Here is a 1,139,350-nt window from a genome sequence, read left to right on the forward strand (position 1 = left end):
CTGCCAAAAGGTCAAAAGCAAAATCTCTATATCTCAGAGAAAAAACAGCCCCAGAGCCTGGCTAACCCAGAGAGGTTATGGTTAACTGGCCCTTTGAACTCCTAGTGAGATTTCCTGACCCCTTCCCCCACCACCACCGATCAGCTTCAGTTTCCCTTACCCAGTGTGTGTGCATTATTAACCCCAACTTACTTTATCAACATTAAAGGAATAATTATCCTCAAAGTGTATAATGTGGTTCGTTTTTCCTGTCTGTATCTCTCAGTGAGCAATTTATATCTCTCTCCCAGTCCTACTGTGCTGCTCACCTCCTCCCTCCCTCCCTCCTTAGTTCAGTGATGTAACAGTTTACAAATGGTTATATTTCTCTCAAAGGGCTTCTGCCACAGCAAACATGCCAGTCATATTTCTCCCTCAGCCAGAGAGAATGGATCTGCCTTTAAAATCACTTTACACAAAGAATTTTTTTACCATCCTTCTTTTTCTGGAAACCCTCTTCCTTGGGGGGGGGGGGGGGGGGAATCATTTTAGTAACAGAAAATTATTTTTACAGACTTTAAAGAATATTCCAGTTTTTGTTCATTTTTACTGATGGCTGCCAACTCTGAAGGAACATAATGACTCTAAACCAGGGCTTTTTTTTGTGCCGGTACGCAACGGTACTGCATACCGGCACCTTTCTTCCCGGCGAGTCCTAACCCTTTCTCTCACTCCCCTACTGTCCAGCGATTCTCCATCCTCTGTCCCCTGCCCTCCCCTTACATCGATGTCCAGCGATTCTCCTCCCTCCCTTGCCCTCCCCTTGTATCGATTCTTTCGCCAGCCAGTCCTTCTTCTCCACTGCCTGCCTGCTATGAAGCAATGAAGAACAGGCAGTGATTGAGAGAGGCTGGCAGTGTCGGAGCTTCCCTTTGCAAGTCCCGCCTATGCGGAAACAGGAAGTTGAAAGAAAGTAGGCGGGACTCTTAGAGGGAAGCTCCGACGTGGCCAGCCTCTCTCAATCGCTGCCTGCAATCTTTCTTTATTGCTTCATAGCAGGCAGGCAGTGGAGAAGAAAGGCGGGCTGGGGAAAGAATCGATACAAGGGGAGGACAGGGGAGGGAGGAGAATCGCAGGACATGGATGGGATGGGAGGGGAGGACGGGGAGAGAGGAGAATCGCAGGACATGGATGGGATGGGAGGGGAGGACGGGGAGAGAGGATAATCACTGGACATGGATGGGAGGGGAGGGCAGGGGATAGAGAATCGCTGGACATGGATGGCAGGAGAGGGCAGGGAAGAGAGGAGAATCGCTGGACATGGCTGGGAGGGGAGAATCACTGGACATCGATGTGAGGGGAGGGCAGGGGATAATCGCTGGACATGGATGGGAGGAGAATCGCTGGACATGGATGGGAGGGGAGGACGGGGAGAGAGGATAATCGCAGGACATGGATGGGATGGGAGGGCAGGGAAGAAAGAATTGCTGGACATGGGAGGGGAGGGCAGGGGAGAGAGGAGAATCGCTGGACATGGATGTGAGGGCAGGGAAGAAAGGAGAATCGCTGGACATGGATGGGAGGGGAGAGAGGAGAATCACTGGACATCGATGTGAGGGGAGGGCAGGGGATAATCGCTGGACATGGATGGGAGGGGAATCGCTGGACATGGATGTGAGGGGAGGGCAGAGAAGAGAGAATCGTGGACATGGATGGAAGGGGAGGGCAGGGGAGAGGAGAATCGTTGGACATGGATGAGAGGGGAGGGAAGGGGAGAGAGGAGAATCACTGGACAGGGGAGAGAGGAGACATGCTGGACATGGATGGAGGGGAAGGAAGACAGGAAGGAGATGCACACGGGTGGAAGGGGAGGGCATGGAAGAGAGGAGAAATGCTGGAAATGGATGGAGAGGAGAGCAGGAGATAGAGGAGAATTGCTGGACATGGATGGGATGGGAGGAGAGGACGGGGAGAGAGGATAATCGCAGGACATGGATGGGATGGGAGGGGAGGACGGGGAGAGGATAATCACTGGACATGGATGGGAGGGGAGGGCAGGGAAGAAAGAATTGCTGGACATGGGAGGGGAGGGCAGGGGAGAGAGGAGAATCGCTGGACATGGATGTGAGGGCAGGGAAGAAAGGAGAATCGCTGGACATGGATGGGAGGGGAGAGAGGAGAATCACTGGACATCGATGTGAGGGGAGGGCAGGGGATAATCGCTGGACATGGATGGGAGGGGAATCGCTGGACATGGATGTGAGGGGAGGGCAGAGAAGAGAGAATCGTTGGACATGGATGGAAGGGGAGGGCAGGGGAGAGGAGAATCGTTGGACATGGATGAGAGGGGAGGGAAGGGGAGAGAGGAGAATCACTGGACAGGGGAGAGAGGAGACATGCTGGACATGGATGGAGGGGAAGGAAGACAGGAAGGAGATGCACACGGGTGGAAGGGGAGGGCATGGAAGAGAGGAGAAATGCTGGAAATGGATGGAGAGGAGAGCAGGAGATAGAGGAGAATTGCTGGACATGGATGGATGGAGGGGTTTGGGGAGAGAGAGGAGAAATGCTGGACTTGGATGGAGGAGAGGGGAGAGAGAATTATTGCTTTATATGACTACAAGGGAGGGAAGAGAGGAGAAATGTTGGACATGGATGGAGGGGAGGAGAGAGGAGAAGTGCTTCTGGACATGGATGGCGGGAAGGAAAGAAAAAAAGAAGAAGATGCACATGGATGGAGATGAGGGAAAGGAAAGAGAGGAGAAAAACTGCACATGGATGGAGAAAATAGGCAAATGCTGGATCTAAATTATACCTCCTCCAGTCAATTCCACGGAGGAGGACACAGCTTTTACTTATGGATGTAGGGCAAGAAATGAAGAAGAAAGGAGGAAAGTAAAGAAATAAATGGAAAGGAAGCCCTGGAAACGGAGTTAAGAGAACAGATAGAGAGCAGCAGAATCAGAGACTGGGACCAGTATGGATAGAAAAACAAAGTCACCAGACAACAAAGGTAGAAAAAAATCATTTTATTTTCATTTTAGTGTTTGGAATATGTCCAAGTTGAGAATTTACATTGGCTGTCTTATTTTGCACTGGGTATACTGGAGCTGTAACAGCTTACAGAAATGATTTGTAATGAAAAAAAAATGACGTTATGTTTTTTCTCCTATACTAGTATATTATTTTCAATGATGTCTGTTTATATGTGCCATGGCTGGTATAAAGGGTGTGGCTAATGTGGGTGTGGCTATCATAGGGGTGGAGCCATATGTGGTGACCCCGCCCATAATGAGTACCAGCACCTTTTTTCCTACAAAAAAAGCACTGTCTAGAACAATAGTCACAAAGATCTGAATGAAGAAAATAAGAAGCAACATAAGCACTGGCAAGTTACATGCAATAACTGATAATTAAGGCGAAAAGAGCACATGAAGAGAAACTTGCCTTTGATGCAAAAACTCATAGTAATAACTTTTTCAGGTATATCAGAAGCAGAAAGCCTGTGAGGAAATCCATAGATCATCAAGAAGTAAAAGGGGCACTCAGGGAGGGGAGGACAGGGCCATAGCCATAGCAGAGAGACAGAATGAATTATTTGCTTCAGTCGTTACTGAAGAACATGTAAGAGATCTACCTGTACAAGAGATGGTATTCAAGGGTGATGATGCAGAGAAACTGAAAGAAATCCTGGAAGATGTACAGAGCCAAATCAACAAATTAAAAAGTAGTAAATCACTTGGACTGGAGGGTATATCCCCAGGGTACTGAAAGAACTCAAATATGAAATTTGAGATCTGTTAATGATCTGTAATTAAAATCATCAATAGTACCAGAAGATTGCAGGTTGGCCAATGTACGGGAAATTATAGACCAGTAAGCCTGAAGTCAGTGCCAGGCAAAACAGTGAAAACTATTATAAAGAATAAAATCACTGAACACAAAATAAACATGGTTTAATGGGATAGAGTCAACATGGATTCAGCCAAGGGAAGTCTTGGCTCACCAATTTACTTCATTTATTTGAATGTGTGAATAAACATGTGAATAAAGGTGAGCTGGCTGATACAGTGTATCTGGATTTTATTGACAAAGTCCTTCATGAGAGACTTCTGAGAAAATTTAAAACCCGTAGGATAGGAGGCACTGTTCTGTTGTGGATTAGGACTTGGTTGATGGATAGAAAACAGATGATAGGGTTAAATGGCCAATTCTCTCAGTGCAGGAGGGTGAACAGTGGTGTGTCCCAAGGAACAGTACTGCGACTGGTGCTATTTAACATATTTATTAATGATCTGAAAATGGGAATGATGAGTGAGGTGATTAAATTTGTAGATGACCAAAAACTATTCAAAGTTGTTAAAATGCATATGGATTGTGAAAAATTGCAGGAAGACCTTAGGACTGTGGCTACTAAACCTGGCCCTGGAGGCACTCCAGCCAGTCTTCAGTATATCCACAAAGAATATAGCAGAGGTAGTGCATGCAAATCTCTCTCATGAATATTCATTGTGGATATCCTGAAAACCTGACTGGCTGGAGTGCCTCCAAGGCCAAGATTGGAAACCACTGCCTTAGGAAGTTAGAAGACTATCAGGCTCATTTTCGAAAGAGAAGGACGCCCATCTTTCAACACAAATCGGAAGATGGGCGTCCTTCTCACAGGGTCGCCCAAATCGGTATAATCGAAAGCTAATTTTGGGCGTCCCCAACTGCTTTCCATCACAGGAATGACCAAAGTTCATGGGAGCGTGTCAGAGGCATAGCAAAGGCAGGACTTGGGCGTGCCTAACACATGGACATCCTCGACCCATAATGGAAAAAAAAAGGTGTCCCTGACGAGCACTTGGATGACTTTACCTGGTCCTGTTTTTTTACGATCAAGGCACAAAAAGGTGCCCGAACTGACCAGATGACCACCAGAAAAAATCGGGGATTACTTCCCCAGTGGTCACTAATCCCCTCCCACCCTCAAAAAAAATCTTTTGTGCCAGCCTCTATGCCAGCCTCAAATGTCATACTCAGGTTCATCACAGCAGTATGCAGGTCCCTGGAGCGGTTTCAGTGGGTGCAGTGCACTTCAGGCAGGCGGACCCAGGCCCATCCCCCCACCTGTTACACTTGTGGTGGTAAATGTGAGCCCTCCAAAACCCACCACAAACCCACTGTAGCCACATCTAGGTGCCCCCCTTCACCGTAAGGGCTATGGTAGTGGTGTACAGTTGTGGGTAGTGTGTTTGGGGGGGGGATTTTGGGGACACAAGGTAAGGGAGCTATGTATCTGGGAGCAATTTCTGAAGTCCACTGCAGTACCCCCTAGGGTGCCCAGTTGGTGTGCTGGCATGTCAGGGGGACCAGTGCACTACAAATGCTGGCTCCTCCCATGACCAAAGGGCTTGGATTTGGTCATTTCTGAGATGGGCGTCCTTGGTTTCCATTATTGCCGAAAATCAGAAATGATCAAGTCTAGGGACAACCATCTCTAAGGATGACCTAAATTTCAGGATTTGAGCGTCCCCGACTATTATCGAAATGAAAGATGGACGTCCATCTTGTTTTGATAATACGGGTTTCCCCGTCCCTCCATCGGGACGTTTTGAGAGGACGTCCTCAGCAAAACTTGGGCAGCCCTTTTGATTATGCCCCTCTATGCATCCAAAGGGCAGATGAGATTTAATGTGGACAAGTGCAAAGTGATGCATATTAGGAAGAATAATTCAAATCATAGTTATGTGATGCTAGGTTCCACCCTAGGACTCAGCACCCAAGATAAAGATCTAGATGTCATCGTGGACAATACACAGAAATCTTCTGTCCAGTGTGTAGCAATGGTCAATGAATAGTTAAGCTCTGGAACTTGTTGCGAGAGGATGTGGTATCAAGTGGTTAGTGTATCTGGGTTAAAAAAAAAGGTTTGGAAGTTCCTGGAGAAAAAGTCCATAGTCTGCTATTGAGAGAGAAATGGGGAAAGCCACTGCTTGTCCCTGGGATCAGTAACTTGAATTTTGCTACTCTTTGGGATTCTGTCAGTTACTTGTAACCTGAATTGGCCACTGTTGGAAACAGGATACTGGGATAGATGGACCATTGGTCTGACCCAGTATGGCTATTCTTATATTCTTATGGTCCACAATTATCACCTGCAATATATTTCTTAAACTTGTTTCTAAGTATTCAAGAGGACTAGCGTGCCAAGCATTTCTTTTTACTCAGATATCACTATGGAACAATTACAATACACATTAGGAGCTTTTGCACAGTTCAAAATATTTAGACAATGCACTGTCTGTATACACGCAAAGCCTTCCCTTCAAATTCCACAGCTGCTACTCAAGTGGATAAAGGGTAAATAAGATCCTTTTGGTATCTAAAGACTAGTATTTTCCAATTCTCTGTTTACAAAGACTCATAATATGTTTACTTAATTACCAAAGCTAATTTGGAAAACAAGAACTAGAGTTTAAGATCTAGTCTTTATGCACTACTGTTGCTGAGGCTAGTAACCATCTTTCAGTGTTAAATGTATATGGCGATTTGGGGATCAGTTTGTCAAGAGGTGATGCAGCACAATCCTAGCTAATTAACAAAGAGTCATATACATATTATCTAGTGCCATCTTTATTATCTCTAGACAGTTTACATTTTAGAATCTAATTTTAATTGATTTTCTTTTTTTTTTTTAATTGCTGAGTTATTGCTGCCTGTTAACTTTTTTTTTTTTACAATTTGCCCCTCAAACAGTAGCCACTGGCATTTGTACATACAAATACATGTTGTTGATGTCTTTGTGCACATTTAAAAAAAATCTTTGGAAAGAGATTTACTGAGAAATGATGCTTTCTTGTTAGTGGCCATAACTGAGAAAGGGGTCCTTTTACTGAGGCATGCTAACAATAAGACACCCATTCAGTGGCGTAGCCAGAAGACAATTTTTGGGTGGGCCAACAGGTTGGATGGGTGGGCACTACAATTTTTCTGAAAGAGAAAAAAACAGCAACCTGATGCACCCATGCTTTGTCCCTACAATGCTCCCCATAACTTCAATGAGGGTAGCAGTGCAGGCTTCAGTGGCTGCAGGCCAATTGAGAGCTAAGGGAAGTACAATAGACTGCACGTCAGCCCCATTGAGCCATGGTCCTCCAACACACATATGGTATTGAAGCCAAACACGTTCTGCATCCAGAGAACCTCCTGGCCCTCCACCAACAATGGATACAGAGCACAGCAAGGACATTTCCCCATAAAACGCATCATACAAAGACATTTTGGTTTCTCGTGTAATCTCAATAACATATTATAAATTAATTAAAAAAAAAATCTGTAAAACAAAAGTCACTCAGAACCCACAGCAAATCTACAATGCCAACACTAACTTCCCAAAACAAGGATCCTACCTATGAAAAGGAAGTGCAATAAATATTATAGTGGGGCCCTAAAATACAAATACATTTATCAGGAGAGCTGAACAAGCCAAATTACTACAGAATGCTACATAGAAATTTTATGCTAACAGAATACCTCACTCACACACAGAGAACACAAATGTCAAATACAGAATAAGTGACCACAAACTCTAGAAATATAAATTAAACAGAAACCCCAAGAACCCAGACCTTGCATGTAGTACAACACCAGAGAAACATGAAAGAAAGGCATGTCCTCCTATGCAAAATATAAAGACAGCACATGCCAGGGATGGTGTTGGGGTTGCAACTAGGGCAATTGAGCCTGGTTCCCTGGCCAGAGAAAGGCCGCCTGCTGGAAGCTGAAGACACAGCCTGGTAATGGACTTTGGGGTCCTTTCCTAGATTTCTGTCCTGGACCCCAGCCATGTTTAAAATCAACTCTGGCAAGGTGTACATTCCAAATCCAACATATTATATTCACAACATTAAAAATAAAATAATTTTTTGTACCTTTTTGTTGTCTGGTCATTTTATTTTTCAAATCATATTGGTCCCAGTCTCTGGTTTCTGCTTTCCTCTGTCTTCTCTTAACGCATTTGCCAGGGTCTCCTGTCTATTTTACATTTCTTCTTTATCCATGTCTATCATCCATCTCCCATCTCTGTTTTCCTATATTTCCTTCTCCAGTATCTCCCCTGTGTTCATATCCCCTCATCCATCATCATTCCTCAGTGCACCTATGCACCCCATGCCCAGCATATCCCTTCTGTGTTTCCTATTCCCCCCTTGTCTGGTATCTCTCCCCCCTTTCTGTGTCCATATAACCCCCCTCTCCAGTGTCCATCATTATATCTCTATTCCGTATCTCCTCCCCTTGTCAGGCATTGCCCCTCTGTGCCCATATGCCATTGCCATCCCCATACAGCATATCACATTTGTGTGCCTGTCCCCATGCTTCCAACTAATGCCTATCATCTCCCTTCTGTATCTGTACACCTCCCTATATCCTTTTTCTCCCTCCTCCACACCCTAACCCTCTCCTCTCTGATCCCACCCCAACCAGCTTATCTTCCTCTCTTTCCTTCCCCTTATGCATCTGGCTCTTTCTCCCACTGTGGGTTCAGCATTTGATTCCCTTCCTTTATCCCCTTGTCCAGTATCTCTCTTCCTTCCCTCTAACCCCTCCCATAGGTCCAGCACCTTTCTCTCTTTGCTCGAGCTCTCCTTGCAGGTCCACATCTCTCTCCTTTCCCTTCAGCCATCCCCTGCATATCTAGCACCTCTGCTCCAGCCCAGCACCTCTCTCCCTTTCATCCAGCCCCCCTACATGTCCAGCACCTCTCCCCTTCATTTCAACCCTTTGCATATCCAGCTCCTCCCCTTCCCTCCAACCCCCCTGCAAATCCAGTACCTCTCTCCCTTCCCCTTCTCTCCAACCCTCTGCCCCTCACAAGTCTAGCACCTTTCTCTTCCCTTCAGACCCCTCCCCTCCAAGGGCCAGCACCTCTGTATCTTCCTTACCCCCCCCCCCAAAAGTCCAGAGCCTCTCCCTTCCCTTCAGCCCCCTCCCCTTGCAGGGCCAGTAGACCACTGTCTTCCTCACCCTCTCCCACCACCGTTATTCAACGCAATCGGCGCTGCCTCCTCCACCTCACAGTTTCCATCTCCCACCCCTACGGCAGCGCTTGCAATTTGCTACCGGCGCTGCCCGACATCAACTTACAGATGCGGTGCCGAAGACCTGCTCCAAGACCTTCCCTCTGCCACCTGTGTTCTGCCCTGCATAAACAGGAAGTTGAATAAGCGTGGCAGAGGGAAGGCCGTGGAGCAGGACATTGTGCTGCATCTGTCAGCTGTCAGGCAGCGCCGGTAGCAAATTGCAAGCACTGCAGCAGGGGTGGGAGACGGAGACTGTGAGGTGCAGGAGGAGGCAGCGCCGATAGCATTAAATGCAAGTGCTATGGCAGGGGTGGGAGAGGGTGAGGTGACAGAGGTGAGGGACTCTTCAATCTGGATGGGCCTGAGTCAAAACTGGGCAGGCCTGGACCCATCCAGGCCCACCCATAGCTACACCCCTGCACCCACTGGAATATAATGGGCATCCTATCTTTTAGCATACACTAAATCTGTTAGTGTGCCTTAGTAAAAGGACCCCAGAATTTGTAAGTATTTGGTAAGGGGTGCAATTATTAACATGAGCTACTCTTAAAATGTTTTATTTTACCAATAATCCATGCACAGGTCCCATTTTATGCAATGAGACCTAGCTATTAATAACTGGGGTTAACAGTAAAATAATCCATCTTAACAGTAACCCACATTGATAATTCCCCCTTCCCCTAAGTTAGCTCATTCTAAGCAATAAGGTTTGTGGTTGGGAGAGGACCAGGATAATAGTCACACTTCTGTTTAATGAGAACAGAGATCCATTTTTAGGCTGGAGTGTAGCCTAACGGGATAATGAAATGGATAAAATAAAAAAACAAGGAGTGGGAACTGGATCAGGCTCTTCAGAAACAGACTCAGGACCCCGAAGTGAAATTATAGGTTTTATTTAAGCTGACTCGACATGGTACCATGTTTCGGAACATACGTGCCTGCTTCAGGAGTCTTGATACGTATACTTGACAATCACTTTTGTCCTTGGCAATGGGTCTTCTAAAATAAACATGAGCTGGTAAAAGAAACAAATGATGAATAGCATGTAAACCGCCGCTATGGTTTTCTGATTTTATCCACGCCGTGGGATCTGTGGGGCTCTTTTACAAAGCTGCAGTAGGCTCTACGGGCATGCAGCATATGCCCATATGAGACTACCAGCAGGCCAGCGCGCCCCCTATGGTAATTTCAGATTTGGCACTCACCCATAAGGGCTGGATGAATTATTCATTTCCTCCAGTGTGTGCCAGTTCCGGTGGTAATCAGCAGCTGGCACATAGCACGCGAGCCATTACTGCTAGGTCAATGGGTGGTAAGGGCTCATGCCAGTTTTAGATGCGCACTGGTTTCAGTTTTGCCGCATGACCTCTCCCAGTCACATTAAAAAGAAACCCCCCCCTTTTTTTGTAGACACGGTAAAAACTGGTCCATCACATGCCTAATACATGTGCTTACACGGCCACAGGCCACTTTTACCATGGCTTAATAAAAGGGCCCCTCTTTGCAGTGCCGTAGCAAGGGTGCCTGACACCCGGGGCGGGTCGCCGCTGCAACCCCCCCCAGGTGCAGGGCACGGCGCCCCCCCCCCCCCGAAACGCACCCTACCTTGCAGCGGTGGGCAGGCGGGAGGGCCGATCCGGCCCCAGTGCACGTCACTGGGAGCTGCATCGGCTCTGCTGCTTCCCTGCTTTCTCTGCCCCGTTACAGGAAGTAACCTTTTCCAGGGCAGAAAGAGCAGAGAACCAGCGAGCCCCCCCTCCCCCCAGCGCGTGCATCCTGGGCGGACCACCCCACCCTTCCTACGCCACTGCCTCTTTGTTCTTTCCACTTTTTGTGTTTTTTTTAAATAATGAAATGGGGATTCAACAGTAGCTCAAGATGAGTTATATTTTAGTACAGTAGGTATTTTCCTGTCCCTACAGGACTTACAATCTAAGGGACCAATGCTGTATCCCTTGCATTAAAGCCATGTACTAAAGCATAGCACACAGTTTCCCAACACATCCATAAAGGTTGTGTGCCCCAATGCTGTAACTACATAGTATGCAAATAAGTAAGATGTTGCATGCTGCACAGTGCAGTTGAGTACTGTTTTAGCAGCTGACAAGCACCCGCTGAACACAGAGCCAGTATCGTATTTTTTATTTTTCACATCAGTTGGTTTCCAAACAAGAAGCATTTACCCCTGAAGCAGGCGAATGTTGCGTCGAAACATAGCTTTGTCAGGTTCTCCCTTGGTTTTCAACCCATGAACACAATAAAGAATCATCTGGTTCCTATTTTTATTGATTGACTCCACTTCCGGCATTTGGAATAAGAAGTGCAAAATATGCGTGCAAATATGGGAGGGCAAGGCAACCGAATAACAGTAACCCTTGTGGTCAAACAGATAAACCAGTCACAACAAGGGTGTCAAAGGGGCAGCAGACGATGATATCACAGTTATCACCTTTATTAATCATCTAAGACTCGACAAGAGTCATGTTTTGGCCCAAAGGGGGCTTCAGGAGTCTAAAAACACATATATAAAAAATATAAAATTAACTGTACAACACTCCAAACTTTCATATAGACACAGCATAAATAGAAAAAAAAACATATAAATGAGATGCTTTTGGATTATGATCTTATATGATAAAAAATTAAAACAGTACGGTTGGAGTCTATGGACAAATGCAAATGAATTAACAAATGACAAAAAAGGTATGACTTTAAAAATAGATTCAAGAATGTAAGTAATTGAAAGAACCATATAAATTATTATTATTTGTTACATTTCTATCCCACATATTTGCAGGCTCAATGGTCATGATGTAAGGTAATACAAATAAATAAATAAACTTGATAACAACATAAGAAAATACTTAAAAGTATATTTCTGCAAGTACAAGCATGCAACAGATATAATTCAAAAAAACTTTAAGACCACACCAGAAGCACATACACATGGGTCTGCACAAAAGCAGCTATATTTTGCGTACATAAAAACTTGTATCCCCTAGCTTTTTTTTTTAACCCATACATTTTAAGACAGTAAGAAAAGAAGTCAGGGGTCCTTCATTTTTGCAGAAAGAAGGACAGACATGCAAGTCCCCATAATGCCAGAATCTAGCTCCATCATTAAGGACCCCTTTTTACGATCTTGAAAATGATAATGGACCAGAAACTTTGTAATAAGGTGGATGTTTTTGTGGATGATTAATGTCGAGATTGTTTTTCCCAGAGTTCCAGGTATGACTCCTAAAGTTTTCCTCAGAAATATTTCCTTAATTATTACTTCGAAAGGAGTGAAGCCTGTGAAAACTGGGATTGCTTTAATCAGTGGGATTTATAGAAATGCTAAATAGTAGTAGTAGTAGTAATTAGAGACTTGAGTATATGTATCGTTAAATAATTTCTGGTTTTTAAAAGAGAGAGAATGTAATCAGATGTATTATTTCTAACTAAAACCTGGACAATAAGTATGTTCTCAATGAAATGAATTGACTAAACGCCGTTTTTGGTCTTGAGGAAGCCAACCAGATGATCAATGTGGAATAATGTATTAGATGAGTAATATCTGGGGATAATCAGGTTAATACCATGTTTTCTTTTTTTTCTGTTTACTGTTTAATTGATCTCCTTGTCTTATTTCATTCTCCCTATTTTTCTTCACTTTGTGGTCTAAGAAAGAGAAAGATTGTACATAATCCATATATCTAGTTGGGAATGTTTTCTTCTTATATTGTATTATTGTGCAATCATCTCTGTATTACTGTTTGCAAGTGACCCTTGTAAAATGAAAAATTATAAATAAATGATTTAAAAAAAAAAAAAAAAAGGACCCCTTTTACTAAGGCGCACTACCAGATTTAGAGTATACTAATGATTAGCACGCACTAAACGCTAAGACGCCCATAGGAATATAATGGACACCTTAGCGTTTAGCGCGTGCCTTAGTAAAAGGGGCCCTAAGCTTGGTCACATATTCTGACAAGTAGAAATGAGTGAGAATATAGGTACAGGGATTGAACCGACAGTATGCAAAGCAGGAGAAAAAGCTTTTTAAAGAAGTAGATCAGCAAACACAGAAAAACAAAATGAAAATGCACAAATAAAGTGGTAAAATGAAAGAGCTACTCCAGGAACCCTATCCACCTTATAATCGAAAGAGAAAAACGCCTATATTCCGACCTAAATCGGGATATGGACGTCTGTCTCTCGCGGGTGCCCAAATCAGTATAATCGAAAGCCGATTTTGGGCATCTTCAATTGCACTCCGTCGCAGGAACGAATAAAGTTGATGGGGGCATGTCGGAGGCGTGGTGAAGGCGGGACTGGGGCATGGTTATCGGCTGAGGAGAGATGGGCGTCTTTAGCTGATAAAATCGAAAAAAAGGCGTTTTTACTGCAATTTTGGGTCACTTTTTTTGGACCCTTTTTTTTCACGAACAAGTCCCAAAAAAGTGCCCCAACTCACCAGATGACCACTGGAGGGAATCGGGGATCACCTGCCCTGACTCCCCCAGTGGTCACTAACCCGCTCCCACCAAAAGAAACCCACATTACAATCTTTTTTTCACAACCTGTATGCTAGCCTCAAATTCCGAACCCACCTCCATGACAGCAGAATGTGTTCTATCCTCTGACAGCCTTTCCCTGGTTCTGATGTGGCTCTCGGGTGAGTATGACACCTTTTCTGTTAAGGGCACTGCAGAGTCACATCAGCAATGCATTGTGGTGGGTGTAGGGTATTGGGCTCCGTGATTCCACTAGCTTGTGTTAAATGCTCACGATGTTGGTAGTTGGTAGGCTCTACTCCCATGGTGCTTTTCCCTCTGCTTACTGGGTCAGAGTGTGCCCTGTTGTGTTTCCGGTAGTCAATGAGGTAGTGGCCATTTTTGTAAGCCAGTTTTAGATCCCGGTCATGTGTTACCACGTTCCAGCACTTAGTTCTTACCTTGAATATTGCTGAAAGAGGGCATGGTACACCATTCTGCCACCTGGGACCTACTGCTAATCTCAGTCAGGGCCGTGCCTAGGGTATCTGGTGCCCCCCCCCCCCCGTCTAGCATCTCCTTTCTCTCTTCTCCCACCCTGCCCCCTTTTCATCCCAGTGCCTTAAAAGGTGAAGAACAAGTTGAAGAACTGCAGGGAGAGGGAGCACAAGATGCAAAGGAAATTGCAGAGCTGGCTATAGCCAGGGAGAGAGCCTGGGGGTGGGGCAGGGGGGCAATGCATTACTCTCTCCAGAAAAAAAAAAATTAAATGCTCACAGGTTCCAATCTAATTCATGTTTAATGTGGGATAAAATGCCATAAATAAGTAAATAAATATAAACTTTTAACGTTGAGCACCTGATTCTCAAAGTGGACATATTCCAAACACTATAATGTAAAGAAAATGATTTTTTTTCTACCTTTGTCTGGTGACTTTGTTTTTCTGTTCAAGCTGGTGCAGTACCTGATTCTGCTGCTATCTGTCCTCTTAACTCGGTTTCTGTTTCTCTTGTTCACTTTGTTAATAAGACGTATTTAATAATTTGAATTTGCAATCAAAATAAAACTTTTAAAAAGAGGGTGCATTTGCTGGAATCTCATTCTCATGTAATAAATAAACAATATAAAATAAAACAAAAGTAAAACCTCTGAGGGAATTACATTTTAATCCCTCAATCAGAAACCCACATGCATTGCATTGCATCAAAATGTTACTGCTCATAAGTACAATTTCCTTCTGTTCCTGGAGCAGAAAAGTGGACCCCCCCCCCCCCCCCCACACACACACACACTTTCTCCAGTATTTATTATTCCAGCATTACCTTTCTATCACTATTAAAGCCAAACCTTAGGGCCACATATTCCTATCCCATAGGGCTTCTGCTCAGTGCTCACTTGGCAAGGACACTAATTCCTTATTTAAAGTATATGAGTGAAGGTTTAAGAAAGTGTTGTGTTCCAGTTAGGACTTGGAATGAAACATGAAGGGAAATCATAATAATTGTAGAAAGGCTACGGACAACTTTCTTACCATCTCTGAATGCAAGTTGGCATGTGTGCACCCCCCCTTCCTGCGGGTCTCGGCTGTGCAGCAGCTCAGGCTCGGGCTGGTCCTGACCCGACGTGTTTCTTCAGCTGATCAATGCGTCTCCGGCGCCTGCTGCTGCAAGGTATAAGCGGGATGGTGGGGGACAGGGCTCTCAGTTATGGCGCCGATGCAGGAAAGAAAGGGAAAGCCCCTGGTGAAGGGACAGATGGCGGAATTGGAGGGCTGCGGGATAAGCGGGGGAAAATGTTTTGCTGCCTGCTCAGATCGCTTTCGCTTGTCAGCCTCCGCTCCGTCTCTCTCGCTGTCTAGTCGGCTCCGGTGTCTGTCTGGGGGAGGCTGAGGGCAGCTCAAGAAATTTTTGTACAGTTTTTTTTTTTCCCCGAGTTGTCACGGTGTAGGTTTGCAAAGAGTCACATCTGTGTGTGACACTGAGCCAAACAAACTAACTCTGCCCTGGAGACACGGAAGAGGCGAGCACAGACCTTGCAGGCTCCGAGACACACACGCACGACTCCAGCAAGAACGAGGCGCACCATTATGTGCGTGCGAGGCTCCTCCAAGGCACGTGGAAGAGCTGGGGGCGGTGCCAAAGAGCCGAGCGCTGCGCGCGGGAAGGCAGCAGCGCATGCGCATAGGCGCTGACACGCCAACGCTTTACGTTAGTATTGGTAAAGCCGTTTATTTTTTTAATTTTTAATACAAGCGTTGTCAACACTCGGCCGGCGTGGCGCCCTTGAAGGCAGGCGCCCCCCCTGCCGTGCTTACCCCGCTTACCGGGTTTGCACGGCCCTGATCTCAGTACTAGCGAGACTCGTTGCCAGTGGGGCACAACCTGTGATCTGCAATTAACTGTGAGTAAAGGTGCTTATTCAAATAAAGGACGTTTTCAGCGAGATTAGTCTTCAGGTGTCAACTGCTGTGCCAAGGTTATACACCAGCAACAAGTCCTGTCCCTGGAGCACTTTTAGTGGGTACTGCAGTGCAATTCAGGCATGCAGACCCAGGCCCATCCCCCCCCCCCACACCTGTAACACTTGTGGTGGTAAATGGGAGGCCTCTGAAACTCACTGTACCCACATGTAGTTGCCCCCTTCACCCCTAAGAGCTATGGCAGTGTTGTACATTTGTCCCTCCCATGACCAAATGGCTTGGATTAGGACGTTTCTGAGCTGGGCGTTTTTATTTTCCATTATCGCAAAAAAAAAAAAAAAACCGCCCAGCTCAGAAAGGACCAAATCCATGGGCATTTGGTCCGTCCAAACCGTATTTTCGAAACAAGAGATGGGCGTTCACGTTCGATTATGCCCCTCCACGTGGATCAAGCCCGGACACAAGAATGGTTAAGAAGAGGAGGACGAGAGGCTGATAGCTGCAGCTCAGGATAGCAGATTACAGGTGAGATGGTTCATGTCGAGCATAGAAAAAACTGGGAGAACCAACATTTGTGGATTCTGTAAGAAAAAGATGGAAATGATTATTCATCTCATTGCTGAGTGTGAAGTGCTGAAGACAAAATTTTTTTTATACAGAAGGCACAACAAGGTGGCATCTCTCATTCATCGGATACTCTGTAAACATTATAACATTAGTGTCCAGGAAAAGCACTGGTTTCATGACCATAAGAGAATTGTAGTGGAGAAGTAGCCTAGTGGTTAGTGCAGTGCAGGGGTGTAGCCAGACCTCGTGGTGGAAGGGGGACATATTTTGGTCTGCCGCCCTGTCGCCGCACCCTACCCACTGCCGCCGCAAATACCTTGGCTGGCAGGGGTCCCCAACCCCTACCAGCTGAAGCCTTCGTCCAGCGCCAGTCTCCGGTGCCGTCGCGTTGCCTGCCCTGCTTTCTCTTCCCCTCACGTCCTGCACGCTCCTTTTAGTGCTCAAGAAACCTGTGTAGTCACCTCAGAACCTTGCTATCAGATACGGCAGCCATAGGCATTGAGATAAAAACACAGGACAGCCATTCTAAAAACTTTATAAAAATAAAACCCTTTTGGAATCATGGTTAAAAAAAAATCTGTGTAAAATATGAGGTACGGGAAATGATCGAGAGAAAGAGAAGGCAAGGTTCTATTGTGGATTAGGAATTTGTTACTGAACAGAAAACTGAAGGGGCCCTGTTTACTAAGGTGCATTAGCGTTTTTAGCACGTGCACAAAATTAGCGTACGCTGTGTAGGTGCCCATAGGAATATTGTGGGCGTCTACACAGCGCACACTAAAAGCACTAACGCGCCTCTAGGGTAGCTTAGTAAACAGGGCCCAAGGTAAGGTTAAATGGTCATTTCTCTCAATGGAGGGTGAATAGTGGAGTGCTGCAGGGATCTGGATTGGGACTGGTGCTATTTAACATATTTATAAACGATAAGGAAATCAGAATGAAGAGTGAGGCGATCTGGAGGTGCATGGACAGGGCTCCAAGTTAACTGCGTTACAGAAAACTGTAAATTAAGTGCATCCTTGTTGCATTTAGATGTCAGCACCCATTCGAGCTCTATGGCTGGTATAACTATGGGTGCCTATATGTTAGGCATGCTGATTCTGGGTTATGCTAGTTATTCTATAATGGTACATGGGCACCTGTAGTGATATATACTTCCATACCTGGAACTGCATTTCTAGGCTCTTTTTGAATAAAAGAGTTCTGACTAAGCAGGGAAAAGACCCATGGAGGCTCCTCCTGAAGATAAAAGAGAAGCAGCTTCTTGGAGCTGGTTCAGGGCAGAGTGGCCTCTGGAAGCGGCTCAGGGCAGAATAAAATGGCCCGGAGAGGGACTATCGGTGCCTAAGGCTGAGACGACCAGCAACCCTTGTGAGTTGGCTCTGGGCAGTCAGACCTAGGGAGCAGCTCAGGGAAAGAGCAACGGCTTCTGGGAGCAGACATGCGAGACCAAAGAGACTCTTTCGCTAAGAACGTTTGGATTCGTAGACATTTTTCTCTAACGAATGCTACTCTGCTATCAAGATGTAGTTTATTAGTAACTCTGAATGCCTCAGTGCTCATAGATGTACCTGAACTACAAGCCTGTGTCGTGCGGAATAACAACCAGTACTGTGTAGCATCCCAGTTACACCAAGTTCCTAAGAATGGCATGCATCCACTAATCCAGCATCATCACTGAGCCAACCTTCTACCGAGAACAAACAGATGGAGCAGAGAATCTTTTTCTTCATGACCTTGTGCAGTCAGCCCTGGCTGATCCAGGAGCCGGCTTTGAAATATCAGCTCCGAGACCAAGAGGGAGAGGTGGGACCTGCCACACTGAGGGAGCTAAGGACTCTTTCATGTGCATCGCACAACTTGGGTGAGTTCAATGGTTTTCTTCCTATGGTCTAAGGGTTGATGTAAAGTACTGCTAAGTTCCAAATATGATTTAGTACCTTTGGGCATGTGGTTGTTTAGGTAACTTTTTTGTCTGTTAGGGAATACTACGGTAGTGTCAGGCATAATTATTATGTGTATTACTGTTGCTAACTCGCTGAGAAGTTTTGCTGCTCAATTTTTCAATTGCTTTGCCTACCAACATACATGTATTTTTATACTAACAATAAATTCTAATATATTTACAGAATGAAGTTCCTCTGTATCCTTTATTACCAGTGCTACAAAGTCTTAAGACAAATCATCCTCTAAATAAAATAGCCATAACCATAATTAGGTGGAGTTTGCAATTAGTGCCTCCATGCCATCACAAAAAGCACAGCTCACTACAGACAACACAATAAGAGGCTCATCACAGCCCTTGGTCACTGCATCAGAATCATGTAAGGTTATGAGATTTTTGATTTGCAAATCTGGAACGCCATGGGTTGGGTCAGGCAGGGCAAAGGTGGAGATGGCTGAAGTGGAAGGGCAGAGGAGAGAGAAAGAAATGGAGATAGCTAGACTGAAAGGAGGCACGAGCGATAGGTGTAAATAGAAGGGGGAGGAGGGAAGTGTGGAGATACTAGACTGGAAGGAAAGAGGAGAGAGAGGTGGAGATGCTGGACTGGCTGGAAAGAGGGGTAGAGATGCTGGGCCACACTGGAGGAAGGACAGAAGGGAGAGAGTTAAAGTATGTCGGGAGGGAGAAAGTGTGAAGGAATTAGTTCCCATAGCAAAATGAGGGAATAAAATGCAGGGGAAAGAAGGTGAAAAGTGGAAGATGAAAACTGAAAGCGAGAACTCTGGCATCAGCATTTAAAAAGGAGATAGAGAGCAGCTTTTAAACTGGAAGCTAAGGGAAGGCCAGCAGTTGTTCAAAAGCGCATTGTTCAAACGAGGTATCTTTCAAAGACATTATCAAAACAGGGAAGGTAGTGTATCCTGACAGCGAGGTTGCAATAGAGACCATAGTATACCAGGTGTTTTTAAAATAAAAAGCAAACAAAAGATTGCAAATTATCACTGTCAACTGCTGAGCAAAACAAACTCTGCGCATGCCAGAAGCCTAAGAAATAAGATGGGAGGGTTAGAATATATTGCACTAAATGAAAAATTAGATATAATAGGCATCTCTGAGACCTGGTGGAAGGAGGATACCAGGGTACAAAACACAGAGATAGGGCGGATCGAATTGGTGGAGGGGTACCATTGTATGTTAAGGAGGGCCTTGAATCACACACATCTTGGAATCCCCATAGATTGAAATTCTATGTGTAAAGGGGAAAAGGATAGTGATAGGAGTGTACTGCCGTCCACCTAGCCAGGATGAACAGACAGATGTAAAAATATTATCAGAAAGTAGGAAGGCTAACAAACTGGGGAACACAACAATAATGGGTGATTTCAATTACCTTGATATTGACTGGGTAAATGTAACATCAGGGCATGTTATGGAGGTAAAATTCCTTGATGAAATCAAGGCCTGCTTTAATGAGCAGTCGGTACAGGAGCCAAGAGGAGGAAAAAATTCTAGACCTAGTCCATAGTGAAGCGCATGATCTGGAGCAGGAGGTAATGGTGCCGCTTGATAACAGTGATCAAAATATGATCAGATTTGATATCAGCTCTGGACCAAGTACACACAGGAAATCCAATACGTTAGCAGTCAACTTTCAAAAAAGGAGACCATGACAAAATGAGAATGATGAAAAAAAAACTCAAAACGTATAGGAGCAGCTGCGAAGGTCAAAAATTTACATCAGGATGTGGATGCTGTTCAGAAATACCATCTTGCAAGCCCAGGCCAGTTATATTCCATGTATTAAAAAAGGAGGAAGGCAGGCCAAGCGACAGGCTGCATGGTTAAAAAGTGAGGTGAAGAAAGGTATTAGAGCTAAAAGAAAATCCTTCAGAAAATGGGAGGATCTGACTGAAAAATAATAAGGAACAGCATAAGGAATGCCAAGGCAAATGCAAAGCGCTGATAAGGAAGGCAAAGAGGGACTTTGAAAAAAAAAAAAAAGATTGCGCTTGAGGCAAAAAGACACAAAAGTAAAAACTTTTTTAGGTATATTAAAAGCAAGAAGCCGGCAAAAGAATCAGTTGGACTGCTAAATGCTTTTTAACATATTTATAAATGATCTAGCAATGGGAATAACTAGTGAGGTAATTTGCTAACGACACAAAGTTATTCAAGGTTGCTAAACTGAAAAAGGATTGTGAAAAATTACAAGAGGACCTTACGAGACTGGGCATCCAAATGGCAGGTGACACTTAACGTGAGTAAGTGCAAAGTGATGCATGTGGAAAACAGGAACCTGAACTATAGTTACGTGATGCAATGTTCCACACTAGAAGTCACTAACCAGGAAAGGGATCTAGGTGTCACTGTTGATGATACTTTGAAACCCTCTGTTCAGTGTGCAGCGGCAGCGGGCAAGAAAGCAAATAGAATGTTAAGTATTATTAGGAAAGGAAAACAAAAATGAGGACGATATAATGCCTTTGTATCACTCCATGGTGCGACCACACCTCAAATACTGTGTGCAATTATGGTCACTGCATTTTAAAAAAAGAAATAGTGGAATTAGAAAAGGTACAGAGAAGGGCGAAGAAAATGATAAAGGGGATGGGAAAACATTATGAGGAAAAGCTAAAGCGGCTAGTGCTCTTCAGCGTGGAGAAAAGACGGCTAAGGGGACATATGGTAGAGGTCTATAAAATAAGGAATGGAATGGGTAGACGTGAATTGCTTGTTTACTCTTTCCAAAAATATTAGGACTAGGGGACACGCAATGAAGCTACAAAGTAATAAATTTAAAAGGAATTGGAGAAAATATTTCTTCACTCAATTTGTAATTAAACTCTGGAATTCTTTGCCAGAGAATGTGATAAAAGCAGTGTATTGCTTCGGTATTGCAGCCTGCTCACTTGATCACTACAGACTACTCAAAGACTAAAATACTACAGATTCTTTTAAATTCGCATTGGGTAAATGAAATTTGCACTTTAATTGGAGAGTGCATAAGTCATTAGTGTTACTGCATCACAATGATCAAGAAATACACACACTAATAGAGTACATTACTAAAGGAAGGCTATAGAAAAGTAAAATAAGATATATCACTGGTCAGGAATTACATCATTTAGGCCCTTATCTCATCAGCTGGGGGCCCATTGCAGCAAAAAGCCCAAAGTCTCCATATAACTAGGAACAAGTCTTTTCTGCACAATGCGTCCATCCACAGAATGAGCCCCAAGGCTCTGCTGCAAAAAGCCCCCTTTTTATTAAGCTAAAACTCATCCAGGAATGTACGTGAGGTTTCAGTCATATGCTCTCAGTTCAGGTAAACAAACCACTGGCCAGGTGGCTTATCTCCAGCACCTCAAGCATACACCACCTCCCTCCTGCACAAGCTGGCTTCAGAGACACTCCAACCTGTTCTTGAGATGTGCTTTATCTTATACATTGTTCTTGAGTGTGCCTTATCTCATACCAGCCAGAGGATTTTAAAACTATATTATCGATTAAAGCAAGACTGAAAAGCAATGTTTAATATTTTCCATCACAAGCAGTTAGCTAAGCAGGGTTTAAAAAGAGGTTTGGACATCTTCCTAAAAGAAACGTCCGTAAGCCATTATGAAGATGGACTTGAAGAAAATCCAGTTTATTTCTAGGATAAGCTGCATAAAATGTATTGTACTGTTCTGGGATCTTGCCAGGTACTTGTAACCTGGATTGGCCACTGTTGGAAACAAAATGCTGGGCTTTATTGACCTTCAGTCTGTCCTTGTTTGGCAACACTTATGTATTAAGGAGAGAGAGAGAGAGAGAAGGCATGGGTAGAAGAACAGCAAGGATAGAAAAAGGGGAATTAATCAAAGGAAAAAACGTAGAAACATACATGGAGGTGGAAAAGCATTCAACTATCCACTGGTGAAGGAAAAAGACAAATCAGAGAAAGCTGAAAATGGAAAAAAAATAGAAATGAAGATGAAGATACCAGGGTGACAGATGAAAGATGAGAACGGAGAGCAAGAAGGATAAAGGCGTTTTTGAAATTATTATTATTAGCATTTGAAATAATTCTAATTAGGAAGACACAGAGAGACACTGGACAATAAAACCATGCCAGAGACACGTGTTAAGATAGTTTTGTCTGATAGATACCACGTAAGTGTAAATGTCATGAGACCTAGTTCAAAGATTCAGAACCTGGACATACATCTCACTTAGGGCCCTGTTTACTAAGCTGTGCTAGAGGCACATTGGTGTTTTTAGCGCGCTCTAACCATATAGAAACCCATAATATTCCTGTGTGTGTCTACACGGTTAGCACACTAATTTTTAGCATACGCTAAAAACGCTAGCACACCCTAATAAACAGGGCTCTTAATGTGACACACATTGACCAGCTAGATTTTGTCATTGCATAATTAATTCTCATTTATAAGGGACATATGAAACACCATAAACCATTGGAAGTAGACCCTAAACATTTTGTGTTAAACAGAGAAAGTACTTTTCTTAGATATAAAATGATAAAGTATTTATTTTTAGTAGATTATAAAACTTTTATAATGTAAAATTGCCATGGGAAGGCTCTGCTCCACCCCACCTCAAATTTGCAAATCAAAAATCTGGTGGTCCTTACATGATTCTTCTGCAAGGACCAAAGCACTGGAAGCTAAAGACAAAAAAACAAAACCAAAAACCCCTAACCTAGGCTGCCTTATTTACGTGAGCCCATATTTCCCTCCACAGCCTAGGTTCTCGGGTGTCAGGTTCTTTCTTGTGTCAGGAAGGGACGACTGTCCTTGTTCTGGAAAAAAAAGTGCTAGGGTTAGTATAAGGTCAGAACTGTTTTTATCTTCTGGCAGAGTACTGAAGATTCTGGCACAACTGCACAGGGAACCTTAATTGTCTCTACATAATCTATTTTGCACAAATGTCACAATAATAATAAAAAAAGGCAGCCAGCATCATAACCACTCTTTTTGTGTATGCAGTGCGACACGTGGAGATACCTAGACTCTAAACACTCTGGAGACTGAACCGCAGCGCCACCAACCGAGAAACCGAAACGCAAAAGAACACGGTCCAGCGACGAAGTTTCCAGACCCTAAGCGCCCCCAGCTCAGTAGAAGGCCAGGGCCTGGGATCAAAGCCTGTTTTTTTTTTTTTTACTAGTATAGTGACGCCCTATAAAACATGCGGGGCGGGGATTCCTTGCCTTAATAGGCACGTTAGGGGGCGTGGCCTGGCGGTCTTAGCCGATACCCTTCACGCAGTCTGCTAGAGGTTAGAGAGCTGATTGGCAAGGCTGGGGGGGTCGGGGACGGTGTTGTGTGTGGTAGGGCTTTGCTTGTTAACTTCTAAGGAGTCGCGGCCGGATTCTAATTGTATTACTTAATAAAGTTATTACAGCATGGAGCCCGTGCGGAAGGTGGAGAAGCAGAACCCCATGCAGACCGCCAACTTTTGTTCCAAGTTATTTTTCTGGTGAGTATCTTGCATCTTCGTCTCCTGGCTGAAGAAGGAGGACGTGTCCAGCCGAGTCACCTCCACCTGCTGCTAGCCTGAGCACATGCCTGCATGTGACGGTCATTTCAGTTCGTTAACACGTGTGATGTTTTTTAAAGGGATCCGTGTATTAGCAGATTTAGCCTTGGCTCTAATATTGCGTTGTTACATTTTCTGTTTCTAGTCGTACTGTTGTGAATGTCTAGCCTGGCAGAGTTCTGCTGTTAGGAGGTGAGGGAGAATTGTCTAGCGGATGTTTTGGTAGCTGTCATCGCATACCCGGTTGCGTTCACAAGTTATGCTGGTAGTTTGGGAGTGTGGTTTCCGCTTTTCTTTCTTGCGTTTTTCATAAAGGCATCTAACTCGCTTCGCTTTGCAAGCATGTTTATACAGATGTGCGAAAAACAGCATTTGTTTCAGGTTAGTACGCTGTGATCTAGTGGGTTTACTGGATAGGAAGGAAGAATACAAAGAAAGGGGTCAGTACAATCTGTTAATATTTCATACGTGCTAAGAAAGTTGCTTTAATCTTTAAACTGATACCTTATGATGAGTCTGTGCCAAAGATAAATTATTCATCAGTTTCCGAATAACACAGTCATTTCCTGAGGGTTACTGTTTGTGTTTGAGGCAATGAATAGAATAGATGGAGTGTCTGAACCAAGAGGCATTAACTTCCCAAAATGATGGAGGGGTCTGCTAAGCTCGACACCCCTGGTGGACACGGTGATGGAGTTTGCGCAAAATGTTGTGTGCTTTGCTCAGGGCCGTGCCTAGGGTCTCTGGCGCCCCCCTGCAGACTATCAGTTGGCGCCCCCCCCCCCCCGTGAAAATGATCACGCCCCCCCCCATGAAAATGATCGCTCACCACTTGCCACACTGAAAGGAATTGTCAGCAATATTCTTAGAAACTAATTGCTATACATTGCAAAATAAGATAGCAGATGTAAATTCTCAAAGTGGACATATTCCAAACGCTAAAATGAAAATAAAATAATTTTTTTCTACCTTTGTTGTCTGGTGACTTTCTTTTTTCAATCATGCTGGTCCAGTATCTGATTCTGCTGCTATATGTCCTCTTAACTCCATTTCCAGGGCTTCCTTTCCATTTATTTCTTTACTTTTCTCCTTTCTTCTTCATTTCTTGCTCTATATCCATTTCCAGCAATTTCTCCTCTCTCCCTGGGTCCTGCCCTCCCAGCCATGTCCATTCTTGTCCCTCTCTGCCCTTCCCTCCTCCATCCATACCCAGCAATCCTCCTCTCTCCCCTCCCCTCCATTTCCAGCAATTTGTCCTCTCCCTGGGCCCCCATGTCCATCCTTGTCCCTCTCTGCCCTTCCCTCCTCCATCCATAGCCAGCAATCCTCTCTCCCCTCCCCTTCCCTTCCAGCAATTTGTCCTCTCCCTGGGCCCTGCCCTCCCATCCATGCCTCTCTGCCCTTCCCTCCGCACCCTGGGGCCTTTAAATCTTTTACTTCCGGTCGCAGCAGCGTCAGTGAAAGCGGAGCGCTGCCGACGTCTCCCTTCCCTTTGCGCTCTTGGTTCCCTCAGTGTCCGCCTTCTTCTGACGTCAGTCCCTTCTGCCCATCCGAGTCCCCCTCACCCCATCTGGCTCCCACCCAGTCCCTTCTGCTATCCAAGTGCCCCCCACCCTCACCCCATCTGTCTCCCACCCAGTCCCTTCTGCCCATCCGAGTCCCCCTCACCCCATCTGTCTCCCACCCAGTCCCTTCTGCCCATCCGAGTCCCCCTCACCCCATCTGTCTCCCACCCAGTCCCTTCTGCTATCCAAGTGCCCCCCACCCTCACCCCATCTGTCTCCCACCCAGTCCCTTCTGCCCATCCGAGTCCCCCTCACCCCATCTGGCTCCCACCCAGTCCCTTCTGCTATCCGAGTCCTCCCCCACCTTCACGGTCACCCCATCTGGCCCCCACCCTCACCCTGCCTCGTCTTCTCCCTCCCTGCCACCCGTCTTTAAAAAGAAATTGCCGATGCGATAGCGAGCGCAGCACTCGTGTGGAAGTAAAAGAAGCGAATCCGATCATCTCATTGGGCCTTCCTTCACTGTCCCGCCCTAGAGGAAATAGGAAGTTGCGTCAGAGGAGGGCGGGACAGTGAGGGAAGGCCCAATGAGATGATCGGATCCGCTTCCTTTACTTCCACACGAGGTGCTGCGCTCGCTATCGCGTCGGCAAATAAATTTAAAGGGCTGGTGCGGGGGCGGGGGGGGGTGCCAGGATGAAGAGCAGCGGGAGCGGCGGCACCCCCCTTTCTGGTGACACCCGGGGCGACCAAAAGATTTAAAGGCCTCGGCGGGGCGAGGGTAAGCACCGCGGCGGCGCCCTCCAGAGGTGGGCGCCCCCCTGCGGCGCTTACCTCGCTTACCGCATCGGCACGGCCCTGGCTTTGCTTAAGCACTTTACAGAATAGGCGTCTGTTCCAGACAGAGCTGGTAAAAGCGGAGCTGTGCAGTGTGTTGTGTAACATCACCTAAGGTGCCTCAAAGCCAGGATAGCGATTAACGCGTAGATTAGAATCTGAAAGCTTTGAAAATGATCCGAGCCCTGGCATATAAAATAAATGAACCAACATGAAAATTAAATTCATTGTTTTCAGTTTTGTCTTATTTCTAAATCGCCTTTCTGTAATGTAGCAGCATAATAAAATAATATAAAACCAATTGGAGTATACAGCTTATAAAACATACCTGAATAGGGATGTGCGTCTGTATATATGTTTGCCCCTCTTACATAGCTTTTTTTAAAAATTGTGAATATGGAGAACTATTAATGAATATACGTTTGTTGTATGTTTTTTTTTAATGCACAATGCCACTTATGCAAACCATGATGGAGCCCCACACTTTGCGTTTTCTGGTTTGTTCTGATCATCTAAAGCAGTGATGGCGAACCTTTCAGAGACTGAGTGCCCAAATAGCAACCCAAAATCTAATTATTTATCGCAAAGAGCCATTCCCCTCCCCCTCGTCCCCCCTCCACCCCACCCCCCCCCCCCCCGAGTTCCAGGGGGAGGAACCAGAATGCTGCTCATTCAGTGACTCTCTCCTATCAGCATTTTCCTACTACTGTGGTAGCCAATCTTTGTGCCCCACAAACGGAACGTTGTTTTATTTAATCCTGCAGTGCTGTCATAGTGATACTGGTGGAAGGCAGGCTCTCTGTCTTCCAGGATAAGCAGGCCCACATCACCTTGGATCAGTGGGTCCTGGAGGTGGTCAAGAAGGGGTACTCTTTGGAGTTAGCCCGTCCAGTTCTTGATGCCTTCATGTCCTCCCCATGCGACTCGGCCCTTAAGTGGCAGGCTGTTGCTCTTATCTTCAGCACTTGTGTGCCCTCAGAATGATGGAGTCTGTTTCACTGGCAGAGTGTGGTCTGGGTTGGTACTCCATCTATTTATTGGCCCCAAAGAAAGAAGGCTCCTTCTGGGACTTCAATAGGGTAAACCTTTGCCTAAGGGTTAAACACTTTTGGATGGAGACCCTGGACCTCATGGCCGCTTATCTTTGTATCCCCATTGTGGATCATCGCAGGAAAGTTTTGTGCTTCTGTGTGCAGTGGCAGCATTTTCTCTTCTGGGCTTGCCTTTTGTCTTGTTACGGCACCATGCACATGAGGTCCAGGGTCTCCATCCAAAAGTGTTTAACCCTTAGGCAAAGGTTTACCCTATTGATGTCCCAGATGTGCCAGAAGTAGCCTTCTTTCTTTGGGGCCAAGAAATAGGTGAGAAGGTGCAGGCTCACCCTTACCTGGATGACTGGCTGGTTCGAGCAGATTTGGCAGCAGAAGCCATCCAGGCCACTGCTCTCAGGTTATTTCCTTTCTGGAGTCTCTGGGCTGTCTTGTGAGTCAGCCCAAGAGCCATTTGGTTCCCTCTCAGGTGCTGGATTACCTGGGGGGCTGTAGGTCAGGGATTTGCTTTCAGCTCCATGAGGGTCAAGGTGGCAGCACTATCCAATTCCAGAGGAAGGTGCAGGGGACCTCTCTGATTTTGCATAGAGAGGTAGCACACTTCCTCAGGGGGATGGCAAATGTGCGGCCTGCACTTCATCCTTCCTTTCCTCCATGAGACCTCAGTTTAGTGCTCTGGGGTCTGTTTGAGGCCCCATTCAAGCCTCTGCGCTTGGCGTTCATCGAGGACCTCACTCTTAAAACCGTGATTTTGGTGGCTGATGCCTGTGCTCGGAGGGTCTCGGAGCTCCAGACTTTGTCATGTCGGGTACCTTATCTTTCCTTTTCAGAGGATTCATTGTCTTTGCAGATGGTTCTTGGCTTTCAAGACATGCATTGTGAGGTGGATTAAGGGAGCTATTGTGCTGCTGATATCTGCAGGAATCGACCAGTGCTTCAGGGGTTCAAGGCCCACTCTACCAAGGCTCAGGCCACTTCATGGGTGGAGGCCCGAGTGGTGTCCCCTGAGGAGAGTTGTCGGACGGTGATGTGGTCTTTGCTGCATTCCTTTGTGGAGTCATTCAGAGGGCTTTGTCTTCCTTCATCTTTAGTACATCTCGTTTGTTCAGAACAGTGATGCTAAGATAGAAGAAATTCTCTCGCTTGATTTTTCTTTTCTTTAGTCAGCGACACTGTTCTGAAATCTCACCCTTGGAAGACCTTTGCCTGGGGTTCTGGGTGTGCTCTGTTCATTCAGTTTCTCGAACATATTTTGATTTGGCAGTCAGACATGGTATTCCCCTGGTGTATATAGGGTAGCGAGTGCCACTCTGGTGTGTTTGCTCATTTGTTGATCATTGTGGCTGCACTGGCCAAATGGGCATGATTGCGTTTAAAAAGGGGCCTTCTGCTGCTTGGGCAGGTACGTACTGAAATCTTCCAGGGGGCAGCACAGCTATACTGGTGATGTCACTGGTAGAATTAAATCTTTTCTCTACCTCCACCTGCTTGTAGGAAGAGAGCATCCATTTGTTCAGAATACTGTTGCTGACAAAAGAATATTTAGGTGAGACATAATTTCTCCTTTGATAAGGCAAAGGGTACTGCGAGCATGTTTTAACCGTTGTATTGATTAAATATAACTTTACTAACCTGGGTTTTTTTTTGTTACTAGCTTTATTCTGCCGTCATCTACTATGTTACTATGTATTATGTATGTTAACTGTAGTTGTTTTGTTGGACAGTTAAGAAATGAAAGTATATACAGTATGCATTCTGCAGGTCTTCACTGTCTCTTATCTCTATGTACACCCTTGTAACCTCTATTCACCTGCAAGTCTCTTACCTATATGCCTCTTTTCCATCATCAACTTCTGATGCCATGCTTTCCATATGGTGCCCCGTATATGCCTGGATTAGGCTTTCAAAGCTGGTGCTTTGTATGCCATCTCTGATCTTATTCAGACCCAGTCTAAAATCCCACATCTGTCCAATAAGTGCTTTGGCTGTCTTAGGTACGCTGTAAGCACCATGGAGCAGGGCCTGGCTCTTATTCGCATTTGTACTAGGGCTGTACTGAATATTTTTGTATTTGATTTGATTTGGCCCTGAATATCCTATTCGTATATGACCGAATAGCAATTTTTAAATTTGAATATGAATAATTCAGGGCTGTACTGTGCTAAATCCTACTGTAATAAACTTGATTTCTGATTTCACATTGCTTCATTAATCATTTATGTTAAAGCTCGGTGCCCATTATTCATCTTCACATTTGGCCAAATAATATTTTTCTTTCATTATTCATATTTGGCTGAACAGTAAAATATGCTATTCGGTACAGCTCTAAATTTGTATAGCACTGGAGGGGTGTACAGTGGGTTTCCAGTGCCTGAGAACTATTGTTTTATATATGTCTCCCTTCAACACACAACACTTTGCAACCTGAGCTTTTTTTTTTTTTGTGTGTGCGTTTTTGACATTCCAACTTCTCTTAAGCCCCCACAGACTGGTGCCCTAGGGCCAGGCCCCTCCACAACCCCATCCCGTTCAGTAGGCCATTGTAGCTATGTGCATGTTTAAGTAGGTGCTGTACAAGTAGTAATAATATTTGTTTACGATATATGTATACTGCCTTTCAAAAACAAGTCAAAGCAGTTTACAACTACTTTAAACTTTTTTAACTTTATAGTTAATTTACTAAAAATAAAAGCTGCACTTAATTTATCAAACACATTTCTTATTATCAGCAAATCACTAATTAATGATAAATACTTTGATTACTCTCCTTAATGTTTAAAGTCTCAGAATTCTCAATATGTGACTTCAGCTTATACTGCAGAAAAACAATTCTCAAAGTTACCGTCGCAAAGAGCATTGTCGTGACACAAAAATTTGTCCTGAGCAACTGAATAACAGTTCTACTGCTGCACTGCTGGGAAGTGCTACATTGAACTTGATAAAAGCTTTTGCCATTTTTGGAAATGCAAGCAAGCTGTTTGTGGAAATGTTTGAACAGCTTTTCTTAGTGAGATCCATTCTATTTATTACAGACTCTGGTAATATAGCACTCGTAGTTTCTCTTGACCTATCAGCTGTATTTGACTTAGTAGATTACGCTTCTCTTGATACAACTCTCTGAGATTGGCCTGGGTGGCAGAGTCTTTGAATGGTTCTCTTCATATCTGGCTAACTGATATTTTACTGTTTTTACTTCTACTCAAACTTCTAGTTTGTGGAGTCCCCCAAGGTGGTTCTGTCCTTTCCTCACAGCTGTTTAATATTTTTCTCGGCCCTTTGGCAGTATTGGCTTAGGATTTTAACATCCGGGCGTTTTATTATGCTAAATATTATATATTTTTCCCACTTCACCTGATTTAAAGCCATTGCAAGCCTGTTAGCTCTCTGGATGGCGCAGTTCTCATAATCTTGTTTCTGAATCCTGAGAAAACCATAACTTACTACTACTACTAATTTCTATAGTGCTACTAGATGTACGCAGCTCTGGCCACATTATATGCAGGTACTTTTTCTGTCCCTAGAGGGCTCACAATCTAAGTTTTTGTAACTGGGGCAAAGGTACAAAGTGACTGGCCAAGGTCACAAGGAGCTGCAGTGGGAATTGAACCCAGGTTGCCAGGATCAAAGCCCGCTGCACTAACCATTAGGCTACTCCTCCACTCATTGGGTGTCTTGCTATCATCCTAAGACTGCTTTGGTTCCAATATTGTTTGATATCCCAATCCCACTCACAAATTTTTTTTCTGCTACCTGGGAATCATTTTTTACTTTCTCACCTTTTGGGACCAAATTTCTCATCTATTAAAAAACTTAGCTCTCTTACCTTGTGCAAAATACAGTCAATTTTTAATCTTCTTTCTACACTATCTCTTCTTACTCTCGTTCATGCTGTTCTTATTTCAAGAATGGATTTTTGTAATATAGTCTATGCCAGTCTGGCTATAAGTCAATTATATCACCTCCAACACTTCTGAATATTGCTGCTGTCTTCCTTAGCAGAGTTCAAAAATTTAATCATTACTCCCCTTTTACATGCCTTACATTGATTACCTGTCCATTATCGTGTCAAGTTTTAATCTTTGTCTTTAAGGCTTATCATTTGAACACCCCAGCATACCTTTCAAACATGGTCATTCCATACACTCTAGCTCATGCCCCGAGATCTGTTGAGTGTCACTGACTGGTTCCACCAGCACCTAGAAAAGCAATTTATGAATCCACAAGAAACTCTGTGTTTTCTTTTTGGCTATGGAATGCTCTCCCACCCTGTATTCATTCAGAATAATCTTTTTTGACATGTAGGTCCCATCTTAAAAACCTATTACTATGAACTAGCTTATAATCAGTCAGCTTACTGATTGCTGATTGGTGTCCAGGTCGCTTGGGAATTGAGCAGCTGCCCTTTTTATGCCTTTTCTTATGTGGAGAGCTGGACCTGGAACCTCAGTGGAGTACTTGATTGGGATTGGGATGGCAAGAGGTGTTCCATTTCTCCCTCTGAGGCCATTATCTTCACTCTTGAGGAGCATATTCTCCTGGTGCAGCCATCAGTAAGCATTGTTTGGCCCCTCCCTAGTGGTGGTACATGATGACGCCCATGTGATGTTGCTCCAGCAAAGCAAGTAGTTGAGGCTGAAGCAGCAATGGAAGCAACTTCTGTTTCAGCATTTGGATGCTCAAAGAAGAGTGACTAAAATGATAAAGGAGATGGAACTCCTTTCGTATGAGGAAAGGCTAAAGAGGTTAGGGCTCTTCAGCTTGGAAAAGAGACGGTTGAGGGGAGATGTAATCCATAACCTGAATTGTAACATATTGTATTTCCACCAATCATAATGTATTGTAAGCCACACTGAGCCCGCAAAAAGGTGGGAAAATGTGGGATACAAATGCAATAAATAATAATAATAATAAGGTATGATTGAGGTCTACAAAATCCTGAGTGGTGTAGAACGAGTAGAAGTAAATCCTATTTTTTTTTTTTTTTTTTTTTACGTGTTCCAAAAGTACAAAGACTAGGGGACACTCGAGGAAGTTACGTGGAAATACTTTTAAAACAAATAGGAGGAAATATTTTTTCACTCAATAGTTGAGCTGTGGAACTCTTTGCCGGAGGAGGTGGTAACAGCAGTTAGCGTATCTGGGTTTAAAAAAGGTTTGGACAAGCTCCTGGAGGAAAAGTCCATAATCTGCTGTTGAAGCAGACATGGTAGGCAACTGCTTGCCTTGGGATTTGTGGTGTGGAGTGTTACCATGATTTGGGTTTCAGCCAGATATTTGTGACCTGGCTTGGCCACTGTTTGGAAAACAGGATACCGGGTTAGATGGACCATTGGTCTGACCCAGTATAGCTAATCTTATGTTCTTACGATGTATGTAGACTGGATCTGAAGCAGGAGGAGACATCTGCCTTACCCTCTGATGGGCCAGAGGAGGTTTAAAGAAAGCTGTTCTACAGACCTTTAAGTCCACAGGGCTAGGAGAAACACCCTCACAACATCCTTGGGTTTTCACATTTGAAACCATATGATATACGCTTTTTTTTGGGGGGGGGGGGGGGCAGAGCAATGCAGAAACTGCTAAATTGGAAAATTTGGTGCAGTAGGTTTTGTCTTTGAAAGCTGCAGTTACTGTTCTGGAGAACAAAGTAGATAATCGATGAAAGAAGGTGCCAAAAACTGGAATTGGATGAGAGATATTGAGGCATATTTTCAAAGCACTTTGGGAGGCTAAGTGCTTTGAAAATGAGCCTCATAGTGAACTTGCACAGGAAGGTGGAAAATCTGAACAATATGGTCAGGAAGTGTAATTTATGCCTGATCAGTTTTCCTAAAGTCTGTTCTGAGGCAGCTTAAGATTTATTTTAAAAATATCTTCTGGAAATTAGAAAAAGGTACCTGAACTATTTTTCTCCAAGATTTGTCTTAAGGCACAAGATGGGCCTCAAGTACAGTAGTCTGAGCTATCCCTACACAGTCCTGATTTAATTGATTTTTGAACAGGTCTGAGGCAGACATTAAAACACCAGCTTACTCTTTTTGTTCAGTTTCCATTAGATTCAGAGAGCAAAATAGTTTAAATAACTGTCTACGTAATGTGTTTATACATTTAAGTTCCCTGTCTCGTATATTATTGAAACAAAAATAAAGCAGTTTCTTCTTTTATGTTCTAGTATGCTGCAAATGAGAGATTCATTTTTGCTCTAATATCCATGCAATTGAGTTGTAACATTCCAAGGTCTGAGATGTTTTGCAATGTTGCCTAGATTGCGGTGATACCCTCTGCTTATGGAATTTAGATTCTTGCAATATTCATAATGGTGTAGGGTTTGTTCTATGGTACTGAACTGCCATTTTTACTATTTTTTCCCCTTTTAGTTGATTTTTGAGCTCCAAATTGATAAACGTCTCCGCCAATATTGTGGGTTACTCCTATGTCTCTGCAATAATTCTCTTTAGCTAGATGGTTCATTGACAGAGGTAACCCAAACAAATAGCCTTGCTTAACCTATGATAGCAGATTGAATTGTTGAAAACCTAAAGCATGGGTATAGTTTTAGGTAGGGGAGAGAATAAGGGCTAGTGGTGTGAAGCAAGAAAGGGAGTTGCTGGATGGGGGGGGGGGGGGGGGGGGAGCAGAGAAGAGATTTTGAATACACTTTCCCCGAAAGCCCTTTCAGCTAAGCCCCTCCATCCTGTGACTAGAAGCCTTCCCATTGGCTGAATCCTATTACAGCCTGTGCACTACAAGAGGGGAGAATGGAGAACTGTAGTGGGCTTAAACTCTGAAAAATATCCACATACTTAGCCATCCTTCTGGCTTTGAGACAGGTAATTTATAAATAGAATCCTTAAAAAAAAATCCAGGCAGTTGACAGTCCTAACCTCCTGGATCCTGAGCACATCTGACAGAGCCCCCCCCCCCCTCCAAAGTGCCTAGTTTGCCTATGCCTTAATATCTGACTCTGGGTGTGATTAAATAGGATAATCTTTATATTTTAATAAAGCTCCAGCATAGAGTTATAAGAACCAAAGGCAGGACTGTAGCGATTTTATTTACTTCTTATAACATTTATCCAAAAAAGTGTATGCTAGCACTGCTACTTTAAGTTTCTGTGTTGGACAAAACTCATTATCTGCTCTTTTCCCCTTTGACAGTGTCCAATGTAAAACCACTAGTTCTACTTCCAGCTTATATTGAGAGTTTCCTGTTACACAAAGTCATGATTATTATCTGGCAAGCACAGTTCCATCACACTGGGGCATCTTAGGCACAGGAAAAATACTGCCGAGCTAAAGAAACTGTGCCAAGATCAGAGAAACTTACAAATAGCCAGGAGCGGCATTCTTCCTGAGTGTTCTGGAAACAAAGATAGAGCCAGAAAGATACTTAATACAGAAAACTAACATACTTATTAGAAAAATGTAAGTTATACAGAAACGTATTGCAGTAATAGAAGGGCTAGGAAGGAACAGGGGATACAGCACCACTACAGAAGGAACACCCTTACCCCATAAAAATATCTGTCTGCACATGTTAACATACCTGCATAAATTAAGTCATGTTTTCCTTTCATCAGGGTAGGAAGCAGAAGTAGTTTTATTATATTTAGTATAGAATCATCATCTCCCTTCTTCCATATGCACAATCCTTTAAACTTAAAGGGCCAGCCTTTTTCAATAGTGAAATATAGAGCCATGATACTTACATTTCAACTTTAATATACCACTAAGCCACTAACAGATTTAAGCTGTTCACAAAGAAAATTTGGGAAGGGGTAGGAGACCTAGGTTACAACAGTATAATGAAATAAAATCATAACAGACAGTATCGATATTGTAGTAAAAAGAAAGTGGTGACAAAGACACTATGAGGGATAGTATAAAAGTTTAGATATTAGCCAAGAAATATTGTTGGAAGCTGTAAAGCAGGTTAGCACCAACTGACAACCAAAAAATTAATCAGGGAAAGCCTAGCCAAAATAGTAGGTTTTCAGAGCTGACCTAAATTTCTTATGAAAGTTTCTAGATCAGGGGTTCTCAACCCAGTCTTCAGGACACACCCAGCGATATCTACCATGATTATGCATGAAATAAATTGCATATAGTCATGGGTGCCAACTCTGTAGCTGCTTGTTCGATATTGGGGGTGCTCAATCTCCTTTATCTTGACCAGGAAGCATTAATCATTCATCTAGCACCCCCCAATCATTTTGAAAAGTTGGCTCCTATGCATGCCCTCCCTGCACTGTATGCAAATCTTATGTATATTCCATTACAGATATTCTGAAAACCTGACTGGCTGGGTGTGTCCCGAGCACCGGGTTGAAAACCACTGAAAGCTATTCCAAACGATGGGGACTAGTATGCTAAAGCAGGAACCCTTAGTGATATCTACACATCTGAGAGATGGAATAACCAGAAGACTGTGTTGTGAGGAACCAAGGGAGTGAGTGGGTAAAAATGGTATAAGTAGAGTGAACAAGAAGGAAGGCTGTTCAGAACAGAGAACTTGATGGGAAATGACAAGTATATGGATAGAATTTGAAAAGAAATTGGAAGCCAATATTCTTTGACCAAGAAGAGAGGGACATGGTCATATTTCCTAGTTTCAAAGAGCAGTTTGAAGTTTTCTGAATTAGCTGAAGCCTTCTGACATGGGAGAGTTTTAAACCCTAAAGCAGCGAGTTAACAATAATCCGAGCATGAGAGCACCAAGGAATAGAGGAGAAGATGCAAGGTTCCACAGTCCGAAAGTGAATGAATGTTACACAACTATTTCAGGATGGAGGATTTCTTCACGGGATTAGGTATGTGTGAAGTCAGATACCTATCTAAAGTGATACCTAGAACTTTAACAGAATCAGTTAATGATGTTCACATTCCATTCCACAGCAGCAGCAGATAAAGATCAGGAGCGAGAGAAGAGCCTCATGTACCAGGAAATGCGGTCCGAGACCAAAAAAAGTGGCAGAAAGATACAGAAATATTTCCCTTTGTTTTGAGTGTGACAGGTTGATTAAAAAAAAACAAAACACACACACACTTGGATAAGTTGCCTATACATGTTATATCTTTGGGACAATGCAAGCTGGCGAGTGTTAGCAGTAAAGTTGAGAGGCTACGAACATACTCCACCTGCCCTGATTTGAAGTGAGGCTCATTCCTGTCCTGCTATGCACAAAACTAAGCTATTTGGAGAAATTGCCCCAAGGGAATATAAATGAGAGAGATGGAGAGATTTAAAACCATTGCTTGATAGCCAGTTTGCAACTTTCTCTAGATTTAAGGAAATACTAGAGAAGAAATTAGTGGTGATGGCATCAAAAGGATTTAATAACAGGATGTCATCAGCATAAATGAAAAAAGTAAAACCCCAATGACTGGATTAACAGTGCCAGCTGAGCTGGGAAGATATTGAAACAAAAGGGTTTCTAGATCAGGGGTTCTCAACCCAGTCTTCAGGACACACCCAGCGATATCTACCATGATTATGCATGAAATAAATTGCATATAGTCATGGGTGCCAACTCTGTAGCTAGTCCTGAGGTACCCCACGTCTGGGCCCAATCCATTTCTGCCCAGTATGACCTGTGTACATTAGAAATTATGTTCCAGATAAGTACTGTGGTTTCATGGTTCCATTCCAAAAATAGAAAAGTCTGGATTTCTCTAGAGAAGTGTTGTTTGGTCATGAGCCCACACTAGTACAGAGACAAAAGGCTACAAAGCCCAACATGCTCAGAGAGACCAGAGAGCACCACCAGAAAGAAAAGCTAGAACACGCAAATGGGCCGCAAGGCCGAACTGGAACTCACACGTAACAGATTCCAAACATATGACCGCAAGGCTGAACTGGAACCCAAACAAACAAGGGGAAAAGGAACAGAGCAAAGTCCCTGAAGGGAGTACTAACTAGGCTACGCGCACTGCGCAAAACACAGTCGCCAACGAAAAGTCACAAGACCAAACACACAGGTACTAACAGTAACAACAGCAAGAAAAGGTAAAAAGGAAACCACACAGAGGCAGCTCAGGGCTGTGCCACACTGCTTAAACAGAAGAGCAGCCCAAACAGGATTCAAACAACAGATTCAGCAAGTATAGGGTTAAAGGGAAAGCACAGAGGCAGCTCAGGGCTGTGCCACCCAGCTCAAATGGAAGAGCAGCCCAAACAGGATTCAAACAACAGATACAGCAAGTAAAGGGTTAAAGGGAAAGCACAGAGAGAGAGAACTCATACTGTGCCACACACACAGACAATGGAGAATCACAAGATAAGCTCACAGCTGAGGGAATTAATGCTAGAGCTGTCCTTTGCAAGCAGAGTTAGGGTTAAATAGGATCTGGCATCTGACATCATCTGCCTCAGATGTCTGCCCAATCCCTGACATAGCCAATCAGGACCAATACCCTATTGCTACCATGCTTATCCCAGTAGGATCATAACAAGAAGAAAGGAATGATTCACCAGATCAAATGCAACAGAGTTTAGCAGAACATTTTTATCCTTTTTCTAGATTAATCCCAACAATCCACAAGTGCCTGAATGAAAGCCAGTTTGTCTAAAGTGCAAGGCATTGATTTTATCCAAGCTCTTCAATCACTACAGAGAGACACAGTAGATTGGAAATTGGCCTGAAGTTAAACGTAACTGTGAGATCTGCTTTCTGGTTCTTCAACTTAGGGTGAATAAGGAAAAATTAGTTAATTACCTGATAATTTTCTTTCCTTTAGTTCCAAAAGATCAGTCCAGACAAATGGGTTTTGATCATCTGCCAGCAGGTGGAGATAAAGAACTCTGAGTTGTGCCTCATAAGCTCCTGCACTTAGCAACCAGGCCAGTATTTGATAACAAAGCAATGAGAGAAGGGGATATAATTTGGACACAGCGCGAACCACCCGAGGGTTAGAATCAGGGGTCTCCCACTGAGCAGCAATAAGCTCCTACATAGCCTCATGAATATGGAGAGATACAGGAGGTCTCTTAGTACCTGATATAATAGATGGAGCAGGACCAGAGGACTGAGAAGCAGGGGAAGAAGTGTTTAAAACCTCCATAGATTTTATGATCAACAGAGGCAACTCTGCTGTCAAAAATAGCCTAGCTACAGTAGGATTATCACCCCCGTCTGCCTCTGAAATGTATGAGTCGGGGGCATCAGCAGAACTAGGACAGACAGAATACACAGATAAAACCTCCTCTGAGTCCTGAGGAGGAACATTTAAGTTTTTATTTCTTAGGAAGCTGCTGCTCAAAAGCAACATGAAGGGAGGAAGCAGCTTGAGCTGACTTTAATAAAAAGGCCCGATGTAATAAAAGAACAAATTCAGTTGAAAATGGCAGGGCAGAGTCTTCTACCCTGCAAAACCAACATCCCTGGACATGGTAGCAGGCAAGGAACCCGCTGACAAAATGGCAGGAGACTGGGTACTGATGGCCAAAGTAGGCAAAAGCGGCATGTCCAGAGAGGTAAAGCAAAGTGTGCAGAAACCGGTAGCCGAGCTTACCCCCGCAGCAAAGCTCACAGAAAACAGCCTGTCTCGTGACCTCCAAGGCGCTGAAGCCCCACAATCTTCCCACAGCACAAGCGCTCTCAAAAAGCAGTGGCTGGTTTTTTTTTTTTTTTTTTTAAGATAGAGGCTGGAGAAAAAGAGAAGGGAAGACTGAGATGGATAGAAAGTGGCAACAGGGAAGCAAGGAGGGACCTAGACTACTAGGTTTACTCTGAGGCACAGGATATTCTCAACCCCAAACTCAACTGAACCTGCAAGCAGAACAGGAGGGCACACAGAAGTCACAGTGCATAGGAACTGCTATCCCGCCTGCTGAAAATAGAGAACTCTAATGAGTTGTGCCTTATAAGCTCCTGTGCAAGCCAGTATTCTTTATATTCTCTATCTCCACCTGCTGGAGGATGGTTGCAACCTATTTGTCTGGACTGATCCTTGGGACATAATGAAATGGCTTGCTTTCCTATTAGAGGAAAGATGCCATCTGAAGGTAGAGGTGACTGTGGTATGGCTGGCAGGGGAGTAAGGAACAGACCAGAAATTCCAGGATAAGGATTGTTTGGAAACGCACCTTGTAAAAAAAAGGTTCCCCCCTCCCTCCTGACAGTGCATGTGGTCATGTGACTACTAGCAAGTTTTTAGAAGCAGTAATAGAAAGTAAGGCTTATTTGATTAGCAACAGCCTGCAGCCTGTGAGGGAGGGACAACTAGTACTTTTTTACTTAAGGATTCTTTGCCTCTTCCAAGATTATTTTTACTTTTTTGTTTTTAGCTTTTGCCAGTTCTGTTGGAAGTCTTTTTTTATTTTTTTTTTTAACACCGATCTGGGTATGCAGTTTTATAGCATGGTGCATTTGAAATACACTTTGAAGCAGGGGCGTATCTGGACTCGGGCGGTAGGGGGGGCCAGAGCCAGAGGGAGGGGGCACATTTTAGCCCCCCCCCCCGGCGCCACCGATTCCCCCCCCCGCCATTTCCGGCCCCCCCCCTCGCCACCAATGACACCCTCCCCCGCTGCTGTCACTTACCTTTGCTGGCGGGGGACCCCAACCCCCCGCCAGCCGAGGTCCTCTCTTCCATGCAGGCTGCGCCGCTGCAAGTTGCAACGCTTCCTGTTCTTCTGAGTCTGACGTCCTGCACGTACAGCGCGCAGGACATCAGACTGAATTCCAAATTCTGAGTCTGACGTTCTGCACGTTGTACGTGCAGGACGTCAGACTCAGAAGAACAGGAAGCGTTGAAACTTGCATCCTGCACGGAAGAGAGGACTTCGGCTGGCGGGGGCTTGGGGTCCCCCGCCAGCAAAGATCGGCGACGGGTTGGTGGCGGGCGGGCGGGAGGGGGAGGTGGAGAGGGTCTATGGTAGGGGGGTCCAGGGCGAAATCTGCGGGGGCCCAGGCCCCTATGGCCCCACGCAGATACGCCCCTGCTTTGAAGCACATACTCTGATCTGCTTTGAATCAAGGTAGTGTGGGTGTACATATACTACAATGCACACACTTTTAATGCAAGTGCTTTCAAGTGTTGTAAGCAGCTTTTGGAGACACTTTTTAATGTAGGATATGTTTGATCTGTACACATCTGTTCATGCACTTTTAAATGTTATTTATTAGACACTTTGGATATTCATTATGTATTTATAGGTTATTTTTTAATAATTGAGATGTTTTTATTGATATATATTTTTATTGCTGTATGTTAGTTACTGTGCAAGCTACTTGTATTATCAATCACTATTTGTTATTGTTATGTGGTATTTACACTAACTGTATTCTACAATACTTAAGCCCCTGTGGCAGCCCTTGTCGGTCAAAACTTGTCCAAGTCGGGCACAGTTTTTAACCCCTCTACTTATGTTGCTAATAAAAGTTTTTGACTTTACTTCTGGACTTTTTGGTCTTTTTCCCAGTCTGCTCCTGACCCCTTGTGTCTTTCTTGGTTTATGTGAGATAATATTCCCTCTTTGGCACAGAGATTAAAGATTTATATATCCCTGCAAGTGGAACTTTGTCTAGTATTTATGGGGACATACGCAATAAACAAGGAGGGAAATCAGAACGTCAGACTCGCAGAAACAGAACGAAGCCTTGCGCCGGAAGAAGAGGACCTCGGCTGATGGTCCCCCGCCAGCAAAGGTAGCTGACGGTGGCGGCGGTGGGACGGGGGGTCCAGGGCCAAATCTACGGGGGCCCAGGCCCCCGTGGCCCCACATAGCTACGCCACTGGTAAGAACTGTGCCTATTGTAACATGGAGTCTGTACCCAGTAACCTCAGAGGCAAGGGGAGGGCCAGATCTCAGCACTGCTGAGAAGCAAATCTGTAAACTCAAACAGGGGAAAACAAAAGGAAAATGACTTTTACAGCAGCCTAAGTGAGAAGCCTGTAAGAGACTTGGGAAGGTTCTTGCTCTGAGGAAAGAGCCTAAAAGAGAGAGAGAGAGAGCTCTGTGAGAGAACTAGGAAAACCTGGGGGAAAAGATCTTCAGGGAAGCGAGTACCCCCGGGGGGGGGGGGGGGGGGGCCAGGGAAGAGAGAGAGAGATTTAAAAAAAAAAAAAAAAAAAAACCTTGATGGAACCACAGTGGAACCAAGAAAGGTCCGCTCTCGGAAAAGCTGCTAGCACATGGCATGCAAGACACAGACTGAGCCTGGTGCTCAACTGCTCAACCTGTGGGACCAAAGAAAGAGGGCTGGCCTTAGCTCAGAGCTAACAACCAATAGCAACAAGCTTACAAGGAGCCAGTCATCACAGGACACTGCAACCAAAGTTGCTGTGGAATTGGGCTATTTCCCACTCCTTCCTGTGGGATTTTTTGAAAGCTTGTGGGTTGCTTCTTTTTTGGCTATTTTGTCATGGGTTGGACGATTTTTCATGGCCGTGGGTCTGCTGCTCTTTACTGCTCGCCTTCAGAGGACCAATAGGAGGCGCGATCAGGCCTTCTTTAAAATGCTGCCTGCGTGCGCCTCTCTCTCTCTCTGACGTGGCCTGCAGTGATTAATCAATCTCTCTCTCTCTCTGACGTGGCCTGCAGCGGCCTTTGATCAGAGGTGACTGTGAAACCAGAGGCGGGAGACAGACATCTGCCATGGATTGTGTTGGCTCTGGTGGCAGGTCCCCTCCTGATCTGCTCCCTTGAGTCAGAGAGCAGATCATCAGGAGAGAGGGAGCTACGGCCGCAGTGCATTTTGTCTAGCAAAAAAGGTGCCGGTACTCAAATGCTAGGCCGCTCTTCAGGAGTGGGGTAATCACTGAGGGACCCACCCCATAATAGCCAGGTCCCCTGTAACCAGTCACAGAATCAGTGACAAGGCAGAATTGATGTGTAGAGCCTGAGCTCTTTCATTAAAACTTGGGGTCCATGGGTCAATTTTAGCAGACAATGGAAAAGGTGCCGGTACTCAGTACCCCTAAGTACCCCCTCAAAAAAAGCCCTGCACGGCCGCCACCAGAGAGGAGGAGGCAGAAAGTGCATTGAGTGAGTCAGGTTGGGAGGAGGGGGAGGGAGCCCAGCTATGAGCTGCTTTTATGATACTGCCCTGAACTGAGGAAGGGGGTTTTGGCTTCCAAAACCTATTAAAAAAATGTATTGTTAGTAGACTATCACCTTATTTTCCATCTTTTGTTTTATTTTTATTTATTAACATGACTACCAAACTACTCTATCCTAAATTTAAAAGTAAAATTCTTTTCTTCCTTTATCTTTCCTCTGTCTTCTCTTAACTCTTTTGTTGGGGTTTTCTATCCATTTGTCATTTTCTCTCTTCTTCTGTCTTCAGTTCTTCCATTACATTTATCTCCAACATTGATCTTTTTTCTTTCAGCTTTCTCCCATTTATTTTTCTGCCTCTGTCCAGATTTTATCAATTTTTTTTTACTATCCAGTCTTCTAGTTATAGCTTTAAATCCACCATCTGCTTCTCTCTCTCTCTCTCCTTTGTCCACCCAGGTATCATCTCTCTCCTCCCCTCTCCCAGCACCCCAGCTGCTTCTTCAGTTTCCAGGAAACAGCAGCAGCAAAAAAGTGGTAGGGCTGCAGCCATCATGCATGCCGCTGCTGGCTTTTTCAGTTCTACCCCCCTCCAAAACAAGAAGTTCAGGTCAGAGGGAGCTGTCCTGGCAGAGCCAGAGGCTGCAGTCCCTCAGCAGTATTCTGTTTTGAGCTGGTCTGGAAAAGCAGCAGCGACCGCAGGGGTGGCAGCTGGAGGGAGGTTGTGCTTGGGCCTGGGGAGGCTTACTTCACTAACATGCCAATGATCAGAAGCAAACGCGGGCACTAGACACTATTAGCGCCTGTGTTTGCTCCTGCCCCATGATCAGAACTTGCCTGCTGTGACCGTAAGTAGCATGCAAATGCATGCTAAACATTGCATTAACTATTCCCAATGCTCAGTGGGCAGCCCGCCAAACCCTACACCAGCTCAGAGCTTGCGTTAGGGTTTGCAGAGCATTGGGGAGGAATCTGTATGCTAGTAGTCGTCCTCATTCCACCCCGGATAGAAAGACCGGACCCCCCCCTCCCGGACAGAAGAGAGAGCTGGAGGTTTGGTGGTCTAGTACCCCCTGAACCTCCCCCCCCCCCGTACCTTGAAATAACAGAGGAGGGAGTAGCATTCCCTCCTCCTTTCAGCGGTGCCTTGCCCATTGCATCCTGGGAAGATTGTGCCTTGGGCGCTTGCTGTTAGCTTCGATCATAGGGGCGTTATTTCCCTGCGCTTTTCCGGCACTCATTTTACAGCGCTATTTGGAACTGTGGGAAAATTGATCATCGGGGCCTAAGCCTCTTACACTGGGGGGACGTAGGAGAGCCAGGACTGGGGGGAGGGGGCAACTGGGAGAGCAGAAGCAAGCAAGCTACTGATGGAGATGCTGTTGGCTTGCTGCTGTGGCACTCTGCTGCTTGTCTGGGCTGGGCCAGTGAGGATACACTCTCTCCAGTCATACTCAGAGTAGAGAGAAAAGATGGAAGGCTGCCAGAGCCAGTCCTGGAGAGCAGGACCATTGCCTTTCCCACTTGCTGTGCTAGGCTCATATGTACATGCCAGTGCTGCAGTCCACATCCATCTGTCGGTAGTGGAGAGCAGAGAGAAGAGCCTGCCCTCAGTGATTTGCTTGCCTTGCTGTGTCAGCCCATGCAGTGAGTTAAGTTCAGGTGGATGAAAAGGACACACATGTCATCATCTTATCTGTGCAGTTGAAGGCAGCAGTGAGCTGGATGCAGGAAAGGGGTGGAGGGTGTGAGATGTTGCGCTGGCTGTAGGGAAAGATGCAGGAAAAGGAGACAAGGTGAAATGCTGGACAAGGCGGGGGAGAAAGAGATCTGAGCAGAGATGGAGGGAGGGGGAGGAAGATATGATGCAGCTACGTTGGGGGTCTGCATATAAGTGACCTTTGACTACTGCAACCTACTCCTCACTGGCCTCCCACTTAGCCACCTATCCCCCCTTCAGTCCATCCAGAACTCTGCCGCACGTCTTATCTTCCGCCTTGACCGATATACTCATATCACCCCTCTCCGCAAGTCACTTCACTTGCTTCCGATCAGATACCGCATACAGTTCAAGCTTCTCCTACTAACCTACAAATGCACTCGATCTGCAGCCCCTCCTTACCTCTCTACCCTCATCTCCCCTTACGTCCCTACCCGTAACCTCCGCTCTCAAGACAAATCCCTCCTTTCAGTACCCTTCTCCACCACCGCCAACTCTAGGCTCCGCCCTTTCTGCCTTGCCTCACCCCATGCTTAGAACAAACTCCCTGAGCCCATACGCCAGGCCCCCTCCCTGCCCATCTTCAAATCATTGCTCAAAGCCCACCTCTTCAATGTCGCTTTCGGCACCTAATCACAACACCTCTACTCAGGAAATCTAGACTACCCCAACTTGACATTTCGTCCTATAGATTGTAAGCTCTTCTGAGCAGGGACCGTCCTTAGTTATTAATTTGTACAGCGCTGTGTAACCCTAGTAGCGCTCTAGAAATGTTAAGTAGTAGTAGTAAGTGACCTTTGAATTAGAACATTGGGTTGAGCCAGGGTGCTAAAAATCCTATGCAATCCAATGTGGTGTGTTGTGAAAACCTGTCATTTCTTGCTGTAGAGCTAGTCTTATGATGAACCACAAGATTTTGCAGCTTATTGCACAATTCTGGTCTCATGGCAGCAGGGGGTGATGATCATTTCAGTTTGTCTCCTGCTATTGGTTGGGGGGTGGGGGTGGCAGGTAATTAAGGCCACTGAGGATGGCTAGAACACAGCCTGTGGCAAGGAACTGTGGGAAAGACCAGAAGAAAGTAAGAAAGGGGCCTGGGGCTAACAGTAAAAGAAGAGAAGGAAGTGAGAATGGAGTCAGATCAGAGGAGGGAGGGGATGACAAGGGAGAAAGAATGGAGAGAGGAAGAGTTGAAAAGGAGGGGGGGGGTAGCAGAGGTAGGGAAGAAAGGAGGAAAAGGACGTCAGCATAGAAGGGTGGATGAGGCAAGAAGGGGGGCAGGTTGGAGGTCAGGAGGGGATGAGATGGGGATTAACATGGAGGGAAAGAGGGAGCAGGTGAGGAGGGGTGAGGAAAAGTTCACTTGGGAAAAGGGAAGGGAGGGATAAGACTGGAGGGAGAAGTAGAGAGTATGAAGGATAAGGGACATGGGAAAGGGTTGAGAGGCAAAGTAAAATACAGCAGAGTGGAAGAGAGGCAAATGGGCTCAGGTTTGTAATAGGGGTGAGAGAGCATGAAAATGAACTGGAGAAGTGAAAGACGAAAGCTGGATGCCAGGTGGGGTTGAGTGACATGACATACAAGGAGCTGGGGTTAGAGAAGAGGATGAGACTTAGAGGAAGGCCATTGAGTGTTAGGGTGGGGGTGAGTCCAGAGAGCAATTTGGGCAATAAGAAGTACTTGAAAGACAGGGTTGGGAAAATGGGAACATAGAGATAGAGAAAGGGCATTGTGAAGGCTGGAGAGAATGGTGGGAGTGGAAGATAGAGAACTGGTTGATGAGAGTTAAAAACAGAGAGACAGGACTGAAGGGAGGAACATTACTACTACTACGACCACTTATCATTTCTATAGCGCTACAAGACGTACGCAGCGCTGTACACTTGAAAGAAGTATGTAAAGAGAATAAGAATGCTTCAGGTGAGGGTTGAACTCACAACCTTGGCATGTCTCTCCCTTATAAGAACCACACGCTGACCGATTGCGCCACTGAAGGTATACAATCTAGCAATGAATAGAGAGCCAGAGAAGGGAGAAATGAAGAAAAAAAAAAGAAAATGGAAAATCTGTGTTGGGCAGATATAGAAAAGACAGGAGGAGAGAGAATAAATGGAAAAGAAAGGAGATAACGATTTTAGAAGATCAACAAGAGGAAGGTGCCAATATTAGACTTAGTGCATCATGTGGCGTCTATGATGAACCATATTGACAATTTATTTTAAGCACACACATATAAAAGCAAAGAGCAGGATGGTGGGGGTTGGGGGTGTAATTCTAACTGCCCCAGGTTCAGAAAAAGCTGGTCCTGGCTCTCTTTTGTACTATGGCTTCCTGCTCCTGTTCTACTGTTCAAATCTCTGCAAGGGTTCGTTTGCACATGCATAAAAATGGACAAACAGATGGGCCCGCCCCAGAGCTGCTTATTGCTCTAATAAAACATATCTAAAACAAAAGTTTAGAAAAAATAATTTTGTATGATCTTGTTTCTCATGTTTGCGTTGACTCATTGTATAACATTTTTGGGTAAAATGCCATATTAAGGGCTCAGCATAAAATAGACTGTAGAAATTAAAAAGGAAAAGTAGGTACCGTAGCATTCAAGAACTTGGAGTGCATGTACTAACATGCAAAGAGTTTTGCAAATGGGGCTTCACACGCTAAACCTCAGTAGCGTTTTAAAATGCAGGGGTGGAGAGGGCCAAGCATAGAGGGAGAAGCAGAGTTGTTATGACTGCTCTAGTTATTAAACTTAATTCAGCAGAAATTAGAGTAACTAATGATGTATTTTTAGTTTCATTTTGAGCGAATGCTCCCTTGTCTTTAGAGCTTTGCTTTGTATTTTTGGTACTCGGGACTCTTTATCACCCTCACTTGTTTTTAAAAGAGCACTGAAAGTTAGTCTCAAGTGTTATTGTTATCCCAGTAAAAGGCAACCACTTGCAAATTACAGAGTTTGCCTTGAAAAACCAGTCATAGTAACATAGTAGATGACGGCAGAAAAAGACCTGCACGGTCCATCCAGTCTGCCCAACAAGACAACTCATGTGTGCTACTTTTTGTGTATACCCTACGTTGATTTGTACCTATGCTCTTCAGGGCACAGACCGTATAAGTCTGCCCAGCACTATCCCCGCCTCCCACCACCGGCTCTGGCACAGACCGTATAAGTCTGCCCCGCCTCCCACTACCGGCTCTGCTATCCAATCTCGGTTAAGCTCAGATTTTTGCTCAGTTAACTGATATTTTCTCTTAATTAAACATCCATCTATTTACCTACATTTGAGATATCCCTTGTGCTTTTTAGTCGATTTAGAATTACAGGGACCTGCAGTCATAGGAGCCAACTTTTCAAAATGATTGGGGGTTTTAAACCCAATAGAAATTTCTCTTCCCTAGGCACAGTCAAGGCATTTGCTCAATACTGGGGGTGCTCACCCACAGATCTGGCTCCTATGCCTGCAGTTAACCCTTATGAAGATGTAGAATTATGCTATCTGTCCTGTTTTCTATTTTCTACCATAGCCTTAAAAAAACCTCTTTGCTTGGAATTAAAAGTTGACCCCTTCCACTTTGTCTCACCTGTAGCCCAATTAGTTGATTTCTTCCCTAACCCTTTGGTTTTTATATGTCCTGTGATATTTATAGGTATACTTTCATGTGCACTTCTAGTAGATACAGATGAGGCTGGCATGCATTGTTATTAGTTTTAAGTTTGTATGTTCTGTTTTTGTGTGTGTGTGTGTGTAATTAGATTTTATAGCTTTTTTTTAATGCACTCCTCCTAGGTTAGCTATTAGTTGTATTGTCAGAAGATGAATAAATTAAATGAAATGTATCCCATGCTTACCAAATTTTGCTTTCTGTTGTGTGTCCTATCTGCCTTTAGAGTAAGCTTCAAGAAGTAGGGACTCTCCATTATAGGGGAAATTTTAAGAGTGCTCATATTTAGTTTATAAATTGAAGGGTGTTGATATTCAGACTCCCAAGGTCAGCGGTGAATCCGGAAATTCAATGCCGGGCTGTATCTGACAACCGGCATTGAATTTCTGTTGGTTTTTTTGGCTGCTATGAACATAGCCATAACAAGACTCTGTAAGCCACATTGAGCCTGCAAATAGGTGGTAAAATGTGGGATACAAATGCAATAAATAAATAGCTAGTTAAACCGATATTCGTCAGCTGACTGGCTACATTATAGCAGCCAAAGATAGGACTGCTATTCACATGGCTCGATTTGGCTGCCAAACTAAGGGCCCTGTTTACTAAGCCACGCTATAGGTGCACAAACGTTTTAGTGCACGCTAAAAATTAGCATATTCTAATGCTAGAGACACCCGTAGGGATATAATGTGCCTCTATCATTAGCGTGCGCTAATTTTTAGCACGTGTTAAAAAGTAAGTGTGCCTACAGCGCTGCTTAATAAACGGGGCCCTTAGTTGGCTATCTCATACTGAATATTAGCACTTAGCTGGCTTAAGGCTATTTAACTGGCCAGGAGTGTGAACACTGTCTTTCTCCTGTGCCTGTGTTCACACAGGCGATGCGGGAAAGGACAGCAGGGCTGCATAATGGCATCTTCAATCTACATTAAGCTAAGTGTTCTCTTGAGTGCCATGCCCACTCTAAAAGATATTTGTTCTAAAAAATATTTACAATAAACATAGTGACATTTTTTTGGACATTTATTTTTTTGTGATTTTTTTCTGACCAGTGATTAGATGTAAAGAACATAGACTTCTCAAAGCCCACAGTTTCAGTTTGATGAGAACATTTCTGTGTGTAAGACTTTATTCACTTTTGGTTGTATAATAATTGGAACACAGCAACTTAATTTTTTTTAAATCTTGTTTTTATTGTTTTTTTTTCTTCAGAAAGTTATTACAATAAGTTTTTGCATTACATATAACCGCATATTATAGTAACAACAGTAATAGAGAGATAATAAAGAACAGAATTAAGAATTAACTGAATTAAGAAGCAAATGATGGCTATCACTGTGTATTAAAATGATGATTTGTTTAAGTATCATAAATAAGTAAATAACACTCTGGGATCTATTTAGTCCCAGTTTCACAGAATGTATCCAAAGGAAGCCACATCCTCTTTGAGGAAGAAAAATTATGAAAATGTAAGGAGTTTGCTATTTTATATTTTCTAATAGCGCATAAATATGACCATTCTGCAAAACTAATATCTTTCCAATGAAGGATGATCATATGTGAAGCTATGGCTAACATGATGTTAAACAATTTGAAAAAGCTATCTTGAAGAGTTAAGTCAGGACATGAGAAATGAAGAATAATGATCTGTATGTTATTCGCCTAGGATTTTCTACTCGTCAATATTATCCTTCAACTATCGCCATTAAAATAAACTAAAACACTCAAGATTATTTAGGTAAAGCAGATTAAAACTGTCACAATTGTCCAAACATTTCAATTTGTCAGAACTAATACAGCAGAAATATCTACTTATTAATATAACTCCATATGCTTGTTCAATGACATACATATACCACCCCCAACTCCAATCCATTACACTTCTTTTATATGAAATGTCCTTTGTTTTTTCCAAACCATCACTTAGAAACTTCCAACACAGATAGTATGTACAAGTCCTTGTTAAATGGAAATAAACTGAAGTATAACGTCACTGATCCAAAGCCAAAGATAGGGTAGCAGCAAATATTCCCTGCCAATACAGGGTAATATGCTGAAATGTCTGGATACAATCGTTCATATCCTCACAAAATCAACATCATCCGTGCCTCCTTATGTTCCCGTATCCAACACAGCCTGTTTTTCGCTTCCAAGCGTCATCAGGGGTCGGATTCAGTTAGCAGTTCAAATGTATTCATAGACATGAGGTGGTCAGGAACTCACAACACCTCAATCAATGCCCAAAAACAACTATAGTAATGTTATACCCAGTGTTATAAGTTGTGTTAGGATTTTCTACTGGGATAATGGAAATTATCCTGTCCAAAATAGTTGAATATTAGTACATTGAAATAGAAGGTGTTGTAAGTCTCCAGGGGATCGATTACATGACCAACGTATAGCTGTGATATTTGTAGTAGAGGGGAGTTTTGATAATTTATAAAGGGTCCAATATGCTTTTTGAAATAGATGCAGACATTGTAGGTCTCAAGTTTTTCAACCAAAAGGTTTTCCAATTGATTTGGTCTGGTTGGTGGCCTAGAACTAGTTCCCAGCCGCTTTGTAAGGTAAGACATAAATTTGGGGTAATCTGTTACATAAGTACATAAGTATTGCTGTACTGGGACAGACTGAAGGTCCATCCAGCCCAGTATCCTGTTTCTAAGAGTGGCCAATCCAGGTCACAAATACCTGGCAAGATCCCAAAAAAGTACAATACATTTTATGCTGCTTATCCCAGAAATAAGCAGTGGATTTTCTCCAAGTCCCTGCTAATCAAACCGCCTTTAGCACATTCTCTTTCAATGAATTTCAGAGTTTAATTTACATGTTGAGTGAAGAAAACTTTTCTCTGATTCATTTTAAATTTACTACTTTGTAGCTTCATTCCATGCCCCGTACTCCTAGTATTTTTGGAAAGAGTAAACAAATGATTCACGTCTACCCGTTCCACGCCACTTACATAAGTACATAGGTATTGCCATACTGGGAAAGACCAAAGGTCCATCGAGCCCAGCATCCTGTTTCTCCAACAATGGCCAATCCAGGTCACAAATACCCGGCAAGATCCCAAAAATGTACAAAACATTTTATACTGCTTATCCCAGAAATAGTGGATTTTCCCCAAGTCCATTTAATAACGGTCTACGGACTTTTCCTTTAGGAAGCTGTCCAAACCTTTTTTAAACTCCGCTAAGCTAACCACCTTTACCACATTCTCCGGCAACGAATTCCAGAGTTTAATTACACGTTGAGTGAAGAATTTTCTCAGATTCGTTTTAAATTTACTACATTGTAGCTTCATCGCATGCCCCCTAGTCCTCGTATTTTTGGAAAGCTTGAACAGACGCTTCACATCTACCCATTCAACTCCACTCATTATTTTATAGACCTCTATCATATCGCCCCTCAGCCGCCTTTTCTCCAAGCTGAAGAGCCCTAGCCACTGTAGCCTTTCCTCATAGGGAAGTCGTCCCATCCCCTTTACCATTATCGTCGCCCTTCTCTGTACCTTTTCTAATTCCACTATATCTTTTTTGAGATGCGGCGACCATAATTGAACACTGTATTCGAGGTGCGGTCGCACCATGGAATGATACAGAGGCATTATAACATCCTCATTTTTGTTTTCCATTCCTTTCCTAATAATACCTAACATTCTATTTGCTTTATTAGCCACAGTAGCACACTGAGCAGAAGGTTTCAACGTATCATCAACGACGACACCTAGATTCTTTTCTTGGTCCGTGACTCCTAACGTGGAACCTTGCATGACGTAGCTATAATTCGGGTTCCTGTTTCCCACATGCATCACTTTGCACTTGCTCACATTAAACGCCATCTGCCATTTAGACGCCCAGTCTCCCAGTCTTGTAAGGTCCTCTTGTAATTTTTCACAATCCTCTCGCGATTTGACGACTTTGAATAACTTTGTGTCATCAGCAAATTTAATTACCTCGCTAGTTACTCCCATCTCTAGGTCATTTATAAATATGTTAAAAAGCAGCGGTCCCAGCACAGAGCCCTGGGGCAGTGGCGTAGCCAGAAGGCAGTTTTTGGGAAGGCAGTTTTTGGGTGGGCCAGTGGGCAGGTTGGGTGGGCATGCATTTCCTCTTCCCTTCCCCCCTCCCCCAACCATGAACTTAAAAAATGAAATACTTTAGCTGGTTAAGATCTCTATCCCATAGACCCCTGTTTAGAAAAGCACAGCAGTCAAAGGCACTGCTCCAAGCTAGTGACACTGGCTTTCGGCACCATAGGCATGCTCAGTTCTCATGCATGACATATTCCAATCATTAAATAGAAAATAAAAATTTTTTCTACCTTTGTTGTCTGGTCATGTTATTTTTCTAATCATGTTGTCCCAGTCTCTGGTTTCTGCATTCCTCTGTCTTCTCTTAACTTTTTTTTCCAATATCCTCTGTCCATTTGACCTTTCTTCTCTCTCCATGTCCGCCATCCATCTCCCTTCTGTGTCCATGTCTTTATCCTCCCTCTGTGTCCTTGCTGTTATCCTCCCCCATGTCCAGCACCTCACCTTTGTGACCCTGCTCTTATCCTTCCCTGTGGCCATAATCTCCCCCTATTCTTTACCTCATGTCCAACATGTCCTGCATCCTGTCCTTCCTTGTGTTCAGATTCTTCTCCCATTCTTTGACTCATGTCCATCAACCCCTCTCTGTGTATCCGAAATCTTCCACCATTCTTCCTTCATAACTAGCATGCCCTCTCTATGTCCTGTCCCGCCCTGTGTTCACCCCCCCATTCCTTCTCTTGTGAGCAGCATTCCTTCCCTATATCCCCGACCCCCAATTCAGCATCTCCTCTATTTTCTGTCCTCCTCTGTGTCCTTTTTCCTCACCCCCAATCCAGCATGTCCTCTTCGGTGTCCTTCCTTATGCCCAATTTTCCCCTTCTTGTTCTCTGGCACTCGCAAGTCTTCCTGTCCCCTACAGCAGCTCTCTTCCCTTCAACCGCCAACAGTCCTTACCCATTACCACTACTAAACCCAGCAACGATGCAGTCCTTGGAAGGCGGCACGGGACCTCCCAGCCACGTCACGCCGATGACTCTGCGGTGTCTCACCCCTAAGACACAGATTTCCTGTTTCTGTGAGGACGGGAGCCTGCCCTCTCAGAAACAGTGTCGGGCACTGCAGAGCCATCAGCGTAATGTGACGTGGCTGGGAGGTCCCGCGCTGCCTTCTCCAGTTCCACGGACTACATCATTCATTGGATTGCCGTGGCGGGTCCTCGAGCAGCAACATTCTGTCCTTTTGTAGCGATCCGATTCCTCTCTCCCACCCCTGCCGAAGCGCCTGCCTTGCACTTTGTAGACGCGGCGTCCTGCTCCAGAGCCCTCCCGCTGCCTCACTGATGTAACTTCCTGTTTACACAGGGATAGCAGAGAGAAGGCCCTGGAGCAGGACGCCGCCTCTGAGTTGCTGCCAGGCAGCGCCGATAATAAAGTGCAAGTGCCGTGGCAGGGGTGGGAGAAGGTGAGAAAGAAATGGATGTGTGTTTCTGGGTAGGCCTGAGGCATAATTGGGTTGGCCCCTGCCCTGGGGAACCCCACTAACTACCTTTCTCCATTGAGAATACTGACCATTTATCCCTACTCTCTTATTTTATAGACCTCTATCATATCTCCCCTCAGCCGTCTTTTCTCCAAGCTGAGGAGTCATAGCCGCTTTATCATTTTCGTCGCCCTTCTTTGTACCTTTTCTAATTCCACTACATCTTCTTTGAGATGCGGTGACTAGAATTGAATACAATATTTGAGGTACAGTTGCACCATGGAGTGATACAAGGGTATTAGAGCAATACAAGGGCAATAGAGTGATAAATTTTGGAAGCAGTATTCATTGTGGATGATAAATTTTGAAGCCAAACTGAAAATTTAGATGAAGCAGGATTGTAATTCACAATATCTATTTTATTGTTGATGAGGTTGGTGATGAAGGACCAGTTCGAGTGTTCATTTGGAGGTAGATTGTATAAGCCTTGTGGTTATGGTACTTAATTTCTATAAATTTTTGAGACCCAAAACTTATTAAAGTTACTTATTCCTGTTAAATACTAGTATAAAGGATTCTGCATTCATGGAATGGAATAAGTCTGATAAATTAGGAATTAAAATTAGCAAGATAAGTTCCGAGTGTGAACATTACATCTTCTGACAACCCTGTAAGATTTCTACTTTTGGTAAAGTTTGTTTAAGTATTCTCTAAACTGATATTTAAAAGCCGCCTTGACAAAATTTCCTTTGGATTTAGTGGCTAACGGCTGAGAATACCTCCCCCTCCCAACTGTCATTGAGGAGAGGTGAGGGTAGACATGTCATCCGAGCTCTATTGTAGTTCCTTTTAGGGTCTGATTTAAGGCTTTTTTTTCCCCATTCTTTGTATAAAGGAAAAGAAATCTTAATAAATCAAGCCCTTAGTGTACTGCTGCAGGCCACTGGCAAAAATGCATACCAGTAGCCCCCAGCCCCCTCCCCACCTAGTTTCTCTACCATCTCCAATTCTGTCATCAACCAGCCTGTTTTTGCCTGTATCTCCTCCTCCCACCAGTCTCCTTCTGCCTTAAACTGGCCACCTCACCACCCAACTAGCCAGTGAGCCAGAACCTCATCACCCAGGAAGCCAGTCAGCCTCTGCTCCAGCAAGTCAGTCCCCCCCACCCCCCAATCTAGCCCTCAGAGAAAGCTACTTGGTTTGCTGTTTGGCTGCTCCCAGAGGAACTCTGATCTCTCTGTACCACTCAGTTGTGTTTAAGTTTGAGCTGCACAGTGCAGGAACTCTCATGTGTTTCTCAGTTTTTCAAGTCTCACGAAACCAGCATGAGAGTTCCTGCACTGCGCAGTGCAAACTCAGAACAAAGCTCAGTGGTTAAAAGAAGAGGAAGTTCTGTTAGGGCAGCAGCTGCAGCAAAAACCCAACTGAAGGAATTGCGGGGGGGGGGGGGGGGGGGGGGGGGGGGAGGGGAGAGGAGTGCAAATCCCTTGTGCCAGATGTCTATTTCTAGTTGCCATGGTGATCTGGCCCAGATTTGTCAAGCCCAGTGTCTTTCTGTTTAATCCATTTAGTAATATGAACAGGTCCACTCTGTAGAACTTTTTGTTCATTCTTTTAAGATGACATTATAGAAGAAGTTAGCAGGAATGCTTTTATTAAACAAGAAGTTGAATAGTTAAGTATGAGTGGAATATTAGCAAATAAACTAAAGTGGAGCACAAAATACATACATAAATTATTAAAACAAAATATCAAAAAACAAACATTAAAGTACAAAATCAAATAAAACTCTCCATCACATGTCAAACTCCACTGTATATCCCCTTAGTGACTCCCATCATTATCTGCCACAAGCTGAAATCGTACTCCATAACTGCCTGCTGCTTCAAGATTTATATTAAACTAGTAAAAAAGGCCTGTTTCTGGAACGAATGAAACGGGCGCTAGCAAGGTTTTCCTGGGAGTGTGTATGTTTGAGAGAGAGAGCCAGAGTGAATGTGCGGGTGTGTGACAGAGTGAGACTGTCTGTGTGACACTGTGTGTTTGAGAGAATGAGAGTGTGTGACTGGGCCCCCTCCCCTGTTCCTAATGCCCCTCACCCCGTTCCCTCCCCTCCTTTTCCTCCTCCTTCCCACACTTTGGGTTCCTTAAGGCTTTCAAAAGTCTATGTACCCCAGTGGACCTAACGCCCAGTATCCGGATACCCCACCGCTTTCCTCCTCACCCCTCCCCCAAGATGTAATACTTTAACGTCCTTCATTTATTTTAAAAAGTGTCCTATCTACCCTGTGTACAAATGCCCGGCATTCAGATTGTGTTCCTCTCGTAAATTTTCATTTCTTTCATTCATTCAGAACTTGCCCCCCCCCCCCCCCGAACACTTTCGTTTCCTTCAATCTTTTAAAACTCTCCTATCTACCCTGTGTCCTAATGGCCAGCATTCAGATTGTTTTCCTTTCCCAAATGTTCATGTCTTTCAGTCCTTCAGAACTCCCCCCCTCCCCCCATTTAACACTTTCGGTTCCTTCAGTCTTTTAAAACTCTCCTATCAACCCTGTGTCCTAATGGCCAGCACTCAGATTGTTTTGCTTTGCCAAATTGTCTGTCACTGATGTCACTGAGGTCAGTGCGTGCCTGCCTAGCAGACCACTTCCGGCAGGCACGGTCCCAAGCACATCCTGTTGGAGGTGAGAATTATTATATAGGATGATAAACTCTCACTACTATTAATCATTTCTGTAGCATTACAGGTCATATACAGCGCTGGTATTACATGCAGGTACTTTATCTGTCCCTAGAGGCCTCACAATTTAAGTTTTTGTACCTGGGGCAATAGAGGGTTAAGTGATTTGCCCAAGGTCACAAAGAGCTGCGGTGGGAATTGAGCCTAGGTTGCCAGGATCAAAGCTCACCGCACTAACCATTAGGCCACTGCTCTAGCAAATAAATGATGCCTTAAAAGCTTCTTGAATTGCACTGTATCTGCAGCTGTTCTAACATACATCAGCGAATTCCACATTAGTGGCCCTGCTATGGAAAAAGTGCTCTTCCAAGTTGTTTTGAGGCAGCCATGGGCAGAGAAAAATCATATTTGTTAATTCTAACTTTTCAGTCCTGTAAAGTGATGGAGGAATGTCATATGGTTTTAATTATTCAGATGTCTAGCTTTTGCTAGGCTACAGGTTAGAAAGGTCAGAGAGAAATGGAACTTTCACTGTCCCTTTTTGGGGTTATTGTTAGTTCAAAGGTATTAGTTTACCACATATGGATACCATTATGAGCCAGGCATGCTGTAGTTTTAAAAGGATTAGTTTAATGCTGGTTAGAAGAAGATAGAGTAAATAATTCTAAATAATTCTAGATATAAATGAGTTAGATTTGTCTTATAAGGAATTCTGATTTCTGTTTATTTTAGAATATGTTTTATTCTGTGTAATTAATAATTCTATGTAGAATATCTTTTCAATTCAGTGTTACATCAGTGTCTGACTTTCAAGTAAGATTGCAGTTGAAAAGGTCATTATCTGGTTTGAATTATCCACAGTCCTAGCGAGTTCTGTGAAGGAAGCTAATAGGTGAAAGAGGTCAGAAAAAGTCAACTTACTTCCTTGATGGATTATAGCAAAATGTAGGACTGTATGCCATTAAGTAAGACTGGCCCCTTAGCCCCTAAATGAACCCAGTTTAAGCTATGACTGGGATTATGTGAATAATAATAAAATGCCAAGAGATAGGAGCCACAATGTCTAGTGTGAGAGGCCCCAGGTCATAGGTCAGTTCATGAAATATCAAACCTATGTAACTGATATTTTTGAACATATGTATAGAGATGATTGGTTCAGACAGGGTAATCAATCTATTCTTTACCATCTGGAAAGTAAGGGGGGCTAGGGGGTTTAAAACTGTATATAACTGGGAGCAGAAGCAGTTTACGTCAGAAGGAGCTCAGAAGAAGAAGAGAGCTGAAGAGGACAGACAGAAGCCACAAGATCCAGAGAGCTGAGAAAGAGAAGAAGAGACTTAGTGCTGATGTTCTACTTTGTTTGCTGGCAAATAAAGAAGATTTCTCTCTCATTCTGGTGTGTGCTGTTTGACTCCTGAAGTACCACAGATTCTGCTAAACATAGTGGTAATTCCTGCAACAGTTTCAAAAGATTTTACAATGCTGGAACAAACAAATAGATCAATTTGATCTTTTCAGCTACTCCTCTGTACCCTTCCAGTGCATAATATGCTTTTTAATCTATATCTAAGCCTCAGGACTCTTAAGGCATGCAAAATCATTTTGGCACCAGAAACATCTGCAGTTGGGCAGAAGAAGCACATGGAGATTGCTTGTGGTGTGATGCTAAGTTGGATTTATGCTTCTCCACACTTGAGTCTCCACTCAGCCTTTATTTAAATATGCCTTTTAACGTGCGTTGGAAATAAACTTAAAGGATCTGTTACATGCTTTAAATGGGCATGTATCTTACAAGCGGTGTACCTCAAGGGGCCCTTTTACTAAGCTGCGTAGGCGCCTACGTGCGCCCAGTATGCATCAATTTGGAGTTACCGCCCGGCTACTGCGTGGCCCATGAGGTAATTTCATTTTTACGCGGGTCCGCTATGCGTGCCAGAAAATATATTTTATTAAACTTGGGCGGTAACTCCGTGTATAGGCGATTACCTCACAGTTAATGTGAGAGATCTTACCAGTCGATGGCAGGTGGGTAAGGTCTCAGACCCGAAAATGGATGCGCGCCAATTTTTATTCTGCTGCATGTCCATTTTCGGCAAAATTTTTAAAAAGGCTTTTTTACAGGTGCACTGAAAAATGGATCTGCACACATTCACAACATGCGCGTACACTGCCGCAGCCCATTTTTTTAGCTGTAAAAGGACCCCTAAATGTCTGTAAATTCATATGCTTTTCTTTTCTCCTTATTGCTATTTTTAGTTTTGCTCAGCGCATCAAGATGGCACAAGGCCTTCAGATGCTATACCCCACTTCTTTCTTTCATACCCTTTGCTACCATTCTTTCACATGCAGTCACATTTAGGCAGTGCATAATTGGCTTGTTAGAAAGGGAGAAGAAGAAGGAAAAGTAGAGGAAACCAAATAAGGATACTGTTACCATTTTTATTGGACCCAAGGAAAAAAAAATCAATGATTCTTCTATCAATGATAAAATAAACTTTGGAGCCTTTTTCCAAAGTGAACAAAGCAGTTAGCACATGAATGTAGTAACTCGCCTCGGTGGAATGAGAGGTAACCCATGAATTAGAACATTCTGTGGGTGGAGAATGGGTATGGACTGTACATTGCAGTTAAAGCGTATGCATGGATTATAGAAAGTGCTGTCACACCACCAAACCACTCCCCTGAACACCCCTACACCTGGCCAACAAGTATGTGTCTACCTGTTATAGATGTGTTGAACACCCCTCAAATCACAATGTGAAAGAAAAGAAAACGGGGAAAAGACCTCATAACTTGCTGCTGCAAGTCTAGAGCAATCCAACCATCTCTGTCATATATATGCAGTTCTTAATCATTGGTCAAAACCCCCCCAACCAACCAAAGAGGTTGTCTGTTCTTTTCTTAATTTTATCATAAAAAGTTTTTTTTGTAAATTTTATCAATTGCAAAATGAGACAGTGCAAAATTGCAACATCAATAACTGTAGCGTTACTAAGGAGCAGATTCTATAAACTGGTGCTGAAATCAGTGCTAAATATATTCTATAACCGATTATAGAATATGCTTAGTTGATATTTCGGCACCGATATCTGTGTGCATCCATTTACGCCAACGAGAACCTGTTGTAAATCTCAGCACGTAGATTTAGGCGCACTGGGCCATATTCTATAACTAGGTGCCTAAATTTTCCCATTTCCCCACCCATAACCACATCCATGTTGCCTACATGCGTTGGAGTTCAGCGCGCATCGTTACAGAATACGCTTAGCAAGTTGTGTGCCTAAATTCTAATCAGTGCCAATTAGTGCTCATTTTAGTGCTGTTATCGGTGCTCATTAGTTTAAGCCAATTAAGGGGTCCTCTTACTAAGGTGCAGTGAAAAATGGCTTGAGATAGTTTAGGCATGGGTTTTGAGCATGCGCTGATCCATCTTTCAGTGTGGCTGTAAAAAAAAAAAAAAAAAAAAAAAGCCTTTTAAAAATTTTTGCTGAAAATGGACTTGCGGCAAAATCAGAATTGTCGCGCGTCCATTTTGGGTATGCGACCTTACCGCCAGCCATTGACATAGTGGTAAAGTCTCACGCGGTAACCGTGCAGTAATGGCCTACGCACGTCAAATGCCACTTGGCGCGTGTCCGATGATAACAATTATTTTCAGCCGCGTGTATCAGATGTGCACCAAAAATGAAATTACCACAAGAGCCACGTGGTATGTGGGCGGTAACTCCATTTTGGCACGCGTTGGGTGCATGTAGATGCTTATGTGGCTTAGTAAAAGGGCCCCTAAGTTATGAGCTGTGTTATAGAATTGATGCCGATTTTGGCTAACTACAATCTCCTGTGGTGACAGCAATGCAGCCTCTTTTTAAAAAGTATCTTCTACTAGAAAGAATACTACTAAACATTGCCCTCTTGTGGTGCGGTCTAGTGTAAAACAAATTAGCTGCTTTATGTGGGATTCACACTGCTTACTGAAAAGGAGAAATAATAAATACCAGCTTTGTGTTCATATTTGGAACTAGGCAACTGTGGTTCAAAGATATTCCAGAGTTGGTTAAGATGTGTGCGAGAAATAACTGAACTAATTTGGAGGGCAGTTATGGAACATCAAGGGGTCCTTTCACTAAGGTGTGCTGAAAAATGGCCTGCGATGGTGTAGACACGTGTATTGGACGTGCGCAGGTCTATTTTTCAGCACACCTGCAAGAAAGGCCTTTTTGTTTTGACCAAAAATGGATGTGTGTCAAAATAAAAATTGACATGCGTCCATTTTGGGCCTGAGACCTTACCACCACCCATTGACTTAGCAGTAAAGTTTCAAACATTAACCGGGCGCATACACTGCTGATTACCACCTGGTTAGCGCCGTGTGCCGGAAAAGTTCACGTAGTTGACGTATGTAAAAAATGAAATTACTGCCCGGGCCACCCGGTAGCCAGGCGGTAGTTCAAAATTGACATACGTAGGACAAGTGTACGTGCCTTTGTGGCTTAGTAAAAGGGCCCCGTAGTTTGCTTCCAGTCTGTTCAGATATGTTTTCTGCCCCAAAGCTCTCTGCTGTATATCCTGTATTCTGAGAATAAATATTTGGTAAACCCCAAATTATTTGCCAGATTTGTCCTGTAAGACCTAAATAAAAACTAGGGGATGAATCCAGTGCTATGCTGTGTAGTGAAAGAATGAGAATGCAGTTGTTAATTTTTTGGATGGAAATTCTTTGACCTAAGAGTGAAGATTTAAATTAATTATTTCTGGTCATATTAATGCATCTCTCTCTCTCTCATTTTTTTTCCTTTGTTTGCAGTTGGTTAAATTCTTTATTTCTTATTGGATACAAACGGAAGCTAGAAGAAGATGATATGTATAATGTTCTTCCTGAAGATGGTTCAGAGAGGCTTGGAGAGGAATTGCAGTGGTATGTAAAACAGATATATTTATTTATTTATTTATTGCATTTGTACCCCACATTTTCCCACCTATTTGCAGGCTCAATGTGGCTTACATAGTACCGTCAAGGCGTTTGCCCAGTCGGTTGATAACAGATACAAGGTTGTATAGTGATCGTATGAGTTATAAGTTGAGGGTCGCAAGGGATGAAGATTGTGTGTTGTCCAGTACAATTATAGTCATGCTGTGTTGCTGGGTGAAGAGGTTTATGTGGGGTCGTTGGGGTAGGCCGTTTTGAAGAGGTTGGGTTTTAGTGATTTCCTGAAGTTCAGGTGGTTGTACATTGTTTTCACAGCCTTTGGGAGGCCATTCCATAGTTTTGCGCTTATGTAGGAGAAGCCGGATGCGTAAGTTGTTTTGTATTTCAGTCCTTTGCAATTTGGGTAGTGTAGGTTTAGGTAGGATCTTGACGATTTGACTTTGTTTCTTATTGGCAGATCTATAAGGTCTGTTATGTATCCTGGGACTACTCTGTATATGATTTTGTGGACAAACAGTGCAGATTTTGAAGGCGATCCGTTCTCTGATTGGGAGCCAGTGCAACTTTTCTGAGGATAAAGAGTAGTTACTCACCTGTAACAGGTGTTCTCCGAAGACAGCAGGCAATATATTCTCACTGATGGGTGACGTCACGTCAGCCCGGAGGACTTTCCAGCAAAGTCCATGACAAAACTAAAAATGTCCCCCGTCGCGCGGGTGGATGCAGTGCGCATGCGCGCGTCCACTTTCCCGCCCGCCGCGCGGGCACATTCCTCAGTTAATTACAAGAATTAGAGGAATACAACTCCAAAGGGGAGGTGGGAGGGTTGTGAGAATATATTGCCTGCTGTCTTCGGAGAACACCTGTTACAGGTGAGTAACTACTCTTTCTCCAAAGACAAGCAGGCCAATATTCTCACTGATGGGGTATCCCTAGCCCCCAGGCTCACTCAACACAACAAAGAATGGTCAATTGGGTCCCGCAACGGCGAGGACAAAAACAAAATTGACCTGAAACCAAATTCAACTAACTGAGAGTGCAGCCTGGAACAGAATAAAATGGGCCTAGGGGGGTGGAGTTGGATTCTAAACCCCAAACAGACTCTGCAGCACCGACTGTCGCGTCGGCTATGCTGCTGAAGGCAGTAATGTGATGTGAATGTGTGGATCGAAGCCCACGTCGCAGCTTTGCAAATCTCTTCTATGGTGGCTGACTTTAGATGAGCCAGTGACGCCGCCATGGCTCTAACATTATGAGCCGTGACATGACCGTCCAAAGTCAGCCCGGCTTGGGCGTAAGAGAAGGAAATGCAATCTGCTAGCCAATTAGAGATGGTGCGTTTTCCGACAGCAACTCCCCTCTTGTTGGGATTAAAAGAAACAAACAGATGGGCGGACTTTCTGAAGGGGCGCGTCCGCTCCACGTAACAGGCCAGTGCTCTTTTACAGTCCAAAGTGTGCAACTTGCTTTCGCCCGGGCTCATGTGAGGAGGGGGAAAAAATGTTGGCAAGACAATTGACTGGTTCAGATGGAACTCCGACACCACCTTCGGTAGAAACTTTGGGTGCGTGCGGAGGACTACTCTGTCATGATGAAAGACAAGGAATGGTGCATGAACTACCAGGGCTTGAAGCTCACTGACCCTACGAGCTGAAGTAACAGCCACCAAGAAAATGACCTTCAAGGTCAAGTACTTCAGATGACAGGAATCCAGTGGCTCAAAAGGAGTTGTCATCAGCTGGGTGAGAACGACATTGAGATCCCATGGCACTGGAGGAGGTTTGATAGGGGGCTTTGACAAAAACAAACCTCTCATGAAACGCATGACTAAAGGCTGTCCAGAAATCGGCAAGCCATCAACATGTGAATGATAAGCACTGATTGCGCTAAGATGAACCTTGACCGAGTTAGTCTTAAGACCAGACTCGGATAAATGCAGAAGGTACTCAAGCAAGGTCTGTGCAGAGAAAGGATCTAGACCGTTGCTGTCACACCAGACGGCAAACCTCCTCCATTTAAAAGAGTAACACTTATGTGTGGAATCTTTCCTGGAAGCAAACAGAACTCTGGAGACACCCTCAGAGAGACCAAAGGAGGCAACCTCTATGCTCGCAACATCCAGGCCGTGAGAGCTAGAGACCGGAGGTTGGGATGTAGAAGCGCCCCCTCGTTCTGAGTAATGAGGGTCGGAAAACAGTCCAATCTCCATGGCTCTTCTGACGAAAGTTCCAGAAGAAGGGGAAACCATATCTGGCGGGGCCAAAAAGGCGCTATCAGAATCATGGTTCCGTGGTCCTGCTTGAGTTTCAGGAGAGTCTTCCCCACTAAAGGGATGGGAGGATAAGCATACAGGAGTCCTGTCCCCCAAAAAAGGAGGAAGGCATCCAACGCTAGTCTGCCGTGGGCCTGGAGTCTGGAACAGAATTGAGGAACCTTGTGAGTGTCCTGGGAAGCAAAAAGATCTATCGATGGAGTTCCCCAAACTCGAAAGATCTTTTTGACAATAGTCATGTTCAAGGACCACTCGTGAGGCCGCATAACTCTGCTCAGCCTGTCGGCCAGACCGTTGTTTACACCGGCTAGATAAGTGGCTTGGAGAAACATTCCGTTTTGATAGGCCCATAGCCACATCTGCACGGCCTCCTGGCACAGAGGACGAGATCCGGTCCCGCCTTGCTTGTTGGTATAATACATTGCCACTTGATTGTCTGTCTGAATGAGAACAATTTTGTTGGCTAGCCGATCTCTGAAGGCCCTCAGAGCGTTCCAGATCGCTCGCAATTCCAGGAGATTGATCTGGAGATGCTTCTCCTGAAGAGACCAAGCTCCTTGAGTGTGAAGCCCATCTACATGCGCTCCCCATCCGAGGAGGGATGCATCCGTCGTCAGCACTTTTTGAGGCTGAGGAATTTGAAATGGGCGCCCCAAGACCAGATTGGATCGAATGGTCCACCAAGTGAGGGAATTGCGAAAATTGGTGGACAGCCGGACAACATCCTCTAGATTCCCTGTGGCTTGAAACCACTGAGAAGCTAGGGTCCATTGAGCCGATCTCATGTGTAGACGTGCCATGGGTGTCACATGAACTGTGGAGGCCATGTGGCCAAGCAATCTCAACATCTGCCGAGCTGTGATCTGCTGAGATGCTTATACTTTGGAAACCAGAGACAGAAGTCTGTCTGCTCTGGGCCCTGGGAGATAAGCACAAGCTGTCTGTGTGCACAACAGAGCTCCTATAAATTCCAATTGTTGAACTGGGACGAGATGGGACTTGGGGTAATTGATGACAAAGCCCAGCATCTCTAGCACCTGAATAGTCATCCGCATGGACTGCAAAGTTTCTTGCGGGGAGGTGTTCTTCACCAGCCAATCGTCCAGATAAGGGAACACATGCACTCCCAGTCTGCGTAGCGACGCTGCCACAACTGCCAGGCACTTTGTAAAAACCCTGGGTGCAGACGCCAAGCCAAAAGGCAAAACACAGTACTGAAAGTGCTGTGATCCCAGCCGAAATCGAAGATACTTCCTGTGGGCTGGAAGAATCGATATGTGAGTGTAAGCATCCTTCAAGTCCAGAGAGCATAGCCAATCGTTTTTCTGAATCATGGGAAGAAGAGTGCCCAGGGAAAGCATCCTGAACTTTTCTTTGACCAGATATTTGTTCAGGGCCCTTAGGTCTAGGATGGGACGCATCCCCCCTGTTTTCTTTTCCACAAGGAAGTACTTGGAATAGAATCCCAGCCCTTCTTGCCCTGGTGGTACGGGCTCGACCGCATTGGCGCTGAGAAGGGCGGAGAGTTCCTCTGCAAGTACCTGCCTGTGGCAGGAGCTGAAAGACTGAGCTCTTGGTGGGCAATTTGGAGGTTTGGAAATCAAATTGAGGGTGTACCCGCACCGGACTATTTGAAGAACCCACCGATCGGAGGTTAAGAGAGGCCACCTTTGGTGAAAAAATTTTAACCTCCCTCCGACCGGCAGATCGTCCGGTACAAGCACTTTGACTTCGGCTATGCTCTGCTGGAGCCAGTCAAAAACCCGTCCCTGGTTTTTGCTGGGGAGCTGCAGGGGGCTGCTTCGGTGCCCGCTGCTGACGAGAGCGAGCGGGCTGGGGTCGAGCCTGAACCGGCTGACGGGAATAAGGAGTGTACCTACGATTTCTAGAAGCGTAGGGAGCACTTCTTTTCCCCTTAAAAAACTTCCTAGCAGTGGAAGTGGTTGCAGAAGGCGCCCGGCGGGAGAGAGAGTCCATAGCGTTATCACGCTGGTAGAGATGATCAATCATCTCTTCAACCTTCTCTCCAAAAAGGTGATCCCCCCGGCATGGGATATCTGCTATCTTCCGCTGAGTTCTTTCCTCCAGGTTAGAGGCACGCAGCCATGAGAGCCTGCGCATCGCTATACCTTGAGCGGAAAAGCGAGATGTCACATCGCAAGTGTCAAAAATGCCCCTGGACAGGAACTTGCGACACGCCTTCTGCTGCCTGATCACTTGGCGAAAGGGTTCAGCTTTCTCCTCAGGGAGTGTATCTACTAAACTCTCAAGTTGCCTCACAGAGTTCCGTAAATGCACACTCGTGAAGAGTTGGTAAGACTGGATTTTGGAAGCGAGCAGACCAGCCTGATACGCCTTCCTCCCAAAAGAGTCCAGAGTTGCAAATTCTCGCCCCGGGGGCGCCGAGGAGAAATTCCTGGAACTCTTGGCTCTTCTGAGGGCAGAATCCACCACCGCTGAATCATGAGGCAATTGGGTCTGCATGAGACTGGGTTCCCCGTGGATCCGATATTGGGACTCAACTTTTTTAGGGACGGTTGGACTAGAAAAAGGCTTCTCCCAGTTCCTCAGCATAAGTTCCTTAAGAGTCTCATGAAAAGGAACTGTGGCAGAAGATGAAGGTGGAGATGGATAGTCCAGAACCTCAAGCATTTTGGCTCTGGGCTCGTCCACAATTTCCACGGGGAAGGGGATGGCCTCAGACATCTCCCGAACAAAAGATGGAAAAGACAAGCTCTCGGGAGGAGACAGCTGCCTTTGTGGCGAGGGAGTGGAGTCAGATGGAATGCCTTGAGAATCCTCGCCAGAGAACTCCCCATGCATTCCTTCATCATCCTCGGATGAGGTATCATCAGATGGGGCTAAAAGCTCAGACAGAGCCGCCCGAATCTGAGCCCGTCTCGACGAAGAGGCTTGATGGCCTCTATGATGGTGCCGAGAAGTTGATGGTCCCTGAGGCTCCGGGGAAGCTTCCTGCTCCGATGCCTCGGGAGAGTCAACTCGGGAAGTCAAAGACACCGGCACCGGAGGCGGCACCGGTGAGACAGACCTCACCACAGGCTGAAGGCCTGATGCAGGAACATCCGGCATCGGCAATGTCGACACCTTCGACGCCGTCAGCACCGGTGCCTCTGAAAGCATCGACACCGGCCCCGTCGACGCCGTCGACACCGACAACCTCGATGCCGAGTGCCACTGCTGCATCATGTTCATGAAAAATGGGAACATGGCCTGCATACTCTCATCCAGAGCTGGTGTCGGAAAAGGCTGCGGGGTCGGTTGAGGTGTCGGAGGCAAAGTCTGCTGAGGTTGGGGAGTGGGGACTCGGCTGCCAGCGACCCCACGCGTCGGAACCTCAGTAATAGAGGGAGAGCGATCCTCTCGGCACCGACGCTTCTCGGGTATCGAGTGTATCGATGACCCGGAGCTCCCGGTGCCGTGTCTCGAAGGAGATCGACGACGATGCTTCTTGGCCTTCGCCCGACGCATGTCATCGAGACTCCTCGGCACCGGAGAGGAGGACGTGGAATCCACACGTCTCCTCGGGGCCGGGTCCGACGCAGGACGGTCCCGGGGGGCCTGCACAGCAGGAGGCGCCGAGGCGGGTGGAGACCCACTCGATGCATCACTGCTCCCAGCGTGCATGGGTCTAATGGCAGCCTGTCCCCTGTCTCCCGGTGCCGACGCCTCCTTCGACGTCGACCTCGACGACGCCGGCCTCGAAGACATCATCCTCGACGGCACCGACTTCACCGGCACCGACTTGCCCGGCGCCGGTTTGGAGGGCGCCGACTTAGACGACGTCGACGGCGCCGACGCCGAAGCACCGGGCCCAAAAATCTTTTCTCTCTGGGCGTCTCGAGACAGCAGTGTCCGCTTCTTCATGGCGAGACACAATTTACAACTCTCCGAGCGGTGATCCGGCCCAAGGCACTGAATACACCACGAGTGTGTATCAGTGCCAGAGATGGCCCGATGACAGCGGGCACAAGGCTTGAAGCCGCTGGGCGTCTTCGTTGACATCTCGGGAAAAATTGTCCCTGCCAAATCAAAAGACGCGATTGTGTCTATAAAAAGATGACACAAAAAAATCAAAGAAAAAAACGGGAAAAATAACCCGACCGAGCGATTTAAATAAAATCGCAGGCTAAAAGAAAGGAAACTTAATAAACGAAAAAACTCTAAAATTAACTATAAAGGATACTTCCTTTTGATGAATCTTCACCTCCGGGCACAGGAGGAACACGAAGACGAAGGTCGAGCTCCGTGTCACCTCAGACGCGGAGAAGAAAAAACTGAGGAATGTGCCCGCGTGGCGGGCGGGAAAGTGGACGCGCGCATGCGCACTGCATCCGCCCGCGCGACGGGGGACATTTTTAGTTTTGTCATGGACTTTGCTGGAAAGTCCTCCGGGCCGACGTGACGTCACCCATCAGTGAGAATATTGGCCTGCTTGTCTTTGGAGAATGACCTTTTGTGTGTGCCATTCATAGTAAGTAACTTGTAGTACATTATAAGCTGTTCTCCAACGTACTAAAAGCCTGTATTTTGTGCATACGCCTGTGAGTACATATACTTTTTGATTTTATGTTATGAGATTAGTATATCATGTGCAATTGTCTCCTCCTGTGAAATGATCAAGTTCTTAAATCTTTGAGGAACCTATGCACACTGGTTCAATTGGTAATTCTACCACAGGTAGGGTAGAGTTTAAGGTGCACTGTTCAAAGACTAGGAATTGTACCTGCACTTCATGCATACCTCTGATTCTCCTGTGTAACTATGAGGAGCATGTTTGCCAATCATAGGAGAGGGCCAGAAGCCACAGGCCCTATTTTAGATGATGAAGCGAGGTCCTTTAATTTTAGGATGAAGATATTCAAGTGTAGGTATGCTCTTTGTTGGCAGATAGGTATGACTGATTGTAGAATGGTATCTAATTCCATCTTAATACCATCTAGAGATGTGTACTTGGCATTCTTTTTGTAGTTCTGAGTAGGTGGAGATTGTATATTAGATCTTCTGTATGGTTGAGAGAGTGGGTGATTGTATGTGGGTGTGCTGGTTGGTGTAGAGGTATTCTTTGAGTCAGATGGAAACAGGCTTCCAGATCACCACAGGATTGTATCATCTGCGTTGATTTGGTGAGGTAGAGGGAGAATCCTATTGAAGGAGAGCTGTCTTTTGCTGATTTTATGCTTGGGCAAATAATGTTAGCACAGTTTGTGGTATCTGTTTGGTCCACTGTGACACGTAGGAGGCTAGATAGTTTTGCATTTTTCTTTTTTATATCAACATGTTTATTGAATTTTTTTTTTTAGGGTTCTTCTTGACGTTAATAACCCGCTCAACAGAAAATATCTAGTACTGATTTAGATATACTCAATAATGTATTATAGAAATATTCAATCAGACATTTAATTATACAAGAAAATAGTCACTATAAAATGGGCTGTCATCATCCAATAAGTAAGAGAGTATAGACAAACATTAAAAAAGAAAATATAAACTTTGGCTGAATCGCCATATTCTGAAAAGAAAGTATAATATTATCTAATCATATATAAATTCTACATAGGCTTAGTTAGTTATTCTATATTCTTCAATATTTTCGATATTTCAAAAAGGGGTTCCATATTTTCTTAGTCACTTTGTGTTGCTCTGCTATACTTTGTGAGTAGGTAGGTACTGATTGTTTCTTCCAAAAATTTGCAGTAATGCAATGGGCAGCCAGTAGTAAAGTTTTTCAACTAAATTTATTTATTTAGATTTTGCTCATACCTTTTTCAGTAGTAGCTCAAGGTGAGTTACATTCAGGTACTCTGGATATTTCTCTGTCCCAGGAGGGCTCACAATCTAAGTTTGTACCTGAGGCAATGGAGGGTTAAGTGACTTGCCCAAGATGACAAGGAGCAGCAGCGGGATTTGAACTGGCCACCTCTGGATTGCAAGACCGGTGCTCTAATCACTAGGCCTCCGTTTCATAGGCGGAGACAATTGCACATGATATACTAATCTCATAACATAAAATCAAAAAGTATATGTACTGACAGGCTTATGCACAAAACACAGGCTTTTAGATGATTCTCTAGAACAGGGCTTGACAAATCTTAGACCCCAAGTCACTAGCAAGCTTATTTTCGAAAGTGATCGCCGGCCATAAATCGGGAGATGGCCGGTGATCTCGCAAAAGCGGCCAAATCAGTATAATCGAAAGTGGCTTTTTTGACAGCATCGCCACTTTCCCGTCGCCTCGCCGACGAAAATTCAAGGGGGCATGTCGGCGGTGTAGCGAAGGCGGGACATGGGCGGGCATGGGCGTGGCTACCAGATGGCCGGCTTTTGCGGATAATGGAAAAAAAAGCGGTGTTCAGCAGTATTTCGCCGGGTTTACGTGGTCCTTTAATTTTCAAGACCAAGCCTCAAAAAGGTGCCCCAACTGACCAGATGACCACCGGAAGGAATCGGGGATGACCTCCCCGTACTCCCCCAGTGGTCACCAACCCCCTCCCACACTAAAACAATAAAACTAAAAACCTTTTTTGCCAGCCTGTATGCCAGCCTCAAATGCCGTACCCACCTCCATGACAGCAGAATGTGTTCTATCCTCTGACAGCCTATCCCTGGTTGTGATGTGGCTCTCGGGTGAGTGTGACACCTTTTATGTTAGGTGCACTGCAGAGTCACATCAGCAATGCATTGTGGTGGATGTCGGGTAGGCTCTACTCCCATGGTGCTTTTCCCCCTGCTAACTGGGTCAGAGTGTGTCCAGTTTTGTTTCCGGTAGTCCATGAGGTAGTGGCCATTTGTGTCAGCCACTTTTAGATCCCTTTCATGTGTTACCCACGTTAGAGAACTTAGTTATTACCTTGAATGTTGCTGAAAGAGGGCATTGTACACCATTCTGCCAGCTCTGACCTACTGCTAATCTCAGTACCAGGGATACTCTTTGCCAGTGGGGCACAACCTCTGATCTGCAGTTAACTGTGAGTAAATGTGCTTTTTCAAATAAAGGACTTTTTCAAAGAGATTAGTCTTCAGGTGTCAGCTGGTGTGCCAAGGTTATACAGCAGCAACAAGTCCTAGAGGCCTGCGTGTATGCAGGTCCCTGGAGCACTTTTAGTGGGTACCGCAGTGCACTTCAGGCAGGCGGACCCAGGCCCATCCCCCCCCCCCCACCTGTAGCACTTGTGCTGGTAAATGGGAGCCCTCCAAAACACACTTGTACCCACATGTAGTTGCCCCCTTCACCCCTAAGAGCTATGGTAGTGTTGTATATTTGTGGGTAGTGGGTTTTGTGGGGGGGGGGGGGGGTTGGGGGGCTCAGCACTCAAAGTAAGGGAGCTGTGCATGTGGGAGCTTTTTCTGAAGTCCACCGTACTGACCCCTAGGGTGCCCAGTTGGTGTCCTGACATGACGGGGGGGCCAGTGCAATACGAATGCTGGCTCCTCCCATGACCAAATGCCTTGCATTTCGCTGGGTTTGAGATGGCCGGCAGTTTTTTCCATTTTCGCTGAAAAACAAAACCGGCGATCTCAACCCCAGCGAACTCTGGCATTTGGCCGGGCTAAACCGTATTATGGAAAAAAAGATGGCCGGCCATCTTTTTCGAAAATACGGTTCCGGCCAGCTGTTGCGCCGCCACCAAAATAGATCGCCGGCGACATTCGATTATGGCCTTCTATGGTGCCTAGAAATTGCACCCTGGTACCCAGGATTACATACCCCCCAAATGTTTTTTTTTCTTTTTTCTTATGCAGAGCTGCCTCACAAACTGTTTTATCCCATATCTGTACTGGGATTTGGCTCCCTATAAAATTGAGCCGTGAGTGCAGGAAGTTCAGAAAGTCTTACAGTTTCAAGGGACCTGAAACTGTAACACTTCCTTAACTTCCTGCACCAGGCAGCTGAGTTTATGGAAAATTGAATTGCCACGCAGAGGCGGGACAGGCAATTTGTGAGGCACCTCGATGAATAGTGAGGTGAGGGCTACTGGATGCCTGACTCCAAAGCATGGTTGCCTGGGGAGTGACTGTTAGGAGAGTGAGAGAAAAACTTTGGGGGGGGGTGGGGGTAGTATGAGCAAGAGAGAGACTGGGTGGAGGCTGGAGGAGGTATGAGAGACTGGGTGAAGGCTGGAGGGGGGTATGAGAAAGATGCAGTGAAGGCTGGGAAGGAGGAGGGGTATGGGAAAGACCCAGTGAAGGCTGGGGGGTTTGGGATATATGAGAGACTGATGGGGACCCAGGCCATGGTTATATGTGAAGCATAGAGGTAATTTCCTCTGCTTCATGTGTCAAGGTGGTCAAACTTGTGACAGCATGCTTTGGGAAGGGAGATTGCTGGCTTCTTCCAGTAATTTGTAGAAGCAGCTTAAGGGATTGATTTACTAAAGTTTCTTTGCCCAGGAATACAGAATAGGAAAACAGCCATAGTAAATTTAGTTTCCGAGGTCTTTCAGTAAGCTAGGGTAAAAAAGTATCCTTGGTGTACACTTAGGTAGGTCTTTTCTGCATGCTAAAGCCATTTGTACTGCAGCCGAAAAATGGCCAATTTTTCCATTTTCCCAATTAATGGCCCTGCGCTAATGTTACCATTAGTGCACGGCCATTAGTAAATATTAGCTTGTCAGCCCTTACCACCACCCATTTTGTAGGTGGTAAGGTTTAACGTGCTAATCCCACACTAATCCATGCATGGCAATGTGGCTACACTATTACGTTCTCTCTCTGGCCCCCAGACATGCCCCCATCTGAGAAAAATACAGTTATTCTTTTAGCACGTGGTTTGCGTGCACACATGGGAGTTTACTGCAGGATGCCTTGGCACTGTCCTGCTGTAAGCCCGTTTAAGCTGCAGTAAGTGTGCAGTAGTGCTTACCGCAGCCCCTAAAAGGGCTACTGCTGATCTTGGAGGGGATTTTCCCTTCCTCCCTCTCCCCCCCCCCCCCCAAATTCACTGCAGACAATGTTAAGATGGGTGGGGAAGAAGAAGGGAAAGAAGGCTCAGCTGCTGGCTCCTAGATTTAATGAAAATTTGTTAAGGCCTGTTGTAGAAATTAGAAATAAATCACTGTCCAACAAAGTTCTATCTAAAGAGGGATTGAGAATTTTAAGTTACAACAAATTATGGAACCCTTTTACTAAGCTGTGCTAAAAAGTACCCAGCGCTATCGGTAGCATCAGACTTTCCTGCATGCTGAGGCCACTTCTGTGTGGCTGTAAAATGATCACATTTTCCACTTACTCTATTAATGGCCACTTGTTAATTTCCTCATTAGTGTCTGGCCATTTTCTAGATGATAAAGGGCTCCCATGCTTAACAACTCGCTAATTAGTGTGTGGCGATGTAGCTGCGCTTTCCTATTAGTGCTGGGCGTCGGTTTTTTAGGCGCCATTTATAGGATTCAGTCCATAGTGGATTGGATTAAAGGATTATCATTCTATACCCTGCTTCAGTTAGTACAACTGGTGGCCCCAATGGATTTACCCCTGGATTCTAGATATGGCGACTAAAGTTGCCTGCGTAAATCAGCATGCTGAGCCGATTGCAAATTGATTAACGTGTCAACCAGAACCAAGAATTAGCTGCTAACAACCAATTATTGGTATTTAGGGAGCAATCTATGAGTTACGTGCCTTTTTATAGCATATGCCTGATCCGCTCCTAATTTAGGCTTCAGCATTTACACCTGGGTTCATCATGCATAAATGCAGGCACCTTAAGATAGACGCAGATTAGGTGCTTAGGCGCTATTGTATAAAGTGCAAATACCCTTTATAGAATAGCGCTTGATGCATTATTTTTTCCACGCTGATTTTTTGGTGCTACTCACTGAATATAATTCTTAGTGTATGCCTTGCATGCTAAATCTGTTCACTTACAGCAAGGACTTTTTAAAATATTTGACTTTTAGATCTGTGTGACAAGGATAGTCTTGGCTTTGCAGGATGACGAAAGTGAACTCCAGTATCACCTTTTTACTTCCCATTCTACTCCACTTAGGATTTTGCAGACCGCTATCATACCCCCCCTCTGCAGTCTCTTTTTGAAGCTGAAGAGGCCTAACCTCATATGAGAGGCGTTTCATCCCCTTATTCATTTTGGTCATCCTTCTTTAAGTCTTTTCTAATTCTGCTATATCTTTTTTGAGATATGGCAACCAGAATTTCACACAATACTCAAGGTAAGGTTTGCACCACGGAGAGATACAGAATCATTATAGTATTATTTGTCTTATTTTCTATCCCATTCCTAATAATTCCTAGCATTCTGTTTGCTTTTTTGGCTGCCGCCACTCACTGAGCAGATGATTTCAATGTATTGTCCACAATACCTTGGGTGGTGACTCCTAATGTGGAATCTAGCATTAAGTAACTGTGATTTTGATTATTCTTCCTTATGTGCATCACTTTACATTTGTTCACATTAAATTCTGTCTGACATTTGGATGCCCAGTCTTCCAGTCATCTACAGAGTTATTTTCGAAAGAGAAGGGCGCCCATCTTTCGACACAAATCGGGAAATGGGCGTTCTTCTCCCAGGGTCACCCAAATCAGCATAATCAAAAGCTGATTTTGGGCGTCCTCAACTGCTTTCCATCACAGGGCCGACCAAAGTTCATGAGGGTGTGTCGGAAGCATAGCGAAGGCGGGACTGGGGCGTGCTTAACACATGGGTGTCCTCGGCCGATAATGGAAAAAAGAAGGGCGTCCTGATGAATACTTGGACGACTTTACTTGGTCCTTTTTTTTTTTTTTTTTTTTTTTTTTTTTACAACCAAGCCACAAAAATGTGCCCTAAATGACCAGATGACTTCCCCTTACGCCCCCAGTGGTCACTAACCCCCTCCCATCCTAAAAAAAATTTTTAAATATTTTTTTCCAGCTTCTATGTCAGCCTCAAATATCATACCCAGCTCATGACAGCAGTATGCAGGTCCCTGGAGCAGTTTTAATGGGTACTGCAGTGCACTTCAGGCAGGCAGACCCAGGCCCATCCCCCCCCCCACCTGTTACACTTGTGGTGGTAAATGTGAGCCCTTCAAAACCACCCACAAACCCACTGTACCCATATCTAGGTGCTCCCCTTCATCCCTAAGGGCTATGGTAGTGGTGTACAGTTGTTGAGGAGTGGGTTTTGGGGGGGCTCAGCACACAAGGAGGGAGCTATGCACCTGTGAGCTTTTTCTGAAGTCCACTGCAGTGCCCCCTAGGGTGCCCGGTTGGTGTCCTGGCATGTCAGGGGGACCAGTGCACTACGAATGCTGGCTCCTCCCATTACCAAAGGGCTTTGATTTGGTCGTTTCTGAGATGGGTGTCCTCGGTTTCCATTTCCCTGACTGTATTATCGAAACGAAAGATGGCCGCCCATCTTGTTTCGATAATACGGGTTTCCCCGCCCCTTTGGAGGGACGTCCTGCGAGGACGTCCTCAGGAAAACTTGGGTGCTCCGATCGATTATGCCCCTCCTAGTCATCTTAGGTCCTCCTGCAATTTCTCACAGTCCGCATGTGATTTAACAACTCTGAATAGTTTTGTGTCACCTGCAAATTTAATCACCTCACTTGTTTACATTCTCATTCTTTCCAAAAATACAAGGACTAGGGGGCACCCAATAAAGCTACTAAGTAGTACATTTAAAACAAATCTGAGGAAATATTTCTTCAGTTCAAATGTAATTAAGTTCTGGAAGTCATTGCCAGAAAATGTGGTAAAAGTAGTTAGTTTAGTAGGATATGAAAAAGATTTTGGACAAGTTCTGGAAATAAAAGTCCGTAAACTGGTGGAGATGAGGATAGGTACCGCTTATCATTTGTGACCAACAGCAGCAATCAAAAGTGGTTACACAGAGATTTGGAAGATCTCAATCCTATATAATAAAACTCGCCCTCAACGTTCTGAGGACACTGACGTCACTGTCAGGTCCTCTGGGCACTTCCTTCCGGTTTGAAGCTTTCGTGGTGGTGAAGCCACCGAAAACACTGTGCTGGGGCCCCGCCCTCCCGTCAAACGTGATGACGTCGAGGGTGGAGCAATGTCAGCACATTGAAAGTGGTGCCGAGGTCCGCAACAATGGCGGACGAATGCCGACGGAGTGAGTAGCGATGGGGGGGAGGTCCGGAAGGAAACCGTGCTAGCGCCCGTTTCATTGCCGCAAGAAACGGGCATGTTTTACTAGTAATAGATAAAGAAGGAATAGCTTAATTGTTTGGGATTCCAGAGGGCAAAGAAGGATCGGGTCCGGTGAAGTCCCTGGATGCACTAATTACTTCGCTACTAGACTAGCCATTGGGAGACCTGATTGGGCTTCTCAAAGTCAGTGCAGTATCTCCAGGCCCTCTGTGCAGGTCACACATCTTATTGGAGGGGAGGCGTAGCTTGATTCCTACTGCAGCTCATTGTGGCTCTGGAAACTCAGTTAACCATCCATTACCCCAGGTATAAAACAAGTATGTATATATAATATGTAAACCACTTTGATTATAACCATAGAAAAGTGGTATATCAAATCCCATTCTCAGCGCAATGGAGGAATGCTTCCACTACTATTTCCAGTGCTGTTAATTCCAGCACCTTTCACAAGCCCTAAATTTAGTTAGTTCCATGTGTGTGTGTTGTGTTTTATTTTTAAAAAAATTTTAAATGAAGTTTTTTTAAAACCCTAATTAAGATAAATGGAGCATGCTTGTTTTTTTAAATGTATATTTTTATATGCATTTTATTGATTTTTTTTTTTTTTAATTTACCTAATCACTTCATTTTCATTTCATGCTGCCTTCCAGGTACTGGGATAAGGAAATCCAGAGAGCCCAAAAAGAAGCACGCAAGCCACATCTAAGCAAAGCTATTATACGTTGCCACTGGAAATCATATTCAGTTTTAGGATTCTTTACATTTATTGAGGTAACTTGAAAACCAAGCATTAGTCTTTTATATACTTTGAATACCGTAGCTTGAATACCTGCTTTAGAGAATGTAACATTTGTATCCTCCTACTACCTTTGATCCAAGTGGACTAAAATATAATTGTAAAAGCAGAAGTATCCACCAAAGATGTACTTTAGTAGAGCATGACATGGGGACAAATTTGTCCCCACCCCCACCCCATCCCTGCAGTCTCTGTCCACATCTACACAAGCCTCAAACACTCCTTGCAACCCCAACAATATCGGACTTCTGTTACCCCAAGGAATCCTAATCCACCCTGTTAAAATGTCCAGGGGTACAAAATACAACCCGCTCTTTATGCCCTAGCAGGGGAGAAATATGCTCTATGAAGCACTGTTAACGATTTTTTTAATCTGTGGATGAATAATAAGTTGTCAAGAATCTCAGGATTCAGTCTAGCTCTCTTGTTTTCCACAGTCCTTCCCGCAATACAAAATGTCCTTTCAGAAGGTCGTGCTGATAGCAGGAATGCACAGGATCTCCATTGCCAGTTTTGTCCAGCACCTTTTCTTGTTTTCCAAAAAAATCAAAACATTATCTACATCACTCAGTTATAAACAAACATAACTATCCTATTCATTAACAATAGCCTTCAAAGAAGGCATTGTTTCATAAAATTCGCTCAGAAAACCTAACATTCATTTTAATTCTTTTGGAAGGGGGTGGGGGGCTCTGCCACAGATGTGACACTTTTTGGGAAATGCGGATTGTGGAGGATCCCGAGTTGTTTTTGATCATGGACTTGAGCCTTCCGTTTTGATCTGGTTTTGGTATAGCTTTCTCAAAGATTTGGTTGCCTGTGTTTTTACGTCATCTGGGAAGATAATTGGATTGTCTTTAAGACTTGGGTGTGGAAGAGAATCAACAGTGTGTAGTGGATGAATAAGAAAATAAGTATCAATTAAGTGTTGGAAATACTCCTTGATAACAGCAACAATGGATGAATCTGGTACAGTACTTGAGCAGCTGGGCACGTGATGGAAGGATGTTGCGGATGGTAGGAGTCTGATCAGCAGATAAGACTCTTGTTGCTACATCAAAGGCAGACAAGACACAAATGTTGTTTAATAGTGCTTCATTTAAATCCAAAAGCAGTTTCTGCAGGTTTTTTTTTTAAAGCATTGAATTCAGTTGCCAGTTGTCTAAGATGTGTTAAGTTTTTACATCTAGTTGGAACAGCTTGTTTAAGACTAGTCTCAAGCTCTTAAAGAATGACACAGGGACAAAGTTTGTCCCCATCCCAGTGTCATTCTCTAATACATAGGTCTCTTCTATTAGTTGTAATGTAGTGTTTCCCAATCTTTTTGTGGTTGTGACCCTATAAATTGTAGCCAAATAAAATTATGTGACCACCTGGAGGTGTAGAATAATTATGCACCTGTGGAGAGCCCACTTAGGTTGTGACTCCAAAGACAAGTTTTGTGACCGTTTGGGGTCCTGACCCATAGTTTAGGAAGTTCTGATGTAATGTTTATGTGGTTTGAAGGCTCATGGACAACTTCGATGGATAAGTGTGTTAATAAAAAGTATGATTTGGAGGAACAGAGTAGGAATTTAAATTAAAAAGGTATCTTGGATGAAGAGGCTCAACACACAAGGTAAGGGAGCTGTGTACCTGGGAGCATTTTATGAAGTCCACTGCAGTGCCCCCTAGGGTTCCCAATTGCTGTCCTGGCATGTCAGAGGGACCAGTTTACTACAAATGCTGGCTCCTCCCACGTCCAAATGGCTTGAATTTGGCTGTTTTAGACTTGGACGTTTTTGGTTTCAAAAATGGGCGAAAATCAAGGATATGCATGGTATTTTCGAACACAAAGATGGACATCCATCTTTTTCCAAAAATGACCATTTCCCCGCCTCATAATTTGGATGTTTTACAAAGACATCCAATTTCCAACTTAGACGTTTCTTTTGAAAATGCCCCTCCACATTACCATACTTTTTCTACACTCAACTAAACAGGTCTTTACATTCAACCTCAAAAGAAAACTGTGTCAGTCAGGAAGTCCATGCAGTTTTGTGTCTCTATTGATCTCAACAGAACTGGATTATGAGTTGCCAAAAAGAACTGTAGCAAATTAGCTGACATCCTGCATCTAATTCTGTTATAAATGAATGGGTACTTCTCTGAAAACTTAAATAAAGTCTAAACAAATTTGAGCCATTGAACCTACAATGGTTCTCCTAAGGTCTGGATTGCTACACCTAGGGGTTCATTTTCGAAACAGAAAAACATCCAAAAAATGGCACAAAGTGGCATATGGGTGGTTTTTTTTCACATCCAAATTGCTATTTTCAAAACTCAAGGGGGAGTGTTGGAGGCATGTTTTGGGTGGGATTAGAGCGCACTTACAATCTCAATGTTTTTCTTTGATGATGGAACATTGTAAAAATGTCAAGGGCAAAAAATAGAATGTTTATAGTGAGACCTGTTTCAATAATGGCTATGTGCCGAAAAGGTGCCCAAACTGACCTGATGACCACTGGTTGGATAAAGGCCATTCCTCTTAGAGGAGCAAGCAGGTCCTAGTGGTTGGTTCAGTGGACTGTAGAGAAGAGGAACCCAGGCCCATATCCCGTTCTACCTGGTACACTTGTGGTGGAAAGTGTGAGCGCCCCAAACCCTCAAAATACCTACCGAACCCACATGTAGATGCCACCTGCAGGCATAAGGACTGTTGTTGTGGTGTACAGTTGGGTATAGTACATTTTTTTGCTTTTCCTGGAGGGCTCACCATACAATATAAGGGGGTTATGATGTGATGTGTACCTGAGACCTTTTATTTGAAGTTCACTGCAGTGCCCCTAGGCTGGTGGGATGTCTGTGTGGCCAGTCTAGTAAGACTGCTGGCCCTTGGACATCCCAATGGTTTGTGTGTTTTTCCTTTGGACATTTTTGTTGGAAAATGGCCCTTAAAGAAAGATGCACTGAGCTAAAAAAATGCCTAAAATAGGACGATTTTTGAACGAAAAAGATGTTTTTCTGGTTTGAAAATGATCATGTTTGGCACTGGATTTTTGGATTTCCTACTTCTCAATGGAAAAATAGTTGTTACTTCCCTCTAATAGGTGTTTTCTGTAGACAACAGGATTGATTAGGCCACAATCCTTCCCATCTCCCTGAGAGCTGCCTAACCCTCCTCTCCCACCTTTTACAAAACTATGCAGCAATGCTGATGCAGCCCATTCACTCTGAATGGGCTGTGTCAGCATTACCGCACGTCTTTGTAAAGAGAGGTGTAAATGTTTTGAGCTTTGGAACTGAGGCACTGAGTGAGACCACGGCATGTGGGAAGGGGCCATTCCTTCTGAGACATTTACACACAGTTCTGAACTCTATGAGAGCTGTTCCGTCCCGGTGACTTGTGCTTGAACAATCCTGCTGTTTACGTAAAACCCCTGTTATAGTTAAGCAACATTGCTTTTTGAAAAAGAATGGCATACTGTAATGTGGAAACAGTTTTAACACCCAGTAAATACAACTATGTAATTTTTTTTAAAACAATTCTTCCTGTTTTTCTTTTTAGGAAGTCTTGAAAGTCGTGCAGCCAATATTTTTAGGGAAAATTATTAATTATTTTGAGGCTTATGACCCCAGTGACTCTGTAGCAATGACTTATGCCTATATCAACGCTACTGCCTTGTCTTTTTGTACGCTTACATTGGCCATATTACATCATTTATATTTCTATTTTGTCACACGGACTGGAATGAAGCTGCGAGTTGCCATGTGCCATATGATATATAAAAAGGTAAGAAAGTATATTATAAAATCTGCATATGAACTAGGTTTTATTGTGCCAATTATCTCATGTTTCCATTGATTATCTTTCTAGCTATTATATAGTAATGATGGATTAGTTTGCATTTTGTTGCTTTTTTAGCAAAATCGGCATTACACAGCTTTGTACATACTTAATTTCCAGTGGTTCACTGTTATACGGCATATTAATAAAATAAAGTGTAAGTGGGGGTGGGTGAGTGTTCGTTAACTGCCCCACTAGGCAACTGCCTAGTGTTCAGCCAGAATGTGGATAATCCCTGTACATAAATCTTATTTGGGACCAGGGCTGGGAGCAAAATACTCCAGGAGGTCCAGTAAGTAGCTCCACGCCTTCTGTACACTGTCCACTCTCTCAATAAATCAAGCAACTCCAAGATTATTCTGAACCAGCTGCTTACTTAATGGAAGTCTTTGAGCAAACAAATATAATGTGTCAGTGGTTATTTAGAACAGTGTATCCCAACTTCTCCAAGCCAAGTACCCCCCAATCTAAACAAATTTTAACCAAGTACCCCTGAGCTCCGAGAAGCAGAGATTTTGAAATTGACATTTTAAACAGTTAACTAGGCAACATACATAAAAATACAGGTCACTGCAACTAGCATACAGACCAAGACACAGCTGGAATGATCTGTTATATTTCACTCTCATATAAACTGTTTGGCCCTTTGACAGGTGGTGTGTTATTCTTAAAAACTGAGTAACAATGAACAATAATACTTAAATGGGGCCTATTTATAAGAACTAGAGAAAAGAGTTCTCCACAAAAATTGCCAGCAGTGATCAATCTTGTTTCATTTCTCTGGGAAGATGAAACATGAAATCTGTTTGGTCACTATGGGCAAGCTTTGTGAAGAGCTTTTTTTTTTTTTTAAATAGGCCCCATTGAATCAAAGTAGCTCACTATGCACAGGAATGCAACCACAGTCAATTAAAATGAAAGTGTGAACCGTCTTAAAATGTGGTAAAATATAGGCACACACATTTGCTTTTATAGTTTTAATAGGAGATCTGGGCTTTTTGGATGAAATAAGCATTCTGAATCTCTATTTCAGTGTACTGATTTCCACAATCAGGTCACTTTCCGAACAGAAGTGGTTTGTCATTTTACATTTGAGGACTATTAGATGATTTCACATAAGTACAATAGAAATCAAACAAAATAAAACATGGAAAAGAAAATAAGATGATACCTTTTTTATTGGACATAACTTAATACATTTCTTGATTAGCTTTCGAAGGTTGCCCTTCTTCCTCAGATCGGAAATAAGCAAATGTGAGGAAGAAGGGCGACCTTCAAAAGCTAATCAAGAAATGTATTAAGTTATGTCCAATAAAAAAGGTATCATCTTATTTTCTTTTCCATGTTTTATTTTGTTTGATTTCTATTGTTAACCTTAAGAGTGGACTAACACGGCTACCACACTCCTCTACATAAGTACAATAAAGCAAAAGGAGTACGTTCTGTAAGAGTCATTTTTGTTAGCTGTGGGTATTCCCTTTTCTGCCTCTGCCAGTAACACAATATTTCGCAGGCCCTCATTTTGCAGTGTTTTAGTATGGCAGAGGGAAGGTCCCAGATTGGCCAGAGGCAGCAATTGAATAAAAGCAGATTGAAAATAGTGTTCCAAGATGATGCCTGCAGCCAGTCTGCCCCCCCTCTCCCATCCCACCTGCTCTCAGCCTCCTGTCTGATGTAATGACAAACTAAACAATATTAAAGTTTTGATATCATCTCTGCAAGGCCAACACACAGTCCCTTCACTGCAAAACACTGTGCCCAAACTTGTGCAAAAAAGAGTTGGAACTTTACCATACCATAATAGCACTAATTCCCAGGACTCAAAGAGCAAAACCTTATGTGTGAAAAAATAACACTATAAATATTACACCAGGCTATAAAACACCCGCTAGTGAGAAAACAGATCAAATGGGACTGTTACAAGATTTCTACACAGAAACTACATGGTAGCAGAAGACTGCACCCTGGTAATACACGCAAGATATAGACAGACCGTCAACATATATGAAACAAGAGACCACAGATCAGTAATAGAGATATGAAGGATTTTAGTTTAGATTTCAGCAAAGACTTTGCTGCGGTTTCTTACAGAAGACTGATGAATAAGCTGAGAGAGCTGAACTTAGGACCCAAAGTGGTAAACTGGAATGGAAACTGGTTAACCAACAGGCGACAGAGGGTGGTGGTAAATGGAATCTGCTCGGAGGAAAGGAAAGCGATTATTGGAATGCCTCAGGGGTCAGTGCTGGGGCCGATTCTGATTAATATATTTGTGAGAGACATTGCTGAAGGGTTAGAAGGAAAAGTTTTTCTTTGTGTAGATGACATGAAGATAGCCAATAGAGTGGATACCCTGGAGGTAGTAGAAACCATTAGAAGAGATCTCTAAACGTTGGAAGAATGGTCAAGGGTCTGGCAGTTAAAATTTAATGCGAAGAAGTGCAGAGTGATGCACTTGGGGTGCAGAAATCCAAATGAGATGTACCAGATTGGAGGGGAGAGATTGGTAAACTTGGCTCAGGAGAGGGACCCTGGGGTGATGGTGTCAAAACAATGTGAAGAGGAACCACAAAAAGTGGAGGAACACTCAATCCCTACGTAAGAGCAGTCAAGCAAGGAAGGGAGTAGGGTGGGCTGGCTCTTTCAAAAAACCAAGGGAGACGCTTTTTCTACCTATTTGGATGCTTTAAGGTCATCAGACACAATCACCCCAAGTCCCACTGTTCCTTCGTACACTGAAGCACTTCACCCCTTATACTGTACCTTTCCCTCAGACTCTTGCGACCCAAATGCATGACCCTGCATTTTTTGAGACTCAATGGTAAAGGGGAGGAATATGTAGAAGCTAATAAAGATAAGCAGAATTGCTTAACAAATATTTCTGTTCTGTGTTCACAGCTCAAGGGCTGGGAGCAGGACTGCAGAAGGCAAACACAAATAGGAATGGACGGGTGGTAATCTCGGAATGATTTTGAGGACTGTGTTCATGAAGAGCTGGCTAAACTAAAGGTGGACAAAATGATGAGGCCGGATGACATACATCTGAGGGTACTGGAGAAATAGCACCTCCTCTGGCTGACCTTTTCAATGCTTCTCTAGAGCTGGGGGTGGTCCTGGGGCACTGGAGAAGAGCAGATGTGGTCCCCAGGGAGAGGAGAAATTGCTGGAAATGGAGGGGAGGGGAGAGAGGAAAATTGCTGGCTATGGATGGAGGATGGAAGGGCAGAGAGTGACATGGATGGGAGGGCAGGGCCCAGGGAGAGGAGAAATTGCTGGAAATGGAGGGGAGGAGAGAGAGGAGAATTGCTGGCTATGGATGGAAGAGGGAAGGGCAGAGAGGGACAAGGATGGACATGGATGGACATGGATGGGAGGGCAGGACCCAGGGAGAGAGGAGAAATTGCTGGAAATGGATATAGAGCAAGAAATGAAGAAGAAAGGAGGAAAGTAAAGAAATAAATGGAAAGGAAGCCCTGGAAACGGAGTTAAGAGGACAGATAGCAGCAGAATCAGATACTGGGCCAGCATGATCGGAAAAAGAAAGTCACCAGACAACAAAGGTAGAAAAAAATCATTTTGTTTTCATTTTAGCGTTGGAATATGTCCACTTTGAGAATTTACATCTGCTATCTTATTTTGCAGTGTATAGCAATTTGTTTCTAAGAATATTGCTGACAATTCCTGTCAGTGTGGCAAGTGGTGAGCGATCATTTTCACGGTTAAAAATCATAAAAAATTGTAATCTATTTGTTGAGCAATCCCTCAAAGATGCACTCCATCTTTCAGCTCCTATTTCCTTTGCATCACACAGGAGGGGGGGGGGGGGGGGCGCGCCAACTGATAGTCTGCTAATAAATAAAATGCCCTCGGTATGGGCCCTAAATTGACTGGGTTAGAAATTGGTTGACTGGAAGATAACAGAGGATAGTGGTGAATGGAGCTCATTCTGAAGAAAAGGATATTTTCAGTGGTGCGCTGCAAGGTTTGGTTCTTGGGCCAGTTTCTTTTAACATTTTTGTAAGCGATATTGCTAAAGGACTGCCTGCTAAGGTTTGCCTCTTTGCAGATGATACCAGAATCTGCAGTAGGTAGACATTCCTGATGGTGTGGGTAACCTGAGGAAGGACTTAGCTAGAGGAATGGACTGGAATTTTGCAGCTAAGATGTAATGCTAAAAAAATGCAGCGTCATGCATTTGGGCTGTAAACACTCGAGGGAATAGTAAAGTTTAGGGTGTGAAGAATTTTTGTGCACGAAAGAGCAGCGACACAGGTGTGATTGTGCGTGATGATCTTAAGGTGGCCAAAGTGTTTAGGGAGAGGAATGGCCAGTAGGAGAAAGAAGATGATGCCTCTGTATAAGACTCTGGTAGAAACCTCATTTAGAATATTGTGTAGAATTCTGGAGACCGCACCTTCAAAAAGATATAAATAGGATGTGGTCAGTCCAGAGGGCAGCTACTAAAATGGTCCGTGGGCTTCATCATAAAGCGTATGGGGATAGTCTTAAAGATCTCAATATGTATATTTTGGAAGAAAGGTGGGAGAGGGGAGATAGAGACATTTAAATACCTACGTGGCATAAATGCACAGGAAGCAAATTTCTTTTAATTGAAAAGAAGCTCTGGAACAAAGGGGCATAGGATGAAGGTGAAAGAGGATAGACTCAGAAGTAACTTGAGGGACTACTTCTTCACAGAAAGAATGGTGAATTCATGGAACTTCTCCCAGTGGAAGTGGTGGAGATGAAAACTGTATCTGAATTCAATAGAGCTTGGGAAAATGAGCTTGTGGAGCTACTGTTAGTGATATACAATTTATCCTTAAACTCGAGCGTGGTACCGGAAGATTGGAGGGTGGCTAATGTAACACCAATTTTCAAAAAAGGTTCTAGGGGAGATCCGGGAAATTATAGAGTCTGACGTCGGTGCTGGGGAAAAAATGGTAGAGGCTATTATTAAAAACAAAATTACAGAGCACATCCAAGGACATGGATTACTGAGACCAAGTCAGCACGGCTTTTGTGTGGGGAAATCTTACCTGACCAATTTACTTCAATTCTTTGAAGGAGTAAACAAACATATGGACAAAGGGGAGCCAGTTGATATTGTGTATCTGGATTTTCAAAAGGCGTTTGACAAGGTACCTCATGAAAGGCTACAGAGGAAATTGGAGGGTCATGGGATAGGAGGAAATGTCCTATTGTGGATTAAAAACTGGTTGAAGGATAGGAAACAGAGAGTGGGGTTAAATGGGCAGTATTCACAATGGAGAAGGGTAGTTAGTGGGGTTCCTCAGGGGTCTGTGCTAGGACCACTGCTTTTTAATATATTTATAAATGATTTAGAGATGGGAGTAACTAGCGAGGTAATTAAATTTGCTGATGATACAAAGTCGTTAACTCGCGACAGGATTGTGAAAAATTACAAGAGGACCTTACGAGACTGGGAGACTGGGCGGCTAAATAGCAGATGACGTTTAAAGTGAGCAAGTGCAAGGTGATGCATGTGGGAAAAAAGAACCCGAATTATAGCTATGTCATGCAAGGTTCCACGTTAGGAGTTATGGACCAAGAAAGGGATCTGGGTGTCGTTGTCGATAATACACTGAAACCTTCTGCTCAGTGTGCTGCTGCGGCTAGGAAAGCAAATAGAATGTTGGGTATTATTAGGAAAGGTATGGAAAACAGGTGTGAGGATGTTATAATACCGTTGTATTGCTCCATGGTGCGACCGCACCTTGAGTATTGTGTTCAATTCTGGTCTATGCATCTCAAGAAAGATATAGTAGAATTGGAAAAGGTGCAGCGAAGGGCGACTAAAATGTTAGCGGGGATGGGACGACTTCCCTGTGAAGAAAGACTAAGGAGGCTAGGGCTTTTCAGCTTGGAGAAGAGAAGGCTGAGGGGAGACATGATAGAGGTATATAAAATAATGAGTGGAATGGAACAGGTGGATGTGAAGCGTCTGTTCACGCTTTCCAAAAATACTAGGACTAGGGGGCATGCGATGAAACTACAGTGTAGTAAATTTAAAACAAATCGGAGAAAATATTTCTTCACCCAATGCGTAATTAAACTCTGGAATTTGTTGCCGGAGAACGTGGTGAAGGCGGTTAGCTTAGCAGAGTTTAAAAAGGGGTTAGACGGTTTCCTAAAGGACAAGTCCATAAACCACTACTAAATGGACTTGGGAAAAATCCACAATTCCAGGAATAACATGTATAGAATGTTTGTACGTTTGGGAAGCTTGCCAGGTGCACTTGGCCTGGATTGGCCGCTATTGTGGACAGGATGCTGGGCTCGATGGACCCTTGGTCTTTCCCAGTGTGGCATTACTTATGTACTTATGGGAGAAGTACCTAGGATCTCTAAGTCAGTGATAGAGTAAATGGCATGGATGGGCAGACTAGAAAAGGCCATATGGTCTTTATTTTCCTCCTTTTTGATTAAAAAAAACATCTATACATCTATATGATATGGCAGCCCTAAATGTATTCACCAAATGCCTAATAGTGGTAGTGTCTCGCTTTTGGAAGGGAAGAAAAGTGCCTGTATTCTTCCTATGTTCATCAGCTGCATTGGACACTGAATTCCACGTAACTCAGCCTTTGATGCCCAGACTAATGATAATCAGATGGATTATATGCTGTTGAAAAACATAACAAACTTGTCCAAGGCCTTCCATTCCAAGAACTACAGCGAGTGCTATTAACCACTGGTGCATCCACTACATGTACTGTTCCTTCACACGCAAGGACCTTCATCAAACAAATACATCTTAAACCAACCAATCTCTTAGAGATTCAAAAACTATTCCGTGCCCTCAAAGCCTTGGCAATTGTGTTCAGTTGCTGAAGTGTCACCACCTTGGAGCTGTAGTCATTTGAAAACCCCAAGCTGGTTGAGAGCCAGACTGAGCTATCTGTACTTTTCTAGCTGAGAAAGCGATGATGCATGACTTTATGAGGCTTGCCTAAATAGTCTGAATTTGTGTTCACATGATTCTCCCAAACAGGTTGCAATTTTTAATGCTGATGTTTTCTCTCCACATTCCAGGCACTGCGACTCAGTAATGCTGCCATGGGAAAAACTACAATAGGTCAAATAGTAAATCTTTTATCAAATGACGTCAACAGGTTTGATCAGGTAAGAATGGATCTTCATTCTTTACGAACAAGGAGGAAGCAAGTTTATGGAACTGAAAAATGCATTTTGGAAAGCTATGAAACATTGGGTTAAATCAATATTCTGCATGTAATAAAGGAAAAAGTGACTGACTGAATCTGTGGTTCTCATGTCACCCATGAAATACAAATCTCAGCACTTGCTGATAACATAAGGGAGAAGGGAAGTTTAAATACTTTTTATGCCCTTGTGTCAATTTAATTTGTAAGGACACATTTCTACGGGTAAATAATGGGGAAAAATGGGCAAAATCAATTGAATTAGTACAGTCATACTGGGACAGATCAAAGGTCTAACAGTGGCCAGTCCAAGTTGCAAATAGATTTTATGCTGCTTATCCCAGGAATAAGCAGTAGATTTTCCACAGTCCACCTTAATAATGGTTTATGGACTTTTCTTTTTTTTTTTCCATTGTTTTTCCTTTTATTGAAAATAATACAAGATTGTCAGTGAACAAATACAACCATAACCAACCCTACTAAATAAGGCATAGGAACAAATGCAAGTGACAATTTAGCCCCAATACCCCAATCCCTCCCTCTCCCCTTCCCCTCCCAAAGTGGAACTCTCTGGCCTAAGTAGTAGCTGAACAGGAGACGTCCGGACGCGAGGTCCAATGAACATATAAGTCCCAAATTTTATGATATTACTACTACTACTACTTCTACTTAACATTTCTAGAGTGCTACTAGGGTTACGCAGCGCTGTACAATTTAACAAAGAGAGACAGTCCCTGCTCAAAGAGCTTACAATCTAATAGACAAGTGAACGGTCGGTCCGATAGGGGCAGTCAAATTGGGGCAGTCTGGATTCACTGATCGGTAAGGGTTAGGTGCCGAACGCAGCACCTAACCCTTACCTTATGTCCTGTGCACATAGCTGTGAGTCTAGACATCAAGTGAATATTGTCCAGCGTACGTCGAATTATCCGAAGGCCAGGGAGCGTGGGGCTCTTCCATGCCGCTGCTAAGACCATCTTACTGGCCATAAACACCTGTGTGGCAAAGTGATGTATAGGCCTTTTAACTCCACGAGCTTGAAGTGCAGGAGACAAAAGTTACATTAAAGATAAATTTCAAAACATCAGCCCAAAATGTTTGAGCACGCGGGCATGACCACCAAATATGAAACATATCTCCCTCCAACCCACACCGGCGCCAGCAGAGTGCTGAACTGGAGTGGAACATCTTAGCCAAACGCTGGGGAGTATAGTACCAACAGTAAAGTATTTTGCGCCCATTTTCAACCAATGCACTTGAGATAGAAACCTGAAGTAAAGATTTAAATACCTGTTCCCATTGTAGAAACTCATATGTTTCACCCATAGCCTTCTCCCACTTAGAACTCAACGGGTTTACGGAATGAGAGGAGAGCCCTATATAGTCTACATATGCCTCCTCTTCCCTTCCCCCCCCCCCCACACACATTAGCCCTTGTTCAAGGAGGGTCTCAGACAGGCTTAGGTCACCTTTTGCCCTACGTGTGATGAGGTCTCGAAGCTGGTGGTATTGAAAGGCCTATGAGGGGGAAAGCCCATGTTCTTCACACAACTCCTTGAATGACAAAATTTCACCCTCATCCCACACCTGACCCAACTCGCAAAGACCAAGGCCTTTCCACGAACAGTAACAAGAGTCCTGGGTGCCGGGGACAAAGTGGGGAGCAAAAAGGATAAACGTGCAGAAAGTATGTACAGTCTGGGAAAAAGTTTCCTCGTATCTTACGCCAAGTGGTCAAAGGCCATTGAAGCAGAGGCGGACATCCTTTAACAATCTCCCTAAGAACCTGACTAGGTAGCCATGATACTGCTCTCAATGGGTGAGGATCCAACCACCCCTGTTCAAGCCATTTCCAAATCTTCCCAGTAGCCTGGAGCCAATCTGCTAGTATTCTAAGATGAGCTGCTTGGTAGTATAAGAGAAAAGATGGGACTCCCATCCCCCCCCCCCCCCCCCCCCCCCCCCCGCTGTTAATTGATACATCACTTCTTTACGCACCCTTGGCAGCCTTTTCTTCCAAATGAAGGAGAAAACTTTACATTGTACCAGTGGCGTTCCTAGGGGGGCGGACACCCGGGGCAGCGCCCCGCCCCCTGGGTGCAGCACCCCCCCCCCCCCCGATGCAGCGCGGACCCCCCCGGTTGCAGCACCCCCCCGATGCAGCGCGGAACCCCCCCCGGGTGCACGCTGCTGGGGGGGGGGTGCCGCAGCGCGCGCCTGCTCAGAGTTCCCTGACTTTGCGCGTTTGCTGGAGCTCCCTCTGACCCGGAACAGGAAGTAACCTGTTCCAGGGCAGGGGGAGCTGCAGCGAATGCGCGAAGTCAGCAAACTCAGAGCAGGCGCGCGCCGCGGCATCCCCCAGCGGCGTGCACCCGGGGCGGACTACCCCCACCGCCCCCCCCTTGGTACGCCACTGCATTGTACACCCCGTGAAAATTTGTTTGGTAAGAAGATAGGCAACACCATAAATAGATGTAGTTGTTTAGGGAGTATGATCATTTTAACTGCGCTGATCTGCCCTACCCAGGAGAGTGTCAACCCCTTTCAACGGTCCAGTTCCAGGAATGGTTCCCGCACCTTAGGAGGGAAGTTAACCCCATATAAATCATCAACCCGATGAGGTATATTAATTCCTAAGTAACGGATATATCGAGTTGCCCATCGAAACGGGAAACGAGATTGTAGTGTAGCTATTTGCTGATTAGACATGTTCACATCTAAGGCCTCTGACTTATCAAGGTTAATCTTAAAGCCTGAAACTGCATCATAGTCCTGCAACACATCCGAGATTACTGGAAAGGAAACCATCGGCTCCACCAGAGTAAGGAGTACATCATCAGCAAAGAGGAGAATCCTAGTCTCAATATCTCCATACAGAGGACCCCTAATATCCAGATGTGATTGAACAGTGATGGCTAGGGGCTCCTTAACAAGTGCAAAAAGCAAAGGTGATAGTGCACACCCCTTACGTGTGCCTCGATACAAAGAGAAAGAGCCTCAGTATTAACCATTAACCCGAACAAAGGCACTCGGTGTCGCATATATTAACTGGAGCCATTGAGAAAACTGACCCGAGATACCGACCCTTTCTAGGACAGCAAAAAGAAATGACCAACACACCCTATCGAACGCTTTTTCCATGTCCAACGATAAAAGAAATAGGGGAGTGTTCCTAGCATGAGCATTATATATCATGTGAAGGGCTCTAAGAATGTTATCAAATGTTTTCCGCCCATGGACAAACCCAGCTTGGTCTTCATGAATCAAGGAGGGAAGATTCAGCTGCAAACGGGAGGCCAAGATCTTGGTGAAGATCTTATAATCAACTCCCAGAAGAGAAATAGGTCTATAAGAACTGCATAGCTGAGGATCCTTGCCTGGTTTGGGTATAACCGTTATAGTAGCCAAGTTCCAGGTTTCCGGCAGCAAGTGACCCTCCTCGAAAGAATTAAACACCTTCAACAACAATGGGGCTAACAACTTCCCAAAGGTCTTATAGAATTTATTAGTGAAACCGTCGGGCCCTGGAGCTTTATTAGAGGCCAACCCCCTGATTTCTTGATGTATTTCCTCCAGCTCAATAGGCTGAGATAACACCTCTCCAGCACTCTCCGACAGCCTCAGAAAATCAATTTTATCAAGATATCCAGCAATAGAGTCTACAGAGGGATCAATATCTGGAGAATAGAGTGTTGCATAGTATTCCTGGAACATCGATCGCAGGTACTCAGGGTCTGAATGTATCTCACCCCTCCCATCTCTAAGATTAACAGTTTGGGTTCGATTAGCATGTTTTTTTAAGTTTATAGGCTAGGAGTCTGCTAGCTTTATTGCCAAACTCAAAGTGAGATTGACGAACCTGTTGGAGCTGCTCTGAGAGATCAGCCAATTCAAGTTCACAGAGTTCTGTGCGAATTTTATGTATTTGATCCAAGAGATGGGATGGTGGTTGAGAACTATGTTGTTGAAGCCGGCTTTCTATTCATAACAATCGCTTCCTTAGGGTGTCCTCAACTAGAGAACGTACTTTCCACACATGAGCTCTCAGCGCAATAAAATGACCTCGTATTACTGCTTTAAAACCCTCCCAAAGTGTCCCCAGTGTGACCTCCCCGTTATCATTGAACTGTATTTATTCCTTAGTCTGCCGCTCAAGTTGGGAGAGGTTTGCCATGTGTGAGAGCTTTAAGTGGGTCTCCTGCACTAGGGCCATGTTCACCCGAAGGCGGAGCAACTCCCGAAAGAGGAGCTGCCTTTTCCTCGACATATTCAACCCCCTGACATTCAGAAGCATCAATGTAATATCAGACATCTAGAGTATTACATCTCCCCTGCCCACACACATCCAGAGAAAACCACACATCCATCGCCCCCCCAATCCCGATCATGCCACCTCATCTCACCCTCATCCCAAAACCTCCCCCCTCCCATCCCCATATCCCCTCCTCCCTCCCTTTATCCCCCTCGTGAAACCAAGACTCCCCATCCGAGTACGGAAGGTTGTCAACAAAGGAAGTATGAGTTAAACACCCGCCCACCTTATAGCCCGTAGAAACAGCAAACAAAAAGGAGTTCTAATTTATGCAAAAGCAACCATAAGTGTTATACATGATGCAACTGTGAAACCCTGGGTGAAAACAGGGAGGAGCAGCATCAAAAGCTCCCTGCAGTGCACCCTAAAACCCTTGAGCAATCCACGTCTTAAGGCGTGCTTACAGCTAGCCTCCAGGCAGTATGTTATAGCCAATGTAGCAGAATGAAAAGATCACTAGAGCTTCAAACAGGTCAGGTGACCTGGGTGGCAGATTGTTGGCGTTACAGTGGTCTAGGGTTCTTGCCCACTCATTGCCACTTAGGAGGCAGTGCCAAAGAAGGAACAATCTTTCCAGGGCTTGAGGATGTGGGTACCACTGATGGGCCCTCTTCTGGAAGAATCTCCCGGGCCTCTAATAACGATTTAACTTGATGCATCCGCCCATTTTTATAAAAAACTAGTGCAAAAAGATGCCGCCATCTGTAACGGATGTCCATTTCTCGAAGCCTCCTAGTGACTTGTTTTAAATTCGCTTGATGTTTAAGTGTGGCTGCTGCCAGGTCCTGGTATATTTCTATACTATAGGAGTCCCATTGAAAGTTCTGGGCCTGACATGCCGCCTTCAAAATTTGTTTTTTAAGCTTATAATCCTGAAAGCATGCGATGATATCTTTAGATAAGTTATTTCGTGACAGGCCAAGCGCTCTATGAGATCTCTCCAATAGGATGGTTTTGGGTTCAAGTGTGACCACGTTCGTGGCCAGCAAGGTGCTTACCAGCTTCTGAACCACCGACTTGCAGTCTTGGTTTCAGGGAGACCCCTGAATCGCAGATTGCGTCGGCGGCTACGATTTTCTAAATCCTCCAGCTTATCCAGTAGTTGTTGTTGACCTGTGTGAAGATCAGCTAGCTGCTGATCTAGTGTTCCAAGTGCCTCTGAGTGCGCGTCAATATGATTCTCCGCATCTTCCAACCTGGTTCCCAATTCACGTATCTCGCCCCAGAGGTCCGCCCCAAACTTCACCAAGTCCGGCCGAAGCGCTTTTAAGTCTGACCTGATTTCCTGCAGCCATTCCTTGAGATCAGGAAGAATCGCCACCTCGGACTCCTCCGGTTCTTTTCCTGAAAGCGGTAAGCCTGTTTGGGAGGAACTCTCAGAGTTTGCTTGTTTGCGCGGAGTCGCGGCCTCCAGAGTGCACCCTTGTTGCGTTGTCACCCTGCTGGTGAAAGCATAGCGGGAGAAATCCACCGCCTCCTGCCGCAGACTCATCATTCATCAAATTTATCGTCCTAGTTATTGGCCCTTTCCTCCTCACAAGTAAAATTGATGCAAAATGCCAGGGTATAGCTCGAACTTTCTGTGAGCTGGTGGGAACTCAGCTCTTAGGCGGCTATGCTGCTCGATGACGTCACTTCCTCCTCGTTTGTGGACTTTTCTTCCAAGAATTTGTCCAAACTTTTACCACATTCTTAGGCAATGAATTCCAGAGCTTAATTAGATGTTGAGTGAAGAAATATTTTCTCCTAAATGTGCTACTCAGTAGGTTCATTGTATGCCTCCCAGACTAGTAATTTTGGAAAGAATGAACAAGCAAGTCAGATCGACGCATTCCACTCATGATTTTATTGTCCTCTGTCAGATCTCCCCTGAGCAGTCTGTTCTCCAAACTGAAAAGCCCTAAACACTTTAGTCTTTCATCATAGGGAAGTCGTTCCATCCCCATAATCATTTTGGCTGCCATTCTCAATAGCTTTTCTAATTCAGTTATCTTATTTTGAGATGCAGTGAGCAGAATTGCACACTTAAGCCACTTCAGCTTTGAGGTGGTCATGACAGAATGCCCCTTCAGATATAACTGGAAACTAAAAAGAAGCACAAAGATACCTTATGTGTTTAGGAGGAAATCTCAGCAGTTGTTTTGAGTTTTGCCTAACCCATCTCCTTATTGTGGCCTTGGGCATCTGAAATATCTTCAGAGCCCTTCTCTTTGTCCTTACTCCGCAGCAATATTTATAATGGATTTTGAGAAACATGAAGACACATTTTTTGCTGGATTATGTAATTGGAAGGGGAGATGTCATTGTCTGTATCAAATTTAATGACTAGGAAGCATTGCTACTTTTAACTCTATTCTTCGTTGTGTACTACTACTACTACTACTACTACTACTATTTAGCATTTCTATAGCGCTACAAGGCATACGCAGCGCTGCACAAACATAGAAGAAAGACAGTCCCTGCTCAAAGAGCTTACAATCTAAAAGACAAAAAATAAATAAAGTAAGCAAATCAAATCAATTAATGTGAACGGGAAGGAAGAGAGGAGTGGAGGCGAGTGGTTACGAGTCAAAAGCAATGTTAAAGAGGTGGGCTTTCAGTCTAGATTTAAAGGTGGCCAAGGATGGGGCAAGACGTACTGGTATTGTTTTGTAAAAATTTCTAGATACTGAAAGTACATGCTTAAACTCACATTGTTATCCCAACTGTTGTGCAGGCAACAATTTTTCTGCACTTTCTCTGGGCGGCACCACTTCAAGCAATAGCAGTAACTGTTCTACTCTGGATTGAAATTGGACCTTCGTGCCTCGCTGGAATGGCAGTTCTCTTTATTTTGATGCCTATGCAAACTTGCTTTGGGAAGTTGTTCACTTCACTAAGGTAAGGTGACAGATTTCATGGACAACCAAACCAAACATTTTGATCTAACTTCATAAAGAAACAGAATGCTTTTTCATTTGGAGCTCGAGGGAATCCTCTCTGATGAAACTCTCTTGTATGTAAAGGAAGGCCTGAATCCATAGTTTTGAGGTCAGGTTTAAAAGTTGTGCATCCAGAGGCACTCGGGGGAGGGCACTCTGTCCTCCCCCAATTTATTTGGGAAGTTTAGTTTCCCTAGAAAACACTGATAGCTGGGGATGATGGAATGAAACTTTACCCCCTTCTACCCAAAAATCATCAGCACACAGCCAGCTCCGAACTCCAGTGCTCGTCTTCCACCTCTAAGCCTGCTCATGGCATCAGTCTTATTTGGCTACTGGCTTTTAAGAATAGCAGTGGCATCCATAATGCAGGGTCTCTGTGCTGACCCACAGTTTCAGGCCCTGATTCTGCCTAGTCCCTCCCCACTACAGGGATTTTCTGTTATTTATTGTGAACACTTATATCCCACAAAATCCCACTGAGGCAGGCTCCATGTGGCTTACAACATTCAAGGAAAAGAATAACATAGTAATTCTAGAACAACAGAGAATAAGGCAGTAGAGGGGAAGGGAGGGAAACAATAGGCTAAAGGGATGAGGGATTGCAGGAGGTCAAGCAGCAGAGGCGTATGATCGATCACATAGGTAGGTCTTTAGGGACTTCTTGAACAGGCTGTGATCGGATAGCTCTCTTAACGATAATGGTAATGCGTTCCAATAACGGGGACTCATAAAGATAAAAGAGGAGGCAAAGAGTAGCTTGTATCTTCAGTTTCTGCAGCTTGGAAAGTGAAGATTGAGATAGGTGCGGGACGACTTCTCGGAATTTTGGGGAGGAAGGTCAATCAGGCTATACATATAAGCTGGAGCGTCCCCGTAAACTATCTTGTGCGTAAGAGCACAGAGTTTAAATTCAATACATTCTTTAATCGGGAGCCAGTGGAGCTTTTCACGAAGGGGTTTTGCTGCTTCAAACCGAGATTTGCCAAATAGAAGCCTCGCCGCCGTGTTCTGCGCAGTCTGGAGTTTCTTAAGGGTATGTTCTTTGCAGCTGCTGTAAATTCCATTGCAGTAATCGAAATGGCTCAGTTACCTATTCAGGGTTTATACTTTCTGGTTCAGAATTCATATTATTCTCTAGCACAAGCTACACAACCAAGAAGCTCCAATCAGCGTTAAAAAGCCTGCTTGCTGAAAAGTGTGCTGTATCATTGTTGGTCCTGTTTTCCAGCTCAGAAGCAGCCTGGAATATCTTTTGCCCTCTGTTTACCATCGTAGATGAAGAACTGGGGCCTCATGCTGGAGGTGTGCCATGCGCCGGAGGGAGTGCACCAACAAAGGTGTGCAACTAAGGACATCCTTAGAGCACTCCTTGGGGTGGCTTCTATGTTATATTTTTTTGTTTTTGCTTTTTAGTTGATCTAATTGCCAAGTCATTGTGTGTCAGTTTACAGTTGTGATGGGCCAGGATCAATATGGGAGGCGTTCATTTGCTGTACCCCCACATCTAAATTATGCTGCTGCATCCAACATGTGAATCTGTCAAAATACAGAGATAATATTCCTGAGAGTTCTTGATAATCTGTCAGAATTTGGGAAAAAAAATTGTATGTCATCAGTATACATCCTAAATGAAAGTTTTAAATTCTGAAAAACCTTGCCCAATGAAGCCATGAATATGTTAAACAACAAGGCTGACAAGGCAGAGCCTTGCGGAACACCACGAATGGCTTCTAGGCCATTGAAAACTGATGTACCACAGGGATCAGCCCTGTTAGTTATTTTATTTATCTTGTAGCTATGACCATTTTGTCAGTTTGTGTATACGCAGACGATATTCAGTTCATCTTTTCCTGTGGACACTCTGTTCTTACGTCGATTGGATGAAGGATAATAAGCTTATTTTGAAATATTTAAAGACTGAGTTTCTTTTGTTGAGTCGTGAAGTTGATTTCGATGTTCCATCACAGGTTGTGCTGTCCAGAGATGTGGTTGTGTTTTGTCAGATGTGAGGTTTGGGAATTATTTTTGTTGGTATTTAAATCCCACAGATGTGCAGTAGTTTGAAATTCCTATTTTAAGCTTTGACTGAGTAAATTGAAGTCTCTTTTTCGACGACATCAGGACAGTAGTGCAGGCTATGGTGTTGACTGGGCTAGATTATTTTAGTGCAGTTATCTGTTGATTGTATTCATTCGTTAGTAGATTGTCCAGAACTCGGTGGCCTGTCTCTTGTTGCATGTCCCTCGGTTTGAACACATAACTCCTTATCTTATAAAGTTGCATTGGCTTCCACTTGTTTTCAGAGTTAAATATCAATTTTTGTTGTTAGTTCATCAAGCACTGCATCATTCTTTTTTATATTATTTGAAATTGCTTGTACAGGTTTATCACCCATCATGTGCTTTGTAATCTGAGAACGCCTGTCTGCTTACTGTTCCTGTTTTGCGATTTTTCTCCTGTGAAGAAACTTGGTGTAGAACTTTTTCAATTGTTGCACCAAGAGAGAGGGAATCAGTTGCCAATAACTATAAGGCTTTTGAAAGATACTTTGGCATTTAAGAAAGCTGTAAAATGCCAATTGTTTAAGGCAGCATATGGGACTACACTTATATAGGACTTAACTTTGAGTTATTTGCCCTAATTGGACCGTGTTGTTGGAGTTTATTGTGTTGTGTTTTTGTATTTAGTTTGTGTGTTCATTTTTTAATTATGTTCCCTTTAAAGACTGAGTTGATGTGAGCAAAAAAACCTTGTAAGAAGGATGGAAAAAATTTCATGAGCAATGCTCTGTACACTAACTTGTTCGCCTCTAGTTTAACTATGTGTTTTTGTCATATTCAGGAGGATGTCGATGCCCTAGCCCATGAATCTGTCCGCAAGATTGCTTTCCCACGAAGGTTAGGGGTTCTTGAAACACCAAGTACACCAGTAGATAAGGAATTCCCAGGCTGGAGGAGAGATCACAGATGTCCAGGAATCTTTGCATGGGTATGGTTAGTGATGAGAGTAGCCCTGAGGAGGAATGAGCCTCCCTGGATCCGCAACCAGTATGTAATGGCACCCAGCGGGTTCTAGGGGGTGGAATACATAATGATACCCGAAAATATGGAGGAACCTACTCCTATGGAAGCGAAGGGGCCTGAGATACAATGGGAGGATCAAATGTCAGAAGAAGAGTTTATGGACTTTTTCCCACCCAATTTGGGACACGAAAGTGACGAACATGGAGAGAGGTTCCATAAAGACATTTATACAATGGAGATCAGATATCAAGGCCGCTGGAATCCCAACATGATGGGGGACTACTGCTGGGTTTTGCAACGGGAAAATATGACAAAAGCAGATGCCTGAAACACTTTTAACAGTACTGGGCCTTGCTGAAGTAAGACAAACTGGAATACGAGACTTTTTTGAAATTTTGTTATTCCATTCCATTTTCATATACTGTTTGAGGGGTTGGGAAAGAGACCCAGTCCGGTAGTGCCAAAACCGGGACAGGGGAGAAGTTTTCCCTTTAGACGTAATGAATCTCACTCTCCAATTTCTTCTACAGGAAAAGTTTGCCCTCTAGTGGCCAAGGCGCCAGTAAGACTACTAGATAAAGGAAGGAACTATCATTCCCAGAAACCATCAGTACACATACAGGACTCCCAGGAAATGGAGGGAGGGGTGAATGATTGGGAAATGAGTTTAGATCAGGGGAATGAGCAGCAGCTGGGGGAACCCAGGGTGGAGGAAGCCATGGAATGGAATAAAGAGGAGGTAGGGGAAGGAGAGGAGGAAGAGCGCATGGAAGTCTCAGGTTTAGCCCGGACTCTGGTTGAAAAGGTAAACGGTTTTAGGGGGGAAGTGACGTCACCGAGCCAAGATGGCTGCTTGAGCAAAGAGCTCTGGCTGTCCCGCGAAAAAAGGTGGAAAATACAAGCAGTTAGCGCGACGCCACACCAAAATCAGCGATCGCGGACAATAGCGGAACATCAGGTGATCGAAAAACGCATGGCAGCTCGAACAATAAAGCACTCGCTGGCGGGTTTTGCGTACACGGGATCCAGCGCGTCGATACAGCAGGCCGCGGTACCAATAAAGAAAAGCAGCATGGCGGAAGGCCCAGCGGAGGAGCGGCCGGCTCAACAAGAACAAATACCGCAGGAATCCCAGATCCTCTTTACACAAGAGGAATCGCTAACGGGCGAAAATGAACCAATCCTAGAGATTCGAGACTGGCTAAAAGAAATAACAGGAGAACTGAAAGCCTTACGATCTGATTTAATCACGCTGGGTGCGGATCTCAGAGGTGATATTGCTGCATTAGGAACGCGAGTAGCAGAAACGGAAGAGCGCTTAGATGACCAAAGCGAACTGCTGCAATCGGTAACAGAGCAACAAGCGGAGGAAAGGAAAAACATCCAACAAATATGGGACAAAATGGAGGACATAGAAAACCGCAGTAGACGTCATAACATTAGACTCCGAGGTATTCCTGAGATTCCCCTTTATGCGGATTGTGAACATACAGTGCAACAAATAGCAAGCGCCATCCTAAAGGAAATACAAATAGATAAAGATCCCTCGGAGATACAAATCGAGAGGGCACATAGAGCACTTGGAGCACCCAGAAATAATCAGCCGAAAGATATGATAGCCTGCTTTGTGGACTATAAGCTGAAAGAGAAAATAATGCAGGCAGCACGAGAAAAGCCGAATTTCAAATGGGATACACACCAGATTCAACTCTATCAAGATCTGGCGGCTTCTACGCTGCGACGACGGGCAGAATTACGCCCGATCACTCAATACCTACGCACGCAGAAAATTCAATATAGATGGAGTCACCCCTTCGCCCTGCGCTTTTATAAAGAAGGAAAATTACATCAAATCAGAGAGGTGGCAGAAGCGGCATTGATATTTCCAGACAAAGAGTTGCACGCCATGATGGCGCCAAGACGGGAAATGGGGACAACGCGTAGAGAGAGACCCAGATGGCAGAGAGTGACAAAAGGAAAAGGACGGCTACAGCGTCAGCAATCGGATACTGCACTGAGAAGTGGAGATAGGGTGACTACTTGAACTTAAATTGATAACATAGAATCTAGCGGCCAAAAGGCATTGCAAAGAAAGATGCATGATGGCGCACACAGAATAGCTACTACTAAGGACTGCGAGGTAGTAAGTAAACTGTAATGCCACTGTTAAGTTAAAACAGGAATATAAAGGTTAATGTGTTAATGTTACAGTAGAGAAGAGTTTAAAATGTTTAAACACAAACTGGGCTAACAGTACACAAAATAGCTAACTGGTAAGCAGAGGGACACGGGACGGTCACACGTTACCCCAGCACACCTGATCCAAATATGACAGGTGATAACGGTCATGGGAGTGGGATACATGGGGATAGAGGGGGGAAATATTCACTGATACTGCTGCACCAAGATAGATATGGTCTTTTGAGGCAGAGGGGTTGCGAGAGTAACAGAGTAGGAGAGGATAAAGCAGACACTAACAAAGAAGGACACGATGGGCACTATTGACTTACTCACTATCAATGTGAAGGGCCTAAACTCCCCGGCAAAACGCCAACTCCTTTTTAAGGAGGCAATGCGTCTCAGGGCAGATATAATTTTTGCGCAAGAAACGCATTTGCTGCCAAAACATGAAAAGCTATGCAGACATGGGCGATATAAGGATATATATTTTGCATCTAGTCACAAAGAGAACAAAAAAAAAAGGGGTACTGATAGCACTGACACATAGATACATATGGCAGGTGCGGAGAGTGGTGAGAGATAGAGATGGTCGATATTTATTACTGATAATAAGCTTGGGGACAGAGATCTTTACCTTGCTGAACATCTATGCCCCAAATGAACAACAGGGCTCCTTCTATGAGAAACTATCAGAACTTATAGCAAAATATATAGAGGGAGAATTACTGATTGGAGGGGACTTCAACCTAACACCACACCCATCAATGGATAATTCCACACAGGGGATACGATATGCACGAACAGATCGAGCTAAACTCCATACGTTTTTGTCCAAATGGCAGATGATAGATATATGGAGGCATTATAACCCTACATCTCGTAGTTACACATATTATTCTGCAGTACATGCATCATACTCCAGAATAGATTTATGGCTAGGAGGGCGAGCTGTACTGCAACAGGTGCAAACAATTCAAATACAAAATAGAACATGGTCGGATCACGCCCCGCTAACATTACAACTAAAAAGTGCAACTAATAGACTGCCTCCCCCAACATGGCGCATGGATGATAGTATGCTAGCAGACCAAAATGTTACAAAACAACTAGAAGAAGATATAAAACACTACATTAGTGAAAATGATACGGGGGAAGTAGGAGATGAGATAGTATGGGAGGGATTAAAAGCAGTCCTAAGAGGTCAAATTATATCACTGCAGGCCCATAGGAGCCAACAGAAACAAGCAAAAACACAACAATTGCATATAGAACTAGAAACACTGCAGATGTCGATGGCCAGTGGAACTCCGCCCACTAACGCAGCGGAGAGATGCCACCAGGTACAATTGGAACTTAGGGAACTCCAACTAGCAGAAGTGGCGGAAATCTTGCAAAAAACTCAACAAAGCCACTTTGAATTTGATAATAAAGCATCCCGATTATTAGCATATAAACTGAAGCAGCATAAAAGCAAAAATCATATTCATACAATAGAAGAAAGCACAGGGCAAAGATTAACCACAACTAAGGGAATTAGCCGGGCCTTTATGGACTTTTATAAACATTTATATAGAGATGAGATTCAAGCAGACCCTCAAACAACACAGACTTACCTGGAAAAAGTAGAGCTCCCCCAAATCACCCCAGACCAAAGCGCCATACTATCGGCGTCGATAAAACTAAAAGAGATAGAGTGGGCCATCAATAACCTACCAAACGGAAAAGCGCCAGGGCCAGACGGGTTTACGAATAAATTTTACAAGCGCTTTAGAAATCTATTAGCCCCCTTACTGGCACGAGTTGTAAATGGGATTGAGCATCAGGAAAAATTGCCCTACTCGTGGAGACTGGCACATATAATTATACTGCTAAAGCCGGGGAAAGACCCGAAACACTGCGGTTCATACCGCCCAATATCGTTATTAAACACAGATTATAAAATCTTTACGAAGATTCTGGCTAAACGCCTACAGATGTTTATGCAGCAATTAGTACGAGATGACCAAACGGGGTTTATAGAGGGTAGACAGACATTTGATAACATAAGAAGAGCCATACATCTTATACAGGAGATCAATAGTACGCAACAACCGGCGGTACTCCTGTCACTGGACGCCGAAAAAGCGTTCGATAGAGTCCACTGGCCATATATGTTTGAAGTACTAAAGAAAATGGGGATAACAGGCAGCTTTATAGCATGGATAAGACAATTATATAAACACCCACTAGCGGCTCTGATTATTAATGGGGAATGCTCTGAAACCTTTACACTGGAGAGAGGAACACGGCAGGGATGCGCCCTGTCAGCTCTGCTTTTTGCCCTAACATTGGAACCCCTAGCCCAGGAGATCCGATTACATCCCAAGATACAAGGCGTCCACATCGGACAAAAGACACATAAAATCATGCTATTCGCAGATGATATCTTGCTTACTGTGACAAATCCTCAGGGTTCTATGGAGGGCATAATACAAACTCTACAGCAATTTGGGAAAATAGCAGGATTTAAAATAAATATGACTAAATCAGAATTAATGGGCCTGAACCTGTCCGGAGAAGCTACCAAGGCCATAAAACAGCAATACCCACTGCGATGGGCAACTCGCTCATTGCGATATCTGGGGGTTAATCTTACACCCAAATTAACGGATTTATATGAAGCGAACTTTCCCCCTAAAATGCGGGAGCTATTCAAAGAGCTAGACCGATGGGAGGGATTGGAGCTATCATGGATAGGTAGAATACAAGCGATAAAAATGATGATCTTGCCCAAGATATTATATCTCTTCATGGCACTACCACTACCGATCCCCAATAAATTTTTCCGACAACTAAAGCGTAAAACATTTGCATATATATGGAAGCATAAGCCACCGCGAGTTCGAGCGGAAATGCTCTATCAATCAAAAAAAAGGGGGTATGGCACAGCTGAGGATATTGGTAGCTTGGGTTAACGCTGAAACAAAACCATGGCTTCAGATAGAAAAACAGTGGGTGGGTATGCACCAACCAGCCATGCTGCTATGGCAACCTAGAAAGCGTATCAGAGCAATGGCGGCACTTTTGCCAATAGCAATACAATCACCACTCCTGACCTGGAATACGATACGTCAGCAGCACTGCCCAAATAGAACATACTTCCGTAAGATGCACATTAGGGGAGCACCAGGGTTTGCATGGGAAGAGGGAGTTATAGTGTATAAACAATGGGAACAGAGAGGGCTAAAACAGCTAGGACAAATATGGGAAGAGGGGGTAGTACGGCCCTATGAGGAGCTGCAGGAGGAATATGATCTTCAACCACAACATTTAATTTACTACTCCAGAATTAGAAATTACATTCTTCGAAAAGCGAGGGCAGAGTTGCAGGGGGAGGAAACAGAGTTGGAACGGGCAATGGGTGGGAGTAGCACCAAGGGATGTATAACACGAATATATGCAGCATTATTAGCACATAGAACCCCCATACTGAAATACACACAGAGGTGGGAACAAGACATAGATACTAGACATGATATACACAGCTGGGAGAAGGCATGGGGTTTCTTGTTAAGTAGCTCTGTGAGTAGTGCCATTATAGAGAATGGATATAAAATACTATATCGCTGGTACTACACCCCGGACAGACTAGCCAAAATGATACCAGAAACGTCGAATCAATGCTGGAGGGGATGTACAATGAAGGGAGACATGCTACACATCTGGTGGACATGCCCAAAAATACAAAGATACTGGAGAGAACTGTTGGACATGCTTAAACAAATACTGGGCAAAGAGTATCCACTGACAGTGGACCACTGCATACTAAACTTTCGACCTACAGGATTTTCGAAACCGCTACATCGGTTGGCCTCCATGTTTTTGGCGGCGAGCAAGATAGCGGTGGCATCCGCATGGAAGCAACAGTCGACTCCCCCAGTATTGAAGGTTATATATAAAATGGACTACTTCTACCAAATGTCTAAATTGACAGCAATAAAGAATGGACAAGTAGCCCAATTCTTAAAAATATGGGATAAGTACAAAGAATGGAGGCATCGAGACGGGATCGACCTTGATGCGCCCCAGCTGATGACACCGCGGCTCTGAACACCTCTAAGAGTACAAGGACCGAAACACATCATAAACTTATCCATGGGTGCAGCAGTGTTGGGACTATTGCAAAATGAAAATAGAAGAGACATATGGGCAGGGAGTTGGGGAAGTGAGGGTGGGGGGAGGGGATATGGGATTGTTGATATGTAAAATACAGCAATATACTTTGAAATGTATGTTTAAATATATAAATATCTCATTCAATATAGGAACCGGTAGTTGATATTCTTCAAACAAAAAATCTTTACATTTATTCTGTTATACAAACAGATACAAAAAATCTCTAAATTCACTTGAATGTAATTTAAAGTATCTCTCAGGCAACCTCAGCGACGCCCATTGCCAAAAAAGTTGTAAATTATGGCAATGTAACTGGCGTCCACTTCTTCATTGGTTCAGCCAATTTCTCATATATTTATAACGATTTTGTCAATTTAAATTACTTATCTTATATAGTTAGACCAGAGGGTTCAGTGCCCGACATGCATGTTTCGCCCTCCATCGAGCTGTGTCAAGGGCTATCCTCTAAAAAACAAAAACCCCATATATTAATAAATTGTCCTGGCACAAAGAAAACCTTACTTCACAAGTTATCAATAGTCCAGGTTATTTCGCAATACACTTCTCATAAAATCTTACCTACAGTCTCACCCAGCGTCAGCTCTACTTAATTATAGCGGGTTTCCCCTTTCTCAAGATGGCGCCGGCGTTCTCATCGCTTATTTAAATATAGAAATATAAAAGTAACCTCTGACATCATAGATCCTCCCCCGGGCTCTATTGGACCTCTAAAGTAAAGGATATACTGATCTATCCAATCAGTGACATCCATTCTAACTCAGCATTTAAGCCAGCTGGCGATACCGTATTTAAAGAAAAAATATAAAATTGTTCACGGTAATTTAGCAGTTTTTTAACTGAGCCCCCCTCCTCCCCTGTACCCACACACTCCAGGATCCTCCACCGTATATCATCTACTGTGTGTTTTTTATCTATCCAATGGGCTACTAAAGGAGCCTGCATATTCTGAGTAGTAATTCTGGATTTATGTTCCGTTAAGCGAACTTTAATTGGTCTACTACTGCGTCCTATATAAATCAGTCCACAGGGACATATAATACTGTATATAACATTATTCGAGTCACATGTAACTCTATCCCTTAACCCAATAGTACTATCTTTACCAGGAGCCCACCAAGTAGGGCCCATTATTCCTGATTTACACCATTGGCAATGACCACATTCTATCTGCTTGCCTCTTATATCAGTCTTACTAGAGTAGAGAAATTTTTTCCTAGCTAACATCCCGCCGGGACGCCCAATAGTCTCCACGAGATCATCAGTTCTAGAACCCTTGTCTCAATTTGTGGACTTGTTCTTAAAACATCATGTACAAGATATGCCCTCTTATATAAAAGACTCGTCCCACTTCTTGAGAGAGTTGGAAAAAATTGAGAATGTGACAGAAGATTCATGGCTGGTTACGCTTGACATAGTGTCTTTATACACACGGATTCCCCAGTCAGGGGCTTTAGAAATAATAAAACAGATTGTGGAGGCTAGACCTGGATCCCAGCGGATCGCATCTGATTTCATAACACAATTGGCAGAATTAGTTATTTTGAAGAACTATTTTTGGTTTGATAAAACATTCTATTTACAAACCCAAGGTGTAGCGATGGGGGCTACCCTAGCTCCGTCAGTGGCAACACTTTATATAGCTAGGCTAGAAGCTATGTTGATTTATCCATCTGAACGCTTCAAATCAGTACAGATGTGGAAACGCTATCTGGACGATATCTTTTTCCTTTGGACGGATTCTGAACAATCTCTCCATGAATTTATTGCTTGGCTTAATACACTGGATTCAAATATTGCATTTACTATGACGGCTAATAAAACATCGATTGAATTTCTGGATTTATTGATCTACAAGCATGAGACAGGACTGTCTACTACCCTTTACCGAAAGCCTTCAAGCCGTAATACACTTCTACAGTTTGACAGTTGTCATCCGTACCAGTTAAAGTATAACCTTCCGGTTAGTCAATTCCTAAGAGTAAGAAGGGTATGCTCTACTCTTCAAGAGTTTAAGGACCAATCGATAGATCTTAAACAAAGATTTCAGGCACGGGGATATCCTAAATCATCGATCAATAAAGCATATTTACGTGCTCGCTTTGCTCAACGACCGCTCCTGTTAAAAGAAAATATGCCTGATGTTGAAACTCAGGAAGAAAGATTAACCTGTGTTCTTCCATTTACGCTAATAAGCCAGAAGCTGATACATAGTATTAAAACTCATTGGCATATTTTACAACTCTTTCCATGTTTTTCAGAATTTCCCCGCATTGCATACACTAGGGGGAAAACAATAGGAGAGATGTTAGCTAGGAAAAAATTTCTCTACTCTAGTAAGACTGATATAAGAGGCAAGCAGATAGAATGTGGTCATTGCCAATGGTGTAAATCAGGAATAATGGGCCCTACTTGGTGGGCTCCTGGTAAAGATAGTACTATTGGGTTAAGGGATAGAGTTACATGTGACTCGAATAATGTTATATACAGTATTATATGTCCCTGTGGACTGATTTATATAGGACGCAGTAGTAGACCAATTAAAGTTCGCTTAACGGAACATAAATCCAGAATTACTACTCAGAATATGCAGGCTCCTTTAGTAGCCCATTGGATAGATAAAAACACACAGTAGATGATATACGGTGGAGGATCCTGGAGTGTGTGGGTACAGGGGAGGAGGGGGGCTCAGTTAAAAACTGCTAAATTACCGTGAACAATTTTATATTTTTTCTTTAAATACGGTATCGCCAGCTGGCTTAAATGCTGAGTTAGAATGGATGTCACTGATTGGATAGATCAGTATATCCTTTACTTTAGAGGTCCAATAGAGCCCGGGGGAGGATCTATGATGTCAGAGGTTACTTTTATATTTCTATATTTAAATAAGCGATGAGAACGCCGGCGCCATCTTGAGAAAGGGGAAACCGCTATAATTAAGTAGAGCTGACGCTGGGTGAGACTGTAGGTAAGATTTTATGAGAAGTGTATTGCGAAATAACCTGGACTATTGATAACTTGTGAAGTAAGGTTTTCTTTGTGCCAGGACAATTTATTAATATATGGGGTTTTTGTTTTTTAGAGGATAGCCCTTGACACAGCTCGATGGAGGGCGAAACATGCATGTCGGGCACTGAACCCTCTGGTCTAACTATATAAGATAAGTAATTTAAATTGACAAAATCGTTATAAATATATGAGAAATTGGCTGAACCAATGAAGAAGTGGACGCCAGTTACATTGCCATAATTTACAACTTTTTTGGCAATGGGCGTCGCTGAGGTTGCCTGAGAGATACTTTAAATTACATTCAAGTGAATTTAGAGATTTTTTGTATCTGTTTGTATAACAGAATAAATGTAAAGATTTTTTGTTTGAAGAATATCAACTACCGGTTCCTATATTGAATGAGATACTTGTGTGGATATATAAGGGACCGGTTTAGATTTTGTATAAATTAGCCACGGTGGAGTTTCTTGACTAAATATATAAATAAACATTTAAAAAAAAAGAAAAGGTAAACGGTTTTGTGGCCTCAGTTTTACCCAGACTGTTGAAGGATGGAGAGGAGAAAATGGTAAGCTGGGGAAGGAACTTGTGGGGGAAGCTAACCAATTAACTATCTGAAGACAGAAGATAGTGCTTGTGAAGGTTATGCTATCATTGAGAACAAGGAGGGATTCACTGCTTTGTTGCCTTTTTGGATTTAAGACTGAACTGTGTTAAAGAGGCGAATGCTGGAAACTGGGACTGTAACTCTCTTTGTTGATTATGGAACTAAACCAAGACTAAGGCTGTATTAAGGAGAAGGTAACACAGTCCACTAAATAAACCTTTGCTTTAAAAGATGGTGAGCGTGCTGAGATTTTGTCTGACCCTGCTGCTGGGCCGGTAGAAGGTCAGAACCACAGCGGAGTGGTGAGAGCCGGGATGCCCTCCCTCACCGGAAGGAGAGGTGGTTCAGATTCAGTATCCCTTGATGAGACAGCCAAGTTAAGCAGGGTTTGCCCTGGCTCCCGGGTGGAAGGAGGACTTGGTTACAACTGTTTACTATGAAAACTTTGATGTAGATCAGGTAATTGTTGGAGTAAAACTCGTTCTGTAAAAAATTATTCAGTGCTTTCCAAGTGCTTAATTCATTTGGGCAAACTTATGCATAACAAAATTTCCTGATGTGTTACAACAATTGTGACCGAGTTTGGAATAAACACACTGAATTTAGTATAGGACAAATGTTTTTTGCCCACTATCACACAATTTTTTTTTTTTTTTTTGTTGTGCTGTGTATAGTTTGCTCAAATAGAATGGCATGTTGTTGAACAAATTCAGGATCATCCTCTAGGGGGCAATAAAGTACAGCGATTGGTAGAACTTGAGCAATGGTGGATATTTCAATTGAGAGCAACCTGAGTGGGGATTGAATGATATGGTAGAGTGGAATTCTATCATATCAGTGTACGTTTAGGCTGTATATATTTTTTCTATGAGGCTCATGAATGCATCAACGTGATAGGTTCTTGGTGTGGTCACGTGATATATGACATCATCGCATTAAGGGCACAGTAACCCAGTTTATTTGTAGGTCGTTGGTATATATATATATATATATATATATATATATATATATATATTTTAACAGAGTTTATTGGAAGATTTGTCTCATTCTCTTTCTATGCAGAAATTATTTTATTAGGGATTTTTCAAGTTTTGGAAAGAACATTCATGTTTGTGGAATGCTCAGTAATAAAAATATTGTTAGAACTATTATGTATGTGTTTTCCTCAAGTTCATTCATACTTAATATACCGCTGATCAGAGGGACCCCTATCAGTGGTTTATGATAAATAAAACGAAGGGGGAAGATAATCTAAAAATTAGAAGTACAATTTGAATTAAGAAAAAAATATACACTAAATTATGCAGAATAGGTTCCAGCTCTCACGCTCAACACAGCATAGTGTGTTCCACCTATCTGGTAGCCGGTCAGTGACATTCTATTATTCAAATGCTACTCTCGGACAAATTTGCACAGAATTCTCCTCCTCCGCAGAGACGACAGAATTCATTCTAGTTTGCTTTTGCAGAGTGTAGCACAGAATATACTCTTTCTGGCTGCCTCCCTCCTTCTCTCCCTGAACAGGTACTACTATAGAGGTGCTTCCGCTTCTATGCTGCTTTGGCCTCCAGCAGTTCCTTTAAGCTGTACCACTGTACAGAGGCTTCTGTGGCTCAAAGGGACAGTCAGGCCCAAGATGGTAGAGGAGGAGGAGGAGGAGGAGGAGGAGGAGGAGGAGGAAAAAGCCAATGTGTGACTGTGCAGCTCATTTCTCTTGCTGCGCAGTAGTGGTTCCTGTACATGTAGGCAGAGAGGGAAGGAGGGAGAGCCTGGAAAAGTGGATGGTGTGTGTGTGTTGACCATGGGAAGGGTGTGTAGTGCTGTTGGAAAGTGGATGGGGTGGTGTGTGCCATGGGGGAGGGGCTGAAGAAAAGTGGATATTTGTGTGCGTGTGTGTCATGGGTGGGTGAAGGGGGCACCGGAGAATAGTGCATAGTGTATGTGTATGTCATAGGTTGGAGGGCTAGAGGTGGTTGGGAGGATGTATGCTCCTGGGGGGGAGATGCTAGCCCTTATAATGGGGGAATTCACCAGAAAATTATAAATAGTGTGCAGAATTTTGAAATTTTTTGCACAGATTTCCCCCAGGAGTAAACTGCATTCTGGAATAAGGTGTCTTTTAAACTGCTTTTAAGTGGGTAAAATGAAGTGTTTTGTTTAAGATGGAGAAGGAGGTTGTTAAAGAAAGTTGGGCCTACTGTGCTGAAAATGGCATGATAGATTGTGTCTAGCCTAATTTGTATTACTACAAGCTTTTAGTGAGAAGAAGATCAGGGAGAGTTGGATGCTATCTGTATAGATTGTCCTGACCTGAAAAAGTTCTGGTCTTCAAAAGCTGGTCAAAAAATATATTGTTAGTCCACCAAAAAAGGTATCATCTAGTTTTCTTTTTGTTTAATTTAATTTTATTACCTTTAAAGTGAACTAACTTGGAAACCACACTGTTTTACCAATCTGAATGATGTGTGATTCTTTTTTTGGGGACCTATTAACTAAAGTTTGGCAAAGTTTTGCCCTTCTTGTACATTAGATACAAAAATTAACGTTCAGAAAGTGCAAAGCCTGTGCACTCTTGGGTGTGTTCCTAGCATGTTCCCATACAGTTACCATATAGAAAAAGTTCTTGACCATATGATAAATGAAGATCTTTCTTACCTGATCAAACTTGACATTATATGGTAAAAGATTTGCAATTTGACCTATGGTAGTTTTTCCAATGGGAGCATTACTGAGACGAAGCACGTGGGAAAATCATAGGAACACCGTTTCCTCTATGCTGAATGGGAGTTTTCGAACTGCACTGCTGCCAGTGGAGGTTGGTGCTTCAATATTGTGTTTTCAATCAAAGGGACAGGCAGGCTCCCTGGAGTCCTGCAGAGCTTCACTGTCCCTCACTATTGAAAATGTGATAGTGAAACAGCACCCCCTACAGGCAGGACTGTAGGTGGTGGACTCCTACTCGGCTTAGAGGGGGCAGTGGTGAACACCAATTCAAACTATATAGGCAGTCACCACACAGCCAGGAACGGATAAACAGCCCAGTCTTTCCCAACCAGCTTGGGATTTTTCAATGACCACAGCCCTAAACTTCAGACCGCGCAGAACATGGCAGCTAGGCTTATCTTCGGAAAGACAAGATTTGAAGGCGCTAAACCCCTTTGCAAAATACTGCACTGGCTACCAATCAAGGAACGAATAGCCTTCAAAATTTGCACTCTAGTCCACAAAATAATCCATGGCCTGGCTCCAACCTACATGAATGAACTTGCATAGTAACATAGTAGATGACGGCAGAAAAAGACCTGCATGGTCCATCTAGTCTGCCCACGATAAACTCATATGTGTATACCTTACCTTGATTTGTACCTGTCTTTTTCAGGGCACAGACCATATAAGTCTGTCCAGCAGTATTTCCCGCCTCCCAACCACCAGTCCCGCCTCCCATCACCGGCTCTGGCACAGACCCCGTATAAGTCTGCCCTCCCCTATCCTAGCCTCTCAACCACCAACCCCTCTTCCCCCCGCCACCCAATTTCAGCTAAGCTTCTGTGGATCCATTCCTTCTGCACAGGATTCCTTTATGCCTATCCCACGCATGTTTGAATTCCGTTACCGTTTTCATCTCCACCACCTCCCGCGGGAGGGCATTCCAAGCGTTCACCACCCTCTCTGTGAAGAAATACTTCCTGACATCTTTCCTGAGTCTGCCCCCCTTCAATCTCATTTCATGTCCTCTCGTTCTACCGCCTTCCCATCTCCGGAAAAGATTCGTTTGTGGATTAATACCCTTCAAATATTTGAACGTCTGTATCATATCACCCCTGTTCCTCCTTTCCTCCAGAGTATACATGTTCAGGTCAGCAAGTCTCTCTTCATACGTCTTGGAACGCAACTCCCATACCATCCTCGTAGCTTTTCTTTGTACCGCTTCCATTTTTTTAACATCCTTCGCAAGGTACGGCCTCCAAAACTGAACACAATACTCCAGGTGGGGCCTCACCAACGTCTTATACAGGGGCATTAAAACCTCCTTTCTTCTGCTGGTCACACCTCTCTCTATACAGCCTAGCAACCTTCTCGCTACGGCCACCGCCTTGTCACACTGTTTCATCGCCTTCAGGTCCTCAGATACTATCACCCCAAGATCTCTCTCCCCGTCCGTGTCTATCAGGCTCTTCCCACCTAACACATACGCCTCCCTTGGATTTCTACTCCCTAAGTGCATCACTTTGCATTTCTTCGCATTGAATTTTAATTGCCAAACGTTAGACCATATTTCCAGCTTCTTCAGATCTTTTTTCATGTTTTCCACTCCCTCCGGGGTGTCCACTCTGTTGCAAATCTTGGTGTCATCCTCAAAAAGGCAAAAAGAGAACTTATCGACTTACCAACTAGAAAAACTATTGAATCAACGAGAACGTTTCTAAACCTGCACTACCCAAAATGCAAAGGACAGAAATACAAATCAACATATGCATCCAGCTTTTCCTACATTTGCACCCAGCTCTGGAAAGTGTTTCCAAGAAACATTAGAACTGTGTACACCATTCTAAAATTCCAAAAAAACCTCAAGACTCGCCTCTTCCGGAAAGCCTACCCCACAGACCCGAACTAATCCATGAATAATATATCACATTTGTCAAACTAAGAAATGAACAATACTCCTATCCACATAATCTCATTCCTTCAAACTGCACGAATCAAATCACTCCAGTTATAATTAATTGTACTTCTACTCTGTATTCTACTCTGTATTTGCCCACCAGAAACTGTATCTCTTCTCCGGAAACTTATCAGAATTACTAGGACTACTTTTACTCTATATGCTACTCTGTGAGTTTGTATTCTCTTCTCCAGAACCTTATCAGCCACTTTGAACCTACTTTTACTCAGTATTCCACTCTGTATGTATCCCTGGAGTTGGTACTCTCCTATGCGGAACCTGTAAGCCACATTGAGCCTACTGCTATGCGGGAAAATGTGGGATACAAATGTAATAATAATAATAAATAAAATAAAAAGGTGCTTCCACACTAACAGCAACAGTGACAGTGTGCAGTGAAATACTGTATATTAACTGCAATGCACAGTCCACATCAATGAAACTCTCATTTCCTGCATCTTAACCCATTAGTACATAAGTGCATAAGTAATGCCACACTGGGAAAAGACCATGGGTCCATCGAGCCCAGCATCCTGTCCAGGACAGCGGCCAATCCAGGCCAAGGGCACATGGCAAGCTTCCCAAACGTACAAACATTCTATACATGTTATTCCTGGAATTGTGGATTTTTCCCAAGTCCATTTAGTAGTAGTTTATGGACTTGTCCTTTAGGAAACCGCCTAACCCCTTTTTAAACTCTGCCAAGCTAACCGCCTTCACCACGTTCTCCGGAAACGAATTCCAGAGTTTAATTATGCGTTGGGTGAAGAAAACTTTTATCCAATTTGTTTTAAATTTACTACACTGTAGTTTCATCGCATGCCCCCTAGTCCTAGTATTTTTGGAAAGTGTGAACAGACACTTCACATCCACCTGTTCCACTCCACTCAGTATTTTATATGCCTCTATCATGTCTCCCCTCAGCCGTCTCTTCTCCAAACTGAAAATCCCTAGCCTCCTTAGTCTTTCTTCATAGGGAAGTCGTCCCATCCCCGCTATCATTTTAGTCGCCCTTTGCTGCACCTTTTCCAATTCTACTATATCTTTCTTGAGATGCGGCGACCAGAATTGAACACAATACTCAAGGTGCGGTCGCACCATGCAGCGATACAATGGCATTATATCATCCTCACACCTGTTTTCCATACCTTTCCTAATAATACCCAACATTCTATTAGCTTTCCTAGCTGCAGCAGCACACTGAGCAGAAGGTTTCAGTGTATTATCGACGACACCCAGATCCCTTTCTTGGTCCGTAACTCCTAACGTGGAACCTTGCATGACATTCTTTTTTCCCACATGCATCACCTTGCACTTGCTCACATTAAACGTCATCTTCCATTTAGCCGCCCAGTCTCGTAAAGTCCTTCTGTAACTTTTCACAATCCTGTCGCGAGTTAACAACTTTGAATAACTTCGTGTCATCAGCAAATTTAATTACCTTGCTAGTTACTCCCAATGTTCCCATATGCTACTAGATAGCTTATTATTCAGATCTTTTTCCCATACTACTACTACTATTTATCATTTCTATAGCGCTACAAGGCCAGAAGCAGTGGAGCTGAGGAATTTTCATTGCTGTATAAGTTTATACCATTTAGATGCTGCACCAGGAATGTTGGCAAGCAGTCAGCATAGCTGCCAGTAACTAGGTGTATCCGAAGTAAGTTTGCTTACATTTAAGCAAGAGGAAATACAATGTTTGAGCAATAACCTTTGTGTATACAGTTTAACCTGAATCCCAATGACTATTTTCAAAGTCTTAAAAGGAAGCCGGTCAGCATTATTCAAGAGTTGGTTCAAAGACCAAATCCCGGCAGCTTGCCATGCAGACCAATTAATACACGCATTATTAATTTTAAAGAGAGAATTATTCCATATGGGGATGTTAGTAGTATTTAAGAGTGGATGCTGGGCATACTTATCAATTTCTGCAAAATTTGATTGAGTAGTTGAAATTATAGAGTTGGATTTAGATTTTTCTCTATATATCCAAGGTAAGAATCTTAATAGAGTGTGAGATAATCTATGTGCTTTACTTTGCATCCGTATCTAGATAAATCAATATCAGTTATCCAGGATGCATGTTGGTGTAGTAAGAGAGCCACATGATAATCATAAAACCTGGGGAAATTTACTCTGCTTCTGTTTTTAGTGGCTTTCAATCTTTTTAAGGCAATGCGAGGAGGTTTGTTTGCCCATAAGAATTTAGACAAAATAGTCTGAATGGCTTTATATGTACTATGCTGTAGAAGGAAAGGCAGCATGTAGTTCACCTTTGGAACTATCATCATTTTTATTGTGTCCAAGCACCCCCAACAGATTAAAGATCCGACATTTCTGTGTCAGATCTTTAGTGATCTTCAAAATATAAGCAGTGTTCAGTTATATGGGAGGAGATTGTTTATATGGTGCCTAAAAATTTGGTGCTGAAATCAGTGCTGACTAAGCGTATATCATCAGAAGAGGCAAACCTTTTGAATTGTAAATTTAAAACTTGAAGTGCCACCTATTACCTCAGGCTTTAATCCTCTGAAATGGGTCTTCACACTTAAAAAGACAACAACCCTCTTCCTCGAGGAAATGAACTATTAATAGTTAAAATAGAATTATACAAGGAATCAATTGGATCTATGGGAGGGATTGCCTTTAACACTGAGTGGCCGAATTGGTTTGTATGCCATGATGCTGTTTCCGAGATGGCTATATGTCTTAAGACAACTGCCGATCTTATTGCAGATCAAGGATTTAAAGAAACTTAGGAGAATGGTGACCAGATTCTGCTGGGGTGGAAAGAAGGCCAAAGTCAAAATGGAATATATGTATGGGAGTAGGAAAGAGGGAGACCTTGGGATGCCCGATATCAAACAATATAATTGGGCATGTTTGGCTAGACACTTAGCGGATTGGATATTAGACACAGAGGAACATACGGTGTGGAGTACGGAGTGTGTAATGTTTGAGCCTTATCACCCCTACTATATGCTGCATGTTCAGGGGAAGTGGTTACCTAAGGGATGGAGACAGCATATTTTATTACATCCAATGCGACGGGTATGGCAGTATATACTAAAGGGATTAAATAAGAATCCACACTGTACGGATCTGCTTTCTCTGGTGGGGAACAGCGCCTTTGATCCTGGGAATATACAACCGAGGTTCAGAAACTGGGCACGGGAAGGGATAGTATTGGTGGCGGATGTTATGCAGGATTCGGGGAAGATTATATCTAGAGAGGCCTTAGAGGATATAGTGGGAGCAGAGAATGTGACCTGGTATGATTATTATCAATTACATAACTATATTAAGCAGTTAAATTCTGCTGGATGCGAGAGAGGGATGTATGACCTACTGGTGAATATATTTCTACCTCAGGGTAGAGAACAGACCTCGGTGTCGACACTTTATAAACAGCTGCAAATGATTTCCCCGCATCGTGGATATGAGGAGGTTGCTCGGAGGTGGTCTGCGGATATGAGAGTGGAGGTTAGAAGTGGAGATATAGCCCAGTCCTTGAAGGAGATAGTACATAAAGTGACTAGTGCACGACATAGGGAGATTCAATTCAGAATCATTATGAGAGCATACTTCTTCCCTGTACAGGCCTACTATGCTGGTAGAATTCAAACACCACATTGCAGCACGTGTAACTTCCAGAGAGCATCACTTTATCATATGCTGTGGGAATGTCCAGACATTAAGAAATTCTGGGATAATATTATGGAATTCTGTGAGACATTAATTCATAAGACAATTAGATTGGCACCTAAAAATCTAATCTTGGGCCCAGGGGGGAGCGGGTTAAATCTGAGGCATACAGAGGGCATATTCATGTATAAGGCAATAATTATAGGGAAGCAATGTATTATGCAATTTTGGACTCAGGATATTGGGCCCTCTTTCTGGCAGTGGAGGAATTCGCTTCATACCTTGGTGCTTCTGGAGGCGCGTGAGGTGCACCGAAGCCCTAGGAGTAAACAACGATTCTGGGAGATTTGGGAGCCGTACGTGCAGGCCCTATCAGGCAGAGCCCGCAGCTTACTAGTGAACTCACTCACATTGTAGCTTGTGATAGAAAGAAAGACATGTTAGAATAGGCTGACGTGGGAGGGAGGAGGGTGGGTAAGGAGATGGGAGGGAGGGGGAGGAGGGAGGGAAAGGGGGGGGGGATGTGTGTTGTTTTTTATGCTTCAACATATGAAAACTGATTTAAGTTAAAGAAATGTGGTTTTTATAGTAGATTAAGAATATGCTATAGTGATATGACATTAATCTGTTGAGTTTACGTGTGTTTTTTGGGGGAAGGGGGTTGCATAAAAAAAGGGGGGGGGGAAAGAATTGTATTGTATTATATGTTATTTGATATATTGCTATGAATAGAGGATTCTGAGAGTGATGATCTTTCTGTATCATGGCATGTGATGTTTACCAATAAAAATAATTCAAATAAAATAGAATTAAAAGATGTATGCAGAGAAAAGATGTTACACTCTGTCTTTATTGATAATGAATTCTTTATTAAATACCATATGTTACCAATTTTAAATTGTAATTAAATATGAAAATGTACTTTGGAATAAACAATTTAATAATAAACAATGTTTAGCATATCACAATGGAAATTAACTTTTCTTGTAATTTGTGTAAATTCAGCTGAATTTTTACATAAACTGTATTCAAATTCTTTCATAAAACTGTTTCATTTAAAGACAGTTCTCTTAACACAACTTTAAATCTAATTAGTAAAGAAGATTGCCTTATACAAGGATTTCATCCAAAAATCACTGAGAGCTTAACTTCTCAGTATAAATAAACACTGACTTTAAGGAGTTCTTTTTTTCTTCTCCTTTTGTATTTCAAATAAATAAAGAATTAAACTTTAATTCTGTAGCTTATACCAGGGGCGTAGCCAGCCTTCCGTGGGAGAGGGGTCCGAGCCCGGGGGGAGGGGGCACATTTTAGCCCTCCCCCCGGCGCCGCCCCCCCCACCGCCGACATTGCCGCCCCCCCTCCCGCCGCGAACCCGCCGCCGCTGCATCCTACCTTTACTTTTGCTGGCGGGGGATCCCACTCCCCGCCAGCCGACGTCTTCTTCTTAGTCGCTTCCCGCTCTTCAATTTGTTTGCTGACGTCCTGCACGTTGTACGTGCAGTACGTCAGACTCAGAGAACAGAACTGTTCTCTGAGTCTGACGTCCTGCACGTATAATTACGTGCAGGACGTCAGCAAACAAATTGAAGTGCAGGAAGGACTGAGAAGACGTCGGCTGGCGGGGAGTGGGATCCCCCGCCAGCAAAAGTAAAGGTAGGCGGCGGCGGGGGCGGGTTCGCCGGGAGGGGGGTCCTGGGGTGAATCTGCGGGGGCCCCGGCCCCCTCAGGCCCCACGTAGCTACGCCACTGGCTTATACAGATAAGCATCTGAAATAATTTTTTTCTCAGGCAAGTATTTACTTTGTTTGGACTCTGAGTCTTTTTCTCCAATAAGTCACCCTATTAAAAGTGTATTTTGTTCAGTCTTATATTGTGCTGTTTATGTGTGTACTGCTGAATCAAATTTATCAGTCTTAAGTACATAAGTACCGCCATACTGGGAAAAGACCAAGGGTCCATCAAGCCCAGCATCCTGTCTCCGACAGCGGCCAATTCAGGCTTCAAAAATTTTTAATAATGTTAAATGGACTTTTCCCTCAGGAATCTGTCCAAACCCCCTTTAAGTTCCGTAAGGCCAGCTGCTGTCACTACATTCTCCGGCAACGAGTTCCAGAGTCTAACTACACGCTGAGTAAAGAAAACTTTCTCCTATTTGTTTTAAATCTACCATATTCTAGCTTCATCTTGTGTCCCCTGGTTTTGTTGTTGTTTGAAAGTGTAAACAAACGCTTCACATCTGTCCGCTTTAATCTGCTCATTATCTTGTAGACTTCTATCATATCACCCCTCAGCCGCCTTTTCTCCAAGCTGAAGAGCCCTAACCTTCTCAGCCTTTCCTCCTAGGGAAGTCGTTCCATTCCTTTTATCATTTTCGTTGCCCTTCTCTGCACCTTCTCTAATTCCTTTATATCTTTTTTGAGATGTAGCGACCAGAACTAGACACAATACTCGAGGTGTGGTCGCACAATGGAGCGATACAACGGCATTATAACATTCTCGTGTTTGTTTTCCATCCCTTTCCTAATAATACTCAACATTCTGTGTGCTTTCTTAGCCGCCGCAGCACACTGAGCAGAAGTTTTTAACGTCTTATCAACGTTGACTCCCAGATCCCTTTCTTGGTCCGTGACTCCTAACGCGGAACCTTACATGACATAGCTGTAATTCGGGTTCCTCTTACCCACATGCATCACTTTGCACTTGTCAACATTGAACTTCATCTGCTACTTGGACGCCCAATCCCCCAGTCTCGTGAGGTCCTCCTGTAATCTTTCACACTCCTCCTGCGACTTGACGACCCTGAATAACTTTGTGTCATCTGCGAATTTAATTACCTCACTAGTTACTCCCATCTCTAGGTCATTTATAAATATGTTAAAAAGCAGCGGTCCCAGCACAAACCCCTGCGGGACCCCACTAACTACTCTTCTCCACTGAGAATACTGACCATTCAACCCTACTCTTTGCTTCCTATCTTTCAACCAGTTCTTAATCCATAGTAATACCCTACCTCCGATCCCATGACTCTCCAGTTTCCTCAGGAGTCCTTCTTGAGGCACTTTGTCAAACTCCTTTTGAAAATCCAGATACACAATATCCACCGGCTCCCCATTGTCCACATGTTCACCCCCTTATTTTCTCTTTAGCGCTGGGGCTAGCCCTTTTTCTTCATTCTTTTCATATGATGATCTTCTGTACCTGAAACTATCTTTACCGAAAATAAAGGGACGAAAACTATCGTCTTATCTTGGAGTGGCTTAGTGGTTAGGGTGGTGGACTTTGGTCCTGGGGAACTGAGGAACTGAGTTCAGTTCCTGGCACAGGCAGCTCCTTGTGACTCTGGGCAAGTCACTTAACCCTCCATTGCCCGCCGCATTGAGCCTGCCATGAGTGGGAAAGCGCGGGGGACAAATGTAATAAAAAAAAATTTATTTATAAATTAACTCTGTGTTCCTGTTAGGGTCTGGATTTCTGCACTGAGTAAAATCTAAACTGAAGAATAAAATATTTGTGTCAATCCCTCAACTGTATTTACTGTTCTGCTGTTTACTTATAGTCCCTAATTTAATCTATCCATCTTCTGTTGCACTGGATTCTTCAGAGAAATTCTTTTTCTCATTCAGCTTCCGCTGTCACCACATTCAATCTTCACTAATATTTAACCAGTAAGTAAATTAGAAATTTCACTTTCTTTACTTTAAATCAAATTCCTTCTAAATACCTGGTTCTTTTAAACAAACATTACATTTTCTTCAAAGAATCTATAAAGAAATCAGAAATCAATATCATCTTTAAATGAAATACATCCCTCTTTACTGAATTAGAATCCTGAAATACTTCTCAATATTTTATGAGAGGACTTCACTAATAAAATGTCAGTTCAGTTTTTTCCTCAACTGACAACCTTCATAGACTGCCTAACTCCTCAGAAATTACAGAATTATACTCGCTTTTTAAATTTAGAGAAGATTAATCTATATTAAATTCTCAAAACGTATTCAAAAATTTACTCCCAGCTTCTGAGAGAACAACCTTTTAAATTCAGGAAAGAAACAAATTTTCCCTACTAAACTCGTTCCTTAAACACCAAATTTAGGGGTCCTTTTATGAAGCTGCGTGTTTTTGACGCATGCCGAGGCCCCCTTTTACTGCAGCGGGTAAAAGGCAGGTCTTGTTTTTTTTTTTTTTTTCAAGTAAAAGCCATTCGGCAAGTGAAGCACTTACCACTCGACCATTTCTGGGGGAAGCATTTACCGCCACCTATTGAAGTGGCGGTAAGGTCTCCCGCGCTAACCTGGCGGTACACACCGATGCTACAAAAATTGAAATATTTTTGCAGCGCTGGAAATGGTGTGCGCTGGGGGAGGGAACTACCGCCAGGCTGTTGTGGTAGCCTGGCAGTACTTCCCTTTTAACGAGTGGTAAGCCTGCGTTCGGCTTATAGTCGCTTCGTAAAAGGGCCCCTTAGCTTGGTTCTTCTCTCTTTATAAATTTCAAATCTACTTTTGTTCAGATTTCTTCACATCAGTCACTCAGATAACCAACACATAACTTCTTTCTTCTTTCCTGTTCAACTGTCTTCTCCCCAGAGATTCTAAAATTCTCTTTAGAAAACAGGTTCCCTGGCTGCACAACTGCACAGAGTGTATGTATATGCAGTGTGTGTTTTCTAGCAAAAAAGGTGCCGATACTCAAATGCCAGGTCACCCTTCAGGGATGGGGTTATCACTGAGGGACCCACCCCACATTAGCCAGGACCCCTGCAACCAGTCACAGAATCTATGACATGGCAGAATTGGTGTGTAGAGCCTGAGCTCTTTCAGTAAAACTTGGGGACCATTAGTCAATTTTAGCAGACAATGAAAAAGGTGCCGGTACTCAGTACCCTCAAGTACCCCCTCAAAAAAAGCCCTGTGTGTGTGTGTGTGTATATATATATATATATATACCATAACCTGTTGCATATATTTTATGTTCCATATATGTTATCATGTATGTATGCACCTGAATGCAATACCATTTGTAATTTTGTTACCCGGAAATGGCAACCGCCATTACGTCAAATGTAAGCCACATTGAGCCTGGAAATTGGTGGGAAAATGTGGGATAGAAATGCTACAAATAAATAAATAAATCAATCAGAGCTCTCCTCTTAAAGGCACAAACCCTTCTGAACATTCCGTTTCTCTATTTAATTTAGAAATAGCCTTCAACCCCCTCATTTTTTGATAATTAAGCATATAAATCCAGTCAGAGCCATGCCCTAATCTGTATTATGTAAAAATCTGCATCTTTTCATACCCCAGGAACTCACAAATAGAACTCTCTCAAGTCACATTTTGTTGCATTCAAACAGAGCTCAAGTAACATCATAGCACATATCTATAAGCTCTCTGTACCGGAATTCTTTATTTGGAAAATTTTCAGACCTTTTTAAAACTATTTATTTTAGTTGGTAGGTGTCCTTGCAGGTCTCCCTAGACTGCACAGTGCATGCACACGGATTCGCGTTGTTTCAGGGCCATTTGTGGGCTTTTCTGGCCCCCCTCACTTTCCCAGCAGCCTTTGGGACTGTTTCAACTTAAAGTGCCATTCACATGTGATTGTTCAATCATGTCATGTCATGATTGCGGCAACATTTCAAAAACCCTAGAAAGTGTCAGAACAAGTGTTTCCCACTATATTTAAATAAAAACATTGCTGGTGTATTGTTTCCTGGGCTCCGGAATACCTCCAGAGCCATGAGGACTCTTAAAACAACTGCACATTCGCGCATGATATCAATGATGTCACTATGTAGTGCAGGCACTGCACATACTTGTGCAGCAATTTTTGAGGGCATACTAAGTCCCAGAACCACCAGGAGCTTTCCTAACGGCCCCAACTGGCTTCCTCTGGGGCGGTGCAGAAACTCATGGATCGCGACAGGAATGCAATCTCCCTGACGGACCCGCCGCCAACATGGGTCAACTCTCAAGAGGCTCCAGAACCCCCTCTGGCACTTCCCTTGCCAGGGAAAATAATTTATTCTTCAGGTTACATATAAAAAAGGATCAGCAGGAGCTGTGTTTCACTGCTGCTGTCTCACATGTTGCTCAACAGTGCCCCGTCCAACCCTTTTTTATACCCACCTACATTTACTGCTTTTACCACATCTTCCAACAGTAGATTCCAGAGCTTTATTATGGTTTGAGGTCAGTCCTGGAGAGATGACTATTCAGAAGTTAGAGCCCCTGTTTTAAGCTCTTGTAACTATTTAAACTTTACTTGATGCAATTAAAATGAATTATGTTTTTTGGTTTGTAGAATGTTTGATAATTTCCTGGTCAGTAGCACAAGCCTAGTAGCAAAATAGAAACATCCCTTCTTCAAGTGGTCTCCTGTAGATGAGGAATGATTTATTGACCTGGCAGATGCTCCTTTAGCAGTGGCCATGATGGGCAGATCTGTCATGCAAAGCCTCCTCATCTAATGATACTCCACAACAACCAGCACACTGAGAAGTAGGGGAAGGGAGTGATGTATGAAAACATGCCTGCCTTCTTCAGGCCTCTGAATTTTGGTACATGCCAGCATAGGGAGGATTGTTGCCACTTTTGGTATTCAAATTCTTTGAGTATTTGCATGAGAAAGAGCTACTCTTTGTACCTGAAAGAACCACAGGGTGGTGGACAAGACGCCAATTGTCCATTCCCTTCATGGTAACCAAAATTGAAGCTAACTGCCTACTTTTAAGGTTAGAAAAAAAAATTGTTGCTTACGATTGTGCTAACGGTTGTGTAAGACTTTTTACAGGCACTTTTCTTAGTTTGCAGGTTCTTATTTTAGCTGGTAGAACCATTTAAGGCAGTGTTGGAAATGGTTTATTTCTCCAGCTTATTCCTGAGCAAATGTTTGTCTTCTAAAGTGACCCCTTAAATCATGGCTAAAACATTAGCTTTTAAGGCACTTATTTTACACCCAGCCATTTTACTGACTGCTTTTCCTACATAGAATTTTTTAGAGGCCTACTTCCTGGCAGGTATACTGAGAAATTGGCTCTTCCTTGAGTAATTCCACTTATCTTACCTGGTTTAGTTCTTCTCAATCACGGTCTCACTATTGTAATTTCTCTTTCCTGTCTCTCTTGTGTAGACTATAAGCTTCAAGAAGCAGAGAATGTCTGTTATGGGTTTCTGTACAGCAGTGTTTATACCTGGGAGTGCTTTACAAATAATAGCAATAGCACATTCTTGGCGTATTCTCTGAATGAGAGTAGCGGTAGAGGGTGTATATCAGAGCAGCGGTAGAGGGTGTATATCTTGTTTCTACCGTGTGTTAGTGTGGCAAGGGGCAGCACCTACGTCCAGATATGGAAGCACATCTTGGAGTGTGGTTATACCTCAAAAGAGTGGGAAAGGATCTTGAAGAACCTGTTAAAAGTTTCGATTGCTAGCAACATGATTGAGAATGGATATATAATGCTTTAGCATGGTAATCTAACCCCAGACCGCTTACATCCTATATGTGCCTTTGTTTCAGTTGTGTGCTGGCGAGCATATGGAGAAAGGGGCAACTTCATCCATATTTGGTGGACTTGCCCTAAGTTCTGTCTTTTTTGGGACATGGCCTTTGGACTGATCATGGATATTATTAGGCTCCCCTTACTGAAATCAGTGGGTTAAGAGTTGCTAAAAATAAAGCCACTGGAGCTTCCGGGAGAACCTCTCAAACTGGTTATTAACATCCATCCTAGCTGGCAGGATAATCCTCGTGGCAGCATGGAAACAAACAACAATGCCTACTCGCAAGCAGCTTTAAGCTAAAGTGGACTTTGTCTATCCTATGTCCAAACTGACTGCTTTGCTTTGGAACAGCTTGAGGAGCTAATTTGGGACACTTATGTTAAATGGAAGTAGAGAGTCGGTGAGCATTGTTGAGTACATATAGATGTGCCATGACCCCAGACAGATATTCTTGCATCCTTCTTTGGGGAAGGGGAGGGGGATGAGTAATATCACATTATGAGCTTTTCTTAAGCATTACACCAAAGAGTGAGAGTATGACTATTTGACTATATGGATGTCAAGCTTTATTGTTTGTGTTATAAACTACTATCTAAATAAAAGTAAAACTAAAACCCAACAACAAATAGCAGCAATAAAAAGTCTGCTTTAATATGAATGAATACTCTTTTGAAAGGTGTATTATAGTACCCAATACTAATGTAAGTCCCAATTTCTTCTTTGATTGAAATAAAAAAAAATAATAATGCTATAGGAGCAAGACTGCAGCCCTCACAGACTCCAGGATTAGAACCATGAATGAAGTGATAGCCGGAATACGAATAATAAAGATGTATGCCTGGGAGACGTCATTTTCAGAACTTGTTTCTACTTTAAGAAGGTAATTGTGATGCTTAGTTTTTTTTTTTTTGTCTCAGCTTTCTAATTTTGCTAGTTGACCTAAAATTGCACTAAAATAATTTTAAAACACTTGTCCCTTTTTAAAAATATAAACTAAACACAGCCTTTAGTTTAGACACACATGTACTTAGGGAGAGCTCCTGCCACAGGTAGAACATATGGGAACACTTTCATTCTCTTTCAGGAACCATGGAAACAGTGTATGCAGCACAGCTGTTTAAAATAGTCAACAAATAAGAGGTGTGAAATCATTAAAATGCTTCTAATGAGCTGTTATTTGATCCAAAATGTTTTAGGCTAAGCTTAATAAGGACTTTGGGTTGTACCCTTTTTGGGCCTAAGTGAAGGTTGTGGTTTTCCACCACCTCAGCCTCCTTTTTTGTACCTTACCACTTGTTGACTGAGGCCAGATTGCACTAAAGTCGTCGTTAGAGCCGTTCCCTACCGAACTCCATAGCAAATCGGTAGGGAACAGCAGTGCATCAAGGAAAGGGAATTCAAATGAGCTACTCGTTGTAGCTCACTTGCATTCTCTATCCCAACGTTAAACAGTCGGCCATTCGGCCGGTAGAGCATGCGCAGAGCAGCAAAGCGTTACACTGTCTGCTCTGTGCAAGTGCTCGCCAGGAGCGTCCTTTATGGACGTTGTCTGTAGGAGGCCTGAGGCTCAGGCAACTTTCTGAAGTATATGTCCCATACGAACACCGCAGCCTCTACTGACGCAAATGAATTTTTAAGAGCCAAAAACTATTTGGTTTGGGTGAACGGAGATGTGAAGTTACCGCTGACAAGCGGGTCTGAGATGAGGGCGGTTCAAGTACCGAGACCCGCGGCAGCACAACCTTCCCCAAGCTCACTCCCCCTTAATTACTATCCCCACCGGGGCAAGCGTCGTTACTCTCCCACTTCCCCGGACACCGAGGCGATGGCGCCGAAGGGGTGGCCTCTATACATCGACCCATCCTCCAGCAGCAACGAGGCCATTGCCCATTGGTCTGCCGGCCTGCCCATTGGTCTGCCGGACTGCCCTGTATGGTATGCATGTGAAAGATGTGTAGACCAGTGGAGGAGCCATCCGGGCCGGCGAACTGATGGAAGAAGGCAGGCTAAAGCCAACCTGAGCAACTGCAAGAAAGAAGCTGCGTACCTACAGTATGATTGGTTCTGAGAACAGCATATCATTTAGTTATGCCAGCCCCCTCCCCATGCCCCCCTCCCCTCAGGTTTGGAAAAGTACAATTCGTTCAGGTCTTCGTCTCATCTGTCTCCTTAACAAAGCTTTTCACTGCGTTTATGGACGTTCTTCATATATTATTAAAAAAAAAATCACCGGCTCCGATGCTGAAGGCTCTTTTTTTGGACCCCGGAATAATAAAAACTTCTTTTTTGGCCATCTTTCACTCAGCTGAGAGACCCGGAAATCTCTGAGCCAATCACAACGCGTTTCCAGCCACATCAGAGCCTAGTAGGCCGATGATCAGAAGCAAATGCGGGCGCTAGAGGCTATTAGCGCCATACTAGTGCCTGCATTTGCTTCTGTCCCATGATCAGTGCCTCCCGAGTACGTGAAACAATGCGCTTGTGGGCTTTGACTGCAAGTAGCATGCAAATGCATGCTAAACAGGTAATTATTCCTCCTCAATGTTTTGTGAGTAGCATGCCAAACATTGGTGCTGCTTCCGCAGAAAACCCTATGCCAACTCAGAGCTGGCATTAGGGTTTGTGGAGCATTGGGCAGGAATGAGGAGCCCTGTCCAGTATGCATTTGCATGCTTGCAGGTCCACCAAACCCCCTCCCCTCCCTAGACACGGGGGGGGGGGGGGCATGGGGCTGGAGGTCCAGCAGTCTTCCAGCCTCCTGACCCCTCCCCAGTGCGAGGGCATGGGGGGGCTGGAGGTCCGATGGATTTCCAGCCCCCTAGCCCCTGCGCCAGCAAAAAGAAGTCCCTGGTGGCCAGTGGCCAATCCTACCCCCACCCACCACCCGCCCTGGTGGTCTAGTGGCCCCCAACTCCTCCCACATACATTAAATGGCGGAGGAGGGAGTAGCTCTCCCTTCTCAGAGTGCCGCCTCCAAAATGGCGGAGACCTGTTTTGCCCTGCCCTGTGCATCCTGGGATGCACTGAGCTAGGCTTCTGTACCATATATGGGGGTAGAGTTGGCCACAGGGCCACCAGGGATTTCTTTTTGCTGTCGGGGGGGGGGGGGGAGGGCTGGAAATCCACAGGTCCTCCAGCCCCTTGTGTCAGGGGCCTCAGTGATTGGGAGGTCTCGGGGTTCCTCAGAACTCCATCTCCTTCGTTTGACAGGTTTGGGCTTTTGACAGCTCATGCATGATCCTCCTGCATTTCACCCCTATGATCAAAACTAATAGCAAGCCTAAATTTACATGCTATTAGCTCTGATCATAGCGGCGTTATAGCCCCGGGCTGTTCCAGCGCTATTTTTTGAGCGCTGTTTGGAACAATGCGAGGCTTCTGATCATTGGCATATGAAACAAAGCAGGGAAGCTGACAGAAAAAAAAACTCCTGCATGTAGCTAATCACAGCTGAGGCACGTGAACTCCTGCTTGGCCCTGCACTTACCCTGCAGCACTTGACAGCTACCGCAGACAACCGAAGGCAGTTAGAAAAAAACGCCTGTGTGTAGCTGGTCGTGGCCAAGACATGCCGACTTTTACGTGGCCCCATACTTACCCTGAAGCCAGCAGCTTTAACAGCACCTGACAGCAGACCTCAAAACTGTGACAAATCAGTGAGCCTGATGTCAAAGATAGAGCCACCACATGCCAACACCACTGGCTGACAGAATTGGATAGCCATGAAGTAAAGGCCACAAGACCAGCTCATTTCAAAATGAAAGGTAAGGAGCCACAATTAAAGTGAATTATTAGAAAATACTATGCAAACTACCCCACAGCAAATCACTTCAGATACTCTGTTAACACACCTACTGTACCCACTCACCCACCTGATCAGCTCACCAATAAACAGCAATCAAGGAGCAACCTGCCAAATTCCTGACAGCCATCTCAGGCTTTCTAACACCCAATCACTAAACTGCAGCTCCCAACCAGTCCTAAAAGCACCCCAATAGCCTCCCATTCTGGTGTTCGTATTACTATCTGCTAAGACCTATGTCCCCTAAGCTTTTTCAATCTCCACTCCTGTTTCCCCCCCCCCCCCCCATTTACATATTCCAAATTTTTGCAAGGATACAGCCAATTTTATCTGCCCTTCAGTTTTAAAACTGAGGGCAGATTGTAGTTCGATACCTCCAAGAATATATACACAAAGTCTAATCAGAATTAAAAATGGTTGGATGGACTGACTCAGTGATTATCAGGAACCTTTTCTTTGTGTACTGGCACTAGCAAGTGCAGTTACTGATGTAAATAACATCTTAAGGGGTCCTTTTACTAAGACATGCTGACGATTAGCATGCACGAAATGCTAAAAAAAAACCCATAGGTACAAAATGGGCTTCTTAGCATTTAGCGTGCACTAATTGTTAGCGCGCTAAATCTGTTAGCACACCTTAGTAAAAGGACCCCCTAAATGATTTGTGAAGTTGTTTGTTTTTGCTTTCTCGTTGGTATATTCACCAAATATAAGAGCGACAAGTTTCAGGTTTGGTCAGCATGAATTTGTTCAGTATTGATATATTTGCGGCAACTGTGTGCACATCCATGTACTGTACTTAAAGGACATGCTTTTAAAAGTAGGCAAATAAGTTGGATTTATATGTCACATATCAAATGGGATCCCAACTTTTCAATTTAATACTTCAGATACATTTGTGCAACCATCTTTGAGGGCAAAAACTTTGGCAACAATATTTGCACTTAATCATCCAGAAGAAAGAAGAGATGGGGCATCATGGAGTTCTTGTCGCCCAGTGTTATCTGGTGGGCTGAAGCATAGATGGAGAAATTGAATCATTTGGGGTTGCATAGCCATCATGAGAGCATTATCCCCCTAATTCTATAAAAGTTGCCAAAAATTGCTTGTGCAGATTTGCATGTGCAATTTAATTGAATAACAAGCTAATTAGCTCCAGTAATTGGCTTTTTAACAAGCAGTTATTGGCACTAATTAGGTTTAATTGGAACTTATGTGCGTAAATTTAGGCGCAGGATCTGTTCCTAAATTTTACACATGAGTTAAAAAAAAAATAATGGATGGGGCAAGGAATTGGGAGGGTCATGGGCAGAACGGGGGCGTTCCTGACATTTACATGCGTTGTTACAGAATAAGAGGCGCATACATTTGCACCAAGTTTTTATTTGGTGCAAATGGCCATGCCTAAAGTTGGGCGTGTTTCCCCGGCATAAGCACGGCTTATAGCGCCGATTTATTTCAGTACCATATATAGAACTTAGTCCTGTATGCACTATTAGGGATGTAGATTTATTAGTGTGCATTTGGTTCATTACTACTCTTTAAAAGAAATGTAGCATATGCTAAATCTATGTAGCACACTTTAACAAGTTTTTATTAAAACCAGGGGCGTAGCCAGTTCTCGAGGTGGGAGGGGGCCAGAGTCTGAGGTGGGGGGGGCGGACATTTTGGTCTGCCGCCATGCTGCCGCCCCCCCCACTGCCCTGCCGCTCCCCACAGCCCTGCCGCCGCAAATACTTTGGCTAACGGGAGTCTCCCAACCCCCGCTAACTGAAGCTTTGTCCAGCACCGGTCTCCGGCGCAGCCGCATTGCCTGTACTACTCTTTTCCCCTCACGTCTTGCATGCTTAGTTTCACTAAAAGGAGCGTGCTGGACGTGAAGGGAAGATAGAGCAGGGCAGGCAACACGGCAGCGCTGGACGAAGGCTTCAGTCGGCGGGGGTTTGGAACCCCCACCAGCAAAACCAGAGACCCAGAGAAAATTTTGGGGGCCCAGGCCCCCGTGGACCCACATAGCTATGCCACTGATTAAAACAAATGTGTGAAATGAACTGAAAAGCAGGTTTAAAATTGGATAAAAAAGCCTAAATGAACTGAGGTTTACCAAAAATATTTGCCATTTGCAAATTCCTATAAACTGGAGGGTCTGGGTCTTCCAGAGAATATTTCAAACACAAGACCTTACCTTGAAAGTCTTAATCATGATAAAGAGCTATAGAAAGATACTACAAATCAGTATAGACCATCCTCTTATATATAAGTAACTCGATCATATGTAAACTTTGTGTGTTGTAGGAAGGAGATCTCCATGATTATGAGAAGCTCTTACCTGCGGGCAATGAACATGGCATCTTTCTTTGTTGCAAGCAAAATTATTGTGTTTGTGACCTTCATGATGTATGTTCTACTTGGCAATGTTATCACTGCAAGTCGGGTCTTTGTTGCAGTCTCCTTGTATGGTGCCGTGAGAATTAGTGTCACTCTCTTCTTCCCAGCAGCTGTTGAGACGGCATCTGAGGCTATGATCAGTATACGTAGAATCAAGGTAGGTGAGAAAAATACTGAAAAATTGTAAAATCTGTTATTTGTATAATGCAGTGCCTTTTCCTTGTAATGTTTTGCTTTTACAGTGCCTATAAAACTCCAATGAAGACTTTGGATGATTAGGGCACAGTTTTGAAAATGCAGTCTTATGTTCCTGGAATTTTTTGCATATATGTTACAGGATACTGGCACGGTTTTTAGTGAAGTTTTTGGATGAAGTTATTTACGGATATGTATGTGTGTGTGTGTTTTTGTTCTAGTTCTAATATATTTTATTGCTTTTGAATTTCAAATACATTAACAGATATTTAAAAAAAACAAACCCAGAACAAATACAGCATTGCCATTGTAAACAGTCCATCTAGTTACACCAAAGTTGGAGCGTTTTGAACATAATTATCAAGACCAACCCAATGAAATGACAGGGATACAACTTCAAAATATTTATCTTGTGGGGTCTGCTTATATCTCCTATATAGGCATTTAGGGCTAGACAGGGATGGATTGAGAGCGGTCAGGGCCCCCCACCCAGCAGCTGCCCGACATCCCTTACCGCTGTGCTGCTGCCTCCCTACCGCCGCAGCCGACGCCCCGCTGCCCTGGTCCTACCTGAAGGGCCCTAGTGGTCTCTGCTGGGGGGTGGAGGAGCATGTTCTTTTTTGCCTGCTGTGCTGCCGCTATTCCCCTGCCTGCTGGCGCTGCTGTGCTTTCAAAATGGCAGCCGAAATTTTCCGCGGTAGTCTTGTGGGTCTTGACAGTCTCGCTTGACTTCTGCAGGAATCTCGGCCACCATTTTTAAAGTACGGTGTTGTTGGGCAGGAGAAATAGCAGCAGCACAATGGGCAGGAATGAACATGTTCCCCACCCCCCCTCCACAGAGGCCACTAGTGGGCTCATTTTCGAAAGAGAAGGACACCCATCTTTCGACATAAATTGGAAGATAGACGTCCTTCTCCCAGGGTCGTCCAAATAGGTATAATCGAAAGCCAATTTTGGACGTCCCCAACTGCTTTCCGTCGCAGGGACGGCCAAAGTTCAAGGGAGCGTGTCAGAAGTGTAGCGAAGGCGGGACTGGGCGTATCTAACACTCGGACGTCCTTGACCCATAATCGAAAAAAAGAAGGATGTCCCTGACGAACACTTGGACGTTTTCACCTGGTCGTGTTTTTCTTACGACCAAGGCTCAAAAAGGTGCCCGAAATGGCCAGATGACCACAGGAGGGAATCGGGGATGACCTCCCGTTACTCCCCCAGTGGTCACTAACCCCCTCCCACCCTCAAAAATATCTTTAAAATTATAGATTGCCAGCCTCTATGCCAGCCTCAGAGGTAATACTCAGGTCCATGACAGCAGTATGCAGGTCCCTTGAGCAGTTTTAGTGGGTGCAGTGTACTTCAGGCAGGCGGACCCAGGCCCATACCCTCACCCTACCTGTTACATTTGAAAATGCCCCTCTAGATCATCAGTGGTGCATCTTTAAAGGTAGGACCGGGGAGGGCTGTAGTGTGTAGCGAGCATCCAGGCAGAGCCTCTGGGCCCCCGGGCACTGCCCGGTTGCCCGAATGGTCAGTCCACCCCTGGGGCTAGATTCAGTAAATGGTGCTCAAATATCAGTGCAAAAAAAAATCTGTGCTCAGTCCTGTTCTATAATGGGCACTTAAAGATGACCACCCATTATAGACTAACATTGAGAACCAATTTGGTGGCCAAATTTGGCACCAGGACTTAACGCCTCTTCAAACCTGTTGTAATTACTGATGCCCAATTTGGGCGCACATCCCTGGTATTATGTAGCACTGCGCGCAAATTTTAGGAATGCCCCTGACCTACTCATGCATCTCCTATGGCCATATCCCCCTTTGGATTGCACACTATAGGATTTGGGCGCACATTATAGAATAGCGCATAGGTGCCCAGTTCCAAATTGGTGCCAATTAGTGCCCAATTATTGGCACTATTTGGCTCTTTAGCCAATTTATTTGGGTGCACATCTTGGATCGGTGCCCTACTTTGGGCGCCATATATAGAATCTGGTGGATTGTGTTCCACCAAAGATTAAAAGTCAAAATTGTATGATCTTTTCCAGTTATTAATTACATTTAATGCTACTGTAAGGAGAAAATCAATTTGTGCTCATCTGAAGCAGAAATGTGATCTTCCAGCACCAAGGATTTTCATATTAAAAGGAAAACCCACAACTCAAGTACACAACCAACAAAAAGGGAAAAAAGGATACAGCAAAACCAGATACCAAGAAGATAGACAAATAATAAAAATTAACACATCTTCATCCCCTAACGAAGCCTACCAAACAATAAATTACTAAATATCACACCGGTTACTTCCAACAGCACAGACATCCCACCAGCAGACAATCTCGCGAAACATTTCAAAGAGAAAATTGTAAAGTTATGACTCACGATACCAGTCAATTCCATGGACCACGCAACACTCCTTGATTGCCTAGACCCAATCCCAGGGGAATATCCAGCTGATCGGACATGGAATCACTTCGACACACTCTCGGTGGATAGCATCTCCCAACCGCTTGAAAGGTACACTAAGTCTCACTGCAAACTAGACATATGCCCTAATAACTTCATAAATTCCGCTCCTTCCCAATTCAAAACAGACCTCACAAGCCATCTGAACTATATGTTACAAAATGGACTCTTCCCAAAAAACAAAGGAAATATCTTACTTACTCCCTTACCCAAAGACACAAAGAAAAGCATGAGTGACGTAACCAACTATCGCCTAGTAGCATCTATCCCGCTGATAACCAAACTAATGGAAGGTATAGTGACCAAGCAACTCAGCAACTACTTAAATAAATTTTCTATACTGCACGAATCGCAATCAGGATTTCGGTCCAACCACAGTACTGAAACAGTACTACTCTCCTGAATAAATTCAAACAAACAATCGCAACTGGTAACAACATACTTCTCTTACAATTTGTCATGTCAAGTGCTTTCAGCATGGTTAACCATGGAATATTACTACACATCCTTGAATACTTCGGAATTGGAGGTAACGTCCTCAACTGGTTCAAAGGCTTCCTGACCACAAGATCATACCAAGTAACAGTTAGCTCAACTACATCAACCCCATGGATGTGGAGTCCTTCAAGGATCTCCCCTCTCGCTAACCCTCTTCAATCTAATGATGACACCATTAGCCAAGTTACTATCCAATCAGAACCTTAATCCATACATATATGCAGATGACGTCATAATTTACATCCCGTTCAAATATGATATAAAAGAAATCACTAACGACATCACATTCCTAATCATGAACTCCTGGGCAGATGCATTTCAGCTGAAACTTAATACAGAAAAAACACAATGCCTCATACTTACTTCACAATATAATACAAACAAATTCACCACTATAACCACACCAAACTTTTCCCTTCCCATTGCAGAAACTTTGAAAATTCTTGGAGTTACTATTGATCGCAATCTCACACTGGAAAATCAAGTGAAGAATACAACCAAGAAGATGTTCCAGTCAATGTGGAATCGTAAAAGAGTAAAACCTTTCTTCCCAAGGGCCATTTTCCGTAACCTGGTGCAGTCACTGGTGCTGAGCCACCTAGACTACTGCAATGCACTTTATGTTGGCTGTAAAGAGTATATACTCAAAAAAACTTCAAACAGCCCAGAACACAGCAGCCAGACTCATATTTGGAAAAACAAAATACGAAAGTGCGAAACCCCTAAGAGAAAAACGACACTGGCTCCCAATGAAAGAACGAATCGCGTTCAAGGTCTGCACTCTAGTTCATAAAATCATTCACGGAGAGGTCCTGAACTACATGATAGACCTTGTTGACTTACCACCCAGGAATGCTAAAAGATCGGCCCGCACATTCCTTAATCTACACTTTCCTAGCTGCAAAGGACTAAAATACAGACTAACACACGCGTCCAGCTTTTCATACATGTGCACGCAACTGTGGAATGTATTACCACTTAGCTTAAAAACAAATTAAGAAGCATTCAATTTCCGTAAATCTCTGAAGACCGATCTATTCAATTTCCGTAAATCTCTGAAGACCTATCTATTCAACAAGGCATACCACAAAGAGTAGTTAACTTAATGACAACACAATACCACTTCAATTACACTCCTAAAACTCTCTCGCTATATCCTATGCCTAACTCTATGCTGTTTTACAAGTACTCCATGCAACTCTAATGTATTACTTACTCAAGAATGGAGAATGCCATAATGGAATTTATAAGCTAAATCTATATTGTCATCCATGTAATACCAATTGTTTGTCTACTATTGTAAGCCACATTGAGCCTGCAAATAGGTGGGAAAATGTGAGATACAAATACAATAAATAAATATGAAAAGTTGAAATGAAATCTGTGGTTTTATCGTAAAAATATTTGTAATGCAAATTCAAATCTGATCACCAGAAATCTGTAAATTAGTATAAAAGTGTAACAGATGGGTTAAAGAGTTTAGGTCTGACAAGACCAACAAGTAGCAGTACTTGCAAAAAGACATTTCACTGCCTTGACAGTGGTCCACAATGCCCTGTGGATCATAAAATAAAGTGATTGATTGAATTATGGGTCCTGATTGAGAAACTCTGATTCCTTTAGATCAAAAGGATTCACAATTTTTAGGTGATGAACAGCCTGATGTTTTGGCCTCCCAGGTTTTCCTTAGGCCGGAATATCTGTTCCAAATAGCTGTACTTCAAAATTTGTAACAGCTGAATGTACAATTATATTCAACAGTTACTCCCATCAGGACCCAAAGCTTTGTATAAGTGACATCAACACTGCTTTAATTTCCTCTTTTGTAATGTCTACTACTACTACTACTACTATTTAGCATTTCTATAGCGCTACAAGGCGTACGCAGCGCTGCACAAACATAGAAGAAGGACAGTCCCTGCTCAAAGAGCTTACAATCTAATAGACAAAAAAAAAAAAAAAAATAAAGTAAGCAGATCAAATCAATTAATGTGAACGGGAAGGAAGAGAGGAGGGTAGGTGGAGGCGAGTGGTTACAAGTGGTTATGAGTCAAAAGCAATGTTAAAGAGGTGGGCTTTCAGTCTAGATTTAAAGGTGGCCAAGGATGGGGCAAGACGTAGGGGCTCAGGAAGTTTATTCCAGGCGTAGGGTGCAGCGAGACAGAAGGCGCGAAGTCTGGAGTTGGCAGTAGTGGAGAAGGGAACAGATAAGAAGGATTTATCCATGGAGCGGAGTACACGGGAAGGGGTGTGGAGAGATACTGGGGAGCAGCAGAGTGAGTACATTTATAGGTTAGTAGAAGAAGTTTGAACAGGATGCGAAAACGGATAGGGAGCCAGTGAAGGGTCTTGAGGAGAGGGGTAGTATGAGTAAAGCGACCCTGGCGGATGATGAGATGGGCAGCAGAGTTTTGAACCGACTGGAGAGGGGAGAGGTGACTAAGTGGGAGGCCAGCAAGAAGCAGATTGCAGTAGTCTAAACGAGAGGTGACAAGGGTGTGGATGAGGGTTTTGGTAGAGTGCTCGGAAAGAAAGAGGCGGATTTTACGGATGTTGTAAAGAAAGAAACGACAGGTCTTGGCAATCTGCTGGATATGAGCAGAGAAGGAGAGAGAAGAGTCAAAGATGACCCCAAGGTTTCGAGCTGAGGAGACAGGGAGAATGAGAGAGCCATCAACAGAAATAGAAAACGGGGGGAGCGGGGAGGTGGGTTTGGGGGGGAAAATGAGAAGCTCGGTTTTGGTCATATTTAATTTCAGGTGGCGTTGAGACATCCAGATAGCAATGTCAGACAAGCACGCTGAAACTTTGGTTTGGATGCAAGGTGAGATATCAGGGGTAGAAAGGTAGATTTGGGAGTCATCAGCATAGAGATGGTAGGAAAAGCCATGGGATGAGATCAATGAACCAAGGGAAGAAGTGTAGATAGAAAAGAGGAGGCACTTATCACTCAATTTTGGATTGTCTAGAGATGTCAAAAACTCTTCTATTTTGGAGCTGGGATGGGGTTACTTCTGAATTTAATTATAAAACAAATACAATTGAGCAAGAATATCTTTCATATCCATTACCTTCTTGCCCTCAAAAGAAGTAAATTATTGACTCATTGTTGTCAAAGAATGTAGTAAAAGCAGTTAGTTTAACAGGGTTTAGAAAAGGTTTGGATACCTTCCTAAAAGAAAAGTCAATAAGCCATTATTTTAATGGACTTGGGGGAAATCCACTGCTTATTTCTAGGATAAGCAGCATAAAATGTGTTGTACTGTTTTGGGATCTTGCCAGGTACTTGTAACCTGGATTGGCCACTGTTGGAAACAGGATGCTGGGCTTGATGGACCTTTGGTGTGTCCCAGTATGGCAATACTTATGTAATTATGTGCTTCAACACTCTTCATTCCCTCTGTCTAGTCCTGTTGGCTTGCTGACATATTATGAAGTATGGAGTGCTTTATCTTAATTTTTCAGACTATAAACCCCTGGATTCTATATATGGCGCCTAGGTTTACACGCCCAAATTTGAGCATGTTCCTGAAATGCACGTGCAAATTGATTGACTAACAAGCTCAGAACCATCAATAATTGGGTGCTAACAATCAATTATTGAAGTTTAATTGGCACCCATTAGAATTTGCATGCAATCTGGCTGCGTTTTTATTCTATAAGGCAGTGTGCATAACTATATCGTGTAACTCAAATGGGGGTATGGCCATGGGAGGAGCATTCAAAAAAATTGTGACCATACTTAAATTATAAAATACCGGGTCAATGCGCCCAACTTGGACGTCAGCATTTGCACCAGGTTTCACAAATATTAGTATGGCTCTTAAAGTTTGTCTGCGGGAATCAGTACTAAGCACAATTATAAAAAGAGTGTGCACCCTTTATAGAATCACTCGTAGTGCCGATCTATTCTGGTGCCCATTTTTGAGCACAATTTTTATAGATGCACAATTTGGGCAGGATTCTATCTATTAGGTGTGTAGTAAAGGGGCTCATTTTCAAAGCACTTAGGGCCCCTTTTAAAAAGGCACGTTAAAATTTAGCATGCACTAAACACCAAGACGGCCATTATATTCCTATGGACATTTTTACTGCGTGCTAAAAACGCTAGCGTGCTTAGACCCCACAAAGTACCATAGGTTACTTTCCAGCTTATTTTCAAAAGAGATCACTGGCCATCTTCCTGAAGCCGTCCAAATCAGTATAATGGAAAGCTGATTTTGGCTGGCGCCAACTGCTTTCCGTCACGAAGCCGGCCAAACTTCAAGGGGGCGTTTCAGTAGGGTAGTGAAGGCGGGCTGGAGCGGGATGGGGGCGTGGTTATGAGATGGCCGGCTTCGGCCGATAATGGAAAAAAGATGGCCGGCTTTGACGAGCATTTCTCCGGCTTCACTTGGTCCATTTATTTTTAGGACCAAGCGTCAAAAAAGTGGCCCAATTGACCAGATAACCACCGGAGGGAATCGGGGATCACCTCCCCTTACTCCTCCAGTGGTCACCAGCCCCCTCCCACCCCCAAAAAAATTAAAATTATTTTTTGCCAGCCTCAAATGTCATACCCAGCTCCCTGACAGCAGTATGCAGGTCCCTGGAGCAGTATGTAGTGGGTGCAGTGCACTTCAGGCAGGCGGACCCAGGCCCATCCCCCCCTGCCTGTTACACTTGTGGTGGTAAATGTTGAGACCTCCAAAACCCACTGTACCCACATGTAGGTGCCCCCCTTTAGCCCTTAGGGCTATGGTAGTGGTGGGGATTGGGTTTTTTTTTTGGGGGGGGGGGGGGTTTGGGGGGCTCAGGACCCAAGGGAAGGGAGGTATGCACCTGGGAACAATTTTTGAAGTCCACTGCAGTGCCCCCTAGGGTGCCCAGTTGGTGTCCTGGCATGTCAAGGGGGCCAGTGCACTACAAATGCTGGCTCCTCCCACGACCAAATGCCTTGCATTTGGCTGGGTTTGAGATCGCCGGCATTAGTTTCCATTATCGCTGGAAACCGATGCCGGCCATTTCTAAAGGCAGCCCAAATGCTGACATTTGGCTGGCTCCAACCATATTATCGAAACAAAAGATAGCCGGTTATCTTTTTCGATAATACATAGTAACATAGTAGATGACGGCAGAAAAAGACCTGCGCGGTCCATCCAGTCTGCCCAACAAGATAAACTCACATGTGCTACTTTTTGTGTATACCTTACCTTGATTTGTACCTGTCCTTTTCCGGGCACAGACCGTTTAAGTCTGTCCAGCACTATCCCCGCCTCCCAACCACCAGCCCCGCCTCCCACCTCCGGTTCTGGCACAGACCGTATAAGTCTGCCCAGCACTATCCCCGCCTCCCGCCACCGGCTTTGCCACCCAATCTCGTCTAAGCTCCTTAGGATCCATTCCTTCTGAGCAGGATTCCTTTATGTTTATCCCACGCATGTTTGAATTCCGTTACCGTTTTCGTTTCCAACACCTTCCGTGGGAGGGCATTCCAAGCATCCACTACTCTCTCCGTGAAAAAATACTTCTTGACATTTTTCTTGAGTCTGCCCCCCTTCAATCTCATTTCATGTCCTCTCGTTCTACTGCCTTCGCATCTCCGGAAAAGGTTCGGCCACTGCTTTATGACGCCGGCTATATAGATGGCCAGCCATCTATTTGGCCAGCGCCGTTCGATTATGCCCCTCCACGGTACTTTGTATGTCTAAATGCTTTGAAAATGAGACCCTTAGAGGCTCATTTTCAAAGCACTTAGCCTCCCAAAGTTCCATAGAAACCTATGGAACTTAGCCTCCCAAAGTGCTTTGAAAATATGCCTCTAAGTGTGGTTCCTTTTATAAAATCTTATTTCCTTTTTAAAACTTGTTTGAGGCTTCACTACATAAAGACTGGCCTCTTGCCTGTGCTCAGTAGCCTTGCAGGCAAAAACATGTGATCTGTTATTCCCATGGATACTCTGGAATGCTACGTTCTGCTTAAGATTTGGCTCACTAGAGGGTTCCTTCATTAACACAGAGAGCATCCTTTTTATTTTGTCTTTTAATAGTTTGGGTTGAGCCTGTGAATACCTTTCTTTTCTGATTAGAACTTCTTAATACTGGATGAGATTTCAAAGCCAAGTCTACAGCTGAAGGATGAGAAGGACGATGACCACCTGGTTCACGTGCAGGACATAACATGTTATTGGGACAAGGTAAGTGAGATGGAAACAGTAAAACAAGATGACATGCTCTTTACTCGTGCATTGTATTCAGGATTTATAAACCACCATAAGAAAACGTTGACTGGATTGGCACAGCAGTGCTTGGGATATGGGTAAGCAACATTGGTTATTGAAAGCAACAAATGGGCCAAGTTTTCAGGATATCTATTTATTTATTTATTAGGATTTATTAGCTGCTTTTATGAAGAGATTCTTTCAAGGCAGTGTACAGCAGTTACAGTGTAACATAAAACTTACAATTTTGTTAACAGCATAACAATAGTAAAATAACCACGAATAAACATAAATACAATAAATGAAGTAATCTTGAAAACTAATAGAACTACCGTGAAACAGTATCAAAAATATGCACATTTAATAGCACTGGAATTCAAATACCAGAGATATAATGCAATGCTACACCTAACAAGCATGCATTAGAACATTCAAGTAATATAGATATGATGCTAAAGATTTTCTACAATATGATTTATCATATAGCTGACGGACCAAGAGCAGATATATGTTGGGAACAAGATGCGTGGTGCAGAGTTACAGAGTCAGTTGGGATAATTTGATGGTTTGCTAAACTCAAGGCAAGTTCTTTGTGTAGTTAAGCAAGAGATAAGGAACTGATGTAAGTTACAGTGTGTGTAGCAAGCTAGTCCAGGTGCAGAATGAGTGTATAGTCAGGCACCCTTGGGAGAAGAGCCAGGTTTTCACCTGTTTCCTGAAGTAGAGGTAGTCTCAAGTTTATACGTAGCCCCTCTGGGAGTAAATTCCAGAGCGTGGTGACTACTTCTGAGAAGGCTCACTAGCGGGTATCACATCGCTCAATTTCTTTTGACAAGGGTACAGCTGTTCAGTACATGGTTACACGATATATTTGCGTAAATTTTGCTAAAAACCTAATTACCATGGACCCGATATCCAGCTGGCAGCAATCATCATTTTGCTGACCGTCGCTGGCATTAAACCCGGAAATTCAGTGCTGGACCATTTCCAGGTTTCCAGAGCCAGCTAACACATAGCCAGTTAAGTGTGATATTCAGCTACCTGTGCACAGTTTGGCATCTTCCTGGCCCTGCCTATGGTTCCGTAAAGCTCTCTCAGTTCTCTCCATCCCTCCCCCCTGTACCTTAAAATCTCTGGCAGCGATACTCATACGCTGCTTGCGGCCTGTACTAGGGCTTTCCCTCTGACTCTTTTTATAACAATGAAAAAAGGAAACAAAAACTAGAAAAATAGCACATATTATGGAATAAAGAGATTAACCAACCAATTATCGTAAAACAGCATCATTTCCCTCACCCACTCTCCTCTCTCCACCCCTTCTCCCCTTTCTTCCCAAAGTAGGACATTGGCGGGTAGACAGTAGTCTACAAATCAAACCATACAGCAAAAAGGGAAGACTTACTGTCCAATTAGTTAGACATGGCTGCTTCCCTCCAGGCTTCATTGCTACTCCAAATTTTATCCAAATCTTATATTCTCTCATTTTTCATTGCTGTTCTTGTATTCTCTCATTTTTCATTGCTGTAAGTTTATCCATATGATAGATATAGTGAAGCTTGGCCAGAAAGATGTCCTATTCTTGTCCGTTGCTCTGCTTCCATTGAGTTGTTATTGTTAATCTAGCCGCTATAGCTGCTATGTGGAGAAAGAGTAGCTACCGTTTAGTAAAGCTCAAAGGTAGTTCCATTCATCAGTTTTAAGTGATACCTTTTAAGCACTGGGCAACCCATCCAGAGACACTCATCCAAAATTGCTGTACTTTGGAGCAAGACCACCACATGTGCTGTCCCCTCAATGGCACATCCTTCCAACAATAGCCAGTACCATTTTCTCCTAGAGAGCTAGCTAAGGAGCCCTTAAGTAGAGTTTTATATATCAGTTTCCAATCAAATTGTTTCCCTACCATCTCCAGATCTTCCAGCCAGGGACCCAAAAATATTAGAGACAGTCCATTATTTATAGGTAGAGACCAATATATTCTAGAGACAGTCCCTTAAGGTGCCCCATAGCTATGACACGTTCAATGGAATACATTTCTTTAACCAAATCATGTAAAGCCTCCTTTTTAAGATAACTTACTACTTGTAAATAAGCATATTGATCATGATCTTTAAGATCAAATTGTGTCATTAGTGTCTCAAAGGGCAAAATTCCATCTAATTCTACAAGCTGTCCCAAAGTACATAATCCTTTACGATCCCAGTGCTGAAAATGTGCATTAGTATGTCCAGGAGTAAACTCACTATTCTTCGAGAGATCTGAGGTGGCCTCCCCCTCTGAATATATTGAAAAATTTATGATGAGTTCTAAAAGTGGATGATATAGCAATAGATAGAGCCATACAAAATATAAAAGTATAGGCAACACCACCATTTTGATAGCATTAGTATGACCTAGCCAAAAAGGGCTTTGCCAGTTTCCTTTTCACTGGGAAAATAAGAGTATTAAATATCATGGAATTCATTTCACCTTTCAAAGATCACAATTATATAATAACTACTATAATAGATTCTTTTATTTCATGATCAGGAAATAGAAAGATCGCTTTTAATTCTCACTGTTGGGGCAGATTGGTGGGGCAAGATTTCCCTTGACTAAATCCATGATGGCTTTGCCTCTTTTATCCACGCCTACATATATGTTCAGTAATTTTGTTCTTTATAATATTCTCTACCATTTTGCCTGGCACCAGTGTCAGGCTCACCAGTCTATAATGTCCCAGGTCACCTCTGGAACCCTTTTTAAAAATGGGTATTATGTTTGCCACCCTCCAATCTTCTGTGTAATTACTTGGATCTCCCCTGGAACCCTTTTTAAAATTCGGAGTCACATTGGATACCCTCTAGTACTCAGTTACTACAGATAACTTTAATGACAGGTTACAGATCACTAGCAGCAGATCAGCAATATACACATACATACATACACACACCTATATATATGTGTATGTGCTTGTGTTTTGTGTATTTACAAATTTTTTTTTGCTTTATATATATATGTGTGTTTGTGTTGCTCCACTGAAGTCATTTTGGGAGCAGTTAGAGAAAGTTCCTTGAAGTGGCCTGGTGATTAGAGCAATAGACCGAGAACCAGGGAAGCATAAGTTCAATTTTCACTTCTGCCACTGACTGACACTCTTGTGATTTTGAGCAAGCCACTGTATCTGCCATTGACTCTGGTATCCACCTTAGATTGTAAGTTTTTAGGGCAGGCAGATATTGTACTGAAATACTCAACACTATTGTACACTGCTTCTTATGTCCATTAGGGCAATAAAAATAAGAAGCAATACTATTTATGGTCCTTCGCAGTTATGATGCCTGAGAAGACCTAGGTCTGTCATATGGTTTGTGAGAAATTTGTGGCAAAAAGAAAGGCATTGGAGAAATTCTCCTGAGTATTTACTCAAACAGAATACTATGCAGTGGCGTAGGAAGGGTGGGTGGGAGGGGCGGTCTGCCCCGGGTGCACGCGCTCGGGGGGTGCCGGCCCCGCTGGTTCCCTGCTCTCTCTGCCCCAGGACCAGGTTACTTCCTGTTCTGGGGCAGAGAGAGCAGGGAACCAGCGGGGCCGACGTAGCTCCGAGTGACGTGCACTCGGGGCGGATCGGCCCTCCCGCAGGTAAGAATGTGGTCTGGGAGGGGGGGGGGGGGTTGCGCAGCGGCGACCCGCCCCGGGTGCCATTAGCCCTTGCTACGGCACTGATACTATGAAGCACTTAAAAATAAGTAGAAGTAAATAATGTGAAGAATCTTATAATTCTCAAATTGATGCTTCTTTTAAGTTAAGCTCTGAGTTATTTAAGGTAGCTCAAAATTTATTATTGGCAGGACAGCCCCTTAAACCAACTGAGATAAATGGTCAAATGTTTGCCCACTCTCTAGTTCAAAAGATTGAGGGAATTAATTTATCTTTTAATGCTATCCATCAGGATCATGCCACTGATGCAGATGTTCTTTTACTTTTATGAGATACCTTATCCTCAGAAATGAAATAATTGTAACTGTGTGGAACACCTAAAATAGTTTTGATCAGTGTTCCACTTATATTTTCAAAGCTTTGAATGTTGACCTTGGTAAAGTGTTTCAACCATTGTTAAGCAGTTGCTCAGTGAAGGCAAAATACCCTCTAAGCTGAAGAGAGCTAAGAGTATTTTTTTTTCAGCGCCAATTTTTTAGGCATTATATATAGAATTTGGTCCAATATTCTAAATAAGGTCTCACCAGAGTCTAATACAGAGGCATTTTCATCTCGTTTTTCCTACCAGCTATTCCTCTCCCTATGCACCTCAGCATCCTTTTAGCTTTCGCTGTCACCTTTTCTACATGTTTGGCCACCTTATGATCATCACATATGATCACACCCAAGTCATAAGTACATAAGTAATGCCATACTGGGAAAAGACCAAGGGTCCATCGAGCCCAGCATCTTGTCCACGACAGCGGCCAATCCAGGCCAAGGGCACCTGGCAAGCTTCCCAAACGTACAAACATTCTATACATGTTATTCCTGGGATTTTGGATTTTTCCAAGTCCGTTTAGTAGCGGTTTATGGACTTGTCCTTTAGGAAACCGTCCAACCCCTTTTTAAACTCTGCTAAGCTAACCGCCTTCACCACATTTTCCGGCAATGAATTCCAGAGTTTAATTACATGTTGGGTGAAGAAACATTTTCTCCGATTTGTTTTAAATTTATTACACTGTAGTTTAATCGCATGCCCCCTAGTCCTAGTATTTTTGGAAAGCGTGAACAGACGCTTCACATCCACCTGTTCCACTCCACTCATTATTTTATATACCTCTATCATGTCTCCCCTCAGCCGTCTCTTCTCCAAGCTGAATAGCCCTAGCCTCCTTAGTCTTTCTTCATAGGGAAGTCGTCCCATCCCCGCTATCATTTTAGTCGCCCTTTGCTGCACCTTTTCCAATTCTACTATGTCTTTCTTGAGATGCGGCAACCAGAATTGAACACAATACTCAAGGTGCGGTCGCACCATGGAGTGATACAACGGCATTATAACATCCTCACACCTGTTTTCCATACCTTTCCTAATAATACCCAACATTCTATTTGCTTTCCTAGCCGCAGCAGCACACTGAGCAGAAGGTTTCAGTGTGTTATCGACGACGACACCCAGATCCCTTTCTTGGTCCGTAACTCCTAACGTGGATCCTTGCATGACGTATCTATAATTCGGGTTCTTTTTTCCCACATGCATCACCTTGCACTTGCTCACATTAAACGTCATCTGCCATTTAGCCGCCCAGTCTCCCAGTCTTGTAAGGTCCTCTTGTAATTTTTCACAATCCTGTCCCGAGTTAACGACTTTGAATAACTTTGTGTCATCAGCAAATTTAATTACCTCGCTAGTTACTCCCATCTCTAAATCATTTATAAATATATTAAAAAGCAGCGGTCCTAGCACAGACCCCTGAGGAACCCCACTAACTACCCTTCTCCATTGTGAATACTGCCCATTTAACCCCACTCTCTGTTTCTTATCCTTCAACCAGTTTTTAATCCACAATAGGACATTTCCTCCTATCCCATGACCCTCCAGTTTCCTCTGTAGCCTTTCATGAGGTACCTTGTCAAATGCCTTTTGAAAATCCAGATACACAATATCAACCGGCTCCCCTTTGTCCACATGTTTGTTTACTCCTTCAAAGAATTGAAGTAAATTGGTCAGGCAAGATTTCCCCACAAAAAAGCCGTGCTGACTCGGTCTCAGTAATCCATGTCCTCGGATGTGCTCTGTAATTTTGTTTTTAATAATAGCCTCTACCATTTTCCCCGGCACCAACGTCAGACTCACCGGTCTATAATTTCCCGGATCTCCCCGGGAGCCTTTTTTAAAAATGGGTGTTACATTGGCCACCCTCCAATCTTCTGGTACCACGCTCGATTTTAAGGATAAGTTGCATATCACTAGCAGTAGCTCCGCAAGCTCATTTTTCAGTTCTATCAGTACTCTAGGATGAATACCATCCGGTCCAAGAGATTTGCTACTCTTCAGTTTGCCGAACTGCCACATTACGTCCTCCAGGTTTACCGTGAAGTCAGTAAGTTTCTCCGACTCGTCTGCTTGAAATACCATTTCCGACACCGGTATCCCACCCAAATCTTCCTTGGTGAAGACCAAAGCAAAGAATTCATTCAGTCTCTCTGCTACGTCTTTGTCTTCCTTGATCGCCCCTTTTACCCCTCGGTCATCCAGCGGCCCAACCGATTCTTTTGCCGGCTTCCTGCTTTTAATATACCGAAAAAATGTTTTCCAATTTTTTTTGCCTCTAATGCTATCTTTTTTTTGTAACCCTCTTGGCCTTCTTTATCTGCGCCTTGCATTTGCTTTGACACTCCTTATGCTGCTTCTTGTTATTTTCAGACGGTTCCTTCTTCCATTTTCTGAAGGCGTTTCTTTTAGCCCTAATAGCTTCCTTCACCTCACTTTTCAACCAGGCCGGCTGTCTTTTGGAGTTCCGTCTTTCTTTTCTAATTCGCGGAATGTATATGACCTGGGCCTCCAGGATGGTATTTTTGAACAGCGTCCACGCTTGTTGTACAGTTTTTACTCTCTCAGTTGCCCCCCTAAGTTTTTTTTTTACCGTTCTTCTCATTTTATCATAGTCTCCTTTTTTAAAGTTAAACGCTAAGGTATTTGACTTTCTGTGTACAGTTACTTCAAGGTCGATATCAAAACTGATCATATTATGGTCACTGTTATCAAGCGGTCCCAGTACCATAACGTACCTCACCAGATCATGCGCTCCACTAAGGACCAAGTCTAGAATTTTTCCTTCTCTCGTCGGCTCCTGCACCAGTTGCTCCATAAAGCTGTCCTTGATTTCATCAAGGAATTGTATCTCTGTAGCGTGTCCCGATGTTACATTTACCCAGTCTATATTTGGATAATTGAAGTCACCCATTATTATCACATTGCCCATTTTGTTTGCGTCTCTGATTTCTTTTATCATTTCTGTGTCTACCTGCTCATCCTGGCGCGGCGGACGGTAGTACACTCCTATCACCGTTTTTTTCCCTTTTATACATGGAATTTCAACCCACAATAATTCAAAGGTGTGATTTGTGTCCTGCTGAATTTGTAATCTATCTGAGTCAAGGCTCTCGTTAATATACAATGCTACCCCTCCACCAGTCCGGTCCACCCTATCACTACGATATACTTTGTACCCCGGTATGACAGTGTCCCACTGGTTATCCTCCTTCCACCAGGTCTCAGTAATGCCTATTATATCCAATTTTTCGTTTAGTGCAATATATTCCAACTCTCCCATCTTATTTCTTAGACTCCTAGCATTTGCATATAGACATTTCAGAGTATGTTTGTTGTTCTTATTTGCATGATGCTTAGTACCTGACACTATTGATTTGACATCTTTTGTCTGATCTTTAGTTGTATTTAAGGGCACCTGGTCTACCACAGTCTGTTGTGTGACCTCACTATCCAGAAACCCTATCTTCCCTGTTTGTGAGGTATCTTTGCAAGATACCTTTTCCCGAACCATGCGCTTTTGAGCGACTGTCGGCCTTCCCCCCATTTCTAGTTTAAAAGCTGCTCTATCTCCTTTTTAAATGCCGATGCCAGCAGCCTGGTCCCACCATGGTTAAGGTGGAGCCCATCCTTTCGGAATAGGCTCCCCCTTCCCCAGAATGTTGCCCAGTTCCTAACAAATCTAAAACCCTCCTCCCTGCACCATCGTCTCATCCACGCATTGATACTCTGGAGCTCTGCCTGTCTCTTGGGCCCTGCACGTGGAACAGGTAGCATTTCAGAAAATGCTACCCTAGAGGATCTGGATTTGAGCTTTCTACCTAAGAGCCTAAATTTGGCTTCCAGAACCTCTCTCCCACATTTTCCTATGTCATTGGTACCCACATGTACCAAGACAGCGGACTCCTCCCCAGCACTATCTAAAATCCTATCTAGGTGACGCGTGAGGTCCGCCACCTTCACACCAGGCAGGTAAGTAACCAGGCGATCCTCACGTCCCGCTCCTCGTTCATACACAAAAGTTCTTCACCTCCTCAACTATACCGTTCCCTTGGGGTTTTGCAGCCCAAATGCATGACCTTACATTTTTTGCATTAAATCTAAGCTGCCAAATTCCAAACCATTTCTCTAGCTTCGCTAAGTCCTGCCTCATGTTATCCATACCATCAGGGATGTCTAACCTATTGCAGATTTTGTTATAATCCGCAAAAAGGCAAACCTTACCAGACAGTCCTTCAGCAATATCGCTGATAAAGTAATTGGTTTTGGTAGCTAGTCTCTGATAAAGAAGAGACACATTACCACCTATGATTTTTTTTTCTGCGGTAATTGTAAACCGTACTGGGCAGGAGTATGGCACTGGATTTGTTCTATCCTAAATAGAGATGTACCTTTTAATTACGGAACCCTACTAGTCACATCTTTGGCTGGACATGCTTTGAAGATTACGTAACAGGCAAAACTATTAAATAGCCTTAAAATAATCAGGAACTCTGTATTGAATGTCCATGTTGTGGTGGAGCTGATCTGTTATATCAGAGCTGTTATGTTCTGGCAGCGGGCAGGGAGTGTCGGAAATCTTCATTGGTGAAATGTGGGCACTTGAAATGGAGCATGTTTCTCAAATTCGAGGTGATGATTTCATATACTTCTGATTTGAAAGTTATCCCAGGAAAACTATGCCCTTAGGGCACCTGTTACTAAGTGGCGGTAAGCCTGATGCGGGTTACTGCTCGCTAAACAGGAAGTACCTCTGGGCTACTGCAGCAGCCTGGCAGTACTTCCTACCCCTAGTGTGCCGTCATATCTGGTGCTACAGAAATATATTTATTTTTGTAGCGCCGGATTGTACTCAGTGATAATTGGGCAGTGCCTTGCGGTACACAGCGCGGGAGCCCTTACTGCCACCTCAGTGGGTGGTGGTAAGGGCTTCCCCTGAAATGGCTGCATGGCAAGTGCTTTACATTCTGCACAGCCATTTCCTGCAGGAAAGAGAGACTTCCCTTTTACTCGCTGAGGAAAAAGGTGGCTTCGGCACATGCGAAAAACAAGCACAGATCCCCTTTTGCTTCCGCTAGGTAAAAGGGGCCCTTAATTTGGATCTATTTGAGGAGCACAGTTTTTCTGAGTTAAAATGCACACACGTGTTTGAGTTTTCAGAAGAATGCACATAAGTGGCAACTCCTCCACAATTCTACTGTCTGGTATGCTGCCCCAAACGTCAGGGTGAACTTAACATGCATAGAAGCTGTACACAGTACACACGTGATTTTATTTGCAGATCAGGTTTTTTTAACAGGTCATTTCTGCAGGTAAGGCACTGCTTTACTCTTGGAAATACTTTTTGAAAATTACCCTCTTAGTCCTGCAAAGCATTGTACATTTTCCACATAATTTCTTCAGAACCTGAAAATTCTTTCACAGAATATATAACCTATTTCAGAAAATCTTTTTTCATGGTGTGCTGCAGAAAATCATGGGTCTTGCAATAAAGTTCCTTCCCCATTCAGAGGAAGGGGATCTGTGAAGTCCTGGAACTTTGCATGTTTCAGTGGCGTTCCTAGGGGGGCTGACACCCGGGGCGGATCGCCGATGCGCCCCGCTCCCCCGGTGCAGCACCCCCCCCCCCCCGGATGCAGCGTGACACCCCCCCCCCCCGCGAAAGAACCCCCCCCTCCCGGGTGCACGCCGCTGGGGGGGGGGGGAGGGTGCCGCGCGCGCCTGTCCTCCGTTCGTACCATGCTTCTTCTCTGCCCCGGAACAGGTTACTTCCTGTTCCGGGGCAGAGAAGAAGCATGGAACAAACGGAGGACAGGCGCGCACGGCACCCCCCCCCCCCAGCGCCGTGCACCCGGGGCGGACCGCCCCCACCACCCCCCCCTCTAGGAACGCCACTGGCATGTTTAGACATGATGTACAGACCTCAGAATTTAATTTATGAGCAGAGCAGTTCCTAAATGCAGAGGACTCAAATACAAATCGATATATGCGTCCAGCTTTCCCTACATCTGCATGCAGCTGTGGAACACGCTACCAAATGCTATAAAGATTACACACGACCTATTAACTTTCCGGAAACTTCTGAAGACCAATCTGTTCAAAAAGACTTATAATATGAATACTTCACAAAAGTCTTAAAATCTAATATGTATCAGATCAACCCAACATTGACTTCTTCAATCTGGATACTTTAATTTACTTTAATAATATTGAATGTTTTAACATCTCCTATTCAATTCTTATGTACCTGTTATGAATCATTTACTTATTTCTCATAATTCATTCATTGTTTATTATCATATTTAATCCATGTGATATCTTCATGTACCTTTGATTGTAATACCTTTTTTGTATTTATCATTCCGTTAATGGTGACTACCATTGCGGCATAATAAATGTGGGATACAAATGCAGCAAATAAATAAATAAATTATTTTTTTTACTTTAATTTACAGACAATGGAGACTCCAACTCTTCAGAACATTTCATGCATTGTTAGACCAGGAGAACTGTTGGCTGTAATCGGCCCAGTGGGTGCTGGGAAAGTGAGTTTTGATTGACTGTTCTTCTGAATTTTAAATGCAGTAATGCTTTTCTTTATGAATATGTGGAAAATGAATGATTTGAATTACTGTATCAGCCATTTGATTTAAAATAATAATAATTAAAAAAAAATGCACACAAGAGCATCACAAAAAAATAAAACAGACTTCCTCATTCCTAAAAAAATAAACCATCCCTCAAAAGAAATCCTAAGAAAGGCTGTACTTCTACATTGAGGGGGCAGTGGGCACCACCATGTAGGTGCCAGCATTAACCCCCGAATTCTATAAAAGTTGCTAAAAATTGTACGAGCAAATTTGGACTTACAATTAAATAAGCTAATTGGTGCCGATAATTGACTTGCTAACAAGCAGTTATTGGCACTGATTAGATTTAGTTGACTTATACAAAGGGAAATGGGAGGATCATGGGCGGAACGGGGGTGTTCCCAAATTTACACCCGTTGTTATGGAATAGGAGGGTTCTGTGTCTAATTTAGGTGCAACGATTTGCATTTCGTTTCAGTTGGTGCAAATGGCCACGCCAAAAGTTAGATGCGATTCCTGGGTATAAGTGATATTCTATAAACCGTGCCTAACTTTGTGTGGCTTATAAAATAATGCTTTTTTCAGTGCCAAATTTTTGGGTGCCATGTATAGATTTCACCTCTAAGTGGCTAGTGTGCTTAATTTCCATTATAGAATACCTAGTGTAAGGCCACATCAGCAGGTCTGCAGTTAGGCGCTAACAGTTATGCCAGGTGTATGTTTAGTGTAAATGTTAGCATCTAAACGTGACATGTAAGCACGTGTATGATAGTATTCTATTAAGTTAAACTTATGAGCTTAAATGTCAGCCTAACGTATACCCCATCCATGCCCTTCCCCTAACAATTACACACTAACACCCAAATTTTATATATGGCGCTCAAAATTGTGTGTGCAAATTTGGGCATGTGCCCAGTTTGTGTGCAATTTAATTGAACAATGAGCCACAGTGCCAATAATTAGGCACTAACAATTATTAACGCTAATTGGCACCAATTTGAATTTACACGCACATCTTCTTAGTTGGTATTCTATAAAGATGAGCGTGTAAATTTTTAAGCACGTAAATTAAAGGGGTGTGGGCATGGGTGGGTCAGGGTGTTCCCAGAATTTGCGTACAGTGCTATAGAATATGGCAGATCCACACTCAATCTATGTGCGATGATTTACACCAGGTTTCAGTTGGTGTAAATGTTTGAGGCCCAAAATTGGGCGCAGATTCCAGTACTAAGCACTATTCTATAAATGGCATCCAACTCATGGCAGCAAGAGGAACCACACAAAGTGTGCAGGTGCACTTGATCCCCACGAAACAAATATAGTGTAAAGAGAAAAGAGTGGGGGAAAATAGGCTCTTTCCAATCAATGGGGGAGACGTGTAATATAATAAAATGAAATATTTATTATAACAAGTTAAATATTTCATTTTATTAAATTACATGTCTCCCCCATTGATTGGAAAGATCCTATTTTCCCCCACTCTTCTTTTTTCTATCCAACTCGTGGCACCGTTTATAGAATAACGCTTAGCATTTTTTTTTTCGGTGCCCAAATTTGGGTGCCATTTTCTGAATTTAGCCCTGTTCCATTTTAGTAATTATAGAATAGTGCTTAGACCCACTCTGCTGTTGACAGCTAAATATGCAGCTACCTGTGTGAATGCCAGTTTTCTATAAATTTAAATGCCATGTTATAGAATGAAGGGGGTAAGAGGGAGGCATCTCCATTTAGGCACCCTGAGGCCACATGGTACGTAGGGATATTTCCTGGCTTACCTTTGTGGGTCTGAGGCCTAACTTATGCCATATAATTTAGAGCATAAGTTAGGCCTCAGACCCACAAAGGTGACCCACGAAACACCCCTACAGGTAGAAACCTATTCTATAACAAGACCTAGGCATCTAGATTTCATTAAAGTATATTAGCATTATCTGTTATCGGTGTGCCTAACAGCTTAAGTGCCCTCGCTTACAGCAACCATAGAGATAAAGCTGGTGCAAGTGTAGACAGGGATGCATGAAACTTACAATGCTTTGTAAAGTGTGTGTAAATGGGACCCCTGCCTGTGTTTTGCTATTGCTCAGCCCATGTGTACGCCCCTTGCAAATACATGCTGTGCAAGATAGTCTCGTATTTACAGAACAGTGCTTAGGTAGCTTGCTAGGATATACACATGTGTGCACACAAGTACATATATGCTAGTATTATAAACGTGCGCACTGGGTTGTAAATGTTGGTGCCTGGTTCATAGAATTACCCTTCACCTGTTCTTCAGCAGTAGTTGGTCATGTACAATTAATTTTTAAAAAATTGTCTTGTAGTCTTCTCTTTTGAGTGCTGTGCTTGGTGAGCTGCCCAAAGACTCGGGCTTTGTGGATATCCGAGGAAGAGTTGGCTACGTTTCACAGCAGCCCTGGGTGTTTTCAGGCACTGTGAGAAGCAATATATTATTTGGAAAGGAGTACGTGAGAGAAAGATATGAAAAAGTGCTAAGAGCTTGTGCGCTTAAGAAAGTAAGTGTTCTCTCTTTCTATACTGCAAAACCGTGTGAGGCTTGGTTCATGGCAGAATTTATTTATTTAGATTTAGATTTTGCTCACAACTTTTTCAGTAATAGCTCAAGGTGAGTTACATTCAGGTACAGTGGATATTTCTCCTGTCCTGGGAGGGCTCACAATCTAAGTTTGTACCTGAGGGAATGGAGGGTTAAGTGACTTGCCCAAGATCACAAGAAGCAGCAGTGGGATTTGAACTGGCCACTTCTGGATTGCAAGACCGGTGCTCTAACCACTAGGCCACTCCTCCACTTCAGATGTGCTGAAGATGACAGTGTTACTCAGTGACTCCAGAGGATTTGGAATTGCTTAGTAACTATGTACAGCAGTGATTCCCAAGCCTGACCTGGAGGAACCCCAGCCAGTCAGGTTTTCAGGATATCCACAATAAGTATTCATGAGACTGATTTGCATACCAAGGAGGCAGGGTATTTAAATCAATTTCATAAATATTTATTGTGGATATCCTGAAAACATGACTGGCTGGGGTTCCTCCAAGTCAGGTTTGGGAATTGCTGACATACAGCAATGCACTCTAACTTGATTTGTGCATAATTGTCTCAGTGCTAAACAGCGCATTGAGGCCCCAATGCTCAGAAGTAAATGCAGCTGCTACAAGCCATTAGCGCTGCCTGCGTTTACCAGCGTGCAATGCTCAAAAGGCCTTACCGTGGCAAACGGTGAGCTCACCGGACAATAATGCCAGTTGCATGCAAATGTAGGCAAACGAGGACATTTTACATTCCCCATGATGCTCAGACAGCGCAGCCAACAAGCGCGCCCATACAGCTTGGAGCTGGCATTAGGGTTTTTGAAGAGAGGACTGTCCCCCTCTGACGTTAAAAATGTTCTCTATAACAAACCTCTGCCTTTTAAAACCAGTTATATAAGTATATAAGTGTTGCCATACTGGGACAGACCGAAGGTCCATCAAGCCCAGCATCCTGTTTCCAACAGTGGTCAATCCAGGTTGCAAGTATCTAGCAAGATCCCAAAACACTACAATACATTTTATGCTGCTTATCCTAGGAATACTGTCAAACAAAGTGTCTGATCTCTACTTATACTATTAACAATATCAAATTGATCGGAAGTAGAGCTTCTGTTTAGAGTAATGCCCGCTGCTGCGATATGCGCTCGAATAGCCACTACTAATGGAGGAGGAGTCTCATAAACTTACACAGCTGATTTCACTTCACCAAACAGTGAGTCTTAGCTTTCGTGTATATTTATAATCATCGACTCGCCTTCCTCCTCCCTGCTATCTAGTGACTTCTATTGTAATCACACTCTGGAGCGGTATTAACAACATTGATGGGGAGGTCATAGCACCGGACCGTTTCACCTCATTTCGGCACAAGTGAGGTGAAACGGTCCGGTGCTATGACCTCCCCTTGACAAAGCGTTCTTGCGAAACAGGCCCCTGTTGGGGAAAGAGGGCACGCCGGCTGACACAGATAAGTAAAGTGCAGCCATCAATGTTGTTAAGACTGCTCCAGAGTGTGATTACAATAGAAGTCACTAGATAGCAGGGAGGAGGAAGGCGAGTCAATAATTATAAATATACACGAAAGCTAAGGCTCACCGTTTGGTGAAGTGAAATCAGCTGTGTAAGTTTGAAACTCCTCCTCCATTAGTAGTGGCTATTTGAGCACATATATAGTGGTTAGGGTGGTGGACTTTGGTCCTGGGGAACTGAGGAACTGAGTTTGATTCCCACTTCAGGCACAGGCAGCTCCTTGTGACTCTGGGCAAGTCACTTAACCCTCCATTGCCCCATGTAAGCCGCATTGAGCCTGCCATGAGTGGGAAAGCGCGGGGTACAAATATAACAAACAAAAAAAAAATCACAGCAGCGGGCATTATCCTAGGAATAAGCAGTGGATTATCCCCAAGTCCATCTTAATAATAGCTTATGGACTTTTCTTTTAAGAAGCTATCCAAACCTTTTTAAACCCCGCTAAGCTAACCACTTTTACCACATTCTCTGGCAACAAATTCCAGAGTTTAATTACACTTTGAGTGAAGAAATATTTTCTCTGATTTGTTTTAAATTTATTACTTTGTAGCTTCATTGTGTGCCTCCTAGTCCTAGTATTTTTGGAATTCATGTCTACCCGTTCCACTCCACTCATTATTTTATAGACCTCTATCATATCTTCCCTCATCCGTCTTTTCTCCAAGCTGAAGAGCCCTAGCTAGCTGCTTTAGTCTTTCCTCATAGGGAAGTTGTTCCATCCCCTTTATCATTTTTGTTGCCCTTCTCTGTATCTCTTCTAATTCCACTATATCTTTTTTTGAGATGCGGTGACCAGAATTGCCACAGTATTCGAGTTGTGGTCGCACCATGGAGCGATATAAAGACATTATAATGGCCTCATTTTTGTTATCCATCTCTTTCCTAATACTATCTAACATTCTATTTGCTTTCTTAGCCGCCGCTGCACACTGAGCAGAGCGTTTCAACGTATCATCAATGATGACACCTAGATTCCTATCCTGGTCGGTGACTCCTACCTTGGAACTTTGCATTACGTAACTATAATTTGGATTCCTGTTTCCCACATGCATCACTTTGCACTTGCTCACATTAAACATCATCTGTCATTTGGATGCCCAGTCTCGCATGGTCCTCTTGTAATTTTTCACAATCCTCCTGCGATTTAACAACTTTGAATAACTTTGCGTCATCAGAAAATTTAATTACCTCACTAGTTACTCCCATCTCTAGATCATTGACAAATATGTTAAAAAGCAGCAGTCCCATCACAAACCCCGGGGAACCTCACAATCTTTCCTTCTCCATTGAATACTGACTATTTAACCCTACTCTCTATTTTCTATCCTTTAACCAGTTTTTAAACCACAGTAGGACACTACCTCCTATCCCATGACTTTCCAATTTCCTCTGGAGTCTTTCATGAGGTACTTTGTCAAACGCCTTTTGAAAATCCAGATACACAATATCAACCGTCTCACCTTTATCCACATGTTTGTTCACCCCTTCAAAGAAATGTAATAGATTGGTGAGGCAAGATTTCTCTTTACTAAATCCATGTTTGCTTTGTCTCATTAATCCATGCTTTTGAATATGCTTTGTAATTTTGTTCTTTATAATAGTCTCAACCATTTTGCCTGCTCGGTTTGAACCATGCTGCGTGGTTGCTTTCAGGTTCCTTCCACTTCCCTATACAGTACAGCACCACTCAGTGTTGTAAAGGAAGCTGCTACAGATTTAAACGAACTCAAGAAGACGGGTGCGATTTTCTTGCAGAGGAGTATGCTTGCATGCCTCTGGCTATTTTTAGAGTATTTTCCTTACCTGTGTTACTGTAGATATCATTTAAAAGTTTATCCATGGCAGGTCTTCCTCCTCTTCCTCTCGTCTCCCCTCTGACTTTCTGGGTTGTAATACATCCTTGCTGCTCCTTCACTTCCTGCCCCACCCGATCTGTACATCTTTCTCCTTTGTGCGCATGCCTAGGCAAGATCCTCCTGCTGAATTCTCTAATGCTTAACATAAAAAATCTGCCTATATTTGCATCTCATTAGCGTTGAGCATTAGAGAGTTATTCTATAGCACTGTTCCGGTGCTATTTCTCCAGCGCTGTTCAGTACAGTGCCAGAGTTTTGAGAATAGGGGCCTGAAATGAGTCGTTATTGTGTCACTAGCTTTGTCCGTTGGACATCAGTTCTGCACATTTTACCTGTTGCCCCGGGTAAATAATCACAGTAAAAATCTGAAATGCACTAGAGTTGCATGATATTAGTAAAAGGCTTTGTTTTTAAAATACTACATTTTAAACTGAAACACAAGAATTGCTTTCTTCTGTTTTATAGGACATGCAGCAGCTAGAAGATGGTGATCTGACCATGATCGGTGACCGTGGCGTTACACTAAGTGGTGGGCAGAGGGCACGAGTGAACCTTGCTAGGTGTGTTAATAGTAACATAGAAAGATAGTAGATGACGGCAGAAAAAGACCTGCATGGTCCATCCAGTCTGCCAACAAGATAAACTCATATGTGCTACTTTTTGTGTATACCCTACCTTGATTTGTACCTGTCCTCATCAGGGCACAGACCATATAAGTCTGCCCAGCACTATCCCCGCCTCCCAACCACCAGCCCCGCCTCCCACCACCGGCTCTGCCACCCAATCTCAGCTAAGCTCCTGAGGATCCATTCCTTCTGAACAGGATTCCTTTATGTTTAATGTATTCTTTATGTTTAATGTATTCTTGTCAAAGTGTTTGGGGTGAAGAGTGATGGACTGAGCTATATGTTGATGACAAGCCTTTCTGTTTAGAAAAGGGTGATTTGCTTTGAGATGAGTACTGCCCAGGATCAGTAATCCTCCTAAATGAATGGCCTGAAGTGTCTGATTGATTAAAATGTAGATTTCTTTCAATCTATTTTGATAATGCACTAACCTGCCCATGTGATTTATTTTCAATCCCAGGGCAGTAGAGTTTGTGCTGAGAGTCGTGGAGCCTTCTCATTAATAGCTTATGGATGCGAAACTTGTTCTGTATTGAACTGAGGTCTGTCTGTTCACATGGCTTATTTGTCCTTCAGAGCTGTCTACCAAGATGCTGATATCTATCTCCTGGATGACCCGCTCAGTGCAGTTGATACTGAAGTTGGAAGACATTTATTTCAAAAGTATGTTATTTGCTTTCTTACGTTTTAATTTTACTTTATATACACTGAAAATTCAAGGCTATTATTAGAAATGAATTATCTTGCATTTTGCCATTTGTGAATTTCTGTACAAGCAGTCACTCTTGATCAGTAAAGAATGGAACTAATAAGTAGCCTTAGACATATTAATCATATCGTGTTTTAATCATGTTTATTTTAGCATCTAAAAATTGTTTTGTAGCGTGGTCTCAAACTTACCGCTGGATGCTGAACAAGTCTCGTGGTAAGCATGTGCTAGTGGTTATTGCATCTTAGTAAATGGAATAAGACTTCTATTTTAAAAGCATCTCCAGATGTAACTAACAAGAATCTACATATGTCGATTACATATATATCTAAATGATGAGTTCAGAAAGCCACTAATTACATGGGAGATCACTAAGATACAGAGATTTTAAGGGAGTGTGGCTTGGGCAGACCAAAAACCTACCTGTGTAATCTTATATAGGGCATACACATCTATGTTTAAAAAAACAATTCCCTGTCATATGTTATGTGAGTGTCCTCCGATCTTTCAATTCTGGAAGGCTGTTTGGAATGTTATACAAAAGAATTTGCCTATAACTGATGACCTGACTTATTCAATTGTAATTTTTAAGTCCGTTCATGCAACTTTTGATTTGACCTCCCCGCAATCAAAACTATTGGACATTCTCCTCACTATTGCTCAACGGCATATTTTGCAAAACTGGAAAAACGCACAGTTGCTGAATATTCATTTCTGGTGGAATACAGTCCTGCAGCATCAGAAGTTTGAGCTCACCATGGCTGCGAAAAGTCGGATGTATTTGGTCTATTTTGGACAACTACCTCCAAATTATTCAGGCCACACCTTAAACCAGTACAAAGGACTTATTTGTTAAACACCTGGTTGCTTTCCCCTCCTTTTTTCTCTTCTTTCCTTTCTCTTTTTTCCTTTCCCACCTGTTGTGTTTCTTGCTTCCTATGTTTTTCCATCATTGTTTTCCTGTTATTTGTATTCTTGGAAATTAATAAAATATTTGGAAATTAAAAAAAAAATTCCCTGTCAGGTTTTGTACTAGCTCTTGAGGCACATGCAGAATTTAAAAGAAGGCTTATTTCGCCCAGGGCTTTATTTGAGGGATTAAGGGAGTAGTTTTCCTCCTTAATTCTATGTTTCTGTATTAAAAAAATAAATAATGGCCTCAGTATTTAATTGGCAGAACTTATACGTTTATTTGTGTTTGGCGGGGCCATTTGTAAATTGGAGGGGGGTAGAGGCTATCTGATCTGGATATAAGTAGAGAGGTGTGGTAGCCGTGTTAGTCCAGATTTCTATTGATGTGGGTATGTTAATTATGATCTCTATGGCCTAGTAAAGATCTAAAAAATTTGAATACTGACTTCTCATTAAATAGATGACCAGAATTCTTATTTGCTATGGCTTGGTAGTTTTTAGCCTAATTGCCAGGAGGGCTTTGGCGATTCTACACATTGTCCAGGTTTGGTTTGTTTGTATGCATCTGTTTGCACAGCGATGCAAGAAGGGAAGTGTCAGTCAGGTTCCCATGCATTCTGGCAGAAAAGACAAAAGACCCGGTGTGGAGTGGTGGGATGAGGTAAAAGGGGAAGGAAAAGAAATTGAAAGGGGATGAGAGAAAGGAGGAAAGGGGTGACTTACACCCTCCAGTAATGTCAAATCACCTGTCCTCATGTGTAGATGTACCTTTTCCTTTTCTTTTTTCTACATGAATTTTTAATTTGCAAATTATACACCGCCCTGTTCTGCGTGTCAGTATGGGCGATATAGAAAGTCTGAGTAAAGTTTAACTATAAACTTAATTCCCTGCAGCACATATTTTGCTTATGCTGTGCACACACCCCCATCCACCCTGTCGCTCCTTCAACTCCGCTGCCACTCATAAACCCGCATTTACTCACAGAGCACTTCCGTCACTTGCAGCTCATTTTTCACCCACTGATTCACTGAGTGCACACTCTGTCTCTCATAACCCTCCCATTCAGTCACAGGCAGTAACTTATTCAGCCTTTCTAAGGCATTCAAAAAGGTGGTAAATAAATCAAAATAAATAATTATCCCTCTCCATCCACTCAGTCACTTATCACCCCTCATTCACAGTCAGGCTCCCAAAACCGATCACTCCCACATCCAATGAGCCCCTCGATTAAATTAACTCATTTGCCCTGTTCCACCCTACTGCTGACTCATAATCCTTCCTTTCACTTATTCATTTATTCAGTCAGTCCACCCTACTCTTAGTCCCTGAATCCAGTGACCCAATCACACCCTCATACACAGTCCAAAAGCAAAATACACATGTATGTTTGTTTATTAAAATTTAATATATTGCTTAACATCTGTAGAACAATACGGTTTACAATGAATGTAAATACAATAAAAATATAAGGAACTCCATTAACATTGATAGAAAAGCCTAAGACATTCAACCCAAGCATCAATCACACCAATATACATCAGCCCCGATGCCCACAGTCGGTGGTAAACCCGGATATTCAATGCCGGTCTGTCGCCAGTGATCGGCATTGAATATCCAGTTTAACTTTGGCCGGTCCGATTTTAACCGGCCACACTGATAATTGTAAGCCTCTTTGAGCCTGCAATCAGTGGGAAAATGTGGGATATAAATGTAATAATAAATAAATAAATATTCAACGCTGGCTGCTTAAAGTGAGACTGGCCAAAGTTATTCCACCTATTGTGGCCGCCAAACTTGGCTGCTCTTATTTTAAAAATTGGCGGATAGCTGGTTATATCGCCCGATATAACCGGCTATCTTTAATCCACTAAGCAGCGATATTCAGTGCTGGATAGCTGCTTAAGTGTTGTTTTAGCGGCCATTTTTGTTTGACTATCGGGCGGATCATCTTCCATTAAAATTGTATTATGCAGAACAGCTAATGTGATGTTCTAAACTTGGAAGTTGAAGGTACACGGTTCTCAGACTATTCCATTTAAGACTTAGATTTGAAGTATAAGATGAACACAAAATGGATTAGTGCAGTAGTTCCCAGACCTGGTCCTAGAGGCACCCCAGCCAGTCAGATTTTCAGGATATCCACAAAGAATATTCATTGACTTACCACCCAGAAACAGATCTAATACCTCACGATTATATCTGACTGTAATGGCATTAAATAGAAATCAATTTACACCTCTAACGTTACTTACATAGGCACTCAACTATGGAATGCTTTGCCCAAATCAGTAAAATCTACCCAGAACTATCTAAACTTCCAGAAATTATTGAAAACAGTATTGTTTAAGAAGGCTTATTCCCCAGGTTTAACTTAACTCGAATTAACTCTTACTATAAATTAAGATCCAAGGACAATAATTATTTGTTACTATCTCTTGCCTTTTTGCTGATTAATTGTTATGTTATATTTTATTCTCAAATTGTATAATTATTCTTATTGCACTGTAACCTTATTACAGATCTTATGTAAGCCACTTTGAGCCTGCAATTATGTGGGAAAATGTGGGATATAAATATAGTAATAAATGAATAAATAAGAGAGATTTGCATGCATTAATATTCATTGTGGATATTCTGAAAACCTGACTAGCTTGGGGTGCCTCCAGGACAGATTGGATAACAGAGCTGGTAGTGGGAGGTGGGGCTGGTGTTTGGGAGGCGGGGATAGTGCTGGGCAGACTTATACGGTCTGTGCCAGAGCCGATGGTGGGAGGCGGGGATAGTGCTGGGCAGACTTGTACGGTCTGTGCCCTGAAAAAGACAGGTACAAATCAAGGTAAGGTAAACACAAAAAAATGGCACATTTCTTGGGCAGACTGGATGGACCGTGCAGGTCTTTTTCTGCCGTCATCTGCTATGTTACTATGTTACTATTTGGGAACTACTTGGATTAGTGTTAGATTCTAAACAAAACATGTTGCTAAGAGCAGGGGCGTATCTGCGTGGGGGACGTCAGACTCCGAACTAGATTGAACAGTCAACTACAGCACGGCCACGGAGCCCGAAGAAGAACTTTAAAGACGTTGGGTCGGCTGGCCCCCGCCATAAGATCTGTTGGGGTCCCCCGCCAGCTGAAGAAATATTCTCCGAGGACAAGCAGGCTGCTTGTTCTCACTGATGGGTGACGTCCACGGCAGCCCCTCCAATCGGAATCTTCACTAGCAAAAGCCTTTGCTAGCCCTCGCGCGCCGATGCGCACCGCGCATGCGCGGCCGTCTTCCCGCCCAAAACCGGCTCATGCCGGCCAGTCTTCTTTTGTCCGCGCTCGGTACGGTCGTGTTTCGCCGTTCGTGCCCCGGAAAGTCGACCTCGCGCGTCGTTTTCGACTCGTTTCTTTTGAGAAAGTATAGAAAGTGTTCCGGAAAGACCTCTCTTGGTTTTTCCCTTCCTGTATTTCGAGCTTTTCGCCCTGGTAAGTTTTCTTTCGTCGTCGGGGTAGGCCTTACTTAGGCCCCGGTCGAAATTCCCTTCTCTCTATTTTTCTGGTGCCAAATTTCGCCATTTCGACTTTTGATCTCGCCAGCGTGATTTTTCCGCCCATGACATCGAAGCCTTCCAGCGGCTTCAAGAATTGCACCCAGTGCGCCCGGGTAATCTCGCTCACTGACAGGCACGCGTCGTGTCTTCAGTGTCTGGGGGCCGAGCACCGCCCTCAGGCCTGTAGTCTGTGTTCCCTTTTACAAAAGCGGACTCAGGTAGCGAGGTTAGCCCAGTGGAACTTTTTGTTCTTGGGCTCTTCGTCGGCATCGGCACCGGGGGTATCGAGTGCATCGACGTCTTCAGCGTCCAGACCTTCATCCTCGGCCGCCAGTGCATCGAGTGTATCGAGGCATCGACCCTCTGCATCGGCGCTGAGACATCGGACGACTGTATCGACGTCGGTGGTACCGGGACCTCGTCTGCTGATGTCGTCGGATGGTGGTGCTTCGTCTGGAGTGCAGGTGAGGGCTGTCCATTCCCCTGCTGGTGGCGGTGAGCCTTCGGGTGGGTCTCCCCCTACCCTGAGGGCTCCTGCGGTACAGCCCCCCCGAGATCGACCCTCTTCGGTCTCGGCCCCGAGGAAGCGACGGCTGGATTCTACGTCCTCCTCGTCGGTGCCGGGAAGCGCCGGTGACGTGCTTCGCTCCAAAAAATCCAAGAAGCATCGACACCGGTCCCCTTCCCGGGTCGACACCGAGAGCTCTGGGTCGCCGAGGGAGTCGGCACCCAGCAGGCATCGGCACCGAGAGGACCGCTCACCCTCTGTCCAAGAGGTGTCGATGCGCTCCACTCTGGACAGCCCGGAACAGCCTCCACGCCCGGAACAGGTTCTGACGTCGACGCCTGCATCGACTTCCATGCCTTTTTCTGCAGCCGCTCTGAACGAGAGCCTCCGGGCCGTTCTTCCAGAGATTCTGGGAGAGCTGTTGCGCCCTACCCCTCCGGTACCGGCGGTGCTTGCGCCACCGGTACCGTCGAGCGTGGCGCCGGCTGGTCCATCGCCCGGGGTGAGGTCTCCGGCATCGGTGCCGCGTGCGGTACCGACTGCGGTCGCCTCCCAGGAAGGCTCCCCGACTACGTCGGCGGAGGGAGCTTCGCCGATGCGGGCGAGGGAGAGTACCTCTCGATGCCCCCATCGTGGACGTGGCTCCACGGAGTCGAGCCGGGCGCGGTTGCAGACACAGGTTCGTGAACTTGTGTCTGACACCGATGGTGAGGCCTCGTGGGAAGAAGAGGAAGACATCAGATATTTCTCTGACGAGGAGTCTGAGGGTCTTCCTTCTGATCCCACTCCCTCTCCTGAAAGGCAGCTTTCTTCTCCCGAGAGTCTGTCTTTCGCTTCCTTTGTCCGGGTGATGTCTACGGCCATCCCCTTCCCGGTGGTTGTGGAGGACGAGCCCAGGGCTGAAATGTTTGAGCTCCTGGACTATCCTTCTCCACCTAAGGAAGCGTCCACAGTACCCATGCATCATGTCCTAAAAAAGACATTGCTGGCGAACTGGACCAAGCCTCTAACTAATCCCCACATTCCCAAGAAGATCGAGTCCCAGTACCGGATCCATGGGGACCCAGGGCTGATGCGCACCCAGTTGCCTCATGATTCTGGAGTTGTGGATTTGGCCCTAAAGAAGAGAGCATGCTTCGGCGCCCCCGGGCAAAGACTCTAGAACCTTAGACTCCTTTGGGAGGAAGGCCTACCATTCTTCTATGCTCGTGGCCAAAATTCAGTCCTACCAGCTCTACATGAGCATACACATGCGGCACAATGTGCGGCAGTTGGCGGGCTTGGTGGATGCGCTCCCCCCTGAGCAAGCCAAGCCTTTTCAGGAGGTGGTCAGGCAGCTGAAGGCGTGCAGAAAATTCCTGGCCAGAGGGGTGTATGACACCTTTGATGTTGCGTCCAGGGCCGCTGCTCAAGGTGTGGTGATGCGCAGGCTCTCATGGCTGCGTGCCTCTGACCTGGAGAATAGACTCCAGCAGCGGATTGCGGACTCGCCTTGCCATGCGGATAACATTTTTGGAGAGAAGGTCGAACAGGTGGTAGAGCAGCTCCACCAGCGGGATACCGCATTCGACAAGTTCTCCCGCCGGCAGCCTTCAGCATCTACCTCTACAGGTAGAAGATTTTTCGGGGGAAGGAAGACTGTTCCCTACTCTTCTGGCAAGCGTAGGTACAATCCTCCTTCTCGACAGCCTGCGGCCCAGGCTAAGCCCCAGCGCGCTCGCTCTCGTCAGCAGCGTGCGACTCAGCAAGGCCCATCGGCTCCCCAGCAAAAGCAAGGGACGAGCTTTTGACTGGCTCCAGCAGAGCATAGCCGACATCCAAGTGTCAGTGCCGGGCGACCTACCAGTCGGAGGGAGGTTGAAAGCTTTTCACCAAAGGTGGCCTCTCATAACCTCCGATCAGTGGGTTCTTCAAATAGTCCGGCAAGGATACACCCTCAATTTGGCCTCAAAACCTCCAAATTGTCCACCGGGAGCTCAGTCTTACAGCTTCCAGCACAAGCAGGTACTTGCAGAGGAACTCTCCGCCCTTCTCAGCGCCAATGCGGTCGAGCCCGTGCCATCCGGGCAGGAAGGGCTGGGATTCTATTCCAGGTACTTCCTTGTGGAAAAGAAAACAGGGGGGATGCGTCCCATCCTAGACCTAAGTGCCCTGAACAAATATCTCATAAAAGAAAAGTTCAGGATGCTTTCCCTGGGCACCCTCCTTCCCATGATTCAGGAAAACGATTGGCTATGCTCTCTGGACTTGAAGGACGCCTACACGCACATCCCGATACTGCCAGCTCACAGACAGTATCTGCGATTTCAGCTGGGCACACGTCACTTCCAGTACTGTGTGCTACCCTTTGGGCTCGCCTCTGCGCCCAGGGTGTTCACAAAGTGCTTGGCTGTAGTAGCAGCGGCACTTCGCAGACTGGGGGTACACGTGTTCCCATATCTCGACGATTGGCTGGTGAAGAACACATTCTCATTCAACACACTGAAACCTTCTGCTCAGTGTGCTGCTGCGGCTAAGAAAGCGAATAGAATGTTGGGTATTATTAGGAAAGGTATGGAAAACAGGTGTGAGGATGTTATAATGCCGTTGTATCGCTCCATGGTGCGACCGCACCTTGAGTATTGTGTTCAATTCTGGTCGCCGCATCTCAAGAAAGATATAGTAGAATTGGAAAAGGTGCAGCGAAGGGCGACTAAAATGATAGCGGGGATGGGACGACTTCCCTATGAAGAAAGACTAAGGAGGCTAGGGCTATACAGCTTGGAGAAGAGACGGCTGAGGGGAGACATGATAGAGGTATATAAAATAATGAGTGGAGTGGAACAGGTGGATGTGAAGCGTCTGTTCACGCTTTCCAAAAATACTAGGACTAGGGGGCATGCGATGAAACTACAGTATAGTAAATTTAAAACAAATCGGAGAAACATTTTCTTCACCCAACGTGTAATTAAACTCTGGAATTCATTGCCGGAAAATGTGGTGAAGGCTGTTAGCTTAGCAGAGTTTAAAAAGGGGTTAGACGGTTTCCTAAAGGACAAGTCCATAAACCGCTACTAAACGGACTTGGAAAAATCCAAAATTCCAGGAATAACATGTATAGAATGTTTGTACGTATAGAATGTTTGGGAAGCTTGCCAGGTGCCCTTGGCCTGGATTGGCCGCTGTCGTGGACAGGATGCTGGGCTCGATGGACCCTTGGTCTTTTCCCAGTATGGCATTACTTATGTACTTATGTAAATTGGTGTGGCTCAAACATAAAACCCTATGGCTAACAATTCTTTACTGATACGTAGGGAGTACTTGGACTAAACAAAAAATAAAAATACTCCTAACTTCCCTTGGATAGGGCACTGAATAGGAATGTTATTAAAGAACAGATTAACACAGAAAAACAAATAAAGTGATCACATAAGCTTCCCTTTCTTTAGAAAATAGGCTAAAAATAATGCTACTGTCATAGTATCAGATTGCAAGGATGTTGCATGATTTGGATTCAGTTGACTGATATTTATGGAAATCCTTTCCCCTGAAGTTCTTATGGTGTAAAGGACCAATTAAAACTCCTACTAATGGTTCATGTCTAACTCATGAGCTAGGGATAAATTAGATAGCTAGACTCGAGGAATCTCTAGTGTGAGAGGTATTTTAAATAACTGAATCAACCATGTGACTGATTTGTCATTCTTCAGTAGGCATTTTTTTTTATAGAAGGTGTTTCTTGTAGTAGAGGAGCCCTTACTTCAAATGGGGGTCTCTTTTTCACAAAATCCGTAGATTTAATGGAGCTGGGGTATTCAGTCGATCTTAAGTCTCCAACTGTAAAAATGGTAGAGGCTGGTAGCACCTTATGGACTAATTAATTTACTGAAGTATGAGCTTTCGAGGGTAAAAGTCAACTGTGAGTGTATGAAGTGTGGTTCAGGAGGTGTGTAAATATACATTTAGACTTCATGAATCTGATGCAATAGACTCTTGTCTTCAAAAGTGGAGTGGAGTGGAGGAGTGGCCTAGTGGTTAGGGTGGTGGGCTTTGGTCCTGGGGAACTGAGGAACTGAGTTTGATTCCCACTTCAGGCACAGGCAGCTCCTTGTGACTCTGGGCAAGTCACTTAACCCTCCATTGCCCCAGGTACAAATAAGTACCTGTATACAATATGTAAGCCGCATTGAGCCTGCCATGAGTGGGAAAGCGCGGGGTACAAATGAAACAAAAATAAAAATAAAATAAAAAAGCCAATGTCTCAATCTGACGCAATAGACTCTCGTCCTCAAAAGCTCATGCTCAGTCTGGTTCATCTATAGAATGCCACTAGCTTCTTTATTTTTGCCGCTGCAGATAAACATGCCTATCCTAAATTTTGGCATAAGCATGGAGATGTTTTCCAGTTTGATTCAGGAGACATACCTTGAAACAGCAATCATTGCGAAACATGAGTTCATGTCGGACTGAATGTCTCCATAGTAGAAACAAGGAAGAAATACTAATATAGTGATACTACAATTTTAAAGCTAAGCAGAAATTAAATTAAATTAAAGTCTGAATAAATTTGTAATAAAAAGTTGAGATCTAATGAGATCAAATGAGGAATATCTGCCCACCATAAAAATACCTGGCTCACATTAGCCTGAATGGTGGTACAGAGACATCTGATAGATCCTATATAATAATACCTATGTGAATGTTATAAAGAAGCTGCTAAATAATATTTGAGTTGGGTACTATATTGTGAATTATACAGATGACCCCCTCCTTGGAAAAATCAAAGTGATACTGTTTAAATTGGACGTATCCTAAATTTTGAGCATCTGATTGGCTGAATTTTGTCTAAAGCTATGTACTTGGATTTAGGACTGCAATGTGTAGGTCTGGAGTTCACAGTTTAGCCAATTTAACTCTGAATGTCATGCTAACTAGATAAAATCCAGAAGCCCATCCCAGGTACACTTCAGAACAAGCCTTTTTCATTTCCACTTAAATTTATGTGTTTTGTAAATTTAACTGCACAAATTTAACTGGTTAAAGTGGCCCAGTTTTGGCTGGATAAATCTTTTGAATATTGACCTTAGTGTGATTGGATGATCCCTATACAAGAGTAATCGTGGTTGGAGTTTGGAAACACATTGCTCTGGTGGCATTGGGAGAAATGGTTATGCTTTTCTCTCTTACACTTTTATTTCAGAAATGTATCTAGCCTTTTAATCTGATAGTTTGAAACGCAGTACCTTAACACAGTTTATCTTATTTTCAGGTGTATTTGTCAAGTTCTTCACAAAAAAATCTGTATTCTAGTGACCCATCAGTTGCAGTACTTACATGTCGCAAAGCAAATTCTGGTACTTAAAGAGGTAAATTTTGAGAACTATCTTTTGATGCCCATTATCATGCTGTGTTAGTTGTGTTGGGAATAATGATCTGTAAGGCCTAGGTCTTTTATATACAAATTCTAGCTAGGTAAATGAAAAATAACCCAAGTAATCAGATTTCTTTGTTGATAAATTTGAGTCAGAATTCAGAATGAATGAACACACACACACACTTTTTGAAAAGTTGGGAATAGATTATGACAAGTGGAGGAGCATTTTTGAACGGGGACGCCTATCTCTGAGGACGTCCCCATGAAGGGGCGGGGCATTCTGTATTATCAAAACAAGATGGGCGTCCATCTTTCGTTTTTGATAATACGCTCGGGGACGCCCAAATCTCAACATTTAAGTCGACCTAAGAGATGGTCAACATAAATGTTGAGATGGTCGACCTTAGAGATGGAAGACCTCGGTTTTCGCCGATAATGGAAACCAAGGACGCCAATCTCAAAAAAACGACCAAATGCAAGCCCTTTGGTTGTGGGAGGAGCCAGCATTTGGAGTGCACTGGTCCCCTTCACATGCTAGGACACCAACCAGGCACCCTAGGGGGCAATGCAGTGGACTTCAGAAATTGCTCCCAGGTGCATAGCTCCCTTACCTTTGGTGCTGAGCCCCCCAATCCCCCCCAAAACGCACTCCCCACAACTGTACACCACTACCACAGCCCTAAGGGGTGAAGGGGGGCACCTACATATGGGTACAGTGGGTTTCGGGTGGGTTTTGGAGGGCTCACATTTACCACCACAAGTCTGCATGCCTGAAGTGCACTGCACCCACTAAAAACTGCTCCAGGGACCTGCATACTGCTATGATGGAGCTGGGTATGACATTTGAGGCTAGCATAGAGGCTGGAAAAAAGTTTTTAAAATTTTTTTTGGGTGGAAGGGGGTTGGTGACCACTGGGGGAGTAAGGGGAGGTCATCCCCCATTCCCTCCGGTGGTTATCTGGTCAGTTCGGGCACCTTTTCGAGGCTTGGTCATGAAAAAAATTGGACCAAGTAAAGTCGGCCAAATGCTCGTCAGGGACGCCCTTCTTTATTCCATTATCAGCCGAGGACACCCATCTCTTAACCACGCCCCCGTCCCTCCTTCGGTACACTGCCGACATGCCCCCGTGAACTTTGGTCGTCCCCGTGACGGAAAGCAGTTGAGGACGCCGAAAATCGGCTTTCGATTATGCCGATTTGGGCGACCCTGAGAGAAGGACGCCCATCTCCCGATTTTTGTCAGAAGATGGGTGTCCTTCTCTTTCGATTATGTCGCTGATAGTTTATTCTGCTCTGATATCTATATTATATACTGTCTTTTTCTTAAAGTAGTTTAGACAGGAAATAGTTTTATAATTATGTTGTCTTGAGCTAATTTGGCAAATAAGGCAGACAGGTGCATCTTCCACAATTGCTGCTCTTGTGTTTTATCAGTGAGGTCAGCAAGTACTAGACAGCTACATAATCTGAGGAATTCTGTATAGGTCGCTTAAAGTTAGGTGCCTGGGATGATATGCATTAAGTTCAAATTCTATAAAGGCAATTTTCATGGAACCGCTTTTACAGAATACTAGCTGATTGCACATTTCGGACTAGATTCTATTTATCATGCCTAAAAAATCATTGCCGAAATCAAATATGCCTAAGCGTATTCTGTAAAGTACACCTAAATTTAGATGTACTTTATAGAATAAGCCTAAGTTTCTGCACAGTTTATAGAACACACCGAGCACCCATCCACGTGACTAAATTTAGTCACGGGTATTTACGACAAGTAAAACTTGTAACGCCTAAATTACACACGGGCCGGGTGTATTTTATAACAACATGCATAGATTTTAGAAATGCCCATGACCCACCCATTCTACACCCCCTTTTCAACTGTGCAACTTAGAATTTACGCACATCATGTTACAGAATATGCTTAGAATGTTCTGTGTGTCAACTCTAATTAACGCCAGTTAGTGTGAATTGCTTGTTACTTGGCAATTATCGGCGCTGATTGGCTTGTTAATTTGCATGTGCAAATCCAGAATACGCCTGGATTTGTGCATTCAACTTAGGTCACACTATATAGAATCCAGGGTTTTATTCCTAATTTTGAGCGTAAGCATTTACCCCTGCCAAAGGCTGGTGTAAATGTCTGTGCCCAGCTAATGGCAGTTAGGTGCTAAAATGCAGGTATTCTATAATACCACTTGGAAATTCTAGGAACATCCCTGATCCACCCATGCCCCTTTAGAATTAAGCACTGTGAAAATTAGGCACACATTTCACGTTTGTGATTTCCCATCTAGATTACTGGCCTCCCCGCATATCAGGTTCGCTGACTTCAAACTTTCCAGAATTCTGATGCCCTTTTCTTGTGTAAGGCCCATAGAGCAGAACCAGCCTTTTCAACTAAGTGTCACATGTTTGATCATCTCCCAGTTGGTGAAAATTCATATGTGTGTACTCTAAGCAAAGAGCTCTGAGCACTCAGAGAATGGGTCTGATTTCTGGAGACTAGTTAGCAAACTTGAAGGAGCTGATACAGACACACACGTTAGAGGAGGCCCACAGAGACATAGTAGAGAAGTCCCACCTTCAGTATGGCAACCTCTGTGCTGCCATGGAGGAGAAAGGTCACTTGAAGGGAGAACATCACCATAGAGAGGCAGGAAGAGATCCTGTAGCCAGAACCTCACCTTGGGTGGATGTAATATCTTCTCACACCAAGGATATGTCTCCAGGGACTTCTTCCCAGGATGAAAGGATTACAATGGCCCTTAAGTTGGAGATTCAATCATTTGGCATGTAGGTAGCTGGGTGGGTGGCTGGTGAATGTGAAGATTGCTTGGTCACTTGCCTTCCTGGTGCAAAGGTGGAGGACCTCATGCATCACCTAGATGAGATTTTAGACAGTGCTGGGGAAGGAGCCTGCTGTCTTGGTACACATGGGTAGCACAGACAGCAAAAGTGATCCAGGGAATAAAGAACATGAGAGTTCACCAAAACTCATCAGGGGTCACCAGATTCTTCCAAACAAACCTTGAAAGGTTCAGTAGAAAGACACATCATCAGCGGAGTATGGTAGTATCTCTTCTTGTAACATCAGTCCCTTGATTATGTGTCTGTCTACTGAACCTTTCAGGGTTTGTTTGCCAGGATGTGGTGACCCCAGACGAAGGTATATTAGAAACAAAAGAATCAGTTGGATCTCTAGATGACTGAGGTGTAAAAGGGTCACTCAGGGAAGACCATAGCGGAGAGACTAAATGAATTCTTTGATTTTCACCGAGGAAGATATGGGGGAGATACTCCCAATGACATGGTTGGGGAAGGTGAGCGCTTGGACTATGATAAGGTTGGCGTTACCTGTGTGGCATAAGTGCAGCATAGGTCCTCGTTGACAGTTGCTGACAGAACCACCTGTCAGAGTCTGGGACTTGGAGAAGGCAGGGCCAGACTTGGACTGGCTGAATCGTAGGACTAGGCAGCACCTAGCAGACTGGCTGGAAATTGACTGGAACAGTCTGGAGGTTGGCCCTTAAAGATCCCTTGGAGGTGACCTGTCAAGTCAGGACAGGACAGGGAGTGGCTCTTAAGAGAGCCTTTTGGGGCTTGCCCAATGGAGTTGAGGTCAGGGAGTAGGCTGGAACCAGGTTAAAGCCACAAACTGGAACAAGGCAGAGGACACAGACTGGAACAAGGCTCTAACAGGAACAGGACCTTGGGAACAGTACAGGGTAGGAAACCAGAAACAGAGGAAGGCAGGAAGCGGGAACAAGCAGGGCTTGGAAGTAGGAACAAACAAAGCAACAAACAATGGAGTAAGCACAACTCTAGAAGCCTGTTGCTGAAGTACTGGATCCCTTAGCCAGGAAGTGAGATCATATATCAGCAACCCATCTAGGGCTATAAAAGGGAAGTGCAGCAACCAAGAAGTAAAGACCTACAAGACTCTAGGTATGGAATTCTGCAGGTCTTGAGGTTTCCTGAACTAGGTGAGGGGTGTGACAGCTAAAAATGGTGTTCAGTGCTGATGAGTCAAAGAAACTGAAACAAATCTCTGTAAAGTCAATGCTGGTGGCTGGATATGGCCCCGGCATTGAATTTCCAGCTTTGCTGCTGACATTGCGAGTTAGCCGGTCTAACTCCCGCTGTCTCAATATTGGGTCCTATAAGACTTTATACATGGTCCAATGGGAAGCTTTCACACCCCAGGAGGCCTTTTTGAATGGTATGTCTTCTCTAATTACAGGAGTGATTTTGATCTATTTAATTCTCCAGTACAAGAGGGTGAAATTCGCTTTGAAATCAAAACCGCAACCTCCTGTAAAAGCCCAGTGTGAAGAAACTGTGTGTTTTAAGCCTGTAAAATGCATTGGATGTTTTCTTTCATTATGCTTTGAAGTGCATTTCTCTTATTTGGCCAGCAGGTGGTGTTTCTTTGCTGTAAAGGTGTTACAGAGAACTGAGTTTTTTTTTCTTTAGTTTGACACAAGCAAGAAGCATTATATATTTGAAATCTTGTTGCCTGGGCTCCGATTGGCCCAAGAGCTCATCTCATTTGGACTTTACTGGGTTTTTTCAGTTCAGTTTCAGACCGGGAGAAAGAGAGAGAGAGAAAGAGAGCTGTTTGCTGAAGCTCTGTAAAAAACAGTTATATTTGATAACTGATGAACAGCTGTATATGTCCTGATCTCCTAGGTACTTTCTAGGAAGTATGCAGATGTTTAGTTAGTTTTCTAATTGTTCCATTTTTCAGTTACTTGTTACTGTTTGCTATTTGCACATTTTTTGCCCACTGTTCCAAGTTCTGAGAATAAATACATTTGTTTGTTTGTTCTGCCTGTCTGGACTGATAAGAATCCTGGTGGTTTGTGTGTTGGGTCTGTGAGTGCTTTCTGGGAACTGGGATCACTGGGAAGTGTGGCTCCAGTAACCTAGAAATCACTGGGGATAATTTTAAAAGTGGGAGACTTACCCAGAGGTGGTTGTGACCCAGTCGGTGGGAGGAGGTCACTAGTGTAGAATATGAGCGGGCAGGTACAGACGAATTTGAGCTGTGCTGGGGATAAGACCCTAAGTGGTCGCGGGGTAACCCCAGGCAGGTGGCTAGGCATTTCATGACACCCAGGTCCTGATGGATTGCCTGTAGAATACTATAATATTTTGGCCCAGCATGTGACCCCAACTTTGTTAGCAGTATAAGATGGGCAAATTACAGAGGGGCATTCTTCCAGAGACCATGAGGGCTGCTACATGTGACGTCCACTTAAAGACCTATTGAATATGGATGTAAAAATTTATGCCAAGATCCTATCCAATCACTTGTTAGATATAGTTCCCCGATTATTGGGACAGCACCAGGCAGGATTTGTTAAAGTGAGGAATTCAGTAGCGAATGTCTGCTGCTAGCTTAGTGTCATGGAAACAGTGTGCGCTCACAGGGAGGACTCTATGTTGATAGGTTTTGATATAGAAAAGGCCTTTGATACGATTTCATGGTCCTATCTTTGGGCAGTCGTACCCTGATATGGATTTGCAGGACAGATTTTAGATATAGTTCATTTGCTTTATCAACATCCCTGGGCCCAGGTACTGGTTAATGGACTGTTATCTCCAAGATTGGAAGTCCAGAGGGGCACATGTCAGGGTTTCCCCTTGTCCCCTACCTTGTTTATTCTATGGATAGAGCCCTTAGCTTTAAAGTTATTGGTGGATAGGGTATATCTTGTATTAAAGTGGGCAGTAGAGAGTTTAAATGGCCCTTTTAGTGGATGATATATTGATGGTGTTTAGTCCGCCACAATCGTTGCTACGGACATTACATATTATGGAGACATTTGGAGACATCTTGGGCTTATAGCTGAATCATGACAAATCTGAGGTGCTGCGTGGAGCATGGCATGGGTCCTTTCCACTTCGGTGGGCAGGGCCTATGCTTTGGTTCCTTGGGTTGCAAATAAAGGGGGACTTGATGCATTTATATCACTTTAATATCTCTCTCCTATTGCAGACTACTAAGTCTTTACTGGCCCGATGAACACACTTACCTTTGTCTTTGGGGGCCATGTACAACGTTTGAATATGATGTTTATGCCTAAATGACTTAAACCCTTGCAGCATTTACTACTGATTCTTAAACCAAAAGATTTAGTTGTTTGGAATGACGTGGTTCACAAATTTATTTGGGTGGGAAAACGATCCTGTACCTCTTTGCGGTAATTGTAGTTTGTGTGTCGAGATGAGGGGGTTAGGTTTTCCTGATTTACTGGCCTATAATATTGCCTGCTATCTTAGATATACAAGGGATTGGGTGTATCAATCAACAGAGTGTTGTGATACAGCCTTTGAACAGGAGATAGGGAAACCCCTTCATCTGGCATATATCTTACATGATAGTGCAGAGGACCTTCAGAAGTCAGTGAAAGATCACATCTTAATTCGCCCATTTCACTGGGCGTGGTGTTTCTTTATAAACCAGTTTGGACTCTACGCGCAGTGTTCCAGGTATTTATCCCTGATTGACAGTGCGGACTTTCCCCCAGGGTTGTGCTCCCATCCTTATCACAAATGGTAAGAGCAGGGGCTGGTCTTAGTTAAGGATGTGGTTGAGGATGATGAGGCTGAATAATTGCCATGATATACCTTCCGGCAGAGGTATAATGTGACTTCGCGGGACTGGTATCCCTAGCTTCAGCTTCATCGTTATGTATGCTCTCTATTGGGCTCCTTTGCTATAGACTTTCATGAATCTGTTTTTTGATGAAAAATGTCCTTTAAAAGCAGTTCATAAAGGGTTAATGGGCTGTTATTATGCAACACTGAAGCAGCCATTAGGGCGTTGCTTTTGTAACCTATAGTAGATCTGTGGACCTGAGATTTTTGTAATTCTTCTGTGGAAGACTCTCAGAGGAATGTCTGTGAGAGTCCATACCTGGTAAAGAGTGCACATTTGCAGGAGTTGCATTATAAATTTTTGATGCATCTGTATATTCATCCATCTCGAGCACATAGATGCTCCTGTAGATGGGGCCTGTCTTAAATGTGGGTAGAAAGATGCTTCTTATAAACATCGTCAATTTGGGGGGGGGGGAGAGTGTGGACTTATCTGAGTTCTCTTTATCAGGAGAATTGGACAGCGATTCCACAGGTGTGCCTTTTGGATGATTTGCAGGGCACTGTTGAAGGCATCTGAATGCCCAATATTTTTCTTCGCAAGGCATTTTTAATAGCTAAGCGCTATATCTTATTACAGTGGAATCATGATGCCCCTCCATCCTTGACTTTATGGAGAAACCAAATGCATACTTTAACCATGGAGCGAGTTTAACTGGACACTCATGGTCTGAAAGCCAAGAAACTTTCTTTAAAATGTGGACTCCTTATCTGAATACTCTTAACTCCAAGAGTACGATCGTCTAGTATGAACACTTTATACCTTTGACTCCGTTCATGATTACTAGAATATGTAACCTCAATATTTGCATTTGTATCCCACATTTTCCCCTTTCCCACCTATGTGTCTTTCTGTGGGGAGCGTTGGGGTGGACATAGGTTGAATTGGAGGGAAGTTGGAGGGGATGGGTATTTCGGGCATAGGTAGTGGATTAAGGCTTGAGGATGGATACTGTCTAGCAGCTCAACTCTGAGCAGTGGTGGCTTGGCAGGCTCCAGTGCCCAAAGCTTTGGTGGTGGTGGAAGAAGCATGTGGGCCTTTACCCAGGGGGAGTGACCTGTCAGGGGTACTTGCCATGGGTGGACCTAAGCTTAGGGGAAATCCAGCTTATAGCAAATCCTTTTGTAAGGACCACTATTAAGTTGCTGCAGGGAGCAAAGCACAAATTGTTGAAGGTGTTGAAGGTGGGTGCAGGGATCTATTTCCAGCCTATAGGGTACATACCTGCTTTTCAACCAGGATGAGAGGGATTGTTGAAGGAGGAGGTGTCAAAGATGGGAGCAGCTGAAGTTATGTTGTTTTGGGCAGTTGTTGTAGGGGGGGGGGGGGTAAGGTACTACAATTTTGTGATCTACAGCAGAAATATGGTCTACAGAGGGGAGACTTGTTTCCATATCTTCAGGTTTAAAATTACATTCTACAGGCAGGAGGGCTCCTCAGCGCTTAGCACAGACAAAAATTGAAGTTGTGCTAAGCTCAAAGAGCATGCATTTCTACCCTGTACCATCTTTTGCATGAAGATAGGGAGGGAAAAACACATATAATTGCCTGGGAGAAGGATATGGATGGGTCACTTACCAGTAAGGCACGGGAAGATCTACTAGAACATATACGTCATATAGCCTTTGCATAACAGATTTTCAAAAATGCCCTTAAGGTGTTGGTACGTTGGCATAAAACACCAGAGGTATTGGGTTGTGCACTGGGAACAGGGAAGATTTATTGTTGGAGGGATTGTGGTAGGGTTGTCCTCTTCTTCAAGAGTACTTGGGAAATTTTATTACGTATGTACAGCAACTGTTGGAATGTAAAGTACCTATCTTAATGGAAATAGCACATTTGAATGTGCGGGTGGGTGATATTGGGTCATCATGATAAATTACTGATGTTGACGCTCACTGCAGCTCGCATGGTTATTGCAAAACAGTGAAGACAGAAGCATCCACCTAGCTTTTGTACTATGAGCACAGCTGGGCTGGTTATGCAAGAAATATTGTTTCATAGCGCTCCAGAATTGGACTTTGCGACAATACCAACATATGTGGAGTCGTTATCTAGAAATGGCGAGCACTGCTGATTACACCTAATGAGGCGACATACATGGTGGGCACAGCTGTTATGTATCTCTGTATTTCCTAAATTTATGTATGGCTAATTGCTCACCTGTTGATGTTCAGATTTTTTTATATGGGGCTGGGTTTAGTGAATGTTATATGCTTGGGGGAGAGGTTGGGTTACATGAGAAGGAAAGGTGAGTTTTATAAGTTGGATGGGGTGTAATGACTGTGCCAGTGGGGGGGGGGGGGAAGAGCAGGAGGGAATGGAAGGGTGGGGAGGGGTTCTCTGAACAGCATCTGTGTGTTTGTATGTTTTTCACTGAGGAGGCGTTGAAGTGCCAACTACGCCTAAATTGTTTTGAGTGTTGTGATGTTCATTAAAACTATTTTAAACTATTTTATAAGAGATGTTTCTTGTGGTAGAAAACTATCTTTCAGGTTGTGATCCAAATCAATATCCTAAACCAAGAGATAAAGAGCAATTAATGTTTAATTGGGAAATGAGTGAAAGTGTTAAGTGACATTTTTCCCTTCTTAGTCTCAGCTGTAACTCTACAGGCAGATAGAGCTAATTGACTCACATATCCGTTTAAATTTCTAAGCTTATTTAATCCATTGTAGGGCCAGGTGGTGGGCAAAGGAACGTATTCAGAGCTCTTGCAGTCTGGAGTGGATTTTGCTTCTCTTTTGAAGCAGAATGGAGAAGAAGACCAGTTACCAGCTCCTGATACTCCATTAGGAATACAACCAAGGAATCGAACGTTTTCCCAGTCTTCAGTGTGGTCGATGGATTCATCTGTGCATTCTCAAACAGATGGTACTGTTGACCACGTGCTGGTATGTACCAAATAGAATGGAATTAATTAAATGAGAAACTAATTCATGAAAAGCCCTTTAAGAGTCCCTAATTTTTTGAAAGATATATATCCTTGTAGTAGTGTGAGCTAGGGTTGGCCTGGATGGCTTTGAAAAACCACAACCACACAGAGGTTCAAATGTGAAATAAAAATCATTTTATTTATGTGCAGGGAAATAGGTGACCTCTTCCCTTTATGTTTATTTCCTCCTGACTTGTAAACATCAATCTGGGTTTTTATAAAGTTCTCTTCCATGGCCTGTTCTGGAGTCCAAGAATTACAGTTCTGCCTTTCCAAAAAGGCAGCCCAACTGACTAGGTTTTGTCCTCAGTTCAAAAGTTAGTTTCAGCAGGATTCCAAGGGCCCACTTACACTTCTTCAGGGAAGGCATAGGGAGGGCTTCTCTGACTGATCTGTGCTGAGGGTTTTTATTCTGCTTTGACCACACCCTCTCCTTGCTCTGCTCCTGCTGAGTCATCGCTTCCTTGCTCTGTGGCCCGCCTTTTAAGGTGGCTCTAGGGGCTCATTTTCAAAGCACTTAGCCTTCCAAAGTTCCATAGGTTTCTATGGAACTGTGGAAGGCTAAGTGCTTTGAAAATATGCCTATCTGTGACTTTGAGGGAGTGCTGTTAAGTGGGAGCGTTAATTTCCTATAGACTCCCTCACAGTCCTCAAAATTTGTTTATCCAGCTAACTGACTAGTTCCATTCTCCTCAAGTTGCATCAGTGCTTGAAAGAAGACCACCATAAAAAGTCATGGGGCTCAAATTATCAAATACCTGGTGTTGAACTTTTGTCTAATGTCCTTAACCTGTTTGCTCAAATTTTTATTTTCACCCTAGATTTCTAAAACTAGTTTTGGAACACTGAGCAAAAACAGGTTAATGATAAGGTAATGTGTAGGTGAAACTGTTGTCTTAATTCTAGCTTTGTTATAACTCAGGATTTTGTATTTGGATTTAATTACTCACCTTTACAAGCAGATGCTCAAGGTGAACTGTGATTCAGGTACAGAAGATAGAATGTAAACCCTCTAGAGCAGGTACCTAAGTTGGTATATGAGGGATCTCATCCAAGGGCATTAGGAGTCTCAGTGGGAGATGCAGGACTTGGGTCTCAGCCTATTGCTGTAATCACCAGGCACCCCTGTTTGAATTTACATTATGGACTAGATTGTACGTATCATGCCTAAAAATTTGGTGCCGAAATGAAATTTGGTTAAGCGTATTCTATAAAGTATGTCTTAATTTAGGCGTACTTTATAGAATAAGCCCAAATTCCCACACGGTTTATAGAATGCGCCAGTCCACATGACTAAATTTAATTGCGGCCAATTACGCCAAGTAAAACCTGGCATAAATCCCAATGCCTAAATTAGGCACGGAGTGGGTGTATTCTACAACAATGCGTGTTGATTTAAGATATGCCCATGACACACTCAATCCATGGCCATGGCCAAGCCCCCTTTTCAACTGTACGACTTACAATTTACTCCACCACGTTACACTTAGCTACTGGTGTTCGTAAATTCTAATTAATGCCAATTAGTGCTGATGATTGTTTACCTCCAATTATCAGCGCTTACTAGCTTGTTAACCAGTTAGCTTCTGTACTTTGTTATGGAGTACGCTTCAATTTCCACGCAGAAATCTCTGCACAATATATATAATCTCGGGGTATATGTCACATATATAGCTATATTTTTTAATGTATTTTGATCTTGCTGCCAAAGGCATCAAATCAGGAATGGATTTTATTTGACATATATATCTTTTCTATTTTTCTGTATCCCCAGTGCCCTTTCATATTTTATTTTTTATTTTTTGTTACATTTGTACCCCGTGCTTTTTTCCCACTCATGGCAGGCTCAATGCGGCAGGCAATGGAGGGTTAAGTGACTTGCCCAGAGTCACAAGGAGCTGCCTGTGCTGGGAATCGAACTCAGTTCCTCAGTTCCCCAGGACCAAAGTCCACCACCCTAACCACTAGGCCACTCCTCCACTATTGTGACTTAAAGCCTTTTACAACGGTGATTTCATGGTCTAAGTGGCCCTTTTATTAAGCTGTGTAGGCGCCTACGCACACTCTATGTGCGCCAAATTGGAGTTACCGCCCGGTTACCATATAGCCCTTGCGATAATTTCAATTTTGGCGCGCATCCGCTACACATGTCTGAAAAATATTTTTTTTATTTTCTGGCATACAGCAGCTACGTGTGTAGACCATTACTGCCCGGTCACCGCATGAGACCTTACCGCTAGGTCAATGGCTTGCGGTAAGGTCTCAGACCCAAAATGAACCCGCACATCCGTTTTCGGCAAAAAAATAAAAAGGCATTTTTTTTGATGCCCAAAACACACGTCTGTACTACCGCAGGCCATTTTTCAGTGCACCTTAGTAAAAGGACCCCTTAGTTTTTTCCACAAACTTCTTTGTATGCACGTTTCTATAACGGAGCTTCACAAACCAATCCTGGTTATGTGTGAGAGGTTTACATGCACTGCCTTCCATGTATGCAAATTGAATGCATATTCATTATGGATATCCTGAAAATCAGACAGAATTGGTTAAGAATTATAGTTCACGTAAGTATGAGCACATTGAAATAGCATCTTTACTCTGGTGCATTTTTACAGGTAAATGGAAGAAATAACAACAAGAAATATTATTAATTGCTTTTATCAGTGGCTTTGTATTGAAAGGAGACAATGGAGTCAAGTTTAGAACTGGCCACATAGGTGAGTGCAGCTAGTATATGTATAAAAAGACAATTTTAGAAAGGTGACACACTCTTACACTTTCCCTTCTGGGTCATGCACATATACTTCAAAGCATTGGCTCCCAAGCCTGTCCTGGGGGATCCCCAGCCAGTCAGGTTTCCGGGACGTTCGCAATGAATATTCATGATTTCCATGCACTGCCCCCATTGCATGCAGATCTAACTCATGAATATTCATTGTGGATGTACTGAAAATCTGACTGGCTGGGGTTCCCCCAGGATAGGCTTGGGAACCACTGCTTTAAAAAGGCAAACCCCAGGAACTCTACAGCTTCATACATGCTCTCTGTGCATAATTTATGGCTGCAAATTTTGCTTAGCTCATTCTGTACATGAAAAACCAGGTATTACACCTGGAAGGTCTATCAAAAAAAAAAAAAAACAACAACCCTACTTTCTCCATTTTGGCCATTGTCCTCAGTCTCCAAAACTGCAATGCAGAAAATATTGGTAGGTTCATTTTCAAAGATATTTTTTGTAATAAAAGACCAATTTTTGCATGAGATTTTTAGTTAGAATTGGGATGCCCTAGTTGGGACATGCCCAATCAAACATATAAACGGCGAGTGACCGTACTCACTCGCAAATGCGTAGTAGACTTCCCTCTCTGACCCGCACCCGCATAAATATGTGATGACAGGGGGGCGGGATAGAGAGGGAAACTGCGCGAAGGGGAGGGAACCGACGAGGTCGCCACCGCTCCCCCTCCCCCCCCGAGGTCGCCGCCACTGGTACACCCCCCCCCCCCCGGAGTCGCCGCCACCCCTCCACCCGGCCCGTCTCTTCGCTATTCAACTTACATCTCCAGAGCAGGCAGATCAGCTGAGCTGCCATTGGCCTTCCTTCTCTGCCTGTGTCCTGCCCTCGCCGGCGTTACGTCACACGAGGGCGGGACACAGGCAGAGAAGGAAGGCCGACGGGAGCTCAGCTGATCTGCCTGCTCTGGAGATGTAAGTTGAATAGCGAAGAGACGGGCTGGCGACGACTCGGGGGGGGAGGGGCACCGGCGACCTCGGGGGGAGGGGACAGCGGCGACCCAATAGCCCGTTTTAACGGGCTCAACGGCTAGTTTCTCAGTATTTTAGAAAAGAGTCACTGAATGTGGAGCCTTTTGTAAAATATAGATAAGGACACTGGAAATGTACATGCAAATGCCAGTACGTACAGCGAAACTAGCCATTTTCTTTAGAAATATGTTCCAAAAGGACCAGCATTACTTGGTATTTTAAAAGAGTATAGAAGTCCTGGCACTTCAGACACAGGTGCTGGATTTCACAAACAATTAATTAATATTAAAGTGCAAAACTTTTAATTTGAAAGGAGTTTCAAACACCACAGAGATAAATACGGTTGTTCCATCAGTGCCTGCCAATGTAGCAGATGTTAATGCCAAATTTTTTTTTCAGTATGTGTGTATTGCCATTGCAAAAAACCCATAAATATATTCCACTTTTATGGCCCACCCAGAACAAACCCACAACATGCCTCCTTGGCAAAAGTGTGAAAGTATGTGCTGCAGATCTACAAATAGTGGCTTTCTTAGGGCCCATTTTATTCCTGTGGACCCTGCTGCAGATAACATGAGATAATATTTAGTATAAGACCCCCTAAAATAGCTATTTACCTTAGTTTGTCATGTCATAAGTACATAAGTAATGCCATACTGGGAAAAGACCAAGGGTCCATCGAGCCCGGCATCTTGTCCACGACCGCGGCCAATCCAGGCCAAGGGCACCTGGCAAGCTTCCCAAACGTACAAACATTCTATACATGTTAATCCTGGGATTTTGGATTTTTCCAAGTCCGTTTAGTAGCGGTTTATGGACTTGTCCTTTAGGAAACCGTCTAACCCCTTTTTAAACTCTGCTAAGCTAACAGCCTTCACCACATTTTCCGGCAATGAATTCCAGAGTTTAATTACACGTTGGGTGAAGAAAAATTTTCTCCGATTTGTTTTAAATTTACTATACTGTAGTTTCATCGCATGCCCCCTAGTCCTAGTATTTTTGGAAAGCGTGAACAGACGCTTCACATCCACCTGTTCCACTCCACTCATTATTTTATATACCTCTATCATGTCTCCCCTCAGCCGTCTCTTCTCCAAGCTGTATAGCCCTAGCCTCCTTAGTCTTTCTTCATAGGGAAGTCGTCCCATCCCCGCTATCATTTTAGTCGCCCTTCGCTGCACCTTTTCCAATTCTACTATATCTTTCTTGAGATGCGGCGACCAGAATTGAACACAATACTCAAGGTGCGGTCGCACCATGGAGCGATACAACGGCATTATAACATCCTCACACCTGTTTTCCATACCTTTCCTAATAATACCCAACATTCTATTCGCTTTCCTAGTCGCAGCAGCACACTGAGCAGAAGGTTTCAGTGTGTTATCGACGACGACACCCATATCCCTTTCTTGGTCCGTAACTCCTAACGTGGAACCTTGCATGACGTAGCTATAATTCGGGTTCTTTTTTCCCACATGCATCACCTTGCACTTGCTCACATTAAACGTCATCTGCCATTTAGCCACCCAGTCTCCATTTTAAAAGGGTCAAATACAAAAATAACCCTTTTAAAATGGAGTCCTATATTTTTCATTTTATTAAGCAGTAATTCAGATCAACGGCTTTAAATCATGGCTGTTTTGATCTATATAGCAGTAACCATTATATATTTGTAATTGATTTTTACACTTTTGTGTTATGTTGGTTTTGTAAACAGTGGTCAATATATGTGATAGTCAAATACGGGATTTTAGTTAGATGCCTTTTAGATTAACTACATATTTTTAGGCTAGAGTAATCTAGAAAGCTTTCATAAATATTTTCAAGAACCAGGTAGTGTTTTAGTTGTTTGAAAGGGTTAGAGACCAAGAAAATCTGATGGTTTTGGTTTTGACTGAGACCGAATCCACGGCCAAAATTCTCTGCTTTGTTTTGGCCAGAACTGAAGCTGAAGCCAAAAATGTCATGCTCGCCCTACCCCCTCCTCCTGGAAGAAGATACCCCTCCTGCCTGTCCGCAGAAAACAGGTTCCTCTAGGCCACTGCTGCCCGACCACCCGTAAGCCCTCCCCAGGCCTATGCTAACAAGCCTTGGTGGTCTAATGGCTTCTTTTGGGGCAGGAATGAAGCCCACTCGTTCATGCCACGGTACAGCTGCTCAATGGAAATGGCTGCCAAGATTGCCATGGGATGTCTTGTCTGCAGTTTTGAGAATGGCACCAGCTAAAGCAGGAGCGACTGAAGATTAGAAACATAGAATCTTGATGGCAGATAAGGGCCAAATGGCCCATCCAGTCTGCCCTTCCTCAGTAACCACTAACTCCTCCTTTTCCTAAGGGATCCCATGTGCTTGTTCAATGCTTTCTTACATTCTGACACAGTCCTCATCTCCATGACCTCCATCGAGAGGCCATTCCATGCAACCAACACCCTTTCTGTGAAAGAGAATTTTCTTAGATTCCTTCAAGCCTATTTCCTCTTAACTTCATCCTATGCCCTCTCATTCCAGAGTTTTCCTTTATTTGAAAAAGGCTCACCTCCTGTACATTAACGCCTCTGAGGTATTTAAATGTCTCTATTGTATCCCCTCTCTCAAGCCTCTCTTCCAGCGTGTACATGCTGAGGTTCATAAGCCTGTCCCTATATGTTTTATGACTGAGACCATTTACCAATTTTGTAGCAACCCTCTGGGCCGACTCCATCCTGTTTATATCTTTCTGTAGGTGCGGTCTCCAGAATTGCACTCAGTACTCCATATGGGGCCTCACCAGAGACTTGTAGAAGGGCACTATTACCTCTTTTTTCCTGCTGGTCATCCCTCTCCTTATGCAACCAAGCATTCTTCTGGCTTTGACCCATCACGGTCATCAGACACAATCACCCCCAAGTCCTGCTGTTCTTTTGTACACAGAAGCACTTCACCCCCTATATTGTACCGTTCCCTTGCATTTTTGTAACCCAAGTGCATGACCCTGCATTTATTAGCATTAAATTTTAGTTGCCAATTATCTGACTGTTCTTCAAGCTTTGCTAAATCTTTCCTCATGTCATCCACACCCTCCGGTGTGTTCACCCTATTACAGAGTTTGGTATCATCCGCAAAGTGACAATTTACCAGATAGTCCTTCTGCAATATCACTCACAAAGATGTTAAAAAAGGTCAGCCTGAGGATCGATCACTGCAGTACACCACTGATAACATCTCTTTCCTCAGAGCAAACTCCATTTATCACTACCCTCTGTCTTTTTCCATTTAACCAATTTTTAACCCAGTCAGTCACTTTAGGTCCCACACTGAGGGCACTCAGTTTATTTATCAATCGTCTTTGTGGGACCATGTCAAAGGCATTGCTAAAATCCAAGTACACCACATCTAGCGCCCCTCCCATGTCCAACTGTTTGGTCACCCAGTCAAAGAAATCAATCATATTTGTCTGACTTGACCTGCCACAAGTGAAGCCATGCTGCCAGATTGCTCCCGCTTATGCCAGTGCCAATCTCAAAATGGCTGCTGGGACCTCTCATGGCAAACCCGGCAGCCATTTCCATTGAGCAATCAGCACCGGGGTAGGAACGAGTAGGCTTTGTTCCTGCCCCGGAAAAGTCTACTAGACCACCAGGGCTTGTTAAGGTAGGTCTCTTCCGGGGTGGGGGTGGTAGTGGCAGCGGCAGCTTAGAGGGACTTGTTTTCTGCAGAAGGGGGGGGGGGCTTCTTTTTCCATCAGGCAGCCCAAGGTGGGGGGGGGGGGGGGCTAGAATGCAGAGACTGATCATGGGTTGGGGTGGGAGTGTTTTGGTTTCAGCCGAAAATGCACAGGGCATTTTCGGGAGAAACTTGAACCTGAATTTCAGGCCGGTTTTGGTGTTGGAACCGAAATTGGGTCAACCTCTAAAAAGTTGCCCTTGAACAGTTGTACCTATCTACTATTTTGCTTATGGAGACTTTCTGAATTCTGTAAGCTCTCAGATTTGAGATAGCAATGCCAATGAAGTCTCTGGAGGCTGACATTAGAAGAGGGGTATTCTTGTTTAGAATTACTCTGGAAGTGAGTTTGGCTTGAGATTATTATACATATTCACTAGGATGGCATGCTCAGATGGCCAGACCAGTTCTGATGAGTTTTCGTGAACTGTCAGTTATTTATCTTTTGCCCACACCTTTTTATTAGTAGCTCAAAGTGAGCTACCTTCTGTTAATGTGGGTATTTCCCTTACTTTAGAAGTTTACTGGTCAATATTTAACCAGTGGTGTTGAGTGTTTTTTTTTAATGCTTACTGCTGCAGGGCTAATTTAAACCCCATATATTCAGTACCAGGGCACATCTGGGCACCAGCATTGAACATCTGGATCAACAGTGATACCTAGTACCATTTCTGTATAACTAACTGGGCAAAGTTAAAATAACTACTTGAGAGGTCCAACTTGCCCAGATAGCTATGTGGGCACTAGTACCAAATATTGCCCCTTCTCTGCCTGGACCAGAACCATGATGGTCAGAGAAGATACTCAGTGGCACATCCTTTTGAATATCAGTTCCTTACTATCTGAAGTTTTTGTGCTGGAGGTAGTGGACATTGAAGTGCTTTGCCTGAGATTACCAGGATAATTGGTGAGATTTGAACCCTAACTTCCTCAGTTCTCAGCTTGTTGCTCTTACCATTAGGCCACTCTGCTTGGAATGCTAAAGAAGAGATATACTTTAGAAGTTTGAGTATGACCAGTAGTGTGCTGGTAAATTTTTAACAATGGGCTCTCTCTCTGGGCATAGCCAGCCCTGCCTTTTTTGTATGGTGGGGCATGGGAGGACTGGGGGGGGGGGGACGACGACGACAATGCATGCCTCTCTCCCCCCTCCCCTTCAATGTGGGTGTGCTAGGCATACCTTTGCTGGTGGGGATGCCAAGCCATGTCAGCCAAATAAATGGACTGCCGCCATTTCCTGCTGCTTGTTTCTAACTCTGAGCAGCATGCTGGGACTTCACATGCTTGTGGCAGTCCATCTGTTTGGCTAGTGGGGCTCAGCATCCCCACCAGCAAAGTAAAAAGGAGTTCAGGAGGGGGCCCGAGCCCAAAATTTGGAAGCCGGTTGTTAAAGTAGCCATGGGGTGCCTACTTTAACTACTGGCTCCCAAAATTCTTTAAAACTTAACAAACAGCTCTTGCGAGTCAGCTTCAGCATAGTACTGAGTACGACTGAGTTGCCGTTAAGATTGTTGCAAAGCTTTCACTTCAAGTTGCTTTTTCTTGTATCTTTCAACTTAAGCTTCTGTACGCCCTGTTAAAAATGTGCACCTGTCGGCAAGCATGACTACTGATTAGAAAACTCCTTTCTTGTCTCCTGTAACCAGCAGTTAAATTTTCTCCTTAGGCAGAACCTGTGTTGACTGTTCTTCCTGAAGAGAGTCGAGCTGAGGGAACCGTAGGCTTTAAGGTCTACAAGAAATATTTTTCTGCTGGAGCTAATTACATTGTTATTTTTATATTTTTATTACTGGGCATGTTGGCGCAGGTAAGTGGTAGAATTGATGTTAAGACATCATTAAGGTCAAATAAGGTACTTCTCTAAATGCATGCCATTGTTGATTTCACTTGAACTGTGTAATTTGTAGGCCAACATCCACAAAATATCCTGTCACGTACTTACATGCTGTTATAAAGGTTTATCAAACATAACAACTTCATTGTGAGGGTGACACCCGACTTAATCATATTATCCTTCACCTTGGACTTTAGTGATCTCATTCTCTTAAATATTAGAATGATCTAATTTTAAAGACTGAGAACCACATCTCAGTTATGAGGTGTGATTAGGAATGATAGAAATTGTATTGGTTTACTTGTACCATTTTGTTTAAATACGTGAGAAAAAGGGCTTCTAATATAAGCACTCCCTTCTCTCAGAATTTTTTGGGGAAAAGGTCCTATTATACAGTAGGGATATTGGGTAAAAGTATTTGGTTTGGTCAACATGGGCTTTTTTTTTCCTGATTTTTGAACTTTTTGGATCATTCATTTTAATAATTTTTAAAATGTGTATTAGAACATAGCATAATAAGGGAAGTTATCAATGTGAGCGACCATTAAGATGGGTTATTTTACCACAAGCCTGGCTAATTTTAGCATTGAGACCCTGTGCTAAAGTAAGATGACTTGTGGTTAAACAGCCCATCTTAATGTTAGCCCATGTTGATAACTTTCTCCCAGGTCTCATTGCAAAAATGAGACCTGTACGAAAATAGCATGAGTTAGTGGTAAAATAACTACTACTTATCATTTCTATAGCGCTACTAGATGTACACAGTGCTGTAACACATCTTAACAGTAGCCCATGTTGATAACTAAACCACTAATTGGCTTTACGTGTTAAACTAGTAAGTTAATGTGTGTCTTAAATCAATTTAGCTAGCACTAAATTTTGTAAAATAATCTTAACAAACCAAGGGGCCCTTTTACTAAGCTGCGTTGGAGCCTACATGTGCCCAACATACGCCAATTCAGAGTTACCACCCGGCTACCACATGGCATGTGCGACAATTTCATTTTTGACGCGCATCCACTACGCGCACCAGAAAATTGGGCGGTAACTCTAACCTGACGCGCATGGGCGATTACTGCACAGTTAACATGAGAGACTTTATTGCTAAGTCAATGGCTGGTGGTAAAGTCTCAGACCCAAAATGGATGCGTGCCAATTTTTATTTTGCCGCACGTCCATTTTCGGCAAAAATTTAAAAACGGCCTTTATTACAGGTGCGCTGAAAAATGGATCTGCGCGTGTCCATAACATGCGCCTGCACTACTGCAGCCCATTTTTCAGCTTGCTTTTGTAAAAGGACCCCAAATGCACATCCCTTATGTAGAAAAACCTCCTAGTATCCTCCTCTACATTTCTTCTGTCATTTGCTGCTTTTATGTTGTCCTTCACATTGCTTTCCTCACTCATCTGTTGTTTTTCTTCCCTATTGTGTTCCCTGTCAGCTTCTCCCCTCTGCTATATTAATTTTCTCCTCTTTAAAACCTTTTTGTGGTCACGCCTCACTTTGTGATAACTGTCTACCATCTTTTCTCCCCTAGTTTGTGTTCATGTTTCTCCTGTATCCATTGCCCTTATTCTTTTATGCTTTCCATCACCTTTCAGAGAAGAAAAACGACCATTTCTGGTCCTTAGACTTCAAAGCATCCAAAGATATTAGGTTGGTAGGCAGCCCTAGCCTAATGGTCATGCCTGAAAACTGAGGTTTGTTTAATCTGGCAGATCAGTGTAGTGAGGGAGAAAATTCACTCGGCATTTTCTGATACTCATGACAGAGGCAGAAATTGGTTTAAAGGCAACTTTTTGGTTAGGTGCTGTCACCAAAGGAAACAGGAAGAAACATATCCCTACTGGAGAGCTTTATATCTACACTTTTATGGTGACCTCTTGATATTATATCGGCCATGCAATATTATAAAATCCTTTTTATGCATGCAGAATAACATGGAAAAAGCTTTATAAAATCATCCTCATGGGGCATAATTGTGTAATAGGGTACTTAGGTTGTCAGCAGAACATAAGCATTGCCATATTGAGACAGACTGAGGTCCATATCCTGTTTACTACAGTGGCCAATCCAGGTCACAAGTACCTGGTGAGATTCTAGAAAAGTAAAATAGATTTTATCCAGCTTATCCTAGAAATAAGCAGTGGATTTTCCCCAAATCCATTTTAATAATGGCTTATTGACTTTTCTTTTAGGAAATTATCCAAACCCTGCCAAGCTAACTGCTTTTAGTACATTCTCTGACAAGGAATTCCAGAGTTTCATTACACGTTGATTGAAGAAATATTTTTTCTAGTATTTAAAATTTACTACTTAGTATCTTCAATACATGTCGTCTAGTCTTGTTTGTTTGTCCTAGTTAGACTGTAAGCTCTGCCGAGCAGGGACTGTCTCTTCATGTCCAGTGTACAGCTCTGCGTACATCTAGTAGCGCTATAGAAATAAGTAGTAGTAGTCTTCATATTTTTGGAAAGAGTAAACAAGCGATTCACATCTACCCGTTCTACTCCACTCAGTATTTCATAAACCTCTATCATGTCTTCCATCAGCCATCTCTTCTTCAAGCTGAGGAACCCAAGCATCTTCAGCCTTTCCTCATAGGGAAGTTGTCCCATCCTCTTCTATGTACCTTTTCTAATTCCACTATATCTTTTTTGAGATGCGTGACCAGAATTGCACACAGTATTCAAGGTGTGCTCATACCATGGAGCATTACAAAGGCATTATAACATTCTCATTTTTGTTTTTCATTCCTGAGAGAAAGACTTGTTTTATAAAGACACATATGTGCTTTGAAGCACATAGACTTGCAAAGTTAGATGGAGGGGCATTCTTGATATGACGTCTAAGTCCAACTTTGGACCTTTTGCTAAAACTATCCAAAATTCAAGTGGGGAATATAGCCATTTTCAAAATAGAAAAATGTCTTATCTTTTTTTTTTTTTTTTGAAAATGGGTATTTGCTAGATGTTTTTGTGCTCATTGTGTTTATCTTTTTGGTTCATTTTTGTGTGTGTGTGGGGGGGGGGGGGGGGGGGGGGGGAAGTCCAAGTGAAAAACACAGAAAATCAAGCCATTGGGATGTAGGAGGAGCCAACATTCTTAGCAGATTGGCCACACAGACATCCCAGCAGAGAGGTGAGGCACGTGAGACTTTACCATTAGGTCAGTGGCTGGTGGTAAGGTCTGAGACTCAAAATGGATGCGCGCCAATTTTGATTTTGTCGCACTTCCATTTTCGACAAAATTTTTTTAAAAAGGCATTTTTTGCTGGCGCGCTGAAAAATTGGATTTGCGTGCGCCCAAAACATGCACCTACACTACCATAGGCCATTTTTCAGTGCACCTTGGTAAAAGGACGCCTGTAAGACTGGGCATCCAAATGGCAGATGAAATTCAATGTGGACAAATGCAAAGTGATGCACCTTGGGGGAACAATCCGAATCATAGTTACCTGATGCTAGGGGTCCACCTTGGGGGTCAGTACCCAAGAAAAAGATCTAGGTGGTGGTTTAGACAATACGCTGAAATCTTCCGCCCAGTGTATGGCGGCGGTGAAAAGAGCAAATGGGATGCTAAGAATTATTAGGAAAGGGATCTATATAATAATTTGTCAGTCTGCGTCCCTGGGTGACTGGCTGGGTTCGTAACCGTATGCAAATGAACTACCACCACCACACACTGCTTCAAGGAAACAGAAGCACACTCCAACCTGCTGTTCATCACATGTCATCTACTGCAACACACCTTAACTACTATCCACCACGATCTGCCCAATTTAAAATAGTGTCTCTGTCGGTTCTGAAGTGCAGAACTGACTCCACGTGTTTTCGTCCCCTGCCCTGGGAGGATATTCCTGCATTGTAAACCCTTATGAGTTATTGCTTATCATAGGGTATTCCTGCTAACGCTTCCTTTAAAAACATAATGGCCATTAGATGATAGCCTTGCTAGGGCCTGTTTCATTTTTTCACGAAACGGGCTTTTTTGCTTGTGGTAAATAAGACAGAGAAAACTATAATGCCTCTGTATCGCTCCATGGTGTGACCTCACCGCGAGTATTTTTTATTTATGTTATTTATTTGTTGCATTTGTATCCCACATTTTCCCACCTATTTGCAGGCTCAATGTAACTTACATAGTACTGTGGTGGCGATCGCCAGTTCCGGTATTGCATTCAGTTCTGGTTGCTGTGAATTAGAAAAGGTTCAAAGAGTGACCAAAATGATAAAGGGGATGGAACTTCTCTCATATGAGTAACGGCTAAAGCAATTAGGGCTCTTCAGCATGGAAACAGACGGTTGAGGGGAGATAATGATTGAGGTCTACAAAATCCTGAGTGGTGTAGAATGAGTAGAAGTGAATCGATTTTTTTTACTGTTTCAAAAAATACTAAGACTAGGGGACATTCAATGAAATTACATGGAAATACTTTTAAAACAAATAGGAGGAAGTATTTCCTCTGTTTCATTTCTATACTCAACGAATAGTTACGCTCTGGAACTCATTGCCAGAGGATGTGATAACAGCAGTTAGTATATCTGGGTTTAAAAAAAGATTTGGACACGTTCTTGGAGGAAACGTCCATAGTCTGCTATTGAGATAGACATAGGGGAAGCCACTGCTTGCCCTGGGATTGGTAGCATGGAATGCTGCTACTATTTGGGTTTCTGACAGGTACTTGTGAATCACAAGTTGTGATCTTAATTGGCCACTGTTTGAAACAGGATACTGGGCTAGATCGACCATTGGTCTGACCCAGTATGGCTATTCTTATGTACCTGGTTACACTAGTATTCTATAACCTAGGGGAAATTGATTCTGTTCTAGAGTATTCTCCTACCACATGGCCTCATGGTGCCTAAATGGTAATGCCCAATTGTAGAATTACCCCCTAGATATCCATAGGTCAGCTGGTGTTTCTATATATGTATACATTGCTGTTTGGGTCTTACATTTTATGTTGCCGTTCTGGAATATGTCATCTTAATATTCTGTGAAAACATTTTTAAAAATTAAGTAATTATGATGCTATTGTTTTCAGTTTACTATTATAAAATCTCGTTTATTCAAGGTTTCATACGTGCTGCAAGACTGGTGGATTTCACACTGGTGAGTTGGATATGTATGGGTTTTCATGTCACTTTCAATGAAGGGTTGTGCATAATTGCCAGGAAAACTAATGCTATACAGGAGGAATAATAAAACCGGCACCCCGACATAATAGCCCTGACAAAACAGCCTGGTAACAAAATAGCCCTTGACAAAACGACCCCTCCCACAAAGGAACCCCTGACAAAATAGCCCCTAGCCCATAGTGTCATGCCCACTAGTGTGTACAAATTCACGCATTAGCCACTTGGTATAGGGGGCGGGATCCAGGTAGAGAATGGGTGGGAACTGCATATTCCATATCATCATGCTGATCAATCCATAGACTGGTGGATTGTGTCCATCTACCAGCAGGTGGAGATAGAGAGCAATCCTTTTGCCTCCCTATATGTGGTCATGTGCTGCCGGAAACTCCTCAGTATGTTTTCTATCTCAGCAGGTGGTGGTCACACACAGCAGCAGCTCTGGCTAGGCCTCCAAGCCTAATTTTTAGGTTTTGTTGAGTGCCTGGGGTTGAGGGCTCTTCTTGAGCAAGTGCAAACCTGGTGGTGCCAGGTCCCTCCTTTTCTCCCCCCTCCCGCTGGCTCCGTTTAAAAGAAAAAAAAAATTTTGGACGTCCTTAAGGGCGTTTATTTCGACGTTTATTTAAACGTTTATTGCAGCTACTCACTGGGACACCAGGTCGTTACAGCTCAGAGCGGATAGCAGGTAATTTTACCTTTTTGTAGCGGGCAGGGGGTTCCCCGATTGATCTCCACGTGGCTGATGGCGTCGGAGGGCGAGGGCGCAAAGAATCGCTCCCCGGACCGCGTGTGCGCGTCTAGCGGGGATGCGGGGGTTTTAAAGTCTGATTCGCCCTTGTTGGGTGTCAGTTTGGAGGCCGGTCAGTGTCCCGGTTCTTCCTCCGGTGCGGCGGTTTTTCCCGCCATAAACGCCCATCCCCCGCTGCTTGCCTCCGCCATCTTGGCCGGCCACGCTGCTCGGACGGCTTCTTCTTGGGCCGCCCTTGAGGTGGGAGACGTTAATGCCATGGCCGCCCTTCATTTGGGCGACGGCAGAAAAGCGGCTAAAGTTAAGCGCCGTTCTTCCCGCGTGGCTCCTTCGCGGAGTGTCGCGCCGGAAGCCATCTTGGATGCGCAGCATGTTTCTCCCCCGCTCTTGCGAGCGCCGGTTGAGGGTGCGTCTAGGGCTATGGCCCAGGCTGCTGAAGTGCACAGTCTGGGGGGTTCCTCCCCCGAGTTTATTTTGCTGCTGCGTCAGGCCTTCCTTATGCAAAACGCTGCCCCTGCTCCCTTGTCCGATAAAGGGATTGAGGTCCCCGGAAGTAAACGCCCTCGGGTGGATTTCCAGGCCTTAGAGGACGCTGTCTCCTCTGATGTAGATGAGGGCAGCGTATCTGAGTTCTCCCAACGGTCCTTTGGGGATTCCTTGGAGGAGACGGATTCCCGCTCCGATGGAGCGGATGACCCCTCTGCAGCGTGGATCTTTCGCTCAGAGGACTTGCCCAACCTGTTAATGCAGGCCATGAGCATTTTGAAGATTTCCTCTCCGGAGGACGTCTCTCCCTCAGCCCCTGTTGGCTCCGCCATTATGCTGGGGACGAAGCGCCCGCCTAGAACCTTCCACGTGCATGATGCCATGCGCACCTTGATTTCGGCTCAATGGGATGTCCCGGAAGCGAGCCTCAAAGTGGCTAGGGCTATGTCCCGCCTCTATCCTTTGCCTGAAAGTGAACGGGAGACCTTTCTTTGGCCTACCGTGGATTCTTTAATCACTGCGGTGACTAAGAAAACGGCGTTGCCGGTGGAAGGTGGCATGGCTCTAAAGGACGCCCAGGACAGAAGATTGGAGGCGGCCTTAAGGTCGTCCTTCGAGGCGGCTGCTTTAAGTTTGCAGGCCTCAGTTTGTGGCTCCTATGTGGCCAGGGCGTGCCTGACGATTGTGCAGCAGGCTTCCCCCTCGGATCCTTCCTTGAGGGCTGACTGGCCGGCCCTGGAATCGGGCCTGGCTTATTTGGCAGACTTACTGTATGATGTCTTGAGAGCCTCGGCTAAAGGTATGGCTCAGACAGTCTCTGCGCGGCGGTGGCTTTGGCTGAAGCATTGGTCTGCTGCCCACGCATCTAAGTCCCGCCTGGCTAAGTTGCCTTTTAAAGGCAAGCTGCTCTTTGGGGTCGAGCTGGACAAAATTGTGACCGATCTCGGCACGTCTAAGGGCAAGAGGTTACCAGAGGTCAGGGCTCGGGCCAGTGGTGCTCGCCCTGGTAACTCCAGAGGACGGTTTCAGGAAGCCCGTCGGTACCGCCCGGGCAAGTCGGGCTCCTCTGCCCCCTCTTCCTTCAAAAGGAACTTCTCCCCCAAGCAGCATTCCTTTCGCAGAGACCGCCGTCCCGGAGGTGCGCCCTCCGGTCCTCCCCCAGGGTCTCGTACCCAATGATGGGGCCCTGGTCCATGGCCCAGTGCAGATTGGAGGATGCCTGTCCTCGTTTCTGGGCGAGTGGACCAGGGTAACTTCAGACACTTGGGTTCTGGAAGTCATCAGAGACGGCTACAAGCTAGAGTTCTGCCGACCCTTAAGAGACGGGTTTGTACTCTCTCCCTGCAAGTCTCCGGTCAAAGCTGTGGCAGTGCAGCAGACCTTGGACAACCTGATACGCCTGGGTGCGGTCGTTCCGGTGCCAGAAAATCAGATTGGCAAGGGACGTTACTCCATTTATTTTGTGGTACCAAAGAAAGGAGGTTCTGTCCGGCCTATCCTCGACCTCAAAGGGGTCAATCGGGCCTTGAAAGTGCGGCACTTTCGCATGGAGACTCTCCGCTCTGTTATAGCGGCAGTGAAGGCAGGGGAGTTCTTGGCTTCCTTGGACATCAAGGAAGCGTACCTGCATATTCCCATCTGGCCTCCTCATCAACGCTTTCTGCGTTTTGCAGTCCTGGGCCAACACTTCCAATTCAGAGCCCTCCCTTTCGGGTTGGCTACTGCTCCGCGGACCTTCTCCAAAGTAATGGTGGTCATCGCGGCCTTCCTGCGAAAGGAAGGAGTACAAGTCCATCCTTATCTGGACGACTGGTTGATCCGAGCCCCCTCTTATGCAGAGTGCGGCAAAGCTGTGGACCGGGTGATTGCTCTTTTGAGCTCCCTGGGGTGGATCATCAACTGGGAGAAGAGCCAGCTGCGCCCGACTCAGTCCCTGGAGTATCTGGGAGTTCGATTCGACACCCAAGTGGGCAGAGTGTTCCTGCCAGACAATCGGATTGTCAAACTTCAGGCTCAGGTGGACCAGTTCCTAGTAGCCTCTCCTCTTCGGGCTTGGGACTATGTGCAGCTGTTGGGCTCTATGACGGCCACGATGGAAGTAGTGCCCTGGGCCAGGGCTCATATGAGACCACTACAACACTCTCTGCTGCAGCGCTGGACTCCGGTGTCGGAGGATTATGCTGTGCGCCTTCCCTTGGACCCAGCAGTGCGCAAGGCGCTGAGCTGGTGGCTGCAGACAGACAAGTTGTCTGCAGGAATGCCTCTGGTGACCCCGGAGTGGATTGATGACGGACGCCTCTTTGTCGGGCTGGGGAGCCCACTGCTTGGGAAGGACAGCGCAGGGGCTCTGGTCTCCTGCAGAGGCAAAGTGGTCTATCAACCTCCTGGAACTCAGAGCCATTCGGTTGGCGCTTTTGGAGTTCATCCCGGTACTGGCGTTGAAGCCAGTACGGGTCCTGTCGGACAATGCCACGGCTGTGGCCTATGTCAACCGCCAGGGAGGTACCAAGAGCGCCCCTCTAGCCAAGGAGGCCATGAATCTATGCCAGTGGGCGGAAACGAACCTGGAACAGCTGTCAGCGGCCCACATTGTCGGAGTCATGAATGTCAAGGCGGACTTTCTCAGTCGCCATACCTTGGATCCCGGAGAGTGGCAGCTATCTGCTCAGGCGTTCTTGGACATCACGAAGCGCTGGGGCCAGCCGAGCCTAGATCTGATGGCGTCATCGGCCAATTGCCAAGTGCCGCGCTTTTTCAGCAGAGGACGGGACCCTCGATCCCTGGGAGTAGATGCTCTTCTCCAACAGTGGCCGACACAGGAGCTTCTCTATGTGTTCCCGCCCTGGCCCATGTTGGGCAGGGTGCTAGACCGGGTGGCAAAGCATCCGGGTCGGATAATCCTGGTGGGTCCGGACTGGCCCAGACGTCCCTGGTATGCGGACTTGATCAGGCTCTCAGTGGACGATCCTCTGCGGCTGCCAGTGGAGCAGGGCCTGTTGCATCAGGGTCCCGTGGTGATGGAGGATCCCTCCCCCTTTGGTCTTACGGCCTGGCTATTGAGCGGCAGCTTCTGAGAAAGAAGGGCTTCTCAGACAAGGTCATCGCCACTATGCTGAGAGCGAGGAAGCGCTCTACTTCTACTGCTTACGCCAGGGTTTGGCGTACCTTTGCAGCGTGGTGTGAAGCAGGCTCACTTTCTCCCTTCACTGCTCCAATTTCTTCAGTGTTGGCGTTCCTGCAAGAAGGTCTGGAGAAAGGCCTGTCGCTCAGTTCCCTTAAAGTCCAGGTAGCGGCTCTGGCTTGCTTCAGGGGCCGCCTGAAGGGTGCTTCCCTGGCTTCGCAGCCAGATGTGGTGCGCTTTCTCAAGGGAGTTAATCACCTGCGCCCTCCTCTGCACTCAGTGGTGCCTGCGTGGAATCTCAACCTGGTGCTAAGAGCCTTGCAGAAGCCGCCTTTTGAACCTTTGTCGAGGGCATCTCTGAAAGACCTGACGTTGAAAGCAGTCTTTTTGGTGGCTATCACTTCAGCCAGAAGAGTTTCCGAGCTCCAGGCACTCTCATTTCGAGAGCCCTTTCTGCAGTTCACTGAGGCAGGAGTGTCTATTCGCACAGTGCCTTCCTTCCTGCCCAAGATTGTTTCTCGCTTCCATGTGAATCAGCAGCTCTGTCTCCCTTCCTTTCGTAGGGAGGACTACCCAGAGGAATACTCTGCTCTCAAGTATCTGGATGTGAGACGAGTCATCATCAGATATTTGGAAGTGACTAATGATTTCCGGAAATCGGATCATCTGTTTGTCCTGTTTGCAGGTCCTCGTAAGGGTCTGCAGGCTGCTAAGCCTACAGTGGCAAGATGGGTCAAGGAAGCCATTGCAGCGGCTTATGTGGCCGCGGGGAAGGTGCCGCCTATCCAGCTGAAGGCTCACTCCACTAGAGCTCAGGCGGCCTCGATGGCAGAGGCCGGGTCCGTCTCCTTGGAAGAGATTTGCAAGGCGACAACTTGGGCTTCGGCCCATACCTTCTCCAGGCATTACCGCTTGACTGTGGCTGCTCGGGCGGAGGCCCGGTTTGGAGCTTCAGTGTTGCGGTCAGGGATTTCTATGTCCCGCCCTGGGTGAGTACTGCTTCGGTACATCCCACCAGTCTATGGATTGATCAGCATGATGATATGGAAGGTAAAATTATGTATCATACCTGATAATTTTCTTTCCATTAATCATAGCTGATTAATCCATAGCCCCTCCCAGATATCTGTATTGTTTATATTCTGGTTGCATTTCAGGTTCAAGTTTAGTCTTCAGTTCCTGTTCAGGAGGACTTCGTGTTCAAGTTTTTCAATGGATTCTTCAAGAGTTGAGACGAATTTGTGTTACAGTGAGCTGCTGCATTCCTCTCCCCTCCGTTTTACGGGGCTGGATTGAGACTTAAATTCTGCCGGCGCTCCCTCCCGCTTCGTGCGGCAGTTGGGCAGCTTTGTACCCCTCCCGCTTCGGCGGTGTTAGGGTCAGTCAGCTCCTCCCGCGGTTGCAGGATAAGCCAGATCCCCCCCGCATCGGCGGGTGTGGTGTCCCTCCCCCGCTCCGCGGGGATGAGCTGGACGGATTCCCCTCCCCCACTTGTGTGGGGATGAGCTGGGTTAATTCCCCTCTCCCGTTTCGGCGGTGGTGAGCTGGGCAGAGTGTCCCTTTGTGGGTGTAATTCTCTAAGTGCTGAGTCCTGCGGATGGAGCTTGGATATCGACATACTGAGGAGTTTCCGGCAGCACATGACCACATATAGGGAGGCAAAAGGATTGCTCTCTATCTCCACCTGCTGGTAGATGGACACAACCCACCAGTCTATGGATTGATCAGCTATGATTAATGGAAAGAAAATTATCAGGTATGATACATAATTTTACCATCCACCTAACACTTGGTAAGCATTATGCACTTCCACTTTTGTTTTTAGCGTGGATTTACTTAGTGCCTCTGCAGTAACTGAAACCAAGTTTAAGTGCACAAATGACATTTTCAGTTCAATAATTGCAGAGGATAGGCTGGGCACACCTCCAGCAGCCACTGCACAGCCTTTATACTTAGCACATTTTCATTTTTGCTGTCAAAGCTTGCTAAGTGCAAAAACGTAGCACATTTTAGTAAATGACTCCCTTAGTGTATTATACATGCATATGTCTACAAATGAATGAATAGATAATCAATATGCACGTTAAAATGTTTTAATACACATACCAAAAGATTTATCGAAATAAATATGTGAAACAAACAGAAAAATATGCAAAATTTAAGAAAAAAAATATTTAAATCTGAGAATTAACTGAAAATTTCTTGGCCATGCACATCCCTATTAGATATGTCCTTGCTGTAAGGGCTCCTTTTACTAAGAAACAGTAAGCTCAATGCGGGTTACCACTTGCTATACATGACGTACCGCTGGTCTACCGCAGCAGTCCGGCGGTACTTCCTACCGCTAGCATGCCGTCATTTCCGGCGCTACAAAAATTTATTTAGTTTTGTAGCGCCGGAGTGTACCCAGCTATAATCGGGCAGTTCCACACGCTGCACGGTTACCACCGGGTTAATGCAGGAGCCCTTACTGCCACTTCAATGGTGCACGGCCATTTCCTGCAGAAAGACGAGACTTCCCTTTTACCAGCTGCAGTGAAAGAGGGTCTTTGCACCCGTGTAAAAGATGCACCGACACCAGCACCTGCCCCCTTTTGCCACAGCTTGGTAAAAGGGGCCCTTAGGGGGTATCTAATCTGTCCTACTCTTTTTCCATTCCTATTTCTTTCTAGCAAATGACTTTCCCAAGTTCTGCCAGGAATCTGGATATTGTCTCAGAACAGTCTTTTACTCTCCTTGTTACACACGTCCTAAATGGTGAAAACTTGATAGCTGCATGTGCTCCAATATCTACCATATCTTTTTTTTTTGTTTGTTTTTAAACTATCATGCCCAATATCAGTTACCAAGATCCAAGTTCATTCTGTACATGGTTACTGTGAGGCATATTTTCAAAGCACTTAGCCTTCCAAAGTTCCATAGAAACCTATGGAACTTTGGAAGGCTAAGTGTTTTGAAAATATGCCTCCGTGTCTCTAAATCTATGCCCTCTTCAACTCTACGGAATACAGTCATACCATTTTTGTGTTAGAGAGACTTATCTCTTTCCACTCTTCTTTAATTAACCACCTTGGTACCTTTCGATGTGGGATTTTGGTTATACCTTTGTGGTGAGTTGGTTAGAATAGCCAATAATAATAATAAAAAAAATCCCCCAGGCCTGGGCTTTGCTTCCTTTTGTGCATGTGATCATGCCCAAATATTTTTTTTTCTAATATTCCCTTCTATTTATTTATTTATTTAAAAAAACATTCATATTCTACCAATCATGAACAGGCTTGGGCAGATCCCAATAAATATTAAACATTGATATAAATACATTTGCTAAAATCCCAAACAGGTTAGTAAAATCAACAAAACATACAATAAACCAGCTTTCCTTTTTGATTACAAACCACCTCTAGTGAAAATTCTTTTTTTTTTTTTTTTTTTGGTATATTGCACCTTTTCTCCATCTCTGGAATTGTGTCCCCCCCCCCCCCCCCCCCCCCCACTTTTCCTTCCATACTTTGGAAGAATGTTTGTTTATACGTTAGCTAAGAAGTCTGACATGAGGGGATGAAGTAGTTCTCACTACATTTTTTATTCCTCTTCTCTCACTTTGGAACTGTGTAACTACTGGCTCATTTGCAATAAAAGTTGTTTAATTATATGGTTAACACCTTCCATATTAATTCTATCTTAAAGGGCCTGATTAGTCTTGGTATCCCCATGATACCCACTTCTCCTCTTCCTCCACACTCTATCTCAGTTGATAACACCCTCATCCTCCCCGTCCCATCTGCCCGCAACCTCGGAGTCATCTTCGACTCCTCCCTCTCCTTCTCTGCACATATCCAACAGACTGCCAAAACCTGTCGCTTCTTCCTCTTCAACATCAGCAAAATTCGCCCTTTCCTTTCTGTGCACACCACACAAACTCTCGTCCACGCTCTCATTACCTCTCGCCTTGACTACTGCAACTTACTCCTCACCGGCCTCCCACTTAGCCACCTATCCCCCCTTCAATCCGTTCAGAATGCTGCCGCACATCTTATATTCCGCCAGAACCGATATACTCATATCACCCCTCTCCTCAAGTCACTTCACTGGCTTCCGATCAGTTACCGCATACAATTCAAGCTTCTCCTCCTTACCTACAAATGCACCCGGTCTGCGGCTCCTCACTACCTCTCTACCCTCATCTCCCCCTATGTTCCCGCCCGTAACCTCCGCTCACAGGACAAATCCCTCCTTTCAGTACCCTTCTCCACCACTGCCAACTCCAGGCTCCGCTCATTCTGCCTTGCCTCACCCTATGCCTGGAACAATCTTTCTCAACCCCTACGCCAAGCCCCCTCCCTACCCATCTTCAAATCTCTGCTTAAAACTCACCTCTTCAATGCTGCTTTCGGCACCTAACCTTTCGAGAAATATAGTATGCCCTATCAGATCGACTCTACACTTGTCTTTTAGATTGTACACTTGTCTCTAGATTTACACCTGTCTTTTAGATTGTAAGCTCCTTGAGCAGGGACTGTCCTTCCATGTTAAAATTGTACAGCGCTGCGTAACCCTAGTAGCGCTTTAGAAATGTTAAGTAATAGTAGTAGTAGTAGAAACCATTCAGTTAAGATGGCCAGAAATAATTTCCAATTGTAGTACTTGAAAAGCATGTGATCAGGCATTTGATTAATTGATGCTGGTGTACAGAGGGAGCAAACAAAAAGGAGCAACACTGGGCCTTCAAGACTGAGACAACAGGAGTATTTTATTGATAAATGATTCATCACAAGCCGTGTTTCGGCGTTAAAGAACGCCTGCCTCAGGGGTCAGAGATTGGATGTAAATAATGTAAACAATGTATGAATCCAATGCCTCCGAACGGGAACGGAGAAAATCTTTAAAGCCAAGCGTGCCTTGTGGAAATAGCAGCCGCAATAAAGGAAAACACTCCTGCATATTGTTTACATTATTTACATCCAGTCTCTGACCCCTGAGGCAAGCGTTCTTTAACACCGAAACACGGCTCATGTCGGGTCATTTATCAATAAAATACTCCTGTTGTCTCAGTCTTGAAGGCCCAGTGTTGCTCCTTTTTGTTTGTATACTTTGTAGGTATGCTGGTTACCCTCTCTGTTTGGTGTACAGAGGGAGAAAATATTCTTATTCTCTAAAATAGTGGTTCTCTACCAGTGTGTCGGGACACACTGCTGTGTCCCCAAGAGGTGGGAAGTGTGTCACAAAAAATTTGATGTAGACAGCAAACCTGTGTTTCCTTTACAATCATCAGTGCCTGTAAGCTGAGAAGACCAGCAATCTTGGGAGTTAGATCCTTGAAATCCCCATAATTAGTCCCTATTTCTGCTTCCTCACAAACTCCAATAATAATTTCTGCCACCAGCGCCAACTGAAAATGTTGCAGGTCTGCTATTCATAAGTTCTGTTAGCTATATAGTTTCTAAGTAGCATATTTACAGGTTTTTGTATTGCTTCACAATATCTTGCAGTGGAAGGATTTTGTGTTTCTGTTACTAAGGTGACACCAGAATTTGAATATATATTTGTTTTGTTACATGACAGGTGAGAAATCTGGGACTGATGTGTTGCATATAGTTTTTTCATGACAAATTCATACTAAAATTACAGTTAAACAATGAAATATTTAGGTGTGCTTTGTTCAGCTGTGAATTTTAGTGTTTGGTGTGTTACATACATGAACGTTGTCTGTCAGGTGTATCACAGCAGAAGAAAGATAGAGAACCACTGCTCTAAACTTTGGCAAGTTCACTGAAGCAAAATGTTCTAGAAATGTTCACAAATCACTCACCCTTTCTATTCAAGTAAAATGTTTTGTTCAGGAATCGATATTTCTCAGCACCCACACATGCTTGTTTTTCTTTTACCCCCTCCCCCCCCCCAAAAAAGCAACAAAATTTAAATTACCAACTTTTTCCACATCAACTGTCTTAGCTAAACTTTCTCTTTGAACCTGCTGCTTGTTGAGCCATCAGCCAGTCAAATGACTTTTAAGCTGTGTCGTGGTTACCTGATAATTGTCATGTACACTTTTCCTGTAGGCATGCCCTCCTCTGAATGTACATGCTCAGCACAAACTTTCAACCAGCCAGAACATTTCCAGATTTTAAACAATCACGGTTATTTATTTTTATCACTCCACAGTCTCACTTGTGCACCTCCTCCAAATGTCTTCTCTTTAATTTTGATCATTGTACAAGCTCACCCTGAGTTAAGAGTGCTTCCTGCACCAGAGACATATATATAGCACTGTCTCTGTCTCTAAAATAACTTCACAGCCAGTGGCTATCTATTTTACTTCTATGAAGCTGGCAAGAATGCCATGGCACTGTTGAGAATGACTCACAGATAAGATGACCCTGCTTTTACTGATGGGATTTTGAAGTTGAAATTTCTCAACGTATACACAAGTATGTACATACCATATATACTTGACTAGAAGTCAATCTCCTGTATAAGTTGAGGGCAGATTTGGGACTAAAAATGGCCAAAATTGGTGCGACTTGTATATATGGTAACCATTTGGTTAACTGACACAGCCAAATCTGACCCCCCTTCCCAACCAACAGGTCTTTCTCCTTGACACAAACACACACACTTCTCCCTGCCTTACTCACACTCCTCTGCAGCCAGCATATCCTTCTCCCTTCCTCACTCACATCTCCTACCCAGATCCAGGATGCCCTCTCTGCTGCAGTGCCGCTGTTGTATAGAAGACATTTGAGTACTGAACGCGCGTGGCCGTCCATTGAGTGAGCGAGGAGGAGGGGATTGTGATGCTGCTGACAGAGGTGCATACGGGTGGGGTGGGGTGGAGAGAGAGAGGTGATTACTGCTATTTTTTAGTGTCTATTCTTATCCAAGAATATGTTACCCTTAGATAAGATGACCCAGGGTGTCTTGTGGGATTTTTTTGTCTAAATTTCTGAACTTATAGTCGAGTATATATGATAATCAACATTAACAATAATATAGAAACAACTTTAACAAGAATCATAAACTGACAGGAAAATTTGTAGCATGCTGATACACTTTACTATGTTGACTATGGATCACATCATGATGCATGCATTTCAAAGGGACATAATAATCATTAATGTTTTGTAATAACTGGGTTTTTTTGTGTGTGTATGAAATTTATTTTCAGGGCAAACGATCAGAAGAAACTTAATATTACTACAAATGGGAATGGCACAGACATGGAAACTCAGAATCTGGATCTTAACTTATACTTAGGAGTTTATGCAGGTAACAAGATAACCTTAATCACTTGCTCTTACAGAGTGTCCTGAAAGTGTGTATTTCAGCTTTCTCCGAGGACAAGCAGGCTGCTTGTTCTTACTGATGGGTGACGTCCACGGCAGCCCCTCTAATTGGAATCTTCACTAGCAAAAGCCTTTGCTAGCCCTCGCGCGCCGATGCGCACCGTGCATGCGCGGCCGTCTTCCCGCCCGAACCGGCTCGTGCCGGCCAGTCTTCTTTTGTCCGCGCTCGTTACGGTCGTGTTTCGCCGTTCGCGCCCCAAAAAGTTGACCTCGCGCGTCGTTTTTCGACTTGTTCTCTAAAAAAAAAAAAAAGGGTGTCGGGAGGAGGCCTCTTGGTATTCTCCCTTCCCGTACTTCGAGTTTTTTGCCCCGGTAAGTTTTCTTTCGTCGTCGGGGTAGGCCCTATTTAGGCCTCGGTCAAAGTTTTTCTTCTCACTATTTTTGTGGTGCCATTTTCGCCATTTCGAGTTTTGATCTCGCCGGCGCGATTTTTCCGCCCATGACATCGAAGTCTTCCAGCGGCTTCAAGAAGTGCACCCAGTGCGCCCGGGTAATCTCGCTCACTGACAGGCACGCGTCGTGTCTTCAGTGTCTGGGGGCTGGGCACCGCCCTCAGGCCTGTAGTCTGTGTTCCCTTTTACAAAAGCGGACTCAGGTAGCGAGGTTAGCCCAGTGGAACATTTTGTTCTCGGGCTCTTTGTCGGCATCGGCACCGGGAGTATCGACTGCATCGACGTCGTCGGCGCCTGGACCTTCATCCTCGCCCCCGATTGCATCAAGTGCATCGAGGCATCGGCCCTCTGCATCGGGGCGTCATCGGAAGGCTGCGTCAGTGTCGGTGTCATCGAGACCTCCACGTCTGCTGATGTCGTCGGACGGTGGTGCTTCGTCTGGAGTGCAGGTGAGGGCTGTCCATTCCCCTGCTGGTGGCGGTGAGCCTTCGGGTGGGTCTCCCCCTACCCTGAGGGCTCCTGCGGTACAGCCCCCCCCCCGAGACCGACCCTCTTCGGCCTTGGCCCCGAGGAAGAGACGGCTGGATTCTACGTCCTCCTCGTCGGTGCCGGGAAGCTCCGGTGACGTACTTCGCTCCAAAAAATCGAAGAAGCATCGTCATCGGTCCCCTTCCCGTGTCGGCACCGAGAGCTCTGGGTCGCCGAGGGAGTCAGCACCCAGTAAGCATCGGCACCGAGAGGACCGCTCGCCCTCTGTTCAAGAGGTGTCAATGCGCTCCCCTTTGGACAGCCCTGAACAGCCTCCACGCCTGGAACAGGTTCTGACATCGACTCCTGCATCGGCTTCCATGTCTTTTTCTACAGCTGCTCTGCACGAGAGCCTCCGGGCCGTTCTCCCAGAGATCCTGGGGGAGCTGTTGCGCCCTTCCCCTCCGGTACCGGGGGTGCTTGCGCCACCGGTACCGTCGAGCGAGGCGCCGGCTGGCCCATTGTCCGGGGTGAGGTCTCCGACATCGGTGCCGCTTGCGGTACCGACTGCGGTAGTCTCCCAGGAAGGCTCCCCGACTACATCGGCGGAGGGAGCTTCGCCGGTGCGGGCGAGGGAGTCTACCTCTCGATGCTCCCACCGTGGCCGTGGTTCCACGGAGTCGAGCCGGGCACGGTTGCAGACACAGGTCCGTGAACTTGTGTCTGACACCGATGGTGAGGCCTCGTGGGAAGACGAAGGAGACATCAGATATTTCTCTGACGAGGAGTCTGAGGGTCTTCCTTCCGATCCCACTCCCTCTCCTGAAAGGCAGCTTTCTCCTCCCGAGAGCCTGTCTTTCGCTTCCTTTGTCCGGGAGATGTCTACGGCCATCCCGGTGGTTGTGGAGGACGAGCCCAGGGCTGAAATGTTTGAGCTCCTGGACTATCCTTCTCCACCTAAGGAAGCGTCCACAGTACCCATGCATCATGTCCTCAAAAAGACATTGCTGGCGAACTGGACCAAGCCTTTAACTAATCCCCACATTCCCAAGAAGATCGAGTCCCAGTACCGGATCCATGGGGACCCAGGGCTGATGCGCACCCAGTTGCCTCATGACTCTGGAGTTGTGGATTTGGCCCTAAAGAAGGCCAAGAGTTCTAGAGAACATGCTTCGGCGCCCCCGGGCAAGGACTCTAGGACCTTGGACTCCTTTGGGAGGAAGGCCTACCATTCTTCTATGCTCGTGGCCAAGATTCAGTCCTACCAGCTCTACACGAGCATACATATGCGGAACAATGTGCGGCAGTTGGCGGGCTTGGTGGACAAGCTCCCCCCTGAGCAAGCCAGGCCTTTTCAGGAGGTGGTCAGGCAGCTGAAGGCGTGCAGAAAATTCCTGGCCAGAGGGGTGTATGACACCTTTGATGTTGCGTCCAGGGCCGCTGCTCAAGGTGTGGTGATGCGCAGACTCTCATGGCTGCATGCCTCCGACCTGGAGAATAGAATCCAGCAGCGGATTGCGGACTCGCCTTGCCGTGCGGATAATATTTTTGGAGAGAAGGTCGAACAGGTGGTAGAGCAGCTCCACCAGCGGGACACCGCATTCGACAAGTTCTCCCGCCGGCAGCCTTCAGCCTCTACCTCTACAGGTAGAAGATTTTTCGGGGGAAGGAAGACTGTTCCCTACTCTTCTGGCAAGCGTAGGTACAATCCTCCTTCTCGACAGCCTGCGGCCCAGGCTAAGCCCCAGCGCGCTCGCTCTCGTCAGCAGTGTGCGACTCAGCAGGGCCCCGCGGCTCCCCAGCAAAAGCAAGGGACGGGCTTTTGACTGCTCCAGCAGAGCATAGCCGACATCCAAGTGTCAGTGCCGGGCGACCTACCAGTCGGAGGGAGGTTGAAAGCTTTTCACCAAAGGTGGCCTCTCATAACCTCCGATCAGTGGGTTCTCCAAATAGTCCGGCAAGGATACACTCTCAATTTGGCCTCAAAACCTCCAAATTGTCCTCCGGGAGCTCAGTCTTACAGCTTCCAGCACAAGCAGGTACTTGCAGAGGAACTCTCCGCTCTTCTCAGCGCCAATGCGGTCGAGCCCGTGCCATCCGGGCAAGAAGGGCTGGGATTCTATTCCAGGTACTTCCTTGTGGAAAAGAAAACAGGGGGGATGCGTCCCATCCTAGACCTAAGGGCCCTGAACAAATATCTGGTCAAAGAAAAGTTCAGGATGCTTTCCCTGGGCACCCTTCTCCCCATGATTCAGGAAAACGATTGGCTATGCTCTCTGGACTTGAAGGGACGCCTACACGCACATCCCGATACTGCCAGCTCACAGACAGTATCTGCGATTTCAGCTGGGCACACGTCACTTCCAGTACTGTGTGCTACCCTTTGGGCTCACCTCTGTGCCCAGAGTGTTCACCAAGTGCTTGGCTGTAGTAGCAGCGGCACTTCGCAGACTGGGGGTACACGTGTTCCCATATCTCAACGATTGGCTGGTGAAGAACACATCCGAGGCAGGAGCCCTGCAGTCCATGCAGATGACTATTCGCCTCCTGGAGCTACTGGGGTTTGTGATAAATTACCCAAAGTCCCATCTTCTCCCAGTGCAGAAACTCGAATTCATAGGAGCTCTGCTGGATTCTCGGACGGCTCTCGCCTATCTCCCAGAGGCGAGAGCCAACAACTTGTTGTCCCTCGTCTCGCGGGTTGAGCGTCCCAGCAGATCACAGCTCGGCAGATGTTGAGGTTGCTGGGCCACATGGCCTCCACAGTTCATGTGACTCCCATGGCCCGCCTTCACATGAGATCTGCTCAATGGACCCTAGCTTCCCAGTGGTTTCAGGCTGCTGGGAGTCTAGAAGACGTGATCCACCTGTCCACGAATTTTCTCAAATCCCTGTATTGGTGGACGATTTGGTCCAATTTGACTCTGGGACGTCCCTTCCAAATTCCTCAGCCACAAAACGTGCTGACCACGGATGCGTCTCTCCTGGGATGGGGAGCTCATGTCGATGGGCTTCACACCCAAGGAAGCTGGTCCCTCCAGGAAAGCGATCTGCAGATCAATCTTCTGGAGTTACGAGCGATCTGGAACGCTCTGAAGGCTTTCAGAGATCGGCTGTCCCACCAAATTATCCAAATTCAGTCAGATAACCAGGTTGCCATGTACTAAGTCAACAAGCAGGGGGGCACCGGATCTCGCCCCCTGTGTCAGGAAGCCGTCAGCATGTGGCTCTGGGCTCGCCGTCACGGCATGGTGCTCCAAGCCACATATCTGGCAGGCGTAAACAACAGTCTGGCCGACAGGTTGAGCAGGATTATGCAACCTCACGAGTGGTCGCTCAGTTCCCGGGTAGAGCGGCAGATCTTCCAGGTGTGGGGCACCCCCTTGGTAGATCTCTTCGCATCTCGAGCCAACCACAAAGTCCCTCAGTTCTGTTCCAGGCTTCAGGCCCACGGCAGACTGGCATCGGATGCCTTCCTCCTGGACTGGGGGGAGGGTCTGCTGTATGCTTATCCTCCCATACCTCTGGTGGGGAAGACTTTGTTGAAACTCAAGCAAGACTGAGGCACCATGATTCTGATTGCTCCTTTTTGGCCGCGTCAGATCTGGTTCCCTCTTCTTCTGGAGTTGTCCTCCGAAGAACCGTGGAGATTGGAGTGTTTTCCGACCCTCATCACGCAGGACGAAGGGGCGCTTCTGCATCCCAACCTCCGGTCCCTGGCTCTCACGGCCTGGATGTTGAGAGCGTAGACTTTGCCTCTTTGGGTCTGTCAGAGGGTGTCTCCCGCATCTTGCTTGCTTCCAGGAAAGATTCTACTAAGAGGAGTTACTTCTTTCTATGGAGGAGGTTTGCCGTCTGGTGTGACAGCAAAGCCCTAGATCCTCGCTCTTGTCTTACACAGACCCCGCTTGAATACCTTCTGCACTTGTCTGAGTCCGGTCTCAAGACCAACTCTGTAAGGGTTCACCTTAGTGCGATCAGTGCATACCATTACCGTGTGGAAGGTGAGCCGATCTCAGGACAGCCTTTAGTTGTTCGCTTCATGAGAGGTTTGCTTTTGTCAAAGCCCCCTGTCAAGCCTCCTACAGTGTCATGGGATCTCAATGTCGTTCTCACCCAGCTGATGAAACCTCCTTTTGAGCCACTGGATTCCTGCCATCTGAAGTACTTGACCTGGAAGGTCATTTTCTTGGTGGCAGTTACTTCAGCTCGTAGAGTCAGTGAGCTTCAGGCCCTGGTAGCCCAGGCTCCTTACACCAAATTTCATCACAACAGAGTAGTCCTCCGCACTCACCCTAAGTTCTTGCCGAAGGTTGTGTCGGAGTTCCATCTGAACCAGTCAATTGACTTGCCAACATTCTTTCCCCGTCCTCATTCCTGCCCTGCTGAACGTCAGTTGCACACATTGGACTGCAAGAGAGCATTGGCCTTCTATCTGGAGCGGACACAGCCCAACAGACAGTCCGCCCAATTGTTTGTTTCTTTTGATCCCAACAGGAGGGGAGTGGCTGTGGGAAAACGCACCATATCCAATTGGCTAGCAGATTGCATTTCCTTCACTTACGCCCAGGCTGGGCTGGCTCTTGAGGGTCATGTCACGGCTCATAATGTTAGAGCCATGGCAGCGTCGGTAGCCCACTTGAAGTCAGCCACTATTGAAGAGATTTGCAAAGCTGCGACGTGGTCATCTGTCCACACATTCACATCTCATTACTGCCTGCAGCAGGATACCCGACGCGACAGTCGGTTCGGGCAGTCAGTGCTTCAGAATCTGTTCGGGGTTTAGAATCCAACTCCACCCCCCTAGGCCCATGTTTGTTCTGTTCCAGGCTGCACTCTCAGTTAGTTGGTAAATTTTTTAGGTCAATCTCAGTTATGTCCTCGCCGTTGCGAGGCCCAATTGACCATGGTTGTTGTTTTGAGTGAGCCTGGGGGCTAGGGATACCCCATCAGTGAGAACAAGCAGCCTGCTTGTCCTCGGAGAAAGCGAATGCTACATACCTGTAGAAGGTATTCTCCGAGGACAGCAGGCTGATTGTTCTCACAAACCCGCCCGCCTCCCCTTTGGAGTTGTGTCTTCCCTTCTCTTGTCTTGCTACATATGAGACTGGCCGGCACGAGCCGGTTCGGGCGGGAAGACGGCCGCGCATGCGCGGTGCGCATCGGCGCGCGAGGGCTAGCAAAGACTTTTGCTAGTGAAGATTCCGATTGGAGGGGCTGCCGTGGACGTCACCCATCAGTGAGAACAATCAGCCTGCTGTCCTCGGAGAATACCTTCTACAGGTATGTAGCATTCGCTTTGTGCGTGTCATTAAATAGAATTCTATCAGTTGATTCAGTAATATCTCAAGTAGGTTAGCAGAGCAAATTTCTTCCTGACTAAATTTGATGGGTAATTTAAAACGCCTCTCCACAAAATAGATTGGATGCAGACTGTTTAGAATAAAAATGTCTGTGGTCATAATAACTGTTTGAAAACTTAGGAAGATTGGGGGGTAATTATTAGGATGTTGTAAAAATTGGGCTTTTACCACATCTTAATTTGCTGAGGGAGTAAGAAACCAGTGGTACAAGAACAACTCTGCTTGCAATCTACCACACAACCAACATTTATTTTTCCACCCTGGGAGCATCAGGCAGCAAAGCCACAGCTTGATTGCTTCTGGGCTGCTGCTTCAAGGGGCTGTGTGAAAGTATTTTGCCCCTGTTCTGATGGCCCACCCAACTGTCCCCAACCTCCCACCCCTGTAGATTCCTTTATGCCGACCTACCAGGGACAATGGGAAGGGATTATTTCTGTCTGGTTCCTTTAAGAAGTAACCTGGGAGCATCAGACTGCAGGTTTGCAGCCCAACTCTACCAGGAAGGAAAAATGCTTCCACCGTTTTTTCTGGTAGTATCTTTCTAGGAAAACCTTCATCAAACAGTGAATCGTAATGTAAACACTCCCACTTTAAAAAAAAAAAAAAAAGGAGGAAAAGACCTCATACAACTGCGGCAAACTTCACAGAGATAAAGGCTGCTGAAACAGCCAAACAACATGTCTAGTTGAAAATGTTGATCATAGATTAAAAACCTCCATTTTCTTTTTTTCTAATCCTGAATGTGTAATCAAAAATGAACAGATGTGATCAAAATAAGACAAAATGGATGTTTAATCTTCAACACTTCGGTTTCTTAAAAGTCATGATAAGTGAGCAAATTGAAATCACAAAAAGTGCACTTAATCTTAGAGTGATTATATCTCAAAAGATGGTCGCTCAGTCTTAGCAAGATAACTTGAAACAGTGTGGTATCTGCGTGGATGTTTGGCTGTTTCAGCAGTCTTTATCTCTGTGAAGTTTGCCGCAGTTGTATGAGGTCTTTTCCTCCTTTTTTTTTTTTTAAAGTGGGAGTGTTTACATTACGATTCCCTGTTTGATGACGGTTTTCCTAGAAAGATACCACCAGAAAAAAAGGTGGAAGCATTTTTCCTTCCTGGTATTGTTCAGATTGATATTCAAAACTGTACAGTTTTGCAGCTCTGTATTTTGCTAATTAGAGATCTCAGAGACCGACTTGAACAAAATTTAGAAAAATATTGACAGGGCTCAAATCCTCTATCTCCCCCCCCCCCCCCCCCCCTCGATGATTGCATGTGTTCTTTAATAGCATAAAAGATCTTATCTGTGTAGCTTGCAGGTTGGCACCTAAAAGATGAAAAGTTAAGTATTGGGACTTCTCACCTGCTTTACAGAATGAAGTCCCCATGAATGCTTTGCCCCTCATTACCTTCACACCACCCATGGCTAAAAATCTATGTGCTGAAATCCAAATGCTTAAAACACTGGCGCTGTACAGAACAGCACCGGAAAAATAGCTCCAGGACAGTGTGGCAGTACAACTCCCTAACGCTCAATGCTAATGGTATGCAAATGTAGGTGTGCTGTTAGCGTTGAGCATTACGGAGTTCGGGGGGAGGATTGTGCCTGGGGCATATGCAGAAGAGCTCTCTTGCGCGAGTTGCCGGTTTCCGGAACCTTGAATTGGGCAGTGATACCTACTTAAATAAGGAGTCTGCTGGTATTTGTCTTGTCTATCAGTCTGTACTGAACACATGTTGCTGCTGGCACTGTATTGTTTTTTTCATCATAATGCTTATTATCACTCTTTTTGCTATTTTTCTAAAACCTACTATAACAAAGCCAAGTCTTGGTGGCTGCATAGCCCACTTGGTTCTTTCCGCTTCTCGGCCTTTTCGGACACCCTAATGCCAGTTCAGAGCTGATAACTATTTATTTATTTATTTAGATTTTGCTCACACCTTTTTCAGTAGTAGCTCAAGGTGAGTTACATTCAGGTACACTAGATATTTCTCTGTCCCAGGAGAGCTGACAATCTAAGTTTGTACCTGAGGCAATGGAGGGTTAAGTGACTTGCCCAAGATCACAAGGAGCAGCAGTGGGATTTGAACTTGCCACCTCTCGATTGCAAGACTGGTGCTTTAACCACTAGGCCAATCCCCCTCACAAGCAGTGTTATTCTGGTTTAGGGTTTCTAGTGGTAAGGGCGCCCTCGTGATATGCACTGTTCTCTGAGCATTGGAGGGAATAAGAAGTGTCCTTATTTGCATCCTTTTGACAAATTAGCATCCTATTTTCGCTGTTCCTTTGCAAGCTGGTTCTTTCCCACGATAAAGGGCGTTGTGCATTCTGTGCAGGTAAATGCGGGTGCCAGTCTGGCGCTAATGGCCTCTAGCGCCCGTGATTACTTCTGAGCATGGGGATGAGTACCTAAGGGGGAAGGTGCTTTCTGGCCTGGGGAGCTTACTGTTCTGTCCCCAGTTGTGTGTGTATGTTTTTGTTTTGATAATACTGACAGTACTGTATTGAATTGTAAGCTGGACCAAGCACCAACTTCCTGCTAGGACACGTGGGGAAGATTTCAAAAGTGCGCCAAAAATTAGGTGCAAAAAATATGGGCCTAACTTAAGGCGCAAACACTTCCATGGCCAAGACTGGTGTAAATGGTCACGCCCAAAGTTGAGACTTCCTCACATAAGTCATAGTATTCCATAACTTACATGCAACTGCAAGACACACCTCTGACCAGCCCATGTGCAAGCTTCCTTTATAGTTGCACACTAAGGCCCAGATGCACTAAAAAAAAACGAGCCAGTAACGTGGGTTTTAAACTGGTTCAAGCCAGTTCAACGAGCAAGTAGTAAACCGTGCCATGCACAAAAGGCTTCTCTGATCCATTTTCCAATCACGGTAGCAACTAACGAAAACGGAATGCAAACAAGCTAACTACTATAGTAATGTGGACGCGTCGCGATGCACTACCGATTCCGACGAATGCACAAAAGGAATCCGAACCCTTTACTGTGATATATTGAACGTGTGCTCAGAGGTTGCTGGTAAAAGTCCAGAGCTGTCATAAGCATGTCATAACACATCCATGTAGTGCACGCATAACCCTCCGACGTGCTACTTATATGTTGGAACGCGCGTGTGCACATTTGTCGGAGAAGTCATGGCTGCACGTGGGAGAGAGCCCAACTTCTCCGACATGGACTTGCTGTGGCTGGCGCAGCTGTTCACCATCAATGAGAAGCGCCTATTCCCCCGTCCGGGGAAAAGGCACAATATAATGCGAATGGACCAAGGCTGGGAGATGTTGCAACTCCTGTTCAATAGGCGTTCATCGTACCCCAGAACCGTAAGTATTGTCAGCATATATGGACGTTCGTATGTGCGTGTACAATAAAGGTGTTTTCTAGAAGGTGGGGTGGAGCTAATGACCATTGGAATTGGGTGTGTGTACTCGCCCTCGGCATATATGAATGTTCGATATGTGTGTATACAAAAAAGGTGTTTTCTAGAAGGGGGGTAGAGCTAATGAGCATGACAGTACATCATTGCTTTTTTTATATATATTTCTTTTCATCATTTAGGAGCTAAGTTTACAGAATAGTACCTAAGTGCAGTTATACACATAACTACAAATTAGTGCCAATTAGCACCACCAATTAATACAAGTTAAGGGCTATTATTGAAGTTGTGCCTAATTTAACAATTAAATTAGGCGTGCAGCTGGCACTAGTCTATAAACTGCAGGCACAAATTTGTGTGCTAGGAAAATCTGGGCATGCAATTGTATAGGATGAGGGAGATTATCTCTATTCTAATATTTATTGGTTAAGATGGTAATTTTACAATTGCTATTCACACTTTAAACATCCAAATTCTAGCACTTATACATTCTTGTAGGTAAAACATATAAGGTAGTGTTTCACAAGAGGGCAGGACAAAAGGTTTAAGCCACTAAAATGTATAGTGCTGTTGGAGGCATGTCAGAAGCGGTACTGGGGAGTGTCAAGGGTGGTGCTATGCCAGCGACTTCTGTCCCTGATTCCAGAGAGCATGCTGACGTACATCCAATGCCAGATAAACATTGGGACAGACCACCTTTAAATCAGGAATAAGTGCCGCAGCAGCTTGTCTCTCTGACTGTGTGCATTGGTGCTGTCTACAAGAAACCTGAAGGTCTGTGAGCCTAATTACCATTTCTGTCCATCCAGGTCTGTCATCTGAAACTCCTCAATCTCCACACCTGCTGTTTCTCCCACCTAAAAATATGATGCAAAACAGGGGCGTAGCCAGACCTCAAAGTAGGGGGGGGGGGCACAATTTGACCCGCCGCAACACCACATACCTTGGCTGGTGGGGGTTCCCAACCCCCGCCAGCTGAAGCATTTCTCAAGCACTGCTCTCCTTAAATTGCCTGCTCTTCTTCCCCTCACATTGTGCACCATTGAGTCATTTGATTTGGCTACAGAAGTTTTTCCTTCCATGTTTACAGAAGTTCCAACTGGCTTTGAGCGCTGTTCTTGAGGGGTATGGGGGGATACGCATACAGAAGACCTGTCCCCCAGTGCAGGAGGAATGTATCCGATGCTAGTGTGTTGTGGTCCTGAAGCCTGGAACAGTACTGAGGGACTTTGTGATTGAGTTGAGTAGCAAAGAGATCCACCGAGGGGGTGCCCCATGTATAGAGACCACTCGTTTGGTTGCATGCCCCTGCTCAGTCTGTTGTCCAAGGCTGTTGGCTTTGCCTACTAGAAAAGTGGCAGGAAAGAGCATAACATGCTGGACAGGCCAGTGCCACATTCAAACAGCCTCTTAAGAAAAGAAGTCGTGATCTGGTGCCCCCCTGCTTGTTGGTGTAATGCATTGCAACCTTATTGTCTGTTTGAATGAGTACAACTTGGCTGTTGATCTTTGATTTCTGAAAGCCTTTAGAGTGTTGCAAATAGCATGAAGCTCCAGAAGATTGATCTGGAGATCTGTTTCCTGAACCAAGCACCTTGAATGTGAAGCCCATCAAATGAGCTCCCTACCCCAGGAGTGATGCATCCGTCGTCAGCACTTTCTGCAGCTGAGGAATTTGGAATGGAGGTCCCAGAGTCAAATTGGATCAAATAGTCCAACACAATAGGGAGCTAGCAAGCTTCGGGGACACTTGGATGACATCTTCCAGATTTCTTGTGGCTTGGAACTACTGAGAAGCTAGGGTCTGTTGGACAGTCTTTCACACCACAAAGCTCTTTTTAGCTTGTTATAAGCTCTAGACTGGGCAACACGGGTCATGTTACCCACTTGTGAGAATATAAGGCCTGCTGTCCTCTGAGAATACCTGCTACAGGTAAGTATCTACACTATTTGGTACATCCAAGTTCTGAAATTATTTTCCATTCTAAATGTTTAGGGCTGCAAAACATCTATGCCTGCCATCTTACAAAACATGACCAAGAGATCACTATAGAAGATTTGGGTGGTACAACATTCTTTATATTTCAATTGCGTTTTGTGATTTGATGCCTTTTATATTTTATTTGCTAATGGTGTTTCTCCGAGGACAAGCAGGCTGCTTGTTCTCACGACTGGGTTGACGTCCACGGCAGCCCCCACCAACCGGAACAAAAACTTTGCAGGCGGTCCCGCATGCAGGGCACGCCCACCGCGCATGCGCGGCTGTCTTCCCGCCCATGCGCGACTGTTCCTGCTCAGTTTTTTTCGATTCCGCGCTGAGGAGAGACGTGTTACCGTCTCTCTCCTGGTCAGCCCCGGAAACCGGATCGCGGGCTAGCCGCGAATTTTCTTTTTCGTGCGCATTCGCGCTTCTTTTCTTTTCTTAAAAAAAAAAGTTTTTTGTCCCCTCGTCGTCTTAGCGTGGGGGCGCTTCGTTGTGGCCTTGTGGCCGCTCGGTTGTTTCTTTTTCGGGTGTGCTTTTCACCGCCACCATCGACGACTTTGACTTCGCCGACGCGATTTTTCCGTCAGTCCTCGAAGGTCCCGAGTGGATTCAAGAAGTGTGGTCGGTGCGGCCGGCACATCTCGCAAAACGATAATCACGCTTAGTGTCTCCAGTGCCTTGGCCCGGAGCATAATACCAAGACGTGCACCTTGTGTCTCAGATTGCGAAAGCGGACACAGGTGGTGAGGCAAGTTCGTCGGGACCAACTTTTTGGAACTTGTGCCGGCCTGTCGACGGCATCGGTGTCGACGGCCGGGTCTTCAGTACCGGTACCGATGTCGACGAAATTGACACCGACGATGGCATCGACCCCAGGAGCACAGGTACCGTTGGCCCGCCGGACCTCCGGCGACGGCAGGGGTGAGTGGCCGCGCGGGCAGTCGGCCCTGGCCACTCCCTCTACCCAGGGCCATCGGGACCGAACCCTGTCAGACCCGATCCCTCGAGGCCGGGGGGTTCTACCTCCTCTTTATCTCTGCCACCGAGCGTCGATGATGGGCACCGAAAGAAACCAAAGAAGCATTGGCATCGGTCGCCCACGGCTCATGGGACTGCTAGTTCCTGCGCCTCCAGAGATGAATCGACACCGAGGAAACGGCAGTGCCGAGAGGAGCGTTCCCCCTCGGTCGAAGAGGTGTCGCTGAGTCAGTCCATGGGTGCTTCGGTACCGTCTCCTGGACCCAAGCAGCTTCCGGCACCGGCACCCACACCGGCCCCCCTGCCTTTCCCGACAGCGGGCCTGGACGAGTGCCTCCGAGCCATCCTTCCAGGGATTCTGGAAGGGCTGATGCGCCAGGCCTTGCCGGCCCCGGGGGTGCTTGTGCACCCGGCGCCGTTGATGGAGGTGCCAGCGTGCTCCAGCCTGATGCCGAGGCCTCCGACACCGACGCCGCTTGCGGTACCGGTGTCGACCGCCACGCAGGTGGAATCCCCGTCGACGTCGATGGAGGGAGCTTCATCCCCGCCGGCACGGGAGTCCACTGCTCGACGCCACCATTGAGGACGTGGTTCCTCGCAGTCGAGACGGGCCCGGTTCAGGTCTGAGTTGAAAGAGCTCATGTCCAACACCGAGGAAGAGGCCTCGTGGGGGGAGGAGGAGGACTCCAGATATTTCTCCTCAGAGGAGTCTGAGGGCCTTCCCTCCGACCCCACTCCTTCACTGGAGAGAAAGCTCTCGCCCCCTGAGAGCCTCTCCTTTGCCTCCTTTGTCAGGGATATGTCTATATGCATTCCCTTCCCCGTGGTCTCTGTGGATGAGCCGAGGGCTGAGATGCTCGAGGTCCTCGTCTATCCATCACCACCTAGAGAGTCTTCCACAGTACCATTGCACAATGTCCTCAAAGAGACACTGCTTCGGAACTGGCAGAAGCCATTATCTAACCCCACCATTCCCAAGAAAGCGGAGTCCCAATACAGAATCCACTCTGACCCAGAGTTAATGCGGCCCCAATTGCCTCATGACTCGGCGGTCATGGACTCTGCTCTCAAGAGGGCACGGAGTTCAAGGGATACCGCCTCGGCGCCCCCGGGGCGGGAGTCTCGCACTCTGGACTTGTTTGGGAGGAAGGCCTACCAATCTTCCATGCTCGTGACCCGCATCCAGTCGTACCAGCTCTACACGAGCATTCACATGCGGAACAATGTGAAGCAACTGGCGGACCTGGTCGATAAGCTCCCTCCGGAGCAGTCCAGGCCTTTTCAGGAGGTGGTCAGGCAGCTGAAGGCGTTTAGAAAGTTCCTGTCCAGGGGTATATATGACACCTGTGATGTGGCATCTCGAGCTGCGGCCCAAGGTATAGTGATGCGCAGACTCTCCTGGCTGCGTGCCTCTGACCTGGACAACCGCACCCAGCAACGCCTGGCGGATGTCCCTTGCCGGGGGGATAACATTTTCGGCGAGAAGGTCGAGCAGTTGGTGGACCAACTACACCAGCGGGAAACCGCCCTCGACAAGCTCTCCCACCGGGCGCCTTCAGCATCCACCTCTACAGGTGGACATTTTTCCCGGGCCAGGCAGGCTGCGCCCTACGCCTACAACAAGCGTAGGTACACCCAGCCGGCCCGAAGGCCTCCTCAGGCACAGGGATAGTCCCAGCGCGCTCGTTCCCGTCAACAGCGTGCGCCTAAGCAACCCCCTGCGCCTCCACAGCAAAAGCCGGGGACGGGCTTTTGACTGGATCCATGGGAACATAGCCGCCATCAAAGTGTCTGTACCGGACGGCCTGCCGGTCGGGGGGAGTTTGAAAGCTTTTCACCAAAGGTGGCCTCTCATAACCTCCGACCAGTGGGTTCTCCAAATAGTGCGGTGCGGATACTCCCTGAATTTGGCCTCCACTCCACCAAATTGCCCACCGGGAGCTCAATCCTTCAGCTCCCATCACAAGCAGGTACTTGCAGAGGAACTCTCCGCCCTTCTCAGCGCCAATGCGGTCGAGCCCGTACCACCCGGGCAGGAAGGGCAGGGATTCTATTCCAGGTACTTCCTTGTGGAAAAGAAAACGGGGGGGATGCGCCCCATCCTAGACCTGAGAGGCCTGAACAAATACCTGGTCAAAGAGAAGTTCAGGATGCTTTCCTTGGGCACCCTTCTCCCCATGATTCAGAAAGACGATTGGCTATGCTCCCTGGATTTAAAGGACGCTTATACCCACATCCCGATACTGCCAGCTCACAGACAGTATCTCAGATTCCGCCTGGGGACACGGCACTTTCAGTATTGTGTGCTGCCGTTTGGGCTCGCCTCTGCCCCACGGGTGTTCACGAAGTGCCTCGTGTGGTCGCGGCGTATCTACGCAAGCGGTGAGTGCACATGTTCCCATATCTCGACGATTGGCTGGTCAAGAGCACCTCGGAGGCAGGGGCTCTCCGGTCCATGCAGTGCACTATTCACCTCCTGGAGCTGCTGGGGTTTGTGATAAATTACCCAAAGTCCCATCTCCAGCCAGTCCAATCTCTGGAATTCATAGGAGCTCTGCTGAATTCACAGACGGCTCAGGCCTTTCTTCCCGAAGCGAGGGCCCACAACCTCCTGTCCCTCGCTTCCCAGACCAGAGTGTCTCAGCAGGTCACAGCTCGGCAGATGTTGAGACTCCTAGGTCATATGGCCTCTACAGTTCATGTGACTCCCATGGCTCGTCTTCACATGAGATCTGCTCAATGGACCCTAGCTTCCCAGTGGTGCCAAGCCACCGGGAATCTAGAAGATGTCATCCGCCTGTCCCTCAGTTGTCACAATTCGCTGCACTGGTGGACCATTCGGACCAATTTGACCCTGGGACGTCCATTCCAAATTCCGCAGCCCACGAAAGTGCTGACGACGGATGCATCTCGCCTGGGGTGGGGAGCTCATGTCGATGGGCTTCACACCCAGGGACTCTGGTCCCTCCAGGAACAGGATCTTCAGATCAACCTCCTGGAGCTCCGAGCGGTCTGGAACGCACTGAAGGCCTTCAGAGATCGGCTGTCCTATCAAATTATCCAAATTCGGACAGACAATCAGGTTGCAATGTATTACATCAACAAGCAGGGGGGCACCGGATCTCGCCCCCTGTGACAGGAAGCCGTCGGGATGCGGCGTTGGGCCTGCCAGTTCGGCATGCTTCTTCAAGCCACATACCTGGCAGGTGTAAACAGTCTGGCCGACAGACTGAGCAGAGTCATGCAACCGCACGAGTGGTCGCTCCATTCCAGAGTGGTACGCAAGATCTTCCGAGAGTGGGGCACTCCCTCGGTGGACCTTTTCGCCTCTCAGACCAACCACAAGCTGCCTCTGTTCTGTTCCAGACTACAGGCACACGGCAGACTAGCGTCGGATGCCTTTCTCCTCCATTGGGGGACCAGCCTCCTGTATGCTTATCCTCCCATACCTTTGGTGGGGAAGACCTTACTGAAGCTCAAGCAAGACCACGGCACCATGATTCTGATAGCGCCTTTTTGGCCCCGTCAGATCTGGTTCCCTCTACTTCTGTAGTTGTCCTCCGAAGAACCATGGAGATTGGAGTGTTTTCCGACTCTCATTTCGCAGAACGATGGAAACGCTTCTGCACCCCAACCTTCAGTCTCTGACTCTCACGGCCTGGATGTTGAGGGCGTAGACTTTGCTTCGTTGGGTCTGTCTGAGGGTGTCTCCCGCGTCTTGCTTGCCTCTAGAAAGGATTCCACTAAAAAGAGTTACTTTTTCAAGTGGAGGAGGTTTGTCGTTTGGTGTGAGAGCAAGGCCCTAGAACCTCGCTCTTGTCCTGCACACAACCTGCTTGAATACCTTCTGCACTTATCAGAGTCTGGCCTCAAGACCAACTCAGTAAGGAATCACCTTAGTGCGATTAGTGCTTACCATCTTCGTGTAGAGGGTAAAGCCATCTCTGGAGAGCCTTTAGTTGTTCGATTCATGAGAGGCTTGCTTTTGTCAAGGACCCTGTCAAGCCTCCTGCAGTGTCATGGGATCTCAACATCGTCCTCACCCAGCTGATGAAACCTCCTTTGAGCCACTGAATTCCTGCCATCTGAAGTACTTGACCTGGAAGGTCATTTTCTTGGTGGCAGTTACTTCAGCTCGTAGAGTCAGTGAGCTGCAAGCCCTGGTAGCTCATGCTCCTTATACCAAATTTCATCATAACAGAGTAGTACTCCGCACTCACCCTAAGTTCCTGCCAAAGGTGGTGTCGGAGTTCCATCTTAACCAATCAATTGTCTTGCCAACATTCTTTCCCAGACCACATACCCGCCCTGCTGAGCGTCAGTTGCACACATTGGACTGCAAGCGAGCGTTGGCCTTCTATTTGGAGCGGACACAGCCCCACAGACAGTCCGCCCAATTGTTTGTTTCTTTCGACCCCAATAGGAAAGGGGTCGCTGTCGGGAAACGCACCATCTCCAATTGGCTAGCAGATTGCATTTCCTTCACTTATGCCCAGGCTGGGCTGGCTCTTGAGGGTCATGTCACGGCTCATAGTGTTAGAGCCATGGCAGCGTCGGTGGCCCACTTGAAGTCAGCCACTATTGATGAGATTTGCAAAGCTGCGACATGGTCATCGGTCCACACATTCACATCTCATTACTGCCTACAGCAGGATACCCGACGCGACAGTCGGTTCGGGCAGTCGGTGCTGCAGAATCTGTTTGGGGTTTGAATCCAACTCCACCCTCCAGGACCCGAATTTATTCTGGTCAGGCTGCACTCTCAGTTAGTTGTCCTTCTTAGGTCAATTTCTGTTATGCCCTCGCTGTTGCGAGGTTCAATTGACCTGGGTTCTTGTTTTGAGTGAGCCTGAGAGCTAGGGATACCTCAGTCGTGAGAACAAGCAGCCTGCTTGTCCTCAGAGAAAGCGAATGATACATACCTGTAGCAGGTGTTGTCCGAGGACAGCAGGCTGATTGTTCTCACCTACCCTCCCTCCTCCGCTTTGGAGTTGTGTTTTACTCATTCCTTGCTTGTCATTCAACTGAGCGTGAGCGGTCGCGCACGGGCGGGAAGATGGCCGCGCATGCGCGGTGGGCGTGCCCTGCATGCAGGACCGCCCGCGAAGTTTTTGTTCCGGTTGGTGGGGGCTGCCGTGGACGTCAACCCAGTCGTGAGAACAATTAGCCTGCTGTCCTCGGAGAACACCTGCTACAGGTATGTATCATTCGCTATACATCTTGGTCCATCTCTGTGTAGTGCTGAGTAAATAAAGGTTAAAAAAAAACCCAACAACAAAAAACACTGCTAAATGTTTTGCACTGTTCTAAGGAGGATTTGAACTAGAAACCCAAGATGTCAAACACAGTGCTCTAACTACTAAGCTACTCCTTCACCTAACCTGGAGGTGTAATATTTATTTAAAGATTTCTAATTCATACCATCTGTAATTCTGGGTAGAGTACAAAAAAAATACATAATCAACCTATTGCACCCTGGTGCAGGGCAAAATATTTTGCAGTGCAGAATGGAGTGAAAAGTAGCTTAATGGTAAGAGCACTGGGCTTGACATCCAGGGATACCCAGTTCAGAAATTGAGACAAGGGATTCGCCTCAATGTTAGTACTGCTAGATTTTTCAGCAGCTTTTGACACTGTGGATCATGATATCATGCTAGCATGACTGACAAATAACAGGTATCAATGGAACAGTACTTGCCTGGTTCAGATCCTATCTATCAGACAGGCAACAATCCATAATGTTTGAGAGCAACTCATCACCACCATGGACACTGACCTGTGGGGTACCACAAGGATTGATACTGTCACCTATTCTGTTCTATATCTACCTCAAGCCACTAGCCAAGCTGGTTGTCAATGGACACTCAGTTGTACATCTACATGGATGATGTGCAGCTACTCATACCCATCGAATCTGACTTGCCTACAGCCTTGAACAAACTGATTACCTGTCTAACATCAATTCAAGAATGGGCAAAACACAACACACTTTGCCTGAACCCAAGTAAAACTGAGCTTCTCTGGGACCCTAACACAAATGGATACATACCTGACATCAAAATCCCTTTTGGGAAGTACGAACCTTAGAATACAGTTAGATTCAACACTTACTCTGATTCCTCAAATCTAAGCAAACTTCAAGAGCTGCTTCTACTATTTGCGACAACTACGCTGCCTCTGACCTTACATCGAGAAGGTAAATCTTATCCCAGTTGTTCATGCCATGATAACATCGAGACTGGAGTACTGCAATGCACTATACAATGGTCTGACTACAAAGGGCCTGCACCAGCTTCAGTTGATTCAGAATGCAGCAGCAAGACTCAGAGAAGGTTGCAAGCAACGTGACCACATCACACCATTTTTGCAAAAACTTCATTAGCCCCAAGTACCTGAAGAATAGGATGATCCTCCACAAACCGCCAAGGACACTAACCAGCTTATTTTCGAAAGAGAAAGACGCCCATATTTCGACCCAAATCGGGAGATGGACGTCTTTTTCCCGTGGGCGAACAAATCGGTATAATCGAAAGCCGATTGTGGTCGTCTTCAACTGCACTCCGTCGCAGGAACGAACAAAGTGGATGGGGGCGTGTCGGAGGCGTGGTAAAGGCGGGACTGGGGCGTGGTTATCGGCCGAGGAGACATGGGCGTCTTTAGCTGATAATCGAAACAAGAAGGGCGTTTTTGACGAGAATTTGGTCCGCTTTATTTGGACCCTTTTTTTTCAGGACCAAGTCCCAAAAAAGTGCCCCAAGTGACCAGATGACCACCAGAGGGAATCGGGGATCACCTCCTCTGACTCCCCCAGTGGTCACTAACCCCCTCCCAACAAAAAAAACCCCACTTTACAAACTTTTTTTTGCCAGCCTCTAAGCCAGCCTCAAATGCCGTACCCACCTCCATGACAGCAGAATGTGTTCTATCCTGTGACAGCCTTTCCCTGGTTGCGATGTGGCTCTCGGGTGAGTGTGACACCTTTTCTGTCAGGTGCCCTGCAGAGTCACATTAGCAATGCATTGTGGTGGGTGTAGGGTACTGGGCTCTACTCCCATGGTGCTTTCCCCCCCCTGCTAACTGGGTCAGAGTGTGCCCTGTTTTGTTTCCTGTTGTAGTCCATGCGGTAGGGGTCATTTTTGTAAGCCAGTTTTAGTTCCCTTTCCTGTGTTACCCACGTTAGAGAACATAGTTCTTACCTTGAATGGTGCTGAAAGAGGGCATTGTACACCATTGTGCCAGCTCTGACCTACTGCTAATCTTAGTACCAGGGGACTCTGATCTGCAGTTAACTGTGAGTAAACGTGGTTATTTCACTTTATATACTGCCTAGCTTAGCCAGATCAAGGCGATTTACAATATGTAAAAATACATAAATGTACTAAAAATATAGAAAGGAACTCCATAGGCCAGATAGAAAAGACCTTTCCACTATCATTCAGAGAACCAGTCGCACTGTCTAAAATCTATTAATCTCTTTAATTGCAGAAGAATCAAAACATCCTTTGTCCAGCATCAGTTTCATTGTTAAAAGCCTGACATTCTGGATTGTGAAACCACAGAGTATTTCTATAAGGGGGTGCCTAGATTTAAGCACTAAAACAGCACCTATTTGAAGCCTATTCTATAAAAAAAATAAAGTAGGCGCCTGCATTTATGTATAGAATACAGGTAAAAGCTGTGTACAGTCCTTGCAGAAGTGCTGTCTCACACTTAGCTAGGCCGTCAGCTAAACCATAGTATAGAGCATCACTGTGAAGACTCAGAACTCTGGAATCAAAACTTCTTTAATGCAAAGCAAACAAAGAAAATATGACTTAGTTTGTAGTGATATACAAGAGTCTCTGCCCTTCAGAACTGGGAGTCTGTCCTCTACCAGCTCACCTTGTAACCAGGGAAGCCAGAAAATCTCAGCACTGGCTGATAAGTAATGCTGTCAGTACTTTAAATGGTGAAAATTTGATGATGTTACAGGGCTTTTTGAAAGGCTTAAATCAGCAAGCACAGTGTTAGATTCAGTCCATAAAAAGCATGCTGCAGATTTCTGAACAGAGAATGTGCAGGCTACATCTAAACCAGCCAATAGGAAAAGTCCCACAAGCATAGGCGCCCGGTATAAGAGGCTTGGGGAGGCTAAGCCTCCCCAGCCGCAAGCATCTCTCTCTCTCTCTCATCTCCCCATCTATCCAGTCTATCGTTGGTGTTAGAGCAGCAGAAAAAGCATTGCAGGCTGGGCTTCGCCTCCGTGCTTTGGTTGTTTTGCCTTCTCTCTCTCTGTCAGCTCTGGCCCGCCCTCATTTCCTGTTTCCACAAAGGCAGGCCAGAGCTGAGAGAGAGAGAGAAGGCAAAACAACTGAAGCACGGAGGCGGAGCCCAGCCTGCAATGCTTTTTCTGCTGCACTAACACCAACGAGGTATGATAGATGACTTTTAAAATTTGCAGGAAGCCTGTAACTTGAAGGGAGGGGACCCTGGAACTGTCTGTGAGGGAGGGAGGGGGACCTTGGAACTGTCTGTGAGGGAGGGGGATCCTGGAACTGTCTGTGAGTGAGTGAGGGAGGGGGGCCCTGGAACTGTCTGTGAGGGAGGGGGACCCTGGAACTGTCTTGTGAGGGAGGGGGGAACCTGGATCTGTCTGTGAGGGAGGGGGGCCTGAAACTGTCTTTGAGAGAGTGGGGACACTGGAACTGTCTGTGAGGGAGGGGGTCCTGGAACTGTCTGTGAGGGGGAGGAGGGAGGGAGGGAGGACGGACCCTGGAACTGATGGTGAGGGAGGCGGGACCCTGGAACTGTCTGTGAGGGAGGGGGGATCCTGGAACTGTGCATCTGTGATATTTTGCATGCAAGTTTCAATTTTTCTAGTATTGCTGCATGCTGAGTCTGACTTCTTGAGGTAGCTTTCCAGTTCAGTATTTTGCCTTCATATCTGTTGTGTCATGTGTTTTTCATGTGTGATCAAGATGCAGTATTCTGCTAGCTAGTAGTATTTGCAGCCCTTTTTGTTTTTGTTTTGTTTCACTAGGTTGTGTTACTGGTGTTTTAGAGCCAGGTGTAATTATAGGGCTGCCTTCCCACGCATAAGGTTGTAGCTCGTCCTGTCCTTGGAATTAGTGCTGTTATGGTTTGGTAAGGTTATGAGTGTGTTTTTGCACAAGTTTGTGTATAGTGTTTTACAGTGGAGAGATTGTGTGTTGGCCTTACTGAGGTGGCACCAAAACATCAGAAAGGGTGTAGAGCCTAAATCATGACACACTACCTCTTGAAGGATCTACATATGGTCGTTAATAAAAGGAGCTCATTGTGAACACTAGCCACCATTAAAAATGGTGTTTTTTGGCTCTACTTGAGAATTGTGATATTATGATCCCTTGTTTCATATTGTTGACAGTCTGCATTTTCCGTATGGTGGTATATTGATGTATTAGGTCTGCCCAGTGTAATATTTATGGTACAGTAAGGTTATGAGTGTGTTTTTGCACAAGTTGTGCATAGTGTTTTGCAGTTGAGCAATTGTGGTTAGTATATGCTTTGAGCAACCACCTTTATTCTTTGACATATGATACATATCTAATATCTAAATTTAATAAAGGTATTAATTGTGATTATTTTATTTTTACTTATTTTTTTCTGTGTGTTGTCAGACAATTATGGATGTAAGCCCCCTTTAGCCTCCCCAAACAGTTGGGCCACCGACCCGCCTATGCCCACAAGGCATAGGGAACTGGGACATGTGCTCAGGAAAAGTCTATTACAGAGCATTGCAGGAAGACTAATATTTGTAGCCCCAAAGGCACTTCTTGCCTTTGTTAAAGGCACAAGCAATGTAGCCTGTACAGGCAATGCAATCTGATATAACAATATCCAATATATACATATAAAAATGAACCTGCCTCCATGAATATGGGGTCAGAACAAGCTGCCTTACACACGCCTACTTTGTATGCATGGATATTTATGTAAATGCTCACACCTAGATTGCAAAAGAAAATGTATAGATAATAAATCTTAAAATCTATGCATAGGAGGAAGTGACGTCACCGACCTAGATGACGTCTGAGAGACGAGCTCCGGCCGCCCCGCGGCCAAAAACAGCAAAAATCGCAACTTAAAACGCGGTCCAAGAGCAAGAAATAAACCTCACTGGGCTCAGGAAACAGCGCGGCGCCTGCCTATGCATTTAAACTATACGGCAACGGATCTCTCTCGATTTGCCTTCGTGGGCGCTGAGTCGAAGCCCAAATCCAAGATGGCGGACGCGCGCAAAACAAAAAGCACAACAGATGCGGGGAGTGCTCAAACACAAGATATCCAGTTGGAACAGCACATCCCCGCGGAATTAACAGAGGGGGAGCAACTCAGTCTGCACCAGTGGCTACAAAATATTAGCTCTGATCTTAAAGCCCTACGAACAGAAGTGGCAACGCTGGGAGCAAACTTGCAGGGTGAGATCCGCGAACTGGGAGCGCGCCTGGAAGATACAGAGGCGCAGGTAGAGGCACACGGGGAGGCCCTGGGAGCATTGGATCAACATTTCACAGGGCTGCAGAGCGAACAACAACAACTACTGGATAAAGTAGAGGACCTGGAAAATCGGGGCCGCCGCAGCAACCTCAGATTTCGGGGCCTCCCTGAAACCCCTAACTATCAGAACTGTGAGCAGATAATACAGCAAATTGTGCAAGACTTGTTCAAAGCGAATGGTGAAATGATAGAACTTGAAACAATACAGATTGAAAGAGCGCACCGGGCACTAGGTGCTATGCGTAATAATAGGCCAAAGGACATTATTGCTTGCTTCACTAGGTATAAGCAAAAAGAACAAGTGCTGAAACTGGCACGCCAAACGCAAGATTTTAAATGGGATTCATACGCCATTGAAATATACCAGGATTTGGCGGCAGCGACGCTGAAAAGGAGAGGGGAACTGAAGCCATTCACAAGACATCTTCGAGATTTAAAGATTCAATACAGATGGAGACATCCCTTCGCTCTTGTGTTCTATAAAGATGGAAAGCAACATCAAATTAAATCATTGGAGGAAGCCCAAGAACTTTTCCCGGAGACAGCGACACCAGGGGAGAAATCAGGGACAAGTACTGGAACGAGGCCTGCTTCTTGCCTTCCCCCACCGAAGTGGCAGAGGGTGGGGAAGGGGCCCAGAAGATTACAGCACCAACAATCAGCAACACGAGTTACCTGAAGAAACTTGGACATTATAATTGGTAAAGGTTTGAACATTAAGTAAAAGTTGATTAAGAGGTTGGTTATAATAAGCCTTCGTTGGGGCTCTGGACACAAAGAGGTAGTTTGGGAAATGTTGGTGCTGCGGGGTGTCCGGGACGGGATAGGTGGTACCTTCCTCCTAGATTAGGCATTCACTGGGATAGCAAGTGATGCCTAAAATTCAAAGGGGTGATGTGGGGGGGGGGGGGGGGGGGGAGGGTGGAGGGAGGTTCGAGAAGGGAGGGAGGGGGAAGGAGAACAAGAGTGGCGTGGTGGGGGATACAGGTGGGAAATAGAATAATATTTTATATGGTTGAAGGACTAATGGCATGTTTTCTAAATGTTGAGATGAATGGGGAACATTAAGTGTATGTTGTTAAATGTCAGGGGACTGAATATACCTAGAAAATGACAACTGATGTTTCGGGAATTGCAAAGACAAGGGGTGGACATAGGGCTGATACAGGAGACCCACTTAAAACCTAGGTATGAACGCCTATGCAACATAAGGCCTATCCCTTAATTTACTTTGCTTCTAGTTTAGATAATACGAAAGTAAAGGCATTCTTATAGCTTTTAGCAAGGGGAAACCCTGGGATATAAAAAAATTTATAAAAGACAAAGGCGGGCGATACCTGTTGATCGTCTTCACACTGATGGGAAGAACATACACATTAGTGAATGTATATAGTCCAAATTACACGGCAAGGAGATTCATTAAAGAAGTAGACCAACTACTAACCAGACACATAGAAGGATCACTATTATTGGGAGGAGATTTTAACCACACATTGAATCCACACGTAGATAATACAATACGTAGAATAAATTATGCAAAAAGCGATAGAAGACAACTTCATGAGTTTATTACTCGTTGGCAACTTCAAGATTACTGGCGTAGGGATAATCCCACCCAGAGGGCCTATACATATTTCTCTATGGTCCATCAATCGGCATCTAGAATAGATATGTGGCTGGGAGACACTTCACTAGTGGGAGCAATTGGAGAACACTCTATCTTGCCAAGGACCTGGTCGGACCATTCCCCGGTGCTTTTGCGGCTCCGGGGCTTAGGTCCACCAGGTGGACGGAGGCAGTGGCACCTGGATAATGCACTGCTGGCAGATCCAGAGAACATAGCTCAGATAGAACAACACATCAAAGAATATATACAGTTCAATGAGAATGAGGAAGTTTCCCCAACAATGGTGTGGGAAGGATTCAAAACGGTGCTTCGAGGCCACCTGATAGCCTTGCGCTCTAGGCGATGGAAAGAGAGATGTGCGAAAGATAATGCTCTGCGCCAGCAGCTAATGCAAGTAGAGAAACAGCTGCAGGAGGGGACAGCTCAAAACCCGCTACGTTTAAGGGGACAGGCGTATGAGCTGCGCACACAATTACATGAGCTTGAGCTGGCTGATATAGCAGAAAAATTACAACGTGTGTGTCAAATGCACTTTGAATTTGGCAACAAAGCCAGCCGGTTATTGGCTCATAAACTAGCACAACACACCAATAGGAACATGATAGGGGGAATTAGAGAAGGTGGAGGAGGGGTGCATTCGGAGCCCGAATTCTTAGAAATGGCATTCAGAAGATACTATCAACATTTATATAGTGCTGAAGGGGAAGGTGGAGAAGAGGAGATAAGGGCGTATCTAACAGATATAGACCTCCCGAGGCTTCCAGAACAAGCCATGCAGACTTTGGGAGAGCCTATCACATTAGAAGAAGTGGAACAGACAATTCGAGCGTTATCCCCGAATAAAGCTCCAGGGCCAGATGGGTTCACCCCTCAATTTTACAAACTATATGTGAAAATGCTAGCCCCAATGCTATTACGAGTATTTAACTCGTTAGATGAGACCACAAGCTTGCCACACACCTGGAATATGGCTACAATAACGGTCTTACATAAACCAGGTAAAGATCCCCAACTATGCAGCTCATATAGACCGATCTCACTATTAGGGGTGGACTATAAAATATTTACAAAGATTATGGCTACACGGCTTCAGAAATACCTTCCACAGCTTATACATGAAGATCAGTCAGGCTTTGTCCACACACGGCAGACGTTTGACAACATTCGGAGAATATTGCAGGTAGTACAGGGGGCCCATATACTTAAATCACCACTCTGTATATTATCTTTAGACGCAGAAAAGGCCTTCGATAGAGTCGGTTGGCCTTTTTTGTTCGCAGTATTGGAAAAGGTGGGAATTAAAGGGAGGTTTGTGGAGTGGCTCCATCTCATCTACCAAAGCCCATCGGCGGCAGTGCGCATTAATGGGACATTAACAAGTCCATTTCTCTTACACAGAGGTACCAGACAGGGTTGCGCACTGTCGCCCTTACTGTTTGCGCTGGTGATGGAACCACTGGCCGCCAAGATTCGAGCGAATCAAGAGATAAGGGCCTTAGAGGAGGGGGCATTGAAACTAAGATACTCCTTTTCGCAGATGACATTCTCCTCACCCTAAAAGATCCTCAAAGGGCCCTCCCGGTGATAGGAGAAGAGATACAAAATTATGGGGCACTATCGGGTTTCAAAATTAATTTTGACAAATCCGAGGCACTTGATGTGAATATACCTAATTCAACACTAGCTTTACTGAAAAGACAATTCCCTTATAAATGGGCATCTAAATACATTAGATACTTGGGGATAAATATCACACGCCGAATAGAGGACCTATTCGAGCATTAATTTCCCGGGTAAGGTACGTGACTTATTCCGGAAATGGAAAGATGGGAAGGCCTGACATTATCATGGGTAGGCAGGATTAATGCTGTTAAGATGATAATGCTTCCGAAATTGCTATATTTGTTCATGGCACTACCCATAGATATACCTGATGCCTTCTTCGAGGCCTACAAGGCAAAGTCTTCTCCTTTATTTGGAGGAAAAGACCGCCCAGGGTATAAACGAGACACAATGTACCAACCCCGAGACAGAGGAGGTATGGGGTCCCTTCTTTTTATGATTACTACTGTGCGGCACTCATTAGGCTCTTAGCAACTTGGTCCCAGAACACAGAGAAGATATGGGTGGGCATTGAACAACACTGGCTGGAACCATACTCACTTAGAGCGATCCCATGGCTGCCCAAACAGACACTTAAGGAACTAAGCCAGAGAAGCCCCTACCTTCTACGATGGCCTCTAGCAATATGGATTAAGATAAGGGGAAAATTCTTCCCAGAGCGCACTTATTTTCAACATACTACCTTAGATTTGCCCCTCAATTCGGATCTGAAGAATTAGCAAGGTATATAAAGACTGGGAAGAAATGGGGTTGTATGAACTGGGACAAATGTGTAAAGAAGATAGGATTCATACGTACCAGGAATTGTGTCAGGAATATGGGCTCTCCCCGCTCAGGCCTTCCACTATGTTAGGGTGCAAATTTCATTAAACGAAAAGCGGGAGAGGAACTCGAGCTAACTGAAACACAATTGGAAAGGGGGGATGCGGGAGGAGGAGGACGAGGGTGTATTACTAGAATATACAAAGCCATATTGGCACGAGAGTCCCCCAGTAGAATACTACACACAAAATGGGATCTAGCCATGGGAACAGCTCATAACCCTTTACAATGGGCAAAGGTTTTTAAATCTTTACTGCGGGTGTCAGTATCCAGTACCATGGTAGAGAATGGACATAAGATTTTATATAGCTGGTACTACATCCCTAGCCGTTTGGCTAAATGTTTCGACTAAGCTCAGCAGAATGCTGGAGGGACTGTGGAGAGGAGGGTAATATGTATCATGTCTGGTGGTCCTGTATACACGCGCAAAGGTATTGGGCAAGCATTGTAGATTTTATTGCTTAGTGACAGCTTTACATTATGAAGTGAAAATGGAATATTGCCTATTACACTTTAAACCACCCAATATACCACGGCATATACATCAATTTGCCACCCAGGTGTTTGTAGCGGGCAAATTAGTACTTGCAGCGGCCTGGAAAAACCGAGACTGCCGGGACACCTCAATGGTATTGGAAAAATTGGAGTATATTCAACTGATGTCCAAACTTACAGCCTTAAAAAAGGGCGTTTGACTCAACATCAAAAGATCTGGGAACCTTATACAATTTGGATGGCTACCACTGTAAAACCCTGATGCCACATAATCTGCAGAAGAGTGAAATAGGGGAGTTGGGAGGGAGGGGGGCATAGGAATTATGGCAGAAGATACATTATTGATATTGGTTAGAATTTGGCAATGTTGACGAGTTGACAGTTAATGTACTTTGAAGAATTGTAGTGTTTGAACTCTGGCTTGTATAACTTTGAAAATGTAAAATAAAAAATTAAAAAAAAAAATCTATGCATAGAAATATATGCTGTGCCTAAACTCTGCCCATGTGAATGGCCAACTGCAAAGTCCGTGCCTTTTCATCTTGGTGCATATTTATAGAAAATGGTGTGCTAGAGCAAGCTCGTACGGCTCGTGAGAACTGTTTTAAGTTTTTAAGAATTTTGGGACCCAGTTGTTAAGTAGGCTATGGCTACTTTAACAACCGACTCCCAAAATTTGGCCATGTGTGAGAAATTCCAGCATGCTGCTCAGACCTGGAAACAAGCAGTGGGAAGCAGCAGCAGTCCATGTATTGGCTGGTGGGGCTCGGCATCTCAGCCGGCAAAGGTATGTTGTCTAGCGCACCTACATGGAGGGGACTGGGGAGAGGAATGTGTTGCTCCACCCCAGTCCACCCCTGGGCCACTCCCCCCTCAAATTGCAGGGCTGGGAACGCCCAGAAAAAGAGCCCATTATTAAAAATTTACCAGCTAACCACTGCTTACAGAATACTGTGTAGCTCAGTGGTTCCCCAACCTGTTCAGGGGGAACCCCAGCCAGTCAGGTTTTCTGGATATCCACACTGTATAACTACACTGTATGATGTTTGGGTGCAGACCGGCTAGAATATACGTAACTACTACAAAAAATTCTGCTGCCGCAAAATGACACTGATCAACCTGCATCTAGTGCAGGGTGTTGTACAGCAGGAAAAAAGGCCTGAAAGAGCTTCCAGATCCTGAATTAATCTGTTGAAGCTAATACGGGTCAACAGACCCTGCCTTCATCATTGGCCAAAAAAAACCTTATGATGAAGGTTGACCTGTATTAGCTTCAACAGATTAATTCAGGATCTGGAAGCTCTTTGAGGCCTTTTTTCCTGCTGTACAACACCCTGCACTAGATGCAGGTTGATCAGTGTCATTTTGCGGCAGCAGATTTTTTGTAGTAGTTACGTATATCCCACCCTATATATACACGAGAGACATGTGTATGCATATCAATCTCCTATTACAACTGTGGAATCTAATGCTTTCACATTAGTAGTGGGCTTGACCTTTTTTTTTAATCATTAATCAAAATAATTGTCATTGAAAATACGCAGGACACCAGTCCTACAAGTAGAATTATTTGCAGTATTGTGGTAGCTGAAGAATGTAGTGCTGGAAACTAGGGTTGATGCTGAAAACTAAGAGTTTCGACCTTTTTGAAAAATTTGTCATTCACTTCTGATGACCTTCCATAGGCTGCATTAACTTCTCCAACTGAACAGAATTTCAGAATCTCTGTTTTAGAAGTCAGGTAAATATTTATTATGCTTGTTAAAATGCAATTCTTTCTTTTGTTTTCCTTTTGAACGTATAGCCCTTATAATTTGAAACAAAACACACTGGATAGATGGAGAGTTGTTGAAAGAATCCTCTCTTTAATTCTAGGCTTAACCCTAGCCACTATTGTGTTTGGTGTGGTAAGAAGTATCATGGCGTTCCAGGTGCTCGTTGGGGCTGCTCAGTCTCTGCACAACCAAATGTTTCGGTCCCTTTTGAAGGCTCCAGTGTTGTTCTTTGACCGAAACCCTATAGGTAAGTTAGAGGGACATTATTAAATGAGCATCTGTACCACATCAGTCGGAAGAATTTAGAGGTGCAGTGAAGGATAGATACACTGAGTTACATTGAAGAATTCAACAAAATTTGCCTTTTGCTTTTAATTTCCTTTATCCCTTGCAGAACATATTCATATGTGTACATCCAGTGGATGATAGTATTTAGCTGAGTATAATGGATGTGCCCTTTGATTAAGTTAAAGGAAAACCATGACTGACGATTGCCAACCAGGGGTGTAGCCAGTGGTCTCCTGCGTAAGTCCCTGCATGTGCTGTCTGAGCAGGCTTAAGTTGGCTGGTGTGCATCAGCCGCCGACACCTGCATTCTCACGCATGATCAGTTGAGTGACTCTGAACTGAGCATATGCGGGAATACCGGCGTTGGCGGCAGAAACACGCTGCCAACTTGAGTTCTGCTCTGGCTGCATGTATAGGGATTTGCACGTGAGATCTCATTGGCTGGTGGGACTTGGCATACCCTCCAGCAAAGGTATGGTTTAGCATGTGGGGTTGCATTTGGAGGGGGAGGGGGAGAAAAGAATATGTGGCTCCCTTAGTCCACTTCTGCCCCCCCCCCCCCCCCCCAATATGGACTTCTGGCTATGACACTGGAGCCAACAGTTTATTAATCATGGTACAATGTTTAGGATGGTGATCTGATTCTGATTCAGAGTAACAGCAGTAAACCATGCCAGTTTTAGATTAAAAAAAAATGTATGTGTGGATTTTAGTAGAAAATTAGGAACCTGCCTTAAAAAAAAAAAGCTGAAGGTGGATGACTTTTCTTATGGGGTCCTGTTTACTAAGCCGCGCTAGAGGCGCGTTAACGTTTTTAGTGCACGCTAACCGTGTAGATGCCCATGATATTCCTATGGGTGGCTACACAGTATGCACTAATTTTTAGCACACGCTAAAAACGCTAGTGTACCTTAAACAGGGCCCTTGGTTTGTAATTGATTTTGATTTTGGAATCTGAAAAAATCAGGTTGTAGTTTTCTGTCCATAAGATTAGGAGTACTTATCTTTCCCCCAGACCAGATGGGTACAGCTTAGGAACTGGTACCTTTTGATCAGGTTAGACATAACCCGAAAGTCAGCCCATGGTCTAATCAGCATGTAATCTGAGAGTGTAAAAGCTAAGTGAAAATGGAGTATTTCAGTTTTCTTGGATCTCTTTTAGCAAAAAGCACACCTGCAGCGAAAAAGTGTCTATATAAGATAAGGGGAAAATGTCTCATCAAACTGCGGCAAAAACACAGTAGTCAATTGCACACAGTAAAAAGTCATCATTGACAACCCCCCCCCCCCCCCCCCCCATTTTTTATTGTTTTTTTTCTTGGTTCAATTCACTATTCAAACAAAACAACAAAAAGAACTTTCTACATCGAGGGCCCTTATGCATTAACGTCCTTAAGAATCAAATAGACAAAATAGTAAGGACTTATCTTTGTATAGTGGAATCCAGCTTATGTGGTGATTCACGTGCGGTCCCAACGGTCCCGTTTTGTGTTGCTTCCTCAGGGAACCACACTGCAAAGCTTCAAAATTTGAAATTGCTGGAAATAAAACAAAATGTATGTCTTGATGCACAAGCAACAAAGGATTTTAGATTATATCAAGTAGACACTGAGGCATATTTTCAAAGCACTTTGGGAGGCTAAGTTCCATAGGTTTCTATGGAACTTTGGGAGGTTAAGTGCTTTGAAAATATGCCTCACTGTGTACTGGCTCTAACATCTAAACGCTGGAGAGCACACTTTCTTTTACCCGCTCACACCAATGGGACAGGGAAATATGGACTTTAAAACTTCATTTGTCCAATCCAGAAGCGATACATCATTATCAATTAAAGGCACGCTAGCATATCAACGGCTACCAGAGTATGCCGCCGCAGATGTCTGTCAAAAAGACTACAGGCGTCTGACGCAAAACAGATGTCAAAAATCAATTAAATGAAAGCAGCCCAGTGCATAGTGGAGTTGAGACCCTGAGGTTCCAGCGTTTTTAATTGGTGGATCCATCGCTGTTCCACCTGTAACAGTCTTCTACTTCGGTCACCCCCACGTATGTGATCCTTTACACAATCAATAACCCAACATTTTAATGAATCAAAGCAATGTTGAAATTCTTTACAATGAGATACCAGAGGTGCTCCCAATTTTAATGAAGAAATGCAAGACTTGTGCTCACTCAACCGTGAGCTTAGACATCTGTCTGTTTTACCCACCTATAACTTGCTTCACGGGCATTGAAGAACAGATACCACATGATCAGATTTACATGTAGTTTGGTGCCTGAGTTTGTAGGTCTTTCCATCCGTATGATTAGAGAAATGATCACATTCAATCATACGGGTGAAGGGGGCACCTATATGTGGGTACAGTGGGTTTCTGGTGAGTTTTGGAGGGCTCACAGTTTCCTCCACAATTGTAAAAGGTAGGTAGAGGTAGGAGGCTGGGTCCACCTGTCTGCAGTGCACTGCACCCACTACTAGACTACTCCAGGGACTTGCATGGTATTCTGATGGACCTGAGTATAACATCTGAGGATGGCACAGAGGCTTCCAAGTAATGTTTTTCATCACATTTTTGGGGGGTGGGGGTGGGAGGGGATCAGTGACCACTGGGGGAATAAGGGGAGGTCATTCCTGATTCCCTCCAGTGGTCATCTAGGACACCTTTTTGTGCCTTATTCGTAATAAAAACAGGTCTAGCTCAAAATGTCTTAGTCCTGGGCATTTTTGTTTTGTTCCATTATGGCTGAAAAACCTCTAAGTCTTAGGAACGCCCAAGTTCCGCCCTGAACACACCCCTGAAATGCCCCCTTGAGATTTGGATGTACTTCTGACGGACTTCATAAAAAATGTCTAAAAAGAGGTTTTTCGAAAATACTGATTTGGATGTTTTTGTGAGAAAAACATCCAAATGCAGACTTATGTCACTTTTTAGACGTTTTTTTTTTCTTTTGAAAATGAGCCTGTTTATAAAATAGCATACCTGAAAGTTTCCGTAGAAAGTTTAATCTGCTGTGAGGAAGGTGTAAGGCTGTGTATGTAAGTGGCAATAGAAATTGGTACATATTTGCATGTATTGCGTGGAATGTATACATGCCCGGGGTACCCTACACATGAATTAGATAAAATAGATGTGCATGAGGCATATTTTCAAAGCACTTAGACTTAACAAAGTTAAATAGTAACTTGAAAATGAGCCCCACGGTGTTCTTCTAAGCTGCTACTCATAGATGCGTATATGCTGAAGCAATATATACATATGTAAAATGCTGTGCTACTGTACATATTAAATCATGCATAAAATCGCCCCATTTGGACTTGCATGCGGTCTTATTTTTGGAAATAATCAAGTAGTCTGGAAATGAGGACAGCAAAAATGACTCAAAATTCTACAGTATTTTAAAAAATGTTTTACGTTAATTATTAACTTATTCTAGTATGTGCACATGCAGCTTCTGTGGGTGTAATTTTATAACAGGGCACATATTTTCTAAAAATAAAATAGGCACTTATATGCCTTTATAAAATAGGCAGGGAGAATTTCATTTCAATATGATTTTTCTGTTTTGTTTTTATATGTACATGTTGAATTTTTATAGCTATTATTATATATATTTACTGTTCTTTACTTAGATACATGGCCATAGGCAAGTTACTACTACTACTACTACTTATCATTTCTATAGTGCTACAAGGCATACGCAGCGCTGTACACCATATCAAGGGGGTCTTTTATTACAGCTTAGCTTGAGTTATCTGCAGAAAATAAAATGCAGCTAAATTAAACATCATCTATAGTCTAGAAATTACCAAAATAAAACTGAGTGGGACGTTATTAATGTGAGCAGCTGTCAGACAGTTTATTTTGCTACAACTCAAAATAAGGCTTTACCCCTTGCAACATTTACAAGGTACCTAAACCAGTCGCATCACCCAGGACACCTGTTGATCAATATGCAGTCCCAAATCCAAGGTAACCCCCAGACAATGAAATTTCCTCATACAGCTTAACCTGGCTCTCCAAACTACATCCCTAGGAATACCTATAAACAATGCATGTATGTGCAACCTTTTCAGCTTGAGGCCTCGTTCACGTTGTAATATCTGTAATTGCGGTAGCAAACCTTCAGGGGTGGTAGGCTCCCTTCAGCAGGCCACAAACAAAGTCCTTCCAGACAACACAGCTTTTAGTTCCAAACAGTTTATTTCCCCTCCTCCACAAAATCTCAGTTCAAGGGGTTAAAGTCCCATTCAGTTTCCAAACTAAAGCAACAAGAAAAAAACTTCCCTTTAAATCCAAGTTCTCCCCCAGTTCAACAGCCTGGGTTTCAGTTTTAAAAGTCTTTCCGCTTGGGTGGTTGCAGAATGGCAGTACACCGCCCACAACACAGCTAATTGACTCCTGTGACCACCCACTGCCTTCAGTCCCTGCAACTCTGCCCCAAAGTACAATTACAGTCCATGTCCACTGGCTCCTCCAAACCTGGTGTGTTGGTCTCTCCAGCCTCTCCTTCCTCCAAGCACTCCATTAACTCTCCTTCTCTGCTAGGCTGTTGGTTGGAGACCTCCTCCCCCTCCCAGGTGGAAGGAATCTTGTACTGATTTCTAACCCAAGGGTATTGAGCTTTGTCATCCCTGCTCTCCCTTCTGGCCTTCGCCTGCCATAGCAGCTGCTCTTTCCAGTCCTTTTCCCCCCTCCCTTCCACGTGGGGGCCATACCGGGTTTTGGGACCTACCACCCCGCTCCCTTCTCTCAGGGCCTTGTGGGGAATGTAGTCTGGCCCCATACCTCCTCCTGAGCTGCTTAAACCCTCCAACCTCCTTACAACGTATACAGTTGGTTGGGAGGTGGGGATAGTGCTGGGCAGACTTATACGGTCTGTGCCAGAGCCGGTGGTGGGAGGCGGGGATAGTGCTGGGCAGACTTATATGGTCTGTGCCCTGAAAAAGACAGGTACAAATCAAGGTAAGGTATACACAAAAAAATGGCACATGTGAGTTTATCTTGTTAGGCAGACTGGATGGACCGTGCAGGTCTTTTTCTGTTGTCATCTACTATGTTACTATGTGCAGTTTTGTAAAAATTATGTGTGTGTGAAACTTTCTATGCATGCAGAAAATGCTTTATAAAATCACCTCCTGTATCTATAATCATCCTTAGCTCACCTGTGTCCCCTGGTGGTGTTGGGGGGGGGGGGTGTTTCTCAGATTATTAATAGAATATTGTGAAGCAAGATTTCATGTTTGAGCAAGCAGCTGCAATATTTACGGAGAAAAATGCTTTGAACATTTTCTAGAACTGGTTTTGTTCCAAGAGTAGATAGCAGCCTGAACAGTTTTAAATGGTTTTTATTTTTGTCATCCCTTTCTTCGCCTTCCCCTACCTTCTACTCTTTCTCCTTGTTATCACTAAATAGAAATTATGCTACAGATGCATGATTTATTGCCTGTCCCATGATAGAAACCAGAAACTGCTTTTAAAAGTTTATTAAAACTTGATATACTGCTTATATTAAACATATCAAAGCAGTTCAAAATAATTTTTCAAACATCTGAGAATAAACAAACAAACAATAAAATAGGTAGGTAAACATAAAAGAAGATATGGTTAAAAAAAAGATACAATATGATGTCTGATAGCTCCCAGCATGTGGCAAGTGGAGATTCCAAAACACCACTCCTATTCAGCTCCCTCCCCAAAGACAAGCCAAAAAAGCCAGGTTTTAAGACCACTCTTTTGAAATGTGTGTAGGAAGATTCAGGTCTTAAATATGAAGTCATGCAGTTCCAGAGAGTTTGGGGCACAAACAAAACAGAGCAAAGGGTATTTTCAAATCTGGATGTAGAAGGAGAAGAAATAAAACAGCAAGTGAGTTTGAGATAGCTTTAGGAACAGGGTGTAAGGAGATTGACATGGAATATTGGGATCAATGAGATAAATGGCCCAGTAGATAATAATCAAAACCTTGAAATATGCACAAAATACAACTGTAAGCAATGTTGCTTGAAAAATAAAGCAATAACATAATCATATTTTTAGAGTTTGAAAATAATCTGATTAACACCAGTATTCTGAGTTACATGAATGTTTGTTTTTCTTTTCCTAAGACCAACCAAGACAGAATTACTGTAATCAATCCACCAACTCTAGGCTCCGCCCTTTCTGGTTCGCCTCACCCCATGCTTGGAACAAACTCCCTGAGCACATACGCCAGGCCCCCCTCCCTACCCATCTTCAAATCATTGCTCAAAGCCCACCTCTTCAATGTCGCTTTCGGCACCTAATCACAACACCTCTACTCAGGAAATCGAGACTACCCCAACTTGACATTTCGTCCTTTAGATTGTACGCTCCTCTGAGCAGGGACCGTCCTTAGTTATTAATTTGTACAGTGCTGCGTAACCCTAGTAGCGCTCTAGAAATGTTAAGTAGTAGTAGTAGTAGATCTATGTATGAGTGTCTTAATATCAGTATTTTACAAAAAAGAATGAACTGACCAAACCATATGAAGGGCAGAGATGTACATATTGAAGGACGATTAGTGATCAATAAGAACACCTAATACCTTTGCCAAATCTTTGATGGGAATATCTAGAAAGGAATGACTAGAAAATATGAAAGATAAGAGTGCCTAGAAAATACAGTAGCTTCAGATTTGGAAGGATTCACTCAATGTCCAGCAAGCCAGGAAGCTGCTACATCTAGGCAGTGATTTAGAAGTGTAAGAAAAGAAGTGTCAGAAACATCCTAAGTGAAAATAGTTGGACTTCATCAGCATAAATAGACATTTCTCCCCAGAGATGGAATCAATATGGTCAAAGGTGCCAAGAGAAGATTGAAAAGTGTGGGTGTGATGATGAGGGGTGAACACAGTGATTACCTAGGGTGTCCAGTACTCTTGAGCAGTCTCTGCTGTTCAGACAGCCCATTAGCACAGTCTTCATGGGCAAAACTGGGCGAAACTGCACACTGTGATAGTCTGAAACAGTAAGCATGCTGGCTACTGCACTTAAGAGAGTAAAATCTAAGATCATGCTGTTTTCACTTGGCTGAGCAGAAATCTCCTGCTGTCAGCAAGTCTGGCACATGAGGGCAGCAGAATCCACTTAACCTGGCAGAGTTCTGTAAAAGAATGCTTTCACTTGGGCTGTTTTTAAGAAGGAAACCAGAAGAAGGAGACTTTTAATAAGCCACAAGGTACATTTGGATGGTACTACATACAATGTTCTGTTCACTTAGGGGTCAGTATTCAGACCACGGCAGTAAATGGCATGCAAGCCGTTGACATCCGCAGGCTGAGGGTAACCTTGGATAGTCAATATCTGGGCATGTCCAGCCTTCAGCATTGAATATCTGGGTTAATGCAGCAACCCAGAAGCTAACCCCATACTGACCAGTATTCATACTGGTATGCAATTAGCTTAGTGGATAAAGTTAGGACAGCCTTTTAGCTGTCCTAACTTTATCTGTTCACTTAACTGGACTGAATTTCACCACTTAAGTGCTAACATCTCACCGCCCCTAACCTAGCTGGTTAGTGCTTTGGGCATCAGAGGGGATATTCAGCCGTGCTGTCCAGTTAACTGCCGTGAATATCCAAGAATGACCAGATCAGCAGGAGCTTTTCCTGTCCATTTAAATGCTTTTGACTATCGAACCCCTAAAATTTAAATGTTAGAGACTTACTGAGAGTTGTACCCTTGTTGTTGGCACTTGTGAACTGAAGCTATCTGCCCCTCATAGAAGAAAGGATCCCAAATTATGCTTTTTTTTTTACTCACCTTTGAGCAACTTCACTGTTAAAAAAAAAAAAAGATCAAAAGACTGTGGAACAGAGGAATTTGGTTCTGTGTTATATCCTCTGAACTTCTTATAGTTGTTCAGGCACACTATGCTAGGACCTCTGCTTTTTAACATATTTATAAATGATCTAGAGATGGGAATAACTAGTGAGGTAATTACATTTGTTGACAACAAAAAAGTTATTACAAGTTGTTAAATCGCAAGGGGATTGTGAAAAAAATGCAAGAGGACCTTACAAGACTGGGTGACGGGGCATCCAAATGGCATATGACGTTTAATGTGAGCAAGTGCACAGTGATGCATATGGGAAAGAGCAACCCGAACTATAGCTACGTGATTCATGGTTCCGCATTAGGAGTCACAGACCAGGAAAGAGATCTAGATGTCATCGTTGATGATACATTGAAACCCTCTGCTCAGTGTGCGATGGTGGCTAAGAAAGCAAATAGAATATTATGTATTATTAGGAAAGGAATGGAAAACAAAAATGAGAATGTTATAATGCCTTTGTATCGCTCTATAGTACGACCGCTCCTTGAATACTGTGTGCGATTTTGGTCACTTCATCTCATAAAAGATATAGTGGAATTAGAAAAGTTAGAGAGAAGGGCTTCGAAAATGAGAAATGGGAAGGGACGATTTCCCTATGAGGAAAGGCTAAAGCAGCTAGGGCTCTTTAGCTTGAAGAAGAGATGGCTGAGGGGAGATACGATGGAGGTCTATAAAATACTGAGTGGAGTGAAACTGGTAGAAGTGAATCACTTGTTTACTCTTTCTAAAAATACTAGGACTAGGGGGCACTCGAAGCTACAAAGTAGTAAATTTAAAACGAATTGGAGAAAATATTTCTTTACTCAATGAGTAAATAAGCTTTGGAATTTGTGTTGTGGTAAAAGCAGTTAGTTTAGCAGGGTTTGGATAATTTATTAAAAGACTAGTAGAAAAAGTCCGTTTCAGGCAGAAAGGAAACAGGTGCTAGCAAGGTTCCCCCCTCCCCCAGTTCCAGACCCCTCCATCATTCCCCCCCCCCCAGGTCCAGGCCGAGGCCCGTCCCTCCCGGTCTGAGTTCTAGATCATACCTCCCTTGCTCTGAGTTCCTGACCTGTGCCTTCCTCCCTCCGATTTCCTGCCCCCCTGTCGCGACCGTCTTGAGCCCCCCTTCCCGCTGGCAAACCTCCCCAGCCGCAGTCGCGTACCTGTGCTGGCGGGGGACCTCAACCCCCGCCAGCTGAAGTCTCCTTTTGTCGGCCGGACGGCTTGAATGAGGACCCGCGTTGGAATCAGTTTGTGCTCGTGCGTTTGACGTCTGACGCACGCACACAAACAGATTCCACGGCGTAATGCGTCATGACGTCAGCGAGGCTTCGGAGACCCAAAGTTACGGACACAGGCAGCCAGGTTTTCGAACGTTGGAGGTGAGAATTATTATATAGGAAAGTCCATATGCCATTATTAACATGGGCTTGGGAAAATCCACAGCATATTCTAGGATAAGCAGAATAAAATCTGTTTTACTGTTGTGGGATCTTGCCAGGTACTTGTGACCTGGATTGACCACTGTTGGAAACAGGATGCTGGGTTTGATGGACCTTTGGTCTATCCCAGTATGGCAAAGCTTGTTCTTATAGTCCTGAAAATTGAAAATTTATCAGATGACACTATAACAGAGGTGATAATCTCCCTTAAACTCAGAAGATATCAAACCAACAACTTGGCTGTTTTGCTTGTTTCACTTTTAAGTTTCCTACTGAACTTTCACCCTTTGACTCTTCTGTAAATCTTTGGGGTCCCCTGGATATTTGAAGAAATTCCTGTAGCTGGAAGTTGTTCTAGTACTTAGCTATAAGATGCATAGCTGACCATTATAAGGTTCTGCCAATTTGCGGGGGTGTCACAGGAACAGCTCACTATGATTCCATTGACTTAGCACCCACCATGGGTCACCATGACAGGCTGTGGGGTATTCAAAGGACCTGGTTACCACAGTATATTATACTCTATAGCAGAAACAGTATGGAAAGTATATTATAAATAAATGGAATGGCCAAGTTACAATGTAGGTATTCCATATTGCCAAATGTGTCTACGTAGCATTGTTTGACAAGCCTGTAAACTTCACAGAAAGCTTTGGTGCAGAACAGCATAAAAGAAGTCTTTAACTATGCCAACATCAATTTAATATTTGACAGGTGCTTTGAGTAGGAATTGTAGTTCATTCAGTCCAACAGTATTTGCAACAAGGGCTTTATGAAAAGATTATTACACAGATAATAGTCTTATTAAATTATAGCCCGAGCAGTCAAACAGCATGGTTGGTGGAACTTTAAGGGATGCTTGTTCAAGCAAGTGCTGCTGCTGAGCAGGTACATGCAAGAAAGAGCAGCTCATAAACCTCTGATTTATGATCGCTGGTGGTTTGCGTCATCCTTTTTAGGCAGCTCCTAACATAACTCTCCTAGTTCAGATGTTTCCTTACCCTCTTCACTTTGTTGAAAATATTCAGCCACTGTTGATAAGGGTGTGCTTTTTTTTTTTGGTGCTAAATCACTTTTCCAGAAAAATAAGTTAAATCAGGAGCTTGGTAAAACAGCAGAATACTGTCACATTGGGTTACGATCTGTTAGATGCAGAAGGGATTTTGATAAGATTTTGATAAGGTGCAGTTAGCTTTTTGGGGTTTGCATCTTTAGTCTATCTCAACTGCTGTATCTTGTTTTTTTTTTAAATTTATTTTTAACATGTTTGCTCTACAACACGATTTAATTTGCATTCAGACCTGAAGGTTTTGTTCTGCAGGAATTTTTATTACAGTACTCAACCCAAGCATTCTTTTGTGTTTTTTCTTTTACTTGTCCACAGTAGCAAATGCAAGTGACTGCAAAGACATTCAGACAATAGCTTCCATCAGGTCATAATGAGTCTGAACAACCACACAATGGCACCCTAAATATTATTTCTGAGCGTTTGAATAGAGAAACTTGTAATTGAACTAGGCGTGGTAATTAAAACCCATCAGGGTTTGCATCTTACACAAACATTCGTAATGTTTTTGTACAACAATAGTTGCATGTTACTTAAACATATCTGGGTGTGATATTAAATGATATTTTAGAGGGAGTTGGTCATTTACAGTTAATATTATCATTATAGCCTTTGTTCTAGGTTTGAATAGTCATACAGTTGCATATATTTGATTACTGTTGTGTTTCTGTCACTACCCTTTAGAAACTTGATAACTGTAGGAGCAGTTTAAAAGCAGTAAATATTACAGCAGGTTTTTTTTTTTGTTTACATATAGCACACTATCTGTTAGCATAGCCTAATTTATCTTTCTCTTTATTTTGATTTGTAGTAATAATTGGCTACAACCAAGACCAAAACTGATAACGAGAAGTTTGTAAGTTTTGCAGCAGCCCCTTGTGTGGGACTCAACAAAACCGGAAGCTCGTTAGCAAGAGATTGCAAATGTTTACTGTTAAAAAAAATCCACAGTGCTGCTAGTTTAAAAAAAATATACATATATCCTGCCTTCCCATTCAAGCATATTTTAAAAGTGGCTTGGACTCATACAGGGGCGGATCTGCGTGGGGCCAAGGGGGCCTGGGCCCTCGCAGATTTCGCCCTGGACCCCCCTCCTGCCATCAACCCTCCCCCACCGAGGCCCGCTTCCTCCTGCCGCTGCCTTTAAAAATATTTCTTCAGCTGGCGGGGGACCCCAACCCCCGCCAGCCGAGCCGAGGTCTTTTAAGTTCTTCTTCATCCACTGTGCTGTTCAAAGCTGCTGAATCCAGTTTCGGAGTCTGACGTCGCTGCACGTGCAGGACGTCAGACTCACAGACTCTGTTTCTGTGAGTCTGACGTCCTGCATGAAAAACGTGCAGCGACGTCAGACTCCGAAACTGGATTCAGCAGCTTTGAACAGCACGGAGGACGAAGAAGAACTTGAAAGACCTCGGCTCGGCTGGCGGGGGTTGGGGTCCCCCGCCAGCTGAAGGAATATTTTTAAAGGCAGCGGCAGGAGGAAGCGGACCTCGGCTGGCGGGGGTTGGGGTCCCCCGCCAGCAAAGGTAGGTGACGGCGGCGGGGGGGGGGGGGGGTCGGCAGTGGTGGCCGGGTGGGGTTGGCAATGGCGGTGGTGGCGGCGGCAGGGGAGGGCTATAATGTGCCCCCTCACTCTGGCTCTGGCCCCCCCCTACCGCCGAAGTTCAGATATGCCTCTGGACTCATATACTTAAGAGGCTTGACCTCCACTGTGCATTTTGGTTTAGCTTTATGTCCAAAAATTTACTTTGGGGTTCTCTGGTGGCTGAAGCTCCATTATGTAACTAGAGAGGTGAAAACCAAGAATAAAAATTTACATTGCTGTGGCACAACCCCCCCCCCCCCCCCCCCAAAAAAAAAAAAAAAAAAAAAAACTAAAACAAAAATTTAAAAATGTACATCCCAGTGGCCTAGTTGGGGAAGCTAGAACATAATTCATCCATAACATGTTGATTAAAACTTGTCTGATCAGGGTCAGGCAAGTTTTAATCACTTGTTTATATGTTATGGATGAGTTCACTTAATCACTCTGCACACTTTTCTAGAAAATGAAGCTTTCTGATCTGTAATTTTCTTCTCTAGAAGATTTTTTCTCATGTACGATACTTGACGATGCTACTGGGCAGTCATGTCTTTATGGGGGTAATTTCATAAAGGATTTTCTATGTGTAAAGGCTGTTTTATATGCAGAAAAGGCTTGTAAAAAAATTACCCCATATTATACATGCATGTATACGTTGACAAGACAGTGCATACATAAAAACAGCCATATTGGGTCAGACCAATGGTCCATCTAGCCCAGTATCCTGCTTCCAGCAGTGGCCAATCCAGGTCACAAGTACCTGGATGAAACACAGTTAGTAGCAACATTCTGTGCTACCAATCCCCAGGGCAAGCAGTGGCTTCCCCTATGTCCATCTCAATAGCAGGCTATGAACTTTTCCTCCAGGAACTTGTCCAAACCTATTTTTAAACCCAGAAACACTAACCGCTGTTACTACATCCTCTGGCAATGAGTTCCAGAGCTTAACTATTCTTTCAGTAAAAAAATATTTCCGCCTACTGTTTTAAAAGTATTTCCATGCAGTTTCATTAAGGGCCCTGTTTACTAAGCTGCGTTATAGGCACGTTAGCGTTTTTAACACGGTTAGTGCGCATGCTAATTGAAGGCGCGTTAAAAACACTAACGCGTCTTAGTAAACAGGGCCCTAAATGTCCCCTTGTCTTTGTACTTTTTGAATGACAGAAAAAAACAATTCACCTCCACACATTCCACTCCACTCAGGATTTTATAGACCTCAAATCATATCCCCCTCAGCCGTCTCTTTTCCAAGCTGAAGAGCCCTAACCTCTTTAGCCTTTCCTCATATGGGAGCAGTTCCACCTCCTCTATCATTTGGGTTACTCTTCTTTGAACCTTTTCTAATTCTACTATAACTTTTTGAGATACGGCGACCAGAATTGAACACAATACTCGAGGTGAGATCGCACCATGGAGGCATTATAATATTTTTGGTCTTATTTTGGCCTTATTGCGTACATATGTGTGCCACATGTAGGCATTGCTAAGGGCATACCCACAAAATTGGGCCCCAATCCAAGACGTGCGCCGAACTAAAGTATCTAACAAGCCAATTAGTACCAATAATTGGGTGCTGATTGCTAGTAATTAGCACCAATTTGGAGTTGGGCACACATCTTCCTATGCACTATTCCCACTATTCTATAACAGTGCACGCCCAAATTCCATAGCACACAGCCCAGAAGGGGGTGTGGCCATGGGAGGTGCCTGAGCAGGTTGGGAGTATTCTTAAAATTTGCATACAGTGGCTTAAAATACCAGGGATGTGCACCGGGAATTACATCTGGTTTCAGTAGGTGTAAGTTCTGGTGGTCAAATTTGGACACCGAAATTGGCACTCCTGCTATTCTATAATGGGTGCTTATCTTCGAGTGCCCATTATAGAAAAGCATTGAGCACCATTTACTGAATCTGGCCCAAAGTGTTGATATAGTAGGGTTGGAGTTGCGATTTATCCCCATTATTTATAAAATACATGTGTGCACCTTTGAAGCACTTGTGAACATGTGCATTTTTATTTACATACTGCTACGTGGGCTGGTTCTGGCAGCCAATTTCATACAAATACATAGGTGCCTATGTTGAGTTTTTTTTTCAAAATTAAACACTTTTCTGGACTTCTCACATAGGTGTCTTAGGGGCCCTTTTACTAAGCCGCGGTAGGCTCTACGCACGTGCAGTGTGCACCCAAATGAGACTACTGCCAGGCTACTGTCCCTCCCCCCCCGGTGGTAATTTCGGATTTGGCGCGCCCATAACGCCGGGATGAATTATTTATTTCCTCCCATGCGCTCCGTTTCTGGTGACAGTCGGCAGTTCGATCATGCCTACTGGTCACCGCCTGTGCAGTGCGTGAGCCCTTACTGCTTTATCAATGAGTGCTGTTAAGGGCTCAGGCTGGTTTTAGACGTGCGTTGGTTTCAGTTTTACTGTATGCCCTTTTCCTGTCACATTAAAAAAAACCCAAAAAACCTTTTTTGCAGACGCGGTAAAAACTGGCCTGGCGCACGCTTAATACACATGCCTACACTGCTGCAGGCCACTTTTTACCGCGGCTTAGTAAAAGGGCCTCTTAAGCTCAGACCCATAATGTGGGTGTTCTTTAAGTAAGGCTAGGACAATAGGTCAGTGGAACTCATTGTCCAAGATCTACAATAGGAGCTTTTTTGAACTGGTTGTATACAGATTTTCTGCCTTCTAACAGAACGATAATCCAGTATGCTATCTGCATTTGCTTTTCTGTGTTTTCTTTAAATAGGGAAGGGAATATTTAAACTAAGCTTAAGATCATTAAACACCACTCTGTAGAGCCTCAGATATAGGACTTTATTAATAAATCTCCAATGTGACTAACCTTTCCCCAAGGATGTGATGTTGTGAAGCCTCCCCCCCCCCCCCCCCCCCATGCCTAACCCCAACAGCATTTCACTCTAGAGGCTTTCTGTGCTGAGGCAGTGGCCTCATGTAAGGAGATCAATTCATGCTGTTAGGTAGACTTTAGTCCTGCTTACTGCCTATTCTATAAATGAGATTAAACAATCCCTTTTGAAGCCTCCTGATTTACAGTGGCGCCCTCACACAGTCTATGAGGGAATCAGCTCGAGAGGTGACCAGGAGAATATTTTTTACTTTGTTGACGCCACTTATACCCTAACTAGACCCAGTTTTTTTTGTCATTTGCTTCCTAAATGCTTGAATGTTTCTGGTATTCCCCCCCCCCCCCTTTTTTTTATTTTTTTGAATCTTACCTGGCCTAAGACTTCTTGTAGCATGTGCATCCAGATGCAGATTCTTTTCAGGCCCAGAGTTTATAATAGAAACCACGACACAAATGTTAATGTGTTGACACTGACATCTTTAATGATTTTACTTGTATTAGGCAGTGAGTCATAATTAAGGTTAAATGCTCCTTGCGAAACGATTGCTTTATTTTCATCTTGGCACGGAAACTTGTGTGGAAATCAGCACGGCGATAAGGTTCTCATGTCATGCACAGAAACTATGGGTTTTGTATGTTGGTAGCAATGCCTTGTATTGAACTGGAGGATGTAGCGTTTTGGACGCATGCAGTGCACATACAGGGGGAAACTTTAGAAAGTGCTTTCCATATCTAAGTCATGTTTGACAAGTGGAAAATGTCTGCTGTATAAAACTTTGGGTCTGAAAATGCTGATACAAAAATGCATGCCAACAATAGAGCGTGTACTTTATGCTATCTGCGCATAGGCATTTCTAGGGGCACAGCTGGGATATACACACGTGCATATAGATTACAAAAAAAAAAAAACAACAACCCATATTTGCATCTGCATTGGATCATGTGTAAATTTACATGAACATTTGCACTAATGGGGATGGGATCCTAAAACGACTTTGCAAAGGTATATAAGTGCCACACTTTCTATTTAAGGATTGGCTCCTGAGACGGTTAGAGGAAGTTATGCATGACTTATTAATAATGAATTTACATAAGTACATAAGTATTGCCATACTGAGACAGGAAAAATAATCTCTGATTAATTTTAAGTTTAATACTTTGTAGCTTCATTGCATGCCCCCTAGTCCTAGTATTTTTGGAAAGAGTAAACAAGTGATTCACGTCTACCCGTTCCATTCCACTCATGATATTATAGACCTCTATTATATCTCCCCTCAGCCGTCTTTTCTCCAAGCTGAAGAGCCCTAACCGCTTCAGCCTTTCCTCAAAGGGAAGTCGTCCCATACCCTTTATCATTTCCGTCGCCCTTCTCTGTACCTTTTCTAATTCCACTATATCTTTTTTGAGATGCGGCGACCAGAATTGAACACAGTATTCGAGGTGCAGTCACACCATGGAGCAATAGAAAGACATTATAACGTCCTAATATTTATTTTCCATTCCTTTCCTAATAATACCTAACATTCTGTTCACTTTCTTAGCCGCTGCCGCACACTGAGCAGAGAGTTTCAACGTATCATCAATGACGCCTAGATCCCTTTCCTGGTCAATGTCTCCTTAAGTGGAGCCTTGCATTACGTAGCTGTAATTCAGGTTCCTCTTTCCCAACATCAGTTTGCACTTGCCAACATTAAATGTCATCTACCATTTAGATGCCCAGTCTCGTAAGGTCCTTTTGTAATTTTTCACAATCCTCTTGCGATTTAACAACTTTGAATAACTTTGTGTCATCAGAAAATGTAATTACCTCACCAGTTACTCCCATCTCTAGATCATTTACAAATATGTTAAAAAGCAGCAGTCCCATCACAAACCCCAGGGAACCCCACAATCTATCCTTTTTCATTGAATACTGACTATTTAACCCTACTCTCTATTTTCTATCCTTTAACCAGTTTTTAAACCACAGTAGAACACTACCTCCTATCCCATGACTTTCCAATTTCCTCTGGAGTCTTTCATGAGGTACTTTGTCAAACGCCTTTTGAAAATCCAGATACACAATATCGACCGGCTCACCTTTATCCACATGTTTGTTCACCCTTTCAAAGAAATGTAATAGATTGGTGAGGCAAGATTTCCCTTCACTGAATCAATGTTGGCTTTGTCTCATTAGTCCATGCTTTTAAATATGCTATTTAATTTTGTTCTTTATAATAGTCTCTACCATTTTGCCTGGCAGGCTCACCAGTCTATAAGTTCCCGGATCTCCTCTGGAACCTTTTTTAAAACATCTGTGTTACATTGGCCACCCTCCAATCTTCCGGCACCACGCTCGATTTTAAAATTACATAGTAGTAATAATAGTTCTGCAAGTTCATTTTTCAATTCTATCAGTACTCTGGGATGAATATCATCCGGTCCAGGAGATTTGCTACTCTTCAATTTGTCAAATTGCCCCATTACATCCTCCAGGTTTATAGAGATTTCATTCACTTTATCTGACTCGTCATTTCTGGCACCGGTATCTCTTACAAATCTTCTTCGTTGAAGACTGAAGCAAAGAATTCATTTAATCTCTCTGCTTTGGCTTTGTCTTCCCTTGGTCATCTAGCAGTCCAACTGATTCTTTTGCTGGCTTCTTGCATTTAATATACCTAAAATAATTTTTACTATGTGTTTTTGCCCCTAACACGCTCTTTTTTTTTTTTTTTTTCCCCAAAGTGTTATATATGTGTGTGTATATGGAGGTAGATATGCAGCCGGTAGTTGTGAGTGTTTTTAGCGGCAATGGGCATTATTTCTGAATATTCAACTTAAGTAGCCCTGCATAAAGATAATACTCGCTATTATGTGGCCCAGTTTGACTGCTTAACTTATGCGATTAAATGCTGGATATTGTTACTACAACAGAAGTGCTGACTCTGTCCCTGGACCTCCTACAAAATGGTCGGTTTTCAGTGTAGCAGTCTATGGTGATACTCAGCAGCATTAACTGGTTAAGCACTGCTGAATATCAGCAGATAATCCCACACAAGCGATGTAACCAGCCGGGAGCCATTCTGGTCAGTTAAATTGCTTTGAATATTGACCCCATAGTGTATATTCCATGTTTTAAAATAAAACATTACTGATAAAGAGCCAGGAGTTAAATGAACTCTAGCAATAAGAGGAAAATTCTATAAATGGTGCTCAAAAATCAGCGCTGATTAAAAAAAAAATCAGCACTCAAAGCTATAATGAGCTGTCAAACATGAGCACCCATTATGGTGTATGGTTATGGTTTATTTCGACTTGCTATACCGCCCTTCCTGTAGGCATCGCAGGGCAGTGTACAATTAACAAATAAAATTCAGTATAATTAGAAGCAGAAAGGAACACCAAATATAATAGGAAAGTACATTCATACATGTATGCAAAGAAGAAACCCCCCCCCCCCCCCCCAAACAGCCATGTCCATAGGAGAGTTGATTTCACCTAATGAGGGGTCAGTGGACCCGGGCTGCCCCGCTGTTGGACCCTGCAGCAGATCCAAAGGCAGTTTAGAACAAGTATTTTTTGAGGGCTGAGCCATATTTAGGACAATTCTAAACATTCCTGCGATGGCAAAGCGTTCCAAAGAGATGGTGCAACACAAAAAAATGCAGAGTGTCTTGTTGATTCCATAAGGGCATTTCTTGGAGATGGACTGCACAGCCGACGATCATTCAAAGACTGAAGCAATCTTGGTGGGGCATAGGGTGTGATGAGGGCCGCCAGGTAGGAGGGAGTGCTAGAGTGAAAAACCTTATAGGAAAGTACTGAGTGCTGATTTTGGTGCCCAAATGTAGGTGCCAGAACTATGCCTGCTGAAACCATGTGTAATTCCCAGTACCCAATTTGAGTTCACATCCCTGGTATTCTATAACATTGCATTCAAATTTTAGGAATGTCTCTGACCCGTGCATGCATCTCCCATGGCCACACCCCCTTTTGGGTTCCACACTATGGGGGTCCCTTTACTAAGGTGCGCTGAAAAATGGCTTGCGGTAATGTAGGCGTGGGTTTTGGGTGCGTGCCAATCCATTTTTCAATGTGCCTGTAAAAAGCCCTTTTTTTAAATTTTTGCCAAAAATGGGCGTTCAGCAAAATCAAAATTTCCACATGTCCATTTTGGCTCTGAGACCTTACCGCCAGCCATTGACTTAGCGGTAAAGTCTCATGCGGTAACCGGGCCATAATGACCTATGTGTGCCAAATGCCACTACGTGTGACAGAAAATAAAAAATATTTTTTGGGCGTGCATAGTGGATACACGCCAAAAATGAAATTAGGGCCACATGGTAGCTGTGCGGTAACTCTATTTTGGCATACATTGGGCGCATGTAGACACTTAACGCGGCTTAGTAAAAGGGCCTCTATGGCATTTGGGCACCAATTAGTGTGTAGTAAAATGTGTGGGCAAATTCAAATCTGTGCCAATTAGCACCCAGTATTTGGCACTGTTTGATTGTTAGCCGATTTAGTTGGACGCAAATCTTGGATCGGCGCCCAATTTTGGCCGCCATATATAAAATCCAGGGGAGAATGGGGAAAGTACTTTTTGAGGCGATCCCTACACTTTCACCTATAATACTTAGCAATTCATTAGCATTTCCAAATACTTTTTCTGCTTGGCATGTATTTCCACCTTGTGTGGCTGTATTATCTTTTTTTAAAATTCACCTTTGTGGTTTTTCATTTTAAATAGCATGGTCATGCAGAAAATAACCTTACTTGTTTTTAAAATTTTTTTTTTGTTTACTTTTGGTGGGCTCAGACAACAAGAAATCCAACTGTAGTTAAACTCCATGTGATTTTGGGTTAATATTCAACTTATGACTAATTTTCCATAATGGAGTTCATTTTCGAAGACACTCGACATGTAAGGAGAGGCATTTGCATGTCTAGATCACATACGCATTAATGGTTTGGGTGTGCTCCAAACATAAGTATGTTCATAAATGGGAAGACTCATTTGAATATCGAATAAAAAATCCACAGCATTTGAATGTGCTTTGAGCCACACTTGGGTACTTAAGAACATAAGAGTTGCCCTACTAAGTCCCATTAAAAATTCCATCAAGCCCAGTATCTTGTTTCCAACAGTAGCCCAAGTACCTGACTCCTACTATGGAATTAGTTACGGTATAGCTATAATTAAAGTCATTCTTCCAGTGTGCATCACTTTTCACTTGTCCAAATTAAGGGCCCTGATTACTAAGGCATGCTAGCGTTTTTAGCGCGCACTAATGCTAGAGATACCCATATATTCCTGTGCTAAAACAGCACGCCTACAGCGTAGCTTAGTAAACAGGGTGCTAAATTTCATCAACCATTTGATGTCTAGTTTTCCAGTCTCACAAGGCCCTCCTGCAATTTCTCACAATCTGCTTGCAATTTAACAACTTTGAATAATTTTTGTCATTTGCAAATGTGAATACTTCACTTGTTCCCATTTCTAGATCATTTATAAATATATATTTTTTTAAAAAGCACTGGCTGTAGTACTGATCTGTCATGGCCCAATCCCCTTGGGGGAGCAGCTATTATAAATGATCTTGGACCTTGTAAGACTGGAAGACTAGATTTCATATTGGGGGGAGGGGGGAATGGTAGGTGAACTTTAATGTGAATAAGTGCAAAATGATGCATGTGGGGATGCAGGTCATATATCTCCACCTATATCAAGTTCCCCTTTCCATTGATGGTATTTTAAAACTGTCAGGACTTGAAGCATAGATTCCCAAGGAGGAGGGAGTGGAGACTGGACATCAGGCAGAGACAGGAGAGGTACCAGGTGGAGAACAAATCCAAGATGACAGATAGAGGCCAGCCAGGCAGCATAGGTTTGTTAGCAATAGACTAGCCATAGTCTAAACACCGGAAATCAACATCCTTCAGCATCAATAACCTGTGTACCAAGACGTATCTGGTCAATGTGCTATTTGAATCCTAGTCCCTAAGGTCCCTGCTTACTAAGCCGCACAAACTTTATAGCACGCGCTAACGCTAGCGACACCCATAGGAATATAATAGGTGTGTCTATCGTTAGTGTGCGCTAATTTAATTTTATAAACAATTTAGTGCCCAAAATGCTTTTTAAAAACATAAACTGGCTTTTATAAAATTCTCATGCTTAAAAGCTGCCGCCGGCGGTAGTTCTGGCTCGCGAGCGTGTGCCATTTACGGCATGCAGGGAAATATTTTTAAAATGTAATAGTGTGGTGCTAACCTGACGGTAATCGGGCATCACCGTGCGCTGCCCAGTTACTGCGGGAGCCCTTACCGCCACCTCAATGGGTGGTGGTAACTGTTACCGTTCCCCACATGGCCATGTATTCGTACTGCAGGGCCATTTTGTAGGGGCTTTTTACTTGCTGCGGTAAAAAGGGCCCTGGTGCACGGGAAAAACAGCTCCTGCCGCTACTGCAGGATCCTTTTTTTTCTCACAGCTTATTAAAAGGACCCCTATGTGCCTTAATAAAATCTGTACCTTCCCCACCTCCAAACCTAGGCACCTTATACAATGATCTTGTATAAGAGTTCTAAGACTGTGTGTGGTTGTGAGTTGTAGGAGTGGTGGGCTTGGGACTGTGCAGCATAGAGATGTGTGGGGGTTTGTGTGGTATGTGTGCTATAGAGTGAGAATGCATACGTGCAACTTCAGAATTGTTGGTTAGGTGGCTTTGGAAAGTGCTTTTTGGTATCATCTATCATTGGCTGTTTTAATTATTCCCTTCCCCCTCCTTCTTCTTCTGTTGCTCTTTGGCAAAATGTTAGGTGCAAGAAGGGGGATTTTGCCAAAATATTGTGTGCAAGAAGGGGGAGTGCTGATCAGAATTCTGTTTCTAACAGTTGTACATTGAAAGCAATGGGAAATTGTTTTGAGGAGTTTGTATCTCTGAAAATCTGGCCTGATGTGAATGTCTGAGAACTAGAAACGGTTTCTCCTTGCATGCCAACTTTAAATTGCCATCTTTTTTTATTTTTTTGTTTGTTTTGGAGTGTTATTTTGCCATTAGCCAGATGTGCATCAATCCCTTTTATGCAATTATTTCCAACCTTCTGTATGTCAGAAACAATTATATAAAAGGAATTGATGCACAACTGGCTGTGGGCACAGTATGTTGGAAAGCACATCAATCCATGGAAATACTCTTGACCAGAATATCAAAGAAATGATGCTTGATTGTGTAGTATAGCAGAGTGTAGCTGGGACCACAGACGGCAAATCAGTTAAGGATATGCATAGAAAAAGAGTTTATCACACAGTACAGTAGACCGTGAATATCACCAGTAGACAGGTAACAATTTAAGCTTATGTGCTTCTAGATAGAATTATCAATTTAGTAAGGCGTTCATAACTGTTAATTCCTACCATTATCCTTGGATATCAAATAGCTCCATGTATGAAGAGTCTGAACCAACCTTGGTTTTCTGCTCATTCTAACAAGCCTTCTAATTTGCTTGACAAGTACACACATAAATTGAACCGGTTTCTTTTTATTTCAACACTTTTTTTCTAAAATGTTCTCCAGAAATAGAACAATGTGCAGCAAATGGACAATACAATGAGCTGTGAAATAAAAAACTAAGATTTTACGAGTACGCTCTACGATAAACAGAACCAAATAGTGGAAAAATCAAAGTTATCCAACAATGGCCATGTCAATATTTTACCCATTTCCCTCTGTTACAGAACCAGTACAAAGGTGAAAAGAATAAAATCCCACATCTGCCCCTCCTTCACCCAGCCCTTTCCCAAGAACCAAACATTGAATCAAGTGTCGAGAGCTCTGATTAAAAATACAAAAAATATCTACCTTAAATTACTCTATATGGATGGTTTGGTTCTCAGTAAAATCACTGTATACATCCATTCCCTATATATTACATATTAGTAGTTCAATTAATTAGGAACTTTTTTCCTAATTAGTGTTTTGCTCAGGTGTGCTAGTGTTTTTAGCTCACGTTACAAATCAGCTGGCACTAAATGCTGAGATGCCCATTATATTCCTATGGGCGTCTTAGCGTTTAGCAGAGCCACACTGCAAGCACTCTCTGACCCACTACAAACTCTCCTGCCACTCCCTCTAGCCACACCCTCTAGCCACTTACTCTCCAAGCAGTCTTCACAAACAGGCTGCAGCAGTACACAGGACAAAGAGACAAACAAAGACTACAAACAGGTAAGGGAATAAAATATGAACTTGGGGACAGTGAATGGAGAGGGATAGAGGGAGGGGATGGGGGAGATAGAGGAAGGAGTAGTGGTGTCTTGGTTTGAGGGCTAGAAGGGGTAGGGAAAGCTGAAAAGGTAAAACACAAATGAGGCAGGTGAGGGTGAAAATGTTCCGACTATGGCACACAGACAAAGGTGAATACAGATAGTACTGACAAAAGTAACAGACAAAGGTAACAGGTACTCAACAAACTCTGTTTTCTCTCCCAACAACGCTCTCGCCACTCTCCAACTGCACAAAATCGCTAATGGGTCTAAAGACGTCTTCCCCCATACCCTGGTCGCTTTTATTTCAGGTCTAACTAAGGACGCCCGTGTTCCCACCCATGCAAAACCATTTCGCTAGCCGTTATACGCTGGGGGCGCCCATCTCGTAAAGCCACCTGTGGGGACGACCATAGATGGGCGTCCTCGAACTGTGGACGCCCTTACGGCCCTGTTTCGATTATTGGATTTGGGTGACCTTCTTTCATGGGGACGCCCATGTGCCTTTTGTGTTGCTTTTTGGACGCCCTTCTCTTTCGAAAATGAGCCTGATAGCTTCTACTATTCCAGAACCTGTGGTATGGTTGTGTCCATCAACAATTGCTAGACTTCTACAGTCTACACCCTGATCATGACTGAATAGATATGGATGAGCTGGAGTATAAATTTTAAGGGGCTTCGACATTAGCTTCAGAACTTTAGTACAAGAACAATGCTGGGCAGATTTCTACAGTCTGTGCCCTGAGAATGGCAAGGACAAATCAAACTTGGGTATACATATAAAATATCACATACCATGTAAAATGGTATTTTCTAAGGGGTGTTTCCCTGGCAAGTTGAGACATCTGATTAATGAGGATGATGACCTGAGAAAGAGCTCAGCTCAGGGTTAATTTGGGTCATTGGTTTTAAAGGAAAAGGGAAACAGTTTGTTTTTGTTTGCTGCCTAAGGAAGGTGGGAGGGTAAAGGCCCCAAAGGAGCAGAGGTTTGCAAGGCCAGCCATTACGAGAAAGAAAACATGAACTGGAAAATCCATTTCATATGATGTTGAATATAATGCCCACAAGGAAAAGGAACTGCCTATTTGGAAGGAAATGATAACAACCCTGGGAGCAAAAGGGTGCTAGGGAAGAGACTGCATGGACAAAGTGATGAAGGTACTGACTAGGATACTGTAGGGTTAACTCAGCTGCTCATGCTAACACTGTATTCTGTTGTGGAGAAAGTGTAATAAAACTGGTGTTGCTCCCTGCTAAGGAGTTGCTTCTTTGATCTTGTGTTGGGGGTGCAAGGAGATCATCAGCACCCTGGCCGGCCTACCCCTGACATAAATTGTGGCCCCTATGGGGAGCTTAAAGTGCTGCATGGGGAGTAGCGTTGCTGGAGAGAGATTCTTCTGTTCAGGTTGAAAACATCGCTGACAGAAGAGGCAGTGAGAGAGGAGCCAGCGTCCAGGAGACTGCAGACCAGATCTGAGGGAAGGTGGAACCTGAGCTGTATCAGCTGGGAAGCTCTAACCTCCAGTACAGTGCAGAATTGCCTGAGCTGCAGGTAAGATTACCTATGTGCTGGTGGGGAGGGGAAAGTACTAGAGATATCCTGTGTGAGCAGGGAACAGGACAGTAGCTAAGCGGTCTGATGAGCCTCACTTGGGTTGATTTTTTGTTTTTGTGTGCTGCAGTGGATGTTCCGTGGGTGCTGGAAGTGCTGGAGACGTCAGAGTCCATCAACAGAAGCAGCCATGGGGGTTCCAGGAGTAGATTGTACAGCGCTGCGTAACCCTGGTAGCGCTTTAGAAATGTTAAGTAGTAGTAGCAGCAGACAGTGTTATTCTGATGGCCCAGGATCATTGTGCCTGCATGAGTGGGAAAATGTGGGATACAAATGAACCATAAATAAATAAATAAAGCTGTGACCCGGTGCTCCTGGGCTGTAATATAAAGGGGCCAGTGCTGTACATCCCCCATCTCTCCAATGGCCCCCTATCATCTATAGGGCCTACTAGGCCTAGTCAAGTTGTGTCAGGCAGGAGCAATCCACAGTCACTCCTGCCCTGCCAGCACCATCTTCAAAATGGTGCCTCTATTAGTAGTCTTGTGCTATTACCACTAGGGTTTATGTTTATCTAGAAACACAGCCCCTAGGGAAAGGGGAATAAGACTTGATATACCGCCTTTCTGTGGTTACAATCAAAGTGGTTTACATATTATATACAGGTACTTATTTTGTACCTGGGCAATGGAGGGTTAGGTGGCTTGCCCAGATTCTCAAGGAACTGCAGTGGGAATTGAACCCAGTTCCCCATGATCAAAGTCCACTGCACTAACCACTCGGCTATTCCTCTATTCCCTAGTGGTACTAGTGTGAGACTACTGCTCAGGGCACTATTTTGGAGATAAGAAACAGAAGGGCAGGAGTGATTGAGGATCGCTTCTGCTGAAGATCACTGAAATACCAGGTAAAGGGCTGGTAGGCCCTGTAGATGGTGTGGGGCCATTTGGGGAGGGTGGGGAGGGGTTTTATTGGGGTATGAGGATGTGTTTGGGAGGAGAGAGGAAGAATTGCACCAGCCTCTTTATGCTATGGCCCAGGCGTATTGGGCCATGGCATTAAGGCCTGATGCTCTCAGCATGGTAACTCAAGACTACCTCCACTTTAGGAAACAGATGAAAGCTCCCTCTTTAGGGTCTTACGATTAGTCTAATTGGTAACCTGTGGCATCTATAAGCCTAGTGCTTAGTATGGTGACATTCTCTATGAATACACTTTTTCTTTACATTTTGACATTAGTAAATTTTTAAACTTTTGAAATTGTTTTATTGCTTGGAGATACACTTTTTTTTTGCCTTATCTAAGCTTGTATTTTTTTCCATTTATCTACTGTCATTAAAACTCATTGCCTTGTGACTTCTGCCAGTAGACTATTGATTGAGTATTGCCAACTGCAAAAAAGATGGCTTATTCAACTTCCAGTATTTTATATTCTGGGGTGTTATTGAGTAACTATATATACACACACTTTTCTTCTCTTTCAAAGTTTGGAAATTTATTGTGCCTGGATTGAAGTATGGACCATGAAGGGAAATCACTTCAGCCATAATAGATTTCTGTTGTGAAAGCTTAGATAAAGGTCTTAGCCTAAAATCCTTTCAAGTTCACACATTTGCCACTAGGGGCAATGAATAATTTCCCTGTAGACAGGCAGCCTCTGATTCTGTGCCTCTTCTTAGTAGTTAATCTAATTTAAACCTCCCAGGGGGTTCATAGCCCTTCAGTGAGATTTATATTTAGTATTAAATTCTCTGGTGTTAAGACCTTTCAAACCTTTCAATTCCTGCTACTGTATATCTATTTTCTACCCATACAAGCAGTCTTTTGGATTGCTTAGTTTCTGATTAGAAGAATACACTAGATGAGCCTCAAGAAATTATTGGTTAAAAAAATCTTCTGTGTAGGGTTTTTTTTTTCACCGTAGATGAAACTTTATATTGGCTTTTTTGTGTATTTATATATTTTTACTGAATTCACAAGAGTTAATATACAATTTTAAACATACCTTTTAACTCATTTAATAGGATACTACCATGGTACCATGGATGTAACATAGTAACATAGTAGATGACGGCAGAAAAAGACCTGCACGGTCCATCCAGTCTGCCCAACAAGATAAACTCATATGTGCTACTTTTTGTGTATACCTTACCTTGATTTGTACCTGTCCTTTTCAGGGCACAGACCGTATAAGTCTGCCCAGCACCATCCCCACCTCCCAACCACCAGTCCCGCCTCCCACCACCGGCTCTGGCACAGACCGTATAAGTCTGCCCAGCACCATCCCCACCTCCCAACCACCAGTCCCGCCTCCCACCACCGGCTCTGGCACAGACCGTATAAGTCTGCCCAGCACCATCCCCACCTCCCAACCACCAGTCCCGCCTCCCAACCACCGGCTCTGGCACAGACCGTATAAGTCTGCCCAGCACCATCCCCACCTCCCAACCACCAGTCCCGCCTCCCACCACCGGCTCTGGCACAGACCGTATAAGTCTGCCCAGTACCATCCCCATCTCCCAACCACCAGTCCCGCCTCCCACCATAACAGTGGTTAGTGTATCTGGGTTTAAAAAAGGTTTGGACAAATTCCTGGAGGAAAAGTGCATAGTCTGCTATTGAGACAGACATGAGGAAACAACTGCTTGACCTGGGATTGGTAGCATGGAACGTTGCCACAATTTGGGTTTCTGACAGGTACTTGTGACCTGGCTTAGCCACTGTTGGAAACAGGATACTGGGCTAGGTGGACCATTGGTCTGACCCAGTATGGCTACTCTTATATTCTTAGGCTGGCCAGCTGAATTGCTGTGCTGCTCCTACTGACAGTGTTCCAGGCAAGTGAAATCGAATGCGGGAGGGACAGAAAGAAAAACTGCTGCTCATCATCAAGGGGAGGGACAGAAAGGATAATCTGCTGCTCGTGGGGGGGGGGGGGGCAGAAAGGGAGAGAAGCTGCTACTGATTGGGGGATACAGAAAGAGAGATGAGCTGCTTCTGACTGTGGGAGTTCAGAAAGGGAGGAGATCTGCTGCTGAGCAGGGGGGGTTCAGAAAGGGAGAAGAGCTTCTGCTGGTGAGGGGGTACAGAAAGAGAGCTGCTGCTGGTTCTTGGGGAGGGGTACAGGTGAGAGGAAGAAGTAATGCTGGATCTGGAGAGATTAGAGGAAGAGAGGCACTGCTGCTCCTGGTTGGAGGGGGAGCGGGGAGGTGGGAGGGAAGTGATACTGGATCTGGAGGGGGAAGAGAGGGAGAGGTGCTGCTGGATGGGGGGCAGAGATAGGAAAGGGAGAAGTGCTGCTGGAGTGGAAGATGGAAAAGTGCTGCTGGACCTGAGTGGTGGAGATGAGAGGGAGAGATGCTGTTGGACCTGAGTGGGGGAGATGAGAGGGAGAGGTACTGCTGGACTGGGGGCAGGTGAGGTGAGAGAAAGAGGTACTGCTGGATTGGGGGCAGGCGAGGGAGTAGAGAGAGGTACTAGTGGACTGGGGGCAGAGGTAGGAGAAGAAGTGCTGCTAGACTTGGAGTGGAAGAGGGAAAGGTGCTGCTGGACCTGGGTGGGGGAGATGAGAGGGAGAGGTACTGCTGGACTGGGGGCAAGTGAGGTGAGAGAAAGAGGTACTGCTGGATTGGGGGCAGGCGAGGGAGTAGAGAGAGAGGTACTAGTGGACAGGGGGCAGAGGTAGGAGAAGAAGTGCTGCTAGACTTGGAGTGGAAGAGGGAAAGGTGCTGCTGGACCTGGGTGGGGGAGATGAGAGGGAGAGGTACTGCTGGACTTGGGGCAGGGGGGGGGGGGTGAGAGAGAGAGGTACCGCTGGACTGAGGGCAGGGGAGAGAGAGAAGTGCTACTGGACTTACAGGACTAGATTCTATACATGGTGCCTGAAAAATCCACACAGAATATAGACTTATTCTATAAACTCCACTTAGATTTATGCGCGGTATATAAAGTACACCTAAGTGGTTTATAGAATATGCATAGCGGCCATGACTGCACCTAACTGTAGGTGCGCCCACTAGCCAAGTAAAACTTGGTGTAAATACTGGCGCCTAAATAACACGTGGAGCTCTGTAACCATTCTATACACCCATTTCCCCTCCCACAGTAATGCCCCTTTTTGGATGCACACATTGGAATTTAGGCGCAGTGCACTACAGAATATATTTAGCGATTTATATGCGTAAAACTAATTATTGCCAATTAGTGCTGATAATTGCTTGTTAAGGGTTATTATCAATGCTGATTGGCTTGTTAAGCTAATTAAGTTATGTACTTTGTTATGGAATACACTTGGATTTCCATGCAGAAATCTAGGAGAGCTATATACAATCCCGGGGATAGTGGGACAGGGAATGATGCTGCTGGACCTGGATTGGGGGGGAGGGGTAGAGGAGAGGGAGAGGTGCTGCTGGACTGGGGGCAGTGAAGGGAGGAAGAGGTGCTGCTGGACTCAGAGTAGGAGAGGGAAAAGTGCTGCTGGACTGTGGGAGAGAGAGAGAAAGAGCGAGAATGAATTGGAGGAAGTGGGGAGATAAACTGAACTAAGAGAGGGAGAGATGCAGACTGCAGGGGAGAGCAAGTAAGAGAGAGGGAGAGATACTAGTCACAGGCTGGGAGGTGTGAGTGGAAAAGAATAGAGAATTGAGGGAAAGAGGCACAAAGAAGAGATGCTGAGTATGCAGGGAGCGTAGGGACAGAGACCCAGAGGGAATGGGGATATAGAGGGGCAATACTGATCACAGGGGGGAGGGATAGGGACTCAGAGATCAGCAATATAGGGGACGCAAAGGGACTAGGACACAAAGGGTAGATGCTGGACAGGAAATAGAGCCGCTGAGGAGAGGAAAGGTATGTCAAATGGATAGGAGACCCTGGAATGGCATGAAAGACAGAGAAAAGCAGAAGAGACGGACCAGATCGAATGGAAAAATTAAAATGCTCAGACTACAAATGTAGGAAAAAAAGTATTTTATTCTGAATGTATCAATTGGACCATGTCTTCTTTGAGAAATACCTTTCAAAATTTATAGTTCTGGGCTTGTGATACTAAAAATTAAAGAAGGCTTTTTTTTTTTTTTTTGGAAGACCTCAGCTTGGCGGAGTCATGGGGCACTCTTTGGTTTTAGCCTCCACTCTCCAATTGTCACTGGTCTTCAACCATATTTTTTTGTCTTTTAGTTTTATATATGGCTATTTAAATGTATTTGTAGTTAGTCTCTTTTGGGATTCAAAACCTTTATTGCGTTCAGCACTTCTATAGAAATATTTGTGGTCAACTTGTACCAAATTAATGCCTCAGTAGCAGTTAACTTAGGTAAATCGTTTTTCAAGGGGATACGTTGTCTGACACGACATCATGTTTCGCCGTTTGGCTGTTTCAAGGTTATGTCCCCGTCTTGGTATTATACCATTCTTTATCGATGTAAGATTTTCTTTAGTTTTCAGTATCACAAGCTCAGAACTATACATTTTGAAAGGTATTATCTGATGGACATGTGCTAAGTACATGAAGTTGAAGTGAGTTCTTTGAGAAATGTGCATCTCCGATATCTTGCATTTCCATTTCTGTTTCTCTAGTATTGCTGTATTATGCAGAGTCTGATTCCTTGAGGTTTCCAGTTCAGTTTTTTTGCCTTCATATATCTATTACTGATCTGTGGTCCCTTGTTTCATATATGTTGAGGGTCTGTGTGTCTTACATGTGTGTGGTCTTGTGCTAGCGTGTAGTTTCTGTGTAGAGATCTTGTAGTAGTCCCATTTGTTCTGTTTTCTCACCAGGTGGTGTTCTAGGACCTGGTGTAATATTTACAGTCGCAACAACAGAGGAAAACCTCCACGGATAGAGTATACCACATATAAAACAGTAGAGGAAAAAAGAAGAGGAGTCTCTTGCAGATGCTGTCAAAGGAATTTTAATTTGAAAATCTTCAGGAACATTAAAAGAGACCCGAAACAATTCGTGTTTTGGCCCTACTGGTCTGCATCAGGGGTCTAAAAAAAATACAGAAATTACATGAACATACGTACAAATATATATATAAAAGCAATATAAAAACAATATTAAAAAGAACAAAGGAAGGGAAAGCAGTTCATACCTAGGAATTGATGATGTATATATATTCCTAGAAGAATTGTCAAAAAAGGTCTCCTATTAATAGAAAAACATGCATAAAATACTAGGAATTAAATAGTAAAAAAAATAATGATGAATAATATGTAAGCATTACTGCACAAAAATTATTTATTGTATTTAAGAGATACATAAAGAACACGTAAAATATATAAAAGACATGGTTGTTTAAAATAAACTAAAAAATAATAAATGAAGCAATTGTGTTCACAAAAATATATACCTATGTATAGAGGTTACATAATAAAAATAAAGCATATAAACACTTTGAGTAAATAGGTAAAAAATACATGAACTAATTACATGAACTATTAGCAACTATTGTTGCTAATAGTTTTATTTACTCTTATTTATTCAGTATCTTTTTAGTCTCTCTCTCTCTCTCTCTCTCTCTCTCTATATATATATATATATATATAATATTTCTTTTTCACTGACAGTAAAACTCTGGCAGCCAACTAGCCCCTACTTTTTCCATTTTGTAACAGCATTTTTGATGTTGCCACTAGTCTTATTTACTTATTTATCCAGTGTCTATTTAGTCTGTACCTTTATATATATTTTTATACCAGTGACTATTCTCTATCTTTATTACCCATGCTCATTTCTTAAAGGTAAATGTTAGATATGACATTGTATAACCTTCTGTCCATGAGCTGTCTATCAGCACCTTCTGTTTAGTGTTTTGATTTTGTCCTGTTTAATTCAATATGTTCATGTATTTTTTACCTATTTACTCAGTGTTTATGTGCTTTATTTTTATTATTATGTAACCTCTATACATAGGTATATATTTTTTTAAACACAGTTGCCTCCTTTATTTTTTATTGTTTATTTTTAAACAACCATGTCTTTCATATATTTTACTAGCCGTTAAGCCCGTAACAATGGGCTAGTTTTTTGTTTTCCTATGGCTTCCCTGCTCTCTCCCCTGCCCTCCCCTCATGTCCAGCAACCCTCCTCTCCCCCCTCCCATCCGCTCCATCCACCCGTGTCCATCAACTGTTCTCTCCCCTTCCCTCCATCTTCGGGCTTCCATCCACCGCGATTGTGACCTGTGCCCTGCCGTCCCAGCCGCCGCCATTTCACCATCCTCCCCCCCCCCCCGGCGTCGCCCCCCCTCTTTCTGCCATCGTCGTGTCATCAGTTCTCCATCGCTGCATCTGTTTCCCTCAGTTCCGCCCCTCCTTCCCTCCCTGCTCCCGCCTCCTCCAATTTCCATGCCCATGTCCAAGCCCTCCTCCCTATTGGGCTGTACTGCTGGTGGAGGCGGGGCTTGGACTTCTACACTCTCAGTGTTCTGACTCTACTGCGCATTTGCAGGTGAGTCGGTCACTTGCCGTTTATATGTTTGATGTGATCTTTATGTATCTCAAATACAATTAATAATTTTTGTTCAGTATTGCTTACATATTTTTCATGATTTTTTTATTGTTTAATTCCTAGTATTTTATGCATGTTTTTGTACTTATTAATAAGAGACCTTTTTTTGATGATTCTTCTGGGAATATATACAACAATATCAATTCCTAGGTATAAACTCTTTTTCTTTCCTTTGGTCTTTTTAATATTATTTTTATATTACTTTAATATATATGTTGTATATATATATATATATATATATATATATATATTTTATATATATTCTTTTTTTAAATGTATTTTCATGTCATTTCTATATCTTTTTTTAGACCCGTGATGCAGGCCAGTAGGGCCAAAAGATGAATCATGTCTGGTCTCTTTTTCTTTTTTTCTTCTACTGTTTTATATGTAATATTTACAGTGCTATTTTTGTACGCATAAGGTTTTGCTTTTTGAGTCCTGGGAGTTAGTGCTATTATGATGTGGTAAAATTTCAACTTTTTATTTTTGCACAAGTTTGTACATAGTGCTTTGCTTCTCCATAACCGCAATGACTTTGCTTGAGATGCCAACGCCATGTTGTGCCGCACCCATCTGTACTGCAAGGCTCAGCAGTCTATTGCTTGAGACTGACCCCATGTCACGGACTGTTACACCCTCTTTGGGGTGCAGGAATCCCAGCTCAACTGCCAGTATAGTTGGTGGAGTCTGAACCTCGGGATACGCGAGTTCAGCTTCAAGCGGGAGGAGCGGTTCACCTCCCACAGAAGATTCCAGTCCCGCTGACATTGCTTAAACTGTGAAGCAGTCCATAGGGCCCACCACAGGTACAGCAGGCACCGTGGGGTAGGAGGGTTGCTTACCTCTTCTCTTTGGCATAAAGATAAAAGAAGTATTTGACTTTAAAGGCAAAAGAATAAAGGTTGGAAAAGGAACTGCTGCACAATGCGCCTTTCATGCCACCATCTTGACCCTCGAGTTGATATTCCATGTGAAAACATTTTCACGTGCTTGTATAACAGCATAATTGATTGCACATGATGAAGGCATGGTCAAAACAGCATAGTTAGTGGAGGAGTGGCCTAGTGGTTAAGGTGGTGGACGTTGGTCCTGGGGAACTGAGGAACTGAGTTCAATTCCAACTTCAGGCACAGGCAGCTCCTTGTGACTCTGGGCAAGTCACTTAACCCTCCATTGCCCCATGTAAGCCGCATTGAGCCTGCCATGAGTGGGAAAGTGCGGGGTACAAATGTAACAAAAAATAAAAACAAAATAGTTGTGCTGGGTCAGTTTTCAATTGCTCTTATTTTTAATACATTGTGTGACTCCTATGACCACTTATTGTTCTATCTTGGGCACCTCTGCAGAGTGCATTTCTTCTTTTTAGTGTTTTTGGATTTGATTAAAGATTATTGATCCACCCTGCAAATCTTGTCGGTGATGACATGTTCACTGATTATTAAGAGATCCATGCTCCTTCCTCAAAGAAGATTCCTATTAGGGATACCTGGCCCGGGGGTGCTGGGCAAGTGTAGACAAACCAGAAAATCTGTATCTCCCTAGGCGAAATACTCATATCTCTGCAGAACATCAGTACCATGCAGTCAGTTCCAAAAATGTCTGTGAGAGAATCCCTGAAGTTATTATATCTCTGATATCCTGTCTTTGTTGTCTAAAACTGTTTATTGGAGGGGGGGGGGGGGGGGGGTAATAACATTCAATGCCCATATGTGTGTGTGTGTATATACACACACATGCACATCTATCTATCTGTCTGTCTGTCTATCTTAGTGATCCATCTATGGGAGAATTCCTAACAAACCCATCTCCAGGGAAAGGGCTCTGGGCCATAGATACCAGGAAGGAAGGAAGACCTGGGATGCCCTCAGAAAGAACGGAGCAGGGTAACTCCTTCTGATGTAGAGCTGAACTTACCTTGGGTGGCCACTGGGGGAGGGGGACTCGGGGGTGAAGCCCAGTTCCCTTAAAAAAAGAAACAATATGTCATGCCTCTTGTAAAAGGAAGGGAAGACAGTGGCATAGGCAGACCTGACATTTTGGGTGGGCCCAGAGCTAATATGGATGGGCACTGTGTGTAGTGTTTCTTGTGATACTACAAAATAATGCCTTAGAAAGCACTTGATGATGGATTTCTAAGCAGTCTGCCCAACAGCTGCCCTGCATCAACATAAACCACATACTTAATGGAAAAATGTATATTTTTAAATATAATTACGTTATCCCATATCTTCAAATTGACCAGAATAAGTCTACTACAGTGGTAAACCTCTCAACACACATAGCAGGATCCTGCAATATAATTACATAGGAAAATGTATTCAAATTCTGGTAGCACCTCAATAATAGCAATACAAAATCCTTTCACTGCCAGGCACTTTGTGAAGTAACACTAAAGCCTGGAAAGAGCTTTAGTGTTAGAACCTATGCTACAAACTTTAACACCAATTCTGAACATGAATACCAACAGCAGTACTTTTATAAAGGCAGCAGTGAATATACATAGCAGCAATATGCATTCCATTGGAAAATTCAGATGTTAGACTCATAGACCCCACACAAACCATATGCCAGCAGAATCTCTCACCTCGGTCACATGCAGAACACATACCAACGCTCATCAGTTAGAGAATATAGGACCAAAAATTAAAAATTGGCCTGTAGCCCAGCATCAGTCCTTCCCTGCTTTTTCCCCCCATCCATCCTCGTAGCCTGGCATTGCCCTATCCTTCTCTTCCCAACCATCTATCCCTGCAGCTACGCATCAGCACTACCCTAACCCCACCACCCCTCACTGTAGCCTAGCGTCAGCCCTGTTCTACCCTCTACTGGTCCCCCCTTAGTCTTGCATCTCTCCTGCCCTTCCCAATCTCCCCCTCCCTCCATCCTGAAGCATACCAGAATTAAATATAAAACATTTTATTTTTTTAATGTTGTGGGCACTGCAGAGACCACCCCCACGCAAAAGCCAACATAAAACATTTAATCTTTTAAAAAATTATTATTTTAAGCTGGGCACTGAGCTCATCTGGAGCCAGAAACTCACCGACATACCTCCCTCCCAGCAGTGAAGATCCCATTCCCACCCAGAAGCCCACAATTACACATATTTGTTTTACATGCTGAGAGGTCTTGGGCTGAAGGCTAATCAGTGATGAGGCAGGGCCCAATTCCAGATTAGCTGAGTCAAGCAAGAGTCCGGCCCTGTATAAAAGCCTCTCCAGTCCCAACCATGTCCTTTCCCAGACCTACTGCCTCTTCCATCCTGTCTTACCCTGTTTTTCTCTTTCTCACCTTTCATCTACCTGCCATGCAGCACGGTATCCCTCCCATTGCACCTCACCAGGTCCGTGCTAATAAACAGCCAAGTCAGAGGTGCGGGACCGTTGCTCTCTGCCTGCCACTACTGTTTCCTGTGCCGGTCCTGCCTCTTCTGAGGTAAACTTCCGGGCCAGCACAGGAAGCAGTAGCGGCAGGCGCCTCTGCCTTTGTTGTTTATTAGCGCGGACCCGGTGAGGTGCAACCGGAGGGATCATGCTTTATGGAGGGTGGATGGAAGGGGAGGGAGGGAGGGAGGGAGAGAGAAACAGGCACCAGGTTGGGTCCTGGGGGAGCTCTCATGAGTGGCAGTTGTTTGCTGGACTGGAGGTACAGCTGAATGAAAGGCTGTACAGCTGCGTCTGCTGCCAGGCCGGCATCGATTGGAGGGTCACAAAAGATGAGTGGACCTTAGCCCATCCGTAGCTACGCCCCTGAGGGAAGGGGAGGCGTTCCTTTCAACCCAGCTGAAGACAGACCAGTTTAAACTAGAAGAGGGTGGTGGCTCCTCTGTCATGAAACTTGAGGATTACACAGAGGAGGGCACTCCTAACTCTACTGGGGGAGATGAAGGAGGTGAGATGACCTGGGAAGCCTCCTAGAGGCCAATTCCTGATACTGAGAAGGCAAGCTGTGGGAGGCCGTAGCGAGATAAGTGGTGTGGAGTGGAAGACGAGCTTCCAGCTCTTCTATAGTGGAAGGGCAGACTGCTGAGAGCAGAGTGTTTGAACCTTGGAACCTTTGAACTGGATACCCCTTGAAGGAGGGAGGGGGGAGCTCAACACAGGGCCCAGAGACTCTGATTTTGAGTTGTTGGACTGTGAATATTTGCTTTCTTGTGTTTGCTGATTGTACTTGAATACTTTGCTGGCTGAAATAATGGGGGAAAACCTGGACCAGATCAATTTTTATGGCCTTGACCATGGATTTGGGGAAAATACAAGGCTGGGAGCACAGAGCAACTGCCCAGAGAGCTGAAAGAGCCTAGGACCCAGGGTTGTTATAATATCTGTTTATGTAATCTGCCTAGAGCTGTAGATAGAGTAGAATAGAAATGATTTAAATAAATATATGATATGGCAAATATTAGTTCACAGAAATCCAACCAAATCTCAAGCACAAGGTACCATGTACATTCCCTTAGAACTAAAAGTGTTCTCCTACACATAGACCTTCAAATTCTATACATGGCACCCAAAGTTAGGTGCACAATTGGGCGTGCATTTATAGAATAGGGTCAGTTACATGTGTAAACGAATTAGTTTAATTGATAATTGTCAGTAATTGGCCTTAAGCTCTAATTGACATAAATTAGTAGTTATGCGCATGACTGATCTATGCCCTAGTTGAGTGGTTCTGAAACGTGATCTTAGAGGCACCCCAGCCAGTCATGTTTTCAGGATATCCACAATGAATATTCATGAGAGAGATTTGCATGCAGTTTGACTTGTTCGACTCAGTTGTCCCAGTCTCTGGAGTTATTGGTCCACTTCCCACTTTTTCTTTGGTTGCATTCACTCTCGTGGGAGTTCGTTGTTCATCCACCTAGGTGGATCACACATCCCTGTTCATTATGGATACCCTGAAAACCTGAAGGCTGGGTGCATCTAGGACCAGGTTTGGGAACCACTGCCCTTTTATGTAAACAGCGCACCCTATGTTTATAGTGTGGCACTCCAAAGGGGGCGTGGCCAGGGGAGGGGCATGGATGGGTCAAGGGCATACACAGCATTTAGGCACGGTTTTATAGAATACTTGCATTTATGCTTCTAAATGCTAGTAGTTAGGCACATGTTATTGATACCAGCTAAAGTTAGGCATGAAAATGTTTTGTAAAGCTGATATTGTATAATGGCAGTTCCATGTGAAACTGCCATTATAGAATTCGCACTTAGCATCGTGTATCCCGGCACCTAACTTTAGGCGCTGTCTATTGACTGTATCCCACATTGTCTAAAGTAATGCAATAAAGGTAACATATTAGCCTACCTGTGCACATTTGTTAACTTTGTTATGTGGTGCTTTTTCTCCCTGGGCTGAGCTACGTCTCCAGACACATCTCTTTACTGCAGCTAAAATTATGTATATTATAGTTCTGTTGGACATATATTCGGACTGATTTGTATTTGGCTGCCTGGTAGTAAATGCATGAATACTTTGTGTATAGTACGGGGCCTTTTAAATCTGTATATTTTTTTGCTGTGTTTGGAAAGGGGTGGGGATGGGGTCCATAGGGACTTCTTCCCCCTCCCCCACATTTCAAATAGTTTTACATTCCAGCTTTCTTCCCAGTCTCACTTATGTTTTGTCCATGGAATTTGATTTCTGCTGTTGACACTGTCAACCATGTGGTGGGGGGGGGGGGGGGGGGGGCAGGCAGGCAGAGGAATGGGACCATTTGGCTGTACTGTTGCTTTGTTCTTCAGTTAGTTGTTTATAAATCCACACTAATTTTTCTCATGATTTTGTTTTAGCTCCTGTTTGGTAGCTCGACTAACTCTTTTTGGGTTTGGCTCTCAGCTTTATATTGAAAATGCTAACTAATTTTCCTCTTCCGTTTTCATCTCTTACATAAGTATACAGAGGTTAAATCCACATTCTCTCATGCCTTTTCAGCTACATATGTGCTTTTAGGTTAATCTCTTAAATGCTGATCGGCAGTATTTTTGTCCCTATTGTTAACACTATTGCATCTTTTTCTGTTTGTGGATTGGCCAACTCATATTCTGCGTCAAGCCAGCTCTTTGTATTCCTTTCCTAATCACTTCTGTTACTAAATCTTGCATGCTGCCTTTTAGCAATATTACAAAATACTGACCTATTTCTTCTGTGTTCTCTGCAGCTGGGTGTTAGTGCAAGCCACGGTTTGTTCAAGAACTGACTAATGCAAATCCCAGTTAACAGGATGTCCAACTTCAGATCTGCTTGCTTTTTTATTCATGTTGTTCTACAACTTTTCTTTTCCTTATTTGTCAGTTTTTTTTAAATGTTACCTACTTATCTTGCAATTGCATTGACTCTCCACCCTTCGGATCAGGATTAGATTTAAGATTTAAATTTTTATCTTTCGTTGTACTATTGCCTCAGCCTTCATATATTTACATTTGTTGGTTTCTCTTTACCAGCATTTTGTCCATTAAATTTTGCCAGTGTAGCTGTCCTTTGTTCCCATGCTTGGTTATTTCGCCCCTGTCTTTATTACAACTTTTCCTGAACAAATAGGGAAAGCATGTAGAGTCTAGGCTTTGGGAATGTGTGTGTGTGTGAACTGGTAAGTAGATATAGAGGGGCATAATCGAACAGAAATGCCTATCTCCATGGGCGTTTATCTCCGAGAAGGGGGTCCGTGAAGGGGCGGGCCGAACCGTATTTTCGAAAAAATGGACGTTTTTGAGCTGGGCGTTTGTTTTTTTTTAGCAATAATGGAAACTAAAAACGCCCAGCTCAAAAACATCCTAATCCGAGCCATTTGGTCGTGGGAGGGGCCAGGATTCGTAGTACACTGGCCCCTCTGATATGCCAGGACACCAACTGGGCACCCTAGGTCAGTGCGGTGGACTTCAGAAAAAGCTCCCACATGCATAGCTCCCTTACCACGGTTGCTGAGCTCCCAACCCCCTCCCCCCAAACCCCCTACCCACAAATGTAACAACACTACCATAGCTCTTAGGGGTGAAGGGGACACCTACATGTGGGTACAGTGGGTTTTGGAGGCCTCCCATTTACCAGCACAAGTGTTACAGGTAGGGGGGGGGGATGGGCCTGGGTCCACCTGGCTGAAGTGCACTGCGGTACCCACTGAAAGTGCTCCAGGGACCTGCATACACGCAGGCCTCTAGGACTTATTACTGCTGTATAACATTGGCACACCAGTTTACACCTGAAGATTAATCTCTCCGAAAACGTCCTTTATTGGAATAAGCACACTTACTCACAGTTAACTGCAGATCAGAGGTTGTGCCCCACTGGCAACAAGTCTCCTTGGTAGTGAGATAAGCAGTAGGTCAGAGCTGGCAGAATGCTGTACAGTGCCCTCTTTCAGCAACATTCAAGGTAAGAACTAAGTTCTCTAACGTGGCTAACACATGGAAGGGATCTAAAACTGGCTTACAAAAATGGCCACTACCTCATGGACTACCGGAAACAAAACAGGGCACACTCTGACCCAGTAGGCAGGGGGAAAAGCACCATGGGAGAAGAGCCTACCAACTACCAACATCGTGAGACTGTAACACAAGCTAATGAAATCACGGAGCCCAATACCCTACACCCACCACAATGCAATGCTGATGTGACCCTGTAGTGCACCCAAGAGCCACATCTGGCCCAGGGAAAGGCTGTGACAGGATCAAACATATTCTGCTGTCATGGAGGTGGGTACGGCATTTGAGGCTGGCATAGAGGATGGAAAAAAAGTTTTTAAAGTGGGGTTATTTTGGTGGGAGGGGGTTAGTGACCACTGGAGGAGTCTGGGGAGGTCATCCTCGATTCCCTCCAGTGGTCATCTGGGCAGTTGGGGCACTTTTTTGGGACTTGTTCGTGAAAAAAAAAGGGTCCAAAAAAAGTGACCCAAAATCGCGGTAAAAACGCCTTTTTTTCCGATTATATGCCCATCTCTTCTCGGCTGATAACCACGCCTCAGTCGCGCCTCTGACATGCCCCCGTCAACTTTATTCATTTCCGCGACGGAGTGCAGTTGGAAACGCCCAAAATCGGCTTTCGATTATACCGATTTGGGTGCCTTTGCGAGAAAAATGCCCATCTCCCGATTTGGGTCGAAATATAGGCATTTTTCTCTTTCGATTATAAGCTGGATAGTTTGTGTTTGGGATATAAAGGTTTATGAGAAGATATAATGCTATGTATGTGGAGGGTATATCTGGGGGATGGATATTTGTGGGACATGTATTTTGGTAGGTAGGGGGTTGTGCAGGTGAGCAGATTGTGGAAGGTGTTGTGTGTGTTGGGTGATACTACTATATTTATAGGTAGCAGTAGCTGTGATGGTAAGTTAGTGTGATAGGTATGAGTGTGTATGTTTCAGTGTATAGGAGGTATAAGTAGGAATGTGTAGGTGATATAGAAACATGATGGCAGATAAAGGCCATATGACCCATCCAGTCTGCCCATCCTCTGTAACCCCTAATTCTTCCTGTTCCTAGGCGATCCCACATGCTTATCCCATGCCTTTTAAAATTCTGGAACAGTCCTTGACTCCACCACCTCCACCGGGAGGCTATTCCACACCTCCACCACCCTTTCTGTGAAATAATACTTCCTCAGGTTACTCCTAAGCCTATTCCCTCTTAACTTTGTCGTATGCCCCCTCATTCTAGGGACAGAGAGTATACATAGAGGTTATGGGGTATGTGTGCCTTATAGGTATGGTGTGTTTGTGTGTGGTTGCAGAGTGAGTTCTTGGGGAAGGTATGGGGAGGAGGGTATATGTGTTTCAGGTGAGCATGTTTGGAAGCTTGTGAATTGAGAAGTCAATTGTTTTCTGTAATGTAGTTGTGTGGATGTGCTTGGGGCAGGTGGGTGTGGGAGTGGTGGTGAACATGGGTGGAGGCTGATGATATGGTTTTGTAAATTTGGAAGCATAAGGGAGGTGACTTTAATGCCTTTTGATACCATCAATCACCAGCTGCTTCAGATTGTTGTCTTTTGCCTACTTCCTCACCTTCCTCTAGAGGCTGACTGAATTTTTGTTTTGCTTATGGCGTCAAAACCAGCCCAGAATCCTTTTTCTGGCCAGTTTTGGTTTTGGCCGAAAGGTTATTTTAATTTAATTTTCGGTCATGTTTTTGGTTTCAGCCGAAAATGACCATGTGTTTTCAGTGGAAGCTGAAAATATGTGCTTTATTTATTTATTTAGATCTTGCTCACACCTTTTTCAGTAGTAGCTCAAGGTGAGTTTCATTCAGGTACACTGGATATTTCTCTGTCCCAGGAGGGCTCACAATCTAAGTTTGTACCTGAGGCAATGAAGGGTTAAGTGACTTGCCCAAAATCAAAAGGAGCAGCAGCAGCTTTGTCCTGTTTTGTCTCCATCTCTTCCACCGAGCAAGAGTTGCCCCTCCTGTGAATTCCCCCCACCTATAGGCCCCCCTGGGCCTTTTTACAATCCCAGGTGGTCTCGGGGTGTCAGTGGGGCAGGAGCGATCGATCCCCAGTTACTCCTGCCCATTCTGGCTCTGCTCTCAAAATTTGTATGGTAAATAGAGTGCTACAAATAAAAGCTTTTGATACAGACTTAAATTCCTGCTAAACATTTTGTAAATTTGGGATGATAAGCTCCTTAGGAATTAGCCTCTCTGTGGAGTTATGACATCAGCTGTCACTTCGAGTGTGGCACAAAGTCAACCACTGTTAAAGTACCATGACTTTTAATTTCAGTTTTCATTAGCTGCGATCCATTTGTATGGAGGCTATTTTGCTTGAAGGTAAAATAGGGTCTTCCATAATTTAATTATAAAATTCTGACATGGATACTGTGGGTTTAGCAGAGGGATTCAAACTACAAGCTCTTGACAGTCCCCAGCAACCCTCACTGATTCACATTCACACAGCCAAACTTGAGTGTTCAGTTTTGGCTTTGGCCAAAACCTGGTGATGTGCTAGCTCTGCTCATTGTTGGAGGAGAGTCAGGGGGTTGTGTGGAGGCAGCATTCATTTGGCTTTAATACCATATGGGGGAAGCATATGTGTGTTGGGGGACTGTGGCTCAATAGGGACTAAAGAGTGTAATATGTAACTTCCTGTACTTTCTTCAATATGGCCTTCAGGCACAGAAACCTGTAGTGCTGCTTTAGCTGCAGTTTATTTATTTATTTATTTATTTTTTTTGGGGGGGGGGGGGGGGAGGGAGGGGCAGGCAGAGCATGGATGAGGCAAGTGGTGGGTTTTTGTCTTTTAAAATATTAGAAACCCAAGGCAGGAAGTAGCATTTCCCTTATAGTCTTCTGTCTCTCCAACTTTCTCCCCCACTCCCCTCACACAGTCTGCAACATATCCACAGGTCATTAAAGGAAGGAAAAAATGAGTCATACGTACATAAGTATTGCCATACTGGGAAAGACCAAAGGTCCATCAAGCCCAGCATCCTGTTTCCAACATTGGCCAACCCAGGTCACAAATACCTGGCAAGATCCCAAAAAAGTACAAAACATTTTATACTGCTTATCCCAGAAAATCTTAGTTTCTTACCTGTAACGGTAGTTTTCCGTGGACAAAGGATCTTCTAGCCACACCCCTTAAATATACGCCACGATGACGTGTGTGACCCGGCCATCCAATAGCAACGCTTTAAAAAGAAAGCAAAAAAATTAGCAGATTCCCGCCCATAAGTACTGTATAAATACACTTGACAGCCCAGACCAGTCAGTTTAATAATATAGCTACGACAACTAGGGAGGGTAAGGAGCAATGGTGTGGCTAGAAGATTCTTTGTCCACGGAAAACTACCGTTACAGGTAAGAAACTAAGATTTTTCCATGGACAGGATCTTCTAGCCACACCCCTTGAAGACTCCCAAGCCAACACAGGTAACAAAAACATGTAATCATTAACATGAAATATACAGTAAACCCAATGTCGGAGATCTGTTACCTGTGATAGGAGGAGGAGGACAGTTGTCGGTTACATTGCCTCCCGCAGGATTGACAGTCCAAACAATGAATCTGCCCGTGAAGCTGCATCCAAATAGTAATGCTTTGAAAAAGTATGCAGAGAGGACCAGGTAGCTGCCTTACAGATATCAATAAGAGGTGCTCTATGTAGAAATGCAGTAGAGGCTGCCATTGAACGTAATTTATGAGCAGTAACATGAGGATGTGATGCATGCTGGTGATAACAAAAATTTATACACTGAGTCACATATGATGATAAAGTTCGTTTTGATATTGGTTGTTGAGCATTTCCATTGTACGACAAAAAAAGCTGTGAAGGTCTATGGCTACCTGACGTACGGTGCAAATAAATCGATAATGCTCTGGTACAATCCAATGTGTGCAACCTACTGTGTTGAACAGATTGATGTGGAGGAGGAAAAAACACTGGTAAAATAATTGATTGATTTATATGAAAAGAAGAAACTACCTTTGGCAGAAACTTCGGATGAGGACGTAGTATCGCTTTATCATGTAATAATTGAGTATAAGGACTGTAATATATGAGTGCATGTAATTCCCCAATTTTTCGAGCTGAAGTAATAGCTATAAGAAACAAGGTTTTCCAAGTAAGATATTGAAGGGTTGTCTCTTGAAGAGGTTCAAATGGAGGTTCCATAAGTTTGTCTAAAACCAAATTCAAATCCCAAACTACTGGAGGTAATTGAACCGGAGGTTTAAGGTTAAATAACCCCTTCAAAAATCTTTTAGTGATGGGATGTGCCATGACAGTGCAACCATCAATTGAATCATGAAAAACAGAAATCGCCGCAACATGTACCTTTACTGAAGATGCAGCTAGTTGTGAATTAGATAAAGAAAGGAAATATTCCAATAAGGAAGAAATTGAACACGACACTGGGTCAAGTTGATGCGCTGTACACCAATGACAAAATCTTCTCCATTTTGAGGCATAAACCATTCGAGTCTAGTGCTTCCTGGAAGCCAACAAGACTGCAAGAACTGGTTGAGAAAAAACTTGAGAAACTAATGATTGACTTGAAGATACCACGCAGTGAGCTGGAGGTGGCTGAGATTTGGGTGTAGAAGCTGACCGTTGTTCTGTGAAAGAAGGTCTGGAATTACAGGCAGAAACTGTGGTGGTCGGACAGCTAACTGGTTTAGCACAGGAAACCACACTTGCCTCGGCCAATACGGCGCTATTAGAATGAGTGATGATTTGTCCTGGAGAACTTTCTGCAACACTCTTGGAATGAGAGGGATTGGAGGGAATGCATAAAACAGAGAATTTGTCCAACGGATAGCAAATGCGTCCTCTGCTACTCTGTTCTTTGCAGGCCACCTTGAACAATATCTCTGACATTTGTTGTTCTGTGGGGAGGCAAAAAGATCTACTAGAGGCCAGCCCCACATCTGGAACAGTTCGTGAATAATTATGGTCTTCAGGGACCACTCTTGAGGTTGAAGACTCCTGCTTAATACATCTGCAATCTGATTCTCCCGACCTGGTAGATAAATTGCTTGAATCACCGAATTGAGGGAGAGAACTAGGTTTCAGAGTGTGACAGCTTCTTGACACAGATGAAGAGAACCCATACCTCCTTGCTTGTTGATATAAAACATTGCGACTTGATTGTCTATACGAACTTGAATCACTTGGGATCGAAGAAGATGGTGAAAAGTTTGAATAGCCAATCTGACCGCCCTCAATTCCAGAAGATTGATGGAATAACACTTCTCTTGATTGGTCCAGCGGCCTTGTGTCGAGAAGTGGTTGATATGCGCCCCCCCATCCCACTTTGGATGCATCCGTGGTAAGAATTTTTGTTGGAAGAGGTGACTGGAAAGGCGCTCCTACCAAGAGATTGTGTTGATGTGTCCACCAAGAGAGCTGAAGTTTGATATGGGTGGATAGAAGAATCCTTGAAGTAAGCGGATCTTGATACTGAATCCACCTGTTCTTTAAATACCACTGTAAAGGTCTCATGTGCAGACGTGCTAGTGGAAGTACCGCAACTGTCGATGCCATATGACCTAACAGAATTAGGAGAACCCGAGCCGTTATGACCTTCAGTGATTGAAGATAGTGAACTAATTGGATAAGCAAATGAGCTCGAGGGAGTGGTAACTTCGCTAGAGACTCGTATGACACCAGATCCGCTCCGATGAAAGTCAATCTCTGTGTTGGGATCAAATGTGATTTTTTGTAATTGATCACTAAACCTAACTTTTCGAGAAGCACAATGGTAGTCTGTAAATCTTGAAGATTCTGCTGAGAAGACTGGGCTACGATCAGCCAATCGTCGAGATATGGGAAAAGGACGATTCCCTGTCGATGTAATTGAGCAACTGGTGCTATGACACACTTCGAGAACACCCTGGGAGCTGATGTTAGACCAAAGGGCAGAACTTTGTACTGGTAATGTTGCCCTTGACAGACAAACCGAAGAAATCGTCTTGAAGAGGGATGAACAGGAATATGTAGGTAAGCATCCTGCAGGTCTATGGCTGAAAACCATGCTCCCTGATTCAATAGAGGGAGAATGACTTGTAACGATGTCATTCGAAACCTTTGTTTTGGGAGAAACTTGTTGAGATGCCGCAGATCTAGTATCGCTCTTTGACCTCCATCTTTCTTGGGAATGAGAAAAAATCGGGAATAAAAGCCCTTGTTTATGTCGTGAGCAGGTACAATCTTTATAGCATTGAGATGAAGAAGTCTGCACACTTCCTGACGTAATTGAAACACCTGAGAACTGGGGACATGGAGATGTGTAGATGATCAAAAAGGTGGGGTTTGTGAAAATACCAGAGAATAACCATGTTGAACAATCTCCAGAATCCACTTGTCTGTTGTTATTGATCTCCAAGCAGGGAAAAAATGTTGAATCCTGCCCCCCACCGGACATTGGGCCTGGGAAGGGTCAAAAAGATGGCATAAGCTTTTGCTGCTGATGTGGTTGAATAGGCTTCTGAGAATGCCTTTCTCTAACCGGTCTAGCATGAAAATTGTATCGGTGATACTGAGATTTAAAATGAGAAGCTGACCGTTGAGGAGGAAAAGACTTCCTTTGAAAAAGTCTATTCTTAGTATTAAAATAAGGCAAGCGTTTATAGTTTGATTTTGAAGGCTGTTGTTTATCTTGCTCCAACGTATCTAACGTTGTACAGTCCTCTTTAAGGTCCTCAATTAACTGTTTTACTTTGTCTCCAAACAAAGAATCCCCAACACAAGGAGCATCAGCTACCTTGTCATGAACATCTTCTCCCAATGCCGACGCTCTTAACCATGACAAGCGTCTGGATGCAATAGAAGTAGCCGCAGTTCTGACCGAAGTGTCAAACTGATCATGAATAGTTCGGATCATTTGTTTAGAACTGTCTTCTAAATTCACCAGAATTTGCTGAAAAAGTGGCATGTTCTGTTGCTGAATCAATGATTGCAATTTGGATAAATCTTCCATGATGGTATAAAGGTATTCAATCTGATGGAACATGTGAATTGCAATACGTGCTGACAACATGGAAGACTGAAAGGTTTTCCGTGCTAGAATGTCCATAAATTTCAAATCTTTCGGTGGTGGATGGTTGGTTATATCTTTCTGCAACTTACTTCGTCTCATGGCTGATTTGACTACCAATGATGCATGAGGAAGTTGCATCTTCCCATGACCCAAAAAATCCTGGACCTTATATTTATTGTCTAACGACCTTTGTGTAGGTCTAATTGAATAAGGTGTGGCCCAAACTAATTTTTGATGATCTTGAAGCACCTGCGGTATAGGCAAGGCTATTGATTGCTTGACTAAATTCAAATATTTAGTGACAGATCTTTTCCCTTCAGAAATGTCCCCTTGAGATGTAAGGGGTATATGCAAAGTAGTCACTAATTTGTGTAAAAATTTTGTATAAGACTCATCCTGGACAGGAAGAGTCTCCTCCTGAGAAGTAGAAGGAAGAGCTGGAAGCGCAGGTAAATCTTGTCCTGTTGTAGTCATGTGTGTATGATGTGAAGAAGCCACTGAAGGTGCTGGTGAATTTACTGGTGATTTTACTGACAACACTTCCTGCACCGAAGGTGAAGGAGAAAAGGCACATAACTGCTGCCTCTGAGGTGAATGAGGCAGAGATATTGATTCAGAGGTGACTAATTGAGTTGATTGAACTGCAGGCTGATGCATTTTTTGCTGATTTTCTAACAACTTCGTTAGCAAATCCACTATTTTCAATTGTGTAGTGGAAGAAGTGGAAGAACGCCCTCTAGAGGAGGCATGAGAAATTGACCGAGTTGATCCCCTACATCTAGCAGAGTGGGAGGGTGATCGAGCCTGCCTTCTGCATCGCTTCTTCTGAGGAGCAGCAGATGAAGAAGAAGATGAAGAACTGGATCGAACAGTGCTTCTGCCTCGATGAGAATACTCATATTTTGAAGAACGTCGATGGTGCCGTGCACTGCCCTGCCTGGTACCGACATCGGATCCATTGCTCGAAGTCGAGCTCGATGACCTCTTACGATGTCGAGGGTTGTCATGACGACGTCGAGCATCAGCTGATCTCGAAGATCTATGATGCCGACGTCGATCTCGAGAACTGACCTCGATGTCAGTGACTTCTCTCAGCGACGCTTGCTGTCCATTTTGTAAAGAAAGAACCTGATGCCCGGGCACTGAGGCAAGGGGGAGAGCAGGAATGGACGCCACCTGATCCCCGGGCACTATGGCAAGGGGGAGAGCAGGGAGAATAGCAACATCCTGAAGCGCTGAAGCTGCTGATGCTGTGACAGCCATATGCGGTGAAGCTTTGTCAGAGGAGCTGACAGATCGAGTTTCAGACTGAGACGCTGTCAAATACTGCTGTAATTTAAATGCCCTAATGTCCAAGGATTTCTGAGACATATTCTTACAGGCAAAACAGGACTTGGTATCGTGATGTTCACCTAAACACCTCAAACATCTAAAATGTGTATCTGTGAGAGACAATTTACGGGGGCATGTAGCGCAAGCCTTAAACCCGGTTTTTTTCTGAGACATAACGTAAATAATTTACAATTGACTGACTGACTGACTGACTGAATAGTAAAAACCGGGTCGCTGTCAATCGCGGAAAAAATAAAACTGACTGGTCTGGGCTGTCAAGTGTATTTATACAGTACTTATGGGCGGGAATCCGCTAATTTTTTTGCTTTCTTTTTAAAGCGTTGCTATTGGATGGCCGGGTCACGCACGTCATCGTGGCGTATATTCAAGGGGTGTGGCTAGAAGATCCTGTCCATGGAAAATAGTGGATTTTCCCGAGTCCATTTAATAATGGTCTATGGACTTTACCTTTAGGAAGCCGTCCAAACCTTTTTTAAGCTCTGCTAAGCCAACCACCTTTACCACATTCTCTGGCAATGAATTCCAGAGTTTAATTACACGCCCTCCTTTTTTAATACGCGGAATATATTTGGCCTGGGCTTCCAGGATGGTGTTTTTGAACAGCATCCACGCCTGATGTAAATTTTTTGACCCTTGCAGCCGCTCCTCTAAGTTTTTTTTTCTCACCATTCTCCTCATTTTATCATATTCTCCTTTTTTTAAAGTTAAACGCTAACGTATTTGATTTCCTATGTATACTTACTTCAAAGCTAATGTTCCCTTCTCCATTGCTAACTCCACGATGAGGTTACTTATGTCTTTACCACTTCGCTATAATAAATTCTTCTAGAATCTTCTTCTTTGTCCTTGACAAGGTTATTAAGTTCTGTTGAGAAGGGTCTGTAGATCTGTATCTATACAGCACTAAGGGGGTCTTTTACTAAGCCACAGTAGTGTTTGTAGCTTGCGGTAGAAATCAGCTGGTGGTAAATGCTGAGAGGCCCATTATATTCCTATGGGAGTCTCAGTTTGTACCTCCAGCTGATTTCTACCGTGAGCTAAAAATGCTACCATGGCTTAGTAATAGACCCCCTATATGCACTTGATAACACTTTAGGGATTAATAGCATTAGTGTTGCTCCCTGCCAAAATGCTGGAAGGGTAAAGGGCTGTGATCAACTTTCTGCAGCCTCTGTTTCCTACAGAAAGCACTGGATAATATTTTGATAGCTCAGTTTTATGAAAATACTGTGTGATATTTCTGGGTTTCAATTTTATTAGAGATATTTGTATTTTTCTTTGTGCATGCCAAATTTGGTGAATTTTCAGCCCTTTTTGAAGAGTTGTTGTGCCTACACATAGGGGGATATTGATTCCTTTTAAGTAGTTCTTTTCTTATGTTGGAAAGCATAAAAACTGTTTACGTGTAGACAATCACATTTTAAAGCAAAGATTTGGGGGCTAAATTTGTTTGACTTGCAAATCCAGTTTACTTACTACACATCTCCATTTATTTTCATCAACTTTGTCATATCTATGCAAAATTGGCTCATGAAACTCAGTGTGTGTTTGCTTTTTAAATCTTATGATGTTATATGGAGGAACACAGTGCGTTCAGAGTCCAAAAAAAGTTAGAGCCCCTTTTACTGAGCGGCGGTAAGCCCAACGCGGGCTTACAGCTCGCTAAACAGGAAGTACCGCCGGGCTACTGCAGCAGCCCGGTGGTACTTCCCACCCCTAGCGCACCATCATATCTGGCACTATGAGAATATATTTATTTTTGTAGCACTGGTAGCACTGGTAAAAGGGGCCCTTAGTGATATGCGTAAATTGGACAATTTAATTGAATAATGAGCCAGTTAGCACCAATAATTGGGCACTAATGATCAAATATTTTACACGCTGAGCGCTATTCTATAAAGGGTACACATCCTTTATAGAATAACACTTAGAACATAAACTGTGCCTAACTTTAGGTGCTGGCATTTATGCTTGCTAAAAGCATGTGTAAACACCGACACCTAAATTAGGCGCGATTTGGCTGAATTCTGTATTTACACATTTTGAAATGCCCCCGAAACACCCCATTATTCAGGGTTTTTAGATTACTTTTTAGGCCAGACCTCCTTGTTCATTGCAGATTTGGGTATTCTGAATGATTATTTGATGATAAAACCAATTTTATTACAAAAGTCCAGATCACCATTACTATAGAATCTTGAAATCTCACCTGACTTCCATAAGTGTTGGGGATCTAGAAGAAAGCAAATGGACAGATATGAGAGAGGGTCTCTTGATGTTGGTAATGTCCTTTTGCCAGATGACGACACTTGGATTACACTCTGAATTATTTTCATTTTGGAAAACGGGTAGCTGGAACTGATGACAAATAGGAAAGCTTCAGTGCCTGTTTTTGCTCAGTGTTCCAAAACTGTGTTTCGAAATCTAGGGTGAAAATAAAAATTTGAGCAAAACTGGGTTAAGAAATGTTAAGTTTGTCTTCACAGTATTCATCCTTTGGTTCTTTCAAGCTGCTCACTGCTGGAGATTGTCTTAGACATTGTCTCTCACAGTCCTTCACAACCTGTTTGCATCTCACACCCATTCCCAGCCCCCTTTTTCTCTCTTTCTCATCACCCCCATCCCAGGGAAGCCAAGGTTCAGATCTTGCTTCTCCCATTGCTGCTGCTTGTGATTTTGTGAATCACTTCATCCTCCATTGCCTCAGGTACAAAAACAGATTGTAAGATCTCTGGGGTCAGGGAAATTCTATTGTTCCTGAATGTAACTCGCCTTGAGCTACCACTAAAAAAGCATAAACTGTATCTAAATAAAAAGAATTCTGAATTTCTTTCTTCCTCTGTCTTTCAACCACTCCTTATCCTTCTATTCAAGTCATGCTGGCTGTCCCTTTTCTCAAATTTAATAAGAGAGGTGCAGGATATGACCTAGAGCTTTAAGAAATGAAAGACCTGGTTGCTTACTTAGGAGCTCTTTTACTTACGTTCTCCGGCGTTTTTAGCGCACGCTAAAATAGGTGTGTGCTAAATGCTAAAGACACCCATAGGAATACATGGATGTCTTTAGCGTTTAGCGCTCTTCTATTTTTAGCATGCGCTAAAAACGCCAAAGCGCCTAAGTAAAAGATTCCCTCAATGATTTAAGACCTCTGCTTGTTAGCATATTGTTTCATTTTGTTGTACAGTGTTGTACTTTACATTTGTGTTTTATCTAGTTCACTGCTTTGGTTGTTTCTTTGAGATCCAGGAAGGCGGTTTATAAAATCTAAACTAAAAGAAATCTGTACTCATCCCCTCTCCAGTCCTCATCTGTTTTCTTCTAACTCTCATCTACTCGCCAGCTCAAGCTTATTCCTTGTCCTGTTCTGTGGCTCCAGTCGTTTTCTTTTCGGTATCCTGATTTCTCTCCTTGTTTTTTGCCCATATCCCTAGGTCATCTTTCCCTCTCCCTTTTCTGGTAGTTCCTCATACTTCATTTTGCGTTCCTTGGTAGTATCTCTGCAGGAGGAATAGCCGATAAAAGCATATGGGCTTCCTGTGCTTTATGGAGCCTATTAGCTGTAGAGTAAAATTCCAAGTTGCTGTTCTTTCAGAGGTTGCACTCTATTTTGATCTAGATTAATAAAATACTAGAGAAAAAAAAGAGTGATGAATTGTTAATTTTTGAAGTCCAGAGACCACTGGATTCACAAGACCACCTTTTTGGAATTTTGCTGATTTCTGTAGGTAAAATCAATGCATGTCTGGTGGCACCTTCTAGACTAATAAGTCTAAGGTTAGGGAGCTATTTGCAACTGCTTGTGACAGGTCACTAGATCCTTTAGTATAAATTAATGAAAATAACTTTTGGAGAGGAGCTAAGTAATTTTTTCATGGTAACTGAATGTTAGGTGATCTGTATTCAAATGCCAGTTACACAAGAGAAATAAATGCCTGTCCCTTACTCAAACACAGAGGTGAAGCCAACTTATTTATAAGGTAGGAGACTCGAGAACAATAAAAGAACACTTCTTTTAGCTTCTGTTTTCTTTTTTAAATTTAAGACTCAAATGTATGCTAGAATTAAACTAGCGAAACAACTATGTGTTGAGAGTAAGCCAGTTTGAAAGAAAGATGAAGCCCGTAAACTGTTTATTATGAGGAATTAATGGCAGCTCCTGTTTATTTATTTAGATTTTGCTCACACCTTTTTCAGTAGTAGCTCAAGGTGAGTTACATTCAGGTACTCTGGATATTTTATGCAGGGGAACCCACCGAACAATAGCATTCCCCTCTGTTCGTGGTCCCAGCATATTTTCAGTTTTCTCCTTGGCCTCCCTCAGTCAGAATTTCATGTTACACAGTTGGATTTTAGTCTTTTGGACAACATTTCAAACAAGTGTGGCGCTGTGTTGAGGATTTTCATATATAGATGAAATAATTTTAACAAAGGGGCTCCAACATGCTGACAAACACCTGTGAAAGCAAAAATGGATACCAGCACCTGAGCACATTTTGGTTCACGCAATTAAGGCAGTTTACAGAGTTAGCCTGAAATGAGCGACACACATTGACGTTTGATGTCTTTTTATTACAGAACAAAGGAGATTCAATTCTTTTGCTTTAACTGCAGCCTCGCTATTGTGTGGTAAGGGAGGTCTAATGAATCATTGTTTAACTTAGATACTGCACAGTATTTGCACATTAAATAGCTTCAGATGTGTACATACTACTTCTTTGACAACTCCTTTATTTAACTTTGATTAATTGGCAATGAATGGTTATTTAATTACTTGAGGAGAAATCTAACAACAGTATGTGCTCTGATTAAGTTGTTTAATTTAATAAGATACCCAAAGATGTTGAAGTATGTAGGTTCTCATTTAGCATACGCTGCTGTCAAAAGAAAATTTGGCAATCATTCTGAAGTACACAGAGGTTTGTAAACAACCAAAACAATTGAGGTTAATAGTCCACTTTGTGCAAAACCAGATAATCTTTGAGTGTCCAATAACTAATTCCATAAACTGGTTCAAAAATCTTTCTCCAAGCAATATGTCACGCTGTGTACAGATGTATACTGATTCTGACAACTACCTGTTTTAAGCACTTCATGTGTGGCTAATTCAGACTGTATTAATGAAGATATCTGAGGATCATTTTCCATTTAAATTCTTAAATTTGTTGATTTAGTGTGGAGAGATATTAATAACTAATTCTTTAGTAATGTTATTTTATCTCAGGTTTCTGTGGATGGCTTCTGAGAAATCGGTTTCCCCCTCCTTCCCTCCTACCCCACCGGTTTACCCAGATATATAGCAGTGATACAGTGCCTTCTGCAATGACAGCACTCATAGAATTGTGGTTACTGGTAAGGGCATAGCATTCTTAATACATTTTTCATTTTTTTCTGCTTCAGAAACCCTTTGGGATGGTGCATTTCTGTTTGACATATGGCTGAAAACTAGAGGCTGTTGGCCAAAAATGCAAGCACTTTCTGCCTGCCTCTGTCCTCACCCCCACTCCCACCACTGCAAGAGCAAGTCCTCCTAGGCTGGCCGCCTCCCCCACCCTCCCCACCCTTGCCAGTTTCAATCCCAAAATAGCTGCCGGGACCTCCCACAGCAGTCTCACGAGGCTGCCGGGGGAAATCCTGGCAGCCATTTTGGCTGATGACCCAATGGGGGCAAGTGTGAATGGGAGCTGGTGAGAGGGCAGAGTCTTTGTGATGATGGTGGCGGGGGTGGGGGGGGGGCGTGTTGCCAATTGGCTCAGGAGGACCTACTGTTTTCCAGGGGAGTGGGTGGCAATCTAGGAGAACCCACTCTGAGGGGGTTTCATTTTTTTTCCTGAAACTAAATGGCAAATTTCGGCTGCTGATTCTGTTTCGGTCGCCCACCATTTTTTTTTATAAGTAAGGTTCATCTAGCTTTAATTTTTATCCTATTACATGGATGGGACATCAGTTTTACTTCTGTTATGAAAATCAGAACTAGAGGGTGATCGAAACTGGATTCTTCAGTTTCGGCTGAAACCAAATTTGTGGCTGAAATTTACTACACAGTTTCAGCTGAAACTGAAGCCAAAATTAAAACCAGTATGCGACACACCCCGCCTGCTCTCCAGACAGAACGTAGGCCCCTTCACGTCACCCCTCCCAACCAAAAGCGCCACCCTCCTGTCAGCTGTAGACCTTCCCCAGTCCTACCTTAGAAGTGATGGTGGTTAGTGGCCTAGTCAGGGCAGGAATGATTTTCAGTCTTTCCTGCCCATGTCAGCTCCGCATTCAAAATTAGAACATAAGTGTTGCCATGTTGTAACAGACTGAAGGTCCATCGTCCAGCATCCTGTTTCCAACAGTGGCCAATCCAGGTCACAAGTACCTGGCAAGATCCCAAAAAAGTACATTTTATGCTGCTTATCCTAGAAATAAGCAGTGGATTTTCCCAAGTCCATCTTAATAATGACTTATGAACTTTTCATTTAGGAAGTTATACACACCTTTTTTAAATCTCACTAAGCTAACTGCTTTTACCACATTCTCTGGCAACGAATTTCAGAGTTTAATTACACGTTGAGTAAAGAAATATTTTCTCTGATTTGCTTTAAATTTACTACTTTGTAGCTTCATTGCATGCCCTTTAATCCTAGTATTTTTGGAAAGAATAAACAAGCAGTTCAGGTCTACCCATTCCAATCCACTCATTATTTTATCCACCTCTATCATATCTCCCTTCAGCCGTCTTTTCTCCAAGCTGAAGAACCGTAGCCACCTAGCCTTTCCTCATAGGGAAGTCGTCCCATCCCCTGTATCATTTTTGTCGCCCTTCTCTGCACCTTTTCTATTTCCACTATATCTTTTTTGAGATACGGTGACCAGAATTGAACACAATATTTGAGGTGCGGTTGCACCATGGAGCGATACAATGACATTATAATGTCCTCATTTTTGTTTTCTATTCCTTTCCTAATAATACCTAACATTCTATTTGCTTTCTTAGCTGCCGCAGCATACTGAACAAAAGGTGTCAACGTATTATCAACGATGACACCTAGATCCCTTTCTTGGTCCGTGACTCCTAATGTGAAACCTTGCATTATATAGCTATAATTCGGGTTCTTCTTTCCCACATGCATCACTTTGCACTTGCTCACATTAAACATCCTCTGCCATTAAGACACCCAGAGGCATATTTTCAAAGCACTTTGGGAGGCTAAGTTCCATAGGTTTCTATGGAACTTTGGGAGGCTAAGTGCTTTGAAAATGAGCTTGCCAGTCTCCCAGTCTTGTAAAGTCCTCTTGTAATTTTTCAGAATCCTGTTGTGATTTAACAGCCTTGAATAACTTTGTGTCATCAGCAAATTTAATTACCTCACTAGTTACTCCCATCTCTAGGTCATTTATAAATATGTTAAAAAGCAGCGGTCCTAGCACAGACCCCTGGGGAACCCCACTAACTACCCTTCTTCATTGAGAATACTGACCATTTAACCCTACTCTCTGTTTTCTATCTTTAGTTTCTAATCCACAATAGGACACTACCTCCTATCCCATGACTCTCCAGTTTCCTGTGGAGTCTTTCATGAGGTACTTTAACAAATGCCTTTTGAAAATCTATATACTCAATATCAACCAGCTCACCTTTATCCACATGTGTATCTGGATTTTCAAAAGGCGTTTGACAAAGTACCTCATGCCTGTATTTGTGCATTACTGTTTGAGGTAGTTGATGTAATGTATGTAGATTTTCAGAAAGCTTCTGACAAAGTCCCTCATGAGAGACTCCTGAGAAAATTAAAAAGTCAGGCAATAGGAGGCAATGTTATGCTTTGAAACTGTATAAAAAATAGAAAACAGAGGGTAGGGCTAAATAGCCAGCCCTTTTAATAGAGGAAGGTGAATAGTGGAGTGCACCCGGGGATCTGTACTGGGACTGGCACCTAGTGGTTAGAGCACCAGTCTTGACATCCAGAGGTGTTTGGTTCAAATCTCCCCGCTGCACTTAACCCTCCATTGCCTCAGGTACAAAATTAGATTGTGAGCCCTCCTGGGACAGGGAAATACCCAGTGTACCTGAATGTAACTCACCTTGAAAAAGGTGTGAGCAAAATCTAAATAAATAATTCTGAAAATGGGAACGATGGTTGAGGTGATCAAATTTGCAGATGACACAAAACTATTCAGAATTGTTAATTTGCATGTGGACTGTGAGAAATTGTAGGGGGACCTTAGGAAGCTGGAAGACTGGCCATCCTAATGGGCAGATGAAAATTAATATAGACAAGTACAAACTGTTGTGCCTTGGGAAGAATAACTAAAATTATAGCTTCACGATGCTAGCTTCCACATTGCATAGCTACCAAAGAAAGGGATTTAGGTGTCATTGTAAATTGTTTCTTTCGAATCTTGCCTTGGAAGCAAAGTACTTGGAAGGAGGAAGTAATGAGCTAGAGTTGTTTTTGTAAAATATTTTCTTCAGGTCCACTTTATGCTGTTTAATTTTTCACAATTTTTGTGATACTTTAGTAAAAATTTTCCAGTAGGCAAATCTTTATTGAACTTCAGATTTTTGCTAATGAGAAACATTAACCCCCCCCCCCCCCCCGGTTTACTAAGCTGTGTTAGCGGCAGCCGGTGCGCTAATGCTACATTGCTGCACAACTTAGTAAACAAGTGGGTACTTTTTTTTGCCTAGTATCTCTACCTGCTCAGGATGTGCGTAAAGATTGTTTTTGCTAAGTTTGGAATCCAAACTATAATAGGGCTGTACCAAATATTTATATTCGATTCGATTTGGCCCCAAACAGTGCCCCGAATGCATTATTCGTATTCAGTCGAATGGTGATTTAAATTTTAATATGAATAATCTGGGGCTCTACTGTGCTAAATCCTACTGAAATAAACATTTGATCTGTGATTTCATGTTGCTTCTTTTATTGTTATTTGTTAAAGCTTAGTGCCCATTATTCGTATTTGGCAGAATAATAATTTTCATTATTATTCGTATTTGGTCAAATAGTAAAATATACTATTTGGTACAGCTCTAGCCTTTGTAATATTAACATGTTCCATTGTTGGAACGTTGCAGCAATCCTATTAGCACTAGGTATATGTAACTGGCACTTTTGCTTTCATTATATTGATGCTTCTGGAGATTCGTATGACATAATTTTCCGAGTCCATGCTATTTTTTATCAGGTTTCACTTATGGTTTAGATTAGTGGTAGGGTTACTGATGATGTTACTCTTAGGGTTAACTTTAGGATTAGTTTTCAAGCTTGTTTTCTATGCCTAACCATTTCAACAACAGACCAGTTCAATATATTATTAGTAATTACAATATTGTAATTGCTAGTTTTGAAAACACTGTTTCAATATTTACATCACAGAATATGTTGTGACATTGCTACACACTTCAGTTATTAACAGGCGGTGGAAATGGTAATGGAAGACAGCAGTTATAAATCTGAAGTTGACGTTCGTGTCTTCCTTCTTCTGATGACAACGACAGTGAATTTGAACACATAGATGAAAATGGTATGGCACCTGTGGAATTTGCAGATGCTTGTGGTGAATTAGAAATATTTGCTTTTAGAAGAGAAAGTAAGACAGTTATGTCTGAGGATCAGGCACTAGATCAAAGAAAGACATGTAGAAGGGAAGTGACTAAATTAGACAATCAAGAAGCTTCAGCTTGAGCTGGAGAAAGTGACTCAGATGTCAGCAGCCTTTGAAGAAAGCAACTGGTGGCCACCCAGGAATTCAGTTACAGGATGATGAAGAGAGCCAGAAAAATAAAGAAAAATGGTGAGAATCTAAGAGACAGAAGAAACCATCATACTGTACTTAGGCCCAGATGCATCAACCAAACGTTAAACAATTTAAAAGGTTAAAGTCCTTAACGAATTTGAAAAAACGAAGAATGCACCAAAAAAACAAGTCGCACATGTTCGGTACAGTATTGAACAGTACAATGTATCAAAGATTCGTAATCCCCGTCGGTAATCGGCCCCTAAAGCATGCGCAGAGCAGCCAAGCGTTATGCTGGCTGCTCTGTGCATGCCACAAATGTCAAAAAAAAAAAAAAAAAACCACAACACAAACACGTGGCTCCCCACTTCCCCCTGTACTAATCAAAACAAAAATCGAAATAGATCGGGAGGGAGCAAAGGCGCTCGTCAGGAGCGTCCTGTATGGACGGCCTTGCCCCCGCCCCCCTCTCTTCCTTTCTCTGTACTGTCCCACAGCTCCACCTCCCACCATCCTCCGCCCCCGCCACCCCCCCCTGAGGTTGTCGCCGCTGCTCCCCCCATCCACTGGGCCCCCCCCCTCCGCATTGCCGGCCCGCGCAGCGCCTCTCACCTCTGCCTGAAGGCGCTGCATGGGAAAGAAGAAGATCATCTGATCGCCGCCACTCTTCATGACGTCTCTCCTTCCCTGACCTGGGCCCGCCCCCGTCTGACGTAAGGAGCAGAGTCGACCTCGGGCGGGGGGGGGGGGGGGCAAGGGTATCCATACAGGATGCTCCTTAAGAGCGCCTTTGCCCCCTCCCGATCCTTTTTTACTTTTTGGGGGTTTTTTCAATTTTATGTAGGGGGAAGCGGGGAGCCACATGTTTGTGTGGGTTTTTTTCTATTTTCAAACAAGCCAGCTTGGATTTTTATGCTGCAGGGAGAAGCGGGGAGCAGTGTGTGTATGACAGCTCAGGCCTTAATGACAGATCTGACTTCACGTTAAATATATCATGGTAAATGATTCGTTGCAATCGTCGGTATGGTTAGTGCATTGCGAATTGTTCACATTTCAATTGGAAGTGACTCGTTTGCATTCCGTTTTCGTTAGCTGCTAGCGTCGTCGGAAAATGGCCTTTAATGCATGCTACGGTTGAAATTTTCTTCGTTAAAGGGTCGTTAAAGTTTTGTGCATCTGGGCCTTACTCACCAAAATCTCATGCTGCTCAGTCCAAAGCAACATTTTCATCTGAGAAGAGTAGGAAAAACTAAAAGGCCACTGGTCAGCAAACCAAACAGCGCTGGAGGGTTACAAATAAATACTCAAAAACTTTACCAGCCGAAAGTCTTCTGCTATTGCCAATAAGCATATGGAAGTTGTTGCAATGACTCCAGTGCAGTTGTTTTAAAATATTTTTACTCTTGAGATGTTAGAACATTTGAAAGGTGAACAAAAAAGTGAGGTAAAATCAAGGAGGATGTAAAGAAGTCTTTATTGTAATAGCATAAAAATGATCTGGCCTGGGGGTCAGGTGTACCTACATAAAAATGAATATAATACTACTATGACTAGGGGGCATGCGATGAAGCTACAATGTAGTAAATTTAAAACGAATCTGAGAAAAGGTTTCTTCACGCAATGTGTAATTAAACTCTGGAATTCGTTGCCAGAGAATGTGGTAAAGGTGGTTAGCTTAGCAGAGTTTAAAAAAGGTTTGGCCGGCTTCCTAAAGGAAAAGTCAATAGACCGTTATTAAATGGACTTGGGGAAAATCCACTATTTCTGGGATAAGCAGTATAAAATGTTTTGTACAGTTTTGGGATCTTGCCGGGTGTTTGTGACCTGGATTGGCCACTGTTGGAAGCCGGATGCTGGGCTCGATGGACCTTTGGTCTTTCCTAGTATGGCAATACTTACGTACTTATAAAAACATAAATAATAGGTAAAGGCAACATACATAAATAAAATATTGTTGAATAATGACTCTGATAAGTTAAAAAAACTTCAAAATAAAACAGAGAACATGTACTCAAATGAAGCATTCATAATGGTTGATAAAAGAATTCTATAAAAAACAATGGTATCAGTACAATACGAATAAATAAATGCAATAAAAAGCATGTACATCAATAGTGGGGATTATATAACAGTTAGATAAACGTATAAGGCAGGACAATAAATACTGGTGTGTGGATGAAGGAATATGTATAGATATAAAACATATGACAAGGGTTACCCTGCGGCCACTTAGAGGTTCTGTCCCCTGCACAACTCAGGTCCGCCTGCACTTGCTGCTTGTGCTGTACACTACCACCCTCCTCCCACCGACCGGGTCACAATTGCCTCTGGGCAGATCTCCTGCTCTCCAATTATCTCCAGTGATTTCTAGATTACTGGAGCCACACTCCCACTGGTCCCACAGTTCCCAGAAAGCACTCATAGACCCTACACACAAACCAGGATTCTTTATCACTCCAGACAGAGGGGCAATAAACTAAATATTGTTTATTGTCTTTTAAAAAATGGCCAAAATACAACAAAAGCACCAGGAGCCTTCGGAAATGGGACACGATTCTTTATTAAAAAGCTGTCAATATTCCAAAATAGACCTGACACGGGCCGTGTTTCGGCGCTCAGCGCCTGCGTCAGGGTTCCATACGATTCAAAGAAAGTTGTACTCGATATGTCAGGAAGGTCAAGTCCCTTCGTATCTTATTCAGAGAGCAAACGAAGGGACTTGACCTTCCTGACATATTGAGTACAACTTTCTTTCAATCTATGGACCCCTGATGCAGGCGCTGAGCGCCGAAACACGGCCAGTGTCAGGTCTATTTTGGAATATTGACAGTTTTTTTTAATAAAGAATCGTGTCCCATTTCCGAAGGCTCCTGGTGCTTTTGTGGTATTTTGAACTTTTTTGTACTTTGAACCCTCTCTGCACTGCTTTTAAAAAATGGAACAGTGGAACAAAATAATGCAATTAGCAAACAATATCAGGTAACTGAAATATGGACCAATTATAACACTAACTAAACATGTGCATACTTCCTAGAAAAGTACCTGGAAAGATCAGGATATATAACCATTTGTTTACTGAGCCTCAGCAAAGACATTCTGCTCTCTTTTCTTCCTGGCTAGGACTGAAGCAACAGCCAGCAACAACTGCTGGGTAATTTCAAACTCCAGGCCAATCAGAGCCCAGAACAGTCAAGTTTCAAATAAAAACTGGTTATATCAGTACAGGCACTTCCTGTTATCTGTGTGCAAACTCAGGGCTCCTTTTACTAAGTGGCGTTAAGCCCAACGCGGGCTTACCACTTACTATTTAAGAAGTACCACCGGGCTAACGCAGCAGCCTGGCAGTACTTCCCCCCCCCCCCCCCTACTGCGCTGTCATTTCCAGTGCTACGCAAATTTGTAGCCCCGGATACTAGCGCGGGAGCCCTTATCGCCACCTCAATGGGTGGCTGTAAAGGCTCCCCCTCCCCCCTGAAATGTCCGTGCGGCAAGTGGTTTACTTGCTGCCCAGCCATTTCCTGAAGGAAAGCGAGACTGGCCCTTTGTCAGACTTGTGAGTTCTTGTACCAAGTAGAGCACTGCTGAGCCCGGTACTCGGACCAGGTTCTGCGTGGTGGCTGGACAACCCCAGGTTTCACCTGCACTGACAGCCGTTCCCCAGAGATTGAGCACCTAGGTGTGGGCGGCCTGCAAGACTTATGGGACGGAGCTGGAAGCGGGGTGATGAATGTATCGGCCAGGAAGGCAGCAGGTCAAGAGAGTAATCCAGGTACAAGCGGCAGTCAGTAGGCAGGTGGCAGGCAAAAGAGTAATCCAGGTACAGGCGAAAGTCAGTAGGCAGGCAGCAGGCATGAGAGTAATCCAGATACTGGTGAAAGTCAGTAGGCAGGCGGCAAGCAGAAGGGTAATCCAGGTACAGGCAAAGTCAGCAATGAGGGACCAGTAGATAAGAAGCAGACTACAGAGTTAGAAACATCTACCAAAGTAGAAGCCGAAGCATGGAGTCCAGGGAGAGCTCAGCTGATAAAGTGCTGGCATCTGACATCAGCAGGGAGAAGGGGCACAGCCATAGGACAAGAGCAGGGGAAGGAGGAACCGGAAGACCAATAGGAGAGAAGCAAGGGAAGCCAGGCAGAGGAAGAGCATACCCAGGTGGGTGGAAGCAAAGCAATCAAGGAGCCTGGAAGCCAGGCAAAGAGAGAGAGAGAGAGCAAACAGGTGCATGGAAGCAAAGCAATTAAGGAACCTGCAACCATTGATCTCTGAACAAACCCAGAGAGGACTACACACACATGGCTCAGGCAGTGCCAGTCAAGTGTGCATGTCGACGGAAACCCACGCAGCCCAAGGACGCCGCTTGCGTTGAGGTAGGGGACATGACACCCTTTTACCAGCTGCAGTAAAAGGGTGCCTCTGCGTGTGTATAAAACACGCGCCGGCGCCAACACAGGCCCCCCTTTGCTGCAGCTTGGTAAAAGGGGGCCTAAGAGAAAGGGAAGTCAGTCCTCTGTAACAGCTTTAAGTATAAAGATGCACCATCTGCTGGCCAAACAGGAGAAATACACTTCAGACATATTTAAGACAGGAACATGTCCAATACATTTTACAGGCTTAAAACACACTGTTTCTTCACAGGGAATAATTAGTGAGGTAATTAAATTTGCTGATGATACAAAATTATTCAAAGCTGTTAAATCGCAAGATGATTGTGAAAAATTGCAAGAGGACCTTATGAGATTAGCAGACTGGGCAGCCAAATGGCAGATGACATTTATTGTGAGCAAGTACAAAGTGATGCATGTGGGAAAGAGGAACCCAAACTATAGCTATGTGATGCAAGGTTCCACATTAGGAGTTACTGCCCAGGAAAAGGATCTAGGTGTCATCATTGATGATACGTTGAAACTCTCTGCTGAATGTGCAGCGACAGCTAAAAATCAAATAGAATGTTAGGAATTATTAGGAAAGGAATTTAAAACAAAAATGAGAATGTTAATGCCTTTGTATTGCTCCATGATTGAACTGCTCCTCAAATACTGTGTGCAATTCTGGTCACCACATCTCAAAAAAGATATAGTGGAATTAGAAAATGTACAGAGAAGAATGAGAAAAATGAAAAAGTGGATGGAACGACTTCCCTATGAGGAAAGGCTAAAGCAGCTAGGGCTCTTCAGCTTGGAGAAGCGATGGCTTAGGGGAAATATGATAGAGGTCTATAAAATAATGAGTGGAGTTGAATGGGTAGGCGTGATTCCCAGTTTTGGTCAGTTTTGAGTCCTTGCATTGTAGGATCTCTGGCGATTGAGTCTGAGTTATGGGTTGGACTATTTTCCTCTGTTGGAGTAGTTTTAGATAGTTCAGACCTAATTTGGAGGATCTTATTGGCGAAATGATCAGCTAGGTCTTGGGCAGTGGGACATGTTTTCTGTGAATATTCGTCATCATTAGTGGAAGCTAGTTTTTTTAACTGAGGAGAAAAGGTTTTTATTGTCGAGATCATCTTGACCTATTAAGCTGCTATAGTACTGTTGTTTTGAGTCAGTTACCTTCTTTTTGTAGTGTTGGAAGGCTGACTTCCATTTGGATTTATCAGTAGAATCTTTGTTCTTTCTCCATTGATTTTCAAGGCGGTGACATTTCCTTTGTAGGATGGATGTCTTGACCTTTTTAGTGGTAAATGGAGCAGTTTTGTCTAGTATGGCTTTCACCTTGGTGTCCCAGCGGGATTTGATTGAATCATGTGTAGGAGATGAGGTAGTGAGGGAATCTGTTAGCTCAGATCAGAGGTGACCTTGTTGATTTTACCTCTGATGGAGATAAGTTTGGAGGACTTGTGCCTGGTTAAGCTGGACATATAGATATCAATGGTGAAATCCATTTGGAAGTGGTCAGACCATGGTACTGGCTTCCATGTGAATGAACTGATCAAGCTATTAGTATAGGAAGTCATGAAGTCTAACGTATGGCCTTTTTCATGAGTTGCACCCTCGGAGAATGTAGTTATTTCGCAGTCCTTCAGGAATGCTTTGAAGTTTTTGGACATTGGTGTCTGCATCATTGTCCAAGTGTAAGTTTAAATCTCCCAGGAAGATAAACCTAGAAAATCCAAGCTGGCATGTTTGAAAATAGAAAAAAAACCCACACAAACACGTGGCTCCCCGCTTCCCCCTACATAAAATTGAAAAAAAACCCCCAAAAAGTAAAAAAGGATCGGGGGGGGGGGGGCAAAGGCACTCATAAGGAGCATCCTGTATGGACGCCCTTGCCCCCCCCCCCCCGAGGTCGACGCTGCTCCTTACGTCAGACGGGGGCGGGCCCAGGTCAGGGAAGGAGAGAAAATTGGGTCAGGGCAGAATCTCTGCAAGTCGAGATTCTGCCTTGGACCAAGCTCCAGGAGGACAGTAAATGAGGAGTAGGGTGATTTGATTTGCCTCTTTTGAATCATTGCAGAATTTGCACAGCATATATTCCAGTTCAGGGAAAACCCCAGAACTAACTAAAGACACTGGAAAAAACTCTTAAATATAAGATCAAGTCCACCGCCTTTTTTACCCCGTCTTGGAGAGTGAAGAATACCATAACCGGGTGGATAGATGTGAGGCAATATCGGACTGTCAGCTTCTATGAGCCATGTTTCTGAGATAAACAGAAAGCCCAGACCTGAAGATTCTAGCAGATTCCTGAGTAAGAGAGCCTTGTTCCCCACAGACCTGGCGTTGATATAAATAGCAGGGACAGGAGTGAGTTGAAACTTGTGTTCCAAAGGGGAGACTTGTTTGGGTAATTTCAAAAGGTAACAAGTGTTTTAGGCCACCGAATGTTAGCCATTTGGTTCTGGTCTGAAACAATAGTAGTGTTCTGATGGTATATATTAGCATTGTCTAGCAGGTATCTGACATTATAGTTAGGGTGTTTCTTAGTGCAGTGTTTTCTAGATGGATTATAGATTATGGGGATAGGATTAGGCACTAAGGTCCTCTTTTACCAAGCTGCGGCAAAAGGGGGCCTGCGCTGGCATTAGCACATGTTTTTGACGTGCGCTGAGGCCCCCTTTTACTACAGCAGGTAAAAGGTAGGTCTTTTTTCAGGAAATGGCCATAGGGCAAGTACTTGTTGCATCGCCATTTCGGGGGTGGGGGGAGCCCTTACCACCACGCTTACCGCCTCCGATTACTGCCACCAATTACCGCTGGGTTCACACCGGCACTACAAAAATAAAAATATTTTTGTAGCGCCAGATGTGACATGCACTGGGAGCGGGAACTACCGCCAGGCTGCTGTGGTAGCCCAGTGGTACTTCCTTTTGAGCGAGCAGTAAGCCCACATTATTTTCTGTTATTTTATTTTATTTTATGTGTTAACCATTAAAGTGGACCAGCTACCACAGTATTTCACCCTAAATTAAAAATGCATTTTTCTAACCTTGTTGTCTGGTCATTTAAATTTTCTAATCCAGAATCTCATTTCTGTCTCTCTTTTCCCTCCCCCCAGCTGTCGAGGATCACCTCTGTCTCTCTCCCCCTGTCATATAGCATCTCCTCTGTCTCTCTCTTTTCCCCTGGCTATGCAGGATCACCCCCTGTCTGTCTTTGCCATCCATCCTCTCCTGTCTTTCTTCCCCTCCTTCCCCATAATCTAGCATTTTCTCTCTCAACCCCTGGCATGCAGTAGTACCTCTCTCTCTCTCTCTCTCTCTCTCTCTCTGCCTCCCTCCTTCCCACCTTTCCTGCCAAGTAACATCCTCTCTGGGTCTCTCTGCCTTGTCCCCCTGCCATCCAACCTCGACCCTGTGTTTCACCCCCTCCCACCATCTAACGTTGTTCTTCGTTGCTCAACCTCTGCCACCCCCATTACTCTGACTGTCTCATGTTACTGAACTTGCCCTCCCACGGCTCACTTATTCGTCATCTTCACCTCCAGGCCCACTGTTTCTCCAGTGTGGCGCAAAACAACACATAGAACCCAGGTACAGGGCAATTGCTCTTTGAGCACCACTGCCGTTTCATCAGTTACATCCCTTCGAAACAGGAAGTTACTTAGAGTGGTGTGACTGGCAAAATCAGCAGTGGTGTGCACAGGGCAGTGACTGCCCACTTGGCTTTATGTGCTGCTTGTACTGCCACTGCCACAGACTCTTAGAAATGGGCCCGGTGGAGGAGCTAACGAGTGAGTGAGTGAGCAAGCTGGTGGGTGGGCAAATTCAGTAATAAGAGACAGACAGGGTGATGGCGGTTTGAGTATCAGAGGGAAGTGTTAGATAGTGGGAGTTGAAAGAGACGGGGCAGTGTTGGACAGTAGGTCATCACTATGTAAATCGAATGATGCAGCTTGTGGTGAACAAAAAACTGTTGGTATTTTTCTGGCCCAGAAGGTCCACAAAGGTGTCAAGCAGCAGTATAAAGGCCATTTACCCTTATGGCAGCTTGACCACTAGTAGAAGTATCATGAAATTACTGCTAGGGGTCACCGGTGCCATTTTGAACCTGGTGCCAGCAAAGGACAGGAACAGCTGTGGATTACTTGTGTCCCAGCCCCCCTAGACACCAGGATTATGCCAGGCAGGCCTGGGGTATTTACAGGAGGAGGGGTGGGGTTTTGAATGGGGGGAGTCATTGAGAGTAGGGGTGTCTTGGATTGAGGGAGCATCAGAAGGGTTGTTATGTATTATGAGGTTGATCGCAAGCAGCATTATTCATTTACCTCAGGAGTAGCTAACCTGTAGTACTGAGCTGAAGGATACCCCTGTGAGAAATGAAGATGGAACCTTAATTAACTACCCCCCTAAATGTTTCAAATGATTCCCTCCACGCCCTGCTGAAAATTGGACTGTAGTATATGTACAGTGGTGGAAATAAGTATTTGATCCCTTGCTGATTTTGTAAGTTTGCTCACTGACAAAGACATGAGCAGCCCATAATTGAAGGGTAGGTTATTGGTAACAGTGAGAGATAGCACATCACAAATTAAATCCGGAAAATCACATTGTGGAAAGTATATGAATTTATTTGCATTCTGCAGAGGGAAATAAGTATTTAATCCCTCTGGCAAACAAGACCTAATACTTGGTGGCAAAACCCTTGTTGGCAAGCACAGCGGTCAGACGTCTTCTGTAGTTGATGATGAGGTTTGCACACGTCAGGAGGAATTTTGGTCCACTCCTCTTTGCAGATCATCTCTAAATCATTAAGAGTTCTGGGCTGTCGCTTGGCAACTCGCAGCTTCAGCTCCCTCCATAAGTTTTCAATGGGATTAAGGTCTGGTGACTGGCTAGGCCACTCCATGACCCTAATGTGCTTCTTCCTGAGCCACTCCTTTGTTGCCTTGGCTGTATGTTTTGGGTCATTGTCGTGCTGGAAGACCCAGCCACGACCCATTTTTAAGGCCCTGGCGGAGGGAAGGAGGTTGTCACTCAGAATTGTACGGTACATGGCCCCATCCATTCTCCCATTGATGCGGTGAAGTAGTCCTGTGCCCTTAGCAGAGAAACACCCCCAAAACATAACATTTCCACCTCCATGCTTGACAGTGGGGACGGTGTTCTTTGGGTCATAGGCAGCATTTCTCTTCCTCCAAACACGGCGAGTTGAGTTCATGCCAAAGAGCTCAATTTTTGTCTCATCTGACCACAGCACCTTCTCCCAATCACTCTCGGCATCATCCAGGTGTTCACTGGCAAACTTCAGACGGGCCGTCACATGTGCCTTCCGGAGCAGGGGGACCTTGCGGGCACTGCAGGATTGCAATCCGTTATGTCGTAATGTGTTACCAATGGTTTTCGTGGTGACAGTGGTCCCAGCTGCCTTGAGATCATTGACAAGTTCCCCCCTTGTAGTTGTAGGCTGATTTCTAACCTTCCTCATGATCAAGGATACCCCACGAGGTGAGATTTTGCGTGGAGCCCCAGATCTTTGTCGATTGACAGTCATTTTGTACTTCTTCCATTTTCTTACTATGGCACCAACAGTTGTCTCCTTCTCGCCCAGCGTCTTACTGATGGTTTTGTAGCCCATTCCAGCCTTGTGCAGGTGTATGATCTTGTCCCTGACATCCTTAGACAGCTCCTTGCTCTTGGCCATTTTGTAGAGGTTAGAGTCTGACTGATTCACTGAGTCTGTGGACAGGTGTCTTTCATACAGGTGACCATTGCCGACAGCTGTCTGTCATGCAGGTAACGAGTTGATTTGGAGCATCTACCTGGTCTGTAGGGGCCAGATCTCTTACTGGTTGGTGGGGGATCAAATACTTATTTCCCTCTGCAGAATGCAAATAAATTCATATACTTTCCACAATGTGATTTTCCGGATTTAATTTGTGATGTGCTATCTCTCACTGTTACCAATAACCTACCCTTCAATTATGGGCTGCTCATGTCTTTGTCAGTGGGCAAACTTACAAAATCAGCAAGGGATCAAATACTTATTTCCACCACTGTAAGACTGAAATTTATGAATCTACAGTTCATCGCAAATTATTTTTTATCGAGTGAGTTGGAGTGGAGCCCATTGTTTTCAAGTCCCATCAGGTTTAGAAGTTGCATATTTTGCTTATTCTACTTTTCTCCACCCTGTTTGATTAATTACCTGTTTTGGTATCTTGCAGTATAATGTACATTTGAGTGTTCAACAGATACCTCATAAACAACGTCATATTTTTGTTTCTACTAAGCCAGCTTCTGTTTTTGGTAGTGCTGTCTAAAGCATGTTTTGGTAGGCACTGTTGCACATTAATTTAGAAGGCTGATAATCTATCCTGAAGCTGTTAGCTGTAATTATTGCTTTGGGTACATATCAAAGAGTAATTTTGATATGAAATAGTAGAACAACAAAATGTTAATTTCATTTCTGACATTGAACACAGCAAAAGCTATGCAAAAATTCAGTAAATTTTTGCTGAACGTTTGTAAAAGCACAAACACTTCTGGAAAAAAAAAAAAAAGAGCATGGAAAAACTCACATACAAAGAACCTTTAAGGCAAACTATTAAAATGTCTAACATCATACAGACTGATTTAAAAGCAGTTCAGAGGCCCTCTAAGTGGGGGAGTTTCTGGTGTTTTTCATGTCTGATTTATTACTATGGGCCCTTTTACTAAGGCGCGTACGTGTGTCCTACGCATGTCAATTTTGAACTACCGCCTGGCTACCGCATGGCCTGGGCAGTAATTTCATTTTTTACGTGCGTCCACTAAGCTCTCCGGAAATGTTCTGTCATGTGGCACTAACCAGGCAGTAATCGACATTGTACGCATGTAGGTCATTACCGCCCGGTTACCGCGTGAGACTTTATCTCTAGGTCAATGGCTGGCAGTAAGGTCTCAGACCCAAAATGGACGTGTGCCAATTTTTATTTTGCCGCATGTCCATTTTCGGCCAAAAGAAAAGGCCTTTTTTGCAGGCGCGCTGCAAAATGGACCTGCGTTCGTCCAATACACATGTCTACACCAGCACAGGCCATTTTTTGGCACACCTTAGTAAAAGGACCCTTATATGTATACAACTGTAAACTGCCTAGAACTTGGGATAGAGCGGTCTAGAAATTTTTTACATAAAACATGGACTACCATTAAGATGGGTTATTTTACTATTAACCCGGGTTATTAGTAATTAGATCTCATTTCATAAAAAGGGACTTGTGCTAAAATAGCACGGGTTGGTAGAAAAATAACCTGTCTTAACATTGCCGACACTGATAACTTCCCCCCCTAAATGGATTTTGTAAAAACTGATTTCCTTACAAACTGAGATTGTGTGACCAATAAACAATTGGGTTGATTGATGATGATTTAACTGGGCAGAAGACACTCCTGCCTGGTTAAATCGCTTCTGTGGGGATGTCTTCTGATATTTAGCAATGCACACACAGAAGAAACAAATCTCCGCAAGAGTAAGGAGTTTAAAACAAAACAGTGAAGATGACTCAAAAGCAATGGATGATGCATCAGGAGTTTCTTGTGTTCAATAAGATCATCCATTTAGAATATTTGTCATCAATACATTAAAGCAACAAGTTGGTGCGCTCTGTGCGCCAAAGTTGAGTAAGAGCTATTGCAAACAGTGACTTTGAGAGTGAACCCACAATTTGAGAGCAAATTGCGGGTTCACTCTTGAAGTCATTGTTATTGAACACAAGAGACTCCTGATGCAGGCCTAGTCGGATGAAACACAGCTGTGTCGAGTCTTTATCATCCTTAATAAACAAGTTTTTTCTTCTGGACCGTCGTCCATTGCTTTTGAGTCATCTTTGCTGTTTTATTTTACATTCTGATATTTAGGAGCAGTTATGCAGTGGTTCCCAGCCCTGTTCTGGAAGCTCCCCAGCCAGTCAGGCTATCAGGATATCCACCATGAATATTCATGAGAGAATTTTGCATGTACTGCCTCCACTGCATGCAAATCTTTCTCTTAATATTCATTATGGATATGTGACCACACGGCCATATAAAACTCCTTTGTTGCATGAAAAGCAGGTCTTACACATGAAAAATGCTTCATGGGGATAATATTCAGCCTGTGATGGTAAACAACTTGTACATTTCTTCAGGCGACAGGCTAAACTAACCCTGGTTGTTCGATGCGTGGGGTATGCGTGGGGTACATATGGCTTCTGGTATTGAATATGTCAGACCTTATTGACCTACCAACCAGGAACTCTACCAGCTCATCACGTACATTCCTGAATCTCCACTATCCAAACTGTAAAGGACTGAAATATAAATTAACATATGGATCCAGCTTCTCCTACATATGCACGCAAATTTGGAATGAATTACCAAAATCCATAAAAATAACACATGACATAGTGAACTTCCGTAAATTATTGAAAACTTAAGAAAGCATACAATAACAATTCATCCTAAATGCAAAATTAACAAAAGTATCTATACAACATGTATTCTCTATATCTTAACTGTTTTTTTGCTAAATTAACTTGATTTGTAGTTTAACGTTCCTAATTGTTCAAGTTAATTTTGTCATGAATGAAGTTTAACCTATTACCTTCAGCTCTTATCATAAGACGAACTTTCCTCCTGTAACCTAACCCACTCTGTCCCTCTTCCTCAACTATGTATTTCTCCTATCTGGAACTGGTAATCACCACTTACGGAACTAGGTAAGCCACATTGAGTCTGCAAATAGGTGGGGAAATGTGGGATACAAATGTTATAAATAAATAAATATGTTCACTGACCCAGAGATTGATTGGGCACCAAACAATATTCAGACTGGTGCCTAGTTAACTTGGTGCATAAAGTTAGGACAGGTTTTTTTTTTCTGTCCTAACTTTCTATGCTTGCTTAGCGAATTAGCGGACTGAGTATCAGTGCTAACCAGCTAAGTGCTGGCTCTGTCCACGCTGTGCCCCGGGCTGCCCCTAACCTAGCCAGTTAGGGAATAGCCAGTTAATGGAGATGTTCAGCGGCACTATGCTATTAAGTGTCACTGAAAATCGGTGGCTGGCCAGCTCAGCAGGAACTGGGCAAGAGCTTCTCCTGCCAAGTGAATAACCCCTGTAAAAATATCCATTAAATGTATTTCCAGTAGGTATACTGAGAATAATTCTATAAAGTAAATGTTAGCTATTATGCATGTAAGTCATTTGAATAATAACATATATGTGCATATATGCCAAAATTCCATTTGCCCTTATGGCAGCTTGACCACTAGTAAGAAGTATCATGAAATTACTGCTAGGGGTCACCGGTGCCATTTTGAACCTGGTGCCAGCAAAGGACAGGAACAGTCGCGGATCGCTTCTATCCCAGCCCCACTAGACACCAGGATTTAGCATGTGTTTCATAGATAGGTTTGCATAGAGGCTGAGTCTGGGCAAGACCCACACTTAAGTGCATAACTTATAGAATACTATAGGTTATACACATATCTCTAACTTAGGCGCACACACTTTGGCCAGCTCTGTGGCTGTCATAAATGCTCGCACTTTATTTAATTTAATTTAGGCATTTATAATCTGAGTAACCATCAAGTTCAAGACAGAGAACAATCACACATATGTAGGTGCTTTCTCTGTCTCTAGATGGCTCACAATCTTGGTTTTTGTACCCGAGGCAATGAAGGCTTAAGGGGCCCTTTTACTAAGCCGCATAGGCACCTCCGCACGTCCAACGTGCGCCAATTCAGAACTACTGCCCGGCTACCGTGTGGCCCAGGCAGTAATTTCATTTTTTAAGCGTGTCCACTGCGCATGCCAGAAAATATATTTTCTTTTCCAGCATTTGGCACTAAACGGGCGGTAATCGGCATTGTAAGCACGCAGACGATTACCGCTCAGTTAACGCATGAGACCTTACCACTGAGTCAGTGGGTGACAGTAAGATCTCAGGCTCAAAGTGGACGCGCATCAATTTTTGTTTTGTGACACGTCCATTTTTGCCCCCCCCAAACAGGCCTCTTTTACAGGCGTGCATCTACAACAGCGCAGGCCATTTTTTGGCACACCTTAGTAAAAGGACCCCTAAGTGACTTGCCCAAGCTCACAAGGAGCTACAGTGGGAATCGAACCTAGCACGCTGGGATCAAAGCCCGCTACACTAATCATTAGGCATGTATTTTCACAGGATTTCACTAGTATTTAAAGGAAAGTTGGCACCTACTTCCTAAATAGATGAGGGTTCTACCAGCTGCCCTCTGGGCACCTATTTTTAGGCACCCAGTTATGGAATAACCCATTGCTGGGCAATTCTGTAAGGGACTGTTTAGTTTTAGGAGGCAAGAACACAAATGAATGCCTGCATTCTTGTCATTTACCACAGTTAATATGCACCTAGATGCAATAGTGCATTCTTTGTGTGTGGGCATTCACATAAGCAGAACATTGGTGGAGTGCATTATATGTGTTAAGATTCAATTTACATAGACATCACATGAATAATACTGGTGCCAGTAGGGCTCCCACCCCTGTTGGTCAGCATTTTACAGGACCAGGACACTGTACCAGTGACTTCACAGTGAGAATCCTGAAAGGTAACTTCCCTGTAATTTATCCAGTTGCAAACTATGCCAAAATATTTCACAGGACCCCACAGTCATCCACAAAGGAAAGATATTCAACATAAAGGAATCTTTCACTTGCTCATCTTCCAATGTAGTATATCATTCAGTGTAAAAAATGTAACGAAGGATGCTATATTGGAGAAACAGGCCAGATGCTTAAGACAAGATTCAATTTACATAGACATCACATGAACAATACTGGTGCCAGTAGGGCTCCCACCCCTGTTGGTCAGCATTTTACAGGACCAGGACACTGTACCAGTGACTTCACAGTGAGAATCCTGAAAGGTAACTTTAAAACCATACAAGAACGTAAGACCTTTGAAGTCAGAATGATTGAATATTTTAACACCCAACAGAAAGGACTTAACAAGGATCTGGGGTTCCTAGCCCATTATAAACCATAAAGCTGTATTTCTCTGTTGATCACCCCACCCCTCACCTATCCACACCCATCCTGTTAGAATATCAATGATATGCTTTGATGCCCCCATGCATACCTCCTACCTACCCACCCCCATCCTCCCACCCTGTCAGACTGTCATAGTAATGCTTGAATGTTTTCACTTATACACACTGTCAGCTAGCACATTTGCTTATTTCCGATCAGACGAAGAAGGGCAACCTTCGAAAGCTAATCAAGAAATGTATTAAGTTATGTCCAATAAAAAAGGTATCATCTTATTTTCTTTTCCATGTTTTGTTTTGTTTGATTTCTATTGATAACCTTAAGAGTGGACTAACACGGCTACCACACTCCACATCTTAGGAGAAACCACACTAAAGTGAGAGCCTGTGCTAGCAGCCAAGGAGTGGTGACGAAAAGAGGGAATCACCAGCAGAGCCTGATTAGCTGACCGAAGAGATCTAGCAGGGATGTAGGGAATCAGAAGAGTAGCTAGAAAAGAGGGCAGACTGGAAGATTGGATCTGATGTGTTCCAGATGATACAAAACTATTCAAGGTTGTTAAAACACATGCGAACTATGAAATATTGCAGGAAAACCTTAGGAAATTGGAAGACTGGGCATCCAAATAGCAGATGAAATTTAATGTGGACAAATGTAAGGTGATGCACATTGGAAAGAATAATCCGAATCATAGTTACCTGATGCTTGGGTCCACCTTGGGGGTCAGCAACCAAGAAAAAGATCTAGATGCCATTGTAGATAATATGCAGAAATCTTCTGCTCAGTGTGCAGCGGCGGCTAAAGCAGCAAACAGGATGTTAGGACTTACTAGGAAAGGGATGGTGAATAAGACTGAAAATATTATAATGCCTTTGTATCGCTCCATGGTGCAGCCTCACTTTGAGTACTGCGTTCAGTTCTGGTCGCCATATCTCAAAAAATATATAGCGGAATTAGAAAAGGTTCAAAGAAGAGCGACCTCTCGTATGAAGAATGGCTAAAGAGGTTAGGGCTCTTCAGCTTGGAAAAGAGACATGAGGGGACATATGATTGAGGTCTACAAAATCCTGAGTGTTGTAGAATGAGTAGAAGTAAATTGATTTTTTACTTGTTCCAAAAGTACAAAGACTAGGGGACACTCACGGAAGTTACATGGAAGTACTTTTAAAACAAAGAGGAGGATATATGTTGTCACTCAGCATGATCTGGAAGATGTAGTAACAGTGGTTAGCATATCTGGGTTTAAAAAAAGGTTTGGACAAATTCCCGGAGGAAAAGTTCATATTCTGTTATTGATTGAGACAGACATGGGGATGCATCTGCTTGCCCCGGGATTGGTAGTATGGAATGTTGCTGCTAATTGGGTTTCTGCCAGGTATCTGTGACCTGTCTTGGCCACTGTTTGGAAAACAGGATGCTGGGCTAGATGGAGCATTGGTCTGACCCAATACGGCTACTCTTATGTTCTTATGTTCAGCTTAAAAGAAATCCTATATGCAATAGGAAGCATGTGCTCAGCAATAGGAAGGGGTGTAACATGATTATACTTCTTTCGATTGTAGAGAAGTTTAACAGTAGTGTTTTGCACCAGTTGTAAGCAGTTCAACTGGTACGTGGGAAGACCTGCAGGGACAGAATTACAGTAGTCAAGTTTAGACAAGGTGGTGTTTCCTTGATACTCTATGATTATGCACTAAAGTGTTAATGCAGTGCTTCCTAAACATTTGTTTTCCAGTGTGATCCACTGTCCCATCTAAGCTGTGTGTTTGTCCTCCAACTGCATTGCTACCAGTAGGGGATGGTGCTTCAATATTGTGTTTTCCATTGCTAGAGACAGGCAGGGTTACCTGGAGTCTGACAGAGCTTGCCTGTCCCTCACTATTGAAAATGTGATAATGAATTAGCACCCCCCCCCCCTTCATGGAAGGGCTGTAGGTGGAGGACTCCCATATAGCTTAGAGGGAACAGTGATATGATTCCATTATGGAGGATGACCCAGATGATGAAAGCAAATTCTTAAACATAATAAGTAGCACATGCATTGTTTGTTTAAAATGTAGTATTTATTTATTTAGGACCCTTGAAATTAATAATAACTTATCAGCATGGTAGAAGCATAATTTAGGATTTGCCAGCATCTCAGTCTTAGTAATGTTTTTTGTTTTTAATATAAATTTTTATTTTTTATTTATTTTAAGGAGAATAATCCTTTCTCCATTCAGCCACATTAATCTGTAGAGGTATTTCAGCCTCTGAGCAGAAGCCTTTTTTTCTTCACTGTTCTTCAAGGGGTGAAAGTGGTGCTACTTGGGAAAGAAAGCCAGGCCTTGCCATGGTATTGTGCATGAGGAGACATCTGTTCCTTATTCATGTAGCAAGGTGTTAAGCAGAATAATATAGACACTCGGGGGCCATTTTACTAAGCTGCATGGGTGCTTGCGCATGCCCAACATGCGTCAATTTGGAGTTACTGCCCGGCTACTATGTGGCCCGGGCGGTAATTCCATTTTTTACGTGCGTCCGCTATGTGCGCCGGAAAATCATTTTTATTTTCCTGCACGCCGTGGAAACCGGGCAGTAATTGTCATTCTACGCACATAGATGATTACCCACATGGTTATTGCGCGAGACCTTACCGCTAAGTCAATGAGTGGCGGTAAGGTCTCAGACCGAAAATGGACATGCACCAATTTTTATTTTGCCGCATGTCCATTTTTGGCAAAAATTTAAAAAAAAGTCTTTTTTTTTTGTTTTTTACAGGCGAACTGAAAAATGGATCTGCGCACGCCCAAAACGCGCCTACACTAGTGCAGCCCATTTTTCAGCACACCTTAGTAAAAGGACCCCTCAGGCTGCCCAGCTACTAAGGGGGAAGACTTTTGGGAATGTGCTTCAGCAGCTTCATATAAGAGCTGGAACTATCCAAGTAAATTGCCCTGTAGAAGGCCTCATGTTGAAACAGATAAGTCCCTTTTAGACCTGGAGGAGATCGTAAATTATCTTTGTGATTCTTTTCATCTGAGTGAGTTTGGTGGTTGGTTCCAGTTAAGTAGAAGGGAAAGATTCTGGTTAATTTTCCTCCTCTTCTGCCCAGAGTATACATTGACCCTCTCAGCCACTAGAGTGCAGCTCCGGACTTTTCTTCTTTGGTACTCTTTTTTTTTTTTTTCAAAGTTGCATTTAGATATGTCATTTAGATGATGTAAGCAAAGAAATAGATCTAAAGTGGATTGTATGCTGGATGGTTAGAAAACCTAGTTGCGGTGGGTTAACATATACTTTGAAAAGAAACTTTAAAAGGATTTATTATTTTTCTGTTGAGTACTTTGATCACCTGACCCTTACCTTACTGTACGAGACACTGTTTTTCCTCTAGCTAGCAGACAGTGTAGCTGCAGATACTTTTGTTGGTATGGGGAAAGCTGTATGGCTCTCAAGTATGCTTCTTGGTTTATATTGTTTGTAATTGACTTTTGCATTCTAATAAATTGCACACTTTGAAAGTGAGTTTAACTTTCAAAAAGGAGACTATGATAAAATGAGAAGAATGGTGAAAAAAAAACTTAGAGGAGCAGCTGCGAGGGTCAACTATTTCTACATATAAAACCTTATTTTCCTCAGAAACGCCTTTTAAAATTACCTTCTTGTGTTTTCCTAGAGCTCATAAACACTTTGCTTTTTGAATATTTTTATAATTTTTCTTTCTTGTTGAAAGTAATTTTTTTTAGATCAGTGAAACAAACTCCTATTTTAATACATTTTGAATTGTATTTTAGGCAACAGAATGTGAAAAATGTAAATGAGTGTAAAGATGCTTGCATAGCACTGTATATTAAGCATAAGTTTTCATTTAAAATTGTTGTTACACAAGAAAGTATTGGCACATTGTGGAATTGTTAAAATGCATCACATTAGGGGCCCTTTTACTAAGCTACGCTAAACAGTAGCCTGCGGTATCAGTAGCGCAGGGCTTTCCCGCACGTTGAGGCCACTTTTAGCACAGCTGTAAAATGGCTGCTTTTCCCATATCATCAATTAATGGCCATGCGCTAATTTCCCAATTAGTGCATGGCCATTAGCGTGATAGCGCTTACCGACATCTGTTTACTAGGCAGCAAGGGCTCCCATGTTATCCACGCGCTAATTGGTTAGCACACAGTGATGCAGCTGCGCTAACCATTTATCATTGAGCATGCCTACTCTCCATCCCCCAAACAAGCCCCCAGTGCTAAAAAAAATTTCTATTTTTTAGCACGCTAAACACAGCCACTCCTCTCGCCTCTCATGTCATTGCCCCTGGAGGACGACTCCAGAGGAGCACAGCAACGTGAGCGGCAAGAGGAGCGGCTGCAGAGCCAACAGCCAATGCCTGATGGCTGCCTGCGGTGCTGCGTTTGCTTTTTAAAAACAGCTGTTTTGGTTTTTGTAGCGGCCGCTGCTGCTCAACAGGAGAAGCAGCAGTGACCAAAAATGGGAGCTGGCACCGCGTGTTTCATGGGAGACTTGGCAGGTCTGTGTTGGGTGGGCGGGCCTGGATGGAAAGAAGGGGATAGAGAGACATGGGACGGAAGAATCGGGAGAGGGGGGTAGACGGATGGAACGATGGGGAGAGAGACACGATGGAAGGATGGGGAGAGAAAGGGGGAGATGGATGAATGGATGCAGAGAGAAAGGGGAGAGACTGGAAGGATGTGGAGAGAGAAGGGACACTGAACAGAAAATGGTAGAGAGATAGAGAGACACTAGATAGAAGGAGGGGGAGAGAGACATTAGATGGAAGGATCAGGAGAGAGGGTAGATGGGTGGAAGGATGGGGAGAGAAAGAGGGAAGACGCTGGATGGAAGGGTATGGAAAAAAAGGAGACACTGGATGGAAGGATGCAGAAAGGAGGGGAGACATTGGGAGGGGGTCCTGAGACCAGAGAGGGGGAAGGGGGTCCTGAGAGGGGGGGTGGAAGGGGTCCTGAGACCAGAGTGGAGGGGATCCAGAGACCTGAGAGGGGGGAGGGGGTCCTGAGACCAGAGGGGGAGGGGGTCCTGAGACCAGAGAGGGGGAGGGAGAGGTATCTCTGTCACACACACACACTCTCTTTCTCTCACAGTCAGTGTCTTTCTCTCTCTCTCACACACTCTGTCTCACACTATCACATTCACTATGCGTCACACAGTCACTCTCAAACACTCTCGGTCTCACAGAGAGTCTGTGTATCACACACATACTCTCACACTCTCTCTCACAGACACACTCGCACCCACACTCTCTCTCTGTCACACACACACTCACACATTCACTCTCTCTCTCTCTCTCTCTCTCACACAGTCACTCTCACACACACTCTTTCTCAAACTTACACACTCCGAGGAAAACCTTGCTAGCGCCTTTTAAAAATAGTTTTTATATAAAATAAAGTAAATAGCAGATTGCTTTGGGAGCCAGGGCTGGCCCAAGGGTATCAGACAACCTAATAAACCTTCAGCTGTGCTCCCCGCCCCCTACCATTCTCCCCTTCCACTCTAGTTCCCCCTCCCCCCCTCTCAGGTCTCTGGATCCCCTTCACTCTGGTCTCTGGACCCCCTCCACTCTGGTCTCAGGACCCCCTCCCCCCCTCTGGTCTCAGGACCCCCTCCCCCCCCTCTCAGGACCCCCTCCCCCTCTAGTTCCATTTACAGGCCCTGTAAGCATAAGCCTGTGCTTAAGTATGGTAGTGTCCCTCCCCTCCTGTCTTTGTCTGCCTCATGGTGGGTATAGGAGCGGATTGAACCAAGGCAGCACTTCAGTGTGGGCCTGCGCAGTGCTGTCTTGTCTGCGTAGGCCTGGTAGGGAGAAGACTCACTCATACCTGAGATGTGCTGCCACCCCCCCCCCCCCCTTCTCATTTCTGCTGCCCTAAGTGGACACCTAATCTGCCTGGTGGGAGCCGCACAGATGACGGACTCTGTATTGGTCTGATACTGGAAATAAATTGTTCTGATGGTTCTTCCAAAACAGCTGATATAGTGGTGGTCAGCTGAAAGATCACCCATTTCGGGGCAGACGATGGAGCCAAGTAATGCTATTTGCCACTCAGCTCTGTGGGATTATTTTCTGGAGGGATCGCGGGTCAGGGAGAAGTGGTACAGGAGTGGTGCTTTGGCTGCAGGAGTCCTTATGGCAGCACAGGAATTGGAATAGGGCTGTGCTACAGTTATTGCTATGCCCCAATCCAGTACCAAGTTACAACCATTGGGTTAACAAAAATAAAACACTGATACGCAGCGTTGAATGTGCAGTGTTTCTTTCTTTTCTTATTAATATACAGTGCCATGCAAGCATCTTGGGTTTAAAAGCAGCTGAAGAGTGCTGACAAATGGCAGGCCCGAAGTAAACAGTGCCAGTGCAGTGACTGCTCATTAAGTATATTTAATGCCACTACTTACACAAACAGCTGCACTGTGCTTAATGTGGTGAAGCGCTGCCTCACTATTGGCTGTGTGTGGCCCTGTTCTGCTGTGGTGTGGTGTGCTGATTAGCATGAGAAATATGGCCGCTTCCTGACCCCCCCTCCCCCCAGCTGAAGTTAAAATCAGAGTGGGTCTCTAGATATCCACCTCTGATGACTGGACTCTGAGCCAGTTCCTTGCTCAGATCTTGGGACAACTTAGAGTCTGGGGGGGGGGGGGGGGGAGGGGGAGGAGAGTGTTGGAGGAAGGAGAAGAAAGACCTATGTCCCTTTTTTCCAGTCCAGTTAATTTTCTTGATCGAAATGGCTCTGTTAACCATTTATATGGATAGGAACAACCTCTCCCCTCCCCCCCAAAGTAAATAAGTATGTATTCCTTATGCATTAAAATATGTTGTCATGTTCACTATTTTCTGTGCCTGTCATTCCTGTTTAATTGATGCTTGCCAGATACACTGAGAGGCGGAGATCTGCAAACAATCAGAGCAGCAAACAACTCAAAGCAGACCAGCAGGTGCAGAAGTGTGCAATTTATAATAACCAAACATCTGACGTGGCCACGTTTTGCTTAAAAGGCTGTGTCAGGGGTAGAACTGTCAATTTAGATATATACATTAGTTAAAATCAAATAAGTTTGCCAATAACAAATTAAAAATTACATGGATAAAAATAAACTGAATTTTAAAATATTAGACTATGAAATAAAAACTACATGAACAAATATTCAGTCATAAAAATGAATAAAAAGCAAGATATCAATGGATGTATAGGTGCAAAAGAAGTATGCTGAATGAAAATATGAGTAGAGCAAAACTCTCTTTTTATAAGACATCATGCAGTGTGACATTCATCAAATTCCAAACATGAATAGAGCAAAACTGGACTAACATAGTAACATAGTAAATGACGGCAGATAAAGACCTGTACGGTCCATCCAGTCTGCCCAACAAGATAAACTCATTTTACATGGTATGTGATACTTTATATGTATACCTGAGTTTGATTTGTCCTTTCCTTTCTCTGTAGAAGTCTGTCCAGTACTGTTCTTGTACTAAGTTATGAAGCTAACATCGAAGCCCCTTAAAATTTACACTCCAGCCCATCCCTGTCTATTCAGTCCCGATCAGGGCGTAGACCGTAGAAGTCTCCACTTTTGTGAAGAAGGGACCACATTCGCTCATCTCCAATCTCGCGGAACCTCTCCCGTCTCTAAAGATCTATCAAATAAATCTTTAAGAGGTCCCACCAGGACCTCTCTGAACTCCTTCAGTATCCTGGGATGTATCCCATCCGGCCCCATAACTTTGTCCACCTTCAAATTCTCCAACTGTTTATAAACTCTTTCTTCCATAAACGGTGCAGTATCCACTCCATTCCCAGACGTTCCTTCGGCAGCCAACCGCGATCCTCCAGGATTTTCCTCTGTGAATACCGAAGAGAAATAATTGTTTAGCACGTTCGCTTTATCTTCATCACTCTCCACATAGCCATTCTCATTATCTTTCAGTCTCGCGATTCCATTCCTATCTCTTCTCCTTTCTCCAATATATCTGAAAAAGGTCTTGTCACCTCTCTTTACATTTTTAGCCATTTTTTCTTTTGCTCGCACTTCCACTAGCCATATTTCCCTCTTCGCTTATTTGAGTTTAATCCGATAATCTTTTCCCTGATCCTCTCGTTACGTTCTTTTGTATTTCTTGAACAAAGCCTCTTTGGCTCTTATTTTTTCAGCTACTTGTTTGGAGAACCATATAGGCTTCCTGCTTCTCTTGTGTATGTTTACTTTCCTCACAAAAAGATCAGTCGCCATATTTATAGCAGCCTTTAACTTGGACCACTGTTTTTCCACTTTTCCTATACCTTCCCATGCCAACAGCTCCTGCTCCAGGTATTTCCCCATTTTATCAAAATCAGTACGTCTAAAATCCAGTACTTTGAGTTTTGTGCGTCCACACTCCACCTTCACCCTTATATCAAACCATACAGTGTGATGATCACTATTACATAGGTGGGCACCCACCCGGATATCGGAAACACTACCTCCATTAGTAAGCACTAGATCCAGCATCGACCTTTACTTCGCGGGTTCCGTCAACATTTGTCTGAGCAAGGCACTTTGACAGGCATCCACAATCTCCCTACTTCTTTCTGATTCCACAGATGGGACGTTCCAATCCACGTCAGACAAATTGAAATCCTCCAACAGTGGCACCTCCCCTTTCATACCAATCTTTTGAATATCTTCTATTAGATTCTTGTCTAACTTCTCTGTTTGCACAGGAGGTCTGTAGATAACCCCCATGTGGATACAGGTTCCATCTTCTCTTTCCAGAACTATCCATAAAGCTTCTTCTTTTCCCCAGGTTCCCTGCATTTCAGCCACTCTGATATTCTCTCTCACATACAGAGCCACTCCTCTCTATCCTTCCTAAAAAGATTATAGCATGGTATGGTCACATCCCATTCATGGGAATCGTTGAACCACGTCTCTGTAATAGCAACAATGTCCAAGCTTTCTTCAAACATCAGGGCTTGCAAGTCTTGAACCTTTTTACGTAGACTTCGAGCATTTGTGCACATAGTTTTCCCTGTGCTTAGTGAGTTTGGGTGGTTTTTTATATTTGCATGACCTTTCCCTCTGCCATCATGTTTATTCTGGGGGTGACTTTCCGAAATCCCCTGTTTCCTTTTGTCACCCCCACCCTCTAGTTTAAATGTCTAGAAACATTCTGTCTGAATTTTTCCCAAGGATCCTTTTTCCCGTCACAGAAAGATGTAGCCCATCATTACAGTACAGCCTGTTATTTTTCCACATATTACCCCATTCTCCTATGTATCTAAAACCTTCTTTACACCAAGACTTAAGCCACTTATTGAATTCCTCTATTTTGCATAGTCTTTCCTCTCCCCTCCCCAACGTAGGAATTATTTCAGAAAAAGCCACAGTCCGAACCAAAGATTTCAGTCCCTCCCCAAGCTTCTGGAACGCTCTCTGCTGTAAACTTGCTATTGTTGGCCAGGTCATTTGTCCCCAGGTGAATTACAACATCAGCATTTGAAGCCTTGCTCTCTTCTCGGATCATTTTCAGTATTTGGACTGTACATCTTGTAGCTGAAGATCCTGGAAGACATTTCACTAGGTTGGAACCCCTGAACTGTGTTTCTAAGTTTATGTCTCTGATAATGGAGTCTCCGAGCAGTAATGATTTTCTGCTTTTCACAATTTTGTCATTAGTTGGGGGATGTTTCTGGGGTTGTGCTACTATCATTGCCTCTGATTCTATCACTGTACTTATTTTTTCACCATCATAATGATGCAACGCTGCAAAAGAGTTGGACAGGGGCAAAGCTTGGAAGGGCGAGTGTTTCATGCATGTTGTTTGGAATTTGATGTCTTATGGAAAGAGTTTTGCTGTACTCGTTTTCATTCACCACACTCCTGTTGCACCTATACATCCATTGATAGCCTGATTTTTATTCATTTTTATGTCTGAACGTTTGCTCATGTAGTTTTTAATTGTTTAGTCTATTATTTGAAAATTCAGTTTATTTTTATGGATGCAACTTTTTTTGTTATTGACAAAATTATTTGTTTTTAACTGTTGTGTATGTCTAAATAGACGGCTCTACCCCTGATGCAGCCTTTTAAGGCGAAACCTGGTCACGTTGGGTGCTTGGTTATAATAAATTGCTTGTCTGCTTTGTGGTGTTTGCTGCTCTAGCTGGTGCCTGCTACACACTAGTTAGGCACCACTGTTTGAAACTCCCTTTGTGATTCCTCCTCTTTCTGTTTTTCTCCCATCCTGCAGTTATGTTTCCCAGCACACCTCAGTGGAGAAATACCTTGAGCCACAAAAGTTTATCAAAAGGTGTTTTGGTTGAGTTTTTAACGTTTTCATCTGTCTGCTTTTTTGCTAACAAATGTGGAGCAGGAGTGGCACGCTGCAGCAGCTTATTTTTCAAATATTGTCATATTGTGTGCAAATTCCCCCACACCCTGTGTGTTTCCTTTGCATTGGGATTCTTTTTCGTTCCGTCCTTTTATTTTGATATCAGACTTTTGATTTCAAACCTTGTTCATGCAAAGAAAAAAGTCTATCACGTGGTACATGTAATTATGCACGCTGTGCATGTGTAAATGGTGCACTAAGCATTATTCTGTAAGAGAATGCTAGAGAATGACACGGGGACAAAGTTTGTCTCCATCAGCACCCTATCCCCACAACAGTACAAAATCTCATTAGTACCAAAAAAAATGAGCGATAAAGCTGTGGTTTCATCATGTGCAAAAGGGGATAGAATTCGAGCTTGCAGGGACAGGGTGGGGACGGGGACAAACTTTGTCCCCATGTCATTCTCTACGGAGTGCTTAAGTGCTATAGTGTATAAATGTAAGGGGCGGGGGGAGGTTATGCATGGGTGGGACACGGGCGTATCTCCCACTTGCAGATGTACCTTATAGAACACTCTTAAGTTGCCTACACTGCATGGTGCATTTAGGTATGCCAACTTACAGCCATAAACCTGGGCACTGATGCTGATTTGCACCAATATTCTATAATGGAATCTTGGCACCAAGATGACATTATAGAATTGGCGCTAAGGTCACAGTATCGAGGCGCATAACTTGAAGCACCAAGTTAGAGAATTTTCCACTAAACCTTAGATTCTATATATGGCACGTGATCCTGAGATGTGACTTGGCTAATGAGCTGCTAACAACCAATTAACATTAATTGGCAACAATTAGGATTTGTGCATGCATTTGCTTGAGTGCTATTCTATTGTCACGGCCCTGCCATGACTCCTGTCCCAACCCCCTGTCGCACCTACCACTCCAGCGGTGCTCTGGTGGGTGGCGACCCACCTTCCCCTTGCAGTTGTACACCGACCTCCTAGGGCTTGCGTGCATGCCATACCCGAAGTTTATAGGACTTGCGATGGGAATTCCTGAGGGAGCACTGCGACTGATGTCACAGACCTGGGCGCTTTTAAGGAAGGCCCAGGCCCTTTTGCGATGCCTTCACAATGAGGTCTTCTGCCTTGCTCTGTCTTCCAGGTCTCCTTGTGTATGTTCCTGCCTTGCCAAGCTCCAGCCATGCCTTGCCTTGATTTCAGGTTCCTGCCTTGCCTTGATTCCAAGCTCCTGCCTTGACTCTGAGTTTCTGCTTTGCCATGTTCCAACCGTGTCATGCCTTGACTCTGAGTTCTTGCCTTGTTTCCAAGTTCCAGCCTTGTCCTGCCTAGTTTCCTAGTCCCAGCCTTGTTTGTCTTGTCTCTTGCTCTTGACCTGTCCGGTCCTGTTTGGTTCTGTCCAAATCCATTCTTGCTCTGCTTTGCCTGGACCCAGTTCTAGCCTTGTTTTCCTTGTCTTGCCTTGCATTGTCTTGTCTGGGTTCAGTTCTAACCCTGTTTGCCTTGCTTTACCTTGCCTCAAGTCTATCTTGTCCAGTCTAGCCCTATTTGCCTTGCCTAGTACTTCGCCTAGTGCTGTGCCTAGCCCGGGTGACTCACCTGCCTTAGCCAGTGCCAACTACGGTGCAAGGACTCACTTCCCTCTGAGTCTGTGATATCTATAACGCATGACGCCCAAATCCCATCGCGTGGAACTCAGAAGGAAGTATGATCATGGGAAGGGCATGGTCCTGTCAGGGGCATTCTAAAAGATTGTGCACATTGTTACAAAATACTGGATCTCTGCGCCAACTTGGGCACCAGCATTTACACCAGGTTTCAGCAGGCATAAGTCTGACACCCAAAGTTAAGGCGTGGGAATCAGCACTAAGCGGGATTCTATAAAGGGCGAATCACTCTTAGTGCCAGTCGTCTCTGGTGCCTATTTCTTAGTGCCATTTATAGAATCTGGACCTAAATGTTTTAGTATATTGGGGTTTTGGTTTTTTTTTGGCAAGAGGATCTAATTGACCATTTTTTCTTTCCTTGTTTGTAGGAAGAATCCTTAATCGATTTTCCAAAGATATTGGTCAACTGGACAATTTGCTTCCATATACATTTTTGGACTTCTTGCAGGTAGGACGCTCGCTGCTGTTGAAAGCTTGCTACGCTGCTAGAATTTTATTTTTCTTTTAATCATCTGTCAAGAAATGTGAGGCTATGATCAAAGAATTACTGTAGATCTTTTAAATCAACTGCTGTGACACCCTTGCAGTGGCTTCATGAAAGAGCCTGTTCTCTGAAAGAAGGGTGCGGTTTATAATTTCCAGCGTAAGTGAAATGTTAACGTACTGTATAATTGCTATGTAGGAGTGGTCACACACAACTTTGATACCGTGTCCCGTTTTGAGATTGTAGTAGCTACATGCTTTTGCTGAATTGCTGCTGGTTTGCCTTTGAGCTAACTGGCAATCAAGCTGCTGTGTTATGAAATGTGTTCACGGTCTAAAAACAATCATCTTGCACGAAACGATAGCAGAAGGGAACCCAAATCAGGTGTGTGTGTGCATGTTACCACAAAGAAGCATATATTTACCCCACCTCCCAGGTAAAATGAGGTGGGGCAGCTTGCAAACAAAGAAAAGATTAGTAATCATAGGGCGAGAATAATAGCCTTAATGGGAATAAAAGAAAATAGTTACTGCAGATAAAAATCTCTGCAGACACAAAAGGGTTATGTGCCAGTAAGTCAGCAAAAGATCAAAGATATGACATGAAAACGATCCATATTGTAGTTTGAAGCAGCAGCTTTTATGAGCTGGCAAACATGTAAAATGTTTATTATTCAGCCTTTATCCCAAGAGTAATTTGCTAAAGTAAATTATTCTTGGTATTTTTCAGCTTGTGCTGTAATTACAGGTTTCATTGGAAACATGAGATGTAGTGAACTGCAGGTTTGAAAGGGTTTTATTTCATCTTGCTGCAGGTGACAAAGGCAATATCAAGTGTCTGTAAAAGATACTTGGCAACTGCACTATTATGAGAGTCTTAAAATCCATTTAGTATTAAAACACAAATGTGATTAGTTTTATCAGCTTAAGTCACTACTGAGCAAGATTCAAGAGACCCAAGATCAGAGGTGAGGAGGGGGCACATACACGGAGCTCACCAAAATCTCTGCTTTATGAATGAGATATGTAGTATTTGTTATAAAAACAATTTTTTAAAAGCCAAAAACAATACTAAAATATGGATTGCCATTATAATTATGTAACTTGAGGATCAGGGGTTTGTTTGGTTTGTTTGCTGCCTCGCAGAATGCAGTAGAAAATTCACAAGCAAATTGCACGCAGTCTGAGAATGTTAAAGGAGCAAGGTTACTAACCCCCCACCCTTTCTCATACTTTTTAAAATTCCACCCTTTCTCATACTTTTTAAAATTTATGAAAGCTTCTCCTTGCACCTTGTTAAATCTATGTCTGGGTCCTGCCAGACTTTTATCAGAAGCCGATGCAGATCTCACAGGGAGATGTAAATAAGGAATATAGCACAAACAACTGAGTAAGCCCATGGAGAGAGAGTCAAAAGTAGGAGGTAAGGTCAAAAGTTAAAAAAAAAAAAAAACAAAGATACATAAAAACAAAGCTAAGGAGGTTAGGGCTCTTCAGCTTGGAGAAGAGACAACTGATACAATAGAGGTCTGTAAACTGAGGGATTGGAACAGGGAAACTACTAATCATTTTATAGCGCTACTAGACGTATGCAGCACTGTACACTAAACACGTAAGAGACAGTCCCTGCTCGACAGAGCTTACAATCTAATCAAGACAGACAAACAGGACAAATAAGGGATAAGGGAATTTCTTAAGGTGGGAATGATAGACATAGACATTGAACAACTGAATAGGAGTTAGGAGTTAAAAGCAGCCTCAAAAGGTGGACTTTTAACCTAGATTTGAAGACGGCCAGAACTGGAGCTTGACATACTGTCTCAGGAAGTCTATTCTAGGCATATGGTACAGCAAGATAAAAGGAACGGAGTCTGGAGTTGGCAGTGGAGGAGAAGTGTACAGACGAGCGATTTACCCGATGAACGGAATTCCCGGGGAGGAGTATAGGGAGAGATAAGAGTGGAGAAGTACTAAGGGACTGCAGAGTGAATGCACTTGTAATTCGATAAAAGGATTTTGAATTGTATGCAGAAATCGATAGGGTGACTTGAGAAGAGTGCTAATATGAGCATAGCAACACTGGTGGAATATAAGTTGTGCAGCAGAATTTTGAACAGATTGAAGGGGAGAGAGGTGGCTTACTAGGAGACCTGTGAGAAGCACGTTGCAAGTGTGAGATGATAAGAGTGTGGATAAGGATTTTGGAAGTGTGCTCAGAAAGGAAGAGACAAATTCTGGTGATGATATAGAGAAAGAAATGACAGCAGAGAACATAAGAACATAAGTGTTGCCATACTGGGACAGACTGAAGGTCTATCAAGCCCAACATCCTATTTCCAACAGTGGCCAATCCAGGTTACAAGTACCTGACTAGGTTCCAAAACAGTATAATACATTTTATGCTGCTTATCCTAGAAGTAAACAATGGATTTTCACCAAGTACATCTTATTAATGGCTTATGGACTTTTCTTTTAGGAAGCTGTCCAAACTTTTTTTTAAACCCCGCTAAGCTAACTGCTTTAACTACATTCTCTCACAAAGAATTCCAGAGTTTAATCACACTTCAAATGAAGAAATATTTCCTCCGATTTGTTTTAAATTGACTACTTTGTAGTTTCATTGCATGCCCCCTAGTCCTAGTACAGAGAGGAGACAAAGATGACCCCAAGGTTGCAAGCTGATGAGACAGGGAGGATGAGTGTGTTATCTATAGAGATAGAGAATGGGGGAAGAGGAAAGAGGGGCTAAGGGGAAAGATAAGAAGCTCAGCCTTGGCCATGTTTAGTTTTCAGGTGTCGGTGAGACATCCAGGTACCAATGTCAGACAGGCAAGCTGAGACTTGGGCCTGGATTCCTGCTGAAATTTCTGGTGTGGGGAGGTAGATCTGGGATTTGTCAGCATAAAGGTGATACTGAAAACAATGGAGGAGATCAGAGCACCAAGGGATGAAGTATAGATGGAGAACAGAAGAGGTCCCAAGACAGAGCCTTGAAGTACACCAGTTGATAGTGGGATAGAAGTGGAGGAGGATCCACAAGAGCATACATAAAAGTGCGATGGGAGATATAAGAAGAAAACCAAGAAGAACAGAGCCCTGAACTCTAAGTGAGGACAGGATATCAAGGAATAGGTGATGATCAGCAGTGTTAAAAGCAGTAGATAGATCGAGAAGGATGAGGATTGAATAGAGATCTTTGGATCTGGCCAGGAACAGGTCATTGTAGACTTCAGCAAGGACTGTTTCAGTTGAATGAAGAGAGTGAAAGTCAGATTTAAGTGGATCAAGAATAGCTTGAGATTTAAAAAAAAGTGGTGAACAGCACATTCAAATAGCTTGGATAAGAAAAGGAGGAGGGAGATAGGGCAATAGTTGGAAGGGCAGATAGAGTCGAGTCCAATGAAGGCTTTTTGAGGAATGGTGTAACAGTTGCTGTGGAAATTGAAAGGCTGAGTATGTGACAGATAGAAGGGATGGCAATAGGAGAGAGAGTGCTAAGTAGATGGGTCAGAGGAACAGGTAGTCAATTTGGAGGAGGAGGAAAGAAATGAGCAGTTTTCTCTTTCGTGATTTCAGAAAAGGAAGAAAAGGTGGCAGAGGTTGAAGGAGAGTTGACAGAATGGACTGGGGGAAGGAGGGGTGGAGGTGACTTGGTTGAGAACTCAAGGTTAATCTTGTGAATCTTATCATGGAAGTACTCAGCCATAGTCTGTGGGGGTGGGGGTGGGGGGTGGTGGTGAAGGCACTTTGAGGAGATAGTTCAGTGTGGCAAAGAGACTTTGAGGGTTTGAGCAAGAGAGTTTGTCAAATGGATGTAGTAGTCTTGTTTGGCAAGTGAAAGAGCAGACTGGAAGGAAGTCACCAAGAATTTGAATTGTATAAAGTCAGCATGGGCAAGGGGTTTCAGCCAGAGGCATTTAGTAGATCAGACAAAGCAACGTAGATGGCAAATTCTAGAGGTCAGTCAAGGCTGGGGATTGGTATGTCTTACAGAATAGGGAATGGGAGGAGCGAGAGTTTCCAGAGCAGAGGAGAGAATAGTGTTATAGGAAGAGACAGCCTCATTGACAGACTTGGATAGCATAGTGGTTGAGAAGAGGGGTGAAACACTGGTGGAGAGAGGTCAAGAGTCAATAACCTGAAGATTCCTACATGTATTGGTGGAGATTGGATGGACTTGGGGGTAGTGTGTTTAAGTGTGAAAGTTATCAGATGGGGGTCAGAGAGGGGAAGAACTGAGGTGCAAAAACTGGAGTGTGAACAATTGGAGAAGAAACCAAGATCAAGACAGTGGCCATTCTGGTGAGTAGGGGTAGTGGAGCACAGCTGAAGATTGAAAGAAGATGTTAAAGTGAGAAACTGAGAGGCATAAGAGTCAGAGGGATCATTAGCATGAATGTTAAAAACCATGAGAATGAGGGAAGGAGATGAAAGTTTGAGAAAGAAGGAATGCCAGGAGTCAGTCAGTGAGAAAGGAAGAAAGAGACTTATCAGGGGGTCGATAAATGGCTGCTGCTGACAGAGGAATGAATAGACGGATGGCGTGGACTTCAAAGGAAGAAAAGCAGTGAGACTGAGGTGGAAGAAGTGGTTGAAATCTACAAGAGAGTGAGAGTAGTAGCCTGACACTACCTCCGTGTCCAACCAGGTGAGGTGTATGGGAGAAAAGGTAACCTGCATGGCACAGGGCAGCAGCTGAAGCAGAGTCTTCAGGGCAAAGCCAAGTCTCAGTTAGTGCAAGCAGATGGAAAGTATGAGGGATAAAGAAGTCATGGATATAGGAAAGATTGTTGGAGACAGTGGGCATTTCACTGGGTACATGAGAGAGGCAGAGAAGAAGGGGAAAGGAGAGGAACAGAAATAAGATTGAAGATATTGTTGTGTGACCTGCACAAGTAGGGTAAGAGCTGATTTGGAGGACCAGGATTGGGATTGATATCCCCAGCAGAGAGCAGGAGTAGGAGAGACATGACGACAGTGATGAAGATGAGATGCACTCAGACAGAATGGGGATGGTTGAATGAAAGGAAGAAAATGTTGATGCTTGAGAGCTGAGAAGGAGAGGGAAAACAAAAGAGATGATGTGATGAAAGCAGAAGGTGGGCAATGAGGTCCTGAGGTATGCAGTGGTTTCAGATGGAGAGAGAGATTGGGAAGGGACAATATTAAGAAGAGAAATTGTACTGGAACCATTGGGAACAGGTAAACGCAAATTGGTTGTTTACTCTTTGAAAAAAGAACAGAGTAGGTGACTTAATGTAGCTATGGTCTCTGCTTACATTCATCCTGAATTATGTCCATCTGGCTCCACCCCTCCTGTGCCACTTCTCCCTTGGGCGGAACTATGGGTTTTAAAATGGCTGTGGCCCTTTGAGGGAGTACTACACACACACACACACACCTCTCTCTCTCTCTCTCTCTCTTTTTGCTTCTGCAGATTCCATGAGCTTTTGCTGCACAGAGAAGGGACTACTGTGCTGGTATTAGAGAAGTTTCAGTAACACACTTTTGGTATAACTTAGTTTAGTCATCTTGATTGCTGATCACCTGCCAGTCTAGCGTCCCCTTCTCAGACCTCCCCCCTCCCTCTCTATCCATTACCATTGGTGTGAATGCTGCTCTCTTTTCTATCATTTTGTAGTTCCTTTCGAATAATTTTGTGTTATTGGTTTTATTCTGTAAACCGCTTGGATCTGCCAGTTAGGTAAGGTGGTATAGCACGACTAAATAAACAATAAACATACATCTCTTCAGGGCCAAGTGTTTCCAACTATTATTAAAGCTGTAAGAGAGCTCCTCGTTCTTTGGTGATGGCTTGAGAATCATGGGAGTTGACAATTTCTATCTGCCAGGGTGATCTGTTACTTGGGAGTATTTAGGAAATATCTGATAGTGCTTGGGAACCCTAACTTGTGAGGAGCTAACACCATTGAGGTGGCGGTAACTGGGCAGTTCACAGCGATGCCTGATTACCACTGGGTTAGTGCCAAGCTACAGAAAAAAATAATTTCCATAATGCCAAAATTGGTGACTGCTCCAGCCGGAACTACTGCCGGCAGCTGTGTTGGACCGGCGGTAGTTCCCGATTAGCGAGCAGTAAGCCCATGTTGGGCTTACCGTCACTTTGTAAAAGACCCCCACCCCCCAAGTTAGACCTTATTAGCTACTTGTAGAGAGATATTACCACCTCGTTTCTGCTGGCTATACCTGTATCTTCAGCTTAGCATCCTACTGGTTTTGGGCGTCACCTATTTCCATTTGTTTTGATACCTTGAGATTCTCAGATACTGTCAACCCAAGGTGTATCTCTTGGTCTGTGCACATCAGCCTCTCGCCTCCTACAACATTCGGGTCCGTTGGATTTCTGCATCTCATATGCATCTGTTTGCAGTTCTTCATGTTAAAGCTTATATGCCAAGCATTAGATCAGGTTACTAATTGATGTGGATCATTCTCCTTCCGTTATGACTCAAATTAAGTCTTAGCCTAACCACTAAAATACAGTCTGTTAAAACGGAAGAAAAACTGATTCTACAGTCAGGCCAGGTCAGGAATCGTAATTAGGTATTTTAACATTAGAAGGTCAGTTCTGTAGCCAGTGCCCATCACCCATGGATTGGGAAAACGCATACTGATGCCTCGTTTTCTAGTGCTCTTCTCATCTCTTCTTTAGAGCCATGAGCCAGTTGCAGAGGGTTTGGCATTTAATATAGCAGTGTTATTTATCAAGATACAGGTACAGAGCAATCCAGATCCAGATATGTAAGGTTATAAATGAAATATCCCCCAAATTCTATAAATGGTGTTTAAAAGTGGGCATTCAAATGCGGGCATGCACACAATTTAGTTTAATAATGAGCCAATTAGCGCCAGTAATTGGATGCTAATAATCAATTTTTGGCACTAAGTGGCATTAATTGAAATGTACGTGCACATTTTTAGTCGCGGAGATCCATGTGTAAAATTCACATGCATCTCCAAAAATGGGGCGTGGCCATGGGAGGATTATGTGCGGAAAAGGGACATTCCTATAGTTTATTCATGCTTCTATAGAATAAGGGGAATCCGTGCCTGATTTAGAAACAAAGATTTACAGCAGGGTTTACTTCGTTAAATTCTCATTTCTAAAGATGGGTGCCGATCCCGGCACTAAGTGTATTCTATAAATGGCTCCTAACTTTCAGTGTCGTTTTTAGAATAGCACTTAGGGGTCCTTTTACTAAGGTGCACTGAAAAGCGGCCTGCACTTCTGTAGACGCATGTATTGGATGCGTGCCTTTTTTTTTGGCCGAAAATGGACGTGCGGCGTAATGAAAATTGGCACAGTCCATTTTGGGCTTGAGAACTTACTGTCACCCATTGACTTAGCGGTAAGGTCTCACGCGTTAACCGGGTGGTAATCTCAGCACGTGTACAATGCTGATTACCGCCCGGTTAGCGCCCTGCACTGGAAATTTTCCAGCGCATGTAAAAAATGAAATTACCGCCGAGACCACATGGTAGCTGGACGGTAGTTCCGAATTGGCGCGCGTTGGGCGCACATAGGCACCTACACGGATTAGCAAAAGGGCCCCTTAGTGCATTATTTTTCCAGTGCCGTTTATAGAATTTGGTCCTGTATCCAGGTTGCGATCTAATTTCTTGACTTGGTATGAGCTCTTTTATATCATGCACCCGATGTCTGCCATGCTGTGCAGAAACACATGAGGGACCCTTTGCTCCTTGGAACTGACAACCTAATCAACTCCGTTGTCTAAGAGTATTATTCATGAACTTTTGAGACCGTGTAAGTTCTTTTTTTTTTTTTCTGCCTTTCCATCAGGAGGGTATAATACAAGGAGCTGATGCAACATATGAGATAATGTCAAAAGTAGCCGGATGATGAAGTGCACATAACTACATTGATTAGAAGGTTGATTTGAGTATAAACCTTCTGGCATCTAAAACTCAAGTCACATTAGTCTACATAAATGTGCAGTTACACAATAATTTGACTGCAAGTTCAGTTTGACGCTGTTGAATTGCTTAGTTGACGGTGAAAGAATTTTATTTATCAGTGCTTTCATCTGGACTGGAATGTGCTATTTGTCAGCAGCACTAACCGGTTAGTTCACACAGCTTGTATTTTAATAGGAAAGGCTAATCACATTTTTATCTGCATCACAGTACAGATTAGTATTGAAAAACAGCAATATCAATTATGATAAAGATCTTTTGACACTTCTTTTATTTGCAGGTGTCTTTTATAAGGCTTCGTATAATCTCTTCAGGACAAAAAATATTTTCTCCTTTTTTTAAACAGCATTAAGTACATAGAAAAGCTCTGATCCCTGCCATTGTTGTTGATTCTTTGAGGGACGTTTCCCAACATTCATTGTTTAAATGGTTGTCAGGAGAAATCAAGTGAAACTTAATAAACTGTGCCGTAACTGGTTCATCTCCTTTTCTGTGCAGAAGCTTTTCTTAAGAGGATTTGCATTTAAGAAGTGCTCTTGTTTTATACTGAGGTATAGTTGGGTCATTTGGAATTGTTGCAGGCATATACTTGGGTGCATAAAGGACCAGATGTGCTGAAGATATTTTTCCCATTTCCCATTTATCTTCTCGACCCACTCCAGCTGTTTCTTATGCAGATATTTGAGTAGCCTCATTCTTTGCAGCTTTACTCAGTTGAATTTCCGTTTTCTGCACATTATTCCTCTTTTAACCACCTAGCAATTCTTCTCAGTCATAGCCTTACTGTCTTCAAACCTCTTATATGTCCCTGTTCTGTCTTGTCTGTTCATCTGTCCTGAGTGGACTGTCAGTTGTAAGGAGTAAGGGCCTTCCATTATGAGGATGATTTTATAATGCATTTTCCATGTGTACAGCATATTTTTGCATGCAGAAAAGGGTTCCTATTACGTTACCCAATGTGAGCATGTAAGTATATGTGCCAACAAGATGGCACATAGTTGTATATTCACTGTGCGGGCAGAACAGAGTCCGAGTTCTGATGGACATAACAAGTGTTGTTTAAAATATGTGAGTACATACATAGAGTACATGCTTATTTACACCTTTGGAGCAGGTGTGACTTTGTACCCTATTTTGTAATGGCATATAGGTGCTTATGTTGCTGTCATAAGATGTACCCTTTTTGGACTTTTGACATAGGCGCCCTCTTATAAAATTATCCCCATGTTGAGTGCTACATACATAGTATGTGCTGTATAAATCATGATCTATGTATGCTGTATCTCCCTCTCTTTGTGTGTTAAAAACTCATTTTGCAATGTAGAGGAGGAATAACCTCTGTTTAATCTAACACCATAAAGGAATGGTGGGGGGAAAAGACCTCAGATGACTGCGGTACCCTTGCAGATGCCAAATAATGTAATGTCACAGCATCCAAACCACAGTTCACAGCTTCTATCATCGGTCCTAAAAAAAACCCAACCAAACCAATGGACAATTTTTGTGAGAAAAACTTTTTCGCTAATGGTGCAAACAGATTTCATCAAAGAAAATATATGGTGACATTAATATAACCCAATCAAAAGGGAACTGAAAGTTGAGCTTAGCTTGTGTGGCAGTCTCAGGCAGTAGAATCCTGGTCCCAACGGGGACCCGTTTCACCGAGCGGCTTCCTCAGGGGGGTTGAATACTGCAGTCTAGTCTTTTATATTACTGCCCGTTCAACTACTGAAAAACAAAATGAATTTGTTACAGTAGAAGGGGTAAAGGCAATTGAAAAAGGAAAAAAAAGCAGGTAAAGAAACAGAGGATAACCAAAAATGACAAGAACAGGAACTTCTTCAACTAAATACCTCAACTGTGGCGGCAATTAATCCATGTCATGGAAAAAGACAAAAAATGTCGGCCATTTATTGTGAATGCCAACGCCTGCGCAAAAAGAACCAACAGCATGGAATCAAGTTGTGTCCGTGACCAATCACGATGTCATCAAAAAAGGACATGATGGTAATAGAGCGCCAACAAAACTAGAAGTAGTTGTTGAAAACCCCCTGTGATGGAAAAAGACATCATCAGAAACACTTAGTGTTAAGAAACTGTGTTAGAAAAACACAGCCCAGTCGATCTTCATATTCAAACCGGCTGGTTCCACTGACCTCAGCCGGTATATCCAGCGTTGTTCCAACTGAAGCAATTTTCTGTCAGTGTTTCCACCGTGTATAAATCATGATAATGCATTGGGTTTATAGAAGGGTACTGCTAGTAGAAGGGAAGTAACAAAGTACATTGACAGTTCAAAGGAGAGTCAGAAAAGTGGTGCATGGCTTACTCTGTAATCTATGGCTAAGCAGAAGATTTAGGTTTGCTCTTTAAAAGAAAACAAAGAAGCTATTGCTGAATGTTAATGTAGGCCAACAAAGTGAAACCACACCCCAAGAAGGCCAACAGCTCTGCTCTTACTTAGCTAGTTAAATTTTGTCTGGGGAGCAAATTGGACAAAGGTTGACTACTGAACAGGAATCAGATTTCAGCTGTCTATGGTTTGTGTGGCTAACTCCTTAAGGGATCCTTTTACTAAGGTGCACTGAAAAATGGCTTGCGGTAGTGTAGGCACGGGTGTTGGGTGTGCGCCGATCCATTTTTTAGTGCGTCTGTAAAAAAGGCCTTTAAAAATTTTTTTTGCCAAAAATGAACGTGCAGCAAAATCAAAATTACCGTGTGCCCATTTTAGGTCTGCGACCTTACTGCCAGCCATTAACCTAGCGGTAAAGTCTCATGTGGTAACTGGGCGGTAATGACCTATGCGTGTCAAATTCCACTTGGCATGTGTCTGATACACGTGTCCGAAAGTAAAAATTATTTTTCAGCTGCGTGTATCAGACACACGGCAAAAATTAAATTACTGCAAGAGCCACACGGTAGCCAGGTGGTAACTCTCTTTTGGCGCACGTTGGGTGCGCGTAGAAACTTACGTGGCTTAGTGAAAGGGCTCGAGTCAGCTAGGCAAACCCTTCAAATATGGACCTTGAAGAGGAGAATTTTCAAAAATTGTCCAGGTTACAAAGCAGTTACCCAGATAAATTCCCTGAACTGAAAATTGTCTTTCCCACAATGGTATATATTCTTCCCCAGGGACAAAGTAAAGGGTGAAATTAAACTAAGGAAGGTTAAGTATATACCAGCTAAGTAAAATATCCACCTGTGCTTTACTGTGCATACTTTGCACCCGGAGGCCCTTCATTTTCAAAAGGAAAATCCACTGGGGAGTTCCTTATGAAAATTCAGGTACAAAGTACAAGTGGAGTCAGAAGAAGGGCATGAAAATGATCTTGGAATAATAATGGTTAAGGAAATCCTGCTACAGTATGTGCAGCCAAAGTTAGTCTATGTGTGTGAGTGCGACTAGCTAGTTAGTTGCTTCTGCTGTTAGGGGCTTGGGTGAGACAGTAGTTTTCTGTTTACATCTTCTATGTTTCTGAGTTAAAGTATTGGCAAATGTATAGTACATTTTTCTACTCATTTACTGAATTCAGTGTAAAATTTTTGTTCCTAACCATAATGCAGTCTATAAGGGTAGCTCCCAATCAGGGGCGTATCTAGACTTCGCCAGTAGGGGGGTCCAGAGCCGAGTTAAGGGGGCACATTTTAGTGACCCTCCCCCCCCGGCGCTGCCGCCGCCCCTGCCGCCATTGCCGCCACCAGAACCACCTCCAACAACTGTCGCCCACCTGCCCGACGACCCTCTCGACCCCCTCCGCCCGCTGTCGCTTACCTGTGCTGGCGGGGGACCCCAACCCCCGCCAGCCGAAGCCGTCGTCCTTCGTTCGTTTGTTTTCTTCTTTCTGAGTCTGACTCTGACGTCCTGCACATGTCCTGCACGTTGTGTACGAGCAGGATGTCAGAGACGAGTCAGACTCAGAAGAAAACAAATGAACGATGGGCTTCGCCTCGCAGGGGTTGGGGTTCCCCGCCAGCAAAGGTAGGTGGCGGCGGGAGGGGGGGTTGCGAGGGCTGTCGGTAGGGGGCCCAGGGCCAAATCTACGGGGGCCCTGGCCCCCATGGCCCCATTACAGATACGCCCCTGCTTCCAATATTTGACATCATCAATTAGCCCTTACGCATCAACCTAAGTTCCTCTTCTGTACTTTCATTGTAGCTTTAGCCCGACTTGACATAACCAGGTATAAGTACTTTTTTGTACTTGGCTCGAATGTTATGGAACCCTCTCTGGCTGTTGAGTGGCAACCTTGTGTTACCACGTTCAAGGCTGTATTGAAATTGCACCTTTCTCACTTTGCCTTTAGCGTATGATGCTTGTTTGTGATGCTGTGGACCAGGGCCGGTCTTAGCAAGTGCGGGGCCCTATGCAGACCAATCTGATGGGGCCCCATCCTAGCCTCGCCCCCACCCTAGCTCCAGGGCCAGCCACCCCTCCCTCTGAGTTCCAGGGCGGCCACCCCTCCCTCTGAGCTCCTGGGCCATCCCCAGGGCTCCCCAGCTCCAGGGCTGGGCTCCCCAGCTCCAAGGCCGGCTGGTCGGTCTCTCTCTCTCTCTCCTACCCACCAGCTCCGAGGCCCCCCTCCCTCCCCGCTCCAAGGCCTGTCTCTTTCTCTCTCCCTCCCACCCACCAGCTCCAAGGCCCCCCTCCCTCCCTCCCACCCACCCACCTACCAGATCCAAGGCCCCCCACCCGGCTCCAAGGCCCCCCTCCCTCTGAATTTTAAGTTACCTCATCGCCGACGTCGGAGCGGCCAGCAGGTAGTAGCAGCAGCCTTGAAAAGCGTGCGAGCTGCTGGGCGGCGCTTGGAGCCTTCCTTTCCCTTGCTCAGCTCTGGTCCCGCCCTCAAAACGAAGGGAAGGCCATTTCCAGTGACCGGTATTGAATATTTGGTTTATTTTTGGCCAGTTTAAACTTAACTGGCTAACTTGATATTTGGAGATAACCGGTTAAGTTTAAACCAGCCAAAGATATTCCAGCTATTTAAGCGGCTCAACGTGGCTGCTTATAATAGCCAGCTACATCATGCGATATAGTCGGTTATCTCCTTGCTACTAACTAGGAATATTCAGCGGAGGTGCTGAGGGAAGCACCTCACCCTTAAGAATAGTCCCTCAGACAGCCTGAGCCACCTTAAGAACACTAGTCCCACCCCAGTAGGAAGTGAGCAGGGAAGGATGGAGAACCAGAAAGTATAAAGGACGGGGCCAGACTGATGTTAAGGAGGCCCATGGAAAGAAGAATCAAAGACCTAGCACACACTTCTCTTTCTCTTCCTTAAAGTGAAATATTGAAGAGAGAATATTCCTCAACAACGCTGGAGCTTACGAGATGGAATTCTAGCCCTTAAGACAGTGTATGCCAAACGTTTATTCAGTATGACCCAATTTTAACACTAAAAATCAACATGACCCCAGATGATGATGAAAAGAAAATAGCAGATCTCCATTTCCCCTCCTTTCTCTCAGCCACTCCCTCCTTCCCCCACACATCCAAATCTTGAAGACAGAAGCAGCAGCAGCGATGGTGGCATCAGCAGGAGAAGTCATAACAGAACCTAGTGTGCCAATGTGATCTCAGGCTCTAGTACTTTGCATAGGTTACAAGCCTAACAGGAAGCTTACACAGGAGGAGGGGCAAGGTCTGTGAGCATTCACTGACTCACAGACCCATGTTAACTACCACTAATGGCCATAGGTCAAAGTGATGGTCAAGAGTGAGCCTTGTTTGTTTGACCCCATGTACTGATGGTGTGATTCCATTTGAGGTCTCAACCCATAGTATAATACTAGACTCCGACACATCCTTCCTCCCCCACCTTGCACGCCTTATAAAGAACAACATTTTTGTCATCTATAGGGGCCCTTTTACACAGCAGCGGTAAGCACTAACGTGTCATAAAGGTGGAGGAGTAGCTCTGTATGTGAGGAATGATATCACGGCGACTGAAATGACAGGGACCTGGGGAAAGGAAGAAGCGATATGGATCACCTTAAAAAGAGAGGATAGAACCTCTGTCCACGTGGGTGTTGTCTACAGACCCCCGACACAATTAGAGGACCTAGATAAAGATCTGATCGCAGATATTCAAAAATTGGGAAAGAAGAGAGAGGTTCTGTTGATGGGAGATTTCAATCTGCCAGATGTAGATTGGAAGGTTCCGTCTGCGGAATCGGAAAGAAGTAGACAGATAGTGGATGCTTTTCAAAGTGCTCTGCTCAGACAAATGGTGACAGAACCCACGAGGGAGGGAGCGACGCTGGATCTGGTGCTCACAAATGGGGATAGTTTATCAAATGTCCGAGTGGGTGCCCACCTGGGCGGCAGTGACCATCAAACGGTTTGGTTCGATATGACAGCTGAAGTGGAGGGCGGCCACTCAAAACTCAAAGTCTTAGATTTCAAGCGTGCTGAGTTTAGTAAAATGGGGGAATACCTGAGGAAGGAGCTGATGGGCTGGGAGAACGAACAAGAAGTGGAAGGACAGTGGTCCAAGCTTAAAGAAGCTATATATAGAGCCACAAGGATTTATGTAAGGAGAGTAAATAAAAGCAAGAGAAAAAGGAAACTGATATGGTTTTCCAAGCAAGTGGCCGAGAAAATAAAGGCTAAAGAGTTGGCGTTCCTGAAATACACAAAAACTCAAGAAGCCGAACACGGAGAGGAATACCGGAGGAAACTGAAAGAAGCCAAGAGAGAAATACGTCTGGCGACAGCGCAAGCGGAAGAACAAATGGCTAGAAATGTAAGGAGGGGTGACATAAATTTCTTCAGGTATATTAGTGAAAGGAGGAAGACAAATAAGGGAATTGTGAGACTGAAAGACGCTGTGAACCGCTATGTAGATAATGATGAAGAAAAAGCAAATTTGCTAAATAGATACTTTTGTTCTGTTTTCACAGAAGAAAATCTTGGAGAAGGACCGAGATGGACTGGCAAAAGTACAAATGAAAATGGAGTAGATATAGAGTGTGTATAAACAACTTGAAAAGCTAACGGTGGACAAAGCCGTGGGACTGGACGGGATCCACCCCAGGATATTAAAGGAGCTCTGAGAGGTTCTGGCGGGTCCTCTTAAAGATTTGTTTAATAAATCATTGGAAACGGGAGAGGTTCCGTGGGATTGGAGAACAGCGGATGTGGTCACAAAAGTGGTGATAGAGAAGAAGCTGGAAACTACAGGCCGGTAAGCCTCACTTCAATTATTGGAAAAGTAATGGAAGTGATGCTGAAGGAAAGGCTAGTGAATTTCCTGGAAGCCAATAAGTTGCAAGATCCGAGACAACATGGTTTTACCAAAGGGAAATCGTGCCAAACGAATCTCATAGAATTCTTTGACTGGGTGACTGGAGAATTAAATCAGGGATGTGCTATCGATGTAATCTACCTAGATTTCAGCAAAGTTTTTGACACGGTTCCCCACAGGAGGCTCTTCAACAAACTGGACGGGCTGAAGATAGGACCCGAAGTGGTGAACTGGATTAGGAACTGGTTGACGGACAGACGCCAGAGGGTGGTGGTAAATGGAATTCGCTCGGAGGAGGAAAAGGTGAGTAGTGGAGTGCCTCAGGAATCGGTGCTGGGGCCGATTCTGTTCAATATATTTGTGAGTGACATTGCTGAAGGGTTAGAAGGTAAAGTTTGTCTTTTTGCGGATGATACTAAGATTTGTAACAGAGTGGACACCCGGGAGGGAGTGGAAAACATGAAAAAGTATCTGCGGAAGCTAGAAGAATGGTCTAAGGTTTGGCAATTAAAATTCAATGTGAAGAAATGCAAAGTGATGCACTTAGGGAGTAGAAATCCACGGGAGACGTATGTGTTAGGCGGTGAGAGTCTGATATGTACGGACGGGGAGAGGGATCTTGGGGTGATAGTATCTGAGGACCTGAAGGCGACAAAACAGTGTGACAAGGCGGTGGCAGTAAGTAGAAGGTTGGTAGGCTGTATAGAGAGGGGAGTGACCAGCAGAAGAAAAGAGGTTTTAATGCCCCTGTATAAGTCGTTGGTGAGGCCCCACCTAGAGTATTGTGTTCAGTTCTGGAGGCCGTATCTTGATAAGGATGTAAAAAGAATCGAAGTGGTGCAAAGAAAAGCTATGAGAATGGTATGGGATTTGCGTTACAAGACGTATGAGAAGAGACTTGCGGACCTGAACATGTACACCCTGGAGGAAAGGAGAAACGGGTGATATGATACAGACGCTCAAATATCTGAAAGGTATTAATCTGCAAACGAACCTTTTCCGGAGATGGGAAGGCGGTAGAACTAGAGGGCATGATATGAGATTGAAGGGGGGCGTAGTCAAGAAAAATGTCAGGAAGTATTTTTTCACGGAGAGAGTGGTGGATGCTTGGAATGCTCTCCCACGGGAGGTGGTGGAGAGGAAAACGGTAATAGAATTCAAACATGCGTGGGATAAACATAAAGGAATCCTGTTCCGAGGGAATGGATCCTCAGAAGCTTAGCTGAGATTGGGTGGCAGGGCTGGTGGTTGGGAGGCGGGGATAGTGCTGGGCAGACTTATACGGTCTGTGCCAGAGCCGGTGGTTAGGAGGCAGGGATAGTGCTGGGCAGACTTATACGGTCTGTGCCCTGAAAATGACAGATACAAATCAAGGTAAGGTATACACAAAAAGTAGCACATATGAGTTTATCTTGTTGGGCAGATTGGATGGACCATGCAGGTCTTTTTCTGCCGTCATCTACTATGTTACTATGTTACTAAAAAGGCACTACCACAGGACATGCCATGCTCAGGCACATGCCAATCCTGCACTAAAAATATAAAATATTTTTTAGCATGGGGGTGTGTTTGGAGGTGGAGAGTAGGTGTGTCCTGGGCTAATCGAGTAGTATGGGTAAAATCACCATACGCTGCCTGGTTAGCTTGGGGTTAGCGTGGGAGCTCTTACTGCCTAGTAAATAGGTGCTGGGAAGGGCTTTTGTGTTAATGGCCTTTTCACTAATTGGGAAATTAGTACGTGGGCATTAAGGGAAAAATAGAAATTGCGGCCATTTAACTGCTGCGCTAAAAGTGGCCTCAGCATGTAGGAAAGCCACGTGCTAAAAATAGCAGAGGCCACTAAAAGGGCCCTATAATTTGATCTTTTATTGTAAGTTTTTCTTCTGTTGGGATTGTTGAGCTGCAGCTAGAACACCCCTGGCATTTAAATTGCCACCTCTCAGGCTTGGCAAAATATGATGCAATTTATACTTAGTTACTGGATCAGGATTAATGAGTTCATCCCCTAAGTTTTTCCCACGTTTGTAAGCAAACAATGGAAATGTCACATAACGTTCTGCCAGTGATTTTTTTTTCTGTTTGCAGTGTATGCCAATGCCTTTTAATAAACCTTTACCTGTAAGTTGATGCTGTAGTACATTTTTCAAGTAAAAAAATTCTCTTTTCTTTATTAATTTCTTTTGTCAGTTTTTGCAATTCCCATATTCTGTTTAAGCTTATTAACCAGCCCACCTGAATTTGTGTCTATTCTGTCTTTTTAAATCTTGTCACTATTATATTATTATATCCAGTGTAGTTTCAAATCATTATATCAGAGCTGTATAACAAGTCTTAACATTTGAGAATAACAGACCTTTTTGTAGGATTTAAAATAGGAGAAAGGGCTAAACAGATTGCATTGAAAAAAAGCATAGCCTTGAATTTTGCTCACTCATAATGAATATAAAAGTATCAGCAACTGCAACTTAATATAGATTAAAATCTCTCTGACATCTGATTGACAGCTCAGGCAGTACTGACAAGGAGCAAAAATGAAGTTATAGGCTTTTTGGGAGAATAATCATGATTCTGTGGAAGACAACAGTCCTATATAACACCTAAATTAAGAAGTACATTTAATCCCATTACAAAAGTTGTGTAATTGAAACGTTTATTAAAATGGATCTAGAAATACATACTATAAGTCAGTGGTTCAGTGGTTCCCAAACCTGCCCTGGGGAAAACCCCAGCCAGTCAGGTTTTCAGGACATTTGCAATGAATATTCATGAGTTAGATTTGCATGCACTGCCTCCTTTCCTATTTTGATAATAGAGTTCTTGTTTCTTTTGTATCTCCCCATTTCATTTTAGTTCTTTTCTTTTATAATTGATTTCACTATGAACAACTTAGAAACTTAACTGTATACCATAACAATAGCCCTTACGGCTGCAGGGGTCACCTGTATGTTGGTACAGTAGGTTTTTGGTGAGTGTAGCTCACACTTTCTAACACAAGTGTAATGGGTAGAGTGGGCTATGGACCTGGATCCCTTTCTTCGGCGTGAACTGTGTTGACCACTAGGCTAGTCTAGGGACCTGCTTGCTGCTCTAATAGGACTGGCAATAACATTTGATGCTGTCATAGAGACTGGTATGTGAAAGAAACAGTACATCTTGGGGGTGGGTGGGAGATGTTCAGTTACCACTGGCAATGAAGGGAGTCATGCCTTTCATTCCTGCAGTGGTCATCTCATCATTTTGGGCACCTTTTTGTGCATTCATTTTAAAAACAGGTCTAGACCAAAACATCTTAGTTTTAGCCCCGGTTGTTTCTGTTTTGTTCCATTATGGTGGAAAAATATCCAGGTGAACTGCATGTCAAGAACATTGGCCAAAATGGCTTTGTAACACTTTTTGTATGTTTTCTTTTCTGTTTCGAAAATGAGCCCCATAGTGTTCTTTGGACTTATTTTCTACACAGATGACACAGTTTACAGTAGATATCTGTGAATTTCTCCATTGGTTAGTAATGGCCTCATTATCTTCTGGTTTTGATTTTTAAAAAGCTACAGTCCAAGTTCTGGTCACCCATTTCTCCTAGCAGCTTGTAGATACAAACAAATCACACAATTTGAAATCTCTGTATACAAATGCTAGAAGCCTGAAACAATAAGATAAGAGAGAGTATATAGCACCAAATTAAGAGATATAAAAATTAGTAGTAACATCTGTTTTTGTTGTGGGTAATTGAAATCAACCATTATTATACTTTTGCCAAATTTGCTAGTTTCCCTAATTTCTGTTAACATTTCATCATTTGTGTTTGTTGTGGTCTGGCAGACAGTAGCATAGCCCTATCAGTATTTTCTTTCCCTTCACACATATAATTTCTATCCGTAGGGAGTCCACATTGCTATCTGTTTCCTGCTGAAGTTTTATTTTGTTACTCAATTCCATTCTGAGGGACTTTATAGAACACTGCCCCTTACCCTTAAGAATAGTCCCTCAGATAGCCTGAGCCACCTTAAAAACACTAGTCCCACCCTAGGAGGAAGTGAGCAGGGAAGGATGGAGTCGGAACCAGGAAGTATAAAGGACAGGGCCAGACTGAGGTTAAGGAGGCCCAGAGAAAGAAGAATCAAAGACCCAGCATACGTTGCTACAACTATTTAATGATTGTGACCTGGCTGAGGTGTGCCACTTTTGTGTCCTGTTCGAGACTTGCAAGCCTTACTCTGAGGTCTGGCTGGATCCAGACTCTAGAACTCTGGGAAGAACCAAGAAGGACTTACAAGCTGTGTTTGGGGTGTGGCAACCCCACCAGCCATAGATTGTGTTCTGAGCCTGCCTGCTTGAGACTGTACTTCTTGAATTACAGAGGCATTTTTCCTTGTGTTCCTGCCCTGTGACATAACAGGCCTCAGGACTCAATTAAATAAACACCTATTTTTATTTATATCCCTTTGTCCGGCTGTGTTATTTCATAGGCCCACCCTCACTCGGGGTATCACATGTGGTGTCAGAAGTGAGATCTGGAGCTTATCCTGTCTGAGGAATCCAGATCCGTGACCTCCGGGGCTCTGAGCCTATTAACAACACTACGTTGGGACATTGTGCAATAGTGGTTAGCCCTACCCTAGTTGGTGGTGGGGGGGGGGGGGGGTAAGTATAGCTAGTGCCGGACAGGCAGGTTTTATTTTTGTTTACTGGTGTACTGTGGTTCCGGCCCCTAGCTATACAGCAGAAACAGGAAAATACTACCCAAGGCCTTGGTGGAGGACCAGCAACAACAGTTTATGCAGGTGCATCTTGAACAGCGGCACCAGCTACAGCAGCAACAACAGGTGCAGAAGCTGGTAGAGCTACAACAGGGCTCTCAGGCCCATGCAGGAATGGCTACCCAGGCATCCAGCCTTCAAGCAACCCCTCCGGTTTCAGTATTAAAGAAAATGGTGCTGGAGGCTAACCCAGACTATTTCTTGACCAATTTCGAGAGAATCTTGCTGGTTGACCAGAAGTGTCATGGACTGTTTATTTGGGGCATTTACTAGCCAGACAGTGTTCCAAGATGTCAGTTCCGTTCGGACGGTCACCTATGCAGCGGTAAAAACTGCCATTTTGGAGAGGACAGACTGCAACCCTGAGGCCTACCGGCAGTGGTTTCAGAAGGCATCCCAACAAGTTAAAGAAAACCCCCAGAGTGTCTTCTACTAACTCAAGGAGGTTGCCTGGAGATGGCTGCAACCGGAAGGCAAGAAGGGCCCAGAGATTGCAAGAGTTATCCTCCAAGAGCAGTTTCTTGAAGGATTACCCCTGCCTGTGAAGCAGTGGATGAAGAGGCATCCTAAATTGACCCTTGAGAGTGCTTTAGAAGCAGCTGAAGCCTTCTACCAAGCACAACTAGAATCAGAACTCTATAAAGAAAAGACGAGGGCAGGACATTCTGTGAGAAAAAGAGAAAAAGCAGGCTTAGACAACCAGAGGGCTCAGAAACCACCTTTCAGCCCGGGGGCGGAGCGATGGAAGCCCTCATCTCCATGGACATATACCGTGCACCTCTACCCTGGTCAAGTGATCCATACTCTCCCACTTGTTTCAGGTGTGGGGGAAGAAGTCATATAGCTCTAGACTGCCCAGATATAGCTGGAGAGTCCATGGATGTGAATATGATAACGACTCATGACTGCAATTTTATGTAACTTTCCCATCCAGGAAGTAGAAATTGCATACTACAAGTTGAGGTAGACTGACACCCGTATCTAACATTAGTGTACTCCGGCAGCGTAAAGACCCTTGTCTGGAGGGAGATACTTAATCGCCTGCAATTGAATTACGAACGAACTGTGACCCCGGCATGTGTACATGGTGACCAGAGACAGTATCCTACAACTTGTGTCCTTTAAAACTCCTGTAGGGCAAGCTCATCTAGAAGTAGCAGTCTTGCCTTGACTACATTACCCAGTAGTTTTGGGCTGGAATTTCCCCAAGTTCGGTGCCATCTGGACACAGCTGATCAGAGGCCAAAAGAAGGAGGAGGAGGAGACTTTCCATGAGATCTTCCTGTTGGAGGACTCTGATTGTATATTGAAAATCTAAAGTTGCCCAAACCCTGCCACCAGCAGTGGTTAGAGAAACTATGTTGCTCTCTGAATCTAGAAGCTGCAGTAGATGGAGATTCGGAGTCAGGGGAAGATTGTGGGCCAAACAACCCCGACCTTTTGAACAGTCTATCTGAGTGGAGTGGAGTGGTGAGGGAGCTGCAGGAAATTTTAAAAGGGCACAGTCAGTGTATGAGTCCCTTAGAGCAGCCCGAACTAGGGTTGTTTCAGTAGATGGGAATCCCATGGGCAACCAGGACCCCTCTAAGGTAGCACTCTCATTTGTTGTAATAAAGTATGACTTGCTGTATAGGGTGGCCAAGGAAACGCTGGAGGGGGAAGAGGTAGAGCAACTGTTAGTCCCTCAACACTACCTTAGGCAGGCCATGCAATTAGGTCTTAGTATGTTAGCTGGGGGAGGAGAAGACTCAGGAGCAGATTTTGGCCTGGTTTTTCTGGTCAGGTGTATTCAAGCAAGTTGAGCTCCTTTGTCAGTTCTGTGAGGGTTCCACTAGCCCCTCTCGTACCTATGCCACTTGTTCAAAAGAATAACGATGGACTTCGTGAGACCCCTGGAATGCACCACCCAAGTTAACAAGTATATTCTGGTCATTTTGGATTATGCCACTCGATATGAAAATCATACATTACAAGAGGACTCAGAAAGAGGAAGACAGGCAAAAATACCTAAAAAAGCTAAGAGAAGCAGGAAAAGCTGCCAGGAAAGTGAAGAGGCAAATGGAAGAAAAGATAGCCAACCCTGTAAAATTGGGGAACAAGACATTTTTAAGATATATAAGTGACAGGGAGGAAGTTCTAAAATAGCATTGTGAGGCTCAAAGCTGAGGGGAGCAATATGTAGAAGCCAATAAGGATAAAATTGAACTGCTTAACTATTACTTCTGTGTTCACGGATAAAAGGGTGGGGGTAGGACCGCAGAAAACAAATGCTAATGGAGATAGATGTATGTTAGATCAGCTAAACTAAAAATTGACAGAGCGATGGGGACTGATGGAATACATCTGAGGGTACTCATTGAAGTCAAAGATGTTCTGGCGGCTCTGCTGTCTGACCTAGTCAACACTTCCTTAGAGTCTGGAGTGGTCCTGCGCAAGAGCGGAAGTAAGGAGGAGGTTGGGAATAACAGACCTGTCAGTCTGACCTCAGTGGTGACTAAACTAATGGAAATGCTTCTAATGCAGAGGAATATGAGTTTTCTCAAATCAAATGGCCTGCAGGACCCGAGGCAGCATGGCTTTACTAGAGGCAGGTCGTGTCAGACAAATCTGATTGATTTTCTTGACTGGAAAACCAAACAATTAGACGTGGGAGTGGCACTAGATGTGGTGTGCTTGGATTTTAGCAGAGCCTTTGACATGGTTCCGCACAGGCGATTGATAAATAAACTGAGTGCCCTCGGTATGGGACCTAAAGTGACTGACTAGGTTAAAAATTGGTTAAATGGGAGTGGACAGAGGGTAGTGGTAAATGGAGCTTGCTCTAAGGAAAGGGATGTTATCAGTTTTGTACCGCAGGGATTGGTCCTCGGGCTGACTCTCTTTAGCATCTGTGTGAGCGATATTGCGGAAGGGCTGTCTGGTAAGGTTTGTCTCTTTGCGGATGATACCAAACTTGTAATAGGGTGGACACCCTGGAGGGTGTGGATGGCATGAAGAAGGATCTAGCGAAGCTTGAAGAATGATCCAATAATTGGCAACTAAGATTTAATGCTAAGAAATGCAGGGTCATGCACCTGGGTTACAAGAATCCAAGGGCACAGTACAATATAGGGGGTGATGTGCTCAGTGGTGTACCTAGCGTATTTGACACCCGGGGCCGATCATTTTTTTAACACCCCCTCCTCTATATGGAAAAATTAGTTTGATAATAATCCACAAGTCACATAACAAGGGTGTACCTAGGAAAAGGCAACATCTTAAAAATTGTAGTGAGCACTAGAACATCCATACACCCAGTCTAAAACTAAACAAGCAAGACTTGTAATGATCCTGCCAAGAGAAAACCATGTCTTTTTCACAAGCATAGAATACAGATACATCCTCACCCAGTATAGAATAAGTAACCACAAACTAAAAATAGAAATATGTAGAAAAAAATTAAAGTGACACTCCCCCCCCCCCCCCCCCCAAAAAAAAAAAAGTCAGATTCTGCATATAATGCAACACCACAGAAACAGTGATTCATGTCCCCTAGTACTGTGGAAAATATAAAGACAGCAGATGTAATTTAAAAAAAAACAAACAACTGTTAAATACCAATCAGTACTTTACAAATTAACAACCAGAAATAAACCAAAAAATAGAAAATAAGATAATACCATTTTATTGGACTAATACATTTTTCAATTCGCTTTCAGAGGCCAAAACCTCCTTCCTCAGGTCCGTATAGTATACTGCTGTTAAGGTATCCAGTCCTGATCCGAGGATGGGAGTTTTGGTCTCTGAGAGTTAGTCAAAAATGTATTAAAATTAGTCCAATAAAAAGACCACCTTATTTTCATTTTCTGTTACCATAGCTACAATACTACTTTATCCTAAAGCAAAAAAAAAGATATATATATATATTTTTTTTTTCTACCTTTGTTGTCTTTGGTTTCTGCCTTCCTCATCTTGCCTTCACTCTCTCCCTTCCATCCAGCGTCTGCCCTCCTCTCTTCTCTTTCTCTCTCTCTCTCTCCCTTCCATCCAGCGTCTGCCCTCTCTCTCTCCCTTCCATCTAGCATCTGCCCTCTCTCTCTCTCTCTCTCTCTCTCTCTCCCTTCCATCCAGCGCCTGCCCTCTCTCTCTCTGTCTCTCTCTCCCTTCCATCCAGCATCTGCCCTCTCTCTCTCTGCCTTCCATCCAGTGTCTGCCTGCTTTCTGTGCCCCTTCCATCCACTGTCTGCTGTGTCTCTCTTCCATCCTGCGTCTGCCCTCTATCCCCTTTCCATATGGTTTCTGCCCGCTTTCTCTGCCCCTTCCATCCACTGCCTTCCCCTTCTTTCCTTTCCATCCACCCTGTGCCCCCTATCCTTTTTACATTATGCATTCCATCATCTCCCCCTTCTCCATGTTTATCTCTCTTCTGTTCCCCATCCCCATCTATATCCATCTTCTACTTTCCAGTATCTCCTGTCTATTTGACTTTTCCCTCTCTTCATGTCCACCATCACTCCCTCTGGCTCCCTTTCTCTCATGTCCCTCCTGTCCATACCCTCCCCTCTGTGTCCCTGCCCCTATTCCCCCCATGTTCAGCATTTGTCTTCTGTGCCCCCATCCCTCCCCCCACCTCTATTCCATACTGCTGGCCCTAGGGTGGGAGTGCATGAGAGAGAAAGAAGGGGGAGCATCTCCCTTGCTCCATACTACTGCACCTCATTCTCCTCCTCCCCAGATCCAGCTTTTTTCCCAGTCTCCCCTCCTTGATGCGTTCCACCTCTCTTTCCCTACCCCTCCCCTCCCCTCCCCCCTGTTGATTCCAGCTCCCGCTCCCCTCTTCATTCTTACTCTCGCTTCCTCCTTCCCCTTTGGTCCGACATAACTTTCCCTCCTTTCACATTGCTCTCTCTCTCCACTCCCCTTTCTCCTTCCCCTGTGGTCTGGCATCAAATCACTCTCCCCCTTCTCTCCATTCCCTCTTTCCCTTCCCCTGTGGTCTGGCATCACTTTCCTGCCTGTCTCCACCCCTTTTCCCTTTCCCCTGTTGTCCGGCATCACTCTCTCTCCTCCTCTCCACCTCCCTTCCCCTTCAGTCTGGCTTCGCATCATCCTCTCTCCACCCCTCTTTCCCTTTCTCTGTGGTCTGGCATCGCTTTCCGTTCTCTCTCCACCCCCCCTTCCCCTTTGGTAAGGCATCACATTGTCCTCTCTCCATCCCTCTTTCCCTGTTGTCTGGCATTGCTTTCCTTCCTTTCTCCACCCCTGCCATGCTCTGCAGGCTTCCAAGCTTCCATGCCCGCCAGCAGCATCAGCGATGTAAGTGCTGCCTTCGGCCCAAAGAAGCACTTACATAGCTGACACTGCTGGAGGCCTGGAAATTTGAAGGCCTGCAGTTGGTGAGGGGAGGAGAAGAAAGGAGGGAGAATGATACTGCACCAGTCGGACAGACAGAGACACCCATTGCAGTACTGCACCAGTCAGAGTGGGGGATATCCATGCTAGCTCCACACCAATCAAGGGAGGGGTGAGGGGAACATCCTTGGCAGCACCACACCAGTCAGGGGGAGGGGAGATACTCCTTTATGAGCTGCACCTGGGGTGGGCCGTCCCCACTGCCCCATCCTGTACGCCACTGGAAGTGCTTCTGTGTACAAAACAAGAGCTGGACTTGGGGGTGATTGTGTCTGATGAATTTAAGATGGCCAAACAGGTAGAAAAGGCGATGATCAAGGCCAGAAGGATACTTGGGTACATAAGGAGAGGGATGACCAGCAGGAAAAAAGAGGTGATAGTGACCTTGTATAAGTCTCTGGTGAGGCCCTATTTAGAGTACTACGTGCAGTTCTGGAGACCACTGCTACAGAAAGATATAAACAGGATGGAGTTGGTTCAGAGGGCAGCTACTAAACTGGTAAGTGGTCTCTGTCATAAAACATATAGAGACAGGCTCATGAACCTCAACATTTATATGCTGGAAGAGAGGCGGAAGAGAGGGGATATGACAGATATGTTTAAATACCTCAGAGGCATTAATGTACAGGAGGTGAGCCTTTTTTCAAATGAATGAAAACTCTGGAATGAGAGGTCATATCATGGGCATAGACTGGGGGAGGGCGAGGGGGGGCAGTGCCCCCCCCAAACGACGAAGACGAGTTCTTTCCCGCAGCGGTGAACGGGCGGGTGGGAAAGCAGCAAGCAAGCAGCCACGCTGAACTCCGTCCTTCGCTTCCTGAATCCTGCCCTCTCAGCGTCCCACCCGCCCCAAAGGAAATGACATCAGAGGAAGGTGGGACGCAGAGAGGAATCGAAGGACGGAGTTCAGCGTGGCTGCTTGCTTGCTGCTTTCCCGCTCGCCTGTTCGCCGCTGCAGGCAGCTTTGGGAGTGGAGTGGAGCCAGGCCTATCTAGTCCACTGTAACAGTCTGTAAGTAAGGAAGCCATTTCCACTCTCCCGTGCAGCCATCGCCGTTCACAAACACAGCAAGCAAACCTGTGTGAGCTGCTGCTGCTGCATCCACGTTGTCGTTCTTGGGAGATGCTTTGAAGGGGAAGGGAGACGCTAGATAGAATGGGGAGGGGAAGAGAAGGGGATGGAAAGAAACAGGATGGGCAGGGGAGAGATAAGAATTGTTGGACAACAGGGATTGATGGAGGGGACAGGGGAGAGAGGAAATTTGCTGGAGAAGGCAGGGGAGAATGGAAAGTTGCTGGACATGGAGCGGAGGGCAGGGGAAGGAGGCGAATTGCTGGACATGGATGGATGGAGGGGAAAGGAGAGAGAGGAAATTTGCTGGAGATGGATGGATGGAGGAGAGGGCAGGGGAGAATGGAGAGTTGCTGGACGGATGGATGGAGGGAGGGAGGGAGGGGAGAGAAGTCAGGGAGGAGATGCACTTGGATGGAGGGGAGGGAAGAGAGGAGAAATGCTGGACATGGATGGAGTGGAGGGTGGGGAAGAGATGAGAAATGTTGGACAAGGATGGAGGGAAGGAAAGACAAATATCAAATGGAAAGAAGACACTGCATAAAACAGAAGACACTGGGACCAAAGCGAATAGAAAAACTAAATGATCAGATAACAAAGGTAGAAAAAAGTATTTTATTCAGAATTTATTAATTGGAATATGTCAGCTTTTTGAAATGTGCATCTGTGATATTTTGCATGTAAGTTTTAATTTTTCTGGTATTGCTGCAGGCTGAGTCTGACTTCTTGAGTTAACTTTCCAGTATTATGCCTTCATATTTTTTGATTTCTAGTTCCTTGTGTCATGTGTTTTTCATGTGTGATATAGGTGCAATAGTCTGCTAGCATGTAGTATTTGCAACCCTTTTTGTTTTGCTTTTTTTTCACGAGGTAGTGTATTGGTGTTTTAGAGCCTGCCTGGTGTAATTACAGTTCTGCCTTTTCACGCAAAAGGTTGCAGCTCGTCCTGTCCTTGGAATTAATGCTGTTATAGTTTAGTAAGGATATGAGTGTGTTTTTGCACAAGTTTGTGTATTGCATTTTGCAGTGGAGAGGTTGTGTGTTGGCCTTACTGGGGTGGCACCAAAACATCAGAAAGGGTTTGGAGCCTAAATCATGACACACACTACCTCTTGAAGGATCTACATATAGAGCCTATGCATTTCTAAGGTCAACACTGGCATGGTATGGGAAAGGGGGTGGGGAAATACTACTGGAGAGGAAGAGGGAGTGCTGGGTAAGGAGGAAGGAAGGAAGGAAGGGTGAAAGAGCTGGCTTGATATCTCATACATATTCATTATGGTTATTCCCAAAAAAAGGCCAGCTCTTTTTCCCTTCCTTCCTTCCTCCATATTAACATATTCATTTGAAAAAAAAATATATATATATATGCAAATGAATATGCTAATATGCTCCGCCCCATCCTTTGCCCCCCCCCCCCCCAAATGAAACAGTCGAACTACGCCCATGTGTCATATGATGATGTTAAGGAGAAATAGGCTTAGGAGGAATCTAAGAAAATATTCTTTCATGGATGGTGGATGTGTAGAATGGCCTCCCAGTGGAGATCATAGAGACAAAGACTGTGTCAGAATTTAAGAAAGTGTGGGACAGGCATATGGAATCCCTTAAGAAAAGGAGGAGTTAGTGGTTACTGAGGAAGGGCAGACTGGATGGGCCAGTTGGCCCTTATCCGCTGTCATGTTTCTATGTTTCTACCACAGTGGCTAATTTCTGTGTGAAGTCTTCTCCTGGATGGGGATCCCAGCAGAAACATTGACATATAAAGGTACTACCTTTATATCGAAGAGTTATGAAGCGAGTGTGTTCCTTGCTTAAAGTGTATACCTTGCGGACATCAGTTTCTTATGCACAGACAGGTGGTTTGGTGGAACACTTTAATAAGAAGACTGTGAAAGGGATGCTGAGAAAATTTGTGACCGAAGGTAGGAAAACTGGGTTTTTATGCTCTCGTATATACTGTTTGCAATAGTTCGACATGTTTCTCTCCATTTGAACTGTTATATGAGAGAAGACATAGGGGAATCATGGATGTGGTTAGAGAGGCTTGGGAAGAGGAACCCAGTCCGGGAAGAAACTTGGACGAATATGTTCTTACCATGCAGGAAAATCTATAGAAAATCAGTGAAGCTGCCAAGCTCTGCCTGGAAAAGGCTCAAGCAGTTCAAGCTCTAGCTTACAACCAGAAGGCAGTACAACAAACCTGCCAAACAGGAGATAGCATACTAGTCCTTTTAACCTTCTCTGAGAGTAAACTATTAAGCAAGTGACAAAGTCCTTAAGAAGTTGTGGAGAAGGCAGAACCTGTCAATTATAAAGTGGCCCAACCAGACATGAGGGACAACACAATGATCTTCCACATTAATTTATTGAAGAAGTGGGTCCCCATGACTGCAGCGCTGATCCAAAAAAGATGACTTTGGGCCAGAAGTCCTGATAGTACCTGGACCCTTGCAGGTTTCATTTGGTGACCAGCTCACTGTCTTGCAGAAGGCTGACCTAGAGCAGTTGGTACACCAGAATGAAGATGTGCTCTCTGGAGTGCCAGGCTAGACCCACCCTGCAACTCATGATATTGTCACTGAGCCAGGAGTGGTAGTACAGCAGTTTCACCATCGAATACCAGAATCCCAGCAGCAAGCTGTGGTGAATGAGGTCGCTGAAATGCTAGAACTGGGAGATATTGAGAGGTCAGCCAGTAACTGGTCATCTCCCATTGTGCTGGTACCAAAGCCAGATGGGAGTATCCAGTTTTGCATTGATTTCCATAAGGTGAATGCTGTTTCTAAACTAGAGGACTATCCAGTGCCAAGGGTAGACGAACTCAGTGAGTGGCTAGGAGGGGCCCGATTCATCTCGAGCTTAGACCTGACCAAGGGATATTGGCAGGTACCTCTCACTCCAGCTGCCAAGGAGAAGATAGCTTTTTCAACACCCCTGGGTTTGTTCCAGTTCTGGTGCTACCATTTGGCCAGATACGTCTGGCGAAAGCGGAAGAACAAATGGCTAGAAATGTAAGGAGGAGTGACAAAAATTTCTTCAGTGAAAGGAGGAAGACTAAAAAAGGAATTGTGAGACTGAAAGATGCTGCAAACCGCTATGTAGATAATGATGAAGAAAAAGCAAATTTGCTAAATAGATACTTTTGTTCTGTTTTCACAGAAGAAAAATCCTGGAGAAGGACCACAATTGACTGGCAAAAGTACATATGAGAATGAAGTGGATATAGCACCGTTCACGGAAGAGAGTGTGTATGAACAACTTGAAAATCTAAAGGTGGACAAAGCCATGGGACCGGACGGGATCCACCCCAGGATATTGATGGAGCTCAGAGAGGTTCTGGCGGGTCCTCTTAAAGATTTATTTAATAAATCCTTGGAGACGGGAGAGGTTCCGTGGGTTTGGAGAAGAGCGGATGTGGTCCCTCTTCATAAAAGTGGTGATAGGGAAGAAGCTGGAAACTACAGGCCCGTAAGTCTTACTTCAGTTATTGGAAAAGTAATGGAAGCGATGCTGAAGGAAGGGATAGTGAATTTCCTGGAAGCCAATAAGTTGCAAGATCTGAGACAACATGGTTTTACCAAAGGTAAATCATGCCAAACAAATCTCATTAAATTCTTTGTCTGGATGACTGGAGAATTGAATCATGGACGTGCTATAGACGTAATCTAATTAGATTTCTGCAACGCTTTTGACACAGTTCCCCACAGGAGGCTCATGAATAAACTTGACAGGCTGAAGATAGGACCCGACGTGGTGAACTGGTTGACGGACAGACGCCAGAGGGTGGTGGTTAATGGAATTCGCTCGGATGAGGGAAAGGTGAGTAGTGGAGTGCCTCAGGGATCGGTGCTGGGGCCGATTCTGTTCAATATATTTGTGAGTGACATTGCCGAAGGGTTAGAAGGTAAAGTTTGCCTTTTTGCGGATGATACTAAGATTTGTAACAGAGTAGACACCCAGGAGGGAGTGGAAAACATGAAAAAGGATCTGCGGAAGCTAGAAGAATGGTCTAAGGTTTGACAATTAAAATTCAATGCAAAGAAATGCAAATACGGGAGACGTATGTGTTAGGCGGTGAGAGTCTGATATGTACAGACGGGGAGCGGGATCTTGGGGTGATAGTATCTGAGGATCTGAAGTCGATGAAACAGTGTGACAAGGCGGTGGCCATAGCTAGAAGGTTGCTAGTCTGTATAGAGAGAGGTGTGACCAGCAGAAGAAAGGAGGTTTTAATGCCCCTGTATAAGTCGTTGGTGAGGCCCCACCTAGAGTATTGTGTTCAGTTTTGGAGGCCGTATCTTGCTAAGGATGTAAAAAGAATTGAAGCGGTGCAAAGAAGCTACAAGAATAGTATGGGATTTGCGTTACAAGACATGAGGAGAGACTTGCTGACCTGAACATATATACCCTGGAGGAAAGGAGAAACAGGGGTGATATGATATAGACGTTCAAATATTTGAAAGGTATTAATCCGCAAATGAACCTTTTCCGTAGATGGGAAGGCGGTAGAACTAGAGGACATGAAATGAGGTTGAAGGGGGGCAGACTCAAGAAAAATGTCAGGAAGTATTTTTTCACGGAGAGAGTGGTGAATACTTGGAATGCCCTCCTGAGGGGAGGTGGTAATGAAAACGGTAACGGAATTCAAAAGTGCATGGGATAAACATAAAGGAATCCTGTTCAGAAGGAATGGATCCTTAGAAGCTTAGCGGAGACTGGGTGGCAGAGCCGGTGGTGGGAGGCGGGGCTAATGCTGGGCAGACCTCTACGGTCTGTGCCCTGAAAACAACAGATACAAATCAAGGTCAGGTATACACATAAAGTAGGATTTATGAGTTTATCTTGTTGGGCAGACTGGATGGACCATGCAGGTCTTTCTCTGCTGTCATCTACTATGTTACTATGTTCATGTAGCTCCAGCAACCTTCCAGCACCTTGTGGATTGCTTGCTTCAACTTCATGGTAACTACGCGGCTGCCTACTTAGAAGACATTGTCATGTACAGTAAAGATTGGAGGACCCATCTCAAACAGGTAGAATCAGTCCTGGATAGTCTACGGACTACCAGGTTAACAGCAAATCCCAAAAAGTGCTTCTTGGGAGGACAAGAAGTCCAGAACCTGGGTTTCTCAGTCAGAAAAGGACAAGTGAAACCCCAGATCTGGAAGGTAGAGGCAGTCACTCGCTTGCCAGTACCCCAGGTGAAGAAGCAAATACGAGCAGCAGAACCACTAACCTGCCTCCTGCAATAGAAGGCTCCAGAAAAGATACACTGGATTGAAAAGGTGGATGGTGCTTTTCAAGCCCTGAAGAGATATTTGTTCAGAGCTGGTGCTCATCAGCCCGGACATCAGCAGGCTCTTCATCATGCAAACCAATGCCTCAGAGGTTGGACTTGGCCATTTTTGCCCAAGAGATAGACAGAGAAGACCAGCTGGTGGTATACATTAGCCTTGAAGCTGTTATCAAGATAGAAAAATTATTCACTAATTGAGAAGGAAGCTTTAGCTATCAAGTGGGCCCTGGAACTCTTCCAGTACTATTTGCCGGTGGGGGGGGAGGGGCAACATTTCCTGTTAGTTACTTACCATCAACCCATTCAGTAGATGGCTCAACATAAAGATTTAATTGCACATGTAATGCGCTGGTTCCTTAGCCTTCAGCCATTTAGCCTATCAGGTGAAACATCGGGCGGGCCAAGAGCATGCTAATTCAGACTTTTTCTCCTGGGAGGTGGACCTGATATGGCAGGTTCTCAACCTGGCATGGTTGAGCTGAGGGGGAGGGTATGTGAGGAGGTTTATTGAACATTGCCTGTCATCCTTAAGAATATTCCCTTAGATAGCCTGAGCCACTTTTAAGAACACTAGTCCCACCCTGTGAGGATGTGAGCTGGGAAGGGTGGTTGGAACCGGGAAGTATAACGGACAGGGCCAGACTGAGCTTGAGGAGGCTCAGGGAAGGAAGAATCGAAGCCCCAGCAAAAGCCACTACAACTGACATGTTTATAAAGTTTTCCTCATATTCTATTATGGCCATTGCATTAGTAACCCTTGGTGCGGGTTTTCTGTCTTTTCTCTGCCCTGTTCTATCCAGCACTCTTTTTCAGGATTGTTTGCTCACTTTTCCTACACCCATGGGTCTCCTGGGTTCTTACCTAACTATGCCACCTGTCTCATCTTTAATCCCTGTCTGGAGGGGTCACCGTCCTTTATCTAGAGCTGGTTCTCGTCCTACTCAGGCTAGGTGGCTTACTTTTTGGTAAGTAATCCTGCTCAGGATTTTTCCTTTGCCCTTCTCAACTGCCGCTTGATGAAGCGAAAGTCAGCTCTTATCCATGACCTACTTCTTTCTAATTACCTTGATTTTCTTTGTCTTACAGAGACTTGATTTCTTTCTGGGGAAGAAGCCCACCTATTTTCTAGCTTTCCTACAGATTTCTCTGTACACTACTCTTCTCATATGGGTAGGCATGGAGGTGGCCTGGGACGATTATTTTTCATTTATTACTTCAGGTTAAGGAAATATCTTCTCATGGTTTTACCATTTTCTGAACTTTTATTAGAGGTGACAGCAATTCCACAAGTACATATTCTGCTTTACTACTGTTCCCCTTATCTAAAAAATTAAGATTGGGATAGGGTCTACCAGTCTTTAGCTGATGCTTCAGTGAAGTTCCCAAATCTTCTCATACTTGGAGACTTTAATACTCATATGGATAATCCATCTCATCTGTGCACTTGATGCTTTACTTCCTTAGTAGAAGATTTGGGTATTAGACAATGTGTTACGGCTACTACATGCTCTGCTTTACGTACATTGGATTTAGTTCTGATGGATCTGAATTCTTCAATTAGAATTTCTTCATTGAGGACTCTCCCAGTTTCTTGGTCTGATCACTTTTGTGTTTTGTTTCAGGTTTTCCATTTGCCTCTTCTACAGGATTTTGGTCAAGACATCTAAGTCATATTGACCCTCTTTCTTTTCCTTCAATTCAGGATTCATTTCTGGAAAATGTTTTGGAACTTCAAATCGAGGAGCAGGTTTCTATGTGAAACTCATCATTACGAGCAGTTCTTGATCTGGTTGTACCTTTGGCTTTTGTCCAGAAATGTACAAAAAAACAGCAACCATGGTTCTATCCAGGCCTGCATTTATGTAGGTGTCAAGTATGATGAGCTGAGCACCTTTGACATCAGCATAGAACAACAAAAAAAAAAAACTTACCTCTTCAAACAAGCCTACCCAAATGACCAGACTTAACCTATGAACCGACTCTACACCACTCCTACCTCTACTACCCCTATATCCCCTGCCCATTTCACCTGTCTCAACCTATTTCCTAACAACCACATCATACCTCTTCTATTGCTACAGCTGTGTTCTTTCTGTGATACTATGTAATTCCATACTATGTATGCCGCACTGAGCCTGCTACCAAGCGGGAAAGAGTGGGGTATAAATGCAATAAATAAATAAACATTTGCCAAGAAAATCAACACTGCTGAAACTCACATAGCTAAGTAGAACTTAATTTCTAGACAGATTAGGGAGGTGGGTAACTCCACTCAACAGATTTTTAGGATTTTCAGTGCTCTCATTTCATCTCCATCTGGTAGCTCTCCTATTGTCTATTTGATAGCTGAGGTTCTAGCATCATACCTTACCACTAAGTTAGAGCGACTTCGGGCGCCATTTCTTGCAGTATCTCAAACTGTTTGTTCCTCTATTATGTGAACCACCTTCCATGGCTAATACTGCACAATAAACAACATTCAACATTCCATCCTTAGCACTGATAGTTAAACTTCTATCTCAACTCAATACAACCTACTGTTCCTTGGATCCATTTCCTCAAACTGGCTGAAACAGTCTTCATTAGGAATATCTCAATTTCTTTATTCTTTAATATCTTGTAGTCTGATTTCAGGAATGGTTCCACCAACAATTAAATGTGCTCTTATTAAATCTGTTTTGAAAAAGTCTACTCTAGATCCACCTCAACCAAACAACTACTGCCCTGTCACTAATCTTCCATTTCGGTCCAAGATTCTTGAAACTGTGGGTTTTTTTATCAACTTCAGTGGCATAGCCACGGGGGCCTGGGGCCCTCCAAATTTGCTCTGCGCCCCTGGTTTGCCTGTCAGGGGTCCCCAACCCCCGCCAGCTGAAGACTTTATCCAGCACTGGTCTCTGACGCCACCACATTGCCTGCCTTGCTCTTCCCCTCGCGTCTGGCACGTTCCTTTTAGTGAAAATGAGATTTCACTAAAAGGAGCATGCCGTACGTGAGGGGAAGAAACAGCAGGGCAGGCAATGCGGTGGCACCAGAGACCAGCGCCGAATGAAGTATTTAGCTGGTGTAGGGGTTGGACCCCCACCAGCCAAGATGTACAACAGCGGCAAGGCAGCAGAGGGTGGCAGCAAGGGGCCGGCGGTAGAACAATGGACCAAAATGTGCCCCTCCACCTTTGGCTCTGGCCCCCTCCCACCTCGAGGTCTGGCTACACCCCTGCTTCAACTTATATTGAATCAATAAATTCTTTACATCCTTGTCAATCAGGTTTCAGATCAGGCTACAGTACTGAAACTGTTCTTGCTTCACTTCTGAGTAAACTTCATTGTAATCTTGAGCAAGGTAAAATTGCATTGGTTCTATCATCAGCTTTTGATCTGATCGATTACTCACTTCTTCTCCATTCCTCTTTGAGAATTGCAGGAACTGTTCATAAATGGTTCACCTCTTTGCTAGAACACTGTTCTTTTGCAGTTGTCCAACACACATCTTCGGTTTCTCATGAACTTTTCTTGTGGGGTTCCACAAGGGTCAGTTCTTTCTCCTTCTCTATTTAATCTCTTTGTTAGTCCCTTAGCACTGCTTATCCAGACTTTCGGCATCAGTATTTATTCATATGCTGATGATTTTCTCTTGGTTTCTTAAATACTGATTCGATGTCCCTTAGTTTAGGTCCACTTCAAGATTGTTTGTGGGAGGTTGCTATCTGGCTAAAAGAACATCGTCTGGTTCTCAACCCTGAGAACACAGTGGCTTGTTGGATCATGGGTTCTTCTCCTATTCCTTTCTTAGTACCGATGCTCTTTGATAGACATAGTATCCCTGTCACTTCCTTCAGATATCTGGGAATAACTCTTGTCTCTGCCCTTTCATTCACATTACAAATACATGATTCTTGCAATTACACATAAGGTCTTGCACATCGTCACTCCCTCTTACCTGGCCTCTTTGATTGTACCTTACACTCCTTCCCGTTCATTAATGGATAATAGACTTGTTTTACCTCACCCTTCTAAGGCACAATGGGAGTCTACTTGATCATCTGCATTTTTCTTTCTTGCACCTGCCCTCTGGAACTCGCTTTCTCAATATCTAAGGTTAGATGATTTCTATGTATATTTCCGAGCCTCCTAGAAAATCCATTTTTTTCAAACTAGCTTTTGAACTATGATGTCCTTAATGGTTGTATTTCAACAATGGGGGTGGGGGGTGGGGAGGAAGATGCAAGCATATGAATGTTTGTTTTATTTAATTGTTTTTAGACTTGTGTGTCGCTTGACTGGTCTTAAGTGGTTGTGCTTTCCTATCTATTTTATGGCCTTCCTATTAATTAATTAGGTTTATTTTTATGTTTATGTATTTTAAACCATTTCGTTTTGCACACAATAGAAGTGGTATAGCAAATTTAAACAATAATGATTGTGACCTCGCTGAGGTATGCCACTTTTGTTTCCTGTTTGAGACTTGCAAGCCTTGCTCTGAGGTCTGGTTCCTAGAACTCGGGGAATAACCATGGAGGACTTCCAGGCTGTGTTTGGGGCATGGCAGCCCCACCACCCACAGACTGTGTTCTGGACCTGTTAGCCAAAGGCCTGCTTAAGACTATGCTTTTTGAATGACAGAGGTGTGTTTCCTTGTGTTCCTAGTCCTGTAACGTAACAGGCCTCAGCACTTAATTAAATCAGCACTTGTTTCCATTTATATCCCTCTGTCTGGTGTGTTATTTCACAGGCCCACCCTCAACCGTTGCTCGGGGTATCACATCCCTCTATAACATATGGCGCTGCCCCCCCCTCCCTCAAATTTGATCCATCCTATCATTGTGATATAATTTGTACCTTGGTAACAGTGTCCCATTAGTTGTCCTCCTTCCACCAGGTCTCTGGGATGCCTATTATATCTACTTCTCCTTTTAGTGAAGACAGTATGAAGAGACAATGTGACAAGGCGACAGCCATGGCCAGAAGGATGCTAGGCTGCATAGAGAGAGGTATAACCATCAGAAGAAAGAGGTGTTGATGCCCCTCTACAAGTCATTGTTGAGACCCCATTTGGAGTATTGTGTTCAGTTTTGGAGTCTGTATCTTGCTAAAGATGTAAAAAGACTGGAAGTGGTGCAAAGAAAAGCTACAGAAATGGTATGGGATTTGCGTTGCAAACCATATGAGGAGAGACTTGCCGACCTGAAAATGTATACGTTGGAGGAAAGGAGAAACAGGGGTGACGTGATACAGATGTTCAAATATTTGAATGGTATTAATCCGTAAAAAAAACTTTTCTGGAGAGGAGAAGGTGGTAGAACTAGAGGACATGAATTGAGTTTAAAGGGGGCAGACTCAGGAGTAATGTCATGAAGTATTTTTTCACAGTGAGGTTAGTGGATACATGGAATGCCCTCCCGCGGGAGGTGGTGGAGATTAAAACGGTAATGGAATTCAAACATGTGTGGGATAAACAAGTTCAAGTTCAAGCAGGAAATAGCAAAAGGCAAAAACATCCTCCTCCTCCAGTTCAACATGTCTAGTGCGTTCGACATGGTAAACAACAATATACTATTAAGATTATTAGATAAGTTCGGGATTGGTGGTAACATACTTAGCTGGATCAAAGGCTTCCTAACCACAAGATCATATCAAGTAAAATCAAACTCAAACATATCATCATCATGGAAGGCAGACTGCGGAGTACCACAAGGATCACCTCTATCACCAATCCTCTTCAACCTACAATCTCTTCAACCTAATGATGACCCCTCTAGCCAAGACCCTATCCAACCAAGGCCTGAACCCTTTCATGTATGCAGACGACGTCACAATATACATTCCTTACAAATCTAATCTGACAGAAATCTCCAGTGAAATCAAAAGCAGCTTGAACAGCATGGACTCCTGGGCAAATGCTTTTCAACTAAAACTGAACAAAGAAAAAACACACTGTCTCGTTGTCTCATCCCAACACAATTATCAACACCCCAGATCACACCCTCCCTATCTCAGACAGCCTGAAGATCCTCGGCGTCATAATAGACCGCAACCTAACACTAGAGAAACAAGTGACATCCACAACCAAGAAAATGTTTTACTCAATGTGGAAACTTAATGAGTGAAACAATTCTTCCCAAGGGAAATATTTCGCAACCTGATACAAGCACTGGTACTAAGTCACATATAGACTACTGCAATGGAATCTGTGCGGGATGTAAAGAACAAACATTAAAGAAACTTCAGACCGCTCAGAAGACGGCAGCCAGACTTATCTTTGGAAAAACCCGATTTGATAGCGCAGAACCCCTCCACAAAAAACTGCATTGGCTCCCAATCAAAGAACGTATTTGTCACGATTGTGGCTGTGACCCCTCCCAGACTTACCTTATTTCTGGGGGTCAGCTTCTGTGCAGGCTTCTGTTTCTGTCTGTCCTTTCTGAGCTAGCTCGGTCTCTCTGTGCTGGCTACTTCCAGCAGCATGACTCTAATTGCTTCACTATACTGCAGCTGTGTGGGTTAAGCCTCTCTGTGTTTCAGTATGCTGGCTGCCTGTGTCTGGTAGTTGTGACATCATCAGGCAGGGCCTTGATAAGGAAGTGGTGTTCTTCCCTTCAGGGCCTTTGCATCATTTTGCTTTAGGTCCAGGTTAGTGTTGGTGCAGTGTGCACTTATGTGTTTAGCTTCCCTGCTTTTTCCTTGTGGCTCCCCTGCTTTCCCTTTTGGTGCTGTTAGAAGCACCTCTGTTTTGCTGTTAGAGGTACTTCTGGGTGTGGTGCTGTTAGAAGCACTTCTGTTAGTGGAGTGCTTAGGAGCACTCTTGGTAGTTTGGTGCTTAGGAGCACTCCTGGTAGTTTGGTGCTTAGGAGATCCTGTGTTATTTTAGTGCCATGGAGCACTGCTATAGCTTGGTGCTTAGGAGGACCTTTGTTAGTCTATGTGTGTAGCTTCCCTGCTTTCTCCTTGTGGCTCCCCTGCTTTCCCTTTTTGGTGCTGTTAGAAGCACTTCTGGTTGTGTAGTGCTTAGGAGAACTTCTGGTTGTGCAGTGCTTAGGAGCACTTCTGGTTGTGTAGTGTTTAGGAGCACTTCTGTTAGGTTGGTGCTTAGGAATTCTTTTGTTAGTTTAGTACTTAGGAGCACTTCTGTTGGTTTACTGTTAGGAGCACCCCTGTTAGTTCAGAACCTAGGAGCACTTCTGTTTCCAGCTTGTTCTAGTATCCTGGTCCCGGGGTTATCCTGTATCCAGTAAGTCCTGCCGGCCGCTCGAACCCAGGGGCTCAACTCCTGGGGGGATAGTGGCTAAGTGCAGGTGAAGCAGTGCGGACCAGTCCGGGGTACTCCAGTCCAGTGTGTTCCAGTCCAGTGCGGACCAGTCCGGTGTACTCCAGTCCAGTGGGTTCCGGTCCAGTGTGTTCCAGTCCGGTGTGTTCCAGTCCAGTGCGGACCAGTCCGGTGTATTCCAGTCCGTGTATTCCGGCTTGCTGGGCGGCGCCTGCAGTCCTTGCCTGTGCTGGTGTGCTAGTCCAGTGTTGGTTGGTGGGTTTTGCCTGCTGCTATCGCTCCTCGTCAGCAGCCCAAGGGCTCACGTATGCTCCAGAGCCCATCCCCATGGGCTCTGAACCTGAGAACCTGACAGTAGTACTTTCAAAACCTGCACAATGGTTCACAAAATTATCTACGGTGAAGCCCCGGGATGCATGACAGACCTGATTGACCTACCAACTAGAAATACTTCAAAATCATCACAAACGTACCTAAACCTGCACTACCCAAGCTGCAAAGGACTCAAATACAAAACAACTTATGTATCCAGTTTTTCCTACATAAGCACACAACTGTGGAACGCACTCCCAAAAGTCGTGAAAACCACGTACGACCACCTACACTTCCGGAGAACACTAAAAACTTATTTGTTCAAAAAGGCATACCCTACCAACCCAACATAAATGCCTGACCGCTGCAATACAACAAAAGCAAAATACAAAAGCAGCATAAGGAGTGTCAATGTCAATGCAAATGCAAGGCGCAGATAAAGAAGGCCAAGAGGGATTACGAAAAAAAGATAGCATTAGAGGCAAAAAAACATAGTAAAAATTTTTTTTTCGGTATATTAAAAGCAGGAAGCCGGCAAAAGAATCGGTTGGGCCGCTGGATGACCGGGGGGTAAAAGGGGCGAAAAAGGAAGACAAAGACGTAGCGGAGAGACTGAATGAATTCTTTGCTTCGGTCTTCACCGAGGAAGATTTGGGTGGGATACCGGTGTCGGAAATGGTATTTCAAGCGGACGAGTTGGAGAAACGTACTGACTTCACGGTAAACCTGGAGGACGTAATGGGGCAGTTCAGCAAACTAAAGAGTAGCAAATCTCATGGACCAGATGGTATTCATCCTAGAGTACTGATAGAACTGAAAAATGAGCTTGCGGAGCTACTGCTAGTGATATGCAGCTTATCCTTAAAATCGAGCGTGGTACCGGAAGATTGGAGGGTGGCCAATGTAACACCGATTTTTAAAAAAGGCTCCAGGGGAGATCCGGGAAATTATAGACCGGTGAGTCTGACGTCAGTGCCGGGGAAAATGGTAGAGGCTATTACTAAAAACAAAATTACAGAGCACATCCAAGGACATGGATTACTGAGACCGAGTCAGCACAGCTTTTGTGTGAGGAAATCTTGCCTGACCAATTTACTTCAATTCTTTGACGGAGTAAACAAACGTGGACAAAGGGGAACCTGTTGATATTGTGTATCTGGATTTCCAAAAGGCGTTTGACAAGGTACCTCATGAAAAGCTACAGAGGAAATTGGAGGGTCATGGGATAGGAGGAAATGTCCTATTGTGGATTAAAAACTGGTTGAAGGATAGGAAACAGAGAGTGGGGTTAAATGGACAGTATTCACAATGGAGAAGGGTAGTTAGTGGGGTTCCTCAGGGGTCTGTGCTAGGACCGCTGCTTTTTAATATATTTATAAATGATTTAGAGATGGGAGTAACTAGCGAGGTAATTAAATTTGCTGATTATACAAAGTTGTTAACTCGCGACAGGATTGTGAAAAATTACAAGAGGACCTTACGAGACTGGGAGGCTAAATGGCAGATGACGTTTAATGTGAGCAAGTGCAAGGTGATGCATGTGGGAAAAAAGAACCCGAATTATAGCTACGTCGTGCAAGGTTCCATGTTAGGAGTTACGGACCAAGAAAGGGATCTGGGTGTTGTCGTCGATAATACACTGAAACCTGCTCAGTGTGCTGCTGCGGCTCGGAAAGCAAATAGAATGTTGGGTATTATTAGGAAAGGTATGGAAAACAGGTGTGAGGATGTTATAATGCTGTTGTATCGCTCCATGGTGCGACCGCACCTTGAGTATTGTGTTCAATTCTGGCCGCCGCATCTGAAGAAAGATATAGTAGAATTGGAAAAGGTGCAGAGAAGGGCGACTAAAATGATAGCGGGGATGGGACGACTTCCCTATGAAGAAAGATTAAGGAGGCTAGGGCTATTCAGCTTGGAGAAGAGATGGCTGAGGGGAGACATGATAGAGGTATATAAAATAATGAGTGGAGTGGAACAGGTGGATGTGAAGCGTCTGTTCACGCTTTCCAAAAATACTAGGACTAGGGGGCATGCGATGAAACTACAGTGTAGTAAATTTAAAACAAATCGGAGAAAATTTTTCTTCACCCAACGTATAATTAAACTCTGGAATTTGTTGCCGGAGAAAGTGGTGAAGGTGGTTAGCTTAGCAGAGTTTAAAAAGGGGTTGGACGGTTTCCTAAAGGACAAGTCCATAAACCGCTACTAAATGGACTTGGGAAAAATCCACAATTCCAGGAATAACATGTATAGAATGTTTGTACGTTTGGGAAGCTTGCCAGGTGCCCTTGGCCTGGATTGGCCACTGTCGTGGACAGGATGCTGGGCTCGATGGACCCTTGGTCTTTTCCCAGTATGGCATTACTTATGTACTTATGGTATGGACACAACACAACTCTTCAATGTATGACGCCCCTATGTGGCTATACCACATGAACTTTACCTTATCTCACGTGGCAATACCACATGAACTTTATCTTATCTCTACATCACTCTGTATTTGTCTACACCAGAGTCTGCAATCGCATCTCCGGCACTATGTAAGCTACATTGAGCCTGCAAATAGGTGGGAAAATGTGGGATACAAATGTAACCAATAAATAAAATAAAAACAAAGGAATCCTGTTAAGAAGGAATGGATCTATGGAATCTTAGCAGAGATTGGGCGGCGATGCCGGTAATTGGGAAGCAAAACCAGTGCTGGGTAGACTTGTACGGTCTACTCCCTGATTGTGAATGAATAGATATGAATGGGCTTGAATGTGAATTTTAAGGGGCTTCGACATTAGCTTCAGAACTTTTAGTACAAGAACAGTGCTGGGCAGACTTCTACGGTCTGTGCCCTGAGAAAGGCAAGGACAAATCAAACTTGGGTATACATATAAAGTATCACATACCATGTAAAATGAGTTTATCTTGCTGGGCAGACTGGATGGACTGTGCAGGTCTTTATCTGCCGTCATTTACTATGTTACTATGTTAGTGCTATATAGTCCAACTCTCCCATCTTTCTTTCTTTCTTTTTCTTTTTAGGTTTTGATATTTTAAAACTTAGTTCTGATGTCTTATTGTAATATGCTTAGAATGTGTAGATGAACAAGATATAACTATATTTAAATAACCTGTTATCATGGCAGGTAACATGGTACAGTTAATGCCAAATATATTTAACTTCAGCACATGATCTGCCATTCAGTGAACACATTGCAAAGAATTGTTATCAGTGTTAACTGAAGGGCAAAATGTTGGGAATGCCCCCCACAGTTTGACTCCCAGGCAGTATTGGAGGAAGAAACTGTGGCATCCTGTGTGGCCAGCAGGGAACTATGGGGCTCAAAGTTCTGAGTGCAGGAAGAATTGGCCACTTCCCACCGGGCCTCAGCAAAGGTGGAGAGTAAAGTATCCTGCTGGGCCTGTGTTGTACTGCCTATCCTTGTCAACCCATAGGTGGAGAAATGCTGATCTAGATAAATTGTACTTAAACTTACATAAACAGTGTTTATTCATTTTAAACTGGGCTTAGTTAGAATAGAGCTAAAATTCAAAATGTTCTAACTTTTACACCAATTCTACTGTTATCTAATGGATTTGTGTTAATTCATTTTATAAACATTTTCCCTGATTGTGTTAATTTGAATTCTTATTTCCGAAGGCTTTATAAACTGCATTTTTTGTGGTGTTAAGAAAAAAAAAGTCAAGATGTATTATGTTGTTTTCAGCTATTGGAGCGCTTTTCATTTATCTTGCAGCTGCCCTAAGTGGGAGTGGGGATGAGGGAAACAAGTGATTTATAGAAAAGTTTGCGATTCTGTTTCTTTCTCTCTCTCTCTCAAAAACAACAGCTTGACTGAGCCTAAATAACTGACTTTTCATATCCTTTCATCACATACAATGACCTGATCCTGGGACTACTTGAACCACCAATGTAGGCTGTGTCTCAGACCACCACTGAATGTACCATTCCCTCCTCACGGCACACAAAACACATTGACTGCAGCTTTATGAAGTAAATACTCTGAAGAAAAGGAAAATGTGAAGGAGGTGACTATAGCCATTTCTCAAGCAGAATAGCTGCCGCATCTGGATGTGGAGCACAAAAAGGGCCTAAGACGAGGACAATAGCTCTGGTCACCCGCTTTCATAGGTAGAAAAGACTGGAACTGCGTTTCCTTGTTTCAGTATCACTGACCCTTAGATTTAATTGTTTGGGGATGTCAAGGAAAGTGTGTTGAAGGAATTCCAATGTCGCTTAGCTTAACAATGACTTTGTCATTTTGTGTTTTCTTTGCTTTGTTACATGGGTTCTTCTAGGATGAAAGAAACAACTGCTTGGTATTTTTGAGGGTGGGAGGGAGAAAGAGTTTTTTTGTTTTTCCAAATTTTGGTCTTGTGTTTTGACCTAATAGTTTGTAACTTGTTTTTATGTTTATTTGTTGTAAACTGTCCTCACTATTAGTAGTTAGGATTCAAGAATAGATTTTTGACTTTCTTTTTGCCGTTGGGGTGTGGGGAGGAATGGATTGGTGATGGAAAACATTAGTCTGTATGATTTGCCAACATTCTTGGTTATATAATTAGTCTTCTGATAAAAAGGAGGAACTACTAGTTTTAATGGTGTGACCACAATATTTTAAAAGAAAAAGTTAAAACCTGATCTTAAAAAAAGTTTTTCCCATAGTCACAAGATGAGTAAAATATTTTGTAAGTCAGTCCTTTGATTCCTGTATGTTCCTGGTTTCAGGCTTATGATTCGGGCTTTTGGTTATTGGACTTATTTGCCTTTTTCACGGATTCTTTTGTGGTAACTGACATAAGCAAAGGGTCACAATGAACAGCAGCATGGTGACAGTTAATCACTGGTGAGTGCTCTGCTGGTAGTCATTGCTTTAATTTGTCCTTCTCGGCATGAGTGCTACAGTGGTACAATTTAAAACTTAGTAAGGGGTTAACAAGGACATAAAAAAAAAAAAGTAACGGTGGTAGTGTTCTGAAAAGAGTGAGTTCAAAATAGTGAAACTGTGTGTTACAACTGTTGTGAATTTTGCTAAATTACAATTATTAGTAGTACTCATTTACCCAGCATTTCTAGATGCACACAGCACTGTACAAATATGGAACTTAACTACTAAGATTGCAAGACAAACCATACCCAGCAGTAAACTATTACTTGTCTATGATCACTTACAATTATCCATATGGATGATATTTTTAAGTAATTCAGTCTTGTACCCATGGTGTACCACCGACTTGGAAAGCGTAAATGCTGTTCACCACCAGATGGCATTCCAGGCTGTAGCTTCCATCATTCTGTGAACTAGCCTGATGTCTCTCCTGCTTCTTTCTGCTACTGCTGCCATTTAGTTCACTGATCATCAGTAGTTTTTTGCATGATTCCAAATAGCTGATGATCATTGAACCATGTGGCCCTCCCTACTAAGAAGAGTAAGATAGCAGGTACCAGGCTGGTATATGACAAAAAGAGCAGCTGCATGTCTGTACAAGATGACAAGTAGCTGCTCACATTTCACTCAGTTGGGTCTAGGGTAACCCAAACCCTTTCCACAACCTCTGCCTCACCACATACTCCTCTCTCTGGACTAATAGTAGATGTGATTAATTACTACTACTACTACTAATCATTTCTATAGCACTACTAGACATATGCAATGCTGTACACATTATATACAGGTACTTTCTCTGTCCCTAGGGGGCGAACAATCTACGTTTTGTACCTGGGGCAATTGAGAGTTAAGTCACTTGCCCAAGGTCACAAGGAGCTGCAGTGGGAATTGCACCCAGGTTGCCAGGATCAAAGCCTGCTGCACTAATCATTAGGCTCATCTCCTGTGTCATGAGTCAATCCTATAATACATGCCATGAGATCATCCTCGTGGCAGCAGGAGATTATATGAAAAGGGTACTCAGTAAGGAGGAGGATTGGGCATTGATTTAATAGGAAATTTACTGATTTAAGTTTGGCGGAGAAGAGAGAGTGTGTCAATTGTTAAGTATGCTTTAATTTTCTTAAAAGCTAAAATTTTAAAGTTAGGAGTGGTCCCAGAAGACTGGAGAAGTGCGGACGTGGTCCCTCTCCACAAAAGTGGAAGTAAGGAGTAGGTTAAGAACTGCACCTCTATTAGTCTGACCCCTGCGGGGAGTACATGCATGGAAATGCTTCTCAAACAGAGGGTAGTGAAGTTTCTGGAATCCAATGGATTGCAAGACCCAAGATGGCTTTACTAAAGGTAAATGTTATCAGAAAGGCTGGTTCTTGGTGTATCAGAAGGATTGGTTCTTGTCCAGCTGGTTTTAACAGTTTTGTAAACAGTATTGTGGAAGAGCTGTTTGTTAAGGTTTGCCTTTTTGCAGATGATACCAAAATCTCAGGTGTAGAGAGGATATCCCTGATGGTGTGGGTAACATGAGGAGGGATCTAGCAAAGCTTGAAGAATAGTCTAGAATTTGACAGTTAAGATTTAATAATAAGAAAATGCAGTGTTGTGCATTTGGGTTGCAAAAACCCGGGGTATGGTGGGTAAAGAACTTCTGTGCATGAAAGAAGAGTGAGACCTGGGTGTAATTGTATCTGATGATCTTAAGGTGGCCAAACAGGTAGAAAAGCTGATAGGAAAAGACAGAAGGATGCCTGGGTGCATAGGGAGAGGAATGGTCAACAGGAAAAAGGAGGTGATAATGCTTCTTTTTAAGTCTCTGGTGAGGAGAGATCATGTGATGCAGTGAGAGGCAAGGATGCGATCTTGTTCCGCTCCATGGGGCCCCCCCCACTTAATCGGCCAATATCAGCAGCAAAATAGCACTTTTATGAGCTCCATGGGTACTTACGACTAGTTAACATCTTAATTCTACTTTCTTTTATTACTTGTGCACAGTTTGGGTTGGCATAAAAAGCTGGTAATCATGATATTTTTTTTTACACATTCTCACAAAGTTCCTGTCTCTCAGGATATTTTGCAACATCTGCATTGCCAGACTTGTTGAGAAGTTCTTGTTAAAAGGGCTCTCCCAGTTGTCAGGCTGTGCTTGCAGTTTCTGGAACTGGAGAGTAATAACCTCCTGTGGGTTTAGCTCTGACAATCCCCAGTGGGCCTTATTCATTGATATTCACATAACCAATCTTTAGTTTTTGGTTTCAGTTTTGGCCAAAACCAGGTGTTAAGTTTTGGTTTCAGTTTTGGCAGAAAGTGTTCAGACGGTTTCGGTAGCAGTTTTGGCTTTGGCCAAAACTAAAAAAAAAATTAGTTTTGGTTGGCCAGCATACGAAACAATTCTCTTAACAATAAAACATTCTGTTGGTCATCTCAATCCCAAAGTAACTTAAAATCACTTACGACCATAAAATCTGGTAGCCCACAGAAATCTCCACTATTAATTATAACAATTCATCTAAAGAGGCCTGTTACAGTCCTTGCAAAAGTGCTGTCACAGTCATTAAGCTAGACTATCAGTTAAACCATAGTAACATAGTAACATAGTAGATGACGGCAGAAAAAGACCTGCATGGTCCATCCAGTCTGCCCAAGACAAACTTATATGTGTATACCTTACCTTGAATTTGTACCTGTCCTTTTCAGGGCACAGACCGTATAAACCAGAGCGTAGAACATCACTGTGAAGACTCAGAACTATTGAACCAAAATCTTCTTTAATGCAAAATCAAACAAAGGAAATGACTTACAGTTCTAAAGTGTTGAACAAAAGTTTCTGCTTAGGAGCTTGGAGAGTCTGTTCTCAACTAGGTCACTCTCAGGCTCATTTTCGAAAGAGAAGGACGCCCATCTTTGGACAAATCGGAAGATGGGCGTCCTTCTCACAGGGTTGCCCAAATCGGTATACTCGAAAGCCGATTTTGGGCGTCCCCAACAGCTTTCCGTCGCAGGGACAACCAAAGTTCATGGGGGCGTGTCGGAGGCGTAGCGAAGGCGGGACTTGGGCGTGCCTAACACATGGACGTCCTTGACTCATAATGCAAAGAAAAAAGGCGTTCCTGACGAGCACTTGGATGACTTTACCTGGTCCTGTTTTTCTTACGACCAAGGCACAAAAAGGTGCCCAAACTGACCAGATGACCACCAGAGAGAATTGGGGATGACCTCCCCTTACTCCCCCAGTGGTAACTAACCCCCTCCTACCCTCAAAAATATCTTTAAAAATATTTTGTGCTAGCCTCTATGCCAGCCTCAAATGTCATACTCAGGTCCATCACAGCAGTATTCAGGTCCCTGGAGCAGTTTTAATGGGTGCAGTGCACTTCAGACAGGCGACCCAGGCCCACCCCCCCCCTACCTGTTACAGTTGTGATGGTAAATGTGAGTCCTTCAAAACCCACCAGAAATCCACTGTACCCACATGTAGGTGCCCCCTTCACCCGTAAGGGCTATGGTAGTGGTGTACAGTTGTGGGTAGTGGGGTTGGGGGGCTCAGCACTCAAGGTAAGGGAGCTATGTACCTGGGAGCAATTTCTAAAGTCCACTGCAGTGCCCCCTAGGGTGCCCGGTTGGTGTCCTGGCATATCAGGGGGACCAGTGCACTATGAATGCTGGCTCCTCCCTTGACCAAAGGGCTTGCATTTGGTCGTTTCTGAGATGGGCGTCCTTGGTTTCCATTATCGCCCAAAATCAGAAATGACCAAGTCTAGGGACAACCATCTCTAAGGATGACTTAAATTTCAGGATTTGGGCGTCCCCGACCGTATTATCGAAACGAAATATGTACGTCCATCTTGTTTCAATAATACGGGTTTCCCCGCCCCTCCATCGGGACATTTTGCTAGGACGCCCTCAGCAGAACTTGGGCGTCCCTTTCGTTATGCCCTCTCTGTATGCAAGGAGGAGCCAGGAGATCTCGGCACCCAGCTGAGAGTAGATGTAAATATTTTTAAACTGGTGAACATTTGATAATGTTACAAAGGTTTTGAAAGGTTCATGCAAGAAGGTGCAATGTTAAACTACAGTTTATAGAGAAGCATGCTGCAGACAGAGTTCCCCCTGCTCGAAAGAGAGAAGGGGGGGGAGATAACTACTGAGCAAGGAGGTTTAATGACAGAAGAGGCTATGAGCCTATCTGGCCCATCATCTGGGCTGAAGGCAGTGGGCGGAGCTTGCCGCCATATCAGTCGGAACAAAACAATATCAGACTTGTGAGGTTTATATTGTTTTATTAAACCTTTGCATCCTTTCTGTTAGGAGGGGATCGGGCAGGGATGTTAAGGGAGTTTTCGAGGGGTCTGGGGGGGGGGTTATATTCAAAATGTACAGTGATATTTCGGTTTTCGTTGATAATCCGTTCGAAAACAATCAATGAAAACCGAAACAGACGAAAACCAAGGCAATTATTTCCATATGAATCAATGTAAATCCAATTAATTCATTCTAGACACTCCAAAATACATACCAAAAACACATTTTATAGAGAATAAATATAGTCCCATGATGGAGCTAAAGGGAAAAGGGTTAACTTATTAGCAAGGGAAACACTTAACAGGGAAAATGAGATTTGAGCACATGTGATTTTATCTTGCGTGCGTTGCGTTAGATGCACGGGGTGATGCTCACACAACGAGAAACAACGCCACAATGAGCAGGAGAATGCATGGGTTGCCCATTGTTTTCACAAAATTATCAACGAAAACCGAGGCAACCAACGATATCCAAGACAAATTTTTCACTGAAAATATCAACGAAAACCGAAACTGACGATAACCGAAGTCAATGAAAACCGAGGTTTCACTGTATTTGTCAGTGCTCCAGAGCTTGGTTTGCTATTTGCAGTGCTGTATTGTGGATCTCAGTGCTGCACTATATGCCTTTATTTTTCTTTATGATGACAATAAAGATATTTTTATATAAAAACAATAGCAAACATTTATGACTGCCTATTTGTGGGGTTTTTTTTAAAATTTGGCAGCTTTTTTATTTGACAGCATTTTTCTGTATTTGAAAGCGTCCCATATGTAGATATATATCATGAAATAAAATTGAAAATCACTAAAACAGCATTAAAAATTATTGTAGCTGGTAGAAACAGCAGTAATAAACTCTGTATGTTGTTCTAATTTTTCTGCACTATTTTGTACAATACAGTAATGGCCACATCTCAGTGAGGATATTCTATTTCATTTCATTTTATTTGCTTTCTATACCACTTTTGCTGACTTGCAGACCAAGGCAGTGTACAATCTAAAAAAAATTGCAACTGAAATACAATGATTGAAAGGAACTATAATAACGGATATGAAAGGTAAGAAGCAATCATACAAGGAACAAATGATATAAAATAATAGTGCAATAAAAAAAAGACAAAAATCCCTGTGAATCAAAACAGTAGACTCTCAGTCTTTTGTGAAAGCAAGATGGAAGAGTTAGGTCTTGAGGTCAATTTTAAACTGTTTTATAGAGGATTCAGCGAAGTAGAAAGCTTGGTGTCTGGTAGTCTCTAAAATTGCTTGTTTGGGATTTGGAAGGACAAGGCGATGATCATTTAGAGAACGGAGTGAACGTGAAGGAGCATAGGGAATGGTAAAAAAGGATAAATAATCAGGAATGCCACGTGGAAGGCTTTGAAAGTAAAGAAGGAGTGTTTTATAAACAGTTCTTTGTTTAATGGGAAGCCATTGATGTCGGAGTAGTGGAGAAACATGATCTGTGCTACGTGTATGGCAGAGAAGTCGGCAGTATTCTGAAGAGTTCTTGATGGGTTCATCTTAGCTCTTGTAGTCTGCCTTGGGAAGCCTAGTGTTAATAAGATGGAATATACTGAAATTAAATAGAAGTAAAATTAAACTCTCCTTTTATTGGGGCACATGGAATCGCATCTTCACTTCATCTCTTTTGTAGAGGTTTACATTTTAGATACACAAATGGATTTTTCTGTGTTGAGCATGTTTCAGAGACAAGTGGTTTTATAAGTCAAAATAATAAAAATATATATATGATTTTTTGCAGATCTCTCATTTGTTGAAACATAACTAAATGGGCTATAATGGAGTCCATTAGTTTTCTGATATTTTGTTCTTGTGCTAACTTATACTGTGCCAAAACTTAAAAACTCTTATTTCTTCTTTCTGGATGATAATAACATCATGGGAACAAGTCAATGGATATGTCCGATACATTTAACAATGTTGAGATTAGCATTTATACCCAACCTGGCATTTAAAAGTCTATCTTTTAATGATGCTGCATGTTCAGAAATCATAGCCATAGAGTTATTCAAACATTATCACATGCATACACCAGATCAGGTGTCCATACATACATTGCATAAGTAAACAACAACTTCAACAGAGTACACCCAAAATTTCTTTATTTCCTCTTTTCCATCTTTTCAAATTCCAGACAGCAGATGCACAGATCAATAAGACCCAAAGCAATCCAAAACAGATAGTCAGAAACAACATAGTTCATACCTAATTGTTTAGCCAGCTTTCGGATTTGCCTTTGGGTTTAAAAAGCAATACCATGTGCATGTAAGTTGTGGATAAACAAATTAAAGACATCAAAGTTTTAAGCAAATGCACCAAATATGGAGTACTTGGTAGTACTTGGAGTGGAGGAGTGGGCCTAGTGGTTAGGGTGGTGGACTTTGGTCCTGGGGAACTGAGGAACTGAGTTCAATTCCCAGCACAGGCAGCTCCTTGTGACTCTGGGCAGGTCAATTAACCCTCCATTGCCTGCCGCATTGAGCCTGCCATGAGTGGGAAAGCGCGGGGTACAAATATAACAAAACAAAAAAATGAAACTTTGATGGAATATTCACATAGCAGGCAGCCAACAGCTTTATTTTCCACTGAAAATAATTAACTTTGTATAAACTTGTAGCCAATAATGTGCTGCTTGCATTTATATCCAAACAAACTTTAAGTAGAAATAAATATATAGAACAGACCCGGCACATTAGACTGACTCTTGACTTCTGCATGAAGGTAGCGTTCCTTCATTATTCAATACCTTTCTTCTAAATAGTAGTAATAAAAAATATCAAGTGCATTTTTATAATATACTGCTGCATTCTACAAAACAAAAGGAGCATTCTCTTTTGATCTAGACACAGGGAAAAAACGATTTTAAATGCTCCCAGGTTTTAACCTAATTAACGTTTAAAAATAAAAACTGTTGATGTTGAACACCTGATTCTCAGAATATTTCTGTTTAGGTGGCCTTCTGCTAGGTGAAAAAATCTCAGCACCAATACAACATGTGCTAGGGTGTCCCTATAACTAGCCCCTCGAAATGACACACTGATTACGATTTAGAACTAATTACTACTCTAACCGATGAAAGGTTATTCCACTCTGATTCTTCCTTTCTATACATCCATATTGTTTTTGAGATTTCATCAATTTTCAAGATTTAGGGGGTCTATATTGATCGATTTTTTTAGAACCATAGGTAAATCATGTAGTCAAAAAATGTTTCTTTTTAAGAATAAAACTCCATACTATTAGAACATTTTTTGACACTAATCACTATGAACGGTTAGTTCACTCCCTGTTGCTATCAAGCTTGGACTATTGTAATTTGATTTATTTAGGATGTTCGAAGGGTATGTTGGAGACTGCAAATGGTGCAGAATACGGCTGTCAGATTAATTTTTGGTGTAAGTTCGATCATGTCCTCCCTTTTTATTTTAAACGTCACTGGCTACCAATTTCTGCCACAATATTATTTAAACTGGCTTGTATTCTTTATAAAGATCTGCAAGGGCAGATTCCAAATTACATGTTCTAGCACTTTTGTTTTGCTCCTTTAAATAGAGTTTGAAGGTGTATTAGTGACGATTTTTTCACATTTCCTAATGTTAAAGGAAGAAAAAAGTTAGGTATTGTTGATGAGTTATTGGCAGTTCAGGGAATGCGTCTTTGGAAAGATGTTGCAGGGCAGTTTTCTTTAACTAAATCTTATGTATCATTTAGAAAACTTTTGAAAACCTGTCTCTTTAGAAAATTTTGTGTTTAGATTGTTCTTTAAACTGTTTCCCAGAAGTTTGTTCTGGCTTCTTTGACTGGAATCCGCTTAGAACTGTTGAGGTATTAGCGGGCTATAAATCCCAATGTAATGTAATGTAATGTATGCTGCACAAGCCATCATGCTTCTAACTATAATTGAGATAAAATAACAATGAACAACGTCAATGTGAATACAGCAGTTGATTGTTTTGTTCTGATCAATATGGCAGTGGGGTCGGCTTTACTTTTTTGGCCTAGAGAGCCAATTTAGCCAATAAGAAGATTCCCACAAGACACAGGGAACAGGGACATATGCTCAGGAAGAGCCTACCACAGAGAACTAGAGAATGACAAAGACTTGTAGTCCTATCCTATTTAAAGACACAGAGACTGAACCTGGCTATAAGCAATGTTCAATATATACATATAAACAACAAGCAAACTGCCTCCATGCAAATGGGGGCAGAACAAGGCCTTTAAACCATCCAAAGCCCTATAAAAACCCTCTTACTAAAGTTATTAACAAACATTCTTGTTCTGGAACCAGTGGCAGCCCTACCATTAGGCCACCTGAGGCGGGGGCCTCAGGCAGCACTCTTCCGGGAGAAGCATATCACCCCCCCCCCCCCCCCCCACAGCGGCCGCGGTCTGACATTTCCCTTCATTCCTTCTTCAGTCCCCTTCCCCAAGCCTACCTTTGTTCATTAAAAGGTGGCAGCGGCACAATTCCTATTGACTGCCCTGCCGCCGGCACTGGCTTCTTCTCTACAGCGGCCTGCCTCTGACAAAACTTCAGGCTTCCTCAGAAGTGGAGAACAGTAGAGAGAAGAGGCCTGAGCAGGCAGCAGGGCAGCCTATGGGAATTGCTGCTGCCACTGTCTTTTGGAAAACAAAGGTAGGCTCGGGAAGGGGGGGGGGGGGGGGAATGCCAGACCAAGGCCTGGGGGGGGGGGGGGGGGGAGAGTTCCATCACAGCCCTCACCTCAGGTGGCAGATTGGCTTGGCCCGCCCCTGCCTGGAACTGCCCATAGTTGCACCTTTCTTGTTCCCAAAGAATTCCTTTCAGCCCCACAAGTACTAAAACTACCCCCACATTTCCAAGTGCAACTGATTCTGAATCACCTGATTCTTGTGCAACCAGGATTCTGTTGCCATTAATTAATCTAACCTGCCTTCCACTAACATCCCTAATCAGGGATATCATATTCTAAAGTGGCCTGTCATTTAGTAACCCACACTGCCATTTTTCAAGCACTGGAGGTTAAGTCTCAATGAAGAACTAATTGGAAATGGGAGTCATTTAAGCAATTTGCTAAGTTTCCAAGAAGTGTGGTTACCCATAGTAAACAAATGAACAAAGAGGTAAATCCAAGGTGGTTGAATGGAGAATTCATATGTGCAAAAGGGATGAGGAACAGGAAGCCATAGAAAGCATGCAGTGAGGAGCACTGAGACTAATTTGACAAACTGGAAGTGTCGAAATATTGCTAAAGATAACAAAAGCACTCAAATATTTTCAAAATATATTAACGAGGAGGATGAGGAATGTTTTAGATCCCTTGTCATTCTGTAGTAAAGACAAATTATAGAAACTAGAAATCAGACTTTCTTATCCACTTTTGTTGGAAAGACTGTTTGTGGCAGATGCTCTAACTAGGCTTAAATGTGACTGATCACTGAAATTATGTTCCTTTATGTGTGAGACGTTGAGGAGTGTACATAAAGCAGTGTATACTCTGGATTAATGTCTGGTGCCTTTGAGAATTGTCCGTGTCATTTCTAGAGCATGAGGCATATATATACAGTATGTGGCTGTTCTAGAAGAGAGTTCAGTAAGTGAGAAAAGAAGTCTTCCCATGTTTGTTTGCAGTTTAGTGTGCTGCATTTATATATCATTTTGTTTGGGAGATTGTAGCCATATGACTTAACTCTTAGGTCTATGAACTACAGGAAAACCCCTTGGAGAATTATGGAAGCTACTTTAACTGAAAGTTACACAATCCATTTAATTTCAAGGTCAGAGTAAGGCAGTGGCGTACCAAGGGGGGGGGGGTGGTCCGCCCCGGGTGTCAGCGGGTGGGGGTGCTCCGCGAGAGCCGACAGCTTTTTTTTTAAAAAATCCGTGCAGCGATCGCCGATGCAGGCAGCGCCTCGCGTCTGCCCTGCATGAACTGAAAAGAGAAAATCGCTTCGCTGGCGTCGTGCCTTCCCTCGCTTGTTGTCCTGCCCTCGAGGAAATAGGAAGTTACCTCAAAAGAGGGCGGGACAACAAGCGAGGGAAGGCCCGACGCCAGCGAAGCGATTTTCTCTTTTCAGTTCATGCAGGGCAGATGCGAAGCGCTGCCTGCGTCAGTGATCGCTGCACGGATTAAAAAAAAAAAGCAGGGTGGTGGCTTTAGGGTGAAGAGGGCTCAGGGCTGTCGACGGAGGGGGGCTCAGATGGGAGAGGGGGGTTCAGAGGGGAGAAGGGGATTGGTGAGGGTGCTTAGAGGGGAGAAGGGGATTTGGGAGGGTGAGGGTGCTCAGAGGAGAGAAGGGGATTGGGGAGGGTGAGGGTGGTCATAGGGGAGAAGGGGATTGGTGAGGGTGCTAGAGGGAAGAAGGGGGATTGGGGAGGGTGGGGGTGGTCATAGGGGAGAAGGGGATTGGGGAGGGTGGGGGAGCTCAGAGGGGAGGGGATTGGGGAGGGTGCTCAGAGGGGAGAAGGGGATTGGGAAGGGTGAGGGTGCTCAGAGGGAAGAAGGGGATTGGGGAGGGTGGGGGTGGTCATAGGAGAGAAGGGGATTGGGGAGGGTGAGGGTGCTCAGAGGGAAGAAGGGGATTGGGGAGGGTGGGGGTGGTCATAGGGGAGAAGGGGATTGGTGAGGGTGCTAGAGGGAAGAAGGGGGATTGGGGAGGGTGGGGGTGGTCATAGGGGAGAAGGGGATTGGGGAGGGTGGGGGAGCTCAGAGGGGAGGGGATTGGGGAGGGTGCTCAGAGGGGAGAAGGGGATTGGGGAGGGTGAGGGTGCTCAGAGGGAAGAAGGGGATTGAGGAGGGTGGGGTAGTCATAGGGGAGAAGGGGATTGGGGAGGGTGGGGGTGGTCATAGGGGAGAAGGGGATTGGGGAGGGTGGGGGAGCTCAGAGGGGAGAAGGGGATTGGGGAGGGGAGTGCTCAGATGGGAGAAGGGGTCTGGGGTCTGACAAGGGGGCAGGAGGGTAAATGGGTCCATGGCTGGGGCTGGTGGGAGAATGGGTCTTGGGCTGAAAAGAGGGGATGCAAGGCATGTGGTGGATGAAGGGGGCTGGAACTGGGGGCTGAAAAGGAAGGTATTTGGGATAAGGGGGCTAGTACTGGAACTGGGGGCTGAAACGGGGCAGGGGCTGAAACTGGGGTCTTTAAAGGGGACAGGGAGAACTGGCTGGGGCTGAAGCTCGGGACTGATGGGAGAAAAGGGCTGGGGACTGGTGGGATAGTGGGGCTGAAAAGGGGGGCAGGTAGGAGATGTGGGCTGGGGCTGGAACTAGGGGCAGGTGGAATAAGGGGGCTGAAAAGAGGGGGCAGAGAGGGGACAGACCCTGGATGGAAGTGGGGAGTGTGAGGGAGGGCAGACCTTGGATGGATGGGAGAGGGAGGGCAGACGGATTGAAGGGGCAGAGAGAAAGGGCAGATGGTGGGTGGAAGGGGGAGAGAGAAAGAGGGCAGACTGGGGTAAATGGTGGATGGAAGGGGCAGAGATAGAAGGCAGATGTGGATGGAAGGGGGAGAGAGAGGGCAGATGTTGATGGAAGGAGGAGAGAGAGATGGCAGACTGGGGCAGATGGTGGATGGAAGGGGCAGAAATAGAGGGCAGATGTGGATGGAAGGGAGAGAGAGGGCAGACAATGGATGGAAGGAGCAGAGAGAGAGAGGGCAGACACTGGATGGAAGGGACATTAGAGAGGGCAGACACTGGATGGCAGAGAGAGAGCGAAGACAGATGCTGGATGCAAGGAAGACAGTGAAAAGAAGATGAGGAAAGCAGAAACCAGAGACAACAAACTGTAAATATATATTTTAATTATTTTGCTTTAGGATATAGTATTGTAGCTGTGTTAATAAATGTTTATAAATAGAACATGTAAATAAGGTTCTCCGAGGACAAGCAGGCTGCTTGTTCTCACTGATGGGTGACGTCCATGGCAGCCCCCTCCAATCGGAAACTTCACTAGCAAAGGCCTTTGCTAGTCCTCGCGCGCCGATGCACACCGCGCATGCACGGCCGTCTTCCCGCCCGAACCGGCTCGTGTTCGTCAATCTTCTTTTGTCCGTGCTCGGGACGGTCGTGTTTTGCCGCCGTTTCATGCCCCTCAAGTTGACCTCGTGCACCTTCGCGATTTTTGCTAAAAAAAAAAAGAGACCGATCCAGTCTTTACCCTTTTCCCGTGTTTCCAGCTTTTCCCCCGCGTAAGTTCCCTTTCGCTTTCGGGACCGGCCTATTTGGCCTCGGTACGGGTTTTTTTCTCCCTTCTTTTTGGTGCCTTTCGTCATCATCGCGAATTTTGATTTCGCCGGCATGATTTTTCCGCCCATGTCATCGAAGTCTTCCAGCGGCTTCAAGAAGTGCACCCAGTGCGTCCGGGTAATCTCGCTCACTGATAGGCACGCTTCGTGTCTTCAGTGTCTGGGGGCTGGGCACCGCCCGCAGGCCTGCAGTCTTTGTGCTCTTTTGAAAAGAGGACTCAGGTAGCGAGATTGGCCCAGTGGAATGCGTTGTTCTCCGGGCTCTTCGACGACAACAGCACGGGCATCGAGTGCATTGACGTCGACATCATGGAAGTCTTCGGCATCGGCATCGACTGCATCGAGGCCTCTACCTCCTGCATCGTCGGTACCGAGACATCGAAAGGCTGCGTCAACGTCGGTGGTACCGGGTCCTCCGCTATTGCTGATGTCGTCGGACGGTGGTGCTTCGTCTGGAATGCAGGTGAGGGCTGTCCATTCCCCTGCTGGTGGCGGTGAGCCTTCGGGTGGGTCTCCCCCTGCCCTGAGGGCTCCTGCGGTACAGCCCCCCCCGAGATCGACCACCTTCGGCCTTGGCCCCGAGGAAGCGACTGTTGGATTCTACGTCCTCCTGGTCGGTACCGGGAAGCTCCGGTGACATGCTTCGCTTGAAGAAGTCAAAGAAGCATAGTCACCGGTCTCCTTCCTGTCTCGGTACCGAGAGCTCTGGGTCGCCGAGACAGTCGGCACCCAGTAGGCATCGGCATCGGGAGGACGGCTCACCCTCTGTTCAGGAGGTGTCGATGTGCTCCCCCTTGGACAGCCCGGAACCGCCTCCACGCCCGGAACAGACTCTGACATCGGCGCCTGCATTGGCTTCTCAGTCTTTCTCCACAGCCGCTCTGCACGAGAGTCTCCGGGCCGTTCTTCCAGAGATTCTGGGAGAGCTGTTGCGCCCTTCCCCTCCGGTACTGGGGGTGCTTGCGCCACCGGTACCGTCGAGTGAGGCGACGGCTGGCCCCATGCCCGAGGTGAGGTCTCCGGTATCACCGGCTGTGGCCGCCTCCCAGGCAGACTCCCCGACAACGTCGGCGGAGGGAGCTTCGCCGATGCTGGCGAGGGAGTCCACCTCTCGACGCTCCTACCGTGGCCGTGTTTCCACGGAGTCGAGTCGGGCACGGCTTCATACGCAGGTTCGTGAACTTGTGTCTGATACCATGGTGAGGCCTCGTGGGAGGAGGAGGAGGACATCAGATATTTCTCTGACGAGGAGTCTGATGGCCTTCATTCTGATCCCACTCCCTCCCCTGAAAGGCAGCTTTCTCCTCCCGAGAGTCTGTCTTTTGCGGCCTTTGTCCGGGAGATGTCTACGGCCATCCCCTTCCTGGTGGTTGTGGAGGGACGAGCCCAGGGCTGAAATGTTTGAGCTCCTGGACTATCCTTCTCCACCTAAGGAAGCGTCCACAGTACCCATGCATCATGTCCTAAAAAAGACATTGCTGGCGAACTGGACCAAGCCACTAACTAATCCCCACATTCCCAAAAAGATCGAATCCCAGTATCGGATCCATGGGGACCCAGAGCTGATGCGCACTCAGTTGCCTCACGACTCTGGTGTGGTGGATCTGGCTCTAAAGAAGGCTAAGAGTTCTAGAGAGCATGCTTCGGCGCCCCCGGGCAAAGACTCCAGAACCTTAGACTCCTTTGGGAGGAAGGCCTATCATTCCTCTATGCTCGTGGCCAAGATTCAGTCCTACCAGCTCTACATGAGCATCCATATGCGGAACAATGTGCGACAGTTGGCGGGCTTGGTGGACAAGCTCCCTCCTGAGCAAGCCAAGCCGTTTCAGGAGGTGGTCAGGCAGCTGAAGGTGTGCAGAAAATTCTGGCCAGAGGGGTATATGATACCTTTGATGTTGCGTCCAGGGCCACTGCTCAAGGTGTGGTGATGCGCAGACTCTCATGGCTGCGTGCCTCCGACCTGGAGAATAGGATCCAGCAGCGGATTGCGGACTCCTCTTGCCGAGCGGACAACATTTTTGGAGAAAAAGTCGAACAGGTGGTAGAACAGCTCCACCAGCGGGATAACGCTTTCGACAAATGCTCCCGCCGGCAGCCTTCAGCATCTACCTCCTCAGGTAGACGTTTTTATGGGGGAAGGAGGGCTGTTCCCTACTCTTCTGGTAAGCGTAGGTACAATCCTCCCTCTCGCCAGCCTGCGGCCCAGGCTAAGCCCCAGCGCGCTCGCTCTCGTCAGCAGCGTGCGCCTCAGCAAGGCCCTACGGCTCCCCAGCAAAAGCAGGGGACGAGCTTTTGACTGGCTCCAGCAGAGCATAGCCGACATCAACGTATCCGTGCCGGGCGATCTACCGGTCGGGGAGAGGTTGAAAGTTTTTCACCAAAGGTTGCCTCTTATAACCTCCGACCGTTGGGTTCTTCAAATAGTCCTGCAAGGATACACCCTCAATTTGGCCTCGAAGCCTCCAAATTGCCCACCGGGAGCTCAGTCTTACAGCTTCCAGCACAAGCAGGTACTTGCAGAGGAACTCTCCGCCCTTCTCAGCGCCAATGCGGTCGAGCCCGTGCCATCCGGGCAAGAAGGGCTGGGATTCTATTCCAGGTACTTCCTTGTGGAAAAGAAAACAGGGGGGATGCGTCCCATCCTAGACCTAAGGGCCCTGAACAAATATCTGGTCAAGGAAAAGTTCAGGATGCTTTCCCTGGGCACCCTTCTTCCCATGATTCAGGAAAACGATTGGCTATGCTCTCTGGACTGAAGGACGCCTACACACACATCCCGATATTGCCAGCTCACAGGCAGTATCTGCGATTTCAGCTGGGCACACGTCACTTTCAGTACTGTGTGCTACCCTTTGGGCTCGCCTCTGCGCCCAGGGTGTTCACAAAGTGCCTGACTGTAGTAGCAGCAGCGCTTCGCAGGATGGGAGTGCACGTGTTCCCTTACCTCGACGATTGGCTGGTGAAGAACACATCCGAGGCAGGAGCTCTACAGTCCATGCAGATGACTATTCGACTCCTGGAGCTACTGGGGTTTGTGATAAATTATCCAAAGTCCCATCTTCTCCCAGTACAGAGACTCAAATTCATAGGAGCTCTGCTGGATTCTCGGACGGCTCGTGCCTATCTTCCGGAGACAAGGGCCAACAATCTGTTGTCCCTCGTCTCCCGGGTACGAGCGTCCCAGCAGATCACAGCTCGGCAGATGTTGAGATTGCTTGGCCACATGGCCTCCACAGTTAATGGACTCCCATGGCTCGTCTTCACATGCGATCGGCTCAATGGACCCTAGCTTCCCAATGGTTTCAGGCTGCTGGGGATCTAGAGGACGTGATCCACCTGTCCACGAGTTTTCTCAAATCCCTGTATTGGTGGAACGATTTGGTCCAATTTGACTCTGGGACGTCCTTTCCAAATTCCTCAGCCACAAAAAGTGCTGACTACGGATGCGTCTCTCCTGGGTGGGGAGCTCATGTCGATGGGCTTCACACCCAGGGAAGCTGGTCCCTCCAGGAATGCGATCTGCAGATCAATCTCCTGGAGTTACGAGCGGTCTGGAACGCTCTGAAGGCTTTCAGAGATCGGCTGTCCCACCAAATTATCCATATTTAGACAGACAACCAGGTTGCCATGTATTACATCAACAAGCAGGGGGGCACCGGATCTCGCCCCCTATGTCAGGAAGCCGTCAGCATGTGGCTCTGGGCTCGCCGTCACGGCATGTTGCTCCAAGCCACATATCTGGCAGGCGTAAACAACAGTCTGGCCGACAGATTGAGCAGGATTATGCACCCTCACGAGTGGTCGCTCAACTCCAGAGTAGTGCGCCGGATCTTCCAGGTGTGGGGCACCCTCTTGGTAGATCTCTTTGCATCTCGAGCCAACCACAAGGTCCCTCAGTTCTGTTCCAGACTTCAGGCCCACGGCAGACTGGCATCGGATGTCTTCCTCCTGGATTGGGGGAACGGCCTGCTGTATGCTTATCCTCCCATACCTCTGGTGGGGAAGACTTTGTTGAAACTCAAGCAAGACCGAGGCACCATGATTCTGATTGCTCCTTTTTGGCCGCGTCATATCTGGTTCTCTCTCCTTCTGGAGTTGTCCTCCGAAGAACCGTGGAGATTGGAGTGTTTTCCAACCCTCATCACACAGGACGAAGGGGCGCTTCTGCATCCCAACCTCCAGTCTCTGGCTCTCATGGCATGGATGTTGAGAGCGTAGACTTTGCCTCTTTTGGGTCTGTCGGAGGGTGTCTCCCGTGTCTTGCTTGCTTCCAGGAAAGATTCCACTAAGAGGAGTTACTTCTTTTTATGGAGGAGGTTTGCCATCTGGTGTGACAGCAAGGCCTTAGATCCTCGTTCTTGTCCTACACAGACCCTGCTTGAATACCTTCTGCACTTGTCTGAGTCTGGTCTCAAGACCAACTCTGTAAGGGTTCACCTTAGCGCAATCAGTGCATACCATTACCGTGTGGAAGGTAAGCCGATCTTAGGACAGCCTTTAGTTGTTCGCTTCATGAGAGGTTTGCTTTTGTCAAAGCCCCCCGTCAAACCTCCTACAGTGTTATGGGATCTCAATGTCGTTGTCACCCAGCTGATGAAACCTCCTTTTGAGCCACTGAATTCCTGCCATCTGAAGTACTTGACCTGGAAGGTCATTTTCTTGGTGGCAGTTACTTCAGCTCGTAGAGTCAGTGAGCTTCAAGCCCTGGTAGCCCAGGCCCCTTACACCAAATTTCATCATAATAGCGTAGTCCTCCGCACTCACCCTAAGTTCTTGCCAAAGTTGGTGTCGGAGTTCCATCTGAACCAGTCAATTGTCTTGCCAACATTGTTTCCCCATCCTCATTCCTGCCCTGCTGAACGTCAGCTGCACACATTGGACTGCAAAAGAGCATTGGCCTTCTATCTGGAGCGGACACAGCCCAACAGACAGTCCGCCCAAATGTTTGTTTCTTTTGATCCCAACAGGAGGGGAGTGGCTGTGGGGAAACGCACCATTTCTAATTGGCTAGCAGATTGCATTTCCTTCACTTACGCCCAGGCTGGGCTGGCTCTTGAGGGTCATGTCACGGCTCACAATGTTAGAGCCATGGCAGCGTCAGTGGCCCACTTGAAGTCAGCCACTATTGAAGAGATTTGCAAAGCTACGACATGGTCATCTGTCCACACATTCACATCTCATTACTGCCTGCAGCAGGATACCCGACGCGACAGTCGGTTCGGGCAGTCGGTGCTTCAGAATCTGTTCGGGGTTTAGAATCCAACTCCACCCCCCTAGGCCCATGTTTATTCTGTTCCAGGCTACACTCTCAGTTAGTTGGATAAGCTGTTAGGTCAATCTCAGTTATGTCCTCGCTGTTGCGAGGCCCAATTGACCATGTTTGTTGTTTTGAGTGAGCCTGGGGGCTAGGGATACCCCATCAGTGAGAACAAGCAGCCTGCTTGTCCTTGGAGAAAGCGAATGCTACATACCTGTAGAAGGTATTCTCCGAGGACAGCAGGCTGATTGTTCTCACAAACCCGCCCGCCTCCCCTTTGGAGTTGTGTCTTCCCTTGTCTTTGTCTTGCTACATATGGGACTGACGAACACGAGCCGGTTTGGGCGGGAAGACGGTCGAGCATGCACGGTGCGCATCAGCGCGCGAGGACTAGCAAAGGCCTTTGCTAGTGAAGTTTCCGATTGGAGGGGGCTGCCGTGGACGTCACCCATCAGTGAGAACAATCAGCCTGCTTTCCTCGGAGAATACCTTCTACAGGTATGTAGCATTCGCTTAATCTTTTTATTGGATTAATTTTAATACATTTTGACTTAACTTTCAGAGAACAAAACCCCCTTCCTCAGGTCAGGATAGGATAATGTAACAGCACTATACTGTATTGACCTGAGGAAGGAGATTTTGGCCTCTGAAAGCTAAATGTATTAGTCCATAAAATGATATTATTTGTTTTATTTCTATTTGTGGTGATTGGTATTTGTTAGTTTTTTCAAATTTACATCTGCTGTCTTTATATTTTGCACAGTACTAGGGGACAGTTTCTGTTTCTGTGGTGTTGCATTGTACGCAGAGTCTGGCATCTTGGGGGTTCAGTTTAATTTTTGTCTAAATAGAGAGTTTAAATATTACTACTTATTCTATAGTGGATTAGAGTGTATCTATGTTTGTGAAAAAGACATGGCTTTCAGTTGGCATTGACTGTGCAGGATCGACGATCTGTATTATTCTGTCTGGTTTCGTTTTACAATAGGTGAATTGATGTTCTAGTGCTCACTGTAGTGTTTAAGATGCTTTCCTTTTCCTTGTGTGACTCGTAGAAATTACTGCTTATGGTATGGTAGAATCGCTCTATAGGTCCTGAATGTTTTGTATTCTCGGTATGCCTAGTACTGGATTTGGGGGGGTGTGCTAAAAAATGACCGGCCCCGGGTGTCAACTACCCTAGGTACGCCACTGGAGAAAGGGAATCTTGAATGTTTATTTAGGGAAAATTAGATTCTCCAGAAGAAATAGTTTATAATGAGTTCCTTAGAGTGGAGACTCACTGTTGAGTTGTTCTGCAATAAATAAATTGGGGTCTCTTAAATAATTACTTTTTTTTAGGGGGGGGGGCAGGTAATACCACATGAATGGTGCTATGGAAAGTGATGCAGTTCCATGTGCTACACCGTGAATCTTTTGGCAAGAGACTCTGTTGCCTTTATTTTTTTTGTTTTCCATTCAATAAATTGGATTGTTGGAACTACCCCTACACCTATTCATTTATTTATTTATTGCATTTGTATCCCACATTTTCCCACCTATTTGCAGGCTCAGTGTGGCTTACAGAGTCTTGTTATGGCATTGACATTACAGGATATTAGATACCTTTAGTGATGTATCAAGAAAAGAGTTAGATGGGTAAGTATAGAAGGTAGATTGTCTTAACTGGTTGGGTTGGCGAAGTAGTTAAGTGGGTTTTTCTGTGTCCCCTCCAAGACCCACGGCCCCCTTTCCTCCCCTCCAATTTCCATGGCTTCCTCCCTCCCTCTGTCACTGTCCTTCACTCTGTCCTCCCTCCGAGTTCCAGTCCTCCCTGCGAGTTCCAGTCCCCCCTCCCTCCCCCCATCCCCCAATGTGCACGTCGCCTCCCCCTCCAAAATTGCCAACCCCCCATCTCGTACTGGGGTCCCGGCAGCAGCATTGAAGAGCGAGCAGGCTCAGCGAGTCTGCTGCCTTCCCTTCTGTTTGCTGTGAGCTGTAACTGGGGTCCCGCCCTCATTTCCTGTTTCCGCAAGGGCAGGACCAGAGTCAGAGCTCAGAGCGAAGAGAAGGGAAGGCAGCAGACTCGCTGAGCCTGCTCGCTCTTCAATGCTTCCAGGCCAGTGACGTCAGTGTTATCTACTGCATGAAGCAGACCACCTCCGGCGGAAGCCACGGTCCCAGGCAGCTTCAGAACATTGGAGGTGAGAATTATTATATAGGATTGCATCACAAATACAGCATAGTTATCATTGTTTTTACAGATAAGTATGTGAGCAATTTAGGACTTCTGGCCATTTAAATCACCTGTCTGGGTCTAAGCGGACTTTTTCAGCTGCACTTAACCAGATAGTGCTGTTGAAACTGCCCAGTTAGCTCTTAAGCCAAAACCGGCTATTTTGGGGGTGTTCTGGGGTAGAGTCAGCACTTAACCAGTTAAGTGCCAATATTTAGAACTTTACTGATTAAGGGGCCCTTTTACTAAGCCGTGACTTCCTATGCACGTGAATTTTGAACTACCACCCGGCTACTGCGTAGCCCGGGTGGTAATTTAATTTATTACGTGTATCGGCTAAGTGCACCAGACATTTTCCGGTGCATGGCGCTAACTTGGCAGTAATTGGCGTTATATGTGTGTGGACTATTACTGCCCAGTTAACGCATGAGACCTTATAGCTAGGTCAGTGGGTGGCAGTAAGGTCTCAGGCCCAAAATGGTCATGCACCAATTTTTATTTTGCCGCACATCCGTTTTCGGCCCCCCAAAAAGGCCTTTTTTTGTAGGCACGGTGAAAAATGGACCTGCGCACATCCAATACATGCGTCTACACCAGTGCAGGCCATTGTTTGGCACATCTTAGTAAAAGGACCCCTAAGATAACTACATGAATAAGATTACGTAAAATGCAGTCTTGTCTTTATGAGGTTCTTCATAGCCAGTTAAGTGCCAATTATTTCTCATTTAACCAGCTATATTTTAGCTCGGAATTGAATTTCTGGGTTTAACTCCATCAGTGGTCAGCAAAACACTGACCATCACTGGCTGAATATTGGGGTCCTTGCTGTTTGTCTCAGCCTCACCACCTAAGCAACATTGTAAACTATGGTGAATATTCTAATTAGATGGAGAAGATTTTTTTTTTCAGTATAATTGGTAAATGAAGAAATGATTGCCATTTTCTCGATTTCTCTTTCAGATTTTGCTGCAAATCTTCGGTGTGGTATTTGTGGCAGTAGCAATAATCCCTTGGATACTCGTTCCTTTAACTCCGCTTGCAATCACTTTCATATTTCTGAGGCGATATTTCTTACAAACATCACGAGACATTAAACGACTAGAATCTACCAGTAAGTCTTTGTGTGCTTTTTAAAATTGTGCTTGGTCTCTGAATTGTAGACTTGAACTGATCTGCTTGGGAATTTGTAGCTGATGATAAATTTGTCTTATGTACTTCCACCATTTTGGACATAGTAATTCACTTGAATTTAACTTAGATCAATACATAAATAAATAAATACAGAAATAGGACACTGGGCTAGATGGACCATTGGTCTGACCTAGTATGGCTATTCTTATGTCCTTCATTGCTCCTTCCCAAGGAAGAGAGAGCTGGCCTATACCTGTTAGGCACTTGGTACCAAAGTGCAAAGTATGAAAGATTTGCTAGATAGTCCGTTCCCTTGATGCCAAAATTAGAGTCCACCAGAGGTTGTAGACAAGAAAGTAGGTGTTCAAACAAAGTGTTAGCCAAACCACAATGAAAAGTGGTAGGAGAGAAAGAAACCCCAAGTAGATGGGCTAGGCAAAGAACTCCAAGAAGGTGAGATATAAGTAAGTCACCAGGTTAAGAAAGCTTGCTCTCTCTTTTTTTATTTTTAACATGTATCATTTAACATGTATCAGAGAAGATGTAATCAAACCCTGTTCAGAAGCAAACTGCTGTAAGAGAAGAAAGGATAAGAAAACGTCCAGAAATATAAAAGGAAATGAAATGGGTGGATCTACTACTACTACTACTACTTAGCATTTCTATAGCGCTGCCAGGGTTACGCAGTGCTCTACAAGTTTAACATGGGGAAGGACCGTCCCTGCTCAAAAGAGCTTACAATCTAAAGGTTACAAACTATGTAGTCAATGTAGGTATCATGAGTGGGGAAGGTGGTTATGCGCCAAAAGCAAGGGAGAAGAGATGGGCTTTGAGTAAGGACTTGAAGATGGGCAGGGAGGGCGCATGACGTATGGGCTCGGGAATGCTGTTCCAGGCATATGGTGATGTGAGGCAGAAGGGGCGGAGTCTGGAGTTAGCGGTGGTGGAGAAGGGTACAGATAGGAGTGCTTTGTCCTGAGAGCGGAGGTTACGGGTGGGAACATAAGGGGAGAGGAGGGTAGAGAGGTAATGGGGGGCTGCAGATTGAGTGCATTTGAAGGTCAATAGGAGAAGCTTGAACTGAATACGGTAGCGGATCGGGAGCCAGTGAAGCGACTTGAGGAGAGGGGTGATATGAGAGTATCGGTTCACGCGGTAGATAAGACGTGCGGCGGAATTTTGGACAGATTGAAGGGGGGATAGGTGGCTAAGCGGGAGGCCAGCGAGGAGAAGGTTGCAATAGTCAAGACGAGAGGTAACGAGCGAGTGGACGAGGGTTCGGGTGGTCTGTTCAGAGAGGAATGGGCGAATTTTGCTAATATTATAGAGGAAGAAGCGACAGGTCTTAGCTCTCTGCTGGATATGGGCAGAGAAGGAGAGGGAGGAGTCGAAGATGACTCCAAGATTGCGGGCTGAAGCGACGGGGAGGTTGAGGGCGTTGTCAACAGAGACGGAGAGTGGGGGAAGAGGAGAAGAGGGTTTGGGTGGAAAGACAAGGAGGTCAGTCTTTGCCATGTTCAGTTTCAGATGCCGGTTGGACATCCAGGCAGCGATATCTGAAAGGCAGGCTGAAACTTTGGCCTGGGTTTCGACCGTGATGTCGGGAGTGGAGAGATAAAGCTGGGTGTCATCAGCATAGAGATGGTACTGGAAACCATGTGATGAGATCAGCGAGCCCAGGGAAGAGGTGTAGATCGAGAAAAGAAGCGGTCCAAGGACAGAACCTTGAGGAACTCCAACAGAGAGCGGGATGGGGGTGGAAGAAGAGCCATTAGAATATACTCTGAAGGTGCGATGGGAAAGATACGAAGAGAACCAGGAGAGGACGGAGCCCTGGAACCCGAATGAGGACAGTGTGTCAAGAAGTAAATTATGATTAATGGTGTCAAAGGCGGCAGATAGGTCGAGGAGGATGAGGATGGAATAGTGACCTTTGGATTTGGCAAGGAACAAGTCATTACAGACTTTAGAGCGTGCTGTTTCTGTCGAGTGAAGTGGGCGAAAGCTGGATTGGAGCGGATCGAGGACGGCCTGAGAGGAGATGAAATCAAGGCAGCGGCTGTGGACAAGCGCGTTCAAGTAATTTGGAGAGGAAGGGTAGAAGAGAGATGGGACGGTAGTTTGAGGGACAGGTGGGGTCTAGTGATGGTTTTTTGAGAAGTGGTGTGACGACAGCGTGCTTGAAGGTGTCAGGGACAGTAGCAGTGGAGAGAGAGAGGTTGAGGATGTGACGGATCTCTGGACTGATCTGTTGGGACTAAAGGAAAGAAAATTATCAGGTAAAAAACATAATTTGTCCTTCCTTTGTAATCCACAGATCAGTTCAGAAACTTGTGAGATGTATAAATGCAGTTCACAGTGAGGATGGGAAAGGATCCATAAGAAGTTAGAGAGTAGCCATAAACAATAAAGATGTAGAACCACCAAAGGACCTAGGAGAAGTAGTTATTCAGCGCCTCCTGAGATCCCAAGTGGAAGAGGAGGAATGCTGAAAAACAGGAAGGGAAGTGGCCAAGACCAGAAAGTAAAAACCTTGAAAAAAAAAAAAAGAGGATGCCCAGTGGTGTACTGACCAGAATGCTTTAGGAAAAACAAAACTAAGGAATAACTGAAAGAATCAAATCTTCAAAGAAACTGGGCATTCACTAGAATGAAACTGTAAGATCTGAGGGAAATGAAATACTTCCGCTGGTGATAAGTACAAGTGGAAAAAAACTATATAGCATACACAGGGAATAGGAAATGACAATTTCAAGCAATGCTCCTTATATTCTTCTCTCAATGATACAATAGTCTCTGTAGACCACAAACGAGGACAGGCAGAAGCATCTAGGTATGCAAAGAAAAAAGGACATATGTTACCTAACCCAGAAACAAGTATGGGAGCATAAAGATATGCATAAATGCCTGGCATAGAACAGTAAACACTGAAGAAAATCGCACAGATATAGAAAATTGAGATTAAACAAGCAGATATTCCAGGCTGAAGCCATTGCCATAAGCAAGGCAAGATAATACGTAGGTATAAAGTCTGACATCACAAACAAATTTCAGCAAGAGAGACAAAAAAGATGTACATCCAGAGACCAGAATTAATATTGCAGGGCTTCAATGCCTAGGTGGATACTAGCAGAAATAAAAGTTCCAACAGTGCCAAAAGAGAAATCTTATCTCACTGATCAGGAAAGACAGGTGGAAGAAATTGATAGCTTCAGTTGTCAAATGGGCATCAGCATCTGTTGAAAGCCTGCATTTCCTTCTGCACAACTAGACCATAGAAACAGCCCATAACCTAGGCAAGTGCAAAAAAAACTCGAGGTTGAGAAAAGGAAGGGTGAGGGGGATGGGACCCAGCACCACCGGGTGTCACCCAAGCTCTTTGATATATCCAGCATAGTCCAACACAACAGAGCAAATGGAGCATAGACCTCCAAAGAGGTAACCCTCAAGCTCTAAAGGACTAAAGGAAAGAAAATTATCAGGTAAGAAACATAATTTTTCCTTCTTTAACAAACTTTTGATGAAGAATTAAGAGTGTAGTATGATTCAAGGTAGTGTAAGTATTATAAAATGAAATTTGCTACATTTAGTAGGTGAGAAGATAGGCAAAGGTTAACTTTATATTACAATAACTAGTAAAAAAGGCCCGTTTCTGACACAAATGAAATGGGCGCTAGCAAGGTTTTCCTCGGAGTGTGTATGTTTGAGAGTGTGTGTGTGAGAGTGACTGTGAGAGAGAGAGTGAATGTGCGAGTGTGTGTGTGTGACAGAGAGAGAGAGTGAGACTGGGTGCAAGTGTGTCTGTGAGAGAGAGAGAGTGTGTGTATGTGAGCATGAGAGTGTGTGCCAGGGCCCCCCCTCCCTCCCAGTTCCAGGGTCGTCCCCTCCCTCCCTGCCTCCGAGTTCCAGGGTCGTCCCCTCCCTGCCTCCCTCCTAGTTTCAGGGTCCCCTCCCTCCCCTCCATTATGCTGTCTCCCCTGCATTCATCCATATGCAGGCAACGTCCTCTGTGCCCTGCCCCTCCATCCATCCATGTGCAGCATCTCTCCCCTGCCCCCTCCACCTTCCTCTGAGTTCCAGGCCCCCATCCCTCCCTCCCAGTTCCAGGGTCCCATGGAACTGGGAGGGAGGGGGACCGAGAACATTGTAGGAGTGACGTCAGCAGGTGGTTACAATCCCAGTGACACACATTGGAACGTTGGAGGAGAACGTTAGAGGAGAACGTTGGAGGAGTGATGTCAGCAGGTGGTTACAATCCCAGTGAGACACATTGGAATGTTGGAGGAGCAAATTATTATATTAGATGTTTTTTTTTTTTTTTTTTGGGGGGGGGGAGTTATATACTTTATGATATGTTATTTTTCTGTTACTGTATTTTCATGTGTTATATTCTATTAGGTTGAATTTTATATATGTTTGGAATTTACCTAGGTATACATAGGTCCTTAAATCTCATGTAGGGCTTGCAGTAGACTCTTTTGGTTGTTCTCCTCTGGACTTCCTCTATACCATTTGTATTTATTTATTTCAACAAACTTGATATACCGTTAAGGGCCTTCTCATAGGCATTAAAGCGGTTTACAGTAGAAGTCTTTTTAAGGAAAGGAAAGCATCGGCACGAGTAGATGGATAAAGCGGAGTATAAAACTAAGAGATAATGTGGAAGAGGAAGAAGGGTCTATGAAGGAGGGAATATGGCATGGCAGGTCGTTCCATAGTCTGGGTCCAAGGTAGCTAAAGGCAGAGTGATGGGTACTGTTGAGGTGGAGGAGTGAGAGTGGTGGAAGAGTGAGGAGATTATCAGCGAAGTAGAGGCAATGAAGTGGGGCATTAGGGAATGAGATGATTGTTAAGATAAGGGGGGGCAGTAGGGAACCTGGATTTATAAACCAACGAGAGTATTTTCAATTTAATTCATGCTGAAATGGGAAGCCAGTGTTCTTTGATTAATGTTCTTTGAGAGATCACAGAGTATCCAGTTTGAAATGAGCTGACTTCTTTGCAGTTTCCAGTGAACAGATAATTATACTATATTGCCAATGTAATAATGACGATCAGTCTTGTCATTTATTCCTTAAAGGCTGCAAACAGGTCAGGTTTTCAGGATAGCCCTAATGAATGTGCATGAGAAAGATTTACATGTCTACTACGTACATTGTATGCAGATTTCTCTCATGCATATTGATTATCAACCCTTAAGTAACTACATATATTTCCTAATGGTTTTCTACATCCCTCTTTTCCTCTATCACTCTTCCAATCCACATCCACTCTCTCTCTCTCCTTTCATTCATACACCATGTATTCATACACCATATATTTTTCTATTACATTTGACCCTTCGGGACCCAAAATGCATGGGAGCAAAACGTTTTGAACATTTTTTTTAAAACCGAAGATTCTGCTCTGTGTCCAAAGTTCTTGTATCATCCACCATAATACTCAGAGTCCTCAATTCACAATACACTTTGTTCTCTTCCTTAGTGTTTCTTCTTTTCTATATACCGCTTCCAAGCTTGTAACAAAAAATCTTCAATTTATACTAATGTTCACTGACAATATTCTCTTTCATTCCCATGACACTTCAGTCCTTTAACGTCTCTCTGTCCAGTTTATATGCTTCACCTCACCAACTTTCAATCACCAACATGACGTCAGTTAGTCGGCTTAATGAACAGCACCCAACAGAGTCAAACCCAATGTTACATTGAAATTAATACAGAAACAGTATTAGAACAATTAAAAGAAAGAGCAGTGCTCAGTATTCCCAGGATCACAGCACAAGACTTTGCAATCTGCGCCACAGATGCCAATGAATTTATGTAAATGTTGTAATTTCCAATTTAATGTCACACAGTCTGATATTGCAAGTGAGCTAGTTAAAAAAATATCAACCTTTGTAATTAGCATCATATGACTGGATTCCAAAAGTACAAAATTTATATTTGTAAAATACAAAATTACATATTAGTAAAATACAAATACTTTTATCAAATGATGTAGTACTAATTTCTTACCAAGGGACTCAATAAGAATACTTTGTTTTAATAAAAGCCTTTAACCAGCAGCTTATGGGAGCCCCTATAACTTCTCTAAACTTCCTCTAAAACTTACTCTGAGTAAATATAGATTCAGGTCTGACTCAGGGCTGCCGGGAGATGGGGCAGAGCCCAGGGCAAACAATTTTAAAGGGCCTCCTTCCTTCACCCCAGTTTGACTGTCACTTACATGTCTGTTCCCTTGATCTGTCTTCTCTCTCTTAGTTCTGTGTGCCGGGACCCGGGTTATCACATAAACATGTACTCTGCTCTGTCACCACAGGGCCTTCCTTCCTGCCACATCCCCTTCTGCCTATGCAGAAACTGGAAGTACTTCACAAAGGAGGAGGCAGGATGAGGCTAGACCTGTGGCAGCAGAGTTAATGCGATAACTTAGTTCCTGGGCCTGGCACATAGGAGCAGAAGACCAATCCCTAAACTTATCAAAAGATAACTCTAATCGGAGGGAAACTGGGAGGGCACTCCACAAGTCGGGCCATTTACACTAAAGATGATTGAATCATATACAGTCTGCTTAAACAATGATACCATTAGTTGATTCTGGGAAGAGGATCTAAGTGTACGAGATGGAATGTAAGATATTAATAACCAAGAAAGGTATAGGGGATGACCGCTGTGATATTTCTTGGAAAAGGTAAATAATTTGATTGCTGTATTTTGCATAAGTTGCAGTCATCTAAGATCTTGCACCCTATGACTGTGTAGTAAAGCATTACAGTAATCTAGAGAGGTAATAATTACGGCATGAATCAGAGTTTGAACAGCAGCTCGGTTAAGCAATGGACGAACTGTGCGAAGTAAACGCAGCTTAGAGACAGTGTTCGACTACTTCTGCTTGTGTGTGCCTTCTTGGCACGGAAGCCTTGCTAGTGCTGGGACCCCTTGGAGGCCGGGCCCAGGGGAATCTTGTCCTCCCTGCCCCCCCCCCCCCCCCCCCCCCACCTTGGCGGGCCTGGTCTGACTTTTACCACTATTCTAGGGTCACTTGCTTCACCAGCAAGCCAGCCAGCTTCCTGCTTATATCACAGTTCCAGGCGGAGAAAAAAAAAGGAGTGGGAGTGACCACAGTCATATGATCCAGGATGATACAAATGAATCCTTTATTTCAAACAGTAGATAAGAGGCTTAATGGACGAACGTTCATATAGACCCAACACGTGCCATGTTTCGGCATAAAAAGCCTTCCTCGGGGGTCCTCAAAACATAAACAGACAAAGGAACGATAATGTAACAAAATATAAAATATATGCATGTAAAATGGTGTGGAGTATACAGTAAAAATAATCATAAAGTGCTCCAAAAAATAATACTGTGGATGTGTCTAATGCTCATAAGTAAATAAACATGCGACAGTAAGATGTGGCAAAAGAAAAGGAAAATAAATGTGTCAAGGAAGTGAAGGGAAGAAGTAGGGAAAGATGGGAAATGACAGAGGCTGAATAATCATGCAAAAGAAAAAGAGAACGAAGTTGTAATGGACCTAAGAACCTACCTGTTCCTAAAAGATCAGAAACTTTAGAATGCTGATTCTTTCGAAGCAACGTCTCCCAGACCTATATATCATGAGAAGTAACTTAATCAATCACATGTAATAGATAAAAAGTGCCAACCACTGCCTATACTAAATAAAAGCCCCCAAGTAAAGACAGAGAAACCTAATTCAAAAATGGAGGAGACAATAGCATATATGTGGGGCATAATGCTGGTGATGCAACAGCTAGCCATATCGAACATTATTGGCAAAAGGACTGAAAAGTGAAAACCACAAAAATATATGGAAATGTAGTCTAGATATACTGAAAGACACTTTATAACATGTTATCCAGTGAAAACAAATGGAAACAAACCAGAGAATGCCATGTTACCATAAGCACAAAATGACCCATGTGTGTGTGTGAAAAAACATGTGTGCGTAGTAACGTACACAAAGGTTAAAAGGGGTGGAATATATAGGGCGATGCAATCGTAGGACTTAAAAGATACTCACACTAATAGCCTCCGAAGTGAAGAAAGTGTACTGTGGAGACTCCATGGAAAGAAAACCGCCAAAACTGCCTGGTTTATTTTTGATGGGAGTAAAGAAAATGTTTTTTTTATATGCACATTAAAATGAACATGTTAATTTGTAGGTATACTGCAATTTTGTGTAGTGTACAAACTTGCATTTTACATAGGTAACTTACAGACGTTGGGACTCTTGTGTTTGCTTTGCAGCTCGAAGCCCAGTGTTCTCTCACTTGTCATCTTCCCTTCAGGGGCTTTGGACTATTCGGGCCTTTAAAGCAGAAAAGAGATTCCAAGACTTATTTGATGCTCATCAAGATCTTCACTCAGGTGTGTAATAAACTAGAAATGGTTCCATTTATACAAGTGGATGTACCAAATCTGTTCCAGGATTTTCTTTTTCCTAACTATGACAGCCCTTCAAAATGCGTTTTATGTTAATATACGGTGCAGAGTGACAATAACAGGCCTTTTTAAACAAAGATGTTATGATGCCCATTATTTCTTACAGAACCAAATAACATTTAAATTCATTCATACTTTAGTCTGAGGAAAAAAGTACTCTTATAAGATATTTCTACAAACAGATTTTTAAACGAGAGCCAACCAAGTATTTGAGTAGCGATGCCCCTTACTTAGGTTAACCGTTAACAGATGTAAGTTTTTGGGTGTGCTGAGGTTTAGATATTGCTCATACGTATTAAAATGAAACACATTATATAGGTTAAAATAATACAGATTTTGAATTCAGTGCAATCATTCTTACATATTTGGTAAATTAATAAAGAAAGATATTAAGGGATTTATATTCAAGCAATATAAACCACTCAGAAGTGCAAGTTTGGGCCAAACTGATCATTTTCACCAGCACTTAACCAGTTACTGCTACTGAAAGTAACAGCACCTAAAGCAAAACTGGCTGTTTTAGGGGTGTTCAGGGGGCAGAGGTGGCATTTTGCTGGTTAAGTGCCGGTATTCAGCACTTAACAGGCGAAGATCACCTTATAAATAGGACCACATTAGAATCAGTCCTATCTTTGTGTGGTTCCCCATAGCCGGTTAACTGCTGAACATCGCACTTAACTGGCTACAGTTTAGCCAGCCCCAGAAACCTAGGAATTCAATGCTGGAGCCTGGATACAGGGCCGCCGAGAGACTGGGCCGGGCCCGGGGCAAGGCCTGTCCCTGAGGCCCTGCCCTTGCTGCCCCCCCCCCCCCCCCCCCCCGAGGTCGCCGCCGCCGCCGCTCCCCTCCTCCACCCCCCCCCACCCCCGAGGTCGCCACCGCTCCGCACCCCAAGATCGCCACAGCCACTGCTCCCCCCTCCACCTCCCCCGTGGTCGCTGCCGCCGCTCCCTCCTCTCCCCTTCCCCCCCCGAAGTTGCCGCCGCTCCCCCCTCCGTCCGCCACTGGGCCGGGCCCCCTGCATTGAAATCGCAGTCTCACCTCCGTGAAAGCAGTGCTGCAGGCAGCAGAACGCCTCCCTTCGGCCCTCCTTCCCTCTTTGTGTTCCGCCCTCACGGAAGTTACGTCAGACGAGGGCGGGACACAGGGAGGGAAGGAGGGCCGAAGGGAGGCGTTCTGCTGCCTGCAGTGCTGCTTTCACGGAGGTGAGACTGCGATTTCAATGCAGGGGGCAGATGGTTGACGACGGAGGGCAGGTGGGACTGCGGCGCCAGGCCCCCCCTTGGAGGCCCAGGCCCGGGGAATTTTGTCCCCCCTGCCCCCCTCTCGGCGGCTATGCCTGGATATGACCTGGCATTGAATTTCCAGGCATAATGCTGAGCGTCACTGGCTGAATATCAACCTCTAAATCACTATCCTTATAATTACTGGGGTGTAGCCCATCTGGGTTTCCTGGAGTACTGATATCTTGCAAATAAAACTGGTCAAAACTGCTGCCATAATGGACTGTGGATTCATTGATAATGGACCTTGGATTCATTGATAGCTATATATAGAAGCAAAAGAAAATTTAACTCTTCAAGAATATGAAGGGCTTAGTCTTTTTTCTACATTTCTAGTAGAGCTGGGTGAACCTGCTATTTTCTGACTTCATTCTTTGCTTAGCAGGAAAAAAAAAGCACCAAGGGTCCCAAGAATTGTGTTCATTCTTTGTATGTTATGTTTTATTTTCTTAAGGACATACATTTTTATAAAAATTCTGTAGGAAGATGATAAACCTCTGTGGCTATAGAGCTGCTTCCTAAATAGTTGATAGCTGGCAGATAAATTATTTATAAAAATTTACTTGACTGCCTTTGAATCAAATAACCCTTTATGACGATTTACTAAACATAAAAAGTATACAAAGAGAAAATGCAGTCAAAAATAACACAAGGACAAGTTACAATAGGAAAGTTGAAAACCAAAGCAAAATTGCTGTATAAAGTTATTTGGGACAATTTTCTAAAAGGCTAATAAGTTTACCAGCAGCTGATAAACATATAAGTCTACTAATCATGAATTTTCAGTCACCGTACGGATAACAGTGAGCTAAAATTCCATTTAATTGCTCTGCCGTTGCTTGTATAGTGGAGGGATTGAGTTAAGACAGAGCAAGAGCAGTAGCCTAGAGAATGATGCGGGGGCAAAGTTTGTCCCTGCCCCTGCAAACTCTGTCGGATCCCATCCACACGAGCCTCGAACAGTTATGATTTTATGTTTATATCATTTTGTTAAAATATAAAAAGAAACAATATTCTGTACAACTGTCGTTTTATAAATCATAGAGAATACAGAACAAAGATCAGCAAAATCCCTGTCTCTCCTCACAAATATCCCCTTGACTACCAGGGAAACTGAACAAGCCAAATTACTACAGAATGGTACACAGAAAATTAATGCTAACAAAGTACCTCGGTCACACACACAAATGCCAAATACATAATAGCTGACCAAAAATGATAAACATATATGAAACCAAAACCCCAAGAAGCCACACTAAAGAAATAGAAAGAGTTGCATTTCTTCCTATACCGTGCAACAGTGTTGGGGATGGTGTTAGGGGAGTGCAACTAAGACAACTGCCCCCTGACCAGAGAGAGCCCTAAGCCTCTTGGAAGCTAAAGAAGGCACGGCATGGTAGTGGGCTTTGGGGTCCCCTCCCAAAATGTTTGCCCTTGGCCCTAGCCACACCTAACACCAGCTCTGGCAGGGTACACATTTCAAGTCTGACATATTCCATCTCTGTATACCTATCTTTCCTCATGTTTAGCATCTCTCTACTCTGTGTTCCATATACTTCCCTGTCCAGCATCTTCTCTGTGTCCCATATTCTAATCACAAAATAGAAAATGCATTTTTTTCTACCTTTTGTTGTCTGGTCATTTTATTTTTCAACTCATGTTGGTTCCAGGCTATGGTCTCTGTTTCCTTCTGTCTTCTCTTAACTCACTTACCAGGGTCTCCTGCCCATTTGATATTTCTTCTTTCTCCATGTTCACCATCCATCTTCCATCTCTGTATACCTATCTTTCCCCATGTTACTACTACTACTACTACTTAACATTTCTAAAGCGCTACTAGGGTTACGCAACGCTGTACAATTTAACATAAAAGGACAGGCCCTGCTCAAAGAGCTTACAATCTAAAGGAAAAGTGAGTAGTCAATTCGATTGGGGCAGTCTGGATATCCTGAAGGTAAGAGTTAGGTGCCGAAAGCAGCATTGAAGAGGTGGGCTTTAAGCAAAGACTTGAAGATGGGCAGGGAGGGGGCTTGACCTAAGGGCTCAGGAAGGTTGTTCCAGGCATAGGGTGAGGCGAGGCAGAATGGGTGGAGCCTGGAGTTGGCAGTGGTGGAGAAGGGTATGAGAGGAGGGATTTGTCCTGTGAATGGAGGTTTCGGGTGGGAACATAAGGGGAGATGAGGGTAGAGAGGTAGTGAGGGGCAGCAGATTGAGTACATTTGTAGGTAAGAAGGAGAAGCACCTCTCTTTTCTGTGTCCCATATACTGCCCTGTCCAGCATCTTCTGTGTCCCCCATATACTTCCCTGTCCAGCATCTTCTTTGTGTCCATCTCCCTGCATTCATCATCACCACTCTATGTCCCTATCCCCGCTACCTGTGTCCAGCATCACTGTTTTTTTCCCTATGCCCCCCACGTCCAACCTCTTCTTTCTATGTTCCTATTTTCCCCCTTGTCTAGTGACTTCCCTCTGTGTCCATATACCCCCTCCTATGTCTGGCATTGCCCCTCTTTGTCCATAAACCATCCGCATTCAGCATCTCCCCTTTGTGTTCCTGTACCTCTGCTTCCTTCTATGCCCATCATCTCCTCTCTGTTTCTGTATATCTTCCTGCTTTTTCCTTCTCGTCCTCCCCCCACACCAGTGTGTCTCTCTCCCTTCTTCCCTCTGCTGTGTGTTCAGTTTTTCACTCAGTCTTCCTTCATCCCCTTGGTTTAGCATCTCTTTCCCTTCCCCTCCCTTATCTCCCTTCCCCCCTGCAGCCCCCTCCACCAGGCCCATCGCTTCTCTCTCTGCGTCCAGCGCCTTTCTTCCTTCCCTCCAGCAGCCACCCAAGGGTCCATCCCCTCTCTCCCAGCCACCCAAGGGTCCATCCCCTCTCTCCCAGCCCCCCACTGATCCAGTGCCTCTCCTCCAGCCCCCCATGGGTCCAGCACCTCTCTCTCTGCCCCCAGACCCCCATGGGACCAGCACCTCCCTCTTACCTCCAGCAAGCCCTCCCTCCCCCCAACAATCCAGCACCTCTCTCCCTTCCCTCCAGCCCCCTTCCATGTCTCCAGTGCCTTCCTTCCTTCCCTTCCCTTCAGCCCCTGCGGGTCCAGCAGCCCCTCCTGCATTTCCAGCACTCCTTCCTCTCCGTGTGTCCATCAGCCCCCCTCCCGCATTTCCACGGGTCTGACACTTTTGCCTTCCCCCCTCCCTCCCGCCGTGCTAGCTCTCTTATGCAGCTAGATGACAGCGATCTTCATAGGCCTGCTCCAGGGCCTTCTCTCTGCTGAGTCCCGCCTTCTGATGCAACTTCCTGTTTTCCATTACGTCTCCTGGGATATTTTGGTAGAGTCCTGTTGGTAGCAGATCCCATTTCTCCATCTTGGTGGTTGTGTTGGCATTTCATAAAGGCAACATAGAAGATTATATCCTTTTTTTTTTTTTAAATCTTGTTTATTCACATCAGTGCACAAGGAAACTCGGAACATACGTGTAAATTACAGTATTGATAACATTCCTTACAACCAAAACTGTTCCCCTTGTTTTCATTTTTATTCCCCCTCTTCCCCCCTTTAATATCTCCCCTCCCTCTATCCCACCCTCTCCTCCCTCCCTTCCCTTATTTCAAGAGTTTAATATTCTACTTTTTGTCATGGCAGTCAAAGTCTCCCAAAATGGGGCCCATATCTTACAATAGTCATCTCCCTTTTGGGAAGCTAAGTCTGTAATTCTTCTCCGCTCTAGGGAACACATGTGGATCATAAGTGCTCTCCACTGTGCTATCGTTGGACTTTCAGCAGACAGCCAAACTTGCAAGATCACCTTTTTCCCCATTAAGACTGACCTCTGTAAAAAGGTTTCCATGCCAGCCGGTTTATGACTTAGTATTGTAAATCTGTGAAATAATTGTCTCGGGGAGTGGTACCACTTTACTTTCCACATGTCTGACACCTGTTCTGCCAGGGTTTTCCAGAATTTATGTACCTTTTGGCACGACCAAAACATATGGCCTAGGTGGGCATTCGCTAACCCACATTTTGCACAGTCATCATTGTCTCTTAGTGTCGCTCTATAGGCCCTGCGTGGTGATACATAAAGGCGCAGGATAAACCTAAATTGTGTTTCTTGCCAGCACGCGTTCTCAGTCAGCTTATAGGTCCGTTGCACACAATTTCCCAGCTGTTCCGCTGTAACAGTTACTCCCAAATCTGCCGACCATTGTCCCGCTTCTTTAACATAGTCATATTTCTTTACCTGTTCCCGAAGAAGGCAGTGAAAGCATTTAAGTGGTATCCTTGTTTGATCATCCAGTCCCAACAGTGTATTGTATATCTCCCAACTTCCCGCGCTAAGCGATGCACTGGGAAGCGACTGGATATAGTGTCTTAGTTGCATAAATGCAAATGCATCTTTCTTGTCCAGCTTGAATTCCGTGCACAAATCTTCGAATGGCTTTATCGTACCTTGCTCCGTCACCACATGGAACAGATACCTAACTCCATGGTCTTCCCAGCTCTTGAATACCTTAGACGTGTCCCCCACAGGGAATGCTGGATTGCCCCTGATTGGCAATAATGGTGAGGACGCCGTATTCAGCTCATAATGCTTTGTCAGCCATCTCCACGTCTTTTGCAAGGGTCTGAAGATTGGAGCCGCCGCCCCCACAGTCCTTTTGGTGTCTGAGGGCGTATGTAACCAGCTGGCAAAGTGCTGGTGTTGAAACCATTGTATCTCTGTTTGTGTGTTTGTAAAGTATTCTTTGCTCCGAAACCAGTCAGAGAGGTGTCACATTGAGCTTGCTGTTGAGAAGAGCCTCAAATCCAATAGGCCCAATCCTCCCTTATCTCGCGGAAGCATGACTCGCTTGATGGACATTCGCGCTCGTTTGCCTTGCCACAGGAATTTGTTAAGTTGTTTATGTAACCATCTCTCATCTTTCCCACTCAGGTACATTGGCAACATTTGAAAAGCATAAATCCATGTAGGAAACAAGATCATGTTGTAGAGAGCCACTCGTCCCATTAAGGAGATGGGCAGTGCTTGCCAGTTATGAAGTGTTTTCCCCACTCTGTCCTTCATTTTGTCCATATTTAACGTATACAGTGTTTTAAGGTCAGCTGGGATTTGGACCCCCAAGTATGTCACCGCCCCTTGCGCCCATTGCAGTGGAAACGTTCCCTCCCATTCTGTTACTAATTCTGGGCCTACAGGAAGGGCTACAGATTTCTGGGTATTCAAGGTGAACCCTGAGTGGAACCCAAACTCCTCTATTGTCATTAACAGCCTCGGTAACGATGATTGTGGTTTTGTCAAGGTTAAAAATAGATCGTCCGCAAAGGCTAGTACGTACCTTCACCACCTGCCCCGAGAACTGAACCCCTTCTATGTCCGGGTCCACTGCAACCGTGCGCAACAGTGGCTCTAAGTAAATCAAAAACAATAGTGGGGATAACGGGCATCCCTGCCTTGTGCCCGCCTGTATCTCAATTTTTGGAGACTTGACCCCATTTACTAAAATCTTCGCCGAGGGGCCTTCATATAAAGTTTTAACTGCTTTTAAGAACCAGCCATCCCCCCCCCACATATGTTAGCACCCGAAAGAGATATTCCCAATTAACTTTATCAAAGGCTTTCTCTGCGTCGAGACTAGCCATCAGCATCCTAGTCTTTGTGTCTTGACTCTGGGCAATTGACATAAGGACCTTCCTCACATTGATTCCTGAGTGTCTACCCCTAACAAAGCCCACTTGGTGTTCCCCTATCAACTCCTTCAGCCGAGGTGCTAACCGTTCCGCCAGTACTCGGGCCAATATTTTTAGATCTACATTAATAAGTGATATTGGGCGGTATGACTCAACTCGATCTTCCGGTTTACCCGGTTTGGGGATTAGTGTTATCATTGCTTCATTTTCTCCAGGAGTAAAGGAGCCCCTCTGCACCACCGCTTCATAGTACTCAACCAATGGCCCACAAAATTGTATCGGCAACATCTTATAATATTCAGCTGAAAATCCGTCTGGACCCGGGGTTGAACCCAGAGGAAGGATTTTGAGCACCTTTTGAATCTCTTGGGCCTGTATTGGTGCGGAGAGCAAATCTCGCCCCGTCTGTGTTAATTTAGGCATTCCAGAGTCCACTATGTAGTCAATGGTTAATTGCTCCTCTGGGCTATCACCCCTAGAATACATCTCTGTGAAATGTTTATGGAAGGCTTCTGTGATTCCCTCTATATTATGCACCCGTGGGCCTCTCCTAGGGAGAATAGAGGTTACCAGTTTCTTGGGCCTCTGCGTTTGCGCCACTTTGGCCAGCAATCTACCCGCCTTATTCCCAAACCTATGAAAATATAACCGGCTCCCTGTCATCTGTTTTTGGGTCCTTTCATGTATGAGTGAGTTGAGTGCCACCGTTGTGGCCGTTAAAGCATCTCGGTTCTCCGTTGTTGGGTACTGTATGTATTTATGTTTTACCCTCTTCAGCTCCTGCTCCAGATTGATTATGCCCGCTGCTATCCGTTTCCCCCTAGCGCTCATGTAGGCTATTATCCCCCCTCTGACTACTGCTTTGGAGGCCTCCCATAGAATAATTGGGGATGTGCATGTTCCTGCATTTGTGGCAATATACTGGTCCCATTGCTCTCTAATGTACTTTGCGAATCTGTCATCTTTATACAGGAAGGAGGGGAAGCTCCATGCATAGCCCCTCTCCCCAGGGATGTCATGCACCACATCTATCCAAATTAATGAATGGTCTGACACTTCCGCCGGGCCTATCTCTGCTCGTTCAATTCTAAAAAATAATGACTGATCCACTAGAATATAATCCAGTCTGGACCACGTCCCATGGGCTTTTGATTGGTGTGTGTAATCTATGGTGGTTGGGTGCAATAACCTCCATGGGTCCACCAATCCCAACTCTGTTCCCAGCTCCTGCAAACTAGCCCTCTCCTCGAATTCTCTCCTTCCCGACCTGTCTAGTTGTGGGTCCAGGACTTTATTAAAATCGCCTGCCCATATCCATGGCGCGTCTGTGTATTGGAGGCCCAGCGAAATTAACGTTTGGTAAAACGTGGTTGCATGGGAGTTGGGGGCATATACCATGCACAAGTAAACCCGCATTCCCTGTATGTTTAAACTCAACAGTACCACTCTTCCTTCCCCATCTTTATATATCAGTCTAGAGCCACACATCAGGCCTTTTTTAATTAGAATCGCCACCCCACTTCTTTTTACCCCCGAAGACGAGTAATAACATTCTCCCACCCATTTTTGTTTTAGCTTTTCGTGTTCTATGTCTGTTAATTTAGTCTCCTGTATACAGGCTATCGAGGCCTTATGATGCTTAAGCTGATTTAAAATCTTGGTCCTCTTGATGGGGGATGTTATGCCCGAAACATTACACGAGATTACTCTTAGGGTAGACTTATGTGCCTAGCTTTTCTTCTATATCCTCCATTGATTCCCTTTGAAAAGCTGCCCCAGGGGCCCAGCCCATCCCCTGTGGTTCCACTCTACCCCTTCTCTGCCTCTTAATTCGCAATATGGGTTGACTTTTAACTGTTTTGACTACAACTCTCAATGTTCTTCGTCCTTGTTCCCTCCCCCCTCCCCTTCCCCCTTTGTATTCTTCCCTGCCTCTCACTTCCCCACGATTACTGTAATCTTCTTTCCCCCCCCCCCATATCTCTCCCCTCCCTTCCCCAGTCTCGCTCTGGGCTCCCCTCTCTCTCTGAGGGATTAGCCTATCCGGGTCTTCACCTGGTGCTTGAGAGCCGTCTCCCCCCCATCAGTTGACGTCTCCCTCGTGTAACTTTATGCTTAAACCATCCAACTTATAACCAAAAATTCCATTCCCGGCTGACCCCTATTACACACCTGCAATGAATACTGCCTTCACACTGGTTCCAGAGATTTCATCCAGTCTTCTGCCTCTGTTGCCTCTGTAAATGCATGCCAGCGGTTCAAATGCTGGATCTTTAGAATGGCTGGAAATTGTACCATAAATCGATATTTCTTTTCTACTAGGTGGGAGCATATGGTTGAAAATGCCCTCCTCTTGGATGCTAATTCAGCCGAGTAGTCCTGGAACATCCTGATTTGTTGCCCCTCGTATTTCACAGACTCTCGTTTGTTTTTAAAAGAACTTAAGAGCTGTGCCTTTTGAGCATATCGATGAAATTTTGCTATTATAACTCTGGGTTTCGTGGCATCCGATCTCACCGGGCCCACCCGATGTACTCTGTCCATTATTATCTCCCCTTGTATGGCCACCTCAGGGAAGTGCGCAATTAGCCAGGTTTCCAGGGTCTTTGCCAGCGACGTCTCCGCTAACGACTCAGGGAAGCCAACAAACCGGAGATTGTCCCTCCTCGCTCTGTTTTCCAGCTCCTCCAGTTTGTCGTGTTGCGTTTTAATTGTGGCCTCCATACCGTCCATTTTATCCTTGTACTCCTGCAGCGTGTCTTCCACATCCGAAACTCTGCACTCGATCTCTCCCGTGCGCCTTTGTAAATCTGTTGTGGACTGCGCAATTCCTGCTATTTGCTCAGAAAGCTGCTGAAGTCGGGGGTCTAATGCTTTAACTACAGCTTCCGTCAGCTCCGCCGTTAAATTTGCCTGGGCCGACCGGGGTGGTGAGTTAGGCGCCATTTTGTCTTCTCCCGATTTTGCCTTGTCCGCGCCTCTGCGAGGTGGTTTAGCAGCCATCAGCATTTGCGAATTGGTCAGAAATTTGTCCATATATTCTCGGACCCTTCTGAGCCTTTTCTCTCTCGATCTGGGTATTGAAAGTCAAATTTCAAGGTGTTTGGGGGAGTTCGGGCCTCGCAGCGATCCCAGGTGCATCTGCTGTTATTCACAGCATCACGTGACCCCCAGATTATATCCTTTTAACAACATAAGTCTGTTGTAGCCCACAGATCCTTGCATACAAATTTTCACTTGCTCCAAATGTATAAATGTTTGCATGTACTCTATTCGTTCACATGTGTATTTTGTAGAATATACACATATATTAAAACTCTGTCACAGCTCAGCCCAGACTGTATCCCCTGCACACTCATGAACAGGTCATGTAAAAGAGTCACAGTCTTGTGATACACCTGCTTTTTACACATGTATACCCAGTGTACTCAGTCAAATGCCTATTCTTCATCAAAGCTGATTAATAGGGAAGGAAGGTGGTCCTACCTGCAGTGGGCCAGGATTTTACAAAGATTTTTTTTGTGACCGATCTCCCTTTTACAAAACCTACTTGAGAATTGTGAGACAAAGGCTACATTATTCTAGCCAGACGATTCGCCAGAATCTTGGCCAGTGTCTTAACTTCCACGTTTAGAAGTGAAATCGAATGATAAGATTTGGGAAGGGACAGAAAACTTCCACACGTGCCGTATTCAAGGCCTGTGGTATGGCCTCCACCATTAAGTTGAACGCATTAGCTAACGGGGGCCACTATTTCCTCTCCCAACATCTTGTAAAATTCCATTCTCATGCCATCCTCCCCTGGCGTTTTCTGTACGGGACTATGCCTAATTACCTAAAAGACTTCAGCTGGCTGAATAGGGGAGTTGAAGAGATCCACAGCTGCTTGGTCCAGTTCAGGTAAGGGGAGACCCTCCAAATACAGAACCCGGGAGCCCTACATTTTTATTTATTTGTCGCATTTGTACCCCATATTTTCCCACCTATTTGCAGGCTCAATGTGGCTTACATAGTACCGTCAAAGGCGTGTGCCCAGTTGGTGGTTAACAAATACAAAGTTGTATAGTGGTCATATGAGGTATAAGTGGAGGGCCGGAATGGATAAAGATTGCGTGTTGTCCTGTTTGGTCATCATGTGGTACAGCATAAAGCTTCCTATAATATTCCTGGAAAACATTGCAAATTTCCTCATCTGAAGTGACTCATCTACCCCATCAATGGCGAGTACCAGGACTCGCTTCGGTCCCTCTCTATTGGCAATAAGCTTAGCCAGTAATTTGCCCCCATTGTTGCTGTATTTGTAGAGTTGGTATTTATAAAAGGCCATTGATTTAGTTGATGGAGCAACCCATTCAACTCTATCTGCCTTGCAAAGGCATTGTTCTAATCGTAATATTTCCCTATCTTGGGCTTTTCAGTGTAGCTGATGATCTTCCCCTCATAAAATGACTTTGGCCACTTCCGAATAGACAAGGAGATCAGCAACATGGGCACAATTATGTGTTTTGTAATCCCACCATCATTGCAACAATTTCGCCTGAAACTTTACATCATAAAACAATGCCAGAGGGAACACCCAAAGATGCCTCCTGATCCTAGTCCCCTGAGGTTGCCAATCCGCCCAAACCCATGCATGATCTGAAACTGCTGCATAGGGTCATATGGCTGCTTTGGAGAGTCCAGAGAACAATACAATGGAGAACAAGAGATAATTTATTATGAGATTATGTCAAGTGTACCCGAGATAGATGCATATAGTCTTTATTTGTGGGTTGCTGTTCTCTCCATATGTCTGCTAGGTTGAGCTGCTGACAGAAATTAGGCAATCCCCTACTTAAGTTGACTGTCTCCCCTCTAGAATTGTGGGATCTATTGAGATCAGGATCCCACACAGCGTTAAAGTCACCACCCAAATTAAAAGGTTGCTCACCGTACGCTAATAGGCAATCAGTCGCTTTTTAAAAGAAGGCCCTATCGAATTGGTTAGGGGCATACATACTAGACCAGCTCTTGTCTCAGTATGGATACTTGACTGATTAAAAATCGCCCCTCAAGTTCAGCATCCAGAACTTCTGACATTACCACTACACCTTTACGGACAAGGAGAGCCACACCCCTTTTTTCCTCTTAACTGGTGCTCTATGCATCCCCTACCCACCATTGTCAGCTTAGCACTTTCCTACACATTTAGATGTGTTTCCTGCAAGAAAACAATGTTGGCTTTATGCCGTTGAAGCAGATGCAAGATTTTTGATCACTTAATCGGGGAGTCTCTGCCCCCCATGCTCCATGTCACCACCTTCATGGCATAACAGGTGTAAATAGAGATACCCTCCCAACAGACTCATACTCCAGCAACAAGGGTGGGCTGTCCTAGCCTACAGCGCCCCCCCATAGGTCCCCATACCACAGCTCCCAGAAAATCATCTTCCCTTGACAAAATACAGTGTGCAATGAGCATCCTTAAAATCCCAAATTCCTACTTAAGCAAGCAGCACCCTTCTCCAACTTTTAATTTGATAGCATGGTGGTCTATTTCTTGAGCCTGAGCAATAACAGTCTCAGTTATCACCTTCAAATCACCAACATATTTACCAAACAATTTTATGAGAGAGGTATTGATTTCATGAATGGCATCCCGGAGAACCTCAAGGGTTATCATAGCAGGTCTAACAAATTCTTTCAACCCAAAGTTGGAAGCAGAGTATCCTTCAGTATAGGGCTGTCCACTCACAAGTAGCTGTAACAAATGCTCCTGCACACACCTTCTCCATGGGTAGCTGCTTCCTGAGGGGAACTCACTGCCAGTGGTGGCCTCTCTAGTTGCAGCGGCAAGAGAGCACTCTCAACCAGCCCTACTGTGTGTTGCTTCATAACTGCAGTACTGCTTCAGAGTGCAAGGGATGCTGTGCAATCAACACAGCTCTATGATACCCCATTCAAACAGCCTCAGATGATAGCAGGACCAATGAAGATGGACTAGGAACTGCTGAAGCCTGAAACCCTTCCAGTGGGGGGTCCCAAAACAGGCGCTGAGGGAACCACCCAAATCTTTCTCTTCTGCTTACCCATATTGAACAGCAAGTACTGCACCAACCAGAAAGTGCCAAAACAGCCAAGCGCATCGACAGGTATATCCTATCTTGACACCATCTTGGATTCAACTAGCCTATTATGTTAATCCTAAACAGTTGAATCTTGCAACTCTTAATGACTGTCTAGAGAGTTGTACGGGGGACAGAAATTTCACCCATCCCCGCCTGTCCCCACTGGAATCTAACCCATCCCCGCCCAATCCTGCAAGTAATCTCCTCCATCTCCGCCTGTCCCCGCAAGTAATCTTCTCCATCCCCTGTGCTTAAAATAACCCTGCTTGTGGTAAAATAACTCAACTTAACTGTAGCCCATCTTGATAATTTCCCCTCTCAATGCTTATGAGGATTTCAATGTTATCAACCGTATCCATTAATTTTTTTAGTGCTATTATAATTGCCATGGCACAAGGAAAGGATAGGTAGACTGGCCTGGCACTACACTTCCACGGGATCTCCGCATGACCTGTGTCCATTCCAGCGGGATCCCCATGGGAGTCCCACGGGAACCACAGGATTCCCACTAACCATTGGGCTGCTCTTCCATTCCCCATTAGGCCATCCCTCCTCCCTCAGAAGCACATATAGCATCTACTAGAGATTCTGCTTTTTATATATTAGATTCTTTATTATGGAACCCTTTACCCAATTATCATCGTACTGAATCATCACTGCCATGAGAAAGTTATTCTTTGACTTATCTAGTTGGCCAAGCATATAGAAAGGAATAGGACATGTTGGTGGAGTGTGAAGAATGTGTAGCACCATCTGATTGTGAGTTTCTTTCTTCACTTACTATATTGTTTTAATTTTTTTATATCATTTTGATTATTTTATATTGTAAACTGCTGATACCTGTTGAATGGCGGTATATGAAGTTTGGCAAAAAAACATTTAAACAAAATCTTTGTCCTTTATGTATGTCTTTTATGTCTGTTGTTTGAATGAGTATCCTTTAAGTTCTAATACAATATAAGCCCTATTTTGCATAAGGGTCAGCATCGGAAAGGGGATACCCAGGTTGGGACATTCATATTTCCCCTGTATTTTATAAAAGGCTCTGCTGAAAGTGGTTCCTTTTGCAAAACGTGTATATAAATGCTGGTAGAAACCTACATGTGTAGAAATGCATCATCACTTGTCTTTTTTCTCATGTAAGTATTGGTAACTACATGTGTAGGCAGCAATGCTTACATGAACATTTACTAGTGGGCGATATAGATGAATTCAGTTTGCTAAATACCGAGATGAATCATGATGCACACAATAATGAACCAGCATCAACAACTTGTACTTAATTCTATCATGTATGTATTCCCACTGTAAAATGGGAACTACTCACACAATTTTTGCTCCCACCCAAATCATGCTTCCTTGAAATCTGTACGACATGGATCATCTGCGCGTATAAGTAGCGTTTTTTTTGAAATCGCAACTGCATGGGTATGCCAATTTACATGTGTGAGTGCCACTATTTAAACATGTCGAGGTCAATATTCAGAGTGATTTAACTAAGCCAAATGCTAATATTGAGTAGCGCTTAACCAGAGAATGCCATTGAACCTTAGCTCTGACCATCGTGGCAGCCTCAGGTTAGTGCTGGGGCGGACTCAGAAGTTATCTGTTAATATTCCCACCCACCTTCTTAATGCCATCTCTCCTACTCTTATTCCTTTTATCTGTCACATTCTCAACCTCTCACTTTCCACTGCGACTGTCCCTGCTGCCTTTAAACATGCTGTGGTCACACCTCTCCTTAAGAAGCCTTCACTCGACCCTACTTGTCCCTCTAATTACCGACCCATCTCCCTCCTTCCTTTTCTCTCCAAATTACTTGAGCGTGCTGTTCACCACCGCTGCCTTGATTTTCTCTCCTCACATGCTATTCTTGACCCACTACAATCTAGTTTTCGCCCTCTCCACTCAACCGAAACTGCGCTTACTAAAGTCTCCAATGACCTATTACTGGCTAAATCCAGAGGTCAATATTCCATCCTCATTCTTCTTGATCTTTCCGCTGCTTTTGACACTGTCGATCACAGCATACTCCTCGATACCCTGTCCTCACTTGGATTCCAGGGCTCTGTCCTTTCCTGGTTCTCTACCTACCTCTCCCTCCGCACCTTTAGTGTTCACTCTGGTGGATCCTCTTCTACTTCTATCCCTCTGCCTGTCGGCGTACCTCAGGGTTCTGTTCTTGGTCCCCTCCTCTTTTCTATCTACACTTCTTCCCTTGGCTCATCAATCTCATCCCATGGCTTTTCCTACCATCTCTATGCTGATGACTCCCAAATCTACCTTTCTACCCCTGATATCTCACCTTGCATCCAAACCAAAGTTTCAGCGTGCTTGTCTGACATTGCTGTCTGGATGTCTCAACGCCACCTGAAATTAAATATGACCAAAACCGAGCTTCTCATTTTCCCCCCCAAACCCACCTCCTCGCTCCCCCCGTTTTCTATTTCTGTTGATGGCTCTCTCATTCTCCCTGTCTCCTCAGCTCGAAACCTTGGGGTCATCTTTGACTCTTCTCTCTCCTTCTCTGCTCATATCCAGCAGATTGCCAAGACCTGTCGTTTCTTTCTTTACAACATCCGTAAAATGCGCCCCTTTCTTTCCGAGCACTCTACCAAAACCCTCATCCACTCCCTTGTCACCTCTCGTTTAGACTACTGCAATCTGCTTCTTGCTGGCCTCCCACTTAGTCACCTCTCCCCTCTCCAGTCGGTTCAAAACTCTGCTGCCCGTCTCATCTTCCGCCAGGGTCGCTTTACTCATACTACCCCTCTCCTCAAGACCCTTCACTGGCTCCCTATCCGTTTTCGCATCCTGTTCAAACTTCTTCTACTGACCTATAAATGTATTCACTCTGCTGCTCCCCAGTATCTCTCCACACTCGTCCTTCCCTACACCCCTTCCCGTGCACTCCGCTCCATGGATAAATCCTTCTTATCTGTTCCCTTCTCCACTACTGCCAACTCCAGACTTCGCGCCTTCTGTCTCGCTGCACCCTACGCCTGGAATAAACTTCCTGAGCCCCTACGTCTTGCCCCATCCTTGGCCACCTTTAAATCTAGACTGAAAGCCCATCTCTTTAACATTGCTTTTGACTCGTAACCACTTGTAACCACTCGCCTCCACCTACCCTCCTCTCTTCCTTCCCGTTCACATTAATTGATTTGATTTGCTTACTTTATTTATTTTTTGTCTATTAGATTGTAAGCTCTTTGAGCAGGGACTGTCTTTCTTCTATGTTTGTGCAGCGCTGCTATTGCGTTGTAGCGCTATAGAAATGCTAAATAGTAGTAGTAGTAGTAATATTTAGTGCCAGGCCCAGATATGTTTATTTTTGTTAGGGTTGTGATATACTGCCTTATCTTACAGAAGATCAAAGGTGGTGTACAATACTGAACATTATTAAAATGGAAAGGCACTCTATTTAAAATAGCAAAAAGTAAGAAAGCATTCACACATAATAAATTGAGAGAGAGAGGAGGAGAGGGAAACAGGGAAAAAGGGAAGAGGGTGGGAAGGGAAACATTCAGGCTTATTTTCGAAAGAGAAGGGCGCCCATCTTTCAACACAAATCGAGAGATAGATGTCCTTCTCCCAGGGTCGGCCAAATCGGCATAATCGAAAGCCGTTTTTGGGCATCCTCAACTGCTTTTCATTGCGGGGATGGCCAAAGTTCACAGGGGCGTATCGGAAGCATAGCGAAGGCGGGACTGGACGTGCTTAACACATGGGCGTCCTCAACCGATAATGGAAAAAAGAAGGGCCTTCCTGACGAACACTTGGATGACTTTACTTGGCCCGTTTTTTTACGACCAAACCACAAAAATGTGCCCTAAATGAACAGATGACCACCGGAGGGAATCGGGGATGACCTCCCCTTAATCCCCTAGTGGTCATTAACTCCCTCCCACCCCAAAAAAATATTTTAAAAATATTTTTTCCAGCCTCTATGCCAGCCTCAAATATCATACCCAGCTCCATGACAGCAGTATGCAAGTCCCTGGAGCAGTTTTTGTGGGTACTGCAGTGCACTTCAGGCAGGCGGACCCAGGCCAATCCCCCACTACCTGTTACACTTGTGGTGGTAAATGTGAGCCCTCCAAAACCCACCACAAACCCACTGTACCCACATCTAGGTGCCCCCCTTCATCCCTAGTGGGGTACAGTTTTGGGGAGTGGGTGTTGGGGGGCTATGCACCTGGGAGAAATTTCTGAAGTCCACTGCATTGCCCCCTAGGTTGCCCGGTTGGTGTCCTGGCATGTCAGGGGGACCAGTGCAGCACGAATGCTGGCTCCTCCCATGACCAAATGGCTTGGATTTGGTCGTTTGTGAGATGGGCGTCCTCGGTTTCCATTATCGCCAAAAATTGGGGACGACCATCTCTAAGGTCGACCTAAATGTTGAGATTTGGGCGTCCCCGACCATATTATCAAAACGAAAGATGGATGCCCATCTTGTTTCGATAATACAGGTTTTCTGCCCCTTCACAGGGACGTCCTGCGAGGACGTCCTCACGAGAACCTGGGCGCCCCGTTCGATTATGCCTCTCACTGTGTCTCAAAATTTACTCATAAGACCAACTGACATCTAGCCAGGGACAAAACCAAAAGCAACCTGGAAAAAAAAGGTATTTAGCTTGATCTTAAATTTTGGGAGAGATTGATCAGATCTCTTATCTGCTGCAGGTAAAGATCTGGTGCCAGGAAAAAGAAAACTGATGGGTAGACTCAACAAGGCAAGGAGAACCAGTGTTGCTGCCCTAAGTATCCTTGGTTAGCTATCTGGGTACTGGCATTGAATGTCAGTTGGGTCAGATCATGTCTAGTGGCCTGCAAGGTTTGCATATTCACTGCGAGTAGCTGGATCATCCCTCGGCACCTAATATCCAGGTCTAATTCAGCCGATGGCAGTCATCGTTTAATAATGTGCTGACCACCATGGGTTGAATATTGCCCTCTAGATGCTTCTAAAATGACTTCCTATTTATATGTGTGTGTGTGTATGAATGAATAAAGTAGAGAAATAGATGAATGTATTTTAACTCCTGTGATGTTTCTTTTTCCTTCTGTTTTACTTTAAAACAAAATCCCTCCTCAGAGTCTTGGTTCCTGTTTCTGACCACCACACGATGGTTTGCTGTTCGTCTGGATGCTATCTGTGCCATTTTTGTTGTGGCCGTTGCCTTCGGAGCTGTACTTCTTGCAAACAGTGAGTATGAAAATAAGTGCTGAAGTTAAGAGTTATGCAAAATCAGCTGAAACCGTATACTGCCTTTGGTGATATATTATAAATAACTGATATTCTGTGCATTTATTTTTATTTTTAATTAATTTTTTTGAAAGACATTATAAATCACCTTCCCCACCCAATCAAGAATGATCCAAAGCAGTGTACATCCTTGGATTAAAGGAAAAAACAGTAGTGAAAATTTAAAACGACGAGTGGGATATATGCAGGGGATGCCTAGAGGCAAGAAGAAAGAAATGAAGCACTGGGGTAACTTGCAAGGAGTGGCATTTATAACCCTAAAGAGCAATAATACTACTACTTTAAAAAGAGTCAAGGAGGGGCATGGGCAGAGCTTAATTTGTAGGTAAAAAGGAAGTGGAACTGTGGAGCCATGAGAGGCTTTGGTGGGCCAGGAACAACAGGAGAAAAAAGGACTGGATTATATAAGGGTTGGATTAGGGAGTTCTCTGCTCTGCTCCAAACTCACCACCAACCTTCCTCTTCTCTACAGGCTGCTTGGAAGGGAGGGAGGGGATATTGCAGAATGTCCTTGCTGCACTAGAGTCTGAAAATAAGTGGTGGAACTGTATTCCAGGGTGTTCCCCCACAAATTAAACCTTGGACATGGGGGGAAAGAACTGAGTATTGGGGGCCTTATGGAGATTTATTTGTGCATCTGCCTAAAGTGGACAAATTGATGATGGATAGATTGGGTGAGCCGTTTTGGTCTTTATCTGACCTCATAGACTGTTATATTTTTAACTCCTTCTTTCTCCTGCTCTTTCTTTTCTCTCTCCTGGCTTTGCCTCCCACCACCCTCCGCTCCTGATTCTCTCAGGATATCAAGGGGAGAAAGCAGTCTGTAATTAAGAGACTCCTAGTTTAAAGTGAGAAAATAGCAGAACATCAGGAATCCAACTGGTACCATCAAATCTCAGGTGAAAAGGCAACTACCCATGCCCTCCCTTCTGTGCAAGGTCATGCTTTGGTTCAGCTTGAGCTCTTCTCTCACCAGGAATCGGTACCAGAACTGATAGGGTGCTTAGAGCCCCCAGAGGTTGTATACAGAGCCTTTGGCCCCTTCCTTGCTGTGTTTGCTGCTGGTGCCTTCTGCTCATCTGATCAGTGGTGGTTGCAATTCACATAGCTCGCAGAGTTGCAGGTCTTGCCTGCCTTTCTGTTTGCTTCCTTGCCACTGCTAAAGAGGTCTTTTAGATGTAATGTAAATAAACTGAGTCCATGTGGCTCGCAAACCTCCATGCAGCTGGGAGTACAGTGTTGGCTAGGTTAAAGAGAGCTACCAGCTCCTGATTTTGTCTCAGCTGTTTTTTGAAGAAGAATCATGCTTAAATAAGAAAGTGAAGTACGTATTTAGGCAAAAGCAGAAGCAATTATAAAAAGGGGAAAAATCCAAGTGAAAAATGTACAAAGTCAAGCCATTGGAATGTAAGAGACGCCAACAATCTTAGTAGACTGGCCACACAGACATCCCAGCAGAACAGTGGGGCACCCTAGGGGGCACTGCAGTGGACTTCATTTAAAAGCTCCCAGGTACACGTCTTACCCTTACCCCTTTATATTGTTTGATAAGCCCTCCAAAATCCACCAAAGTCTTACTGTACTATACACCACTACAATAGCCCTTATGGTTGCAGGTGTCACCTATATGTGGGTGAAGTAGGTTTTTGGTTGGTTTTTTTTTTTTGGGGGGGGCTTACATTTTCCACTACAAGTGTAACAGAATGGATTATGGGCCTGGGTCCATAAAAAGAAGATGACTGCACTGCACCGACCACTAGGCTACTCCAGGGACTTGCTTCATGCTCTGATAGGACTGGCCACAACATCTGAAGCTGTCATAGAAGTTGGTATGTACTGTTTCTTTTTCCCATCTTTTGGGGGTGGGAGGGGGTCAGTAACCACTGGGAGAGTAAGGGAGTGAGTCCTTCCTTTATTCCTCCAGTGGTTATCTGGTCATTTAGGGCACTCTTTTCTGGCTTAGTCGTTGTTAAAACATGTCTAGCTCAAGATGTCTTAGTTTTAGTCCTGGACGTTTTTGTTTTGTTCCATTATGGCAGAAAAACATCCAAGTGTTAGGAATGCTCAAATCCTGCCCTTAACATACCTCCAACGTGCTCCCTTGTGATTTGAATGCACTGCGGACGAATAGCATAGAAAAATGTTTAGAAAATGGGTTTCGAAAATAGCAATTTGAATGTTTGGCAAGCAAAACGTCCAAATGCTGCTTTATGCCACTTTTCAAAACATTGTTGTCTTTCGGAAATGAGCCCCATAGCTAGCTACTTAATGTTATTGAGGTATAATCATGTATATACCCTGTGTTGATTTTAGGTTTTTTGTAATTTCTAAGTTGAGAGGCTTCAAAGTGAAAATTAGTTAAGCATTTAGGAGCTACAATATTGTATTAGTATGTGCAGTACCTGCACAAAATAAAAATGTAAACCACTTTGATTGTACCACAGAAAGCACTATATCAAATCCATGACTCTTTACCGTTTTTGACCCCTTTGATAAGAGTGCATGTACTTAAACGTGTACCATGGGTAGGCTTTTCCAGGGAAAACGAATAGGCAAAATTGGGGCAGGGTGAGACCTATATACATAGAAAACACCACAGTTACACTTCTTTATAGCTGTTGTAAACATATACATAAAGACATGTAGATTCTTCTTTGACATTCCTCTTGGTCAACCTTTTCTAAAATTAGCCCCTTGGAGAACTGTCAAAGAAACATACTAGTCTTCTGGCATATAGAAGGAAAATGTTTCCTTCATTCTGGCATTTTACGTAAATCTGGAAAAATCCAAGCTCTTTAGAAAATATACATTTTAATATTGGAGAAACAAGTACGTAATTGTATTAAGATTCTGTTTATATAAGTAGTGTTGCCCAACTAGTGTATTCTTCTGCAGATCTTTCAAAGAGAGCAGTTAAAGTAAACCCTGTAGGGAATAGCACAGATCTTTTAAGCAATGCCGACACAGCCCATTCATTGTGAATGGGCTGTATCGGCCTCAGTGCATGGCAGTCGCTAGTGTGGCTTAGTAAAAAGGGGAGGGGGTTAATCTTTAGTCTAAGTTTAGTTTCAGTTTCTTTCATAGTTCAATGGACTAACTTTGTCTAGAGTTGGTGAAATTTAGTTTAGTTTTTTTTTTTTTAATTAAGCATAATATTTATCAAAGATTTCCAAAGATACTACTTTCATACAATTATATTATACAACGAGAATACTTTTCACATTGGGGGGAGAAGGCACTAGAGAGCTGTGGTGTATGGACGCAGAGTAACTCCTGCTTGCCCAGGGGAAAAAAATGTTGAGCGCTTATCTTTTCTTTGTTTTTAGTCTCAGTGTCCGCTTACCTGTGTGAAGATGTCAGGCACAAAACCTTTAAAAAACCGAACAGTCCTTCCAGTTCTCTTTTAGCATTTACAGATGGAAGTGAGATCTAGTCTGGATCAAGATTTTTGTAGATGTATGGCTGATCCTGGCCTTACGCAAAAAAAAAACTAAGATGCCTAATTATATATTAAAACTAATTGCAAGTCTAAATTTTTAATGTCATTTATAAATATTATATAGTGCTGAGAGTGAAGAAGTGCCTTACACCAAAAGGTATAGGTGCCATTCAATGCACTGTCTTAATACAGTCATCATACTGGATGCCCAAACCTCCCTCCGTAATCAAGAGGTTAAATTGATCAATTTGTATAGGAGTAATATATAAAATCTCTTACTGGAAATCAGTGTCTCTCCACTGATACTCTTTCAACTCAACCCCACCCCCCAAAAAAAAAAAAACTCCAAATCAATGCTAATAGAGTCTTATATATTATGATGATCAAGTCTCCTATAAATACATTAATCATGCATAAATGTCCAAAAAGACTTATGTGGGAGCATTTGATCCGATGCAGATCTCTCCATTACCCACATTCTTCACATATCCTTTGATGCAAGGTTCATGCAAAGTGCTTATCCTTGAATTTCAAATACCATCATCCTCATCTGTTCCCGACGCAGAACTACGTTTCGCCACCAACGACATCATCAGGAGAACAGAATTGTAAACCAAACAGTATGTTACTAACACACTCCTATCTATACCATCTAACACTTAAAATTTTTTTTTAATCTTATTCCAAAATTAAACATGTTCGCTTACTCTCAGCTAACAAGGGAGCTACCCACCCCTCCTCTCTGGAATGCCAACACATGCACTCTGAACCCCTTGCACTTTAAAACCTCCTGTCAAGAAAATATGAAAACTGATAGGCTCCCATCCCTGTCAAGTCACTGAAGGATCCACTCAATCTCTCTGTTCAGCCTCCCCAGGGAGACCGTGGCTCAATTTAAAATAAATTCTTGTTCTTTTTTAATTAAGATAGTGGAAACATTCCTTCCCAATTGCAATTTAACCTGAGTTAAAACTACAGATCTCAGGTCACTTTCCAAATGGTTGCAAAGCTCCCAATGGTCAACTAAAGGTGCTTCTTTTTTATGTGTTCTAAGATTACTCAAATTCTCAGCTGTCCGTTTAATCTTGTGCTTTGTCTAACCAATATACCACTTCTGACATGGACATTGAAACACATACACTACCTGAGAAAAATCACAATCTGTATGAAATCTCAATCTAAATTCCTGTCCTGTACTAGGAATAATGACTGTGTGATCATGGCATACCTACAATATACACTTCTGTGGCAACAAGTATAGTCCCCCACGTCTGTGCCATATCAATCAGAATTCCTAATTACTGCCATCTCCCCCACATTACGGGCTCTAGTGTACGTGAGTTGAGGGTTACTAACAAAGCATGAAAGTCTCCAGTTTCACCACTCACATCTCAATTTGTTGAGGCAAGACAAAACAGTGCGACAAGGCGGTGGCTGTAGCTAGAAAAGTACCAGCAGAAGAAAGGAGATGGTGATGCCCCTGTACAAGTCGTTGGTGAGGCTCCACCTCGAGTATTGTGTTGTTTGGAGGCCGTATCTTGCTAAAGATGAAAGAAGACTTGAAGCAGTCCAGAGGAAGGTGACAAGGATGATATGGGCTTGCGCCAAAAGACATATGAGAAGAGACTGGAAGACCTAAATATGTATACCTTAGAGGAGAGGAGGGACAGGGAAGATATTATACAGATGTGTAAATACTTGAAAGGTATTAATATAGAAACAAATATTTTCCAGAAAAGGGAAAGTGGTAAAACTAGAGGACATGAATTGAGGTTGCGGGGTGGTAGACTTAGGAGTAATATCAGAAAATTATTTTTCATGGAAAGGGTGGTGGATGCCTCGAATGACCTCCCAAAGGAGATGGTGGAAAATAAAAACTGTGGCGGCGGTATTCAAAAAGGAGTGGGATGAACACAGGGGATCTCCTAATTAGAAAATGAATGATATAAAAAAAAAAAACTTAAAGGGTTGCTTATGTGTTTGCATGTCAAGTGGTGCTTAGATGGAAACTCTGGCTGCATCAACTAAGGCTGGTGCTGGGCTGGCTTATTACTAACAAATTGGGGATGCAACCGTAAAATGGACCAATGATTACAAATTACTTGTTTTATTACATCCCCCCTGACGAGAATAGGGTAATATAAACTTCAGTGTGTCTTCCTCCCTAAAACGGTTGCTAATCTTTATAAAACAACCAGCATCTATTGGAGGAGTGGAGTGGAGGAGTAGCCTAATGGTTAGTGCAGTGGGTTTTGATCCTGATGACCTGGGTTCAATTCCAACCACAGCTCCTTGTGACCTTGGGCAAGTCACTTAACCTTCCATTGCCCGAGATATAAAAACTTAGATTGTGAGCCCTCTAGAGACAGAGAAAATACCTGTATATAATATCTACAGTGCTGCGTACATGTAGTAGCACTATAGAAATTATTAGTAATAGTAGATCTATTGGCATTTGTTGCTCATTTGTAGGCACCCGAATCAGCCTATTTGGGTAACCCCTCTGTCTAAATCTATCTATCATTTGATAAGCTTGATCCTTAAGACTCCTGAGTACTACACAATAACTTAATCCTCTGAAATTGCCCCACTGGAATACCATACTTCAACCTTTTACAATGATAACTACTATAATGAAGGTTGGTGTTCCTATCTGTGGGTTTTTAAAAACTGATGTTTGAAAATGACCTTCCCAATATCGTACATGAATATCCAAAAAAAATCCCCAATATCTTGTCACTCAGTGTGCGAAGTAAATGTAATATTAGGATCACAAACATTAAGATGATGTAAAAATCTTTGCAAACCACTTATATCACCTGACCGTATCAAAAAAAACATCATCAATGAAGTGTTTCCGTAGACAAATATGTTCAACAAATACAGACTGATACACAAAGAGGGGCATAATCGAACGGGGTGCCAAGTTTTCCTGAGGACTTCCTCGCAGGACATCCCGGCGAAGGGGCGGGGAAACCTGTATTATCGAAACAAGATGGACATCCATCTTTTGTTTTGATAATACAGTCGGGGACGCCCAAATCTCAACATTTAGGTCGACCTTAGAGATGGTCGTCCCCGGTTTTCGGCGATAATGGAAACCGAGGATGCCCATCTCAGAAATGACTAAATGCAAGCCCTTTGGTCATGGGAGGAGCTAGCATTCGTTGTGCACTGGTCCCCCCCTGACATGCCAGGACACCAACTGGGCACCCTAGGGGGCACTGCACTGGACTTCAGAAATTGCTCCCAGGTGCATAGCTCCCTTACCTTGTGTGCTGAGCCCCTCAAAACCCACTACCCACAGCTGTACAACACTACCATAGCCCTAAGGGGTGAAGGGGGCACCTACTTGTGGGTACAGTGGGTTTTTGGTGGGTTTTGAAGGGCTCACATTTACCACCACAAGTGTAACAGGTAGAGGGGATGGACCTAGGTCCGCCTGCCTGAAGTGCACTGCACCTACTAAAACTGCTCCAGGGACCTGCATACTGCTGTCATGGAGCTGGGTATGACATTTGAGGCTGGCAAAAAATATTTTTTAAAGTTTTTTTTTTTTTTTTAGGGTGGGAGGGGGTTAGTGACCACTGGGGGAATAAGGGGAGGTCATCCCCGATTCCCTCCGGTGATCATCTGGCCAGTTCGGGCACCTTTTTGAGGCTTGGTCGTAAGAAAAAATGGACCAGGTAAAGTCGGCCAAGTGCTCGTCAGGGACGCCCTTCTTTTTTCCATTAATGGCCGAGGACGCCCGTGTGTTAAGCACGCCCCAGTCCCGCCTTCGCTATGCTTCTGACACGCCCCCGGAAACTTTGGTCGTCCCGGGGACGGAAAGCAGTTGAGGACGCCCAAAATCGGCTTTCGATTATGCCGATTTGGGCGACCCTGGGAGAAGGACGCCCATCTCCCGATTTGTGTCGAAAGATGGGTGCCCTTCTCTTTCGAAAATAAGCCTGAAAATATTTTTCAAAATCTGCCATATACAAACATGCAACTGTGGGAATAGTTTTTTGTAATAACTAACCTATCTATCTGATTCAGAAAGCTATTTTATCCATAGAAGTCTACAATTCCTGAACATGCCTATCTATAATATGTAAAGCTGTCTGTTGAGAGACATTGGTGTAAAGTGCATTAACATATAATGTCACCAAAATAATCGACTCTTGTCTATCAAAATTAAATGATTCCAAGATTTGCAACAAGTGTGAAGAGTCATATATAAAAGACTCAAAGCATGATATAGAGGGTTGGAGATGGTGATCCAAATACTGAGAGAAGGGTTCAAATAAATATTTTTTCCTGGAAAACAAATGAATAGGCGATCGCATATAAGCAGCCTTGTTCATGATTTTCTATTTTCATCTAATAACTCACTGCCTAGTTTTAGCAAACTTCTATTTACTCTGCATTCATAGTCTGATCACTGTTTAGTATCCTTTTCCCTAAAGTGACCATCTGTAAGTACAGCTATATCTCCATTAAAAGACTATCCTAGAAAATCAATTGGTAAATATTGATGACCTGCTGAAAAATGCAGGATCTTTCCTGAAGAATTTGCAGCTCTTGACAAAGACACACAAGCCGTTGTTTTGGAATAGCATTCTTCAATTTGACCAGCTCTCTAATTTTGCAGAGCACACATTTACTCTGCACCATGGGCAGTCTGGATTCAGATTGAGATACAGCATGGAAACTGTTATGAATGCATTACATAGTGAACTTGATGAGCAGTTAGACAAAGATCATGCAGCTCTGGCTGTGTCTCTGGATCTATCTGCAGCATTCAACCTTATTGGCCACTCTCCTCTTCTCCATGGGGATTTCTGGTACTGTTCTGCAATGGTTCAGTTCCTTTTTTCATGGGAAGTTTTTTGCAGTATCTTCAACTTTGTTAATTTTTCATTCACATCCCCTTCACTGTGTGTGCCGCAGGCTGGCACCACTATTTAACATTTTTCTTCTTAGCCCATTGGCTCTCATGCTCCAAGAATCAGCTTTTACATCTAAGCAGATGATATCCTCTTACTCACTTACACAGGTCTACTCTCCCCAGATAAGTCAATAGCTTCTTGGATTACTGGCCAGTTGCTCTGACCTTCTTTTGCACCCTTTCTTTCAGGTACCCCTATTACAGTGGTTACCATATCTGGGTTTAAAAAAGGGTTGGACAAGTTCCTGGAGGAATAGTCCATAGTCTGTCATTGAGATGGATATGGGGAAGCTACTGCTTGCCCTGGGATTGGTAGCATGGAATGTTGTGTTTTTATCTATCCCTCTCTAGACCCCCGCAGGACCCTTCCCCACGGAGGTGTACAGAGGGTTTGCTCTTCTAAGATCTTGTTAATCACCCCCTCCCTGAATTCCAGTGACACCCCATTCCATGGTGTTATGTCACGGGGTTCTAAGGAGCGCCTCCGGTCATGGAGGCGCAGGGGGGGTGACAGAAGGCGCAGTTCAAATCTAATTCCCATGACCACAGCTTTCTGTCTATCTGGATCTAAGTGAATCTTTGGCCATTTATGTTCCCACATGAAATCTATGTGAGTGAGAAATCTTACTTGTGTGTGTAGTATTCTGTGAAACAGGTGGAGGAGAGAGAATAGATTGAAACAAAGACAGAAACAGTTTAGTGAAAGAAATAGTCTTTTATTCTCACCCAAATCAGGACTTCAGTTTGGTACATTCATCGGACAGATTCTGGATTCAACCGGCCAGAGCTTCGCTCTTTGGAGACTTGTTGGGGAAAACGTTCCAACGATAGCTCTGATGCCCACTTCTTATATAGTATTTTCAGTACATACAAGTCAATTGGAGAGGGACTTTTTTCTCTAATCTTGCTTCATCTCTGAATCACACTTAACCGCAGATCAGGTGCCCATCTGCCCCTCCTCTCAAAGATTTCTTCATAGTGCCAATTTCAACACTTTTAAAACCTCTTTCCTAATACTGAGAGAGATCTGTGTCTTTATATCTTGTGATACTGGAAGCCATTTTATAAAGACAAACTCCATTTTAAGAACCAAGCTTTTTACCATTTTTGTCATTATTTTCTACATCGTAAGTGTTACACTCAATTTGAAAGTTGTACCAGGTTTCATTAAGACTCACCAAGCAGTCCTGCTCTTGCAGGCTCTCTGCTATAAGGCCATCAGCTGGTTATCAGGCCTAGTTAGTGCTTTTCAGCTGTTTTAAGCTGTGTAGCTTGGCCCACCACCATTCCAGTGGATAGGTCTCAAGCTAGAACACATATTAACAGTTGCTACTAATCTGGTTTCTGCCAGGTACTTGTGACCTAGATTTGCCACTGTTGGAAACAGGATACTGGGCTAGATGGGACGATTGGTCTGACCCAGTATGGCTATTATGTTCTTATTAAGTACATTGGTGTGAACATCAATTGCAAACTTTTCATTTGTAGCACAGGTTTCTTCAAGTCAAGGCCTATTTCTTTACATAAGATCAGGTCACTTTGTAGTCTGTTAGATGACAAATCCCTCCATACTTTACTACATGTTTTAATAACTTCATGCCTGAACTAATATAACTTTGTCTTCTCGGGTATCTGCCATTTACAACTCAAGTGTCTACAACTGATCTGATCAAAAATGCAACATTCAGGCTTCTGTGCCATGCTAGTACTCTATCAGAACCATTGGCTGCTGGTTAAGTTTTTTTTATGTCCAATTCAAAATTTTAATACTAGTTCATAAAGTACTTTACTCAGGTATCCCACCCTACCTCTCTTCAGCGGTAATATTTCACGCCCCTACTTGGTTATTAACGCTGCTTACACATTTTTCATTTAACTACACCAGCTGTGTAATGTGCCATTTTCTTTGTTGCCCTAACACTCTTGGAATCTCCTTTCTCTTGTATTGTGATAGAACATTCTGACATGAAATTTTATGCAGCACTTAAAATTCACCCTTTTTCTTCTGCCTTTGCCATGTCTGAGATCCAGAGCCCCAGCAGCTACTCAGGTTATTAGTGATTGGGCTGTCTGATATGCTCTATGACACTCTGTCCCTACAATTTTGGACTTATCTTTTCTTTTCCCCTTGTCTTATATTTTAGATGGAGTTCATTTTCCATATGCCTCTTCAATCTTTTTTTATGACTACAATCCACCCCAGGAAAGATGTGGTATAGCAAATAACAATAAACTGTAATTAAAATTTTAGATACTATTCCTTCTTGTGTAACATATACAGTTAAACCAATCAATGATCACCCATGGTATCATGCTTGGATATGCCTGCTTAAAAGGCAAACTTGTCATGCTGAAAGGAATTATACAAACTATATAAGGCAAAGATTAATCAAGCTGAAAATGATTCCTGTTCAAACTTGATTTGCTTTCAGAGGACCCATTCTACTTAGCTTTTCAATTTTTTATTTCAGTTGCCTAATCCAGAGCCTTCCAAAAGAGTGTCATGACATCTAAATCCGACTTTGGACATTTTACTACTACTACTTATCATTTCTATAGCGCTACTAGACGTACGCAGCGCTGTACACTTGAACATGAAGAGACAGTCCCTGCTCAACAGAGCTTACAATCTAATTTGCAGAAAATGTCCAAACCTGCAGTAGCAAACATAGATAGCCATGTTTAAACCTGAAAAATATCAATCCTTTTTTTTCAAAAATGGCCATTTGTTAGACGTTGTTGTGCTCAGTGCATCTATCGTTTGGACCATTAAAAAAAAAGTCTCAGTGAAAAATGCACAAAATGAAGCCATTGGGATGTAGGAGGAGCCAGCATTCTTAGTACACTGGCCACCCAGACATCCCAGCAGAGCAGTGGGGCTCCCTCGTAGGCACTGCAGTGGACTTCACATAAAAGCTCCCAGATACACATCTCACCGTTACCCCCTTATACTGTATGGTGAATCCTTCTCTCCAAAATCTATCAAAAACCTACTGTACCCAACTGTATACCACTATAATAGCCCTTATAGTTGAAGGGGTTACCTATAGGTGGGTACAGTAGGTTTTTGGTGAGGATGGGAAGGCTCACACTTTCTACCACAAGTGTAACAGAGTGAGATATGGGCTTGGGTCCCTATTTCTGCAGTCCACTGCACCGACAACTAGACTACTCCAGGGAACTGCTTACTGCTCTATTAGAACTGGCCATAACATCTGAAGCTGACATAGAGGCTGGTATGTATTGTTTCTTTCACATCTTTGGGGGGTGGGAGGGGGTCAGTGACCACTGGGGGAATGAAGGGGTTCCATGCCTGAATCCCTTCAATGGTCATCTTGTCATTTAGGGCACCTTTTTGTGCCTTATTCTAGACAAAAACATTTAAGTTGAAGCCCTGGATGTTTTTGTTTTTTATCCATTATGGCTGCAAAATGTCCAAACGTTAGGAACGCACAAATCCTGCCCTTGACATGACCCCTTGTGATTTGGATGCACTGTAGATGAATTGCATAGATAAACGTCTACAAAATAGGTTTTGAAAAAAAAGTGGTTTGGGACCTTTTGAAAAAAAATATGCCCAAATGCCGCTTTATAACACTTTTTTGGATGTTTTTCTATTTTGGGTTCTGTAAGAGATTGCTGTGGTCAGTATACATTCTTGTTCTACAATCCTATTCATAATGTGTTCTTAAATTCTGAGGGGTAAGTATGTGACTGTACACTTTGGAAAGGCTTCCTTCCATGCCCTGTTTAACGTGTATTTTTTTCTGATTTAGGTTGAAGAAAGCACATAACTGAATGTCTGTGTTTTTTGGTTGCTATGTGTAATTTTTCCTTCATCCCACAGATCTGGAAGCAGGGCAGGTGGCCTTGGCCTTATCCTATGCCATCACTCTCATGGGGTCATTCCAGTGGGGAGTTAGGCAAAGTGCTGAAGTTGAAAATCTGGTAAAGATTTATATGCAAATATTTTATCATTTCAAGCCCTTTTACTATTTAATAACCAGAAAGCAAATGTGGATGCAAACTAGATTGTGATGTTTGTCTGCAATTCAACTAAACTAAAAAAACCAAAAAGCTTGTTTGTTTACAGTTATTGAGGATTAAGACATGGTATTCCACAGCATTTTAACACCGGGATGACTGCATTGTTAGTCATTGGCTATCTTTATATTTTCCCTAAGGTGTGTTTCAAGTTTTTCTCAAGACTGTTCCACTTCAGTGTTTTTTTATTTTATTTTATTCTTTATTTATCAATTTTAACATTCATAATTTATACTTATGAGTGATAATACACAACTCTGAAAAATAAAAACCAAATAGAGTCTGCAAATTAACATTGCGCAATAATATTCCAAACTAACACCCACAAATTAGGTAATCAATCCAAGACATTAAGAAATACGATACAGTGCTAAACATTAAGCACACAAAAGAAAATTTTTATATCAAAAAGAACAGCTTGATTCCCGAGCGGCTAACTCAGCTCTGCCATACAGTGTTGCATATGTGACTAAACTTGTACATTAACCTCTTCTCTGCTTAATAAAAAATCCTCGAACTGTATTGGGTCAAAAAATTGGTATTGCTTAGACTGAAATTTTATCCTACATACACATGGAAATCTTAAAAGAAAATCTGCGCCTATAGCATTAACTCTAGGACGTAAAGATAAAAATATCTTACGTCTCTGTTGAGTATCTCTAGCTAAGTCAGGAAAAACTCTAATTTTTGAACCCCAAAACTGGGAGTCCAAATGCCTCAAAGAAAGCTTAAGGACTGCGTCCCTATCCATCTCCATCGCAAAAGTTACTAATAATGTGTTTCGTTGAGTGATAACCTCAAGAGAAGATTCTAGGAATGCCGTAAGGTTCATTGTATCTTGTTGTAAATTTTCTGGTGGTTTCCCACCAGTTTGAATATAATAAGCACGTGTTATGGCCGGCAACGAATTCTCCGACATTCCCAGAGTTTCCATAAAATATTTTCTGACCATTTGAATTGGTACCACCAAAGGGGACCGAGGAAAATTTATGAAACACAAAGTCAGTCTTGTAGATTGATTTTCCAAGTACTCCAGGCGTCGTGAGGTATAGTTCTTGTCTTTAACTAAAGATTCTCCCAAAAGTTCAAGTTTTTCAGTTTTTTCTGACAGCCTTTTAACCTCAGAGACTTGGAGTGTATTAGTTTGTATCTGATTTAATGCTGTCTCTGAGAGAGCTTTTATGGTCTCCATATTTTTCAGAATTAAGTTTTGTAAAGCTGATTGAGTAGATGAAGTTAAGTCCCACAGTGACTCTAAAGTCACTACAGCAGGTTTTTCTATCTTTCCCACCAAAAAATCTGGAAGAGGGGCCTTAGAAGCTTGCTCCAAAGTACTCACTGTTTTTTTCAAAACCTGAGCAGCTGTTACACTTGGACAAGCTTGGGCTCCAGTTGTCAGCTCGTGCAGGCTCCCTCCCTGTTCACCTGGTTCTCGTACAGAGGCCATGGCTCCAGGGCTTGCATCCAAAGCTTCACTTCTGGGTTGCGGGGGTGCTGCATGCTCGACGGGGCTCAGGGAAGCCCCGTCTACGCTGTTGTCTAGCGCCAAAGCGCCAGCCCCGGCAGAAGGAGTCAACGCCAACGCGGGCCCGGACCAAACACGGAACTGTTCCAGCGTTGTCTGGCGCGATTGGGGCATTCTGCCCGATACATGGGGAGCCTCTCAGACTCTGCCTCTCCTCTTACCAATCTGCAATCGGGTAAGGTTCGCAACCAGGTTGGCTCGTGAGCAGGTCAGAATGCGTCCATTTAGGCTGTTCAAACAGTCGCCATCTTGGATCCTGATTCCACTTCAGTGTTTTTGTGACGCATTGACATACCATTTGATTACTTTGGTTTTCAAATTCAAAATAAAACTCCTGAGGCAGGCACATTTTGCTGAAGCACTGTGCTGTGTCGAGTCTTGGTTTTTCATGAATAAATCCTGTGTATGACATTTTTCGACTCCCTTGCATTTTTGGAAGCGTCTACTACTCCCTTGTTTAATCCCCTATGACATAAAACCCAAAAGGGGAACACTGTATGCATAGGTGTTTCTGGAAGAGACATTTGGGTGAAAATGGCGCAGATATATGTATGTGCTTTATGTACGGTCTGTGCCAGAGCCGGTGGTTGGGAGGCAGGGCTGGTGGTTGGGAGGTGAGGATAGTGCTGGGCAGACTTATACGGTCTGTGCCAGAGCCGGTGGTTGGGAGGCAGGGCTGGTGGTTGGGAGGCGGGGACAGTGCTGGGCAGACTTATCCCTGAAGAGCACAGGTACAAATCAAAGTAGGGTATACACAAAAAGCAGCAAATATGAGTTATCTTGTTGGGCAGACTGGATGGACGGTGCAGGTCTTTTTTTTTTGCCGTCATCTACTATATGTAAAATACTCATCTACACAACACACAAGTGTAAAATTTAGTTGAACATTTTTGTGTGGAGTTTGGACACCCCTACATTCACATTTTATAAAATAGGCATATTTTTTGAAAATTCTTTAGGCACTCTGTTAAAACCCCCCCACAAAATTATCCCCAAAGTGTACCACACATACTGTGGAAAAATAGAAATAATTTAACAAGAAATATCAAGCTCTTAAAGAGTTATACAACTAATTATGAGTATTATACCTGACACATTACATCATTTCGCATGAACCTTGACAATATTTGTGTTTTTTTAAAATTTGATTTAGTTTAATATAATTTAATCCGATTAACCATTGTTTTAGCTCAAGGCATGATACAGCAAAATCATTAAAAGGTTACAGTAAAAACTATAATGGCACAGGATTTTCCTTGCTTTGCAAAATAAAAGAATATATCCACTTTTACAATCACATAAAACATAACCCCAATTGCCTAACTAGACAAAGATGCTGTCTAGTTGATAAACCAGCATACAATCATAATACTTTATTATAGACTGTGATACTTCTTAAACAGCTTTGTCTTTAGATCTGGACAACATTTCTCATACATCTCCTGTGAATGTAGGTGTACAAGTAAGGAATTCCATAACCAAGAGCCAATACCATCAATACTTCTTTTTTTTTGCCAGGATATTAGGTTAAACTTCAAACTGAAGGAATGGTGACTTTCCACTGATCCTCAGAACGTAACCTTCATCTGGGGACATAGCAAGACAGCCAAGAGACCATAAAAGATTAGTTTTGTGTGAGAACTTACTCCAGGTGCCTCACAAAAAATGTATGAAAATACAAGCAACTCAAGAGTTAAATGTAGTTTAAGCAGTAAGAAAATGTAGCTGTATTTTAGATGCTGGATGGTAGTTTGTTCCACATTGTTGGTGCAGGAAGGGGGATAGTATAGAAGAGGTGGTCTGCTTTATGCAAACTGTGGAGAAAAGACTGTATAATTAGTTCTGTGTATTCATACTGCATAATAAATTGATCTAAAGAAAACCGATTCCTAAGCAGCACAAAACGTTTCTTACCTGATGTGGATATGTAATAGAAGAAAATACTGTCTGACTTCAGAAATGATAATGACTGTTTTGCCATAGTGTTGCTCTTTGCTAAGTAATTGAGGGGTCCTTTTACTAAGGTGTGTTGAAAAATGGCTTGCGGTAGTGTAGGCGTGGGTTTTGCGAGTGCGCCGATCCATTTTTTTTGCGCGTCTGTAAAAAAGGGCCCCTTTTTTTGCCGAAAATGGACGTGCGGCAAAATCAAAATTGCCACACGTCCATTTTGGGTCTCAGACCTTACCGCCAGCCATTGACCTAGCAGTAAAGAATCCGGGCGATAATGACCTACGTGTGTTAAATGCCACTTGGAGCGTGTCCATTACACGCACCCGAAAAAAAGATATTTTTCAGACATGCGTATTGGATGCGCATCAAAAATGAAATTACCGCAAGAGCCGTGTGGTAGTCGGGCAGTAACTCCACTTTGGCGTGCGTTGGGCATGCGTAGATGCTTAGTCGTCTTAGTAAAAGGGCCCCTAAATGAAAGACTTTTCAAAAGTTTTACTGATTCCTGGTTATCTCATATTTGGTTTGGTTGAAAAAGTGACCAAGAGCATTTAGCATGCATCTCTGCTCGGTTGAGCTTTTTGGATTTTATCTTGGCCAAAGAGAGAGAACATGCAAAATTAGTAATTGAAAGGAAGAATATATTTTCTGTCTTAAAAAAGAAGAATTAATAAATGAGGACTGTATTACAAAACAAAAATATTTTAATGAAAATCACTTTAAAAAGAGAAATTCTGTTAAAGGTTATCATAAAAATATAGAAAGAAATGTCTACTTTCAACAAGTAAGTACTTAGAGATAAATACCAAATAAGTATTCATATATCGGACCAGAGAAGCAACAAATCTGCCATAAGAGGATAATTTTGTAAAACTTTTCCCACATAAAACACTTCTTATAAAACTAGGTCATACATAAAAGTATGTGCAGTAGAAGCAGGTGTGTATTTATATTGTTTATAGAGGGAAAGAAGGATGACATTTGATACACCACCTTTCTGCGGTTACAATCAAAGTAGTTTATATATTATATACTGGGGCAATGGAGGGTTAAGTGACTTACTCAGAGTCACATGAAGCTACAGTGTGGAATCAAGCTCAGTTCCCCTGGTTATCAGGCCATGGCCTAACCATTAAGCTACTCCTCCTTGCCGAGTACGCATGCTCATCATGTCAGATTATGCTAATACTCTGTAACGGAACAGAGGCACCAACGTTCTGTTATAAAAAAGACTCCTTCCGTAAGGCCTTGAGGTGACTAAATGGAGCTGCCCAGTCATAGAATTGCCTCCTATATGTGTGGCCCTTTTACACGTAGAACCCAAATCTCTAACTAAACTTAGTTTTCTTTCTTGTTCTCTCACTTTATTCCCTTTCTACAGCCAACATTTCTTTTATGCTTGGTTAGCCACTACCATGGTGCAATACTTTGATTAGTCTACCTTTCCCTTTGCATACATTGCTTGGAAAGACTGTGGCTGTGATAAAATATCTGTCCTTAAGATCTTTTAAGATGCTTCCATTGAATATAAGTACTATATGGGCAAGTCACTTAACCCTCCATTGCCCCAGGTACAAATAAGAACCTGTATACAATATGTAAGCTACATTGAGCCTGCCATGAGTGGGAAAGCGCGGGGTACAAATGTAACAAAAATAAAAAAAAATATGTAAGATTTTGTTCATTATTTATGTAAACATTTTTCAGATGATTTCAGCAGAAAGAGTTTTGGAGTATACACAACTTGAAAAAGAAGCTGACTGGGAGTCGCCAAAACGTCCACCAGTAGACTGGCCACATCAAGGGATGATAATGTTTGAAAATGTCAGTTTCACATACAGCTTGGATGGGCCTATGGTCTTAAAGCACTTGACTGCTCTCATCAGATCAAAAGAAAAGGTAGATTTGTACAGCTTTGAATGTTTCGGAAGTAACTTAATACCAGAAAGATTCTGGTATTCTGTTTCTTTCTTTATTCAAGGTAACCTTTGGGGTATGCCAATTTTGTGGGGTCGTTATTCAAAGCAATTTTAACTGGCCAGAAATGGCTCCTGTCCTGTTAAGTTGTTTGTTAAGGTAACTGCATAAATGGAACTGCATAAAAGTCAGTCCTATCTTTATGCGGTTCACCATAGCCAGTAAAGTGCTGAATATCGCACTTAGGGGATCTTTTACTAAGGTGCGCTAGCATTTTTAGCTCATGCTACAAATTAGCTGGTGCTAAATAGAGGCGGCCACATCAGTGTCTGCAAGTGGCCCTAAGATGGGCTTGGTGTCAACAGACTCACAACACCCTAGAATTCTCACTCTCAAGGAAACCACAGCATTATCAGGGTACAAATTATATCGTAATGATAGTGGATCAGATTGGAGGGGGGTTGCGCCATATGTTAAATAAAGTAAATAAAATAAAGTTAATATGATTGCCATGATATTCTTATGCACCTTATCTGTATCTATATTCTGAAATTCTTATTCTATTAATGTGAATGTCGTAACATTTTGTAAGACACATTGAGCCTGCAAATGGGTGGGAAAATGTGGGATACAAGTGCAGCAAATAAATAAATAAACATTCTACACAAAACAGACACCAGCATGGAATCCTTATGGATAGAAATTCCATGTGTGAAGGGAAATAGTATACTCTTAGGGCTATACTACCATTTGCCAGGACAGAACAAACAAGACAGATGAAGAAATGTTAATAAAAATTAGGAAATCTGGAAAATTGGGAAACAGTATAATAATGTATGTTTTCAGTTTCCTCACGATTGACTGGATAAATGTCATATTAGGGAGTGCTAGGGAGGTAAAATTCCTATCTCTCTCTATAAAACGCACCTCCAACGTTCTGAAGCCTCCACAAGTCCCAACGTTCTAAATGCATGGTGGTGAAACCCGGAATTCGCCCATGAGTGCTGGCTCTGCCCCCCGGAGTCAAACGTCATGACATCGAGGGCGGACCAATGACACTCAACCAATCGCATCGCGAACCCGTTACTAAGCGACAGAACGTGACATAAGACACATCGCGGAACAATGAAAACCAGCAGCACACAGTTGCTACACGACGTCAACAGCAACGCTAAAAGGAGCATATAGATCTCTGCTCTCCACACAAACAACGGACAAGGAGGGCATAGGAGGGAAGGAAAAAAACCCAGCACATACACACACACTCTCATTCTTAACTGGCTATAATGAGCAACTGACCTGCCACTATCACAGGGACTGCTAGCACCTCTCTCTCTCTCACACACACATACACATGGGACACAGAGGAGATGGAAGACAAGGAACGAATCGTTGGGTATTGAGGGGGCGGCAGGGGAGATAAGGCAAGAACTGCCTCAAATGTTTGTGCTGTGCTATGTACAATTATAATGCTGTTTCTTCATTTTGACCCTACCCTTTCACACTCTCTTTCACACAGACGCACACACACACACACTTATGCACACTCTCTCACACAGACACAAAACACGCCTCAAATGGTTCAGCTGTCCTATGTAAAATTTCACTGCTGTCTCTTCATTTTCACCCTACCTGTGCACACTCTCTTTCACACAGAGACACACACACACACACTTTCTCTGTGTCACACACACAGACACACATACATATACACACTCTCACTCTCTCTATAGCCTTGCTAGCGCCCGTTTCATTTCTTTACGAAACGGGCCTTTTTTTACTAGTATGTAATAAGTGACTGCTTCTTAGAGCAACTGGTCTAGGAATCGACAAGAGGGGGAGCTATTTTAGATCGCTTTTTTTCTCCTCTTCTTTTCTTAGTCCCCTTCCCTTCTCTTTTCTTTAATCTCTTCTGCTTGTTTTTAGCTTATGTTAACCACTTACATTCCTACGTGCAAGCCATTAACAGTATATAAAAAATAATAAATAAATGGTCTGTATTGAAATCTAGTGCTTAGTATGAGAGGTAATGGTGTTGGGTCCGCTGGGAAACAACAGTCATAACACGATCAAATCTGGAGTGAAGTCACTAAGGAAATCTATTGTAGCAGCATTTAATTTTCAAAAGGTCAACTATGACAAAATGAGAAAATTGGTTAAAAAGAAGCTAAAGATAAAAGCCGCAAAGGTTAGAACTTTAAATGAGGCATGGACGTTATTTAAAAATATCATCTTGGAAACTCAGATCAGATGTATTTCGTATATTAATAAAGGTGAAAAGAAAAGCAAAATGACAGCCACCATGGTTAAACGGTGAAGTGAAAGAAGCTATTAGAGTTAAAAGAACGTCTTTCAAAAAATGGAAAAAGGATTCAAATGAAGAAAATAAGAAGCAACATGAGTACTGGCACTTTAGATGATAAGGAAGGCTAAAAGAAAAACTTGCCAACTCATAGTAATACATTTTTCAGGTACATCAGAGATAGAAAGCCTGTGAGGGAATCCGCGGAACCGTTAGATTATCAAGTAAAAAAGGGGCACTCAGGGAGGCCAATGCCATTGTGAAGAGACTGAATGAATTCTTTGCTTCAGTCTTTATGGAAGAAAATGTAAGAGAGCTACCTGTACCAGAGATGGTTTTTGAGGGTGATGATGCAGTGGAACTGAAAGAAATCTCGGTGAACCTGGAAGACGTACTGAGTCAAGTTGACAAATTAGAGTGGTAAATACTTGGACCGGATGGTATACACCCCAGGTTACTGGTAGAACTCAAACATGAAATTGCTGATCTGCTGTTAGTGATCTGTAACCTGTCATTAAAATTGTCCGTAACAGCTGAAAATTGGAGGGTGGCCAGTGTAACACCGATTTTTAAAAAGGGTTCCAGGTGTGATCCGGGAAATTACAGACCAGTAAGCCTTATGTCAGTGCTGGGCAAAATAGTGGAAACTTATAAAGAATAAAATTAATGAGCACATAGATGGCACCCTTTGTACCTCTCATGGTAAGGCAAACATGGATTAATGGGACAGAGTCGGCATGGATTCAGCCTAGGGAAGTCATGCCTCAACAAATTTCTTCATTTCTTTGAAGGCATGAATAAACCTGTGGATTAAGGTGAGCCAGTTTATGTAGTGTATCTAGATTTTCTGAAAGCTTATGACAGTCCCTCATGAGAGACTTCTGAGAAAATTTAAGAAGTCATGGTATAGGAGGCAATGTTTTGTTGTGGATTAGGAGCTGGTTAATGTATAGAAAACAAAGGGTAGGGTTAAATGGCCATTTTCTCAGTGGAGGAGGGTGACTAGTTGAGTGCTGCAGGGATATTTACTGGGACCGGTGTTAACATATATATAAACAATCTGGAAATCAGAATAAGTGAGGTGATTAAATGGGCAGATGACACAAAACTATTCAAAGTTGTTAAAACACATGTGGACTATGAAAAATTGTAAGAAGACCTTAGGAAATTGGAGGAATGGGCATCCAGATGGTAGGTGAAATTTAATGTGAACAAATGCAAAGTGATGCATATTGGGGAAGAGTAATCCAAACCATAGGGCCATGTTTAGCACTTTTAGCGCACGCAAATGCTAGAGACACACATATATTCCTATGGGTGTCTCTAGCCTTAGTGCTCACTAATTTTTAGTGTGCACTAAAAATGCTAGCACACCTTAGTAAACAGGATCCATAGTTACTTGATGCTAGGGCTCACCTTAGGAGTCAGCATCCAAGAAAAGGGTCATAGCAGATATTATAATGCCTCTGTATTGTTCCATGTGCTACCTCACTTTGAGTATTGTGTGCAATTCTGGTCACCGTTTCTCTAAAGATGTAGCAGAATTAGAAAAGGTTCACAGAAGGGAGACCAAATTGATAAAGGGGATGGAACTCCTCTCAAATGAGGAAGGCTAAAGAGGTTAGGGCTCTTCAACTTGGAAAAGAGAAGGCTAAGGGGGGATATTATAGAGGTCTACAGAATCCCGAATGGTGTAGAATGGGTAAAAGTAAATTGATTTTTTACTCTTTCAGAAAGTACAAAGACTAGGGGACAGTCAATGAAGTTACAAGGTAATACTTTTCAGTCAAATAGGAGGACTTTTTTTTTTTACTCAACGAATAGTTAAGCTCTGGAACTCATTGCCAGAGGATGTGGTAACAGCGGTTAGCATATTGGGGTTTAAAAAAGGTCTGGACAAGTTTATGGAGGAAAAGTCCATAGTCTGCTATTGAGATAGACATGGGGAAAGCTATTGCTTGTCCTGGGATCAATAGCATGGAATCTTGATACTATTTAGGTTTCTACTAGGTATTTGTGACTTGTGTTGGCCACTGTTGGAAACAGGATACTGGGCTAGGTGGACCATTTGTCTGACCCAGTATGGCTATACTTATGTTCTTATGATTCAAAATGTGGGCAGGCCATGGGAGAGGCATGGGCAGGTCACGGGCGTTCTTAAAATTTGCATGTACTTTTATAGAATAAGGCAGATCTGTGACTAATCTAGGCGTAAGGATTTACATCAGAGTTTAGTTGGTGTAAATCTTCATGACTAAAATTTTGCATAGCACTATAAATGGCACCCAAGTCAGAGCACTCTTTATGGAATGGTGCTTACCTTGGGATTGTATATATCGCGCCTCGATTTCCGTGTGGAAATCGAAGCGTATTCTATAACAACGTGCATAATTTAATTAGTTAACAAGCAATTATCAGCACTAATTGACATTAATTAGAATTTACCCACAGTACTTGCTAAGCGTATTCTGTAACGTGGTGCGCGTAAATTCTAAGCCACATAGTTGAAAAGTGGGTGTGGTTATGGTCGTGGTTCTATAATCTATTGTGCGTTGTTATGGAATATGTCCGATTCGTGCCTAATTTAGGGATCGGGATTACACCAGGTTTTAGTTGACGTAATTGACCGCACTAAATTTAATCGTGCAGAGTAGCACTCAGCATATTCTATAACATACACCTGAATTAAATGTACTTTATAGAATATGCTTTGATTTCTGTGTAGACGTTGAGGCACGATATACAGAATCTAGCCTTTAGTGTGCATTTTTTGTGGTGCCCAAATATGGATGCCATTTACATAATTTATTCCTATATATAGGAATTTAGAGATAATTCCTAAAAATGTAGAAAAAAAGAGCTATTGCTCACTCAGAAATGTATTATTATATCAAGAAACCAAAGTAAAAATGTGCATTTCTTGAATTTAAGAAATACCTTTACAGAGGAGCTAGAATAATGATTCCAAAAGATAATTTAACAAGTATCTCAAAAAGAATAATAACCTATTCATTCTGAATACTCTGACTACAAGCATGGCTAGTATAGGTTATAAAGCAGTCATGATGATACAATCATGCTGTTGAAAACAAGAGACAGAAGCTTAAATTCATTCACCTCATATACATTATAAATAAAGGAAATCAATGCTTTCTAGTGGAGCAGCTCAAAAAACAATTCTTCAACTTTGCACTGAAAAATGACTGAAGCAAAGAGGGTCAGATTCCAAAAACAGCTGCTTGAATGAGATGGAAATGATGGCATCTACTCATCAAAGCCGAAACCAGAACTGAAATATATTAAAAGATTTATAAACATATTTATGCTTTAAATGAATCATCTTTCTAATGACTACTAAAAATGTCTACATTTTTATAGTACAGCACCACAATGAGCCTTGGATATGTAAATAGAATAGTTTCTGTAAATGGAAATTAAATTATAAAGGTCCATTGAAAAAGTCATATGGCCTGTGGAGTCCAGTGGGTAAAAATAGAATGAGAAAAGGTACATTTAGGTGCTCATTTTCAAAACAAACATCCTAAAAATAGCATAAGGTGCAATTTTTGACACCCTACACTTCGTCCAAATCTCAAGGGGGAGTTTTTTGGGTAGGACATGGGTAGCACCAAAAGATAGACATTCCTCTGCAGTAATGGAACATAATGGAAACGTCTATTGTCAAAATTAAGACTTTTATGGCTACACTTGTTTCAATCACAACTAAATGACCACTGGAGGGATTAAGGCATAAACCCCCATTATTCCTCCAGTGGCTGCTAACACCCTCCCACCCCCACCCCAATGTTGTGAAAGAAACAGTATATACCAGCCTTTTTAACTGCTTCGGATGTTATAGCCATTCCTACTAGAGTAGCAAGCAGCTCCCTGGAGTAGCCTAGTAGTTGGTGCAGTGGACTATAGAGAAGGGGACCCAGGCCCACATCCCACTCTAACTGGTACACTTGTGGTGGAACATGTGAGCCCTCCAAAACTCATCAAAACCCTACTGTACCTACATATAGGTGACACCTGCGGGCATAAGGGCTATTGCAGTGGTGCTCAATTGGGTACACCACCATGAAATACTGGTACTTATTGTATCATTCTCAAATGTTTTTATCTTGAAATAATGTTTAGCCTTATAAAGTACTGTTTGTACACAACTACTGTATGTCTCAATCAGCCTTAATCAGCGATGGCTATATACAAACATCCATATACAAGAAACCCACAGACAAATGCAGCTACCTCCACAACTCCAGCTTCCACCCTTCGCATACAAAAAGATCCATTATTTACAGCCAAGCCACAAGATACCACCGTATCTGCTCTGACCCAGGGGACAGAGACAGACACCTTGAAATCGTGACTGCATCCTTCGAACAGAAAGGCTACAACCCCAAAATAAGCTCCAAGAATATTGCCTCCTCCCTCAAAAAACCCAGGGAAAATCTGCTGCAGTACAAAGAAAAAAAAGCCACAGACAGAATCCCCCTTACAGTGACATACAACCCAGAGCTGGAAAAATTAAGAAAAATCATAAAAGATCTACAGCCTCTACTCCAGGAGGATGAATTACTGAAAAAGATATCCCCATCCCCACCAGTGCTGGCCTTCCGACAGCCACCCAACTTAAAACACAACCTAGGGCCAGATGCACTAAACTTAACGACCCATTAACGAGCAAGTAGTAAACCCTGGCATGCACTATAGACGGTAGCAGCTAACGAAAACGGAATGCAGATGAGCAAATTGTGTAGAAACTCTTTTGTAATGAGATGCACTAACATTTTCCGATTGCCTTAACACTGGAAAATCTAACGAGAGGTCTGTACCTGTCGTTGGGGCTGCGCAGGATAAAACTTGGCCCAAAGTAACAAAAAAAAAATCGGGGAACAAAAAAACGCTCCGCTTCAAAAAAAACGTCATCCCCCCCCCCCCCCCCGTCTTTAACCCTGCTGCTGAAACCTGAAGAAAAAGAAGAGGTTTCCATGCTCATCACCCCCCCCCTCGCAATAATAAAAACGTCTTTTTTGGCAGTGCTTCACTCAGCTGAGAGAACTAGAAGTCTTTGAGCCAATCACAGCGTGTTTAGCTTGGCTAAACGCGTTGTGATTGGCTCAGAGACTTCCTGGTCTCTCAGCTGAGTGAAGCACTGCCAAAAAAGGCGTTTTTATTATTGCAGGGAGGAATGACGGCCAAAATGGACGTTTTTTTTTTGGATGGGCATCCTCAACTGCACTGTCCTCTGGATCGAGCTGCATCGGAGGGGGTGAGCAGCGCGGCATCTTTGGCCGGCACAGGGAGGTGTATTTGTCATGTGCAGAGCAGCCAGCATAACACTTGGCTGCTCTGCGCATGCTCGACTGGCCGATTGGCTGACTGTTTAACGATGGAATAGAGAATGCAAGTGAGCTACAACAAGCAGCTCATTTGCATTCCCTTTCCTTAATGCATGCCCGTTCCTTACCGATTCGCTAAGGGAATCGGTAAGAGAAGGGCTTTAATGATTGTTTAGTGCATCTGGCCCCTAATTAGAACTAAGCTCCCAACACAGATTCAAAAAGAAGAGAATGTCACACATCCTTCCAGCTGCAAACTATGCCAAAACATTTCACAGGAACCCCATGGTCATTCACAAAGGAAAAATATTCAACATTAAGGAATCTTTCACGTGCTCATCTTCCAATGTGGTATATACAGTGCTTTTTTTGTGCCGGTACGCAACGGTACGGCGTACCGGCACCTTTTTTTTTTGCTCCCCCCGCCCCGTGAGTCCATGTCCCGCACGCAGTGCCAGCCCCCATTTCCGGCCGCTGCTGCTTCTCCTGTTGAGCAGCAGCGGCCGCTACACAAAGAAAAAGATTTTTAAAAAACTTCAAACCTGGCTGAAACGCGGCACCCCGGCACTGTAGACAGCCATTAGGCATTGGCTGTTGCCCCGCAGCCGCTCCTCCTCTTGCCTCTACGTCACTGCGCTCCTCCGGGGTCTTCCTCTAGGGGCAGTGACGTAGAGGCAAGAGGAGGAGCGGTTGCGGGGCAACAGCCAATGCCTAATGGCTGTCTACAGTGCCGGGGTGCCGCGTTTCAGCCAGGTTTCAAATTTTTTTAAATCTTCTTTTTCTTTGTGTAGCGGCCGCTGCTGCTCAACAACAGGAGAAGCAGCAGCGGCCGGAAATAGGGGCTGGTGCCGCGTGCATCGCGTCTTCGCGCCGTTCGCGCCAAACTTGGCAGGGAGAGGGAATCCAACAGAGGGAAGGATTGGGGAGAGAGAGAAAGAGGGAAACCAACAGAGGGAAGGATTGGGGAGAGAGAGAAAGAGGGAAAACAACAGAGGGAGGATTGGGGAGAGAGAGAAAGAGGGAAACCAACAGAGGGAGGATTGGGAAGAGAGAGAAAGAGAGGGAAACCAACAGAGGGAAGGATTGGGGAGAGAGAGAAAGAGGGAATCCAACAGAGGGAAGGATTGGGTAGAGAGAGAGAGAGGGAAACCAACAGAGGGAAGGATTGGGGAGAGAGAGAAAGAGGGAATCCAACAGAGGGAAGGATTGGGTAGAGAGAGAGAGAGGGAAACCAACAGAGGGAGGATTGGGAAGAGAGAGAAAGAGGGAAAACAACAGAGGGAAGGATTGGGGAGAGAGAAAAAGAGGGAAACCAACAGAGGGAAGGATTGGGGAGAGAGAGAAAGAGGGAAAACAACAGAGGGAGGATTGGGAAGAGAGAGAAAGAGAGGGAAACCAACAGAGGGAAGGATTGGGGAGAGAGAGAAAGAGGGAATCCAACAGAGGGAAGGATTGGGTAGAGAGAGAGAGAGGGAAACCAACAGAGGGAAGGATTGGGGAGAGAGAGAAAGAGGGAATCCAACAGAGGGAAGGATTGGGTAGAGAGAGAGAGAGGGAAACCAACAGAGGGAGGATTGGGAAGAGAGAGAAAGAGGGAAAACAACAGAGGGAAGGATTGGGGAGAGAGAGAAAGAGGGAAACCAACAGAGGGAAGGATTGGGGAGAGAGAGAAAGAGGGAAAACAACAGAGGGAGGATTGGGGAGAGAGAGAACAAGGGAAACCAACAGAGGGAAGGATTGGGGAGAGAGAGAGAGGGAAAACAACAGAGGGAAGGATTGGGGAGAGAGAGAAAGAGGGAAAACAACAGAGGGAGGATTGGGGAGAGAGAGAAAGAGGGAAACCAACAGAGGGAAGGATTGAGGAGATAGAGAGAAAGAGGGAAACCAACAGAGGGAGGATTGGGGAGAGAGAGAGGGAAACCAACAGAGGGAAGGATTGGGGAGAGAGAGGGAAAAACATGGAAGGATTGGGGAGAGAGGGGAAAAACATGGAAGGATGGGGAGAGAGGGGAAAAACATGGAAGGATGGGGAGAGAGAGGGAAAACAGATGGAAGGATTGGGGAGAGAGGGAAAAACAGATGGGAGGATGGAGAGAGAGGGGGGGAAAAACAGATGGGAGGATGGGGAGAGAGAGGGGGAAAAACAGATGGAAGGATGGGGAGAGAGGGAGGGAAAACGGAAGGATGGGGAGAGAAAGAGGGAAGACGCTGGATGGAAGAATGCAGAAAGAAATAGGGGAGACACTGGAAGGATGGGGAGAGAAAGCAGAGCTGCTGGATGGAAAAGGGGAATAGAGAAAGACTGGAGAATAAGAGGAAGGGGCATGGGGAGAACAAGGGTGAGGAAAAGATGAAAAGCCACAGGTAGATGAAGGAAATTAAAGAATGGATAGTAAGAATGAATTAAATCTGGACAGAGAGAGAGCCTGAAAAATATTGAAGAAAGCAAAGAAAAAGGAGACAAAAATGACAAATGGCACAGAAGAGTTAAGCGCAAAGAAAAGAAAGCAGAATCACAAACTGGGACCAATATGGAAAGAAAAACAGTCACCAGACAACAAAGGTAGAAAAAAAATCATTTTATTTTCATTTTAGTGTTTGTAATATGTCCAATTTGAGAATTTACATTGGCTGTCTTATTTTGCACTGGGTATACTGGAGCTGTAAGAGCTTACAGAGATTATTTATAATGAAAAAAAATCACGTTATTTTTTTCTCCTATAGTACTATAATATTTTCAATGATGTCTGTTTATATGCGCCATGGCTGGTATAGGGGGTGTGGTTAATGTGGGTGTGGCTATCATAGGGGTGGAGCCATATGTGGTGACCCCGCCCATAATGAGTACCGGCACCTTTTTTTCTACAAAAAAAGCACTGGGTATATATGCAACACAGGCTACTAGATTGGAGAAACAGGTCAGATGCTAAAGAAGAGATTTAATTTACACAGACACCATATGAAAAATGCTAGTACCAATCAGGATGTCACCTCCGTGGGGCAGCACTTTGCAAAACCAGAACACTGTACCAGTGATTTCATGGTAAGAATCTTGAAAGGGAACTTTAAAACAATACAGGAACGTAAGACCTTTGAAGTTAGAATGATTAAATATTTTGACACCCACCAGACAGGACTTAACAAAAATCTGGGTTTTCCAGCCCATTATAAACCATAAAATTGTACTGCTTTGTTACCCTCCTATCTCCATGCATATCTCCCTGTCCCTCATCCACCCGACTCTTCCTGTCTCTCACCTACCCACCCCCATCCTGTTAGACTGTCACTGAAATGCTTTGACGTTTCACTTATATATACTGTCATCTACCAACATTTGCTTATTTCTGATCTGACAAAGAAGGGCAACCTTCAAAAGCTAATCAAGAAATGTATTAAGTTATGTCCAATAAAAAAGGTATCATCTTATTTTCTTTTCCATGTTTTAGTTTGTTTTATTTCTATTGATTACCTTTAAAAGTGGAGTAACACGGCTACCACACCTCTGTACTTAAAATTATTATAAAATAAGATTCCTAAAGAATTCATTTTATATGTAAGTATGAGGAGGAGATTCGTTCCCTCCTCCCAAAAAAACAAAAAGTATTAATAAAAAGTATCAAACAAATTTTAAACACAAAAAGTCATAACTGTTATTTGTCATGTATGATGATAATGATTTGTCTGCTCTCACTGGTGAATTCAAGCTTCATCTAGAAACTGAGGAATTATTCAGGTATTGTTGTAAAATGAAGTTTGAACCCACAAAACAGGAGGGGAGGGGGCGTTGTTTGTGAATTATTGTCAAATCTGAGATTTCATGTTTTTTGTAGAAAATTTGTCCAGCCGTACATAAGTACATAAGTATTGCCATACTGGGAAAGACCAAATGTCCATCGAGCCCAGCATCCTGTTTCCAACAGTGGCTAATCCAGGTCACAAATACCCTGCAAGATCCCAAAAATGTACAAAACATTTTATACTGCTTATCCCAGAAACAGTGGATTTTCCCCAAGTCCATTTAATAACGGTCAATGGACTTTTTTCTTTAGGAAGCCGTCCAAACCTTTTTTAAACTCCACTAAACTAACCGCCTTTATCACATTCCTGGCAACGAATTCCAGAGTTTAATTACACGCTGAGTGAAGAAAGTTTCTCCGATTCGTTTTAAATTTAATACATTTTAGCTTCATCGCATGCCCCCTAGTCCTAGTATTTTTGGAAAGCGTGAACAGATGCTTCACATCTACCTGTTCAACTCATTATTTTATAGACCTGTATCATATCTCCCCTCACCCGCCTTTTCTCCAAGCTGAAGAGCCCTATCTGCTTTAGCCTTTCGTCATAGGGAAGTCGTTCCATCCCCTTTATCATTTTCGTCGCCCTTCTCTGCACCTTTTCTATTTCCACTATACCTTTTTTGAGATGGCTAACACTCCTACAACAATAGGGATAAAGTGATATGGCTTGTTCCAGAGTCTTGCTATTTCTTTTGTCAGATCTTAACGCCTTGTTAATTTTTTTCAATTTTTTGTTTTAAACATTTTGGTGTCTCCTGGTGTCACAATGTCAACGAAAATCACAATATTTTCGATTACCATGATATCGGGTGTGTTATCTTCCAGATGCAATTCATTTGAAATTGAAATAAAATTCCATAAAGTCTTGACTTTTTAATTTTCTATGACTTTTTCTATGTGGTGATTATAGCAGTATTTCTAAAGTCATACCTATTGCACAAACTCCAGTGGATCATTGTGTTTGTAGTCAGTTTGGGCAATTTTACTATATCCACTAAGCAAGTGGTCAGTGGTTTCATCTTTTTTTTTATTCCATGGTTTACATTTGCTGTTAATCGAAATACGTTGAAAACTCACTTCTATGCAGTTTGTAAAGCTTGTTTCGGAGCTGTAAAAAGTAATCCTTCCATCCTCCTCTTGAAGGTACCCAGCCACAGCCATTGCCAATTCCTGGTGCTGTCCAAATTATTTTCAATTTCTCTACAGTATTGTTCATGTAAAGCCTTGTTTTCCCAGTTAGCCAAATGGGTTTCCAGTTCAGTTCTGTACTAATTTTTTCTTCTCTGTCACCTTGATGATAATCAAAACAGAAAACACAACAGAAGGAGAAAATCCAAAACCTCACAAACATGTAGACAATAATCAATATGAGGTAAAAATGAGGATTTCCAAAGCTAGAGAACCTTTAATGTTCGCACAAATTCAACACATATAAGACCTGACATGCCCGTGTTTCAGCATGTGAGCCTGCCTCAGGGGCCAACAAACCTGTGAGCATATGATGTTGAGAATACAGGTAACATATGTTGAAAAAGTGTGGTTGCTTGCTAAATAATCGCTGTGCACGTTTAAAACGGGACATTTGTGTTCTGCTTGCTAAGACAGCTCCAGAAAAGACCGGTGACGTACTGCCTGCAAGTGTAATCATTCAGTCCTCATTTTTCCTCCTCAATAGTCCGGTTCCAACTTAACAGCCAGTGCTGTATATTGACTGGACCGGTTAAGTTGAAACCATCCAAATTTAAGCTGAATATTCAATGCAGATCACCGGAAATGGCCTGGCATTGAATATCTGAGCTCAGCACTGACCAAAGAAGCAACCCGGCTACCTCCTATGGTCTGTATATCGGCCCCATAAAAATCTGTTTATGTACTGAGTATTCTTTTTTAAAGTAAATGTAATTGAAGGACATAACTAGTGCGATTACATCTATTGGATTAAAAGAGAAACTTTTTTAAAAATTATGTGGGGGGGGTGGGGTTTCTGCTCCAACTCCTCTGGCAGTGAGTACTAGTCTCATTCACTTTCTCTGTTCTCCCTCATAACTTAGGGTCCTGTTTACTAAGCCGCGCTGTAGGCGCGCAAACCTTTCAGTGCGCGCTAACGCTAGAGACACCCATAGGAATATAATGGGTGTCTCTATCATTAGCGCGCCTACAGCATGGCTTAGTAAACAGGGCCCTATGTCTGTGTGGTATCATCCCCTATTAGTTTGTAACACAAACAAGAGATGCATGTCCTGCATCCTAGATTTTTCAGTACAGTTACTTTTTTAAAAATTCTTATGTATTCTTATATATTTTTATGTTTTCGATTTATGTATGCAATATTTGAACGCCACTTAGAATATGAACAGGTTATAAATGAATTAATCTAATCTACTAACCCAACGGAATGTTAACTAAAGGTTTTCTGGGGGCAACGTAACTCTCCAGAACAACATAATAGGACCAGATTTGATGTGGGGAAAAATCAGGGAACAGACACATTAAGTTCAATAATGTACCAGCTCGGACCTAAAATGTTCCTTTGCTCTTTTATGGGAGAGAGACAGTCCCAATAACTACAGTATTAATACATTGAAGCATCCTGTTTAAATTGCACATCTCTTGTTCTCAGACACTAGGAATGGGCAGCAGTAAATTTTTTGTTTCATGTTGTTTCCTGTGTTATTTTGAGGAATGTTTGTTTTGCTCATTTTTCTCTGGGTATTTACATAAGTACATAAGTAATGCCACACTGGGAAAAGACCAAGGGTCCATCGAGCCCAGCATCCTGTCCACAACAGCAGCCAATCCAGGCCAAGGACACCTGGCAAGCTTCCCAAACAAACAAGCATTCTATACATATTATTCCTGGAATTGTGGATTTTTCCCAAGTCCATTTAGTAGTGGTTTATGGACTTGTCCTTTAGGAAACCGTCTAACCCCCTTTTAAACTCTGCCAAGCTAACCGCCTTCACCACGTTCTCCGGCAACGAATTCCAGAGTTTAATTATGTGTTGGGTGAAGAAACATTTTCTCCGATTTGTTTTAAATTTACTACACTGTAGTTTCATCGCATGCCCCCTAGTCCTAGTATTTTTGGAAAGCGTGAACAGATGCTTCACATCCACCTGTTCCACTCTACTCATTTTATACTAGTAAAACATGCCCGTTTCTGGAGCAAATGAAACGGGTGCTAGCAAGGTTTTCCTCCCGAACCCCCCCCCCCCCCCCCCCCCTCCATACCCACCGCTTTGGTGTTGTGAAGTCACTGACCGCCATTTTTCCGGACCTCGTCAATGCACGCCACCTTCATCTCCCGAGTCCTTCCTTGTTGGTTGTAAAGCCACTGACGCCATTGCTCCGCCCTCGACGTCATCACGTTTGACGTGAGGGCAGGGCCCAGACACAGCGATTTCGGTGGCTTCACCACCACGAACCCTTCGAACCGGAAGGAAGTGCCCGCAGGAACTGACAGTGAGGTCAGTGTCCTCAGAACGTTGAGGGTGAGTTTTATTATATAGGATACCTCGTTATTGGCATTATATAGTCAAGAGTGTGCACTATCACCTAAGTGGAACAGTGTTATTGGCAGTTCAGAAGTGACTGAATATTTTTAGCATTTTCAAATTATTCCTTCACTGATATTGTTTGTTAGATTATTGCTTAGGGATGGCACTCAATACTATTTTTTTTAAAAATAAGACAATAGGATGTGATTCTTGAAAAAAATAGCTTACTGACCGCTGCTTCTATTTCTAATTAGAAATAAGTGTTTGTCAATATAAAGTATAGATACAAATGAGTTCATCAAGGTATGAAAATTGGCAGGCTCTTTACTTTTTTGACAGTCTGGAAAAGGAATGTGGGAAATATTGCTGTTTTAGAAATATCACTTAAAGGATAGTATTAAAAGGATTTGCCCAGGTAATTTCTCGAACTATGTGGACAACTCTTCTATTCTGAATTTCCCGCATTGCAGACAGGTTAACTTTTTTTTCGGTCAGTTACATTTAAAATAAACAGACAGTTGATTTTTAACATTAAGGGGCCCTTTTACTAAGCTGTGTAAGCATCTATGTGCGCCCAACGCACGTCAAAATGGAGTTACTTCATGGCTACTGCATGACTCTTGCGGTAATTTCATTTTTTGTGCGCATCCAATACGTGCATCTGGAAAATAATATTCATTTTCTGCCATGCATATCAGATGTACACCAAGTGGTATTTGGTGCACGTAGGTCATTTTACTGCCCGGTTACCGCGTGAGACTTTACCGCTAGGTCAGTGGCTGGCGGTAAGGTCTCAGACCCTAAATGGATGCGTGGCAATTTTCATTTTGCCGCATGTCCATTTTCGGCAAAAATTTAAAAAAGGCATTTTTTGTAGGTGCCCTGAAAAATGATTCAGCGCGTGCCCAAAACCCACATCTACACTACCGCAGGTCATTTTGCAGCGACCTTTGTAAAAGGACCCCTAAACTACTTAACTGAATCCAAACTTATTCATTAAATAAAGTTAAATACTGTTTTCCTGACTAATAAATACGCTATGCTGGATTCTATAGGTCGGAATTGTAGGAAGAACAGGTGCTGGTAAAAGCTCTTTGATATCTGCCCTTTTCCGACTGGCTGAGCCTAAAGGGAGAATTTGGATAGATAACATTCTGACTTCTGAACTCGGACTTCATGACTTGCGAAAGAAGATGTCAATCATACCTCAAGTGAGTAATAAGTCTTTTCCTAGTTATATGTCTATAACAGCTACTGTACATAGTTCCCAATCAAAGCTTACCTGCATTAAACAGGTAAGGAAACAAATAAGAATATCATTATAGGGCTCATTTTCAAAACAAAAAAAATGTTCAAAAAGTGCCATAAACCAGTATTTGGACGCAGTTCATTGGCAGTGCGTGCAAATCACAATAGGGCGTGTCAGGGGTGGGATGTGGGCGTTACTAAGACTTGGATGTTTTTCTGTCATAATGGAACAAAACAAAAACGTTCAGGGTTACAGTTGAAACGTTTTGGTCTAGACCTGTTTTTATAATAAGTCACAAAAAAGTTCCCTAAATGACCAGGTGACCACTGGAGGTATTCAGAGTACAGAAAAAAAAGCACCAGGAGCCTTCAGAAACAGGACACAGTTCTATTTATTTAAAAATGAGATATTCCAATATAGACCCGACATCTATTTATTTACCTAAGAACTGAAGCAGCTCTTTTTAATAAGATCAGAACAAACAGAGCTATCTTTAGATAGTTTAAATTGGACAAATAGTAGGAGACTTCTACAGAGGAGAATATAACCAGAATTACGCTGCTAGTCTAATTTGTTTTCCTACAGGACAAAGACGCATTATTGCACTTGTTTTTCAGACTGAGTATAATTTTATTGAGGTAAAAAATTCTTGGTTAGAGACAATATCCAGCTTATTTTTGAAAGAGATCGCCGGCCATCTTCTGACACAAATCGGGAGATGGCCGGTCATCTCTTGAAACCGGCCAAATCAGTATAATCGAAAGCCGATTTTGGCAGGCTCCAATTGCTTTCCGTCGCGGAGCCGGCCATACTTCAAGGGGGCGTTTTAGTAGGCGGGACAGGGGCGGGATGGGGCGTGCTTTGAGATGGCCGGCTTCGCCCGATAATAGAAAAAAGAAGGGCGTCCCTGGTGAGAATTTGGTCCACTTTATTTGGTCCCTTTTCTTTCAGGTCCAAGTCCCAAAAAAGTGCCCAAACTGACCAGATGACCACCGGAGGGAATCAGGGATCACCTCCCCTAACTCCCCCAGGGGTCACTAACCCCCTCCCACCCTCAAAAAAACCAACTTTAACAACTGTTTTTTGCCAGCCTCTATGCCAGCCTCAAATGTCATACCCAGCTCCCTGACAGCAGTATGCAGGTCGCTGGAGCAGTTTTTAGTGGGTGCAGTGCACTTCAGGCAGGTGGACCCAGGCCCATCCCCCCCTACCTGTTACACTTGTGGTGATAAATGGAAACCCTCCAACCCCCCCCCCCCAAAACCCACTGTACCCACATGTAGGTGCCCCCCTTCACCCATAAGGGCTATGGTAATGGTGTAGAGTTGTGGGGAGTGGGTTTTGGGGGGGATTTGGGGGGGGGGGTCAGCACCCAAGGTAAGGGAGCTATGCACCTGGGAGCTATTTTAATGTTTGTTTGTTTTTTAATTTTTAGAAGTGCCCCCTAGGGTGCCCGGTTGGTGTCCTGGCATGTGAGGGGGACCAGTGCACTACAAATGCTGGCTCCTCTCACGACCAAATGCCTTGGATTTGGCCGGGTTTGAGATGGCCGACCTCGGTTTCCATTATCGGCAAAAACCGAGGCCGGCCAACACAAACCCGGCCATCTCTGACATTTGGCTGTCCCCAACCGTATTATTGAAACAAAAGATGGCCGGCCATGTCGTTCGAAAATACGGTTGGCCCCGCCCCTTCACAGCGCCGTCCTCGGAGATGGGCGCCCTTAGAGATGGCCGGCCCCAATCGAAAATGCCCCTCTATGTGTTGGATTTAGGAGCAACTTTTCAGTTGTAATATCCAAGCAAGTGTCTTTTTCCTTAAATAATGTTAGATACAGTTTTTCTTTTAACCGTCCCAGTTATAGTATTTCTTAGAAGGAAAAGGAACTGCTGCTAATTAAAATCCAGATTAGAGTAACTTGGTTTTCAGGACTTTTTTTAAAATTAATACTACACTTCCTTATGCTTTTGTTGTGTAAATTAATATTTGATTTATATCTGTCTTGTAGATTTCACTACTTGGTCTCCTCTTAATGTGAGCTAACTTAGTATATTGATGTTTAATAATCATTGTTATTTATTTATTTACTTATTTGTTTGAAGACCTTGTTGTGGATTCTATATGCTTTTCTTTCAATGTTTCTAAATGCTTTAAACTTTATTATGAAAATTCAAATTAAAAAAGGGCAAAATGGTAAATATATTCAACCAAGAGTTTCCTCTCTCAGCATATCATTCGCAGACATTTGAATACTAAGGAGGCAGTGTGTGCAAATCGCTCTTGAATATTCATTGTACTTTTATTTACATAACTATAGATGTAATAGTCTTAACATATAATTTAATTGTACTACAAATAATTATCAAATACAGAGCCATCTCTATATTAAACAAGAAAACACATAGAGGGGCATTTTCAAAAGAAACGCCCAAGTTGCGATTTGTAGTGCACTGGTCCCCCCGACATGCTAGGACACTATACTGCTATGGATTTACAGCCTGTCTCACTGACACAGACTACTCAGTAATTACTGTGGATTCTTTTGGATTCGTATTAGGTAAATGAGACCTTTATTAGAGGTTCTAAAATCTACAATGATTAAGATATATACAACGATTAAATCACCTAACTAAAAGAAGCTATAAGACAGATATATACATATTATACATACAACATCACTGGTCAGGAATTTTAGGCTCTTATCTCATCTGGGAGGCCCGTTGCAGCGAAAGCCCGAAGTCTCTTTATGACCAGGAACTGTCTTTTCTGCGCGATGCATCCACACACAGATGAGCCTCAGATCTGTGCTGCAACAAGCCCCCCTTTTTATTAAGCTAAAGCTTATTTTCAGAGCCAAGGAAAATTACAGAATGCTTGAGAATAGGTAAACAAGCCATACTGTGGGAATGTGGTCACATGTTTCCAAGTCCAGGTGGCCAGTCCGAACTCAAAAACAAGCGCCATCCCCCTCTTCACATTACAAATTAATTAGAGCTGTGTCTTATCTTCTACATTCCAACTTGTTTTCACACAATCAAAGTTAAACAATCATTTTTAAAAAGAATTACTTCTAATCACAAATACAGGCCCCGAGTGCACTTGTTGGTCAAGGCAGATAGAGTTGAAAAGCAATCTCTAAAATCCTTTTTATTACAGACACCAACTGGCCACCCTAGGGGGCACTGCAGTGGACTTCATAAAATGCTTCCAGGAACATAGCTCCCTTACCTTGTGTGCTGAGCCCCCCAAAACCCACTACCCACAACTGTACACCACTATCATAACCCTTACGGGTGAAGGGGGCACCTATATATGGGTACAGTGGGTTTGTGGTGGGTTTTGGAGAACTCACTGTGTCCTCCACAAATGTAACAGGTAGGGGGGTATGAGCCTGGGTCCGCCTGTCTGAAGTGCACTGCAGTGCCCACTACAACTGCTCCTGGGACCTTTATGCACTGTCATGGACCTGAGTATGACATCTGAGGCTGGCATAAAGGCTGGCATGAAATATTTTTGAAGATGTTTTTTTGAGGGTGGGAGGGGGGTTAGTGACCACTGGGGGAATAATGGGAGGTCATCCCCGATTCTCTGTGGTGGTCATCTGGTCATTTCGGGCACATTTTTGTGCCTTATTCGTAAAAAAAAAAAACACATCCAGGTGAAAACGTCCAAGTGTTCGCCAGGGACGTCCTTGCTTTTTTTGATTATGGGTCAAAGACGTCCAAGTGTTAGGCACGCCCAAGTCCCGCCTTCACCACACCTCCGACACACACCCTTGAAATTTGGATGTCCTTTAAACGGACTGCAGTTGGAGATGTCCAAAATCTGGTTTCGATTACACTGATTTGGACGTCTCTGGGAGAAGGACGTCCATCTTAAAATTTATGTCGAAAGATGAACGTCCTTCTCTTTCAAAAATGAGCCCGATAGTTTTCCTAATGAGATTATACCTCTTATAGCTTAGGATACTTTCCAGTGTCACTTGTGGATTCCAAACTATTAGTGGTTCAAGCTTACACAGTCTATAATAATGTTGAAACTTCCTTGTAAACCACCATCAATCTTCAACTGTGATAATGTCCACTATATTTCTTGCCAACTTTCGGCTTCCACATTGTCATTGTCCAAACACTAAACTCGTTCCAATTTAGCTTAATGCCATCAGCCTGTTATCGACAACCCAACATGGTTCATGTTTTGCTATTGCTTTTACTGTTTAACTAGAGTTCACCACACTAAAATCATAAAATCCTTTACACAAACCTATTCATGACAACTCTCTGCCTGGATACAAAGAGCTGAATGCTCCAAAAGTAATGCCCCACAGCTCGGAACCGGCAAGAAGACACTGACGCCTGCGCATAGGAACGCCAGTCATTCTCAACGGACAAAGAAACCACATTCTCTTTAGATTGCTGCTCATTCAGCCTCCTTATTCAAACCTTCTGGCATGACAGTCCTCCAATTAAAGATAAATCGCTGTTCTTTTCGTATTACCATTTGAGAAATATTGCCTCCTCGAGACGTATGTATCTGATTAAGAACCACAAATCACAATTCTGACATCTGATGTTGTGCTGTAATTCAATGTGCTACTAGAGGAGCTTCTATTTGTTGAACTCTTCAAATTACTTAGATGTTGTTCTATCCTATACTTTATCTTTCTTCTAGTTTGGCCAATATAGCACAGATTGCAAGGACATTTTATCCCATAAATAACTTGTGAATTGCAATCAGTATATTGTAATAATGTGAATCTTTTACCATTTCTATGGGAAATTTCCACTGACTGGGTTTCCACATATATTGATAGTAAGTGCAGGTATTTATTATTTGGGGGAAATTTTATCTGCTTGTAGACAATGGACGTCACCTAGGGTACAACAGATGGGACATTATAAATATAATGCCTGCACTTGCACTTATGGGCTCCTTTTACCAAGCTGTGGCAATGGACTTGCCGCACCTTTGTAAAAGGAGCCCTTAAAATGTAAAGCACTGTGTTAAATCAGAGATTTATTAGGTTTTGGGGGGGATCACTTTGTATCCTCTTGGTACTGTTTGTGTCATAATGTGTGCTGAGAAATGCAGGTTACAGCCCAGATATTTAGCACATTTGAAAGCTGTATTTATACAGCCTTTGCTGTGCTCAGTTTGAGTCCTTTACCTTCCAGTTCTACAGCAGCTGTCACTTCCTGAGCAAGGAATCAGGCAAACAGCTGAACATAAATTTATAATCAGTTTTATTCCTTGGAGGTTTTGCTACTCATGAAACCAATCAGGAGTGATCTCAGAGAATGAGACCTCTTCTTCCCTGATGCTACAGTGCAAAAGTGTGTGATAGCTAGACATTTTAGAAAGGCTTTCTACATGTCAAACTGACTTATGTACCCAGAAAAGGCTGTGTCTAATGTAATGTGCTGGATGCACATATGGCATTTTTAAAGTGTGCATTCCTAAGGTTGTGGCTGCAGTGGCTTTGGGTTTCTGCATATATTTTGCAAAACTGAAAGAATATGTGTAAATTTGGACATATGCATACCTGTATATTTACGCATGCTCTAGAGCAAGCATAAATATACACATTTGCCTGCCACCACTAGATATAAATGTAAGTGGCAATTTTAAAAGGCATTCAGGGCAATTTGTAAGCTGGCACTTAGAAGTACCTGCCACTTACGAGCATCAAAGGTGCTATTGATTGGCAGGCACCTATGTGCTCTAGGCGAGATTCTATAAGGCAGGTTTGTCCAACCTATGGCCCATGGGCCAGAACCCGGCCCACCAAGTGCTTTTATCTGGTACTCGGCAGCTTAGCAATTCTTGTAGTGCTTACAGCGGGATTCTGATTCCCCACCGCGACTCAGATCTCTGTAAGCATGAGTCACGTAGTGCCGGACGTTTGGGTTGATCTCACGGTTTCAAGTCTCGCAAGAATTGAAACCGCGAGACCAACCCAAACGTCTGGCACCGCATGGCTAAAGGATGCAGAGAACCAAGTTGTGGTTGGAGAAGCAGGGATCCCACTGTTTCTTCTGGAGCTGAAACCAAGTGAAGGAAAAGAAACTGGGTGAAGGATGGGGAGGTTACATGAGAGAGAGACTGGGTGAAGGCTGGGGGGGAGGGATACACGAACAAGAGTGAGACTGGGAAAAGTTGGGGAGGGGACTATGTACTGTCATATTTTGCCACTATTTGACAAAACATGCAGCAAAATACGACGGTACATGATTTGGCCCTCTGAATGTTAAAAACATATAAAATGTTGCCCCCGACAGGAAAAGGTTAGACAATCCTGCTATAAGGTGCCATAGTTATAAGAATAAAGGAGTAAAAGACCTCAGACGTCCTGCTCAATACTAGAACAAAATGCTTATGGTTGGGGCTGAACATTCAAATCATTGGTCAGAAAAACCTCCTTCATACCAAAATGCAATGGTGAATTATTAAATTCTATCCAAAACTGTGACAAAACACATCTTTTTAAAGATGATGCAAAACCTTTTCACAACAGTTTTGGCATAATCATAGCTTCAACACATAGTGCAATGAAAACCATTCAGCGTTTGTCACTTTCAGAAGCACTGTTGTCATTCACCTAGTTATAGCATCTTGAACATGGTTTTCGTTGTACTAAGCTAGTATTGATTGGGATGCCTGAGGTCTTTTTCTCCTTAATTCTTAAAATTACAGTGTTTAAGGTGGTAAAACATGTATGATGACAAGCTCAAATTTTGATTTTTGATGTTTCACATGTTTGAAGAGAGATTTGCATGCACTGCCTTCACTGCATGCTAATCTATCTCATGAATATTCATTATGGATATACTGAAAACCTGACTGGCCGGGGTGCCTCCAGGACCAGGTTTGGGAACCACTGGAATACGCATATCACTTGTTGAATTTAGGCTTACCAGCTTACGCCTGCCATTGACATGGCAGAGAAGTGGGTCTGGTTTTAGGTTGTATATTGTTATGTGTTACTTGGTTTTAGGTTGTATATTGCTATGTGTTGCTTACTGTAAATTGCCCCAGATTGGAATACTAGAAGTGATCTAGGAATTGTATAAATAGGAATTGTGTTTCTGATTACCTAAAACTTTGTAAACTGTTGAAAGCATTTTTATTTAGTGAATTTATTGCCACTGTTGACCACTGTTAGCTAGTTTGTTATTTTCAAATGAGTCATTCTGCTACTATGTTGTTATACCTCTTATTGTCATTTACATTTCTTTAATCCTTATTGTGCTTTACTTTAAAGTTTGATGTAAGCCACATTGAACCCAAACTTGTTTGGGATAACGTGGGGTATAAGGAGTCCTTTTGCTAATCCGTGTAAACTCCTACGTAAGCCCAATGCACGTCAATGCCGAGTTGCTGCCCGGCTACCACGTGGCCCGGGAGGTAAATTCATTTTTTTTATGTGCGTCCAATACGTGTACTGGAAAATAATTTTTTATTTTCTGGCACGTGGCGCTAACCAGGCAGTAAAAGGCATTCTACGTACGTTGACCATTACTGCCCAGTTAATGCGTGAGACCTTACCGCTAAGTCAATGGGTGGCAGTAAGGTCTCAGACCCAAAATGGACACGCGCCAATTTTCATTTTGCTGCACGTCCATTTTCGGCCAAAATTTTAAAAAGGCATTTTTACAGGTGCGCTGAAAAATGGATCTGCACGCATGCAAAACACGCGCTTACACTTGCGCAGGCTCTTAGTCAAATGACCCCTAAATGTTATAGAATGGACCTGATGATGTGAGTATTGTTGACTGGATTTACAATGCAGCTACTTGGAACTGAAAACTCTGTTAAGGAATCCTTCCTTGAAGGAAGGGGGTGGAGTTTTTTTTTTTAAATAGCTGTATATACTGTATTGAAGTATGCAGGGAAAGATATCAAGTATGATTTAATTTAATATGAGTTTTTATAGCCACACTTACAGCCAAAAGACTGTACAGAGCAGGTTACAACAGTTAAAAATAAACAATTACAGTTTATAGCACTCAATATGCATATAAACCTCATCCCCCACCCAATCAAAATCCAAAAGGCCTATAATATTCTGCAAAGAGCCAAGTTTTCAATCATCATCGAAAAGTCATATGATCAGACAAACTGTTCAATTCCACTGAAAACGTATTCCAAAGAACTGGTACAGCACCTGAAAAACACTGCAGTTGAGTCCTTAACATCCTAAAATCCTTAGATGATGGAAGTTGCAAATCATGAACATATCTAGAGTGCACTTCTCTAGTACAGAACGATTTGAAATTGATTTTCAAATATTCAGAACCTATCCCATGCTGGACTTACAGAAAACAAATACATATTGACGAGTATAGTATTTGTTAAAACCCTTGACCTCCAGTGCATGGATCAGCTGCTTCACAAAAGGTGTGCAATAAATCATTATTTATATCCACTTGACAAGAAGCCAGTGGTCATAGACCCTGTGGATCTGCTAGAAGCTGAGGAAGTTCTTTAAGTACTATGGTCCATTGCAGTTCATTCACCGAGTTTTCCATCCATTTGATATGGAGTACCTATTAGCTAGTGATACAATCACTGCTTGTGACATACTTCCTTTCAAACTCAATCTAGTAGTATTTTGCTTACCTAGGGGTCCTTTTACTAAGGTGCGCTGAAAAAAACTTATGGAAAGTATGGTCACTAATCAATTAACATGTTACTTGAACAAATTCAATATTCTTCATGAATCACAATCAGGTTTCCGCACTCAACATAGCACTGAAACAGTTCTGATTACTCTGTTGTCCAACTTTAAAAACACAATCTCTGTGGGCAAAAGTATACTTTTACTGCAATTTGATTTGTCCAGTGCGTTTGACATGGTTGACCATACCATCCTTCTGAGCATATTAGATAAATTTGGTATTGGTGGTAATGTGCTAAATTGGTTCAAAGGTTTCCTATAATCTAGGTCTTATCAAGTCAAAGAGAACTCCACAATTTCACAACCTTGGAGACCTGTCTGTGGAGTACTGCAAGGATCTCCTTTATCTCCGATGCTCTTCAACATTATGATGATTCCTCTTGCTACTGCATTATCCAAGCATGGCCTTAATCCTTTTATTTATGCGGATGATGTAACCACCTCCAGCCCTTTTAAGTCCACCCTGTCTGAAATTACTGGCACAATACAAGCCAGCTTTTCCATTATGGAATCCTGGGCTAATGCGTTTAAATTTAAACTCAATAAGGAGAAAACTCAATGTATTGTTTTTTCTTCACAACATAACAAGTCTATTCCCAAAGCTCTGGTTACTCCTGATAATACCCTCACAATCTCGAACAGCTTGAAAATTCTTGGGGTCACGCTGGACAGCCATCTGTTGCTTGATAGTCACGTTAAGCAGATTACGAAGAAATGTTCTTTTCTTTGTGGAAGCTCAAACGCATCAAACAGCTCCTGCCAAAAGATATACTTCGAACCCTGATTCATTCTTTGGTCTTAAGCCACATCGATTACGTCAGTGGAATTTTCGCTGGTTGTTCCCATTATATTCTGAAGAAGCTCTAGACGGTTCAAAACACCGCAGCCAGACTGTTCTTTGGTAAATCTCGTTATGACAGTGCGCAGCCTCTTCGTGTGAGACTTCACTGGCTTCCCATTAAGGACCGTATTGATTTCAAGATCTGTGCCTTTACTCACAAGATCATTTACGGCGAAGCACCAAGTTACATGTGTGAATTGATTGATTTACCTTCTAGGAATTCCTTGTTGTCATCTTGAACTTATCTTAATCTGCACAATGTAACGCACATTTTTAAAAAAGGTTCCAGGGGAGATCCGGGAAATTATAGATTGGTGAGTCTGACGTCGGTGCCGGGGAAAATGGTAGAGGCTATTATTAAAAACAAAATTACAGAACACATCCAAGGACATGGATTACTGAGACCGAGACAGCACGGCTTTTGTGTGGGGAAATCTTGCCTGACCAATTTACTTCAGTTCTTTGAAGGAGTAAACAAACATGTGGACAAAGGGGAGCGGGTTGATATTGTGTATCTGGATTTTCAAAAGGCGTTTGACCCAGGTACCTCATGAAAGGCTACAGAGGAAATTGGAGGGTCATGGGCTAGGAGGAAAAGTCCTATTATGGATTAAAAACTGGTTGAAGGATAGGAAACAGAGAGTGGGGTTAAATGGGCATTATTCACAATGGAGAAGGGTAGTTAGTGGGGTTCCTCAGGGGTCTGTGCTAGCACCGCTGCTTTTTTATATATTTATAAATGATTTAGAGATGGGAGTAACTAGCGAGGTAATTAAATTTGCTGATGACACAAAGTTATTCAAAGTCGTTAACTCGCAACAGGATTGTGAAAAATTACAGAAGGACCTTACGAGTCTGGGCGGCTAGATGGCAGATGACGTTTAATGTGAGCAAGTGCAAGGTGATGCATGTGGGAAAAAAACCCGAATTATAGCTACGTCATGCAAGGTTCCATGTTAGGAGTTACAGACCAAGAAAGGGATCTGGGTGTCGTCGTCGATAATGCACTGAAACCTTCTGCTCAGTGTGCTGCTGCAGCTAGGAAAGCGAATAGAATGTTGGGTATTATTAGGAAAGGTATGGAGAACAGGTGTGAGGATGTTATAATGCCGTTGTATCGCTCCATGGTGCGACCGCACCTTGAGTATTGTGTTCAATTCTGGTCGCCACATCTCAAGAAAGATACAGTAGAATTGGAAAAGGTGCAGCGAAGGGCGACTAAAATGATAGCGGGGATGGGACGACTTCCCTATGAAGAAAGACTAAGGAGGCTAGGCTTTTCAGTTTGGAGAAGAGACGGCTGAGGGGAGACGTGATAGAGGCATTTAAAATAATGAGTGGAGTGGAACAGGTGGATGTGAAGCGTCTATTCATGCTTTCCAAAAATACTAGGACTAGGGGGCATGCGATGAAACTACAGTGTAGTAAATTTAAAACAAATCGGAGAAATGTTTTCTTCACCCAACGCGTAATTAAACTCTGGAATTCATTGCCGGAGAACGTGGTGAAGGCAGTTAGCTTGGCAGAGTTTAAAAAGGGGTTGGACAGTTTCCTAAAGGACAAATCCATAAACCACTACTAAATGGGCGTGTGAAAAATCCACAATTCCAGGAATAACATGTATAGAATGTTTGTACGTTTGGGAAGCTCGCCAGGAGCCCTTGGCCTGGATTGGCTGCTGTCATGGACAGGATGCTGGGCTCGATGGACCCTTGGTCTTTCCCAGTGTGGCATTACTTTTGTACTTATGTACTTATATCCTTCATGCAGAAATCTAAAATACAGGACAATCTAGGCTTCTTCCTTTTCGTTCATCAGCCCACGAACCTGGAATGCTTTGCCGAGACTCCTGAAAGAGACATCGGATCATCAAACTTTTAAAAAATTGCTAAATACTTATTTGTTTAATAAGGCCTACCCCGAAGTCAACAATGCTGTTTAACCCCCTTTTTTCCCCGTTTTGTTAGTTTACCCGCTCTTTACCCTCTGTCAGCTTCTCTTTTGTTGCTCCTGTATTCCCATCCATATTCTCTCCTTTTAGCTACTCTGTACTTAATTTGTAAGATTTTTTACTGGAACAAATTTGACCTGTTGTATTATGTAATTTTCTAGTAACTTTGTTAGCCACATTGAGCCCGCATAAGATGGGAAAATGTGGGATACAAGTGGACCAAATAAGTAAATAATAAATAAATAAATAAAATGGCTTGCAGTAGTATAGGCACTGGTTTTGGGCGTGTGCCAATCCATTTTTCAGTGCACCTGTATAAAAGGCCTTTTTAACATTTTTACCGAAAATGGACATGCAGCAAAATGAAAATTGCCACGCGTCTATTTTGGGTCTGAGACCTTACCGCCAGCCATTGACCTAGCGGTAAAGTCTCATGCGGTAACCAGGCGGTAATGACTTACGCGTGCCAGAAAATAAAAAATTATTTTTCGGCCGTGCGTATCGGCCGTGTGCCAAAAATGAAATTACCACAAGAGATACATGGTAGCCATGCAGTAACTCCTTTTTGGCATACGTTGGGTGCGCGTAGACGCTTATGCAGCTTAGTAAAAGGCCCCTAAGTGTATTTGATATCATCTTCTTCATATGGTTAGACATTTCATATGAACAGTGAGCTACTGAAATTGGAAGACCTCTTCCAAGTATTAAATGGGATGAGCAAAGTCACTCCACCTGCAAGATGGTGAGTGAGTTGCTCCTTAACCAGATGGTTGCCCTTTTGTATTTCTCCATAAGCCATGGAAGTACAAAGATTCTTAGTATACCTACAGAGGTTTAAACACTTTATACCAGTGTGCAAATGATCTAAATAACTGTACTTCTCACATGGGTAGAGGAGATGGAGAGTACTTGCTGCAAGTCTACCAGAGTGTCATTCATTCACTTATGTTCCATTCACTCTTGCCTTGGCTGTTATCTGATTGAATGAAAGCCTTTGCCTCTCTGATGGAATTCTAATAAAATTTTCAAACCATAGATGATGCCAAACATAGATAACTGCTTCTCATGTAAAAAGTACAGTTCAGTTGTATATCCACCTTTGAGGTATGGCTACTTGTGTTAAAAACAGAGACACACAGCTCACCTGGAGCATGCATGAATGCCAGAGCAATGAAGCATAGGAAAATAGATTCTACTCCCCGATCATAGCTGCACAATCTCTATAGCAAGTCAAACTGGACTGCTACTTTTACACCCACACTTTCAATATAATAGGGGAAAGGAAGGGATATGTTGGATGAGAGTCTCTCAAGTTGCACAACAGTGCCACCTAGTGAGCAGTGAGTGTTCATGTCTATTTGGGGTCCTTTTACTAAGCCACGTAAGCGTCTACGTGCACCCAGCGCGCTCCAAAATGGAGTTACTGCATGGCTTTAGCGGTAATTTCATTTTTGGCGCGCGACCGATACGTGCTTCTGAAAATTTTTTTTTTTTTTAGTTTTGGGCACGCGTAACAGATGCACGCCAAGTGGCATTTGATGCGCGTATGTCATTACCGCCTGGTTACCACGTGAGTCTTTACCGCTATGTCAATGGCCGGCGGTAAGGTCTCAGACCCAAAATGGATGCGCGGCAATTTTCATTTTGCTGCACGTCCATTTTTGGCAAAAATTTTAAAAAGGCCTTTTTTTACAGGCACGCTAAAAAATGGATCAGCGCGCCCTAAACCTATGCCTACACTACCGCAAGCTATTTTTCAGCGTGCCTTTCTAAAAGAACCCCTTTAATGGCTGGGCTAGGTGAGAGAGTTATAAAATATGGCAAAATGCCAGGACATTGAGAATAAAGGATCATGGTGCAGTGACCTCGGTAGAGACTGATTCCAGTGAACCCAGAAGTCCCCTCAAAAAGGAAAGAGAATTGTTTTTATTATCAGTTGGATTAGGTAATAAGTACATTATTTAAAATGTTACATTGGAAAATAGCATTTTAGTTTGTGATCAGGCTTAAGATAAAATGTGCAGTAATTTATGTTGTTGTGAAGTAATAATGATGGCAGACAATACAAACAAAAGATATTAAAGAAGACTGAATACTGATCCTGAAAGCAAATGTAATTGTAGTGATTGTGACCTTGTCCTCTATTGTCTTTTCTGGATGTCCTAGATTATTCCTCTTCTTTAAAAATTCCTATTGTTGAGAAGAAGTAGGAGATATTTGATAAACAAGTCCTAAAGTATATAGGCAATTAAAATATACTACTACATTCTCAATGTTACATTTGCAGGAACCCGTTTTGTTCGCAGGAACAATGAGAAAGAACCTTGACCCATTCAGTGAACATATTGATGAAGAACTATGGAAAGCCTTAGAAGAGGTAATGTACAAAATAAGACTTATTTTTCTGTAAAACTTTTGAAGGATGATCATTTGTGTGTACTTGGTAGATGATGCATACAACTAATTTTTTCTTTCCTTATGGCATAAGTGAAAAGTCTCTGAATGTACAAACCTGTATTGTCCAATAGATTTTTTTATTGACTTAAATGTTTCTATAATTGTCTTGATTTGTGTGGAATGCAAATGCCAGCAGCATATAAAATGTCAACTGAAGCTAAAATAAACAGGGCATTTTCAATGGCCTGGTTTGCATGCAATTAAAGTATATTGCTCTACTTCTGAAAGAGAAACAACTGACACTATTTCTGTCCTTCATCTCTCCTCCCTATGATGACCACCATTTCTCTCCTCCACCCTGCCCCCCAGTACCGTGGTAACCAGTATTGCTCTCCTCCACTCTCCACACCTCCCCTCCTCCCCTCAATGACCGGCTCTCTCTTCTTATCTTTCTTCACAGTTATGGCACAGGGCTGGTGTGGAGCCTTGCGTAAACTAATACAAAACAAACTGAACAACAGCCAAATTCAATCCCAGATTCCTTTTCTCTCCCTCCGTGTATATCCCCTCCCCAATTTTCCAGCCTTCCTCCACCCGCATGTTTCCATTCACTACCCCTCCCCTCCTCACCTGTACCTTATTGTAGTGCTCTGATGGTCCAGTGGCCTCTTTGGGGCAGGAAAGAGCCCCCTCTTTCCTGCCCAGCACAGCTGTAGACCTCTCTTGCTCCCAGCACCGATTCAGAATGGCTGCTGAGAGTTCAAGCATTGACGTTGCAACACTTCTGCAGAAGTCTCGCAAGGTTGCCACTTGAACTCTTGGCAGGCATTTTTATTTGGCACTGGGGTCAAGAGAGATCTACAGCTGTGCCGGGCAGGAAAGAGGGGGCTCTTTCCTGCCCCAAAAAGGTCACTAGATCACCAGGGCACCACACTAAGATAAAGGAGAGGAAGGGGGAGGATAGGACGCCCACCCGCCAGCCTGCGTGTTCATCCGCAAATCCAGACAAACAGGCAGGCTGGCAAACCCACTCGGATGCCCAGCCCTGTCCTCAAAAAGAAGACGTGTACGGGTAAAACTGTACATTTGGTAACCCTAGGCATGCTCAAGACCTTGAGTATCTATGCATTCTCAAGCCCAGCACCAGAACAGTGAGAAATGCCGGTTACTTCAAATTCCAGGGGGTGGGCTAATATTGGAGGATTCTATTATTAAAAACAGTAGGGTACAATAAATGGGTCAACTAAGTTAAACAGGGTATTTTTAATGGCCTGGTTTGCACGCAATAAAAGTATATTGCTCCAGTTCTGAAACAGAAACAACCGGAATTGTTTTCTTTAAAAATTAGTAGTTGAAAGATATGTACAGGAAAAGCATCTGCATACACAGTACCTGCTATTTGCGTAGGTGGCTGAACAGAGGTAAAGCGATACATATACGTATGGATGTTCTGAGCAAGATTCAATAAATGGCGTCCAAAGTTAGGTTCTGGAATGATCTGCAGAACGGCCTTTATAGAACACTAGCATAGCATGCTTTTTACATCTAACTTTGGGCACGAGCATTTACACCTGCCAAAGGCTGGTGTAAATGCTGGCACCCAACTAATGCTAAACACAAGCCGGGGAAAAAAGAATCAAAACAGAATCTTAAATCTAAATGCTTAAATCTTGATGTATTACACAGTGTGTGAATAAGATAAAAAGGAAGACCCTCAGAAATATGTAACTCACCCATGCATTGGTCCAGAACTTTTGGAACTGCTATAGAGGGCAGACAAGTTTTTCATTCACAGGGTCTCCCAATATGTCATATCACCATGTGACTCTACCAAAGGTGTAACACAAGCTCATACATCATAAACTATGACATAACACTTTATTAATGGTAAAACTCTACCTAGAAATATCTTACTGGTACTATCTTACTGCTGATATCTTTTCTTACTATGAATACACTATAAAACGTTCAACTTTCATAATAATAAGTAAATAACACTCTTCCTGATAATCATCAAGAATCAAGCACTTATGTCAATGCTGCCGAGTGTGACTCTCCTACCTGGTAGCGTTATAGCACAATGATCTTCTTTTACTTGATGAACCAGCATGCAGCTTCCCCTAGTAAATGCATGAAAGAGATTTGCATATGCAAATCCAATTTCATGCATATTCATTGTGGATATCCTGAAAACCTGTGTGGCAAAGTGGCATTCCAGGACTAACTTAGGAAACACTGGTCTTACACTTTCACTATTTCACCCTCCCCCCACCAAAACATGTATGTCGCCTTGGGTGAATTTCTTCATAAAGATGGTTAATAAATCCCAATAAATAAAGTGGCTTAATGTAGGGATGCTGTGTCACTGGACATATCATTTGAGGATGATGATTTTCAGTTAGGCTATTTTAAATGGGGAAAAAGCTTTTGAAAATTACTCTCTGTAGCTTTGCTAGGAACATCTTTTTAGATTTTGTAAAAATGTGTTACCATGTAAGTGTGTGCTAATGCAGGTGATGTGAATTATTAAAAAAGGAAAACGAAAAAGGAGGGAAAAAAACTCTTGCAAACCTGAGCAACAAGACAAAAAAGTGAGGCAGACTCAAAGAGGGTATCAAAATGTCAGAGTTTTAATTGTAAAAAGTCATAAAATGACCTGACATGGCCGTGTTTCGGCACAAGGGCCTACCTCAGGGTTCAAACATATCTGCCAGAATGTCTTGAAAAGGCTTGCCTTAGAGAAGGTTTTGAAATCCTGGCTGTTAAAACTGCTGTAACTTCCCAAATAAAGAGCTGCTCTGCGATTCAACTACATCTAGCCGGGAAGCCGGTGACGTAATATAGGCTCTCCTGGTTAAATGGGACCTGCAGCAAATAATGCACATTAATGTGGGTAACACCTTTTAGGGAATCTAGCCCTTAGTTTACAATGACAAGGAATAAAATAATCACAACTCCCGTTTTTTGTTCTGATTTTAATTAGTTCCTCAGATGATGTTGTTTAGAGTTTATGAAAGCTCTTAATATTCCCTACATATGTAAGCAGGGTTTTGCTGATTCTTAACAGATTCCAGTGAGATTTTCCAGATACATATAAGGTATGACTTCAAATACAGTGGAAAAGCGGATTCAAGGAGTGAATTTTTTTTTCTTCTAAAAGGAATAAGTGAAATTAAAATATTTGATTTGATTTATTACAATTTGATTAATCGCCTTTCCTCAGAAAGATAACAAGGTACAATTCAATAAAATAATAAGGAAGTCGAAAAAGGGCGCCAAATTTAAAAATAAAGGGAAGAAATTAAGAAAAGGAGAAAGAAGAGGCATATTTAGGGAGGGGAGACCTTTGAGCGATTGGATCCCAGCCAAACAGAGAAGGCCTTTTCAAATAGAAAGTAGAGAGCTTTTATTGCCAAAAGATATAAAAATAGGGGAGCAGATATTCAAAAGGATTTAACCAGGCAATGCTGGATGGCCCCAGAGCACATATTTAGTGGCACTTAGTGGTCCTTTTACTAAGGTGTTCTAAATAATAAGACACCCATTATATTCCTTTGGGCGTCCTATCATCTAGCACATGCTAAATCTGTTAACACGCCTTAGCAAAAGGACCCCTTAATTGGCGACTGCTGTCTGATATATGCTCTTCCCACTAGTTAGTACTGCGGCGTAGTCAGGGTGGGTCAGGCCTTACACAGATCATGATGATTTTTAATCCGCTAACCAGGTAAGTGCCCGAATACAGTTTAAAACGGGTAAAAGCGTTGCCTTGACTTTATAGTCATTTATCTGGGCACCATAAGAGCATAAGAATAGCAATACTGGGTCAGACCAATGGTCCATCTAGTCCAGTATCCTGCTTCCAACAGTGGGCAATCCAGGTCACAAGTACCGGGCAGAAATGCAATTAGTAGCAACATTCCGTGCTACCAATCCCAGTGCAAGCAGTGGCTTTCACCATGTACATCTCAATAACAGACTGTGGCCTTTTTCTCCAGGAACTTGTCCAAACCTTTTTAAACCCAGATGCGCTAACCGCTGTTACCACATTCTTTGGCAATGAGTTCCAGTGCTTAACTACTTGTTGAGTGAAAAAATATTTCCTCCTATTTGTTTTAAAAGTATTTCCATGTAATTTCATTGAGTGTCCCCTGGTCTTTTTACTTTTTGAAACAGTTTCACTTTTACCTGTTTTACATCACTCAGGATTTTACAGACCTCAATCAGATCCCCCCTCAGCCATCTCTTTTCCAAACTGAAGAGCCCTAACCTCTTTAGCCTTTCCTCAAATGGGAGGAGCTCCATCCCCTTTATCGTTTTGGTCGCTCTTCTTTGAACCTTTTCTAGTTCTGCTATATCTTTTTTGAGATACGGCGACCAGAATTGAATGCAATACGCAAGGTGAGATTGCACCATGAAGTAATACAGAGGCATTATAATATTCTTGGTCATATCTTCCATCCCTTTCCTAATAATTCCTAGTATCCTGTTTGCTTTTTTTGGCTGCTGCCACACACTGGGCATTATATTTCAGAGTATTGTCTACAATGACACCTAGACATTTTTCTTGAGTGCTGACTCCTAAGGTGGACCCTAACTATGATTCCGATAATTCTTTCCAATGTTCATCACTGTGCATTTATACATATTAAATTTCATCTACCTTTTGGATGCCCAATCTTCCAGTTTCCTAAGGTCTTCCTGCAATTTTTCACAGTCCACATGTGTTTTGACAGCTTTGAATAATTTTGTGTCATATGCAAATTTAATCATGTCATTTGTCATTCTGATTGCCAGATCATTTATAAATATGTTAAACAGCACCAGTACTAGTTCAGATCCCTGCGACACTCCACTATTCATTCTCCTCCATTGAGAAAAATGGCCATTAACCCTACCCTCTGTTTTCTGTCCAATAACCAATTCCTAATGCACAGAAGGACATTGTCTCCTGTCCCTTGACTTTTTAATTTTCTCAGGAGTCTCTGATGAGGAACTTTGTCAAAAGCTTTCTGAAAATCTAGATATACTACATCAACTGGCTCACCATTATCCTCATGTTTATTTACGCCTTCAAAGAAATGAAGCAAACTGGTGAGGCAAGACTTCCCTTGGCTGAACCCAAGAGGAATCTGTCCCATTAAACCATGTTTGTCTACGTGTTCCATAATTTTATTCTTTATAATAGTTTCCACTATTTTCCCCGGCATTGACATCAGTCTTACCGGTGTTTAATTTCCCGGATCACCCCTGGAATCCTTTTTAAAAATCAGCATTGGCAACCCTCCATTCTTCAGGTACTATGAGCAATTTTAACAACAGGTTACAGGTCACTAACAACCGATCAACAATTTCATGTTTGAGTTCTTTCAGTACCCTGGGGTGTAGGTGATTTATCACTCTTCTGTCTGCTATGACCATGTCCTCCCTGTTTGGTCCTTTATGATCTAATGGGCTTTCTGCTTCTCATATACTTAAAAGTTTTTGTCTCGTTGGCAAATTGTTCTTCATATTGTATTTTAGCCTTCTTTATCAATGCTTTGCATCTAGACAGTGCTTATGTTGCTTCTTATTTTCTTCATTCAGATCCTTTTTCCATTTTTTGAAGGATGCTCTTTTGGCTCTTATAACCTCTTTCACTTCACCTTTTAACCATACTGGCTGTCATTTGCTGTTTTTTCCACCTTTGTTAATACATGGAATACATCTGGTCTAGGCTTCCATGATGGTATTTTTAAACAATGTCCAAAGTCCTAACCTTTGTGACTGACCTTTTAGCTTCTTTTTAACCATTTTCCTCATTTTATCATAGTTGCCGTTTCGAAAATTAAATGCTGTTACAGTAGATTTCCTTAGTGACTTCACTCCAGATATCTGCTCAAGTTTGATCATGTTATGATCACTGTTTCCAAGCAGATCCAACACCGTTACCTCTCGTACCGTGCCCTGCATTCCACTAAGAACTACATCTAAACTAGCTCCCCCTTATATTGGTTCTTGTGCCAGTTGTTTTAAGAAGCAGTCATTTATCACATCTAAGAATTTTACCTCCCTAGCACTCCTGTGATCTAACATTTATCCAGTCAATATTATTTATTTATTTATTTGTTACATTTGTACCCCACATTTTCCCACCTATTTGCAGACTCAATGTGGCTTACATAGTACCGTGAGGCGTTAGCCACCTCCGGTGATGAAACAAATACAGAGTGATGTTATTGCCAATGAGATAAATGTGTTACAGACATATTAGGGAATCGTAGAGAAGAGGGTAATTGATATCACCCATAATTATAATGTTGCCCAGTTTGCCAGCTTTTCTGATTTCTGTAAACATTTCTTCATCTGTATGTTCGTTCTGTCCCGGTGGATGGTAATACAGCCCTACCAGTATGCTCATTCCCTTCACACATAGAATTTATATCCACAATGATTCTTGCTGCATCTGTTTCATGTAGAATATTTTTTTGTTTGAATCATCCCATTTTAACATATAGCAGGACTGCCACCCCTCCAATTTGATCCACTCTATCATTGCGATATAATTTTTACCCTGCTAACACAGAGGGGCATAATCGAACAGGGTGCCCAAGTTTTCCTGAGGGCGTCCTCACAGGGCGTCCCCGCGAAGGGATGGGGTAACCCGTATTATCGAAACAAGATGGATGGCCATCTTTCGTTTTGATAATATGGTCGGGACACCCAAATCTCAACATTTAGGTCGACCTTAGAGATGGTTGACATAAATGTTGAGATGGTCGACCTTAGAGATGGTCATCCCTGGTTTTCGGCGATAATGGAAACCGAGGACGCCCATATCAAAAACGACCAAATCCAACTCATTTGGTCATAGGAGGAGCCAGCATTTGTAGTGCACTGGTCCCCCTGACATGCCAGGACACCAACCGGGCACCCTAGGGGGCACTGCATCGGACTAACTGATGCACTAACTAAACAGAAAAAGCCCTTCCCTTACTGATCCCTTAGCGATTCGGAAAGGAACAGGCATGCATGAAGGAAATCACAAGCAAATGAGCTGCTCGCTGTTAGCTCATTTGCACACGATTTCCTTCCTAAGGAGGGGAAGCCAGTGCAGAGCAGCCAAGCATTATACATGGCTGCTCTGTGCATGCCAAAGATGGCATCATACATGCAGACAAGCTGCGTGTATAATGGACGTCTACAAGCTTAAATAAATTGCCATCTACAACCTTAGAAAAATACAAGTCCAGGTGAAAACGTCCAAGTGCTAGTCAGGGACGTCTTTTTTTTTTTTTTTAGTATGGGTAAAGGACACCCTTCGCTATTCCTGCGTCCCTGCGACGGCAGTTGAGGACGCCCAAACTGTGGCTGTTTCTGTGAGAAGGATGTCCATGCCTGAATGTTTCTGTGAGAAGGACGTCCATGCCTTTGCTATGCCTCTGACACCCCCTTTATTTATTTGGATTACAAGTAGCAGCAGTGGGATTTGAACTGGCCACCTCTGGATTGCAAGACCAGTGCTCTAACCAATAGGCCACTCCTCCACTCCACTCCCTTGAAATTTGGCTGTCCCTGTGTGGGGGGCAGTTCAGGATGTCCAAAATGTTTGAAAGAAGGATGTCCACGTCTTCACTGTGACTCCACTGACACACACATACCTCCCCCCCCCCGGGACCTCTGCTGCGATGGGCCTGAGTATGACATTTCAGGCTGGCAAAAAAAGTTTTTAAGGTTGTTTTTTTCTGGGTGGGAAGTGGTTAGTGACCACTGGGAGAGTCATGGGAGGTCATCCCCGATTCCCTCCAGTGGCCATCTGGTCAGTTCAGGCACCTTTTTGAGGCTTAGTCGTAAGAAAAAATGGACCAAGTAAAGTCGGCCAAGTGCTTGTCAGGGACGCCCTTCTTTTTTCCATTATTGCTTGAGGACACCCATCTGTTAGGCACGCCTCAGTCCCACCTTCGCTACGCCTCCGATACGCCCCTGGGAACTTTGGTCGTCCCCACGACGGAAAGCATTTGGGGACGCCCAAAATCGGCTTTCGATTATGCCGATTTAGGCGACCCTGAGAGAAGAACGTCCATCTCCTGATTTGTGTCGAAAGATGGGCGCCCTTCTCTTTCGAAAATAAGCCTGACAGTGTCCCATTGATTGTCCTCCTTCCATCAGGTCTCTGAAAGGCCTATTATATCTACCTCTTCATTTTTTAAGGCTTCAAGCATTTGTATATGGGCCCATAGGCGGTCGGTGGCCCAACTGTTTGGGGAGGCTAAAGGGGGCGGGGTTAGGGGTGGAGCTTAAATCCATAATTGTCTGATAACACACAGAAAAAAAATAAAAATAAAAATAAAAGTCACAATTAATACCTTTTATTAAATTTAGATATTAGATATGTATCATATGTCAAAGAATAAAGTGGTTGCTCAAAGCATATTCTAAGCACAATCGCTCAACTGCAAAACACTATGCACAACTTTGTGCAAAAACACACTCAGAACCTTACTGTACCGTAAATATTACACTGGGCAGAACCTAATACACCAATATACCACCCATAAGGAAAATGCAGACCATCAACAATATGAAACAAGGGATCATATCATCACAATTCTCATGTAGAGCCACAAAACACCCTAATTCATGTTTAATGTGGGATAAAATGCCATAAATAAGTAAATGAATATAAACTTTTAATGTTGAGCACCTGATTCTCAAAGTGGACATATTCCAAACACTATAATGAAAATAAAATGATCTTTTCTACCTTTGTTGTCTGTTGACTTTTTCTGATCATGCTGACCCAGTATCCGATTCTGCTGCTATCTGTCCTCAGTGCAGGTCAGGAAGTCATCCTTGTTAAATATCTCCCTGGCAACCCAGGACACCTCCAGCCAACCCCCCCTCCCCTGCTTTCCCAGCAGTAAAGTAAACAAATTAAACCATAAACCAATTTCTACAACTGGTTACACAAGGCTAGAGGGCTTTCACTGCAGCTCCTGCTGTGAGGATGGAGGTAAATCAACAATTTAAACCCCTCAGAGCACAGCAGGGGAGGCTTAGCCTGTCCAAGCCTCTTATACCGGGCGCCTATGTATGGACCCTTCAAATTGTTGTTTTCCTTGCATCTACAGGCTGCTTTGAAGTTAGTGGGGATAGTTTGCATCCTTTACTCTGTTCTCCCATTGAACACTCCTGGCTTTCTTTCACCATGATTGAAACCTGTCGATCAGGATTCCCTAAAGATCCTAAAATTTTTAATTGATGCGCAGCTGTAGTAATTTTATAATAGGTTGCTTTTGTGTGAAAACCAAGTAGGCTCCTATTTCAAGCCTATTTTATAAAGACAGAATCATGTAGGTGCCAATGAGAGGCATTTTTGATATAACATCTAAGTAGGACTTTGGATGTTTTGCACTAAACACTAAATAGTAAATATGGCCATTTTCAAAACAACAAAACATCTTTTTTTTTCAAAATGACTATATTCAAGATGTTTTCATGCTCTGTGTTTTTGATCCATTTCTGGAAAAAACCCCAATCCAAGTGAATAATGTAGAAAATCAAGCCATTGTGATGTAGGAGGAGTCAGCTTTTTTTAGTAGACTGGCCACACAGGCATCCCAGGAGAGCAATGGGGCACCCCAGCGGGCACTGCTATGGACTTCATATAGAAGCTCCCAGGTACACATCTTACCGTTTCTCTCCTATACTATATGCTGAGCCCTCCAAACCCCACCAAAAACCTACTGTACCCAACTGTATACCACTACAATTTCCCTTATGGGGAAGGGGTCACCTATATGTGGGTACAGCAGGTTTTGAGGAAGTCTGAGAAGGCTCACACTTTGGAACACAAAGTGTAAGGTAGATTGGGATATGGGTCTGGGTTCTCCTCTCTTTAGTGCACTCCACTGACCACTACACTACTCCAGGGACCTCCTTGCTGCTCTAATAGACCTGGCTATAACATCTGAAGCTGTCATATAGGCTGGTAAGTAATATTTATCATCACATCTTTTGGGGATGGGAGGGGGTCACTACGGGAGTGAGGAGTTTTTGGGACAGATTAAATACTACATTCTCCACTGGTCTTGGGTTCGTGTCTGTGGACAGGGCTGCACATTCCCACGTCCTATTCGGCCTTTCGGACGTCTGCGTGGTCCTCTGCCTCTTCCTATAAAATCCTGCTGTTGTCTTCTCTCTTCCCCCGACTCCGACGAGGTAGATGATGTTGACTCAAACCATACCTCCTTTCTTTCTTCAGTACGCGGATTCTTATCTTCTTCATCTGGTGAATACATCCAACGATAAACTTTATTCAGTTTATAATCTGTTTCGTCCCTTATAAATTTTTTTGTTTTCTGTTTATGTAACTGATCTCGAAATTTGGCAATATTCTCCAAAAGTTCTTGGTGTTGCTTGTCAAATGTCTCCATCCCTACTGCTAACTGTAGGTTAGCTATTTCTTCAGATATTTTTTCTTTTTGTCCTTGTAATTCTTTTTTACTTTTTTCAATTATAAGCAACATTAGATCTAAAGAACACCTATTTAGAATACGATTCTATTTATTAACAAATTCTTCATCATGTTTGAAAATCTGTGGTCCAATATTCATTCTCAACCCTCTTGGGATCCATTCATTACTACAATAATCTATAAGGGTAGCACCATTAATTTCTAACTTGGTTATATAACTCAGTGAGTTTGCCAAACTGTTGGGACTGGGAAGGTCCTGTCAATGGTGTTCCAAAAATGTCTCTATCTTTAAGCAAATTTGTGGCTTCTTCAGCAGAAAACCCGTAAGCTGTTCTCCATGATCCTTCTGCCATCATTATCAATATCCAATTAATCACTCTATTGGTCCTTGCTAGTAGAAATCCCAATTATATAATGCAAGTTTATTCTCTCTTCTTCTGTCACTTGTGCTCCTTCAGTGGCTTGCCTATATATGGTTAGATTTGAGGAGCTCTGGGTACAAGAGAACCCCTGGAAACAACAAATATTTACATGGCATAGGTACATAGATGATGTCTTTATGCTATGGAAGGGGAATGAAGATCAGTTGCAAGACTTTTTCAAGTGGCTAAACACAAGAGTTGTTAATATAAAATTTACTAAACAACACTGTAGTAGTGAGATAAATTTTTTGGACATTCAGATAAAGCAGGAAGGGGGATCGTTTATTACAGAAGTGTATATTAAATCTACAGATCGGAACATCCTCCTACATTATCTAAGTAATCATCCGTTGTCTATAAAAAAAAGTTTGCCGTTTTCTCAACTCCTCAGATATCGCAGAATATGTAGCGAGAAAAGGAAATTTAAGGGTCAAGCTAAAGCCTTATTACAGAAGTTTAATACAAGGCAATATCCGGCAGAAGTATTGAAAAAAGCATACATTAGAGCAAAAATATTGACAGGGAGATTCTTCTGCAACCCAGCATAAAACAACCAGAAGGGCAGCAACAAACTTGTGTATTGCGATACATACACAGAATAAAAAGAGTAGTACAAGTATTAAAACGTCACTGGAGGATAATACAGGTACGTCCTGCATTCCATTATCATAGATTGCGAATTACTTTTTCTAAAGACCAAAATTTGAGAGAATTGATGCAACCTAGGATAGGGGAGATGAACAGATTGACAGAAATTGAGGGACATAAGAATTGTGGAAATTGCATCTATTGTGGAAATATGATAATTGCTAGAGTTCATAAATCCTGGAGATAAGAAAATATACAAGTTGAGATATAATACGGATTGCAATTGCAATCATGTGGTGTATATATTGAAATGCACATGTTCAAAGTTATACATAGGAAAGACAACACTGGCACTAAAACAGCGCTTGAGTGACCACAAATTCAATATTATACACCAACGTATGGAAGCCCCATAAGTGAGGCATTGTATGGAGAAACAGCATACATTTGCGGGCTTTAGATGCATAGCGATAGGTCAAATGAGGGAATCGATAAGAGGAGGGAACAGTGATCGGGCACTGATACAGGCAGAACAACGCTGGATTTTTAGACTAAAAACTATAATGCCGAATGGTCTGAATGTGCGTATAGAGTGGAAAGCATTCCTTTAAGAAAGGTGGGATGCCCAAATGATTAAAGTGAATGGGTGGAGGCCCCTTTAAGAATAAAGCCAATAGAGATTGGACAGGTGAGCGGGTGGAAGGCATAAATACCCCGATGCCATTTTAAGGAGTCCCGCGGAGGAAACAGCAGGACCCTCACAAGGTAGGCTTCTTGAAGCACATTTCTCTAGAAGATAGCTCTACCGTGGTGCACTCTCTAAAATTGTATATCTACACTTTGATTGTAGGGCAAGGGTAGTAGTCGAGGATACGACTCCTGAGGAAGCATTTGAGAAATGGAGGCTCTTTGTTGAGCGTTCCCAACTGATCACACTACAGCCCAGATAAGTGTATAGATATTAAAAATATAAGAACGTATATAAAGTTATCCAAGTTAAGAAAAACGGACACTTCTGCACTTGATCCCTATTACAGTGGATAATTATCTGCATAGGATAGGTAGCAGTCTGCAATCCGAGTGATATTGGCTAGGGCGTAATACAGAGAATCTGAAGTCTTTTCCTCCGACAGAAGAAGAGAGAATAAACTTGCATTATATAATTTGAAGGGATAGGTAAACGTCTGCAAAATAGGTTTTGAAAATACCTATTTGGACGTTTTGAGAATAAATATGTCCAAGTGCTGCTTTAACACTTCTTGGATGTTTTTCTCTTTTGAAAATGAGCCACTAGCCTGCTTATAATCGAATGAGAAAAACGCCCAAGTTCCGACCTAAATCGGGAGATGGACGTTTATCTCACAAAAACGAATAAAGCGGTATAATCGAAAGCCGATTTTTGGACGTTTTCAACTGCAGTCCGTCGCGGATGCGGACAAAGTTGATGGGGGCGTGTCAGAGGTGTGGCGAAGGCGGAACTGGGGCGTGGTTATCTGCCGAACAGAGATGGGCGCATTTCACCGATAATGGGAAAAAAGTATGCGTTTTTAGCTAGAATTTAGGACACTTTTCCTGGACCCTGTTTTTTCACGAATAAGGCCCCAAAAAGTGCCCTAAATGACCAGATGACCACTGGAGGGAATCGGGGATGACCTCCCCTGACTCCCCCAGTGGTCACTAACCCCCTCCCACCACAAAAAATGAAGTTTCTCAACTTTTTATTTTCACCCTCAAATGTCATACCCAGCTCCCTGACAGCAGTATGCAGGTCACTGGAGGAGTTGTTAGGGGGTGCAGTGGACTTCAGGCAGGTGGACCCAGGCCCATCCCCCCTACCTGTTACAATTGTGCTGCTTAATGCTTATTAGTCGTCCAACCCCCCCAAACCCACTGTACCCACATGTAGGTGCCCCCCTTCACCTCTTAGGGCTATAGTAATGGTGTAGACTTGTGGGCAGTGGGTTTTGAGGGGGATTTGGGGGGCTCAACACACAAGGGAAGGGTGCTATGCACCTGGGAGCTCTTTTACCTTTTTTTTTGTTTTTGTAAAAGTGCCCCCTAGGGTGCCCGGTTGGTGTCCTGGCATGTGAGGGGGACCAGTGCACTACGAATCCTGGCCCCTCCCACGAACAAATGCCTTGGATTTATTCGTTTTTGAGCTGGGCGCTTTCATTTTCCATTATCGCTGAAAAACAAAAACGCCCAGCTCACACATTGTTGAATAAAACATGGGCGTCTATTTTTTCCCAAAATACGGTTCGGTCCGCCCCTTCACGGACCCGTTCTTGGAGATAAACGCCCATGGAGATAGGCGTTTTCGTTCAATTATGCCCCTCTATGTGTCTTAAACCGCAGAAATCATAACCAAAAATAAGCTGTGTACATTGTATATCTGTATGGAAGGAGGTGTAAGTGTGCATAAAATACACATTTATTTTATAAACAAAAAGTAGATCACCCTACCTGTGCTTGCTCCAAACTCCACCCCTGAACATGCCTACAGCTGAGTTGTGTACATAAGTACATAAGTACATAAGTAGTGCCATACTGGGAAAGACCAAAGGTCCATCTAGCCCAGCATCCTGTCACCGACAGTGGCCAATCCAGGTCAAGGGCACCTGGCACGCTCCCCAAACGTAAAAACATTCCAGACAAGTTATACCTAAAAATGCGGAATTTTTCCAAGTCCATTTAATAGCGGTCTATGGACTTGTCCTTTAGGAATCTATCTAACCCCTTTTTAAACTCCGTCAAGCTAACCGCCCGTACCACGTTCTCCGGTAATGAATTCCAGAGTCTAATTACACGTTGGGTGAAGAAAAATTTTCTCCGATTCGTTTTAAATTTACCACACTGTAGCTTCAACTCATGCCCTCTAGTCCTAGTATTTTTGGATAGCGTGAACAGTCGCTTCACATCCACCCGATCCATTCCACTCATTATTTTATACACTTCTATCATATCTCCCCTCAGCCGTCTCTTCTCCAAGCTGAAAAGCCCTAGCCTTCTCAGCCTCTCTTCATAGGAAAGTCGTCCCATCCCCACTATCATTTTCGTCGCCCTTCGCTGTACCTTTTCCAATTCTACTATATCTTTTTTGAGATACGGAGACCAGTACTGAACACAATACTCCAGGTGCGGTCGCACCATGGAGCGATACAACGGCATTATAACATCTGCACACCTGGACTCCATACCCTTCCTAATAACACCCAACATTCTATTCGCTTTCCTAGCCGCAGCAGCACACTGAGCAGAAGGTTTCAGCGTATCATCGACGACGACACCCAGATCCCTTTCTTGATCCGTAACTCCTAACGCGGAACCTTGCAAGACGTAGCTATAATTCGGGTTCCTCTTACCCACATGCATCACTTTGCACTTGTCAACATTGAACTTCATCTGCCACTTGCACGCCCATTCTCCCAGTCTCGCAAGGTCCTCCTGTAATCGTTCACATTCCTCCTGCGACTTGACGACCCTGAATAATTTTGTGTCATCGGCGAATTTAATTACCTCACTAGTTATTCCCATCTCTAGGTCATTTATAAATACATTAAAAAGCAACGGACCCAGCACAGACCCCTGCGGGACCCCACTAACTACCCTCCTCCACTGAGAATACTGGCCACGCAATCCTACTCTCTGCTTCCTATCTTTCAACCAGTTCTTAATCCATAATAATACCCTACCTCCGATTCCATGACTCTGCAATTTCTTCAGGAGTCTTTCGTGCGGCACTTTGTCAAACGCCTTCTGAAAATCCAGATATACAATATCAACCGGCTCCCCATTGTCCACATGTTTGCTTACCCCCTCAAAAAAATGCATTAGATTGGTGAGGCAAGACTTCCCTTCACTAAATCCGTGCTGACTTTGTCTCATCAGTCCATGTTTTTGTATATGCTCTGCAATTTTATTCTTAATAATAGCCTCCACCATCTTGCCCGGCACCGACGTCAGACTCACCGGTCTATAATTTCCCGGATCTCCTCTGGAACCTTTCTTAAAAATCGGAGTAACATTGGCTACCCTCCAGTCTTCCGGTATTACACTCGATTTTAGGGACAGATTGCATATTTCTAACAGTAGCTCCGCAAGTTCATTTTTTAGTTCTATTAATACTCTGGGATGAATACCATCAGGTCCCGGTGATTTACTACTCTTCAGCTTGCTGAACTGACCCATTACATCCTCCAAGGTTACAGAGAATTTGTTTAGTTTCTCCGACTCCCCCGCTTCAAATATTCTTTCCGGCACCGGTGTCCCCCCCAAATCCTCCTCGGTGAAGACCGAAGCAAAGAATTCATTTAATTTCTCCGCTACGGCTATGTATGCTTTTATGTGCATAACCCATAGGATAATTTTGTAAGGCCTTTTACGTATAAATGTAAAACATGGTTTATGCACAAAAAAGCTATACATTTACAACCATGGTAAGAGGGGCCAGGTTTGGGGTGGAATTAGTGAAGGCCAAAGAAATTGTTCAGATAACAATAATTTTCAGCCACTATCCAGATAAACTGCCTGTTTAATTTAGGCCTGCTAATTCAGTGGGCACCAAGTGGAGCTGAAGACAAATTAATATAAATGTACAAATATAAATAAGCAGGGCTTAATTGCTGGGCGAATGGCCTGGAATGCATTTCTGTCACTTCCTTTCACATTCTAGAGAAACAAGGGTGTTCTTCCAGGAAACCTACAAGGAAGAGGAGGGATGGGGGTGAACCTGTAGCACATTAGAGAACAGTCACTCTGCTCGCAATCCAGCCCTTCTCCTGTGGCTCCTGTTCTATTTCTGTCTGCCTTCTTACACTTCCTCTTCTCCTCTAGCTCCACACTTCCACTTCCTTTCTGTCTTCAAATGAAGCCTTGTAAACAGGAGATGATTCAAGCATGGACTAGGGATAGCAGGCCTAAATTAAATGTCAGACGGCAGCAGCAGCATCCCAATCTATGTATATTCAGTTCTACTTGAATATACATAATAATTCAAACACTGGCATCTGAGTTAATGCGGTGGCTACTGCTGCTGAACAGTGGCTTATTGTACTTTTTAAAGAACAGTTTTCATAAATACCCATCCTTTGTTGTTGCGTCTACAGGTACAGTTGAAAGAGACAATAGGAGATCTACCTGACAAAATGGAAACACAATTGGCTGAATCAGGATCCAATTTCAGTGTTGGTCAAAGGCAATTGGTGTGCCTTGCCCGTGCCATCCTCAGAAAAAATCGAATATTGATTATTGATGAAGCAACAGCAAATGTAGACCCGAGGTACAAATAGCCGGATTTTAAAGGGAGCATTGTGAGGAAGTGCATTATTGTAAAAGATTATTGCTTGGTGTTATATTGTATTATTCGCAGCACGCTTAGCTTGTAGGGGGAAATTATATAACCGGGCAGAGCCATTTAGGCGCCCAGAGGCTGTATGGTAGGAGCGTAATCTAGAACAGAATCAAGTATCTAGGATCCATTATAGAATTCTAGTGTAACCCAGTATCGGTATGCCTAACATCTAGGTACTCACTCTTAAACCAGTCATAGAACAGGTGGCAGTGACTTGCATAACTTGTAGTATTGTATAATATATGCATATGAATGGTAGCCCTGTCTGTGTCTCGCCCATGTTCCATTCATCTGTACACCCCCCTTGCAAATGATTCTGTACATGGCTCCTAAAATTAATTCATGTTAGGCATTCATGCCTCAGTGTATTCTAAATACCATGCATAGATTTATATGCAGTATTTAGAATACGCTTAGGTGTAGTTCATGTGACTAAATCGATGAGCGTCCATTTACACCAACGAAAAGCTGTAGATTTATATGCACTGGCCCATATTTTATAACATGCATAGATGTTGGAACACCCATTTCCACACCCCTAACCATGGCCTTTTTTTGCCTGCGCAGGTTGGAATTTAGACGCAGTACATTACAGAATACGCTTAGCAATTTACATGCGTAAATTCTAATTTTTGCCAATTAGTGCTCGTTATTGCTTGTTAAGAGCTGTTAACGCTTAACAGCTTGTTAAAACAGTTAATCTACACATGCCTAATTTTCATTGCTGTAAATGGGCACACCTAAATGTAGTTGCGATTCCCAGCGCTAAACACTATTCTTTACAGATTACTGTAATGGAACCTATGCGGGATGCAAGGATCAAATCATAAAGAAACTCCAGACCGCCCAAAACACACCAGCCAGGCTTGTATTTGGAAAAACACGTTTTGACAGCGCCAAACCACTCCAATAAAACTGCATTGGCTACCAATCAAAGAGCGTATCACTTTCAAAATCTGCACAGCTGTCCATAAAATTATCTACAGCGAGGCACCAAGATACATGACAGACCTTATCGACCTGCCAACCAGAAACACCACAAAATCTGCACGATCATACCTAAACCTCCACTACCCAAGCAGCAAAGGACTCAAATACAAATCCACCTATGCATCAGCTTTTCCTACCTAAGCGCACAACTATGGAACGCATTACCAAAAGCAGTAAAAACTATGCCCGACCACCTAAATTTTCGGAAAGCACTAAAGACAGACCTGTTCAAAAGAGCATTCCCCACCGACCCAACATAAAAATACTTGGACACTTGCGACACAATGTAACCAAAGACCATAACGGACATTACCGGACTCTTCTTCCCCCTTTCCCTCCCTGTGTTCACCCCAATTGTACCTACCATACATGTATCTCATTCTACCACAATATCACTTTGTATTCATTCATACTATGTATTTGTTCAGACCGGAATCGGCTAGCACCGTTAACGGTTATATGTAAGCCACATTGAGCCTGCAAAAAGGTGGGAAAATGTAGGACACAAATGTAACAAATAATAATAATAAACCATGCCTAACTTTAAGCACGGTTTATAGAATAGCGCTAAATGCTATTTTTTTCTGAGCCAATTTTTAGGCGCCATTTATAGAATCTAGTCCATAACACGCACATAAATATTTATTTGTATCCCACATTTTCCCACCTATTTGTAGGCTCAATGTGGCTTACATAGTACCGGAGAGGCGTTACAGACTTCGGTGTAAACAAATACAAAGTGATGTTGTGGTAAGATAAAGTTCATGTGGCACAGCCACACTAGGGAATCGTACAACGGAAGAGTTGTGTTATGTCCATTACGTTCTTTAGTTTTGTTGTGTCTAATTTATAGAATTGTCCTTATAGAGTTAGTAGCTGCTTTATAAGATTAATAAAATCCCTGTGTATTTAACAACGACTCGGTAAATTTATGGGAGATGCTATATAAAGTGTTTGTGTTTGCTTTAAGCTCTTGGTTGGTAGACTGTCTATTCCTTCAGCAATCAGGTGTGATTGATCTGATGAAAACTACAGAGCTTGGTGTCTGTTTTGTTACAAATCACTGTGTAAAAAGGATAAAAAGGAGACCATTAGACAGACTGCATGTAATTGGTCTGCATCTTCCATCTGTTCAGTCCACTGTTCAAAATCTTTTTTTTTTTTTCACTCAGTGATTGCATGGTAAGAACAAAATAGGGCCGGAAGCAATTGGCTTCTTTTACAGAGAGCTACTGAATGTGTGAAAAATTGATTTAAATTGGTAAACAGAATAACATAACATAAGTGTCATTTCTACATTGTCTTGTATTGCCTTATTCCTACCACCACCTAACAGAAACCAATGGAATCTCTTGATACATTTAAAGTATGACTAGAAATGCACCTGTGGAGTGGATCCAGATAATACATTTGTATTCTAAAAGGAACGAATCAGGTTAGAACAGAAAGCAGAGATCTTTAATTGCAAAATATCTAAAAATATAGGGCTTGATATTCAGAGCCGCAGGCTGAGTTAACCTTAGATATTCAGAGCCAGGGTATGTCTGGCATTCAGCATTGAATATCTGGGTTAGTGCGGCAACCCAGAAGCTAACTGCATATCAGCTGATATTTCAGACTGGTGCACAGTTATCTTGACAGCTTTTCAACTGCCCTAAATTTATACGCACACTTAAACTGGTTAGCAAACTGAATATTGCCGCTAACCAGTGAAGTGCTGGTTCCACCCACTCTAGCCATTTAAGGCCTTATTCTATAAAGGTTATGCTCCTAAATTTACACTCCTAAAGTTATGAACATTTTTTATGAGCATTATTTATGCTTCTAAATGTATACTAAATCTATGAGCTTAATAGGCCCTAAACATAAATTTAAGAGCATAGATTATGCTTGTAATTTAGGAGCATAAATTTAGAAGCATAACCTTTATAGAATAAGGCCCTTAGTGCTTTGACGGTCAGAGGGGATATTCAGTGGCACTATCAGTTAAGTGCCTCTGAATAGCCTGGAATGGCTTTTCTCTTTCAAAAGACACAATAGTTCATATAAATTCAACAGAACTCTGCATCATTTAAGCAGATGTTGAAATGTTACCTGCTGGACCATCTTGTAGATCAGTGATGCTTTCAGGTGTTTTTTTTTTTTTTAATATTATATATGTTGCGTTGTTACCTGCCTTGGGTATGTCAGGATATAAATAAATAAACATAAATCTACCACCCAGTATTACCCCATTCACCTGGTCTGAAGCTTGCATGGTAATTGATCAACTGAAAATTTCACAGAAGTGAGGAGATGTTAGAAGATGGTTAAGACAGCAAGAGCAGCACCAGCTATATGAGCTTGGCACAATGGAGCCACATGGATTAAATATTGCGATTGAATGAAATTCATTTTACTGAGAGAGACGTCCGTTTAAAGGAATGAGTGTTCCTGATTGGCTGGAGTTGTCGGTGGCATTTTAAGTCCTCAGCATCATCTTGTGCTGGATAAAGCTGGTGAGAGTTCCTCTTCCTAAAGCAGCATTCGCAAAACAATCAGTCCTTGTCGAAGGTTGAGACCTGGTGAATGGGGTTATACTGGGTGGTGGATTAATATGAACTATTGTGTCTTTTGAAAGAGGAAAAAAGCATGTTGGATTATTGTTGGATTTGGAGCTGAGAGATTGGATGCCTGGCTTGTGAAGAAGATGCCAGAAATCTTCCAGAGAGCACCCAGATAAGTTTTGTTTTATCTCTCGTTCATAACCTTTATAGAATAAGGCCCTTAGTGCTTTGACGGTCAGAGGGGATATTCAGTGGCACTATCAGTTATTTTTTATTTATTTATTTATTTATTTATTTATTTATTTATTTATTTGAAATATTTTGTTTTGAACTCTGCCTTTCCATCTGAACTGTGCCTTTTGTTTCCACCCTGACATATATTTTATAATGAAACTATGCTATAAGATTTTTCGCCACAGATTGGCTGAGTGAATTTTTTTAAACCTGATTGGCTTTTATTTATTTATATGGTTCACCAATCCAATGATAAGAACTGGATCTCCAAGTGAGAGGAGTGGAATGTGTATACCTTGTGAGTTCTGAGATTTGGTGCAGGAATAAATTGTTTTGGGGTGCATCCTAAGGTCATCCCTGGGTGGGATAATTACTTTCGGATGTTTTGTATTTGATTTCAATTATCCCAATATTGACTTGATAAATGTTACCATCAAGGTGGTAAAATTCCTATACATAAGTGACCGCTTCTTGGAGCAACTGGTCTAGGAAACGACAGGAGGAGAAGTTAGTTTAGATCCAGTTCTTAGTGGAATGCAGGCCATTGTATGAGAGGTAAGAGTGTTGGATTACTGGTAAACAGGGATCATAAGATTATCAAACTTGAACTAATATCTGGAGTGAAGTCACAAAGGAAATCTACTGTAACAAAATTTAATTTTCGAAAGGGTGACTATGATAAAATGATGAAAATGGTTAAAAAGAAGCTAAAAGGATCAGCCGCAAAGGTTAGAACTTTAAAGGAGGCATGAATGTTGTTTAAAAATACCACCCTGGAAACGTAGACCAGATGTTTTCCACATATTTACAAAGGTGGAAAGAAGAGCAAATGACAACCAGCATGGTTAAAAGATGATATGAAAGAGGCTATTAGAGCCAAAAGAACATCCTTCAAAGAAAAGAGAAAGGACTTGAATTAAGAAAATAAGCAACACAAGATAAGCATTGGCAAGTCAGATGCAAAGCACTGATAAAGAAAGCTAAAAGAGAATATGAAGAGAATCTTGCCACAAAGGCAAAAACTAATCGTAACAACTTTTTCAGGTACATCAGAAGCAGAAAACCTGTGAGGAAATCTGTGGAACTGTTAGATCATGAAGGAGCAAAAGGGGCACTCAGGAAGACAAGGCCATAGCGGATAGGCTGAATGAATTCTTTGCTTCAGTCTCTATGGAAGAAGATGTAAGAGATCTACCTGTACCAGAAGTAGTTTTCAAGAGTGATGATGTTGGAGGAACTCAAAGAAATCTAAGTGAACCTGGAAAGGACACTGAGCTAAATGACAAATTCAAGAGTAGTAAATCACCTGGACCATATGGCACGCACCCTATGTTACTGAAAGAACTCAAAAACATGAAATTGCTGATCTGCTGTTAGTGATCTGTAACCTGTTCTTAAAATCATCCTTAGTACTTGAAGGTTGGAGAGGGGCCAAAGTAATGCTGATTTTTAAAAAGGGTTCTGCAGTGATCTGGCAAATTACCGACAGGTAAGCCCGACTTCACATTAGGCTTACACAAATGCTTTGTCTTATGAAAAGGAGATCTCCTAGTCCTAATAATTTTGATAGAGCGGAGAAGAATGGCCCCACAATCAAGCAAGAGATGTCATCTGGTCAATTTTCTTCACACGAGCAAGAATATTGATTACAGGTGTTTTAGAAAATAAGAATTCCAATATAAATGATCAATGAGATTATACTCCAGCATGGGTTGGGAATTAGAATTGTCATATGATTGAACTCTTTCTCAGTGGTAAAATAAAACGAGTTTATAAACTGAAAAGAGTTATGTTTCATAAATTATAAAATTGTGCGTTATTTTTTTCTGGTTTATAAGTAAAATATACATTCAGGAGTTGTTGAGTGACTTGGCAGGGGGGCAGCTTTGTGCCATGGAGGTGCAGATTTCAACCTGAGCAACTTAACAATTATCTGCAGTGCTTCCCAAGTCAAGAATAAAGGATGCAAAAAGGATTTACATTCTCAAAGTTTGTCTCATTCTGCAGCTGCCCATACCATGGTAACTGGTTTAAAACAAAGCCAAGACTGGAGTGTCACCTGAGAACAGAGTCTGCAGCAGGTGCTGTAATCAGGGGAGGGACTGTATTTATTGGCTTGAATTTCTGTAGTTTGTCATGCAGTCTGTTTCACTCACTAGTGAAAGTTGGGGGGGGGGGGGGGGGGTCAGTCTCTACTAGGGTTTTTTCTTTTTTTGCTACATTGGCATTGTAGTTTATTAGATTCTATAATCTACTTTGGGTCCCAGATTTTCAGAGAGAGTGGTATAGAATATGAAATCAAAATAATGCTTTTTGCTCAAGATGACAATAAAAAACATTAACAACAACAATTCCACCAGTATATGTTTCTGTGAAAGATGTACTGTATATATTGTTTTGTTTTTTAATATGCAGTGCTCAGAACGTGCTTGTGTGCCTTATACCATATGTTATGGAGTCGGCCCGCATCAATCCACCATCATAGCACTGGTCCTGCCCACCTCCTAACGTGTAAGACCACTACGTAGATGTATGTGATAATTGGAAAACATCTTAATTATACTTTGAAAAAGTCACTTATCTGTGGGTGGTCTGTTGATGACTAGTGCTGTTGCTGCTGGACCTTCACCCTTGTGCAGTCGTGAAGTCAAAATTAAAGTCTCCTCGTTATTCCCGACGTGGGGCCACGTTTCTCCATCTTGGCGTTCTCAAGGGAATGTATTTCTAAACTATCTATAAAGCTGAAAACATATGATAGTTAACATGCTATCTTTTTAAATTTTCAAACCTATTTGTCGCTAGTGATACATACGTAAAGTTACAAACTCTTACAAACTATTCCATTGAATTGTTTCATTAAATATGTTTCATGGCTTACCGGGAGTGATCTCAAAACCGGCTCGTCCCTGCTTTCTGTTCCCTGACGTTTGCTAATGGCGCTCCTCTTATACTTGAACCCTACTGACATCATTAATTGGACTGGCTTATGTGAAAGGGGCGTGCTTATGTTGTTAACCATTCTGTTTCTTTGTTAAGGCCCTGTGGTTGTACTGTATCCCACAGATATATGAGTCTTTGTTCCTGTCGCACTAGTGTAGCAGATATATCAGCTCCCCACCGTAACCGGATATGAGCGAGGACTACATATTTTAGGTCTGATTCCCGATGACCTTCTACCTGCCAATGTGCTACTAACAGATTCTTTATTTTATTCAGCCTGATGTTACTTAGATGTTCTCAGATTCATTGTTTGATCTTACGCTTTGTTTGTCCTATGTACCATTTTGAACATGGACAGCAAATAGCATATATTACTTGAGCGGTGTTACAATCCGTTTTAGATCTTAAATCAAACCGTTTACCAGTGGCTGGATTGATGACGTGATCAGTCTCCATAGCATAGGAGCAATAAATACAGTTCTGACAACTGCTGTGACCTCCTTGTCCATATCCTGACTGAGGGTGGGTATATCTGAAAATTGACAAAAATTCTCCCATATTTTTAGCCTTATTGTAAGCTATTTGTGGTCTGTCTTTACATTGAGGGTGTAGTTGTAGAATAGGCCAATGTTTACGTATAATTCCCATGATCTTGGTGTCTACAGATGAAAACGGTAAAATGCACTGAAGACGTCTTTGTTCATTCTCAACTTTAGGGCCCGATTGTAATAGCCATTCTCTGTGCGCATACTGTGCTCTCTTGCAGGCATTTTTTATAACTTTGTGAGGGTATCCACGTTGTTTAAACTAGTTTGACATATTGAGCATGTTGTCTGAATGAACTTTCTTCACTGCATAGCCTCTTGATGCGTAAAAATTGACCTATAGGAATACCATTCTTGAGTGGTGTGGGATGACAGCTGGAGTAATGCAAAATAGTATTCCTATCTGTTGGTTTTACGAACAGCGATGTAGAAATTCTGTCCATTTTTAATGATATGTGCACATCTAGAAAATCCACTTCCTGTTTGCCTATATTGAATGTAAATTTAATATTAGGATCACTATTGTTGAGTTCTTCAAGGAAATCCTTCAGTTGTGTCATGCTGCCATTCCAAATTAAGAGAACATTGCCAGCTACCACCTAAAAAACGTTTTAAACAAACGAAAGTTCAACTGCCTAGGAAGCCTACATAGATGGCATTCCAATATCGGCTTCTCCACCATGTCTAGTTACTTCCATAGACTCAGACAGCGGCCCTGGCATTGCCAAAGTGGCTATGGGGCAGGGTTTGTAGGAGGGCATCAGCCTGAAGGAGGTCAGCTCGGAGCTAGAAGTTGAAGCAGCAACGGGGAAACCATTGAAGCTCCCGCAGTGATCACTCTGGATTCAATCTGGGAGGTGTTGCAGGAGCTTCAAGGTTCTGTGTCCCGGTCTACGACTGAGGTAATCTCTTTGGCTTCTAAAGTTGATTATTTTGATTCTATTTATATTTTTGCTCTCCCAACTTTTTCATTTGTGATTAATAGAAAATGAAATGGGAAAAAAGGAGAGGCTGCAGAAAGGGCAGAAAAATAGTTTAGAGTTTTAAACTTGGGGAAACGGGGAAAAAGTCTGTTGTAGAAAACTGGATTACAGGTGTTTCATATCAGCTAAAAGATATTGGAAAGAAGAACTTAATTAGTGACATAGGCATGTTTCCTCTCTTTCTTTTTTCGTATATAAATCAAATGATGTGTTTAAGCAAAAGGGAGGACTCAAGATGGTGGCAGGACTGGTGCTGTAAGTAAGAAGCTCTGTTCTGCTCCTCCATTTTTCCTAAGCCAAAATGCCTCATACGAAGAGAAAGGGAGTTCTCAAGCCTGCTCCCCCTGCGGCTCTGGCGATCCCCTCTGGTTAGCAGAGAATTGACAGCTACATAGCAGGATCTTCTATTATTATTGGGGAGAGAGGATCGAATGCCAAATTGGGTGATGGAACGCTCGTTTCCTATGGGCTGGAAATATCTCTATCTCCCTCAACGCCACATACTCTGCCATGTCCAGCTACTGCTATGGAGTCTGACGGCGGCCCTGGCATTGCCAAAGTGGCTAGAGCTTACAGGAGGGCATCAGCCTGAAGGAGTTCAGCTCAGTGATAGAAGTTGGGGCAGCAATAGGGAAACTGTTGTAGGATCCCACAGCGATCACTCTGGATTCAATCTGGGAGGTGTTGCAGGAGCTTCAAGGTTCTGTGTTCCAGTGTACGACTGAGGTAATCTCTTTGGTTTCTAAAGTTGATTTAATAGCTAAAACTGTTGAAGAGGTTAAACTAGACATTTCTACTGTGAAGACTTTGGTTAATGATAATGTAAGAGACCTTCAGGAGTTTAAAAGTATTGTGGCACGAGACAAGCTTGCTCTTTATAGAAGGTTGGAACAAACTGAGAATTTTAATTGAAGGCTTAACCTGTGTGTGTTGAAATTTACAACCCCCCCCCCCCCCCCCCCCCCTAGAATATTACCTATGGATCTTTTCAAGAAGTATTCAGGGCTGGTGTTAGACATCCAGGGGCCTAGGGCAGAAACTAGGGAGGGGGCCCAAAAGCTGACCTTCAACCTAGGCCTCCTTCAGCTTGAGGCCCCCTGTGATATGGGGTCCAGGGCAATTGCCCTGTTTGCCAACCCCTAATACTAGCCCTGGAAGTACCTTGTGGAAATATTGAGTTTTTCTTATTCCTCCTAAAAACAAGATCTACTATTTGCCTATTTAAAAAAATAAATCAGGGGGAGCTGGAAGGAAATGTTGTTCAGGAGGCTTCATTAGATCTCAAAAATATCTCAGCAATTTTGGAAGATTCCATCATAGAAAAACTACTTTAAGGGCAACCCATGCTTGTATAACATGTTTTTGAGCAAGATTTAAACACAACTTTGAGGCTCTATTTTAGACACTATCAAGAATTGTTCTGCGGACAAAAGTTGTGGATTTATCCTGATCTTAGAAAAATAATATGTGTTGCCATACTGAGACAGACCGAAGGTCCAACAAGCCTAGTATCCTGTTTCCAACAGTGGCCAATCCAGGTCACAAGTACCTGGCAAGATCCCAAAAGAGTACAATACTTTTTATGTTGCTTATCCCAGAAATAAGCAGTGGATTTTTCCAAGTCCATTTTAATAATGGCTTATGGACTTTTCTTGAGGAAGCTATGCAAATCTTTTTTAAACCCTGCTAAGCTAATTGCTTTTACCACATTCTCTGACAACAAATTCCAGAGTTTAATTACACAATGAGTGAAGAAATATTTTCTCGAATTTGTTTTAAATTTACTTCTTTGTTGCTTCATTGCGTGCCCCTTAGTCCTAGTATTTTTGGAAACATTAAACAAGCGATTCATATCTACCCGTTTCACTCCACTCAGTATTTTATATACCTCTATCATATCTTTCCTCAGCCTTCTTTTCTCCAGGCTGAAGAGCCCTAGCCATTTCAGCCTTTCCTCATCCCCTTTATCATTTTCATCGCCCTTCTCTGTACCTTTTCTAATTCCACTATATCTTTTTTGAGATGTGGTGAATTGCACACAGTACCATGGATTGATACAATGGCATTATAACATCCTTGTTTTTAATTTCCATTCCTTTCCTAATAATACCTAACATTCTATTTCCTTTCTTTGACGCCGCAGCACACTGAGCAGAGAGTTTCAAAGTATCGTCAACGATGACTCCTAGATCCTTTTCCTGGTCGGTGACTTCTAACACAGACACGGAACCTTGCATCATGTAGCTATAGTTCGGGTTCCTCTTTCCCACATGCATCACTTTGCACTTGCTCACATTAAACATCATCTGCCATTTGGATGCCCAGTCTCGTAAGGTCATCTTGCAAGTTTTCACAATCCTCATGCGATTTAAAAACTTTGAATAACTTTGAGGGGCATAATCGAACAGGGCGCCCAAGTTTTCCTGAGGGCGTCCTCGCAGGACGTCCCCGCGAAGGGGTGGGGAAACCCGTATTATCGAAACAAGATGGGTGGCCATCTTTTGTTTCGATAATATGGTCAGGGACACCCAAATCTCAACATTTAGGACGACCTTAGAGATGGTCATCCCCGGTTTTCAGCGATAATGGAAACCGAGGACGCCCATCTCAAAAACGACCAAATCCAACTCATTGGGTCGTGGAGGAGCCAGCATTCATAGTGCACTGGTCCCCCTGACATGCCAGGACACCAACCGGGCACCCTAGGGGGCACTGCAGTAGACTAACTGATGCACTAATTGAACAGAAAAAGCTCTTCCCTTACCGATCCCTTAGCTATTCGGAAAGGAACGGGCATGCATGAAGGAAATCGCATGCAAATGAGCTACTCACTGTTAGCTCCTTTGCACATGATTTCCTTCCTAAGGAGGAGAAGCCAGTGCAGAGCAACTAAGAGTTATGCGTGGCTGCTCTGCGCATGCCAAAGACGGCTTCATACATGCATACAAGATGCGTGTATAATAGCCATCTACAACCTGAAATAAATTGCCATCTACAACCTTAAACAAATAACAAGTCCAGGTGAAAACGTCCAAGTACTCGTCAGGGACGCCTTTTTTTTTTTTTAGAGTATGGGTGAAGGATGTCCTTTGCTATGCCTCCGTCCCTGCAACGGCAGTTGAGGACATCCAAAATGTGGATATTTCTGTGAGAATGATGTCCATGCCTTTGCTATGCCTCTGACATTTGGATTTTGGATCAGAAGTAGCAGCAGTGAAATGTGAACTGGCCACCTCTGGATTGCAAGACCAGTGCTCTAACCACTAGGCCACTCCTCCACTCCCTTGAAATTTGGCTGTCCCTGTGTAGGGGGCAGTTCAGGATGTCCAAAATGTTTGAAAGAAGGACGTCCATGCCTTTGCTATGCCTCCACTGACACACACACACCTCCCCCCCCCCCCCCCCCCTAGGGACCTGCATACTGCTGTGATGGACCTGAGTATGATATTTGAGACTGGCAAAAAAAGTTTTTAAAGTTGTTTTTTCAGGGTGGGAGGGGTTAGTCACCACTGGGGGAGTCAGGGGAGGTCATCCCCAATTCCCTCCGGTGGTCATCTGGTCAGTTCAGGCATCTTTTTGAGGCTTAGTCGTAACAAAAAATGGAGCAAGTAAAGTTGGCCAAGTGCTTGTCAGGGACGCCCTTCTTTTTTCCATTATCGCTCGAGGATGCCCATCTGTTAGGCACGACCCAGTCCCGCCTTTGCTACTCCTCCGACACGTCCCTGGGAACTTTGGTCATCCCCAAGACCAAAGCAGTTGGGGACGCCCAAAATCGGCTTTCGATTATGCCTATTTGGGCGACCCTGAGAGAAGGACGCCCATCTCCCAATTTGTGTCGAAAGATGGGGCACCCTTCTCTTTCAAAAATAAGCCTGTTTGTGTCATCAGCAAATTTAATTACGTCACTAGTTATTAACATATCTAAATCATTTATAAATATGTTAAAAAGCAGCGGATAGGATAGGAGAAAAGTTTTCTTGGCAATGCTACTTTTCTTCTATCATATCCTTGTCAATGTGTTATAAGATTAGCTGGGACTAAATATGTCTTCTTTGCAACTGAGCAGCTGTGTTCATTCCTGGATAAGAAGAAGATCATCTAGGTTGAAGTAATGGCTGGTAATCTGGATGGAAGTCTTGGTTCCTGTTAATGCCTTTGCCTCTTATTTTAATTTCTTCTTATTTTCCTTAATTTTCTCCTTTTTCTCTTCCTTTTTGCTTCAGTTGTGGTCTAAGGAAGATTGTAATGTTTCCTATGTAAAGGGTTTATTTGCTTTTGCTATTATGCTACTTTTTGTGTTTCTGGATCAAGAGTTAATCTTGTATTGTATTTAAAACAAAAATAATAAATCAATCAGGGAGGAAGTGACGTCAGCAGCGCGAATGGCTGCTTGAAAAGGGAGCTCCTCAGCAACTTGACGAGGCAACAGCAAACGAGCGGCACTAACGATCCGTTCCCCAGCGAAATTATAAAAAAACGAGGGGGGAATACGAGGTGAAAGCCCAGATGGCGTCGGGGACGGCCAAATCGGCTGACTTGCAAGCCTACGGCTTCAAACGCAGGGAGCCGAAATCGGGCCTCCTGCAAGATGGCGAGAGCACGCGCCTGACTGGAACGCAACAAGGGAGCCCAGAAGTAGCAGAAATAATGGGAGGCGACGTGGAGAACATACCTCAGCAGGAAGTTTGGGCAAAACTCTGCACGTGGTTCCAGGAGATACGAACGGACTTAAAAGATTTAAAAGAGGTGCGTCAAGATATAGCAGCCCTTGGGGCGGAACTTAGAGGAGAGATGGTGGAGCTGGGCAACCGAGTAGCGGAGGTGGAGTCGGGCCTAGAGGAAAACGTGGAGGCAGTCCAGGCGCTGGAACAGCGGGTGCGAGGTCAGAGTGAAGACACTCAATTTCTGCTGGACAAGGTAGAGGACCTCGAAAATAGAAGTAGGCGTTCCAATATCCGGATTCGCGGCGTCCCAGAGCTCCCGGAGTATATGAACTGTGAGCAGGTAGTTCAGCGTATAGCGGCTCAGCTGTTATCGAAGGTGGAGGATCCACGTGCCCCAACTGATATCATAATTGAGAGGGCACATAGAGCGCTGGGAGGACGGAATAAGAATGCACCTAAGGATATAGTGGCCTGCTTCAAGGACTATAAAACTAAAGAAGAAATAATGAAGAAGGCGAGAGAAGCAGAGCCTGTGGAATGGGACAGCTATCCCATAGAGCTGTATCACGATCTGTCGTCCACCACGCTCAAAAGACGGAGCGAACTGAGACCGCTGACTGCTCAACTTAGAGATGAAGGGATCCGATATAAATGGCAGCATCCTTTTGCCCTGTTGTTCTATAAGGACGGTAAGCAATGCAGAGTGGTGTCGTTGGAAGAGGCCCAAGCATATATGGCGCAAGAAGAACCAGTTGCAGAAAGCGAGCGTTCCCAGGTGGCTGAGCGCCCAAGGAAAGGCAGGCCGAAATGGCAGCGAGTTACACAAGGCAAGGGAAGACTGCGCAGGCAAATTTCGGAGAAGAAACTGACACAGTCTGCAGACAAGGGATGAAACTGGATTGAGCTGCCGTGAGAAGCGGATGCAATCGAGTGCTGAGTATACTTTGCATGTAGGACAAGAAGCTGTATGTCGTTAGGTTAAGACTGATAGCTAGTTGCTGAAGGATGGACGTGACTTCCTCTTTATGGACATGCCATGTATGGGGAACAGGGTATGTCATGATTGGATGAGGGGGAAGGTAGGGTGGGGGTTGGAGGGAGGGTTGGGGGGGGAAAGGGCACTGAGGGGGAAGTTGATTAGCGTGATAAAAATGGATAGCTATGACTGTATGCACATGTGTAACACTTAATGTGAGAGGTCTTAACACCCCCCAGAAACGTAGGCAGGTTTTTAGGGAAGCCATACGTTTAAAAGCGGATGTGCTGTTTATTCAAGAAACTCACCTAAAGCGCAATCATGCACATTTGATGCGTCATAGACGATACCCCATAGTGCATGGAGCATCCAGCTTAGATAATAAGAAAACAAAGGGGGTGCTTATAGCCTTTTCAGGTTCTCTTCCATGGGAGGTCCATAAAGTACTAAAGGATAAAGCGGGCAGATACGTGATAGTGGTGGTATCCCTGTACAACACGTATTACACTATGGTATGTGCATATGCACCCAACGAGGGACAGGGTTTATTCCTGGAGGAGCTAGAGGGGCTTTTACAAAGATCTGCCAAGGGCCATCTGCTTGTGGGAGGAGATTTAAATCTAACATTGGACCCCTTGGTGGATAACTCGGGGGGAACAGTAACATATGCAAAAAGGGAGCGAGAAGCGATGAAGGGATGGATGGCACGGTGGGGGCTGTTAGACCTCTGGAGAGAGACTCACGGGTCAGAAAGGAATTACACTTACTTCTCCCCCAAGTACAACACATACTCTAGGATAGATTATTGGCTGGGGGATGGTCTGATACGGGAAAAAATGTTGGAGGTGGTTATTGAGCCTAGAACCTGGTCTGACCATTCCCCGGTGGTGCTGACTATGAAGATAAGTGAAGGGGGTAAACAGCGGAGGCAATGGCGTCTGAATGAGGCGATTCTCTTAGACCCGCAGAATATTTCTGTAATTGAAAAACACATTGTGGAGTATCTCCAGTTTAATGATACGGGAGAGGTGCATCCGGTGAGCCTATGGGAGGGATTTAAAGCAGTTTTACGGGGACAATTAATAGCTCTTAAGGCACATTTGGACAGGACGAGGACAGAGCGGGAATCATCCCTTAGGGCGGAGTTGGCTGAAATGGAGAGATCGCATAAAGCAGACCCGAATGATAGTGTGAAGGCAGGAGAACTACATAATCTTAGAGCCCAACTTAATGACATACAAATGGCAGAGATCGCGATGCAACTACAACAAACACAACAAGAACATTTTGAATTTGGGAATAGAGCCAGTAGGTTGCTCGCGTTAAAGCTTAAAAAGCAGGCCCAACGGAATGCCATCTCGAGCATAAAGAATGAGTCGGGGGAACAATATACCCAAACAGAGAAAATAAAGGAAGTGTTCTGGGAATTTTATACACGACTATATCAGTCGGAACGGGTGGTAGTGTCAGAGGAAGTAGCCCATTATCTGCAGGGGATGGACTTTCCAGGGGCGTCTAGGGGGGAGCTGGAGGAGCTATCGAACCCTGTGACCTTAGAGGATATTGAGAAGGCAATCGCTGACCTCCCAAATAATAAAGCCCCGGGTCCAGACGGATTCCCCACTCGGTTCTATAAACTATTCTCCAAGTGGATAGCGCCCCTATTGATGAGGGTAATTGCCTCCTTTGATGAAGCCCAGGAACTTCCGAGCTCCTGGAGAATGGCAGAGATAGTCGTGATATTAAAGCCGGGGAAAGATCCATTGCAGTGTGGGTCGTATCGACCGATATCACTATTAAATACAGATTATAAGATTTTCACCAAAATCTTGGCCAAGAGGCTGCAGGGGTTGATGCCCTTGGTTCACGAGGATCAGGCGGGCTTTATCGCCGGACGTCAGACTTTCGACAACACTCGATGCCTATTACACATTATTCAACAAGTTAGGGACGAGGAAGTACCGGTACTTCTGCTCTCGGTCGACGCAGAGAAGGCGTTTGACCGAGTGGAATGGCCCTTTCTGTTCGCAGTATTAAGGAAGATAGGGATAGGAGGCAAGTTTCTACAGTGGCTCCGACTATTGTATACTAAGCCAATGGCAGCGATCAAGATTAATGGCTCACTTTCTAAACCTTTGGACCTGGGTAGGGGCACAAGGCAGGGATGTGCGATCTCTCCATTACTATTTGCACTCTCAATCGAACCATTGGCCAAGAGAATTCGTGAGCAAAGGGACATAAAAGGGGTGGTAAGGGGTAAACGAGAGCATAAAATTATGCTCTTTGCAGATGATATCTTGTTGACCTTAGCGCATCCTCGACAGTCTCTAAAGCGAGTAATAGAAGTTATGACACAGTATGGGCAATTGTCTGGATTCAAAATAAATATCAATAAATCAGAAATACTTAACCTTACAACACCAGTACAGGAGGCCCAGATATTACAGAGGATGTACCCCTTTAAGTGGGCTGAGAAATCTATTCAGTACCTAGGCATTCAGGTAACTGATAGGATAGAGACTATGTTCCAGGGGAATTACCCTAGAAAGCTGAAGGAGCTGTTTGAAGAATTAGACAGATGGGAAGGCATGACATTGTCATGGATGGGGAGAGTGCATGCCATAAAAATGATGCTATTGCCCAAGTTATTATATCTATTTTTGGCTCTCCCAATACCGATCCCGCGCTCCTTTTTTCAACAGCTGAATAGGAAAATGTTTGCATACATATGGCGTAAGAGGCCTCCGAGGGTGCGCAGGTCGATGATGTTTCAAACACCGTCTAGGGGAGGTATGGGAGTCCCAAATTTCCTCCTCTATTATCAAGCAGCACAGTTGCGGGTCTTGGCCAATTGGTACCCGGAAAATAACAAAAAGTGGTTACACTGGGAGAGAGCATGGCTAGCCACGCGATATCTGGGAAATATACTCTGGTCCCCGGAGAGTGAGATAAGAGCGGTAATACGCAGAGTCCCGGTAGGCCTAAATCATTTACTGACAACCTGGCTCCAGATGAGAAGGAGGGTGTTCCCGGATAGAAAGTATTTCTTACAAATGGCTATCTGTAGAGCCCCAGGGTTCCCATTGGGAGAGTCTGAGAAAGCCTATCAGGACTGGGCACGCAAAGGGCTTTATAGGCTGGGGCAGGTGTGGGAACAGGGGTCGATAAAAGAGTTTGCTGAGCTGCAGGAAGAGTATGGCCTAGAGGAGCGCGACCTGGTGTTCTACCACTGTCTAAGGAACTTTCTACGCAGGCGTGCAGGGGAGGAATTGGATCTGGTGGAAACAGGATTAGAGAGAGCAATTAGAGAGGGAGGGGGGAAAGGAAGTGTAACTAGAATATACAGGGCCCTGCTCTTGCTTGTGACCCCGCAGGATTACTATGTTCATAGGTGGGAGCAGGAGCTGCATAGGACCTTCCCCTCAGGTGACTGGATGCATATTTTTAGATCTTTGTTGAAACCCTCAATCGCACAACCACTAATTGAAAATGGGTACAAAATTTTCTACTGGTGGTACTACACGCCGGTAAGGCTTAAACGGATATACCCGAGTATGTCAGCGGAATGTTGGCGAGAGTGTGGGTCACAAGGGTCATTTATGCATATATGGTGGGATTGTCCAAAGGTGAGAGAGTATTGGGCACGGGTGCTGCACATGGTTTATACGATCCTGAAGGTGCAATATCCAGGGCGAGTTGAATACTGCCTGTTACACCTTAGACCCCCGGGAGTGAAGGCCCACTTGCACAAATTGGCAGTGCAATACTTTGTAGCAGCAAAAATTGTAATAGCTCGGGCCTGGAAACAGAAAAACATACCATCATTACAGCTGATAACTCGAAGGTGGATTTCATATATCAGATGTCAAAATTAACAGCTATGAGAAGGGGGCAGGTGGCATTGTTTACAAAAATCTGGCAACCATATGAGCTTATGAGGGAAGAGCTACTATCTTCCCCGTAGTGCCGGAGGGAGGGAGGGAGGGGGGAGGGTGGGTAGGGGATACATCTTTGAGCGACTAAAACAATGTTCAGTTAAGCTTTGGAAAGTTGTATGATGCGATATGGTTATGATTTGTTTTATATTTAAAATTTTCAATAAAAATATCGTTAAAAAAAAAAATAATAATAAATCAATCAGGGCCCCTTTTACTAAGCTGCGGCAAAAGGGGGGGACCAGCACTGGTGTGGCTGCGTATGGGCCCCTTTTACTACAGCTGATAAAAGGGAAGTCTCGCCTTCCTGCAGGAAATGGCCGTGCGGCAAGTAAAACACTTGCCACGCAGCCATTTCAGGGAGGAGCTCTTACTGCCACCCACTGAGGTGGTGGTATGGGCTCTCGCGTCAACCCAGTGGTAATCAGGCAGCATGTGGCGCTGCCTGGTTACCGCCGGGTACATTCTGGTGCTACAAAAATAAATACATTTTAGGGGGTGGGAAGTACTACTAGGCTGCTGTGGTAGCCTGGCGGTACTCCCTGTATAGCGAGTGGTAAGCCTGCGTTTGGGCTTACTGCCACTTAGTAAAAGGAGTCTTTTATGATGTGGAGGGTTCCAGTGACTCTAAATATGGTCTCTGAGAAAATTGATTATAAGAATAAAAACATTACAGAGCGTGGATATCACTTGCTAGAGTGGGTGCAACCGAACTGTGAGTGTTAATAATTTAACTTGTCTTTGTTAAACCAGAGCCAGCAGACCCCAGACGAGGTTTTGCTGTGTGCGCTTCTTTGGACATTGTGTTTTGTGGATTGATTTATGTAGGAAGAGACGTCTTGGAAGCTCAGCAGAACTCTGAATGTGTATTCTCTCTTTTATTAAACAGTACATAGCCTAGGGTTTTGCTGAGCACAGTCTGCTTAAATCTTAGCCCCCTCCCCCCCCCCCCCCCCCCCCGATTTGTTTATACCTCAACAGTAGACTAGATAGATCCCTTTTCTTCCTTTTTCCATGGGCCAATGCTTCTCTTCTCCCATTTTATATTATGTGCTTTCTATGTTTAAACAAAGTGCAAATCGTTTTACTTCCTCTTTGCAGACGTTTTGAGCATTTCTTGTGTGATACTTTACAAAAGAGAAAGCAGAAATCTAGAGGCTTATTTATTATACATAGCACCAGGACTAAATTGTCCTCCACAATTATATACTGCAGAACTTGCTAATTGAGGGGTCCTTATACTAAGGTGCGATGAAAATGGCTTGCGATAGTGTAGGCGCAGGTTTTGGGCGCACGCTGATCCATTTTTTAGCGCGCCTGTAAAAAAGGCCTTTTGGGGGGGGGGAATGGATGTGCGACAAAATCAAAATTGCTGCGCGTCCATTTTGGGTCTGAGACCTTACCGCAAGCCATTGACCTGGCGGTAATGACCTACACACGTCAAATGCAACTTGGCGCGCATCCGTTATGCATGTCCGAAAATAAAAAATATTTTTCATGCATGCGTATCGGATGCATGCCAAAAATGAAATTACCGCAAGAGCCATGCTGCAGTTGGGCGGTAACTCCATTTTGGTGCGCGTTGGGTGCGCATAGACACTTACACGGCTTAGTAAAAAGGCCTTGAAGTATTTACATGCTAAGCAGTGGATTTGTTATCTTAAAATAAACAAAAGCTGGATCCAATGTTGACATTAAAAATGGGGATACTAAAAAGAGCACAGCCTTTTGCCTCCACTATACCTATGGCCTGTTCTAGTCTAGCAAACAGAGAGGAAATCGACAAAATTGTCCCAATGCAAGCAGTTTTGTGAGGCAACTCTCAAACTTACAAAATGTTAAGAGTTGAGTAACTTTCTACAAGCAATGCAAACCAACTTGTCCCTTTATATTAGCACTGCTATATTTTGAAACACAAGAAACTCTAGGCAGATAGGCATTTTATAAATATAATTTAATTATATAGTTTTGCCTTCCCTTTGCAATTCATTTTCATGGTATTAAGAATTTCACATACCTTTATTTCTACCAGAGGCTATGAAGCCAGAGCCATACTGTGCTCCATTCCTCTAATCAGGTCCACCAGCTGATAACATCCCTGCACAATTCCTCCAAACTTCCTCTGGCCATCTCTCCCCGGTGGAGGTGAGCAGCTAATTCAAGCATTTCTAACTCACCACCATAGTCACACTGCTCCCAATTGCTGCCACCACCACTGCTGCAGGTTCTGACTTCCCTAAAGACTCAGCAGTGTTCCTGCTCGTCCTGCTTCTGGCTGACATAGCCAACCCATGCTCTGTGAATAGCAAATGCTGCCACTACAGCTACTGTTTAGCTGTTTCCTGCTTTCCATAGGAAAACAACTGTTTAGGTGACTAGTCTTCCTCAGATGGGTGAGCTTTTACTACTTATGACCTGGGGATTGTGCTATTCCTACCAGGTTGGCCTGGCTACACCCTGACCATCAGTATAAATAAATAACAGGTTATTAATCTTTTCATTATTGTTTTGAACTGTGCTTACAGGAAGGCAGAGCCAGGCCAGAGCAGTATGACTGATTGGATTCCTCAGCCCCTTCCTCCCCAAAACAGCTGTGAAGCATCCAAGCAACAAGCTTCCTTAAACTTGGCATATCCCCTTACTGATCTCATGCGTAGTGAAAGCAGGCAAAAATGTCAATCACTGAATTTTGAACATATTTGCAGTGCCTGCAGAGAGAGGGAATTTGGGCAGTGGTGGAATGGGGCTCCTGACACTTAGGTTACCAGACAGAAGGAAGGGGACAGATGCTGGGGAACATGGAAAAGAAAAGACAGGGAGCAAGTGCCAGGGAAGACAGCAGAAGAACTTGGGGCCAGATGTAGGGGCAGGGGAGAGCGATGGGCAGATGCTGAGAAACAGAGAGGCATGTGAGGATAAGATCAGATACTGGGGAAGGTGGGGTAGAGGATAGATGCTGGAGAAGAAAGAAATAGAGTGATGGTGGCAGCAATAGGTAGAAAGAATGCATTGGTATGGATGAAGGATGATGACATGGTGGAAATAAATAGTAAAGAATAAAGGGGTCCCATTTTACTAAGCAGTGGTAGGGATAACACGCAGGTAGCGCATGCCAAATCGACATTACCGGTGGAGTAGCGCAGTGCCTGGTGGTAATTTTGAAGTTGGTGCATGCTGCCTGATTACGACATGAGTAGAGTGTGAGCCCTTACCGCTAGGTCAATGGGTGGTGGTAAGTGCTCAGGCAGTAAATAGCTGCACCCTACTTTTAATTTTACTTCCTGACCATTTATTGCCTTATTAAAAAAAAACCCTTTCCCAGCCATGGTAAAAAAATGACCCAGTGCATGCCAATTTCATGCGTCCAAACTACCGCAGGCCACTTTTTATCACTGCTTAGTAAAAGGGCCCTGAAGTGATATGGATAAAGGACGATGTGGAGAAAAGAGGTAAAGAAGATGGGAGACAAAGAAAAAGACTGAAGTGGGAGGAAATAGAATGAATATGTAGGTGAAGCTGAAAAATGTGAAAAAAGGCAGTGAATATGGAGAAGAAGGGAAGCGATAGAGATGACTAGAACCAGAGCAGCCAACTTATCCAGTTCAAGGAGGGAGACTTACTTTGGAAACTATTTAACATAACAGGCAATGCATTTCCAAAACAAAGAGCATATGAAATGTTGGGAACTCCCATAATCCACATTAACAATCAACAGAGCATCATATCCCAGATCTATGAGTATTTTGTTCACTAAACCTCCAGTACTATTCCATAAGGTTTTGTAAACATCAATTTTCCCCTTAAAAGTATAGGACATTTTTTTCAATTGAACCAATTTCCACCACATGCAAAAACCAATAAGTGAGAGATGGGGCTTCCTTCCAAGAAGTAGCAATGGTGTCCAGCAGCATGCATAAGATGGCCTCAAGTTCCCTTTCGCCCCCAGGAACTCTTTATCTTGCCAATAACCCAGTAGGCAAAAAAGGGGGAAGAGTAAAGGATGTGCCTAGGATCGTGTGTATTTCCCCATACAGCTCTTACTGAAAAAGGAGCATGACAGGACAAGGCCACCAGATTTGGAAAAAATTTCCTAATGATCAGAACAGGTCTGAGGGAGCACCCACATGCCAGGCATAGAAAAGAGGGAGATCGATAAGTGTGATGCCATAATTTGAGCATAAGCTCCACCTAATAGCATCACACGGACATCGAATCAGCCTCAAGCCATAGAACTTCCTACTCAAAGGTGCCCATAGTTTCTTGTAAATCATTGTTCCATTGTGCAACAACATGCTGTTGCACAATGGACATGATGTCGTCGAGCAAAATATAATACACTCGAGAGATCCATTTACGTTCCGAGCTGATAACTCTAACTCCTTTTGCACAGATGTAACAGCACATCCTGGATCTCCAAGTATAGATCCCCTAACTATGCAAATAACTTAGATTCTTGCATTAGGAACCCAAAATTCATAAGATTCTCCCCTGCATTAGTTGCCAGTTATACCATAGCCCCTTTTTTCCCATTCCTCCATCTCTGGAGAGAACATAGAGTAAGATTAACCTGGATTCCTATCCAATGGGGCAGTGGGAGATCAGATCTCATCTTGAAGGTCTAGCCTGCGGCACACCTGACCGCACACCCCAAACGTGTGAGCCACCATGTTGCAGGTCTGCAGAATCTTGCATACTCCCTGAGAATCCCATGCTGAAAAAAAAAAACCAAAGAAGAGAGAAGCCACTTGTGACTCCTTAAGTTGTAACCAGTTTATGGAATCAAGCCCCTAATACCACCACATAACATTCATCAACCACACTACCCAGTAGTAAATCTTGAAATGAGACAACCCCATACCTCCTTCATATTTGCTCCTCTATAATGTGCTAAATCCTACCCTGGGGCTTTTACAATTCAAAAATAAAGCTGGAAAGCCTCCTGTTTAAGCACTTCATGGCTCAGTTTTACTAAATCAATTTGTCCATCTCAAGAAATGGGCAGATCAATCCTTTTCTTGAGTCTACATAAATGCAGTCTAACAAGAGGTTATAGATAGTCCTATACAGGTCTTAAAGTCTAGAAGGAACATGGATTCCTAAATATTTAAAGGAGGTAACCCTCTAAATTGGGCATAACGCAGCATGCAATGTATGTCAAGCCCCCAAATTGTATAATTCAGATTTAGCATAAATAAGTTTATACCCCAATATCTGCCCGTACTCTTGGTTTGAGAAAAGAGTGGATAATTTTCTCTTGACAAAGTGCCAGGCATGAGGTGAAGGGTAGAAACTCACCCCAAGAATCACTTGGTAAACCTATCTTTAAATTTCTGTAAAAACAGGTAAGGCCAGCAGACTTGATCAAAGACCCTGTTTGCATCCAGCACCACCACTGCCCTGGTTACCTGACCATGTTCAGCCGGCAAGAAGGAGACGTTTTGATCAGTTCTGGTTTTGAACTTAAGTTCCATTGAAATCAGTGAAGCGGGTCCCATTATGCATTATAAAAGGGTTCAGAAATCCAGGACTAACCTAAAATATTCCTCTTAGAACTGTAACTTAGATGCTCTGTAGAACCCATGATTGTGTTCTTAGTGGTGGCAGCAGTAAGTGGCGTTGCTATGATAGAAACAGAGGTGTACAAGCAGCACAAAACAAGGAACTAGAGATCGACCAAAACCAAATCTGTGGTTGAAATTGATCATTTGATTTTGTCTGAAACTGAAGCCAAAACTGGCCCAGGCTTTGAATGAGAATAGCCCCCACTCCCCTCCTCCGCCCTACCTGAATAGAAGGAGCTTCTCCTCTCCACCTGTAGCCTTCCCCCCCTGTTTTGTTGGTGGTCTAGTGGCTAGTTGGGGCAGGAGTAATCCCCAGTTGCTCCTGCCCATGCTGGCTCTGCTGACAAAATGGCTGCATGTACCTCCCGCTAACACTCTGTAAATAAGCATCTTTTTCTTTCTGTTTTCTTTTAATAAGATATTTTTATGGTTAATACAAATATGAATCACAGGCATTTGGTGAAAGAATGTGTTTTGTTTTCCCCAAATACACATGTGTAAATATGCGTGACAGAAGAAGACACATTGTTATGTTGGCCATTCATAAATGAGTTGGGGGGGGGGGGGGAGAGTCGCAATGAGTAGCAGAGGCAGGCAGGCATCATACTTTTCATCTCCATTGGGAGAAAAAGTTTCTCTATAAATTCTTCCCAGTTTCTCTTATCTTCTGAACCATTCAGAGGATAAGGCAGGACAAAGCAAGGATGTTACTCATAGCCCATCCATGAGCCTCAGATCCATTGCCTTATCACAACATTTGCCCTCTTAGCCTGGATATTGATAAGCAATTAGTCTCACAATTATATCTACTGCTAAGAATTCAAAATATCCTCATGAAATCTTGAAGACATTCCACTAAGAAATCTTACTCCTCAAAGTAGATAAGGTTCTCTGCGCTCCATGTCAACAGTTCTGTTGATTTGGTCTCACTGACTAAGGCTTATAAACAGCTTCAATCAGACCTCATTTTAGTGCCATTTCAGGTGATCATGCTCCTTTTGTAAGGTTGTAGGTTTCTTTGCATCTGCTAATATCCAGATTTATGAAAGGATTAGTGAATATAAAACCTACCATTTCAAAACCTCCAATGAGTTGGGGTTTGACAAAGGCTTATCTCAATTCATTGAACCAAAACCTGTATTTCACCAGCTTTTCTGGATGACGTAATTATGACAAAGAAAAAATACTTTCCATCTGAGGAATTTTAAGATGTGGAACCTATCGGTTTGAATATTGCCAGTTAGCAGCTTAAAGATATCCAGTTGTATCGGGTGATAAACCGGCTATACGCTGATTTTCAAAACCATACTGGCCAAGTTTGGCGGCCATATTGGGCTGCCACAATAGGTGGAATAAGTTTGACCGGTCTGACTTTAAATGGCCAATCCTGAATATCAGCATAGCCGGTTAAAATGGGATTGGCCAAAGTTAAACCGGATATTCAATACCGGTCACCGGTTTAGTGCCGACCGTGGGAGAAAGCCCGGCTATTTTCCACCGTCTGAATATCGGGGCCAATGCGAATATCAGTTGGATCATCTGAACCCTCTGTCAAAGGGGGATCTTGTCCCACAGGGAGTAAAACATCAGGTTGGGCAGCTCCGCCTTCAAGAAACCCTATGACAGACTCTTCAGTATTCACGGTAGTTCTCTGTCGCTGTGCCCACCCTCACTTCCAGGTCAAGGGCTCAGTGAGATTCCAATACTGCCAGAAAGTGTCCTTCCTCACCCAGCTCTGGACCTCTGGCTCCTTCTTTGCTTGCCAGTGCAATAAACTTTTCCAAGGTTTGCTGGATCAGGTTTGAAGGTAATGCTTCTGCAGGTGGAAAGGGGTGTACTTTCCCTTTTCATTTCACTATGTTCTTTCCACAGTCTTGTAACCTAGCAAAACACCACAGAGCTTCTCACCACACATCTGCTCAGTCAGCCATCATGCCCTCCTCTGTTCCTTCTATTATTGCTACTTTTTATTAGCAACAGGAAATGTCTGCAAATAAGGGTTTAAATCTTACCTCAAGCAGAAAAAGAGATTGGGAAATCACATTTACAACATAACTACTAGTGTCTCTGAAGGATGTAGTTTCACTAAAGAAAAACAGCAGTCTGTGCAGACCAATACCTATGGGTTACAACGGCAGACACCTATAAAGAATATTGACTGACAGTCTGACAAATTTTTACTGATAACCCAACTTTTTTTTACTTACACATCTTTACATAAGGCAAAAAAGTGTAAAATAAAAAAAAAAATCTCTCAAGGTCAAAGTCTAAATCAAACAATATGAAATTCATTATCTGCCATACTGTGTCTTAGTCATGACAATAATAAGATTCTCATGCTATGATTTTTCACTTAGGAGTCCTTTTACAAAGCTGGGGTAGAAAATGACCTTAGCGCTCCCTTACACGGGTCTTTCCCGTGCACTAAGGCCATTTTCATCACTGCCGAAAAATGGGCAATTATCCATTTTTCAAATTAATGACCACATGCTAACGTTGCCATTACCGCCCCTTACTGCCACCTATTTTGTAGGTGGTAAGGGCTCACGTGCTACTAATTCCACGCTAATCAGCGCACAGCAGTGTAGATGCGCTAATTGATTAGTGCCAAAACACCCACTCTCTGCCCCAGACACACCCCTCCCAGAAACTTTTTTAATGTGTTTTAGCACATGGTTTGCACGCACACATTCGGAACTTACTATGGGACACCACAGCGCAGCCCACAGTAAAACCTGTTAAGCTGCAGTAAACACGCTAGTGTTTACCGCAACTCAGTAAAAGGAGCCCTCGGTAAGCTCTAATATTGGTATGAATGGTTTGTTTCTAATATTTGTTTTCCTCAGCTTTACAATTATGAAATCTCATTCAGCTTCCGCTGCTTGTCTATAGTAGAGCTTTGCAGTGCTGGCACTACTTATAGGCAAACTAGGCAGCTGGCTAGAGCACTAGACTTTGCAGGGTGGCAGAGAGTGCTCCAGAACAGCCCTTGCAGTGGCGGCCTCTGATCTTCTGTCCCTGCCATTACCATCACGGTGCAACTGCCACATCTCCCCAGGATTGGCTCTAATGATAATGGTAATAAACCAGGAAAGAAGCATGGCATGGCACCTCTGAATAACTGTGCACTGAGTTCTCAAAATCCAGCTGGTCTTGTCCCCTCCAGTGCAGAATTTGTTTGCTTGGGGGTGAAATCAACTAGACTGAGAGAACAATGCAAAGGGGCTCAGAGTCTCCATGCACACTTCTTTCCTGTCTTCTTGCCATTGAAACTTCAGACCGCCCAAAATACAGCAGCCAGGCTTATATTTGGAAAAACACGTTTTGACAGCGCCAAACCACTCAGAGAAAAATTGCACTGGCTACCAATCAAAGAACGCAGCACTTTCAAGATCTGCACAACTGTTCACAAACCTCATCGACCTGCCAACCAGAAACACCACAAAATCCGCACGATCATATGTAAACCTCCACTACCCAAGCAGCAAGGGACTCAAATACAAATCCACCTATGCAACCAGCTTTTCCTACCTAAGCGCACAACTATGGAACGCATTGCCAGAAGCAGTAAAAATTACGCTCGACCACCTAAATTTTTGGAAAGCACTAAAGACAGACCTGTTCAAAAGAGCATACCCCACTGACCCAACATAAAAATACTGGTCACTTGCGACACAAAATAACCAAAGACTGCAACGGACATTACCTGACTCTTCTTCCCCCTTTCCCTCTCTAAGTTCCCCCCAACTGTTTCCTACCATACATATACCTCATTATACCACAATATCACTTTGCATTCATTTATACTATGTATTTGTTCAAACCGTAATCAGCTAACACCGTTAACGGTTATATGTAAGCCACATCGAGCCTGCAAAAGGTGGGAAAATGTGGGATACAAATGTAACAAATAATAATAATTGTTGCTTCTGCATATTCCAGAGGGTTACATGACTTGCCCCAGGGTCACAGCGTAGTAGATGATGACGGCAGATAAAGACCTTTACAGTCCATGCAGTCTGCCCTATAAGATAAACTCATTACATATGGTATGTGATACTTCATTTGTGTACCTGGTCTTGATTTAGCCTTGCCATTTTCAGGGCATAGACTGTAGAAGTCTGCCCAGCACTGTCCTTGTTCTAAAATTTCTTAAGTTAACGTCGAAGCCCCTGAACAGCTCCACTCCATCCCATCCAAATCTATTCAGCCACAATCAGGGCACAGACCTTAGATGACTGCCCAGCACTGGCCTTGTTCTCCAACTTCTGAAACTGAAGCTATCTAACCAAGATCAGAGCACAGACCATAGAAGTCGGCCTAATACTGGCTTTGCTTTCCAATTACCGATTTTCCTTCCTGATCTCCGCTAAAGTTCTTTGGATCCATTCCTTCCAAACAGGATTCCTTTGTTTATTCTACGCTTTTTTGAATTCCGTTACCGTTTTCTTCTCCACAACCTCCTGCAAGAGGGCATGCTAGGTATCTACCACCCTCTCTGTGAAAAAATACTTCATGAAATTATTTCTGAGTCTGCCCCCTTTCAACCTCAATTCATGTCCTCTCACTCTAGTGCCTTCCTATCTTTGGAAAAGGTTTGTTTGCGGATTAATACCTTTCAAATATTTGAACGTCTGTATCATATTACCTCCGGGATATACATGTTCAGGTCAGTAAGTCTCTCATATGTCCTGCAATGCAAATTCCATACCATTTTCGTTGTTTTTCTCTGAACCGCTTCAAGTCTTTTTACATCCTTAGTAAGGTGGGAACAACAAGGAGCTGCGGTGGGAATTAAACTTAGTTCTCAGCCTGCTTCCCTAACCATTAGGCTACTCCTCCACCCCTCTACAAATTTCATGTTCTACTATCTGAAAACAAAACAATGTAATTCAAAATGTATTAAAGTAGAAATACGTTTTACTGATCTGCACAACATACAGTACACTTGCTATCGTTGGTCTTTCATATTGAAATATTTTAAAAGTAATCAAGAATAACAGACTAAAAAGTCTCGATTCTATAAGTAATTGTGTGAACTACCTCAACTTGTGTATGAAAGAGGCAGTATACCAGATCAATAAGCGATAAGTCTTCACACCCCTTAAAGGAAGTCCCTTTTTTAGCAGTAATAGCATGAGTTGTTCAGAATGTATCTACCAGTTTCATAGGGTTGAGGTGATACAGCTTTTGCTCATACTTCTTAGCAGAATATCTTAAGCTTTCAAGTTGACTGTGGATTGCAATCTTCAAGTTTCACCATAGGCTTTTCATTGGATTTAGTTCGGGGCTTTGACCGGGCCACTCAAGGATAATCATTTTATTCTAGCTGAACTGCTCAAGTTTTGTATTTGTTTGGTGCGTAGAATATTTGTCCTGCTGAAAAGTGAATCTTCTCCCCCAATCCCAAGTCTGTGAGAGATTGGAGCAGCAGAAAGGAGGATCTCAAATGAGGAGTCTTAGGATGAGGGGCATACTCAGAAGTATTCTAAGAAAGTATTTCTTCACAAAAAAGATAGTGGTATATGGAACAGCCTCGCAGTTTTGATGATGGAGTGGAAGACACTATCGGGCTCATTTTCGAAAGAGAAGGACGCCCATCTTTTGACACAAATCGGAAGATGGACGTCCTCACAGGGTCATCCAAATCGGTATAATCGAAAGTCGATTTTGGACGTCCCCAACTGCTTTCCGTCGCAGGGACGGCCAAAGTTCAAGGGGGTGTATCGGAGGCGTAGCAAAGGCGGGACTTAGGCATGCCTAACACATGGACATCCTCGACCCATAATGGAAAAAAGGGCGTCCCAGATGAACACTTGGACAACTTTACCTGGTCGTGTTTTTCTTACCACCAAGGCACAATAAGGTGCCCAAAATGACCAGATGACCACCAGAGAGAATCGGGGATGACCTCCCCTTACTCCCCCAGTGGTTACTAATCCCCTCCCACCCTCAAAAAATATCTTTAAAAATATTTTGTGCCAGCCTCTGTGCGAGCCTCAGATGTTATACTCAGGTCCATGACAGCAGTATGCAGGTCCCTGGAGCAGTTTTAGTGGGTGCAGTGCACTTCAGACGGGTGGACCCAGGCCCATCCCCCCCTTCCTGTTACGTTTGTGGAGGAAACAGCGAGCCCTCCAAAACCCACCAGAAACCCACTGTACCCACATCTAGGTGCCCCCCTTCACCCGTAAGGGCTATGGAAGTGGTGTACAGTAGTGAGTTTTGGGGGGGTTTGGGGGGCTCAGCACACAAGGTAAGGGAGCTATGTACCTGGGGAGCAATTTCTGAAGTCCACTGCAGTGCCCCCTAGGGTGCCCGGTTGCTGTCCTGGCATGTCAGGGGGACCAGTGCACTACAAATGCTGGCTCCTCCCATGACCAAAGGGCTTGCATTTGGTCGTTTCTGAGATGGACGTCCTTGGTTTCCATTATTGCCGAAAATCAGAAACAACCAAGTCTAGGGACGACCTAAATTTCAAGATTTGGACGTCCCTGACCGTATTATCGAAACAAAAGATGGACGTCCATCTTGTTTCAATAATACAGGTTTCCCCTCCCCTCCATCGGGACGTTTTGCGAGGACGTCCTCAACAAAACTTGGACATCCCTTTCGATTATGCTCCTCTATGTGAATCCAAGAAAGCATGAGACAACCACACTTACTCTGTGGGAGAAGAAACTTTTGTTAGTTTATTTCTCATATCTTAGTCTCATGTATTTACAGTAGATCTGTCCTTGTGTTACCAGGTTATGAGGGGAATTATGCATATAATCATAATAGTGCTTTAGAAATGAAATCAAGACCTAATTTCTGGGGGAACAGTCTAGAAAGTAACTCTGGCACATCTTTTCAGACTCCAGAGCATCTGGAGTGTTCTGTTCCAGCCCCTCACTTCAGGCAGTCTATAGGGACTGCTCCCTAATCCAGCCCCTCTTCTACTGTTGCCCCTGTCTCTCATGTACCCCCTCTCTGTATCCATAGTTCTATTTTTTGTCTGTAAATTAAGCCCCGAGTGAAACCAAAATTCTTGTAGGCCAGAAAAGCATCTAAATAAACTTATAGGGCCTGATATTCAAAGTGATTGAGGGACCCTTTTACAAAGGTGCAGTAGGCTCTATGTGCATGCAGCTTGCACCAAAACCAGACTACCACCAGGCTAGTATGCCCCTGTGGTGGCAATTTCAGATTTGGCAAGCACCTATACCGCTGGGCCAAATTATTTTTTTTATTTCCTACCACGTGCAGTTTTCCAGCATTAATTGTCAGTTGGCACGTGCCAACTGGTCTCCACCCATGTAGCAGGTGAGCTCTTACCGCTAGATCGATGGGTGGCGTTAAGGGCTCAGGCCATAAATAGGCACATGCTGGTTTCAGTTTTACCACAGGCCCTTTTCCCGGCCCATTGAAAAAAAAAGCCCTTTTTCCCAGATGCGGTAAAAACTGGCCCGGCGCATCCCAAAAACACACGCCAACACTACCGCAAGCCTCTTTTTGCCGTGGCTTAGTAAAAGAACCCCTTAATGAGGCAGGACAACTTCCTGCCCAGTTAAGTCACTTTTTCCTGCCTATCCACTGATATTCAAGGATACTTACATAAGAACATAAGAATAGCCATACTGGGTCAGACTAATGGTCCATCTAGCCCAGAATCCTGCTTCCAGCAGTGGCCAGTTCAGGTCACAAGTACCTGACGGTACCACTGAATATCAGCGCTAATTGCCGCTGCCCTGTCTAATTAGTGCCACAGGAGTCAGTGGACCGAATTTGGGTGGAGCCAGCATTTAACCAGTTAGTGGTGATATTTAGACTCCTAATCAGTTAAGTAAGCAGCTAAAGTTAGGACAGCAAAAAGGCTGACCTAATATTAATCACCAAGCTAATAAGGAAATGGACTGAATATTGACTGATGCCTAATTAACTTCTGGGTAGTAGCCTGATGGATTCCTGTTGCCCCTCCCTCTTCTCGGATCCATCTGCCCTCCCTCACCCCCGAAGACAAGATGCCTCCCCTCCCCCCCCCCCCCGGCCCACCTTTGCTAGCCCTGGTGGTCTAGGTGGTCTTAATAAAAGTTATATAGATGTATAGAATAAAGGATCGGAATATTTTAGCTAAATATGCAAAGGAAAATATTTGAAACCTTGATTTTTCAATAAAAATGTGCTTTGTGAACTGTATATTAAGCTACATCCAATTATATTCAATCATATTCTGATCTCTCATTTCATCTTATATATATAAAAAAAATGTTAGTGTAGCATTTTCTACTCCTTTTGGCACAAAAGTAAGAGCCTTCCTTATGGTTATTCAGGTGCCCCTTTTTGTGTATGTGTGTATATATTGTTTGTGTGAAGGTGTCGGAGGTTAACCTAATGCCACGTTAGTCAGGAGGTATTTTCAATAGACACTAACAATGTAGGTAGCAGAGCATTCTTTTGCTGTAATGAAGGGACATCCATCAAAGCTACAACTAAAGAGCCCAGTTCAAAGAGAGTGAAGTCATTTCTGAAGATATCTAATGTTCTAAAACCTTGGGGAAAATGTTTCTCTTGTTCTGCATCACAGTGTGATTCTTTGTTTTGCTGCCCACATTGAATTACTGCCTATTGAAAAATAAGTGAAAATGATAATGAATTCATAGGTTATATTAGGCCAGCCTCTTCAGTGCCTTAGTACAAACACAATGTGAGGTTTTCAGAAGGAAATGTTTTCATAGATAAATTCAAAGACATTTTTGGTAGATTTCCAGTTTCATTATATGACATATTCTGCAGGGATTTTGTTTTTTTTTTCAAAAATATAAAAAGTGAACATGTGTGCTTCAATAAGTGTTATAACTTGGAAAATACTGTAAGTCCTTGGTTAATAAGACAGATGAACTGGTTAATGCAGTTCTGTTTTTTTTTTTCTTTTTACTAGAACTGATGAATTGATTCAGAAGACAATACGTGAAAAATTTGCCCAGTGCACTGTACTGACAATTGCACACAGATTGAATACCATTATTGACAGTGACAAGATCATGGTAAGAAATAACATCCTCTGCAGTGAAATTTCATGTTGCTTTTTAATCAGGAAAATGATTGCCAGTAGTTAGCTATGTACCTTCCATAATACTTTTCGTTTGATTTGCATGTAGTTTGGAAATGTGCTTTTTTCACTATCATGTTTGATGTGATTATTTCTTCTATGCATCTCCTAAGATGTTTGATTTAGTTTAGAAACAGGAAAAAACCACAGGCAGATAAAGACCCTATGACCTATCCAGTTTGCCCATCCATGCCATCTGCTCTCCCTATCAGTCCCTTAGAGATCATATGTACTTGTCCCAAGTTCTGTTGAATTCAGGTATTGTTTTCATCTCCACCACTAATACCGGGAAGCCGTTCCACAAACTCACCACCCTTTCTGTGAAAAAAGTATTTCCTCAGGTTACTTCTGAGTCTATCCCCTTTCACCTTCATCCTATGCCCCCCTCATTCCAGAGCTTCCTTTCAGTTGAAAGAGACTCGTCTCCTGTGCATTTATATCACATAGATATCATATCTCCCACTTTTCTTCCAAAGTATACATATTGAGATCTTTAAGTCTGTCCCCATACTCTTTATGACAAAGACCACTGACCATTTTAGTGTGCCCTTAACAGCATTCATGATTTTCTTTACTGCTGTAGCCATATATTTACTGGTATCAGGCAAGTTCCCACCCACCAATTTCCCCCAAGATAATTCCCACCTAGGACAATTCCCACTTAATGGGACAATTCCCACCAAGGACTTTTCCCCCTGGTCATTTCCCACCCTCCCTAGCCTTTTTTTTTTCTGACCATAGCTTCTTTCTTGTATTGGTTCCCATGAGTCCTGGTAATTTGTTATAAATCATAATCAGTGTGTCATTTTGAAGGGCTCAATTAGGTTGAAACCTAGTTTAGGGGTGTGTGCCACATGAACTGCAGTTTGTATTTCTCTATTTATTTATGTATTTATGACATTTAGATCCCAGATTTAAAATGAATTGTGTTGGGGGGGAGATGGAGCATTGCCCCCCCCCCCCCCCCCCCCCACATGAACTGCAATTTGTATTTCTCTATTTATTTACTTATTTATGACATTTATATTTAAAGGTGCGTAAAACAGACACCAATATGTGCTTCACGTCCAGGTTTGCCAGGCGCATGCGCACAGAAGCTGAGCGTACTGCAAAACTCTTCTGCGCATGTGCCAAGCACATCCCCCCTCCTTGCTTTTACTTTTACAGCACGCATATGTAAAAGGATGATCCCTTTTATGTGATGCTGTGAGAATAGTGTGACTTGCTTGCTTTTAGGTGATAATGGGCATACTTTCTTACCTTAGCTCCTAATTGTATTCCTACATGCATCGGCTGGCTCAGAAGATTGCTACAGTATTATTAATTAGTATTCAAAAGCAGTTATTGAATGCATTTTGGCCCTTTGGGTCCACTTGTACTATGGAACTCTATCTGCAGGTTTTCTGCCAATGACTCATAAGAGGATATGCTTAGGGCCTTTAAATTATTTTTCAGTTGTATAATAATTGGATTTCTTTTCATTCATTTCTCTTGTAAGTCACTGATGCCTATGAAGTTGGATCATGTGTTTTGAGAATATTTAGATGAGGCAGTGGGAAGTGTTTTGCTCAGCTCTGGGTGTTGGTGATGTCAGGAGTGTGACTGCATCCTGGGAAATCAGTAGTCGTGGTCATACGTGTTTTAAGGAAGCCAGACGTGTATTGTATGGCTCAGAGTAGGAGTTGACCTAAAAAAGAAATTTCCTAAGGTATCCACCTCATGTTTTGTTCATACGGGATTGCAGTTATTTTCATTCTGATGTCATCAACCTGTGTAATTGAACGAAGGAAATGCAATGAGCAAAATGTGATGTCAGCTCAGTTTCATGGAATGAAAGATATTGTTTCCCTGTTTTGCTAGGCCATACCAAAGAATTGACAGTACACGTGCAATCTGTTTTTGTTACAGTCAAAAACAATAGTCATTTATAATAGGTCAATAATAATCATTCATGAAAATAATGGAACATATATTAGTGCCTTAGTTCACTATGACCCTTATTTTAGAAGCATCCCCACTTTTAAATGTCTGGAGAGGCTAGAGGTTTAAATGCCATTTCTGATCAGGTGCTGTGATTAATTAAATAATCCTTTTCAAGAATTCATTAGTTGAACAATCCGAATGAAGTGCTGTGTAGGATGGTAGCTCAAGACATAAGCCTTCTAGTTTGATGGTTGCACTGGTTCCAGCCAACTAGGTCACTTCCTCTTTGTGCCATAATATTTGTGTAGGCAAGGAAAAAAGCTGTAATGGCATTTTTATGGAATTTCACTTAGAGATCCTCTTACCAAGTTGCAGTAAGTTCTAAAGCGTGTTTACTACAGCTTACAATGGAGTACCATGAGGCGCGCTGAGAAGTCCCACGGTAAGGTGCACATGTGGCCGAGGGGGCATGACTGCGGGCAGAGAGCGGGCGTTTCCGCGCTAATTAGTTAGCGCAGACACATTGTCGTGCACTGATTAGCGTGTGAGCCCTGACTGCCTACAAAATACGTGGCGGTAAAAGCTCATACTCTAACTTTTGTTAATGGCAGCGCTCTAATGGCAACCTTAGCGCATGGCCTTTAATTCAGAAAATGGAAAACCCCGTGTAAGTGTGCGCTAAGGCCACGTTTTCCTGAAGCTTTGTGAAAGGGTCTCTTAGTATGGTGGGAGACAGGTTACTCTGTACAATAGGGAAGGTCTTGTGAACAAAGGAGGTAATTTCCATCCACAATTGTGGGCAGAAGAGCCGATTGAACACCAAGTTAGAAGAGTGCTCCCTTCCACCCAAAACATGGCCACATTGAGCGATGCCTCTCTTTTGGTGTCAGAAACCTCATATTCTCACAGCAGAACATTGTTCACAAGCGAGATCTGCATCACGTGCTCACGGTATATCACGGTGCACCAGTGCAGAAATGTTTTGGCCAAAATCAAGTTTCTTATTGTGATTTTTCACATATTGTATTTTCTGTGTGACATGCACATGCAAATCAATTGTACATGATTTATGGATGCATAAGTGATTCCTGCACTCACAACTCTTTTAAGATCCCTGTTACTAAGGTGTGGTAAGCTCTAACATATTTACCACAGCTTAAAATGTGTGTGTGGTACCCATGCACAACAAAATATTTTTTATTTTTAAGCAAGGGGGCGTTTCTGTGCTAATCAGTTAGTAATTGGCATTGCTGGGTGCTCACTAATTAGCACCTGAGCCCTGACTAGTACAAAATAGGTGGCAGTAAGGGGTCATAAGTACACAATTGTGGAATGCATTACCAAAAGCTGTGAAAACAACGTACGACCATCTTAACTTCCGGAAATCACTAAAGACCCACCTGTTCGAAAAGGCATACCCTACCGACCCAATTTAAGTACCTAAACCCAAGCTCGTAATGAACACTATATATCTCTTCTTCTCTAGTATTCCCAATGTCTCTGTAACTATGAACCTTATTAGACTACAACATCTCTTTGTCTTTGTTTCTCTACCGGAGTTGGCGAACGCCTTCACGGTATTATGTAAGCCACATTGAGCCTGCAAATAGGTGGGAAAATGTGGGATACAAATGTAACAAATAATAAAATAATAATGAATACATCTCAGTGGCAAAGTAGTGTGGGGAGAGGGCCTGTTTCACATAGGGAATTCACATATACATTATGAAACCTGGATGCTGGAATTCATACCTTCTCCAAGGAATATCTATGTGCCCTGCTGTACAGGCAGCTGTAAATCCCAATGTTTTGAGTCCCTGGGATGCCAGCACCTCCCTCCCATCAAGCCCCCACCCCAATGTCAGCTTTCCCAAACTGCATGGCAGGACCCAACTCTCCCCCCTCCATGCATCACACCTAATCTTCCCCCAACAGCACCTGAACACCTGGTGGCATAGAGATCCCCTACCCCATCAGCACCTGAACTTCTGGCAGCATAGACACCCACACAGAGGACTTTGATGCCTGGGATGGAGGGGTTCTTCAGCATACTGCTATGTAGGCCATCCCCACAATGGGAGGGGGCTGCAGGAGAATGCCTATGCTGCTGGTGGTTTGGATGCTCTTGGGGGAGGGGAAGGTTAAACTGCCAGGGGGTGGAGTCAGGGTTACTGCTGGGAGAGCTAGGGGTGCTTTAGTGTTGCTATACTGGGACAGACAAAAGGTCCATCCAGCCCAGTATCCTGCTTTCAGCAGTGGCCAATCCAGGTCACAAGTACCTGGCAAGATCCCAAAGCAGTACAGTACATTTTATGCTGCTTATTCTAGAAATAAGCAGTGGATTTTCTCCAAGTCCATTTTAATAATGGTCTATGGACTTTTCCTTTAGGAAGCCATCCAAACCTTTTGTAAACCCTGCTAAGCTAACCGCTTTTACTACATTCTCTGGCAACGAATTCCAGAGTTTAATTACACGTTGAGTGAAGAAATATTTTCTCTGATTCATTTCATGCGGTGTGGGTATGACACTTCCAATTCAAGCTTATCATGCTAACCTTCTAAACAGTCATCGTCTAAACCTATTGATCTACCTTGTAACCATTTTACTATACGTGAACATCCTATATAATAATTCTCACCTCCAACAGGATGTGCTTGGGACCGTGCCTGCCGGAAGTGGTCTGCTAGGCAGGCATGCTCTGACATCAGTGACAGACAATTTGGCAAAGCAAAACAATCTGAGTGCTGGCCATTAGGACACAGGGTTGATAGGAGAGTTTTAAAAGACTGAAGGAACCGAAAGTGTTAAATGGGGGGAGGGGGGGAGTTCTGAACCACTGAAAGACATGAACATTTGGGAACAATCTGAATGCTGCCCATTAGCACACAGGGTACATAGGAGAGTTTTAAAAAACTGAAGGAACCAAAAGTGTTCGGGGGGGGGGGGGGGGAAGTTCTGAATGAATGAAAGAAATGAAAATTTACGAGAGGAACACAATCTGAATGCCGGGCATTTGTACACAGGGTAGATAGGACACTTTTTTTTAAAAAATGAAGTACGTGAAAGTATTACATCTTTGGGGAGGGGTGAGGAGGAAAGCGGTGGGGTATCCGGATACTGGGCGTTAGGGCCACGGGGGTACATAGATTTTTGAAAGCCTTAAGGAACCCAAAGTGTGGGAAGGAGGAGGAAAAGGTGGGGAGGGAACGGGGTGAGGGGCATTAGGAACAGGGGAGGGGGCCCTGTCACACACTCTCATTCTCACACACACACACTGTCACACAGACAGTCTCACTCTGTCACACACCCGCACATTCGCTCTGGCTCTCTTTCTCAAACATACACACTCCCAGGAAAACCTTGCTAGCGCCCGTTTCATTCGTTCCAGAAACGGGCCTTTTTTACTAGTTATGTATAACTATGCAAAATTAACATGAATGACCAAAGTAGGACATTTGTTGTAGAAGGACACTACATTTTCTTCCCTCTTTCTTTAGTGGGAATAATAAAACAACTTGGTTTGATTTATTGTTTAGCTATCCATACAAGCACAAAGTGCAGCATATATTATTAAAATACAATCGTCGTAATTACAAATGAACAGACAACTAGTCTGTAGCATTAAGTAGAATATTAAAACTATTGTTCTTACTTTTCTCCTGTAGAGGAAAAGCCAATCTTAGGGTTGGCAATAGTTTTCAAGTGAACTGATTAACCAGTAGTATTGTTATAAGAAGTCACATATTAACAGATGTATAAGGCACATAATAATTAAATTCTGCTTTACTGCTAAATACCTCTCCACAGGGACTGGAAAGAAATGCTTTTGTTTACAGTTACTAAAACAAAAAGATTTACGGGGACACAACTGTAACATTTGTATGGCAGCTGTCCAAAGGGACAACTGAGTTTTGATTTCATGAAGTCTCAGTAGCTAGCTAGGCTTAGAATAAAAATGTCTATAAAGATGTTCTTTGTTTTACCATTATTGAATGTGGCATGATCATAGTGTCTGCTTGCACCAATTCGGAACAACTGCCCGGCTACCACGAGCCGCGGGTGGTAATTTCATTTTTTATGCCGGAAAATATATTTAATTTATAGCGTGCAGCGCTAACCGGGCGGTAATCGGCATTGTGCGCATGCTGACAATTACTGCCCAGTTAACGCGTGAGACCTTACTGCTAAGTGAATGGGTGGCGGTAAGGCCTCAAGCCCAAAATGGGCGCACGCCAATTTTCATGTTACCGCACGTCCATTTTCAGCCAAATAAAGGCCTTTTTTGCAGGCACACTGAAAAATGGACCTGCGCGCATCCAATACAGGTGTCTACAACAGCGCAGGCCAGTTTTCGGCGCACCTTAGTAAAAGGACCCCTTAGTTTGTTCCCCTTAGTCAATTGCAACACCAGTGCAAATGAAGACTGTTCATCTCTCCTAGACGCTTTAACTTTTTGATTTTAATGTGTGCCTTTTTGTAACATAGCTGATGGTCCTTCATTTTTACTCTCGGGAACCTTTCTTTCACTTCCAGTGATGGAGAAATCCACTCTAGATTCTTGAATCAGTCTCTCATAAAAACGCAGTGATTGTAGTGAAAGCGTTTTTATGAGAGACTGATCCCAGAATCTATCTTGCATATGTTTTAACAGTTTCAGCAGCCAAGCTCTTTTCGGAATTTTATACCAGCTGGTGACCCACTGCCCCTGACGCAGCCATTTTATACTGGTGAAACATGGCCGTGTCGGGCATTGTATGTTAAATTTCTGGGAGCTTTTAATATATTAATAAAAACTATGTTTTTTAAATAAGATCTGCCTTGTTGTTTTATTTTTCAGTTATAAGAAGAAATTCAAGGAAACCAAGACAGGAAAGATACAAAAGGTGGCCTAGGTTACTAGTTATGTAATAAGTGAAAGATATTACCATGAGGCACAAAAGAGAGGGGAGAGTGAATATAGATAGTACAAAAACGTGACACATGAAGGATACTGCCACTGAAGTAACTCTCGGTAGTTCTTGGTATGATTGTTTGTTTTTGTTTTGTTTTTAATTCAAGAAGGCTAGAATCACCCTGCTGTTCTCAGATCAATACAAGCCCCACTTTTCCTCCGGGGTCCTTCCCTTCTGCTCCTACATGGTGCTCACCTTCTTTCCATGGTCACTTAGTCAGAGCTGCCTCAACACATCCTCCGCTCATTTTTGTTTTCTGTTATTCCACTGTCTCTCCACTCACAGAAAGCAGCTCTCTTGGCACTGCAACCTGATAAACAGTTTGGAGTTCACAGACAGTGGCCTCTGTAGCTATAGTCTTACACAGTAACATAGTAAATGACGGCAGAAAAAGACCTGCACAGTCCATCCAGTCTGCCCAACAATATAAACTCATATGTGCTACTTTTTGTGTATACCTTACCTTGATTTGTAGCTGCCATTTTCAGGGCACAGACCGTAGAAGTCTGCCCAGCACTAGCCCCGCCTCCCAACCACCAGCCCAGCCTCCCACCACCGGCTCTGCCACCCAATCTCGGCTAAGTTTCTGAGGATTAATTCCTTCTGAACAGGATTCCTTTATGTTTATCCCACACATGTTTGAATTCCGTTACCGGTTTCATCTCCACCACCTCCCGCGGGAGGGCATTCCAAGGCAGTTGCTGTTGAGGCTTGGAAGGAGGAGGAAGTGTTGCCAGAGGCTCTGCAGGCTTCCAGGGGGAAGGGAGTGAGGCCTAGCCCCTTCCCCAGAAATGAGGAAGGTCCCTGGGGAGCGGTCCTCAGGCAAGGCCCAGGATATGGGGCCTCCTGGGGCCCAGGACCAGAAGGCCTGGAATAGGGTTACCATTTTGTGTCCTCTGAAAAAGAGGACACATGTCACGCCCCCTCCCCCGCCACGCCTCATACCCCGCCCCCGCCACGCCTCATACCCCGCCCCGCCACGCCCCCTTCGGGTCCTCGTTCCGCCCCTCTATTCCCCGCCCCCCGTCACATGGTTCCCCCCCTCACTTACTATCTAGCCCTGGTGGTCTAGTAGGGTCTTCTCTTCGGGGCAGGAAAGAGCCCCCTCTTTCCTGCCCGGAGCGCTGCCTGTCCTTGCCTGCTGCATCCTCCTCGGTCTGGCTGGAGATTCAAAATGGCCACCGAGAGTTGAAGTGGCCTCGCGAGAGTTCAACTCTCGGCGGCCATTTTGAATCTCCAGCCAGACCGAGGAGGATGATAGACAGGGGAGGCAGCGCTCCAGGCAGGAAAGAGGGGGCTCTTTCCTGCCTCGAAGACGTCACTAGACCACCAGGGAACATGGTAAGGAAGGGGAGGGGACGGGAGTAGGGTTACCACGGCGCCGATCGCCCGCCCACACACACGCGCCTGCCCGCACCCGCGCCCACGTTTGTCCAGAAATCCGGACAAACGTGGGTGCAGGCAAAATCCGCCGGACGCCCCGGACATGCCCTCAAAAAGAGGACATGTCCGGGGAAATCCGGACGAATGGTAACCCTAGCCTGGAAGAACGGTTCCCTCTCTGTTAAAGCCGCAGAGAGGAGGGAGAGGAGCCCGGTAGACCGGAGAGAACAGCAGCCCGAGGGCGGAAGCCAGTCCGGTACCCCCCTCACTGGCCTACAACATCCAGAAGGTGAGAGGGGGGGAGAGCTGGTGAAGGCCCAAGAAGGGAGTTTGCCGGGCAGAGAGAAGGTGGAGGAGATGGATACCTGTCAGGAGAGTCAGCCTGAATTTGAGGAGACAGGTAGTGAGGACAGCGAGTCCTCGGAAAAGGAAGATTTTTGGGAGAGAATCCAGGACCCAGAGGACCCGGCTAGTGGTTTGATCAAAGTGGTTAGGAGAATCAAGGCCGTGGAGAAAGAGGTGGTGGATCTGGGTAAACGTATCAAGATGGCTAAAACCATGATTAAAGTAGCTCCAACAACACACAAGAACCTATATGAAAAGGAAGAAACACGTCTAAAAAAAATGCTTGGGAAGAAAGAACAGCTGCTTGGGGTTTTAAAAAAAGGCCCTGGGAACCCTTTGCGCGAGATTTATGTGAACAAGGAAAGAATGGCTTCTGGTTCTCTCGCTGGAGGCCAGGGAAGTAAACGATCAGACCCCACAGCAGAACAGAGAGGGAAGAAGACAGAGGATTCAGTTCCTGGGTCCCTGCATTCTTCGGTGCCAGAACTGACCGGGAGCGGTACACAAGCCACATTAAAGTATATGCAGTACCTGGCAAGCCAGCCCGGTCCTCTTCCAGAGACAGCAGAGCTCAGGGACGTCAGGGCTGGTCTGGATCAGACTTCTCAGACACAGAGACCTGTGGAGGAAAATACAGAAGCGAGAGAGTTTCAGAGACAATCATTCCAGATACTAGACACAGGGTCAGGCGCTACAGGGGAGAGCCTGTTGTCTAATGCAGTTCTGGTGGAGCCGATGCAGAAGAAAGAGGGCGGTGTACCCAGAATGGAGCAGTGGGCTGCAAGCAAGGACAAGCAGTTGCAGCCACAGGTGGTCCTTTTTCCACTGGAGGCATCGGTTTCGGGAGGTCGGCAACCTACGAGCGCAGTGCCATTACTAGCGCAGCAGGTCCGCCCACGAGGATCGAAGGGGCAGGACGTCATACCTGATCGAGAGACGGCTGATTCGCAGTGTGCAGAGGGCAGTTTGCAGCTGCAAGGGACATCACAGACAACCGGTGGAACATCGGAGGCGAGCCAGAAGGCTGTAGCGCTAAGGGGGACAGAGGCTAATTTTCAGCAAGGAGCGGAGAGACTATACGTGGAGCTTCCGGGTTTGAGGAAGCTCTGCCCACTCACAGCAGATGAGAGGGCAGGTTTGCCCAATCGGGGCGCAGGAGGAGGGAGTTTGCACGGGTTCGACAATGGGACCGGAGCAGAGCCATCAGAGAGAAAGGAGTCCAGGCACCCAGAAGGCTGTGAGAAAGAAGGGGCAGACAGGGAGATTCTTGCAGCGCCAGCCCTGCAGCAAGTAATGGCCGCAAGGACTGCCGGTAATGCGGTACCAGACTTGGTTCAGCCGGAGGGAGGGCAGGCTGAAGGGGGTTTGTTGTGGGATTCTGGGGCTGCTGAAGGTTTGCAGTGGGAAGGTTCTTTTGGTGTAGATTTGCCTGATGCAGGGGACTCAGTTGTCTGGGCAGCAGGGGATGGAGGTATGTCGGTGGGCCAGCAGCATCAGGGAAGAGGGGGTATGGTTCCTGAGAGGCAGGGAGGCCCCAGAGTAAAAGGAAGGGGGGGGGGAGGCAGGGGGGAGGGGCAGCGGGAGGGGGGAGATGACATCATTACGGGTACGGGGGGCAGGAGGTGGGGGGAGTAGGGAAGACAGTAAGGCTGAGGGGCAGCAAGGGAGGGGGCGGAGTTGGAGGGTAGGGCTGGCACCAGCTCAGGGGTAGGAGGGCGATGGGGGCAAGGGTCTGTGTCCTTTGCTGCAGTGGTCCAGGGAGAGGGGAGGAGGGAGGGGGGAGGACCTGCGGGGTATGAAGGGACAGGCAGGGGTTTTGGGGGAATGGGGAAAGGGGGTGGGCAGTTACCAAAAAGACGCAATGTGGTTCAGCTTAAATGGATAGGGGACGGAGCAATGCCGTCCCGGGAAAAGGTCTTGAAACAGGTGATGGGGATGGGGTTCATACCTGAGGACTTTTACGCTTGTATACACCCCGTCAACATCCCCGAATATGATGCAAGCTTTATGACCCAGAGGGGGATGGAAATCTTTTGGGAACGGTATGAGGGAGTAAGGGGGAAGGGGGAGTGGCGGGACTTCAGGGTGATTCCGATCAGCAAGCCGGACCTGGTGCAGGTTACCCTACTTGTGCGGAATGAGTCTATCTCAGGGGCAGATCTGGCTTACTGGCTCCAGCGGTATGCGGAGCTGAAGTCACCACTTACTAAGCTACCAGATCTGAGTAGGGTTTGGGCAGGAGGTTGGGGAGCCCAGGTAAAATTAAAACAGGACGGCTATGTCGTTCAGCACATCCCCTCGGCAGCTTTCATCGGCCGTGACAGGATACTGTGTTTTTACAAAGGACAGCCACGACAGTGCTTTAGGTGTGGTTCATTTCGACATTTTAGCATGTCCTGCCCTGTGGTAAAGTGTGGGAGATGTGGGGACACCCAGCACTCCACGGAGGATTGTACCTCGATTCGGTGCAATCTCTGTGGAGGGCTGGGGCATGCATTCCGGAATTGTCCTCGGGCATCCCATAATGAGTGGGACATGTGGAGGAAGGGGTATGGCGGGGTGGTAGGGGAAGAGGAGGGGGCAGGGCAGGAAGTGCTGGGCAGGGAGGAGCTGGTAGGAGAAGGGGAGGGGAGGCAGGAAGGAGGGTCAGGGGAGGAGCAGGAGGGGGATTGGGTGCGAGTTCCACAGAGGAGGAGGAAGTCTAGAAAGGGGGGGACACGGGCGGTAGGCGGGGAGGTGCCGCAGCAGGGGGCGGGGGGGGAATAGATATCAGGTGTTAGGAGAGGAGGATGGGGGGGCTGAGGGTGAGGAGGGCGAACAGATGGAGGGGACGAGGGTGGAGTTGATGGAGGAGGGAGCAGAGGCAGGGGGGACAGCAGAAGGCAAAAGGAAATATGAAGAGGTTCAGGTGGGAAGTACAGGGAGTCGGAAGAAGGGAGGGGAGGTTCAGGGCAGTAGGGAAGAGGCAGGGGGAGGGGAGGGTGGAAGGGATGGGAGAGGGAAGGGGAGTAAGAGGAAGGCCGAGGGGGTTGTGCAGGGGGCGTGGGCCCAAGTGTATGAGTGGGGGGACAGAGTGGAATTGGAGGAGGTTTTGGAGGACAGGGAGGACCTAGAGGTGGAGTTAGAGGGTGAGGTTGGGGGAAGGGGGAAAGGGAGGGTGAGGGGTAAGGGAGTGGGATTGCATAGCACAAAGAAGAAGAAAGGAAGGAAGAAAGGGGGAGGGGAGGGGGAGGTACAGGTGGGACTGGTGGGGGGAGAAGGGGATCGGGTGGGGGAGGACGATGGCCGCACGGAAGAGGACCTGTCTCAGTGTGCGAAGGGGGAACATCAGGAGGTTCGGGTACAGAGTATAGGAGGTGTTGAGCAGCTCGGTTACTCTCCATGAGAATGGCAGGACTTGTATTAACATTTGCTACCCTTAATGTGGCCGGTATCTCTTCCCCAAAGGCGCAATGCTTGGCGTATGACAGGTTTGCGTGGGTCCGGGCGGATTGTTTCCTGATACAGGAAACCCGGCTGACGTCTCTGGAAAAGATCAGGCGGGCGAGACGGGCCTGGAGGTGGGGACCCTCGGTGTGGGGGTTGGCGGGGGACAGGTATGGGGGAGTGGGAATTTTATTTAAGACGCACCGGGTGTATATCCAGAGGGTGGTGGAGTTGGGGGTGGGGAGATGTCTAGTGGTAGATGTGATTTGGGAGGGAAGGGCGTTGAGGGTGGTCAACGTGTACGGGCCCCAGAGTAAGAGGGAAAGGGTACTCCTTTTTGGGAAAATTCGGCCCTACCTGTACACCTCACGCCAGGTAGTCTGGGGTGGGGATTTCAACACTATATTGAGGAAAATGGATAGTGGGGGACGGTCAATGCAGGTGAGCTATGATGGGGTGAGACTGGCGAGGATTATGCGGGAGGCGGGGTTGGTTGACGCACATGTGGAGTTTTGTGAGGGGCAGGAGGGGTTCACATTCTTTAGAGGACAGTGCAAGAGCAGAATAGATCGCTTCTTGGTGAGGAAAGGGGTTGGTCTGGGGGGCCCAAAGATTGTGGATGTGGACTTTTCGGACCACCATATGGTTCTCCTTCAGGTGGGGGGAGCGGGAGCACAGAGGCCAGGGAGAGGGTTGTGGAGGCTGAACTTAAAGTGGTTAAGTAACAGGCAGGTGCGGGAGGAATTTCTTGGGTTTTTGGACGACCAGGTTACAGTACAAGGAGCATTTTCATCGATTGGTGGGTGGTGGGACACGGTGAAAAGACGCACACGGGGGTATTTTTTGAGGCAGGCAAGAAGGGAGGGTAGGGAAAGGACGAAGCTGGGTCTGGCGGTGAAACAGAAGAGGGATAGATTAATTTCTCAGGGGGGGAGTGAGGTGGAAATAAGGGAACTCCAAGAGCTCCTGGAAAAGATGCAGTACAATCGTTACACCTCATTGGTGTTTGAACGAGATTTTGGGAAGATGGTTAGCCCGGATCCCTTCGCCTGTTGTAGGGAGAGGAGGGACCATAGGGTGGTTGAGGGAGTGCGCGACACACGAGGGATCCTTCAGGATTCCAAGGAGGGGATTTTAGGTGTAGTAGAGGATTACTTTGAAGCATTCCTCTCGGCCCAGCAGATAGATAAAGAGCAGATGGAGAGCTATGTGGAAGGGACCCCAGGGATAGGGGATTGGGGACCCCAGCTCCAGGGCCTTTTGCAACCATGGACTGTGCAGGAGGTGGAAGAAGCCATTGAGGCACTCCACAAGAAGACCTCGCCGGGGCCGGACGGGCTGCCGACCGAGTTTTATCAGGCCTTTAAGGCGCAACTGGGGCCGATCTTGTTGAAGGTATGGGAGGCAGCTCGTTCGGAGGGTTCCCTCCCCAGGTCCCTGACAGAAGCAGCTCTGATTTTGTTGAGCAAAGGGAAGGACTCGTCGCTGCTGGCCAATTCGCGGCCGATAGCGCTGCTCAACACCGATCGGAAGATTTTCGCAAGAATGCTTTTTCAAAGGATGAGGCAGGTGTCTGCGGGATTGTTAGCGGCCTCCCAAGCATGCGGGGTTAAGGGCAGAGGGGTCCTGGAAGCAGCAGCATGGGTACGGGAGGGAGTTGAACACAGTAGGGAGGGTGTGAATGGTCGGTTGGTGGTGATGCTTGACCAGGATAAAGCATTTGACAGAGTGCAATGGGATGTCCTGTGGAGAATTCTAGAACACTATGGGTTCCCGAAGGGTTGGGTAGAGCAGCTGCAGCTGCTGTATAGGCAGGCTGGGTGTTTCCCCTTGGTAAATGGGTGGAGGGGGAAGGGGTTTACGGTGGGGGCAGGGGTGTCCGCTGAGCCCGCTGTTGTATGCATATGCCATCGACCCTTTTATAAGACGGGTGGAGAAGGGAGGGGCGCAGGGACTGCAAGGTGTGGAGGTAGGGGAAGGTAGTCAGCTGAGGGTCGTGGCATATGCAGACGACGTCACAGTGTGGGTGGCGGACCAAAGGGAGGGAGGAAGACTGCAGGAGCTGATCCAGGATTACTTGCAGGTCACAGCATCGAGGGTCAATTTTCAAAAATCGAATAGCCTGTGGGTTGGGGAAGATCATGGGCACCAATTTGAGTTGGGTGGTCAGTTTCCAGCGCCAGGGGAGCGGCTCAGGGTTCTGGGGATTTATTTTGACCAGGGGGATTATAGGTTATACAACTGGGATAAGTGTCTCCAAGAAGCCAGGGTACGGGTAGACAGATGGAAGGGGTGGAGAATGTCAATGGGGGAGCGGGTCCAGTTGATAAAGACTCATCTAATTCCCTTGTTTTTATTTGTTAGCTACATCTGCTTGTTGCCGGAAAGCCGCTATACAGCCCTATATAGCGTGTTTTTCCAGTTGCTCTGGGGAAACAGGATGAACCCAGTGAAGCGTAATGTTACATATCTGCCCAGGAAGGAGGGGGGGGGGGGGTGGGAATGGTAAACCCGGTCCTGTTCTTCAGTGCGCTGTTCCTGCAGTTTAATTTGGGCAGGGCGGTTGGGCAGGAACCCCCGGGGTGGGCACGGAGTGTTCTGCAATGGTGGAGCAGGTACTGGGACCTATGGCAGCAAGGGGGAAGGGTAGTAGCTCTGCGGAAGGGGGCCCCGGGGAGGGTAGGCTATTGCAAGACCCTGGTGAAGCTGGTGAGGGTGTGGGGGGTGTCAGTGGCAGAGGTGAAAGAAGGACAGCGGGGGGTTTGGATGGAGAGGGTTCGATCACAGATGTTTTCAGCGCCAGACCCAGTGTTAAAGCAGGGGTTGCGGTTGATTACATCTGACCGGATCCCTGTGAAATACACAGACATTGCGTGGCTGTCCTTTCATGGTAAACTGTATGTGAGAGCCAACTTGAAAGATCGGAAAGTGCAGGACAGGGGATGTCCAAGGGGGGAATGTGCTGGGGTCGAGGAAACAATGGAGCATTTCCTGCAGAAATGCCCATTTTCGGTCCAAGTTTCTGACCGGGTTTCCTCTCTGTTGCAGATCCCCAGTTTTCGTCGGTACACCTATGCGGACTGGGTGTACGGTCCATCTGTAAAAGTAGGGCGCTTGGATCCGGAGACACGCTTTCTGATATCAGTGATACTCCGATACTGCCTCTGGATAGCGCGGTGTGGGGTCTCCCTGCACCAGGACGTCCGGTCGGCGGAAAACGTCAGCTGGGATGTAGTGAGGGCGGTGCAGGAAGCGGCAAAGTGGGAAAGGGTGGAGAAGGGGGTGGAGAAATCCGCAAGGTGGTGGAAGCATGTCAGGCTAAAACCACCATGAGGGGCTTTCAGTTGGCTGTTTGCAGGGGTTTTGGGGGCTCTGGGGTATTTGGTAGATAAATTTAATGTATTATCATGTGGAGGGAGGGGGGTTTGTATATAGGTAGGTTGCTTGTGTATAGGTAGGATGTTGATGGGGGATGTGAGGGGAGGGTTGGTTGTTTTTTCATGTGTGTAATTTGTTTTTAGTTTTTTTTCAATAAAAAGAGTTCTCCAAGTATCCACCACTCTCTCCATGAAAAAATACTTCCTGACATTTTTCTTGAGTCTGCCCCCCTTCAATCTCATTTCATGTCCTCTAGTTCTACCGCCTTCCCATCTACGGAAAAGGTTCGTTTGAGGATTAATACCTTTCAAATATTTGAACATCTGTATCATATCACCCCTGTTTCTCCTTTCCTCCAGGGTATACATGTTCAGGTCAGCAAGTCTCTCCTCGTACGTCTTGTAACGCAAATCCCATACCATTCTCGTAGCTTTTCTTTGCACCGCTTCATTCTTTTTACATCCTTAGCAAGATATGGCCTCCAAAACTGAACACAATACTCCAGGTGGGGCCTCACCAACGACTTATACAGGGGCATTAAAACCTCTTTTCTTCTGCTGGTCACACCTCTTCTCTATACAGCCTAACAACCTTCTAGCTACGGCCACCGCCTTGTCACACTGTTTCGTCGCCTTCAGATCCTCAGAAACTATCACCTCAAGATCCCTCTCCCCGTCCGTACATATCAGACTCTCACCGCCTAACACATACGTCTCCTGTGGATTTCTACTCCCTAAGTGCATCACTTTGCATTTCTTCGCATTGAATTTTAATTGTCTTGCTCACTCCAGGTCCCCCACCACCAGCCAGATCATTTGATCATGGTGGGAGCAATACCTCTTCTCTGGCTTGAATTTGCAGCAGCTATGCTGTTTCCACCTTCTGGTTCCACCACAGCCCATGCATGCAGAGAGAGGGCTTGATCAAGGGAAGAACAATTGTGCTATTCTGGGGAGTGGGAGAAGGTTACGTTGTTAGTGGAAGAAAAGGAGAGACCTAATGGTTTGATTAACTGGTTGTGTGAGAGAAACAAAAAGTAAAGATAAACACCATTCGCTCTGAGAGGGAGTACTGTACCTACACTCCTGCCTGTGGGGGAGGGATGCTGTTTCACTATTTTATTTTCAATAATAAGGGACAGGCAAGCTCTGCAGGATTTCGTTGTTGTTGTTTTTTTAATAATATCTTTATTGAGTCAGACTACATGCATAACATACAAAATGTAGGGGAATTATACCCCCTGTTACAATGAAACAAGAATCATAATGGTGGACAATACTCAGTTCCATAATATCAATGCATAAAGTTATGTACCTAAAATAGAAACATAATGATCTATGGAATAGGGAGCTCTGCAGGATTTCAGGGAACCTGCCTGTTTCTGGCAATTGAAAAGACAAAATTGAAGCACCACCCCCCAGTGGCAGTAATGCAGTTGGAGGACTCCAGCTCAGCTTGGAGGGAAAAAATGAAGTTCATTCTGAGGAAAGAGGGTATTACTGGTGATATGCAACAGAGATTGGTGCTTGTTTGGTTGTTCTACATTTTTGTAAGTAGTATCGCGGAAGGGCAATCAGGAAAGATTTTCTTCTTTGCAGATGACATCAAATTGTGCAACAGAGCAGACACCATGGAAAGTGTGGATAGTATGAGGAGGGATCTAGTGAAGCAAAGTTTGTCAGCTTAAAAAAAAAAAGTATTGTCATGCATTTGGGCTTCTCCTATTTGATTAAATAAAGAAAAAAACACTGAGGCGTATTTTCAAAGCACTTAGATCCACGCCAAAATCAAGCAAATTCTATAATAATATGTGTAACTTAACCAGCTAATGAGCGCTGATAACATCACTTAACAAGCAGTAATGGGCACTAATTGATACTATTTAGAATTTATGCGCACAACCTCGCTAGGGGTTCCTTTTATTAAGGTGAGTTGAAAAATGACCTGCACTGTTGTAGACGTGTGCATTGGACAGCACGCCTGCAAAAAAAGGCCTTTTTTTGGCCAAAAATGGATGTAATGGCAAAATAAAAATTGGCGCATCCATTTTGGGCGTAAGACCTTACCACCACCCATTGACTTTAGTGGTAAGGTCTCACGCATTAACCAGGTGGTAATCGTCAGTAAGCGTACACTGCCGATTACTGCCGGTTAGCGGCACACGGTAGAAAATAAAAAAATATTTTCTGCGGCGCATATCAAACGTGCATAAAAAATGTAATTATCACCCGGGGCTCGCGGTAGCCAGGCAGTAATTCCAAATTGATGCACGTTGGATGCACGTAGGCGCCTACGCGGCTTAGTAAAAGAGCCCCTAAGTGTATTCTGTAATGAAATGTGCTAAACTTCTAACACCCGCAGGCAAAAAGGGGCATGGTTATGGGTGGGGGAATGGACGTTTCATGGCATTCCAAAATATGGCCCATTGCATGTAAATCTATGCATTGGGACTTGGTGTAAATGGATGCAATTAGTTTCAGGTGCTGAGATATCAACTAAGCGTATTCTAGGTAGGTATCATTAGGAAAGGAATGGAAAACAAAAATGAGGATGGCTCCCACTTAAGGAACGAATTGCGTTCAAGATCTGCACGATTGTACACAAAATCATTCACGCAGACGCCCCAATATACATGCTAAACCTCGTGAACCTACCTCCCAGAAATGCCACAAGATCAACCCGCACATTTCTCAACCTGCACTTCCCCAGCTGTAAAGGACTAAAATACAAGCTGATGCATGCCACTACCTTCTCTTACATGAGCACGCAGTTATGGAACGCACTACCTACAGACCTGAAAACAATCAACGAAATAACTATCTTCCGCAAATCTCTGAAGACATACTTCTTCAACAAAGCCTACAATGAGAACCGATAACCTCAATAATCCACCTCACCAATCCAGTCAGTTATGAAAGCCCACCTTCTATAAAGCCCACCTTCTATAACTACCCTAACCACACCCTCCTTCTTCTCTCTTCCCTACTTAATCTCTGCACAATACTAACTGTATCCGATATCCTGGAACGACAATGTTAACAAAACTATGTAAGCCACATTGAGCCTGCAAATAGGTGGGAAAATGTGGGATACAAATGCAATAAATAAATAAATAATGCCTTTGTACCATTCCATGGTGCAACCGCACCTCGAATATTGTGTTCAATTCTGGTCGCCGCATCTCAAAAAAGATATAGTGGAATTAGAAAAGGTGCAGAGAAGGGCGACGAAAATGATAAAGGGGATGGGACGACTTCCCTATGAGGAAAGGCTAAAGCGGCTAGGGCTCTTCAGCTTGGAGAAAAGGTGGCTGAGGGGAGATATGATAGAGGTCTGTAAAATAATGAGTGGAGTTGAACGGGTAGATGTGAAGCATCTGTTTACGCTTTCCAAAAATACTAGGACTAGGGGGCATGCGATGAAGCTACAATGTAGTAAGTTTAAAACGAATCAGAGAAAATATTTCTTCACTCAACGTGTAATTAAACTCTGGAATTCGTTGCCACGGAACGTGGTAAAAGCGGTTAGCTTAGCGGAGTTTAAAAAAGGTTTGGACGGCTTCCTAAAGGAAAAGTCCATAGACCATTATTAAATGGACTTGGGGAAAATCCATTATTTCTGGGATAAGCAGTATAAAATGTTTTGTACTTTTTTGGGATCTTGCCAGGTATTTGTGACCTGGATTGGCCATGGTTCGAAACAGGATGCTGGGCTTGATGGACCTTTGGTCTTTCCCAGTATGGCAATACTTATGTACTTATATATACTGTGCCTAAATCTAGGTGCCGCTTATAGAATACGCTTAGTCGACACTGATTTTTTAGGCACCATATATAGAATCTCCTCCTATATGCTAAAAGATATGTATTTATTTCCATTTCAATGGAATACTGAGGCTATAGCTTACTGGTACTAAGTTATAGTGCTCATTAAAAGAAATAGTAAATAGAAATGTGGGGAAATTTGTTACTACAACAAAAGATTTACCGCTTAAGCAGTCTCTCCTTTTATCTGTCTCGTTGGGACAGGTTAGAAGTGACTAAAACAATCATTGTTCCTAATTTATATATTTTCAATGTGTTTCCTTCCATGCTTTATAGAAACACCTAGAATTGCATTACATAAATTGAAACTGAATAAAAAAAATAAGGAGGGGTAAATATTCCATATCTTCAGTTACATCACTCTGCGCTTTTTTTTTTGCTAAGACAACGTAGCTACTAGTCTTACAATGGGGAATTAAAGAATCGGCCTGTTTAGTTACTACTGGAAAAGGCTATATTGGTGCTGTATCCCATTGCACTAGTTCCAAGTATGCGACTTCCCTCAGATGTAAAAGATGAGTTGGTGGTGTTGGCAGAGATGCATTTAGGAAATTAGAAGCTGCATTTCACTTGCAGGACAGCTGTTCTAACAAGATGCTCTTCTGGAATAATGCCCAATTTAAAATTGAAGATTCTTTGATCAGTTAGAAAAATTGACAAAGATACGGCATCTAGTCTATAAGGCAACTTTTACATCAGGAGTAAAGTTAAGCTTTTTCTGGAGTTGCATTTTTTATGCACAGTCGCTACGCATGTCAGAAAATATATATTTTTTCTGTTGCGTGGTGGAAACCGCTGGTAATTGACATTGTACCCACGCTGACCATTACCGCCCGGTTAACGTGCGAGACCTTACTCTTAAGTGAATGGGTGGCGGTAAAGTCTCAGACCCAAAATGGACGCGTGCCAATTTTTATTTTGCCACACGTTCATTTTTGGCAAAATTTTTAAAAAAGGTCTTTTTTACAGGCACATTGGAAAATGAATGCGTGCATCCAAAACACACACCTACACTAGTGCAGCCCATTTTTCAGCCACCTTAGTAAAAGAACCCCTAAGGGAGGTGGGGGGCAGTTAAATAACTTGATGCATCCAGTTAGGTATGTCAGTTCTACAATAGAATCTTTGCACCACAATGCACCTGAATTGTGCATCTAAATTTAGGCAGGACAATGGCAGGCACAAATGAGCACACCTATGTACATATATAAAGTGCATAACTTAATAATAGTCTGTAAGTTTTTCCCAGGGAACTCCGTTCACTGGGTAAATCTCTCTTATCTGCACCCTTCTCCTCCACCATTAACTCCAGACTCCATTCCTTTTATCTTGCTGCACCATATGCCTGGAATAGACTTCCTGAGCCGGTACGTCAAGCTCCCATCTCTGTCCGTCTTCAAATCTAAGCTAAAAGCCCACCTTTTTGATGCTGCTTTTAACTCCTAACCCTTATTCACTTGTTCAGAACCCTTATTTTATCATCCCCACTTTAATATTCCCTTATCTCTTGTTTGTCCTGTTTGTCTGTCCTAATTAGATTGTAAGCTCTGTCGAGCAGGGACTGTCTGTTCATGTTCAAGTGTACAGCGCTGCATACGTCTATGATATGAAATAAGTAGTAGTAGTAGAGATCATATGTTGAAGACATGCCCAGATCCCCTTACAGTTATGCACTATAGTACTTCCACACTTATAGAATGGTGCATACATGCTGAGGCAAAAAAAAAAAAAATACCCCCCCCCCCTACAGTTTTTTGCAGGTTTATCAGCAACTGCTTTGAATTTCAACAAGGAATTTTACGTACATATTTAGTCATCATACTTACGTGTTATATTAAACAACATTTAGGTGGTCTTTTACTAAGGTGAGCTGGTGTTTTTAGCGTGCGCTAAACGCTAGAGACGCCAATGTATTTCTATGGACGTCTTTAGCGTTTAGCACACACTTAAAATGCCAGCGTTCCTTAGTAAAAGACCCCCCCCCCCCCCAATTATCTTAAGCTGGGTTGATGATACTAATATTTTAGCATTACTACCTAGCGATTTTTGCATGTTAAAATATTCGAGCTAAAACACAGTAAAATAATGTCATTCCAGCGATACAATTAACAATGTGTCAGAGTTTCGCAGTCACTGTGAATGTTCAGTGTCCACCCCCGACTTTAACAAAGGCTTTCAGTTGCTTTGGGAAGTTCTTAACAAGCCTTCCAATCCATCCCTATGGCAGGCTGTCCCTGATCATCTGCAGTGCTTCCTTGAGTTTGGTGATTGTTTGCAGCTTTGCCCATGATTGCCGTTCTGATCCGAAATGCTTTTAAAGAAATTATCTGTAAATTATCATATTATCAGATACAAATTATTGTTTGCAAAAGTCTGTCACTGTGATATCATTAACAGTAAGCTGATACCCTGTTTTTTTTATTTTTCAAATAATGGTAGTTTTACATTTTCAAATGTGCGAAAATCGCTGGGTGGGCTCTCTATAAAGTCTGTAACTTCTCTGTGTTTAAAGAAAATCTCATTCCACTCAGCACATAAATGTAGATAGTAGCAATCAATAAAGCAGTAAAATATCACATGGAGGGCCCCTTTTACTAAGCCGTGTAGGTACCTACGCGTGCCCAACGTGCGCCAAAATGGAGTTACCGCCTGACTACTGCGTGGCACTTGAGGTAATTTCATTTTTTGGTGCATGCCCGATATGTGCGTCCGAAAAATATTTTTTATTTTCTGGCACGCGCAGCGGACGCGCGTCAAGTGCATCTGACACACGTAGGTCATTACCACCCAAATTCTTTACGGCTAGGTCTATGGCTGGCGGTAAGGTCTGATACTCAAAATGGACACGCGGCAATTTTGATTTTGCCACATGTTCTGTTTTTTTTGGGAAAAAATTGGGCTTTTTTACAGGTGTGCTGAAAAATGATTCTGCGCATGCCCAAAACCCATGCCTACACTACTGCAAGCCATTTTTCAGCACGCCTTTGTAAAAGGACCCTGTGGTATACATACATGTGTAAGTAGTGCTTTTCTCTACACTTACATGCCCAGTTTCAGAATTGCCTTTTTAGATTGTAACCCCTCCAGGGACAGGGAAATACATGTAGTACCTGAAGGTAACTTCTCTTGGACTGCTAAGAAAGACATGAGCTATGTCCTAGTTCCTTTGAATGTTTTAATAAAGATTGGGAATTGGAAAATGTCTGTCACTTGTTGAGACACTCATCAACTGATGTCTAAGGTGGTGGAGAACTTTTTCGATCAGATAAATGCTTTACACTCCCATAAAACAGGATTTTGCTCTCGGCGCTGTAGTGAACATTACATTACATTGGACTTATATCCCGCTAACATATCAATCAATTAATAAATACAATAAAAAGGGAAATCATCAACTAGAAACCAAATTCTACACATTAAAATACTTCTGAAATAAAAAAAAGTCTTACTGACTTCCTAAAATGTAAATAATTTCCTATCAATCGAAGTTCTAATGGTAAGGAGTTCCAAAATGATACTGCTTTATAAGTGATAGAGGTAGACAGGTTCCAGCGTGCTTTCTGCGAGCTTACCTGAGCTAGGTCAATGGCTGGCGGTAAGTTCGCAGACCCAAAATGGACACGCGGCAATTTTGATTTTGTCACACATCCATTTTCGGCAAAAATTTTAAAAAGGCCTTGTTTTTACAGGCACACTGAAAAATGGATCAGCGCGTGCCCAAAACCCGAACCTATACTACCGCAAGCCATTTTTCATGTCACCTTAGTAAAAGGACCCCAAAGTTACTACACACACCACCTAATATACACATGCACACCCAACTGACATCACTTATAAATGCCCACACTACCAAGTTTCCTAAATAATACATTAGATCTTGTATTTTGTTCCAAAATCATTATTAAGTTTTCAATAATGTCTGCAGTAAACCATCCCAAACCTCAAAATACATCCATCACCCACTACCCCCACAAACTTGCATCCCAGTTCCCCTCGTACCACCTTCATCACCTTTCCCGTCTATGCCCCTTCCCTGGCATGCCTCCCTTTGAGTTGCATGCTATGAGATTTAGGCGCTCAGTATTATAGAAGAACATACAAGCAGATTCACGCACAAATCCATATTCATGCCGATTAATTTCAATAATTGATAAGGCCAATTAATTGATAGTTAATGTCTCATTAACCAATTTATTTGCACATTCATCTAGGATCAGTGCCAAAATTTCAGCATCATATATAGAATCGGGGGGGGGGGGGGGTAAGTGCATTATGGTATTTTGGGGGAGGAAGGGGGGGCATGTCAAGGGCAAAGAATGGGCATGGAAGCACTATTCAGCTAGTATGCTGACATTACTGTCATGCTATCTGGTTAGCAGATATTGTAGATGTAAATAGCATACTGTTTGTATTGTTTGAATATTTTTACTGCTGTAATTGTCTATTGCTCATGTTTGATTTATTCTTACTGTATACTGCCTTGAGTGAATTCCTTCAAAAAGGCGGTAAATAAATCTAAATAAATAAATAAATAAATAGCACAGGAGCCCTTGGCATCTCCTAAATAGGAGGCAGTAAGTGCTGACATGTTAATCTTTTTAAATGGCTGCATGATAATGCTATCATTAGTGTACGGCCAAATAGCAAATAGAGAAATACTTATTTTACAGCTGCACTAGAAATGGACATAGTGTGCGAGAAAGATCCACATTAGGACATGATATCCCCCCTTATTAGTACAGCTTAGTAAAAGGGCCCTATCATTTGTAAAGTGAAGGGAAGATGATTCTACTCAACAACTCCTATGGTCAAAAAAGGCAGTTCCATCAAAATATATTTTTCTTATAGATGGAATTGAAAGTAAACAAGTTCTGTCTGTACACAAGAGAACAAGATGGTTTATAGAGCTTCAGTACCAAATTTAAATACATTGCAGCATCCCTTTGTATTAATATCAGGTTCCTAAATTTGCCTCTCATTGATTTGTACAAAATGTGCCAAGCTCTTTGCATTGTGGATCTTTTGCTTCACCCCCCTGCTCATGTGCTGTAGGAACCAGTGGGATTTTAGATCATCTGACTGTGACCCAATACCTTTGACTTTGTATCAGGCATATAATTTGAATAGAAAAACAAATGCAGAGTGGAAGAAAATCCAATCCAAGAAACCAATCAAAACTCACAGAATGAAAACTCCAAATAGACTTTATTAGGACCCTACACGGTCTGTGTTTCGGCTATAAAGCCTTCATCAGGGGGTCAAAGTCAGAGACAAAAATAGTAGTCACTAGCGATCACTGCGAACAAATACCACTCACTGACACCGCTATACCAGCGAAGGCAAGTCCATATATGAACATTCTTTTCCTGTTCATCCTGAAGTGGCCCACCAGTGAAAAAAGTAACTATCAGAAGATAGAGCTCATTAAGGCTTTTTTTCAGGAGCTAATATTTGACAATAAGAAGACGATTTGTGCTAATGTCAGATTCATAAAGAATTTTCCAAATTCCCAATGCATTTTACTGTGTTAAGGATACAATATGTGGGAAAAAATGAGATATGATGTGTACATTATAGACTAAGGGGCCCTTTTAGTAAGCCGAGTTGGCACCTGCACGCGCCCAACACACATCAATTTTGTTACCATGTGGCCCAGGCAGTAATTTCATTTTTTAAGTGCGTCCACTACGCACGCCAGAAAGCAATTTTTTCCGGCACGCGTTGTTAACCGGGCGGTAAAAGGCATTCTACGTGTGAGACCTTACCGCTAATTCAATGTGTGGCGGTAAAGTCTCAGACCCAAAATGGACGCACGCCAATTTTCATTTTGCCACACTTCCATTTTCGGCCAAAATTTTAAAAAGGCATTTTTTGCAGGTGCGCTGAAAAATAGATCTGCGCACATCCAAAACATGTGCTTATACCAGCGCAGCCCTTTTTTGGCGCACCTTAGTAAAAGGGTAGGCAGCAGTACAGAAAGGTGAGTTGATTTCTAAAGATGCTTTCCTTAGCTCTAAATTTTTAACATATGTGGTCTTTTTACATATCTTTTGTCAAGATCAGTTAGTATATATATGAATTACAACAGATTCTGTTCTTAGCTGTGTGCTCTGTTCACGTCATTCTCTTTGATGTAGGCTAGCTTTATCTATATAAATTCAACCATTAAATTATCATTATTAATTGTTGTTTTGCTTACTAGTAGATCTGATTACAGAAAGAACACCTTTTCTTTAGAAACATTGTTGGTCAACAAGTACCCTGACATAATTGTTAAACATCTGTTTCGCACATGTGGGTGTTTGGCTGCATCATCAGATTGTCAACCTTACAGCAAACATGTATTTTGATTACTAGAATGCCCATGTTTCAGTTCTTGGAAGGTACACAATCAATTTTAAATTTTATACAAACCCACATCAAAACCTCATTTTAAGGGGAGAACAGCCAGACCTCAGCCTATTTTAAATGCAGTGTGAGGCTTTATGATGTGTTGCTGCAAAATGCTTTCTTCTGATTGGTTTGTTTCTGCTGGTTAACAGGTTTTGGATGCAGGAAGGATAAAAGAATATGATGAGCCGTACATTTTACTGCAGAATAAAGAGAGCCTGTTTTACAACATGGTGCAACAAGTGGGCAAGGCCGAAGCAACCTCCCTAACAGAAACAGCAAAGCAGGTAGGCTTTTACATAAAGACGTATAATTAAGGTTGCTTCAGCCGTTCACTTCTAACAGCACTGCATTTTATGTCAGATGTTTACTTGGAGAAAAATATACAGTAGCAGCACTTAATCAAGTTTTGAATCCCAACTTGGCAAGGCCCAGGTTGTTTTGACTGGTCCTTTAAAGTAGGTTAAAATAGTTGATTAGTTTCAAAAGGCCAGTATTTTTGCAGTGGATATATACCATATTGGAGGCCCTTCAATTTTTTAGGAAGCCTGAAATTAGCAACACAAGACAAAGAAACCCCACAGACTGATGAAGTGTTCAACAATTTTTAATTACTGAAATAAATGAGTGAAGCAATACCTTGTTGTTATATTCTAACCATTTTTTTTTAAATTTAATCTAAGTAACTGTAAATTCCCAGAACTATAATAAATTTACTATAACCACATGAATGAACCTACCAAAAAATTGATTTAGTGGTACCTCTGGGTAGAAATACTGGTATTTCTGGTATATAGCAGTGGTTCCCAAACCTGGTCCTGGAGGTACACCAGCCTCTTTATCATTTTTTTGGCACCCTTCTCTGTACCTTTTCTAATTCCGCTATATCTTTTTTGAGATGCGGTGACCAGAATTGCACGTAGTATTCAAGGTGCAGTCACACCATGAAGCGATATAGAGGTATTATAACATTCTCATTTTTGTTTTCCTTTCCTAATAATTCCAAACGTTCTATTTGCTTTCTTAGCCACCATTGCACACTGAGTTTCAACATGTCATCAACTATAACACCTAGATCCTTTTCCTGGACAGTGATTCCTAATGTGGAACTTTGCATCATGTACCTATAGCTTGTGTTTCTCTTTCCCACATTCATCACTTTACACTTGCTCACATTAAATGTCATCTGCCGTTTGGATGCCCAGTCTTGTAAGGTCCTCTTGCAATTTTTCACATTCCTCTTGTGATTTAACAACTTTGAATAACTTTGTGTCATCTGCAGATTTAATTACCTCACTAGTTATTACCATTTTTAGATCATTTATAAATATGTTTAAAAGGAGTGGTCCCAGCACAGACTCCTAGGGTACCCTACTATGTACTCTTTTCCATTGAGAATACTGACCACTTAACGCTACTCTCTGTTTTCAAACTTTTATGTTAAATCATTTTTATTGACAGTTCTTACAGTAAACAAAAACATACTCGAACACAGATCCATAGCATGCTCTACCCAGTCAGTATTAGGGTAATTGAAATCACCAGTTAATATCAAAAGAGAACAATTTTACAAAACAAGCTCCCTCCTCCCAAATCTCCCCCCCCCCCCCCCCCCCCCCCCCCCTGCCAAGGCTCTGTGTGGCAAAACAAACAGGGCTCTTGCAAAAACAAGAACATATCAACTATTCAGACTTGGGAACGTTTTTGTACTACTCTTACACCACTGGAACACAGTACATAAGTACTGCCATACTGGGACAGACCAAAGGTCTATCAAGCCCAGCATCCTGTTTCCAGCAGTGGCCAATCCAGGTCACAAGTACCTGGCAAGATTGCAAAACAGTACAATACATTTTAGAAATAAGCATTGGAATTTCCCCAAGTCCATTTTAATAAAAGTCTATAGACCATGCTTTAGATTGGAAATTTGTGAAGAGAGCTGCTCAAAGCTCAGGCCCAGAGTCTGTGTCATCACCAACGTAAACTCTGCCAGGTCAGATTCAGGGGCCCTTTTACTAAGCTGCATAGGCGCCTACGCGCCCCAAATTGGAGTTATCACCCAGTTACCGCATGGCCCTTGCAGTAATTTCAATTTTGGCGCATGTCCACTATGCGCATCTGAAAAATATTTTTTATTTTCTGATGCTCGTCAAGTGAAATTTGGCACGCGTAGACCATTACCGCCCGGTTACCGCATGAGACCTTGCCACTAGGTCAATGGCTTGCAGTAAGGTCTCAGACCCAAAATGGACACGCGGCAATTTTAATTTTGCTGCACGACCATTTTCAGCAAAAATTTTAAAAAGGCATTTTTTTGTAGGTGTGGTAAAATATAATTCTGCACACGCCCAAAACACGCGTCTACACTGCCACAGGCCATTTTTCAGTGCACCTTAGTAAAAGGATCCCTCAGTAAACGTTACTGCACCACCAGAGGGCTTCGCCATTTTCTCCTCCACTTGCTTGATTCACTCTTTGTCCTTTTTGCAAGGCTTCATGGACATTTCCCCACTAAATTTGGAAATATATTTGTCCATACAGATTTAATGCAGCAAGTACTACCAGAAAAGATCACAGTAAGCCAAAATAATAGTCTTTATCTCATGTTTCTGGGGTTGGGGCCTCAGAGTAGGGCAGACACGCGGCCTCTTAGTATCATAGCATCTTTCAACCAGTTTTTAATCCACAATAGGACATTACCACCTATTCCATGACTTTCTAATTTCCCCAGGAGTCTTTCATGAGTTACTCTGTCAAATGCCATTTGAAAATCCAGATACACCATATCGATTAGCTCACCTTTATCTACATGTTTGTTCACCCCTTCAAAGAAATATAGTAGATTGGCGAGGCAAGTTTTCCCTTGACAAATCCATGTTGGCTTTGTCTCATTAATCCATGCTTATCTATATGCTGTGTAATTTTATTCATTATAACACTCCCTACCATTTTGCCCGGCACCGACATCAGGCTCACCGGTTTATAATTTCTCGGATCTCCTCTAGAACCCTTTTTAAAAATTGGCATTGCATTGTCCATCCTCCCATCTTCTGATACCATGCTTGATTTTAAAGATAAATTACATATTGCTAACAATAGCTCTGCAAGTTCATTTTTCAATTCTATCAGTACTCTAGGATTTATACCATCTGGTCCAGGCGATTTGCTATTCTTCAGTGTGTCAGATTGCTCCATTACGTCTTCCAGATTTACAGAGATTTGTTTGTTTCTCAGACTCATCAGCACTGAATTCCATTTCTGGCACTGATACCTCTCCCACATCTTCCTTTTTGAAAACCGAAACAAATAATTAATTTAATCTCTCTGCTATGGCCTTGTCTTCCCTGTGTGCCCCTTTTACCTCTCGATCGTCTAACAGTCCAACTGATTCTTTTACTGAGTTCTTGCTTCTAATATACCTAAATAAGTTTTTACTATGTGTTTTTGCCTCCAACACAATCTTCTTTTCAAAGTCTGTCTTTGACTTCCCATTTCCTATGCTGTTTCCTATTATTTTCAGTCAGATACTTCTTTTATTTTCTGAAGAATTATTTTTTAGCTCAAATAGCTTCTTCAACCTCATTTTTTAACCATACCGGCTGTTGTTTGGCCTTCCATCCTCCAATATATGGAATATATCTAGTCTGGGCTTCCAGAATGGTATTTTTGAGTAGCGTCCATACCTGATGTAAATTTTTTACCTTTGTAGCTGCTGCTCTTGTTTTTTTTACTATTCTATTCATTTTATCATAGTCTCCTTTTTGAAAGTTAAATGCTAACGTATTGGATTGCCCATGTGTACTTACTCCAGAGATTATATCAAATCTGTTCATGTTATGATCACTGTTATCCAGTGGCCTCGGCACCATTACCTCCTGTACCAGATCATGTGCTCTACTAAGGACTAGGTCTAGAATTTCTCCCCCTCTTGTTGGCTCCTGAACCAGCTGCTCCATAAAGCAGTCCTTGAAATCATGAAGGAATTTTAACTCCATAGCATGCTCTACCCAGTCAGTATCAGGGTAATTGAAATCACCAGTTAATATTGTGTTCCCCAGTTTGTTAGCCTCCCTAATTTCTGATAACATTTCTGCATCTGTCTGTTTATCCTGGCCAGATGGATGATAGTAAACTCCTATCACTATCCTTTTCCCCTTTACACATGGAATTTCAATCCATAGCAGATCCAAGATGTGTTTTGTGTCCTGCAGAATTTTTAGTCTGTTCGATTCAAGGCCCTCCACCAATTTGATCCACCCTATCACTGCAATATAATTTGTACCCTGGTATGACAGTGTCCTATTGGTTATCTCCTTTCTACCAGGTCTCAGAGATACCTATGATATCTATATTTTCATTTAGTACAATATATTCTAACTCTCCCATCTTATTTCTAAGGCTTCTGACATTTGCATAGACATTTCAAACAGTGTTCCTATTTACAACTTGCTCAACAGTTGACAGTGATAATTTGCAGTCTTGAAAATCTGTCTGCTCTTTATTTAGACACCTGGTCTACTATAGTCTCTATTGCAACCTCGCTATCAGGATGCCCTATCTTCCCTGTTTTAGTGATTTCATTTAAAGATACCTTGTTTCAAACCATGTGCTTTTGATTGACTGTCAACCTTCCTCCAGTTTCTAGTTTAAAAGCTGCTCTATCTCCTTTTTAAATGTTGATGCCAGCAGCCTGGTTCCACCCTGGTTAAGGGTGGAGCCCATCTTTACAGAATAGGATCCCATTTTCTCAGAATGTTGCCCAGTTCCATGCAAATCTTAAACCCTCCCCCCATTATACCATCTCCTCATCCATACTTTGAGACTCTGGAGCTCTGCCAGTCTCTTGAGTCCTATGTGTGGAACGGGGAGCACTTTTGAAAATGCTAACCTGGAGGTTCTGGATTTGATCTTTCTACCTAAGAGACTGAATTTGACTTCCAGAACCTCCCTCCCACATTTTCCTATGTCATTTGTACCCATGTGTACCAAGACAGCAGACTCCTCCTCATCACTGTCTAAAGTCTTATCTAGGTGCCGTGTGAGGTCCGCCACCCTCGCACCATGCAGGCAAGTGACCAGGCTATCCTCACGCCCACCAGCCACCCGGCTATCTACATGTCTGATGATTGAATCAACAAATACAACAGCTGTCCTAACCCTTCCCTCCTGGACAGCACCTCCTGAAGACACATCCTCAGTGCGAGAGGAAATTACATCCCCTGGTGGGCAGGTGCTGGCTACAGGATTACTTCCTACTTCACCAGGGTGATGCTCTCCTAGGACACCTCTACTACTACTACTTAGCATTTCTATAGCACTACTAGACGTATGCAGCGCTGTACACTTGAACATGAAGAGACAGTCCCTGCTAGACAGAGCTTACAATCTAATTAGGCCAGACAAACAGGACAAATAAGAGATAAGGGAATTACTATGGTGGGGATGATAAAGTAAGGGTACTGAACAAGTGAGTAAGGGTTAGAAGTTAAAAACAGCTTCAAAAAGGTGGGTTTTTAGCCTAGATTTGAAGACGGCCAGAGATGGAGCTTGACGTACCGGCTCAGGAAGTCTATTCCAGGCATATGGTGCAGCAAGATAAAAGGAACGGAGTCTGGAGATAGCGGTGGAGGAGAAGGGTGCAGATAAGAGAGATTTACCTAGTGAACGCACAGGTGCTGCCAGACTAGAAGTGGGACTTCTCTATAATGTCCCTGTAAGCCTCCTATATATATGTCTCTGTCTCCCCCAGCTCCTCAAAGTCTGTTGCTCTAGCCTCAAGAGAACGGACTCATTCTCTGAGAGCTAGGAGCTCTTTGCATCAGTCACACACATATAAACTCTTGCCAACTGGGAGATAATCATGCATGTGACACAGTGCAAAAGACTGGATAGCATCCCTCTTGCTTCTGGACTGCTGTCTGCATCTTAGTATTATTGTGTTGTTTAAACTTCTTAAGGTACTAGGGATATTAGAGTAATATAAAGAACTGTAAGATTTTATGGTATATTGTGTAATTTATTTAGACTTTGCTTCTCAAAAAGTAATTAAATGTAATTAAATCTAATGTGTTATCTTAATTAGAATAATTGATTACTAGTTAAGACTATAAGGGGCCCTTTTAATAAGCCGCATGTCTATGTGCACCAAAATGGAGTTACCACGTGGCTTTTGCGGTAATTTCATTTTTGGTGCGTGTTCGATACTGACGTCTGAAAAATTATTGTTATTTTCTGACGCGCGTATTGGGCACGCACCAAGTAGCATTTGACATGCATAGGTCAAATTACTACGTGAGTCTTTACCACTACTACGTGAGTCTTTACCACTAGATCAATGGCTAGTGGTAAGGACTCAGACCCAAAATGGATGCACGGCAATTTTCACTTTGCCACATGTCCATTTTTGGCAAAAATTTTAAAAAGACCTTTTTTACAGGTGCAATGATTCTGCGCACGTCCACACTACCACAGGCCATTTTTCAGCGCACCTTAGTAAAAGGACCCCTAAATGAAGAGATGTGCTAGGGGTGGGCAGGAGTTTGGGGGCGGGGGCAGGAATAAAGACTGAAATAGACTCTAGAAGGCACAGCAGAGCCTATCTGTTAATGCTGTATTTCAGGTTTTAGAAACTATGGGAAAAAGTGTAGGGAGACTAGTTCATAAAGTTATCTTTTTAAAATTCTAACTTTTTTTTTTATCAATAAACCTACCTTACCTCTTTTAAACCCCAACCTTTAAATCACCATAGATTACCAGATTCTCAATACAGTCACCATTCAGAACAGAAACCCTCTCCCACCTCATCAACTGTAAAGGGGAAACCACAGTCTGGGTGCATTGCTAGCTGATATCACTGCTACATACCAAGGCTTGGGCACACAGGTTCAATTTCTTTTTCAGAGTATTAATAAAGCTGCCTCCATAGTCATTCCAGTCAAAATTAGTGGTACGTGACAAAAGTTATGTCAAGTTCTGTTCAAAAATTGAATGTTTAAATGATTAGCTTTATAATTATGATTTGATTTTGAATGATTTCTCTAAATTTCTCTTTTGTGGGTATCGAAAAAAACAAGCCATCGTTGGTTCAGCCTAAGGTTCAGGGAAAGTCCCTGCCATTGCAAGATGAAATAGTAACTATTGGGATTTCACTGTTAATAATTCTATGCAGGTTTCTTCTCAGATAAATTCAGTTGTACATTGTTGTTTTTATCTGCTAAATATGATTCATCAGTTAAGGCCTTTTCTTACACTAGCAAATTTAGGGGCCCTTTTACTAAAGCTTAGCATACACTAACAGAATTAGCGAACACTAAATGCTAAGAAGCCATAGGTATAAAATGAGCTTCTTAGCAGTTACTGCATGCTGAGCTTTAGTAAAAGGACCCCTTAGTTAAAGTTGTCCTTGCTTTAGTTCCAGGTGACTGGATTACTGCAATCCACTTTATCAATGGTTTACCAAGAATAGTTTGAATAGGTTTCTGTTAATCCAGAATACAGCAGCTCAATTACAAAAAAAAAAAAGAAATTTGCTCATGTAACACCCACTCTTATTGAGTTATATTGGCTTCTAATTGCAGCTCAATTTTTTTTGTTTCTGATTATAAGGCTTTCTATATGGGCGTTCCTATCTTTCGGACAGATTACAGAGATATGTCCCTCAACGTACACTACGTTCTTCTCTGAAATGCTTGATTCATTTACCTTCTTTGAGTATTGTTAAATGATCAAGTACGATAAATAGATTTTAAAAATTGATAATGTGACCCTCCTGCTGAAAAATGCATACCGGTTACCTCTTTCACACAGAATTACTGTTAAGAAATTGTTCCTTGTCCATAAAATCCATCACCTCAGTCTACCTCTATTTCTCTCTCGATTGCTGATTCCATATCAGCCCACCAGAACTCTCAGATATTCCCCCAAAATTATACCAAGCTTTCCTCATATTTGTTTACAGAACATCAGGAATACAGTTTTAGCATTGTCAGATCAATTTTGTGGAATGTTCTTCCACTTCCTAGAAAAGTTCAAAGCAAGTTTCAAAACTTACTTGTTTAGTGATACATTTGACCAGTTCCCTTATTATTAATCCTTCCAAAGGACAGTCAAGATAAATGGATTGTTCTTCGAGTCTGTAGCATATAACTGACTTCCCTATATCAGATTTTAAAGAGAAATTGTAGTGTCTGTCTTTTCCTCTATGCTGTGTATCTCATTAGATTGTAAACCACTTAGAAGTTATTATAGCATCAGGTGGTAGAGTAAGTGGTCAATAAACCTGTAAATAGAGTATTTTGTTATGCTGAACCATCCTCATGTAATGTTCCCAGGTATTTGTCTTTTCAGGAAGCTTTGAAGATTTGGTTATTTTTAACAGAGTTATGTGCTGGATTTGTGTTGAGTACTAATACTTCTGTATGTTTCTGTGATTTTGTTTTTTTATTATTTTATATTGATATTGTTTATTATGAACTACTTTAAAACTGGTCTGTGTTGTCAGTAAATGAAATCAAGTTGAAGAGTCACAGCTTGTGATAGGTCACAGTTGTTCCAGTTAGTACTTTTTGGTGTGTTGAGGGATTTTTTTTGTATATGTATAGAGCTACAGACACCACTGTTCAACATCCTGCATCTTCTTTTTGCATTGCAGCTTTATTTCATTATCTGTCCCAACCACTCAAAAAAAGCTTGTCAAAGAAGCTTGAAAATGTGTCTCCACAAATATTTATTCATAAATGAAACATATATAATCAAACATCACAGTCTGACTGTGCCCCCATATTATAAATTGTAAAAGTGTATTAAAGTACATTCAGGGAAGTGTGATTTTTGAGATCTAATTCCTGTCATGTGTCAGTGTGTTGAAAAGAGTACATGTTTTTCCACTTTATAAAAACACACACAGATAAAACTTTTTGCATTTATCTTTTTTTATTATTATTTTTATTATAAAGACTATATTTGATGTTCTTTTTTATTCACCCGAACATATTTGCAGATAAGGGTGCGTAAGTCTTAACATTTTTTCATTTTGTTATGCACAATCTGTCAAGGAACGGAGATACGATACAGCGCCTAACAACTAGCAATTGTGGAAAAGTGAAACTTGACAGCAATTCATTTCTTTTTATATTCTGATTATATATTTATCAGGAAATCTGTATCTTGTCTGGTGCAGCTAGAAATTGGTAGAATTCAGGAATTCAAAGGCACAGAACTCTTCTATATGGTATCATCCTATATTTGTGAGAAGTTGCGTGGTTGAGTCATTGTTCAAGCTTTTACTTCTTTCATTATTTTGGTGCGCTATCCACAGATCGCATTTCTATGAGCCCTATAAAGGCTTTGCAGCACAAATTAAACACCGGGACATTTCATACATATGCTTTGGAGTTTCAATGCTTGTCAATCACAGTTTGTGAAATATGGGGATTACAACCTTACAGTAACATCCAAATCCATTGTGCTCGTTTTATGTGAGAAAATGAGAAACCCTTACACTGACACTAGGTTTCTCAGTTTCTTTGTCACCCTGTTTTTAATTTATCTTCGTATTTCGAGCCAGCAAAATGATTTCACTTATCACTTCAATTGTAGTGACAACTTAGATCAACTTGCACTATCAGGACTAGAGCAGATCCTCTAGCTAGTAGGCTCAGATAGGCCCTGGGGTGAGGATAACAGGAGCAGGCTTCAGTGTCTCAAAAGAAGAAAGCTTTGTTTCTGTAAAGTCAGTTCACCTGGCAAGATCGAGGGTTATCTGTTTTCTGAGGCAAACTTCCATTCACATTGTCTGTGTGTCTTTCTTTTAAATATTAGTTGTATATAGAAATGTGCTTTAAGGGGTGGTATTATGAAGAGCCACCTAGATTTAGGTGGCAGGAATGTGTGCAAATGGCAGTATTGTAGCCATTTAGGCATACAAGTGGCCTTTTAGAGAATACTAGCTAATATCTAGATGAGCATTTACACTGTCCATAGGGCTGGTGTAAGTGATCGTGCCTTAAATGTAGACACATTTTCTGCCACTTCCACTAGTATTCTATGAAGAAATGTAGGTGCTTACTTGTTGTTATACAGAATAGGCTTGAAATAGGCAGGTGTGTAGCCAGAAGTTGATTTGGGGGGGGGGGGGGGGGGCAAGCATTTAATCTTAGTCCACCCTTTCCTCGCTGCTGTCATTGTTGCACCCCCCCCCCCCCCCATCATACCTTTGCTGGTAGAGATGCTCAACCCTCACCCTCTGAATATTCACCACTGGAGCCCTGTACATGCTGCCTGAGAAGCTTCTGATCCGTGCACTTCCGCGCATGCTCAGTTCAAATCTATCAGTGGCTACAGCACCCTGCCGACTTCCTGCTGCTCAGGAAGCACGGGCAGGGCTCCAGTGGCTAAACTGTTTGACTGGTGGGGCTTGAGCACTCTTGCCATTTATATATTGGTTGCCACAATTATGGAAGGGACCTGAGCCCAAAGTGTGGGGGTGGGGGCAGCCCCCCCACTGTCTTTGCCACTAGAAATAGGCACCTGCTTACCCACGTATTCCTAGGAACCCTGTTGTAGGATTACCCTTTAGCCATGCATTTTATATATAATATAATGAGCTATGTGAGATTCTTATATTGACATGTTTCAATTGACTAACATGAAATATGCCTAATTAAATGGCAATTTTTTTTCTTTTTCCCTTTCTAGCTCTATTTTCGTAGGAATTACCCAGAAGCTGTTCCCAACAGTCAACTTGTCACAGACACTACCACACCATATATTATTTTCGAGACTGCACTATGATATCAAATGAACATAAATATATTTGGGGGGAAAAAAAGAAGACTTTAAATCTCAGGATAACGAGGTCTACCAGCATTTTTGATGGTTTGTTGCAGTATATGACTGGGTTGTATTTTCTTAATATAGAAGAAACATTGTATACTATAATGTTTCTTCTGTACAAATTTGAGTTCTGGAGAAAACTCCAATTGTATTTTTTATCTGCCAAATTTTGTTTTTTAATATTTGACAGTTTAATTTTTACTTTGAAAGAACCTTAATGAGAGAAAAATGAAACGCTAACCGATTAGCATAGAACGCATTCAGAACCGCCCTCAGTGCTAAAAAATAAATGTTATTTTATAGTTCGTGGGTAGCACACATATCTAAAAATTACCACGGGACGCCTCAGCATGCCCTATGGTAAGCCATTTTTTGCTGCAGTAAAGAGCTCCCTATTTTGTTTAATGATTTTTACTAGAAATTTCAGTTTCAGTGGCTGCTAATTATTACTATAATGTTGTCTGGATCATGTATGTTCTTAAAGAACATAGACAAATGATATTTCTAAAATTTTCATTGCCATGTTTTTTTTTAAATATTTTTTTAAGATATGGAAAGGGCAGTAGTGTTCACTGGGAAAGGAAAAATTCCAAATTTCTGAGCAGTAAATTTGATTTTTTTTTTTAAATTGTGTGTGTATATAGTGAACAAAGCCTTTCACATGCAGCAAAAAGTTTGCATTGATGACTCAGGTCTATAAAACGTTTTATTAAGAGGCCAAACACTTATATGTAACATCAAACAGGTGTGAAAGAAGCACAGAGTCGCTGAAGGTTAACATTTTGGTATTGTGGTAACTGTTGAAATGCACTTACAACCCCCCCCCCCCCCCCCCGTTTACAAAGCCACACAGTAATGCCGGCACAGGCCATTCAAAGTGAATGGGCTGTGTCGGCACTAGCATAGCTTTGTAAAGGACGGGGGGGGGGTTAGTTTTGAATCATGTTCTTTGCCAGTTATTTGATCATATTTTCCATATCAGATAAATGTGAACATTTTAATATTTTTTTCTCAAATCCAAATGATGAGGTGTAAAATGAAAGAACATATTTGAAAAAATGAATATGTGCAATGTGACTGAACTCTAAAGGTTTTATTTACAATGTGAAGGATCTGGGACTTTGCTGAGCTGACCATAGTGTGACAACAGTCCCTAGATTGGAAGAGGGAGGCAGGGGAGAGAGAGAAAGAGAGAGAGAGAAGCCTGATCATTGTATTACAGTGATATCCAGTGGTTGGAGTTAGGGCTCACAGTTGCACATTTTCAGAGGGAGGTGTGGTGTGTGGCCTCCAGCTGAGAATTTTCACTGCAATGACTGGGCTGAGAGAACTGAGATGAAATGTGAAATAGGGAAAAGATCCCAGGTAATTTACAAATGAAGGCTTGTGTCATCAGATCTTAGCTCTGGTTCTGATTCAGTTCCAATCAGTATGGGAAATTGCCAAAGCAAAAACGTTTTACATAAACAGTAGCTGGAGATAGCTTTTTCCTTCTGGTGTCACATAAAAATGAGGAATGTTTTTTGTATAATCTATGGACCACATACATTAGGACTTTTGTCACAAGTAGATAATGGATGTTTGGTAGGCCCCTTGTGCCTTAATATTGAAACAAAATCTGCAGTGTATAGCCAGTTCATAAACTGTGCTGCTTTACTTTATCTAAGGGACCTAATGAGGAAGGGGGCATGAAATGGGTGGGTAATACGCTGTACAGTTAATGGAGAGGTAATTTTGACAATTATTGTAGCTAACTGTATCACATTAGCTACCATTCAGTTAATTCTTGGTAAAGAAACTGTCTCTGCGTTAACTAAATGGCAAAATGTTGGAGTGCCCTATGAGTTAAAACAGAAGCTTTGCAGTTACTGCACATTCAGTTTTGTCTGTTAACCCACAGCAGCTTCAAAACTTAACATTAGCACTTGCACTTCCGCTGCGTTCTCACTACCTATTCAAAAGGGAAAGGGGGTGAGATACAGAGGAAGGGATGGGTGTGCCTAAAGAGCAATGAGAACATTCACTCACACCTCCCCCCCCCCCTAATGTTCCCTAGTAGAATTCCCACCACTCCTTTCCAACCCCCCAGACTGAAAAGCTCCATGTAACTCACCAGGCAGACTCCCACTAGCACTCCCAGCCAACTCTGGCCACCGGAAAGGAACAGCGGACAAAGGGCCAGGACTACCAGCACTGCCCACAGAATCCAGAGCAACTGACTAAGAAGCTGCCCTAGGCAACTGAGAGGAAAGAGCATGCACTCCCTCACTCCAAGACCCTGTCCTTGAATCCCTCTGTCACATTCCAGATTTTTTTTCCACACCCCTTGTTTATGTTTATTTAGATCTTGATAACCTCCATATTCCAAAATTGGGTGAAAGCGGTTTACAATAGATAAAGCAAGATAAAATAAGAAAAAGAATGCCATTTGAGGAAAGGACAGAACATTTACCACAATGCAGCTATACCTTAAAAAGGAGCACAGACATAAAAACAAAAAGTAAATTTACAAGACTGATATGCTAGGTGGAGAGAGCAGATCAACTAGACTCTATAACAGGCTAGTACCGAAAGCCAGTTCAAAAAAGTAAGCTTAAGTAGGGATTTAAATTTTACAAAAGAGAGTTCACTGCGTAAATAGGGAGTTAGACTACTCCAGAGAGAAGGTGCCAGAAAAAAATAATCAGAGTGCCATGTAGACTCATAATGTGCATATTTTTGGCGATGGGAGAGAACCATTCTGTGAGAATCAAGGGAACAAAGTAATCGAGATGAGAGATAAGGAATTGTAAATACTGACAGATAAGACAGACATCCAAGATGAAGGGCTTTATGTGCCAGACAGAGAACTTTAAATGAACATCCTATATAATAAAAAGCACCTCCAACGTTCTGAAGCTGACTCCGCGGCACTTAAACCTTGAGGCATTCATGCTCTCCATCTCATGAATTGACGTCAGTACTTCCTGGTACGTCACCAGAGACACTGACCAACCACATGAAAGCAGCACGAGGCACACCAACAGACTGATGCACACTGCCACAGACCTCCCTTTCCTGTCCGACTTCAGACACCCGCCCTCTCCTCTCCGACTTCGTACCTCCCCCTCCTCCCCGACCGACTCCCTCCCAAATCGCCATGCCGCTACAAAAAAAAAAACAAAAAAACTGGCACTTACCAGCTGTTCCCCCCTGCAGCGCAGCACTGACAGCCGGTACCAAGGGAAATGCTCTGGCTCTGAAAACAGCAGCAGTCAGTCAGACAGGAACTAACTTCCTAACTCTCAGCAAATTCTTTGTTTAAAATAAATTTTATGGTTCACAGATTTTTTTTTCAAAGTGAGGAGAGAATGAGAGAGCCAAGCAGAGAGCACAGAATCCTGTCAGATGAGAGTACAGGGTGAGGCAGGGACCTTGCAGTAAGGTATGCCCCCAAAGGTGACTGAGGGGGGAGGGCGACCCTGGAACTGGGAGGGAGGGAGGGGAGGACCCTGTAACTGGGAGGGAAGCGGGGGCCCTGGCTCACACACTCATTCTCAAAGACACACTCTCTCTTTCACAGACACACTCGCACCCAGTATCACTCTCTCTCTGTCACACTCACACATTCACTCTCACACAGTCACTCTCACACACACTCTCTCAAACATACACACTCCGAGGAAAACCTTGCTAGCGCCCGTTTCATTTGTGTCAGAAACGGGCTTTTTTCCTAGTCTATAATAAACCGGAAAAACAATGTAATTAGATAAGAAGAGGGGTGACATGAGTCATAATGCTTGGCATTACACAGGAAATGGGCAGCTGAATTTCGTAAGGTTTGCACACGTCGAAGAAAGGCAAAAATTCCACAAAACACAGTGTTACTGTAATAATGCATGTAATGACAAAAGTATGGATTAACATATGTAGACTTGCAGAGAAGCTTTAGTAACTGAAGCCCTAGAGTAGTGACTAAGTTGGCCTCCTCCATTTCTATTTTGGTGGGAGATGCCAACTTCCAAACTTGAGATTTTATTGAGTTAAATTCCTTTACTTTTGACATTCTCCTTCAGAGTGAAGGGATGTCCGTGACGTAGCTCTAACACTCCTGAGTTGTAAAATACCTCTCATTATTCACAGTTAGTATGAGTAAAATTTCGATATAATCAACAGCTTTGGTTCTTTAGTTGCAAATTGTGCCTACTTGGAAATACAGAGTACACATTTAAACACTACATTTATCTCAGCATCTTTCTTTATTTTTAATAAAGAAATTATTAGGTTATGATTGGGACTTTTGGGCCTGATCTGAAAAAGGGTTTTGCTCACTGTGTGTGGGGGAAAACGCTTACAAGACAATTCTAGAAAGTGCACCGGTACTGTATAAACTTGTTGCGTATGTCACTTACTGGCTGTTTTACAAAACTTTGGTAAAAAGTGGCCTTAGCACTTCATTATGTGGGTCATTCCTGCATGCTAAGGCTATTTTTTCCACTAGGGTAAAATGGACAATTTTTGTATTTTTACCCATTAATTTTCGCATTAGTGCGTGAGTCTCTACTGCCACCCATTATGTAAGCAGTAAGGGACTTAAGTGCAAACCACACAATAACCAATTACGCCCATTTACCACCCCTAGACCCGCCCCCAGTGCTAAAAATGACAGAAAACAAAAGAGGGATCAAGAGTACACAAACCAAAAAACAGAAACTAAAAAAAGCACACAAGGGCCTTCAAGACTGGGACAATGAATAGAAATGTATTCAAAAATGACCCAACAGAGGCCGTGTTTCTGTGAGAGTCCGCCTGCATCAGGGGTCAGAAACATCCCAAATTTCTTGTCATATCTTGCAGAATGAGAGATAATGCTTGACAATACTGCCAGTTTCCTAATAAGCCTCTACACAATCGCAGAGAAAAATAATGTTATCTTGATACTGGATGAACTGGAAAATACCGTCGGTAGAAAGATGAAATTTGGGATGTTTTTGACCCCTGATGCAGATGGACTCTCGCCGAAACACAGCTCGTGTCGGATCATTTTTTGAATAAATTTCTATTCATTGTCCCAGTCTTGAAGGCCCAGTGCTAAAAAATACATTTTTTTAGTGCATGGGCAGCGTAGCGTGCACATGCAAAAATTACCACAGGACGCCTGAGCATGCACCATGGTAAGCCCTTTTTTGCAGCTTAGTAAAAGGACCCCTTAGCAGAGTGGTTCCAAACCTGGTCCTGGAGGCACCCCAGCCAGTCAGGTTTTCAATATATCCACAATGAAAATTCATGTGAGAGATTTGCACACATTGCCTCCCCTGCATGCAAATCTATGGGGCTCTTTTACTAAGTCGCGTAGGCACATACACGCATCCTATGCACGTCAATTTTGAACTGTGGCCCGGGCAATAATTTTATTTTTTACATGCATCCACTAAGTGCTCTGGAAATTTTCTGGTGCGTGGCGGTAATCGTCATTGTACACACATAGACCATTATCGCCTGGTTAATGCATGAGACTTTACTGCTAGGTCAGTGGGTGGTGGTAAGATCTCAGACCCAAAATGGACTCACACCAATTTTTATTTTGCCGCATGTCCATTTTCAGCCAAAAAAAGTTTGTTTTTTTTACAGGTGCACTGAAAAATGGACCTGCGCGTGTTCAATACGTGTGTCTACACCAGCGCAGGCCAGTTTTTGGTGCACCTTAGTAAAATGACCCCTATGTCTTGAAAACCTGACTGGCTGGAGTGCCTCCAGCACCAGGTATGGGAACCACTGTCTTAGCGCATAACGACAGGTGGGCTGCACTCATGGGCGGAGCAAGGGTGTGTCATGGGTATTCTACTTAGCAACAAACATAGCTTATTGAATACTGTCATCAATGTAATATTAAGTAGTCACACCTAAATTTTAGGTGCACTAAATCAAATTACTGCTAGTATTCTATAATGGGTTAGGCATGTCGTAATACCATTATAGAATGGGCACTATCCAGCTTATTTTCGAAAGAGATGGACGCCCATCTTCCGACACAAATCGGGAGATGGACGTCCGTCTCAAAAACAGGTATAATCGAAAGCTGAATTTGGACGGCCCCAACTGCTTTCCGTCACGGGGACGGGTGAAATTCTCGGGGGCGTGGCCGAACGGTAGCGTAGGCGGAACAGGGGTGTTCCGGGGCGTGGTTAACAGATGGACCTCCGCGCCTGATAATGGAAAGAAGCAAGACGTCCCCGACGAGCATTTAGTCCACACAAAGTTGGTCCTGTTTTTTCCACGATCAATCTTCCAAAAAGTGCCCAAACTGACCAGATGACCACCGGAGGGAATCGGGGATGATCTCCCCTGCCTCCCCTAGTGGTCACTAACCCCCTCCCACACTAAAAAACAAACTGTTTAAATATTTTTTCCAGCCTCTATGTCAGCCTCAAATACCATACCTAGCTCCATGACAGCAGTATGCAGGTCCCCCGAGCAATTTTAGTTTAGTTGGTGCTGCGCGGGACCCATGCAGAAAGCAAAAATCGGAAGAAAAAAAAAACATGCAAGTGCAGTCAGGGACATCCAAAAAAAAAAAAACATGCAAGTGCAGTCAGGGATGTCCAAATTAAAACAATAGTAATAGGGGGATTCAAACCAGCCACCTTCTGATTACAAGACTTGTGCTCTAACCACTGCATCACTTATTCAGCTGCTTAGACATTCCTTCCCTTTCCATTAAGTCCCTCCAAGTTTCTGTCAGCCAATCACAGCTCATTTACCTGACATTGGTGTCAGCTAAACAAGCTGTGATTGGCTGACAGAAACTTGGAGGGACTTAATGGAAAGGGAAGGCTGTCTAGGCAGCTGAATAAGTGGTGCAGTGGTTAGAGCACAGGTCTTGTAATCAGAAGGTGGCTGGTTCAAATCCCACTATTACTATTGTTTTAATTTGGACGTCACTGACTACACTTGCATGTTTTTTTTTTTGGACGTCCCTGACTGCACTTGCATGTTTTTTTTTCTTCCGATTTTTGCTCTCTGCATGGGTCCTGCGCAGCACCAACTAAACTAAAATTGCTGTGGTTCGAATCCCCCTGTTACTATTGTTTTAATTTGGACATCCCTGTCTGCACTTGCATGTTTTTTTTTGGACGTCCCTGACTGCACTTGCATATTTTTTTTTCTTCCGATTTTTGCTCTCTGCATGGGTCCCGCGCAGCACCAACTAAACTAAAATTGCTCCGGGGACCTGCATACTGCTGTCATGGAGCTAGGTATGATATTTGAGGCTGGCATAGAGGCATCTCAGGGGGACCAGTCCACTACGAATGCTGGCCCCTCCCACGACCAAATGGCTTGGATTAGGTCCGTTTTTGAGATGGCCGGCAGCGGTTTCGATTATCGCTGAAAACCGCGGACGGCCATCTCTAGGTCCAGCGATCTCACCATTTGTGTCGTCTATCTCTAGAGTCGACACAAATGATGGGATTTCAGCGGGCCGAACCATATAATCGAAACTGAAGATGGACGGCCATCTCATTTCGATTTTATGGTTCGCTCCGCCTTTTCGCGGAGCCGTCTCCGGAGATGGACGTTTTTACACATGGGTGTTCGCGTTCGATTATGCCCCTCCATGTGTGCCCCTTTCTGGCACCTTAATTTAAGAGGCTATCAACAAAAAATGAATGCAAATACTTTATAGAATTGCCCCTATAGTACATAGGGCTGAACAATTTGAGTAACCAGAGTTGGGCTGTCAGATTGGCCAGTGGAAATATTTTCAGGGAGCAGGGTCCCGAAGCATTAAATAGTGTAAAATGTTTGTAAGGCTGTGTCTGAATAGAAATGTATGAAGTGATTAAATTATTTAAGATGTCTTTTCCTTAAAGGAGTGTAGATGTGATCATGTGAAAGCTGCCGTTTACCCTTCCCCAACTTGCTTCAAGATTGTGATAAGATTCCCAGTAGTGCAAATAAAATATATATTTTGTCCTTTAAATGTGCTTTAATTTTTTTATATAAAAGCATCAAAACTTGCAAAAAGATTTGTGGAAACCAGCTGAGATTTTATTTTGCTACACTGATTACGATCTTGAGGATTTTCAACAGTTCATACATATAAACAGAATTATATATTTGCAAATGGACACGATTCAGTTTTACAATGTACTGTACAGTCAAACAAAAGTTGATGAAATTATATTACAGCACTGATATTTTGTTAAATTTGTCTTTCCATTTGAATTGAGACAGTATACATACAACTGTAAATTTTTAGTTGTTGAATAAATACTTGCTTAAAATCTTGTTAATATATAAATATTGTTTGGTGTATCTTTTTCTGGGTCACTGTTTTCAGATAGTTAACTTGAAAACATTGTATAGTCTGTGCTGTTTAGCATTTAAATTCAGCATACAGAGTTTTCACTAGCTGATAAATTTCAGAGTCAGTTTTAATACAGCTCCTTAACATTCAGCATACGCATTTTAACTGTACTTCCACAGACATATTATTTTCCATTACTTTTTAAATACATTTCTAGTGATAGAATAACAGAGGAGTCTTTTTCTAAGTTGTGTTAAGTGCTAATACATGCCTAACACAGCAAAAATGGACCAAAGCACATTAGTTTTTGCATTTGAGTGAACTAACCATGTGCTAAATAATATTTTTGTATTGTATAGGGAACATGTCAGGGCTGGAAAGCGGGCGTTCCTGCGCTAACCACTTACTGTATCTTCATTACCACACGTTAACGGCCTAATTCTAGCAGACCTGCTTTTCACCTAGCAAGTATGGCTAAGAAGAATTTGTATCTATTCTTATCTTTTTTTTTTAACTTTTCCTAAGTAAGGAGCCCTTTTACAAAGCTGCAGGAGGGCTAACGTGTAGGTAACGTGCGCCAAATCGGCTCTACTGATGGGGTAGCACGTGCGCCCGGCAGTAATTCTGAATTTGGCATGCGCCAAATCCCATGGTAGGAAATATTTTCTACCACAGGGGCGCTCCCGGTGCTAATCGGCAGCACGGCCACATTGGCGTGCCCTGCATGGTTACTGCACGAGTAGAACGTGAACCCTTACTGCTAGGTCAACGGCTGGCGGTAAGGGCTGAAGCCTTAAATAGGCACACGCTAGTTTTAAATTTTTGCACATGCCTATTTCCCAGACCACTAAAAAATGGCCTTTTTTTTCCAGCTGCAGTAAAAAGTGGCCTAGTGCGGAGGAGTAGCCTAGTGGTTAGTGCAGTGGACTTTGATCCTGGGGAACTGAATTCAATTCCCACTGCAGCTCCTTGTGACTCTGGGCAAGTCACGTAACCCTCCATTGCCCCTGGTACAAAATAAGTACCTGAATATATGTAAACCACTTTGAATGTAGTTGCAAAAACCACAGAAAGGTGGTATATCAAGTCCCATTTCCCTTTCCCAAAAGAATGTGCCCACACTACCACAGGCCACTTTTTACCACGGCTTTGTAAAAGGACCCCTAAATTTGGACGTTCAATTTTCTCTTGTTTTTTATTGATTGTAAACCGCCTTGACCCAGTTTTGGAATTTGGCTGGCCATCAACAATCTAATAAACATAAAACAGATGTTGCTAAAAATTGTGTGTGGAAATTTGGCCATGCACTCAATTTCTGCACGCAATTTAATTGAATAACAAGTCAATTAGCACCAGTAATGGACGCTAATAATCAATTTTCAGTGCTAATTGGTATTAATTAACATTTATGTTCACATTTTTAGGCACCAGGATTCTGCACGTAAATTTTATGTGCAGGGCATGGGCAGATCAGGGGCGTTCCTGTAAATTCATGCGCAGTTGTATTGAATAAGGGAGATCCACACGAGAATTTGCACCAGGTTTTATTTGCTATAAATGCTCGCTTCCTAAATTGGGCGCAGATACCAACACCAAATGCTGTTCTATAAACTGCGCTCAACTCTGAGCACTGTTTATAAAATAGTGCTTAGTGCAAAATTATATCGGCACCATGGATAGAATTTTGGCCTAAGTGGTTAGCGAACAAATAACGCGGGACCCCTTACTGTCTACAAAATAGGCACTCCTGTGGTCATTTTAAAAAATGGCCGCACACTACTGGCAACATTAGCACATTGTCATTAATGAAATAGTTACAAAATTGTAGGTCTTATGGCCACAGTAAAAATTATCTTAGTGCATGGGAAAGACCCATGTAAGGGCTTGCTAAGGCCAATTTTTACCACAGCTTTGTAAAAGGTCCCCTTAGCCATCAAAGGTGCCTACACACAAAGCTATATTAGCTGTTTACCATGAGAATTACCACACGCTAATAGCGTGGGTCTATGCTAACAGGTAATACAGTGTTGGGCCCTTTTACTAAGGCATGTAGGCGCCTAGAACTACTACTAATACTACTACTTATCATTTCTAAAACGCTACTAGACATATGCAGCGCTGTACGTTTGAACATTAAGAGACAGTCCATGCTCGACAGAGCTTACAATCTAATTACCGCCCAGCTACCGCGTGCCACGTGCGGTAATACTAATTTTTACACTTTTCCGATACATGCAGCAGAAAATATTTTTTATTTTCTACCGCGTGGCACTAACCGGGCGGTAATCGGCAGTTTACCCACGCTGACGATTAGTGCCCGGTTAACACATGAGACCTTACCACTAAGTCAGTGGGTGGTGGTAAGGTCTCAGGTCCAAAATGGATGCGCACCAATTTTTATTTTCCTGCACATCCATTTTCGGCCAAAAAAAGACCTTTTTTTGCAGGCGCGCTGAAAAATGGACCTGTGTGTGTGTCCAGTACATACACACCTACACCAGTGCAGGCCATTTTTCGGCGTGCCATAGTAAAAGGGCCCCTGTGTTTCTTAATTGTTATCATGCATTAATTTTTGCATTAATTGTCTAATACTAATTAGACAATTAATTAATTGTCTAATACTACACTTTCTTCCACTAAAAGAACGAATTGCATTCAAAGTTTGCACCCTGGTCCACAAAATTGTTCAAGGTGAAGCCCCAATCTACATGTCAGAGCTCATAGACCTATTAACTAGGAACACAAAAAGATCAGCATGCACATTCTTGAATCTCCACTACCCCAGCTGCGAAGGACTTAAATACAAATCCACATATGTATCCAGCTTCTCCTACATAAGTGCGCAACTATGGAACGCACTACCAAAGGCCATAAAAACAATGCACGACCTAACAATCTTCCAAAAACAACTGAAAACCAACCTGTTCAAGAAGGCATATAATGACCCATCCTAAATACTAGACAAATATACTTACATGACCTTGACTAAACCAAACCAAACTCTTTAGTCTGATAATCTCGCTGCTACTAATGAAAGCTACTTAATACGCACTACCACTTTATTTCTCATGCCGGAATGAACTTTCTATAGTTGACTGTCTAACTTACTTTATATTTCACTCTATCATTCAGGAACTTCAATGTAATACCACTTTGTACTCTACCAGTTATGTGTCTTAAAGCAATACCACTTGTAATTCTCTATCTGGAAATGGCGATCGCCATTACGGCATAATGTAAGCCATATTGAGCCTGCAAATTGGTGGGGAAATGTGGGATACAAATGCAACAAATAAATAAATAAAAAGTAAAATATGAAAAACACCATTGTGGAGTGTAGAATGAATGGGATTTGTGCCTTATAGTTAATGCAGAGGTCATTCCCATGCATGCACTGTTATTCAACAGATTGCACAGAACACTTCATATCACTTCAAGAGATGGAGCTAATAGCTTTACATGTTGTGTTGTGCAGTTAACATACAGTAGCAACATTTTCAGTGTGTTAAACATGCAGCAAACGTCTCAAAAATGCTGGAAAGGCCCCTCAAAATGAATGCAAATGTTTTGTAGTTTTTGCACATTTAGGGGTCCTTTTACCAAGCTGCATTAAAAGGGGGCCTGTGCTAGCATCAGTGCGTGTTGAGGTGGTGGTAAGGGATTCCCACGCTAACTCAGTGGTAAATAATTACCGCCAGGTAAGCACCAGCGCTACAAAAATAGAAAATATTTTTGTAGTGCCGGAAATGGCGCTCGCTGGGGGTGGGAACTACCGGTTGGCTCCTGCAGTAGCTCGGCAGTAGTTCTGGATTTGTGCTGGCATTTTTGCTGCTCGCCAACTCTTTAGTAAAAGAGACCCTAAGTTCTGTATCCTCTGAGGTGCCCACCTGAGCTTTAGGAAACTTGCTTTAAGAAATCCAGTGGTATTTTGAGATTCACAAGAATTACAGAGGCAGCGTAATGTTCCAGAGTAAAGTGCTCATCAGAGATATTGACTCCTGAAGCAGGCATTGGATTGCTGAAACACAGCCCATTTTGAGTCTTATTCATGTTACCTCCGAATAAAAATTTTTAATTTTTTGCAACGCAGGCATTTTCTTTGCGTTATCGGAAGCCTCTCGGTTCTTCCATACTTCTTTTTTTTTTTTTTTTTTTTTTATAATCTTTATTAATAAATTCAATTTTTCACAACAAAGTGTAAATATGCAATCGGCATTATTTTACAATGAAATTCAAAATACAATTAAATAATTGACAGAAAATATTCATCCGCCTATTTGTCCACAAAACAAAGAAATTAGATTCCAGGATTTCAAAAGTACCAAAAGGAAATTAAAAAAAAAAAAAAAAAAAAAAAATCTTAGCGGTTGCCACCTCGGGTTATCGACCCTAGCCTGCTTGTTAGGGTGGGCATACTACATTCACTTCGGCTCTAGCATCTAGAAATTCTTTAAACTGTTTTGGGTCTACAAACTGAAACTGTTTACCCTCCAGCAATACATTACAAATACAAGGAAAACGTAACACAAAATTTACTCCCAGTGCCAACGCTCTAGGGCGCTGCTCCAAAAAAGCCTTGCGCCTTATTTGTGTAGGCCGTGAGAGATCTGGAAAAACTCGCACCTTTGAGCCCAAAAACAATTTTTCTAAATGTCTCAAGGAAAGTCTTAAAACAGCATTGCGGTCAGGTTCCAATGCAAAAGTGACCAGCATAGTTGACCTCTGTGTAATTATATCCAATGAACTTTCCAGGAAGGAAGTAAGATTCATTCCATCCCCTACTACTGGGGGGTTTCCAACAGTCCCCTTTGAATTCCAGATATAATAGGCTCGAGTAATGGGAGGTAGTGAGTCCTTGTCCATTCCAAGTAAGTCAGTCATATATTTTTTAACCATCTCAATAGGAGAAATTAAAGGAGATTTGGGGAAATTTAGAAACCTAAGGTTAGATTTCCTAACCTGGTTCTCCAGGTATTCCATACGTTTATGCATGTAAGTATTATCTTTAACCAATACGGTTTCCAAGTTCCCCATTTCTTGAAGTTCATTATTCACTTTATCTATTTTCAAGGATTGTTGTGCTGACACTTGCGCTTGGAGCAACGCAGCTTCAGACAAAAGTTTAATATCACCAGTATTTTCTTTCAATGTATGCTGCATAGAGGCCTGAATGTTGTACACCATGTCCCATAGTGACTCAAGTGTCACTACTGCTGGTCTAACCACGCCACTCAAAGCTGGGAGAGATTGAGGTTGGGCCTCAGCTCGAGATAATTTTGATACCATATCTTGAGGAAATACCTGTAAAGCTGATTTGAGTAACTGTTCTCGTTCATGAGGTCCTCTCTCTGTAGCTGCAGACTTGCCCTCCAACAGGTTCGGTTGAGCCACTTCGGTTTCCGTCGCTGTACTGACTGCAAACAGCTCTCTTCCCGGCTGGGGCGGAGCAATACGATCTACAGGGCTCAAGGAAGCCCCGTTAGGACTCTCGATCAGCTGCTGCACGTCGAGAGTTGCAGTAGGGGTCGATATTCCCCGAGGCCCCGATGGTTGCCTCGAAAATGGCAGGGTCGACTGTTTCAACGCTGGGATGGTCTCGGGAACCGAGGGAAGTTCCCTGACCTTTCCCCTCCGCTTCCCCATCCGAAAAAACGAGGCGGCAGAAGCACCAACGGAACAGAAAACCCAAGCCTCCTCAGGAGCAAACACAGGTGCGTCCGTCTAAATCGCCATCTTGGAACCCATCTCCTTCCATACTTCTTTTGTGTGATTTGGACTTCCGTAGGGAATCCACTTTCTCCTCCTCTTTTGCTATTATGCATTAAACTCTGACAATTAAAAGTGATAACTGTAAAATGTTACCACACTCTAATAAATAGGGATGCTAAATGTAATTGACGCCAAAGCATGCACTCCACCTCACCTTCCTGAAATGTAATATGTAAAATTAGTACATTCAGAGTGCAAAAACTATTTTTTTTCACTTTTAAATCCTCTGTTTTCCTAGCTATGGTATTACTACAAAATAAGCTGTGAACTCAAGAAATCGGGTATACACCAAGAGTTAGATTTGCTTATCAATATGATATGCTAAAATATGAAATAATGAAAGTCATGGGCCTAATCGTATAACTGGGAGCACTCTTCCCTCTAGGCTGAGCGGGAGTCCTCCACCTACAGACCTGCCAATAGAGGGTGCTGTTTCACTATCACATTTTCAGTAGTGAGGGACAGGCAAGCTCTGCAGGATTCCAAGGAATCGGCCTGTCCCTAGTGACTGAAAACACAATATTGAAGCATCACCACCCGCTGGCAGCAATGCAGTTAGAGAACTCCTGCTCAACTTAGAGCAGGAGCTCTCAACCCAATCCTTGGGACACACTTAGCCAGTCAGGTTTTCAGGATACTCACAATGAATATGTATGAAATTGATTTGCATGACCTACCTCAATTGAATGCAAATTTATCTCATGCATATTCATTGTGGGTATCCTTAAAACCTGATTGGCTAGGTGTGTCCGGAGGACTGGGTTGAGAACCCCTGGCTTACAGGGAACAGTGACTGGAAGCCAAAAGTAAGAATGTAGTATGTGTACTGTATAACAGCAATCATGCGCATATTGTTTATTAAAGAACACTAGCCTAAATTGGCATAAATGCGCTTACATTTAGGCACGCCTACTTAAGCCAAGTCTACAGTTGGGATGTTAGTGCCTAGATGCTGCTCTTGGTGCATAACTTACGTAAGTTACATGTGTAACTGTTCACCCTGCCTATTCCCTGCTCATGGTCCTCCTCACTAAACACACTCTTTGCATTTACATGATAAAGCATTTGTTGGTATCTTATAAGATATTGCTGAGTGCACTGCTTGCCCATAAACATGTACGTACTTTATTTATTTGTAGCATTTGTATCCCACATTTCCCCACCTATTTGCAGGCTCAATGTGGCGTACATTATTCCGTAATGGCGATCACCAATTCCGGAATGAGAAATACATAGTTATAATGCAGGTGACAAAGTGGATTAGGCAATCAAGTAAAGAGAATCCATTTTCGTAAACTTATGCATAAACACACGTATGCTGGCATTGTATAAAAATGTGAATACAGTTGGCACCCTGTTATTGAATTAGTGGGATAGCTATGATAACTGGCAACAGAGACCTTTTCACCAAAATATTGAATTAAAATGTACAAACTAAGCTTTTATCTCTTTTTATTATCTGTTAAGAAATATGTATTGTAGAACTGTTACAGGGTAGCAAATAAAGATATGGTATATACCCAATTAAGAACTTATAGGATTCAGCTGCCAAACTACACCAAAAAAAAGACATGTATTTATTATTTTGTAGAAAAGTTAAAATCTAGTGATTTTCTCAAGCTCGTTCCCTGAGATAATTAGAAATAGTATGACAAGAGTCTGGAATATGATTTAGGAACTAAAGGATTGGCTCTGGAGAATATAAAGGGGGTTACAGAGGGAAATGGATCCAGTGATTGATATAGGGATTGGGTGGGTAGGATTGTTGTTTTATTCAGATTGTTTTTGTTGTTTGAATGTAATTTTGTAACTTACTTTAGTCTGTATTTTGTACAGACATGTAATTAAAGGGGGGAAAAATAATAAATAATGAAATTTGTTCCCTTTCTCAAAGTAATCAAAACGTATTGACCAGTGGCATGGAACTTGCTTATCTAAAACATATTTATATTAGGTGTTTCTGAGGTCAGTTTTCACCCAGCATGGTGACCAGCTTAAGTTAACTTAAACCAGATATTCAGTGCCACTATATACATATACGGATAGTGTGGTGACCATACTCGAACTGTTTAGTTTAGACCTGAATATTTCCCACCTGGATAATTTGAAAGCCAGCCCTCACTATTTTCCAACCATGCCTCCAAATAATTATAGGAATAGTATCAAGTCATTCAGGTAGAGGTTTGGCCTGATAAAGGCTGAAAATCCATGCATAAGTCAGTTATTTATTCATCGGCTGCCAGGAAACATATAATTACCTTTGACTGAATATTAGCCCATATATGTTTGTTTATATTCATTTTGGTGTGTCTCCTCCTCCTCCTCCTCCTCCTCTAATTTGTGTTGACTCTTGGAGGAATAAGGCTCACCACCCCATTTTTGTGAATCAGTTCATGTGCAAAGGTTAAATGTACTCCCTGAAATGGTATGTAATACAGTAGCCCCATGACATAAATACATAGGATGTTCTAAAAGTAAGTGTGTAATTTGATAGGGCTTGGTTGACAATGGCTTGCACATACACCTTCTTTTGTTTTGAAAATTACCCCAGATCTGTTCACATACATTTACATATGTCATTTAGAGTGCACAATATTTTTGAACTAAAAAAAAGGTCTCATATATTTTGGATTTTCAAAAGTATGTGCACAAGTGTTAACCCATCCTCAGCCCTGCTTCCAGAAAAGTCTCCTCAAACAGGTTGTGCACATATAAGCTGTATACATGTAATTTTGGTAAAGCAGTGTTTTGTTGCCAAATACATTTGAAAATGACCCTCTCTATTTTTTACCTTGGTCAATAATGTCTGATTTCAAAAATGGACCAAATGATAAGTGCACAGAGCACAAAACCATCTTGCATGTGGCCATTAAATAATAAAATAGATGTTTTGCTGTTTCGAAAATGGCTACATTTCCTATTCGGATTTGGGACGTTTAGTGCAAAACGTCCTGTCCGACTTAGACGTCATATCAAAAAATGCGCCTCCATGTAAAAAAAAGAGGAATAAATGGTCTGAAAATAATCCCCAGATGGCATTTAAAACTGATTTATGGCCCTGTTTACTAAGCAGCGTTATAGGCGCGTTAACATTTTTAACGCGCGTTAACCATGTACGTGCCTACAATATCCCTATAGGTGCCTACATGGTTAGCGCATGTGCTAAGTATAGGCATGCTAAAAACACTAATGCACCTTAATAAACAGTGCCCTTAGTTTGTGTTAGAGCTGCCAATCTGTTCAGGACAAACGATAAAAATTTATAGGCGCCAATATAAAATTAAGAATGCACGTTTGCTAATTGATATGTATTTTTAAACTCCTGAGGCAGGTGCCTAAATGCCGAAACATGGTTGCTGTATCAGGTCAAGTAGTGCATTTTAATAAAATATCATATACAAGGATCAACACATCTCTCTTGTGTCTTTTGGAAGAGCCTACCCACCCTATTCTTTGGTCTGTGTGTACTAAAGTTGTAGGGCTAGAGTGTTCCTCCTCACCTTGTGACTGACCTTCCAGGACAAACCCAGGACATGGGGATGTTCGGTAAAGCTGTGTCTGCAAATACCTGCTCCTTGTGTAGCATATACTTCCATTCAGTGCAGTCTTTTTGCTTCTCTGTGCCCTAAAGGTGACAAAATATGCATATTTTTTGTTCAATTGTGTTACCCAGCAACTCAAAGTGAGATCAGTGTTTGGGTTGCTAGACCATGTTTATGTACTGTATCAGTGGTTTCCAAACCTATTCCCAGATAGTCAGGTTTTCAGGATATCCACAATGAATATTCATGAGAGAGATTTGCATGCGGTGGATGCAAATCTCATGAATTTTCATTGTGGATATTCTGAAAACCTGTCTGGCTGGGGATCCTCCTGTACTATGCGCAAATATTTCATTAAAACAGTCCTAAAGTGAATGAATAATGTGATTCCCCCCAACTGGTATATAAATTTTGTTACAAGGCAATTTTATTGAGGGGGGCGACAGGTAAGGCCACCCCCCCCCCCCCCCCACAGCTTATGCCAAACCCCCTAGTCACAACCCAAAGCTCCGACAAATTGCACCCCCAACCCACCCTTGCCACCATTAGACCCTTCCTGCAGCACCAGCATTAAGAAATGCATCATACCCCCACCCCCACCAAAGAAGCAGCCAATCACTTCTTGAACTTACCAGGGATTTTGGTGGTATAGTGTCAGGGCAGGAACAATCACTCTTCATTCTCAGCCCCAACGTTGTAGCCTCTTGGCAAGAATACCAGGAGCTGGAGTCAGCAAACACTAACACAATGGTAGGTGTAATCCAGACTTGAATAAGAGGAGTTGGAATCTGGGAAGCAGGTGGATTTGAAAAACAGCATAAATTACATATTTAGGATCTTTGGAGCAGGTGAGGCATCCCAAATCGGAGAGTCATTGCAGTTACCAACTCTTACAGACTGCACAGAAGTGGTTCTCATCCAACAGCGGAGAAGTCTAGCATAATGTTTTTCTTTTTAAGGACCAGGTATGTGAAGACCATTTGAGCATTTTCTATAAGAACCTCCTGGGAGTGTTCATGAACTACTAGACCAAGTGAAAACGGTATTATATATAAATCTCTTACTGGAAAAAATCAATGTATCACACTTCAATTTCCACAATCCCAGTTCTTGTTCTTCCAACACAATTTCTTCACATTTTCTTTACCACCCACTTTTTTTTAATATATAAATGATTCTTCAGAACTCTTACATTCTCGCCTCAGTAGTGCAAAATTGCCTAAACATAATTTTATGGCAATTCTAAACTGCACTAATTTCGTCATTGGCTTCTTATTACTTATATATCATTTTATAGCACTTATAACACGGTCATGTGTAGCAGATATGCGCCAAAAAATAAAAATTATTTTTTGGATGCACATATTGGATGTGCACCAAAAATGAAATTACCGCAAGAGCCACATGGTAGCCGGGCGGTAACTCCATTTTACGCGGCTTAGTAAAAGGGCCCCTTTTACTAAGCCGTGGTAATGACCTACATGCCGGGGAAAATGGTAGAGGCTATTATTAAAAACAAAATTACAAAGCACATCCGAGGACATGGATTACTGAGACCAAGTCAGCACGGCTATAGTATAGGGAAATCTTGCCTGACCAATTTACTTCAATTCTTTGAAGGAGTAAACAAACGTGGACAAAGGGGAGCCGGTTGATATTGTGTATCTGGATTTTCAAAAGGTGTTTGACAAGGTACCTTATGAAAGGCTACAGAGAAAATTGGAGGGTCATGGGATAGGAGGAAATGTCCTATTGTAGATTTAAAACTGGTTGAAGGATAGGAAACAGAGAGTGGGGTTAAATGGGCAGTATTAACAATGGAGAAGGGTAGTTAGTGGGGTTCCTCAGAGGTCAGTGCTAGGACCGCTGCTCTTTAATATATTTATAAATGATTTAGAGATGGGAGTAACTAGCGAGGTAATTAAATTTGCTGATGACACAAAGTTATTCAAAGTCGTTAACTCGCAAGAGGATTGTGAAAAATTACAGAAGGACCTTACAAGGCTGGGAGACTGGGCGGCTAAATGGCAGAAGACGTTTAATGTGAGCAAGTGTAAGGTGATGCATGTGGGAAAAAAGAACCCAAATTATAGCTACGTCATGCAAGGTTCCACGTTAGGAGTTACAGACCAAGAAAGGGATCTGGGTGTCGTCATTGATAATACACTGAAACCTTCTGCTCAGTGTGCTACTGCGACTAGGAAAGCGAATAGAATGTTGGGTATTATTAGGAAAGGTATAGAAAACAGGTGTGAGGATGTTATAATGCCCTTGTATGGTTCCATGGTGCGACCGTACCTTGAGTATTGTGTCCAATTCTGGTCGCCGCATCTCAAGAAAGATATAGTGGAATTGGAATAGGTGCAGTGAAGGGCAACGAAAATGATAGTGGGGATGGGACGACTTCACTATGAAGAAAGACTAAGGAGGCTAGGGCTTTTCAGCTTGGAGAAGAGACGGCTGAGGGGAGACATGATAGAGGTATATAAAATAATGAGTGGAGTGGAACAGGTGGATGTGAAGCGTCTGTTCAAGCTTTCCAAAAATAGTAGGACTAGGGGGCATGCGATGAAACTACAGTGTAGTACATTTAAAACAAATAGGAGAAAAATTTTATTCACCCAACGCGTAATTAAACTCTGGAATTCGTTGCCGGAGACCGTGGTGAAGGCGGTTAGCTTGGCAGAGTTTAAAAAGGGTTTGGACGATTTCCTAAAGGACAAGTCCATAGCCCGCTACTAAATGGACTTGGGAAAAATCCACAATTTCGGGAATAACATGTATAGAATGTTTGTACGTTTGGGAAGCTTGCCAGGTGCCCTTGACCTGGATTAGCCGCTGTCGGGGACAGGATGCTGGGCTTGATGGGCCTTTGGTATTTTCCCAGTATGGCATTACTTATGTACTTATGCACCAGGAAATAAAAATTATTTTTGGCCACGCGTATTGAACGCCAAAATTGAAATTTCCACAAGAGCTGCGCAGTAGCCATGCGGTAACTCCATTTTTGCGTGTGTTGGACATGCATAGACGCTTACACGGCTTAGCAAAAGGGCTCCTGTTTAAGTAGGCTGTAAATTAGCTCCTGGTTTTCAGAAGACCACGGGCAAATAAGTTGTCTAGAGTATTTATGGCAGCATTCAGATACCCAGTTTGTTAAACTGGCACATAGATATTTCTGTTGATTGATAATTAGACAGTTTGGTATGCTTCTAAGATGACTTACTTCGTAGTTCAACAAATGCTTTCAATCCTATAGCTAAGGGATGAGACAGCATTTTTCTGACCATTTTAAAAGCAAAATTTCTGAAATTAGGTATTAAATAGAAGTAAAACAAAACAGCAAAAAGAAAACAAGATGATACCTTCTTTACTGGATTTACTTAATATATTTTTGATTTGCTTTCAAAGGCAATACCTTCTTTTTCAGATCAGAAATGAGCAAATGAAATATACAGACTATATATATATATCTATATAATCTATCTATATCTATCTATCTATCTATCTAGATAGATAGATAGATATAGATACATATGTTTGTGTGTGTGTGTGTGTGTGTGTGTGTGTGTGTGTGTGTGTAAGTGTGTGTGTGTAAGTGTGTGTGTGTGTAAGTGTGTGTAACATAAAAGCATTCCAATGACAGTCTCACAGGGGAAGAGAAACAAGGATGGATGGGTGATTAGAGGGTGACAAAGCAGTATAATTTTATGGTTTATAATTTGACAGAAAACCCAGATCCTTGTTAAGTCCTGTCTAGTCTGTGTCAAAATATTTAATCATTTTAACTTCAAAGGTTTTACGTTTCTGGATGGTTTTGAAATGTCCTTTTACTATTCTCAACATAAAGTGATTAATACAGTGCTCTGGTCTAGAAAATGCTTTCCTACAGAGGTGTCACCCTGGTTAGCATTATGGTGTTTGATGTTGTGTCAGTCTCATCTTAAGCATTTGGTATGAAATTCAATGGGCTTGAGAATTATAAAGGATGAATTTGTAGGTGAGGGGAGTACCTCTGTTCCTGTTGCTTTTAAACTCTTTTTCAGAAGTTGAACATGGATAGGATGTTGTACATTGAAAGTCTGAGATCCTGTTCTTGTGCACTGGATGTTTGCCCTATGTAGTTCCTCGAGGGGTCCTTTTACTAAGGTGGGCTGAAAAATGGCCTGCGGTAGTGTAGACACGTGTTTTGGGCGCACGCAAAATTATTTTTAGCACACCTACAAAAAATGCCTTTTTAAAAAATTTTGATGCAAAATGGACGTGCTGCACATTCATTTTGGGTCTCTCGCGGTAACTGGATGGGAATGGTCTATGCGTGTCAAATTCCACTTGACACGTGTAGCCGCCGCACGTCAGCAAATAAGAAATATTTTTCAGATGCGCATAGTGAATGGGCACCAAAATTGAAATTACCTCAAGGACCATGTGATAACTGGGCAGTAACTCCAATTTGGTGCACTTTTGGCGCACATAGGTGCCTACGTGGCTTAGTAAAAGGGCCCCTAAACAGTTTCCCTCAGATTCTGTATAGGTCACCCAAATTCGGGCACAGATCCCAGAACTGGGCATAAACTAACTAGCCAATTAGACGCTAACTATCAATTACTGGTTAACTATCAATTAACATGCACTTTAGTGGCAGTAATTAGGATTTATGTGTGGATCTGCCCTATGCCTTATTCTATAATATGCACACCTAAATTTCACAGCGCATAACTCGGGTGGATCGGGGCATTCCGAGAATTTAAGTGCAATGTTATAGAATAATGCCATTTATGTGCCCAACTAGGTGCCTTTAACTTGTCAGATTGTATATTTCCAAGAGTGGGATCCAGATTCTGTAAACATTTCAAACGTTCTACACTCTACAACTGCATGTACATCACACAGACCTTAGCAGTGACTCCTTTCACATGGGCAAGCAACCCATGAATCACCTGCCTCTTCATTGGCCCCAATACATGATATACTCAATTATCTTCATTTTTATGTACTTATATCTTTAGTAATCTTTGTACGTGCTTCAATTTAGTCAAATAAGAAACTTTATCTTAGTTTGTCTCTCTGGTGTAGATCCATCGCCAGATCCAGCACCTACACGGACCATGTTTCGCTAGGCATTAATCCTGAGCTTCATCAGGGTGCAGACCTCATATGCAAGCTGCCAGCCTTTTCTTACAACATATTAGTTAGGTACCTGCATTTACACCAGCTTTTGACAGGCGTAAGCGCTCACACCCAAAGTTTGGCAAGAGATGCGCACCAAGCTGGTGTTCTGTAAAGGGTGCTCTGCAGAGAAAATCCTTTACAGAATACTATCTTAGCACAGATCATAACAACACCTAACTTTGAATGCCATTTACTGAATCTGGTCCTTTATTAATTTGGCCATATTGAAGGCTTCTCTACCAGACCCACTGAAGTTGATTGTACAACCTACTACTACTACTACTACTTAACATTTCTAGAGCGCTATAGGGTTACGCAGCGCTGTACAAATTAACAATAAGGACGGTCCCTGCTCGGAAGAGCTTACAATCTAAAGGACGAAATGTCAAGTTGGGGTAGATAAGTTTTCTGAGAAGAGGTGTAGTGATTAGGTGCCGAAGGCGACATTGAAGAGGTGGGCTTTGAGCATTGATTTGAAGATGGGTAGGGAGGGGGCACGGCATATGGGCTCAGGGAGTTTGTTCCAGGCATGGGGTGAGGCGAGACAGAAGGGACGGAGCCTGGAGTTGGAGGTGGTGGAGAAGGGTACTGAAAGGAGGGATTTGTCTTGAGAGCGGAGGCGGGTAGGGACGTAAGGGGAGATGAGGGTAGAGAGGTACAGAGGGGCCGCAGATCGAGTGCATTTGTAGGTGAGTAAGAGAAGCTTGAACTGTATGCGGTATCTGATTGGGAGCCAGTGAAGTGACTTGAGGAGAGGGGTGATATGAGTATATCGGTTAAGGCTGAAGATAAGACGTGCGGCAGAGTTCTGGATGGACTGAAGGGGGAGTAGATGGCTACGTGGGAGGCCGGTCAGGAGTAGGTTGCAGTAGTCAAGGCGAGAGGTAATGAGAGAGTGGATGAGAGTTCGGGTGGTGTGCTCGGAGAGGAAGGGGCGAATTTTGCTGATGTTATAGAGGAAGAAGCGACAGGTCTTGGCTATCAACCATGTCTAAAGAGAAAAGGAAAGGGGATGGGATTTGCAATACCACCTTTCAGTTGTTACAATCAAAACAATTTGCATATTTTATATACAGGTAATTATTTTGTACCTGGAGCAATGGAGGGTTAAGTGACTTGCCCAGAGTCGCAAGGAGCTGCAGTAGGAATCAAACCCAGTTCCCTGGTTCTTAGGCCACTGCACTGACCATTAGGCTACTCCTAAAAAGAGGTGACATTTGACCACTCTGACCAAAATAACTATTGATTGGTCTCCAATTTATTATTTTGACCAAAATGATTGAATAAGTAATACTTGAGTAGCTATCATCTTTTATAAGTGTTTCTTTACTTGGTCGGGTTTAATGAGGAGACCTAGTGCAGGGATCATTTTGGTATCTGTTGTTAATGTGATTCCCCCCCCCCCCCCCCACCGAAAAGTGCCTCTACTGTAAGCAGAAGGTGGGAGGACTTTCTGAGGGTCACTATTAGGGGCATAATCAAAAGAGAAGGTTGTACACAAATCAGGAGATGGGCGTCCTTTTCTCAGGTTTGCCCAAATTGGCATAATCAAAAGCCGATTTTGGGCATCCTCAACTGCAGTCCGTCACGGGGACGACCAAAGTTCATGGGGGCGTGTCAGAGGCATAGCGAAGGCGGGACTGGGGCGTGCTTAAGAGATGGGCATCCTCGGCCGATAATGGAAAAAAGAAGGGCGTCCCTGACGAGCATTTGGTCGACTTTACTTGGTCCATTTTTTTTTACCACCAAGCCTCAAAAAAGTGCCCGAAATGACCAGATGACCACCGGAGGGAATCGGGGATGACCTCCCTTGACTCCCCCAGTGGTCACTAACCCCCTCCCATCCAAAAAGAAATTAAAAAAACAATTTTTTGCAGCCTCAAATGTCATACTCAGGTCAATCGCAGCAGTATGCAGGTCTCTGGAGCAGTTTTAGTGGGTGCAGTGCACCTCAGGCAGGTGGACCCAGGCCCATCACCTCTACCTGTTACACGTGTGGTGGTAAATGTTGAGCCCTCCAAAACCCACCACAAACCCACTGTACCCACATGTAGGTGCCCCCCTTCACCCATAAGGGCTATGGTAATGGTGTACAGTTGTTGGGGAATGGGTTTTGGGGGGACTCAGCACCCAAGGTAAGGGAGCTATGCACTTGGGACCAATTTGTGAAGTCCACTGCAGTGCCCCCTAGGGTGTCTGGTTGGTGTCCTGGCATGTGAGGGGGACCAGTGCACTACAAATGCTGCATCCTCCCATGACCAAATGAGTTGGATTTGGTCATTTTTGAGAAGGGCATCCTTGGTTTCCATTATGGGTGAAAACCGGGGATGACCATCTCTAAGTTCGCCCATCTCGACATTTAGGTCGACCATCTCTAAAGTGGACCTAAATGTTGAGATTTGGGCATCCCCGACCGTATTATCGAAACAAAAGATGGACGCCCATCTTGTTTCGATAATACGGGTTTCCCCGCCCCTTTGCAGCGCCGTCCTTACAGATGGGCACCCTTAGAGATGGTCATCCCCATTTGATTATTCCCCTCCATGGCAATGGAGGCTGGTAAAGTTGGCCCAGTAGAAGGAAATGGGGGGGGGGGGGGGGGGGGGGAGCAGCCCAGCCTCATGAGGTGGGGTAGAGAAGTGATAAAAGGAATTGTGAAAAGTGGATTGTGAAAAGTGGATCGAAGTCTTTGGTTGCCCGCTCCCACCGAAACCCTGAGCACTCAGGGGGAAGTCCTGGAGTGAAGTGGATTAAACTTGTAGTGACTGGTGGATGAAATCCTTGCCCAAGGGTAGAGGGTGCCTGCAATTGGTTTCCTCTGTGTTGGGAGCCTTAAGGGAAGGATTGCCTGGTGGGAAAAGACACCAAAGGGAGGAGAGGAAAGAGAATGGAGGAGCCTCATTCCTAGCAGGACACTACCAAAGCTCAGAAACAACCCAGATCTAGGATAGGCCAAAGATGAACAAAACATTATTTGATTTATGGCCTCTATATGCACCTGGACTGTACCTAATAGACTGCTTTTTTTTTAATGAACTTGTTCTGAGTTGGTTGTTCAGTAAAGAAATGCTGATGTTACTCACAGAGACTGCTAGCCATTTTTTCTGAGAGCCAACTCATGAGTATTCCGGGAGGGAAAAGCCCTTTGGCCTACCGGGATTTAGCGTGGCCTTGTCCTGTGCCCAGCTCCAGTGAAGTACAATCTGTTTTGTGGACCCTGGTCCTGGGTATCTGACCCAGGGAGCTTATCTGGCAGCCCTGACTGAGGGGTGAAGCAGGGTTACATTAATGAGTTACTTGCTACAACTGATAAAAGGTAAGGGGTTTTATTAGTCCCCTGGACATTAGAGCATATTTTACTAACAAAGTTATAAAATATAAGAGCAAATGGGAAGTTTTGTCTTGACTTACCTCATGTTTGTCTAATAGAACTCAGCAAATAGTCTTCAAATTGCTCTAATTACAAATCAGTGGTCTATGCCATACCACAAGGGTCTATTCGAGCTCCTCATCTATTTAGTATCTGTTTGAAACTACTGGGGATATTAATAGAGAAGCTTGGTCTGCATTTTTATATGTAAAAAAGATTAACATCCATTTATTCCTCTGGTTTGAGACCAGGCAGCTATGGTTGGCTGACAAGACTCATTAGTCATGTACACATTTGTATATAATCTCTAATTATAAGACAAAAGTGTGTGTTGAAAAAGATGCATACAGCTGCTTTAAGGAGGGTTTATGTAGCTGGTGGAGTTGTATAGAGCAGGGAATCTCAATCCAGTCCCTTGGACACACCTAACTAGTTAGATTTTCAAGATACCCACAATGAATATGGATTGCCTCCATTGTATACAAATCTCTCTGATGCATATTCATTGCAGGTATTCTGTAAACCTGACTGGCTAGGTGTGTCCCAAGGACAGGGTCGAAAACCCCTGGTATAGAGGAAAAGGGACTATGGGTGAGAGGGAAGAGGGTAAATTGGTAATGGTTTATGTTTGAGTTTTCATCAATGTGCATATCCACCATAACCATGAATAATGCTATGATTGTAAGGCAGTCTGAAGAATTAAATATAACTAAGCAAAAAAAAAAAAAATATGCACAGTGATGTTGCCTTAGAATACAGTGACTTGCAAAATTTGATTCTCAAGAATCCCTCAGTAGGTCTTGGTTTTCAGATTTACTGTGCCAAATACAAATAAATCTCTCCTGATTTTTCATTGTGAAAACCAGACATGCCTTTCTGTGGTACAACTAAAGTGGTTTACATATTAGCTATAGGTACTTTCTCTGTCCCTAGTGGGCTTATAATCTAAGTTTTTCTACCTGAGGCAATGAATGAGTTAAGTAATTTGCCCAGGTCACAAGGAATTGTAGTGAGCATCAAACCCAGTTCTCCAGGTTCTCCACCCACTGCACTAACCATTAGACTAAAACCTCACTCCATGCCTATTTGCTCAACATCGTATTCCCCTCCTCTTAAGGCACATACTTTTACTGGCACTGGTAATACCTAGAACTGACTACTTTAATTCCCCTTTAATGGATTACCTATTACATTTCTTTAAAAGATTCAACATAAACAATCCAAGGCTGTCAAGCTTCTGCGCGGTGTACCCTGCTTCGATCATGTTATCCCCCTTCTTATTTCAGAGCACTGACTCACAGAATCTGCTAGAATAAAATATTAAATACTAACCCTTGTGTCCAAGGCACATCTCCTAGCTGCCCCACACTACCAATCCGCTCTTCTCTTTTCATCCACTCCAACACAATCCTTACTTACACTCCTCACTGGCTGCTCTTCTTGCCTTTCCTCCTTCACCATGAATATGATTATTCATCACTTGTTCCATGGCCTTTAGTTATCTTGGTTCATATTTATGGAACTCACTCCCACAAGACATTCACATGGAGCTTTCATTTAAAAAATGTTCAAACACACCTTAAAACTTGGCTTTTCCAATCAACCTGCACCTTGGGTCCAGCAGTCCCTTCCCTTTTCCTACTGCTTCATGATCCCTTCAGCCTCCATAGATTTGCTCCTGCTCCCACCTTTCAACTTGCTCCTTATTTTTCCTTCATCTCTCAACATTTTTTTTCTCTGTCTATATATAAATCCTCATTTCTTTGTAAAAAAAATAAAAGATAAACATAAAAATAAAACAAAGCAAAACAATCTTTTCTACCTTTGATTGATTTCATATTGTAAACTACTTTGTGGCACTCTGTGTGATTTAGCAGTATATCAAGCATTATTTATTTATTTATTCATTAATTAATGTGAAAAAGTCTTTAATATAAAACAATTAAATCCTGCCAATGGCCATGGTTTTGCCACGACAGCTGTATCAGGAGTATACCTCTATTACATTATGGTTTGTTTTTATGTTTTGTATAGGACTACCCCTGATGTAAGTTCTTGACAAATCATGGCCATATCAACTTTTAATTTGTTTTATCGAAATACTTTTATTCTGTTTTGTTTCCCTGTGTCCATTGTTTTCATGGTATAAACTGAATATACATTTTTAAAAATTTAATTAAAATAAAATTATACACCTGGAATGTTCCAAGCACTGCCTTTACTTGACTGGATAAAAGTTTTGTCTGGCTAACTTGTTGGGTATAAATAATTATGCAGTCAGTGATGGCAAAGGGGGATTTTCAAAATCAAAGATCTGTTTGGGTAACTCTTAAATTTTCCTAGGATAACTCTTTTGAACATCGGCCTGTTTACTTTTATTGCAATCATGGGCTTAATGCTGAGTGTGCATCATGAAATTTTCCTGTTGCTGAAAGCTGATTCTGCATGCCATCTATAATCAAAGGTGTGCAAAAAGCTTATGGTTTGCTTTTCAAGTCCCTCCTCCCTCCCCACAAAAAGACCTTTTAATTAAAGTTTTGTTACTCAACTAAGTGACTATACTTTGAGCCACTCCTTAGCTAATGACTCCTTAGGATGGAATTCCAAGCATTCAGACTCACTCAGAAGTTTTGAAGGTTACTATGATAATTGAATAATAACTTTATTTATATTATACATTAGCCTTTTCAGATTGTTTTCATAGGGTAAGGTCAGATCAATTGGTCATAACATACAATTTAAGGAAACACATACATGGCACGTCAAAATTTTATACAAAGTGCTTTCTATTATACTATTGTGGAAACAGAACTAACAGATCTATATCTTGCAAGTTAGTGTTATCTCACCCTAGGGAAGTCATGACACATTCTCCTTAAAGTGTTACCTTTTGTCTGAGGGACTGAGGTTAGTATTATGATTGTCAATAAAGCAAAGCACAATGCTATCGTTATGAGTTCAAACACTGAAATGAGTGAGGTCAAATACTAGGCAATCAGAGATGGGTTCGTCACTTTTTAAAAGTACTTAAGAAAAAAGTAAAAGTACTGGCTTCAAATATAGTGAAGTAAAAATAGAAAGTCTTATCCAAAACAAAAAGTACTCAAGTAAAAGTAATAAAGTACAGCTCTTAAAACTACTTTTTTTTACTACAAAGTAAAAAGTATTCTTAACAAGTTGGACCACAGAATCTAGTGTGTTTATAAGCAAACTTCCAGGGGATCACACAAGGGCCTAATAAGTTAGTGCTTCCTACACCAGTCCTGGAAGTTTATATCAGAGGAGGCAGGCTTGGTGCAGCAAGCACTAGTGGCACTTCAGAGAGCCAGGTTCTGCACGACTCCCATGGTGGTTTATTAGCGTGAGCCCAACAGACGTACAACAGGAGGGAGGGGGCAAGAATGTGCTGGAGGGCTATGGTGGACAGGAGGGGAGAGGGAGCGGGCCCTTTATGCAGTGAAGGCGCGGTTCAGGCTGGGGAGGCAGCTGAGCCCGACAACAACAACAGCTGTTCCAGGCAGGTGTAGAGGGCGGGGACTAGGGTTTCCAAGTGATGTCAGACCCTGGCTTGTATCTGATTAGGTCCAAGCTTCTGGTCCCAGCTCAGCTGTTTTTGGGACTGTAATTTTGGGCCAAATCAGCTGCGGGACTGTAATTTCGGGCCCAATCAGCTAAAGGCCCCATCTGACACTGCTTGAAAAACCTGTAGAGGGGGAGAAGCAGAGGGATTGAAAATACTTCTTTTTAAGAACTACTTTACAAATTTGTACTTTGTTACTAAATACAAAAGTACAGTTTAAATGTAACTTGTTACAAGTAAAATGTATTGCAAAAAAAAAAACAAAGTACTGCAAAGTGCTGTAATAAAGTACAAGTACTTTGTTTCTACCCATCTCTGTAGGTAATAAATGGGATCATGCCCTTAAGAAACTGGTTGTGTTTTTTTGACTTTAGAGAAGAATAGAGTCCTGAAATAGGGAAAGGGAGAGGGAAATGGGATTTGATATACTGCCTTTTTGAGGTTTTGCAACTACAGTGGGGGAAATAAGTATTTGATCCCTTGCTGATTTTGTAAGTTTGCCCACTGACAAAGACATGAGCAGCCCATAATTGAAGGGTAGGTTATTGGTAACAGTGAGAGATAGCACATCACAAATTAAATCCGGAAAATCACATTTTGGAAAGTATATGAATTTATTTGCATTCTGCAGAGGGAAATAAGTATTTGATCCCTCTGGCAAACAAGACCTAATACTTGGTGGCAAAACCCTTGTTGGCAAGCACAGCGGTCAGACGTCTTCTGTAGTTGATGATGAGGTTTGCACACATGTCAGGAGGAATTTTGGTCCACTCCTCTTTGCAGATCATCTCTAAATCATTAAGAGTTCTGGGCTGTCGCTTGGCAACTCGCAGCTTCAGCTCCCTCCATAAGTTTTCAATGGGATTAAGGTCTGGTGACTGGCTAGGCCACTCCATGACCCTAATGTGCTTCTTCCTGAGCCACTCCTTTGTTGCCTTGGCTGTATGTTTTGGGTCATTGTCGTGCTGGAAGACCCAGCCACGACCCATTTTTAAGGCCCTGGCGGAGGGAAGGAGGTTGTCACTCAGAATTGTACGGTACATGGCCCCATCCATTCTCCCATTGATGCGGTGAAGTAGTCCTGTGCCCTTAGCAGAGAAACACCCCCAAAACATAACATTTCCACCTCCATGCTTGACAGTGGGGACGGTGTTCTTTGGGTCATAGGCAGCATTTCTCTTCCTCCAAACACGGCGAGTTGAGTTCATGCCAAAGAGCTCAATTTTTGTCTCATCTGACCACAGCACCTTCTCCCAATCACTCTCGGCATCATCCAGGTGTTCACTGGCAAACTTCAGACGGGCCGTCACATGTGCCTTCCGGAGCAGGGGGACCTTGCGGGCACTGCAGGATTGCAATCCGTTATGTCGTAATGTGTTACCAATGGTGTTCGTGGTGACAGTGGTCCCAGCTGCCTTGAGATCATTGACAAGTTCCCCCCTTGTAGTTGTAGGCTGATTTCTAACCTTCCTCATGATCAAGGATACCCCACGAGGTGAGATTTTGCGTGGAGCCCCAGATCTTTGTCGATTGACAGTCATTTTGTACTTCTTCCATTTTCTTACTATGGCACCAACAGTTGTCTCCTTCTCGCCCAGCGTCTTACTGATGGTTTTGTAGCCCATTCCAGCCTTGTGCAGGTGTATGATCTTGTCCCTGACATCCTTAGACAGCTCCTTGCTCTTGGCCATTTTGTAGAGGTTAGAGTCTGACTGATTCACTGAGTCTGTGGACAGGTGTCTTTCATACAGGTGACCATTGCCGACAGCTGTCTGTCATGCAGGTAACGAGTTGATTTGGAGCATCTACCTGGTCTGTAGGGGCCAGATCTCTTACTGGTTGGTGGGGGATCAAATACTTATTTCCCTCTGCAGAATGCAAATAAATTCATATACTTTCCACAATGTGATTTTCCGGATTTAATTTGTGATGTGCTATCTCTCACTGTTACCAATAACCTACCCTTCAATTATGGGCTGCTCATGTCTTTGTCAGTGGGCAAACTTACAAAATCAGCAAGGGATCAAATACTTATTTCCCCCACTGTACATTCAAGGTGGTTTACATACATTCAGGTACTTATTTTGTACCAGGGGCAATGGAGGGTTAAGTGACTTGCCCAGAGTCACAACGAGCTGCAGTGGGAATTGAACTCGGTTCCCCAGGATCAAAGTCCACTGCACTAACCACTAGGCTACTCCTCCACTCTGAAAAGTGTGTCTTCCTGAGCTCTGGAAGACTAGCCCAGTGCTGGGGTGAGAAGAATGAAAAGCAATTTACATAATCATTCCTGTCAGTGGCAATGCATAGCTAGAACTGAATAGATCTTGGGTGGAAACATTAGGATGGGCCCCAATGACAACATCTCTTGAGCTTCAGTAACAAAACCCTGCAAAAGACAAATACATTCCAGAACAATGTGGATATTACATGCTAGCAGACACTGGTCACACATGCAAAACACAGACAACCCTCAATAACTGTGAAACAAGAAACTACAGATCAGTAATACACATATGAAGGCAAAAATCTAAACTGGAACCTCAAGAAGTCAGACACTGCATGTACAGCAATACTAGAAAAATGGAAACAAATACAAGATATATTCTAATTAATATATAAATATACCAGAAACTTCATTAAATCAGAAAATCAAAACAAAAAAAATAAAATAAAAATCAAAATACAAAATCCATAAAATGTAATTATTTAAATGGTGTGTGCTCAGTTTTTTTTGGTGTATATACAAAGACTCAGGAATTGAGATGTATTAGCACCTTCACAGACATCATAGCACACCCTGCCTCCTCCTAGTAAAATACTGCTCAAAAGTCTTTCTTCCAATATAAACTCAAATATATGAATAGAGCTGTTACTTAACTTGAGTAGTAAATCTAATCCACTTGCTAGACATATGTTGATCACTCACTGTAAAATCCTGGTCAATGTACTACTTTTGTAGTGCAAAATTTTGTTTCCATTCAAACATCAAACAAACATCTAATTAATGACATCACTATGGAATATGGACATCTGAGCTAGGTGCTCCGTAGTGAGATAGAGCAAATACCATCCAAACTACTGCATAAGTGATTTGCCCCAGTGATTGTTGTGAACCAGGAGTTTGGATGACTGTGAAAAAGAAGGTGGAAGATGGTAAAAACTGTGACCCCGAGTAGCGATGGTGTGGTCTTGGGAGAGGAAGAAATGGGCAGAATGCCACTTGTAGGGCTGAGTGCTAGAGACATGAGGACTGAGCTTGTCAGTGGAGCCAGATATGGTTACTAAATCGGACCTCCTCCGTTGGGTAGGAGAGATACAAGAGGTGGTTGCTTCTGTAAAGTTAAATATTAAGGAAGCAGTTCAGGAGACCAAATCCGACCTTACTGAGTTTGGCAGTCCAGATAGATAGCGAGGCTGGATGGCTGTGAGGACTCGGTGATAGGAACTCAAATCAGTGTGGAGGAGCTTTAGCAACAATATGCAGAGCTGTCAAATAAGATTGAGGACCTGGAGAACCAAACACTCCACAATTATGTGCATATTCGGGTGGTGCCAAAGATTCTGGAGTTCTCGGATGCGGTTGCAGTGGCTAGATCTGTCTATCATTGCGCTGTGGAGGGAGGAGACACTGGGCCCCATTATACTACTGATCCTCCTATTGAAAGAGCACATTGCTGACTAGGACCCCATTTAACTGACTGCCCGAGAGACATTGGTAGGATACCCTTGCCTGTGTAATTAATCTTAGCTGCCAGGCTACCTGAGAAAATTCTACAACAAAGAAAAACATCCTGCGGATGAGAAATCAGTTGGTATACATCACATACTGGGTTTTTTTTCTTCTCTCTCCTATCGTACTTTTACTGTATGCTCTGGTGGATCCTCCTCCACTTCTATCCCACTGACCATATGCCTGGAATAGACTGTACGTCAGGTTCCATCTCTGGCCATCTTCAAATCTAGGCTAAAAGCCCACCTTTTTGATGCGGCTTTTAACTCATAACCCTTCTCACTTGTTCAGTATCCATGTTTTACCATTCCCACCTTAGTAATTCCCTTATCCCTTATTTGTCCTGTTTGTCTGTCCTAATTAGATTGTAAACTCAAGCAGGGACTGTCTCTTCATGTTCAAGTGTACAGTGCTGCATTTTTCTAGTAGCGCTATAGAAATGATAAGTAGTAGTAGTAGTATCTTCAGGAAGCGATTGAACACTTGGGTTTTTGAGAATGCTTTTAAATAGGTTATGTTATTAGTATGCAGTATGCTCTGTATATTTATTATTTTGTAATTTTGTTTCTGATTGTAACCTGCTCTGGACCTATAATCTTAGGGATTTTGCAGGATAGAAGACTCAATTATCATAGCATAGTGTATACTGGAGGTCAGTATAAAGGGCACATAAGCGTGTACAGGCCAATGCTATTCTATAAAATGGTGTTTAATGCAATCGTGTGCAGTATAAAGGTGGGCATGCACATGGGTGGAGTGCATAGAAATGTCCCTAAATTATGGAATACTATAATTTTTTGTATGCTTTTAATTTTAAAGCAAGCTACATGGATGCACCTAAATTATATGTTTGCAATTGCAAGACCTGAGGGCCAATGGCAACCCTAAATGACTAAGTGTGGCCCCTTGATTCTTCTCCATACACACTCTCCCCCAACCTTGTACTGAGATGTGCTACTGGCACTTCATCCATAACAGTTGCTCTGTTTTCTACCTGCATTATGTAGCTGTCTATAAGTTTGAACCTTGTACTTCCCAAACTCCCACCCTGTTACAAGATTGAAAGAACAGTGAATGAATAAGTTTGAAACTTGTACTTCCCAAACTCCCACCCTGTTACAAGATTGAAAGAGCAGTGAATGAATCAGGGAACCAGGCAGTTCAAACTGACTGTTCCAGGAGCCAAGAGGCCTCTGCAAAAAATATAGGGGAATTAAAAAAAACTGGAGTGAAGGGAGCCTCAAGGAGTTCAGGATAGAGACAGGATGGTGAAGGCTGATTGGTTGCAATGGGAATTAAGACTGTTTGGAGTTCAGGTGGCTTGTGTACTGGAGAGGAGCTGTGATGGCTAAGGAACATGGATAGAGAAATTAGGTGTGGGAGGGGGGTATGGACTTATGAAAACAGAAAGTTTGAGGGAGTAGACTTGCTTAAATTGCATGCCAGTCTAAATAAGTATAAGCAGACAGGCTGACCACATCTTCAGAAGGGAAAGTCACCAGGCCAGCTGTGTCATTGGGGAGGGAATCCCCTTGTGCCCAGTATGCTGTTCAGTCTTCCCGATGATGATCTTGACTCTCACACTGAAGATTTTTGCCAAAGTGGCCCCCACTGGAAAAATAGTGAAGGCACCTACACTCCTTTACAGAATAAGCTCCAAATTGGTGCCTAAAAATAGGTGCCCATTTTCAGAACTACTCTCAAGTCCACATCAATATTGCTTTCTGATAATATCAATTATCTAAGTGCCTGTATATGTACTAGCTATATAAATATTCAAAGTGGGCATGCTGGGCTTACTATCACATTTACATTTATACACAGTGTTGTACAAAGTAAACACAAAAAATACTGTCAATCCTTAGTTGTCTTGCTAGTTTGACTAACACAAGTGGTTATACAGGTTCAGTTGAAATGGAGAATGACAGTAGGTAATGACGGATTGATCCATCTTTGTAGGCCCATCCCACATATAATGCTGAAGAACGTCAATGTACTGGTTTGGGCATTACCATCACATTGAGGAATTTGCTGTTCTTATAGGTAAAAACAATAGCTGGCAAAAACAAAGCTGCGTAGGAGATTAAAACAAGGACCTGGATTAGTTTCATTTATAACAAAAAAATAAGCATTTTTGCTCAAGACAGGAATATCAGGAGCATCCCTTCACACATTCTCGTCATCAGTAGATGACTCCATGATCATAAATTTATCATCACACTCTTTCTCTACATTGGAATGTCAACTGCTGTCTAAGGGGTTTTCTTTTGTCCCTGCTCCTCGGCTCGACTTGTTTCAAATAAGGGTTGAGCTAGAGAAGTTCCTTTGGATTTTGCAATTAAAAGTTTGTTTCTTTGATAGAGATAATACGGTCAACGATCTTTTTATAGTAAAAAGGAAATTCCAGTGGTCCCCCACCAGGACCTTTGGATCCTATTTTGGCTTCTTTTCACCTCCTTGTTCTTAAGGAATTTTAGTAGATTGAAAAAATATCTTAGAAGAAGCAAATGCATAATCTTATGGCAGAGAAGAAGAGAATGCTTGATTCATTGAAAGCGAATACCACAATTGTAATAAGAAAAGCTAATAAAGGGGGTGCAATTGTGATACAGGATCGCGATTAATACGTCACTGAAATCCTTAGACAACTTCAAGTCCATTTAGACTATCAGGAATTGGCATGTGATCCTACCCCAGAATTACAGTGTATAATTTTGCAAATTACAGTGAGGCATATGCTAAAGAAATGTTGACCCAGAAGGAGTTTCATTTCCTTAATACTCTGCATCCAAAGATCCCAGTTCTTTATACTTTACCAAAAATTCATAAAACATTGCAAAATCCTCCAAGGAGACTTATAATATTGAGCAGAGGATCCCTACTGGAGCCTTTGTCGATGTGCTTTGATTGTTTTTTACAACCTTTAGTGATGGAAAGCAAATCCTATTTGAAAGATTCGACCCATTTTTTTGCAAATTCTATCTGCTCAAGGGTCTAAGGCTAGTAGTTAAATCAAGGCCACTCTAGATGTTACTTCTCTTTATACAGTCATTCCGCAAGATGAAGCTCTAGAAGTTTTACAATTGTTTTTGGACACCAGAGCCCCTGAGAGGGTTTCTACCTCTTTCATTGCATCACTAGCTAGTTTAGCCATGGAAAGAAATTTTTTTTCAATTTGGAACCTCTTTATACCAACAAGTTTCAGGAGTTGCGATGGGAGCAATGATGGCTCCCTCAGTAGCCAATTTATTTATGAGAGCCTTTGAGCAGAAGTATGTCTATACAGTGGATCTCTATAAGAATGTGCTTCTTTGGGCTCGTTGCATGGACAATGTCTTTTTACTATGAGAAAGTAGTATCGAGCTCTTACAATTTGTGTCCTATTTGAATGGATGTCATCCACAGATTAAGTTTGTTTTACATGTGGATCACTCAGAAATGTCTTTTTTTTTTTTTTGATGTATTGGTTAAAAATACTGGGACTGGATTCAATACTACAATTTTTCATAAAAGTACTGATAGGAATATTTTTTGAGATTATATGAGCAGTCATCCTATTGCCCTGAAAAACAGTCTGCCATTCTCACAATTTATTAAATACTATCAAGTATGTTCCACTGATGGGGATTTCAGAATCAATCAAGAGATCTATCAATGAAGTTGCGAGCATGAGGTTACCCTAAAGATGACATCCATACTGTCATCCATACTGCATCCGAGATCGTCTACTTTTGCCCAAGGCAGCTGGTTCCATTGAAGATGATGATATTTTAACCTTTGTAATGTGGTTTAATCCTCTTGCCTTTCGTGTAGCTGCAGTGATTAGGAAGCATTGGGAGCTAGTTCAAACATTGCCGATCTTTAAAGATTCATGCCTTTGGTTTTCTTTTAGTAGAGGCAAGAATTTAAAAGAATATTTAAGTCCAGCAGTTTTGCCAACCCCCGTTTTGAACTCTTCCACTAATACAGAAGTAGTGGGCCACTTTAAATGTGGTGATTGTGCTTTTGAGGCAGCCATGGGCAAAGAAAGTGTTAACTCTGAGAAATTATATACATAAGAAATGATATTAAAAGCTTGAAGTTTGAATTCTAACTTTTTACCTTGCAACTAAAGTGAAGAAATGCCAGATGGTTCATATTATTTCAATGTCTAGCTTGCCGAGCAAAAGGTTAAAAAGGTCAGAGACAGGAATTTCTTTCACCCTTGTGAGTGATGGATTGCTAAATGCTGGCACAGCTGTAAATTATTATGAATGAATAAAGGAATGAGCCAGACATATGACATACTGTAGTTTAAAGCTGAAATAATTTCAGAAGTTCTTGATATGTAGATTTTGTTATAAGGAGATAGCTTAGATATAGATATAGAGACCATTATAAGTATGTAGAATATGTCTTATAAGGATGCTTACTTTAGAATATGCTGTATTCTGTGTAAATTAATAAGTTTTGTGTCTGTGTAGAATGTCTGTTAAATTCTGTATTACTCTTTGTCTGCAGTGAAGAGGCCAACATGTGTTTTGAGTTTTCTGTGGTCTTAGCTAGTTCTGTGAAGGAAGCTGATAGGTGAAAAAGGTCAGGACTAGTCAGCTCTCTTCTCCTTGATTAATTATAGGTAAAATGTAGAAATGGTCTTGAAAGTAACAACCTGATATGTATGCCATTAAGTAAGATTGACCCTTGACCCCTTTAATGAATGCCAGAGTTTAGTTAGCAGTTAGTACTAGGAATATGAGAATAATAAATGTAAGAATATCCATTATCCTCTAAGGGAACCCAGGTTAAGCTATAGATGAGAAATCAATCATAATAACATGCAGGAGTTCTGGAGACCAAATGTCTGGTGTAAGGGGCCCCAGGTCACAGGTCAGTTTAGGATGTCTGGAACCTATGTAACTGATATTTGTATGGAGCTGATTGGTTGAGGCAAGGTAATCAATCTATTCCTTAACCAATTGGAGAGTAAGGGGGCTAGGCTAGGCTAGATAGAACTGTATTTAAGTGGGAGAAGAAGCAGGTTACGTCAGGAGGAGCTCAGAAGAAAGAGAAGGACAGAAGGAACAGACAGAAGACAGCAGAAGAAGAGAAGCAGCTGAGACAAAAGCCACAAAGACACAGAGAGCTGAGAAAGAGAAGAAGAGACTTAATGCTGATGTTCTACTTTGTTTGCTGGCAAATAAAGAAGATTTCTCTCTCATTCTGGTGTGCTGTCTGACTCCTGAAGTATCATAAATTCATGCATCAATTCCTGCAACACTTTCTGTATGATTATGGACAAGACTGCTACCTTTACTAACCCAGTGGACCAGAGGACATACCCATCGAGAGCAAGAACTTCCTGTAAATCTGATCATGCAATCTATTGCCTTAAATGCCCCTGTGATAAAATATATGTCAGTCAGACCTCCAGAAAACTTTCAATACACTTGATAAAACATAAAAGCGCTTTGCATAATACTAAGATAGGCTTGCCTTTGGTAGCACACTGTGAAAAATATCATAATTCATTTAATGACTTGAAATGTGTGGTTTTGCAAGACCTGCCATATATCTAGAGAGGATCGTCAGCATATCTTGTTACAGCAAGAGCAAAAGTGGATTTCCAGATTGTGCTCCCCTGAGCCAATTGGACTGAACACACAAATAGAATGGTGCCATTTTTTCTAGCTTTGTTTTGATAGGAGGGCAAAGTAACAGCATCTGACATCACATTTTGGATTGAATGGGGGCCATTATGAAGATATACAGATGATAAGTTAGGCACTTAGAGCCAGACGTGCTGACAGTGCAAGTACGAGACTGTGTGTGCGACATAATCAGAGGTGCTGTGTTATTTTTGTTTTTCTTTATTCCTAGAGAAGTCCGCCAACCAGGACACTGAAGCAGCAAAGCGAAATACTGGCCATCGTCAGAAGTTGTTTTTGCCGTTGATGAAGAGAAAATCTTTTTGATCTGGTTAGCTCTTCAAATCTGTACGATTTTGAGCTCTTTGAGGCTTTTTCCGTCCTTTTATGAACATTTGTGTATCAGTAACATTTTCATGCTGTGAACTTTCAGTATTGACTCTATTCTAGCGAATATATATTTCCACACCCAAACTTTTGTTGTTTTAGTCGTTATTAAAACAGGTCTAGATCAAAATGTCCAACTTTTTGCCCTGGACATTTTTGTATTGTTCCATTATGGAAGAAAAATGTCCAAGTGTTGGGAACGCCAAAATCCCACCCTTAACTCGCCCCCAATTTGCCCCCGTGTGATTAAGATGCACTGCAAATAAACGGCATAGAAAAATGTCTAAAAAATGGGTTTAAAAATGACAATTTGGATATTTTTTGCAAGAAGTAGGCCATCTGCTGGTTTATGCCACTTTTTGGATGTTTTTCAAAAATGAGCCCCATGTTAAGCTAGATTGCACCTTTTCACTGTCAGGTGTCTCAAAAATCATATACTATGGTAGGCTGTAGGCCCATTTTGCCTTCAATAGCACATTTAGGAGTATAAGACAATGCTTGTTTCAGTTTAATATAATCAGCTGTCTTGTCACATTTGTCATAGATGCAATTCTTGTGGAAGCACTCACCCTACTTTTAGATGTCCAGCTAGGACAGGATTGGGTAGAGGGAAGCCATTTCAGACTCCACATCTTCCAGGCACAGTCAGTTTTGGTCGATGTGTATTCACCAATTAGTGTATAGGCCTTAGAGGACAGATGTCCATGGTAGCTGGATGGTTTAATATGGTTGGAAGGATTTAAGTGTTTTTTTTAAATTCCATTTGTTGGTCCGAATTTACATCACAAAACACGAACTCACCCTTGGTTTGGCTTTGTTGGGATATTGTAGTTAAAAAGTTTCAAGGATAGAATAGTGGGGGTTTTGATGAACCTCCATTGCTGAATTTAGATATTTCCCCTTTAGGTATGATCTCCAAAAAAGAACTCGGTAAGTTTAGACTAATTCAAAACTTATCTTACACATTGGGGTGGAGGATTCATTCATTGATCCAGTTCTTTGTTTTGTGCAATATGCTTCATTTGATTTGGCAGGGGATCTTTTATGCTATGCGAGGCTGAATTCATTAATGGCAAAGGCAGATGTGGAATCTGCATTTCGTTTGCTGCCAGTTCATCCAGATTGTTTTCATCTTCTTGGTTTTGAATTTTAAGAAAAGTATTATCTAGACAAATGTATGCCTATGGGTTGTTCAGTGGCATGTACTTGCTTTGAAAGGTTTGCAACATTTTTTTCATTAGGTGCTGGGAAATGTGACAGTTTCTGATTTTATTGTGTATTACTAAATTTTTTTTATTGGTCCTGTGGATTCAGATGAATGCTTCACATTAGTGATTACTTTTCAAGAGCTAGCTACAATGTTTGGGGTACTGTTGGCATTGGCTAAGTCTGAAGGTCTTTAAGTATATAAATACATAAGCATAGCCATACTGGGACAGACCAAAGGTCCATCAAGTCTAACGTATTGTTTCCAACAGTGGCCAATCCAGGTCACAAGTATCAGGCAGTATCCCAAAACTGTAATAGATTTCATGCTGCTTATCCCAGTAATAAGTAGTGAATGTTTCCAAGTCCACCTTAATTGTGGTTTATGAACTTTGTTTTCTAGGAACTTCTCCAAACCTTTTTTAAACTCTGCTCTGCTAACAGATTTTATCACGGCCTCTGGCAATGAATTCTAGAGCTTATATGCTGAGGGAATAATTTGTTTTCTCCAATTTGTTTTAAATGCACTACTTAGTAGCTTAACAGCGAGCCCTCTAGTCCTTTTACTTTTGAAAAAAGTAAACAAGCGATTCATGTCTACCTGTTCCACTCCCCTCATTATTTTATAGATCTCCATCATGTCTCCCCTCATCCTTCTCTTCTCAAAGCTGAAGAGCTCTAACCTCTTTAGCCTTTCCCCATAGGGGAGTCATTCCATCCCTTTTATCATTTTAGTTGTCCTTCTCTGTACCTTTTCTAATTCAGCTTTAACTTTTTTTGAGATGCGATGACCAGAATTGTACACAGTATTCAAGGTGTGGTTGTACCATGGAGCGATATAGAGGCCTTATGATATTCTCTGTTTTATTATCCATTCTTTTTCAAAAAATTCCTAACACTCAATTTGCTTTTTTGGCTGACTTGTATGAAGTTCACCTTTTTGGGTATCAAATTGGATTCCACATGAATGGAATCTCATTTGTCGCAGGAAAAGATTATTAAGTTAGCTCATGAAAGCAATGTGTTTTGTGGGAGCAGAAGTGTAGCCAGGTTCAGCCAGGTTGACGGCACAGGGGGAGTGAGAGCGGACTTCTGCCGGCACACATTTTCAGTGCTACACAATGAAAAAAATAGGCGCCGGCGCCAGCAGAACTGCGTTTGGGGGAGCGGCCGCTCCCCTGGCGCCCCACCTAGCTATGCTACTGTGTGGGAGATCAAAGGTGAGATTGAAAGAAGTGCAGTCATTAATGAGATTCTTTAATTTTGCATGTCAGATGATACTGATAGGAAGAGTCTTTACAAAGCATCTTGCATTATTTCTTTTTTTTTTCTTATTAATTTGCTCTACTGCTAGGCTTAAATACTTAAGATCACAGCCGTTTACAGTCTAATAAAAAAAATAAAATCAGTCCAGAAAAGAATTCCTTTAGAAAAACAACAGAATCTCACACACAAAAAATTACTTACAAAAGGTGATGTGCACAAGCATAATTATACTTGGGTAATGGGACAAATTAAGAATAATTTGCAAAATGGGAAAACATTTGTAAAGAAATTGAATGGTGTTAGCTCAACAGGATTCTGAATTTTTTACAGATGCAGAGCTTCAGTGATTGCCCAAAATGAGATTGTGTCAAAAGCTTTGATTTAATAAAAAATTAATATATACTGGGTGATTAAGACATTGAAGAAATTTTGGCTGATCCTATCCACTCTGTTTTACAAGATTTTCCTATCATTAACTTCCAGCGAGGGAGCAACATTGATGAGATGATTGCACTGCAGATTAGTCCAGGATTGGAAGCAGTGACCAGTGACTATAGAAGTTGTGAGAAAAGTTCATGGATTCTAGTACAATTGAAGGTGTATGATGGTGGGCACCAAATATGTTTACAGTCAAAGCAAAATATAAAATAATTTGCTCATCATCCTTTGTTATTTACTCTATTGTTTGTCCATATTTTAAGGTTTATTTTGGACATAGAAAAAGAAACAAAATCATGTAAAGTTTAATGAACATTGTAAATGTATTAATACTGGCATATACACAGCCCCCTTCGTGGCACAATAAATTGCTGAGAAGCATACTATTGATGTCATAAATTGGAGGATCTAGATAGGCTTCCCTTATCTGTTTTGGGAGGAGATCAAAATTATTAGGTTGCCTATTAAGATGAATATTGAATATGTATACTTTCTATCTTGCAACCCCATGAACTGAATGAAGAAATGGAATGGCTTCCACTACTTCGATTGACCTGTTCAACGTGTTATGACACCGATTCTGGTTTATTTGATTGGTTAATTTAAAGAAAGTTTGTATATATATCTGGATGCCACCTTGAGACTTATGACTATGGGGCTCATTTTTGAAAGAAAAGAACATCTAAAAAGTGTCATAAGGCACCATTTGGACGGGTTTCTTCTCAAAACGTCCAAACTGGTATTTTTGAAACCTGTTTTGCAGACGTCTATCTATGCATTTCATCTGCAGTGCATCCAAATCACAAGGGGGGTGTGGCAGGGGCATTTCAAAGGCAGGATTAGGGCGGACTTAGGGTGTGCCCAACACTTGGATGTTTTACAGCCACAATGGAACAAAACCAAAATGTCTAGGGCAAAAGCTTCGTTTTGGTCTAGACCTGTTTTTCTAAGTAATAAGACACAAAAAGATGTCCTAAATGACCAAATGAGCGGTGGAGGGATTCAGGGATGACCCCCCCCCCTTACTCCCCTAGTAGTCACTGACCCCCCCTCCCACCCCCATAAAATATGAATAAGAATAGTATTCACCAGCCTCTATGAGAGTCTTAGATGTTATAGCCAGGTCCATTAGAGCAGCATGGTGGTCCCTGTAGTAGTGTCGTGGTGGGTGCAGTGCACTGTAGACAGGTGGACCTAGGCCCCTACCTCCCCCTACCTGTCCAGGGGTGTGCTGGTAAATTGTTAACAGGGGGCTCTCTCTCGCCAGCAAAGTAAAAGAGAATTCAGGAGGGGCCCAAGCCCACATTTTGGGATCCATTTAAAGTAGCCAAACCGGCTCCCAAAATTCTTAAAAACTTAACAAACAGCTCTCGAGAGCCTGTGAGAGCCTGCTCCAGCACACCACTGCCTGTTACACTTGTGGTGGAAACCTGAGCCCTCCAAAACTCACCAGAAACCCACTGTACCCACATATAGGTGCCCCCTTCACCCATAAGGGCTATGTAGTGGTGTATAGTAGGAAATAGTGTATGTTGGGTGGGTTTTGGAGGGCTCAGCAGACAAGGTAAGAGAGCAACTGTAACATGTGTACCTGGGAGCATTTATATGACATCCACAACGTGCCCCCTAAGGTGCCCAATTTCTCTCCTGGAATGTCTGGAGGACCAGTGTGTTAACAATGCTGGCCCCTCCTACATCCCAATAGCTTGATTTTTCTACATTTTTCAATTGCACATTTTTTTCGAAAATGGCCTGAAAAATTAAAGCACAGAGCCCAAAACCTTGTTACAAACAGTATTAAAAAAAGACAGACATTTTGTGGTTTTGAAAATTGTTATGTTTTCTATTCGGATTTGGGACATTTAGCACAAAATGTCCAAAGTCCGGATTAGGTGTCCTATCGAAAATGCTCCTCCACGTGACATAGAGGATCATTGAGCTGTGTGTTGATGAATGGTAATTCAATATATAAGAGAGAGAGAATAATTTGAAATATTCTAGAGATGCCACCCTGATGCAGATTGCTTCTGGGATTGCTCATAATGCAATTGCATCAAAAGCTTTGATGTAATGAAAAATTATTATATACTTTTTGAGAGAACATACTAGACTGATGATTATAACTCTGAAGTTGTTTTTTTTTTCATTTCTTGAATTGAACTTCTCATATGATTGTACTTAAAATCTTTCTAAAGATTTAACAACTTGATTTATTTTGTTATTTATGCCCTTGTATAAAATGGGCTTCTTTCTCATGTGGACAATTTACATTTATATGTGGATAGACGGGAAGGTGCATTAATGATTCTTCTTGACTTTACAGTGGCCTTCAACATAGTCAATCATAGTATTTTGTTACAGAGACTATGTTCGTTTGGGATCAAGGGCAACATTAATTTGTAGTTTGAGTACAGAGGACACAGCAGGTTTGTTATAGAGGTCATATTTCGGATCCATGAGAAATAAGTCATGGCTTGTTGCAAGGCTCTATTTTATCTGGCCGCTGCGTTAGGAAGACTGGATGGACTGTGCAGATCTTTCTTTACTGTTACTTAGCGGAGATTGGATGGCAGAGGCGGGGCTGGTGGTTGGGAGGCGGGGTTAGTGCTGGGCAGACTTATACGGTCTGTGCCCTGAAAATGACAGATACAAATCAAGGGGCTGGCGGTTAGGAGGCGGGGCTATTGCTGGGCAGACTTATACGGTCTGTGCCCTGAAAAAGATAGAAACAAATCAAGGGGCTGGTGGTTGGGAGGCGGGGCTAGTGCTGGGCAGACTTATACGGTCTGTGCCCTGAAAAAGACATACAAATCAAGGTAAGGTATACACAAAAAGTGGCACATGTGGGTTGTCTTGTTGGGCAGACTGGATGGACCGTGCAGGTCTTTTTCTGCCGTCATCTACTATGTTACTATGTTATAGCACTCATTTTCTAAGCATATGGACATCTCAAAGGCTGAAATTGACATCCATGTGCTTGAAACATCCAAATCCCAATTTTGCAAAGGTAGAATAGGGATGTCCAACACTGCAGGATGTCCAAATAGCAAGGGGGCGTGTTCTCGGTGGGACTAAAGAGGGCCTGAAATCTGGATGTCCAACAGTGATTACCAAAAGGGAAGAAATGTCCATGTCTAAAAAGGACATCCTTATTAAGACCTGTTTCAGGAACGTCCAGGTTACACAAAGGTGCTCTGATTGAGCAGCTATCTACTGGAGGGATTAAAGCATGACACCTCCTTAATCCCCTAGTGGTTGCTGTCCCCCTCCCTCTCCCTTCAGTGTGAAATCGGACGGGGATACCAGGCTGTATGACAGTTTCAGATATTATGGGCATTCTTAAGAGAGCAGGAAGCAGGTCTGAGGAGTAACCTAGTGGTTAGTACAGTGGACTTTAAACCAAGGAACCCAGGTTTCAACTCTTTTTTTTTAAATTTTTTTGAGCCCTCCAGAAATAGAAAAATACCTACTGTACCCAAATATATAAGACACCTGGACTATTGATATGGTGTCTATTCTGACTTGGCTGTCCTTTTGAAAATGCCCCTCCATATTACTGTCACCACTCTTATTTCCATTTGCAGCCTTTGGGTCAGGTGATAAATACAGAGGGATTTTGTTTAGACTGATGCAAAAGTTTATACAGCTTCAGAGGTTGAAAAGTAAGACCAATTCTGGATAGACTTCTACGTTCTGGGTCCCATAAATGGAACGGGTTTTGATGGCAACTCCAGTAGTTGGGAAGTAGGTCTAGTGCTGGGCAGGCTTCTACGGTCTGTACCCCAAAACTAGAAGGGAGAAAAGGAAATAAAGTATACCAGTATTTAATCATGAAGCAGTGGAACCTGTGCAGATTCAACCCTGACCACCTTGATGAGCAGACTGGATGAACCGTGCAGATCTTTATCTGCTGACATTTACTATGTTATACTATGTTACATGGTAAAGACAGGGAGAATCAATTGGATGGGGTACAAATGGACCTTAAATGTACCAGGTAATGGATCAGAAGTGAACATTTTGGGAATAGCTGTGAACTCTGCACTTACTATGAAAGCACATATCAATTTTTTGGTGAAGTTTTCATTTTCTCAGCTGAGATTGGTTATGTAGTAAGTTATCATGGCAAGACTGGGTTATGTTAATTCATTATCAGTGGGAGCATATAAGAAACAGACAAAACAGTTCCAATATGATCAAAGCACAGCAGATCGTATTTTGTTGGGTCTTAAATTAGGATATCTGTTTTTTCCCCAACCCTTCAAGATTTTAATGATGCATTTACTAATGCCCAAATTTGGGAGCAGATCAAAGATGCACTTGCAAATTAATTAATTAGCTAATAAGTCATTTTAATAAGTCATGTTAACAATCAATTGGATGAAGTACAAATTGACCTTAAATGTATCAGGCAATGAAGGTACTAGGTAGTAAATTTAAAACAAATCAGAGAAAATATTTCTTCATGCAACGTTAATTAAACTCTGGAATTCGTTGCCAGAGAATGTGGTAAAAACAGTTAGATGAGCAGGGTTTAAAAACGGATTATTTCCTAAAAGAAAAGACCATAAGCCATTATTAAGATGGACTTGGAAAACTCCTCTGCTTATTTCTAGGATAAGTATCATAAAATTTCTTTTGAGATCTTGCCACTGTTAGAAACAGAATACTGGGTTTGATGGACCTTCGGTCTCTCCGGGTATGGCAAAGTTTATGTTGCAGTTAATCAGCATCAATTAGATTTTGAGTGCCCATCTTCCTATGCGCTATTCTATAACCTCATGTACCTAAATCATCTAGCGTGCAACTCAAAAAAGGGCATAGCCAGGGGTGTGGAAGGGGCATTCTAAAAACTGAGCTCGGAATTTTAAAATTACACCATTCCTGTGCCCAAATTTCAAGAGTTGGACGCCGACATTTACACTAGGCTTCAGCTGTAAGCACTAGTCCATCCAGAGCACTTAACACAAGATTATCTGTACTTCAGGAGGCAGGTGAAAGCTTGGCTCATTTACCAGGCTTTTAATGTAGAGGTGTAGCCAGAAGGCCAATTTTGGGTGGGCAGGCATGGAATTCGCCTCCCCCAGCCCCCCTCCAGATTGCTCCTCTCTCCACCCCTCCCTGCTCACAAATCCTAAGTATTGAGCTGACAGGGATCCCCAAACCCTGCCAGCTGAAGATTTCCTCCTCCTCCTCCTGGAGCAGCCAGCACTCTTCCAAACTGCAGCCAGCAGCATTTGCCTCAAACTGATGCTGCTGTCGGCAGGCCATGCATGCTCAGTGCTTTTACAAGTGCAGAAGGGCCGGTCTCAGTGTCAGCTCAAGGCAAGTGCTGCTGGCTGACATTTGGAAGAGCGCTGGCTGCCCAAGGAGAGCAAATCTTCAGCTGGCAAGGTTTGGAGATCTCCACCAGCCACAGCAAGGGTGTCACAATTTTGGATGGGCCTGAGTCTAAAATGGGTGGGCCTCGGCCCACCTGTGGCTACGCCACTGCTTTAATAGAAGAAGTAAATGACACTGGCTGCATATACTGTAGCAGGACATGTTTATTCACTCCTACCTTAGTTAGGATAATGTTCAAGCACCTTTCTGACCTCATATGCAACTTTCTTTAAACTAGTCCCTTATTTTCTTACTCCTGTTACTCTATTTTATCTATCTATACATTCCATCTTTGCTTACACCTATGCTGTATATTAAAATGTTTTGTTGTGTATTGTGTAGACATTGTAATGTAGCATATTATGCCATACTTTGTATTGTTGTTTGAATATTTTTACTGCTGTAATTATCTATTGCTTATGTTTGACTTATTCTAGCTGTACACTGCCTTGAGTGAATTCCTTCAAAAAGGTGGTAAATAAATCCTAATCAATCAATCAATCAATCAAATCAATAAATAGAGTAGTACGTTGCACTGATTTTTTATGGTACCCATGTCTGGATGTTATTTACTGAATTCAGGCCAATATGTATTGCATTTTGCCATATAATTGTGTGTTATTTATACTGAATGAGCAAAATATAAATGGAAGTAAATAATAAATTCCATCTCTGTGCACCCTTATTCCCCACTGTTACAATCCCCATCACCATTTTAATAGTCCCCCTCCCAGCTATGTCCTCCATTTTTTCACCCCTATGTTTTTCTGTCATCCCTTATCCTTCTGCCTGTTACCTCTTTTTCCTCTTTGCCACTCCCTTACTCACTTTGTTACCCTGTTTTCTAACAGCAACATCCCTTTCCATCCCTGTAACCTTTTGATGTGAGAGCAGCTAACAGCACTGTCACTGCAATCACTCCTCAATCCAATCATTTTACTTAAAATACGAACTATATCATAGAATGCTGTTTAATCAATATAGAGTTAAAACAATGTGTAATAGAAGTATTAAAGAAAACTAACACTAAAACCTGCCTCATAGTATCTGAAACATAATACAAAATATTCATATTTTATCACCACATATAGTTGTTTATAAAATGGTTTACCACCCAGTGCAAAATAACTATCCATTATTTTTCTCAACCTGTCATCTACATGGAGAGTTTCAAGTAACCAGTTTTTCAATTTTTCACTTAAACAAGTGATATTGCATTAATCTAACAGTAGCAAAAGATGTGGGGGAGATACCAGTGTCAGAAATGGTATTCAGTGGTGCTAAGTCAGAGGAACTGAAACAGATTTACGTAAACCGGGAGGATATATTGGGGCAATTTGACAAACTGAAGAGTAGCAAATCACCTGAACCAGACGGTATACATCCCAGAATACTGATAGAACTGAAAAATGAACTAACAGAGCTATTGCCAGTAATATGTAATTTTTCTTTAAACTAAAGCATGGTACTGGAAGATTGAAGGGTGTCAATATATATCTAGATTTTTTAAAGAGTTCCAGATGTGACCTGAGAACTTATAGACCAATGAATCTGACGCCAGTGCTTGGCAAACGGTAGAGACTATTACGAAGAACAAACTTACTGTGCATATACATAGGTATGGCTTAATGAGACAAAGCCAACATGGATTTAGTCAAGGGAATCTTGCATCACAAAATAGAATGTTAGGAATTATTAGGAAAGGAATGGAGAACAAAACTGAGAATATTGTGTGCAGTTCTGGCCACTGCATCTCAAAAAAGATATAGCAGAATAAGAAAGATATAGAGAAGGGCGATGAAAATGATAAAGGGGATGGGATTACTTTCCTATGAAGAAAGGCTAAAGAGGCTACGGCCCTTCAACTTGGAGATGAGACAGCTGAGAAGAGATATGATACTGGTCTATAATGTACTGAGTGGAGTGGAATGGGTAGACGTGAATCATTTGCTTACTCTTTCCAAAAATTATAAGGACTCGGGGGCACGCAATGAAAGTACTAAGCAGTAAAATGAAAACAAACCAGAAAAAATATTTCTTCACACAACGTTAATTAAACTGTGGAATTCATTGCCAGAGAATGTGGTAAAAACAGTTAGATGAGCAGGTTTTAAAAAAAGATTATTTCCTAAAAGAAAAGTCCATAAGCCATTATTAAGATAGATTTGGAAAAATCCATTGCTTATTTCTAGGATAAGTATCATAAAATCTGTTACTCTTTTGGGATCTTGCCACTGTTAGAAACAGGATACTGTGTTTGATGGACCTTCGGCCTGTCCCAGTATGGCATAGCTTATGTTCTTATGTTCTATAATGTAGGGCTATGATTGAAAAAGCTCTTGCTCTTGTCTTCTTCAAACAAACCACCAATCCCAGGAATACATAACTCCATTCTTGAAGACCTCAAGGTACTATCTTGGGCATACTATAGTAGCTTTTCCAACAAAACTGGGGCTATACCATTCAATGCTTTCAATGCTAAAATATGAATCTTGAACAGGATGCAGAATATGATCAGTAACAAGTGTAACTTCCTTTATAACTGAGTCACTGTCCCCACCCCCTCCCATGTAAACCTTTCTACCAATCTTTTAGGAATGTTCTGAGTAAGCTGTAATCTTTTTAGCAGCTTTTTATGAATGTCACAGTATATCCTATTACAATCCTGAAGCTTTACTGTAACCAGAGCTTATTCTTCTGTAAACAAATCCTGTTCATTAAGATATGGCCTTATTGTGTCATTAGTAAAATGTGACATTGAGCAACTAATCTTTAAATAAATGACAGCAGATGAAGCCTATCAAGTCTGCCTATCCATATCAACTACTGAGGTCTACAATCACTTCCTCTCCTTCCTCTGTTCTTGTCTCGTTCTTTCTTGAATTCAGAAATTGGCCTTATCTATATCTATCAGCTCCATGTGGAAGCTTTCAAAATCTTTTATAAGGCTGTATGAAAATATATTTTTAAAAATGGGACAGGACAGACACTTACAGAATACCATACTCAATGGTGTGAGGTGAAAATGAATAGTATTCCTGGTAAACCACCTGGTGTCTGACCTGTAAAAATCAACAAACCCAACACTGATCCCTCTAGATATGCTATTCTCAACTAACGAACCAACGGATGACCATAGTGAAGATAGCAGACAAAGCCAAAACATTTCACAACAGTCCCTCCTCCTTTTTCTTGATCACTGTACAGGTCATCTAATAAAGACACTGTCGCTATTTCAGTACTTGGCATTCACGCAAACCTGACTGAAATTCATCAAGAACGTCATGATCTAATAATATCAGCTGACTGAGATCTCAGTGATTTTGCTCATGAATGATAAATGTATTAATTTTTAGTAGTTAACATTCATCTCACAGCCTATCCAGTTATTTATCTATTCATGCTTGATATTTTGTCCATCGCACAGTTTGTACTGCTGTGTGGTTTACAATAATAATAGGTGTATATAGGAAAAGAACTACAAAATTAATGACAGAAAAGCAGGGAAATACAGGGGAAAAGAAGAGAACTAGAAAACAAACATACAAACAGAGGAAAACATTGCTTGGTCCAACAAAGAAGCTGTATACAACCTGAGAAGATGAGACTATGAGGTACAATTGAATGCCTGTTGGAATAAGCATGTTTTAATTGCGTTTTTTTTAAATGGGGAAGGTGGGCTCTGAGTAAGTGTAGGATAGCAATGCATTCCAAAGAAACGGGCCCATAAAGGAGAAAACATTATCTCAAAATATATCAAGATGGTGACAGGATGGTGGGGGAAGAGCTAGAAGACTAGCCTGGGTGGAATGGAGGGGACAGGAAGACATGTATGTATATTGGCTGTTTAACTAGGTGCCCCTGGTCAGAGACCGTTCTACACAAGACAGAGAACATTGAATTTTGATTTGGCCTTATTACTGATCTTCTACAATACATTAGAAAGACACCTTTTACACAAGAAATCATTTGCAATGTTCACAAATTGTTCCAAGAGGCTTCCATCCACATTTTAAACAAACTAGAAGGACACATATTGAATACAGACTTGAAGATCTTAATTTACATAAGATAATCTTCAAGGAGGTATAGTTACAGAACAAAAACTCTCCTTGTGCTTCATGCTTTCTTTTGCTGGGTGAATAGTTGGATCAATTCTGCAGAAGTGACTGGCTTGGGGAGATTTCTGCCCCACTAGGGACTGTAGTGAGCATGGCATGTACTTTAGGAGTGACTGTAGTTTGAGAGGTTCTTCCCTCACTAGCTGCTGACAGAAGAGAGTTGGACAAGTGCTTTAAAAGTGACAAGTTAAAGCATCTCCTTCCTCCATCACTGGGAGCTGTAGAGACAGAGTCGGGCAAGTATGACAGAAGTGACAGTGAGTGGGAGGCTCCTTGTTCACTTGATGAGTGCTGTATATAGTGGAGTGAATGCTGTTGAGTGACAAGAAGAAGAAGAAGAAGAAGAAGAAGAAGAAGAAGAAGAAGAAGAAGCAGCAGGGACTGTTGCATAAGTTAAGAACTTCTCAAGAATCCTGAAAGATACAATCTCATTCTTTGGGGGTGGTAGTGGTGGTAGGGAAGCAGTATAAACTTGGGTGAGTGTTGTCATAGTGAGGGTTGCTCAAGGATCTCCAGTCTCTCATTTGGGGCTGGCGCTGTGGCTCTGTGGCTTTGGAGATGCAGATACGTTAGCCTCTGAAAGAAAACAGAAGGAGAAAGCACTAGAACTACCATGTTATCTGGGCCCAGCCAGCTAATTGCTGATTACTCCACACCAAAGTGCTGAATAATATCTGACAGCACAGGACCATTTACAAACAAACATAGCTGCTGATGAAGAAAGGCTGACTCTCTAAGCACCCATTATATTATAATTAGAGATGTCCCGAGCTGTTTTGGAAGACAGCTAATAACAGTGTTAAGACACGTTTTCTGGCAGCTCAATAACAGGTCAATGTCAGCAGTCTGCAGTGGAAAGTACAAGCAGGGAGCTCCCTAACCAGGAGCTCTGCCCCACCCCTGGCAGGAGAATAACAACATGGAAAGCACATGAACATAAAAAAAGTTTTACTTTAGTGAATCAGTCACTTCAGTAGAATTATTACCAGTAACCCTAGGCAGCTCACTTTGGGGTCCTATTACTAAGGTACACTAGTGGGTTTAGGGCTAGATTCTATATATGGCAGCTGAAAAATCCAAGCAGAAAAGAAATACGCCTACATTTTATAGAATCAGCTTAAAGTTGTGCACAGTGTATAGAATATGCCAAGTGGCTCTCTATGCAACCAAATTTAGTCATATCCATTTAGGCCATATTTTACTTGGTGTAAATCCTGACACCTAAATTAGGCACAGAGCGGGTGTATTCTGTAATACGCAGAGATTGAAGAAAACACCCATGTCCTTACCATCCTCTTTTCAACTATCAGGCTTATTTTCTAAAGGGATCGCCGGCGATCTTCCGACACAAATCGGGAGATCGCCGGCGATCTCTTGATCCCGGCCAAATCGGTATTATCAAAAGCTGATTTTGGCCGGCCCCAATTGCTTTTTCGTTGCGGCGCTGGGCAACCTTTAAGGGGGCATATTGGTAGGGTAACGAAGGTGGGAAGGGGGCTGGGCGGGGCGTGGTTACGAGATGGCCGGCTTCTCCTTATAATGGGAAATAAAAGGCTGGCTCGAACGAGCATTTCGCCGGCCGGACTTGGTCCATTTATTTTTAGGACCAAGTCCCAAAAAAGTGCCCCAATTAACCAGATGACCACCGGAGGGAAGCGGGGATCACCTCCCCTTACTCCCCCAGTGGTCACCAACCCCTTCCCACACACACACAAAAAAAAATTGAAACATTTTTTGCGAGCCTGTATGCCAGCCTCAAATGTTATACCCAGCTCCCTGAAAGCAGTATGCAGGTCCCTGGAGCAGTTTTTAGTGGGTGCAGTGCACTTCAGGCAGGTGGACCCAAGCCCATCCCCCCCACCTGCTACACTTGTGGTGGTAAATGGGAGCCCTCCAAAACCCCCCAAAACCCAATGTACCCACATGTAGGTGCCCCCTTCAACCCTTAGGGCCACTGGAGCCGACTCTGTGGGTGCTGTGGGTGCTTGAGCACCCCCAATATTGAGAAAATTCCTTGTATGTGCCCAGGGAGGGGTTATTTCCATTGGGCTTAGCACCCTCAATTATTTTGAAAAGTTGGCTCCTATGCTTAGGGCTATGGTAATGCTGTAGAGTTGTGGCCAGTGGGTTTGGGGGCGGATTTGGGGGGCTCAGCACCCAAGGGAAGGGTGCTATGCACCTGGAAGCTAATTGTGTAATTTTTTAAAATTTTTTAGAAGTGCCCCCTAGGGTGCCCGGTTGGTGTCCTGGCATGTGAGGGGGGCCAGTGCACTACAAATGCTGGCTCCTCCCATGCCCAAATGCCTTGCATTTTGCTGGGTTTGAGATGGCCGGGTCCGGTTTCAATATGGCTGAAAACCGAAGCCGGCCATCTCATATAAACCCGGCGATCCGCCGGCAATCCTGTTGTAAACCCGACAAGCGATTTGGCTGGCGCCAAGCGTATTTAGAAAATACACTTGGCTCTGCCCGCTTACGGCGCCGGCCCCAAAGATGGCCGGCCATCGATTTGCCCAGCGCCATTCGATTATGCCCCTCCATGTGACTTAGAGGTCCTTTTACTAACCTACGTGGACTCCTATGTGCGCACAAGGGTGACAATTTGGAGTTACCGCCCAGCTACTGTGTGGCCCAGGCAGTAATTTCATTTTTGATGCGCATCCACTACACACGTCCGAAAAATAATTTTATTTTCTGATGCACATCAGCCACACACATAGGTCATTACCGCTAGTAGTAAGGTCTCAGAACCAAAATGGAGGCATGGCAATTTTTATTTTGCCACACGTCCATTTTTGTCAAAAATTTTAAAAGGCCTTTTTTTACAGGCGCGCTGAAAAATGGATCTGCGCGTGCCCCAAACCTGTGCCTACACTACCTCAGGCCAGTGCATGGGCCACTTAGAATTTAGGCATACCACATTACAGAATACACTTACGGCCCTATTTACTAAGGTGCGCTAGCATTTTTAGTGAGCGCTAACGCTAGAGACACCCATATATTCGTATGGGTGTCTCTAGCGTTAGCAATACAACAATGATCCAGAAACGAGTCTGTTCACACTACAGACTCAGCAGGGAAGGAAATAAGGAAAAACGGGGGGGAAAGACCTCAGAAAAGGTGACACACAGCAAGACTGCTGGAATTAGTTCAAAAAAGAAACGTCACCATCACTTCTTTAATCATTGGTCTCAAATACCCCCAATCCTCCCTGTGCATAGAATTTGTTTATGTTTTTGTTTGTTTGTCTCTAGCGTTAGCACACACTAATTTTTAGCATGTGCTAAAAATGCTAGTGCTCCTATAGCATGGCTTAGTAAACAAGGCCCTAAGTGAGCTGTGCGCGTAAATCTCAATTAATGCCAATTAATGCTGATAAGTGCTTGTTGACATCCAATTAACAGTGCTGATTAGCTTGTTAACTAATTAAATTATGCACATTGTTACGGAATACGCTTTGATTTCCATGCAGAAATCTCGGCACATATAGAATCCGGGGATTAGTGCACGCTAACGATTAGGGTGGACTAAATAATGAGACACTCATTATTTTTACTTATTTAGATTTTGCTCACATCTTTTTCAGTAGTAGCTCAAGGTGAGTTACATTTAGGTACTCTGGATATTTCTCTGTCCTAGGAGGACTCACAATCTAAGTTTGTACCTGAGGCAATGGAGGATTAAGTAACATAGTAACATAGTAGATGACGGCAGAAAAAGACCTGCATGGTCCATCCAGTCTGCCCAACAAGATAAACTCATATGTGTATACCTTACCTTGATTTGTACCTGCCTTTTTCAGGGCACAGACCGTACAAGTCTGCCCAGCAGTATTTCCCGCCTCCCAACCACCAGTCCCGCCTCCCATCACCGGCTCTAGAACGGACCGTATAAGTCTGCCCTCCACTATCCTCGCCTCCCAACCACCAACCTCTCTTCCCCCACCTGCTCCGCCACCCAATTTCGGCTAAGCTTCTGAGGATCCATTCCTACTGCACAGGATTCCTTTATGCATATCCCACGCATGTTTGAATTCTGTTACTGTTTTCATCTCCACCACCTCCCGCGGGAGGGCATTCCAAGCATCCACCACCCTCTCCGTGAAAAAATACTTCCTGACATCTTTTTTGAGTCTGCCCCCCTTCAATCTCATTTCATGTCCTCTCGTTCTACCGCCTTCCCATCTCCGGAAAAGATTTTTTTGCGGATTAATACCTTTCAAGTATTTGAACGTCTGTATCATATCACCCCTGTTCCTCCTTTCCTCCAGGGTATACATGTTCAGGTCAGCAAGTCTTTGTTCATACGTCTTGGAACGCAAATCCTATACCATTCTCGTAGCTTTTCTTTGCACCGCTTCCATTTTTTAAACATCCTTCGCAAGGTACGGCCTCCAAAACTGAACACAATACTCCAGGTGGGGCCTCACCAACGACTTGTATAGGGGCATCAACACTTCCTTTCTTCTGCTGATCACACCTCTCTCTATACAGCCTAGCAACCTTCTCGCTACGGCCACCGCCTTGTCACACTGTTTCGTCGCCTTCAGATCCTCGGATACTATAACCCCAAGATCCCTCTCCCCCTCAGTACCTATCAGACTCTCACCGCCTAACACATAAGTCTCTCGTGGGTTTCTACTCCCTAAATGCATCACTTTGCATTTCTTCGCATTGAATTTTAATTGCCAAACCTTAGACCATTCTTCTAGCTTCCTCAGATCCCTTTTCATGCTTTCCACTCCCTCCCGGGTGTCCACTCTGTTGCAAATCTTAGTATCATCCGCAAACAGGCAAACTTTACCTTCTAACCCTTCGGCAATGTCACTCACAAATATATTGAACAGAATCGGCCCCAGCACCGATCCCTGAGGCACTCCACTACTCACCTGTCCCTCCTCCGAGCGAACTCCATTTACCACCACCCTCTGTCGTCTGTCCGTCAACCAGTTCCTAATCCAGTTCACCACTTCGGGACCTATCTTCAGCCCATCTAGTTTATTTAAGAGCCTCCTGTGAGGAACCGTGTCAAAAGCTTTGCTAAAATCTAAGTAGATTACGTCTATAGCACGTCGATGATTCAATTCTCCAGTTACCCAATCAAAGAATTCAATGAGATTCGTTTGGCACGATTTCCCTCTGGTAAAACCATGTTGTCTCGGATCTTGCAGCTTGTTGGCTTCTAGGAAATTCACTATCCTTTCCTTCAGCATGGCTTCCATTACTTTTCCAATAACCGAAGTGAGGCTTACCGGCCTGTAGTTTCCAGCTTCTTCCCTAGCACCACTTTTGTGAAGAGGTACCACCTCCGCCGTTCTCCAGTCCCTCGGAACCTCTCCTGTCTCCAAGGATTTATTAAACAAATCTTTAAGAGGACCCGTCAGGACTTCTCTGAGCTCCCTCAATATTCTGGGGTGGACTTGCCCAAGATCACAAGGAGCAGCAGTGGGATTTGAACCGGCCACCGGTACTCTAACCACTAGGCCACTCCTCCACTTGTTATGTGACAAGTCTTACCAATGGGCATCTTATCATTTAGAGCCCACTAAATCTGTTAATACATTTAGTAAAAGCACTCCTTTATGTTTCACTTTCCCTATACAATCATTTAAGACAAAAGAAATAAAAAAAAGACATATGTAACTCATACTACAAACTGTGAACAATTTTCTGACCTGGCCTGCCTCTCAACTTCTTTCTGTTGTTACATTAGTTTAAAGATTGATGCTGGGATAGTAAAGTAAGTGGAAACTCCCCACCCCCCTCCCTCCCCTCCCCTGGTGCTCTGTATTGGGGGTTGGGTGCAAGCCCTTGAGAAGGCATTGGGACAAGCCTTTCTGACATAGCAGCATAGATTGGGGAAGCCTATAAAATATGACTCTTTAAATTGTTGCACAAATGAAGGCAGCCTCTGTATGTATTTTCAGCAGAGAATGTGTTAATGTTACACACTTGGTTTTGTACCGTTAAACAATCAAAATTAAACAGATGCTCAATCACCGTGACCTGCAAATTCACTCAAATTTATTCTCTTTGAAGATGATATGAGGTGTGTGTGTATGTATATATATATATATATATATATATATATATATATACACACACACACACATATACTATATATATATATATATATATATATATATATATAAGAAAAGTGCATTTCCCTTTATTGCTTAAGAAGAGAAGCTAGAAGATTAATTTTGAAATAATAATAATAATTGTAATCATCGTAATAAAAATTTTCTCAAATGAAAATGTCAGGCTGTAAAAATAATTCCTCTTAAATCATAACAGCATATAAATCTTTGAAATTAACCATGTAATTACAATGTCTATCAACTTTTACCTTGAGCTCTGAGCTCCTCTTTTTAATCTGCCATTCTCTTTTTTTAATGAATAGCTTATTTGAAATTAAAAAGTACTGTTCATTACACATGCCCTGCCATAATAGGGGTTTTATCGTATTTGCTCCATTTAGAAATACTCACCACTTTGTAATTATTCACCCGCCGCTCCCTGCTTATACTGAGCAGAAAATAAAAAATGAAATAGAAGTCAAAGGTGCTTTAGAGCTGAATGATTTACACAATTCATTAAGGATGGTGATTTTTCAGTTAGCATCAGATTAAATGGTTACTTACTCTCAAATAGCCCTGGGGGAGTTGAATTGCTGGGTAGCAAACAGATTAAAGTTTGCATTGAAAGAAAAATTGAATTCAGAGGTAATCAATAGCATAATAGGGGCAGTGAGTAGTGGCTGCTGCCTGAAATGAAATTACCATATTTTTAATCTTAATTTTCCACTCTGTTTATCTGACAGTGTGGATGTGCAACCCAAACAGATAATGAGAGAGTGGGATATTGACACGGCTGTCCTCTAGAGTGCTTGTTTTCGGTGATTAAATGCCGTGATCTGTGATTACTTTGTGCTGGGGTGTCAGGGCTGCTGGCCAGGGCTCAGGGAGGGACACTTAGCTCAGCAGCTGGAGCTCGGCGGGTCTCGCAAGTCCTAAAGGCTGATATTCATTTCCTCCTGTTCTGTCGTGAAATGTAAAGAGCACCGATTTATGCACGTTTCTCTGCTTTTGCAAATTAGAATGATTCATCCCTGTGCCCTAACGCTGCTGTTCTGTTCTCAGAACGCCTTTCGTTCATACGGTGTGTACAGAAGCCTCTCTAAAGCGCTGGTTTAAATGATGAGCAGGTTTTACACCGAGAATGAAATTTGGGTTATTTTAAAAAATACCTATATGCTTAATTAAATGAGACAGCAGTGTGTTTATTCTGGAAAATCTGGGTATCCTTTAAGGTATATCTGGCCCTTTTTCAATTTCATGATGAGACTGGGAGGTAGAAGAGAAAAAGCAAGAAATATACAGTATTTTTTTTTTTTTTTTAGTTTGGTTCCCTGCTACTGATTTATTAGCAGACCACTGGAAGAAGAGTGCTGAGAGGGTGGTGTATGGCATTGACTGGGAGACCTCTTTACAGTGCCATAAAGGCATATTTTCAATGCACTTAGAGGCTCTTTCACTAAAGGGTTGCTGTGTGGCAAAGCAGAACTACTGCTGGCTTAACATGGCCCAGGGCAAGGCCATCCCCGGTGTCCCACCCACGGCGCCCCCATCCGTCCACCACCGGGCCGGGTCCCCCTGAATTCAAATCATAGCGCCTCACCTCGACCTCGCTCCGTGTGAAAGAAGCGCAGCAGCAGCAGTCTACAGATCGCCTCCCTTTGAGCCTTCCCTCCCTGTGTCCCGCCCTCGTCTGATGTAACTTGCACAAGGGCAGGGAAGGCCCGAAGGGAGGCGATCTGCAGACTGCCGCTGCTGCGCTTCTTTTGCACGGAGCGAGGTCGAGGTGAGGCGTTATGATTTGAATTCAGGGAGGCCCGGCCCGGTAATGGAAGGAGAGGGGCAGGTGGAGGGGACTACAGCGCCGGGCCCCCCTTGGAGGGCTGGGCCCGGGGAATTTTGTCCTCCCTGCCCCCCCCCCCCCCCCACTCAGCGGCCCTGACATGGCCACTGGTGGTAGTTCCACCCCCAGTGTGTGGCATTTCCAGTGCAACTAGAAATTTTTGTTAATTTTTACCTCAGGGAGTTATCGCCTGTTTAGGTCTTACTGCTGGGTTACCTCACTGGATGGTGGTAAGAGCTCCCCAGAAAACGTACCACACGGCCATTTCTCTTTTTTGGGCCTTTTAACCGTTGCGAGAAAAGGGACCTTGTTGAGTGTCAAAACTGGGCGCTGATGCTACCACAGGGCCCCTTTTACTAAAGGGTTGCTTCACAGCAAATCAGAAATACCACCTGCCTAATGTGGCCACTTGCAATAGTTCTGCGCCCAGCATGTAGCATTTCCAGTGCGACTGGAAATGTTTGTAAATTTTTCTGCAGGGGGTTACCACCAGGTTAGCTTGGGAGCCCTTACTGTCACCTTAGTGGGCAGAGGTAAGGGCTTCCCCCAAAATGGCCACATGGCAAGTGTGAACTTACCGCATGGCCATTTCTTTGTCTCAGCCTTTTACCCACTGCAGTAAAAGGGGCCTCAGCACGTGGCGAAACCGGGCACCGACGCTAAAGCAGGGCCCCTTTTACTGCAGCTTGGTAAAAGAGGTCCTTAGACTTACAAAATTCCAAAGGAGGCCTTTTACTAAGTGGCAGTAAGCCCAACATGCTAAACCGGAAGTACTGCTGGGCTACTGCAGCAGCCCGGTTGTAGTTCCCACCCCCAGCGTGCACTATTTCTGGAGCTACAAAAATATTTTAATTTTTGTAGCGCTGGTGTTTACCCGGCGGTGATCAGGCAGTGCCATGTGCTGCCCGGTTATTGCTGGGTTAGCATGGGAGCCCTTACCACCACCTCAATGGGCAGCAGTAAGTGCTCTCCCTGAATTGGCCACGTGGCCACGTGGCCACTTGCTGCTTGGCCATTTCTTTTTTTTTAAAAACAGCGTTAAAAGGGGGCCTCAGAATGCATCAAAAACATGCAGGCCCCTTTTCCCACAGCTTAGTAAAAGGACTCCATAATAACCTATGGAATTCTGTAAGTCTAAGTGCTTTGAAAATGAGCCTCATAGTGTCATTTCTGACTACCTCTGCTTTGCATCCTCTAGAGGGAAAGTCAGTGAAAACCTGACCCAGGGCTTCTGACTTTTGATGTCAGAGGAGAAAATATGCAATTTTTTTCCTAAAAGCTCATGTCTTGGTTGTCACCCAGTGTCTGAGCTTGCTGTTGTGGCATATGGGAGAGAGATATAGATTTCAGCTGATTCTGGGTATCTCCAGGAGTTCTGTGTTTTGTGGGATTGTTGGGCGAGGTTAGTGGTTTACCTATTTACTATTTATAAATAATAAAATAATAAATTATTTTGCTTTTAGTTTGTGTGGGTGTTCTTTTAATAAACACCCACCCACACTAAAAGCAAAATAATTTATAATTTTATAATTTATATATTTTATATAAAATATATAATATTTTCTTTTGTTTTACTGGATTTGATTTGTATTGTTAAAAATGTCTCGGCATCATAAACTGCTGATCGATTTTTAAATAAGTAAATAAATTGGCTGCTCCAATGCAAAACCTAATTAATTCTTTCTCATTGAAAATAAGCCACAGGAAGAAAAAAAAAAAAACGCTGACTTTGTAATGTTTGTCACATTCTTTGTGACAAACACAGTTTGAAAATATAATCCATGCCTGCCATTTTCCACTCCTATCCAAAAACCATCTCACGGAGCACCTCTTCCAAAGGTAGCTCAAAGCAGTACATTGTGAAACAGAACACAGTTTTAGGCAGATGGGGGGGGGGGGGAGGGGGGACAGCAGGGCAATTTTTAGACAAGTAATTTATGCACGTTCTGTGCTATTTACCCATATAAATGGCTTTGGAAACCAGCAATACAATTTTTGATAAGTGCTTGATTACCACCCTAAAATGTAACATATGAGTATTTAAGGTCCCCGAATCTATGCAAGCTGCTTTTATCTAGCCTATTCCTCAATTATTTCCAAGAATAAACTTCTTTAAACTTTGAAATTAGTCAGTTTGAGATAGAACAGTGAGTTTATTATTATTATTATTATTTGTTGCATTTGTATCCCACATTTTCCCACCTATTTGCAGGCTCAATGTGGCTTACATAGTACTGTGATGGCGAGCGCCAATTCCGGTATGAGAAATACAGAGTGGTAGTTGTTTTAAAGTACATGAGTTACAGAATGAATTAAGTGGTTAAAAGGAGAAATTAAGTGTCCTAGTTTGGTAGAAGACAGTATAGCAGTAGCAGATGAGAGTCACCTTGGCTCCCTGCAACTCTCCTTATTTTTTTTCCTGTACTAGCTTTCAGTCAGTGAAGATTTTATCAGAGCAAAGACCATTCATCCATAATGCTGATATAATTATCCCAAAAGAACGCTCTTTAGAAGAAATGGAGGGCGGGGTAGTGGAATACTTTCTTAGTTGGAAGGGCCAAACAATCTCCAGACCCACCATTAAGCTCTCTAACTGTTGATGCTGTGTAGGCCAAAATATTGGTCAGGTTGCCATCCCACTGATCCATCCCATTTCTCTTTCCTTTGGAGGAAATGCATTCAAAATGACAAGGAATGATAAGTCAGAAGATCAAGTCTCTCTCCCATATCTATGAGTAGCTACAGCAGTGCTTATCAATCTTTATGTGGCTGTGACCCCATGATCAAATAAAATTGTGTGATCTGCCTCAGAAGTGCAGAATAATGATGCATCTATGGAGATCCCATCCTGGTTGTGATCCCAAATGCTTGATTTTGTGACCCCGTTTGGGGTCATGACCCACAGTTCTAGAAGCTGTGAGCTACAAGGATCCTGTTTGGATGATATATAAATTACTCAGCATAGTTGGATCTCGTATGATGATAATTACCTCAACAAACATATTTTCTCTAGAAGAAAGATGAATAGTCTCTTGATCAATCAGGATCATCTATACCCAATCTGAGGACCTTGGTAAATACCTGGAGCACTGCAGGGATATTTGCATTCATGGGGATAAGTCAGGGTCAGTGTTAGACATGCTGGGGCCCAGGGCAGAAATTATAGAGGGGGCCTTGATCCCCTTTTCTCCATGCCCCCTTCCCTATCTCCCCACCTACCATTCCACACTTAAAAAACTTTAAATGACTTATTCACATATACAGCACAGTCAGACCTTGAGCAAATACAGAATAAAGGATCACCAATTAGAAATAGAAATATGAAGACCAAAACTGAACTGGGCAAGTACTGCAACACTGGAGAAATAAAAACAAAAAAAGTGCTTCATTTTGAACTGAACACAATCAATTGTGCAACCATGGGGGGAGAGGGTCCTGTCCCCCCCCTTTGGGCTTAGCCCCACCCCCCAAATTAGCCATCTCCCTTGCTGACTGGTGGGGATCCCCAAACTCCACCATCTGAAGACCACCACCTCCTCCTTCTCCTCTGTTCCAATGAACAGAACTCTCCAAGCTCTGCAGCCAGCAGCAGTATTCCTGAACTGCTGCTACTGCCCCCCCCTCCTGTACATGCTTGGCTTTCATGTATACATAGAAACTGAGCATACATTTGTGGGGGGCAGCAGTGACAGCAGGAGTTCATAAGTACATAAGTACATAAGTACATAAGTAGTGCCATACTGGGAAAGACCAAAGGTCCATCTAGCCCAGCATCCTGTCACCGACAGTGGCCAATCCAGGTCAAGGGCACCTGGCACGCTCCCCAAACGTAAAAACATTCCAGACAAGTTATACCTAAAAATGAGGAATTTTTCCAGTCCATTTAATAGCGGTCTATGGACTTGTCCTTTAGGAATCTATCTAACCCCTTTTTAAACTCCGTCAAGCTAACCGCCCGTACCACGTTCTCCGGCAATGAATTCCAGAGTCTAATTACACGTTGGGTGAAGAAAAATTTTCTCCGATTCGTTTTAAATTTACCACACTGTAGCTTCAACTCATGCCCTCTAGTCCTAGTATTTTTGGATAGCGTGAACAGTCGCTTCACATCCACCCGATCCATTCCACTCATTATTTTATACACTTCTATCATATCTCCCCTCAGCCGTCTCTTCTCCAAGCTGAAAAGCCCTAGCCTTCTCAGCCTCTCTTCATAGGAAAGTCGTCCCATCCCCACTATCATTTTCGTCACCCTTCGCTGTACCTTTTCCAATTCTACTATATCTTTTTTGAGATACGGAGACCAGTACTGAACACAATACTCCAGGTGCGGTCGCACCATGGAGCGATACAACGGCATTATAACATCCGCACACCTGGACTCCATACCCTTCTTAATAACACCCAACATTCTATTCGCTTTCCTAGCCGCAGCAGCACACTGAGCAGAAGGTTTCAGCGTATCATCGACGACGACACCCAGATCCCTTTCTTGATCCGTAACTCCTAACTGCTAGCTGCTGAGCTTGGAGAGCTCTGGTCTATGGAACAGAGGAGGAGAAGGAGGTGGTCTTCATCTGTGGGCTTGGGGATCCCTGACAGCTAAGGTATTTATATTTTGCATTCAGGCAGGGAGCAGGAGGCACCACGAGGAGGGCAGAGGGTGAGGAGAAAATTTGGTGCCCACCCTCTTTGGACACAAGTTCAATCCCACCTATAAAATCAGCAGTCTGACTATGACACTGAACACAATATAAAAACAACTGCAATGCACATATCCCAAAGCTAACATATTCAACTGGAATGAGGGTGGGGTGGGGTTAGAGAGGGAAAGGAGATGCTGGGCTACAAGAGAGGAGAGATGGAAGGGAGATGCTGGAAATGGTGAAACCACATGAGACAGGCTAGGAGGTGGCAAGAAGATAGGGAAGGGATAGTGAGTGTAGAGGTGGAAATGTGGACATAGAAAGTAGATGGAAGGGAATAGCAGGCTGGGAAAGGAGTAAGATGAGAAAAGGGTTTCCGTTATTGCCGAAAATCGGGGACGACCATCTCTAAGGATGACCATCTCTAAGGTCGACCTAAATTTTGCGATTTGGGCATCCCCGACCGTATTGTTGAAACGAAAGATGGACGCCCATCTTGTTTCGATAATACGGGTTTCCCCGTCCCTTCGCCGCGACATCCTGTGAGGACATCCTCAGGAAAACTTGGGCGCCCCTTTTGATTATGCCCCTTCACGTAACCTCTTCCTTACTTCTGTTTTTGTGGAGAAGGACCACATCTGCTCTTTTTCAGTCCTCTGGGACTACTCCTGACTCTAGAGAACCATTGAAAAGGTCAGCCAGGAATACAATGAAGATATCTTTCCTGATCCAGGGGAAGAAAGGCATGTTTCTCATCAGTTGTGGTTGTTTAATGAGGTGGTTACAGATGCCTTGCTAACGGCAGTATTGTCTATTTCATCCTTGGAGCAATCAAAGATAATCCTCTTCAGTCAGTGGACCTGTCACCTTGTTTGAGATACTGCCAGTAAAAAGAGGCAACATCTCCAATTCACTCATGGGTTCCAAATATTGTGACCATTGAAGTGCAGTTGTGTTTTCTTTCCTCATCCAGGTTTTTTCGTATTTATATTCAGTGCAACAGGAAGAATAACAATACCAATGTAGCTTTTGTTAATCACTATATCCCCTAATAAGGGTTCAATGCGGCTTACAGCATCAGAACAATAACATCATATTAATACCAAACAGAATACTTTAAAAAAGAAAATAAAATACAAAAACTACATTAATAAAATATTATTAGACATTTCCAAAGTATGGCTTCTAACTCCAGAGGTAAATATTTATGAGAACCCAGATGAGGGTTGTGGGGTGTTGCTATCAATAACACAGCTGGACAAGATTGTAAACATGAAATAAGTGCTTTATTAACTTAAATCTGAGGCCTGTTTCTTTACAGGCCTAGAACAAAGGTAAAGCATTTGTGAAACCCCGGGTGAGGGTTATGGGGTGGCCCTGTCAATAACATAGCCGGACAACATTGTAAACATGAAACAAGTGCTTTATTAACTTAAATCTGAGGCCTGTTCCTTCACAGGCCTAGAACAAAAGTAAAGTTTCTTATCTTCAGAGGGGGAAAAAGATTTTGCATAGGCCTTTAGCCAACAGGGCCCAAAACACAGTTAGTAGTTTTTCTCTATTTCCAGGTCTGGTTCCAGCCAGACCTCAGAACCAGGCTCACAATTCTTCAAATAAAAGATTAGCTTACTTGAGCCAAATCACAGCAGCTAGAAGTGTTCAGTAAAGGCGTATGCTGGGACTTCAGTTCTTCCTTTCCTAGGCCTTTTTAACCTCAGCCTAGCCCTGTCTTTTAAACTCCCAGGTATTGACAGGGCACCTCCCAGCTCACTTCCAGCGTGAGTCAGTGCTGTTAAGGTGGCCCAGGTTAGTTAGAGAGGGTCCTTTTAAAAGGGTGAGGGGCAGTGTTCTATAAACTTCGTCACAGGACTCTAACATTCTACACAAAATAATCTGTCCCCTTTTTACAGAATATATTTTTTGTGAAGTAAACAGCTGCTATAATTTATTTGCAAGACCCCGCCCCCCACACATACTTGTGCTTTGAACAGTATAGAGACTCCAAGAGTTTTCTAGGAATTTCTGATGTAGTGGTTCACGGAGAAATCAATCTTTTTTCTCTCCTGCAGTATCTTATAAGAGACACACAGTCAATAGTTTTGGTGTGCAAGGGAGTAGCTATTCCTAATTTCCATATCTAAGGTCATGGCAATGGAAAGGGATAAGGGTTTCCCATGTTGTCAGGTTAATTTCCTGCAGTAATTAACTATAGTCAGGCATAATATGTCAATACTGGTTTATTATGTGTAGGCTGGTCAAAGTAGAATCTGGCTTAAAATACTAGAGGCATGAAAGAATATAAGTTGAATCCTGTAAGTCCTACTAGGCATAGATATATATATTTATATAGTGAAAGACCCGTCCCTCCTCCAGGGGTTCTCAGGATCTTGCCTCTGCCTTGGAGACTCCGGCTAAGGAATAGGATTCATGCCCAGCCTCATAGCCCACTGTAATCCACAGGGCCAGACTTAAGGAAATCAAAACTCCAAAGAAAATCAGCAAGTTTTTATTTCCTTGGTGTTCACAGTCCAGCAGTTCAAAATAAAACAGGAATCCAAAACACAACCCCACTGTTTTCCCTTCTCAGGGCATAAGCACAGCAGGGTAAAAAGCAACACAAACCCCACTGCTTCCAGAACTCAGTTTGTTCCACCTTAAGCAGTCCTACAGCCTAGTGCTCCCCTCCCCACTCTGGGGGGAGAGCGTCTGCGGACTGCAGTAAAAAAAACCACACATAAAAAAAGCACTGCTACATGTCTTCTCCTGGTGCATTGGCAAACAGTTTAAAATAACAGCTTCCTTTCGATGTGAGCAGTTCACACAGTGGGAAGCAATAATCCCTCCCCAAAACAACACACTTTTTACTCTGAATGGTTCAGCAACACACAGTTCAAAAACAGCCTGAACACTCTCTGGGGAGATGCAAGGGTCCCACCCTTTCTGGGTCACACTTTCATTATCACTGACTCTACTACCACATGACCCTTTTTCTTTCCCCTTTCAGCCCAGCTGCCATACCAAGAGGTCACCTGCTTTCTCAGCTTTTTCCCCAACGATTGAGCCCATGCTGCTATGTCCATTGGTTCCTCCAGGCTCTCCTCTCTCCCTCTCTCCTCAGCCTCTTGCCACTCCATGGGTTCCTTGTCCCACACACTTTCCAGCTGTTCCTCCTTCTCCTGATTGCCCCCTGGGGACAACTCCCTGGCCTTGTCAAGGTTCTCCCTGGAGGCTGTTGGGAGGATAGTTTCTGTACCAGGGTTTTCCCCGGGGCTGCTGGGTATTGTAGTTTTTCTCCATCCTCCATTTTCCCGAGGGGAGAAACCCTTTTCTTTTCTCTCTCTGGGGAAGTAGTAAAGGCAAGGCTCCGTTCTGTCTCCCTTTTCTCTTGACCCTCCTCACTTCTTCCCCTTCCACTTCCATTTTATCCACCCCCTCGTCCTCCTCTTCACAATATATATATACACACACAATGTCATACATTCACATAAGACGTCACAGACATAAGTTCCCTGTTTTGTCACAAGTAGTCGTACTGGGTCAGAACAATGGCCCATCTAGTACAGTATCCTATTTCCAACACTGGCCAAACAAGGTCCAGAAAAAGCATTGCTAGAGAGGGTAAACCCTCCGCAGACAGGGAAATACCTAGTATACCTGAATATACTTGTACAAGTCTCTAGTGAGGCTCATTTAGAGCACTGTGTGCAATTCTACAGGAAGTTATAAACAGGATGGAGTTGGTCCAGAGGGTGGCTACAAAATTGGTCAGCGGTCTTGGTCAGAAAACATATAGGGACAGGCTCATGATCCTCAACATGTATAAGCTGGAAGAGAGGTGGGAGAAAGGGGATATGATAGATACATTTACCTAAGGGTCGTAAATGTACAGGAGGTGAGCCTTTTTCAAATGAAGGAAATCTCTGGAATGAGATGAAATTAAGAGCAAATAGGCTTAGGATGAATCTGAACAAATACTCTTTCATGGAAAGGGTGGTGGATGCGTGGAATGGCCTCCCAGTGGAGGTTGTAGAGAAGAAGACTGTGTCTGAGTTTAAGAAGGCATGGGACAAACACGTGGGAGCTCTTAGGAAAAGAAGGAGTTAGTGGTTACTGAGGATGGGCAGACTGGATGGGCCATATGGCCCTTATCTGCCATCATGTTTCTATGTTTCAATGTTTTCTAATCCAGAACAGAACATTGCCTCCTGTCACATAGCTTTCTCATTTTCTCAGGAGTCTCTCATGAGAGACTTTGTGCCAAATGTTTTAAATGGAACCTTAAAAATCAATGCCGAAAAACCCTGCACTTATTTTGATTTTATAAACTATGTCTAAAGTTAGACATATGCTGACATGTCGTTCTTGTGACTAAAATTTAGGTGCACCCATTTAGGCCACCTAAAACCAGGCCTAAATACCTGCGCATAACTTAGGCACAGATCGGGTGTATTCCATAATAGTGCACATCGTTTTTTGAAATGCCCACAATCAGACCATTCCACACCCATGGCCATGCCCCCTTTTCAGCTGCACGCATTAGAATTTACGGGCACCATGTTGTAGTATGTGCCTAGAAAATTGTGCATGTAAATTCTAATTAAATCCAATTATTATTAGCATTTGTATAGCACTACCAGACGCACGCAGCGCTGAACACCTGACACAAAGAGACAGTCCCTGCTCAAAAGAGCTTACAATCTAAATAATACAGACAGACAAGACAGTTACGGGTGAGGGAAGTACTGGGTGAGAAGGAAGGAAGGAGCAAGGGAGGGCAAATGAGTAGAGGCTAGGAGCCAAAAGCAGCAGTGAAAAGGTGGGTTTTCAGCATGGATTTGAAAACAGGTAGAGATGGAGCTAGACATATAGGTCCAGGAAGAGGATTCCAGGCATAAGGTGCCGCAAGAGAAAAGGAACGAAGCCTGGAGTTAGCAGTGGAGGAGAAGGGGGACGACAAGAGACATTAGTGCTGCTAATGGTTAAATGCCAATTATCGGCGCTGATTGGTTTGTTAATTAAGTTGTGTGTACCATTTGGCCATGTGGCCAAATTAGCATGCACAATTTAAGGCACCATATATAGAATTTGGGGGTCTGCCAAAAGCTTTCTGAAAATCTGGAAACTGGCTCACCTTTATTCACATGTTTGTTCACGTCTTCAAAGAAATGAAACCAATTGGTGAGGCATGATTCCCCTTGACTGAATCCATGCTGATTCCGACCCATTAAACCATGTTTGTCTATGTGTCCAGTAATGTTATTCTTTCCACTATTTTGAACATAATGTTTGTATTGTATGTATGGAAGTCTTTGGCATGATATGAATATTAGCAGTAAATTTGAGATACTGAGCCTAAGCACGCCACAAGCAGGAAATGTGCATCAGAAAGACTGGGACCAGAAGAGCTTGCAGGGTGCTTTGGTGCAAGGCTCTTCAGTCCCTTCCTCTTCATTTACTGTGGACACTTGTGGTACAATTAAGGAAATAAAAAGGCTTGAGGGAAGGTGTGAACCAGGGGCAGTAGGAAGGGCTAGAAGGAAGCAAGAGGGAAAGATGCTGGATGGGAGGAGGGCAGAGATGAGACAGATGGGAGATGTTTGACCATATGGAGGATGGGGAACCTGCAGTTTTCTGCGTTGTAGCCCAAAACTGCTGCAGGGCACTTTAGAAAAAGAACGTGGCTACCCATCTATGCAGCTTAGAGGGAACAGTGGTGTTACTGGGTGCTCAGCACCCCCAATATTGAGCAAGCTCCTTCATTTTATCCAAAGAGCGGTAATTAATATTATCATTGGCATCCCCAGTCATTTTGAAATGTTGGTACCTATGAGACTGACTATCTGATAGGTCCATCAAATTCCAGAAGGGCTGATTTTCTCCAGTTAAGTCCTCATGTAACATATCTTCTTATGCTTCTGAACAAATGCGCAAAAACTCTGCAAGTTCTGAGTAGATGCTATCCCTTCACAAATCTCTCTTTCTCCCTTTAGCACAACCATCCAGTTGAGAGTTGACAATTTTCCCCAACTTCCCCATTACTTTGTGGGAACTGGATACATGTTCTAATTTTAGCCAACTTGTATTTCTGCATTTTGCTTTTACCATGCAAAAGTGCACCTTTTGACTTAAATATAGTGTAATTTTGCACACAGGGCAGCATATTCAGTAAGATGGCCTATTTGAGCAAAAGGGCATGCTCTTGTGAAACAGTGCAACTATTTACAACAGAGGGAAAAAACCTGAACATTTTCTCCCCTATTTTGGGTTTGAAATGTCTTTGACATTTCCTATGTCATTTCAAACGATTGCACATCCCTATGTATTAGAGTAGACTCCCAGAAATAACCAGTCAACCAAGAAAGTAAAAATTGAAAGGCAGAATGAATAAACTCAGAGACAAGAAACAGAAGTCTCTATAAGCTGAAGCTGACTGTCTTGTTTACTCATGCACCAAGAAGATGGAATACTTAAAAGCCTAGTGAAATTGCAGCTACATCCAAAAACAGCCCTACTGAGGAAATTTGTTCTGAAAAACAATTATGGGGGATAGTTACTAACATGTGTTAAGGGAATAATGCACAATTTTACCTCTTAACACATGATACATAACAAAATTGTGCATTATGCTACCATAGCACATGTTAATGTAAGTCAACACAGGCTACATAATAATGAAATGGAAAGCATACAAGTACATTCAAAGTACCTCATTATTATGCAAATTGAATAACGCAGCTTGCCAGCTCAAAGCTGGGATTATTTTTCCTGCTTGGGAGTATTGGGCCACTAACATATGACCCAATGTTCCCAGGCGGCATCTTAAAGGGCTTGACCTGCATAGTGCTTGCCCCCCGAAGGTTGCCCCTTCCAAGTCCAAGAGATCCCCCTCTCTGGAGGATCCACATTCCCTGTAGCTCCCCTCTGAGCCTATCTCTATCAATCTTTGGTGGTGATCTGGGGCAGAAGCGACCCTCAGTTCCTTCACCAGGTAGTGCTGGGTTTGAAATTATGCCAGGAATGCCTAGTGGTAGTCTTGTGGTACTACTACTATGGGTCATGCTGCCATATAAGGGCCTTCTGCACCTTAGGTATTAAGGTTGATGCATCAGCAATATTTCATAAACAATAGTCAAGATCTTAAACTTAAATAGAACATGTGATAGGTAGCCAGTGATGTTCCCTTAACGGAGGTGCAATGTGGTCTAATCGGTGTGAATGAGAAGCCTGATAGCAGTATTCTGAATCAGCTGCAAGTGTTTGAGTGAATAATCAGTGACCCAGTGAGCTAGACATTACCATAGTCCTAGCAGAAAGTAATTAGAGCAAAAACCAGGGACAGCAGAACCTTTTGTTCCAGATACAGATGTAAAGCTAGAGAGATGTGTGAATGGAATGATAAATAAGGATCAACCATGACACCAAAGTTCTGGATTGTATCTGTCAGTAGAATAGATAGGCCATAGAGGGGCAAGAAATAAAAGGAAACTTTTCTGTTATCCACATTGCTTTGCATTTTTAGGGGTTCACCTTAGCTTATGCCTGGTCAGCCAGTTTTCAACATGTTCCAAGCAGATGTTCAGATTGGCAAAAGTCAGATAAAAGTGTCCATGTAAAATATCAGTTGGTCCTGAAGTAATACTTAGCAGTGCCCAAAAAAGTACTGAATAAAATTGGTATTAAGATAGATCCCCGCAGTATGCAAAACTTCACACTGCCTCTGATTCTTACTTACTGACTCTCACTCAAACCCTCTCACCCTCCTTTCTCCGCATTCTTTCACATCCCAAATCCACTTGGATCCCACCACCTCTCCAATCCTATCACACTCATCCCACAACCCTTCCAATCCCCTCTCAAGCCCAGCCACCACTTTATAATTGTTAGCATCAATCTGATTGCTGATTGGAGAAGAACAGTAGCAGCTTGATGTCTCTGGCTGCTTCCTCATCTGCTGCTTCTCTGGAATGGAGTGTTTGAATTACATGTTTGCAAGAGTGACACACTAGCCTGAAAGAAGCTCAAAAGGCTGCAGTTCTCCAATCACCAAGCCTAAATCAGGGTAGCCAATGGGAGATGTTGGGCCCTAAGCAGCAACTCATTGTGGGGGCCTCATTTATATAAGTATTTGTGTAAACCTCCCTTAGTCTGGGACCTTCCCCTCTGCCACTGCTCAAGTGAATAGGCTTTCAAGAATGCAATTGTGAATATCCGTTCTAGCTGTTAGGTCTAGGGAAAATAATTTTCACAAAAGAAATACATCTTTTCCTACTTGGTTGTTGTAATAATGGGGCCTGTAATTCACCTAGGGGGTCTTTTACAAAGCGGCGGAAAGACCAACGCGGATTTACCACTCAAAAATCTGGAACTACTGTTGGCCCAATGTAGCAGCCAGCGGTAGTTCCATCTGAAGCACATGCCATTTCTGGTGCTCTGGAGATTTTTTTTGTAGTGTGGTGCTAACCTGATGTTAATCACTGCCCGGTTACTGCGGGAGCCCTTACCTCCACCTCAATGGGTGGTGGTAAGTGCTTCCCGCTTCATGGCCATGCAGTAAGGGTTATCTTACCACATGGCCATTTTTTGGTGTGGGGAGGCATTTTACCCACTGCACTAAAAAGGGACCCGGTATGTGGGAAAAACAGCTACCGTAGGGCACTTTTCCCCACAGCTTAGTAAAAGGACCCCTTAGTTAACTCTTTCAGAGATCTAAAAATAAACAGAGAGAATTAAAGACAATTAGAACTGAAAATTTCCTATGTATGTCAAATACTAGTCAGAGTTACCCTGGATCCTTTCATACCCCTCACTGGCTGCTAACCAACACCCTCCCTGCTGCATAGCTCTGCACATGTGCCAAACTGCTCCCTGTTTCTCCCGAAGCCCCAGCACTACCTGCCTGCATGGAGAAGGGGCAGGGAGAGAAACCTGGTGGGTTTTTTTTTTAAACCCTGGTTAACATAACAACTTTGTCTAGTCTAAGATTCTGCCATGTTCTAATATATTATTAAGCTTATCTGATTGAATATATTCCATGTCTTGACGTAAGTTGCAATGAACTCGTTAAGGGAATATTGGTGACTAATAAGAAATAAAGTAAAGTATTATCTCACTTAGGTGTCCTTTTATGAAGCTTCAGTAAAAGGGGGTCTGCGCTGGTGTCGGCACGTGTTTTCGACATTCGCCGAGGCCCCCTTTTACTGCAGCGGGTAAAGGGCAGGTTTCCCTTTTCTTAAAGAAATGGCCATGGCCATTTGGGGGAGAGCACTTAACACCACCCATTGAGGAGGCGGTAGGGGCTCCTGCGCTAACCCAGCGGTAACCAGGCAGCACGCGGTACTGCCCAGTTACCACCGAGTAAACACTGGCACCACAAAATTGAAATATTTTTGCGCACCAGAAATGGTGCACACTGGGGGAGGGAACTACCACCGGGCTGCAGCGGAAACCCGGCAGTACTTCCCTTTTAGCGAGTGGTAAGCCTGCATTGGGCTTATCGCCGTATTGTAAAAGGGTCCCTTGGATCACTTTATTTAGGTTTGGCCTCTAAGTTGCTGAAAAAGCTTCAACATATTCAGAATACAACAGTGCAGCTAATTTTCCAAGTTAAAAAAATATGATAGCCCACTTTATTAGCAACTGTTGCGTTAACTTTGGATAAAGTTTTGATTATGAGAATGTTCTTTAAAAACAAAGATAAAAAATTTCTAGGTCTTAAATTATCAATATTCCCGGATGTAACAAAAGAGACTCAAAAAAGATATAAGCAGTTTTTGCTGCTTAAGCCAGGAGTACTTCAGATTGGGGCTACTTTTCATCTTCGATATCCTTGTAAATGTATAGTCAGATTCCGATCAGTTAAATATGTTTTTTTTTAGCCATTTCAGCTTACAGAATTCCTTGTAACCAAACGCTCTTAGGGGTTGAGAGAATGTTATTATTGACATTTATTATAGCTCCATTAAATAATGTCACTTTGATGTTAGACAGGTTTCTAAATCTTTCAGGAAAATGTGTTGTCTTCTCCACGATTGGTAATCTTGGTTTCAAAAATGAGGACTTGAGTATATTTACATACTAATAATTTTTACTTTGTTAGTCTTGTTCTTCATATAATTATGTTTGTATTTCATACTTTTCTGTACAAGCTTAGGCTTGATAAAGATTGTATATCAATTATATTTGAAATAAAAAAAAATATGATAGCCTTTCACAATCACTCATTAAACTTCACTGGCTCCCCAGAATTTTCAAAGCATTATGTATTGTTTTTCAAATTTTTTTTGTGGATGTACATCTAAATATATGTGGTTAATTTATTAGAAAGACCACTTTCCAGGTGTTCTTCTCGCTTACATGAACGATTTCTACTGTCATATCCTTCTAATAAAGGCATGCCCTACAAGCGACTGACTATTTAGCTCTTTAATCTCATGTCAAGTGGTTTACGTTAGGAACAATTACCTATGACTATTTAAAAAAAGAACATATCTTATCATAAGAAATTAAAAACTTTTTCCTTTTTAACAAATTTTTAATTGCAAAATTTTAGGATTTACAGTTTTCTTGTAATTCATGCTTATCTTAGTTTTAAAATTGTAATTCTCAATGATAATAGTAGTAAAGTTTTGACTGTAAACTGCCCTGTACCTTTTAGTTGGGATTGAGTGGTTAATATGCTTTGTATTGTATTGTATAGTATTTATAATCATTTATACTAGGGTTGTCCACCCTCGGTCTTCCAGGGCCACAGTCCAGTCAGGTTTTCAGGATTTCCCCAATTTATGCAAATATATCTCATGCATTTTACCTGCCAACCAGAAACACCATTAAATCAACACGATCATACCTAAACCTCCACTACCCAAGCATCAAAGGACTCAAATACAAATCCACGTATGCATCTAGCTTTTCCTACTTAAGCGCATAACTATGGAACGCACTACCAAAAGTAGTAAAAACTACTATCGAGCACCCAAATTTCTGGAAAGTATTAAAGACAGACCTGTTCAGAAGAGTATACCCCACCAACCCAACATAAAAAACCTGGATACCTGCGACACAACATATCCTAACTCTTCCTCTCCCTCTCTAAGTTCCCCCAATTGCATTTATCATACATGTAACCCATTCTACCACACTTTCACCTTGTATTGTTCATACCTGTGTTTGTTCAAACCGGAATCGGCTAACCCCGTTTACGGACTATGTAAGCCACATTGAGCCTACAAAAAGGTGGGAAAATGTGGGATACAAATGTAACAAATAAATAAATACATCTGTAGTTTTCCTGGATCACTCTTGGAACCCTTTTTAAAAAACTGCTGTTATATTGGCCACTTTCCATTCTTCCAGTGGATGATTTTAATCATATGTTACAGGTTACCAATAGTAGAGCTAAAATTTCATTTTGGAGTTCTTTCAATATTCTGGGGTGTACTACTCCTCAGCTTGTTGATTTGGCTAACTACATCTTTCAAGTTTACTGAGATTTCAGTTCCTCTACATTGTCCCCTTGAAATACCATTGCTGGCATGAGTAGCTTCTTATATTCTCCTCAGTAAAGACTAAAGCAAAGAATTCATGCAAATTATGCTTCTTCAAATCAGTTTCTAGATTCCATCTGCTTTCAAGAGATACCTTGGTCATGCATTTACAGGGACAAAGAAAGTCAGGGAGGAAGACCCAAAAGGTACACTACTGTCTGAACAACTGAACAATGAGAATACTATAACAGGTCTCTTAGAGTATCACTCAGTCCTTATATTTCTTAGAGAGATATTTGGACTTCACCCAGTTATAGAATTGCCTCCAATGAATATTCATGTAATATAATTTTATGTCTTTGTTCTAAGATTAATTTATCAAGTTTGGTTGTTCTGAAAACAAGAAGTGATTGGGGATGTCCAGAATTGAAGTTGAGAAAAACTGACAACCTGAAGAAAGGATGGATGTGGTTTACTCAGTTTCCAGCTCATAAAAAGTCTCACGGTAGTACTGCTAAAGGTCAGCCTTTCATATATGGACAGCTGATCTCTGGCAGTAGTACTATGAAACTACTGCTACAGTCATAGCTGCCATTTTAAAGCAGCAGCCATTAGGGGCAGGCACAAAGGAACTAAAACTAAGTCAGGGGATCCTACTTAAACATGGGTGGTATCGGAATTGGAGGGTCTCCAGTATTGGTGGCAGGGTCATGGGGGGTTCCAGTATTGGTGGTGGGGTCCTAAGGGATCAGAATGGGAGAGGGGTGACTGATTTCTGTATGTGGATCCCAGCTGAATATCAGCTGGGACCCACATAAATCCAAGCAGGAAACTCTTAGCTGGATAGTCCCAAATATTAAGTGATGGTGCCCAGACATAACCTGGAATTGAATACCGGGGTCCAATTCTGCCCACAATGGTCAGCATTAAAAAAAAAAAACACTAATCATAGGCTACTACTACTACTTAACATTTCTAAAGCGCTACTAGGGTCAAGCAGCGCTGTACAATTTTAACAAAGAAGGACAGTCCCTGCTCAAAGGCTGAAAATTGGAAAGGTTTTATTTAAGTTGGTTTTATGCTAGCTTGCAGATAGGCCCTTTGTAAACTCTATTATCCAGTGGTAATTTTATTTTATTTATAAATAAATAAATACATACATACATACATATATACCATGTTGGGAGCCAGCATGGCCTCTACCTTCCATTCCAGCTGGAATAGGAAAAAGAAAAGAAAGCAATTTTTCACAATTCAAAAATACTTTCAGGTCATATATATGGAATGCTCTGGTAGAAAATCAGCACCGATATCAGTTCAGTTCAGTCTCTGGTTCCTTCATTTAAACTTTTTAATAGAGTTCAGTTGGAGGATATGATGCCCTGAGAGCCAATGAGGGGCATAATCGAAAGGGGCGCCTGAGTTTTCCTGAGGATGTCCTCGCAGGACGTCCCAGCGAAGGGGTGGGGAAACCCGTATTATCGAGACAAGATGGGTGTCCATCTTTTGTTTCGATAATACGGTTGGGGACGCCCAAATCGTGAAATTTAGGTCGACCTTAGAGATGGTTGTCCTTAGAGGTGGTCGTCCCCGATTTTCGGCGATAATGGAAACTGAGGACGCCTGTCTCAGAAACGACCAAATCCAAGCCATTTGGTCATGGGAGGAGCCAGCATTCGGAGTACACTAGTCCCCTGACATGCCAAGACACCAACTGGGCACCCTAGGGGTCACTACAGTGGACTTCAGAAATTTCTCTGAGGTGCATAGCTCCCTTATCTTGTCTGCTGAGCCCCCTAAACCCCCCAACCCCACTCCCCACAACTGTACACCACTTCCATAGCCCTAAGGGGTGAAGGGGGCACCTACATGTGGGTACAGTGGGTTTCTGGTGGGTTTTGAAGGGCTCACATTTACCACCACAAGTGTAACAGGTAGGGGGGATGGGCCTGGGTCCACCTGCCTGAAGTGCACTGCACCCACTAAAACTGCTCTAGGGACCTGCATACTGCTGTCATGGAGCTGGGTATGATATTTGAGGCTGGCATAGAGGCTGGAAGATATATTTTTAAAATGTGTTTTTGAGGGTGGGAGGGGGTTAGTGACCACTGGGGGAATAAGGAGAGGTCATCCCCAATTCCCTCTGGTGGTCATCTGGTCATTTAGGGCACATTTTTGTGGCTTGGTCATAAGAAAAAAAGGACCAGGTAAAGTCATCCAAGTGTTTGTCAGGGACGCCCTTCTTTTTTCCATTATCGGTTGAGGATGCGCATGTTTTAGGCATGTCCCAGTCCCACCTTCACTATGCCTCCGACACGCCCCCGTGAACTTTGGTCATCCCCATGACGGAAAGCAGTTCAGGAAGCCCAAAATCGGCTTTCGATTATGCCGATTTGGGCGACCCTGTGAGAAGGACACCCATCTTGCGATTTGTGTTGAAAGATAGGCATCCTTCTCTTTCGAAAATAAGCCTGAATGGGTCCAACTTCCCTTATTTTAGGGTTTTAAATCAGTCCAAACTCTTGGTTAGCCCAAGTATGCAAATATGCATGCAGATCACTATCCCAGTCAATATTATTTCTTCCACAGATTCTTCTCATGATTCTAATCCACTCCCCGCCTTTCAGGACTGGGTTAGTCTGTTCCTGCCACCTCCCACGTAGTCTCTACCCCGGACTACAACCACCCCAGCAGGATCCCAGGAGTCTACCCTGAGTAGGATAGAAAGGACTAAACCCAAATAGTCTTCCAGTAGTTTGCTAAGGACAACTTCTCTTGTCTAGGAGACCTGTTTTCTGGGGATGGAGCACCATAGGTGCCTAAAAAATGTATACTGACATCAGTGTACAATCAGTACATAGATTTAGGTGCCATGTATAGAATATGCTTAGTTGATATCTCAGCACCTAATACTACACGCATCCATTTACAGCAACAAAAACATGGCATAAATCTCAGCACGTAGATTTAAGCACACTAGGCTACATTCTATAACTACAGACGTAAATTTCAGAACACCCATGAAATGCCTATTTCTCCACTCATAAACACGTCCTTCTTGCCTGCGTGTGTTAGAAGTTCGGTGCACTTCATTACAGAATATGCTTAGTGAGTTGTGTGCAAACTGTGCATAAATTCTAATCAGTGCCAATTAGTGCTCATTATTGCTTGTTAAGAACTCTTATCAACGCTGGTTAACTTGTTAAGCCAATTAAGTTACACGCCTTGTTTAGAAATTGGCACGGATCTCTAGGCACAGTACATAGAATCCAGGGGTATATGCGTAAAATATGACTCCACCCGTACTCCACCAAAAACATACCTCTGCCTAGAGATGAGTTGATTAAAAGTACATTTTGGAATAATTTCTATAAGTGACATTTCACTTGTATATTCTGTCTCATATGTGTGGAAATGATTTTATATAAAATTACCCCCTTAGACTATATGGGGGTCTGGAAAAAACAGGAAGCCAATATTTTTCCAAATAACCCCCCCCCCCCCACACACACACACAAAATGTACTATTATTATATAATTATTAGTATTATTGACAGGTGTTAATGCAAGATGCTGTAATAATTACATGATCCCTGTTTTCCAAATTATAAGTGACCATTAAGATTAGTTTTAGCAAAATGGCATTTAGCAAAGAAGATACAGTTGCAATTAAATTTTTTGCAACAAAATAAAGCATACGGTTCAAAGTGTTTGCTAAGGGAGTTTCCTAATAAAGGTTGGACTAATGCAATTTCAAAGGTCATATTAAGGGCCCTGTTTACTAAGCAGCGCTATAGGTATGCTAGCATTTTTGTCGCGTACCTTAGTAAACAGGGTCTTAAATGTTTAAATAATTGCAAAGTATTTTGAAACAATATAAGGGGTGCAGTTTTTTCCAGACACCCTATGTAGTGGAGTCGACACCGTAGGCATGATTCAACCATAACTGTCAACATAGAATGTAAGGCATCTATGAAGTGTTCATAAAGCTTACATCTCATATATGGCCTGAATTTCGTATATGGCCTGAATAAATTTACAAGATAGAAGGACAAGTCTTTATATTTCTCTCTCTAGTATATTTTTATGGCGTTTCATATTTAGCAAAACCTAAATATTTCCTGCACTTCAGCCCCTTTACATCAAAAAATAATTTAGGTGACGTGAGCACCATACCAGTAATACTGCAGAATATATTTGACTCGGATAGCCAGATTTATTGATCTTCTTTCAAAGAGAGCTGATTTTAATTCCCAAAGTACATTTTACAGACAAGAGTACATGATTACTTTGCATCCCAAGAAATGAGTAACTATTTGTGACTGCATCTTCAGTTTGTGCCTTGAAATTTCAGATAAAAACCCCATTTTTCTTTAACATACATTGATGGCGAGTCTCTCTTGGCTTGGTGTTGCTGCATTAAGCAGTTACGCTTGTAGCTGAGATGGGCCTGTTTCCTTGTCATTCATTAGAAAGGCACTACACCACTACAATATTATATTTGATAAGTATTATTACTGTTTCGAATAGCAGTACATTCATTAGACAACTGTAAAGCTGTGCTTAAATAGTATCTTTTTAAACTTTCTTTTTTGCTTTGCAGAAGGCTTGGTTTTATTGGTCTTTTCTGTCTTATTAGATGTGTTCTCTAAGCCTTGATATATCCATACAATGAGGCGAATGCTGATTTCTTTCACCTCAGAAAATTAATGCTAGACACCCATTGAAATGGAAAGTGGTTAGGAAAATGTTTGAACTTTTTCTTGTCTTGTCTACCTCCAATTTCCAACTGAAATGTTAGGCTTATAGGGACACAAAGCCTCCCTCCCACCTCCCTATACCTGCAGCCGCCACTCTAAGGCTTATTGAGCTTCAGAACACAACAAAGAAAAAGGGAAAACAATTGGAATCAAGCTTTTTCCTCTCATGGCCTAAACCCTGACATGCTCCATCACCTTTTCAAAATGAGCAAGTCACCCTCCCCTAAGCAGGAGAAAGGGAATCAAATCCCATGCAAAACAATGGAAGAAGGATAATCTCATCTTTAAATAAGGAGGGAAAAAGTTTCTCAGTGATGTCATCTTCACTAAAAATACACCCCCAACAGGAGGCGGACAGCAAAACCTCAAGTGCTATTAATCTGCATATCTCATAAGACGGAGCACAGCCTTGGAAGGCACTGCTAGATCCTACACGATAGAAATTAGAGGTCTGTGAAGCCAGTATTCAGTTCTGAATCTTTATTGCCATACTATTTACTGGCATCTTTCTTAAAACATAAAGCAAAGTGACATAATTATAGCTTGTGTAGAATCCTGATTTCTGTAGCATGTGACTAACCGGTTGTGCTGTTGGGATATTAGTTGAACATTTACTCAGTGAGACCACTTTGATTATTCATTGAAAGTCAGTATATCAAGTAGCACTAAACATTAAAGTGTGCTTCTAATAAATTTCAGGTGAATATAAGCAAGTTGACTAAAGCAAAATTAAATGGAATAGAACTGTATATGTAGGATGTTTAACTCAAGGACCTGTGTACTAAACATTTTCCCCCAAAATATGTAGGTGCAATTTTATAGCAGGGTGTCTAAATGAAATGTCCAAAAAGATGTTTAAATCTATTTTATAAAGGCAACATATGTGTCCCATATATGGCAAGACAGATTGACATAGACCTGAATGGGCCAGTAGTTGGAGTGTGAGGCCAGTGCTGGACAGATTTCTACAGTCTGTGTTCCAAAAATGGCAAAGAAAGATCCGGATCAAGTATAGATGTTTTATACCCCATTCATTGTTGGTTAATTATGAATTGATAATGAATGTGCCTGTTGGGCACACTAGATGGACCATTCAGGTTTTTAACTGCTGTCATCTACTATGTTACTATGTTATGTGCCTGTGGGACTAATTTTCGAAAGAAAAAAACATCCAAAAAGTGACAAAAAACACCATTTGGATGGATTTCTTCTCAAAATGTCCAAATCGGTATTTTAAAAACCTGTTTCTCAATGTCTATGCATTCATTTCGTCTGTAGTGCATCCAAATTACAAGGGGGGTGTTGGGGGGGCATTTCAAAAGCGAGATTAGGGTGTGCCTAATACTTGGACATTTTACAGCTATAATGGAACAAAACCAAAACATCTAGGGCAAAAACTTCAACTTTTTGGTCTAGACCTGTTTTTATAATGAATAAGGTACTCTAAATGACTAGATGGCCACTAGGGATTCAGGGATGATGCCCCCTTACTCTCCCAGTGGTCACTGACCCCTCCCACCACCAAAAAAAATGTGAATAAATATAGTACTCACCCGCCTCTATGAAAGCCTCAGATGTTATAGTCAGGTCCATTAGAACAGCATGCAGGTCCCTGGAGTAGTGTAGTGGTAAGTGCAGTGCACTGTATTAAGTGGACCCAGGCCCATACTTCCCCCTCCCTGTTACACTTGTGGTGGAAACTGTGAACCCTCCAAAACTCACTAAAACCCCACTGTACTCACATATAGGTGCCCTTTTCACACATGTACAGAGGTAGCCCCATATGAAGTAAAGAATAAGTAGCCACAAACTAAAATGAAACTAAACCCCTAAGAAGCCATAATCCGCATACAGTGCAAAACCATGTGTCATTTTTTTCTCTTCTTCTGCTGCCTTATCCTTTTCCACTATAACCAACTCCAACACTGATCTGTTCCAGCTCTGTGGGTGCTTGAGCACTCCCAATATTGAGCAACCTTTGACTATGTCCAGGGAGAGGTAATTTCTATTGGGTTTAGCACCCTGATCATTTTGAAAAGTTGACTCCTATGTCACCATCTATCCAGTCTTGCTCAATTTCTCTCACGCTCTCCAGCCCATAGCCTGTACCAGAAATAGTTTTCAAGGGTGATGATGAGGAACTGAAAGAAATCTAGGTGAACCTGGAAGATGTACTGAGTCAAATTGACAAATTAAAGAGTAGTAAATCATACATCCAAGGGTACTCAAAGAAATCAAACATGAAATTGGTGATCTGCTATTACTAATATGTAACCTGTTGTTAAAATCGTCCATAGTACTTGAAGATTGGAGGGTGGCCAATGTGATGCCTGAGCCCTCCAAAACCCATTACCCCCCACTGTACAACACTACAATAGCCCATCTGGGTGAAAGGGGCACCTATATCTTGGTACAGTAGAGTTTTGGTGACTTTGGGAGGGGTCACAGCTTCCACCACAAGTGTGATATATAGAGGGAGATAGGGACCTCAGTCCCCCACTCCATACTGCACTGCACCAACCACTACACTACTCCAGGGACCTGCATGTTGCTCTAATAGATCTGACATTAACATCAGAGTCTGTCATAGAGGCTGGAAAGTCATATTTTTATTCACATTTTTGGGGATGGGAGGGGTATTAGGAGGTTACCCCCTGATTCCCTCCAGTGGTTATCTGGTCATTTAGGGCACCTTTTTGTGCCTTATTTATTATAAAAGCAGGTCTAGCTCAAAACGTCTTAGGTTTAGTCCTGGACGGTTTTGTTTTGTTCCATTATGGCTGAAAAACATCCACGTCTTAGGAACACCCAAATCCCACCCATAACATGATCCAACACGCCCCCTTGAGATTTGGATGCACTGCAGAACAGCATTGAAAAACGTCTGAAAGGTTTCGAAAATACTGTTTTAGATGTTATTGTGAGAAAAACATGCAAATGCTGCCTTTTAAGACATTTTTCTCTTTCGAAAATGAGCCCCATAGTTTTAAAGACAAGTAACAGGATTTTCTAGGTAATACGATGAGTTATAAAGAGCCAGTGTGCATCTTTGAGATAAGAATGTGAATTTTCTAACCTAAGCTATCAATGTAATTGCTGTGTTTTGGATGATCTGGAGATGATAGATCTCCTTAACTCTTAAGACCTTGATATAATGAATTACAATAATCTAGTTACGTTATGACTAGGGAATGAACCAGAATATTGGACGCTGGAGGCAAAATCAGAAATTGTATAGAATGAATTAAATGGAGTGTATAGAAACAATTACAAACTACCCAAGAGATTTCTCTTCAAAGTAGAAATACATGCATACTTTTGCTTTGAAAATTTGCTTGTAACTATAGAGGGAAACAAATGCATCTATAATTTACATGTGAATTCAATTTTAAGTTACCCTCTTAAAAGACAAGGATCCCAGTATTGCAACTTTGCAATGTGAAAGGCATATAGGGAAACACATTCAGAAATGAACTGTAAGTTCGGTGTTGTCTGAAGGAGAAACAGTTTCCACCCTCAACTAAAGTAGCCTGCTTTTGAAGATGCACATGCCCATGGGAACAAAAACACAGTTAGGAGGGTAGGTAGTAATGTGCATTAACTCCCTGATTCTATAAAGGTCATCAAAAATTGCACGCACAAATTTAGGCTTGTTTCTGATTTGTGCGTGCAATTTAATTGAATAACGAGCTAATTAGTGCAAATCATTGGCTTTTTAACAAGTTATTATTGGCACTAATTAGATTTAATTGGGTGTTACGAGTGTAAAGTTAGGCACATGATCTGCGCCTAAAATTTATGTGTGGCCTAAAAAAGGGGGCGTGAAAAGGGGATGGTCATGGGCATTTTGGGGAGGAATGGTGACATGGTTTTGAGTTACGCATGTAATTGCAGAATATGGGAGCTCCGTATGTAAATTTAGGTGCGGGCATTTGCACCACATTTTCGTTGATGCAAATGGTCGCACCTAAATTTATGCATGACCTTAACTCGGCCAAACCTTAGACACAGCTTAAAGAATACTGTTAAGTGGGGCTTTTTTCAGTACCGATTTTTTAGGTGCTATTTATTGAATGTAGTCCTAAGGGAATAACACCTAAATGTTGCCCCTTAATGTGTGTTAAATGGTAAAATCTTGCACTGTTTTACTGTAATACAGTGGTTCCCAACCCTGTCCTGGGGGATCCCCAGCCTGCCAGGTTTTCAGGATATCCACAATGAATAATCATGAGAGAAATTTGCATGCACTGCCTTCACTGAATGCAAACCTCTCTCATGAATACTCAATGTGGATATCCTGAAAAATGACTGGATAGGGAGCCCCCAGGACACTATCTTTACACATGCTAGTTTATGGTACTGTCGATTATATAATAATGAGTGCAAAGCATGCAAATGTATGTAAAACACCTAATTAATATATTTTTATTTATTTATTTGTTGCATTTGTGTCCCACATTTTCCCACCTATTTGCAGGCTCAATGTGGCTTACATATAGTACCGTAGTGGCGTTTGCCAATTCGGATGATAGCAGTTTGATGACTATAGTTTGAATGCTTTAATTAGACTTTAAAGAATACATTTCAACTGCATTGTTTCAATCACATTTAAATATTTCTTTGAATGTTTCAAAGAAAATCTCTGTATTATTTGATCATTTCTACTCAGTTTTCTGAGCTTGTGATACCATTTGCAATGAAGCTAGAAAGTAGTAAATGTAAAACGAATTGGAGAAAATATTTCTTTACTCAACGTGTAATTAAACTCTGGAATTCATTGCCAAGGAATGTAGTAAAAGTGGTTAGTTTAGCGGGGTATAAAAAAGATTTAGATGGCTTCCTAAAGGAAAAGTCCATAGCCCATTATTATAATGGATTAAAACGGATTTGGGGAAAATCCACTGCTTATTTCTATAATAAGCAGCATAAAATGTATTGTACTGTTTTGGGATCTTGCCAGGTACTTGTGACCTGGATTGGCCACTGTTGTAAAAAGGATGCTGGGCTTGATGGACCTTTGATCTATCCCACTATGGCAATACTTATGTACTTACGCACTTAAGTACTTATGTAGGCCATTTGCAACCCAAGGGGTGAGTGTCTGACTCCAACTGTGGGTGACAATTCTATAACTGGGCACTACAAGTTAGGTGCTCAAATGATATGGCTTGTGAGCCTATTCTATAAGAGAACCTATGTGTGTAAGGGGCCCTTTTACAAAGCAGCGGTAAGTGTAACGCGGGCATACCACATGCTAATCTGGAGCTACCGCCGTCCCAACGCATGCACCAGTGGTATTTCCAGCCCCAGCGCATGCCATTTCCCACAGTGGGAAAATAGGGCTGTAATTTTTAGTGCAGCACTAACCTGGTGGTAATCAGGCAGCACCGTGTTCTACCTGGATACTGCCGGGTTAGTGTGGGGAGCCCTTACCATCACCTCAATGGGTGGCGGTAAGTGCTCCCCCTCGAATGGCCACAAGGTAAGAGTAATCTATTTTCAGCCTTTGTTACCTGCTGTGGTGGAAAGGGCCACAATGGTGTGGCAAATACAGCCCCCACTGCTAGCGCAGGGCCTTTTTAACCACAGCTTGTTAATGGACCCCTCAGTGTTCTTATAGAATACTAGCGTAAGTCAGCATCTACATACTTACATTCAGGTGCGGCCATTTACACCATTTCAATAGCAGGCATAAATGCATGTGCCTAAATACTTTAGAACATAACAAAGTTCCCCTTTCTCCCCCCCCCCCCCCCCTTTCCCCCTTCTCCTTTTTTCTTCTTTTTTTATCTTTTTAGTTTCTTTATTTATAAAAATTGGGTGTTATTTTCCTTTACATGCAAACATTTTTGGATAATAAGTAGTATCTTTGTCTTTTGTAGTTGGATTCCTTTGTTGTATCTATCAGATATTATTGGTTGTTTACAATCGATCATCATCAATTTCAGTTTTGTGACACAACGTAAGTAGGCTTTCTCACTATATGTTCAATGTGGGTGTTGTATATATGTTTTCCTAAAGAAGCACTCAGCTCATAGGGTAAGCTCAACAATCATTATCGGTCCAAATTAATTATTAATCACTTTATAATTAAATCTTCACAGAGTCATCTCCAGACTATAAGAATATACATATAACTTATTCATAGCTTAGCTTATCTTATCTAGCTTCAAAGTTGGATAAGATAAGTTATGAATAAGTCATATGTATATTCTTATACTTTAGAGATGATTCTGTGAAGATTTGATTATAAAGTGATTAATAATGAATTCGTATCGATGACGATTGTTGAGCTTACCCTATTGAGGTCTTCTTTAGGGATATTTGCTCCCTTTTTCTCTTGACATATTAGGAAGATGCTTATCATGAGTTTCTTAGTGACTTTCCCAGCCAATATATGATGTTATTGCACACTTAAGGCCAAATTCTATAAATGGTGCCTTAAAAACTGGCACGAAAAAACCACACGCTTAGCGCGATTCAATAAACTATGCCTAAAATTAGGCTTAGTTTATAGAATATGCGCATGTGCAGTTCTTGTAACTAAAATTTAGGCGCACCTATTTAAGCTACCTAAAACCAGGCCTAAATACAGACGCCTAACTTAGGCACAGGTCAGATATATTCCATAATAGTGCGCATAGTTTTTTGAAACACCCACAACCCGCCCATTCCACGCCCATAGCTACACCCACTTTTAGCTGTTTGTATCAGAATTTACATACACCACGTTATAGAATACACCTAGGAAGTTGTGCTTATAGATTCTAATTAAAGCCAATTAGTGTTGCTAATTGGTTAAGTACCAATTATCTGTGCTGATTGGCTTGTTAATCAATTAAGTTGTATGCAGCCAAATTATTGCACATAACTTAAGGCGTCATTTATAGAATTTGGGGGTTAATCTAAGGTACTTTTCCAACAGCACTGAAGTCACAGTTTTCCACTTGTCTACCTTTCCTAGTATATACTTTCTTTCCAGGCATTTTAGTTTACTAGGAGGATTCTTTATCATGGCTTCTAATCAGGACTCTTCACAGCCCACATAGAGGGAAATTCTATAAAGGGGTGTTAATATTTAGGCACCAAGAAGGCACCTATCTGGAGCCTATTCTATAACGAAAAGTAGGAGCCTACTTTCCTTTATAGAACACTAGCATAATAGGTCATATATGCACATATAATTTAGGCATGACCACGTACACCAGCCATAGAGCTGGTATAAATGCTTATGCTGAGGTTGCATGTACATTATAGTATTCCATAAATTATGCATGCAATATCCAATATATTATTAGCAGGGGCCCCTGTGATGTTCTATCCCTCAAATAAGATATCACGTGTTATTTTTGGCCAGCTGTACATTTCCACAGTGATCAAGTGCTTCTTTTACAAACTTACGCTGATCTACACAGTATGTAACCTTTTTACTCCACCAGCTCTTTGTATCTTGGTCCATTCATTTGTTATTTCAAGACTAGACTACTGTAATTCTCTTTTTTAGGGCATTCATGACAAAAGACATACATAGATTACAAATTGTTCAGAATATGGTTGTTAAACTGATAATGGGCTCCCAGAGATTTGACCATGTAACTCCTCTTCTTCGTGTTGATTGCAGGTTTACCACCAGATCTCTTACAAAATTCTTATTTTGGTACATAAGATCCACAAAATAGGATAGCCGTTATACCTCTCACACCTCCTAATACCTTACACACTTCTGTTATGTCTGGCTTTCTTGTATCCAGCTTTTTATTGGTCAGGATGAGGATGTCCCAGGTTATCATAATCATTTTATTCTCTCTAATTCTCTTAGGGTCATGATCCCAATGCTTTTCTGGTATGGTGATGTGATAGTGCTTACAAAGTTTCCAATAAATGAGACATGCCACATTGTTGTGCCTTTTCATATAAAGCTTTTCTGCTTTCAGTACTTTACAGCCAGCTACAAGAAAAGTAACTGTTTCGAGCTTTTTTTATATATATATACAGAACCTATAGATTCTGTACTAGATTTTTCTATGGTTGATGTTAACCATCTCATCCATAATCCACTGTCCTGGGCTGCAACTATCAATCTCTCATCCTTAGGGTTCAGTTCTCCTCCCTTAACCATTCATGTGTCTGAGCTTGATCGACTTAACGTTCCTAGAGTAACATTCTATATTTCCCAGTGAATTTGTGCATTTGTCACTTGTTTTTTTTTTCCTTGTTTTTTGATCTTCTTCTTTAAAGAGTTTTTCTCCCTGCTTCGCATATTTTTTGGCCCCATTCCTGTACTTAAACATGGATTTTCACTAATTTGTTCTGCTTGTCACAGTAACTGTCCAAGTTTAGTGATGGTACTGAATTCTGGATGCTTGTTTTAATGCATCAATGCTTTTTATGCATTTGGATCCATTGATGCTGTTAAATAAGACCAGAGGAGTACAATGACAGTTCTAGGATGGTTATTTTAGAAGCTCCATTCTTGTTTTGGTCGTCTGAAAATGGCATTTAGATGACCAAGTCCCAATTATACAAAGCCAGGATATAGATGTCTACCACTGCAGTACATTCATATGGCAAGAGGACACGGTCTGGGTGATTTGGGTGGAACTAGGGAAGGCCTAAAATATAGACGTCCAACTCCGATCACAGACAGGGAAGGGATGTCCAAGTCTAAAAAGATGGGCGTTGTTATTAGACCCGGTACTTGTCATGACTAAGTTATAGAAACATGCTCTGATTGAGCAGCTGTCCACTGGAGGGATTAAGGCACCACACCTCCTTAATCCTCCCCATGGTTGCTGTCCCTCTCCCTCTCCCCTGAATGTGAAATGGATACCAGACTGTATGACAGCTTCAGGTATAAATTCCACTTCAGCTCTTTTTTTTTTTTTTTAATTGTGAGCCCTCCAGAAACAGAAAAATATCTGCTGTACCTGAATATATAAGACACCTGCATGCCTGAAGCCTATTGAAGTGGTGTATATTCAGGTACAGTAGGTATTTTTCTGTTCCTGGAAAGCTCATAATTAAAAAACAAAATTGCAAACAGCTAAAGTGGAATTCTCAACCCACTGCTCTAAGCATTAGGATACTGTGTGGCTGTTTTATGTGTTCCTATGATGCCCCATAGATGACAATGTCCCTTGTTTTTCCCGTTCATAATTTGGACATTTCAGGTTATAAAATGGATGTTCATGCTGATTGTTTCTTTTTTTTTTTAATTTTTTAATTTATCATTTTACTTAATTACATTCACATTTATCACATAAATGTAAGGAATTACAGAAATTAATATAAAGGAAAAAGAAAACATTTTCTCTCATCAATATTATAATAATTGTCCACAATTGGGGGATGCAAGATCAGGAAAACAATCTCAAAGAAAATAAGAAAAACACAAAATGGTTAATCTTACAATTCATATTTTGAGGGAGGAAGGTTAATCGGTAATTGCAGCCGGTACAGTGGTAACTAAAGGAAGTTGCTGCAGAGGATTCTTCATCTGTTCTTTTAATTCCACAAACTCTTGTAATTTCTTGGGTTCAACAAATAAGTAATAAGGAAATAAAACACTTACAAGGGAATCGCTCTAGGAAGGTCCCACCTAGGGCAATGATTCTTGGCTTAAAAGCCAAGAATTCACACCTCCCAATCTGAGATTCCCTTGATAAGTCAGGAAATATATTTATCTTTGAACCCAAAAAACTATCAACCATGTGTCAGAAATACAATTTCAAAATATTGTTCCTATCTAAATCAAAGACGAAAGTCACTAATAATATAACTCTCTATATAGGATATTTTAGAAAACTTTGAGGCATATTTTCAAAGCACTTAGCCTTCCAAAGTTCCATAGAAACCTATGGAACTTTGGAAGGCTAAGTGCTTTGAAAATATGCCTCTTTATCATTCAAGTTATTTTTCCTTAATTGGTTCTCCAGAAATTCCAATTTTTTTTACAAGAAACATGACTGTCCTTCATTACCAGATTAACTGATTTTCGTAGAGAAACCATTTCTGTAATCAAAGTCTCTATTTTTATATCTTGGACTTCCACTTTGTTAGATAAATATTGATATAATCACATATTTATTCCTGAAAAATTTTTGACATCTGAAGAAGAGAGTTATTCACTCTCTGCAGCACTTCCCATAGCGTGTCCATTATGACATTTTTGGCTTCACCAAGTCCAATTTCTCCACAGAAACCGCTCCAGATATCTTTGGGGGGAAGAGCTCACTCTCCAATCCCCCAGTTGGTTTATTATCCGGAGTCAATGCTGCGCCAGGACCTCATCAGATCGCGTGAGAATCCTAACCCACTTTGGGCATTTCCACTGTCGACCTCCATAGCGAAGCGTTACTGTTTCCGGGTCTTGGAGAGGTCATGCCAACAGGGGGACTCAAAGTCACTCCCTCTCCACTGAGATTTGGCGATAAAGCCTTGCTGTTCTCCGAAGCAGGAACCGATATCCCCGACCTTATGACCCCGAATCTCTCCAAAGTAGACTGAGAAGTGGTGAGAACCTCAGCCGTGTTCGAGGAGGATAACACCACAGCTTTGCCTTTTCTCTTCCCCATTCTCTGGGGAGCACGCCTACTTCTTCAGGTTTTCTGGTGTAAAACAGGAACTCAATTAACGTACGTCCTCCCTCGACGCCATCTTGGATCATCCAGTTTGGGACACTCTTTGTCTAGTTTCTCCTCAGAGGCCTGTCTGATATGGGTAACCCTTCAGCATAGCCCTCTAAGTCATTGAAACACAGAAGCCCCTCCACCACTTCAAGGGGTTGTGTCCCTTTGGGAGGGGATGCTGATTGTTTCCACTACATGTATATCCATCTCATATGAATTTTAGAACAGGCTGTATCCTGTTATAAAATACATGTGAGATGAATGTCCAATTGTGACATTTTGACTTGGACATCCATATTCTGAGTTGGACATTCTTTCTAAAATGCCACTTCACATGTATAATTGTAATGATGATGTGGTAAAGGGTATATATAATTTGGGGGAATTACATTAACCTGTACTGCTTAATATTTAAGGACATGTGCTCAGAACACATTCTCAGGTATAAATAAAGTTTAGTTACAATACAGGTAATGCAGTAATTTAGAAGGCAGTTTAGGGATTTTACACAAGGGAAATGTGCCACAAGATAAATATTGTTAGCAAGGCAGAATTATTAACTATGCTGGATTAAAAATAACTCACTCTGATTGAGGGTCAGATGTATTCTTTCTATTGCTGGCTGGAGTGGTGAAGGAGGTCTTTTCTCTATAATAGCTGGATGATGGATTCTTTTTTGGGTAAAGAAGTCTTCTAGGTGCAGAGTTGATGCTGGAACCTGGCTTGGCCCATAGAGATTCAGTGAAGGTCCAAAAAGGTGCAGATCATACAGCAGGCAGGGTCCAGGGAAGGGCACAGGTCCAGAGAGATGCAGGTCCAGAGAGGTAAAGGAAAAGATGGCCAACTGAGAGTGTTCCAGTTTTTATTATAATTTCTTGTTGGGCCATAGGCTGAAGTCAGGTGGGGTGTATTGATCCAATAAAAACTCAGGGATAGATGAAACTGGTTCTTTCTGATTTTTGAAATGGAGCATGGTAGCTGGTCACATGTTTCCGGGCTAACCAATTACAGTGGTATACACCCCCAGACTGTACTTGACAGGATTAGGTGAGTCATTGTCTGGGAGTTTCAGGTAGATTGTCTGTCTTTTGTTATATTAGGTGGGTCATTGTCTGAGAGTTTCAGGTAGATGGGCTTTCTTTTGTTAAATCTAGCCTTTTTGATTGCTGCAATATACAGACTCTGTTCTTTGGAGAACGGTGGTGATTACTTTCCAGAATCCACCCAGTCAGTTCTGTTGTTACACTGGTTGACCATTAATAGCCCTATTGTTCCAGGCTATCAGTGGTCTTCAGGGGGATGTGGCCAGTTTCTGATATTGAACAAGTTGCATGAGCAAAACATTTTTTTTATATATCTCTCTATATAAAAGGCAACACCAACGTTCTATGAAGCCTCCAGCCGGAAGTGTGAAGGGGGCGAGATATCCGGTTTCCCTATGAGTGTCTGCCCCGCCCTCTCTGTAACACAGTCAGTGAAGGAAAACAGCAGAGCACGAAATCAAATCGCTGGCTCTGTAACGGTAAAGGACTCAGAGGGGGGAGGGGAGAGAGGCCAGAGGGCAGGGACACACACACTCCCACATGCACACAGAAGAAAACATTGCTAGCCCCCGTTTCATTTGCATCAGAAACGGGGCTTTTTTACTAGTGTGTATATGTTTTCCAGTAAAATCAGTAACTCTGAAAATTAATCATATCATGCTACATAATCATTTTCTATAAGGCCCATTCCTCCTTTAGCTCTAAGAATTTACAATCTCAGCACACACTGATTCTTATAGACTACCTTATGAGCATGGAAGAGTTTTCTTGTTTGTACAGTCAATTTTTGTAGGTATTTAATGGTCCAATCCAGAATTCCAAAGCTACATGAGAGTACAGGAATTGCAAGCTGGTTGATAACTTGTGTCTTCCTCTTTGATATTACAGCACTTTTTAGTATCATTTTTAAATCCTGTAATACTCTTTGCTAGTCTTTTCTCTAAGCACTTTACGCTGGATTGTTGCGCTTTCCTCTTCTACTAGATATTTATATACCTTTCCTATTTAAGGTATCTTGATGGCACAATTATCAGATGTTTTTAGTTTTAGATAATTTTTCTTCTAGGAAGGTTGCCTTAACTTATTTATCCAGGCCAAAAGACATCCTGATGGAACTTATTATGCAAATACTTTTAAAACAAATAAGAGGAACTATTTTCACTCAAAGAATAGTTAAGCTGTGAAACTCGTTGACGCAGGATGTGGTAACAGCAGTTAGCATATCTAGGTTTAAAAAAGGTTTCCTGTTGGAAAAGTCCATACTCTGCTATTGAGATAGACATGGGGGATGCCACTGCTTGCCCTGGGATTGATAACATAGGATGTTGTTACTATTTGGCTTTCTGCCAGGTACTTGTGACCTAGCTTGGCCACTGTTGGAAAGAGGATACTGAGCTAGATGGACCAGTGGTCTGACCCAGTATGGCTATTCTTATGTTCTTATGTTGCATGTGAATATGCTGGAATTATGAAGTGTCCACTCTGTATTATGTTTGATTTATGTGCTATCACTAGAAGTATATGTGTTCAGTTGCTTTGGTAGAACAAGAAATGCAAAATAAGGCAGTTCCTGTTTCTCATGAGAATACAAAAAGTGCCTGTTTTTGGCATTTTAAGCCCTCTCACAGTGCTAGTAGCAGAATCGATAAAAGAATCAGGGTCGTACTGAGCTCTGTGCAAGTGGGGTGGTTACACTGGGCACAATGAAGTTGGGGCAGGGATGCCAGAGGTGTGCCACATGGAGCATAATTCCAGTTTGATATAGTCTTGTGACGAAGCAGAGGGCAGTAGGATAAAACACACAAGCTCCCATCACAGCACACTCTGATTAGGGGCCTTTTTTACAGAGCCATGCTAGTGATTCCCATGTGGCAAATGATAAGAAGCCTATAGAAATTGAATAGGCTTCCTCTCATTTACCATGCAGGAATTGCTAGTGTGGCTTTGTTAAAGAGGCCCTAGATCTTTCTGCTGTGATGGCAGATGCCAGTTGACATCCTTGGGAGTGTTTTATTGCAGTTTTCAGTTATAACTGGAAATCAAAAGCCTTAAATATTTTGAAGTTACAAACAAACGTTGATAACTGAAATGATTTATCTATGATTAAATATATGGTGATAAGCAATGAAATCTCTGTTTTAGGCATTTGGATCCATATGTCATAGAATAATGACAATTTAACACAATAATATTACTGCATTACATAGAAACAATGAATAATAATAAAACAAATCTTGATGATAGGACTTGTTAATGTAATGATGCATGTGAGGTGTTAATGAAACATTATAAAGAGATATGCAAGACTCAAACAGCACATGATTAAATCGAGTAAGAAGGAAAATTAAACTTGGACAATACTTATGATGAAAAGATGAATCAAGAAGTCATACATTTGATTTGCAATTGGAGAAAATTAAAAATTTTCTCTTAGGAAAACAAGTGTTACTATGCAGAGCATCCCTGGCTTGAGAAATATGTCCATTATGGATGGAAACATATTGAGACTGATACTGAAAACCATGCGCCTTTGGTATAAGAGGAAGAGTGGTTAGGGGCATTTTAAGTACATAAGTATTGCCATACTGGGCCAGACTGAAGGTCCATCAAGCCCAGCATCCTGTTTCCAGCAGTGGCCAATCCAGGTCACAAGTACCTGGCAAGATCCCAAAACAGCACAATACATTTTATGCTGCTTATTGCAGAAATAAGCAGTGGATTTTCCCATTTTAATAATGACTTGAAGACTTTTCTTTTAGGAAGCTATCCAAACCTTTTCAATGAAGGATTTCAATTAATACAGATATTTAAGTCAGAATGCATGAATAAGAGGTCTAACACCTAACATCAGCAGCAATAGCAGCAGACCACCACACTATCACTGCAGACACCTAAATTCAGCAGAGATGTGTATTTATTTATTTATTTGTTGCATTTGTATCCCACCTTATCCCACCTCTTTGCAGGCTCAAAGTGGCTTACAATACATCATGAGTAGTGGAAAAGTGTTAGTATCATAAACATTTTGTATTGCATGATGATAATGGTTAGTATTATGATAAAAACAAAGTAGTAGTATACAGGCAGATTTTAAGAAACAGTTCTAAGATTAAGTGGCGAGTTGTGTAGTGTATGTTCACTTGGGTTGGTCTTTTTGGTATGCTTTTTCAAAGAGATGGGTCTTCAGTAGTATGCATCAGTAGGAGCCCCTGTCCATATTCCACCCATTTTCACCCATGCATGTGCCCCACTTGCATTTATGCACTATCCTACTCATTATGTAATGTGCTGTTAAAAGCTCGATGCCATTTATATGTATATGTTATAGAATAATCAAATAGCAAAAAAAAGCACAAGGAGAGTTCAAGAGTGGGGGTGTCTCAGCCTTGTTTTATTGGCCAGACAAGATACGATCCATGTTTCGGTGAAAAACGCCTGCATCAGAGGTCTAGTAATAGTATCTGAATCCAAGAAAATAAATCATCTAGTGTTGAAAAACACCCTTGTCTTTAAAAAGACAACTCTGCTGGAGACTTGAATGGATGGCGGCAAACAGAGCTGCGCAAAAACACAACTAGTACCTTAGGGGATTGTTTTCTAAAGCTTAGTTCGAGTTATCTGCAGCAGGACCCATAGGAATAAAATGGGCCCTGCTGCAGATAACTTGAGCTAAGCTTTAGTAAACAACCCCCTTAGAGTCTTTCCCATCTTCAATAAAACCAGCATGTGTCGGCAGCCAAACGCATACCCTCACATATACCCCCAGATTCTATAAAAGTCACCAAAATTTCCGTGAGCAAATTTGGGCATGCACCCAATTTGTGTGTGCAATTTAATTGAATAATGAGCTAATTAGCACAAATATTGGCTTTTTAACAAGACTTAATTGGCATTTACATGGGTAAATTTAGGCATGGGTTTTGCACCTAAACTTTATGCGTGACCTGAAAAGGGGGCACAGAAATGGGAGGGTGTAACAGGGGTGTTCCTAAAATTAACACACATTGAGGGGCATAATTGAATGGGGGCACCCATCTATAAGGGCGCCCATCTCTAGGGACAGACCCATAAAGAAGCGTACACAACCGTATTATTGAAACAAGATGGGCGGCCATCTTTCATTTCGATAATACGGTCAGGGACAGCCAAATCTCAATATTTGGGCCACCCTTAGAGATGACCACCCTTAGAGATGGCCGACATTGGTTTTCGCCTATAATGAAAACTAAGGGCGGCCATCTCAAAACCGGCCAGATCCAAGCCATTTGGTCATGGGAGGAGCCAGCATTTGTAGTGCACTGGTCCCCCTCACATGCCAGGACACCAACTGGGCACCCTAGGGGGCACTGCAGTGGACTTCAGAAATTGCTCCCAGGTGCATAGCTCCCTTACCTTTGTTGCTGAGCCCCCTAAACCCCACTACCCACAACTGTACACCACTACCATAGCCCTTACGGGTGAAGGAGGGCACCTAGATGTGGGTACAGTGGTTTTCAGAGGGCTCCCATTTACCACCACAAGTGTAACAGGTAGGGGGGGGGGGTGGGCCTGGGTCCGCCTGCCTGAAGTGTACTGCAGTACCCACTAAAAACTGCTCCAGGGACCTGCATAGTGCTGTGATGGAGCTGGGTATGACATTTGAGGCTGGCTGGCAAAAAAATGTTTTTTAATTTTTTGGGGGGTGGGAGGGGGTTGGTGACCACTGGGGGAGTAAGGGAGGTGATCCCCGATTCCCTCCTGTGGTCATCTGGTCAGTTTGGGCACCTTTTCAAGGCTTGGTCGTGAACAAAAGGGGACAAGTAAAGTCGATCAAATGCTCGTCAGGGCCGACCTTCTTTTTTCCATTATCGGCCGAAGATGGCCATCTCTTAACCACGCCCACGTCCCGCCTTCGGTACACTACCGACATGCCCCCTTGAACTTTGGCCATCCCTGCGACGGAAAGCAGTTGAGGCCGGCCAAAATCGGCTTTCGATTATGCCGATTTGGCCGGCTCTGAGAGAAGGCCGCCCATCTCCCGATTTGTGTCAGAAGATGGGCATCCTTCTCTTTCGAAGATAAGCTGGATTGTTATAGGATAATGAGGATTCACACCTAATTAATATAGGCAATGACTGACAGGCCTCCTACATAGCCTCAGGGCTAAGTATTTACTGAGGTTTCATACCATAGGCTGCAAATTTTGATTTGGCAGCCTATGCAAGGCTAGTTTTTGTGACATGGGTCTATTAGTCTGTCTAGGAACTTCTGATCAGTATTGTTACATTTATGCTTGAGGAGTACATTTTCTTTCTTGAGACCAGCATGGCCTATGGTGTGCATTGATTTGGGTACAACCCCACTAACCCTTAATATCCCGAAAAATGCTAGTGAAAATAAACATCTGCATAGGTGTGTTTCAAATTAATTGAAACACATTCTTTTTTTTTTACATTTTACTTGATTGTTTTTTTCCCTTTTTAATTTGTAAAATAATCTGAACATGCAATGTCGAGTTTATTAAAGTGCTGTTTAATATAAGTAATAATGTCTGGATATAATGCATCGTATTGAATCATGATTACAAATGTCAAGATGAATTATGAAAACATGAAACAAATTCTTTCTAACTCCTCAAGAATGTTGCACAAGTAATCATGAGACTTTAGTGACCCCCCAGAGAGCTGGAAGAACAAAAAGGGTCCACATGCCCTCCACAGGGAAAGACAAAAAACGCACAGTGAGAGTAGAAGTGGGACTGTACCAAATAACCAAGGGAAACCATGAGGAAAAGCTTCCAAAAGTTTATTTGCCAGTGGTAAATCTGACCCAAAGAAAAGACCTGACATGGGCCGTGTTTCAACTGAAGAGCCTTCCTCAGGAGGTCGAATCCTTTCAAATCAGTAACTTCACAGAATCGTGTAAACATGTAGAACAAATGTGCTCCTGAAGTGGTGATAACACTTTAGGATTGAGCACTTCTACTAGCTTAACAAGTCATCAGAATTTATAAAGGATTTGACCCCCTGAGGAAGGTTCTTCAGCCAAAACACGGCCTGTGTCGGGTCTTTTCTTTGGGTCAGATTTACCACTGGAAAATAAACTTTTGGATGTCCATCTCTTTCGAAAATGAGTCAGTATGTGTCTGCATAACTGGTTATGTTCCTGACACTCTCATAGTGACCTGTTAACTTTGCTGGTTTGGCTACTGGGGAACTAAAAGCCACTGAAGAATTAAGGGGGTAACCTTCCCCTAGTCCCTCCAGAGCAGCTGCCCACTAAATCATAAATGTGAGAGCAGGCGTAACATCCGATGTTTTAGGATATAGGCATTTATTCCCCTTCTCGATTGTGATTAAATGTCTATGAACTTGCGCGCCCTTGCCACACCAAAACACGCCCGGGTCACGTTCCCTTGTCATTTTCATGCACTTGGGTCTAATATGTGCATATCCCAGGCTTTGTAAAATGAAAACTTAGACATTTATGCAAGATAACCATATAAGTATAAATTTATGAACATATTCAATCAAAATAGGACTTGTAAAATGAGGGCCTTTATGTCTTGTAAAGAAGCCTCCCTTGAGTTTTAAGTTATTGTCCTTGGTAAAGTGTATGTGAGAAATCAGACTTGACTGCCAAACAAGGTGTAAAACTGAAAATGTGAGAAGCAGAGAGAAAGTACCAAATTGGAGCATGGAAAAAGGAGATTTAAAAAAAAATCCCTTTGAGGAAAGAATTTTTGTGGCAAAGAGGATCCCATAATGGAAGTAAAACATCCTTGTAAAGCTCAGTTGCAGGAACCAACTTTCCCCAGTACTTGGGAAACCATCAAATTAAGAGACTTGAGGAAAATGTAAAGGGATTAGAGAAACAGATGAAGGACTTGAATGGAATAGTATTATACTGAGACAGAATTTAACCGATATTGTACTGTCTTCAGAACAGATTATTTGGAGCACTCCATAACAGTCTCCAAGTGTTTTTGGTAAAGGGTGGAAATATGCACCTTGGGCCCCCGAAGGGATTCCTTCTCCTCCTCCCTCCCCCAAGTGAAGAGCTTGTCACTGTATGCAAGACTGAATGGACTGAGTTAAAGTGGAAAAAGATCAGGATAAATTATATATTTATATGCATTTCTGAGTATGTCTATGGCTGTGGCTCTCAACCCAGTCCTCGGGGACACCTAGCCATTCAGGTTCATGATATCCACAATGAATATGCATGAGAGACATTTGCATGCACTGACTTCTTTGTAAGCAAATCTATCTCATGCATATTCATTATGGATATTCTGAAAACCCAACTGGCTTGGTGTGCTCTGCAGACTAGGTTGAAAACCACTGCCCCTTGGAATACCTATACAATCCTGGATCTCTCTACAGAGACCATAATTAATCCCAAGTCTGAACACAGGGACCATGTGAATGCCATCTAAGGTACAACAAACAGAACTGTGTCTCACACTGCAGGCAATTTAGTGAGAAGAAACAGCTGATGCTGGGAGAACCCAATAACAGATGCCTGATACAAAAATGCAAAGCTGCCTTGATGAGTCTGAGAAAACCTGAAGGGCTGGAGAGACCAGAGAAGTCAAATTATAATTCCCCTTCACTGAGGAAATATTTGATTTATAAGTTCTTTTCAACAGACCTCTGCTTAGAATGGATCCTAAACTTGGCATTCATTTGCTGAGTAACAGGTTTAACCTGGCTGGGATAGTGAGGATTGATTTGCAGTGCTCAGTTACAGCTTTGTGAAGGCTAGATATTTTTGCCTGTTCTTTTACATTTTGTTTCAGTTTGTTAACCATTTATGCTCTGCACAATAATCGTAAACCCGCGAGCTATTTGAATATCTATCTTGAAGACTGGTATTTCTAAGAACCCACTACTTGACTGTCGAGTCTGAATTGGAAACTGAATAAGATGCGTTAGTGTTCTTTTTTCAAAGTGACATGGACACTGTTTGAATGGAGCTGACCTAAAACTATTAAGTTGCTTCATATAGCTTGACACCCAAAGCTTTCAGATGCTAATGGCATTTGGTTGCTATCAACCTGAGGTGGATTTGGACGGGAGACCTCAATATTCATAGAAGCTTATTTGTATGCATTATGCTACTCTAAACAGTGGAGAGAACCACAAAAAAGTACAATGGCAGCTAAGGATGCACACAGGAAAAGAAATTGGTTTGTTTTCAGTTTGTGTGTGGACTTCGTTGTCAATTTACTTCAAAATTTTTGTTAATAATAAAGTTTAAATTCATGTTAAAACTTTGATTTTATAGGGGGTAATTTTATAAATTCATTTTCAAGCACGTGGGTATAGAGATGCGCAAATGGGACGTTTCAACCTCCGTAAAAGCGTGTGCTTTGACATGATGGCATGTACTTTGTTGGTAGACGTGTACACGGGTGGGGTTTGCATAGATCGTGGGCGGAGCATGCATAGATTATACAATAAAGGGGCCCTTTTACAAAGGCATGTAAGGGCCTATGCGTGTGCAGCGTGCATCAAATCGGTATTACTGCCCGGCAAGCACGTGCGCTGGGTAGTAATTCCGAGTTTGGCGCATGCCAAAACACCTGTTGTAGCAAATAATGTTCTATTTTCTATAATGGGGGCATTCCCAGCGGTAATCGGCAGTTGGTGCATGCTGGTAGGTTACCACACGGGTACCGCGTGAGCCCTTACTGCTAAGCCAAAAGGTGGCATTAAGGGTTCAGGCCATAAATAGATGCATGCTGGTTTTCATTTTGCCACACGTCCCTTTCCTGGCCCGAACCCCCCCTTTTTCCAGATGCGGTAGAGAAATGATCCAATGAGCATCCAATATATGTGCCCACACTATCGCAGGCCAACCTTTGGTGCGCCCTTGTAAAAGGGCCCCATAATGAAGTACACGTAAACTTAATATTATAGGCGTGAATATTTACACTCTGCTCCTGGGCACTATAAACGTCCGTTCCTACTATGTATGCATGATTTCTGCCACTTGTGCTAGTATTTTATAAAGACACTAGTGGAACCATGCCCGTTCCTGAACAATGAAACAGGCCCTAGGAAGGCTGTCATGTAAGCTTTTTTTTTCTCTCTCCCCTGCCTCTCCCCTCCATGTCCAGCGATTCTTCCCTCCCCTCCCCTGTATGTCCAGCGATTCTTCCTCTTCCCTGCCCTGCCATCCGTGTCCCGAGATTCTACTACTACTACTACTACTTACCATTTCTATAGCGCTACAAGGCATACATATTCTCTCCTCTACTGTCCTCCCATCCCATCCATGTCCATCAATTCTCCTCTGCCCTGCCCTCCCCTTCCTCCCTCCCTCCCCTCGATGTCCCGCGATTCTCTCCTCTACTGTCCTCCCATCCCATCCATGTCCATCAATTCTCCTCTGCCCTGCCCTCCCATCCCCTTTCTCCCTCCCCTCGATGTCCCACGATTCTCTCCTATACTGTCCTCCCATCCCATCCATTCTCCTCTGTCCTGCCCTCCCCTTCCTTTCCCTTCCTCCCTCCCTCCCCTCGCGATTCTCTCCTCCCCTCGATTTGTACCTGAACGTTCTCTGCCTGGCTGGCGCTGGCTTCCCTTCCCTCTCACTGTTCCGTCCTCTGACGTTATTACGTTTTGACGTGAGGGCGGGGCAATGAGTGGTTATGGATGTTATGAACCCAGGCATCCAGATGTAGAATGTTGGAGGTGCAAATTATTATATAGGATATAAGTGCCCTACTTGCCTTTGTAAATTTTACGTAGAATCAATGCGTGAAATGGGTTTTCACTAGCACCCCGTTATTACAAAGCACCTACTATATATTTACTCACCATTTTTGCATGTAAAATTGAAGAACACTAGTACTTTTGTGGGTAAGTGCACAGTTACGTGATTAAGTGCTAGCAGGATGCTTAAACGCTATTCAGTAAGGGTGAGTAAGTGGCACAGTGATTAAATACAAGAGGACGTACACAGGGGTAGAACATGGATGGGGCTCCTACTTACACACATAACTTACAAATATTGTAAATTACATGCATATTATAATTCCTCTGTATCGCTCCATGGTGTGACCTCACCTTGAGTATTGTATTCAGTTCTGGTATTCATATCTGAAAGAAGATATAGCAGAATTAGAAAAGTTTCAAAGAAGAGCAACCAAAATGATAAAGGGGATGGAACTTCTCTCATATGAGAAAAGGTTAGGGTTCTTCAGCTTGGAAAAGAGACAGATGAGGGAGGGATATAATTGAGGTGTACAAAATCCTGAGTGATGTAGAAGGAGTAAAAGTGAATCGATTTTTCACTCTTTCAAAACGTACAAAGACCAGGGGACATTCAATGAAATTACATGGAAATACTTTTAAAACAAATAGGAGGATATATTAAGAATAATTAAGCTCTGGAACTTGTTGCTGGAGGATATGGTAACAGAGGTTAATGTATCTGGGTTTTAAAAAGGTTTGGGCAAGTTCCTGGAGGAAAAGTCCATAAAATGCTATTGAGATAGACAAGGGGAAGCCACGGCTTGCCCTGGGATTGGTAGAATGGAAAAAGCTTTCTGAAGCCTTCCACCATGGAAAATGAAGTAGAATTAAAATAAAGATGTGGTAGCACTTTAAAAGCAATTCTATAAAGGTTGCCCATACTAGACGCCAGAATTCCTGAATTCCAAGTGATATTTTATTTTATATGTTATCTTTTGCCTTATTTTTGATTTTATATTTATTGGAATCCATATTTGTTTTATAAGCTCTAATGAATTATGATTATATATGTATTTATGGGAATCATGTTTATTTGTATAATTTGATAATTACCAAATATGTATTGTTATGAAATATACATATTTAGATGTATATATACATATAGTTATTTCTTCTGATTTAATGGATTTTAATATTTTATTTCATATATGTTTTTTATTTATTGTGGTGTTTGTATTTTATCAGACCCCTGATGCAGGCGAATAGTCGCCGAAACATAGCCCGTTTAGGGTCTTCTTAATAAAGAACTTTTCATTGTCCTGCTCCTGAAGGTCCATTTGTGCTTTTCTGTGTTTCTGAATTCTATAACAGCACCTTGGTGCCCAGATTTTGTTTTAGAATACAGCATGTCAGCATTTGTATACCTACGTTTTGGCGCTATCACACATGTCAAAGGCAGGTATAAATGTGAGCGCCTTGGATGAATCTCTTCATAAAGGTAATTAATAAATCCCAATAAATAAATAAATAGACGTTGCATTATAACATACAACTTATACCAGCTGATATTCAGCCCATGGGAGGCAGGCTGGATGAGTGCCGCAATCGGTGCTGAGCCTGGATATTCAATGCCTGGCTGTTTCTGGTGACTGGCATTGAATATCCGGTATTTTTGTGGCTGGCTTAAACTTAACTTGCCAAGTTAATATTCAGTGCTGGCCAAGATAGGACTGCTATTTATGAGGTGTGATTTGGCTGCTAAGCTTAGCCAGTGAAGTACTGAATATTCGCAGCTAGCCAGTTATATCACGAGATATAGATTGTTAGCCACTATCCCCAGAATTCTATTTATCACACCTCGATTTCTGCATGGAAATCAAAGCGTATTCCATAACAATACGCATAAATAGTTAACAAGCTAATCAGTGCCAATAATTGGATGTTAACAAGCAATTATCAGCATTGATTGGCATTAATTAGAATATATGTGCAGTACTTGCTAAGCGTATTCTGTAACATGGCGCAGGTACAAACTTAGATTGTGAGCCCTCCTGGGACAGAGAAATATCCAGTGTACCTGAATGTAACTCACCTTGAGCTACTACTGAAAAGGTGTGAGCAAAATCTGAATAAATAAATAAATTCTAAGTTGCATAGTTGAAAATTGGGCATGGTTATGGGTTTGGAATGGGTGGGTCCTGGGTTTTTCTAAAGTCCATGTGTGTTATTATAGAATACACTCGCGCCACACCAAATTTAGGCATCAGGATTACACCAGGTTTTAATTGGCGTAATTGACCGCAACTAAATTTAGTCACACAGAGCAGCACTCAACGTATTCTATAATGCACGCCTAAATTAAAGTATAATAGAATGCACTTTGATTTCCACATGGAAATCAAGGTGTGATACATAGAATCTAGCCCTATGTGCTAAGCACTAATATTCAGCAGAGATAACCGGCTAGCTTGCGCTGAATATCAGTGCTTAGCCGGCTGAGTAGAACTGGACAAAAGTTGTTCTTGGCCAGTTAAATAACGCTGAATATTGGGGGGGGGGAGTCAGTATTCTGTAAAAGTTATGTGTGGGATTCACCTTTTTATTTAGCTTTTGCTCACACCTTTTTCAGTAGTAGCTCGTAAAAGTTATATGTGGGATTCACCTATTTATTTAGATTTTGCTCACACCTTTTTCAGTAGTAGCTCAAGGTGAGTCACATTCAGGTACTCTGGATATTTCTCTGTCCCAGGAGGCCTCACAATCTAAGTTTGTACCTGAGGCAAAGGAGGGCCAAGTGACTTGCCCAAGATCACAAGGAGCAGCAGTGGGATTTGAACTGGCAACCTCTGGATTGCAAGACCAGTGTTCTAACCAGTAGGCCACTCCTCCACCATTGCATTTTTTTCAAAGAACACTTCTTTGGTTGTGTCACTCACACTACAAAATAATGGACCCCCCCCCCACCACCACCAAAAAAAAGCCAACAGAAGGGATTCACAATAACTCTCTATAATTTTTGAATACTAAACTGAAATGAATACATTATTAACAAAACTGAAGCATCAAACCTATGCCCTGCCCATGTCCCCCCGTCATGAAATCCCCCTTGTAGTTATGCGCTTTGCACCCTGAGTGCTCACATTCTAGAGTTCTGCTGAGTGTGCATGAGTGTAAATTCTAAGTATTCTATAATCTTAGTGCACTAATGGTGTTTATACTTAGGCACTAAGGGGTCCTTTTAATAAGGTGCGCTGCAAAAATGGCCTGCGCTAATGTAGGCGTGTGTTTTGGATGTGCACAGATCCATTTTTTTCAGCGCGCCTGTAAAAAAAGGCCTTTTTTTGACCGAAAATGGATGTGTGGCAAAAATGAAAATTGGTGCACATCCATTTTGGGCCTGAGACCTTACTGTCACCCATTAATCAGGTGATAATTGTTGTACAATGATAATTACAATGCAGATTACCAACCGGTTAGTGCCGTGCACTGGAAAATAAAATATATTTTCCAGCGCACGTAGTGGATACGCGTACAAAATGAAACTATCACCTGGGCCACGCTGTTGCTGGGCTGTAGTTTCGAACTGGCTTGCATTGGGAGCACATAGGCCCTTAAGATTAAAGAATGAGGGGGAAGTTTCAAAGGACTTTACATAGGGCCTCTTTTACTAAGGCGCGCTAACATTAGAAATGTCCATAGGAATATATGTACATCTCTAATGTCTTCCTTTGATTCACCTGTGAGGAGATAAAAACGCAGACCACTAGACCCTGAGGCAGGTCACCGAAACGCTGGCCATCGTAGGTCGTGGTCAGAACTCTAAGGTGCAGGAAGGACCCGAATGAGAAGAAGCAACAGACAAGCTAAGTAATCTACTGCACAGAAAATTTAACAAACGAGTAAAGCTAAGAAAATTTTTAAAAAACAAAATAAAAAGTAAAGAGGTTTTTGGCCGATGATGAAGCAGTCCAGCCCCCAAAGCTAAGACTAGAGCTGGGGGCTTCTCGAGGCCTTTTTTTCCTCTGTAATATATATAGTGATCAAGCGATAAATGCTATAGTTTAACACACCAATGTTCTACACATAGAATCTCCTGTCTTTTTAGGTATTCAGTGTATTTAAAAAGGAGATCACCTTTTGTTGTGTTTATAGTTTGGCATCTCTAATGTTCAGCATGCCCTAAATATTAGTGCGCTAAAAACACTAGTGCCTTAGTAAAAGACCCCCCTTAGCAACATAATAGATGCATCCTTTAGTGCCTCTCCTTTAGGAAGCAGCTTATGGTGTACTTATTCCAGGAGGCATTTTCATGAGCATTGAGTAAAGGCTGGGACTAGCTCTGAATTGTTTTTTATTTCTTTTTTGTGACTTGATGTGGAGCTTCATTTTGTACTGTGAATTTTTTCCATTGTATTTTTAGTACATAAGTACATAAGTAATGCCACACTGGGAAAAGACCAAGGGTCCATCGAGCCCAGCATCCTGTCCACGACAGCGGCCAATCCAGGCCAAGGGCACCTGGCAAGCTTCCCAAACATACAAATACAAATACATGTTATGTATTTGGTTATTTTAATTATATATGTTACTTTTATAATCCACTAAGAACTGTGGACTAAGCGGAATATAAATAATTTAAAATAAATAAATAAAGACCTGCATGGTCCATCCAGTCTGCCCAATGAGATAAACTCATAGCATGTGTTGCAATATAGCATATATATTCTCAATCTTAATCTGTCTTTGCCATTGTCAGATGGAAATGATAGAAGCAGATCAGTAATAGATATATATATATATGGACTTTTATTTATGCAAATAGCAATCTCCTTGCATCGCCGACACTGGCTGTGTTTCGCCCTAAACAGGCTGCCTCGGGGGCTATCCTGTGGATTTTACTGGCAAACAAGTATGTAGGATGTCAGCAGACTGTTGACTGCGTTCACGTTGAAGAAAAAACGCAATTGATAAGTGTGCCCATGTTGAAAAAACCAGCACAACTACTATTGCAGAAGTGAAGACCTTGTAACTGGTAGAGTGGCGTATACAAACTCCTCTCACTATCGCTGGAGCTTGCGGATTGTTTGCCACTGTCAGGGCACAGACTGTAGAAGCCTGCCCAGCACTGGCTTTATTTTCCACTTCCTGGAGTTACCGTCTAAGTACTGCTACGTTTTATTTTGCTTCCATTCTCTTGCCATATAGGAATCCTGTGTGTTTATCCCATGCATTGTTGAATTCTGTTACCATTTTTGTCTCCACTATCTCCCCACGGGAGAGCATTCCAGGCATTCACCATTCATTCCATATATAAAACCTTGTTTTTCTGTGCAGGTATGTGCTTTCTGGAAATTGCCTCCCCTAGGTTTGTCTGCATTGAGTGAAGGCATTTCTGGGGATGCAATTGGGGTGGGGATTACATTTAGGTGTGCACCCTTACCTTGGAAAAGTATATGCACAAATACCCCTGGATTCTATATACAGCACCTAAAATATTCACGCAGAATTAAGTGTATGCTATAAGATTTAGGTACGGTGTATTGAATATGCTTAATTGATACTGTAGCGCCTAAATCTATGTTCACCCATTTACGCCAATAAAAACCTGGTGTGAATCCGTTTGCATAGATTTAGGCGCACTGACCCGTATTCTGTAATTAAGCACGGAACGTTTGCAACGCCAATGAAATGTCCATAAATACACCCATAAACAAGCCCCTTTTAAACTACATGCATTTATTTTGAACTGCGCGCTTTGCAATTTAGGTGCCGTTCTTTATAGAATATGCTTAGCGATTTCCATGTATAAATTGTGATAAAATTGCCAACTAATGCTCATTATTGCTTGTTTAGTGCTGTTAAAAATGCTGATTACCTTGTTACACCAATTAAGTTACGCACGTACCTTCGCATGGAATCTAGGCGCCAAATACAGAATCTGCCCATAGCGGCTGCAAATTTGCATATTTTGGCCTATGCAATTTTCCAAGGAAAAATGTTCCCTCTGAAAATTATGTGTTTAATGTTCGCAGATAAAACCTACCTACAGATTTTACATTTATCCACATAATTTAAGTTGCCTCCCTAGTATCTTCTAAATTAAACAATCACTTTAAAATTATTAAGGCAGAATAAGATAATTTTTCTCCTTTTTTTCCCTAACAAGAGCATACCATCAAATTTTTGTATCTTCTTAACAATGAAAAGTGGAGAATTATAGTTAGTTGTGCTTCACTCTAGGTTTAAGTAGCTAACAAGAAAGGATTCATTATGATTTAATTTCTTTTTATTTTACTGACTGTAAAGACCCAGGAGGTAAATAGCAGTCTACAATGCTGCAGTTATATGGTTACTGTCAGCCTGTTCAGATGATGCTTCCTGTTCATTAGGTTTCCTTTCATCAGGCAACAATGCAGCGGCTTTGCAGCAATTCTTAGTCAACGCCCATCTCTTCAATAGAATGTGAATAGTATTAAATAGTGTTTATGCTAGCTATTGTTAACCTTTTGTGTGGTTTGTCTAATTCAGAGAGAAAAGTCTGCCTTTGTGGTCTAAGGCTAGGCTCCTCATGACACCCCATGTGCTTTCTGATGGGATCCATTCCCGCTGAGTGATAACATTACAGGCCTTGGCTCTTTTAGAACACAATCCCGTATTCATAGCACAGGCCGAAACACTCCCAGGCAGTCTGAGGCCTCTTTGCTTTGCATTAAACAACAACAACAACAACAACACACATTTAGGCAGATGAACCACAATAACTACGGGCCATAAAGTAAATTAATAAATTGTTTCGATAGTGAACTAAAGAAAAAGGAGGGAAAAGAAAAGAAAAAGCGTGACACAGCAGTGGTCAGGATGCCCGATATATCAACCCTGGTTTGCTGCAAACACTGGACATTTTCCAAATAGGTTGGCATTATCATTTCTGCTCATTGTTCAGGATGACACATAATACCAGTCACAGTGCCTCTTCTGTTCTTTCCCTAAGTGCTCACAAAAGAGGTAGGATATTGTATTGATCATTACATTATCCTTGAGTTCAGGAGCCTTTGCAGTGCAGGTATGTTGCTGTGTCTTGAAAGGGCTTTTGATGTTAGAAGATCATTACAGGCTCAGTGTGTAATGATCCCTTAGCCAGCCTGGCTTTCACTGCTATGGGTTATTTTCATCCCTGTATACCACAGAGTCTTTCTTCCCAGCCTCTGTATCTGAAATCTTTTTTTTGTATCTCACTGTTGATGTCAACTTATATCCAAGATGAGTACTACTTTAGGGCTAGTGGATTGCCTTTTTTCTAAGAATCTTAGATGCCAGGGGTGTATGGTTTATAAACATTAATGGGACCGATTTTTTCTAAACAAGTATGCGTTTGTTGGTGGGTGGTGGTCACATTACTCAACTATCTTTAGATTTTAAAATTATAGGGATAATATCAATCCATTTAACTCACTACATGATCATATATCCATTGTAAAAGGGTCCAGGTTAGAGAAGGGGTATAGGTGGGACTGAAAATGATCCATTTAGCAGCGATATTCAGTTACTAAACAGAATGTTAACCATTTATTTTAATCCAATAGTGCAAAAACAGGTCTTTAAACAGGGAGGCAGCAAAATATCATAAGTTATTCAAGCCAAACTCCTACAGTTCTGCAGCTATTATTAAATATATGATATGCTGACATTGTAAGTAGTATTCTATGCCATACTTTGTATTGTTATTTGAATATTTTACTGCTGTAATTGTCTATTGCTCATGTTTGAGTTATCCTTACTGTACACTACCTTGAGTGAATTCCTTCCAAAAGGCAGTAAATAAATCCTAATAAATAAATAAAATAAATAAAAAGAAATCTCTTTAATATTGTTGGATCTGTCAGATACGCATAGTTCAACCCTTAGGCAGTATTTTAGCCAATCACATGTAGGTGAATACGTAATCTTCCTTAATCTTTGGACTGCAAATTTTTCTCATATCCCATCAAAAATGTATAAGGTACTTATCTTTTATTTACTTCTTCATCATTTTTTTAAATTTTGCTGTATATATATATATATATATATATATATATATAATATACGCATGTGTCTGCATTTTTTGGAGCTGGGGCATGACGGCAGGATGTGCTGTGAGTTCCTCTCTACCCGATACCCATGAATGAGTTTGAAACAACAATTGAGTCCGACCCCTGATGACGTTAATGAAGCGAAACACAGACCGTGTAGGGTGCATGAAGGTGTGAGATACAAGGGTCTGATTTGTGAAGATTTGTTGAATGAGTCCAGACATTTCAGTTTAATGCCTGTGTGTTGGGGAGAAGCTTATTGAATTTTAGCTGCTAATTTTGCGATTGAAGAAAGCATACTCCAGCAGCAGTATTATTGGCCTGACGGATATGGACTATCAGTGATGTAAGGAGTTAAAAAAGCTTTCGGGAAATGAATGTAAGGGAGCCTCTATCAAAGAACTTTTAAGCTGGAGTATGAGGATAATAGTGGGATAGTGAATGAGGAGTTACTGGTATAATTACAATGCAGTAGGCAGGCATTTTTATTGTATTAGATAGGTTATGTTGGAATGTTTTGGATATGTGGTATAACTGATTTACCTTGGGAATGTGATTTTTTTAAAGGTTTGATACATTTTGTGATATATAATAAAGTATAATTCAGTGATAGTTGTTGTATATTTGTAAGTGTGATACAATTTGCAACTATAGTATTTTGTACCCAGTGCTGTGATTTGTGTAAAACATAAGTAGGAGATGCTTCAAAACCGACATGAATTTACGTTTCGCCATGTTGCTATTTCAAGGTCTGTCTCCATACATATATATATACAACAAAATGAAAAAAATGATGAAATAGTAAATAAAGGATAAGCACCTTATACATGTTGATGGGATATGAGGAAACTTTAGTGTAAGGATCAATGACGATTACAGATTCACCCTATATGTGATTGGCTCTAAAATACTGCCTAAGGGTTGAACTATGGGTTTCTGACAGATCCAAAAAAAAAAAAAAAAAAAAACCAGAAGAAAACAATCTCGCAAAAAAAACAACAATGGACAAAACAGCGAAGAAGACTAAAAAAATAAATAAAAATTAAAAATGAAGACGACACTTTGATGATAAAACTTAAAAATATTTATTTAACCATAAAAAATAATGCAGAATTAGGGAGAAAAAGACTCAACACAGCTGTGTTTCGGACGGTCAGGCCTGCGTCAGGAGTCTTCTCACCATATAGAACGTCTTTCTCTATTTCTACATCAGATGTTTTTTATTGATATGTAGAACACCTGTGAATGAATTGTATTTAATACGTCTGTATAAACAACTCTCGGGTGTCTCTTCAGGGAACTTGCAATGCTAAAATTTGCTCGAAGCAATATAGACTAGAACTGCTCACTGTCCACATTTTAGGGATCCAATTAGACTATGAGCTTTCTTTCCATTCTCAATCTCTACAGGGTTCTTAGTGGTTTTTATATACTTGTTTAATTCGTGCAATTTAATCTTTGATTTTGCTTCCAGCACTCAATATCTTGATCCATTCCTTGGTCATAACTGTAAATAATGGACCTATCTAGGCCCTTCCAAAAACAGGTCACGAGGCCTGAAGCTGTCAGCCAAACCTAAAAATCATACCCTCTATGTGACCCAGAGGCTCTGAGCTCTTATGATAGGCTTGCTAGCAGGCTTGCAGAAAGAGGACATGAAGCAATTTTCCATGGGAGGTGTTTACTGAAGAATGTGGTTAGGGGCTTTTTGCAGTTTACATGCCTGGAAACATAGATTGGTTGCTGGCAAAATGGAACCTGATGTAGCAAGTGGAACATGATAATTGGTATGATGTTGCCTTAGACCTTTCTAATCTTGATCAGTGGTCAAAACTAATGTTTAGCAACTGTGGTCAAAACTAATGCTAACGAACTGTTTGAGCTGTATAATGATTGAAGAATATAAAAGTGATAGCTAGCAAGACCAAATTGGAGAAGTACTCAGATGATAGCAGCTGTGTGCCACTTTGTTGTAATCCTCCCATGAGAAAAGAGTTGTAAGCTTATTTCTTTCTTGGTAAGTGAATAAAAATACTATTTTCTCATCCTTGCATGTCCTTCACTTCTTCTCTCCCTAACTGTATAGTGTGTGGAACATTCTATTGGGTTAGGGAGGGCAGAAGAATTAACATAACACAACTAGATTATTGTAATTCCTTATACCAAAGACTTAGAGTCAAAGAATTACGATGCCTCTAGATCATCTAAAATACTTTAATCAGGTTGATAGCAAAGGTCAGGAAATTCAATCACATCACCGCTTATCTCAAAGACGCACACTGGCTACTCATTGTATTACCTATAAAATCCTGTTACTTGTTTTCAAAACTCTGTCTTCTAATGGACTGTTCTACCTTTCCAGCTCCTACTTCCTTACTGTCCATACAGGACATTAAGATCCGCTCTGTAGAATCAACTTGTTATTCCTAGTTATCGTATATTAGCTCATGAACACCTCAGAGATTCTATATTTTCTCTACAATGACCCCAACTATGGAATGCTCTTCTTCATTCATTAAGATTAGTATCTACTCTATCGAATTTTAAAACTGATCTTAAAACTTACCTATTTGCTGATGCCTAGCAACAATACTACATATCTTTGAACACAGGTCAGAGCTGGCTTGATAGTTGCAGAGCTATCCTAACGTTTTACCCCACCTACTATACTATCACGATTGTAGTTCTACCCCTACTGTCCTTATTGTGTCATGTCCCTTAGGTTATGTTTCACTTTCTCTTTGTCTCTTCCTTTCTTACTATATTAGACTGTAAACCACCCTGAAGGCTTCGACAGGGCAGGGTAGCAAATATTAAATAAACTTGGAAACTTGGGTATTTCTGTGTTAGGGTGGGTTTGACAGTTCCCATGTGATATGGGACAGTAAGTTGGGGCACGGGATATGGGTTAGGGTTAGGGATTGGGAAGGAGGATGGGGTGGGATAAGGGGGGTGAAAGTCTTTGGTGATTATTTCTTGTTTGCAGCCATTCATGTCAGACGTTTGATGCTTTCTTTTTCATGATATATTTGTTTGTACTCTTAATTGAATGTACTATTGTCAAAAAAACAGATTTAAACATAAGTGAATTTCCATTATGGTGTTCATTTTCAAAGCAGATGGACACCTCAGATCCTGATTTTGCAACGTCAGAATTTGGATATTTCACACTGCAATTCATCCAAATAGCAAGGGGACTACTACTACTACTATTTAGCATTTCTATAGCGCTACAAGGCATACGCAGCGCTGCACAAACATAGAAGGAAAGACAGTCCCTGCTCAAAGAGCTTACAATCTAATAGACAAAAAAAAAAAAATAAAGTAAGCAAATCAAATCGTGTTGTGGGTGTGTTTTGGGTGGGACTATGGAGGGCCCAAAAGTAGAACATCCGACAGTGATTTTCAAATGGAAACATCCATGTCTAAAAGAAGTATATTTTTTATCTAGATCGGTTGTCAGTCATGATCAAGTTCAAAATGTTCTCTGATTGAGCAGCTGACACGGAAGGGATTAAGGCATGACTCTTCCTTAATCCTGCAATGGTTTGCTGTCCCCTCCCTCTCCCCTGAAAGTGAAACCAGAAAAGAAAATCAAAGCAGTAAGCAGATCAGAAGAGTAACCTAGTGGTTAGTGCAGTGGATTATATCTAAGGGACACAGGTTCAAATCCCATTGTAACTCTATTAATTTTTTTTCTGGGGCTCCCTCCAGGATCAGAAAAATACTTACTGTACTTAAAGGACACGTGCAAGCCTGAAAGCTATGAAATGGTGTACATTCAGGTACAGTAGGTATCTTCTGTTCCTGGGGGGATCACATGTACGGAAAAAAAAATTTACAGTGGGATTTGAACCTGTTTCCCTTGGTTTATAGTGATTGCACTAACCACTAGGCTACTCCTCTGTTCTACAAGAATGTCTGTAGACCATTCCATAAGAATGCTGCCAGACAGACGTCCATGTCCCCTGTTTATAATTTTAAAATTTCAGTTTGTAAATGTTTTTTTTTCCCCAGGATGGACGTCTCCAACGTAAGGATATCCTTCTCGTGTATTTTTGATGTTTTTTCCTGTTCAAAAATGACTGTGGACGTTTGGACGTTTTGTACTGGTCATTCTTTTTGGCACTTAGATGTCATTTCGAAAACTGCCCCTCTATATGTAATAAACAAAGCGGGGCCCAACCTTTGACTGTGTTATAAGTGATCCCACATTATATCGAGCTGTGTTATATGGGGTCTACAGTATTATAATGTGTGGTGTACAGACAAGGACCCACATTATTGCTTGACATTAGTGAAGAGGCTCCATTAGAAATATTAGGAGCTGTGACAAATTGCGCTCATTAATACAGATATTCTTCTGTCGCACCATATAAACAAACTCCTGTTGAAAAGTTTTAAAGCCAATTAACTGGGAGGCAGTCAAAGTGTCTGTAGGCCAGGGAAGGAAAGTAAGACATGATGATTGGCCTTTCAAATATAAACATGTTATCCTTCATTAAAAATTTGACCAACGGAGAAAGCAAGTATACAGTCTACAGGTGGAAGGTTTTCAAAGAGAAAGATGTGCTTACCAGACCTGCAGTGGCATTCCTAGGGTGGCTGGCACCCGGGGCGGATCGCCTATGCGCCCCCCACCCCCCCGGCGAAACGACCACCTCCCCCGGTGAAATGACACCCCGGGTGCATTTTTACCTGCTTGGGGGTGCTGCGCGCCTGTCGGCTTCGCTCGTTCCATGCTCCCTCTGCCCCGGAACAGGAAGTAACCTGTTCCTGGGCAGAGGGAGCACAGAACGAGCGGCGCCGACAGGCACGTGGCACCCCCCCAGCAGCGTGAACCCGGGGTGGACCACACCCACGCCCCCCCTAGGAACGCCACTGCAGAGCTGCTCTAGGTTTCTGCTGCACCAGGTTTTGGTACCTACCTTCTTCCATACATTTTTTACCCATGTCTGAACTTTGCAAATTTATAGGTTAATACACATAAAATAATTTTGCATACACTAAATTTTTAAGGCAAGTGAATGTGAGCCCCAACAAATGCACCTCACTTGTATTTACTGTCAAAATGATGGCCATAATGGTACTGCTGGACATGTTCACAAATACTCACAAACTGAGGAAACTAGGATTAAATATTCAAATATATCAATCACTAACCTGCTAGTCTTCACTCAGTATATGGGATCATTAAACACACTGCAAATCTCTAAAAAAAATACAGAAGGTAAGAACATAAGAATAGCCATACTGGGTCAGACTAATGGTCCATCTAGCCCAGTATCCTGCTTCCAACAGTGGCCGATCCAGGTCACAAGTACCCATATAGTTGCAACATTCTATGCTACCAATTCCAGGGCGAGCAGCGGCTTTCTCCTTGTCTATCTCAATAGCAGACTATGAACCTTTCCTCCAGGAACTTGTCCAAACCTTTTTTAAACCCAGATATGCTAACTGTTATTACCGCATCCTCCGGCAACAATTTCCAGAGCTTAACTATTCTTTGATTGAAAAAATATTTCCTCCTATTTGTTTTAAAAGGTAAAGTCTCAGTGCTAAACACCCCGAACAGGAACAACGTCCCAAACCAGGACTACAGCAATTATAATCATAAGTCAACCAATATATATATTCAAGGGTCAAGATATTGGTGGAGAAAAAAACCTATAGGCATTAAAACCATCCAATGTATATGGTCACAGTATTTAGTGAAAATACAATCCATAAAAGCAATAACAGTACCAAAGGGTAATATCAAGCCTGAAATCTTAAACAGTATTCAATACTCAAATAATATCCAATAAAGTACATGACTTATCCTCGGATGTCTTCAATGTACTATGTAGACCCCACTCGGTACTCAAATTTAAAAAAATGACAAAGGGCCCCTCATTTTGCTGAAGCTGTGGTCAGGGGTTATGTTGAAATTTCAGACCAAGATGGTGTCCACAGGAAATCAACATATACCAGACCAATTCAAATGCACCAATCAGAAATCACTGGAGTTTCTCTACCCTGATAATGACAACGTCCTTTGAGCTATTTCAGAAAAAGCATTCTGTTCAATTTGTGAATTCAGACCTAATGTTTCCAGCATCTGAAGCTTAAAAATCCAAAGCTGCTCTCTCTGTCTATGTCTCTTCTTAACATCACCAGATGAACTACTGCAGCTACTCTGTCAATGACACAACAGCAAAGACCATTAAAATTATGGTTAAACGCTAACCAATGTTGCACCATTGGTACCTCTGTTTTACCTCTCAGAATGCAGTATCTATGTTCAATGAAGCATGTTCTCAATTGTCTCAATGTTTGTCCCAACATACAATTTAGAGCATGAGGATGTGAACAATATATACTATATAAGTAGATACACAAGAAGGTGAAAATGCAAATTTTTATATATTTATTTATTTAGATCATTTATACCCCGCCTATTACCACATAAAGCAACCCCTAAGTGGCTTACAATGAACTAATGAAGCAGTAGTTACAATGACAGTAGAGAGGGACCGGAGGAAGAAGGGAAGGGAGGGAATATTAATACAATATTTAATCAAATAAGTAGGCAAGGAATAGAAAACAAAAGAAGAGAAAGTAGGAGTCCAAAATCAGATCTTGACTCGCTGAGACACTCAAGGCAGGAAATCAGATCTTGCGAACAGGACAGGAATGCGGGCAGTAGCCAACGGCTGGAATCGGCGATCCAGGAGGGAAACAGGGCCTCTTCAATGTGCAGCACTCTCCGAGCACGAAGCAGCCGCAGAAGAGAAGACCAGCAGCAACGTCGCCGAGGACGACTACCCCAGTCCAGCAGCAGAGCCGAGAAGGCCACAAGATGCAGCATACACAAAAGATCTTCCCATCGCGGAGTGGAGCCAGACACAAGCAGCGCTGCAGACCATCGTGGAGTGGAGCAGTTCGACGGAGAGGTCAAAGGAGAGCTAGGTCAGACAGACATCGGGAAGGAGCCAACCAATAATCGCCACCATTGTCCCACAACGTGGGGAGCCGGTCCTTGTACCCCTGCCCCCAGCACCGGAACATATCGATTGCAAACGACTGCGCGCAGCCAGGACTGCCGACACAACAGGCAAGGAGGAAAGTCGCTCTCTTTGAAGCCCCGGTCCGAAACAGGTGCCAAGGAGTAAAGCAGACCACTGCGGCACCAACGAAACGGTTCACGCAAAATCGGGCCAGTATTCAGCCAGACAATGGGACAGCTCCGAGATGTCACCTGGAGCCAACGGTTTTTCAGCCCGTTACTCAGTGGCCATTTTAGAATACAGTCTTTAACTGTGGATCTTTAACCCCTGTTAGCTAGACCATAACAGGGCAAACAGAGCACCGGCTGCATTGAGCATGACCAGTACCTCCGTGCTAATACTCAGTCTATACATCCAATTTACATAAAAAGATTCTTAGGGGTCCTTTTACTAAGGTGCGCTGAAAAATGGCCTGCGGTAGTGTAGACGTGTGTTTTGGGCGTGTGCAGAATTATTTTTTTGTACACCTACAAAAATTGCCTTTTTAAAATTTTTGCCGTAACTCCAATTTTTTATTTTTGCGGTAACTCCAATTTGGCCTGTGTTGGGCGTGCTTAGGCGCCTACGCGACTTAGTAAAAGGGCCCCTTAAATTCTAATTATGACAGCATGTCATTCTGATCTTAGCAATCTGTTCTGATGTTTTAGTATACTTTAAAATACAGGTCATCGCATCCTCTTCTTGCTTAAATTTCTCTTGTAGTAGAAGATCGCTATCATTGAACCCAGCATGTTTTTGAGTCTTTTTAACAATCATGGCAACATAACCTACAATTCATCAATTGATGGGACAACCCAGCAGACACTGCAACAAATTGTCCCGTAGAGTCATAGAACTGGAATCTGAGAAATTGAGAAAATGCAAAGCTATTCTTTAAATATATTTGATACATCCTTGAAAATCAAGAAAGCATTTGGGCCCCTTTACTAAGCCGCGTAGGCGCCCACGTGTGCCAAAATAGACTTACTGCCCAACAACCGTGTGGCTCTTGTAGTAATTTCATTTTTGGCGCACATCCTATACGTGCATCTGAAAAACTTTTATTTTTGGACGCACACCAAATGGCATCTGACGTATGTAGGTCCTTACCACCCAAATTCTTTACAGCTAGGTTTATGGCTGGCGGTAAGGGCAGAGACCCAAATGGAGATGCGGCAGCTTTGATTTTGCCGCACATCTGTCTTTTTTTGGGGAAAAAAAGAGGCCTCTTTTACAGGCTCGCTGAAAAATGATTCTGCACATGCCCAAATCCTGCACCTACACTACCGCAAGCCACTTTTCAGTGCGCCTTTGTAAAGGACCCCTTTCTATCCATATGTTCTCTGTACACGGTAGTGTCAAAACCTCCTGTTACTCGCCGTTCCAGAACCTCCAAAAAGGAAATTTCACAACTCGGGCATTCGGCACACACTCAGATACCTTCTCAATACCCCATCATATCACTCTGCAAGCCGCATCTTTGTTAAAGTTGGATTTATTTTGGCCGCAGCCAGGAACATCAAACATTGCAATTTCCACAGCAATACATAACATATTACAATAATCCTATGCTAATATTTCTACCTTGGTACACAGCTTCAAAACGTAGTTACTACTACTACTTAACATTTCTAAAGCGCTGCTAGGGTTACGCAGCGCTGTATAATTTAACATAGAAAGACAATCCCTGCTCAAAGAGCTTACAATCTAAAGGACAAGTGAACAAGTGAACAGTCAGTCTGATAGGGGCCGTCAAATTGGGGCAGTCTGGATTTCCTGAAAGGTAAGAGTTAGGTGCCGAAAGCAGCACTGAAGAGGTGGGCTTTCAGCAAAGACTTGAATATGGGTAGGGAGGGGCTTGGTGTAAGGGCTCAGGAAGGTGTTCCAAGCATAGAGTGAGGCGAGGCAGAATGAGCGGAGCCTGGAGTTGGCGGGTGGTGGAGAAGGGCACTGAGAGGAGGGATTTGTCTTGTGAGCGGAGGTTTCGGGCGGGAACGTAAGGGGAGATGAGGGTAGAGAGGTAGCGAGGGGCAGCAGACTGAGTGCATTTGTAGGTAAGAAGGAGGAGCTTGAACTGAATGCGGTATCTGATTGGAAGCCAGTGAAGTGACCTAAGGAGAGGGGTGATATGAGTATAACGGTTCTGGCGGAATATAAGATGTGCGGCAGAGTTCTGAACAGATTGAAGGGGGGCTAGATGGCTAAGTGGGAGGCCAGTGAGGAGTAAGTTGCAGTAGTTAAGGCGAGAGGTAATGACGAGCGTGGACGAGAGTTCGGGTGGTGTGTTCAGAGAGGAGAGGGCGAATTTTGCTGATGTTGAAGAGGAAGAAGCGACAGGTCTTGGCTATCTGCTGGATATGCGCAGAGAAGGAGAGGGAGGAGTTGAAGATGACTCCGAGGTTGCGGGCAGATGAGACGGGGAGGATGAGGGTGTTATTGACTGAGATAGAAAGTGGAGGAAGAGGAGAAGTGGGTTTTGGTGGAAAGACGATGAGCTCGGTCTTGGACATGTTCAGTTTCAGGTGGCGGTTGGCCATCCAGGCAGCAATGTCGGATAAGCAGGCCGATACCTTTGCCTGGGTCTCCGTGGTGATATCAGGTGTGGAGAGATACAGCTGGGTGTCATCAGCATAGAGATGGAAGCCATGAGATGAGATCAGGGAGCCCAGGGAAGAGGTGTAGATTGAGAAGAGAAGGGGTCCAAGGACAGATCCCTGGGGAACACCAACAGAGCGGGATGGGGGTGGAGGAAGATCCATGAGAGTGAACTCTGAAGGTGCGGTGGGAGAGATAGGAGGAGAACCAGGAGAGGACAGAGCCCTGGAACCCAAATGAGGACAGTGTGGCAAGAAGTAAATCATGATTGACAGTGTCAAAAGCGGCGGATAGAGGAGGATGAGGATGGAGTAGTGGCCTATGGATTTGGCAAGGAACAGGTCATTACAGACTTTAGAGAGTGCTGTTTCTGTCGAGTGTAGAGGGCGAAAACCGGATTGAAGTGGATCGAGGATGGCATGAGAGGAGAGAAAATCAAGGCAGCGGCTGTGGATGGCACGCTCAAGTATTTTGGAGAGGAAGGGTAGGAGGGAGATGGGGCGGTAGTTGGAGGGACAGGTAGGGTCAAGTGATGGTTTTTTTGAGGAGAGGTGTGACTACGGCGTGCTTGAAGGTGTCAGGGACAGTTGCAGTGGAGAGAGAGAGGTTGAGGATATGACAGATGGAGGGGTGACAGTATGAGAGATGGTGTTAAGTAAGTTGGTGGGGATGGGATCAGAGGAACAGGTGGTGCATATCGAGGAGGAAAGAAGGCGAGCAGTTTCCTCTTCGGTTATGTCAGGAAAGGAGGAGAAGGAGGCCTGGGTTGGTTGGATTTGAGAGGGTTGAAGGGTGAAGAGGAGGAGGAGATGGCTTGGTAGTGAACTCAAGGTTGATCTTTTGCACCTTGTCGCGGAAGTAATCGGCCAGTGATTGAGGAGAGAGCCAGGGGTGGGTGGGAGCGGAGGGCACTTTGAGGAGGGGTGGCGAAGAGACGACGGGGGTTGGAGCTGAGAGAATTGGTCAATTGGGTGTAATAGTCTTGTTTTGCAAGGAATAGGGAGGAGTGGAAGGAGGATAGCATGAATTTGTAGTGAAGGAAATCTGAGTGGGTGCGAGATTTCCTCCAGAGGCATTCAGCAGATCAGGCGCAGGAGCGAAGGTAACGGATGCAAGGGGTCAGCCAAGGCTGGGGATTAGTACGCTTTGTGGGACGGGAGGTGGATGGTGCGAGGGTGTCCAGAGCAGAGGAGAGAGTGGCATTGTAAGCGGAGACAGCCTTGTCTACAGACTCGGAGGACACGATGGAGGGGAGGAGATTAGAAATACTAGAGGATAAGGTGGGAGGGTCAATAGCCTGGAGATTTCTGGAAGTAGTGGTTAAAGTTGGACGGGGCTGAGAGGGGGGGGGGGTGGTGACGAAGTGTGAAGGTGATCAGGTGATGATCGGAGAGAGGAAGAGCTGAAGCATGGAAATTGGAGGGAGAGCCGGTAGAGGAGAGGATGAGGTCAAGACAATGGCCGTCTCGGTGAGTAGGGATGGTGGAGCATAGCTGGAGGTTGAAAGAGGATGTTAGAGTGAGGAACTGGGAAGCGTGAGGGTCGGATTGGTCATCAACGTGTATGTTAAAGTCTCCGAGAATGAGGGACGGAGATGAGGGTTCAAGAAAAACGGAAAGCCAGGCATCGAAGTCGGTGAGGAATGAAGGGAGGGATTTATTAGGGGGGCGGTAAATGACTGCCACTCTGAATGGCAATGGGTAGAATAGCCGGATGGAGTGTGCTTCAAAGGATGAGAAGCAGTGAGACTGCGGTAGGAGGAGGGGTTGGAAACTACAGGAGGGCGAGAGTAGTAGCCCGACACCTCAACCGCGGCCAACTGGGCGGGGAGTGTGGGAGAAGAGATAACCTCTATGGCAAAGGGCAGCGACTGAGGCAGAGTCGTCTGGGGAGAGCCAGGTTTTAGTTAGGGCGAGCAGTTGAAGGGAATGAGAGATGAAGAGATCGTGGGTGAAGGGCAGTTTGTTGCAGACCGAGTGGGCATTCCACAGGGCACATGAGAAGGGGAGGGAAGAGGGGGGAAGGAGGGGAATAGAGACGAGATTGGAGACATCACGGAATCGTTTGCATGGATAGGAGGAGGACGTGTGGGGGGGGGGGGGGCCTGGATTGAGATTGATGTCTCCAGCAGAGAGGAGGAGGAGGAGCAAGAGAGTGTGGAGGAGGGCGGGGGAGGTAGGGCGACGAAGGCGACGAAGACGGGATGAGCTTAGTAGGAATGGGGAATGGGCTAATGGCAGGGAGGAAGTGTTGAATGTAGAGAGCTAGGAGGGAGGGGGAGGATAGGAGAGATGGGGTGGTGAGGGACGGGGGTGGGTAGGGTAATGCAGTAGTGAGCAGAATGGGAGAGGAAATGGATGGGCAGTGAGTTCCTACGGTAGACAGCGGTGGGGGGAGGGGGAAAAGATTAGGAAGGGACAGGGCGATGAAGAGAATGTGTATAGGGGCCATGGTCAGGGAGGCAGGCAGATGATGGGTGAGCTGGTAGACAGGTGGGTTAATGGGCTGGTAAGCCGGGAGGCGGGGAGGCAGTCAGGTAGTTGTGCAGGCTTGAAGGCAGGCGACAGGCGGGGAGGCAGTTAGGTGGTTGAGCAGGCTAGATGACAGGGAGGTAGTTAGTGGGTTGATAAGCAGGCAAGTTGATGGACAGGCAGGCAGGCAGGTTGGTTGCTGGTAGGTAGGTTGGTTGCTGATAGGCAGGCAAGTTGATGGACTGACAAGTTGATGGACTCACAAGCAGAACAAACTGGAACAAACAGACTGGAACAAGCTGGAGCAGAAGGACAGGAACAAGCTGGAATGGGCGGACTGGAGCAAGCTGGAACAAGCTGGAACAAGCCGGAAGAAGCTGGAACAGACGGACTGGAGGAAGCTGGAACAAGCCGGAAGAAGCTGGAACAGACAGACTGGAGGAAGCTTGTACAGACGGATTGGAACAAGCAGGTGCAGATGGACTGGAACATGTAGAAACAGACGGACTTGACTTGCTGGGACGGATGGACTGGAACAAGCTGGAACAGACGGAGTGGAGAAGCTGGAACAGACGGACTGGAACAGCTGGAACAGACTGACTGGAACAAGCTGGAACAGGCTGGAATAGATGGACTGGCACAAGCTGGAGCAGATGGACTGGAACACGCTGGAACAGATGGACTGGAGCAAGTTGGAGCAGACAGCGGCGCAGCAGGACTGGAAACGCTGGGACAGACGGACTGGAACAAGCCGGGGCAGAAGACTGCAAAGCAGCAGGACCGGAATAAGCTGGAACAGATGGACTGGAGCCAGTTGGAGCAGAAGACAGCGGCGCAGCAGGACTGGAACACACTGGGACAGACGGACTGGAACAAGCTGGTACAGAAGATAGCGGAGCGGCAGGACCGGAATAAGCTGGAGCAGACGGATTGGGAGAAGCAGGAGCAGAGGCAGAAGAGAGCAGAGCAACGGACTGGAACAAGTCGGATTGGAACAGCCTGGGGCTGAAGGACCAGAGCAAGCTAGGACAAGGCAGATGGACAGGGCGGCAGGGAGGCAAGGGCAGAGCCCGCAAGGGTGCAGGACATGAAAAGTGGGCCTGGGGAGAGGATCAACACGAGGGCCTAGGGGTCAGCTGCCCCAGGTCATCTGGCTCCCCAAGCTCCCCACGCCAGAAGGATCAGCACCAGGGCCAGGGGTCAGCTGCCCCAGGTCTCCTGGCTCTCCATGCCAGAAGGAACGGTGCTGCGATCGAGGAGACAGCCAGCAGCACTCCAGGCGCCGACGTCCATGCAGATGGACCCGCTGCCTTGCCACCCTACCTCAATCTCCCACGCTGCGCCTGTTACCTGGCAGCGGAACAAAGGGAGAATGGCTGCCACGTGGAAGTGCGGTCCCAGGTCGCACAGCCTCTCGTCGCTCGTACCGCTACTGCTGCTCACGATCTCTCATCCACACCACCCGCTTCTCGCCTCTCCGCCCGGTACAACCCCCGTCGATCGAACTGGCTGATTCCACTGTTTTCAGCCAGCTGATCCGGCCAGTGAAACGAAGTAGGAGGTGCAGGAAGCGCCGATTCAGGTCAGTGTTGCCTATTCTGTGCCACAAGTTGTGCCGTGCCAAGCCCCTGTGGCTCCACTGTGCTGTCTCTCATAGCACATGCTGTCACTTGGTGCCTCCCGTTGAAGGAGGCACTTACCATCTTTTACAAGCCGACGTTCTGGGCCTCCCGGCCGTTGAAACCAGGAGACAAACTGTGTCCACGTTGCTTCCTGTTTATAAGGCTGCTAACATGCAAGCCTAACTTTGCATAAACTTGTAACTTCCCAAACAACTGTTTCTCACACGTAGTTACCACAACACTTGTAACTGTTAGCTGCTAAGCTGCTGTGTACCCTTGGCTGTCCCTGTGTAAAATTGTAGCCTGACGCCACAGCCCATGGTAACGACACCTCGTTTTGCCGTGGGCCCCCATTAATCCTGGCTGCGACCGTGCCCTAATGTTATGGCTTCTATGAAGTCTTGAAGGTCCGAATTAAATATGTCTAGCCCTATATCTGACAAATGAACCCCATCTGCTCGGTACAGGCCCGCACAGGATTCAGTTAACAAATCGAGCGTGATAGTATGGTCCTTTAAGATTAACATGAACCTTGTCATCCACCTATTAATTTTCTTTCGTGTGTTATCCACAGCCTTAAAAGATCTCTCCCCTCTCCAGACTCACCTCGGGATGATAAATAAACATGCCATCTTTAAAAGGTTGTGTTGCATATTTTTAACCAATACTACGCTATTGACCGAAGTGGGCAAACTTGGATTGAGCCACTAACTCACTGACGCGCAGGGCACCGTGAAAAGCTAATGAGAACGCGCATTTGAATAGGCGGACTTCGAATTCACTGACACAAACCTCCCCTAGTGCAGCAAATAGGCTGACCAGTTCCCTATGCATAATAGGTTGTCTCCTATCTGCATGAGGCATCAACGCCCTGCGCCATCCTTTCATCATTCTTTTGACCACGAATGACCTAACGGGATTCTCAACACACATCGCTCTGGCGAAAAAACTAATGCTAGCTAAAGTGACTGCTACTTGGGTTCTGCTACGTCCCTCTTTCCGAGCCGCTAAAATGAAGTGAACCAGGGCAGGAGTTGTGAATATATCAGTACTGCCCTGTTCATCCATGTGATGAATGTAAGAATGGAGTGCAGCTGTGTATCTTCTCCGTGTGGCGTCTGACAGTGATTGCAGCATCAGATCCCAAATGTCGGTGGGCCAAATCTCCAGACGCTGTCCGGCACTGTGGTTTGCTCCTCCTCTGCCTTGGGAACCCAGGATCTGAAGTCTGTGAACTTGAAACGAGAGAGAGCATCCGTTATAATATTTTCCCTGCCTGGAATGTGCTTAGCCTTAATCGCTATATTGTGTAGGAGACACTGCAAGACTATCTCTCTGAGCAAGTTAATCGCAGGGAGTGTATGGGCGGATAACCGGTTAAGGGATTCTACTACTGCCATGTTGTCTGAGTGGAATACAATTGCTTTGTTTGCTAAGCCGGGACCCCAGATATGGAAAGCCGCCATTATAGGGAACAGTTCTAAGAATGTGATATCCCGTGTGATCCCCGCTGTACACCACGCTTGTGGACATCTAGCTGCATACCAGGCTCCTTGAAAATAAATACCAAAGCCTTCTCCCCCTGCCATATCTGTAAATAGCTGTAGCGCGTCTGCGGGAGTGGGTGAACCATGCCAGAATGATATCCCATTGAATTGTGTCAAAAACTTGCGCCATACCCCTAAATCTAGCTTTATGGCCTTTGTAATTCTGATATGATAATGCGCTTTCGTCACCCCAGCGGTTGCTAATGCTAGCTTCCTGGCAAATATGCGCCCCCATGGGAATCACCCTAGTTGCAAAGCATAACAGTACTACTACTACTACTACTACTATTTAGCATTTCTATAGCGCTACAGCCCTAACAACTCTTGAACTTGCTTAAGTGTTGCTTTTTTAGACTGCATCATCGAGTTGACCGTTATGGTAAGCTTCTCAATTTTGTCCCTTGGTAGTCTAGAACATTGGTTTGTGACATCAAGTTCAATACCCAAAAATGTAATGATCTGGTCTGGTCCCACCGTTTTACCGATCGCTAATGGTATGCCGAATGTTTCTGCGACTTGGATAAAGACCTGTAGCATGGCCATACACTCCTGTGAGTCCCGGCCTATGAACAGGAAATCATCCAAATAATGCACTATGGCTCCTGAAGGGGCTATTTGTTTGACCACCCAATGTACAAAGGAGCTAAACTGCTTGAAATATGCGCAAGAGATTGCGCAGCTCATGGGGACGCATTTGTCAAAATAGAACTCATCCTCGAACCTAAAACCCAGCAAGTGAAATGACTCTGGGTGCACTGGCAGCAGGTGAAACGCTGACTCGACATCTGCTTTTGCCAAATGTGCCAAGCTGCCATAACGTCTAATTACTTGAATGGCGTGGTTGACAGAAGCATATTGTACTGAACAGCTACTAGGGTCGATGTAGTCATTTACGGACTTTCCTATAGGGTATGACAAGTTATGAATGAGCCTAAACTTCCCTGGCTCTTTCTTTGGTATGATGCCGATTGGGGACACTATCATTACTGAAAATGGAGGGTCTGAGAACGGCCCCGCTATTCTGCCTAGCAGCTGTTCCTTGGTTATCTTGTCCCTAGCTACTTGGTGATGTGTGTGAATGGAAGTTGCATTCCTGGGGCAGTGGAGTGACTGGGGCAGCGGACCTTTGTATGTAAACGCGTAACCTGATTGGAAACCTGCAGCTATGGCCTCAGCACCCGTTCTATCTGGGTGCCGAGCTAACCATAGTCGCATGGCCTCAAGCTTGATGGGGGAGGGAGCTATTTCCTTCAGGACCTTGCCCTGCGTGAGTTGTTTGCTGCCTCCTGTCTTTGGGAAGCCTGCATTGCATGGCAGCATGTCCGCCCCCACACGCTGAGCATGCGTGTCTGAACTTACATGGATGCCAAGTGCAATGTCTGTTGTTATATTGCCTGCACAGCCTCTTTCCCGCCTGTGAAACGTAATGCTTCTGCCCTGACAGTGCTGCCTGAAAGGGCTGCCAATGCCGCTGGACCATGCCATCTGGCTGATTAAACCCTTTGTCCTGCAGAAAAGGTCTTTGTGCAGACATCTCGTCTAACCATAAGTCTATGACCCTATGCTTCCATGATATTGAGGGGTTATCTCAGGGGCGTATCTGCGTGGGGCCTCCGGGGCCAAGGCCCCCACATTCCTCTCTCAGGCCCCCTCTACTCTGCTTGATTTAGGCACCACTTCAAAAAAATTCAATTTGCTGCTGCTGCTGCTTTAAATGACATCTTGCGTGTTCCAGGCAGCTTCAGCAACGCTAGGCAGCTACCCTTGTGGCCCCCACACACCGGCTCCTGCCCTCATGTGACTCAGAACATCACAGCTGAGCAAGAGCGTTTGCCTCGAGTGATCCGCGGCACGAAGAGCCATGCCCCCCACAGCAGCACGATTAGACGGAGACGCACGTACGCCTCCTGCCTCACTGCTGCCCTACTGGCTACTCACCCGCCTCGCGTCGCTCCTCTCCCTGTAGTTTGCGCCTCCACACTTTGTGCCAAAATCAGATGTGAGACGAGTGAAGTGAGGACGAGGAGGCGTGGAGCATGAGGCACGAGCACTGAAGAGTGAGAGGCCCCGATGACGCATGCTGTCACTGTCAGAAGGCTGACTACGGGAATCGCCGGTGCTGCTGGAGGGAGAATGGCGCTTCGGTCAGTAAAAGTGACCAGACCATGCAGATGGGGAGAACGATCAGAAGAGAGGGAGAAAGATGCAAAACTCAGGAGGGGATGGAGAAGGGAGAAAGCGCTGTCCAACAACACCAGAGTGAAAGTGAACCTATCTAGTCCACTGTAAGCAAGGTAAGGAAGCCAATTTGAAATGTTTCCACCCCCTCCTCCTCCACTCAAAACAAAGCAAGCAAACTTATGAGGTGCTGCATCCACCTTGTCATTCTTTAATGTTGCTCCATCTTAAAAGGTGGAGGAGAAAAGAAATAACAATTGACTATCACTAAAACAGCTTCAAAAATTATTGTAGCTGGTAGAAACTGCAATTATAAACTTTATAGTTTGTGCTCATTTTTCTCACTGTTCTTATATATAGATGTCCAGATTTCAGTGAGGCTATCCAGTTTCCTGATGGGTTCATCTTAACTGTAGTTGTAATCTGCCTTCTTGTGCCTGGTGTTATAAAGATGATGGAATATACTGACATTAAATGGCGGCAGTGGCGGGGGGAGGGGGGGTGTCGGCGATGATGGCGGCAGTGGTGGGAGGGGGGGTGTTGGCGATTATGGCGGTGGCGGCAGGCTAAAATGTGCCCCCTCACCTCGGCTCTGGCCCCCCCTACCACTGAAGGTCAGATAAGCCCCTGGGCTATTTCCCACGCTTCTCCTGAATTTAATGTCGTAGTTAAGCCACGCCCATCCCCTGTATCTCTTATGTGCTCTAATAATAGAGTCCACATACCGTACCATGTACGGGCCCATTTCTTGCTCCTTCTCCATTACCACTGTCATAAATATGTGAAACGCCAATATCCAGTTCGTGAGGGACCTGAATATCTTGGGCTTTCTATCATGCTCGAATGAAGAAGTTAATCTGTCGGTGACAGTCGTCCTCATCCAGCTCCCGTACAAGGAGGGAAAATTTATCAATGAACTCTTACTTCCAAATTTTCTCCTTCATCGCCATAGAGACGCATGTCGACAGGGTGAAAACGCCGCATAGTGCGTCGCTCCTGGGGTGAAATACTCCCTCATGTTCCCTATGAGTGGTCCCCGGGCATGGTTCCCTCATCATGCAGTCCTGTGCACTAAAGGCTGCCTCTACCGTAGACTGTCCTGTAGCAATGGGGTCTACTCATCTGGCCTCATACTCCTGCACCGCACTTCTAATGACCTGTACTAATAAAATGTCATGGCCCTGTGCCGGCGGGAGTGAGGTGTCATCAGTAGACTTACCACATGAAGGTACTTGCGGTATGGCTGTTACCGCGGGGGTCTGCGTCTGCGCTGCCACACCCACTTCCCCAGCATCAAGGTCTGCTGCTATAGCCACCAGGCTACTCCTCTACTCCACACAAGAGGTGGTCAGCTGTGCATCATAGGCGTGGCCCTTTCGAAAAAATGGCTGACCCAAGTGGCGTGCGGGTTAAAACGGCCACTGCTATGTAGCTTCGCGTTCTGCGTGACCGCCATAGTAGCAGGAGGGCGCACCCCTCTGACGCACCTCGCGCGCTGATGTAACACCTTTCACAGCCGACCAAATCTGGTTAACTGCACGTCGATGTTAGCTATCCATAAGTGCCCTACCCGGGATGGGCGTCCTCCCTTAAGGTCCAGCTGCCGAACACTCCACAGTTGGGCCTCCCTGCTTGCGCTGTAATGCAAGGACGACCAAAAACTCCCCGTGTGATGGGCGTCCCCCTCTAAGTTGCCCAAATCGGCTGAAACGAATGCTGTTAAGCACTCCTAACTGTCCTGTACCGAGAGGACGCCCAAATACCCAACCACCCTCTAATGCGAGCACTACTAAGTACCTCGAGGGATGGGCATCCTCCTTCCAGGGCGACCAACTCGTTAAAAAAAACGGACACCGGAGATGGACGCCCACCACTGTACTCCTAACTGCCCTGAACTGCGAAGACGACCAAGTACCTGGGAGATAGGCGTCCCCTTTCAAAGGCACCCAACCCATTTAAAAGTGGAGCCGGATTTGGACGCCCACCACTGCCCTCCTTCGCGTGGGCATTGTTCGCTCCACAATAGCGGCAGGAGAAAAGCTAAATGGTGGCCTTGGCTCCCGCACACTGCCTCCCCCTGTCCTGTTCTAGGGGTTTTTTTTTTTTTGATCAGACGTACCGAGACGTTTTTAACTCAAGGGAATCTCTTGCTTTGCCGCAGACTGCTTTCCAACGTGTACCCTGCACGAGCTCTGCCGAGGTCGACCAAGGCTACACGGGACGGACACAAAAACATGTGCGCCTGCAAAAAGTAAGGCGTTGCTGGCCAGCGCTGCTCTTCTCCTGCCTCCTATTCCAGAACCTCCAAAAAGGAAATTTCATTCACTTGACACGTGCAGTCAAACCCTATGGTAGGATGACATGAATTTTAAAACTCCACAAATAGATAAAGCCCCACACAGGTGCTTATCTTTGCTGGTGCAGGCGTGCCTAAAGCTGGCCCTGGTGCATATTCTCTCTCTTTGAAAATTAGATGCAAAGTCCATATAGATAGTAGATAAAAAGTTTGAAAATTGCCCCCAGACTGTCTTGAAGAGGGATGTTAGAGATCTGCAGAAAAAAGTCAGGGTGTGATCTGTATTCTTACCATTCATAATCTTAAAAACATAGCAGGCCTATTTCATTTAAATGCTGTTTTGCCTCTGAGAAGTAACATTACAGGAAATATTGAGGGTTTGCCGAACTATAGTTACTGTAAAAGGAGATATTCACAGAATATTTTAGCGCAACAAAATAGATGATCTTCAGAGACTGAAATGAATATGGGATCCTTTTACAAAGGCGCGCTGAAAAATGGCTTGCGGTACTGTAGGCGCGGGTTTTGGGCGTGCACAGGATCGTTTTTCAGTGCACCTGTAAAAAAGGCCTCTTTTTTCCCCCGAAAATGGACGTAGAGCAAAATCAAAATTGCCGCGTGTCCATTTGGGCCTCTGATCTTATCGCCAGCTATAGATCTAGCGGTAAAGAATTTGGGCGATAATGACCTACATGTGTCAGATGCCACTTGTCGCGCGTCCGCTACATGCGCCAAAAAATAAAAAATATTTTTCAGACGTGCGTAGCAGACGCACGCCAAAAATGAAATTACTGCAAGAGCCATGCGGTAGTCAGGCAGTAAATCCATTTTGGCGCGCGTTGGGCATGCGTAGGCGCCTACACCTTATGCCTGGAATAGGCTTCCTGAGCCATTACGTCTAGCTCCATCCCTGGCTGCCTTCAAATCTGGGCTAAAGGCCTACCTGTTTGATGTTGCTTTCAACTCCTGACTTGTAACTTTTATCTTATCCTTATGTGTCCTTCTGTCTGTCTGTCTGTCCTTCCCTTATCCTTTTTGGTCCTGTCTGTTTGTCCTGATTTAGATTGTAAGCTATTTTGAGCAGGGACTGTCTTCTTCATGTTCAATTGTAAAGCGCTGCGTACGACTGGTAGCGCTATAGAAGTAGTAGTAGTAGTAAAAGAGGCCCTATATTTGGAATCCACAGGAGGAGAGATCACAAGTACTGATGCTTTCTACTCACCCACAACCAAATTTGTATGAGGCTCTATTTTAACACATTCATTGTAATTTGTGGATGATGTATTCCGCCTTGGGCTGCTTTTGGGAAAGGTGGATTAGAAGCACAAAAAAAATAAATAAATGGGTAATTTTATTTGCTTCCCAGAGTTTCTCAGACTGATTATATTTACTCTTGTTCCAAGTTGACTTAGGCCTGTGCCAGGGCACTGCTCCAGGCATGTATTTCCCATTACTTTAGATGAGACAGTGGCACTTCAAAATGACTATATGCATGAGGAAAAGTAAGAAATATACAAACCCTCCTCTTTTGTTCTATCACATAACACCTGAAACAACAGATATCATCTTCAATATCCTTAACTTGTTTCTCAGCACTGGCAGAAACTGCTGCAGGACAATGAGTGCTGTAAGCCATTTTTAAAGAGACGGTACTGATACTCCTGCAGGTGTTCATGCCTCTAGCCGTTAAAATAAATCATTTTCATACTTCCTAATGACTTGAATCTCACCTTAAACATGTGAACATGCATGTTATTGAAGACCCGGAGACCGATCCAAGATGGCGACGGTTTGACTTGCGTTAGCAGACGCGTCCCGATTAGCGCCCCAGCCGACTCTGGAAAGAGCACCTTACCTGCCGGTCTAGATGGGTAAGAGACGAGGGAAAGTCAAGGAGATTCCCTCTGTCCCAGGCAATAAACCCCTGCTCCAACAGCTGACGCTCAAGCACTTCGGAATTGCGTCTGGTTCAGCGATGACCTCTACCCCCGCTGCTGGAGTCCGCCCTTCGAAGCTGACCGACAGTGTCGACGGGGCTTCCTTGAGCCCTGTCCTATGTACAGCGCCCCCCCCCCCCCCAACCAGGAAGAGAGAGCTTCGCGACAAGTCCTGTTGCTTCAACTTCGATAGGTGAAAGGAGCATTCAGGGAGGGAACTTGCAAGAAGCCGGAACAAACGCTGCAAACTTGAGTATTCCAGAGGAAAGTTCTACTCCTGTTGTGAATTCTACAATTGTGAGTACCCTGGAACAAGTTGTTAAAGCACCTCCTCTGGTTTTTGAGGGGAAGTTTGAAAGACCTGCTGTAGTGACTTTAGAGTCACTTTGGGATCTAAATTCCACAACTCTCTCTGCTTTACAAACTATGACATCAAAGAATTCTGAAATTATCAAGGTTATGGCTGGGACTGCATTAAAACAGCTGCAAATTAATGATGTCCAAGCAGCAGAGGTAAAAAGCCTGTCGGCAGTGGCGTTCCTAGGGGGGGGGCGGTGGGTGCGGTCCGCCCCAGGTGCACGCCGCCGGGGGGGGGGGGGGGGGGTGCCGCGCGCCTGTCCTCCATTGTTCCATGCTTCTTCTCTGCCCCGGAACAGGTTCCTGTTCCGGGGCAGAGAAGAAGCATGGAACAACGGAGGACAGGTGCGCGCAGCACCCCCCCGGCGGCGTGCACCTGGTGGGGGGTTCCTTCACGGGGGTGTCCTTTCGCTGGGGGGGGTCCGCGCTGCATCGGGGGGAGGGCGCTGCACCCGGGGGATGGGGTGCATCGGCGATCCACCCCGGGTGCCAGCCCCCCTAGGAACGCCACTGCCTGTCGGGGAAACTTGCAAAAATGGAACTTGTGGAACAATCCTTGATTAAAGAGAGAAATTTTGATTCTAAACGCTTGGAATATTTGGAGAATCAATCAAAGAGACATAGAGGCATATTTTCAAAGTACTTAGCCTTCCAAAGTTCCATAGGTTTCTATGGAACTTTGGAAGGTTAAGTGCTTTGAAAATATGCCTATTAACCTACAAATTATTAACTTTCCTAAATCTCCACTTGTTTCCCCTGTACAAATGGTTAAGAAGTATTTAATAGAAATCCTGGGAATGCCTGATAACTCATTACCACCAATTACAAGAGCATACTATTTACAAATTACTGGTAAAAATCCAGAAATTTTAAATCCTCAAGGTGTAATGAATTTGACTGCGTTCCTGGAATCATCTCTTGAGGTTGTCACACAAAGAACTACTTTGTTAGTGACATTTGCCTTAGAGTTAGATAGAGATGCTGTACTCAGACTGTCCTTGAGACATTTGAATTCTTTATTTTTGGGTTCAAAAGTACGTAATTTATTTCTTTTACAGCGTCCTAGGGTAGTAGCCTTGGGTGCAAATTTTCAGTTGAAGTTTCCTTGTGTCTATAGGATACTGTATCAAACGAAACAATATCAATTTTTTGAACCCAAACAGTTGGAGGACTTTTTACAAAGCAAAGAGAGTGTAAATGTGAAAATTTAGTCTCGAATGTAACACTGTATAGTAGCTTGGAGTAAGTCAACAGAACATGACGCAGTCTTTGGTTTAAATATGTTTGAGAATAGGCTTTGTTATATTAGCTTATATGTTTAATTTCTAAATCTTGGATCAATTTCCTAAATTTGTGGTCGATAACAGGTTGATAAAAATTTCTCTTTGATTTATTAACTTTTATGATGAAAATTGTGCATGTATTGTGTATTATATTCAAGATTGATTGAATATTGTAATGATTAAAATCTTAAAATTAAAAATTAAAAAACAACAACATGTGAATATGCATGTTATTGCTAGTTTCCTAAAGTAAACCTAATTTTTCTCACAGTCGTATCTTTTTTTCTTTCTTTCTTTCTCAGACTCATTCTATGACATTTTACACATCCTCATTTGTACTGCAGTGAATAACACATAGCACACTATTAGTACCACAGAGGAGGCTGCAGATCAGAAGTGAAAAAAAACCCTGGGAAACCTGCAATTTGCAGTTGGAGTTATATGCCTTCAAAACTTTAAAGATTAAAAAAAGAAAAAGAAAAGAATGTATAGCCCTTTTTCATTGTAAACGCAAGGCAAATTACAACTTCAAATAATAAAAACACTGAATTAAGAATTGCAAAAACAATTATAAAATAACAAGAGCTCTAAAAATGAAGACACATACTAAATTCTTAAAACACAATAATGTAATATTAAAACAGCCAATATAAAATAGAACTATGACAGCGGGTAAAAAGCATACGGAATATCCAGTTTGCCTATCCATAGCAAATACTAAATTCTACAATACCTTTGTGGCAGTGTGGCTAGCAGCTGGCTGTAGGACCTCACACAAATGAGGCACACTCACACAAAAGTTGCAGGTTAAAGTCAAAAACACTTCCCCCCCCCCCCCCCCCCAACGGCCCAATATTCAAAAGTATGTAAGCAGCTGGGATTGGCACCTGGCCAGTTAAACATCCCATAACCAGCTATCCGTCAATATTCAGCGTGGTTTGCCAGCTATCTCCCACTAAATATCAGCGGTTAGCGGCTAGCAGATAACCGGTTATATCGGCCGACATAACCGGTTATCCGCTGATTTCAGTCCCACTTTAGAGGCTATATGTGGCCGCATGAATAAGTGGGATTTCTTTGGCCGATTAGAAGATAACCAGCTAAGTCTGAATATCAACATATAACCCGGATATTCAATTCTGGTCACTGAAAACTGCCCGGTATTGAATATCCAGGTTTAGCGGTGACTGCAGGAGTTAGCCGGGCTAATTCCCGCAGTCTAAATAACGGCCCTTTATTTACGTACACAAAGGTACTGTAATCAGCTCTGTTACTTCACAGGCTTAGTCCTTTTAATTTGAGTCTCTCTCTCTCTCTCTCTCTCTCTCTCTCTCACACACACACACACACACACACACACACACACACACACACACACACACACACACACACACACTACGATTAACAGGGCTGGCTCCTAGCCAGGCCCAACGCCGACTTGGGCCCTGTCTGGGCATACATCAAAATCAGGTACTCTCTGAATATACTTCAAGGTTATCTCCTACCTTGGCAGTCTTCCTTACACATGTACTATCTCCTGGAGGCTCAGTTGAACACACACAGTTTTCCACCCCAGGGAAACACTTAGTCTTAGGCTACCCCTCTTCCTTGTCACTTCCCTCAGGTACTGTAGCCTTCTTTCAGCATTTGGTAGGAGGTCATTACTCAGGGCTGCTCCCTTGGAAGCATTTTGACTCAGGGCTTCCCCCTTTGAGACTTCTTCACTTGGAGCTTCTGTGATCTGTTCTGCTCTAGGGTATTTAACCTCCTTCCCGCCTTAGCCGTACTCCTTTGACTCAGCAGGTAAACTCCACCTACCCTAAGGAGGCTTACTATTAACACCAGTGAGGGAGTGTTCCTAAGGACACCCCTGGTTTAATGGGACAGAGTCAACATGGATTCAGTCAAGGGAAGCCTTGTCTCACCAATTTGCTTCTTTTCTTAGGTGTGTATAAACGTGTGGATAAAGGTGAGCAGGTTGATGTAGTGTATCTAGATTTTCAGAAAGCTTTTGACAAAGTTCCTCATGAGAGACTCTTGAGAAAATTAGAGAGTCATGGGATAGGAAGCAAGATTCTGATGTGGATTAGGAATTGGTTATTGAACAGAAAACAGAGGGTAGGGTTAAATGGTGATTTTTCACAATGGAGGAGGGTGGAGTGCTGCAGGGATCTGTACTGGGACTGGTGCTATTTAACATATTTATAAATGATCTGGAAATCGGAGCGCCAAGTGAGGTGGTTAAATTTGCAGATGATACAAAACTATTCAAGGTTGTTAAAACATGTGCGGACTATGACATATTGCAGGAAAACCTTAGGAAATTGGAAGACTGGGCATCCAAATGACAGATGAAATTTAATGTGGACAAGTGGAAGGTGATGCACATTTGCTGGGGTCTACCTTGGGGGTTAACACCCAAGAAAAAGATCTAGGTGTCATTGTAGACAATATGCTGAAATATTCTGCCCAGTGTGTGGCAGCAGCCAAAAAAGCAGACAGGATGCTAGGAATTGTTAGGAAAGGGATGGTAAATAAGACCAATGGACCTCCTCTCATATGGGGAAAGGCTAAAGGCTCTTCAGCTTGGAAAAGAGGTAGCTGAAGGGAGATAAGATTGAGGTCAAGAAAATCCTGAGTGATATAGAACGAGTAGAAGTGAATCGATTTTTTTTTACTTTTTCAAAAAGTACAAATACTAGGGGACACTCAATGAATTTACGTGGAAATATTTGTAAAACAAATGGGAGGAAATATTTTTTTACACAACAAATAGTTAAGCTCTGGAACTCGTTGCCGGTGGGGAGGGAGGTGGTAACAGCATATTTAGTTTTACAAAAGGTTCGGACAAGTTCCTGGAGGAAAAGTCCATAGTCTGCTATTGAGATAGACATAGAAAAGGCACTGTTTGCCCTGGAATTGGTAGCATGGGATGTTGCTACTATTTTGGTTTCTGCCCGGTACTTGTGACCTGGATTGACCACTGTTGGAAACAGGATACTGGGCTAGATGGACCATTGGTCTGACCTAGTATTGCTATTCTTATGTTGTGTTGCACACCCCCCTTAACCAACTTTCAGGTCCCTACATACTGCTACCTGAGACTGTGACAATTAAACTGAGCAATCACAATCTAATCTAATCCTGCATTTATAATCCACCAACTCCCCAAGGGATCAAAGTGTTAATCAGAATAATCATCTGAGAATTACAATAAAATTATACAATAAATGAATACATCAATAAAAGAATTACATTAACACATAGAACAGTAGTTCCCAAACCTGTTCCGAGGCCTCCTCAGCCAGTCAGGGTTTCAGGATATTCACAACAAATATGCATGAGAGAGATTTACCATATTTATTGTGGATATCCTGAAAGCGTGGCTGGCTGGGGAGCTCCCAGGCCAGGTTTGGGAACCGCTGTCATTGAAATATCCCAAAAACTTTTTAAATAATGAGGGGAGCGACAGAATAGATAATAAGAAGATAAAGGGACCCTTTTACTATGCTTTAGTAAGCACTAAAGAGTCCTTATCACAGCTCAAAATCCACTGCAGTGGGGCATGCTCAAGCATCCCATGGTAGTTTTTGGATCTGCATGTGCTTCCCGCACACTACAAACAAGGGGCGTAGCCAGACTTCGGCGGGAGGGGGGGTCCAGAGCCCAAGGTGAGGGGGCATATTTTAGCCCCCCCCGGTGCCGCCGACCCCCCTGCCATTGCCGACGCCCCCCCCCCCGCCGCTGCCCCCACCACCACCAACTTTGGCCCCCCCCCCTGCCGACGACCCTGCCGAGAGTTTCGACCCCCCTCCTGCCGCCAACCCTCCCCCACTGCCGCCATCGCCTACCTTTGCTGGTGGGGGACACCAACCCCCACCAGCCGAGCCCCTCTTCTTCCGGCGCAAGGCTTCGTTCTGTTTCTGTGAGTCTGACGCAACGTCAGACTCACAGAAACAGAACAAAGCCTTGCGCTGGAAGAAGAGAGCCTCGGCTGGCGGGGGTTGGTGTCCCCCGCCAGCAAAGGTAGCTGACAGTGATGGTGGTGGGGGGTTGGCGGCTGGAGGAGGGTTGAGAGGGACATCAGCAGGGGGGTCCAGGGACAAATCTACAGGGGCCCAGGCCCCCGTGGCCCCACGTAGCTACGCCACTGCTACAAACTCCTTTTTTTTTAGCACTGGGGGTGTGTTTTGAGGGGTGGAAAGTAGGCATGCCCAGCACTAATCAGTTAGCATAGTTATATCACCACACTAACCAATTAGCTTGTGGTTAGCGCGGAAGCCCTTACTGCCTAGAAAATGTGTCAGAAAGGGCTCCCGCCCTAATGGCCATGCATTAATTGAGAAATTAGTGCATAGCCATTAATTGAGGAAATGGAAAAGGAGGCCATTTTACAGCTGCATCAAAAATGGCCTCAGCATGCAGAAAACCTACACGCTAGTCATAGCGCGGCCACCTTTTAGCACAACTTAGTAAAAGGGTCCCAAAGTTTTTAATCCAGAACTGAACTGCATGAAAACTGATGGAGCGCTTAAGAAACCTTTTACAGCACACTCTCTTTACCCATGGAAAGTATACTAAAAAAAAGGTCTCTTTTATCCCAGAGGATCTGGTAGTACTTGGAAAATAAAATATCCACACTAAATATTCAGAACTAGTTGCCTTCAAAGATATTAAATATAATGCACCCTAGTCTGAAGAAGACTTGTGCCTGCACTGACAACCAATGCAAGTGTATCAGCAATGGCGTAGCTCTACCCTATTTCTTCATATGAAAGATTAATCTAGCTGTTTTGTTTTCTAAAGTTTGAAGTTAGCCTGCAATCTGGCAGGCATGCCAGAGTATAGGTTATTACAGTAGTCAAGATGAGAAATGATAAATGACTGAACTATCACTACGAAATGTTCTTCCAAAAACATGGAGCATACACTACAGAGCTGACATAATTTAAAAAATACTTTGCTGACAATTTGATTAACTTGGGATTCAAATGAAAACCTAATATCTAAAATTAAATTCCAGAACCTTAGTGGTTCTTTCAGCTGAGAGAGAAATTCCATCAGAAAGAGGAATTGATTCTGGAATGGACTTACTTGCATTTCTCAGCTATAGCAATTTTTTTTGGCAGCATTCCGATTCAACCCATGAGTCCTATAATTAATCCTGTAATAACACATAATTGGATATAATTCCTTTGCATATATATATATATATATACCTAAGAAGGAAATTTTCTAGAAGTCATTTACTCAGGTAGCTGCTGGGCTATTTGGAAATGGCCTACCCTCCCTGTAGCCCAAAGTATGTAAATTTGTGTGGCATCAAGACCTATCTTGTGCTTTGATTGCAGTTGCTTTTTGCCACCACCCTAGGTGACTGCCTAGTTTGCCCAATGGTTAAGTGAGCCCTGCCTAAGAGGTTGCTTTGGGGGTTACAGATGAAAAAGGTGGGACTGTGAGCAGGAGATGTTGTACAACAGTGGTTCTCTAACCTGTCCTAGGGGACACGAGCCAGTCAGGTTTTTAGGATATTCCTAATGAATAGGCATGAGAGATGTGCATAAAATGGAGATGATGGGCATACAAATCTGTCTTATGCCTATTCATTACACATACCACATACCAAGACATACCACAAAGACCAACAAATATGAACTCCTTCACACATACCCAGAATTGTCTTTACTATTTGCTTGTTATAGTAATATCATGCTTTATCATTATCATGTTACCCAAGATCCTTCTATAATACTAAATGTTTATTTCTTACATATCTCCATTATTCATGATGTATTGTAAGCCACATTGAGCCTGCAAAGAGGTGGGAAAATGTGGGGTACAAATGCAATAAATAAAAATAAAATAAAAAAGTATCTTTATTCCAATCTAGTTACAAATTCTACAATATATAAAGCAAGTAACTACAATGTTCTTCAAATTAATAATTCAGTTTTTATTTAACAATCTTTAAAGCCACCCTATAAATTACCTAAACCCACCTAATTATTATTAACCTTGCACACTCTTCATTCACTTCCTTTCTCTCTATAAATCAATGACTGGAGAGGTGATGTATTATTATATGTGGACAGAACATCTATTGCTGCCCCACCAAACTTAAATCAAGAGATCTCTTATCCTCCCTCATGCAATAATATGGTTGGTTTGATCTGCGGCAGCTGTTACACCCATTGGACAGAGAATACTCTTTTTACTCTCCTCCACATCATACGTACTTCAAACTGGATTACTTCATTGACTCCAAGGACATAATTCCTCTGTTACAATCTTCTACAATTCACGATATAAGAGTATCACACCACACAGCCTTATCATGTGTTTTAAATTGGTCTCAACATACTCCAAATCACCATACATGGAGACTGGATTATGTTGTTCTATCAGAGGACAACTTCCTGACCCATATCAAGAACCTTTCAGAAGACGTTTTTGCTCATAATGCGTCACCTGACATTAGATACTCCATCACATGGGAATCCTATAAAGCTTGGCTTAGGGGTGAGGTAATCAGTTATACTGCTTTCCAGCAGAAACAAAGATCACTTGAATTAGTATATCTAGTAAAAGAAATCCATAACTTAGAATCAGCTGTCTACCAGAAATTCGACTCTGGCTCCATCGCTCAGCTACGAAAACTCAAATTCAAATATAATCATATTTTAAACCAAACTGTATCTGCCATCTAATTCAAAAAAAGTTCTGTTTATTATGCATCAGTCAATAAATCAGGCAAACGTTTAGCTACCTATCTCAAAGGAAGAAGAACTAAGCAATGAATTGCTGCAGTTAAGAATTCTTGTGGTGCCTTAGTAACCTCTTCTTCAGACATCCTCAATACTTTCAAATCTTTTTATAATTCTTTGTACACTTCAAAATTCAATGCCTCAGAAGAATCTGTCTCTGAATTCATTCAGTCAATTGATCTGCCATGTCTCACACACAGGAAGTTGCATCAAAAAATGCGGGATCAGAGAGAAACACCAGGGCAGCCAAGGAGGTTTAATAAACAGGAGTGGAAGTGAGCCTATCTAGTCCATTGTAAGCAAGGAAGCCAATTAGGTTAGTCTGAGTTTTCCCCTTCCCAGCACAGCCATCATCCCCATTTACTCAAAACAAAGCAAGCAAACCTATGAGCTGCTGCATCCACATTGTCGTTTATTTTAATTGTTGGTCCATCTATAACAAGTCTAAAGCTGTTTCATTTGGATAGGCAGTGCCTTAAAAGGTGGAGGACAAAAGTTTGTTTTTGGTTTTTTACTTATTGGACAGCTTTTTAATTTATTTGAAAGCTTCCCTTATGTAGATATAAATATCATGACATAACAATTGAATATCACTAAAACAGCTTAAAAATTATTATAGCTGGTAGAAACAGCAATTTTAAACTCTGTATTATGTGCTCATTTTTCTACACTAAAAACTAAATAAATACACTGTATACAATACAGATGGCCTAATTTCAGTGAGGATATCCTGTTTCTTGATGGGTTCATCTTAAATGTTGTTGTATTCTGCCTTGGGAAGCATGGTGTTATAAAGATGATGGAATACATTGAAATTAAATGGAAGTAGAAATAAACTCTCCTTTCATTGGGGCACATGTAATCACATCTTCATCTGTTGTGTAGAACTTTACCTTTTAGATACACAAATAGATTATTCTGTTGTTTGAGCATGTTTCAGGGACAAGTGATTTATAAGTCAAAATAATAAAAATATTTTCTGTCAAACACATCTCTTATATGTGGAAACATAAGTAAATGGGTTATAAGCCCATAATGCAGCCCATTGGTTTTCTTATATTTTGTTCTTGTGATGGCTCATACTACTACTGCTACTACTATTTATCATTTCTATAGGCATACGCTGTGCCAAAACTGGAAATATAGTGAGACAGAATAATAGAATTCAGTAAAATCCAAAACTTATTTTTTATGTTTTAATTATCTTAATTAAAAGCAAAACATGTTGGTTGATTAGCTTCATACAGAACAGAAAAAAACAGTAAACCATCCAACATGGCACAATAAAAACTTTTACTTTAACCCCAAGAACCTTTCCCCTCCCTCCCTATAAGTCCACCTGACTGTTTTCACCCGCCAAAATAACACAACAGATGTACAGATCAGTAGGACTCAAAGCATTTCATAACAAGTAAAGTCATAAACAGCACAGTTTATACCAAACTAGCCGTTAAGCCTGTTAAAACGGGCGAGATTTCCAGCTACCCTCCTCACCGCTGCCGCTCCCTTCCCCCTCTGTGCCGGTCCCCCTGCACTGACCTGACAGCGCCTCTCACCTCCGTGTGAAAGCGCTGCAGGCAGCGCTTTCAGGTCAGTGCAGGGGGCCCGATACGGAGGGGGGCGGGAGCAGTGGTGGGGATGGGGGGAGGGTGGAGGTTGGTGTGCGCGATGTTCATTTTCAGGCTCCAGCGGCAGCGACAGTGTCCGACTCCGTTTCCCTCTCTGTTCCACCCTCTGACATCATCACGTCTTGACGCGAGGGCGGGTCAGAAAGGGAAGTCTCTGCTGCGCATTTGCAGGTGAGTCGGTCACTTGCCGTTTATATGTTTGACTGTTTAACCACATTTTGGTTTTGCGTTCAAGTTTAATAAGCAATACCATGTGCATGTAAGGTCAAGATAAACAATTGCAAACAATCTATGTTTAAGGCACGTGCCCTAAATATGTAATACTTGGTAGCAATAATTAAACAGTGATGGAATATTCACATAGCAGGCAGCCAACAGATTTATTTCCCACTGAAAATAATCAACTTTGTATAAACTTGGTGACTAATACTGTGCTGCTTGCTATTTTGAATTTTGGCGGTGTGATTGCCTGCATAATAAAATTGCACTTGCAAATATTTTTTAATTAACAAAAGCACATGATTTTCTACTGGATCATATTCATACATATGACCTGACAAAACAAAGAAGATAGTTCTGTTTGAGAAGCTTGTTAACACAGACTGCACTATTTCAAAACAAGCAAATTTCCAATGCCACCACCATAGTTTTTGATGATGTTTAGACTATCACTGGAGAGCATATCATGCTTCTCAAGGTCAGATATGACTGAACTGAAGTGAGCTGCTTTCTTTTGTGACCGACGTTTAGTCTGTAGCAGTAATTTAATTTTCTTTACGTGCTGAAGAAAGTTGTGCTTGTGCATGTTCAAGTTTCCATTTTAGTGCTTGCTTTCGTGATGTATCTGGATTATTTAACAGAACTGTCTCTGTAGTGGCAGGTTCAGGTACTGGCAAGTATGTTTCGTTATCACGATTTGGTATGGATGGTATATTAGATGATCGGGATGTATCTGGGTTATTTAACAGAACTGTCTCTGAAGTGGCAGGTTCAGGTACTGGCAAGTATGTTTCGTTATCACGATTTGGTATGGATGGTATATTAGATGATCGGGATGTATCTGGGTTATTTAACAGAACTCTCTCTGAAGTGGCAGGTTTGTAAAGTGGCAAGTATATTTTTTTATCAGGATTTGTTTTGGATGGTGTATTAGATGATCATAACTTTGGAGGTTTTCGGGTCTTTTGGACTTTTCAAAAATAAGATGGAAAAACATCAAATATGCTCGGCACAGCACCTTCACGCAAACGAACAACTACCAAGCTGCTTCTGTCAAAGTCCTCTTCCCTGAAGTGCTTTGAGCACAAAACTGCAGTATGTGAAGGAACAAAATCTTTACCTCGAATAACAGAAATCCAATGTTGTCAAAGAAAGGGCTGTGAAGGAAACCTAAGCAAAAAAAAAACAAGTGACAATTACCAAATTGTGGACAGTGGCCACTATTGTATGAATTTGTTAGCCCAGAGGTTCCCAAACCTGGACCTGGAGGCACCCCAGGCAGTCAGGTGTTCAGGATATCCACAATGAATATCCATGAGAGATATTTGCATGCACTGCCTCCACTGTATGCAAATCTCTCTCATGAATATTCATTGTCAATATCCTGCCAAAGACTGCCTCGGGTAACTCCAGGACCAGGTTTTGGAACCACTGGGTTATCCTAACTACCATAAGAGGCAGACATGGTCATATAATTAACATAATTTTATTTGTATTTGGGTAATGACTGAGAAAAATGCTATTAAAAATTATATTACAAAGCATGAAGTTGACTTGGTTAACCTGCTGTATATCAATCAGTAGTAAATAATAGTAATAAACAATATTAAGTGCATTTTTATAATATACCACTACATTCTTCAAAACAGATGCCACTGAACACATGGTGGAGGAGAGGGAGAACTGCAAGACCCAGGTAATGTTGGTGGGGTGGGGTAGGGAGATGAGACCTGACCTGACCCGATCCATGGGATGTGGGAGAAGGAGAAATGCCAGACAATTGGGAGAGGGGAGATGCCAGACTCTCAGGATAGGGGAAGAAAGAAAGGTCAGATCCCCCCCTCTTGGGGAGTACTACTACTACTACTACTATTTAGCATTTCTATATTGCTACAAGGCGTACGTAGCGCTGCACAAATATAGAAGAAAGACAGTCCCTGCTCAAAGAGCTTACAATCTAATAGACAAGAAATAAAGTAATCAAATCAAATCAATTAATGTGTACAGGAAGGAGGAGAGGAGGGTAGGTGGAGGCGAGTGGTTACAAGTGGTTACGAGTCAAAAGCAATGTTAAAGAGGTGGGCTTTCAGTCTAGGTTTAAAGGTGGCCAAGGATGGGGCGAGACGTAGGGGCTCAGGAAGTTTATTCCAGGCGTAAGGTGCAGTTAGACAGAAGGCGCAAAGTTTAGAGTTGGCAGTAGTGGAGAAGGGAGATGAGGTGAAGGTGGAAGAAAGGGGGAGAGATGCTGGACTTGGGAGGAGGTGGAGTGAGGGAAGAGTGAGAGAGCTGACTATAGAAGGGGAGAGATGCTGGACTGGGGGGATTGGAGGGATGAAAGTGAGAGAGTAGAGTGTAAAGGGGGAGAGATACTGGACTGCTGGACTGCAATGGGGAAAGTGGGGAGTGGAGAGAAAGAGAGAGAGAGAGAGAGAGATTGTACAGGAGGGGGGAAACTAGACTAACAGGGAAAAACTGGACCAATGGAGGGAGGGAGGGAAATAAAGAGAGAGAAAGATCCTGGATTGCAAGGTTGGGCAAGGGAGAGAGAGGGAGAGATACTGGCCACAGGGTGGGGGTGCCTTAGGAGGGGAGGAGAGAGGGGATTGGGACAGGGACACAGAGAAAAGATGCTAGGAATGGAGGGATCCTAGTGACAGGGACATGGAGGTGAAATGCTGGACATGGGGCAGGGGTTAGAAATACTGAGAAGGCTGATGAACATGGGAGGAGGATAGAGAAAGGACACAAAGGATAGAATGGATAAGGGATGTAGAGGGAATATGGGTGGTGAACATGGAGTGAGAAGACATGTTAAATGGACAGAAGACCCTACAAGAGAATTAGGGGGAAAATAGAGAAAAACAGAAAAGAGACACTGGGACTAAAGCAAATGGAGAAAGAAAATTCTGAGACAACAAAGGTTAAAAAAATATATTTTATTCTGAATTTAGTAATTGGAATGTGTCAGCTTTTTTCAATGTTGTTCTCTGATATCTTGCATTTTGGTTTCTATTTCCCTACTATTGCTGTACATGCAGAGTCTGACTTCTTGAGATTTCCAGTTTTTTTGCATTCATATCTCTATTTCTGATATGTGGTCCCTTGTTTTAGATTTGTTGAGGGTCTGTCATATTTTGTGCATATGACCAAGGCGCAGTATTCTGTTAGCATGTATCTTCTGTGAGGTATTCTGCTAGCATTTCGTTTCTAGGTAGGAAGCTGTAGCAGCCTGATTTTCCAGTAGGGACTATAGTGGAATTCTAAGGTGACGCCTTTTCATAGATAGAGTTGTTACTATTTGAGTCTGAGTTGTTAGTATTATGCCAGGTTTTCTATATGTGTGAAATGTGTTTGTTTTTTGCAGGGTTTGGTTACTGGAGTTCTATTTCTCTTATGGCAAATTTGTGAAATAATCATAGAATGTACATACACATGGCAGTTTTTTCCTTCTGAGATGGCAACTCTAGTGCGGACAATGGGAGGGGGAGGGTACAACAGTGGATGTGGCAAGAGACTAGGGGTGGGGCAAGGGAGGGGCATGGGGCAGGGCTGGTGTTGGGGTTTTCTTGGCAAAATGTTGGCAACCTTACTCTCCAGCCTACCTGCCCTTGTTCCAGCATGTCTCTCCAGACTGCGTTCCCTAGTTCCAGTCCATCTCTCTACCCTCCTGCCTTGACTCTTGCTTGCCTGACTGAGCCCTCTGATCATGGTCTGCCCAGATTTCCGGGATTGTTTGGACTTTCTTGAGCTTCCTCTGTACCACTGTTGGTATCCGGACCAGCTCAGCTGCTGTTGGCCTCTATTCAGCCCTCCCTACTCTCCTGGTGTACCTTTAGACTGATCCTAGCCTGGGAATGGCTCACCTGCTGCCAGTCAGGGCCTACCTAGCCTCTGAGTTAGGCTCATTTCTTTCTCTACAGTTTTTGTGATTATAACCATTGATAATCTCATTTCATTGTTTACCTTAGTGATCAGGTCAGTCCTTTTACGTCCCATAAATACCTATGAGTGTACATGTAATTTGAGATTTTTTTTATAAATTATGTTTTATGACATTGTTTGTAATTTATGTTTTATGCCAGTTATAGAATGTATGGCATCTGTGGATTCAGTCATTATTCTTGTCCTCTTTTTGTGTCTTCAGCTTTTATATGTATTATATGCTAATCATTATTGCTTAGCAAACATGTTTTTTAATATTCATATCAGCATGGTAATAATTATTTCTTTCTCGTTGTTGTTTTATATATCTGTTATACGTTCCTCTTGTTTGGACATTTTGATTGTATTCATGTATTTTTTATTGTTTTTCATTTATAGACTCCTGATGTAGGCCATCTGGCTGAAACACAACGTTGTGTCGAGTCATTTTCTATGTAAAATTGTTTTATTATCATTTGTTTTAAGAAACCATTAAACGTCATATTTTAATTTTATCTTGGTTTCAGTCTTTGGATAGCCTGGCTCATATTCCCACCTTTTTTTTATTTTCATTATGACAGCAGGAGCATATAGATCATGTGTTCCAACAAAAGGAAGGGAATACCTTATAGGACATAACTTTCACTGCATCAAGATTTGCAAATATTACTCAATCTATGTTTTTCCTGATACATAGAGCTTACTGGACACCTATCAAATCCCACCACATCAGTTCCACCCTCTCTCAGAAATGTTGGACATACACAAGAGAGTTAGGCTCTTTAAAACATCTATTATTTGACTTTACTCATCTACATTTTTATTGGAACTCAGTCTGGTCCACTATTGGCAATCTCCTACCAGTGAATTGTGCAATTCTTCAATCTGTTCAAAACTCTGCTGCACGACTAATATTTTGCCAAACTCATTATGCCCATATCACCCTTCTCCTGAAATCACTTCACTGGCTCCCTATCCATTTCCGTATACAATTCAAGCTCCTCTTGTTGACCTATAAGTGCATTCACTCTGCAGCCCCTCACTACCTCTCCACCCTCATCTCTCCCTACACTCCTTCCCTAAAACTCCGTTCACTGGGCAAATCTTTCCTAATTGCACCCTTCTCCTCCATTGCTAACTCCAGACTCCGCTCCTTCTATCTCGCCGCACCTTATGCCTGGAATAAGCTTCCTGAGCCATTACGTCTAGCTCCATCCCTCGCAGCCTTCAAATCCAGGCTAAAGGCCTACCTGTTTGATGCTGCTTTTGACTCCCGACTTGTAACTTGTAATTTTTATCTTATCCTTATGTGTCCTTCTGTCTGTCCTTCCCTTATCCTTTTTGGTCCTGTCTGTTTGTCCTGATTTAGATTGTAAGCTCTATTGAGCAGGGACTGTCTTTCTTCTTCATGTTCAATTGTAAAGCGCTGCGTATGACTTGTAGCACTATAAAAGTGATTTATAGTAGTAGTAGTAGTAGTTTAAGCATGTTATGCTAGCTGTTTCTGAAATGTATTATCGAAAAGCGAATGCAGCTATTGGATACTCTAATCTAATATAAATGCTGGCGCCTAAGTTAGATACACTTACCCAGTACTCTATAACTACACGTGTAACTTTTTGGAACACCTCTGACATTCCCATGCCCCTCCCATGACCACACCTCCTTGTGGGATATGTGCTAAGGGAGTTAGGCAACCAGCCTTATAGAATAGCATGTAGCCAGATGCATACGCAAAATTTAATGAGTGCCAATTAACATCAATAATTGGTTGTTAGCACCCAATTGTTGATGGCCAAGAACTCGTTAACCAATTAATTTGTGTGTACATCTTGGCTGCGCAACAAAACGTGGGTACCATATTTAGAATCTGGGGGATAGTGGCTCAAGTTACAGAGGCAAAAACTTTGGATGAAAAGCTACTGTGGCATTTTTATAATATCACAGAACGATAAAAGTGAGAGGGATATCAGCAGATTGTGTTGGTTATTCTCCTTTCTCCAGGTCTGTCAAACCATCTGTTAAAAGCCCTGCTAAGAATGTGAATTCTGCTACCTTTCTAGACCATTTATATCACTCTTGCAATTAGAAATATCTGCCTTAAATTCAATCTTAATCTTCCCTACTGCATGTTTAGCTTCTGGTCCTGTCCATGAGCCCGAAATTCAGTGGCACTTATTTGGGTAGTAGTGGCATTGTCAGAATAATGTTACTGAAAATTATTATTGACCCCCCCCCCCCCCCCCAATAGTGCTGGGGAAGTCTGCGGTTGGAGCTAAAGTGAAATTGAAACTTATCCAGGGATCAGCACTGTCCTAATTAACCCAGAGTGAGAAAGCAACAAGGCAAACAGTCCACAAAATACAATGTAGAGGATACAAGGAAGAGGCAGACATTATAAGAAAGTAAAAGGTTTTTATTAAAATCCAAAAGCACCCAGAGGAAAAAGCATTGCTTTTAATCATTTTATCTGTTGGCCCAGACGTGGTGAAGTTTGTAATTTTTTTCATATCTAGGTATAACCTTAAATGCCATGGTAAGGACCATGGTGTTAAAATATCAAGGGCCTGTTTATTTGTTTAAAGATTACTACTAAGTCATCTTCAGTATTTCCTTTTTTAAGGACAATATATGCAGCTCTTCCAAGCTGTCATACTGCCTAAACAACTCATAATTTTTGTTGTTTTGCTCTGGCTTCTTCAAAAGTGATGTCCTTCTTGAAGAGTGGCACTCAGAACATAACTCAATGCATTCACAAAGGCCTTGCGATGATGAATAGAGTCGGGTGAAGTACTTTATTCATATATGATGGTCCTGTTCATATAGCCCAGCATGATGTTAATTTCAATTTTAATAGCAGTTTTGCATTACAGACCCACATAAAGATTTTAGAAACCTATACATTTCAGAAAACAATAGCCTTAATGACTTTTGAGTCAGCTAGATTGCTGTGATGCCTTAAAGAATAATTTTTATGTTGCCTAAAAGTGCAGAACTGGCACCTGACCAAGTACAAGAGCAATCCTTCTTGTGTCTAATAGCTAAAATAGTAATGTTGACTTGTTCACCCCCTTTAGTGTGGAGGACAAGACAATGTCTCAAAATGCTTGTACTTTTGGGTACAAGATAGGTTCGCCTAACAGCTCCAGAAAAGAATTGCCAGGGCACTTTACCATCACCCTAGGTTTGGTTTTTACAACTGTCATCTAGGCAGGAAGGCTCTTGCATCTATCCATGTACTACTATGTACTAGGGTTGCAGCTCCTTGTGATATTGTGAAAGTCACTTACCACTCCATTGTTCAGGTCCTCTGGGGACAGGGAAATACCTAGTACACTTGAACGTAACTCACCTTGACTTAAACCCCAAATAACAAAAATATATACAAAGGAGAGAATATACTAATCATGGGAAGAGAAAGGATTTGGGATTTCAGCTGTAGTCAATGAAATGCATGTGCTCTTCTAACTTAACGGTTCAACGAGGTGGTCTGTTTCGCTTCTTCCTCAGGAGCCATATATCAAACTTGTCTGCTGTGGGCTTTATGCCATGCTGCCATAACTGCAAAATTGGACTTACTGTTCACAACTAAAGATGCCTTCTTGAATGATCCTTGCAGTAACAAAACGGACGTCAGTTTGACGTGCAACGTTAAATAATGTGATGATATCATATTATCCTATAGGAAGAATGCAGCCTGAAAAAAAATATAACAGCTGTAGCAGCATGGTGTAAAACCCTCCAGCAGATGAGTTTGATATATGGCTCCTGAGGAAGAAGCAAAATGGGGAAACGCGTTGAGCCGTTAAGTTAGTCTGCGGAACCATTTGGGCTGCTTTTAAGATACATTTTGTTCAGCTATTTTTATAGAAGACAAAATAACAATGTATTTTATTGTGGACAAATGAGCACTGTAGTTGACATGTTTCACTATTTTTGACACTTTTTTAAAAATAAACATTGGAGTCGAGACGCCCTAGGATATTATGGGCTCACACGGCAATAATATTGCTTCAACAGATAAAACTGGTGAGTCCTATAATTGCTGTGTTTTTACGCATGTTAGAGCACATTGGATGCCATGCCGTCGAGTACAACTGAGGGGTCTCACTCCTTATTCAAAAAATGTTATTTCTTTATTGTTTTAATAGTGGTTCAGAGTGTATGGTGTTTTAGGAGAGCACATGCTTTTCATTGATTACAACTGAAAAAGGCATGAACTAAATCCCAAATCCCTTCTCTTCTTACGAATGTTGTTTATTTTAAAATATTTCTACCTTGTTTTTATGATTGGTGCTAACTGATAGGAACAATGATAGTGTTAATCATATTCCATCTGATCAGCAGTTAGAGGGGCCCTGAGATTCTGCTGATACTAACTTTTCTGTCATGAATATATTTTTTTGTTTGTGTCCTTCTATTGATTGCCAATATCTTAAAATTTAAACAATAAAAGAAAACTTCGGTTTCAAGTATCCAGGAAGAAGAGACAATGTATACAACCTCCTCATTGATTCAATCTTCTGTTTTTATAGATTCACTCTCTTGACAGAATCATTACCTAGCATAGAAAATGATTTGTAGCCATTGATTAGATGACACAGTGTTCTGATACACATATTTTTTATACCCAAGTTATTAATTATGCTGTTAATGGAATTTTCAAACTGAAAGATAAATCATTTGACACAGCTGAAGATTACTAGAAGCATTTCATCATCTACAGATACATCTTTGGGAAGAAAGGGGAACAATGCCAAGAATAATAGCTGAAGTAACTACTAGATTTGTTTATAAATCACAAGGCCATGAAAACTTACTTTGTGTGCATAAGTACATAAGTATTGCCATACTGGGAAAGACCAAAGGTCCATCAAGCCCAGCATCCTGCTTCCAACAGTGGCTAATCCAGATCACAAATACCTGGCAAGATCCCAAAAAAGTACAAAACATTTTATACTGCTTGTCCCAGAAATAGTGGATTTTCCCCAAGTCCATTTAATAACGGTCTATGGACTTTTCCTTTAGGAAGCCGTCCAAACCTTTTTAAAACTCCGCTAAGCTAACCACCTTTACTGCATTCTCTGGCAATGAATTCCAGAGTGTGTGTGTGTGTATGTCTAAAACCGGGGGTGGGGGGGAGTTTGGCATCCAATTCAATATCTGCATGTTGTGACAACCTGTGTCTACATGTACTGTAATATTTATTCCAAAGGTCAGTGGACCATTAAGCACAAGTTTCATATTTTGATTGGACAATAGCATAGCTAGGACTCAATGGATCTGGGCAGAAAAATTAATATGGTCCCCTTATAAAACCATGTCTCCCAAGGTAATGGGGATTGGGGATGGGAAGGGGTGGAGAGGTAAGACGGAATTCCTTCAGAGCTCCAATAAACAACCCCTGCAAAAAGCAGATTCCAGACCTATATTAAAAGAAACTGGCATATTAATAGAAATAAAAATTAAAATACAAGATACCAGAGGTGACATTTCCCAAAGCTGACAATTAATACTTTTTTTCTATCTTTGTTGTTTGAGCATTGTTTTGGTCCCAGTCTCTTTTTTTCTGTTTTTCTCTCATTTTTCTTAACTCTCTTTCCAGGGTCTTCTGTCCTTTTGACTTTTCTTTTATCTCTATGTCTACCATCCAACTTTCCTCTACATCCCTATCTGTCTAGTCCAATATTTCCACTCTGTGACTCTGTTCCTATCTTCCCACCATGTTCAGCTTCTGCCATTTCAATTTCATTATCTCCTCCCCATACTCAGCATCTCTTCTCTGTTTCCTACTTTATTCAGCGTCCTCTCTTTGCATCCCTATCCCTCCCCTTGTGTCTAGCAACATCTTTCTGTGTCCCTGTCCCTATGCTCCTTCCATGTCTAGCATCTCTTCTCTGCATGCCTGTCCATCCCCATATCAAGCTTCTCCCCTCTCTCTTTCCTTCCTCCGTGTGTCCCCTCCCCAGTCCAGTATCTGTCTGTCTCTCCCTTCCTCCTCCTGTAGGTCTAGGGTCTCTCTTTCTTTCCCTCTACAAACCCCCATCCAGCATCTCTAAAGAACATAAGCATTGCCATACTGGGACAGACTGAAGGTCCATCAGGCCCAGTATCCTGTTCCAACAGTGGCTAATCGAGGTATCAAGTACCTGGCACAATCCCAAAAGAGAAAAAAAAACTGATTTTATGCTGCTTATCTTAGAAATAAGCAGTGGAGTTTCCCATTTTAATAATGGTTTATGGATTTTCTTTTAGGAAATTATCCAAACTTTTTAAAACTCCACTAAGCTAAGTGCTTTTACCACACTCTCTGGCAACAAATTCCAGACTTTAATTACACATTGAGTGAAGAAATATTTTCTCTGATTTGTTTTAAATGTACTACTTAGTAGCTTCATTGCATGCTCCCAAGTACTTATATTTTTGGACAGAGTAAACAAGCGAATCCCATCTACCCATTCCACTCCACTCATTATTTTATAGACCTCTATCATATCTCCCCATCAGCCTTCTCTTCTCTAAGCTGAAGAGCCATAGCCTCTTTAGCCTTTTCTTATAGGGAAGTTGTCCATTGACTTTATTATTTTGGTTGCACTTCTCTCTGTTCCTCTCTTCCCCCATTGATGACCTTCTGTTCAGTGTGCTGCTGCAGCTAAGAAATCAAATAGAATGTTAGGTATTATTAGGAAAAGAATGGAAAACAAAAATGAGGACGTTATAATGCCTTTGTATCGCTCCAATGTACGACCGCACCTCGAATATTGTGTGCAGTTCTGGTCACAGCATCTCAAAAAAGATATGGTGGAATTAGAAAAGGTACAGAGAAGGGCAACGAAAATGATAAAGGGAGTGGGACAACTTCCCTATGAGGAAAGGCTAAAGCAGCAAGGGCTCTTCAGCTTAGTGAAAAGATGACTGAGGGGAGATATGATAGAGGTCTATAAAATAATGAGTGAAGTGGAACGAGTAGACTTGAATCACTTGTTTACTCTTTCCAAAAATACTAGGACTAGGGGGCACGCGATGAAGCTACAAAGTAGTAAATTTAAAATGAATTGGAGAAAATATTTCTTCACTCAACGTGTAATTAAACTCTGGAATTCGTTGCCAGAGAATGTAGTAAAAACAGTTAGCTTAGCAGGGTTTAAAAAAGGTTTAGATAGATTCCTAAAGAAAAAGTCCATAGACCATTATTAAAATGGATTTGGGGAAAATCCACTGCTTATTTCTAGGATAAGCAGGATAAAATGTATTGTACTGTTTTGGGATCTTGTCAGGTACTTGTGACCTGGATTGGCCACTGTTGGAAACAGGATGCTGGGCTTCATGGACCTTTGGTCTGTCCCAGTATGGCAATACTTATGTAATACTGGCATTTACATGTGCACGTTGAATAAATGTTAAATGTTAAAACCCAATTTTAGAAAGCTGAGATTTACGTGTGCAAGTCTACAAAAAGTGCATATGGCAAGGGGGCCTAGTTTGGATATGGTTTTGGACAGGGCTAAAGTGAGACCAAAAGATATATGTGTATTCAAAAAGAAATGCATGTCTGTGTTCACTACGATCAATATCAGGAGTTAGAGCTGCTCCCAGGTGCATATAGATTTTGTAAAATACTCATTTTGGCAGCTTTCTTTAGGAGGAATTAGAGGAGGTCACTCCCTTAATCCCCCAGCGTTTTTCCCCTCAAAATTGATTGTGCCAAATGTGTGCAGGCTCTGTAGTTAATTTGGAATATTTAAAGTGTAGGTTTCCAAAATAGCATACATGCACATCTATGTGTTGGCACTTACATGCCTAGGTTTTGAAATACAGTACGGTCTCGATTATCTGACCTTTGCTGATCCAACATATCTGACCCGGGTCCCTACTTTTACAACTGTTGTGAGTCAGGACCCTGCTTTTACTGCCTTTGTTTCTGCACTGTAAGGGGTTACCATTGCTTTCCGTATTATCTGACTTTTCATTTATCCGACAATGGATCAGCCCCATTTAGCACAGCAACACCAAAGCAGACACAATGAGGTGCAAAAAAGTCTTTTCTTCAAATAATCCCGATGTGGCCATGTTTCGCCAAAAAGGCTGCATCAGGGGTATACGTAAACGACTAACCAGGGACACAAAGGACTTAGCCCTAGCAGTAAAACTGAGCATCCAAGATGTCTTCAGCAGTATCTTAGTCACAGATGGCAGAGCAGCAGCTTCATTCGTCTGTACTGCTGAAGTCATCTTGGATGCTCAGTTTTACTGCCTGGGCTAAGTCCTGTGTGTTCCTGCTTAATTATTTACGTATACCACTGATGCAGCCTTTTTAGCAAAATGTGGCCACCTCAGGATTGTTTGAAAAGACCTTTTTGCACCTCATTGAGTCTGCTTTGGTGTTGCTGTGCATTTTTGCTACAAGACACACTACCTCTTTCCAGTGGCGTAGCCACAGGTGGGCCTGGGTGGGCCAGGGCCTACCCATTTAGTGCTCAGGCCCACCCAACAGTAGCACACATTTAGCGGTAGCTGATGGGGATCTCAAGCTCGGCCAGCTGTAGACTTCCCCCTGATGGTAACAAAAACGCTACTCTCCACTTCCTGCCAGCTGAAACATTTTTTTTGGTGGTGGTTGGAAGGGGGGGAGAACACTTGGTGCCTACCCACTTCTTGCCTAGGCCCACCCAAAATTTGTTGTCTGGCTACGCCCCTGCCTCTTTCTTGATCTACTCAGCTCCATTTAGATCAGATAATCGAGACTTTACTGTACCAACTTAACATGTATAAGAGATGTGTTTGTTGTCAAGTTGCCTCTGTTGATATTTTAGACATTGACAATTGTAAAATGGTCGCTTCTACTTCTTCTGCATATCCTCAAAAAGAACATCCCTAACCATCTCCTCTCCAAAGCAAATCATGCAGTGCGTCCCCCTCCAGCAAGTCTTCTCAGGAATAACCCCCAAATTCTGGAACTCATTTCAAGAAAGGTTTCACGTAGCACAAGACTATCTCTACTTCAGGAAGCAGATGAAAGGGTGGCTGGCCGCTGAAGAACTGGATATCCAGTGCTGGCCCAGATATGGCAAGTACTAAATATCCAGGTCTAATCCAGCATGTGTCAGTTATATTCCTTATAAATATGATCTATAAATGTTAGAAGTTCAATTTGCATTCTTCTTTGGGGGGGGGGGGGCTTTTTGCTGAACCCTGTTATTAGCTACAAGGGGTAACATGATTGTGCTGCAAAATTTGATGTTCCTCATAATTGCGACTCATATTGTTTTTTAATGCTTTCATATTGTTTGGCTATATTTTTGCTGTGGTTTCAGTACTTAATAAAGACTTCTTGAAATTAAAAAATAAAACAAATAAACACTGACATTCACAGGCTAAATATTGACTTCTAAGTATCTTTAACTGAATAGCCCTTTCAGGTTCCTAAATTTAAGTCTAACCTCTATGTGGTACACATGAACTCCTGTTCTGAAATTTGCTATTCAAGTACATAAGTACATAAGTACATAAGTAGTGCCATACTGGGAAAGACCAAAGGTCCATCTAGCCCAGCATCCTGTCACCGACAGTGGCCAATCCAGGTCAAGGGCACCTGGCACGCTCCCCAAACGTAAAAACATTCCAGACAAGTTATACCTAAAAATGCGGAATTTTTCCAAGTCCATTTAATAGCGGTCTATGGACTTGTCCTTTAGGAATCTATCTAACCCCTTTTTAAACTCCGTCAAGCTAACCGCCTGTACCACGTTCTCCGGCAACGAATTCCAGAGTCTAATTACACGTTGGGTGAAGAAAAATTTTCTCCGATTTGTTTTAAATTTACCACACTGTAGCTTCAACTCATGCCCTCTAGTCCTAGTACTTTTGGATAGCGTGAACAGTCGCTTCACATCCACCCGATCCATTCCACTCATTATTTTATACACTTCTATCATATCTCCCCTCAGCCGTCTCTTCTCCAAGCTGAAAAGCCCTAGCCTTCTCAGCCTCTCTTCATAGGAAAGTCGTCCCATCCCCACTATCATTTTCGTCGCCCTTCGCTGTACCTTTTCCAATTCTACTATATCTTTTTTGAGATACGGAGACCAGTACTGAACACAATACTCCAGGTGCGGTCGCACCATGGAGCGATACAACAGCATTATAACATCCGCACACCTGGACTCCATACCCTTCCTAATAACACCCAACATTCTATTCGCTTTCCTAGCCGCAGCAGCACACTGAGCAGAAGGTTTCAGCGTTTCATCGACGACGACACCCAGATCCCTTTCAACCCATTAAGCAAGCTAGGGGGGCCCTTTTACTAAGCAGCGTAGGCGCCTACGTATGCTCAATGCATGTTAATTTGGAACTACCGCCCGGCTACCATGAGGACCGGGTGGTAATTTCATTTTTTACGCATGCCCACTACGCGCACCAGAAATTTTCCAGTGTGTGGTGCTAATTGGGCAGTAATCAGCAATGTATGTGCGCTGATGATTACCGCCGGTTAACACATGAGACCTTACCGCTAAGCCAATGGCTGGCGATAAGGTCTCAGGCCCAAAATGGACAAGCGCCAATTTTCATTTTACTGCACGTCCATTTTCGGTCCCCCCAAAAAAGGCCTTTTTTGCAGGTGCGCTGAAAAAATGAACCTGTGCGCATCCAAGACACACGTCTACACCAGCACAGGTCATATTTTGGTGCAACTTAGTAAAAGGACCCCATCCAGCTTATTTTCGAAAGAGAAGGGCGCCCATCTTTCGACACAAATTGGGAGATGGGTGTCCTTCTCTTAGGGGCGCCCAAATCGGCATAATCGAAAGCTGATTTTGGGTGTCCCCAACTGCTTTCCATCACCGGGACGGGCAAAGTTCCTGGGGGCGTGTCAGAAGGGTAGCGAAGGAGGGACAGGGGCGTGCCGGGGCATGCTTAAGAGATGGGCGCCCTCGGCCGATAATGGAAAAAAGAAGGGCGTCCCTGGCGAGAATTTGGTCCACTTTATTTGGTCCCTTTTTTTTAGGTTCAAGTCCCAAAAAAGTGCCCGAACTGACCAGATGACCATCGAAGGGAATCGGGGATCACCTCTCCTGACTCCCCCAGTGGTCACTAACCCCCTCCTATCCTCAAAAAAACAACTTTAAAAACTTTTTTTGCCAACCTCTATGCCAGCCTCAAATGTCATACTCAGGTCCATCGCAGCAGTATACAGGTCCCTGGAGCAGTTTTAGTGGGTGCAGTGGACTTCAGGCAGGTGGACCCAGGCCCATCCCCCCCCCACCTGTTACACTTGTGGTGGAAAATGGGAGCCCTTCAAAACCCACCCGAAATCCACTGTACCCACATGTAGGTGCCCTCTTCATCCCATAGGGCTATGGTAGTGTTGTATAGTTGTGGGGAGTGGGTTTTTTTGGGGGGGTTGGGGGGCTCAGCTCCCAAGGTAAGGGAGCTATGCACCTGGGGTCAATTTGCGAAGTCCACTATAGTGCCCCCTAGGGTGCCCGGTTGGTGCCCTGGCATGTGAAGGGGACCAGTGCACTACGAATCCTTGCCCCTCCCACGACCAAATGCCTTGGATTTGTTCGTTTTTGAGATGGGCGCCATCGATTTCCATTATGGGCGAAAACCGAGGGCGCCCATCTCTAAATCCGGTGATCTCAGCATTTAGGTTGAGATTTGGGCGCTCCCAACCGTATTATCAAAATGAAAGATGGACACCCCCTCTCGTTTGATAATACGGTCAGCCCCGTCCCTTCACGGCGCCGTCCTCGGAGATGGGTGCCCTTAGAGATGGACGCCCCTGGTCGAAAATGCCCCTCTAAGTGTATTGCCACAGAATCTCTAGTTTCCTTGCAACCTTCTTAATGCTACAGAAGTCATCAAGATACATCATTCAGTTCTTGTAATAAAAAGGAATATAGCCTGTTTATACCACTGAACAATGGACACCGAAGTAGTACTGATCTTTAGAGAAACTGTAGTGCAAAAGCAGTGTGACAGTGTGATGGACAGACATATGGGCAGTTCCATTTTTCACACAAAAAGCAAAAGACTCACCAGTCAAAATACTAGGACAGTGATTCCTAAGCCTGTCCCGAGGGAGCTCCAGTCAGTCAGGTTTTCAGGATATCTGCAGTGAATAGAATCAGAAAGAGAGACAGAAGTATACTAAACACAGTGCTGGTATGAAGGAACCAGGACAGCACCCCAAAACACCAAGAAGACAAAGAAGTGCCAGTACGGCAGCAAGGGAATTTATTCAACCATCAACCGTGACCATGTTTTTAGATACTTGTTTTATTCATTTATTTTTTCTATATATATATGTGTGTGTGTGTATATATATATTTATGTTTTGACAGACACCCCTGATACAGGCATTCACTGAAATGTGGCTGCATCGTGTACAATTGAAGGTTGAATAAATACCTTTGCTACTCAGAAAACAGGGATTTATAGGAGGAATGAAATTAGCTCATGCACATAAACTATACTCTTATCCCCCAACTTGTGAGTATATCCAAATACATATCTTCAAACTTGATAATTATAAAAATACATAAATGGGAAGATATGTGTTTGGATATACTCACAAGTTGGGGGATAAGATTATAATAAATTCCTTTCCTGCCCTACTGGTGCGTCCTTGTCTTCTTGAAGATTTGGAGTACTCTCCTGGTTCCTCCAACTGAGACTCTGATTGATTATCTGCAGTGAATATTCATGAGATAAGTTTGCAAAAATGGAGGCACAGTAGACAGGTTTATCTCATACATAGTGAATACTCTGAAACCCTGATTGGCTGGGGGTCCCGTGGGAGGGTTTGGGAACCACTGCACTGATGTTTTGTTATACCTTACCCAAAAAGCAGAATATAAACTCACACCATGAACAATTTCTGTCGTCTCTGTTGATTTTTTTCACTTTGTAGACTCCTTTATGGATTAAAAACTTATTTTTTTCTTCTTGTAAAGCACTGTTCATTGAGGCATGTCCAATAGATGGTATCATCCTTACCAGAGTCTAGGCTAGGGGAGGCCTATGGAAGCATATCTGTACAAAGCATTCATGCAAATTATTACTTACTGCCCTATATGCCTATAAATTAATAGCTTCTCTGTGGATGAAAAACAGAAATTAGACAACCATTAAAGTTGAATAATGTCTAAAGAATATTAAATATTAATATAAGAATTGAAAAAATATATTGCAAGAGATATCTCTAGATATGCCAAAGGCATAACAACTCAGACCTTAAAATGCAAATAATGAAAACATGTTTTCAGCTAGATATTCTGGATGGTTTAGTATTCAAATTAAATTTGATTTTCACCATTCAAGAACAATACAAAAGCAAAGCCACTGCTACTGTTTTCATACTTTTGGGAACTGTCTTCACACTTGAAACAAATATAAAATAGTAACATAGGAAATGATAGGAAATAGAGACCAACCTAATGTGGTTTATCCAGTCTGCTCAGAAAGGTTGCCAAGGTCGAAGCTACACCTTGCAGGTTAGCCCCCCCCCCCCCTTTTGTTGTTAACACATACAATACCTGTGGCTCTGAGCAGGTTATCCCCCCTTACCACCCCCCCCACCCCCATGCTTTCTCTTATTTTCCTTGTGTGAGTCAGTTATGTTTTACTTTGAGTAGAAATACTTTATATTTCTATTCCATTCTCTTACCATATAGGGATCCTCTGTGCATATCTTACTCCTTTTGAATTTTATCACTATTTTCATCCCCACTATTTCCCGCAGAAGAGCATTCCAGGCATCCACCACCCTCTCTGAGAAAAAGTATTTTCTGATGTTGCTTTTCAGCACACCCCCCCCCCCCCCCCCCCACCTTATAGCTTCATTTCATGTTCTGGAAAATCTTGTTTGTTCCTATATATCTTTCCAATATTTAAATGTCTGTACCATATCTTCCCTATCCCTCCTCTCCTCCAGGGTATAAATAGTCAAGTCTTTTCTCATACTGTATGTCTTCTAATGGAGACTCCATACCATTTGAGTTGCTTTCGTGTCTGCATATTTTATTTATCCGGAGCTTGTTGCTAATTAGTGGTCTTAAAGAATATGGGTCCCTTTTACTAAAGCTTCTGACACACCTCCGTGAACTTTGGCAAAACACGGAAGTAGATTAAAACTGGGTCCAGAAAAGGGTAAGACAAGGTCAAGGCAAAGACTGGATCCGGACAGGACTAGACTGAAAGAGACAAGACAGGAAAGACAGGGTAGGAGCTAGGCAACAAGAATAACAGAAGCAAGACAATAAACAAGGCAGGGACAGGATTCAGGATTCTCGAACAGGCTTGGCTGGAACAGGATTCAGGATTCTCAAACAAGATTCCAGAGTTTCAAACAGGCTTGGCTGGAACAGGATTCAGGATTCTTGAACAGGCTTGACAAGAACAGGATTCAGGATTCTCAAACAAGATTCCAGATTTTCAAACAGGCTTGGCTGGAACAGGATTCAGGATTCTCGAACAGGATTCAGGATTCTCGAACAGGCTTGGCTGAAACAGGATTCAGGATTCTCAAACAGGATTCAGGATTCTCCAACAGGTTTGTCTGGAACAGGATTGAACAGGCTTGGCTTGATTGGAACGGGATTCTGGAACGGGCTTGGTGGAACAGGATTCTGGAACGGGCTTCACTTGACTGGAATAGGATTCTGGAATGGGTTTGGCTAGAACAAGATTCTGGAACAGGTTTGGCTTGGTTGACTGGAGCAAGATACTGAAAGGGACTTGGCTTGGCTGGAACAGAATACTGAAAGGGACTTGGCTTGGTTGGAACAGGATTCTGGAACAGGCCTGTCTTGGCTGGACTGGAACAGGATTCTGGAACAGGCCTGGCTTGGCTGGACTGGAACAGGATTCTGGAACGGGCTTGGCTTGACTGGAACAGGATACTGAAAGGGACTTGGCTTGACAGGGAGCAGGGACAGAACTAGCTCAAACACAGAGCAGGGGCAGAACTTGGCTCAAACACACAACAGGAACAGAACTTGGCAGAAACAGAGCTCAAGAGCCAGGAAGCAAAATAGCAGGCAAAGGATTAAGCAGACTAGGGGAAGACAAACAAAAAAAAAGAGGCAATGTGCTTACCAGCACCCACAGTTGGAAAGGGAAAGGGCAGGCAGACTGAGAGACAGCAGACACAGGTGCATAGCAGTGAAATAATCAGGGACGATGCTAGCTTCTACAGACTCTCAGAATTAACAGACAAGAACTACACATACAGGAAACAGAATAGGGAAAACAGGAACAGAGCTTGGCTGAACACAGAGATTGGTTTAAACACAGAGCTTAACTATAGCAAGAGTCAAAAGCAGGACTAGACTAAAAGCAGGAGCCAAGGGTAGAGTCAAACAGATACAGATGAGGCAGTGGGCAAAGAATAATTCTAAGAAATCATATTAAGGGTTAATTTTGTTTAAAGGTGCTCAAAATACTATTTTAAATTCTCAGTTTTGCAAGTAAAGTGAAGGTATGCCAGATGGTTCATATTATTTCAATGTGTAGCTTGGCCGAGCAAAAGGTTAAAAAGGTCAGAGACAGGAATTTCTTTCACCCTTGTGATTGATGGATTGCTAAGCAAACACATATGTATTCTATTATGAGCCGGCATATTGCAGGCAGTTTGTTTAGGATTAAATTGAACACTGCTTAGAAGGAAATAGTTAGATTCTAAATAATTCTAGATATAAATGAGTTAGAATTTAGAAGTTCTTGATATGTAGAATATGTTTTATAAGGATGCTTACTTTAGAATATGCTGTATTCTGTGTAAATTAATAAGTTTTGTGTCTGTGTAGAATGTCTGTTAAATTCTGTATTACTCTTTGTCTGCTGTTTGAGAGGTCTAAGCAAAGACTGCAGTGAAGAGGCAAACATGTGGTTTGACTTAGCCATAGTTCTGGCTGGTTCAATGTATAAGCTGATAGGTGAAAGAGGTCAGGACTAGTCAGCTCTCTTCTCCTTGATTAATTATAGGTAAAATGTAGAAATGGTCTTGAAAGTAATAACCTGATATGTATGCCATTAAGTAAGATTGGCCCTTGACCCCTTTAATGAATACCAGAGTTTAGTTAGCAGTTAGTACTAGGAATATGAGAAATCAATCATAATAACATGTAAGAGACTGGAGCCCAAATGTCTGGTGTAAGGGGCCCCAGGTCACAGGTCAGTTTAGGATGTCTGGAACCTATGTAACTGATATTTGTATGGAGCTGATTGGTTGAGGCAAGGTAATCAATCTATTCCTTAACCAATTGGAGAGTAAGGGGGCTAGGCTAGGCTAGATAGAACTGTATTTAAGTGGGAGAAGAAGCAGGTTACGTCAGAAGGAGCTCAGAAGAGAGAGAAGGACAGAAGGAACAGACAGAAGAAGGAGAAGACAGCATAAGAAGAGAAGCAGCTGAGACAGAAGCCACAAAGACACAGAGAGCTGAGAGAGAGACAAAGAGAGCTGAGAAAGAGAAGAAGAGACTTAATGCTGATGTTCTACTTTGTTTGCTGGCAAATAAAGAAGATTTCTCTCTCATTCTGGTGTGCTATCTGACTCCTGAAGTATCATAAATTCATGCATCCATTCCTGCAACAATTCTTGGTGGCAGCGGTGGGATCCTGAATCCTGCATTAATCCCAGCACCCAACTGACTGGAGAACATTCGCCGGGTATGTATTCTGTATTCTGTATTGTAATTCTAGCTAGAAAATTGTAAACCAGCCCCTCAAAAATTGGGGGAAGGAGAGCCTGATCAACTCTCAGCGAAGGCCCTAGTACCTTCTAGTCGTGGGGACTAGAAGCGAAACCGCTTGAGCTTATCTGTATCTGAGAAATCTGAAATTGTTGGGTGGGATTTTTTGTGCAGAATGTGTGATGCGTGAATGTTAAACGAGTGCGGACTTCTTATAGCTGCGTTTCCAATTAACGCGAGTTCAATTGGCCAGCCACGGAAGGAAGCGATTGCTGTCTGTCTACCTAGTGTCTCGAGAGTGCGGACCCCTTACTGCACTTTCAAAAATTCCCTCCCCCTTTGTGTGTTGTAACTGTAAGCATTATGGGTGGGACATCATCTAGACAAATTGCTACCCCCCTAGATTGTATGCTTAAGAATTTCAAGAAAGGATTTTTAATTAATGACTATGGACAGACTTTAAGCTCAAGTACTTTAAGAACCTTGTGTGAAGTTGAGTGGCCATCTATGGGAGTGGGGTGGCCCCCTAGTGGCAGCTTAGATATTGAAGTAATCCGGAAGGTCTACAGCATAGTTGTAGGAGAACCAGAATATTCTGAACAACTCCCTTATATAGATTCCTGGGACAGCCTTGTGACTGACCCTCCCTCTTGGTTGAAAACTTATATGGGATCCCCAGTAAAATTCATGTTAGGCCGTGCTCAAAGAAAGATTAGAAAATCTAAACTAGAAGAGGGAAAGAGCCCCAGGAAGCCTACCACCCAATCGGTGGCTTCCGCCCCTACCCTGCCTGAGAAACCCATACTCTCTGATGACCCCTCAGATCTTGAGCCACCACCTTATGGCCCATTGTTGGGGTTCCCTGCCGCCCCTAGAGATCCACGCCGCCCAGCCCAAGCTTCTCCAGTACAGGCTTCTCCGGATAGTTCCTCCCCCACTGTGCAAACCCCACCACATCCTAGGTTGGACTTTTCAGCCAGTTTCTATCCTCCTCTGCCACATCCTTCCCCGTTAACCTCCGAAGACCCGCTTTGGGCTCCACTCCCTGACTCCTCAACTCCTGACAGCCCAGCCTCTCCCTCTAGTACCCCTACCCACTCATTAGGGGCCCGGCATCCCTTTCAATGGACTGACTCACCTGTGACCACCTCTCAGTCTATGAGTACCCCTCCCCATCCCTCAGGGTTTCAACCTACCTCCCCTGAATGGGTTAGACCTGCTGCAATCACCTTTGAGCATGATAGGAGGGTAGCTCCTAGCTCTACCTCAGATTCCATTCCCACCTCCTCGAGAGTTCTGCCACTCCGTCAGGTAACTACCACTCGACCGGATCCTAATAATCAGGGTCAGGTTATACAGGCACAGGCCTATCAGTATGTACCCTTCACAACCACCGATCTCCTGAATTGGAAGACGCATTACCCCTCTTATACTGAAAAGCCTCAGGCAGTGGTGGACCTAGTGGCTAGTATTATGGCCACCCATAACCCAACCTGGACTGATTGTCAACAACTTCTCCTGACCCTCTTCACAACTGAGGAGAGGCGGAAGATTTTGCAAAATGCTGAGGCCATAACGCGAGCGCGTGCCCCCGAGGGGACACAGAACCTAGAGGAATGGGTTAGAGCTCGGTTTCCTCGCGCAGCTCCAGTTTGGGATCCAAATAATGAGCAGCACTATGAACTGTTGTCTGGCTATTGCCGGGACTTGCTGGAAGGTATGAGGAAAGGCATAAAGAGGCCCATTAATCTGGCAAAGGTCTCTGAAATTCTCCAAGGGGCAACTGAATCCCCTGGGGCCTTTCTAGAGCGACTAATTGAAGCCTACAGAACATACACCCCATTTGATCCTGAAGCCCTAGAAAACCAGAGAATGGTGAATAGTGCATTGGTGGCCCAGAGTATGCCAGATATCCGGAAGAAGTTGCAGCGTCAAGAGGGATTCGCAGGGATGAATACCACCCAGCTAATTGAGATCGCAACCAAGGTTTTCATTAATAGAGATCAGGAGGTGCGCCGAGAGGCTGACCGGAAGATGCAGAAGAAGGCCGACCTTTTAGCGGCAGCCATTACTAATTCCACCCTTAATCGAGGTCGACCTCTAGCTAATAGGAAGCCAAAGTGGGACCCCGGACCACCAGCCAGGCCCCGAGATTCCTTCAATCAATCCCGGCCAAGGGGGGAGAATCCCAGACCAAGATTGGAGAGGGATCAGTGTGCCTACTGTAAGGAAAGAGGGCACTGGAAAGATGAATGCCCCCAGAGGCGCCAGGGACTGAGAAGGGGACCAGGAGATCGAGGAAGCCGAGGCCGAGTTCGAGAGGGAAGATATGAGCCTCCTGAATCTGACATCATCGGGATAGCCGAGATGGCAGAATGGGACGAATAGGACAGACCGGGTTCCTACAAACTGGGCTCCCAGGAACCTATGGTCAAGTTAACTATAGGGAGCCGCTCAATTCCATTCATGATTGATACAGGAGCTGAACATTCTGTTGTGACGGAGCGATTAGCGCCTGTGTCTGGAAAAACTGTCCGAGTGGTGGGAGCCACGGGGGTGCAGAACCGGAGGCCCTTTCTGACAACCCGTAGATGCCAGTTAGGCTCACACACAGTCACTCATGAATTCCTGTATATGCCAGACTGTCCAATCCCTTTGTTAGGTCGAGACCTGCTGTCCAAGCTTAGGGCCCAAATTTCCTTTGACTCTGATGGCAAGACTTCAGTCTCCTTTCGGCCCCCGATATCCAGCCCTAAGGGTATATTGAGTTTCTGCTGCCTCCTTGAAGAAGAATGGCGGCTGCATCAGTCACATGGCCAAGTTGACCTACCCCTGGCAGATAGCTTTCAAGTCAGAGGGGTATGGGCAGAAGATAATCCCCCAGGGTTGGCCCAAAATATTCCTCCTGTCCATGTAGACTTACTTCCAAATGCCCGGCCAATCCATCTTCGCCAATACCCAATTCCCAGAAAGGCTTTGGAAGGGATCCAAGCACACTTGAATCGTCTGTTATCCCATGGAATTATTCGTCCTTGTCAGTCTCCATGGAATACGCCACTGTTGCCAGTTCAGAAGCCAGGGACTGAGGACTACCGGCCAGTCCAAGACTTACGAGTGGTCAACAAATCCACTATTTCATTACACCCTGTAGTGCCTAACCCATATGTCCTGCTAGGATTGATACCTTCTGGAGCTACCCATTTCACGACACTAGATCTAAAAGATGCCTTCTTTTGTATTCGGGTGGCCCCCGCCAGTCAACTGCTTTTTGCCTTTCAATGGGAAAACCCAGTAACAGGAAGGAAGCTTCAGTATACATGGACCCGCCTGCCACAGGGGTTCAAGAACTCCCCCACCATTTTTGGGACAGCCCTAGGGCAAGACCTTAAGACTTTTAAATCTGAGCCTTCCAGGCGAGTTTTACTCCAGTATGTAGATGACCTCCTGATTGCAGCAGTGACTCAGGAAGAGTGTTTTGAGGCTACCAGAGAATTGCTGGAGTTACTCTTGGATGCAGGCTATAAGGTCTCACGTTCAAAGGCCCAACTTTGTCAGTCAGAAGTGAAGTATCTGGGCTTCTGTATTTCCCAGGGAAGTCAGAGACTGGATGTCAGTAGGAAGCAAGCAGTTGCTGCAATTCCCCAACCCAAGTCCAGAAGGGAAGTTAGGGAATTTCTGGGAGCAGCTGGATTCTGCAGAATTTGGATTCCAAATTTTGCATTGATGGCGAAACCCCTTTACCAAGCCACAAAGGGGGGTGAAAAGGAACCATTTGAATGGGGACCTACAGCTCAACAATCCTTCATTGCCATAAAGAAAGCCCTACTCCAAGCCCCTGCGTTAGGCCTTCCTGATGTGGAGAAACCTTTCTCACTGTATGTCCATGAGCGACAGGGGGTTGCTCTGGGTGTGCTGACCCAGATGATGGGATCCTGGCAGAGGCCTGTTGCATACCTGTCTAAACAGCTGGATGGAGTGGCTAAAGGATGGCCAGCCTGCATGAGGGCCATTGCAGCAACAGCCTTACTGGTCCAGGAAGCTGATAAGCTGACCTTGGGGCAAGAACTGGTTGTTAAAGTCCCCCACGCAGTTCTTACCCTCATGGAGTATAAGGGCAACCACTGGTTTACAAATAACCGCATGGTTAAGTACCAAGCTAGCTTGTGTGAGAATCCACGGATACACCTGGAAACAGTGGCTACATTTAATCCCGACACTCTTTTGCCAGCATCTGAGGGACCTCCGGATCATGATTGTATCCAAACCATGGATGAAGTGTATTCCAGTCGACCAGATCTTAAAGATGTTCCGTGGAGGAACCCAGATGTAATTTATTTCACAGATGGAAGCAGTTACGTGGAGAACTCCAAGCGATTGGCAGGCTATGCTGTGGTGACAGAAGACAAGGTGATAGAAGCAAGAGCCCTGCCCCAAGGAACTTCAGCCCAGAAAGCAGAACTTGTGGCCCTCATACGAGCTCTGGAGTTAGCAGCAGGACTGGTAACCAACATTTATACTGATTCCAAGTATGCCTTCACAACTCTACATGCTCATGGAGCTTTGTATAAGGAAAAGGGACTCATAAATGCTGCAGGCCAACCTGTTAAGTATGGACCTGAAATACTTCAGCTGCTAGAGGCTGTGTGGGCCCCTAAGAAGGTAGCTGTTATTCATTGCAGGGGACACCAAAGGGTAGATACTCCAGTGGCCCGAGGGAACCGCCATGCTGATCGGGTGGCCAAGGAAGCTGCTCGAGGACCCCCAGCAAGTACTGTGACTCCCCTGTTCCAAATTCGACTGCAAGAATGGACGCCTATGTACACCCAAATGGAAGAGAAATGGGCTCAAGAGGAAGGTGCAGTAAGGAGACCTGATGGCTGGTTACATCTCCCTGATACCAGAGTTCTGGTGCCACGCCACCTAGCTTGGCCTGTAGTGTCTCAAGCTCATGACCTATCACACTTAGGGAAAACAGCACTAGCCCGCCTACTCAGTCGAGTAGTGGTGCTGGAAGGATTGGATAGTCTGGTTGCCACTGCCTCTGCCCGATGTACTCTCTGTGCCCAGAATAATGCTCGTCAGGGACCCCGTATTACACCAGGAGTTCAGTCTAGGGGACTAACACCCTTTGAGTCTCTAGTTATAGACTTCACAGAAATGCCCAGGAGCGGTAGGCTCCGATACCTCTTGGTCATGGTCTGTACCTTTTCTGGGTGGGTGGAAGCATATCCTACAGTTACTGAGAAAGCCACAGAAGTAGCTCGAGCCCTCCTTAGGGATGTCATCCCCAGGTATGGATTGCCCCTTGCCATAGGTTCAGATAATGGTCCCGCCTTTGTTGAAGCTACACTTCAGGCCCTGTCCCGCGCATTGCGCATTACCTGGAAATTGCATTGTGCTTATCGTCCCCAGAGTTCAGGGCAGGTTGAGCGGGCAAACAGAACCTTGAAAAATAGCCTAGCAAAGATTTGTCAGGAAACCCAACTGAAATGGCCACAGGCACTGCCACTAGCCCTCTTCCGCCTCCGATGCACTCCAACTAAAGGAACAGCCCTCTCTCCCTTTGAAATTGTGTATGGGAAGCCCCCAGCCATTTTGCAGGGAATTAAGGGAGACATAGGGATTTTAGGGTCTGCCCAGGTACAGGAGCAGGTAGCCCTCTTGGGCAAGATAATTTCTGAGCTTCAGTCTTATGTGAGAGAAATAAACCCTGTCCCCTTCCAGGCTCAGGTACATTCCTTCCTGCCAGGGGATAGAGTTTGGGTGAAAGACTGGAGGCTCCAGCCTTTGGGGCCCCGATGGAAAGGACCTTTTACTGTTTTGCTTTCTACCCCTGCAGCTGTGAAGGTCGCAGGGATAACTCCATGGGTCCATTGGTCTCGAATTAAGTCTGCTGACCAGACTGAGCCCAGCACGGATCAGACGGAGCCTAGACAGTGGAGAGCAGAAAGTGATCCAGCGGAGCCATTGAAGTTGCGCTTGACCCGAACCAAAGAATCTACTAGCTGAAAAGAAGGGTCAACTGCATACTGCAGGAGCTGCTGAACTTCGGCTTCACACTGAGACTCTTTCTGTCCAGATTCTGGCTTTCTTGGAATTTGAGAGCTTGATCCTTGTCAGTTGAGGGTCTATCCCAACTGGTATAAGAACTCAAAGACTGAGAACATTATATGAGAGTAATCTGTGATTAGCACAGACTGTTGAAATATTATTGCTTAATTAGTTTGCTGTATTTGTTTTAGATTAGGAAGAAAGAAAATGTTAGTAGTTTGGATGCTTTTGTTGTTTTCTACTCCTTGCCTCCTTGTTCCTAAAACCCCAACTCGTTCCAACCTTTGGTTACACTCTGTCCAGGAACTAATTAGCCAGGCAAAGATTACTTCCCCTTGTATTGTGTGTTCCCGATTTTCTCCTTATACTACAGATGTCCCAGCTGTTCCTGTCCCTGTGCAGCTCCCAGCTCTTATACCTCCCTACTTTTCGAGTTCAGGCCCTTGGAGCCAGGATTATACTTGGTGGTCCTTTTATAATGCTACTTCCCCTTCTGATTCTTCTCTAAGGCCAGTTTTTACGTCTCCCTATCCAGCTTCTGGAGTGTTTTGTTTAACAAGAGACATCTCAACTGTTCTTCCCATTCCCTGTAACTATACTAATGTTCTCCCAGAGAAGGAGGAACCTGTGTGGGTAGTTTCTCCAGGTACTCCTATGTGCCCTACTACCATACCTGTAGATTATGACCAAGGTGATTATCTGGCTCCTAACTATACTACTGAGAAGACTATAGTGTCCCATCCTATTTTCTACTTTCATAAGTCCCCGGGGTATGAAGGGGTTGCATCATATGAGCGGTCTGTCACAATTGGGGATTGGCACCTATGGTGTACAAAGTCTCCATTTCTTCTTCGTTCCCCCTGGGATAGGGGCTCGCATTATGGGCATCCTAATCTCCATCCTGTGCCTACATTTATTGGGAACTTTCGTCGCCCTCTCCTTGGTCATTACTGGCTCTGTGATAATGTCCTCCACATGATTCTTCCCCCCACATATGATTTTTGTGTATTGGTAACCTTGAATTATTTTCCTAAAGTTATTCCTCTTCTCAAACCACCATCCCCGCACCGCTCTAAGCGAGAGGCCTTGTCCTTACCCTCCTCCGTTGCCACAGAGGATGAGGCGATTGAATTAGCCCTCCAGTATATCAATTCTACTTATCCTCTGACTAAAAAGAGACTTGTAGCCCTTTCTGCTACGGCCTGGATTCCAATTGGGGGCCCGGTAGCGGGTATTACTGAACTAGGTATGGCCACCCGGAGACTTCAATCCCTACTTCATGTTCTAGTTCATGAGCTGAATGTGGTAGTCAATGCATTGCAGGATCAAATTAATGAATTAAGTATAGTTTCTCGGTATAACCGTATGGGTCTTGACTATCTCTTTGCAGCCCAGGGTGGCCTCTGCACAGTGCTAAATTCTTCAGAGTGCTGTACTATTGTCATAAATAGGACGCATGTAGTTAGGCATGCTATGGATAAAGTCCTACAGTTGGCCAGCCTTAATGTGGAGGATTACCGAGGAGGATTAGACCTTACCTCCTGGTGGTGGTCATTGACCTCCTGGATACGTCCTTTGTTCATTTCTCTAATAGTCTTAGTTCTAGCAGGGTTGTTGTTTTGTTTCCTGGCCTCATGTGCTTCGGCAGTATGCCGTCGGACCTTAACAAGTAGGGTAATGGTGATTCATAAGTCTATTCCTAGTTAGGAACACTATAATCTCCAGAGTTTGAGTTGTGAGACTTATCTCTGCATAAGCTGATTTTAGTCTCAAAGGGGGGAATGAGGCAGTGGGCAAAGAATAATTCTAAGAAATCATATTAAGGGTTAATTTTGTTTAAAGGTGCTCAAAATACTATTTTAAATTCTCAGTTTTGCAAGTAAAGTGAAGGTATGCCAGATGGTTCATATTATTTCAATGTCTAGCTTGGCCGAGCAAAAGGTTAAAAAGGTCAGAGACAGGAATTTCTTTCACCCTTGTGATTGATGGATTGCTAAGCAAACACATATGTATTCTATTATGAGCCGGCATATTGCAGGCAGTTTGTTTAGGATTAAATTGAACACTGCTTAGAAGGAAATAGTTAGATTCTAAATAATTCTAGATATAAATGAGTTAGAATTTAGAAGTTCTTGATATGTAGAATATGTTTTATAAGGATGCTTACTTTAGAATATGCTGTATTCTGTGTAAATTAATAAGTTTTGTGTCTGTGTAGAATGTCTGTTAAATTCTGTATTACTCTTTGTCTGCTGTTTGAGAGGTCTAAGCAAAGACTGCAGTGAAGAGGCAAACATGTGGTTTGACTTAGCCATAGTTCTGGCTGGTTCAATGTATAAGCTGATAGGTGAAAGAGGTCAGGACTAGTCAGCTCTCTTCTCCTTGATTAATTATAGGTAAAATGTAGAAATGGTCTTGAAAGTAATAACCTGATATGTATGCCATTAAGTAAGATTGGCCCTTGACCCCTTTAATGAATACCAGAGTTTAGTTAGCAGTTAGTACTAGGAATATGAGAAATCAATCATAATAACATGTAAGAGACTGGAGCCCAAATGTCTGGTGTAAGGGGCCCCAGGTCACAGGTCAGTTTAGGATGTCTGGAACCTATGTAACTGATATTTGTATGGAGCTGATTGGTTGAGGCAAGGTAATCAATCTATTCCTTAACCAATTGGAGAGTAAGGGGGCTAGGCTAGGCTAGATAGAACTGTATTTAAGTGGGAGAAGAAGCAGGTTACGTCAGAAGGAGCTCAGAAGAGAGAGAAGGACAGAAGGAACAGACAGAAGAAGGAGAAGACAGCATAAGAAGAGAAGCAGCTGAGACAGAAGCCACAAAGACACAGAGAGCTGAGAGAGAGACAAAGAGAGCTGAGAAAGAGAAGAAGAGACTTAATGCTGATGTTCTACTTTGTTTGCTGGCAAATAAAGAAGATTTCTCTCTCATTCTGGTGTGCTATCTGACTCCTGAAGTATCATAAATTCATGCATCCATTCCTGCAACACAGACACCAAGGGCAGGGTGTGGCTCTAGAGCCAGGCTTTCAGGATCAAGGTTCAAAAGCAAACTCACAGAAACAAAGCAAAGCATTGAAACACAAGACTCAAAGAAACACAGAACAGTCCTTCAGGAGCAAGATTCTCAGGAGCAAAGCCAAGCAGGGAAATGATCTAAACAGGTAACACAAGATTAAGAGACCTCTTGCAAAGACAAAATATGAGAGTTCCCAGGTGCTTAATAAAGGACTTGCTGATGATGTCACAACTTGGAATGAGGCTTGAATTGCTGACACATCAGGGTGAGGTTTGGATTGCAAGCACACTAGGCAGCAGATGCATCATTGCAGGAACAAGGCAGTCCAGAGAAGTCACAGAGCCAGATCACTGGAAAAAGGTGAGTCTGGATGCAGGGGCATGGCCACAACCGTGACACCACGTGGTTTATTATTTGTTATATTATTAGTAGGTAGCTCTTATCTATTTATTTTGTATGTTTTATGTTTATTACCATATATGGTTTTGTATTTCTATAGTTTTGCATGCATGCTGTTTTATACATAGGGTTATTTCTTGTGTTGATTGTGAATCACTGAAAACTGAAACATAGAAACATAGAAAATGACAGAAGATAATGACCATATGGTCTATCCAGTCTGCCCATCCATAGTTACTACTATTCTCTACTTTCCCTTCCTATCCCTTAGAGATTCTCTGTACTTGTCTCATGCTTTCTTAAATTCAGATATAGTCCTCGTCTCCACCATGTCTACTAAGAAGCTGTTCCACGCATTTACCACCCTTTCCATAAAGAAGCATTTCCTTAGATTACTCTTGAGTCTACCCCCTTTCACCTTCAGCCTATGTACCCTCTTTTGAGAATTTCCTTTAATTTAAAGAGGCCCATCTCCTGTATGGTTTTGCTATAGAGGTGCTCTGAAGCTGGAAGCGGTCACCTTTCTCCCTCATTATATAAAGCATAGTAATTAATAAAGTGTGTGTGTGTTGGGGGAGGGGATACTGAGAAGGGTGTGGAGAGGGTAAATTTTGGGTTTGGGTAGGGGGATAGGGGGGTTCGGTGCAGTGGTAGGCCATAAGAGCACAGGCCTACCATGGTTGATATAGGTCTGAGATGACAAGTGCTTCCTAATTTTGGATTTTTGGCAGCATTAGAGTGTCACAGTGTTGGAAGGAATCACTTTTTTACAGATAAGTGCAACATTTTGAATTATTGTTTCAGAGACATCTACGTTTTTTCAGGAATGTGATAATTTTTGCACATTTTGAATATATAAATAAGCAATTTAACCCGGTGATATGAAGTGCTGCTTTAAGTAATTTACACTTTAGCAGTGTGGTGTTTTTTTTAGGACCAGTAATGTGATAAGAGGGATACCCCTAATCTAGTGGAGCACATACATGTGTTTACATTTTGACACTGAAGTCCTTTTTCTCCACTACATTGTTATGATTTATAATGGTGACTCTTCAATCCTATGGAGACAATTTTTTAAGTATTATACGTTATATAGGTCTTATACAGTTTTCCTCTTTTAGGTTAAATAGGGAGGGTAAAAAGGGGAGGGGGGATAATTTGCGATTTAAACATAAATGGGGCCACTATTCAGACCACAAGGACTTAAACCAGCTAACACCCGTGATCGACGCTAAGCCCGGATGTTCAATGCGGGCCATTTCCGGTGATCAGCATTGAATATCCAGTTTATTTTTGGCCGGTTTAAAGATAATCAGCTAAGCCAATATTCAGTGCTAGTGGGTTATCTTTAAACTGGCCAAAGACATCCCATGTTTTCACTCGGTCAAATATGGCCGCTAAACCGGCTTTAAAAATCAGTGGATAGCCGGTTATATCGGGCAATATAACTGGCTATCTGCTAGTTGCTAACCAGCAATATTCAGCGGGAGATAGCCGGTTATACTCGCTGTATATCGCCGGATAGCCGGCTATGTACCATTTAACCATCCAGGTGCCGTTCCTGGCCAGTTAAATGCTTTTGAATATCGGGGGAAATGTCTTTATTATATCTCCCCTCTCCAGCCTTTCTTCCAACGCATACATACTCAGATCTTTAACTACATCCCCATATGCTTTATGATGAAGACCAGTGACCACCACCCTCTGGGTCGACTCCATCCTGTTTATATCTTTTTGAGAGGATGGTCTCTAGAATTGTACACAGCACTCCAAAAGAGGTCTCACCAGAGACTTATACAGAGGCCTGTATATCAGCTCCTTTTTCCTGCAGGCCATTTCTCTCCCTATGCACTCAAATATCCTTTCTACAAGTCCCGGCACCTTGAGATCATCAGATATGACCACTCCTGCTCTTCTTTTGTGCACTGAAGTACTTCATCCCTATACTATTGCTTCCCAAATATTTAGTCAATATTTATTTATTGGGATTTATTAACCACCTTTATGAAGAGATTCACCCAAAGCGGTTCACAACAGGCCCAGTTTATCATAAAATTTACAATTTTGTTAACAGCATAACAATAGTAAAATGACCAAGTATAAACCAAAATAAAATGAATGAGATAAACTTGAAAACAGCAGACTGAAACCTAATAACAGGACTACCATGAGACAGGATCAAAAATATACACATTTAACAGCACTGAAATTCAAATAACAGAGATATAATATGTTGTCAGCATAATACTAATGAAATATCTAATAATCACACAATTAGAACATTCAAATAATATTACTGTGATACTAATGCTTTTCTACAATACAGCTTACCATGTACCTGAGGGGCCAAGTTCAGATATATAGATGGGGACAAAATGGTGGTACAAAGTCAGTTGGGATAAATAGATGAGTGGCTAAACTAAAGGCAAGTTCTTTGTACAGTTAAACAAGATATAAGGAACTGATCTAAGTTACAGTGGATGTGCCACTGTTTGCCTCATATAGGGCCCCTTTTACCAAGTTGTGGCAAAAGGAGGCCAACGCTGGCATCGGCGTGTGTTTTACAAGCACGCCGAGGCCCCCTTTTACTGCAGCTGGTGAAAGGGAAGTCTCGCTTTCCTGCAGGAAATGGCTGTGCTGCAAGTAAAGCATTTGCCGCACAGCTATTTTGGCAGGGGGAGCCATTAGGTAAGGGCTCCCGCTTTAACCCGGAGGTAACCGGGCAGCACATGGCACTGCCCGATTACTGCTGGGTACACTCTGGTGCCACAAAAATAAATAAATTTTTGTAGCGCCGGAAATGACGGCACACTAGGGGTGGGAAGTACCACCGGGCTGCTGCAGTAGCCCAGCAGTACTTCCTGTATAGCGAGTGGTAAGCCTGCGTTGGGCTTACCGCCGCATAGTAAAAGGAGCCCATAGCTCCCATCACCCCAATGAGACACACTTTACCATGTCTCTTTACACACAGTCCCCAAACAGACATGCATGGGTTTGCAAAATACACCATTTTGTCACAGTAAGTGTAGATTTTTCAACTTGTTTTATTTTGCATTTATAAGCGAATATCAAATTAATATCAAATCATTTATAAGCAAATACCAAATCAATATCTATAAGTTGCATTTATAAGTGAATATCAAATCAATAAACCTATACTTAATTCTTTATAAAAAAATTCTCTTGTTTTCCGTTTGTGTGCTGGTGAACTCTCACTCATTCCTTCTATTCACTGGAATACTTTTCTAAGTTTAAGGATGAAGACTGACTCCATTTGCTTTCTGCTGCAACACTTTTTGAATATTTGGGTCAGTTGAGGCTGTAAAGTAGCTTTAAGGCCTTTAATAGCGGTTCTGTATGTATAATCTGTTTCCATAAGGCCCGGTCCACCTTCAGCTCTTGAAATATGAATCTGTTTTAACATTAAAAAATTTATGTGAACCAGGGGCGTAGCTACGTGGGGCCACGGGGGCATGGACCCCCATAGATTTAGCCCTGGCCACCCCCGCCGCCAACCCTCTTCTTCCGCCGGGGCATTTTTTGGATCATTTTTTAACTGCCAAATTCTAGACCATTCTTCAAGCTTCGTTATAGACACCTAAAAACTAAAAGCATACAATTGCTTTTTAATAAACAAACAAATAACAAGAAAGCTTTCCTCAGAAAAATGAGACTGTGCAATTACAATTTAAAGAATTTTGTGTGTGCTGAAGAATAGCATGTTAAAGTAAATGTGTTACACCTATTGGTTAAAAATGCTTACTTTTCTGGTGTCTAGGGTTTCTTTACAAAGCCATGCTAGTGATTCCCACATTGCAAATGAGGAATTGAAAGGGCTTCCTTTCATTTGCCGCACCAAGGATCGGTAGCGTGGCTTTGTAAAAGAAGCCCTAGGCGAGGGTATCTTTCTGCCTGAGGTGTTTCCTTGAAAAAGACTAGCAACACAGTAAAACTCAGGCTGCTGTTTTTATGTAAATAAAATAGATAGAAAGTACCTTCCCGGGAGAAAAATATGATTTAGAAGACATAGCTAGGATGTAGGAAAAAGGTACAATGGCAAATATGTTTAAGTATTAAATAGACAGCCCAGAGAAAAATTGACAGCTTAATGCAAAGGTTGAAATTCAACAAAGATACAAGTAAATTATAGGTTGCTTTGCTTTACAATGGCGAAGTAAAGGAAATGGAACCGGGAAATAGAAAGTAGAGTTCAGAGTGACTTTCTTGAACTTTTTAATACTGTTATTTACCACACAGTAAGGAGAGTTTAATTTTTATTTCTTCAACCATGGAACCTGAGATGAAATAAATGATGAAAAGAATGCTCAGTTGGTTTTTTTTGCAGTCTCTCCCCCCCCCCCCCCCCCCCCCACCCCCCCCCACACACACACTTTTGTTTTCATAACCAAGATAATAATAATACTACTAATAAAAAAGTTTAAGGTCTGTAGATCTAAAATAGATGGAGTGTGAGCCACAATGAGCAGCACTGATGTGTTCTGAATAAGCAAACAATTCTTAAATGGTATTTATTAGGTAACATTCTGTTCCAACTTCTTATATATATTGTGGACTGAATTTAAAGAAATTACTTGAGTTTGATGTCTGTTGGCAATAGGCAAAATTATTTCAGTTGTGGGCTTGCCCCGCCATGTGAGGACAAGACTTTTCAGTCCCTAAAGGTGACTCCATCCAATTAAAACTAAAGTCACGGTTAGAAATATGCAATGATCCTTGGGGTGTAAGAGAAGAGGACAGTGACTTCCCTTCAGTTCTACTGATCTCATGTCTGATTCCATCTTGGTATAAATTTGTGCTGCAGGTCTTTTAATATTTATGAAGGCCACTTGTAAGTAGGATTCTCAAGTTTGTAACAGAATAATGATATTATATTTGGATTTAAAAAATATATATTTGATTGCACAACTATCTAAACTAAAACTGAGGGCAAATTACATGTAGGCACAGTCAATGCTTCTTTACACAAGATGATTAAATCTAAGGGCCCTGTTTACTAAGACGTGCTATAGACGTACAAGCATTTTTAGTACATGATAAAAATTAGGGTGCGCTAAGGCTAGAGGTGCCTTAGTAAGCAGGGTCCTAAGGACCTCTTTTACCAAGCTGCGACAAAAGGGGGCTGGCACTGGTGTTGGCGCGTGTATTACACATGCGCCGAGGCCCCCTTTTACCACAGCTGGTAAAAGGGAAGTCTCGACTTCCTGCAGGAAATGGCCATGCAGCAGCACCACCCATTGAGGTGGTGGTAATGACTCCGCATTAACCCGGCGGTAAATTTTTGTAGCACCAAAAATGATTGCGCTAGGGGGTGGGAAGTATAGCCGGACTGCTGTGGTAGCCCGGCGGTACTTCCTGTATAGCGAGAGGTAAGCCCGTGTAGGCTTACCTCTCCTTGTAGGGCTTACCGCCACTTTGTAAAAGGAGCCTTAAGTTTGCACCTGAAGCAATGCAGGGTGAAATGACTTTCCTACAGTCATAAGGAACAATAGTAGGTTAAATAAGATTTGAACCCTGGCTTTCAGCTCACAGCTCTAACCACTAGACTACTTCTCTACTCTTGAGTCGTCAGCAAAAGACAAAGCAATAAAATTGTTCAGACTTCTAAGCAGGAGGAGTGGCCTAGTGGTTAGGGTGGTGGGCTTTGGTCCTGAGGAACTGAGTTTGATTCCCACTTCAGGCACAGGCAACTCCTTGTGACTCTGGGCAAGTCACTTAACCCTCCATTGCCCCATATAAGCCGCATTGAGCCTGCCTTGAGTGGGAAAGTGCGGAGTACAAATGTAACAAAACATACATAAGCGCCCCGTATAAGAGGCTTGGGGAGGCTAAGCCTCCCCAGCACACCACTGCCCTGCCATACCTTTAAATATTATATTTTTGCTGGAGTCGCGGGCAGCGCTGGCATTGAAGGCATCAGCAGGCTCATCGCGGTTCCAGCAGCCTTCCCTCGCAAGTCGGATGATGGCTCCGCCCTCTTCTGTCGTATTTCCTGTTTGTACGAGGGCGGAGCCATCATCCGACTTGCGAGGGAAGGCTGCTGGAACCGCGATGAGCCTGCTGATGCCTTCAATGCCGGCACTGCCCGCGACTCCAGCAAAAATATAATATTTAAAGGTACGGGGGGGGGGGGGCAGGAAGGAAACGAGGGCAGACGAGAGAGGAGAGGAGGGTTGCTGCACATGGTGGAAGAAGGGTAGAGGAGAGGATATTATATTTGGATTTTTAAAATCCAAATATAATATCATTATTCTGTTACAAACTTGAGAATCCTACTTACAGGGGAGAGGAGGGTTGCTGGACATGGGTGGATGAAGGGAAGGGGAGAGGAGAGTTGCTGCACATGGGTGGATGGAGGGAAGGGGAGAGGAGGGTTGCTGCACATGGTGGAAGAAGGGGAGAGGAGAGGGCAGGGGAGAGGAGGGTTGCTGGACATGGGTGGATGGAGGGGAGAGGAGGGTTGCTGCACATGGTGGATGAAGGGGAGAGGAGAGGGCAGGGGAGAGGAGGGTTGCTGGACTTGGAGGGGGAGGGAGGAGTGAGGAAGGAGATGAGATGACGGAAAAGGAAGAGAGTAGAAAAACTGCACATGGATGAAGAAAATAGGCAAAAGCTGGATCCACTGGACAGTCAAGTTTGCGGAGGACCCAGCTTTTACTGACAGATGTAGGACAAGAAATGAAGAAGAAAGGCGGAAAGTAAACAAATAAATGGAAAGGAAGCCCTGGAAACGGAGTTAAGAGGACAGATAGCAGCAGAATCGGATACTGGGCTAGCACAATCAGAAAAACAAAGTCACCAGACAACAAAGGTAGAAAAGATCATTTTATTTTCATTATACTGTTTGGAATATGTCCACTTTGAGAATTAGGTGTTCAACATTAAAAGTTTATTTACTTATTTATGACATTTTATCCCACATTAAACATGAATTAGGATGTTTTGTGGCTGTACATGAGAATTGTGATATTATGATCCTTGTTTCAATATTGTTGACGGTCTGCATTTTCCATATGGGTGGTATATTGGTGTATTAGGTTCTGCCCAGTGTAATATTTATAGTACAGTAAGGTTCAGAGTGTGTTTTTGCACAAAGTTGTGCATAGTGTTTTGCAGTTGAGCGATTGTGGTTAGTATATACTTTGAGCAACCACTTTATTCTTTGACATATGATATATAACTAATATCTAAATTTAATAAAAGTTATTAATTGTGACATTTATTTTTATTTTTTTTTTTCTGTGTGTGATCAGACAATTATGGATTTAAGCTCCACCCCTGGCCCCACCCCTAACCCCACCCCCTTTAGCCTCCCCAAACAGTTGGGCCACCGACCGCCTATGAAAACATGGCTTTATTTTTTTTTCAATTTTGCTGAGGTTTGTGTTTAAAAGTAACACAATTGAGCTGACACAATGGCCCACACATCAGTTCCCTGAATTAGCCTATGCTTCTCAGATTACCAAGGACTGAGTTTCCAGAGTTGTTTGCAGCATTGTTCTTTACGTTTAGTTTTGGTTAGCTTTCATTTTTTGTAAAAGGTGTAATGTCATTAAGGGGTCTTTTTCCAAGCTGTGGTAGAAGGACCCATGCATCAAGGCCCCCTTTTACCGCACTTGCTACATGACCATTTTCCAGAGGACCGGAGGCGGTAAGGGCTCCTGCAATAACCCAGTGGTAACTGGGCAGCGCACGGCACTGCCCGATTATCACCGAGTAAGCCCCTGGTGCTAAAAAATATAAAATTAGTTTTTGAACACTGGAATTTGCATGTTGCACACACCGGCACTAACATCGGGTTTCTGTGGTAGCCCGGTGGTAGGGCCGATTTGCCGTATGCTATTGCTGCAGTAGCCCTACCGCTGCTTAGTAAAAGGACCCCTAAGAGTGACACTCTTTATTTATTTATTTGTTGCATTTGTATCTAGGGTTACCATATGGCTCCAGAAAAAGGAGGACGGATTGAGCCAGCCGGGTTTTACTTCCATTGCAAAGCAATGGAAGTAAAACCCGGCTGGCTCAATTACTTCCATTGAAAGCAATGGAAGTAAAACCTGGCTGGCTCAATCCGTCCTTCTTTTTCTGGAGCCATACCCCATTTTCCCACCTATTTGCAGGCTCAATGTGGCTTACATAGTACCGTTAGGTGTTTGCCCAGTCGGTTGATAACAAATACAAGGTTGTATAGTGATTGAATGAGGTATATGTGGAGGGTCGGAAGGGATGAAGGTTGTGTGTGTTGTCCAGTGCGATCATTAGGCATGCTGTGCTTTGGGTGAAGAGGTTTACGTAGGGCCGTTGGGGTAGGCCTTTTTGAAGAGGTTGGTTTTTAGTGATTTCCTGAAGTTCAGGTGGTCATGGATTGTTTTCACAGCTTTTGGGAGGCCATTCCACTTCTTTACAAAAACTGTGCACTCTTTGTGAAGAGTGTCACTATTAGCAGTTGAAAAAACACAAACTATTGGTTTTTTTCCTGTTAATTTTCATTTGTTAATGACATGGGATATGTTGTTGACATTTCCCATTCATTGCAAATGACAGTCCATCCCTAATATTCACAGTTCCAAGAAGGGAAAGAGACTTGGTCATCACTAAATAATGATAATCACTGGGCAGACCCAGGGTCCAGGCATCCTGGGTTCTGAAAGGCATCATGGTCAATCAGGCTTATTTTCGGGAGATGGCCGGCGATCTCTCAAAAGTGGTGAAATTGGTATAATCGAAAGCAGCTTTTTTGACAGCATCACCGCTTTCCCATCGCCTCGCTGGCGAAAGTTCAAGGGGGTGTGTCAGCGGTGTAGCGAAGGTAGGACATGGGCAGGCATGGGCGTGGCTACCAGATGGCCAGCTTTTGCGGATATTGGAAAAAAAAGCGGCGTTAATCAGTATGTCGCCGGGTTTACTTGGTCCTTTTATTTTCACAACCAAGCCTCAAAAGGTGCCCCAACTCACCAGATGACCACCGGAGGGAATGGGGGATCACCTCCCTGTAGTCCCCCAGTGGTCACCAACCCCATCCCACATTAAAAAAATAAAAATAAAACCGTTTTTTTACCAGCCTGTATGCCAGCCTCAAATGTCATACCCAGCTCCCTGACAGCAGTGTGCAAGTCCCTGGAGCAGTTTTTAATGGGTGCAGTGCAGTTCAGGCACGCAGACCCAGGTCCATCCCCCACCTACCTGTTACACTTGTGGTGCTAAGTGTTGAGCCCTCCAAACCCCCAAAACCCACTGTACCCACATGTAGGTGCCCCCCTTCACCCATAAGGGCTATGGTAATGGTGTAGAGTTGTGGGGAGTGGGTTTGGGGGGTATTTGGGGGGCTCAGCACCTAAGGTAAGGGAGCTATGCACCTGGGAGCTATTTGTGTATTTTTTAAACATTTTTAGAAGTGCCCCCTAGGGTGCCCGGTTGGTGTCCTGGCATGTCAGGGGGACCAGTGCACCACAAATGCTGGCTCCTCCCATGACCAAACGCCTTGGATTTCGCCGGGGTTGAGATGGCAGGCATTTTTTGCCATTATTGCTGAAAAACAAAACTGGAGATCTCAAACCCGGCAAACTCTGGCATTTGGCCGGGCTAAACCGTATTATCGATAAAAAAGATGGCCGGCCATCTTTTTTGATAATACTGTTCCGGCCAGTTGTTGTGCCACCACCAAAATAGATCGCCGGTGAACTATTTCGCCGGCAATGTTCGATTATGCCCCTCCATGTCTCCCAGCCTGGCAGTGGTGATTGCAATAACTGAGGTGTTGGGGGGGAGAGAAAGGTTCTAAAAAATGGAGAGAAGGGAACTCTGAATTAAAAAGAATGATTAAAAAGGGAAACAAAAACATCTTTCTGTCCAGATCCTCTACTTTCTTGATTACCTACTATCCTACTATTGCGAAAGGTACTCTTGCTTATTATGTCTTCTTTTCTTTCTACTTAGATTGTAAGCTGATTAGAGCAAAGAACTCTTTTAACAACCCATTGTGTGTGACTAGTGTTTGACTTTGTTTGTATCCTTCTATTAACTAATCTCTATTTATCTTGTACAGCTCTGTATAGAGCATCAGGACAGTAGAGAAGTAATAATCATAAAACTGGATCACTATAAAATGTACCCTGGAAAGTCAAGTACTATTATCTTTGTAACAAGAAGATGATATATGTACCTATTAACAAGAAAGTGTTATACAATCTCACACTGAAGTAATGCCTCACACACAACACTCTCAGGGGTCCTTTTACTAAGGTGCGCTGAAAAATGGGCCACGCTAACGTAGGCGTATGTTTTGGACACGCGCAGATCCATTTTTCAGCGCGCCTGTATAAAAGGCCTATTTTTTGACGAAAATAGATGTATGGCAAAATCAAAATTGGCGCGTCCATTTTGGATCTGAGATGTGCTTACCGTCACCCATTCACTTAGCAGTAAGGTCTCACGTGTTAACTGAGTGGTAATTGTCAACATGCATACAATGCCGATTAACACCCGGTTTTTGCTGACGCGCGTAGCAGATGCGTGTAAAAAATGAAATTACCACCCAGACCATGCGGTAGCTGGACAGTAACTCTTAAATGATGTGCATTGTGTACACATAGGTGCCAATGCAGCTTAGCAATAGAGCCCCTCAATATTTTTACCATTAGGTTTTGCAATAAGCAAGGAATTCTGTAAATGGCGTTCAAAATTCAATGCCAGAAAAAGTTGGTGCTAACTGCTATTCTATAGAGGGTGCAAGCACTTTATGGAATAGCTTAGTGTCGATTTTTGCACCCAGATCTGGGCAGCAGACTTATGCCAGCTGAAACCTGATGTAAACCCTGGCATGTAAGTTGGATGCAGATTCCTCATATTCCATAATACTGTGCCCAACATTTCAGAATGCCCCGACTCACCTATGCCCCTCCCATGGCCACACCCCCTTTTGTGTTGCACACTATGGGATTTGGCCATCCAGCATTATAGAATAGCATGCAGCCAGATGTGCATGCAAATCCTAATTGGTGCCTATTAACATCAATAATTGGTTGTTAGCCTCCAATTATTGCATGTTAATAGCTCGTTATCCAATTATGTTGCTTGTGCATCTTTGATCAGTGCTCAAGTTTGGGCACTGTCCACCGGATTCTATATAGCACGACTTGAATTACGTGCACAAATCCAGTCGTATTCTGGATTTGTGTATGCAACTTAATTAGCTAAAAAGCCAATCGGCACCGAATTGTCAATTAAGCAGTTATTGACACTAATTGTCATTAATTTGAATTTGCGCACACAACTACACGTATTCTGTAAAGAGATGCGCATAAATTCTAAGGAGCATAGCTGGAAAGGGGGCGTGGCCATGGGTGTGGAATGGACGGGTCGTAGGAGTTTGTAAAATCTATGTGTATTGTTATAGAATACACCCAGTCCAAGCCTAATTTAGACGTCAGCATTTACAGCAAGTTTTAAATTTAGTCATGCGAATGGGCACTAGGCATATTCTATAAACCGTGCTAAAATTTAGGCATATTCTATAAAATATGCCTAGGCTTATTTTTTTTCAGCGCCGATTTTTTTAGGCGTGATATATAGACTCTGGCGGTAAACTCATTTCTTTGCTCCTTCATTCCTATCAGAAAGATTGCAGCCCTTGTTCTTCTTCATCAAAGAAACCAGGAGACCTTTAGAAGTATCCTAGTAGGTCCAGACTGTGCACTTACCCCAAAACCTAAGCAACACCAAAGCAAAAAAAATACAAATAGAACATACATATTAAATTATACAAAATACATTATTTGCATAAAAAGTATGACATTACTTTTGTTCTATTTGAGTATATGACTTATTCATTTTGTTGGTTTGGATACCTTTTACTTTTTTATGTGTCTTATATGTACATGTTGTTTTTAATAAAGTTTTATTTTAAAAGATTTCTTATATAGATGTTTTTACTTTTTATGCAAATGATTTATTTTGTAAAATTTAATATGCGTGTTCTGTTTGTATTTTTTTTTTTGCTAGTTCTTTATGTTTACCCCTGATGCAGCCTATTTGGTGAAACGTGGTCACGTCGGGATTTGTTTGAATAAAGATTCTTTTGGACTTCATAGTGTCTGCTTTGGTATTGCTTTGCTCTATTGCTGCAAGACACTTAGTGCTTCTTTTTGGTCTACTTACCCCAAAACTAGACTGTCATCTACCTCCTTGGTACAACAATATGATAAAGTTGGTAAAAACTTGAGGTTTAGATTGCAGTTTTGCCTGAAGGGAACTGTAAATTACTTGAGCCTTACTTTACCTGGAATAGACCATCAACTAACATTCTCACTGGTATTTATGAATGTATCATATACCCTTTGCTGACCCTCCTTCCAGAGGATTTCATCAGTTCTTTGAAGCATAAGATAGAAAGAATTAGTTTTCTCCCAAAATTTCTAAACTGCTAAAAATACAAGCTCACTATGAAATACAGAGGGACTGCTATTTAAAAGCCTTTATCCAGATAACCTGCTACCTGAATAAATACTGCTGAGATAGATATTCAGGGGCATTATCTGGACACTGCCACTGAATGTCTCTATAGGCTGCCTTAGCACTAACTGCAGAGTGCTAGCCTGGGGACAGATTAGGGGTGGAAACATAATTTATCCAGGATAGCGGCAATTTTCAGTGTCACTATCTGAATACTGTCAGCACTGCACCATACTCTCTGGATATTCAGTGGCAGCTACTTTCTGGATATCCAGATTTTTGTCTAGCAAGCTGGAAATTTGAAAAAAAAATGGTGATTTGGGAAGGATGGTTTGGCTCTCTCCCTTCTCTTCTGCAGGAAAGTAAATGGTTCCAATTTGGAAGGTAAAATATAGAACAGGAGAAGTTCTCTACGATGACAAATCACAGAAGGCAAAAGTAGAGACTAAAAGACGATTCACCACTGGCGACGTGAGTCCAACAGTCTTTATTATATCAATGATAACGACCCAACACAGGCCGTGTTTCGACGATAAAAAAGCGTCTGCATCAGGGGTCAATAAATACACTACAAATCAAAACATATAACATATAAACAACACCAATAAAAACATATATACACATCCATATAAAAAAAAGTCTCCAGTGGTGAATCGTCTTTTAGTCTCTACTTTTGCCTTCTCCAATTTGGAAGCTTACAGCTGCTTTTATGTGTTATTCAATGAGATACTGTGCTAAAATTAAAATAGTATGACTTTACCCATCTTAGCGGTAGCCCATGCTGATAAGTTCCCCCTAAATCTTTGCCCCCTACTCCAATATAGCCCCACCCAATGATTGTCCCTTCTATAGATAGACCTCTGGGCAAGCTGTCCCTAAAGTGAGTACTGTGATAGAACAGCCCAACCTCTTTACCTGTGAGCCAAAACAACCCACCGAAGTGAAATAACAGAATTTTTATTCTTTCAGAGACTATGACTGCAGCAAGAGAGCTGAGATTAACTGGTTAACCACAGAAAAGCACGAACTTCTATGCACAATGAAAGCCACTTTTCAGTGATGCTATGCCCTTGGGAAGAAAGAGTATGAATAATATGTAACCTTATGTCTGGTTCTGGGGCCTACTATTCCTTTAAATGATCAGTGAGCTCATGATAACCCTTGAGACTATGTGTCTGCACTAATAACTGGGCCAGTAATCTATGCATAAACATATACACTTGTCCTCAAGGCCTCTGAGGGCAACAAACAATAATGAAACATGCACAGAGTACCACTCTTACTGATGCTTATCACATTGAAAGTGCTACCAGGTGTGCACAGCATTCTACAGGCACAATAAACAGTGAATCCAACGCAAATGTTCTAAAAAAAGACTTTATTAAAATATCACTGAACGTGATCCATATTTTGACCACACAGAGGCTGCTTCAGGAGTATAGTACTACAAACTAAATGGCCGCTGATTAACTGGCTTAAGAGCCGTTAGCTCCAGGTACCATCACTGAGCTAAAGCGTTGTTTGGCTGTAGATTAGCCTGTTTTTTGTTTGTCCTGGCTTCATTAGGTACTGCGGAGATCAGATTAACCCCTTATCACCTGTTTCGGAACAAAATATCATAGGGAGCAACTAACCTTCACTGCTCATCGCCGGCTTATCAGTAAACCAGCTGACAGCCCGATTGCATCGATATTACAGTTACAGGAGCCGTAGAGCAAAGTCCAGCACAATACTATGCTGGGAGCTTGTTTGACGATTGATCTGCTCGTCCCTGGTTTCCATTTGACCCAATTCTCCTCCAGCCTTTCCATTGGGCCGCTGGCATCTCCTGCACTATGGGCCCTCTTTTGGTGTATTCTGCCAGTGCCGCTTGTCACTTGGCTTTGCCTCCAGTCCGCGATTGTCTCCTACGCTGCTTATTACCGGCTGCTGGGCATCGCAGCTTGCTTCACGTTGGGGTTGCTTTTTGGAAAACGCTGCACATCGTGGGGGACTTGCTTCCTTTTCGACCACCGATCCCAGCCGTTGGCTGACGCCAGCATTGTCTGTCTTGTCCGATGGTATCCACTTTCTAGTCAGCTGTTTCTGACGAAGATTGTGAAAGAGGGACTGCTTGCAGCACTCTTTCTCTTGGGGTTGGAGCGGACGGTTGCCACTATTCAATCATAATGAGTCAAAATCTTCTCAACCGTCGGAGTTTAGCACAGGTAGCCAAAAGAGGTTCAGCCTACTCCAAGGCTTCAACATATCACCTGAAGTCCTTCCTACCATCATATTTAAGGATCATTTTTAGACTCTTTTCACCTTTCCTTATTATCTATTTTCTCTGTTTCTTCGATTCTATCTAATTTAATTCTAATTTAATTGTAACTGTGTCACCTCTGATCTGGCAATAGCCTATCAATGCATTGTAAGCCACTTTGAGCCTGCAAAACTGTGGGAAAAACGTGGGGTATAAATGTACAAAAATAAATAAATAACCATAAAATTATATAAACATACATACCATATATAATATACAAATCATAAACAATGTGCAAAATGTGAAGGAACCAAGTGATGAAAATATGTAAACTCGCAACATGTAAATCCATCCATATATATAAAATTCATAAAAACATGCACAAAAGCTCAATGGTTATCCTTAAAAAGTGGTCAAAAGTGTCTAAAAGTGGTCTGTGCAATATAACTAGGTCAAAAAGACCAAGTGATAAAAATGTGTGCACTTACAATGAAACACAATTTTAAAGGAAATACAGGTGAACATAAGCAAGACAGTCCCTTCTCTACAGAGCTTACAGTCTAGCTATGACAAACATGAGAGTCTAGGAGAATGTATTTATTACAAACAAGTGGTAAAGATGGAAAAGAAGCTTCAAAAAGGAGAGTTTTTATTCTTAATTTGAATATGGCCAGAAAGGGAACAGGTCACAGGACAAATTTATGTGCCTTAGGTGTGCATTTGCTTGTGTAGGCTACAGAATAGTACCAGTTACACACATAAGTTAAATGCTTAATTGGGTGCAAATTGGCACTAACAACCAATAATCAGCAATAATTAGAAATAATTGGCACTAACTGACACTAATTTGCAGTTATGAGCATAATAGTACTTAGGTGCTATTCTATACTGGTAGCACCTAAATTCTATAGCACATAATATCAGTGGCATAGCTACATGGGGCCATAGATTTGGCCCTGGACCCCCCTGCCGACGACCCGCTCTACCCCCCTCCCGCCGCCAACCCGCCGTCACCTACCTTTGCAGGACGTCAGAGACAGAAGGAAGCCTTTTGCGAGGAGGACCTCGGCTGGTGGGGGGTTGGGGTCCCCCGCCAGCAAAGGTAGGCGACGGCGGGTTGTTGGCGGGAGGGGGGTCGAGCGGGTTGTTGGCGGGGGGGGGGAGTCGACAATGACTGGCAGGCGGGCGGTGTCGGCGGCAATGGCAGGGGGGGCCGGCGGCACCGGGTGGGGGGGGGAGGGGCTAAAATGTGCTCCCTCACCTCGGGCTCTGGACCCCCCTCCCACCGAAGTCTGGCTACGCCCCTGCATAATATATGGAATTAGGGTCTCATTAATTTGCCCAATAGAAATGTGGACGGGATCCAGGAATTTTCTAATGTTATCTTTTCCTAGCTGTAAAAATATTGTTTTCAAATCTTTTCATTCAGTCACTTTTCCTGATCAGGCTTCTCATTGGTGGAATATTCTACCAGTATCGATTAGGAGAATGTCTAATTATGGAATATTTAGAAAGGCTTTAAAATCATTTTTATTTCAAAAATTATTGGTCTGAAAGCAATAATGAATTGCAGCATCTTTTAGTGTTGATTATCCTGCTTATAATCGAACGAGAAAAACGCCCAAGAGCCGACCTAAATCGGGAGATGGACGTTAATCTCACAAAAACGAGTAAATCCATATAATCGAAAGCAATGTTTCAGTGCGTCCGTGTCGCTCGTACGTGGACGTAAAAACGCCCAAATAAGAGGCGTGTCGGGGGCGTGTTAGGGGCGGTGATACGACGTGGACGGGTACAACGTATAACGAATAGCGAAAGGGCTCTGGTTGGGCGGGAAGATGGGCGTAATATGATGGACCCGAAATAAAAGCGACCAGAGCAAGGAGGAAATCGTCTTTAGACCCATTAGCGATTGTGTGTAGTTGGAGAGTGGCGATATTGTTGGTGGAAGAGCTGAAGTGGTGGTTGCAGAGAGAAAGCCGAGCGTGTTCAGTACCTGTGACGGTCGTCTGTGTGCCCTGCCTCTTTTTGTGTCTTACCCTTTCACCGTTCCTTACTCCTACTCCTTTGCTCTATCGCCCCTTCCCCTCCCTCTCCCCCTATCCCTCCCCATTCACTCTTCCCACGTGTATACTGTATTCCCTGACCTCCGTTTGTCTCTGTGTGCCTGTACTGTTTGGCGAGTGAGTGGCCAGAGGGGCGTAGTGCCTGGAAGTGACAGATCTGTGTGTGTTGCTGTTTGACTACTAGTCCTAATACTTGCACTGGTGGTGGGGATATGGATGCACTTAATGCACTTGTGGCATTCATGCTACACGAAGAGGCCACCCACCGCAGGAGGTATTCACGGCCCCGAGTGTTTAGGCCCCGCACCACCTTCCTACAACTCACTGACCAGCAGTGTCTAACAAGGTTCAGGTTTGATAGGGCCACCATTCGTCAGCTGTGTGAGCAGCTGAAACCCCTCCTTCAGCCCCAGACACGTAGGAATAACCCCATCCCTGCCCACCTCAAAATCACTTCCGCTCTCTCTGTCCTGGCCACTGGCAGTTTTCAATCCGTATTAGCTGCTAACACAGGCCTCACCCAGGCTTCTATTTCACACTGTCTCACCCAGTTCCTGGATGCCTTCATAACTCACACCTCACACTACATCACTTTCCCCACCACCCCCCAGGCTCTGCACAACAACATGGCCACCTTCTATGCTGTTGCTAGATTCCCCTCGGTCATCGGTGTGATAGACTGCACACACGTAGCCCTCAGACCCCCCCGGGCACACGAAGCCACCTACAGAAATAGGAAGGCATTTCATTCTATGAACATGCAAGTTGTATGTGATGCCCAGGGGGAGATATTAGACGTGTGTGCCAGGTACCCCGGCTCCAGCCACGATGCCTACATCCTACAGCACTCGGGCATCTTCCGCAGGTTCGAGCGAGGGGAGTTCATTGGTGGATGGCTACTAGGTAAGTGCAACATGCATGTACCACCCATACTAGACCTCCTCCACTGGGCAACCCTCCGCCCTGGCTTCCTCCACCACAACCCACTATCCAAATCCCCCCGCCCCCCCTGTACCTGCTCCAAGCGATACACACTCATCTATCTCATTCTGCTTTTCTGCAAAGGTGACCGAGGCTACCCGCAGAGGACATGGCTCATGACCCCCCTGATCCACCCACAACCAGGGCCAGAAGAAACCTACAACAGGAAACATCGCAGCACCCGGGGGATCATTGAGCGCACCTTTGGTTTATTGAAAAACCGCTTCCGCTGTCTGGACCGGTCTGGAGGAGAGCTGCTCTACAGTCCAGAAAAGGTGGCCAAGATCTTTGTGGCGTGCTGTATGTTACACAATTTGGCCCAGCGCAGAGGACAGCCTCTCCCAGAGGAGCCACAGCCACCACCAGAAGAGGCCCCAGATGAGCTGGAAGAGGAGCCCCCTCCACCCCCAGCCCACAGAGCAGAGCTCAATGCCTACCAGCTTGGCGTAAGAGCAAGACAAAGACTCATTGAAACAAGTTTTAGGTGAATGTAAGTGAGCATTTATTTTTTACATACAGTGCATATGTGTTTGGTGAACCCCACCACCACCACCACCACCCCCCCCCTCCCACACCCACCCCCCTCCCACCAACCCTCACCCTACAGCATGTCCCATCATTTTCCCCTTCCCTTCCCCCGTCCCCTCCTACCCCTCCCACGCCCTTCCTTTGCAGCTGGTGCTGCACGGGAAGTCTCTTCCCCCTCTTCGGAGCTGCTGCTCCCAGTGTCCTCCTCCCTATCCCCACGGCAGCCTGCGGCTTCGGCTGCACCGTGGAAATCGGGCCACCTTCTTGGTTGTAGTGGTCTGGCCACAGGACCCAGAATGGGAGCAGCAGGAGTGGGTGCGGAGGCTGAGGAGCGCAATGCCCACCTCTTAGCTGGTGGTTGCTGGTGGTCAGTGGAGGAGGAGGTTGATGGCAGGGGCTGCTCCAGCAGCACGGGGGCTGGAGTAGGCGCGGTGCCCTGAGGGTGCAGGTGTTGGATGCTCTGCTCCAGCCGTCTCAGTTGCTGGAGCACCTCCTGGTGGCCTTCACGTTGCGCCTGGAGGAGTTCTTGGTGTGCTCGCTGCTGTGCCTCCAGTGCTTGGCGCTGCAGCTCCAGTTTCTGCTGGCGGTACTCCTCCAAGCGCACGTTGTGGCGGAGTAGTTCCGTGGCCAGCCGCATGAGTTGCCTCCTTTGGGCGGATGGCCTCTGGCGGGGAGCTGGGCCCTCCTCCTCCTCACCAAAGTCCTCCGGTGCTGGAGGTGCGGCCTCTGCTGGTGCAGGTGGTGGTGGTGGTGGCAGAGCCTGGACAGCCGGTGCAGGTGGTGGTGGTGGTGGTGGCAGAGGCTGGACAGCCGGTGCAGGTGGTGGTGGTGGTGCTGGCAGAGGCTGGACAGCCGGTGCAGGTGGTGGTGGTGGTGCTGGCAGAGGCTGGGGTGCAGGTGGTGGTGGTGGTGCTGGCAGAGGCTGGACAGCTGGTGGTGGTAGAGGCTGGACAGCTGGTGCAGGTGGTGGTGGACGCGGAGGATGCACAGCTGGTGCAGGTGGTGGAGGCTGGACTGCAGGCTGTGGAGGTTGAGGCTGGACGGATGGTGTAGGGCGTTGGCCTTGCAGGCCACTAGGGCCAGCCTCCTCTGAGTCTTCACCTGTATAGCACAAGAGAGGAATAGTGTTGGTGCAAATAACCCACTTTTGTCTTTCAGCATTCATATACATTGGTATGTCCCCCAACCTGATGACCCAGCAAAGAGATGGTGAGGAGAAATGGAATTGACACGGGTACAAAAGAGAGAGGCCCGCAGGCAGCTGGGTAGAGGTGGTGGATGAGCAGCCACGAGAAGGACACCACTCACAACGTTGTGCACAAGCTGTTAGTTGTATAATTGTTAAATTGAACAACATTGCAGCATGTGTTGTGTTACTACTGACTTGCTAAACTGCATAGAACTGCTTTATGACCCCCATTACAGGCTCCTTCAGTTGAATGCATGTGTCCCTCACTCAGTAGAGCACAGAGGTCACAGGAGGAACTAGGCACAGTTTGGTAAAATGGGAAAATAGGAGGGAGTAGTAGGGAAGGACGGCCCCCAGAGTTCTGCCACAGTAGTAACCTACACACACCCATAGGAGCCAACTGGAAAGTAGTATTGGGGGTGCTAAGCCCAGTGACCAACACTCCTCCCTGCACAGCTACATGATCTTTCCTCAATATTGGGGGTGCTCACACACACACACAGCACCCACCCTGTCTGCTTGCTCCTATAACACACATGACCACTACCACTACTCAAATAGAGCTTACAATTAATTCTATAAATATGGGCACACAGGACAAGTAAGAGGAAACCCAATCACAATGGTAGGGATAGGGAGTAAGGGTAGAGAGCTAGTGAGTAGGGGTTACCAGGTCACAACAGCATCATAAAGGTGGCCTGTTAATATACAGAAAGACAGCCAGAGATACTCCCCCCCCCACCCCCACCTCCACCTACCTCCCTCCTCCTGCCCCCCACTCCTCACCTCCCTCCCCCTGACCCCAACTTCTATAACACAAGTGTACTGCAGCACAACAGATACCCCAACTGCATAATGAAACACCTACCCGAGTCCTCAGCCTGGCCCGAGGTGTCCATGGAGCCAATCCCGTGGATGCCCTCCTGGGGTAGGAGGGAGTACACCATCAGCTCCATTGGTGTAAGGTTGGCAGTGTCATTGCCTGGGGGATTGGCCCCTGCCTTCCTGCGAACATCCCTCCTCAGCTTCCGCCACTTCCTCTTGCAGTCCTCCACGTCTCTCCCAGCATGGAAGACAGCATTCAGGCTGTCCCGTACTGCCTCCCATTCCCGCTGCTTTACTGTTGCTGCCAGCCTCTGCCCTGTGGGAGCAAACAGACTCCGGTGCCGCTGTACAATTTCTTGTACCAGGAGCTCCACCTCTGCCTCGAGAAAATTACCCTTCCGGGTCGGCGGCATGCGTGGTGGCATTGTACCAATGGTGTTTTCGAAAATGCGGAGTGGGCGTTTATATAGGCGCCAAGAACGCCCATTGAGACGGGGGAATAGGCGTTTCTGATTTGGGCGCTACTTTTTCAATTATACACATAATTCCTAAGCGTGCCCAGCTCAGATAGCGATTAGGAACACATGGTTTCGATTATGAGTAGATAAGTATGGGCGTCTCCACCTGCCTTCCCTTTCTTCATTGCCATTTTACCTGCCATTTCCTGCACTGAGACCTTGCCCGATGTTCGTAATAATCAGTTACAGGGTTTTACCCTCACTTAGCATGCTTGGGTACACCTGTGTATTTAGGGGGGGGGGGGGGGAATTATTGTTGGCCCTCAGCCACCACGCCTTCCGTTTCCTGTCTTCCACATCGCCTGATGCTCCCTTCCTTTCTCCCATTCTCTCTGCCTGGTTGTAGCAGGCAGTGTGTGGGGGCCACGAATTTGCTACACTCACCCCAAATCAAGCACCCCTCGGTAAGGGTCATTTCAATCAGGGAGATGTGCAGCTAATGTTCCAGAAGATAAAAGGCGCACTACACAGTCTTGAAACAGACGTTCATGGTAAGCTCTCATTTGTCTGCCACCTCTTCTCTTTGTGCTCATAGTCAAGGAGTGTGCATTCACTGTATGTATGTAGTCTGGAGTCAGATGTTAGGTAGCTCTGTTTTCACCAGGTTCCTGTGCACTGTACTGTGGGGTTGGCAGGTCCTCAGTGGTGTGGGCCAGCTGTTGGAGGTGCTGTATTGGTTCCCGGTAGGTTCCATCTTCCTTGTTTATGTGGTGTACCCCAGTCCCCATTTATGAAGTGGCCACCCATTCTCAAGGTCCATAGGCGGGGGAGGGGAGAATGATTAATGCAATCGATGTGTATAGCACATTATGGACCACCTTCCTAAATTGCTCCATAGGTAGTAGTAGGGTAGGGAACATGCACATTACATTGTTTTTAATCGGTAGCCTGGACAAAATGATAGAGGTGGCTACAGGTAGTGCCACTGAGGCCTATGACGTGGTGGTGAGGGAAAGGGGTGTGTGTACAGGTACCAACCCAAAGTAACTGGTGGTGGCTAAAGCCTGATGGCTGCTGTGGCCTAGTGGTTAGAGCACCAGCCTTATAATCATAAGGTTGCTGGTTCAAATCCCACCTAAGGCAAGTCAGTTCAGCGACAAAGTTTGACACAAACCCAGAATACTTGAATGTAACACACCTTGATCGACTACTGGAGAAAGTGTGATCACACCTGCAAATAATGAGCACCATTTTTATTTGTGGCCTTCCCTAACACAAGTATTACATTGCAACTGTGATGAAGTAACCATCCATCTATTGGGTTTCCCATTGTTTCCCTTTTGCTCCTCAGCATTATATACCATAGCTGATGTATTCAATGTGAAAATATGAGCCAGCTGTTTGTATTGTAGGTCCTTCTTGCCCCCCCCACCCCACCAATGTGGCTTGTGGGTAAGGATATGTGTCCATCAGACAGCAAACACTTTGTATGTGGTACCTGGAGTTATGTGGAAGTGTGTACCTGGCAGATCACACGTGGTACACTATTAATCTCTTATTGATGGCACTCTGTATTGTGGGTCAGTATGGTGGAGGGGAGGGAGGGAGGAAGGGAGAGAGAGATGCTGGCTGGCCATTTTTATTAATGAACACAAATATCCATCCAGCCTCCCTGGCCCAACCCCCCTGCACATATGGGCCATGCAGGTTGGAATGAACAGGTGGCGTTCTGTCTGGCCAACATTCTCAGACATACATCACCTTCTCATTCACACAGCACATTTAATGCTGTGCATATTGCTGCCTCCTTCCTCTCAACTCAACAGCACCATTTGGTGATATGTAATGCACAAGGGAGACAAACACACACACACACCCTGATAGTTATATTATAACAAAAATTTATTTGGCCCCATCCCCACCCCCACCCCTACAAAATAACCCCAACAATGCCATCCTCCCCCCCACACCTCCCCACACACCCCAACAATTCCCTCCCCCACCCCCCACAGAACCCCCAACATTTCCCTCCCCCCACACACACAACCCCAACAATTCCCTCCCTCCCTCCCCCCACACACACAACACCAACAGGCCCCCCTATTTAAATTAAGGGCGGCCACGCCCTCTTAGTAAGGCCCTCTGTAGCAGGGCAATGAGCAGCCCCAGCAGTACCCTTAGTGGGCCCTGGAGCTGCTCATTGCCCTGCCGCAGGGCTGTCACCTCCTGCAGCAGCTGGTGCTGGCCAACTAGAAGTTGCTGCTGGCCAACTATAATTTGCTGCTGGCCATCTACCAGCTGCTGCAGGAGGCGCACCACAGTGGCAGGCCCAAAGGCTGGAGGTGGGCCAGGGGACACGGAAGAAGATGGCCCAGGGGATGGAGGTGGGCCAGGGGACACAGAAGCTGGCCCAGGGGATGGAGGTGGGCCAGGGGACACAGAAGCTGGCCCAGGGGATGGAGGTGGGCCAGGGGACACAGAAGCTGGCCCAGGGGATGGAGGTGGGCCAGGCGATGGTGCTGCAGGTGGGGAGGGGTCCTCATGCAGGTCTATAATGAGGACTCCCTCCTCCGAGTCCTCCTCCTCCTCTTCTTGCTGGTGGCCCGCCTCCTGGCCTGGCTCCTGCTCCTCCTCTTCCTCCATGTGCCCCTCCTCCTGCTCTTCCTCCTCCTCCTCCTCCTCCTCCTCCTGGGGGTGGTGGCCCTCCTCATCCTGGCGCTCACTTTCCTGCTGGTGGAGCCCTGTGTATGTAAAAGGAGTGTGATTGAGATCAGTGCATACACCATGGCTTGCATAGTGCAGTAGCTGGGTGGCATGGGGCAGGGTGTGGTAAGGCGTAGCCTATGCCCATGGGGAATGAGCTGCATCAGATGACATGAAACAGAACCCTGGACCCTCCACTGACACACACCACGCAGGACATGTGGCCATACCAAATTCATTGCTGACCAGCATGTTTGCATTGTGAAATGCAACGAGGGGTTGATGGGCAGTTGTTGTAGGAGTTATTGGGGGGGGGGGGGGGCAGTGGGAAGGGTGTTGAGCACAATTCTTTTATGTGATTTAGGCCATAACATGCAGTAAAAGTAGGGCCTCAGGCAGCTGTACCAGGACACAGTAATCAGCCACCACAATAAGGGGAATAGTAAAGTGTGGCATATCATCTCATTCATCTCGGGAGGATGGTCGGACGTTGCAAGCATGCTCATGGGAGAACCCCTGCAACCTGCATCCTTGATCTGGGACAGATATGGTATTACTTACTAGGTGGCTATTAGGCACATGGGAAGTGATATTGTACAACACATTTGCTTTATTCATGAAATGTATGTAGTAATGTGTACAGGTGTCCTGTTTTTGAATACTTACGGCGAGCCCTGAGGTGCCTTCGCACCGCCCGGATGAGCTCAGGCCTCTCCCGCCTCACCCGCCGGAACCGCCTCCTTAAGGACTCGAGATCCCGGTGGACTCCAAAGCGTCTGTAAGATATAAGTTTGTAGAGCAGGGGTCAGGGGTGTTGGTCCTTTTTGTCCTCTGCACACATTCATTTGCTATTCACATACCAGAGAGAGAGGGTCTACAGTGTTGGGGGGGGGGGGGGGCACCTCCATTGGTAGTGAATCATAGGAGCCACCTTTTTAACATTTTGGGGGGTGGAACCCCCAGTGGAGATGACCCCTCCCTCCATACATATTTGATATTGGGGGTGGGGTGGTGAAGCACCCACAGCAGCCACCGAGTTGGTTCCTATGCAGATGATGGCAGAGAGGTGGGCATGAGGCCAGACAGTACCGTTTGTATACATTCTAATGTATGCTTGTTAAACTACTTTATATGTGTTATCATGGTGGTCGTTTAAATAACATACAAATTATTAGTGATTGTGCATGTTCCTATATTACTCATGATCCTTGCATGGACACTCCAGTTACTGCTGGTAACATTGATGACGGAGCTGTTATATGTGTAGGTACAGGAGGGGAGGGGGGTTGGGCCATAACCTTACCTTTCCAATCGTTCCCGGATGCGGGACCAGGCTCGCATGGCCTGCAGCCTGGGGGGCAGGTGGTGGTGCTGGATGAAAAGGCGATGGCGGTGCCTTAGGCAGAGCCGGACAAGCAGCAGGCTCTCCTCTTCTCCAAAATTTGGCTCCCTGCGTTGTGCCATTTTTCCACGTGTTGGAAAAGAGGTGCCTTATATAGACGACCTTGCGTGAGGGACGTCGTTTCATGCACAGCTCCATATATGGATGACCATTCCATATATGGCCGCTATCAGCACGTGGACGCCCTCGTAAGCATAGACGTCTTTGACGTGCACATGCCTGCAGGAGTGTGAAACGTGCCTTATATAGATGACGCACCCCACCCGACCCTTTTCACATATACACAATATGCATTTACTGCATGTTTAGTAGGTGTACAGTGCATGCAGATCCGGACATTCAGATGGGCACATATGATGGAAGATTTGGTGGAGCAGTAGGTGTACAGTGCATGCAGATCCGGATATTCAGATGGGCACATATGATGGAAGTATGGGTGGAGCAGCATGATATGTCTGTAGTTGACACATATATGCGTTCCTCATATATTTCCGTACCCAGATGGCATGAACAACATGTATTGTACTTACGATACACCTATGTACATTATTTTTCACACCACGTGATTTGGTCGTTTGCACCTGCAATAGTCGACCGTGTTAGGGCGCCCAATTTAGTCACGCTTATGCGCTCGTCATTTGATTGTTTTCTTACAGGGATAATCGATTGTCGAAAAACGCCCACACTATTTTTCCATTATACAGGTCTATTTTTGGACGTTATCGTAAGAACGCCCTAATTCGTACTTGGACGATCTTTCCATTTTGCCCCTCCATGTGTTTGGTTCTATTTCTTGTTCATATGTTGTTCTTTGATAGCTGATTTCTTGATCCATTTGTAATCCATGGGGTAGAAATGGCAAATGTAATGTAATCTATAGCACATTATTGCAAGAGGGGCACGGTCATGGGGAAGGCATGGATGGGGCATTTGGGGGGAGGGGGCATGCCAATCACTTACACACTGAGGTTTTAGAATACTATCAGTTACACACATAACTGCTGGATTTAGGTGAGAGCATTTATGCCTGCCATCAGAGTTGGCTCAAGAGATAATGGTGCCCTGAGCCAACTTGCTTTGTTGGCGCTCCCCTCCATTGCATTACTTATGGTGCCCCCTCCTTTCCATGGGTTAGGCATCTCTTCCTCCCTTGGCTTGGCATTTCTTCTCCCCTCAGTCCAGTTTCTCTTTTCCCCTTCCTGCGGGTCCAGCACTACTCTCTCACTTCTCTCACTCCCCTACCTTAAAGTTTACATTGGTTGCTGGTGGCAGCAGACAGGCTGCCTTCGGCCAGTCCCTGGGTCTTCCCTCTGCTGCATCCTGCCCACAGGAAATTGCATCAGAGGAGGCAGGATGCAGCAGAGCAAAGACCAAGGGCTTACTGAAGGCAACACATCAAATTTCTGCTGCTGTCACTGCCGGCAACCAGCACAAACTACAGGATGACGGGGGAGTGAGAGAGGTGAGGGGGCACTGTCGGATCCATGGGTGGGGAGGAAAGGCTTAACCTGTAGACCAAGTGAGGTCAGAGGTTGGGTATTTATTTTGCCACACTTACAGTCAGATGATCAAAAACCCCGCGTTGTTCCAAACAGCGCTCTAAAATAGCCTGGAACAGCGCGGGGCTTTACCGCACCGATGATCAGAGATAATGCATGCAAATTTAAGCAGCGCAATTATCTCTGATCATGGGATAGAAGTGCGGGCAAATTGTGCCTGAGCATGCGCTCAGCACAATCCTCCTGCACTTGTTTGACAGGTCTCGACCGTCAAAAGCCCAAACCTGTCAAACACAGGGCTGGAGGTCCATGGCACCACCAGGCCCTGACTACCCCTGCCCCAAGCAACAGGGGCTGGAGGTCCAGCGGACCTCTGGTCCCCCCGACGATCTCACCCCCCCCAGGTTCAGGGAGGGCTGGAGATCTGGTAGGTCTCCAGCCCCCCCAACCCCCAGAAAATGCCCCCCCAAACCTCCAGAAAATGGTCCCTGGTGGTCTAGTGGCCAAACCCCCTCCCACCCTCCCAGCATTGTCCGACCACTCCCTGGTGGTCCAGCGTAAAGGACAACCTCCTCCCGGCCCCCCTACCTTATTTGGAGGAGGGGCGCAGCCTGCCTCCCTCCTCTTCCTTGTGTTGACGCCGCCGCAAAATGGCAGCACCCAGCCCTGCCTGTGGCCCCACCCCGCCGCCCCCTTGAGGTTGTCGCCGCCGCCGCTCCCCCCTCCACCCGCCCCCTCCGTCTGCCACTGGGCCCTCACAGCGCCTCTCACCTCCGTGTGAAGGTGCTGCAGCAGGCAACAGCTGATTGCTTCACTTCGGACTTCCCTTCTTTTCTCCTTGGCCCGGTCTCATCTGACATAAGTTACCTACGTAGGTTACTTACGTCAGACGAGGGCAGGCCAGGGAGGAAAGGAGGGAAGTCCGAAGTGAAGCAATCAGCTGTTGCCTGCTGCAGCACCTTCACACGGAGGTGAGAGGCGCTGTGAGGGCCCGGTGGTAGATGGAGGGGGGTGGGTGGAGAGGGGGAGCGGCGGCGGGGGCGGGGCCACGGGGGTGTGGAGGATGGCGGGGAGGCCGGTGCTGAAGCTGTCATTTCGATGCAGGGGGAGGGGAAGCGGCAGCGGTGGCAGCAGCAGCAGCAGCAACGGCGGCGACCTCAGGTGGGGGGGGGGGGGGCTGAGCTAAATGCGCTCATCTTTTTTTTTGTTTTGTTTTTAAAGTGTTTTTAAAGTTTTGTTTTTTAAAGTGAAGCACATCCATAAAGGATGTCCCTGACGAGCACCAGTTTTTCATCCCGCGCAGCCTCAACGAGAGGTACAGACCTCTCGTTAGATTTTCCAGCCGACTCATGCTCTTCCTAGGAAGGACCTTTGCAGCTCTCAGCACTAAAGGTGTCAGCCAGCCAGATATGCCTCACAGCACTATTCCTTTACTTCCCAGCTGCAGCACAGCCAGGGCATACTTTTATCTCCCCAAGCTGGTTCCAAAAGATGACCTCAGTGGAGCCAACCCACATTCTTCCCAGGTAGGTCCTCTTCTGCAGCTCTGGCCATGTGCTCCTTGCTGATGATACAACAGAAGAACCAAAAAGGATCCTCGAAGTCTCAAAGGCAAACACCACACAGTGAGGGTGACACAAAAATGGGAGCTAGATGATGCTCGGTGTAGTAAAATGTATTCAAAAACATCCAAGACTCGACACGAGTCGTGTTCGGCCTATATGACCTACATGAGGAGACTTCTAAAGAATGTTGTGATACTTCTTGCTTCCACATTTCACCAAAAAGCTGGCGAGGAAACCTCAATATGGTTTTTAAACTGAAAATTGCACAAAACACTGCCAAACAGCTGCCTGAGTATTCTAAACTGTGACATACAACAGTGCAGTCACTAGCGAAAGAGTGTTTTCACCATTTTCAGATTTAAAACTACATTGAGGTTTCTTTACCAGCTTTTTGGTGAAAATTGGAAGCTAGAAGTATCACAATTCACAACATCTTATAGAAGACTCCTGATGCAGGCCATCTATGCCGAAACACGACTCATGTTGAGTCTAAGGTGTACCTTGAGCATCTGGCACAATTTCTCCACTTCCCACTATGAATTAATGTGTCATTACTTGTAACATGCCGTAAAGGGTAAAGGTCATGGATTTGATATACTGTCTTTTTGTTGTATAACCAAAGTGATTTATATTTGTTATACAGTGGCGTTCCTAGGGGGGGCGGTGGGTGCGGTCTGCCCCGGGTGCACGCCGCTGGGGGAGTGCTGCGCGCGCCTGTCCATCGTTCGTTCCATGCTCCCTCTGCCCCGGAACAGGTTACTTCCTGTTCCGAGACAGAGCGGGAGCATGGAACGAATGATGGACAGGCGCGCGCAGCACCCCCCCAGCAGCATGCACCTGGGGGAGTTCTTTCGCGGGGGTGTCCTTTCACCAGGGGGGGTCGTGCTGCATCTGGGGGGGGGGGAGGCGCTGCACCCGGGGGGCGGGGCACATCGGCGATCCGCCCCGGGTGTCAGCCCCCCTAGGAACACCACTGTTGTTATATGCAGGTACTTTCTCTATTCCTAGTGGGCTCACAATGTAACAGTGGGAATTGAACCCAATTTTCCAGGTTCTTAGCCCACTGTGCTAACCATTAGGCTACTCCTTCATGCCATGCCAGAATTCTAATGCAGATAGGAATCTCAGGCATGCCTTGAATTAGTTTCACAGCTACACGAAATGCAGCATAGTTTTATTTTAAAATGATGTAAGTAAAATTGATGATTTCAGTTGTTAATGTCAATTTCAGAATTTCTGGTCATTCGAATAAAGAAAGCACCAGCTGTTTCAGTCCTCAAAACTGTGCACATCAGTTTATCAAGTTTAGGAAGTAGTTAAATTCTGGTGTGCTGGATTTTGCCGTGTGTGTCGGGGTAAAATTGTCACAGTCTCTTTAAGCACAGATTATATGTATTCAAATAACAAATCAGCACTCTGGTGCCCACTTTACAAGCTTCAGGGAGACCAGATGAGAGCAGTGTCTCTATGATTCAGCTTCAATGGAATTTTTTCTTCCTAGAGAATTGCATTAAAATGTAATGTTTGTCAATTGGGGTGTTAAAAAAAATCATAATAAAAAGCCCCATTCCTTATCCATTACTGGTTATAGCATGCAGCAATCTGAATACCTAGGTAATAGGAGGGGCTGATTAGTCCTGTTCGGCTGCCTACAGGTTAGCAGGCCTCATTTCCAATCTCTGACAGCAATATGTGTCATTTCATGCTTCATCCTCATTCTCCCTGTTCAACACAAACTGGGGTTATTCTATATATGGAAATCACTGTCTTCAGGGCAAAAAAATTAAAAAAGGTGAGATTGGCGCTTTAACCTCACTGGCCTCAGAAAATATGTTTTAGTCTGATACATTATACTAGTAGGAATTATTTATCAAGAAGATACAAGCTCGATATTTCAGAAATAATGAGATGTTCTGGTTTTGAGCTGAAATTTTATGGTTCAGGGAACATCGCGGCTACGAATCCAGGGGAATTAAGTAAACTTGCAATGAATGATACACAGGAGTCAGTGGAAACAAAATGTCTGTGTAGAATGTAATATGTAAACTTATTACACTGCATAGAGCTTGTCCTGTCTAAAGTCCACTGATTGCTAAACAAACAACCAACTGCTGTGTTATTAGAGGATGGCTCAGGAACCTCTCAAGGAGATGCACAACAAAAAAGTCAAACTACATGGCTGTTTCATTATTGGATTTTATGTTAATCATTTGACAACAGCAGTGGGTGATAATCAGAAGCTGGGAAGTTTTCCTGTTTATTGTATATTCTGGTGGGCTTCAGAATGGTATCATTCTGCATCTTCCTACCCCCTACTGAAAATAATGAGGAAGATGCTCAGCTGTGTGAGCCTATCATTTGAAATATCAAATCATATGTGTATTCAATGATCTATTTGATTTTTAGACATCCCAGTGGCACTGTACCTGGAATGCTCCAAATCCCCTCCTTTTTTTTGATGAGTTTGGCTATGTGATAATTTATATGTCCAAAATTACTCATTCAACCCCAAGGAGTGTTTTAAAACCCCCTCACTTATGTGGCTGGTGCAACTGCTGACTGCATACTTGCTTTTGAATATCAACACGTGCAGATTTAGAGCCATTGCACTATAATCCAGTAACATGCTTAGCATATGGGAAATAATTTGGCCCTTTGTACTAACCATTTCAGTTTACATTATCAGAACTGCACTTAAGTGTAATTGTGGCCATATATGCAAATAGGATGATAGGTATGCTAAAGAAACACAGGGGCCCTCTTATTATTATTTGTAGCATTTGTATCCCACATTTTCCCACCAATTTGCAGGCTCAATGTGGCTTACATTTGCCGTAATGGCGGTTGCCATTTCCGGGTAACAGAATTACAATTGGTAATGCATACGTAGAACAGATAACTGTATACCTACATACATGGTAACATGCAGTATCGTTTATCGTTTGTTTATTTACTATACCATTACTTATTGCTTTAGCAAAACAGAACGGTTTACATGTTAAAAAGCAAACAAACATTTAAAAACACACATAATAGCATCTAGGAAATCCAGTAATTGATAGAAAAGCACAGCAAACCAACCATACAAAAGTTAATAACAAATAGTAATATCAATTACACCAAACTTAAAAAATTATAATAATTCAAGCTGTAAATTAGCATCTCTTTTTTTAAAATCTTTTCTTTATCCTGCATTATTATCAAATGTATTTTGAAAAAGATATGTTTTTAGGGTTTTTCAAAAATGGGTATATGTATCCTCTAATCTTAATAATTTTGGGAGACCATTCCAAAGTAGAAGAAAGAAAGCTGACTTTCGTGAAGATTCCCATCTAGCCCTTATTGATGATGGAATTACTAACCTGTTATCTGTAAACGATCTAAGAGTGTGTATCGGTGCAAATGGTACAGTAAGATTAGCTAAATATGATGGGATTGATAAATGTAACGCTTTGTATGTTAAGATGTAGATCTTAAATTTTATTCTGGCTTCAATCGGAAGCCAGTGAAGCTGGTATAAAAGTGGTGTAATTCTGTCATATTTCGATGCTTGACAAATAACATGTGCTGCGGTATTTTGTATCAATTGTAGACGTCTTAGATTTGCCTTTGTGATGCCTGCATAAATAACATTACAGTAATCTGGATATGAAATAATATAAGCATGCGTTAACGTATGTAGAGAATCTTTATCCAACGAGTTTCTAATGGAACGTAATCTCAGTAAATGATAAAAAGATTTTTTTTATTACATCTGATATTTGCTCATCAAAAGATAAGGCAGAGTCAAGAATAACACCTAAATATTTAAATGATGGTACCGTAGGTAATTGCTTGCCAAATAAAGTAGGTTAAAAAGCACTACTGTGTTGTGAGCTCAGGCATTGTGTGGTAGTTTTCAGATTGGCACGGACTTTCCATAAGCTAAAAAATAGATTTTACTTTTTAGCACCGAGGCTGTGTCTGGGTACAGAGAGTAGGTTTGTACTACGCTAAACAGTTAGCGCATCTACTTTGCCATGTAATAACTGATTAGCTCGTGGTTAGCACATGAGCCCTTAGTGCCTAGAAAATAGGTGTCAGTAAGTGCTCATGTGCTAATGGCCATGAGTTAATGGGGAAATTAGCACATGGCCATTAAAAGGAAAAATGGAAAATGAGGCCATTTTACACTACGCTAAAAGTGACCTCAGCGTGCATGAAAGACCCGCGCTGGGGATAGTGCTGGCCATTTTTAGCACAACTTAGTAAAAGGGCCCCATAATGCACTATCCATTATCCTTATAATTCTATATAGTGCGCTAAATGTTCAGTGCCAATTAGCAAATAACTTTTGGCATGCAAATGGAAGTTAAGCACCAGAATGGGGGGGGGGGGGGGGGGGGGAGTGAAACAGGTGTCTAAGTGCACTTAGGTGCTATTCTATAACTTGGCATTTAAATGTTCTAACACAAAACTGCAAAGGGATGCTCACATGGGAGAATAGCATGTAGTTGAAAATGATCATTTAACTGCACATAAGCATGTAAATACCTAGCATTTTTGTGCCTTCCTGCCCCTAAATTTATGCAGCTCCTTACAGAATTATTCCCACTGAGCATTATTTAAGTGATTCTACCTCTCAAATCACTTTGAATATTGATCCCATCTGTGGTATAGCCATGGGTGGGTCTGGGTGGCCATAGGTCTATCCACTTTTAACACAAGCCCACCCAGCAATGGCACAGCTGTGATGTGGCTGGCAGGGATCCCCAAGTCCCGCCAGATGAAGACTTTCAGAATCTCTCCCTCCCTCCCCTCTCCCGATATGATCGGGGTTCTCTTAACGACTCCCCCAACCCCCAGTACCTTTTAAATCCTTCAGTTCGCTAGCTGCGAGTATTGACTCACACTCGCTGCTTATGCTGGCTCTGAGCCTTCCCTCTGACACAACTTCCTGTTTGCGGGACCAGGAAGTTGCATCGGAGTGAAGGCTTGGGGCCAGTGTGAACAGCAAGTACTAGTCACTGCTCACTGCTGGCAAAGAACTAAAGGACTTAAAAGGTACTGGGGGGTTGAAGGAGTGGAGTTAAGAGATCTCCAACTGCATCAAGGGAGGGGAGGGGAGGGGAAGGAGAGATGTCAGTCAGGGAGCAGGGTACTTGTGCCCAATCCTGCCAAAAACTTGGTGTCTGGCTATGCCCTTGGACCTCATAGGTTTTTTTAAATTGTTGTTTTGTTTTTGGTGGGCCTCATAAGAAAGTTACTTAGACAAGTTTGCTACAAAACTTAGAAGCTGCTAATCCTGCAGGTTAGTGTATCAACCTCTATGTTTTAGCTACAACCTGGATGGCTTAACATTTCCAGTTAAAGTGTTATCTAGCTAGATTTATTCCAGTTAGCTTGCACACAGGGACAGGCACGTTATTTAGCTGGCAAGCACTGCAATTTTAGCACTAACTGGCTAGGGTTTCTCTTAACCCTATCACATCTTCAAGGATGCCTTTTTTCTTTTCAGTGGCTAAATAGAATCATCTAGTAAATGCTCAGATTTTCACTCTGATAGATCTAGCTGTCTTTCTCATTTACTGTTTGCCTAGATACATTTACAATTTGAGTGGAAGAGTAGCCCACTGGTTAAAACAGTAGCTGGAGCAAGAAAGTCAGGGTTGAAATCCATATGACCTTGACCAAGTTACTAGGGGGCCTTTTTGCAAAGTGTTGGTAAGCCATTTCCGGCACTCCGGAGAAATTTTTTTTATTTATTTTCAAATTTGTTTATTGGTTGTAACAATAGTGTTAACATTTTACAGGTTATCACTGAGGCATACATCCGTGCCACAGTAACATTTATCTACATCTATCACAGTTCTCATTTCTGAGTATGTTTCTTTACAAATGTTTGTCTTTCCTTCATTGCTCAACCTCTTTACTTTTATTTAAGCTCTCAATTCCCTGCTGCCTCAATTTTATCTATACCCAAACAAAACGTGGAACAACTTTTATACCAAGCCCCACCCTTCCCTCTCTATCCCCTCCCACCCCCTCCCCCCATACTCCCCCCTTTTTATTATTTTACTCCCAGTCAGCTACTTGTAGGATGTTTGTCCGCTTGTCCGGTCACATATTTAAAATGCGACCTCTACCCCCTAGGAGTATTGTCTGCCAGAATGGAGTCCATATTCGGTAGAAGTCCTTTTCTGTGAACCTTGAATCTTGCTTGTGATCTGTCACTCTCCTCTCAAATCTCATATAGTCAATTATATAGCACCGCCACTGCTGCAAGGTGGGTGCTTAATTTGTAAAACAGCAAAAGTAGAGGCTGACAAATGCGCAAATCAATAGGGAGATAATACAAAAAAACAGTTTTTTCAGAATATTCATATCAAGGACCCGAAATGGTGTTTGCTGATCGGTTGGCTGGTATTTTGTTCTCTCTGTGGATTAACTTGCTTTTATAACCACGTGCATACATAAAAGAATTATTCAAGCCAATCAGCTTCTTCTCAGAGAAAGTTGTTTGTGACCCCAGAGGCAGGCGCTTTGGCGCCAAAACACGGACCGTGTCAGGTCCTTGATATGAATATTCTGAATAAACTGTTTTTTGATATTATCTCCCTATTGGTTTGCGCATTTGTCAGCCTCTACTTTTGCTGTTTTGCTTTGACTCTCCATGGAGGCTCCTCCTGTCTTCTTGGATTCGCTTAATTTGTAATCCACTCCCTGAGGATTAGCTTTTTCGCCGTCATTGTGGCTCTACGGGTGAAGCTCTTGAATCCTACTGAGATAGGACAAACCAACGTTGTCTGGCCAAACAGCAACAGAGGACCTCTCTTCCATGTCGCACACCACATGCTTGATATGGCTTGCAAAAGGAGTTTCCAAAATCGCCTCAGGCGGTAATTGAGCATCGCCACATGCTTGGGTTACCACAGATGCCCTTATCGCCACCTCATTGGGTGGTGGTAAGTACTCTCCACTGCATGGCCACGTGGTAAGAGTTATTTTACCGCATGGCCATTTTTAAAGGGGATTTTTACCCACTGTGGTAAAAAGGGCTCTGGCGTACAGGAAAAACAGCCCCAACACTACTGCAGGGCCCTTTTTTTCCCCATAGCTTCGTAAAAGGACCCCTTAACTCTTCATTACCTCAGGTACTAATGTGGATTCTAAGCTCTCTGGAAATGGGCATTCCTACTGTTTCTAAATGTAACTCACCTTGAACTACTACTGAAAAGATATGAGCTAAATTAATAAAACATCTAAATGGAAGTTATATTAAAAAACTTATTGTGAATTCAACAAAACTTCCTTAAAAATAGAAATTCAAAAATAAACTGTAAGAACACAAAACAGAACTTAAGTCTTTCTTTTTTTTTTTTTTTTTTTGCAAGCTTGCATTATATTTGGAGACCCTTGCAATTTTTATGACTGGAAGTGTTTGATCTTTTATACAATGTCTATTCATTTCATAGCCCTATATATTACAGACAAAATACTGACTGAAAACACGTACTGTTTCACATTGCATAGCAAAACTTTGAAACTGTGGCAGAACATTCTGGAGATGGCGGGTCCACTGTAATTATCATGTGAACAGATAAAAGCTGGACTATGGCAAACATCTGCCTTCAGAGTTTCTGTTTCCTCTGGTGGAATATTTACAACTCAGCACTGAGCAGCCCTGGATTTTATGGCACTGTTTAAGCTATCTCTAGTATGGACATACAGATTTAGCAAGGTATGGTTAGCTACTTGCTACCTGCGTCTGCAGAAGTGAGCTCCGGACCATGGATCACTTGCCGCATGAAGCTCACTGCTGGAGCTGAAGTGCCATTGTGAAGATCGCTAGCATCCAGAGCTCAGGAAGTAAAAGGACATAAAAAGCACAGTATGCATTCACATCAATGCCTGTACCTGAGGAAGACCTTTGAGAAATGACTACGGCAGGTCGATCGGATTCTAGCCATTCCTATAAGCCTAGGTTGCTATTCAAAGCACAAATACTACATCAGAGCCGCAGTGGGATATTAGGGGTGCAGACCCTTTTAACAAATGGTTTATGGGGTTTTACTGAAACTTCAACTCCTATAGCTTGTGTTTCAAAATATGTATTTAAAAAGTGGTAGTGTGAAAAAGAAAAGAATACATAGGTCTGGCAAAGAAAGAATAAAGCAGCAAATAGGCTGGGCCTTCTTTAGGGCAACTAGATAAGATTAGCACATAGAGGTATTTACTCAGTACATAATGATTCAAATGCTCCAGAAAATAAATACTATGGAAGTGATAATGTAAAACAGTATGTAGCTAATGTTATAGTTGAGAGGAAACATCACAGGACCCCCCCCCCCCCCCCCAACACACCAGTTTATAGTTTAAGGTATCGTAAAAATGTGATCAGATTCAGAACAACAAGCAACTAACACACATTTACAAACCATCTATCATCTTAAATTATGGTTTGCGTATAAAGCTCCTTGCTGGTTAATTTTGTTGGGATCAGGTTCTTATTCTTGTCCTTTTCCTAAAACAGTTTCTTTTTATTTTTTAATTTGCATTTCAATAAACATCAAAGACGTAAACTTTGACAAGAAATTCAGAATAAAGAACAAGGAAAACCCTGATCAGTTATCTCAGGAAAAATAAATATAAAATAAAGACCACAATAGAGGAAAGATCCAAGAGTAGTAAATCCATGAAAAGATGGAAAATAAAAGAAATTATACAGGTAATAGGGTAAGACTCAATATTCATATTTAGACCTGATAACAGTTCCCGGATATAAACAAAACGGAGAGTCAAACTAAAGTTAAACCCTTTCCTTCAAGAAAAAATCTCAGCTCAGATGGTTCATAGAAAATGTACTGAATATTCTGAAAAATGATACAACATTTACAAGGAAATCTAAGTTGTAAAATGGCTCCTAAACCAACTACAGCAGACCACAACTCCATTTGGAGACATCAGGGAACACCTGCACTTTCTCACCTATGAACATTTATCAGTAGATTTAAAATATAACCTCAAAACTGAATTCCTATCCTGATGAAAAACAAATGTAACCAGAAATGTAACTCTATCCGTTTACAATTCTTTCTGAATCAGATGTTTCCAAAATTTCAGAAATATTTAAATCCACAGGGGGCTCAGGCAAGGCTGCTTTCAGAATCTTCAATACTGATTATAAAACAAACAAATAAAACAAGTCTCTAACCAGAGTTAGCTTTTTCTGAGGAAAATTAAAATATCTCAGATTTAAACCCCTTTGTATATTTTCCAAATTCTCAAGAAGAGACAACAAGAGAAGGAAAAATTCTAGACCTAGTCCTTAGTGGAGCGCATGATCTGGTGCGGGAGGTAATGGTGCCGGGGCCGCTTGATAACAGTGATCATAATATGATCGGGTTCAATATCAGCTCTGGAGTAAGTACACACAGAAAATCCAATAGATTAGCATTTAAGTTTCAAAAAGGAGACTGATAAAATGAGATGCATGGATGCTGTTCAAGCCCAGGCCAGTAATATTCCAGTATTAAAAAAGGAGGACGGAAGGCCAAATGACAGCTGGCATGGTTAAAAAGTGAGGTGAAGGAAGCTATTAGAGCTAGAAGAAAATCCTTTGGAAAATGGAAGAAGGATCTGACTGAAAATAATAAGGAATGGCAAGTCACATGCAAAGCACTGATAAGGAAGACAAAGAGAGACTTTGAAATAAAGATTTCGTTGAAGGCAAAAACATATAGGGGTCCTTTTATAGAGCGGCAGTAAACCCAGCTTACCGCTCGCTATATCGGGACTGCCGCCGGCCCAACATGGCTGCCAGCAGTAGTCCCGCCCTGAGCGTGTGCCACTTCATGGGGAAAAAGAAAATCCCTGGAAATGACGTGTGGCGGGAACTAGGCAGTAATCAGGCATCGCTGTACACTGCCCGGTTACCACCAGATTAGCATGAGCGCCCTTATCGCCACATCAATGGGTGGCAGTAAGGGCTCCCCATCGCATGACCATGCAGTAAGAGTTCTCTTACCGCATGGCCATATGTGCTGGGGCTTTTTTTACCTGCTGTGGTTAAAAAGGGCCTTGGCACGTGGGAAAAACAGCCCCCACTGCCAATGCAGGGCCCTTTTTCTTACAGCTTGGCGAAAGGGCCACATAGTAAAAACCTTTTTAGGTTTATTAGAACTGAGAAGCCTGCAAAATAATCAGTTTGACCAATAGATGACTGAAGGGTAAAAGGGGCACTCAGGGAAGAAAAAGCCATAGCGGACAGATATAGGAGAGATACCAGTGACAACAAATGATATTGAAAGCTGATGAGTCAGAAAAATGAATCAAATCTCTGTAAACCTGGAAGATGTAATGGGGCAATTTGACAAAATAAAGAGCAGCAAATTGCCTGGACCGGATGGTATTCATCTTAGAGTACTGATAGGATTGAAAAACGAAATTGCAGAACTGTTGTTAGTAATATGTAATTTAGCTTTAAAATCAAGTATGGTACCAGAAGATTGGAAAGTGGCCACCGTAATGCAGATTTTTAAAAAAGGTTCCAGAGGTGATCTGGGAAATTATAGACCAGTGAGCCTGATGTCAGTGCCAGGCAAAATGGTAGAGCCTATTATAAAGAACAAAATTAAGAGCGTATTCATAAGCATGGATTAATGAGACAAAGAGGGGCATAATCGAAAGGGGCGCCCATGTTTTCCTGAGGACGTCCTCGCAGGATGTCCCAGCAAAGGGGCAGGGAAACCCATATTATCAAAACAAGATGGGCGTCCAATTTTGTTTCGATAATACAGTCAGGGACGCCCAATTCTTAACATTTAGGTCGACCTTAGAGATGGTCGTCCTTAGAGATGGTCGTCCCCAATTTTTGGCGATAATGGAAACCGAGGACGACCATCTCAGAAACGACCAAATCCAAGCCATTTGGTTGTGGGAGGAGCTAGCATTTCTAGTGCACTGGTCCCCCTGACATGCCAGGACACCAACTGGGCACCCTAGGGGGCACTGCAGTGGACTTCAGAAATTGCTCCCAAGTGCATAGCTCCCTTACCTTGGGTGCTGAGCCCCCAACCCCCCCCCAAATTCCCACTCCCCACAACTGTACACCACTACCATAGCCCTTAGGGGTGAAGGGGGGTACCTATGTGTGGGTACAGTGGGTTTCTGGTGGGTTTTGGAGGGCTCACATTTACTACCACAAGTGTAACAGGTGGGGGGGGGGATGGGCCTGGGTCCGCCTGCCTGAAGTGCACTGCACCCACTAAAACTGCTCCAGGGACCTGCATACTGCTATCATGGAGCTGGGTATGATATTTGAGGCTGGCATAGAGGCTGGAAAAATATTTTTAAAAATTGTTTTTGAGGGTGGAAGGGGGTTAGTGACCACTGGAGGAGTAAGGGGGGTGATCCCTGATTCCCTCCGGTGGTCATCTGGTCATTTAGGGCACAATTTTGTGGCTGGGTTGTAAAAAAAAAGGACCAAGTAAAGTCATCCAAGTGTTCGTCAGGGATGCCCTTCTTTTTTCCATTATCGGTCGAGGACGCCCATGTGTTAAGGATGCCCCAGTCCCTCCTTCACTATGCTTCCGACACGCCCTCATGAACTTTGGTCGTCCCCGCTATGGAAAGCAGTTGAGGACGCCCAAAATTGGCTTTCGATTATGCCGATTTGGGCGACCCTGTGAGAAGGACGCCCCTCTTGCGATTTGTGTCGAAAGATAGGCGTCCTTCTCTTTCGAAAATAAGCCTGAAAGTCAACATGGATTTATTGAAGGGAAATCTTACCTCACCAATCTGCTACATTTCTTTGAAGGGGTGAACAAACATGTGGATAAAGGTGAGCTGGTTAATATTGTGTATTCTGATTTTCAAAAGGCATTTGACAAAATACCTCATGAAACACTCCAGAGGAAATTGGAGAGTCATGGGATAGGAGGTAGTGTTCTATTGTGAATTAAAACCTGGTTACTACTACTACTACTTTTCACTTCTATAGTGCTACAAGGCATATGCAATGCTGTACACCATACATGAAAAGACAGTCCCTGCTCAAAGAGCTCACAATCTAAATAGGACAGACAAACAGAACAACTAAGAGGTAAGGGAATTAAACAGGGGGTAAAAGGGTACAGGGCAAGTGAGTAGTGGTTAGGAGTCAAAAGCAGCGTTAAAAAGGTGGGTTTTTAGCCTGGATTTGAAAACGGCCAAAGACGGGGCTAGACGTATAAGCTCGGGAAATTTATTCCAGGCGTGAGGTGCAGCAAGATAAAAGGAACGGAGTCTGGTTAAAAGATAGAAAACAGAGAGTAGGGTTCAATGGTCAGTTTTCTCAATGGAGAAAGGTAGATAGTGGGGTTTCGCAGGGTCTGTGCTGGGACTGCTTTTTAACATATTTATAAATGATTAGAGATGGGAATAACTAGTGAGGTAATTAAATTTGCTGATGACACAAAGTTATTCAAAGTTGTTAAATCGCAAAAGGATAGTGAAAAATTACAAGAGGACCTTACGAGACTGGAAGACTGGGTGACTGGGCATCCAAATGGCAATGATGTTTAATGTGAGCATGTGCAAAGTGATGCGTGTGGGAAAGAGGAACCCGAACTATAGCAAGGTTCTACATTAGGAGTCACCGACCAGTAAAGGGATCTATGTGTCATCGTTGATGATACATTGAAACCCTCTGTTCAGAGTACAGCGGCAGCTAAGAAAGCAAATAGAATGTTAGGTATTATTAAGAAAGGAATTAAAATCAAAATGAGGATGTTATAATGCCTTTGTATCGCTCCACGATGTGACTACACCTCGACTTCTGTTTGCAATTCTGGTTACTTCATCTCAAAAAAAGATGTGTGGACTTAGAAAAGGTACAGAGAAGGGCAATGAAAATGAAAAAGGGGATGGGATGACTTCCCTATGAGGAAAGGCTAAAGCTTCTAGGACTCTTCAGCTTGAAGAAGAGACGGCTGAGGGGAGATATGATAGAGGTTTATAAAATAATGAGCGGAGTGGAATGGGTAGAAGTGAATCGCTTGTTTACTATTTCCAAAAATACTAAGGGGCATGCAATGAAGCTACAAATTAGTATATTTAAAACAAATCAGAGAAAATAATTCTTCATTGAACGTGTAATTAAACTCTGGAATTTGTTGCCAGAGAATGTGGAAAATGGAGTTAGCTTAGAGGGGTTTCAAAAAGGTTTGGATAACTTCCTAAAAGAAAGTCCATAAGCCATTATTAAGATGGACTGTTGGAAACAGGATGCTGGGTTTGATGGACCTTCATTCTGTCACAGTATGACAACGCTTTTATTCTTATGTTGTAAGCCTAAATTTATAAAGAACTTTTAAACTTCTAAATGAAGATGAAAAATTAGCCTCCTCAGGGGGTCTTTTACTAAAGATTAGCTCGAGGTATCTGCAGCAGGGCCCATAGGAATAAAATGTACCCTGCTGCAGATAACTCATGCTAATCTTTAGTAAAATACCTCCTACATTTGGCCAAAAATAAGGCACAAATTTAGGAGCCTACATTCAGGAGTTCAGCTTTTTTTTTTTAAATCTCAGGCATGTTGTCAGTAACAATAAAAAGTGTGGCATCTTCATTCAAACAAAGGGTATAAATACAATTTTGACCTTCCACTCACTACTTACATTCTTATAGAGATCAGACTAGGTCAAGGTCTGAAAAAGTATATTAAAGTTGGGATGTTCACAATTTACTATGTCTATTTTTCAATAAGGGCTTGCTGAGCATGGAGTCTTCTGTAAAATATGTACAGGGTCACAGGAGAAGTACCTTCATTTGGTAGCATGTACAGCAGGCATAGCCATTTTACAAAAAAAATAAATATTTTTTTAAAAGAGCAGAATCAGACAGAACTTTGTGCGTCTAAATGTTGGCACTTATGTATAGAAGAAGATTTTACAAAACAGCACATCCAAGGGGAACCACACTCAAAAACACTATTTTATGGTGTTTGAGATGATTTTGAACAGTTCTTCCCTGTCACCACTTTTGTGACGAGGGACCACATCCACTCGTCCCCAATCTCGTGGAACCTTTTTTGTCTCTAAAGATCTATTAAATAAATCTTTAAGTGATCCCGCCAGTATCCTGGGATGTATCCCATCTGACCCCATAGCTTTGTCCACCTTCAGATTCTCAAGCTGTTTATAAACTCTCTCTTCCGTAAACGGTGCAGTATCCACCCCATTCCCAGATGTTCCCTCGGCAACCGACCTCAGTCCTTCTCCAGGATTTTCCTCCGTGAACACTGAAGAGAAATAATTGTTTTGCACGTTTGCTTTATCTTCATCACTCTTCACATAGCCATTCTCATTATCTTTCAGTCTCGCAATTCCATTCCTATCTCTTCTCCTTTCTCCAATATATCTGAAAAAGGTTTTGCCACCTCTCTTTACATCTTTAGCCATTTTTTCTTCTGCTCGCACTTTCGCTAGCCGTATTTCCCTCTTCACTTCTTTGAGTTTAATCTGATAATCTTTCCATGATCCTCTCATTGTATTTCTTGAACAAAGCCTTTTTTGCTCTTATTTTTTCAGCTACTTGTTTGAAACCATATAGGCTTCCTGCTTCTCTTGTTTTTGTTTACTTTCCTCACAAAAAGATCAGTCGCCATATTTATAGCAGCCTTTAGCTTGGACCACTGTTTTCCCACATCTCCTACGCCTTCCCACGCCAATAGCTCTTTCTTCAGGTATTCCCCCATTTTATCAAAATCAGTATGTCTGAAATCCAGTACTTTGAGTTTTGTGTGTCCACACTTCGCCTTCGTCCTTATATCAAACCATATGGTGTGATGATCTCTATTACATAGGTGGGCACCCATCCAGATATTGGAAACACTACCTCCATTCGTGAGGACTAGATCCAGCATCAACCCTTCCCTTGTGGGTTCTGTCACCATTTGTCTGAGCAAGGCACTTTGACAGGCATGCACAATCTCCCTACTTCTTTCCGATTCCACAGACGGGACGTTCCAATCCACGTGAGACAAATTGAAATCTCCCAACAGTAGCACCTCCCCTTTCATACCAATCTTTTGAATATCTTTTATCAGATCCTTGTCTAACTTCGTTTGCGGAGGAGGTCTGTAGATAAACCCCGTGTGGATACTGGATCCATCTTCTAGATAAGTAGATAAGTATTGCCATACTGGGAAAGACCAAAGGTCCATCAAGCCCAGCATCCTGTTTCCAACAGTGGCCAATCCAGGTCACAAATACCTGACAGATCCCAAAAAAGTACAAAACATTTTATACTGCTTATCCCAGAAATAGTGGATTTTCCCCTAGTCCATTTAATAATGGTCTATGGACTTTTCCTTTAGGAAACCGTCCAAACCTTTTAAAAACTCCACTAAGCTAACCGCCTTTACCACATTCTCTGGCAACGAATTCCAGAGTTTAATTACACGTTGAGTGAAGAAACATTTTCTCCAATTTGTTTTAAATTTGCTACATTGTAGCTTCATCGCATGCCCCCTAGTCCTAGTATTTTTGGAAAGAGTAAACAGACGCTTCACATCTACCTGTTCCACTCCACTCATTATTTTATAGACCTCTATCATATCTCCCCTCAGCTGCCTTTGCTCCAAGCTGAAGAGCCCTAGCCACTTTAGCCTTTCCTCATAAGGAAGTCGTCCCATCCCCTTTATCATTTTCGTCGCCCTTCTCTGCACCTTTTCTAATGCCACTATATCTTTTTTGAGATGCGGCGACCAGAGTTGAACACAATATTCAAGGTGCGGTTGCACCATGGAGCGATACAAAGGCATTATAACATCCTCACTTTTGTTTTCCATTCCTTTCCTAATAATACCTAACGTTCTATTTGCTTTCTTAGCCACAGTAGCACACTGAGCAGAAGGTTTCAACGTATCATCAATGACGATGCCTAGATGCCTTTCTTGGTCCGTGACTCCTAACGTGGAACCTTGCATGACGTAGCTATAATTCGGGTTCCTCTTTTCCACATGCATCACTTTACACTTGCTCATATTAAACATCATCTGCCATTTAGACGCCCAGTCTCCCAGTCTCGTAAGGTCCTCTTGTAATTTTTCACAATCCTCCTGCGATTTAACGACTTTGAATACTCCCATCTCTAGGTCATTTATAAATATGTTAAAAAGCAGTGGTCCCAGCACAGAACCCTGGGGAACCCCACTAACTACCCTTCTCCATTGAGAATACTGATCATTTAACCCTACTCTCTGTTTTCTATCTTTTAACCAGGTTTTAATCCACAATAGGACACTACCTCCTATCCCATGACTCTCCAATTTCCTCTGGATTCTTTCATGAGGTACTTTGTCAAACGCCTTCTGAAAATCCAGATACACAATATCAACCAGCTCACCATTATCCACATGTTTGTTCATTCCTTCAAAGAAATGTAATAGATTGGTGAGGCAAGGTTTCCCTTCACTAAATCCATGTTGCAGTGGCGTACCAAGGGGGCTGTGGTGGGGGCGGTCCACCCCTGGTGCACGCCGCTGGGGGGTGCCGTGGCGCGCGCCTGTCAGCTGAGTTCGCTGACTTCGCTAACTTCGCGGACGCGCGCCAAAAATGAAATTACCACAAGAGCCACATGGTAGCCGGGTGGTATCTCCATGTTGGCATGCATTGGGCGAGTGTAGACGCTTTCGCGGCTTAGTAAAAGGGCCCCTAACTATTACTACAGAAACGCCCACTCTCTGCTTCCAGACATGCCTCCTTCGTGGTAAAAATAAGAATAACTTTTTAGCACTTAGTGTGCGTGTGCTAACCTGGAATTTATTGCAGGACTCCTGAGGGTACCCCACAGAAAGCCCTTTTAAGCTGTATTAAGCAGGTACTAGTGCTTACTGCAGCTTGGTAAAAGGACCCCAAAGAGTTTTATAGGGAAATAATAAATGCTAAAAAATGTATGTAAAGTGAATCATTATACATATGTGGTTGTCAGAGTGTCACTTGCTTGTGTTGACAGAAACTGATGGTTCTGAAATTTAGTACATTTTTATGATATTTAAACTGCAAAATTTAAACTGGCATATTGTCGGTGTTCTGTGACATTTTCTGATTTGATGGGGTGAAACTCCATTTTGGCTTTTTTCTTTTGTGACTAATAGTTGACAGAAAATGAGAAACTGTTATATGCACCTCACCAATGTCATTTTCCCTATGTTGAACTGAATCCAATTTGTGAAGTGAAAAATTGACAGTATTGAGAAAAAAAATCATTCATTAATGAGAGAAAGATAAGAATGAAAGCTTTTCAAGCAGTATTAATTGAGCTAATTTGTTTGCATAGAAGAGGCAAATCTAAAGCTGTGAAAGAGCAGCTAATTTACATATAATAATCATTAGTTCCTTATTGCAGTTACATAATAAATAATTCTGAAATACATGTACATGTAACAAGGTTGATTCTCAGGTGATATACGGTATTTAGCTTCCTACCTGAACCAAGTTCACAGTAAACTTAAGTAAAAGTTAAAGGTCTGATTATACCAGGGGTTCTTAACCTAGTTCTCAGGACATACCCAGCCAGTCAGATTTTCAGAATACTCAGAATGAATATGCATGAGATAGATTTGCATACAATGGAATCAGTGCATGCAAATTTATCTCTTGCATATTCATTGTGAACAGACTGACTTGCCTGCTTATTTTCGAAAGAGAAAACGCCTATAGTGCGACCTAAATCGGGAGATAGACGTTTATCTCGCAAAGGCGCCCAAATCGGTATAATCGAAAGCTGATTTTGGGCGTTTCCAACTGCACTCCGTCGCGGAAACGAATAAAGTTGACGGGGGCGTGTCGGAGGCGTGGTGGAGGCGGAACTGGGGCGTGGTTATCAGCCGAGGAGAGATGGGCGTCTTTAACTGATAATCGAAAAAAAAGGCATTTTGACCGCGATTTTGGGTCACTTTTTTTGGACCATTTTTTTTCACGAACAAGTCCCCAAAAAGTGTCCCAACTGCCTAGATGACCACTGGAGGGAATCGGGGATGACCTCCCCGGTCTCCCCCAGTGGTCACTAACCCCCTCCCACCAAAAAAACCCCACTTTACAAACCTTTTTTTCAGCCTGTATTCCAGCCTCAAATGCCGTACAGGGTCACATCAGCATTGCATTGTGGTGGGTGTAGGGTATTGGGCTCCGTGATTTCATTAGCTTGTGTTACAGTCTCTCGATGTTGGTAGTTGGTAGGCTTTTCTCCCATGGTGCTTTTCCCCCTGCCTACTGGGTCAGAGTGTGCCCTGTTGTGTTTCCTGTTGTAGTCCATGCGGTAGTGGCCATTTTTGTAAGCCAGTTTTAGTTCCCTTTCCTGTGTTAGCCACGTTACACAACTTAGTTCTTATCTTGAATGTGGCTGAAAGAGGGCATTGTACAGCATTCTGCCAGCTCTGACCTACTGCTCATCTCAGTACCAGGGAGACTCGTTGCCAGTGGGGCACAACCTCTGATCTGCAGTTAACTGTGAGTAAACACGGTTATTCCAATAAAGGACGTTTTCGGTGAGATTAGTCTTCAGGTGTCAACTGGTATGCCAATGTTATACAGCAGCAACAAGTCCTAGAGGCCTGCATGTATGCAGGTCCCTGGAGCACTTTTAGTGGGTACCGCAGTGCACTTCAGCCAGGTGGCCCCAGGCCCATCCCCCCCCCCCCACCTGTAACACTTGTGCTGGTAATTGGGAGGCCTCCAAAACCCACTGTACCCACATGTAGGTGCCCCCTTCACCCCTAACAGCTATGGTAGTGTTGTACATTTGTGGGTAGTGGGTTTTGGGGGAGGGGGTTGGGAGCTCAGTACCCGTGGTAAGGGAGCTATGCATGTGGGAGCTTTTTCTGAAGTCCACCGCACTGACCTAGGGTGCCCAGTTGGTGTCCTGGCATATCAGGGGGGCCAGTGTACTACCAATCCTGGCCCCTCCCACGACCAAATGGCTCGGATTAGGACGTTTTTGAGCTGGGCATTTTTAGTTTCCATTATTGCTAAAAAAAACAAACGCCCAGCTCAAAAACGTCCATTTTTTCGAAAATACGGTTCGGCCCGCCCCTTCACGGACCTGTTCTCGGAGATAAACGCCCATGGAGATAGGCGTTTCCGTTCGATTATGCCCCTCTTGGTGTATCTAAGGACTGTCTTGAGAACCACTGGATTATATACTATGTGATAAACTGACTAGTCAAAACTACCATTGCAGTACTTAAAAAAAAGTCCTTCTTCCCCAAAATCTGACTCCTCAGCTTCAGTTCTGAGAAAAGGGACCTTGAATTGTTTCTTCAGACCTATGTTCTAAGTCTCTGGACTATGGCAATGCTTTCCTTTATGACTTTTCAGTAACCTCCTCAACCACCTCAGGGAGGAGCATAGGGATGAATGATGGGCTAAGAAGGAGGAATGGCAGGGCCAAGGAATTCTGAAGAAACAGGTAGATGGGCAGATCCTGGGGAAGAAAGAGGCAGAAGGGCAGGTAATGGAGCCATGGGGATGCACATGCAGGCTCTGAGACTGAATGGGAGCCCAGAAGAATAGAGACTCTTAATATTAGCTGGGTATTGGGAGTGTAAGTGGGGACTCAGGGTTTGGGTAGGATTGTGAGTGAGTGAGGAATTAGGGATTGGGTGGAAGAAGGGGGATTAGAGATTAGGTGGAAGAAAATGAGGACTAAAAAATTGAGCAGGAATTAGGAGGACAATGGGCTAGATGACTGTCAATTTGTGGAAATGAAATATGCCAACAATGAAAATGTGCGTTATTTTGGCCAGTACAGGAGGAATTGCAAGAGCTCCAGAGAGAGTGGCATCCACTGTGCCATTGGTGCTGATGTTAGTGCTGATGCAAGAAGAAGGTTTTGCAGGGATTCCCTGCTTTAGGAGATGGGGGGAGGGGGCTTTCAGCGGTGCTATAATTGGCCGAGACTGCTGCCCATCATATAGTGAGCTCAGGCAACCGGAGGGCAGGGCTAAAGATGGGAGAACAATGGCAACAGGATTGGCTGATCTGAGAATGAGGCTGAAAGCTTGAGTCTGAGTCTGAGTCTGTGTCGTTGCAGGGATGGCTAGACAGAGTGGTTGCAAGGTGCAGCAGGAGTCTGCATCATGGGTGCAAATGTCTCGGAAGAAGGACTTTTAGATGCCGCCATTTGAGCGCCCACAGGTCTGGCACCCAAATGTCCAGCATCCAAAAGTTGGGGCCCAAACCATAGTGCCTAAAAGTCCTGCTTCATTTTAGAAGGGCTTTTTGCATTTCAGGCATGCATAAACTGGCAATTAAATGTTTATCTAGCATAAATATCTAAGTTCCCATCTTACAAAAAACTGGGATATGCACGTCTCAAACCTGAGTGCTTGCAAATTGCAAAAGGACGTGGACTTGGCGTGTTTTGGGCAGGACTAGGACATGCCCAGAAGATACACATTTATTCCTTATTTCAGAGGGAAAATTAATGTGTATGCCCTGACACCTCGATTTTAGGACTTACACGTGCTCTGACCCAGAAAAACGTTATGGCAAGATAATAATTTGGGCAGGAATGAAGGCTGCACTTCCCTCCTGCCCAAACTGGCACTTTGCCAGAACATGTTTGTGAAACCATTCCCACGCCTATCAGCATACCCCCTAGAACCAGTCCCCTCACACACAGACAATTGGAAGGCCCTCCTCTGGAACCAGACCCATATAATTGGAAGCCCCCCAAATCCAACATGCCTGTGATTGGAAGCCTCCCCCCAATTAGAAGGCCTCTGGCCCCTGTATGGAAGCTTGAACCCCTATTGATAGTTTCATGGGATTATCACTAGAGTTCATTGGATCCATTTCCTTGGCTGATGCCAGATGGAGTGAGAATGGAGAGGGACTCTTCCCATCTCCACACCTTAGACTACCAGGGTACCCTCTGGGTAAGCCCTGGGGCTGGGTTGGGTGGAGGTTTGGGACTGTCCTGGGGGAGGGATCCTATCAGCTAGTGTAGTGCAGGGAGAAGAAATGGGTCTGGAGGAGGCCCCTGATGCTGGGGGAGTCTTCCAATGAAGGAGGGGGCTGGTTCAAGGGGGCCTTCCAATTTGAGGAAGGGGGCTGGTTCAGGGCAGGCCTTCCAATTGGGAGGAGCTGGGTTTTCATGTAGTGTCATGAATAAAGCCTGCAAACTTCATAATGTCTGCTCTTTTTCTTGATGCCCATATTGGAGGGGGCCTTTCAATAATTGGGAAGCTGGTTCTAGGGGATCTTCAAATCATGAGAAGGAGGACTGGTTCTAGAGGGACTTCCAATTTGGGATGCTGGTTCTGGGGGAGCTTTCTATTCAGAGGGAGATCTGATTCCAGAAGGGGGAATGACAATGGGAGGGGGGGGGGGGGGGGGGTAGGGGGCTGTGTTCCAGGATGGGGGTTGCCTGTTTGGGAAGGGGGATGTTCTGATACCATTGGTTTGCAAAATGGCAGCAGTAAATGTGTGTATTTATTTATTTATTTATTTGTTACATTTGTATCCCACATTTTCCCACCTATTTGCAGGCTCAATGTGGCTTACATAGTACCGTAAAGGCGATCACCAATTCCGGTATGAACAAATACAAAGTGATGTTGTGGAAGAGAAAGTTCATGTGTAACAGACCTTTTAGGGAATCATAGGGAGGAAGAGTTTAGTTATGTCCAGTACGAGCTTTGGTTTCGTTGTGTTGCAGGGTTCAGGCATTTAAGTTGGATCAGTAGTGTATGCCTTTTTGAACAGGTTAGTTTTTAGTGATTTCCGGAAGTTTAGGTGGTCATATGTTGTTTTCACAGCGTTTGGCAACGCGTTCCATAGTTGTGTGCTTATGTAGGAAAAGCTGGATGCATAAGTTGATTGGTATTTGAGTCCTTTGCAACTTGGGTAGTGGAGATTTAGGTATGTTCCTGTTGATCTTGTTGTGTTTCTGGTTGGTAATTCTATAAGGTCTGTCATGTATCCCGGGGCTTCGCCGTAGAGGATTTTATGAACCAGGGTGCAGATTTTAAACGCAATACATTCTTTGATTGGGAGCCAGTGCAGTTTTTCTCGGAGGGATTTGGCACTTTCGAATCGCGTTTTTCCAAATATAAGCCTGGCTGCTGTGTTTTGTGCAGTTTGAAGTTTCTTTATTATTTGTTCTTTGCAACCCGCATAGATTACATTGCAGTAATCTACATGGCTTAGTACCATTGATTGTATCAAGTTGCGGAATATGCCGCCACTTTGTTGCTATTTTGCATTCTACAAGTGTAAGTAGCAGCATACATGTTTAATCCCTAGCGGTTCTCATCTATTTCTTAGTTGTTTAGGGAGGGAAGTTATCAAGCTGTGTCAGGGCTTTAAGTCATGCTATTTGCCTCTTAATGTGACTTAAAGGGCCCTAATGCAGCTTGACTTATTTTACTGTGGTGCTGTTTAAGTCACCGCAGGTTACATTGTAATGAGATGTAAAACATGCAAATACATGTAAAGCAGCACATTACTATGCAAACATTCTAGCGTAACTTGTGGGAAACATGCCCCTAGTGGTAGTTACATGAAACTACTGCTAGGGTCACCATTTTGATGATGGTGTTGAATAGGCAGGAGTGAATGGGCATCACTCTTGTAAAATATGTCACATTTTGTACATTTTCACTTCTAACTAAAATGTCACTGTATATGCAAGATAAGCACATAATTACTGAATAATGCTTAGGCAGAATTTTTGCAATTATATGCGTATGCACCATTATTCTAATGATTTACATGTATAATTGGCACATAATTGTTAGTATGACTTTATAGAATTACCTTCTATGAAGAAAATTTTATAACAAGTTGCCTATGTATGAAGTCAAAGTAAGTTCCTATTTGAAGCCTGTCTTATAAAGGCAAATGGGCACCTCTGTGTCTCATAAAATTACCTCCACAAAAACTGCAGCTAAAATGATGGAATGGATGTTTATTGAGGTCTACAAAGTCCTGAGTGATGTAGAACAAGTAGAAATAAATCAATTTTTAGCTCGTTCCTAAAATACAAAACTAGGGGACACTTGAGGAAGTTACATGGAAATACTTGTAAAACAAATGGGAGGAAATACGAATAGTTAACCTCTGGAACTCTTTGCTGGAGGATGTCATAACAGCGGTTAGCGTATCTGGGTTTAAAAAAGGTTTGGACAAATTCCTGGAGGAAAAGTCCATAGTCTGCTATTGAGACAGACATGAGGAAGCACTGCTTGCCCCGGGATTGGTAGCATGGAATGTTGCTACTAATTGGGTTTCTACCAGATACTTGTGACCTAGCTTGGCCACTGTTTGGAAAACAGGATACTGGACCAGATGGACCATTGATCTGACCCAGTATGACTACTCTTATATTCTCTTATGCCTTCTTAGAAGCAGGTGTAAATTTTCACATATAAAGAACAAGAGAAACCAGAAAGACATGCAAGAGAAACCAGAAAGCAGTGGTGGCCAAAGGACAAAGGTGTAACCACAGGTCTAAAAATAAATCTTTATTAGCTGACACTTTCACTTTGTTTCAGTGAGTAGTGAACTCCTGAGCACCGTATCTTTTAAATACTAAGAGACCTTGGTATGTTTGAGAGCTGGTTTTACATCTGATTTGATAAAGATAACAACCCCTGGTGCAAGTATTGTGCCGAAACATGGCCGTGTTGGGTCAGCTAATAAATAATAATAATCATAAAAATAAAATTTATTTATATTCCCCATTATCATCAAATTCTAAGTGTAAAACAAATCACATACACAAATAAAATAAAAATGAATAAAAATGGAAAAAATATCATCAAAACCATATCATCAAAACTAACAACAGTAGCATGTTCAGAACTTCATACAATGAAATAAAATAATGTCTTTTGCTGAACTGACCCATATAACTTGGTGAAAGAAATAAGTTTTCAATTCTTTCTTGAACTGTGTTATACACAAAGCTCAAAAGGCAAAGTATTCCAAAATGTAGGGCCCATAATATAAAAAGTAGAAGATCTAAATTCCTCCACGCACACCAAACGGTAAGATGGTACATCGAGGAGCAGTTTTTGAGAGGACCTCAAGGAACGTACTGGTTGATAGACTTTCAAAGTGGAGAATAGAGTGGGAGAAACATTATTATTAAGAGCCTTAAAGACAAGCACCTCTGTCCTTGTGCCTTGTGTGTTCTGTATTTCTCTTCTTTGATGTGTCACACATAAAGTACACACATATGTGCGTATTTTAGAAACAATATTGGGAGGAATTCTATAACCACACACTGAGTGCCAATTCTGTAACAGTATCTGTGTGCCACAATGTCATTATAGAATATTAGCATAAATTAGCATTAGCATGCCTACATTTAGACATGACCATTTACACCAGGCCAAAATGTGCGTGCCAAAGTGCGCTGTGCAAAAAACTTATTGTATCCTGTAAGTTCTGTGAAAGTTGAAGCCATGCCCATGTCTGTCCATGTGTATGGCCCCTTGCCAGGGGCAGCCCAAGACAATCTGCTGTCTGAGGCGAGGAATGAGCTACCACCAGCTCCTCCTCCACCGTCCTCCGCCATGATCTGACATCTTCCGCCTTCCTTTCCCAACCCCATTCCCCAAATTTACCTTTTGTTTTCTTGTTTTTCAAAAGGCGGAGCCAGCAGCATCAATTCCCATGGGCTGCCCTGCCGCCGGTCCCAGCCCCTTCTCTCTACTGCGGCCTGCCTTCAGGAAACAGGAAGTTACATCAGAGAGGCGGGCCATAGTAGAGAGAAGGGGCCAGGACCAGTGGCGGGGCAGTCTATAGGAATTGCTGCTGCTTCTGTCACCACCATCTTTTAAAAAACAAGAAGAGAAAAGGTAAGTTTGAGGAAGGGGGTTGAGGAAGGAACGGCATGATGGGGAGGTGTGTGATGCCACTCAGAAGAGTGCTGCCTGAGGCTCCTGCCTCAATTGGCCTAATGGTAGGGCCACCACTGCCCCTTGCAAATTACATCTAAGACACTTAGAGCTACCTTATAGACTGAAGTGCATGTAATGCACTCAAGCATGTAATTATCAGTTGCCTTGGAACTTATGTATTCTGGCACCCAGTTATTGACACTTTTCCCTCGATGCTGAGTGGGAGCCCTAAAACTCCATTGCAGCCAGTGGGGGTGGTGCTTCAATATTGTGTTTTCAATCACTAGGGACAGGCAGGTTCCCTGGAGTCCTGCAAAGTTTGCTTCTCCCTCACTATTGAAATTGTGATAGTGAAACAGCGCCCCCTATTGTAAGACAGTAGGTGGTTATAGAATTGCCCTGAATATACATAAATCATGACTCCACCTACATTATGCCGAAATCCTACTCCCAAATATGCCTTGCCCCTTTTCCATAAGTTGTGTGTGATAATGTTCTCTAATGTTGCCACTGTCCTTAGCACCACCTCTAGTTTTTTTTATTTTAAAATTCACTGTCTCCAGCACAGCCGTTATATCAAATGTCTAAGTAGCCTAAAGATCCAAGTAAACTGGAAAGCAAATAGTTTGCAAGATCCAATAACGGTATCAAGAAAAAGAGCAGACCTTATGAAGTTTGCAGGCTTTATTCATGACACTACATGAAACCCCAGGTCAGAAATACGGTTTTTACTAGTTTGGTGAAGTTTGAACTATTCCACCTACTGGTATCCATTTGCCCCTGAAGCTGCCCTTTTGGCAAAACATGGCAAAGTAGTAAATAAAGCCTGCAAACTGCATACGGTCTGCTTTTTTTCTTGATATCCATAAATATAAAGGACAGTGTATTGAGCTTGTGTCTACTGCTGAATTAAATTGAGCCAACTTCTGTTACTAATACTTTAGATTATTTAATGTGCTTGTTTTGTTGTGTGTCCTGTTAGATTTTATGTTCTGATATTCCTATGTAAACCGCCTTGTTTTTTTAATTTTCAAAAGGTGGTAATGAACTAAATTACTAATCCTCCACAATTGGTGGTTAGGGTAAAATGTCCTTCAAAATAAAATAAACATGTATTTACAGCCCATCTTTATAGGGAAATAAAGAGGAAATTATTCACATTTGAAACCTTTAAGAAACTTTAGTTTCATGTCTTTTTGTAAGGTAGATCACTTCTCACATTTTTTTTGTGTGTAAGATCAAATATAAAGTCTATAGATAAACAGGGGTGTAGCTACTATTGAGGGAGCTTAGCAAAAAATTGGGGACTGTTCAATGGTAGGGGCCATCTCTGCCACCCAGGCTGGCAACCACAAGAAATCCTCCTAGAATAGAAAGATACAGCAAAAAGAAAAATAACTGTGCAGAGCCTTGGAGTCTATGGCGCTTATTTTCAAAGCATATGGACGTCTCGAAATGTTCAAAGTAGACATCCATGTGTTTGAACTGTCCAAATCCCGATTTTGCAAAGGCAGAGAAAGAACCTCCAACACTGCAGTATATCCAAATAGCAAGGGGGTGTGTTGTGGACTGCAGAAGGCCCAAAATCAGGATGTCCAAAAATGATTACTGAAAGGGAAAAAACATCCAAATCTGAGAAGAGGAACGTCCTTAGTTAAACCTGTTTCAACCACATCTGGGATGCAAAAGATGCTCTGATTGAGCAACTGACCACTAAAGAGATTAAGGCATGACACTTCCTTAATCCTCCAGTGGTTGCTGTCCCACTCTCCCTCCCTCTCCCCTGAAAGTGAAATTGGAAAGGAATACTAGGCTCTGTGACAGCTTTATGTATTATGGGCATTCTAAAGAAAGCAGCATGTAGATCTGGGGAGTAGCCTAGTGGTTAGTGGAGTGCATTCTAAACAAAGAGACTGAGGTTCAAATCTCACTTTAACTCTTTTTTTTAAATTATTGTGTGCCCTCCAAGAACAGAAAAATTCCTACTGTACCTAAATATATAAGCCATCTGTAAACCTAAAGGCTATTGAAGTGGTGTACATTCAGGTATAGTAGGTATTTTTCTGTTCTTGCACGACTCAAGGTTACAAAATAAAAGCTATAGTGGGATTTGAACCTGGGTCCCTTGGTTTAAGGGCCACTACACTGACCACTAGGCTGATCTCTGCTGTGCAGGGAAGTCTATGTAGCTATTCTTCAAAGAATGCTGCCAGTTGGATGTTTTTGTCCTTGATTTTTTGCCATTCCTAATTTAGACCTTCCAATTTGTAAATTGGCTGCTCATGATGGATGACCTCAGCACACAGATGTCCATCTAATGTATTTTTTAACAGAAAATCCTGATGTATTTCCTGTTGGAAAATACATGTGAGATGGATGTCTGTTTTGGACATTATGAGCTGGACATCTCTATTCTGACTTGGACATCCTTTATAAAATGTCCCTCCATGTGCATACTCAGTATCTGCTGGTCCTATCCTCTCTGATATAAGATGTTGCAACAAAGGGACTGAAAGACACTGAATGTGTGCTTGGTTTCTGATGCCCTTTGCTGCAATTATCATATAACTGCAGTAGCAGTGGTGCAGTAAGGGGCATGATGGTAGATGCTGGACATGGAGAGGGAGGAAGGGAAGATCAGGGAAGATGTTGGACTTAGGGGAGCTAGAAGGGAAGATCGACGAGGTGCTGGACATGATGAAGCGAAGATCAGGGGAGATGCTGGACATTGGGGAGGTAGAAATGAAGATTGGGGAGATGCTGAACATGAGGAAGGGAAGCTGAGGGGAAGATGCTGGACATGTTTATTTATTTATCATATTTATATCCTGTTCTATCTTATAATTCTCGGTGGGTTCCAATAAAAACATACTCATTCCCAAAACAAAGCATAAAAACAAAGTAAAATAACACCAAACAAGACAGATTGGTCATGCTCTTTCCACATACCAATCATACCTAGTGGAACAGATGATCTTACTCCCCAGAAATTACAATTTAAAATGTAAATGTTAAATTCTATAATTGAAAACCTCCAAACTTCTGTATATAGTGCATCCAGTAATGTTGAAAGTGGAAAGGGAGATCAAGGGAGATGATGAACATAGGAGAGGTGGAAGGGGAGCTCAGGGAAGATGCTGGATATGGTGGAGGAGGTAGAAGGGGAGATCAGAGGAGATGCTGGACATGGTGAAGATGGAAGGGGAGATCTAGGGAAATGCTGGACCTGGGAAAGTTGGAAAGGAGATCTGAAGAGATGCTGGACATGGTGGAGGCAGAAGGGGAGATCAGAGGAGATACTAGGAAGTGAGCAGGAAGAGACAAGAGGGGAGATGCTGAGCACAGGGAAAGGAAAGACAGATGGATGCTAGACATGGATGAGGGGAAGGGACGAAAGAAAGAAAGAAAGAAAGAAAGAAAGAAAGAAAGAAAGAAAGAAAGAAAGAAAGAAAGAAAGAAAGAAAGAAAGAAAGAAAGAAAGAAAGAAAGAAAGAAAGAAAGAGGTGAAATGCTTGATATGGGTGGTGGAGAGATTGAAAGCTATAGATAGAAGCAGTTAAATGAGGAAGCTTGAAGACTGGATGGTGAGAAGGAGGGATAAAATTTGAGTGGATTGAGAGGTAGAAAAATAAATAGAAGAAAGCTGAGCATGAAAGATTAATGTGGAGACTCACAAGTCAGTTTACAAACTAAAGGAATAAAAAGAGAAGGAATGGAATGCCATTATAGATAGGACAGAGAAGGAAAAAAGAGGGAGAAGGGAGGGGAAAACACAAATGGGCTACAAACCCAGACAACCTGGCCTCTCATTGATTGGCTTTTGGAGATGAATATAGGGAGGAGGTTAAGAAGACAGGAGAGAAAAGGAATGGCAAATGGACAGGAGGCCCTGGACAGTGAGCAAAAGGATAGATGAAAGAAGAGCTAAAGACTGGAACCAATATGAATAGAAAAATAAAATAACCAGTCAACAAAGGTAGAAAATTAACATCTGCTATCTTTATATTTTGTACAGTATGGGAGGAAATGCATCTCTTTCTATTTCTCTGATGTTGTGCTACATGCAGAGTCTTGCTTCTTGGAGATTCAGATTCATTTTTTTATACATATTTCCACTTTTTGGCAATGTGAATGATGGTGGGCCTGGTGCCCTGGGAAGACAGAGCCACACAGCAGTTGCAGGTAAAGGAAAGGAGCATTTATTAAAACTGTTAGGTAGGAGGAAAAAGGCAACATAAAACTAGTCAGTAAATGTAACAATGTCCTCATATGGCCTGCTCCTGCAAGGCCACTGTATACCTTACTGCCTCTCAGTACAGCAGCACACTTATCCATGGCCTGGTTCCTCAAAGTTAGCAGGGAAGTCTTTAGCAATTACTCAGGTCAAAGTACAAAATCTTCAAGGTTCCAATTGGAGCTGGGTCTATCTGACTGTACCAGTTGCATTTCCCCTGTAAATGGTGGAGGCACATGCCTTGTGGCATCGCTGCTTCCTTCTGGGCCTCCTTAACCTACCTATGGTCTCAGCCAGAGGCGTAGCCAGAAAACAGATTTTGGGTGGGCCTAGGCAAGAACTGGGTGGGCACCAAGTATTCTCCCCCCCCCCCCCCCAAAAACAATATCTCAGCTGGTGAGAAAATGCTTCTTTCCACCTTGGCAGTCTGCAGCAGGCATGCGCTGAAAACTGAGCATGTGCAGGTGCCGGTAGCGTGGAGAGTAGTGTTTTTGTTACCATCAGGGGTAGCCTTCAGCTGGCGGAGATTGGCATCCCCACCAGCTACCACTAAATGTGTGCTACTGTTGGGTAGCCCTGAGCCCTAAGTGGCTGGGCCCTGGCCCACCCAGCCCACTGGTCTCAGCTTATATACTTTCTGGACCATGCCTTCCTGGCTCCACCCCTCCTATGTCACTTCCGTCTTGGGCAGGACTATGGGTTTTAAGGTAGCTCTGACACTTTGAGGGAGTGCATCCTATAGACTCCCTCTATGTTCTGCATGTGTGACTGAGGCCAGGTATTCTGTTAGCATTGGATGTAGGGATCAGTAATAACCTAAACGTTAACATCATGCAATCCAGTCCTACTGAAAACACACACATTTTTGGACTCTTCTGACACTGAGGGAATTGAACATTTTGTAGAAAGAAATCTATTTTAATCAATAATATTTAAAGTTGTTGTCTTCAATCACTATATAAAGACAGATATTTTAAAATAAAAAAAACCTATGGTGCCTATGTGAAAAGCTGTTGGTATGCAGAAATTTCTCATTTTACTTTTACACTGTCCAAATCATCTAAAAATAAATAGCTCACATTTATTAAAGCATTGTCTACAACATTTCCCTCAGTTGTCCTTTGGTATAACATGCACACACTTATCAAGCAGACTTATCAAGGGATTATGGGAAACAGCAAAGAAAATATCCTCAGAAAACAAAACTGTATTTTCAGAATCCTACTCGATGCTTTCAGACTTGCTTCCATCAGCCCTCTTATTCATTTTGATTTATTTCCATCCATAAACAGACTAACGCTTTTCTATGCTTCCATTGTTCTCCAAGAATAGGCCTTCTATCGGAGAAAAATGATGTCTCTACGACCACCACTTTGCTCAATGCAGATCTTCATTAATCTGCAGTCACAGGGCAGGCTTTTAGCAGCAAGCACTGTTGATGGGAATTGAATTTGATACTGCATTATAGTTATAGGGCTCCTCACAATGGGCTGTGTTCTGTTCTCTGTCTCTGCACAATCAGAAAGACCCAATTAAATAATTTGGTGCAATAATGGAGAACAAAGGAGCATGAGGGCTTAAAGTGAGGGCTTCAGCATTTGAATTCTTTCTTTTCTGTATCAAGTTAATTAATTTGCCTCAGAACCAAAAGGAAAGAACACAATGTGAAACAACACAGCCCTTCCATTGCATATAGGTGCTTCAGAAGCAGCTGCTATAGCAAAGCAATAATTTACAAAGGAACCTTCTTTGTGTTTCTATAAGAAAAATAGATATAAACTTGTCATTAGCATTCAATGACTCTCCTTCTATTAAGGGATTGGAAGGAGAGCAAAGCAGATGATATTTAGGATACAGTATGAATTTAATTTCAGATTATGGTTCTTTTCTTAAACATAAAGGAATATAGATAGGAGGCTGAATGAATCAATGGATTTGGTACAAGGTTACACTTCTAGCTTCTGGCTCGGTTTAGTAGTGACTGAAAATAATTACTGCCTGAAAGCTTTTTGGTGGCCCATGTGGGAAATCAATTGGTGGCCCTAGACAAATTACCAGTGGGTTCATTCTCATATCACAGAAAAGTATCATCACAATTTGGCACTGATGTCCTGGTTGGCAGTTTCAGCATCATTGGCTTTTACATCTAAGTAAGGAAAAAAAAAAGCTTCTGCTTATAGCATTCTAGAAATATTAAGAAGTGGGAAACCAACTGCCACATTCACACTTGCAATGTATTAGAGTAAGTGTTCAGCCCTTTCATTGGCTGTGAAAGACTGCAGCTTAAACAAGAACATAGAACATCACTGTGAAGACTCAGAACTCTCGAACCAAAATCTTCTTTAATGCAAATTCAAACAAAAGAAAATGATTTACAGTTAGATGTACTGGACAAGATTCTCTGCCTTGCAGAACTGGGAGTCTGTTCTCTACAACCTCACTCTGTTTACAAGTGGAACTGGGAGATCTCAGCACCAAGCAGAGAGAGTAGATGTTGTAAATACTTTTAAACTGGTAAAAACTTGGTAATATTACAGTAGCTTGAATGGGGGGGGGGGGCATACAACAAGGTACAGCAAGTCAGCTTACACTTCTTAGCAAAAACATGCAAGCAGACAGATTTCCTCCATCCCACTGGAGACAGAAGCTAGACTGCTATAACCCAGCATACACAGGGTCAAAGGCCAGCAATAGGAAAAGTCCCATAAGGCATAGGGGAACAAGGACATGTGCTCAGGAAGAGTCTATCACAGAGCACTGCAGGAAGACTAAGATTTGTAGCCCAAAGGCACTTCCTACCTTTCTTAAGGGCAGAAGCACTGTAAACTGTTACAGGCGATGCAATCTGATATAAACAATGAACAACTTATACCTAGAAACAACAGGCAACCTTCCTGCAAGCAGGAGCTGAAATGAGAGACAGACAACATAAACAACAAACAACATAAAAGAGTCTTTGCATCTCTGGAGTTGACAATAATCCACGGCATCCTCATCTCTTTGTGGTGTGGATCACTGGTTCCGTGATAGCTCTGCTGATGACATTTCTTGCCTTCCAGGGAAATCTTCTGTTGAAGCTCCCAGGTGAAGCCAAGTTGTCATTGATGATCTCTAGTTCTGTATTTCTGATGGCATTTTGGTGGTAGGTGTCTGGTCTTTTATCCACTGGTTGATGAGATGAAGATGCAATATCAATATGGTGATCTATAGCTCTTCCGAGTGTTACCCAACTTGAGAAATGAGAGAAACAATGAGCTCCCAAATTGGTTTTGTCACGGCCCCAGGCTCTAAGCAAATTGTCACAAACTCAGGAACAACGTGAGCTCATAGGCTTCTGTCGACGAGCAGCAGCAGCAGGCAAAACCCTCCAACCAGGAATGGACTAAACAAGCAAGACTGGAACAGCAGGACTGGAACTTAAACTGAAGGGAGGCAGGACTGGAACAAGCAGGACTGGAGCAACAGGACTGGAGCTGAAGCCGAAGGTAGGCAGGACTGGAACAACGGGACTGGAGATGAAGCTGAAGCCAGCACCCACATAACTATTTTTTTAATAATAAAACCCTCCTGATCCCCTCCCGCCCTCTCTAATACTCGCCTCCCTCCTACCCCTGCACAGTTTCCTAAGCCAGGGCTGCCAAGAGGGGGGGCAGGTGGGGCAAAATTCCCCGGGCCACCAAGGAGGGCCCGGCGCGGAGTCTCTCACCCTCTCCTGCTCCCAGGCCGCTGGCGCCGCAGTCCATCTCCACCTGCCTACCCTCAGCTCCCTTCTGTCTGTCGTCTGACCCCCTGCATTTAATCTTTAAAGCAGCAGAGCAGCGCCTTCTCTGCGAAAGCAGCAGATCGCCTCGGGTGGGCCATCCCTCACTTTGTCCCACCCTCCTCTGATGTAACTTCCTATTTCCGCGAGGGCGGGACACAGTGAGGGAAGGCCCGCCTGAGGCGATCTGCCACTTTCACAGAGAAAGCTCTGCTGCTTTAGAGATTTTTTTAAAAAATTTAAATGAAGGGGGTCGGATGGCAGGCAGAAGGGAGCAGAGGGAAGGTAGGTAGGTGGAGACTGGGAACTGTGGAGCCAGCAGCCTGGGAGCAGGAGAGGGAGGCGACAGCAGTAGCGATTGAGGGGTGGAGGGGATCCTTGGGGGGGGGGGCAGGGCAGCGTCGATCTGGGGGGGGCGTGGCCTTGCCCCGGGCCCGGCTCAGTCTCTCAGCGGCCCTGTCCTAAGCCCTGCCCCTCCCCCTAAATTAACCCCAACCCTCTCCCGATGTCTAGGTAACCCCCTCCCCACAGGCCTACCTGCCTCTATGATGGTCCAGCAGGGATCTTTGGAGGCTGGAGTACAGCCCCCTCATGGCTGCCTTTCAAATGGCTGCTGTGACCGCTCACGGCAGCTCACAGTACTAAACAAAGTTTGGGGGGAGGAGAGGGAGTTAGGAAATCATGACCGGGTGGGAGGGGGGAGGTGATATTAGAGAGACCGGGAGGGGATCAGGAGGGTTTTATTTAAAAATATATAATTATGAAGGTCCTGGCCAGTATTCAGTTGGGGCCCAAATAACTCTCTCATGCGGGCCACCTTGAATATTGGCTGGACCCACATAAGCTCAGGCAGCCTGCCTGCTCACGCTCAGCCTCCAGTATTCAGTACTGGTGCCCAGACATGGCCTGTCACTGAATACTGGGGGCTAATTAAGCCGGTGATGGCTGAATATCAGGAGGATAATAACATTTCTGAGATAAATGCAATATTATGTATGCTTTTCATCTGCATTACCAATAGTGCGTGCAGCGCTTCTGACGGACTTTTTTAAATAGTCTTTCTAAAGACTACCACGTCATTTTTTGAAGAACCAACCTCATTGCTATTTAGCAATTCTCCGTGCAAGAGACTCCTGATGCAGGCCTGATGGCCGAAACACGACGTTGTGTCGAGTCTTCAAACCTTCAATAAAGTTTTTTATTTAAGAACATCTTCCAGTTTCTGGTATCCTTGGTCGTACTCCCACTTTTTACACATTATTGTTTTTACCGTGGGGTGCTTGAGTTTTCCGCTCGCTGGCGGATCTTCTCTCATATTTACTCCCTGAAAAACAATGGTCACTTGGTGAACTGGGTGCACACCGCTGGGGGAGTGCCGCGGCGCGTGCACTGTGGGCTCCGAGTTCGCTACACTAACTTCGCTGGTTCGCTGCAACTCCCTCTGCCCCGGAACAGAGGGAGGGAGCTGCAGCGAACCAGCCAAAGTTAGCGTAGCGAAACTCGGAGCCCAAGGCGTGCGCCGCGGCACCCCACAGCGGCGTGCACCTGGGGCGGACCACTCCCACTGCCCCCCCTTGGTACGCTACTGCATATAGGTACACCATTATAGAATTGCCCTTCACGTGTAAACCTCCTTGTGATGTCACTCTTTCTTTGTATATTTACATTTCTAAAATGGCCTTTTATGGTTCCATGGTGCTGTTTCCATTTAGAATCCTTTATAAAATAGTTTTCCATGTATGGACCTAAATATCTGTTTAGCCACCTATATAACCTGCACAAAATTATCCTCTGTTTGGATAGTGCACCAGAAAATCTGCTGCTGTGATGTGGCACAAAAACCAATTAACTACATAATAATTATTTAAATAAGAGTGGCAATGAGTTTTACATAGTAACATAGTAACATAGTAGATGACGGCAGAAAAAGACCTGCATGGTCCATCTAGTCTGCCCAAGATAAATTCATATCTTGAATTTGTACCTGTCTTTCAGGGCACAGACCGTATAAGTCTGCCCAGCAGTATTTCCCGACTCCCAACCACCAGTCCCGTCTCCCATCACCGGCTCTGGTACAGACCGTATAAGTCTGCCCTCCCCTATCCTAGCCTCCCAACCACCGACCCCTCTTCCCCCCACCTGCTCCGCCACCCAATTTCAGCTAAGCTTCTGAGGATCCATTCCTGCTGCACAGGATTCCTTTATGCATATCCCACGCATGTTTGAATTCCGTTACCGTTTTCATCTCCACCACCTCCCGCGGGAGGGCATTCCAAGCATCCACCACCCTCTCCGTGTTTAATAACTTCCAATTTTGGTTTCTCAGCAAATGTTTAAACATGTTAATTCATCATTCATCTTTTTTACGTTTCTGGCTGTTTCAATGAAATAAATATTTCTACATATCATGCACTACTTGCTCAACAATAGAGCTTAATTTTTTAGTTTTCAATGATAAAAATAAAATAAAATTAAATTAAACTAATGATGAAGCTACAAAAGGAAAATTTGATATATTGGAATACATATTCTTCTCCTATTAACAAGAGAATAAGAATAACATCATATAGTTCACTCATACAATTAATGTTTTCACCAGGCTATCGTTTCTGAAAGCTCATTTTAGCCCTCTTTTAAGTTATAATATTATCAACTCAGTTTTACATAGGACACTTTAAAGGTTCAAAAGGGATGTCCCAAGTTGAAATGTTTAAAATTTGCTTTGTATTTTACAAAAGGCACACTGACTCTAGAGCTTTTTATAAAATATGTATAGGGCCATTGGAAAAATGCATGTATTTGGCAACAAGATTTTGGATTTAGAAAGATTTAGATATATTATTTATAACCCGCCTTTACCCAATGCAGAGAACAAAAAAATACATACATAAGAAAACAAATAAAAACCCAAAACAGGAAATTCAGAATTGACAAATACATCAAAGCAGATTGAAAGCCAAACAAAACAGATACTGCTTCAATAAGTGCTTATAAGAAGTCACATTTCCCTGCGATCTGAGTTCCAATGGCAATTTATTCCATTCATTTGGTCCAGCAATTGAGTAGAATCCTCTTGCCCCCAAATTCTATAATATGGTGCCTTAAGTTGTACATACTAATTTGGCCGCATGGCCAAATTGCGCATACAACTTAATTGATTAACAAGCCAATCAGCATCGATAACTGGCACTTAACCAATTAGCAGCACTAATTAACTTTAATTAGAATCGACACATCCAACTTTCTAGGCATATTTTATAACACAGTAAATGTAAATTTTAATGCGCACAGTAAAATAAAATGGGGAGTGGCCATGGGTGTGGAAAGGATGGGTTGTGTGCATTTCAAAAAACTATACGCACTATTATAGAATACACCCAAACTGCGCCTAACTTAGGCCCAGGTATTTAGGACTGGTTTTAGGTGGCCTAAATAGGTGAGCCTACATTTTAGGTGCAAGAACGGCACATGAGCGTATTCTATAAACTACGCCTAACGTTAGGTATAGTTTATAGAATAATGCTAACCACGTTAGCCAAATTTTAAGGCACCATATATAGAATTTTCCCCTTCTTTTCTGTTTAAGCTGAAAACGTCAAAAACTATGCACCTTAAGCATACTAGTGTTCACAGAGCGCAGAGATTGAGACGGAACATAGTGTTGTAGGTTGAAACGCAAATAGTATGAAGAGTTCTGATACAGTCCCTGGTGAACCAGCAACGACAATCTGAACTTAATGTGATAAGCCACAGACAACCAACGCAGCATCATAAGACAGGGAGTGATATGTTCATACTTAGACAGTCCATACAAAAGGTGCACAGCAGAATTTTGCACGATGATCTGCAATGATTGTATATAGGAAGCTGACAAACCTGAATAAGCAGGAACAGATATTTTGCAAAAACAAACAACAAATACAAAACAAGAGCGGCACCATTCAGGGCTTTATACCTATAAGCAGCAGTACTTCCATTATATTACATTTCTTATATTCCACAAAAATTCCTTTTCGGTTCAATGTAGATTACAGCAGAAGAGACTAGGAAGACCCTAGGAAAGGGACCCTCAAATCCTGTTCCCAAGATCCACAACCCAGCCTGGTTTTCAGGATTTCCACAATGATCATGTATGCAAATAGATCTCATGATAAATCAAAGTTAGGCAGTTCAAAAATATTATAGACGGGGGCAATTCAATCTGATAATTTAACAACCCTGAGCTGAAATTCTCTTCAAACACACATGTAGGAAGTGGGTAATCTTATATATATTTTATTCAAACATCATTTAATATCTATTCATATAAATTCTCATGAAACTTGTCTCCAGCATATTCTTAATCACAAGACACTCAGCGTGGGTCCGAGTAGTGTCTTGTGATTAAGAATAAGCTGGACAAGATTGATGAGAATTTATATGAATGGATATTAAATGATGTTTGAATAAATATATATAATATTACCTACTTCCTACATGTGGGGTTGCAAATAGATCTCATATATATTCATTGGGGAAATCCTGAAAACCAGGCAGGGTTGTAGACCTCGAAGACTGGATTTCAGGACCCCTGCACTAAGAAATACCAACAAAAGCTAGACAGTCAATAGTTCAAAATACATAATCAGAAAATAGCATCGATTTTGTTTCTGACATATTATAATTACCACTACTTACATATGTGAGTGTTAGATCCTACAAAACTACATGTCGAAAGGGAACCAAAAGCAGAAGCCATCCTTCAATTCATGGTGGTTTTCAATGCCAGAGAAGTAAGTACAATTTCACCCCCCTCCCCCCAAAGCTCTTCCCCCACACAAGGCCAAATGAGAAGTTAGCCAATAGTTACATGACTTGAAGCAGGTGTAAATGTCAATGGGAAAATTTTCCTGAATATATGTGTATTGCTGTTCTAAAATACGGAAGATGTTTTACATGGTGTATTTTCTAACAGCAGAGATGTTTTTCTGCCTCTCTTCGAGGACGTATTAGTTGTAGACATATATTTATGGTATTTTTGAATCTCTGAAACTGTTTATCTATTTTTTTGATTGTGGACCTTTGATTTTGGATGTTTTCTGATTAATGTCTCTGATGCATCCATATCCCACCACGAAAGGTGAAACCCGCTAACCCCAGACACACCACTGTGCACACTTCTACCTACCTACCTAGTGAAAATCACCACCAAAACCCCCCTCTCACCACCAGCACATAGTCCCACCACAGCACACACAGTAGCAGCAATCACTCATTCTCCCACCACTGACAAACAATGCAGTCATACACAGCAGCAGCACACAGCAATCACTCTCTCAGCAACAGCAAACACTCATGCCACACCCTCTAACCACTCATTCTCCAAGCAGCAACCAACAGTCCTCACAGACAAGCAACCAACAGTCCTCACACATACACACAGGACAAACAGAGCAACAAGAATAGACAGACTCCAAACAGGTAATGGGGTATAATGGGAGGTGTGTGGTCCTGGGGATAGTGAGTGTTGGGGGGGGGGGGAGACAAATACAAAGGAAGTGGTAGCTGTAGATGGGGAAGCTAGCGGGAGTGGACAAGGCACTGAGAAGGTGAGACACAGAGGAGGCAAGTCAGAGAATGCCAGGGTGAAGAAGCTCAGACCAGGACAAACAGACCAATGGTAACACAGCACTCAGCAACTCTCAAATTTCTCTCAAACTAGTACTTTCTCCATTCTTCAATTTCACAAATTCGCAAATGGGTCTAAAGATTACTATTACTACTAATACTACTACTTATCATTTCTATAGTACTACTAGATGTACACAGCATTGTACACTTTAACATGTCCCTGCTCGACAGAGCTTACAATATAATCAGGACAGACAAACAGGGCAATTAAGGGATATGGAAATTACTTAAGGTGGGAATAATAAAACAGACATTGGTACTGAACAAGTGAATAGGGGTTAGGAATTAAAAGCAGCCTCAAAAAGGTGGGCTTTTAGCCTAGATTTGAACATGGCCAGGGATGGAGCTTTACGTATTGGATCAAGAAATCTATTCCAGGCATATGGTGCAGCAAGATAAAAGGAATGGAGTCTGGAGTTGGCAGTGGAGAAGAAGGTTACAGATAAGAGAGATATTACAGATAAGAGAGATATACCCAATGAATAGAGTTCCTGGGAAGGAGTATAGGGAGAGATAAGAGTGGAGAGTACTGAGGAACTGCAGAGTGAATGCACTTATAAGTCAATAAAAGGAGTTTGAACTGTATGCAGAAATGGATAAGGAGCCAATGAAGGGACTCTGGGAGAGGGTTAGGCAGTATATAAGTTGTGCAGCAGAATTTTGAACAGATTGAAGGGAAGAGAGATGGCTTAGTAGGAAACATGTGAGAAGTAAGTTGTAGTAGTCTAAGTGAGGGGTGATAAGAGTGTGGATAAGGGTTTTGGTAGTATGCTCAGAAAGGTGGGGACAAATTTTGGTGATATTATAGAGAAAGAAATGACAGATTTTAGCAGTCTGTTGGATGCAGAGAAAGAGAAAGAGGAGTCAAAGATGACCCCAAGGTCATAGGCGCCCGGTATTGGAGGCTTGGGGAGGCTAAGCCTCCCCAGCCGCAGCGACGGTGGTGTACTAATTCTTCGGGGCAGTCTTGCCTGCCTGCCCGCCCCGCTGCCAGCGCTGATTCCCCCGCTGGCGCTGCGCTGCCGGCGTTCGCGCTTTAAAAATGGCCGCTGAGACTTCCAGCGGCCTCGCGAGACTTCTGTAAGTCTCGGCAGCCATTTTGAAGCGTGAACGCCGGCAGCAGCAGCGCCAGTGGGGGAGAGTCAGCGCTCGCAGCGGGCAGGCAAAACTGCCTGCCCGCCCGGCGCCTGCCCTGAAGAATTTGAAGAGTCAGGATCTGGAGGGAGGGAGGGAGGATAATAATTCATGCAGGGCAGGGGAGGGTCACTGCTGGACATGGTTGGATGGAGGGAAGGGGAAGGAGGGTCACTGGACATGGGTGGATGGAGGGCAGGGGAAGGAGGGTCACTGCTGGACATGGGTGGATGGAGGGCAGGGGAAGGAGGGTCACTGGGCATGGGTGCATGCAGGGCAGGGGAGAAGAGGGTCACTGCTGGCCATGGGTGGATGGAGGGCAGGGGAAGGAGGGTCACTGGGCATGGGTGCATGCAGGGCAGGGGAGAGGAGGGTCACTGCTGGCCATGGGTGGATGGAGGGCAGGGGAGAGGAGGGTCACTGGACATGGATGGATGGAGGGCAGGGGAAGGAGGGTCACTGGGCATGGGTGCATGCAGGGCAGGGGAGAGGAGGGTCACTGGGCATGGGTGCATGCAGGGCAGGGGAGAGAAGGGTCACTGCTGGACATGGGTGGATGGAGGGCAGGGGAGAGGAGGGTCACTGGACATGGGTGCATGCAGGGCAGGGGAGAGGAGGGTCACTGCTGGACATGGGTGGATGGAGGGCAGAAGAGAGAAGGGTCGCTGGACATGGGTGGATGGAGGGCAGGGGATAGAAGGGGAAAGAGAAGAAATGCTGGACATGGATGGAGGGGAGGGAAAAGCGAGGAAGGAGATGAGATGAGGGAAAAGGAAGAGAGGAGAAAAACTGCACATGGATGAAGAAAATAGGCAGAAGCTGAGGACCAGAAATGAAGAAGAAAGGCGGAAAGTAAAAGAAATAAATGGAAAGGAAGCCCTGGAAACGGAGTTAAGAGGACAGATAGTAGCAGAATCGGATACTGGGCCAGCATGATCAGAAAAACAAAGTCACCAGACAACAAAGGTAGAAAAAAATCATTTTATTTTCTTTATAGTGTTTGGAATATGTCCACTTTGAGAATCAGGTGCTCAACATTAAAAGTTTATATTTATTTACTTATGTATGGCATTTTATCCCACATTAAACATGAATTAGGATGTTTTGTGGCTCTACATCAGAATTGTGATATTATGATCCCTTGTTTCATATTGTTGACAGTCTGCATTTTCTGTATGGGTGGTATATTGGTGTATTATTTATGGTACAGTAAGGTTCTGTGTGTGTTTTTGCACAAAGTTGTGCATAGTGTTTTGCAGTTGAGCGATTGTGGTTAGTATATGCTTTGAGCAACCACTTTATTCTTTGACATATGACACATAGCTAATATCTAAATTTAATAAAAGGTATTAATTGTGACTTTTATTTATTTTTTCTGTGTGTGTTATCAGACAATTATGGATTTAAGCTCCACCCCTGGCCCCACCCCTAACCCCACCCCCTTTAGCCTCCCCAAACAGTTGGGCCACCGACCGCCTATGCCCAAGGTCTTACCCTAGAGACTTTTATATCAGGTCTAAATCTGTGCATTTTTTCCTGCCACCAGGAAATCATTTTGCTATCTGTTGTGGACTTGAGACATTCATTCCAGAACACCGCCCATGCAATGCTTCTGAAATGCCCCCTCTAGAGATGTCTTGATCTAAATGTGTTTTTCTTTTCTTCAATTATACGCTTTGGACGGTTTTCTATGAGAAATACATCCATCTGCCATTTAAGGCACTTTTTGGGATGTTTTTCTCTTTCAACAATGAGCCCCTAAGCCTATTATAGGATCCATAATAAATGGAAAGAATAAATTTTAAAGTCTATACTGTGATTCATAGGATTATATATGGAGAATCCCACAATTACATGAACAACCTTATCGACCTCCCAGCCAGAAATAGATTATCGTCGTCTCGTACCCATCTTAACTTATACCTCCCCAATTGCAGAGGTATTAAATATAAGACCTTCTATGCATCTAGTTTCCCCTTCTTGGGTAGCCAGCTTTGGAATACTTTGCCAAGATCCATCCGAACAATCAATGACCATATATCCTTCAGGAAAATGCTGAAGACCCATCTCTTCAAGACAGCTTACCCGCCTGACCCTACTTAACTTCAAACTCTTCCTCCTAATTTTCGGTCCTGATAATCATTACACCTCAGACTATATTTCCCAATCTCCTTTTCCCCTTATTTTTTCCTATCCATCCTTTGCCCTTTATCTTTTCCTCTCTATCCTCCCTCTCCTCACCCCTCCCTACCCCTTTTCCTTTTGCTTATCCTACCTTTGTTTGCCCCGACATGCTCAACTCACTTATTCCTCAAAACTTCACTCTCACTACATTTACTACAGCTTATAATATTCTCCTTAAAGATTTTGCGATTGTAATTGTAATTATTTACTATGTAAGCCACATTGAGCCTGCAATGTGTGGGAAAGCGAGGGGTACAAATGTAATAATAATAATAATCCAGTTAACCTTTATAATAATGTGCTATTTCTACCTTCTAACTACAGTACTGAAAATGTAAATTATAGTTCAATCTTCTCTTCAATGCAGAACAATTTTGCATTGAAGAGAAATCTGACAAAATTTACTTTAATTGTAATTATTCTCATATATTTATGTTTAGAATCTGGTTCTTTGTGTAATATGTTTGCTTTCTTTCTTCACCTATCCCTGCTTCAGAATTTTGACTAAAAAGCAAAGTACAGCCCCCCAAAATAAAACAGGACTAATACCAATGCCATTTTTATTCTCTTTCAGTCAAATTAAGGGTCTCTTTCACTAAATAATGTTAGCAATTCCCACGCAGCAAATGAGAGGAAGCCCATAGAAACTGAATGGGCTTCCTCTCATTTGCCACGTAAGAATCGCTAGAGTGATTTTGTCAAAGAAGTCCTAAGTCTTTAAGAGTCAAAAGTTTTCAAAATTCCATCAAACTATCTCAAATTGTGTCAACAGGTTGCAGGTGCAAATGCTACCACCTTTTGGCAAATGTTACCCCAAGTTTGGACCCCCAAAGTCAAAATCCTGCTGACAACACCATGTTTTCTACTCCACTGTAATGAAACAGGAAACTGGGCCTTGCATTACCAATTTGTAGTCTGTTCCAGCCAAATACCCTCAGATTCCAGTCTTTGTTCAGGGTGGGGATGAACAAAAAGAAACTGACCACATTTGGATGGATTGACTATAATCCAAAGGAACATGTAAACTAATGTGAAATTATATTTATAATGCAGAAAAGGTTAAGGGTGTTACATATTCTCAATATTATGATAGCAGTGTACAAATGAAATTATGGTGCAAATGATGTAATTTATTGTATAAGTTGTTTTACTAAAATCATTAAAATCAGTTAAAAATCTATTTTAAAATGTTTAAAAATGTTTAAAAATAGTTAAAAGATATAAGCCTATTACTGGATCCAGTTAGCCTTTATAATAATGTGCTATTTCTATCTTCCAGCAGTAGTACTGAGAATTTTCCCTTCAATTGCAGAACAATTGTCAGATAATTATGCCAAATTTACTTTAATTTAAATTGTTCTCATATTTATGTTTAGAGATTGATTCTTTGTGTAATATATTTGTTTTCTTTTCCAGGTTTCCTTATTGGAATTATTTTACGGATCCTGCAGCTAAGTATGTATATGTGTTGGGTTTTTCTTTAAATGTTCTTACCCCCCTTGTTTACTAAGGTGCGCGGCAATGCTGACACAGCCCATTGAAAGTGAATGGGCTGTGTAGGCATTAGCGCATGGCAGCCGCTGGTGCAGCTTAGTAAACAGGGGTGTTAATATCCAAATGTCTTTTATATCTTTTCTTCTCTTTTCATTTATCTGTTCTAGTTCTCTTGTCTTCATCTGTCTTGGGTTTTCTTCTTTATCTTCTTCCTGTTAAACCTTTCTTCCTTAATGTGGGTGTGTGTGTGGCTATATTGTGATCCTGCTCTGTAGAATACCTTAATACTGTATGTTCTGGCTTAATAAAAATCAAAGGATGATTTTTAAACCTGACTATAAATTCTCTCTATTCTTTTATTTAACTTCCCTATGCTAGCTAACAGGAAGATTGGCTTTTCTTCTCTGCTGATAAGGATTTCATCAGCAGCAGCTTGACAGACTAGCTCTCTCATTCAAAGTCACTCACTCAGAATTTCTGAGGAACAAATTTCAAAAATAAATATAGGGGTCCTTTTACTAAGTTGTGGTAAACACTAACATGTGCTTACCACAACTTAACATGCCTTCCTGCTGAGCGCGCTTAGGGGTCCCACAGTAATTTTGGCATCGACAAACATTTTCCATGCACTAAAAAATTTTTAAAAACTTTTTTAGCATTCGGGGCAGGTTGTGGGGGCAGCGAGTAGGCATGTTCTGCAATAATTGATTAGCGCAGCTATATTGCTGCATGCTAACTGATTGGCGTGTGAGCTCTTATCACCTACAAAATAGGTGGTGGTAGGGGCTCACTCGCTAATGGCCACACATTAATGGGAAAATTAGCTCTTGGCCATTAATTCAAAAAATAACATCATTTGGTAAAGGGGCCCCATAGTTTTTGCCAATATTTAAGGTATTATGGAAAGCTGCTTGTTCAACAGGTGGATTTTTACAGGCATTTATTTAAATCAGCCTTGGTTTTTCTTACTGCTCTTTGGAGATAATTTCTAATTTGTTTAAAATATATTCACATAATTCCTGGAATTATTTTTCAATAGTCAGAATAAATGTAATTCCCTATTTTAAATTTGTCTCTTTCAGAATAAATCTTTCTTCAAGACTGGCAGAAATTATTTCTTTTAATAACTATTTTTATACATATTTTGCTAAACCTTCAGTTGACCTTAATACACATTTTTGTTTAAGTAGCTTTTATCAAAAATAGGAAAGAGTCCCTTTTACAGAGCGGCGGTAAGCCAACGTGGCCGCAGGCGGTAGTCCCACTTTGAGCATGCGCCATTTCCGGGGGAAAAAGAAAACCTCCAGAAATGGCTTGCACAGCGCTAACCCTATGGTAATCGGGCATTGCATGCTGTCCGGTAACCGCAGGGTTAGCGTGGGAGCCCTTATCACCACCTCAATGGGTGGTGGTAAGGGTTGCCCACTACTTGGCCATGTGGTAAGAACTATCTCACCGCGTGGCCATCTTTTTTTGTGTTGGGGGGGGGGAGCTTTTACCGGCTGTGGAAAATACAACCCTGGTGCATGAGAAAAATGGCTCCTGCCGCTATCGCAGAGCCCTTTTTCCCGCAGCTTGATAAAAGGGCTCCTTAATTTCCTAAAAATTCACTTTTCAGTCTTTCCCTCACTTCACAGTTACATGGTTTTCACCTCAAACATAAACTCTCCTCACAGTCCTCACACACACACACACAACCTGCAGTACCTGTTTGTCACCAGGTTCCTTTGTAGAGCAGTGCTGATTACCGCAGCTTGGTAAAAGGGCCCTTAATTGTATTTAGAGTGGTGGAATGTGACTGGAGGTGGAACTACCACCGGCACCTGTGTTGGGCTGGCGGTAGTTCTGAGTTGCCGTGTAGCAACCCTTTAATAAAAGAGTCCCTAAAATTGCTATTTAAAAACTTAATTTTTGTTTCAAATCCCAAAATACAGGAGTGCTGTACCTAAACTTTGGTGGGTTTTTTTTTTTCAACAACTCATGGCCTGCATGTTCAGCTTTTTGACTGCTGTTGTTTTGTTTCATTTTTCTTGCTCTCTGCTGTGTTTGTAAATGAATTGTTCATATACTGTACAACATGTGGACATTATGTACTTTAATAAAGATATTTTTTTTAAAATCCACTTTCCAAGATTCCTTTTCTTGCCCTTCCCTCCCTTTTTTCTTAATGAATGGGGTAGTTTATAATACATTCTGTCATACCTAAATTTTCTTTAACTATTGCATTTGAATATGTGATATGCTTTTTTCCTCCTTATATTATATATTTCTACTGATGGATTGTATTTTCTGCTTTCAAGCTTTATACGTGTGGTAACGTTGTGAATTCAAATAAAAGAAAAATCTATAAGCCATTATTAAGATATACTTGGCAAAATCCACTGCTTAGTTGTAAGATAAGCAGCATGAAAGTCTATTTTTTTAAAATCCACTTTCCAAAATTCCTTTTCTTGCCCTTTCCTCCCCTTTTTCTTAATTAATGGGGTTAGTTTATAATACATGGAAACTACCGCTGGGCTCCTGCAGTAGACCAACGGTTGTTCCGGATTGGCATGTGGCGAGCCTGTTGCTGCGTGCCAACCCTTTAGTAAAAGGGCCCTAAGACAAGAAATGAAATCCCAAGCTGCAATGTTATGTACAAAAGAGTTCTAACTTCCTTTCCTCCATTTGGTTATGCAAATGTTAGGGGGTGGCTTTGGTAATTTAAAAAGAGGCTAGCACATTACCCTGCATTATAAATTAGTACGCTAGCTTTTTCAGCAGCTGTGGCCTGGTCCATCCCTCAGAACATAAAGGCTACCTTGACTTTTATTTCTACTCCCTTAAGAATAATAAAAATAATCATACTGGGTCAGACCAATAGTCCATCTAGCCCAGTATTCTGTTTTCAACAGTGGCTAATCCAGGTCACAAGTATCTGGCAGAAACCCACCTTTATGACAAAACAATAAATTCACTTGGGCCCCATCGCAGTCCCCCAATAAACCTAACAATACACTTGCCCAGAAGCCTACCCGTGTTTATATTTTGTTTGCTAATTATTTTTCTGTGAATCTGGTGGTGTAATTGATGGCTAATCCTACCGTCAATCACACCCCAAATGGTGAGAAACCCTACAGTTGTAAGCTCCCCTTGGAAAATCAATGCTGTCATTATTAAAGAAGCTGATTGCCATGGTTTGTTGATATAGTACATCAATTTGTTCATTGAGCTAGTAAGGCTTGCGTTCTACAGTTTGACAGCTCTGTTTGCTGCTACTACTTAATTTTAAACAAATCTAGCTGTTGGTTTTAGAGAGTAAGACTTATTGTATGTTTCATAGCAGTTGTAATGCTTCATCTTAGCTCTTGAATTCTAAGCTGCGTTCTTTATCCTGCCTGCCACAGGTACTCAAACATTTTCCCCTTTTCATTTTTACATTTTTCAGTTTTTAGCATTTCTTTACCTAATAGTTTTATGGTTCTTTTAGTTGTTTGTATTTAAAGTTCATTATTTTTATGTAGTTTATTGTTTCCTCTTCAACCTGTTCCCCAGGATGGAGCAGAGGGATCCTACCAAGTTGCTACAACACCTTACTGCAATAATCTGTTGCCTAACCAGCTTATCTTGATCTATAGTAACCCCAGCGCACATATTTTAACAAATATACCTATGTCACAATGACCTGACCTTCATGGATAGCCCTGAGCAGGAATTCCACTGTTTGTACTTTACTTAAATACACATTAGTAGAAGATTTCAAATGAGAGAAAGTTTTTCTTTACTCAGCGTGTAGTTAGACTCTGGAACTCGTTGCCGGAGAATGTAGTGACAGCAGCTGGCCTTACGGAATTGAAAGGGGGTTTGGACAGATTCCTGAGGGAAAAGTCCATTGAACATTATAAATTTGTTGGGGGGGGGGGGGGTTGCTGGGTTCTTGAAGCCTGGATTGGCCGCTGTCGGAGACAGGATGCTGGGCTTGATGGACCCTTGGTCTTTTCCCAGTATGGCGGTGCTTATGTACTTATGTACTAGAGAACCAGAACTCTTCAGAAACTATCTTAAGAGAACATTGAAATAGTAACAGCAGCAAAAATTAACTTGCAGTGCTCAGCATTTGGAAGCCATTAGCAGTGCTACTATCCTGCTTATTTTCGAAAGAGAAGGGCAGCCATCTTCCGACACAAATCGGGAGATGGCCAGCCTTCTCCTAAGGCCGGCCAAATCGGTATAATCGAAAGCCAATTTTGGCCGGCTTCAACTGCTTTCCGTTGCAGGGCTGGCCAAAGTTCAAGGGGGCATGTTGGCAGTGTACCGAAGGTGGGACGGGGGTATGGTTAAGAGATGGCCATCCTCGGCTGATAATGGAAAAAAGAAGGCCGGCCCTGACTAGCATTTGGCCGACTTTACTTGGTCCCTTTTTGTTCACGACCAAGCCTTGAAAAGGTACCCGAACTGACCAGATGACCACCGGAGGGAATCGGGGATCACCTCCTCTTACTCCCCCAGTGGTCACCGACCCCCTCCCACCCAAAACAAATTTTAATTTTTTTTTTGCCAGCCTCTATGCCAGCCTCAAATGTCATACCCAGCTCCATCACAGCACTATGCAGGTCCCTGGAGCTGTTTTTAGTGGGTACTGCAGTGCACTTCAGGCAGGCGGACCCAGGCCCATCCCCCCCTTACCTGTTACACTTGTGGTGGTAAATGTGAGCCCTCCAAAACCACCAGAAACCCACTGTACCCACATGTAGGTGCCCCCCTTCATCCCTAAGGGCTATAGTAGTGGTGTACAGTTGTGGGTAGTGGGTTTGGGGGGGGGGGCAGTACACAAGGTAAGGGAGCTATGCACTTGGGATCAATTTGTGAAGTCTACTGCAGTGCCCCCTAGGGTGCCCGGTTGTTGTCCTGGCATGTGAGGGGGACCAGTGCACTACAAATGCTGGCTCCTCCCACAACCAAATGGCTTGGATTTGGCCGGTTTTGAGATGGCCGCCATTAGTTTCCATTATCGACGAAAACCAATGGCGCCCATCTCTAAGGGCGGCCCATCTTGTTTCGATAATACGGTCAGGTACACCGCTTTACAGGGCAGTCATTAGAGATGGCTGTCCTTATAGATGGGCGCCCCCGTTCGATTATGCCCCTCCACGTCACTGAAGTTATATCCATTTTTTTTGCACCTGTCATGCTCGGACATATACCCATAACCATTCACTCAAGACACATTCACAATGATCAACCCTAATTGTTTGAATTTAATCATATGCCTTGCTCTTTTCTTTGAGATGAGCACATAAATCTGTACTGCTGGTGTGGCAATTTGGACATATTAGGAGACAAGAATTACCCCTATAAATGAAAGCATATCTGATGTGAAGGGGTCGTAAGCATTCTTATTAACTTTGGGGCCCTTTTACTAAGCCCCGTAGGCGCCTATGTGCACCAAATGCGTGCCAAATTGGACTTACCGCCCAGTTACCGTGTGGCCCTTGCAGTCATTTTGATTTTGGTGTGCTTCCGAAAAATATTTTTTATTTTCTGGCGCATGTAACGGATGCGTGCCAAGTGGCATTTGACACGCATAGGTCATTACCACCCAGATTCTTTACCGCTAGGTCAATGGCTGGTGATAAGGTCTCAGACCCAAAATGGATGCGCAGCAATTTTGATTTTGCCTCACAACCATTTTTAGCAAAAAAAGAGGCCTTTTTTAAAGGCGCACTAAAAAATAGCTCGGCGCACACCCAAAACCCACGTCTACACTACCGCAAGCCATTTTTCAGCTCACCTTTGTAAAAGGACCCCTTTATCAGCAAGCCACAATATGCAATAAGGATCAATACTCATACAAGCTCATGCCCTCAGTATTTGCCGCAAAACGTCATCTGCCATATTCAAATACATTCAACCATTCAGACCACTCAGAGCACCATATGTCACATGTGGCAGCAGGCCAAGACAAGTCTGCTCCTAACCAAGTCATAGCAGAACCACTCACGTAACCCCAGTCCACCATGGCCTCTGCCATCCAATACAGCGAACACATATAACCACATCCAACCCCTGAAATCACTCCCATACCCTGACCACATCATTCAGATACCACACCACATTGGAAAGTGCAAAATCTATTCTCTCAGGGGCCCTTTCACTAAGGCGCATAGGTGTCTACACGTGTACAACGTGCATCAAATTAGAACTACCACCTAGCTACAACATGCCCCAGGCGGTACTTCTAACGCACGACAGACAATAATTTCTATTTTCTACCGCATGGCAATAACTGGGCAGTAATCAGCAGTGTACACGTGCTGACGATTACCACCTGGTTCACTTGTGAGACTTTACCGCTAAGTCAATGGATGGCGGTTTGGTCTCAGGCCCAAAATAGATGCACGACAATATTAACTTTGTCGTACATCCATTTTCAGTCAAAAAAAAGGCCTTTTTCGCACGTGCGCTGCAAACTGGACCTGTGAGCTTCCAATGTACATGCCTACACAGGTGCAGGCCATTTTTTGGTGCGCCTTAGTAAAAGCGCCCCTCAAATTGCTATTTAAGAACAGTCCAGTTGTGAAGGGATCCAAAAGTACGATCTTCATTTTATTTCCGTTTCTACCCCTCCAAATTCTTCTATTTAAGCTTAGAATTATGCAGGATTCTCAAAAGTTCGAGCTGTTTTGTGAAGGGTGACTCGCTTGCATGTAATTCATATCTGGTTCCAAGTTTCTTAAGTGGGTCTTCTTTCAGTGCTAACGGTTGCTTCTGTTGATGCTTCTGACACTATGAGGATCATTTTACCATTCATTTTAAGGGGTGCTTGCTAAGAGCTTATAAAACTCCTAGCATATGTGGATATAACACCTTCATTGTGATTAGCCATAGAAATTTGGGGTCCTGTTTACTAAAGTGCGCTAGCATTTTTTTTAGCACATCCTAAAAATTAGCACACGCTAATGCTAGAGACACCCATAGGAATATATGGGTGTCTCTAGCGTTAGCGCAGGCTAATATTTAGCATACGCTAAAACCGCTAGCGTGCCGATAGCGCAGCTTAATAAACAGGGCCCTTGGACTGCAAAATCTGATGTGATAGTGTTCTGTGAGCCTGCTGTACCTCACGGGGGTGCTCAAACATGAAATCTAGCAGGTTTGGCAACAGTTCTTGCATATGCTCTTACAACATCTAGGCCTTCCTCACCCTCAGTCGCATCCAACACCAAGAGATTGCTTCTCCTGCAATGGTTATTTAGGTTTTCTAGGTTTCTTTCTAGTGCCTGCACTGATTTACTCATCTGTTGCAGCTGCTGGATCTGTTCTGCTTAGGCACGTAATTTATTTTCCATGATTTCCGTTTGCACTTGAAACCACTCAAATTGCCACTTGAGCCTCTTAATATCTTTGCAGACCTTAACTATCACTTCTTTGCTCTCTTTTATCATGTCTTCTAATAGAAGCAGCTCTTGCATAATGGTTTTTAATGCAATTTCTGGGAACTCTGCATACACGGCCTTTTGGGGCAATGGCGATTCATGCTTAGAGAATTTGATGCCTTGAACTACAGTGCCAGGCTGCCAGCTAAGTCCATTTTTGCTGGTTTCACAGAAGCCATCCGCCCCCACACCCACACACCTTCAATACGATTAGTCTTTCTGGTGCAAAATATATCAGTAGACAAACAGTTGGAATCTTATAGTGTTTTAGGCTCCTCAGGAACTCTGGCTTCATGCATCTATCTTGTTTTAGGCTCGCTGGAACACCTAGCAGTAAAACAAATATCAATAATTAAAATACAAAGAAGTATAAATTAAGGGACCCTTTTACTAAAGGGCGTTAAGCCCTTAATGCACGATTAGCACATGCTATCAGGCTACCACAGAATGTGTTAAAACATTTTGTGGTAATTTGCCTGTTTACACTAACTAACCAGAGCATTTTCTATTAAAAAAAATCATACATATATTTTTGGGAGGGAGCTGGTCATGGGTGGAGAGTGGGCATTCCTGCATTATCTGGCTAGTGCATTGTGTTTAGAATGTGCTAAATGGATAACACAGAGTTAGCAAAGGAGCACCTAGGGCCTCCTAAACTTAAATTCTCCCACATTTACTTTATGCGGGTGCCACATGCTAATGACATTAGTGCACAACCTACATTAAAGTATTTTTTATCCCCCTTCCCATAAGTGCTGAGTTAAATCTGGGCTTAGCATGTGCGATAGTCCCACATTAAAACATATTGGGCCTTATTCTATAAAGGTTATACTCCTAAAAGTTATGCTCCTAAATTTAGGAGCATAATTTATGCTCATAAATTACTAGTGCAATCTATTTTGGAGCATAGATTATGCTCGTAATTTAGGAGCATAAATTTTAGGAGCACAACCTTTATAGAATAAGATGTTAGAGACACTCATAGGAAATATATGGGTGCCTCTAGTGTTAGTGCGAGCTAAATTTTAGTATGTGCTAAAAATACTAGCACACTTTAGTAAACTGGACCCTTGATTTTACTGCACTTTAATAAAATGGCCTCTAAATTATTTAATACAAAATAATGTGACAAATTAATGTACAGAAATTAACAGCAAACACAAAAATACAGTGCCAAAAAACTAACTATGGAGTGATACAAAGGCATTATAACGTCCCCATTTTTGTTATCCATCCATTTCCTAATAAAACATAACATTCTATTTGCTTTCTTAGCCACCACCACACACTGAGCAGAGGGTTTCAACGTATCATCAACGATGACACTTGGTCGGTGACTCCTAATGTGGAACGTTGCACTACGTAGCTATAGTTCAGGTTCTTCTTTCCCACATGCATCACTTTGCACTTGCTCACATTAAACATCATCTGCCATTTGGATGCCCAGTCTCCCAGTCTCGTAAGGTCCACTTGTTATTTTTCACAATCCTCCCGCGATTTAACAACTTTGAATAACTTTGTGTTGTTAGCAAATTTAATTACCTCACTAGCTACTCCCATCTCTAGATCATTTATAAATATGTTAAAAAGCAATGGTCCTAGCCTAGACCCCTGGGGATCCCCAGTATCTACCCTTCTCCATTGAGAATACTGAACATTTAACCCTACTCTCTGTTTTCTATCTTTTAACCGGTTTTTAATCCACAATAGGACATTGCCTCCTATCCCATGACTTTCTAATTTCTTCTGGAGTCTTTCATGAGGTACTTTGTCAAACGCCTTCTGAAAATCCAGATACACAATATCAACCGGCTCGCCTTTATCCACATTTGTTCACCCCTTCAAAGAAATGTAATAGATTGGTGAGGCAAGATTTCCCTTCACTAAATCCATGTTGACTTTGCCTCATTAATCCATGCTTTTGAATATGCTCTTTAATTTTGCCCGGCACTGACGTCAGGCTCACTGGTCTATAATTTCCTGGATCACCTCTGGAATATTTTTTAAAAACTGGAGTTACATTGGCCACCCTCTAATCTTCCAGTACGATTGATTTTTAAAGATAAATTACATATTACTAACAATAGTTCCTCAAGTTCATTTTTCAATTCTATCAGTACTCTAGAATGAATACCATCCGGTCCAGGCAATTTGCTACTCTTCAATTTGTCAAATTGCGCCATTACATCTTCCAGGTTTATAGAGATTTCATTCAGTTTCTCTGACTCATCAGCTTTGAATATCTTTTCTGGCATCGGTCTCTCTCCCAAATCTTCCTCGATGAAGACCGAAGCAAAGAATTCATTTAATCTATCTGCTATGGCTTTGTCTTCCCTGAATGCCCCTTTTACCGTTCGTTCATCTAGCAGTCCAACTGATTCTTTTCCTTGTTTCCTTGCTTTTAATATACCTAAAAGACAATTTACTATATGTTTTTGCCTCCAACACAGTCTTTTTTTCAAAGTCCCTTTTTGCCTTTCTTATCAGAAAATGCTATCCTAGAGGTTCTGGATTTGAGCTTTCTACCTAAGAGCCTAAATTTGGCTTCCAGAACCTCCTTCCCACATTTTCCTATGTCATTGGTACCCACATGTATCAAGACAGCCGGTTCCTCTCCAGGTGATGCGTGAGGTCCACCACCTTCACACCAAGCATGTAAGTGACCAGGAGATCCTCACGTCCACCAGCCATCCAGCTATCTACAAGCCTAATAATCAAATCACCAACTACAGCAGCAGTCCTAACCTTTCCCTTCTGGCCAGAAGCTATTGGAAACACATCATCGGTGCGAGAGTATATTGCATTCCTTGGTGGGCTGGTCCTGGCTACAGAATTACTTCCAGCTGCACCAGGGTGATGCTGTCCTTTTAGAAGACCTCTCTCCTCCAAGCAGCACAGGGGCTGTCATACTGGCGGTTGGACTTCTCTACCACATCCCTGTAGGCCTCCTTTATGTACCTCTCTGTCTTTCTCAGCTCCACCAAGTCTGATACTCTATCATCAAGAGAACGGATTCATTCTCTGACAGCTAGGAGCTCTTTGCATCGAGCACACACACATAACTTCTCACCAACTGGGAGATAATTATATATTTGGCACTCAGTGCAAAAGACTAGCACACCTGTTGCTACTGGACTCCTGTCTGCATCTTAGTATTAGAGTTGTTTAATTTAAACTTCTTAAGGTACTAGGGATATCAGATGAATATAAAGAGCCTTAAGATTTGTATTATGTAATTTATTTAGTGTTTGCTTCTCAGAAACTAATTAAATGTAATTAAAACTAATGAAAACTCTCCTTTTCTTGTCCTACTTAGAATAATTGACTATAAAGGAAGGATTGAGCTAGGGTGGGCGGGAATAAGGACTGAAGTAGGTCTTTCTGTTTCTTCTAGAGTCTATCTGTTAATGTTGTGGCAGAAAATTCAAGTTTTAAAACTATGGGGGAAAGGGTATGGAGACAAGCTAATAAAGTTTGCTTTTCTTTTTGTTTGTTTTAATTCTGTGTTTATCAATATCCTGCTATCCCTCTTTTAAACCCAATCTTTAAGTTACCAAGCACAGAGCAAAATAATGTCACTTACCAGAGAAATGTCCTCTTCTTTGAGAACTTCTCAGAAAGAAAGTTAAGTGGGACCTTTCCTCTCTCTATAGTTTTGATTCTAAGGAGACTGCTTCAAGCAAACCCTTTGAAGCTAGCCCAGTAATCAGATTGCCCTGAGTAACCTTTTCAAATATTCTACTTCCTCACACCTTAATTAATGCCTAATTCAGGTCAGTAGCAGTGCTACCTCTCCAGCAGGCAAAGAACGGAAAATAACTTTCATTTAGGACAGTTTGAGCCTTGCTACTATCCTTTCTAATACTCTTGACTGTTAAGTTTCTACCTCAAGAGAAAGCTTCAGTTTAAAACTATGGGGAAAAGAGCTCTACACTGTGGAAACTTGTTAAATATGCTTGCTTCTCCCTTTTACTTTTATTTTTTTCTAAGACTAAACTAGGCCCTGCTGTTTCTTCTAGAGTCTATCTGTTAATACTATGGCAGGAAATTCAAGTTTTAAAACTATGGGGAAAAAAGTATGGAGATTAGCTAATAAAGTTTGCTGCTTCTTCTTTTTTTAAAATTCTAACTGTGTTTATCAGTATAGGGGCGTAGCCAGACCTCAGCGGGAGGGGGTCCAGAGCCCAAGGTGGGGAGCACATTTTAGCCCACTGACCCCCCTTGCTACTTTTGACCCCCCCTGCCGCCGCCACCTCTCCCATGCCACTTTTGACCACCCCACCGCTGCCGCCACCACCGCAAGGTTCCTTTGCTGGTGGGGGTCCCCAAACCCTGCCAGCCTTAGTCTTTTTCAGCGCTGGTCTCTGGCGCGTTCGCTGATCTGTGCTGTGAGTCCTGACATCCTGCATGTTCCTTTTCACTTAAAGGAATGTGTAGGATGTGCTGGATGTCAGGGCTCACAGCACAGATCAGCGAACGCGCCAGAGACCGGCGCTGAAGAAGACTAAGGCTGGTGGGGTTGGGGACCCCTGCCAGCAAAGGTACCTTGCAGCGGAGGCGGGTCGAAAGTGGTGGGGCAGGGTCGGCAGGGGGGTCAAAAGTAGAGGGGGCCAGGACTAAATCTGTGGGGGCCCATGCCCCTGTGGCTCCACCTAGCTACGTCCCTGTATCAATATTCTACAATTCCTCTTTTAAACCAAATCTTTAAGTTACCAAGCATAAAGCAAAATAATGTCACTTACCAGAGAAATGTCCTCTTCTCTCAGAACTTCTCAGAAAGGCTTTAGTATGTATATATATATTTTTATTTTATTTTTTATTCAATTTAACAATATTTTCACAAGACAATACTCTTGTTCAAGCAATTCAGCAAAGTAACAAGATGAAAGAAAAAAATCATAAAGGAAATAAAATAATAAACTTCCTTAGACCTCAACAGATGGGTGAATGGTCAATAGTAAATAAGCAGACACATAAGTACCAGTGATGAACACTTCACATAAAGAACAAAGCAAAAGCTTAGCATAAAACCCCCATTCATTCCTTACATTATATTCCAACAGATTCTTAACAAAATCTTAGGCAATCTTTTTCAAATTCAGAAAAGCCTTTAATTGCTCTGGGGCATAAAAAATATATCTAAAACCCCCATATCTAACCAGACATTTATAGGGATAAGCCAATAGGAAAGATGCACAAAGGGATTCCTGTCTCAAAGGTTTAAGTATATTTTGATAGTTTACTTAATAATATTTTTTTCTGTTTGATACATGATCACGTTGGTTGGCCCTTTATGGCAATATGTAATATCAGCTATATAGCAACTCTATGACTGAATAAGTAACAAATGTTTTGCACTATATATATGGAAGCAAAACCCAGACTGGATCAATGTGTCCTCCTTTTTCTGGAGCCATATGGTAACCCTACCTCCCCAGCCTCCCTTCTTTTTTTGTTTTACAAACGTCAGCAGCGCCAGTGATCCCCATATTTTGCCCTGCCACCGGCATCGGTGTTTCCTCTGAACTGCTAGCCACCTCTCTGATATAACTTCCTGTTTCCTCGGAGATGGGCCACAGTACAGAAGAGATGCCGGTGCCAGCGGCTGGGCAGCATATAGGGGCCGCTGCTGCTGCTGACTTTTAAAAACAACAGCAAAATAAAGAAGCTAGGCTCGGGGAGTGGGGGTTGAGGAAGGAAGGAAGGAATGAAAGGGGGAGATGCCAGACCATGGCTGGGGGGGAGGGGTTTGGCAGACAGAGTGTGGAAAGGTGTTGACTCGGGGGGGGGGGGGGGGGAGGTTGCGATGCTGGGGAGGAGGCGGGAATTATCTCATCCCTGCCTCATGCAGCAGATTGCCTTGGGCTGCCCCTATGTGCATACATTGCAACGCTGCCTCTGCTGTACTGAAATTACACCTAAAAGGAACACCTGCACATGGATCAAGTAAAAAGTAGGTACACTGTTTCTACCTGTGAGCAACCACATAATTTTATAAAAGCCCTCTCCTGCATGCAAAACAGGCATGGAACAGAAAAAGAGGCAGACCTTATATAGAAAAGCAGTCTTTATTAGTCCATCAATATCCCAGGATTCATAAACAAGTGCCCGACATGGCCATGTTTCGCCAATAACTGACTGCATCAGGGGTAAAGAAAACCAGCTGGTGTGGAATCTAAAACTTTACTGGTAACAAGGGTGTCTCTTCCTGGGTCAGTTTGAAACTATGAAGATTTAGGTTCCTCACCAACTGGTTTTCTTTGCCCCTGGCACAGCTGGTTTTTGGCGAAACGTGGGATTTTCAAATTCTATTTTTAGATATAGCATTTTTAATTTTCTTCCCTGCCCTCTTACTTTCTTTACTTTCTCCATTTTGTATCTCTAGGCATCCATTGATAGGGAATTTGATACTATGGGTATCTTCCTGGAGCATTTCTGCATGATCTTGAATATATTGCATGTCAAGTTTAAATGCTCTATACTATTAGTAAATCACCTCTACCTCTTATGTATGCACTATGCCAAAAAATGGCCATTTCTGGTTGTTGAGTGTTTATTGTCTGCATGTTTTAATAGTTCAATGGTTGAATAAATGTGACACTGTCGTTTCCATCTAATGATTATTATTCACTTATTTGCTTTTCCATTGCTCCTGGCTTTTTTTGTACTTTTGTGGGCTACATAATGCAGTAACACACACTATTTACTGTGGGCTGTCACTTCTGTAGTTAGAATGGGTCCAAGTACCACCTCCTCAAACAATCTTAACACAAAGAAAACAGTATTTCAGTGTGGTAATTTCAAATGACAGGCTGGGTGCACCCCAAACAATTACTGTGCAGCCTTTGCACTACTACACATTCATTTTTACTGTTACAGCAAGGTAAGTACAAAAATGAACTGCACTGTAGTGAAAGACCTCCTTTCTTTCTGCTTTGTTTTTTATTTGCTAGTACTGCGAGACTGCAACTAATTATTTCTATAGTACTACTAGACATAAGAAGGTGTACATGTTATATAGAGTTATTTTCTCTATTGCTAGAGGGTTCACAATCTAAATTTTTGTTCCTGAGGCAATGGAGGGTTAAGTGACTTGCCCAAGGTCACAAGGAGCTGCGGTGGGAATTGAACCCGGGTTGCCAGGCTCAAGGCCTGCTGTGCTAACCATTAGGCTACTCCTTCCTCTCACTTGCAACTGTGGAGGCCATTTTGAGCCCACAGCCACAATGGGCAGGAGTAAGTGGGCATCGCTCCTGCATGTTGAACCCCTAGACCACCAGGGATCTTAAAGTTAGCCCTGGGGAGGGGGCCTGCAGGGGGTGGGAAGATCTAGTTCTCTTCAGGGCAAAAGGGGGAGGGTGAATCAAAATCAGGGGAAGAGAATATTGGAAAAAAGGGGTGGGGACCTGCTTCTCCTTACGCAGGTAGCAACCAACATTTGGGCAGGGCCCATATAAGTGTCTTACGTGGGTCCCAGCTCAATATTGGCCAGGACCCACACAAGATCTGGTAACACATTAACACAGTAACCCCTGGATCTAATGTATGGTGCCCAAAATCGAACACTGAAATATGGCGTGCATTGAGCGTATTCTATAATTGCACATGCAACTTAATTGACAAAAACCTACTGTACCCAACTATATATCAAGACAATAGCCCTTGTGACTGCAGGTGTCACATATATGTGGGTACAGTAGGTTTTTGGTGGGTTTTGGAGGGCTCATGCTTTTCACCACAAGTGTAACAGAATATGGGTCTGGGTCCCCTTCTCCATAATGCACTGTACTAACCAATAGGCTACTCCAGGGACCTGCTTGCTGCTCTAATAGAGGCTGGTATGTACTGTTTCTTTTATATCTTTGGGGGATGGGAGGGGTCAATGACCAGTGGGAGAGTAAAAGGGGGGGGGTCATTCATTTATTCCTCCAGTGGTCATCTGGCCATTGAGGGCACTTTTTTGTGGTTTAATCGACAGGTCTAGCTCAAAACATCTTAGTTTTAGTTCTAGACATTTTTGTTTTGTTCCATTGTGGCTGAAAAATGTCCAAGTCTTAGGAATGCCCAAATCCAGCCCTTAACACACCCCTGAAATGTCCCCCTTGAGATCTGGATGCACTGCAGACAAACTCCATAATAAAACATGTGGAAATGGGTTTTAAAAATACTGATTGGGACGTTTTGTTTAGAAAAACATCCTAAAGCTGCTTTATGCCACTTTTAGATATTTTTCTCTTTCGAAAATGAGCCCCATAGGCAGTTAAATATGATGGGACACTATATAATATGTTATAACCAAAGCATTGCAAACAGATTTTAATTGCTATTTATTCCCCTCCCCCTTGAGTTGCACCCTCACTCGCAGTATATGATAATAAAATGATACAATACTGGAGTTGCCAAATCATCTGTCTTTTGCCATTTGCAGGATGCAGACCATAGATGTCTGTCTGTCATTGGCATTTGACACGCGTAGACCATTACTGCCCGGTTACCGTGTGAGACCTTATTGGTAGGTCAATGGCTTGTGGTAAGGTTTCATTTTGCTGCACATCCATTTTCGGCAAAAAAAAGGGTATTTTTTGTAGGTGCACTAAAAACTTATTCTGTGCACACCCAAAACACGCGTCTACACTGCTGCAGGCCATTTTTCAGCGCACCTTAGTAAAAGAACCCCACAGGTAGGGAAAATAATACTAACTCTAGGCACATTATGTTGGGTTCCATTTTGAGAGTTACCATTCAGGAAAGGGATATTGGTGTCATTGTGGACATTATTACAATACATTACCTTGAAATTTACATTCTGCTTGTATCTTTTCAGTTCTAAGCGGATCACAGCAAGGTAGCCAGATCAATTAACTGGGATATACATAGTAATAAAATTGCAAAAAGAAATCCGCCATAAATCCACTGTTATAACTATAATCTAGTCAGTTAACACATAGCTGCGAAACAGCATAGTTTTAATTCTCCAAATCTAAATAATAGTGAGAAGCTGTCAGAACTTCACCCATCTCCTTTCTCACTCTTGCTGCTTGAAAGGCAAATAGAAATTCAAAAAATTTTATTCTCCTTTTGCCTTTAACAGAAGGAAAACTGAACAGATTGAACGTGCTTTTTCTATGTGATCTGGTAAAACTAATAAATAAAAAATGTTCATACATATATAGTGAAACTGAGGCAAAAAGAATTTTATAAGCGATGCAAAGAAAATTAAATTGTATTCTGGCTTCAATGGGGAGCCAGTGCGGAGATATATAAAATGATGAAATACAATCATATTTCTTAAAGAAGAAGATTAAGCAAACTGCAGCATTTTGGATCATTTGCAATTTTTCATTAGTTGCTTTGAGCAAACCAAGTAACAACGTTACAATAATCTAATTATGGTAAAACTAAAGTTTGTGTTAATAATCTGAATTGCTCTAGTGCAGCAGTTCTCAACTAGTGTGTTGCGAGCACCCAGGAGATATGTCGCGGGGCCAGCACACAGAGTGGCTGTTTTTTCTTGTTTCTGTTTTTCTCCCTCAGTTTTCTCTCCTCTTCTGCCGCAAATCCAGCACCTCTCCCTTCCCTCCCCCTTGAGTCCAGTGCCTCTCCCCTGACCCCCTTGAATCTGGCACTTCCTCACTCCCCCCTAGCCCCGGTCCACAAAAACCTGATTTCTTCGCTGGTGCCAGCAGCAGCAACAAACATTCTGGTCCAACCCAGTCCTTCCTTCTGCAGCGTTCCACCCCTGGGATGCCGCAGAGGGAAGGACTGGGTCGGCCCAGACTGCCTGTTGCTGCTGCAGGCACCAGTGAAGAAATCAGGTTTTTGTGGACCCAGAGGGGGGTGGTATGCTGAGTAAGGATGAGGAAGTGCCAGACTCGGGGGGGGGGGGGGGGTAATGGACTCAAGGGTAGGGAAGGGAAAGGTGCTGGATCTACAGCGGCAGATTAAACAGAGGGGAAAAACAGGGGACACAGAACTGCTGGGCTATAAGGGGGAAGGGGAGGGAGGGCACAAGGAGTGCTGGACCATAGGGATGGATGGAAGGGAAGGGAGAGGGAGAGGAGACAAGTAAATGCTGAATCATAAGGGGGAAGGGTGGAGAGATGGGACAGGGAGTTGATAGACCATAGGGGTGGAGGGGAAGGGAGAGGAACAGGGAACTGCTGGACCATAGGGGGGAAAAGGATGGGGAGGTACTGGACTCAAGGGAAGGGAAGGGAAGGGAGAGGTGCTGAATTTACACTGGGAGGGGAGAGGAGATGAGACGGGGACACAGGGGGCACATATCTGTTGGGCTATAAGGAGAAACAGGAGAGAGGGGACAAGGAGTGCTGGACCATAGAGATGGATGGAGGGGGAAGGAGATGAGAAAAGTAAATAATGTATCATAGGGAGAAGGGTGGAGAGAGGGGACAAAGAGTTGCTGGACTATAGGGATGGAAGGGAAGGGTGAAAGGGCATGGATTTGCTGGACCATAAGGGTGTAGGGGAAGGGAGAGGAACAGAAACAGAGGATTGCTGGATCATAGGGGTGAAGGGGACAGGAAACTGCTGGACCAAAGGGGTGGAGAGGAAGGGAGAGGGGACAGGAAATTGCTGGACCATGGGGGGGGGGCAAAGGAGGGGGAGAGGTACTGGACTCAAGGGGAGGGAAGGGAGAGGTTCTGGGTTTACAGTAGGAGAGGAGAGAGAAAAACGGGACACAGAGCTGCTGGGCTATAAGAGGAATGGGAAGTGAGGGGACAAGGAGTGCAGGACCATAGGGATGGAGGGGAAGGGGGAGGGAACAAATAAATAATGGATTATAAGAGGGGAGGGTGGAGAGAGGGGTCAGGGAATTCCTGGACCATAGGGGTGGAGGTGAAGGGAGAGGGGACAAGTAAATGCTGGATCTTAAGGGGGAAGGTTGGAGAGAGGGAGCAGGGAGTTGCTAGTCATAAGCAAGTGAGAGGGGACAGGGAGTTTCCCCTTTTACTGCAGCTTAGAAAAGGGCCCCTTGTTTTTTTTTTTCTTCAGTATTTAGCTTTAGTTTATGCCTTAGCATCCATTTTGAAAGCTTTTGCTCATTGTGCAGTGGCTGTGAGAAAAAGCAAACAGAATGCTAGATATTTTTAGGAAAGGAAAAGAATAGCACAGAATATCATAATACCTCTATATCAATCCATGGTCTCCTTATCTCAGAAAAAAGAGAACGGAACTAGAAAAGGTACAGAGAAGGGTGACAAAAATAATAAAGAGGATGGAACAGCTTTATGGAAAAAAAGCTTAAGAGATAAGGATTAGTTTTGAGAAAAGGCAGCTGAGAGGAGATGTGATAGAGGTCTATAAAATCATGAGTTGAGTGGTTTACTATTTCAGAGTCCTAAAGCTTAAGAATATTCCATAAAGCTAACAGGTAGCCTTATTTTTGCTGTGCCTTCAATAAAAATGAGTTTAAACATAAAAATCAAATGGAGAAAATTGGTTTTTTTCCCACCTAGTATACAAATAAGCTATGGAATTGTTTACTGGAGGTAGTCAAAGCAGTTAACACAGCTGGGTTTTAAAAGGGTTTAGATGAGGTCCTGGAGGAAAGGTTAATAAATCATTGTTAGCTAGGTAGACATGGGAAAGACACTGCTTATCCCTAGGTGTAAATAACAATTGATTCTATGGGATCCTGCAGGGCACTTTTGATCTGGATTGACCACTGTTTGAAAATCTCTGTAGATAGCCATTTATGGGACCCTTTTGCAAAGGTGCGGTAGGCTCTACACATGGGCAGGGTGTGCCAAAACGAGACTACCGCCAAGCTAGTGTGTCGTCGGTGGTAATTCCGTATTTGGCGCTCGCCCATATTGCCGGGACAAGTTATTATCTTTTATTTCCATCCACGTGCAGCGTTTCCAGCATTATTTGGCAGTTGGCACATGCCGACCAGTCACCGCATGTGTAGCGCATGAGCCCTTACTGGCTCAGGCCATAAATAGGCGCATGCTGGTTTCAATTTTACCGCAGGCCCTTTTCCTGGCCCATTGAAAAAAAGCCCTTTTTCCCAGACGCGGTAAAAACTGGACCGGTGTGCACCAAAAATACACTTCCGCAGGGCACTTTATGCCATGGCTTAGTAAAAGGACCCCTATGTGACTTGGAGATTTTCAGAATAGAGGACTTAATTGCAGTGGCGTTCCTGGGGGGGGGGGGCTGGCACCCGGGGCGGATCGCTGATGCACCCCACCCCCCGGGTGCAGTGCCCATCTCCTGATGCAGCGTGGACACCCCCGCGAAGGAACCCCCCCCCCCCCGCCGGGTGCATGCCGCTGGGGGGGGGGGGTGCCGCACGCCTGCCCTCCGTTGGTCCATGCTTCTTCTCTGCCTCGGAACAGGAAGTAACCTGTTCCGGGGCAGAGAAGAAGCATGGACCAAGGGAGGACAGCCGCGCGCGGCACCCCCCCAGCGGCGTGCACCCGGGGCGGACCGCCCCCCCCCCCCCCCCCCCTAGGAACGCCACTGCTTAATTGATAAGTTTTTTTTTAATGTTCCCTGAAATACTATTAGCACTTTTACTTGCTTATGGATGAGTTACTGTATGCCGTATAATATTATTAAATTTGGGTCTACTTCCTTGTGAGAATTCTGCTTTTGAATTTATGTTTGAACTTTTCTCTTTCACCCTCCAATTTAGCACATAAGTTTTCAGAAGCAAAAAATATATACATTTTCACAAGTATTTTAACAGTATAAAAATGTCAGTCTTTTCTACAGTGTTTTTGCTTGCGATTGTCAAGGTAAAATGTTTACAAAAGTATGAGCTGAGAATTCACAATAAATACAAATACATATGTTTTAGTATTGATTGTAGAACAAAATCTTTCCAATAACCTTTCCTCAAACTAATAGAATCTCAACAGTTTTAAATTGTACAAGACATTAAGGAAATCATTTCAGAAGTGTTAAGTAGCATTTAGACATGTAAAAAATTATTTTACATCTGTACATGGGCATATATGTGTAAGTAACAATTTTAGAAAAGTCACGTGTACATCTGCAGTAGGTACAGATTTGAAAAGAGTCTGGTGTGGGCATGGTGCTGGCGTGATATGATCAGCCTTTTAAAATATATATACATACTTCTCATTTTACAAGCAGAATACAAATTCTTTTCAAAAGATTTTCTCTTTGGCATTTACAAATCTTCTCCATATTCCCCTGGATTCTATATAGCGTGACTTAATCAGATAATTGCCAATTAACAAGCAATTATTGACACTAATTGGGATTAATTAGAATTCATGCGCAGACATGTCTACGCATATTCTATAACATGATGCATATAAATTCTAAGTCACGTCGTGAAAAGGAGGTATGACCATGGACGTGGAATGGGTGGGTCATGGGCATTTCTAAAATGCAAGTTACATGCCCAAATCGGATGATTTGAATGCGCAACTTTAGTCACCATTTATAGAATCTGTGGGAGGTGGGGGGGGGGGGGGGGGAAGTATTATGTTAATCCACCAAAAGGTAGTACCCTATATTATTTCTTTGTCAGTGTTTATCTATATACTAGTAAAAAAAGGCCCGTTTCTGACGCAAATGAAACGGATGCTAGCAAGGTTTTCCTCGGAGTGTGTATGTTTGAGAGAGTGTGTGTGAGAGTGACTGTGTGAGAGAGAGAGAGTGAATGTGCGAGTGTGTGTATGTGACAGAGAGTAAGACTGGGTGCGAGTGTGTCTGTGAGAGAGAGAGTGTGTGTGTGAGCATGTGTGCCAGGGCCCCCCTCCCTCCCAGTTCCAGGGTCCCCCCTCCCTCCCGCCCTCTGAGTTCTAGGGTCATCCCCCCTCCCTCCCTCCGAGTTCCAGTGTTGTCCCCCCCTCCCTCCCTTCCTCTGAGTTCCAGGGTTGTTGTCCTCCTCCCTGCCTCCAAGTTCCAGGGTCGTCCCCTCCCTGCCTCCCGCCGAGTTTCAGGGTCCCCTCACTCCCCTGCATTATGCTCTCTCCCCTGCATTCATCCATATGCAGGCAACGTCCTCTGTGCCCTGCTCCCTCCATCCATCCATGTGCAGCATCTCCCTCCCTCCCTCCCCCTCCGAGTTCCAGTGTCCCCCTCCCTTCCTCCCATTTCCAGGGTCCCCCCTCCCTCTGTCCCTCCGTCCCTCCCTCCCTCCCAGTTCCAGGGTCCCATGGAACTTGGAGGGAGGGGGGACGGAGAACGTTGGAGGAGTGACGTCAGCAGGTGGTTACAATCCCAGTGACACACATTGGAACCAGGGGCGTATCTGCGTGGGGCCACAGGGGCCTGGGCCCCCGCAGATTTCGCCCTGGCCCCCCTCCCCGCCGTCAACCCTCCCCCGCTGCTTACTTTTGCTGGCGGGGTCCGACCCGCAATCTCCATATTTCGGCTTCCTCCGTGGCCATGTGCTTCCAGGAAGTAACGCTGCAGTGCTGATTCGTTGAATCCAGTTCGGCGTCTGACGTCCCAGCACGTCAGACGCCGAACTAGATTCAACGAATCAGCGCTGCAGCGTTACTTCCTGGAAGCACATGGCCACGGAGGAAGCCGAAATATGGAGATTGCGGGTCGGACCCCGCCAGCAAAAGTAAGCAGCGGGGGAGGGTTGACGGCGGGGAGGGGGTGGAGAGAGGCGGCGGCGGCGGCGGCGGCGGCGGGGGGGGGGGGGGGAGAGGCAGGCAAAAATGTGCCCCCCCTCTCTGGCTCTGGCCCCCCCTACCGCCGGATTCCAGATACGCCCCTGATTGGAACATTGGAGAGAACGTTAGAGGAGTGATGTCAGCAGGTGGTTACGATCCCAGTGAGACACATTGGAATGTTGGAGGAGCAAATTATTATATTAGATTATTAGTGCATATTATATGTACTGTACACTTCATAGAGACACATAGAAGGTGATTTTATAACAGGTCACCTAAGTTGAGAGTCCCTCTAGGCACCTATTTTCAGCCGTTTTTATAAAGACACATTGGCGCCTATGTGTCTTTATAAAATTTCACCTACTCAGGAGCTGAAGTGCATGTATAAGTGAATATTTTATTATCTATGCATATACTATGCACCTTGCCCAGGCTCTGCCCAAACTCCTTTCCCCAGCTTGCCAACACCCAGGCTACTTAAAAATACATACCTTCTTGCCAATGCGGGTTAACTTTGAAAGAGGCAAATGGGAGTGTAGCAATATGAGTGATGGTGTAGGTGTCGAGCCTTAATAGAGACAGGGTCCTTTTACTAAGCCACGTAAGCGTCTATGCACACCCAATGCATGCCAAAATGGATTTATCACCCGACTACCGCGTGGCTCTTGCAGTAATTTCATTTTTGGCGTGCGTCCGATACGAGTGTCTGAAAAATATTTTTTATTTTCAGGCACGCATAACAGACGTACGCCAAGTGGCATTTGGCATACGTAGGTCATTAGCGCCCGGTTACCGTGTGAGTCTTTAAAAAAGGCCAATGGCTGGCAGTAAGGTCTTAGACCCAAAATGGCCGCACAGCAATTTTCATTTTGCCGCACGTCCATTTTCGACGAAAATTTTAAAAAGGCCTTTTTCACAGGTGCACTGAAAGATGGATTGGTGCATTCCAAAAACCCGCGCTACACCACTGCAAGCCATTTTTCAGCGTGCCTTTGTAAAAAGACCCCACAGTGAACCAGAGGGGTTAATGAAAAACAAAACATTTTACTTATATTGAAAAGAATATTAAAGCCTGTTCCCTTCACAGGTGTAATAAACTGATGAATAAAAGTCTCTTGGAATGCAGTTAGTCTTCCTTCAGCCTGGTCCATGACAGGGCCTCACAGTCTCGGTGTGCACTATCCCTAGTCTTCAATCCAGGCCTGGCTCTGGCCTGGCCTTCAGGATTAGGATTTCAGAAAGTTCCAAGATAAAACTAGGTCTATTTGCATTAAAAGCTTCTGCTGATGGCACATCTGTTGTGAAGGTATATGCTGGAGGGCTGCTTTTGTCTTCCCCGAAAGGTTCATTTCAATATCCACCATGGTCTGGGGAAGAGGTATCAGCAATGTGATATCTTATGCATATAAATAAAAAACTGTAATCCCTCCCCTTAGCCAGTTCGTTGCCTAAAGAACTCATCAGGACAGATATGTTCACATTTGTGTTTATTGTTACCTGCTGATTAAATAAATTAAAATGGCGGTACATTGCTACTTAAACATTCAATTGAGTTTTATTAAATATGCAGCAGGTAATTCAAATGGCTGGATTTAGAGAGCTGCTATAAAAGCACAAAGCTGCTCATTTTGTCTGCTCAGTATTAGATTCTGAAAAGCGAGCATAGCTATTCAAAGGGAGATATTTTCACAGTTATTGGGTATAGCATTGATCCCTCCTGCTTTGTGTCACTGAAAGGCACAGTTCCTAGATTACAAAAGATACTTTCTATAAAGACTAACCCTAGGATCTCTCCAAAGTTGGACACAGAAACAAATGCTAATCATATTTTTCAGAATCCATAGTGCTATTGTCTGTGCTCTACCACCGCTTAAAAGTCATAGCAGTAAACCCATGTAATTTTATAATAACCTTCAAAATTAATGATTAATGTTGATGATAAATAACTTCTAGGGGATATATAAAAAAAAGTCTTAGGAATGCAACCACTGAAGAGCATATTTGGAAAAAAAATACTTTTTTCCAATACAGCTTCACATACTGGGAAAAGGAGTGAGCTGATTTCTACAAAATAAATGAATGATTGAAATACTAATTAGCAAATCCAAAATGGTACATTTAATTGAAAAAAAAAAAACTGTGCCCTCTTCTCCACAACCCAGGCCTGCTCTGCTTGAGTAAGTTGGAGCCATCAGGTCTAATCGTGCTCTCACTACTACTGATCATCTTTGGTTTGTATATTTCCCATATGTGCAACCCCATTTTAAATAGAATGTAGAACTCAGAATTGAGACATCCATGTTGGGATGTGTCAAATTCCAGTAGTATTTTATTTATTTATTTATTGTTCGCTTATATCCCACATTTTCCCACTCATTGAGGCACAATGTGGCTTAAATAAAATAATTAATAAATTAATTTTAGAACAGAATCTGCCAAACTGGAACCTTTTCCAAAATACATGCAAGATGAAAACATTAGTTATCAGCAGTGTGTAGTGACATTTACAATAGAGGATTCACGAAATGTTCCAATCAACAAGAGAGGCTCAGCAACACCAAGGCCCTCATGATCAAAAGCAAACTCTGGCGCTAGAGGCTGTTAACGCCATACTAGCACCAGAGTTTGCAGCCGATCCATGATCAGAGCCCTCGAGCGCCTGAAACAGCGCACTCGAGGGCTCTCAGCGCAAGTAGCATGCAAATGCATGCTAAACAGGGCTTCTAGCGCAATTAGCTTGCAAATGCATGCTAATTGGCGCTTAACGCATTCATCCCCAATGATCAGCGACCAGCGCGCCAAAGATTGGGTCGCTGGCCGCAGCAAAATCAACGCCAGCTCCGAGCTGGCGTTAGATTTTGCGGATCATTGGGGAGGAATGGTGAGCCCTGTCCAGCATGCAGTTGCATGCTGGCAGGCCCCCCTTCCCTCCCCAAGGCAAACGCGAACGGGGGGCTGGAGGTCTGGTGGACCTCCGGTACCCCCGACGATCCCCCCCCCATGTTCACGGAGGGCTGGAGATCCGGTGGGTCTCCTCCAGCCCCCGAAACCCCCAGAAATCATTGATTGGCCGCCTCCGGCCAAAGGATCTCCTACTGTGATCCATCGACAAGGGGGGGGGGTGTGGGCTGGAGGTCCGGTGGACCTCCAGCCCACCCCAAATCCTCCCCCCAGCATTGTCCTTCGATTCCCTGGTGGTCCGTGGTGTGCTGTGACGTCGTGCCAGCCCCCTCCCGGCCCCCCTACCTTTTGTTGGAGGAGGGACACAGCCTGCCTGCCTCCCTCCTCTTCCAGTCAGTCGACGCCCAAAATGGCAGCGTCCAGCACCGCCCACTGCATCCTGGGATGCACTGGGCTGGGCTACAGACCATGTAAGGGAGCAATTCCCTTACATGGTCTGTAGCCCCGCCCAGCGCATCCCAGGATGCAATTGGTGGGCTGGGCACCGCCATTTTGGGCCTCGACTGACTGGAAGAGGAGGGAGGCAGGCAGGCTGCGTCCCTTCTCCAACAAAAGGTAGGGGGGCCGGGAGGGGGCCGGCACGACGTCACAGCACACCACGGACCACCAGGGAATTGAAGGACAACACTGGGGGGAGGATTTGGGGTGGGCTGGAGGTCCACCGGACCTCCAGCCCCACCCCCCCCTCGTCGATGGATCACAGTAGGAGATCCTTTGGCCGGAGGCGGCCAATCAACAATTTCTGGGGGTTTCGGGGGCTGAAGACCCACTGATCCTCCAGCCCCCCCCCATCGGTGGGTGGGAGGGTGGGAGAGGGTTTGGCCGCCGGCGGCCATGACGTTTTCTGGGGGTTTGGGGGGGGCCTCGTTGTTCGGGCCTCGGGGCAGGCTGTTTGACAGGTTTGGGCTTTTGACAGCCCAGACCTGTCAAACAAATGCGGGAGGATTGTGCTGAGCGCATGCTCGGCACAATTCTCCCGCATTTTAAACATGATAATCAAAGATAATAGTGCTGCTTAGATTTGCATGCATTATCTTTGATCATCGATGCAGAAATGCCCTGCGCTGTCCCGGCGCTATTTTTAGGGCGCTGTTTGGAACAGTGCAGGGCTTTTGATCATCTGCCTGCAAGAGAGCACCTCCGGTTCTGCAACCCCCTTTACAGTATTTCTCACTCTCACAAAAGCAACAAGGGGCTCAGCAGCTCCAACACCATACCTCCCACTCCAGGAAGAACAGCTTGGTAGGCCCAACCTAACATTTTCCACTTCGATGAAAAACAACAAGAGGGGTTTGGTGGCCCCAACATAATAGTTCCCATGCCCAGTGGAGGCAATGGGACTCAGTGACCCCTACAAAAATCACTTGTATTCCTTCCCAATCCTCTTTCCCTCTATAAACTGTACCCATCAGCTTCTTCTTTTCTCTCTTACCCTTTGTCATCCACAGTTCTCGGTCTCTGATCCTGCTGTCCACTTACCTTTTCTCTTTTCACACTCTATCACTCCCACTATCTTCTCTTCCCATTCTTAACCCATTCCACACACCCCTCTCTGGCCCATCCTTTTACTCTTCCCTTCTTGTGCCCTAAACCTTCCTTACTCAGCCCATCACTCCTCATTCCCCTCCTTTTACCCACACTCTTCTCTTTCTTGCCTTCCTGCCTCAACTCTTCCATCTCTCTTATCCTTTTACCACCCTAATTCTTCTCTCTGTACACCCCTTTTGTGTCATTCCTTCTATCTTACCATTCTAAGACCCAACCACACCCTGCATACACCTCTTTCTGCTCCACTGCCCCTACCTCCTCTCTCTTTGTCCTCTTTATTTAAAACATTTATACCAAGGTCATATGACACCATGCTCGGGAGAAGACGCTGAGAGCTTGAGCTCCTGGGCCTGACCACTCCAACTCACCGCCAAAAGTTTATCGGTTGTCATCATACCTAATCTGATTAGCCGAGAAATGCTGTTTCACAACAAGTGTTTGTTACTGGAAAGTCACACTGAATTTCATTTAAAGGAGTGTGGAAGGACAAAGGATAGGGCATTTGCAAAAGAGCAGCTTGTGGGGTGATGGAAGAGTTGCAGAGGCAACAGAGGCAGTTTGCAGGGTGGTGGGACAGTTGTGGGGGTAGGTTTTGTTGTGTGGGGCAGTTTGCAAAGTCATAGATAGGGTACAGTTTTTCACAGTGGGGCAGTTTACAGGGGATAGTTTTGGGGGTTGGGGCAGTTTACGGTGTGGTGGGGCAGTTGCAAAGAGGTAACGTTTAAGGTTGGGCAATTTATGAGGGGATAGATTTTAGGGGTTGGGGCAATTTGTGAAGTAGTAGGGCAGTTGCAGGGGTATTTTTGGGACTGGGACAGTTTATGGGGTGGTGGGGCATTTGTAGTAGGTGCTTTGAGGGAGTGAGGGCAGATTGCAGGGTGATGAGGCAGTTGCAGCAGGGTAGTTTGGGGCGGTGGCGAGGCAGTTTTCAGGGTGGTTGGGCAGTTGATGGGATAGTTTTTTTTAGGGTGCAGTTTTCAGGGTGGTGGGCAATAGTGGGGCTGTAATTTTGAGAGTGGGTGCTGTTTGCAGATTGGTGGGGTACCTACAGAGAGTAGTGTTTTTAGTAGCGACAATTGCGAGGAGTAATTTGGGGGGGTTGAGTTTGAAGAGTGTTGGAGCAATTGCAGGTTGTGTTTTGGGGGGGAGTGGGGCAATTTGCAGGATGGTAGTTTTTGGGTGGGGCAGTTTGCAGGGTGTTAGACAGTAGTACGGGTAGTTTTGGAGTTGGGTCAGTTTGCAGGCTGCAGTTTTTAGGTAGTTTTTGGGGTGGCATACACAGGCAAGTATCAACTTGAGTCTCAATTTTATTAACATGTCTTTTTATTGAAAACTGTGTGCAAATACAAAGGAAGCGTGTCAAACATTATAATAAACAACATGAACCCCCAACCCTAAACCATTTTAGACCCCATCAACCCTCCCCCTCCCCAGGGATCATAACAAAGAACAAAGAAGCCTTAATAAGTTTAAGGTTTAATTCCTGGTGCCTCAAACCAGTTCACCCCACAGGACTCCTCCCAGCCCCACAGATCTATTCCCTCCCAACCCCCCTTTGAGTCTCAATAAAAAAAAAAAAACAATCATAGATGAAACTGGAAATTATGAAAGTAATTAAAATGCCATATGCCCAACATGTTTCAGTGCCTCAGTGCCTGCTTCAGGGGCAGTTTTTACAATTGCAGACAATAATTCCACCTATAAAATATAACAGAAACAGGGACACTGATGATTTAAAAGTCATTTTTTTCTGGTGGTTTTTGAGTTTGGGCAGTATGCAGGGTGGTATGGGATAGTTTGTGGGGTTGGGAGAGTAGAGAACAGGAAGAGACAGTCTGAAAGGAGTAAGGGGTCCATGGCAGGAGCAATGCCCTAGTTGCAGCAGCCATTTTGAAAGCAGAGCCAGAATGGGCAGGAGTAACTGAGGACCGCTCCTGCCCAACGACATCCCTAGACCACCAGGGATTATAATTTTATTTTTATTTTATTTGTTGCATTTGTATCCCACATTTTCCCACCTCTTTGCAGGCTCAATGTGGCTTACATAGTACCGTAATCAGTGTTAACCGATTCCGGTGTGAACAAATACAAGTTGTGAGTAATATCAAGGTGATATTATGGTAAAGTGAGATACCTGTATGGTAAAGACAATTGAGGAGAACTTAGTGATGCGCTGAAAAATGGCCTGTGCTAGTGTAGGCGCGTGCGCAGATCCATTTTTCAGCACGCCTGTAAAAAAAGGCCTTTCTTGGGGGGTCCAAAAATGGACGTGTGGCAAAATAAAAATTGGTGAGCGTCCATTTTGGAATCTGTGACCTTACTGCCACCCATTACCTTAGTGGTAAGGTCTCATGCGTTAACCGGGTGGTAATCGTCAGTGGGCATACAATGTTGATTACTGCCCCAGTTAGTGCCACGCGTTGGAAAATAAAAAAATATTTTCCGGAACACATGTCGAATGCGCATAAAAAATGGAATTACCACCTGGGCCACGTGGTAGCTGGGCGGTAGTTCCAAATTGGCGCTCGTTGGACAGGTGTAGGCGCCTATGCAGCTGAGGGACCCCTCAGTTCTTAAAGGGTCCTTTTATAAAGGCATGCTAGTGTTTTTAGCATGTGCCAAAAATAGGCACACGCTAAATGTTAGAGTTGCCCATATATTTCAATGGGTATCGCTACCGTTTAGCGCATGCTTGTTTTTAGCGCTCATTAAAAATACTAGTGTACCTTTGTAAAAGAATCCCTAATTTCCTAACTGCTATGATTTACGGTATGCAAGTTCCAGTGCTATAGATATTGGAACTCTTTCTCCCATAAAAATGCAATGGGCCATATTTTTGGGGGGCTTATTTCTCTGGATACCCCCCCGCCCCCCGGTCTGATTTGATTCATTTTCTAACTCAATATGTCTTTTTACTAGGTTTTGTCACAGGCCAAGTTATATTTCATTCCGTTAAAATTTTTGGAGAATCATTTTGCTCCCAGACAGACAGATGGACCGTCTTTTTAGCTTCCATTGGGTTAGAAAGAATGATAATAATAATTAAAAAAAACCAAACAAAACAGAATTCAAATAATCAGATCAAACCTTTTTAACCACGGGATTTGTGATTTGTTTGTCATTAGTGTATCTGTTGGTTTCCAAAAATTTCGAGATTGAATGATTTGGCCACATTAATTTATTGTATAAACTCATCTGGACTGTTTTTCATAACAAGTCATTACCAGTAGCAATGGATACAGGCTGCGGACTGGAATTAAGCAGTCATACTTATCAGCCTTTTTTTTATATAGCATTCACAGTTTATCCTTCCTTCATTGGTACAATGCGTTTAGGTAGCCATACAATAATTGAAATAAATGAGGCACATAGTTGACACTTCTGTTCCCCTCATGGGAGTGTTTATGAAAACAGATAAAACAGCATGGCCTTCTTAACATTTTATGCCTTGGCAATAAGTTACTGTGCCTGACCAGCCAGGGCATAAAGCAGTCTATGCATTTTCTCATATTCTCAATTAATTCAGTCTTCAAAGTGTTGCCTCGTATTCAGTGGCAGTTCAAGCGGGCAGGGGATGAGAGGATCGTAGACTCCCGGCCAAAGTAAGAGGATAATTAGAAATGCCCTATAGCAGGCAAGTCAGTGCTTCAATTTATTTGCTGTTTATTACCAAGTCCCTGCCCCTTGGGTGTAATGATTCCAAAGCAGCACCTGCAGCTTCCCAGAGTTTGATTTAGTACTGTAAATGGTGCTCAGAGAGTAGATTAAGCTGGAATGTGATCAAACCTTATTTGCAATCCGATTAGACAAACTGCTCCTTGCACTGACCAGATTGAAGTAATTTCCCTATAGAAATGTTACACTCACTTTGGTGTAAAGTGATTAACATTTTCTGACTGTGGGCTGGCCTTTATCTTGCAGTATAATCCTTTATCAAGCAGCTTGCTAATCATTCTCTCCTGCTTGTCACATTCATGCAGTCAGGCTATACCCATAAAATGCTTTGGGGCTCAGGGGATGCTTGTCAAGCTGGCACAAGGCAAAATCTGCCCTGAGGTGCACCAGCATGAGTCAATTTGTACTGGGTGAATTTTATCATCTAGGGCTAAATTGATCAGACATTGGGCGATTCAAGAATAGAAGAAAAAGTAGAATATGATAGATGTGAGCTGGGGAGACAGTTTGAGCCTGAAAAGCAAAATCGCATAACAAAAATAAAAGGGCAATGAAAAAGCAGGAGATCAGACCACATACCTCTCCTTACCCATAAATGCTCATTGCTCTTTCACTTTGCAAGCTACAAACCAAGGTCATAGACCCTATACCAAGTCCACCGAAATCCTAGCACAAATCTATCTAACAAAAATCATACAAGGAGGATCCTATCTGAAAACTCTCATAGACTACTCATCATTTTTTTAAATAAAACAACATGACCGGACTGTGATGTCACTTCTGTTCGCTGAAGAATATGCAGCTTAAAACCTGTCAAGTATTTTGAAAGGATGCTTACATTCAGGTCAATTTTCAACCAGGCAGTGTTCACATTTTTCAAAACACTGGCTGGGGTGCTTATGCTTGTCATTGCTGCTATATGGATAGGCAGCAGCGTTGACTATGGGCTAGATTCTATATATGGCACCTGAAAAATCCACATAGTAAAAAAAATGCCTAGGCATATTCGCTAAAGTATGCCTAAATTTTATAGAATAGGCTTAAATTTCTGCACGGTATATAGAATACGCTGAGCGCCTCTCCATCTGACCAAATTTGGTCATGTCCATTTAGGCCACGTTTTACTTGGCATAAATCCCAAAGCCTAAATTAGATGTAGAGTGGGTGTATTCTATATTAATGCACATAGATTTTAGAAACACCCACACCCCATCCATTGCCACATCCCCTTTTCAACTACGCAATTTAGAATTTAGGCAGATCGTGTTACAGAATATGCTTAGCAAGTTGTGCACGTCAATCTTAATGCCAATTAGTTCTGATAATTACTTGTGAACATCCAATTAACAGCGCTGATTAGCTAGTTAAACAAGTTACGTGCATTGTTATAGAATAAGCTTTGATTTCTGCACAGAAATTAAGGCACGATATATTGAATTTTGGGATTATGTAGAATGTAGTCACCACTGCCAGCTAAGGACTAATGAGGTCTTTTACTAAGGTGCGCTAGCGTTTTTAGCACATGCTAAAAATATTTGTGTGCTTAATGTTAGAGATGCCAATGTATTCCTATGTATACAAAAGATTTTTGAAAACAGTCCCCAGCACATTTACAATTTAATGATCTGGAACATTATACAACAAAGTATATTGTGGAGGATCTTCAGACCTAATGCATCTCAACTACTAGATCGTATGATTTTTATGTAGTTAGATGCAAATCCACATTGATCCTCTTAAAGTTCTTCCATAAATATATTTTCTTCAATATTTTTCAATTTTTTACTTTTGTTTTCATCTTATTTTACTCTTGTTTTAAACATCTATTTCTTCACATCATTCCAATCTTTTACTTCTTCATTCTATCTTTATATTCATTTGTTACAATTTCCAACGTCTCTTTTATTACTTAACTGGCAGCTGGTCATAGTAACATAGTAGATGACGGCAGAAAAAGACCTGGACAGTCCATCCAGTCTGCCCAACAAGGTAACTCATATTTGCTGCTTTTTGTGTATACCCTACTTTGATTTGTACCTGAGCTCTTCAGGGCACAGACCATATAAGTCTGCCCAGCACTATCCCCGCCTCCCAACCACCAGCCCCTCCTCCCAACCACCGGCTCTGGCACAGACCGTACAGGTCTGTCCAGCACTATCCCTGCCTCCCAACCACCAGTCCCGCTTCCCACCACCGGCTCTGGCACAGACCGTATAAGTCTGCCCAGCACTATCCCCGCCTCCCAACCACCAGCCCCGCCTCCTGATCTTGACTAAGCTCCTGAGGATCCATTCCTTTGGCACAGGATTCCTTTATGCTTATCCCATGCATGTTTGAATTCCGTTACCGTTTTCATTTCCACCACCTCCCTCGGGAGGGCATTCCAAGCATCCACTACTCTCTCCGTGAAAAAATACTTCCTGACATTTTTCTTGAGTCTGCCCCCCTTCAATCTCATTTCATGTCCTCTCGTTCTACCATCTTCCCATCTCCGGAAAAGATTCGTTTGCGGATTAATACCTTTCAAATATTTGAACATCTGTATCATATCACCCCTGTTTCTCCTTTCCTCCAGAGTATACATGTTTAGTTCAGCAAGTCTCTCCTCATACGTCTTGTAATGCAAATCCCATACCTTTCTCGTAGCTTTTCTTTGCACCGCTTCAATTCTTTTTACATCCTTAACAAGATACGGCCTCCAAAACTGAACACAATACTCCAGGTGGGGCCTCACCAACGACTTATACAGGGGCATCAACACCCCCTTTCTTCTGCTGGTCACACCTCTCTCTATACAGCCTAACAACCTTCTAGCTACCGCCACCGCCTTGTCACACTGTTTCGTCGCCTTCAAATCCTCAGATACTATCACCCCAATATCCCTCTCTCCGCCCGTACCTATCAGACTCTCCCCGCCTAACACATACGTCTCCCATGGATTTCTATTCCCTAAGTGCATCACTTTGCATTTCTTCGCATTGAATTTTAATTGCCAAACCTTAGACCATTCTTCTAGCTTCCTCAGATCCTTTTTCATGTTTTCCACTCCCTCCCGGGTGTCCACTCTGTTACAGATCTTATTATCATCCGCAAATAGGCAAACTTTACCTTCTAACCCTTCGGCAATGTCACTCACAAATATATTGAACAGAATCGGCCCCAGCACCGATCTCTGAGGCACTCCACTACTCACCTTTCCCTCCTTCGAGCGAATTCCATGCCCATGTATTCCTATGGGCATCTCTAGCGTTTAGTGCACACTACAAATGCTAGCATGCTCGCCTTAGTAAAAGACCCCCTTAATTCAGTAAATGGTGCCCAAATTTGGGTGCCGAAAAATGCGCTCTGTTATTCTATCAATGGTGCTCTAAGTTGGTGCCATTTATAGTATAGCATCGGGCACAAGGATTTACACCAACTCAGCTCTGGTGTAATTCTCCATGCCTAAATTAGACATGGATTCCCCTGAATTCTAAAAATGGTATGAACATCTTTAGTGAATGCCCCTCCCATGCCCACGCCCCCTTTTCAGTTGCATGCTAAAGGATTTGCGAAAGCATCTTTATAGATGTTTGGCAAGACGTCTACGTAAATCCAAGTATTGCCAATTAATGCCAGTAATTGATTGCTGGAGCCCAATCATTGGTGTTAATAGGCTCATTACTCAATTAAATTGCACTGCAAGTTGGGCGCACACCCAAATTGCAACTAAAAGCGCTGTACTAAGAGGGGTGCTCACTTTAATGGGAATACACCTAAATGGCAGTATCAAAAGATGTGATGGGTCATCTAGTGATTGGTGCATGCATAGGCGTAGATTGGGGGGGGGGCGAGGGGGGGCATTGCCCCCCAAACGACGATGACTTAATCTTCTTACCTGAAGTCGCAGCGGCGAACTAGCGGGCGGGGTGCCAGTAGTAAAAGCAGCAAGCAGGCAGGCTCGACTCCGTCCTTTGCTTCCCTGCCCTTTCAGTGTCCCGCCTGCCCGAAAGGAAATGACATCAGAGAAAGGTGGGACGCAGAGAGGGCAGGGAAGCAAAGGGCGGAGTTGAGCTTGCCTGCTTGCTGCTTTTACTACCACTGCCCGTGCAACTTCGGTACTAGAGAGTGGAGTGGAAGTGAGCCAGCCTATCTAGTCCACTGCATGCTGTATGAACTCTTTGGACTATGTTTAGCTTCAGTTCCAGAGGTATGATTTTAGATTTTTGAAGCTGTACAGCTCTTAAGATGGTCAGTTTCATGATAGTTCTTCAAATAGTGAAGACCAGTTTTAGGATGACTTTTGATAAGGGCAAATGTGCAAAGGAAACCTTCCATAATAACAGAAAACTTCTCAACATCTTGAGCAGGAAATAGCTAAGAGTAGATTAGAAGATGAAGATCTGACACAATGAAAAGAATAGAGAAGAGCACCGGCAATACATTGGAGACTGAGATAATCACCAAGCAGTGCACTCTGATTTATGAGTGACGTTCATTCCTGTAACTCATGGAACTAACTACCCATCTGAAGACTTTACTCTGTAAGGTAAGAAACTATTTGCTGTCAATTGTCAGCCATTTTGCCTCCTCAGTACAGCATTTCTACATATAGAGCCTATGCATTTCTAAAGTCAACACAGGCATGGTATGGGAAAGGGGGTGGGGAAATACTATTGGAGAGGAAGAGGGAGTGCTGGGTAAGGAAGAAAGAAGGAAGAGAGGGAGAAAGAGCTGTTTTTTGGGGGAATAACCCTAATGAATATGTATGAACTATAAATGTATGCAAATGAATATGGCAATGTGCCCCGCCCCATCATTTGCCCCCCCCCCCCCATGAAAAAGTCAAACTACGCCCATGGGTGCATGCTGTCACATGTGCGAGCCTCCATGTACATAACTTGTACATTGAGTTTGCAGTGTGGGAGCACAACAAAAATGGCTGCCACAACGAGGTACCAGCCACCCTCCTTCTGGCTAGGCTGTTCCTGGAAAAGGGACACGTAATGTTCCCTGTGCCTGGCAGGAAGAGGAAGATGAGGAGGGCCTGGGAGAAGCTGCAGAGGCATTTTAATAGGACGGCTGTATATCCTTGAAATGTAAGTGCAAACAAAGGGGCACAGCTGGGAAAAGAGTACAAGATTGGATATGCTAGGGAAATAGATGTGCCTGAAACTGTCTTGATGCATAAAATAGGTAGACATGGGTTAAATTTGCAAATCGACCCCTGGCACTTACAGCAAGATTGGATGGGGACTGTGAAAGGGTTAGAGAGAGGGCATCACATGTTGATAGAGCATATTTGACCCAGCAGCACTCAGAAGAGCACATCCCACCTCACACACCCAAAGACAAGTCCTCATATGTAGTCATTGTTATAAGTGCACGGTCTGACAGTTGACAGTACATGTACTCCTACATGAAGGGAGAGAGCAAGGACCTAAAATCACCACTCATCTGCCTGGTCTCTAGCAACTTTTATGCCCAGAGATGTCTTCAAATGCTGCACAGGTCCAGGCCACACAGGAGTGGCAGCAGCCATTTTTGGCAGAGGAGGAGCCACTCCTGCCTGAGCCTGCTCCAATTTCTAAATGACTGCCGTGCCAACTCCAGTCTCAAAAATGGCTGCTGTAACCTCCCTGACTATCCAATAGACCACCAGGGATGGATGGTAGGCTTGGGGGGGGGGGGGGGGGCTTACGGGTGGGTCGGAAGGGGAGGGAGAGGTGCTCTTTCTGTGCATGGGGAGGGGACTTGTTCTGTTTGTGGAGGGTGGAGGAAGAGAGAGCAAGGAGAGCCTGAATAAAGTTTTGCTTCCAGCCAAAACTGAAACAAGGCTGAACATGAATTTCAGGCTGTTTTTTGGTACCAAAGCCGAAAAGAAAATTGAAAAGCAGTCAGCCTCAATGTATATAAGTACATAAGTATTGCCACACTGGGACAAACCAAAGGCCCATCAAGCCCAGCATGAAGTCGGCAGGCTATGACATGTTGATCATTAGGTAAGATTTTGATTGGTTTTCATAAATGTAGTGACTTTAGTATGAAAAGGGTTGGTTTAATGCTCTTACCCTTACTTTTTAGGGGGCCTCCTTGAAAAAGCTTTTGCAAAACACATGCCATGTCAGAGCACTGTGTCCCTAGTGCCGAAAAATTTTGAATTTTCCATCTTAAGATGATTACTAAAAAAGTTAAAGATGTAACTTATTTATAAGTATAAACTGAATTTTCAAGGGTTGTGGAGGCGGTTGAACCGATGACGATGTGAGCGCATAAGACTCTGCTAAAAGTGTGAAAGCAGTGTGGCACGGCTGAGGTTCATTGTCTATCACTTAAAATTTGTAAGGGTTATGTTGAAGCTGATTGTGCTTGATATTCAGTAAAGGAACATTGGAAATCTAACCAATGCACCTAACCATTATACCTCTATTCAAGAAATCTAGATCACCCCAACTTGACATTTCGTCCTTTAGATTGTAAGCTCCTTGGAGCAGGGACTATCCTTATTTGTAAAACTGTACAGCGCTGCGTAACCCTAGTAGCGCTTTAGAAATGTTAAGTAGTAGTAGTAGTAGTATCTAGTGGATGGTAAGTAGCAAAATAGGCATTTATATACGCACGTAGCACTATTTACACTTGGAAACTCACTAGCAATGCCGCTCTTTTTAATGTGGCTCTCTATGCATTTTAGAAAAGGCTCCACATTCACTGAGCTGTTTCTAAAACACTAACCAGTATATATTCAGCTCCTGGCTGTCAGTATTTTTATAAATGCTTGCCGCCGTGGACAGAATTAGCCATAGATATTCAACGCTGGCCATGTCTGGGCACCAAAATTGAATGCCTGGAGCTAGTTCCCCCTGTCCTAGCCACTTCTTCTTATGTGGGTCCTGGCTGAATATTGGCCTGGACTTGCATAAGGTTATCTGGCCAGGTCCCCATCCCATCTTCCCCTCAAGATCTCCTCTCCTGCCCACTTACATCATTTTGAATATTGACTGATAAGTATTTTTTTCTCACATTGACCTTCACACCCATTTTACAACCTGGACAACCATCCTGCTAGCGTCTGTCCAGGATTTATTGATGAGTTTGGCAGCAGTACTAAGCATTTGTCAAAGCCCTTTTATGCATGATCAGTAGTTTGTTCCTTAGTCCTATTAGCAGACCCAAAAACTTCCAACTTTAGTGACTTATAAATATATTATTCCTCATCCCCCCCCCCCCAACTGTTTCTTGTTCTCATAAATTCTCTTTTTCATGAGCTAACATGGTACTAGAGGATTTTTTTTTCCTAAGGAAACAGATCATGAATTCCAGCAAATATGATAAGTGTTTAAAATTCATGCAGTTAATCACATGTCACTCATTTTGTTTGTCACCCAACTGTACAAGCAAGTTATTGTAACAGCTCAGGGCAAAACAAATGTTTTGAAGAAAGGAAAGTAAGGCAGCTACACCAAAAGAAAGAGAGAGCCACCAACAGAAATGTAGACAAAAAAGGGCAAAAGATGGATTTTCCTATGATATCTGGTTATATTTTTGAATTATACCAATCATTATTGACATGCATAATAGATCTAAGACAGTGGGGCTGATGAATCTTTCAAGAACGTATTACTTTTTTTTAGACAAGCAGTGTGCAGGTAGTACAGCAGCTTAAGATATGATTATGATTAGTAATAATTATTCAGCAGAATGCTTTTAAATCACCTAAATAAATACTACGTTCACAAATCTTTTTCTTTTTTTCAGTTTGGCCGGAAGCCTGAGAATATTCCAGTGTTTATGTGAATGCAATAAAGCTTTCACTCTTTTTAAGACGTCAGCATGTGAAAACAGCCTCCCATGTGATATTCTCCAGTAATGAAGTGCGACTGGTTGGAAAACCAGAAAGCTGTCTTTTGAGCTCTTTCCAACCAAAAGAAAGAGACAAGTTAGCAAACCATGCATCGGATCGTCTCGCTGTAATGTGTATGGAGTAAAAATTTTAGTTCTCTTCAAACATCTAATTTCAAGAAGCTTCTACTAAGCCATGCTAAAAAGTGGCTGGTGCTGTTGTTAGCGTGTGGGTTTCCAACGTGCTGCGGCCACTTTTAGCGCAGCTGTTTGGTTGTCATAGGAGCCAACTTTTCAAAATTATTGTGGGTGCTAAGCCCAATGGAAATAACCCCTCCCTGGATACATACAAGGAATTTCTCAATATTGGGGGTGCTCAAGCACCCACCTCACCCACAGAGTCGGCTCCTATATATGACCCGACATGGGGCCGGGTTTCGACAGGTCTACTGTCTGCTTCAGAGGTCAAACATGATATTGTCACCAGATATTCTTCTCTACTTCTGCACCTACATTTTGAGATTTTCATCACATGTTTAACCCCTGAAGCAGACGGTAGACCCGTCGAAACATGGCCCCGTATCGGGTCATATACACATTTGGTGCTGAATAAAGTTACTTCCACTTACCATCAGCTGATAAGATTTTTTGGTCCACCCCTACTCTCTTACATTGGTTTTGGACTGCATGTGGGGGGTTTCTTACCTTGACCTGTTGGTTGCTGTTTTAACCTGCTTATTAAAATATCACCTCTACATCTAGCTCAATCCAAAAGACTAAAAGACCAACTGCTCCTATCCTCTTGGCCTTACACGGGCACTAGATTTCAAAATACCTTCAACTTGCTTTTCTCTGTGGATGGAACTTCCCTATGAAACCTCCTGCCCATTGCCATCAGAACAGACAACAATCTACCTTAGCTTTAGGAAGAGGTTAAAAACTTTTCTTTTCCCTAAGACATTTGATGGAATTATCAGCACTGCATTGCACTCATGAGTCTTCTGGCCTGTATTTCACCTACTCTCCGATCAGTTCATATCTCCTCCTATAGCTTTCTGTCTGGTCTCATTCATGATATGTTCTATCTAATGTGATCTAATTTTGTAAAACCACACTGAACCCTGGAAAGGGGATTTTAGTGGTATGTAAGACCTAATTTGAATTAGTGATTATAAAGATGTGTGTGTTAATTTCAATTATTGCCAATAAAGGACCCTGTTTACTAAGGTGTGCTAGCATTTTTAGCAAAAAACTAAAATTTAGTGCATACTAATGCTAGAGACACCCATATATTTCTATGGGTGTATCTAGCATGAGCGCACGCTAAAACCGATAGCGCGCCTACAGCGCGGCTTAGTAAACAAGGCCCTAAGTGATTAGATTGCACATGCAAAGTGAGCATGTGCCCAAATTTGTGCATGCAATTTTGAGTGCCGTGTATAAAATTAGAGATTGTGATTTCAGCCACCAAGCTAGTGTCATTGTTGCATGACTACTTGTGTTTTGAAAAGCTTTTTTTTTAACAATTCAGAAATTATTCTTTTCTTCTTTTTCAAAATAGCCTCTAGTGCTTGCATAGTCAGTTATTCTAAAACTCAGTGTGGATTCAGCACCGTAATTACAGTGCAGGGATTCCTCCTGCCTTCCTTCAAAAATGTTGATTTAAGCATAGGGGTATTTGTTATTGTAATAGTTCTTTAGAAATATTTAAAAGCTCTTGTTTTGCATCTTTCTTTTAATAACTATTAAGAAAGTATATAGGAGCCCTTTTACTAAGTTGCGCTAGGCCCTAATGCATGCCTAACTCTGCTTAAAATGGCATACTGCTGTGGGATGCACTCAGGCATCTGTGGTAACTGCCAAATGCGTGTCTGCTAATTGCATTCTAAAAAAAATTTTGTTTGAGGAGCTGTGTCAGCGAGATGGAAAATGGGTGATCCCAGGGGCAGCCCAATACAGCCTGCCACCTGAGGTGAAGAGATGTTTGTCTGCCACCTCGGCTTCGCCCCGCCCTCAAGTCTGACATCTCCCCCTTCCTTCCTTCCTTCCCTGAATTAATCTTCTTTTCTGGCTTTCCAAAAGCGAGGGTGGGCAATGGTTCCATACACTGCCCTGCTACCGGCCCCGGGCCCCTTCTTTCTACTGTGGCCTGCCCTGCCTCCGAGGAAACAGGAAGTACTTCAGAGAGGTGGGCGGTAAGAGAGAAGGGGTCGGCGACAGGGTAGGCATGGGAACTGCTGCTGCCCTGACTTTTGGAAAGCAAGAAAAGAAGGTAAATTTTGGGGAAGGGCAGGTGGAGATGCCAGAACACAGTGGCATCCACAGTGGATGCCGTTCCAAAAGAGTGCTGCCTGAGGCCCCTGCCTCAGATGGTCTAATGATAGGGCTTCCACTGGATGTTCCTACACTAACCACAAGACTAGATTATGTAAATGATGCCCAAATGTGGACGCTGAAAAAAATGAGAGTTGAGCGCTATTCTATAAACAACACTCCGAGTTGGGTGCCGTTTATATAATTGCGTGTAGCGCCAGGATCTGTGCCAAACTTAGGCACGGATCCCTCAAATTCTATAATACTGTGTGTATCTTTATTGAACCCCCACTGACCTTCCCATGCTCCTCCCAAGGACACACCCCATTTTCAGTTGCGAGCTAAAAGATTTACCTGTGCATATTTATAGAATAGCGCTTTGCAAGATGCACACAGAAATCAAATTGTTAATTAGCACCAATAATTGACTGTTAAAGCCTAATTATTGGTACTAATTGGCTCACTAATCAATTCAATTGTGTGTCACCCACATTTATATGCACAATTTTAAATTTCATATATAGCTTCTGGGGGTTAGTGCATCTACACTACTTCACCCTAACTGGCTAGTACACGGATACCGCAAGAGCCCTTACCACCTACAAAATGGGTGGCAGGAAGTGCACATATGGTAATTTTTCAAAATGGCTGCACACTAATAGCAACATTAACACATGGCTATTAATACAAAATATATAATACAGCCAATTTTACCACTGTGGTAAAAATGGCCATAACGCTGCTTTTGACTCCTAACCACTACTCACTTGCCCTGTACCCTATATCCCCACCTCTTTAATTCCCTCACCTCTTAGTTGTTCTGTCTGTTTGCCTGTCCTATTTAGATTGTGAGCTCTTTGAGCAGGGACTGTCTTTTTTGTGTATGGTGTACAGCGCTGCGTATGCCTTGTAGAGCTATAGAAGTGATAAGTAGTAGTAGTAGTAGTGTGCAGGAAAGACCCAAGTAAGAGTCTGCTAAGGCCACTTTTTACCACAGCTTCTTAGTAAAAGGAACCCGTGGTATCTCCCAGATTTTATATAGCATGACTGAAATTGCATGTGCAAATCCAGTCATATTCTGGATTTGTGCATGCAATTTAATTACCTTAACAAGTCAGTGCCGATGGTTGCCGCTTAACAAGCAATTATTGACACTAATTGGCATTAATTAGAATTTGCGTGCACAAACTTGCTAAGCGTATTCTATAAAGTGGCTTGCATACATTCAAATGTGTGCTGCCAAAAAGGGGGCGTGACCATGGGCATGGAATGGGTGGCTCATGGCATTCCAAAAAAATTACACCCAGGGTTATAGAATACACCTGCTCTGCATCTAACTTAAGCGCCAGTATTTACACCAACTTTTACTTGGCATAAATGGATGCACCTAGAGTTAAGTATAGGCATGGCCACTAGGCATATTCTATGAACCCGCTAGGCGTAGTCTATAAACTGTGCCTAGATTTAGGCACGGTTTATAGAATAGGCTTAGGCGGAAATTTTTTCAGGCACCATATATAGAATCTAGTCCTATATATTCTAAAATATACCGGTAATTAACTTTTTCTGAGGTACCTACATTTTTTGGTAACGCCTCTGAATTTTGACAGCGATCTAAGCAATCTGCAATTTCTTTAAAAAGAATAGCGTGACTACAGTCAAAGTGGATATCTGTCATTAAAAAGAAAAAAAATCTGTAGTGGTATTTCATTCTAAGCCACAGGTTGCAGCTGGTCGGCCGCTTGCTGTGTTGCTGCTAAGCGCTGACACTGGCACTTTATTATCAGAACAGAACAAATCTAGGTTAATGTACGCAGTATAAAGCATCCCAGGGAGCTACAGCTCCTCATTCTCCAGCCATTCTTTCCAGGTTTTCTGCTGTTGCACTCTGGATAATTGCAGTTTAATTGGGTGACAAGAAATGAAAACTGTGTCCACATTATCTAGGATTATCTCTTTTTCCTGAAGCCTGCCACCAATTGAAAAGAGCCCCATTTATCAGACCAAAGAGCTGTGCTCGGTAGCTTGTACAAGCCGGGAAGAGTGTGAGAACGGGCTAGAAATGAGAGAAAAGGGGCCTGACAGCTAAAAAAAATTATTTCAGTAGTTATCACAGGGAAAGTTTATCTGATTCTTTACAAAATGATATGGAGGCTCCAAGTGTCGAGCAATGAGTAATGAACATCGAGCAAGTTTGCTTCCACGTCGTGATGTATGCCAGCGCTACCTCCCCCTTTGTGCGGGCACAGCTCAACTTTAAAAGCCTCTTTCAGGCGGTATGAATGGACTGCATTTTACCCCAAAAGAACTTTGTCTTGATCGCTGGAAAAAAAGAAAGGTTGTTTAGAAAGGAAGGGTAGACAATCGGGACAAAATGAAGAGCTTTCAGTTTCCATTATGAGCATGTCATGCTATTCTTCCCAGCTGTTTATACATTCCCAACACAATAATGCCTCTTTGCAGTAATATGTTTCCCTTTCTACACTATTCAGATTGAGGAGAAAAGCCCTTGCATCATGACCATGGCATAAATGCTATAGAAATGTGGGTATAATGTTGATTTGCATTCTGCGAGAAGATCAAGGTAAATGTTAAGGTCAAAAGAATACACTGCTAATGTCTCTTCGTCATTCTATGGATCCAGGTAAAGGAAGAGCTTTGTCACTACGCTACAGAGGCTTTCAACTAGGGTTGCATTTGTGTGAATATTTTAGCCTAATGCACTGATTGTTAAATAGAAAGAGCAGTCTTTGAAATTGTCTCCTGCTCTCAAATCTCTGGCTGCACAATATCTGGGCAGGAGTGGCTTCTATTCAGGAAGAAATAGAAGGCTTTAGTTTAGCGAGCACAGAAGGTTACAGATATTGTGCGCTTTTAAAAGAATGTTTTTCAAGGAAAAATACTTATTATCTGCTAACAGATAATGTAAATACAGAGTAGTCCAAACAACATGGTTATAAATCTAATTCAACAGTCGAAGAAGCGAGATTTATATAGGTACAAGCTGAGGATCTGGGATTATATCATCACCAGGACGACAATAATCATAATTATATTAGGGGTAATTCTGTCAAGTGGGTGCTAACATTTGTTTAGAATATTATTTACACATGCATGATATACCGCATAGGCCAAAGTTGGCTTCTATGTGGTTTACACAGAACATAGAAAATTAGCTGCTCAGAAAAAGAAGAAAAAAAACCCAGGCAAAAAATCAGTGAGTAGGAGGGTATGCAAGATTAAAAAGGTGTGCAGAGAAGGGCAATGAAAATGATAAAGGGGATGGGACGACTTCCCTATGAGGAAAGGCTAAAGCGGCTAGGGCTCTTCACCTTGGAGAAAAGGCGGCTGAGGGGAGATATGATAGAGGTCTATAAAATAATGAGTGGAGTTGAACGGGTAGATGTGAAGCGTCTGTTCACACTTGCCAAAAATACTAGCACTAGGGGGCATGCGATGAAGCTACAAGGTAGTACATTTAAAACGAATCGGAGAAAATATTTCTTCACTCAACATGTAATTAAACTCTGGAATTCGTTGCCAGAGAATGTGGTAAAGGCGGTTAGCTTAGTGGAGTTTAAAAAAGGTTTGGACGGCTTCCTAAAGGAAAAGTCCATAGACCGTTATTAAATGGACTTGGGGAAAATCCACTATTTCTGGAATAAGCAGTATAAAATGTTTTGTACATTTTGGGGATCTTGCCGGGTATCTGTGACCTGGACTGGCCACTGTTGGAAACAGGATGCTGGGTTCGATGGACCTTTGGTCTTTCCCAGTATGGCAATACTTATGTACTTATGTAGAGCCTTTTTAAACGTAGCATAGGAAGGCTCAAGGTGCACAGGAAGAGAGTTCCAGAGTTCAGGTCAGGGTAACTAACAGCAGTGTCACGAGTGGTGTCAAGGCAGATGACGGGGGATATCTGGGCACACATGTGCACATAAATGCCAAACTTCTACCTAAATGCTATTCTGTAAATATGTAACTCTTTCTATCACCCAACTCCACTTATATTTTTAACAGTACTTATATAGTCTTTAAGGGACATACAGATTAGGATCTATCAGATTTGCATGTTACCACCATTTTGGCTTTTTAATTGTGAGCCATGCACTATCTTATGGTGGGCATCTATTTGTCATTCGATCCATATTTTTCATATATTTTTTTAAAGACTTTTTTTAGCTTTAAGCAACTTAATTCAATATTCAAAATTTGCAAAATTGTACTTAGCTTTTGAAATAAACTCTTTTCTTCTTAATTTCTATTCAGTTTCATTCATAACAAACATTAATCTCGGAGACATCTAATCCCGACATGAATTCATGTTTCGCACATAGATGTCTCCAAATGCCAAAATGGTGGTAACATGCAAATCTGATAGATCCTAATCTGTATGTCCCTTAAAGACTAAATAAATACTGTTAAAAATATAAGTGGAGTTGGGTGATAGAAAGAGTTATATATTTATTTGTTTTTATTTTGTTACATTTGTACCCTGCACTTTCCCACTCATGGCAAGCTCAATGCGGCTTACATGGGGCAATGGAGGGTTAAGTGACTTGCCCAGAGTCACAAGGAGCTGCCTGTGCCTGAAGTGGGAATCAAACTCAGTTCTTCAGTTCTTCGATAAATATTTGAATGACTAATTTTTGTAACCTTTCCTAACTTTCCAATATATATTTTATACTTATGTAACCTGCATAGTCTCTTATGATTTAGCAGGATATAAATATCTCGAATAGAATCAATGAAGAATATGAGATTACCCTGTTGCTAAATAGCTATTGCTGGGCTGAATATCTGAATGTTCTGACAGATCCAACAAATCATTACTGGAATGTTTTTGTTTGTTATTGTGAATCCTCCCTATAACTTTGACGACTGGGTGCTGATGTGTTTGAGTCCTTATAAAATATACGTAAAAGAGATGCCTGTTTGGACTTTTCACATAGGCATCCTTTTGTAAAATGACCCCCATTGTGACTTGCTGGGCGCTGCAGCTTTGTTAATACCATGTAATAAAAACTAGAAAAAGCAGGTATTGCAAAAATAACTCATCCAAAATTGAAAAACCTCTGCATACCACATGCCTCAAATACCTAGCCAACATTTCAATCCCATGATAAGACCTTGTGATTGTTTTGTTCATTTTGCTCCAGGCCACCTGTCTGAAACAAACTGTGGAGATCAGATATGCAGTCATTTGAGCCTAAGCAAAATACAATCATAATTTAGAGGAAAGGGAATGGGACTTATATACCACCTTTCTGTGGTTTTTCAACTAGATTCAAAGTGGTTTACATATTATATACAGGTACTTATTTGTACCTGGGACAATGGAAGGTTAAGTGACTTGCCCAGAGTCACCAGGAGCTACAGTAGGAATTGAACCCAGTTCCCCAGGATCAGAGTCTGCTGCACTAACTACTAGGCTACTCCTAGTGGTTACTGTTACTGGTGGGCATTAATCAAACATTGACTGTCTCTGATAGTATAGCCACTGCGTAAAGGTTCATCAGAATATAAGGTATTATTATCACAAATAGCTCATTACACAGAGAATGAGAAACTAAACCTTGAGATTTCCCAAAGGTTAGAGCCCATTTCCATCAGAATTTACTACATGCAAAGGCAGGGCCGGTCCTAGGGTTTCTGGTGCTCTCCTGCAGCCTGTTATTATGAGCCCCTACCCATCCAGTGGCAGGATCACTATAGCTCCGCCCCTACAGTAGTCACACCCCTTTTACCAGCCATGGCAACATTGAAAATATTACACCAGTATAGAAGAAAAATAACTTGTGGTTATTTTTTGTTTTCATTATAAATAATTTCTGTAAGCTCCATTATACTCAAAATGACACAAACCAAATTAGCGTACAGTCCAGGAATTATGAGAACAGTCTTGCCAACTCTGAAAAACAATGTGTTAGCAAAATCTCAGAATCTAACAAACAGATCCCTATTCAGACACTTGCAACCTTGCAGTCACACATGCAGAACAGAGATAGCCCCTCTTCAAATTCTTCAAAAATTAACCTGAAATCCTAAGAAGTTAGACTCTGCATGCAGCACAATACCAGAAAAATAGAAACACGCTATACATTGCAAAATGCAGCACAATACCAGAAAAACAGAAACACGCTATACATTGCAAAATAAGATAGCAGATGTAAATTCTCAAAGTGGACATATTCCAAACACTAAAATGAAAATAAAATGATTTTTTCTACCTCTGTTGTCTGGTGACTTTGTTTTTCTGATCATGCTGGCCCAGTATCTGATTCTGCTGCTATCTGTCCTCTTAACTCCGTTTCCAGGGCTTCCTTTCCATTTATTTCTTTACTTTCCTCCTTTCTTCTTCATTTCTTGCTCTATATCCATAAGTAAAAGCTGGGTCCTCCGCAGACTTGACTGTCCAGTGGATCCAGCTTCTGCCTATTTTCTCCATCCATGTGCAGTTTTTCTCCTTTCTTCCTTTTCCCTCATCTCATCTCCTTCCTCTCTCTTCCCTCCCCTCCATCCATGTCCAGCATTTCTTCTATCTCCCTTTCCCTCCATCCATGTGCATCTCCTTCCTCTGTCTTCCCTCCCCTCCATCTATGTCCAGAATTTCTTCTCTCCCCTCCATCCATGTGCATCACCTTCCTGTCTTCCCTTCCTTCCCCTCTATCCATGTCCAACAATTCTCTCCCTGCCCTTCCCTCCATCCACCCATGTCCAGCAACCTTCCTCTCTCCACTGCTCTCCCCTCCATCCATGTCCAGCAACTCTCTTCTCCCCTCCCTTCCATCCACCTATGTCCAGCAACTCTCCTCTCTCCTGCCCTCCCCTCCATCCACCCATGTCCAGCAACTCCCCTGCCCTCCATCCATCTATCCATCCATGTCCATCGATGCTCCTCTCTCCCCTGCCCCCTCCATCCATCCATATCCAGCAATTCTCCTCTCTCCCCTACCTTCATGTCCAGCAATTTCTCCTCTCTCCCTGGGCCCTGCCCTCCCATCCATGAAAATCGATCAATGCTCCTCTCTCCCCTGCCCTCCCACTCCCATGTCCACCACCCGCCCTCTTCTCAGCAACGCGGCCGCGCAGGCTTCTGTTTCTTCTCCCTCCTTTCATTCAACATTTCTCCATCTGACAGCTAGGGTCTCCCCCAGTTTCTCCCCAGCAGCTTCTCTCTCTCTCCTGCCCATGTTCCCTCTTTCTCTCCCCATCTTTCCACTCATCTCTCTCTCTCTGTATCCCTCTTCCATCCAGCATCTTCTCTCTGGCTCTCCCCTACTCTTTTCCATGTCCCCTCTTTCTCTCCCCATCTCTCTCTGGCTCTCCCCTGCTCTTTTCCACTCTCTCTCTCTCCTCCAGTGTCCTCACTTCCTTACCGTTTCCAGCCATGTTCTCTCCCTCCAGGCCTCTCTACAGCAGCGCAGACACAAGAACAAAAAGAAGTGCAGGGCCAGCCTTCAGGCATGCGCTGTCGGCTCTGCCAGTCCTCTGCCCCCGGAAAAGGAAATTGATGACAGTGGGGGCAGAGGACGGCAGAGCCGACAGCGCATGCCTGAAGGCTGCTGCGGCCCCGCGCTTCTTTTTGTTCTTATGCTGGCTGTGGAGAGAAGCGGCGGCAGCAGTTCAGTGCGGTGTTTGTTCCTGCCACCACTCAACAGAAGTGGCGGCAGCAGAATTCAGAGGGACTCGAGGCGGAGCTACATTTGGAAAAAGAGGCAGGCGGGGAAAGTCACAGCTGGGCTGGGGAGGCTTAGCCTCCCGAAGCCTCTTATACGGGGCGCCTATGGATGGAGGAAACTGAGGGCTGGGCTGCTGTCAGGGTCCGGGAGCTGAGGTAAGTGGCGGCGGTAAGCATGGTGCGGCGGCGTCCTCCATAGGTCGGCGCCCCCCTGCCATGCTTACCTTGCTTACCGGATTGGGCCGGACCTGTACAAAGGTTTACTATGAGGACAGGTCAAAGTATCTGCAGAATTAAGCAAACAGGCTCTACATGCTTCAAAACACGCAACAGCCCCCCCCCCCCCCCTCAAAAAAAAATATTGGTATTTTTTTACATGTGGAGGAGTATTTTCGACGCAAGGTCTAAATCTGAATTTGGACATTTTACACAAAACGTCCAAATTCTGAACAGGAAAGAAGGTCATTTTTGAAAAAGAAAAACGTCTTATCCTCTTTTTTTTTAAACTACTATGGACGTTTTGTATTTTGGAAGTTTTGTGATTTGGATGTTTTGGGTTTTTTTTGATCCATTTTGGAAAAAAAATGTCCAAGTGCAAAACGTACAAAATCAAGCCATTGGGATGTAGGAGGAGCCAGCATTTTTAGTAGACTGGTTCCCCTGACATCCCAGGACAGCAATACGGGCACCCTAGGGGGCACTGCAGTGGACTTCATAAATTGTTCCCAGGTACACATCTAACCATTGCTCCCTTATGTTTGTCTGCTGAGCCCCCCAAAACCCACTACCCCCAACTGTACACCACTAACTTAGCCCTTACAGGTGAAGGGGGCACCTATATGTGGGTACAGTGGGTTTCTGGTGAGTTTTGGAGGGCTTGCAGTTTTGTCCACAATTGTAACAGGTAGGGAGAGGTAAGAGAATGGGTTTACCTGTCTGCAGTGCACTGCACCCACTACTAGACTACTCCAGGGAACTGCATGCTATTCGGATGGACCTGACTAAAACATCTGAGGGTGGCACAGAGGCTTGCAAATAATGTTTTTCATCACATTGTTGGGAGTGGGAGGGGGTTAGTGACCACTGGGGGAATAAGGGGAGGTCATTCCTGATTTCCTTCAGTGGTCATCTGGTCATTTAGGGCACCTCTTTGTGCCTTATTCGTAATAAAAACAGGTCTAGCTCAAAACGTCTGTTTTAGTCCTGGACGTTTTTGTTTTGTTCCATTATGGCTGAAAAACGTCTTAGGAATGCCCAAGTCCCACCCTGAACATGCCCCTGAAACCCCCCTTGAGATTTGGATGTACTTCTGACAGAATTCATAGAAAAATGTCTAAAAATAGGTTTTGAAAATACTGATTTGGACATTTTTGTGAGAAAAACATCCAAGTGCAGACTTATGTCACTTTTTAGACGTTTTTCTCTTTTGAAAATGAGCCTGATAGTCAATGAACCCTCTGCTGTTCTTATTGATCCAAATCCAACCCACCTGCTTAAGCAGTTTCTCAACTCACTGCTCCTGTACCTTCATCAACAGCCAGCTTCCCTTCCTTTAGCAAAAGATCACTTTGGAGTAACATTGGCTTCACTCCACTTCACTTGAGCTGGATCGCCAGAAATAGAGTCAGGAGGAGAGTGGGAAAGGCACAGCCTGATGTCATCAGATGCTGGAGTGCCTGATTAAAAGGAAGCATCATCTGGAGGTGTCGCACCTCAGATGTCATGGCGAAGGGGTGTGCACAAGGGGTAGGACATGCCCCTTAGTGAGCCACTTCATATGACCAAGTGAGACCATACACCATGGAAGAGGAGAGAGGCCTTACATTACAGAACCTCAGCCCACTGCATGTAAGTAAGACACCAAATAAACTAGAAGTTAGACTCTTAAGTATCAATGCTCACTACTACACCAGCACCTCAAAATGCAGAAAGCTGTCATAAGTTTAATACTGATGCTTAGTTTTAATGCTATATAACCTGAGTCACACCCATGCACTAGCTCCAGCCCCGGGCTACAAAAGAAATCCTTTACATAAACTTCACAGTGTTCGCTCACTCTCAGGCCACTCTTACCACACACCTCATTTCCAGTCCACTTACAGTCAAGCTGGGGTAGGCCAATGGTCTGGAATAGTGATCCAGGGGTTTGGGAGACTCTTTTCCAGTTCTGGGTTCCACTCAGCTCTTCAGTCCAGGAGCCACACTGTACTCCAGAAGGCTTAATAACAAACTTAACTTTTATTGCAACCTCTGTATAGCCTCAAGAAATATCAAATGATCCTACAGTAGAAGATTGCCTAGCAAACCACCAATATTCATGTTTCACAGAACTCACACCTCAAGCCCTTAAACCAATAATAGACAGATTTTCAAAAGGATCTTATTGCTTAGACCCCTGCAGGTCAGATTTTCATAAATCTGCACTCCTAAAATAACAGAATGTATATCATCCATAATAGTACATAAGTACGTAAGTATTGTTACACTGGGACAGACCAAAGGTCCATCAAGCCCAGCATCCTTTTTCCAACAGTGGCCAATCCACAGATCCCGAAAAAGTTCAATACATTTAATGCTGCTTATCCCAGAAATAAGCAGTGGATTTTCCCCAAGTTAATTTAATAATGATCTATGGACTTTTCCTTTAGGAAGCTGTCCAAACCTTTTTTAAAACCCGCTAAGCTAACTGCCTTTACCACATTCTCTGGCAACAAAATTCAGAATTTAATTACACGTTGAGTGAAGAAACATTTTCTCTGATTCGTATTAAATTTACTACTTTGTAGCTTCATCGCATGCCTCCTAGTCCTAGTATTTTTGAAAAGAGTAAACAAATGATTCACGTCTACCCATTCCATTCCACTCCACTCCACTCATTATTTTATAGACCTCTGTCATATCTCCCCTCAGCCGTCTTTTCTCCAAGCCGTTTTAGCCTTTCCTCATAGGGAAGTCGTCCCATCCTCTTTATCATTTTCATCGCCCTTCTCTGTACCGTTTCTAATTTCACTATATCTTTTTTGAGATGCGGCGACCAGAATTGAACACAATATTTGATGGACCGACACAAAGGCATTATAACATCCTCACTTTTGTTTTCCATTCCTTTCCTAATAATACCTAACATTCTATTTCCTTTCTTAGCTGCCGCAGCAGAGGGTTTCAACGTATCATCAACAATGACGCCAAGATCCCTTTCTTGGTCGGTGACTCCTAACGTGGAACCTTGCAATACGTTGCTATAGTTCGGGTTCCTCGTTCCCACATGCATCACTTTGCACTTACATTAAATGTCATCTGCCATTTAGAAGCCCAGTCTCCCAGTCTCGTTCGGTCTTCTTGTAATTTTTCACAATCCTCTTGCCATTTAATATCTTTGAATAACTTTGTGTCATCAGCAAATTTAATTACCTCACTAGTTACTCACAACTCTAGATCATTTATAAATATGTTAAAAAGCAGCGGTCCCAGCACAGCGCAGCAATGAGCATGGGGATTTTCCCCAAAGACCTAGGAAGAATTATACTAACACCACTGCTTAAAGGGGGAAAACTCGACAAAAACATACCTAACAACTACTGTCTGGTAGCCAGCATACCCACCATAACAAAGATCATGAAGGCAACCGTGGCCCTCCAATTACAGGAATACATGGACCAGCATCAATTACTGGACCCTATGCAATCTGGATCCTGACCACTATTCAGCACAGAAACTATGATGGCAGGCATCCTCTCTGAACTCCATCTACTCCTGGATAATGATCAGCAAATCTTCCTTCTGCAATTCAACTTGTCCGTAGTCTTTGATTTAGTTAACTATAAAACCCTACTGATGATGCTAGAGGAGGAGGGAATTGCAGGCAAGTTCATTAGCTGGTTTACAGGATTCCAAAAACACAGATCCATCCAAGTAAAATGGCAGCAAATCCAATCTAGCACATGGCACATGAAATACAGAGTCCCGCAAGGATCCCTACTCTCTCCTATCCTCTAACTTTTATCTGAAAGACATAAGGAAAATACTGAAACCTTTTAACATCAAATATTTCTCCTCTGCAGATGATATCATTCTACAATTTCCATGTCAAGACCTACCAACAGCATACTCATCCATGAAAGAGGTCTTCAACATGTTATATGCCTGGTTTCAAAATCAAACCGTATAAAACAAACATATTATGGGTCGGCAACAACTTGATGGACATGCCAACTATACTGCCTGAGCTGGCAGAATCAAAAATCTCTTTAAAGAAAGAAAATTATTGGAATTTGGCTAGATTCCCATTTAAAAATGGCAACTCAGATAAATAATGTAATCAGAAAATATTTCTTCAAGTTGAAACTTCTTCAACATGTCAAATACCTCCTTCACCCATCTTACTTCCAGATCTTGGTACAAGTGATAGTTCTTACAGTACTAGACTAATGTAATATAGTATACTTAGGGCTGCAAGACAAATCACTACAATGACTACAGATAGTGGAAAATGCAGCGGCAAAACTAACAGGAGGAGGTCGCTGGTCAGACCATGCCACACCTTTTTTAATAAAATTGCACTAGTTGCCATTCAAAGCGAGAGCTAAATTTAAGCTTCTCACCATGATCTTTAAAGGCCTATATGGACTTGCACCAAAATTCTTTCATCTTTATCAACCTAGGAGACTCCTTAGATTATTGAAGGACATCAGATTTGTTCCACCCACCCAGTGAGAATGTCGATGGAAGAAAACTTTAATTCCTCTTTAAGAGGTAAAGGTACTGAACTGTGGAACGCACTATCACAAAAAATTAGAGTACTATCAGACTACATGAAATTCCATAGATCCATCAAAACATGGCTATTTCAGAAACATTTCAGCCTGGAAAGCATTTCTCAGAAATTTATATTGTCAAAAAGCCCTGTGGAGACCACATACCACACTAAACATACATCATATGAAGGCAGAGCTAATAAATCTCCTACTAATAATACCTCCCAGCTCACAATCATGTAATTACAGAAGAGAATGATACTAGAAGGTTCACCTATGCCTAGACATCCCCAATCATTAACTGTCCCTATCTGGATACTTTTGATACATTCATGACCAATAGATGAATAGACCGTGAAGTATTTCTTGCCACGATCATGGAACCAACCTTGTCTAAGCCATTAAGACTCAAAAGATTTTTTAGCTAGTGATATATTTAAGTACTTTACATCCTGATTAGCTAAGGCTGACCACCTAGACCTTTATGGCCTAGAATGTTTAATTATTGACATATTCAAATATGTTTTAACCATTGATATATTCAAATATTGCTTTTTGATTGCTATAAACTTTATTGTACTAATAAGGTTCTCTGGATAACTAATGGTTAAATGTAGAATTACAGTTGATTGCTTAGAACTTGATGGCCAGGCAGATTATAAATGCTAAATTAAATTAAATCAAATTCCGTGGTATCCTCTAACCTTATCTTCCTACCTGCTTAGAAACAGGCATTGTTCATCCCAACCTAAAGGTCCTGAAAGCCGATTCCACACTTGCTTCTAATTTCCATCTGATATCCTATCTTCCATTCATAACTAAAGTTAACAAGAAACTTGAAGCAATTCAGATTATATTCTATTTGAACAAGATAAATGCTCTCCATCCTAGAAAGACTTTTTTTTTTTTTGCTCACAGTATTGTACACAGAATGATTTGCATTAAATGACTTTGTTAAACATAATCTGTACAAAGGTAAAGAGGAACTACTGCTTTCACTGGATCTTTCAGCTGCATTTGTCCTTATCAACCACTCCATTCTTCTCGAAAAGCTCTCCAGCCTTTGTATCACCGGTTCTACTTCTAACCTAGTTCTGTTCTTACGTCAGTGATAGACCTTTCCAGGTGTATTGGTCTCACTCAACTTTTACTTCTCATTCATTGCTTGCAGACTAGAGTACCTCAGGACTGCATGCTAGGCCGTATTCTTTTCCACATATTTTACTTTGTTTCATTTATGCTGATGATATTCTGCTGCTATCTGTGCTTGATTCTCTGAATTTCTCTGCAGTCTCTTATAATGGACTAAAGATTAATCTAACACTGATGCTAGTATTTTGTTTTTTGTAGCATGATACCAACACAGCTGTACACCTATTTTCTGTTCTTAGAGTTCATATTCCTCTAAAAAAATTAAAAAAAACTCAAAGACCTTTGGAGTACTTTTCGATAAATGTATGACCTTTGGGTACTGTATTTCTGATATTATGAAAAGATAAATTTTTTAAACCTGAATCAACTTTGAACACTCCATCCCTTTCTTGGTATGAAAGTCCTACCCCCTTCTTATTCATTCCCTTGCCATGTCTCATCTGGATCACTGTAATTCCCTCTCTCAGAGATTGCAACACATACAGAAAACTTTGGTGAAGTTGTTTTTTCATGCAATGAAACACGATCGAGTTATCTCTCTCTTAATTGAAGAACATCGACTTTCAATCTCCTCCTGCCTACCATTTAAGATTCTTTGCATTGTCCATCAAGTCTTTTACTTGTCACTAACCCCATGCTTAAGTGACAGTACATGGTAAAATACTGTTCACTAACTGCAATATATTGTTCATGCTCATTCTCTACCCATAACCTGCCCAGTTTCTGTCCCAATACAACATGCAGTTAACCTATGAATTAGTGTGTGTTAAATGCCATACTAGCATGTTAATAGTTACCACACTCTTGTGCTAAGAATGCTAATTCATATGCTAGTTTCTTAACACACTTTAGTAAACATGCCCTGTGGTGCTGACAGGAAAGAAACAACCAGAAAGTAGGGCAAACCTCAGGGAAGAGATCAATAATTTAGGGAAGACAATGTAGAGTCTCTACTGAGAGGTGTCTAAAGAAGGCTTGACTGAACAGCCAAAGTTTTATTTTAAGGTACAGAGATAACATTAGCCCTCTTTTTAAAAAAAACTTATGCTAGCTGTGAATTCATTTCTGATTGCAGTTTTAAAACCTTGCTTTTAAAGCTACTAATGGAATAGGCTTTGTGTATTCATATAGACTGGGCTGGATGTTGACATCAACCCAATTTCCCTGAGCCATTAGACAAAACAGCACTTACCTCTTATTTTGAAGCATCACATACCAAAACCATTGTAAACCTAAGGTTAAAAAATGTTCAGTATCTGTGATGACTACAGAATTTTATTTGAAGGCTCACAAGGTGCCTTTTGAGCTGGTCCTTGTCCATGTCTATGTATCCACTTCCACAGATATGTAGCCAGGGCAAGACATAGTTTTAGTGTGTAAATGACTATAACATTCTATCAAGCAGGTTTTTAATTCATACTATGTTTGGCCTACTTATAACAGCGGGCATGAATACTTTATTACATAAATCCCATAGGTAGAATATCAGGCAGTAAAGAGCTGATGATCCATAGGGTGGGGGTAACTTTACAAGAAGCTACTTTACCTAGTTCTAGGCATCATGAAGGCACAGAAATGGCCACTTAAGCATGAAATTACATCTTATACAGTACAATACTGAAAAGAGGAAAAGTATGTACCATGATTTGATAGCACATACTTGCCTGGTGGGCATGAACATGGGTGGACCACCATGTAAATTATAGAATGATGTTACTATTTATGTGCACACATTCTAACATCAAGTAACAGCGAACAAAACCACAGTGGTGGAAAGAACAACAATGTCCCATGAAAAGTCACAGGAGCAGGAGAAGAGAAGAACAGAATCAGGCTGTTCAAAAAGCAGACCAAAGATGCCCAACGTAGATATAAAATTTATTAAGAGATGACTCATGGTACCATGTTTCAGCACTAAAAGTGCCTTCTTCAGGAGTCTTGGTAAACGTGTCTAACAATCCTTATGAATAATGTCTTCAGAAATAAACCTTCTAGGCACCATTGGTGTGCTGGAAAGGAGTGCACTATGCTTAGATAGATTAAAAGGACTTTAAAAAAAGTCCTTTTAATCCATCTAAGCACAGTGTGCTCCTTTTCAGCACACCTGTGGCACCTAGAAGCCATATCATTAGCGATATCTTTTTGCTATACTTAATAAAGGTCTTTCTAAAGACCACAACTTTTTTTATCAAAGGTTTATTTCTGAAGACATTATTCCTAAGGATTGTTAGACACGTTTACCTAGAGGGGAATAATCGAATGTCGCTGGCGAAATAGGTCGCCGGCGATCTATTTTGGCGGTGGCGCAACAACTGGCCAGAACCGTATTTTCAAAAAAGATAATGGAAAAAACTGCCAGCGATCTCAAACCCCGCGAAATCCAAGGCATTTGGCCATGGGAGGAGCCAGCATTTGTAGTGCAATGGTCCCCCTCATATGCCAGGACACCAACCGGGCACCCTAGGAGGCACTTCAAACATCTTTTATAAACAACCAAATTAGCTTCCAGGTGCATAGCACCCTTCCCTTGTGTGCTGAGTCCCCCAAATCCCCCCCAAAACCCACTGCCCACAAGTGTGCACCATTAACCTAGCCCTAAGGGCTGAAGGGGGGCACCTACATGTGGGTACAGTGGGTTTTGGGGGGTTTGGGTGGGCTCAACATTACCCACCACAAGTGGAACAGGTGGGGGGGGGGATGGGCCTGGCTCTGCCTTTCTGCAGTCCACTGCAACCAACAACAACTGTTCCAGGGACCTGCATACTGCTGTCAGGGTGCTGGGTATGACATTTGAGACTGGCATACAGGCTGGCAAAAAAGGTTTGTATTTTAATAATTTTAGTGTGGGAGGGGGTTGGCGACCACTGGGGAAGTAAGGGGAGGTCATCTCCCATTCCCTCCGGTGGTCATCTGGTCAGTTGGAGCACCTTTTTGAGGCTTGGTCGTGAAAATAAAAGGACCAAGTAAACCCAGCGAAATACTGCTTATCGCCGGGTTTTATTTTTCCATTATCCGCGAAAGCCAGCCATCTGGTAGCCACGCCCAAGCCTGCCCATGTCCCGCCTTCGCTTCGCCGCCAACACGCCCCTTTGAACTTTCGCCGGCGAGGCGAAGGGAAAGCAGCGAAGCTATCACAAATGTAGCTTTCGATTATACGCTTTTTGCCACTTTTGCGAAATCGCCGGCCATATCCCGATTTGTGTCCCGATTTGTGTTGTGTCCCGATTATAAGCTGGCTAGACTCCTGAAGAAGGCACGAAACATGGTACCGTGAGTCATCTCTTAATAAACTTTAAATCTACTTTGGACTTCTTTGATCTGCTTTTTGAACAGCCTGATTCTGTTCCCACTCTTCTCTTGCTCCAACATCAAGTAACAGCCATAGAGCTGGTGTAAATGTTCGTGCCTTAATGTAGGTGCATTTTCTACCATTTGAACTAACATTCTTTAGAGAAAAGTGGGTGCTTACCTTTCTATATAGAATAGTCTTATAATACGTGCCATAACTGGCCACTATAGTGGGCACCCTGTTAGAGAATTTTGTTAGAGAATTACACTCCAAATGCCTAAGACACACCACTCCAAGACTGAGGACAAATGTACATTTACCTCAAGGGTTAAAACCATTCTGTTTCATTAGATAATGCCAATTTCATGATCAACTCTCCAATGTTCCTATTCCAGCTAAATGCTTAAATACAGAATAAAGCATTAAATCTCGTCAATATTTGTAAAGGCTTGTTGCTACTTGCAGTACCTTTGTGCTGTAATAATAGATCTCTCTGGGCAAACATGTTGAAATCAAAAACACAACTTATCTTGCTCTTTACAGTTCTTAATTGATGAACAGATTCTTCTCAAGCTTAAGAACTGGCTAATTGCTTAGCTTGCTTTTAATTTCAAAGGATGATGGTTGAGTACCACAGCAAGTTATTTTGCTCCACAAGTTTTCCTTAAAGTGTACTACCAATTTTGCTCAAATATTATGAAATACAAATATCTAAAATTTCATTTTTTTAAGTTATTTTATTTATTCATTTTATATTACATTTATGTCCAATACATAAATGGGAAAGAAAAGAGAAAATATCAATTAAAACAAACATTAAGGAAAAATATCATTTTTGTTAGTCCACATTATTGTCCACAATTGGGGGATCCAAGATCAGGAAAACAATCTCAAAGAAAATAAGAAAAACACGAAACGGTTAATCTTACAATTCATATTTTCTGAGGGAGGAAGGTTAATCGGTAATTGCAGCCGGTACAGTGGTAACTTAAAGGAAGTTGCTGCAGAGGGTTCTTCATCTACTCTTTTAACTCTACAAACTCTTATAGTTTCCTGGGTTCAACAAATAAGTAATCAGAAAATAAAACACTTACAAGGGAATCGCTCTAGGAAGGTCCCACCTAGGGCAATGATTCTTGGCTTAAAAGCCAAGAGTTCACACCTCCTAGTCTGCGATTCCCTTGATATGTCAGGAAATATATTTATCTTTGAACCCAAAAAACTATCAGCCATATGTCGGAAATACAATTTCAAAACATTGTTCCTATCTAAATCAAAGGCAAAAGTCACTAATAATATAACTCTATATACAGGGTATTTTAGAAAAATTTATCTTTCTCAAGTTATTTTTACTTAATTGGTTCTCCAGAAGTTCCAATTTTTTACAAGAAACATAATTGTCCTTCACTACCAGATTAACTGATTTTCATAGAGAAGCCATTTTCGAAATCAAAGTCTTTATTTTTTTATCTTGGACTTCCACTTTGTTAGATAAGTATTGATACACATATTTATTCCTAAAAAATTTTTGACATCTGAAGAAGAGAGTTATTCACACTCTGCAGCACTTCCCATAGTGCATCCATTGTGACATTGTTTGGCTTCACCAGGTCCAATTTCTCCACAGAAACTGCTTCAGATATCTTCGGGGGGAAGAGCTCACTCTCCAATCCCCCAGTTGGTTTATTATCCGGAGTCAATGCTGCGCCAGGACCTCCTCGGATCACGTGAAAATCCTAACCCACTTCGGGCATTTCCACTGTCGACCTCCATAGCGAAGTGTTACTGTTTCCGGGTCTTGGAGAGGTCATGCCAACAGGGGTACTCAAAGTCACTCCCTCTCCACTGAGATTCGGCAATAAAGCCTTGCTGTTCCCCGAAGCAGGAACCGATATCCCCGATGTTATGACCCCGAATCTCTCCAAAGTAGACTGAGAAGTGGTGGGAACCCCAGCCGTGTTCGAGGAGGACAACACCACGGCTTTGCCTTTCTTCTTCCCCATTCTCTGGGGAGCGCACCTACTTCTTCAGGTATTCTGGTGTAAAACGGGAACTCAACTAACGTACATCCTCCCTCGACGTCATCTTGGATCCTCCAGTTTGGGACACTCTTTGTCTGGTTTCTCCTCAGAGGCCTGTCTGACATGGGTAACCCTTCAGCATAGCCCTCTGAGTCATTGAAACACGGAAGCCCTTCCACCACTTACAAGGTGGTGTCCCTTCGGAGGGGCTAAAATTCATTTTGATGTTGATAAAATGCCATCTTAAATTGGATATGATTATTAATAGAATTGAGCCATTGTAAAAACTCGTCTAATTCATATCTCATCCTCATCCACATAAAGAAGATGTAATCTCCAAAAAAGTGCTACAATGAAATCTCCAGAAACTGCACAGATGAATATAATCTTCTTCATAAGATGACATGTAAAATTTAGCCAATTGATTTATTGTTTAATTCAGCAAAATGAACCTGGATAAAAATGGTTCAAAGATAAGCTCATGTGTCCTTGATAATATCATAGTCCTAGAAATATTGGCATTTTTGATCACATATCTGCTCATGAACTTTATGACTTTCTTTCCAAGGAAGTAGGCTCACCAGTAGACTAGACTAACTGGTTGCAGTCTTAGTGAATACTCTGGGTACCAGAGAGATCAAAAGGCTTTCTCCCCCATTACCAAAAAAGCAGCCCCTCTATATTTTTTGGTCATTGACAGGAGTCAACATAGGAGTCAAAATTGAATGGGGATAACATTCTGTGATAGTATTTAGAGAATATACAGCACTCCTTCCTCTTCATCCATAATTGATTTCTCTAGTCTTAGCTTGTGGTAATGGAAATGCCGTTCGTTGCAAAACCTACAGGATTACCAATTAATGGTGTTTCTACCATGAAAACAGTGCTCAGCACATGCCATCTGAGGTTGTATTGCTGCTAGGACATATGCTGACCTTGATTCCCTCAAGCCAGTGAAAAAGGAGAATGCTACAAGTAGAGTATGATCAGGTCCAGCAAACTCTCAAGGGTATAGCTCTGTGGAATACTATCGTCCTTTTCTAATTGCAGCAGGCTTTTCACCCCTTAAACCTTCCACAAAATAATTCACTGTATAAGCTAGTCTCTTGAATAAAATTACAATTAAATTGCTGCAGGTTTATTTTCAATATTGGGACATCAATCAGGGTTCCCTCTGGAGTTTCTCTGATTGCTTGGGGCCTTTCATCTTCTTCTGTTTCAGGTTCTTTCTTCTGGCCTGTAAAGCATAAGCAGATTTCTCCTTGCCCTGCAGGATGGTCTGGGAACTCACCCCTCTAGTTCCAATCTGCTCCAATCTGGAGATTATTTCTCTTCCAGTGGATTTGGGAATTTGTCTATCCAACCCCTACAGCAGTGAGTCTGGAAACAAGTACCTCCAACCCTCACTTCAATGCAAGGACCTCTTAGACTCCTCTCCAAGACCCACAGACCTAGGTGACCTGGTCCAGTAGGCTCTTTATTTATTTATTTTTTTTGTTACATTTGTACCCTGCGATTTCCCACTCATGGCAGGCTCAATGCGGGCTTACATGGGGTAATGGAGGGTTAAGTGACTTGCCCAAAGTCACAAGGAGCTGCTTGTGCCTGAAGTGGGAATCGAACTCAGTTCCTCAGTTCCCCAGGACCAAAGTAAACCACCCTAACCACTAGGCCACTCCTCCACTCCACTCCACTTTAAACCTTCCTGGCACCTGTGTGGTAGGATTAGTGAAATATTCAGAACCCCTCCATCTGAGTATGTTATACTATGTTCTTACAATATACTTACCCCATCATTTTATGACCTGGCACCTAAAGTTACATGCCAATTGCATGCATAAGTTATAGAATACTAATACTTATGCATATGACTGTTTTTGGTTAACATGCGTAAGTACAAGTGGTATTCTATAATTTTAGCATTCAACTTGTTTAGTGCATAAATGCAAGGGGGTTCACGGGGAGAGGCATATGGATGAGGCATCAGCATATCCAGCATTTACGCATATAACTTATAGAACACTGTAACTCTGGGCAAATCACTTAACCCTCCATTGCCCCAGGTACGAATAAGTACCTGTATATGTAAGCCGCATTGAGCCTGCCATGAGTGGGAAAGCACGGGGTACAAATGTAACAAAAAAAAAAGTTACATACTTTAGTGTTGCATTTAGGGGAATGCACTTATACCTGCTATTGATGTGGCATAATTGAGCACACCTAAATGTTAGCACGTAAATGTTGACTTCAGCTAGTATTCTGTGACAGAATCTGGCCACTCAAATGCAACTATAGAATTAGCTCTTAGCATGCTGCGTCTTTGGGCCTAACCTTTGGCGACCTGCCACACATTATTCCTCCCAGCATGCAACTCCTGTGGGAGATAAGAAGCCAATGACTAGGTTTAGGCATACCCACTCCTTTTAGGAACACAGGCTGCCATTCACCCACAGAAACCCTTGGTGGGGAAGGGGGCAGATGGCAAATATTTTTAGATAAACATGAAATTTCTCTTTTATGCTTTCCTTATTTGGAAAATCAACCTCCAATCCAGGACTCTTTTTGCCAGGGGCGTAGCCAGACCTCGCGGTGGGAGGGGCCAGAGCCCGAGGTGGGGGGCACATTTTAGTCTGCTGCCCTGCCGCCTTGCCCCCCACTGTCTCACCGCTCCCCCCGCCGCCCTTCCTTATCCCACAGCAGCAAATGAACAAATCCAAATAACATTGCGTCCAAATAACTTAATTTTAGTAAAACTGCACCACCTCGCCGTTCTCTCTGCCATTCTTCCGCACTCCACAGCAGCAAATACCTTCTTCAGCGCCAGTCTCCACCACCGCCTTGTTCCCTGCCCTGCTCTTTCTTCCTCCTCATGTCCTGCACGCTCCTTTAACTGAGCATGCTCAGTTTCACTTAAAGGAGCGTGCAGGACGTGAGGAGGAAGAAAGAGCAGGGCAGGGAATGTGGCGGTGCCAGAGACCGGCATTAAAGAAGGCTTCGGCTGGTGGGGGTTGGTGACCCCAGCCTGCAATACTATTTGTAACTGTGTTATCCGGAAATGGCGATGGCCTGCAAGGCAACCGCCATTACGGCATATGTAAGCCACATTGAGCCTGCAAGTTGGTGGGAAAATGTGGGATACAAATGCTACAAATAAAAAAAAACAAGCACCCGGATGAAATTTTTTTTTTTTTGGGGGGGAGGGGCAAAGCCCCCATGGCCCCACCTAGCTACGCCACTGCTTTCTTCTCTAGATGTCAGGAATGTTCTTCCTTACTGCATGCTCACAGTCAGTAATTCTTACCTGCAAAGCACTCCAGTGTCTTCTTTTTTTCCCATCTCATATTCTGAAATTCTTTCCTCTGGCATGCATGACGTTTCACAGAATTTACAACTCCCACATTCATTTCTCCTGTGCAAAGCTCACTCTTAGGATTCCTTGAGCACAAGGTAACATCTGAACAGGTACTCACCCCAACTTCTCCTGGTCTATTTTCTCAGGCTTTCTGAGCTTCCAGACGTTAACAGACTGCTAAACCAGTTCAGTCTTCCTCATGTAGCATCAATCCTATAGGACACTTGACTGCCAGGACCTAATTTGGTAATCCAGGGACTCCATACAAGAATGTTTTCAGAACTGGGAATTTTTCCCTCCAGACTTCCCTTTGGATGAAGTAATGATTCTCTCTTTTTCAATGACATTAACCAGCTTGGTAGATGGGACCCAGTCCTTCAAGACTTGGAGCTCAGGGTTGGTAGAGCTTACTATCTATCTCAGGATGACAGAAAGAGGGAAAGGAAAGTTTTCCCTAAAGAAACTAGGGCTTTTATACTGTTCCCTGATACAAGTATATGTTCTTATCTCTTCTCATGACCATTCCTGGTGGGTAAATCACTACATATATTCTGTAACATATTTAATTACACTGTTACCAGGGCTAGTAATACTCCTACAGCGTACAAGCTTCATGTACACCAGTTACAACATTAATCACCAGGGCATACAACATTTAATCACTACGGCATTTTTGGTACCCTATCACACATGCATTTGGAATGCAGAAATCAAGAGCCAAATAAAACTTTGGAAAAGAAAAAGAAGCTGTTGTCAAATGGGAAAGAGACTTAGGTGTCATTATCTATGATGCCATCAAAACAAAAGAGGCTCTTCTGATCTGCAACAGTGTGAATGCAAACCCCCCCCCCCCCCCCCCCCCCCCAGCAGATCCCAGATTAAAGTTCTGGCTTTGCAAAGATGACTCTATGAGTCTGCTGAGTGAACTGGCTATCTTTTGCTTGTACAGTGAAGTGACTTTATTGTGGGGGGGGGGGGGGAGCCTTTTTAGATTCCTTTTGACTCTTTCACTGTTATACCCTTGAGGCAGCCCAATAATGGGCGAAACAAGAACCACGTTGGGTACTCTTGTCAATAAAGGAACTTTTTTATGAGAACTTTACTCAGATAAAGTTTACTGAGGTAGCCAGTCAATGTGACAAAGCAGTTGGGAAGCTAATATACTTGGATGCTGTATATATATGGCCGCCCTTGCTCTCAGTAAAATACAGGTCAATAGCTCAGGCTAAAGAGCTAGGCCTCTGCAAGCAAATGGCTCATAATAAGAGCTAGGCTTCTTAAAATCAGAATCATCTCTGATATAAAAGAGAGCTAGCTTGTAAAAATCAGAGATCACCTTTGACACAGTTACATTTCACTGTGGCAAGTGCTGAACTGGCAAGGGTGGGGGCAATCTACTCTATAAACAATCCTGAGATTGGCACCTGCAAGACGTCATAAGCAAGAGTTGCTATGGTTACATAGAGATAGTGCTGGGTCAGCTGCACCCCGGGTGAGAACATCCAAAGGGGGGGCTACAGGAAGGTTTGGGAATATGTGAAGTCATTCTGATCAACTGATAAGGACTAGGAGCCCTGTTGAGACAGCTGGGGTCCATTGAAATGAATAGGGCCAAAATTGTATATAAGCAGCAGTTTGAGGAGTATTAGTTCAGACGAGACGAGAAGAAGAAGGAGATGAGAGGAGAAGACGAACAGAGAAGGGAGACTCCAGAAGGCTAAAGAGAGAGGACGTGCCATGATATGCGGTTCCATTATGTGAATGCTTAACCTACCTGTATTACCATTGGTAAGATTGTAATAAACTATCTTATTATATCTACTACATACTGGGTTCCTTTCTAATTACAAGAGTCCATACTGCCTGATGGTGTAAGCCTGTCATGAGCAGATTCAAAGTTGGGAAAGCTAGATATTTGGAGGGCATATGTAACTTTGCCCAGAGAGAGATGAGACGGGCCACTGCTTCCGCTGCTGGATTAGCAAAGGCAGATTCGGAGAAAATAAACAATGCTTAAAGAGAGATATCACTAGAGTCACAGCTTCCGGTATGACTCGTGTCCTGACTCACTTCCCGACACCATGGGGGGGGGGGGGCATTGGGGTTGGTCTCGTGCTGCTCTCTGACAATCCTCTGGGTGGCGGCTCACTCTGACGGACTGGTACTCCCTGAGGCCAGCCCCTAGATGCACATGTGCACTGGAAGCACTTCTCTTGAGGAGCTAGTGGCAGAAGTCTCCTGGAGGATACCTTTCCTTGATGTCAGAGGTTGCACCCTTGATTAGGGCATCCAACACCCTACTTGAATGCCTTCACAATGGTACCTCTTGGGGCCTTGCTTCCTAGATCTTCTGCTTTATCTTCTTGTTCCTGTTGTGATCCAGTTCCTTGTCTTGCCTTGAAGTTCTAGCCCTGCCTTTTCTCCAAGTTCTTGCCAATCTCCAGTCCTGCCTCATCTCCAAGCTCCTGCCAAATTCCAGCCCTGCCTTGTCTCTGAGTTCCTGCCAAGCTCCAGCCTTGCCTTGTCTCCAAGTTCCTGCCACGTTCCAGCCCTGCCTTGTCTGTGAGTTCCTGCCAAGTTCCAGCCTTGCTTGTCTCTGAGTTGTTGCCAAGTTCCAGCCCTGCCTTGTCTCCAAGTTCCTGCCAAGCTCCAGCCTCACCTTGTCTCCAAGTTCCTGCCAAATTCCAGCCCTGCCTTGTCTCCAAGTTCCTGCCACATTTCAGCCATGCTTTGTCTCCGAGTTCCTGCCAAGTTCCAGCCCTGCCTTGTCCCCGAGTTCCTGCCAAGCTCCAGCCCTGCCTTGTCTCCAAGCTCCTGCCACATTGCAGCCCTACCTTGTCACTGAGTTCCTGCTAAGCTCCAGCCCTGCCTTGTCTCCAAGTTCCTGCCAGGCTCCAGCCCTGCTTTGTCTCCACGTTCCTGCCAAGTACTAGCCCTGCCTTGTCTCTGAGTTCTTGCCAAGTTCCAGCCCTGCCTTGTCTCAGAGTTCCTGCCAAATTCCAGCCCTGCCTTGTTTCCGAATTCATGCCAAGCTCCAGCCCTGCCTGGTCTATGAGTTCCTGCCACGTTCCAGCCCTGCCTTGTCTCTGAGTTCCTGCCAAGCTCCAGCCATGCCTTTTCTATGAGTTCCTGCCATGGTTCAACCCTGCCTTGTCTCTGAGTTCCTGCCATGCTCCAGGCCTGCCTTGTCTCCAAGTTCCTGCCAAGCTCTAGCCCTGCCTTTTCTATGAGTTCCTGCCATGGTTCAACCCTGCCTTGTCTCTGAGTTCCTGCCATGCTCCAGCCCTGCTTTGTCTCCAAGTTCCTGCCAAGTTCCAGCCTTGCCTTGTCTCTGAGTTCTTGCCAAGTTCTAGCCCTGCCTTGTCTCTGATTTCCTTATCAAGCTCCAGCCCTGCCTTGTCTCTGAGTTCTTGCCAAGTTCCAGCCCTGCCTGGTCTCCAAGTTCCTGCCAAGCTCCAGCTCTGCCTGGTCTCCAAGTTCCTGCCAAGTTCCAGCCCTGCCTTGTCTCCGAGTTCCTGCCAAGCTCCAGCCTCACCTTGTCTCCATGGTCCTACCACGTTCAAGCCCTGCCTTGTCTCTGAGTTCCTGCCAAGCTCCATCCCTGCCTTGTCTATGAGTTCCTGTCATGTTTCAGCCCTGACTTGTCTCTTGAGTTCCTGCCAAGCTCCAGCCCTGCCTTGTCTCCAAGCTCCTGCCACATTGCAGCCCTACCTTGTCACTGAGTTCCTGCTAAGCTCCAGCCCTGCCTTGTCTCCAAGTTCCTGCCAAGCTCCAGCCCTGCTTTGTCTCCAAGTTCCTGCCAAGTACTAGCCCTGCCTTGTCTCTGAGTTCTTGCCAAGTTCCAGCCCTGCCTTGTCTCAGAGTTCCTGCCAAATTCCAGCCCTGCCTTGTTTCCGAGTTCATGCCAAGCTCCAGCCCTGCCTGGTCTATGAGTTCCTGCCACGTTCCAGCCCTGCCTTGTCTCTGAGTTCCTGCCAAGTTCCAGGCCTGCCTTGTCTCCAAGTTCCTGCCAAGCTCCAGCCCTGCTTTTTCTATGAGTTCCTGCCATGTTTCAGCCCTGCCTTGTCTCTGAGTTCCTGCCAAGCTTCAGCCCTGCCTTGTCTCCAAGTTCCTGCCACATTGCAGCCCTACCTTGCCTCTGAGTTCCTGCTAAGCTCCAGCCCTGCCTTGTCTCCAAGATCCTGCCAAGCTCCAGCCCTGCTTTGTCTCCAAGTTCTTGCCAAGTTCTAGCCCTGCCTTGTCTCTGATTTCCTTTTCAAGCTCCAGCCCTGCCTTGTCTCTGAGTTCCTGCCAAGTTCCAGCCCTGCCTTTTCTCCAAGTTCCTGCCAAGCTCCAGCTCTGCCTGGTCTCCAAGTTCCTGCCAAGTTCCAGCCCTGCCTTTTCTCCAAGTTCCTGCCAAGCTCCAGCTCTGCCTGGTCTCCAAGTTCCTGCCAAGTTCCAGCCCTGCCTTGTCTCTGAGTTCCTACCAAGTTCCAACCCTGCTTTTTCTCTGAGTTCCTGCCAAGCTCCAGCCCTGCCTTGTCTCCAAGTTCCTGCAAAGTTCCAGCCCTGTCTTGTCTCCTAGTTCCTGCCAAACTGCAGCCCTGCTTTGTCTCTGAGTTCCTGCCAAGCTCCAGTCCTGCCTTGTCTCCAAATTCCTGTCAAGCTCCAACCCTGCCCTGCCTCCAGACTTTGCCTTACCTTGGACTCTCATTCTTGCCCCATCTAGTCCTTTCTTACATAGACTTTGCTTTCTTTCTTGCCTTGCTGTGCCTTTAGCGTCTAGTCCTAGTCTTGTCTGTCTTGCTCGCTGTCTTGTTCACTTCTGTCTGGATCCAGTTCTTGCCTTGCCCTCGTCTTGTCTGACTGGACCCAGTTTTGCCTAATTCCTTGTCTTGCTTTGTCCTGTCTGGGTTCCAGTTCTAGCCCTGTTGTCTTGCTTTCCTTGCCTTGTCTGGATCTGGTTCCTGTCTCATCTGTCTCGCCTTGCCCAGCTGTGTTCTGCCCAGCTTAGCCTGGCCTTGACTAGTCTTGCCTAGCTTGTCCATCTTGTCTGCTCTGGTACCTGTCTTGTCTGTTTTGCCTTGCTATGTCCAGTTCCAGTTCTTGCCTTGTCCTGCCTTGCTCTTGCCTTGTCTGCCTTGTCCTGTCTGGTCTGTCTGTCATTTCTGCTCTGGTTCTTGCCTTGTCTCTAATTCCTGCCTTGGCCCCAACTTTGCCTCAGTTCTTGCCTAGCTTCTGCATTGCTGTGGTCCCTGCTTTGGATCACCATGCTTTGATGCCTGTCTTGGGCCAGCCCAGAGGACTTGTCTTCTGCAGTTGGGATCTGACTGGGGTCGAAGGGCTCATCTTCCCTGAGATTATGACAACTAATAGAAAGAGTAATGTAATATTTCTATACAAATTTCTCCCATAAACAGTTTTGGAGGCTGTATCAACACAATGGTACTGTTAAAGTGGAGTCAATTGAAAGGAATGTTACCAATAGCCTTCAATAAAATACCAGAAAGGACTCTTGTCAATACATTGAAAATCTCAAGGACACGGGGTCATTATATGAAGCTGAAACATGGAGGTTCAACAGAAATGTGAGAAAGTATTTATTCACTGAGAGGGCAATAGACACCTGGAAGAGACCTCAAGCAGAAGTGACAGGAACCGAAACTGTGACAGAATGCAAGCAACGGCAAAGAAAGGGAGAGAGGGAGAAGGCCCACATAAGGGAGTGCAGCCCCCATTTTTTTTCTTGGATTAGTTTCTCATGTTGTTTACAGGAATTTTTAATTTTTAATTTTTTTTTGTTTGCTTCAGGGGTAATATCATTAGCAGTGCACACTCTTTTAGAAAGACTGTGCATGACTGGGAAAGAATGCAAACTTTCAGATGAGTACACATTATTTCCCAACTCATCATGAAGAGGGTGTACTCTTTCCCAACAGAGCATACATAGGAAAAACCTGAATATGCTTAGTGAGTTGTGCATGTAAATTCTAATTATTGGCAATTAGTGCTCATTATTACATGTTAGGTGCTGTTATCAATGCTGATTAGCTTGTTAAGCCAATTAAGTTACAGAAAAGTTAAGCCAATTTTGTTATAGAATATGCTTAGATTTCAGCGTGGAATGCTAAGTGCACTATATAGAATTCAGCAGTTAATGCATGGTTTACATGCATTAACTGCAAAACTATTACAAAGCTTCTTAACCTGGTTGTGCACTAGCAGTTACCACAAGTAAAAACAACTTGTTAAGTGCTTAAAACAGTTTAGTAAAAGGGCCCCTAAGTTGTCTGTTTTTGCCTTCAACTACTATGTAATCTAGATTTTGATATTCAAGTGTATACTTTCTTCTTCAAGGAAATCAACCACACCCCTCTTCAAAATAGCAAATTATTCCACAGTAATGGCACGCCTGGAAATTATACTCACAGTATGTATTAGTCATGTATTGTACATGTTCATGATGTAATTCATGATGGACTGGTAGATGCAGTGGCATTCCTATGTTGGCTGCAACCTGGCGCATCCCCCCCCCCCGGCGCATCAATCCCAGTGCAACACCCCCCCCCCCCCCCCAGTGCATCACCTCCACCCCTTGGGCACATCACCTCCTCCCCTCCGGTGCATCACTTTCACCCTCGGTGCATCACATCCACCCCCCAGCGCATCACTTCCACCCCCCACGCATCACCTCCCCCCCCAGCAAATCACCTCCACCCCCTGGTGCACCACTTCCACCCCCCAATGCATCATCTCCACCCCGGTGCATCACCCCCCCCCCCGGTGCATCACCTCCAGTGCATCACCCCCCCCCCCCACCCGGCACATCACCCCCAGTGCATCAACCTCCGCAGTGCATCACCTCCATTCCTTCCGGCACATCACCTCCACTCCCCAATGCATCACCTTCTCCCCCCCCCCCCCCCGGCACATCACCTCCACCCCCGGTACATCACCTCCACCCCCGGTGCATCACCCCTACAAGACATCACCTCCACCCCATGGTGCATCACTTCCATCCCCCTAACGCATCACCTCCACCCCCCAAGCGCATCGCTCTTACCTCCTGGGGCTGCAGGGAGCAGTCGAGCTGCTGTCAGCTCCACTGGTTCCCTGCCCTGGAGCAGAAAGTCACATCAGAGAGGGCAGGGAACTGGCAGAGCCGACAGCCGCGTGGCTGCTCTCTGCACCCCCTTGCAGCGTTCACCTGGGGGCGGGCTGCCCCCACTGCCCTGTCTTTGGTACGCCACTGGGTACATGTGTTGTGATACAAAAAAATTGTGCTGTATGCTTCGCTGAAATAGCATTGTTTGCGTAAATAAAATTTAAGTGTACTTAAGATGAAGTTCTAAAGTGCAGTATTTATTCACTACTATAACTAACCTGGATGGAAAAACAGTGCATAAGTTTTTATAACCAAATAAATAGGAATATCACATGATTATACACATTGGTTCTGATCACTGCATGAAAATTTCAAAAGAGAAGAGAGATGGGCCATATTAGTCAACTATAATAAGAGACAGACAATATATTACAGTCATGCAGCGCTGTACAATAAACACACATGAGACGGTTCCTTCTCAATAGAGCTTACAATCTAGTCAAGACAGACAAGTAAGGGATTCAGAAATAACTAATTGTGGGAAGGATATAAACAGACGTGGGTACTGAAAAGGTGAACAGAGTCCTAAAAAGGAGGGTTTGAATATGGTCAGAAACAGAGCTTGCCGTACCGACTCAGGAAGTCTATTCCAGGCATACAGTGCAGCAAGATCTTAAAGGAACAGAGTCTGGAGTTGGCTGTGGAGGAGAGGGGTACAGATAAGAGAGACTTCCCCAGTGAATGGAGTTCCTGGGGAGGGATGTAGGGAGAGATAAGAGTGGAGAGGTAATGGGGAGCTGCAGAATGAATGCACTTGTAAATTAATAAGAGGAGTTTGAACTGTATGTGGAAATGGATACAGAGCCAATGACTTTACTTGAGAAGGGGGCTAATGTGATCATAGTGACACTGGCAGAATATACTTCATGCAGCACAATTTTGAACAGATTGAAGGGGAGAGAAATGATTTACAGGGACATGTGAGAGAAGCAAGTTGCAGTAATCTAAGTGCGAAGGGATAAGAGTGTGGATAAGGGTTCTGGTAGTGTGTTCAGAAAGGAAGGGATGAATTTTGGTAATGTTATAACGAAAGAAACAACAGGTTTAGTAATCTGTTGGATACATGTAGAGAAAGAGAAAGAGGAGTCAAAGAAAACCCCAAGGTTACGAGCTGATGAGACAGGGAGGATGAGTGTGTTATCCACAGAAATAGAGAATGGGGGAAGAGGAGAGGTGGGTTTAGGGGGAAAGATAAGAAGTTCAGTCTTGGCTATGTTCCATTTTAGATGGCAGTGAGACATCTAGGTAGCAATGTCAAACAAGCGGGCTGAGACTTGGGCCTGGATTCTTACTGAAATTTCTGGTGTGGAGAGGTAGATATGGGAGTCACCAGCATAAAAATGATAGTGAAAACCAAGGGAGGAGATCAGAGCACCAAGGAAAGAAGTATAGATGGAGAAAAGAAGAGGTCCCAAGACAAAGCCCTGAGGTACACAGACTGATAGTGGGAGGATCCACGAGAGCATACACTAAAAATGCACTGGGAAAATATATTGGGAAAAGTCAGTATCAAGAAGAGAAAGAAACAAAAATCTGTGGAAATAGAATGTTTTGTGCACCATCAGGATTGCACTGGCTGGTGGGAATACTGGGAAGCAGGAGAGGAGGCCCTGTGTGGATTAAAGTGGACCTGAGAATCACCCTAGAGAATTATGGGAAATATATGCAGATAGGCTACATGATCTCCTCAGCACCTGGAAGGTATCCAGTGAGAGAGCCAGGATTCACAAGCAGAGGCCCTTAGTGGATCAGGGTGGACCTGGGAGTCACCCCAGGGAATGCTGGAAGGAATATGCAGATGGGCTGCAAAACCTCCTCAGCATCTGGTAGGTGGATGATGGGAGCACTGGGAAGCAAAAGCGGAGGCCCTGTGTGGACTGGGGTGGACCTGGGAGTCAGTCCCAGAGATTGCTGGGAGGAATTATACTGTCCGATTCTTTATATCATGAACATTTGTAGTGAAGTGTAAGTTTCTTGTCCTTCTCGTTGATATTAATAAACTTTTTAAGGATATACGGTTCTTTGTCATTTTTGTTTTGGACTACGTCTCCTCACTATTCTGCTGTTAAGTAGACTACGTGAGGTTTTCTCCTTCTTCATTGTTTTGTGCATGTGCTAATGTTGCCATCAGCATGCGGCCATTAAAATATATTAGCATGTGAGCTCTTATTGACACCTATTTTGTAGGCAGTAAGGACTCACGCGCTAATCCAGTACTAGTCAGTTATTTATTTATTTGTTACATTTGTATCCCACATTTTCCCACCTATTTGCAGGCTCAGTGTGGCTTACATAGTACCGAAGGCGTTTGCCAAGACCAGTAGAGAAAAAAAAATACAAGGTGATATTGTGGTCGAATAAAAGTGCAATTGATCCAGACATAATGGGGGGTCAAAGGGAGGGAAGGTTAAATAATGTCCAGTACAATCGTTGGGTTTGCTATGATGCAGAGTGTAGATGACATCTATGTTGGGTCAGTAGGATATGCCATATTGAACAGGTAAGTTTTCAAAGATTTCCTGAAGTTTAAATGGTCGTAGATCGTTTACACTGCTTTTGGCAATGCGTTCCATAGTTGTGTGCTTATATAGGAGAAGCTGGATGCATAGATTGCTTTGTATTTGAGTCCTTTGCAGTTTGGGTAGTGGAGGTTTAAGTATGTTCGAGATGATCTGGTTCTGTTTCTGTTTGGTAGGTCTATGAGGTCTATCATGTATCCTGGGACTACTCTGTAGATAATTTTGTGGATCAGGGTGCAGATTTTGAAGGTAATGCGTTCTTTAATTGGGAGCCAATGCAGTTTTTCTCGGAGTGGTTTGGCACTTTCGAATCATGGTTTACCAAATATCAGCCTGGCTGCTGTGTTCTGGGCGGTCTGGAGTTATCACTAACAGATTAGCATAGAAATGTCCACTCTCTGCTCCCCCCCCCCCTCAGACATGCCCCTCTGCTTAGCACTGCTTGGTAAAAGGACCCCAAACTGAGGCACTGACAGAGAAATCGACTTATTCAAGGTTGCCAGTGAAAAACTGAGTTTAGAGCCTAGAAACTCGATTCTTAACCGCTGCTTATCTCATTGGTTCTTTAAATCTCTAAAAGCTATGATCCATTTTCAACCCATGAAAATTGTGGTTTATAAACTAATAAACAACACAATTCTAATTAAAAAACCTATATCAGATTTGAGCAGGGGCCTATTCATTAGTAAGCTAGGCTCCCTTTGCTGATGCAGCTGTAATGATTGAGTGCTGGGACAAGACAAAAATTTTAGGAGCCCTTTTTACTAGGACTAGGGGGCATGCGATGAAGCTACAAAGTAGTAAATTTAATACGAATCGGGGAAATTTTTCTTCACTCCACTTGTAATTAAACTCTGAAATTCGTTGCCAGAGAATGTGGTAAAGGCAGTTAGCTTAGTGGGGTTTAAAAAAAGGTCTGGACGGCTTCCTAAAGGAAAAGTCCATAGACCATTATTAAATTGACTTGGGGAAAATCCACTATTTCTGGGATAAGCAGCATAAAATGTATTGAACTTTTTCGGGATCTTGCCAGGTATTTGTGACCTGGATTGGCCACTGTTGGAAACAGGATGCTGGGCTTGATGGACCTTTGGTCTGTCCCAGTATGGCAATACTTATGTACTAAAGAATGTTAAGCCCTAATGCATGCAAAGCATGGGAAAAAACAGGCTACCACAAACATGTCAAAGCATTGCAGTATTTTGCCTATTTGCGCAAACTAAGCCCGTGTTAACTATTTTATTTTAGAGGGGAAGTGCCTTGAGCAGAGAGTGGGCATTCCCTTGTTATACAGCCAGCGTGCTTACATTATCTCACGCTAACTGGACAATGTAGGGTTAACGCGGAAGCACTTAGCATCTCTTAAATAGGAGGCAGTAAGAGCTCTTGTGTTATTTTATTGCAGGTGCCATACGCTAATGGGAACATTAGTGCATGACCTACAATAAAAAAAGATAATGCCACTGTAAATCTGAGCTTATCGCATGGGAAAGTCTCACGCTGATTGCGCTATGCCCAGATTTCATCGCTCATTAGTAAAAGGGCCCCTTGGTGTTTTTAAAAATAATTTTTGCAACATCTCTTAATCTCCCCCTCCCCCTTTATATTCAACGCATTTTGAAAAACCCAGCTCTAGCAACAAAGCTTCCCCTCCTCTATAATTAAGACAGCTTGCATCAGACTTTAAACGCAAGTGCCCTCATGCCCTAGGGAATCATTATAGGTTACATTTTAGGACACTGGTATGTGAAGTAGCATGACAAATGTTTTATGTGAGCTGGATCTCTTTAATTTGAATAGTATTAATTATGTTGTCTAAGGAGGTGATTCATTATTGAAATGTGTAACTACTGTGGGTGTGTTTGCTGCAGTCTTCTGTTCATCTGCTTTCTGAGCAGTTTAGAAAATATTGTTGCTAGTAGGATATGTTTATTATTAATCCATCTTAATTTTATTCGGCTATTATACAGCTATGCTTTGTGCCATGCTTAAAAGGGAAGGGCTCATACAGAGAAAGAAAATTAATTCCTAAGACCAAAAAGTTATGCCATGATGGAGAGGAAAATGTTGCAACCTTGTAGATTGTTTCTTTTGAGCATGAATCAAGAATAAAGAGGGACTGGGTTTTCCTGTGATGGCAGGTCTCCCCAGATATATTTTACATTATTTTCAAACTGCTTTCCTGCTGCAGAAATCTATAAAAATAACCCAGGAAATTGTGAAATGTTCTCTTTTGATGAGGTGGATTGGTCAAGGCATCAAACCTAAGCGTTTTGGTAGGAAGGCCATAGTGGAGAAAGCTCTGCCAGTGGACGAGGCCTTATCAGAGGATAAAAGCCTGATAAAGACCACATTGCAAGCAGAAATGGTGGAGGCAGTTAAGGAGGTGATCAGAGCTGCCAAGTTACCCATTCCAGGGGGCAGACTTTTTGGCCAGTCCCGATTTTAAACTTACATCCCAAAGCAGTGTAATATTTGAAGTCCATGATTCTATCCATCGAAATCAGTGCTGCAGGTCCCATAATGCACCAGGATGAAGTTGGCAGAAATCCAGGACCGACCAAAAGGTCTCCCTCCTGGAATGGGTAACATGGCAGCTCTGGGTGATAGAGAAGATTGTTGAGCATATCCAGAGCAGCACTGATACAAAACTAGAGACTATGATAGATAAAGTTATATAGCTGGTTTCAACGGTCATTTGTTCTTATAGTCTGTTGGACTGGGCCAATTCTGATGTAAAACCCTATAAGAGTTGAAAAACAGGCAGCTTTAAACCTGATTCTTTCTGATATAGAGAGCCAGTGAAGTTTGCTAAAATAAGGCAACACAATCTGGATATTAGACTGGCAACTGTGTTCTGTATGATCTGCAATGTTTTTCTGATATTGACACTTTTACTAAGTTGCGTAAGCGTCTACATGTGCCCAACGTGCGCCAAAATGGACTTACCACCTGACTACTGCATGACTCTTGCGGTAATTTCATATTTGGCTCGTGTCCAATACACGCATTCGAAAAATAATTTTTATTTTTGGACACTCGTATTGGATGCGAACCAAGTGGCATTTGATATGCATAGGTCATTATTGTCCAGTTACCGCATGAGACTTTCCCGCTAGGTCAATGGCTAGTGGTAAGGTCTCAGACCCAAAATAGACGCATGGGAATTTTGATTTTGCCCCACGTCCATTTTTGGCAAAAATTTTAAAAAGGCCTTTTTTATAGGCGCGCTGAAAAATGGATCGGTATGCACCTAAAACCCACGCCTACACTAATGCAAACCATTTTTCAGTGCACCTTAGTAAAAAGACCCCTTAATACCAAAAAAATAAAGCATTACAGTAATCCAGGTGTGGTAGGCTTAACATTTGAACTTACAGATGCAGCTGTCTCATTTTGAATAGAGATTTCTTCCATAGCTGGTTAATGTTTGAGGAGAATGTGAGGGTGAAGGTGCATTACAGAATCCCCTTCCAAGAATGGCTGCAATGGTGCTGTCGGTGCCGGAGATACCAGTGTGTATGGTAATGGTGGTGGAGAAGCTGGACTCCTAATTGGATAAGTGTGTTAGAGCCCAGTTATCGGGACTTAGTTTTGTTACATTTTGTCTTGAGTGAAAACTCCCTTGACTCTTTAGTTATTGGCCAGTGTGAAGTAAACTTGACCGATCACAATTTTGTACCCACCTATCTGCCTGCTGTTTGATTGAGGAGTGGAGCAGTATAGTAGCCCTCAATTTGACAGGACCAGAACCAGGGGCGTAGCTACAGGGGGCCATGGGGGCCTGGGCCCCCGCAAATTTTATCCGGGTCCCTGGTTTGGCTGTCAACTGCACAATCAGGGCACATTTTTGTACCCTGGATGTGAATGAAACAGGTTTAGATGACATTTCTTACCGTTCCATTATTGCTGACAGGCATCCTAATTTTGTAGAATTACGGGGATATTGCATTAAAGTTCTAACACCAGCTATGGCATTTGATCATTCTTTTCTTGATATTGATTCTGTTCATTCTGATTTTGTGCAGAATTAATAGAATTATCTTCATTGTTATTAAAATCAAATAAATATAAAGTTAAACAAATTAAATATTTATTTGTACCCTGTGCTTTCCCACTCATGGCAGGCTCAATGTGGCTTACATATTGTATACAGGTACTTATTTGTACCTGGGGCAATGGAGGGTTAAGTGACTTGCCCAGAGCTCCAAGGAGCTGCCTATGCCTGAAGTGGGAATCAAACTCAGTTCCTCAGGACCAAAGTCCACCACCCTAACCACTAGGCCACTCCTTGTGGTAGTTATGCAATGCCTTTCCTCTAGTATGTTGTAACATGTTTAGCAGGCTAACGTTCACTTACCAGCATCAAACAGAGAAAATGTTGGTAGATAAAAATTATGGGACCAATATTCAAAGTGGTTTAAGTGGGCAGGAGAGGCTCCTGCCTCCTAAAATTGCGCTGAGTGGGTCAGCCACTGATATTCAGTGACAATGAACCAGACATATCAAATCTAGGTGGGAGAGGGGCACTACAGGGGTAGACTTGGGGGTTGGAGGACTGGGAGTTATGCGAATGTTGGCAATATTCAATGCCGGTCATAGGAGCCAACTTTTCAAAATGATTGGAGCTGCTCGACTTGGCACACATTACCATGTCAGGAAAAAGAAAAAGGAAATATTGGCAGGGTCACTGGCACAACAGGCCAGGCTATATTTAAATGCATATGATAGCAAATAGTACACACACTGGGAGGATTCATGGCTAAAAGAAGAGCTAGGGAAGCACTGAATATCCCACGAGTCTCTCTTCCACCCCAACACCAACTCATCCCTACCAGTTTACACCACCTCACATTTCCTCCCTCCCCTCTTCCACCCAATTCCATCTATAGCTACAGTTATATCCTTTTCAGTTCCGCCTGGCCTATCCATACCACCCACACTCAGGTAAGATTATTGTTTCATTTTTATTTGATTTATTTATTTTCTCTTTCAATCTGAGACTTGATGATAAGTCCTCTCCATTACAGAACTTTTTCAGATCATGGCATCATGTACTGCCAGAACTCCCTCTGCTCCCCCATGTCCCTTCAGTAAAATAACTTATTTATCCTGGTGACTGTACAGTTGGAAAAGAAAGGCAAAATCCTAGATACTTCCCACCCTTGGCCCAGCCTAGCTAGCACAGAAATCTTTACCAAATTTAAACAATGTTCAAACCTTTGTTTCTATAGTTTGTATTATATCCTCTGTCTCTGCTTATTCTTGGTCTCCTCTTATGTTTCCTCTCTGCCTTCATGTTGTCTTTTATTAATTCTTTTCCAGTCATCTTCTCATTTCTTTACTCCATGTGTTTGTCTCTCCATAGTCTGTCTCCGCACCTTCGCTCATCTCACTTCCTTCCAGTGTCGCCCCTCATGCCATTCTGATCTTTTTCTCACTTTCATGTCTCTTCCCTCCATCATGATCTCTCATTACTCTTACCTTTCTCCCAGCCCCTCTTTTTCCCAGTCCCAGACAGATACACTCCATCTCTTTCAGCAAATCTTTCCTCTGCATCTTGTGCCCTGTCTTCCCCTCTCCCAAACCATGTCTCCGTCTCCCGGCTCCCTTCCTCCATCACAGCCCATTCTCCATCTGAGTCCTTCCCATTTCATTCAACTATTTTAAAAAAGAAAAACATAGTTATTTCAAAAGGATTTTCCAACTCTGGTTACAGATGAAGTCAATGCATGATTTACAATCCCTGATGTTTGATTGTGTAATTGTCATGGTTAAGAATATGTGATAAAAGAGTTTTATATATTGGTATGTTTACTTACAGTATCTTTTAATGTTATGTTGTTTGTCTGATAGTTACTTTCCTATTTTTATTGGCATTCCATTCCTCTTTTACTGTTTTTTTATAATGTACACTGCCTTACAATGCTGTATTGTGCTATATTACCTGCTGCCTGTACAGCTGTCTATACTGTTTTCGCTAATGTATTTCCAGGTCTAATGCCATTAGGGACTTCCACTGTCTAATTCTGTCCCCTAACACTTCCAGAAGTGACACAGGTATCTATTTCTTCAAAAGCAAGCTGTCACTGTGTCACACGCCATGGGTGCGTGCCTATGGAGCGCACACAAGGAACAGGATGGGCTCCTTCATCAGTGTGCGCGCACTATAACATACCCGGTTACATTATCTTTCTTCCTCAGTATCTGCTTTTTTCTGCTGCTAACACCTCAGATTTGTTTCTCCATGCTTCAGATGTCTATACCAGTTCACTGGAGCGTTTATGTTGTCTGTCCTCTCTTGCCAGTTTGTCTCTATTTCCCAAGTGTCCACCCAGCCACCTACTCACCCAGAATTATCTTTACTACACCTTGGCCTTCTCAATATTCTCTACGTGGTAAGCATGTCTTTCTACATGATTTAATTCTTCAGCAGTCCTTAGATTGACTCTGTCTAACGGAGACCCGGATCTCTGACTATGACATCTCCTGTCTATCTCAGTCCCTACCTCCTGGCTACACATACCTCTACTCCAACCGCCAGGGTACAAGGGGAGGCGGCCTTACTATCATACATTCATCTGCATTCTCTCTTCACACACTTTCCCTCCCATCACTGCCAGCCCCGCTTGAGGCCCTATCTTTCTCTGTCTCTGTTAATCCACCTCTTCACTTCTTACTGGTCTACCTTCCTCTCCCAATGCTGCTACCTTTCAGGTCCTCCAGGCTTTTCTCTTACAATACACTCTTCAATATCCCCATGCTAATATTCTTGGTGACTTCAAAATACACCTGACAATCCTAGAGTCCCCTTCAGTAAAGACTTTTCTGATCTTCTCATGGACCTCTCTTCTTATCCAACGTGTTCCATCTGTGACCCACCAGGCTGGGTATCTCTTAGACCTCTTTCTCACTTCCTTCAGCCGCCCAGTTACTGTCTTGCCTTTGACTCTACTATCTATTCCTTGGTAAGATCACTACTACCTTCATTTCCGCCCATGGGCGTAGATTGGGGGGGGGGCGAGGGGGGGCATTGCCCCCCCAAACGAGATGCACCGGCGAACTGGCAGGGCTTAATTGTGTCTTCCCTGCTGGCGCTGCCTCGGTCCCTGACTCCCTGCAGCATTTTTGTCTTCACCCGTCCTGTACCCGTCGCCGTCAGCGCTGCCATTCATTCTCTCACAGGCAGCCTCGTTCCCGCTCCCCTTTGCCGCGTCCTCCGGCTCTCTCTGATGCACTTCCTGTTAAACAGGAAGTGCATCAGAGAGAGCCGGAGGAGTGGACGCGGCAAAGGGGAGCGGGAACGAGGCTGCCTGTGAGAGAATGAATGGCAGCGCTGACGGCGACGGGTACAGGACGGGTGAAGACAAAAATGCTTCAGGGAGTCAGGGACCGAGGCAGCACCGGCGGGGAAGACCGAGGCAGCATGCTGGCTGGTGGCAGGGAGACAGGGAGAGACAGTCACTGGAGCACTGTTGGGGTGATGGGGTAATGCTAGGTAGAGATGAGCGAGAGAGGTGGGGAATGTTGGTGGGGGGAGATGCATGGGGGAGAGAGGGAGAAATAATGCTGGATGTGGAGGAGGAGGGAGGGACAGCAAGAGAAAAGGGGAAATGTTGGCACATGGAAGTGGGAGGGAGAGAGACAGAGAGAGATGCTGTATGGGGATGGGAGGGATGCTAAAAGGGGAAGGAAGAGAACGAAAGAGATAGATGTTGGGCCCAGGTTGCAAGGAAGGGAGATACTGAGAGTGATGTGGGCAGTGGGAGAGAAGAAGGAGGAAAGAGAGGTTGTACATGGGGATGGATGAGAGGGAGGGATAGATATACACTAGAGGGGAAAGAGAAAAAGAGGGAGATTGTGAATCCAGGGATAGAAGGGAGAGAGGGAGAAATGCTGGACAATTGGAGGGAGGGAAGAGAGAGAGGAAGAAATGCTGGACCACGGGGGGGGGGGGGCTGGAAGATACTGGGGTGTGGGTGTGTGTGTGGAAGGGACAGGGAGATATTAGGCTACAAGGGGAGAAAGGGAGCAGGCGTGCTGGGCTAGAAGGTTGGAGGGAGGAAGATGCTGCAAATGGTGGAACTATTTGGGAGAGGCCAAAGGGGAGGTGGGAAGGAAACAAATGAGAGGATGATAGTGATGGGGGGGGGCAGAAATGTGGTAATGGAGAGTTGATTAAAGATGAAAGGAAATGGAAGGTTGGAGGAAGGACTGAGAAGAGGAATGGGGCAGCTAGTGGGTGAGAGAAGGAAATGGAATTTGATAGCTGAAAACTAAAAAGGAGAAGGATGAGGATGAGGGTGAAATTTAAGTGAACAGAGAGGCAGCAAAGAAAAAAAAACAGAGAGGAAACAGCTAAAAAAGAAATAATGTGTCAAAGGTAGGTGTAGTGAAGGAATGGAATAAGACAGGAGAGAAGAGAAAATACAAATGGACAGCAAGCAGTTGAAGGAGAATTAGCAGAAAGACAGGAAAAGAGGAAACTGGAACCAGCATGATGGAACAGTAAAATGTCCAGACAACAAAGGTACAAAAAAGTATTTTATTTTGAATCTATTAAATGGAATATCAAATGGAAAGAAGACACTGCATAAAACAGAAGACACTGGGACCAAAGCGAATAGAAAAACTAAATGATCAGACAACAAAGGTAGAAAAAAGTATTTTATTCAGAATTTATTAATTGGAATATGTCAGCTTTTTGAAATGTGTATCTGTGAAATTTTGCATGTAAGTTTCAATTTTTCTGGTATTGCTGCATGCTGAGTCTGACTTCTTTAGTTAACTTTCCAGTTCAGTATTTTGCCTTCATATTTTTTGCTTTCTAGTTCCTTGTGTCATGTCTGTTGTGTCATGTGTTTTTCACGAGGTAGTGTATTGGTGTTTTAGAGCCTGGTGTAATTACAGTTCTGCCTTTTCATGCATAAGGTTGCAGCTCGTCCTGTCCTTGGAATTAGTGCTGTTATGGTTTAGTAAGGTTATGCCTGTGTTTTTGCACAAGTTTGTGTATAGTGTATTGCAGTGGAGAGATTGTGTGTTGGCTTTACTGAGGTGGCACCAAAACATCAGAAAGGGTGTAGAGCCTAAATCATGACACACTACCTCTTGAAGGATCTACATATAGAGCTTATGCATTTCTAAGGTCAACACTGGCATGGTATGGGAAAGGGGGTGGGGAAATACTACTGGAGTGGAAGAGGGAGTGCTGGGTAAGGAGGAAAGAAGGAAGGAAGGGAGAAAGTGCTGGCTTGATATCTCATACATATTCATTATGGTTATTCCCCAAAACAGCCAGCTCTTTTTCCCTTCCTTCCTTCCTTCCTCCATATTAGCATATTCATTTGCATATGTATATATGCAAATGAATATGCTAATATGCTCCGCCCCATCCTTTGCCCCCCCAAATGAAACAGTCAAACTACGCCTATGTTTCCACCTATATCCTCATGACCCCTTCCACATCCCCTTTCTCTCCCTCATGTAACATGCTCCTAACAACATCTTACAACTTCATCCTTCACTAGTGCATTTCCCCTGTGCCTACTACCCTTTACATTTCTATCTTTAGAAGAACAGGTGAAATCCTGGAATGAGGAATTACAATCGACTTATAATACGTTGGCCCCTCTGCACACATTACCTACTTCCCGCTCTTGTTCCTGTCACACCAAGGAGCCATGGTTTTTCACTGCCTTGTGCTTGCATAGCTGCCAGCTCAACAACAAGTCATCTAGGATTTGGTTCCTGCTATTCCTGCAATTCCTGCTTCAGTGTCCTGTTCTGGTTCCAGTTCCACCTCTGCTTCTGTTCCAGCTTCAGCATCCTGCTCTAGCTTCTGCTTCAGCATCCACTTCCAGCTCTGCTCCTGTTCCAGCTTCAGCGTCTGGCTCCAGCTTCAGCCTCAGCATCTAGTTCCAGCTGCAGCATCCAGTTCTAGCTTCTGCATCAGCTTCCTGATCCAGCTCAAGTCCTTTGTTCCTGCTTTCTATTTTCAGCTCCATCCACTCCTATTGGTCCAGTTGGGGTCTATCCAACCCCCGGGTCAGGTAGGCAGCTCCAAACTAACTGCGGCCAAGGGCTCACCATCTCTGTAGCATGACAAAGGCATCCCAAAAAAGGCATTCAATGTCTGCAAATGGTCCAGAATGCGACCATCCACCTCCTGAAGGGGGCCTCACGTCTTGACCATGTGACACCACTCCTCTGTAACAAACACTGGTTACCGGTCTCACTAAAGAATCTCATATAAGCTATCTTTCCTAGTCCACAAGACTCTACAATCTAGTCAATCCTCATCTATTCTACCATTTGACCTCCTACTGTCCTTCTAGGCCTCTCCGCTTCTTGCAGTATTTCTTGCTGCAAGTCCTCAACCTTCGCTCATTCATCTGTTCTCGAATATTTAGTGCAATGAGCCCCACTCTCTGCAATACACTCCTCCAATCTTTGCAATTTGAATCCTCTCTTCCTGCTTGAAGGCTCATTTATTTGCGATTGCTTTTGTTTCCATCCTCATGTGGCTGACTGCTGGCTTGGATAGTAGGGCTACATGGTGGCGTTTCTCCTCACTTACCTCATTACCCTCCTCCCTGGGTCACTTCTATCTCTTCTTTCCTATCATTTTTGTAATTTCATATATTTCCTAATATAACAAACTGTTTTTGGATATTGTAAACCGCCTAGATGAAATGTTCCCTCAGGCGGTAAATCAAGCATTAATAAACTTGGAAACGTTTCAGGAAAGGCAGTATATCACATCTAATAAACTATAACCCTCACAGCCTGTTTCTTCTCCACTCCCACAGTTCCACTCCCAGTTGCTGTACCCATCACTTAGTCTCTCTTCCTTATAGAGCTTTCAGACACTTCTAGCTCTTTTTGCAACAATATTCTCTATCTCCACCAATAACCACTTTCAATTCACCTTCATCTCTTTGCAGCCCTCTCTATTGTTTATTGCATATTTTTATACTTGCTATACTGCCTTTTCTGGCAAATAGGTCAAAGCAGTTTACATTTTAAATTCATAGTATGGAAAGGGAAAAGGAAAACCATATTAAAAAGTAAAGTATGCACTCAATCCACATTTAACATTATGACAGACACAGCAAAGGTTAAATGCACCAAAACCACATTGTATTTATAAAAGACAAAATCAAAATAAACTCCACTCGTAGCCTCTTCCCCATTACCCAGCCTTTCTTCCCCTTACAACTACTTTCTGACTCTTCCAGCCCTTCTCTCTCCCTACCAGTAACCCCTTACAGTTGCCTTTAATCCTTCCTAGGCCCTCTATTCCTCTCCCCACAGCTCCACTACCAATGCTTGTCTCGACCACCCAGCCCCTCTCCCTCTTACAGTTCTTTTCTGTTTTTTTCCAGCCTATCACAGCATCATTGTCTCACTAAGGCAGTAAGTAACCCCATTCAATTGGCTTATCCCTTCCTATTCCTCTTCCTACAGCTCAACTCTCAGCATGCCCCCATCACCCAGCCCCTCTTCCCCACATAGCAATTGTCTGCCTCTTCCAGCCCTTCACAGGAGAATTTTCTCTCCATGCCAGGAACTCCTTTCAATACCCTTCATCCCTTCCTAGTCCACTCTATCCCTGTCCCACAGCTGCACTCCAAGCCTGTCCCCATTACCCAACTTCTCTTCCCCTTACAACTTTCTGCCTCCTCAAACCCATCACAGTAGAGTTCTTTTTCCCCATCAGTAACTCCTTTCAATCCCCTTTAACTCTTCCTAGTCCCTTCTATTCAGAGGCATAGCTAGTTGGGTCGCAAGGGGAGTGGCTACTCCCCCAAATAGAATTCCAATGGCGACGGTGCCTATTTTTCACACGATCTGTCACGTTTAAAATACACACCGGCACCATCGGCAGTCCGCTTTCCGCTCTCCCCGTCCCCTCAACCTGGCTACACTTCTGCTTCTATTACTCTTCCCACAGCTCCACTCCCAGCACATCTTTCACTTACATCTCCATTCTGCTTCTTCCAGCCTTTCGCAGCAGAATTCTCTTTCCTAGGAAGTAACCCCTTTCAATTCACTTACCCCTTCCTGTTCTTCTCCCTAAAGCTCCACCCTCAGCTTGTCCATCTCTCATCCCCTTACAGCTGCTTTCTGCTACCTCCAGCCCTACACAGTATAATTCTTTCTCTCTGAAACTCCTTTCAGGGGCCGATACTCAAAACTACTGCTGACAACATTACTACTACTACTAATACTTATCATTTCTATAGCGCTACTAGACGTACGCAGCGCTGTACACTTGAACATGAAGAGACAAGTCCCTGCTCGACAGAGCTTACAATCTAATTAGGACAGACAAACAGGGCAAACAAGAGATAAGGGAATATTATGTCATAACCATACTCTGTAAGTCACATTGAGCCTGCAAATAGGTGGGATAATGTGGGATACAAATGCAATAAATAAATTAAAGTGAGGATGATAAAATAAAGGTTCTGAACAAGTGAACATGGGGTTAACACCAGGTTTCTGCATCATTGTGCACCCAATGTTCGAAAGTGTATTCCCCTATTAGGTTGGGGATTACTAGAAAAGTGAGTCCTGTAAAGAGTCACTGAGGGGAGTGACTGGGAGGTCCCTAGGTGGGAGGAAGCCCAGCCCATGGGAGGGTTTATGAAACAAAATGCAGAGGAAAAGTGCCCTGGTACAGAAGAGTGACAGGGGAGGTGCAGTTAAGAGATAATAAAGGTGTGAGTATGCCCTTTGAAATGGGGGCCCTGGACAGAATAAAGAAGACAGCAGAGCTTGAAAGAGGAGCCTGTGGAGACAGCAGACTGGGGGGGGGGGGGGGGGGGGGGGCTAAGGAGAGTCTTGGGATTAGCAAGGAAGCAGTGATTAATATTAAAAATGAACTCAGTGCAAACTGCACAGGGAAACTGTATATAACAGTACACGCTTTTTATTGCCCTGATTATCCCAGTAAATATACCTGGAAGTGAAGGAGACAGGATTCCCTTTGAGGAACCAAGGAAGAGAGAAAGATAGGTTTGATGCTTTATCTGTTGTTGGACTATTTTTCCTGTTGAATTGACTGAAGCTGCTGGTTGAAGAATTAAAATAAAGAGTTCCAGTTAATTTGTTATATACTGCTGACTTCAGAGTGGTCATTTTGGACTAGTCAGTGTATGGCTGCCCCCGAGGCTGCCAGCTTTGCTTCCCACAGAGGATTTGAACCTGAGACTGAGTTGCTAACACTTCTTTCCCCAAGTGGAGGCACAAAAAGGTGCCCTAAGTGACCAAATGACCGCTAGAGGGATTCAGGGATGAACCCTCCCTCCTTACTCCTCCAGTGCCTAAATTTACGCATATTCATGTTAAGTGATTTCAATTAGCACCAATAATTGCATGTTAAAAAGCCAATTATTGGCACTAATTGGCTTGTTATTCAATTAAACTGCTTGCACAAACTGGGCATGTACCCAAATTTGCGGACACAAGTTTTGGTGACTTTTATAGAATTAGGGGGTTAATGTACAGTTAGCACAAGATCAGGCTACCGCAGAATCACATTAAAGTGTTTTGCAGTATTTTGCCTGTTTGCAAACAGAAACTGATGGTGATGAAGCAAGTTATCTATTTTTTTTATAAATGTTTTTTGAAGGGGTGTGTCATGGGTGGACAGTGGGCGTTCCCATGTTATCCAGCTAGTGCATTATGATTTGAGTGTGCTATCTAGATAGCACAGGGTTAACATGGAAGCACCAAGCACCTCCTATATAGGAGGTGGAAGGTGTTCCTACATTAATTCTATGCAGCTTCTGCGCGCTGGTGACAACATTAGCACACAACCTGGAATAAAATATATATTTTTAAAACTCCACAAGTGCCACATTAAATCTGGGCTTAGCAGTGGGAAAGTCCCATGTTAAAATTCATTAAGTCCCAATTTTTTACACTTTAATAATAGGTCCCCTAAATGAGGTCTGACCAGAGAATAAAGGCAGTATTACCTCCTTATTCCTGCTCAGTGCGTTGTTTCTAGCAAAAAAGGTGCCGGTACTCAAATGTTAGGCCACCCTTCAAGGGTGGGGTGATCACTTCACAATAACTAGGCCCCCTGCAACCAGTCACAGAATCTGACGAGGCAGAATTGGTGTGTAGAGCCTGAGCTCTTTCATTAAAACTTGGTGTTTATGGGTCAATTTTAGCAGACAATGGAAAAGGTGCCGGTACTCAGTACCCCCAAGTACCCCCTTAAAAAAAGCCCTGTTCCTGCTAGTCATTCCTCTTCCTATGCACTCAAGCATCTGCCTATTCCCTACTAATTTTTTTTTTCTAACAATCATTTTCATGGTGCTCCAAAGCCTTTCTTTTCTGAGATACAGCTTTATTCTCTCCTTACATGAAGGAGTAAAGAGGAAATGAAAAGTGGCATGCACTTCAAACTGAGTCATGATAATAAACTCACAGTACTCCCAAGGTTCTAACCCAGCACAAGCTACAGTTTGTTCAAGACAAGCTTCAAGAAAATATTTAACACTAGCTATATCATCTAGAGGACAGAGAAGCTTTGCTTTTATGCCTTCTTGATCTGTTAAAGTGATGTAGGATCACTTGTGATCTTCTGATTGCTCCAAAAACCTTCACAATACTTTGGAATATGTATTTATTTCTATTTGAGGGCTTATAGTAGCATGTGTTGTTTTTAAGTGGTTTGTTATTTATGTCCATTTTAATGAATATATTTAGTTGTAATTTTTTTTTATATACAATGGTGGTGATTTTAGAAGCTCTGTTCTTTGATTTGGACATCTGAAAACTATCAATTATATGCTCATATTACATGGACATCCAAATCCCAATTTTATAAAACCAGAAAATGGACAGCTAAAACTGCAGTATGTCCATATGGCAGGGTGGGCATGGTCAGGGTATGTTTTGGACAGGACTAAGGAGGGGCCAAAAGATGGACGTTCACTTTGAATGCAGAGGGAAAGGAGCATCCATGTCCGTATGTCCATATTTAGACCTGGAACTTGGCACGTCCAGGTTACAGAAAGGTGCTCCACTTCATCAGTTCTCCATTGGAGGGAGTAAGGAATGTCACAGAGAGTTCACAATTTTTAAAAAATGGAAAAGAAAAATACAAATAGCTACAATAACATTTGAACCTATGACTTCTGCTCTGGTTCACAATTGGCTGCTGTAACTGTCTGTGTAGCCATTTTATTATTTATTTATTTATTTATTTATTTATTTATTTATTTATTTGCTGCATTTGTATCCGACATTTTCCCACCTATTTGCAGGCTCAATGTGGCTTACATTATGCCGCAATGGCGATCGCCATTAACGGAATGGGAAGTACAGAGTAATGTTTCAATTAAGGTACATAAATATCAAGTAAATAAGAGGTAAATAAATAAATAATTCATATCAGAATATGAGATAAAAACAGGTATAACATTCAATGAAAACAAAGTGAGAAAGTAACCAAATTGAAAGAGTTCAATGTTAGCTTGTTCTGTTATATTTTGATGATAATATAGATTTTCCTATGCTGCCATTAAGACATCTAAATCCTTTGTTTTTCCTGTTCTTAATTTGGATGTTTCAGTTATAAAACAGATGTTCAAGGTGGATGTAGCCAGCACTTGCATGTCTATTTCTCGTGTATATCCCGATCTAAAATTAATGAGAAATGGACATCTATATTCTGAACTGGATGTCTTTTCTAGAATTCTGCTCCACATGTTTATACCATATAAAACCATTGGGCTAGTGGAATATAAGTGTATAATAGATAGATAAATATTTTATTTTTGTGAGAAATCTCCAAAATAAGAATCACCTTTGCTTAGATCACATTGAAATTTCTTGATCATAGTGATAAAGGCTGGCAGTACGCCCTTTACGATGTGTGAGTCATATTTTACTCTTTACACAGCAGTATAAACCCAATTTGGTAAATCAGTCATCTGGCAGCTTTCCAAAATCATTAAGAAGCCTTTTGTGCTCTGATATGTATCTCATTCATGAGGATATGTTTGATTTTGGAGCTCAAGAATCTCCTCCTATTACGTCTTTCATATTATTTTGAATCCAAGTGAACTGGGGCTCTGTCATGCTGATTCTTTTTGAAACCTCAAGTATCCAGTCATCAGTACTTCTAGGGATCATTTTATAAAGCAATTTCCACAGTCAGCAAGATGGCGTCTGAAAGGGAGCTTTGAAAAGACTCTCCACATTTCTTACCTTATTTTCCTGTGAACTCCTGTTCGGTAATGCCTAAGAGGAGGGGCAGGCAAAGAACCGGTCCCGCGGTTCTAGCTTCGCCGTCTGTTTTTACTTTGGAGCATTACTTCACTCCAGGAGTAATGTCGGGAGCCGGTACTCCATTGACGGAGAAAGCGGGGGAAGGAGAGCCGCTTAACCGTCTGGAGAGTGAAACAACATTGAGCCCCGATAAGCGGTTGGCCCCGCTTATGCCGGCAGACACGCCGGAAAGGGACCGGGAAACCCCTAGTACCCAAGTGGTGGAAGGGGAACTCGGAGCGGGACCCATCTCGGGTGAAGTTCTGCCGAGAGTAACAACACATGAGGTGTTGGAACCGAAAGAGGGGCACGTCTTGGCAGAAGACCAACTTTCAGAGGAAACCGGGCAGTTGGAGCACCCTATTCAGATGGAAGTACCAAGTAAGTTCTCACTTGCTGAGAAACCAGAAAATGTAACATTAGACGCCATTTGGGAAGCATTGAAGAAACTGGAAACGCTATTTGTACAAAAGCTTACCCCGTTATCAGATCAATCTCAGTTGTTGTTGAATAAAATACCTGCCCTAGAAGAACGAATGCAAACTGTGGACAATCTTGTAGAAAATAATTCGCAAGAAATACAAAGGTCACAATAAGTGCAAAATAATCTAATCAAAGAAAATCAATATCTACAGAATAAAATAGAAATGTTGGAGAATGCGCAGAGAGCTAACACACTCCGAGTGATAAATTTCCCCAAGCAACCAATGATAGCTCCACTGATAACATTTAAAAAGTATTTGGGTGAAGTTTTGAAGATACCGGAAAAGGCATACCCACCCATTTCAAAAATTTACTTTTTACCAGTTAATAAGAGAAAGGAGAGTCAACAACCACCAGAACAAGGAAATGAAATTCCATTTGATACTTTGGACTTAAATTTGACTCAAGCCTTGGAAGATGATAGCTTGAGACTAATACCAATGACTTTAATTGTCTCATTTGTATTACAGCCCAATAGGGACTGGGTACTAAAGCAATTTTTCCTTCAAAGAGAACAGCTCTTTATGAATTATAAAATAAAAATGTTTCCGGATGTCTCTAAGGCAACCCAAAAATGGCGTAAAGAATTTCTTAAACTACGCTCAAAAATTCAACAATTGGGCGCTCTCTGCTAGTTGAATTTCCCATTTAAATGTGTAGTTAAGTTGCACTCGGTCAAATACATTTTTTTGACCCTATGCAATTTAACTCTTTTCTGGATGCAAAAATTGCCCTGTTGCCCTCTGACCAGTTAAGACAAGTTACATCAACTCCGTGATTTATGTAGGATTCCTGGAACTCCCTCCCATTCCCTATTTCCTTATGTAAGAATTTGTAGTTTATTCTTTTATATCTTCTGAATATTTTGACATGCCTCCCATATTGTGGACTATAGATGAATAGCTAATGTGAGTAAAAATCTCAACTTATATTGCAAATTTATTTTTCCTTCTAGCAAATATTTTATCCTTTGAATGTACTATCATTTCAATATAAGATGGGAATTATAGAATTACTTATTTTTGTTTCCTTTTTCCTTTGTTAATCATCTTTGCCAAACAAGATATGTTCTTGTAATTATTGTAAAATTTTGAAAATTCAAAAATAAAATAAAAAAATAAAGCAATTTCCACATTTAAACTATGTTTTATGCATAGAAAAGGCCTCATATAAAACTACTTGGTGATAAATACATGTAGAACGTACAGTGGGGAAAATAAGTATTTGATCCCTTGCTGATTTTGTAAGTTTGCCCACTGACAAAGACATGAGCAGCCCATAATTGAAGGGTAGGTTATTGGTAACAGTGAGAGATAGCACATCACAAATTAAATCCGGAAAATCACATTGTGGAAAGTATATGAATTTATTTGCATTCTGCAGAGGGAAATAAGTATTTGATCCCTCTGGCAAACAAGACCTAATACTTGGTGGCAAAACCCTTGTTGGCAAGCACAGCGGTCAGACGTCTTCTGTAGTTGATGATGAGGTTTGCACACATGTCAGGAGGAATTTTGGTCCACTCCTCTTTGCAGATCATCTCTAAATCATTAAGAGTTCTGGGCTGTCGCTTGGCAACTCGCAGCTTCAGCTCCCTCCATAAGTTTTCAATGGGATTAAGGTCTGGTGACTGGCTAGGCCACTCCATGACCCTAATGTGCTTCTTCCTGAGCCACTCCTTTGTTGCCTTGGCTGTATGTTTTGGGTCATTGTCGTGCTGGAAGACCCAGCCACGACCCATTTTTAAGGCCCTGGCGGAGGGAAGGAGGTTGTCACTCAGAATTGTACGGTACATGGCCCCATCCATTCTCCCATTGATGCGGTGAAGTAGTCCTGTGCCCTTAGCAGAGAAACACCCCCAAAACATAACATTTCCGCCTCCATGCTTGACAGTGGGGACGGTGTTCTTTGGGTCATAGGCAGCATTTCTCTTCCTCCAAACACGGCGAGTTGAGTTCATGCCAAAGAGCTCAATTTTTGTCTCATCTGACCACAGCACCTTCTCCCAATCACTCTCGGCATCATCCAGGTGTTCACTGGCAAACTTCAGACGGGCCGTCACATGTGCCTTCCGGAGCAGGGGGACCTTGCGGGCACTGCAGGATTGCAATCCGTTATGTCGTAATGTGTTACCAATGGTTTTCGTGGTGACAGTGGTCCCAGCTGCCTTGAGATCATTGACAAGTTTCCCCCTTGTAGTTGTAGGCTGATTTCTAACCTTCCTCATGATCAAGGATACCCCACGAGGTGAGATTTTGCGTGGAGCCCCAGATCTTTGTCGATTGACAGTCATTTTGTACTTCTTCCATTTTCTTACTATGGCACCAACAGTTGTCTCCTTCTCGCCCAGCGTCTTACTGATGGTTTTGTAGCCCATTCCAGCCTTGTGCAGGTGTATGATCTTGTCCCTGACATCCTTAGACAGCTCCTTGCTCTTGGCCATTTTGTAGAGGTTAGAGTCTGACTGATTCACTGAGTCTGTGGACAGGTGTCTTTCAAACAGATGACCATTGCCGACAGCTGTCTGTCATGCAGGTAATGAGTTGATTTGGAGCATCTACCTGGTCTGTAGGGGCCAGATCTCTTACTGGTTGGTGGGGGATCAAATACTTATTTCCCTCTGCAGAATGCAAATAAATTCATATACTTTCCACAATGTGATTTTCCGGATTTAATTTGTGATGTGCTATCTCTCACTGTTACCAATAACCTACCCTTCAATTATGGGCTGCTCATGTCTTTGTCAGTGGGCAAACTTACAAAATCAGCAAGGGATCAAATACTTATTTCCCCCACTGTAGATGAATGGAGAGAGTGTGCCTACTCTTATACATGCTGTTTATAGGCATTCTTGGGAGCATATTCTGGGTGGAGCTGGGGAGAAGTTGTAATTATTTTTATTCAATTTTCACTGAATTGTCAAAGATAAAGTACTGTTTAGTTACTCAACTAACATGTCCTGGAAATTGCTCTCTTAAAAGCAAAGATGAAACTTGAATGGTAGAAGTGTGAACACTAAAACAGATTTTCAACAAGTGGAAGGAATAATATTGAGTTCCATTGTTTTTCTTATAGAGTGGAGAAGCAAACTAATGGTTAGAGGAGTGAGAGGAGAACCATAGAAGCCACGTTCAAATCCCACTGATACTTCTTACCTTGGGCAATTCAGTTAGGGGTCCTTTTACGAAGCTGCAGACAAAGGGGGCCTGCACTGGAGTTTTTGACATGTGCCAAGGCCCACTTTTACCACAGCGGGTTAAAAGATAGGTTTCCCTTTTCGTAAAGAAATGGCCATGCGGCAAGTGAACCATTTGGGGGGGGGCAGAGGAGCACTTCCCGCCACCCACTGAGGTGGCGGTAAGGGCTCCCATGCTAACCTGACCCGATTACCACACTACAAAAATGGAAATACTTTTGCAGCACCGGAAATGGTGCTTGCTGGGGGAGGGAACTATCATTGGGCTGCTGTGGTAGCCCAATGGTACTTTCCTTTTAGCAAGCGATAAGCCCACTTTGAGCTTACCGCCGCTTCGTAAAAGGGCCCTTTAACCCTGTAATGCCTCAGGCACCTATTTACCCCCCTATTTACTAAGCCATGCGGCAATCCCGACATAGCCCATTCAAAGTGAATGGGCTGTGTTGGCATTAGCACATAGTAACTGCTAGCATAGCATAGTAAACTGGGGGTTAGATTGTAAGTTTTCCAGGGACAGGGAAACACCTACTATACCTGGATGTTACTTGCCATGAATTACTATTGAAAAAAGGCATGAGCTAAATCCAAATCCCCTCCTTTTCCCTATGGCAGAATCCTCAAAGTTTTACCCCTTCTATGTCCACAAACAGTATTCCCCAGTTTTGAAAACTAAGATGACGTGGAGGGGCATAACCGAACGCGAACGCCTATCTCCATGGGCGTCTATGTCCGAAAACGGGTACGTGAAGAGGCGGTACAGACCGTATTTTTTAAAAAATGGACATTTTTCAGCTGGGCGGTTTTTTTTAGCGATAATGGAAACTAAAAACGCCCAGCTCAAAAACATCCTAATCCGAGCCATTTGGTCGTGGGAGGGGCCACGATTCGTAGTACAGTCGCCCTCCCTGACATGCCAGGACACCAACTGGGCACCCTAGAGGTCAGTGCGGTGGACTTCAGACAACGCTCCCACATGTATAGCTCCCTTACCACGGGTGCTGAGCACCCAACCCCTCCCCCCAAACCCACTACCCACAAATGTACAACACTACCATAGCTCTTAGGGGTGAAGGGGGCACCTACATGTGGGTACAGTGGGTTTTGGAGACCTCCCATTTACCAGCACAAGTGTTACAGGTAGGGGGGATGGGCTTGGGTCCACCTGGCTGAAGTGCACGGTGGTACCCACTAAAAGTGCTCCAGGGACCTGCATACACGCAGGCCTCTATGGCTTGTTGCTGCTATATAACATTGGCACACCAGTTGACACCTGAAGACTAATCTCTCCGAAAACGTCCTTTATTGGAATAAGCATGCTTACTCACAGTTAACTGCAGATCAGAGGTTGTGCCCCACTGGCGATGAGTCTCCCTGGTACTGAGATGAGCAGTAGGTCAGTGCTGGCAGAATGGTGTACAATGCACTCTTTCAGCCACATTCAATGTAAGAACTAAATTCTGTAACGTGGGTAACACATGAAAGGGATCTAAAACTGGCTTACAAAAATGGCCACTACCTCATGGACTACCGGAAATAAAACAGGGCACACTCTGATCCAGTAAGCAGGGGGGAAAGCACCATGGGAGTAGAGCCTACCAACTACCAACATCGTGAGCATTTGCCACAAGCTAGTGGAATCACGGAGCCCAATACCCTACACCCACCACAATGCATTGCTGTTGTGACTCTGCAGTGCGCATAACAGAAAAGGTGTCACACCCACCCGAGAGCCACATCAGAACCAGGGAAAGGCTGTCACAGGATAGAACACATTCTGCTGTCATAGAGGTGGGTACGGCATTTGAGGCTGGCATACAGGCTGGAAATTTGGTGGGATTTGAGTCGGAAGATGGCCGGCGATCACTTTCGAAAATGAGCTGGATAGTAACATAGTAGAAGACGGCAGAAAAAGACTTGCACGGTCCATCCAGTCTGCCCAACAAGACAAACTCATATGTGCTAGTTTTTGTGTATATCTTACCTTGATTTGTAACTGTCATTTTCGGGGCACAGACCGTACAAGTCTGCCCAGCACTATCCCCGCCTCCCAACCACCAGCCCCACCTCCCACCAAATTGAAGTTAAAAATTGGTAATCTGTCAATAATTTTAAAATACACACCTTTTACTCCAAAAGAATGTAAACAAATTTTAAGGAAACTAAAATATTTAAACTTTTGGAATAAAAAGAAAGACCATTGAAAGATTAAGTGGAATAATCAAGTAGATTTTATTTTGAACATTCTCATTAGCACAGGTGGTATTTATTATGATTTATTCAAAAGATCTACATTATAGTATGCTGAAGCTTTCCTGAATGCTTGGTTGCTATGAATCGTGTATATAGCTTGAATTCTTCTCAAAAGCTATCCTAATATACTGTTTACTCTTTAGAGCATAGCTACTAAAATGATCAGTGGTATTTGTTATAAACTTTGTTTAGTTTAGTCTGAGAACAAGGATCTAAATATGTATACTTTAGAAGAAAGATGGTATAAAAGGAGATATGATAAAAACATTTAGAGACCCTTTTACTAAGCCTTGTAGGCACCTACATCAGTGGCATAGCCAGACTTCGGCGGAAGGGGGATCCAGAGCCCAAGGTGAGGGGGCACGTTTTACCCCTCCCCCTCCGGCGCCGACAACCCTCCCGTCATTGCTGACACCCGCCGCCGCCACCACCACCACCACCAACTTTGACCCCCTCTGCCAACGACCCCTTTGACCTGCCCTCCCGCCACCAACCCTCCCCCGCCATCGCCTACCTTTGCTGGCGGGGGACCCCAACCCCGGCCAGCCAAGGTCCTCTTCTTCCTTCGTTCTGTTTCTGAGTCTGACGTCGGAAGATGCCCGGCGATCACTGTCGAAAATAAGCCTGATAGTTGTATACATGCCAACTTACACATGTAAGTTAGAAAACACTAACTTATATGTGCAAGTTACCTAGTTTCCTCCACTGATTTTTTTTCCACATGTATATTTGAAAAATGGCTGCTCCATCTGCACATGCCAGCAAATACACATGCCTTACTCTAGAAAAGGCAGATCTTTTTCTAAAATATCACCAGATCTGAACACATCCCAAGCTGGATGTCCCAGTTCCAGTCTCTACCTTCCATGCAAAATGGAGCTCATGGTCTTTATCTGTTACTATATTGTGTTTCTATGCTTCTTTTAAAAGGCTATCAAATATTTTGTCGTTCAAATGAAAATATGTAGGTGATCTATATATTTTATATAAAGCATGCATTAATTTTATATTCAGCTGTATCTTTACAATGCAACAGCATTCTATTTGTTTTCCGCTTTCATTTATTGCTCTAGGTCCATACACTCTAACATTCTGGCAATAAAGCTTTTGGATTAAGTGCAACTAATCTGAATCACACATTGGTGAACACCCTAAAATTTCACGCTTACTGAATTTGTGTCATAGGGTTTGGCAGTTTTCAGAAGACAATACAAGAAAGTTCTATCTAATACCAAATGGAATGCTTATTTCATTCTCACACAGGATACCTGATACAATCTATTGTGGTCAGTCTGTACATATTAGATCACACAAAGGATGAACTGGAAGTCCCAAAACAATGCCTGGCTACACAATTAACAGGGAGCAGCTGCAGGGTTAGGAAATGAAAATTACAAGAACATGAAGGAAATATAACAATAATAATTGTTACCTGCTTGCCTGTAGCCTATACCAGGTTTGTGCAAGCCCAGTCCTCAAGAGCTGTAAACAGACCAGGTTTCCAAGATATCCTTAATGAATTTGCATGAGAGAGATTTGCCTGCCAACTACCTCCATTGTATACAAACCACTCTCACAAACTTGGACAAGCCTGGCCTATGACATCACCATTTATTACAAACTGAGGGATCCTTTTACTAAGGTGCGCTGAAAAATGACTTGTTGTAGTGTAGGCTCGGGTTTTGGGCACACGCCAATCCATTTTTCAGCGCGCCTGTAAAAAATGCCTTTTTAAAATTTTTGCTGAAAATGGACGTGCGGCAAAATCAAAATCATATACCCCCCATTGATTTTAACACACGCTCGTGGATTGGCATATAATGCTCCCAACCAGGTGCAAAAGCCCTCCCCCACCCCAAACTTCCTGAAGGCCACAAATAGGTAGGGCCAAGAAACCAGGTCAAATGTCTTCACCGCATCTATAGCCATCAAGAAAGCTGGAATCCTCCGTAATTGCACTACCCAGGTCAGGTGCAGCACCCTTTTGATGTTATTAAAGATCTGCCTGCCCGATATGAACCCTGCCTGATTCAGATGAGCCATTTTTTGACAGGGGTTGTGGTTTATAAGGGGTTGGGGCTTGCCAAGTAATAATTTTTTTTTTTACAATATGTCCAGGGTTGGGTTGGAGAGGGCTCTCTTGGACCACTGGCATACCAGTGAGTTGAATCCCCTTGCAATGAGGCCTCTGACAGGGCCATGCAACCCCCTTTGATGTAGGCCACTTCCACATGAAATGGCAAATCCAAGGCGTCACTGAGGGAAGAGTAGGGAGCTGGGTCCCTATCAGTGGGAATAGATATGGCAGGAGGTGACCCCTACCAGAGAGTGGATCTGGTCTTTTTGCCAGGTTCACTCAATGGTAGCTACACCCTTGTTTATGATTCATCTGGCCAACTACTCCTTAGTATTGTTTGTCTTGCCCCTGCAATGAACTGCCTGTCTTTTCTCATGTGGGATATTTTTCCATGTTAATCCTAGTAGCAGGAGGTGGTTCCCCTGTAGTTTGGATAGAACTATAAAATCTGGTACCCTGAGAAAGCCAGGAAAGAAAGGAAATGTAGGCTGGAGGAGCCTTGGGCTTTGGCAACAGCCTGGTAAAGTGTGTCCTGGACTACTGTCAAGGTAAACAGAAGCAATGCATCCTAGGCCTACTCAGCTTAACCTAAAGCTATCCTCTATACCTAGTAGAGGAAGAGAGGGCAGGTCCCTTAAGGATCTCTAAAGAGAAAGCAGAGGAATTAGAGCCTAAGGCTTGAGGGAATAGTACCTAAGAAGGACTGGTAGAAAGAGGAGAAGTGGGGGGGGGGGGGGTCTTCTGGGAAGACCCAGGGTGTTGTACCATCTGATGTATTTGCTTAGAGGGCACTTACATGATGAAATGAAGGGTTCCATATATTCTGATAAATACAATTGGATAAGAAGAGACCTAAGGGCCAATAAGGTTTCCATTGAGAAGGGAGGACAGAGACTCAAGTATTAAGATCAAGGACTAGTAGTATCTTGTGAGAAACGAAACCAATAAACAAATTTGAAAAATAAAATAAAATAACATTTTAATACTAAAGGACTTTCAGTTTTAGACTGCATTACTTACTTTTTGTTTTTATACCTTTTCCTTTTTGTATATATTGTTATTGTAGATTAAAAGAAGTTTCACTGACTTTGGCCTCAATGAACTTTTTCTGGCTCTAACTGTGGTACTTTTCACATTTGAAGCTCTGAGATCTTTCTATAAGTTCCTTGAGTGCTATGACAGTGTATTTTTTTTTATTGGGGGGGGGGGGGGTTCTTCCCATTTTAAAGTACCAGACACCTTAGAATAAATTATTTTGTAGGGTATCTGGGGCAATGTTCACCTCAATCTACAGAAGACTGGCTACAAATGGCACCCAAACAGGAATCTGGTGGGGGATGGACTGGACTTTTGAACAAGGTTTTTACTTTCTATATTTTTTAGAGCTGTGCCCCAATAAAAATTAAGCAAGATGTGGGAGTTCTCATTCTTACCATAGACAAAAAATAACCACTGAGACCAGCTAGCAACCTGCCAAGCCCGGATAATTTTAGTACCATCCCATAAGCATTGGTCCACAGAGGAAGAGGGAGAGTACCTTGTGACTGACTTCCAGCCAATCAGTGCTAAAGTGATATCAGCGTCCTTGTGCTCCAGAGGCTATACAACACACTGTACCCATATTGACTCATGTGGAGAGGAGCTTGCTACTACCAATCTAATTTTTCTGTTTTGAATATGTCCAGTTAGAATGTTTTAGCAATTTTAAATTTTGGGTTAAACTATAAAAATATTTTAATAGTAGACGTGGTGGTCAGATAGAGTCCATCTAGCATCTTTAAAAGATGAGTGACTGGTGACAATTGTAGGGAATTTTGGGACTCCAACTACCCTTTTATCTAAAGGTTGGAGCATTTGTAGGGAAATTCATAGTACTTACTCTTTTCAGCAAATTTAGTACGCAGTTGTTTGGTAAAAGTCTTCAGAAAGACTAACGAGAAACATATTGAATATAAAGTTAACTAGCAATGCAATAATCATTTTCAATTCTTCCTCAAAATGAAGGTTTCTTCATTTTCTCAACATTTTTTCTATATATTTTTTATTGTATGGTATAAATCCCAATGAAAAGCAACATTGAAATATTTTAGTCCAATTTTGTGCCCATTTAAAGTTATGTTGGCCTATATATATGCCCTAAAATTATAGTCATGAAGAACTATTGCCTCGGGTTAACTTTACAATAGTAGAAATTCAAATACTTATCTAGATAGGTAGATTTGAACAGCAGCACACTGTCTATATAAATCACAATTTTAGCCTCATGGTTCTGAAATTGCAATGAAGTTGTAGATGAATCTTGCCAAACCACAGTTAAAAGAGATTCCAATACAAGACTAAATAAGAAAGAGGAGAGTGTTAATTTATTAGGTCTGCCTCCTCTGTTTGGGCAGCAGCGGAGCCATGGGCTTCCCACTATCCTGGAAGGAACTGCATATCCCCTCTAGGTATTTAATTACCCCAACCTTGTATCTGCACATGACAGTTTTACATCTTAGCTCATGATTTCTCGCAGGTGCCAGTCTCAGGATTGCTTACAAGAGCAAATGCCCCCTCCCTTGCCAGCTCTCAATTACCTCATTTCAGCACTTGCTACAGTGAAATGTAACTGTGTCAAAGGTGATCTCTGATTTTTACAGGCCTAGCTCTCTGGGAACTCATTTCAGCTTGAGCTGCAGTGAAATATATTTTGTATCAGAGATGATGTTTGTATTTCAAGAGGCCTAGCTCTTAGCCTGGGCCATTGGCCTGTATTTTACTGAGAGCAAGGGCTAGCAAGGCTAACATATTTCTTTAAGAGTGGGTGCCATTTTGAAGTCATATTCCATATGAAACAAAATGGTGGTTACTTTAGAAGCTCTGTTCTCATTTTGGACATCTGAAAACTGGCATTTAGATGTCTGCATTACATGGACATCCAAATCCCAAATGTATAAAGACAAGATATAGGTGTCTAAAACTGCAGTGTGTCCATATGATAAGGGGGGTGTGGTCTGGGTGTGTTTTGAGTGGGACTAGAGAGGCATCAAACGATGGATGTCCAACTCTGATTTCAAAAGGTGAAGGGATGTCCATGTCCAAAAGGACCTGATACTTGGTAGGTCCAGGTTATAGTAAGGTGCTCTGATTGAGCAGTTCTCCACTGGAGGGAGTAAAGAAAGTCACTGTAGGTATTTTTTGTGTGTCCCTGGAGGGCTTACAATTTTTTTTTTAATTATAGCAAGAGATCAAATTCAGTAATGAACAATGTATGCTCCCTCACTAACCATATACTTTACAACACAGCTGATCTATGTAATATATAAAAAGGAATGTAGCCTCAGTAGCAACTGTTTTCACATGACCAATACAAGGTCATTATATTGAACTTAAGTGTCTGATTGCTCTGGGTATTACTTCCTGGCTGCATATTGAAGTTCGTTACTGTTTGAGCCGCCATTTTATGAGCAACAAATGAGGAGGAAACTTTGATGTTGGGCTCAGACTGGTATGTTGATATAATTTGCAGCTGACAATTATACATTTTTATAGATTTATTTTGACATTAATTGTTGTGTTTTGTGTTTTTAAAGGACTGATTCCTGAAGCAGCTATTCAGCGAAATATAGCGCATATTGAGTGTCCAGTCCTTCGCATTGTTAAGTGCATTAGCAATATTATAAGAAGTTTTTCATTGAAGTTATTAATTTAAATTTTTAAAAGAAATGACAAAACTTTTTCATGGAAGAAAATTTGTGGCTGGTGAAGAGGCAGGTGAATCATGACCTTGTGTTGGTCACGTGAAAACAGTCGTCACTGAGGCCATGTTTCTTTTTATATATTACATAGATCAGCTGTGTTGTAAAGTATATGGTTAGTGTGGGAGCACACATTGTTCATTACTGAATTTGATCTTGCTTGAATTGCTATGACCTGATTTATTTGATTTATCATGTATTTGGGTCAAGATGCCATAGCAAAAAATAACTGGGTTCAGTTTCTTGCCAGATCAGGAGACCGCAATTCTTCAGAAAACATCTATTTGGGGTGATGAACAAAGCGCCCAGAATCCTTTGTCTTGGCCAGAGTTGGAATTTTAGTTGATACACCTTACTAGAGCAGAGCTCCATGGGGATACATTAGTACAATGCATTAAGAGGCAAATAATCCCTCGGGGACTAAGACTTTATAAACCACCTAAACTTTTCACTCGTGATACAATGTTTTTGAATAAGTAGAATGGGATCCTGAATAAATACAGTAAGGATCTCATGCTACTTATTATGAAATCTAATCCTAAATTGGAAGTAGAATCGAAAATTGATGAGGAAGAATTTCTCAAGCGTCACACTGAGTTTACACAAAGTATCCAAACTTTAGGGAGAGCTACGACAAGTTAAAATTAAGAAGCTCACTGGGATGAGAAGGCTTACCAACAATGTTTATGCTTGGATGAATAAGAAGAACAATTTGAGGTCATCTAGATGAATGGATTTTGATCATTCATCTTGTGAATCTGATTCTAGTGGTGAAGAATCTGTTCGCACAAACTCACGTTCAGAGCAACCTACTGCTTTTTTTTCCCAATCGGAGACCATGAGGATACAACAGAGGCAGGTACCATCAGAAAGAGTCATGTGAACAAATGATGCAGAGAGGACCTCAAACCAGAGCATGTACAGCACAAGGTCAACAATAGCCAATAGTCAACTTGGGGTTGGGGTTTTTCTCACAAAAACATCCAAATCAGTATTTTAGAAACCTATTTTTCAGATGTTTTCCAATGTTGTTCGTCTGCAGTGCATCCAAATCTCAAGAGGGTGTGCCGGGGGTGTATTAAAGGCGGGATTTGGACGTTCCTAAGTCTTAGACGTTTTCCAGCCATAATGGAACAAAACAAAACTAAAACTATAATGTTTTGAGCTAGACCTGTTTTTATAACAAAAAAGGCACAAAACAGTTCTCTACGTGACCAGATCACTATTGGAGGGAATAAGGGATGAACCCTCAATATCCCCCCAATGGTCACTGACCCCCATCCCACCTCTCAAAAATGTGATTAGAAATATGACTTACCAGCCTCTATGACAGCCTCAGATGTTATAGCCAGGTCTATTAGAGCAGCATGCAAGTCCCTGGAGTAGTGTAGTGGTCGGTGCAGTGCACTATGGAGTGTGGGCCTCAGGTCCCTATCTCCCTCTACCTCTCACACTTGTGGTGGAAACTGTGACCTCTCCCAAAGTCACAAAAGCCCTACTGTACCCACATATAGGTGCCCCTTCACCCATAAGGGCTAATGTAGGGGTGCACAGTGGGAGGCAATAGGTTTTGGGTGGGTTTTGAAGGGCTCAGGGGACAAGGTAAGGGAGCAAAGGTGAGATATGTACCTGGGAGCATTTTTATGAAGTACACAGAAGTGCCCCCTAGGGTACCCCATTGCTCCCCTGGGATGTCTGGGGGGCCAGTCTGCTAAAAATGCTGGCTCGTCCTACATCCCAAAGGCTTGACTTTCCATGTTTTGCACTTATTCGGGGTTTGTTTGTTTTTTTTAATGGACCAAAAAACAAAACATCCAAAGCACAAAACCTTGTTTGAAACAGTATTTAAAAAAAAAAAAGTGACCATTTTTCTTTTTCAAAAATTACCTTCTTTCCTATTCGGATTTTGGACATTTTGTGCAAAACGTCCAAAGTCGAACTTAGACATCATATCGAAAAAGCCCCTCTATGTAACTTTGTAAGTCTAAGTGCTTTGAAAGCAGTCCTTCATATAACTTTGTAAGTCTAAGTACTTTGAACATACACTTCACAGTCTCCCACCAGAGAAAGACATAGAAGCACACAGAGACACATACAAGGAGAGACAAACATACGTACATATACAGAAGTGAAGAGAGACAGCCATAATGGGGCAGAAACACATACCACATACACATAGAGAGAGAGAGAGAGAGAGAGAGAGAGAGAGAGAGAGAGAGACTACAAGGATAAAGGAGAGATGGAGAGATAGACATACACCTGCACGGTCCATCCAGTCTGCCCAACAAGATAAACTCATATGTGCTACTTTTTGTGTATATCTTACCTTGATTTGTATCTGCCATTTTCAGGGCACAGACCGTAGAAGTCTGCCCAGCCATCATCTACTATGCTACCACGTTACACAATATGAGAGACACAAGAACCTGTTAATATTAATTTGGAGAAGAAACCTATTCCCGCTTTCTATCCCTGCTCCTCCCATTCTGTACCTTTGAAAGTGCAGAGCTGCTTAATTTTCTTCTCTCAGAGCTAAATGGTTTTCAGGAGCTGAATGAACTAATCAGTCACCAGGGGTGGGAGATAAACTATAGTGACCTCAGATTTCTTCCTACTGGTGTGGGCAACTGGCTTCTCTTCTCTTGGGCTTTCCTTTCATCAGAGCAGCAATCAAGATCAGTGCACAGGCACTGAGGCTCTAATGGTAAGAGAAAGGATTCACTGCATGTGAGACGGAGATAGCATCCAGCTGCACGAGACACATACCTAATGAGTGAGACTTAGCCCTCTGCCTTGACTTTGGTCTCTTGTAACTGGCTGAGGCTTCTCCACATTTGAAACATGACTGCATTACTCTTTGTAGCAATTTGCTCCCATTTTGCAGCTACGCTTTCCTTTTCAATGCATGAGCTTTCTGTTTCCTCCTTAAGCTCTCTAGCTCTCTCCCGGATACAGTCAGCTTGCTAGCTTTTTGAGCCTTTCCATTTCTACCTGTAGAGCAAGCTGCCGGCACTGCTCAGCACATATACAGTAACACAGTAAATGACAACAGATAAAGACCCATGTGGTCCAACCAGTCTGTCCAACAAGCTGTCTAGAGCTGTGCCCGTTACTCTGTGCAGGCCTCAATCACCCATTCTTAAATGCTGGTTGTTATGTCACCATCATGCCAAACATGATGTAGTCTAGGTTATACCCACATTTCAACTCCAAGTATTAGTGACAGTATTCAGCTTACAGTCAGGATGTCTTCCCCTCCCTCCCTCCCTGAGCTGCAAAGCACCCTCACTCGCAGCACATGACAATAAAATAATCTATAACACTGGAGTTGACGAAGCTTCACCTGTAAATTATGGAATGGCCAAAAAGCACCCAATTCCCTGCCTATAACCATGCCCTTTTTTGGCAGAGCGCATTAGAATTTAGCTACAGTGCGTTACAGAATACACCTAGGGGTCCTTTTACTAAGGTGCGCTGAAAAATGGCTTCCGGTAGTGTAGGTGCGGGTTTTAGGCACGCGCCAATCCATTTTTCAGCACGCCTGTAAAAGAGGCCTTTTTCAAATTTTTGACAAAAAGGGATGTGTGGCAAAATCAAAACTGCCACACGTCCATTTTGGGTCTGAGACCTTACTGCCAGCAATTGACCTAGTGGTAAAGACTCACGCGGTAACCAGACGGTAATGACCTAAATGCGTCAAATGCCACTTGATGTGCGTCCAATACTCATGTCTGAAAATAAAATTTTTCAGGTGCGCGCATCGGACATGTGCCAAAAATGAAATTACCATGAGAGCCATGTGGCAGTAACTCCATTTTGGCATATGTTGGGTGCGCGTAGACGCTTACACAGCTTAGTAAAAGGGACCCTTAGTGAGTTGTGCATGTAAATTTGAATTATTGCCAATTAGTGCTCATTATTCCTCATTAAGTTATCAACGCTGATTAGCTTGTTAAGCCAATTAAGTTACGCGCATTGTTATAGAGTACGCCTGGATTTCTGCACAGAACACTAGGCGCAATATATAGAGTCCGGGGGAAAGCTTGTGAGCAATCACTGATTCTAAGCTCACCATGGAGGAACAAATCCCCGTGGTGGTGAAAAAATCATTTTAAATTTACAAATTGTGTGTCAGATTCCATCTTTCCTTTCTGAAACTGATTTTAATCAAGTGATACAGGTAATTGGGATCTCTCATCACCGTTACTGAAACCTAATGTATCTTGAAATGCCCCAAAGGGAGAACACCAGATTGCAAGTATACAAAACACAGTTGCAAATGCCAGCATTAGGGATGGGATATAGTAACACATCTATTGATTCGGTTACATTGGCTGACCATCCATCTTAGGGTTCTGTTTAATTTACTGACACTGACCCACAAATCACTTTAAGGAACCTGTCCTACTCACGTGAGTAAATCTGTTATAATTTACTCACCACTACGCTCATTAATGTCAGAGAAAATGATACAACTTTGAAATTTCCTTAAACAAAGGAGTGTACGCTGCCAGTTATGAACACTGAAGGGAATGGTACCTTAAGTTTGTAATAAACTTCCAAAAATATTAAAATTGGAATCAAATTATAATACTTTTAGGGGGAAAAGACCCTTAAAACATGACTATTTTGCCAGATTATGTAGCAAGGCAATGAATAACTTTATATGATGACTACTGGATAGTTTTGATCATTTGGAAATATGGTACTAGGTTTCAAATATTTGACTGTAGAAATAGGCTGAAAAATGTATTAGTTTATGTAAAAATTGTGGGCCCCCCTTTTACCAAGCTGCGGCAAAAGGGGGCCTGCATTGGCGTCAGCATGTGTTTTATATGCACAGAGACCCCCTTTTACCACAACTGGTAAAAGGGCCGGTCTCGCTTTCCTTCAGGAAATGGCTGGGCAGCAAGTAAAGCACTTGCCGTGCAGCCATTTCAGGAGGGAGTCCTTACCGCCACCCATTGATGTGGTAGTAAGGGCTGCTGCACTAAGCCAGCGGTAGCCAAGCAGCGCATGGCACTGCCCGATTATTGCCGGGTAGTATCTGGTGCTACAAATTTGCGTAGTGCTGGAAATGATGGCGCGATAGGGGAGGGAAGTACCGCTGGACTGCTGCGTTAGCCCGGCGGTACTTCCTAAATAGCGAGTGGTAAGCTTACCGCCGTTTAGTAAGAGGAATCCACATGTATATTTTTTTTGAACTGTATATTTTTTTTTTAATTAAAACCCTTCCCAAACCTCTATCCATCTTTCTCTTAACTCCCCACTCTATCATCAAAGGCTTCCTTTTCTGTCTTTCAACCCCTACATCCCTCCTATCTCTCTCTTTCTCTCATACACATGCAAACACACACTCATCCTTTCCCACTTTCTGTCTAAAAAACCCTTTCCTACTCTGTTTGTTGATCATAGTCTCTCCTACAACTTAGAAGGTAGCAGCAGTTCTCTTGAATGGGCCAATGATGGTGCTTTAGCCAGTCTTCATTCTCCCATCCTCTACATGGGCTTATTATGTCTCTGCTGGTTCCTCCTCTCCTCTGTGCAGGCCCAAGGAGGTTTAATGACAGCAGATAGCATAAGCCTATCTGGTTCATCATCTGGGCTGAAGTCAGTGGGCAGAGCTTGCCGCCATATGGGTCAAAACAAAACAATAGCAATCCCTATTGAAAACAATAGAAAAAAGATAAGGTTTATATTGTTTTATTTAGCCACCTAGGTTGTGCATTCTTTTTGTTAGGAGAGGATTGGGGGAGGGGTGTGTAAAAGACATTGGGGGGTTGGGGAGGTTTCGAAGTGTCTGCGAAGAAGGGGAGAATTATATTCAAAATGTATTTTTAGTGCTGCAGAGCTTGCTTTGTTATTTGCAATGCTGTTTTGTGGATTTCAGTGCTGTTCTATAAGCATTTATTTTTGCTTATGATGACAATAAAAATATTTCTATTTAAAAACAATAGCAAACGCTTATGACTGCCTATGCGGCTCATTTTTGAAAGAGAAAAACGTCTAAAAAATGGCATAAAGCAGCATTTAGATTTTTTTCTCACAAAAACGTCCAAATCAGTATTTTTGAAACCTATTTTTAGACTTTTTCTATGAGGTACATCAGATGTACATTCAAAGCACAGGGGTATGTCAGGGGAATTTCAAAGTTGGGATTAGGGCATGCCTAACACTTGGACTTTTTATAAACCTAATGGAACAAAACAAAAATGTCCAGGACTAAAATTAAGATGTTTTGAGCTAGACCTGTTTTTTTTAGAATGAATAAGGCACAAAAAGGTGCCCTAAATGACCACTGGAGGGAATCAGGGGTGACCCCCTACTGACCCCTTCCCACCCCACAAAGATATGAATAGAAATATGACTTACCAGCCTCTATAACAGCCACAGATGTTAAAGTCAGGGCTATTAGAGCAGCATGCAGGTCCCTAGAGTGGTGTAGTAGTCAGTGCAGTGCACTATAGAGTGGGGGACTCAGGTCACTTTATCCCTCTACCTGTCACACTTGTGGTAGAAACTGTGCCCCCTCCCAAAGTCACCAAAACTCTACTGTACCCACATATAGGTGCCCCTTTCACCCATAAGGGCTATTATAGTGGTGTACAGTAGGTTTTGGATGGATTTTTGGAGGGCTCAGGGGACAAGATAAGGGAGCAAAGGTGAGATGTGTACTTGGGAGCATTTTTATGAAGAGCACAGAAGTGCCCTCTAGGGTGCCTCATTGTTCTCCTGGGATGTCTGGGCACCAGTCTACTAAAAATGCTGTCTCCTACAACATCCCAATGGCATGAATCTCTGTTTTGTTCTTATTCTTTTTTTTTCCCAAAATGGACCTAAAAACAAAATGTCCAAAGCAGAAAACCTTGTTCAGAACAGTATTTTATTTTTAAAAAGATAGACATTTTTCTTTTTTAGAAAACGACTTCTTATTCGGATTTTGGACGTTTTATGCCAAACTGAGATGTCATATTGAAAATGCCCCTCCATGTATGTTTTTTTTTATTTGACAGCTTCTTCTTATATAGATAGATAGATAGATAATGAAATAAAATAAAATAGAAAATCACTAATAACTGCATTAAAAATTATTATAGCTGGTAGAAACAGCAGTAAGAAGCTCTGATGTAGTGCTCATTTTTCTACAATATTCTATACAATACAGTAATACATGGCCAAATGTATGGGTTCATTTTAACTATTGTTGTAATCTGCCTTGAGAAGCCTGGTGTTATTAAGATGGAATATATTGACATTAAATGGAAGTAAAATTAAACTCTCCTTTCATTGGGGCAAATGGATTCATGTCTTCACTTCATCTGTTTTGTAGAGGTTTGCATTTTACATACATTTATATATATTTCAGATACACAAATGGATTTTTCTGTTTTGAGCAAGTTTCAGAGACAAGTGGTTTTACAAGTGAAAACAATGCAAATAAATATTTGTTTTCCTGCAGGTCTCTCATTTGTTGAAACATAACTAAATGGGTTATAATGCAGTCCATTGGTTTTCTGATATTTAGTTCTTGTGATGACTTATACTGTGTCAAAACTGAAAATTCTTATCTCTTCTTTCTGAATGATAACATCACGGGAACAAGTCAGTAGATATGTCTGAGACATTTAACAAAGTTGAGGTTAGCATATATATCCAACCAGGCATATAAAAGTCTGTCCTTTAATGGTGCCGTTATTTTCAGAAATCTTAGCCATAAGTATAGACAGTAGTTCAAACATTATCACATGCATACACCAGAACAGGCATCCATACACACATTGCAAAAGTAAACAACAACTTCAACAGAGTACATCCAAAATTTTATTTTTTATTTCCTTTTTTCCATCTTCTAAAATTCCAGACAGCAGTTGTACAGATCGGTAGGACCCAAAGCACTCCAAAACAAATAAAGTCAGAAGCAACAGTTTATACCTAATTGTTCAACCACGCTTAAGTTTCACCTTTGGGTTTAAAAAGCAATACCATGTCCACCACGTAAGGTCTGGATAAACAAATTAAAATCATCAAAGATTTAAGCAACTGCCCCAAATATGTAATACTTGGTAGCAATAATGAAATATTGATGGAATAGTGATGGAATGTTCACATAGCAGGCAGCCAACAGGTTTCCACTGAAAATAACTAAATTTGTATGAACTTGGTGGCTAATAGTGTGCAGCTTCCATTTACATCCAAACAGACTTTAAGTAGAAATAAATATATACAACAAAACTGACACATTTAGACTGACTCTGGACTTCTGCTTGAAGGTAGCACTTCCCTCATTATTCAATACCTCTCTTTTAAATAGTAAAAATAAAAAATATCAAATGCATTTTTATAATATACCACTGCTTTCCACACAACAAAAGGAACATGTTCCCATATACCATCTTTCTCTTTTGATCTAGGCACAGGGAAAAAAAGATTTTAAATGCTCCTAGGCTTCAACCTAATTAAGGTTTAAAACAACCTTAGAGGTCCCAATGCATGCTTACTGCTCTCTAAAAGGGAAGTACTGCTGGGCTACCGCAGCAACCTGGCGGTAGTTTCCTCCCCCAGTGCACACCACTTCCGGCACTGCAAAAATATTTATATTTTTGTAGCGCCGGTGTGTACCTGGTGGTAATCATTACCGTCAAGTTAATGTGGGAGCTCTTACTGCCACCTCAATGGGTGGTGGTAAGTGCTCCCCCCTGAAATGGCTGCGTGGCAAGTGCTTCACTTGCCGCAAAGCCATTTCTTGAAAAAAACAGGGGGCCTCGGCGTGCATCAAAAACACGCACTGACATCAGCGCAGGCCCCCTTTTGCCGCAGCTTCATAAAAGGACCCCATAGAACAATGCAGACTTTTACTGTATTGATGCTAAACTTATTTATGCCCCCTTGTATATCTATATCAATATCTCAAAAGACAGATAAACATAGATACACATCTATGTATAGCTTTACAGTAATATACATGTACACCTACGCACTTTTGTGAGAGAGACAGAGTTCGCTCAAGGTTTTTTTTTCAGTTTTGTTCCTTCTTATTCTCCCATTTCTCCTTTCAAGTCCACCTATGACCTCAGGGTTTTCAAGAACAGCAGAACAAATAGCTGATTGAAAGGCTGGTTAAAAATGTTTGCTGGAGAAAAAAAAATAGAAAGAGTAACTAATAATTTCCTGGGCTCAGCATTTCAGTGCAATACATAAGGAAACTTTAAATGTATCTGTAAGATGTACTATCACAGGCATTGCCATGGGCAAGCTTTATCCAGCGATGAAACAGCAAGGACCAATGAGATAAAGATAATAGAAGGGGTTCTATCAGGTGGCAGCCTGGGTAATTACAACTCTCTATTTGGGCTCTGTAAGTGATGCTGCGTGTGATAAGTAGAGAATAATGAAGAGAAAGGACTAGTGATAATACAGGAGTTAAATGGTAGAAAATAGCCTATCATAGTCCACAGTCCTCTGAGTGCCTATGGGGATTTTGAACTATCTTTTTTTTTTCTTCAGTTCTCAACCACAAGGGAAAAAAAAATTCTCTAGCTTTCTCTTTCTTCTTCTGCTAAATTTATGTCTGGTGGGACAAAGGAAAACTGAAAGAAGACAAGGGATATGTGAAAGGAATATGACCTTTGCAAATATCTCTGAAGGTCACTATGTAATTACTCTCAATAAGAGTGTCCTGCAATCTTGTCTGTACCCTACAAAAGATGTAATAATGTTTTCCTTTTAATGTAATGTTGCACAGTTTTGTTGGGGATTCTGGTCTATGAAAGGTCAACTAAACTATTTTTAATTATATTGTGTTGAGCACAAATGTCATTTGTTACTATTGGGTCAAACTGATTACAACAGCTCCCCACCCCTACCCCACCATTTCTTGCATTTGAGTGAAAATGTTGTCTCCAAAACAAGGATTTAAATTCAAAGCTGCAAAGAGAAGTTAAAAGCAGAGTGTGGTAACGTGAACAAGGGCGGGACCAGAATCTGGATAAAACAGAGCCACACAGTGGGTTAAGGTGAACAGAAATAATATTTATTAAAGGTGTCAAGGTAGGGGTTCCTGTTCAAGTCACAAGTAGGGAAGAAAGTAAACACAGAACCAGTCCTTAGATATAAGAATGTCCTCTCGAGGCCTGCTTTTGCAGGGTGTAATGGGGGTCCGCTTCCTCCTCTTGGGTGGGGCTGGCAAGCCTTTGGGGCTCCCAGGGTTCCAGGACAGAATACTGCTGATACTGGGATTCAGGGCCAAAGTATTTTATTATCAAAGCAATTTCATACCAAAAATCATAATATATTCCTCAAAACAAAAGGTACAGTCCTCACAAGATAATCTTCAAAAGAAAACAGTATAGTCCAGGTCCCAAAATCCCTCAGCAAATGTTCAACTCCTCACGAGTTCAGGCCCTCTACTAGGCCTTAGCTTTCCCTTCCCCCTCCTTCAGAAGGGTTTAGTAAGAGTTCAGCACACTTCCAATATAGCACAACAGTTCAGAACAAATCTTCAGGGACAGTCTTTGCACATCAAACCAATACCACAAATCACCTGCCTTTTCACAGCACAGAGGGAACCCTGTAAGAAGCAGGGTTGGAAACAGGAAATACCTCATCAGAGGAAGGCGGGACACTGACAGGAGAGACTGGACTCGAGCTGCCGCAGCGACTTAAAATAACAGCTGAGCTTTAAACGCAGGGCGGCATGTCCGGAACGGAATGGAAGGTAATATGTCGGGGAGTTGAGGGCGGGCTCAGCCGGGGGACCGGAAGCAGAAGATACAATTTGGAGCTAGGTCTTACTTTCGGGGGAGGCCTTATATTTAGCAATTCAGCAAAACCTCTACCAGGTCTTATTTTCAGGGGATGCCTTATTTTTGGGGAAACAGGGTATATCTAATTTTTCATTTAGTGCAATATATTCTAACTCTCCTATCTTATTTCTTAGGCTTCTGGTATTTGCATATAAAGGGCCTTGCACTAGTGACGGGGGCCATTTTTCCCGCATGCCAGGGCCCTTTTTACCGCAGCGGGTAAAAAACAGCTCAGGCACACATGGCCATGCGGTAAGAGAACATTTACCGCATGGCCATGTGATGGGGAGCCCTTACCGCCACCCACTGAGGTGGCGATAAGGGATCCCATGCTAACCCGATGGCAACTGGGCAGTGCACGGCAATTCCCGATTACCACTGGGTTATCGCCATGCAAGCCATTTCTGGATGCTTTCTTTTCCCCCCAGAAATGATGCACGCTCAGGTCAGGACTAATGCCGGTGGCCGCATTGGGCAGGCCGTAGACCTGAAAAAGCGAGCAGTAAGCCCGCATTGGGCTTACTGCCAGTCTGTTAAAGGACCCCTATGTTTGTTGTTCCTATTTACATCTTGCTCAGCAGTTGAGAGTGATAATTTGTAATCTTGAAAATCTGTCTGCTTTTTATTTAAATATCACAACTCGAGGAAGAGAAGGTATTATATAGAAGTATACAACAGAACAAAACTCTCTCATGTAACGTCAAAATATAGTAATTTCAACAATAGACTATAGATTCTGTAGAGTGCATCTAATTTAAAGGGGATTAAGGGAAAAGCCTCTGAATTTAGCCCCAACCTCCAATCCAAGTAGTCATTTAGTTATAACCAACTAAGCAAATATATTTGGTGGTGTGGAGATAAGAACAAATTCTAAATACAAAAACTTCCACCCAATACAAAATTACAGAATTACAATAGTATATGGGGAAAAGCCTCAAAGAGCTCCCAGATCCAATATCGATCTGTCGGAGCTAAAACAGACCAACTGGTCTTCTCTTCATCATAGGCAAAAACCCCTTTTAGGGGGTCATTTAGTTATAACAAGGGTTGAGAAAACTTCTGCTGGGAATTATATCATCATAGGCAAAAACCCTTTAGTTTCAAAATGAAAAGATGCTAAAAGCTCAACAGAATCAGCTTGGGATCCATACAGCATGTGAAAGTTAAAAAAGTAACTTAGCTTTCAAGTGCAGGTGCAAAGCAACAAGTGGGTCATTGGTCAAACACACTTCGGTCAAGGTTTTGCTAGTAACGCTGTATCAAGGTGTGAGTAACCATAAAGGTTCACAATATGCAGGAAGCAACCAGAGAGCATGCTCATATTGTGAACCTTTATGGTTACTCATGCCTTGATACAGTGTTACTAGCAAAGCCTTGGCTGAAGTTGGTGGGTTTGACTGATGACCCACTTGTTGCTTTGCACCTACACTTGAAAGCTAAGTTACTCTTTTAACTTTCACATGCTGTATGGATCCCGAGCTGATTTTGTTGAGCTTTTAGCATCTTTTCATTTTGGAACTTAGGTGTCATATCCAAAAATGCCCCTTATGCATTTGACTTGCCCAGAGTCACAAGGAGTAACAGTGAGAATTGAACTCACGTTGCCAGGATCAGAGCCTGCTGCACTAATCATTAAACCACTCCTCTGTTTTGGACAGCTTGCATTTGGATGTCTTTGCATTTGAAAATGGCCAAAAGTCGAAGCTGTCCAAATGTAAAATGTCCAAAATCAGAACAGGAAAGGTCATTTTCTACAAAAAAAAAAGTCTATCTTTTCCTTTTGGAAGTGCTGTTTCGAAAAACGTTTTGTGATTTGGGGAAGAAGGGGAGATGATCCTTGAGTCCCTCCAGTGGTCATCCGGTCATTCGGGGTACATCTTGTGTAGAGTAGAGGAGTAGCCTAGTGGTTAGTACAGCAGACCTTACTCCTGGGGAAGTGGGTTCAAGTCCCACTGCAGCTATTCATTATAAAAACAGGTCTAGCTCAAAACGTCTAAATTTTAGTCTTTGTTTTGCACCATTATTGCTGGAAGACATCCATGTCTTAGGAACGCCCAAGTCCCACCTTGAATACACCCCCAGCACACCCCCTTACGATTTGGACGTCCTTCTGACGAACTTCAGAGAAAGATGTCCAAAATGGTCCAAGTCAGTATTATCAAAACCTCTTTTTGGACATCTATCTCTTTTGAAAATGAGCCTGCTGGTCTATTGTATTATGGTTTCTACTGCGACCTCGCTACTGGGATACCCTATCTTCCTTATTTTCGTGATATCTTTTACCAAAGGGTGGAAAATGATACAGATTTGGTATTCTTCTACTTGCACATCGAGTTGTGTTGTGTTGTGTACAAAGTCCGATGCCTTTGTGGTCTGCTTTATATTGGTCAGACATCACAGATGTTTGAACATAAATACTGCAATTTTGAGGATTTACAGTGTATGATCATTGTCCAGGTTCCAAGTTCTATTCAACGGAGGGACATCTTAAAAATATTGTATCAGCGTGAACAAAAAGGAATTTGCAAATTGGGTACGGTGGTTCCAGATGGTTTAAATGGTCCCACTGAGTGGCAAACTAATTATTGATCTTAATCAGCATGTGCGATTTTAGGGGGTTAGGAGAGTTTACCCATTAAATTTTTAGTCTCAAATGATTGGTTGATTGCCTGGTTGGCATCTTTTTGTTCTGCCGCCATCTTGGGACCATACAATGTTGAGCTCTTCCTCCTGATGCAGCTCCCTGCGAAACAAGTGGCCCTTGTTGGGGTTTTGATGACAGATTGTACTTCATTTCAAGGTGTGGATTGAAAAGACTGTGTTATTATGCCACCTACGCCATTTGGATTTCTGGACAATTTCAAAGATAAGTGACTGTTTACATTTTTTGGAGTGCAATTGTTTTTTTAAACTATTGTTGGAACTGAATTTTAGTTCATGGCGGACACTATGCCAGTGTTTATTATGAACTAAACAGATACTAGTTTTTTGGTGCATTGTTTTTTTGTCTCCAAGTTGGAGTTTTTCTGTTGCTCTTTTTTCCAGTATTTTTGGATTGAAACCTATGATAATATGAGTCTCTTCAGAGGGAGAATTTATTAAGGCCTTGTAGCCTATCCCAGGAGCTTTGAGTTTCATTTGCTAGGGTTTTTTTTTTTAACTTTACAGCTTTGTGCTCACCACACTGAAGCAAAGCAAAAGAATTTTTTTTTTTACTTGAGTATGCAGTGATGACTGTGCTGTTCTTCTGACCTGCTTTCACTTATACATGAGGACAGATTTTAAAAGTACAGCGAGGAGTTTCAAACTGTAGTGCAGTCTTTCAGTTTATCATCAATGGATTACTGCAATTTGTTAATATATCTTCCCTAGAAAAAAAATGTAAAAAGTATGTAGATCATCCAAACTGAAGTTAGTCTGAGGAGCCATATTGTTCCAATCTCAGCCCAACTTCTTTGGCTACCGATTATGAACAGCACAATTCATGATTTTTTTTCTCTTGGTTTTAAGACATTGCAAGAACAGATTCCAGCATATCTTTTAGCTGTACTGATAAATAGGATCATGTAATAAGATTGCATTGAAAATCAGCATTTGATTTTAATACAAATGATTTTACTTAAGTGTTAAGTTTTTACTTTTCTTCTGATTTAATAAACTAATGAAATACTATAAGCAACGAATTAAGAAAAAATCATCCCCAAAATTCAATTAACAGGTGCATGTAAATGGAAGTAAAGTTAAATTCTGCTCTAAAGTTTATTTCCATTTTAACTTCAGAGGGTTTTTATTTGTACTAGGCAGGATGAATAAGTAAGGGGATGGAATGGCTCCGCCATATGAAAAATGGCTAAAGAGGTCTTCAGCTTAAAGAAGAGATGGCTAAGCAGATATATGATAGCAGTCTATAAAATCCTGAATAGAATGGAACATGTAATTGTGAATCAGCTGTTCACTCTTTCAGAAACTACAAAGACTAGGGGACTATGTTTAAAACAAATTATAGAAAATATTTTTTCACTCAATACATAACTAACCTCTGGCATTTGGTGCCAGAGGGTGTGGTTAAAGCAGTTAACATAACTGGGTTTTAAAAAAAGGTGTGAGCAAGTTCCTGAAAGAAAATTCCATAAATCATTATACATTAGACTTGATGAAAGCGATGGAGGTAAACAACATGGAACCCATTAACCTTTTGTGATCCTGCCAAGTACTTCTGACCTGGATTGGCCATTGTTAGAAACAGGATACTAGGCTTGATGGACATTTGGTCTGACCCAATATGGTAATTCTAATATTCTTATGTTCCTGTGGGGTGACACCCAGCATCATGTACCTATAGTTAGGAATATTTTTCCCTGTATGTATTATTTGCACTTGCCCACATTAAATGTTATCTGCCATTTAGATGCCTATTCTCCCAGTCTCACCAGGTCCACTTTCAGTTCCAGTTCCTCACAATCCGTTCATGATTTAACCACGTTGAATAATTTGTCATCAGCAAATTTCATCAACACCCTCTTTTTTTTCCTTTTTCCAGATCTTTTCATATATTAAAAAGTCCTGGTACCAGTCTCTGGGGTAGTCCTGCTCTATCTCTCTTAATATTTTAACCAGTTACGAATTCACAATAAGAAACTGCCTCCTATCCTACAATTTGTTAATTTTCTGGCAAGTTACCCTTCAATGCCTTCTAAAAATCTAGGTATTCTATATCTACTGACTCATCTTTGTCCACTTGTTTAGTAAAGTAGAGCAAACCAGAAGGAAACAGAAACAGAAACCAAATATAAGTACGTAAGTAATGCCATACTAGGAAAAGACCAAAGGTCCATCGAGCCCAGCATCCTGTCCCCGACAGCGGCCAATCCAGGTCAAGGGCACCTGGCAAGCTACCCAAACGTATAAACATTTTATACAAGTTATTCCCGAAATTGTGGATTTTTCCCAAGTCCATTTAGAAGCGGTCTATGGACTTGTCCTTTAGGAAACCGTCTAACCCCTTTTTAAACTCTGCCAAGCTAACCGCCTTCACTACGTTCTACGGCAATGAATTCCAGAGTTTAATTACGCGTTGGGTGAAGAAATATTTTCTCCTATTTGTTTTAAATTTACTACACTGTAGTTTCTTCGCATGCCCCCTAGTCCTAGTATTTTTGGAAAGCATGAACAGACACTTCATATCCACCTGTTCCACTCCACTCATTATTTTATATACCTCTATCATGTCTCCCCTCAGCCGTCTCTTCTCCAAGCTGAAAAGCCCTAGCCTCCTTAGGGTTTCTTCATAGGGAAGTCGTCCCATCCCCGCTATCATTTTTGTCACCCTTCGCTGCACCTTTACCTGTTCTACTATATCTTTCTTGAGATGCGGCGACCAGAATTGAATGCAATACTCAAGGTGCGGTAGCACCATGGAGCGATACAATAACAATATAGTGAGCCATAGATTGAACAATAGCACAGAGCCAAAGAACCGAGGAAGCAAATTTTATTGAAGGACCCGACATGGCCCATGTTTCGTGAATCGCCTGCATCAGGGGTCAAAATTTTTCATCACCATAGTGCAATGCTCCCTATGTAAATTCAACAGTCACAATATTACAAAATGATACTTCCTACAGCATGTGCAGTCCAGAAGCAAAATGTCAGTGATGAAGAATTTTGACCCCTGACACAGGCGTTTGCTGAAACATGAGCTGTGTTGGGTCCTTCAATAAAATTTGCTTTTTCCATTCTTTGGCTCTGCCTTGTTGATCCATCTATGGCCCACACCACTGTTATTATTCCACATGATTAGTAACTCAAGAAAATCTAGCAGATTGGTTAAGACGAGACTTCTGTTTATCCGGATGGCCGGTAATTTTGCTCTTTGGATTAACTTCAACCGTTTTGCCTGGCACTGCCCTCAGGCTTTAGATTCCCAGATCACCCCAGAGCCCTTTTTAAAAATGGATGGTATAGTGGCCACTCTTTAGAGTGGTTCACATGCATTTGTTTCATTAAAGCATATTTTAAAACTTTTCTCCAAATCAGTTTAATCAATTTCAAAAAAACCTTAACAAGGGAAGAGTAGAACTTGAACAATAGGTGCAAAATATCTCCTCCCAAAAAGAGATCATCCAACGGACCCAACTGAAATAACTAATATTTTTATTGTAAAAAATAATAACAACTACATTAATTATGGGATAATGGGGCAACCATCAGCATATAAATAATCTTTGTAGTAATTATAAGAGCCAACATTAATGAATGTGCCACTTTTGTGACTAATCATTTAGGCTTCAATGTCATCATGTAGTTCTTCCCCAATTAAATGTCAATGACTTAAAGTAAATTATGATGATATATAATAATTTCTCAGTACTTGTGCATAATTATTCCAGGGGCCCCAATGGGACTCTCAGTGTCCGCTCTGATTTATAGTTACGGTATGTCTCATATATAAACAGCCAAATAACTCAAAAGTCAACCTTCTTTGGTTCCAAAAATAGGAGCCCTTTTACAAAGGTGTGGTAGGCTGTACATGCGTGCAGCTCACGCCAAAATAAGACTATTGCAAGGCTAATGTGTCCCCCTGGCAGTAATTTCGGATTTGGTATGCGCCAATACCACCGGGACAAATTATTTTTTAATTGCCTACCACACACAGCATTTCCAGCATTAATTGTCAGTTGGCATGTGCCAACTAGTCACCACACATGTGGCACATGAACCCTTACCGCTAGATCAATAGGTGGTATTAAGGGCTCAGGCCGCAAATAGGCATGCACTGGTTTCAATTTTACCACAGGACCTTTTTCCCAGACATGGTAAAAACTGGCCTGATATGCGCCAAAAACACATGCCCACACTACCACAGGCAACTTTTTGCCACAGCTTAGTAAAAGGACTCCTCAGTCAGTAAAGTATTTATCTGCACCATTGTTTATAAGCTGTCCTACAACACATCCCGTTTCAGCAATCCTTCATCAGAGACAATCTTGGTACACACTGGGAGTTTTGGAATACGGTGGGCCACCATCTTTGCATTGAGGAAGATGCTGTGAGATTTTGGTGGAGTTCCCACCATATACCAAGACTGTCCCTGATGAAGGATTGCCAAAATGGGATGTTCTGTAGGAAAGCTTATAAACAGCAATGGAAATACATACTTTACTTACTATTTTTGGAACTGAAGAAGATTGCTGAGTTAGTCAGTTGTTTATACATGAAATATAACTACAACTCTCTCAGCTCTTCTGGGTCTGTCATATACAACATGATAGTCATGATACTTGTAAATGCAATACAGAGGTACCTCATCAATTCAGAGCTGCTTCCTCAGTGCAACAATAAGTACATAAGTACATAAGTATTGCCACACTGGGACAGACCAAAGGTCCATCAAGCCCAGCATCCTGTTTCCAAGAGTAGCCAATCCAGGTCACAAATACCTAGCAAGATCTCAGAAAACTCAATACATTTTATGCTGCTTATCCCAGAAATAAGCAGTGGATTGTCCCCAAATCAATTTAATAATGGTCTATGGACTTTTCCTTTAGGAAGCCGTCCAGACCCTTTTAAAACCCTGCTAAGCTACTGCCTTTACCACATTCTCTGGCAGCGAATTCCAGAGTTTAATTACATGTTGAGTGAAGAAACATTTTCTCCGATTCATATTAAATTTACTATTTTGTAGCTTCATCGCATGCCCCTTAGTCCTCGTATTTTTGGAAAGAGTAAACAAACAATTCAGGTCTACCTGTTCCACTCTACTCACTATTTTATAGACCTCTATCATATCTCCCCTTGGCCATCTCTTCTCCAAGCTGAAGAGCCCTAGATGCTTCAGCCTTTCCTCATAGGGAAGTCATCCTATCCCCTTTATCATTTTTATCGCCCTTCTCTGTACCTTTTCTAATTCCATTATATCTTTTTTGAGATGCGGCGACCAGAATTGAACACAATATTCGAGCTGCGGTCGCACCATGGACTGATACAAAGGAATTATAATGTCCTCACTTTTGTTTTCCATTCCTTTTCTAATAATACCTAACATTCTATTTGCTTTCTTAGCCCCAGCAGCACACTGAGCAGAGGATTTCAACGTATCATCAACAATGACGCCAAGATCCCTTTCTTGGTCGGTGATTCCTAACATGGAACCTTACATTACGTAGCTATAGTTTGGGTTCCTCCTTCCCACATGCATCACTTTACACTTGCTTACATTAAACGTCATCTGCCATTTAGACGCCCAATCTCCCAGTCTCATAAGGTCCTCTTGTAATTTTTCACAATCCTCTCGTGATTTAACCACTTTGAATAACTTTGTGTCATCAGCAAATTTAATTACCTCACTAGTTACTCCCATCTCTAGATCATTTATACATATGTTAAAAAGCAGCGGTGATGTGTGATATGTGCTCCTACTGAGGGATGAAGGAGGAAAGGGCAGGGATCCACCAAGAGCCATGGGTGGCCCTATTGGAATGGGGGACACAGTTGCAAATCCTATCCACCCTGCTGCCTGGTAAGGCATGGCCAAACAGAAAACTTCTGGGAACTTGGGATTAAGTGCTGAGAATGCAATCTAATAAGGGCCCTAAATATGTGAAGCGGGATGGTAGTATCCCCCTGTAGGTGTGTCACACCAATCAGACACCCACAACATTGTGGCACAATTTTTCCCACAGCAATTGCACCACTGAATTTTGCCCAAAAATCATCTCTCGATTTCTTTCCCCCAGGGAGCGCTGGTGAGCAGGCTACTTTGAGACCTTCCCTCAAGCAGTGACCTGTGCTGTCCCAAGTGGTGCCTGTGAGGGAGGGCAGAATAGGCTTCCTTGAAGAGCCCTGTCCTCCCTCATTGGCACCACCTGGGGCAGCATAGGTCGCCCTTTTGCCCTGAAGACCGCCGCTTGTAAAGGAATGCAGGACAGCATGACTGAATCCCAAAATAACCAGTTCAGTAGCTGTAACAAGGAAAGACGCTTTGAAACAGAGAAACCTAACACCAGGGAGAATGGTATGAATACTATTCCAAAATGTGCAGTAAAAACTAGTGTGAAGATCAAGTAAATCTATACAAACACATTAGAAACACTAGTTGGTAATGAGCTTCCTAAACTCATTTAGTGATTAAAAAGGAGAAAATCCCTCAGAAACCTATCGGATAAAAAAATCCTAGGTTAAATTGAAAACGTTAAAACCTGAAGGTTTAAACAGCAAGATAGATTGGCATGTATTCTATTCGTTAAATTAAGATTACATAATTAAGAACCAAGTGGTTAGTAAGAGAGAACATGAACACTTCAATGGGCAGGTCACTTTAAGATCAGCTGTTCTCTTTAGCCTATCTAAAGGGCAGAGTCGGCCTGTGACTTGATGGCGCCATTTTGTTTGTAAACCATATGTTTATGGAATTAACAAAGTATTATTTTTCCAGATATGTAAAAGTTGATATAAACTGCGCACATTCCTGGGAGCTAGTTCTGTTATGGTAAGGTTCTGAGTGTGTTTTTGCACATTTGTTTAAAGCATTTTGAAGTGGTGGGACTGTGCGTTGGCTTTACTGAGGTTACATCTAGGTAGGATTTTTACTATTTGTGTCCTGTACATTAGTACTGCTTTATTATGACTGGTTTTCTATATAGGTCTGCAATGTCTGGAGCTCTAAAGGGATCTCCTCCCCTTCATCCAGTCTCTACTACTTTCAGAGAAATGGTGTTCTTAGAGCCCATCTTACATAAGTACATAAGTATTGCCATACTGGGAAAGACCAAAGGTCCATCAAGCCCAGCATCCTGTTTCCAACAGTGGCCAATCCAGTTCACAAATACCTGGCAAGATCCCAAAAAAGTACAAAACATTTTATACTACTTATCCCAGAAATAGTGGATTTTCCCCAAGTCCATTTAATAATGGTCTATGGACTTTTCCTTTAGGAAGCCGTCCAAACCTTTTTAAACTCCGCTAAGCTAACCACCTTTACCACATTCTCTGGCAATGAATTCCAGAGTTTAATTACACGTTGAGTAAAGAAACATTTTCTCCGATTAGTTTTAAATTTACTACATTATAGCTTCATTGCATGCCCCCTAGTCCTAGTATTTTTGGAAAGCGTAAACAGACGCTTCACATCTACCAGTTCAACTCCACTCATTATTTTATAGACCTCTATCATATTTCCCTTCAGCCACCTTTTCTCCAAGCTGAAGAGTCCTAGCCGCTTTAGCCTTTCATCATAGGGAAGTCGTCCCATCCCCTTTATCATTTTCATTGCCCTTCTCTGTACCTTTTCTAATTCCACTATATCTTTTTTGAGATACGGTGACCAGAATTGAACACAATATTTGAGCTGCGGTCGCACCATGGAGCAATACAAAGGCATTATAACATCCTCATTTTTGCTTTCCATTCCTTTCCTAATAATACATAACCTTCTATTTGCTTTCTTAGCCGTAACAGCACACTGAGCAGAAGGTTTCAACGTATCATCAATGACGACACCTAGATTCCTTTCTCAGTCTGTGACTCCTAACATGGAACCTTGCATAACGTAGCTATAATTGGGGTTCCTCTTTCCCAAATGCATCACTTTGTACTTGCTCACATTAAACATCCACCTGGGGCCCATTCAGTCCTAGCTATGCCACTGTGTGTTTCTCCCTTCATCTACCTTCCCTCCCTCTACCTAGGCATTCTTAAAGTGCTAAAATATGAAGCCAACATAGACAGGGTAATTGGTCACCATGGATACCAATCTTGCAGGTTGGGGAACTCATTGCTTAGGGCCTCTGGTCAACTTGGGAGACAGCTTGGATCATGAACTATCTGGACAGGAAAGCCATTCACTTAACACAACAGCAGTTCCTTCCTCCAATCCAGGGAAGGTGGTATGTGTGATGTTGACAATGCCACGGTGGTGGCATACATCAACAAACAAGGAGAAACCTGGAGTAGGGCAGTAGTGCTAGAAGTCAACTGGCTGTACAGCTGGACACAGCAACATCTAGCAGTGATTTCAGCAGCCCACATGACTGGATCAGATAACGTACAAACAGATTTCCTCAATTAGAATTCACTGGACCTGGGGGAGTGGGAACTGAGCCCCTCAGCCATTTTTCCATCTTTATTCAGTTTCAAATTACTTATCTCCAACAAACAGAGATAACCAAGAAATATAGAAAACATTACAAATCAAAATGAAAAGAAATAATCAAATAAACTTCCATCCACAAATTAGAAGACGGAGGCATATGAAAATATGCCGATAGAGATCCATGAAATCCGAAATTAAATCGAAGGAAAAAAAATATCAGTCAAGCAGAAGCAAACCCTGAACACCACCCCAAACCTGCCCCAAGTAGTGTGCAAACAGGATTATGCTATAACATTCAACTCTTCTTTAGCAACAAGAAATTCATCCAGCTATTATTGCGTCAAAAAATTGTTTACCCTCATATATTACAAAACACAAGCAAGGAAGCCTAAGCACAAAAGAGAGTCATTTACACATCCTTTCTTCTGCTGATTATATCTCTCTCTATGCAGCCTAGTATCCTACTGGCTGTGGCTACCACCTTGTAGGAGATGTACATTTAAGCGCATCTTGTACAAGCCATCCACATGCCCGACGTTCATAGAATATGTCTTGCATACCTGGTTGCTAGTCCAACCTAGCACATGCCCGCTCTCTACCCCAAAGATGCCCAACATGCAGCATATGCTGTACGTATGTTTTAGGGCCTGATGTTGCCTTTGTGCATATGAATAGTACCTAACTTTTAAAGAATTGCCACTATAGTGCTGCTGAAAAGTCACAGATAGGGGGTTTATACATTTATGTGGCCGTCACTACACATTTCAACTTATACCTAGGTTTACGTAGCTGCTGCAAAACATTTGTAGAATCTTCCAGGGAAATAAGAAGTGCATCTGGCTATGTGACAGGGAAGACTCTTAACTGCCGGATATTCAGCCTACAGTGGTATGCGGGGTCGGAGCCTCTCACAGCTGAGGAATAACCTGATCATGGATATTCAATAGCAGGTCATGCGTGGCTCCTGGCATTGAATATCCAGGTATCAGTGGTCACCCGGACGATAACCAGGCACTGGCCGATTTAGATCAGTGCCTGATTAACGTTATGTGGTTACTTAGCCAGTTAGCGGATTGAAAATCGCCACTAACTGGCTAATAAGGTTCTTTGCCCCAGCCTGCACCTAACCCAACTTGTTAGGAGGTGTGTGGTTAGTGGCAATATGCTAAATGCTGATGAATATCACATGCCAGGTCGCTCAGCAGGGTTTTACCGGGCAGGAGAGGCTTTTGAATATTGGGTCCTAACTAGACTGCAAATGTTTTTTTGAAGAATGCCAGAAGTTGTATTTTGCCAGTTACTTGAGTAAGGCATTGAAGTACCCTTATGGGTAAATACCTCAAGAGTTCCACTCAGAGTTAAAATTAAGCCACAGTTAGGACAGGATACAATGCAAATTGTTCCCATAACTGTCCTTTCTTTTTCATTGCAAGATCAGAAGAAGATATTTACAAAAGGAAGAAAAAAACCATTTGTAGTCCATTTAGAGCAATCCCTATCACCTAGCCAGATGCACTTCTTATCTCCCACTCCATTATTACTCTTATTCAACAGCCCCAGAATGACCAACTGCAATGCCTGCCTCAGCCCCTGGCAGAATGTAGATAGTGATACAGATAGATTTTTCTAATACTGAGAATTTTCCATGTCCTTCCAGTCTGCTCTGTTGACTGCTACCAGGCCATCCATAAATTACTCTGGGACTTTCTCCTTCCCAGCACTATATTATTAATTGAAGTTCTGAGATATTTTCTCCCAAAGAATAGTATTCTAGAGATTGTGTCAGCCAGGGATATCTGTTTCTACCATTCTAAATTGTCACTCAGGCTAAGTAAAATTCTAAAGTATTTTCTTTTCAGCGAGTCAGGGGGTTGGAATTCAATTTTATTCTTACATTATGGAGTGAACAGGTTTCCTTTCCTGGTTCTATCTCCTCCTGCTACGACTCTCTCTATTTTACCCTCTCTATTGGCATATCCCACTGATCACTCCATCCTATATAAAGCATGCATTCAATTACTATTAATAAGCTAATGAGGCTAAGGTGCTCATTTTCAAAGCAGATGGACATCTTAAAATGCTTTAAAAAAAAAAAAAAAAAAAGATGTATATCTGCTAAAAACATTCAAATCCTGATTTTGGAAAGTCAAAAATTTGGACATGTCACACTTTGAGCATGTTGTGGGCGGGACTAGGGAGGGCCGAAAAGTGGAACGTCCAACAGGGATTTTCGATTGGGAAGAAACATCCATGCCTGAAAAGAAGGATGTTTTTATTTAGACCTGTTTCAGTAGATACAAAAAGAAGCTCTGATTGAGCAGCTGACCACTGGAGGGATTAAGGCCTGACACCTCCTTAATCTCCCAGTGATTGCTGACCCCCTTCCTCTCCCTTGAATGTGAAATTGGAAAGGAAAACCAGGATCTGTGTCAGCTGCAGGTATTATGGCCATTCTGAACAAAGCAGCAAGTAGGTCACAGGAGTAGCCAAGTGGTAAGTGCAGTAGACTGTGAGCCAAGAGGCCCAAGTTCAAAACCTACATAAATGTTTTTTTATTTTTTTAATAATTCTGAGCCTTCTCGAAACAGAAAAATACCTACTGTATATAAATATATGACTTCCAAATGTATTTCACTCTTCTACAGATTTTAAACTGTAAAATCAACCATGGACTGTAGAAATATGTTCCTGGTATATTTTTCAAAGCTAAGAGGAACTAAGAGGAGGAAAAAAACTGAAACTGTGCAGGTGCTGGGGCTTACTTCACGCCCAATGTCTTCAAAGAACTCTCCGGCAAGTCAACTGATTGATGTAAAGCAGGAGAGCATCCCACTTAAACACAGGCTCCATGTTTGAATTTTAGGCTGCCATGAAGATTGAATTAACACAACAAGTGAGTGATTGGAACTGTTTTGAATCTTGCCATCATATGATTTAAGCGGGAGGATGTTTTTAATATAAGGTCTGCTTGTTTTGTAGAACGCCGATGATATCTCCCTTGAGAATGCCGGTGGACAAAATGGGTCTCCATCGGGAGTATCAGCACCAGGTGCTCTACAGCCTGACAAGTTTAGAAGCTAAGTGACCTTAATTATTATCTATAAAATGTACAAGTTGATTTCTTCAAGATGTTTTGAATGAGCAAGTGGACAAAACTGAAAAAGTTTTTTGCTTCCTAAAATAGTAAAGGGACGGAAGAAGTTTTTGGCCAATGATAAGTAAAGGTTTGGAGAGTGCTTTGAAGCAGTGGCGTAGCCAGAAGTCAATTTTTGGGTGGGCCAACAGGTTGGATGGGTGGGCACTAGACAGGCTCTCTCCCCGGTCCACCTCTGCGCCCGTCCACCTCCCCTCAAAATTGCAGAGCTGGCTATAGCCGGGGAGAGAGCCTGGGGGGGGGGGGGGGGCAATGCATTACTGTCTCCAGGAAAAAAAAATTAAATGATCCCAGGTTCCAATTTAATTCATGTTTAATGTGGGATAAAATGCCATAAATAAGTAAATAAATATAAACTTTTAATGTTGAGCACCTGATTCTCAAAGTGGACATATTCCAAACACTATAATGAAAATAAAATGATTTTTTTCTACCTTTGTTGTCTGGTGACTGTTTTTCTGATCATGCTGGCCCAGTATCCGATTCTGCTGCTATCTGTCCTCTTAACTCCGTTTCCAGGGCTTCCTTTCCATTTATTTCTTTACTTTCCTCCTTTCTTCTTCATTTCTTGCTCTATATCCATAAGTAAAAGCTGGGTCCTCTGCAGACTTGACTGTCTAGTGGATCCAGCTTCTGCCTATTTTCTTCATCCATGTGCAGTTTTTCTCCTCTCTTCCTTTTCCCTCATCTCATCTCCTTCCTCATTCTTCCATCCCCTCCATCCATGTCCAGCATTTCTTCTCTCTCCCTTCCCTCTCATCCATCCATGTCCAGCAACCCTCCTCTCCCCTTCCCTTCATCCCGCAACCCTCCTCTCCCCTTCTTCCACCATATCCAGCAACCCTCCTCTCCCCTTCCCTTCATCCAGCAACCCTCCTCTCCCCTGCCCTCTCCCCTTCTTCCACCATGTCCAGCAACCCTCCTCTCCCCTTCCCTCCATCCAGCAACCCTCCTCTCCCCTTCTTCCACCATATCCAGCAACCCTCCTCTCCCCTTCCCTTCATCCAGCAACCCTCCTCTCCCCTGCCCTCTCCTCTCCCCTTCTTCCACCATGTCCAGCAACCCTCCTCTCCCCTTCCCTCCATCCAGCAACCCTCCTCTCCCCTTCTTCTACCATGTCCAGCAACCCTCCTCTCCCCTTCCCTCCATCCAGCAACCCTCCTCTCCCCTGCCCTCTCCTCTCCCCTTCTTCCACCATGTCCAGCAACCCTCCTCTCCCCTTCTTCCACCATGTGCAGCAACCCTCCTCTCCTGTCTGCCCTGTTTCCTTCCGGCCCCCCCGCCGTACCTTTAAATATTACAGTTTTGCTGGAGTCGCGGGCAGCCGGCATTGAAGACATCGGCAGGCTTTCGCCGGTTCCAGCAGCCTTCCCTTCCCTCGTTGCAAGTCGGATGATGGCTCCGCCCTCTTCTGACGTATTTCCTGTTTCTACGAGGGCGGAGCCATCATCCGACTTGCAACGAGGGAAGGGAAGGCTGCTGGAACCGGCGAAAGCCTGCCGATGTCTTCAATGCCGGCTGCCCGCGACTCCAGCAAAACTGTAATATTTAAAGGTACGGCGGGCGGCGGTGGCGGGGCAGTGGCGGGCTGGGGAGGCAGATGCGGGATCGGAGCTCAGCCTGCTCCCTCCGCTCCGCTGCCTCCACTGCTGGGTGGGCCTGAAACAAAACTGGGTGGGCCTGGGCCCACCCAGGCCCACCCGTGGCTACGCCCCTGCTTTGAAGACATTGGACGTGAAGTAAGCCCTAGCACCTGGACAGTTTGAGGTCTTTTCCTCCTCTTAGGGCCCTGTTTACTAAGCAGCGTAATAGGCGTGTTAATATTTTTAACGTGCGTTAATCATGTACACACGTAACCATGTATATGCCTACACTATCCCTATAGGCGCCTACATGGTTAGCGCATGCGCTAAGTGTAGGCATGCTAAAAATACTAATGCACCTTAGTAAACAGGACCCTTTGTTCCTTTTAGCTCCTCTTAGCTTTGAAAAATATATCAGGAAAATGTATAAATATATGACACCTGCAAGCCTGAAGGCTATTGAAGTGCTGCACATTCAGGTATAGGAGGTATTTTTCAAGTCCTGGAGGCATCACATTTCCAGAAAGAAAGAAAAAAAGGCTACAGTGGGGCTTGAACCTGTGTCCCTTGGGTTATAGTTCACTGGTGTAACCACTAGGTCAGTGATGGGCAACCTTTTCAGCTTGGTGTGTCAAAATTCGCCAAAAAACCGAGCATAACTCGGGTGGTGTGTCAGTTCAAGAAAAATCACTGCTACTAGAACCGCCCCCGGGCCCCCCCTACCAGAGATCACTGCCCACCCGAGGTCGCCGGGCCCCCCTCCACCCGCTACCAGGCCCGGAACTAACCTTAAAGCCTCCTTTCACGTAGCAGCAAGCAGCAGCAGGGCAGACCTCTCCTCCTTCCTTCTGTGCTCCGCCCTCGCGGACGTTACGTCAGGCGAGGGCAGGACACGGAAGGAAGGAGTGGCCTGCCCTGCTGCTGCTTGCTGCGACGTGAAAGGAGGCTTTAAGGTTAGTTTCCGGGAGCGAGGAGGGAGGGCGGACCACACTGCGGCAGCGCCGCGTGTCATCGAAAATGGCTACGCGTGTCAGTGCTGACACGCGTGTCATAGGTTCGCCATCAGGGCACTAGGTTATTCTTCTACTCTGCAGAGCCAGCTCTGTGGCCATAGTTTTGAAAATGATGCCAGACAGACGTTCATGTCCCTGTTCTTTTGTCCTTCAAAAGTTGGACATTTCACTTTGGAAAAATGGCCATTCATTTTGGACATTTTTAATGCAAAAACTTCCATCTCACAGCCATAACTGAATGGGAAATCTAGACATTTTTCCTATTTGATTATGGTATGAGATGACCGTTTTGGGGGGACGTTATGAGCAGGGTCGGTTTCTTTCTTTTGGACTTAAACTTTTTTTTTAACACGCCACTCCATGGTACTTATAGTAGAAAGTTACTAATGGCTAATAGAGGATCACATTATATAAAGACACAAGTAGTAGCTGGAAAAGCTTCAGAAGAAGACCAAGGGGCCAAAATTCAGACCATGGGAGTTAGCCTCACTAACTCCCGTGGCCGGTGCTGAGCCCAGATATTCAATGCCAAGCTGTTTCCGGTAACCGGCATTGAATATCTGGTTTATTTTTGGCCAGTTAAGTTTGAAATGGGCAAAATTATTCCAGCTTTTCACATGACCAAATAAGGCTGCCAAACTCATGCTGAAAATCTGTGTCTCGCTGAAAATTCACGGATAGCCAGTTATGGGGCCAGGTGCCGATCCTGGCTGGTTAAATGCTTTGGAATATTTGGGGGGGGGGAGGGGGAATTCTTTATTACCTCCTACTTTTTTTAAATAAAAAATCATATTCATTTCTACCTAATATGTTAACAAGTATTCTTCAAGTATATTTAAATATATTCTTTGTATTGGTAATCATGAGGGGTCATTTGTCAATCCCATTAAAGTGCATTAATTACTGCAGAATCAATTAAATAAAATGGGCCTCACAGTAAATAATGCACATTAATAGCTCTAATATGTGCTGTTTGCAAATGATTCTCATGATCTTATCTAAGCCTAAGATTTCATAAGTATATAAGTATTGCCATACTGGGAAAGACCAAAGGTTCATCAAGCCCAGCATCCTGTTTCCAACAGTGGCCAATCCAGGTCACAAATACCTGGCAAGATCCCATATTTTCTTTGTATACTCTCATTCACTACACACATAGGGGTAAATGAGAACTTGTAATGCCTTTGTATCGCTCCCTGGTGTGACCACACCTCAAATACTGTATGCAATTCTGGTCACCGCATCTCAAAAAAGATGTAATGGAATTAGAAAAGGTGCAGAGAAGGGCGATGAAAATGATAAAGGGGATGGGATGACTTCTCTATGAGGAAAGGCTAAAGCAGCTAGGGCTGTTCAGCTTGGAGAAAAATGGCTGGGGGAGATATGATAGAGGTCTATAAAATACTGAGCAGAGTGGAACAGGTAGATTTGAATCACTTGTTTACTCTTTCCAAAAATACTAGGACTAGGGGACATGTGATGAAGCTACAAAGTAGTAAATTTAAAACAAATTGGAGAAAATGTTTCTTCACTCAATGTGTAATTAAACTCTGGAATTCATTGCCAGAGATTATGGTAAAAGCAATTCGCTTAGTGGGGTTTAAAAAAGGTTGGATAGCTTCCTAAAAGAAAAATCCATAAGACATTATTAAGATGGACTTGGGGAAAATCCACTGCTTATTTCTAGGATAAGCAGCATAAAATGTATTGTACTGTTTTGAGATCTTGCCAGGTACTTGTAACCTGGATTGGCCACTGTTGGAAAGAGGATGCTGAGCTTGATGGACCAATATGGCAACGCTTATGTTCTTATGTTAAATTGAATAAATGGTGCTGAAAATTAGATGCCAGGATACTGCGCACTAAGTGTGCATTCTATAATGGAAGTTCCATGCAGAGCTGCCATTATAGAATACTAGTGGAGCCATGCCTGGTTCCTCAACAATGAAACGGGCCCTAGGAAGGCTGTCATGTAAGCTTTTATTTTCTCTCTCCCCTGCCCTCCCCTCCATGTCCAGCAATTCTTCCATCCCCTCCCCTCCATGTCCAGCAATTCTCCTCTTCCCTGCCTTCCCATCCATGTCCCGTGATTCTCTCCTCTACTGTCCTCCCATCCCATCCATGTTCATCAATTCTCCTCTGCCCTGCCCTCCCCTTCCTTTCCTCCCTCCCTCCCCTTGATGTCCTGCGATTCTCTCCTCCCCTTGATTTGTACCTGAACATTCTCTGGCTGGCTGGTGTTGGCTTCCGTTCATAACATCCATCCTGATATCAGCTCATCTCCAGCGTTCCCTTCCCTCTCACTGTTCCGCCCTGTGACATCATTATGTCTTGACACAAGGGCGGGACAGTGAAGGGGAATGGAACGCTGGAGGCTGGCTGACGTCAGGAGATGTTACGAACCCAGGCAGCCAGGAGATGTTACGAACTCAGGCAGCCAGACATGGAACATTGGAGGTGCAAATTATTTTATATAGGACTAGCGTAAGTTTGCAGTTTTGTGCCTAACCTTAGGCACCAGCACTTACACCATGTGAAAAGTTGATGTAAGTGCCTGCACCTAACTGTTGGCAGTTAGGCACCTAACCTCTAATATTCTATAACCTCTACTCATAACTCATTGCCACATCCATGACCTGCCCATGCCCTTCCCATGGCCACACCCCCTAGAAGTTGCATGCAGTAGAAATTGTGTGCCTCTAGAATAGTATTTGCCAAGTCCGGTCCTAGAGTACCACTTGCCATTCAGATTTTCAGGATATCCGCAACGAATATGCATGAAAGAGATTTGCATATAATGGATACAGTATATGCAAATCAAGTTCATGCATATTCATTGTGGATATCCTTAAAAAAACCTAACTAACTGGCAAGGGGTACTCCAGGACTGGACTTGGGGAAACACTGTCTAGAATAGTGATTAAGATCAGCTGTGCATGCAACTGCCAATTGGTGCCAATTAACACCAATTAAAATCCATAACTGGCTGTTAACACCAATTAGCCAATTAAATTAAATTGTGCAGGTCCAATTTTGTAGAATTAAGGTGGTAGGAACTATATATGAGGGGAAAGGTCATATTTATTTCTAAAACATGACTACGTTATAACCTTGTGGGAGAGCTAAATAAATACAGATGTATTTAGGGGCCCTTTTTACTAAGCTGAAGTAAAAGGTGGCCTGCTCCTTTTTACCGCAGCCATTTCAGGGAGGAGCCCTTACTACCACCCACTGAGATGGCGGTAAGGGCTCCCACGCTAATCAGTGCAGCGCTGCCTGATTACCGCCAGTTAGGTTCCAGCACTACAAAAATAGATCATATTTTTGTAGTACTAGAAATGGCAAACGCTAGGGGTGGGAATTACCACTGGGCTCCTGTGGCAGCCCGATGGTAGTTCCGGATTGGCGCAGTAAGCCTGCGTTGGGCTTATTGCTGCTTAGTAAAAGGGCCCCTTAGAGATAAAAACATAGTAGTTCACCTTCAAAGAGGAATATTTGGAAAAACCTTGTGTAGAAACTTCTGTATTCCTGGATTAATTTGTCATATTCTCTTTTGAAAATGTTCATACAGCCATGGTGGTTATCTTAAATAAGGATTTTCTTTTGTGAGCAAATAGGTGCATAAAGCATCTTTCATGCCAAAGAATAAGTGAAGGAAGCTACAAAGCACTAATGGGAATTAATTGTGTGCTGCATTTTGAAACAAAGAAAAGACTTGCAGCTGAAAGTACAATAAATCATTTAACTTTGTGATGAGAACGTTATCTCAGTAGCACCTTTCTAAGATGTAAGCTCTGTTCTCGGCTACAAGATTCACAGAGTGTACGGCAAATATAGTAGAAAACAGAATTTTACAAAACTATTCTGATGTGATCATAATATCTTAGAAAAAAAAATAATGTTTGATCAAACATTATGCAAAACTGTCAAAAATGATCCCTTATCTGGGTGAGTTTCTGATTGTGTGGCCAATATTGAAGATACGGCAGGAGAACAGAAGAACAAAAACCCTTGTAGTCGCTTCACAAGGCTTATTGGAAGAAAACAGCAAGGTTTCAGATATTACCTACATCACATTGGGCTTAGCTGTACACCAGTATACATCCAAACAAAGACTCCTGAGGCAGGCCCTTGTGGGCCGAAACACGACTTGTGTCGAGTCCTGGATATTTGATAAAGGTGTTAGTTTGAACATCGTCTGCTGCCCTCTGTTTTGTCACCCTTGTTGTGACTGTTTCATCAATATTTATGAAACATTTGTTGTGAATGAAAGCTCATGTTCATTAAAACTCTTTAGGTTGATCTGAGCCATCATCCTCAGACAATCAAGAATGCATGACAAACCCAAACTAGATATCAAAACATCATTGACATATGAACATAAGAATTGCCACACTGGATCAAACCAAAGGTCCATCAAGCTCAGGATTCTGTTTCTAACAGTGGCCAATCAAGATCCCAAGAAGTAGCAAGTTCCTAACTGCTTATCACTAGAGGAAAGCAGTGCCTTTCCCCAGTTCAATGACAGCTTATTGACTCTTTTCTCCAGGAACTTGTCCAAACCTCTCTTAAACTCAGCTAAGCTAACTTCATTTCACACAGCCTCCGGCAATGAGTTCCAAAACCTAACTATGCTTGCATTGAGTGAAAAAATTTTTTCTCCTTTTTGTTTTAAATATACTGAGTTGTGACTTGCTGGTATGTTCCCTAGTCCTTGTATTGTTTGCAAAAGTAAATAATTTATGTTTACCCATTCCACTCAATTCAGGATTTTGCAGACCTTTATCATATCCCACCTTTTCTCCAAGCTGAAGAGACATAACTTCTTTAGCCTTTCATCCCCTTTATCTTTTATGGTCACCTTCTAATTCCGATATATCTTTTTTGGAAGTGTAACAACCAGAATTGCATAAAGTACTCAAAGTGTGCTTGCACCATGAAGAGATACAGGGGCAATATGATATTCTTTGTTTTATTTTCTCTCTTTCCTAATAATTTGCATTATTCTGTTTGATTTTTGGCCACAGCAGCACATTGAGTGGAATATTTCAACATATTATCCATGATGATGCCTAGATCCTTTTACTGTGTAATGGTTTCTAATGTGGAACCTAGCATAAATTGTTTTGTCGTAGAGCCTCAACCAATATCTGTAATAGTTGTTCAGGGACATTATGGTTCTGTAGCACCTTATTGCTTAACTCCTCAACTTGTTCCATTCTTGCCTGAGTCAGCTTCAAGATAAGATGGTTTATAATTTGTCTTTCATTTTAATTAATGCTCATTCTGTAAAAAAACAAAAACAAAAAACCAAATCTACCATGAGATAAAGCCTGATTTTATTGGTGTTACTATATCTTGGTTAGAAAAATTTGATAATTGCTCAATTTTGTCGTTTAGGCTATTCTGTCTTTTCTAAACCCCAATCTTATTAAGTTTGATGGTGGCATTTTTTTTTTTTTTTTTTTAGTGGAACCAGAGTTTCAATCTTCTACATGTCTCACTGATAGTAATTATGACATAAGTACATAAGTACATAAGTACATAAGTAGTGCCATACTGGGAAAGACCAAAGGTCCATCTAGCCCAGCATCCTGTCACCGACAGTGGCCAATCCAGGTCAAGGGCACCTGGCACGCTCCCCAAACGTAAAAACATTCCAGACAAGTTATACCTAAAAATGCGAAATTATTCCAAGTCCATTTAATAGCGGTCTATGGACTTGTCCTTTAGGAATCTATCTAACCCCTTTTTAAACTCCGTCAAGCTAACCGCCCGTACCACGTTCTCCGGCAACGAATTCCAGAGTCTAATTACACGTTGGGTGAAGAAAAATTTTCTCCAATTCGTTTTAAATTTACCACACTGTAGCTTCAACTCATGCCCTCTAGTCCTAGTATTTTTGGATAGCGTGAACAGTCGCTTCACATCCACCCGATCCATTCCACTCATTATTTTATACACTTCTATCATATCTCCCCTCAGCCGTCTCTTCTCCAAGCTGAAAAGCCCTAGCCTTCTCAGCCTCTCTTCGTAGGAAAGTCGTCCCATCCCCACTATCATTTTCGTTGCCCTTCGCTGTACCTTTTCCAATTCTACTATATCTTTTTTGAGATACGGAGACCAGTACTGAACACAATACTCCAGGTGTGGTCGCACCATGGAGCGATACAACGGCATTATAACATCCGCACACCTGGACTCCATACCCTTCCTAATAACACCCAACATTCTATTCGCTTTCCTAGCCGCAGCAGCACACTGAGCAGAAGGTTTCAGCGTATCATCGACGACGATGTGATAAGGCACTGGTGTGTCCTTATTAGAGAGAAGAAGCAGCAAGCCAAACCCTATCAGTGCTCACTTTAAATCAGAAGAAATTAGAAAATGGGGATATGGCTTTAAGAAGTGGGGAAACTACAAGTTCCAGAAAGCAGTGGAAGTATGAGGTCAGCAGAATAGTCAGGCTGGTAGGAAACCTGGGGAAAGCCTGCTAACCCAACAACAGCTGCTCTAATCAACAATGCTGGTGGTTGTTAGAGCTGGCAAGGGGGCCCAGTTTTTGAGAGGGAGATTTTAGTACATGCCCCCAGCCCTGCCCCATTCTGCCTTGGCCAGGCCCAGCCTATCTTACACTTCAGTCCCACGACCATTCCAGATGCAGTCTTGTCCCCAACTCACGTTTAAAGCAGTAAGTGCTCACAGTAATTTATAAAGGAAAACACCGGGGTTTTATAGCTAAGGGCACAGCTTAGTAAAAGGACTCCTTAGGTGTTAATACACCTGACCAGAGGTTTCAGCTGAACAAGTTGCCGATATGATTTGATCTTTGAATAAATCCCCAAGCTCTTTGAATATTTGTTCAACTGTAATAATGAAGTCACTGCATGAAGATATTTTATCTCCAATTACCATTACTGCAAATAAATCATTTAGGGGACCTTTTTACTGAGCTGCATTAGGTTTTAACAGACACCTAATGCAGCTTAAAATGTCATACTATGGGACACACTCAGGCATTCTGAGCTAAGTGACAATTTAGCGCACGCTAATATACACACTAAAAGTTTCTATATTTAGAGAAGGGGCATATCAGGGGATATTTCAGTGCTAATCAGTTAGTGCATCCACATTACTACGCACTAACTGGTTAGCGCAAGATTACCATCTGAGCCCTTACTGAGTACAAAATGGCCGCATTCCAGTGGCATAGCCCAGGGTGGGCCCAGGCCCACCCAATTTGGGCTCAGGCCCATCCAGTAGCAGCACACCTATGATGTGGCTGGCAGGCATTCTTCCCAAGCCCCACCAGCCGAAAACTCCTAACAACTGTCCCTCCTGCATACCTTGTAAATAGATCTTCGCCTGCAGCAAGTAGCAACTGATACATGCTGTAGGGCCAACATGAGCAGTGTGTAGTAGCTGCTGCGTACGCCTTGTAGTGCTATAGAAATGCTAAATAGTAGTAGTAGTAGTAGTAGTAGTACTGCTCGCTGCCGGTGAAAATCTATTTAAAAGGTATGCGTGGGGGGGGGGGGGGATGTTTGAGAGACCATATGGTATGCAGGTGAGAGAGGGAGAGGCCAAGTCACTTGTGGGACAAGGCGGAGTTCTTCTGCCAACCCATCTTGGGCCCAGGCCCACCCAAAATTGGGTGTCTGGCTATGTCCCTGCCGCATTCTAATGGCATACACACTTCTAAATCACCTCCACAATGCTGGAACCACTAAACAACAATAAACTCAACAATACATGGAGAAAAAGGACCTCCTCTGAAACTCAAGTGAGTTCTTATAATCTTGAAATCTCACTCAAGAAATCAGCACAGGCCCTAAAAAAAGCTCCATCAAACAAATGGTGCAATGTTCAAATAAACTGAAGTATTCTTAATGTAACTCAGTAGGGTTAAAATGTTTTATTTTACCTGGCCAAGCCAGGCGGGTCCAGAGGGCACAAATGGGACTGAAGAGGCTGTAGCGCCGGTTGCTGGAGGGCTGTGGAAGGTAACAGACAGTGCTGGGCCACATTTGTAGAGGTTGAAACAAAGGTCCGGCGGTAGGCAGGAGAGAGCATTGGGCTGGCACTGTTGCGGTGGAGATCAGGGCTGGATCTGGGAGCATGCTGGCAATGCGAGAGGCAGGCTGTGCTTGGCCTTGTCAGGGCCTCTTCCGGACATGACCGGCTTCCATTGTGCACGTGCAGAGGTGCGGGGAGTCAGGTCCTGACCGGAGCCGGCCCAATTCAAGGAGCTGGGTTGGTTCCAGTGAGAGATCACAATTGCAGAGATGTTGGGGGATGCTGGGGAGAGCTCTGTAGAACTTTCCTGAAGGTTGTTTTCCATTGGGAGCGCTGCAGCCTGGAATGGCTATACGTGCATGCATGCGTGAAGAGTGGGAACAAAGGAGCCTTGGGCTTGAGAGCTGCCAGCTGTTGGGCAGAGCCGTGCAGCGGAAGGTGACAGCAAGAAGGGGAAAAAATTGACATGCAGACCCTGGCAAGGTAATGTCTGGTTGGGGTTGTGTTGCGGGTTTTCTCTCTGGTTTTGCCAGAGTTTGTGTTTGTGTATTGACAGGCTGCAGGGCAGTGAAACACGAAAGTGCATGTGGCATGCGCTGAGTATTCCACGTGCTGGTGGAATTCTGAGCAGGATTCTAAACTGCCGAAGTATGCAGTTGGGAGGGATCTGAGTGAAAGATAGATGTGTGCTGATCCGTCTGTGTGTGTTTAGAGAAATTTGGAGAGAAACCCGATGAAATGTTAAGGCCTTCTGTGGTGTGAGTGAGCCAGAAGGATAAGTGTAGTTGAAGTACTGAACCTACGGAAGGCACTGTATTAAAGACGTGTCTGAGCTTTGGCTAAGAGAACCTTTAAAGGATCTGTAAGGGTAATGTTTGAGGTATGGTGTGACAGTGAATTGGGAATTTATGTGCAATGCTTTTGTAGACACAAACAGTTATATATTGTGACAGAACACATCTAGAAGGGAGCACACACCCAGGAAGAGAGATATTTTGTTATGAGTTTTTAAAGTAAGGACAGTAGGGTGAAGAGGACCCTGGGATTGATGCTGGCCAATGCTGGAGAGAGAGAAAGCTTGGAAAACCACACTGCCTTGGATAGCAGCTAAGTGACTCCTACATCTAACACTGAGAAACTTGAGAAACTCAAGGAACAGAGAAATTCTGGTGTCCTCGAGTAGACCCCAATGAACCTGGAAAATAAAATGTTAGCACAAAGAATCAATTTCAAGAAAGAAAGTTAGTTAGAAAACTACTTACTTTGTTTTGTTACATAAAGAGAAAAAAACACTTATCCAATATTGTTCCTGAAATGTTGAAATGGTTTTAAAATGTTCTTACATGATATGTAATTGATATGATCTGAGAACTCTGTACAAAAGAAACATGGGTGAAAATGGCTGTTAACTTGTTTAAATGCTAGCAAATAAAACTTATTTTTATTGTTAAACTCCCTGGGTGGCGTAGAGTTTATCTGGGTTAAAGCTGTGGAACTTTGAAACATCATTGCAATACATTGCTCTGCCACCTGGGGGGCTTTCATTAAAACTGTACTAAAGTATTCTCAAAGCTATATAAAATTCATGAGGCAAACTTCACAAAATAATCCCACAGCAGAATGTATGTACAGGGCCACTCTCACCAAATCTTAAATGCTGCCGCATCAACAGAGGTCCCAACAAGGATGCCTTGTTTCGCCCAACTGCGCTGCTTCAGGGGACTAATAGTTCAAAAAAAATAATTTTTTAAAAAGAGAGAACATAGTTAGGGAAAGAAGCGTTATAGAATTTTTAAAAGTGTTCCATCATAGTGCTGCAAACTTTGCTTACCAAACTATGGAAAACATGAAGCATACCGAACAGCTAGCAAAAAAATGACAGCTCGGCATTCCAGATCACGGCAACACAATTTAAAAAGACCCCAATCTCATAAAAACTCTCTTTACATGTAAATTAATATCACTTTAGTACCGGTACACAAATAATACCGCTGAAATGTTCTCACTACATATAATAACAATAACCATAAAACCCACCCTCCAACTCTTTCAACCTGACATCCTAAATCATCAGAAAAAAATGTTAAAAACATTTAACGGGGCTGCAGCATAAGTACATAAGTAATGCCACACTGGGTAAAGACCAAGGGTCCATCGAGCCCAGCATCCTGTCCACAACAGCGGCCAATCCAGGTCAAGGGCACCTGGCAATCTTCCCACACGTACAAACGTTCTATACATGTTATTCCTGGAATTGTGGATTTTTTTCCAAGTCCATTTAGTAGTGGTTTATGGACTTGTCCTTTAGGAAACCGTCTAACCCCTTTTTAAACTCTGCCAAGCTAACCGCCTTCACCACGTTCTCTGGCAACGAATTCCAGAGTTTAATTAGGTGTTGGGTGAAGAAAAGTTTTCTCCGATTTGTTTTAAATTTACTACACTGTAGTTTCATCGCATGCCCCCTAGTCCTAGTATTTTTGGAAAGTGTGAACAGACGCTTCACATCCACCTGTTCCACTCCACTCATTATTTTATATACCTCTATCATGTCTCCCCTCAGCCGTCTCTTCTCCAAGCTGAAAATCCCTAGCCCTAGCCCTAGCATGTCAGCTTCTTTGCCAGACAAGCATTCCACTTGACCTTTGCCCAGCTGCCAGACTGTACCTACGACTGGACCTCCCTGTCCATCCTTCTTCCTCCAGAGGTGTTGTTCCTCTCACCCACCTCCAGGTCCGAACTGGTCTCTCCCTGTTCCGCTCTCTCTCCCTCCCCTGGAGTCTTTGTGCTTCAACCTCTGCTTTTTCCAGCAGAGATTACTGTATCACAGCAGCACTGCTTATTGTGCTGGGCAGGATACCCCCTCTCTCTTTGAGTCCTGGTGGGGGTTTGGGCAACCAAAGACCCTGTGCACAAAATCGCAGACAGTTTTATTTCACTTCAGCACTCCATCCAATACCATTCCCTGTCAGCCATTAATGTATCATTTCTTTTCTGCATACCACATCAACAGAACTGTACCAGTACACATTCCTCCCATATACTTCTGCTGGGTATATCCCTCCTCCCAGCCAATAGCCAGATATGATTCAGTAAACCCCTGGAGAAACTCACCCAGACCTCACTCCATTATCAGTTCTCCCCAGGGGCTACACTAGTAAAAAGGTCCCTTAAATAGGGACTATTCCCTACTATTTTGAAGAAGGGCATAGTTAGACCATGCATTGTTAATGAACTGTAAACTAGATCTGTCCATAACTATAGACCTATCTCCTCATTAACATTTTTGTGAAAAGTGATTTAAAAATTAGCCTAGCTACAGCTACAAACATTTATTGATGAAAAGATTATATTAGATCAGATCCAGTTTGGCTTTTGTTACAAATATAATAATGAGACCTTACTGTATTTGGTTCCATATACTCTGGCTTTGACTGAGGCATCCAATTCTTGATGGTTACCTTAGATATTAGCACTCCTTTTGATATTATTAATCATCAGCCTTTGTTGACGTGGATGAAGTCTTTTTAGGGATGGCAGGTCACGTGATCAAGGATAGGTGAGGAACCCTTGCTTACTCAGTGCTTGTCCCCTCACTACTCCAGTCAGTTTTGCACCACACCCCACACTTCCTGTTCTTGAGCTTCCAGCTGACACCTTCACATACAGTATCAGGAACTACTGCTATTTAAACTTTCCCTTTCAGTTCCACGCCACATCCTTTTGATTTACTTTCCTCTTCCTTTTGAACCATCCTCATGGGACTGCGTAACCAGACCTTATCTGAGGCTGGGGTTGAATACTCCACGCTTTAAGTCCTCGGCAATTTCAATTTCCCCGTGGATGATCTCCAACATCCCAGAGACCTAAGCCATTCCCCCAACCCTCACCACCCAAAAAAAAAATTCTGATCCAGTGCCCTTCTAAGAGAGAAACAGTTCCAGCCTAGAAACTAAGTTAAAGTGAAACACAACAGTTAGAGAATTGCTCCTTTGAAACTGCCTTGCCATATTCTCTAATCTCCCTACATTCCAAAACTATCACACTACTGAATCATCACCCACAAAATTACCCGCCAGCACTCATGAAACTGCACCCACCACCAAACTATCCCCAGAAACTCCCCCAAGATCCCCAGACTGCCCCTACCTCCCAAATCTACCCCCTGGCAACTTCCCAGATCCCAAAACCTGTCCCGGTCTCCCACAAAAACTATCCCCTGCCCCTGTCACACTGCCCCACCACCCTCAAACTGCCCAATGCCTCAAATCGATTGCCCAGACTGCTCTTCCCCCAAACCTACCCCTGTAAATGCTCCCTTACCCCAAACTTTTCCAATCTCTTGAAGCTACCCCATCACCCCCCAAACTACACCATTGCATAAATCTACTATCACTGCAACTACCCCCAACTTGCCCCACCTCCAAAACAACCCTGTGACTACCTCCCATGCTGCAAAATTACCCCCACAACTTCCCTACTACCTTCAAAGTACTCCATGCTCAGAACTACTCCCCCAAACTGCCCCATCCCCCAAAACTATGCAAAACAAAAATTAGTGTGTGAGGGTCTCACCAGCAAAGTTTTAATACTGCCCCTATCAAATATGTAACCAGCATCCCTCAACCCCTTCTGAGTCCTCCCATCTATGGAGCCTTCAAGGGGCAAGAGCGGTCCCCCAGGCATTTATGGTCTGCTAATTCTGTTATTCCTAAAGGTGACCCCCATTATGAGTAACTATCATATCGTGATTAGTATATTTTGTTGTACAACAATAATTCAAAATGGCATCAGCCTCAGGTCGGCTGATGCCATTTAAAAAAACAGGACTGAGGGGACAGAAGCAACTGGGATCACTCTTACACCGAAGAACCCATAGATGGAATAAGGTTCAGGCTGAGGGTCTTGCTAAAGAGGAGGGAGGAGGCACCAGTCATAAACCCAAAGGGAATTTTTAAAACTTTGCCAGTGGAGGTTTTTTTCCTGTGGGGAACAGAATTGGCTCCCGCTTTTGAAAAGGAAATGAAAAACCAACAAAATCAGGTTTGGTATTTCTTTTGATTTTTTTTTCCCAAATCAAAATGAAATGTAACACAGAATTTTCATTGAAATTTCTTTTTTTATTTCAAACAAAAGCACTTTTTTAGTTGTTATTCAGCTACCGCTCAATTAGTACAACATTTGCATTGTGCAGATCAGCTGATGCTAATATCAAGACCTGGATCTTGCTTTGAGAAATTTTAGAGGCTGAATTCACGATATTTCTTTTATTTTATTTTAAAAGCAAAAAGCCCTTTTTATCAAAATGATAAAGCACATGGAAGGCCTTATTCATTTTTCCCCATTGTGTTCATAAGCACAATATGGTTTTATTCAATAGATGGGTTTTTTTCCATAACACAGCACATAGAGAAAAGCTCTTTTCGACCAAGGTCCATGGTTAGAAAGTAAGAGAATCTATTATTAGTTTGTTTAATGAAATGTCTAATTCCAATGAGTTTAATAGCAGTGGAGCACAAGGTAGTCCAGCAAAGTAAACCAATAGAATGTCAATATTTCTACATTTCAACAAAGTTGATCCGTTCCCATCGTTAGCTGCTTGGCAGTGCTAATCATAAGGCAATCAAATATGGAGCGAGAATAATCAATAAGATTACCACAGTAACATTTAACTTTGAAATGGGAGACTATGCTAAAAATGAAGAAATTGGTCAGGATGCCAGAAGGACTCTGAGTAGCTCTTAGAGCATGGATATATCAGAAGTGAATGACAAGACAGCAGGTGCTTACAATACCAAAAGGTCCAATGTTTGGGCTGCAACCATCTCTAAACAAGGTGGTTTAGTCTTGTATGGTCATTTTGTCTGCTGGCAGGTGGCAGTGGACTCTTTCACTAGGAGGGGAGAAGATGGGAATGAATCAGGTTGCCAGCATAGGGGCGGCAAATGTCCGTTGAATAAGTGGCATACATGTGGAAAAACTCCTGCTCCTTGTTTTAACAGGTGGTACTGAAGCGCAGACCACAGAGAGAGGAAGGATTAAATAAGCAGAAGAGATTGAATACTGCTATGGGGAACTCACAGGAAGTAGCTGAGTTTCATATTCCTAAAACAAAGAATGTCACTAAGCCCCATGATCTCCATGCCAGACCAAAAGTGGACAGATAGCGTTGAGCTAGAGATGTCAGTATAATTCCACCATCAGAGATAACCTCTACACCAGGGGTGTCCAACCTTCGCCCTTGCCAGGTCAGGTTTTCAGGATTTCCCCCCAATGACTATGCATGAGATCTATTTGCACACAATGGAGGCAGTGCATGCAAATAGATCTCATAGATATTAATTGGGGAAACCCTGAAAACCCAACTGGATTGCTGCCCTGGAGGACAGAGGTTGGACAATCCTGCTCTACACCCTTAGAGCTAACTCAGCTGACACCTAAGACAGGATCTTCTTTCATTAACTGTGGAGGGCCATATCGTCACACATTCCCTGCAGGTTAGCCAGACAGCAGAATTAGTATAGCAGTACAAAGACTGAAGTATATCCAAAAGGGGATACATTTGAAGAACCATTAGATGCAGTCATTGCTGAAATATGTGGACAATCTGACCAAAGCAGTGAATGAAGGTGCTCCCTTACATGCAGGTAGAAGTCTTTAGAGCATTTCCTTTGTAACCTAGGGGAAGCGGCAGAGCTCTCTTAAAGGTTGAAGTCCAGGCCTGCTTGGGTGTCACTGCAAAGGTTGTGGAAAAAGCTACACTAGTCAAGTTTAGGAGTGGAGGAGTAGCCTAATGGTTAGTACAGCAGACTTTCATCCTGGCAACCTGGGTTCAATTCCCACTGTAGCTCCTTGTGACCTTGGGCAAGATTGTGGGGGACAGAGAAAGTACTTGTATATAATGGACTGGAGGAGTGGCCTAGTGGTTAGAGCACCGGTCCTATAATCCAAAGGTGGCCGGTTCAAATCCCACTGCTGCTCCTTGTGAGCTTGGGCAAGTCATTTGACCCTCCATTGCCTCAGGTACAAACTTAGATTGTGAGCCCTCCTGGGACAGAGAAATATCCAGAGTAGCTGAATGTAACTCATCTTGAGCTACTACAGAAAAAGGTGTGAGCAAAATCTAAATAAATAAATGTGTACAGCACTGTGTATATCTCTAGTAGTGCTATACAAATGAGTAGTAGTAGAATGAAGAGTCTAACTGGCAGCAATGGTACCTACATAAGCTGACCATGGCCATCTCTTACCTCAGTCTATCTGGAAGAGTTTAGAGAACCAGCAACCCCCTTGCCTACCAATTCCAAGCCATCAACACCAATCAGGAACTTGTTCAAAAACAGCAGCTTGTGCAGAACACAGCAGTTGATGAACTCTTATAAGTTTGATCATGTGACATCAGTACTTTTTAGTGAACACTGTTTGCCAATTTCTTGTAATACCACTTTGAAGCTTATCTTATTGACATTTAGGATACTTCTCTCTGTCTCACTTGCTCATTCCATATACACCGTCTATAAGCATAAGATCACTGACTCGCAATCTATTGGTCATTCCTTCTTTTAAGCATATTTGTTTGGCATTTACCCATTCCAGGATCTTTGATTTGAATGAGACTCACTTCTGCTGCACCTTTGTCTAGAAACTAGTCTTGATAGATTCAAATCTGGCTTGAAGAAATTCCTGTTCGAGAAAGCTTTTGGGACAGATCTCCCCTTGACTACTGTTTAGACCTGTGCTGTGGGAGACCAGGTGCCTGAGGCGGCTCATTGGGGCTGCAATTACAGCAATGTGAAATGTAGTTTCCCCTTCTCCCCCCTCTCTTCTGTCCTTTAATTATTGCAATTCTTTTCCTTCTTTTATTATTTTGTCATTGTGATCCACTCAAATGGTATTTACCTATGAGGTGGTATATCAAAAATAAATTGAACTTGAAACTTGGAACTTTTATCAGAGGGGCACAGACAAGACGTGGAAGACCTGGAGCTAGTCATCAGTTCTGTGCCGCTGATGAACCTGTGGGTGTCCACCTGCCGGTGGAATCAGTTGGATCAATATTCAGAAGTAGTGATGCTAAAATGTTTTTATTACCAGCCCTAGCATTTAAAAATATACTGATAAGCAGCACAGCTGGAGGCCAGCCAGGTTTTCAGGATACCCACAATGAATATTCATGAGAGAGATTTGTATGCACTACCTCCACTGCATGCAAATCTCTCTTATAAATATTAATTGTGGGTATCCTGAAAACCTGCCTGGCTGGGGTGCCTCCAGGACTAGATTTGGGAACCGTTGGCATATACTGTTCTTGAATTTGCGTTCTAGGGAATTGCAATTGAGAGGTTTGTTTTGTCTGAATTTTCCTTGTAAGTGTATAATTAAATTGAATGCTGTTAAATATTTATTTTTTGATCCTAAACCTCTAGAACCTTTTTTGGATAGCAGGATGGTGGCTTCTCCTTCATCCTCTGTAACTCCGGATACATCTACTCCATAGATTTTAGGTGTTACTTGATCTCCTGGATTAATGCCTTGTCTCTCCCTACTAATTGGTGGACTGGAGATAGTGCATGAGTATTATTCTTTTTCATATTTATTAATGTTTCCTTATTGAAAATAATTCACAAGGCTATCTTTTCTGTTACAAGAGCTATTCTTGGGAAATTATTGTAAATGCCTAAAATTTAAAAAAAAAAAAGAGGAATTAGCACATTGTGAGCAACAAATCTAGTGTCTAGTGTTGCTTGGTTGATTGACCCCTGAGCAAGTGTTGTTTTACGCTGAAACACTACCCATGTTGTGATCATCTAACTTCTGTCCTGATTCCCACTCACTGTACCTTTTTCTAAGTCTAGCAGGGATCCTTCTATAGATCTGGACTACTATTGGCCAAAATGTGGTATTAAAAGGCAAGACAAGCATATAGCATGCGATTGCAGTCACAGCCACTTTTCGAAATGAGAACTGTAAGGCTGCACCTAGCACCAGAGACAATTATGTTAATTGGCCAAAGTGCACACTGGATGACAGAAAATAAGGTCTGTGCTGTTCAGAGCCACAGTCCTTTGAAAACACCCCAGGCAAGAAATTGTAACAAATTCAGGAGTTTGACAAGTCTGGGAGTAATATGAGACTTGGTTGTCAGAGGATCAACTCATCCTTTAGATTGTCATAGTGGAGTAATTTTCAGACTGTCCACAGTGAAGAAGGGAAGGAGATTTAGATTTAGCTTATGCCTTTACAGTAGTAACTCAAAGCAGTTACTTTGTAGTACAGCAGGTATTTCCTTGTCCCTGGAGGTCTTGCAATTTAATTTTTTACCTGAGGCAATGGAGGATTAAGTGACTCTAGCAAAGTTCAAGTTTACTTTTGTCTTCAAACTTTCACTAAGTTTCAAAGTGAAATAATGTGCATAATTTCCCTTTGAAATTTACCACAGATACAGCATTTTGTACTTACCCTTTTCTGTAGGTAGATTTTGTAAAGCAAATAATGCACAGACTTGAATTTACAATCTCTATGTGCTATTTTCTGACCCTTCACAACATACAGCAGAGAGGGTTAGAGTACACAGCACAGACAGTCCATAAAAAGCACAAAGGGCTCTCATGAATGGAACCAGTACACTTTATTACTCACCCGACATGGGCCGTGTTTCAACGTAAAACAATGACTGCCTCAGGGGTCAATCAACCAAGCAACACTAGACACTAGGGGGGGTCTTTTACTAAAGATTAGCTCGAGTTATCTGCAGTATTGCCCATAGGAATAAAATAGGTCCTGCTGTAGATAACTGGAGCTAATCTTTTGTAAAAGACCCCCTGGAGTTGTTGCTCACGATATAGTGATTCAACACAGTGAAAATCTGCTCTGAAAACAGGTTGGCTCTCTAATGCAGAGCAGGACGCCAAGAAATCATGCCAAAAGACTGAAAACCCTTCGCAAAACATGTCCCTGGTAATGCTTGTCCTAAATGCAACTAAAAGGAACATTTTATTTATTTATTAGGATTAATTCAATTTCTTTATGAAGAGATTTTCCCAAGGCAGCACGCAACAAGCATAACTTCACATGATCAATTTACATTGTTTTAACAGCATAACAATAGTAAAATGACTACACGTCAGCATAATACATAGAACAATAAAGTAAACTTGGAAATAGGCAAATTAAATCCTGGTAATTACAATAACATTGTACAGGATCAGTAATGTACACATTAAAGGAGAACAGAAAGACATTTATATAAAAAAATACAATAAATGTCAACAGAATGAAAATGAACATACCATAATAGACGACACAGTAGAACGTTCATATAACATAGATATGATACTCATAATGTCAGCACATTACAATGAAACAATATATTGGAACATTCATATGACAGAAATACAATAAACATCAGCACATTACAAATGATACACCATAATAAACAGCATGGCAGAACATTTATATATCACGGATATGATATGATATTTATTTATTTATTTGTTACATTTGTATCCCACATTTCCCCACCTATTTGTAGGCTCAATGTGGCTTACATAGTACCGGAGAAGCGTTTGCAGACTCCGGTGAGAACAAATGCAAAGTGATGTAGTGGTAAGATAAAGTTCATGTGGCATAGCCACATTACGGAAACGTACAACAGAAGAGTTGAGTTTTGTCCATTACATACTTTAGTTTTGTTGTGTTGCAGGGATTAGGCGTTTAAGTTTATCGGTGGGGTATGCCTTTTTGAAAAGGTTGGTTTTTAGTGATTTCCGGAAGCTTAGGTGGTCTTACGTCATTTTCAAGGCTTTTGGTAATGCATTCCACAGTTGTGTGCTTATATAGGAAAAGCTGGATGCGTAAGTTGATTTGTATTTAAGTCCTTTACAGCTTGGGTAGTGCAGATTTAGATGTGATCGTGCTGATTCTGATGTGTTTCTAGTTGGTAACTCAATCAAGTCTGTCATGTATCATGGGGCTTCACCGTAGATAATTTTGTGGACCAGGGTGCAGATTTTGAAGGCAATGCGTTCTTTGATTGGGAGCCAATGTAGTTTTTTGTGGAGGGGTTTTGCGCTTTCAAATCGCGTTTTTCCAAATATAAGCCTAGCTGCCGTGTTTTGAGCGATCTGGAGTTTCTTTAAGGTTTGTTCTTTGCATCCTGCATATATTCCATTGCAGTAGTCTACGTGGCTTAGCATCATTGATTGTATCAAGTTGCGAAATATCAGTACAATGCAAAAGAAAACACCTTAATAGGCAGTACGTTAGAACATTCATATAATAGAGATATAATACTCATAAAGGATGTTTGTTTCATGTTGTTTCCCATTTCATTTACAGCATTACTCATTTTGTTTAGTTTAGCCTTCATTTTGGTTTCTATGGCAATGTGGTTGAGAAGGCTTCCTTTTTGCAAAGAGTGTACAATAATTGCGAAGAAGGCACACTGTTTGGGAAAGATTCTATATATGGTGCCCAAGAAATCAGCGTTGAAAATAGAGAGCTGCATGGCTTCCGTCCCCGCGGGAATCCCGCGGAACCCGCGGGATTCCCGCAGGGACGGAGGCAGTTCCTGCGGGGTTCCCGCGGGGATGGAAGCAGTTCTGCGGGGTTCCCGCGGGGATGGAAGCAGTTCCTGCGGGGTTCCCGCGGGGATGGAACCAGTTCTGTGGGCTTCCCGTGGAAGTGTAAGCTGCACCTGCACCAGCCTCTCATCTACCGAATACCAATTTATTTGAGTGCTCTCCTCCTCCTCCTCTTCTTCCTTGCTTTAACAGCATAAATGTGGAAAGTCTTCCATTAAGGAGGTGGTAGAGTCACAAATGATGACGGAATTCAAAAAGGCGTGGGATGAACACAGAGGATCTCTAATTAGAAAATGGAAGTTATATAAAAACTAACCTTAAATGGCTGCATGTGTGTGGATGTGTCAAGTGACGCTTAGATGGCGACTCTGGCTGTGATGAACTAGGGCTGATACCTGGCAGACTTGTATGGTCTGTGTCTCATACATGGCAATCTGGTGTAGGATGGGCTGGAAAGGGCTTAGACAGCAACTTCAGTGGCTGGAACATGAGGACAGTGCTGGACAGACTTTTACGGTCTGTGTCCCACAAATGAGAACATGAATAGGCTGGAGTGGGCTTCGATGGTAACTCCAGCAGTTGGAACATAAGGATGGGGCCAGATAGACTTCTGTGGTCTTTGTTCCAGAAACACGAAAGAAAGACCATAATCAAGTATATAATATCACACTCGTTGATTTAATGATGAATTGATCATGAGTGTGACTATTGGGCAGAGTGGATGGACCGTTCAGGTCTATTTGCTGTCACTTACTATGTTACTATTAATCCTCTTTGCTCCCAGGCTGGTGCACAGACCTCAGCTCTGACACAGGCACGAGAATCAGATGTCACCTGACCTACTGGCGCGTGCATGTGGCGGCCTCTCAGCACCCACTGCCAATGGATCAGAGACAAATCTTACATGTGCACACCAGAGTGTTCCAAGTTCCAACTTCCGTTCCTTTCTTGCCTACAGTGCTGTGGCTCAAATCCAGAAAGAGACTGAGAGAGCTGACTGGAACTTTCTTTTATGCACTTTTAAATTCTTACGGGGATGGGTGGGGATGGGTTAAATTCTTACGGGGACGGGTGGGGACGGGTTGGGATGGTTTAAATTTTTGCGGGGATGGGCAGGGACGGGTAAGATTCCAGTGGGGATGGGTGGGGACGGGTAAGATTCCAGCAGGGACGGGCGGGGATGGGTAAGATTTCTGTCCCCGTGCAACTCTCTAGTTGAAAAAAGCATTATTCTATAAGTCACGTTTAAATTTAGGTGCGGTCCATACAATGGTGCTTACACCTGGGAATCGCACCTAATTTCAGGCATGGCCATTTGCACCAACTAAAACATGGTGGAAATGTACGTACCTACATTATGTGCTTATCTCTGTTATTCTATAACACTGCACATTCATTTTAGGAATGCCCCCATTATGCCCATAACTCTCCCATTTCCATGCCCTCTTTTTCAGGTCGCATGTAAATTGTAGGTGCATAAATATCAATTAAATCTGATTAGTGTCAATAATCACTTGTTAAAAATTGGTTCAAATTAGCTTGTTATTCAATTAAATTGCACATGCAAATTGGGCATGCTTCCAAATTTGCACAAACAGGTTTTGGTGACTTTTATAGAACGGGGGGGGGGGGGGGGGGGGGTTATGTTTATTGGTAATTTGATGAGATCACCCTAAATTGTGCAGCAAATCAGAGTGATTAACAATAAAACCTAGTTAAAACAAAAAAAAAAACTCCATTAAATAAAAGGAAAGATACCAAACATTCCATAGAGACATTCAAATGGTAAGGCGATGTTGGCTGTAGGCATAAGTGCAGATGCTGCCCGTCAGTGCACTTTTGGCAAAGAAGGTGTACTCTTTCAGAAGGAGTACACGCTCTTTCCTGATAATGTATGCATGTGCAATGGCCAAGGCAGTTCCCTCCAGACATGGTTAATGACCCCCATTTGTCCACCCCCAGGGGCCTACTGAGGAAAGATACAGTGAAGCACAGTGGAAAACAAGCGCTGTCATTGAATAGACCTTTGGCGTCCTGAAGTCTAGGTTCAGGTGTCTGAACTGGTGTGGGGGGAGCTTCTGTACACCCCTTCTAAACTGTGTGCCATATTCACAGCCTGCTGCTTGTTCCACAACCTTGCCATCACTCACCATCCCCAGGATTCTATATATCACGCCAAGATTTCCATGTGGAAATTGAAGCATATTCTGTAACAATGTGCATAAGCTAATTGGTTAACAAGCTAATCAACGATAATTGGATATTAACAACCAATTATCAACACTAATTGGCATTAATTAGAATTTATAAGCAGAACAGTCTAAGCATATTCCGTAACGCAGTGTGTGTAAATTCTAAGTCGCATAGTTGTAAAGTGGGTGTGGCTATGGGCATGGAATGGGCGGGTCATGGGTGTTTCTAAAATCTATATGCATTGTTATAGAATACACCCATTCTGCACATAATTTAGGAATTGGGATTTACTTGGTGTAACTGCCAGTGACTAAATTTAGTCGTGCAGAGCAGCACTCAGCATAGTCTATATACTGCGTTGAAATTTAGGCTTATTCTATAAAGTACGCCTAAATTAAGGCGTACTTTATAGAATAGGCTTAGGTGACTCTCATTTCAGCATCGATTTTTTAGATGTGATATACAGAATCTAGTTCCATATGCCTGAACCAGAAGGAGCTATGATGGAAAACAATAGCAGCGTTGAGGAAGGTAAAGCTGAACAACCTCAAGATGTGACACCTCCATGGGCAACCCAGCAAGCAATAGCTGCAAGAAATGAATTAATTCAGACACGTTTCTTGTGAGAAGGTGAGCTATTTATTTCTGCAGTGCATATATACAGTACATATATATGACCCCTCCCTCCCCTTTTACCTCCTTCTCCCTTCCCTAACAGTGACAGTGATAAACGGGGAAAAAACAGTAAATGACCCCTGATAACAGTGTTGGTTCATTGTGCTCTATGGGACTGGCAGGAGTCAGTACCAAACCCATAACAATACAGTGGTGTGGCATTTGCCAATGTCTTAAAGGAGAAATCCAGCAAAACCACAATATGGAGGACCTCAAAAAAAGGGGGGGTGTCGTGCTGTACCTGGAGGGGGGGGGACAGACAATGCTGCACCCGGGGGGTGTGCAGCGGCGATCCACCCCGAGTGGCAGTCAACTAAGGAATGCCACTGCGTGTTAATGTGCCTGCAGTACCCAATTAGCACAGGCACACCTACTCTCCACCCCAAGACATGCCTCCCATGCTGGAAAATAAAAACTATTTTCCAGCACGGGATTAGTGCGCAGTAAGCCTACTATGCCTTTGTAAAAGGAGCCCAAAGTAACTAAAAGTAATGCAAGCTTTCACAATGTATATGTTTTTAGTGGGATTAGAAAGACATTCTGAGTTAAGAGAATTCAAGATGGATGCTGTAGGCAGAGGTTGACAACTCTTGCACTCTGGTTGTTCTTGTGATTCCTAGTTTTCTTTTAGTCTCATTTCATGACGACCAAAAGGAAAGGAAAGGTTAAAACTTACTCAACAGAGCCCCCAAAGGCAGCCTGAGATCCAGTGGATGCTTTTGTTGTTTGGCAAAGCGAGAAGCCAAGACCAGCATGAGAGATTGCCTTCCCAGTACAACAGTAAAATTTGCCTAAGATAATGTGATTTTAGAAATTGCAGTGTTTAAGTAGGACATTCATTTCAGATATACATATATTTAAACTGCTTTATATAAGAAAGATGTTGCCCAGTGTTGCCTGGGAAAAGTTTTCATGCAAGGTTATTATATCTCAAAGTGGTCGCTCTTTTGTTATTGATACAGGCTGTGAAACATCACTCCAGCCTCGAATCAGTATGCCTTTGTAAGTGATCGGTGAGTGGAAACCTGCAAGCCCTCTATTCAGTCTGGTAAACAGTGGCTTGTCTGTCAGTCTCCAGTGTTTCTTTTGAAAAGTACGGTTACCACCTTATCTGGCAACAGCTTTTTCTAAGAGTGCTGCTCATGTGAAATCATCTCTCACCACTGAGGCCAGGATTTCTACCACACAAGGAGGAGGCATTTATCTTGCCATTAATGGTTAATTAATTTTGAAAATGTATATTACAACACAATAAAAAAGAGAAGAGCTGGACAATGGGATGAAATGTCCCTTCTTCGAATTGACTCCTATTTAAGCTCTTCCAATGTCATCCAAAACACAGATAACTTTTCTTTCATGAATTGTTCTCCTGAATGATTTATACATGTTGTGTTATCTGAGGCCCTTTCCAGATCCCCCTTGTGGATTTCACCAGCCATCAGCTGCATAATTGTTAATTTTAACAGTATAAAAGACTCTGATGAAAAAGCGATAAGACAGTGGAAGAAGAATTAATTGAAATGTATCTCCCAATCACAGTGGTTCCTTGGTTCTATTTTAACCATAACTATATGTAGAGTTTAGGGTTAAAATGAATTTACATTTGTATGACCCATAAACCTCTGCAAATGGATGTAGTAATTGTTTCTAGAATTCTATAAAAGGTTTACCCTGAAAATAAATTAAAAGCTGGTCACTGTTTATGCTTTCAGGAACCTACTGGTGAAGGACCAAGATCAGCTTTCCTATGGCACCTAGAAAGGAAAATTAAATATGCGCATAATATTCTAACAGGCAGAATAATCCAATACAAGCTTCACAGCCTACAAAAATTCCATGTTCACATGGAAAGGACAAATACCAAGCATTGCCCCACTAAGTTTTCAGTATGTGGTCAATGATGTTGCCTTGTTGTCTATTAGAGAAAAACAGTGTACAACAGTAACACAGTAAATGACGGCAGATAAAGACCTGAATGGTCCATCCAGTCTGCCCAACAAGATAAACTCATTTTACATGGTATGTAATACTTTATATGTATACCTGAGTTTAATTTGTCCCTGCATTTCTCAGGGCAAAGACAGTGTATGTGAGACAGCACATACAATACAATGTGATAACATAGGTCACAACTTCAAATGTGATGTCATCATATCTGATAAAGGGACCAATGTGGTCTTGAAAACTAATTTTGAACAACATGAACAACAAAAGGTATCACAACTTTGAAATAATCCAGTTTTTTTCCAGGACTATTACAATTAGTAGAATACTGTATTACTTTCCCTTGATATAGATCTTAACAAAACAAAAAACTTAAGAAAAGTCATACTGAATCAGACCAAGATCCCTGGAACCCAGCATCCTGTTTCTAACAGTGGCCAGTCTAGGTCACCGAAAAGTAGGTCTATTTCCTCATAGCACATTTCCAGGAATGAACAATGGCTCTTCCAAGATTACCTGGCTAATAATTTTTTATGAACTTTTCTTCCAGGAGCTTGTCCAAACTTCTCTTGAACCCCACTATGTTAGTTGTCTTAACCAAATCCTCTAGCAACAGGTTCCACAGCCTAATTATTCACTACATAAAGAAAACCTTTCTATGATTTGTTTTCAATTTGCTGATAGTTTCATGGAGTGTCCCCTTTTTGTTGTTTGAAAGGTTAATCAACTGCTCCTTATTTAACCATTCCATTCCACTCATTATTTTATAAACTTCTGTCATATCCCATCTTAGTCACTTTTCCTCCAAGTGCAGAGCTCTAACATGTTTAGCCTTTCTTCTTAAGGGAAATGTTTTATCTCATTATTTTTGTCACCTTTGTCTGAACCTTTTCTAGTGGCGGGGTGACCAGAAATGCACACATTACTTATGGTATGGCCTCACTAGATAAAAAACACAACACAGTGGAGATGACGAAAAAAGCAAGTACAACATTAATGATCTTGATGTGACTCGACACTGCCGTGTTTCTGCTTATGTGGCCTGCATCAGGAGTCTTGTTGTGTCACTGTAACAATACAAAATGTTGCAAAGCACAAATGTGCTGTTGCTGAAAAGCCTGTAAATCTTACGTGCAACCTTGCAAACTGACCACAAACAGTTGTAAAAACTTTCCAGCCGACGCTGTCAACTCAAGTTGCCCTTCTATTGGTGCACATAGGATTTACAGGCTTATCAGCTACTGCACATCTGTGCCTTGTGACATTTTGAATTGTTACAATGACACAACAAGACCCATAACTTCATAACTTCAAAACACCACTATTAAACTATTATACCACACTCGAAAACATGACCACCTTTCTCCTCTCTTCATCAAATCACACTAGCTCCCAGTCGATATACGGATAATCTTTAAGACTCTTACTCTCACCTTCAAAGCATTTTGATTGGGCTATTCCTTTATCTATCCAGCCTCACTGTTACTCACTCTCCAATATGCCTTCTTAGTTCACCATTTATGTCTCCCCATCCCCCGTTTTGCCCAACTTGAGTTCACTCAGCACCAAGCTTTCTTTTTTTTGTAGCCCCTTCTCTGTGGAACTCTATGCCGCTTCCTTTCCATGCCGAATTGTCTTACAAGAAGTTCAAAGTTGCCTTAGAAACCTGGCTGTTTTGTCAAGCATTTGATACTACATGAAGACTTTTCTGTCTTTCCCCATTGGTCCTGCAGCAGCCTTTAAGTTCCTATTTTCCTCTCTCTCCTCCGTTCTTGCCTCTACAACTACCTTTTCTGCCCTGGTTGTATGATTTTGAATCTTTCCTATAAACAATGGAGTTCTTTTCTATCTTTGCTTTGTTTTTAGAACTGTGCACCGCCATGATCTGCCAGTTAGTTAATGGCGGTATAACAAACCTGAATAAACTATATATAAGCCGAAACATGGCTGTGTCAAGTCACATCAAAATCATTAAAGTTGTATTTGCTTTTTTTTTGGTCATCTCCTCTGTGTTGTGTGTTTTGCATTTCTTTGTGGAGTTTGGTTCTCTTGTGCTTTTTTTGAACGGTCTCCCTAGGGACTTATACAGAAGCATAATAATATTCTGAGTTTTGTTCTCCCTTCCTTTTCGATTAATCCCTGACATTCCATTTGCCTTTTTTTAACACCAACAGCACACCCTTGCCCCACCAAAACCATGCACCCTTGCCATATGCATGTATTGCAGACTTACACACTTAAATTCTGACTTTCTAAAATCGGGGTTTCTTTGTGTATCTGTTATAAATGTGTAAATGGCAGCATTTACACATGTAAATCGTGAATAGGGCTTCTAAAAAATCCACCTATATCTACCAAAACACTGATACCATTTGTTTGTTTATGCCTTCAAAAAAATCTAATAAATTGGTAAAGGAAGGCTTGCCTTTGTTGAACCCATGCTGACTCATTCCCATTAAGCTGTAATATAAACTGTAATTTTGTTTTTTAGTATAGTTTCAACCATTGTGCCTGGTAGCGACGTCCATATCACCAGTCTATAGTTTCCCAAATCACTGCTGGAACTCTTTTTAAAAATTGGCATTACATTGGCCATCTTCTAGTCATCAGGTATTGTAGCTATTTTAGATGTGGATTCTGGCGTAATATGCACATACAAGATCATGATGTAGGCGATTAAGGGGCTCATTTTTGAAGGAGAAAAACGTCCAAAAAAGGGCACAAAATAGCAGATGGACATTTTTATCATAAAAACATCCACATCATTCTTTTTAAAACTCATTTAAAGATATTTTTCTATGCAGTTTTTTTAAATCTCTAGGGGATGTGCTGGAGGCATGTTTTGGGTGGGACTAGGACAGGCTTACTATTTGAATGTTTTTCTGTGATAATGGAACATTGTAAAAACATCTAGGGCAAATATTAGGACATTTTTGGATACATCTGTTTCAATCACGACTAAGTACCAGAAAGGTACCCAAACTGACCAGATGATCATTGGAGTGATAAAGGCATGTCCCCCCTTCACTGACCCTCTTCCACCCCACTAACAGGTGAAAGTGACAGTAAATACCAGGTTCTATGACAGCTGCAGATATAATTGCCATTCCTCTCAGAGCAGCAAGAAGGTCCCTAGAGTAGCCTAGTGGTTGGTGCAGTGGACTGTAGAGAAGGGGACCCAGACCCATATCCCACTCTAACTAGTACACTTATGGTGGAAAGTGTGAGCACCCCAAGAACCACAAAATACCTACTGTACCCATATATATAGGTGACACCTACAGATATACTGGATGTTGTAGCGGTGTACAGTTGGGTACAGTACATTTTTTGCATACGTGGGTGTTATGATGTGATGTGTACCTGGGACCTTTTATGTGAAGTCCATTGCAGTGTCCCTTATGGTGTCCCACTGCTCTGCTGGGATGTCTGTGTGGCCAGTCTAGTAGGACTGCTGACCCCCACACATCCCAATGTCTTGTTTTTGTACATTTTCCCCTTTTTGTTTTTTGTTTGAAAATGGTCTCTCTGCCTTAAGATGGAACATAAACCCTAATACACTGACTCTAAACTTATAATCTTAAACTTACTTGGAATATGACCTGCTGATATTGCTTTGGATACAATCTGGCTTGCATTTGCAGATTTGGGTAAGATTTTATTGCCTGACATTAAAGTTCTGAAGCCTCAAGTTAAAACTTTAGGGTCTAGAATTAAACACTAACAAGAAGAGTTGGCTGAGTTTAAATCTTCATGGTGCTATAGTTGCAAACGGTTCACACAACATTGTTGACAGGGACAGAACTTGAGGCCAGTTAGCAGAGGAGGTCATACCCTTGCTGACCCATCAGAGCAAAGATAGTTGAAATAGTCAGGAAATGACAGCAGGTAGACAAAGGAATCAAGCTTGGCTGAGAAAAAGGGAAGGCCTCGCAGAAGAATAGACCACTAGTAGTGAAACTTATACAAACAAGCAGGGATACTACATTACTCAAAATGCATTGCTCACATATCGTTGCAGGAAGAGACTGTAGCAGTAAAAATCCTAAGAAATGAGAATAACATTAAAGCATTAAACATATTTTAGAGCTATACTATAGAGACTAGTATAAGGCTGCCAGGGGCAGAACAGGACACATGAAATGATTACGGCAAAGGGGGGAATAGCAGCAGATTTATTAGATTCCTCAAGAGATGCCTTTGGAATGAGTGATCACTCTTATGCTACTTTATTAGTGACTTTGGATATCGGTTTTGAGATTGTTTGTTTAAATTATATTTTTGGTACAGTGATAAAATGTTCAGGGGAAGAATGATTTTTGGTTTTCCTTATATATTACAGGATATTCAGAAGTGAAGGAGGCATTTCTTACTTCTTGACCCTTTGGATTCTTCAACTGGTGCATCCTTGTATCTCATTATTCCTTGTAAATGCATTATAAAATCATATTCTGTGAAACATGTTTGGGGGGAACCTTCCTACCTAATTATTTTTGTGGGTACTAGGGGGATATCCTGGTCATCTTTGTTGGAGGAAGTAATAGAGGGATGATGGATAATCTGCTCTATTAAGAACATGGGTCATTTTCTTTCCTTACTTTTTTTTTTTTTACCGTAGGGATTTCCCTTTGATAATTTTCTTTTAACCCTCCTATATATAGTATTGGAACCTCAAAAACCTGGTGGATTTGAGGTAAGCAAAGTAGTGTTTTCTATTTTTTATTCTCTTCTTTTTCTTTATTTAATCTAATACAGGACTTATTTACTGCACAAATTCCAGATAGTGGTTCAAGGCGGTTTACAACATAAGAAGCCCATGCAATACATATGGGGACTTACATCACATAATACCTCGGAATAATACATTAAAACTTGTAAAAAGACATCAAAATTATCAACAAAAGTCTTAAAACTTATCAAATAAAGTTTTCAGTTTCTTTCAAAACTGAAGATAGTTCAGCTCAGTTCTAATACATTGGGGCAGGTCATTCCATGTTACAATGGCATGATACAGTACTGAGTTTAGTCCCATATACAACGAGTTGCAATAGTCCAATTGGGACAAAACCAACATTTGGATCAGTAGGGCAAAATGATGCATATGAAAACGTGATCTAATTAAACACAATTGTCTTAATTCAAGGACAGTTTTCTACCAGAGATTAGTAACCTGAGGTTTGAAAGTGAGGAAGGAATCCAAAATGACACCAAGGACCTTTTAATGATCATCAATATGTAGAATTTTACCCTGAGGCAGTGTAATATTGGGAGGAATTAAATTAGATGGATTCTGATTCCTAAGAACTTTGGTCTTGTTAGTATTTAACTTAAAGATATTAGTATTTACCCAGCATTGAATTTTTCCATATAACAGAATATTTTCTCAAAAGTATCCTCCAATTTGGTGCATACTGGAACCAGCATTAATTTATCATCAGCATATGAAAATAATCTTTAATTGATAATGCTATATTTCCCTTTGACTTAGCTTTTCTGTACGAGGGTATGTTGCTTGATTTCTATTTGAGATATCAATATATAATTTTTTTTTAAAAACAGGTGGGTTGCTTTTATATTATTTCCCGTCATGTTTCCATCTATTTTTCTGCTTCACTTAGATATTCCCATCCAGCTAACAATTCCTTATGTCTCTGGGCACTTAGGGGCTCATTTTCAAAAGAGAAAAACACCGAAAAAGTGGCACAAATCTGCTATTAGATGTTTTTCTCACAAAAATGGCCAAATTGGCATTTTCAAAACTAATTTTTAAATGTTTTTCTATGAAGTCCATCAGAAGTACATTCAAACCAAAAGGGGACATGTCAGGGGCATGTTAAGGGTGGGATCTGGGCGTTCCTAACACTTGGATGTTTTTCTGCCATAAAGGAACAAAACAAAAACATCCAGAGCTATAAGTTGGATGTTCTGGCCTAAACCTGTTTTATTAATGAATAAGCCACAAAAAGTGCCCTAAATGACCAGATGACCACTGGAGGGAATCAGGGATGATCTCCCTTTATTCCCCAGTGGTCACTAACTCCCTCCCATCCCCCCACACCCAAAAATGTGATTAAAAACATTACTTATCAGCCTCTATGCCAACCTCAGATGCTATACTCAGGTCCATTAGAGCAGCATGCAGGTCCCTGGAGTAGTCTAACGGTGGGTGCAGTGTACTGCAGACAGGTGGACCTAGGCCCATACCTCCCCCTACCTGTTACACTGTGACTTGGACTTAGACATCATATTAAAAATGCCCCCCCCCCCCCACACCTTCCATTGCCCTAAGTACAAAATAGGTACCTCTATACAATATGTAAACTGCTTTGATTGTAACCACAGAAAGGTGATATATCAAATCCCATCCCATCCCAATCCCTGTCCCTATCCCTTTCCTTAAGGCACTTTCCCATCTTGACAAAGTTAGGTTTAATGAAATCTAGGATCCACACTTTCAAATGAGCCATCACTGTAGCCTAATACTGAACTACTCCATTTGGTGATCACTAGATCCAAGATAGTAGCCTACTATGATATCAGAAACAGTCTCACTATTTGTAAGAACCATGTCCAGTTCTACCCCCTCCCATGTGAATTCTGTTACCAGTTATTAGAACTGTTCTCTCTGTACAGAATCTAGGATATCCCTTTTTTTTTATCACAACTAGGATACCTCAGTCAACACCCAGCAAATTCAAATCACCTCTAAATGGCACTTCCACTTTCATAGCAATTTTGTGAATGCCTTCAATTAAACCATTATCTATTTATTCTGTCTATGAAAGAGGTCTGCATATCAGACCACTGTAAATAGCTGTTCCTTGGAAATGTTGGAAGGATTATAAAAATTGCATACAAATATCTTGATATCTGTGTTGGAGGGTTGATATGTTAAAGGAAAACAAACTGTAAGCTTTTATATTGTTCTGGAGGTTGATAAAAGCAAATTTTAATAAATTGCTGTTCCATCCCTTGTTGCAGATAACTGCCACTAAATCAAAGTTATCCTCTTTTATTACGACCTCTATAGCTGGAATTTTATTTTCTATTATATATATATATATATATATATATCCAGATGTTGCCCTTTTTCACCACTTCTATAGAATTGTTTAATGATTTACATGTCTAAGGACTTTGTTTACCCATTCCCATTAATCCTAGTTTAAAGCCTCCCTCAGTAAGCAAGTCTGTTCTGGAAGATGTTTTGCCCCTTTTATGATAGGTGGACATCAGTTCTGGTCAGCAGCCCTTGCAAAATCATCCCATGGTCTAGGAAGTTGAAAATTTCTTGTCAACACCATGCACACATCCATCTCCAAAAACGTGCTTCTCTGTCTTGGCCATTATCTTCGACCTGCAATGTTCCCTCTAAGGACTAAGTTGGCGTGAACAAAAGTATTTCTTCATAAGCAAAGGATTGAGTTGACATGAACAAATATTTTCCATTATATTACCCTGCAAGTACTTCTTACAGAAACAAATACAGACAAGCACATACCTACACACACACACACTGAGGTTAGAAGGAATTCCATGATCCATGCTTTGCATGCTTTCCCTACTTCACCTGATGTTTAACTATATGTTTATAGTTATTCTGAATTTTATTCAGCTACTGGATATTTAGCTCACCACTCTTTAAAAAAAAGGTGGAGGGGGGATCAGTAGGGTTCCTTTTAAACACAGCAGAGAAGGACCCCTTCACTGTTTTCCAGCTGCCTCCCTCAGTAACATGCTTACCGATGGTTTTATGTACATTGTATATTGCAGGAAAATTATGTACAAAAAAAAATCAAAATAATGGGAAAATAATACAACATATTAAACAGAATAGCATTTGTAGTATTCTGGTAATATATGTAGGTACTTTACCACTTGGCTCTGCAGCATTGTAACAAAAGTCCCGAGGTTACTAGAAACCATAAAATAATTTACCTATAATTTTTTTTTTGGTAGGCTGCCAGATAGCCACTAGGCTTCAGCTCTGCTAGCCTTTAGTTTACTATTGAGTTACCACATTAGGTGCAGCTATTACAGCTAATATATTATCTGTATTATCTGTATCTTATGCTTAAAGCAACAAACTGAGAACCAGGAAAACCAGGATTCATATACTCCTTGAGACTTTGGACTAGTCACTTACCCTTCTACTGCCTCCGATACAAAACTTAAATTGCAAGCCCTCCAGGGACAGGAGAATGCCTACTGTACTTGAATGTAACTTGACATGAACTACTTCTATGAAAGGTATGATCTTAATCCAAATCCAAACTTTGGCCCCAGGAATACTATGAAGTAATACAAAGCACTACAAATGTCACTCAGGACCTACAGAACAATTCTACCATATCATAATAACATTAACTTCCATATGTCACACAACAAGGGCCTACCAAGGAAAAGGCAGGACCATAAACATTGCATTCAACACTACAACATAAATACAACTAGTGGAAAATTAAACAAACTGGATTAGTACAGATCAATCCTGCATAGCCAATGCTAACAGAAAGCCATCATAGGCAAAGCCAGGGGGTGCAAGGGGAGCAGCTTCTCTCCCAAATATATTTTGAATGAAACAGTGCCTATGTGGATTGAGCCTGCAGCCTCGCACCAGCACCTATTTTACAAAAGGTCTGCTCCCCTGACATTAAAACCAGGATATGCTTCTGAAAATCATGTCTCTTTCAAATATGCAGACCAGAAATAGACCCTCACCTAGTACAGAATAATTAGCCACAAACTAAAAATAGAAATATGTAGACAAAAATTAAACTGAACCCCCAAGAATCCAGATTCTGCATGCAATGTAATATCAGAGAAAGAGAAACAATGATTTATGTCTCCCTGTACTATGCAAAATATAAAGATAGCAGACATAAGTTTCAAAAACTGGCATATTCCAATCATTACATTACAAATTAAAAAATAAAACTAAAACAAAAAAAATGGAAAATTAGATAATACTATTTTATTGGACTAAATGCATTTTTCAAATTAGCTTTCAAAGGCCGAAACCTCCTTCCTCAGGTCAGGACAATCTAGCTGTCATCTCATAGTTCAGTATTATAGTTTTCTATATTAGATGCCTCTAGAAATATTAATTTCATTGATATAATTCTTATTGATGTGGATGCTTCCCAGCCTTTCCAAGTCCTCTTTCAATTTTGCTCTTTCTTTCTGAAAGGAGTTGACCTGCAGTTCCCTCAGTAGAATTACTGATCAAGACCCACTGACATTTATAAGGAAGTTCCCATTTTATGCAATGAGACCTAATTACTAATATCCTGGGTTAACAGTAAAATAACACATCTTAACGATAGCCAATAATGATAACTCCCCCCCCCCCCCACCCAAAGTGTTCTCTTTTCACAGCTAATCAAAATTTGTCCTTGTTCACAGCTTTCCTAAAGTGAAACTTTTTTCATCTACTAAAATCAAGTAAAAGCAAGTGTGCAAGGTTATTCCCACACTCTCATTTCCTTTCTTACATATGTATCTCTATTACTTATACATCAATCCCCCGATATTCAAAACAATTTAACTGGCCAGGAACGGCACCTGGCCGATTAAATGGTACTTAGCTGGCTATCTGGTGATATTCAGTGGGGGATAGCTAGCTGTCTCCCGCTGAATATTGCTGGTTAGCACCTAGCAGATAGCTGGTTATATCACCTGATATAACCGGCTACCCGCTGGTTTTTGGCACATCAACAGTTAAGTTTGGTAGCCATATTTGGCCGCATCAATAGGTGGAAAATCAGCTTGATCGGTTAAGTTGGAACTGGCCAAAAATAAAATGGATATTCAATGCTGGTTACCAGAAACAGTCCAACATTGAATATCTGGGCTCAGCACTGACTATGGAGGCAGCCCATCTACCTCCTGCAATCTGAATATCGGCCCCCATTTGTTTTGCTCATCGGGGCCAGTAAAACAGTATAAGACAGTGCATATGAACCTTCAGCCTTTCATATTAACCCTTCCCTCCATCCCATTTGTTTGTTTGATTCTTAATATGCCACCTTTCTGTAGTACAACCAGAGCAATTCATATATTACATACAGGTGACAGCTGCCTCCCTTTCTACGTCTATGTCCAAAATCCGAACAGAAAAGAAGGTAATTTTCAAAAAAGAAAAATGTCTATCTTTTTTTTTTTTCAAAAATATTGTTTCGAATAAGGTTTTGTGCTTTGGGTGTTTTGTTTTTTTGTCCATTTTTGAAAAAAACAAAACAAAATAAGTGCAAAACATAGAGATTCATGCCATTGGGATGTAGGAGGAACCAGCATTTTTAGTAGACTGGTGCCCCAGACATCCCAGGAGAACAATGAGGCACCCTAGAGGGCACTTCTGTGCTCTTCATAAAAATGCTCCCAGGTACACAACTCACCTTTGCTCCCTTATCTTGTCCCCTAAGCCCTCCAAAACCCATCCAAAACCCACTACCCCCACCCCCACTGTACACCACTACAATAGCTGTTATGGATGATTATTATAATGTGCTATCCATCCCACTATCAGGCTCATTTTTGAAAGAGATGGACGTCCATCTTCCGACATAAATTGGTACTTGGACGTCCATCTCTCAGAGACGTCCAAATCGGTATAATCGAAACCCAATTTTGGACGTCTCTAACTGAAGTCCATCACAAGGACGTCCAAATTTCAAGGGGGAGTATCAGAGGTGTGGTGAAGGCGGGACTTGGGCATTCCTAAGACTTATGAACATCTTTGACCCATAATCAAAAAAAGCAGAGACATCCATGTCTAACACTTGGACGTTTTCACCCAGACATGTTTTTATTACAAATAAGGCACAAAAAGGTGCCTGAAATGACCAGATGACCACTGCAGGGAATCGGGGATGACCTCCCCTTACTCCCCCAGTGGTCACTAACCCCCTCCCACCCTCAAAAAATCATTAAAAATATTACGTGCAAGCCTCAGATGTCATACTCAGGTCCATGACAGCACTTGCAGGTCCCTGGAGAAGTTTTAGTGGGTGCAGTGCACTTCAGAAAGGGAGACCCAGGCCCATACCCCCCCCCCCCACCTGTTACATTTGTGGAGGAAACAGGGAGCCCTCCAAAACCCACCAGAATCCCTCTGTATCCATATATAGGTGCCCCTTCACCCGTAAGGGCTATGGTAGTGGTATACAGTTGGGAGTAATGGGGTTTGGGGGGCTCAGCACACAAGGTAAGGGAGGTATGTACCTGGGAGCATTTTATGAAGTCCACTGCAGTGCCCCCTAGAGTGCCCAATTGCTGTCCTGGCATGTCAGGGGGATCAGTGCACTAGAAATGCTGGCTCCTCCCATGTCCAAATGGCTTGCATTTGGATATTTTTGACTTGGACATCTTTGGTTTCGAAAATCAGTGAAACTCAAAGACGTCCAAATCTAAGGACGTCCATGGTATTTTCGAAACAAAAGATGGACGTCCATCTTTTTTTTGAAAATACGCTTTTCCCTGCCTCCGAATTTGGACATTTTACAAAGACATCCAAATTCCAACTTAGACGTTTCTTTTGAAAATGCCCCTCCATATATCCGAATCCGACTAGATATCAACTCAGCCCTATGCTGCAGACACAACCTATATCTGCTCTTCTGCTACATAGAGCCTGACTTGAGGCAATCTATACACTGCTCCAACCACAGCAGCAATGCTTGTGCTGAATTCACAGGAGGTGGGCATGGGATTGGAGGGAAGAGGAAAAGAAAATTAAACTATTAGCCCTTTTTGCACCCTCACCCCCGCCCTTCATCTCTGGGTCTCCCGCAACACTGCCTTCAGTTATCTCAGCCCAAAACTCTGGAACTCTCTTCCTTCCTCCTTTAGGTCCACCCTTTCCCTTTGAATGAGGGAAGGGAAAGGGTGGGCCTAAAGGAGGAAGGAAGAGAGTTCCAGAGTTTGGGGCTGAGATAACTGAAGGCAGTGTTGCCTTCTTAAAACCTACCTTTTTTCTCTGGCATTTGAACTTTTTCCCTCCTAGAGCCTTCCCTGACCTCCCCTATTGTTCTCTCCAGCATCCTCATTTGCATTGCAGTATGGTATTTTTGTTTTTTGTAAACCGCTTAGTTGCTTGTTTGAATGTACTTTGCAGTATATCAAGTCCAAATAAATAAATAAATCGTGGTACTCTGGACAACTGCCTAGTTAGCCTAATGGAAGCACCAGCCCTACATTTCACTACATTTAACTATATTCCTCCTACGGCCTGTTTGACAGTCCACTTGTCCTAGGGTTTGTTTAATAAAGCTAATGCCACAAACCATTTAATAAAACAAACAAATGTGTGAGAAACTTCCAGTGTCCAGGCGGCCACTTTAAAACAGTGATAATTTGCTTGTCAATACTCCCTCACCTAATCCTCTTTATTTTACAGGACTCAAATGCTCTCTTTTCTCTTTTAAATTTTTCCAACTTAAAAGAAAATCTCAATTTAAGCCACTTTCTATCAGTTTTCACTCACTGAATACTTCTTGAAGGGATTTAGGGAGTCCCAGATTTTTGTCATGTAAATCAGCTGTAATTAAAGTCTACATTTTATTCTTCATTTAGCTCAGAACATTATATAAAATCTTTATTCAAGGCCACTTTGCCTCATTTAAAGTCACCTCCCCTTTTCACATAACTGAAGAGCTGAACATAATATTTCCTAAGAATCTGCTCAATACCTTTCAAAATTAATCACACTCAGGTATCTTATCTTCCTGCTCTAGTCTACTCTAGAGAACTTTTCTTCAATCCCTAAAGCTAATTACTTTCTCAGTTACACTATAATAACCCCACAGGAGTCACCTTCAGTACCCTGAATCAGTAAGAGCTGCCAGATATTTTTTTTATTAGTTTGTTTAAAACTTTTTCTGCCAATTTCCTTTCAAAATATTCTTTTCTACAGCAGCTTCTCAAGCTACTTCTGCATTTCTCATCACCAAGGTTCCAACTGTCAAAACACAACTGTCAGAGCCCGTTGGCTCTCTGCCTAACACATGCTGGTGATGCCTAGAAACCTCAGGTTTTCCCCACATCAGCGCGTGCACACAGGTACAGTGCACCTTATGTTCCAAACAAACACATGTCATGAGCTCAGTAAAGTAAAACAGGAACTAGATGCACTTAAAGCAGCATCTAGGACTGCACAATATCATACTGCACAGAATCATACCAAATTATCACCACTACCACAAAGGATAAAACCACCTAAAAATAGATGGATCACTGTAGGCTCAGGCAGACTTCGTTATGTGACAAGAAAACATCGGACCACTACAAAATTCTTTTACTCCATTACAGCACTGTGATGTTCTTGAGAACAGAAGCCAAAGAAAAAATAATAAAAGTGGAACAAAAAAGATATGAAGGTACCCAAAGAGAAAAGAAACCCCCAAATCACTATTGTTGAAACGCATACCAGGAAATATAGATGGAAAGCGATGACCACAAATGCTCGCAGTCTAAGCAATAAAGTTCATGACCTTCAGGCCCTGATGTTGGAGGCAGACTTGGAAGTTGTTGCAATCACAGAGATGTGGCTAAATGGTTCCCATGAATGGGATGCAAACATACCAGGCTATAATCTATTTAGGAAGGATAGAGAGGGTCGTAAAGGTGGCGGAGTAGCTCTGTATGTGAGGAATGATATCACTGCGACTGAAATGACAGGGACCTGGGGAAAGGAAGAAGCGATATGGATCACCTTAAAAAGAGATGATAGAACCTCTGTCCACGTGGGTGTTGTCTACAGACCTCCGACACAATTGGAGGAATTAGATAAAGACCTGATCGCGGATATTCAAAAGTTGGGAAGCAAGAGAGAGGTGCTGTTGCTGGGAGATTTCAATCTGCCGGATGTAGATTGGAAGGTTCCCTCTGCGGAATCGGAAAGAAGTAGAGGGATCGTGGATGCTTTCCAAAGTGTTTTGCTCAGACAAATGGTGATGGAACCCACGAGGGAGGGAGCGACACTGGATCTAGTGCTCACAAATGGGGATAGCGTGTCAAATATCCGAGTGGGTGCCCACCTGGGCAACAGTGACCATCAAACGGTTTGGTTTGATATGACAGCTAAAGTGGAGAGCGGCGACTCAAAACTCAAAGTCCTGGATTTCAAGTGTGCTGACTTTAGTAAAATGGGGGAATACGTGAGGAAGGAGATGATGGGCTGGGAGGAAATACGAGAAGTGGAAGGACAGTGGTCCAGGCTGAAAGAAGCTATAAATAGGGCCACAAACCTTTATGTAAGGAAATTAAATAAAAGCAAGAGAAAAAGGAAACCGATATGGTTCTCCAAGCAAGTGGTTGAGAAAATAAAGGCTAAAGAGTTGGCGTTCCAGAAATACAGAAAAACTCAAGAAAAGGAACACATGGAGGATTACCGGATGAAAATGAAAGAAGCCAAGAGAGAGATACGACTGGCAAAAGCGCAAGCGGAAGAACAAATGGCTAGAAATGTAAGGAGGGGTGACAAAAATTTCTTCAGGTATATTAGTGAAAGGAGAATGACTAAAAAGGGAATTGTGAGACTAAAAGATACTGCGAACCGCTATGTGGAAAATGATGAAGAAAAAGCAAATTTGCTAAATAGATACTTTTGTTCTGTTTTCACAGAGGAAAATCCTGGAGAAGGACCGCGATGGACTGGAAATAATACAATTGAGAATGAAGTGGATACAGCACCGTTCACGGAAGAAAGTGTGTATCAACAACTTGAAAAGCTAAAGGTGGACAAAGCCATGGGACCGGACGGGATCCACCCCAGGATATTGAGGGAGCTCAGAGAGGTTTTGGTGGGTCCTCTTAAAGATTTGTTTAATATATCCTTGCAGACGGGAAAGGTTCCGAGGGATTGGAGAACGGCGGAGGTGGTCCCTCTTCACAAAAGTGGTGATAGGGAAGAAGCTGGAAACTACAGGCCGGTAAGCCTCACTTCAGTTATTGGAAAAGTAATGGAAGCGATGCTGAAGGAAAGGATAGTGAATTTTCTGGAAGCCAATAAGTTGCAAGATCCGAGACAACATGGTTTTACCAAAGGGAAATCGTGCCAAATGAATCTCATTGAGTTCTTTGATTGGGTGACAGGAGAATTGAATCAGGGACGAGCTATGGACGTAATCTACTTAGATTTCAGCAAAGCTTTTGACACGGTTCCCCACAGGAGGCTCTTAAATAAACTGGAGGGGCTGAAGATAGGACCTGAAGTGGTGAACTGGATTAGGAACTGGTTGACGGACAGACGCCAGAGGGTGGTGGTGAATGGAATTCGCTCGGAGGAAGGAAAGGTGAGTAGTGGAGTGCCTCAGGGATCGGTGCTGGGGCCGATTCTGTTCAATATATTTGTGAGTGACATTGCCGAAGGGTTAGAAGGTAAAGTTTGCCTATTTGCGGATGATACTAAGATCTGTAACAGAGTGGACACCACGGAGGGAGTGGAAAACATGAAAAAAGATCTGAGGAAGCTAGAAGAATGGTCTAAGGTTTGGCAATTAAAATTCAATGCGAAGAAATGCAAAGTGATGCACTTAGGGAATAGAAATCCACGGGAGACGTATGTGTTAGGCGGGGAGAGTCTGATAGGTACGGGCGGAGAAAAGGATCTTGGGGTGATAGTATCTGAGGATTTGAAGGCGACGAAACAGTGTGACAAGGCGGTGGCCGTAGCTAGAAGGTTGTTAGGCTGTATAGAGAGAGGTGTGACCAGCAGAAGAAAGGGGGTGTTGATGCCCCTGTATAAGTCGTTGGTGAGGCCCCACCTGGAGTATTGTGTTCAGTTTTGGAGGCCGTATCTTGTTAAGGATGTAAAAAGAATTGAAGCGGTGCAAAGAAAAGCTACGAGAATGGTATGGGATTTGCGTTACAAGACGTATGAGGAGAGACTTGCTGAACTAAACATGTATACTCTGGAGGAAAGAAGAAATAGGGGTGATATGATACAGACGTTCAAATATTTGAAAGGTATTAATCCGCAAACGAACCTTTTCCGGAGATGGGAAGGTGGTAGAACGAGAGGACATGAAATGAGATTGAAGGGGGGCAGACTCAAGAAAAATGTCAGGAAGTATTTTTTCACGGAGAGAGTAGTGGATGCTTGGAATGCCCTCCCGCGGGAGGTGGTGGAAATGAAAACGGTAACGGAATTCAAACATGCGTGGGATAAGCATAAAGGAATCCTGTGCCAAAGGAATGGATCCTCAGGAGCTTAGTCAGGATTGGGAGGCGGGGCTGGTGGTTGGGAGGCGGGGATAGTGCTGGACAGACTTGTATGGTCTGTGCCAGAGCCGGTGGGGGGCAGCGGGACTGGTGGTTGGGAGGCGGGGATAGTGCTGGACAGAATTGTACGGTCTGTACCAGAGCCGGTGGTTGGGAGGCAGGGCTGATGGTTGGGAGGTGAGGATAGTGCTGGGCAGACTTATACGGTCTGTGCCAGAGCCGGTGGTTGGGAGGAGGGGCAGGTGGTTGGGAGGCGGGGATAGTGCTGGGCAGACTTATACGGTCTGTGCCCTGAAGAGCACAGGTACAAATCAAAGTAGGGTATACACAAAAAGCAGCAAATATGAGTTATCTTGTTGGGCAGACTGGATGGACCGTGAAGGTCTTTTTCTGCCGTCATCTACTATGTTACTATGTTATTTTCTGACTTCTGTTTCTGACCTTGAAAATATAACAGCATTGACCTCATTTTCTGGGGCTTCTGCCTCTTTAATTATAGTTTCAGTGTCTGGACCCAGCCACTGCCACTCTTACCTGCTTCACACTACAAAAACTGCCTAAGACTGCCCCCCACTCCATTCTAACAATCACAGAACTAAGCATCAGTGCCAAAACAGTGACACTATCGATAGAGGTTGCAGTGGCATAAACTTTACTGTACTGTTTTGGGATCTTGCCAGGTACTTGTAACCTGGATTGGCCACTGTTGGAAACAGGATGCTGGGCTTGCTGGACCTTCGGTCTATCCCATGGAGCCAGTGCCGTAGCAAGGGTGGCTGCCACCCGGGGCGGTTCGCCGCTGTGCACCCCCCCCCCCCCCCCCGGGTACAGCACGGCGCACCCCCCCTCGGCGCACATCCCCCCCGGAGTGCATTCTTGCCAGTCGCGCGCGTAGGAAAGGGAGCGGGCGGGAGGACCGGTCCGCCCCAAGTGTACGTCGCTGGGAGCTGCGTTCGCTCCGCTGATTCCCTGCTCTCTCTGCCCCAGAATAGGAAGTAACCTGTTCTGGGGCAGAGGGAGCAGGGAACCAGCGGAGCCAACACCCCCACCAGCAGTGTGCACCCGGGGCGGACCGCCCCTCCCGCCCCCCACTTCCTACGCCACTGCATGGAGCCACTAGGGGCAGGAACAAGTGGGGTTGTTCTTGCTCCCATTGCCCCATTGAACCACCATGGAGTTAATGTAGACTGGAGGGAGGGCCTATTCTGACATGGAAAGGCAGGAGGGGGTCTTTAATTGTCAGAGTGGGGGGGTATTTAGTTCTCAGGGTGCTAGGGAGGTTTACTTGTCAGGGGTGGGGAGGGCGCATAGATCAAGACTTATTTGGGCCCTAGCTGATATTTAGCCAGGACCCAATAAGGGTCTTATGTGGGTCCTGGCTAAATATTGGCCGGGACCCGCATAAGGGTCGACAGATTGACACACTCCAGCATTGAACATCAGGGTCTAATTCTTACTACTGTCAGCTGAATATTGACTGGATAATTACTCTGAATTTTCAGCGCCTATTCTATAACAGCATCTTTGAGCCAAGATGCAGTTACAGAATACTAACATAGTAATATATCATAGTAACATAGTATATGACAGCAGATAAAGACCTGTATGGCCAATCCAGTCTGCCCAACAAGATAAACTCATTATATATGGTATGTAATGCTTTATATGTATACCTTAGTTTGATTTCTCCTTGCCATTCTCAGGGCACAGACCGTAGAAATCTGCCCAGCACTGTTCTTCTACTAAAAATTCTGAAGTTAACGTCGAAGTCCCTTAAAATTTACACTCCAGTCCATCCATGTCTATTCATATGGGACTTCTGGAGAAGACAACCAAGAAAAGGTTTATTCTCAAATCTTCCTTGCAGGACTGTATCAAAGGCTGTGCTGAAATTCAAGTAGATTACATCTAGCGCACATCCTTCTTCCAGTTCTTCGTTCACCTGGTCAAAGAAGTCAATAAGATTCATTTGGCAGGATTTTCCTTTGGTAAAGCTATGTTGCCTCGGATCCTGTAACACGTTGGCTTCTAGAAAGTTAGCTATCCTTTCTTTCAGCAGCAACTCCATTATTTTTCTTATCAGCAACATGAGACTTACCGGTCTGTATTTTCTCACTTCTCCCTGTCTCCACTTTTGTGAAAAGGGACCACATCCACTCATCTCCAATCCTGCGGAACCTCTCCCGTCTCTAAAGATCTGTTAAATAAATCTTTAAGAGGTCCCACCAGGACTTCTCTGAGCTCCCTCCCATCTGGCCTCATAGCTTTGTCCAGATTCTCAAGCCATTTATAAACGCTATCTTCCGTAAATGGTGCAATATCCACTACATTCACAAATATTCCCTTGGCAGCCAACCGTGGTCCTTCTCCAAGATTTTCTTCCATGACCACCGAAGGGAAGCAATTGTTTAGCACATTTGTTTTATCCTCATCACTCTCCACATAGCCATTCTCATTATCTTTCAGTCTTGCAATTCCATTCCTATCTTTTCTCCTTTCTTCAATATATCTGAAAAAGGTCTTGTCACCTCTCTGTACATCTTTAGCCATTTTTTCTTTTGCTTGTGCTTTCGCTAGCCAAATTTCCCCCTTTGCTTCTTTGAGTTTAATCCAATAATCTTTTCCTTGATCCTCTCATTGCATTCTTCTGTATTTCTTGAACGAAGCCTCTTTTGCTCTTATTTTTTCAGCTACTTGTTTGGAGAACCATATAAGCTTCCTGTTTCTCTTGTTTTCTTTACTTTCCTTGCATAAAGATCAGTTGCCATATTTATAGCAGCCTTTAGCTTGGACTACTGATTTTCCACTTCACTTACACCTTCCCATGCCATCAGCTCCATCTTCAGGTATTCCTCCATTTTTAACAAAATCAGTACATCTGAAATCCAGTACTTTGAGTTTTATGTGTCCGCACTCCGCCCTCACCCTTATATCAAACCATACGATGTGATGATCACTATTACATAGGTGGGCACCCACCCGGTTATTAGAAACACTTCCTCCATTCGTGAGCACTAGATCCAGCATTGACCCTTCCCTCGTGGGTTCCATCACAATTTGTCTGAGCAAGGCACTTTGACAGGTGTCCACAATCTCCCTACTTCTTTCCGATCCTGCCAATGGGATATTCCAATCCACATCAGGCACGTTTAAAAATCTCCGAAATGTAGCACTTCCCCTTTCATACCAATCTTTTGAATATCTTCTATCAGATCCTTGTCTAGCTTCTCTGTTTGTGCTGGAGGTCTGTTTACTAATGTAAACTGCAGAAGCAAGAAGTAGGAAGGGTAGGCTCTTCTGAAAAACCAGAGGAGACGTCTGTTGAGAATCAATTCTTTATTGCAAGAAAAACGAAAACGACTTGACTCAACACAGCTGTGTTTCGGCGCTACCATGCGCCTTCCTCAGGAGTCTATTAAACAAGGTATTTAAAACACATACAAAAAATCAAAATCACCAAATCATGTGGAAGGTGCAGTATCTGCAAACACGCCATGGAGATTACTTGTCCAACATAGGCGTCTATATTTCTTGTCTTTGTATCTCCTCCTCAGTATCAGACAGAAATAGATCTCGATTTTTGTTTTTTTTTCAGATTTACACTTCCGTCTTAATATCGGCCAGATAAAAGTTTTTTCACACTCACACAGGCTTTCTTCATTATGAAGCTCCGTTTTGATCACAAATTACATATCGACGTTAAATACCTTTACAGTGATCCAGTCAGGCATTCAGTATATAGAAGAGACACCGTCTCTCTCATATCTCAGTAATAATTTTATTATTTCATGTATGCAAATAGAGTTTTCTTTGAAAGTAGGATGGATTTTTTCATAATATACATTTTTTCATAATATACATTTTTTTTAGAAGAAAGAAAGCATTTCGCAATCTTATTTGTTTAGGATTTTTACCTATAAGGGAGTTCACCATTCACATTTTATTTCACCTCCAGCATCATTTTAAGAAAACTACTGTCCCATACAGATACATTTTATACACGACCATTCTCCTAGTCCATTCTCTACATTCTAGATTTGGTGGGTACATATACATACATATATTTCAGACAATGAGTTTTAGAATTTGTGTCTTTGTGTTTTTATTTCTTGTGCATTTTGACATTTAAAAATGATTCTTATAATAAGCGAGCCTTCTGCTTTATTTATAGGATGATATTTATACCTTATGTGAAAGTATTTTTTTAAATAAACCATCGACTATATACAATCAACTATACACTATAAGGTTAGTACATCTGTTGGAGTATACTGTATTTGTTCTTAACTTTTGGTTTTATTTTTGTGTAAAATATCTTTATGATAATCTTTTTTGATGTATCTATTGATTTTGGCACACAACACCTTGTTATTTGATTTTTTTTATTAATAACTTGTCTTGAGATATATTTTTTTCATTGTTTTTAAATTTTGAATAGGTCTTTAAATGTGTTCATATGTATTTATTTTGTGTACAATGTTTTTTACATTCCTTTTTGATCTATCCATTTGTTTTATTTTGGCATACAACACCATTTTATTGACACAACTTGCTTTTATCAATGAACTGTTTTTATCAATGACTGGTTTTTGATATGATTTTTTGATACATATATATTTTGTGTTTTTTTAAATTTGGATAGCTCTGGCAATGTGTTTATACGTATTTATGATTGTTCCACATATATCAGTATGGACTTTATTTACAGATGGTTATATATTTTCAAGTCGTGCTTTTGTTGTGTATATATATAATTATTTTGGTATTCATCACTGGACTCATGAATAGATGGATTAGTTTATTTATTTATATGTAACACTTTTTTTATATATGTATTGAATTCTTATATATTTTACTTTTAAAGATATGTTCTTTTATGGCTTTGGTGATTTTGATTTTTTTGTATGTGTTTTAAATACTTTGTTTTATAGACTCCTGAGGAAGGCGCGTGGTAGTGCCGAAACACAGCTGTGTTGAGTCGAATCATTTTCGTTTTTCTTGCAATAAATAATTGTGTCACAATCCCAGGCTTTAAACAAACAGTCACGAACTCTGGAACAACATGAGCCCTTGGCCTACTGTCGTCGAGGGCAGCAGGAGGCAAAATTCCCCAAGTAGGACTGGACAGGATTCAGGATGCACTTGGCTTGGCTGGAATCAGATTCAGGAACGGACTTGGCTTGGCTGGAACCAAATGCTGGAACAGACTTGGCTTGACTGGAACTGGATTCAGGATACTCAAGCAGGATTCAGGATTTTCAAACAAGCTTGGCAGAAACAGAAGCGAAAAGCAAACAGGGCAGAGACAAGCAGGAAGGGGACTGGAGCTGAAGACAACCAGGGCAGACACAAACAGGAAACAAAGCTAACCCACACAGACAAACAACAGAACTAAGGCTGAAGCTAAGGTAGAGGCGACTAGAACAAGCAAGGCAGACTGGGCAGGACACAAAGCTACTACTACTTAACATTTCTAAAGCGCTACTAGGGTTACGCAGCGCTGTACAATTTAACATGGAAGGACAGTCCCTGCTCCAAGAGCTTACAATCTAAAAAGACAATGTACAGTTAATCAGATAGGTCAGACAGATTGGGGCAACCTATATGTTCGAAAGTTTAGGTTCCGAACGCTGCATTGAAGAGGTGAGCTTTAAGCAAGGATTTGAAGATGGGTAGGGAGGGGGCTTGGTGTAGGGATTCAGGAAGACTGTTCCAGGCATAGGGTGAGGCAAGGCAAAATGAGCGGAGCCTGGAGTTGGCAATGGTGGAGAAGGGTACTGACCCATACAGACAAACAACAGAACTATGGCTAAAGGCTGAACCTAGCACACAAACAGACCAAGAAGAACAGAAGCAGAAGTGCACACAGGCACCCTAAACAAGGAATCAAGACAGAAGTGCCCACAGGCACACAGGCTATGAACAAAGCAACAAAAAATCAAGGCAGAAGTGCCCACAGGCACACAGACTAGAACAAGGCAGCAGTGCTACACTGCACATGGACTAACCTGGAGACCTTTGGCATTGCAAAGGCACTGAATGAAAGTGCACTACTTCCTTATAAACAGGACAGAGGCAGGAAATACACACAACGCCAAAGCGAGGCTTGAAACACAGAGGAAGTGGAAATCGTACAGGACAGAGGCAGGAAATACACAGAACCCAAAGTGAGGCTTGAAACACACAGAAAAGAAATCCTACAGACAGTAGCCAGCACAGTAGCTGACCATCGGGACATAAGGTGAATCAGAGAGGGATCACAACCACAGTCATGACAAATTGATTCTCAACAGACGTCTTCTCCAGTTTTTCAGAAGAGCCTACCTTTCCTACTTCTTGCTTCTGCATCTTTTCACGTAGGAAACTAGTGTACCTCCACCCTCTTGGCGGTATCTTCTGTTTACTAATGTAAACTGCCATCAGTACTCTAAGGGCCCAATATTCAGACCACGGAAGATAGCCCAGCTAACTCCCACAGTCAGCACTGAGCCTAGACATTCAATGCAGGTCTGCTTCCGATGACCGGCATTAAATATCTAGTTTATTTTTGGCTGGTTCAAACTTAACCGGCCAAGCCGAAATTCAGCACTGGCAGTTAAGTTTGAACATGCCAAAGATAGGCCCACTATTCACACAGTCAAATATAGCTGCCAAACTTAGCCAGCGAAGGACTGAAAAATCAATGGATAGTCGGTTATATCACACAATATAACCAGCTAGCTGCTAACTGCGAATTTTTAGCGAGTCATGGCTGGCCCAGTCTTGCTAAAATTTGAAGATAGCCAGTTATGGGGCATTTAACTGGCCAGGTGCCGATCCTGGCCAGTTAAATGCTTTTGAATATTGGGGAGTTAACGTTTATGTGCCAGTGGCTACACCAGCCACAGTGCTAGCCTAACTGCTAGAACGTAAATGCAGTAAGAGCGTGCGTAACTTACAATATACTATAACTCACGCCGTAATTGGGAGCCTAACACTGGCTTACCGCACGCTAATCTGGACCTACTGTTGACCCAACGCGGGCACCGGAGGTAGTTCTTTTAGACCTGGTGTGCACCATTTCCCATGCTAGAGAAAATCAGCCTGTATTTTTTAGCTTGACGCTAACCCAGTGGTAATCGGGCAGCACCTTGGTCTACCCGGTTACCGCTGGGTTAGCGTAGGAGCCCTTACCGCCACCTTAATGAGCAGAGGTCAGTGCTCTCCTTCGCATGGCCACATGGTAAGAACAATCCTACCGTACGACCATAGCTATTTTCAGCGTTTTTTACCCGCTGTGGTAAAAAGGGCCGCTAGCACAGGACTCTTTTTACCGCAGCTTACTAAAAAGACCCCTACATCCTAGCATTTACCGTGCACTAATAACCACAATAGTGCAAGGCATACATAAAATATGCCTTTAAAATAAGTGTTAGATTTGCAGTTAACACACCCTAAAATCTGTGTTAACTCCAAATCCTAATACCACAGTTTGCACCTGAGATAAAGACAATTCTACATGTTATTTCATGTCATTTTGTAACAGAAATGACAGTAAAAAGTCTGAAATGTTATTGCGTTTCATCTGTTGTTAATACTGCACAGTATTTGCTAAACAGCATGCACTATTGAAAAATAGTGCACGCATACGTTCATTGTTTTTCAATAGTGCACAGTCCTGACTTGGTTTATGGCTGGTTGTGCCACTAGGGCTTGCATGCACCATTGATGCTGAGAGCAATGCCATTGATATGTTAACTACTGGCAAGTTTTCCCAAGGTGGGCAGGTCTCAGATGAGGTGCCAGACAAACACAAATTATCCTTGTTGGCAGCAGCAGTACGGGATACTGTTGGCAGCAAAGGATCACATTTCTGTGACAACAATAAAAACACTGCTATTACCCTTGTGGAAGAAAAACCTGACAATTTACTTCCATATTTTGGCCCCAAAACTCAATAGATAGTTACAATAAAAAAATGTACAATGTAAAGCTGGAAGACGAGCCTCTCAGGTCATAAGACAGTGAGGGGGTCTTTTACAAAGGTGTTCTAGCGTTTTTAGTTCACGCTAATGATTAGCATGTGCTAAACGCTAGAGACACCTGTAGGAATATATGGGCATCTCTAGCATTTGGTTCCATTCTTTGGATAGCCTGGCTTATATTCCCACCTTTTTTACTTTTCATCTCTAGCATTTAGCACATGCTTATTTTAGCACACACTACAAACGCTAGCATACCTTTGTAAAAGACCCTTTAACAGGCTACTGGGAACAACTGAAGACTTCAGAGTAAAACCAGCTTTTCTGAAGCAGCTGGAACAAAATCCTCAAGATTTTTGACTGCTGATGTAGCTGCACAAAAAATGAGAGTCAGAAGCTGTAAAGATGTCTTAAATATTGGGAAAATGGGGGGTAGAAATATCATAATAAATACATAAATGAAAAGGAATGCACACAACTTGATCTGTTGAGTGTCAGTCAACTGAAATGGCCTGACAATGGGCACTTTGAATCTAACGATCACGTGGTATGCTGTGAAGACAAAGAAAAAACGGTGTTGCATTTATAATTAAGAAGCTTGCAGAAACTGTAATGCAATACAGTGCAGTCAGTGAATGCTTTTAATTTCTATTTGTCTACAAGGAACATCTATCAATGCACTTTGACATGGTTCCGCATTGACAACAAATAAATAAACTGAGTGTCCTTGGTACAGGCCCCTGATGGTGTGGATGTCATAAGGAAGGACCTAGTGAGTCACTTGATGTTCCTTAATAAAGACTATTTATCGTATACACGTCTCCCCTAGTTCTTTGAAAGTACCAGATTACCCTACTCCTTTCTCTGCTGTACTGCTTTGATGTAGGGATCAAGTGTTTCTCCACTTTTTGTGGCTTCCCCTGGGATTTACACCAGGTTTTAGTTGGTGTAAGTCCTCATGCCCAAAATTGGACACCAGAATATGTGCTAAGTGCTATTCTATAAAGAGTGTTCAGCCTGGAGCACCTGTTATAGAATAACCCTGAGTGCAAAATTTTCCATTGTCTCCTTTTTGGTGCCATTTACTCAATCTGGCCCCATATGTACCGATATCTCCCAGCTATTTCTGAGCACATCTAGAAATATCTTGCAATATTTTGTGGAACAATGTTTTTTTGAAAATTACTTTTTGACTTGTAATGAGTGAGGTTAATAAGAAATTTTTGTGCTCATTTTTTTCCTTACATATATTTTTTTTATAAAGTTCCCTTTGGTCTATTTGGTTTAAATTAGTATACAGTGACAAAACTATTCCAAATACAGCTTGATAAGGGAAAGAGCTATTCAAAGTTCTCTTAAAACAAAGTCCTCTAACCACAGGAAATTTCAAATTAGAATGACTCAAAGAGTGAACAACATGATGTTACACTCTATATACCACATCAGGAGGAAGGGCCATAATAGCATTGTGAGGCTCAAAGCTGAGGGGGAGGAATATGTGGAAGCTGATAAGGATAAAGCTGAACTGCTTAACAACTATTTCTGTTCTTTGTTCACGAACAAAGGGCGAGGGGTAGGTCCACAGAAAACAAATACAAATGGGGATGGATGGATGGTAGACTAAGACCCGTTCTCAGAGGACTGTATTTGTGAGAACCTAGCTCAACTAAAAGTAGACAAAGTGATGGGGCCTGATGGGATACATCCGAGGGTGCTCAAGGAACTCGGAGAAGTTCTGGCGGCTTCACTGACAGACCTCTTCAATGCTTTCTTAGAGTCCGAAGTAGTCCCGGAGGACTGGAGAAGGGTGGATTTGGTCCCTTTGCACAAGAGTGGAAGTAAGGAGAAGGTTGGGAATTACAGACTGGTCAGTCTGACCTTGGTGGTGAGTAAACTAATGGAAATGTTTTTAAAGCAGAGAATTGTGAGGTTTCTTGAACTGAATGGAATGCAGAACCCGAGGCAGGATGGCTTCACTAGAGGCAGGTTGTATCAGACGAATCTGATTGATTTCTTCAACTGGGTGACTAAACAGTTGGACGTGGGAGGGGCGCTAGATGTGGTGTACTTAGATTTTAGCAAAGCTTTCAACATGGTTCCGCACAGGCAACTCATAAATAAACTGAGTACCCTTGGTATGGGACCTAGGCTAACTGACTGGGTTAAAAATTGGTTGAACGGAAGGAGACAGAAGATAGTGGTAAATGGAGCTTGCTCTGAAAATAGTGATGTTATCAGTGAAGTACCGCAGGAATCGGTCCTTGGGCCGGATCTTTTTAACATCTTTGTGAGTGATATTGCGGAAGTGCAGTCTGGTAAGGTTTGTCTCTTTGCAGATGATACCAAACTCTGCAACAGGGTCATGCATTTGGATCACATGAATCCGAGGGAACGGTACAATATAGGGGGGTGAAGTGCTTCAGTGTACAAAGGAAGAGTGGGACTTGGGGGTTATTGTGTCTGATGACCTTAATGTTTCCAAACAGGTAGAAAAAGCAATGGTCATAGCCGTAAAGAGGACAGGGCTCTTCAGCTTGGAAAAGAGACGGATGAGAGGTCTACAAAATCCTGAGTGGTGTAGAACGAGTAGAAGTAAATCAGTTTTTTAGTCATTCCAAAAGTACAAAGACTAGGGGACATTTGAGGAAGTTACATGGAAAAACTTTTAAAACAAATAGGAGGAAATATGGTTTTGCTCAACAAATAGTTAAGCTCTGGAACTCTTTGCCAGAGGATGTGGTAACAGTGGTTAGCTTATCTGGGTTTAAAAAAGGTTCGGACAAATTCCTGGAGGAAAAGTCCATAGTCTGCTATTGAGACAGACATGGGAAGCAACTGCTTGCCCTGGGATTTGTAGTATGGAGTGTTGCCAAAATTTGGATTTCTGCCAGGTACTTGTGACCTGGCTTGGCCACTGTTTGGAAAACAGGACACTGGGCTAGATGGACCATTGGTCTGACGCAGTATGGCTACTCTTAGGTTCTATGTTCTTATGTCTGGTTATCCAGATTATAAGATCATCATGGGGGGAGACTTCAATATTATAGTAGACCCATCAGTGGATTGTAAACCCCATAAAAAGTGGGGAAAGAATCCAGATGATGGATATCTGGCAAATTTATCATCCCTATGAGTCAAACTTCACTTTTCATTCCAACCTTCACAATGTGTACACCAGGTTAGATTACCTATTGTTAGATACAATCTACTATTACTACTACTATTTATCATTTTTATAGCACTACTAGACATTCGCAGTGCTGTACACTTGAACATGAAAAGACAGTCCCTGCTGGACAGAGCTAACAATCTAATCAGGACAGACAAACAGGACAAATAAGGGATAAGGGAATTACTAAGGGGGGAATGATAAAACATACATGGGTACTTAACAAGTGAATAGGGGTTAGGAGTTAAAAGCAGCCTCAAAAAGGTGGGCTTTTAGCCTAGATTTGAAGATGGCCAGAGATTAAGCTTGACATACTGGATCAGGAAGTCTTTTCCAGGCATATGGTGCAGCAAAATAAAAGGAACGGAGTCTGGAATTGGCAGAGGAGGAGAAGGGCAGAGATAAGAGAGATTCACCCAATGAATGGAGTTCCTGGGGAGTAGTGCAGGGAGAAGTAAGAGTGGAGAGGTACTGAGGAGCTGCAGAGTGAAGCAAGTTGCAATAGTCTAAGCGAGAAGTGATAAGAATGTGGCTAAGGGTTTTGGTAGTGTGCTCAGAAAGGAAAGAATGAATTTTGCTGACATTATAGAAAAAGAAACAACAGGTTTTAGCAGTCTGTTGGATATGTGCAGAGAAAAAGAGAGAGAGAGAGAGGATTCAAAAATAACCCCAAGGTGATGAGCTAATGGGACAGGGAGGATGAGAGTATTATCCACAGAGGTAGAGAGTGGGGGAAGAGGAGAGGTGGTTTTAGGGACAAAGACAAGACGCTCAGTCTTGGTCATGTTTAGTTTCAGATGGCGGTGAGACATCCAGGCAGCAATGTCAGATAGGCAGGCTGATACTTGGGCCTGGAATCCTTTTCTCTCTGGTCCACACCACGGAAATTCAAAACTCAATGATTTCTGACAATGTGCTGGTGGCTGTCCTAACGTTGAGCATAACATCCCAACCCATAGAACTATTGTGGCGTTTGGAGCCTCACTTGTATCATGATCCAGACTTCAAGGGGTTTTTTTAAGGGCTAAGTGGTTGGAGTATCAGTCTGATAATAATACAGGTGATGTTGACCCTGTTACTTATTGGGAAGTGGGCAAAGAAGTTCTGAGGGGCCATATAATATCATTTACTGCACAGAAGAGAAAGGAAAGAGACGGGGAATTATTAGCACTATCAAAAGATCTTCAAATATTTCGCAGCATGCATACACAAAGCTTAGATGAATGTGGTTCCCCGAATACTGGGATTGAGAAACCCTGCTCTAAGGTGTACAAAGCATGGAACTCAGTGCTAATCCTCCTAAAGGGTTCATAAAATCAATCTGGCTAATGGCTGGTGATTTAGTTGGACAGCTGTGTTGAAGAGGGGAAAGAGGTTAGAGAGAGGGCAGTTGGTTAAAGATATATAATGTCAAGGGTTTGTGTCAATTTGTGGATATACATTGATGCTGTGTTTTGTACCTGTGGCTGTTTTCTCAATGAAATTAAAGTTTCAAAAATCAGACACAATACCTGAGAACTGGAGGGATGCCACTATATTCATGTTTGCATCCACACTGGAATGTGATAGAGAAATTAAAATTCAGCAAATTAGATATCAACTGTTGTTTCGTGGCACTGAGTTGAGTCATTTGTAAAGAAGCCAGGAATTATTACCAGTAAAAGTCACAAATTAATTACTAGTGAAGTCATCTCTGAATGTTTTAGTGACAGTACAAATAAGAGCAAGAAGTTACAAGTAGGATATGTTATCATGTTTTTCATTTATTTCAGTAGGCCATAAATCCCTACTGCCAAATGCTAGAACTCTCTCTTGGCCATATTATTTTTATGCTAATACTACACCCAGTCTGTTGAAGCTGGCATCTGTGTAAGACTGGAATAGTTGTGTTTGAGTAGAGCAGGCTAACAATAAAGTTCACATTAGTTTTTCTTTCTGGATTTAAGACACAGCCATATTCGTCTGGCTAGTAAATGGGCTTATTAGATTTGTGCTGTATAACTCCTTGAAATAAATTCAGATTCAGCCACAGTATAATATTATCTTCTTTTACAAATTATCAACAATAACTAGTAAAACCAAGTACATGTATTACATCTTTCATGTCTCGGGGGTTGGATATTGCTATACATCTTCTGTATTTACTGAATCAAAAACAATGCTCTAGGATGACTTTGGAGCAGGTGCAATGCCTTGAGATGACACTCCAGCTTATTTTCGAAAGAGAAAAACGCCTATAGTGCGACCTAAATCGGGAGATAGACATTTGTGTCGCAAAGGCGCCCAAATCGGTATAATCGAAAGCCGATTTTGGGCATTTCCAACTGCACTCCGTCACGGAAACGAATAAAGTTGACGGGGGCATGTCGGAGGCGTGGTGGAGGCTGAACTGGGGCGTGGTTATCAGCCGAGGAGAGATGGGCGTATTTAACAGACAAATGCAAATTTTGTAGCACTGAACTTGCAACAGTCATACATCTCATTTCTGTGTGTGACGTGCTGATGTCAGAATGCTTATATACAGAATGGAACAATACGGTAGCATGTTTGAACCACTGGAAGCTATGGGGTCAATATTGAAGGCAATTTAACTGGCCAGAAATGGCTCCTGCCAGTTAAATCACTTGTTTAGGGCTAACCAGCTATTTTTTAGTGGCACTTAACCAGTTAGTGCCACTGAAAAAGTCCAGATAGCACCAAACTCAAAACTGACTATTTTGGGGGTATTCCGGGGGGCGGAATCAGCACTCAACCAGCCAAGGTCACCGCATAAGTAGGACAATATAAACATCAGCGCCCCAAAGCCAGTTAAATGCTGAATATCGCATTTAACTGGCTATGCTTTAGCCAGTTCTGTGAACCAGAAATTCAGAGCCGAAGCTGGGATGTGGCCCACCACTGAATTTCTGGGCATAACTCCAACAGTGATCAGCAAAAGGATGAGCGCTGCTGGCTGAATATCAACACTTATGTAAACACTATCCCCCTCATTCTACAAGTTACTAAGAAATGGAATTCTCTACCAAAAACTCTCAGATACGTTACTGATGTCAGCCACATGGAACCCGAACTTGCTTGGGAAAAATGCGGACTACAAATGTCATAAATAAATAAATAACATGACACATAAAGTGCCAGTTGCGCACTTAGGGCCCTGTTTACTAAGCAGCGTTAGGAGTGCATTAACGTTGTTAGTGTATGCTAACCGCTAAGTCGTGTTTAGCCTGCACAGCTTTGCAAACAGAGCCCTTAAATTTACAGAATACTGCCATCCACATGCATACATGACAGTTATATACATAAATGACAGTGGCAGACCTAGGTGCTATTCTGTGGTTGCGTGCTGGAATGGCTTGGCGCGGTGGTTCCCAGGCCTGGTCCTGGGGACACTCCAGACAGTCAGGTTTTCAGCATATCCTCAACGGACCGACCGTTCACTTGTCTATTAGATTGTAAGCTCTTTGAGCAGGGACTGTCTCTCTTTGTTAAATTGTACAGCGCTGCGTAACCCTAGTAGCGCTCTAGAAATGTTAAGTAGTAGTAGTAGTAGCTGATAATCGAAAAAAAAGGCGTTTTGACCGCGATTTGGGGTCACTTTTTTTGGACCCTTTTTTTCACAAACAAGTCTCAACTGCCCAGATGACCACTGGAGGGAATCGGGGATGACCTCCCCGGACTCCCCCAGTGGTCACTAACCCCCTCCCACCAAAAAAAACCCCCACTTTACAAACATTTTTTCCAGCCTCTATGCCAGCCTCAAATGCCGTACCCACCTCCATGACAACAGAATGTGTTCGATCCTCTCACAGCCTTTCCCTGGGTCAGATGTGGCTCTCGGGTGCAGTACAGGGTCACATCAGCATTGCATTGTGGTGGGTGTAGGGTATTGGGCTCCGTGATTTCATTAGCTTGTGTTACAATCTCACGATGTTGGTAGTTGGTAGGCTCTTCTCCCATGGTGCTTTTCCCCCTGCCTACTGGGTCAGAGTGTGCCCTGTTGTGTTTCTTGTTGTAGTCCATGCGGTAGTGGCCATTTTTGTAAGCCAGTTTTAGTTCCCTTTCCTGTGGTAGCCACGTTAGACAACTTAGTTCTTACCTTGAATGTGGCTGAAAGAGGGCATTGTACAGCATTCTGCCAGCTCTGACCTATTGCTAATCTCAGTACCAGGGAGACTCGTTGCCAGTGGGGCACAACCTCTGCTCTGCAGTTAACTGTGAGTAAAGGCGGTTATTCCAATAAAGGACGTTTTCGGAGAGATTAGTCTTCAGGTGTCAACTGGTGTGCCAATGTTATATAGCGGCAACCAGTACTAGAGGCCTGCGTGTATGCAGGTCCCTGGAGCACTTTTAGTGGGTACCGCAGTGCACTTCAGCCAGGTGGCCCCAGGCCCATCCCCCCCCCCACCTGTAACACTTGTGCTGGTAAATGGGAGGCCTCCAAAACCCACTGTACCCACATGTAGGTGCCCCCTTCACCCCTAAGAGCTATGGTAGTGTTGTACATTTGTGGGTAGTGGGTTGTGGGGGAGGGGGGTTGGGGGGTTGGGAGCTCAGCACCTGTGGTAAGGGAGCTATGCATGTGGGAGCTTTTTCTGAAGTCCACCGCACTGACCTAGGGTGCCCAGTTGGTGTCCTGGCATATCAGGGGGGCCAGTGTACTACCAATCCTGGCCCCTCCCACGACCAAATGGCTCGGATTAGGACGTTTTTGAGCTGGGCGTTTGTTTTTTTTAGCGATAATGGAAACTAAAAACGCCCAGCTCAAAAACGTCCATTTTTTTCGAAAATTCGGTTCGGCCCGCCCCTTCACGGACCCGTTCTCGGAGATAAACGCCCATGGAGATAGGCGTTTCCGTTCGATTATGCCCCTCACTGTGACCTAAATTGATAATTTGGCCATTTAATTTTTATTTTTGTTTATTAGGGGCTCTTTAACTAAAGGGCATTAAGCCCTTAATGCATGGTTAACATGTGAAAACAGGCTATCATTCAACTGCATTAAAGGGTTTTGCACTAGTTTCCATTCAAGAAACCACACATCACAGAATTTTTCAGATTTTTCCTTCAGGGGGCGTGGCATGGGCAGAGAGTGGGCATGGAAATATTAGCCAGCTAGTGTGTTACACGTACCACATGCCAACTGGCATAGAGTTAATGTGGGACCAACAACTGCCTTCTAAATAAGAGGTGATATATGATTCTGCTGTAACTCTCAGCAGGTACCACACACTAATGGGAACATTAATGCATGATCTGCAATAAAAATAGTGGGAACGCCCCCCCCCCCCCCCCCAAAAAAAAAAAAAAAAGATGCTGTGTAAAATTTGCGAGTGGTAAAATCCCATGCTAAAGCCACAGTAACTGCAAATGTTTGCACATTTTAGTGTTGATTGTATGTGTGTATGATGATTATTATTTCATGTACTGTAGACATGGTAATTGAATTCTGATTATTTGATATATTTTAGTATGTTTTATTTCATTGCAATGATATAGACATTTTCGTAATGTGCCATGAACTCGACTATGCATCTTTAAAGAAAAATAAAATGACAGGCTGTGTGTTTAAACCATCTCATGTTCAAAACTCACAAGCTAGATGGTATATTAAGGGCAACATTTACTAACAGCACTTTCTAATACCGTTAATGCACATTATTTTATGCTATGGGCCCTGCAACAAATAGCATGCATTAATGCTATTAGCAGAAAGACCACCTGTTTTCTATGCCGATTGGCACACTTTTTACCATTGGATGGTTTCCTGAGATTATATAGAGATTCCTGAGGCAGGTCCTTTAGCCGAAACACAGTGCTGTGTCGAGTCTTCTATCAATAAAACTTCTATCATTAAGAATTTGAAGCTTTTGTGATTTGTCCCCAAAGAGTCTGGTCCACTTCCCACTGTTCTTTCTGCTTTGAGTCCTTCGTGGGATTTCAGCATTCCTTCACTTAGGTGGACCTTCTCTGTATTCTTAATGCTGTTAGCGTACACAGGGGTCCTTTTTCAAATGTGTGGGAAAAAGTGGCCTTAACGCACCCTTGGTCTGCGCACTAAGGGGCCCTTTTAATAAGCTGCGTACGCATCTATGCGTGCTCAATGCACGCCAAAATGGAGTTACCGCACAGCTACCACGTGGCACTTGCAAAAATTTCATTTTTGCTACGCGTCCGATACCTGCGGCCGAAATATTTTGGATGTGTGTATCGAATGCCTGCCAAGTGGCATTTGGTGCACGTAGGTCATTAACGCCCGTTACCACGTGAGACTTTACCGCTAGGTCAATGGCTGGTGGTAAGGTTGCAGACCCAAAATGGACACGTGGCAATTTTGATTTTGCCGCACGTCCATTTTTTACAAAAATTTTAAAAAGGCCTTTTTTACAGGCGCGCTGAAAATGGATTGGTGTGCGCCCAAAACCCGCGCCTACACTATCGCAAAGCCATTTTTCAGTGCACCTTAGTAAAAGGACCCCTAAGGCCAGTAAAATGTCCAATTTCCCATGTTTTTTTTTTGTTAATGGCCATGTCCTAATGTTGCCATTAGCATGCAGATGTTAAAACAAAGTGCATGAGCACTTACCGACACCTTTTTTGTAGATGGTAAGGGGCTCATGTGCTAATCATTTTCTAATCAGTTAGCGTGTGGTGCGCTAACTGATCAATACTGGCATGCCAACTCTCCACCCATCCCAACATGCCACCGTCTGCCATAAAAATATTTTTTAGTATGTGGTTTGCACATGCTAATCTCAGATTTACCACAGGACCTCACGCAGTAAACTCTTATAAGCTGCAGTAAACGTAAATGACTCGGGCTCATTTTCGAAAGAGAAGGACGCCCATCTTTCGACATAAATCGGAAGATGGATGTCCTTCTCCCAGGGTCGTCCAAATCTGTATAATCGAAAGCCAATTTTGGACGTCCCCAACTGCACTCCGTCGCAGGGACGGCCAAAGTTCAAGGGGGTGTGTCAGAGGCGTAGCAAAGGCGGGACTTCGGCGTGCCTAACACTTGGACGTCCTTGACCCATAATCGAAAAAAGAAGGATGTTCCTGACGAACACTTGGACGTTTTCATCCGGACCTGTTTTTCTTACGACTAAGGCACAAAAAGGTGCCCAAACTGACCAGATGACCACCGGAGAGAATCAGGGATGACCTCCTGTTACTCCCCCAGTGATCACTAACCCCCTCCCACCCTCAAAAAAACATCTTTCAAAATATTTCGTGCCAGCCTCTATGCCATCCTCAGATGTCATACTCAGGTCCATGATAGAAGTATGCAGGTCCCTGGAGCAGTTTTAGTGGGTGAGTGCACTTCAGACAGGCGGACCCCTGTTATGTTTGTGGAGGAAAAAGCGAGCCCTCCAAAACTCACCACAAACCCACTGTACCCACATCTAGGTGTCCCCCTTCACCTGTAAGGGCTATGGTAGTGGTATACAGTTGGGGATAGTGGGTTTTGGGGGGGGGGGGTCAGCACACAAGGTAAGGGAGCTATTTACCCGGGAGCTATTTATGAAGTCCTGGTTGGTGTCCTGGCATGTCAGGGGGACCAGTGTACTACAAATTCTGGCTCCTCCCACGACCAAATTGCTTGCATTTGGTCGTTTCTGAGATGGACGTCCTTGGTTTCGAAAATCAGAAACGACCATCTCTAAGGACGACCAAATTTAAGGATTTGGACGTCCCTCATGGTATTTTCAAAACGAAAGATGGACGTGCATCTTGTTTTGAAAATACGGGCTTCCTCGCCCCTGGACCGGGATGTTTTCAATGATGTCCAAATCGAAATGTGGACGTCCCTTTCGAAAATGCCCCTGTCTATAACACAGATTTGAAATAAATGTCTCCAAGATGGCGGTGCATCAGTCTTTGGAAATCTGCACACACTTTACACAATCCAAAGGACATCTCTAGGAAGTTCATCAAGCCCACTGAGATACTAAACATGGTTTCTTTCATGTCCTAGGCCAGTGTTTCTCAAGCCCAGTCCTGGAGTACCATTTGCCAGTCAAATTTTCAGGATATCCACAAAGAATATGTATGAACTTGATTTGCATGCACTGTCTCCATTATATGCAAATCTCTTCATGCATATTCATTGTGGATATCCTGAAAACCTGACTGGCAAGGGGTACTCCAGAACCAGACTTGGGGAAACACTGACCTAGGTCATAGGTCACTGCCAGTAACTGCTTGGTCAGTTAAAAAAAAGCATAAATGAGTGGAACAAATGGTTGAAGGAACTAGTATCATGTCTTCCAAATGTATCGAGGCTAAGTCATGAATGATTTAAAAAAACTAAACAGCTATTTCATTCAGCTGTTCACGCTACTCGTTTAAAGAAACATTTAAGGCTATATTTTCCAAGTGTTCAGGGTGTTCAATATAGGTCTATTCACATCTTGACCTTTTCTTATCAGTCAACTTCAGTTTGGAATAATTTGCCCTGAGCTCTAAGGTCTCAGACTAATTATTTACTGTTTATAAATCAACTAATGGCATTTTTACTTAATCAATTTTTCTAATTTATAATTTGATATACGAAGATGTTTATTTGCAGAATAAATTTTTTTGTTGTATATATCTATCCTAGGAATGTCTAGTTATTAGACTTTTTTGCAATCCAATTAGAACTTTCAAAGCTATGCCAGAATATAAGTACTTTGTATTTGTAGTTGTAAGAACATAAGAAGTGTCATAAAGGGACAGACCAAAGCTCCATGAAGCCTAGTATCCAGTCTTTAATGCTGGGCCTGGGAGAAAGGGGATGACAAGGAGACAGGTTGGAGATGTGGGCTGGGGATGGGAGGGGGAGGGTGAAGATGAGGGCTTATGCAGGGGCTGTGATGGGGGGGGATCATCGGGGAGACCGGAAGTCCGCCAGACCCCCAGCCCCCATTGCTCGGGGCAGGGGTTGTTGGGGCCTGGTGGTCCTCCAGCCCCAGGACCTCCAGCCTCTGTGTTTGACAGGTTTGGGCTTTTGACAGCCCAGACCTGTCAAACAAGTGCGGGAGGATTATGCTGAGCGCATGCTCAGGCACAATTCTCCCGCACTTCTACCTCATGATCAGAGATAATTGTGTGCTTAAATTTGCATGCAATTATCTCTGATCATCGGTGCGGTAAAGCCCCGTGCTGTTCCAGCGCTATTTTAGAGCACTGTTTGGAACAGCGCAGGGCTTTTGATCATCTGCTTGTGAGTGTCTAGAAGCCAGTGCTATCTACAATGTCAGTTTGTGCCCCTTCTACTGAACAAGGTGCCATGCCCTAGATTTAGAACTGGTTTGTCAGCAAACTTCGTGTTAGTTATAAAGTTGGGAAGATAAAATCTCTTGAATGAATGCAAAGTACATTCATGAGATATTCTGGGTAAATAGTGTATCAAATTTGATGTTTAATGCAGGGTAGCCAATTATAATGTGTGTTCTCTCTTTAAGTTTGTTTTTCCTGTTTCTCGGTGTGGTTATGGGGCTCATTTTTGAAACAGAAAAATATCCAAAAAGCAACACTAAGTGGCAGATAGACGATTTTTTGTGCAAAAGGTCCAAATCGCTATTTTTGAAACCCATTTTTAAAGATGTTTTACTATGTAGATCATCTGCAGTGCATCGAAATCACAAGGGGGCATGTCAGGGTAGGGGCGGGATATGACCATTCCTAAAACTTGGACGTTTTTTTGCTATAATGCAACAAAGCAAAAATGCCAGGGCTAAAAATTAGACATTTTGGTCTAGACCTGTTTCAATCATAATTAAGTCACAAAAAGGTGCCCTAAATGACCACTGGAGAGATTAAGCATGACCCCCTTACTCCCTTAGTGGTCACTAACCCACCCCCACCAGGGTTGCCAGGTGGAAAATTTTTTTCTAGCCCAATCCAGCCCAAAAACCAGCCCAAAACCCGCCCAAACACAAACCCCGCCCCTGACACCCCCACCCCCGCGTCATCACCCCCGCCCCCGCCGTCACCGGCCCCGCCCCCGCCGTCACCGGCCCCGCCTCCCACGTCACCGGCCCCGCCTCCCCCGTCATCGGCCCTGCCTCCCCGTCATCAGCCCCGCCTCCCCGTCATCGGCCCCGCCTCCCACGTCATCGGCCCCGCCTCCCACGTCATCGGCCCGCCCAAAACGTCACTAACCCCGCCCAAAAAACGTCACTAACCCCGCCCCCCCGCGGCCGAAAAAGGCAAAAAGCCGCCCGAAAAACCGCACAGAAACCCAAAAAGCCGCCCAAAAAACCGCAACCCGCCGCGGGCAAAAATTTCCCGCGGCGGGTCGCGGAAAACCGCCCAATTGGGCGGTAAAACCGCCCACCTGGCAACACTGACCCCCACCCCCAAAGATGTGAAAGAAACTGTACATACCAGCCTCTGTGACAGCTTCAGATGTTATGGCCAATTCTATTTGAGCAGCAAGCAGGTCCCTGGAGTAGCCTAGTGGTCGGTGCAGTGCACTGTAGAGAAGGGGACCCGGGGCCATATCCCACTCTATCTAGTACACTTGTGGTGAAAAGTGTGAACCATCCAAAATCCACTAAAAACCTACTGCACTCACATATAGGTGACACCTGCAGATATAATGGCTATAGTAGGGGCATACAGTTGGGTACAGTAGGTTTTTGGTGGGGTTCGGAGGGCTCTCCATACAAAATAAGGGAGTAATAGTGAGATGTGCACCTGGGATCTTTTATGTGGTCTATTACAGTGCTCCCAGGGGCGTATTCAGACTTCGGCGGGAGGGGGGTCCAGAGCCTGAGGTGAGCGGGCACATTTTAGCCCCCCCCCCGGCGCCGCTGACCCCTCCTGCCATTGCTGCCCCCCCCCCCCCCGCTGCCGCCACCACCACCACCAACTTTGACCCCCTCCCCCCTGCCGATGACCCTCTCGACCCCCCTCCTGCCGCCAACCCTCCCCACAGCCGCCGTCGCCTACCTTTGCTGGTGGGGGACCCCAACCCCCACCAGCCAAGGTCCTCTTCTTCCGGCGCAAGGCTTCATTCTGTTTCTGAGTCTGACATCCTGCACGTTGAATGTGCAGGATGTCAGACTCAGAAACAGAATGAAGCCTTGCGCCGGAAGAGGACCTTGGCTGGCGGGGGTTGGGGTCCCCCGCCAGCAAAGGTAGGCGACAGCAGGTTGGTGGCAGGAGGGGGGATCGAGAGGGTCATTGGCAGGGGGGTCCAGGGCCAAATCTACGGGGGCCCAGGCTCCCGTGGCCCCACGTAGCTGCGCCACTGCCCTAGGGTGCCCCACTGCTCTGCTAGGATGTCTGTGTGGCCAGTCTAAGAATTCCGGCCCCTTATAAGTCCCAATGCCTTGTTTCTGTGCGTTTTCCCCTTCGACTTTTTTTTTTTCAAAAATGGTCACAAAAGAAAAGTGCACTGAGCACAAAACATCTTCAAAATGTTTAGGAAAGGCTATTTTTGAAACAAAAAGATAGACGTTTTCTGGTTCGAAAATCGCAGTGCTTGCCACTCGGTTTTTGAATGTTTTCAGCAAAACATCCAAAATTGGATTTAGACATCATATTGAAAATGCCCCTCCTCACTTCCGTATACCATTTAAGGAATTAAAACAACACTTAGCAAAGTATGTTTGTTTGAATGATTCAATTCACAATTGAAAAAACACAACCGTAAAAATCCTTTGTAAGAAATGTTGCTCATGCCTTTCCAGTAGTTGTTCAAGGCCAGTTACAGCAGGTATTTCCCTATCCCCAAAGGGCCTATAATCAGAAGTATTTTCTGAGGCAATGAAGGGTTAAGTGACTTGCCCAAGGTCACAAGAATCATCAATAGAATTGTTTGTATGTATGTATGTTTGTATTTATTTATTCATTAGGATTTTGCTCAAACATTTTTCAGTAGTACATTCATATACAGTAGGGCATTTCCTTGTCCTATGTTTTTCTAGCTGGCCACTCCTGTCATTAGGGCTATGGTATTACTTTAACAGTCTTCAGCAAGACCTTATGCAAGCATCATGTTGCTATATGTAAAGAACAGAAACAGCTGAGGAGTGTCTTCAGGGGAGCTGAGTTTTAAAAATATGGGGCAAGTCCAACATAAATGTGCATACCAGGGGCGTAGCCAGACTTCGGCGGGAGGGGGTCCAGAGCCCAAGGTGAGGGGGCACATTTTAGCCCCCCCCCCCCGGCGCAGCCGACCCCCACCACTGCCACCACCACCACCACACCTTTGACTCCCCCTTCCCGCTGCCGCCAACTCTCCCCCGCCATCACTGACAAGACATCAGACTCACAGAAACAGAAGCCTTGCAGATCAGCAGTGCGGCTGCACCAGAGAAGAGGACTTCGGCTGGCGGGGGTTAGGGACCCCCTCCAGCAAAGGTACCTGATGGCGATGTTGGGAGCAGGAGGGGGAGATGAAGGGGTTGGTGGTGGGGAGGCCAGGGCCAAATCTACGGGGTCCCATGCCCCCATGGCCCCACGTAGCTATGCCCCTGGTGCATACCTTTTATCAATGCAAGACTAAGGGCTAGCCTTATTAAAATTAACCACTGTGTTAGGGCACAGGAAGGCCATTAATGTATGTTATTGGTAAATAGGTCCCACTGCATAAAATGAGACTTGCAGAAAATGCCTGGCCTGCTGTAACACGATAGCACCCTTTAGCACATCTTGCTATACACAGAAACATAGAAAAATGATCTATCCAGTCTGCCCATCCATGCCATCTACTTTCCCTATAACTCCCTTAGAGATGCTGTGCACTTGTCCCAAGCTCTCTGGAATTCAGCTGCTGTTTTCACCTCCACCATTTTTCACCACCCTTTCTCTGAAGTGTTTCCTCAGGTTACTTCTGAGTCTGTTTCCTTTCACCTTCATCCTATGTCCCCTCCTTCCTGAGCTTCCTTTTTATTAAAAGAGACTGATCTCCTGTGCATTTGTGCCCTGCAGGTATTTAAATATGTCTGTCATATCTCCCCTTTCCCCCATTTCTTCCAGAGTATACGTGTTGTGGTATCTGCTGATTATTACATGTCAAATGACCTTGATTAAATCAAGTTTTTAAAAATGAATAAAAATGTGAGCAATAACAAGGTTGTGACAGAATATTATATGATAGAAAACGGAGTTTTAGGGAAAAGGTCAAATAAATCAACTATGTTTAATAAAAGGCAAGCTGGTGTCTTGAGGAATCTCGATGTTTTAGCTGCCTTAAGACGTTTCCATTAAAAATGTATGTCTAAGTAAACACAATATTTTGACTGATTGGACTATTTTTCCCCAGCAATAGGGAAAGAAAGAACAGATCCTCGGTCTAGTTATCGCCTTAAGCAGTATATTTGCTTCAGTTATTTTCAGATGTATACTTTTCCTTTCGTGGAGCCGACTGAAATCCTTAACCGCGACAAAAAAAAGCAGATTAAAAAAAATGAAATCAGCCCCATTTAAGAATATTTGTTGTGCTAGTGAATAAAAAACCGTGTTTGGATATCAACCATTTTTTTGTACGTAGGTGAAGATACCGCCAAAAAAGGGGGGGTGTTCATAAATGTGACATAAAGGAGTCACAGAAAAGTTGTTAAAGATACTATAGCGTTTGGCAACTTTTGACAACCGAACGTGATGAGGAATCGCTGACTGATACTCACACAAAGAGAAATGTCAGCTGAGAAAGTTAGTGCATGAAAACGCTTTTAGTGCTCAAACAAAGCAATAAAATCACAGTGTGGCTCTATAAATACAGTCTGGTGATGAGTCCATTGAGTTCGCGAGTCAGCTTTTCAGGCCGCTGAAATGATTAGGTGCAGATCGCTATCAAACTTACCAGTCTTCAAATACTTCTCTACCCTTCTGAATTGTCCCCTTTTTAAACTTTTTTTTTTTAATATAATGACACAGGCTAGAAGGTGCAGTGTAATTATTTCGCCTATTGCTCGGTTAGACATTTGCATGACAATAAGACGTATTTTCCACCTAACTAGGGGAAAGGGATGAAAGGAGCTTGTGAATGGCTCGACAGAACAAAATCACGGGGAAGAAAGGGAGGGGAGATCAACAGCGGTCGAAAGGTAATAACACCCTTATAAAGTTGAAGATATTAAAGCACACAAAAAAAAGTGCAGTCTCTTTTTGCCTTGTAGGTATTTTTTGTTTGTTTGTTTGCTTTCCTGTGGGATCTTTATTCTGCTGTGTTGGCAAGAAAGGTTTAAGTTGACGAGTTTGTGTTGCTTTCACAGCAATTACTCGGAAACCGCAGCTCTATCTAAATAATGTAATCATATCCTAGGTGTATCCTATAATAGGCAGTGGCAACGGAGAATGTTAATCGAAAAAGGGGGAAAGAAAACACTTTTGAAATTAGATATTTTTTTTTAATCTGAGCAGGCTATACTGCTCATTGCAACTTCATATTTAACCCTGAAACCGTGCAGCGGGATAGCAATCTGTGAAACTTTCGTGCAACGAAAATAACGTAGTGCTTGCACGAGCCCTAGTGCACGTGCTATAGGTATTTTGAGACCTTTTTAAAACAAAAATTCCATATTCACGATTAACATTTTGTTGCGAGTCGGGTAGTTGCCGCACCAATATTGCTTCTAATTTGTAAGAATAAATGAGGTACAAGCCAGCAGTCAGCAGTGAAAGAAATGGTGATAAAAGAACGACCCCGAGGCTCCCGGTTGACTTTGGATTCCCCCCCCCCCCTTTCTTTCCTCCTTATGGTCGTTGTAGTTTGTCCTTCCCCGTGCTGCCTCTTTAAGAATCTGAAGAATCTGTAAAACCCCCAGCACTTAATATGACATCTTAATCTGTCCCTTGACAACTGATTGTGACTTCTCCACAACTAAATGGACGGGGGGGGGGGGGGTGGAAGGGGAGGGTCACAGGTTGGCAAGCAGAATATAAGGGCTGAAAACTGACTGCCTGTATGAGGTGGTATTATATCAATTATGATATGATCTGCATAAAGTATCCATTAAAATATACGTCAGCATAGAGTGGGTGTTATTTATCTACAGATGCAGTCTGATATTTGTACAGTGTCACCCATCCATCTTTCTATCACGCCAATATTTCTTGATTATTCATATTCTAATGAATTGTAATGACTTTTGTGTATTATCATGTAGCATAGCTATGTGTGAATGCGCACTTTATAAAAGAAATAGCGATCGATGTAATGTAATTTGAGGCGATGATCTGTTTAAAACAATTGGGTGCCGCCCCTCCCACCTCCAGTTTCAAGCCTTTAGACATACTTCTAATGTATGATTTTTCACCAGTGTGACAGCTCGCGTTACTAACGTGACAGGTCCCTGTTGCAGCAGCAAAAATGCACTTAAGGCGACAGCAGCCTGGATTGCAGATCTGTACAAAGTTATTCCGACGAAACGATCCTCAGCAGCTGAGAGGGATGTATGTCAACGCCGTGTTGTTTGCTGTTCTCAATGTTTCTAAGTGTGTGTGTGTAGTTCATGCTTTCACATACCAGGCTCGGCACGGCAAACTCAACCTGACCTCAGGGAAACCGGGTAAGCAAGTTCCCCTGACTGACAAGTTATTTGACACACTCACACACACATGTTTTTTCATCTGTGGAAAACAACAGGAGAACAATATAATCATGCATTCTAAATCGTAAACGTCCTGTTGATAAAGCACCATTAGAAATGACAGAGGCCCTAATGCATTCAGTCCCAAGTACCTGGAATTGCTTTTTGATTTGGAGCTGTACTGCATTACCGATTTTCCTCATCCCCTTCAAGTAGTTTCTCCAAGTTGCATTCATGTGTAACAAGTAAACACACTGTTTAACTTATATTACAACCAAAAAAAAAAGCAAACACTAACTTTAGAGATAACTGATTATTTTATTTTATAGTGAAGATTTCTACACTGGGGCTAGTTTTCTCTCACTTGCAAGGTATTTTGTTTTCCAAGTCTGCAAAGCTAGCAGTGAAGCCCCCTCCAGGACTGAGCTGGAAGCCAGCTGTCAAGACAAGTCGTGCTTGAGAAAAGTTAAGTACTTCAAAAAGGTTCTATAAAGAGTAGCTGAACTTGATTTTAACAAAAGAAACAAGAGTGCTAGAAATACTTGTAACACCCAACAGGTCAGAGCAAGAGCAGGGTTATGTTTCATGTTTTTTGAAAAGATAGATATAATCTATCTAATAAAATTGGAATGTCTGGTGTTTTGGGGGAGTCTATTTTCTTTATCAAGGAATTTCTGGGACTATAAATCCCAGCAACACAGCATAACTAATGATCGTACTGGACAATTTATAATCTTCACTTCCTTCGACCCCACACCTACCTCATCTGACCACAATATACCTTTGTATCTGCTATCAACCGAATTGGCCAACGTCTTTACGATACTAATGTAAGCCACATTGAGCCTGCAAATAGGTGGGAAAATGTGGGGTATGTAACCAATAAAAAAATAAATATATGTCCCCCTTTCATGTCTAGAATTGCTTTAACAAATAGGGCTTGATTTGTTACATTTTCCCCATAGACATAGGATGGGGGGAGGGGCCCTTAGTAAATTGGACCTGTAATTTGGAAGCGATTGAAGTGTAGCCCCGGGGGATTGTGTAGATCTCTCGCAGCCTACTTCGCATGGTCTAACGCAGAGGTGACGGTCCTAACGCGCAGGCGCAGTCTCTCTCTCTCTCTCTCTCTCTCTCTCTCTCTCTCGACCCCGCCCCCTGGATGGGGAGGAGCAGGAGGTTCTTGCGTCTGAACCACGTGTAGGGACAAAAGTGCTGATCGGAATCCGAATGTGAGAGCGCGATCCAGCTGGAGGGGGAGCTCAGCTCCTCCTCCTCCCCCTTTCGGTCCCGCCTCCCAGGAAAGGCGTCGCGTCTGGTGGGGAGGCGGGAGGAGGCGGCGGCAAGAGCAGCAGCGCCGGCAAACTTGGGGGAAGTTAGTTAAAGTGTGCGCGCGCCTGGCGGAGAGGAACGTGCTCCCAGGACCCAGCTCCGCCGGCAGTTTTTCCCCCCAATCCCACCCCGGTCACGGCCGCACAACCAGAAGTGAGAGAGGCAAGAAGGAGCATGGCGGCGGCTAGGGGGCAATCGCCGCACCCCCTGCGCCCCGGGGGAGCTCGCTGAGCTTTGGTCTAGTAGTAGCGATCGCTGGGTCTGGTAGCCCCCCCCCCCCCCCCCACACCCCAGGATCGGGCGACTCCAGAGACATTTTACGCTGGGGGAAGATTGATGCTTAGCTCTTGCGTGTCGGCGCTGTCGGAGATCGGACTGGCCTTCGCTCAGATGACCCGGAGCAGCTGCGGGTGGCAGATACACCGGTCAGAGGCACTTATTTCACCACGGTGCTGAGGAAGCTGAAAGCTGCGGAAAGTACCTACTGCCGCCGCCCCCCCCCCCCCCCCCAAAAAAAAAAAACAAGACGCCCCCCTAAATTTTGAGATCTGGGCGACCTGAACCAACACAAGTGGCAAGAAGCAGCAGCGGCACTTTTGACAGCTTGTCTGGGAGGCGCTGCTCAGACTCCTTCACGGGTTCCTTAAGACTTTGGGGGAGAGATTGTGTGGGGCGGGGGTGGGTGGTGGGCACGGATCGGAGAGGTGCCCGCTGCAATGTCCAAGCCGGCGGAGCACGTGAAGCGGCCCATGAACGCCTTCATGGTGTGGTCCCGCGCCCAGCGGCGCAAGATGGCCCAGGAGAACCCGAAGATGCACAACTCCGAGATCAGCAAGCGGCTGGGCGCCGAGTGGAAGCTGCTATCCGAGGCCGAGAAGCGGCCCTTCATCGACGAGGCCAAAAGGCTGCGAGCCATGCACATGAAGGAGCACCCGGACTACAAGTACCGGCCCCGCAGGAAGCCCAAGACCCTGCTCAAGAAGGATAAGTTCGCCTTCCCAGTGCCCTACAGCCTGGCCATGGAGCCCGATGGACTGAAGGCGGCGGCCGGGCTGCACGGGGCTGCTGCGGCTGCTGCTGCTGCGGCCGGGGTGCTCTCCGATTCACTGCTCTCCAACCCCGAGAAAGCTGCTGCCGCCGCCGCTGCCGCTGCAGCCCGGGTCTTCTTCCCGCAGTCGGCCGCTGCCAACCCCTACTCCCTCTTTGACCTGGGCTCTAAGATGGCAGAGATCTCCTCGTCCTCTGCGGTGCTGCCCTACGCCCCCTCCCTGGGGTATCCGTCCGGGACGGGCGCTTTCCCTGCAGCAGCGGCAGCTGCAGCCGCTGCCGCCGCCGCCGGAGGCCATGGGCATACCCATTCGCACCCGTCTCCGGGCAATCCAGGCTACATGATCCCCTGTAACTGCACGGGCTGGCCGGGCCACGGACTGCAGCCCCCGCTCGCCTATATCCTACTGCCGGGCATGGGTAAGCCGCAGCTCGATCCTTACCCCGCAGCCTACGCGGCTGCCCTATGACCCGACACCTCTGTCTTCTAGGCGCATCCCCTGGCATGCAGGCTGCGGACTGCATGCACATGTGTATATTTATGTACAGCGATGATTCTAGGAAAATGTGCGGATCCAAAAATTATAAATATATCTATATACTGAATGATGGAACTTTAAAACAAAAGAACACTGCAAGACCTCCACTGACAATTTTTAGAACGCAGTTTCAAAACAGAAGGCTGTCAGAGCTTCCAACCTGTTGCGTTTCCCGCAGAAACTGTACTTGAGAGTTTGCATGAGTCTAGTTAAACTACTGGAGTGAAAGGGGGCACATGAACCCACCTGAAAGTTACATTTTACATTTGTTGTTAGTGCAAAAGGTTTTACTCATTATCCGCTGGATTCCTGGACACAGACTGGATTTTGCAGATGCTCAGGGTGGGGGTGGGTGTTCCTACTTGTCAAATTCAGGATCGTAAAATGATAATGATGAACGCTAGATGCGGTATAGTATTTTATGATGAGTAAAGGACAGTATCTCCTGTTTATTAATGCCAATGGGATCAGATAGCTTGGAATATGTGAGATGAAGGATGTGGCCAATTTCGTAATTCTGTGTGGACTTCTTGGAATTCACTTTTGTCAGATTCTGGCATACAAACAGAACTCCTGTCTGGCAGATTACTTAGTTTTCCCAGAATCAGCAGATCTCTGACATTTAGGCTGGGCAAATGTGTACATTGATATGAAAATGTTAGGTCTCTGAAACAAAAGTGCTGCTCACCTTGCTCTAAATTTGAGTCAGTTTTAGGCTCAGTTTAGATCAATTTCAAACTTAATGAAATATTGCGGTGACGATTTCAGGATCGCAAGATTATCTAATGTTAAATCAGACTTTTTTTGTCTGAGTAATAATTGTATATTTATTATTTAGCAGGACTGAATTAAAACGTTTAAAAGGATATTCGTTTTCGAATGGCCCTTACCCATCAAATCTGAAGTGTTGAAATTGTATTTTGGAGTTCCTTAATGGTTAGGTTTATTTTATAGCGCACCTGCAATTTGATTGCAAACAATGATAAAATACATTTTTTAGAGAAATGTTCATCAGTTATCCATTTTTGTTTACTTTTGTAATGTGGATATCTTAACTAATATTTGTGAATGATGCTGGCTAACGTATTTAGTTTCATTTTTGGCTTTATGTAATATAAAGTTTTTTTTAAAAAAAGTTTAAATATTGCTTTTAACATTTACGTGTAAATGTTTTTCCTGTGTGATCTAATTTAATATTAGACGTCTAATATCTGTAAATTAGAATCTGAATAGCGCTCTGTTCATTTTTTTTGAACAAAGAGTTTAAATAAAGCCTGAAGAAGGGGGAAAAAAAAGAGAAAATCCTCTATTTCTTGTTGAGTATACTAATAAGATTTTTATCTGAATTGCCCTTACGTGCCTGGTCCAGGTGAAGTGTAAGGTATCCTCCAAAGGCTGCCTTTGTTTCACCTTTGAATGGATTTACTAGGAAATCTAAATCATGCCATTGTTATTCAGAGCCAAAAACCAGATTTATCACATTTTAAATCGTGAATAGGAAGGAAGATTAAAAAAAAATAACAAGACCTTGTATTATCTAAAAATAAAAAAATAAATAGGCATTCAGCAACCAGTATGAACAAAGTCCATTGAATACAGGAAGACTGTTCAAGGCATCTCGGAGGTTTCCAGTAACATTTTGAGAGGGAGAAAGTTGCTGGGCCACTTTACCTTGTTAGCATAAAAGCTGCCCTACTTAAATCTGTTTTAATTTGCCCAAGCGTCGTCAGGGTATTTCCCATCTACATCTTCGAGTTTCCTGTAGATTTTCCCTACTAACTGCATAATATTCCTTTCTTACTTTTTGAAGTGAACTATGAAACTAAAGTTTTAGGGCAAATAAATGTTTGGCCCTACAAGTGCATTTTCAGGGCCTCCCGTTTTAACAATTGGCTTGCTAATAGCATGCGCTGCTTTTTAAAGGTTGAAGGTAGGAAATTGCTGTAATCGGGAAAAGGTGAGAGAAAATAAATATAATTGTACCCTTTAATCTATTGAAATGTTAAATTTTTGGATTCGGTTTTTTATAATGACACATTGTTGTTCACGAGTAGCTACAATTATAGTCGGAGTTGTAATTAAAAAAAAAAACAATATTTTACTGAATCGTAATAAATATTGAATAGTGAAAAAAAAATCTATAAAATATTTCCTTTATGGTAAAGAGGAAAAGAATATAAAGTTTTAAAAATCATCTACTTTTTTCGGCAAAAAAAGCTGCGCTGTTTTTTTTTTTTTTTTTTACTGGTTCCGCCAATTAAAATGAGCTACCTAAAGTTATTTCCCTAGCGCCTTGCGATATTATCCCTTAATTCAGATGGTTTGGAGCGATTATGCAAAACTAATTTGGACTGTCCAGGGGTAATTATCTCTGACACGGTTAATTAAATCCTTTCAGAGCTTCGCCTTTCCCTTTTGTGGCAGCCCCTCACTTCTCAACACGGAACTTCCTGCTGCTGCTGTCTGCAAGTACCCCAGCCCTAAATCTTAAAGATTCTTTCCATCCCCGCCTCTGCCTGGCCTGGCATCCTAATACCACCCCCCCCCCCCCACCCCAATGGACTCCACAGCAGGAGTAGATACAGTGGGATATACATCCTCAGCTCCCTTAGGTTTGCGCGGAGGTTCTATTTATCCTGCAACATTCCCCGACAGAGCATCCCCTCTGCTTTCCCCAAGGCTACTAGCATTTGTCAAAGAAACAATACAAACAGCCATTCAAGGAAAAGGAAATCAAGCCACACGAAATGAATGCGTAGGGAAGTATAGGTATCTTGTGCCCTGCTCGATGCCTTTAGATGCTGCCCCCGTGGAGAAAGTGGCTACCCGAGAAAGCTCCAGCCCCTGCCACAGGGATCTGCTGTCATTAACTGGGAAAACCAGTCCTACTGAGTCATTATTTTAACTGGGTTACCCTCCTTTCCTTGTGAATTATGTTTCCATTTTTTTTCCTGACGTCTACATTACTGCGTATCCATACATTATAGGTAATAATAACTGCTAATAAATAGCAGAGGTTGTGGGCTCTGTAGAAACTTTGTTAATCTTTTCTTTTGGCCTTTCTTCTGGAGCTCAGAGCAGCTCAAAGGTCATCCACTTTCCTTAAAGGACTGATATTAATTCACCGACAATTTCCCTCTCTTTCCTTCCCCCCCCCCCCCCAACTCCCTCCTTTTCTTTTCTTTCTCTCTGGCAAGAAAAAAAGGGGAAATCGTGAAAAGGGCTCTTTTTTTTTTGTCCTTCAGTGGGAGCGTTTAGACAGTCGAGGAGGTTTTGTCCTGGAACAAAACGTGGGGTTGGGAGGTTTTGTGAAACTGTTGTTTGTTGAAGTGGAGCTAAGAAAAAGCGGCGGCTTTCTCTTCATTGTAAGGAAACCAATGAGTGGTATTTGGAAAACTGTTAGCATTGTGCACTTCTTCTGTGTCCATTGTGAAGCAGTTCCTTTCACCAGTCCTTTTTTTTCAGCCGATCCAGCTGGCCAGACTGAATAGCAGTGCAATGTGTACACGCTTTGTCCCTCCGGCCCTTCAAGTAGCCCCCATTGAATAGACTAAGTTGACACTGCGTGACAGTGAAACAACATAATAAAAAATACATGAGCCCCTGAATAGGAGCAGGCGCATAAATAAATAAAATGGGTGACCAAAACTGGATAAACTGAATGACAAAACGGTGAAAGGGGAACAAAAAGATATTTAACACGCTAGATTAGCATTAGAATGCAATCTACAAGGCAGAACAATTGATGAATAGGTTTACCGGACAAGAAAGAAATAGACTAAATGCCCTTTGAATAGATATGCCTATATATATATATATATATATATATAACTATATATTATATATATAGTTATATAGTTATTATACACTTACATGCAAAAAGTTCTCTCAGAAAATAACACTAATCCAGTATGTTTATTTTAGAATCTGTACATCTGTACTTGTCATGACCAGCGCTGATTTGAAGAAATATTAGTCGGACAGTAAATGCAGCATAACAATAATTATCATTAAGGGCAGGTTGAGTTCCCGTGCACAACACAGGTAAATCTTACTTTTCAGTTTAGCAGCAACTTTCCTTAAGATGCAAGAGTGAGTAGGAGGGTTAATGTTGGTAGACATTTCAAAAAAAAAAAACACGATATTTTTACTTCCAGATGCTTCACGGGAAGATCTTGTGAGCATTTTTTCCCTCAGAAAACCGGGATGAAGTGCAGTTTCATGAGAGCGGGTAATGTTTACAGATCTATACTTTTATGCTTTGGTACCCTTAGCAGATGTAAGTCATTTCTTTCCCATTACTTTTAAACTTCCCTAGGACTCTCTTTCACCAAACGTAGTAAATACGGGTCCTCCTGGCCCTAGAGTGACCTAATAAACGCACATCCACTATGTAATATTTGTGTTTCTAATACAGAGTGGCATCACCAGTAACCAGAAGCAAAGTTTTGCACTTTCATTGTACCTAATGGGGGGGGGGGGGGGGGTTTAGCTCTGCTTTTAAAGTATGTCAAACTCTTTGTTGCTCTCATGGAATAAATTGAAGAATCGGGTCGATCGTTCCCTGATATAAGGAGCTTTTCCTATTTAGACTGAAGCTACTAATGAGAGCCTCAGTGCTGCAAGAAGACCCTTCATGGCGATTCTCTTTCTGCCCACTGCAGGACTGAACAGGTAGCGAATGGCACTGCAGAGATCCTTGGTCAAAGACCATCAAGAGGTTTAAAAGCTGTGTCTTCCCTATCTAGTTTAAGATTAAATTGTATGACATTCGGGGGGAAAAACAAACTTACATCTTTATATTTCCTGACGTGTGGTAAGATATACATCGATCTATGTTCAGGTATGCAACTGGATCGTTTCTGTCTCATGCTAATTCCTTATGGAGATCCTAAACTTAATAATTCCCCACCCCCCACACACACATATTTTGCAAACATTTCGAAATAGTTTCTTTTTATTTTATTGACTACAAGGCCACTCTTCTTTCGCCAAGTTACTTCGAATCTAGTCGTGAATCAATTTCCTTTTGCTTCGAGGAGTCCTGCCTGCTCCAGAGGTTAAACGCGCCAGCAGCAGCTGTCAAGAGGAATCCAGCCTTCAATCGAATGGAACTGATTGAATGGTACTTTGTAATTTCTCCAGCGTACATTGACAAATCTGGGCTCCTTCTGACACTTGGCAAAGATAATATGCCTGCAATCTCTAAGCAGCACGCAACTCGAGCTGTCTGAAATGGATAGTTGGGGCTTGGAAAAGGGAACTGGAGGAACCTGAGGAATGTCCTCTGGTCCATGCAATCCAACTGCTAGAGTTTTCTGTCGCTAGGAAATTTTTCTAGGCACGTCAGAAAAGTTAAATGACACATTTAAAAAATATATATTTTCTTGGAATCCATTTAATATGTTATTGGAGTGGTAAGAAAGAGCGCATTGCTCAATACAGACCTCTGGGCAAAGAATTCTCCTGCTGAAATCAAGCTGCATAGCCAGATTTCTTAGGGGAAGTCTTCTCACGGAAAGGTAATATTGTGTTAAATCAGGTCTTCACAACAGGGCAACAAAACAAGTAATTAGCTTTTTTTTTTTAATGCATGAAGTCTGGAATGCTGAATATTTATACATCATGGTAAACAGCAAAAGCCCTTAGAACAGAATAATTTTGTTTGGGAATCTTTGTTAATGGCGTTACAATGGCTAATTCCACATAGGGAGAAAAGTCAACAATAAATAACTTTATGGAAAGTCTTCCAGGCATCCAAAAGATAACTTGCAATGTCTGGTTTCACGGACAACGTCAGAGCGTAGACCATGGACATTCCCGATGAAAAATACTTTGTTTAATATGTGGAATTCAGTCAATGAAGCTTCACATTTGTCTCTGGAAACTGTAAATATTTACCTCCTTCTGAATTGCACTTTTGATCTCTTAATTTCTGCAGCTCACTTTTGCAATCTTAGCTTACGTTTTCAATCTTAGGTTTAACACTCCTATCATTCATATATTTTTTTTAATCGTACTCTATAGGAATTCCAAGAACGATCGCAGTACTGAAAATGTGGCGCTCCTAAGAGAAAGCAAAGGGACAGTTTCGTTTTCGTTTGATCGGGTTTGGAAGGAAAGGGAATCTGATGTGCAGTGCTCCTGGTGTGAGAAATAGGGTCGATTTTGGAAGAAGGAACTGCTGGACTCTAGCCGTTTTTAGCCACTGGACGTGCATTTGAACATTCACGGCTCTTAGCAGTTGAGGCAAGGTACAAATCCTTGAGCACAGCATCACCAGACCTCCTTAACAGTAAGATCTAAGTCCCCGGGTCTTTCTTTCCTGCCTATTTTTTCTCATTTTCGGATTAGGCAAGCGTATACACTTGCATAGGTATCACAAGGTATCAAGAGTCATATGAGATTTATTTTAGTGGCCTTTGTGATATCAAGCGAGGCCTTCTTTTTACCAGAGGTCTTGATATGTCTTCTGATTGTCTATAGTGCTTGATATCCAAACAGAACGAGGACATACACATGACCTTGGCATGGCTGAGATAAGGGGTCATTTCTCCATCGTTCCAGGCAATGGGGGGGAGGGTCTACTTCGCTGCCTGATTGCTAGGTGTTGCACACATATATTAAATGTTTCACCAGCAGTATCAGGAGCACGTTTAAAATATGTCAAATGATTTTCACAGCTTTCAAGACCTGTATTGAAACATTTCTGCAAAGGAAGCCATCACTAACAAGGAAAAGCTGATTGACATGGATATGCATTTCCCTTCCACCACAAGTCCGATAGCATAAAAGTAATGCCTATTAGCAAGTTTCAGCAGGGATCAGAGACCTGTTGTAGGCTGATATCACAGACAATAATAGGCTTTATTTGTGCACTTCCCTCAGTCACAATCTCTTTGAACCAGGATTTCTCAAGCCGGTACAGAAGTCCTGCCTACATAGTCTAGTTTTCAGGATATCCATAATGAATATGCAAGTAATAGATTTCCATGCATTGTTTTCCTTGTTTGCAAATTTATCTCATGCATATTGCATATGCTCTATCCAAAAGTTTAATAAATAATGTTAGACTGCAACTAAATACAACAGATATTACTCCCTAACGTGGTCTGGTTTTCAGGATATCCATAACGAATATGCAAGTGATAGAAATCCATACATTGTTTTCCTTGTTTGCAAGTCTATCTCATGCATATTGCATATTCTGTATTCAAGAGTTTAATAAATAATGTTAGACTGCAACTATATACGACAGATATTACTCCCTAACATTGGTGTAGCCATGATTCTGGCACCCTTGTTATGGCTGGAGGGGATCCCTAAGCCCTGCCAACTGAAGAGATCTCCAGTGACCAGAACAAGTCACTCTCCCCTACTTGCTGCAATTGGCGATGCTGTCCATGCCTGCCCCCCCCCCCCCCCACCCAAAACAGCAGTGTGTGGCTAGCACTACTGGTTGCAGCAAATAGCGGAGTGACTTGTTCTGGCCACCAGAGGACCTGTTCAGCTAGCAGGGCTTGGGGGATCCCTGCTAGCTTAGGTATTATTTGTTGGGGTCACCGGGGCAGGGTACAAATTGTGTACCCCACCCAAAATAGCTTGTCTGACTCATGCCACTGCTCCCTAAAGAGGAAACTCTTATTGTGAAGAGATCGACTTTGAAAGCCATTCCTTCTTCCAGGTGGTCAAACGTTATCCACTGGCTGCCTAAGGGGCCCTTTTAAAAAGCGGTGGTAAGCCCAACGTGGGCTTCCCGCGCGTTAATCTGGAGCTACTGCTGGCACAACGTGGGTGCCGCTGGCAGTTCCAGCCCCAGCGCACGCCATTTGCCGCGCTACGGAAAAGAGCTGGTCATTTTCTAGCACAGCGGTGATCAGGCAGTGCCACTCGCTACCCAGTTTCTGCCGGATTAGTGCAGAAGCCCTTACCGCCACCTTGATGGGTGGTGGTAAGTGCTCCCCACTCGCATGGCCACGTGGTAAGAGCAATCTTACTGCATGGCCATGGGCATTTTCAGGCATTTTTACCAGCTGCGGGGAATCCAAATAATAGAATACTGCCATTTAGATGCATAACTTAATTGTTATATTAGGCACTAATTGACATTAACAATCAGTAATTGGCTATAATTGGAATTAACTGGTGCTAATTGGGACAAATTTGCAGTTACAGGCATAACTGCACTTAGTATTCTATAACCTTAGGGGGTCTCTTACAAAGGCGTGGTAGCAATTTTACGATGCCTAAAGGAATATATAGGCGTCTCTAGCATTTAGTGTATGCTTATTTTTAGCGTGTGCTAAAACGCTACTGCACCTTTGGAAAAGGACCACTTGCCCCCGGATTCTATTTAGCACGCCTAGAGTTACGTGCGGTTATGCACATAAATCTAGGCATGTTCTATAATTGTGCACAGAGATTAGTTGTTTTAACAAGCTGTTAAGCATTAACAGCTCTTAACAAGCAATACTGAACACTAATTGGCAAAAATAAGAATTTACGCACGTATATTGCTAAGCATATTCTGTCATGTACTGCACATAAATTCTAACATGTGCAGGCAAAAAAGGGGCATGGTTAGGGAGCGTGGAAATGGGCATTTCATGGGCATTCCAAAATCTATGCACTTTTTAAAATAAAATATGGGCCAGTGCTTATAAATCTACGCACAGGGATTTACACCAGCTGCTTGCTGGCATAAATTGACGCACGTAGATTCGGTTGTATAAACTACACCTATGCATATCTGTATGTAGTGTGTGGTGCATGAGTGATTTATGCGTAGTGTGTGCTGCACGTTTGGTATTTTATGTATATATGTGCTGTGTGGTGTGTAGTGAATGGTGTGTGTGGTATATCTGTGGTGTGTCGGTATGTGTATGTGGTGTGTGAGTGTTTCATGTGTAGTTTGCAGTGAGTATGTGGTGCATGTTTGATGTGTACATACCTGTGTGGGGTGTGTGTGTATATGTGCTATGTAGTGTTTGATATGTGTGTGAGTTTCTGCTATGCAGGGTGAGGTGTGACTTGTGTTTGTGCTATGTGGTGTGTATTTTTTATTTTTATTACATTTGTACCCCGCGCTTTCCCACTCATGGCAGGCTCAATGCGGCTTACATGGGGCAATGGAGGGTTAAGTGACTTGCCCAGAGTCACAAGGAGCTGCCTGTGCCTGAAGTGGGAATCGAACTCAGTTCCTCAGCTCCCCAGGACCAAAGTCCACCACCCTAACCACTAGGCCACTCCTCCACTGTGGTCTGTGGTGCATGTTTGGTGTGCATGTATATGTGTGGTGTTTGTGCGTGTGTTATGTGAAGTGAATGGTGTGTGTGCATGTAGTGTGTATTATATGTGTGGTGTGTTGGTATCTGTATGTGGTGTGTGGTGAATGAGTGAGTTATGTGTACTGTGTGCTACATGTTTGGTATGTATGTATATATGTGCTGTGTGGTGTGTGTGTGTGTGGTGTGTAGTGAATGGTGTGTGTGGTATATGTGTAGTGTGTCGGTATGTGTATGTGGTGTGTGATACATGAGTGTTTTATGTGTAGTTTGCAGTGAGTATGTGGTGCATGTTTGATGTGTACATACCTGTGTGGGGTGTGTGTGTATATGTGCTATGTCGTGTTTGATATGCATGTGTGTTTCTGCTATGCAGTGTGTAGTGTATGGTGTGTGCATTTGTGCTGTGCAGTGTGTGTGTGTATGTAGTGTGAGGTGTGTGCCATATACAGAATCAGTTTACACCAGTCATTGAGCTAGAGTGCATGCTCGTTCCTAGAGCTGGGCCTGTAACTGTGGACTTGCCCTAGTATTATAATGTTACTTTCTAATACTCTCTATATAATTGCAAGTTAGTCTCACTTTATTTATTGGAGGAAAAAGACTTCAGATTTTTGCATTTCGACCTTATCGGTATCTATAGGATTGCAAACTGCTACCTCTCCTTTGCAGGTGAATCAACTGCTTTTAAATGGATCAGGTGCAAAATCGTCATCAGTCTGAAAAAACCTCCGTTAATCCAAACAGAGAATGTTCTACAGCCCAGATAAGTGTTTGATGATAATACATTCAGATCATATATAAATACTGCACTACAAATAAGTCGTGTACTAAGAAAATAACGGAGGTTGACGATTTTGCACCTGATCCATATTAAAGCAGTTGATTCACCTGCAAAGGAGAGGTAGCAGTTTGCAATCCTATAGATACCGATAAGGTCGAAATGCAAAAATCTGAAGTCTTTTTCCTCCAATAAATAAAGAGAGACTAACTTGCAATTATATAGAGAGTATTAGAAAGTAAGGCTATTAGCAAGTACTCACTAAGTAATAACTAGTATTATAATGGCAATTGCCATTATACAATGCATGCTTAGTGCATGCACCTTAGATGCCTAAATTTAGGTGACCTTTTGAGAATTACCTCCTAGAGGGTGATTTCTATAGGTGGCACCCAAAAAATCAGAGCTGAAAAAAACTGTGCTGGGGGGGGGGGGGGGGAAATTTTTATATATGGTGCCTAAAAATCCACGCAGAAAACAGTGCTAAGTGTATATTCTATAAGAGGCGCCTAGATTTAGGCACGGTATATAGAATATGCTTAGCTGATATATCAGTGCCTAAAACTACGAGCATCCATTTACACCAACAAAAACATGGCGTAAATCCCTGCGCGTAAATTTATGTGCAGAACTCCTTCCATCATCCTGGCTCTCTGGGACAGGTTTTTCCAACTCCCTTCTCTTGCCTTTCTCCTGACCTCCTCTGGGGGCTGTTGGGGATTGAAGTTCCTGTTTCTAACATGGGACCTACTCAGGGTCTGCTGGGAACTGTAGTCTTTTCCTTTTCTCCATCCCCCAGGGGAAAAGACTCCTTCCTTTCTCTGCCCAGTCTCCCTCTAGAGCCTCCTCATTCCTCCATGTGCCTTCATTCTCCCTCTCACCCTCATATTCCTCACAGCATCCATTTACACCAACAAAAACATAGCGTAAATCCCAGCGCGTAAATTTATGTGCAGAGCTCCTTCCATCATCCTGGCTCTCTGGGACAGGTTTTTCCAACTACCTTCTCTTGCCTTTCTCCTGACCTCCTCTGGGGGCTGTTGGGGATTGAAGTTCCCATTTCTAACATGGGACCTACTCAGGGGCTGCTGGGAATTGTAGTCTTTTCCTTTTCTCCAATCCCCAGGGGAAAAGAGTCCTTCCTTTCTCTACCCAGTCTCCCTCCCCGTCGAGCCTCCTCGTTCCTCCATGTGCCTTCATTCTCCCTCTCACCCTCATATTCCTCACAGCATCCATTTACACCAACAAAAACATGGCGTAAATCCCGGCACGTAAATTTATGTGCAGAGAGCCATATTCTGTCACTACGTGCACAAATTTCAGAACACCCACAAAATGCCCATTTCCACGCCCATAACCATGCCCCTTTTCTCTGCACACTTTAGAATTTAGGCGCAGTGCGTTACAGAATATACTTAGTGAGTTGTGTGCGTAAGCCACATTGAGCCTGCAAATAGGTGGGAAAATGTGGGATACAAATGTTATAAATAAATAAATTCTAATTTTTGCCAATTAGTGCTCATTATTGCTTGTTAAAAGCTGTTATCAAGCTAATTAGCTTGTTAAGCCAATTAAGTTACACACGTTATTATAGAATCCACCTAGATTTCAGCATAGAACTCTAGGTGCATGTTACACCGGGAAATGTGAGCCCTTGTGCCCCGACTGAGCACGGCGAAGATGGAGTGACACCGCACTCGGTCAGGCAGCCAGACAACCCCTAGCTTCACCTGGGAAGCAACCGACGTTCCCTGAGAGTTGAGCCATCAGGTGCGGGCAGCCACCAGGACTTCTGGAACCGGCGGGGTTGCACGGCCACCAACCCAACAGGTGAGAGTAAGCACAGTCCAGGAACAAAGGGGTCAGCAGTGCAGCGAGTAATCAGGAAACAGTCCGAGGTCTGGGCAGGCAGCAACACAACTCGAAGTCAAGAAACAATCCAAGGTCTGTTACACAGGAAACACTGGAACAAGGTAGCCGTCCAGGAACATGAAACGAGAACCACGACCTCTATGCAGCAGAAGCCAAAGCATGGAAGGACTGGAAGCAGGGCTTTAAATAGTACAGGAATTAGGCTCAACCATGTGCAGCTGTACCAAGATGGCTGCCCCCATCAGAGGAGATGCTCAACGCCCAAATATGGGCTTGCTTCCTGAAGCAGTTCAGCTCCAAGATGGCTGCCACCACCTGAGATGCCCATCACCAAGATGGCCGCCCTAATCTGGAGATACCCACATCCAAGATGGCCACCGCATCCTCGAATGCCCATACCCTGCGCAAGCAGACTGCACCTCTGGAGGAGTGTAGCAGAGTGTAACAGTGCACTATATAGAATCCAGGGGTTAGCGCTATTTTATTAACCTCACCTAAAGTTAGGCACGGTTTATAGAATATGTATAGCGCCCGTTCTTGTGACTAAAAATTTAGGCACAATCATATTCATGAACGCCCATGACCCGACCATGCCCCTCCCATGGCCACACCCCGTTGAGATCCACGAATTAGGATTTATATGCACCACTTTACAGAATACGCTTAGAAAGTTGTGCACGTAAATTCTAATTAGTGCCAATTAGTGCCAATAATTACTTGCTAGTAGCCAATTATCAATGCCGATTGGCTTGTTAACCAATTAAGTTGGCCACATTGTCAAATTTGTACACTCAACTTGAGGCACCATATATAGAGTCTGGGGGTAGTTGGCCAATGGCAGTCCATTTTTTTCCTTAATGGCAGTCCATTTTTTGGTTTCTTATATAGAACAAGGTAAATATTCCATAACTATTTGCATTTTCCCTGAGTCGTTTGTGGCCTGTTCTGGTCCTTGGAAGACATCACCTATCCCTCCTTTATATTTACTCCATTCTTACTTCATAGGGTTTTTTTCCTGCTCTACCTTGAGTTGACTATTTACATTAAATCAGAAAAAGGCTGACAATTACTTCATTCAAGTATTTACAGACCCCATAATGGTTCATGATTCTACATTGATAGGATCAGTTTCATCTCACCAGTTAAGCATCTACTTTAGGGGCCCTTCTATGAAGGGGTATTAAGCCCTTAATATGTGGTTAGTACTTGCTAATAGGCTACTGCAAAACACATTAAAGGATTTTGCGGTATTTTGCTGCTATTGTGCAGTAACCCATGCATTTAGCTATTTTTTAAAAATATTTTTGGTGGGGGCATGTCATGGGTGGAGAGTGGGCCCCTCGATATTTAAAAGCAGTTAACATGCCAGGATCGCTATCTGGTTAGTTAATTGCCCCATAGCTGGCTACCTGCAAATTTTCAGCGGGACATGGCCAGCCATAACCCGCTGAAAATTTGAGATTAACAGGTAGCAGATAGCTGGTTAGATTGTACACTATAGCCAGCTATCTGCTGATTTTCAGCGCATTGCCAGCTAAGTCTGGCGGCCATATTTGGCTGCGTGAATACCAGGCCTATCTTTGACCAGTTCAAACTTAACTGGACAGCGCTGAATATTGGCATGGTCGGTTTAGTTTGAACCAGCCAAAAATAAACCGGATATTCAATGCCGGTCACTGAAAATGGCCTGGCGTTGAATATCCAGGTTCAACGCCAACCTCAGGAGTTAGCTGGGAATCCTCCCGCGGTCCTCAATATTAGGCCCTGGGTGTTCCTGTATTATCCTGCTGGCATTTATGTTAATTTATTGCAGGTACTATTTGCTAATGCAAACATTAATGCACTGCCTGCAAAAGAAAAAGCCTTACAAAAATGCCATGGTAAATCTGGGCTTAGCGTGTGGGAAAGTCCCACATTAAAACATGCTAAGCCCAGATTTTACCACATGTTAGTAAAAGGGCCCCTTAGTTTTTCTCCGTTATGGTGATTTTGCTCATTTTGCCCGTGTGTCTTGTCTGTGTGTTTTCAACAGACTGTAAGTTCCATATAGTAGAGGTTCATGGGGGGGGGGGGGGGGGGGGGGGCATGATGTCAAAATGGAGAGAAGTAGAGGTCTTTGTCCTAGTTCTTGGAATAAAAGGATTTTCAAGCAACATCTCCTGAATTGGTTTGTCATTTGGTTGACTCTACTTCGCCCTGTTTTGGCTTTCTTCTTCTTAGAGGTTCCCTTCCTGTTTGCCCTCTGGGGCAATTAGGTAACAGTCTGCCTATATGCCCAGAGGTTATCTGATTGGTGCATTTTCTGTAAAGGAAAGTAGGCACTTACCCCTGGATTCTATATATCGCGCCTAGTTTTCCGCGCCAAAATGCGAGCATATTCTATAACAATGTGTATAACTTAATTGGCTTAACAAGCTAATCAGCATTGATAACAGCACTTAACAAGCAATAATGAGCACTAATTGGCAATAATTAGAATTTACGTGCACAACTCGCTGAGGGGTTCTTTTACTAAGGTGTGCCGAAAAATGGCCTACGCTAGTGTAGGCGCATGTTTTGGACATGCACAGGTCCATTTTTCAGCATACCTGTAAAAAAGGCCTTTTTTGGCTGAAAATGAACATGCGGCAAAATAAAAATTGGCGCGCATTCATTTTGGGCCTGAGACTTTACCGCCACCCATTGACTTAGCGGTAAGGTCTCACGCCTTAAGTGGGCAGTAATCATCAGTGTGCACTGTTGATTACCGCCCAGTTATCGCCGCATTCCAGAAAATAAAAAATATTTTCTGACATGCGTATGCCGGGTGGTAGTTCCAAATTGATGTGCGTTGGATGCACATAGGTGTCTACACGCCTTAGTAAAAGGGCCCCTAAGTGTACTCTGTAATACAGAATGCCTAAATTTTAATGTGCGCAACCAAAAAGGGGTTTGGTTATAGGCAGGAAAATGGACAATTCGTGGGTGTTCCAAAATTTACATGCAGTGTTATAGAATATGACCCTCTATTCCTAAATCTACACACCAGTATGTAAATCAAGTAAAATGTGGCCTGAATGGATGCGACCAAATTTGGTCACATGGAGAGGCGCTCGGAGTATACCGCACAGAAAGTTAAGCCCATTCTATTAAATTTAGGTGTACTTTGAGTACACCTCTGGCCCAAGGCCCATTTCTGACACAATTGAAACAGGCGCTAGCAAGGTTTTCCTCAGAGTGTGTATGTTTGAGAGAGTGTGTGTGAGAGTGACTGTGTGTGAGAGAGAGAGAGTGAATCTGCGTGTGTGTGTGTGACACAGAGAGTGAGACTGGGTGCGAGTGTGTCTGTGAGAGTGTGTGTGCCTGGGGCCCCTCCCTCCCACCCAGTTCCAGTGTCCCCCCTTCCTCTGTGTTCCAGGGTCGTCGTTCCCCCTCCCTCCCTCCCTCTGAGTTCCAGGGTTGTCCCCCTGGTTTTTTTTGGTTTTTTTTTAGTTTTTGTACAGGTGGTGCATTCCCCCCCTCCTCCCCTCTCGTCCCCTCCTCCAAGTTCCAGACCCCCCTCCCTCCCTCCCCCCCAGTTCCAGACACCCCTCCGAATTCCAGACCCCCTCCCCCCTCTGAATTCCAGACCCCCCTCCGAGTTCCAGACCCCTCCCGCTCTCCGAGTTCCAGACCCCACCTCCCTGCCTCCCTCCGATTTGCGGATCCCCCTTCCTCCGATTTCCCCCCCCCCCTCGGAGTTCCTGACCCCTGGACCCCCGTGCCGCGACCCTCTCGAGCCCCCTTCCCGCATCCAACCCTCAGGGCTTCGGAGCCCATCTGTGAAGAAAGTTACGGACACAGGCAGGCAGACGCATAGAATGTTGGAGGTGAGAATTATTATATAGGACTAGCTTAAATGCACTTATGTGAACATACACGCATATATGCTAGTATTTCAAACATTTATGTGCATAGCTGGCAATTAAATATTAGCACCTACTCTAATAGAATTACCCCATCCCCTTCATTCTATAATCTTAGCTCCTAAATGTAAGTGCCTGTATGGGTGAATGTTACTTTCATGCATGTAAGAACTGTTGGGTATTAAGCAGCATTTTGCAAACTTAACACACAGCCCGCATAGGACTAAATTTTATAAATGGTCCCTAAAAAAACAGGTGCTGAAAAAAAAGCACTTAGCGCTGTTCTATAAACAGCGTTTAAAGTTGGGCATTGCTTATAGAATAGCGCTCAGCACCGGGAACCATGACTACATTTAGGAATGACCATTTACACCAATGAAACCTTGGTATAAATCCCGTGCGGATCCCCATTATTCTATAGCAGCATACATGCACAGGGGACGGACCTGTCTTTGACTTTGTGAAATGATGTCTTATTAAAACCTATGAGGGCTACCTGGCACGCTCTACTCAAATACTGGCATTGCACACCTACTTACACGGATTTTTTGCCCCTAGAAGGGAATTTGGCTTTCACTCTGGGGATAGATTCAGAACTGGGGCATGCAGGGATACTTGGAATGCCCTCCCGCGGGAGGTGGTGGAGATGAAAACGGTAACGGAATTCAGAAATGCTGAACAGGGAGAGAGAAAGGGGGAAGGATGAGACAGTGGGATAACATAAGAACATAAGAATAGCCATATTGGGTCAGACCAATGGTCCATCTAGCTCAATATCCTGCTTCCAACAGTGACCAATTCAGGTCACAAGTACCTAGCAACATTCCATGCTACCAATCCCAGGGCAAGCAGTGGCTTCCCCTATGTCTATCTCAATAGCAGACTATGGACTTTTCATCCAGGAACTTGTCCAAAACGTTTTAAAACCCAAATACACTAACTACTGATACCTCAACCTCTGACAATGAGTTACAGAGCTTGACTATTCACTGACAGACAGATGATCAAAACCCCGCGCTGTTCCAAACAGAGCTCCAAAAATAGCACTGGAACAGCGTGGGACGTTATTAGACCTATGATCAGAGATAACTGCATGCAAATTTAAGCACGCAATTATCTCTGATCATGGGGTAGAAGTGCGGGAGAATTGTGCCTGAGCATGCACTCAGCACAATCCTCCTGCACTTGTTTGACAGGTCTGGGCTGTCAAAAGCCCAAACCTGTCAAACACAGGGGCTGGAGGTCCATGGGATCACCAGGCCCCAACTACCCCTGCCCCGAGCAATGGGGGCTGGAGGTCCGGTGGACCTCCGGTCCCCCTGACAATCCCCCCCAGGTTCAGGGAGGGCTGGAGATCCAGTGGGTCTCCAGCCCCCCTAACTCCTCCAGCAAAGGGTCCCTGGTGGCCTAGTGGGAGAGCAACCAACCCCCCCCCCCCCCCCCAGCAACAGGGGGGATGGAGGTCCATTGGACCTCCGGTCCCCCCCGATGATCCTCCCCCCCCCCCCAGGTTCAGGGAGGGCAGGAGATCCGGGTTTGCCGCACCCAGTGACCCAATCTTTGGCGCGCTGGCCGCTGATCATTGGGGATGAATATGTTTAGCCCTGTTTACCATGCATTTGCATGCTAGTTGTGTTCAGAGACCTCGAGCGTGTTGTTTCACACGCTCGAGGGCTCTGATCATGGGGCATTAGCAAACGCCGGTGCTGGTATGGCGCTAACAGCCTCTAGCGCCGGCATTTGCTTCTGATCATCCCCCTGTCAGTGAAAAAATATTCCTTCCTGTTCATTTTAAAAGTACTACCATGTAACTTCTTTTAGTGTCCCCTAGTGTTTGTACTTTTTGAAAGAGTAAGACCAGTAGGATGCTCAAAGTTAGGATCATAGAGCACCGTAGCTGCATTAAGAGACAAATTAAGACAGCACCATTGGTCGAGCATTGGATACAGGCTGAACATAATTGTGATGATATAAAATTTTTTATTTTTAAAACTTTTAAAAGCGGTTGGTGTGGTGGCAATTTGGATACTACGTTGTTAAGAGCTGAACAGCGTGCTATTTATGAATTAAATTCAGTATTTCCGAATGGTTCAAATAAGGATTTAGAATTTATACACTTCTTGTGATGAATATTTCTTGATTTTATTTGTTAACCTCAAATTGGCACATACGGACATCTGTTTTCCATCTATTATCCTTAATTTGATTTTCATTTTTTTGTTACAAAATTTTCCAATTGGCTATTATTATTTTTTGATTTATTATATATCTGCGTTATATGCAATGTTATTTTACAATTTGTTATCCTTTGAATCATATTTTTTGAATTATACATATATTTCATTCATTACATTCATCCGTAGGTGATTCTACGTTGCTTAAATGATGTTTACAGTTCATACATTATATGTTCATTTTTATTTCATTTTATTCATTTCTCATTTTTATTCATTTATCTTTAGTGCTTTCGGAATTGCAGTATCCGGTGATATATTTTGAGTCATATTGAGACTTGTTTGGATGTCTATAACAATTTATATCGTCTGTCTTCAGACGGGTTTTGACGTTTGTCTTTTTGTTTTAACATATTAGTATCCTTATTTATTACGGATTTTTATAGTACTAATGGTAAAGCTTCAGCTCACATACAATTTTTTTTTTTTTTTTTAAATTATTATGGGTCTCCTTCCCTTTTTATTTCGTAAAGCATTTGGACCACAATCGCCCGATGCTTCATCTTCGTCTCTTTCACACAGAGCGAGGTCAAGATGAGGCACTATGATTTGAATTCAGGGGGGCCCGGTGGTGGACGGAGGGGGGCGGGTGGAGGGGACTGCGGCACCGGGCCCCTCTTTCAGGGAATTTTGGCTCCCATGCCCCCCCTCTCGGTGGCCCTGCCCGTTGTTATAGAATATGCTTCCAATTCAGCACAGATCTCTGGGCACGCTATGTAGAATCCGGGAGTTGGCGGCTAACCTGGTCACCAGCTATGTTGCGTGACATAGCCAGTTAGCGCCAATATTCGTTGGCTGACCAGCTAAGTTTAGTGGCCAGATAGACCCACGTAAATAGCAGATCTATCTCTGGCCGCTATAACTTAGCCAGTCAGCCAATGAATAATGTCTTAACCAGCTAGGTCTTCAGCGACCATAAAACCCAGAAATTCAATGCCGGTCACCAGATATGACCCCAGCATAGAATTTCCAAGTTCACAGCTGACCATGGGAGTTAGCCAGGCTCCCACCCTAAGTCTCAATATCGAACCCCACGTTCTTAATGGACTTTGATGAAAGAATGAAGACTATCTACTATATTCAATATAGTTGATGTATATAATTATTATTCTGATGCCACAGAACTTACATATGCAATTTTCTTAGCAGGAAAGCTATGTGTATAGGGCAGGGGTCCTCATCTCAGCCCAGTCCTCGGAACACAGCCAGTTGGGTTTTCAGGTTATCAAAAATGAATATGCATGAGATAGATTTGCATACCAAGGAGGCAGTGCATGCAGATCTATCTCATGTATATTCATTGTGTATACCTTGAAAAACTTGACTGGCTAGTTATGCTCTGAGGACTGGGTTGAGGAGCACTGGCATAGAATGATAAAGAAGATGGGAGGAAATTGGTGTTAGCATAAGTTTCTCCAATACTTTCTATGTAGAACACCTAGAAATGTATGACTTATACATTTGGGAAAAACAAAGCAAAAGCAGAAATCTTGCATGTTTATAAAAATGTTTGGGTAACTAATAGATCATCAAACTATGCAAGTAGATTAGAAAACTGAGCAGGATATGGCGCCAACTAATGACCGTAGGCATTATTAACCAATAGCAAAGCAGCTTTAAAAATGTTTGGTGACATCAAAATGTACTCTGACCTCCCTGAGATTTCAACTGAATAGACCTGTTTACTGTAACAAAAGAGTGAAAAGAGAGAACGTTATTTTAAGCATCAAAGGCACTTTGAAATGTGATCTTGGGATGCTCTATTATCGATGCAGAAATTTGAAGGAAATTAGATGAAGAGTTATAAATTTCTTTGACGGTGGATGAAGTACAGCTGGATCTTGAAGATGACAAATAAAAATATAATGATCCTATACGGGCAGTTTTCCTCTAGGAAACTAGGCTAAAAACTAGTAAAGGGGGAAAAAAGGGTGACAGGAAATGGAGAAATAAAATGAAAATATATTGAAGCAATCAAAATTTTAAACCTTAATGCACATAAAATGAAAATTGGTTGCTATAATCTAAAAATACTAAAACAGAATTGGTTGAAAATGTAGAAGAAATGTCCAGACATGATTGTGTTTCAACACAAATACTTGCTTCAGGGAAATATTTTAAAATGATACCATCCAGAGAAATGGATCCTTACTTCAAAGGATCACACTAAAGATATTGATAAATGTCCTATCCAGCTACCGATGCTCATTTCATATTGATTTTAATACTATCAATATAAGAAAGCAACATGAGCTGTGCTAAGACCAAGATCCACTGAGTCCAGTATCCTGTTTCTGACAGTGGCCAGTCCAGGCCACAAACCCATAAGATCCAAAAAGTAGATCTAATTTCTCATAACTTCTTTCAGTGGACAAACAATGGCTTTCCCAAGCCTAATTGACTAATAATATTTTGTGGACTTTTCCTCCAGGAACTTGTTCAAATATTATTTGACCTCTATTAGTTGACCTAATCACACAATTATATTAATGGATAATTCTAATGTCTCCATTACTGTAATTTTGATACTGGTGCAGTTGATTTAATTTTATCATGGACTTTCATTTTTGGAAAACATAAACTCCAGAATTCTGTAAAAATTTTCTGCACAAATTTGGGTGTGTGCCCAATTGCCTGTGCAATTTTAATTACATAATAAACCAATTAGTGCCAATAACTGGCTTTTAACAAGCAATTATTGGCACTAGTTAGATTTAATTATGACTTACGCACATAGATTTAATTATGACTTACGCACATAAATTTAGGCATGGGATCCACACCTAAATTTTAAGTGTGGCCCAAAAAAAGGGGGGCAAGGAATTGGGAGGGTCACGGGTGTTTTATAGTGGATCAGGGGTGTGGTTTGGAGTTACAAGTATAATAATAGAATATGGGGGCTCTCTGTGTAAATTTAGACACAGACATTTCACCACTTTTTCGTTGGTACAAATAGCAGTGCCTAAATTTACACACAACCCCTGGGCATAAGCGCTATTCTATAAACCACATTTAACTTAAAGCACAGTTTATAGAATAACGCCTTTTTCAGTGCCAATTTCTTTTTGGTGCCATATATAGAATCTAGCCAAAGGGGGTAATTTTATAAAGTTTTCTGCTTATAAAGTCTGTTTTACACATGGGAAAAGGGCTTTTTTGAAATTTCACATCCATGTGCATTTGTAAACTGTACCCACATTGAAATATCATGCACACTTTTGCACAGACTGCATGTCAGCATTCCTGGGGGTGTAATTTGGGAGAAGCACAGCTAGAATTAGCTTAGCAGAGTTTAAAAAAGGTTTGGACGGCTTCCTAAAGGAAAAGTCCATAGACCGTTATTAAATGGACTGGGGGAAAATCCACTATTTCTGGGATAAGCAGTATAAAATGTTTTGTACATTTTGGGGATCTTGCCAGGTATTTGTGACCTGGATTGGCCACTGTTGGAAACAGGATGCTGTGCTCGATGGACCTTTGGTCTTTCCCAGTATGGCAATACTTATGTACAATTACAATATATATGTATAGTTTAAAGAAGATATGGGTACATGCATAGAGTGCCATCTTCAGAGCAGCTGTAGACTTGTGCATTGCAACTGGTTCTGGGTGTCTATTTTGTAATGTTAGGTCTAAAATAATACCACTGTTATATTTAGGCACCATGGGCTAGATTATATATATGGTGCCTGAAAAATCCATGTGGGAACAAAATACGCCTAGGCGTATTCTCTAAAGCACACCAATATTTTATAGTTTAGGCTTAAATTTCCAAATAGTATATAGAATACGCCGATCATCTCTTCACGCGTCCATTTAGGCCATGTTTTACTTGGTGTAAATCTCAATGCCTATATTAGGAGCAGAGGGGGAGATTCTATATACGGTGCCTAAAAGATTGATACCGAAATCAATGCCGACTAAGCACATTCTATAAGCAGCGCCTAAATTTAGGCACAGAATATAGAATAAGAGGGGGTGTCCAAGAAAACAACAAGGCAAACGATCTGCAAACTCCAAGACAGAAAGACAAAAAAGCAGATCAGTAGAAAAAATGTTATTGAATGATAACCAAATATTCAAATCAGCCCAACACTGGCCGTGTTTCGCCCAAAAGGACTGCGTCAGGGGCTACACAGTGTTCCTTTAAAGTTGAGGTTAAAGTTTGTATTGATGTAAAAAATGTACGGAAGTCATAAGTCTTCAAAAATGTGGTAAAAAAACAGCATAACCAAATAGTCATAAAAGGTAGTGACGTGAATACCGTCTTACACCTTCGCAAATCTGATTTGGTTATGCTGTTTTTTTACCACATTTTTGAAGACTTATGACTTCCGTACAATACAAACTTTAACCTCGACTTTAAAGGAACACTGTGTAGCCCATGATGCAGCCCTTTTGGGCGAAACACGGCCAGTGTCGGGCTGATTTGAATATTTGGTTGTCATTCAATAAAATGTTTTCTACTGATCTGCTTTTTTGTCTTTCCACAGAATATAGAATATGCTTAGTTGATATCTCAGTGCCTAAAACTACACACCTCCATCTACACCAATGAAAACATGGCGTAAATCCCAGCACGTAGATTTAGGTGCACTGGGCCACATTCTATAACTATGCATGTAAATTTTAAAATGCCCACAAAACACCCATTTCCCTGCCAATAACTACGCCCCTTTTTGCCTGTGAGCATTAGAAGTTTGGCGCACTGCATTACAGAATGCACTTAGAGAGTTGTGCGTGTAAATTCTAATTATTGCCAATTAGTGTTCATTATTGCTTGTTAAGAGCTGTTATCAATGCTGATTAGCTTGTTCAGCCCATTAAGTTACGTGCATTGTTATAGAATACACTTGGATTTCAGTGCAGATCTCTATGCACACTATATTGAATCCGGAGGCGAGCAGGTGTGTTCTATACTAATGCTCAGATTTTAGAAAGGCCCATTCCATACTCATAACCTTTTCAACTATGCAATTTGGAATTTATGTCACCACAAGTTGTGCACATAAATCGTAATTCCAATTAGTATTGATAATTGCTTATTAACACTTTGAATGGGCTGTGTTGGCATTGCTACATGGCTTAGTAAACAGGGGGGTTAGTGTTTTACAATAATCCCAAAACGTTTTAAAGATTTATTTTGAGCCCCACATGAAAGCTTAGCAATTTTTCTCACAGTTCATCTTATTTTGTGTGCAATGAATTTTGCTTCCCCCCCCCCCCCCCCCCCCCCCCCCCCCCTTGGCAGCCCTGGCAAACTCTTTCCAGTGACTGGCAGCTTGAAATGCCAGTGTTGTTTCAAACATTTTTTGTCTTTTCCATCCTCTTGGTGAAGGAAAGGAAAACACAGTTGAACATCAAATTGGAAATGGGTGTGTACATTCTTTGGCGCCAGTCCAAGTAATATCTTATATATTTAAAATAAGGCTAGTTTAAAAACAACACTAGCCTCAATGGGCAACCAATGAATTTGAACATATAATAAAGAAATTCTGTAATATTTAGTTAAACCAAAAATCAAGCATACTGCTTTGTTCTGTATGGTCTATAGTCATGTCCGTTGGCCCATAGTACAGCCCAAATAACCAAGATTATAGTAATCCACTTGCGAGAGTAAGAGTGCCTGTACCAAGAGTTTGAATTGATCTTTCTCAAAGCAGTTTTGGACGCAGTGAAGTTTCCTCATCAGAAAAAATGATTTCTTAACTAAGGAGGAGATTTGGAGGGGCTTAATGGAACAGAAACGCCTATCTCCATGGGCGTTAATCTCCGAGAACGGGTCCGTGAAGGGGCGGACCGAACCGTATTATCGATAAAAAATAGACGCCCATGTTTTATTCGCCAATGTGTGAGCTGGGCGTTTTTGCTTTTCAGCGATAATGGAAAAGGAAAGTGCCCAGCTCAAAAACGAATAAATCCAAGGCATTTGTTCGTGGGAGGGGCCAGGATTCGTAGTGCACTGGTCCCCCTCACATGCCAGGACACCAACCGGGCACCCTAGGGGGCACTTTTACAAAAACAAAAAAACAGGTAAAGAGCTCCCAGGTGCATAGCACCCTTCCATTGTGTGTTGAGCCCCCCAAATCCCCCTCAAAACCCACTGCCCACAAGTCTACACCATTACTATAGCCCTAAGGGGTGAAGAGGGGCACCTACATGTGGGTACAGTGGGTTTGGGGGGGTTGGACGACTAATAAGCATTAAGCAGCACAATTGTAACAGGTAGGGGGGATGGGCCTGGGTCCACCTGCCTGACGTCCACTGCACCCCCTAACAACTGCTCCAGGGACCTGCATACTGCTGCCTGGGAGGAGGGTATGACATTTGAGGGTGAAAATAAAAAGTTGTGAAACATCATTTTTTTGTGGTGGGAGGGGGTTAGTGACCACTGGGGGAGTCAGGGGAGGTCATCCCCGATTCCCTCTGGGGGTAATCTGGTCATTTAGGGCACTTTTTGGGGCCTTATTCGTGAAAAAAACAGGGTCCAGGAAAAGTGCCCTAAATTCTAGCTACAAACGCATCCATTATCGGCGAAGGGCGCCCATCTCTGTTCGGGTGATAACCACGCCCCAGTTCCGCCTTCGACACGCCTTCGACACGCCCCCGTCCACTTTGTCCGCATCCGCGACGGAGTGCAGTTGAAAGCGTCCCAAATTCGGCTTTTGATTATACCGCGTTATTCGTTTTTGTGAGATAAACGCCCATCTCCCGATTTAGGTCGGAACTTGGGCGTTTTTCTCGTTCGATTATAAGCTGGTTGGGCTTCCATAGAAACTGATCTGTCAACTTGTTCTGTATATGAAGAGGATGTGTCCCAGACTTTTCCAGTAGCACAATGACTGACTCAATGAAGGAGCCCAAGACTTCTTGAGTACCATATAATATTTTCATTCTTTTAATTAACAGCTCACTGAAATCTTGATAACATTCTATTTCTGAGGCCACTGGGGCCTGGGGATTTGTTAGGACATATACCTTTATTAGCCTGTTTAATCACAGTTATTTCTTGCTCTGACTACTCCTGGTCTATTGACACTATCACAGGATATCAGTAACTTGAGACCCCTGCCTCATGGATGGAAGTTGCAACAGCTGTTCCAAATCTAAGTATGGATAATTCAAGTGGAAACCACATAATACAAAGAGCAGATTTTTTAAAAATAGATTTTCTGGTTTTATCTGCTCTATCTCCTTATCTATTGGTCTTGAATAATTTAAATTATCTAAATATTGGTGTATGGTTTATATAAGGAGGTATAATATTGAAAAAATATATCATTCATCCTCAAGTATCGCTCCCCCCCCCCCCCCCCCCCCCCCCCCCATCTTCCCCTGGGTACGAATTGCCTTCTGTTTCTCCATTTTTGAGGTATTGGGCCAGAAACTTGCCACTCATATCGAACTCATGAAATTGTTGTCCCTCCTATGCTACTAAGAATTTTATTATATTTTAATTTTTAATTTTTATTTATTGAAATTTTTAAATCACAACATACAATTATTCCCTTGTTCAGAAAAATGTTACCAAATTTCAAAAAATAAAGGATAATAAAGCTATTACCATTACTAAAAAGTCCACCATTTTGAAGGTTAAAGCATTACATTTAGGAACAAAAAACTAGGGTCCCCTTTGTTAAACCGCACTAGCGATTTCAGGCGCAGCAATGCCGATAAAGCCCATTCATTTAAAGGGCTTTGTCGGTATTGTCACGTGGGAATCGTTAGCATGGTTTGGTAAAAGAGGCCTTAAGAGAATAGTAAACAAGAGAAATTGTGACAGCATTCTGCCTGAACAATTTTAAATTGACAGCATTTTCAGAATTCTAAGATAGAAGACCCATCAACTAAGGGTGTGGAAGTTCCCACAAGCATTTTATCAGCAAGACACATTGCCAATTGCAATGACTCAAAGAAAATTTAGGGGCTCGTTGTTTCCTGACTATTTTACCAACTTCTCTTAGCTTTTCCAGATACTGTTGCCTCAAAGTCATGGGAAAGTGACCAAAATGGTATGGTGTCTGCACCAGAAGACCTATCAGAGGAAACTTAAAGACTTAAATATGAGGATCCGGTTAGATATGATACAGACATTTAATTACTTGAATGATATTAATGAATAAACAAACCTTTCCAAAAACAGGGAAGTTATACAACTAGAATCTGCAATCAGGGAAACATCAGGAAATATTTTTTTTTAACACCTGAAGAAGTGTGCTTCTTTCGGAGCCATGCTAGAGCCACACAAAGACTCTGCTTGAAGATGTAAGTCCTCCTTGGATCAACCATACTGGAAGTTGGAGGTTTCATTTTATTGACTATAATTGCTTATGGCTAATAGGAAGAGGAAAGGGAAGCCCCAACCAGTAGCTACTGGAACTGTTGGTGCTATGAATAAGCAAAAATGCTATGGTATGGGGTTTACTCCAAAAGGCATTTGAAGAGAGAGGAAATGAGAGATAGGGGATATATAATACAGACATATAAATACTTGAAAGGTAATAATATACAAACAAATCTTTTCCACAGATGGGGAACTAGTAGAACTAGAGATCCCTTGATATGGCTGGTGAGGATCTCCAAGCCCCACCAGCTGCACTGGTCCTTGGGAGGCAAGAACTTCTCCCTCTCCTACTTGCTCCAGCTGACATCATGCTGGCCTCCTCCTGCTGCAGGGTAGCGCCAGCGCATGCACAGTGCTGTCGGCTGGAGCAAAGAGGAGAGAGAGCTGTTCTTGCCTCCAGAGGACTTCCGCAGCTGGTGGGGCTTGGGGATTCCCACCAGCTCAGGTATTTAATGATTTTTGTTGGTGCCAAGGGGGCGAGGAATGTAAGGGGAGAATGTAGAGACTACAAGGGTCCACCCAGTTTGCCCAGTGGCCCACCCAAAATCTGAGGTCTGGCTACGCCTGTGGTTGACAGCAGAGCATGTAACCTCTAATATTCTATAACTTGTGCATGTAACTCCTAGGTGTACCCCTGACCCACTCATGCCCCTCCTATAGCCATGCCCCCAGAAGTTGCACATGACAGAAATTGAGTGTACAACTTTTAGAATAGCAACTAAGGTCAGTTGTGCATGTAACTGCCAACTGGTGCCAATTAATACCAATTTAAGCCAATAATAGACTGTTATTTCCAATGAAGAGCCAATTATTAAATTAAAATTTGTGCACAAAACGGACCTTATTCTGTAAACTGGGCGCCCAAATTTGCACACTAAGCATAAAGTTAGGCATCCAGTGTTATAGAATTAGGGGGATAATGACACATGGACCCCTACCATACTCATCCACCTTGAACAGTATTGATAAATTGGACTATAGTATAAACATCTACACAAAATTAAACAGATTATATTGTTTCCACTAAGTGACCAAGGATTGGACATGACATGGAGAGCGAGCTCAGAATTTGACTCATTTCTTACTGCAGTCTCTTCTGCTCCACTGCCTCTGCTGGCTAGGAATGGCACTGCAAGCTTCATCCTTGGGCAGCTGTACAACTTGGACTGTCTGGCTTAATCTTTGGAGGTTTGATGGTATGGGGGTGAAAAAAGAAAAAAACTGAAAAGAAATGTATTTGTAGTGATTTAATAGTAGTGAATTATTTCTTAGCTTCTAATGGGACAATAACATGCTTTATATTCATGTAACACTCTCTAAAATATGTTTTTCTTTGATTTACCCAAATGGTTCAGGCTGCCTTCATCCCCCCATAATTCTGTCACCTCCCTTGTCCTTTGAACATGTATCCTAATCTGTAGTGGTCAGATAGGAATTAGGAATTAATGTTTCTACTTTAAAATGGCACAGTTAAATGCCCCATTTCACAGCTGCCACTTAAATCTGGAGCTGTCATGAATTTGAGGCCCAAAGTATTTACACTACTTTCATTCACTAAGATCAAGGCTCAAGGTTGTCAGTAACAGCCTGAGGTGCATTCCACACCAGTGTATAAGGAATTTAGTAGCTAAACTTAACAATTTTGTGTGATATCTAGAGTGTAAAATGTGCTCATTTATCATAGTTTGTTTAGTTTTTCCTTTCTCCTTTTTTCTTACAATTCAAATGGAATAAGTGTTGGGTTCCTGGCTCCATGAGTTGTCAATCAGAATTCCCTGAGGATTTTTTTTCCCCACCTTGTCCAGAGATCATGTCAATTTACTACCTTTAAGGTACATATGAGGCTTGGTGCAGAGCCAAACCTTACGAATATGCACTGGCTGAGCCAGGCATGGACTAGAGAGCAGTCAGGAGTCTGGAGCCACACTCAGATAAGGGCCTGGATTTGAAACTACAAAACAGCAAGAACAGGAGTGAAACTGGAGTCAGAGCTTGCACTTGGGTAGACAGAAGCATGGACCTGGAACTTGTAAGTAGGAAGAGAAGTTGCAGAACTGGAGTCAGAACAGGGCTGCAGGTCTGAAATTGGCATAAGCAGGCTGTTCACAAGGCTGTCAAAGGGACTGGAAATGAACCAGGGCTCTGGGCCTAAAACTAGAGCTGGCAAGCAGATCACAACAGGGACTGGAAAAACCGGAGTGGAACTAGAATCAGAAGAAGCATAGAGCATTCCATAGCCTTTAGTTTACTGTGAATAGCTTCCTGCTTCCCCGAAAGCCCTTTAAATGAGCCCTAGCCAGCCCCTGATGGCTAAAGACATGGCCTTGGGGGCTATATGATACACTCATTCTGTACTGGTTCTACTTACTTCAAGTTCCTAGCTTAGGTGTCCGACCTTAAATTCCCAGAATGACCCTGATTCAAGCCCCCATTAGGATCACACAGGTCAGGACTCAGGAGTCATACACCAGGGCTTCCTTGGAACCCCATATCATGGGTTCTAGATCCAGCCACAAGATATAACCCTTATTAATAGCTGACCCCCTTCGGTTTGCAGCATCTGTGAACCAAAACACCTCAGCATCCCAGAGTCTGGTCTACCAAGACCTGATCCAGGAATCACATCATTGACCTTGTAAGGCACTTGCATCTGAGCTATTGGGCTGGCCCCCCTCATGTGTCATCATTTAAGTAATGAAAGCTCACTGTACATAGAAAAAAAACCTTGAGTTCACTTCTATGTAAGGTGCACCTGTATTTAGGTGGGTCTAATGCATGTAAATATAGAATAGGCATCACTTATGCATGTACTTGTGTGGCATAGGGTCTTATTTTATATAGCACACCTAGCGTTCCGCGCTGAAATCTAAGCTTATTCCCTAACAACGTGCGTAACCTAATTGGCTTAACAAGCTAATCAGCGTAAATAACAGCACCTAACAAGCAATAATGAGCACTAATTGGTAATAATTAGAATTTATTTATTTAACACATTTATACCCCACATTTTTCCACTAGTTGTAGGCTCAAAGTGGCTTACACATAACCGTAGGTAGGCTACAGTTCAGAAAGTACAATTAAACAATGTAATAGTAAGATAGTAATCAAATAGGTATCATATAAAACAGCAAAGATAAGATAATACAAGATAAAAGGGTCAATGAATTTTGTTGAAACCATGAAGAGGTAATTTAGGTTGCGTCTGGAAGGTAAGCCTTCTTGAACAAGGTGGTCTTCAATAACTTTTCTGAAATTTAGATGATTCTGAGTTGATTTTAAGATTTTGGGTAGTGCATTCCAAAGTTGTGTGCCTATGAAAGAGAAGTTGGATGCGTAGGTAGATTTGTATTTTAGGTCTCTGCAGTCTGGATAATGTAAATTTAGGTAGGTTCGAGAGAAACTCGATACACGCATAACTCGCTAAGTGTATTCTGCAATGAACTGTGCCTAAATTCTAACGTGCACAGTTCAAAAGGGGTGTGGTCACGGGTGGGGAAATGGGCATTTCATGGGCATACCTAAATTTACATGCGTAGTTATAGAATATGGCCCAGTGTATGTAAATCTGCACTCTGGGATTTACGCCACATTTTTGTAGGTGTAAATGGAGGCGTGTAGTTTTAGGTGCTGGGATATCAACTAAGCATATTCTATATACCACGCCTAAATCTAGGTGCCACTTATAGAATACACTTAGGTAGAATTGTTTACCATGTGGGGTTTTTTTAGGTGCCTTATATAGAATCTGGCCCATAGTGTTCAGCTGGAAAGGAAGCATACGTGTGGGAGGAGCATGGGTGGGATGTAGGAATGTCATCCATCAATACCTGAATCTTACAGAATACTAGCAGATGAACGAGTTGATTGACAGATCTAGACACGCCCTCCTAAACCTTCCATTAGCTTTGCATAAGTGGACAAACCTGCTCTTTGGTGCACTATTACGAGTGTGCACTAGCATTTTGTAACAGCATCAGGGCACCCTGATGCCTTTATTAAATCAGCACTCTCTGCACTGCATCAGGGTGCTAACGAGGAGGTGCCAGTTTACAGAATTACCACCTTTGCATAATTATATAAGTATTGCCATACTGGGACAGACCAAAGGTCCATCAAGCCCAGCATCCTGTTTCCAACAGTGGTCAATCCAGGTTACAAGCACCTGGCAAGATCCCAAAACAATACAATACATTTTAAGCTGCTTATCCTAGAAATAAGCAGTGGGTTTTCCCCCAGTCCATTTTAATAATGGCTTATGGACTTTTCTTTTAGGAAGCTACCCAAACCTTTTTTAAACCCCGCTAAGCTAACTGCTTTTACTGCATTCTCTGGCAATGAATTCCAGAGTTTAATTACACATTGAGTGAAGAAATATTTTCTCCGATTCATTTTAAATTTACTACTTTGTAGCTTCATTGCGTGCCCCTTAGTCCTAGTATTTTTTGAAAGAGTAAACAAGCGATTCACGTCTACCTGTTCCACTCCATTCATTATTTTATAAATCTCTACCATATCTCCCCTCAGTCATCTTTTCTCCAAGCTGAAGAGTCCTAGCCACTTTAGCCAATCCTCAAAGGGAAGTCATCCCATCCCCTTTATCATTTTTATCGCTCTTCTCTGTACCTTTTCTAATTCCACTATATCTTTTTTGAGATGCTGTGACCAGAATTGCACACAATATTCAAGGTGCGGTCACACCATGGAGTGATACAAAGGCATTATAACATCCTCATTTTTGTTTTCCATTCCTTTCCTAATAATACCTAACATTCTATTTGCTTTCTTAGCTGCCACTGCACACTGCGCAGAGGCTTTCCAAGTATCATCCATAATGACATCTAGATCCCTTTCCTGGTCAGTGATGCCTAATGTGGCACCTTGTATTACATAGCTACACTAAAAGCATGTATTGATTTTAGTATTTGGGTATTAAAAACCTTACTAGAAGTTCTTATCTATTCATATATAAGCAGCTGGTTTTCTAGCTTGGTGGACAAGTCAGAAGGGACTTTTTCTTATTTCTGAATTGCATTGATGAAAGTTTTCATTTTCAGAAACATGGCCCAGAAAAACAACACAAGCCAAATAAGTGGTTCATTATTTATTTACCAGAAAATGATTGAATGCTGAAATCATCTTTCATCCCAGCAGCAAGAAAACAAAACAGGAAAACGACCAAAGAACGCAAGATCATTTATTATGAAAGGCATTCCTCGGTGGAAATTATGGAATGTGTTTTACACTTGTCTCAACACAGCATAATCTGGGCAATAAAACCCACGTTGATTGCTGATTAATGCTAGCAGTAGAGTGTTGCTTGCTTAATTGGATGCAAAAAAGTCTATAATTAAAAATAAAACAATAAAGGATATAAATATAAAACATGTGCAGCAGTCTACAAATTGTGGATTAATAATCACTGGTTTATTGAATTTTCTAATCTATGCATGCATCTGCCGTTCCAGTTCTCCTACAAGTTAGATGTTGGTCTTATGCCGATAGGGAAAGTCAAAATGTATCTGGTTGCTGAATAATCCATTTCAATTTTTAGGCACGTTAGCTACACAAGCATAAACATCTGTTGCTTTCACAATGCCTATCTATTAGCCCATCCATCTGCCTTTCTAATTATGCATCTAAAAGGTGCCGAGAAGAGAGATAGGCACACGCATGCCACAAAGAAGGGAGAGGGACATAAACATCTCTCCTTTGGCGGTGTGACTCTTCCCATCCCCTTGTTCTGGTGTTGGAGGCACACCTAGCCAGTCGAGTTTCCAGGATCACAGCAATGAATATGCATGACATAAATATGCATGTATTGGAAGCCTATTATATGCCAAACTATTTCATGCATATTCAGGGGCTGGTGCAGAAAGTCTTGCGGTAAAGCTACGGTTGTACCATGAAATTCTAAGTACCACAGCATGTTATACTCAATGAGCATGCAAATAACTTTGTGTTAAAATTATGGCAATAATCTGCAGCTCACTGCCAAATATCACCTTTCCTGTCAGGGCCTGAGCAGCGATTGGCTCATTCATTGACAAGAAAGATGATAGCCTGCATCATCCCCCTACAACCCATGCCTCAACAACTGCCCCAACCGCTGACCCCTGACTTAAACACATCCATGGTGTCTAGTCCACTCCCACCCATCCCCCTCCCATTCTGACCCTGACCGTAAATAAAACCCACCTTTCCCCCCCAACTCCTCCACCAGGCCCCTGACTTCTCCCCGATTCATACCTCAAAGGAAGCAGGAACAATGCCCGTTCGTTCTTGCTTCCAATGCTGCCACCTTAAAAATGGCAGTGCCCAGCCCTTCCCAGTGCATCCTGGGATGCACTGGTGCTGGGTCAGTCTGCCACATAAGGAAATTTTTTCCCTTATTTGGTAGTCGGGCAGAGAAATTCCCTTACAGGGCAGATTGACTCCACCCAGGATGCACTGGGCAGGGCTGGACGCTGCCATTTTTCAAGATGATGGAGGCAGGAGCTAGTGGGCATTGCTCCTGCCTCCTTTGAGGTATGACCTGGGAAGATGTCGGGGGCATGGGGGGGTGATCAGGGGTGGGAGTGAAGTGCATTAGACACCAGAGAAAGATGAGTTTTATTCAGTGCGTTTTTTCTAGTGAAAAAGGTCTCGGTACTCAAATGCCAGGCCACCCTTCAGGGGTGGGATGATCACTGAGGGACCCACCCTACAATAGCCAGTCACAGAATCTATGACAAAACAGACTTGCCAGCTTATAATCGAAAGACAAAAATGCCTATATTGCGACCTAAATCGGGAGATAGGCGTTTATCTCCCAAAAACGAATAACGCGGTATAATCGAAAGCCGAACTTGGACGTTTTCAACTGCACTCCATCGCGGAAGCGTACAAAGTTGACGGGGGCGTGTCAAAGCGTGGTGAAGGCGGAACTGGGGCGTGGTTATCGGCCGATCAGAGATGGGCGCCTTTTGCCGATAATGGAAAAAAATATGCGTTTTTAGCGAGAATTTAGGGCACTTTTCCTGGACCCTGTTTTTCCACAATAAGGCCCCAAAAGTGCCCTAAATGACCAGATAACCACTGGAGGGAATCGGGGATGACCTCCCCTGACTCCCCCAGTGGTCACAAACCCCCTCCCACCACAAAATATGCCGTTTCACAACTGTTTATTTTCACCCTCAAATGTCATACCCACCTCCCTGGCAGCAGTATGCAGGTCACTGGAGCAGTTATTAGGGGGTGCAGTGGACTTCAGGCAGGTGGACCCAGGTCCATCCCTCCCCTACCTGTTACAATTGTGCTGCTTAATGCTTATTAGTCGTCCAACCCCCCAAACCCACTGTACCCACATGTAGGTGCCCCCCTTCACCCCTTAGGGCTATAGTAATTTTGTAGACTTGTGGCAGTGGGTTTTGAGGGGGATTTGGGGGCTCAACACACAAGGGAAGGGTGCTATGCACCTGGGAGCTGTTTTACCTTTTTTTTTTTTTTTTGTAAAAGTGCCCCCTAGGGTGCCCTGTTGATGTCCTGGCATGTGAGGGGGGACAGTGCACTACGAATCCTGGCCCCTCCCATGAACAAATGCCTTGGATTTATTCGTTTTGAGCTGGGCGCTTTCATTTTCCATTATCACTGAAAAACAAAAACGCCCAGCTCACAAATTGCCGAATAAAACATGGACGTCTATTTTTTGCGAAAATACGGTTCGGTCAGCCCCTTCACGGACCCGTTCTCGGAGATAAACGCCCATGGAGATAGACGTTTTTGTTCAATTATGCCCCTCTTGGTGTGTAGAACCTGAGCTCTTTCATTAAAACTTGGGGACCATGGGTAAATTTTAGCAGACAATGGAAAAGGTGCCAGTACTCAGTACCCCCCTCAAAAAAAGCCCTGGTTTTATTTAAAGTCATGGTCAGGGGATGAGGAGGGATTGGTGAGAGGTGCACTAGACACCAGAGAAATGTTGAAGTCAAGGGCCAGGGCAGTTGTTGGGGGCATGGGTTAGAGGAGGCCGATGCAGACTGCTGTGACTTTTTTTATGTCACCTTTCCTGTCAGTACCTAAGCCAGCCACTGCTTGGGCACTGACAGGAAAGCTATTGGCTAGGGGGCTCAGGTTGGGCTATGCTGCCCTGGACCTGGCAAAAACTTTCCAGTGGTACCTGCATGTTGCAAGCTTCCTTTTTTTTGTGCATTGGAATGGAATGCTTAATAGTCTCATTAGCATGCATTTCAATGCGCTTTGTGACTGTATCTTCTGCATGAGTTACTAATACCCACGCTCAATTCCTCTGCGCATTGCTTGGCCAGTAACATCTGGCAGTAACCATGCAGTGAGGCTCACAGTAGCTTTCAGTATATGCCCCTCATGGTGGTAACCCGACTGGCTAGGTGTGCCTCCAGGAAAGGGTTGAAAAGCACTACCATATGCAGAAGCAATAATGTTGTACAATGGATACAGAGAAGGAACAACAGAAGGGTAGAAGAAGCATCTGGAGTCAGAGTTCACTTGTTTGGCCTGAGGCCCGGAGCTGCCACTGCAGAAAGAGTCACTGTATGTTTGTATGAGAGAGCAGATAGCACTCACTTCTCAACTTAGTTTGTTCACAGTATTTCCCTAGTCAAATTTATAATGCAATTTCAACTGGACAGAACCAGACAAAGAAGCAGTGGTCAAAGATGAACAAAATGATGTGTATATAATGCAAAATGTCATTGGATTGCTTTCAGTTGCTTATCATGCAATTTAATTATACATTTCTACCAATAGGCACATACTGGGTTGATCTGTCTCTCTTCATTCAGCCTTAAAAGTTTTAAGTAATTGTTTGTGCTTTCATTTTGTTCTATTTTGAGTATATTTATTTATTTGTTGCATTTGTATCCCACATTTTCCCACCTATTTGCAGACTCAATGTGGCTTACATAGTACCGTGATGGCGATCGCCAATTCCAGTATGAGAAATAGAGAGTGGTATTGCGTTAAAGTTCATGAGTGACAGAGTAAATTAGGTAGTCAAGGAGGGAGAGTTAAGTTTTGTCCAGTTCTGGCATAGGTTTCATTGTGTTGCAGGGTTCAGGTGTTTAGGTTGGATCGTTATGTTATGCCTTTTTGAACAAATTGGTTTTTAATGATTTCCGGAAGTTTGTTAGGTCGTGCATTGTTTTCATGACATTTGGTAGCGCATTCCATAGTTGCGTGCTTATGTACGAGAAGCTGGATGCATATGATTATTTATATTTTAGTCCTTTGCAGCTTGGGTAGTGGAGATTTAGGTATGTGCGTACTGACCTTTTTGTGTTTCTGGTTGGTAAGTCGATGAGGTCTGTCATGTATACCGGGGCCTCGCCGTGAATAATTTTATGAACCAGGGTGCAGATTTTGAACACAATTCGTTCTTTGATTGGGAGCCAATGCAGTTTTTCTCGTAAGGATTTGGCGCTTTTGTATCTCTTTTGGAGAGCAGGAAGTAGCTTAAGAAACGTTTTAAATACATATCAGTGCTAAATATTTTAAAATATTTTTCCTTTACTTACCTTCTTTTATGCACCTAATTGAACTTGTGTCTGTGGTCAATCTCTCTTGCCAGTGCATAGCTGAAGGCAGCATTATCCTCTCTTGATACCCAGTAACTGTTCTGAGTGATTCTCCAAAATCTTCCCCTCATACACAGTAACCATTTTCCAATCAGCAGTGCCTGACAGGAGAACATCATCACTACCATTGCTACTTCATCTGCTCTGTGATGGAATTGTACAGGGAGAGAAAAACAAAGCAATGCAACAGAGTAGGCCTAATGACCTTGCTAAGTTGAGGGCAGCAATCTCTGAAGGCTGAAGCCAGACCGCTGACTGGCAGACATAATACAAATGGGTCACAGGAGGAATGAAGAACCTGGGATTATGCTAAGGGAAAAAAGGATTAAGGTTGGAGGGGGAGATGTGAGGGTCAGCAGTGGAGAACATGGAGGTTCAGAAACTGGAGATCAGGAGAATGGGATGAAAGATTGAGGGATTCAGGACCAGGGATTAGGAAACTAAGAGCAAGAGGACTGGGTGGAGGTAGTAGAAGGAGGAAGAAGAAGATTAGTGGACAATGGAGGAGCAAGGAGAGGACCTTGGAAGAGGGAAGAGAGTTAGAGATTGGCAGACGAAGTAGAGGACCCAGGATCATGGAGGGGGAAGTAGACAGAGGATCAAGGATGTGTCCAAGAGCAGAGCCTACCAGCTGTTGTATTGGCCATTTTTTCCAATTAAATTTTAAATCATTTTGCAATATACATTTTATATCAAGAAGGTGAAATTTTGTATCTCTGCTTAATGCCACTTGATCACAGCTGTTATACAGCAAGATTGTTTGCCATTAACCTCTTGCAGCATGAGCGATTAATCAGATTAACTTTTATTGTGCATGAAAATCTCTAGTTATCTTCGTATGCAGTCTGCTGCAGAAATAAATGACTCAAACTATACCAACAAATTAAATACAATTATATTTACAACTTATCTAATCCTGAATGCAGGCAATTTGAGATACCTATGAATCTACTCATAGATGCATCACTTAGGATGATGAACAAATATGTCCTGCTATTTTAGGAGATGTTCAGCTGCTATTTTACTATACCGGCCACTATCCTATGCTGCTCATCCATGTTGGCACAAATGATACTGCTAAGTATTCTACTGAACATATCAAATGTGACTTCATGGCTCTGGGTCAGACGGTAAAGCACCTAGGTGCGGAGGCAGTGTTCTCATCGATCTTTCCTGTTGAAGGTAAAGGCTGAATGAGGGAAGCTCACATCCTGGAGCTCAATGTGTAGCAGCTACATGGATGGTGCCAACGCGAACGCTTCAGTTTCCTAGACCATGGGATGATTTTCCAAGAAATACTGAGCAGTGATGGTGTCCATCTTTAAAGGAAGGGACAAACTGTCTTCAGTAACAGACTGGCTAAAGTACTAAAGCAGGGCTTTAAACTAAATCTGTTGGGGATGGGTGAGAAATGCCCCAGAGTAAATGAATAACCCCCAGGGAGGTAAAACATCAAATACTATCATAGAAAAGGAGGAAAAAAAGTAACATCTGGAAAACTTGGTATACCAATGCCCGTAATATGGGAATCAAATTTCTAGAGGCTGCAATGATAGAAACTGACTTGGATTTAGTGGTGGTCGGAGAAATGGTTCACGGAGAGTCATGGCTGGGATGTTGTTATACCTGGCTATAACCTATTCAGGAAGGACAAGGTAGGAAAAAAGGGTGGAGGAGTGGGATTATATGTTAAGAATAGTATTAAAGTGACAGAACTGCACGGTGTATGGGGTAAGGAAGAAGCACTGTGGGTTAAATGGGTAAAAGGAAAATGAAAATGTATTTACATTGGTGTAATATACAGATCACCTTCACTGTCAAAAGAAATGGACAGAGACTTAATTGAAGACATCCACAAAATAGCTAGGAAAGGGGAAGTACTACTGATAGGTGATTTCAACACGCGAGAAGTCAATTGGGGCGTCCCTGCCACATGGTCGTCTAGAAGCAAAGAGATCTTGGATTCTCTACAGGAAGAATTGTTTCAGCAGTGGGTAATGGAACTGACGCAGGATGGAGCTATTCTAGACCTGGTGCTCACAAACGGGGAAAATGTTTCTGATGTTACGGTGAGAAATCATCTGGCATCTAGTGACCATCGAATGGTGTGGTTCAATATTAAGACAGAGGAGATCCTAGATTTCAAAAGAACTAACTTTGCTGAGATGAGAGAATTTCTCAGGAAAACGTTAGCTGGATGGTAACAGTTGAAGTTAGTAGAGTAGCAGTGGGCAAAACCGAAAGGAGCTATTTTAAAGGCGTCAAACCTTTATGTTAGAAAACTACATAAAAGTAAGAGGAAAGGAAGGCTGCTTTGGTTCTCGAACATAGTAGCTGAAAAGGTAAGGGAAAGAAGGTTAGTCTTCATACGTTACAAGAAGACTCAGAAAGAGGAGGACAGGCAAAAATACTTGGAAAAGCTAATAAGCTGGAAAAGCTGTCAGGCATGTAAAGAGGCAAATGGAAGAAAGGATAGCTGATATAGTAAAATTGGGGGACAAGACATTTTCCAGATATATTAATGACAGGAGGAAGTGCTATAATAACATTATGATACTAAAAGCTGAGGGGGAGGAATATGTAGAAGCTGATAAGGATAAAGCTGAACTTCTTAATAATGATTTATTTTCTGTGTTCACAGACAAAAGGCCGGAGGTAGGACCGCAGAAAACAAATGCTAATGGGGATGGATGTACAGTAGACCAGGACAGATTTTCAGAAGATTCTGTTCGAGAGGAGCTGGCTAAACTAAAAATAGACAAAGAGATGGGGCCTGATGGGATACATCCAAGGGTACTCAGGGAACTAGGAGATGTTCTGGCGGCACCGCTGTCTGACCTCTTCAATGCTTCCATAGAGTCTGAAGTGGTCCCGGAGGACTGGAGAAGGGTGGATGTGGTCCCTCTGCACAAAAGCGGAAGAAGGAGGCTGGGAACTACAGACCTGTCAGTCTGACCTCAGTGGTGAGTAAACTAATGGAAAACTTCTAAAGCGCAGGATCGTGAGGTTTCTCAAATTGAATGGACTGCAGGACCTGAGGCAGCATGGCTTCACTAGAGGCAGGTTGTGTCAGACAAATCTGATTGATTTCTTTGACTGGGTGACCAAACATTGGACATGGGAGGGGTGCTAGATGTGGTGTATTTGGATTTTAGCAAAGCCTTTGATACGGTCCCACATAGGCGACTGATAAATAAACTGAGTGCCCTCAGTATGGAACCTAAAGTGACTGATTGGGTTAAAAACTGGTTAAGTGGAAGGAGACAGAGTGTAGTGGTAAATGGAGCTTGCTCTGAGGAAAGGGCTTTTATCAGTGGTGTACCGCAAGGTTCGGTCCTCAGGCCGGCTCTTTATAACATCTTCGTGAGTGATATTGCAGAAGGACTGTCTGGTAAGTTTTGTCTCTTTGCGGATGATACCAAACTTTGTAATAGGGTGGGCTCCCCAGAGGGTATGGATGGTATGAAGAAGGATCTAGCGAAGCTTGAGGAATGGTCCGATAATTGGCAACTAAGATTTAATGCTAAGAAATGCAGGGTCATGCACTTGGGGTACAACAATCCAAGGGAACAGTACATTATAGGGGGTGAAGTGCTTCTGTGTGTGAAAGAAGAGCGGGATTTGGGAGTGATTGTATCTGATGACTAGTTTGTTTTTTCTAGCATAAAAGGTGCTGGTACTCAAATGGCAGGGTGATCACTGAGGGACCCACCACACAATAACCAGGCCCCCTGCAACCAGCCACAGAATCTATGACACGGCAGAATTGGTGTGTAGGGCCTGAGCTCTTTCATTAAATCTTGGGGACCATGAGTCAATTTTAGCAGACAATAGGAAAACGTGCCGGTACTCAGTACCCCCCCGAGTACCACCATCAGAAAAAAAGCCCTGCTAATGACCTTAAGGCATCCAAACAGGTAGAACAGGTGACGGCCAAAGCCAGAAAGATGCTTGGGTGCATAAGCAGAGGGATGACCAGCAGGAAAAAAGAGGTGATAGTGCCCTTGTATAAGTCTCTAAATGGTGAGGCCCTATTTAGAGTACTGCATGCAATTCTGGAGACTGCACCTACGGAAAGATATAAACAGGATGGAGATGGTCCAGAGGGTGGCTACAAAATTAGTAAGTGGTCTCTGTCATAAAACACAGAGGGACAGGCTTAGGAACCTCAACATGTATACACTGGAAGAGAAGCAAAGAGAGAGAGAGGGGGGATATGATAGAAATGCTTAAATACCTCAGTGGCGTCAATATACAGGAGGTGACACTTTTTCAAATGAAGGAAAACTCAGGAATGAGGGAGCATATGATGACGTTAAGAGGAAATAGGAGGAATGTAAGAAAATACTCTTTCACCAAAAGGGTGGTGGATGAGTGGCATGGCCTCCCGGTGGAGGTTGTCGAGATGAAGACTGTCAGAATTTAGGAAAGCGTGAGACAGGCATGTGGGTTCCCTTAGGAAAGGAAAAGTTAGTGGTTACTTAGGATGGGCAGACTGGATGTGCCACTTGGCCCTTATCTGCCATCATGTTTCTCTGTTTCTAATTGTGTGACTTTTTTTGTTGTTGTAAGCATTGTAAAACTCAATACTGGTTTGCAATGCTTACTGAACAAAATGTACCTGGTTTGTATTTGTGTGCAAATGTAAGCTGAGTAAACAATTTGCAGGTGATTTCTTTGTTCATATGTAGCTTCCTTTATTTTTTCTCAGGAGATTGGACTTACCAAGAAATTGTACTACTTGTTTATAAGCAATGCATTGAATGTTATATAACACAAGAACACCACGTAAATAGAAAATAAACAAAGCCTTATACAAATGAAAAATGGCGGGCTGGCTCAGTAGCTCAGTAATGCTGTCCATTGTAGTGTGGAAGTCCAGAAGGTCTGGCCTTTGGTGCCCGGGTTGGTTGGGGTTTGGGAAGCAGTGAAAGTAGTATTCACAGCCCTTGGGAGAAGGTAGTCTTGGTCACTGCTCCTTAATGACACCTACATAAAAACATAAGCGTTGCCAAACCGGGACAGACTAAAGAGAAATCAAGCCCAGTATCCTGTTTCCAATAGTGGCCAGCTCAAGCCACAAGAACAGTAAAACAGATTTTATTTTTATTTTATTTATTTAAGATTTATATGTATAACTGCAGAAACAGTACAGTTACAGGCATTAACCAATCCACATCAAGAGAAGCAGATAGAGAAGTTTAAGGAAACAAATCACAAAAACATAGAGGATGATAAATATCAGTAAAAAAACAATCCATTAATTATTGACCTTATTACTCTCCACCTTTTCCTTTTCTCTTACTAAAAGAAAGGATTCTGAGAAGGATCAAAATATACACATCTCTGCATTTGAAAAGTAATTAAACATCAACAAGGATAATGGAGAAGGAAAGATTCTCCCAGGGCCAACACTCACCCCTTAAGAGTAAAAAATTGTTTCCTAAGGTGCTGAGTGGCCCTGGTCACATCGGGGAAAACTTGAATAGATTGACCACAAAACCTTTTCTAAACCTACTGGTTAGACTTAAGTTACCCACACACTGGGCACTAGAGAAAGCTGTAGTCTGTGGCTCCTAGCTAAGGATTATTCATTTGAAAATGTTTTAATTGAATATAAAACATGTGCATATCATTGTAAACTCACTCATACCATTCATTCATTCCACACAAACCACTCAAACCACATGATCCGAGCTACTGATATTAAACAAAAAAAGATCTCATCAACTAGTCCAATATTGACTGCCCAGACTTTGAGCTATAAATCAGTTTAAGGAAAAAGACCCCATCTCCATCAGTGTATCTATAACGGAGAACATCGAAAGTCTATTAAGTCATTGAAACATAAATCCTTCATCCAGAACATTGGGTGTTTCACTTAACACTTCATAAAGCAATTGGACTCAGTTACTTCTCCATATAATGCAAACCAGCAGAAGATCTTAAGGCTGTGGTTATCTGGTCCATGTGGTATATGAACTCCATTCGGTGAACACACTATCAAATGTAATGAACCCCTCCTAACCCCTCCCCCCCCCCAAAAAAAGAATAGCCTAGTGTCTAGTAGGCCTACCGACCCAACTTTCCCTCCTCCCCCCCAAATACCCTGGTGGCCCTGCGGGCCACCAACCCCACTCCCCTAGCGAACACTGCCCGGTGGTCTATGAAATCCCACCTACCCCCCAGACCCCTCCACATAACTTTTGTCAAAATGGCAGCACTCAGCCCCTGCCACGTGCATCCTGGGAAGAACTGGGAGGGGCTAAGTACTATATAAGGGACCTATATGTAAACTGAGTCTTGTACATAAAAATGTTAGAGCAGGGGTTCACACCCAGTCCACAGACACACCCAGCCGTCAGGTTTTCAAGATATCCACAATGAATATGCATGAGATAAATTTACATGCCCTAACACCATTGTATACAAATCTATATCATGTATACTCATTGTAGGTATCCTGTAAACCTGACTGGCTGGCTGTGTCTTGAGGCCTGGGTTGAGAACCCCTGCTGTAGAGGGAACAACAGTTCTTAAAAATTGGTCCACATATATTAACAATGATTCCAGAACTGATCATTTAGTTAAAGGGTTGCTCAGGAAAGGACATACAGTATAACCAGAACCTGAGAATATTAAACAATCAAAAATAAATAGTTAGTAGTATCACTAGCAATTTCATATAACTAAGGGGTCCTTTTACTAAGCTGCAGTAAAAATAGGCCTTAGGGTGCCCTTACGTGGGTCTTTCCCACACGCTAAGGCCATTTTTACCATGGCTGTAAAATCCTCAATTTTCTATTTTTTTCCATTTATGGCCATTCGCTAATGTTTCAATTAGCATACAATCAAAAAGCAAAAAGTGGGAACTGGATAAGGCTCTTCAAAGACAGACTCAGAACACTAACCAAAGTTATAGGTGTTTATTAAAACTGACTCGACATGGTATCATGTTTCGGCACATGCGTGCCTGCTTTGCTTCAGGGATCTTGGTACGTCTATCAAGACTCATGATTTATATTGGAATCATCCAAGCTCAGATCAAATGACACATTTTTTGAGGCAAGGTTGCCAATAGGGAAGTACATCCAAGGCAAATTCTTGACCTCCCCCTAAAGCTGAAGAAGGCACAGCCTGCTGATTGTAAGGGTTTCCCAGGAATCAAACCCACAATCTCAGGCTGGGAGGACTGGTGGCTGGCAATAGAGGCTGCGCGGCTGCAACCTGAGCTCCCAGAAATGTGACCATGAGGAGCAGAAGAAGCTCCCTCTTCTCCAACAAAGGAGCCCATTGGACCTCAGAGGTGCAAGTCCCGCTAGCCACAATTCCTCCTGGCCCACTCTCCACCACTTTTGATGACATCACAGGAATGTTCATTGGTCATGCCCCAAAACACCAGAGAAATGCCCTTCACCATACCCACTTTCATGATGTATCCAAACTCCATATATGTACACCATGGAACACTGTGATGCTACAGGAAATCATCATCCATGTGACTGAAAGTACTTCACACAGCAACATGGCTGCCTCCATGTGGGGGCCCCAGCAGACAGCAAGTACAGAATGAGAGGAAGAACATCACAGGAAAAATAATCCTCCTCATATGGGAACTTGGCAGGAGTGTGAAAAAGCCCCTCAAGGCTCTCTTCTCAGCAGAGAGCATGAGCAAAGTTTGAAATGTGTTTAGAGATCGTTTGTCAGCTTCTCACTCACCTCAAAACTCAGAAAAAGCTAACAGGCTGCAGGGTGTGTCTGTGTGCAGTCACTCCCAGAGTGCCAGAGAGACCAAACCTGCCTTTTCAGCCTAGCACACATATCAGCTCTTGTAACTGTAATAGCTTCTATGGCAAAGGTTTAGTATTTCAGTCCAGCCGCCCCTCTATAGCAAATCACCCCTCCCCCCTGTAAAACAGCAAAAGACAAGTGCTAAGACCTAGAAAATAGGATTAGCCTAGTGCACAGCACAGGTTATTTTAACTCTTCTGTAGGATTTTTAAACAGGTTGTAAATGGGGGAGCAAGAGGGGTGCAGAGTAGTGTGGTCCATTATAGTAACATCTCATTCCTCTTCAGTCATCCACCTGCCCCCTTCTTAGTCTCCTGATTCCTGAACACAAAATTTGCACTAAACACAATAGATTTTAAAAGTAATACTGAGAACTTTTGTGAATTTTGACAGCAGAGCAGACATACACAAGAAACAATTATAGTTTTAATTTTGTCATGTGATGATAGTTCCTTCTTTTCTTTTTAAATCATTTTTATTGAATTTTTGTACAAAAACAGTGTAATAAGGTAAGCCAAATTGTAAACATCAATGAAATAGCATAGCTATGATCTGCTTCAAACATGAAACACAATGAACAGAACAGAACATGGCAAAACGTCTGAGCAGAATGTTCTAGCATCAATCACAAAAATTCATTAATGGATAAAGAAACAGATAAATATCTAACTAATTTACCCATTTGCGTTTACATTTACGTGTAGCGGGAAGAAATTTTAATGAAATGTTCTCATATTTCTTAAATAATTAAACAGCATTCCACCACATGAAAATGGTAATAAAGTAGTTGGAAGGCTTTTAAAGCACTAATTAGTATTACTGTAGAACACCTCATTTCCTTAACGCTATTAGAAGCTGCGTTAGCACCTTAGTTGCATAAGCATAGCACGACCCTCACCCCATATAAAATAAATGACAAGATTAGAAATGGAAAGATGCCGACAAAAGCTGAACTGGAAACCCCAAGAAGCCAGACTCAGCATCCAGTACAATACTGGAGAAATAGATTCAGAAATGCATTTCCTCATGTACTGTGCAAAGTACAAAGATATCAGAGACGCACACTTCCCGAAGCTGGCAGAGGAATCCTGGAGAAATAGAAACAGAAATGTACTTCTTCTCGCATGGTACAAAATACAAAGATATCACAGGTGCCCGTGTCCCAAAGCTGGCAGAGAAAATGGTTAGCTACCACAGAAAAATTATTTTGAATGTAGAAGAAAAAAAAAAAACCAGCAAAACAGAATGAAATGGGAACACATTAGGTTATTAAACATTGAAGAGAGCTCTTAGACAAGGTTCAGTGGGGACATGGTAAAGTGGATAGTGCTACTGAAAATCACTGACTGGACTGGGTAAGCACTAGTTATCTGGATAGGGCAGGTGCTTGCTCTGTGGATAACTAGCTTTGAATATCAGGACCTTTATGAATCCCTTAATGGATACTATTAATGATGATTGCCTGTTTCTACTCAATACAGTAAACATATCGATTGTAGACAATTTAATGGAGCTTGTTTGTAAAATAATGAACCGAAGAAAAGCTTTTACCAAATACATGCACCACAGACATTTGAGTATCATCTAAATTGTCCAGGACTAACGTAGCCAGGCTGTGACGCCAGGGGGAGTGGAGAGGTGTGCGTGTGCACTGCATGGTTGCACGTGCACACTGCATAGGTGGAATGGACTGCCTGAAATCACCTTCCGAAGTCCGTTGGGGGAGCGGTCGCTCCCCCTGACGCTCACCTAGCTACACCAATGTCCAGAAGCATTCTTTGCCAAGCTGGAGCAAGCCACACTATCACTTTAAATATCACGTATATGGTGTTAATCCTAGGGGTCTTTCACGTAGGCGCGCTGGTGTTTTTAGCATGCGCTAAAAATAGATGAGTTCTAAATTCTAAAGATGCCATAGAAATACATTGGCGTCTTTAGCATTTGCACACACCTATTTTTAGTACGCCCGAGAAACGCCAGCGCACCTACATAAAAGACCCCCCCCCCCCCCCTAGAGATATCTACAAATAGCTGTTCTCGCTAGACAAATGTACCTGATAAGTCACACTTTTTCTCGAGGCCATTGAGGATACCACCAGAAAACCATATGGTTATCTCATCATGGATATGAAGTTAGACGCTGGAGGCTTATAGATTAAAGACAGGCGATCTTTTCCATTGCCTTGATGACTTAACGATGAGAAAAATAGAGAGCACCTATAAAAGAAGTGAATATTCCACTTCTTTTCCCACATACAAATCATAGCATCTCAGGCCACATGTCTAGCCACTGGAAGAGGAACCTGGTACTTTTAAAACTTTTAATTCTTGATAGGATAGGAGAGAGTGAGCATTTGTGCATCATTTATTACACCATCTGAGATCTGGTCCAAATTTTAGAATGTGAATCTCGTCATTAAACTCCAATCCTCATCAGCTAGAAGTAGGGTAAATGAGGAGGGTATTCAGAAAAATTACAGCTTGTGAGGGGGGACTCAGCAGGGATGCCTCTGTCCCCTTGTTTTTCGACTTGGTCATAGAACCACTTGCAACAAAAATTCGGACAAATGTAGCCATTAGGGAGTAGTGGTGGGAAGAAGGAATTAAAATTTCCCTCTTTGCAGACGATAGTTCTTTTAGCAGTTGAGGAACCTATCATTCCTCACCCCATATTGTTCCAAAGATGCAGGCCTATGGGAAATTGTCTGGTTTTTAAAATGAATGCTTTAAAGTTGAAACTATTGAGTATCAGTTTAGACCCCAATGAAGTCCACTCAATTAAAGACACCCAGACACCCTTTGGGCGAGCAAAATACCATATTCAATATCTGTGAGGCAAGATTTCTCAAGATCTTAAAACGTGTATACCTTAAATATGGTACACACCTTTCCCAGAAATTTTTTTGAACTGGATGCTTGGTACAGATTTCATCATGTATGATTGGGAAGGATTGCCATTTGTACAATGCTGATTCTTCCAAGTTTTTGTACTTTTTCAGACATTACCCATTAATATCCCAAATAATCATATACAGAGGGTTCAGAAAAAAATGTTTTCTTTTATTTGGCATAGGTGTCCACCTCGGATTTCAGCTTCAGTAATGTATAAAGAGATCAATTCAAGGAGGAGTGAGGATTCTGGCACTTAGGAAATATTTCTGGGCAGCCCAACTGCATGCAATCTTTGATTGATATGCATTAACACCTAAGGTGTGGGTAAGAATAGAAAAAGCAACCATGGGAAATTTCCATTGGTCAAATTTAAATTTCGTGCCTGGGGGGGGGGGGGGCAGCTCCCACTAAAACAATTTTCCCCTATATACAATTAACCCAAAGACTCTGGCATGGAACACAGAAATGTTATTAGGAAACAAACAGCTGTCTCATTAGACTCCATCCTCTCCCTTGACTAGTTGCCCCAGAATGGGATGGAAGGCTCTTGGAGACCTGGACCCATTATGGGATCCATCACATTGAACAATTTGTATAATGGGGGCTAATATGCTTTCTTTATAGAACTTAAGAGACCTCTTTGGCCTTCTCTGTTCAGAATTTTATGTACACCTAAAGGTGAGACACCTACTTAATTCCAACACAATAAGGCTTTGGCTTCATGACATGCCTGTACCCTTTGAGGAGCATCACAACACAAATAAATCTCAAAAATAAATAATTCACTATTGGTAGAGGGAGTCACCAAAAGAAGTATGTAATCACATGGGAGTCAGAGTTGGGAGTTACTCTCAGTAAAAGAATGGCAGTGTATATATGCCAACAATTTCTACTTTCAGCTAATTTAATTGAAATGGACTTAAAATGAAGTACCACTGGTATATAGTCCTAAAAAGCTCTACCATATGTCGTAGACACATTGAGGGGCATGTTCGATATGACTAAGTTGGACTTTGGACGTTTTACGATAACAGGCTTATTTTCGAAGAGAAGTACACCCATCTTTCGACACAAAGCGGAAGATAGGCATCCTTCTCACAGGGTCGCCCAATCGGCATAAATCGAAGCCAATTTGAGCGTCCTCAACTGCTTTCCGTCGCGGGGATTACCAAAGTTCATGGGGGGGTGTCGGAGGTGTAGCGAAAGCAGGACTTGGGCGTGCCTAACACATTGGCGTCCTCGACCCAAATGGAAAAAAAAAGGGCGACTTTACCTGGTCAGTTTTTTCTTATGACCAAGCCACAAAAAGTTTGCTCAAACTGACCAGATGACCACTGGACGGAATCGGGGATGACCTCCCCTTACTCCCCCAGTGGTCACTAGCCCCCTCCCATCCTCAAAAAAATCTTTAAAAATCTTTGTGCCAGCCTCTATGCCAGCCACAATGTCATACTCAGGTCCATTGCAGCAGTATGCAGGTCCCTGGAGCAGTTTAAGTGGGTGCAGGCACTTCAGGCAAGGCGACCCAGTGCCCACCCCCCCCCCCTACCTGTTACACTTGTGGTGGTAAATGTGAGCCCTCCAACCCCACCACAAACCCACTGTACCCACATCTAGGTGCTCCCTTTCATCCCTAAGGGCTATGGTAGTGGTGTACAGTAGTGGGTAGTGGGTTTTGGGGGGGGGGGGTTGAGGGGCTCTGCACACAAGGTAAGGGAGCTATGTACCTGGGAGCAATTTCTGAAGTCCACTGCAGTGCCCCCTAGGGTGTCCGGTTGGTGTCCTGGCATGTGAGGTGGACCAGTGCACTACGAATGCTGGCTCCTCCCACGACCAAAAGGCTTGCATTTGGTCATTTCTGAGATGGGCGTCCTTGGTTTCCATTATCACCAAAAATCAGAAACAACCAAGTCTAGGGACGACCATCTCTAAGGACGACCTAAATTTCTGGATTTGGGCGTCCCCGACCGTATTATCAAAACGAAAGATGGACGTCCATCTTGTTCCGATAATACGGTTTCCCTGCCCCTTTGCCGGGGACGTTTTGCGAGGACGATCCTCAGCAAAACTTGGGCGTCCCTTTCGATTATGCCCCCTCCACACGTTCCAATCCGAATAGGAAATATGGCCATTTTCGAATCAGCAAAACGTCTTTTTTTTTCAAAATGGCCCATTATGTCGATGTTTACTATCCAGCTTATTTTCGAAAGAGAAAGACCGCCCATATTTCGACCCAAATCGGAGATGGGCGTCTGTTTCCCGTGGTGCGCCCAATCGGTATAATCAAAACCCGATTTTTGGTGTCATCAACTGCAGTCTGTCATGGAGACGAACAAAGATCATGGGGGCGTGTCGGAGGCGTGGCGAAAGCGGGAATGGGGCGTGGTTATTGGCCGAGGAGAGATGGGCGTCTTTAGCTGATAATCGAAACAAGAAGGGCTTTTTTGACGAGAATTTGGTCCGCTTTATTTGGACCCTTTTTTTTCAGGTCCAAGTCCCAAAAAGTGCCCCAACTGACCAGATGACCACGGAGGGAATCGGGATCAACTCCCCTGACTCACCCAGTGGTCACTAACCCCCTCCCACCAAAAAACAACCTCACTTTACCACACTTTTTCCAGCCTGTATGCCAGCCTCAATGCCGTACCACCTCCGTGACAGCAGAACGTGTTCTATCCTCTGACAGCCTTCCCTGGTTCTGATGTGGGTCCTCGGGTGAGTGTGACACCTTTTCTGTTTAAGGGCACTGCAGAGTCACATGAGCAATGCATTGTGGTGGGTGTAGGGTATTGGGCTCCGTGATTCCACTAGCTTGTGTTAAATGCTCACGATGTTGGTAGTTGGTAGGCTCTACTTCCATGGTGCTTCTCCCTCTGCTTACTGGGTCAGAGTGTGCCCTGTTTTGTTTCTGGTAGTCCATGAGGTAGTGGCCATTTGTGTGAGACACTTTTAGATCCCTTTCATGTGTTAGTCACGTTACAAGCACTTAGTTCTTACCTTGAATGTTCTGAAAGAGGGCATGTACCCATTCTACAGCTGGGACCTACTGCTCATCTCAGTAACCAGCGAGACTCGTTGCCAGTGGGCACAACCTCTGATCTGCAGTTAACTGTGAGTAAATGTGGCTTATTCAAATAAAGGTACGTTTCCAGCGAGATTAGTCTTCAGGTGTGAACTGCTGTGCCAAGGTTATACACCAGCAACAAGTCCTGTCCCTGGAGTACTCGTGTGGGTACTGCAGTGCACTTCAGGCAGGCAGACCCAGGCCCATCCCCCCCCCCCACCCGTAACACTTGTGGTGGTAAATGGGAGACCTCTAAAACCCACTGTACCCACATGTAGTTGCCCCCTTCACCCCTAAGAGCTATGGTAGTGTTGTACATTTGTCCCTCCCACGACCAAATGGCTTGGATTGGGACGTTTCTAAGCTGGGTGTTTTTAGTTTCCATTATCGAAAAAAAAAAAAAAACCACCCATCTCAGAAGGGACCAAATCCATGGCATTTGGTCCGTCCAAACCGTATTTTCGAAATGAAAGATGGACGCCCATTTTTTTCGATAATACGGTCTGTCCCGCCTCTTCACATACCCGTTTTCGGACATAGACGCCCATGGAGATGGGCATTCGCGTTCGATTATGCCCCTCCACGTGCTCTGTGTTTATCTTTTTGATCAATTTTTGAAAAATAAGAAAGTCCAAGTGCAAAACGCACAAAATCAAGCCATTGGGATGTAGGAGAAGTCAGCAATCTTAGTAGACTGGCCACATAGACATCCCAGAAGAGCAATGGGGCATCCTAGTGGACATTGCTGTAGACTTCACATAAAAGCTCCCAGGTACATATCTCACCATCACCCCCTTGTCTGCTGAGCCATCAAAACCCATCCAAAACATACTACCCTGAACTGTACACCACTGGGTACAGTAGGGTGTTGGTGAGTTATGGAGTTATGGCTCACACTTTCCACCTGCGTCCCCCTCTTTGCAGTTACTGCACTGACCACTATACTTCTCCAGTGACCTGCAAGCTGCTGTAATAGAGCTGGCTAGAACATCTGCAGCTGTCATAGAGGTTGATGACCACTGGGGGAGTAAGAGGGGTCATGCCTGATTCCCCCCAATGGTCATCTGGTCATAAATCAAAACATTGAAGTTTTAGCCCTAAATGTTTTCATTTTGTTCCATTATGGCTATAAAATGTACAAGTATTTTGGGGACAGGAATGCCCTAATCCCGTCCCCAAAATACACCCAAAACACCTCCTTGTGATTTGGACGCACTGTAGACAAATTGCACAGATAATCATCTTAAAATTGATCTCTCTATTATGCTGATAACTTTTATGGATATAGAGGAAAAGACTTTAGAAACTCAGTAACAGCTGAAGTTAATTTAATGAAACAGCTGACCGCTTTGCTCGGCGTGGGCTAGACTTAAGCTCACGCTGGCGAGAATCCTCATTAGTCTAAAAAACCTCTATGGCACTGATCGGTAACTTATACTTTAATATTTATACTGTGCAAAAAAGGTACACGGTAGGTACTTAGCTGTGGTCTGTGCTGAGACTATTGAGAATGCCCGCACCCGTTATATACTATAACGGCAAGTACCAAGAGTATTGTTACAGATAATCATCTGCAAAATAGGTTTCAAAAATACCAATTTGGACATTTAGAGAAGAAATTCATCCAAATGTTGCTTTACGACACTTTTTGAATGTTTTTCTCTTTCAAAAATGAGCCCCATTCTAATTTATGTTGGAGGTCCTGTACATGCATATTGGGTTGTTATATGCATATTGGGTGGACTTGTCCTCTTATCCAACACTTTTGGACTAAGGGGTATAGAGTATTCTTTAGGATTCTCCATAAACAGCTACCAATGGACCCTAAAATCTCCCTGCTGTATTGTTTTTTAGAATCACCATAGAGCAATCTCAGATATTGCCCTGTTTGACGATCTTGAGATGGGAGATAGCACTTTTGTTCTCCACAATTTGGCTAACATCTGTGTCTGCAATGAAGTCTAAATTATGGCAGGCATATTATTTAAGCTATCTTATGGGTTTACAGCATGGACATCAGGAAAAGTTTAAAAAGACTTGGCAATCTTTTTGTGGTACAATAAATAAGCATTTGGAAAAAGCCGGACATTTATTTCAGAACTTGTTTCCCTGCCGTCCTCTAACAAGAGAAGATATTTTGGGGGGAGAAATATACACCTTTTAAGTTTTACGATATTATTAGCTCTTGAAATGTTGATTGGTTTGGGACACAACAATGTAACAAATTGGGGGGAGGGTTGGGGAATATGTTCTGAGTATTTTGAAATTCTCAGTAAAAATTAAAACAAAATATTAATTCAGGCCTTAATATGGTAGAAAAATGGAAGGAGAAAAGATAAACCTGTATGTAACCAAACAAGGTTTGTTTTTTTCAGTTTCAGTATGGAATGAGTTGCCTTTGGACCTTAGGTTAGATCCTTCATATTACTGCTTTAGGAGGAGATTGAAGACCTATCTCTCTGAGAAATGGCTATCAGTGTAATTTTTATTTTACTCTATGTTCTTTGTATATTTTTCTCTCTAGTTTATTCTTTTACCTCATTGAGTTTATATAATGTTTTGCAATGGTAGTTTTAAAATTTGTAAACCGCTTAGGACCTGCTTGGATTTTGCGTTATATAAATCTTTGGATTAGATTAAATAAGACTTGCAACAGCACCATTAGATAACACTGGACCACCCGACTTCAGTCTTCAAGAAGCACTAAAAAGAATCAGCTCATGTCATAGGAAAAATGATTGATAAGCTATTCAAGTAGAAGGATGGCATCCTGGGATGCTAACAGGACTTTTGTATACATAGGGTAAACCATCAGCTGCTCTAACTGTCAGGTTCTCAGGTTCAGAGCCCGCGGGGCCGGGCTCTGGAGCAAACGTGAGCCCTTGGGCTGCTGACGAGGAGCGACAGCAGCAGGCAAAACCCACCAACCAACACTGGGCAAGCACACCGACACCGGCAGGGACTGCAGGCACCGCCCAGCGAGCCGGAACACACGGACTGGAACACTGGACTGGAATTCCCCGGACTGGAGGACACAGGACTGGAACCCCCCAGACTGGAGGACACAGGACTGGAACACCGGACTGGAGCACACCGGACTGGTCCACACAGCTTCACCTGCACTTAGCTACTAAGCCCCCCAGGAGTTGAGCTCCTGGGTTTGAGTAGCCGGCAGGACTTACTGGATACTGGATGACACAGGGACCAGGACTGGAAACAGAAGTACTCCTAAACCTAAACTGATCTACGTGCTCCCAAGCCCTAAACCAGCAGGAGTGTTCCTAACCGTAAACTGACAAAGGACTTCCTAAGCCCTATACTAAACAGGAGCTCCTAAGCCCTGCTCAAGAAAGGGACTTCCTAAGCCCTAAACTAACAGAGCAGGGAACTAAATACACAAGCTAACACAGGTGCTACTAAGCACCAAGCTACAAGCAGTGCTCTACAACTCTAAACTAACTAAGGTGCTCCTATGCACCAAACAACCAAAAGAGCTCCTAGCACTAAAAGGGAAGACAGGGAAGACACAAGGAAAAAGCAGAAAAGCAAACACACGCTAGCAAAGGAGCTTCCTAAGCCCCCACGCACAGCAGTGCACCACCGCACTAACCTAACCCAGGTTCCACTAAGCACCAAGCTACTGACGTACTTCTCACAGCGAACTGAAGTGCCTCTAACAGCACCAAACTCAGAAGTACTTCTAACAGCAAACTGAAGTGCTTTCTACAGCATCCAAAACCCAAACAGCAAAGACTGCAATGCTCCCAATAGCACAAACACCAGAAGTACTTCTAACAGCAAAATCTGTAGTGTTCCTAACAACACCACACCCTGAAGTACTTCTAACAGCAACAGAGCTTCCAAAGCCCTACACACAGCAATGCTTCCAAACCAAGAGGGAAAAGCAGGGGAACCACAAGGGAAAAGCAGCAAAGCTAAACACACAAACACCAGTGCACACTGCACTAACACTAACCTGGACCTTAGCAAAATCAAGCAGGGAAACTAGACACAAAGTCAGAAGTGCACACTGCACCACCCTACCTAAAGCAAACACAACCATTGCGAAGGCTCTGAAGGAAACAACACCACTTCCTTATCAAGGCCCTCCCTGATGATGTCACACTCCCTAGCCCCAGGCAACAGCACACTGACCCAGAGAGGCCCAACCCACACCAATGCAAAACCGTGAAGCACTTGAAGCCAGTACCCCCAAAGAGAGGTAGAGGTAACTCAGTCCACCCACACAGGTGCAGTATAGTGAAACAATTAGAGCCATGCTGCTGGAAGCTGCCAGCACAGAGAGACAGAGCCAGCTCAGAAATGACAGAGAAAAGAAACAGAAGCCAGCTAAGAAGCTGACCCCCAGGAAAGAGGTAAGTTTGAGAGGGGTTCTGACCCCAATCATAACACTAACGTTTCCATCAGAGGAAACCCAGAGTCTGGGAAGAGTTAGTGCAAACCCTGGCTGTTCTCAATATGCCATCCACAGTTGTTGGTAACGTGAGGAACAAAGAACCTGCTGCTGTATCTTAAGAAGAACCTCTCAGTGCAGTGGTGTAGCTATGGGTAGAGGTCCAACCACTTTGACCTCAGGTATACCCAGCAGTGGAGCACCCTTGTCAAAGCCAAAAGGGTGTGGTCTCTGTAAAATTCTGAACTATTGATCAGCAATGTGGTATCTTTCAGATGTTTGCTGGTCAGTTGTACCAGTAATGTGTATTGTTTCACACAGTTACCTTGTTCAAAGTACAGCTGAAGAGGGTTTTCCAGAATTTGTTTGCTGTCTGTGTACAGAGCAGCAAAGTTGATATCTTAATGTTGAGAATGAAAGAAGTTTTCAGTGTAGGAACCACTGAAATCGTCAATATCCACGAAGCCCAAAATGATGAGTTTGGGCAATTGTCCCTCAAAGCTGGTAATGTGAGCTCCAGGGCAACTATCCTGGTTGGTAATGTGAGCTCCAACAGGTATGCTAAATATCTTCAACCCCACACAGTCTACAGCATACTTGACGACCATCAGCAGCATTTCCACAATCCCCAGTCTTAACTCAGGCAACACTTTCATTCTCTTTACGAATAACAAAGGTGAATATGGAGATTGTAGTATTCTCTGGAATCCCCTGCTCATTAAACAGAAGGCATCTTCATCTCTTGTCAACTTTATCTTGACATCTGCCCTATTGATCATTAATTTCTCTGAGAAAAACAGTTGAATGGCCCAACAGCTCCAGCTTAAAGCTTGAAGCTGTACTGTAACCCTTTTTGTTTAAACAGGCATTGCAAGCTCCCTTTTCTGTCACCTCATGGCTCCCTGCAGTTTCTTTATAAACCAGACCACCTATAAACATGATTTGAGGGGTTCTTCATCAAGAATTGAGAAGCAGTTCTATGAAGGGTCTATATGGATAACAGTTGTTACTCTGTCTAATGAGCCAGTCTCTGAAAATGAGGTCCAACTGGCTGAAGAGGGAGGCTATTGAAAATTTTACAATGCGCTATTTTGGGTATTGCAGCAATGTCTAATTCAGTTTTCACCAGTCTATCTGTGGGTATGACCCCAATTTGTGCAGCTTCAGAAAGGATGTGACCCAGGGTGGTGCAAAAAGTTTGAGATGCTCTACCCTTGAAGTGTCTGCTATTTTCTTTGTTAGCTTTGGGACATGTGTTCTCTGATATCATTATACTATGCATGGTATGAGAGGAAGTGTACTTCTGCTTCTGTTTTTTCAGTATTTTTCTGTCAACCTTGGAAAATGTGTATCTCGGAATATCTTTGTACTTTACATAGCGCATGAGGAAATGCAGTTTTGTCTGATTTTTAACAGAGAGTAAGAGGCACAGAAATGATCTCTAAATGAGTTTCAGGCTTTGCTCATGCTCTTTGCCTGAAAAAAAGACCCTTAAGGGGCTTTTTGCACTGCTCATGCTTCCTGCCAGAGTCCCCACATGTGGGATGCCATTTTTCCTGTGACATACTTCCTGTCATTCTGCACATGCTGTCTGCCAGGGGACCCACTTGGAGGCAGCCATGTTGCTGTGTGATATAATTCTGGTCACGTAAATAATGACTTAGAAAAATCATTAAAACAGAGAAAAATGAAGACAGAAAAGAAAGTTAAACTAAAAGAAAAAGCATTAAAACACAGAAAAATGACGATAGATAAAGACTATTTGGCCTATCTAGCCTGCCCATCCATGATATCTATCATCCCCTCCTCTCCCCTAGAGATCCTATGTGTTTGTTCCAAGCTTTCTTGGATTCAGATACAGTTTTCATCTTCACCATCTCCACCAGGAAGCTGTACCACCAAATTCACTGCCCTTTCTGTGAAGAAGTATTTCCTCAGGTTTACTTCTGAGTATATTCCCTTTCACTTTCAATCTATGCCCCTCACTCTGGAGGCTTCCTTTCAATTGAAAAAGACTCACCTCCTGTGCAATTTATGCCACAGAGGAATTTAAACATCTCTATCATATCTCCCCTGTCCCACCTTTCTTTCAAAGTACACATATGAGATCTTTAAGTCTGTCCTCATAAGGTTTATGACGAAGATCACTGACCATTTTAGTAGCTGCCCTGTGGACCAGCCCCATCCTCTCTGAGGAAGATTTGGGAGACATACCGGTGCCAGAAAGGTATTCGAAGCTGATGAGTCAGAGAAACTGAATGAATTCTCTATAAAACCTGGACGATGTAATGGGGCAGTTCTACAAATTGAAGAGTAGCAAATCTCCTGGACTGGATGGTATTCATCACAGAGTACTGACAGAACTGAAAAATGAACTTGCGGAGCTATTGTTAGTAATATGTAATTTATCCTTAAAAACAAGCATGGTACCGGAAGATTGGAGGGTGGCCAATGTAAAGCCGATTTTTTTTTAAAAGGTTCCAGAGGAGATCTGGTCAATAGAAATAGAATAAAATAAAACATAGAAAAGAAAATAAGATGATACCTTTTTTATTGGACTAACTTAATACATTTTTTGATTAGTCAGATCACGAAATAGGCAAATTTTGATAAGTAACAGCATATAATAAGTGACACAATCAAAGCAGGGGCGTAGCTACTATGGGGCCCATAGATTTAGCTCTGGACCCCCCTGCCGACGACTCTCTCAACCCCCCATCCTGCCGCCAACCTGCTGTCAACCCGCCGTCGCCGCCCTGCTACCTTTGCTGTCGGGGGACCCCAACCCCTGCCAGCCGAAGTCTTCTTCCTTCATTTGGTTTCTGAGTCTGACGTCCTGCACGTACAACATGCAGGACGTCAGACTCACAGAAACAGAACGAAGCCCTGCAGATCGCAAGGCTTCATTCTGTTTCTGTGAGTCTGACGTCCTGCACGTTGTGCGTGCAGGACATCAGACTCAGAAACCAAACTTCGGCTGGCAGGGGTTGGGGTCTCTCGCCAGCAAAGGTAGGCAATGGCGGGCGGGTGGGGGGGTCGAGAGGGTCATCAGCAGGGGGGAGTCAAAGTTGGTGGTGGTGGTGCTGGTGGCAGCGGGGGGTGTTGGCAATGGCGGGGGGGGGGCTAAAATGTGCCCCCTGTAGCTGGGTTGCCCTTCCAGGACCCTGCCAGGCTCGACCCTGCTTAGCTGCCTTCTTCTTGACACGGCCGCTGCCTCCCTCCACAGCAATCTGGCTGCTTTCAGCCTCAGCTCCAGGCCCTGAGAACTTCCAGGACTCCTTCCTCCCTCCGTTCCTTTTCATAGAGGCACATTTAAAGCACAACGTTTATAAGTAAGGGCTTTTATTTTTTTGCTTCAGGTCACCATAAACGCCCAGGCACACCTTAACTCCAGGTTGTTTAGGGCTTGCTACCCAAAGCACAAGTCAGGTTCAAAACAGTCCATTTAACTTCACTTCACTTGACCTAAGATTACTTCTCTTAGGGAACAGTACATTATCAGAAAGAAAACAGTAGCTTGGTAGGTTGCAGCCCAGACCTTTTCAGTAGGAAACAGTTTACACAGTCTTTCTTGCACCTCCTTACAGCACAGTTACACAGCTTTCAATTGTGCCCAGCCCTCTTTCTCTCCCAGGGCTCAGCCTCTCTCTGCCGGTCTTCCACCAATCTCTCCAAGGCACAGCTAGCCACCCTCTTACAGCAGCTTTTCGGGTTTGAGCCAGACCTCCAATCTCCATCTGTTCCTCCTCTAGCCCTTCAGTAATCTCCATTTTATCCTCCTCTTCAACTTCCCCTGCCCCCAATCTCTCCAGCTGGCCCTCATCACCTTCCTCAGAGACCATTTCCCAATCTTCTATCTCCTCCCCTAACTCTTGCACAGCCGGGTGGGGAAAAGAAGGATTCTGGGACTGGTAGTTCCTCCCCTTCTTCCTTAACCCAGCCAACCTCTCTGCCTCCGGTAGCCCAGCTTTCTGAATGTGGGTGTTGTGCACATGAAATCTGCCCTGTTGGGATTCCCCGGCTCCCTGCACCCCCTTTCTTCGTGCCTTCCCGGATCCCCTTTCACCTGCACTCTCACACCCCTCACCTCGGGCTCTGGACCCCCCTCCCGCCGAAGTCTGGCTATGCCCCTGGTATCATCTGAAAAAGACAAACTTTACCAGACAGCCCTTCTGCAATATCTCTCACAAAAGTGTTTAAAAAAGCCAAACCAAGAATCGATCCCTGTGGCAAACCACTGGTAACTTCCCTTTCCTCCAAGTGAGCTCCATTGACCTCTATCCTCTGTCACTTTCACTCAACCAATTGCTAACCTAGTCAGTCCATTTAGGGCCCATACTAAGAGCACTCAGTAGCGGAACCATATCAAAGGCTTCACTAATATCTAACACCACCACATCTAGCGTTCTTCCTCCATCCAGCTGTCTGGTCACCCAGTCAAAGAAATTAATTAGATTCATCTGAAAGACCTACTTCTAGTAAAATATGATGACTCAGGTTCTGCAGTCCATTGGACTCCAAAAACCTCACTAGTAATTTACTCATCACAGAGGTCAGACCAACAAGCCTATAGTTCCCAACCTCCTACTTCTGCTTTTGTGGAGAGGGACCACATGTGCAGACAACAGAGCATCCAGAACTGCCCTGTATTTCTTCAATACCCTCGAATGTATCCAATTTGGCTCCATTGTTTCATCTATCTTTAGTTTAGCTAGCTCCTTACAAACACAGTCTTATGAAAATCATGCAAGGTTTATCACACATTTATTACTATTTGTATTTGTCTTCTGCTGTTCTACTCCCAGCCCTTCATCTATGAACAAAGAACAGAAATATTTGTTAAGCAATTCTTCTTTATCTTATCAGCTTCTACATATTCCTCTCCTTCCCTTGAGCCTGAAAATGCCACTTTTGTACTTCTTCCTATCTAAAAAAAATGTCTTGTCTCCCATTATACCTTATTGGCTCTTTTTTTTCCTTCCATTTGTATCTTTGCTTTCCTGACCACTTTACCAGATTTTCTTTGCATTTCCAGATATTGTTACCTATCTTCCTCTTTTTGCAATCTCTTGTAGTTTATGAAGGCTAATCTCATTTTCCTCACCTTTTCAGGTACTAGTTTGAGAACCAAAATGGCCTTCTTTCCTTCTTGCATTTATTTACTTTCCTAACAAAAATGCTTATTTCCTAAAAATAGCTCCTTTCAGTCTTGCTTACTGCTTTTCTACTTCTCTCAGATGTTCCCAACTAGCAAACAACTCCTTTAGGTATTCTCCCATCTTAACAAACTTAGTTTTTTTGAAATATAGAACATTCACTTTTGAATAAATTCTCACCATGTATGTCTTAATATTGAACCACTCCAGCAGGTGATCACTAGATGTCAGATGAGCATCCACTATACCATCAGAAACACACTCCCCATTCGTAAATATACGGTCCAGTATGGTCCCATTCCATGTGGGCTTCATTACCAATTGCTGGGACTGCTCTTCTTGTAGAGAATCCAGGATCTCCCTATTTCTAAATGACCCTGAAACAGGGATACCTCAATCAACATCCAGCTTATTGAAATCACCTATTAGTAGTACTTCCCCTTTCATAGCTATATTGTGAATATCTTCAATTAAATCTCTCTTCACTTCTTCTGCCTGTGAGGAAGGCCTATATAAAACACCAGTGTAAATAGATTTTCCATGCCCTTGTAACGCCCCCTAGGTTTCAGCGCTGCCTCGCTTTGCAACAATAACAGAATCTGCTATTGGTCACAGCACCGGGGTAAGATGTTTCCCCTGAAGCGGAGCACACTTCCGCCCAGCGCTACTGGTTTTTAATCATTAAGGAATAAAATAACTAAAATTAAATAATTTTTATTAACAGAGTCGATTATTTTCAGAGTGTGAGGACCCCATTCACGCTGGCAAAGAAATGTGTATCACCACCTTTAACAAGCAAATATGTTTAATTTATTCTGCAACTCACATTTGTTTAACGGTTACATTTACTTAAGCATTATGTGAACAGCTCAAAGTAGCTTCTATTCCTGTTTACACTTTTCAACCTTCAGAACCTTACAGAACCTTTAAATGCTTATACTGAAAGAAATGCAAGAATACAAAGCATTAATTTGTGGACTAGCAAAGGAATTTACTCCCTTCTTAGGGTTTTCTGGATTTCATGGACCCAAGCTCAAAGATTCCTGAAAACTAAGTTCAGAAATATTTGGAGACCGGAACCCAGTAAAACTCAAACTTCAGCATATCATTATTACCAGTCCAGGACTTTTTTTTCTCCTGTTTTAAACCTTAAAAGCAATTTTCCTTTGGTTTAAAAAAAAAACAATTGTTTATCTTCTTTCACAGGTAGGGCAAAACAACAACAGGTACCTTTACTGTTTCAGCTGTTCAAAGTTAAAATTATGTGTGCACACAAAAAAAAATAGTTCTAGAAAATTATTCAAAAATGCATAAAGGTAAATAACTTATCCACTCCTTCCCGTTTTGATCCGGTAACCTCTTGCTGCTTGAGACTGGATCCCAGGAAACACTGCTGCCACAAGGAAACACCGCCACTCTGGAGGAATCAGCAGCTGCCCCTCAGAATTACTGCTGCAATTCCTAGGAATCCGCTTTGCTGCAGTTGATGCACAGGAACAGGAAAACCTCAACTCTATTGTGACTCTGATACTGGAGTTCTGAAACTAATGCTGGCTAACTCCCAAACTCTGGTCCAGTTTCTTCACTTGACCATACCCTCTGTCCAAGAATCATATGCAATGCTCTAACACTTATTCCTCCTTTTGTAATAATAACTTTGCTGGTAGCTTGAATTTCCCAGCTCATCACCTTCAAGGTGCTCTCTCTGAATTCCAATACTTATTGATGGAAACCTTTCACCCTGGCTTTTCCAATACAGCTAAACCCCCCTTTCTTTTGGAGTACTGGAGAGTCCCCTTAAAAGTCCCTTCCCTTACCAGTACTGCCTCTGAGTTATCAGCTGACTCTACAGAAAGAAAACTTTTTTTTTCTCTCAGCATGGAAAAAAACCTCCCTGTCAGTTCTCTTTCTCCTATCCTTCTCCTTGCTTCCCCAAGCCGTAGTCCAGGTAACCAGAATCAGATGACATCATCGGTCCCTTCTGAGCCAATCAACCTCTCCAGCACTTAAGCTACAGTTTGCGCTGAGAATATGGAATCTGAATTTCCCTGGTGTCAGCTCCATTCTTAAAACCAATCAGACCCATAGACTTTAATTGAGAAGAAACTTTTCCTAAATATTTTTGACATCCGCTCATGTCACATCCCTCCCGCTCGCGAGCAGGTGTAGCACATCTGTCCTGGTACCCTGATAACCTTAGAATTTAAAAATACCTTTTCTCCTGACCACATCGTATTTTCCTAAAAAAAAACCATAAAATAACTTATAAAATTCTCTGATCACCATCTAATAATTTCCCTTACACCCCCCCCTCCATCCTATATAACCATTCAAATTCCAAAACACCCCCCCCCCCCAAAGATGCGCAGCCTCCTTGAAACTGCGTATCTCCCTATAGATAACTTAAAAACAATATTCTTTTTGCCAGATCCCCCTAATTCCCCCAAACAGGACCCCAAATGCCCTTACTACCCCAAAAAAGTTTAATTAATTATCCTCCCAAGGCCCTGTCCAGGCCCCGATTTCAGGCCTACTCAGAGCTTCAGAACCTTACTGAGCATGTGCAGAACCTGCCATTACCCAGTAATGCTCTCTGCCTCTCCTTCACTTAAAGCCAGCCAGCCAGCCATCAGGGCTGGTCACAAACAACTCCTGCCCCTAAAAATCCCATCTCTGCAGCCCTGAGGACCCCTCCAGCACTCCAAAAGGAAAAGGTAACATTTGTATTTTGTTTTTAACCATATTACACCCTCTTTCCAGATTAATCCATAGTGCCTCGTCCTTACTCAGTAAGCCCTGCAATTGTATCACTTTAACAAATACCCCTGGATTCTATATAATGCGACTTAAGTTGCGCACGCAAATACAATTGTACTCTATATTTGTGTGTACAACTTAATTAGTTAAAAAGTCAATCAGCACCGTTAATTGCCAATAAACAAGCAATTATTGAAACTGGCAATAATTAGAATTTACACGCACAACTGTCTAAGCGCATTCTATAACATGATGCGCCTAAATTCTAAGTCGCATAGTTGAAAAGGGGCATGGAATGGGCTGGTCATGGGTGTTTCTAAAATCTACACATCATTACAGAATACACCTGCTCCGCATGTAATTTAGGTGTCCCCATTTATACTAAGTAAAACCTGGCATAAATGGCTGCAACTAAATCTAGTCCTATCGTTGGGCTCTCGGTGTATTACTCTATAACGTATACTTAAATTAAGGCATACTTTATAGAATACACTTAGGCTTCTTTAATTTCTGTGCTGACATTTAGGCATGCTATATAGAATCTAGCCAAAAATGCTACTCTTCCTGTCTTTCTTCTTACTCTATCCTTCCTGAATATACTATAGCCCGGTCAACTTTTTCTTTCACAGCCTCTAGATTCAAAACCTAATTTTCCATACTACACAAAACTATTCAAGGTTATTAAAACATGTGCAGACTGTGAAATATTGCAGGAAGACCCTAGGAAATTGGAAGACTGGGCATCCAAATGACAGATGAAATTTTGGGGTATGTTTACTAAGGTGTGTTAGCATTTCTAACGCACCTTTAAATTTAAGGCATGTTAAACACTAACACGCCTATACATTTCTATGGGTGCATTAGTGTTTAATGCACGTAAACCATTTATGCACATTAAAAACACTAACGCGCCCATAGCACACCTTAGTAAACATAGGCGTTAATGTGGACAAATGCAAGGTGATGCACATTGGAAAGAATAATCCAAATCATAGTTACCTGACGCTAGGGTCCACCTTGGGGGTCAGCAACCAAGAAAAAGATCTAGGTGTCATTGTAGATAATACGCTGAAATCTTCTGCTCAGTGCGTGGTGGCGGCTAAAGAAGCAAACAGGATGCTGGGAATTATTACAAGAGGGATGGTGAATAAGACTGAAAATACTATAATGCCTTTGTATCGCTCCATGGCGCAACCTCTCCTTGAGTACTGCGTTCAGTTCTGGTCGCCATATCTCAAAAAAGATATAGCAGAATTAGAAAAGGTTCAAAGAAGAGCAGCCAAAATGATAAAAGGGATGGAACTCCTCTTGTATGAGGAAAGGCTAAAGAGGTTAAGCTCTTCAGCTTACAAAAGAGATGGATGAGGGGAGATGTGATTGAGGTCTACCAAATCCTAAGTGGTATAGAATGGCAAATTGAATTTTTACTCGTTCCAAAAGTACAAGGAAGTTACTTGGTAATATTTTTAAAACCAATAGGAGGAAATATTGTTTCATTCAACAAATAGGCTCTGGAGCTCTTTGCTGGAAGATATAGTAACAGAGGTTAGCGTATCTGGGTTTAAAAAATATTTGGACAAGTTCTTGGAGGAAAAGTCCATAGTCTGCTATTGAGACAGAAATGGGGAAGCAACTGCTTGCCCTGGGATTGGAAGCATGGAGTGTTGCCACGATTTGGGTTTCCGCCAGGTACTTGTGACTTGGCTTGGCCACTGTTGGAAACAGGGCTGCGCTGCAGAAGCGCTAGCATTTTTAGCGTGCGCTAATGCTAAGGAAACCCATATATTCCTAGAGCACCTTAGTAAACAGGGCCCTATGTATGTTATGCTATGATCTGCCAAGAGTTGTAGGATAATGCAGAATATCTGTATATAAACCATAATATAACACAAGAAAGACATGAATATAAATGGATCAAGAATAATCATATAAAATCCATATATTAAAAAATGTATATATATAAATGATATATATAAGGAAGTTTAAAAAAAAACATCACATATGATGTAATATGTAAAACATATTTATAATACAAACAAATACCACAAAAGTAACATAGTAGGAATGAAAATGACACTGGGGATTGTAATGTCCATCGAGAATGAGCAACCATCATATGTTTTATATATGTATTTTACATATATATTTTTTTTCTATATATGTATTTTATAACTGTGTCATTATTCCTCTGTTCACTCATTATTTATTTAACTATTTATTTTGCTTATGTTTTTATGATAGTAATTCATATATTTTGTATTGTTAAGGACTCCTGAAGCAGGCCTTTGCAGCCGAAACACAATTCGTGTCGAGTCCAGTACTTTTGGGGAATTAAACTTCTGATGTGAACTCATTAAGTCCATTGGATGTTTTGTCATCATCTTTGTTGCCACCTTTGCTGTGTTTGCCTCAGTGGCGTAGCCACAGGTGGGCCTGCCCACCCAATTAGGGCTCAGACCCACCCAACAGCAGCACACGTATTAGCAGAAGCAGGTGGGGATCCCAAACTCTGCCAGAAGAAGACTTCCCCCTGATGGTAATGAAAACGTTATTCTCCAGGATACCAGCACCTGCACATGCTCAGTTTTCAGCGCGTGCTTGCTGCAGACTGCTAAGGTGGAAAGAAGCGTTTTCCCGCCAGCTGAGATTTTTTTTGGTGGTGAGTGAAGGGGAGAACACTTGGTACCCAACCACTTCTTGCCTAGGCCCACCTAAAATCTGTTGTCCAGCTACGCCCCTGGTTTGCCTGCTTGTTTTGACCTGCATGTGGGTTCTGTGTTTGTCAAAAGCAATTATGTGTTACAACTTGCCACTTCTCTGACTCACAAAAAAGATCCTTCTCTATTGCATATTCAGAATTGTGGAACAATTTACCTGGTTACTTAAGATTATGCCCTAGCAAGCAACAATTTAAGAAACTTTTAAAGACTTTTTATTTTGTACAGGCGTTTATAGAGATTTAGTCCTTGGACTGTCCTACAGCCCTTTTTGCAATATATAATATTGTTTTTTTTTTGGTTTATAATCTGGTGTTTTGTGATATTTTTATGAATGTTTTTATGTAACCCTCTTTGAGATTAAATGGGCTATAAATGTAAAAAAAATAAGTAAATAAATAAATATTGGCCGCTAGCTATCTCAGCAAGGTTTAACCAGGCAGGGCCTCTCTTCTCCAGTTAAACTCTTTTGAATATCAACCTTACAGCTCTTAACTCCAGCTGTGCTCCAACCAGACTACACCCCTGAACATGCCTACACATACATCACGTAGAAATACTGCCTTTTTTGTCACTGTGCATATTTATACACACCTATACCATGGGGTAATTTTATTAAAAAGCCTTTTCTGCAGGTATAACTGTGTTACCATGGAAAATTACTCCTCTAAAGGTGCTTCAGTGTCATAATGACTGATCTGCAGCATTGCATCTCAGTCTGGCCTGTCACATTTCCTTTGTATTAAAAATAATAATTTGCAATGTGATCCACATAACTGACAGACTATTTGTACAAATGTAGCTACAATTGGGCTATTAGAAACAGGACCAAAAAACAACAATTACTATGTAGCCCAAACGTCCAAAAAGTGCACAATGTTTTCCTGGGGCAATCAACTTCCAAAGTGAATGGATGACAGCAGATTGACCTGAGTTTTCCTCTTAACACCTGCTATTGCAGTCACTTCCTCTTTTCCCAGTGGAAGCCAACGCTATGAAATGTGTGTTATCCTGAAATCATGGACCATAGCCTTTCTCCCTGTTCATTTTAGCAGAGATTTCCTCTATGAACCATTGGGTTTTATCATATTTTGCAACAAGGAGCATAGAAGGACCAACAGGCATTAAATGTGAATGTTGCTTCAATCCAGGAAGAATCAGTCCAGGTCCACAAATGCAGCCAGTCTGCTCACAGATCAAATCAACCAAATGTTTCCATGTTTAAAGGGAGGCAGGAGCCCAAACGTGCTTATGCTGAAAGGTACAAAGTGATTTTGCAACAGATGTCATTTTAACACGAGGCCAACAGCATATGCAGAGGACATTAAGCTGCAGCCTTTCTGACAATATGAAAACAAGTTCAGTGAGTTTTTTTTTCATACTTCTGGTGTTCACAGAATTTGCTTGGGCTGGCTTTGTAGGTTCACCGTGTAGCAGCTGTCTACTTAAATAAGGGCTTAAAAAGCGCATACTTACCCCCTAATTCTAGAAATTAGGTGCCCAACTTTACAATTAGGGGACATTTTAGATAGATAGATAGATAGATAGATAGATAGATAGATAGATAGATAGATAGATAGATAGATAGATAGATAGATAGATAGATAGAACCACTCCTACCCTAGCTTAGACAATATTTAATCATCTCTCTGACCTCATCTGCAACTTCCTTTAAATAAGTCCCCTTACCTATCTATATGTTCCATCTTTGCTTATATCTTACACTGTCAATTAAAAATATTACTCTGCTGAGTGTTTAAGATGAGTATTTATTAAATACAATTTATTAATATAACAGTTTTTGAGAAAATAATAAGCTAAATAAGTATTTTGAGAAATTAATAAGTTAAAGAAGTAAATTATTAGATTGGACCAATAATGAGGTGGCTTTATGAATATCAGAGGTAATGAAGATCTTTTAACTTCTGAATGACACCACTGAGGTCTGTTAAATTTTTGAGTATTCTAAATATTTACATGTGTAACATATGGGCAAATGTTTGCAACTTTTTAAAAAAAATAGAATTGCACCTTTAGTGCATGCTAAATTAATTTAATAGCACAGTGACGCTGCTGAGGTCCCTTACGTTTTTGGAAAATGAGCGATATTGTCCTTTGTCCCCTGGATTCTTTATAGCGCACTTAGCATTCCGTGCCAAAATCCAAGCAGATTCCCTAACAGCACATGCAACTTAATTGGCTTAAGAAGCCAATCAGCATTCTTAACAGCACTTAACAAGTAATAATGAGCACTAATTGACAATAATTAGAATTTACACAAACAAATCGCTAAGCATATTCTATAATGTAGAGAGCCTAAATCTTAATGCACGCAGGCAAAAAGAGTTGTAGTTATGGGCAGGGAAACGGGTGTTTCATTGGTGTTCCGAAATTTATGTGCATAGCTATAGAATGTGACTCAGTGTGCCTAAATCTATGTGCCAGGATTTACGCCATGTTTTCATTGGTATAAATGGATGCACGTAGTTTTAGGCGCTGGGATATCAACTAAGCGTAATCTATACCGTGCCTAAATCTAAATGCCGCTTATAGAATATGCTTAGGTGAAAATGTTTTCCACATAGATTTTTTAGGTGCCTTATATAGAATCTCCCCCTTGATGTTTAAGTTTGAGCTCTTTCTGAAGATTTGCTAATTTGTTAATCCCATTTGTTTTCCTAACATGTTATCTGTCTTAAATGTGGTTATATTACATTCTTGTCTTAGATAAGTATTTTATTTAGCAATTTATTTATTAGGATTTATTTACCACCTTTTTGAAGGATTCACTCAAGGTGGTGTACAGCACAAGTAAGTCAAACATAATCAATAGACAATTATAGCAGTAAAAATATTCAAATAACAATACAAAGTATGGCATAGTAGGCGTGGCTTTCCATAGCCATGGTTCTTGGTAAGAGAAGGTAATATATCAAGCACTTTCCAAGTGGATAACTGAAGGGGAAAGGCCTACCAATAGTTAATATCCTGCTTCTGGAGTGCCCCACCTATCCCTAACCCTGCCTCTACCTCATCCAGCTGTCATCAGTGTACTGCCAGAGAAAGGTAGCGCATGTGTAGCATTATCACTAAGGCTGCATATTAATCGCAGTTAACTATGCAATTAATGCACCAATCATCAAGCATGATTGAAAAAATTCATCACAATTAGAGAATTTAATCACATTGCAGCATCTCCTGTCTCCTACAGATGTCTCTTCTGCTCTCTTCCACTCCTAACCCCTGTCCTCAGCATAACCAGCATCTTTCCCTCCAACCAGGATTCAACATCACCCTCCACACGTCAGCCTACCTTAAAAATGGTCTTCTGTTGGTCCCCAGCAGTGGCAGTATTGCACATATGCTGCCTGCAGTCTGCTCCAAAGCTTTCCTTCTGGCCCATTCTACCTCCTCTGATATCACTTCCTGTTTTTGCATGGGTGAGATGAGTCAGAGGGAAAGCTTTGGCCCTGGCCGCAGGCATCCAATGCCAGGGTCTAACAGAATACTACCTTGAAGGAAGACTGGGGGGGGAGGGATAGGGGAATTGAGGGAGGGCAGATGCCAAACCCTGAGTGGGGGGGGGGGGAGTGGAGTGATCTGCAGACCATTATGGAGTTCTGGGTGCCTTCGTGGCCTTTTAACAATTGTGGGTTGGGGGGGGGCAGCGAGGCCATGCCTACAGATACAGACAATCTTAGATTTTGAATGTTCTAGGAATGAAGTTAGTTGTAGAACTGGAGGGGTCACCAGTGGAAGCTATAAAGAACTTTGTGTTGCTCATTACCAAGGTTGTGTTGCTACTCATGAGGGTAGAGGAGAGGGAGGGTGAGATGCTGAACAATAGGAGGGAGGGAGAGAGAAAGAGATAATGGACCTGGAAAGGGAGGGAAGGAAGGGAAGGAAGAGAAAAGGAGATATTTTGGATCTGTTGGGCAGGAGGGAGGGAGATTATCAGTTCTTTAAGAAAGGAGGGGATGAGATTTGTTGTACTGCCTTTCTGCGGTTACAATCAAAGTGGTTTACATATTATATACAGTTACTTATTTTGTACCTGGGGCAATGGAGATTTAAGTGATTTGCTCAGAGTCACAAGGAGCTGCAGAAGGAAATAAATAAATAGCTGAATAAACAGATTTTAATCGTGCGATTAATTGTGATTAAAAAATTTGCTCATGCGATTAATTGCAATTAAAAATTGGGATCGAAATGCAGACATAATTGTTACTACTCCAGATGTTACAAGTGAAATACATGCTACCACCCTATGCCTTGTCCAGCTGTGCCTGCAGCCACCTATACGGACTGGGAATTACTAAAAGTTGCCTTGGGGACTAAGAGATGCAGAGGCTTCTTAAACCCCATATTCTCAACCACCACTGCTGTCTTGACTTTCTCCTTCTTAAATCATTTGCAATCCACTACAATCCAGCTTCTGCATTCTACAGAAACAGTCTTTGCCAGAGTCTTCTGGCCAAATCCAATGCCTTTACTCAATCCTCAACCTTTTGACCTATCCACTGCTTTACGACATGGTTGATCACCACCTACTCCTTGTTACTCTGTCTTGGTTTTTTTCTCATCTCTATCACACTTTTAGTGTATGCTGTGGGGGATCCTCCTTCACCACTATCCCATATTGTTTCATGTGGTTAAACAAAAATGACAAACAAAACAGCGAAGATGACTGACAAAGTAAAAATAATAAAAAATCAAAATCAAAGCACAAGAATATATAAAAAATCTTCAAATTTGTGTATAAAAATATACAAATGGGGGCGACACTTTGGTTGTGAAAATTAAAAAATAGACTTTATTAATCAATGGATAGCAGGGGAGAAAGGATCTCAACCACAGCTGGTTTCGGCCGTACCCAAAAAATCTTCTTAATTTCTTGGCACAAGCCTGCTTCACAGCTCTGTCACGAGCTGACATCTGGCTCTGGACCTGTCTTTTCCCTCTGTTTTTGCTAAAGCAGAGGTATCCATAAACTCCACACCTACTTCCTCCTACTTGAGTTTATGGATAACCTCTGCTTTAGCAAAAACAGAAGGAAAAGCCAGGTCCGGAGCCAGATGCCGGCTCGTGACAGAGTTGTGAAGCAGGCTTGTGCCAAGAAATTAAGAAGATTTTTTGGGTACGGCCGAAACACAGCTGTGTGGAGTCCCTTTCTCCCTGCTATCCATTGATTAATAAAGTCTATTTTTTAATTTTCACAACCAAAGTGTCGCCCCCCCCCCCCCTTTGTATATTTTTATACACAAATTTGAGGATTTTTTTATATATTCTTGTGTTTTGATTTTTGATTTTTATTATTTTTACTTTTGTCAGTCATCTTCGCTGTTTTGTTTGTTGTTGTTTCTTGCGAAGACTGGTTTCTTCTGTTTTTTGCGTTAAACAAAAATGAACAGAAAAATAACATTTGGGTTTTTTCATTTATTGATAATAATGCACTCTTTTGGAAAGAGTGCACTATCTCCATATAGTGTCTGCATGAGCGAACAATTGTGCATGTATGCAGTATCAGGAAAGAGTATGCACTCTTTCTAAGAGAGTCCTTTGCAAAGAGGACATGCTCTTAATGAAATTGCTTCTGTAATGACAAAATGGCCAAGAAAACCCAAATTAAATGGCACTTCCTGGAAGCAACAGGAAACAAAATGAAAATTGTATAGCTGCCCATCCAAACCTCAGGGCCCTATCATAGGACCTCTTCTCTTCACTCTTTATTCTTGATTCTTGATTCCTTGGTGCTCTAACCTCCTCCCATGGCTTTCAGAACCACCTGATGACACTAGAAATTCCACCAAGAATCCAGGCCCAAATCTTAGTTTGCTTGTCTGGTATTGCTGCCTGGATATCCCCCTACCATCTGACAATTGACAAGGCCAAAACAGACCTTCTTATTTTTCCCCTAAACCCACTCTCTTCTTCCCTCTTTCTCTATATCTGTGGATAACATTGCCATGCTCCCCATCTCCTCAGCTTGAAACCTTATGGTCATCTTTGACTCCTCTCTCTCTTTGTCTGCACATATCCAATGGAGTGCTAAATTCTGTTTGGTTTTTTTTTTTAATAACATCATTAAAATCCATCCCTTCCTTTATGAACACATTACCAACACTTTTATCCACACTCCGATCACCTCTGCTTAGACTACTGCAATCTGCTCCTCACAAGTCTCCTACTGAACCATCTCTCTCCCTTTCAATCTATTCAAAATTCTGCTGCATGACTTATCTTCTGCCATGGTCCTTATACCCACAGAACATTTCTTTCCAAGTTACTTCATTTCTGTTCAAATTTTTCTTACCAACCTAAAATGCATTCATTCTGTAGCTCCTCATTACCTCTCCTCTCTTATCTCTCTCTATACCCCCTTCAGGAAATGTGCTCATCAGATAAGTCACTCTTATTCATGCCCTTCTCCTCCACCACCATCTCCAGATTCTGTTCCTTCAGCTTCCTGCGCTGTACAGCTGGAATAGACTTCCTGAATCAGTACATCATGAATGTACATGCCAGTGGTGTACCTAGCTCCCCTGAGGTGCATCATCCCCTAAGACATGTCACACCCCCACCTCCCTAAGACACATCACACCACCATACCCCCCCCCCCCCCCCCCCAGATGCATCACTCCCACCACATTTCTTCCTAGCAAGGAGGTGCACTGAGCAGTCATGCAGCTGTTGGCTCTGCTGGTCCCCTGCCCAGGAACAGGAAATAACATCAGAGGGGGCAGGGGACCGGTGGAGCTAACAGTGGCGCGACTGCTCCATGCACCCCCTTGCTGCCTGTATCCAGGGCGGACTGCCCCCACTGCTCCACCCTTGGTATGTTACTGCTTCAATAGGTTTTGGGCTTGCAGGTGGTAAATAACAACCAAATAAAGTAAAATGCTCCCTCTCTGGTCCTATTCAAATCCAGGCTAAAATCCCACCTTTCTGTGTGTGCTTTTACCCCTTATTCTCCTGCTTAATCCATTTGTCCTGTTTGCCTAGAACTGATTGCCAGCTCTGTTGAGCAGGAACTGTCACTCATCTGTATGTGTATAGTGCTGTGTATTTCTAGTAGCACAATAGAAATAAGCAGTACGGTTGGTCATCCAGGGCAATCATTTCTCTAATGCACTGTATCACCACCCTCAAAGCTGCCTGTCGCTTGCCCTAGGACAGTGATGCCAAACACTACCTCATCTCCTCCACATGACTGCCAGTTCAGTCCTTCAAAACGTAAAGGTCCAAGAAAGCAAAGGGGCAGATGGTCTGCAAATTCCAAGACGGAAAATCAACAAAGCAGATTGTGATGAAAAAATATAATTTATTAATAGATATATTAAAAATTATATACAGTACAGCCCGACACAAGCTGTGTTTCGCCCAGGAGGGCTGCTTCAGGGGCTATAAAACAGATAAAATGACGTTTTAAAACACAATACAGATATGACAAAAAATAGTAATTATTATACACATTTCAAAACGTAAAACCTTGATACCTGACTAAACAGCTTGAAGGGCCCTTTTACTAAGTCACAAGAGGTGCCTACGCATGCCCAACATGAGCCAATTTGGAACTACCACCTGGCCTACCACCTGGCCCGGGTGGTAATTTCATTTATTATGCACGCTGGAAAATTTCCAGCGAGCAGCACTAACTAGGCAGTAAGTGGCATTGTACGTGTGTTGACGATTAGCGCCCGGTTAATGCGTGAGACCTTAAACCACTAAGTCAATGGGTGGCAATAAGGTCTCAGGCCCAAAATGGAGACGCACCAGTTTTCATTTTGCCACACGTCCATTTTTGGCCATAACAAAAAGACCTTTTTGCAGGTGAGCTGAAAAAATTAACTTGTGCACATCCAATACACTTGTCTACACCTGCACAGGCCACTTTTCGGCACACCTTAGTAAAAGGACCCCTGAATGAGGTCCAACTTGTCATTATATTGTCTCTGCTGCTGATATTCCTGTATTACGTATTGGCGTTGTTTTAATTTTTACCAATAATAAAAAATATGTATAATGAGATCTGATTACAACTTTATATTAACTAGACAGGAGGGAGCAAACAGGCTTAAAGGAGAACAGGATAACTAGTGAACTGGGGTTGAACATTAAGGACTGACTGGAAATTAATGTGGGTAAAGCTCTGAATTTGGATACAAACAAGGACCACAGTTAGTGCTGTATTGGCCAATACAAAGGAAGCAATTGCCTAATGCAAGATGGGGATGACAGGTCAATCAACAGATGAAATCTATCCCTGGAACCAGGAATTAATTAGGCTCCCATCTAAAATGCTGTGCTCACATCTGTTCCCTGCAATACAGGAAAGATATTGAGGTGTTCAAAAGGTGTAGCATAAACCCCTAAAACTGATAACAGGTAATAGCTTTGAGGAAAGGCTGGCTACACTTAGTGCACTGAACATTCTGCCAGAAGCTATAGAGACTAAAATTAGTCTTTAAGATTCTCAAAGAAAATGACAGCATTATTCAATCTTATGAAGTCTTGTTGAATCTAGAAGAATTTCAAATGCATTAACTTTAGAGGGAGTATCAAGTGATTTTCACAGCGAGTGGGGAGTCTGTGGAATATTTCTTTTCACAATGCATTGCCTACATTTAAATTGGACCTATAGAAATTTCTTCAGGATAACAATATAAATGGTAATGCAGCCTAGGATGGGTCACTGTGGCATGCATGGGCAGAACAGTTTTTGGATCTTGGGCTCCTGGAGATTTCTTCTTATATAATTTTATAAACTATGCATACATTTCATAATGTAAGATACTACAATTCTGTACACTTTCTATAACTGATAATGCACCATCATGTATGGGGGGGGGGGGGGGGGATGAGCTAAATATTCAGTTAGCAGATGTTATCATGACCAATATCAAAATGCAGTAGTGCCCTTTGAAAATTGATCCCACCCCCAATCCCCCCTCAATATTAGCCCCCTGGACCCTGATTTCCAATCCCCTTTCAAAAATATCACCCCTGCACCCTCCCCCTGAACCTACCAGTGGTCTCCCTGGTGGGGGGAATAGAATCAATCCTCATGGGCTTTATCCATAGCAGCTCCTTGAGTCAAAATAGCTACTTCATCCCCATCGTGAAGTGCTCCCTTATTTGGCATCCTGACTAATGCTAGGGGGCTGAGGTTGCCATTTTGAACCAGATAGCTGCTGGGGCAGGAGTGCTTATGCACTGCCTCCCCGCCCACTGGTAGGTATAAGAGTAAAGTGTGGGGATGGGAGGATTAGGAGGTTATTTCTGATAGAGGATTAAATTGGGGATAATTTTGGAAAGATGATCAGGGGTTTGTGGGGATATTTGAAACCACCAACCCCTTTAAGTTGCTCCTAAGGAGTATCAGACCATGCGTTAATGACCTCTTGCCCCTGTAGAAGCAAGATAACACCTCTTGATGGGTTATCTTTCCACAAATAAAGCAGCTTGTGAGGTTTAACAAAAGCTGTGCTATTCATCTAGCATAAAAATGTGCCATTTTGCATGCATTTGTATACTTCACATCTCATTATTTAATGTGTACTGTGGTAAAATATCTAAGCTGCAGTATTGACAAGTAAGGCATGTCACTGCCAATTAACGTACACTAATTTGTTAATAACGCACATCATAGTCATAAAGCAGCTAAGTAAATGACATCCATAGATTGTAAACCTTCTGGGCTAGGGAAATACCTACTGTCCCCAAATATAATTGCTTTGAGCTTGTTGCTTTGAGCTTGGATTTGGAAATGCTGAAGGTGTAGCATAGTGGTTAGAGCAATGGGCTGAAAACCAGGGAAGTCAGGCTCAGATCTCACTGCGGCTCCTTGTGATCTTGGGTAAGTCACTTAACCCTTCATTGCCTCAAGTAGAAACTTAGGGACCCTTTTACCAAAGCTTAGTGAATGCTAATGGATATTAACATGTGTTATGTGCCACGTGGCCCCAGGGGCGTAGCTACGGGTGGGCCTGGCTGGGCCCAGCCCCACCCAATTTCAGCCCAGGCCCGCCCAGCACCCATTGCCGGCCACTGCTGCTTTTCCTGTTGAGCAGCAGGGCCGGCGCTACAAAAAGAAGAAACGCTAACGGCGCTAAGGACGAGAAATGTTTAAAAAAAAAAAAAGCGCGGCACCGACAGGCACTGTCTCGGCAGCCTTGAGGCATTGGCTGCTGAGGCATTGGCTGCTGGCTCGCAGACTCCTCCCGTCTGCGGGAGGAGCCTGCGAGCCAGCAGCCAATGCCTCAAGGCTGCTGAGACAGTGCCTGCCGGTGCCGCGCTTTTTTTTTTTTTTAACATTTCTCGTCCTACGGTCCTTAGCGCCGTTAGCGCTTCTTCTTTTTGTAGCGCCGGCCCTGCTGCTCAACAGGAAAAGCAGCAGTGGCCAGCAATGGGAGCTGGCGCTGGCATGCAGGGCGGGCCTCGTCGAAGAAAAGAGGGAAAACATGGAAGGATGGGGAGAAAAAGAGGGAAAACAGATGGAAGGATGGGGAGAAAGAGGGAAAACATGGAAGGATGGGGAGAAAAGAGGGAAAACAGATGGAAGGATGGCAGAGAATGAGGGAAAACATGGAAGGATGGGAGAAAGAGGGAAACATGGAAGGATGGGGAGAATGAGGGAAAACATGGAAGGATGGGAAGAAAGAGGGAAAACAGATGGAAGGATGGCAGGAGAATGAGGGAAAACATGGAAGGATGGGGAGAAAGAGGGAAACATGGAAGGATGGGGAGAAAAGAGGGAAAACAGATGGAAGGATGGCAGAGAATGAGGGAAAACAGATGGAAGGATGGGGAGAATGAGGGAAAACATGGAAGGATGGGGAGAAAAGATAGAAAACAGATGGAAGGATGGGGAGAGAAAGAGGGAAAACGGATGGATGGGGAGAGAGACTCTGGATGGAAGGATGGGGAGAGAAAGGGGAGAGACTGGAAGGATGCAGAGAGAAAGGTGAGAGACTGGAAGGATGTGGAGAGAGAAGGGACACTGAACAGAAAAGGGTAGAGTGATACAGAGACACTGGTTAGAAAGAGGGAGAGAGACAGATGGAAGGATCAGGAGAGAGGATAGATGGATGGAAGGATGGGGAGAGAAAGAGGGAAGACGCTGGATGGAAGGGTAGGGAGAAAGAGGTGACACTGGACGGAAGGATGCAGAAAGAAAGAGGGGAGACTACTGGAAGGATGAGGAGAGAGAGGGGAGACTGGAAGGATGGGGAGAGAAAGAAGAGAGCTGCTAGATAGAAAAGGAGAGTAGTGAAAGACTGGAGAATAAGAGGAAGGGGCATGGGGAGAACAAGGGTGAGAAAAAGATGAAAAGCCATAAGTAGATGAAGGAAATTAAAGAATGGATAGTATCAATGAATTAAATCAGGACAGAGAGAGAGAGGCAGAAAAATATTGAAGAAAGCAAAGAAAAAGGAGAGAAAAATTAGAAATGGCCAGGAAACCGTGGCAGAAGAGTTAAGCGAAAATGAAGGAAAGCAGAATCTAGAGACTGGGAGCGACACAATGAGAAAAAGTAAATGGCCATACAAGAAAGGTAATGAAAATAATTTTATTTTTAATTTAGGATAAAGTAATATGGTACCTGTGTTAATGAAGTTTCAGAGACCAATACTTCCTTCCTTAGGTCAAGCGAGGATACCGTAACAGCATTATACTGACCTGAGGCAGGAGGTTTTGGCCTCTGAAAGCTCATTGAAAAGGGTGTTAGGCTATGAAATAAATTTTCTGAAATCTGATGCACTGAAAAGCAGCACTTTACCCTGTGTGACAAATGCATCTGATTAGCGTGACTAAATTTTGCTGGGGGAGGGGGGGTAGAGAGAAAATTTTGTGCCCACCCACTTTGGGTTCAGGCCCATCCAAAATTGGCAGTCTGGCTACACCACTGCGTGGCCCATAGGTATAAAATAGGATATGTAGCATTTAGTGTGCTCTAATTCCATTAGCATATGCTAAGCTTTAGTAAACGGGCCCCTTAGACTGTAAGCCTTCCAGCAACAACAAAAATACATACAGTGCAGAGTCTGTGCAAGTACTGGGCAGCCTAGGCAAACTTCCAGCCATATGCCCCCCCTCCCCCTTCAATTCATGTTCTGGTCCCTAGTCCATTGGCTCCCTCCTCCATGATTTTAATAATTTCACATCTACAATCATGATTCACCTATAACAATTCTATAAAAAACACATAGTTGGACATCATGCTTTGAAATATTAATGTTTTGCAGGTAAGAGTAGGTGTTGAATGTTCTTTGAGACTGTGAGACTGTCAGGACTTTACTGTTTTGCTTTGCCTGCAGCTCCTTCTTGTTGCTGCCCTAAAAAAAACCACCTAGTCTTGCTTAATAGTTGGGCCAGCCCTGAATTGTACCCGTATGTAAATTTCTTCGTTATTTGGTATTCTGCCAAGGGTATGCTCCATCACAGTGGTTTACAATAGCAAAAAGAGAAATCAAAAGAAATGAGCTACAATGCATATGTGACAGGCAAAAGAAAGGAAAGAGAGCAGGGTCAGGGGTGATGGGAGGGGATGCTAAAGAGGAGGCTAGTGAGGGGACAGGAAACATAGAAGAGAGCAGGCTATGTATATGGAATATATCACTCCAATGTCATGTGGGGGAACCATACATCTGTATAAACAAGTAGGTTTACAGAGCTGCTCTGAACTCCAAATGAGACTGTTGTGGTTGGAAATGCCCAGGAAGGGCATTCCAAAGAGCACGACTGGCTACCAAGAACACTGCTTCCAGAAGGTAACCAAGAAGACCTGCTTAAGTGTAGGAATCTCAAAAAGTTGTTGATCTAAACAATGAAGTGTCGGGGAAAGTGAATAGAAGGATAGATATTGTAACATAACAGGAGACTGGCCTAAGTAGAGGACTTTATGAATAGAGAGCTGCATGGGAACAGGGTTAGCAGGAATCCCACGGTTCCCATAGGACTTCCGCGGTTCCTGCAGGACTTCCACAGTTCCTGCAGAAAACCCCTCCAGGTTCATGGGACTCCCGTGGGGAACCCCTCCAGGTCTGTGGGGATCCCACTAGGATGGACACAGGTCCTGTGGGGTTTCTGTGGAAGTGTAATGCCAGACCAGCCTACCTATCCTTTCCTTGTGCCATGGCAATAGCACTAAAAAAATTAATGGATATAGTTGATAGCATTGAAATTCCCATAAGCATTGAGAGGGGAAGTTATCAACATGGGCTACAGTTAAGTTGTGTTATTTTACCACAAATCTGATTATTTTAGCACAGGAGACAGGCAGGGATGGAGGAGATTACTTGCGAGGACAGGCAGGGATGGAAGAGATTCCAGTGGGGACGAGCAGGGATGGGTTATATTCCAGCAGGGATAGGCAGGGATGGAAGAAATTTCTGTCCCCGTGCAACTCTCTATTTGTGAATTAGTATTAATATCTTATATTGGATATGCATATGTATAGAGAGCTAGTATTCCTGTTTCAGTAAGGGGGTGGCATGATTGTATTTCCAACTCCTAGCTTTTAATTTGACTGCTATGTTCTGTAATGTCTGAAGGCATCGCATCTTCTGTTGACATAAGCCAAGCATTACAATAATTGAAATGGAAAGAACCAGGAAATGAGCTACTATGAAAAAAGCTTGTACTAAATCCAAAATCCCTTCCCCTCATGACAAACAGTAAGAAGGAAGACAGGGAGCGCCGCACGTGCCGCGCGCACAGCGGCAGAGTCGGTGTGGGGAGCCGCAAACAGGAAGGAGTGATGACCGACCGACCGCCGGACCGGGGCAATAGGAGAGGAGAGGTGCAGGCGCATCGCACACGTTGCAGCGTGAGCGACGGAGAGCAGTCGCGGGAACAGCAGACATGCGGGACCGAACCTCTCATAGCAACCCACTGGCCCCGTAAATGGCGAGCATCGTGTCGTCGCTGTTGCTGAGCTGGCGAAGCACTCCCTACGAGACCAGAGCAACGGACAGCTGAGCGGGCGAGCTGGGTCTACAGAGCAAAAGAAGTCCCCTAGAGTCGCCAGACGTTACCTCCAACCAGCAGCACAGCACCCAGACTATGGAATCTTTGTGCCCTAGGACATCACCTCTGATCATCTGACTGTGAGTAATCTATTTATCTCCAAACTGACAACAAAATTAATACAATCAAATTACTACTAGCAATCTACTCCCTATCATTGATTCACCTAACACTATCCATCCCACTCGCAGAAAATAGAATCATACCCATCCTACAAAAACACCAAAGACTGATTAGACACTCCACACTTCACCAAACTAACAATCACCAAAATAAAGGAAGAATACCTACACGTGGACAACATCAACAAAACAGAAAGAAAGGTCATAACAAACATACAGTACATTAACTAAGGAACGACAACTAACAAAAATCCACCCTTCACCAAACATAGAAGCTCCATATCAAAATATCCAAGTGGGCTACATCAATGCCAGATCCGTAGTTAGCAAAACAACAACAATAACAGACTGGATCATCTCAGAAAACCTCAATCTAACTTTCATCAACGAAACCTGGATCCACGATCAAAAGGATCCCATAATCCTTGACCTATGTCCTCCAGGATACAAAATCACTCACTGGACCAGAAAGGAAAAGAGAGGCGGAGACACAGTACTAATCTACCACTCCAACTTCACTACCGAAACCACTGCCGAGTCCATAACAACCCAACTTGAAATTGCCTCAATCAGAATCCACAACAAATCCCTGCTTGATCAACTGAACTGAGTCCTGTTCTACAGACCACCCGGTAACTGGACCGAAAACCAGTCCAACTTCATGGACTTCATCTCTAACACTTGCGCAACCAATTCCAATACATTAGTACTAGGTGACATAAACCTCCACCTAGAAGACCCAAACTCCAGCAACGCAGGAGAATGTAAGGAATTCCTCCACTCGTGGGATCTCAAATGGCCACACATGCAAGCTACCCACATCAAAGGGCACACACTAGACCTCTTCTCACACAAACTGTCCACAGACCACAACCTACTAAGAACAGATATCAAATGGACCGAAACACTTTGGACTGATCACTACAAACTAAATCTATCCCTAAACTGGCGGAAGAAGGGATCATACCGTACACAAAACCCTACAACTTACAACACAAGAGGCCAAATAGACCCAAAAACATTCTGGCAACAGATATATGACAATGAATGGACAGCACGAACGGACTCCACACACTACCTCTCTGACTGGAACGAAAGATGAGGAAACGTACTAGACGAATTAGCACCTGTAAGAACAAGAATATCAAGAAGACAAAACTCGATACCATGGTTCAATGATGAATTTAAAAAACTCAAAACACAAACCAGGAAACTCGAACAGGCATGGAAAAAGAGGAAAGATGAACACACACTCAACGCTTGGAAACAAATACAAAGAAAATACAAATATGCAATAAGACAGACCAAAAGGTCTTATTACAAAACTAAAATAGGACCGGACTACAAAGACCCGAAGAAACTATTTCAACTCGTAAACAAGTTACTAGACACCACTCCAATCACCACAACCAACACAGATGTCCCATCCACAGACAAACTTGCCAAATACTTCAATGAAAAAATAATAAAATTACGCAATACACTTCCTCAGCACAACACCGACATTGAAAACTTCATTGCTGGCCTAGACCCAACCCCTAGAGAATATCCAGCAGACCATATCTGGTCAAAATTTGCTCTCCTCAGCACCGAATCAGTTACACAGATGACCCATATGTTCTCCTATACCCACTGCAGTGGACATCTGCCCCAGCCACCTACTTAAATCTGCCCCCAAGCGCTTCATACTAGACATCCCACCTAAACTACAAGTTCCAAGAAGGTCTCTTCCCTGAGGAACATAGCAACATCTTACTCACCCCAATACCAAAAGACACCAAGAAAAAAACAAATGAACTAGCCAACTACCGCCCAGTTGCATCTATCCCACTAGTAGTCAAACTGATGGAGAGCCTGGTGACCAAACAGCTTACTGAATACATGGACAAGTTATCCTTACTACACGAATCAAAATCAAGATTCCGCCCCCTCCATAGTACTGAAACGGTGCTAGTTATTCTCCTGACCAAATTCAAGCAGGAAAAAGCTACAGGAAAAAGTATACTTCTCCTCCAATTTGATATGTTACGCACATTTGACATGGTAAACCACAATACACTACTAAGACTCCTAGACCATTTTGGGAATGGTGGAAATGTACTTAACTGGATTAAGGGCTTCCTAACCACCAGAACATACCAAGTAAAGTCTAATTCAAACATATCACCGCCGTGGATCACCACTATCACCTATACTCTTCAACATAATGATGATCCCATTGGCCAAGGCCTTATCCAATCAAGACTTCAACCCATTCATCTATGCAGACGATGTCACAATTTACATCCCCTTCAGACACGATCTGTCAGAAATCACCAATGAAATCAAGCTTGGCTTGCACACCATGGACTCATGGGCAAACTCATTTCAACTGAAACTGAATGCCGAAAAAACACACTGCCTCATCCTCTCATCTCAACACAATAAGTACAAACACACAACCATAAACATCCCAAACTACACCCTCCCTATCTCAGACAGCCTAAAAATGCTCGGTGTCACAATCGACCGTAACCCTACTCTTGAGAGCCAAGTATACTTCACTACAAAGAAAATGTTCCACTCAATGTGGAAACTTAACCGTGTAAAACCTTTCTTCCTGAGGGAAATATTTCATAATCTAATTCAATGAATGGTACTAAGCCATGTAGACTACTGCAGCGAAATCTATACGGGATGTAAAAAACAACTCATAAAGAAACTCCAGACCGCCTAAAACACAGCAGCCAGACTGATATTCGGCAAAACACGATTCGAAAGTGCCAAACCCCTCCGAGAAAAACTACATTGACTCCCAATTAAAGAACATATTACCTTCAAAATCTGCACCCTGGCCCACAAAATTATCTACGGCAATGTCCCAGGATACATGACAGACCTCATAGATCTACCAACCAGAAACAGAACCGGGTCATCACGAACATACCTAAACCTCCACTACCCAAACTGCAAAGGACTCAAATACAAAACAACCTATGCATCCAGCTTCTCCTATATAAGCACACAACTATGGAACGCACTACCAAAAGCTCTCAAAAAATCTATGACCATCTAAACTTCAGGAAATCACTAAAAACTGTCACACGTTCCAGACTTCAGCCCAGTCCGGTCCGGATCTTCCAGGCTGCCAGACTTGCTTTTCTTGTTTGTGCCTGAACAGCACCCGTAGCTGCCTTGTGATTCCTGCAGCTGAACTTCAGCTGCTGATGGGCTTTATTAGCAACCTGGAAACTTCCGTGTTTGCCTTTGCATCGTCTAAAGTCCCTGGTATGTGGGTGGGCTCTGTGCACTTCTGCCTAGTCCAGTTCTAGTCTGAGTTTCTTGCCTGGTTCTAGTTTGTTTGTGTGTAGTTAGCTTTGGTTTTATTGCTTAGTTCCTAGTCTTGCTTCTGGTCTGCATTTCCTTGTCTTGTGTCTGTGTTCCTTTTTAGTGGCTGCTTGGCAGCTTTCAGTCCTGACTCTCACCTGTCTGTGTTTCTGTCTTAGTGGCTGCCTGGCAGCTTTTAGTCCTGACTCTGTTGTGTGTTTCCTGTTGGTATCCAGTTCCTGCCCTGTCCTGTAAGTCCTGCCGGCCGCCTGCACCCAGGGGCTCAACTCCTGGGGAACGGCGGTCAAGCGCAGGTGAAGTCTAGCTTTTCATGCTCTGCCTGTCCCAGCTTGTTTGCCTCTGCTGCAACTCCAGTCCGGGGTTCCAGTCCTGTTCTGCCTTGCCTTTGGTTTGGGGGTGGTTTTGCCTGCCACTGCCACTCCACGGCAGTGGTCCAAGGGCTCACAAACCCTGTGCTTCCGTGAGAAGCCATGACAGTGCCTGACTCTAATGTACCCTATTCGACCACAACATCGCCTGCATTCGTTTCTCTGTCGGACTGGCTAATGCCTTATGGCGCTATGCAAATAGGTGAGAAAATGTGGGATACAAATGAAATAAATAAATAAATAATTCTGGGTTAATGACCATCAACATTATTCTCATGGGGGTCAAATTCTATTATTTGTCACCTACAAAATTTGGTGCTGAAAAAAATGCACTTAGCACGATTCTATAAGGGGTACGCATCATTTATAGAATCATGCTTTGCCCAAAACCACGCCTAAATATAGGCATCTGGAATTAGGCCTGATACGAGCAGGCCTAAATGCATGTGGTTGTATTTAGGTGTGATTCTAAATATATGCGTGCAAATTTTGGGAACACGCCTAACCATGCCCCATATAGTTACATAAGATTGAAGTTAGGTGCACATCAGATTTGTGTGTAACATGATAGGCGCACATCAGATTTGTACCTAACTCCCAATTAAGCCCAACTGGTTGTTACCACCCAATTATCAGCGCTGATTTGTTCATTATTCAATTAAATAATGTGCCGAAATTGGGCATGCACCCAATTTAACGTGTAACTTTAGACGCCATATAGAGAATTTGGTGAACAGCCTATTCTTAAACCATTCAGAGATTATAAATGTAATGAAGTTCTAATAAACAAGTGTTGAAGATGGTGCCAGGTGAAAGAAAATTATACATATATGCTTTGGCACTGCCCTCAATTCAAAGGTTTTGGCAAAAGCATTAGATTTTATTTCATCAGTTAAAGAATGTAGAATACCTTGAACACTGGCCTTAGGCCATTTCAGTATGTATTTCAAAACAGGGATCAAACAGAAACAATTGAGAAATCTATGTTACATTACCCAAAAGCATTATCATAAAACATTAGTAAACCACCAGAGCAGATCTCTTCAGAGAATGGTACATCCAACTTTCGTCTATAACTTTCTATGAACCTGTGTTGTCAAAAATGTATGATGTTGTATGGTCCTACAGTGGTGGAAATAAGTATTTGATCCCTTGCTGATTTTGTAAGTTTGCCCACTGACAAAGACATGAGCAGCCCATAATTGAAGGGTAGGTTATTGGTAACAGTGAGAGATAGCACATCACAAATTAAATCCGGAAAATCACATTGTGGAAAGTATATGAATTTATTTGCATTCTGCAGAGGGAAATAAGTATTTAATCCCTCTGGCAAACAAGACCTAATACTTGGTGGCAAAACCCTTGTTGGCAAGCACAGCGGTCAGACGTCTTCTGTAGTTGATGAAGAGGTTTGCACACATGTCAGGAGGAATTTTGGTCCACTCCTCTTTGCAGATCATCTCTAAATCATTAAGAGTTCTGGGCTGTCGCTTGGCAACTCGCAGCTTCAGCTCCCTCCATAAGTTTTCAATGGGATTAAGGTCTGGTGACTGGCTAGGCCACTCCATGACCCTAATGTTAGGGTTACCATATGGCTCCAGAAAAAGGAGGACGGATTGAGCCAGCCGGGTTTTACTTCCATTGTTTTCCATTGAAAGCAATGGAAGTAAAACCCGGCTGGCTCAATTACTTCCATTGAAAGCAATGGAAGTAAAACCCGGCTGGCTCAATCCGTCCTCCTTTTTCTGGAGCCATATGGTAACCCTACCTAATGTGCTTCTTCCTGAGCCACTCCTTTGTTGCCTTGGCTGTATGTTTTGGGTCATTGTCATGCTGGAAGACCCAGCCACGACCCATTTTTAAGGCCCTGGCGGAGGGAAGGAGGTTGTCACTCAGAATTGTACGGTACATGGCCCCATCCATTCTCCCATTGATGCGGTGAAGTAGTCCTGTGCCCTTAGCAGAGAAACACCCCCAAAACATAACATTTCCACCTCCATGCTTGACAGTGGGGACGGTGTTCTTTGGGTCATAGGCAGCATTTCTCTTCCTCCAAACACGGCGAGTTGAGTTCATGCCAAAGAGCTCAATTTTTGTCTCATCTGACCACAGCACCTTCTCCCAATCACTCTCGGCATCATCCAGGTGTTCACTGGCAAACTTCAGACGGGCCGTCACATGTGCCTTCCGGAGCAGGGGGACCTTGTGGGCACTGCAGGATTGCAATCCGTTATGTCGTAATGTGTTACCAATGGTTTTCGTGGTGACAGTGGTCCCAGCTGCCTTGAGATCATTGACAAGTTCCCCCCTTGTAGTTGTAGGCTGATTTCTAACCTTCCTCATGATCAAGGATACCCCACGAGGTGAGATTTTGCGTGGAGCCCCAGATCTTTGTCGATTGACAGTCATTTTGTACTTCTTCCATTTTCTTACTATGGCACCAACAGTTGTCTCCTTCTCGCCCAGCGTCTTACTGATGGTTTTGTAGCCCATTCCAGCCTTGTGCAGGTGTATGATCTTGTCCCTGACATCCTTAGACAGCTCCTTGCTCTTGGCCATTTTGTAGAGGTTAGAGTCTGACTGATTCACTGAGTCTGTGGACAGGTGTCTTTCATACAGGTGACCATTGCCGACAGCTGTCTGTCATGCAGGTAACGAGTTGATTTGGAGCATCTACCTGGTCTGTAGGGGCCAGATCTCTTACTGGTTGGTGGGGGATCAAATACTTATTTCCCTCTGCAGAATGCAAATAAATTCATATACTTTCCACAATGTGATTTTCCGGATTTAATTTGTGATGTGCTATCTCTCACTGTTACCAATAACCTACCCTTCAATTATGGGCTGCTCATGTCTTTGTCAGTGGGCAAACTTACAAAATCAGCAAGGGATCAAATACTTATTTCCACCACTGTATGTACAAAAAAAAAAAAATTAATATCAACACTCAACATTCCATAGCTATTATCGCCCTTAGATCTTCATTATCATCTTTAGATATAAATGATTTACAATATCCTCTGTTCAACATATTAATATCAATAGTCATTCAAATGATCCTAAGTAATCGGAATGAATCTTCCAGTCTAAGGGGGGAAATTATCAAAGTTGGCCACCGTTAAGATGGTTTATTTTACTGCTAAACTGGGGTATTAGTAACTAGGGAGCCCTTTTACTAAGTGGCGGTAGGCTTTTATGCATTCCTACCATGCGCCAAAAAGCGCTGCCACAGGATACACTGAGGTATCCCACGGTAGTTTGCTGATCACCGCATGGGGTGTGTTTATGGGCAAAGAATAGGTGTGTTCCCTGCATGGGAGCATTGTTGCATGCCAACCAATTAGCACAGGATTAGCGTGGAAGCCCCTAGCGCCTTCAAAATAGATGGCATTAAGAGATCCCACGCTAATGGCTGCACTCTAATTAGGAAATTAGTGCTTGGCCATTAAGAGGAAAAAAGTAAAAATGCAGTCATTTTACCGCCACACTAAGGGCCCTGTTTACAAAGGTGCACTAGCGTTTTTAGCGCACGCACAAAATTAGCACACACTGTGTAGGTGCCCATAGGAATATTGTGGGCACCTACACAGTTATTATGTGCTAATGGTTAGCACATGCTAAAGTCTCTAACATGCTTCTAGCGCAGCTTAGTAAATAGGGCCCTAAAAGTAACCTCGGTGCACATGAAAGCTACGCTGTAAAACTACCACAGGACACTTTTTAGCATGGCTCAGTAAAAGGGCCGCCAGATTTCAATGCATAACATGTGACCTGTGCTAAAATAGCACGGGTTTGTGGTAAGATAAATTTGAATTAAAAGGTGAAGGAAAAAAACTAATAGACACCAAAATTTTTTGAAAATTTGGAAACCTTTTGGAGACTATTTATCCTATATAATAATTCTCACCACCAACGTTCTAATGTGGGACTGCCTGTGTCCGTGGCTCCTGGAGTTGCTGAGCTAGGCTCCGTAGCCAGGATGATGTCACTAACAGCTCCGCGTGTTTCCCTACTCCTCCCCCTGCCTGGGAATCAGCAGCAAGTGGCAGGGAATGGCGCATCAAAAAACTGCACCAGAACCCCCTCCCCACCCCCCAAGCACATCAAACACCCCCTCCCCCCACTCGAAGCACATCAACACCCACCCCCCGGTGCATCAAAGCCTATCGCCACCCGCAGATGCCAGTAGTAACACTGTCTGACCACTGCTGCTTCTCCTGTTGAGCAGCAGCGGCCGCTACAAAAAGAAAAGAAACGATAAATGTTTTTAAACCCAGCCCAAATCATTCGCAAATGCCCGAGTCTTACAATGCAGTCTCTGCAGCTGCTCTTCCTCTCGCCTCCACGTCACTGCCCCTGGAGTAAGACCCTGGAGGAGCGCAGTGACGTAACAGGCGAGAGGAGGAGTGGCTGCAGAGACTGCGTTGTAAGACTCGGGCATTTGCGAATGATTTGGGCTGGGTTTAAAAACATTTATCGCTTCTTTTCTTTTTGTAGCGGCCGCTGCTGCTCAACAGGGGAAGCAGCAGTGGCCAGACACCATTACCACTGGCAGCTGCAGGTGGCGAGGGGGTTTGATGCGCCGGGGGGGAGGGTCGCAGGACATGGGTAGCTGCAGGGGGGGCAGGGGGAGAGGAGGGTCGCTGGACATGGATGACTGGAGGCGGGGCAGGGGAGAGGAAGGTGGGGAGGGGGTCCTGAGACCAGAGAGGTGGGGGTGGGGAGGGGGGCCCTGCGAGGGGGTGGGGCTCACACACACTCACTCACTCACTGTCTCTCACATACACTCTCTCTGACACACTCCCTGTCTATCACACTCTATCTCTTTGCCACACACACACAGTCTCACACACACAGACACTCTGTCTCTCACAAACTCTCTCTCACACAAACACACACACACGCTGTCTCTGTCTCTCTCTCATTCTCTCTATGACACACACACTCCATCTCTCACACACACACTCTCTCTCTCTCTCTCTCTCTCAAACATACACACTCCGAGGAAAACCTTGCTAGCGCCCGTTTTATTTGTGTCAGAAACGGGCCTGTTTTACTAGTCATATAATAATGCTCACTGACATTCCCAAATGTATATGACTCTTTCCTGCTTATAATCGAACGAGAAAAACGCCCAAGTTCCGACCTAAATCGGGAGATGGACGTTTATCTCACAAAAATGAATAAAGCGGTATAATCGAAAGCCGATTTTTGGACGTTTTCAACTGCACTCCGTCGCGGATGCGGACAAAGTTGATGGGGGCGTGTCAGAGGTGTGGCGAAGGCGGAACTGGGGCGTGGCTATCTGCCAAACAAAGATGGGCGCATTTCACCGATAATGGGAAAAAAGTATGCGTTTTTAGCTAGAATTTAGGACACTTTTCCTGGACCCTGTTTTTTCACGAATAAGGCCCCAAAAAGTGCCCTAAATGACCAGATGACCACTGGAGGGAATCGGGGATGACCTCCCCTGACTCCCCAAGTGGTCACTAACCCCCTCCCACCACAAAAAAATGATGTTTCACAACTTTTTATTTTCACCCTCAAATGTCATACCCAGCTCCCTGGCAGCAGTATGCAGGTCACTGGAGGAGTTGTTAGGGGGTGCAGTGGACTTCAGGCAGGTGGACCCAGGCCCATCCCCCCTACCTGTTACAATTGTGCTGCTTAATGCTTATTAGTCGTCCAACCCCCCCAAACCCACTGTACCCACATGTAGGTGCCCCCCTTCACCCCTTAGGGCTATAGTAATGGTGTAGACTTGTGGGCAGTGGGTTTTGAGGGGGATTTGGGGGCTCAACACACAAGGGAAGGGTGCTATGCACCTGGGAGCTCTTTTACCTGTTTTTTTGTTTTTGTAAAAGTGCCCCCTAGGGTGCCCGGTTGATGTCCTGGCATGTGAGGGGGACCAGTGCACTACGAATCCTGGCCCCTCCCACGAATAAATGTCTTGGATTTATTCGTTTTTGAGCTGGGCGCTTTCATTTTCCATTATCGCTGAAAAACAAAAACACCCAGCTCACACATTGTTGAATAAAACATGGGCGTCTATTTTTTCCCAAAATATGGTTTGGTCCACCCCTTCACGGACCCGTTCTCGGAGATAAACGCCCATGGAGATAGGCGTTTTCGTTCAATTATGCCCTCTTTATGTATCATACTCTGTTTCAATCAGTGGTGTCATTTCTTCCTCCTAAGAATTTGAGTGAAGTCCTTATTACAGAGAGAACAAGCAAGAAAAAAAGATATGCAAGACAAAAAAATAAAGGGAAATGAAAACTCTCTAATACTGTACCCAGTAACTAACTATATAACCAGTAATATTCCTACCAAACTTATAAGGTAACTAATTCTTATTCAAAATAAATGTCTCAAGATGAGCCAGGTCCATAAACAATATGCAACATTTTGATATGCACTTAAACATTTTCAAGGAAATCTCCTATTGCCAAAACCTTTAACTTTAAGGAAAAAAAAAAAGATTTTCCTCCTTAATTGCATCACCCTAGCTACATCTGGGAAAACTTGCACTTTTTGACCACAATGCAAATAACCCTGTTTCTTAAAATACAATTAGAAAAGGTTCAAAGAAGAGCAACCAAAATAATAAAGGAGATGGAATTCCTCTCATATGAGGAAAGGCTAAAGAGGTTAGGGCTCTTTAGCTAGGAAAAGAGATGGCTGAGGTGGGATATGATTGATGTCTACAAAATCCTGAGTGTAGTAAAATGGGTAAAACTGAATCAATTTTTCACTCTTACGCTCATATCAGGTCACATCAAATTCAACCACGTCTGCTGAATGGACACCGGAATGCGGAGTACCGCAGGGATCCCCCCTCTCACCAACCATTTTCAACCTAATGATGATCCCCCTGGCAAAACTTCTATCAAACTATAACCTCAACCCATACATATATGCCGATGATGTAACGATTTACATCCCTTTCAAACAAAACATTAACGAAATCTCCAACGAAATCAACCAAAGTCTACACATTATGAACACCTGGGCAGATGCATTCCGACTGAAACTGAACGCAGAAAAAACTCAATGCCTCATACTTACCTCCCAATACAACATGAATAAATTTACCGCTATTAACACACCTAAACTAAATCTGCCAATCTCAGAAACCTTAAAAATCCTTGGAGTCACTGTTGATCGCCACCTGACACTCGAGAATCACGCGAACAACACAACCAAAAAGATGTTCTACTCCGTGTGGAAATTGAAAAGAATAAAACCATGCTTTCCATGATCTGTCTTCCGCAGTCTAGTACAATCACTCGTACTCAGTCATCTGGACTACTGCAACTCACTATACGCAGGCTGCAAAGAACAAATACTGAGGAAACTTCAAACAGCCCAGAATACAGCAGCCAGACTCATCTTCGGAAAACCAAAATACGAAAGTGCAAAACCCTTACGTGAGAAACTACACTGGCTCCCACTCAAGGAACGTATCACTTTTAAAGTATGCACCTTAGTCCACAAAATCATCCACGGTGAAGCCCCTGCATATATGTCTGATTTAATAGACCTGCCACCCAGAAACGCTAAAAGATCATCCCGAACTCTCCTCAATCTCCACTTTCCTAAGTGCAAAGGCATAAAATACAAAGTACTGCACGCATCAACCTTCTCTTATAAGAGCACGCAACTCTGGAATACACTACCACGCAACCTGAAAACGATCTACGAACTAACCGACTTCCGCAAACTATTGAAGACTCATCTCTTTGAGAAAACTTACTGCAAGGATCAAAAAACATGAAGTCCACACACACTAAGAGAAATGTATCAGTACACTCTCTTCTGAGTTCTCTTCCCCCGTATTCTCACCACACCTAAATCTCTACCCTCTTGTTATTGTTTTATCGCCCTATCAATTCCCCATTGTTACATTACATTGTTCTACTCCCCATACTATATTTCGACGTTGACTTTGTCTTCCCATAACTCTTCACTATGTAACCTATAATCGTAATGCAACAAATTGTACTTCCACCATTCACAATATACTGTAAGCCACACTGAGCCCGCAAAAAGGTGGGAAAATGTGGGATACAAATGCAATAAATAAATAAATAAATAAACTCTTTCAGAAAGTACAAAGACCAGGGGGCACTCAATGAAATTACATGGAAATACTTCTAAAACAAAGAGAAGGAAATATTACATAAGTACATAAGTATTGCCATACTGGGACAGACTGAAGGTCCATCAAGCCCAGCATCTTGTTTCCAACAGTGGCCAATCCAGGTCACAAGTACCTGGCAAGATCCCAAAACAATACAAAATATTTTATGCTGCTTATCCTAAAAATAAGCAGTGGATTTTCCCCAAGTCATTATAATAATGGCTTATGAACTTTTCTTTTAGGAAGCCATCGAAACCTTTTTTAAACCCTGCTAAGTTAATGGTTTTTGCTACATTCTCCGGCAATGAATTCCAGAGTTTAATTACTCGTTGAGTGAAGAAATATTTTCTCCGATTCATTTTAAATATACTTTTGTAGTTTCATTGCATGCTCCCTAGTCCTAGTATTTTTGGAAAGAGTAAACAAGCAATTCATGTTTACCCATTCCATTCCTCTCATTGTTTTAAAGACCTCTAACATATCTCCCCTCAGCCATCTCTTCTCCAAGCTGAACAGCCCTAGCCGCTTTAGCCTTTCCTCATAGGGAAGTCTTCCCATCCCCTTTATAATTTTCATCACCCTTCTCTGTACCTTTTCTAATTCCAATATATCTTTTATAAGATGTGGTGACAGAATTGCACACACTATTCAAGGTGCGGTCACACCATGGAGCAATACAAAGGCATTATAACGTCCTCATTTTTGTTTTCCATTCCTTTTCTAATAATACCTAACATTCTATTTGCTTTCTTAGCTGCTGCTGCACACTGAGTAGAGGGTTTCAATATATCATCAACGATGACACCTAGATCCCTTTCCTGGTCAATGACTCCTAATGTGGAACCTTGCATTGCGTAGCTATAGTTTAGGTTCCTCTTTCCCACGTGCATCCCTTTGCACTTACTCACATTAAATGTCATCTACTATTTGGATGCCCAGTTTCCCAGTCTCATATTTTTTCACTCAAAGAATAGTTAAGCTCTGGAACTCATTGTCAGAGGATGTGGCAACAGCGGCTAGCATATCTGGGTTTAAAAAAGGTTTGGGCAAGTTTCTGGAGGAAAAGTCCATAGTCTATTATTGAGATGAACATGGGGGAAGCCACTACTTGCCCTGGTATTGATAGCATGGAATGCTGCTACTATTTGGGTTTCTGCCAGGCACTTGTGACCTAGATTGGCTGCTGTTGGAAGCAGGATACTGGGCTAGATGGACCATTGGTCTGACCTAGTATGGCTATTCTTATGTTTTTATGCTTCAATATTTCAGAAGAAAAAATAAGCCACTAGGGTTGCCTGAGTGGAAACCTCCTCCTGGAATGGCTCCAAAAAAAGTTGTTAAATTAGCCTCCTCAGGAGAAGACACCACATCAAAGCTCCCCTCATGCCCTTGCAATAAATAACGTTTCAGGAGAAACTCTGGAATCAGTAAATGACGTTTGGGGGCCTGGAGTCATTTTCAAGTGCCATCAGCTTATGATACTAGCCACACTTGCAACACTGCTGCCTGAGACATTAAATATCAAATACCAAAACAGAAACAGAGTTAGCCAACTCAATTTATCCACCATCTTCTTGGAAAATTGACATAGTTGTGGCATGATCACAGTTAAAAGGTGCTCCAAACCTCAGGGCCCTCCTCTTGAGGGTGGTCCTAGACTTTTCCATTTGACCTTTGTTGAGCATTGCCGGGACAATCTGTTCTTGCAACTCCTGCTTTCTCTGCTGTCTTAACATCATTGCTGCATGTATTTCTTGTCCAGCACTTAAACATATTAAACCTTTTTTCCCCAGAGATGTTTTCCGTAAATTAATTCAATCAATGGTGTTGAGCCATTTAGATTATTGCAACGGAATCTACGCAGGATGTAGAGAACAGTTCATCAAGAGACATCAGACCGCCCTTAACACAACAGCGAGACTGTTTTTTTTGGTAAATCTAAATTCGAATTTGCCAAACCCCTTCGAGAAAGTCTACACTGGCTCCCCATTAAGGAACACATTGCCTTCAAGATTTGCACCTTGATTCACAGGATTATATATGGAGAAGTTCCTGGATACATGCTTAATCTAATTGACCTTCCACTCAGAAACAGTTCCAGTTCTTCCCGATTCTACCTAAATTTACACTATCCAGACTGCAACGGCCTCAAATACAAGTCTACCTACGCATCCAGCTTCTCCTTCATAGGAACACAGTTATGGAATGCACTACCTAAAATCTTAAAATTAACTCAGAATCACCTAAATTTCAGGAAATTACTGAAGACCACCCTGTTTAAGAAGGCTTACCTTCATGACTCAACTTAATTTACCTCTTCCTGTTACAGCAAATTCCATGGACCCTTACCTTTATTATTCACTCTTACTATCTCTGTTGTTCATTATGATACCTATACGTTTACTATTTTTTAATTACATTATTATGTTATTTTACTGAACTATATTACATTGTTATGTTATTTAACTGAACTGTAGTTTGCCCTATGGTCTTGTAAGCCACATTGAGCCTACTATTGGTGGGAAAATGTGGGGTATAAATGTGTTAAATAAATAAATAAATTGGTATCTAAGAGGGTTTACTGCTTGAGGGGCTTGTTCACTATTAATATTAACATTTTCAGAATTGTGTTGGGGGGAGGGGGATAGGGGTCTCAGTTTGATGCTTCTTTATTGTCTATTGCTTTCCCCTGTGACCTCAGCAGTGGTGTGTGTGTAATTCTAGCCTTCTTAAATAGACCTTAAATATGACTGATACTAATATAATTACAAGGAATATTGATGACCTTAATTATCCGATAAAAAGAAAGAAAATGTTAACTGTTTTAAGATGCCAAGGGGCAGGAGTAGCTTTGCTCCAGTAGACCCATTTGAGCAATCTTGAGCACCAAAAGTTTTGGAGAGAGTGGGTGGGGCATTGTTACTATTCTACTGCACTGGTCCATCGGCATGCGAGAATGACAATACTGGTAAATAAAGCTATCCCTTTCGAGAAATACCAATCACACAGTGACTCGCAGGGCCTCTGAGTCTTAGTTCATTGTTCTCTTTATGAGAAGCATTATCTTCTAGTCTCTTTATGTGCCCTGAATGTTTATGATCATTTTTTCTTTCACACCTTGTTTAAGTCTTGCTTGATTTTCCTCACTGCATGATACTTGTAGAGGGGGATTTCAATGCAGTGGCAAATCTACAAATGGACAGAAAAAAACAGCTGCCAAACATGGTTCCTCCCTGAGTGACCTTTTATGCCCCACATTGAGCCTCCTCAACATTTGGCACCTCTTGCACCCTGGGGACTGTGAGTACACTCATATTTCCCCAAGGACACCTCTCAGAAAGTAGATTGGATTATCTACTCATCTCCGACTCCTCCTTGGGGGCTGTTACATCAGTTGATATCATTCATGGAGGGATTTCAGATCATGCAATGGTTGGGGTAGCTCTTCTAATTCAGAGAAAGGAAAGAAGATTTTTATGGTGGATGCCCCCAAGTTTTAAAGGTGATGATGATTTTCAGAAGTTTCTCCTTGCAAAGTGGGAGGATTATAGTTTAAATAACAGTCAGCATAGGCAAACACTGGGGCTTTTTTGGGAGGCAGGGAAAGCAGTATTGCAAGGAGAGATTATATCTTACCAACCTCATAAATATCAACGCTTGACTCACCAGATCTTATATTTTCAGTTGTAGTTGGATTAGGTACACCGTGCCCTAGCCAAAAATCTGACTCAACAGAATCAGGACCAATATTTTCAGTTACAATGCGTTCTAAGGTGTGATTCAACAGCACACCTTGAACACATTGAACTATGGTAGACATCGTTTGTTTGTTTCTTTAATATGGGAATAGAATGGGCACTTGTTTAGTCCCTCTGGTGCGTAGTGAGTCGGGTCCTTATTTTGTCCCTGTTCTCAGAGATTCAGCTGGTAGAAATTTGATGGATAAAAGCTTATTGCTCAGATGCTCACTAAATTATTATAGAACACAATATTCTGCTTGACAGGCAGATTTGCCTGCTGATGCTGAGTTCTGGAAAGGAGTGAGCCTGTCAACTGTGACTGAGGCAGATCTGGTGATTCTTAATGCCCCAGGCCTGCTTCATCAGGGTGAAGTGCAACATGCTCTGAAAACTTCAGCCTCCCAAAAGACACCAGGGCCTGATGGCCTTCCCTTGGAATTTTATATGCTTTGGGACACCATGTGGTCCCTACCCTGGTGGTGGTTTATGAAGAGGCATTACAGGTTGGAAAATTCCCACTTGCTATGCAACGAGCCATGGTTGTGCCAATATTAAAACCACAGATTCACAGATAACTAGTGCCTATCGACCCATTTGCATTAAAAGGGGCCCTGCGGTAGCATTGGCACATGAATTTGCCGAGGCCCCCTTTTACTGTAGCAGGTGAAAGGCTTTTCTAAATTAAAAAAAAAAGGAAATGGCCATGCGATAAGTTAAACACTTGCCATGTGGCCGTTTCCTGGGGGAGCCCTTACTGCCACCTATTTTGGAGACGGTAAGAGCTCCCACACTAACCCGGCCGTAACCAGGCAGCGCATAGCTCTGGTGCTAAAAATGAAAAAATATTTTTAAGCACCGGAAATGGTGCGCAGTGGGGTGGGAACTACAGCTGGTCTTCTGTAGTATCCCGGCAAGCCCACGGTAGGCTTGCCACACCTTTGCAAAAGGACCCCTAAATGTTGATCTTAAATTATATGCAAAAGTCTTAGGTTCCTGGATATCATCCCTACCTTGATGGCCCCTCAGCAAAATGGACTTTGTTAATGGCAGGAATGCTGTGACCAATATGCATCATCTTTATGTGCCATAGAAACTGTATCTGCTCAGTACTTGGACACCCTCTTAGTTTTGACATTGAAAAAGTCTTTGATTCTGTTTCCTGGCCTTACCTTTGGAAGGTCTTGCACCGTTTTGGTTTCAGAGGGCCTATTGTTAACATGATTCATATTCTTTATCAGGAACCCCAAGCACAGGGTTAATGGCATACTCTCTGCACCCTTTGAGATTTCACAGGGAACTAGTCAAGGCTGTCCCTTGTCCCCCAATCTTTTTATACTCTGTATGGAGCCCTTGGCGTTGAAAATTAGAGATGATCCAGATATTAAGGGCATTCAAGTGGATTGTGGGGAATTTAAATTACCCTTATTTGCAGATGATCTTCTTACTGCTTTTATGGCCACCACTACTTCCTTACAGAGAGCTATAGATATTTTATCACTTTTTGGGCAACAGTCAGGTTTATGGATAAATGCTGAAAAATCAGAAGCTTTAAGTCTGACAGAGGGTTTAGAGCAGAGATGGCCTGGTACCTTTCCATTGCGATGGGCAGGTGATAGGTTGAACTATTTGGGCTTATATATCCCAAGATGTTTGTCCAGCCTTTCCCACCTCATGATTTGCAATATTATAATGGAATCATTAGAAAATTCCTATACGGATCCAAGAAGTCACATTTTGCTTTGCGCTCCTATAAGGATCCAAGAAGTCACATTTTGCTTTGCACCAGTTGCTGCGCAGGGATGGCAGTTTGGGATTACCGGATCTCTGAACTTATAATATTGCTTGTCTTATGCATTGTCTTAAAGACTGGCTATTTGATTCATCAAATTTTTGTGCTGTAGCCTTTGAGCTTACTCTGGGGGGGGGGGGGGGGGGGGGCTGGCTAAGACTTATTTGGCCTAGGCCAGGGTTGGTAAGCTTCCAAAGTATTTCTAGAACCGTCTCTCACTGAAACCAGTTTCAATTAGACTACTACAAATCTTATATCTAAATCAAAAATACATTATTCTTTATTACCAAAATTATTAAACATCACCATCACATAAAATCCCACATTTCCCATATCAAGTCCCATAAAATAGTCCGTTATATAGGAGATAAAGTCCACAATTTTCAACTCGTTACACCTCCTGTTGAATGTAATCTTTGCTTTCACCATAAATGATGAACGTGAATAAAATTCACACTCTCGAAATCTCACAAGTGTAATCCAATCCACTTGGTACTTGATCCGTCACCCTTCACAGGAGCACTAATACTTAAACGGATCTTCACCTCCACTGCATAACCAAAGGCTTGACCAAGCCAGACGTAATCTTCACATACATTCTTCACTTTCAAACGGTCTCAACACCGGCCGTGTTTCAATCTCTTCATCAGGAGACCCTTCACAAAACATTCACAATAACAATCCATACTAATACAAATATAATTAAATCATTTTTAAATCATTTTTAAAGCATCATATTGCACATACCTCATACAGCCTTTCAAAATTGTCTGGAACGCCAAGGAGTTCCCCCAATATGCGGCTCACCACACTGCTGAAAAGATGACTCTACCTTCACTCACAGCCACTTTTTATAGCGTCATCAATAATGGCCAAGCTACTTCCTTATTTAGCCCATTGGGCTCCACTGTGTCCCAGTTGTAAATCATCCTTTCTTCCCTCTTGATGAGCTCCCGCTCGCAATTTCGTCCACCTCCCTTCCAACAAACCAGAACCACAAACCGCAAATCCTCCACAGTATGTCCCAATTGTGCTCAATGGGAAACCAATGGTGTATCAATTTTTTGCAATCTAATATTGCTCAAATGCTAAGCAATACGCATCCTAATTTTTCGAGTTGTCTCCCCAATGTACCAAAGGGAACAAGGACATCGTATCCCATATATGACATTAATTGTATTACAATCAGACCATGCTCTCAGATAAAACTCTTTTCCCATCGTCTGAACCCATATTGTCACGGTTGTGCCCAGGTCCCTGGCTCGCAGTCACCTCAGTCCCCGGGGTTTAGACCTGGGGAATGCTGCGAAGTGATGGTTTACCGTTTCCCGTGTTCCAGAAGATATGCTGGTCCGGTCCAGTCCGGATCTTCCAGCTCTCCAGATTGTTTTGGGAGTTTTTTGGAACCAAGCAGCACCCATACCTGGTGAACTCCCTTGTGACCTGCCTTTATTAACCACCTGGTAAGGTTCCTAGTTGCCTTGCAACAGTGTTCTTCAGAGGCGTTCCTTTGGTGTGAAGTGTTGCAGTGCCTTTGTGCTTTTCGTGTTGGTGACTTTTACTCTGCTTGTTTTTTGGACTATTCTTCTGCCTGCCGCCTGCCCAGACCCGGATTGTTTATTGGACTATTCTTCTGTCTACAGCCTGCCCTGATCTGGCTTGTTTCTGGATTGTTCGTTTGCCTGCTGTTTTTCCTGGAACCCAGCGTGTTTCTAGTGTTCCTGTTGTCAGCCTGCTGCTGTGTCCTGCCTTGTCCTGCAAGTCCTACCGGCCGCCTGAAGCCCAGAGCTCAACTCTTGGTGAAAGGTGGCCAAGTGTAGGTGAAGCCTTACTCCAGTCCACTGTGTTCCAGTTCCGGTCTGCCTTATCTGGTGTTGAGGTGATTCTCCTGCCGCTGCTGCTCCTCGGCAGTGGCCCAAGGGCTCACAAACCCAGGTTCCTGCTGTGTATACGTGACACATATTCGATCCGTGCATAGAGCGTACTTGCAATATACACATGCCCCGCACTGTGTATGCCCACACGGCTCATCCTGTCCTGTTTGTGATGTCAATCTCTTCTTCGACAAAATCTCCTCTAAATTCCTATCTCGGGTACAAGAGAACCGTGGCTGCACACACAGTGACGAATGTAGAGACAACGTTGGCCAATGTCTCAACAAAATGTGCTGGATGGATTTAGTTTGCTTAAAAAACGGCAGAACACAGTTGATACGATCATCGGAATCATGTTCTACCCTCTGAGTCTCATTCAACCAGCATCGATGCGCATGCTTGGCCCTTTTGTACGCAACTTTAATAGCATACTGGGGATAACCCCGCTCTTGAAATCTCTCTGTTAATAACCGAGCTTGTTGAGTATATCTGGCTTGATCCGAACTCAATCTCTTAATTCTTAAAAATTGTCCCATGGGAATACTCTCTTTTAACCTCCATGGATGATGACTATCAAAATGCAAAATTGTATTTCTATCAATAGGTTTGCGGTAGACCCCAGTGACAAATCGACCATCACTATAAGCAATATCTATGTCCAAAAATTGGACCGATAACCCTACCGCCTGCCCAACTAACTGAATATTGGCATCACAGTTATTTAAATACCGCACAAAGTTCTGCAGTTCTTGTTCAGACCCTGACCATATCACAAAAACATCGTCAATGTATCTCTTCCAGGCTATGAGATGATCTATCACACAGCCGGAGGGATATACAAATTTAGTTTCAAAATCTGCCATATAAAGGCAGGCCACCATGGGGGCAACCGTAGCCCCCATGGCGAACCCCCTTATCTGCAAGTAAAATTGATCCTCAAATTGGAAATAATTTTTTTCAATGACTAAACTTGCCATTTGCTTCAGCAAATCAACTTTCTTACCCGGCAGATCTAAACTTCGCAATGTACGCTCAAGAATCTGAAGGCAATCTCTCTGTGGTATGCTTGTATATAAAGCTGTGACATCAAGTGTCATCATAATGATGCGTTGTTGTGGCGGAATCTGAATAGTGTTCAAAAACTTCAATAAGTCACTGGAGTCTCGCACGTAAAAGGAAGTCTTTTGTACCTCTAAACGCAGATGATGGTCAAGAAATTGGGATAGGGGCTCCCACAAAGATCCTATACCCGACACTATGGGGCGCCCCGGAGGACTCTCTAACGACTTATGCACTTTCGGGGAGAAATAAATTGAGGGGATAGTCGGTTTTTTCCTCAACATATATTTAAACTCTTTTTTATTAATCACTCCCTGCTCTAGGGCCCTTTCAAGCATCGTCGAAACTTCTTCCACATAATCCTGTGTGGGATCAGCTATCAACTGTTGGTAAAAAGAAATATCTGATAACTGACGGTGCGCTTCATTTCTATATTGTGAAAGATCCTGCACCACAATTGCACCACCCCTATCCGCATGCGCAATAATAATAGAAGGATCACACTTTAAATCCTCCAACGCTTTCCGTTGAACATTAGTCAGATTATTCCAAGTGAAACATCGTTGCTGTTCCATCTCTTCTATATCTCTCATTACCAACCTTTGATAACCCTTCGGCAATGCCACTCACAAATATATTGAACAGAATCGGCCCCAGCACCGATCCCTGAGGCACTCCACTACTCACCTTTCCCTCCTCCGAGCAAACTCCATTCACCACCACCCTCTGGCGCCTGTCCGTCAACCAGTGCCTAATCCAGTTCACCACTTTGGGTCCTATCTTCAGCCCATCCAGTTTATTTAAGAGCCTCCTGTGGGGAACCGTGTCAAACGCCTTGCTGAAATCTAAGTAGATTACTACTACTACTACTACTATTTAACATTTCTATAGCGCTACAAGGCGTACGCAGCGCTGCACAAACATAGAAGAAAGACAGTCCCTGCTCAAGGAGCTTACAATCTAATAGACAAAAAATAAATAAAGTAAGCAAATCAAATCAATTAATGTGAACGGGAAGGAAGAGAGGAGGGTAGGTGGAGGCAAGTGGTTACAAGTCAAAAGCAATGTTAAAGAGGTGGGCTTTCAGTCTAGATTTAAAGGTTACGTCTATAGCATGTCCACGGTTCAATTCTCCGGTCACCCAATCAAAGAATTCAATGAGATTCGTTTGGCACAATTTCCCTTTGGTAAAACCATGTTGTCTCGGATCTTGCAACTCATTTTCTTCCAGGAAATTCACTATCCTATCCTTTCATTACAAATTTTTGCTGTGGATGTATAATCACTTATCTAGAGCCAAAAAGATAGGTCTCCCTTCAGATCGGACCTGTCTGAAATGTGAAGCGCCGAATGCATCTATAAACATTATATATGGCTTTGTCTAGCCATCCATCAATTTTGGACAGATATTTGGGTGACCTATATAATAGTCAGTGGGAAGCAACCCCTGAGCATTGTTTATTAGATGATGTTACTGATATCGTGGAGGTCATGCGAATTTCTGGTTTGTTCCTACGCAAGGTCTTTTTGATTGGGAAATGTTGCCTATTACTACAGTGGATACAGACTGCCCTGCCTATACTTACCCAGTGACACAATCAAATGCATGAACTTCTGAGCATGGAGAGGCTCTTGGTGGACTCTCAGGACACTAGAGTGAAAAAGAGGTTTCTCAGGTTGTGGACTCCCTATGTGCACACCCCCTCATTGCAAGTATGCTGAGTATTTTTGAATACTTTAAATTTGTAATATTATGAGCCTATCAGGCTTATTTTCGAAAGAGAAGGGCACCCATCTTCCGACACAAATCAGGAGACGGGCGTCCTTCTCTCAGGGTCGCCCAAATCAGTATAACCGAAAGCCGATTTTGGGCGCCCTCAATTGCTTTCTGTCGCGGGGATGACAAAAGTTCATGGGGGCGTGTCGGCAGTGTAGCGAAGGCGGGACTGGGATGTGCTTAACACACGGGCATCCTCGGCCAATAATGGAAAAAAGAAGGGCGTCCCTAATGAGCACTTGGCCGACTTTACTTGGTCCATTTTTTCTTGCAACCAAGCCTCAAAAAGGTGCCTGAACTGACCAGATGACCATTGGAGGGAATCAGGGATGACCTCCCCTTACTCCCCCAGTGGTCAGTAATCCCCTCCCACCCTAAAAAAAAACTTAAATTTTTTTTGCCAGCCTCTATGCCAGCCTCAAATGTCATACCCAGCTCCATGACAGCAGTATGCAGGTCCCTGGAGCAGTTTTAATGGGTGCAGTGCACTTCAGGCAGGCAGACCCAGGCCCATCCCCCCCTACCCGTTACACTTGTGGTGGTAAATGTGAGCCCTCCAAAACCCACCACAAACCCACTGTACCCACGTGTAGATGCCCCCCTTCACCCTTTAGGGCTATGGTAGTGGTGTACAGTTGTGGGGAGTGGGTTTTTGGGGGGAGGTTGGGGGGGCTCAGCACACAAGGTAAGGGAGCTATGCACCTGGGAGCAATTTCTGAAGTCCACTGCAGTGCCCCCTAGGGTGCTCTATTGGTGTCCTGGCATGTGCGGGGGACCAGTGCACTACGAATGCTGGCTCCTCCCATGACCAAATGGCTTGGATTTGGTCGTTTCTGAGATGGGCGTCCTCGGTTTCATTATCGCCGAAAACAGGGATGACCATCTCTAAGGACGACCTAAGGATGACCATCTCTAAGGTCAACCTAAATGTTGAGATTTGGGCGTTCCCGACCGTATTATCGAAACGAAGAATGGACGCCCATCTTGTTTCGATAATTCAGGTTTCCCTGCCCCTTCACAGGGTCATCCTGCGAGGACGGCCCCAGGAAAACTTGGCCTTTCAAGATCTGATGGTTGTACTATTACTCATTTTATTTTTGGAAATCAGGTCACAGGGGGCTTGGGAGAGAGTGATATGATAGGCTGTGGTTGTGGGGGGAAGGTTTGTTATATATGGAGGTACTCAGTTTAGATGTATGAATGTTCTGGTCTCTTAGCATCTTCTTGTTGGCTTTCTAAAATTGAAAATATCTTGTCTGTTGCACTGAGTTTGTTTCTTGGTTTAAAACCCTAATAAAAATATTTACGCATACAAGCTGCTTCATTCTAGACAGATATCTTGCAGGGAAATATCACCTGCTGGTTGAGTTGAAGAAATCCCTAAATCCAAAGAGCTGGGGTGGGGGTCGGCAGAGAACTGGAGCCAGTGATTTAACCCTCAAACCCCCAAGAGAGTCATATGGAACCTTCACAACTTGCTTAGGAATCCAACCCACATCATCACATTCATACCTCAGTGGATGCCGAATCTGAAGTGAGAGTCTTGGGCTGGGTAAGAGGAATGACATCTTTGTTATTCAAAACAAAAGGCATAAATTACAATAGGTGAAACTGTGGCATAAACAGATTGTACATATTTGTCCATAGGCCCTTGACCCACCTATGTCAAGGAACTGGATATTTTACTTTTGATTTTGCACTTCCCCATTCTTCCAAAATTCTGAGTCCAAGTTCAAAGAGCAAACCCTTACTTCTCTTGAACTTGCATCCAATGGTTAACCAACTCACAGTATGCCTTGTCTCCATTGTATCTCTACAGCATCTCATGCCATCTGACCATGTCCCTACAGCTGTGCTCCATAGCCACTCTAGTCTTTACAGAATCTTAGCAGAGATTGGGTGGCAACGCTGGTATTTGGAAAGTAAAACTGGTGCAGGGTGAACTTCTACGGTCTGTGCCCTGATCGTGACTGAATAGATATGGGTGGGCTGAAGTGTAAATTTTAAGGGGCTTCGACGTTAGCTTCAGAGCTTTTAGTACAGGAACAGTGCTGGGCAAACTTTTACGATCTGTGCCCTGAGAAAGGCAGGGACAAATCCAACTCGGGTATACCTATAAAGCATCACATATCATGTAAAATGAGTTTATCTTGTTGGGCAGACTGGATGGACTGTTCAGGTCTTTATCTGCCATTATTTACTATGTTACTATAGCATCTAGAGAGGGTCACACAGCTAATAAACAGGGCAAGAGACAGGGATTAGGTCCTAGACACCACTCAATATACCTCCTCCACTCCAGGGGTGGACTGACTATTCGGGCAACTGGGCAGTGCCCGAGGGCCCAGAGGCTTTGCCTGGTTGCCCGCCGCCACCACACATTACAGCCCCTCCCCGATCCTACCATGAAGGGCCCTGGTGGTCTAGCGGCCTCTGCGGGGGCAGGAAAGAATCCCACTCTCTCCTGCTCGTTGCCACTGATCTGCTTGGCGGCACTGCTGTGTTTTAAAAATGAATACTGAGAATTCCTGCGGCAGTCTCATGAGACTGTCAAGACTACCATGAGAAGTCTCGGTGGCCATTTTGAAAACACAGTGGCGAAAAGCACAGTAGCAAGAGCGGGCAGGAAAGAGTGGGGTTCTTTCCTTCCCCTGAAAAAGTCACTAGACCGCCAACAAGGCCCTTCAAGGTAGGACTGGGGAGGGCCCGTATGGCTCAGGGGCATAGGGGCCCCGTATAGGCGCCCCAGCCCAATCATGGACTTCCATTTGCGATGCAGCCCACCCCCACCCCCCACTCCATGTGTTTTGACCTTTTATTTCCGTGGCAGCGACGTCAATGAAGAAAAGGACCAGGCTCGCCGCCAGCTTCTCCCTTCTCTCTGCACACAGTGTCTCGCCTTCTGCAGTGATGCATTTCCTATTTCCGCAAGGGCAGGACACTGTGTGCAGAGAGAAGGGAGAAGCTGGCGGCGAGCCTGTAGTGTCTTTTTCTTCATTGACGTCGCTGCCACGGAGCGTATGGAGGTAAGCTCCGCCCCCTTTAGCCTCCCCAAACAGTTGGGCTACCGACCGTCTATGCTCAGGGGTCTGTAATATGTGGGAGGGAGCAGCAACTGCAGCAGTGGGGGGGGGGGCAGCAGTGGTGGGGATTGGGGGCAGTGGCCAGGGAGGGCCCCAATGGCCTTTACTGCCCAGGGGCCCCCAACCACTGTCAGTCTGCCTCTGCTCCATTCACAGGTAAAACACAGCTTCCATCTCTCAAATACACTGCACAGGCCGTAATCTTTAATAGCAGCTGGAGAGAACCACACTGTTGTCACAAGTCAAAAGGCAGGGCTCAGGTCCTAGACAATGTTCAACACACTTCCTCTATTCACAGGTACTACATAGCTTCTATCTCGCCCTTACTAATGAATTAAATACAAGCTTCTTTTGTTGATTGTTTTATAAGTTCAGTAATATAGTTTGACATAATTTTTATTTCTTCTTTTCCTGATCCTTTAATTATATTATTGTAAAGTTGAAGCTGATATTCAAAAATAGCTGAGCTCCTAAACTGATGCATCTAAGGGGTCGTTTTACAAAGTTGAGAGAAATAGTGGCTTTAGTACACCCCGGAAATGGCTGATTTCTAATTTCTCAAAATAGCTGGCCAGCTTTAAGGATTAACTTATTCTTCACCTGGCAGGGGCTATTAGAACAAGAAAACACTTTCAATATAACATATTTCAGTGCAGTGTTTTAAAGTGACGATTGTATCCATTAGATTTCTTAATCTTTTTTTCTTAGAAAAGATTATAAAGATTTTTTTATGTGTGTGAAAGGGACCTCAGTGGCACTCAATGTGCAGCAGCGATTCATTTATCAAGAAGTAAAAACACTCAACTCTCTTAACTTGCCATTGCCTCTTCATAGGTCCAAATTGCTTATCAAATTTACACTGTCACAAATTATTTATTTATATATATTCCTTCTAAACATATCATGAAGCTTAGAGCTTATTGCTTAAAAATGAAGACCTTAGCTTTTTAAAGATAGTTGTGAACAACAGGACCACTGGCCGACATGTGGCATGTTTCGTTATAGCTGCGTCGGTCACATATATAAACTCTTATTTAAATCATCTTCTGCCATTCCGTGGGGAACACCTGTACCACTTTCTTCCCGGGTGTATATACAAGAGATTTGTTTTTTCTTTTCTTTGTCAGGGCTATTCACATATTCACCAGCACCCCTAGCCTTGACTATCCTGTTCACCAGATGTAACCTCAGGTCTGTTCTCTTCTCCAACAATTCACTCCGCTACCATCAGGCACAGTCCCTTATGGCTGTCCTCCTTCCGCAGGTGTACATAACAGACCTCGAGCAGGCTACGTCCTGCACTGAACCCTGCTTACAGGTTGGACTCCCCAATCCGCATAAAGTTCTGACACCTTCACCAGTTATTATGAGTGGGGCAACAACTGCTCCTTATTTCTAGCCCAATCTTAAAGTGGCACGCCAGGATCCCTCGTCTCTTTCTCTGGGTCACTTCTTGGCAAGGGCTTGCAGGCAACCAAAGACCCCTCTAAAGGGCAAACTACCATTTTTATCTCCTCTCTCAATCTCCTCTTTCCCTCCCCTAGGGGCTGCCTGACCATTAGGCCACCTGAGGTGGGGGCCTCAGGCGGCAGTCTTCAGGAGCATTACCCGGCAGTGGCAATGTTACCCGGCAGCGATTCCCATATGCTGCCCTGCCGCCGGCACCCACCTCTTCCCTTTATTGTGGCCACCTCTCTGATGTAACTTCCTGTTTTGTCAGAGACTCAGGCAGCCACAGTAAAGGGAAGAGGCGGATACCGGTGGAAGGCAGCTATGGGAACTGCTGCCGCTGATAGTTAACACCACGAACAGGAGATGTTGGGTGCCAGTGGCAGGTAGGAAGGGGGGCAGTATCTCAGCCTAGGGGGCGGCATCTCATCCGGGGGGGGGGGGCAGAATCCTAGCTCTGCCTCAGGTGGCATCTTGCCTTAGGCCAGCCCTGCCCCACCCTCCCACTCCTCACGTCACTCTTCAGTACCGGGACACTATTTCTCTACATTTTATTTCAAATCTACTCCCCTTGGGCTGGGCTTGCTCCCACTCAGAGACCTCCCAGCCAGTCACTCCCCCCAGTGACTCTCTCCAGGGAACATACTCTTCTATTAATCCCCAATCTAATAGGGGATTACATTAGGCTCCAAGAGAACACCAATTTGGAGCCTACTTTTCTTTATAGAATACTAACTTAACAAATCAAACATGTGCCTATATTTTAGGCATAAAGCTGGTGTAAATGCTCATGCTTAGATTTTTGAAGAAGGAGCATAAATCATAAAATTCTATAATTTATGTGTGTAACTGTGCCCATGCTCCACCCAAACTCCATCCATTTGAACCTGCAAAGAACGTGCCACTAAAGACAGGTATGTACTTACAAAATAATGTGTAGCCAGAAAAAGGTCAATGACGTACAACCGTGTCCACATGCACATATGAATGACTAGAGCGCGAGCACCCACCTAAATGTGTACAGCTCCTTGTAGAATTACCACCTAACTGCTTAGCTCATGTTTGCAAAACAGCTTCTAAGTCATCAACTGAAAATCCAGCTAAATTTAGGAGCTGAAAGTTTATGCTCCAAAATTTAGGACTGTGTTTCATTTGCCTGGTGCTGAAAATCAACATTTTCTCCATCGTAAAATCACCTCTGTTGCTACTCACTTTTTAGGCTCCTATTGGGATGGGACGACTCCCCTATGAGGAAAGGCTAAAGCAGCTAGGGCTCTTCAGCTTGAAGAAAAGAAGGCTGAGGGGAGATATGATAGAGGTCTATAAAATAATGAATGGAGTGGAACGGGTAGACACGAATCAGTTGTTTTCTCTTTCCAAAAATATCAGGACTAGGGGGGCACGCAATGAAGCTACAAGGTAGTAAATTTAAAATTAATCGGAGAAAATTTCTCTTCACTCAACATGTAATTAAACTTTGGAATTCATTACCAGAGAATGTAGTAAAATCAGTTAGCTTAGCGGGGTTTTAAAAAGGTTTGGATGGCTTCCTAAAGGAAAAGTTCATAGGCCGTTATTAAAATGGACTTGTGAAAAATCTAAGCAGCATAAAATGTATTGTACTTTTTTAGGATCTTGCCAGGTACTTGTGACCTGTATTGGCCACTTCGGTATGTCCCAGTATTTTCAATACTTATATACTTATGTAATTCTAGGAATCTAGAGGAATTGTGTACACAGATTTAGGCACTGAGCCCTGCTAAATTTTCAGAGGCCAATTTAGGATCTGTTTCATGCATGTTTGTTATGGGTATCCTGTGGGCCTGGGTTGAGAGCCCTTGCATTAGGCTAGTGGAATACTGATGATGAAATGAGGGGGAGGGGGTTGAGCCTTGTTTGGACTTGTGGAGATTTGGAGCTGCATTGGTGGCATTTAAGACTACATTGGGATACCATGCATGTCTTCCATCTGATGGTCCAACTGCTCTTACGTTTAGTAATTTTGGGATATTCATGTTGTTATTTGTTATAACCTTTCCCTAAGAAGCCTGTTTATTAAGCAGCAGTAAGTCCACTGCGGGCTTATCATGCACCAATCTGGAGCTAGCGGAAATATTTCTGCAGGGGGGGGGTTACCCAGCAGTAATCGGGCAGCACCACGTACTACCTGGTGACCGCCGGGTTAGCACAGAATCCCTTACCGCCATCTCAGTGGGTGATGGTCAGTGCTTCCCCCTGCATAGCCATGCGGTAAGAGCTATCTCACCCCATGACCATGGCTTTTTCAGCCTATTTACCCACTGCAGTAAAAAGGGTCTCAAGCGTGTGGCAAAAACGACCCCTGCCGCTAGCACAGGGCCCTTTTTACCGCAGCTTAATAACGGCCCCTAAATGAGAAAGGTATACTTGATACCACATCATTGCATGTTTTCATTTATATACTTGGCACATATCCAAAATATCATCTTTTTCTATTGCTTTTAATTTTTCATTTAGGCACTACTGTTCTATAGAAAACTGAATCAAAAAAGCAAAATTATATTTGAGAGAAAGGCTCATGAATCAATGGCAGAAAATCTCGGGCAGTCAATATGATAACGCGTAATGGCTAAATTCAGCACCCCAATGGGATCTAATCCAAAAGACACACGTCCTTCAGTGATCATCATAGGCATCATGTGCTTGATACAAAAACCAAATAAGAAAAGTGGTGGAAACGGAATAAACCCTCTGAAATCTGACGCCATTGTGTTTTATTTCACTAGGAATTCGAGTTGTTTAGTGGTTTGGGAAAAGGCATCGATTTATTTGGCATCCATATTTGTTTTAGCTCCTAAAATGCTTTAGGGGAGGAGTTGCTTAGGTGCCTTCTGATTGTTGCTTATTATAGAAGTTTTGTTTATTTTTATTTTAAGCGAAAAAGGGTCACAGTGCTAGTCATTAGGCTTTTCCACCTGTTTGGTTGTCAATGGAAACTACGTATACAAAAATAAACGTTGAAAGAATACATCATCAAAGAATATGCTCCAGGCAAACAGCTCTGCTAACCTAACTTACTTTTTGGCTTTGTTGAAAGGTTAGACAAAGACGTTTCTCCCAGAACTCAAGACGTCTACTTCCTGGGAATCCAATTGTGCGCTCATCTGGCTGGATCTAGGAAAACACACGCCCCTGTAGAGTCCTGCTGTCCCCCTGCCATGTCCTGAATAGCTGTTACCTTGTCCTTTTATAATCTCTTCTTAAACCGAGAAACGGATATTCAATTGTTCAGCAGATGTCCGTGACTGCAAAATTTGGCTCTGTGTTTTAAGGCAAGTTTAGGAACCGGTTGAAACAGGACAGAAAAGAAAGCTCTCTTTTGATGCTCTCGTCACAGAAAGGGTGAATCTCCCCTTCCCTATTCTGAGAGCGGATCTAACGCTGCCTTTATAATATTTTTACATTCTGAAAAGTTAGCAAGTTACGGCTCTTATGCAAGGGTCTCTTATTAGAACTCTATTTAATGTAAAAAATATATATATATATATTCCTACTGCCTAAGAAAGGAGAAATCTCGACGTTCCATTCTGTTTTCACTCTTCATCCCACTTTAATCTCTTTAAATTCAATACATATCCTCTAGCAGACTATACACTTCCCCATATTTCATTTTTAGGTCCTCAAGGCTGCAAATATCTGTTAAACAGATTTAATGAATTTAAAAGTGCTAATGCCTAAGAAGACCTGCGGGGAAACATTGAAATATATCCTCAGTTGATTAAATTACAGCTCAGAGCTATTTTAAATCCTTATGTCCAAATATCTTTCTTTCTTTTTTTTTTTTTGAAAATACCAAGGACGGAATGGAGGAGACGTGTCAGTTATAATTTCTGTAGTATAATATGAACAGTTTCTGAGAACAAGTGCATTTCATATTTTTATTTCAACATTTTTAAACTATTTGGGATTTCTGACTCATAATGTCAGTAGCGCACTACATTTCAATAATATATGAAGATGTTTCTTACTGTATACTTATTATTACTAAAAACATAATATTTGAACTTTATTTTTCTTATTTTGTGATCTTCACAGGTTAAGAGTTGTCCTAATGTTTTCGCTTAAATATGAGAGAAGTGTCTTGGTCCTTCAGTTCAATCACATCTTCACTTATTTGGGTGAAAGGCTGATTAAAGTGGACCCATCAAACTGACTGATTCTTAATTTCCCGTCTAATGTAGGTGAAATGCGTGATTGCCGCGTGGCTTTACATTACAAGTTAATCTGGCCGCCTCAATAAGAATCAGGACGTGTAACTTGTGGCTATTTTGAAAAGCAAGTCTATATGAAAATATGAAATCTTATGTGATCCTCTCGTTGTCTTCGCTCGACCTATTGGAAATCCGTGCTGCCTGCTTTTTACCAGCTTGTTTTTGTTTTTATTAATCCTCTCAAATAATGCTCTAGAGAAGGAAAGATGAGCAGCTTAAAAAAAACAATTATAGCAATTTATTGAAACGTTGTTTCAGTTTTATCTAGCCCTCTTTACTGTAAAAGGCAGTTTAATTCTTTGTTCTCAAAGAGGGACGATCAGAATAGAGATTGCCTAAATGGGGAAAAGCGTGTAATACGGATTCCTGCCAAACGTACCAATAATATCAGAAGAAATGGAATTGGTATTCAACTCAGCAACTGTATCGGTACCCACATTACATCAACTCAGTAAATGATTAAATGCGCTGCCATTATAACCACTGCACTAGTACCAGCACTAACACCTGCAACAACAATCACACCTAGAACGTTTCCTGAACAAGCTAAAGCAAGACCAACATCAGCAGTATCACAAGCGCGTGCAAACATTTCACTATCAACCCTAGATGCAAACATAACCCAACCAGCAACCTCATTCTTCGCATCGCCATCCACGTTGACATTTGCAACAAATTTACAACAGAATCAACAATCACACCTAGAAAACGTTTCCCCGAACAAGCTAAAGCAAGACCAACATCAGTAGTATCACAAGCGCGTGCAAACATTTCTCTATCAACCCTAGATACAAACATAAGCCAACCAGCAACCTCATTCTTCGCATCGCCATCCACGTTGACAGTTGCAACAAATTTACAACAGCAGCAGCAGCAGCAATCACACCTAGAAAACGTTTCCCCAAACAAGCTAAAGCAAGACCAACATCAGTAGTATCACAAGCGCGTGCAAACATTTCTCTATCAACCCTAGATACAAACATAAGCCAACCAGCAACCTCATTCTTCGCATTGCCATCCACCTTGACAGTTGCAAAAAAGTTACAACAGCATTGCATTCAGACCTAACAGTAAAGCTCTCACAAATGAAACACTAACATTAGCCCTGCATCATTGAAAAAAAAAAGCAAGAACAGCTCAAACTATTCCCAGCAGCAACAAACACCACCACTGACACAACCAGCAACCAGGGGTGTAGCCAGACAACAGATTTTGGGTGGGCCTGGGCAAGAATTGGGTGGGCACCAAGTGTTCTCCCCCCCTCCAAAAAAAATTATCTCAGCCAGTGGGAAAATGCTTCTTTCCACCTTGGCAGCAAGCATGCACTGAAAACTGAGCATGCGCAGGTGCCGGTGTCGTGGAGAGTAGCGTTTTCGTTACCATCAGGGGGAAATCTTCAGCTGGCAGAGCTTGGGATTCCCACTAGTTACCACTAAACATATGCTACTGTTGGGTGGGCCCGAGCCATAAATGGGTGGGCCCTGGCCCACCCAAGCCCACCTGTGGCTACGCCACTGCCAGCAACAGTCTGAACTTCAGTAGCAAGATCAAGACAAGCACAGAACACAATGAAGAGCATTGAACATCAATCCCCAATGGGAGTAAACTTTTCCAAAGTGAATGTGGGTGCTAAACTCATCAGAAATTACACCCCCCCCCCCCCCAACAGAGAGTTTGCTTAATATTTGTGAAGGGGAGGGGTAAAGCTGGAACTTAAGGGGCCCTTTTAGAAAGGAGTGTATTGGCCTTTGCGCGTCCCATATGCGCCAAATCGGCATCACCACCCGGCTACCGCATGCCCTGGGCAGTTATTCTGAATTTGGCACATGCCAAAAACAAGCAGTAGAGAATATTTTTTATTTTGTACCGCGTGGTGCTTACCTGGCGGTAAACAGCAGTGGACATGTGCTGCATGCCTACCGCCCGGGTAGCATGTGAGTCCTTACCGCTAAGTCAATGGGAGGTGGTAAGATTGTAGGTTGAAAATGGACACGCACTGGTTTTTATTTTGCCATGTATCCATTTTCCAGACCCTTATAAAAGGCCCTTTTTCCAGGATGTGGTTAAAAACTGGCCTGGCACCCCCCCCAAAATTTACGTTCATGCTGCCACAGGCCACTTTTTGCCATGGCTTAGTAAAAGGACCCCTAAGAGCACTAAGGGATCCTTAGAGGTCTATAAAATAATGAGTGGAGTTGAACCGGTAGATGTGAAGCATCTGTTCATGCTTTGCAAAAATACTAGGACTAGGGGGCATGCAATGAAGCTACAATGTAGTAAATTTAAAACGAATCGGAGAAAATGTTTCTTCACTCCATGTGTAATTAAACTCTGGAATTCGTTGCCAGAGAATGTGGTAAAGGCAGTTAGTTTAGCGGAGTTTAAAAAAGGTTTAGACGGCTTCCTAAAGGAAAAGTCCATAGACCGTTATTAAATGGACTTGGGGAAAATCCGCTATTTCTGGGATAAGCAGTATAAAATGTTTGGTACTTTTGGGGAACTTGCCGGGCATTTGTGATCTGGATTGGCCACTGTTGGAAACAGGATGCTGGGCTCGATGGACCTTCGGTCTTTCCCAATATGGCAATACTTATGTACTTTTTTCCAAGCTGCGGTAAAAAGGGCCCTGCTCCAGAGGCAGGAGCCTCCTCTGCTAACCTGGCAGTAATAAGGTAGCATGTTGCACTGCCCGATTACCATCAGGTTAGTGCCATGCTAAAAAATACAGGCTGATTTTCCCTAGTGCGGGAAATGGCGCATGCTGGGGCTGGAATTACTGCCGGAGCCCGCATTGAGCTTACCATCGCTTTGTAAAAGAGTCCCTAACAGCCAAACAGTGGCCAAGCCAAGTCACAAGTATCTGGCAGAAACCCAAATTATGGCAACACTCCATACTACAAATCCCAGGGCAAGCAGTTGCTTCCCATGTCTGTTTCAACAGCAGACTATGGACTTTTCTTCCAGGAATTTGTCCAAACCTTTTTTAAACCCAGATATGCTAACCACTTTTACCACATCCTCTGGCAAAGAGTTCTAGAGCTTAACTATTCCTTGAATGAAAAAAATATTTCCTCCTATTTCTTTTACAAGTATTTCCATGTAACTTCCTGGACTGTCCCCCAGTCTTTGTACTTTTGGAACCAGTAAAAAAATCGATTTACTTCTACTCATTCAACACCACTCAGGATTTGTAGACCTCAATCATATCTCCCCTCATCCATCTCTTTTCCAAGCTGAAAAGCCCTAACCTCTTTAGCCTGTCCTCATATGAGAGGAGTCCCATCCCCTTTATCATTTTATTTGCTCTTCTTTGCACCTTTTCTAATTCCGCTATATCTTTTCTGAGATACGGCAACCAGAACTGAATGCAATGATCAAGGTGTGGACGCACCATGGAGCGATGCAAAGGCATTATAGTATTTTCAGTCCTATTCACCATCCCTTTCCTAATAATTCCTAGCATCCTGTTTGCTTTTTTGGCCACCTGCCGCCCCACACTGAGCAGAAGATTTCAGTTCCAGGCTGGAGATTTTGGGCAGGCCTGAATTTCTGAGCTTCTCATCCTGGTGCATTATGGGACTTGCAACACTGATTTCAATGGGCAGGATCAGGAACCATAATTGAGAAGGAAGTTCAGAACCAGGACTGGCCCAAAAGTCTTTGGCCTGGAACTAGGTAACTTTTAGCATTTCTGCATCAGGATTGGCTTCTTATTTCTGTCAAAAGAGGGGGGGGGGGGTGGAGAACCACAGTTCTAGATCCTAATTAGAATTTGCTTTGGGGAAAAAGTCTATCCCATTAGATGTGTAGAGGAAAGCAAGGTCGCCTCTTTCTGCCCCAAATCCATGTTCAAAAGTGAGAGCAGGGCAAGATGGTGGCTCCCCAGTTTCCTGAAAAACTTCACTTCCTCAACGCCCTCCCACAGTCTGGTTGAGGTGGCTTTTGCTTTCTCCAAGGTTAAAACTAAAGAACCAGATGCATTTAAAATGCAATGGAAGATAGATCAGAAAGACCGAATGAAGGCGAAAAAGGATTGTAGTGCTTTGAAATGAAACGTTATAATCCCTGCAACTCTCACGTTGACTAAGAGTTAGAGAAGAGGGGCGACAAAGATACATGGCTGGATAAAAACAGCTTCTTTCTAGGTGAAAGTGAATGAAAAGAAGAAAGAGATGAATGAGTCAATATAAAGCGAGGAAAAAGAAATATGAATCGGTGGTAATATTAAAAGAGGGAAAAGATAAAAACACGGGAGAAAGGAAACATGCAAATATTGGAGACAAAACGGCAAAAGAAGAGAAAGAAAGAACACAAAGGGGGAAGAAAAGTTAATATTTCCTCGATAAAAAAAATGCACAAGGGGGAGGGGGGGAGAGCTGAACTTTATTCTCTTCCTTTCTCCGTCTCCTCTCCCTTTCTGCTTTTCGCCTCGCAGCACGCCAGCCTAAGCTGAGAGCTGTAATGTCATTAAATTGCAAATGCTTTTTCATTTCCGACACACACTGTTTACTTATCTGGCAAAAACATATGTTGGAAGGAATCCGTTAAATTCTGCCCATTGCCTTGGGTAAAAGTGCAATGGAAACGGACACACTGAGCTCCTTCTTTCAGCACTTTCCTTATCTCCAAGACTGCTTCGCAGCAAACTGGCTAGTTCAATGAAAAATGAAGATACAGCAGGAGATTACAGGAGAACAGTGAGCGCAAAAAAAAAAAAAAAAATTCCTGGAGAGAGGGTCACTCCATTGCAAATTATTTCACTCCTCTCAGATCTGCATAAATTACGGTTTTTTAAAGGCATCGGCAAAGTCTGTATATTTTTCTCACTCTGTCAAACATTTAATTTCACGCCCCGTGTTCTGAATATGCTAAAATGCATATCTCTGATGCACCTTTAAGCCAGAAAAACGAATGCAAAATTGAAGATAAAATGATGCGATTTGCACTACAAGCCTATTACTTGAGGTATTTACATATAGTTTACCTCTGCAGTTCTGAGAATGACTTATATTTTTTTTTAAAAATCTGGATTAAGCTCATATAAATATGCATCAATCTTTGTTTAGAAAACAGATTTTATAGCTGCGTTTAAAAAGTTCTATACGACTATACAAAGCGTTTTCTTTTTATACATTGTCCTTAAAAAAAATGAACTATACTTGAAATGTGGGGTGTTTCATATTTTCTCCTGCCAGGCAGACTGTTAAAGAAGCGATTTATTGAATTGCTCTTTCTAACAACCACCAAAAATATCACTTATTCGTGAAGAAACAAATAACTTTCACCTGATCCCTACGAACTGTCATCGCTTGTTCTTCATCTTGGACAATCTGGACTAATTGTACACTTTATAATTTGATCTCACACCGGTTTGAGTTTAATCTTGCAAAGATAGCACTTGTGCCGTGTCACCCCCCCAAATTACTCATTTTGTCCTGCAGATGTTAGAAAAAACAACACCGGGAGCCTGGAGAAAGAATCTAGCCAGAAAAAAAGAAAAAAAATCGGCCATAGTATTTTTTTTTTTTTTTAAGACAGGAATTAATTCACACAACGGGTCAGAACAAGCTAAAGTACCAGTTGTAATTCACTGCGCTTTGAACGAGGAGAAAAAAAGAAAAGAAAAAAAAAGCCAAGCGGTTTGGGCAAATTAATGGCTTTTAATTAATCGGCGATTTAAATATTACTCATGATTTTGAAACTAATCTGCAGCGCTCTCGTTCAGGGCCTGAGTTCTGGAAACCCAGCCAAGCGAGTAGGATTACAAGTGATAAAGGGACGGCGACCATTTAGCACCTGCACAGTTTGACTCTGGCTCGCAAGCAGACCAAGGCGAGAGCCAGCCGACGGAGCATCAGCCCTTTACCAATTAGAAGAAAGAAAGGGAGGTTTACTGGCTTCCATCAGCTGCGCTACAGTTATAAAAAGCTCATCTATAGAGCTTGAATTATATAGTTCTAGCACGCTGCTTGTACTTGTTTAATGACAATTTTAAAAACGCATTACGTGGCTGCTCAATACCTGTCACAGCCTGCAGTTTCCAACACTACCGAGAGGGGGAGGCAATGCCCCTAACCCTCTCGGGCAGGGTGATTATACAGCTGCTTCCCAGCATCCACTTGCCAGCCTCTCCGGTGGTAATCCTCTAAAGGAGGGGGAATCAGCAGGTTGAAAATTAAGCAATAAAGGAATAAAATTCAACAATAAACAAAAAAGCTTTCCGTATTTCGGAAGTAGCTAGCCATTTTTACTTCCTTAAAATGTATAGATCGCCTTTCCATCCTCAAGGTTGTGTACGTCAGTAAAACTCCAATCAACGAACTAGTCCATTCTAAACCTCTTTCGAATAGGGAAAAATGGAGAATCATATTTCCAAACTTGCTGTAATTAGGTATTCCCATGAAACCGTATTAAGATCTATTTAGGGGGGGAAATGCCAATCCCTCCTAGAGATAAATCAATCAGGGAATAAATGTGGAGAATTTTCTATGCGTCAAAAATCAGCAAAATCACCCTGATCCTTTTAGGTTTTAATATCATAGAATAATATATCTGTATCATGGGATCTGCGACTTATCTTTCCTCTTATCTTCTGGTCTCTCTCACAAGGAAAAAAAAATCACCTGTCATTATTTTGGGAAAGATGCTGAGAAATACTGCACTCTACATCCTCAGATACATCAGTTGTTAAAGTAGACCTCAGCCCTTCATCAAAAAAAAACCCCACAAGGGTACCTCTCGCTAGTGTTAAAGTTGTTATAATTATTTAATGAACCTATGCATTAATGTAATGTGTAATTCCATCCGCAGATGCATTAAAAAGTGTCACAAATTTTTAAATACAATCATCCCAGTCACATACATCACCAGTTTTAATGTAAAGATATTTTAAATCAGATTTTTAATTTGCTGAAACCTGACTCTGCACTCTCTAACGATCACCATAACATGAAAACACATTCTGTCATAAATAAATAACATGTCCTCCCCAACAGCCATCCATACAGTAGAAAACCTCTGACAAACTAGACTCTTATAACCTTTGGAAACAATTTCCAAAGATCAAGCATTAATCCTTTAATATTTACCTCACACAATGCAAACATACCTCTTCGTAAAAAGTATCAGCTTAAGGAAACAAGTGCCATGCCGTAGGGCTTCTGATTTCAGGTTTTTAACTGATAAACAACCATAAAACACTTCTGGTACATATTAAAATCAAAGTAGGTATCTATTGTATAAACAATGGATTATTTTGTACTCTTAACTAACTCCTAATTAGCTAAAAATGTACACCATTTACGATGATAAGCACCTAAAAATAGAAGAACTGTGTTCATTTATGTATGCATTTCAAAAGATTTGTATCTGCAATTTTACCAATTACATATATATAAAATCAACAAACATAGGATTTAAAGGTTATCTGCTATATGTATCATGATTATTAACATCCTAAGCTAATATTAACTGGAAGAGCAACTAATTAGATATATAATATAATGTGAACTGCAGTTCATCATTGTTTTCATGGTGGTGTGTGCCTTCCCAGTACAAGCTAGGTAAAGGAAGTAGGAATGTGCATTAATTTCCCATGTCGTTTCATGTCATTTTTTGCTCGAAATGACAGAAAAAAACCCCTGAAATCTTGGGGTTTTCCTGTGTGATAAACAGTGTGCATTCTTCAGAGAGAAGGCACACTAATGTGGAATAATGTGATTTGTATGCCCTACATAAGTATTGCCATACTGGAAAAGACCAAGGGTCCATCCAGCATCCTGTTTCCAACAGTGGCCAATCCAGGTCACAAATACCTGGCAAGATCCCCAAAAAGTACAAAACATTTTATACTGCGTATCCCAGAAATAGTGGATTTTCCCCAAGTCCATTTAATAACGGTCTATGGACTTTTCCTTTAGGAAGCCGTCCAAACCTTTTTAAAACTCCACTAAGCTAACCGCCTTTACCACGTTCTCTGTGCAGTTTTCCCAAAGAATGCACACTGGTTAACATATTGCCCCCAAAATGAGAAAAAAAAAAAGTAACAAAACAAAAAGTCACATAGGTGCCCTTTTACTAAGCCACGTAGGCGCCTACACACACCCAATGCGTGTCAGTTTGGAGTTACCACCTGGCTACCACATGGCCCTTGCAGTAATTTCATTTTTGATGCACATCTGCTACATGTGCCGGAAAATAATTTTTATTTTCTGGCGCGTGGCAGAAACCGGTTGGTAATCATCATTCTATGCAAGTAGATGATTACCACATGGTTAACACTTGAGACCTTATCACTAAGTCAATAGATGGCGGTAACACCTCAGACCCAAAATGGACGTGCGCCAATTTTTATTTTACCAGGCGTCCATTTTTGGCAAAAATTTATAAAAGGCCTTTTTTTACAGGCACACTGAAAATGGATGTGTGTGGACCCAAAACACGTGCCTATTTTTTGGTCACCTTAGTAAAAGGACCCCATAAACAGTACAGGAAACTAAACAAAACAAGAAGATGTATTTATTTATTTGTTTGTTACATTTGTATCCCACATTTTCCCACCTATTTGTAGGCTCAATGTGGCTTACTTAGTACCGGAGAGGTGTCTGCAGACTCCGGTGAGAACAAATACAAAGTGATGTTATGGTAAGATAAAGTTCATGTGGCATGGCCACATTGGGGAAACATACATCGGAAGAGTTGAGTTTTGTCCATTACGTACTTTAGTTTTGTTGTGTTGCAGGGATCAGGCATATAAGTTAGATCGGTGGGGTATGCCTTTTTGAACAGGTTAGTTTTTAGTGATTTCCGGAAGTTCAGGTGGTTGTACGTCATTTTCAAGGCTTTTGGTAGTGTGTTCCACAATTGTGTGCTTATGTAGGAAAAGCTGGATGCGTAAGTCGATTTGTATTTAAGTCCTTTGCAGCTTGGGTAGTGCAGAGTTAGATATGATCGTGTTGATTCTGATGTGTTTCTAGTTGGTAAGTCAATCAAGTCTGTCATGTATCCCGGGGCTTCACCGTAGATAATTTTGTGGACCAGGGTGCGGACTTTGAAGGCAATGCGTTCTTTGATTGGGAGCCAGTGCAGTTTTTCGTGGAGGGGTTTGCTCTTTCAAATCACGTTTTTCCGAATATAGGGCTTCATGTCCCTAAAAAAGAAGATGCTTTCGATGATTGTGGGCAAACACTGAGTAGCCCACATATGTAAAGTCCCAAAATCTCCCCACTGGAACGTCAGAGAATTCACTGCAAAATCAACCAGTTCCCTTGCCTCTAGTAAGAAACATGTCATGAAGCACCAATACTTCCCCATGTATCATTATCACTCATTAAATCTGATTTGGCTATAGGGGAATATTTGAGGTGGTATATTATTTTATCAGGTAATCCCTGATAACAGGATCCAAGTAGAGCATCATGGTCTCTATTACCAACTCTTTTGAATGCCTGATGAATTCATCTATTCAGATAGCCCTGGATACTGTTGCCATTATACCTCAAAGTAATGCAGGAAGGTTGGTTAGTAGAAATAGGCTCAGGCTGTTTCAAAGATCATTTCTGAGATGACTGCAAAAGTACAAAGAATTGGCCTGGGGCAGTAGTAGCAGAAATGATAAGAAGGGATAAGAAGTCAAAACTCTTAATCTTGTGGCTGAAGACAAAGGAATTGCTCATGAAAAGAAGTCGTCATTGACTGAGCTAACAAACCAGTTCAAATAAAGTGCCCAAAATTATCCTAGGCTTTATTAGCTAGCAAAGGATACTGTCCCCCTAATTCTATATAAGTTGTCAACAATTGTGAGCACAAATTTGCACACACCCAATTTGCATGTGCAATTTCATTGAATAATTAGCTAATTAGCGCTAATGGGCTTTTTAACAAGCAATTATTGGCACTAATTAGATTTAATTGCCATTTACATATGATCTGAAAAAGGGGGCACAGAAACGGGAAGGGCATTGGCAGAACGGGGGCATTCCTAAAATTAATGCAGACTGTTAAAGAATAATGGGGATACACACCTAATGTAGGTGCAAATGACCACACCTAAAATTAATATTAATATACAAAAAAGTGGGAAACAGAGGAAGGCTGGGCAAACCACAGGAACAATCAGATTAAAAAATTATTGCTGTGATATATATAAAACAATGTACAACAGCGGCGTACCAAGGGCTGGGCAGTAGGGGCGGTCCGCCCCGGGTGCACTCCGCTGGGGGGGGGGGGGGTGCAGAGAGCAGCCGCATGCCTGTTGGCTCTGCTGGTTCCCTTCTCCCTCTGCCCCAGAACAGGTTACTTCCTGTTCCGGGGCAGAGGGAACAGGGAGCCAGTGGAGCCGAGAGCCGCGTGGCTGCTCCCAGCAGCTAAAATGCACCCGGGGGGGGGGGTGTTCATTGCGCCGGGGGGGGTGTCATGTTGCACCCAGGGGGTGCGCATCTGCGATCCGCCCCGGGTGGGAGACAACCTGGGATCGTCACTGATGTACAATAACATAAAATCAATACTCAAGACTCAACACGGCACCATGTTTCGGCACAAAACATGCCTGCCTCAGGAGTCTGATGATATATGGGAGTAAAAATAAAATTGTACTTGTGTAATGGAGATCAGCACCAATGCTTTACCGAGCTTTTGGACCCTATCGGAGTATTTGGCTTTGCATTGCCACATCTGTTTTTCTATAGTGCATCAGTTATGCATACATAATCTTTTTAAAGACCACTTCATCATCTCCATCCTTCATTTCATCAGACTCCTGAGGCAGACACGTTTTATGCCAAAACACGGTGCCGTGTCGAGTCTAGAGTATTGATTTTTTGTTATTGTGCATTGCTTTATATCTATCTATCTATCTATCTATCTATCTATCTATCTATCTATCTATCTATAATATCACAGCAATAAAGTTTTAATCTGATTGTTCCTGTAGTTTGTCCAGCCTTCCTCCGTTCCCCACTTTTTTGTATATTGCTATTGTCCTTGTGGGACTCTTCTGTTTGGTTACCTTTTGGTTTCCGCACCTAAAATTAGGCACGATTCCTATAAAGCGCTCCCAACTTTAAGCATGGCTTATAGAATAGTGCTTTTTTCAGTGCCAATTTTTTGGGCACCATCCCCGGGTTCTATGTAGCGCACTTAGCATTCTATGCCGAAATCCAAACATATTCTGTAACAATGCACGTACCTTCAAGCCAATCAGCGTTGTTAACAGCACTTAACAAGCAATAATGAGCACTAATTGGTGATAATTAGAATTTACACATACAACTCCCTCAGCATATTCTGTAATGCAGGCAAAAAGAGGCGTGGTTATGGGTGGGGTAATGGGTGTTTTGTGGGCATTCCAAAATATACACATTTTGTTATAGAATATGGCCCAATGTGCATAAATCTGTGCACCGGGATTTATGCCATGTTTTCGGTGTAAATAGAGGTGCATAGTTTTAGACACTCTAAATTTAAATCACCTAAACAGAAATCTGTGGGGACTATATATCAAATAGCAAAATCATGTCCCAAACAGTACTATATTCAGCAGGAAATTTTTCTTTTTTATATAGGAATTATCAGACTTCTATGCATCTCGCAACCATCTGAACAATAATGTTCTATCGTTCTTTCTTTGCAAACGAAATGGCGCGGTGCAAATCCTCATAGAATCCCACTTTTACTCAAATATTTAATTAGTTTTATTCAAAAAAGATTTTTTCAAAAGTTCTTAGAAATCCTTAAAAGTTACGACTTATCTTTAATGGCAGCAGCATAAAGTTATCAGGAACCTCCGCCGACATGGCCAGGTTTCGCAATCCGCTTTATCAAGGAGGAGGCTCACTGCAAACCAACAGTAAAAATGAAAATCCAACACCTTTCATAAGGGGATTCTATATAATCTTAAACTGTAAGGTAAGTAAAATACGTATTTACCGTTATAGCTTTCATACCGTTCCTGCATCAACAAAATGGCCGCGGCATCTAAGCACACGCCTTCCTTTTAAATAAGCTACAGCTGATCAAAAAGAGAACCTCAGGATTGGATAATCAATCAAAGTAACCAGCCAATCAAATTAGCGACCACCAGTCTATTTCAGAATTCAAACCGTCAGGGTGCAAAGATTTGAGCTGAAAAATCCATCTTTGCTCTTTAAAGTTTAATAGTTGACCAATATTACCACCCTCCCATCCCGCACATATGTGGTCAATAATTCTCCACCTAAGGTCTGTAAAAGAATGATGAAATTCTAACCAGTGTTGAACCAAAGGTGCTGAAAGCACTTGATGTTTTATACGAGATTTATGTTCATTCAAACGTACCTTAATAGGTCTACTAGATCTCCCTACATATATCTTGTGGCATGGGCAGATTATAACATATACCACATTATTAGATAAACAATTGATATTCGATCTAGCATATATAGGTCGAAAATCATCAGAATATCTCCAAACTACACCCTCAATGGTAGTATCACACCATTGGCATGCTCCACATTTCGAATGACCCAAAACAGAGGAGTTAGTACACTCGTAATCCAATCTTTTATATGATAGTAATTCCCCCAGAGTTTTACTCCGTTTATAAGCCCCAATCGGGTGATATGTAAAACATTCATAAATCTGTAGAACCTGCCAATGTTGATGAATACTTTTCAAAATTTTTGAACTCAATGGGGAGTAGGGGAGAACAACAGTAAGTTTATCTTCTGAATCATTGGCATGGTATTGTAACAGTAGATCCCTATTGGAGAATTTTGCTCGTAAATAAGCCTTTCTAACCACTGATTTTGGATAGCCTCTTTCTACAAATTTCTTTGTCAGTTTTCTAGCTTGGTTCTCAAAGCTACCCATTTCAGAACATATTCTTCTAATTCTTAAGAATTGACTTATGGGTAAATTAGTTTTAAGATGATAAGGATGAAAACTAGAGAATTGTAGCAGGGTATTTCGAGAGGTAGGTTTCTGAAACACAGTAGTATGTATCTGATTGGATGTTCTAAATATCCAAACATCCAAAAATTCCAAACTTTGATGATGATAGTGGAATGTAAATTTCAAATTATTCTGTAAAGAGTTCAACTTATTCATGAAATGTAGCAAAGATGTCTCTGAACCTTCCCAAATAAAAAAAAATATCATCCAAATAACGTTTCCAATAAGAAATATTCCTGAACTCCTGTAATGTATAAATCATCTGATCCTCAAATTTGGCTAAATATAATGTTGCAACAGAGGGAGCCAACGTGGCCCCCATTGCTATACCTGTTTTTTGTATAAAAAATTGTTTTTGAAAAAAGAAATAATTATTCTCAATAACCAGATGAGCAAGTTTCATAAGGAACTCAGTAGAAATCCGATGAGGAGTAGAACGTTGATCCAATATTTCTTGAATGATATTTAAAGCTGCATCCTGTGGAATAACAGTATATAAAGAGGTAACATCTACTGTAACAAAGATGGAACTTTCCCCAAGATAAACATCTTGAAGACTGCAAAGAAAGTCAGTAGTATCCTTCAGATATGATTTCACTCGTTGGGCAGCTGGTCTCAAAAAGATGTCCAACAATATCGATAGTGGTTCCAAGATGGTGTTACACAATGCCACAATCGGACGACCAGGTGGATTAAGGATATTTTTATGTACTTTTGGAAGAAAGTATATCCTAGGAGTGTTTGGGTATTCTGAATATAAAAAACGAGCTTCACGTGAGACCAGCTGCCCAACGAGTGAAATCATATCTGAAGGATACTACTGACTTTCTTTGCAGTCTTCAAGATGTTTATCTTGGGGAAAGTTCCATCTTTGTTACAGTAGATGTTACCTCTTTATATACTGTTATTCCACAGGATGCAGCTTTAAATATCATTCAAGAAATATTGGATCAACGTTCTACTCCTCATCGGATTTCTACTGAGTTCCTTATGAAACTTGCTCATCTGGTTATTGAGAATAATTATTTCTTTTTTCAAAAACAATTTTTTATACAAAAAACAGGTATAGCAATGGGGGCCACGTTGGCTCCCTCTGTTGCAACATTATATTTAGCCAAATTTGAGGATCAGATGATTTATACATTACAGGAGTTCAGGAATATTTCTTATTGGAAACGTTATTTGGATGATATTTTTTTTATTTGGGAAGGTTCAGAGACATCTTTGCTACATTTCATGAATAAGTTGAACTCTTTACAGAATAATTTGAAATTTACATTCCACTATCATCATCAAAGTTTGGAATTTTTGGATGTTTGGATATTTAAAACATCCAATCAGATACATACTACTGTGTTTCAGAAACCTACCTCTCGAAATACCCTGCTACAATTCTCTAGTTTTCATCCTTATCATCTTAAAACTAGTTTACCCATAAGTCAATTCTTAAGAATTAGAAGAATATGTTCTGAAATGGGTAGCTTTGAGGACCAAGCTAGAAAACTGACAAAGAAATTTGTAGAAAGAGGCTATCCAAAATCAGTGGTTAGAAAGGCTTATTTACGAGCAAAATTCTCCAATAGGGATCTACTGTTACAATACCATGCCAATGATTCAGAAGATAAACTTACTGTTGTTCTCCCCTACTCCCCATTGAGTTCAAAAATTTTGAAAAGTATTCATCAACATTGGCAGGTTCTACAGATTTATGAATGTTTTACATATCACCCAATTGGGGCTTATAAACGGAGTAAAACTCTGGGGGAATTACTATCATATAAAAGATTGGATTACGAGTGTACTAACTCCTCTGTTTGGGTCATTCGAAATGTGGAGCATGCCAATGGTGTGATACTACCATTGAGGGTGTAGTTTGGAGATATTCTGATGATTTTCGACCTATATATGCTAGATCGAATACCAATTGTTTATCTAATAATGTGGTATATGTTATAATCTGCCCATGCCACAAGATATATGTAGGGAGATCTAGTAGACCTATTAAGGTACGTTTGAATGAACATAAATCTCGTATAAAACATCAAGTGCTTTCAGCACCTTTGGTTCAACACTGGTTAGAATTTCATCATTCTTTTACAGACCTTAGGTGGAGAATTATTGACCACATATGTGCGGGATGGGAGGGTGGTAATATTGGTCAACTATTAAACTTTAAAGAGCAAAGATGGATTTTTCAGCTCAAATCTTTGCACCCTGACGGTTTGAATTCTGAAATAGACTGGTGGTCGCTAATTTGATTGGCTGGTTACTTTGATTGATTATCCAATCCTGAGGTTCTCTTTTTGATCAGCTGTAGCTTATTTAAAAGGAAGGCGTGTGCTTAGATGCCGCGGCCATTTTGTTGATGCAGGAACGGTATGAAAGCTATAACGGTAAATACGTATTTTACTTACCTTACAGTTTAAGATTATATAGAATCCCCTTATGAAAGGTGTTGGATTTTCATTTTTACTGTTGGTTTGCAGTGAGCCTCCTCCTTGATAAAGCGGATTGCGAAACCTGGCCATGTCGGCGGAGGTTCCTGATAACTTTATGCTGCTGCCATTAAAGATAAGTCGTAACTTTTAAGGATTTCTAAGAACTTTTGAAAAAATCTTTTTTGAATAAAACTAATTAAATATTTGAGTAAAAGTGGGATTCTATGAGGATTTGCACCGCGCCATTTCGTTTGCAAAGAAAGAACGATAGAACATTATTGTTCAGATGGTTGCGAGATGCATAGAAGTCTGATAATCCCTATATAAAAAAGAAAAATTTCCTGCTGAATATAGTACTGTTTGGGACATGATTTTGCTATTAGTTTTAGACACTAGCATATCAACTAAACATATTTTATTTACCATTCCTAAATATAGGTGCTACTTATAGAATACACTTAGGCGGAAATGTTTTCTGTGCTGATTTTCTAGGTGCCATATATAGAATCTGGCCCCATATGTTGAATCTAGCCCTGTATGTTTATCAGGCTGACTGCAAGTGTGGATGCAGTGTCACAGGTAATTCTATCCCCTTATCAGTTTAGCATTCTTGGGATCAAAGTGTGCACTTGATAAATTCTCCTGTTCAGACTCGTCAGAGGTGTTCTGTTGCCTCCAGTTGAACCCAGGAGCACAGACTGACCCCCCGATTCTATAAACCTGCACACCTCAAATTTATGCCTATTCTATAAGGGCAGCTATGCACGCAACTTAATTTAATAATTGGCTGTTAATTTATTTATTATTATTTATTTTATTTATTTAGATTTTGCTCACACTTTTCAGTAGTAACTCAAAGTGAGTTCCATTCAGGTACTCTGGATATTTCTCTGTCCCAGGAGGGCTCAAAATCTAAGTTTGTACCTGAGGCAATGGAGGGTTAAGTGACTTGCCCAAGATCACAAGGAGCAGCAGTGGGATTTGAACCAGCCGCCTCTGGATTTCAAGACCGGTGCTCTAACCACTAGGCCACTCCTCCAATAATTGTCTTATGTTGATGTTAATTGGTGTCCGCAACCAGGGCCGTGCCTAGGGTCTCCGGTGCCCCCCTGCAGTTGGCCTCTCCGGCGCCCCCCCCCCCGAAAACGAGCGCTACACTACCCGCACTCTTCTCCCCAGATCCTTTTTTTTTGTTTAAATTTACCTCTCCGGCGCTTGCAGCGTTACTGAGAAGGAGGCGGCGCTCCCCCGCCCCGACGTGTCTTGCCTTCGCTGTGTCCTGCCTTCTTCTGACGTCAGAAATGACGTCAGAAGAAGGCGGAACCGAGCGAAGGGAAGACACGTCAGGGCGGCCGGGGGAGCGCCGCCTCCTTCTCACTTACGCTGCAAGCGCCGGAGAGGTAAATTTAAACCAAAAAAAAAGGATCTGGGGAGAAGAGGGCGAGGTAAGCATGGTGCGGCGAGGCGCCCCCCAGAGGATGGCGCCCTCCTGCCATGCTTACCTCGCTTACCGCATCGGCACGGCCCTGTCCGCAACTGCCCTTAGTCCTCGTTCTAGATGTTGAGCACACCGATTCCATCATGCACAACTTCTAAGGGACATAGATGTGGGAGGGGCATGGGCAGGTCAAGGGCATGCCTAGGAGTTAGATGAACAGATTCTAGAATGCTAGGACTTGCACGACTAACTGCCCACATTTAGGCATGAGCACCCACACCAGCTCTGACATGGCATAAGTGCTCGCACCTAAAGGGTTGAGGTTCCTGTTGTTGTGTACCTTGCTGCCAGTTAAGTAGTTGAATATGCTTAATATTAGTTTGTGGTAAACAACAAATGAGTTTTGAAGTGAAACATGAGACTGCTGAAGAATTGAGCACAAAAGTAAGAAAGTGGTTCTAAGAGAATATACACTAAAAAAATATACACACCAAAAGATCAATGAGGAGTTGCACCTGACTGTTTAAAAACTGTAAGTTTAACAGCCAGGATGCATAAAATCTGAAGATCCTTCACAACATTTAATATCTAGCAAGACGTTTGATGTGTGCTTGGGAGATATTGGAAATTTTGGATTTATGCTAATCCCCGCACCGCCTCAATTAACACTGTTCAGACCTAGGTGACGCACCTAAAGTTAGGCATGAAACTGTGATTACGCTAGTATGACATTATAGAATTTGCATTTAGCGTACATCATCCTGGTGCCTACATTTTGGCGCTCTTCCTTGAATCTACCCCGAACCTCTTTTTGAAGAAGAGCCTGACACAGGCATGTAAAGGTATAAGGTGGCATGCAGGGCAGCAGAGAGACATAGCCAGGCCCGGGGCAGAATCAAACCACTGCAAGGCCCCCCCCCCTAGTGCCACCTTCCCTCACACCGCCACTCCCGCCTGCCCCCTTACCTTTCTGTCTTTGCCTCCAATGGGGGGCCTGACCTGCTCCCACAGTCTGTCCTCTCCTACTCCTGTCTGTGCTGGGAGTCAAGACCCAGATGATTGCACTAATGTGATATTATGCTAATGCATTCATCTGGGTCCTGGGGAGGACAGACCCGGAAGCAGGCAGTGAGAAGAAGCTTGCCTTGGAGGCCAGGCCTGGGAAATTGTGCCCCCCCCTCTCGGCGGTCCTGGTGGCATGTTTGTTCCACCAAGTTTTGTACTCTGATTGTGTTCCTTGGTACCTTAAACATGTAATTCAAGAGTATCAACCCGCTAGATCATTGTAGTCTGAGAATTTCAAGTTATTGGCAAATGTTAAAATGCAAATGGCAAGATATGCCGATTCTTGGAATACCACTTTTTTGATAGCAGGTCCACAAATTTGGAACAATTTACCAGGAGATTGTGTGTAGCAGTAGAGATCAATGCGGTAAAATATTGAAGACATATTTGTTTGAACACGCATGGAGCTGAAGCTTGTGTCTTTATTTTGAGCAATGTACTGATCTGTTCTGAGCATATGTCTGTTTTTATCTTTTTTTATTGTGTATGTTGATTTGTAATCCACCTAGTTGTAAGCGGGAAAGAAATTTTTAAATAAATAAATACGTTTTGACAGTTGTGTCATGCCCTGAACTACCCACTTGAAATCCTTCGCCTTTCCACATAACCAACTGATGACTAGTCAAATTCATATGCAGGCAGCATGCATTTTAGCTTGCAAAATCTAAGCGACTATTCCTCTAGGTCCTTTTGCTAAACTGCCTTCTGCAAAATTAGCTTTCAATTTACATCCTCAAGTCTAAAAATACAGTCATCTCTTGGCTATACTTTTCTGTGAACCCCAAATGGATATCTCAGGCATTGATCTGTTTTTAAAAATTGTCCGATGTCTGTGATGCACCTTCTCGTAGGATAAAAATATCATCTCTAAATCTGGCTCACAGGTGCAGATGTTAGAAAACATGCAACCACAAATTAATTTCTTTTCAACTGCTCGTATATACAGATTAATCCCTATTGTCATGACACACATCTACTGATAATAAGCCCCATCAAACATAACAAAATTTCTTGTTCAAGCAATCTCCACAATATCCCTGCTATGTAGTTTCAGTCTTCCCTCAAGAACTTCACTATACTTGTTCATGCATCATCCTCTGGCACATTCATACATACACATATACCCTTAGCACTGTAGACTTGGAATGATTGGGCCAATTCATTTTTTAATACCTTCTACTATATTATATTACAATAACACTGTAAGGAAAAGCTACAAAAATGGTATGGAATTTGCATTGCAAACCATACAAGGAGAGACTGGCCGACCTAAACAAGTATACCTTGGAGGAAAGGAGAAACAGGGGTAACATGATACAGACATTCACATATTTGAAAGGTGTTAGTCCGCAAACAAACCTTTTCCGGAGATGGGAAGGTGGTAGAACTAGAGGACATGAATTGAGGTTGAAGGGGGGCACACTTAGGAGTAATGTCAGGAAGTATTTTTTCACAGAAAGGGTGGTAGATACATGGAATGCCCTCCCGTGGGAGGTGGTGGAGATGAAAATGGTAATGAAATTCAAACATGCATGGGATAGACACAAAGGAATGGATCTACAGAATCATAGCGGAGATTGGGTGGCAACGCCGGTAATTGGGAAGCAAAACCAGTGCTGGGCAGACTTTTACGGTCTACGCCCTGATCATAACTGAATAGATATGGATGGGCTGGAATGTAAATTTTAAGGGACTTCGATGTTAGCTTCAGAAGTTTTAGTACAAGAATAGTGCTGGGCAGCCTTTTACAATCTGTGCCCTGAGAAAGGCAAGGAAAAATCAAACTCGGGGTATACATCTAAAGTATCACATACCATGTAAAATGAGTTTATCTGGTTGGGCAGACTGGATGGACCAATCAGGTCTTTACTCTGTCGTCATTTACTATGTTAGGCCCATTTTAGATAGATTATTGAGACTGGATTTCAGACATCCAGATCAAGACATGCTCAATTACCCCAGTATTTTACAAAAGGCTCTGATGAATGCAGAGCTTTTTTTTTTTAAATATATGTATACAGACTATTGCAATGGCTTATTTTCAGGACTACTGAAAATGTTTTAAGATCCTTACAGATTGTGCAAAATGCTTCTGCTCTCATTCTTGACTGATAGCTCTAGTGAAAACGAATTCTTTTTTTCAGCTATTTAGTGTGTTTCTGGGTTAGCAGATCAGTTGTACCTGAAGAGAATCTAGTAGTTATGCAGCTATATTTTATTTTTTTTTTGGTGTGATTCTTTTCTTTTCTATATATTTTTTTGATGTTCTTTTCCTTTTTCCATATATTTTTAATTATTTTGTAAATCGCTTTGATTTATTTGTTAAAAAAGGTGATTCATCAAGTACAAATAAAACATAAACATTTGATCACTCCCACCTTCGTAAATCTACATTGGCACCCTATTGATTACAGGGTGCAATATAAGATTATGTTCATTGTTTGTAAGGTTTTAACAAATAAAGGGGTTCTTTTAGTAAGATGCACTAATGGATTTAGCAGGCACTACATGATAAGATCAAGTAATAGCCAGAACAAAACGCAGTGTGCTGTAGTAAAAACCTTGCACTAAACCGCAGACATTTTTTGCCAGCGGTTTCTGAGGGCTTTTTCTCTGCCAATACCGACACAACACTAACAATTCAGGCTGTAGTATTTATTTAGTATTACTACATGATAAGATGCCCATTATATTCCTATGGGCATCTTGTCATTCAGCACATGGTAATTGGTAGCATGTACTAAATCTGCTAGCTCATCTTAGCAAAAGGACCCCAAAGAGTCTCCAGTAATTGCTTCAAGTTTACACTTACATCAACCTATAAGATCTTTAAGATCGGCATCAGTCAACCTATTAGATGTTCCATCTTTTCATACAATTCACTTAGTTGAATATAGAAGCTCAATTTTCTATGTTACAGGCCCAAGAATGTGGAATTCACTGCCTTACTCTAAGAGATTAATGAGGAATTTAGAACAATTTAAGAAAGCCTTAAAGACTGTCATGCTTATTTTCAAAAGAGAAGGACGCCCATCTTTCGACACAAATCGGGAGATGGGTGTCCTTCTCGCAAGGCTGCCCAAATTGGCATAATCGAAAGCCAATTTTGGCCATCCTCAACTGCATTCCATCGCAGGGTTGACCAAAGTTCATGGGGGCGTGTCAGCAGGGTAGCGAAGGCGGGACTGGGGCGTGATTAAGAGATGGCCGCCCTTGGCTGATAATGGAAAAAAGAAGGGCATCCCTGACGAGCACTTGGCCGACTTTACTTGGTCCATTTTTTTCTTGTGATCAAGACTCAAAAAGGTGCCTGAACTGACCAGATGACCACCGGAGGGAATTGGGGATGACCTCCCCTTACTCCCCCAGTGGTCACTAACCCCCTCCCACCATAAAAACAAGTTTAAAAATACTTTTTTGCCAGCCTCAAATGTCATACTCAGGTCCATCGCAGCAGTATACAGGTCCCTGGAGCAGTTGTAGTGGGTGCAGTGTACTTCAGGCAGGCGGACCTGGTGGGGGGGGGGGGGGTTTGGGGGGGCTCAGCACCCAAGGTAAGGGAGCTATGCACCTGGGAGCAGTTACTTAGCTTCATCATTAAAAACAATAAATACATAAATAGCATAACATGGTGTGTTGCAAGTCCACTACTGTCCCTTGTGTTGGTGCTGATCAGTACTTGTGCTGTATGTTGTGCAGCTACCAGGTCCTGCAAAAAGCATGGAGTCCTTTGTTAGCAGAAACATGGGGCAGACCAGATCTCAGGTCATCTCCTTAGCAGAAGGGGATGGTAGGTTCAGAGGTCTCCAAAGGGGCAAATAATCTGTGTTTACACCAAACAGAGTGAATGAGTGACAGTATGCCAGAGGCTTAATGCGAAATGAAGGATATGGAGGATGCCAAAAGGAAATGGAGGCAGTTGAAGAGGTTTGTGAAGTGGAAGGCTGGAACCAACCTGCCAGATGCAGACACCATGAACCTCACCCCCATGGAGTGCATAGTGTACAAGCTCCTTCACAAGGAGAGCATCCATGGCCTGGGAACCCAGGACACCTCTGCACAGGCTGGGGAATCAGGTTTAGGTTGGGGGAATGAAGATGCACTGCTTGCTTTCTCTATGTCACCCTCTCTCCATCAAGCTTGGACAGTGTGGGGGGGGGGGGGGCTGATAAGAAACCCATCTGTACTACAGGTTCTCAGAAAGGTTGGGGAAGGGGGAAGAAAGCACACCAGACTACATGCAGAAAGGCTGGTGTGACCCATGCTGCCTACCTGGCAGTGTAGGCTGAAGAAGAAACCAAACCACAAAGCACTGCTTGCTAAAATGCATGCTGAAACAACCGTCCACCACTTATTGAAGCCTAAGCTGAAATCTGAACACTGCTTGCTGAAATACCATCATCCACTGCTTAATGAAGTGTAAACCAAAATCCAGAGCACCATTCACTGCTTACTCAAGTATAAGCTGAAACCCTCTCCACCATTCACTGTTTACTGAAGCGTAAGATCTCCAAAGAGATCTGACTTGATTTTCCTGGGCTGCTAGGTCCTCTTAACAAGTCCCTTTCTCACTCGGGTGAAATGGTTCCACGTCAATCACCACTCATCCAGGTCACACCAGATAAGTCTAGGGCTTCAGTTCAGCCCTGAGAGTCAACAGGTCCAACTCCCCTTCTCCTGGGGTTTTACATCGATCCAAACTCTTGGTTAGTCCAAGTATACAAATACTCATGCAGATCACTATTCCAGTCAATGTTATTTCTTCCAGATTCTTCTCACACTACTAATCCACTCCTCACCTTTCAGGACTGGATTAATCTGTCCCTGCACCTCCCCGTAGTTTCTACCCTGGACTACAAACATTCCAGCAGGGTCCCAGGGTAGACGGGAATGCACTACTCCCAGGTGGTTTTCCTATGTTTGAGTGGAGACACTCTTCCTTGTCGGGGGGGGGGGGGGGGGAGTAGTCTATTCCCAGTGATGGGATGTACAGCCCATCACAGCTGGTTATCAGGGTTTATGTCCTAACAAATTAACATGGAGTACTGGTTAGTGCCTAGGCCTGCAAACATTCAGCTTACTAGTTTGAGTCCTACTGTATCTACTACATTTTTTTGTGTGTCTTATTTCTCTTCTTCCTCAGCCCCTCACCAATCAGTGGCTATTTCTGCTTTTGAGGCATCTGTGACCCTCTCACTGTGACATCCAAATCACTCCTACTATCCTTTCTCCTTTACCTATCTGGCTATGTGGCATCTTGTTTCTGATGTCCACAATACATCATACCCCTTGTCTCCTGCAGTGTGGGATGTGGAGGCATGCATTGTGTGGTGTCATGACAATGGCAGTCCTCATCACCAGTAGCATACAAGTGCAACAGACACATTTCTTCTACTATTCCTATGCAGATGAGGACCCTTAGTCAGAGGCAAATGCTGGAACCAGCACCCATCAGCCAGTGCAGGCACCTCAGGCAGAGGAAAGAGAGTCAGTGGCAACAGAGGGGTCACAGGAGGGCACTGTGGCAGCAGAAGGGCACGCTGAAGATACCAGCCAGAAGCCACCTGCAAGGGAGAAAGGGGAGGACCAATTACTGATTGAAACCACACACCTCCCCCCCCCCCAACACACCTAGATATGTCATATGCCCATGTAGAGGTTGAGGAGCCAGAAGAGGAGCCACTGCTAGCCTGTAGGGGACCCTCATGCCACAGGCAGAAGGTTGTGTGACTGGCCAACAAATTAGTGGCACAACGTGTGTAGCTGGCTGACAACCAGAGCCAGAAGCTGTTGCATGAGGAGGTTCAGGTTCAGCAGCAGAGGCTCCAAAGCCAAAGAGGACTGTCTGCAGGTGCTGTATGCCATTCAGCAGGATAACCAGAATGCTAGGCACAATATGTGGCAGCAGCTTCTGGGGATCTGGCAAGATCTCCACAATTACACTCAGGCCTTGTCCAGCACACTGCCCATCCAGCAGGTGCTTGACCCTCCCAGTGAAACTGGGGAGGCCACCTTTCCTGTGACACCACCCTCCACACCAGTGGCAAGTGGCACCAGGGCCCACACCACCCAGCCCACCTTCACAGCAACCACCTCAGCTGCGGAGAAGCAACCGCCATCCAAGTGTCTGCAGTTGGGACTCACTGGACCCCCTGGCCAGTGGGTCAACCTTGAGGCTAGGTCCTTCAGGGTCATCACACACTGCTTTACTGGGTGCTGGGCTCAGCAGCAGCACCTCAACCACAGAGCCAACCAGGTAGCCAGATATTCAAGGGGCAGCAGCAGCAGCTGCATCTACTAGCAGCTCTGAGGGCAGTGGCAGCTCCACGGGGGAGGACTCTGACACCATCTGGGTCTAGACCATCCCCAGCAACTAGAGGAAGGGGAAGGAAAGGTGGCCTCCAGAGGGGATGGGGAGGAGGAGGGAGAGGATGAAGTAGGGCTGTGAGACAACTAATGCTGTGGTGACGTATGCTGGGACAAGAGATGGGTGTATGTGCTGGGGGAGAGGGTAGGGGTATATGCAGGAAGTAGAGGGGAGGAGAGAAGACGGGAGGGTGGTAGAGGTGGGGATATAAAAGGTTATGGGGAGCACATATAAATACTGCATTTACCTTTGCTGAAAATTGGTCTGTATGAGTCTTTGCCTGGCATGGACCCCCAGCTGGTGTGGTCCCTGGTCAGCTCTGTGTGCAGGGGAGAGAGGGGTCATCCTCTGCTGCTGCGTGTCCTGTGGAAGGGGCTATCTTCTTTGCAGTGTGAAGTTGTGCAGCATGCAGCAGGCCATGAATATCTTGGCGATCTTTTCAGAGCTGTAGAGGAACTCCCCCCTAGATCGGTCAAGACATCTGAATATGTTTTTGAGCTGGCCAAAGGTGTGCTCAGTGATGGTTTGGGCATTTTTATGGGTCTTGTTATATTCCTTCTGTGCTTCATTTTGGGAGTGGACAATGGTTCTGGGGGCATCTTGAGGGAGGGAGGGTGTTGACATACAGTAAGGGGAAAGTGATTATGAGGGCTAGGAATCCTAGTACTGCTTACTTAGCAGCCTGCTCCTGGTGATCCCCCCTCGGTCAAACCCGCAGTAGATTCCTGAATGCTGCAGGGTATATGCATCATGGGTGGACCCTGAGAACACAGCACACACATCCACAATCTCCCCCTGGGCATCACACACAATCTCAATGTTTATGGAGTGATATTCCTACAGGTCTCCTCGTGTGCCCGGGAGGAAATCTGAGTGCGACTTGTGTACAGACAATGATGTCATGACTGAGGGAAGCGGTCTATAGCATAGAACTGAGCCATGTTTTTCTGGAGGGCCTTGGTGGTAGTGGTGAAGGTAATATAGTCTGATGGATGGGTGAGGAAGGCTTCGAGGATCTGAGCAAGACAGATGGAGATGGCAGGCTGGGTGAGGCCTGCATTGACTGCTAGCACTGACTGAAAACTGCCAGTGGCAAGAAAGTTGAGGGAGGCAGTGGACTGGCACTTGGATAATTCCTGGGTGTCCTTGCCTGGAGGAGGGGTTGTAGCTGGTTGCTATTAAAGCAGCTGTTACCACCCCTCTCGGCTGGACTGTAGTGATGTGCTCCCAGATACCTGATGGTTGTAGTCGTGGCGAATATCCAGGGAACACACACTCACAGCCGAGGGAGTGGAACAAATAAACTAACCTCGTCCTTTACTCTCAAAGAATAAAGGAGGAAAAGAATCTAAATTTAGGATTTGTTCCTGAAATGGAAGGACCAAACTTTTAGATTTGCAAATTATCTCTTTCTTTATTGAATACAAATGCAAGCAAATTTTCATTCAAATAAACTCAAATTCACAATTAGTGTGAAGCTTAATAGAACTGCAATAACATATTCAACATTCAAATGTAGAACTACATGTATACCCTTAACTTTGTCTGTTTCACCTAAAAAGGCGGAAAAGAACCTTTTCAGATAAGTATTTAAATTGTCTTTTATCAAAATCAGATATTTGTGGTTATTCTCTTTCCTGATGTAGAAATTGGTCTCTTTGTGTGCACTATTGGTGTTTTTGCAGAGATCTCATGGATTTTTAATATCTGATGGTCTGTTCCTTTGCTTTCCCTTAAAATGTTGTGAAAACATAATATATTTCTTTCAACACCCTTGGCAATGTCACTTAGCTGTGGTTGAATTTATTTAGGTGATGTCTTTCTGGCGTTGGAGCTCATCTGGAACCCTTCAGAGGATGACTCCCCCAGATTTCTTCTCCCTAAACCTCACTTATAAAGAAAATAAATGGAGGCAAGACCCTTGAACTCCCTCTGTTCTTGTTCAGGCTCTGGTGACTATTAACCAATTCTCAATACTGTGGCCAAACTCTCTAACTGAAATAAAATAAGTTAAAGGTTTTCTCACTACAAAACCTATTTCTCACTGTTGTTTCCCTAGTCTAAAATGATCCAGCAGGCTTCAACATTCCATCTCACAGACTTCACATAAAAGCATAACTTTTCCCTTCACAGCTATCAGATCAATCTGGAGAATACAGCACACTCAGACAACAGCAGTGCTGGATTTTCTTTATTCTGAAGTCAGATTCCAAACCTTGCTTGCACTGAACTCAGAACTCTCACAAACAACACACCTTCCCCCCAGACACAGCTTAATGGCTTCTTTCTTCAAATCACAGATTCACCTCTCAGTCCTTCCCCTGTGTCAGAGTTAAAATCCTTACACACTTTTTCATGACACCCTTATAGTTTCTTTCACTTAGTATAACTACCAGCAAAAATCACAGTCTCTCAGAACCTGAGTCTCAACTGTTTTCCCCTATTCTAAAAAGAGTAGGCAGCCATGTGTCCACTTTAATATCTGAGCCTACAGACTCTCATTCCACCTTCCATGACCTTAAATTCCCTTAGAACTTAACCATTCCATTCACTGCATGCAGGGACATACATACCTCTGTTTCACTCCAAACTAAACTAAATTTGGTTTAAAACTTCTCACAGCTTTCTATTAGTACAGCTCTCTCCCACCCAAAATACATCAGTTTTTCCCCACATGTATTCAGCAACACAATCATGAAAAAGGCAGTCTGTTTATTGAAGTACTCACTTTTAAGCTCAAATCATCTCATTCTCAGCACCAAAGCTCACCTTCACACACTTTCAATATTAAAGTACCCTTTTTCAATATCACATTTCACTTTAAACTCACAAAATCCATACTTTAATTCTTACTTTTACACAGACACACACTATACGTTTTTTTCTTTCTAAATCCATGTTCACAGCCCTGGTCTCTCTGTCCAGGGTTGCCAGGTGGAAAATTTTTTTCCCACCCAATCCAGGCCAAAAACCAGCCCAAAACCCGCCCAAACTCAAACCCCGCCCCTGACACCCCCACCCCCGCGTCATCACCCCGCCCCCGCCGTCATCAACCCCGCCTCCACAGTCACCGGCCCCGCCTCCCCGTCATCGGCCCCGCCTCCCCGTCATCGGCCCCGCCTCCCCGTCACCGGCCCCGCCCAGAACGTCACTAACCCTGCCCAAAACGTCACTAACCCCACCCACAACGTCACTAACCCCGCCCCCCGCGGCTGAAAAAAAACGCAAAAAACCGCCCGAAAAACCGCGGAAAAGAAGAAAAAGAAGCCCAAAAAACCGTGACCCGCCGCGGGCAAAAATTTCCCGCGGCGGGTCGCGGAAAACCGCCCAATTGGGCGGGAAAACCGCCCACCTGGCAACACTGTCTCTGTCTGCTCACTCCAGTCTCCCTGGCAACTCACCCCCCCCCCCAGAGGATCTGACATCACTCAACCAATCAGCTTGTCAGAGAAAGACAGTTTTTTTTTTCTCTGATCTGTTTAGAATCTCCCTCCCCCATAGAAGTAAATGCAAAACTTCCTATACAGAGAATTTCAAAGTCAATTTTAACCTGACTTGTACCCAAAACAGAAAGGAACATTTTAAAGTACAATCCCCACTTAATCATGGTTTATTTCTTGAAAAATAAAACCACATTTAAGAAACATCTCACACTTTCTTCAGCTAACTCCATTAACAATTCCCAAACTAAACTTTAAACCTTTTCCAGCCAGCAGCCTCCACCAAAACCCTGGAACAACCCCCCCAGAGCCCCAGGAAAAAAACATTTAATATATGTTACCATATATTACACAGCACCTAGTAAGGCATTGTTGGTCAGTGAGGGCCATGAAGCGGGTCCTGGGCCTAAATACTCTGGGATAGGGTATCTCCTCCTAGGCCTCCCCTCCAAACTCTAATCCACATCCAGCAAAACATCAGCCACAATAGCATTCATCACATCCATGATTGGCCAACCCACCAAAGGTGCAGCTCACTAAGCCCAGTTACACCATGCATGCAGTGAGACCCAGACCCAACACCCAGCACTCACTCTTCCAGTACCAGCACACAGTCCTCACACAAACAGCAGCAACACAAAGCACAGTGACAAACTGGGAGTGAATAAACAGAGCTACAATGAGAGACAGAAGATAAGCAGGCAAGGATGTAGAATGGAAGGTGTAGGGATCTGGGGACAGTGAGGGGTTTTTTGGGGAAAGAGGGACAGATACAGAACAAGGGATGGGCGTGCCTGGGGGCTAGTAGTTGTGGGCAAGGACTTGAGGAGGTGAGACACAAAGGAGGAAGGCAGGAATGTGAGAGTCAAAGATTTCAGACTGGGGCAAACAAACAAAGGTGACAGACCACTCAGCAACTCTCCACCCTTTTTCACAAGCCAACAATTCCACCTCTCCACTCTCTGACTCAGCAAAATCACAAATGGGTCCAAACTCCAAAGCTAAGTTTGGTCTTGATTTAGTCTCTTTTAGAGCAGGTCTAAATCATACCGTTTTTCTTTCTGGCACAAGAAATCATTGCTATCTGTTATTGCCAAAAACGTTCATCATATAATACTGCCCATCTCACACTCATGAACCCCTCTCCCAAAACTCCCACTCTCAAAACATATTTCAGCGAATATCAGACTTATGTGTTTTTGGGGGGATGGGGGTTTGATTATATGGTTTAAACATGTTCATGCAAGAAAAACGTCCATCTGCCCCTTTTGCCATTTTTTTTCTTTTGATTATGAGCCCCTTTATCTCATAAGTGAATGACATTGGCAGGAAGCATGAGACACTGTATTCCATTTCTTCACATAGCATATTGACTTTAAGAATTAGTGGGCTCATTTTCTAAATCCAGATTTAATTATACTAATAAGCTGTATGTTTCTTCTAGAGAGGGTTCAAGTGCTGTTTGCAATAAGCATAGGAAAGGATCCTTTATTCCATTAGTTTCTTTTTGAATACATAGACAAACATATTGTGAGCAATACCCTTTATTGGACTAACAGAATACATTTCAGTTTACTTACATCTCCCAGTTTCCCAGCTGACAGCTCAGGGTCAGATTCTGTAGTAGAGAGTTGCACGGGGACAGAAATCCAACCCGTCCCCACTGGAATCCAACCCGTCCCCATTTGTCCACGTAGGGAATCTAACCCATCCCCGTCCATCCCCGTGGGGAATCTAACCCATCCCCACCCGTCCCTACAGGGAATCGAACCCGTCCCCGCAAGAATTTAACCTGTCCTCACCCAGTCCCGCAAGAATTTAATGGTACATTAAAAAAAATTGCTATCGGCTCTCTCAGTCTCTCACTGGGTTTGAGCCGCAACACTGTAGGCAAGGAAGGAACGGAAGTTGGAACACTCTGGTGCGCACATATAAGACTTCTCTGATTCACTGGCAGTGTGTGCTAAGAGATCGCCATATGCACGCGGCAGTAGATCAGGTGAAATCTGATGCCCATGCCTATGTCAGAGCTGAGGTCTGCGCATCAGCCCAGGAGCAGAGGATTAATAGTAACATAGTAAATGACAGCAGATAAAAACCGGATCGGTCCATCCAGTCTGCCCAATAGTCACAATCATTATCAATTTATGATTAAATCAACAATGAATGTGATATTATATACTTGATTATGGTCTTTCTTTGGCGTTTCTGGGACATAGACCATAGAAGTCCGCCTGGCCCTATCCTTATGTTCCAACTGCTGGAATTGCCCTCGAAGCCCACTCCAGCCTATTCATCTTCTCATTTGTGGGACACAGACCGTAAAAGTCTGTCCAGCACTGTCCTCATGTTCCAGCCACTAAAGTTGCTGTTTAAACCCTTTCTAGCCTATCCTAAACCAGATTGCCATATATGAGACACAGACCGTACAGGTCTCCCGATATCAGCCCTAGTTCATCACAGCCAGAGTCGCTATCTAAGTGTCACTCGACACATCCACACACATGCAGCCATTTAAGTTTAGGTTTTTTATAACTTCCATTTTCTAATTAGAGATTCTCTGTGTTCATCCCATGCATTTTTGAATTTCATCACCATTTGTATCTCTACCACCTCCTTAATGGAGACTTTCCGCATCTGTGCTGTTAAAGCAATGAGGAGGAGGAGGAGACAGCGCTCAAAGAACTTGATACTCGGTAGGTGAGAGGCTGGCGCAAGTGGAGCATACACTTCCACGAGAACCCCACAAGAACTGCTTCTGTCCCCATGGGAACCCTGTAGGAACTGCTTCCATCCCCACGGGAACCCCACAGGAACTACTTCCGCCCCCCCCCCCCTGGCCCCCCCATTCCCGTGTAGGTCTCTATTCTGTAGCAAAAGCTGGAAAATCCGGAGCTAATTATGCAGCACATTTGCACATTTTTGACTTGTTTTGCATAGTAAAAATAGTATTTCAGCTTTTCGTGTTTTCTAAACCATTAATTTTGGGCTGTCAGGAGTTCTAAGTATCATTGTAGGGGAGGAGAGAAAGAGAAGATCTCAGGGACAGGGAGAGGAGAAGCAGGGAGTATCAAGAATCAGGTGAGGAAAGATGGAAAGAATCAGGGAGGGGGAAGAGAAAGGGGAGGGTGGAGCTGAGGAGGTAAAAAAAGAGGAAGGGAAAATCAGGAATGGGGAAGGAGGAAGAGAGGTACCGGAGAGATCCAGGGAGAGGAGGAGGAAGTGGTTCTGGGATCTTGGGGAGGAGGGAGGGAGGGAGGGAGGGGAAGAGGCATCTGAAGAGAGGAAAGCAGGAGTATATCCTTGGATGGATCTGGGTGTGTCATGACCTGTCCCCTGCAGGGCTGCACCCGATAGAATAGGAATCTGCCTAGAATACAAGGCCTCGTGGGGAGGAAGAGGTAGAGACATAGTACCAGAGCAGCATGACAGCAGAAGAGCATCAGCAGGCCTTTCAGCAACCGTACACACTCAAGGTTACCGCATCCCACTCCTTCTCACGGGAAGTTTGCATTAGAGCAGATGGGACCTGGAAGGCCATGAGCACATGTGGTTCTCAAAGGTCTGCTCTTGCTTTGCTATTACTTTTGCTGGGTTGGCTCTAGTGCAAGCAGGCCCATGGCAAGTGAAAGGGGGGTAGATGCTGGACACCTTTGGAGGGGATAGTAGGGAAGGGAAAATGCTGGACACTTTAGGAAAAGAAAGGAGATGTTGGACATAAGGGAAGGGGAGATGATGTCTGACACACACCTACCTCATTTAACCACGATACAACCTTACATTTGTCAACCGACTGGCGAACGCCTTTATGGTACTATGTAAGCCACATTGAGCCTGCAAATAGGTGGGGAAATGTGGGGTACAAATGTAATAAATAAATAAATGGAGACCTGAGGGAGGAGGGAAACGGAGATATTGACAACCTGGGGAGTAGGGAGAGGGGATTTGCTGGCCACCTTAGGATAGAAAGGGGGAAGAGGAGATGCTTTAGTACAGGGGATAGGGCCTTGAACTGCTCTGGTGATGAGGGTAGGACCCTGAGCCTGTCCTGGGAGGTGTGCACAGCTAAATGTTTACCTAGGACATAGATACCCTTGGGCTGGCCCTGCTTCCTCCTCACTTTGGAGCCAGGGCCACCCACCTAGCCATAGTGACACAAGCCAATGAAATGAGAACTGGAGAAGGTGTCAACATCTGTACTGTCTAATGTCCACCCATGTTAAATGTGGGCACCACCAAAAAAAAACGTTAGTCCTAGCTGGCTACGCTACTGAAGAGAAGTGTCCCTTCTCTGACTTTAGTTCTACTTCTCATATTCCTGTCTGTTATCTCCCTCTCCCTTTCTGCTCCCGTTCTATCTTCATCGTTTTCTCTCTTCTTCATACCCTGGTCTTCTTTCTTTCCTTTCTCTTCCTATTCTAGGTTTCCTCTTTCTCAGGGTTCACGCTATCCAAAAATACTAGGACTAGAGGGCATGAGTTGAAGCTACAGTGTGGTAAATTTAAAACGAATCGGAGAAAATTTTTCTTCACCCAACGTGTAATTAGACTCTGGAATTCGTTGCCGGAGAACGTGGTACGGGCGGTTAGCTTGACGGAGTTTAAAAAGGGGTTAGATAGATTCCTAAAGGACAAGTCCATAGACCGCTATTAAATGGACTTGGAAAAATTCCGCATTTTTAGGTATAACTTGTCTGGAATGTTTTTACGTTTGGGGAGCGTGCCAGGTGCCCTTGACCTGGATTGGCCACTGTCGGTGACAGGATGCTGGGCTAGATGGACCTTTGGTCTTTCCCAGTATGGCACTACTTATGTACTTATGTACTTATGTACTTATATACAATCATACCCACTCACCTTTCCCAATTCCCTCTTTCACATATTCCAGCTTCTATTTCCCACATTCTCAGACCTCAGATTTGTGGTTGCAGATTGATGGGAGACCATGGGCCCTATCTCTGCTCCGTTCATCAAGTCAGGACCGTAGTTTTCAAAAGCTAGTCACAAATATATTGTTAGTCCGACAAAAAGGGATCAGTGTCAACATGCTTACTGACATTTATTCCTGTGCACCCAAGTTGACTAACATAACAAACTACTTCTATAGACAGTAAAACTAAATGTTCACAATACAATGTGTACAGAAAGGTTGGCAAAGAATGTAACTGTAAATCAGAATACAAACAATACTATTTGATGGAGCAGAGTAAGTTGAGGTGGCCAATGGAGTACCTAATGGACACTACTGAGAAAATGTTTGTCAACCACAAGCATAATAATGATAATTTCAAGTTCAAAGAGGAATAGGGGACATATGATGCAGACTTTTAAAGACAGTAGAGTCCCAGTTAACTGATCTTCGGTTATCCAGCACTTCAGATTAACTGACAGTTAGTAATCTGGGCATAAAATGTCCAGGTATTTGTGACCTGGATTGGCCTCTGTTGGAAACAGGATACTGAGCTTGATGGACCTTTGGTCTGTCCCAGTATGGCAATACTTATGTACTTATGTGTATCACACGTACACATTTTATGCTGCTTATCCTAGAAATAAGCAGTGGATTTTCCCCAAGTCCATTTTAATAATGGTGTAAGGACTTTTCCTTTAGGAAACCATCCAACCCTTTTTTAAAGCCCGCTAAGCTAACTGCCTTTACCACATTCTCTGGCAACGAAGTCCAGCGTTTAATTACATGTTGAGTGAATAAACATTTTCTCCGATTCATTTTAAATTTACTACTTTGTAGCTTCATTGAATGCTCCCTAGTCCTAGTATTTTTTGAAAGAGTAAACAGTTGCTTCACATCTACCCTTTCCACTCCACTCATGTTATAGACCTCTATCATATCTCCCATCAGCCATCTTTTCTCCAAGCTGAAGATCCCTAGACACTTTAGACTTTCCTCATTGGGAAGTCATCCCATTCACTTTATCATTTTCGTTGCCCTTCTCTGCACCTTTTCTAATTACACTATCAGGCTTATTTTCGAAAGAGAAGGGCGCTCATCTTTCGACACAAATGAGGAGATGGGAGTCCTTCTTACAGAGTTGCCCAAATCGGCATAATCGAAAGCCGATTTTGGGCGTCCTCAACTGCTTTCTGTCGCGGGGATGACCAAAGTTCACGGGGGCGTGTCGGAAGCATAGTGAAAGCAGGACTGGGGCATGCTTAACACATGGGCGTCCTCGGCCGATAATGGAAAAAATAAGGGCTTCCCTGACAAGCACTTGGCTGACTTTACTTGGTCCATTTTTTCTTGCGACCAAACCTCAAAAAGGTGCCCAAACTGACCAGATGACCATTGGAGGGAATCGGGGATGACCTCCCCTTACTCCCCCAGTGGTCACTAACCCCCACCCAACCTAAAAAAACTTTAAAAACATTTTTTTGCCAGCCTCTATGCCAGCTTCAAATGTCATACCCAGCTCCCTGACAGCAGTATGTAGGTCCCTGGAGCAGTTTTAGTGGGTGCAGTGCACTTCAGGCAGGCGGACCCAGGCCCATCCCCCCCTATCTGTTACACTTGTGGTGGTAAATGTGAGCCCTTCAAAACCCACCACAAACCCACTGTACCCACATTTAGCTGCCCCCCTTCACCCCTTAGGGCTATGATAGTGTTGTACAGTTGTGGGTAGTGTGTTTTGGGGGGCTCAACACCCAAGGTAAGGGAGCTATGCACCTGGGAGCAATTTATGAAGTCCACTGCAGTGCCCCCTAGGGTGCCCGGTTGGTGTCCTGACGTGAGGGGGACCAGTGCAATACGAATGCTGGCTCCTCCCATGACCAAATGGCTTGGATTTGGTCGTTTCTGAGATGGGCGTCCTCGGTTTCCATTATTGCTGAAAATCGGGGACGACCATCTCTAAGGTTGAGATTTGGGCGTCCCAGACCGTATTATCAAAATGAAAGATGGCCGCCCATCTTGTTTTGATAATACGGGTTTCCCCGCCCCTTCGTGAGGATGTCCTGCGAAGACGCCCTCAGGAAAACTTGGACGCCCCATTCGATTATGCCCCTCCACATCTTTTTTCAGATGCGATGACCAGAATTGAACACAATATTCGAGGTGCGGTCGCACCATGGAGTGATACAAAGGCATTATAATGTCCTCATTTTTGTTTTCCATTCCTTTCCTAATAATACCTAACATTCTATTTGCTTTCTTAGCTGCTGCTGCACCCTGAGCAGAAGGTTTCAACGTATCATCAACAATGACACATAGATCCCTTTTTTGGTCAGTGACTCCTAACGTGGAACCTTACATGTCTTGGAGGGGGGCAGATAAGGGGCCTGAAAATTAATGGGAAGGGCTGTGTAATGCCGAAGGCTTTGGCAAGGTAGCCCAATATATGCACCAGCCCTGAATCTAGTCATGAGAAACAGAAGAGTCTAATCTAGGAAGAAGTTGTCCAACCAAAAGGTGAGTTTTTATTCTGGATTTGAATATGGACAGAGAGGGAGCATGTCGTACTAACTCAGAAAATGTGTTCCAGGCAACCAAGAGCAAAGTCAACAGTTAGCAATGGAGAAGAAAGGCACAGATAAGAGCGACTTGCTAGATGAAGAGAGTTTATAAAGATATGTGTTGGAACAGAGAAAATAAATGAGGAGCTGCTGAGTGAATGCATTTGTTGGTGAGTAAGAGAATATGGAACTGATTACTGAAGTGGAGGAGAAGTATTATATGGTTGCAGCAATGCTGAAGGGGGAAATAAGTTATACAGCTGCCTTTTAAATAATCTGCAGTAGAGAAAGATGGCTCCTTGAAAGACCTGTGAGGAGTAGGTTGCAGTAACCGAAGCAAGTGGTGATGACAGAGTGGATGAGCATTTTAGTAGCATGCTCAGAAAGGAAGGGACAAAATTAGTAATGCATGCAAATTCATCTGACACGTTACTCACTATGGATATCCTCAAAATCTGATTAGCTGTGGGGTCACCAAGACAGGTCTGGGAACCCCTTAGGCAGAAGGATAGGGAAAACAACAACCGGATGCACATTTTAGAGGATTTAGCCTCTGGGGAGATATCATTCTATGTCACACAAACATACCAACATATTATATAGCCACAGCAGCAACAAGTAGATTAACTAGTTATATTATAGAGTAATTAATATATGAAGCTGAGTATTATACTGTTTTGGTGAAACATGAAACATTATGTAAGAGATAAATACAATTTCATTTTAAAGTTCCTTTTGGGAGTAAACAGACTATCCCTTAAAGGTAATGGACTAGAAGACTTGGAAAAACAGGATCTCCCTCTACACACTTCTATGGTCCTCCCAAGGAGAATCCTTAACCACACCTTCTCCAAAGAGAATCACATGGCATGACACCCACCAATGAGCCTTCTCCAGAATAGTCCCCACACTCTGGAACATTCTCCCAGAGAAGCTTTGCCTAATATAAGACTAATTCTATTTCAGGAAACAGGTGGAAGCCTGGCTCTTTTCTCAAGCCTTTCATGGAAGAAGCAACTAACTAGTCAGTCACACACACAAGAACTAACACCAACTGCATATACTGTAGCAGGACTCATTTATCTGCTCCTTCTCTAGCTAACATAGGGATTAGGATTTGAGATATACCACCTTTCTGAAGTTACAATCAAAGAGGTTTACATATTATATACAGGTTCTTATTTTGTACCTGGGGCAATGGAGGGTTAAGTGACTTGCCCAGAGTCACAAGGAGCTGCAGTGGGGATAAAATCTGGTTGAGGTCACGCCTGGATCTCAGGCCATTGCATGAACCATTAGGCTATTCCTCCACAAAAAAAAAAAGCCTGACTAGTAACCTGGTATGCCCCTCCGCCAACTCGAAACTGCCCCACTCATCATTTTCATTTGCATGCACATTTTCTGGCTCCATGTGGAATTTTTCCTTAAGTTAGTCACCTTTGTTTTCTGTCCTATCTGTCCATATGTTCTACCTCTGCTTATAACCTATGCTATCTATTAAGATGTTTTAATGTGTATTGTGTGGACATTATACAAAGCAAATTATGTCATTTCAACATTTTAACTGCTGGAATTGTCTATTGCCTATGTCCAGTTTATTTTGGCTGTACTCTGCCTTGGATGAATTTCTTCAAAAAGGTGGTAAGTAAATCTCAATAAATAAAATAACTAAACAGTTCTCATTCTATGACAAAGGGCAACATGTTCAAAGTGCAAAAGTGGCATTTTAACTAAAAGGGTAACCGTAATTATCTTCTTTAAAAAAATAGGTGTGTAACTATTTATCCATCAAACATTAAAAAAAAAAAACAACAACAAAAACTATACATTTCAACTAATAAATACCCAGGTCAACAAATTAGGAAAAAGCTGATTTAAGGCGGGGGGGGGGGGGGGGGGGGGGATTCATCAAGCGACGTTAGGGCTTTAAGTTGTGTTAATTGGCATTTAATGTGACTTAGACAGCCCTGCTTTTCTAAAAATACAACGGCAACAGGTTAGTTAGTAATGAGATGCAAAATATGGATATTCCAATGGAATATACAATAATGGAATATGACCCCTAGCAGTAGTAGCGCGAGACTACCACTAGTGGCACCATTTTGAAGGCAGCACCGGATAGGGCAGGAGGAACTGGGCTTTGCTCCTGCCCAACCCTCAGACCCCCCCAGAGGACCCCCAGGAGACCCCCACCTTTCAGATGGGGGAGGGGGAGTGGGGGCCTTCAACTCTGGGAGGGGGAAGTGCTTGGGTGTGGTTGGGGCTGGAAATTTGGGGGGGATCCAAAGCTGTTTTGTGGCCTGATGCTCCTGGGTCTCATGAATAATGCTGCTTGCGAGGTGGCTCACAAGTAGCATTATTCCTCTAAGGCAGGATTCAGTAACCTGCAGTACCGGGATCCCGCAGGTTGCTGAATCTTATGGAAAATCAAGGTGCAGTAAAAGGCAAACTTTTACTGCACTTTGATGAATCCTCACCCCCCCCCCCCCCCCCCCGCTTAGTCATCTCAACATTTAATAATATTTCCAATTCAGAAAAGCAAATGATGTTAGCAGGTATATGATATCTTCTCCTTCTGTGTCATTCGAGCTTTACAAAAGAAGCAACACAACCGTTTCCTCTTAATGTATTTCTGATCGGTAACTCCTTTACCTAGGACTCAAATCATATTTTAAAATTACACCACCAAACCACTGACTTCCCGAGAGAACCAGTGTCGTATATGGATGAGATCATTGCTTGAAACTTTGAACATTGTGTCCTCACCTCCGCAATATTAATTGCCACTATAATATCAGAAATTGTTTAAGAGCTGAACATTTGCTAAGGTATGTTGATAGTCTAGTCAATCAAATATTATTTATTTTCCTCATGTAGTATCCACAGTAGTTTCCTTGCATTTACACCCGAACTCTCGTCCACGCTCTCATTACCTCTCACCTGGACTACTGCAACTTACTCCTCACCGGCCTCCCACTTAGCCATCTATCCCCCCTTCAATCTGTTCAGAACTCTGCTGCACGTCTCATATTCCGCCAGAACCGATATACTCATATCACCCCTCTTCTCAGGTCACTTCACTGGCTTCCGATCAGATACCGCATTCAATTCAAGCTTCTCCTTCTTACCTACAAATGCACTCAGTCTGCTGCCCCTCACTATCTTTCTACCCTCATCTCCCCTTACGTTCCCGCCCGTAACCTCCGTTCACAGGATAAATCCCTCCTCTCAGTACCCTTCTCCACCACCGCCAACTCCAGGCTCCGCTCATTCTGCCTCGCCTTACCCTATGCTTGGAACAACCTTCCTGAACCCTTACGCCAAGCCCCCTCCCTGCCCGTCTTCAAGTCTTTGCTTAAAGCCCACCTCTTCAATGCTGCATTCGGCACCTAACCCTTACCGTTCAGTGAATCCAGACTGCCCCAATTTGACTGCCCCTATCGGACCGACCGTTCACTTGTCTATTAGATTGTAAGCTCTTTGAGCAGGGACTGTCTCTCTTTGTTAAATTGTGCAGTGCTGCGTAACCCTAGTAGCGCTCTAGAAATATTAAGTAGTAGTAGTAGTACATAAATAACACTTAACTGGCAAATGGATTCTAAGTAAACAGAAAATGTATGTTCTAAAATGAGCAATTGAAAACAATTGCACAACAGGTGCTTATGTGAAAACTTCCCAGATGCAAAATGCATTGGCCACAGTGAAACAGCTTTGCTTACCAATGTGGGGACTACATAGCCCCTCAGCTCTGACCACTTTGTAATGAGTTTCACCAAGCAATTTCAGGGACTGTTATGAACAAGTTAAGGGTTTCGTGAAGAGATGCGCTAGCCAAGGTACATGAAAGACTCATTTCTCAAAGCTTATGACCCCTGAGGGAAGGGCACAGCAGAAGAAGGGCACTACCCATCTGGCAAAGAGCTTGCCAAGGCTTGGCAAAGACAGTAGGTCTCATTGGGAACATTAAAGCTTAACTGCTGGGTTTAAACTAATGCCAACAAGTGAGTCCTACTGTAAACCTACCTTGCTCTAACAGATGCTTATGCTACCCGTGTGAATTTGGTGGCTGAAAAACTGAATGGCACCGGAACGGATCTTACAGAGTTATGCTAGGGTCGATTCATTCCCGAAGGTTTGGGATTTTGCTAAGTGCAAAGAGGTTGAATGTCAGATTTTCTTCATCTGCTCTCACAGAGAGAAACAGCTAAACGCTCAATGTGCTTCAATCAGTCTAAAAGTTATTTGGAAAAGCCTGTGTGAAAATAAAATACACAGGGGGTGGAGCCTGCCCAGAGGTAATAGAACACCTTTTTGGTTAAAGGGGGCAAACAAACCAAACTCTGGCTCATGCTCTCTAGTTGCTTATTCTGTGTTGAGAAGAATATTGGTGGCAATATGACCCCATTGGTCCAACCTATTTTGCTATAAACCCACCTCTATATTTCCCTGATCAGGCTTCTTTCCACTCCATTCCTGCTCTCCAAGGGTTATTGGTTACCTTGAGGTATCTGCCTTTCAGATATTTACTCATGCTCAGAGCAGGTGTAAGCAGCGGCCTTATTTTGTGTATGTAGTTGGCATGATTTCCTGAAAGAGGAAAAAGTATTCTTTTCCTCCCACGGGAACTGGGAACCTTTTACTCTATGCAGTGCTAGTGAAATGGAATCAGATCAAATCTCAGGAAAGAGCTGTGAAAAAATTCTGTTTCAAAGCAATTTCTCAAAGATGGTGATTTTGAAAAGTTTTGATGCAGATAAATGCCCCAGAAGTATTTTATTCCCTTTGAAGATAATTTTATACTAGGTAGAGATGGGCAGACATTAACAATGATAAAGGACATATCAATGACATATCCTGGCAGGTTTGGGAATGACAAGCCCCCCTAGTGATCTTCAGCCCCCTTCTGGCCAGTGGTGCCACCCAGCTCTCCACAGAACCCTTGGGCCTACCTGAATCCCTTTTGCTCCAGTAGGTGTCATTGGAGTAGGACTGATGCCCAGTCATGCCTGCCCATGACTGTGACTAAATCTAATATGGCGGCCGTGACTTTTCACCTACAATATCCCTATAGGTGCCTACATGGTTAGCGCACACGCTAATTGTAAGCGTGTTAAAAATGCTAACACGCCTTAGTAAACAGGGTCCTTAGGGGTCCTTTTACTAAGCCGCTTAGGCGCCTATGTGCACCGAATGCATGCCAAATTGGAGTTGCCACCTGGTTACTATGTGGCTCTTGTGGTAATTTCAATTTTGGCGCACATCCGCTAAGTGTGTCTGAAAAATATTTTTTATTTTCTGGCACACTTAACAGACACGTACCAAGTGGCATTTGATGCGCGTAGGTCATTACCGCTTGGATTCTTTACCGCTAGGTCATGGCTGGCAGTAAGGTCTCAGACCCAAAATGGATGCGTGGCAATTTTGATTTTGTCACACGTCCATTTTCAGCAAAAAAAAAAAAAGGCCTTTTATTGCAGGCGCACTAAAAAATGGATTGGCACATGCCCAAAACCCACGCTTACACTACCGCAAACCATTTTTCAGCGCACCCTTGTAAAAGGACCCCTAAGTTTGTTATCTAACGACAATGTTTTAACATTCTGTATAATAAAAATGTTTCTAGTGACTTCAGTCATGTTTTCTTAGACGGCCACATATATGCTTGAACAATGGTTCATGTAGAATTCTAACCAATAAAAAGCACCCCAGTCAGCTTCACCCATAAACAACAGGTCATACTGGCAATGACTTATGCAATATGAGAGCCTGATTCAGAGAAAAGGCCCATTCAAAGGACCCTGCTTGTCCAAATATTGATTGGAAATTTATTACTGTGATTTTCAGCAGGACGCCTAACTAATCATGCAAGCATGATTGCATAGGAACACAAAAGAGAGACTCCTCAGGTCCACAGTAGACAGTAGTAAATGGAAAACAAAGCAGACCAGAGGCCAATAAATTCTTTATTAAAAAAGACCTGATGTGGCCACATTTCACTAAAATGGCTGCATCAGGGGTAAAACACTAATAAATAAACATACAAATCAAAATGATATAATAAACAAATCATAAAATAAGAATCGTGCATACAGACATGCACAAAAACTCTAAAACTTACATCACAAATATGTGCTCATTTTCAATGCATAAGATAACAAAAAAAACTGAAAACTTAAAAATATACATGATGAATGTATTTATAAGCAGTGCATAAAAATGTGATCAACTCAAACCAAGCCCAAAACTATTAAAATCAGTGGCTTATGCATATGGATAAGGTGAAGAAATGTATCCAATCTTAAACAATAAATATAAACATTACACCATAGTGAGTACATTTCATATATGTGGGGAGACAAAATAAAAGTCAGACCGACAAGCTCTCAAAACCTCTGTGATTACATAAAGACCAATTATCCAAAAGGACACATACCTAATCAAGGATAAAAGCAATGCTTCCCCTGACTGACATTCGTACGTCCAAGATTTCCTAAACCCATTACAAACCTTATCTATATGCATAAGTCACTGATTTTAATAATTTTGGGCTTGGATTGAGTTGAACACATTTTTATGCACTGCTTATAAATACATTCATCATGTATGTTTTCACGTTTTTAGGTTTCTGTGTTATCTTATGCATTGAATATGAGCACATATTTACGATGTAAGTTTTTATGCATGTCTGTATACATGATTCTTGTCTAATTTTATGTTTTTTCATATAATTTTGATTTGTATGTTTATTAGCATTTTACCCCTGATGTAGCCATTTTGGCAAAACATGGCCACTATGTTTGGTTTTTTTTTAATTAAAGAATTCCTTGGATTCTTTGGTCTACTTTGTTTTCCAGTAGCATGATTGTATGCCACAGCTTTCTACCCCCACTGATGATTTTATCATCTATATTAGGGTTTGATCTCAGTGCACAAGCCCTGTAAATTCATTAGCAGTAGCCTAATGGTTAGTGCAGTGGGCTGAGAACCTGAGAACCGGGTTCAATTCTCACTGCAGCAACTAGTCACCTGGAGAAGTCACCTAACCCTCTATTGTCCCAAGTACAAAGATTGTGAGCCCACTAGGGCCAGAGAAAGTACCTGCATATTATATGGAAAACTGGTTTAGTTGTACCCACAGAAAGGCATCTTACTAAATCCGTGATTCTTTACCCTTTTGCACTACACATTTGCCTGAAGGGCACAAAATAGGAAAAAGCCTTCAGTACATCAGCCCCTAATTCTATGTTTTAAGGTTGACCCAATGGCTCATAGTAATTGCTGCACATGACTCTGTAGAAGGACCTGGGTTTCCACTTCCTTGGAACCAGAAAGGGGGGTCTGTGCCTTCCACAGAAACACAAGCACAGTGAACCAAGGGTGGAAGCAAGACCAAGTCCAAATGACCAGCCCGAGCAATAGAGTAAGAGCTTCAAAACAAGTTTATTGGGACCCACGGTCTCTGTTTCGGCAACAAGCCTTCCTCAGGGGTCAAGTAGCATGAAACTACAGCAGCCACACCAGAAACATGGGAAAGTAAACGGTCTCAGGGAAACATCCTGCCTGTGCTTTTTCAGCACTCCCATGTTAGGTCCCAATAAACTTGTTTTGAAGATCTTACTCTATTGCTCAGGCTGGTCATTTGGACTTGGTCTTGCTTCAACCCTTGGTTCGCTGTGCTTTCCTCTTCCTTGGTCAGCTGGGGTACCGGGCTGCAGAAAGAACTGTTCGTATCAACAGCAAGAGAAGAAACCACAGTCAGAGCCATCACAGGAGGGCTACAGCTAGTGGCCCAAATTAGGGCGCATGACTGAAGTGCTGTGGAGGGAGCCCTGGTGCATGGCCTGGTCACTATGAGTGGAGTAATGCAAGTAGAGGGGAAGGAAAATGGGGGGGGGGGGGGGGGGGAGAAACCCAGATATTTGCAAGTTAAAGATCACAGAAATGTCTTCTAAGGGAACAAAATACAGAAAATTCCAGGTTCTAGGAACTGAAGCATTGATCACTACAAAGATCATTAACGTAATTCTAGTTTCCAGTAGCATGATTGTATGCCACAGCTTTCTACCCCCACTGATGATTTTATCATCTATATTAGGGTTTGATCTCAGTGCACAAGCCCTGTAAATTCATTAGCAGTAGCCTAAACATATTTAACCCCTTCCTGATCCCCCCTAATATTGCATATATGTCGCACTGAATGGTTTATCTTTAAACAAAATGTAATATTAAAGGAAACTTGAAATACATACTATTTAATAATCAAGGTCATCCAACATCCATAGGAAAAGTAACTTTTCCCCGAACTGGTTGCAGCACCTGTCACAGCAACAACTCCAGCAAAATGTGTCCTATAATTTACCATTCTTTTTGTTATTGAGAAATAGTAGCCCACTCTTCTTTGCAGAGCTGTTTTAATTCACACATTTAAAGGTTTCTGTGCATGAACTACTTGTTTCAGAATCTGCCACAGTATTTCTATTGGGTTCAAATCTAGGCCAATCCAAAATTAAGTTTGCTTCTCAGACATTTAGATGTAGATTTGCTTTTGTATTATTGCCTTGCTGCATTACCCAGTTGTGCTTTAGTGCAGAATAGAGAATGATATGGGGATGGGAACCTGTGGTAACCACAGGAACAGGGATGGGGACAGAACCCACAGGGACGGGGACAGAACATGAGTGGCTGGGGCAGGGATGAGGACAGATCCATAGGAAATTGGAGAGTCATGGGATAGGAGGTAGTGTTCTATTGTGGATTAAAAACTGGTTAAAAGATAGAAAACAGAGAGTAGGGTTAAATGGTCAGTATTCTCAATGGAGAAGGGTAGTTAGTGGGGTTCCCCAGGGCTCTGTGCTGGGACCGCTGCTTTTTAACATATTTATAAATGACCTAGAGATGGGAGTAACTAGTGAGGTAATTAAATTTGCTGATGACACAAAGTTATTCAAAGTCGTTAAATCGCGGGAGGATTGTGAAAAATTACAAGCAGACCTTACGAGACTGGGCGTCTAAATGGCAGATGACGTTTAATGTGAGCAAGTGCAAAGTGATGTATGTGGGAAAGAGGAACCCGAATTATAGCTATGTCATGCAAGGTTCCACGTTAGGAGTCATGGACCAAGAAAGGAATCTAGGTGTCGTTGTTGATGATATGTTGAAACCTTCTGCTCAGTGTGCT

The 1,139,350-nt window shown here is 43.3% G+C and overlaps 2 protein-coding genes across 2 annotated transcripts; both read left to right on the forward strand.

The window, feature by feature from the left end:
- The first annotated feature begins 23,772 nt into the window (after window positions 1-23,772).
- On the forward strand, window positions 23,773-544,523 carry ABCC4 (ATP binding cassette subfamily C member 4). Its single transcript, XM_030201377.1, has 31 exons — window positions 23,773-23,934; window positions 60,765-60,875; window positions 75,945-76,065; window positions 79,638-79,862; window positions 86,973-87,062; window positions 94,129-94,292; window positions 123,903-124,028; window positions 129,246-129,495; window positions 138,565-138,672; window positions 149,164-149,253; window positions 151,620-151,811; window positions 155,694-155,788; window positions 156,431-156,517; window positions 166,770-166,866; window positions 176,220-176,435; window positions 185,610-185,750; window positions 190,856-190,893; window positions 202,437-202,537; window positions 232,150-232,296; window positions 317,810-317,889; window positions 383,100-383,250; window positions 391,544-391,663; window positions 409,918-410,028; window positions 422,305-422,405; window positions 427,684-427,875; window positions 443,890-444,045; window positions 457,840-457,929; window positions 474,521-474,693; window positions 507,060-507,165; window positions 533,005-533,139; window positions 543,548-544,523. The coding sequence occupies exons 1-31, from the start codon at window positions 23,861-23,863 to the stop codon at window positions 543,641-543,643; spliced, it is 3,984 nt and encodes a 1,327-aa protein (XP_030057237.1). The 5' UTR covers window positions 23,773-23,860; the 3' UTR covers window positions 543,644-544,523.
- Window positions 544,524-983,705: 439,182 nt separating this feature from the next.
- On the forward strand, window positions 983,706-986,541 carry SOX21 (SRY-box transcription factor 21). The gene has a single exon (XM_030201378.1). The coding sequence runs from the start codon at window positions 984,373-984,375 to the stop codon at window positions 985,171-985,173; it is 801 nt and encodes a 266-aa protein (XP_030057238.1). The 5' UTR covers window positions 983,706-984,372; the 3' UTR covers window positions 985,174-986,541.
- The last annotated feature ends 152,809 nt before the right edge of the window (window positions 986,542-1,139,350 follow it).

Source organism: Microcaecilia unicolor, chromosome 4 (assembly GCF_901765095.1).
Source record: "Microcaecilia unicolor chromosome 4, aMicUni1.1, whole genome shotgun sequence".
NCBI lineage: Eukaryota > Metazoa > Chordata > Amphibia > Gymnophiona > Siphonopidae > Microcaecilia > Microcaecilia unicolor.

Bases quoted from the DNA above. Each gene is read 5' to 3' on its own strand.
- ABCC4 (XM_030201377.1), top strand. From the start codon at position 23,861: ATGGAGCCCGTGCGGAAGGTGGAGAAGCAGAACCCCATGCAGACCGCC. The intron at 155,789-156,430 runs GTGTGTTAATAG...TTTGTCCTTCAG, and splicing joins GCACGAGTGAACCTTGCTAG to AGCTGTCTACCAAGATGCTG. The intron at 457,930-474,520 runs GTAATGTACAAA...TTGCGTCTACAG, and splicing joins TATGGAAAGCCTTAGAAGAG to GTACAGTTGAAAGAGACAAT.
- SOX21 (XM_030201378.1), top strand. From the start codon at position 984,373: ATGTCCAAGCCGGCGGAGCACGTGAAGCGGCCCATGAACGCCTTCATG.